Consider the following 927,610-nt stretch of genomic DNA (forward strand, 5'->3'; position numbering starts at 1 on the left):
TTTCGGTAAGGAGTGCACATACATGGTCATTTTAAACAACATATATAGTACATACAACATAATACGTATACATGAACTTATAAATGGCCACGACAGACACACCATCACCAAGGATTACACAAAAATTTAAAAAGAAAATGCTTGAAACTGATAACGTCCTTTTAGGCCATGTAGGTGAAGAAGTGAGTCACATATTGTTTTTGGCCAGCTTAGAGCGTTGTCAATAGCTGATCAGTTTTCTTGTGAGGAGTATTCAATGTCTTGATCACTGTTTAAAATGCTATAACATTGATTGTAACTTCATCGACATGTTTTAGCTGTGGCAGTTAGATTAATTTGCAGACTTATTTGATATGCGTATAAAGGCGTCATTTATATACATGATAAAAGGAAGAGGACCAAGGACTGAACCCAAACGGATTATACCGGTGGAGATAATTCTTACCTGTTTCAATATACCAGATATATTAATCTTTTGTAACATGTCTTCAAAGTATAACCTGAAATATTTTAACGAGGTATGGTTAAAGGGATATAAAGAAATATTGTACTTTGTGAAAAGCCATTGAAAACAAAACATGAAAAGTTGTGCATGTATTGTAATATACGGCGACATTCAATCAAAATATTTCTTATTGTGAAAGTAAACATTTTTAGATATTGTTATTCTCCGTTCAAAAAGTAAAATATATAGCAATCCATAGATAGGAATGGTGCCACCAGCCAAACATTCAACTTAACAGTTGTTTATATACATAATTGCTGTAAACAAGCTACATACAATTGTCAATTTCATTTCTCTGCTCGCAAAACTTCTCTAACTGTGTATGACTATATATGACTAAATCCTTCCTTAGATCTATATTCTTTATTAATTTCAGATATTATTTATGTTGCTTATATTAGAGTATTTCTTCATTAAAAATCAGTCTTTTACATGCATTTACTTGTTTTTTATCTTACCTTTACTAGTATTATAAATAAACTCTATACGTTTCATGCTTTCGTTATACTTCCCATAGCATCCTTCACATTTTTGCTTAATATATCAACAGTTGCTTACTCTTAACAAATCTAGTTCTGAATAAATACAAGTAACAAAGAATTTTACTGAACAGAACACAATATAACATGGATTATTTACTCTTCAATATTTGCGATAAATCTTTCTGTGTAACTGAAAAAATCTTTAGCGCCTTGTTTCGCCTCTCTCCAATCTTTAGATTTAACCATTTTCATCAATTTTTCCGAAAACTCATTTCTTTGCTCACTGTTGAAGAAGTCGAGTAAGTAACTGAACTCATCGAAACCGTTTGCAATTTTTTTTAAACCACGTAAGATTTGGTAATCAATTTCTTCTCTTTCTTTTCTTTTATCGAGATCATCGTCGTCTAGCAAATACTGAAACTTGCGAGACTTTTTAAGGCAAAGGACGTCGTGGAGTAGCCAGTCCCAAGTCTCTGTACTGAATACATTTAGTTTTATGTCATTTTGGAGTAATTTAACAAGCCCTGGTATACAATTTTTTTTCAACGTGGATCTTTGACAGCCGTAAAAGTTAGCAAATGTTATTTTTAATCTGATACGAACACCTTTCTTTTCAAGGCCCTTTTTCAAACTAATCAGTATTTCGGAACATTCATTGCATGGTGAGTAATTTATTGCCACCTCAATTTCACATTTTCTAATACTGGTGTTTCTTTCATTTTCTATTTCTTCTATTTTACTACCAATGTCTTCAATCATAGATACCTCTGCGTGCTTTTTCTTGTTGTCAAATATTTGGTTGGAAAACTTTTGCCAGCAGTCGACATCGCTATTTCCAGTTATTAAATTCCATTCAAGTTCCCTCTTCTTCTTCTTCTTCTTCTTCAATTGAAGCTCACACTTCACTAAACACTGTGCTGCTTTTGGCCACCTCTGTCCATTCTCCGAATATTTGTATACAACACACCATTTCGTGCTTATGTCGTCTGCACCTATTAACCTGTCACAAAAAATAAAGTTAAAGAACCAAGAAAGACCGGATTAGAAATGGTAGTTATAGAAAGATGTTGCCTTATTGTGTGATGGTTGGTTTTAAGAGTCAATACTGAAGTTTATCAAGAAAAATATCGAAATTTTCTTTTTGCTACTACAAATTCAAAACGATTTAATCATCTCGATATCATAATATCTAAAAAAAAAATCCAACCACGATAAATACAATAAAATATGTTTCGGGATAGTTCGACCTATCAGAAGCCGACTAGAGAACCTCTAAATATTGTGACAAGACTATGAAAACGAAGACAATATAACATGTAAAAAAAATTTGACCATAAAACAGAGAAAACTTAACCAAGACACAGGAAGTAATTTTCAATATGAAAGGAGGTCAAACAGCTAAGAAGTTGAAATTACAGTTTGAAAAAATAAACGAAAATACAAAATTATATATACGTACGACATTAATATTCCCGTGAAGCATCAGTTTACCAAATAAACAAAGAAAAAAACTTTGTCTTCCTTCTTAACTCAAAACTTTTACTTGGTATTGCGTAATACATAAATGATTAGTAATCCCTAGTTTCATGTCTGTTTATAATAAACAAATCGTATCGATCAAAGTAGGTTTTTAAAGCATGTGTTTACCTACATAATTTCTAAATATGGCACAGAAGTGCAGTGAAACTTTCAATATAGAATAATAGTTCAGATTATATATCAAAAGTTTATTTTATAGCGGTATCTCTTTAGTATGAGAGACATCTGTATTCTTTGACAGTATCTCTGTTTTGTGAGTGATAGCTCTTTTTCTAGGGAGAAATCTTCCTTTGTAATATCATTCAGGCTTAGACTGATAGCTAAGTTTACTATATAGACTCTTAAATGAAGGTATTTGTCCGAAAATAAGTGCTCTCTCTCTCTCTCTCTCTCTCTCTCTCTCTCGTTACGTGATGTTACTGTTTAACAATCAAACAGAGCTATCATTTAAATTGAATGAGATATGTATTCTCTTTTAACACATAAAATAGCTCTTTTTCTAATTCTATCGACGGGAATAATAACAACCGCTCCCTACGCATTGATGTCCGCGGAAGCAAATTACTTTGGGCGTTTCTGACTGGTCAATGATTTGATTCGTATTGGGATTAGTAATGTTTCTTTTTGTAACGTGACTTTTTCTGCCTTATCGTTTGAAAAAAATACTGTTTGCACTCTGCATTTCCAGGCATTTATTTTTTTCAAATAAAATGCTAGCATTTTGCCTAGAGAGCTAGCTTTAAAACACTGCCAGCTCTTTACGTCAGCTACTATCTCTTCAATAAAAGAGAGCTCTGCTACTTTTCAAACATAAAGAGACTTTTTTTACGAAAATAGTCTTCTAAACAGCCTTTATGAAGATATATAATTATATATTCATGTACTCAGTGATTAAATAGTAAAACATCTTGCAGTATGCGAACGCCTGCTGACTCAGTTTACTTTAATAATTAAATAACTTCACATGACATGTCTTGACAAAGTTATACAGATGACTAAATAAACAATATTTGGTGAATTCCAAGATGCAGTTAGACTTTCTCCATAACCGTTGCGCCAAGCAAGGGAGCTTCTGGTACCATTTTTCACGTCTTTGGTTTAACGCGGCCGGGGATCGATCCCTAGACCTCCCGCACTCGAAGCGGAATTTTCTTTTATAATACTAGTTCTGACGAAGAAATTTTCAAAGAGTCTATGGTATAAAAAACGGGGAAGTAGTAATACATCTGCGGAGAGAGATTGCAAAAGACAAAATATAACAAAAATCAGTCTTTGAGCGAAAGCTGAGCATAACAGTATCTTCTACAGAATCAAGCTCGGTCCTGAAATGGAAACCTACGTGTATATCAATTCCATGAAATAGATCACCCACTAATGCAAAGAAAACACAAATATTGTCACTTGATACAAATAGATTTGCATCTCCGGAATCGTTTGATTGCGTGAACAGAACGACTTTATTTTATTTAAGATCTGATGTTCATAAAGGCCTATGGGATCTTTTTTCTGTTTTCTTTAACTTAATGTCGATGCAAAGTATATATATTAGATAATATAACATTTACACATTTTCCGGACGCAGCTCCAATCAGCAACACAAATGTAATTCTAAACAGAACTAAATGACTCTGGAGATCCGGTAAATAACCCTTCTATGAGATATTTCATCAAATGACTTATAAAATATCCATCACTGTTAATCTTGATAATTTCTTTATTTTTTCAAAATTGTCTTTAGTTTGATAAGACTTTCAGAATGCAGATTTTGTTGTTATTTCATATGTATGCTAGTTTTTTGGGGGTTTTTTATTATGAAAGGCGGATGGACCATATTCTGAAGAGCTTTTAAAAGGGATGTGACTTTGGCCGTTTAAGCAGTGTAAAATACCGATTTGTAAATTTATTCCTGTCTTTGCATCTCCCACATCTTTTACACACACGGTTTCGGCAAGATAAAATAATTTCGTTTTTATAAATGTCTTTCTATTTTTTCATTGTGTAGGCAGACCCCGGGCGCATTATTTGCATTATTTCACCGAACTTCCGTAAGCTAGCTGGACGGCTTCCTCAAACGAAGAATTCTACGCTCAAAGTAATGGTTCGAACACACATCGGTGAGTTGCAAGTGATTTGAAGTCAGTGACCATAACTACTCGGCCATGGAGGCCTCTTTGTTTAGCTAATTCAGATAATAGAGTTATGTTCCCCTTGAAAATGAATGAAAAAAAGTATTAATGAAGTTGGAATATATCACAAAAACACAGAAAGTTTTGATAAACGAACAGCTTTACCAGCAACCTATCTGACCATTACACGTTCTACCGCACGATGGGTCTCAATTTTTTTTCAAAAAATTGATATACGACTTGTAAAGAAACAAAAATGAAGAAAATTGCTGAAAACTAAGTTCCGACAACTTATGTGAAGTTTCAGCACTGGGATATAATTGCAAAAGCATCCAAACGAAGATATTGTCTGAAAGTGTCCCTTTATGCAGTCCTTTTCTGGAATTCAATGTATACTTAGTCAACTGACAACTGTTTTATCGAGTAATACATATACATGCTTTATATGCTGTTTTATTTCCATGTAAAACAACCCTTTCTTTTTTATGATTTAGGGTTGTTTAAATTCTCAACATGTAAAGCTAAGCGTTCATTGTGAGTCTACCGAGATAGGAATTCTTAAACCTGCTTTCAAATTTTGGTTGCGGTGGCATAAATATTCATGAATTGAAATTTTCTTACCTCGAGCAGATGCTACATATCATTCTACATAACATGGAAGGTTTCAATTTCTTGGTGGCGAGGGACAAGTGACTCGAAATCAGCGACCCTTAACAACTCGGCTTTGGAGATTACTAAAGTCAACAAAAAGTAGAATTCAAAGTGTAAACATAGAGCATTTGGATCTAGCATGAGCTGAACTGACACTTTTTTGGCTTGATGTTAAATCAGATTTAAACCTTTCCTACTTTGATATCCAGCAATTTTATTTTATGACATAAAATGTTGTGGTTAGAGCTGAGGATATAGTCATATTTCGAAAGAGGTAATCGAGCGTGTTCTTTCCTCTGGCATATATTTCACCGTTTCACAATGAAAAAGCAGTTAATAACAGGGAACGCATAATATAAAACGCTAAATAACAACTCAAGAAGACAAAATAGGATATAAAGTGGCAAGCAAACGAAACTTGAAATAACTGAAACAAACACACTATTCAATCTATGAGTCATTGTTGGGAATATTACATTTTTCCATCTTCGGTAGAACAACTTGAGTGACTGACTCCAGAACTGAAAATGCAGTAACATAAATATTTGAGCAAGAAAGAGTTTGTGCAGTTCTTTATATCCTGTTTGATGCCTAACATTTATTCCAGATAACTTTTCCTTTTAGTGGCATTCTAACCATAAACACCAACTTCTTAATGCGTGCCGGAATACCGATACTAACAAAATCTTCTAAATTTGAAGGAAAAACAATCAAAAGACAGCCGAATGAAAAATATATTACAAGTGCAACAACTGGACCCCCGAAAATATACAAAAAATGTTTTCTTGCCTCGTTCGGTCCCGCTAAAAGTGAGCTAAATCCTATAAGAGCGCCTTTGTGTACTGCTTCTATCAAAATGTCCTTGACATATTTAAAATCAATTAAAACACGTATGATGGAAAGTGTTATGGGTAGGATGATTATCATTATTCGCAAAACACGTGACAATATTGGTCCGCTAAGGTCACAACTATAAAAAGGTGAACACAACGTAGATAAGACTGTGATAGGACTAGAACCTTTTAAGGTAATGTAGAGATATTTATTTTTCCTATTCCCATCTTCGTTGCTGAACTCAGTTGTTTCAGTAAATGTATCCATGGATAAGGTGACATTTCTTTCCTTTTTAAGTCTTTTCGATACTGCCTTAATTTTCATTCCAATTTTTGTCAACAAAAGTGGATAGAATGCAAAACAAATATTCCCAGTTATGATCGGAAGCATCCACCAGAGTTCGCCATAATGATACTCTTCCTTGTCACATTCAACTCTTCGCGTCTTCTTCGTGTAATCAATCAGAAATTTGCAACATCTATATTCCATTGTTTGAAATGTACATATCGAATTTTTGCATGCGTCATAGAGAAACCAAGACTGTATGAAGGACCTTCCATAATAACACCAATAGCTAGAATTGTAAATATCGTACCGTGAAGCTATTTCTGACGTCATGTTTCCAAAAGCATTCCCAATTAATAAATCTGTTTCATACAAGCCAATTGTCAGATCACTACATGCGCCTGTTTTCTTGATATCAACAGGCAACTTTTTTCTGAGGGTATGAGCCCACAGTAACCCAAATGACAAACAAAGTCTTCTGGTAGGTATAGATACTGATGTGCCCCATCCTCTCCTTTATATGTCCAGATCCAGTCATTCTTGGCAAAAACAGTTTGTGTTTCATTTACACTGAAATTTACAAAATTCAGTCTAAAATGAACAAAGTTGTAACGGTATTTTAAGATTTCGTGAGTAAACTGATTTTTCGACTCGCCAGTCACTTGAAGTGTACATGGTTCCGTCTTTAAATCATCATGTGTCTCAACTACCATAACACTTGAGTGATCGACAGCTGTTAGGTTTTTCATCAGACGATTTATTTCCGTTTCATCTGTTTGGTATTTTTCTTCGAAAGGTGAAAGGACTCTACTTGAATCATGAAAGTAAATATAAAGTAGAACGAAGCTTGCATCTTGAATACATGAGGCGTTGACATTCCGTATCTTCTTTCGTAAAACAATGATCTTCTCGCTAATCTGTAATCAAAATGAATATTTTATATTAAATTTTTGATTATCCCCTTTAATTATATTCATATACTAACTGTACGGTTTTAAAGAAACTAATGTTCAATCACAGGGTGACCTTCTATTAGATAAAAAGTTACCGGATGTTTATTTTTATACCTATCATTTGACAATTAAACAGAACATTTTTTATGAATAATAACTGTAAATGAACTGACGGCATGTTTGTTTGTTTATTTGGACAAGTTATAGAAAATTAGCTAAAATCAAGTTTTGCATGGTCTGCATTATCAAAATAAACATCCGCTTTATTTTCTTGAAACGTTTTCAGTCAAATGTGTTTTTATTCAAAATATGAAACGTTTAGTTTAGTGTGTAATTGTCATAGTTTTCTTGTATCCTAAATTCTCCGCCAATATTCCTATTCTTTGCCTTGTAAATTATGAGAAAAACCAAATTGCAGCTTAAAATGTTTTCTGAACATCATTAATGTATGTGAAGATATTTGAAAGACAAAAGTTGTTTGATTTAAATATATTTTATTACCTCTTTACATGTTGCAAGCTACGTTTATCAAAAGCAAAAGAAATAAACTAAAAGTTATGTTATTACCTGATTTTACTCTATCCCTTTCTTAATCTTGACAGGAAATTATGGCAGTGTCAGTAAATTTGTAAAAAAAAAAAATCTTCCGGTTGTAATATTACCTGCAAACGATGTTGATTGGTAGCTATAACTAAAGATATTACAAAAGGTGATTCATACTCGATTTAAAAGCTTTTTAGAAAGATTGCACTAATTTAAGATCAGTTGACTAACAATCGGGTCAGTTTTAAAACTAAAGTTATTATTTGTAACATATATAGAAGACGTTGGTCGATTTTACTTGGTCTATAATAGGTAAAGAAAAAAGAAATTTTGATGTTTCAACAGCAAAAGCTTTGATAAAAAGAATATAACATTTGTGTCTTTTCATAATGACTTTATTAAACGAGTTGAATAAAAGAATAAAATGCGAGCTCTGACGAGCATTTTATCAATTTTATTCAACGAATTAATGTCATCTATACAAATTGCGCTATTAATAATATAGTCTGATCTATTAGTAACAAAACGCCAAACTATTAAAATACATGTTTGGGAAATAAACATATATATGCCTCAAATCTACGAGGAACTCTAGGTGAACTCGCATGAATCAGGAATTAACAATTATTTAAATGGTCTACAAGAATGCATTGGTGTAGCCATGTGCTTGAATACCTTATCATCGATATATTTTATATAATCTAAATGGTCAATTAAATGGAGACGGCAAAAATTTGGACTGTTTGATCATTGATAATTCATCCCCGACGCTCATGACTCTTTCTGACAATTTCATTTTGTAATTAAAGGCCTTCGGCCCACAATACATATACATACAAGTAAAGACATGTAGCTGTGTACCCAGCATTTCAAAGAAAGACGACTTTCTTAGGTAATGCATATTTAACGATGTGAGTATTGTCCCTTTTACATTCACATCCATATTATTATATAAGTAAACAGTAATCAATGTATTCAGAACTATCTGTTTTAACAAAACATAAAAGTCGTTTACTGTATATGTGTACCAGTTGTACAGATATCGATTATGAATTGCATCAAATCTTGGACATTGGAAAAGTACATGAAATTCACATTCTACAACATTGATATGAATGTTTTCTACACAATATTGACAAATCTCTGCTTCTCGAGGGAATTTCATATGTCTGCCTGTTTCAATTGTAAACTTATGGTTTGAACATCTAAATTTCGCATAATTTATGCAATTTTATATTTTAAAGGTATATCAAGATGCAGGTATCGTTCAGTATTTAGTAATGTTTTAAATGTTTTATTGTGCTCACAGCGGTTTGAGCTATTAAGCGTTGTTTGAACATTTGAATAAACATACTGACATCGCCTATATCTTTTACAATCCAGACATATTCAAAGCCATATTTATACAGCATATTCTTTACTTTCGGAGCCCAACATACCCATCCTGCTTCATCTAGTGATTTTAGCACTTTATAATAATGTTTGGGGTATCTGTTGTCCGTCATTTTTAATAATTTGCACCAAAACCTGATACAAGTTGTAAAGTGTGTTATACATAAAAGGACGCGACCGCTTTCCCCGAGAGCAATAAAATTATTAGTAGTTTTATTTACACGAAGATGCTTCTTGCAAAAGCTGTTATGCACAGCCTCAATAATGTGAGAATAGTCATACCCCCATGGTTTCACTGCTGCATCAAAAATCTTGAACTAATCATTTGTAGGGAAATATCCAAATGGTTTATGATAGCGAATGATTCAGTATGGATTTCTGAGCTTGAGCAGCTAACTTATCCTGCGCAGAACTCCAAGCCAATCTGGACGTGAACAATAATCCCATATACTTATATACAGAAGTAGTATTAACTGTTTCCCCTCTGAAATACCATTTTTCATCATTTCTAAGTGTGCCACCGTTACGGAAGACAATAATTTCCGTCTTATCAAGATTTACCTCCATACCAGTATTTTGGCAAAACATATCTACATAGTTTAGCTGTTGCTGCAGTTTAACTGCTTTGTTTGTTGTTTGTTTGGGTTTAACGCCGTTTTCAACAGTATTCAGTATGTAACGGCGGGCAGTACCAACCATGTTCTATTCTGTACCATACAAACTTTCTCCGCAGTAACTGCAATCCCCACATGAATCAGAGTGAGACTAATGATTTCGACAATGTCGTTTATCAAGTCACGGAGAACATACGCCGCCGGATCGAACTCACGACCGCGATCCGTAGACGACGCTCTACTTGAGCTAGCGGCGGCTGCAGTTTAACTGCCGTTCAGAAGCTACATCATCAGCAAATAATAGACATATATCAGATACATTTAAATAAAGATCCTGACCCACAGTTTGCTCGTAATAGGGATGATAATAGTGTGATGATTGTTGAACTTGACTTATCCCCTTGTCTCGTTCCGGTATTACACAGAAAAAGCCTGTAGTTCCACCATTAACTGTCTTAACACAAGATTGCAGATTCCTATGCATAATCTTTGATAAATGGAGGAAATTACCATGGAGATCTTTCCTTCCTAGTGATTCGAACAGCTTACAGAGATTTATTTTATCAAAGGATTTACGGAAATCAACATATAAACAGTAAACACGGCCACCCTTTTTAGAAAGATATATCTGTACCATTGTTTGTAATGAAAGTAGATTGTTTACCGCAGAGTACCCATGTCGAAATCAAGCATGAGATTTATCAGTTTTACAGTTCAATTCTGCCCAGTCATAAAGTTGCTTATTTACAACTACGTCGGAATTCAGCCATTTTCCTACTGTATGCATTTTTAAACTCATTACGCTTATCTTTGTATGTTCTCAAATCATCATTTGAATTCGTCATACGAGTTCTTAGCTGCTTTAAGGTTATCACATTCCGCTCCCACTACGGAGGCTGGGAGCTGCGATAAGGTATACGACTAGAACGCATCTTACTTCCAGCTTCATACTAAATAGAAGTGATTGTCTGTATAGCTGTATCAATATCCTGAACTATATCATCTAAAAGTTTATCATTATGAACTTGTATCAATTCAGCAAATCGTGTCTGGAAATCTAGACTCTGTTCCTCCCTCCACCTAAATTTAGGTATTGGCATGATATTAGTATCAATAATCATTGGGTTATTCCCTACCTGAAGGAGACTTAAAGTTAATATACATGAAATGGGAAAATGATCTGAGTCATCACAATCTAGAACATTAAAACCCGACACCAATGGAAATAACTCACTAGAAGTAATCATATAATTCATAACACGGGCTCCATTATTCGCAAAGCAAGTAAAATTACCCCCCTTATCAACGTGCATTCTCTCATTTAAAATATGAACATCAAAAATGCCACACAGATTTGTTAGGGTTTTACCAAATTTATTTCCCCTTAAGTTATCTTTATTGTTACATGGAGAATCAAAATTCCTACCCTCATAGGCAACATCTCCAAAAATATAATCTAAATTATCAGATGGTATAAAATCTAGAAAATCTATTGTCCTAACATTTGTATCGCCTGACAAAAATAATAGTGTGTCTTGATATTCTAACTTTAAAGTTTCTAGATCCGATTGTATGCTTAAAATACAATTCTTCCCTAATTTATCATTATAAAAAGATGAGCCCTCAGGCGAAACATAATGAAAAGTACATAATGAAAAGTAACATTTCTTGCATTAAAAATGGAGGATAATCTAAAATATAATACCACACATTTGTTAAAGTTTTCAATAAAATTATCAAATTCTCCCTTAAATCTACTCTATGTTTCACATAGATAAATAATGTCGAATAAACACAAAAAGTCTTTAAGGTAACTATCATATGAGTATTTGTCTAAATGGAACTATTTATGTAGCGTATGAACATCTTTTTGATGTGATCAGGAACAAAATAAAGATTATATGATTTTCAGAATTATACCAACATCTCTGAAAGCGGGAAAACCTGCCCTGAAAACTGATGAATAAAAAGTAATGTCTCATAAAACAAATGGCTGGACGAAATCACATTTTTCTGGATTGTAAGTGAACAAACACGGCAGTGACTCATAGGGTTTTAACAATGAAATAGTTATCAGAAGCAGGACAATGAATTAGAGAGATACAGAACGCAACCATAAATATATATGTTCAATGGTCTATATACTTAACTGTAACACATGTGAGATATGTCACAGTAATAAACCATTCTTCAATAATTGTTACAAGAAGAACCAAAGTCACTGTGGATTAAGTTTCTTCCACCGGTCCTACAGATCATTTTTAAGTCCTTCTAGAGTCAAATTATGCCAGTAAATCTAAAGTTGTTGTCCCTGTGAAAATGTAAAATAATTAGTGCAAAGGTGAAGAGTAAATTTGTCTGTATTTCATTAAATAACTACATTTTTAATTCTCTTCACAAGTTTTATATCATATATTGTCCTGGCCAAAATTCGAAATACAAAAAATAGATAGTTCAAATCTAAGTCGAGATAGAGGTTGGGTTTTTACACTTTGAATTTCATTTCATTGCCTTTTATCATGTTTAAGTTTATTTGCACATCAAGGAAGATGAACAAAAAGTATTAAGGACACAATTTTGATAATTGCTTCACAGTTGTAAGTAAATGCATAAAACTTAAACACCAGGCCTTGTGTTCACAAAACATTTTCAGTCTCAGCTGAGTTTGATAATGAAACTGTATATGTCATTTATATCTAAATAACATGTTTAAAACTAAATTTTAAGTTAATAACTATTTTCAAATGCCTATCCACTATTGATGGTCAGTGTCAAGTGGTATTTACCCTTGACGACTCGGTAAAATTGATATTAAAATTTCAAACTCAAACTCAGCTGAGACCGAAAATGTTTTGTGAACACGGAGCCTGGAACTCGAAACATCGAAACACTTCATGTTAATCACAAGGATGACTATAAAGAATTTTTAAGCCTCTTTAATGCTGTATTTCACGTTTTCACAAAAATCAGTAACCATGATTGTCTAGCGTAACTCATAAAGTATCTTAATGTGACAGCCATGGCCATTGCAACTATAGAGCAACCGGGTCATTTCCTCGGTCAATTTTCCTTATCTTCTGTCTGGTGATTTTTCTGTCTCATTGAATCGGATCGTTATTATTCTGGCCTTATTTTTGGTCTCGGGTTTGTTTGCCTTAGCTGTATGAATTACCAGCCGTTCTTGAAGAATCTGATCTCGGTTTATAAAGTATTTTTCGAATAGATTTACTATAAAAAATATGGAACAAATTATAACATATACCTACGACGGCACAACTGTGTGGTGTATGTGAAATATGTTAGTATCGTACTTCGATCAGTCAGATTAGTGTTTTCAATATTCCCCGGCAGCATCTGAAAATATCAGTCAGTAATGTAGAGGTCACTCACAGGCGTGCAACGTGGCACACTCAGTTACACTGCTGATTGCTGACTAACATTTGCAATCAAAACCTGAAATTAAAAAATGTAAAAGATCGAAAGAAGCAATGAAACAGATCAGGCGAGGGTATGAGACTTATGCCAATATTTGCGCATATATTAATAAACTGTATTTTTGTACATTTGTAAATTTCAAAAGAAAATGCAGGACCGTAGCTGGGCCAATTTGTTTTATCTTAAACACCACATACCTCAATAAAAGCTGTTACAAATCATTGCACACATTATTTAGATTGCATCTATTTCGGACTCCTACTTACGAGGACATGTTTTGAAGAAATATCAGATATTGACGTTGAATTAAGATGTTCCACCTTTTAATGTTATTTATTAGCTAGTTTACATTTCTGTTGCATATGCATATCTGGAACTCTGGGATACAATCAAAATGTCAAAAATGTACTTGAATATAGATTTTAAATCTGCCTAATGCAGATTTTGATACTCTTAGGCCATAATTGTCATTCAAATAATAATTTCTAGTGTAGACGCGCGCTTTTATTTCACGGTAAATGTTCACCTTGCTCAAATGTAGATAAAACCATGCTGGTTTATATCAAAACATGTGTTACCACTATTACAAAATGTGGATGTTAGGTAAACATAATTTTATATCCGTTCATGATCCTTTTACGATTAAGACACGTCAGTAAAGAAATTTTAGTAATCTTCAAAAGATTTATCAAAATTATATAATACTGAATCAAGTTTAGCGGGCGGTCAAAAATGTTTACTGTATTAAAATGACAGTACATGTTATCAGATACATTTGCGTCATAATCTAGACACTGTTTAATTAATACAAAAAGGATCTACAATACTATGAACAAAATGGTCCGATGAAACTGCTTTTAAAGGTAAATAGCAAAACGAGTGCCTGTACGAGTCTGTTTGCCTTTATAGTTTGATTGGATCTCATTACTTGTTAATATGGACATAGGTTGCAGTGTCATTGCATTTTTAGAACAAAATGATAAAAAAGATTTTTGATACCTGCGTTGGAATAATATTGACAGACAGAAATCTTAAAACTGTAAGTGTAAGGAAATTCAAAAGATTGCAGGACAAAAAAAAAACAACAACGTCTTATATCAACTGGCGATGTAGTTACTTTTATTCTAAGAAGAGTAGTGGAATACGTTTCCTGTCAAATTCTTCGATAGAAATTATAGCAAAACGCATTCGGTCAAATGTGTTGAACCTAATGATGACTTCTTGTTACATGTTTACACTTCCCATTCTTTAAAAATTATACGAGTACTTTATACGAATAAAAATTCATATATTTATCATACTAGAAAAACTATACTCGTGTAATACACTAAGTCTTATAGCTTTAAATATATCCATAATGTCCGTCTCAAACAAATCATGTCATACACAAAAAATACCAGTGTTTACTTTGATCTTTCTTAATAAGTTTCAAATAAGCGCCAGTATTGTGGTACCTTCCAAGGATGAGGGTCAAAGGTGTTGCCCATAATTATATCAAAACAAGATCTTAGAATTTTTCATTCGGAACAATAGAACAGTCAGTTTGGAATGTTTCTTGATTGTCTATTTAAGGCAGGTGGCTGCTTAATTAATACCTGTAGGTGACCGCTAAGGCAGGATATACTGTATACCTCTATCAAATTTCAACATTAAATGTGTGCAAAAAGTCTCATTGAATTTTCATTTCATCTTACACCTCATCCCCTCATCCTTCAAATTTTATTTATCGTATTACTTTTTTTATATTTCTATTGTAAAAAGATGAGGTATGCTTGTGCGTATGTTAATATGCTGAGCTATGTGCCTGTCAGGCCAGTCGCTTTTACAAGAAGCTACAAGTTCTCTATCCATTCCCAGAATCTTTAACCGTGGGGAGATTCAACTGACCCACACAAACGGAAGAGGATTCCCTTTGTCACATCATCCCGCTGAGTAGCTTCGGAACTGGTTGCTCTACGCCCTGACTCCCCTATATATGTAATGAAATAGGCCTGTTAAAACCCACCAAATAGTTATTTCCAAACATTAACAAGAGTTGCATTTTTCATTTCGTGTAACATTCGGATCCCGAATTGAAAATCGTCATTTCATAAGATTCAAGATAAAGCGATGAGTTCGTTGGTGCCAAAAGCAAAATCATTTTTAACTTAATGACTTATCATTTACTTAAAGTTTATATGTATTTCTTCTTTATCAAAATGCCATCGATGGACAACGGGTGGTGCGGTTATTTTCACTTATCTTGAAGAATATTAAGCGCGAAAATGCTGCTGAAGCGTCATGTGCAGACGATAGGTAATTCCGTGTGGACATGCTGTATTGTTTCAATTGATGAAACTTCAGTTATGCTGTTATCATTGATTGATATGTATTTGAATGTTCTTTTCAATCTAGTGAAGTTTTATTTTAATTTTACGTCGCAAACAATTTATAAAAACAGATTCTGCTGTTATCTTGTGTTTAACATCCACCACTGGCAAGAGAACAAAGATTTGTTTAGTTGTCACTTGTTGCAAATAGATTTGCATCTCCGGAATCGTTTGACTGCGTGAGCAGAACGACTTTATGTTATTCAAGACCTGATGTTCATACAGGCTTATGGGATCTTTTTTCTCTCTATATAGTAGATAATATAACATTTCCACTTTTTTGGACGCAGCTCCAGTCAGCAACACAGATGTAATTCTTAGCAGAACTAAATGACTTGACGTCCGGTTAATGATCCCTCCATGCGATTTTTCGTCAAATGACTTAAAAAAATATTTATCACTGTTCCATAATTCTTGATAACTTTTTTATTTCTTTTAAAAGTTTCTTTGGTTTGTCAACGGACTTTCAGAATGCAGATTTTGTTGTTATTTCACTTGTCTGCTAGTCTTTTTATGAAATACTCATTTCTCACACACTGATCTAATACCTGTTGAATAAACATAGTTTCAGTGAAAGGATTAACTTCTCAAGCATAAATTATTCGACGATCGAAATTTCAAAAACATGCTATAACTCTATTACATATCCTAATAATATACTAGTCATTTTTAAAGTCTGACCACGTTATATCAAAGACGTAACAAATGCTAATTACGTCGCTTGGCACTCAACTGTAATAGGGTACTAGTAGAGCTAGATCTACTTAGCCCGGTATTATTCTTAAGAATAATAATATTTCAAATGGCAATACAGAAGATTCTCTCTATCAAGGGCACCCAGCGGTCTGGCCTTAATAGTGGTTTGGCCTTAATAGTGAATTTGAGATTTCGCGTGTTACTGACCGGTGTATACATAAAGGTTCATTTTTCGTTTTGCCAAAATCATTACTTTGGGATATCATGATGTATCTTTAGAACACTGAACTGAGTTTACTTTTGAAATAGATATAGATATGCTCGCGCTTTTTGAAAGACGGATGTGCCATATCCTGAAGAGCTTTGAAAAGGGATGTGACGTCGGTTGTTTAGTGGGTGTAAAAAAACAACATTTGGTAAGTTATTCCTGTCTTTGCATCTCCCACATGTATCTTTTACACACACGGTTTCGGCAAGATAAAGTTACTTCGTTTTTGTGAATGTTTGCAGAAAAATATGCAATCTAAGCATGTTTCGGTAACAAGTTAACTGCAGGCAACACTCAGTTAATTTATTCTTTTTTTTAAACTTTCTCAAAATAAAACGAAGAAAGGAAACAACACGTCAAAACTAGGGCAAAGTTAAATTACTTTTATTGATCTACCGGTTTCGGTCAGTTAGACCTTCATCATTCTTTTTTTGTTGGGTTTAACGACACACCGACAGTTATAGGTCCTTTGGCGACTTTCTAGCTTTTCATTGACCTTACGTAAGCTAGCTGGACGGCTTTCACAAACGAAGAATTCTACGCCCAAAGTGAGGTTCGAACCCACATCGGTGAGTGGCAAGTGATTTGAAGTCATTGACCACCATAACTACGCGGCCACAGGGGCCTCTTTATTAGTTAATTCAGTGAATATAGTTATGTTTCCCTTAAAAATGAATGAAAAAAAAAAACTGGTACTAAAAACTAGCAACTTCTATTTTTAATGTGTAGGAGTATATCAATAAACACAGAAATAGTTGATAATACAAACAACAGCTTTATTAACAACCTTTACATGTTCTACCGCACGATGGATCTCTAAATTCTCAAACAGATGTAATGTCATTTGTAAAGATATAAAAATAAACAATTGCTGAAAACTAAGTTCCGACAACTTATGTGAAGTTTCAGTACTGGGACATAATTACAAAAGCATCAAAATGAAGATATTGTCTGAAATTGTCACTTTCTGCAGTCCTTTTCTGGAATTCATTGTATATTTCAATCAACTGACAACTGTTTTGTCGAGTAATATACATGTTTTATATACTGTTTGTTTTCATGTGCTACAATCCTTTCTTTTTATGATTTGGTGTTGTTTGAATAGATTTTCTCAAAATGTAAAGCTAACCGTTAATTGTAGGTCCAACGAGATTGGAATTCTTAAACCTGCTTTCAATTTTAGGTTGCGGTGGCATAAATATTCATGTATTGACCTTTTCTTATCTCGAGCAGGTGCGCTGAAAACAGTTTAAAAAACTTTTAGATTTTAATGACATTTACCAGTGTCGTTCTTAAATAATGACAATCGCGCTTTTCCGTAGAAGTTTGACAGACGAAAATACATGAATTATTCTTTTAAAATCCTGCAAAGTTGTAGTAAAAACTGTAGTACCGTTTTGGAGATATCTAGGTTTGTATCAGGTGTAGTCATATACACTAAGCAAAATACATGTAGCTATGAAACGCGAACAAAAGTCTTAATTTAGAGCGTACATTAAATTAAATTGTTCTTTAGAAATACCTTCAAGGAGAATATTCAGTGAACAACTGCATACTTCATATGGGAATTCTGCAGTATCAAAGAAAACTGTTTATAGGTAGAAACGAAAATTTAAGCTCGTCCTGGTAGGCCCAAAACAGCAGTGACGTCAAATAACATTGCTGCTGTAAGACGTCTGTCAATAGGGTCAAATGTGCTAGAAAAAGTTCTCAAACTTAAATGATATGATCGCACAATGTCACAGCGCCGAACAGGAGATGAGACCTAGATATACTTTTATGAGCCACAGTGTCGTGTTGACACCAGACAGTGGTGACCGAAGACCAGTAATTACAAACAGAACTAAAAAGGTTTTGTAATCCATCTTCTTTTACTCAGGGTGTACTGATCTACAACTTGCTATACTATCAGGAAAATTAGCCACTAGAAATATTTATACTGTAGAGACAAAGTAGAAAAAGCTGTTCAACGAAAACATCCAAGGACTGGTCTTCGAGGGCTCAAGTTGATCCATTACAACGCTGTGACTCACAAAGGTGCCATCGTTCAAAAGTTTCTGAGAGATAAAAAAGTGGTACAAAACAATCATCCCGCATATTCACCAGATCTAAATCTGAAAAAGATGCATGGATGTGGTATTTTTCATTTACTTAAGAACATACCTAGGAGAGACTACTCTTTAACGTTTACCTCAGTGCGGAAGTGCATGGAAATCAAGGGTGAATGGAATAACTTTTGAAGTCTGTGTACCACATTCCATCGTCTTTATCTTTAAAATGGCCATTGTATAGCTATGTATAATAAGAGTATTTTACTCTTTTATATTTACGTGTGAATGAGTCGTCTGTATCTTAAGTTAGCAAGAAGGGATAACTGTTATCTTTGGTTTGTTTGGTTGGAATATATTTACAAGAGAGTGATTCTACAGTAGATTTTCTTTGGTTTAACCTCACATCGGCACAATTATAGGTCATATGGTGCCTTTCAAGCTTTTGACGGTGGAGCAAGACCAATGTGGCCCACCGTGTATTATTTCAGGGAAGGGTAGGTAGGTGGGTACCTGCTTTGGCAGAAACTCCGACTTTCTGTAAGCCAGCTTGGTGGCTTCCCCATATGAAAAAGAATTTCAACGTTTCAAATTATTTGTGGCGAGTGGCAATTGACTCGCAATCAGCGACCCTTAACGACTCGGCCTCGGAGATTACTAAGTTCAACAAAAAGTAGAATTCAAAGTGTAACCATGGAGCATTTGGATCTAGCATGAGTTAAACTGACTCTTTTATGGCTTGACGTTAAATCAGATTTAAACCTTTCCCATTTTGATATCCAGCAATTTCATTTTATAACGTAAAAATGTTGTGGTTAGACGAGCTGAGATATAGTCATATTTCTAAAGAGGTTATTGAGTACGTACTTTCCTCTGCACTCATTTTAACTAAGACGCAAAAAGACCACGAGTTTTCTTTTATCATTTATATTACGTGATACATAACTACCAAATGAATTTATACATACAACAGATTTATAATAGTTTCAGCTTTGGTGACTACTATTTATGTCGCAATGAAGAATGTGTTTGTCAAGTTATACTTTTGAAATAAGCAAATTAATTGCCAACATTAAGATATGTACTACATTTAACATTGATTTTAAACAATTCGAACGAAGTACATTCTACCGCAGTGTCCGTTTACAAACTCATTTCAAATGAAAACGTTTGATCGTTTGATAAAACAGGTCAATATACAAAACGAGCTATCTATACGATTAATCAACATAGACTTTGTAATTTTTTTTCCATATTTTTAGTTCTAGTCTTTAACTCTCATCATTCATTTCTTCAGAACACGTGTCCCTAAAAGTGTTATATCCTGAATTTCTCGAACGTATGACAACTCTTTCAATGTCGTCAGATGTTCTGTCATTTCTGGTCCTGTTTCTAACGTACTCAGCAACAGTTCGGAATAACTTTTGTTGCATTTTTCTGCGTGTCCTATGCCTGTAGCTTTGCAAGCACATAACTTTTATTATCTTAGGTAAGGCACATATGAACAATACTGTAAAGACATGAGATATAAGAGATAACTCTTGGAATTTGTCGAAGGTTACGAGTAACTCAACTGATATTGTCAATAAGGTTATCACTGATGTAAATTTCAAAATAGTGATCAAAACTTGGTTTCTCCTTGGTAAATGTCTATCTACGATCATGTAGAAGAGGTCGCTTTTTATGCCATATTTGTTTCGAATATCTTTGATCTCTTTTTCATCCATGTCAGAGTCATCAATGTGTTTCAGCTGGAACCTTTCACAAGCTTCTATACTAAGTTTCAGAAGTTCTCTGTAGCTGTCGCCGAAAGCATTAAAACTTTCCGTTAGGTAATACAAAGCCATGCATACAAGGACCAAATATCCGTACGAAAGTTTAGGATACGCGATGATGCCACTGTAAGTGAACATTGCAATTTTGGACAAAAACCAAAACCCATCAAAGAAAATAATACAAAACATATACCAAGAGATGCAAAATAAAACCAACATTGGTAAAAATAGGACATATTGGAGACACCTCATAACGCATCCCCTGCCTTGGAAAAAAGACGTATAGTGAATCAGAAATGATTTCAACACAATGAAAAAGCAGTTAATAACTGGGAACGCATAGTATAAAACGCTAAATAACAATTCAAGAAGACAAAATAGGATATAAAGTGGCAAGCAAACAAAACTTGAAACAACTGAAGCAAACACACTATGCATTTTAAGAGTCATTGTTGAGAATATTACATTTTTCCATCTTAGGTAAAACAACTTGAGTGACTGACTCCAGAACTGAAAATGCAGTAACATAAATATTTGAGCTAGAAGGAGTTTGTGCAGTTCTTTATATCCTGTTTGATGCCTAACATTTATTCCAGATAACTTTTCCTTCAGTTTTAGTGGCATTCTAACCACAAACACAAACTTCTTAATCCGTGCCGGTATACCGATACTAACAAAATCTTCTAAATGTGAAGGAAAAACAATCAAAAGAAAGCCGAATGAAAAATAAATTGCAAGTGCAACAACAGGACCCCCGAAAATATACAAAAATTGTTTTCTTGCCTCGTTCGGTCCCGCTAAAAGTGAGCTAAATCCTATAAGAGCGCCTTTGCGTACTGCTTCTATCAAAATATCCTTGGCATATTTAAAATCAATTAAAACACGTATCATGGAAAGTGTTATGGGTAGGATGATTATCCATATTCGCAAAACACGTGACACTATTGGCCTGCTCAGATCCCAACCATAAAAAGGTGAACACAACGTAGATAAGACAGTGATAGGCCTAGAACCTTTTAAGGAAATGTAGAGATGTTTATTTTTCCTATTCCTGTCTTCGTTGCTGGATTCGGTTGTTTCAGCAAATGTATCCATAGATAAGGAAATATTTCTTTCCTTCTTAAGTCTTTTCGATACTGCCTTAATTTTCATTCCAATTGTTGTCAACAAAAGTGGATAGAATGCAAAACAAATATTCCCAGTTATGATCGGAAGCATCCACCAGAGTTCGCCATAATGATACTCTTCCTTGTCACACTCAACTCTTCGCGTCTTCTTCGTGTAATCAATCAGAAATTTGCAACATCTATATTCAATTGTTTGAAATGTACATATAGAATTCTTGCACGCGTCATAGAGAAACAAAGGCTGTATGAAGGACCTTCCATAATAACACCAAAAGCTAGAATTGAAAATATCGTACCGTGAAGCTATTTCAGACGTCATATTTCCCAATGCATTCCCAATTAATAAATCTGTTTCATACAATCCAATTGTCAGGTTACTACAGTCGCCTGTTTTCTTAATATCAACAGGCAACTTTTTTCTGAGGGTATGAGCCCACAGTAACCCAAATGACAAATAACCAAATTCTCCTGGTAGGTATAGGTACTGATGTGCCCCATTCTCTCCTTTATATGTCCAGATCCAGTCATTCTTGGCAATGACAGCTTGTGTTTCATTTACACTGAAATTAACAAAATTCAGTCTAAAATGAACAAAGTTGTAACGGTATTTTAAGATTTCGTGAGTAAACTGATTTGTCGACTCGCCAGTCACTTGAAGTGTACATGGTTCTGTCTTTAAATCACCACGTGTCTCAAATATCATAGCACTTGAGTGATTGGCAGCTGTTAGGTTATTCATCAGACGATTTATTTCCGTTTCGTCTGTTTGGTAGTTTTTCTTCGAAAGGTGAAAGGACTCTACTTGAATCATGAAAGTAAATATAAATATATAGGACGAAGCTTGCATCTTGAATAAATGAGGCGTTGACTTTCCGTATCTTCTTTCGTAAAACAACGAACTTCTCGCTAATCTGTAGACAAAATAAATGTTTTATATTAAAATTTTGATTATCCCCTTACGTTATACTCATATACTAACAGTACGCCTTTACAGAAACTTTCAAGTCTCCTTAAAACTAATGGTAATCAAAAGGTGACCTATTAAATAAAAAGTTACCGGATGTTTATTTTTATCACCATCATTTGAAAATTAAACAGAACATTTTTATGAATAATAACTGTAAATGAACTGACGGCATGTTCGTTTGTTTGTTTGGACAAGTTATAGAAAATTAGCTAAAAATTTGCATGGCCTGCATTATTAAAATAAACGTCCGCTTTATTTTCTTGAAACGTTTTCAGTCAAATGTGTTTTTATTCAAAAATGAAACGTTTAATTAAGTGTGTATTTGTAATATTCTTCATGTATCCTAAATTCCTAAATTCTCCATTAATATTCCTATTATTTGCCTTGTAAATTATGAGAAAAAAACAAATTGCGGCATCAAATGTTTTCTTGACATCATTAATTTATATGAAGATATTTAAAAACTATTCATTGATTTAAATATATTTTCATTTCTTCTTTACATGTTGCAAGCTACGTTTATCAAATGCAAAAAATGCAAAAGCAATTAACTAAAAGTTACGTCATTACCTGATTTTGTTCTATCCCTTTCTAGCTGACTTAAACAATTAAACAAAACAATCTTGATCTTGGCAGGAATTTATTCAAATACGAAAATGTAGTGTCAGTAAACTTATGCAATTATAATTATTTCCTCCCGGTAGTAAAATTATCTACAAACGATGTTGACTGGCAGCTGTAACTAAAAATATTACTCGAAACTGTAGTGTCAGTAAACTTATGCAATTATAATTATTTCCTCCCGGTAGTAAAATTAACTACAAACGATGTTGACTGGCAGCTGTAACTAAAAATATTACTAAAGATGATTCATTCTCGATTTAAAAGCTTGTTAGAAAGATTGATAATAAATCCTTTAAGGTCGGTGACTGACAATCATGTCAGTTTTAAAACTAATAACATCTCGAATCTCTTTTCTATAGGCAGGCTTAAACATAAACGTTTTACTTGATCGTCACGGTAACTGTATTTTTTCTTTCATTTTAGTTGCAGTAATGCTGTTAAGTTGGTATAACATAACAATCAAATGCATGAACTCTCGGTCAATGTCAAAAGGAAGTTATAATTCTTATTTTCTTAACATTCTTAATTTGACTTCTTCAATAGAGAGCTGAAGTGTTTTATTAAATATATCTGGATGGTCGGACGGAGATACAAATGGTATAAATTGATTCCAATACAACACTCCTCTACCAGTCCTGCCAGCGTACCTCAGCCACCGCCAACAACAAAATGGGTATCAACTTTTATCGAACATCAATAAAAATGAAAGTTTGTACTCGTCTTTCGTTTGAGTGAAGATTTTATGACAGCTGCTGTTGATACCACATGCATAAAGAATTTTCCATCTACTTCCTGAATTAAATGATCATGATTTACCTTCAGATGTATGTAATCGTTTATCTATCATCCAGTAGTTTCGTAAGATAATATATATATTCATATCCACAAATTTTACAAATTCTTGTACTACACTCAATGAGTATATGCATCGGTTGTTACAACAATGTCAGTATATATTGAAAACAAATCACTGATAACATATGGGCCGTTTCATTTGAGAAAACCTGTATTAACAGCAAAAAAAAAAAAAAATCAAAACTGAGATAACAAAATATTCATGAAGAACATTCTTTTTTCCCCTTTCAAATCTGAAAATTTGAAGTAATTATCTTCACTATTTCAAGAGTTACAAGGATTTTAGGTAAGTCAAAGAAGGCATTTTGAGGCGAGACGTTTATGAAAGCAGTAAAGCGTATCGCTCACTAAACATACGTTTGAATGTTAAGGAACAGTTCAGATTGATTTTACTGAAAAATTACTTAACTATATTATTTGGTTTTATCACGGGCTTTTTTTACACACCTCTATACATGTATTTTTATAATGCATTGATGCTTTGAAATAAATTTCCGTTGCCGTGACAACACAAATAACATTTACTGGTAAAATATGGTATAAATTGATTTCATTTCGATAACTATATAGCAACATATTTGTTTCCAGTTTCTGTATGAATATAAGAAAAAATGATGATTTTTAAAATTTTTAAAAGACTTATTATGGAACGGCCCACATACATATCGATCGATCAAAGTGATATATATCTCAAAACCTATATCTACACAGGTGATGAAATATAATAGTGAAAATAAATGAAACAAAAAGTAATGTCTCATAAAAACAAATGACTGGATGTAACTTTTCTTGATTTTAAGTAAACAAACTTAGAGTAGCTACAGCTGCAGTAGTTCGTAGTGTTTTAACAATGGAATATTTACTGTCAAATCTGTGAACATAATGCAAACATAAATGTTACGGTAATAAATCATTCTGCAGTACTTCTTTCAAATTGCTTAAATTTCTTCCACCGGTCTTTAAGATCAATTCTGAGCCCTTCAATGGCCTTTAGTCAATAAATTATTCACCGTATAGATAAATGAAATATAAGTCGAGATAGATGTTAGGTTTTTAAACTTCTCATTTCATGTCATTGATCTTTATCAGGTTTACGTTATATTCTACACATCAGGGAAGATGAACCAAACAGTATTAAGGGGCATTACTTTGATAATTGCTTCACTGTTGTAACATGCATAACATATAAACATCTGGAGCTTGAAACATCGAAACACTTCATGTTAATCACAAGTACAACTGAAAGAGATTATATACCCTCTTAACTTAGTTACCTTGACGATTGTCTAGCTTAATTCATAAAGTAAGCCCGCCCGCTTAGCTCAGTAGGTAAGAGCGTTGGTCTACGGATCGCGGGGTCGCGAGTTCGATCCTCGGCGGGCGTATGTTCTCCGTGACTATTTGATAAACGACATTGTGTCTGAAATCATTAGTCCTCCACCTCTGATAATTCTGGGGGAAGTTGGCAGTTACTTGCGAGAACAGTTTGTACTGGTACAAAACCCAGGAACACTGGTTAGGTTAACTGCCCGCCGTTACATGACTGAAATACTGTTGAAAAACGGCGTTAAACCCAAAACAAACAAACAAATAATTCATAAAGTATACTTGACGTACGTCACAATATGTACGTTGGAAAGCCATACATTGATGTTTAGCAAATTCAAGGTCACATGTTGTTCAGAAATATACCATTGTATTGTTCATAATAATTCCATTTCAACGCATTTGAATAGTGAAACTATGTTGTGTAGGTAAAACAATGTGACAGGTTATTCATGATCATGATAACAATTATAGTTCAGGTTTTTTATGTTTGCTGTACTGAATATGCAAGGACAAATAAAGGACAAAATCATGTTAATGTATCTGATGCCTTACTAGATTTTATTTTCTCTATGATATTATGCAATGAATGGACATATTCGAGTATGAAAGCGATAACCTTTACACCCAACGCAATATAAATAGGATACCGCTGTAAGAACACGAATCAAAGACGCACCAATATGAATTTAATCGAGAAAGCGGCTATTTCTTGCCTTTTATTATCTCTACTTGTATCAGTATGTTACTGTTCGCATTTTCGTGGAGCTATGATCTTCTGGAAACAAAATTTGGATGGCATTTCTGTATGTATACATTTCAACATCTTTAAGTTTTTCATTTCGTCATTACCATTTTATACATTTAAAAAGAGAAAGTATTTCAATAACTACGTTTGTTTTGTTATTGCTCTTTAAATAAATCGTAAATATGTTGTAAACAATGAAGTATTATTTTTGTGAAATATTTTTAGATTGACATAGATAACCGTCAGTCCTGGAGGAGAACTTCCCAAATTCCGGAATGTAACGAGACGACTATGGCTCAAGGCTTTAACTATTCGGAAGGTTCTTTAACACAAAAACGTCCGTACTTTGGTTTTTCCTACAGCTCTTTTAATGCCCCATTTGAATACGAATGTACAGATTACAGCATAAAAGAGGACTGGCAGTCGGGACGGGGACATATCTCTTTTGTACCAAATAATACAAGTACAAGCTGGTATGAAATGGAGTAGGTATTATTCTCGTTTTTAGAAAACAACAATTAACCTTTTCCATCTTTATTCAGATATTATTTATGTAAGTTCTAATTCTCTTCCTCCTTATATTATGTACGAATACGTTTTGATTTCCATTTCTATCTAAACATTTTCACAGATTTTCTGGGTGTTGTTGGATTGGCACGTTATTGTATGGTTCGGGATCCTGGGAGCTGATTGTAAGGATGAACACCACGGTTCGAAAGGACACTATGAGAATGAATGCTTCTCCTAGGATTGATTTTCCTCCTATAGTCCGACTTCAGTACGGGTGCAACCACACGATTCAGTTACCAGGTAGTATAATATTTCATGTGTGAAGTTTGAAAAATAATTGACTCAACTTACATTTTACGCAACAAATATTACCCTTTTTACATATACAAAATTACCTCTGAAGCACATTGGTTTCTTTTGCTCACATTAGTTTCAGATGAGGATGGTGACATAGTTAAATGCCGTTGGGCAACCAGTTTAGAAGCCGCTGGCATTAGTAATGCATTTCCAAACGCTAAAATTGAACAGGTATGTATTTTATTGCCATCAAAGTTTAGTATGCAACAAATTTAATCTACAATAGGGAAAAGAAAAATGACCCCAATATGTGCAGCTGTGCAGCTGAAATTATGGGCCCCTTTCACGATTCTACTTTTCGTTTCGGTAGGATATGTTTTATGGTTTTTTTTTTGCCCTTCCCTCTATCTGAACTTCCCGTCTGTAATCGTAATCATACGTAAATTTGCAGTATAACGTATTGTAGTGCTACCAGAAATGTTTTGTGTAAATTGTGAACATGTGTACATATGCATATTGATTTATAATCCATTATTTAAGAAGGGTCCATGATAATGTGTAATACCTGTAATGTATAGATGTTTGCTTTGTGTTTTGTTTTTCATCTAGTCATCAATGTTTTTTATATTTTGCAATGTGCTTCAGTATATCGCACCTACATGGGCGGAAATATAGATATTGAATTGAATTTAATTATATATACTCCTAAATTATGCATTATTGTTCAAGTAAAAATTGCATTATGCTGGTATTAACAGGACACGTGTACAATAAAATATACAGCTATATACACAGCAGGTCTGTACGCTGTTGCCGTGCAGATAGAAGATTACAACTATAACATATCATCCAAGCCATTAAGTTCCATACCATTACAGTTTCTAGTATCTGTAGAACAAAAATGCCAGAAATTGCAGCACTTTCGAGCGCGAACGTCCGAAATTTGTCGGATTAACACTGCCAGATAAAGCCTGTGTCGGTGTAATGAATGGTACAGATTTCAATACTAATATAACAATTCAAAGTGGATCAGATAACAGGTAATTCATCTTAATTAATACACATGCACGAGAAAGGTTAAAAAATAAGTAGTCTGTCTATATTTTTTATCAAGTTATATGCAATATAGTAAAATGCTATCATTATAACTTGTAACCATTGCAACCAAAAAAGAATAACAGCTGACTCGGTTTGACTGAGTTTGTTCATGAAAAGTAATAAAATGTGCAACACCTGTTATGCCCTCTAGCATAGGCTTAGGCGGAACTCTGTTACGCATCTATTGAACGGACTCCATGATCCCAAAGGACCAGAAAATATTCCAACACTGAATCCAAGTACGGGGAGACTTTTTACAGCCGCCACACGGCACTTGAAGATTGCTGTTGTGATAGTTAATAAATCTGTAAAAAGATCCTTAGACAGAATGCAACCAAAAAGATAATTGCAGATCACTTGATGATCTGTCATGAAGGAAATAAATGCTACATCTCTCACGCCCCCTAGCACCGGCTTAGGGGCAACTCTATACTCTAAAACAACACAAGACCATAAAACAGTAAATTAAAGAGCAATTAAAAAAATCATTTATGCACAAATAGGTATCAATATTGATCATTGCTAAAAGTTTGAATAAATCATATGAAATAATGAATGAAGAATTCAGGTCACAAGCTTTTCTCTATACAGCATATAGAGTGCCAGCTATATTGCAAAAAGGCGTTCCATAAATGCGATAAGCCAATCGTGTATCGGTAAAAAAAATTCACGTGAAATCACCCAATCTCCATGTGCTACACTACTTGTTGCTGGTAATAAACAACGATTTCTCTAGAAAATATCAAATATCTATAAAATAATACATCTATGAATATCTGTTTTTATGACGGGAACAAGTGTAAAAAGTATTTTAGGTTAACATGTCACCCATATTTTCTGCATATTTTCTGCAGCTTAACTTTATCAATGACCGCATGATCTGCGTTACCACGTCCATCCTTGTTCTTGTTATACTATCATTACTATTAAATACAAAATGTTAAAAAAAACTTGTGTGACGTGTAAAACTATGGGCACGACGTTTACTGTGAACCTAGAATTGATTTCCCGCTTTTTAATCACAAACGATATCACAATATTGCCGCTAGCTAAATATAAAACATTAAGATCACTGCAGAGAAGCGAAATTCATAGTCTTGGAAATGTCATTGACAGAAAAAAAAAACCCACAAAATTTGCCGTCGTAAATATTTGTATGTTTACAGCAAACTTGATTAATGTCACAGTGAACATTAATATCATAGCAGTTTCCAAAATTCATTGCTAGATGTGTGGTCTGTTGAATGTAATAAAAGATTTCTGCCTGTACCATAGACATATATTCAAATTCTCAAATTTCAGTATATCTGAAGTGAATACGATTTCTCCAGTAGGATTGATAAAGTCTTCACTAGCTTTGTCTAACTTGACCGGCAACTGGCATATCAGTGTGAAATGGAACCCCAATAAGACTGACACTGTCAATAACGTGTTTTGCTTCACGGCCGTTGACGATAGTGGGTAAGTTTCTGCGATGCATTTCTTGGCATGATATTATATTGGGTTCAAAGGTACGTTTAATATACGCAGAAACCATACTAAACGCACGTAATACAATCTGATTTAAACTACATGTATTTTATTTCCTTTTTTAAAGTTATCATTGCAGCGTTCAAGAGGTCTATTATTCACATACCTCAGGTAGTGTGGTAGTACGTTGTTTAGATACATTGAAATGTTTTAGATATGACATCAGTTTACGACACATGTTTCATAACTGAACATACAAAACAAATCGGTAGGTGGTTGACATGAAAATGAAATATCTTTTCTTTTCCAAAAATACCCTCATAGACATACAATGTATTTATTTTGTCTTCTTCTTTTATGCCATAAATTAAATATACTCCAAACTCCTACTTTTGTTGTGAAATTTAAAAACGTTGTTTAAGTGTTTTAATAATAACGTAATATGAATAGATTTAACCATTGATAATTCTATACTTCTTCTGGATATTTTTCTGTAGTCTATCCAGTGATCAGAGGTGCATAACATTGCTCGCAGGAGGTAAGGTATCTTTAGATGATCTATATATAGATACAAAATAATTGTATTTCAATCAAACAAATATGTAAATTTAAATACCTTCTAATCACAAACAAACTTTTAAATGATACAAAATTTCTTAAAATATGATTTTGTTCGTTATGTACATTTTAACACAAGTATACCGTTACAAACGAATCAACGAATGCAGTATTTCTATGAATGTTTGAATAGTTAGTCTTTTAGTCAAAGCATATTCTCTTACAGTCCCGCCAGCAAACATCATCGCGAGTTCAAAACTACCAGCCAGTCATGTCGTTCCAATATCTCAAAGAGTGTGGTCAATCAAGTTCGACCAAGAGGTTTTTAATTTGTGTTTGTACTTAAAAGTGACTATAAAGATTTTTATCACAAAGTTTATGCTGGTTATTTATCTGAATTACTATTAATTTCTTATTAGGTAATTTGTGCATTTAGCTTCTCTTAACATAATTACTTGATAGACATCCGCTTCTGTTAACATATTCAATTGATGAACATATGATATCTAACTATAATTTATATCAGGTTTGATATATATATATATGTATACCGTTTCATTTGAAATGTTAATAATGTAGTCTAAACAAACGACGAAATCGGCATATATCTACTTATATCATTCCAACGGAACACTTGTGGAGACAATAGATGTTTCCAAATCACCTGGTATTACATACTCCTTTTCTACAAACACAACTGGACTGCAGTTTACTACAAGAACCGAGTTACAGCCTGGAGAAAATTACTATTTTCTATTTGGTCAAGGTAAATAAATATTCACTGTCTGTCTGTCTACAAACATATTTTGTTAAAACTTCAAACAAAAAGTAAAGTTTTTAACATTCAGTTAATGAAAAGTATTTTTTGATCAGCTTTTTTTGGGGTGCTTTAAGTATATTACAGTCGTTGGCTTTCAAGAAGTAGATGTTGTTGGCAAGCCTTAAGAAGAAAGTCCTATCTAAGTTACTGTTTAGTCCATGATATTTATTCAAGGTCTGGTGCAGGGAAAAAGTTACTGTGGTGCCGAGTCAAAGTCTATTTTGGACCCTAACTTCTGGACATTTTCTACACCAAAGGGTCTGTACTGTTCACTATACATATTACGTTATGTTGATTGCATTTGTTCAGGCTATGTTGTAGTGCGTTGCATAAATCTGACTAATAATCAACTTTATTGAAATCAAAATGTATGCATTTTAGCTTACTATAATTACTTGACCTTAATTGAAAAGGCGTTTGGGTGTAAACATTGCTGTTATATTTTGTTGTCCTTTGTATTGAATTTTACAATAGAATTCCCCTAGCCGATACCAGGGGGCGTGACGAATGTTGCACATTTAATTACCTCTTATGAAAAGACTCAGTCAAGCCGAGTCTGCTATTTTTGTCTGGTTGCGTTCTAAGCTTCCAAAGATCTTCTTATAAATATTAATTATCGCTGCTGTATACTCCCCGTACTTTGACTTTGGCACGGAGTGCACTCCTGTATACTGTAATAAAATTCCGATTAAGCTTGGGGGCGTGCGAGATATTGTGTATTGAACAGACGCAATCAACCCGACTCTACAAGTGTATTGCTTGGTTCTGTTCTCTGCTCTTAAAGGATCTTCTTTCTTCATATTTAACAAACTATGTAAGTGAAGTGCTAAACACTCACTGAGTCTCTTTGTTATTGTATTCAAAATAACTGATATATGAAAGTCATTTCTATTTTACTAAATAAAACATACATGAGTGTCTTTGTAGACAAATGTTTAGATTTTAAAAACTACTACATCGTGATCAACCTGTTAAAATACTGCATATTTCATTATTGTAGAGACTGATCACAGGTTCATTAATGTTATCTGTTATCAGTTTTTCGGCGACGCCGTCTAAATTCGTTTTCGTTACCTATGCCACGTGACTTCAGTTTGCAAATCAAACTACTTGATAACGCATTATAGATAATTTATCAAAATGGAAGATTTATGCAACACTCTGCCTGATTGGACGAGAGTGTCAATTTCTTCCACTCTGTTGATTGTGCTACGCTGAGTGAAATGTAGACAAAGCGTTTATCCCAAACGACGCTGTTCACAGTTTTAAAGCTAACTTTGGCTCAGTATATTTAGCAAGAATATTGATATATCTCAAAATGATAACTAAAGTAAGTTTAATAAATATGATAAAAACCTGTTCAAATACCAACATATATCAAATTAAAGAAAGAGCTGAATACGGTCTGCGTATCACATGAATAAGGGTGTGATAAGAGTCTTTTATGTAGAGAAGTGCTTTTTAAAAGATTTTCCTTGTTACAATTGTCGTCTGTATATGAAAAGGTTTCTTGCTTTTGTGACTTATTCGGATTGCATATTAAAATGAGTACTTGTTTGCTTTGAATATTTGTTATAAATTATTTAACTGATTTATTATATATGAATATTTTTCTTTAGTATGGTATGCAAATATTGAACTCAGTTAAAATCTGTTTTATTATATATATGCTATATAATGACTGAATCTCATTACACTGAAATGAAGGTACGCTGCATACAGTTTATCTATGTGATATGACTACGGTCAAACTTTGCTTATGAAACAGAAATATTGAAATAATTACAATTGTATGTTTTGCTTGACCTTCACCTTTTTATAGGTGTGACGTCATTGTCCAAGGATTCATGAATAGCGAATATGCATTTGTTAAAGCGGGATCAGTTGGCCTATTTTAGAAATAAATAAAAATAATAAATAAAAAAATCCTTTAATTGATTTTTTCTCATGTATTCTAATCAAACTTGATTTGTAGCATCTTTATTAGGCCCGCAGCCAACTTTGTTCAGCTGGGACATTTAACCCCTTTTAGGGGCTGCTAGAGCTAAAACTAGAAATGCCTTTATACAGCGTCTCATGAACAGCTTTGTGGATCTTTGTCATACTTGGTCTGGAGCATCATTATAAGGTCCTCTTCCAAATTTATTTATATAGGAACTTGGGCCCTATTAGGGACCGCTATAGCTAAAAGTAGATATGCCTTTCTTCGCATTAAACACTAAAATGTAATGGATTTTTATCAAACTCGATGTGTAACAATATCGTAAGGTCTCCTGCTATTTTGTTACAAATGGGGATAGGGACCAATTTAGCTAAAAATATAAACACGTTTAATGACCTCTTCTCATGAACCGCTTCATGAATCTTCATCAAACTACTGCTGTAATTATTCGTCTAAGGATAAACGAAACAAAATTGCAACCCTACGAAACCTTTGCGAAAAATTAAAAGAGAGCCATTTAAATTGTTCAAGTGCGGTGTTTAGTTTTTGCAATTTGAAAAATGTTAGATGAATGTTAAATGAAAAATTCATAAACTTCTTTCCTTATTACAATTCGCCGACCATCATTTTTAAAGATATTTCTTGTTATAAATACAATTCGAATCATGTTTCGCATCCTCGTTTTCCATTGAGTTCTCCAACCTGTTTCTGGATTTGGTACTAAGTAACCGTCTGTATTCCATTGTATAATACTCAATATTCCAAAACTGCTTTTCACAACACATTCTCGGCACCAAGTATCAGTACAGTATCAGTAGAATAAAACAATGAAAGGCGCTCATTTTGACTTATTATTTCAGTATCTATGTATCAGCAATACTTTTCCTAAAAAAAATTTAATAGAATCGCAATTAATAGTATCAACCTAGAAATTCAAAATAACCTTAAATTACACTATACTACCAATGTCAACGTGGAATTGATAGAATACAAGTGCATTATTTTCACTTGAACATTTCAGATGTTGACGTTCGTTGTTACAAAGGATACACCTTGATCCCATGTGAAAAATCCTTTCTAACCTGTGAAGGTATGTTTTATTCTGTTATTGCAGAGACTTTGTTCAGAAAATGACAAGACTAAGAAAATGAGAATAGAAGTAGGTGCTTAGATCAAGCGCATTTGACATCTTTTTGACTCCTGTATTTTTTTTTTCACAATAATCAAAAAAAACTCCACAACGAAGCAGTCACGCCCACTTAACAGCTAACTTTCATTGCAAGAAAAGATTTTAGTGACTTCTGTACAATGGCGGTTTCTGATAGATACAGTTTACGCGCCAACACAAAAACAATCGTCTCTTTAACGCCATTTCAGTGTCTAACAGTTTGTTCAAGCTGAAGATAAAATTTTCATGTTTGCATGTCTTCAAGCATGATCATGTTTACATCAGGAGTTTTAATATGATGACCTTTTCAACTAAATCACTTTAGTCTCAATATGATGACCATTTCAACTAAAACACTTTAGACCTTTTCTGCTCCCCGAAAGGGTAAGCTTATACATCGCCGATTCGGCTGTGCGTCCGTCCGTCCCGCATTCGTGTCCGAAGTATTTCTCAGTAAACTTTCACTTTTTTGCCAACTAAAATATGCAGGTTAATATCCAGAAAATTCAGTTATTTGAGAGACGTGTGTAAACGTTAGCCCAGGCGCACGTTAAGGGATTTGCTGAAACAAATGCAAAATTTTGCATGATCTTTGAACGCATACAAAGGCATTGAACTGACTTTAAAAAAAATGTCCTATAGTTTAATCATAAACATTTATTTATATTCCGAAACAGTGTATTGAAGAGGTCATATAACTTTCTAATTTCCAGATGACTGGAGCTTTAACAATCCCTGTAACAAGGTCAATACGCTCGCTGGTCACACAAAGATCCCCCATCCGGCATTAGTCGACACATTTCTGGTATGTGACTTCTCTGGCAAGACGTATATAGCTCACTGTCCACCTGGTGAGGTAATTATCTGTTTGTTTCATAACCGCTCAATAACATACTCAAATCAAATTAAACAGTTTGCTTTAATTTTCCTTTGTTGCGTTTTATTCTTACAAAGGATCACAACATGCCGTGTGGCGGCCGTAAAAAGTCTTATCAAACTTAAATGCTACAATATCTGTATAATATAACTTCATGCTAGGGAGCATGAAAGGTGCTTACAATTTTTTTTTACCTCTCATGAACAGCCTCAGTCGTCAAACTAAGTATAGTATTACTTTGCTTTGATACGTTCGATTATATTAGAAAATGTCAACTATGTATTATACAGTATAGTAATCTATTGTCCCTTCCATTGATAACTTGTTACCTCTACCGTTGTTTTTTTTTTAATTAGCAAATGTCATATCTCTTGCTACTGATATCATATCATCAGCAAATCATCACTTAGTCTAACTAATGATATCTCGCCGCTTCCCCGCCTTTATTTATCCCCCCACCAAAGGTGAAGGGGATATTAGAAATGCTCTCCGTCCGTGCGTCCGTCTGTCCGTCCGTCCGTCCGTCCGTGCGTCCGCAACGATCTTTGTCCGGACCATAACTCCAAAAGTACTTGAGGGATTTTCTTCAAACTTCATACACTGATAGAACACATGGGGAGGAAGTGCAGTGTGCAAGAACAATAACTCTACCTTGCCTATTTTTTGAGTTATTCCCCTTTATCTTATTTTCTTAAAAAATTTTGTCCGGAGCATAACTCCAAAAGTACTGGAGGGATTTTCTTCAAACTTCATACACTGATAGAACACATTGGGAGGAAGTGCAGTGTGCAAGAACAATAACTCTACCTTGCCTATTTTTTGAGTTATTCCCCTTTATCATATTTTCTTAAAACATTTTGTCCGGAGCATAACCCCAAAAGTACTGGAGGGATTTTCTTCAAACTTCATACACTGATAGAACACATTGGGAGGAAGTGCAGTGTGCAAGAACAATAACTCTACCTTGCCTATTTTTTGAGTTATTCCCCTTTATCATATTTTCTTAAAAAAGTTTGTCCGGAGCATATCTTCTTCATGCATGGAGGGATTTTGATATATCTTGGCACAAATGTTTACCACCACGAGGCGGAGTGTCATACGCAAGAACCAGGTCCCTAGATCTAAGGTCAAGGTCACACTTAGAGGTCAAAGGATACAAGAATAAAAACCTTGTCTGGAGCATTTCTTCTTCATGCATTGAGGGATTTTGATATAACTTGGCACAAATGTTCACCACCACGAGACGGAGTGTCATGCGCAAGATCCAGGTCACTAGGCCTAAGGTCAAGGTCACACTTAGAGGCCAAAGGTCAGATACAAGAATGACTTTGTCCGAAGCATTTCTTCTTCATGCATAGAGGGATTTTGATGTAACTTGGCACAATTATACACCATCATGAGACTAAGTGTCATGCGCAGTTCCCTTCTTTAGAATTACTTCCCTTTGTTGTTACTTTAAATAGCTTTTATTGTAACTTTTTCATTACTAGTCGTAGGGAAAAATCGAGACCACTTTTCTGTAGTACAACAAACATGCTAAATCCAATTTTGAGGTGTATTTTGACCAGTCTCTTCCTGATAAAGATTTTTGTGTGGACTTGCAATTTTTTTTTTTTTTTTTTTTTTTTTTTTTTTTTTAAAGATTAACTTCCCTTAGTTGTTACTATAAATAACTTATATTGTAACATTTTTATAATTGACCCTAGGGAAAAAACAAGACCACTTTTCTGTGGTACAGCATAGATGTTACTCTCCAGTTTTAGGTGTATTTTATTAATTTTATTATATATAAGGTATCTCTACCTAGTAAGGAGTTTTTTTTGTGGACTTTAAAAAACAAAAGACTTACAATGTTTAAACTAAACAACCACAAAATTAACATTCCATTTGCAAATACAGCTGCTAGATAAAGAAATTTGATTTGACGGGCATATATGTGACATTCTGGCACTCTTGTTCCCTGTTAGTTTTCCATTCCTTCCTTTTACAGTAGCCATATAGAAAAACATCATAGCTATACTCTTCATGAAAATAATAAAATTTAGCAGTAAACCACCTCACTACTGACTTATTCTTTCTTCCACATCTTAAAACCCCTGATGCGGACCACATCCTTCAATTATGATATGCCCGGTGGGGGGATTAGCCATGTCTGACATGGCTCTTGTTGAAACATGATATACTTAAGTATATTTGTGTAAAAGATGACAAATCTAGGTAAGGAAAACCACCTTAGTCAAGTGATTATTGTTCTTATGTCCGTTTTCGTAATTTATATAATTTATCTAGATTTTTCACGCTGAGTGTTCAGAGTGTGCTCCAAGCGAGGTCGTTTCTTCTGTAAGTTGTAGAACCGAAGCAAAAGATGTGGAAAACCCGTGTAATTCTCAAAGTATCATGACAGGTATTTCTTTAAAAAGATTTCAGTATACATCAATCGATCAGTCAACCAATCAATCAGTTAGTCACCGATGATTTAATATCATAATACATTGAATAGAATGTACTTAATATTGTGCTCATGATAATACTTTCATTTCAAACGTGTGCTTTTTAGATCTATAACTGGATATATTTTTCCGTTTTCTTCCATTTCTTTTGTAATTGTTAGTATTCAATTTTCAGGGAAACGGTTTTTCTCGTACCCTGGCAACACCGCTAAATTCATCTTCTGTGATGTTTGGGGTTTCCCTTGGGAACAACAATGCCAGACTGGCTATCTTTGGGACGACATTAAGAAGATTTGTGTTCAAAAGAATAAAACAAAATAATAAAAGTGTCCGCACTAGATTATTTGCTGAGTATTAATCAAAACGGAGTTATCAAATAATTAATTCCTTATTTTGTTTGTTTCCTATTTCATTTTACAAGTCGAAAATTTTCATAATTTCCTTTACAAAGAATAACATACGCAATTCGCTAAAATGGAAGGCAACACAACAGTGTGTCATGTGATTCTTCATTATATTATTATCAGTGAGTCTCGAGTTTAGATAAACAGTTGACATCTTTTCATATATTTATTTTCTTTAATAAACCATATTATAGCGATTTGAAAGATTAGATTGCAATAAGTACAGCTCCTGAAATTAACTGTCACGGATACATCAGCCTCTTCATTCTTCCGGCTATGTCACGTACTTTAACATATATGTCTGGATAAAGGCGGATCCGCGGGGGAGGGGGTGCCTGTGCCGGAGTTGGAGGGAAAGCTGACAATCAAATTAAAAAGCCATCAATTTTGTCAAAATTTACAAATTCAGAAGATGACATTGCGTCAAATATTCATGCTCAGACAATGTAAAATAAACACCAGACTGCATCATTTGAAGTATACTTGCCAAGTCAGAATATATTTACAGGAAATCGATTTTTGCCTACAGCTAAAATGCTTTAATTACGTGACATCCAATTTTAAAAGAGCAAATATGATGTACCACAGTTCCAAACAAAATTCTTTTAAGGTAATAGCTGTGAAAGAATGTGTAAAAATGTTATTGAATTTATTTTGTTTCTGTTTTTACGGTCAAATGATAATTAGCCTGATGATACAAAAATATAAAAACAATGATCCACCGTCAGTTCAGCATAGCGGATTGATAGCAAGAAATGCTTCAGACGAGTACGAGAAACGTTTGTACTGGACACGCTCTGCTTTTGAAACTGACAATATAAATAGAATAAAATGTATATGAAGATCTTTTGGAAGCATAAAGTGCAACCAAGCAAAATAATAGCAGACTCGGTTTGACTGAGTCTGTTCATGACATGTAATGAAATGTGCAACACCTCTTACGCCCCCTGACATTGGCTTAAGCGGAATTCAATTTGTGAGCTTGTTCTAAAGCAATATTTAGCATTTCACTCTTGGTTTCTTCTCGGTAAATGTCTATTCACAGTCATGTATCTGTGATCACATGCATCTGTTGGCTCTAAACTTCAAAATCTCTCTATAGCTTTCGCCAAAACCTTTAAAACTTTTCATTATGTAATGAATACAAACATAACCGTACGACATATTCTGATGTCAGTATACCTAAACATATAGCAATTCTGGACAAAAGCAAAATACATAAAAGAAAATGATACAATACATATACCAAAAGATGCAAGCAAAAATAGGATATTATATCGACGACATTTCATAACGCCTTCTCTGTCTTGGAAGAAAGTAGAATAATGAATGAGAAATGATTTCAACACAATAAAAACAGTTTATAGCATAAAATTCAATAAAGCAGAATATGATATAAAATGGCAAACAAATAAAATTTGAAATGATTGCAACAAACACACAAGGCAATGTATGAGCCACTGTTGAGAACATAACATATTTTTCCATCTATGGTAGAACATTTCGAAGAACTGACCCCAAAAGTACTAATTCCAAACTGGAGAGGAAATATTTAATCAGGCTTAGAACATTCCATAATAGTATTTCCCAGAAAACTGTTTAAAATAAACCATCCTTTGTTTCTGTTTTAGAATATTCAATTTTATGATATTGAGCCACTGTCAAAAAACGTAGTGTTTTGAGTTTTTGTTAACCAACCCCCTGGCATAAGCTCTAAATGAGATGGCGACGTGTTTGATTTTCGAGAAATAATTTCATATCACCGCTAGATACTTTGTCACATTAAAACTGATATTCTTCTGATTTTTGCGACCAATAGAAATCAAGTATTTAGAACAGCAAACATCAGAAAACATACGTATTAAACAATTTTACATGTTCCCCCAATCCCTTTCATTGCATGCACATCAGTTTTGATAATTTTTTTGTCAGTTTTTTGTTCAAATTCACTTTATTTAACTTTCAAGATTCAAGTAAAGTTTTATTTGTTACTAAATAAGATTTTTCAACTTTTACTAACGCACAGGAACCGTTCGTTTTAAATGAATTAACTGAGCAGTATAAAAAACAATATTAGATATATACTACAATGTTTTTCCTCGAAGTCGATGAGAATCTAGGAGCAAGAGTTTAAACACGCTGTTAAATTCATTGTACAGGGAAGAAAATGGACCATAATTTTAAACATGTTTTTTTCGTCCCCTGATGATTTTGTTATAACTTGTATATGTTTCAATACCACAAACTGACTTTCAAGGTGAAAACGATATGTATGCGTGCTTATTTCTTAAGGTTTGATAACACCAACAAAATTCATATTTTTGTGTATGTAAATTACAAACATAACGACATAAATGTTATAAAACATCCACAAATTGACATGCATCATCTATTTATTGTCTTGTTTGTTATGATGAACCCAGTGACATTACGCATGAAATTAACGATTTTACAATTGCTATTCAATTTGAGGTCTGATCAAGTTAAATCTATTTAAAAGTCAAAACATCAAACCTGTGGCTAATCTAATGAAAACAGATCTAGCGGGTAGAAATATATATGAAATATATCAAACTCCATTTTTAAAACTAAATTATAACATAAAAATATGTAATGCTGATACGCACTTGATTTTTGATAAAAATATCTCTGACCCCTACCACCGGACAAAACAGTATTTTTTTCTTGCAAAAACTTTGCACAGAATAATATTACTTCGATAGTCTGTGTATTATTTCAATAAGATAAAAATAAAGATACAAGAGATTCTCATTTTTACAATATGATTCCAGATATGCTTAAATATCCTTGAAAATCACCATAGCAATTTATAAAAATGATGTCAAGCAAATAGTCTTTGACCAAGTGTTCCAACATGTTGTTTTTTGTGGTTTTTTTTTGTATTTTCATTTATTATTTCCGAACAAGGAACCTCCGCGGTTGTTGTCACTGATTTCAAATCACTTGCCCACCGATATCGGTTCTTGTCTCGCTTGGGTCATATAATTCTTCATGTTAGGAAGCCATCTAGCTGGCTTAAGAAGGCGAGAAGTTCTACCAAAATAATGCTCGGAGGGACACATCGGGTCTTCTACCACCATGAAAAGCTTGGAAGTCACCACGAGACCTAAAACTGTGTCTGTGTGACCAAAAAACAACAACAAATATGTTCTGATTGAGTAGGATAGTGAATTTGATATTAAAATTAAAGCTTAGAAATTATTTTGTCGCGTAAGTATTTCAGTAATCAAATGTTGATAGCACCACAGTATAGCTATAGGATTATAATTATATAATTATCAATGCATTGAAAACTCGAAGAAAGAGTATATATAATTCTAAAATTAAATAAAAGTTATCTAAGTCGCGTATATAGGGTATCATTCAGTCACTAATTTATGGAAAGTTGGGTCGTCCTTCCTTTTTTCGTTTATATTATTGATAGTTTTATGTTCACGGGGTCGAAGTTTTCATTCTAGATATAAGTTTGACGGTAAGATTTTAGCTGCACAAAACTATCAGAAAGTGTGGCCCATTAGTAATATTCATGTTCAGTTTTCATGTGTAACAACTTTTTCTTTCTATGATTTGACGGTGTTTGATTTTTTACAATATATTGACCTTAGCGTTTCTCATGTGTGTATTACTTTCCACGAAAAGGCCGTATACTGTCTATTTTTAGTAACCGCTTTTATGAAAAACAGCATCAACTAAAGAACGAAATTCCTGTTCAAATTATGTGGAAAAAATATGAAAACACAATGAAAAATGCAAGTTTATTTCTATTATTTTACAATATTATTTCTATCTAAATTCAGAAAGAACATGTTTTAGCACAAGAACATACATTTGTAATTCTATTTTTTTTTTTTTTTTTTGAATGATTTAAATGTTCTACATAATTACTAACCATGACAGGAATCTCGAAAATGCACTTTTCTAAATCCGGTTGCATTCTCGTGGTGGAAAATAGATATGAGACACTGATAATGGTAATAATGGTAGTTTTATATTGCCCGACAAAAAAATAATAAATAAAACGTTTTGAATATATGCGATTATAAAATATTGGTACCAAATTTCTGAAATAATAATATCCTTCTGAAGCAACATAGAGTCAAAAGAACTTGTTCATAAACGCAACTCTTTGTTACCTACACTACAATCACATAAACATAAATATGTATTTCACACATAACACACATATAAACAAAATATATCAATAATATATACACTACAGATAATATACACTACAGACTAAGCTATATTATATTCCATGAGGAGAATGTAGTATAGTCCTTGTATCAAGTATAATCTGAAACCTATATTTATGCAGATACATTCATGAAAAAATACACAATCTTTGACAAGACATTTTCACAATGTATGCTTCTACCAATGAAGTAGTGCAAGAAGTCCAAATTAAAAAGTTCTCTTGAATAGAGTCAAAATAAGCCAAAATTAAACAAGCAGTCAATGCAAAACGTTGCTGCGGATGATCGCTTTATATAGTTTTGTCGTGGTATACATGTAGGCGCATTTTCGACACTGATATCACTCTATCTTTTTATTAATCAGAATCCATACTTCGTAGAGTTTCGTAATCAGAACTTTGTGAAAGTAAAATACTCTGTTCGTCGTCGTCAGAACTGCTGATATTTCTGTTTCTGACATAATCAGCAATAGTTCGCAATAACTTTTGTTGCAACTTCCTACGTGTCTGATACCTGATATTTTGTAAGCACATCATTTTTATTATTTTCGGTAACGCACATATAAACAATACTGTAAACACGTGAGTCACGAGTGATAACTCTTGGAATTTATCGAACGTTATGAGTAACTCAACTGATATTGTCAAGATAGTTATCACTGAGGTAAACTTCAGTATCGTTATCAACACTTGGTTTCTCCTAGGTAAATGCCGATCTACAATCTTGTAGAAGAGATCTCTCTTTATGCCATATTTGGTTCGAATATCTTTGATCTCTTCTAGACCCGTTTCAGAGTCGTCAATATGTTTCTGTTGGAACTTTTCACAAGCCTCTACGCTCAATTTCAAAAGTTCTCTATAGCTGTCACCAAAAGCATTAAAACTTTCCGTTAGGTAATACAAAGCCATGAACACAAGGACCAAATATCCGTATGAAAGTTTAGGATACGCGATAATGCCGCTGTATGTGAACATTACAATTTTTGACAAAAACCAAAATCCATCAAAGAAAAGAACGCAGTACATATACCAAGAGATGCTAAACAGAATTAACATTGGAAGAAGCAGGACATATTGGAGACATTTCATAACACATCCTTTGTTTTGGAAAAAGGTAGTGTAGTGAATAACAAATGATTTCAACATAACGAAAAAACAGTTTATAACTGGGAAAGCGTAGTACAATATGCCAAATAGCAATTCCAGGAGACAAAATATTATATAAAATGGCAAACAAACAAAATATGAAATAACTGTTGCGAACACACTATGCAATTTACCAGCAATTGTTGAGAATATGACAGTTTTCCATCTAAGGTAGAACATTTTGATCGACTTTCCCCAAAACTGCTTATGTAATAACATAAATATATGAACAAGAAAAAGTTTGTGTAGTTTTGTATACCCTTTATGATTCCTAACACTTATACCGGACAGTTTTTCTTTGAGTTTCAGCGGCATTCTCGTCAAGAAGATAAATTTCTTTACGCGTGTTGGGAGACCAGTCGCTACAAAATCTTCTAGATTTGGTGGAAATACGATTAATAGAAAACCAAATGATAGATAAATTGTTATAGCAACAAGTGGACCTCCAAAAAAGTATAAAAACTGTTTTCTTGACTCACTAAGTCCAGCTATTATTGAACTGAATCCAAGAAGAGCGCCTTTCTTCACTGCATCGGTCATAAAATCCTTTGCATAAATGTAATCCACCAAAACGTGGATGGTTGAAAGAGTTAAAGGTAGAATGAGGATCCATAAACGTAATGCTCGTGATATTATTGCCCCGCTTAGATCCAAACCATATAAAGGCGAACACAGCGTAGACAAAAATGTGATATGATTCGAAGCTTTTAAAGAAATAAAAGTATTCCTATTTTTCTTATTTCTGTCATTTTTGACAAAATGGGTTGTTTCATTATATACATCCATTGATAAAGATCTACGTCTTTCCATTTCCATGTTTTCAGATATTGTCTTAACGTTCATTCCAAGTTTTGTCAACAAAAGTGGATAGAGTGCAAAACAGATTTCTCCTATCAGTGTCGGCAAAATCCACCAGAGTGCGCCAAACTTATAATCTTCTAAGTCACACTGGACTATTCGTGTCTTGTCTGTGAAATCAATAAAAAATTTGCAGCAGTTATATTCAATTGTTTGGACTGTACATATCGCACTCATGCACGCTCTATAGACGAACATCGAGTGTATCCATGAACGTTTGTTGTAGCACCAATAGCTAGAATTGTACATGTCATGTTGTGAAGCTATTTGTGACGTCATGTTTCCCAATGCCTTTCCAATAAGTAAGTCCGTTTCCTTCAGACCGATTGTCAGATTACTACATTCGCCTGTCTTCTTGATATCAACAGAAAACTTTTCATTGAGGGTATGAGCCCACAGTAACCCAAATGACAAATAACCAAAGTCTCCTGGTAGGTTAAGATACTGGCGTGCCCCGTTCACTCCTTTATATGTCCATATCCAGTCATTCTTGGTAATGACCATTTTTGTTTCATTTAAACTGAAGTTTAAAAAATTCAGTTTAAAATAAACAAAGTTGTAACGATATCTTAATACATCGTGAGTAAACTGATTTTTCGACTCGTCCATCACTTGAAGTGTACACGGTTCCGTCTTTAAATCACCACGTGTCTCATATACCATAGCACTGCTGTGATTGGCGGCTGTTAGGTTCTTTATAGGAAGTTTTCTATTTGAATCTCCTTTATGATTTTCCGTCGTCGGAAGATATATTGATTCTACAAGAACTATGAAGGTAAATATAGTTATGGTGATTGGAGAATGCATTTTGTCAAACTGTTGCATCCACTGCCAATATTTTCTTTTTTGTCAAACCAGAACTTCCTTATTCAGATGTTTGTACTTTAATTCTGAAATTTGAAATATATATTCGTATTTTTGTATTCAGGTAACTTCAATTAAAGTAAACCTCTTTGACTGATAAAACATTAAACTTGAACTCGTTCTTCAAGTCAAAATACGCAATTCTACTGAATGATCCATTTTTTCGGTAACAAGGTTTACCCCTGATCTATCTTTAAACATAAATTAACACCGTTGATGTAATCTTATCATCATTATAAAGATCTCCAATTCTGGAATAGGGAATTCAAATTTCCCAAATATCTTTATTTATTTTGAATTTATCGTAAAAAATGATTTCGTGAGATATTTCCATTGTATATTACAGTCATCTTTGACACCTAAATTAAAGAAAAGGTCAATTTTGATTTTATTTTCAAGTGGAATGTTTTCAAGATATCTTAGTTAGTAAATGAGTAATGATAATTACGCAAAGATTACCCCAAAAAGTAAAAAAAAAAAAGTTACTTTTCCTGATTTTATGAAATGAGAAATAATACATTTTGGCCATAAATTAGAGAACAGTAAAGACATTTTGAAAATTCAAAAAGATCCCACTAACACTCTAATGAGATACAGTTTATATCTGTATCTTGCACTTTGCGAAAAAGTCCATGTAGGCCGGTTAAACAAAATGTCAGAACCTCAAACTAATTCCAACATGAAGTTTTATTGTTTTAGTTAAGTATACAATACAGGAAAAAGTCCTTAAAAGAAATCCAAGCCAAACTCTGAAAATAAGGCGATATTTAATGGCAGCTTCCTCTAGATTTTAATTTCACAACTTTGCAAATTTTTCTACAATGAAATCAAATAAACAAAATATTAGTATCATTTTTTATTCGTATGGATACATTGCATAATTAAGCATTCAAAATCGTAAATAATTTTCGTAACTGTATATGAATTTCGAGCAAATACTGTTATTACAGCACCCCACCCATCTGCAGTAATATTGTGAATGCATTTTGTTTCACGAATCCCCTATGAATGTTTCTTTCTTGTTTCTGACTTCGAGATAGACATGTTTGGTATTAAAACCTTTTAACTCCAATGCCGACGAGTCTGTTTAAGAAATGTGTATGTATAAATTTGGTTAGAAATTCTGTTCTGAATTTTGACACCTATTTTCTGAATTTTGACACCCCAATGCTTTATGACAAAGATGGTAAAACACTAAAGGTATGCTACCAGTAAGTGCTAGAGATCTTAAAATATATTTTTCTGATATTTAAAAAACACATTTATGCTGTAATTTACCAGTAGAAGAACAATACAGCATATGGTACACAGTAACGGCCACAATAAATATTAGATATAGACGTTACTTCAGAATTCCAGATGCAATATCTTAAAAATTAAGGACTTTTTTCTGTGTTTCATTTCCTTACATACTACTTATTCCACACCCAAAAAAAATGTTTATGTTGGAATTAGTTCAACCCTAAAAGTTAAAATGGCCAGCCAAATGTGGCGGATTGTATTGATCAGACAGTAAAAGTAAAATTCCACTGACATCAGACCTGAAATATAAAGGCACTATACATTCTATTTCCTACCCCGAGGCAGTTCATCCAAATCATTTTCTGTAACGTTGACGAAAGCAGGGTGCCTGCGATATGAAATATCGAGACAACTGTTAATGGTGCACGATAAAAGATAAATTACCATTTGATATATATGCATACTAAGTAATAGCTATATACCGAACTGTGCGTTTTAGAGGAGAAATGCGCGATTGAAACGAGTTTTCATGACCATGGTTCTTGTAGCATACCTAACGGTAGAGTATAAGATATGTCAAGATATACAAAAAGTTAAGTTTGATTCTGTTCACCGCAAAAGATAACAAGCCATTAATAACTGAAAAAGTACATTTAATAATTACTGATTGTGCCTGGCAGGAAACCGATTGAGCCTGGCAGGAAAAATGATAACATGATTTTAATCTTCTGACGGTATTAACATCAAATAGTTAAGACAATGATTAATCGCACTGCCCTGAATGTTTACAAACAAAAACACTATTTGTTAGGGAATTTTAAGTGGACAGTATTTAATACGTATTATCTATATTTAGATTTTAAACGTTTCAATGTCATTACCTGAATAAAAGTTATAATATATTCCTCGTTCACCATGCGCAAATAAACGAATGACCTAACAAAAAATATAAATATGCCTGGATTTTGACGGGGAATTTATTTAATTTTCACTCTTATCTCACTATGACCTGACCTACTTCATTTTTCTTCCGGCTGCACAATTGAATGGCTTTTGGGGGCAACTTAATAAATTATGTTTTATCAACCTATTCATCTTTTTAAAAGCATTTTAAAGATAATGAGGTCCACATTTTCCAGATATTGCAAAAAATTAAGCCACGAGTATTAAAAAATGGGAAGTGTAGAAGTATGGGAAAAACTGTTTTAAATGCTAAGTACTACATTTTTTCTTTCTGTAATGCGTTAATAAACGATCAAACAATGCAAACAGTATATGAAATCCATGAGAAGATCTTTTGAAAGCATAGAACGCTAACAAGTCATATAACAGTATAGACAGTTTGCTCGAGAATGTGTATGAAAGGTGATCAAATGCGCAACACCTCACACGCCACCCCGCTCCCCTCCCCACTCCCCTACCTCCCTTGCCACTGGCTTAATCGGACTATGTTCCAAACACTCAAGACATCGAATATTAAAATTCAAGTGGACTAAGCGGGAACAAAAAAATAAGATCATTTTTGTCTTCCGTACCTAGATAATTTGTACGCTCCCCGAAGTGGGGCAGCATAAAGTCGCAACCTTGTTCATCCATCCGTCTGTCCGAGTTTACATTTGCCTACTTAGGTGGCTATAGGAACAATAGGTAACTGTACTTTTTCTTTGATGTCATTCATTCCGTAAGCTTTTATGTGGCTAGTTTTCTTTTACGTGGCCAAAAGACCAATAGAGAGAACAAAAGAGTAGCCACATAAATACCCATATGTAGGAACGTCCGTCCGTCCATCTTTCTGTCTGTCTGTCCGTCCATCGCACTTCTTGTCCGGATGATAACTCAAAAAGTATTAAGTTTTAACTTTATACAATTATAGACTTCATTAAGAGAAAGTGCAGTGATATGAATCCATAACACTAGGTGGCCCCATTTTTAATTATCTCCCTTTTTTGAAAACCTTTTCGGGGCATAACTTGAATATTGTGAGAGGTATTGACTCCATACCAGGTTAGTGAGAGAAAGAGAGTGCAGTGACAAGGAACCACAAATTTAGGTGATCTCATTTTTAATTATCTCCCTTTTTTGAAAACCTTGTTCAGGGCAAAACTTGAATACTATGTAAGCTATTGGTCGATATGTAATAAAAACAATGTGCATCTTTGACCCACAGCACTACTGCTACATAAACCTTTCTCATCGGATTTTGACAAAACTTTGTCAGATGAAAGGCTATTAATTCGTGACTGAAGAAGTTTACGTTACGATTATATTTGTTTGATTATAGGTTAGTGGTTACCAATACTTTGTAGATATTCATAATAAAGGAATATAAAATTATGATTTTTCTGCTTATTTTTAGACAATCTGTAATAGCTGTATAAAGCTGTCATTGTAATATCGCACAGACTTTCATTGAGTATATACCAAAATAATAAGGACAGGCCCATGTCCAGAATTAACTTTGGCTGTACAAAGAGGGACTAGCTATATCTCTTTCCCATCTCCTGGTATTTAGAGCATTGATAGTACAAAGTGCATTTTTAAAACATGTTCTTTGATCGCAACATATACTAGTAGTTAGTTCGTATTGAACTGCTAAAATATAGTGACTAACAGTTGACTGGCTCAGAGAGGTGGATCCTGACCCTAAATGTCTGTGATCTGTATAATACAAAATGTCTGACAAATATGATATTTTACTATGATGATAGTGTTAAGTATAAACTATCCCGTTTACGCAGATATACATACATCACACTTTGGCAGGTTTTTCATTTTCTATAGGGTTTGAAGACGTTTTGCGATTTTGCGATCTTTAATGATGGAATAATAGATGACACTCTGTGCCTGACGCCCGAGTAGACAAAAGCATGCTAGACTGCTTCAGACTGAGGTTGGAGGCAAAGTTAACCGGTTCAAGCTCCCAAAGGGTGCCTTTGTTTCCGCCCATTCCGAGGCGAAGTCCTGCAGTTCTTTTAGTTTTTACTATGTCTATGTATCTTTATGTTCATATCTATTATGTACATATACATGCAAACACTGCCATAAGAGAGCATGCACAAAAGTTCTAAATGCATGTATGTATTATTACTTGGTTGGTTTCGCAAAACGTTTTAGCTTTAAAGATTCCGTACGTTGATGAATGTGCTCAATTAAAATTTTATGGTAAGTTATCAGACTATTTTCTCTATTGAAATATTGAATGCTTTGTTTTAACTTCTTCATTTCCAACCTTTTACAACAAACATTTCGTTTGTGCTTGATAAAAGGAGTGAACTGACTTTGAAATCCGATTAAGGAAAACAATAATTAATAATTTTCTTCCGTGTCAAGGTGCATTACAATGAAACTCGTAAATTAATATATATGGCAAACAAGTCGACGGGGAATAAAATTACAAATGTGCTATCATATCTATATTACAAAAAGCAAAAGCTCATAGTAAATATCTGGTTAGCCTCATAAAATATCAGAAGACGTTCGCAAAATTCGCAAATGTCTTCAATTTATGGTGGTTTTTTTTTTTTTTTTTTTTTTTTCACTACTGGATTTTTTTCAGCGAGAGAAATTGTGGGTGGTTCGCATTATTTAGTGATAGAATAAAGTGACACCTGCAGTCACTTCACTCATATTTTGGTGTATATAAAGTCTTCAATGACATAGAACGCTAAAAGTTGTTTCAAGAAAAGTGAACGGCTGAGTCCAGGTAAGGTCATTCTTTCAGGCTAGTTAGTGTCACGTGTCTGAAAATGTAGTATATCTAAACGATATCCAGAAAATACAATTTTTTGTTACCTATTTGCTCAAGCTGTATAAAGATTTTGTTTATAATTAACACTACCACTTTACACACTGATGGAATTGGCCACAACATAAGCACAGAAATCTGTGGCAAAATTTCCTCCGCGATACCCATTTAACAACTTACATTACTTCATGGACTCCGTCAATATTGTGTTCTTCTCGTGAATTTCATCATGATTCAATGGCTCATGAGTCAACAATTGTTGTTTTTTTCTCTCTATACATCAAAGTTTATTTTAGGGTAAACGGTAGGGACCAATATTTGACAGACAAGAAACTTTTAATTTAAAACCTTAACGTATTTGACAAGTATCAGGAAGAAAACAGTCGGAGGTAGATCGTGTTGCTTTTTCGAATCGGAAGCCTCCCTTTCTTTCAGTTCTACTCTTCCCTACCTTTGATAATCAAAGAGACAGATTTCAGTTTTTGTTGATGTTGTCTGTTTTGATATTCATTTTGATATCACAAGTCAGCGAACACTATCAGGAAGCATTAAACTTTATTACAGTGAACATTAAACGTGAAGAAGCAGCTGGCTAACAGTAAAATAAAAATGGATGATAAACAAAAGTTGCTGTTTCTCGTTTGCATAGTTTGGTCCGTATTTAATAATACCCACTTTTGAAATTTCACAGGGAAACAATAATTAAAAAAAAATATATATATATATATCACAACCAAGAGCTCCAGATAACTTTTGAACCTAAATTGCATAGTACTCCTTGATTTTTGTCGGAAGTTGTATTTTACTCAATGTTTTTTTGTATTATTTGCATTGGCACCATGCGACTTTCTCATCGTCACGTGGTATCTTGTGAATCAAGTAATGGGTACTGTGACACATCTTACGTGGTATAGCATGTCTAACAATTCTTTGAAAACATTAAGAAACTTTTGCAAATCTCTGGATGGTTAAAGCCTCAAACTCTAAATCATTTGTCTCTGACTTCTGTGGTCTGGTCATCACGGGAGGAGGAGGCAAACTAGGTGACATGTGGAAGGTCAGTGGAACTGCACAAATACCCGTTCGTGCCTGAAATAATAGCCGGAGGGGCACCTGGGATCTTCATCCTCATCAATGCTGGAAAATCGCCAAAAGGCCTTAACTGTGTTGGTATGACTTACAAATAAGACGCAGTATTTCCGCAATTCACCAAAATTAGCCTACCTTTTTCATCAATGCTGAATTGTGCGGATAAAGCACAGTGAATTTGAATGTTACTTCATCAACAATGAAATCACTACAACCGGTCAAAATATAAATATCTCTTTTGGTCCGAAGAAATATAAATGAGTCTATATTTTTCTGGTGTATTCAATTATCAATACCTATGTGTCACGATAATGTATTTTCACATAAGCTAAATACAGTCTTCCTCGCCAGCAGTGTACTTGCTTCTACCCTTACATATCTTATATTTATATCATATGATATTCATTTTCTTGACAGTCCCCAAATGTTTCATACACAGAGTTTCTCGATTTCACGCTATCTTCATCATTATTACTGTCTGTTACATGTCTAGTTATGTTTCTTACGTATTCAGCAACAGTGCGGGTAATCTTCTGGCGTAATTTCCTCCTACGATTCTTGTACTTGTAGTTATTCATGCACATCATTCTTATAATCTTTGGCAATGCGCAGATGAACAGAACTGTAAATACGTGAGACACAAGAGATAAGTCTTGAAATCTGTTAAATGTTATCAATAACTTGACTGATATTGTCAAGACAGTTATTATTGAGGTAAACTTCAACACGGTAATCAGCACCTGGTTCCTTCTAGGTAAATGTCTGTCCACAATGATGCGGAAGAGGTCACTCTTGATACCATATTTATTTCGAATGTCTTTGTCTTTGCAGCTTTCAACATCGGAGTTATCGGAATGTCTCATCTGAAAGCGTTCACACGCTTCTATGCTCAGTTTCAAAAGTTGTCTATAGTTCTCACCAAAGGCGTTGAAACTTTCCGTAACGTAGTAGATAGCCATGAAAACAAGAACGATGTATCCGTAAGAAATCCTCGGGTAAGCGATGATGCCACTGTATGTAAACATAGCTATTTTGGATAAAAACCATGATCCATCAAAGAAAAGAAGGCAGTATATATACCAAGTTATGCAAAATAGAATTAGCATTGGTAAAAACAATATGTAACACAGGAACTTCAAGATAAATCCTCTGTCTTTAAAGAATTCGGTATAGTGAATCATAAACGCCTTAATTAAAACAAAAAAGCAGTTAATAACTGGAAATACGAAGTATAAAACTGTCAGGCATAATTCAGTTACACTGAATATAAAATACAGTGGAAGAATAATAACGCTTAACAAAACCGCTGCGAACTTACTTCGCAATCTGAAAAGCATCGCTGAAAATATAAACTTTTTCCATCTGATAAAGAACAATTGAACTGCCTGTCTCCAGAAATCCCAATGTAAAAGCATAAAGATTTGTGCAAGAAACTCTTTATGTATTTTGTGATAGCCTGTTTTATGTTTGACAGATAATCCCGACAACCTCTCCTTTAACTTCAACGGCATCTTGGCCAAAAACACGTGTTCACGTGTTTCCTGGAACCCTGCGTCTAGAAACTGTTCAAGATTTCTAGGAAACACAATCAGCATACATCCAAAAACAACATATATTGTCAGGGCAGTAACCGGTCCATAAAAAATATATAAAAAATGCTGCCTTGCCTCACTTGGTCCGGCAATGATAGAACTGAAGCCGACAAGAGCGCCTTTTCTAACTGCATCGATCACGACATCCTTGGCATAAACGTAATCGACTGCAATACGGATAGCGGAAAGTGTCATAGGTAGAATGATTATCCAAATTCGTAAAGCACGTGAGATTATGGGGTTATTTAGATCACAGCCGTATAAAGGAGAACAAATCGTTGATAAGAATGTTATGGGACTGGAATATTTTGATGAGATATAAAAATGTTTGTCATGATAATGATCAGTATCAGCGCTGTAAGAATGGTTTATTTCAGCAAAATTTGCCATTGTTCGAACAGTTAAAGTTCGTTTTTCTTTCTGTATTGTTTTTGATATTACCTTTAATTTCATTCCTATTTTCGTCAACAAAAGAGGATAGAATGCAAAGCAAGTTTCTCCTATAATTATCGGAAGCATCCACCAAAGTCCTCCAAATTCGTAATGTTCCTTTCCACATTGTACTACTCGTGTCTTGTTTAAATAATCAATGTGGTATTTGCAGCAACGGTATTCAAAAGTTTGAAATGTGCACACCGAGTTCTTACATGCATAATAAAGAAACCATGAATGTAACCAGACACGATTGTTGTAGCACCAGTAACTAGAATTAAAATTATCGTCAGCAGCTGCTAGCTTTGAAGTCATTTCACCTAATGCATTTCCAATGAGGTAATCAGTTTCGTTGACACCAATTTTAAGATCCCTACATTCCCCTGTTTTCCTGATGTCAATTGGTATCTTTTCAAGACGAGTATAAGACCAGAGTAATCCAAAAGACAGGTAACCAAAATCTCCTGGTAGGTAAAGATACTGATGCGCCCCATTCTCCCCTTTATATGTCCAAATCCAGTCATTCTTATTTATCACCTTTTTTGTTTCATTTACATTAAAGTCTACAAAATTCAATTTCAAATGAATAAAGTTATAATGGTGTTTCAAAATGGCATGTGTAAACATTTTTTCCGACTCCTGTTCTACTTGCAACTCACATTCACCTGAACTGACTCGTTGTCCAGAATATTTCTTAACATCCACAGCAAATTTATTACCCGATGTTATTATATCACTGGAATTCGCAGGTGAGAACGATTTTATCAAAGATGTTTTGCTTTTCAGCCTCGCAGTCAATTTCTTGTTTAGCTGATACGATTCTGAGAGTTTACAAAAGCTTGTTATCATCAAGATCGACGTTAAAACAACGAGGAGAGTTTGGTTCATGTTGATTATATGCTCTTGCCGAGATTTCTCTAGATAGTGAACAATATTTGCTTCCGCCGATTTTTCACTCTGAAATAAAATAAATAAGAAACTGAAATAAACTGCTTAAAATCTTATATACTTATGTCGAATGATTTTAATTTAATTGGAAAAATACCAATACAGAAGAGATATATAAATAACATTAATTCACGTACCACTGTATCCAATCTCCGCTTGAAGAAGTCAAGTTAGTAGTCCACTTAAAGTAAAGAATCTAAAAGGAAGTTAATGTTTTGACAAATATTATATCAAAATTCATATGATGATACAGTTGCCCTTTTCTTCCTTGTGACTGGTGCATCATTTTATTTAAACACTGGATTTATAAAATATACACTGCATTATACAATGTGTATTTAATTTCCTTTTACAGCAAAAATGATTCACGAAACCGATATGAACCAAGAAAAAAAGAACATGGTCAATACATGTTATGTTTTAATTCAATATCAAAAACTAAGTGGCCCTTGGAGACCGTAAAAAGTCTCCCCGTACTTTGATTCGGAGTTATCATTTCCTGGTCCGTAGGGATCATGGAGTCAATTCAATACAAGTGTAATAGAATTCTGCTTTAGCCGGTGCTTTCAACTACCTCCCATGAACAGACTTAATCAAACGGACTCTGTCATTATTTAGCTTGTTACATTCTTTGCTTCCAAATGATCTTTTTATAGATAGTATTTACGTAATTTCTGTTACGAGGCTAGTGTATATTTTGCACCAACTTATCTGAAACTTTTAACGATTTGACGCCGATTTCAAGCAACAACAGAACTTCATTAGTTGAAATTGAAAGGCTGATTGATTATAAAATAAAAATAGTAGACAGTGAAACTAACGATAAAACTTCAAGGAGACACTACATCTTTCACATACATGTTCAGTTAACTGCATCAAAGGGCACAATCTGAAAAAAAAAATAGTTACTGAAAATGACTTATTCCAACCGAAAAAAAAACAATGAATACGAATAAAAGATTGGGAAAAATAGAGAAAATGCCGTTAAAACTATAGTGGGCTTAGGCAACTAGATACATTCCATCTCATGCAAACTATGCACATGGTGTCGGCCCGGTACAATTTCTCCTTCTTTGCTGTATAGTAAAACAAGCACTTTTGGACATGAATTGTGCATTTTACAACAACATCACAGCATTGACAGCTCTGTTTTTCTCAAGAGTAACGTTATCCCAGTCAATATATCATATAAAAACACTATTATCATGGATGAACTTTTTTTGCTACCACATATCAAAGTATTCAGTCAATGTTCAAAGTTCCCACACACTTCTGTCATGGTCGCTAGTCTGGTGTAGTTTTTTAATCCTTCCGCACAGAAATCACAGACAAAATAGCTGTAAAAAACATCAGAAATGACACAAAATGTACAGAGTTTCAATAAATACATTTTGGAATTTAACAAGTCCAAGCTTGGATGGCTTCAAATTGGGAACTTCAAAATTTCAAAGACCTACTTCCTAGGAAACAACGACCCGGAAGTACTTCAATACCGGGGTGACACCACATACCGCCTCCAGGCAATGTCAATGCATACAATCAATTTGACCAAAGGCTTAAATTTGTCTGTGGTCGGCGATTTCATAAGAAAACTAGAGCTGCTTTTGAGAAAAGGGCATGTCTCCCACAACTGCCTAATCATCTAAATAGCAAGTCAGTCTTTATGTACTGTTTACTCACTACAAATATACCTTTGAAGAGTGAAAAGGCCGATTTTTGTGTGATTCAAGATCCATAATTCTGAAGTGCTTCAGGCGATTTGGCTAGTTAATGAACGTGGCCGAGGAGTTATGGTCAAAAACATTTGGTCGATACGTATTTGGTGAAGATCGGATGAGAAATGTTCGACTTAGAGCGCGGACAAGGATAAAATGGCCGATTTCCGGTAATTCAAGGGCCATAATTCTGAACTTCCTGGGCCGATTTAGCTAGTTATCGAACTTGGACGAGGTCTTATGGTCAAACACATTTTATTCAAGTTTGGTGAAGATCGGATGAGAAATGTTCGACTTAGAGCACGGAGAAGAGTAAAAGGCCGATTTTCGGTAATTCAAGAGCCATAACTCCGAAGTGCCTGGGCCGATTTAACTCATTATCGAACTTGCCCTACTAGAGCGCATGCACATTCATCAAGCTATTACTCAAAGCGCATGCAAAATACCCCCTATTCTACTCATTAGTAGTATAGGGATCCTTTTGGCTCCAGGAATGCGCCTAAAATTGAGCGTTTTTCGGTAATTCAAGGACCATAATTCTGAAGTGCATGGGCCGGTTTGGCTTGTTATCGAACTTGGCCAAGGACTTATGGTCAAACACATTTTGTTCAAGTTTGGTGAAGATCGGATGAGGAATGTCCGACTTAGAGTGCGGACAAGCTTTGTGACACACACACACACGTACACACGCACACACATAGACAGGAGTAAATTAATTTGTCTCCTACACCACTGTGTGGTGGGAGACATAGATATGTAAAAATCAAATCAATAAATGTCCGACTTTTTCGGTAGACTTTTTAGAACCTGATAAACAACAATCTCTGCATGTACGTCACTGTTATAAGACAAATATCTAGAACTTGATAGGAAAAAAAAAGCAAAAAAAAAAGAAAAGAATATGAGGACTGTTAAATGCATGATTTTGTTATCCTGTATTGCAGGTAATATAGAGAGATTACTTTTCTGTTGCACTGAAACAACATTTGAAAAACCACGGTGATCATTCAACAATCTCGAGCTCGATCATTCTGTAAACATGTTTCCCTTAGCGGCGTTACATCTTTGCCCAGCCAGACATACTTTCTAGATCACAGTTGGCGGTACTTTCAATGTATTTTGTGTGGACAATGACATTTGAACAGCATTTTTGGCAGTTTTCATTTTTACTGTATTCTGTTAGAGATTTATGTAAGGAATAAAAGATTCCTATTAAAAATGTACGTTGTATTACTTTAGGAGGCAAATATTTCGGCGTTTAATTTCCATTTATACGTTTTCCTGAATAAGTAGCGCAGCAAATATTGCATTTTGATTAGTTTTGATAAAAACAAAGACAAATATAAAACAGGGAATGCCACGTACCAAAATCGCAGCCTCCCCAAAACGAAACCTAAAGCACGTAGACGTGCACACCACAAACACACACACACATACACGTGCACACACACAAAGCCAACACACGAGGACAAAACGAACAAACAAAGGAACACACACACATACACAAGAGGACAAAACGAACAAACAAAGGAACACAGTGGGGCACCGCCTTGGAACGGTCAGTGGCAAAACACCACTGGGGAGCTTAAACCGGTTTATGGTGCGCATCCAACCTCACTCTTACCCCCACCATGTTCCAAAGACACGGGACAGTGTAAATAAAAGTAATCCCCTCCAGGTGAATCTCTAACACACGTAATGGAAACAAAAAGGCATGGCATGTAAAACACAAAAATGCTCGTGTATAAAAATATAAAAAGCAAACCTTTAGAACCAAAAACGTATGTACTTGATGCCTTTTCAGAAGACAGAGCAACAGGAGAAACACCCTTAAGGGCCCGACGAAACAGGCCAGAAGACAGTTATCAAAACAGTTCAGTCCTGGTAGGATTTAAAAACTGCTTATCATAGAGTCCTCCCCCTCTTCCGTCAGACACAATCAAAGAGGGAAGCGTAGTGTCCAACTGTAAACGGGTTGAACACTAAACATGCGGTATGTCTCAAAACAGTTGGGTCGTAACCTCAACCTTGTAAGATATTTATTTAGTCGTTTTAAGCCTTTAAAAACGCAGAGCCTGCAGCATTTTCGTGTATGTCGTGTTGGGCGACCTGTGGTGTTCCACTTTTATATTTTATTAGCACAGCAGCGTTGTTTGTGCCGTGTGGCGGCTGTAAAAAGTCTCCCCGTACCTTCAGTCAGAGCTGTTATATTTCGATCTCTTCAGATTGTTCAGCACGACATTTGTTGTGTTAGTGTATTGTTTAACTTTTTAGCTAGAGCATTTTGGCCTGTGTGGTTCCAATACCCCGGCTTTAAAAGCTTTGGGTATTGTTTAATCCCCCCCCCCCCCCTTGGATATGGTGCCTGCTTTTAAATTTTTCTTTTGGCAGTTTCTGTGATATACAGGCTCCATAACCACAGATCTCCTCTCTAGATTCCAGTTTGCTTAGTTCTGCCCATTGTTTTCTCGTTTAGGGCACAGCAATTATTTTATCTGGGGACCATACGCCGCTTTCCATGTGCACCGCCGTATGAATACATCTGCGGATGTCTATAAATTACATTCTGGTACTTATAACATGTATAAATGTTGAGTTCTGCTCAACTTGGGGCTAGAGGGTGTGGACGTTAGCTTGCACGTGCACTATCGTCCATGAACAGGCTCAATCAAACCGACCCTGCAACATTTTCGTTTATGTCGTGTTGGGCGACCTGTGGTTTTCCACTTCAAGTTTTTATTTTACTGAGTAAAAATGCTTAAAACATTAACAGATAAAGTTGTGAAAATATGCCTGTAATAACTCAGAAAGAGTCTTAAATTGTCCTCCTGATATATTGTTGTATTGCTGCATCGTAACTGCATTATCGGAATGAATAAAGGGGAGTAAAGTATATAACACGGTTTTGGTTTGTCTTAAGTGGTACCTACATGTGAAAGAATTAACTTGATAAGATAAGATAAGTTTTATTTCAAGTCAGCATGACAGAAATACAGTACAACATTTATTGAGCGGCAAGCGCTTTTGAACCGACTATAACAAAGATAAACAAATAAAACATATAGTAAGAAAACTGTAAAATAACAGACAATGTTATAGCAGCACAAATATGGAAGTTACAACTTCATTTCGTGTTATAACATCTTCATTGGTGCCCTCGCACTACGGGCTCGGACACCAACCAATCCTTCATTATTCTGCAGATGTTATAACACGAAAATACATGCGTTATCCCTACACTGGAGGCGTCCATTGAAAAATTAAGATACAAATCATAACATACAATATGTTTTACCTTCAAATGTGTTTCATTGTAAAAAAAAACTCTAAAGTGACTTCCTTGACCAAATATGATGCTAAATATAGTTCTATGCCTTTTAAAGGGGGATGTTGGTAGCGGTAGGTGGTCATAGCATGTAGCTTATTGTCAGGTTATTAAGAATCATCATTTCATTTCTTTTATTACCCAGTGATTACTTGAAGCAAACATGACCATCCATTTCCAGTTTGACCATCCGGCCTGCTGTGATTATCTCTGTATTGTTTATTTGATTGTTTATTCATTTTTTCAATTAATATCCAGTTTTGAAAATATCATTCAAAATTGACCTACAGGGTTGTCATTAATAATCTAGTACATGTAATCCTGTAATTAAAACAGCTACAAGAATAAAATGTGAAATTACCTCTTTTGATGTGTATAATGAAACTACTTTGAGAGCAAGAATAGTTTATGTGATTGTTCATTGGGCTTTAACATTTTCAAGTATATAGTTCAGTACATTGTAATTATATAGTATAACTGTAATTTACCAGTCTGAGTGCAGAATGTGGCTCTCAGTTTTAATAATTACATCTAGAGACCTCATGATTAGTAAACCAAGCAAATGAAACCAACTTTTATTTTCAATACACTTATAACATTCCCATAGGTCTTTCTTATCTACATTTGCAATAGCGCCTTTTGTATATTTGAAATTCGAGTGTTGAGTGGGAGTATTTGTTGTAATCCCAGGCCAGGATTCATACCAACACTTTGGATGTACAATGTATTGAATTCATTCTATGGATTTTATACTGCAAATTTGTTCTAAAATTTAAATTCATAAGAACGCATTTAATTATAAAGGTACAAAATTCGCCGTCATAATATTGTAAAAAGGATTACCAAATAGTATTGCATTATTAACATGGACACCGAATCAAATGTCTACCAGTCGGCGTGATTCAAAATTCAAATGTTGAACCGCCCTGTCTCATCCTCAAAAGTATATGCCGACTTGTGATCTAGTACGATATTTTGATTTAACTTAAAAAATGGTATATATGGAACATTTGCAGACAGCACACATAACATTTACGAGTTGATATTGACCAGCGTATACATACAGTTATCTCATAATTAATTGATATAACTAATAATTGATTACATGATGCTATTTTGTATGATATGCATCCATAATAAATTGAACTTTAACCAACTTGGTGCTTGCATTTTGTTCCAGTAGTTATATACTATTGACGAATTAAAGTTTACTAACCGTGACTACACAACCTCAAAGAATTAATAGCAAGAATGGCATTGCAAAAAAAAAATAAAATACTACAGCAGCAAAAAATTAAGCATCGTTTCCTTAATCTCTTTTTTATCTTGAAAAAAGAAAGGACTGGTAGCCAAACCTTAAAACACATGTGATGGTAATTAATATGCAAGATAAATATATCTGGCTGACCACTAACTGAGTATCCAGTTTGCTGATGACAATTAATTATTGACATGCTGGAGTGCTAATATGTTTCCCTGGGAAATGAACATCCCCCTTTAAGATATTAGACTCTTGCACGCGTTTATAGTACATATTAGCTAGACAGGTCAGTAAGATACAAGGAAATTTATTGATGCAAGCATCAAAGACGCCGCCAAGTGTTGTGTCTGAAGTACATTTATTAAAAGTAATTATTTCACTAACTAAGGTCAGCACCTGTGAAAAGTTCTTATATGCAGGAGCGTGTGTATGAAGTTTCACAGAAATGCAGTTTGTTGGGAAATGAGGAAATGTTGAAAGATAATTATTTCAAAGTTGTGGTTCACAGAAACCATTATTTTTATTATCATGTAAAGTAATGAGTGTTTTCTATTTACTGATGAAGTTTCATGGACTTTAGTCACCTACATTATAGATTTCAGAATGCAGATTATACACAACATTTTACTGTTTCCGTTGCCAAAACAACCAAACATTTTGTCCAAGAAAAGAATGATATAACATGAATAATCTCTATATTGCCCCTATTCACAAAGCATGGATCTTTCTTATATACTTTTGGAATATCATAGAATTCATTTTTTTTTCGGACGAAAGATAAACTTGAAGTCCTCGTTGAACCGTAAGGTTACTAGGAATATGTCAGTGTCTAGATTCAAATCTAATATTACAAGAAATTTAGCAAGCATAATAACCCACTGCCAAAGTGTAGAAAATATTTCAATGAAAATGTTTTTTGTCAGGAATGAACAAATACAAAAACTATCTATTCAAGTAAAAAAAAAGAAAAAAGAAGCAAGTAACAAGATATAATACAACCAGAGCAACTGACTAGTCATATAAGATCAATGAACATATAAATTCAACAAGGAATTCTATTTTATAGTCCCTGATGCTTTGATAAGTTATGGTCCCGTGGCTTTTGATATTTCGATCTAACCACATTTAAAGAAGTATAACCGTTTTCACTGACAAATTCAGCCAAATGCTCTTCAGCCTATTTGCACACCTTAGTTGACAGTGTATATCTGTAAACAATGAGTATATGGAAGTGTGCACATTCTGAAATTACATCACTGTACCTATCAACAAAGAAAATAAGACAAAAAGTTAAAAATAAGTTAACAGCGGCACTTCCTTCGTTCATTTCAACATATCTATGCTTATCGGTTCCTTTATTTAGTTTGTAAATACGTTTTTTCAAGGATTTTTTATGCAGGCAAATTGAAATTTTTCGTATTTTTATTTTTTAATATTCTCTTCGAAGTTTTACTGCAAGGTTATTGTAAAATACATGAACGCTCCCTTGTCCAGGCGATTCACGCGTTGCAGTATGGTATATTTGCGGTGTGTTCTATTTATAGAAAATGAGATCGGTAAGTAGGTCATGCTAAGAACGTCGAATTAGAGCCGGGAAAGGTACGGGACGGCATGGAAGAAAACAAATCCAACTAAACCGGAAGTATCATTCTGCACGCAGTAATCGAGAAAAACAACAATTTTAGCTTGCATTACTTGCTGTGCCTATCATGAGTACAGGTGGTGACAACACATGTGATCCAGTCATTCTTGCAACTGCAGGTTATGACCACACAATTCGTTTTTGGCAAGCACACAGCGGCATTTGCTACAGAACTGTCCAGCATCCAGATTCGGTATCCTTAGTTCAGGTAGAGCACACACAGTATACCGTTCATCTGTATTGTCGCGGTACTTGACATTAGACGTAACGACATTAAACAAGAAACAACACAACAGTGTATTTCTTGTCTTTACCACAATATTTTATGTCATATGCATCAATAACTGTGTGAAAATGAATAAGATATCATTTAAGAAATATCCATGTGTATCCATCTATGAACAACAATAGCAGCCATGTCAACGTGAGACGTCACATCACGAATGTCGCGGTAAAAGGTCAAAAATTGTGGCAACAAACTATCAATAGTTAAAAAAAAAACTAAATATTATTCAAACATTGAAAAGCTATCCAAGTCAAACTAACAGGATCACTCAAAAGTCAATAAATGCCAATTTAAACGTTTTATAGGGGATTTGTCAACGGCGCAAAGCGCCGCGGATGAAAATCCCAGAGACGGTACTGTCCGTATATAGTTGTTCCTCTTTGTTGTCTGCATATACTGAGGCAATTTTTTCAATGTTTTCCGGGTTCCCCGGGTTTTTGTACACGCCGCAGACTGGTTGTCTGCATGAACATCCGAGCGCCCCGAATCAGTCACAGAAATTTTTAAACCGGGGCCAACATGCTTCTTTTTTCGAATGAAAAATGTACATGAAACTGAAAAACACTTTCAAAAAGCAGGAATGTAAAGGTCGTCAAATTTTCTGCAGGAGTGCAACAAACAAAAAAAAATTTCCTAAGCCAGTGCGAGAACGCGGTGAAAGAGTCACCGTCACGGCTTCCCATAAATTTTGCAAAGTAAAGATATTCGCTGTAGGGGGTATGATGACACTAAAAGTAAACTAAAGAGCGAGGTTTCACTTTCTTTTGAGTGTTAAATATTTCTTTTTGTAAAAAAAAATTTTGATTTTATAAAAAGGGAAAGAAAATCCCCAAATTTTGCTAATTATTAAATTAAAGGTAAAAATTTGTTTTAAAATTTACAAATTTGGTAACTATTGTTTAAAATATTTTTTTTTCCTCTGGATGGTTTGCAAAAGTGGCACAACAAAATTTCCTCCGAACCACATCCCAAAAATAAAATTTTGCCAAAATAGTAAATCACATTTTTTGGACCCCGCGCGGCTCGCCCCGGGGTGGGTCCCCTAAAGTTTTTGCAAGAAAAAGGGGGGCCCAAGAGATTTACTATTACTGGATATTTTTCTATCTGATAGCTATCAAATATGTTTCAATCACGCTAGTATCATGGGGTATTTTGAGCAGATGGTAGGCTTTTGGTAGCGGGGCCCCATCCCCTCCTCCCTCTTAAAATCCGGCGAGTTAAGACGTTTTGATGTTTCGCCTAATACTGATATTTCATTCATTTTTGTGTAGTCCGAGGATGTAACGTAAAATATGGTGTCCTCTAACCTATAGGTGGGACTTAATTTGCATAATTAATGGAGACAAATGCCTATCAGCTGGTAGACAAACTTGTAAACATTGCAAATATTTGCTTAATTCATGGATTGTTTTTGATTTTTGCAATAAATATGTGAAAAATACGATTTTAATAAATATTGACCGATATTTAGCAATGTAACTGCAGTAAGAAAAATTTTTTTTTTTTTTAGCATGCTAAAATAGGGCAACGAACTGACATGTAAACACCACATAGGGGGCGCCAACTCAAATACCGCGAAATTAGTGATTGTACGCGAGATTAGTGATGTCGAGTTTTAAAATTTAAAAGATCATATATAAACATATATCAAACCCGTAAATTTATATATCAACACATCTTTTAATCAAATATTAGTAAGTTTAAAAATTTTTTAAAAAAAATTCACATCAAATCCGCACCATAAAACGCACATCCGGGGTTTATTTTTGTTTACACCAGCACATTTGTGAAGGTATTTTCAACTTCGAACGCTGCGAATTTTGCCTTTGGCATACATGTCAAGTTTCCCGGATCGTCTGGGAGCCTCATGGATTTTTTGGCCATTTCCCGGACATACGGAAATTAATCAATTCTCCAGGAAATCCAGAATTCCAAGCAAATGGTTTCCTATATCAAACTAAATCCCCTATTACACACTGTGCCTGACGTAATTTATCACTCTACTGGTATATTGATGAGTTTAACAAGGTCACGCACTGATGACATTCTGCAAACAGGTGTGTACTGTGCTATTTTTATATTGTGTTAATTGGCTAGTGCTGATACTGACGTAATATGATGATAAGACAGGACCTTGTTTATTGAAGATTTAAGTGTGAAAAGATATATTTAGGGATACATCTGAATAGATTAAAGAGCCGACCTTTATTGGAGTGATGGCAATCATTACCACTGATGGCATAACTGAGAAAACAACCAGAGATAGGTTTTAATATTCTTTAAACAGCTATGATTTTGTATTTCATTTTGATGAGTAGAAAGTATTTTTCAGTATAGATTTAAAACGATAAACTAGATTTATTTCCAATCTATGTTAGCTTCTGCTCATTTGCAAAAATATCTAAAAATGTAAAAAAAAACCTGCAGATTATTCACATAAAAGAAACTCGCCAGTATAAAATTTCATCCAAATTCCAATTCCTCTGCTCAAGCGATACTGTAATAACTAAATAAAGTTACTATAAATCTATATGTTGTTTTTTTTTTGTTTACATTGCAGAATTTCTAAAATGAACCTGTCGATCTTTCATTTTGGAGACTGCTGGTAACTGTTAAAAGGAGTGCTTACAAAAGAGACACTGACCAATATATGGCAAACAGTGCAGATCATGATCAGACTGCATGGACAATCTACACTGGTTGCAAAGGCAGAATTAATCATATTCAACATGATATAGGTTAAAATATTTTAAAATGCAACTTGAGCACCTAAAAAACATTGCCCAAATCAGATCTAATCTGTTACACAGTATTATATTCAACCAAAACTTGCCTAAAAACGTTCATTGAAAAAATCTCCTGGATCCTGGAAAATTGTCCAAGGAACTTGACATGTATGCTTTGGGTACATATTTTCAAAACTATACAAGTGAAGGACTTCAGGGTTAAAAAAATACCCTAGAAAAAGCAAAAAGGGGGAAGCCCTTTCCCCCCTTTCCCTAAGAACTTGACTGATCCATCAATTAACAAGCCCTGAAGTCAAAGAATGTATTCATGTCCCAAGTGTATAAACTAAGCCCCTTTTTTTGATTTGATCTGGTGACCTATTTTTGCCCCCATGAACCCAATTTAATTTGAAAAATAAAATAAAATGACTAAATTTCAGAAAATATGTATTTAAATTTTTCCTTAATGAAACAAGCCTTTTTTGATTTGATAAAATTTTTTTAATTGACCGAACAATACCATAATCACCCCGATTAACACTCCGAACAAATTTCATTTAAGATTCTAATTGAATTAACAGTTCCTAGCTTTTTTGTTTAACCTTTTTTGATCCCACATACCATAAACAAATGTAAACCCTTAAAACAAAATTTAAATTTTACCAATTATAAGATAATATTTCCCTAAAGTCCCCTAACCGTGTTTCAAACTTTTTATATTTGATGGAAAATATTGTTTTGACTCCCAGATACCAAATTTAATCCCATTTCATCTAAAGATTACATTAAGGAAAAAGGGTCATTTCTGACCAAGGTAAATAAAATTGGGACATTTAAAATCCCCAAGAGGGGTTTAAAAAAATGTATTTTTGAATTTTAAAATAATTTTTTTCCCAAATGGAAATAAAAAATCATCCAAGATTTTTAAATTAAAGGGTAAAATTTTTTGAAAAAAACAAAATTGATTTTCTTAAGGTAAGGGCCCAAAATTTTGACCTCTAGGAGGGGAACCAGTTATTTTTTTGACCTGGACCTTTGTTTAGGCCCAGTGCCCTTATTGAAATACCCAAGATTATTGAGGGGGCTTTTGCCATTTCAAAGAATTGGCCAAAATTTAAACCTCTGGATGTTAACATCCAAATTGTTACGACAAACCAAAACAGGCGTTTTTCCCCAAAAAGCTACCTTCGCCTTGGTCGGGGGCCCAAAAAGATTGTTGTTCCAAAAGAAATGGAGACTAAAAAAAAATTTTGGATTTGGTAATTTTTTGGAAAAAAAAAAAATTGTCAATAGATTTTTTTTTTTAACTAACCCGAATGGTAACAATTGCCAAATTATTTTTAAGGTACCTTTTACATTTTAACTGAATTTCCCTATTTTTTTTGGGAAGCGAACCAGCCCAAAGGTTTCTCAAAGTCCTTCCAATCTAATAAATAGTTTTAAGACATGCCCAAGGGGGAATGGGGTTAAAATATCCCCATTGGGGGGGGGATAATGTCGGGGAAAAAACACCCTACAATTCAATTATAACATAACGTAGTGAATTAAATTTTACAATAAATATTAAAATTAAAAACTTACTAACGGTAAACTATCCAATAAGTTGAACATTTTTGATTTTCCAACTCTACTATCAGGAATTAAATGACTTAAATTTTCAGCTGAAATTTAAAAAAATTGTGAATAAACATTCCCAATTTTTCACTCAGTTTACCCTGTGCTATTGCAAGAATATTAAAATTATAAACCTGATAGCCTGTTAACACCTCATTTTCAAAAATTAAATTCTTTGCCATTTTACCCTAAACCTTGGGTGTTTAATTTTGCAATGGGTTAACTAAGGCCAGAAAGGTTTTCTCTGGCATAAATTTTAATATGATAATTTTAAATATAGACTTAATCATATGCTGGATTTGTTTAAAAAATCCAAATAATTTTTTTTGGTATTTTTGGGGGAATATTTGGGTTTTTTTTAGTACGAAAGGGGGGGGGGATTTAATTACTAAATGGGTTATTAGACATTCTGTTAAACAACTCTCCTTAAACAAAGGCCAATGCAACCTGGGATGTTTTCCAAGGCCTTTTAAAAAATCCCCTAAGTGAATCATCCCCAAATCGGGCCATTGGAAAAAAACTTTAAAAATTTTTCAAAAACCAAACCCCGAACTTAAATTTTTTTTTAAATTCTGAACTCAACCCTTTTTCCATGACCCCGGAATTCATAATTGGTCCCCTGGGTACTTGAATCCAGGAAATCTTTAAATAAACTTCTTTCCTAGAAACCCATTTGTATTAGCTTACTTTCCCAATGACACTTCAAGTTGTAACTGACCGAAAATTACGCCCGGGTAAATTATGGACTTTAAAATTAAAATAAAGTGAACGCCAGACAAACAATGAATTTGGAAGTGGATAAAAAAATTTTTTAAGCAGGAAATTTCCCAATCCCCGGGACTTATTAAAGAATAAATTTCTTATGTTAAAACATTAAAAACTAACCTTAATATTTAATGGTTTTAAATTTTATTTGTTCAAACATACCGCCGGGTAATTAGGGCCCCAAATTTTTAACCTTGAGTACAAGAAATCAATTAATTTTTCTTAAAGTAAAAGAATGCCATATTAATATTTTACCTTAGCCATACCAATACCCTAGGTTGTTATAATCAGCCCCAAAAACAAAATTGCGTCCACAGGGTTGCCTTATTTTCCAGGAAACCCCAAAATTTTCAAATTAAAAAGGCCTTCTTTTTTTTACCTGAATTAATATTTACAAAAAAATAAACCCTTCCCACAATCAAATATCCCCCCTGGCACTTATCAAGAAAACCCTTTAAAAATTTAAAAATAAACCTTAAGGCTAGATTTATTTACTTTCATTGGTCAGCTTTAAAAAAATTAACAAAGGGTAAATTTTAAGCCCCGGGATACTAATAAATAACATAATTTTGGAAAAATAAAAGAAGGCTAAGATTTAATGTTGAAATTTCATTTATTTAAAACTCTTAATTTGTTCCTTTGTTAGGGGTTTTGGCCCGCCCATTTTACAGTACTTCAAACATCTGTGGGTTACCTAAACAGGATTCCTAATTCGACTCCATTCTTGCAGTAAAATGCCAACTTCTCTGCTGAATCCCGGGTAACAGACCATTTTAACAAAGGTCTTTATCAAAGCCAAACATTTTTGCTCAACCTAGGGTCGACCCCCATGACAACTCATTTTAAATCGTCTTCATTAACTGATCTAAACGGCAGGCTATAAAATGAGTTTTGGGGGAACTCATTTGTTAAGCTTATTTATTTTGAAGGTTGAATCGAAAAATTTAAAAATGAAAGATGATATTTTTACATGGATGATAATTTCCTAATTCACTTGATCCTCCCGCACTCAACAAGCTCCTGGGTTTGGTTTGTTTCCATCATCAAACAAAAAAAACATAAGTTACAGTCCTAAGTTTTTTAAAGAAGCCAAAAGACACCGTACAGGTTTTTGGGTTCCATTGTATCATTACTGCACATCCACTATTCCATGTTTGTAATCCCAAGGATCAAAGTCTACTAAAACAACAGTAATTTTTCTTTTAGTTTAAATTTTCGGCTCAGAACTCTTAATAATTTCCAAGAAAAAATGTTTCCCTCCTAAATGAAATGAAAGTTTTTTTTTTCAAATTGGTAATTTTCATTAATTTATGTTGCCATTGTAAACCTTTGACTGTCCTTAAATAAAAACTACTTGCCAAATTTTCTAACCAGGCCAAATTTTTTGAATCCCTGGCAAGGGATTTAGGCACAAGGGTTTATCTTTTGTTGAATGTTTCTTCCTCAATTTTAATCAAACCTTTGTTCCCTAAGAAGTAATAGGATACCAATATCCCCATAGGTGATCACGTCCCTTCCAACTCCCCCTTTACTAAAGCTGTCAATTTTTTATAACTTCTTAACTGTTTCCAGGGTTATTAAATAAATACTAATATTATAAACTGACTAAACAAATGGACCATTATTTTAATGTAATTTACATTTTATTAAATTTTAGTGGTTAAAAATTTGAACAAAATTCGAATTCCTGTTCCGAATGATTTGCCCCCACAACTTAAAAATTCTTTATCATACCCCACATATGATCCTATAAATCTGGGACCATTCTAACCCCCTTTTTTTGAATTGAAAAAACACTTTCCCTTTCTGGATTACAGATTGGCCTTAAAAGTCGCATCTTTACCCCCAACTGCACAAATGGTAATTCTAAATTTTCCAAATTAACCTTTTTCATTTGAAATTTAGTAAAGTTTTACACTTTACATTCTTTTTGCAGAACATATACATTATTTTCAGTAAATTTAAATGCCACCATAAACCATTTTTTGTAACCCTTATTAAATTTAGGTTAAAGGACCTTTTTATTTGCTTGTTATAAGAATGGGGAAAAACTTAAAATAGTTTTGCCATTCAAAACATAGAAATTTTCATAAGGACCAACATATTGCCTTTATTATTGGGGGGGCTTGAGTGCCTTGCGCCGTCTCCTTCCGCACCCCTTTTTCCTGTTTCCAAAATTTTAAATAATAAAATTTATTTGCAAATTAACAAAATTTTATAAAGGAGGGTTTGGGAGCATTAATTTTTTTGACCGGTCATGCGTCCACAAATTATCATGTGGTTTGCTTCCTTCTTTTTTAAATTTTTCCCTTTTATGTTTGAAATTCTCCAAATATATATAGAAAAAAATTTCAAAGTTGGGAGATTTAACAAAACCTTTTCGGACTTCTCCTTTGTATAGCCTCATAGTAAAACAATCATAAATGCGCCGCCAGCCTCCTAATTACCTGGCCCGTTCAAATGTCACATGGCAAAATTTACCCTGGGTTTTGGGCACATTTACCAGGGTGTGTCCCCCTGACTTAAAAATTCTCCTTTTTAAATTGCGGCCAATAATAATTACAAGGCCCTTGTTCTTTGTAGCATTGCTTTTACACCTACTCCATTTTATTCATCATTAGGTTATTGGTGAATTATTAAAAAGCATTTTAGTTTTTGTCGAACCCAAAAGTATTTCCCAAACCCAACAATTTAAGGAAAAGTTGGTCAGATCATTTGGAAAAATTTTGCTAAATTCAGTTTAGTTGGGAGGGAAAATTTCCATTAACAAGGAATCATTGATTTCCCCGAAAATCAGTTAGTTTTAGAAAAGTTTGTGTTTATTTGTTATGTTATATTGAATATCTTTAATAAAAATTTTAACACTACCCCCAAACATATAAAAGCTGCTATTAATTACCAATAATTACCATTTTCAGGGTATAAATAAGGTTTTTTTACATAAACATTCTAATATTTAAAAAAAAGTTGCCCTTTTTTCATCCAACTAGAGAAAAACACAACATCAAAACAAAAATGAATTAATTTAAATTTCAGTTTACTCCAAACATCAGTATAAAGTTCGAGGGAGAGTTTTCTCCCGACATTGTTTGTTCTTCCCAAAGGAAACAATTTAATTATTTTTGCACAAAATCCTATTTTTTTTTTAATTTTGCAAAAAACCAAAAAAAATTTCCAATTCTTTATAATTTTCATCTCCCCCCAATTACATTGGAAAACCCCACTTGGTGGAAAGAGTCTTTTAGTGCCAAGGTTTGTATACTTAATTTAAATTTTTACTAGCCATGCCACAGAAAACAAAACCCCTAAATTTTTTCCAAACTCATTAAAACTTTTTCATTTTTTAGCCCGTGACAAAAATATAATAATAAAAATTCACTCTTTAGAGGGTTGGGTTTTTGTAACAAAAGCAATTACAAATATGGTAAAAAAAACAAATTTGTTTTCCGAATTTAATATAACCCGACAAAGGTGATTGAATTATAAAATGGCAATAATTTCGTCTCGAAAAGTATGTGTCCAATTTTCCCAAGATCCCATACCCGGGTTCAGATTAACCAGAAATCTACCGAAATTTTTAATGATTTTTTTTTCTTGCAAATGAAAAAAAAAAAATTGTAAATTAAACCAATCAAAAATCAATTACAAATCTATTTTGATATAAATATGAAATTTTTTAAGCCAAAAAACCCCACCAGCTAAAACGTAACAAAAAATTCCCTGTTCTAAAAACATTAAAAACATAAGCACAATGAAGTGAAATTTTATGGAAGATGAAAAATCTGAATTCGTACGCAACAAGTGCTAATTAGGGATGTTTAAAAAAAAGACATGATATAGCAGTACCGAGAAAAGCCATTAATTTTGCCAAAAATTTTCCTACAAAACAACATGCAAAACCCTCACCTTGGTTGATATTTTATCCTTATTGGTTTCACTTAAATTGTGGTCAAAGGATGAAAGTTTGCGCACAAGATTTTTTTAATTGGGAACAGAACAGCGTACGCCGAATTTTTCAGAAATTTTTAAAAGGGCCATTAAAATTTTTTTACTGGGTTTTAAAGGGGGCCCCGGCCCACAATCTATTGGTAACGGATTTAAGTTGTTGTTTTTTTTTTCCCTTTCGGGTTAGGAGGTTCCTTTCTTTTAAAAAATTGCTCGGAAAAGGCAATGGATGGTTGACAGAAATGAACAAGTTTTAACCCCTTAAAACTTGTTGTTCTGGTTTACATTTAAAAAAATAACATATAATATTTCATAAATCAAAACCCTAAAAAACAAAATTGATTAGGAATTTTAAAAGAAAGCTAGGACATTACGGGAAATGGTTTCGAACCTGCAAGTTAAAAATGGTTTTACAAACAGGAAGAATAAAATCCAAGGATTGTCATTTCCAAAAATTTAACTTTTTTCCTTTGCGTATTTTCCTCCAAACAGTAAAGTAACACATTGTTTCATAACCAAGTATTAAATTTTCAGAATTTAAGTGTCCGGTTTTAATCATAAGAGGAAATTTTTACCATTAAATTTTTTAAAGATTTTATATATTTTAAATATTAATTTTGTTTGTTCTTTATAAGAAAAGAACAATGACATAACCGTTAATGAAATTTTTTATTTTCTCAGTTTTTGCATGCATTTTAGATTAAAAAACAACATGAAAGGGAAATAGGAACAAGTTTTAAACAAAACAAAACTTTAAAAGGAATATTTAGTTTCATAATTTTTATAGTTTTGATGATAAAAAATCTCCAAAAGAGAGAGTTTCAATTAACAACTCAACTGGTAAACCAAAAGTAATTTAATAAGATTTGACCCAGCCCCAAGGGCCCAAAACACGCCCAAAGTTTAACATGTTTACAATCCATATAACTCCAACCCCAATCTCTTACAACCCTTTTTAAATCACATCTGCCTAAAGAAATTCATAAAATAAAATACATTTTTTTTAACCTATTAAATAACTTTTATAACCATTTCCACTTTTAACTTTTAAAACAATAATTAAATTCTGTTTTCTAAGCCCAAACCATCTTTTACAGCCATTTCCCGGAAAAATTTGTTTGCTTTAAAAGAAAACAATTTAAAAAAATTTTGAAAAACGGGATAAATTAAAAAACTTTTAAATTAACCTTGTGGCAGAGTCTCCCGTATTTTTTGTTTCAAAGAATAAAAATTTATGAGAACTTTTGTTTGCCTTGGGCAACCTGAAAAAAAAATTCTTGTCAAAACAGGGGTAAGGGCTTGAATAGGGGTGTAAATTATTCCCTTTACCCAAAATTTTTAAAAACCCCAAACAAATAACCAGGGGGTTTTAAAATGGCTATTTATATTGTAAGAGCCCTTATGGTTATTAAAGATTGGGCAAAACCATCAAAAAATTCGCCCTACATGGTTTAATGATAGAAATGGATAATAAAATCTCTTGACAAACATGGCTGGGTGGTATTTGGGATTTCCATTTGTCCTTCAAAATCCAAATTTCTCAAATCAGTAATGGCCCCCCCTGGGTGACTTTTTGGTTACAAGAAAAAAAGTTAATAAATTTTTTTTCAAAAATAAATTTATTTTTTGGTTGGTTTTTTTTCAAAAATTTTAAGTTAATTTAAAAGATGCTTGGTTATAATGACTAAAAAAAAAATTTAAAATCTTTAAAAACCATGCTCTTATGCATTGTTAGTAGGTTAAAAACCCGCCCCTTTCCCATTAAATTAGTTAAATTAAAAAACACAAACACACTACCATTTTAAACAAAAATAAACTGAAAAAGTGTAAAATTTTATTGAAAATTGATGTTCCTTGCCCTGATACAATTTAAATTTGTATTACACTGCAAACAGATTAAACCGCTATTTTTTTCCTGGGGACTAATTTCTATTTTTATATCATCCAAAAAAATACAATTACTATAGGAATAAATTCCAATGTTTAGTTAAAATTTGGAATAATAAAGGAAAACTCTTTGAAAATGGATTTTTAAAAATCTTATTTCAATATGAAAATTAAACAAGTACCATTGCTTTTATTGCAATTTTGTTTTTTTGATCTTTCATAAGATTATTACCATAAGAAAAACAAATTTTGGGGAAAACCCTCTCAAATAAAAGTTCAAGATACTATTAAGAAACCCACCGTCCAAAATCTGCCTTTAGACCTGACACCAAATCAGTGATTTCATCCTATTTCCACAGTGGTATTCAACCCTTAATTTTATTAAACACCCCTAAATTGATATTAAAAAATATTGGGCAGCATAATAGAACAATAACGGCAAAGGGAAAAAATTCCATTAATATCATGAACCAACTAAATTAAAACAAAAGGCAATTGTAAAAACCCCTAAAGTTCCCAAACTGTAAGTCATTTATAACTACTTTGATTATCTAAAATTCCCAAAGAAAGAAATTACAAATGTATCAATTCCCTAACAGGGATTATTTAAGGTACCTGAATGAACTTAACTTTTGCTTAAGTTTTTAATATCCCATCTGGTATTAAAACACACAACTGAAGCAGCAACCCCAAACTTTCTCAAATGAAAAATAAATTATTAAATAATTCCAGTTTGGGAAAAATATACATTTACCAATTCTTTTCTTTAATACCTTACTAGGGGTGTAATTATGGGGTTTTGCCAAGTTCCATGCGTTTATACCCAAAAAAAGGGAACAAATTTAATTTTTGGGATCAGGGCCGAATTTTAAAATATGTTATAAATTAACGAGGTTTTTATTTGAAAAATTGTTTCGTCAGGGTTTAAAAGTCAATAGTAAATTATTATGTGTTTGATATCTGTTTGGACAAGAAAAAATTTTTTAAAATTTTTTCAATCATAATTTCAGGGAAAAATTGTTTATATGCTAATCATAGTATTCAATCCTTACTAAAACGCAAAATGAACCTTTAAGACTGATTTTAAACATTTACTTTCATTGACCTGAAAAATTTTTCAAACCTGAAAATATTAAAAATGTAGAAAAATATCCAATAAGGTAGTGCATGCAACATATTTTTGTATGGCAATAAATATTATATTCTCTTTTAATGGGTATAAGTTAAAACCTTTTACCTAATTGTAATGGTCCCGTATAATGTCTTTTAAAAAATTTAAAATTTTGTCCCAGTACAAAGGGTTATGTATTAAAATTTAGAACCAAAAAAGGGTCCCAAAAGGGACACATGACAGGGAAGATGGAATACATCAAAAATTAAATACCTTGAAAATTCGTTGGTTTTAACTATTGCACTGACAAAAAGTTTACTATAACCCCCTGGATTTCAAGGGGGGTTTTGATCCCCTTAAACCCTTGATTGTTTAAAAAAAGAACTGTAATTTTAAAATCATAACAGACAGGTTTTAAAACATAAACCCTGATTATAATCCACAATAGTCAAAGACAATAAAAAGTCAAAAAAACTCCTTCATACCCTTTGGAACAATAAACCCGTTAACATTTTTCCCCACATGGCCCTTGTGGTTAATAAGAACAGTCTGACTTTCCATCAGGCTTTTTACCTTTTTCCAACAGAATTATTTACCCTTTCCTCCTTCCACAGGTTGCCTGAAGTACCTGGGGGACAAAGGGAAATGGTACCTCTGAAAAATGTACCCAATTTGGGAAAATCCAATTAAAATTAAAAAAGTAAGGTTTGTAAAAATTTACAATTAAGCATATCCACTTGTTCTGATGGACTCTCAATTTGGATAGACATCTAAAAATAGTTTTAAACCATGGGGGTGATTCCTGAAAGAAAATTTAGTTAGCTAAACCAATCCATAAAATACTTATAAACTAATCCCCTTTTGTCCTTTCCCTTTTCTTAAACAATCAAAATTGACTGGTCATAATTTTTGTTACCCCCTTCTCCCGTAGTAACGCGGTGGGATCCGGGGGTTTAATTGATCCCGGGTCATGTTTTGATTAGTAAACAGTAGTTACAAAGTTTCCTTGTTCTATCAGTTTGGGACAAGCAGCAGGGTTTGATTGGGCAAACCGGACCACGGAGTTTAATCCGCCATAGTAAATAGTTGAAAAACAGGTTCCCAAAACCCTGAAATTTTCAGTTTCAAAATTTCAGAATTAAATCTTTTAACCGGTTTACCAAACCAAAATATACTAATCTAGTTCAGAAAAACCATTCTGTTTAAAGGAAATAAAAAAGCCCTATTTGTTTTCATAAAAGGATTTTATAGGGGTAAATGCTGTATTAAAAATTTTTTCCTAAAAATGAAAGTTTATATTTTTATATTTTCCAAAAGGAAAAAACCTTTGAATTTTTTTGTTCTGAAAATTCAACTTTAAACAGTTTTTTTATTTCAAATTTTCCTCAATTTCCTGGAAAAATATTTCATTGATTCAATTTGCCCCCTGGAAATAGGGGGAATATTTGACGTTAAATCTGGGTCCTCCCCCCCCCACTTACCAGACATCTGGCCCCGTTTTAGGATCACATTTCCTTGAAAAATTTCCCCAAAACAAGGCACAAGTAACTACACCTTGGGGGCCCCTTTAAAACAAAATGTTCCCCAGACCCAGCCTTATCACAAAACTTTTTAAACCCGAAGCAAGACTAAGTATTGGGTTAAACATTGGCCAGTGGTCTAAAGTTTTTAAATCATGTTGTCAATAATAATATCTTTTTTTAAAGATTAAAAATTTCCTAAAACCATAAAAAGCAAATTTACAGTACATTGAGTGGAAATCATATATAATTGTCAAACCCAATGGGTCAAAATACCCCCCATACGATTTTCATAAAAATAAAATTTTTAAAAATTAAACAGAACCAATTGATATTTAAATAAATTCCTATCAACCTCACTTTTCAAAAATTGTCAAAATTAAGGAGATTTGATTTTTAAAAAAAATATAAAAATCTTTTTTGATAAAAAGAAGTATTAAATTTACAATTCAACCTATAAATACAAAGGCAAAAAGGGTAACAAAATTTGAGCTAGCTCAAATTACTTTCCATAAATATTTAAAAGTTTAAAATTTAAAAATCTAGAAAGTATTTTAAAGTTATGGGCTCCAAATTTTTAAAAAACATGACCCCTGGGGGAAGGCCCCAAGGGGGGCATGTTTTATAAAAATTTAAAAACTAAAACAAAAAGACAGTATTTTAAGTTAGCAGCCCAGTTGCCTTAAGAAATTTGGGGCATAAACAGGGGGTTGCAAAGGCAGGTTCAATGTAAAGAAAATCTTTAAAAAAATTTTAAAAAAACAGAAAGGGCCCAGATTAGTTTTGGAACATGAGCCATTTCTTTTACAAGTTTATCAAATCACCCCGGTTGACCCTGCCCCACTTAGATTTTACCAAAAAAAACATCCCTTTAACCCAAAAAAAACCCGAAAATGTAAAATGGTTCCAACAAAAAAGTTTCAAACTGTTCTAAAAAACAATAAAAATTTTATAAATTCTTTTTTTTGGTTTCTAAACTAATTAAGCTTTTAAAGGGGCAAAATGGTGAACTTTCCAACTTTTATAATGGTTTGATGAAGAAAAAGGTCTTTTCCCGGAATATCAAGGTATGTGTGGGACCTGGGTAAACCACTGAAACCCTTATTAACCGCAAAACTTTCCCATGAAGAATTCAATTTGCAAAATTTTTAAAACCTAAAGCTTATATCAATGATTTCAATCATGACTAACCAACTCCCTTTTAAAAGGCCTCTTATGTTCTTTTTACAGTGAAAGTAATTCGTGCCAAAAGGATAATTATTTGGATTTTTCCCAAGGCCGAATTTTCAAAATAAAAATAAAAAATTGACCGATGTTAATCCTCCCACCCCCATGAAAGTGGTTCAAAACTAGTATGACATCGATTAAATTTTTCAAATTTATGACATTAGTGGGGGCCTAAAGTTTTTGGGGGGCACATTTGGGACCCAGAATCTAAGAAAATTCTAATTTTTCTTTGGATAAATAAGTAAATGCTAGTCCCATTGGCAGTATCATCACTGTGGTGTCTCTTGCTAAAACAATTTTTGCTACTTATTTTCAACTTAAGTTTGTAAATGTGACTTTATAAAATTGTTTGGCAAGCATAATGTGTTCGTAATCACATGAAAATTTTTGTTTGACCACTTCAAAATGATGTTGGGCCACTTTAGTGTTACTGACATTGCCTTAGAAACTATAAATAGATCTGACATGTTTATATTTTGAAATCTGTGATTGAAGTATACTCACATTCAGTGTAATCTAATCTGTCTTGTATTTTAAACTATAGGAAAATACAGTAAGAAATGTAGATATTAAGGCATTTTTCCAGATTCTTTTTAACACCCCTCTTACATAGTGGGCACATACATGCCATATCTCCCGCCGGGAGCCTTTTTCTCCCGTATTTTCAGTATATATCCCGGTCTCCAGCCGGGACATGAAAAACTCCCGTAAAAAATAATAATAAAAAAATTATGTCGAAAAATCGTATCTCGGACCCAATGTAGACCTTTAAAAATGCTTAAAATGCAGTATCGAGTAGCCCGGAAATACTCTCCAAACATTATTTTGATGGTTATCTATAATCCCTAGCTTGTTTATCGAGGGAACACGCCTGAGGCATTAATTATCTTACCACCTACTGTTACCATCTCCAAACAATTAACCATTTAATCTTACCTGTAGGCAAATGTAAACATGTTCATGGGAGATTTTAGACCGATTTAATACCATCAAAGTCGCTGGTTTGTAGTTTTCAAAACAATATGTAAATCAGTCTTAAAATTACGTCATTTTACCGCCACCTGCAAAAGTGTACAGTACTTTCGTTTTCGCTGCCCTCAATATTTATCGAGCCATCAGAGGATGAGACAGATTAGTGCTAACATCGAGTTTCTGCTTCTCAATTTAAATACTTGCACAACATGCAAAAAATCAATTACAATTTAACAAAAATTGGCGAGTAAATGCCGGACTACACAGAATTTCGGACAGACATGAATTCGGATAAGTGAATTTTACAGGGTTTTTTCTAGCTAATTTGGGAACATAGCCTATACCCCCAAAATTGGGAATTTTGATGCGTAAATGTTCCAAATTTGGAAATATTTAGTACCATAGGATAAAGTAAGGATGTGTTTAAAGACATTTCTCATACACTTATTTCACATTTTAGAACATCTTTAACATACTTCCATTACAAAATTATCCATAATTTGGTCAGCTTTTGTGCAATTTTGATGATTTTTTTTTCAAAATGTAGATTGGGAATTTTTGCACTCATTTTGGAAAAAACATACTTTTGGCATTTATATGCCAAATAAGGAGGCGAAAAAACCTTTTTATGAATAATCTGTCAGTCCATATACCCAAGAATTGACTGCCATTCCTTTGAATAATTGTCATGTTGTAATAATAACAGGAAAGAATTCCATTTAAATACATGATGATTTTATCAAATTGACACGAGCATAAGAAATTTCATTTTTAACAACTCATTCTGAAAATGACGTTGACATGTTTCTCTGCAAGACCCAGGTCGTAGCTCAAAGTCAAGTCACACTAGACGTTAAAGATAGTGCATTGATGGGCGTGTCCGTCCATATCTTTGTCATCGATGGATGGATTTCAAATACTTGGCATGAATGTGTCCGCAGTAAGACGACATGTTGCACGCAAGACCCAGGTCCCTAGCTCAAAGGTCAAGTCACACTTAGACGTTAAAGGATAGTGCATTGATGGGCGTGTCCGGTCATATCTTTGTCATCCATGATGGATTTTCAAATAACTGCATGAATTGTACCAAGTAAGACGACGTGTCCGCGCAGACCCAGGCCCGTAGCTCAAAGGTCAAGGTCACACTTAACGTTAAAGGTCATTTTCATGATAGTGCATTGATGGGCGTGTCCGGTCCATATCTTTGTCATTCATGCATGATTTTAAAATAACTACGCATGAAATGTGGCACAGTAAGACGACGTGTCGCGCGCAAGACCAGCTCCGCAGGTCAAAGTCCTAAACTCTAACATCGGCCATAACTATTCATTCAAAGTGCCATCGGGGGCATGTGTCATCCTATGGAGACAGCTCTTGTTGGCATTGGGAATATAGCCAAATAACGGCTATAAAAACGGCCGAAAAAAATCCCTGTTTTATGAAATAAATTGCAGTCCATACTACCCGAAGAATTGACTGCCATTCCTTTGTGATATAATTGTCATGTTGTAATAATTAACAGGAGAAGAATTCCCAGTTTAAATACATGTAGTTTTAATCTAAATATGGACAATCGAGCAAAAGAAGGACTTTCTTTTTTTTTTAACAACTTCATTTCTGAAAAAAAAATGACTACCCTTAAAAGACTGTTTTGACATGATATCTCCGCAATCTTTTGAGTATTGTATGCTTTAACATGTCAAAAAGATCACTCTCCCCAGATGCAAAAGCATCAACACATAAAGCAGAAACAAAGTTCCTGGTTCAATCTTTCATGGTATTCTGAATTTTCTTTGATTAAGTAAAGTGCTATAAGTAATAATCATGCATTCTATACACAACTGTTGGCTCCACTCATCAATTCAATATAGAATACTTGATGATTTTTTCATAAAAACGGCTATTTAGCGCGTAAAAAATGAGCAAATAAAAGTCTCCCTTATTTTTACCCAAATCTCCCTTAAAAAATGCCATGTTGAGACAAATCTCCCTTATTGACCGTCTGAAAATATGGCATGTATGAGTGGGCAGGTGTTCATTTTACCCTTTTAGTCACAAGAAATTTATGTGCAGACATTTGTGTTTTGCAGGGAAAATGCCATATATGGACATTGACTGGGGGTAGAAGAGAAGAGCCAACACAACTACATCCAAAATCAGATATAACAGTTAGCAACAGATACGCCCTCAAATGTCTGTTTAGTCCAGATTCTACGTAAGTTGCTATGTCATTTTTACATGCCAGTCATACACTGTGTAATGCTACGGTAAAGTTAGTCTTTCCACATAAACTTTTCAGATCAAGTCCATTTTTGTTAAAACAAATATTCCTCATACAGTTTGTATGAAACTATATGTCACAATATATATCTTAACAATTACTAGACAGTGTTTATGAGCTTGTTAGCAGTTTCAGCCAATAAGAACAAAAAGTATGGCTCCAAAGACAGAGTAGTTATGGTAATTGACTTATAACCACTTGCTCCTTGCTACATGCAGTGGATTTGAAACCCATTTGGGATTGAGAATGGTTTCTTTTGAAAAATTTGCATAGAGAGTTACCTGGAGTTCCGTTTTCATTAAAACTGAAAAGTCAGTGTATGAGATAAATTAGGTCTAGTTGACAAAACAAAGTATGCAGACTAACACAGTAGGACAACTGCTTTTAAATGTCAGAAAATTAGCAATATATATGATTTGTTTGCCTGCCTAAATATTTAGATTTAGGAAGTTATCGACAGCTTTGTACTCTGTTCCTGGTACAGAGCACTTGTAAGCTAATCATCAATATGATAATCTTGTTTGCGTCCCTCTTCATTCTAAAGTTTTTTAAAGACACCTTACTGGTGAAATGCGTAGTAACCTAGTCCATATAATACAGGTTATTAGCAACAACCCTAGCAGACAATTCAGCAAAAATCTGGAAAACAGCCGATCTGACGTTACATACAGAACTGAAAGAAAATTCTCAGAGATGGGTGTGGGATTGTGCATTCAGTGGAGACTCACAATATATCATCACAGGTGGGCAATTATTCTTTATATTTTAGAGATGAAAGATACAGATAGACGAGTATTAGGAGCTGTTTAAACTTTCCTTTTAAACTTAATTTACAACATGAAGGTTGTAATAACCTCCCCAGCATGAGCTTTAGTTGGCCAATTTGATCCTGTTTACTATACCTAGCTGTTTGCCAGTGGTTGTAACAATAGTTGGATGCAACAATGTAAATTATTTGGTGCCTGGACAGGTAAAGTTCACTGAACTATGATCTGTTTGTTTTACAGCATCGTCAGATAATATGGCACGGTTGTGGAGTGTGGATACCGGGGAAGTTAAGAAGGAGTACAGTGGTCATCAGAAAGCTGTGGTCTGTCTAGCATTCAGGGACGAGTCTATACAGTGACCATAAGTAAACTGTTACAGTAGTGTTTCATAGGGTTTTGTTGCAATATTGTGTAGGACATAAGAACACATGTTCATAAAATGAGAAAAACATGGAGTTAAAACAGTGATTAGATACTGTGATATAAAGAACTGTTAATGCTTGGATTTTAGTTGTGGTCAGTATAGTGGTAGTGTAATTTTACACGCTCACAAAAAAATGCCTGTTTTATTGGCTTCTGTTCCCAGATGGAATTTTAACAAAGTACATTTATGTACATAATTTATTAAAAGTTATACGAGGCATGATGGTGCGGCAAGTAGGGTACACATACCAGAGTTTTTACAATGTGTGTATTTTAAACATATGTGCAGCTTGCTTTTTGAATAGAACTGATCGGATTATTTTCACTGAAGAGATAATACTAGTCAAGTTGGTATAATCTACATGCATGGGTTTGATTTCTTGATATGGAATCAGAGTTGTTTTAAAGATATGATAAAGTCTTGTTCAATGCCGCGTATTAATTTTCATGCAATATTGCTAAAACAAGTATGATCTGATGCATGTAAGGAATTGCATTCTTCAGATGTCTAAGCAGGAGCTTAGGTTCCAAGGTTATGGTATTAGTATCAAGAGCAATCCAATAATGCTGTTGGATATTATCCAGACCGAGCTTGGAACAGATTGATCAGGCGCAGAAGTTATGACAAGATTCAATAGAAAGTTGTGGTATCTTGGACCTATTTCAAAGGTTATGTAACTGAGTATGGAGACCAGTCTTCGAATGAAGTCTTGCTACTATTGTACAACTTCAAGTTTGTGTTTAATATTAAAGAGAATTTCTACAGTTTTTTTCCTTTCATAGAATTTTTTTCAAATTTACATTATATGATAGGAAAATTTATGCTGAAAACAATGAACAAATAAAAACAATAGGTCACCAGGCTCGTTTTTGTGAAAAATTGTTTTGAATACACCCACTGTTGCTGAAACTGCCAGCGATTTTTCAACATTTTCTGCTTTTTAGCTCACCTGAGCCAAAGGCTCATGGTGAGCTATTGTGACCGCTCAATGTCCGTCGTGCGGTGTGCGTCGTGCGTTATGTCATGTGTCCGTCAACATTTCTAAAAAAATCTTCTTGAAAACCACTGGGCAGAATTACACCAAACTTCACAGGAATGATTCTTGGGTGACCCCCTTTCAAAATTGTTCAAGAAATTGAATTCCATGCAGAACTCTGGTTGCCATGGCAACCGAAAGGAAAAACTTTAAAAATCTTCTGGTCTAAAACCACAGGGCCTAGGGCTTTGATAGCTGGTGTGTAGCATCATCTAGTGGTCCTCGACCAAAATTGTTCAAATTATCCTCCTAGGATCAAATATGGCCCTGCCCCGAGGGTCCCAAGTTTAACATAGACTTATATAGGTAAAAAAGTTTAAAAATCTTCTTGTCTGAAACCACAACACATAGACCTTTGATATTTGGTTTGTAGCATTGTCTGATGGTCCTCAACCAAAATTCTTGGGTGAAAAGAGGCCCTGCCCTGGGGGTCCCAAGTTTTATATAGACTTATATAGGAAAAAGCTTTAAAAATCTTCTTGTCTGAAACCATATGACCTAGGCTTTTGATATTTGGTATGATGCATTGTCTAGTAGTCCTCTACCAAAATTGTTCAAAGTATGCCCCTGGGGTTAAAAGAGGCCCCGCCCTGGGGTCACTTAGTTATTATGTGAGTTATATAAAAATCATCTGATCCTATTTCCAAGACTGTTTAATTATAATTACCTGATGACCCCAAGTAATATGATGTCACTTGACTGTGACCTTGACCTACTGACCTACTTTCTTGTTTTTTAAGATACAGCCTTGAAATTTTGATGACAAACACAGTTTTTGCACACAAATCGTAAAACTGAATTTCATTGACCATGAATGTGACCTACTGACTTTCTTAATAATTTATCATCAGTTTGACATTTGAAACATGTAGCTTATATTACTCAGGTGAGTGATCCAGGGTCATCATGACCCTCTTGTTTTTACTTTTGTGATCGCCCTGTGTCCGTGGTCAACAATTTGACTGTTAACAGTCGAGGTCACAATTTTGGCCCCTACTCAATAAAACTTGGTCAGAATGTTACTCTCAATAAAATCTTGGACAAGTTCCATATTGGGTCAAAAACTAGGTCACCAGGTCAGATCAAAGGAAAAGCTTGTTAAGACTCTAGAGGTCTAAATTTTGGCCCAATCTGAAACTTGGTCAGAATGTTACTCTCAATAAAATCTTGGGCAAGTTCAATATTGAGTTATTTGGGGTTAAAAACTAGGTCACCAGGTCAAATCTAAGGAAAAACTTGTTTACACTCTAGAGGCCACATTTATGACTGTATCTACATGAAACTTGGTCAGAATGTTTGTCTTGATGATCTTTAGGTCAAGTTTGAATTTGGGTCATGTGGGGTCAAAACTAGGTCAAATCAAAGGAAAAGCTTGTTAACACTCTAGAGGCCACATTTATGACTGTATTTTAATGAAGCTCAGTCAGAATGTTAATCTTGATGATCTTTAGGTCAAGTTCGAATCTAAGTCATGTGAGGTCAATAACTAGGTCACCAGGTCAAATCAAAGGAAAAGCTAGTTAACACTCTAGAGACCACATTTATGACCATATCTTAATGAAACGTGATCAGAATATTAATCTTGATGATCTTTAGGTCAGATTCTAATCTGGGTCAGGTGGGGTAAAAAACTAGATCATCGGGTCAAATCAAATACAAAGCTTGTTTATGCTCGACTATTTCGATGCTGGATAGTGAAACTGGGCACATCTGAGGAAGCTGAGGCTGTCACTGGAGTGTGTAATGACTCCAATGGTTGAGGAAAATCTTGCACAACAGCTTGAGTCTGTTCAAAAATACTAAGTAATAAGAGAGATAAAGATAAAGTGTATCAAAACACTAAATAAGTATAATTCTGAGCATAAAAGGGGGCATAATTCATGAAATTTTGGAGCAAGAGTTAAGAACCTTGTGTCATATGATGTGGAAGATTTACTTCAAGTTTGAATCAAATCCATTTAGTAATAACTGAGATACAGTGAAAATGCATCAAAAATTTAACCTGAAATTCTAAGTAAAAGGGGGCATAATTCATGAAAAATTGGTGCCAGAGTTATGCACCTTTTGTCATATGATGTTGGTGATGATGTGGAGCAACTATTTCAAGTTTGAATCAAATCCATTCAGTAATAACCGAGATAGAGTGAAAGTGCATCAAAACTTTAACCTGAAAGTGCAAGTCAAAACGGGGAATAATTCATGAAATATTGTCGCAAGAGTTATGGCCCTTGTGCCATATGATGTGAGTGATGATGATGAACATTTGTTTTAAGTTTGAATCAAATCCATTTGGAAATAACAGAGATAGAGTGAAAGTGCAACTGAAGTTCAGTGTAAAAATGGGGAATAAATCGTGACAATTTTGTGCCAGAGCTATGAACCCTGTGTCATATGATGTGGGTGATGATGTGGAACAACTATTTTAAGTCTGAATCAAATTCATTTAGTCATAACTGAGATAGAGTGAAAGTGCACCAAAACATTAACCTGAAATTTCAATTGAAAATGGGGCATAATTCAACAAGAACAAGAACTGTCCGTAAGACAGCCAGTGATCAACTATTCAAAACGTTGTCCTAGAAGCGGGAATATTAACTTAAATGTTAAAATATCTATAGAGTTTCAATCCAGTATCTGCATTAGGTTTGGAGATGGTGACTTGTATGCAAAACTTTAGCCAGAAGTTTTAAGTTCGAACAAGAGTGCCAGAATGTCACAATATACGCCCGTCACAGCAAATTTCTTTACTCTAGCTGCTGTATTGCAAATGAATTTTAATTTTGTGGTTGTTTAGTAATCACTGTAAGTCTTTTGTTTTCCTAAGTCCACAAAAAAAATTCCTTACCAGGTAGAGAGACCTTAAAATACACCTAAAATTTGAAAGTAACATCTATGTTGTACCACAGAAAAGTGGTCTTGGTTTTTCCCTATGGTCAATTATAAAAAAGTTACAATTTAAGTTATTTATAGTAACAACTAAGGAAAGTTAATCTTAAAAAAAAAAAAAAAAAAAAAAAAATCCAAAAAAAGTAAGTCCACACAAAAGTCTTCACCAGGTAGAGATTGGTCAAAATACACCTCAAAATTGGATGTAGCATGCATGTTGTACTACAGAAAAGTGGTCTTGATTTTTCCCTACGACTACTAATGACGAAGTTACAATATAAGCTATTTATAGTAACAACAAAGGGAAGAAATTCTAAAGAAAGGATCTGTGCATGACACTTTCTCTCATGATGGTGTATAATTGTGCCAAATTACATCAAAATCCCTCTATGCATGAAGAAGAAATGCTTCGGACAAAGTCATTCTTGCATCTGACCTTTGGCCTCTAAGTGTGACCTTGACCTTTGACCTAGGGACCTGGTTCTTGCGCATGACACTCCGCCTCGTGGTGGTGAACATTTGTGCAAAGTTATATCAAAATCCCTCTATGCATGAAGAAGAAATGCTCCGGACAAGGTTTTCATTCTTGTATCCTTTGACCTCTAAGTGTGACCTTGACCTTAGACCAAGGGACCTGGTTCTTGCGCATGACACTCCGCCTCGTGGTGGTGAACATTTGTGCCAAGTTATATCAAAATTCCTCCAAGCATGAAGAAGATATGCTCCGGACAAAGTTTTCTTTCTTGTATCCTTTGACCTCTAAGTGTGACCTTGACCTTAGACCTAGGGACCTGGTTCTTGCGCATGACACTCCGTCTCATGATGATGAACAATTGTGCCAACTTTCATCAAAATCCCTCCATGCATGAAGAAGATATGCTCTGGACAAAGTCATTCTTGAATTTGACCTTTGACCTCTAAGTGTGACCTTGACCTTAGACCTAGGGACCTGGTTTTTGCGCATGACACTCCGTCTCATGATGGTGAACAACTGTGCCAAGTTTCATCAAAATCCCTTCATGCATGTAGAAGATATGCTCCGGACAAAGTCTGTGGACGCCGCCCGCCGGCCATCCCGCCCGCCCGCCAGGGGCGTTCCCATAATACGTTCCTGTTTTTCAAACGGGCGTATAAAAAGGACATGATTTGGCCAAAACATACATGTCAGAGTTATAGGACTTGATGCAAACAACTAGTTTTATAACTCCAAAGACAAGTGAAGTTTCGATTTAATATCTGCATTTGTTTTGCAGATAGTAACTTGCACGCAAAACTTTAACCAGAATTTTCTGTGTCCAAAAGGATGCATAGTTTGCCCAAAATACATGTCAAAGTTATGGGACTTCACCCAGTGTGGTTGGTAATTGATCTAGAAAAAGAAACAAGAGAGCCATAATGGCCCTATATCGCTCACCTGTTATCATTGCACTTACGGACAAGAAGGTCAAAAAATCCTAATCAAGATGAATCGAAAGAATTATGAGAAAATATTGTTGAAATTTTCTTAAAGACACTTCAAATAAAATTATTTTCAAATCAGGCTAGTAGTTTCATGCTCAGAGGATTACATCAGAGGAGGATAGGAGCAAAATTTTGACTGATGAAGCCCAAAGGACAGGAACAACAAAGGAAAGAAATTTAACCAACAAGAAAAAAAATTACAAGGTACAGATATGTCAAAATACACCTAAAAATTATTGGTACCATCCATGTTGTACCACAGAAAAGTGGTCTTGGCTTCTCCCTACGGCCAATAAAAAAAAAGTTACTAAATAAGCTATTTATAGTAACATAAAAGGGAGGTAATTAAAAACTAGAATTGTGCCCACGGGACACGGTTGCCCCAACTACATGACATTAAAATGAAATTTTTTTCCTAGGTCAGGGGCCATAACTCCTACAATACTGAATGAATCCGGACGCGAAACCCCGCACAACTGCACCATGCTGACCAACATTCCTGTAAACTTTAGGCCTAGTCAAATAAACTTTCGGGATATGCGGCAACGCCAACATATAAAATGACAATTTTTTACCTAAGTCAGGGCCATAACTCCTACAATACTGAATGAATCCGGACGCGAAACCCCCGGTGCACAACTGCACATGCTGACCAACATTCCTGTAAACTTTGGTGACTCTAGGTCAAATACTTTCGGAGATATGCGCAACGCAACATTAAAATGACCAATTTTTAACTAAGTCAGGGGCCATAACTCCTACACGACTGAATGAATCCGGACACGAAACCCCAGGTGCATAACTGCACATGCTGACCAACATTCCTGTAAACTTTGGTGACTCTAGGTCAAATACTTTTGGAGCTATGCGCAATGCAACATTAAAATGACAAATTTTTAACTAAGTCAGGGGCCATAACTCCAACACGACTAAATGAATCTGGACACGAAACCCCAGGTGCACAACTGCACATGCTGACCAACATTCCTGTAAACTTAGGTGACTCTAGGTCAAATACTTTTGAGTTACGCACGACACAACATTAAAATGACCAATTTTTAACTAAGTCAGGGGCCATAACTCCTACACGACTGAATGAATCTGAACGTGAAACCCAAGGTGCACAACTGCACATGCTGACCAATATTCCTGTAAACTTTGGTGACTCTAGGTAAAATACTTTTGGAGCTATGCATGACACAACATTACAAAAGCTGTCAGTGGACAGCGTGCTCGACTATTCTCAGTTCTTGATAGTATAATATAAGCAACGAGTAAAACTTATATATATAAGCATATTCTTAGTCGAAAAGGGGCCATAATTCAGTCAAAATGCTTGATAGAGTTGCCTCCTCCTTTTTACAGACTGGTGTCATGATGGTAAACAAGTATGCAAAATATGAAAGCAATATCTCGATGGACTCTGAAAATATTTGGGGTGGTACGCAAACTTTAACATTTATTCTAAGTCAAAAAGATGCCATAATTGAGTAAAAATGCTTGATAGAGTTGCCTCCTCCTTTTTACAGACTGGGGTCATGATGGTCAACATGTATGCAAAATATGAAAGCAATATCTCAATGGACTTTGAAAATATTTGGGGTGGTACGCAAACTTTTAACATTTGTGTGACGCCGACGCCGGGGCGAGTAGGATAGCTCCCCTATTCTTCGAATAGTTGAGCTAAAAATGACCAAATTTTTTACTAAGTCAGGGGCCATAACTCCTACCGGACTGGATGAATCCGAATGCGAAACCCCAGGTGCACAACTACACATGCTGACCAACATTCCTGTAAAGTTTTGTGACTCTTCGTCATACTTTTGGAGCTAGGCACGACACAACATTCTCGGAAGGACGGACAAGGGCAAATCTATATCCCCCCCTAAAGTGGGGGCATAAAAATTATTGTAAGTGAACAAAAGAAAGATCTACCAAATAAAAACAAGAGCATTGCAATGCAACGCAAATGCAGAGCAATATACACACAAAACAAAGCTGCTATTGTGCAGACATGGTCAAAATAGCTGATTTTGGCCCTTTCAGAGGCCATAACTCTGGAACCCATTATGGGATCTGGCCAGTTCAAGAAAGGAACCAAGATTTTATGGTGACACAAGTTGTGTGCAAGTTTGATTAAATTCAAATCATAAATGAAGCTGCTATTGTGCAGACAAGGTCAAAATAGCTAATTCTGGCCCTATCAGGGGCCATAACACTGGAACCCAAAATGGAATCTGGCCAGTTCAACAAAGGAACCAAGATCTTGGAGTGATACAAGTTGTGTGCAAGTTTGGTTAAAATAGCTCTTTTGGCCCTTTCAGGGGCCATGACTCTGGAGCCTATTATGGGATCTGACTGGTTCAAGAAAGGAACTGATATCTTATAGTGACACAAGTTTTGTGCAAGTTTGATTAAATTCAAATCATAAAAGCAGGATGGATTAATGTTTCTTGCTGTACAGAGTCAGCTTATGATGGTGAACAAGTGTTGCAAGTTTTAAAGCATAGCTTTGATAGTTTTTGAGAAAAGCTGACCTAAACATAAAACTTAACCAAGAAAACTCATATTTTCTAAGTACAAAAGGGGCCATAAATCTTGCAAAAAGCAGGATAGGGTTATGTTTCATGATGTACAGGGTCAGCTTATGATTGTGAACAAGTGTTGCAAGTTTCAAAGCAATAGCTTTGAGAGTTTAGGAGAAAAGCTGACCTAAACATAAAACTTAACCAGGCCACGCTGATGCCGATGCCAATCAAGTGATGACAATAACCCTTTTTTTCCAAAAAATCTGATGAGCTCAAAAGAGAAGGTGTAAAAAACCTTTAAGCAAGCAGGGGATGCCGACGCCAACGCCAGGGTGAGTAGGATAGCTCTCCATATACTTTGTATACATTTAGCCAACTAAATTTAAAATCTCTTCATGGATGGCAGCATTATGGACAGGACACAAAAAAGACCCTATTAACCTTTGACCTCAGTATGACCTTGACCTTGGAGCTGGGGGGTCTGAGTCTTGCGTATGACACATCATATTACGGTGAACATTTTAGCCAAGTTATTTCAAAATCCCTTCATGGATGGCAGAGTTATGGACTGGACACAAGACAGACCCTGTTAACCTTTGACCTCTAAGTGTGATCTTGACCTTGGAGTTATGGACCAGGCGCAAAGTATGACAACGGACAGAAGGAAGGATGGATGGACGCAGCCTATTTCTATGTACCCCTTTTTTTCTTCGAAAAAAGGCTGGAGACAATAATTTCATGCTAGAATTTTAGACAGCATAAAGCAGAGCTATCGGCTACAAGTGTATTATACACCTACTATTCTTTGTGCAAGAGGATGCATACAAATCAAATACAAATATTTATTTATTTTTTTATTAATCTGCACAATTATAAAAGATATTGTAAAGGTAATACAAATGCAACAAAACATAATACAGTGGTGATATTTGCAAGATTATTTACAATTATTTTCAGAAACTATGATAAACATGAACAATTCATACTCATGTATGATAATTTATTTTTCAACAAGAAAACGTCAGTATCTTTGTTCTTTCATTCACATTCACTTGGTATATTCATTCATGCATATACATTTATTCAATTATACTATCTTTTCTTCCATTTTGCCATTTCCTTTATTAATTTCTTTCATCCATTTTCATTCATGCACATTTATTTGTTCATTCACTCCTTCATTCATGCATATTCATATTAATTCATATTCATTTTTTCCTTCACTCATGCATATTCATTTACTATTCCATATTCATTCCTTCATTCATGCGTATTAATTAGCCCTTATCATGCTAAATTTCTATAATGGACTTGTTTATCTTCCAATTTGGACAGTACCGCTGACTTAAAAGGGGTGCTTACCAAAATATACCGACTGAATAGCGAACTGTGCAGATCATGATTAGACTGCATGGATCCATTCATGTGTGCAGCATGGTAAGGGTTATTTTTTTTTCTTCTACAATATTTCTTTTTATATCAATATAATTTTCATTCTTCCCTGTTCTTTCTCTCATTTTACATTATTTGTGAGGTTTAGGGTGTGCAATTTTTGACACAAACACTGCTAACACTCGCTAGATCTCAAACACACAGATTTAAATAAAAGTTGTTGAAATTCTGACCCATTTATAGACCACATACATATATAAAACAATTTTTAAAAAATTCATAAACCTTTAGTGACAATCTTTAATTCTCTCCCTTATTTGCAAAGGTCAGAAATCTCCAAAAGAACACAAAAAAAGTAGTATGTATTACTAGTAATTGCTTTGTAATAAACAATAATTTAAAATAGTATTACTGAAGTAACTGAAGTGGTAATAACTATATTTGGATCTTTGCAACAAAACCGACATCAACTCATCTATGAAACAATTGCTAATTGCTCATAAGGAAAAGTTGTTTCTAGGTTTTTCTAATTTTGGCTCAAGCAGAAACTAAAAGGGCTCGAATGCTCCAATTAAACAAAATTTGGAGAGGACCTTATAATGAAGCCACAGACCAAGTTTGATCCTTCATTCAGTTAAAGAGAAGTCATTTTATGGTATATCTAATTTTGGCTCAAGCAACCAAGTGCCCCAATTTGAAAAAAAATTTGGGAGAGCACCTTATAATGATGCTACAGCATAAGAAGCTGTCTTTTAAAGGCATTTCTATTTTTGGCTCTCAATTCATATATTCAGTTCCAGTGACCCCAAAAAGCATCCAAGTGCCCCTATTGGAACAAATTTGGGACCAGACCTTACAGTGATGCTGCTGACCAAGTTTGATAACGATCCTTCACAAGGTTCTTAAGAAGAGCTTGTTTACAGCTTTTTTTTCTAATTTTGGCTCACACAGCCCCTAAAAGAGGCCAAGTTCCCTCATGTAAACAAAATATGGAGAGGACCTTATTAGAAAGTCACATACAAAGTTTATCCATCAAATGGTTCATGAGAAGAAATTATTAAAAGGTATTTCTAATTTAAGTTCTGGCAACCCTTAACTAAGGGGCCAAGTGCCCCCATTTGAACATACTTTGGAGACGACCTTATAATGATGCTACTGTCAAAGTTTGATGAATATCCATTAAGTGGTTCTTGAAGAGAATTTCTTTTAAGGTTTTTTCTATTTTAAGCTCTGGCAGCCCCTAAAATGGTAAGCCATTTGAACAAATCTGATAGAGGTCATTGCAAAAATTATACTGACCAAATTTGGTGTAATTCTGACCTGTAGAAGTTCAGATGACTTGAAATGTAATTGCAGTGTATTTCGGATTCTTAACAAGATCTAATAACACACAGTATGCCCCCTTGATGAATTCAGTAATTCAAGTTATGTGATTCTAGGCCAAAGCAGTCTTGAGTTATTGTCCGAAAACTGTTTAAATGTTCCGGGTCACTGTGACCTTGACGTTTGACCTATGGATCTACCAGTCATAAGTGACTTCCGTATCAAATGTGATCTTAAACCGAAGCATTCTCATGGATCAATGTGACCTTGATCTTTGATGTTCTGACCTCAAAATTGATAGGGGTAATTTGCTGTTCATGATCATCCTGCCTATTAATTTGTGTTATCTTAAACCCAAGCACTTTCAAGTTTTGTCCGGAAATGGTTTAACTGTTCCGGACTGCAGTGACCTTGATCTTTGACCTACTGGCCTCAAAATCAAAAGGGGTCATCTGCTGGCCATGATCAACTGCCCAATTAAGTTTCTTGATCCTGGGCCCAAACATTCTCAATTATCGTCCAAAAACAGTTTATCTGTTCTGGACCACCGTGACTTTGATCACTTGACCACTGACCTACTGATCTTTATATCAATAGGGGTCATCTGCTGGTCATGATCAAGCTCCAAATAAAGTTTTGTGACCCTAGTCCAAAGCAGTCTCAAGTTATCATTCTGAAACTGATTAACTGTTCCGAGTCAATGTGACCTTGACATTTGACCAACTGATCTCAAAATCAACAGGGTTCATCTGCTGGTCATGACCAACATCTCTATCAAATTTTGTGATCCTAGGCCCAAGCAGTCTCAAGTTATCATCCATAATCTGTTTAACTGTCCCGGGTCACTGTCACTCTGACCACTGACCTACTTATCTTAATATCATTAGTGGTCATTTAATGGTCATGATCAACCTCCCTTTTCAGTTTCGTGATCCTAGGTCCAAGCGTTCACAATTTATCGTCCGGAAACTGTTTATCTATTTTGGGTCACTGTGACCTTGACCTTTGGCTTATTAAGTTCAAAAGCAACAGGTTTTATCTGCTGTTCATGACTAACCTCCCTATTAACTGTCATGATTTTAGGCTCAAGCATTCTTTAGTTGTCATCTGGAAACGATTTAACTGTTCCAGGTCACTTTGACCTTGACCTTGGACCTACTGATTTCAAATGCTGGTCATGACCAAACTCCCTATTGACTTTCATGATCCTAGGCCCAAGCTTTCTTGAGTTATCATCCCAAAACTGATTGGTCTTCAGACCAACTGACAGACAGACCAATCGGCGGACAGTCTGACATCTGCCCCAGTATACATTTGACTAAATTATCTGTGATAAGATTGACTAAATAAGGAAATTCCTGATTATGGAAGGAACATGATGTCTTCACCATAACATTACTTGCAGAAACACCAGTTGCCTGATAACATGAAACAGTACACTCCCATTTTCAAGCTCGATACACAGAAGTGCTGAGTATAGAACTGACATTAATTTCACCTCATTCAACCAGTAACACCGATCTACGGTAATGATGCCTAGTGTGAGGTGAAAGAAGCGTTAAATAGCAATGAATTGAATGGCCGAATCCACATGGAAGAAGAATAAGGTAAGAAATTCCTTTCCAATATTGGAGCTAAATCACAGGGTTGACAGAAAAACCTATGTGCATTCGTTGGAAAAGGATAACACTACCATATTGTACAGGTCAGTTGACAGGGGAAATGGCTGTTTCCGCAAACATTTGTGGGAATTGGCACTGACGGAGTGGTCACGTTGCAGTTTTCATGTTCACTTGATGTTTTATAAAGCAATAAAGCATAACATAAATGTCTGCATAGATCCTTTCTTGCAGTTGTATCAGCAAAAAACTACAGTTATCAGTAAAAGCTATTCATACCCAAGACAATGCTTTGATACAGGGAATTAAAATGTTTGTGATGATCTTTGTATTTTAAGTATAGCCATGACCTTGAACTAGTGACGTAAGCTGCACACACTGCATGTCATCTTGATGAGGTGACCTTGAACTAGTGACCTAAACTGCACACACTGCATGTCATCTTGATGAGGTTAACAACAGATGCTAGTTTCATGAAAAAAATCTTCAAGTGTAAGGAGTGGACATAGTTTTAATTTAACGTATTTGATCTAGACCTCTAAGTGTGACCTTGACCTTTGGCCTAGTGACCTTAATTGTGAACTCTGCTTGTCACCTTGTTGAAGTAAATATTTGATGCTATTTTATGAAAATATTCTCAATGATCTAAAAGTTATGAAACAGATAAGAAATTATTTGAACTCTGACCTACAAGTGAGACCTTGACCTTTGAAAAGGTGACCTGGCTGGTGAACTCTGTTTGTCACCTTGATGAGGTTCACAACTGTTGCTAATTCAAGTTCAAGTGATGAAGAAGATAATTAGTGGACTCTTGGATACTAATTCAAAATATTTAATCTTTGAACTCTGTGTGACATTGACCTTGGGATTTACGACCCCTGTCATAACCTTTTCATGTCTTGCTGAGATAAACAACTGATGTAAATTCATGGAATCTTACAAGTGGCTTAGAAGATATGTAGTGAATACCTGAAGTTAGGCTATTAGACGTTTGTGCTACAAATGTGACCTTGGACCTAGTAACCTTTATTATGCAGCTGCACTTAACTTGATGAGGTAAATAATTGATGCTGGTTTTATGAAAATCTTCAAAGCTATTTAGACAATATAGAGCAGACATGAAGTTGAAATATTTTATCATTGAGTGTGACCTTGACCCTAGTGAACTGGGTTGTGCAGTTTGCACATCAACTTGATGAGGTAAATAACTGATGCAAGTTTTATGAACATCTAAGTGGTTAAAAAGATTTGGTGCAGATACAAATTATGGATGGATGGACAGACCAACAGATTGACATAATTATTACGTGACACTAATATCACCCCCATATACTTTGTATTTGGGGGTAAAACAAGTGAATGAAGTATTGCCATTCAATAAAAATTCCCCTACTGGAAGATGACTGATGTGTAAGTGGTAAGAAAATAAATGACCTAAAATACTGTACAAGCCCGACAGAAAAAGAGCAATGTTTACTTTTGAACTCCAAGTGTGACCTCTGAGCTAGTGACCTGTAACATTAATGTCCTCTGATGGTGACAGAGTCATGGACTGACTGGAAAAAAAGAGCCTTTTTGACCTTTGACATCTGAGTGTGATCATGACCTTTCAGCTAGGAATCTTGGTAATGCGCATGCCATGTTATTTCAATATGAGGAAAATTTGTGAAAATAATATTAAAGTCTCTTGATTGATGGCAGAGTTAAGACAGGTCAGGGTAAATAACTATTGACCTTAGAGTGTTACCTCAACCTCTGGTCTAGCTGTCTGCATGTTGCACATTACATGGGGAATATGTGCATCCCTTCATGGATGATAGAGTTATAGACTGGACAGGAAAACCATAATGGCCCTTAACTTCAAAGTTTGACATTAACCTTTGACCTAGTGGTCTGGCTCAACAGTTGTGCAAAGTAATATTGTAATCCCTCAACAGATGACAGGGTTCTAGACTGGACAAGAACCAGGCCATGTTAATACCACTGTAACCTATGACCTCATTTTTTTAAAGTTTTACATGACACATCATGCTATAATGGGGAACATTTGTACTAAGTATAGTAAAATCCCTTGATGGACAGTTGAATTACACACTGGACAGGAAAAAAGGCCTTGTTGATCGTTAATCACAAAGTATGACCTTCACTAGGTATCAAAGTTTTGCCAAGATATTGTCTTATCATGGGAAACATTTTGTGCCAAGTAATATTTAAATTCCTTGATGTATGTCTGAGGTGTAGACAGGCGGACAGACGGAAAAATGAAATACTGAAGTCCCCAACTGGTTTCCAACCAGTAGGGGAAATAAACAAGAAAAAAACATCATATTAGAAAATTTGTAAAATTTAACATATTTTATAAAGAAACACAGGGTGCTAACGTCAACAATTAATGGTAACAATGACGAGAACATCTCTAAATAAATCAATGCAGCAGTGTTTAAATTTTGACAGTTCAGTAAAACAAAACAAGGTGAAAATTTTAGAAAAAAAAGCTCAATTAAGAATGCTTCTGACCAAGTTTGATGAAAATCATCAGAAGTCATTTTAAGGATCATCTACTCTGCATGTCCAATCATCCTATTAAGTTTCAACATTCTAGGTCAAGTGGTTCTCAAGTTATTTTCCAGAAATGATTTTACATGACCAGGCCCCTGTGACCTTGACCTTTAACATACATGTCATACGTCCCGGATTGTCCGGGATTGTCCCGGAAATCACATACTCGTCCCGGTGTCCCGGACAGTGTTGAAATGTCCCGGAAAATTAAAAAAAAAAACAAAAATAACCTCCCAAAAACTAGTTTTTTGGTCTAAAATTGTTGAATATTTACTTAATAAAACACAATAAACAGTCCCCGGTGTCACATTGTTTATTCCTAATTATCCGATAATCAGTTTCATGCCCTCGAGCGGGACACATGTTGATTAAGCCACTCCGATCACACTCATATTGAACGCGCCCTGCGATCTTTGATGACCCAGATTAATTACAGTCGCTATTTTGATAACCCTGATTATGAATTGACAAAATTATGCAATCAATAACAGTTTTATAGATCATTTAATATTAAGAACAATAGCCGAAAATCTCGTTGTTGTTAGCACGTAGCGGTGAAGCTACATGTAGCCTTGATTGGAAGAAATGGCTGATAACGGTCAATTAACGATAATTATTTTAAAAGGTTGTAATCTTCAAAATGTAGATGATTGTCACACATATTCTAAATTAAACTTTGACTATTGAATGCCTTTGCCGACTGATCCATGAAAATTGACCCAACCTGAAATATTTATATCGATTTTATCTACAAGATTTATTTTATTCCTTTGAGGATTCCATTTATTAATGATTAGATAAAAGTTTAAATCAAAAATGATACCAAATAAGCTGGATTCTAAATCACGATGACCAGGTTAATTCTTCTTATGTAGCAATCCTAATTCAGTTCACCTTGGGAACGCAACCAATTCACGTGCCGAACTATAGACGTGAATTACCCTAGTTACCTCCCTTAGAAAGCTAGACGACATTTGCAGCAAATTATTCCTAAGCGAGGGAACAATGTTTATCTCCGGAAACTGCATGTAATTTTATGATATTTATGCATGAAACAGACGAATACTAATGTCACGGTGTATGTCCCGGACAAAGGGTAAAAATCCCGGAAATTTTAACTCAGAATTTAACTTCAGGCCCCTGTGATCTTGACCTTTAACACAGTGACCCCAAAATCGTTAGGGGTCATTTACTCTGCATGACCAATCATTCTATTAAGTTTCAACATTCTGGGTCAAGTGAGTCTCGAGTTACTGACCTGAAATGGTTTTCAATGTTCAGGCCCCTGTGACCTTGACCTTTAACGGAGTGACCCCAAAATCAATAGGGGTCATCTACTTTGCATGTACAACCATCCTATGAAGTTTCAACATTCTGGGTCAAGTGGTACTCAAGTTACTGACCGGAAATGGTTTTCAATGTTCAGGCCCCTGTGACCTTGACCTTTAACGTAGTGACTCCAAAATCGATAGGGGTCATCTACTTTGCATGTACAATCATCCTATTAAGTTTCAACATTCTGGGTCAAGTGGTTCTCTAGTTATTGATCAGAAAAGGTTTTCAATGTTCAGGCCCCTGTGACCTTTGACGGAGTGACCCCAAAAACAATAGGGGTCGTCTACTCCAGCAGCCCTACAACCCTATATACTTTGAAGGTTCTAGGTCAAATGGTTCTCCAGTTATTGCTCGGAAATGAAGTGTGACGTACAGACAAATGGATGGACAGATGCACGAACAAGACCAAATCTATATGCCCCTACCACTCATTTGGGGGGGGGGGGGGGGGGGGGCACAAAAATACATTGGCTTTACCTTTTTCTAAAAGTTTTTGAAATCAAAGTAGGATGCCAGAACTTCTGCTAGTCTTGTGAATCACCGATATTTTACGATCATTTCTCTTAATTTATTATAATAAGAGGTAATGTCATGGTAAATTTTAATATCAGATACTGTCAAATGCTGTTAAATTGTCTTTGCATCACCACAATATGTCAGACATTTTCTTTAAACTAGAGAATTATGCAATGTTTATGCAAGTGTACCAGTATCCGGACATAAAATTTTGGATATCCGGATTTTGACTTATAAAAAATTTCGAGGCAGGGGGTTTCCGATAGGGCGGGGATGAGAATCTAAAAACTAATTTTCTATTGCCTTAGTGAAAAATGGACTCCCATTTTCAACTATTTTCACAGGTTAACTCCTATGAATTTTTTTACCTCATCAGTGAACAAAGTAGTTTTATAATCTCACCTTAGCTGGGTAATTAAAGAGTTCCATAAATCCAAAATCATTACCTGTAGCAATCACTGACATATCACTTGAGGCACAAGTAGCGTTTATGTCTGTTACATCATATTTTGGTGGCCACAGACCCACACATGTCACGCCCGGAACCGACATCCAGGAATGCCAAGCAAACTTCTAAATTTCCTGATTCCTCAAAGTAATCCTTCTCCCTCTTGGTGTTTCAAAGAACAGCTGCTCCTTGGCTCCAGAATTCAACATTAATGCTTTGCCTGAAATAAAGTGGGCAATCGGTCAAAAGTTCCACATTGATTAATCCATATAAAAACAAGTGAATGAAGTATACTACAAAGTCCCCTACTGGAAGGCACCTAATTTTCTCTATTGTTATTTATAGTAACAACAAAATTAATGAAAGATGAAAGTTAATCCTAAACAAGAGGACCATGATGGTCCTGAATCGCTCACCTGTTCCCACATGACCCAGTTTTGAGTATGACGTCGTTTTTTCTATTATTTGACATAGTGACCTAGTTTTTGAGATCATGTGACCCAGTTTTGAACTTGACCTAGACATTATCAAGATAAAAATTCTGACCAATTTTCGTGAAGATCTATTGAAAACTATGGTCTCTAGAGAGGTCACAAGGTTTTTCTATTATTTGACCTATTGACCTAGTTTTTTAAGGCACGTGACCCAGTTTCAAACTTGATCTAGATATCATCAAGGTGAACATTCTGACCAATTTTCATGAAGATCCATTCAAGGGTATGGCCTCTAGAGAGGTCACAAGGTTTTTCTATTTTAAGACCTACTGACCTAGTTTTTGATCGCAGTTGACCCAGTTTCAAACCTGACCTATATATCATCAAGATAAACATTCAGACCAACTTTCATACAGATCCCATGAAAAATATGGCCTCTAGAGAGGTCACAACATTTTTTCATTATTTGACCTACTGACCTACTTTTTGAAGGCACGTGACCCACTTTCGAACTTGACCTAATACATCATGATGACACATTCTGACCAAATTTTATGGAGATCCATTCAAATGTATGGCCTCTATGAGTCACAGAGGTTTTTTTCTATTTTAGACCTACTGACCTGTTTGTTGACCGCCATATGACCCTGTTTTCAACTTGAACCTAAATCATCAAGATAACCATTCAGACCAATTATTCATAACAGAACCCCTGACAAAATATGGCCTCAAAGAGGTCACAAGGTTTTTTCTATAAATGACCTACTGACCTATTTTAGAATGGCACTGATTCACTTTCAAACTTGACACTAGAACATCATCAAGATGAACATTCAGACCAACTTTCATACAGATCCCATGAAAATATGGCCTCTAGAAGTTCACAAGGTTTTACTAATTATTTGACATACTACATAGTTTTTCTGGAAGGAACGTGCCCCGTTTCGAACTTGACCTAGATACAATCAAGGTGAACATTCTGACCAATTTTCCCATAAATATCTGAATATAAGGCCTCTAGAGAAGGTCACAAGGTTTTTTATTTTTAGACCTACTGACCTATTTTGACCGCATGTGACCCCAGTTTCGAATTTGATTCTAGATAACATCAGATGAACATTCTGACCAATTTTTCAGAAGATCCACATTCAAGGTAGCCTCTAGAAGGTCACAGGTTTTTCTATTAAACTCTACTGACCTAGTTTTGATTGCAGTTGACCCAGTTTCAAACTTGACCTATATATCATCAAATAAACGATCAGAACCAACTTTCATACAGATCCCATGAAAAATGCCCTCAAGAGAGGTCACACAACATTTTTTCAATTATTTGACCTACTGACCTCCTTTTCTTGAAGGCACGTACCCACTTTCGAACTTGACCTAGATATCATCAAGATGAAAATTCTGACCAAATTTTTAGGAGATCCATTCAAACAATTATTGCCTCATAGTAGATCACAAGTTTAGTTATTTTAGACCTACTGACTCTAGTATTGACCGTCACATGACCCTGTTTTGAACTTGACCTAGATATCATCAAGATGAACATTCGGGCCAATTTCATAAGATCCTGAAAAAATGGCCTCTAGAAGTCACAAGGTTTTTCTATTTTTGGCCTACTACCTATTTTTGAAGGCACTATTATTTTAAAAATTGACTGAATCATAAAGATAAACATTAGACAACTTTATAAGACCCCAAATAAAAATTGGCCTTTTAAATCACAATTTTTTTTATTTTTGCCCTCTGCCCTATTTTTGAGGCAGTGACCAGTTTCGAACTTCCCTAGATATCATCAAGTGAAATTCTGACCAATTTTCATGAAGATACAGAAATATTCCTCAAAGGTCAAAAGGGTTTTTCTATTTTTAGACCTCTGCCTATTTTTGCCCGCACGTGCCCCAGTTTCGAATTGACCTAGAATCATAAAGGGTGAACTTTTGACCTTTTTTTGAAGATCCTTTCATAAGTATGGCCTCTAGAGGGGGCCAAGGTTTTTTTTTTTTAGACTACTGACCTATTTTTGACCGCACGTGACCCTTTTTCAATGCCCAAAATTCATCAAGATAAACATTTTTCCAACTTTCTACGCCCCATAAAAAAATATGGCCTTAGAGAGGTCAAAGGTTTTTCTATTATTTGACTACTGACTTTTTTAAACCCCCTGACCCATTTCGAATTGACCTAGTTTAATCAAGGTGAACATTCTGCCCAATTTTTCATGAAATCTTGTAAATATATGGCCTCTAGAGGGGTCAAAGGTTTTTCTTTTTTTAGACCTAACCATTTTTACCGCAGTGACCCATTTCAAACTTGACTAGATATCAAAAGGGGGAAACTTCTCCCAATTTTCATAAAGACCCCATGAAAAAGTACCTCTAAGTGGTCACAGCAAAATTTACGCACCACGGACGCACGCAGGGAACGGAACGCTGCCGTCACAAAAGCTCCCCTTTGTCATTTTGGACGGACTAAAAAAAAAAAAAAAAAAAAAAAAAAAAAAACACACGAGTTTCACAGGGGGACAATTTTTAACCCGCAAAATAGGGCCTTGCACAGAAAAACCAATGTCAAGTCGAACTTGCTTGACCTTTGACCTATCCCAAAAAACAATAGAGGTCATCTCTTCTGATCAACCCCCTTGAATTTTCATGACCCTACCCCAAGCTTCCAAGTTTTTCCCTGTAAAAGGGTTTTAAATGCCTTTGCCCTTTAAACCCAAAAATCAATAGGGGTCTTGTTTGACATACCAACTCCAGATTAAGTTTCCTGATCCTAGTCCCAAGCATTCTAAAGTAATTGTCCAAAATTTTTTAAAAGTTCCGGGTCATGTCCTTGACCTGTGCCCTAGACCTCAAAATCATTAGGGTCCTGCTACTCAAAACCCCAACCTCCCTATCAATTTTTATGACCTGGGCCAAAAGCATTCTCAAGTTATCATCCAGAAACCTTTTAACTATTCCAAGTCACTTGCCCTTTGACCTTTTGATACAGCCCTCAAAGTAGAACTTGACCTGTATTTCATGAGTTACACCTGTGTTACAAAATTTAGATCCTAACCCGCGTTCTCAAGTTATCCCCGGAAACCATTTAACTTTTCCCGAGCCCCTGTCCCTTTGCCCCTTAACTACAGACCTAAAAGCAAAATGACTGTTTTCATGATGTTACACCCGTTCCCAAAATTTATGACCTGGGCCCCAAGCATTTCAATTTTATCACCCGGAAACCATTTAACTGTTCCGAGCCCCGTGCCCTTGCCCTTTGCCCTAAAACCCTCAAAGTCGACTTGATTGCATTTCATGATGTTACACTGTGTATAAAAAAATTTATGATCCTAACCCAAGCTTCTAAATTATCATCCGGAAACCGTTTAACGTTCGGGGCACTGTACCTTGACTTTGACCATGCCCCAAAAAATTCGAACTTGACCTGTTTTTGATGTTAACCTGGTCCCAAAAAATTATTTAAATTGGTAAAACCTTTCTTGATTTATCATGGGAAAAAACCATCAAAACCAAGGACCGACCGATGACCGCCAAGTCACCCCTTTAAAACCCCCCCCAAAAAAACTTCGTTTTGTGGGGGAAAAAAAACAACTTTTATAAAAAAAGCCCACACAAAAACCTTAACCAGGAGCGATAAGTCAAAATAACAAAAAATTGGATAAAACATGCTTTTTGTACCACAAAAAGTGGTCTCGATTTTTCCCTAACAGTAAAAACAAAGAGCCCCCCAAGGGGGGCAATTAAACGCCGAAGGGAATCGGGGATGGGAAAAAATTTAAAGAATTGACTGTTGGAGCCCAAAGGAAGGAACAACAAAAAAGAAAAATTCCAAAAAAAAAAAAAAATTCTAAGCCCAAAAAAAATTTTACCATTAAAATTTTATGTCAAAATACATCTAAAAATTGGGGGGCCCATCCAGTTGTCCACAAAAAGTGGTCCGGTTTTTCCCTAGGGCCAATAAAAAAAAATTTTCAAAATAAGCTTTTAAGTAACAAAAAAGGGAATAATTAAAAAACAAAAACTGTTGTAGAAACAAAAAAGGATCTGAAAAAATAAAAACAAACTATAAAAAAAAATATACACAAAGCAAGTCATTTTGACCTTTACCCTAAGTGTGGACCGCCTTTGAACTTGTCATCCGAAAAAAGGCTCTCAAGTGTCTCATTTGGGGGGTGAACATTTGTGCCAATTTCTTTAAAATTCTTTAAGCAGTTCAAGATTCAGGCAGACAGAAACACCTCATATGACCTTTGACCCCAAAGGTGCCCTTTGCCCTTTGAAATGACAAATCCAAAACATGCGCTCTCCCCGTTTCTTGGTGTGGTAAACTTTTGTGTCAGTTTCTTTGAAATCCTTCGGGGGGTTTTTAAAAAAAGGGGGTTTAAAGATTTAAAAGAGGGGAAACAAAATTCTAACACAACGGACACGAGGCCCAAAAATAATACGCCCCTTGGGGCGTAAAAAAAAAAAGTTAAATAAGCTTTTTATGTAAAACAAAGGAAGTAATTCTAAAAACAAGGGTGCCTAGATGTTGAACATTTTGCCAATTTACATCAAAATCTCTCCATGCAGAAGAAGAAATACTCCAAAGTAATTCTTGATTTGACCTTTGACCTTTAAGTGTGCTTGTGGGCCTTGGGCCTTAGGGCCTAGGGACCTGGTTTTTTTGAAGACAACCCCCTTTTAGAGTGAACACAAATCCCCCCACACATGAAGAAAAAATGCTCGGCAAATCATTCTTGTATTGAATTTTACCCCTAATGTGACCCAATAGAACATATCATCTGTCGTCATATAATAACCCCTAGAACAAAAAAGATCTTGACAGAGCTACAACAGGGGTTTTTCGTGGTCATTCATTGAAAGTCAATTGATAATAACATGAAAAAATATTATAAAAAATTTTGACTCTAAAAAAACAAATGACATGGCAAATTTTTGGGTTTATTAAGCTTTTGATAAGGCCCCCCCGTAAATTACTTTATAAAACTCAAGAACTTTTTAAAATGGGAAAAAATTAAAAACTGGTCAATTTTTTCTTTTGAACAGATTACAAAATAGGTTAAGGCGATTTTCAAAACCATGCTCCAAGGGCTCGGGTGTCCCCAGGCACAGTGTTGGGGCCCCCGTCTTTTTGTGCCACATAAAAGATCTGCCCAAATTTTGTTAATCCCCCGTTAGACTTTCGCAGGATTTTTTTCTGGATCGCAAAATTGAAAATATCCAAACCAAATCAAATACAAGAAAATGAAAGCCTTAGAGACTGGGCTAAAAATGGGAATGCGATTTAATGCCTAAAATTTACATCATGTCCATCCATCGAACAAAAAGCCATTTACCTTTTTTTATTCTTTGGCAACCCTATTTTTTGGGAAAATGTAAAAAGAAAAACCCTTTCTTGGAAAAACAATTAGTGTGATTGAAATGCTACACACATCAAAAAATATGCAAAAAGGGCAAACCAACTTTGGATTTAACGAAGGAATTTGAAGAAAATGTAACAAAAAAATTCAAAGAAACAGCTTAATTTTTACTTTTAGATCAGTAGGACATTCATCCACATAGGGTTAAAACTCTCAAAGTATAAAGCGCATAGAAAACATTTTAACGTGTCAGCGCGTTTTTTTCAAAATGACAAACGCCGTAAAAGTATTTTCGCAAATGATGAACCCCAAATTGGGTGGAAAACCCTTAAAAAATGAAAACGGGGAAAAAGACTCACTCTCCTCTTCAAATCGTCAAGACCTGGTAGCATACCCCTATCACTACACGGGGTTTAACCCCAAAGCACACACTAAAAAAACAAGAAACAGATTAAAACAAAAGTGCCAGAAAACAGAAAATTAAATATTTTTTTTCCGCGCACATTTATTGATTGGAATAACTTGCCAAAAGTGCAGTGAACTTGACACCATTAATGTTCAAAGGGACAAATTTTTTATGATTAAATGACCTAACGCAACAGTTCCCGGAATTTTTGCTCAGACTGATTCCTTTCCAGTATTCAACGAAAAATAAACAGAAGTAACCTTAGACCAGGGGCCTGTTCTTGCGCATGGGGCACTCCGCTCTAGGTGAACATTTGTGCCAAGTATATTAAAATCCCTTTTTGGGTTTTTTGTTACAGGGCTGACAAAAAAAGCCCTTTTGGGCCTTTGACTTTTCCAAATGGACCTGACCTTTCACTATGGGCCCGGGGTTTTTTTGCCCATGACTATCCCGGGGGAAAATTTGTTCAACGATTTTAAATCCTATTTTGCGCAAAGATATGGGCTGGACAAAAAAAAATTCACCTTTAAGAAAAAAATCATTTTTGACACTTTAAAAGGGGATAAACCACTGGCTTTTTTCAAAATTCATAAATACACTTTAAATTAATCCATAATCCATAATTTTTCGGGGGTTTCCGGGATTCTGGTTAAAATTTGGGTTTTACCCTTTTTCCGGGGCATACACCGGACATTAGTATTCTCTGTTTCATGTAAATATCAAAAAAATTTTATGCAGTTTCCGGGGGTAAACATTGTTCCCCCTTAAATAATTTGTTGCAAAACTCTAACTTTCAAGGGAAAAAAAAAAAAAAGGGTAATTTTCGTCTATATTCGGCCGTGAATTGGTTGCGTTCCCCCAGGTGAACTGAATTGGGGGGCTTGCTTATATAAAATTTAAACCCGGTCATCGTGATTTAGAATCCCCTTATTGGTATCTTTTAAAGCTTAAAAGTTTTCCCAATCATTAATAAAAAGGAATCCCCAAAGGAAAGAAATAAATCTTGTAGATAAAAATTTATTAAAAAAAATTTGGGTTGGGTCAATTTTTAAGGGTCGGCCGGAAAAACATTCAAAAGTCAAAAATTTTAAATTTTGAATATGTGTGACAATCAATCTACATTTTTAAAAATTACAACCTTTTAAAATAATTTTCGTTTAATTGACGTTACACCTTTTTTCCATCAAACTACATGTAGCTTCACCCCCTACGTGCTAAAACAACGAATTTTCGGCTATTTTTCCTAATATTAAATTATCATAAAATGTTTTTGATTTCATTATTTTGTCAGTTCAAATCAGGGGGATCAAATAGCTGACGTAAAAATTTAAACTGGGGGATCAAAGGTCGCAGTGCGCAATATGAGCGGTGATTGGGGCAGCTTAATAACTGTCCCGCCAAGGCAGAAAGGGGTTATCGGGGTAATTAGGAAAAACAATGTGCAACGGTGCTTTTATGTGTTTTATTCATGTAAAATTCAACAATTTATAGGCCAAAAAACCTAGTTTTTTTGGGGGTTATTTTTGTTTTTCTGTATTTTTAATTTTCCAGGACATTTCAACACTGTCCGGGACACCGGGACGAGTATGTGATTTCCGGGACAATCCCGGACAATCCGGGATGTATGACATGTATGTTAATGCTAAATGATAATTCCTTTTACTTACATATTTACAGAAACAGCCCTAGGCCCTATGGTTTTGGACAAGAAGATCAGAAACCATTTAACTGTTCCTGGCCAATGTAACCTTGACCTTTGACCTAATGACCTCAAAATCAATAGGGATCATCTGCTGGTCATGGCCAACCTCACTATCAATTTTCCTGACACTAGGCCCAAGCGTTCTTGAGTTATTGCCTGGAAACCATTTTACTGTTCCTGGTCACTGTGACCTTGACCTTTGACATACTGACCTCAAAATCAATACGGGTCATCTGCTGGTCATTACCAACCTCCCTATCAACTTTCATGATCCTAGGCCCAAGCGTTCTTGAGTTATCATCCAGAAACCGTTTTACTGTTCAGGGTCACTGTGACCTTGACCTTTAACATACTGACCTCAAAATCAATAGGGGTCATCTGCTGGTCATTACCAACCTCCCTATCAACTTTCCTGATCCTAGGCCCAAGCGTTCTTGAGTTATCATCCAGAAACCGTTTTACTGTTCAGGGTCACTGTGACCTTGACCTTTAACATACTGACCTCAAAATCAATAGGGGTCATCTGCTGGTCATTACCAACCTCCCTATCAACTTTCATGATCCTAGACCCAAGTGTTCTTGAGTTATCATCCGGAAACCGTTTTACTATTCAGGGTCACTGTGACCTTGACCTTTGACATACAGACCTCAAAAACAATAGGGGTCATCTGCTGGTGATGACCAACCTCCCTATCAACTTTCATGACCCTAGGCCAAAGCGTTCTTGAGTTATCATCCGGAAACGGATTGGTCTACATTCCGACCGACCGACCGACAGACATCTGCAAAACAATATACCCCTCCTTTTTCAAAGGGGGGCATAAAAAGTATCAAAACACTATGTAAGTATATCCTAAGCAAAAAGGGGCATAATTCATTAAATATTGGTGCCCTTATGTCAGATGATGTGGATGATGATAAGGAATAAGTATTTCAAGTTTGAATCAAATCCATCAAGTAATTACAGAGGTAAGTTGAAAAAAGTGAAAGTGTAAAAAAACTTTAACCAAGGTGGGGACGCGGAAAGACGCCGACGCCGGGTCGAGTAGGATAGCTCTCCTTATACTTCGTATAGTCGAGCTAATAACAACTACCACAAAGCTCAATTTCATTTCAACAAAGCAGATATAAGCAGGCCTCGATCTTAACCTTCTTTTGCTGGTAGCCAACAGGGCTACCAACTTGTGGAATCAAGTAGCCCGACCAGGTTTCTGGTAGTCCCGTTTTGGAAAAGAGAACAAGAGCTGTCGGATGACAGCGCGCTCGACTATTCGAAGAATTGATTGAAGAATGGGGTCAAAATATTTCCATAGATTTTCAGACTAAACAAAAAAATGGATTAAACAAAAAATGTTCCTGTATTTGTGGATTTCGATTAGTCTTGCACTAAATGGCAATGTGTGACCATGATGGCAAATATGTTAAGTTATATGTTAGGCAAAACATGGACTTATATGAAAAATTTAACTAATTTCCAAGTCCAAAAGGGGCCATAATTCAGTCAAAATAGTTGACAGAGTTATGTACTCTTGCCTACAGATGGAAATCATGTTGATAAACTAGTGTTAAAAGTTTCAAAGCCACAGTTCAAATAGTTTTGACAAAACGCTGACTTGTAAGAAAAACTGAACAAATTTGAAAGTCCAAAAAGGGCCATAATTCAGTCAAAATAGTTGTCAGAGTTATGTACTCTTGCCTAGAGATGGAAATCATAATGATAAACAAGTGTTTAAAGTTTAAAAGACATATGTCAAATAGTCTTGACAAAACATGGACATATACAAAACAGAACCAGTTTCCAAGTTCAAAAGGGCCATAATTCAGCCAAAAAAGAGGAGAGAGTTACGTACTCTTGCCTATTGATAGAGACTATTATACTGAACAAGATATAAAAGTTTCAAAGCCATATGTCAAACACTTTACACAAAATATAAACTGGTACGAAAAACTTAACCAAGATTTCTAAGTCAAAAGGGGCCATAATTCAGTCAAAATGCTTGACGGAGTTATGTACTCTTGCCTACAACTGGATATTGTGATGGTAAACAAGTGTTGAAAGTTTCAAAGCTTTATCTCAAAAGACTTTGTCAAAATGTGGACTGGTACGAAAAACTTAACCAAGATTTCTAAGTCAAAAAGGGGCCATAATTCAGTCAAAATGCTTGATGGAGTTATGTACTCTTGCCTACAACTGGACATGGTGATGGTAAACAAGTGTTGAAAGTTTCAAAGCTTTATCTCAAAAGACTTTGTCAAAATATGAACTGGTACGAAAAACTTAACCAAGATTTCTAAGTCAAAAGGGGCCATAATTCAGTCAAAATGCTTGACAGAGTTATGTACTCTTGCCTATAACTGGACATGGTGATGGTAAACAAGTGTTGAAAGTTTCAAAGCTTTATCTCAAAAGACTTTGTCAAAATATGAACTGGTACGAAAAACTTAACCAAGATTTCTAAGTCAAAAGGGGCCATAATTCAGTCAAAATGCTTGACAGAGTTATGTACTCTTGCCTATAACTGGACATGGTGATGGTAAACAAGTGTTGAAAGTTTCAAAGCTTTATCTCAAAAGACTTTGTCAAAATGTGGACTGGTACGAAAAACTTAACCAGGGTGTGACGCCGACGCCGTGGTGAGTAGGATAGCTCTACTTATTCTTCGAATAGTCGAGCTAAAAATATATTACAGTCTTCGCCTTAATTTTTTTTCAGCACTTGTCCTTCGGGCAAGTAAGTTAAGAAAACCACTTGCCCGAAAACATTTTTAACTGCCCGAAATCATTTTGTTTATAAATATGATGTATTTTAGTTTATGCTTGATTCAACATTCAGTTATTTAAATGGTAGGCAACTAACCTACCCACACTATCCATGGGCAGGCTAAGCCAACGTAAGTGGATAACCATGTTGCAATATTCAAGTAACTAGCAGACAGAAATTATGGGAGAAAACTGTAGAAAAAAGTGTAAGACCTATACCAGTATCTAGTTATATGCCAGGCGTGGGGTTCAGATTTGCACTACCCTTCTAAAACTTACTTTTTTAGCCAGAGCCTTTAAAATGTAGTGTAGCTGTTCAAATTAAACTGAAATAATGAATCAGCCTGGTTAGCTCCCCCTGCCCCCAACCCCCAAAAATCTTGTGTTTCTGGTGGCATGGCCAAAAAAAGTAGGGTCGGTAGGTCGGTATTTTTTTAAGCATTATTATCAAGTAAATGTAGCCTATTATCACAGTCACTTGGCGACGCGGACACAATAATCATTATCAACCCACCCGTGTTTAAAGCGAAAAAAAAAAACATTAACAATTATCGGTAATTATTCTGTTGATAAACAAGTAATTGGCCTTGTTATCATCATCAATTAAAACCCCCTCAAAGAACTAAAAGAAGTGTGTCGGTATCATGGCATCTGAAGCGGAGATCAAAGTGGTTTAGTTGCCCGAGATTGTCATGGCATTACGTAATGTTTTCGCGCAATGTGGCACATCACTGTCTGATCGAACGGCCTCGGTTCTTTAAATTGCTGAGAAGAAATCAGTAAAAAAGTATCTTCTTTATTTTTTTTAAAGAGAATGTGCAATATCCCGTATAAACTGACAGGTAAATGTGTCAAACAATAATAGTAGATATCCTACCTCTGTGACCTATTTGCCCTCAAAGAATTTACATTATTGTTTGAAAAGAATATCTGACATAGTGTCGAGTCAAAAAAGACAATGTACAAAGATTCATTTACTTATTAAACTTATTAAAAACCACAGCGACATCACACTGCTTTATTTTAAAACAATCATTGTTTTTATTTACGTTCACGAGGTCCCGTAACCTATTCATCCACACTTGCAGAAATCTGTTTGCCAAAAATCGTTTTACTCGATGTATTTAAATTGCTGCCGCTTTTTCATTATTTAAGACTTTTTAATTCTGATTTTTGTACTTTCTTGTCAAAAGTCTGAATTTTATGACCATAGTATGTACTATTTATTTACTTTTAGAAATAAATAAATAATTAAGATCGCGCTGTTTGAAATTTTACAAATAATTGTATGAAACTTTGATCGTTTTTATAGAATTTTGCCTACATTTCTGTCGACATCTTATTAAAATTGTTATAGAATTCAAACTGTATTACTTCTAAAGCGGTGCTGAAAATTTGAAGCGATTATATTAAAAAATGAATGCACTACAAGCGTTTTTTGTGTACGTGTCGATAAACATTTAAGTAACAGCGATACGATAGGTCGCACGTGCTCGTAGAATGGAAAGTTACTGGCATGACGTTTTGATATATTTACGATTCTCGGGTAAATTCCAGTCAATCCAGGTAATTTTCGTGTTATGAGGACTGAAAATATCGTTGTCATTTAAAAGGAAACATCAGATAAATCGGTGAAATTTCACACTTTTATTATTAACATGTTTGAAAACTTAGTAGCCCGACAGACTACCCAGCTTGGGAAATTCAGTAGTCCGTCTGTAAAACTGGTAGCCTCGGGCTACCGGGCTACTGTCAAGATCGAGGCCTGGTAAGACAAACTTGTTTGTTGTTTGCAGCTTGTTGCATGGACCTTACTAAGAAATAATTCTAGTCAGAAAATGTTTGCCTCATTATGGAGTTATGCACTCTTCTAGAGGTGCTTTGGATAAAGGTTATACTGCATATATTATAAAGTACAGCACAGATAAGAAAACTGTTCATTGAGTTTTTTTGTGTCTTTACACACCACATGCCACCTTAAGCCTCCAAGCATATCATAAATTGTGGACTGGTACAGTTTAGTCCTATCTAATGCAAATCACTGATTAAAGTCATTTATTAGAGCTCCATGCTCAAAATTTACCTGGAGAAAATTTAATGTCAGCAATTTCCTCTTTCCTGTGATGTAAGGAGATAATTTCTTCCATTGTGTCTGAATTCAACACTGTAAAACTCCCTGAAAATAAAGTATTTTAATCATATTACACACAAGACTACAGTCAAACCTGTATTAAATAAAGTCAAGGAAGGAACTGAACCTGGCTGCTTAAGACAGGTGACTGCTTAAGACAAGTTGATAATAGAACAAAAATTAAATTTGGGAAGTAAGCTGACTGGCTGCTTAAGGCAAATGGCCACTTAACACAGGCTGTTAAGGCAGGTTCAACTGTACAAAGACCAAAGGTTATACATTTAAAGTGACCTGCTAACAGACAATTTCATCTTTATTTTTTTTAAACTGAATATTGTGATACTGTAAAATCATTTAATTTCGTGGACATGAAATTTCGAGGTTTTGGTCCAGATGGCAATTTTGTAGGGATATATTTAATTTAAATTTGTGGATTTCAACTTTTAAACATACTAGATGCCCACAGGCAACATGTCAAGCCCACCAGCTGTCCAAAGGACTAGGAGTTGCACATGACACCCTGTCTCATTGAGGCAAACATTTATGCCAAATGAAAAATTATTGCAAAAGTTACAATATAAGTTATTTATAGTAACAACAAAGGGAAGCAAATCTTTAACAAGAGGGCCATGATGGCCCTATATCGCTCACCTGTTATCATTGCGATTGAGGACAAGAAGGTCCTCAGAAAAAATATCTAAGTCCAAAGGACAGGAACAACAAAGGAAAGAAATTTAACCAAAAAGAAAAACAAAATTCTTACAAGATACAGATATGTCAAAATACACCTAAAAATTGGAGGTACCATCCATGTTGTACCACAGAAAAGTGGTCGCGGTTTTTCCCTACGGCCAATAATAAAAAAGTTACTAAAAATAGGCTATTTATAGTAACCTAAAAGGGAAGTAATTCAAAAGAAAATTATTGTAAGTTAAAACAAGAGCACCGCCTTGCGGGTGCTGACGCTCATCTGATTTTTTTTTTGTGTAATAGAAATATTGTCCTACCCATGATTTTCTAAGTCTAAAAAGGGCCATCATTCTTGCAAAAAGCAGGATAGAGTTATGTTTCTTGATGTTCAGTGTCCACTTATGATGGTGAAAAACTGTTGCAAGTTTTAAAGCAATAGCTTTGATAGTTTATGAGAAAAGTTGACTTAAACATAATACTCAACCAAGAAAATGATTTTCTAAGTCCAAAAGGGGCAATAATTATTGCAAAAAGCAGGATGGAGTTATGTTGCTTGCTGTACAGGGTCAGCTTATGATGGTGAACAAGTGTTGCAAGTTTCAAAGCAATAGCTTTGATAGTTTAAGAGAAAAAGTTGACCTAAACATAAAACTTAACCAAGAAATCTGATATTTTCTAAGTCCAAAAGGGGCCATAATCTTGCAAAAATCAGGATGGAGTCATGTTTCTTGCTGTACAGGGTCAACTTATGATGGTGAACAAGTGTTGCAAGTTTTAAAGCAATAGCTTGACAGTTTAGGAGAAAAGCTGACCTAAACATAAAACTTAACCAAGAAAACTGATTTTCTAAGTCCAAAAGGGGCAATAATTCTTGCAAAAAGCAAGATGGAGTTATGTTTCTTGATGTACAGGGTCTGCTTATGATGGTGAACAAGTATTCCAAGTTTCAAAGCAATAGCTTTGATAGTTTAGGAGAAAAGTTGACCTAAACATAAAACTTAACCAAGAAATCTGATATTTTCTAAGTACAAAAGGGGCCATAAATCTTGCAAAAATCAAGATGGAGTAATGTTTCTTGCTATACAGGGTCAGCTTATGATGGTGAACAAGTATTCCAAGTTTCAAAGCAATAGCTTTGATAGTTTAGGAGAAAAGCTGACCTAAACATAAAACTTAACCAGGCAACGCCGACGCCGACGCCGACAACCGCTCAAGTGATGACAATAACTCATCTTTTTTTTTCAAAAAATCAGATGAGCTAAAAAGAAGGATCTGCCAAATAAATCTGTTGACATAAATGAAATTTCAGATCAGTATCTTCATTAGTTACGGAGATATACCCATTTTAATTTGAAATAAAGGGAGGTAATTTGACATAAAATCAGTCCATTGTTATCTACCCTGATTGGCTCGGTCCAACTAATGACAATAATGAAATTTCAAATAAGTCCTGTAAGTACTTACTGATATAAATCCATTTTGACTACCATCAGGGGAGGTAATCAGATATAAAATAACTCTGGAAACTACGATTGGATCTGATTTGTCATGGAATCCAAGATTTATTGTTGTTGAAGATATTTTGGAAGTTTGTATCAAATAAAACCATAAATGAAGTCTCTATATGGCTGCAAAAGCCAAAATAGCCAATTTTGGACCTTTAAGGGGCCATAACTCTGGAACCCATGATGGAATCTGGCCAGTTTAAGAAAGGAACCAAGATCTTGTGGTGATACAAGTTGTGTGCAAGTTTGGTTAAAATCAAATCATAAATGAAGTTGCTATTGTGCAGACAAGGTCAAAATAGCTAATTTTGGCCCTTTCAGGGGCCATAACTCTGGAACCCATTAGGGGATCTGGCCGGTTTAACAAAGGAACTGAGATCTTATCGCAACACAAGTTTTGTGCAAGTTTGATTAAATTTAAATCATAAATGAAGCTGCTATTGTGCAGACAAGGGCAAAATAGCTAATTCTGGTCCTTTCAGGGGCCATAACTCTGAAACCCATAATGGAATCTAGCCAGTTCAAGAAAGGAACCAAGATCTTATTGTGGTTGTGTGCCAGTTTGGTAAAAATCAAATCATAAATAAAGCTGCTATTGTGCAGACAAGGTCAAAATAGCTGATTTTGGCCCTCTTAGGGGCCATAACTCTGGAACCCATAATGGGATCTGGCCAGTTCAAGAAAGGAACCAAGATCTTATGGTGATACAAGTTGTGTGCAAGTTTGGTTAAAATAAAATCATAAATGAAACCACTATCGTGCAGACAAGAAATTGTTGACAGACGGACGCACGACGGACGAAGGGTGATCACAAAAGCTCACCTTGTCACTATGTGACAGGTGAGCTAAAAAGATCTAAGTCCACACAAAAATTCTTACCAGTAGAGATAGGTCAAAATACACCTCAAAATTGGATGTAACATGCATATTGTACTACAGAAAAGTGGTCTCGATTCAGTAATAAAATAGTTACAATATAAGCTATTTATAGTAACAACAAAGGGAAGTAATTCTAGGTTCTTGCACATGACACTCCATCTCATGATGGTGAACAACTGTGCTAAGTTATAGCAAAATCCCTCCATGCATGAAAAAGAAATGTTCTGGACAAAGTCATTCTTGTATCTAACCTTTGACCTCTAAGTGTGACCTTGACCTTAGACCTAGGGTCCTGGTTCTTGCGCATGACACTCCGTCACATGGTTGTGAACATTTGTGCCAAGTTACATCAAAATCCCTCCATGCATGAAGAAGAAATGCTCCAGACAAAGTCATTATTGAAATTAACCTTTGACCTCCAAGTGTGACCTTGACTTCTGCGCAGGACACTCCGTCTCAATGAGGTTAACACTCATGCCAAATATAAACGAAATTGCTCCATGCACATCAAAGTTATGGTCTGGACAAACAAATCCGGACGGACACACAGACATACACCGAACAGCCATTTGAACAACTATGTCTTCACTTCTGCAAGCAGGCTCGACAAAAATGAATGGGAATTTTACTTGTTCATTGGGATTAAATTTCATGGATCGACTCAACCACGAAAATCAGTCCCCCACGAATATCAATGATTTCACAGTAATTGACTTTAATCATGACTGTATGTTTTCCAGAAGTACAATGGATTGTTTAAACAGCAAAAATGTACTATTAGAATATTCCATCAGTTTGAAACAATTCAGTGCTATACATAGTTTCATTTGTATTAAATGAGAGTGAATGACTAAGAGCAATTATAAAACATCATAAACTAACCATCTCTAAGACTGACAGCCAGGAATTTCCCATCAGGTGAGAAATCTACACATCTAGCTCCCTGTTTGAGTATTTGAAAGTTCACCATCTTGTGGCTGTCTGAGATATCCCAAACTCGTGTTTTATCATCCATCGCTGGTTGTCACACAGAAATCTTTGATCGGGTGAACGGACAAACCCCATACTTCTCCTTCTAAATGACCCTGTGAATAATGAAAAATATGTAACTTCAGAAATCAAATTTTTCAACCAATGAATTTAAGAACAGCAGCATCAATTACTCTGAAATGCAAGAGATATAAAGTACATCAGTGCAGTTTGATCAAGATCTGCACTGTTCACCATTCAGTCAGTATCTTTTTGGTAATCACTACTTTTTACAATTAATGGTACTTTCGAAAAATTGAAACATGGACAAGTTCATTACAGAAATTTAGCAGGGTAAGGGTTAAAATACATACTTGTGTAATAAGTGTAATCGGTCCAGCTTTATCCACTTCTAAAATTTCTCCATTTCTAGTTCCCACTAATATCTTCCCATGTCCCAACACTGGCACGTACGGCTGGTGAGTCCGTGAGGAGTCGACCTCGTGACTGTGGAGACAGGTTCTCTTGGTGGTAATTCTTCAGGCATCTCTCAAACTGGTCATCCCATAGACCAATAACACCATCCTTTCCACCCGTCACAAAACCCTAACATCATAGGAGAAAAATCTATCTTGAATCATTGCAAAGCAATATAAATTCCAATAAGCAGTAATAAAGTTATCATAATATTTTCTTATACATAAATTTCTTGTGTCTAGTTATGTCAAAAAGCATTTGATTGAGCGCAAGATGAAAATATCTTTTACCGAGTGAACACCTGTTAAAAATTGTCAATAGTGGCATAGCAAATGAATGAAAATGTAAATTTTGGTGATCCCCAGTGAAATGCATTTTCATCTTGTGTTATACAAACAGTTTTTCTTCTTTTGATGGTATGAACCAGATTTTGCACATTCAGTAAAAATCAGTGAACTAGAGCTATCACTAAAGGTGATGAATGTACCCCCCACATGCACTGACATGGTACATTGCAATCTGACGCACACAAGATTGCATAATTATGTGGACTGTATGTATATAGACTGTATGTATACAGTATAGTAACAAAAAACAAAGTCCCATAACTATGCAGAATATTTATCTAAAAGAACGTAACATGCACCATGCACAACTAGGGTTGGTACTGATCACTTGTGTGAAGTTTCATTAAATTGTGTGCAAGGGTTCGGAAGATTAGGCGCGCACAAGATTGCATATGCAGACTGTATGTACATAGTACGTTAACAAGAAACAAAGTCCCATAACTCTGCAGAATATTTATCTAAAAGAATGTAACATGCACCATGCACAACTAGGGTTGGTACTGATCACTTGTGTGAAGTTTCATTAAATTGTGTGCAAGGGTTCGGAAGATTAGGTGCGCACAAGATTGCATATGTAGACTGTAGGTACATAGTAAGTTAACGAAAAACAAAGTCCCATAACTTTGCATTTTTTTTTTTCAAAAGAACCTAACATGCCCCATGCACAACTGCTGTTGTTACTTATCACTTGTGTGAAGTTTCATTAAATTGTGTCAAGGGAATGAGGAGGGATGGTGCGCATAAGATTGTGTCTATGTATATAGTATAGTAACAAAACACAAAGTCCTGTAACTCCGCAAAACATTTTTCTGAAAGAACCTAACATGCCCCATGCACAACTACTGTTGTTACTGATCACTTGTGTGAAGTTTCATTAAACTGTGACAAGGGGATGAGGAGAGATGGTGCTCACAAGATTGTGTCTATGTATGTAGTATAGTAACAAAAAACAAAGTCCCATAACTCTGCAATTTTTTTTCTGAAAGAATCTAACATGCCCCATGCACAACTACTGTTGTTACTGATCACTTGTGTGAAGTTTCATTAAACTGTGTGCAAGGGTTCAGAAGATTAGGCGCGCACAAGATTGCATATGTAGACTTTATGTACATAGTATGTTAACGAAAAACAAAGTTCCATAATTCTGCAATTTTTTCTTTTGAAAGAACCTAACATACCCCATGCACAACTACTGTTGTTACTGGTCACTTGTGTGAAGTTTCATTAAATTTTGTCAAAGGGATGAGGAGAGATGGTGCGCACAAGATTGTGTCTATGTATATAGTATAGAAACAAAAAACAAAGTCCCGTAACTCTGCAAAACATTTTTCTGAAAGAACCTAACATGCCCCATGCACAACTACTGTTGTTACTGATTACTTGTGTGAAGTTTCATTAAATTGTGCGCAAGGGGATGAGGAGAGACAGTGCGCACAAGATTGTGTCTATGTATATAGTATAGTAACAAAAAGCAAAGTCCCATAACTCTACAATTTTTTTTTCTGAAAGAACCTAACATGCCCCATGCACAACTACTGTTGTTACTGATCACTTGTGTGAAGTTTCATTAAATTGTGTCAAGGGGATGAGGAGAGATGGTGCGCACAAGATTGCGTCTACGGACAGACAGACGGACGGACGGACAACCTGAAACCAGTATACCCCCCCTTACAACTTTGTTGTTCGGGGGGTACAAAAATATGATATATTTCAAATTCTGTGTATCAAATGACTATTTTTGCAATTTTCACCCTTACTGTTAGTGATTACTTTTAAGACAATTATCACACAATTATCAGCTGAAATAGATAATACCCATATATATGCACATGTAAGACAGGTAAAATGTTAAGAATTATGACTGTCACACTAATATTAGGTACACACGTTATACCTTATCAAGTGAGTGCATAACAAACAATGGTCCCTCGTGAGCTTTGACAATTTTCTGTAAATTAGTTCCAGCCCAGACAAACATGTTACCATCACTGCCACCAGAATATGTTACGTCTTCAGTTTTTCCAAAAGCTATACACAACATATCACAGTTCTTGGCGATCTTTCCAAAAGTTCCTCGGCTGGATGTAAAACCTCCACCTATATATATACAGTGTACAGATATTAATAAATGTTAAAAACTTTAAAAAAATGGCAACACTGCAAGTATGTACAACAGAAGAATATCCTAAACAGCAGTGTTTAACAAATGTATTATCAATCAACTGAAAGCAACACATACAATTTGTTCCTTATCAAATTTTGTTTTTGTTGGGTTAAATATCACACCAACACAATTACAGATCATATGATGACTTCTAATGCAGGAAGACCCCAGGTAGCCCTTTGTGCATTAATTCATCATTTTCTAGCACCTGGATAAAACTATCAACCTTCTGTAAGCCAGCTTGATGGCTTCCTCACATGAAAGAATTCTATGTAAAAAGCCAGGTTTCTATCTCTCAGCAGTGAAGGGTAAATAATTTGTACTCAGTACTTTAACAGTTCAGCCACAGAGATTCCTGTACCTTGTCAAATGTTTTTTCTGATTAAAACATTATATAAAGATAATTGTTTAAAATAAAATATCAAGCTGAATAACAACTAATGAATGGACACACAGACACTTTAAGAGCTAATACAAGTCAAAAGATTTTTACCTGCCTGCGTCCAGAATTTGATATGTTTCACACCGACTGTGATAAGCTTGTTAGTATCAAAAGGATTCCATTTCACAACAAATATCTTATCTTTGTGACCCCCGGAATATAACATTATATGTTAAAAATCATATCTGAAAAGTAAATTAACCTGCAATCATTTTAAGCGGTGAAAAACTCTTCAGTTTACACATTTAAATGTGACGACTGGGGGTAAAATTTTAACATCTACTTTGTAAATTTGAGGAAAAGTGAAACAATGCTATGCTACTGCAACCAGTGCAGACAAAGATAAGCCTGCATGTCCGTGCAGGCTGATCTTTGTCTGCATTGTTCGCTATTCAGTCCATTAATTGGGGGCAATGCCCCCAGATTTAACAAACCGTCTTTCAATTTTCTTGTCGAGCTTATGACCAACCTGACAACACACAGAAAACAAGTTCCAAAGTATTTACCAAACATAACTTTCATATTGCATTTTGCAATTATATTTTTGATTCAGATATGATTAAATAGATCTACACATTTTATATTAACAACAGTATGTGAAGAAAACTAAACAGCATTATAAATATAAATTATAAAAGATCTTCTTAAGCGTAAGAATAATAAAGACGCTTGATTTGATCACGTGATCGATTCTGAAACCGACACTTGTTTTGATCATGTGACCTATTCTGAAATCCAATAACTAGTTTCAATACGCTCAAAAAATGTGTTCATGATTCTGCATGAAAATAGCAACTACTAAGGAATGGATGGATGCGGGCTGTCAATCAAACTAAATGTTATCTATGATATTGACCAATAAGATAACGCAGATTATTCAGTGCACTTACCTTGTTGCTAACCAGCCATTGCTTCCCACAAGCTTTCACTTAGAAACCGTTACTGACTTATTCTTTTAAGTTTTATACATATTTTTTTCGAAGGAAGTGGTGTTGAGGTGTGCGTTAGGAATATGTAATGCCTGACGAGCGGTACCCGGAAAGGCTAGAAGGGGGAAGATTTATTTTTTTCCGTAAACCAAAGGCCGATTTAGAAAAATATAAGCGTTGAATGTTAAACGGATCAATAAGCAATCTGCTCAAATGTAATTCTAATAAACTTTATATTGAAACTGATGTGTGTGTGTGTGTCACTAATGTGCATGGTATAATATAATAACCTATATAATACATCATGAATCGTCCGTCTCTCTTTACTCATTTGTCTGTGATCGGTATTTTAATACGAATTTGCTCACTTTATTTTAATTTAGGCCGATCGCAGAATTATTTCGTTCAAGGTATTAAATATATAAGTCATTTATATCTTATTTCATATAAAAATAACAGCTAACCTTCTTCAGCAATATATTCTATATTTTCGCATTTGACTGTATGTTAGCTATACTACATAAAAATGTTGAATTAAGCAACCAATCTTCTTACACAAAAAAAAATTAAACATAGAGCGCACATTGAACGAGTCATTAACAAAGTCAAAACATATACATGTAAATTAATTTTACATAGAATACCAAAACCATTATTCAAACATATAAATAAGATCTGGACAGTGCACGGCATATTAACTTTATTTCAAGGATAAAACGTAAGCTTTTATTAATCAGACATTAAATCAGGAGCATAAAGATAAATATTCGGGAGTGAATTTTAATGCTTTCTCATTATTTATTATGTTATATTATGTCTTTCATATTTGTAGACAGCAAGTATGACAACAGTATCCCCTGTTTCGACACCATTCTGTTTTATTCAAGGAAGTCTGACAATTGATAAGTTTAAACCGATTTTCCTGTCAAGTGCTTGCTTTTAAATGCAATTTGAAAAAAAAAAAATATACGCACATGGCGATGCGGTTTAAAATGTCGCTGAATTTTTTGTTTCATATATTTATTTTACCTTATGACTATTGTGAACTATTTATAACTACTATTAATACTATGATACAATAAATGCAAATGGATTCATTTTATCTGTTTGTTTTCTCTTTTTTCATTTTTATTTTTTGTTTTGCTTGCAAAATGAAGACATATATTATATGAACTGTCAAGTAAACAGATCACAGGTTTTCATTTCCTTGTTTCCACCGGTCTAACAAAAACATGGTTAATAGGTTTCGGCAAGATCTTTGTCCCTTTTGGTTTGTGCCATTGCTGTGATAGACTTGTTTAACTTTGCTGGTCTGGAATTTGTTTAATTTAATTGTGGAGGAGATTTAATCAGCCCTATGATTTGCGAGCAATGTACGACCGCACTGAAAATAAAATTAATATGCCTACCAAATGTTCAAAATTTTGTAAGTTTTCACGCAAAAATTAGTTCTGAAATATACACCAAGAATGGACATATGTTTATTTTTAAGACAACTGCGTGGTATTTTACAAATATATATTATAATACAATGGGAATATTTAACTTAATTGATATCACAGCGGTGATCGACAGGTCCATAATCAATTGCAACAGCAGCGCGATCGCAAAACATACTTGTAAAATAAGAACAGTAGAGTATTACGCAACGTTAATATAAAGCTATTGAACCAATTAATAAATTTCTTTATCTGTTGAAAATGTTATCTTGATGTAAGAATCACTTACACATTTGACCACATGAGTTGATATTTTATGGTAAAGCCAGCGTGGAAACAGTCTCTATACGACAGACGGGGACATACATTGAAACACCGCTCGTCAGCATCGTGACTCGAGCCCCTGGCTCGCTGAGCAATTCATGTGGTCCGGCCGATTCCCTTCTATTTCCCTAAGTGATTTTACCATGCTGTGTCGAGCACCGATAATCTCGTTTCGCTCGAGCATGACACTGGTCCTGTGTTTAATTTATTTCTTTGTTGTTTCTGGCTAACTCGAGCAGAGGTGTCAAAATTTTTCACACCTTCGGCGGTCAGAATGTATCGGTTAATTAAACATTTTCACACACCGTGAGAATTGCGTAGTAGTCTATTCCCAGACTATCTTATTAATAAATGTTTGTTTGTCGGTATATTTGATATTATGATGAGATTAATTATTGTTAAAGCTTAAAGAAAAGTTTTATTGATCAAATATCGATCAATTACTGATACTTAAATCATCTTTTCTGCGGATCGAAATCTTAGTAATTTTATCAGCGGTTGTTTGCATGCAAATGAAGGAAATAATATAGCCGTTTCATAAAATTGAGACGATAATTATGATATGCACTTGTTGATGAATAAAAATTTTAAAAAATATCTTAGTTGTTTCTTCGCATGTGCCATTTACAAATTACATATTGAAACGTCTATCAATAGATAACGTTTGTAATACGTTTGTTTTCGAAAATGTCACAAGTATGTTATTATTACGCATCACCGTTTACTCAGCAAACGGTCCCGATGACCGTAAAACAAACTTCAGTTTTCTTCATATGTTGGTCAATGTTTGGGTCACTCGAAACCATGGATAACTCGAGCATTTTGCTCATCCCCTTGCGACCTCGAGCGAGCGGTGTTTTACTGTACTATTTTGATCAAATAATTTATATTATAATCTAAGACGTAATTTCTTTTCACATGTTGCTTAAAAGATAACTAAGATTATAAATATACCATGCATTTGCATAAGGACTCAATATTTTTCCTGTCAGGAATATCTAGCAAAGACGGAAAGTGATTTTTCTTTGATAACGCCAGCATTTGGGGCTAACTTTTACCGTGGTTTCTTCTGATAACCTTAATGTCATGTACATAATCTTTAGTAAAACAACTAAGCCTCTTTGACAGCCATCTTTGTGCATTTTGGTTCACATTTTGGTAAGTATTTCACACAGATATCATCTGAAATACTTTCTAGCGAGTCAATCGCTAATGTACATTAATCCGCCATTTTGAAAGAAGCTTGTGGGAAGCAGCAACAGTAACTAAGGGGCGGAGTTTATTGATCGGTTTACGGATCCATCCATTGCAACGCCACTGATAAGCCGATAGATTATTGATTTTTCCATCGCCATGCCGCGACACTGTTGTGGATGTGTATTATGGAGAAACTTTATCAGTTTGCGGCGATCAGTACCGTTTATCAGCAGGCGAATCTATAAATATGCGGCAACATCCTATAGATCCCGATTCGCAATCTTTTCTGTGCAGGTGTTATTTCTAAAATATTATTATAAAAGATAATAATAATAAAAAATAAAATTAAAAAAAAACAGTGTTTTACTTGAAATAGAATAGGTAGAAATATTCATTACTTATTCGTCAGTTTGAATTTATGACTTATTTGGTTGGGGCGGGGGGATTAATTTGACAGTTTGATTTTTTTGTAATTATTATCTAATTTAATAATCTTCAGTAGATTTTATCTCTCATTGTTCGAATTCGTCAAATCAACTATGAACATATTACTTCTGTTTTACACCAACTATTAAGAACATTTTAAAGCTTAAAGGCATATTTATGTACTTGCTCGGACCGTCCTTATTCGTGATTGTATATTATGTATAATTATATATTTTGATCTCGAAATCAGCTGTAAATCGTTAATCAAAATGTCTTGTCCACAGAAGTTGCATAAAAATGAATTGAATTTCAAATAGTTACTAAAATTTAATACACAGTTGCATGGTGCATATCCATATCGGCGGACTCTTTGCGAAATATGCTTTATCGGCGGTTTCTTGCGTCGGCACCGGCGATTCTTTGCTATAAACAGGTTGGCAGTTATAAAAAGTCAGATAAACACATCAAATTAATTAAGCTATAATGTTTCCAGATAGTCATTAGCCTAGAGCCTCTCTGTGCGTAATGCAGAGAGCCTGCCTGTGCATCAAAAAAACAAGAGGACCATGATGGTCCTGAATCGCTCACCTCTTCCCACATGACCCAGTTTTGAGTATAACGTCATTTTTTCTATTATTTGACATAGTGACCTAGTTTTTGAGCTCATGTGACCCAGTTTTGAACTTGACCTAGATATTATCAAGATAAAAATTCTGACCAATTTTCAAGAAGATCCATTGAAAAATATGGTCTCTAGAGAGGTCACAAGGTTTTTCTATTATTTGACCTATTGACCTAGTTTCCGAAAGGTACGTGACCCTGTTTTGAATTTTACCTAGATATCATCAAGGTGAACATTCTCACTAATTTTCATGAAGATCTCATGAAAAATATGGCCTCTAGAGAGGTCACAAGGTTTTTCTATTTTTATACCTACTGGCCTAGTTTTTTACCACACGTGACCCAGTTTCAAAACTGACCTAGATATCATCAAGGTGAACATTCAGATCAATTTTCATGAAGATCCATTCAAAAATATGGCCTCTAGAGAGGTCAAAAGATTTTAATAATTTTAGACCTACTGACCTAGTTTTTGACCGCAGTTGACCCAGTTTCAAACTTGACCTAGATATCATCAAGATGAACATTCAGACCAACTTTCATACAGATCCCATGAAAAGTATGGCCTCTAGAGAGGTCACAAGGTTTTTTTATTATTTGACCTACTGACTTAGTTTTTAAGGCATGTGACCCAGTTTCAAACTTGACCTAGATATCATCAAGGTGAACATTCTGACCAATTTTTATGGAGATCCATTCACAAGTATGGCTTCTAGAGAGGTCACAAGGTTTTTCTATTTTCAGACCTACTGACCTAGTTTTTGACCGCACATGACCCTGTTTCGAACTTGACCTAGATATCATCAAGATGAACATTCAGACCAACTTTCATACAGATCCCATGAAAAATATGGCCTTTAGAGAGGTCACAAGGTTTTTCTATTATTTGACCTACTGACCTAGTTTTTGATGTCACGTGACCCACTTTCGAAATTGACCTAGATATCATCAAGATGAACATTCAGACCAACTTTCATACAGATCCCATGAAAAATATGGCCTCTAGAGAGGTCACAAGGTTTTTCTATTATTTGACCTACTGACCTAGTTTTTGAAGGCACGTGACCCACTTTCGAACTTAACCTAGATATCATCAAGGTGAACATTCTGACCAATTTTCATGAAGATCTCATGAAATATATGGCCTCTAGAGAGGTCACAATGTTTTTCTATTTTTAGACCTACTGACCTAGTTTTTGAAGGCACGTGACCCAGTTTCAAACTTGACCTAGATATCATCAAGATGAACATTCAGACCAACTTTCATACAGATCCCATGAAAAATGTGGCCTTTAGAGAGGTCACAAGGTTTTTCTATTATTTGACCTACTGACCTAGTTTTTGACGGCACGTGACCCAGTTTCAAACTTGACCTAGATATCATCAAGGTGAACGTTCTGACCAATTTTCAGGAAGATCTTGTGAAATATATGGCCTCTAGAGAGGTCACAAGGTTTTTCTATTTTTAGACCTACTGACCTAGTTTTAGAAGGCACGTGACCCAGTTTCAAACTTGACCTAGATATCATCAAGATGAACATTCTGACCAACTTTCATAAAGATCCCATGAAAAATGTGACCTCTAGAGTGGTCACAAGGAAAAGTTTACGGACGCACGCACATACATGTCAAGTTTGCCGGATAGTCCGGGACTTTCCCGGATTCAGACCCAATTTCCCGGACGTACGGAAAACTTAAATATCTCCCGGAAAATCATTTTTCCATAATAAACATACCTTTAGTATAATTTTGGACAGATGCCAGCCTTAGCCAGACAGTTTTTACATTCCAGTGGCCAAAATTCCAAGCATAAAATATTAAATCACTAATTACACACTGTGGCTGACATAATTTATCACTCTATCAATAAAAGTTTAACAAGGTCACGCTCTGATGACATCAGTAGACAGGTGTATGTATGGGCTATTTTTAGATTGTGTTAATTGGCGAGTTTACATAATGTCATGATATGGAAATTTTAGATGGAAAAAGATTTGTTGAGTAGATAAATTGGAGTGATGGGAATCATTACCACCGTTGGCAGAAGTGTCAACAACTTGAAATAGGTTTAAACATTTTTTAACAGTTATGATTTTGTATTTTTATTTTCATTTTTATTGAGTAAAAACACTAACTCTAATTTTTTAAAACTATATAAAGTCAAAATGGTGAAATAGATTCATTTCCAATCTATTTTAGCTACTGCTCCTGGGCTAAAATTCTAGGAATGTCAAAAAGACCTGCAGATTATTCACTGGATACTATTTTCCTCTGCTTATTAAAAGATAATAATTGAATAAATTTAAATCAATACTTTTTTGAAAAAAATGTTTAAACCCTTACCCTGCTAAATTTCTATAATGAACTTGCCCATCTTTCAATTTGGACAGTACCATTAACTGTTAAAAGAGGTGACTGACTGAATGGCATACAGTGCAGATCATGATCAGACTTCAGGTATGTGCAGGCTGATCATGATCTGCACTGGTCACAAAGGCAGAATTAATAGTTTCCAGCATGATAAGGATAAAATGCAAATTACAACCCCTGAAACCATTACCAAATCAATTAATCAAGTCAGAAAGGATATGGTTTAGATCTATTAATCTGTTATACAGTTTTATGTTCGACCTAAAATTTCCTAAAAAATGCCAGTCGATAAAACTCCTGGATTTTCATCAAATCACCTGGATTTTCAACTGATATCTCCTGGAAAATTGTCCTGGGAACTTGACATGTATGCACGGACGGACGCACGGACGGACGCACGGACATCACGCGATCACAAAAGCTCACCTTGTCACTTTGTGACAGGTGAGCTAAAAAATGGTATGCAGGGAGACCGCCGGTACCACGACAAAACCGAAAGTACATGTAAGTGGTTTTGAAAAATTCCATTTACATTTCGGCCTATTTATCTGTATTATTTGGAAGAATATTGATAAATGGATACAGATAGTGCGCTTGATATGTATGATATCAAAGCAAAAACTGGTTAAAGACTGTGGAAAAAGTCGGGCTAGTGTTCCATGTCAGTACACCATCAACAAATTTCATCGAGTTGCGAGCAAAATCGCTGATAATCAAAAAGTAAACACTATAAAACATAGAAAAGACAATCTTATGTTCTGTGCTCTACTTATTTTTTAGCAGCATACCTATGATCATGGATGGCAGCTCGATTTTTCGCCTCCCATACCAACCTGGGCACTGTTTATAGCAAACAATAGCCGGTGCCGACGCAAAGAAACCCCCGATATAGCTGATTTCGCAAAGAGTGCGTCGATATGGATATGTACTGTGAATGGGAGAAAGCATCCTGAATATACATGTCATCTAGGGAAGGTTTGAATCCATGGAGATGTCAAAAGTTATGGCATCAGAATCTTGTGGGCATGCAGTAATTTCAATAGCAACCACCACGCCATCGCAATCAGGAGATTTTTTTTTTTTTTACTTTTTCCTGAAATCCGACCTCACTATACGGCCAATAGAAACGCGCTTATTCTGGAAAAGTACAGCATTTCCCAAACTGAACATGTGCCCGATTCTTTAGTCTAAAGATCAGAACATTATGTATTTGACGTGTTTAACATATAATGTTCGGGAAATCCTTGAAAAAGGACCGAAGAAAAAATTCATTCCCAGATTGGTATTTATCTGCAGGAAAATTATCGTTTAACGTAAAAAGTGCGCTAAATACTGTTATAATTGCGCGTACATATATGTATTTCATCATTTTTCAGACCGAGTAATTTTTGCTATGGGAGGTAATCCACCATTCCGCAATGATAACTTGCCACAGGCGCCCGTTATATTTTGGCCTCATTTTCTTGGTAATTATCCCTGCAGATGTACATTTATGTTACCAGTTTAATGTATTTCATCTATCTGAGGGTGCAAATGGTTTCTGATGGCGATATTCGAAGACAGAACCACCAGAAATCTTGTTCTTTTTCCACGGGCGTTTCGTATCCTAATTAACTCGAACCTAACTGTATACGCCAGTTCGGTAGGTTCATTGATATGACGAATCACGGTTTTCATAGTCGTTAATGTATTTCTTATACCATGATATTGATAGTTTGAAATACAGGTGTATATCAAATAACCTAAAATTGAAATAGACAATGTTATTTTGATCAACAAACATAACAAACAATATGAATAATAATATCATTATATATCATGTATGTTTTTAAGAAAGAAGTTAGTGAATTTTAGCAATAGTTGGAATGGAAAAAAGGTAGATCTATAAAAATATTTTTACAGGTGTTTGTGTGTTATCTAATGACGAATCCTTATTAAAATGATGCTTATTTGTAACAAAAAACATTCCTGACTTTTTTAATTGATAAGTATTTTACACATTAGAAAATATAGCCTAGATTTTTCAAAGTCTGTTCAAGGAAATCCTGTTCCTTTAAACTTTCAGATATTGGAATATTTTGACTTTCTGTCCAAACTTTCATAAAGTGTTACAAAGATTGCCAGTTTCTGTTAGACTGTCAAGAACACATGATGTCAGAACATAGAGTGCATGCAGAAGTATTGAAGAAACTGAAGTACATTGTATAGCTTTATCTTTTTCATTTTATCAAACCTGGCAATGAAAGGTTTTTGTTTGTCGATGAACAACTGCTACTGAACAAGACTAGATTTTTTATCTTTACCCTTTGAACAAAATATAGAAGTGTATTAAACACAAAGTCAATAAATTTTATTGTTGTGCATTGTAAGTTGTGACCACTCCATTTCTTGCCACAAACAAGTGCATTACATAATGCCTGCATGTACTTTCCTGACATGAATGGGCTACATCAAGTCTTGAAACTGCAATGCATTGCCCCCATCAGTCCTCTCAGTACTTTGATTTTCAGTGAAATTCCCTTCGAATAATAAATGGTACTACCCAATTTGAATGACAGACCAGCTAGTCCATTTTAGAAATTTAGCAGGGTAAAGGTTAAAAGAACACATGCAAATCAGTACCCAGTATCATACAAGAAGGAAATGTTAGAAAATAAGGAAATAATACATGTATGATAAAAACCTAAAAGGTTATCAAATTATGTAATTCTGATTTCAAACAGAAAATTAATCTGGCCTACATAAGATATATATGTTTCTTTTTCTTTAATATGTGAGTTTTGTAATTTTAGCCATAAATGGAAAGTGTGCATGTGCTAGCAAAAAGGGGAGTAACTATAAATGGTATAAACCTAGTAGTGGCTAGTTTCTCTCCCTTTCTCCAATCCCACACCACAATGGAATGGTTGTCATCAAGGCCAACAGATACAAGCTTCTTTCCATCACCTGAAAGTCAAATAAAATAAAATCAAATCAAAAACAAATCAAAATTTATTTATTGTCGGAGATATTTTAACAAGTTAACATAAGCTATGTATAGCTTTTTACCGATCCAAGTATACATAACAAAAGGGCCATGAAGGCCCTGTATCGCTCACCTGACCTATTGACCTAAAGATCATCGAGATTAACATTCTGACCTAGTTTCATTAAGATATGGTCATAAATGTTGTCTCTAAAGTGTTAACTAGCTTTTCCATTGATTTGACCCGGTGACCTAGTTTTTGACCCCACATGACCCAGATTCGATCTTCACCTAAAGATCATCAAGATTAACATTCTGACTAAGATTCATGAAGATAAATTATAAATGTGGCCTCTAGAGTGTTAACAAGCTTTTCCTTTGATTTGACCTAGTAACCTAGTTTTTGACATCACCTGACTCAGATTAAAACTTGACCTACAGGTCATCAAGATTAACATTCTGACCTAGTTTCATTAAGATATGGTCATAAATGTGGCTTCTACAGTTTTAACAAGCTTTTCCTTTGATTTGACCTGGTGACCTAGTTTTTGATCCTACATGACCCAGATTCAAACTGGATCTTGCGACCATCAAGATAAACATTGTGGCCAAGATTAATGAAGATACAGTCATAAATGTGGCCTCTAGTGTCAACAAGCTTTTCCTTTGATTTGACCTGGTGACCTAGCTTTTGACCCCAGATGACCCAATATTGAACTCATCCAAGACTTTACTGAGAGTAACATTCTGACCAAGTTTCATTAAGATTGGGCCAACATTGTGACCTCTAAAGTGTTAACAAGCTTTTCCTTTGATTTGACCTGGTGACCTAGTTTTTGACCCCAGATGACCCAATATCAAACTCGTCCAAGATTTAATTGAGAGTAACAGTCTGACTAAGTTTCAATAAGATTGGGTCAAAATTGTGACCTCTAGAGTGTTAACAAGCTTTTCCTTTTATTTGACCTGGTGACCTAGTGTTTAACCCCAGATGACCCAATTATATCAAACTCTTCCTAGATTTTATTGAGGGTAACATTCTGACCAAGTTTAATTAAGATTGGGTCAAAATTGTGACCTCTAGAGTGTTAACAGTCAAATTGTTGACGACGAACGGACGGACGAACGGACAACGGACACAGGGTGATCACAAAAGCTCACCTTTGTGCTCAGGTGAGCTAAAAACAGATTAAACTTTAATACATTTTTCAGTGTACTATAAAGACATACAGACTTCTTTGGAGTGATAAAATTCAATCTGAAATTTGGAATTTGGTTATAGCTTCAATTTGGCTACATCTGTAGTACTTCAGTTTAATTATGTTCCTTTTATCTTATCAAGGTATTAGGCCCCTAATAGTAATGTTTAAAGAATGGCATTTGCTGGGTATATTCTTACAGTTGACCGTGTTTCGCACTTAGTTGCAAATTTTTAAAAACTTTTACCTTGCCGTTTTTTTTATGAATTTTGTGTAATTAATGGTATTTCCTCAAGCTCAAGTAGAGATAAATTTAAAAGTGGTGGCCTTTATCCAAAACGTTTGCAGAGAATTCATTATACCATTATTTTTTATGAAAAAAAACATCAAACTATTGGTAAACAATTATAAAACTTAAAATAAAAACTGTCGATATCATTTTTGCTAGGGTGCCTCGAGTAAACGGATTTAAGGAGACAGAATTGTAACTCCAACATTGAACAAGAGCTGTCTGATGACAGCGCGCTCGACTATTCGAAGAATTGATTGAAGAATGGGGTCAAAATATTTCCACAGATATTCAGACAAAAGAAATAAATAGATTAGACAAACAATGTTCCTATATTTCTTTGATTTCGATAAGTCTTGCACTAAATGTCTTTGATTTCGATAAGTCTTGCACTAAATGGCAATGTATGAACCAATTTCAAAGTCAACAAGAGCTGTCTCCATAGGATGACACATGCCCCCGATGGCACTTTAAATGAATAGTTATGGCCGATGTTCGAGTTTAGGACCTTTGACCTACAGAGCTGGGTCTTGCGCGTGACACGTCGTCTTACTGTGTCACACATTTATGCGTAGTTATTTTAAAATGCATGCATGAATGACAAAGATATGGACCGGGCACGCCCATCAATGCACTATCATGAAAAAAGACCTTTAACATCTAAGTGTGACCTTGACCTTTGAGCTACGGATCTGGGTCTTGCACATGACACGTCGTCTTACTGTGGTACACATTCATGCCAAGTTATTTGAAAATCCATCCATCGATGACAAAGATATGGACCGGACACGCCCATCAATGCACTATCCCTTAATGTCTAAGTGTGACCTTGACCTTTGAGATACGGACCTGGGTCTTGCGCACGACACGTCGTCTTACTGTGGTACACATTCATGCCAAGTTATTTGAAAATCCATCCATCGATGACAAAGATATGGACCGGACACGCCATCAATGCACTATCCCTTAATGTCTAAGTGTGACCTTGACCTTTGAGGTACGGACCTGGGTCTTGCGCGCGACACATCGTCTTACTGTGGTACACATTCATGCCAAGTTATTTGAAAATCCATCCATCGATGACAAAGATATGGACCGGACACGCCCATCAATGCAATAACCTTTAATGTCTAAGTGTGACCTTGACCTTTGAGCTACGGACCTGAGTCTTGCGCGCGACACGTCGTCTTACTGTGGTACACATTCATGCCAAGTTATTTGAAAATCCATCCATCGATGACAAAGATATGGACCGGACACGAAAAATGCGGACAGACTGACAGACCGACAGACCGACAGACAGACAGACGGTTCAAAAACTATATGCCTCCCTTCGGGGGCACAAAAAAGGGCCATAATTCAGTCAAAATAGTTATGTACTCTTGCCTACAGATGGAAATCATAATGATAAACAAGTGTTCAAAGTTTAAAAGCCATATGTCAAATAGTTTTGACAAAACGTGGACTTGTATGAAAACAGAACAAATTTCAATGTCCAAAAAGGGCCATAATTCAGCCAAAATAGAGGAAAGAGTTATGTACTCTTTCCTACAGATAGAGACTATTATACTGAACATGAGATAAAAGTTTCAAAGCCATATGTCAAACACTTTACAAAAAATATGAACTGATACAGAAAATTTAACCAGGATTTCTAAGTCAAAAGGGGCCATAATTCAGCCAAAATCCTTAATGGAGTTATGTACTCTTGCTTATAACTGGATATGGTCATGGTAAACAGGTGTTGAAAGTTTCAAAGCTTTATCTCAAAAGACTTTGTTAAAATATGAACTGGTACGAAATATTAACACAGATTTCTAAGTAAAAAAGGGCCATAATTCAGCCAAAATCCTTGATGGAGTTATGTGCTCTTGCCTAAACCTGGACATGGTGATGGAAAAAAAGTGTTGAAAGTTTCAAAGCTTTATCTCAGAAGACTTTGTCAAAATATGAACTGGTACGAAAAACTTAACCAAGATTTCTAAGTCAAAAGGGGCCATAATTCAGCCAAAATCCTTGATGGAGTTATGTGCTCTTGCCTATAACTGGCTATGGTGATGGTAAACAAGTGTTGAAAGTTTCAAAGCTTTATCTCAAAAGACTTTGTCAAAATGTGGACTGGTACGAAACACTTAACCAAGGTGTGACGCCGACGCCGTGGTGAGTAGGATAGCTCTACTTATTCTTCGAATAGTCGAGCTAAAAATTAAGGTTGAATCCTGCGGGTCTGGTTTGAATTTTGCTCACTTCATTAAACAAGAGGACCATGATGGTCCTGAATCGCTCACCTCTTCCCACATGACCCAGTTTTGAGTATGACGTCGTTTTTTCTATTATTTGACATAGTGACCTAGTTTTTGAGCTCATGTGACCCAGTTTTGAACTTGACCTAGATATTATCAAGATAAAAATTCTGACCAATTTTCATGAAGATCCATTGAAAAATATGGTCTCTAGAGAGGTCACAAGGTTTTTCTATTATTTGACCTATTGACCTAATTTTCGAAGGTACGTGACCCTCTTTTGAACTTTACCTAGATATCATCAAGGTGAACATTCTCACTAATTTTCATGAAGATCTCATGAAAAATATGGCTTCTAGAGAGGTCACAAGGTTTTTCTATTATTTGACCTACTGACCTAGTTTTTGTAGGCACATGACCCACTTTCGAACTTGACCTAGATATCATCAAGGTGAACATTCTGACCAATTTTCATGAAGATCTCATGAAATATATGGCCTCTAGTGATGTCACAGGGTTTTTCTATTTTTAGACCTACTGACCTAGTTTTTGACTGCACGTGACCCAGTTTCGAACTTGACCTAGATATCATCAAGATGAACATTCAGATTAACTTTCATACAGATCCCATGAAAAATATGGCCTTTAGAGAGGTCACAAGGTTTTTCTATTATATGACCTACTGACCTAGTTTTTGACAACACGTGACCCAGTTTTGAACCTGACCTAGATATCATCAAGGTGAACGTTCTGACCAATTTTCATGAAGATCTTGTGAAATATATGGCCTCTAGAGAGGTCACAAGGTTTTTCTATTTTTAGACCTACTGACCTAGTTTTTGAGGGCACGTGACCCAGTTTCGAACTTGACCTAGATATCATCAAGGTGAACATTCTGACCAATTTTCATGAAGATCTTGTGAAATATATGGCCTCTAGAGAGGTCACAAGGTTTTTCTATTTTTAGACCTACTGACCTAGTTTTTGAGGGCACGTGACCCAGTTTCGAACTTGACCTAGATATCATTAAGGTGAACATTCTGACCAATTTTCATGAAGATCTTGTGAAATATATGGCCTCTAGAGAGGTCACAAGGTTTTTCTATTTTTAGACCTACTGACCTAGTTTTTGATGGCACATGACCCAGTTTCGAACTTGACCTAGATATCATCAAGATGAACATTCTGACCAACTTTCATAAAGATCCCATGAAAAAAGTGACCTCTAGAGTGGTCACAAGCAAAAGTTTAAGGACGCACGCACGCACGGACGGACGGACGACGGACACCGCGCAATCACAAAAGCTCACCTTGTCACTTTGTGACAGGTGAGCTAAAAACAAGTGAATGAAGTATTGCCATGCAATACAAAGTCCCCTACTGGAAGGCACCTAATTTTCTCTACTGCAGTATAACATAATAAACTGATATCTGTAAATGATGTACAAAAAGTTATCATAAAAGTTATTTATAGAAACAACAAAGTGACATTAATCTATAAAATGTAAGTCCACAAGAAAATCTTTACCAGGTAGAGATAGATCAAAATACACCTAAATATTGATGTAACATGCATGTTGTACCACAAAAAAAGTGGTCTCGATTTTTCCCTACTGCCAGTAATTAAAAAGTTACAATGTAATCTATTTATAGTAACAACAAAGGGAGGTAATTCTAAAAAAGTGTGCCTCATGGTGGTGAACATTTGTGCCAAGTTACATCAAAATCTCTCCATGCATGAAGAAGAAATGCTCTGAACAAAGTCATTCTTGAATTTTGACCTTTAACCTCTAAGTATGACCTTGACCTTAGACCTAGCGACCTGGTTCTGGTGCAAGACAATTTGTCTCATGGTGGTGAACATTTGTGCCAAGTTACATTAAAATCCCTCCATGCATAAAGAAGAAATGCTCCAGACAAAGTCATTCTTGAATTAGACCTTTGACCTCTAAGTATGACCTTGACCTTTGAGCAAGGGCTTCGGGATTTGCGCATGACACGTTCTCTCATCATGGAGAACATCTGTGCCAAGTAATATTGAAATCCCTTATGTTATGGAGAGTTATGGACCGGACACGAAACAGACCCTGTTCATGCCATGTTAACATCTGACTACTAAGTGTGACCTTGAACTTTGAGCTAGGGGTCTGAAAGTTGTGCATAACACATCGTCTTATTATGACGTACAATTTTGCCAATTGATATTAAAATCCCTTCATGGATGAGAGAGTTATGGACCGGACAGGAAAAAAGCCCTGTTGACCTTTGACCTCCAATTGTGACCTTGACCTTTGAGTTAGGGTGCGGGTTTTGAGCATGACACGTCGTCACATCATGGGGAACATTTGTGTCAAGTAATAATAAAATCCCTTCATGGATGAAAGAGTTATGGACCGGACACGAAACAGACCCTGTTCATGCCATGTTAACATTTGACTACTAAGTGTGACCTTGACCTTTGAGCTAGGGGTCTGAAAGTTGTGCACGACACATCGTCTTATTATGAGGTACAATTGTGCCAAGTGATATTAAAATCCCTTCATGGATGGGAGAGTTATGGACCGGACAGGAAAAAAGCCCTGTTGACCTTTGACCTCCAATTGTGACCTTGACCTTTAAGCTAGGGGTCCGGGTTTTGCACATGACACGTCGTCTCATCATGGGGAACATTTGTGCCAAGTAATAATAAAATCCCTTCATGGATAAAAGAGTTATGGACCGGACACGAAATTGCGGACGGACGGAATGACAGAATGACGGAAAAGTGCATTCCTATAGTCCCCAAAACTGGTTTTCAACCAGTAGGGGACTAATAACCTTGGGGCAGAAGTAAAACCTACCTACATTTTTTTCACAATATGTAATCTAAAGAATGAAGGCAAAATTTAGAACTTTTACCATATGAAACTCAGTATTTTTAGAGATGTCTAACTCTACCCCTTCTGTTTCAGAGGTAAATTCACTTTGAACAGCAAGAAATCGCTTAAAAATCTTTTTTTTTTCCATTTTTGTACAATAATTCAATAACAAATCTTGAAAGAAGTAAAAACTTACTAGAAAACAAGAGGGCGAAGATGGCCCTAGGACACTCACCTGAGAAACATACTATAACAGTGTAAACATGTTTAACCTACTGATTTCATGAAAACAAATATTTTGGTCAATTTTCATTAAGATTGGACTAAAAATGTGGTCTCTTGAGTTAAAACAAGTATTTTCTTAGATATGACCTAGTTTTTGACCCCAGATGACCCATTTTCGAACTCGGCCTAGATTTCATCAAAGCAATCATTCTGACCAATATTCATGAAGATCAATTGAAAAATACAGCCTCTATTGCATACACAAGTTTTTTCCTTGATTTGACCTAGTGACCTAGTTTTTGACCCCAGATGACCCATTTTGCGAACTCGGCCTAGAATTCATTAAAGTTATCATTTTGACTTAATTTCAGGAAGATCTATTGAAAAATACAGCCTCTATGGCATATACAAGCTTTTCCTTTGATTTGTCCTAGTGACCTACTTTTTGATCCCAGATGACCCATATTCGAACTTGACCTAGATTTCATCAAGGCAATCATCCTGACCAAAATTCATGAAGATTAATTAAACAAGAGGGCCAAGATGGCCCTAGGTCGCTCACCTAAGAAACACTCCATAACAGTGTAAAACATGTTTGACCTAGTGATTTCATGGAAACAAATATTCTGACCAATTTTCATTAAGATTGGACCAAAAAACTGGTCTCTTGCGATAAAACAAGCATTTTCTTAGATATGACCTAGTTTTTGACCCTAGATGACCCATGTTCAAACTCGACCTAGATTTTATCAAGGCAATCATTCTGACCAAAATTCATGAAGATCAACTGAAAAATACAGCCTCTATATCACATACAGATGTTTTTTCTTTGATTTGACCAAGTGACCTAGTTTTTGACCTCAGATGACCCATATTCAAAATCGACCTAGATTTTATTAAGGCAATCAACCTGACCAAATTTCATAAAAATCAATAGAAAAAAACAGTCTCTATCGCATACATAAGATTTTTCTTTAATTTGACCTAGTGACCTAATTTTTGACCTCAGATAACCCATATTCAAAATCGACCTAGATTTCATCAAGGCAATCACTCTGACCAAATTTCATGAAGATCAATTGAAAAATACATCCTCTATTGCATAAACAATGTTTTTCTTCGATTTGACATAGTGACCTAGTTTTTGACCCCAGATGACCCATTTTCGAACTCGGCCTAGATTTTATCAAGGTTATCATTCTGGCTAAATTTCATGAAGATCAGTTGAAAAATACCGCCTCTATTGCATACACAAGGTTTTTCTTTGATTTGACCTAGTGACCTAGTTTTTGACCCCAGATGACCCATTTTCGAACTTGGTCTAAATTTCATCAAGGTAATCATTCTGAACAAAATTCATGAAGATCAATTGAAAAATACAGCCTCTATCGCATACACAAGGTTTTTACGTGATATGACCTAGTGACCTAGTTTTTGACCCAAGATGACCCATTTTCGAACTCGGCCTAGATTTCTTCAAGGTAATCATTCTGACCAAAATTCATGAAGATCAATTGAAAAATACCGCCTCTATCGCATACACAAGGTTTTTCTTTGATTTAACCTAGTGACCTAGTTTTTGACCCCCCAGATGAGCCATTTTCGAACTTGGCCTAGATTTCATCAAGGCAATCATTCTGACCAAAATTCATGAAGATCAATTGAAAAATACAGCCTCTATCGCATACACAAGGTTTTTCTTTGATTTGACCTAGTGACCTAGTTTTTGACCAGAGATGACCAATTTACGAACTCGGCCTAGATTTCATCAAGGCAATCATTCTGACCAAAATTCATGAAGATCAATTGAAAAATACAGCCTCTATTGCATACACAAGGTTTTTCTTTGATTTGACCTAGTGACCTAGTTTTTGACCCGAGATGTCCCATTTTCGAACTCGGCCTAGATTTCATCAAGGTTATCATTCTGACCAATATTCATGAAGATTAATTGAAAAATACCGCCTCTATTGCATACACAAGGTTTTTCTTTGATTTGACCTAGTGACCTAGTTTTTGACCCGAGATGACCCATTTTCGAACTCGGCCTAGATTTCATCAAAGTTATCATTCTGACCAATATTCATGAAGAATAAATGAAAAATACAGCCTCTATCGCATACACAAGGTTTTTCTTTGATTTGACCTAGTGACCTAGTTTTTCGACCCGAGATGACCCATTTTCGAACTCGGCCTAGATTTCATCAAGGTTATCATTCTGACTAATATTCATGAAGATTAATTGAAAAATACAGCCTCTATTGCATACACAAGCTAAATGTTGACAGACGACAGACGACAGACGACGTACGACAGACGCCGGACATCGAGCGATCAGAAAAACTCACCTGAGCATTGCTCAGGTGAGCTAAAAATACAGCATCTATCGCATGCACAAGGTTTTTCCTTGATTTGACCTAGCGACCTAGTTTCTGATCCCAGTTGACCCTTTTTCGAACTCGGCCTAGATTTCATCAGGGTAATCATTCTGACCAATATTCATGAAGATCAGTTGAAAAATACAGCCTCTATCGCATACACAAGGTTTTTCTTTGATTTGACCTAGTGACCTAGTTTTTGACCCAAGATGACCCCTTTTCGAACTCGGCCTAGATTTCATCAAGTTAATCATTCTGACCAATATTCATGAAGATCAATTGAAAAATACAGCCTCTATCGCATACACAAGGTTTTTCTTTGATTTGACCTAGTGACCTAGTTTTTGACCCCAGATGACCCATTTTCGAACTCGGCCTAGATTTCTTCAAGGTTATCATTCTGACCAAGTTTCATGAAGATTAATTGAAAAATACAGCCTCTATCGCATACACAAGGTTTTTCCTCGATTTGACCTAGTGACCTAGTTTCTGATCCCAGTTGACCCCTTTTCGAACTCGGCCTAGATTTTATCAAGATAATCATTCTGACCAATATTCATGAAGATCAGTTGAAAAATACAGCCTCTATCGCATACACAAGGTTTTTCTTTGATTTGACCTAGTGACCTAGTTTTTGACCCTAGATGACCCATTTTCAAATTCGGCCTAGATTTCATCAAGGTAATCATTCTGACTAATATTCATGAAGATCAATTGAAAAATACAGCCTCTATCGCATACACAAGGTTTTTCTTTGATTTGACCTAGTGACCTAGTTTTTGACCCCAGATGACCCATTTTCGAACTCTGTTGACAGACAGACGACAGACGCCGGACATCGAGCGATCAGAAAAGGAAAATAAGAAAAAAATTTGGTCCCAGTGGGGCTTGAACCTACGCCCCCCTGAAAATTGCAGTCAAAGTAGGTTTATCATAGGAATTGAATACTCTTCAAAAAGGAGGTACTCTATTATGGGCCTAATACCTTAAAGTGCTTTTTTGTTTGGTTCTTTTTTTTTGGGTTAAGAATCACACCAACAAAGTTTAGATCATAAAGGGACTTTTATAAATTTTAATGTGTAATGGCCATTAAGTTATCACTTGATATCATAGACAGATCTACTATCTCAACTAAAATTGTAAAGAATAAAATAAACATTCTTTAAAGAAAATATTATTTTCTACTCGACTGTTCATAAAATTTATATCTAACCTTAGAAGTCAACTGCACACACTCCCCTCTCATGATGACCTTTGAGTACTGACACAGATTTCAATGTCTCGGCATCCCACACATGTACTGATGGATCTGTTCTGACCTGCATAACAAAAGTTACATGGCTGTTACATGAACATAATATGTGTATACATTAGCTATAAAAAGCTTCTATTAAATGGACAAGACACTTTAAGATCATTTTAAACAAAGCTGACAATTGTAATGTTGATGATATTTCTACCATGCAAAATAAGAAATCTATATAACTTTTCAGACATCTATGGCATTCTCTCTTATAAAAAAGATAAGGTAAATCAAGGATTTCTGAACACCTTTAACAGAGTTTTACAGGAATGAATACTCCACAAAAATCTCAAACGTATCAAATGAAGTCTCGGCTTTGACTCAAACATATTCAAGCTTAATAAGTCCATCTACCTACTTTGCTAGTAGTTATAAGATATCTGACAGAACATATAATGCAGCTGTATGTTCTGAAGAAAACTTGAAAAAATTCCCAATGAGACAATCTCAATCAAAACATAATAGTAAAGGCCTTTTATGAAAATAGGGGAAAAAACTCGCAAAGAATTGATTTTTGGTGTAAGCATTCTTAAAGACGTATGTAACAACATACTAAAAGTATAGAAAAGTATCATGGTGCAAAATGCATTTTTTGGGGTAAAACGTTAAAAAACATAATTGAAACTATGAATTTCTGGAATCGACCCATAATAATTTCATTGTTTTTATTAAGAAAGCGAAATTTTGCATGTTAGTACAGAATTATAATACAAAAAAAATTAAGCTCAAGATTATTTAAAAAAAAACCAAGATGGCCGCCAAAATCCAAGATGGCCGCCATTAAATTTTCATTATACAGGAAAACCGTTTAAGTATTTCAAAAACTTCAAATAGTGTGAAAGATGACCAACATCATAGAACATACATACATTTTATTTCAAAACGCACAAACTTCAGTCTTAAACAAATTCAAGATGGCTTCCCGATTCCAAAATGGCCACCACAATATTATTTAGGAATACATACACTGAATAGGAAAATGGTTCTAAAATGGTTTGACTGAAAATAGTTTTCCTGCATCAAACATGATCCCCGCTTTCTTCTGATTTTATTCAGGACTGAGGATATTCTTCAAGAAAATGTAAGTTACAGACACTTAAAGTAGGTCCTGATGTGTTCTGCAGCCATTAGAAATCTGACAATTTTATCTAGAATAAAGAAGAACAGCTATTTAGTGTGCTGTAACATACAAGGGCATAGTGGTAAAAAATGAAATCTGGCCACATGGGAAAGGTTTTCTTTGACTAGAATTGATAGAAAATGACAAAATTATTGCAATTTTGCGTTAAATATTAATACAACACAAAAATATCACATTTTTAATGTTTTGGTTGTACAGTATTGTTTCTCAAAAACTGCACATTGGTATTCTAAATATTACAGATTTCTAGCAGTCAGAGGTACAACCAACATATTTAACAGTTACTGCTTAAATGTGTAATTTGTATACAGATCCGAGTAGAAAATTACAAAACAGGGCAAAAGTAGGCTACAGTTATGATAACTGATTGAAAACTATGTTGTGACAGCTATTTTTGCAAAAATTTGACGAGTTGTCATACGTTACCGAAATTACCATAAAACCTTAGACCCTGTTGGTATCAGACTAAACCCTTGTGTTTTTTTACATGCATCTGGGTTGTTTGTACATTTCAAATGAAACTTGCACAATGTTAGAGAAACAAGTATATCTTATAGGCATAAAGACACTAAATAGGCAAATGGCGCGAAAAATGGTAGTCGCATAATGGCGAATTCATATAGTCCTCGATTTTATTTTTGGCTCTGTAGAGCTATTTTCATTATTTTCTTTTCAATTCTTGCTGAAGTCACATGACAAATCTATGCTTGACATGTTGGTAGCATTTTCATAATGAAGTGATAACACTACAGTACTTGTCATGTATACTTAGACAATACACCACCCTCTACAATTTAAGGGTCTCATTCTTTAGCTAATTTAAAATTTTGCAGTTTAAAAAAATGTGTGTTTGACTGAAAATATTTTTTCTGCATCAAACAAGACTCATGCTTTTTTCTTTATATTTAGTATTTGACAATATTCTGCAAATCAATGTGAGTTATAAAAATTTAAAATAGGTCCTGGTGTGTGCTACAGTCATTGGAAATATATGAATTTTGTAAAGAATAAAGAAGAACAGTCATGAAGTGTGTTATAACCTTTACCAAGAACATAAATTGATAACATTTTACAAAAATATGCTTTGCAAAAGCAAAGAAACCTATATCATAACAACACTTGCACGTAGCATATATATATCAATATTATGTATGTCAGATTAGAGTTATATGGCCCAGGTGAGTGCATATGCCTTTAGTATCTTAAACATTGTAATGGGTCCAATCACTAAGGTGACAATGTCTCAGACTAACTGACAAACTATGTAGAATGTCCTTTGTTAAAACATGTAGAGCTAGTGAAACCATATACCTCATGTTTATTTTTTTCTCTAACTATCTCGCCTAATTGATTTGTGTTCCAATATTTCATAAATAAATGCAGTTATCGGGGATATAAACCAGCTATTTTTATTTAGGGACCAGACTGTCAAAAATAAATAGTTAACATTAGGTATATAGGCATTTTCTCCAACAATTTAGGGGCCCAGTCCAAAATCTATATAGCCATGGGCTACTGGGCCCCTGCTAATTTGTATCCCTGATTATGAGCTAGATAATTTCAGGGATCAGGCAAAAATCACTCAATGCTTCAAACTAACAACCTTCAACTAATGATAATCAGCTCAAACTTCTATAGACTGGGGATGCTATATTGACATGTCTTTTTGTTGCAGTTCCCGTCTGACAATGTCTTTGAATGGACAACATACAAAAATAGAAAACAAGAGGACCATGATGGTCCTGAATCGCTCACCTATCCCCACATGACCCAGTGCTGAACTGAGTATGACGTCGTTATTTCTATTATTTGACAAAATGACCTAGTTTTTCAGCACATGTGACCTAGATATCATCAAGATAAAAAATTCTGACCAATTTTCATGAAGATCCATTGAAAAATATGGCCTCTAGAGAGGTCACAAGGTTTTTCTATTATTTGACCTAATGACCTAGTTTTTGAAGGCACGTGACCCACTTTTAAACTTGACCTAGATATCATCAAGGTGAACATTCTCACCAATTTTCATGAAGATCTCGTGAAAAATATGGCCTCTAGAAAGGTCACAAGGTTTTTCTATTTTTCTACCTACTGACCTAGTTTTTGACGGCACATGACCCAGTTACGAACCTGACCTAGATATCATCAAGCTGAACAGTCTCACCAATTTTCATGAAGATCTCATGAAAAATATGGCCTCTAGAGAGGTCACAAGGTTTTTCTATTTTTAGACCTACTGACCTAGTTTTTGACCCCACGTGACCCAGTTTCGAACCTGACCTAGATATCATCAAGATGAACCTTCTGACCAATATTCTTGAAGATCTCATGAAAAATATGGCCTCTAGAGAGGTCACAAGGTTTTTCTATTTTTAGATCTACTGACCTAGTTTTTAACCCCACGTGACCCAGTTTAGAACTTGATCTAGATATCATCAAGGTAAACATTCTGACCAATTTTCATGAAGATCCATTGAAAAATATGGCCTCTAGAGAGGTCACAAGGTTTTTCTATTTTTCTACCTACTGACCTAGTTTTTGACGGCACATGACCCAGTTTCAAACTTGACCTACATATCATCAAGGTGAACATTCTGACCAATTTTCATGAAGATCCATTGAGAAATATGGCCTCTAGAGAGGTCACAAGGTTTTTCTATTTTTAGACCTACTGACCTAGTTTTTGATCCCACATGACCCAGTATCGAACTTGACCTAGATATCATCAAGGTGAACATTCTGACCAATATTCATGAAGATCTCATGAAAAATATGGCCTCTAGAGAGGTCACAAGGTTTTTCTATTTTTAGATCTACTGACCTAGTTTTTACCCCCACGTGACCCAGTTTCGAACTTGACCTAGATATCATCAAGCTGAACATTCTGACCAATTTTCATGAAGATCCATTGAGAAATATGGCCTCTAGAGAGGTCACAAGGTTTCTCTATTTTTAGTCCTAATGACCTACTTTTTGACCCCATGTGACCCAGTCTCGAACTTGACCATGATATTATCAAGGTGAACATTCTGACCAATATTCATGAAGATCTCATGAAAAATATGGCCTCTAGAGAGGTCACAAGGTTTTTCTATTTTTAGACCTACTGACCTAGTTTTTGACGGCATGTGACCCAGTTTCGAACTTGACCTAGATATCATCAAGGTGAACATTCTGACCAATATTCATGAAGATCTCATGAAAAATATGGCCTCTAGAGAGGTCACAAGGTTTTTCTATTTTTAGACCTACTGACCTAGTTTTTGACCCCACGTGACCCAGTTTCGAACTTGACCTAGATATCATAAAGGTGAACATCCTGACCAATTTTCATGAAGATCTTTTGAAATATATGGCCTCTAGAGAGGTCACAAGGTTTTTCTATTTTTAGACCTACTGACCTAGTTTTTGACGGCACGTGACCCAGTTTCGAACTTGACCTAGATATCATCAAGGTGAACATTCTGACCAATTTTCATAAAGATCCCATGAAAAATGTGACCTCTAGAGTGGTCACAAGCAAAAGTTTACGGACGGACGGACGCACGCACGCACGGACGGACGACGAACGACGGACGCCGCGCGATCACAAAAGCTCACCTTGTCACTTTGTGACAGGTGAGCTAAAAATGGAAACTCCACAGGCCGCTCAACACAACAAACATGAAAATATTGCAGGCTTGGTTTGATTGAGCCTGTTCATGGACGGTAGTGGAAATGCATGCTACCGTCCACGCCCTCTAGCCCCGGGTTGAGCAGAACTCAACATTTGCACATGCTAAAAGTACAAAAAGTAATTCAGAGACATCCACAGATGTGTTTTTACAAAGATGTTCAGCCGATGTTCTCTTACTTGAAGTTGCAACTCAGTATGATTGCCCTGACTCTTGGATGCTCAGTGTTTATATGCTATAACATATAGCATTAAACCACCATATTGGTATGAATGTTGAACCCCGTCTGTGAGCGGGAACTCTCTTACTGATTCAGAAGATTACCAAACCAAACGTCTCTCAACTTTCCAATGCTCAGCCTGTATTTGCTATTGTCTATCCCGTAAAGGTTTAATTTCTATGTGCTGGCCCTAAAGCTCGAAACCTAGAAAACTGTTACAATACTGCAACTCTTTTTTAGTCTCAAGTCTTCTTTTATGTAATTCATCTGCCATTAACCTGCCATTACAGTGTAGCTGTAATAGCTCATTTAAGGTACTTGGATAAATTATAAATTGAATCCTCAATGACATTGTGTTTACATCAATCGCTGGATAGAAAATGACTTCATTGTAATCTGTCTTATTAACTTACCTAGCAGAGTTGTATTTTAATTGTAGCTATATCTTGTTTCTGATAGGTCCAAATTCTAACATATTTTACAATAAGACCATGAGTACTTGCTCTAATAAATAGTTGGTTCACTTTTACTATTGTATATAACATCATGTGTGATGATGAAATCAAGTTATCACTGTAATTAACCACATACAACACACTAAATAGCTGTTCTTCTTTATTCTATATAAAATTCACGTATTTGCAATGGCCGCAGCACACACCAGGACCGATTTAAAATGTAAAATGTCTGTAACTTACATTTTCTTACAGAATATTGTCAGTTCTGAATAAAGATATATAAAAAGTCTGGGTCATGTTTGATGCGGGGAAATATTTTCAGTCAAACACTCAAACTACAAAATTAGCTAACAATGATCAAGACTCCAGATTGTAGAGGTGGTGTATGATTTAAGTATACATGGCAAATTCTGTAATGTTATTATTTCATTAGGAAAAGGCTACTACAGATCAAGCATAGATCTCTCATGTGATTTCAGCAAGAATTGAGAAAGAAAACCTGAGGAGTATTTGAATCCGCCATTATGCAACTATCATCTATTTCGCGCCATTTTTCTATTTAGTGAAAACAGAATTGTAAACAATTTCAATGTAATTTTTCCCAAAAACATGATTATCAGATAGGAAATGATCCTACTAAGAAAACAAATACTTGAGCTTATATACGGCATGTTTTGTTAGTAAATAAGGAAGTTATCGCTGTTTAACGACAATTTCTACTGCTGAGTGACTCAAAAATTTTGTCTGTATACTTCACTATTGCCCCATATTGAATCTTCTGGCAGTATGTGTTCCATCTTAAGCTGCATATAACAATAATCAACTTACTGTGTGTTAAAGCAAGGATATGAGACAATTTGACATAAAATCAATGATAATTCTGGTTTAAATGTCGTTTTTATGGCGGCCATATTAGATTTAGGACGCCATCTTGCTTTTTTCAAAATTTCTAATTAATCTACGTTTTGAACAATATAGTAATCTAATGTTGTGCCAAATTTGGATCTCTTAAGATGCATAGTTCAGTTGCTATGGGTCGATTCCAGAAATCCACAGTTTCATTTATTTTTTTAACATTTTTACCCCAAAATAGACATTTTACATCATGTTACTTTCCTATACTTTTAATATGTTGTTACATACATCCTGTAAAATACTTACACAAAAAATCAATTCTTTGCGAGTTTTTTCTTTTATTTGGCATTTCGGCCATAAATGGCCTTTACTATAAAACACAATTATGTGATTAAGAAAACACACTTTAAACAATAGCAATAATAATTCAGCCAACCAACTTGACCAGTAGGTGTAAGATTTCTGAGAGAACATACAATACACCAGTATGTTCTAAATATACCCACTGGCTTTGCAGTGATGAGAATTTGACAAAGTCCCCACTACACAAATCTCAATTAACAAGAAACGTGGAAATTCCACGAAAACCTGGTTTTCAATTGCATCACGCCAACTGTCTGTCATTTAAATTTTTATTTATTTATTTTTTTTTTTATTAATTTACGCTTTAAAACAAGAGCTGTCCGTAAGACAGCCAAGCTCAACTATTCCAAATATTGTCACAGAAGCAGGAAAATATTACCCAAAATGTTAAATATCAAAGAGTTTTAAGTTCGAAAGGGGACATAATTTGACCAAAATGCATATCAGAGTTATGGGACTTGATGCTATCAACTAGTTTTATAATCCCGAAGAAACATGTTAAGTGTCAATTCCATATCTGCATTAGTTTTGCATGTTAAATTTCAATTCAATATTTGCATTAGTTTTGGAGATAGTAACTTGCATGTAAAACTTTGTAAAACTTTAACCAGGATTTTCTAAGTCCAAAAGGGGGCATAATTTGCCAAAAATACATGTCAGCGTTATGGGACTTGACCCAGTGAGCTAGGTTATTGATCTAGAAAAAGAAAAGATAAGTTTCAAAGGTATATGCCTTTTAGTAATAGCTGTATGCACTTGCATGCAAAACTTGAACCAGAATTTTCTCAGTCCCAAAGGGGGCATAATTTGGCCAAAATGAAGGTCAGAGTTATGGGACTTGGTGCTGTCAACTAGTTTTATAACCCCGAAGACACATGTGAAGTTTCAATTCAATATCTGCATTAGTTTTGGAGATAGTAACTTGCAAGTAAAACTTTAACCAGGATTTTCTAAGTCCAAAAGGGGGCATAATTTGCCTAAAATACATGTCAGAGTTATAGGACTTGACCCAGTGAGCTAGGTTATTAATCTAGAAAAAGAAAAAATAAGTTTCAAAGGTATATGCCTTTTAGTAATAGCTGTATATACTTGCATGCAAAACTTTAACCAGAATTTTCTAAGTCCAAAAAGAGGCATAATTTGGCCAAAATGAAAGTCAGAGTTATGAGACTTGGTGCTGTCAACTAGTTTTATAACCCTGAAGACACATGTGAAGTTTCAATTCAATATCTGCATTAGTTTTGGAGATAGTAACTTGCATGTAAAACTTCCACCAGATTTTCAAGTCCAAAAGGGGGCACTCAAAATACACGTCAGAGTTATGGAACTTGACCCAGTGAGGTTGGTAATTGACATAGAAAAAGAATAAATAAGTTTCAAAGCTATATGCCTACACATGATAGCTGTATGTACTTGCATGCAAAAACTTAACCAAGGTGTGACGCCGATGCCGACGCCGACGCCAGGTCGAGTAGAATAGCTAGACTATTCTTTGAATAGTCGAGCTAAAAATGGTCATATTCTATTATACATATATTTTTTATTATAACTATAACCATATTTTTCTATTTTTAGTTACCTAATGGCATTTAAAATTACCTTTTTGTCACCAAAAAAAAAACAAGAGCACCACCTTGCGGGTGCTGACGCTCATCTGATTTTTTTGTATAACAGAAATATTCTCCTATGCATGATTTTCTAAGTCTAAAAAGGGCCATCATTCCTGCAAAAAGCAGGATAGAGATATGTTTCTTGATGTACAGCGTCCGCTTATGATGGTGAAAAACTGTTGCAAGTTTTAAAGCAATAGCTTTAATAGTTTATGAGAAAAGCTGACTAAAACTGATTTTGTAAGTCCAAAAGGGGCAATAATTATTGCAAAAAGCAGGATGGAGTTATGTTGCTTGCTGTACAGGGTCAGCTTATGATGGTGAACAAGTGTTGCAAGTTTCAAAGCAATAGCTTTGATAGTTTAAGAGAAAAGTTGACCTAAACATAAAACTTAACCAAGAAATCTGATATTTTCTAAGTCCAAAAGGGGCCATAAATCTTGCAAAAAGCAGGATGGAGTTATGTTTCTTGCTGTACAGGGTCAGCTTATGATGCTGAACAAGAGTTGCAAGTTTCAAAGCAATAGCTTTGATAGTTTAAGAGAAAAGTTGACCTAAACATAAAACTTAACCAAGAAATCTGATATTTTCTAAGTCCAAAAGGGGCCATAAATCTTGCAAAAAGCAGGATGGAGTTATGTTTCTTGCTGTACAGGGTCAGCTTATGATGCTGAACAAGTGTTGCAAGTTTTAAAGCAATAGCTTTGATAGTTTAGGAGAAAAGCTGACCTAAACATAAAACTTAACCAAGAAAACTGATTTTCTAAGTCCAAAAGGGCCAATAATTCTTGCAAAAAGCAGGATGGAGTTATGTTTCTTGATGTACAGGGTCAGCTTATGATGCTGAACAAGTGTTGCAAGTTTCAAAGCAATAGCTTTGATAGTTTAGGAGAAAAGTTGACCTAAACATAAAACTTAACCAAAAATTCTGATATTTTCTAAGTACAAAAGATGCGGTAAATCTTGCAAAAAGCAGGATGGAGTTATGTTTCTTGCTGTACAGGGTCAGCTTATGATGGTGAACAAGTGTTCCAAGTTTCAAAGCAATAGCTTTGATAGTTTAGGAGAAAAGCTGACCTAAACATAAAACTTAACCAGGCAACGCTGACGCCGACACCGCTCAAGTGATGACAATAACTCATCATTTTTTTTCAAAAAATCAGATGAGCTAAAAAGAAAAGAAGAAGAAAAAAAAACAAGAGGATAAGCTTGCTGTACACAAAGTTTGGTGGCAGTAAGTAAGTCCAAACTAAAATTATAAAGCAGAAAGTTTTTGATGATCACACTGAGAAAAAAATCTACTTTTAGTAATGTGACCTTGACCTTGACCAAATGGCATTAAAATGACCTTTTTATCACAAAAAAAGAAGAAAAAAAGAAGAAACAATTTTTTTGGATCTCAGTAGGATTTGAACCGACGCCCTTCCATGTCACTGACTAAAAAGTAGCTTTCTGCCCAACGCTCTAGACCACTGCAACAACATGGAATTTTCTAAGTGTGTAGATTAAATAAGTTATCCTGATCTTTGAACTTGACCCCATATTATACAATCCAACCTTAGTTTTTTTCTATAAGCTACCTATAGGCCAAGTTTAATTTCCATACATCAATGCAAACTAAAGTTTTGTGCATAAACCAATTTTTCTATTTTTAGCAAAACGACCTTGACCTTGACCCAAGTGCAATCCTAATCTTCGTCTCCTTATCATCTATCTACAGGCCAAATTTGGTGTCTATAGCTTGTTCCAAATTAAAGTTACTGTGCGGAAACTGAGTTTGACGCCCACCTGCCCGCCCGCCTGACGACATACCCCAATCTAATAACTGCTTTTCTATGGTTAAAAAAATAAAATGTGATATGCGCATACAAAAAGACACTTAAAACAATAGCAACCTAAACAATTCTGTCCTGAAGTTAACAAATAACACCCCTGTATGTTCTAAGTACAGACACTGGCTTCGCAGTGAAGAGAAATTGACAAATAATCTCCAGCAAAACACAAGAGTGTCATGATGACCCTGGATCGCTCACCTGAGTAATATGAGCTACATGTTTCAAATGTCAAACTGATGATTTTTAGAAATTTTTTGGAAAATTTTCTGACGTACAATCAAGTAACCCCTGGGGCAGGGCCAATTTTACCACGGGGGTCATGATTTGAACGAAGTTTGTAGATATCTACTAGGCAATGTTACATGTCAATATCTAAGATCTAAGCCTTCTGGTTTATTTTTAGCAAATTTATGAAGATTTCCCTATGTACAATCAAGTAACCCCTAGGGCTGGGTCAATTTGACCCTTGGGGGTCAAGATTTGAACACATTTTGTAGAGGTCCACTAGGCAATGCTACAAGTCAAATATCTAAGCTCTAAACCTTCTCGTTTATTTTTAGAAAATTTTGAAGATTTTTCTATGTACAATCAAGTAAACCCCATGGGGCGGGGTCAATTTGACTCCGGGGTCATGATTTGAACAAATTTTGCAGAAGTCTGCTAGGCAATGCTACATGTCAAATATATAAGACCTAGGCCTTCTGGTTTATTTTTTAGAAAATTCTTGAAGATTTCCCTATGTAAAATCAAGTGACCCATGGGCGGGGTCAATTTTGACCCCGGGGGTCATGATTTGAACAAATTTTGTAGAGGTCCAATAGGCAATGCTACATGTCAAATACCTAAGCTCTAGGCCTTCTGGTTTATTTTTAGAAAAATTTTGAAGATTTTCCTATGTAAAATCAAGTGACCCCTGGGGTGGGGGTCATGATTTGAACAAATTTTGTAGAGGTCCACTAGACAATGCTTCATGTGAAATATCTAAGCCCTAGGCCTTCTGGTTTATCTTTAGAAAATTTTAGAAGATTTTCTTACGTAAAATCAAGTGACCCCTGGGGCGGGGTCAATTTTGACCCCGAGGTCATGATTTGAACAAATTTTGTAGAGGTCCACTAGGCAATGCTACATGTCAAATATCTAAGCTCTAGACTTTTTGGTTTATTTTTAGAAATTTTTTGAAGATTTTCCTATGTAAAATCAAGTGACCCCTGGGGCGAGGGTCAACTTTGACCCCGGGGGTCATGATTTGAACAAATTTTGTAGAGGTCCACTAGGCAATGCTACAAGTGAAATATCTAAGCCCTAGGCTCTCTGGTTTATTTTTAGAAAATTTTAGAATATTTTCTTACGTAAAATCAAGTGACCCCAGGGATTTGAAAATTTTAGTAGAGGTCCACTAGGCAATGCTACATGTCAAATATCTAAGCTCTAGACTTTTTGGTTTATTTTTAGAAAATTTTTGAAGATTTTCCTATCTTAAATCAAGTGACCCCTGGGGCGGGGTCAATTTTGAACCCTGGGTCATGATTTGAACAATTTTAGTAGAGGTCCACTAGGCAATGCTACATGTCAAATATCTAAGCTCTAGGGCTTCTGGTTTTTGAGAAGAAGATTTTTAAAGATTTTCCTATGTAAAATCAAGTGACCCCTGGGGCGGGGTCAAATTTGACCCCGGGGTCATGATTTGAACAAACTTGCTAGAGGTCCACTAGGCAATGCTTCATACCAAATATCTAAGCTCTAGGGCTTCTGGTTTTTGAGAAGATTTTTAAAGTTTCTTTTGGTTGCCATGGCAACCAGAGTTCTGCATGGAATTCAATTCTTTGAACAATTTTGAAAGGGGGCCACCCAAGGATCATTCCTGTGAAGTTTGGTGTAATTCTGCCCAGTGGTTTTCAAGAAGAAGATTTTTTTAGAAAATGTTGACGGACATACGACGGACGACGGACATTGAGAGGTCACAATAGCCCACCATGAGCCTTTGGCTCAGGTGAGCTAATAAAATGTGTGCATAGGAAAACGCACTTTAAATGCATGATCGCAATCCGAATAATTCAGTCTACCAACCTGTCCAGTAGCTATAACATCTTTGAGAGGATGTATAGAGAGATAGAGTATATCGTCTGTATGTTCGAATAAAATCGTGATTATTTTTTCTCCCTACTGACAATATGCCTACTGCAGCAACATGGTACACAATTTTCACCGGACTGCATGTAAACAAGTGTTCGACAGTCATAACCTCGGTAACTGAAATAAACAAATCTTTCACATCATTCCAAGTTTGCAAAATATTACTGTTTAAAACTTTCGTTTTTCATTAAGTCAGTTTTAAAAGTTTGTTTCACCACTAGAAGGTACCACATTCAGGCAAATCTTTCTTTTTATTCTTATCACAAATAAAACCAATATTCAAATACATCATTCTGAGATTATTGTATAGATATTCAATCACTTTCTTAAGTTATTAAAATCTCTATCTTTAACTGGTCCATTTATAAGATACTTTGCATAATACTTGCAATGTCTAGACAGCTGAGACCAGTACTTCAGTGCTTGACTTAAAGAACTTGAAGCTTTCTATATAAACAAGCGGGCCATGATGACCCTGGATCGCTCACCTGAGTAATATGAGCTAAACAGACAAGTGTAAGAGATCAGGTAAGAAAGTCAAATATAAGAAATTTTGAAGTATTTTTTCCTATATACCACATATAACAAGTGGCCCCCAGGGCAGGGCCTCTTTTCACCCCAGGGGCATAATTTGAACAATCTTGTTAGAGAACAACTAGGCAATGCTACATACCAAATATCAAAAGCCTAGGCCTGGAAATTTCAGACAAGAAGAAGATTTTTAAAGTTTTTTTCCTATAATTTTGTCTATGTAAAACTTGGGACCCCCAGGGCAGGGCCTCTTTTCACCCCAGGGGCATAATTTGAACATTTTTAGCAGAGGACCACTAGGCAATGCTACATATCAAATATCAAAAAGCCTAGGCCTTGCAGTTTCAGGCAAGAAGATTTTTAAAGTTTTTTCCTATATAAGTCTAATACTATGTAAAACTTGGGACCCCCAGGTTGGAGCCTCTTTTCACCCCAGGAACATAATTTTAACAATCTTCATAAAGGACCATTAGATGATGTCACATGCCAAATATCAAGGCTCTACGCCTGGCGGTTTTGGACAAGCTTTTCCTTTCAGTTGCCACGGCAACCAGTTCTGTGTTGAATTCAATTCTTTGAACAATTTTGAAAGGGGGCCACCAAAGGATCATTCCTATGAAGTTTGGTGTAAATCTGCCAAGTAGTTTTCAAGAAGATTTTTTAGAAATTGTTGACGGACGCACAACCCACGACGGATGACCACAAAAGCTCACCATGAGCCTTTGGCTCAGGTGAGCTAAAAAATAAATTAGAATAAAATGTCAATAAAGTCAATTACTGTGAAAACCACAACTGACAAACTGAATTTATGTATTCTATTTTTGTTGGGTTTAAAGTCACACCAACATAAACTTTTTCAACTTTTTGTGGTGGAGGAAGAACCCAGGTGTCCCTCCAGTCATTTTTTTCATGCATGAGTCAGCACTTTGGTAGAACCACCCATCTTCCCTAAGCCAGCTGAATGGCATCCTCACATGAAAGAATTCTATATCCCAAGCAAGGGTTTCAAACCCACAGTTGTGATGAGGCAAATGATTCAAAGTCAGCAACCGTTACCACTCGTTCGTGAAAGTCTCTTGAATAAAGTAAGATGAAAAAGAAGAGAAAATCTACAAAAGCCTACCCATGTACAAACTCCAGCTTAAGACTGTCCGCCGGTGCACATTTTCTCTTCTTGCCGGCACCAAGTTCTTCTTTCATCAGTTTCTTCATCTTGACGGCATCTTCCCGGTACACAGTTCGCTGGTACGACACCTGTTTTTCTTGTTCTAGATCACCGTCTAGCGCTCCTACATCACTTAGGTCAGAGTCACTCTCTTCGCTGTTTGAGTCTACAAAGCCTGGAAAAAAGTAAAACCGCCCAAGGTTATACAACTGAATTAAGACACCAGTCTACAAACTCCAGCATTTTATTTGTTGGTTTAAAACTTGAAATTGACTAATGACATGTCTGCATTTTGAGACTGGTCTTCAAGCTAAAGTTTATAACACAAATTCCAAACAGTGCAAGTTACACCTATCTAAATCATCATCTGACCTTATCATTATGAAATCACAACTGGACTGCTTTTTTGAGAGGGTGAATCAAATATCAAATAATTTTAGGTTCTCTTGGAAAAAATAAGAATATATGAATTTGCAAAAAACTACCATATTTACCCCTCTTTAAGATGATCCCTTTTACAAGGGCAGGTTCCTTTTAAATTTCTACAATATGGGCACTATTAGACAAGGCAACACTTTAGGTCCCATTTTAAGGAGAAAAACCTTGCTATAAGGCAAATAAATATGGTAAATGAAATATAAAATTTCAATCCTGAAATAAACATGTCACGTATTAGATGATAAAGTACACTTGCCATGTTGTGGATCGGACATATCGCTCTCTGAGTGACCCTCCGGTAGAAATTTCCACTGGAACACTGCATGGTCTCCACCTCCAGTTGATATCACACGTTGTTTATCATGGGAAAATCTAACACTGATGACATGGGCCGAGTGACCAACATATTTCCAAAACTTAGCACCTGAAGATATTCATTTTGATAATAATTTTAATAATTAGCAAAATGAAAATTGAACATATAAATAGAATACCCATTATGCCTTGAAATGTTTCGCAATTTTCCTATTTAAAAACAGTTATTAAAAAGAAATAAATTATTTTATATTTAATCTGTAGTCCTCTCTATCAGTATCATTGAACCCTTATGATCCAATAGATTCCCATCAAATCATTATTATGCAAAATTTGAAAATCCACTCATTTATGTCCCTGTAAAATTTATGCCAACAAGATTTTATGATTTTATGCACTGCGAAATTGCATCAGAGACTAGATTTGGTAAGATTTTTTCCAAAAGTGGACATCCTGTGAAATCAACTGAATTTTTTAGTATTTAATTCTGTGTTATTGGCCAAAAGGGCATGAACAGGCAGATTTCCAACTTTAATATATATCAGAATGTGATTTTCACTTGTTTGCTGGGATTACATTACATGGATTGATGCAACCACAACACCACAACAAGAGGGTCATGGTGACCCTGGATTGCTCACCTGAGTAATATGAACTACATGTTTCAAAAGCCAAATTGATGCTAAAATATTAAGAAAGTAGGTCAGTAGGTCACATTTATGGTCACTAAAAATCAGTTTTGAGATCGGTGTGCAAAACTGTACATGTCATCCAAATTTCAAGGCTGTATCTTAAAAAAAACACAAGAAAGTAGTTCAGTAGGTCAAGGTCATTGTTAGGTGACCCTTATCACTTGGGGTCATCAGGTAATTATAATTAAACAGTACAGAAATATCAAACCTTTTTTCCATAGGGTCAAGAACAGGTTTAAACCTTCAAAATAAAGGTCAGATATAATTAAAGCCTTACAAATTATATATACATAATTAGGCATTAAACTGTCATCATTACAGAAGCTTTAAGATGTTCCCTCTATGTAAGCAGGAAACAAGGCAAAAATAATCTTGTAGTATGCGAAAATACAAATTCAAAACATCTTGTTATAAAAGAAGATGTCAAAATCTGTCTCTACTGATCTACATGCATACATGTATTGTTGTTATGTTCAAAATTGATTATATCAAATATAATTTTACTGCTGATTAGAACCTTGACATTCATATTCCTTTTTATAGATTAACAAGTAATTCCAGTAAGAATGCAGTATCCTTTGTTCAGTTCTATTATAATTACTTTACTTTGATTTCATAAAGCAACTGAACAAGAGACATTTTTTGTTTCTAAACATTCACATATTAAGCTAAATCTAAGCACAAATGTTAATGAAAATCTACAAAACGGGTCATCAGGTGATTATAGTTGTGTTATTGCCAATGCATCTATTCACATTTTCATTTTCTTCACATTTTATGGTCACTCATTTAGTTGATGTCATAACCATTCGGCACATTTGTTTGGTCAATAATGACACTATAATGATAAAACATCAACAGACAGGCCTGGACCCCAAAATAAATCCAGGACCCATTTACTACATATCTTAGTTTAGTTAAATAAAGCTATTCAATTCGGCAGTGCTGCATTTCAGTTGAAAAATATAGCCTCTATCGCATACACAAGCTAAATGTTGACAGACAACAGACAGACAGACGCTAGACGCCCAACATCGAGCAATCACAATAACTCACCAGAGCCACTGAGGGAACATTTGTGTAAAGTTTCATCAAAATTCATTCACTGTTTTTGGAGATGTCGTTTAAAGAAATAGATGATGATGGAGGGACGCCCCCTATGCATAATTAACCACATACGACAGACATGATTACATCAGCTAAATATTGTTTTAAAATAGTGCCTGTTGTTTCTGACAAGAACATATTTAAAGTTTTCAATATATACATATAGGTAAAGTGACCAAGTTCTCTGGCAGTCATGTTTTTAAATGAATCAGAATTTATCTGAAACAATCCTGGTGAAATGGCTGCATGTCAGTACATGCAATCAGCTGTTTAGATAGGATAGAATCTGTGACTAGGGTTCTGGGTGTTGCGTACAACACATTGTCTGATTATGAGAAACATTTGTGCCAAGTATTATTAAAATCCCTTGGTGGATGGCTGCAGCTAACAGGAGAAAAACCCTATTGACTTTTGACCTCCAAGTGTGACTTTGACCTTTGAACTAGCGATCAGGGTTTTGCACATGACACAATGTCTCATAATGGATAAAAATGCGCCAATTAATATTAAAATCCCTTGATGGATGGACGAGACAAAAATTCTGGATGAACAATTACAGATAAATGATATTATACACACACATGTTGTACAAGTTTGAACAGGACTGGTGAAGAAATGAAAAGGCCTGTAACTTCCCTTAAAAATCATTCAAATTATGTTAGTTAACTATGGCAGAAGTAGTTTGGACAAAGTTTATCAAACAAGAGGATCATAGTGACCTATCACATTCACCTGACCTATGGTATTTGACCTTGAATATATGTAATAACTGTATTTAAAATAAGAAGCATATAAGAGGGCCATAATGGCCCTATATCGCTCATCTGTTATCATTGCACTAAAGGACAAGAAGGTCAAACAAGAGGGCCAAGATGGCCCTAGGTCGCTCACCTGAGAAACACACCATAACTGTGTAAACATGTTTGACCTCGTGATTTCATGGAAAAAAATATTCTGACCAATTATTATTAAAATTGGAGCAAAAACCTTTGAGTATAAACAAATATTTTATTTGATTTGACCTATGTTTTGACCACAGATGACCCATATTCGAACTTGACCTAACTACATCGAGGTTATCAGTCTGACAAATTTTCATGAAGATCAATTGAAAAAATACAGCCTCTATCGCATACACAAGGTTTTTCTTTGAATTGACCTAGTAACCTAGCTTTTGACCCCAGACAACCCATATTTGAACCTGACCTAGATTTCATCAAGGCAACTATTCTGACTAAATTTTATGAAAATCATGTGTAAAATGCAGCCCTATTGCATACACAAGGTTTTGCCTTGTAATTTATCTTCTGAATATTGTCTGAAAACTTCTGAAACATGTCTTAACATATACTGAAACATGTCTGAACAGAAAGTTGGTGTCTGAAGACTGACTGAACATGAATTCTGTCTTCTGAAAATTGTCTAAATACTTTGATTATTTCTGAATAACATCTTAATATTTAAGAAAATAGTTAAGAATATTTCAGACACTGAAATCTTCTGAATTATTGCTGAAACAAGGCTTATTGTTCAGTAACATTTTTCAGATATAATTCAGAAAGGGATCATTTCTGAATATGTCTGAAAACAAGACTTAACAATATCATTTTTCTGAACTTCTACTGAAATTTCCTGAAAGAATAAGAAGTAAATTCAAGATATATCAGATGACCATTTTTTTTCAGAACTTCTACTGAAATGCATATCAGAAATGAGAAAACTAGAGCTATCCGTAAGACACCACTCTTGAATTTTCTCAGCGCTTGACTCTGAATTAAAGCTTTTCTAGTACAAACTTTATAAATTTACCCAAAAAGTTCTAAGTTAAAAAGGGACATAACTGTCAAAATTCAAATCAAGAGTTATGGGGATCTCCTGGAGTAGACTTTGATAGTATAACTATTTTAAGTTTCAAGTCAAAAGCTTTGATAGGAAAAGAGATATTTGACTTTATAAAAAATTTCAACCAAAAACTTTAAGTTAAAAAGTGGCATAAAGTCATTATTGTTACATTTAAATACTCCCTATATGTTCCTACTGAATTATTCTATTATGGTGCTGAACTAGAAAATTAGAAATTTAATTCTCAACAACAAATAACTTGATGTAAGTGTATTGGTTTTTTATTGTTGTGGTTTTAAAATTAAGTCATTAGTTGAAAGTGTTATTGTAGGGATAATACACGTTTTTTTGTGTATTAACGTCTGCAGAAGCCCGCGGGATTCTTTGTGACCGAGACCGAAGGTCGAGGTCACAAACACATTCCAAGGGAATCTGCAGGCGTTAATACACAAACCAAACGTATATTGTCGCTATTCTTGCATAAAAAAAAACATTACACGACGACTGAATGCATTTTTTTCATATGTGATCACTTTACGATTCCGGTACTTTTTTAGTTACCATTCGGTTGTTCTTGGAAACGGTAAACATGTTTAAAATATCCATAACCAGGGCACACATAACAACACTACTACTAAAAGCGTGATTTGAAGGTTTTTGAGCATCTTATTTTTATTTTTAGTTATTACAAACGTTACATTACGCATAATTTTGCATATATCTTAAAAATTTGATAAACAGGAACACAATTTTAAGAACAACAACTTTACATTCGAATTATTTTGAGTACGAACACACTTAGAGTACATATGGGTACGAAGCTAGTGACTAGCTTCCAAGGTTTATTATATGAATTCTGCGAAAAATCAGGTAAAAACAAACCGACTGATACTAACAAAAATCATTAATACAAGAGAGCCATGAAGGCCCTGTATCGCTCACCTGACCTATTGACCTAAAGATCATCAAGATTAACATTCTGACCAAGTTTCATTAAGATGTGGTCATAAATGTGGCCTCTAAAGTGTTAACTAGCTTTTCCTTTGATTTGACCCCGTGACCTAACTTTTAACCCAACATGACCCAGATTCGAACTTGACCTAAAGATCATCAAGTTTAACATTCTGATGATGATACAGAAGATACAGTCATAAATGTGGCCTCTAGAGTGTTAACAAGCTTTTCCTTTGGTTTGACCTAGTGACCTAGTTTTTGACCCAACATGAATCAGATTCAAACTGGACCTTGAGATTAACAAGATTAACATTCTGACCAAGTTTCATGAAGATACAGTCATAAATCTGGCCTTTACAGTGTAAACAAACTTTTTCAATGATTTGACCTGGTGACCTAGTTTTTGACCCCGGATGACCCAATAGCAAACTTGTCCAAGACTTTATTAACGGTAACATTCTGACCTAGTTTCATTAAGATTGGGCCCAAATAGTGACCTCTAGAGTGTTTACAAGCTTTTCCTTTGATTTGACCTGGTGACCTGGTTTTAGAACCCAGATGACCCAATATCGAACTTGTCCAAGATTTTATAGAGGGTAACATTCTGACCAAGTTTCATTAAGATTGGGCCAAAAATGTGACGTCTAGAGTGTTAACAAGCTTTTCATTGATTTAACCTGGTGACCTAGTTTTTAACCCCAGATGACCCAATATGGAACTAACCCAAGATTTTATTGGGGGTAACATTCTGACCAAGTTTCATTCAGACTGGGCCAAAATTGTGACCTCTAGAGTGTTAACAAGCTTTTCCTTTGATTTGAACTGGTGACCTGGTTTTTGAACCCAGATGACCCAATATCGAACTTGTCCAAGATTTTATATATGGTAACATTCTGACCAAGTTTCATTAAGATTGGGCCAAAAATGTGACGTCTAGAGTGTTAACAAACTTTTCCTTTGATTTGACCTGGTGACCTAGTTTTTGACCCCAGATGACCCAATATCAAACTCGTCCAAGATTTTATTGAGGGTAACATTCTGACCAAGTTTCATTAAGTTTGGGCCAAAATTGTGACCTCTAGAGTGTTAAGAGTCAAATTGTTGACGACGGACGACTGACGACGGACGGACGACTGACGGATGACAACGGACACAGGGCGATCACAAAAGCTCACCTTTGAGCACTTCGTGCTCAGGTGAGCTAAAACAAGAGGACCATGATGGTCCTGCAGGGTTCATACAGACAAGGCCAAGTCAAATTCAAGGACTTTTCAAGGACTTTTCAAGCACTAGTCTTATAGTTTTCAAGGACTTATTCAACCATAATACCGTGTTACTACCTGCTGTGATTCTGCATCCCAAAACCTAATATGAAGATCCATCTGTTTTTCTTGCATCTTTTTATTTCAAGTTTCATCAATCAGAGCGACAAATGGTCCCCTGATCTTTTCAGTCAGTAAGCTTTTAAAGTGGCCAAATACACAGATATAGGCAGTTTTTCTTTCACCAAGAGCAAACTTTTTCGCTATTTTACTGTCTGGAAACATGGTTTGAAATATTTTATTAATGTTTTCATTGGACTTGTTTAAGGTATATTTCTGGTTTGCATTGTCCATATAATTTCTGCTTTAAGTACATTATTTTTTTATACTTAGTTTGAAATACTAGCACTCGATGATGCAAACAGAATGGTAACTGTTTGGGGTGGGGGTACCGTAAGACTGTCACACACTTTCCCATTACGATAAGAATTGCGATTCATGCTCCGTGACGAATTGACGCCATTTTAGTCAGGGGAGACAACGCTAAACAGAAAGTACGAAACATTCGTACCCAAACTTTGCTTTCGTCCCGAACACATTCGACCTTTTTTTATTACGGCGTTTTCGTAGCTCTGCCCATTGTTCGAAACTTGCCATTTTATTCTAAAAGATTTACTTTTGGTTTTTGGGGAGATTTTAATTGTCTAGCATACGACAAAATAAGAAATTCAAGTACTTTTTAAGGTCTTTGGGCAATTTTCAAGCACTTTTCAAGACAAATTGTGTTTTCAAGGACTTTTCAAGACTGCCCTTCATTTTCAAGTACTTTTCAAGCCTGTGCGAACCCTGTCCTGAATCGCTCACCTCTTCCCACATGACCCAGTTTTGAGTATGACGTCGTTTTTTCTATTATTTGACATAGTGACCTAGTTTTTGAGCTCATGTGATCCAGTTTTGAATTTGACCTAGATATTATCAAGATAAAAATTCTGACCAATTTTCATGAAGATCCATTGAAAAATATGGTCTCTAGAGAGGTCACAAGGTTTTCTATTATTTGACCTATTGACCTAGTTTTCGAAGGTACGTGACCCTGTTTTGAACTTTATCTAGATATCATCAAGGTGAACATTCTCACTAATTTTCATGAAGATCTCATGAAAAATATGGCCTCTAGAGAGGTCACAAGGTTTTTCTATTTTTATACCTACTGGCCTAGTTTCAAAACTGACCTAGATATCATCAAGGTGAACATTCAGATCAATTTTCATGAAGATCCATTGAAAAATATGGCCTCTAGGGAGGTCAAAAGATTTTAATAATTTTAGACCTACTGACCTAGTTTTTGACCGCAGTTGACCCAGTTTCAAACTTGACCTAGATATCATCAAGATGAACATTCAGACCAACTTTCATACAGATCCCATGAAAAGTATGGCCTGTAGAGAGGTCACAAGGTTTTTTTATTATTTGACCTACTGACCTAGTTTTTTAAGGCACGTGACCCAGTTTCAAACTTGACCTAGATATCATCAAGGTGAACATTCTGAACAATTTTTATGGAGATCCATTCACAAGTATGGCCTCTAGAGAGGTCACAAGGTTTTTCTATTTCAAGACCTACTGACCTAGTTTTTGACCGCACATGACCCTGTTTCGAACTTGATCTAGATATCATCAAGATGAACAATCAGACCAACTTTCATAAAGATCCCATGAAAAATATGGCCTTTAGAGAGGTCACAAGGTTTTTCTATTATTTGACCTACTGACATAGTTTTTGATGGCACGTGACCCACTTTCGAAGTTGAGCTAGATATCATCAAGATGAACATTCAGACCAACTTTCATACAGATCCCATGAAAATTATGGCCTCTAGAGAGGTCACAAGGTTTTTCTATTATTTGACCTACTGACCTAGTTTTTGATGGCATGTGACCCACTTTCGAACTTGACCTAGATATCATCAAGATGAACATTCTAACTAATTTTCATGAAGATCTCATGAAATATTTGGCCTCTAGAGAGGTCACAAGGTTTTTCTATTTTTAGACCTACTGACCTAGTTTTTGATGGCACGTGACCCAGTTTCGAACTTGACCTAGATATCATCAAGATGAACATTCAGACCAACTTTCATTCAGATCCCATGAAAAATTTGGCCTTTAGGGAGGTCACAAGGTTTTTCTATTATTTGACCTACTGACCTAGTTTTTGATGGCACATGACCCAGTTTCGAACTTGACCTAGATATCATCAAGGTGAACGTTCTGACCAATTTTCATGAAGATCTTTTGAAATATATGGCCTCTAGAGAGGTCACAAGGTTTTTCTATTTTTAGACCTACTGACCTAGTTTTTGAGGGCACGTGACCCAGTTTCGAACTCGACCTAGATATCATCAAGGTGAACATTCTGACCAATTTTCATGAAGATCTTGTGAAAAATATGGCCTCTAGAGAGGTCACAAGGTTTTTCTATTTTTAGACCTACTGACCTAGTTTTTGACGGCACATGACCCAGTTTCGAACTTACCCTAGAATTTACCAAGGTGAACATTCTGACCAACTTTCATAAAGATCCCATGAAAACTGTGACCTCTAGAGATGTCACAAGGAAAAGTTTACGGACGGACGCACGGACGACGGACGCCGTGTGATCACAAAATCTCACCTTGTCACTTCGTGACAGGTGAGCTAAAAACATTCTAACCAAGTTACATCAAAAATGGAAAATTTGTTCTCAAATTGTAGTTTTATGAATAAATAATACTTACCTGACATTACAGTGTGGATTTCCTTTTACTGGCCCGCAAATTACTTTCCTTAATCCGGAAAGTAAACTTGACGATATGACGTCACGTTACTTCCGGAATAAGCCACATGTTTCAGTATTCCTTTTTGGCGAAACAGTTCGCTGGAATAGCTAAATGACATGTGGGGTAGGTGGGTGGGTAACCTGTAATGTCAGGTAAGTATTATTTATTCATAAAACTACAATTTGAGAACAAATTTTCCATTTTTATTTCATAAATAAACTTACCTGACATTACAGTGTGGATTATATTTAGATTCCACAGCAGTACCCTAGGTGGAGGGAGTCATTTAGTACTTCTCATACCACAATCATATATATATATTTAAAGCCTTCAAAAGGCTTAAGGATTCTAAATCAAGAAGATATCCACTCACCTTAAAACTACTTGGATATCTATCTCCTGAAGATCTTCAAACAATATAATTATGAAGATACATCTAACATAATAATCATTATTCTATGTAAAACTATGTATATAACACCAACTGTACATGTCCCAGCAGTATGTACACCATAATACAGGTACTTCCCAAAGTACAAACACAGAATTTCCATAATGGCGGCCCGCCGGAAAAGATATTTATCAGTTCTTTACTGATCAAACATGTTCATATTAACATTCCTCAAATAATGACGTGTAAAAGTGGTCTCCTTCGACCAATCTGCAGCCTCCATAACTTGTTGCAAGGACGCACCCTTAAAAAGAGCCCATGAAGGACCTATACTCCTAGTTGAATGTCCTTTCACCGACTGTATTGTTTTCCCCTTTTTTCTGTAACATAACTTTATCAGACTAACCAACCATCTTGAAATAGTCTGCGAAGTTACAGGCTGATGTGGTTTATTTATTGCCAAGAACAGCTGTACAATATCTTCTGAAGAAGAACGTCTGAAAGATTCAGTTCTTTTCAAATACAAGGCTAGAGAACGTTTAGGATCCAACTTCTTATTGTTTGGAAAATATGGTACAAATATATTTCTTGTTTGATGATTTGGTCGTTCTGTTTTTGACATACCAGTTCTTAAAAATGTAACACCATGGCGCTGAACATTTACCATGCCTTCTCCTAACTGCAATGACTGCAAATCACTACATCTTCTAAATGTTGTAATTGCAAGTAAAAAACAAGTTTTCCAAGTCAGCATTTTCAAAGGTGCATACTTCAGTGGTTCAAAAGGCGCCTCTTTCAAACAATCTAAAATAAAAATAAGATTCCATTCAGGAACAAGTTTTCTTACTGGAGGGCGTTCATTAAAAACTCCCCTCAACAGACGTATTATGTATGGATGCTGACCCACTGGTATGTTCCCTACAGGTGCTAAAACTGATGAAAGCATAGACCTATATCCATTTATAGTCCTATATTGCAGACCTTTCTCAAACAAATCAGTTAAAAACTCTGCACAATTTACCAAAGTTGTTGAATACGGATCAATTTCCCGTCTAACACACCAGCTATTGAATTGCTTAAACTTACTTTTATAATATTTTTGTGTTCCTTTTCTCCATGACTTGGAGAGAAGGTCTCTAGTTTTTTTAGAAAATCCTTGTGCAGAGTTTTCTGTTGATAGCAGCCATGCAGTCAACTGCAGTGTCTCTGGGTTTTGATGGGACACTCTTCCTTTGCACTGAGTAAGTAGTGACTGACTGTTTGGGAGTTTTATTGGATTTGCTATCAAGAGATTCAACACCTTGGGATACCAATGTTGCCTCGGCCATAGAGGTGCAATCAATATCATTGTACACTGAAAATGTATTAAGTGGTTCAATACTCTGGGAATCATTTGTATTGGCGGAAACGCATAAACAAACATGTTCTGCCAAGCAACTGATAGGGCATCCACTGCATATGCTTGAGGATGTGGAATCCACGAGCAAAACAGTGGCGTTTTTTTGTTCTCCATTGTAGCAAACAGATCTATCAATGGTTGACCCCAAAGATTGAAAATTTTCCCAACTACTCTGTTGTCGAGAGACCATTCGTTTGGCTTCAGAGCTTGGCGACTCAAAGCATCCGCCAATACATTCTTTATTCCCATTATATGAACTGCTTTCAATTTCATATTGTTTTTCAAAGCAAAATCCCAGAGATTCAGTGTTAACTGACATAACTGAACTGATTTGGTCCCGCCCTGGTGATTGATATATTGACAAACCGTCGTATTGTCGGACCTGATCAGTACATTCTGACCTGCTAAATGAGACTGGAACTGCTGTAAACTCAAAATCACAGCTTTCATTTCCAGACAGTTGATATGGAGTAACTTCTCCATTGCTGTCCATTGACCTTGACAATTCAGATTGTTCATGTGACCTCCCCAACCCCATGTTCCACTTGCATCTGTGGTCACGGTAATTGGATAAATGGGCTTGATTAAAGATCTGCCCATGAGAATGTTCTGATCCTGTAACCACCAATTCAAGTGAGGAATCAGCTGTGGTGTAACTGTTATTTTGAACGTCATAGGCAGACGTACAGGATTCCAATTTTGAAGTAAATGGAGTTGGATAGGCCTCATGAATAACCTTGCATTGGGAATTATCTCTAGACAGGACGCTATCATTCCCAGTAAGATCATGTACTGTCTTGCACTGATATCGCCCTTCAAAATTTGTGAGACAGCATTTTTTAGATTTTTTACTCTGTCTGCTGTAGGGAAAACTTGTCCTAACTGAAGGTTGAATATCCCCCCTATATATGTTACAATCTGACAAGGTATCAATTGTGATTTTGTTTTGTTTGACAATCCAACCTAGTCGATAAAGTAGACTGAGCATCACATCTCTGTTTTGAAGCAGACCCAATTTTTCTTTGTTTAGCGTAAGCCAATCGTCCAAATAACTGGCCAGTCTCAGGCCCATCTTTCTTAAATGTGCTACAACTACTGAGATTACTTTGACAAACACTCTTGGTGCACTTGTTGGGCCGAAACAAAGGGCTCGAAACTGATACACAATGCCCTGAAATTGGAAACGGAGATATTTTCGATGCCCTTTGAAAATTAGCAGATGATGATATGCATCTTTCAGATCTAAAGTGAATGCCCAATCTCCTTTCTCGACTAGGTTTAGAACTTTTGCAATAGTGTCCATTTTGAAATGTTGTTTCCGAAGATACTTGTTGAGGGGTTTCAAATTTACTACTGGACGCAGTTCTCCGTTCTTTTTTGGAACCAGAAACAACGTACTGTAAAAACCTGTTTGAGCAAATTTTGAATCTACTATCTCTATAACATTTTTCTCTAAAAGAGCACTTACTTCTTTTTTTAATAAGATTTGGTCTTTTAAAGGTACATTTGTCTGTCTTATTCCATTGAAAGGAGGTTTTTTGAGAAATTCCATTTTGTAACCTTCCTTTATCAGATCCAAAACCCATTTGTCTGAGGTTATTTTTTCCCATTCTGGTAAAAAATGTTTCAACCTTCCCCCAACAGGTATCTCCGGAAATTTTGCAATTATACTGACCTTGTCACTTTTCAGCTGGTTTTCCCAACCGGCCTCTACCAACACTGCCTCGTCGTTGTTGGAATGATCCCCTGGGTTTATTTGTATAACCCTTGGTGTCTTGTCTAGAATCTCTTGTGATTCTTGGTATGCGAAAATTATTCCAATTACTACTGGAACTCGAAGTAGCAGGCCTAGAATCATTCTGCCTAGAATCAAACGCTGGACGTTTGTTATATTCAGTCTGTGTACCACTGAACTTGCGTTTGAGATCCTTCTTCTGAACATCAGGGATCAAATCATCAACTTGCTTTTTCTTCTCTTTGCGTGACTTCAACAAGGCTTCAAGTTCAACACCAAAAACACCATCACCAGTTAAAGGTAGGTTGGAAAACTTTAGACTATCGTGTTGTTCGTAGAGTCCTGTATCTGTCATAGCTACCGCCCTACGACTTATGTGATGAAAGGCCCCTGTTCTTCCCACCTGGTCGAGAAGCCTAGCGGACATGGCATAAATATCCTTGACTTGTTGTACAGCTTGGGATTTTTCAAAGTCCTCGGACTCTATGTATTGTAACAAATTTCCTAAGCTTTGTTGTACATACATATTAATGACCATTCCCATTCTAGCGGCCTGTTGGCCTTTATAGCCTATTTTATCTACCATTTTGCACGGCTGATTAAAAAGAGTTTTTTCTTTCTTCTTAGCAAATGACGCTTTATTACCATAACGTTTGGTTAGGCAACACTCAACTAAGGAGTCTAAAGACGGTACTTTTAAGAATGACTCACAATTCTCATCAAGGGGAAACTGTTCAAATGTTTCTTCAGAAAAAGCTGTAAGAAAGTTTGGTTCTTTTTTGCGGAAACTGTTTTGTACAATTTCAATTTGTGATTCGTCCAACACCAAGCCCTCTTTGTGAGGTTTCTTACCTACCACTGCATCTTCACCAAATATTTCAGCAAGACACTTTTTCGTGTTACTTGACAATTCTTCATTATCACTGTCTGAAAATCCACCAACATGTGAATTTGCATGAATTGACAAAACATCTTCATTTCCGGTAATGGCGCCGGCACCGGTATCATTTTTTTCCTGTGCTCGAGAATTTATTTCTTCGGCTGATTTCGGAGTCAAAGCTTTTTCAACTAGAGCCTCTAGTCTATCAAAACGCTGCGACAATTCTTTGTACTTAGAATGTCTTTTCTGTTTTTTCTTCGCTTTGTGCGAAGATTTTCTACCCCGGTGTTTGTCACTCGGCGTAAAAGATGGAGAGTCTGAATTATCACTCGACACACGTTCTCCTTTGGATAAATCATCTTTTTCCGAAGAATTAGATGCCATCCTGAACAAACAACGTTCCAGGCACTTAAATAAATCCAAAAAGTAACACAAATCCAAAGACTTTAACTTCAACTTGACAAGAAAGTAATACGATGCGAACTGTTTCGCCGAAAAAGGAAAACTGAAACATGTGGCTTATTCCGGAAGTAACGTGACGTCATATCGTCAAGTTTACTTTCCGGATTAAGGAAAGTAATTTGCGGGCCAATAAAAGGAAATCCACACTGTAATGTCAGGTAAGTTTATTTATGAAATAAAATTCCTCCACGCAAGAAAAAGAAGAGCTCCGGACAAACTTCAATTTGATTTATGACCTCCAAATGTGACCATGACCTTTTAGATAGGAACATGGGGTTTGCGCATGACACACCTCATTGAGGTAAACATTCATGCCAAATATAAACAAGATTTGTCCATGCATGTCCGCATTATGGTCCAGACAAAATCGGACGGACGCATGGACAGACACAGGCACAAACACCGAAAGTGGTGACTATATCAAGCTGACCGCAAGCAGGCTCGACAAAAATGGACTGTTTCATCATTCAGTTTGGGCAGTACCAAATCTTACTCACAGAAATGTTCACCTAAAATTTACTGACAATAGTGAGATGTGCAGGCTGATCTTGGTCTGCAGTGGTCGCAAAGGCAAAACCACTTGCCACCAGTAGTCTAAAGGTTAACTTAAAGAGATTAAGACTTGCCAGGGAATACTGTAGTTATTCCTATTAAAAGCCAAATAAATTCTGTAACAAAATACTCACTCTAAATTAGAGGTATACATCTGGTTGATCGATTCATAGATGTCTTCCACACAAAGCCAGGTGATTTCATGCTTACAGCCATTGGAAAACAACCACTCTCATCCTGAAATTATCAATAAAAAGAAAAGAAAAAGCTGACAAAAGAATGGAAGAAACATGGCTTAAAATATTCGAAGCTAGTAGATATGAAGTTATCAAGAGGTACTCCCAAAAGTTTTATATTTAAATAGAGAAAATATCAGATTTCACAGAACTGGAAAATGGAGACACTGGCTATTAAATAAAGGAACAAAAGTTTAAATATTTTCTGCTGTGATACTGGCTTACTTCAAAGAAAATTCTTTTAGTTATTGAACAGATGCTATTAACTGTCACAATTTTGACCATTTCATTGATCTAAACTATTTGACCTAGGTGTGTCGGTATAAAGAATTATGTTCAAGAGGAGAGTATAACAAAACTTAACCCTTAGTCATGAGTATTTTTATAATTCTGAAAGTGTATGTGAACTTGTTCTGCATGAGCAGCTACACCAAGGCCTTATCATGTCCAATAAACTTATAAGTGCTTACTTTATAACATGTCTTAAAAGAAATTAGATTGAATACAAAAAAAACAAGAGGGCCATGATGGCCCTATATGGCTCACCTGTTATCATTGCACTTGAGGACAAGAAGGTCCTCAGAAAAAATATCTAAATCCAAAGGACAGGAACAACAAAGGGAAGAATTTAAACAAAAAGAAAAAAAAAATTCTAACAAGGTATAGATGTGTCAAAATACACCTAAAAATTGGAGGTACCATCCATGTTGTACCACAGAAAAGTGGTCTCGGTTTTTCCCTACGGCCAATAATAACAAGAGGACCATGATGGTCCTGAATCGCTCACCTGTCCCCACATGACCCAGTTTTAAACCGAGTATGATGTCGTTTTTTTCTATTATTTGATATTGTGACCTAGTTTTTGAGCTCATGTGACCCAGTGTTGAATCTGATCTAGATATCATCAAGATAAAAATTCTAACCAATTTTCATGAAGATCCACTGAAAAATATGGCCTCTAGAGAGGTCACAAGATCTTTTATTATTTGACCTACTGACTTAGTTATTGAAGGCACGTGACCCAGTTTCGAACAAGACCTAGATATCATCAAGGTGAACATTCTGACCAATTTTCATGAAGATCCATTCAAAAGTATGGCCTCTAGAGAGGTCACAAGGTTTTTCTATTTTTAGACCTACTGACCTAGTTTTTGACCGCAGTTGACCCAGTTTCAAACCTGACCTAGATATCATCAAGATGAACATTCAAACCAATTTTCATATAGTTCCCATGAAAAATATGGCCTCTAGAGAGGTCACACAGGCTTTTTAGTTATTTGACCTACTGACCTAGTTATTAAAAACACGTGACCAAGTTTCGAACAAGACCTAGATATCATCAAGGTGAACATTCTGACTTATTTTCATGAAGATCCGTTGAAAAGTATGGCCTCTAGAGAGGTCACAAGGTTTTTCTATTTTTAGACCTACTGACCTAGTTTTTGACCACAGTTGAACAAGTTTCGAACTTGACCTAGATATCATCAAGATAAAAATTCTGACCAACTTTCATACAGATCCCATTAAAAATATGGCCTCTAGAAAGGTCACAAGGTTTTTTTGTTATCTGACCTACTGACCTAGTTATTGAAGGCACGTGACCCAGTTTCGAAACTGACCTAGATATCATCAAGGTGAACATTCTAACCAATTTTCATGAAGATCCATTCACAAGTATGGCCTCTAGAGAGGTCACAAGGTTTTTCTATTTTTAGACCTACTGACCTAGTTTTTGACCGCAGTTGACCCAGTTTCGAACTTGACCTAGATATCATCAAGATGAACATTCTGACCAACTTTCATACAGATCCCATGAAAAATATGGCCTCTAGAGAGGTCACAATGTTTTTTTATTATTTGACCTACTGACCTAGTTTTTGATGGCACATGACCCAGTTTCGAACTTGACCTAGATATCATCAAGATGAACATTCTGACCAACTTTCGTGAAGATCCCATGAAAAATATGGCCTCTAGAGAGGTCACAAAGTTTTTTTATTATTTGACCTACTGACCTAGTTTTTGTCCGCAGTTGACCCAGTTTCGAACTTGACCTAGATATCATCAAGATGAACATTCTGACCAACTTTCATACAGATCCCATGAAAAATATGGCCTCTAGAGAGGTCACAAGGTTTTTTTATTATTTGACCTACTGACCTAGTTTTTGATCGCAGTTGACCCAGTTTCGAACTTGACCTAGATATCATCAAGATAAACATTCTGACCAACTTTCATACAGATCCCATGAAAAATATGGCCTCTAGAGAGGTCACAAGGTTTTTTTATTATTTGACCTACTGACCTAGTTTTTGATCGCAGTTGACCCAGTTTCGAACTTGACCTAGATATCATCAAGATAAACATTCTGACCAACTTTCATAAAGATCCCATGAAAAATGTGACCTCTAGAGTGGTCACAAGCAAAAGTTTACGCACGCACGGACGCACGCACGGACGCACGCACGCACGGACGACGGACGACGGACGCTGCGTGATCACAAAAGCTCACATTGTCACTTTGTGACATGTGAGCTAAAAAAGTTACTAAAAATAAGCTATTTATAGTAACGTAAAAGGGAAGTAATTAAAAAAAATATACATTGTAAGTGAACAAAAGAAAGATCTGCCAAATAAATCTGTTGACATAAATGAAATTTCAGATCAGTATCTTCATTAGTTAAGGAGATATACCCATTTTAATTTGAAATAAAGGTAGGTAATTTGACATAAAATCAGTCCATAGTTATCTACCCTGATTGTCTCACCCCAACTAATAACAATAATGAAATTTCAAATACGTCCTATAAGTACTTACTGATATAAATCCATTTTGATTACAATCAGGGGAGGTAATCAGATATAAAATAACTCTGGAACCTACGATTGGATCTGATTTGTCATGGAATCCAAGATTTATTGTTGTTGAAGACATTTTGGACGTTTGTATCAAATAAAACCATAAATGAAGTCTCTATATGGCTGCAAAAGCCAAAACAGCCAAATTTGGACCTTTAAGGGGCCATAACTCCGGAACTCATGATGGAATCTGGCCAGTTCAAGAAAGGAAGCAAGATCTTGTGGTGATACAAGTTGTGTGCAAGTTTGGTTAAAATAAAATCATAAATGAAGCTGCTGTTGTGCAGACAAGGTCAAAATAGCTAATTTTGGCCCTTTCAGGGGCCATAACTCTGGAACCCATTACGGGATCTGGCCGGTTCAAGAAAGGAACCGAGATCTTATGGTGACACAAGTTTTGTGCAAGTTTGATTAAATTCAAATCATAAATGAAGCTGCTATTGTGCAGACAAGGTCAAAATAGTTAATACTGGCCCTTTCAGGGGCCATAACTCTGGAACCCATGAAGAAATCTTGCCAGTTCAAGAAAGGAACCGTGATCTTATGGTGATACAAGTTGTGTGCAAGTTTGGTTAAAATAAAATCATAAATGAAGCTGCTATTGTGCAGACAAGGTCAAAATAGCTAATTCTGGCCTTTTCAGGGGCCATAACTCTGGAACCCATGATGGAATCTCGCCAGTTCAAGAAAAGAACCAAGATCTTATGGTGATACAAGTTGTGTGCCAATTTGGTAAAAATCAAATCATAAATAAAGCTGCTATTGTGCAGACAAGGTCAAAATAGCTAATTTTGGCCCTTTCAGGGGCCATAACTCTAGAACCCATAATTGGATCTGGCCAGTTCAAGAAAGGAATCGTGATCTTATGGTGATACAAGTTGTGTACAAGTTTGGTTAAAATAAAATCATAAATGAAACCACTATCGTGCAGACAAGAAATTGTTGACGCACGCACGGACGGACGCACGCACAGACGACGGACGAAGGGTGATCACAAAAGCTCAATTGTCACTATGTGACAGGTGAGCTAAAAAAAAAAGACCTAGAACAAAGACGAATCTTGAAAATCCTTAATTGCACCTCTCTCAACAGAGGAACAACAGTTGTCTAGCAAACCGCTGGCCCAGAAATGTAGATCTGTTGCTCCCAAACGATTCCATCTTGCGGATATATTGTCACCAGAATCCTTAATGGTACTGTTAGTAGTCTTGATTGGCAGTCAAAAGGATCAAAGAATTTATAACAGACTGTGAGACAGACCTTAAAATATGGAAAAGAAAAAATTGCTGAAAATGGAAGGCGAAAAGAACCTGACAATTTCCGATTCCCATCTCTCTCAACACTGGAGAAACCATCATCTAAACACTGCCGGCCAAATATTGTAGACCAGTATCTCCACGCTGCGGATATATTGTCACTGGGATCCTAAATGGCATCGATAGCTGTGTGGATCAACAGTAAAAGGATCTGTCAGGCCTCGACATCAGTAAAAAAGGGGAAAAAAAACTTGGTCACAGCCAGAAAACAGCACCAATGGAAACCTATCATATAAGTACTTTATTTACCAAAGTTAACAATAATAATTTACTGCTAAATCTAAAAGACCATAACAAAATTGAATGCATAAAAAATCTCCAAGGTGTAGCAAACTCATGACTATCTTAAATCTACTGGCACTACATCATGCACTGCTATCATTTCAGCTTCCTACTTTTTAACCTTCACCTGAACAAAGACTGCAAAGATGGCTAATTAAAAGAAAACTTAGCAAAAATGAAAGCTAGCCAAGCTTCATCAGATACAAAACCAATATTATACTGAATAAAAAAAAGCTAACCAGCTATTTGCTACTTTACCAATATTTTGAAAAAATTAACATTTGAAAGATAAATCCTAAAGTTGATACTGGTTACATGTAATTTATTTCAAAATGTACTTTTCTAAGCTTTAACTTGTATCTCAATAAAAAAAACAACTTACTTTGTAGTAAAACAGAGGCTGATTATGTGAGTGACTTGAAATCAGCTTGACAGAGTAACCAAACTTTCACTTCACTGCAGAAAAAAATTGGCTGCTGTACAACCATTCTATACTATATGAAATACAAGGTTTTTGCCACTGATTTACTTAATAATAATACTCAATCCTATTTTACCTTTGAGTGGCATTCTATTGAAAGATAAAAATGCAAACTTACTCGAGTTTGTGCATTTTCCACTGTAACTTGAAAACTCTATTAGAAATAAAAACCCATTTAAAAATACTTTGCCAGAGTGATACAAAAATTTAATCAACTTTAACCTTGCAACTGTGTTTTACAAATTAAATAAACTCAAAAGTTCTTACCACTTTACAACACACAAAAAATACAAATATGCCATGCCACTGTCTCTAACAGAATAACCTAACTCTGCCACTGCTTTACAAAATCATTAGTTCTACTGTCTGGTCATTGTGTTTTAAAATACAGTGAAACACCGCTCGCTCGAGGTCGCAAGGGGATGAGCAAAATGCTCGAGTTATCCATGGTTTCGAGCGACCCAACATTGACCAACATACGAAGAAAATTGAAGTTTGTTTTACCAATTGTCATCGAGACCATTTGCAGAGGAAACGGTGATGCGTAATAATAACACACTCGTGACATTTTCAAAAAACGTATTACAAACGTTATTTATGATAGATCGTAATTGGCACATGTGAAGAAACAGCTGACATTTTTTTTTTATTTGAAATACTGTAATCGAATTCACGATTTTCTTCTCCAAATTAAGATCTCATAATTATCGTCTCAATTTTATGAAAAGGCTATCTTATTTCCTCTATTTGCATGCAAACAACTGTTGATTTAAATATTAAAAAGATTCATAATTTCTTTCGACCCGGCAGAAAAAGTGTGGGTTTAAAAAAATTTTGTCAAAAAAATTTTTTCTTCCACTTTTTCACCAATAATTAATCTCATTATCAGTAAAATATACCGAAAAAACTAAATAAAAGAAGTTTTGGGAAATAGACCATGCAATTCTCCGGCGGCAAAAATTTTAAATTAACCGTACTTTCGACCGCCGAAGGTGTAAAAAATTTTTGACACCCTGCCGGTTTGCCAAAAAGCAAAAAAGAGTAAATTAAATACACAGGGCCCAGGGTCATGCTCGGCGATCGTTTTTCCCCGATGCTGCCCCCGCCATGGTTTTTACATAGAAAAATGAAGGAAAATCGGCCGGGAAAAATTTAATTGTCGGCACCCCGGGTTTGCTCGAGCCCACGATGTCAGCGAGCGGGTTTCATGCAACAAAAAATTTTTGTTTTTTGTTTCACTCGCACTTTTTACTAAAATTCATTTAACATTATTCACGACTTTCTTTCAGCTTATACAAGTAATTCTTTGACATCTTTCAATCCCAAAAAAGCATTACATTGCATTAACTTGTAAACTTTATTCTAGTAATATTTTCTTTTTAACTTTATTCATGATAAATGATTTTTTTATTTAAAAAGATTTCTGTTTTAACAAACTTTTTAAGTAATTTTTTCCTTTTATTGTACCTACCACCCCCAAATTTCTTCAAATTTACCCAAACAAGAGGCCCATGGGGTCCGAATCGCCCAAACTTTCCCCAGACCGTTTGAGTATGACGTCTTTTTTTTCTTTATTTGACAAGGCCTATTTTTGGGGCTCGGACCCGTTTTGAACTTGACCTAGTTTTTTAAAAGATAAAATTCTGAAAATTTTCAAAAAGATCTTGAAAATATGGTTTAGAGAGGTCACAAGGTTTTTCTTTATTTGACCTATTGACCAGTTTTTTTAAGGCACATGCCCTTTTTCAAACTTGCCCTAGATATATCAAGGTAAAACATTCTGACTTTTTTCATGAAGATCCATAAAGGGTAGGGCCTCTGAGAGGGTCCAAGGTTTTTCTATTTCAAGCCCTATGACCTAGTTTTTGATCGCAGTGGACCCAGTTTCGAACTTGACCTAGAATCATAAAAAAAATTTCAGCCCCAAACTTTATACAGATCCCATGAAAAAATGGCCTTAAGAGGTCACAAGTTTTTTCTTATTTGACCTATGACCACTTTTGCGGAAACCCCCAATTTAAACTTGCCTAGATATCATCAAGATGAACATTCTGACCAATTTTTATGGAATCCATTCACAAGTAGGCCCTGGGAAGGTCAAAAGGGTTTTTTTCATTTTTAGACCTACTGACCTTTTTTTTGACCGCACATGACCCTGTTTAAAATTTTGACCTAGATATCACAAGATGAAATAAAACCCAAATTTCAGAAGATTCATAAAAAATTTTTGGCCTTTAGAGGGGACAAAGGTTTTTTCATTATTTCACCTACTGACCTAGTTTTTGAGGCACGGACCCAGTTTCGAATTTGCCCTGATATATCAAGATAAAACATTCAGACCAATTTTCATACAGAACTCATGGAAAATATGGCCTCTAGAGAGGTCAAAAGGGTTTTTTTTTTTTTTGACCACTGCCCTTTTTTTTGGGGGCACGTGCCCCCTTTGAAATTGACTTAGATTCATAAAGGGAACATCTGCCCAACTTTCTGAAGTTTTCATGAAATAGGGCCCTTAGAAGGTCACAGGTTTTTTTCTTTTTTTTAGCCCTCTGCCCTGTTTTTGACTGCAGTGACCCAGTTTCGAATTTGACCTAGAATCATCAAGATAAACATTAGACCAATTTCAAAAAAAGACCCCTAAAAAATATGGCTTTAGAGGGGGTACAAGGTTTTTCTTTATTTGACCTCTGACCGTTTTTGATGGCAGTGACCCATTTTTAAAAACTTGCCCCTAATATCATCAAGGGAACGTTCTGCCCCAATTTTCATGAAGATCTTGTGAAAATAGGGCCTCTAAAAAGGTCACAAGGTTTTATATTTTAGACCAACCCCTTTTTTGATCACACGTCCCAGTTTCGAACTTCCCTAATATATCAGTTAAAATTTAAACCAACTTTTATACAGATCCCATGAAAAAAGGGGCCTTTAGGAGGTCAAAAGGTTTTTTTCTATTATTTGACTACGCCTATTTTTTGAGGCACATGCCCCAGTTTTGAATTTGACCTAATATCATAAAATGAACTTCTTAAATTTTTATGAAGATTTTGTAAAATATAGGGCCCTTAGAGAGGTCAAAAGGGTTTTTTCTTTTTTTAGCCTAGACCGTTTTTAAAGGACGTGCCCCCAGTTTCGAACTTGACCTAAAATTTTCATCAAGTTGAACACTACCAATTTTCATGAAGATCCCTGAAAATTTCCCCCTCTGAAGGTCACAAGGTTTTTCTATTTTTAGACCTCGACCAAGTTTTTGATGGACGGACCCTTTTCAAACTTGCCCTAGAATTCCCAAAGATGAACATTCTGCCCCTTTTCATAAAGATCCGAAAATGTGACCTTTTAAGATTCACAAGCAAAAAGTTTACGCAGGAGGACGCACGGACGCGGACACCGCCGATCACAAAAGCTCACCTTGTCACTTTGTGACAGGTGAGCTAAAAATACACATTTCCTAAAAAATTGTTGATAAAACACATTTTTAATTGATAAAACTAAACAGCATTAAATTAAGTTTATTACTGGGATTTTCTCTGAATGGCTACAGTTACAGAATTGAGAAATAATAATTATGGTACTCTAGTTCTTTGGACTGTCAATTTTGCAGTGGCTATGAAACAGTACAGTCTGCAGTCCAGTCAGGAGATAAGTAAATCACAAAGTATTCCTCAGCAGTCAAATTTTTTTCAACACAATTTCAAAAAACCCTCAAAAACACACAAAAATTAATAAAAAAAAAAAAGTCTTGGAAGACCAAAACCCAAAAACATATTTGTATTTAAAACCTTCAACTCTAAATAATTCTTACACTTAAGATAAAGTTGTTTTGAAATGGAAAACTAGAAACTCATTCCCAAAAATGCGCCTTTCCTAAACAGTGTCGGCATTTTGGGGGGAAAAAATTTTTTGGAGCAGGGTCTAGCACTGAAGAATTTTAACGAAAAAAAGTTTATTTTTTTGAATAGATTTATTATATCTGAAGCCGTAAAGTCATTTTCAAGTTTTGATAAATTATACACATTGTGAAAATGTGGAAAAAATTACAGGCCCGGTTTTTAAAGTAAATTTGGCATTTGGGCTACATTGGGGGACTGCCTTAAACTAAAAAACACCTAAATTGTTTGTTACAAGAAAGGTGACGGGTATTACAAGACAAAATTTTTTCCAAAACATTTGTTACTAAATTAAGTTATTATGCCAATCAATAGCAGAACAAAATATGTACTAAAAGAAATGTGATGAAAATTTTTCTTTATTTTTTGTTTTACAATACACAGTAATTTAGTGTATTGATAACTGACTCTAATTGAAATTTTTATTTTTCTTTAGTAACATTTAATTTTTTCAAATTTTTTTTAACAATTCCAGCTTGAAAAAAAAAATAAACTAGAAAATGCTTTGAAAAAAAAGGGATGTCTCCCCCCCAAAGCAAAGTCCCATAGGCAAGAAGAATAGGGGTAGGGGAAAAATCAAAGAGACACTGAGGTTGGTGCAAAAAATCATCTACTTGGGGTCAGTATCCCGCTAAATTTCAAAAAACTTTGGCCCCAGTGGTTTCAAATCACTGTTTTGGGTCCCGGACCTTGATCAAAAGGGCCTCAAAATAAATAAGGGGATCTATCTGCTGCCAATCACCTATTAAGTTTCAAAAATTGTGGTCAAGTGGTTTCAAATATTTCCAAAAAATGATTTTACATGAAAGGACACTGTGACCTGACCTTTAATAGACGACCCAAAAATCAATAGGGGTCCTCTCGGGATGTTTAATCATCCAAAGAAGTTTTTAACATTTGGGTCAAGGGTTCTCAAGTTATTATTGGACGGTTATCAAGTTTAGGCCCCTGTGACCTTTGGGCCCTTTTAAGGAGGGGACCCAAAAACTAGGGGTCATTTTCTCTGCATGACAATCCCTATGAAGTTTCAACATTTGGGTCGGGGGTTCTCAAGTTTTTTATTGGGGAAGGTTTTTTCCCTGTTTAGGCCCTGTGGCCCCGACCTTAACAGAGGACCCTAAAAAATTTGGGGCATTACTCTGCAGACCAATCTCTATGAAATTTCATATTTTGGGAAGTGGTTCTCAAGTTACTGATCGAAAAGGGTTTTTAAGTTCGGGCCCCCGAGCCTTTACCCTTTTCCCAAGTGAACCCAAAAACGTTAGGGGGGATCTACCGCAGACCAATCATCCATTTAAATTTAACATTGGGGCAAGTGGTTTCAAGTTAAGACCAGAAATAAATTTTTAATGTTCAGGCCCCCTGTGACCTTTACCTTAAGGAGTGACCCCAAAAAGATAGGGGGCATCTACTTTGCATGACCAATAAACCTATGAAATTTCAAAATTTTGGGCAAGTGGTTCTCTAGTTTTGATCGGAAATGGTTTTTTAAAATTCAGGCCCCCGTGACTTGACCTTTGATGGGTGACCCCAAAATCAATAGGGGTCATTATTTTGGCCAATCATCCCATGAAGTTTCAACATTCGGGTCAATGGTTCCTATTATTTCGGAAATGGTTTTCAATGTTCAGGCCCCGTGACCTTGACCCTTTACGGGGTGACCCCAAATCAATAGGGGTCATCTATTTCGGGACCCAAAACCATGAATTTCAGCATTTGGGGCAAGGGTTCTTGTTTTTGATCGGAAATGGTTTTCAATGTTCAGGGCCCCTGTGACCTTGACCTTTTTCGGAGTGACCCCCAAAAAAATAGGGGGGTTTTACTCAGAACCCCAAAACCCCGAAGTTTTAAGGCGGTTAAAAGGTTTCCGTTATTTCTCGGAAATGAAGTGTGAGTCGGGCGGAGGACAGAAGGACGGAAGGACGGGCAAAAACAATTGTCTCCGGGGGAGACAAATTCCTTGCTGATTGGCATTTGAATTACATAAAATACAAATCTAAAAAAAAGCTGGCAAAATTTTTCTCCCATCTACCATGTTACTATCCTCTGGCAACAGTAATTTTCAAGCTGGCTTGGTGGAATTCTTTCCCCAAAGCTGTACGGGTAATGGATTACAGAACCCTTTCCCAAAAAGTTGTACGGACTGGTTTCTTTCTCCGCATACTGGTTGGGACAGATGGCTTGTGGAATTTCTTTTGGGTTTGGGGCCTTAGAAGCGTTTTTACACCCATTGGCCGTAAAATTTTGGACATTTGATGTTGGTGGAATTTCCCAAAAAGCTGTTGGAAGCGGCCAAGAAAAAAACGGGGTTGGAAGCTTCCCCACCAACAGAGGGTTGGGGAGGTGGGTTGGGGGAAATTTTCCCGCCAAAAACTGGGTGGATGGACACTGGCTTGGTAGAATCCCCCTTTTGAAACTGTCTTTACAATATTTGACATAATTTAGGCTTTTCAGGTGGTTTGGTGGAAAATTTTTCCCGCAAAGCTGGAGGGGCCTGGGTTGGTTAATTCCTCCTTTTGAAGTTGTCTCGAAGTTAATTTGGAAAATGTAAAGGACATTGGGGGTTGGTGGAAATTCCTTTCCCCAAAACTGGAGGGACAGCTGGCTTTGGGAAAATTTCCCCCTTCGAAATTGTCACAACGTTCTTTGGACAGAAAAAAGGACTTTATTGGGCAAAAAGGGCAGGGGTATGGAGGTTTTCGGCTTGTGGAAATCATCCTCAGCAGCTGGAGAGAGCGGGTTGGTTGAATTCTACAAGGCGCAGTTCTGGCCAAGGGCCCAATGGTCGAATTTTCCCCTCTTAAACAAGGACAGCTATTTATGGAGAAGTACGGGACAGCTACCCTGGGAATACCACCCCAACAACAGAACCCGACAATTTCTTTTGAGCAAAAGCCATGAGGGCAGTAAAACAAGTAAGTAGAAAGAGACTTTGACTTTTTTTCAGTAAAAAGACTTTTTCCATCCCCCAGTTCTTTCAAAAATTTAAAACAAGAGTCAGTTTTTAATACCCAATTCAAAAAAGGAATTTCGATTTCCCTTTAAGGTAGAATTACTCTAAACAAATAATAAAATAATCAAAAATAAAAAACCCTTTAACTGTGAAATTTTTGGACAATTTTTTGCTTTATTTTTTCAAAAAAACATTTTTGAAGAAATCCAGCCATTAAACCCCATGCCTAATTTCGTACCATAAAAATACTTTAAATAAACCCCTTTTCTTTACGTAGTGGTTTTAAGGTTAAGCTCCCTTTTTCAATCTTTGAACAGGGCTCCCTCTTTTTTCTAAAAAGATAGGTAAAGCCCTTTGATATGGGGGAAGTAAGAAAAAAAAAAATGTGTTATTATTTATTTGCAATGCAGATATTTTTATAACATTTCAGAAAGAAAGGAATGGTGATGTCTCCTACATTACCATATCATCCCCCATTCCTGAATTTTGTCCAAAAAAACATGTGCCCAATTTTACATTTCCCCTTTCAATGTGTTGAATGGCAGTTTTCTACAAAACCCGTACCAGAATTTTAACTTTGCCTTATTCTACCCTACCCTAACAGTACAAGATTTTTCTAAAGAAATTTTCAAATGCAAGAATAGTTTTGTTTATATATTGTAACCAAAGCCTTTTCCTTTGGCTTTTATCACCAGACCAGAGTCCTGCAACGAAAATTTTAGTGTTCCCCGAGATTCGGATGTATGTTATTTAATTTTGGACAAATTTTGGATGAATCCCCCTTATAAAATACGTGATCAGAAATAAAACTTAAGTAAACCTTCACTTTGAATTTAAAGCCAAACCCCCCCCAAAAAAACATTCAATAATTCCAAAAAACACACTTGATTAGTGAGTTATGATTTAAATGAAGTTCAGTAGAACATAAAAATCATTACAAATAAAAATTTATGGGAAAAAAAAGAAGAAAAAAAAATGTCCCACAAATGCAAAAAAAAAAAGAGGGCCAAGATGGCCCTAGGTCGCTCACCTAAAAACACACCATAACAGTGTTTTAAAAAATGTTGACCTAGTGATTTTTATGGAAACAAAAATTTTAAATTCTGACCATTTTCATTAATTGGGCCAAAAAAAAATTTTCTCTTGCTAAAAAAAAAGCATTTTTAGAAGACCTGTTTTGAACTAGATGACCCATTTTAAATCACCTAGATTTTTTCAAAGGAATATTTCTGACCCCAAAATTTGGAAGGGCAATGAAAAAACACCTCATCACATAACATGTTTTTCTTTGATTTTACTGGACCTGTTTTTTAGTCAGATGACCAATTCAAATTGACCTGATTTCATTAAGGCAAACACCCGGCCCCTTTCAAAAAAATCAATTGAAAAAAAAAAAGTCTCTATCGCTACACAATATTTTCTTTAATTTGACCTGTGACCTGTTTTTGACCCAGATAACCCATATTCAAAATCGACCTAGTTTATCAAAGCAATCACTCTACCAAAAAATTTAGAAGATCAAAATTTAAAAATACATCCTCTTTTCATACACAAAGTTTTTTTGATTTGACCTAGGACCTATTTTTGAACCCAAAGACCCATTTCGAACTCGGCCCAGTTTTTTTTTCAAGGTTTTTCATTCGAAAATTCATGAAGATTAATTGAAAAATACAGCCTTAGATACACAAGGTTTTTTTTTGTTTGACTGTGACAGTTTTTTACCCCAAGACCCCTTTTTGAACTCGGGCCCAGATTTCATCAAGGTTTTCATTTTGACCAATATTCATGAAGATAATTGAAAAATACAGCCCCTATCGAAAACCAAAAGGGTTTTTTTTTGATTTGCCTATGACCTATTTTTGCCCGAGATGACCCCTTTTGAACTCCCCAATTTTATCAAGGCAAATTCGACCAAAATTCATCAAAATCAATTTAAAAAAACAGCCTCAAACGCAACACAAGGATTTTCTTTGATTTGACCTAGTGACCTATTTTTGACCCGAGATACCCTTTTTGAACTCAGCCTAGATTTCTCAAGGTTTTATTCTGACAATATTCTGAAGAATAATTGAAAAAAAAAAAAGCCCCTTTCGCTACACAAAGGTTTTTTTTTTTTTGACCCAGGACCTAGATTTTTGGGGGGCCCGAGATGACCCATTTTTGAACTTGGGCCCAGATTTCACAAGGGTTTCATTTTACCAATATTCAGAAGATTAATTTAAAAAATACTGCCTCACGCATACACAAGGTTTTTCTTTGATTTACCTAGTGACCTATTTTTGACCCCAGATGACCATTTCGAAATCGGCCCCTAGTTTTTTTAAGGTACATCTGACCAAAATTTATGAAGGGAAAATTGAAAAAAAAGCCTCATCGAACACAAGGTTTTTTTTGATTTGACTAGGCCTTTTTTTTTTGACCAGATGACCCATTTTTAACTCGGCCTAGATTTCATCAAAGGTTACTTCTGACCAATATTAGGAAAATTAATTTAAAAATCCCTCTATTTATCCAAGGTTTTCTTTTATTTGACCTAGTGACCTAGTTTTTGACCCGAGATGACCCCTTTTCGAACTCGGCCTAGATTTTATCAAGGTTATCATTCTGACCAATATTCATGAAGATTAATTGAAAAATACAGCCTCTATTGCATACACAAGGTTTTTCTTTGATTTGACCTAGTGACCTAGTTTTTGACCCGAGATGACCCATTTTCGAACTCGGCCTAGATTTCATCAAGGTTATCATTCTGACCAATATTCATGAAGATTAATTGAAAAATACAGCATCTATCGCATACACAAGCTAAATGTTGACAGACAGACGACAGACGACGGACGCCGAACATCGAGCGATCAGAAAAACTCACCTGAGCATTGCCTCAGATTTTGATGTGTGGATTTTCACTAAACCAAGTAAATGGCCTGGCTACAACTGATGCACACATTGTATGATATGGTAGTACCTATTACTTTGTTATTTTGAGGGCTGACTTAAACACTATCATACAGTACTCTTCCGCACTAACAGTGGCAGAAAAACACCTTATTCTACCTTATCATCCCTATCCACTGAAATTCAGTTCAAAAATACAACCCTTAAGATGCAGTGATATGGTAGTTTCTAGAAACCTTTAGCCAATATGCCTTTGCCTTATCCTACCATATCCCTATCAGATTATTTTTAAATGTAGAAAGTCGCAGCTTTTCAGTCTTAATTGTAGTCAATTACCTGGCCTCCGCTTGACTTTGTTTAAACCGGCCTGGCTATCTATAAGAGTTGACAAAGTAAATGATAAGGTAAAAGTATCTTAAACTGTATTTAATTGTGGGGCATAAAGCATATTGGCAGACACCTTTCCTAAAACACTACTATGATTATTGCATTTAATCTAGAATATTATCAATGCCTGCATTTAATTAACATTATATGCTTTATTCAACCTAACCAGCTCCAGCTTAATAATGTGGTGATATGATATAACAACTACAGTCAACATTGTTACAGTGACCTTCCCTAATGCAATGGCTGGCACCTTCCTCCTAACAGTCTGACACTTCAAAAATATGAATTTACTTGCTTAAAGCATTAGAGTGACTAACCTTTCTTAAAATGTTTTTTTCCTTTAATGCGGTTTATGATGAAGTAATGCAATATGAAAATAACATCCAGTATTGAACCCAATGGTTGAAAATATTGTACTTTGTGAAATAACAGTTATATATGAGCATGAAACTCAACCTGTATAATACTATAATAGCAGTTCAATAGCCAAACATTTCTGCTATAATAATTTAGTTAATTCTTATAAAATGTAGCCAGTACCTAATGACAAAGTTTATAACAACAAGGCAGTCTGAAAGACAGCTAAATCCCCCGCCACTGCTATGGATAGTGAAAGGGTAAAACCTTTGATTTTAGCTGTGACCTTGACCTTGAACTGACATGGCTGACTCATGAATTCTGCACAACGTCTTGATGAGGTGATCATTTGACCAAAGTTTCATGAAAATCCTTCAAGGGGTTTAGGAGATACAGAGCTGAAACCTTTGACCTTCAGTTGTGACCTTGACCTTGAGTTGACATGGCTGACTCATGAGTTCTTGATGAGGTGATCATTTGACCCAAGTTTGATGAAAATCCTTCAAGGGGTTAAGGAGATACAGAGTGGACACCAAATGGAAGGCTCAAACCTTCGACCCTAAGTTGTGACCTTGACCTTGAGCTGGCATGGTTGACTCATAATTTCTGCACATCATTCTGATGAGGTAATCATTTGACCCAAGTTTTATAAAATTCCTTCAAAGGGGTTTAGGAGATATAGAGCGGACACGAAATGGAAGGCTCAAACCTTTGACCTTCAGTTGTGACCTTGACCTTGAGCCGACATGGCTGACTCATAAGTTCTGCACATCGCCTTGATGAGTGATCGTTTGACCCAAGTTGATGAAATCCTTCAAGGGGTTTAGGAGATATAGAGCGACACAAAATGGAAGTTTCAAACCTTTGACCCTAAGTTGTGACCTTGACCTGAGCTGGCATGACTGACTCATGGGTTTGCACATCGTCTTGATGAGGTGATCATTTGACCAAGTTTTATAAAATTCCTTCAAGGGGTTTAAGAGATATAGAGCGGACACAAAATGGAAGGCTCAAACCTTGACCTTGAGTTGTGACCTTGACCTTGAGCCGGCATGGCTGACTCATGGGTTCTGCACATCGTCTTGATGAGGTGATCATTTGACCCAAGTTTTATAAAATTCCTTCAAGGGGTTTAGGAGATATAGAGCGGACACAAAATGGCAGGCTCAAACCTTAGACCTTGAGTTGTGACCTTGACCTTGAACTGACAAGGCTGACTCATGGGTTCTGCACATCGTCTTGATGAGGTGGTCATTTGACCCAAGTTTCATGAAAATCCTTCAAGGGGTTTAGGAGATATGGACCGGACACGATTTTGTTACGGACGGAAGGATGGACGGACGCAGACCATTCCTATAATCCCTCTGCCACGGCGGGGGATTAATAAAGGGTAACCATCAAGTTAATACTTATAAAAAACAAGAGGGCCAAGATGGCCCTAGGTCGCTCACCTAAGAAACACTCCATAACAGTGTAAAACATGTTTGACCTAGTGATTTCATGGAAACAAATATTCTGACCAATTTTCATTAAGATTGGACCAAAAAATTGGTCTCTTGCGATAAAACAAGCATTTTCTTAGATATGACCTAGTTTTTGACCCTAGATGACCCATGTTCAAACTCGACCTAGATTTTATCAAGGCAATCATTCTGACCAAAATTCATGAAGATCAACTGAAAAATACAGCCTCTATCACATACAGAAGTTTTTTCTTTGATTTGACCAAGTGACCTAGTTTTTGACCTCAGATGATCCATATTCAAATTCGACCTAGATTTCATTAAGGCAATCAACCTGACCAAATTTCATAAATATCAACTGAAAAAAACAGTCTCTATCGCATACACAAGATTTTTCTTTAATTTGACCTAGTGACCTAGTTTTTGACCTCAGATAACCCATATTCAAAACCGACTTAGTTTTCATCGAGGCAATCACTCTGACCAAATTTCATGAAGATCAATTGAAAAATACATCCTCTATTGCATACACAATGTTTTTCTTTGATTTGACCTAGTGACCTAGTTTTTGACCCCAGATGACCCATTTTCGAAATCAGCCTAGATTTTATCAAGGTAATCATTCTGGCTAAATTTCATGAAGATCAGTTGAAAAATACAGCCTCTTTTGCATACACAAGGTTTTTCTTTGATTTGACCTAGTGACCTAGTTTTTGATCCCAGATGACCCATTTTCGAACTTGATCTAAATTTCATCAAGGCAATCATTCTGACCAAAATTCATCAAGATCAGTTGAAAAATACAGCCTCTATTGAATACACAAGGTTTTTCTTTGATTTGACCTAGTGACCTAGTTTTTGACCCCAGATGACCCATTTTCGAACTTGGTCTAGATTTCATCAAGGCAATCATTCTGACCAAAATTCATGAAGATCAATTGAAAAATACAGCCTCTATCGCATACAAAAGGGTTTTTACTATGACCTAGTGACCTAGTTTTTGACCCCAGATGACCCATTTTCGAACTCGGCCTAGATTTCATCAAGGTAATCAATCTGACCAAAATTCATGAAGATCAATTGAAAAATATCGCCTCTATCGCATACACAAGGTTTTTCTTTGATTTGACCTAGTGACCTAGTTTTTGACCCGAGATGACCCATTTTCGAACTCGGCCTAGATTTCATCAAGGCAATCATTCTGACCAAAATTCATGAAGATCAATTGAAAAATACAGCCTCTATCGCATACACAAGGTTTTTCTTTGATTTGACCTAGTGACCTAGTTTTTGACCCGAGATGACCCATTTTCAAACTCGGCCTAGATTTCATCAAGGTTATCATTCTGACCAATATTCATGAAGAAGAATTGAAAAATACAGCCTCTATCGCATACAGAAGGTTTTTCTTTGATTTGACCTAGTGACCTAGTTTTTTACCCGAGATGACCCATTTTCGAACTCGGCTTAGATTTCATCAAGGTTATCATTCTGACCAATATTCATGAAGATCAATTGAAAAATACCACCTCTATCGCATACACAAGGTTTTTCTTTGATTTGACCTAGTGACCTAGTTTTTGATCCGAGATTACCCATTTTCGAACTCGGCCTAGATTTCATCAAAGTTATCATTCTGACCAATATTCATGAAGATTAAATGAAAAATACAGCCTCTATCGCATACACAAGGTTTTTCTTTGATTTGACCTAGTGACCTAGTTTTTGACCCGAGATGACCCATTTTCGAACTCGGCCTAGATTTCATCAAGGTTATCATTCTGACCAATATTCATGAAGATTAATTGAAAATACAGCCTCTATCGCATACACACAGCTAAATGTTGACAGACGACAGACGACAGACGACGGACGACGGACGCCGGACATCGAGCGATCAGAAAAACTCACCTGAGCATTGCTCAGGTGAGCTAAAAACGTAGCCAGTATATATTGACAAAGTTCGTAACAATAAAAGGTAACCATTTAGTTAATTCTTATAAAATGTAGCCAGTACATGTAAATGTAGCCAGTACTTAATGACACAAGTTCATAACATTAAAGGGTAAGCTTAACTGGTAATATTCCTACATCTCTGTCTGCCTTAATCTGTCATAAAAACATTTAACAATGAATAGCCAGTACCTTAATCATTCAAGTATTTGAAAAAGAGCAGCCAGTATATTTGGATCAGACATGAATTTATTAAATGATTCATTATAAAATTGCCTAATAATGATTAATCATCTTGAAAAATAAAGCCATTAATTCTAGCTAAAATATAATGAAAAAAAAAAAATTCTATTTTGGACAAAAATATAATTCCAGTATTCCAATTTGTAACACAATGGCTAGGAATTTTTAATCTTTACTTCTTAATGCAGTCATACATTTACCTGCACTGATGATGGGTATTTTACAATGAAAAAGGCGTCCGTTTATTTATCTCTTTGCCTTATTCTGTCATTATAATTACAAATAACCAGTAACCAGAAGATTGAATGGCAATTTTGAGCATTAAATATAGGAATTTTATGCAACTTTCCATATTAAATAAGAGAAAGTAAGATTACTTTCATGATGATCTTAAATGAAATGAATGGCGGATGATGACCTAGTGGCTAAGTGTGTGACGCTTCCCTATTAAGGACTACTGGTTAGAGCCCAGTAACACCAATATACCTCCAGATTGCAGATAATGGACTGACGAACACCGCATACTAAAACACTACTTGTTTACTTACTTTAAATAATCATGAGAAACTAGACAAATCTTCCCTCCCAATTTAGGCATACTTATTTCTCCAACACTTCAACTTGGAATTTCTACTGAGAAAGCAGCAAACATGCAAAGTGCAGTGCAAGGGAAGGAGGTGTACAGTGCAAGGGAGGAATGCATGCCACCTTCTCAACTGAATGTTCCTTGTCAAAGATCAGAGAAATAAATGACTGCAAAAAAAAATGTTTTTAAAGCATTTATGAAAGAAAAGCTCAAAAATAAAAGTAAGTAGATTAAGCAAAGCAAGCTTGGATTCAGTACTTGGTGAAAGATAATACAGACCTTTCTGGAGTTACCAAGATGGAATTCTCCATGATTATGTTCTCAAGACCTAACCAGATTATATCTGTACATTCAGTAACATAGTGCCAGTCACTACATATAGCACATTAATTTGGACTTTAGACCATCCTTCTTTGTGTTAATTTATCAACACTGCTGATCAATGTAGTAACTCTTAAAGATCTGCTCTGGAGTTATATGGTTTATAAATTCAAGGGACTTAACCCTGAAGTAACTTCTCTAAACTGACATTTTTATCACTCTTGACATAAAATTTATGCAGAAATACGTAAGACCAATATCAAAGAAAAAATACAAAATTTGTATTAAGTGCATACACAATTTTCTAAACATTCAGTTATTCAAGGGCAGTAACTCTGAAAATCCTTGCATTTTACTGAGAATCCTATCGTGTATTGCTATAGCCAAGATAAATAAACCTATCCTTTTACTGACTTCTATTCACATTCAACTTTAACAAAATCACATGTCATTCAGTACAATAATAGCTGAAAGTGACAAACCTACTTCAAAGTCCCATAAAAAACCTTCACTAAAACTTCTATGTGATAATAAGACAGGACTTTGTCAAAATTTCCAAACAGCTATACTTTTGCTTAAGATTTTGCTGGAAGTTGACACAAAGTTCCTAAAGGCTGCTTAAAATTCTACACTATTAAATGTAATAATAAAAAATTCACAGGATGCCCAGGAAGTAAGGAATGGCAATAACAAAGGCATTGTTTCTAAATTTTAGTGGTTGCCACTCAAGCTGAGAAAATAGTATCAAACTGTTTTCGAGGATCTGTATTGTAAACATAAACAAGAGGACCATGATGGTCCTGAATCGCTCACCTGTCCCCACATGACCCAGTTTTGAACTGAGTATGACGTTGTTTTTTTCTATTATTTGACACAGTGACCTAGTTTTTGATCGCAGTTAACCCAGTTTCAAATCTGACCTTGATATTATCAAGATGAACATTCAGACCAACTTTCATACAGATCCCATGAAAAATATGGCCTCTAGAGAGGTCACCAGGTTTTTTATTATTTGACCTTCTGACCTAGTTATTGATGACACGTGACCCAGTTTCGAACTAGGCCTAGATATCATCAAGTTGAACATTCTGACCAATTTTCATGAAGATCCATTCAAAAGTATGGCCTCTAGAGAGGTCACAAGGTTTTTCTATTTTTAGACCTACTGACCTAGTTTTTGATCGCAGTTAACCCAGTTTCAAATCTGACCTTGATATTATCAAGATGAACATTCAGACCAACTTTCATACAGATCCCATGAAAAATATGGCCTCTAGAGAGGTCACAAGGTTCTTTTATTATTTGATCTACTGACCTAATTATTGATGGCACATGATCCAGTTTCGAACTTGACCTAGATATCATCCAGGTCAACATTCTGACTAATTTTCATGAAGATCCATTCAAAAGTATGGCCTCTAGAGAGGTCACAAGGTTTTTCTATTTTTAGACCTACTAACCTAGTTTTTGACCACAGTTGACCCAGTTTCGAACTTGACCTAGATATCATCAAGATGAATATTCAAACCAACTTTCATACAGATCCCATGAAAAATATGGCCTCTAGAGAGGTCACAAGGTTTTTGTATTATTTGACCTACTGACCTAGTTACTGAAGGCACGTGACCCAGTTTTAAACTTGACCTAGATATCATCAAGGTGAACATTCTGACCAATTTTCATGAAGATCCATTCACAAGTATGGCTTCTAGAGAGGTCACAAGGTTTTTCTATTTTTAGACCTACTGACCTAGTTTTCGACCGCAGTTGACCCAGTTTCAAACTTGACTTAGATATCATCAAGATGAACAATCAGACCAATATTCATACAGATCCCATGAAAAATATGGCCTCTAGAGGGGTCACAAGGTTTTTTTATTATTTGACCTACTGACCTAGTTTTTGATGGCAGATGACCCAGTTTCGAACTTGACCTAGATATCATCAAGGTGAACATTCTGACCAACTTTCATGAAGATCCATTGAAAAGTATGGTCTCTGAAAAAGATGGACCACAAGATGATTTGTTGCTTTTGTTAATTGACTGACCTTAGTATCGGACGTCCTGCACGTGACCGTTCTAACTGTGACTTAATTCATCAAGATGAAAATCAGACCAATATCAAGATGACCGACCATGAAAAATATGGACCTCAGAGGTCAAAAATTTATATTGCCTCGACCAGTTTGGTGGCAAATAGACAGCCTTTCACTTGCCTAGATTCACAAGGTCTTCGGTACAACTTGAGAAGATCATTGCAAGTATGCATCTAAGGATCCCAAGGTTTCAATTAAGACTACATGACCTAGTTAGGAATTTGAACGTTGTACGGTTTCGAATTGACTAATATCAAGTCAAGAAATAACATCTGACCTAACTTTATAAAATCCTTGAAAACTGCCTCAAAAGTGCCTTTGCAGCTAGTGCAGACCAAGATCAGCCTACACATCCTTGCCGGCTGATCAAGGTCTGTACTGTTCACTATTCAGTCAGTAAATTTTCAGTTAACATCCCTTCGATAAACAAGTGAATGAAGTATTGCCATGCAATACAAAGTCCCCTACTGGAAAGCAACTAATATTCTCTACTGCAGTATAACATAATGAACTCAGGTATCTGTCAATAATGTATAAACAACATTGTACTATATATACAATATGTTATAACAAAACACTTGGATTAAAATTTGTATGTATAAAAACCTATTGTTTGGCCTATTATCAAAAAGGTATCTTATAAGTTATTTATAGTAAAAAAAACAAAAACAAAACAAAAAAAAAACAACAAGAGTGCCAGAATGTCACAATGTACGCCCATCATAGCAAATTTCTTTACACTACCACCTCTATTTTCAAATGGAATTCTAATTCTATGGTTGTTTAGTAATTATTGTAATTCTTTGTTTTTCTGAATCCACAAAAAAAACTCCTTATCAGGCAGAGATACCTTAAACAAGAGGGCCAAAATGGCCCTATATCGCTCACCTGTTATCATTGCACTTAAGGACAAGAAGGTCAAAAAATCATAATCAAGATCAATCAAAAGAATTATGAGAAAATATAGTTGAAATTTTCTTAAAGTTACTTCAAATAAAATTATTTTCAAATCAGGCCAGTAGTTTCATGCCCGAACGATTACATCAGAGGAGGTTAGGAGCAAAATTTTGACTGATGAAGCCCAAAGGACAGGAACAACAAAGGGAAGAAATTTAAAATAAATCTAAGTCCTCAGAAAAAATATCTAAGTCCAAAGGCCAGGAAAGATATGTCAAAATACACCTAAAAATTGGAGGTACCATCCATGTTGTACCACAGAAAAGTAGTCTCAGTTTTTCCCTACGGCCAATAATAAAAAACTTACTAAATAAGCTATTTATAGTAACATAAAACGGAAGTAATTAAAAAAAATTATTGTAAGTGAACAAAAGAAGGTTCTGCCAAATAAAAACAAGAGCACTGCAATCGACGCAAATGCAGAGCAATATACACACAAAACAAAGTAATATGACCTTTGACCCCTAAGTATGACCTTGACCTTGAAGTGAGCCATCCGAAACATGTGCTCTGCACATCGTTTCGATAAGGTGAACATTTGTGTCAGGTTTCTTTGAAATCCTTCAAGGGGTTACAGAGCGGAAGGGAAATTGCTAACCAACAGACATACAGACGGACACCCAAGGCGATAACATAAAATGTCCCTTCGGGCGTATAAAAAGGAATCAAGATCTTATGGTGATACAAGTTGTGTGCAAGTTTGGTTAAAATCAAATCATAAATGAAGCTGCTATTGTGCAGACAAGGTCAAAATAGCTAATTTTGGGCCTTTCAGGGGCCATAACTCTGGAACCCATAATGGAATCTGGCCAGTTCAAGAAAGGAACCAAGACCTTATGGTGACATAAGCTTTGTGCAAGTCTGATTAAATTCAAATCATAAATGAAGCTGCTATTGTGCAGACAAGGTCAAAATAGCTAATTCTGGCCTTATCAGGGGCCATAACTCTGGAACCCATAATGGAATCTGGCCAGTTGAAGAAAGGAACCAAGATCTGGTGGTGATACAAGTTGTGTGTAAATTTGGTTAAAATCAAATCATAAATGAAGCTGCAATTGTGCAGACAAGGTCAAAATAGCTAATTCTGGCCCTATCAGGGGCCATAACTCTGGAACCCATAATGGAATCTGGCCAGTTGAAGAAAGGAACCAAGATCTTGTAGTGATACAAGTTGTGTGTAAATTTGGTTAAAATCAAATCATAAATGAAGCTGCTATTGTGCAGACAAGGTCAAAAAAGCTAATTTTGGCCGTTTCAGGGGCCATAACTCTGGAACCCATTATGGGATCTGGTTGGTTCAAGAAAGGAACCGAGACCTTATGGTGACACAAGTTTTGTGCAAGTTTGATTAAATTCAAATCATAAAAGAAGCTGCTATTGTGCAGACAAGGTCAAAATAGCTAATTCTGGCCGTTTCAGGGCCATAACTCTGGAACCCATAAAGGAATCTGGCCAGTTCAAGAAAGGAACCAAGATCTTATGGTGATACAAGTTGTGTGCAAGTTTAGTTAAATTCAAATCATAAATGAAGCTGCCATTGTGCAGACAATGTCAAAATAGCTAATTTTGGCCATTTCAGAGTTATTGCCCCTTAAAGGGCCAGAATTTGCTATTTTTGTGCGTCAACAATTTCTTGTCTGCACGATAGTGGTTTCATTTATGATTTTATTTTAACCAAACTTGCACACAACTTGTGTAACCATAAGATCTTGGTTCCTTGGTTCCAGACAAAATGGAAAGTTACATCAAAATCCCTCCATGAAAAAAGAAGGAATGTTCCAGACAGTCATTCTTGTAACTGAACTTTGGCCTCTATGTGTGACCTTGATCTTTGACCTAGGGATCAGGTTCTTGCGCAAGACACCCTGTCTCATAGTGGTGAACATTTGTGCCAAATAATATTCAAATCCTTTTGACATGACAAAGTTATAAACAGGACAGGAAAAAAGTCCTGCTGACCTTTGACCTCCAATTGTGACCTTGACCTTTGAGCCAGGGTCCGGGGATTTCCGCATGACACATTGTCTCATCATGGGAAATATTTGTGCCAAGTGATATTAAAATCCCTTAATGAATGACAGAGTTATGGACCGGACACGAAACAGACCCTGTTCATGCCATGTTAACATCTGACTGCCAAGTGTGACCTTGGCCTTTGAGCTAGGGGTCTGAAAGTTGTGCATGACACATCTTATTCTTGCATATTTCTCTGGCGTTTCCGGTGATTTTACCCATGCCGGCAAAACCCATCTGGTACCCCACATGCAAGATGACTCTAGTGCTGTTAATGACAACTAGTGGTTCATGCACTGATAATATATTGTTTATGTAAAAATACGAAAAAAGCAGGTACCTTGATAGTTTCTCTCCGTTCCTTATAGTATATTTCTTGATTCAAAATACGTTAGTTTACCATAAGAACATAACGTTACGCTACAAACGATAAAACTTAAGTGGAACTTTGTTATTGTGCGTTACGCAAAACAACATGACGTCTCATCTGCTTATGGACGTTAATTTCCCGTGCTCTACTATAAGAAAGAGTGCTACAAAGAAAATACTTCTACCTGTTATTTGTAAAATACGGTGTGCAAGAAAAATAATCTGCCAGAATAAAATGCTAACATGTAGACAATATGCAAGAAAAAATATTAGTCATGTGTTTACGAATTGGATGGAAATATCTGTCCCTCGGCCACCTGCGCATATGCGGTAATTCGGCAAGCCTCATTACCGCCCATTGCACAGGTGCCCTCGGGATGGATATTTCTATCCGATTTGTAAACACATGACAGATATTATTATTATGAGGTATATTAGTGCCAAATAATATTAAAATCCCTTCATGGATGGCAGAGTTATGGACCGGACAGGAAAAAAGCCCTGTTGACCTTTGACCTGTGACCTTGACCTTTAAGCTAAGGGTCCGGGGTATGCGCATAACAGGTTGTCTCATCATGAGGAACATTTGTGGCAAGTAATATTAAAATCCCTTCATGGATGACAGTGTTATGGACTGGACACGAAATTGCGGATGGACGGAATGACAGATGGAAAAGCGCATTCCTATAGTCCCTGAAACTGGTTTTCAACCAGTAGGGGACTAATAAATGGTATTGCCCAAATTGAATGATGGACAAATCCGTTTTAGAAAACTGTTGAATACAGTAAATTTAAAGAAGATATACTTACCAGTACTAATTGAAGATACTGAAGATCCATGCAGTAGTGGTTTAGTAGAGTGAAGGCAGAAGACATACACAGCACTTCGCACCATTTCATATCACCTTGGGAACAAAGTGTCTAGATCTCTACACAAGGACCATCATCATTTCAGTTTCCATGCATGGAAATAATGAAAGTATCTGCACTCAAGCCTGAAATTAAATAAGCCGAAACAGGAAAAAAAAAAAAAGCAAAATTATTTTATGTTAAGTTTGCTTAAATATGGAAAGAATTCAATATTGCAGAAGTGAGCTACATGAGAACAATTCCGACAGACTGGCCAGTCCTGATAGAGGATGGCAAACATTCATAGAAATCTGAAAGAGAGAAAATCCTGCCCGGTCCTGGCAGGCCTTGAACCTGAAAAAAATACAAAACCTGCCCAATGTATGTTCCGTCCAAGTAAAACATGCATTAGAAGACATAGGCAGGGTATTGACCTGAAATGAATAAGAAATCCTTGCAATCCCTGATTTCCGTCTCACTCAACAAAGGAACAACTATCATCTAGCAACCCGCCGGCAAGGATTGCAGATCAGTCACCCCCACACGCTTTTATCTTGCGGACATATTGGCACCGGGTCCTCGATAGTCACGATAGCAGTCTTGATCAACAGTTAAGGGATCTGCAAGGCCTTGAAACCTGAAAGAAATATTCTGCTGCTTCTGTATCCTCTGCAGTCTTAGGCAGACCTTGGACCTGGAAAAGATGAAATCCTGCCCACCTCATAAAGGTTGTCCTAGGCAGGTCTTGACGCTGAAAGAAAATCCTGCCGACTGTATGTATGGACGGCACATACAGTCAGTTGTCATTGGCAGGCTTTGTACCTGAAAGAAATTAAAATCCTCACAATCCCTGATTCCCATCTCTCAAAACACAGGAAAAACTTTCATCTAAACACTGCCGGCACAGAATTGTAGAAAAGAAGTTACTCCAACGTAAAAATCTTGCGGACATATAGGCACCGGATTGTCCTCGATGGTCACGCTAGCATGTCTTGATCAAGAGTAAAGGGATCTGTCAGGCCTTGGCAGCTGTAACAAAATGCAACTCTGCCAATCTTTTGAAGCTGCATCTCCTCAGCAGTCTGGAAGATTGGCAGAAAATAAAATAAAAGGAAAAAAGCTCACTCCTACCGTCTTAAAAGTAAAAAAAAGTCCATACCCTATCAAACCATAACTAATGCAACATCAAGTTTAAAATTATTCAAACTGAAACTTACACCAAAATTGCTTTAAACTTCTGATTAAATTTACAAAACCTAAGTGGGTCACAATAGTGCTAGATTGCCTGACCATGCTTCACATCTAAAAGGTAATATAACTAGAGTGTAACCAAGGTTTTTTCTGTGGTCTAGTTTTTGACCTCAAATGGTTTAGTTTCCAACTGAACCTTCCACTTTACATAATACCTATTGACTTTAAACACAAGATGACGAAGTTAAACATAAATTTAATTCAATTCCAAAAATAACCCAAGTTTCTATTTTGACCTTTAGACTGTTAGAAAATATCTCTACTATTGCGTTTACATGGGATTTCTATCCGATACCATTTTTCAAGTGTTTTTTTGTTTTTTGTTTTTTTACCCAAGATATTCAAGCATGTATATTGACCATTTCTGACAGGCTTTTTGCAAGATAGGTAGAAGTTTTTACGATTGGCCTAGTATATAGCTGGTGACAAAGTAAATATACTGCACTCTGTATCTGCTTCTTTAAAAAATAATTTGATTTGGTTTCCTATTAATAGGACAGGAAAACAATATGAAATTACACTATCAAGACATTACTCAAGAGCCAATGACTCATGGGTTATTGGATCAATCTTGCCAATTATTGTCTTGCAACAATTTGTGTTCAAGGTCTATAACTCTGGTTTTATAAAAATGATCTTGCCAAAAACCTTATCACAAACATTCTAGGAAATGTAACCTTGGTGAGTTTTTGAATAATTTTGTCTACTACTGAACTTGAACAAAATACTTTATATTATCTAATTACAAATATCTTTAGTTAAAATTTTGATTGGCTTTACAAAAAGTTGCCCATAGGATTAAATGTTGAAGAAAGTTAAGATCAACTCTTGCATCCATTCATCTCATTCATCTTGCCACTTAACTTTCTATATTATATCAACTTTAGACTTTTCCAATTTACCTAAAAAAATTATTCCTCAAAAAGAAATTGCAAATGCCAATGAATTTAAGAAAAATAATTCATTTCAGTAAATTTGATTCAGAAAGGAAACTATTACCAATTAAAGCCTTGATACAGCAACTTTCTATCTTATTGATTTTTTTCTTGGCCTTGTAACCCGGTAACCTAGTCAGTATTAATGAACCCTGTTTAAATGAAATGCACCATTAACCAAGTTCATGCCTTGCTTGCTTTTAAACATCAGCCATTGAGAATAGTACAAATACAAAGAAATAGCAACCAACACTTCATTTAAGTGAACCTTGTCAAACAATGCCAGAGATACCAAGAGTATAGAAGTCGCAATATATACCCTTCAAATTAATTGATATTTTCTATAATACTCTTCTTAATAGATTTAAATTTTGCAATTTTGATTTATTCAAGGGCAATTACTCTAGAAAACTGGTCCTGACTAGCAAATTATCAGAAATGACCTAGAAATATCCGGTATGCACGAGATCAAAGAACAAGAGATGTCCCTAAGACATTAATGCTCTACTATTTGAATCAGGAATATTACCCTAATTTTTAAAATACCTACAGAGTTGAATGCAAAACTTTAACCAGGATTTACTTAGTCCAAAAAAGGTGGGGGGCATAATTTGGCAATTTGGCTAAAATGAATGTCAGAGTTATGGGATTTGATGCTATCATCTATTTTTATAACCCTATAATATAACCACTTGTAAAGTTTCATTATTAAAATAACTGAAAATAATGCTCTCATACAAGTTTTAGAAAACAACCATTATGATGCAGATTTTAAAAGCTTCAAGTTTTGCTTTCTTTCATTTACTAAAAAAGGATCCTATCAAACATGGAAAAATCAAACAAGCTTAATTGTTTTGAATTACTTTCTGTGGTAGGTTTAAATTGTAAGTGTTACTTTAATATTAACTTGATAGGTCCCATATTTCCATAATGATTAACTTATAATCTTCTAGTTTAAACAATTATACAATCAGAAGTTGCTAAATACTGAAAGACTTCGGTCAAGAGCAACAGGTAGAAGACTGGAAGTTATACAGCCTGTAAGAAGAAAAGAAAGCTAGCTTGCTGTATACAACCATACAAGGTAGCAGCTTTGGCTAGCCTGATGGATGAAATATACAGCCTGGTAGCACACAGGAGAGTTAGTTAGATGTAATGTATAGACCATAATGAAATATACTACCAATAAGACCCTATAGGATAGATGAGCTTATAGGAATATATAGGATAGGCTATAAGAAGCAAAGAATGGTAAATGCTCCCTAGAAGAAACATGGGCTGGCTGGCAGTATGCAGCATCTCTCTCGGTAGCAGCTTCAGCTAGCTTGGTGGATGAAATATACAACCTGGCAGCACATGTGAGAGCTAGATGGATATAATATGGGTCCTAATGGTAGTTACAAGGAAGAAATATATACCATATTAGCATCATGGAGGGACACCATGGGATAGCTAGCTAGAGTTATGTGGATATAACAGTTGTGGATATTATAGTTAGCTTGAAGACATATACCCTAGTAGCATCATGGGGGAACACCATGGGATAGCTAGCTAGTTTGGTGGGTATCATAGTGAAATAGGATAGGAAAAGAAGTTAGATGGGAAAGTTAGCTAAATGCAGATACAAGCACAGCGGACAAGCTGCATTGATAGAAAAGCAACAGAGTAGAATAAAGAAAATTGATCTTATCTTTCAGTCTTTAAATGCAGAGCTTTTTTCAAAATAGTAGTCAATAATTCATGTGATCAATAGATATTTCACTCAAATTCAACAAAATATATGAAAAATTACTTACAGTAACCAGTGCTTAAGCTTATGCTAAGGAGGCATGAGAGGTATAGCACATTTTATTACCTCTCAAAACTTATCTCATTCATACCAAGTATGCTAGAAGGCTTCCATAGGATGTTCTTATACATTTTTTTCCAATTTTTCTGCATATATTCATTTTAAAGACTTAAACTGTTGCAGTTTGATACAAAATTTGACCTCTTATGTATTTTCTTTATGTTGTAAAGTATTTTAAATCTGCACTAAAATGGTTATTCTCATATCATAATATTATCTTGTATCAAGACAACCTATAATGTTTAAGCTAAATTCAATCCTTTTCTGTGATTTTTCACCACATACACTAAGTCTTTTCATTAAATTTGAAGAGCAAATTCTGTAACTTATGAAATATGCATGTCTCCCAAGTTATTTGAAAATATTTCCATAAAACTACAAATTAGACCTGAAATACTGCCTATATGACCTTTACCTTGACCTTTCAAAGTGTAAACTTGACCCCAAAATGTACAACCTTGACTGGTGCAGAACGCAAACAATTTTGCTAAGCTATATAAAGATATCTAATGCACATGAAAACCTGCCTATTTGACCTTTGATCTCACTATATGACCTTGATACTGAACCAACATGACTGAAAGATGTGTCTTGCAGGTCATTTTACTTTGGTAAACCATGTGCCAACTTCTTGAAAAAATTTTCAAATAGGTAAAAAGAAAAAACAGCACACATAACAAAATGGTGCCTGTGTGGCCTTTGATCTCGCCATACCACATGTAGTGACCTTGACCTTGAATTGATAGGACTGAAAAACATTCCCCAATCATTATGACAAAAGTTTATGAGCAAAGCCAATCCTGCCATACTTTTATTTTTAGCTCTAAATTTACAAGCAAAAATTAGTGAAATGTTGGTCTCTATTTCATAGTACAAATTAAACCACACTGATAAATATTGCTGAAGTGAGCAGACTAAGATGTAACATTGAGGGAAGTGAAGACCTGAACATTTGCTTTGCTTATGTCAGTGTGGACTCGGCTATAATTTTGCTCAATGCATTTTCAGTTTCAAAAGATGTTAAGATTTTAATTTTCATAGATTTTCAAACAAACACTTTCACCGCAAAGACAGAAATGCTCTATCAAAACTGTTATATAAACCTTAGTTTCTGAAGGAATGCCTTACAAATAATGCTTGAATTCTATATAATGCTTGAATCATAAATAAAACATAAGAAAGTAAGTACAATTTTTATTATCTTTAATCAAAAAGTATCTAGAAAAGTCACATACATACAAATTCAAATCACGCAATGTTTGAAATAAATCCTTCAAAAAAAGTAGTTCTAAATAAGCTTAAAATACTTCCTTACTCCCCTTGCGTAAAATGTATACATCTAAATTTTAGCTAATACTCTGAATATCTATAGAAACAGTAAAGGTATAATAAGTAGATGACAGATTTTTTCTAACTTGTATGAAAACTATCTTGAATAAATATAGGATACATTTGTATGTGGTAAATAGGGTTGGCAGGCCAATGGTAAACAGACCATCTCTAAATCCTGAAATACAGTAGTTCAATATTAGTCTGACAGTAGCCAATATTTCTTAACCCAGTCCTATGATATTCCAAACAGCTAAGCTTCACATCAAAATTGTTTGACACTATCTGTTCTGACATTAATCCATAGCAAGCTATTATAACCAGCTGCAAGTATTTTTGAAAGATGATCAACACCATAAGAATGTTTGACTCAATTCAGGAGAAATGTGACTTTTTTAAATTGTGTTTATCAGCTGAAAAATGACCTGTAATACAGTTCACATATTGACCTAGAAAAGAATGGTGTCTTTAAATGCAGTTACATGAACCAGCAGCCATTCCACCTATTTCCCTTGTCAATTATTTTTTTCAGTGTTTTTTGAAAGATTGGTGGCATCTTGGTCAAAAGTGTATTGATTTTCTAGCTAACCATCTAATATTGATAACAAAAAATACATTATCTAACATACACATGTTTCTTTACAATTTCCCCATACCAGCTATAAAAGCAGTTGAAAGATTAGAAATGCCTCCGAAATGAATGATATTGTCACTAAATGCAATTTAAACCTGAATTGGAAGCGCTTCCCTGCTACTGATGTAATAATGTATGTAAAGAAATTTGACAAAAAGTATTTAATACTCTGATACCACTAGAGCCCTTACATGTTATATGAAGAATCCAGTCCCTTTTAAATGATATGCTTGTAACTTGTAGCCAAAAGTAAATGATTCTGACACTTTGGTTTATTCATAATGTTTAACCAGTACCTCTTTGCCAGTTTATCTTGGGTATTATTGACCAGAAACTGTTTTCTACTCTTAGTACCAGTGACCTGACTCCAGTAGCCTTTAATACAAACTGTATAAGCTTATTAACTTGCTATACACTAAGTTTGGTGACAATATGCTGTTTTAAGTAACGGTGACCTTGACTTCATTTGGCATGACCCCCAGTCTTAAGCTTTTTCTCTTCAAAAGCTTTCTATCAAGTTTCATTGCAATATCTAATCCATAATTTCAAACTTGCTACACACCATGTTTGGTGACAACTAAATTATTGACCTGAAACCCCATTTGATGCAGTTAACCTAGCCCCGCTGTTTTAACCAAATTCAATTACCACAACTAGCAGAAAACTGTATACAGTGACCCCAACTGCCTCAATACTATCCCAAGCTAGGGCTAAACATAAGTTTATTGAATAAATATCAATTTTAACTACAACCCAGATTGACCATGCTTGTCAGCCCAAACTTGGTAACCAGGATTTTCAAAACTGGACCATGTGATAATGATTCGTTGAAATCCCTTGAAATCTTAAAAGTTATTTCTGAATGAACAATCTGGAGGAAAAGTGCCATTGTCTGTGACCTAATTTTTTTAGGGACATAATTGACTCTCAACATATCTTCTCATTATGCTTAACTTTTGATAAAAGTTTCATTGGAATCCATTGAATACTTTAAAAGTTTAAATATAGCTGAGACACAAAATAAGTATTACAGTCCTTTTAATGTGTAATACTGGTGACCTTGATATTTGATGTACTAACCTCAGACTGACTGTTTTCCATAACATAACATCATGCTGAATATTTCATTTAAATTACACTAGATGTTTTGGAGATACTAACAGTGTGATTATATGAGAACATGAAAATAGTCAAAATTTGATGGTACATTATACTAAATTTGACTTGAAACTTTATGAGGAAGTGGCAAGCATAGTGCTAGGTGCATGCTGGGATGCTGAACAATGCAGGAGAACAGTGCAAGGGAAGGATGCAAAGGGTAGGAAGAACATAAAGTCCCAGGTCAAAACTGTAGTATAATGAACTTAGAAAATTGTGAAACCATAAAAAGATAATGTAACAGCAGACTATATTATGCAAAAAAACCTGCCTCCAATTTTACTAAGTTGTTGAATTTTTTTACAAAATATTATTTTTATTTAAGCTAAACAGAATAGGAGCAATATAATTAGGTTTAAATGTGCTATAAAGTGTAACCAATTCGCAAAGTCTAGTTATTTAGATTTAATACAGAAAGATTAATGCCAAAACAGGATTCTGGTTGCAGAGAGTCAATCAATCTTCAAATTATGACAATGGCTTTTTAGATTTGGAACCCCAAAATCTGTTCCCAGTTAAGACAATGTTGTTCAAAGGAAATTAACTTGTTCAGAGCCCTACCATGCAAGTAAATGATTTCAATAGTGATATTGATTGGCTCCGAGCCTGACATACTTTTCCCAATAAACTTAGCAAATACAATGTATAGTGTAAACCAACTTGACTATTGAGAGGACATTGGTTAAGACCTGACATGGTTTTCCCAATTAAAGTTTAAAGCATACTGGTTCAAATCTATTGCAAACCAAGTTGTCTAATGAGAGAATAGTGGTTAAGACCCGACATGGTTTTCCCAATTAACTTTTAGAGGATACTGGTACAAATCTATTGTAAACCAAGTTGACTATTGAGAGCATACTGGTTTAGACCTGATATGTTTTCCCAATTAACTTTTAGAGGATACTTGTTCAAATATAGTGTAAACCATCTTGAATTTTGAGAGGACATTGGGTAAGACCTGGCATGGTTTTCCCCAATTAACTTTTAAAGTATACTGGTTCACATCTATTGTAAACCAAGTTGACTGACAGAAGAGTGGTTGAGACATGACATGGTTTTCTCAATTAACTTTTAGAGGATGCTGGTTCAAATTATTGTAAACCAAGTTGAATACTGAGAGAGTACTTGTTTAGACCTGATGTGATTTTCCAAATTAAGTTTTGGAGGATACTACTTCAGATCTAGTGCAAATCAAAATAACATCTAAATCTATTAAGATATTTGTCCATAACATTCAAATGTTTTTCCAAAATTAATATTTCAGAGTACAATGGTTCAGATCCATTGCAAAACAAGACAACGACTATTGAAAGTACACTGGTTTAAAGCACTGATATGTTTTCCCCAATTAATTTATTGTGAGGATACTGGTTCATTTCTCTGGCAAATTAAAATTTTGCAATTTGCTTTCCAGATAACCCATTTCATAGTTTTCGAATGATCTGACCCAAACAAATCAAAACTTATTTACCAACAATCTTGAGCATATAATCAGCATATACATGTGCTGTGTAAAAATAATTGAGTTATGGCCCTTTTAATGGTTACCACATCCAAATGTATCAATATTAATAGTAAGCCAAACCTTTTCATGTATTAAATTTCTTGACAATCTTCAAAATATATAGCCTACATAAACTACTACTTGTACATTGAAATATTAAAACAGTAAAACCATACCTTCGTATGTGACAAATAGAATGATGTGCAAAGACCTTGAACCATAACTGAATTTTAGGATATGTACAGTTTCATCTCCCCTTTGTGTGATGGCAATTTTAATGAACTAAACAGAACTCAAATTACACTGAATATATTGACAGATGGCAATGAGAAGAAATGCAATATGCAAGAACCATAACTCGGAATTGATTATTTACAAGTTTACAGAAAACTGGTTTAAGCATAACACAACATGACCACTGTGCTTTATCAGAAAAAAATTACTTATCGCCAAATCACTCTGAAGAAAATCTAGAAAAAGCAACAAATACAAGTTGAAACAAAGCAAAACTCTATTTAAACATTCTTTTTTTGAATTATTTTACCTTCCTTCCTTGTTTTCTGTTCTTTGTTTTTGGTCCTTTACCAACAGTCTGCTGAATTTACATGCACTCTCAACAAGCGTCACATGATTAGCATTGGTTAGCTGTAGAATAAAGGTATACAGTAGTAAGTAAATTTACAATATGTTTTCAGACTATACAAAATTAGCAATGTAACAGTCATTAATTCATAAAATATTGGTGCAAGAGTTACGCACCTTTGCCATATGGTGTGGGTGATGTTGTGGAACAACTACTTCAAGTTTTAATCAAATCCATTTAGTAATTACTATAATATAGTGAAAATGCATCAAAATTAACAGGGTTCCCACAAAGCAGAGAATATAAAATTCCCTGACTTTTCACTGACTTTTCCCTGACCAAAACGCTCCGTGTTCACAAGTTTAGCTGGGCAAAGATTTATAAATACTGGCGTCAATTCTCTGTATCAGCTAAATTTTGTCACCTTTTTTGTTATAATGATACAATGGTGTAAATAAAGTTTGTTCCAGTTAAACAAACCACTATAGTATTGTAATGAGATGCAACAGGCAAAAAAGTCCATATTATTCGCTGAAAGACTACCTATGACCATGTTTTGGGTTTTACTACCAGATAAGTTCAAACGAATGTATAACATTCTGTGAATAATTGCACTTATTCATACATAATTTTTATAGAAAATAGCATTTTTTTACTAAAATGGTAGGCCCTTTGCAGACTTAATAACACAGTCATGTATGCTGCAATATATGTGGAAGTTATTTGTTTTGTTTTATATTACTGTGTAGTTCAGTTTGCATTGTAAAAATAATAATATAAGATCAGACATGAATTCAATTAGACATGCCAGTTTATTTTCTAAAGTTAAAAATTTCTGAACTTAGTAGTATGGAATAAATAATACTTTCACTAAAAATAAAACCTGAAATTAACTAAACTGCTGCAACTGCAATATGTAAACATATCATCATTTAATATGATTAACAAGAGCACTGCCTTGTGGGTACAGACAATCATCTGATTTTTTTGTCTCTACCAATGATTTTCTAAGTCCAAAAGGGGCCATAATTCTTTCAAAAAGCAATGTAGAGTTATGGTACTTACTGTGCAGAGTCAGCTTTTAATGGCGAATAAATGCTTCAAGTTTTAAAGCAATAGCTTTGTCCATTAAGGAGAAAACCTAAATGCAAAACATAACCAAGAAATCTGATATTTTAAAGTCCAAAAGGGACCATAATTCTTGCAAAAAGCAGGATGGAGTTATGTTTCTTGTTGTACATGTCAACTTTTGATGGTGAACAAGTGTTGCAAGTTTTAACACAATAGCTTTAATAGTTTAGGAGAAAAGCTGACCTAAACATAAAACTTAACCAGGCAATGCTGACGCCAACACTAATGCAGGTCAAGTGATGATAATAACTTATCTTTTTTTTTCTCAAAAGATCAGATGAGCTAAGAATTGTAATGCTGAGTTACTATTCCAACTGGAAAGAACTTTCCTCAGCATTCCTTAGTCAAATTTCCATGCAAGCATAACTGACAGAAAGTAACAGTAACTGTTACGGCTTTTATGTCAGTACATTTTACGATGTAGTAACTTTTCAACTATGCAGGACTACACATTTCATAGCATTTGTAAAACATGGCACTGTTCGAAGCAAACAGAAGGGATATAAGCTTGCTTAACAAAATTATGTTCTACAGTCTTATTTTTTCTGTTAAATTTCTACACTAGTTTTGTTAAACAGTCTTATAGATAGACTATAATAATTGGATATCAAATACAGAATAATTTTATAGTGCTAACTAAGATATTTGCAAAACTGATAGGTTTAAATTAAAATTTAAGAAACTGCCATAGCCTTTTATTACATTCTTTCTGCTTTTTACAAATTGATTCCTAAACCCTCCACCTGTAATTCCGAATTTCCCTGACCTTTCCCTGACTTCTACCCAATTTCCAAATTTCCCTGACCAATTACAAAATTCCCTGACTTTTCCCTGACCTTGAAAAAAATATGTTTTTCCCTGACTTTTCCCTGACCGTGGGAACCCTGAATTAACCTTAATTCGAAGTAAAAGGGGACAAAATACATTTAACAAGAGCTGTTGGTGGGCAGAAATGTTCCAGTATTCAACAGCCTTGTCAATTGAATGAATACAAAAGTTAACAATAGCTATCTGTAAGACATTGCGCTCAACTTTTCTCAGTACTTGACTCTGAATTAGAGCTTTGCCAGTGAAAAAAAAATTCTAAGTTAAAAAAAGACATAAATCTGTCAAAATCAAAGTAATGGGAATTGTCCCTGGTGTAGATTTTGATAGTAAATAACTATTTTAAGTTTCTAGTCAAAAACTTTAATAGAGAAATTCTAAGTTAAAAAGGGGCATAATTCTGTCAAAATTCAATCAGAGTTGTAAAAATGCAAAACAGGGTTATGGAACCTGCACAGTGCTTATCAGCTCGTAACAGAGGACAAGTGTGTAAAGTTATAATCCATTTCCTTTAGTGGGTACTAAGATACCATCTTACATCTAAAAATCTAACTAAACAAGAAGGCAAAGATGGCCTTTGGTAACTCACCTGTGTTACACACCATAACAGTATAAACATGTTTTACCTAGTGATTACACAAATATTATGACCAATTTTCAGTAAGATTGGACCAAAATACACGGCCTCTTGAGTGTAAACAAGCATTTTCTTTGATTTGACCTACTGACCTATTTTCTACCCCATGTGACTTAGATAAGATCTTGTCCAAGACTTCAACATAACAAACACTCTGACCAAAATTTATGAAGATAGAATAAAAAATGTGCCCCCTACTTGCTCTTTGATTTCACCTGATGACCTAGTTTCTGACCCCACATGACCCAGATAAAAATTTTGTAACAACAAAGGGAAATCTAACTCCTCCGAAAAAATATCAAAGTCCGAAGGACAGAAACAACAACAGGAAAAAATTTAACCAAAAAGAAAAAAAAATTCTTACAAGGTACAGATATGTCAAAATACACCTAAATATTGGAGGTACCATCCATGTTGTACCACAGAAAAGGGGTCTCGGGTTTTCCCTATGACCATAATAAAAGTTCCTAAATAAGCTATTTATAGTGACATAAAAGGGAAGTGATTAAAAAAAATTATTGTAAGTGAACAAAAGAAGGATCTTCCAAATAAAAACAAGAGCACTGCAATGCAGAGAAAAATATACACAAAACAAAGTCATGACCTTTGACCACTTGACCACTAAGTGTGACCTTGACCTTGAAGTGAGCCATCCAAAACATGCACTCAGTTGTTTCGATGAGGTGAACATTTGTGTCAATCCTTCAAGGGGTTCAAGAGTTACAGAGTGGAAGGGAAATTGCTAACCAACAGACAGACAGACAGATGGACAACGAGGCGATAACATAATACGTCCCTTCGGGCGTATAAAAAAGAATCAAGATCTTATGGTGACACAAGTTGTGTGCAAGTTTGGTTAAAATCAAATCACAAATAAAGCTGCTATTGTGCAGACAAGGTCAAAACAGCTAATTATGGCCCCATCAGTGGCAATAACTCTTCAACCCAAACGGAATGTGGCCAGTTCAAGAAAGGAACCCAGATCTTATGGTGATACAAGTTGTGTGCAAGTTTGGTTAAAATAAAATCATAAAAGAAGCTGCTATTGTGCAGACAAGGTCAAAATAGCTAATTTTGGCCCTTTCAGGGGCCATAACTCTGGAACCCATAATGGGATCTGACCAGTTTAAGAACGGAACCGAGATCTTATGGTGACACAAGTTTTGTGCAAGTTTAATTCAATTCAAATCATAAATGAAACTGCTATTGTGCAGACAAGGTCAAAATAGCTATTTTTTTGGCCAATTATACAAAAAGTTATCATAAAAGTTATTTATAGTAACAACAAAGTGAAATTAACCCTAAAACAAGAGCTGTCACTAATGGTGACAAATGCCCCCACAGCACCTTGACCTTTGACCTGGTGACCCCAAAGTCAGTAGGGGTGGTGTCCTAAATAAGTACTATCAGCATGTGAAGTTTGAAGGTCCTGGGTGAAGTGGTTCGCATGTAAAGTGCCTTCATGCAAAAAGTTAACGTTGGCCCCTGTGACCTTGACCTTTGACCTGGTGACCCCAAAGTCAGTAGGGTTGGTGTACTCATAAAGTACTATCAGCAAGTAAAGTTTGAAGGTCCTGGGTGAAGTGATTCGCGAGTAAAGTGCCTTCATGCAAAAAGTTAATGTTGGCCCCTGTGACCTTGACCTTTGACCTGGTGACACCAAAGTCAGTAGGGGTGGTGTACTCAATAAGTAATATCACCATGTGAAGTTTGAAGGTCCTGGGTGCAGCGGTTCGCGAGTAAAGTGCCTTCATGCAAAAAGTTATTGTTGGCCCCTGTGACCTTGACCTTTGACCTGGTGACCCCAAAGTCAGTAGGGGTGGTGTACTCAACAAGTACTATCAGCATGTGAAGTTTGAAGGTCCTGGGTGCAGTGGTTCGCGAGTAAAGTGCCTTCATGCAAAAAGTTAATGTTGGCACCTGTGACCTTGACCTTTGACCTGGTGACCCAAAAGTCATTAGGGGTAGTGTACTCAATAAGTGCTATTAGCACGTAAAGTTTGAAGGTCCTGGGTGCAATGGTTCGTGAGTAAAGTGCCTTCATGCAAAAAGTTAACGTTGCCCCTGTGACCTTGACCTTTGACCTGGTGACCCCAAAGTCAGTAGGGGTGGTATACTCAATAAGTACTATCAGCATGTGAAGTTTGAAGGTCCTGGGTGCAGTGGTTCGCGAGTAAAGTGCCTTCATGCAAAAAGTTAACGTTGGCACCTGTGACCTTGACCTTTGACCTGGTGACCCCAAAGTCATTAGGGGTAGTGTACTCAATAAGTGCTATCAGCACATAAAGTTTGAAGGTCCTGGGTGCAATGGTTCGTGAGTAAAGTGCCTTCATGCAAAAAGTTAACGTTGCCCCTGTGACCTTGACCTTTGACCTGGTGACCCCAAAGTCAGTAGGGGTGGTATACTCAATAAGTACTATCAGCATGTGAAGTTCAAAGGTCCTGGGTGCAGTGGTTCGCGAGTAAAGTGCCTTCATGCAAAAAGTTAATGTTGTGACTAACGAACTAACTAACTAACTAATGAACGAACGGACGGACAGTTGAAAACTAATATGCCTCCCTTCGGAGGCATAAAAAAAAAAAACACTAGAAATGTGTCCATGGGACACAGATGCCCCCACTATATGACAAAGGACACAAAGTTTTTCCTAGGTCAGGGGCCATAAACTACTACAATACTGAATGAATATGGACGCGAAACCCCAGGTGCACAACTGCACATGCTGACCAACATTACTGTAAATTTTGGTGACTCTACATCAAATACTTTTGGAACTACATGCAACAGAACATTAAAATGATCAATCTTTTACAAAGTCAGGGGCCATAACTCATACACGACTGAATGAATCCGGACGGGAAACCCCAGGTGCACAATTACACATGCTGACCAACATTCCTGTAAAGTTTTGTGACTCTACATCAAATACTTTTGGAGCTAGACACGACACAACACTAAAATGACCAATTTTTACAAAGTCAGGGCCCATAACTCATACATGACTGAATGAATCCGGACGCAAAACCCCAGGTGCACAACTACACATGCTACACAAGAAACTCTTTACCAGATAGAGATAGATCACTATACACCTAAAAATTGGATGTACCATGCATGTTGTACCACAGAAAAGTTACAATATAATCTATTTATAGTAATAACAATGCGACATAATTCCGGGGCTTTGCACACAACACGCCGTCTCATCCAAGGGAATGTTTGTGCCAATTGATATTTAAATCCTGTTTTGCATAACAAAGTTATAGACCGAACAGGAAAAAAAATCCTATTGACCTTTGATCTCAAAGCATGACCTTGACCTTTTAACTTGGGTTCTGGGTTTTGCGCATGACACGTCGTCTCATCATGGGGAACATTTATGCCAAGTAATATTGTAATCCCTTGATGGATGACAGAGTACTGGACCGGACAGGAAAAAAACCCTATTGACCTTTGGCCTCCAATTGTGACCTTGACCTATGAGCTAGGAGTCCGGGTTTTAAGCACAACATGTTGTCTCATCATGGGAAACATCTGTGCCAAGTCATATTGAAATCCCTTAATGAATGACAGAATTATGGACCCGACAGGAAACAGACCCTGTTCATGCCATGTTAACATCTGACTGCTAAGGGTGACCTTGACCTTTGAGCTAGGGGCCTGAAAGTTGTGCATGACACATTGTCTTATTATGAGGCACAATTGTGCCAATTGATATTACAATCCCTTCATGGATGGGAGAGTTACAGACTGGACAGGAAAAAAAGCCCTTTTGACATTTGATCTCCAATTGTGACTTTGACCTTTTAGCTAGGGGTGTTACGCATGACACATCGTCTCATCAAGGGGCACATTTGTGCCAATTAATATTAAAATCCCTTCATGGATGTAAGAGTTATGGACCGGACACGAAACAGACCCTGTTCATGCCATGTTTACATTTGACTGCCAAGTGTGACTTGACCTTTGAGCTAGAGGTCTGAAAGTTCTGCATGACACATCGTCTTATTATGAGGTGGAACAACTGTTTTAAGATTGAATCAAATCCATTTAATAATAATTGAGCTAGAGTGAGTGAAATTCTTAGTCAGAAGGAGGAATAATTAATGAAAAATTGGTGCAGGAGTTATGGTCCTTGTGCCATCTCATCCATTCAGTAATAAAGATAGAGTGAAAGTGCACCAAAACTTTAACCAGAAATTCTATGAAGAAAGGGCCATAATTCATGAAAAAATTGGGCCAAAGTTATGAACCTTGAGTCATATGAGTTGGGTGATGATGTGGAAGAAATTTTTTCAAGTCTGAATCAAATCTATTTAGTCATAACTGGGATTGAGTGAAAGTGCAGCAAAACTTTTAACCCAAAATTTCATTTAAAAAGGGGCATAATTCATGAACAAGAGGGCCATGAAGGCCCTGTATCGCTCACCTGACATACTGACCTAAAGATCATCAAGATAAACATTCTAACCAAGTTTCTTTAAGATATGGTCATAAATGTAGCCTATAAAGTTTTAACTAGCTTTTCCTCTGATTTGACCCAGTGACCTAGTTTTTGCCCCCACATGACCTAGATTCAAACTTGACCTAAAGATCATCAAGATTAACATTCTGATTAAGTTTCATAAAGATACAGTCATAAATGTAGCCTCTAGAGTGTTAACAAGCTTTTTCCCTTTGATTTGACCTTGCTACCTAGTTTTTAAACCCACCTGACCCAGATTTAAACTTGACCTATAGATCATCAAGATTAACATTCTGACCAAGTTTCATTTAGATATGATCATAAATGTGGCCGCTACAGTGTTAACAAGCTTTTCCTTTGATTTAACCTAGTGACCTGGTTTTTGACCCCACCTGACCCAGATTAGAACTTAACCTATGGATCATCAAGATTAACATTCTGACCAAGTTTCATTCAGATATGGTCATAAATGTGGCCTCTAAAGTGATAACTAGCTTTTCCGTTGATTTAACCTAGTGACCTAGTTTTTGACCCTATATGACCCAGATTCAAAACGGACCTTGAGATAATCAAGATTAACATTCTGACCAAGTTTCAAGAAGATACAGTCATAAATGTGACCTCTACAATGTTAACAAGCTTTTCCTTCGATTTGACCTGGTGACCTAGTTTTTAACCCCAGATGACCCAATATCAAACCAGTCCAAGATTTTATTGAGGGTAAAATTCTGACCAAGTTTCATTACGATTGGGCCAAAATTGGACCTCTAGCTCGTTAACAAGCTTTTCCTTTGATTTGACCTGGTGACCTAGATTTTGACCCTAGATGACCCAATATCAAACTCATACAAGATTTTATTAAGAATAACATTCTGACCAAGTTTCATTAAGATTGGGCCAAAATTGTGACCTCTAGAGTGTTAACAAGCTTTTCCTTTTATTTGACCTGGTGACCTAGTTTTTGACCCCAGATGACCCGCTGCCGAACTCGTCCAAGATTTTATTAAGGTTAACATTCTGACCAAGTTTCATTAAGATTGGGCCAAAATTGTGACCTCTAGAGTGTTAACAGTCAATTGTTGACGACGGACGGACGACGACGGACACAGGGCGATCACAAAAGCTCACCATTGAGCACTTCGTGCTCAGGTGAGCTAAAAATTGGTGCCAGAGTTTTGCACCTTTTGTCATATGATGTGGTTGATGATGTGAAACAACTATTTTAAATTTGAATCAAATCTGTAGTGTGATAACTCTGAGACAGTGAAAGTGCACCAAAACTTTAACCTGAAATTCTAAGTGAAAAGGGAGGATAAATCATGAAATATCGGCGTGTTACGGCCCTTATGCCAGATGATTTGGGTGTTGGTGAGGAATAACTATTTTAAATTTAAAGCATTCCATTGAGTAATTAGAGAGATAAGGTGAAAAAAAGAGAAAGTGTAAAAGAAACTTTAACCAAGGTGGGGACGTGGAAAGATGCTGAAGCTGACATCGACACCGGGGTGAGTAGGATAGCTCTCCTTATGGATGGATGGACAACGGGCGATCACAAAAGCTGACCCTGTCACTACCTGACAGGTGAGCTTAAAATATATTCAAAGTAAGCAGTAATTGTATCCACTCCATTTCTGAACTATAAGTAAATATTAAGTTGTTGAAATATGATGAAAAGCTGGATGCGAAATGAAATCTTCAGCATACATGCTGTTTATCATCAACACTTAGAACGCAAAGATGCAGTGTCGTTAAGCATAATGTTTGATGTTACGCTAGATGGTGCTGAATTACGCCTTCTTGACCTTAAGCCAGTTAAGACAATGTATGAAAGAAAGAATACACTTACACTCTGTGTAAATCCCAGTCTCTGCAAGGAGTTCACCATGTGCTGTATAAGATAATGCCTGATGGGGTAATACACCTTGAAATGTCTGACTACCAGCTGTAGTATATTTACCAACTGGACAACAGAATGGTCATCTTCTACTATAATCTTCTTAGTCCAGTGGGTCCCTGAAAATTTTAACAAGACCTGATTAAGAAATTTCATTACAATATTATACTTGATTATCCTTATACAACATTTGTCGGCTCTAAAATTTTATTTACACTCAGTCACTTGAAATGTTTTAGGTTAAATATCCTAGCTTCTGTCTGAAACAACTTTTATTGATTTTTCCTTATAAATATCTCGGAGCTTTCCACCAAGTAGGATTTAAATTTTCACAAGGCAGTCTGAAAGACAGCTAAATCCCCCGCAACTGTTATGGATGGTGAAAGGGTAAACCTTAACCCTGAGCTATGGCCTTGACCTTGAACTGACATGGCTCACTCATGAAATATGCACATCATCTTGATGAGGTGATTATTTGACCCAAGTTTCATGAAAATCCTTCAAGGGGTTGAGAAGATACAGAGCTCAAACCTTTGACCTTGACTTGTGACCTTGACCGTGAGTTGACATGGACGACTGATGAGTTCTTGATGAGGTGATTATGCGACCCAAGTCAGATGAAAATCCTTGAAGGGGTCTAGAAGATACAGAGTGGACAAAACAGGGATGGCTCAAACCTTTGACACCAAGTTGTGATCTTGACCTTGAGCTGGCATGGCTGACTCATAAGCTCTGCACATTGCCTTGATGAGGTGATCATTTGACCGAAGTTTCATATGAATCCTTCAAAGGGATTAGGAGATACAGAATGGACACAAAATGGAAGACTCAAACCTTTGACCTCAAGTTGTGACCTTGACCTTGAGCCAACATGGCTGACTCATGAGTTCTGCACATTACCCTGATGAGGTGATCATTTGACCCAAGTTTGATGAAAATCCTTCAAGGGGTTTAGGATAAACAGAGTGAACATAAAATGAAAGGCTCAAGGGTTCTGCACATTGTCTTGATGATGTGATCATTTGACCCAAGTTTTACAAAATTCCTTCAAGGGGTTTAGAAGATACAGAGTGGACACAAAATGGAAGGCTAAAACCTTTGACCTGGAGTTGGGACCTTGACCTTGAGCCAACAAGGCTAAAATCATGTTTATTTATTTATCTGGGTTTTACGGTGCACCAACACAGTATAGGTTATATGGCGCCAAACAGGGCTACAAATTTTGGTTCCACATCTCATTTACATTGAATTTTTAAAAAACATGTATGGAATCAAAATTTGCATACCTGCTGGAATCACAGAGTTACTGCAAAACCAAGTGTTAATACCTTATTAGTCACCTCTTACGATCATGCAAGGATAAGGCAGTGGTACCAATTCTTTTCATACACAGATCGTCCCAGAACCACATGGGGCAGCTGAATCATGAGTTCTGGACATCTGCACATCATCCTGATGAGGTGATCGTTTGACCCAAGTTTCATGAAAATTCTTCAAGAGATTTAGGAGATATGGAGCAGACACCAAGTGTTACGGACAGCAGGAAGGACGGACAGAAGGACAGACGGATACCATTCCAAAAACCCTTCCACCCCTTGTGGGGATTAAAAAAACTAGGTGAGAAGGTCATGGTAAAGATTCTTCAAGATAAGTACTGAAATCTGTTAAAAAATTATACCGATGGTCCAAATCTCTTTGCTGTACCTTCATAGGAGGGCCATAATGGCCCTAGGTCGCTCACCTGAGAAACACATCTTAACAGTGTAAACATGTTTCCCAGACTTCATCAAGGCAATCATTCTGACTAAATTTTATGAATATTCAGTGTAAAATGCAGCCCCTATTGCATACACAAGCTTTTTCTTTAATTTGACCAGGTGAGCTAGTTTTTGAACCTAGATGACCCGTATTCAAACTCAACCTTGATTTCATCCAAACAAATACTCTGATCAAATGTCATGAAGATCCGCTGTAAAATGCAGCCCCTACTGCATACACAAGCTTTTTCTTTGATTTATTATTATACCAGATTTGTTGAGCGCCCTTTTCATATGGAATATACGTTCAAAGGCGCTTTAAAATTAAACATGTGACACATCGCAGATATGTAGGAAAATAACAAAAACATGACATATGCAATCACAAAACTGAAACTGAACAATTTGATTAAACGCCTTTTTTATAAATGAAATATTCAATGACGTTATACATAATAATAAAAAATAATAGTTATTACAACAATATCATAAATGAACAATGATAATATTTACAGCCTTATTGTAACAAACAGCCATGACCGCACCCCACCCTTGAGGTCGTTTTACCCCTATTGCCAATACCAGTGCTTTAAACATCTGGTACGCCCAGACGGGCTGCATATAGTGGTTCAACCTCCCGGTAAATGGTGCCATCATGTACTGTATTAGATAGGAATACCACACACTTTAAGTGAAACTCAAGTCTTGCGAAAAACACACACATAGAACGTCATAACCCTTAAAATGTGACATGATGAAATAAAAGCTGGATTGTCAATTTAGTTAATTACATGATGAATTGTACAGTTAAGAGATCTTCGTCAGCGACAAATGACTTGCCGTAGTTCTGTATTACAAAAATAACTATGGCATATTTATTATGGGTAGAAACAGTCACAGTTGGTATCTATGTGTTGTAGAAAATTTTGAAAAGGTGTGTTTTGAGAGCTCTTTTGAATGAATTAAGTGATGAATCTTTTCTGAGATTGTCAGGGAGAGAGTTCCATAGTTTTGCGGCGGCAACCCTGAAACTTCTATCCCCGTAGGTAACCAGTCGACCTTTTTGTGGCACAAGGGTTGTTGCTGCACTTGCTGACCTCAGATTTCTAGTTGGCACGTACACCTCCAGTAAGTCTCTCATATACACCGGCGACTGTCCACGCAAGGCCTTGAATGTTTGAATGAGAATTTTGTATTTGATTCTATCTTGTATTTGAAGCCAATGAAGATCTTTAAGGATTGGTGTTATATGTTCAAAACGGGTTGTTTTCATAATAAGACGTGCAGCTGTGTTTTGGACATTTTGCAGTTTGCTCGTTGTTGATTTTGGCACGCCGTACAAAAGAGCATTGCAGTAATCTAATCGTGAGGTCACAAGCAAGTTTATCAGGGTTTTTGTGGCTTCAGTTGTCAAATATGGTCGAATATGACCAACGTGTCGTATTTGGCCGTAGCATGTTCGAGTCACAGAATTAACATGATGGTCCATGTGCATGTTCGAATCAAGCGTAGCACCAAGGTTTCGAACAGTTTTTGATGGTCTTATGCTCGATTTTCCAACTTTCAGTTCTAGATTTTCAACATGTTTGAAGTGTTTTTGACTCGTAAAAAGAATTACTTCAGTTTTGTCTGCATTCAATTTTAACATGTTTGAATTCATCCATGAGATGATTTCTTTTAGGCATTGTTCAACTCGTGTGATTGTGGCTGCCTTTGATGCTTGGTCAACTGGTTTAAACGATAGATAGAGTTGGGAGTCATCTGCATAAAAGTGGTGGTTTAGACCGTGGTTTCTACAGATGGACCCGAATGGCTTTGTGTACATCTTGTAGAATTTTGGGCCTAGAACAGATCCTTGAGGAACACTGAATTTCATAAGGACTGGTTCAGAGAGTTTGCCATCGATGCATACTGTTTGGTAGCGGTCTGTTAAATATGATGCCACCCATCGAAGGGGTTTATCGGCGAATCCAAAATTAAATTCGAGTCTGTGAAGAAGGGTGTTATGGTCAATGGTGTCGAATGCAGCCGACAGGTCCAACATCACTAGTACTGTGACGTCACCTTTGTCAAGGGATTCGAGAATGTCGTTCTGAACTTTTAACAATGCGGTTTCAGTTGAATGAAATTTTCTGTATGCTGACTGGTTTATTTCATGTACCGTATATATCCGGCCATACGTCGACTTCGGCCATAAGACGAGAGCCTACTTTGGATAAAAAATCTTAGATTTTCAACTTGCCCCGACCATAAGTCGAGGGATGGATAGTTCTAGCATTTTAACAACTGCTATGGCACAAAAAACTGTGAAAAGAAAAATGTTTCTAGCAAGTTATCTTTCTAATTTCGCTCGCGATTTTGTTACGTTTCCTCGATAAATTATTACTGCCGTAATAGTGTTGAAGTATACTGTTAGTTTTACAGTAAAGGCATATATAATTGAACAAACAAAAATAAAAAATAAAATTTTACTTTATTTTATTTCATTTTATGACCAATAAATGTGTTTATAACGATAGTCAAACATTTGTTAATTACCGTACAAACAAGCATTAAAATACGCGATTTATCTAGCACCATTAACAAGCGTGAAAAATTACTAAGTGAAAAAAAAAATCAATAATCAGACACATGAACAAAATTAAAGATTTGTAGTTGTACCTACGTTTCAGTGGTTTATCCATCAGTCATTAAAATCCATCAGACTCACTAACATAATCACTATCGAGTATTCTCTATCAGTAATGACACTAAATCACAGGGATCAAGACCCTCTTTGTTCTCTTTCATAAATTAATGATCCATTTAGTTAAAAAAAAAAAACCCTGATAAAATGCAATAAACTGTCAACAACTCTCAGATGAAAAATCAATGCAGTTGCAGCAAATTATGTTGTCTTCTCCCCGCCCTCCGCTGTCAATCAAACTGCCCTTAGCCAACCAAAGATCGATAAAGGGCCATTCAGTGAGACATGACATTTACCTCGGCATACTTCAAAACAACACCTGGGATATTGTTTACAACTTGTTAAGACAATGAAAGTCTTTTGAAGCTGTAAATTTCAAAGCAAAGGGGAGTTGTACATTTGAAGGTTGTAAGCGGTTAGAATTAATTGATTTAAATTGGCTCTGATTAGCGAGATTGAAAATGTGGCAGTGGATCTGTCTAAGTGTACCATTAAACTGTTAATTGTTTGCCGATTGTGACAATAGGTGGTAAGATAATTAATGCCCCGGCATGTATCAACAAAAATGGAATCAGAATGACATCAAGTTCTTAATTCAAACCAAAACTCAAAGTCCTTTGTAACGATCTGTTAAACTTTATAGATCAAATGGCCAGTAATTATCGGCAATTTGTGAGATGCCTCGTGTCAGTTTTGTTGGTCACAGCAGTTTGATCTAGGTTTTATGTATAATAAAATTTACGATTTTTTCATTTTTTTTTCAAAATACAATTAACTTTAAATAAAACTAATTTTGTTTAGTTACGGAACGTAACGGCAATCGTTGTTTTTAGCCTAGACAATTAGTGCGCAAAGAGTAGTTTCCCTTTATCAAAATGGCGAAAATCATAACAAACTTATTAGAATGCCTTACATGCGCTGTGTTCGATCCGAAAATGGATAGAGGATCATGACTACGTTTAGTTATGCAGCCAAAAGTCGACCCTTGACTTCAGAGCTAATTATTTGGTCAAAAAACCTCGACGTATGGCCGGAAATATACGGTAATTGATTGTTCGTCAGATGTTCCTCAATTCTTCTGTTTACCACTTTCTCAAGGATTTTTGAGAGGAATGGCAAATTGGAAACAGGCCTGTAATTCCTGAGTGTGTTTTGGTCAAGACTTGGCTTTTTTAACAATGGTCTTATTCGTGATGTTTTAAATGATTCTGGCACGATTGCACTTTCTAGAGAGATGTTAACAATTTTCGTCAATATTGGGAGAAGTTCGTTTATACAATATTTCAAGAGCCATGTAGGAAGAGGGTCTAATTGACATGACTTATTAGCTGACTTCTGAACAAGCTTTTTCACCACCTACCTTGTTGCTGGACTGAAACTAGTCAAACGCGCGGTATCACATAGTGATATGCATCCGTCTTCTGGAGTAAATGATTCATTCTGATCCTGGGATGCAGTATTAGTTCTGATTTTTTCTATTTTATCTATGAAGAAATCGCTGAACTCCTGTGCTAGGAAATCAAGGAAATCATTCCGACCAAAATTCATGAAGATCAATTGAAAAATACAGCTTCTATGTAATACACAAAGTTTTTCTTTGATTTGACCTAGTGACCTAGCTTTTGACCCCAGATGACCCATATTAAAAATCCTCCTGGATTTCATTAAGGCAATCATTCTGACTAAATTCTATAAATATCCAGCGCAATATGCAGCCCCTATTGCCTACACAAGGTTTTCTTTAATTTGACCGAGTGACCTAGTTTTTAAACCAAGATGACCCATATTCAAACTTTACCTAGATTTCATCCAGACAAACTTTCTGATCAAATTTCATGAAGATTCAGTATAATGCAGTCCCTACTGCATACACAAGCTTTTTCTTTGATATGACCTAGTGACATAGTTTTTGACCTAAGATGACCCATATTCAAACTTGACCTAGATTTCAACAAGACAATCATTCTGACCAAAATTCATGAAGATCAACTGAAAAATACAGCCTCTATCGCATACACAAGGTTTTTCTTTGATTTGACCTAGTGACCTAGTTTTTGACCCCAAGATGACCCATTTTCAAACTTGACCCTAGATTTCATCAAAAATATCATTCTGACAAAATTTTATGAAGATCAGTTGAAAAATACGGCTTCTATCGCATACACAAGGTTTTTCTTTGATTTGACCTAGTGACTTAGTTTTTTATAACAGATGACCCATTTTCGAACTTGGTCTACACTTCATCAAGGTTACCATTCTGACCAAAATTCATAAAGATCAACTGAAAAATACAGCCTCTATGTCATACACAGTTTTTCTTTGATTTGACCTAGGTACCTAGCTTTTGATCCCAGATGACCCATATTAAAAATCCTCCTGGATTTCATTCAGGCAATCATTCTGACTAAATTGAATAATTGAATCAATTGAAGTATCTATTCCTATATAACTCATATAACAAGTGACCCCCAGGGCAGGGCCTCTTTTCACCCCAGGGGCATAATTTGGGCAATCTTGTTAGAGATCCACTAGGAAATTCTACACACCAAATATCAAAGGCCTAGGCCTTGAACTTTCAGATAAGAAGATTATTTTTCCCTATAGACATGTCTATCTTAAATCTGGGACCCCAAGGGAAGGGCCTCTTTTCCCCCAACGCGCATAACTTGAACAATTTTGGTAGAGGAACACAAGGCAAAGCAACATACCAAATATCAAAAGCCTATGCCTTGCAGTTTCAGGCAAGTAGATTTTTGAAGTTTTTTCCTATATACCGTATAAGTACTTTTTTCTGCGGGAACTTTATTTTTGCGTTTTCTGCAGAAGACAATAAGACCGCAGATTTAAAATCCGCAGAAAATTTTCTTGACATGCCATGAAACGACGATACAAGCCACCATTATAATTCAGTTAAGTATAAGACAATGTCTGATAGTGTTATAAGCTTTTGTCCCACATGTAGCCGAATGCCGATGAAGCAAGTTGAAAATTTAGTAGTAACGGTAATATAATGAAACCGTTTTATTATTGTTTTGCTGTTTTATAATCCACAACAAAAAAACATCGGGCTGTCAATTTCAAATATCTTAAATAATGTGACAAACATAATCCATTTTATCCTTTGTGTCTATTGTCAACCGATCCGTCTGTTTACCTTTATTTGTATGGGACTTGAAAAAGGCGTGATTAAAAAAAATTATCATACCGTTACAATGCACAGATGAGAATATTTGGCATGATCGTATTCATAAAATGACTGTTTCTCCTTGCATTTAACTATTAACATTATGTGATGATGATGATGTTACATCAGTGTCCGTCAACTTCTATTTTTAAACCGGAAGCCAACATAACTGTCAAAATAACAACAAAATACGTATCTGTCTATTTGAAATTAATGAAACAACCGTAGAATACAGAACCACAGAAATAAATCCCATCAACGTGAGAAGGAAGACACCGCAGAAATAAGGTACGCAGAAATTTAATACCACCTCATTTTTGAAAAAATCGCAGAATATTAAGCCCGCAGAAATAAGTACTTATACGGTATTAAGTCTATGTAAAACTTGACACCCCCCTGGACAGGGCCTCTTTTCACCCCAAAGGCATAATTTGAAAAATTTTGGTAGAGGACCACAAGGCAATGCAACATACCAAATATCAAAAGCCTAGGCCTTGCAGTTTCAGACAAGAAGATTTTTAAAGTATGAAAAACTAAAGACCACCTGGGCAGGGCCTCTTTTCATCCCAGGATTATAATTTGGTAACTTTTAATAAAGGACCACATACCAATTACCAAAGGCCTAGGTCTAGACAAGAAGATTTTTAAAGTTTTCTCCTATATAAGTCTATGTAAAACTCGTGACCCCTGGGGCGGGGGTCTCTTTTCACCCCAGGTAAACAATTTGAACAATCTTTATAGAGGACCATTAGACTTTTCTTTTCGGTTGCCCTGGCAGCCAGAGTTCTGCATGAAATTCAATTCTTTGAACAATTTTGAAAGGGGGCCACCAAAGGATGCATTTGATTTGATGTTCATGTTTGAGTGTATGTGAAAACTATAGCCAGGTAGAGCAGGTGCCTGTATTATCGACAGTCTACAGTTATCGACAGTTCTGTTGATCTTAACTGATTTTTAAGTAAAAATAGCGTCATGGAAACCAAATAATATCAAAATGTACCAGAAAAATATTTTATGTGTTCGTTTCATCGTTTTTGAAAGCTGTGCGCCATATTTTTAACTGACCAGAGACAATTTCGTCAGGCACTGTTTGTTGTCGTTTCTAAAAATAGAAGTGCTTACGTCACGCAATAAGAGTACCGGTGTCCTAAATCTTGCTTCTGGAAATTTTCGTTGTAGTTTTGGCGGGTTATTTATGTTAAGGTAACTTGACACGGACAACCAAGATGGCGTCACGAAATTTGGGTTGGTCACATTTATTTACTGGTATAGACGATATGCTGCTACAGAGGTCTAAAGATGCATTTTAATCATTAATACACACATATACAATTGTAAAAATGCATTTAATTTATAAAACTATAAAATCAAATGTTCTGAAACTCACCATGAAAATTAGTCATTTTTTGTGCACATGTTGCAGAAAAGTTATAAATCCAAACTGAAAATAATTTATATCCTCCTATCTTTGAATATGTCCTTGAGGTGCTCCACCTATGAACAAAAGAACTTATGTATTGAGTTTTATACTATATGCTCTGGAATTTGGTTGGTAAATTATAAATTTCTATATTTGACACCCTAAAAAGTTGAAACTTGCCTGGTGTATGAGGGTCATTAAAAAAGTTCCAAGTACATGTAAGTATTTTTTGTTCTTATTTCTGAGACTTTACATCCTCACATATTTAGAGTTTTGAGTGCTGTGTTCATTTCTTAGTAATTCTACATTGTTTGTATTTTAATTCAATAAAACGTTTACACTCTTTTCAATCTGTGTCCTTGTTTAAATGTGCTGGCTACTGTTTGAATAACCCTCAATTTCAAAACTTCACTGACTTGCATGGAAATCTCATGGAAAGTGTGGGTCTTAGGCCATACTAAATTAATGTATGTTTAATGTAATTGATAAGTATATTTTCTTGATTTTTCTGTTGCCTCCCAAACAATATAGAGCCAGTTTGATGAGGATTTCTGCATTTGAACATGCAAGGGTCATAAAACACAATGTAATATACCCAAAATCATCTATGTTTGGGTTCACTTTCCGTTCATAGGACTGGGTGAGTTTTACGATAAACATATTTTTGGAATTGCATAGCCCCTTGTTCCTGAATTTATTTGCAACAAAATATTGAAATTTATATACCAAATTACAGAGCAAATAGCATAAAACTCAGAGGATAAGTTCTTTTGTTGATAGAAGGAGCACCTGGAGGACATATTCAAAGATATGAGGATATAAATTATTTTCAGTTTAGATATATAACTTTTTCGCAAAATGTGCACAAAAATTGACTAGTTTTCATGGTGAGTTTCAGAACATTTGATTTTATAATTTTATAAATTAAATGCATGTTTACAATTGTTTATGTGTGTATTAAATGATTAAAATGCATCTTTAGACCTCTGTAGCAGCATATCGTCTATATGAGTACATAATGTGACCAACCCCAATTTCGTGACGCCATCTTGGTTGTCCACGTAAAGTTACCTTAATTTGACCTAATGACGTATATTTGTAGGTTGCATAACACAAAATATTACATGCATCTATTGTGGGTGTCAAATTGGGGTGGGGGGTCGATAACTATCTCTGAATTTCAGTGATGTCTACAGTTATCAACATGGTCCCTAATAATATTTAAAAATGTTACAAAATGAATATTTGTCAAACCTCTTTTCTTATTTAAATTGAGTATACCAAAATGGTTCATGTATAGCATTAACCGGTAGATGCTTACAAACCACATTTTCCCTGAATTTAAATGTTATCTCAACATAACATGAGGTTTAAATATTCTCCCACATAAATGAGCACTGCCATCAAAATATTGAGGGATGGCTTCGCTGTCTTTGCTTGGCCAAGTTGTATACTGTGCCCTGCACAACTTAACAAGTAAAATGGCAGGCCGGGTACCGGAAGAGCCGAAACGACCTGGACAACCATCATTCTTGACACCCCGTGACCCACGGAGGAAAATCTGCTGTTCCGATACACAGACTTAATGGTGGAAATTGGTACACAGACAAATTCATCTATATGAATAAAAGCTACGTTTCCTTTTACGAGTTTTCAAGGAAATGAATATATCATAAATGGTAATTTTCCATTCCAAGATGCGCGACCTAATTCACTTATGGAACTAAAATATGTCTGTAGGACACAGGGTGTGCCCCCCCCCCCCCAATGGTACATTTGTCACAAATAAGGGGCAATAATTGAAATGTTTGCAGTCCTAATGGGGGTATAGCCTCAACAAACATTTTATGCAAAGGATTCATTATTCTAGGCCCTATACTGTTTGAGCTATGAGCATCACAAAAAAAATTCACTATTCTGGCTATTCCAAGGGCCATAACTCTGTAATAAGAGCTAAGATTCTCAAGAAGAATGCCAAGTGTGCAAGGTCACATCACGATAAAGAATCCAGCAAGGTTTCCTGAATTTACATCTAATACTTTTTGAGCTAGGCACATAATTAGGTGAAAAAGTGAATTTTTTTACTATTTCTGGGTCCATAACTTTAAACAAGAGGACCATGATGGTCCTGAATCGCTCACCTGTCCCCACATGAACTGAGTATGACGTCGTTTTTTTCTATTATTTGACATAGTAACCTAGTTTTTGAGCTCATGTGACCTAGTTCTGAACTTGACCTAGATATCATCAAGATAAAAATTCTGACCAATTTTCATGAAGATCCATTGAAAAATATGGCCTCTAGAGATGCCACAAGGTTTTTCTATTATTTGACCTAATGACCTAGCTTTTGAAGGCATGTGAGCCAGTTTTGCACTTGACCTAGATATCATCAATGTGAATACTCTCACCAATTTTCATGAAGATCTCATGAAAAATATGGCCTCCAGAGAGGTCACAATGTTTTTCTATTTTTAGACCTACTGATCTAGTTTTTTACCACACTTGACCCAGTTTCAAATTTGACTTAGATATCATCAAGATGAACATTCTGACCAATTTTCATGCAGATCCCATGAAAAATATGGCCTCTAAAGAGGTCACAAGGTTTTTCTATTATTTGACCTACTGACCTAGTTTTGGACTGCACGTGACCCAGTTTCGAATTTGACCTAGATATCATCAAGATGAACATTCTGACTAATTTTCATGCAGATCCCATGAAAAATATGACCTCTAGAGAGGTCACAAGGGTTTTATATCACTTGAGCTACTGACCTAGTTTTTGAACGCAGTTGACCCAGTTTCAAACTTGACCTAGGTATTATCAAGGCAAACATTCTGACCAATTTTCAGGAAGATCCATTGAAAAATATGGCCTCTAGGAAGGTCACAAGGATTTTCTATTTTTAGACCTACTGACCTAGTTTTGGACCGCATGTGACCCAGTTTCGAACTTGACCTAGATATCATCAAGATGAAGATTTTCACCAACTTTCATAAAGATCCCACGAAAAATGTGACCTCTAGAGTGGTCACAAGCAAAAGTTTATGCACGGACGACGGATGCTGCGCGATCACAAAAGCTCATCTTGTCACTATGTGACAGGTGAGCTAAAAAAAGGGGGTGGAGCCAGCCAAAAAAATTAGAGGTGTGCAAGTTTATAGGGAATCGATTTTAGCGATTTTCGTCGCGAAGCGACGAAAATCGGGATCGAATCCCACTACGGTAACATACGAGGGTATCCAAACAACACATACTATCCAAATAAAAAAATATGGAGTTCCGGTTTAGACCATGGGCGTGCGACGATCCCGATGAAATTCGGGATATCACGGTCTTCGTTAATGTTAATAAGCGTCCGTCAGATCAGTAGGCGAAACGCAATATCCGCACAATAAGATGTCTGCGACTCGAAAGAATATTCAAAGTAAGCTGTTAATTTTGTTGCGTCAGAAGCTAATCAGCCGGTAACGTGACTACACTGATATAAATTTGTGATACAAACATGCTTTATTCAATACTGATTTAGCATTTTTAAAACGGCGACCATTTGAACATTTTTATATTTAGAGTGAGAGTGGATACACGTTACTGGCGCCGACATTTTGAAAATTTGAGGAAACAAAAACATTCTCCAACGAGTTCTTCAGCTCGGGGAATGAGAGAATAGATTCACCTTTGTGTCGCTTTTCAGATCGTTTTAAAATTCCTTTCCGGTACTTAGTTTCTTTGAACTTCTTTGTTACTAATTAAGCCTATATTGAATTTTTAAAATTAAAAATCCGTGATTTTACTTGCAGGCATGACTGATTAATGGAATATTTTACTTTTATATAGAATATGGATGGCACTCCATTACAGCATGTGAAATGGTTGGACCTGTTGACATTTTTAGAAACGTGAGTAACTAACTTTCCATTGTATAATAATAATGTAAACAAACACCACACCCCATAAAAAGCATAGAAATTCCTTTTTTTTTTACATTTTTATTTATTCATCAATTTGAAATGGGCCTTTTAGATTATTATTTCTTAAGGCTCACTGCATGTATACACAGATATTAAGTTGAGCTTATGATTCTGCCGATAAGCTGTGCTCGGCCTAAATATAGCATTATAATTTATAGGGAATTGGATCGGCTTATAGAAAAAAATATAGATTTTAAACAGGCTGGTAACAATGCCCGATCGGGCTTCGACATAAACAACAAAAATTTTTTATGAAAAATAGTAAAAGATATTTCTTTCAACTTGGTTCATCTGTTCATGAATATGACACAAATTAAAATAAAAATAATTTGGGTTGCCTTCAGTTTTGGTAGAATTATTTCCCCTTTTCAGATTTTATGACGCATATTTTTGAAGTCCAAAAAATTATGTGTTAATGCATTACATTATGCTATTGGTGTTTGTTTCGTATATTCCACACTTATTTGACACCGTGCAAATTGTCAACAGTTGAGATAGTGTTGATAAGCGCAACTTGGCGCAGACATGCAATTCGGCTCGATCTTTCTTTCGATATATGTAATACTGTTTACATGTCGTACTGATACAACCACATTTTAAAGTAAATTCGTATTGATACATCCACATTTTAAAATAAAGTCATATCTGATCCCAAACAAGTTCGTAATTACAAAAATACAGCCCTTATCTGGAGTTCTGAAGCATGCTCGATTAGTTTGTCAGAATTATAAAGGGAATTGAATTCAAACTGTTCCATAAATGCAAGAGTTTAAGAGTTAGTCAGAACCATAATCATGCAGAAGATGTAATTACTTTCACAAATCACAGGGCTCAAGTTTTGGACTCGCTAAATGCAAGTCAATTTCATGGAATGCAAGTTAAGATAAAAATTTCACACAATTTAATTTGTAAATACAAATAATTGTCAAAATTGTTGCGGTTTTTGTAATGTTTGTAGATTCGCTTTCATTTGAGGATAACAGAAAACACAACATCTTTTTTGGTTAGCCATTTTTTGTTGAATGGATTACTGATTTAAAAGAAATGTAGAGGTCTATCTTATAATTAAATCTAGAACGCAGGCTATCTTACTAATTCGTACATGTATACAGTTGAATCGGTATTTAAATATTAGGTACGAAAATTTGCCTTGCCGTAGTGTTCAGCCAGTAGTTAAGTTACACCATCAATGATGCTTCCGAATTACTTTGAAGGTCATTTGAGTTAAACGCAAAAAATTGTACATCAAGGAAAACCGTGCAACAATATTGATGTTCTTGCATGATTTTTTAGGATATTCAACATTCTTAATTGAAAGTCTAAATTTGCAAGTAGATTTCAGATTAAGCAACAAGAAAAAAAAGCTACATGCTAAAATTTGCAGTACGTTGGTCAAACAATTAAATTTGAGCTCTGCAAATGCAAACTGAAGCCGCTCACATTACTTTTTGGTCCGAGCATTCAGTTTCCTGTTCTCCTAGGAATCCCCAGTCGAGCAGGGTCCCAAACAATATGATGAAGTATTTTGAGGGTATGAGCTAGACCAGTTGTTTTTACGGTTCAAAATTCAGCTTTAAGTTCGGGCATGTGAAATTGGTGTCAGGCTTGGAAAATTTTCTATCTGGTTGCCAGCATGGTTAGTTGAAATCTGATTTTTTGTACACTGCACACATACTCAAATACGTTTAAAGTTACACGTTTATGAATCATGACAGCCCAGATACCAATAAACAATTGTAGCATTTGTCAGCTCCTGTGTTCATACTAAACTGAGGAAGGCATAAGAGATTCTTCTAGCTGCTTTACCATTCTTTTTTTTTGCCTTTTCATGATACCGAGCAAAGTGAAGGTCATAGACCACCAAGTCAAAAAGGTACCTGGAATTCACTGGGTTAAAGAATTGTTTATACCTGTCAAGACACACGCATTGCGTGTGTGCCACACGCATTTCAGCCTTAGATCACGCTCACATGCCTACTATTCAAGGTCACACGCATGTTAAAGAAATAAAGCAATCAATTGTTTTTTTCGTAGAAAATTATTGAATCAAACATGCAAGGTGACGTTGACACAGTGTTTTATACCGTATAATACAGCTTTTACATTCACCGTTGCAACCTGTTATTTCTACCGCATGAATAAACATCACAAAAAGTAAACATGGAGGAGACTATTCAAAACCAGATCTATTGTGTGTTAAAAGTCTAAACTTTCTATGTGAGGAGGCGTTTTCCTCGGCATTTAAGGATCATCGCCCTCCAGACCCTCACGAGGGAAACCTTCCCTTCGAACTCCGACCACCACTCGTGGCCTTTGTGGAGCCTTGACAGCTATGAATGTTTGGCTGTTCTGGCTGGTCAGTCGTGTAAACAAACCTACTCATACAGTGACTTCTTTTTTCAAAACTGAAATTTTTAACCGCATTAACTTCGTTTCATTATACATTTGACAAAATTTGCTACCGTTTTATTTTCATTAAAAAAAGTTTATTTAACAAATTTATCTCGCCATGCCAATGATATAATTGGGGTCATCTTATTGGCATGAAAATTGATAAACGGCAAAAAGGATGTTAGCTCTTAGACCTTTGAAATTTCAAAACAGCTGGTTGTCCATGTTTTCTTAATTTGCTCACCTTTCACTATTTTCAGGCATCTTGGTCTATTATACAGAGTATTGTTGTTCAGCTCCAAAGTGCTTGTTGACAGACTGAAACCACTTGCTTGCGGCTCATAAGGTATTTCTATCTTTCTGTTTCTTTTAATATTATATAGTTGCAGCTGTGCACCATGGGAAGCAGTTTCAGTCATTCAAAAGGCATGATATACTGTATACAAATTAGTATTTGTGTGAACAGATTTTTGCGATTGAGTCGGTGCATAGAATCAAATACCATTAGGCGTAAAAAAAATGTCTGTTTCCTGCATCCTGACCTACCATAAATTTTTGGCCCGACCCTAAATGGACGGTCTGTCCGCCTTTGTCTTTGAGAACATTTTTTTCAACTTTTTGACAAAAAGTTGCAAAACTGCACTTTTTATGCTTTAAACATGGACAGTGATGTTATAAATGAACTTACTGATGCTCTAGAGGCATAACCCCCCTATTTGTATTCATTTTTTGACACAAAAATAATTTCCAAAAAGTCTCCCTAAAAATAATTTTAAAAATTCCAAGGAAAAAGTTTTTCTGACCTACCTACCCTAATTTTTTTTAGCATGTTACCGGCAACAAAATTTTTTTAGTCCTTAGTAAAGACTCCCATTTCATTTTCTTGATGATAAAGCATTTCTGGACAAAACCATAAAATTTAATACATGTATGCAAATTTAAACAATTATTAGCTCGATCACCTGTCACAGGGTGACAACATGAGTTGATGTCTGTCATGGTGCCAACAATTTGTAAAAATCTTCTTCAGAACCACTGGGCAGATTTACACCAAACTTCACAGAATGATCATGGGGTGGTCCTCTTTCAAAATTTCCCAAAGAATTTAATTCCATATAGAACTCACCGAAAAGAAAAACTTTCAAAATGATTTCTTGTCAGAAATTGTTAGCCGGCAGGGCATTTCATCCTTATATGACAGAGGTCTATATTCGGCCACTTCCCAATCCAAAAATATTGCATTTTTTCCCCAACATCCCAAAATGCAAGGTAACATTTCCCAAAAATCACATCAACAAATGGTTTAATTTTATTTACATTTTAGTGTTATCGCAGGAAGCGGTTTTCAGATATTGATTTTTTAGCTCACCTGTCACAAAGTGACAAGGTGAGCTTTTGTGATAGCGCGGCATCCGTCGTCCGTCCGTGCGTCGGTAAACTTTTGCTTGTGACCACTCTATAGGTCACATTTTTCATGGGATCTTTATGAAAGTTGGTTGGGGTCTCTTTTTATCAATTTACAATATTTGATTTCTGTTTTACAGGTTCACTTCTTGAGAGCAGGCAGCTACAAAATGGAAGGTCAACAAATCCAGTATACTTGAAAAGCAAGAAAGAAACACCAAAAAATATAAAAAGACAGAAGAACAAGGGAACTTTAATAAAAAAAAAACTTTTAAGGATAGGAATTCAGGATTTATTTAGAAACTAAATATATTTTGAGAAGAGCAGTGTTTGACTAAGCTCTGTTACTTTAAGAGATAATGTGATTATCACATTGGTTTTGTTATTGTCGAGCCCACTTGCGGAAGCGAAGACATAGTTGTTTAAATGTCTATTCGGTGTATGTGCGTGCGTCCGGATTTGTTTGTCCGGACCATAATTTGGACATGCATGGAGCAATCTTGTTTATATATGGTATGAATGTTAACCTCAGTGAGATGGAGTGTCATGCGCAAGCCCTAGGTTCCTATTTCAAAGGTCAAGATCACACTTACAGGTCAAAGGTCAAATTCAAAAATGACTTTGTCCGGAGCATTTCTTTTCATGCATGGAGGGATTTTGATGTAACTTGGCACAATTGTTCACCATCATGAGATGGAGTGTCCTGCGCAAGAACCAGGTCCCTAGGTCTAAGGTCAAGGTCACACTTAGAGGGCAAAGGATACAAGAATGACAACTTTGTCTGGAGCATTTCTTCTTCAAGCAAGGAGGACTTTGATGTAACTTTGCACAAATGTTCACCACCATGAGACGGAGTGTCCCTGCGGAAGAACCAGGTCTAAGGTCAAGGTCACACTTAGAGGTCAAAAGTCAGATACAAGAATGACTTTGTCTGGAGCATTTCTTTTTGATGCATAGAGGGATTTTGATGTAACTTGGCACAATTGTTCATCATCATGCGACGGAGTGTTATGCATAAGATCCTAGAATTACTTCCCTTTGTTGTTACTATAAATAGCTTACATTTGTAACTTAATTATTACTGGTCGTAGGGAAAAATCAAGACCACTTTTCTGTAGTACAACATGCATGTTACATCCAATTTTTAGGTGTATTTTGTGTGAATTTTTTTTTAAATTTTTTTTCTTTTTAATTTTACGTTCCTTTGTTGTTACTGTAAATAACTTATATTGTAACTTTTTGCAATCTCTTTTATTTGGCATAAATGTTTGCCTCAATGAGACAAGGAGTGTCATGCACAACTCCCAGTCCTTTTGACAGCTGGCGGGCTTGACATATTGCCCGTGGGCATCTAGTTCTCATATTTTTCATGAGATTTTAAAGAGGATGTTCTGTTATACCCCCATGTAGTAAGCTTGTCTGTCTTTCAGTCAGTAGGTTTTCATGGCTTCCAGATGATAACTCATGAAAAGCTTGACCGATTTAAATATGTTTCGAGTCAAGTTCGACTTTGGGGTCATAGGTCAAAGGTCAAGATAACTTGCAAACGCTTTGGCCTGGGATCATAGCTTTTGTAACACAGGTGTAACATGATAAAATACAGGTTGTTTGAATTTGAGGTCAATAGAAACAAAGGTCAAGGTCACACTGATTTTGAACAGTTGAACCGTTTCCGAATGATAACTTGAGACCTTGAGCCTAGGATGATAAAGTTTGGTAAAACAGGTGTCACATCATGAAATACAGGTCAAGTTTTACTTTGAGGTCCGTAGGTCAAGGTCACAATAAGGCAAAACAGTGAAATGTTTTTCAGATTATAACTTGAGAATGCTTGAGCCTAGGATCATGAAAACTGGTAGGGAGGTTGATTATGACCAGCAGGTGACTCCTAATGATGTTTAGGTCACAGGTCAAGGTCACACTGACCCGGTTATTTAAAATGATGCACGGAGAGGCACCTGGAGTATTCCTCCACAATTAAAACTGGAAAGTCGCCATATGACCTATCCTGTGTCGGTGTGATGTTAACTTCAACAAAATAAATAACGGTTCTTTAAAACGGTTTTTGGACAATAACTTCAGGATGCTTGGGATGAAAACACAAAATTTAGTACAAGGTTGTCTTGACCAGCAGATTACCTGTATTGATTTAGAGTTCCAAAGGTCAGGATGATCCGAACATTTAAACCTTTTCCATACAACAACTTGAGAACACATGGGTGAGGATCATGAAACTATGGAGATTGAATTTGAGGTCATTAGTAATAGCTCAAGAAAATGCTGCTTTGTTATGTTAATTGGCTTAGTTCTTTGATAAGGCCATATTGTGGGGGTATAATTCGTCACTCCTGTGACAACTCTAGCATTTAGCTCACCTGAGCACAAAGTGCTCAAGGTGAGCTTTTGAGATCGCCGTGTCCGTCCGTCGTCAACAATTTGACTGTTAACACTCTAGAGGTCACAATTTTGACTTAATCTTTATGAAACTTGGTCAGAATGTTACCCTCAATAAAATCTTGGACACATTTGATGTTGGGTCATCTTGAAACTAGGTCACCAAGTCAAATCAAAGGAAAAGCTTGTTAACACTGTAAAGTCACATTTAAGACTATATCTTCATGAAACTTGGTCAGAATATTAATATTAATGATCCATAGATCAGATTCAAATCTGGGTCAAGTGGGGTCAAAAACTAGTCACCAGGTCCCAAAACAAGGGAAAAGCTTGTTAACACTCTAAGAGGTCACAATTTTGGCCCAGTTTTAATGAAACTTGGTCAAAATGTTACCCTCAATAAAATATTGGACAAGTTTGATATTGGGTTGTCTAGGGTCAAAAACTAGGTACATGTAACAAGGTCAAATCAAAGGAAAGCTTGTTAACACTGTATGGCCACATTTATGACCATATCTTAATGAAAATTTGTCAGAATTTAATCTTGATGACTAAAGGCCAAGTTAAATCTAGGTCAGGTGGGATTAAAGACTAGGTCGCTAGGTCAAATCAAAGGAACAGCTTGTTTAACAAATCCAGAGGCCACATTTATGACTGCATCTTCATGAAACTTAATCAGAATGTTAATCTTGATGATCATCAGTCAAGTTTGAATCTGGTCATGTGGGGTCAAAAACTAGGTCACCAAGTCAAATCAAAGGAAAAGCTAGTTAACTCTTTAGAGGCTACATTTATGTTCATATCTTAATGTAACTTGGTCAGAATGTTGTTCTTGATGATCTTTATGTCAATATGCCTGGTGAGCGATACAGGGCCATCATGGCCCTCTTGTTTATTTGTTCTTGTTGTAAGAGAAATTGTACATTTTAGAATACAGATTACAACAAGTCCCCATTTTCTTTATTTTGACAATACTTATTTCAAAGCCTGACAAAGCATCCAGTAACTGTTATTAAAAGTTGTTATTCACATTCAGCTATATTTCATGTATGGATAAAACAAATTATGTGATCTGTGATCATTATAAATGTGTATACAGATAAAACTTAAACATGTGAACAGTTTATTCAATAAATAAAGTGTAATGCAAGTCTTTGTGATGTGAATATAAAAGCAAAATTAGGATTTGTTTTACAAGTAATTTCAGAATTACAATTAACACAAATAGAAAAAACCAAGCCTGCACAAGAAAGCTAATATGTCTCCCTAGAGTAGACTGAGCTCTTAACCTGCCGTGGTGCAAATAGATTGTTTATGTGTGTCTGTTTAGTCTTGTTTTGTTTGTTTGTTTGTTTTGGGTTTAACGCCGTTTTTCAACAGTATTTCAGTCATGTAACGGCGGGCAGTTAACCTAACCAGTATTCCTGGATTCTGAACCAGTACAAACCTGTTCTCCGCAAGTAACTGCCAACTTCCCCACATGATTAATCAGAGGTGGAGGACTAATGATTTCAGACACAATGTCGTTTATCAAACAGTCACGGAGAACATACGCCCCGCCCGAGTATCGAACTCGCGACCCCGAGATCCGTAGACCAACGCTCTTACCTACTGAGCTAAACGGGCGGGCTCTGTTAAGTCTTGTTAACAGTGAGTTGCAATCTAGTAACTTTTAAGTTTGTATGATTTTTAGCTCACCTGAGCTCAGTGTGAGCTGTTGTGATCACCTTAAGTCTGTCATTGTGCTTCTCAACAATTTGCCTGTTATTAAACACCCTAGTAGACAGTTTTTATACGCCCGTTTGAAAAACGGGATGTATTATGGGAACGCCCCTGGCGGGCGGATGGGCAGGCGGGCGGCGTCCACAGACCTTGTCCGGAGCATATCTTCTACATGCATGGAGGGATTTTGATGAAACTTGGCACAGTTGTTCACCATCATGAGACGGAGTGTCATGCGCAAGAACCAGGTTCCTAGGTCTAAGGTCAAGGTCACACTTAGAGGTCAAAGGTCAAATTCAAGTATGACTTTGTCCGGAGCATATCTTCTTCATGCATAGAGGGATTTTGATGAAAGCTGGCACAATTGTTTATCATCATGAGACGGAGTGTCACGCGCAAGAACCAGGTCCCTAGGTCTAAGGTCAAGGTCACACTTAGAGGTCAAAGGATACAAGAATGAAAACTTTGTCCGGAGCATATCTTCTTCATGCATAGAGGGATTTTGATGAAAGTTGGCACAATTGTTCATCATCATGAGACGGAGTGTCATGCGCAAGAACCAGGCCCCTAGGTCTAAGGTCAAGGTCACACTTAGAGGTCAAAGGATACAAGAATGAAAACTTTGTCCGGAGCATTTCTTCTTCATGCATGGAGGGATTTTGATATAACTTGGCACAAATGTTCACCACCACAAGACGGAGTGTCATGCGCAAGAACCAGGTCCCTAGTCTAAGGTCAAGGTCACACTTAGAGGCCAAAGGTCAGATACAAGAATGACTGTCCGAAGCATTTCTTCTTCATGCATAGAGGATTTTGATGTAACTTGGCACAATTATACACCATCATGAGACGAAGTGTCATGCGCAGTTCCCTTCTTTAGAATTACTACCCCTTTTTTGTTACTATAAATAGCTTATATTTTAACTTTTTCATTACTAGACGTAGGGAAAAAAACGAGACCACTTTTCTGTAGTACAACATGCATGTTACATCCAATTTTGAGGTGTATTTTGACCAATCTCTACTGGTAAGGATTTTTGTGTGGACTTACAATTTTTTTTTTTTAATTTTTTTTTTTTTTTTTTTTAAAGATTAACTTCCCTTAGTTGTTACTATAAATAACTTATATTGTAACTTTTTTATAATTGACCGTAGGGAAAAACCAAGACCACTTTTCTGTGGTACAACATAGTTGTTACTTTCTAATTTTAGGTGTATTTTAAGGTATCTCTACCTGGTAAGGAGTTTTTTTGTGGACTTAGAAAAACAAAAGAATTACAATGATTACTAAACAACCATAAAATTAAAATTACATCTGCAAATACAGGTGCTAGAGTAAAGAAATTTGCTGTGACGGGCGTATATTGTGACATTCTGGCACTCTTGTTTTAAATGTTAAAGGAATGAGTTGAAGTCTGATCGATTCCCGATTCAGGCAGTGCCTTATTTCATATTATCATGATAAAGACTTATACAAGTTTTCAACCATTTACATTAAATACTTTTTGAGCGAGGTGCATCACAAGGTGAAAATGTACATTTTTGACTATTTCAGGGGCCATAACTCTGAAAATAGGGGGCAAATCTAAATGAAAAATAGGAGGTACGCAAGTTCATATCATTAAGACTCCTGCAAGGTTTCATGAATCTATATGAAATGCTTTTTCAGCTAGACGTGTCACAAGGTGACAATGTGCATTTTTGACTATTTCAGGGGCCATAACTTTGAAAATAGGGGGCGAAGCCAGATGAAATATAGGAGATGCGCAAGTTTATATCATGATTAAGACTCATGCAAGGTTTCATGAATCTATATCAAATACTTTTTGAGCTAGGCATGTCACAAGGTGAAAATGTGCATTTCTGACTATTTCAGGGGCCATAACTCTGAAATAGGGGGCAGAGGCAGATGAAAAATAGGAAGTGCGCAACTTCATATCATGATTAAGACTCATGCAAGGTTTCATGAATCTATATCAAATACTTTTTGAGCTAGGCATGTCACAAGGTCAAAAATGTGCATTTTTTACTATTTCAGGGGCCATAACTCTGAAAATAGGGGGCAGAGCCTAATGAAAGATAGGAGGTGGGCAAGTTCATATCATGATAAAGGCTCATGCAAGGTTTCATGAATCTATATCAAATACTTTTTGAGCTAGGTGTGTCACAATGTAAAAATGTGCATTTTTGACTATTTCAGGGGCCATAACTCTGAAAATAGGGGGCAGAGCCTAATGAAAGATAGGAGGTGCGCAAGTTCATATCATGATAAAGGCTCATGCAAGGTTTCATCAATTTATATCAAATACTTTTTGAGCTAGGCATGTCACAAGGTGAAAATGTGCATTTTTGACTATTTCAGGGGCCATAACTCTGAAAATAGGGGGCAAAGCCAGATGAAAAATCAGAGGTGCGCAAGTTCATATCATGACCAAGACTCATGCAAGGTTTCATGAATCTATATGCAAGGTTTCATGAATCTATATCAAATACTTTTTGAGCTAGGCGTGTCACATTTTTTACTATTTCAGAGGCCATAACTCTGAAAATAGGGGGCAGAGCCTGACGAAAAATATGAGGTGCACAAGTTCATATCATGATAAAGACTCATGCAAGGTTTCATCGATTTATATCAAATCCTTTTCGTGCTAGGCGCGTCACAAACTTCAGACAGCCGGACGCAAGGACGGACAAGACCAAATCTATATGCCCCCTCCACTCATGGGGGTGGGGGGGCACAAAAACACCTTACACTATTATTTCTGTGTAATACTCTCGGCAATCCGATATCATTTATTTCAGTGTCATTAATTGAATCAATTAAACAATTAGTGGCCAATTAATTTGCATATGTTGATGTCGTAACCATGTGATTTGAAGGAGAGGCTAGCTAGCATGTCGTCTGCACATTTCTTTAATAAGTAAACAGTTTTACATGAATAAGTTGAACTTTATTATATTTATTTATAAAATACTGCATAAAATTTCCAGAACATTAAATGTAAATGTCATATATAGCTGTCGATAACTGTATCCGGATGTCGATAACTATGTCAACAAGGGAGATCGATTTTTTGAACGTCATAACGTGGACATATCACAGTAACCAGGAAATACCTTTCCAAAGGGCCAATCAAAAAACGTTTTACATAATAGGATAGATATTGCAATAAGTAAACAAGGAACGTAATTTGTGTACTTATATTTAGATTAAACTGTCCATAACTGTGTCACCTGCTCTACTCCAATTCCCTGTCTGTGCTTTAAAACTGTATGAATAAACTTACCAACTAAGGATGATCTGACAACCATTTGTCCTCATGTCTGACGAGTGTATACATATACATGTGTATGTGTTAGAACTATGCCCAGGTACTGAGTTCCCCTAGTACAGCAGGTGTCACACTCTGTTGCTGCCGATGTATTGTCAAAGTAAGCTGAGCCTGCAACACAAAGAAGTCAGTTCAAACAACTATCAATTCTTGACTTGAAAAAATAAGTAGTAAGACCTGATACCTTATGGTTCTGGTTGATATCTTTATGTTTGGTATGTGTGTAACATCATACTTCAGCATCCATATCCATCAATGTTTAAAGTTTGAAACTTTGATTTATATATAAGAATGGCAAATATTTCATTTGCCAATGCAATGTCTACAGCATATTTTATGAGCCATCATTAATTGCACATTTCTGCAAAGTTTCATTGCAATTTATGAGTATTTGACGATGCCAGAGCAAAATGGAAATTTAGCATTTTAATCTTTAATTCTAATTTTGATCAATATGGACCCATGAGTTATTCAGTTATGTCAGATAACCTGCCAAGTGTTCTGCATTCATTGAGCATCTAAGAGTCACAGACAATTAGAGGTGGAGTTTAAAATACTTTAATGTATTCTATGTAATACTTAGGGGAACATTCCCTCTTTGCATTCTCTTTACTGGCAGTCAAGAGATATACCTGCTAAATAATTTGCAACATTACTACATACGTAACTCATCAACCTAGAAATTCTATCGTGAAAATACACGTTTTAGCACAGTACAGAAGTATTTTATCAAAGCACTGAAAGTACTCGAGGATCGATTGTCTCTGAACAACACAGATTGTACACATTATGTGTAGATATCAGAGGAACATTTTCCAGTATACAAATGTACTCAAAGTTTGACATTTAACCATATATGTGAACTTTACTTTTGATGTAGGAACACATGTGTTTGCCTTTTGCATTCAGTAATCATATTTGAATGGTAACCAGTAAGTAGATTTTAGCAAAACTGAACTGAAAATTCAAAGCTTGCACAACAGGTAATTTTAAGTTAAACGTACTTTTTGTGAAATCAAATTCAATATCTATTTATTGTCTGTAAACAATGTTATTGTTGAATGTAACAATACAAACATATTAAAGCTATGTATAGCTTTTGACTTTCGTATATTGGGGTGGGGGTTACACTATAATTCTATTTCGTTGAGAAATAAAATTTCGTCTAAAATGAGTATGTACTTCGCGCATGCGCAATCAGTGTGCTTCCACTTCATGGCGCATACAGTCTACGCGTAGCGTTGACAATTTCTTAAATCGCCGATATTTCCACGACTTCCACCCGTACGGTGATATTTATGGTGTGGATTTTGAGTGTTCAGTTTATAAATCGTGCGTGGCACGTTATTTTTGCAAACTTTTCTATATTCAGTGATATTTTTGTGTTATTTTCACTGCACGTGGTGCGGTACACTTAGTGTCATTAGTTTTCACGATATGGCCGACTCGGCAAAAGACTCGAAATCCGAGAAAAAAGGACACGAAAATACTAAAAATAAATCTAGTTCCTCTAAGGGTAAAGCGCCTTTGAAAAAAGTACCCGATGATGGAAATAACAGTGTTCCCGATGATTTTTCAACTTGGAAAAATCTACAAGAAAATGCAATTCTTGAATGTCTTAAATCTATTCAGTCTTCTCAGACTGCCTTGGTGAAACGCATTGATGATATCGAAAAATCTTTCGATTACAGTGAGGATTATGATTTTGACCAAGATTTAGACTTTCGTGACAGTGGTAATGCACCACCTGCTAAAAGATTTCGGACGGAGTCCGACCATGATTCACAGACATCAGCTTGTGGCAATGATTTAAATAGCACATCAGTCAGCAGATTTTCTAGCCTTGTTAACAAATTCCAACTAACTGAAACAACCAGCTCGGATGTTGACTCTGTGTTGGCAGATATTGTTTTTGAATTGTTCAGAAAAGGCATGAGTGAGGAACATTTTGATAAAATGACAAAAGACGAGAGCTCAGCTCGGCCTTCAAATTGTGAAGCACTTAGTGAAGTAAGACTAAATAAGTTAATTTGGGACGTAGTTTCAAGTAGAGCCCGAACAAACGACAAAAAACTTCAAAACATTGAAAAATCTATTGTAAAAGCTGGTGTTTTCCTCACCAAGACCATGGATAGAGCTGCAAAATTTGAGAAAGTTCTGACTGAAAATGATATGACTGATGTTGATATGACTGGTTTAATAGAAGGCTGCAATGATGCACTAGCTTTGATTGGCCATGCCAATTACCAAGTCAATATGGCACGAAGGGACTTTTTAAGACCTGAACTTCGAGCAGAATATACCCACTTGTGCTCTCATTTGCTGCACTTCACATCAGAGCTCTTTGGCGATGACGTTTCAAAGACTGCCAAAGAAATTGAAGATTGCAACAAAATGGGCAATAGAATGCACCAGAGTCAGTTTGTAAGAGGCAGATACAGAGGACGTGGCCAGTTTAGAGGCCAGTTTCGTGGTGGTCGTTGACCAGCCTATGGTTATGGTAGAGGTCAACCCAGATTTGGCCAATCAGTCGAGCCAAAAAACTTGGTTCGCAGAGGAGCAAGGAAATAAACACCAATCAGGTAAGTTCAGAATTTATAGCTGGTAGACTGGAACATTTTGTCTCCAAATGGGAACAAATAACAAATGACCCTTGCATTCTAGACATAGTAAAGAATTGTCACATTGAATTTATAGATGGCGTGGAACCGTCACAAACCACTCCAGTTCAAGAGAGTCATTTTAGTACCAGTGAACATTTGATAATTGAATCTGAAATCAAAAAATTATTACAGATGCAGGTCATAAAAGAAGTGACTTATACAAAAGGTCAATTTATATCTCCAATTTTTCTCAAGAAAAGAAAAATGGAGAATACAGGCTAATTCTCAATCTAAAAGAATTAAACAAATTTATTCCGTACCATCATTTTTAAAAAGGATACTTTTGAAACAGCTGTCAATCTAATCTCAAAAGATATGCTGATGGCCAGCATCGATATTCGACATGCTTACTATAGCATAAAAATAGCTGAAGAACATCAAAAATTCTTACGATTCACATTCAGAGACAAAATGTTTCAGTTTCGAACAATGCCGAATGGTTTGGCTCATGGGCCATTGATTTTCACACTCCTCCTAAAACCTGTATATGCTTTTTTAAGAAATCAAGGCCATATAAGTACTGGCTTTATAGATGACAGTCTGTTGGGAGGAAACTCAGTGCAAGAATGCATTGACAACATCTGTGATACAAAAAATTTAATGACCAGTTTAGGATTCCTAATAAACAAAGAAAAATCAATTCTAGAACCAACAAAAACTATCAGACATTTAGGAAATATGATTGATTCAGAACAAATGATTGTGTATCTGCCTGATGACAAAAAAGATCAGATTGCAAATGAATGTTATAAATTATATCTCAGTCACAGGGCCACTATCAGACAAGTAGCGAAGGTCATAGGCCTCTTAGTGGCATCATTTTCAGCTGTAGAATATGGCAAACTTTTCTATAGAAAACTTGAAAGAGCTAAAGCTAATGCCCTTCGAGAAAATAGGGGTGATTTTGATTCTTACATGTACATATCAATTAGCATGAAACAAGACCTTCAGTGGTGGTTCAATAATATTCACAAACAAATTAGACGTTTGCACAAAGGGAATCCTGATCTCGTCATTCAGACTGACAGCTCGCACCTAGGTTGGGGTCTGGTTTATGAAGGGAATGAAATAGGTGGTAGATGGACAAATGAAGAAAAAGCATTACACATTAATGTCCTAGAACTGAAAGCAATTTTATTTGCGCTAAAAGCTCTGGCTGATAAAATTTCTGACAAACACATAAAAATTTTATCAGATTCTACTACGGCAGTGTGCTATGTCAATAACTTCGGTTGTTGTAAGTCATTTGCCTGTAATGAAGTCAGTAGAGATATCTGGTTATGGTGTCTGCAACATAATGTATGGTTATCATGTGCCCATGTGGCAGGGAAAGATAATGAAGCAGATGCTCCCTCAAGACAGTTCAGTGACAATACTGAGTGGGAAATCAGAAATGACATTTTTTGTAAAATTGTAAGATTTGGCAGACACCCACCATTGATTTGTTCGCATCTAGACTTAATCATAAGGTCCAAATGTATTGTTCATTTAAACCAGACCCTTGTGCTAAATTCATAGATGCATTCAGCATTGATTGGAGTGCTTTTACATTGATATACATTTTTCCTCCTTTCAGTGTAATCGGTCGCTGCGTTTGGAAGATCCAACAAGACCAGGCTCAAGCAATAATAATTGTACCACTAAGGACCCAACCCAGTCGTGGTTCCCTGTTGTATAAAAAATGCTGACAGACAGACCAAGAGTAATTCCCAAAAGCAAAACTCTACTGAAAATGCCACATTCAGACCAAATTCATCCTCTGTGGAGAAAAATGAATATGATAGCTTGTCGTGTATCAGGAACTCCTTCCGAAGCAGAGGTCTTTCTAGCAAGGCAACCTCTATACTCCTTGCATCATCGCGACAGTCAACTAGAAAAGGATACAAATCATACATTAACAAGTGGCTTCTTTTCTGTAGTCAACAAAAGGTTAGTGAAACATCTCACTCTGTGAATGACATAATTGAATTCTTGACGTATCTATATGATAAGAGTCTAGGATATAGTGCCCTTAATACAGCCAGGTCAACTTTATCTGCATTGGGAATCAGCATAGAGTCATTTTCTGCCGGTCAGCATCCTTTGGTAATACGCTTCCTGAAGGGAATATACAACATCAGGCCGCCTCAGGCACGTTATTCTAACATTTGGGATGTAAATTTGGTACTACAATACCTAAGAAAATTGTCTCCAGTAAGAACTTTAACTCTCAAGGACTTAACATTAAAATTGGTTACCTTGATGGCTCTTACAAATGCAGCCCGTGTACATAGTTTACATTTACTGACTATCAGCTCTCTAAGTAAGACGAGCTCTGAATTTGTCATATATTTTGAGGGATTACTTAAGCAAAGTCGTCCAGGTGAACAGTTCTCATTCATGCATTTTAAAGCGTATCCGCCAGATAGGCGACTATGTGTTTATTTTGTGATAAAAGAATATCTTATACGAACAAGAACTTTAAGGAATTCTGGAGATACTAGATTTTTTATAAGTTATGTGAAGCCACATAAAACAGTCTCTAAGGACACCATTGCAAGATGGATCAAGACTGTAATGTACCGTGCTGGAATAAATGTAAATGAATTTGGGCCACACAGTATTCGAGCAGCAGCAACTTCGAAAGCCCAATCTAAAGGAATACCTGTAGAAGACATTATTAAACAAGCCGGATGGTCTAATGCAGGAACATTCCAGAAATATTATAACAAACCTATAACGAAGAAGACATTTGAATCGGCAGTTTTGCAGACATAATGGTAAGACATAACAACATTGTTCTCTATCATACTACCATATTCGACGTGTGTCCCTTTAAGCTAATTCAGTACTGGCCAAAAATGATGATAATCTCATTATTATACGACAGGCATTTATATGAATAGAGACATTTACGCGTATGCTTTCCATTACTTCACTTGCTCGTTCGTCTCGGTCTGATATATTTTCTGATTTTCCGTGTTAAAATCTCATTTTAGACGAAATTTTATTTCTCAACGAAATAGAATTTAAAAATTAGACGAGACTTACCTGTAAGTTGAAGTATAATTTGAATTCTATGAGTTAGAAATAAAAGGAGGTCTAAAATCCCTCCACATCCCACCCTGAACTCATAGAATCAAATTTACTAAGGCAAGAAAAAACTTTATTACTCTGCTGTGCAGAATCACATTTGTTATAATGTAACTTAATTGCATGTCATGATCTTATTTCCAGATTATAGCAATAACTAACGTAGGTTATTAAACATACATTGCTAGCTATTGCTCGGAAAACCAGAAAATAGAGTTAAAAACTGATTGCGCATGCGCGAAGTACATACTCATTTTAGACCTCCTTTTATTTCTAACTCATAGAATTCAAATTATACTTCAACTTACAGGTAAGTCTCGTCTAATTTTTAAATTTTCCTACATGGTGTAAGAAGCATTCTTACATCGAAATATGGAGAGGATTTAGCAAATTGTTGTAAAACTTAAAATACAATATCATTAAAATTCAAAACAAATGTATACACATTATTATGATAAAGTGAAAATGTATGGTTATGCCTACATGTATTTTCCTCCATCTATTTTATTTCTAGAAATTGAGACTCAAGAAAAATTAATCCAAAAATTAAATTCTTCAACCAAATGCAAGCTTAAGAAATTACCTATGTAATTATTTTGAAATAGGATGAGAATATCATTTCTTCATAAATACTGTTTAGTCTGTTGTGCAGCATTTTCTTAACCTTTAGTTCTCTTGTCAAACTAGAAAACTAGAAATACTTCAGTCAAACTGGTAAACAAGGTCATCAAGACAAACATTCTGATCAATTCCCAGGAGTTTCAAACTTAAAATTAGGTCTCTAGAGTGTTAACAAGCTTTACCTTTGATTTGACTTAGTGACCTAGTTTTTGATCCTACCTAAACCAAATTGAACCTTAATCTAAAGATCTTCCAGATTTACATTCTGGCCAAGTTTCATTAAGATATGGTAGGCATAGGAAATAGAGATCAATATAATTACACCTTTACTAATCCTACCAGGTGTTCTGTATTACAAAAGTGGATCTATTGTGACATTTTGATACAAACAAAACTGTATTATCTGCACTATTATTTACCTACTGGTACTTCGTTTTATTATTGGCTTGTTAAAAGTTAATTTTTTACCATATGTAAGTTGACAGAATCATAGGAACCATGTCTTGAGGGGTAAATCAAACACAAATGAATAAATCCTTAATGATTTTGTTGTGCAAAAAAGTATGGAATTGTGTCTTAAACAGTTTTCATTTTCCACTCAATTGTGTAATTGCAAGGGAAGTAAACTAATAGATCTCTACTTATAAGTACTAGCCCAAGGCAAGAGTTGTCATTCTTTGTGGATCACAACTTTAAATTAAAAATTAAAACTTCTGTTATTGATATTAACAAAACTATCATAAACTTCACATTTGTGAAATCATTTTTGGTTATTTCAAGGACTTAGAAATTAATTTCTAGACTTTATTTAATGTAATTCTATCATTGAAAATTTTAGGGCCTATCTCTAGATATGGTCATAAATGTGGCCTCTAGAGTGTTAACAAGCTTTACCTTTGATTTGACCTGGTGACCTAGTTTCTAACTCCACTTGACCTAGATTTAAACTTGACCTTAAGATCATCAAGATTAACATACTGACCAAGTTTCATTAAGATATGGCCATGAATTTGGCCTCTAGAGTGTTAAGTAGCTTTTCCTTTGATTTGGCCCAGTGACCTAGTTTTTTACCCCACCTGACCCAGATTAGAACTTGACCGAAAAATCATCAAGATTAACATTCTGATCAAGTTTCATTAAAATATGGACATAAATGTGGCCTCTAGAGTGTTAACTAGTTTTTCCTTTGATTTGACCTGGTGACCTAGTTTTTGACCCCACATGACCCAGATTCAAATCTGACCTGAAGATCATCAAGATTAACATTCTGACCAAGATTCATGAAGATACAATCATAAATGTGGCCTCTTCAGTGTTAACAAGCTTTTCCTTAGATTTGACCTGGTGACCTAGTTTTTGACCCCAGATAACCCAATATCTAACTCGTCCAAGATTTTATTGAGAGTAACATTCTGACCAAGTTTCATTAAGATTAGACCAAAATTGTGACCTCTAGAGTGTTAACAAGCTTTTCCTTAGATTTGACCTGGTGACCTAGTTTCTGATCCCAGATGACCCAATATCAAACTCGTCCAAGATTTTATTGAGGGCAACATTCTGACCAAGTTTCATTAAGATTGGGCCAAAATTGTGACCTCTAGAGTGTTAACAGTCAAATTGTTGACGACGGACGACTGACGATGGACGACTGTCGACGATAGACGACAGACACAGGGCGATCACAAAAGCTCACCTTTGAGCACTTCATGCTCAGGTGAGCTAAAAAAGTTCAATGTTAAATTCAACATATTCCAAAATACTTTTATGTAGTATTTTAACTAAATGAAATTAAACAGTATGAAAACATTACTTGTAAAATCTAAGAGTAGAATTGGGTCTTAGTTGTTCATCCAACTCATACGGTTCTGCATCAGTAATATACTTTGACTTTCTTGTTCTGTTTGTTATGAATCCATACTTAGTTGACCTCTCATCAATATCGACAAGGTTTGAGCACTGGTGTTCCAGTCGGTAGGCATCCTTGCTCAGTGCATACTGAAAGTTGGACAGTCTCCTTGTTGAGATGATGGGAAACATTCCGTCTGTGTGTGGAACTTGGACAGTCAGACGGACAGTATTGGGGTGGTCTTCATCATCTGGTCCTATAAATAAATTTGAATTGTTTATTCAAACAATGCAAGTAGAACTTTGACAATCATATAAACAGTACTGGGTTGATACATTATTTCTGAAAGTATAAACAGATCTGGCTTGTGTATTATCAGAGGGACATATACATTACAGTGGGAAAAAATGCCAACCTGGGTAAAACTGCCATGAAATTGTAGAAGCAAGGCAACATTTCAACACGATTTTTTTATTTACCTGTATACCATAGCCTAGCAGTGAAATGTTCTGCCCCCACAGCTCCCTGTGACCTTGGAGAACACATTCCTTCTTCAGCACTACAGTGACTACAGGGCTACCAACTTCCCTTCCTGGTTCCCCAGCCTCATTTACAGCTCTAGCAAAACATCTTAACTGACTCCCTGCATGAACATGATACATTTTACAAATAGATCACTTACAGGAATGTTTCAGATACAATACAGAAAGCAAGTCTAAAAGAAACTTTGAAAACACTGAATATTCTACAATTCTTAACTTCAATATAATATTAGGATCAGATGAAAGCTTAGGCTTACCACTACATTATTATTATGATAATTTTATAATCTTTACCAATTTAAGTATAATAACCAAAGTTTTCTCTACAAAACAAATTATGTCTGTTCCTCAAGAACTGACAACATTGAGTTCTTGCTAACTATTATTACTGGACTGACAAAATCATAAAATGCTGTAAACTGTGATTCAAAGATACCATACAGACTACTGTAACCAGACAGACAGACAGATGGTAAACACCATTTCATAAAACACAACTGAAACTCCGTACCTCGAATTCCAAGGGACAAGAGTTTCATTTTAAAGACGGGCTTATTGCTTTTTTTGGGGCAAAAGTTTTCGGGACAAACTAAAAAATGTTTTTCGGGACGAAAAAATGTCTTCAAATTTAAACCCCAGAATTTTTGAGGTATGCGAGTTCAAGATATCGAGTTTCAACTTCATATATATTTCAAAGGGGGATTCATGAAGCCCAATTTAAAAAGGTCTGTAATCTGAACAAATTTCTTTTTCCCAAAAAATTTGCAAAAAAATAATTACCTCTAAAAAATTTACTGTCAAAAAGGGGAAGCTGGATTAGGGTAAAAAGCCGTATTGGTCCAAGATCTCTCAAAATTTCCGCTACGCCCTTGCATCGGTTGGGGGGGGCCCAAACCCCCCAAATCTAAACCTTCGTAAATGGTCCGCAATTTCTGAACAAAAATCTCTTAAACCCCCTTGGGATTTGGGGAATTTTTTTTGGGCTGCAAGGCCAAAAATCACTTTTTTTTTAAAATTAACAGGTCTGGGGAAATTTATGTATTACCTGCTGACTGTTTAAAATAAGTTTAAATAAAATAAAATTTTTTATTTTTATGTCATCAATTCAAAAGGGCCTTTCAAGGTAACCCACTTTTAAGACAAAACCCAACTACAATTTTAACCCTTTTCCCAGTCCATGTTTTTTTAAATTTTTTAGGTAAAACTTTTTTCAAGAAGGTTAAAGGGTTAAGTAAATTAAGAAAATAACATACATTACAAACCCTCCGAGCGCCCCTCTTTTAAAAAAAATCCTCTCTTTAAAAAAGATCTTTTTTTTCCCAAAGGGCTAAAATAAACTATAAAATTTCCCTCTCCAAAACAACTATCAGTATTTATTTTCCCAAGGGGTTTTTTGCTCTACGGGGGTTTGCATTTTAAACTATCTTTTTGATTTTTTTTTTTTTTTTTCTCAAAAAAATTTTTTTTTTTCCCTTATTTTGCGATCATGCAATTGGGGAAATTTTACATTACATGGTTTCACCCAAAATTTTTAATATCTGAAAAAATCCACAAAAAAAAAAGTTTAAATAACCTTTTTTTTTTTTCCCCATTTAATACCAAAATCTTTTTTTAACAAATGAGCCACATCATGAAAAAACCACAAAAGGTTTTTGCGACCAAAATGATCCAGCCCAAGACACGAAACCACGCTGTTTTCCCTTAAAATTCCAGGGGGGGTTCGCAAACAGTTTTCAAATTTAAAAAGGGGCTTTAAAAAGAAAACCCAAATAGATCCTAACTCCGCGCAGGCTGGTCTGGATCCAAGCACTATGTTGGTTTTCTCATGGCGCATCTCAAATGATGTTGCTTAAATGCTTCATAACATATGGTGAATGCCTTTTAAAGTATGAAGAAAACAGACTACGGGAAACCAAAGGGAAAAATTTCATTGTCAAAGCTCTGTCTAGTAAAAAAATGAACACTTACAGAGACAAAAATTAAGGGAAAGCCTTTGATGGGTTTTCATATCATTAACCCTTCTGCCCACTCTTTTAAAAGGTCCCTTAGGGAGAAAAACCATGATTTCACGGGAATAAAACCATCAAAAAATTTGGGCTTTTCCCTTTTAAAGGGGTATACTTTTTGTTTCTACTGTTGCGGGAAAGTTTGGGAAAAAAATTTGTCAAAGGAAAACATTAACTTAGGGTTATGTAATTTTTAAAATACTTTCACGGGAACCCCGCGCCAAAGCAAAAATAGGGTTTTTAACTTTACAAAATGACAAAAAAAAAAAGTCAAAAGTTTCGGGTGCGTTTTTAAAATGGCGAAAAACCCCTTGCTTTGACATGTTTAAAAATTTAATATTTGCCATGGTACGTTTGAGGTACGTTTCAGTCTAAAATATTACGTTGATAATGTTGTAACATAATTTTAAAAATTTATTCATATTTAAGCAATTTTTTTATGAATATGAAAAACCCCTTTGCTATAAAAAAGTGGTGAAGGTCAACATGTCGTCACTTTGCGAATCGTTTGTTTTTGATGTCATCAAGCTAATTTTGTTTTGAATGAAATAATGAACGGGAATCTAGAACTACATGAAAAACAATTTTGAAACCCCCTTTTGTTCTGGGGTAAATTTTTTTTTAAAATTAAGCCCTATAGAAATTGCAATTTTCGTTTCAACTGTATGCGAATTTTCTGGCAATTTTTTGTAGATTTTTTTTGGCCCCTTTTTTTAAAATTTTTTTTTATGTAATCAAAAAGCTGAAACTGTTGCTACATCACTTTCTTTTTTCATACAAAAATTATGTAAAAAATATCTCCCCCGGGTGCCCTAAATTGGTCCATTTTTTAAAAAAGAGGATATGTGCTATTTTCATGGGGGAATTATTTATACAAAAAAAGCAATTTTTCGTTATCAAATTAAATTACTAAAAATAAAAGTAACCCCCTTTAACATTCTTTTTTCCCTTTTTTTATTACTTTAAATGTACTGATGATGGAATTTCCGTGGAAAACCTGGTGGAAAATTTCATGGAAGCTAGGGGTTAAAACCCAATACAGCTGACATAACACAATGATGAACCCATCTAAACCAAACAAAATGATTTGCCCTAAGATAAAACCCCCAAAAAGGGGATCTCGAAACTATCAAACAAAAACCCAAAGAGGGGTGTGGTTGTAAATTTTTGTTGTTTTAAAAGGGTTGTTCGTATGTTGTGCTAGACAATTTTTTAGAATGAGAGAGATGTAAAAAAGACAAAGATTTATATTTGTAAAAGGGAAACTTGCTTGAAAAACTTGTACTGCCCGGGTGAAAGGAGGGGGGGATGGCAGCGAGTGGGGCTTTGAAAAAAATTTTCCAAGGAAAAACCTTTTGCCAAAAGCATTTGGGTTTGAAAAAGGCCACGGGGAAAAGCAAGTGAACGTATCAAAAACCCCCATTTCCAAAAAGGGGTGTAGGCCCCCGCGGGTTCATGGTCTAGTGGAAAAAAAACCGTCAAATCATTTTCCTCTGAAAACACAAAATGCAGTGCAGTACGAAAACCCTCGCTTATAAGGAACATTTGGGACCTCTAAAATTTGTCCTTATAACCGAGGTTCCTTATATCCATATAGGGCAACTAGTTCTTTAACCGGGGGTTTTGTATAACGAACTCAATTTTTTATGGGAACACTTTTTACTGACTTCAAAAGGGGCTTGTGTTCACACCCCCGGACCGCCCCATAAACCCTTTATGTGATAAAGTTGCGAGTCTATACCGGGCCCTTTTTCCCGGAAGATGGAAAGGTAAAACTGCCTGCATGTATGTGACTGAAAAAGGGGGTTAAACCCAGGGCCTTTTTAAACCTAAACAAAAGCCAAAATGTACATCTTTAAAGAATGACCGTAATTTTTTGTTTATTTTTTGCCCGGTTATTTCTATCTTTTTTTTTTTAGAAAACCTTTAAAATTTAAAACAAATAAATATTTTTGCCGTTCGCCCCTTACCTTGCTCTCCCTGAAATGTTTATTGAAAAAGGCATCATACTTTATAAAATAAATTTTTCAATTTTCTATTTTGCGAAAGAAAGAAAAACGGCGTCTTCCCAAAACCGGATTAAATTTAAATTAAACCTAAATTTTTTGCTTTTGTCTATTTTAAGCATCTGCTATAATTCTTTACATGGAATTAGGAAAACCCTGACTTTTTTGGGGCCATTGTTAACCCCGGGGAAATTAGCACTTTTATTGGGGATATTTCCATCAGGGGCCCGAAACTAACTAATTATGATCAATAAAAATTTTCCCAAAGTTTTTTTTATCGTCCCTTTTGAAAAATGTTAATGATGTATTATATTTTTTCTTTTTATTGTACCCTTTGGAATTAAAAAACAAAAGATCATAAAAATTTTAAAAAATCCAATTTTGTTTTATTAAAGTGCTTGAAAGCGCGGGGAACGTCCCCGGATTACTCTGATTTCATCAGTGTTCTCCTTTTTTTTTCCCTTTTTCAAAATTTTTTTATTCTATTTTTCCCCATTCCGCATAACTGGGGGGATTTTCCCCCTAAATTTTTCATACTTTTGGCCGGGAAAAACTGTTCCTTATAACCGATTTCCCTATAAAACCGAGGAAATTTTTACATGAATAAAAAGGGGGAAATTAATCGGGGAATTGAAAAAGTTCCTTAAAACCGGTTTTTCCTTAATCCATTTTTCCTTTAAAAGTGGGGGTTTTACTGTACTTAAAAAACTTTTGAAATCGAAAGGGATTTTCCACCCCCCCTCACACACCAAGGGGCCGAAAATAAATAAAAACCCCGCCCTTTTTCCCCTTCATAAAACCCCTAAAAATCATGATTTTCAAGAAATAGGGAAGATTTGTCCCAAAGTGAAAGGGCCATTTTGGGAATCCCGGGATCCCCAAAACCAGAGTAATATGAGCTACTTTGGTTTTAAAAGTTTCAAACTGATTTTTTTTAAAATTTTTTTTTGGAAAGGGTTTTTCTGATGTCCCAATCAAAAACCCCCGGGGGTTTGGGGTAAATCGACCCTGGGGGTCAAAAATTTGAACAACTTTTGTAAGGTCCATTTTAGGCAATGCTCTTCAAATATCTAAGCTCTAACCTTTTTGGGGTTTTTTTTTTAAGAAATTTTTCTATGTACAATCAAGAACCCCAGGGGGGGGGGCCCAATTTGCCCCCTTGGGGGGGGGGGGGGGGGGTAAATGATTGAACAAAATTTGTAAAAGTCTCCCCAGGAATGCCCAAAAATGTTCCAAAAAATCAAAAATCTAGGCCCCATCTGGTTTTTTTTTGGAAAATTTTTTGGAAGATTTTCCTTTTGAAAAATCGGGGAAACCCCCCGGGCGGGGTCAATTTTGACCCCAGGGTCAGGGAGGGGGAAAAAAATTTTGGTAAAAGGTCCACAAAAGCAATGTTTCACACCAAATACCCAAAAGGGCTCTAGGTTCTTTTTTTTTGAGAAAAAGGATTTTTAAATTTTTTCCTTTTGGGTTGCCTGGCCCCCAAAAATTTCTAAGGGTTTCAATTCTTTGAAAATTTTTGTAGGGGCTTCCCCCAAAGGGAAACCATTCCTTTGAAGTTTGGATGAAATTGGCCTACCCTTTTATGGGGAGAGTAAATTTAAAAGAAAATTTTTAGGGAACGGACCCGGACGGTGACGCCCCCTAATATCACCCCACCCTTTGGGCCCCGGGGTTGGCACTTTGGCTCTGGTGAGCAAAAATTTGGAATCAGGGGTGTCCCCCATATAAAAACATAAAATTCCGCAAACAAATGTATCAAACATGTGAGGACTTTGGGGTCCCCATATCTATGGCCAAAGTGAAAAGGCCCAAACCTAGAGGGCCACTGCATGTTTTGGGTTTTGCACGTGCAGAGCAGAGGTGTTCAGCAATGTGTACAAAAAACTACACTCTTTTCCGAGGTACTCACAAGATCCAGAAAGTTCCATTATACATGTAACGTCTCTTTTTTTTGGGCAGGGATACAGGGAAAATGGGGGGCATTTAAAGGCTTTCTTTGGTTGCCCGGATAAAAAAAATTTCCGAATATTCCAAGTACCCACTTTCCCGGGGTTTTCACTTCAAAAAACCCCCGTAGCAATATTTATAAAATGTTGCGGTTGAAAAACAGAGGAGACAAGGTTTTTCGTCTGTAAAACAAAAATTTTTTGCTATGGATTCATACACATTACCCAAAAAATAATGCCAGGGGAATTTAGCCGAACGAAGCGCTACCTTTAAAACCCTTTTTCGCCCCTTTGAGATTTCCCCATTTTCCGAAAAATTCTGTGCAGCACCACCCTCAAGAAAAAGCGGGAAAAATGGGGAAAGAAATTTTTTTTAAAAGGGGAGTTTTTAAGGGTTTAGTTTTGTCTTTTTCCGTGAACAAAGTTTTTTACAAATGTGTAAAATTTTTTTTTTTAATTTTGGTTAAATTCGCCCGGGTAAAAACAGTGAAAACTTAAACCCTGAAGTACAATTTAAAATCCCGGGGAGGGACTTCTTTCATCCTGTTACCATGGAAGGGATAGGAGGGCTTTTCCTGTTTTTTGTTCAAAAACAAAATTTTTTGAATCTGTTTCAAATTATGTTTTTTTTAAAAAATTTTATGTAAAAAATTCCCTTTTTTCACTCCCCGTTTTGATACTGATGTTACAAAGTTTACAAGAAAACTACTTTTCTTTAAATCTTTAAAAAATTTGTAAAAGGGTAAAATTTTCGTAGGATTTTTTTGGTAAAAAGTTAAAAAAAATTTTTAAAAACGTAAGTTGTAATTTTAACCTTTTTAAAAAAGTATTTAAAAATGTTTTGAAAGCCCCCAAAATTCTATCCACAAGCAGTATCTTTTCATGACAACAAATTTTTTATAAAAAAATAAACTTATTTTTTTTAAGGAATGTTTCCTTTACAAATGTTTTTAAAAATAAACCGTTTTAAATCACTTTTATACAGAAAGATGAACAAAAAATCCAATCTTTTTTTTTATTATTGTTTGACATTTTTTTAAAACGTTTTTTTGACTTAAAGTTTCCCCTTCCCCAAATTTTTGGTCGAAAATATTCAATTTCAAAAAAAGCAACATTTTTAAAACCAAAAATGTAAAATAAAAAGGCAGATCAAAAAAAATAAGCGAAAATCTACGTAAGGGTTCTGGAAAATGGCTTATAAAAACAGTTTACAATTTCCCCCGGCTCTAAATGGCTATTTTGGAAAAAATAATAATCCTTTGAAACGCTTTACTTTTTCCTACATCCCCTATAGTGCTGTAATTTTTAAAACCCTTTTCCCTGCGGGCGAAAAGCTTTAATTGGGGATTTTTTTTTAAAGATAAACGTTTTTGGGCCGGAAATTTCAAAAAAGTAGGGAAATACCCTAAAAAAAGGTTTCCCTTTTTTATAAAAGTAAAAAGTCCCAGAATAATAATAAATGAAAACCAAAAAATGTCAAAAAATTACTTTAAGACATTTTTTCGGCTTGGCGGGGTTTCACTTAATCCTTATTTATTGTTTACTTTGTTCGGGAAACAAAAGTTAATAATTTGGGGTTTTTAAATTTCGGGGGCCAAGTCAAATTTTTCAGCATTTCTTTTAAAACAAGAGGACCAGGATTTCCTGAATACCTAAACCTGCCCCCCACATGACGTCTTTTTTCTATTTTTGACATAGTGCCCCTATTTTTTAAAAACCCCTTTATCCAGTTTTAAACCTGACCTAATAAAAGATAAAAATTCTGACCTTTTTTCAGGAAGACCCATTGAAAAATATAGCCTCTAGAGGGGTCACAATTTTTTATTTTTTTGACCTACTGACCAAAGTTTTTTGGGTTTGGCCCAACGTAAACCCTTTTTTCGATTTAACCAAGAAAACAAAAAGGTGAACTTTCTGCCCAAGTTCATGAAGATCCTTTCCCAAAAGTATGGCCTCTAGAAGGTCACAATGTTTTTCTATTTTTAGACCTACTGACCCTATTTTTTGCCCGGGCCCGTGACCCATTTCAAACTTAAACAAGATTCATCGGGGTGAACGTAATGGGGTCTTAAACCTGAAGCCAGCCCCCAAAAACATGCTCTTTTACTCCCACCCACGATTTTTTAACCCTTTTTTAAAATGCCCTTTAAAATTTCTTCTGGGGGCCCTCAAGATTTTACAGTGGGGAAACAAAAAATTCAAACCGAAAAAAACGAACAGAGGGACGCACCCGTCATAACATAATATGCCATCTAAAGCATAAAAAAGCTCAAACAAAATTATTACTGCATCAAAAAAAATAAAATTGAAAAAAAAAAAAAATTTTAAAATTAAAAAGCACTGAATTTCCTGAAGTACATACTGTCCCCCCGGATCCCCTAACACAATTTTTAAAGTTTTTTGTCCCCCCAGATTTGCTCCCCCGGCCCGGGCACCACCTGGTGGCTTAAACAAGGGGGAAAAAACTCTCCCCCTTCTCATTTGGGCGGTCACTGTTTTTTTTCACCCCTGCTTTCCTGTCTCCTTTCCACCCCCTTAAAAAAATAAGCCATATTAAAAAAACTTCTTGGTACTAAACTGAAATTTTTTTAAAGTATAAAAAACCTATTTTTTTAATTGTTTTTTCTTAAATTTTTAAAATGACAGCCCTTCTTTAAATTTTTTTTGTTACTTTCAAAAAACCTTTTTAAAGGGTTCAAGTACTGCCCCTTTTCAAATTTACTTTCTCGCATTTTTTAAATTGTTATTTTTTTATTCTTTTGGGGGGTGAAAAGAAACCCAAAAATTTTGTCGAAAGGGGCAATTTTCCCCTTTTGCTGCTGGAAAAAAACCCACCCCTTACACTTTTTAAAGGCCTGATTTGGCCCCCTTAAATTTGAACCTTTTCCAACCTTTCCCTAACCCCACCCGGGAAAGGGTTTTTCTTCAAACAAAAAATTTCTCCCTTTTTTAGCAATTTTTGAAAAATGAAAAACCCGGGCTTGAAAAAAAACAAAGATCCATTTGTAAAAAGTCTTTAAACTCATCTGAACCCTAAAACCCTATCTCATGTAACTTTTAAACTTTTAAAAATACATTAAAGTAAAAAGGGGGCCCAAAATGGCCCAATATCGCTCCCTTTTATCATTGCACTTAAGGAAAAAGAAGGTCAAAAAATCATAAAAAAGAAAATCAAAAGAATTATAGAAAAAAATAGTTAAAATTTTTTTCCCAAATAAAATTATTTTCAAATCAGGCCAGAGTTTTTAAACCGAAGGATTACACAGAGGAAATTTTTTTTATTTAAATTTTTTTTTTTGTTGGGGTTTAAAGCGCACCGACACAATTTTTTGGTCTATGGCACTTTCCAGCTTTAAAAGGTTTGGAAAGGGAAAACCCCAGGGGCCCCCCTGCATCTTTCATCACGAGCGGGCACCCCGGGGAAACCCCGACCTTTTGTAAGGGCCCGCTGGATGGCTTCCTCACTGAAAATTCTAAAGCCCCAAAAAGAGGTTTCCCAACCCCCATCAAAAGGGGGGAAAAAAAAAAATTTTTAATGGTAAACCCAAAAAAAGAACAACAAAAAGAAGAAATTAACCAAAATTTTTTTAAAAAAACTTAAAAAAAAAGGGGTTTAAAAAAGAAAAAAAAAAATTCTAAAATCATCAAGATTAACATTTTTACTAAGTGTCCCTAAAGATACAGCATAAATGTACCCCCTGAAATGCCTATGCCTAGTTTTTTAACCCAAACTGACCCAAATTTTAAGCTGACCTATAGATTATCAAAATTAACATTCGACCAAGTTTTTATGAAGATACAGTCACAATGTGGCCCCCCACATTTTTAACAATTTTTTTCCTTTTATTTTAACCCGGGGACTTTAACCCCCCCGGGCCAAATTCCCAAAAACCCTCCAAGAATTATTGTGGGAACTTCTGACCAAATTTTTTTTTAAGATTGGGGGGGCCCAAAAAAGTGACGTCTAAGTGTTAACCAAAACTTTTCCCCTTGATTTGACCCGGTGACCCCAAATTTTTGACCCCCGATTACCCAAAATCAAACTTGTCCCAAAACTTAATTAAATAAAAAATTTGAGCAAGTTTTTATTTTAAAATTGGGCCAAAATTGTGACCTTAGGTGGGTTTAAAAAGCTTTTTTCCTTTTATTTGATCTGGTGACCTAGTTTTTTACCCCCGATGACCCTATATCGAACCCCTCCAAGATTTTTTTTAGGTACATTTTGACCAAATTTTCCCTTTAAACTTGGGGCCCAAAAATTTTGACCCTCTAGTGTTAACGCCAAATTGTTGACGACTTTAAACTTACGACGACGGACGACGACGGACACAGGGGGATCACAAAAGCTCACCTTTTTAGCACTTTGTGCTTAGGTGGGGGCTAAAAAAAACTTTTCCAAATTCCATCAAATATTTTTTCCATGCAAGAAAAAAAAAGAGCTCCGGAAAAAACTTCAATTTTTCCCTTTGACTTTCCCAAAAGTACCATGACCTTTTTGATAGGAAAAATGGGGGTTTGGGGCCCTGAAAAAAACACCCATTGAGGGAAAAATTCTGCCAAATTAATCAAGAAATTTTTTCCATGCATGTCCGATTTTGGGGTTTTCCAAAAAAAATCGGAAAGGGCGCATGGACAGACCAAAGCACTACACCGAAAGTGGCGACTATATCAAACTGGGCCTAACAGGCCGACAAAAATGGACGGGTTTTATCATTCCGTTTCAATTTCCAAAACTTTCTCACAGAAATGTTCACTGAAAAAATTTTCTGACAATAGTGAAATTCAGGCGAAACTTGGTCTGCAGTGGTCGCAAAGGCCCCAAAACCCCTTGCCACCATTTGTTTAAAAATTAAATTAAAAAGATTTAAACTTGCCAGGGGTACTGATTTTCCTAATTTAAAAACCAAATAAAATTTTGTAACCAAAAAACCACTTTTAAATTGAGGTAACCTCTGGTTGGGTCGTTCATAGATGTCTTCCACACAAAACCAGGGGATTTCTTTCTTACAGCCATTGGAAAAAAACCACTCTAACCTGAAATTTTCAAAAAAAAGAAAAGAAAAAACTGCCAAAAGAATGGAAGAAACATGGCTTTTTAAAATTCGAAGCTAGTAGATTGGAAAATTTTTCAAGAGGTACTGCCAAAAGGGTTTTTTATTTTTAGAGAAAAAATCAGATTTCACGAATTGGAAAATTGGGACACTGGCTAACAAATAAAGGAACAAAAGTTTTAAAAAATTTTTTACGGGGATACTGGGTACTTCAAAGAAAATTCTTTTATTTTTTGAAAAATGCTATTAACTGTCACAATTTTTTACCATTTCATTGATCTAAAAATATTTGTCCTATTTGTGTCGGGAAAAAAGAATTTTATTCAAGAGGGGAGAAAAACAATTTTAAAAAATTATGAAAGTGCATGTGAACTTTTTTGCATGAGCAGCTACACCAAAAACCTTAACAGTCCAATAAACTTATTTGGTGCTTACTTTTAACCTTCTTAAAAAAAATTAGATTGAAAACAAAAAAATTTAAAAAGATATTGGCCCGTACTTGGTAAAAAACAAATGGGTTTTTCTAAAACTATTCTTTCCTTTTTCCTATTTTGGTAAAAAAAATACATTTTTTGGGAAAAACCCTTTAAAAAAAAGTTTTGTCCAGTTTAAAATTGCCAAAAAAAAAACCCAACCCCATATCAGCTATTGCCCGGGAATGAAGACCTAGTACCAAAAACGAAAACTTGAAAATTTCCCTTTAAAAACCCTTCTCTCCAAAAACGGGCACAACAGTCGTCTAGGGAAACCCCTGGCCCGATATGGTTTAAAATTTTGTTGCCCCAAAAGACTCCTTTTGCGGAAATATTTTTCACCCAAAAATCCTTCAATGGTACCCTTGGGGAGTCTTGGGTTTTCGGGGAAAGGATCAAAGAAAAAAACAAAAACTAAAGACGCCCCCAAAAAATGGAAAAAAAACAAATGCTAAAAAAGGGGAAAGGGGAAAAGAAAACCCGACAATTTCCAATTTCCCTCTCTCCCCAAAAACTGGAGAAACCATCATCTAACACTGCTGGCCCCAAAATTGTAGATCCCGTATCTCCAAAACACTCCAAAGCTGCGGGTATATTGTCACCAGGATCCTAAAGGCATCGTAGCTGTGTGGTCAACATTTTCAGGGGTCTTTCAGGGGCTCACATCATAAAAACAAAAACCCGCCTTTCGGGGGCTGGACCCCTCATCTGATTTTTTTTTTTTTAAATAGAAAAAATTGTCCAACCCATGATTTTCTAAGTTTTAAAAAGGGGGGGCCAAAACCTTCTTGCCAAAAAAACAGGTAAGTTATGTTATTTGATGTACATGCCCCTTATGATGGTGAAAAACTGTTGCAAATTTTAAAAACAAAGCTTTGACGGTTTTTTTGGGGGGGAAAATAACTTAAAAAATAATACCAACCCAAAAATGATTTTCTTAAAATCCAAAAGGGGGAAAATTATTGCAAAAACAGGATGGAGTTATTTTGGGGGTGCGTACAGGGTCAGCTTATGATGGTGAACCAAATTTTTGCCCAATTTTAAAAAACAAAAAGCCCTTTGGGTAGTTTAAAGAAAAATTTTAACCCCAAACAAAAAAACTTAAAACCCCGAAATCTGAATTTTTTTAAGCCAAAAGGGGGCCCTAAATCCCTTGGGGAAAAAAAAAATGGGTTAGGGTTTTTTGTGACAAAGGGGCCCGCTTATGATGGGGAACAAGTTTTGCAATTTTAAAGCAAAAATTTGATAGTTAGGGTAAAAAACTGACCTAAAAAAAAACTTAAAACCCAAAAAAAACCCGATTTTTTTAAAATCCAAAAGGGGGAATAATTCTTTCAAAAAAAAAGATTGGGGTTATGTTTTTTGATGTACATGGTCTTCCCTTTTGATGGGAAAAAAATTAATTTTCCCAAATTTCAAAGCAATAGCTTTGATAGTTTAGGAAAAAGTTGACCCAAAAAATAAAACTTTAAACCAAAAAATCTGATATTTTCCCAAATAAAAAGGGGCCATAAATCTTGCAAAAAACAAGATGGAGTTAGCTTTTTGCTAAAACAGGGTCAGCTTTTGATTTGGGGAAAAAATAATTCCCAAATTTCAAAGCAATAGCTTTGAAGTTTTTGGGGAAAAAACTGACCTAAAAAATAAAACAACCAGGCAAAAGCCGACGCCGACCCGAAAAACCGCTCAATTTTGACAATAACCACTTTTTTTTTTAAAAAAAAATGAGGGTAAAAAGGGGAAAAAATGGAAAAATTTTTTCTCAAATTTGTTTTTTGAAAAATAATACTTACCTACCCTTTCAAATGTGGAATTTCCTTTTATTGGGCCCCCATATTTTCTTTCCCCAAAACCGGAAAGTAAACTTGACGATTTTGAAGTCCAAAGTTACTTCCGGAATAAGCCACATGTTTTCATATTCCCTTTTGGCGAAACCTTTCGCCCCAAAAAGCTAAATGACCCGTGGGGTAGGTGGGGGGGTACCCGTAAAAGTCCGGTAAGTATTATTTATTCATAAAACTACAATTTTGGGAAAATTTTCCATTTTTTTTTAAAAATAAACTTACCCCGACATTACAGTGTGGATTATATTTTGATTCCCCAGCATACCCTAGGTGGAGGGGGTCATTTATACTTTTATACCACAAACATAATATATAAATACAATTTTTAAACCTTTAAAGGCAAATGAAAACCTAAATCAAAAAGAAGATATCCACTCACCCTTAAAAATACTTGGAAAATCCATCTCCTGAAGATCTTTAAATTATTATGGGAAAATCATCTAACATAATAATCTTTTCTATGTAAACTAGTATATAACACCCCAAATGTACATGCCCAGCATTTTTTCCCCCATAAAAACAGGGACTTTCCCCAAATACAAAAACAGAATTTTCCTAATGGCGGGCCCCCGGAAAAGATATTTTCAGCTCTTTAAAGAAACAAACATGTTCAAATTAACATTCCCAAATAAAAGACGTTAAAAGTGGGGCTCCTTCGACCAATCTGCCCGCCTCCAAAACCTGTTGGGAAGGACGCACCCTTAAAAAGAGCCATGAAGGGGGCCTTTTACTCCTAATTGAATGTTTCCCTTTTACAGACTGTAAATTTTTTCCCCTTTTTTTTGTAACCATAACTTTATAGACTAACCAACCCTCCCTTTAAAAATTTTGCGGAAATTCCCGGGGTTTAAGTTGGGTTTTTTTTTGCCCCAAGAACGCTGTACAATTTTCTTCCCGAAAAAGACCCTCTGAAAAATTCAGTTCTTTTTAAAAACAAAGGGTAGAGAACGGTTTTGGGTCCCAAATTCTTATTTTGGAAAAAATTACAAATATAATTTTTTGTTTGATGGGTTTGGGCTTTTTGTTTTGACATACCATTCTTTAAAAAAGGGAACACCCTGGGGGCGAACCCTTTAAACCTTTCCCTTTTCCCAACTGCAACGACTGCAAACACTACAAACTTTTTAAATGTTGTAATTGGCGTAAAAACAAGTTTTCCAAGGGCAGCAATTTTTAAAAGGGGCATACTTTTGTGGGTTTAAAAAAGGGGCCCCCTTTCAAAAAATCTAAAATAAAAAAAGATTTCCCTTCAGGAACCTTTTCTTACTGGAGGGGGTTCATTAAAAACTCCCCTCAACAACTATTATGTATGGATCCCGAAACCCCCTGGGATGTTCCCTACAGGTGCTAAAACTGGGTGAAAAGGAAAAGACCATATCCATTTAAGGTTCCTATATTGGGACCCCTTTTTCCAAAAAAACAAATTTAAAAAATCTGCACATTTTTTCCAAAGTTGTTGAATACGGGTTTAATTTCCCCGTCCCAACAAAAACCCGCTATTGAATTCTTTTTCTTTTCTTTTTATAATCTTTTTTTGTTCCTTTTCTCCATGACTTGGAGAGAAGGGCTCTAGTTTTTTTTGAAAAACCCTTTTTCAGAGTTTTTTTTTTTTGATAGCAGCCATGCAGTCCCAAAGGGATTTTCCCCTGGGTTTTTTATTTGGGGCACTCCCTTTCCTTTTCACTTATAATAGTGACTGACTGTTCGGGAGTTTTTTAAAACGGGATTTGCTATCAAGAATTCCAACACCTTTTTTACCAAAAGTTTTTCCCCGGCCATAGAGGGGCAATCAAAATCATTGTACACAAAAAGTATTTTAAATGGTTCAAAACTTCCCGGGAATCATTTGGGATTGGGGAAAAGCTAAAAAAACATGTTCTGCCAAGCAAAGATAAAGGGGAAACCACGCATATGTTGAGGGTGTGGAATCCACAGCAAAACAGTGGCTTTTTTTTTTTCTCCATTGAGTCAAACCGATCTACAATGGTTGAAACCCCCAAAAACGGGAAAAATTTCCCCAAATACTCTGTTTTTTCGAAACCATTCGTTTGGCTTCAGAGCTTTTTTGGGACTCAAAGCTCCGCCAAAACAATTTTTTATTCCCTTATTGAACTCTTTTAATTTCAAAATTGTTTTTCAAAACAAAATCCCAGGATTCAGTGTTTTTAATGACATAATGAACTGTTTGGGCCCGCCCTGGTGATTGATAAAATTTTAAAAAACCCTCGTATTGTCGGACCTGAAACAGTACATTCTTACCTGCTTTAAAAAAGACTGGAACTGCTGTAAACTCAAAATCACAGCTTTCATTTTCCCGACCCGTTTTTATGGAGTAACTTTTTCCCCTTGCTGTCCATTGACCTTGAAAATTCAGATTTTTTCATGGACCTCCCCAACCCCCTTTTTCCACTTGCAAACTTTGGGCCCGGTAATTGGGTAAAAAGGGCTTGAATTTTAAAAATCTGCCCATGAGAATGTTCTTTATCCGAAAACCCCCAAAATTTAAGTGGGAAACAGCTGTGGTGTAAAAGTTATTTTTGAAAAGTCCCCCGGGAGATAAAGGATTTTCCCAAATTTTTAAGTAAATGGGTTGGATAGGTTTTTCAAAATAACCTTTCATTGGGGAAATTTTCTTTTAGAAAAAAACCCTATCATTTTCCCGTAAAATCATGACGGCCCTTTCACCGGGTACCCCCCCCTTCAAAATTTTTTGAGACAGCCCTTTTTTAGATTTTTTAAATCTGTCTGCTGTTTGGGAAAACTTGTCCTAACTGAAGGTTAATATCCCCCCTAAAAATGTTTTCAATCTGACAAAGGGATCCAAATTTTGTTTTTTTTGTTTTTCAAACCAACCTAGTCGATAAAGTAGACTGAGCAACACTCTCTGTTTTGAAGCGCCCCCAATTTTTTTTTTGGGTTTTGCGTAAACCAATTTTCCAAAAAACTGGGGGCCCGTCTTTAGGCCCATTTTTTTTTTAAAATTTCTACAACTACGGGGATTACTTTTTCAAACCTCTTGGTGCACTTGTTGGGCCCCAAACAAAGGGCTCGAAACTGAACACAAGCCCTGAAATTGGAAACGGGGATTTTTTTCGATTCCCCCTTTTAAAATTACAGATGAGATATCATCTTTCAGATCTAAAGGAAAGCCCAATCTCCTTTTTTCGACTAGGTTTTTAAAATTTTGCAAAAGGGGGGATTTGGGAAAATTTTTTTCCGAAGATACTTTGTTGAGGGGTTTTTAAATTTAAATACTGGACCAAATTTTTTCCGTCTTTTTTTGGAAAAAGAAAAAACGTACTGTAAAAACCGTTTGAGCCAAAATTTTTGGGTTACTATCTCTATAACATTTTTCTCTAAAAGAGCATTACTTTTTTTTTTAATAAATTTGGTCTTTTAAAAAGGGGACATTGTCTGTCTTATTCCATTGGAAAAAAGGGGGGAAATTCCTTTTTTTAAACCCCCCCTTTTTTAGATCCAAAACCCCCTTTTTCTAGGTTTTTTTTTCCCATTCCCGGTAAAATGTTTTCAAAAACCCTTCCCCCAAAAGGATCTCCGGAAATTTTGCAATTTTACTGACCTTGTCACTTTTCAGCGGTTTTCCCCCAAACCGGGCCCCTACCAAAACTGCCTCGTCGTTTTTTGGGGAAAGATCCCCTGGGTTTTTTTTTATAACCCTTTTTTTCTTGTCTAAATCTCTTGTATTCTTTTGGGATGCGAAAAAAAAAAAATTAAAAAAATTTTTAAATTAAAAACTGGGAAACCAAGTAAACAGGGCCAAAAATCATTTTGCCTAGAAACAAACCCCTGGGACGTTTTTTTATATTCCCGTCTGTGGGAACCACTGAACTTGCGTTTGGGGGATCCTTCTTCGAACTCAGGGATCAAAACACAACCCTTTCTTTTTCTTTCCCCTTGCAGAAATTCACAAGGGTTCAAATTCAAAACCAAAAAAACCCCTCACCAGTTAAAGGGGAGGGTTTGGAAAAATCTGACTATCGTGTTTTTCGTAAGTCCTGTACTGTCATAGCTACCGGGCCCCAAAGACTTTGATGGGAAAGGGCCCCCGTTTTTCCCCCCACCTGGGCCCAGAACTAGCGGACCCTGGGGTAAAAATCCTTACTTGTTGTACAAACTTTGGGATTTTTTTAAAGTCCTCGGACTCTATTATTGAAAAAAATTTCCTAACTTTTTTGGTTTCATTTCATATTAATGACCTTCCCATTCTAGCGGCCTGTTTGGGCCTTTTTAGCCTATTTTTTCTCCAAATTTTTTACGGGTGATTTAAAAAAAGTTTTTTCTTTTTTCTTAGCCCAAAAAAAGCTTTAAATTTCCATAACGTTTGGTTAGGGAACACTCAACTTTAAAGGGGTCTAAAGACGGGCTTTTAAGAATGAAATCACAATTCTCATCAAGGGGAAAATGGGTTTAAACGTTTCTTCAGAAAAAGCTGTAAAAAATTTTTTGGGTTTTTTTTTGCGAAAAATTTTTTCAAATTTTAATTTTTATTCGTCCCAAAACCAAGCCCTCTTTGGGGAGGTTTTTTCCTACCCCCCTGCATCTTTACCAATATTTTAGCAAGACACTTTTTTGTGTTCTTTACAATTTTTCATTATCACCCGTCTGAAAATCCACCCCCCATGTAAATTTTCATTTAAATTTACAAAACATCTTCATTTCCCCCTAATGGGGCCGCACCCGGGATCATTTTTTTCCCGTGCTCGAAATTTATTTCTTCGGCTGTTTTCGGAGTCAAAGCTTTTTTTAACTAGAGCCTCTAGTCTATCAAAACGCTGCGACAATTCTTTGTACTTAGAATGTCTTTTCTGTTTTTTCTTCGCTTTGTGCGAAGATTTTCTACTCGGTGTTTGTCACTCGGCGTAAAAGACGGGAGAGTCTGAAATATCACTCGACACACGTTCTCCTTCGGATAAATCATCTTTTTCCGAAGAATTAGATGCCATCCTGAACAAACAACGTTCCAGGCACTTAAATAAATCCAAAAAGTAACACAAATCCAAAGACTTTAACTTCAACTTGACAAGAAAGTAATACGATGCGAACTGTTTCGCCGAAAAAGGAAAACTGAAACATGTGGCTTATTCCGGAAGTAACGTGACGTCATATCGTCAAGTTTACTTTCCGGATTAAGGAAAGTAATATGCGGGCCAATAAAAGGAAATCCACACTGTAATGTCAGGTAAGTTTATTTATGAAATAAAACTTGGCCACAGCCAGAAAACAGCACCAATAGAAACCTAACATATAAGTACTTTATTTACCAAAGTTAACAATAATAATTTACTGCTAAATCTGAAAGACCATAACAAAATTGAATGCATAAAAAATCTCCAAGGTGTAGCAAACTCATGACTATCTTAAATCTACTGGCACTGCAACACCCACTGCTATCATTTCAGCTTCCTACTTTTTAACCTTCGCCTGAACAAAGACTGTAAAGAAGACTAATTAAAAGAAAACTTAGCAAAAATGAAAGCTAGTCAAGCTTCATCAGATACAAAACCAATATTATACTGAATAAAAAAAAGCTAACCAGCTATTTGCTACTTTGCCATTATTTTGAAAAATTAACATTTGAAAGATAAATCCTAAAGTTGATACTGGCTACATGTAATTTATTTCAAAATGTACTTTTCTAACCTTTAACTTGTATCTCAATAACAAAAAAACTTACTTTGTAGTAAAACGGAGGCTGATTATGTGAGTGACTTGAAATCAGCTTAACAGAGTAACCAAACTTTCACTTCACTGCAGAAAAAATTGGCTACTGTACAACCATTCTTAGAATACTATAAGAAATACAAGGTTTTTGCCACTGATTAACTTGAATAATACTCAATCCTATTTTACCTTTGAGTGGCATTCTATTGAAAGATAAAAATGCAAACTTACTCGAGTTTGTGCATTTTCCACTGTAACTTGAAAACTCTATTAGAAATTAAATCCACTTAAAAATACTTTGCCAAAGTGATACAAAAATTAAATCAACTTTAACCTTGCAACTGTGTTTTAAAAATTAAATAAACTCAAAAGTTCTTACCACTTTACAACACAAAAAAATACTAATATGCCATGCCACTGCCTCTTTAACAGAATAACCTAACTCTGCCACTGCTTTACAAAATCATTAAGTTCTACTGTCTGGTCATTGTGTTTTAAAATACAATTTAAACATTTTGATTTTGATATTTACTCGCACAATTTTACAATATAATTCATTTAACATTCATTCACTGCACTTTCTTTCACTGCATTATACAAGGTAATTCTTTGACAGTCATAGACAGCTATAAAACAGTACAGTCCGCAGTCCAGTCCAGGAGATAAGTAAACCTCACAGAAGTATCTCCTCAGCAGTCAGAATGATAAGCAACACAATCATACAGCTCAAACACACATAAATGATGAATAAAAATGTCTGTAGGAAGACCACAACCAAACATATTTGCACTTAACCTTCAACTCTAAATAATATCTTACTACTCAAATATCATGACTGTCTTTGAAATGGAAAACTAGAAACTCAGTTGCCAAAATGCTGCCATTCCTAAACAGATGTGCAGGCAGTATGTGGAGGAAAAATCTTTGGAGCAGAGTGTCTAGCACATGAAGAACTTTGAACAGAACAAAAAAGCTTACTGTATATATTATATCTGAAGACACAGTACAAGTAATTTTCAAATTTTGATACAATTATACACATTGTGAAAATGATGGAAATGATTACAGGCCCAAGGATTTTAAGTAAATTTGGCATTTAGGCTACAGGTTGCTGGACTACCTTAAACTAAACAAACACCTCAGTCTTTTTTGTTACAATGAAATTATGACTTGGTATCTACAAGACTTTTTTTCCAAAACACTTGACAAATGCTGATGAAAATGTTCTTCTATTGTTATGTTTCTACAACTAGACAGTAATTTAGTGTATTGACTAACTGACTCTAAATTGAAATTTTACTTTCTTTGGTAACATGTAATTATTTCAATTTCTTTTAACAATTCCAGCTTAGAAAACCAAAAATAAATTCCTTGCTGATTGGCCCTTGATATTACATAAAGTATCAAATCTAAACACAAGCTGAGCAAAATGTTTTTCTCCCATCTACCACTGTTTATCTATCCTCATGGCAACAGTAATGGCAAGCTGGCTTGGTGGAATTCTTCCTCAATAGCTGTACCAGACAGAGGGATTACTAGAATCCTTCCAAATAGTTGTACAGGACTGGTTGCTCTTCTCCCACAATACATGGTTGGGACACATGGCTTAGTGGAATTCTCAGTTGGTTGGGACCTTTAGAAGCTGTCTTGACAGCCTACTTGGCCGTTAGTATAGGACATTAGATGGCTTGGTGAAATTTCTCCAAAACAGCTGTTCGGACAGCTGGCCAGGAAGAAGCTGGCTTGGAAGACTTCCTCACCAATAGCAGGTTGGGGCAGGTGGCTTGGTGGAATTCTTCCTGCAACAGCTGGATGGGACAGCTGGCTTGGTAGAATTCCTCCTTTTGAAGTTGTCTCGACAGCTAATTTGGAAAGAAGTATAGGACATTAGGGGGCTTGGCGGAATTCCTCCCGCAATAGCTGGATGGGACAGCTGGCTTGGTAGAATTCCTCCTAGTGAAGTTGTCACAACAGCTTATTTGGACAGAAATATAGGACTTTATTGGATAACAAAGGGCAGGTGTATGGAGGTTTGCTGGCTTGTGGAATATCATCCTCAGCAGCTGAGAGAGAGCTGGCTTGGTTGAATTCTACAAGGCAGCAGTTCTGGCCACAGCCAACTGGTCTGAATTTCCACTCTTAGAAGAATTGTGGGAGAAGTACGGGACAGCTACCATGGTTGAATACCACCCAGACAACAGAACTCGACAATTGCTTTTGAGCAAATAGCCATGAGGACAGTAAAAGCAAGTAAGTAGAAAAGAGACTTTAAATTTTACTCTATGTAAAACAGACTTGATTCCATCCCACAGTTCTTTCAACAATTTAAATCAATGAGTCAGTTAGTAATACCTAATTCAAAAGAGAATGTTCAGATTTCCTTGAAGGTAGAATTACTCTAAACAGATAATAACTAATAATCATCAATAAAACTTTTGAACTGTGAAATTATGGACAATTATTGACTTCTATTTTTTCAAAATAATATTTTAGAAGAGAATCCAGCCATTAACCCGATGCCTAATTTCTGTACCAGTAAATACTGTTGAAATACTCTGTCGACAGTAGTAGTTTTAAGGTTAAGCTCCCTTTATCAATCTTTAGAACAGGTCTCCCATCTTTTATCTAAATGTATAGGTAAAGCCATTTGAGTATGGGTGTAATGTTAAGAAAAAAACAATGTGTTCATTATTTATCTTGCAATGCAGATATTTATATCATACAGCTTCAGAAAGAAGTGAATGGCTGATGATCTTCCTACATTCTACCATATCATCCCTATTCACTGAAATTTTGTCCAAAAATACATGATGCCCAATTTTACATTGCCCTTACAATGTGTTGATATGGCAGTTTTCATACAAAACCAGTAGCCAGAATTGAACCTTTGCCTTATTCTACCATATCCCTAACAGCTACAAGATTTAATCATAAAGAAATTATCAAATATGCAAGAAGTAGTTTAGTTTATATATTGTAACCAGAAGCCAGTTTTCCTTTGGCTTTTATCACCAGTACCAGAGTCCTAGCAACGAATTTCAGTGTTCTCCCTGAGATTCTGTGATGTATGATTATCTTAATTTTGGACAAGTTTTGGATGAATCCCATTGTATATAATACTGCTGATCAGAAATATAAACTTATAGTAACCTTCACTTTTGAATCAACGCCTAACACACCCTCAAAGACATTCAATAATTCCAAAAAACACACTATGATTAGTGAGTTATGATTTAAACGAATGTTCAGGTAGAACACTAAAATCATATACAAATACAAAATTGATGGCAAAAAAAGAAGAAGAAAAAAGTGTCCTACAAATGCAAAAAAAAAAAAGATATGACCAGCAACCCTCAGATTTTGATGTGTGGATTTTCACTAAACCAAGTAAATGGCCTGGCTACAACTGATGCACACATTGTATGATATGGTAGTACCTATTACTTTGTTATTTTGAGGGCTGACTTAAACACTATCATACAGTACTCTTCCACACTAACAGTGGCAGAAAAACACCTTATTCTACCTTATCATCCCTATCCACTGAAATTTAGTCCAAAAATACAACCCTTAAGATGCAGTGATATGGTAGTTTCTAGAAACCTTTAGCCAGTATGCCTTTGTCTTATCCTACCATATCCCTATCAGATTATTTTTTATTAAATGTAGAAAGTCGCAGCTTTTCAGTCTTAACTGTAGTCAGTTATATTACCTGGCCTCCGCCTGACTTTGTTTAAACCAGCCTGGCTATCTATAAGAGTTGACAAGTAAATGATAAGGTAGTAGTATCTTAAACTGTATTTAATTGTGGGGCATAAAGCATATTGGCAGACACCTTTCCTAAAACACTACTATGATTATTGCATTTAATCTAGAATATTATCAATGCCTGCATTTAATTAACATTATATGCTTTATTCAACCTAACCAGCTCTAGCTTAATAATGTGGTGATATGATATAACAACTATAGACAACATTGTTACAGTGACCTTCCCTAATGCAATGGCTGGCACCTTCCTCCTAACAGTCTGACTCTTCAAAAATATGAATTTACTTGCTTAAAGCATTACAGTGACTAAACTTTCTTAAAATGTTTTTTTCCTTTAATGTGCTTTATAATGAACTAATGCAATATCAAAATAACATCCAGTATTGAACCCAATGGTTGAAAATATTGTACTTTGTGAAGTAACAGTTATATATGAGCATGAAACTCAACCTGCATTATACTATAATAGCAGTTCAGTAGCCAAACATTTCTGCTATAATAATTTAGTTAATTCTTATAAAATGTAGCCAGTACCTAATGACAAAGTTTATAAAAATAAAGGGTAACCATTTAGTTAATTCTTATAAAATGTAGCCAGTACATGTAAATGCAGCCAGTACTTAATGACACAAGTTCATAACAATAAAGGGTAAACTTAATTGGTAATATTCCTACATCTCTTTGTCTGCCTTAATCTGTCATAAAAACATTTAACAATGAAAAGCCAGTACCTTAATCATTCAAGTATTTGAAAAAGAGCAGCCAGTATATTTGGATCAGACATGAATTTATTAAATGGTTCATTACAAAAATGCCTAATAATGATTAATCATCTTGAAAAACAGAGCCATTAATTCTAGCTAAAATATAATGAAAACAAAAATCTATTTGATAAAAATATATTCCAGTATTCCAATTTGTAACACAATGGCTAGGAATTTTTAATTTTCACTTCTTAATGCAGTCATACATTTACCTGCACTGATGGTGGGTATTTTACAATGGAAGAGGAGTCCGTTTATTTATCTCTTTGCCTTATTCTGTCATTATAATTACAAATAACCAGTAACCAGAACATTGAATGGCAGGCAGTTTTGAACATTAAATATATCAATTTTATGGAACTTTCCATTTTGTCTGTTCTACATTAAATAAGAGAAAAAGTACGATTACTTTCATGATGATCTTAAATGAAATAAATGGCGGATGATGACCTAGTGGCTAAGTGTGTGACACTTCCCTAAGGACTACTGGTTAGAGCCCAGTAACACCAATATACCTCCAGATTGCAGATAATGGACTGACGAACACCGCATACTAAAACACTGCTTGTTTACTTATTTTAAATAATTATGAGAAACTAGACAAATCTTCCCTCCCAATTTAGGCATACTTATTTCTCCAACACTTCAACTTGGAATTTCTACTGAGAAAGCAGCAAACATGCAAAGTGCAGTGCAAGGGAAGGAGATGAACAGTGCAAGGGAGGAACGCATGCCACTTCTCAACTGAATGTTCCTTGTCAAAGATCAGAGAAATAAATGACTGCAAAAAAAAAAAAATGTTTTTAAAGCATTTATGAAAGAAAAGCTCAAAAATAAAAGTAAGTAGATTAAGCAAAGCAAGCTTGGATTCAGTACTTGGTGAAAGATAATATAGACCGTTCTGGAGTTACCAAGATGGAATTCTCCATGATTATATTCTCAAGACCTAACATTCAGTAACATAGTGCCAGTCACTACATATAGCACATTAATTTGGACTTTAGACCATCCTTCTTTGTGTTAATTTATCAACACTGCTGATCAATGCAGTAACTCTTAGAGATCTGCTCTGGAGTTATATGGTTTATAAATTCAAGGGACATAACTCTGAAGTAACTTCTCTAAACTGGCATTTTTATCACTCTTGACCTAAATTTGTGCAGAAATAAGTAAGACCAATATCAAAGAAAAAATACAAAATTTGTATTAAGTGCATTTACAATTTTCTAAACATTCAGTAATTCAAGGGCAGTAACTCTGAAAATCCTTGCATTTTACTGAGAATCCTATCATGTACTGCTATAGCCAAGATAAATAAACGTATCCTTTTACTGACTCCTATTCACATTCAACTTTAACAAAATCACATGTCATTCAGTACAGTAATAGCTGAGTGACGAACTTGCTTCAAAGTCCCATAAAAAACCTTCACTAAAATTTCTATGTGATAATAAGTCAGGACTTTGTCAAAATTTCCAAACAGCTATACTTTTGCTTAAGATTTTGCTGGAAGTTGGAAGTTGACACAAAGTTCCTAAAGGCTGCTTAAAATTCTACACTATTAAATGTAATAATAACAAATTCACAGGATGCCTACAGATACACTGGCAGGAAGTAAGGAATGGCAATAACAAAGGCATTGTTTTTAAATTTTAGTTGTTGCCACTCAAGCTGAGAAAAAAGTATCAAACTTTTCGAGATGTATTGTAAACATAAAAAAATCAAGCCAAAGTCATGATATTCTAAAAAGAAACCTTACCTGTCCAGATGCACAGCTTCTGCCTTGACACACTGTCGCTTGCTTAGAAAAACATACATGCTGGCATTACACTGTACAGCAATTGCTATGTGAGAATCCCTATTCAACAGTAACCATGGTGAAGATTGTAGAATATTTCCTCAGTGTCATCACAGTTCCTACAAGATACATCAAACAAGAAGAATCAATTAACCTCAGATACAATAAAAGAATTTAATATTAGTAATATTATCTAATTTCAAAGTCCAACAACAAATACACATATTAACCTTAACCTTTAGCTTGCTGGCAGCAAGTGATAGTGCCTTTGCAGCTAGTGCAGACCAAGATCAGCCTACACATCCTTGCAGGCTCATCAAGGTCTGTACTGTTCACTATTCAGTCAGTAAATTTTCAGTTAACATCCCTTTGATAATCAAGTGAATGAAGTATATTGCCATGCAATACAAAGTCCCCTACTGGAAGGCAACTAATATTCTCTACTGCAGTATAACATAATGAACTCTGGTATCTGTCAATAATGTTTAAACAACATTGTACTATATATACACTATGTTATAACAAAACACTTGGATTAAAATTTGTATGTAACAAAACAAAACAAGAGGGCCATAATGGCCCTATATCGCTCACCTGTTATCATTGCACTTGAGGACAAGAAGGTCCTCAGAAAAAATATCTAAGTCCAAAGGACAGGAACAACAAAGGCAAGAAATTTAACCAAAAAGAAAAAAAAAATTCTTACAAGGTACAGATATGTCAAAATACACCTAAAAATTGGAGGTACCATCCATGTTGTACCACAGAAAAGTGGTCTCGGTTTTTCCCTACGGCCAATAATAAAAAAGTTACTAAAAATAAGCAATTTATAGTAACGTAAAAGGGAAGTAATTAAAAAAAAAATTATTGTTAGTGAACAAAAGAAGGATCTGCCAAATAAATCTGTTGACATAAATGAAATTTCAGATCAGTATCTTCATTAGTTACGAAGATTCACCCGTTTTAATTTGAAATAAAGGGAGGTAATTTGACATAAAATCAGTCCATAGTTATCTACCCTGATTGGCTCAGTCCAACTAATGACAATAATAAAATTTCAAATAAGTCCTATAAGTACTTACTGATATAAATCCATTTTGATTACAATCAGGGGAGGTAATCAGATATAAAATAACTCTGGAACCTACGATTGGATCTGATTTGTCATGGAATCCAAGATTTATTGTTGTTGAAGATATTTTGGAAGTTTGTATCAAATAAACCATAAATGAAGTATCTATATGCTGCAAAACCCAAAATAGCAATTTTTGACCTTAAGGGCCATAACTCTGGGACCCATGATGGATCTGGCCAGTTCAAGAAAGCAACCAAGATTTTGTGGTAATACAAGTTGTGTGCAAGTTTGGTTAAAATCAAATCATAAATGAAGCTGCTATTGTGCAGACAAGGTCAAAATAGCTAATTTTGGCCCTTTCAGGGGCCATAACTCTGGAACCCATTAAGGGATCTGGCCGGTTTAAAAAAGAAACCGAGATCTTATGGTGACACAAGTTTTGTGCAGTTTGATTAATTCAAATCATAAATTGAAGCTGCTATTGTGCAGACAGGTCAAAATAGCTAATTCTGGCCTTTTCAGGGGCCATAACTCTGGAACCCATAATGGAATTTCGCCAGTTTGAAGAAAGGAACCAAGATCTTATGGTGATACAAATTGTGTGCAAGTTTGGTTAAAATAAAATCATAAATGAAGCTGCTATTGTGCAGGCAAGGTCAAAATAGCTTATTTTGGCCCTTTCAGGGGCCATAACTCTGGAACCCATAATGGGATCTGGCTGGTTCAAGAAAGGAACCAAGATCTTATGGTCACACAAGTTTTGTGTAAGTTTGATTAAATTCAAATCATAAATGAAGCTGCTGTTGTGCAGACAAGGTCAAAATAGCTAATTTTGGCCCTTTCAGGGGCCATAACTCTGGAACCCATAATGGGATCTAGCCAGTTCAAGAAAGGAACCGAGATCTTATGGTGATACAAGTTGTGTGCAAGTTTGTTAAAATAAAATCATAAATGAAACCACTATCGTGCAGACACGAAATTGTTGACGCACGGACGGACGGACGGACGGACGCACGCACGGACTGACGACGGACGACGGACGAAGGGTGATCACAAAAGCTCACCTTGTCACTATGTGACAGGTGAGCTAAAAAAAACAAGAGTGCCAGAATGTCACAATGTACGCCTGTCATAGCAAATTTCTTTACACTAGCACCTCTATTTGCAAATGGAATTTTAATTCTATGGTTGTGTAGTAATTATTGTAATTCTTTGTTTTTTCTGAATCCACAAAAAAAACTCCTTACCAGGCAGAGATACCTTAAAATCTACCTAAAGTTGAAAGCAACATTATGTTGTACCACAAAAAAGTGATCTTGGTTTTTCCCTATGGTCAATTATCAAAAAGTTACAATATAATCTATTTATAGTAACAACAAAGCGACGTAGTTCTAAAAAAAAGTGTGCCTCATGGTGGTGAACATTTGTGCCGAGTTACATAAAAATAATCCCTCCATGCAGGAAGAAGAAATGCTCCTGACAAAGTCATTCTTGAATTTGACCTTTGACCTCTAAGTATGACCTAAGGACCTGGTTCTGGCGCATAACAATTCGTCTCACAGTGGTGAACATTTGTGCCAAGTTACATTAAAATCCCTCCATGCATAAAGGAGAAATGCCACAGACAAAGTCATTCTTGAATCTGACCTTTGACCTCTTAGTGTGACCTTGATCTTAGACCTAGGGCCGGGGCTTGGCACACAACACGCCGTCTCATCCAAGGGAATGTTTGTGCCAACTGATATTCAAATCCTGTTTTGCATAAAGTTTTAGACCAAACAGGAAAGAAATCCTATTGACCTTTGATCTCAAAGCGTGACCTTGACCTTTAAGCTAGGGTACTGGGTGTTGTGCATGACATGTCGTCTCATCATGGGGAACATTTATGCCAAGTAATATTGTAATCCCTTGATGGATGACACAGTTCTGGACCGGACAGGAAAAAACCCCTATTTGACCTTGACCTATGAGCTAGGGGTCCGGGTTTTAAGCACGACATGTTGTCTTATCATGGGAAACATCTGTGCCAAGTAATATTGAGATCCCTTAATGAATGACAGAGTTATGGACCTGACAGGAAACAGACTCTGTTCATTCCATGTTAACATTTGACTGCTAAGGGTGACCTTGACCTTTGAGCTAGGGGCCTGAAAGTTGTGCATAACACATTGTCTTATTATGAGGTACAATTGTGCCAATTGATATTACAATCCCTTCATGGATGGGAGAGTTATGGACTGGACAGGAAAAAAGCCCTGTTGACATTTGATCTCAGTGATTTTTTTTCAGTTTTGGGGGAAGGGGGTCGGTGCCCTTTGGAGGGAGAAAAATACGACGTAAAACTAAGAAAAGGGGAATTTTCATTTGTGATGAAATAAACTATAGTTTCAAGTTTAAGACATGCCAGGGAATACTTAGTTATTCCTATTAAAAGCCAAATAAGTTCTGAAACAAAATACTCACTTTAGAGGTATACATCTGGTTGATCGATTCATAGATGTCTTCCGCACAAGGCCAGGTGATTTCATGCTTACAGCCATCGGAAAACAACCACTCTCATCCTGAAATTATCAATAAAAAGAAAAGAAAACGCTGCCAAAAGAATGGAAGAAACATGGCTTAAAATATTCGAAGCTAGTAGATATGAAGTTATCAAGAGGTACTGCCAAAAGTTTTATATTTAAATAGAGAAAATATCAGATTTCACAGAATTGGAAAATGGAGACACTGGCTATCAAATAAAGGAACAAAAGTTTAAATATTTTCTACTGTGATACTGGCTTACTTCAAAGAAAATTCTTTTAGTTATTGAAAAGATGCTATTAACTGTCACAATTTTGACCATTTCATTGATCTAAACTATTTGTCCTATGTGTGTCGGAATAAAGAATTATATTCAAGAGGGGAGTATAACAATTTTATAATTATGAAAGTGCATGTGAACTTGTTCTGCATGAGCAGCTACACCAAGGCCTTATCATGTCCGATAAACTTATAGGTGCTTACTTTATAACATGTCTTAAAAGAAATTAGATTGAAAACAAGAAAATTGAAAAAAGATATTGGACAGTACTTGGTAAAAATTCAAATGGCTTACTAAAACTATTCTGTCCTATTTTGCCTATTCTGGTAAGAAAAAATACATTTTGGAAAGTCCTTGAAAAAGAAGTTCTGTCCAGTGTATATTGCAAAAAAAAAACCAACTGATATCAGCGATTGCTGGCAGATAAGAACCTAGTACAAAGACGAATCTTTAAAATCCTTAATTCCACTTCTCTCAACACAGGAACAACAGTCGTCTAGCAAACCGCTGGCCCAGATATGTAGATCTGTTGCTCCCAAACGACTCCATTTTGCGGATATATTGTCACCAGAATCCTTCAATGGTACCGTTGGTAGTCTTGATTGGCAGTCGAAAGGATCAAAGAATTTATCAAAGACTATGAGACAGACCTTAAAATATGGAAAAGAAACAAATGCTAAAAATGGAAGGCGAAAAGAACCTGACAATTTCCAATTCCCATCTCTCTCAACACTGGAGAAACCATCATCTAAACACTGCTGGCCCAATATTGTAGATCAGTATCTCCAACACGACTCCACGCTGCGGATATATTGTCACCAGGATCCTAAATGGCATCGATAGCTGTGTGGATCAACAGTTAAGGGATCTGTCAGGCCTCGACATCAGTAAAAAAGGGGAAAAAACTTGGCCACAGCCAGAAAACAGCACCAATAGAAACCTATCATATAAGTACTTTATTTACCAAAGTTAACAATAATAATTTACTGCTAAATCTAAAAGACCATAACAAAATTGAATGCATAAAAAATCTCCAAGGTGTAGCAAACTCATGACTATCTTAAATCTACTGGCACTACATCACCCACTGCTATCATTTCAGCTTCCTACTTTTTAACCTTCACCTGAACAAAGACTGCAAAGAAGACTAATTAAAAGAAAACTTAGCAAAAATGAAAGCTAGTCAAGCTTCATCAGATACAAAACCAATATTATACTGAATAAAAAAAAGCTAACCAGCTATTTGCTACCCTGCATTATTTTGAAAAATTAACATTTGAAAGATAAATCCTAAGTTGATACTGGCTACATGTAATTTATTTCAAAATGTACTTTTCTAACCTTTAACTTGTATCTCAATAACAAAAAAACTTACTTTGTAGTAAAACGGAGGCTGATTATGTGAGTGACTTGAAATCAGCTTAACAGAGTAACCAAACTTTCACTTCACTGCAGAAAAAATTGGCTACTGTACAACCATTCTTAGAATACTATAAGAAATACAAGGTTTTTGCCACTGATTAACTTGAATAATACTCAATCCTATTTTACCTTTGAGTGGCATTCTATTGAAAGATAAAAATGCAAACTTACTCGAGTTTGTGCATTTTCCACTGTAACTTGAAAACTCTATTAGAAATTAAATCCACTTAAAAATACTTTGCCAAAGTGATACAAAAATTAAATCAACTTTAACCTTGCAACTGTGTTTTAAAAATTAAATAAACTCAAAAGTTCTTACCACTTTACAACACAAAAAAATACTAATATGCCATGCCACTGCCTCTTTAACAGAATAACCTAACTCTGCCACTGCTTTACAAAATCATTAAGTTCTACTGTCTGGTCATTGTGTTTTAAAATACAATTTAAACATTTTGATTTTGATATTTACTCGCACAATTTTACAATATAATTCATTTAACATTCATTCACTGCACTTTCTTTCACTGCATTATACAAGGTAATTCTTTGACAGTCATAGACAGCTATAAAACAGTACAGTCCGCAGTCCAGTCCAGGAGATAAGTAAACCTCACAGAAGTATCTCCTCAGCAGTCAGAATGATAAGCAACACAATCATACAGCTCAAACACACATAAATGATGAATAAAAAATGTCTGTAGGAAGACCACAACCAAACATATTTGCACTTAACCTTCAACTCTAAATAATATCTTACTACTCAAATATCATGACTGTCTTTGAAATGGAAAACTAGAAACTCAGTTGCCAAAATGCTGCCATTCCTAAACAGATGTGCAGGCAGTATGTGGAGGAAAAATCTTTGGAGCAGAGTGTCTAGCACATGAAGAACTTTGAACAGAACAAAAAAGCTTACTGTATATATTATATCTGAAGACACAGTACAAGTAATTTTCAAGTTTTGATACAATTATACACATTGTGAAAATGATGGAAATGATTACAGGCCCAAGGATTTTAAGTAATTTTGGCATTTAGGCTAAGGTTGCTGAATACCTTAAATAAACAAACACCTCAGTCGTCTTGTTACAATGAAATTATGACTTGGTATCTACAAGACTTTTTTTCCAAAACACTTGACAAATGCTGATGAAAATGTTCTTCTATTGTTATGTTTCTACAACTAGACAGTAATTTAGTGTATTGACTAACTGACTCTAAATTGAAATTTTACTTTCTTTGGTAACATGTAATTATTTCAATTTCTTTTAACAATTCCAGCTTAGAAAACCAATAATAAATTCCTTGTTGATTGGCCCTTGATATTACATAAAGTATCAAATCTAAACACAAGCTGAGCAAAATGTTTTTCTCCCATCTACCACTGTTTATCTATCCTCATGGCAACAGTAATGGCAAGCTGGCTTGGTGGAATTCTTCAATAGCTGTACCAGACAGAGGGATTACTAGAATCCTTCCAAATAGTTGTACAGGACTGGTTGCTCTTCTCCCACAATACATGGTTGGGACACATGGCTTAGTGGAATTCTCAGTTGGTTGGGACCTTTAGAAGCTGTCTTGACAGCCTACTTGGCCGTTAGTATAGGACATTAGATGGCTTGGTGAAATTTCTCCAAAACAGCTGTTCGGACAGCTGGCCAGGAAGAAGCTGGCTTGGAAGACTTCCTCACCAATAGCAGGTTGGGGCAGGTGGCTTGGTGGAATTCTTCCTGCAACAGCTGGATGGGACAGCTGGCTTGGTAGAATTCCTCCTTTTGAAGTTGTCTCGACAGCTAATTTGGAAAGAAGTATAGGACATTAGGGGGCTTGGCGGAATTCCTCCCGCAATAGCTGGATGGGACAGCTGGCTTGGTAGAATTCCTCCTTCTGAAGTTGTCACAACAGCTTATTTGGACAGAAATATAGGACTTTATTGGATAACAAAGGGCAGGTGTATGGAGGTTTGCTGGCTTGTGGAATATCATCCTCAGCAGCTGAGAGAGAGCTGGCTTGGTTGAATTCTACAAGGCAGCAGTTCTGGCCATAGCCAACTGGTCTGAATTTCCACTCTTAGAAGAATTGTGGGAGAAGTACGGGACAGCTACCATGGTTGAATACCACCCAGACAACGGAACTCGACAATTGCTTTTGAGCAAATAGCCATGAGGACAGTAAAAGCAAGTAAGTAGAAAAGAGACTTTAAATTTTACTCTATGTAAAACAGACTCGATTCCATCCCACAGTTCTTTCAACAATTTAAATCAATGAGTCAGTTAGTAATACCTAATTCAAAAGAGAATGTTCAGATTTCCTTGAAGGTAGAATTACTCTAAACAATAATAACTAATAATCATAAATAAAACCTTTGAACTGTGAAATTATGGACAATTATTGACTTCTGTTTTTTCAAAATAACATTTTAGAAGAGAATCCAGCCATTAACCCGATGCCTAATTTCTGTACCAGTAAATACTGTTGAAATACTCTGTCCGCAGTAGTAGTTTTAAGGTTAAGCTCCCTTAATCAATCTTCAGAACAGGTCTCCCATCTTTTATCTAAATGTATAGGTAAAGCCATTTGAGTATGGGTGTAATGTTAAGAAAAAAACAATGTGTTCATTATTTATCTTGCAATGCAGATATTTATATCGTACAGCTACAGAAAGAAGTGAATGGCTGATGATCTTCCTACATTCTACCATATCATCCCTATTCACTGAAATTTTGTCCAAAAATACATGATGCCCAATTTTACATTGCCCTTACAATGTGCTGATATGGCAGTTTTCATACAAAACCAGTAGCCAGAATTGAACCTTTGCCTTATTCTACCATATCCCTAACAGCTACAAGATTTAATCATAAAGAAATTATCAAATATGCAAGAAGTAGTTTAGTTTATATATTGTAACCAGAAGCCAGTTTTCCTTTGGCTTTTATCACCAGTACCAGAGTCCTAGCAACGAATTTCAGTGTTCTCCCTGAGATTCTGTGATGTATGATTATCTTAATTTTGGACAAATTTTGGATGAATCCCATTGTATATAATACTGCTGATCAGAAATATAAACTTATAGTAACCTTCACTTTTGAATCAACGCCTAACACACCCTCAAAGACATTCAATAATTCCAAAAAACACACTATGATTAGTGAGTTATGATTTAAATGAATGTTCAGGTAGAACACTAAAATCATACACAAATACAAAATTGATGGCAAAAAAAAGAAGGAAAAAAAGTGTCCTACAAATGCAAAAAAAAAAAAAGATATGACCAGCAACCCTCAGATTTTGATGTGTGGATTTTCACTAAACCAAGTAAATGGCCTGGCTACAACTGATGCACACATTGTATGATATGGTAGTACCTATTACTTTGTTATTTTGAGGGCTGACTTAAACACTATCATACAGTACTCTTCCACACTAACAGTGGCAGAAAAACACCTTATTCTACCTTATCATCCCTATCCACTGAAATTCAGTCCAAAAATACAATCCTTAAGATGCGGTGATATGGTAGTTTCTAGAAACCTTTAGCCAGTATGCCTTTGTCTTATCCTACCATATCCCTATCAGATTATTTTTCATTAAATGTAGAAAGTCGCAGCTTTTCAGTCTTAACTGTAGTCAGTTATATTACCTGGCCTCCGCTTGACTTTGTTTAAACCGGCCTGGCTATCTATAAAAGCTGACAAAGTAAATGATAAGGTAGTAGTATCTTAAACTGTATTTAATTGTGGGGCATAAAGCATATTGGCAGACACCTTTCCTAAAACACTACTATGATTATTGCATTTAATCTAGAATATTATCAATGCCTGCATTTAATTAACATTATATGCTTTTTTCAACCTAACCAGCTCTAGCTTAATAATGTGGTGATATGATATAACAACTATAGACAACATTGTTACAGTGACCTTACCTAATGCAATGGCTGGCACCTTCCTCCTAACAGTCTGACTCTTCAAAAATATGAATTTACTTGCTTAAAGCATTACAGTGACTAAACTTTCTTAAAATGTTTTTTTCCTTTAATGTGCTTTATAATGAACTAATGCAATATCAAAATAACATCCAGTATTGAACCCAATGGTTGAAAATATTGTACTTTGTGAAGTAACAGTTATATATGAGCATGAAACTCAACCTGCATTATACTATAATAGCAGTTCAGTAGCCAAACATTTCTGCTATAATAATTTAGTTAATTCTTATAAAATGTAGCCAGTACCTAATGACAAAGTTTATAAAAAATAAAGGGTAACCATTCAGTTAATTCTTATAAAATGTAGCCAGTACATGTAAATGTAGCCAGTACTTAATGACACAAGTTAATAACAATAAAGGGTAAACTTAATTGGTAATATTCCTACATCTCTTTGTCTGCCTTAATCTATCATAAAAACATTTAACAACGAAAAGCCAGTACCTTAATCATTCAAGTATTTGAAAAAGAGCAGCCAGTATATTTGGATCAGACATGAATTTATTAAATGGTTCATTACAAAAATGCCTAATAATGATTAATCATCTTGAAAAACAGAGCCATTAATTCTAGCTAAAATATAATGAAAACAAAAATCTATTTGACTAAAATATGATTCCAGTATTCCAGTTTGTAACACAATGGCTAGGAATTTTTAATTTTCACTTCTTAATGCAGTCATACATTTACCTGCACTGATGGTGGGTATTTTACAATGGAAGAGGAGTCCGTTTATTTATCTCTTTGCCTTATTCTGTCATTATAATTACAAATAACCAGTAACCAGAACATTGAATGGCAGGCAGTTTTGAGCATTAAATATATCAATTTTATGGAACTTTCCATTTTGTCTGTTCTACATTAAATAAGAGAAAAAGTACGATTACTTTCATGATGATCTTAAATGAAATAAATGGCGGATGATGACCTAGTGGCTAAGTGTGTGACGCTTCCCTAAGGACTACTGGTTAGAGCCCAGTAACACCAATATACCTCCAGATTGCAGATAGTGGACTGACGAACACCGCATACTAAAACACTGCTTGTTTACTTATTTTAAATAATTATGAGAAACTAGACAAATCTTCCCTCCCAATTTAGGCATACTTATTTCTCCAACACTTCAACTTGGAATTTCTACTGAGAAAGCAGCAAACATGCAAAGTGCAGTGCAAGGGAAGGAGATGAACAGTGCAAGGGAGGAACGCATGCCACCTTCTCAACTGAATGTTCCTTGTCAAAGATCAGAGAAATAAATGACTGCAAAAAAAAAAAATGTTTTTAAAGCATTTATGAAAGAAAAGCTCAAAAATAAAAGTAAGTAGATTAAGCAAAGCAAGCTTGGATTCAGTACTTGGTGAAAGATAATATAGACCTTTCTGGAGTTACCAAGATGGAATTCTCCATGATTATATTCTCAAGACCTAATCAGATCATATCTGTACATTCAGTAACATAGTGCCAGTCACTACATATAGCACATTAATTTGGACTTTAGACCATCCTTCTTTGTGTTAATTTATCAACACTGCTGATCAATGCAGTAACTCTTAGAGATCTGCTCTGGAGTTATATGGTTTATAAATTCAAGGGACATAACTCTGAAGTAACTTCTCTAAACTGGCATTTTTATCACTCTTGACCTAAATTTGTGCAGAAATAAGTAAGACCAATATCAAAGAAAAAATACAAAATTTGCATTAAGTGCATTTACAATTTTCTAAACATTCAGTAATTCAAGGGCAGTAACGAAAATCCTTGCAGTTTACTGAGAATCCTATCGTGTTTTGCTATAGCCAAGATAAATAAACGTATCCTTTTACTGACTCCTATTCACATTCAACTTTAACAAAATCACATGTCATTCAGTACAGTAATAGCTGTGTGACGAACCTGCTTCAAAGTCCCAAAAAAAACCTTCACTAAAATTTCTATGTGATAATAAGACAGGACTTTGTCAAAATTTCCAAACAGCTATACTTTTGCTTAAGATTTTGCTGGAAGTTGGAAGTTGACACAAAGTTACTAAAGGCTGCTTAAAATTCTACACTATTAAATGTAATAATTAACAAATTCACAGGATGCCTACAGATACACTGGCAGGAAGTAAGGAATGCAATAAGAAAGGCATTGTTTTTAAATTTTAGTGGTTGCCACTCAAGCTGAGAAAAAAGTATCAAACTGTTTTCGAGATGTATTGTAAACATAAAACAAGAGCTGTTGGATGACAGCGCGCTCGACTATTCGAAAAATTGATTGAAGAATGGGGTCAAAATATTACCACAGATTTTCAGAAAAAAAGAAAAAATGGATTAAACACAAAAATGTTCCTGTACTTGTGAATTTTGATTAGTCTTGCACTAAATGGCAATGTGTAACCATGATGGCAAATATGTTATGTTATAATTATGTTAGGCAAAATATGGACTTGTATGAAAAATTTAACAAATTTCCAAGTCCAAAAAGGGCCATAATTCAGTCAAAATAGTTGACAGAGTTATGTACTCTCACCTACAGATGAAAATCATGTTGATAAACTAGTGTTAAAAGTTTCAAAGCTACAGTTCAAATAGTTTTGACAAAACGCTGACTTGTAAGAAAACCTGAACAAATTTCAAAGTTCAAAAAGGGCCATAATTCAGCCAAAATAGTTGTCAGAGTTATGTACTCTTGCCTACAGATGGAAATCATGATGATAAACAAGTGTTTAAAGTTTAAAAGCCATATGTCAAATAATTTTGACAAAACGTGGACATGTACGAAAACAGATGACAAAATAGATGACAGAGTTATGTACTCCTGTCTACTGATAGAGACTATTATAAGAACAAGTTTTAAAGTTTCAAAGCCATATGCAAACACTTTACACAAAATATGAACTGTACGAAAAACTTAACCAAGATTTCTAAGTCAAAAAGGCCATAATTCAGCCAAAATCCTTGATGGAGTTATGTATCTTGCTTAACTGAACATGGTAATGGTTAACAAGTGCTGAAAGTTTCAAAGCTTTATCTCAAAAGACTTTGTCAAAATATGGACTGGTACGAAAAACATAACCAAGATTTCTAAGTCAAAAAGGGGCCATAATTCAGTCAAAATGCTTGACAGAGTTACATACTCTTGCCTATAACTGGACATGGTGATGGTAAACAAGTGTTGAAAGTTTCAAAGCTTTATCTCAAAAGACTTTGTCAAAATATGAACTGGTACGAAAAACTAAACCAAGATTTCCAAGTCAAAAGGGGCCATAATTCAGTCAAAATGCTGACAGAGTTATGTACTCTTGCCTACAACTGGACATGGTGATGGTAAACAAGTGTTGAAAGTTTCAAAGCTTTATCTCAAAAGACTTTGTCAAAAAGTGGACTAGTACGAAAAACTTAACCAGGGTGTGACGCCGACGCCGACGCGTGGTGAGTAGGATAGCTCTACTTATTCTTCGAATAGTCGAGCTAAAAATCAAGCCAAAGTCATGATATTCTAAAAAGAAACCTTACCTGTCCAGATGCACAGCTTCTGCCTTGACACACTGTCGCTTGCTTAGAAAAACATACATGCTGGCATTACACTGTACAGCAATTGCTATGTGAGAATCCCTATTCAATGGTAACCATGGTGAAGATTGTAGAATATTTCCTTAGTGTCATCACAGTTCCTGCAAGATACATCAAAGAAAAAGAATCATTTGACCATATACAATAAAATAATTTAATATTACTTATATTATCTAATTTCAAAGTCCAACAACAAATACACATATTAACTTTAACCTTTAGCTTGCTGGCAGCAAGTGATAGTGCCTTTGCAGCTAGTGCAGACCCAGATCAGCTTACACATCCTTGCAGGCTGATCAAGGTCTGTACTGTTCACTATTCAGTCAGTAAATTTTCAGTTAACATCCCTTCAATAAACAATGAAGTGTTGCCATGCAATACAAAGTCCCCTACTGGAGGGCAACTATTTTTCTCTACTGCAGTATAACATAATGAACTCGGGTATCTGTCAATAATGTATAAACAACATTGTACTATATATACAATATGTTATAACAAAACACTTGGATTAAATTTGTAAGTATAAAAACCTATTGTTTGGCCTATTATCAAAAAGGAATCTTATAAGTGATTTATAGTAAAAACAAAAAAAAAACAAGAGGGCCGTGAAGGTCCTGTATCGCTCACCTGACCTATTGACCTAAAGATCATCAAGATTAACATTCTGACTAAGCTCCCTTAAGATATGGTCATAAATGTGGCCTCTAGAGGGCTAACAAGCTTTTCCTTTGATTTGACCCCATGACCTAGTTTTTGACCCAACATGACTCAGATTCAAACTTGACCTAAAGATCATCAAGATTAACATTCTCACTAAGTTTCATGAAGATACAGTCATAAATGTGGCCTCTACAGTGTTAACAAGCTTTTCCTTTGATTTGACCCCATGACCAAATTTTCGACCCAACATGACCCAGATTCAAACTTGACCTAAAGGTCATCAATATTAACATTCTGACCAAGTTTCATTAAGATATGGTCATAAATGTGGCCTCTACAGTGTTAACAAGCTTTTCCTTTGATTTGACCTGGTGACCTAGTTTTTTGACCCTACATTACCCAGATTCAAGCTGGACTTTGAGATCATCATGAGTAACATTCTGACCAAGTTTCATTAAGGTACAGTCATAAATGTAGCCTCTACAGTGTTAACAAGCTTTTCCTTTGATTTGACCTGATGACCTAGTTTTTGACCCAAGATAACCCAACATCAAATTCATCCAAGATTTTATTAAGGGTAACATTCTGACCAAGTTTCATTAAGATTGGGCCAAAATTGTGACCTCTAGAGTGTTAACAAGTTTTTCCTTTGATTTGACCTGGTGACCTAGTTTTTAACCCCAGATGACCCAATATCTATCTTCTCCAAGTTTTTATTTAGGGTAACATTCTGACCAAGTTTCATTAAGATTAGGCCAAAATTGTGACCTCTAGAGTATTAACAGTCAAACTGTTGACGACGGACGACGGACACAGGGTGATCACAAAAGCTCACCTTGAGCACTTTGTGCTCAGGTGAGCTAAAAACTAGAGATGCTTTCGAGAAAAGGAAAACTTCAAACAAGAGGGCCATGATGGCCCTATATCGCTCACCTGTTATCATTGCACTTGAGGACAAGAAGGTCCTCAGAAAAGATATCTCAGTCCAAAGGACAGGAACAACAAAGGGAAGAAATTTAACCAAAAAGAAAAAAAAATTCTGACAAGGTATAGATATGTCAAAATACACCTAAAATTGGAGGTATCATCCATGTTGTACCACAGAAAAGTGGTCTCAGTTTTTCCCTCCTGCCAATAATAAAAAAGTTACTAAAAATAAGCTATTTATAGTAACGTAAAAGGGAAGTAATAAAAAAAATATATTGTAAGTGAACAAAAGAAGGATCTGCCAAATAAATCTGCTGACATAAATGAAATTTCAGATCAGTATCTTCATTAGTTACAGAAATATACCCATTTTTATTTGAAATAAAGGGAGGTAATTTGACATAAAATCAGTCCATAGTTATCTACCCTGATTGTCTCAGTCCAACTCATAACAATAATGAAATTTCAAATAAGTCCTATAAGGACTTACTGATATAAATCCATTTTGATTACAATCAGGGGAGGTAATCAGATATAAAATAACTCTGGAACCTACGATTGGATCTGATTTGTCATGGAATCCAAGATTTATTGTTGTTGAAGATATTTTGGAAGTTTGTATCAAATAAAACCATAAATGAAGTCTCTATATGGCTGCAAAAGCCAAAATAGCCAATTTTGGACCTTTAAGGGGCCATAACTCTGGAACCCAAGATGGAATCTGGCCAGTTCAAGAAAGGAAGCAAGAGCTTGTGGTGATACAAGTTGTGTGCAAGTTTGGTTAAAATCAAATCATAAATGAACCTCCTATTGTGCAGACAAGGTCAAAATAGCTAATTTTGGCCCTTTCAGGGGCCATAACTCTGGAACCTATTAAGGGATCTGGCCGGTTCAAGAAAAGAACCGAGATCTTATGGTGACACAAGTTTTGTGCAAGTTTGATTAAATTCAAATCATAAATGAAGCTGCTATTGTGCAGACAATGTCAAAAAAGCTAATTTTGGCCCTTTCAGGGGCCATAACTCTGGAACCCATAATGGAATCTGGCCAGTTCAAGAAAGGAACCAAGATCTTATGGTGATACAAGTTGTGTGCCAGTTTGGTAAAAATCAAATCATAAATAAAACTGCTATTGTGCAGACAAGGTCAAAATAGCTAATTTTGGCCCTTTCAGGGGCCATAACTCTAGAAACCATAATGGGATCTGGCCAGTTCAAGAAAGGAACCGTGATCTTATGGTGATACAAGTTGTGTGCAAGTTTGGTTAAAATAAAATCATAAATGAAACCACTATTGTGCAGACAAGAAATTGTTGACGCACGGACACACAGACTGACTACGGACGACGGACGAAGGGTGATCACAAAAGCTCACCTTGTCACTATGTGACAGGTGAGCTAAAAACAAATCTAAGTTCACGAAAAAAATATTCAAAGTCCACAAAAAAAATCCTTATCAAGAACAGGTATGTAAAAATACAGCTAACAAGAGGGTCATGATGACCCTTAATTGCTCACCTGAGTAATATGAGCCACATGTTTAAAATGGCATACTGATGCTAAAATATTAGAAGGTGGGTCAGTAGGCCACATTCGTGGTCACTGAAAGTCAAATTTAAGCTCGGTGTGCAAACCTGTACATGTCATCCGTATTTCAAGGCTGTATAGATCTAAGAAAACAAGAAAGTAAGTCAGGAGGTCAAGGTCACAGTCAAGTGACCACTAATCACTTGGGGTCATCAGGTAATTATAATTAAGCAGTCTAGGAAATATGATCTGACAATATTTGAAGTATTCATTCCTATATAACTCATATAACAAGTGACCCCAGGACTGGGCCTCTTTTCCCACCAGGGGCATAATTTGAACAATTTTGGTAGAGGACCACAAGGCAATGCAACATATCAAATATGAAAAGCCTAGGCCTTGCAGTTCCAGACAAGATTTTAAAAGTTTTTTTCATATACAAGTATATATAAAATTAGGACCCCCTGGGGCAGGGCCTCTTTTCACCCCAGGGTTATAATTTGAACAATTTTGGTAGAGGACCACAAGGCAATGCTAAATACCAAATATCAAAGGCCTAGGTCTTGTGGTTTTAGACAAGAAGATTTTTAAAGTTTTTTCCTATGTAAGTCTATGTAAAACTTGTGACACCCGGGGCGGGGCCTCTTTTTACCCCAGGGGCACAATTCATAGAGGACCATTAGATGATGTCACACGCCAAATATCAAGGCTGTATGCCTTGTGATTTTGGATAAGAAGATTGTTAAAGTTTTTCCTTTCGGTTGCCATGGCCACCCGAGTTCTGCATGGAATTCAATTCTTTGAACCAGTTTGAAAGGGGCCCACATAAGGATCATTCCTGCGAAGTTTAATGCAATTTTGTCAAGTGGTTTTCAAGAAGTAGGTTTTTGTAGAAAATTTTGACAGACGACACACAACGGACATTGAGCGGTCACAAAAGCTTACCACGAGCCTTTGGCTCAGGTGAGCTAAAAACCAACAGACCGACCAACCCACTAGCTCACTGCTATATACCCCCCAAACTTCATTTTGTAGGGGTATAAATACATCAATTTGTTCGTAAAAGTGTTTTAAACACAAATGAAACAAGAGCACCGCCTTGCGGGTGCTGACGCTCATCTGATTTTTTTGTGTAATAGAAATATTGTCCTACCCATGATTTTCTCAGTCTAAAAAGGGCCATCATTCTTGCAAAAAGCAGGATAGAGTTATGTTTCTTGATGTACAGTGTCCACTTATGATGGTGAAAAACTGTTGCAAGTTTTAAAGCAATAGCTTTGATAGTTTATGAGAAAAGTTGACTTAAACATAATACTCACCAAGAAAATGATTTTCTAAGTCCAAAAGGGGCAATAATTATTGCAAAAAGCAGGATGGAGTTATGTTGCTTGCTGTACAGTGTCCCCTTATGATGGTGAAAAACTGTTGCAAGTTTTAAAGCAATAGCTTTGATAGTTTAAGAGAAAATTGACTAAACATAAATTCAACCAAGAAATGATTTTTCTAAGTCCAAAAGGGGCCAAAATTTGCAAAAAGCAGGAGAGAGTTATGTTGCTTGCTGTACAGGGTCACTTATGATGGTGAACAAGTGTTGCAAGTTTCAAAGCAATAGCTTTGATAGTTTAGGATAAAAGTACCTAAACATAAAACTTAACCAAGAAACTGATTTTCTAAGTCCAAAAGGGGCCATAAATCTTGCAAAAAGCAGGATGGAGTTATGTTTCTTGCTGTACAGGGTCAGCCTATGATGGTGAACAAGTGTTGCAAGTTTTAAAGCAATAGCTTTGATAGTTTAGGATAAAAGCTGACTAAACATAAAACTTAACCAAGAAAACTGATTTTCTAAGTCCAAAAGGGGCAATAATCTTGCAAAAAGCAAGATGGAGTTATGTTTCTTGATGTACAGGGTCTGCTTATGATGGTGAACAAGTATTCCAAGTTTCAAAGCAATAGCTTTGATAGTTTAGGAGAAAAGTTGACCTAAACATAAAACTTAACCAAGAAATCTGATATTTTCTAAGTACATAAGGGGCCATAAATCTTGCAAAAAGCAAGATGGAGTTATGTTTCTTGCTATACAGGGTCAGCTTATGATGGTGAACAAGTATTCCAAGTTTCAAAGCAATAGCTTTGATAGTTTAGGAGAAAAGCTGACCTAAACATAAAACTTAACCAGGCAACGCCGACGCAGACGCCGACGCCGACGCCGACAACCGCTCAAGTGATGACAATAACTCATCATTTTTTTTCAAAAAATCAGATGAGCTAAAAATGATTTTCATATAATTTGTAGACAACATTTGTATATGATAATGCAATATCCAACAAGAGCTGTCACTAATGGTGACAAATTCCACCACAGCGCCTTGACCTTTGACCTGGTGACCCAAAAGTCAGTAGGAGTCGTGTACTTAATAAGTACTATCAGCATGTGAAGTCTGAAGGTCCTTGGTGCAGTGCTTCGCGAGTAAAGTGCCTTCATGCAAAAAGTTAACATTGTGACGGACTAACACATGGATGGACAGTTGAAAACTAATATGCCTCCCTTCGGGGGCATAAAAAGAATATCACTTACCTTGAAGAAGTCAGCAATTTTCTCTGGAGGAATGTCATGTTTTCTAAACTTGATGGTACAGTCTCTATAAAACTTGAACCTGGCGTGTCTTGACTGCCTGAGATCTGTACTGCTCAGTCTTTCCTTCTCTTGTTTCAGCTAAAGAAAATATTTTATACATCAATATGAACAAATCATTATAAAATGTATACAAGCTGCAGTGCTATAACTGGTGAATATCACCTCTAAACACAATGAAATCATTAATATTTGTGGGGCAGTAATGGACTCAGTCATTGCATAAATCAATGAATCTAAATCCAAACAAACAAGAGCTGTCACTATTAGTGACAAATGCCCCAAAGCATTTATGCCAAGTAATTTTAAAATCCCTTCATCGATGGCAGAGGTATGGACCGGACATGAAACAGACAATGTTAACCTTTTAACCTCTAAGTGTGACCTTGACCTTAAAGAGCTTTGTGTCTGAATCTTGCGCATAACACATCATCTCATTATGGGGAACATTTATGCCAAATAATTTCAAAATCCCTTGACAAATTCAGATTTATGAACCACATACGAAACAGACCCTGTTAACCTTTGACTTCTAAGTCTGACCTTGACCTGGGAGATAGGGATCTGTTTCTTCGCTTGACACATCATCTCATTATGGTTAACATCTAAGCTAAGTTACTTCAAAATCCTTTCATAGATGGTAGAATTATGGACCAGACATGAAAAAGACCATGTTAACTTTTGACCTCTGTCACCTTGACTACAAAGCTAGGGGTCTGGGTCTTGCGCATGACATATTGTCTCATTATGGTGAACACTTATGCCAAGTTATTTCAAAATCCCTGCATGAAAGGCAGAGTTATGAATCGATCATGAAACATACCCTGTTTTAACCTTTGTCCTCAGTGTGACCTTGACCTAGGAGATAAGGGTCTGGGCTTGCGCATGACATGTCATCTCATTATGGTGAACATTAATGCCAAGTTATATTTTTGTCAAAAGTTTAAATATTTTGTACAATTAGTATTAACTAGTAGAATGTCTATTGAATCTATTGATCTACATTACCTCCCTTTATGGCTCTGATTATATGAGGTAATGACAAAACAATTATGTTAGGTACAATTAAATGAAAAATTAATGAACTTTATGTTCATAAAAATTATGGCAGCCACATTATAAAAGAGCCTCTAGAGGCACTGACCTCCAAAATTTTGCTAAAAGTGATCTTTCTTTAAAATAGAAGTTTGATCATATTATGAACATTAGAACATGAGCTTTTGTGTCTAAACTGTTTTAAAAATGCCAAATCAAGAAAAACTAGAGCTATCACTAAAGGTGATGAATGTACCCCCCGCATGCACTGACACAGTACATTGTAATTTGACGCACACAAGATTGCATAATTATGTGGACTGTATGTATATAGACTGTATGTATACAGTATAGTAACAAAAAACAAAGTCCCATAACTATGCAGAATATTTATCTAAAAGAATGTAACATGCACCATGCACAACTAGGGTTGGTACTGATCACTTGTGTGAAGTTTCATTAATTGTGTGTAAGGGTTTGGTAGATTAGGCACGCACAAGATTGCATATGCAGACTGTATGTACATAGTATGTTAACAAGAAACAAAGTCCCATAACTCTGCAATTTTTGTCGCTGAAAGAGCCTAACATGCCCCATGCACAACTACTGTTGTTACTGATCACTTGTGTGAAGTTTCATTAAATTGTGTCAAGGGGATGAGGAGAGATGGTGCGCACAAGATTGTGTCTATGTATATAGTATAGTAACAAAAAAACAAAGTCCCATAACTCTGCAAATTTTTTTTTCTAAAAGAACCTAACATGCCCCATGCACAACTACTGTTGGTACTGATCACTTGTGTGAAGTTTCATTAAATTGTGTCAAGGGGATGAGGAGAGATGGTGCGCACAAGATTGTGTCTATGTATATAGTATAGTAACAAAAAAACAAAGTCCCATAACTCTGCAAATCTTTTTCTAAAAGAACCTAACATGCCCCATGCACAACTACTGTTGGTACTGATCACTTGCGTGAAGTTTCATTAAATTCTGTCAAGGGGATAAGGAGAGATGGTGCGCACAAGATTGCGTCTACGGACAGACGGCCAGACAGACAGACAACCTGAAACCAGTATACCCCCCCTTACAACTCTGTTGTCGGGGGGTACAAAAACATGCCTATGTCAGAAATTGAACCCAGGCTGCCATGACAATAACACTTTTCCTGTGTTCTTGACCAACACACCACAGAGGAATATGTACTATATGATGCTTTATAGTAAAAGACAATATTTACTTCCAGTATCCCATTCAAAACATTTTTAAATTTGAATGGAACAAGGCAGTCTGAAAGACAGCTAAATCCCCCGCCACTGGTATGGATAGTGAAAAGGTAAACCTTTGACCTTGAGCTGTGACCTTGACCTTGAACTGACATGGCTGACCCATGAATTCTTCACATCTTCTAGATGAGGTGATCATTTGACCAAAGTTTCATGAAAATCCTAAAAGGGGTTTAGGAGATATAGAGCTCAAACCTTTGACCTTGAGTTGACATGGCTGTCTCATGAGTTCTTGATGAGGTGATCATTTGATCCAAGTTTAATGTAAATCCTTCAAGGGGTTTAGGAGATACAGAATGGACACAAAATGGAAGGCTCAAACCTTTGACTCTTGTGACCTTGACCTTGAGCCGACATGGCTGACTCAATAATTCTGCGCATTGTCTTGATGACGTGATCATTTGACCCAAGTTTGATGAAAATCCTTCAAGGGGTTTAGGAGATACAGAACGGACACAAAATGGAAGGCTCAAACCTTTGACCTTGAGTTGTGACCTTGACCCGACATGGCTGACTCATGAGTTCTGCACATCGTCTTGGTGAGGTGATCATTTAATCCAAGTTTCATGATTATCATTCAAGAGGTTTAAGAGATACAGAGCGGACAAGAAATGGCAGGCTCAAACCTTTGACCTTGAGCCGACATGGCTGACTCATGGGTTCTGCACATCGTCTTGATGAGGTGATCATTTGATTCAAGTTTCATGATTATCCTTCAAGGGGTTTAAGAGATAGAGCGGACACGAAATGGAAGGCTCAAATCTTTGACCTTGAGTTGTGACCTTGACCTTGAACCGACATGGCTGACTCATGGGTTCTGCACATTGTCTTGATGAGGTGATCATTTGACCCAAGTTTCATGAAAATCCTTCAAGGGGTTTAGGAGCTACGAAGCGGACATGTAAGTGTTACGGAAGGACTGATGGAGACCAATTCTATAACCCTCCACCACTTGTGGCGGGGGATTAAAAAATGGTAAAGTCTTATATATTTCCACAACATATTATCTGTTGGTAATTAAGTTTGAAAGCCTTTTTAAGAAATAGAGCAATACTTTTCTGATATCTAAAATTTTCATTTTGTTGTTGTACGATTTGGAGGTCAGTGTCTTTAAGCAACATCATGGAAATTACACTAACAAAGCCATCAAAGACACCTAGACACACCTGACGTATGGTGACATGATGAGTACAAATTCCTGTAATTTTGGCAAACTTTCGTGCTTCTCCAAACACTCCTTCTCATATTGTTGTGATTACGATGTGAGCAGAGCTGAGAAATTCACCCGCCATATCTCTCCCTCCTCTATACACTGTAACATCTGGCTCTGTCTACGGAAATCTGGATCTGCAAAGCATAAATAGACGAATGTGTGAGTTATTTTACTCAGTTTACTGAAAATCTGAATCTACATTGTATTTACCAGATATACTGCAGCCTTAACAATAATACAAGTAACTTACACCCATGCCCTTTAATGCCAGACTGTCACAAAATAGGCCCATCTAAATACTGAGTTATGTATCATAAAGGTAATAATGTTGATGTTTTACGCCTTTTTTAACTCCAAAAAAAGAGTTTGACTGGCTAATTTCGCAGATTTCGAGTAATTCAAGGGCCATAATCCAAGAGTGCCTAGGGTGATTTGAATGGTTTTTGAACTTGGCCAAGATATGCCCACAAACATTGTCACCAAGTTTGGTGAAAATCGGATGGAAACTGTTCGACAGAGGGCAGACAAGACTAAATTCGCAGTTTTTTTAGTAATTCAAGGGCCATAATCCAAGAGTGCCTGAGGCAATTTAGCTAGTTATCAAAACAGGCCGAGATATTATGCCCACAAACATTGTCAGCAAGTCTGGTGAAGATTGGATGAAAAACGTATGACTTGGAGAGTGGACATGCTTTTGGATGCAGAATGCCGCTCATCCGCCATGGGTGTTCACATGATACACCCCGCTCTTTCACGACTTGGGCATTTAAACACTAAGGTGTAGCCAATATAGATGAGTGGTCTTTTTATCCACAAAGTAAGGTAAAGCACAAAAAACTATGTTATACCTTACACTGTTTCTTATAAATTTAATAATTATCATTGGATATAAAAGAAATAATGTATTTAAAAGAACTAGCTGTTATTAGGAAAAGTTCAACTTGCATTTTATCAGGATTCTGCAATTTGTCTCTACTGTGGAGGAACTAGTCAGCAAAATTGCTACATGATAAAATTTGATAAAGGCATCACTTACCTACATGTTTAAACACCAAAGTTATACTTTCGCTGTCAAGGATCTTCAGTAACCGTGTGACTTTATGAACACTAGGGGTTGAGGTTAGCATGTATTGTATGATACGATAGGTCGTCCTTTCCAGCCAATCACTATCACCGATACATTCCAACACTCGTACACTCTTCTCATGGTTGAACTATTTTTAGAAACAAAGAAACAACACTTCATATAATTGAAAACATTGAGTTTCTCTATACAGGAGCAACATAGTTTGCCTTTAAGAAAATTGAAGGACCTAATGAACTCATATGCTTTGCCAGAAGGCAAATACGTGGATAAACTTTTCTGTACAACTCCAGAGGTTCTGTCAAAACCATGAACATCTTTCCTTCATTTACAGTCAAACCTATGTTGATAACCACCTGTGAAAAAGGACCACCTGTGAGCAGAAACCACCTGTAAAAGAAATCACCTGCCTCTACAAACTACTGGACTTGTTTCCAACTGAGTTTCAACCTGTGAATAAACACCACTTGCAGACTACTTTTAGAGATGTTATACACAGTGGTTAAACCATTTTAAAATGTTTAAGTGTAATACAAAATACAGATGTTTCATCGTTACTATTATTAATTTCCTGTACTTAAATATAAGTCAATAATAACCATGTTTGATATGAGAAGTTTTCCCAAACAAAAAGCTGTTGTACAGTTGAACATGTGGCCATCTGTATTAAGCAGGCAGCTGCTTTATGGATCCAGTTAGCTAACTTCCCAAAACTTTGTTCTATTTCAACTTGCCTTGAGCAGCCAGTAAGTATTACTCTCTTGACTGGCAGCTCTATATAGGTTTGACAGTATAATACAGTTCATTCTCCATACAACAAACACCACAAGGATGGCTAAAACATGTTTGCTGTAAACAGGTCAGCTCTGTAAAGGTTTTTTGATTAAGAACTTTACCTAACTGGCAAGAAAATATCTCTGTCTCTGTAGAATGTGTTTGCTCTTTGGATGAATACTTAACACAGATTTTATTGCATAATTATTGCCTGTTAGTGAGGTAAATAAATCCTCATATTGAACGTACTTAAAGGCAATTTTTAAATGCAAACATTTACAGTGGCTGGTCATTTTTTCCAGTACATTGTGCATGACATGATATTGTTACGACATCAGAATGTCATGACATCACATCTGGAGGTCAATACATGTCTTTGGCTCAACCCATGAGTCAAAACGGCGTTTTATCATTAAACATGTGACTGTGTTCAGACCAATGGAAATGGTTTAACCCTTACCTTGCTACATTGCTTAAATGAACTTGTCCCATCTTCCGATTTGGAGAGTACCATTAACTGTTAAAAGGGGTGTTTACCAAAAAGATACTGGCTGAATAGTGAACAGTGCAGATTATGATTTGCGAACAGTGCATATCTTGATCAGACTGCAAGGATATGCAAGCTGATCATAATCTACACTGGTTGCAAAGGCAGAATCAATTGTGTCTAGCGCATGGTAAGGGTAACAGTAGTAATAAATACTACTGCAACAATGTATTACCTGAAACACAGATTCTTTAAACTCATCCAGAAGAAGTCTACAGTTTCTGTAGTTCTGCCTCTCACTGAACTCAGCATGGCAGCAGTGGTGAACTCTGTAAATGACAGTAAGTTAGATCACAGAGAAAGTCATTAAATCATATAATAAATCAAACTTGTGAATTTTACACAAGTGCAGTCAAATGATTATTTGAGTAAAGAGTAGATAAAGGCAGTTCTGCATGTTTTAATTTGACAATTTTTATCTACAATATAGAATTTTATAAATCAGTAACAGTTTATTTTCAAAACTTCAGGATATACTAAGAAATGTGGCGATTAGAAGAGTTTCGATTGCTTGATTTTCTGCTTGACTGATTTGAATAAAATGAGAACTTAAACTAGATGTGTGTCCATAGGACACAGGTGCCCCCACTCCTGCCACTGTAATATGGTTTTATGACTCAGGTTAAATAATTTTTAAGATGTTTGCAACACAAACTTTTAAGAACCTTAATATGTGTATTTTTTACTTAGTTAGCCATAACTCTGGCCTAGCTGAGTAAAATCCTAAAGAGAAGACTTCACAGGCTATAAAACAATCCTCTAATGTTTTATGATTCTAGGTCAAGTACATTTTAACATACATGTTTCACAAACTTTTTTTTTTTTTTTTGAGTAAATCTGTGGAATGAAAAAACTTAAACAAGAGGGTCAAGATGAACCTGGATCGGTCACCTAAGTAGTATGAGCTACATGTTTCAAATGTCAAACTGATGATTTTTAGAAATTTTTTGGAAGATTTTCCGATGTACAATCAAGTAACCTCTGGGGCGGGGCCATTTTTACCCCGGGGTCATGATTTGAACAAAGTTTGTAGAAGTCTACTAGGCAATGTTACATATCAAATATCTAGGCCTTCTGGTTTATTTTTAGCAGATTTATGAAGATTTCCCTATGTACAATCAAGTGACCCCTGGGGCTGGGTCAATTTCACCCTGTGGGTGTCAAGATTTGAACAAATTTTGTAGAGGTCCACTAGGCAATGGTACTTGTCAAATATCTAAGATATTAAGCCTTCTGGTTTATTTTTAGAAAATTTTGAAGATTTTTCTATCTACAATTAAGTAACCTTATGGGGTGGGGTCAATTTGACCCTGGGGGTCATGATTTGAACAAATTTAGTAGAGGTCCACTAGGCAATGCAACATGTCAAATATCTGAGCTCTAGGGCTTCTGGTTTATTTTTAGAAATTTTTTGAAGATATTCCTATGTAAAATCAAGTGACCCCTGGGGCGGGGTCAATCTTGATCCCGGGGGTCATAATTTGAATAACTTTTGTAGAGGTCCACTACGCAATGCTACATGTCAAATATCTAAGCTCTAGGCCTTCTGGTTTATTTCTAGAAAAAATTTGAAGATTTTCCTATGTAAAATCAAGTGACCCCTGGGGCGGGGTCAATCTTGAACCCGGGGGGGTCATGATTTGAACAATTTTGTAGAGGTCCACTACGCAATGCTACATGTCAAATATCTAAGCCCTAGGCTTTCCGGTTTATTTTTAGAAAATTTTTGAAGATTTTGCTATGTAAAATCAAGTGACCCCTGAAGCGGGGTCAATTTTGACCCCGGTGGTCATGGTTTGAACAAATTTTGTAGAGTCCACTAGGCAATGCTACATGTCAAATATCTAAGCTCTAGGCCTTCTGATCTATTTTTTAAAAAATTTTGAAGATTTTCCTATATGTAAAATCAAGTGACCCCTTGGGCGGGGTCAATTTTGACCCCGGGGTCATGATTTGAACAACTTTAGTAGAGGTCCACTAGGCAATGCAACATGTCAAATATCTAAGCTCTAGGGCTTCTGGTTTTTGAGAAGAAGATTTTTTAAGATTTTTTTATGTAAAATCAAGTGACCCCTGGGGCGGGGTCAATTTTGACCCCGGGGTCATGATTTGAATAAATCTGATAGAGGTCTACTAGGCAATGCCTCACACCAAATATCTAAGCTCTAGGGCTTCTGGTTTTCGAGAAGAAGATTTTTAAAGTTTTTCATTTCGGTTGCCATGGCAACCAGAGTTCTGCATGGAATTCAATTCTTTGAACAATTTTGAAAGGGGGCCACCCAAGGATCATTCTGTGCAGATTGGTGTAATTCTGCCCAGTGGTTTTCAAGAAGATTTTTTAAGAAATTGTTGACGGAAGACGCACGATGCATTACGGACGACGGATATCAAGCGGTCACAATATGAGCTAAAAACAAAATAAGTCAGGGGCCATAATGAATGAATACACGAATGAATGAATCCAGACGCGAAACTCCAGGTGCACAACTGCACATGCTGACCAACATCCTGTAAACTTTGGCAACTCTAGGTCAAATACTTTTGGAGCTACGCGTGACACAACATCAAAATGACCAATTTTTTACTAAGTCAGGGGCCATAACTCCTGCACGACAGAATAAATCCGGATGCGAAACCCCAGGTGCACAACTACACATGCTGACCAACATTCCTGTAAAGTTCTGTGACTCTACGCCAAATACTTTTGGAGCTAGGTGCGACACAACACTAAAACGACCAATTTTTACAAAGTCAGGGGCCATAACTCCTACATGACTGAATGAATCCGGATGCGAAACCCCAGGTGCACAACTACACATGCTGACCAACATTCCTGTAAAGTTCTGCTACTCTACGTCAAATACTTTTGATACTAGGTGCGACACAACATTCTCGGAAGGACTGACGGAAAAACGGACAGAAGGAAGGATGGACGGACGGACAAGAGCAAATCTATATGCTCCCACCACTCATGGTGGGGCACAAAAATGTCTTTATACAGGGAGTCTATGAGAAAATCACAATTTTCGATGACATTTTCATATATATAAAATAATTCTAGACTGTCAGTAGATTTTAATGAAACTTCTCAAAGTCATAAATAAACAGGTAGTCTATTACACAGTAAAATAAAATGTAATGGTTCATGTGTCTGAGATATTTGTTTATGATAAATACTGATAAACACAGGTTGATTGTGAGACATTATTCGGAATGTTATTGTGTGTCAACATCTTTGGATAGTTAGTAAAATTGCTATTTTTATAGATTATCACATCAGTTGCCATAAATTCATGGGATGAATTTTGTTTCCATATGCCAGGACCAGGCTTTGTTCGACGACGCCCAGAAGGCGGCGTCAAGTATATGGGATACACTTTTATTTCGGACCCTGTAAAGATGGAAATGAATAGTTTCGGAGTGATAAACTGAACACAGTGAACAGTTTGTAAAAGGATCAACGATATTGCACAATACATTTTAGTGAATAAACAAAAAAATGGCAAAAAGAAACCATAAAAAATGTATGTAATGCAACTTATTATGTGATTTAAAACAATGCTATCTGTCTTTCCTCTCCTTATTTGTAGGGAAGAACATATTTTTTTCATTTACAATTTCGTCAAAATGTTGATCCAATTTCTTGATAAGGGAGGTTACTCTGTAAGTCAAGTTTTCTATTTCTATTCTTAGCATGACCTACTTACCTATCTCATTTTCTATAAATAGAACACACCGCAGATATACCATATTACAACGCGTGAATTGCCTGGACAAGGGAGCGTTATGTATTTTACAATAACCTTGCAGTAAACTTCGAAGAGAATATTAAAAAAAATAAAAATACGGAAAATTATAAATTTGCCTGCATAAAAATTCCTTGAAAAAACATATTTACAAACTAAATAAAGGAATCAATAAGCATAGATATGTTGAAATGAACGAAGGAAGTGCCGCTGTTAACTTATTTTTAACCTTTTGTCTTATTTCTTTGTTGATAGGTACAGTGATGTAATTTCAGAATGCGCACACTTTTGCAAATTCCTACTTCTATTTGTTTTTTGTTTGTTTGTTTGTTTTTGTTTTTTGCTTATGTGTCATAGGCCTATACTCATTGTTTACAGATATACACTGTCAACTAAGGTGTGCAATAGGCTAAAGAGCATTTGGCTGAATTTGTCAGTGACAAGTTAATACTTCTTTAAATGTGGTTAGATAGAAATATCAAAAGCCACGGGACCATAACTTATCAAAGCATCAGTGACTTTAAAATAGAATTCCTTGTTGAATTTATATGTTCATTGATCTTATATGACTAGTCAGTTGCTCTGGTTGTATTATATAGAGGATATTTGTTTGTTTCAGTGTAAGATCGAAATATATTTCACCGAGTGAACACTATAATTAAATATTTTCACGAGTGGCTACGCCACTCGTGAAAATGTAAATTATTGTGTTCACGAGTGAAATATATTTCAATCTTACATTGAAACAAACAAATTTTCTTTTTATTTTATGTATTTTCAATGGTTTTAAACAAATTATGTCAATTTTACCCGCGCAGCGTCACGTGCATCGCATCATGACGTCATAATTTCATGACGTCACGTGCATCGCATCATGACGTCATAATTTCATGACGTCACGATATCTATAGTGTATAACTGTCAAATAGTCCTATGACGTTTCAAGACTTCTTTTAGATTGTTTAATGATGGAACGTATATCTTCATGATCCTGTAAATATTAATGTATATCTATGTCTTTACTGAAGTATATTTTTCATGAAATTTTCCATTATTTATAATTCATATTCTTTCGCATTCAAGTGTAGTTCCGTACCAGTGAAAAATAAAAATGATATTTTCACTGTTTTGAAACAGTGGAAATATCAATTTTATTTCACCGATAGATTTCAGTATTTCATTGAAAAGCATAAAATAAATCTTGTTACTTGCTTCTTTTTTTTTTTTTTTTTTTTTTTTTTTTTACTTTAATAGATAGTTTTTGTATCTGTCCATTCCTGACAAAAAAACAAACATTTACATTGAAATATTTTCTACACTTTGGACCTAGACACTGACATATTCCTAGTAACCTTACGGTTCAACGAGGACTTCAAGTTTTTCTTTCGTCCGAAAAAAAAAATGAATTCCATGATATTCCAAAAGTATATAAGAAAGATTCATGCTTTGTGAATAGGGGCAATATAGAGAATATTCATGTTATATCATTCTTTTCTTGGACAAAATTTTTGGTTGTTTTGGCAACGGAAACAGTAAAATGCTGTGTATAATATGCATTCTGAAATCTATCATGTAGGTGACCAAGGTCCATGAAACTTCATCAGTAAATAGAAAACACTCATTACATTACATGATAATAAAAATAATGGTTTCTGTGAACCACAACTTTGAACTAATTATCTTTCAACATTTCCTCATTTTCCAACAAACAGCATTTCTGTGAAACTTCATACACACGCTCCTGTTATAAGAACTTTTCACAGGTGCTGACCTTAGTTAGTGAAATAATTACTTTAATTTTGTCTGTAAAGAGACCACCTACTCGCAATGTTAATTAATGTCGATGCAGGTAGATGATTTGTATTGCATGCTAAAACTTTTCTATCATGCTTATTCTTCATGTTTTAAACAGTTTATAACATATATTGTTTTATGTACTTGTAGCCAGTCAGACTAATAAAGTAATGATTAGGTGATTTCTCATATTGCAATAAATGTACTTCAGACACAACACTTGGCAGCGTCTTTGATGCTTGCATCAATGAATTTCCTTGTTCTATGTTTTCCAGAGGAATTATGTTACGCCATCACTTCAGGTTTATCAAACATGCAGAACTTATTTAATGCCACCATTGTAAACAATTCGATCTAAAACATAATAATCCTTCTTCAAACACATGACCAAGAAAATCATTGCTTAAAGAGGCATAAGTCCATTTCATCCATTTGGAGTGTACTGTAAAAGCAGAAATTTTCGTGAGGGTTTAAATTTCGCTATATTTGCGAGGCCTTACATCTCGAGAAAAATTCATCCTCGCGTAAATATTCACCATTAGTATAATTCAAATTCAAGTAGGATACTATTTTTACAATTTCGCAAATATTAAACCTCGCGAACACACTAAAATTTCAAATACGCGAAATACTGAAAATATGTGCTTTCACAGTGTAAGGACCCTCAGAGCATATAAAGAAGTGATGCAACTGTTTTTTGCTGAGGTTACCCAATTTTATTGAAATTGTGTCATTTTATGCAATGTTCATTTACCTGCTGAAAAATGTCAAATCCTGGAACAAGCAGTGATCCCCATTTTTTACATATGAACTGATCCAAGATGGCATCTAGGGTATGCATGGTGTATCTCCATGGTGATTTCCCATAATCCTCTAGGAACTGAGCATGCTCAGGTAGCAGATGCCGGTTTTTTCTAGTATTTCGGACTTCCGAGCGATGTGGCCCAGTCAGACGGCTTCTGATATCTTACAAGATGCAGACCTGAAAATAAAAAGATACCTGTTTACATCTTACTTGAAGAAGAAATAAAATACATAGTAAAATTCACACAAAGCATAGATTTTTAAATCCACAAGCCACCTGAAAGATAATTTCAGCCCGCGAAAATACATGACATTTCAGCCCAAATTAGCCATATCTCCAACTGGCCTTGAAATGTTAGGGGAAATGATAGAGCCAAATGGCCACTTGCATTCTGTACTCAGTTTCAAGTATTACTTGCAGAGCTAGACAAAAATACCTGTCAACCGATTACTTTTTTCACTGTTTTCAACTGTGCGAGGCCTATATGTTATTTGACAGTTCACGAGAAGCTGAATGCTGATAGTGGTATATACGCATTTCAAGCAGTTATATGAAAATATTGCCATCAAGCTTACATTTGCATCTGCCAGAATTTCTGAAACATACCATTCTTAAACTTGTTAATCACAAACTCACATCAACAAATATTTCAAACATCAAAACAGCCTTCACTTCAAGGTTTTATCTCTAATGACAGATTTTGACCCTGGCCAATTCGAATCTGTGGCTGGAAACTACCAACTGCTACCTTAAGGACAAAGACATGCATCTCCATGGACTGTCTGGCACCTGATTCTAAGAAAATGATCTAAGACAAATAAAATCTTACCAATATTTAAACAATGCTTTGTTCTTCTTGCAAATTGCACATGTCCAAACAATGTCTATAATATTGTGGATTTGGCCCCATTTTACACACATATTTCTTACTGCATCTATCTTTCTGACATTAAAAAAAGACTTACCTACTATTACATGATGGCCATAAATGTACTGTATTAGCATTGTGCACAGCCCTGCATACTTGAGGAATGGAATTAAAAGCAGCACAGCTTACTTACCCAAGACTAACAGTACTTCAAGTCCGCAAGCTCAGAAAAAGCCGCCCCTGTTTACAAGTACTTTTTCATATTACCTTACATACAATAAGTATAAAATAGCTTTAAATAAATACTTTACAATGCACTTTGTCGTTGTTTTTGTTGCAAAACTTACCTATTTTAATGAATTCGAGCAATCTCCCAGTACATCTCCGAGAAACCATATCTTCTCTTAATTAAAAACAAATATCTGCAAATGTTACCTCACTCCAGGACCTTGAATGCACCCAAGATGTATCCACTCCCTACACTTTTCTTCTGTCATCAAGTCCTGACACCGATAAAGCCACAATAGAAATTTGTAAGAACTAAAATCATACCTGCCACTCGAGAAATATCTTCGAAAGAAATATCACCACAAAATCTAGTTCTGAGCCTTGTGAAACAGCCATGTATTTACAAAATGCCAAAAAAGTTGCACTTATATTTCCTTTAAATAGTCATTCTTCCTTTAAATTTGATATAAACTGGAACAACTGATACGGAGACTGGAAACCGGCATTTATCTTATCTTATGCTGTCGTCCAATCGAAGCGTATGCTGTAGGTTATTCTGCTATTACTCAAACACTTACGTCTTACAGTTTAACTCGTCCTTTCAGTGAAAATCTGGGAAAACAATTGTTGAATTTTTAGTTGAAAACAAAAGTTCTGCCATGAAATTATTGCCTGCATCTGTTTTTAAATGGAAAATATCTACATTAATGTTACTTTTCGCCCTGTGAAAATGGCTAAATCTAGACTTGTCTTACCCAGAGAGAAAGATGTCGTTTTTACATGATATTTGCCTTGTTGATTCAGAGTATTTAGAACAAAAAAATTAGGACATATTTTAATGAAAATAGCAAGTCAAAACTGTAAACTGTTGCCTGAAAATATTTGTTTATGATATTGCTCTGTTCTTCACCATTTAAATGCGTGTTAAACCTAGATGATTTTCTGCAGTTTTATCTAAAAGTTCGGAATACTAAATGTAACTTCCTTGTCGGCCTTTTAAAAAAAATATTGTTATTTTAATTTAAATACATTGTATTTTTCACACATCAGTTTTAAGATTAAATTTATTGAACTAATTTTTGTAGTTTAAACAACAATTTCGTTTGAAACATTCCCTACGTTCAAGAAGAGTTTGTTTCTGTATGTAGAAATCTGACATTATAAACAATAATTATAATTATGGCTCTACAAGATTAAGAAAAGTGTCAGCTTTCTGTTATTTTCCATTTTTTTTATTCAAATCCAACAAAAATCGGCCCTTTGATAAAGGTTTGAAGTTACGTGGTAAAATATTTCTTCAGGGAAGTGAGCTCAAGTTAATTCATAATAATTAAGCATATCACCACATGCAGTCGCATGCTGTTTTTGCTTCAGAATCCCTTTAGATCAATCTCTGATCATCTAATTATCGCCACTTAACATGTGACTGGTAAACCCTTTGAACAATAAGTGTTATAGCTCCATGATTAACATGAGGTAATATGCTAATCGATAGTGGCGAAAACAAAATATCGATTGCTAACGACTGGTCGATATTTACAGGTATGGACGACAGCATAATACAGATAAATGTATTGATTTATATGGAGTTTCTACTCCCCGTATTAGACCTTCCTGATATAAACTACAAAAGAAATGTGTTTCCCATTGGAAATTTTAAGAAAACCCTACACTACAAACAGAATTAAGATTTACTTACCTGGTAAAATCAGAGTTACCTCCCCTTAACTTCTACCATATCAAACAACATCTGTCTATGTTATGAATCCATTCAGCTCGGATGTTTAAATAACACATCCTGGAGAGCTTGAATAACACAAAAGAAAGCATGAAATAGTACTTACAAAAATTGACAGATGTCTTAAGGATCAAGACATGCATCTCCATGGACTGTCTGGCACCTGATTCTAAGAAAATGATCTATGACAAATAAAATCTTACCAATATTTAAACAATGCTTTGTTCTTCTTGCAAATTGCACATGTCCAAACAATGTCTATAATATTGTGGATTTGGCCCCATTTTACACACATATTTCTTACTGCATCTATCTTCAGAAAAGAAAGCATGAAAAAGTACTTACAAAAATTGACAGATATCTTAAGGTAGCAGATGCCGTTTTTTTCTAGTATTTCGGACTTCCGAGCGATGTGGCCCAGTCAGGCGGCTTCTGATATCTTACAAGATGCAGACCTGAAAATAAAAAGATACCTGTTTACATCTTACTTGAAGAAGAAATAAAATACATAGTAAATTTCATACAAAGCATAGATTTTTAAATCCACAAGCCACCTGCAAGATAATTTCAGCCCGCAAAAATACAGGACATTTCAGCCCAAATTAACCATTTTTCCAAGTGGCCTGAAAATGTTAGGGGAAATGATAGAGCCAAATGGCCACATGCATTCAGTACTCAGTTTCAAGTATTACTTGCAGAGCTAGACAAAAATACCTGTCAACTGATTACTTTTTTCACTATTTTCAACTGTGTGAGGCCTATATGACATTTGACAGTTCACGAGAAGCTGAATGCTGATAGTGGTATATACGCATTTCAAGCAGTTATATGAAAATATTGCCATCAAGCTTACATTTGCATCTGCCAGAATTTCTGAAACATACCATTCTTAAACTTCTGATAAATATGAGATTCAAGTTAACCAGACTACTGCTGAGCACTACCATGACCTTTTAGTTAATTGTTCCCACATCTGCAGTTAGTGATGATATGCAGAAATTTATTGCTCACCATTTTTATAAACCAAATTAATTTTCATGAATAAATCTTTCTTGCACTTACACAATAGGATCAACAGACATATTTAAGGGCAGGCAAATGGACAAAATGAAATGAGAAGCATGTTGCTTTCTAATGCCATTTGTGTACATGTACAAATGACATGGTGGAATACAAACAAAGTCACTCCACCACTCATTTTGACCGGTGCAGACAAAATCGACCCTGTGATTTTTTTCAGATTAAATAGTAGTTAAACAAGAGGGTCATGATGACCCTGGGTCGCTCACCTGAGTAATATGAGCTACATGTTTCAAATGTCAAACTGATGACAAAATGTTAAGAAAGTCAGTAGGCCACATTCATGGTCAATGAAATTCAGTTTTACGCTTTGTGTGCAAAACTGTGTATATCATCAAAATTTCAAGGCTGTATCTTAAAAAACAAGAAAGAAGGTCAGTAGGTCAAGGTCAAAGTCAAGTGACATAATATTACTTGAGGTCATCAGGTAATTATAATAAAACAGTCTTGGAAATAGGATCAGATAATTTTTTAAGTATTTTTCCTATATAACTCACATAATAACTAAGTGACCCCAGGGCGGGGCCTCTTTTAACCCCAGGGGCATAATTATAATAATTTTGGTAGAGAAGTACTAGACAATGCATCATATCAAATATCAAAAACCTAGGTCGTATGGTTTCAGGCAAGAAGATTTTTAAAGGTTTTTTCTATATAAGTCTATATAAAACTTGGGACCCCCATGGCAGGGCCTCTTTTCACCCAAGGGGTACAATTCGAACAATTTTGGTAAAGGACCATAAGACAATGCTACAAACCAAATATCAAAGGTCTTATTTAAGTGTTGTGGTTTCAGACAAGAAGGCTTTTAAACTTTTTTTCCTATACAAGTCTATGTAAAATTTAGGACCCCCGCGGCGGGGCCATATTTGACCCTAGGGGAATAATTTAAATAATCTTCTTAGAGGACCACTAGATGATGCTACATACCAAATATGAAAGCCCTAGGCCATGTGGTTTTGTACAAGAAGATTTTCAAAGTTTTTCCTATGTAAGTCTTTATAAACCATGTGACCCCTGGGGTGGGGCCATATTTGACCCTAGGGGTATAATTTGAACAATCTTGGTAGAGGACCACTAGATGATGATACACACCAAATATCAAAGCCCTAGGCCATGTGGTTTTGTACAAGAAGATTTTCAAAGTTTTCCCTATATAAGTCTTTATAAACCATGTGACCCCCGGGGCGGGGCTATATTTTACCCTAAGGGGATAATTTGAACAATTTTGGTAGAGGACCACTAGATGATGCTACACACCAGATATCAAAGCCCTAGGCCCTGTGGTTTTGGACAAGAAGATTTTTAAAGATTTTCCTTTCGGTTGCCATGGCAACCAGAGTTCTGCATGGAATTTAATTCTTTGAACAATTTTGAAAGGGGGCCACATAAGGATCATTCCTGTGAAGTTTGGTGTAATTTTGCCCAGTGGTTTTCAAGAAGAAGATTTTTTTAGAAAATGTTGACGAACGGACGACGCACGTCGCACGACGGACGACGGACATTCAGCGGTCACAAAAGCTCACCATGAGCCTTTGGCTCAGGTGAGCTAAAAATTCAAATTATCATCTTAAAATGGTCATTTAAAATGATCATTACGTAGGTCAATAGAGTGGAAAAGGTGACTTACATCTAGACTTGCAGCTAACTCGGCAAACAAACAGTTCCTCAATGTGATGGCATGCAGCAACAGGGACTTCCAGGGATATTTAGTGGCTTGAGAAGCAAAAACTACACCAAACACATCACATGGCGCACTGTCGTGTGTCACTTCTAGAACTGAAAATATTTTTTTCATAATAAAGAGTATTAGAAATACAAATATAATATGCAATTATATCTAAAACGAAACGTTACAGTTTAGCTATAGTTTAAAAAGTTTAGTTTCTTTAATTTGGTTTTAAGTCATACTGACACAACTTTGGTAGTATGGCCTCTTTCCAGCTATCGGGTAATAGCCAGCCTTCCATAAGTTTACTTAACGGTTTCCCAACAAGGAATAATTCTACATCCACTGTGAGGTTTCAAACCTGCCGCAGTGAGGGACAAGTGATTAAATTTAAGTCAGCGGCCTTAATTGCTTGGCCTTCTGGAACGTTTCTGTATAACTATAAAAGAATACCTTTATCTGAGCTATATACCTCCAGTCAATCAATGTTCACAAAACAGGGAACTTTATACTGTGATAAGAGCCTGGGCTTCAAGCATTAAATGAAACAGTGTTTATACCCTTGTATAGGTATGAGCAATTGCTTATACCATCCAAAGTATATCACCTTTTCTCAGTATAAACGTATCAAAGCCATTTCAAATAACCAGCAGCTCAACACTTAACACTATGATTCAAAACAAAAGGATAAACTTATGAAAGTGAATCTAAGCTTAAGTTCTATAGCCTAAGCAAGGTTTCAAACCCTTAGCAATAGGGAGCATATGATTCAAAATCATTGACCTTAAGTACAGGGCTCTGGAGGCCCCCTCTAAGTGTAAAAGAATCAGTATTCTATCAAACAGGAAATATATTGGTACCTATATCCTCGTCAAGGTTATCATCATCCTTCAAGTTTCCCATCATCCTTGCTTGACCTTCCTCATCATCAGATGTACTTGATGCTTCTGTAAGTATTTTATGTCTGGTCAGAAAAAGGAATTATGCAATATTTAGGAAAGGAACAAGAGCTGTCACAGGAGACAGCGCTTGACTATTTCGAAGCTGGATAGTGAAACTGGGCACATCTGAGGAAACTAGAGCTGTCACTGGAGTGTTTAATGACTCCAATTGTGGATGAAGATATTGCACAATAGCCTGAGTCTATGTCAAAAATATCAACTTAAAGTAATAAGAGAGGTAAAGATAAAATGTATCAAAACACTATATAAGTATATCCTAAGCAAAAAGGGGCATAATTCATTAAATATTGGTGCCAGAGTTATACAGCTTGTGTCAGATAGTGTGGGTGATGATGTTGAACAACTATTTTAAGTTTGAATCAAATCCATTCAGTAATAACAGAGACAGAGTGAAAGTGCATCAAAACTTTAACCTAAAAGTCTAAGTAAAAAGGGGGAATAATTCATGAAAAATTGGTGCCAGAGTTATGCACCTTGTGTCATATGGTGTGGGTGATGATGCTGAACAACTATTTTAAGTTTGAATCAAATCCATTCAGTAATAACAGAGACAGAGTGAAAGTGCACCAAAACTTTAACCTAAAAGTCTAAGTAAAAAGGGGGAATAATTAATGAAAAATTGGTGCCAGAGTTATGCACCTTGCGTCATATGATAAGGGTAATGATGTTGAACAATTGTTTAAGTTTGAATCAGATCCATTCAGTAACAAGGCAGTCTGAAAGACAGCTAAATCCCCTGCCACTGCTATAGATAGTGAAAGGATAAACCTTTGATTTTAGCTGTGACCTTGACCTTGAACTGACATGGCTGACTCATCAATTCTGCACAACATCTTGATGAGGTGATCATTTGACCAAAGTTTCATGAAAATCCTTCAAGGGGTTTAGGAGATACAGAGCTGAAACCTTTGACCTTCAGTTGTGACCTTGACCTTGAGTTGACATGGCTGACTCATGAGTTCTTGATGAGGTGATCATTTGACCCAAGTTTGATGAAAATCCTTCAAGGGGTTAAGGAGATACAGAGTGGACACCAAATGGAAGGCTCAAACCTTCGACCCTTAGTTGTGACCTTGACCTTGAGCTGGCATGGTTGACTCATAATTTCTGCACATCGTTCTGATGAGGTAATCATTTGACCCAAGTTTTATAAAATTCCTTCAAGGGGTTTAGGAGATATAGAGCGGACACGAAAAGGAAGGCTCAAACCTTTGACCTTCAGTTGTGACCTTGATCTTGAGCTGACATGGCTGACTCATAAGTTCTGCACATCGCCTTGATGAGGTGATCGTTTGACCCAAGTTTGATGAAAATCCTTCAAGGGGTTTAGGAGATATAGAGCGGACACAAAATGGAAGGCTCAAACCTTTGACCCTAAGTTGTGACCTTGACCTTGAGCCGGCATGAATGACTCATGGGTTCTGCACATCGTCTTGATGAGGTGATCATTTGACCCAAGTTCTATAAAATTCCTTCAAGGGGTTTAAGAGATATAGAGCGGACACAAAATGGAAGGCTCAAACCTTTGACCTTGAGTTGTGACCTTGACCTTGAGCCGGCATGGCTGACTCATGGGTTCTGCACATCGTCTTGATGAGGTGATCATTTGATCCAAGTTTTATAAAATTCCTTCAAGGGGTTTAGGAGATACAGAGCTGAAACCTTTGACCCAAGTTTGATGAAAATCCTTCAAGGGGTTAAGGAGATACAGAGTGGACACCAAATGGAAGGCTCAAACCTTCGACCCTTAGTTGTGACCTTGACCTTGAGCTGGCATGGTTGACTCATAATTTCTGCACATCGTCTTGATGAGGTGATCATTTGACCCAAGTTTCAAGAAAATCGTTCAAGGGGTTTAGGAGATATGGACCGGACACGATTTTGTTACGGACGGAAGGAAGGATGGATGGACGGAAGGACGGATGCAGATCCTTCCTATAATCTCTCCCCCACAGCGGGGGATTAATAACAGAGATAGAGTGAAAGTGCATAAAACTTTAACCTGAAATTCTAAGTAAAAAGGGGAATAATTAATGAAAAATTGTGCCAGAGTTATGCATCTTGTGTCATATGATGTGGGTGATGATGCTGAACAACTATTTTAAGTTTGAATCAAATCCATTCAGTAATAACAGAGGTAGAGTGAAAGTGCACCAAAACTTTAACCTGAAATTCTAAGTAAAAAGGGGGAATAATTCATGAAAAAATGGTGCCAGAGTTATGCACCTTGTGTCATATGATGTGGGTGATGATGTTACTATTTTAAGTTTGAATCAAATCCATTCAGTAATAACAGAGATAGAGTGAAAGTGCATCAAAATTTTAACCTGAAAATCTAAGTGAAAAGGGGGGATAATTCATGAAATATTGGTGCCAGAGTTATGGCCCTTATGTCAGATGATGTAGATGATGCTGAGGAATAAGTATTTCAAGTTTGAATCAAATCCATCAAGTAATTACACAGATAAGTTGAAAAAAGAGAAAGTGCCCGAAAAACTTTAACCAAGGTGGGGACACGGAAAGACGCAGACGCTGGGGCAAGTAGGATAGCTCTCCTTATACTTCGAATAGTCGAGCTAAAAAATGACCGGCATCATCGAAGTATGTTGGTTCATATTCATTTCAAGTTCCATGAAATTCTACCAGATTGCTACTGAGAAAAGGCTGATGTAGATTTTTCATTAAATCAAGGGCAATAACTGTAAAGGTAATTGACCAATCCGATAAAAAAATTGACGGGCATCTTGCAGTGTGCTGGTGCATGTTTATGTCAAGCTTTATGAAATTCTACCTGATAGTTACTGAGAAATGGCTGCGGACAGACATTTCTGGGCATTTTTCATTAAATCAAGGGCAATAACTCTAAGGGAAATTGACCAATCCCAAAAAACAAAAAAAATTGACGGGCATCTTCGCAGTATGTTGGTTCATATTTATTTCAAGTTTCATGAAATTCTACCTGCTAGTTACTGAGAAATGGCTGCGGATGGACAGACGAGACAAAAACAATATGTCTCGGAAAGGGGGGGGGGGGGGGGAATTCCTTTGACCTTGAGCTGTTGTGACCTTGACCTTGAGCTGACAAGGCTGCCTCATGGGTTTTGCACATCGTCTTGATGAGGTGATCATTTGACCCAAGTTTCATAAAAATTCTTCAAGAAGTTTAGGAGATATGGAGCAGACATGAAAGTGTTATGGACAGACGGATGGAATGAGAGCATTCCTATAACCCCCCACCACTAGTTGCGGGGAATTAATGAAGAGCACACTGATAAAATTACTACGCATCAAATAAGAGAAATGTTTAGGAACTCAAGTTAACTTGTGGGCAAGTACAGCTATCCCCTACCACTGTTATGGATAGTGAAAGGGTTGATGACATTGGGTGAAACTATTAAACATTTGAGTTGTGACCTTGACATTAAGTTGGTAGGGGTGAATTTTGAATTCTGTATATTGTCTTGATAAGGGGAATATTACAATCAAGTCATATTAATATCCTTCAAGGGATTTAGGACATACAAAGCAGACACAAAATTAAAAGCTAAAACCTTTGACCTGAACATGTGCCTTGACCTTAAGCCAACATGGCTGACTCAAGTTCTGCACATTGTCTTGATGAGGTAATCATCTGACCTAATAAGTTTCATGAAAATCCTTCAAGGGATTTAGGAGATGTAGAGCAAAAACAAAATTGAAGGCTCAAACCTTTGACCTAGAGTTGTGACCTTGACCTTGAGGCGGCATGGCTGACTCATTTCTGCACATTGTGTTGGCGAGTTGATTATTTCACCCACATTTCTTAATTATCCTTAAATGGGTTTAGGAGATACACAGCAGACCTGAAATGAAGGCCCAAACCTATGATCTTGAACTGTGACTTTGGCCTTGAGCCAACAAGGCCTATTCATTGGTTTTGCACATTGTCTTGATGAGGCAATCATTTGACCCAAGTTTCAAGAAAATTCATCAAAGGGTTTAAGAGAAACAGAGCGGACACAAAATGTTACAGATGGAAGGACACCATTCCTATAATCCCCTGTAAATTTCCTAACAAAGTGGCTGAATGTAACCTGATTTGTTTTGCTTGTTTTCTGTTGGGTTTATCATCACAGTGACACAATTATTGGTCATAAAGTGACTGTCCACATTTTGATGTTGGATGATACCAGACACTGGGTAGAACCACAGACCTTCCAAAAGCTAGCTGGTTAGCTTCCTTGCATGTAAAAATTCTAAACCCTAAGCAAGGTTTCAGACCTATAGCAATGAGAGGTCATCTCAAGTCTGTAATTAAAAGCACGTGGTCACAGACACTCCTCGCTGTAAGGTGAATATCTGGGAATGATGTTGATAAGATGTATACCTTCTCTATCAGCTCCATTGATTGTATCATTATCACCAGACGAATCACCTATTTCTATATCATCATCTTCTTTACAACTTGTTATTGACCCTGTTCATTCTGGTCTGGTCTGGTCTGGACTTCCCCACCGTCTGAAGATGTTACACTGATGGTAAAGTAATACTATTATAACAAGTTTGTGAATGGAACCTTGCTACTGGTCAATTTCGAACTGTGCAATGAAACAACATGTTAGATGCAGAAGTTTTTAGTCTTAAAACTCCAAACCAAGATAACCAGCTTGTTACACATTTGTCAGTGAAATATCTAAATATTTCAGTGAAATATATCTGGTATTTTCACAGTGAAAAATATGTATCTGGTATTTTCACAGTGAAAAATATGCATCTGGTATTTTAACAGTGAACAAGAGCTGTCCGTAAGACAGCCAAGCTTGACTATTCGAAATATTGTCCCAGAAGCAGGAAAATAATACCCAAAAAGGTTAAATATCAAAAGAATTTTAAGTTCAAAGGGGGACATAATTTGATCAAAATGAAGGTCTGAGTTATGGGACTTGTTGCTATCAACCAGTTTCATAACCCCGAAGGCACATGTGAAGTTTCAATTCAATATCTGCATTAGTTTTGGAGATAGAAACTTGCATGTAAAACTTTAACCAGAATTTTCTAAGTCCAAAAGGTGGCATAATTTGCCCAAAATACATGTCAGAGTTATGTTACTTGACCCAGTGAGGTTGGTAATTGATCTAGGAAACAGAGATAAGTTGAAAAAAGAGAAAGTGTAAAAAAAACTTTAACCAAGACGCCGACGCCGACGACGGGGCGAGTAGGATAGCTCTCCTTATACTTCGTATAGTCGTATAGTTTCAAATCTATATGCCTTTTAGTATTAGCTGTATGTACTTGCACGCAAAATTTTAACCAGGATTTTCTAAGTCCAAAAGGGGGCATAATTTGCTCAAAATACATGTCAGAGTTATGGGACTTGTTGCTATCAACTAGTTTTATAACCCCGAAAACACATGTGAAGTTTCAATTCAATATCTGCATTAGTTTTGGAGATAGTAACTTGAATGTAAAACTTTAACCAGAATTTTCTGAGTCCAAATGGGGGCATAATTTTCTCAAAATACATGTCAGAGTTATGGAACTTGACCCAGTGAGGTAGGTAGAATTTTAAGTTCAAAGGGGGACATAATTTGATCAAAATGAAGGTCAGAGTTATGGGACTTGTTGCTATCAACTAGTTTTATAACCCGGAAAACACATGTGAAGTTTCAATTCAATATCTGCATTAGTTTTGGAGATAGTAACTTGCATGTAAAACTTCAACCAGAATTTTCTGAGTCCAAATGGATGCATAATTTTCTCAAAATACATGTCAGAGTTATGGAACTTGACCCAGTGAGGTAGGTAATTGATCTAGAAAACGACAAAATAAGTTTCAAATCTATATGCCTTTTAGTATAAGCTGTATGTACTTGCACGCAAAACTTTAACCAGAATTTTCAAAGTCCAAAAAGGGGCATAATTTGGCCAAAATGAAGGTCAGAGTTATGGGACTATTTTTTCCTATATAACTCACATAGTAACTAAGTTACCCCAAGGCGGGGTTTCTTTTAACCCCAGGGGCATAATTTGAACAATTTTGGTAGAAGACTACTAGACAATGCATCATACCAAATATCAAAAGCATAGGTTGTATGGTTTCAGACAAAAAGATTTTTAAAGTTTTTTTCCTATATAAGTCTATATAAAACTATGGACCCCAAGGGCAGGGCCTCTTTTCACCCCAGGGGTGCAATTTTAACAACTTTGGTTGAAGACAATAAGACAATGCTACAAGCCAAATATCAAAGGTCTAAGTGTTGTGGTTTCAGACAAGAAGACATTTAAAGTTTTTTTCATAATAAGTCTATGTAAAACCTGAGACCCCCGGGGTGGGGCCACATTTGACCCTAGAGGGATAATTTGAACAATCTTGATAGAGGACCACTAGATGATGCTACATACCAAATATCAAAGCCCAAGGCTGTGTGCTTTTGTACAAGAAGATTTTCAAAGTTTTCCTTATATAAGTCTATATAACCATGTGATCCCCGGGGTAGGACCATATTTGACCCTAGGGGGATAACTTGAACAATCTTGGTAGAGGACCACTAGATGATACTACATACCAAATATCAAAGCCCTAGGCCATGTGGTTTTGTACAAGAAGATTTTCAAAGTTTTCCCTATGTAAGTCTATATAAACCTTTTGACCCCTGGGGCGGGGCCATATTTGACCCTAGGGGGATATTTTGAACAATTTTGGTAGAGGACCACTAGATGATGCTATACACCAGATATCAAAGCCCTAGGCCCTGTGATTTTGGACAAGAAGATTTTTAATGTTTTTCCTTTCGGTTGCCATGACAACCAGAGTTCTGCATGGAAACTAATTCTTTGAACAATTTTAAAAGGGGGCCACCCAAGGATAATTCCTGTGAAGTTTAGTGTAATTCTGCCCAGTGGTTTTCAAGAAGACTTTTTTAGAAAATATTGACAGACACACGACAGACGACGGACAACGCACACCGCACAACGGACATTGAGCGGTCACAATAGCTCACCATGAGCCTTTGGCTCAGGTGAGCTAAAAAAAAATTAACAAAAATTCTGAACCTGTCAAATTTTTACTTTTCTAAAAGGCTATAATTTAACAAACACAATGATAGATAATTTACAATTTTATGACCTGTGGTTCCAAAGATATCTCGTGCTGAAATGTGCCACTGTCTGGTTCAGCCTCTGGCAGGCTTGTATATTGTCCAATACACAACATTCCAGTAGACAAGCTCAGGAATCCAGGAATTTCTGGGGTTGTTGACAGGCATTTTCCGCATTCTTTGAATGCCAAGTTTAATATAAATAGGTATCAAATTTTTGGTAATCCTCAGAAAAACACTTACTTTTTTACAAGTCACTTCAACTGCACAACTATGAAAGGAGACCGCAATAGAAAGTCTTCTAGATTTTCTCCTGGCAGCATCCCATGAAACAAAGGTCTACAGCTGTGTAGCATGAACTGTGGAGACACTGAACAGAAGCCCTCAAGGATGACTGCAGAAGAATTCTCTCTAGTGGCTAGACCTACTGCTGATGGAGGGGAAACCTCTGGAAATGTCCGGGTGCTACGACCAAAAGTGACTGAGACGTCAGCCCTGAAAAAAGATGATACAACATCAAGTTCAGGCATGCGACTTGTAGACTGTGAAAAGATGTCTAGGGCCTTCAATGAGGCCTTCCAGATTCACCAACAAGAGGAGTTAGACTGCGAACAGGCCAATATCATAGTGGCCGAGGAGAGAAAAGTTGGCATTTGTTGGAAGTTCTCCCTAAAATGTACAAACTGTAATTATGTTACACCACTGAAGAAGCTATATCAAGAGGCACCATCTCCGTGGCGACGACCCAACCCAGCTGCACCAAATCTTGGATTGGCAGATGGCCTGCAAGACACTCCACTTGGGAACACCAGATGTAGATAACTACTGGCAAACCTCGACATCCCTCCACCCTCGAAAAGTGGCATGCAGAAGACAGCCAACAAGGAGGGCTCTGCTATTAAAGAACTGATTGACAGTGATATGTCTGAAAAAGTAGAGATGTTAAAGGAGGTGAACAGAAGACGTGGTCATCCAGAAACTTCAATCAACAGAGCAATGGATGGATGGAGTTATGTACTCTTGCCTATAACTGAACATGGTGAAGGTTAACAAGTTGAAAGTTTCAAAGCTTTATCTCAAAAGACTTTGTCAAAATGTAGACTGGTACGAAAAACTTAACCAAGATTTCTAAGCCAAAAAGGGGCCATAATTAAACCAAAATGCTTAATGGAGTTTTGTACTCTTGCATACAACTGGACATGGTGATGGTAAACAAGTGTTAAGAGTTTCAAAGCATTATCTCAAAAGACTCAAAGTATGAACTGGTACGAAAAACTTTACCAAGATTTCTAAGTCAAAAGGGGCCATAATTCAGTCAAAATGCTTGAAGGGGTTATGTATTCTTGCCTATAACTGGACATGGTGATGGTAAACAAGTGTTGAAAATTTCAAAGCTTTATCTCAAAAGACTTTGTCAAAATGTGGACTGGTACGAAAAACTTAACCAGGGTGTGACGCAGATGCCGTGGTGAGTAGGATAGCTCGGCTTATTCTTCGAATAGTCAAGTTAAAAATGACTTTGTCGGAAGCATTTCTTCTTCATGCATGGAGGGATTTTGATGAAACTTGGCACAAATGTTCATCACTATGAGACGGATTGTCATGTGCAGACGGATTGTCATGTGCAAGAGCCGGGTCTCTAAGACTATGGTCAAGGTTATACTTAGAGGTCCAAGGTTAAATTTAAGAATGACATTGTCCAGAGCATTTCTTCTCCATGCTTGGAGAGACTTTGATGTAACTTCGCACAAAATGGCACCCTCATTTTAAGTATAACCACCCTTTGTTGTTACTATAAATAGATTATATTGCTACTTTTTTATTACTGGCTGTAGGGAAAAATCAAGACCACTTTTCTGTGGTACAACATGCGTGTTACATTGAATTTTTATATGTATTTTGACCTCTCTCTTTCTGGTAAAAAGTTCTGTGTAGACTTGTCATATATTTTTTTCCTATAGATTTTATTTATTTATATTTTTTTTATTAATTTCCCTTTGTTCTTACTATAGATTAAACTTATATATCTTTTTTATAACTGGCCAAAATAAATCCATATGAAAACAACTGTAGGTTTTTTTGTATGCAAATTTTAATCCTAGTGTTTTGTTATAACACATTGTATATATAGTACATTATTGTTTATACATCATTGACATGTATCAATTCATTATGTTATACTGCAGCACAAACAATAACGTGCCTTCCAGTAGGGGACTTTGTATTGCATGGCAATACTTCATTCTCTTGTTAAATGTATATTTATAGTCCTTTCCCCTGGTCTAAATGTAGTGTCATGGTCAAAGATAAAACATCATACTGACTCCAAGGCAGAGCCAAAAACACACACTGACCTCCAGCTGTGACGTCTTCATTGTTTTACGTCAAAATAATGCAATGTTGTACACATTTTACAATGAAAACTGAACAAAGGCTGCAGCTATTTGTATTTAATTTTTATACTTATAAGTAGGCTGGATTTGATAACAAGAGGGCCATGATGGCCCTATATCGCTCACCTGTTATCACTGCACTTGAGGACAAGAAGGTCCTCAGAAAAAATATCTAAGTCCAAAGGACAGGAACAACAAAGGGAAAAAATTTAACCAAAAAGAAAAAACAATTCTTACAAGGTATAGATATGTCAAAATACACCAAAAAATTGGAGGTACCATCCATGTTGTACCACAGAAAAGTGGTCTCGGTTTTTCCCTACGGTCAATAATAAAAAAGTTACTTTAAAAAAAGCTATTTATAGTAACGTAAAAGGGAAGTAATTAAAAAAAAAAATATTATAAGAGAACAAAAGAAGGATCTGCCAAATAAATCTGTTGACATAAATGAAATTTCAGATCAGTATCTTCATTAGTTATGGAGACATACCCATTTTAATTTGAAATAAAGGGAGGTAATTTGACATAAAATCAGTCCATAGTTATCTACCCTGATTGTCTCAGTCCAACTAATAACAATAATGAAATTTCAAATAAGTCCTATAAGTACTTACTGATATAAATCCATTTTGACTACAATCAGGGGAGGTAATCAGATATAAAATAACTCTGGAACATATGATTGGATCTGATTTGTCATGGAATCCAAGATTTCTTGTTGTTGAAGATATTTTGGAAGTTTGTATCAAACAAGTGAATGAAGTATTGCCATGCAATACAAAGTCCCCTACTGGAAGGCACCTAATTTTCTCTACTGCAGTATAACATAATGAACTGATATCTGTCAATGATGTATAAACAATATTGTACTATATATACAATATGTTATAACAAAACACTTGCATTAAAATTTATATATAAAAAACCTACAGTTGTTTTCATATTGAATTTTTTTGGCTGATTATAAAAATGTTATCATGTAAGTTATTTATAGTAACAACAAAGGGAAATTAATCTTTAAAAAAAAAAAAAAAAAAAAAAAAATCTATATAATATAAGTCCACAAGAAACTCTTTACCAGGTAGAGATAGGTCAAAATACACCTAAAAATTGGATGTAACATGCATGCTGTACCACAGAAAAGTGGTCTCGATTTTTCTCTACCGCCAGTAATAAAAAAGTTACAATAAAATCTATTTATAGTAACAACAAAGGGACATAATTCTAAAAACAAGGGTGCCTCATGGTGGTGAACATTTGGTCCAAGTTACATCAAAATCCCTCCATGCATGAAGAAGAAATGTTCCATACAAAGTCATTCTTGAATTTGACCTTTGACCTCTAAATATGACCTTGACCTTAGACCTAGGGACCTGGTTCTTGCACATGACATGTTGTCTCATCCAGGGGAATATTTGTGCCAACTGATATCTAAATCCTGCTTTGTATGACAAAGTTATAGACCGGACAGGAAATAAATCATCTTGACCTTTGATCTCAAAAGTGTGACCTTGACATTTAAGCTAGGGTATTGGGTGTTGCGCATGACACGTCGTCTCATCATGGGAAACATTTATGCCAAGTAATATTGTAATCCCTTGATGGATGACAGAGTTCTGGATCGGACAGGGAAAAAACCTTATTGACCTTTGACCTCCAATTGTGACCTTGACCTTTGAGCTAAGGGTCTGGGCTTTGCGCATGACATGTTGTCTCATCATGGGGAATATTTGTGCCAAGTAATATTAAAATCCCTTCATGGATGGCAGAGTTATGGATGGGACAGGAAAAAAACTCTGTTGACATTTGACCCCCAATTGTGACCTTGACCTTTGAGCTAGGGGTCTGGGATTTGGGCATGACACGTCGTCTCATCATGAGGAACACTTGTGCTAAGTGATATTAAAATTCCTTAATGAATGTCAGAGTTATGGACCGGACACGAAACAGACCCTGTTCATGCTATGTTAACATTTGACTGCTAAGTGTGACCTTGACCTTTGAGCTAGGGGTCTGAAAGTTGTGCATGACACATCGTCTTATTATGAGGTACATTTGTGCCAAGTAATATTAAAATCCCTTCATAGATGGGAAAGTTATGGACCGGACAGGAAAAAAGCCTTGTTGACCTTTGACCTCCAATTGTGACCTTGACCTTTAAGCTAGGGGTCCAGGTTTTGCGCATGACACGTCATCTCCTCATGGGGAACATTTGTGCCAAGTAATATTAAAATCTCTTCATGGATGGGAGAGTTATGGACCGGACAGGAAAAAAGCCCTGTTGACCTTTGACCTCCAATTGTGACCTTGACCTTTGAGCCAGCGGTCCGGGATTTGCGCATGACACATCATCTCATCATGGGGAACATTTGTGCCAAGTAATACTAAAATCCCTTCAAGGATGGGAGAGTTGTGGACCGGACAGGAAAAAAGCCCTGTTGACCTTTGACCTCCAATTGTGACCTTGACCTTTGAGCTAGGGGTCCGGGTCTTGCGCATGACACGTCGTCTCATCATGGGGAACATTTGTGCCAAGTAATATTAAAATCCCTTCATGGATGGCAGAGTTATGGACCGGACACAAAATTGCGGACGGACGGACAGACGGATGGACGGAATGACGGAAAAGTGCATTCCTATAGTCCCCGAAACTGGTTTTCAACCAGTAGGGGACTAATAAAACCATAAATGAAGTCTCTATATGGCTGCAAAAGCCAAAATAGACAATTTTGGACCTTTAAGGGGCCATAACTCTGGAACCCATGATGGAATCTGGCCAGTTGAAGAAAGGAAGCAAGATCTTGTGGTGATACAAGTTGTGTGCAAGTTTGGTTAAAATCAAATCATAAATGAAGCTGCTATTGTGCAGACAAGGTCAAAATAGCAAATTCTGGCCCTTTCAGGGGTCATCACTCTGGAACCCATGAAGGAATCTGGCCAGTTGAAGAAAGGAAGCAAGATCTTGTGGTGATACAAGTTGTGTGCAAGTTTGGTTAAAATCAAATCATAAATGAAGCCGCTATTGTGCAGACAAGGTGAAAATAGCTAATTCTGGCCCTTTCAGGGGCCATCACTCTGGAACCAATAATGGAATCTCACCAGTTCAAGAAAGGAACCAAGATCTTATGGTGATACAAGTTGTGTGCCAGTTTGGTAAAAATCAAATCATAAATAAAACTGCTATTGTGCAGACAAGATCAAAATAGCTCATTTTGGCTCTTCAGGGGCCATAACTCTGGAACCCATAATGGGATCTGGCCAGTTCAAGAAAGGAACCAAGATCTTATGGTGATACAAGTTGTGTGCAAGTTTGGTTAAATTCAAACCATAAATGAAGCTGCTATCGTGCAGACAAGAAATTGTTGACGCACAAAAATAGCAAATTCTGGCCCTTTAAGGGGCAATAACTCTAGAACCCATGATGGGATCTTGCCAGTTTTCGAAAGGAATTGAGATATCATGCCAATACAAGTCTGATCAAAATTGCTTGCAAAATGTGGTCTCTATCTTGTTCACAAGAAATTGTGGACGGACGACGGACGACAGGTGAGCTAATAAAACAATTGTTGCCTTTTAGGTTCAGTCAAGATGTGGATTTATTGACCTGGTAAAAGCAATATCAACCTCGGGCTGTGCCATCAGTCAATATCGCTTTTATCAGGTCGAAAAATCCACATCATCGACCTCACCAAAAGGCAATAATTGTTTAATATAGCAACAGCAAAAAATGGCCATGTTTTCTTTGTTTTACTATACAAAATCAATGTTATCACTATGCCTAAACATGTTCTAAAGTTCTCTATTAAGTTGGCTAGATTGTCAGATTCCTTTTCTATTCAACAAACTCTCTCCAAAAAGGTGCCAACTGATTATATCAGGTAACAGGAATCTGCTTTGGTGTAAATTTATTTCTCCGCAAATATCAAACTACATTGTATTTCCTAGAAGGAGAGATAAAAGTGACTTCAGGTGTAACTGGACGTTCTAATTTTAGTGACCTAAGTGCACCTACAACAGGCATACATACTGAAGATTTTACCAACAAATTCTAAAATTATTTCAGTAGTCACACTTTCAGATTGTAACTAAAAATAATTTTGCTCATGTTAGTGAAATACACAACTACTGGTACTGATGATAAACCCGGACAGATGATAAAGTCGAACACCTTGGAAATATTCAATTGCAATCAGTTATTTATAAAATTGAACACACCATCTAATAGTTTCCACTTAATCAACTGGTGTAACAAAACCAAAATTGGTTAATATTCTGTATAAATAAATGAATTACATAAATTTGTATAAAAAATATTTATCCAAAATTACTGGGGAAGAGGGTGTTTTTTGTGCATGCTCACTGTCAAAACATGAAGGCCTGACATTTGTTAACTTTTCATTACTTGATCAGGAATGACTGTTGCAGCTTTCTGGGGAAAGTTTCAATATAATAATACCAAGAAAATTTTGTAAATGACAAAGGGTTCGAATTTATCATCAGTCAACGTTCATAAAGTCCCCTTTTTACATACCCCTTTCAGGCCCTCACTTGGTGCGAGTTTGCTTACTAAATATAAATTTGAATTATGTAAAATTTTCAGCAAAGGTTAAGCTTTATTTTGATACCGACCATTGATCTCAATTTGCAGAAATAAAAAAGTTACAGGTAAAAAACCTCATTTTCTGTTTGGGTTTATCATCAGTACCAGTATATACTGTTGAACATAACAGATATATTAAAATGTACAATCATGAAACTCATATAAAATGATGTTCATGAAAAGTCAAAATTTACCTTTTTCAAAAGAAATGAAGCAATAAGATTGAAAGTTTTTTGATGCTGCGGGTATTTCTCCTTAAATATCTGTTTCTCTTGAGCTGTCCATACACTGATATATCTTCTCTCTTTGTATTGCTCTATACAGATGGTGACGGGTCTGTTCTTGTTGACAATCTTGAGACCATGCTGCTGCACATCAAACATCATCCGAGGGATTACAGCTATGTTCTCATTTACCTGTCTTCCTCCTGTCGAAACAGATTATGCCAAAAATCCTTTTATTAATAAGCTATATATATATGTTGATGCATAGGTCGAGCCGGCTAAGACTCTTTCCTACAGAGGTGAACGCCCCAGGTTAAAAGCCTAAGTTGAAAAAGATATAATTTTGACAAAATATAAGATAGAGTTATGTAACTTTGCCTATGACCAGGGCCCACTTGTTCAAAACTTTAACTGGCTGTTAAAATAACCTAGTCTTGATGGGACAAACAAGTATGATGTCTTGATTTTATTGTAAAGATTTTTCAAAGTTCATAATTCTTAACTCATACAATTGTTATTCTAACTCTTCTAAAATGTCGAAAAATAACCCTAAAAGTTAATCAACCTGTTTAAGATTCGAACAACTGGGCCCTGGTCTTCTCATGATGCAAAAGATGTATGTTTTGAACGCATTTCACCGGGTTGTTTTTGAAAAACTTTTTTGCATGCAAAACATTACCAGAAATTCTTCAGTAAAAAGGTGCAGATTTTTGACAATGTAGAAGCTTGAGTGAGTTAACTTGTCCTGTGAAGTCAACTCATGATGCAAAATACATATGTGAAGTTTGAATACATAATGCCTTGTAGTTTTAGAGAAATCTGCTCACATGCAAAACTGATGTGACTAAGATGCTAGCAGCTATGAAATGGTCAAGTCAAGTAATATCTATTTAAATAGTCGGAGAATAATAACAAGAAATATATGCTCTAGTGAGCTTTTTGCACTGACTTAGCCATCAAAAAACATGCAAATTGCACATCATCTCCATGTGGTGAACATTTGTGTCAAGTTTGTTTGACATGAAACAAAGCCATATGACCTTTGACCCCTAAGTGTGACCTTGACCTTGAAGCAAGCCTCCGAAACATGCACTCTGCATGTTGTGTCTATGTGGTGAACATTTGTGTCAAGTTTGGTTGATATACTTCAAGGGGTTCAAGAGTTACAGAACGGACACAAAATAACTAATGGACATATGGACAGACAGACAGACACTGGGGGCATAACACAATACATCCCTTCTGTAGGGATGGGCTGACAATCAGCGACAATCGGATAATCGTCAGCCTTGCATTCATGATCGCGATCGCCAACTATACTTTTCCCTGACCAATTAATTACTTGGCACCCTAAACAAATAATTTAGTTGTTTCGGATCTTTTTCTTTCTGGTATTTACGGTTCTTTGGGGTCAATTACACCAAGGAAACTACTCTTCTGCAAAAAATGGCTTCCTCCAATGTCTCGGAAGAACTCAAGGTTATCTATGATCACCCAGATTTTGGAAGATATATGGTTTTTACAAAATTAAGCAGAGAAAATAGTCAAACTCTCAAAGTGCTGGATTTTCTTTTGATTTCTGACAGTAAAACCCAGTCTGCAGACTTGGCACCGAGTAGTACCACCTCAGATTAATAGGTTCAATAGAGTGCTGTGTGATCTGCATTTGTAATAGATACATGTTGTCCAGCACTTCAAGGGTTAAAAGGTCTAATGTCATGAGCAGAGAAAACTGTTAAGTGATATGGGATAAATAAGACATTTCAGAATAATAAAAGCGCTGATATATTGCTTACTTTTTATTGTATGCTGTCTAAATGTTACTTCACACACATTTGTTTTTCTGGCTTACGAATAAAAATACTTCGATTTGGTGATAAACATGACACAAGCGATTATTTATATTTTTTTATTCCATTGCTCTTTGCTCACTTGGCTCACTTCAATAAATGATGATTTGAGAAAAAAAATAAATTTTTTTTTCGCTCGCTTGCCCCAAATATTTTTAGAAAAAATCCGAAGAACAAGATATCAATTTGGTGTGGCCTTAGACATGGATCTTGGTTTTCAAACAGTAATTTATAACTCTAGAAAAGGTAATGTTGATCACATATTTTTGGGTATATAAAATTGAACAAAGTTTTGTGTGCCATGAACTAGAGATTGCAGAGCACACTATTGTGGATTGGAAAAACTTTGCTAGGAAGGTTTGTGTTGAAATCTTGAAGAGGTTTTCAGAGCAGATGGGTAGAGTAGGTAAGTTTGTTGAAATCGATCAGAGCAAGACTTGGTTCGGTAAAAGAAAATACCACAAAGGACGATGTGTAGACGGTGTGTAGGTTTCTGGTGGCATTGAACGAGACAGTAAAAGATCCTTTTTTAAATGTGTTGCAGACAGAAGTGCAGACACACTGGTTTCTATTATTAAAGAATACATTCTCACTAGTACATCTATTTATTCAGACTGCTGGCGAGCATATGCCAGCCTTAATGTAGAAGGTTTTAGGTATCTCACCGTGAACCACAATATTACATTTGTTGACAAAGACATGGGTGTTCACATAAATACAATCAGGAATACTTGGTGAGCTCTTAAGGCATCATTACCGAGAAATGGCAGCACCAAATCATTGTATGACAGCTACTTTGCACACTACTGTATCTGAAAACAGTACCTAGTACAAGCTGAGGACTCATTTTTGAAATTTTTTGAACTGATAAAGCAAATATATCACCCTTTGTACAACCCTACAGACATAGAAATCAAAGCATACAATGAAAAAAAAATTAGCAAAAAAGGCAGAAAAACTTGTACCACTGAGAGAAATCACAAACTCAATGAACAACAGTCTTGATGAATTTGACATTTAATGGAAAAGGTAATTGTGTAAATATTTATGATTGTTTTGATTAACGCTTCCATAGACCAAACTATTTTTGGTGACTTTTTTATGGGGCTACTGCCCCACATCCCCGCTTGATCCCCATTAACTAACATATACCCCCTCCCCACCCCTCTAAAAATAGAGAGCAATAACCTTTGAATATATTACTAATTGGGGATGCTGCTCCCACACCCCCACTTAACCTGCAATGAAAGTAATCAAACACCAAGACAAGAGGGCCATGATGGCCCTATATCGCTCACCTGTTATCATTGCACTTGAGGACAAGTCCAAAGGACAGGAACAACAAAGGGAAAAAATTTAACCAAAAAGAAAAACAAGAGGGCCATGAAGGCCCTGCATCGCTCACCTGACCTATTGACCTAAAGATCATCAAGATTAACATTCTGACTAAGTTTCATTAAGATATGGTCATAAATGTGGCCTCGAATGTGTTAAATAGCTATTCCTTTGATTTGACTCTGTGACCTAGTTTTTGACCCCATATGACCACGATTCGAACTTGACCTAAAGACCATAAGGCCATCACTCTGGAACCCATAATGAAATCTCACCAGTTCAAGAAAGGAACCAAGATCTTATGGTGATACAAGTTGTGTGCAAGTTTGGTTAAACTGAAGCTGCTATTATGCAGACAAGGTCAGGGGCCATAACTCTGGAACCCATAATGGAATCTGGCCAGTTCAAGAAAGGAACTAAGATCTTCTGATGACACAAGTTGTGTGCCAGTTTGGTAAAAATCAAATCATAAATAAAGCTGCTATTGTGCAGACAAGGTCAAAATAGCTAATTTTGGCCCTTTCAGGGGCCATAACTCTGGAACCCATGATGGAATCTGGCCAGTTCAAAAAAGGAACCGAGTTCTTATGGTGATACAAGTTGTGTGCAAGTTTGGTTAAAATAAAATCATAAATGAAACCACTATCGTGCAGACAAGGAATCGTTGATGCACGGACGCACGCACGACGGACAAAGGGTAATCACAAAAGCTCACCTTGTCACTACGTGAAAGGTGAGCTAAAAACATTTTATCTGATTTGAAGTTTACTATCTCCATAAATAACTTACTTTTACCCTGTTAACTTACTCGTGTTTATGAAGGGATACAATAGAAATAGGATATTGAATTTCCATATGGTTCATTTCGTAAGCAATGATATAAAACATAAAATGTCAAATGAACTAAAATAACCGATTATCTGATTATGTCCGATTAATAGAATCGGTTGGCTTGTCCATTTATGCCAATCAATCGGTTGACAAATCTAACTGATTTGCCCATCACTACCCTTTGGGTGTATAAAAAGAGTGGTAAGATGAAAGCAGGTAATTATCGTCAGGTGTCTGAATTTTAAGTGTTGTGTCAAAGGTTCTTGAAAGAAAGAAAGGAGTGACCAATAATACCCAAACAATATGTCACAGAATTAAGCCAATGTCAAAGCTGAAATTACTTGACCTTTGACCTACTGACCTCAAAATCAATAGAGGTCATCTGCTGGTCATGATCAACCTCCCTATGAAGTTTCAAGAACCTTGGCCAAGAACCTTGGCCCAAGCATTCTCAAGTTATTGTCTGAAAAAAGTTCAAATGTTCTCGATCACTCTGACCTTTGGAACTCAAAATCATTACAGGTCATCTGCTGGTCATGACCAACCTCCCTATTAAGTTTCGTGATCCTAGTCCCAAGCATTCTGAAGTTATTGTCTGAAAACAGTTTAAATGTTCTGGGTCACTGTGACCTTGACCTTTGACCTACTGACCTCAAAATAATTAGTTTATACACAATTTATTTTAGGACAATTGTGAAAGAAGTTGAACAACTTATTAATCACTCTCGACACTTCATTCCTGATGGAACCCATCGCAACAAGGGTATGAGATAAGAGGCTTGTTTCCCTTGAATGCTGAGGGCCAAGCAAGGGAGTTACTGGTACCATTTTTCACATCTTTGGTATGACGCGGCCGGGGACTGAACCCACGACCTCCCGCACTCGAAGCGGACACCGTACCACTAGGCTATTGAGGCGGTTGAAAATAATAATGGGTCATCTTCTGGTCCTAACCAACCTCCCTATCAATTTTCATGATCCTAGGCCCAAGCATTCTCAAGTTATCATCCGGAAACCGTTTAACTGTTTTGTATTATTGTGACCTTGATCTTTGACCTACTAGCCTCAAAGTCGAATGGGACCTGTATTCAATCATGTTATACCTGTGTACAACCTGTGTACAAAAACTATGATCCTAGACCCAAGCGCTCTCAAGTTATCATCCTTAAACAGTTTAACTGTTCCAAGTCACTATGACCTTGACCTTTGACCTACTGATCTCAAAGTAAAACTTGACCTGTATTTAATAATGTTACACCTGTGTAATAAAATTTAGGATGCTAGGCCCAAACGTTCTCAAGTTATCATCCAAAAACCATTTAACTCTTCCGAGTAACTGTGGCCTTAACCATTGACCTACAGGCCTCAAAGTCGAACCTAACTTGTATTTTATGATGTTACACCTGTGTACCAAAAATTATTTAAATCGGTCAAGCCTTTCATGAGTTATCATCCGGAAACCGTTTTACTGTTCAGGGTCACTATGAGCTTTACCTTTGACCTACTGACCCCAAATTCAAACTTGACCTGTATTTTCTGATGTTGCACCAGGTCTGTGTACCAAAAAATATTTAAATCAGTCAAGCCTTTCAAGAGTTATCATCCGGAAACCATGAAAACCAACGGACCGAACAACCGACCGACCGCCAAGCTCACATCTATATACACCCCCACCCCAAACTTTGTTTTGTGGGGGTATAATGAAGTTAGTTTCAGTACAAATGATGTACAAAGAGAATGACAACAACATTTTTAAGAATGCTTTCAAATGAAATTGAGAAAACATTAACAACAAAACATATATACCTAAACCTGATCTTGCAGAAAGTTTGAAATTATCTGAAGTTTGTCAAATGTTTTAAAACAACACATTTACCACTACAAAAGTTGACCTACCTGGCTCAGAGACTGATCCCTGTACAGGAACTGTTTTCACTACCCACACAAATTCTGTGGAAGACTCTGAATCATGTCTCCTTTTATATGTGATTTCTCGCTTGCTTCTCTTCCATGTTTGCGTTTGTGGTGTTTATAATCCCTCTCATACTCTCTGTATTTTTGCCTGTATCCCTCGTCAATCTCTCTATCATCCTTCTTCTTATGTTGTCTCTCTTCGTCATCAGTACTTCTATCCCTCTGTCTCTCTACCTCATCTTTCTCCTTTTATGTTTCTTGTGTTTTCTTTCCTCTCTGTCCTCGTCACGGTCCTTGTGCTTATGCTTCTTCTTTTTCTTCTTTTTATGAGACCTGCTGATAGAGTCGTCACACACTTCAGCGTAGTTGTGCTCTCTTTCATGGTGCTTTCTCTTCTTGTGTTTCTTATGCTTCTTTAACTGCTGGTGGTTATTTGCAGAAGTCTTGATAACTGTTGGTGAATATCCAAATTCATTTGTCTGAGGTTTGATTTTCTTCTCATTCTCAGCCTTCAAAAACAACAATGATCATTTTAACAATTTCTAGGCTTTGCAGACGTCTCAACATGCATAAAGCTCTGATTTGGCACAAGTCAATTTTCTCAAGTTTTTAACTTTATCATTGCTATAACTTTCCATAAAAAGTAAGTTAATAAATCAATGAACCTGGCTCAGTAAATTTCTCAGTTGTAGACCAATTTTTAACTTACCAAAGTTTCAAACTGATTTTTAAAATGAAAAAAATATCTGTCCAAGGAAATGTAAAACAAGAGGACCATGATGGTCCTGAATCGCTCACCTGTCCCCACATGACCCAGTTTTGAACTGAGTATGACGTCGTTTCTTCTATTATTTGACATAGTGACCTAGTTTTTTTAGCTCATGTGACCTAGTTTTGAACTTGATATCATCAAGATAAAAAATCTGACCAATTTTCATGAAGATCCATTTAAAAATATGGCCTCTGACACGTGACCCAGTTTTGAACTTAACCTAGATATCATCAAGGTGGACATTCTCACCAATTTTCATGAAGATCTCATGAAAAATATGGCCTCTAGAGAGGTCCGAAGGTTTTTCTATTTTTATACGTACTGACCTAATTTTTTGACCACAAGTTACCCAGTTTCGAACTTGACCTAGATATCAAGGTGAACATTCAGACCAATTTTCCTGAAGATCCAGTGAAAAATATGACCTCTAGAGAGGTCACAAGGTTTTTCTATTTTTAAACCTACTGACCTAGTTTTTGACCACAGTTGACCCAGTTTCAAACCTGACCTAGATATCATCAAGATGAACATTCAGACCAACTTTCATACAGTTCCCATGAAAAATATGGCCTCCAGAGAGGTCACAAGGTTTTTTTTATTATTTGACCTACTGAACTAGTTTTTAATGGCATGTGACCCAAGCTCAAACTTGACCTAGATATCATTAAGATGAACATTCTCACCTATTTTCATGAAGATCCATTGAAAAATGTGACCTCTAGAGTGGTCACAAGCAAAAGTTTACGGACGCACGCATGCACGGACGACGGATGCTGCGTGATCACAAAAGCTCACCTTGCCACTTTGTGACAAGTGAGCTAAAATCTTGTCAAGCATCTCATACACCTTTCAGCAAGACACTGGTGATCTGATGGCACTTTTACATCTCCGATAAACATGAAGTCAAACCTTGGAAATCAGTATGCTCTTAGATGTCTGCCACTTTGCTGACTGCTTCTGACAGGACTGATGGCTTATCATTTAAATCATGAACAGATTTTGAGCTAATAAATATTTAAATTGCTTGTAACCTGGACTGGCTGTTAGGCTACAGCAATTCTGTACAAACATTTAAGAAGAGGGTCATGATGACCCTTGATCGCTCACCTGAGCTCAATATTAGCTACATGTTTTAAAATGTCAAACTGATGATAAAATATTAAGAAAGTCAGTAGATCACATTCATGGGTCAATGAAATTCAGTTTTACGATTTGTGTGCAAAACTGTGTATGTCATCAAAATTTCTAGGCTGTATCTTAAACAAGAGGGTCATGAAGACCCTGGATCGCTCACCAGAGTAATATGAGCTACATGTTTGAAATGTCAAACTGATGATTTTCAGAAATTTTTTGGAAAATTTTCCGATGTACAATCAAGTAACCCCTGGAGGGGGGGCCAATTTTACCCCGGGGGTCATGATTTGAACTAAGTTTGTAGAAGTCTAATAGGCAATGTTACATATTGAATATCTAAGATCTAGGCCTTCTGGTTTATTTTAAGCAAATTTATGAAGATTTCCCTATGTACAATCAAGTAACCTCTGGGGCTGGACCCGGGGGGGGGGGGGGGGTTCAAGATTTAAACAAATTTTGAAGAGGTCCACTAGGCAACGCTACATGTCAAATATCTAAGCTCTAGGCCTTCTGGTTTATTTTTAGAAAATTTTGAAGATTTTTCTATGTACAATCAAGTAACACCATGGGGCGGGGTCAATTTGACCCTGGGGGTCATGATCTGAACAAATTTTGTAGAGTCTACTAGGCAATGCTACATGTCAAATATCTAAGATCTAGGCCTTTTGGTTTATTTTAAGAAATTTTTTGAAGATTTTCATATGTAAAATCAAGTGACTCCAAGGGCGGGGTCAATTTTGATCCCGGGGTCATGATTTGAACAACTTTAGTAGAAATCCACTAGGCAATGCTATATTTCAAATATCTAAGCTCTTGGGCTTCTGGTTTTCAAGAAGAAGATTTTTTAAGATTTTTCTATGTAAAATCAAGTGACCCCTGGGGCGGGGTCAATTTTGACCCTGGGGGTCATGATTTGAACAAATATTGTAGAGGTCCACTAGGCAATGCTACAGGTGAAATATCTAAGCTCTAGGCCTTCTGGTTTATTTTTAGAATTTTTTTGAAGATTTTCATATGTAAAATCAAGTGACCCCTGGGGCAGGGTCAATTTTGATCCCGGGGTCATGATTTGAACAACTTTAGTAGAGGTTCAATAAGCAATGCTACATGTCAAATATCTAAGGTCTAGGGCTTCTGGTTTTCAAGAAGAAGATTTTTTAAGATTTTTCTATGTAAAATCAAGTGACCCCTGGGCAGGGTTTTTTTTCGGCCGTTTTTATAGCCGTTATTGGGCTATATTCCCAATGCCAAAAAGTATGTTTTTTTCCCAAAATGAGTGCAAAAATTCCCAATCTACATTCTGAAAAAAAAATCATCAAAATTGCACAAACATTGACCAAATTATGGACAATTTTATAATGGCAGTATGTTAAAGAGATTGTACAATGTGAAACAAGTGTATGAGAAAGTGCTTAAACACATCCTTACTATATCCTATGGGACTAAATATTTCTCAATCTGGAACATTTACGCGTCAAAATTCCCAATTTTGGGGGTATAGGCTATGTTCCCAAAACAGCAAGAAAAAACCCTGCTGGGACGGGGTCAATTTTGACCCATGGGTCATGATCTGAAAGAATTTGGTAGGGGTACACTAGGCAATGCTTCACACCAAATATCTAAGCTCTATGGCTCCTGGTTTTTGAGAAGAAGATTTTTAAAGTTTTTCCTTTTGGTCAGAGTTCTGCATGGAATTCAATTCTTTGAACATTTTTTAAAGAAGACCATCCAAGGAACATCCATGTGAAGTTTCATCAAAATTGGCCTGTTGGTTTAGGAGGAGATGTTGTTTAAAGGAAAGTGTGGACGGACGCCGGATGGTGAGAGATCACAATGCCTCACCCTGAGCACTTTGTGCTCAGGTGAGCTAACAAGAGCTGTCGGATGACAGCGAGCTGGACTATTTGAAGAATTGATTGAAGAATGGGGTCAAAATATTTCCATAGATTTTCAGACAAAAAAAAAAAATGGATTAAACAAAAAATGTTCCTGTATTTGTGGATTTCGATTAGTCTTGCACTAAATGGCAATGTGTGACCATGATGGCAAATATGTCAAGCTATATGTTAGGCAAATTATGGACTTGTATAAAAAATTTAACTAATTTCCAAGTCCAAAAAGGGTCATAATTCAGTCAAAATAGTTGAAAGAGTTATGTACACTTGCCTACAGATGGAAATCATGTTGATATACTAGTGTTAAAAGTTTCAAAGCCACAGTTCAAATAGATTTGACAAAAATTTCGAAGTCCAAAAAGGGCCATAATTCAGCCAAAATTGTTGTCAGAGTTATGTACTCTTGCCTACAGATGGCAATCATAATGATAAACAAGTGTTTAAAGTCTAAAAGCCATATGTCAAGTAGTCTTGACAAAACATGGACATATACGAAAACAGAACCAATTTCCAAATTCAAAAAGGGCCATAATTCAGCCAAAAAAGATGACAGAGTTATGTACTCTTGCCTATTGATAGAGACTATAATACTGAACAAGATATAAAAGTTTCAAAGCCATATGTCAAACACTTAACACAAAATATAAACTGGTACGAAAAAATAAATAAGATTTCTAAGTCAGAAGGGGCCACAATTCAGCCAAAATGCTTGATGGAGTTATGTACTCTTGTCTACAACTGGATATGGTGATGGTGATGGTAAACAAGTGTTTAAAGTTTCAAAGCTTTATCTCAAAAGACTTTTTCAAAATGTGGACCGGTACTAAAAACTTAACCAGGGTGTGATGCCGACGCCGACACCGTGGTGAGTAGGATAGCTCTACTTATTCTTCGAATAGTTGAGCTAAAAACTAGAAAGAAGGTCAGTAGGTCAAGGTCACAGTCAAGTGACATCATATTACTTGAGGTCATCAGGTAATTATAATTAAACAGTCTTGTAAATAGGATCAGATGATTTTTTAAGTACTTTTTCCTATATAACCCACAGTATAACTAAGTGATCCCAGGGCTGGGCCTCTTTTAACCCCAGGGGCATAATTCGAACAAATTTGGTAGTGGACTTCTAGACAATGCATCATACCAAATATTAAAAGCCTAGGTTGTATGGTTTCTTACAAAAAGATTTTTAAAGCCTTTTCCTATATAAGTCTACATAAACTTGGGACCTCCAGGGCAGGGCCTCTTTTCACCTATGGGGTACAATTTGAACAATTTTAGTTGAGGACCATAAGACAATGCTACAAACCAAATATCAAATGTCTAAGTGTTGAGGTTTCAGACAAGAAGATTTTTAAACTTTTTTCCTATATAAGTCTATGTAAAACTTGGGACCCCCGGGGTGGAGCCATATTTGACCCTGGGGGATAATTTGAATAATCTTAGTAGATGATGCTACATACCAAATATCAAAGCCCTAGGCTGTGTGGTTTTGTACAAGAAGATTTTCAAAGTTTTCCCTATATAAGTCTATATAAACCATGTGACCCCCAGGGCGGGGTCACATTTGACCCTAGGGGGATAATTTGAATAATCTTGGTAGAGGACCACCGGATGATGCTCCACACCAAATATGAAAGCCCTAGGCTATGTGGTTTCGTACAAAAAGATTTTCAAAGTTTTCCCTATATAAGGCTATATTAACCATGTGACCCCCGGGGCAGGGCCATATTGTGACCTTAGGGGGATAATTTGAATAATTTTGGTAGAGGACTACTAGATGATGCTACATACCAGATATCAAAGCCCTAGGCCCAGGTGAGCTAAAAATTGGGAAACTATTTGCATAAAACTTTACCTGTTAACACTTTCATTTTGACGATTTTTGATTTTAGCTGTGACCTTGACCTTGAACTGACATGGCTGAATCATAAATTCTGCACAACGTCTTATGAGGTGATGATTTGACCAAAGTTTCATGAAAACCCTTCAAGGGGTTTAGGAGATACAGAGCTAAAACGTTTGACCTTCAGTTGTGACCTTGACCTTGAGTTGACATGACTGACTCATGAGTTCTTGATGAGGTGATCATTTGACCCAAGTTTGATGAAAATCCTTCAAGGGGTTTAGGAGATACAGAGTGGACACAAAATGGAAGGCTCAAACCTTCGACCCTTAGTTGTTACCTTGACCTTGAGCTGCATGGTTGACTCATAATTTCTGCACATCGTTTTGATGAGGTAATCATTTGACACAAGTTTTATAAAATTCCTTCAAGGGGTTTAGGAGATATAGAGCGGACACCAAATGGAAGGCTCAAAACTTTTACCTTGAGTTGTGACCTTGACCTTGAGCCGACAAGGCTGATTCATGGGTTCTGCACATTGTCTTGATGAGGTGATCATTTGACCCAAGTTTCATGAAAATCCTTCAAGGGGTTTAGGAGATATAGAGCGGACATGAAATGGAAGGCTCAAACATTTGACCCTAAGTTGTGACCTTGACCTTGAGCCAGCATGGCTGACTTAAGGGTTCTGCACAACGTCTTGATGAGGTGATCATTTGACCCAAGTTTTGTAAAATTCCTTCAAGGGGTTAGGAAATATAGAGCGGACACAAAATGGCAGGCTCAAACCTTTTACCTTGAGTTGTGACCTTGACCTTGAGCCGACAAGGCTGACTCATGGTTTCTGCACATTGTCTTGATGAGGTGATCATTTGACCCAAGTTTCATGAAAATTCTTTAAGGGGTTTAGGAGATATGGAGCGGACACAACAGTGTTACGGACAGACGGATGGAAGGACGGGCGGACAGAAGGACGGACGGAAGGAGGGACGGAGACCATTCCTATAACCCCCCACCACTTGTGGTGGGGGATTAATAAAACCAAGACCATGGCAATGGTGAGCAATATACACATATAACCTTTCAATCCTGACCTTGACCTTGAAGCGGGCCATACGAAACATGCGCACTGCAAGTCATCTTGATGTGATGAGCATTTGTGACAAGTACCTTCAAAATCCTTCAAGGTGTTAAAAAGTTAGAGATCAGACACAAAATATCATCCCATGACCTTTGATCCCCAAGTGTGACCTTGACCATGACCTAGCGCAGTTGGAACATGGGTTCTGCACATTGCCTTGGCGAGTTAAACATTTGGTGTTAATATAATGGAATTATGTAAAGGGGTTCAAAAGATATGGACCGGACACGAAATATCACCCCATGATCTTTGATCCCCAAATGTGACCTTGACCTTGACCCAGCGCAGTTGGAACAAGGGTTCTGCACATCGCCTTGGTGAGTTTAACATTTGTTGTTAATATAATGGAAATATGTCATGGGGTTCAAAAGATATGGACAGGACATGAAATATCACCCCAAGACCTTTGATCCCCAAGTGTGACCTTGACCTTGACCTAGCACAGTTGGAATATGGGTTCTGCACATCGCCTTGGTGAGTTTAACATTTGTTGTTAATATAATGGAAATATGTCAATGGGTTCAAAAGATATGGACCGGACACGATTTTGTTACGGAAGGAAGGACGGACGCAGACCTTTCCTATAATCCCTCCGTCACGGCGGGGGATTTAAAAAAAAAAAAAAAAAAACTATATAATATAAGTCCACAAGAAACTCTTTACCAGGTAGAGATAGGTCAAAATACACTAAAAAATTGGATGCAACATGCATGCTGTACCATAGGAAAGTGGTCTCCATTTGTCTCTACCACCAGTAATAAAAAAGTTACAATAAAATCTATTTATAGTAACAACAAAGGGATGTAATCTAAAAACAAGGGTGCCTCATGATGGTGAACATTTGGTCCAAGTTACATCAAAATCCCTCCATGCATGAAGAAGAAATGTTCCATACAAAGTCATTCTTGAATCTGACCTTTGACCTCTAAATATGACCTTGACCTTAGACCTAGGGACTGGTTTTTGCGCATGACATGCTGTCTCATCCAGGAGAATATTTGTGCCAATTGATTTCTAAATCCTGCTTTGCATGACAAAGGAATAGACCGGACAGGAAAAAAATCCTCTTGACCTTTGATCTCAAAGTGTGACCTTGACCTTTAAGCTAGGGTACTGGGTGTTGCGCAAGACATGTTGTCTCATCATGGGGAACATTTGTGCCAAGTAATATTAAAATCCCTTCATGGATGGCAGAGTTACGGACGGGACAGGAAAAAAATTCTGTTGACCTTTGACCCCCAATTGTGACCTTGACCTTTAAGCTAGGAGTCCGGGATTCGCGCATGACACGTCGTCTCATCATGGGAAACACTTGTGCTAAGTGATATTAAAGTCCCTTCATGAATGTCAGAGTTATGGACCGTACACGAAACAGACCGTTCATGCTATGTTAACATTTGACTGCTAAGTGTGACCTTGACCTTTGAGCTTGGGGTCTGAAAGTTGTGCATGACACATCGTCTTATTATGAGGTACATTTGTGCCAAGTAATATTAAAATCCCTTCATGGATGGGAGAGGTATGGACCGGACAGGAAAAAAGCCTTGTTGACCTTTGACCTCCAATTGTGACCTTGACCTTTAAGCTAGGGGTCCAGGTTTTGCGCATGACATGTCGTCTCCTCATGGGAAACATTTGTGCTAAGTAATATTAAAATCCCTTCATGGATGGGAGAGTTATGGACCGGACAAGAAAAAAGCCCTGCTGACCTTTGACCTCCAATTGTGACCTTGACCTTTGAGCTAGGGGTCCGGGATTTGTGCACGACACGTCATCTCATCATGATGAACATTTACGCCAAGTAATACTAAAATCCCTTCAAGGATGGGAGAGTTGTGGACCGGACAGGAAAAAAACCCTGTTGACCTTTGACCTCCAATTGTGACCTTGACCTTTGAGCCAGGGATCCGGGTTTTGCGCACAACACATCGTCTCATCATGGGGAACATTTGTGCCAAGTAATATTAAAATCCCTTCATGGATGACAGAGTTATGGACCGGACACGAAATTGCGGACAGACGGACGGACGGAATGACGGAAAAGCGCATTCTTATAGTCCCCTACTGGTAGTCAAAAATGCACATTTTCACCTTGTGACATGCCTAGCTCAAAAAGTATTTGATATAAATTCATGAAACCTTGCATGAGTCTTAATCATGATATGAATTTGCGCACCTCCTATTTTTCATTTGGGTCCGCCCTATTTTTAGACTTATGGCCCCTGAAATAGTCAAAAATGTACATTTTCACCTAATTATGTGCCTAACTCAAAAAGTATTTGATGTAAATTCAGAAAACCTTGCTGGAGTCTTTATCGTGATGTGACCTTGCACACTTGGCATTCTTCTTAAGAATCTTAGCTCTTATTACAGAGTTATGGCCCTTGAAATAGCCAAAATAGTGGATTCTTTGTTTGTGATGCACATAGCTCAAGAAGTATATGGCCTAGAATAATGAATCCTTTTCAGAAAATGTTTGTTGAGGCTATACCCTCAAACTGAGACTACAAACATTTGAATTATTGCCCCTTATTTGTGACAAATGTACCAGTGGGGGGCACACCCTGTGTCCTACAGACACACTCTAGTTTACAAAAGCAATTTCTAGTTATTATAATATGTTATGATATAGCAATTTTTGTTTTTTTGTTTTTTTTGTGGGGGTGATTTAAATAAACAGAAATTGTAAGTTTTGAATAGTAGGGGACTAATAAAAATCAAAGGCCTGAATGGCCTGAGTCGGCTAATGATTGATGTACTGACAGTATCGTCTACCAGTTTCAGTTTGTTTTTAGTTTTTTTCTTAAAATTTCATAACACAGCTCGATATTTACCCAAAATATTATATCCGGTTACGACTACACTTTTCTCCAGTTTGAACAATATATTTTACAAATTGTGATGATACGAAGACATTTAGCAGCAATTGGCAGTATCTGACATTGAAGTTTACGGTTAAATTACCTCTTATTTAAATCTTTTCATAAAAAAGTTGTTTCGTTTCGCCAAACATAGACGATCTACTTATGATTTCAAAAACTAGAAGAAAATACAATTTAATGTTTCGCCGATTTGTTTATTTCTCGAAAAATAAGAATTAAAATCATTTTTAATATCAGTTGTAACTAAACAAACCAGTAAGAGCTTCTTCTTCCGATAATTTATCCGTTTACTGACTGCAAAATTCAACCCACGCAAAGTTGCGTGTTTACGTTCAATGTGGGAGAATTAAGGCTGATCGGCTATGTTACCTAACGCATCCAGACGATTCAGATTTTGTTTTTAAAAAAGCATTGTGTGCGTTTCTGTAATTTTATATACGTTTTTATACGCTTAGAAATTATTAGACATGCGTATTTGCATTATTTCTATACGTAATTTACGCTAATACGCATCTTATCTGGAGCCCTGCTGGAACTATTTTTTGTCTTTCGCTGGATGTTACCCAAGCTTTGTAAGCCTGCGCAATTCTTAAAATGCACATTTATTCTTAATGAGTTACATTCGAGAATTGCACAATTACAAGTCATAAGTATGACAGATTACATCGTATATTGGTCATAGCAAAGGGAATTGACACAACTTAACTTCATTCATGCAGTGAACTGTTTGAAGTTTGAGAAATCTAATGGAACTACATCCCTTCACTGTGTTATTTGGTCCATTTAGAGAATCGTTGGATAGCAAGGACTCGTCAAAAGGCTTTCAGCCTTTAGCCGACTCAAAAAAGCACTTTATTTTCACAAAATAAAAGCTAGAGTTATGTAACTTGTCCTGGGAGGTTATCTCATGATGCTGAAGACAATGTTAAGTTTGAAAGCATTTGGCCTAGTAGTTTTTTTAGAAACTTGTTTACATGCAAAAATTTAACCTGAAAATCTAAGTTAAAAGAGCCATAATTTTCACAAAACAGATTACAAAATGTAACTTATGTAACTTATCCTGGGAGGTCATTTCATGATGCCGCAAAGGTATCAAGTTTGAAAGCATTTTGCCTTGTAGCTTCTGAGAAATCTGTTAACACAAAACTTTTGTGACTTGAACACCAAAAGGATAATTACAAAAGCTCTACAAGTTGAAAAAGTGGCATACTTTTGTAAAAATGCCAAGGAAAGTTATAGAAGTATATGCAAAGTACATCCGTTCATCACAGTGAATAAGTAAATAAAGTTTCAATCCATTCCCACAATTGGTTACTGAGATACCAGATTACATGCAAAAGCTTAGCCAAATAGGGACACCAACGAATGGGCGAGTCCAATAGCTCTACCTATTCTACGAATAGTCTAGTCTAGACTTTAGATAGCAAAGAAGTTTTGTTACAGTAAAAACTTACCCTAATGCCAGGTACTGTGTTCTGGCCATTATGAGCTCTAACAGAAGGCCCTATCTGTGGGGTAGGCCCATTGTCCTTTATGTAGAACAGAATGTAGGCAGAGTTCTCATTTACACAGTGCGGTCCACTTCGGATATATCGCTGTAAAACACAATAACATTTTTTAAAGAAGCTGTTACATGTCCAGAACTAATTTTTTTTTACGAATAATCATTAAACAAAACAGATTTCATCCACCTCTTTTCTGTTCAATGAAAATCGACCGACTTATCTTAATGCAGGACATAAATGCAATCAATCTAATTATATAAATTTTCGAGCCCCATGCTTTGATGTTATATAAAATAATGTACGAAAATCTATCAAATTTGTGAAAAGAATAATGACAAAGCTACTTACACTAGAGTCGTTGAAGTGGTACCATCTAGTTCCACAGCGAACGTTTGCAACATAATGCCCTGAGCTGCATGACATTCCTTCATGTTGTATCCAGCCAAACAATGTATATGTCATTGGTGGGCCCTGAAAAATCAAGGTAAGCTGGTGAAAAACAGGTTACACATGTGCCAAATTAAGTAAACTGAAGGAAAAATATAAAAGTAGCAGTACCTGTAAACTGACAAAGAAAATCTTTAAAGTTTAAGAAACATGAAATACACTTTCAAGTTTTACGTAACATTTAAAAGTAATCATGAAGCAGTAGCAAATGCTAGACTTACATTTTTCTCTGACATGAAAGGACGAACATTTAGGGTGAGAGGGTAGCGCACCGCTTTGAGGATTTTGTTCCCAAAGAAACTTCCAGATGAGCCAAATTGAAACCTGAAAATGTTTTAAAACAAATAAATACACTTAAAACACAGAAAAATTATAAATCAAGAAAAGATCATAATTTCCATTAAACATACTGTTTACATACTTAGAAAATATTGCAACACTTCCACATTTCTCCACAAAAGTCTTTAGAGATCTTTAATATCAGGGGTTCCACTAGACCTGAAAACCAAAGAGTCCCAGGACCCTTGGGTCCAAATTTTGAAGGGTCCTTTTCCAAAATACAGGAGTCCTGTCCCAACATGTCAATATTACTGACTTAATTTATCAAAAGTGCTTCAAAATATTAGCTGCTTTTGCAACAGTTGTCATATTTTTCTTAAATGCAGATTTTTTTAGTACTAAGTATAAAACCTGCACTAAAAAATCTTGTTAGAAAGGACAGATATGACCGAAAATCACCGTCGCAAAAACAGGTGACAACTAGAGATGCTTTTGAGAAAAGTGCATGTCTCCCACAACTGCCTAATCATCTAAATACTAAGTCAGTCTTTATATATTGTTTACTTAATCCACATGTGCATGTGCTTTCTTGACACCAAAAGGACACCTATACTACTAGTAGTATAGGTGCCGGTTTGGGGGCAAAAATGCGCAAGAAATCTGAGTGTTTTTGGTAAATCAAGGGCCATAATTCCGAGGTGCCTAGGCCGATTTGCCTAGTTATCGAACTTGGCCGAGCACTAATTGGCAGACACATTTTATTGAAGTTTGGTGAAGATCGGATGAGAAATGTTAGATTTAGAGTGCAGACAAGCTTTGTGACAGACACACACAGACAGACAGACTGGAGTAAATCAAAATGTCTCCCACACCACTGTGGTGGGAGACATAAATATGGAAAATGAAAGTCAAGACTTAAATTCCTGATAAAATACCAGTTTTAATGTATTTTCTTTCATCATAGCTATTCAAAACTTACAATTTCTGTTTATTTAAAGCACCCCACCCACCCCCCAATACTAAGACTTGGTAACAAAAAAACAAAAATTGCTATATCATAACATATTATAATAACTAGAAATTGCTTTTGTAAACTAGAATGTGTCTGTAGGACATAGGGTGTGCCCCCCACTGGTACATTTGTCACAAATAAGGGGCAATAATTCAAATGTTTGTAGTCTCAGTTTGAGGGTATAGCCTCAACAAACATTTTCTGAAAAGGATTCATTATTCTAGGCCATATACTTCTTGAGCTATGTGCATCACAAACAAAGAATCCACTATTTTGGCTATTTCAAGGGCCATAACTCTGTAATAAGAGCTAAGATTCTTAAGAAGAATGCCAAGTGTGCAAGGTCACATCACGATAAAGACTCCAGCAAGGTTTTCTGAATTTACATCAAATACTTTTTGAGCTAGGCACATAATTAGGTGAAAAAGTGCATTTTTTTGCTCTTTCAGGGGCCATAACTTTAAAAATAGGGGGTGGAGCCAGCCAAACAATTAGAGGTGTGCAAGTTTATATCATGATCAAGACTTATGCAAGTTTTCAACCATTTATGTTAAATACTTTTTGAGCTAGGTGCGTCACAAAGTGAAAATGTACATTTTTGACTATTTCAAGGGCCATAACTCTAAAAATAGGGGGCGGACCCAAATGAAAAATAGGAGGTGCGCAAATTCATATCATGATTAAGACTCATGCAAGGTTTCATGAATTTATATCAAATGCTTTTTGAGCTAGGCATGTCACAAGGTGAAAATGTGCATTTCTGACTATTTCAGGGGCCATAACTCTGGAAATAGGGGGCGGAGCCAGACGAAAAATAGGAGGTGCACAAGTTCATATCATGATAAAGGCTCATGCAAGGTTTCATCAATTTATATCAAATACTTTTCGAGCTAGGCGCGTCACGAACTTCGGACGGATGGACGGACGCACAGACTGACGGACGCACGGACAAGACCAAATCTATATGCCCCCACCACTCATGGGGGGGGGCACAAAAAGCGCATGTCTCGCAGTCAATAGAGGTCAGGAGCAAAAGTCAAAGAGACACTGATGGTTGGCTGCTATAGGGATCATCTACTTGGCATGTCCAGTCATCCTGCTAAGTTTCAACACTCTTGGCCTAGTGGTTCTCAAGTCGCTGTTCAGGCTCCTGTGACCTTGACCTTTCATCAAATGACCCCAAAATAAATAGGTGTCATCTACTCTGCATGTCCAATCATCTTATTAAGTTTCAACATTCTAGGTCAAGTGGTTCTCAAGTTATTTTCCGGAAATGATTTAACATGACCAGGCCTCTGTGACCTTGACCTTTAATAGACTGACCCAAAAATCAATAAGGGTCATCTACTCTGCATGTTCAATCATCCTATGAAGTTTCAACATTCTGGGTCAAGTGGTTCTCAAGTTATTGATCGGAAATTGTTTTCCATGTTCAGGCTCCTGTGACCTTGACCTTTAACAGAGTGACCCCAAAATTGATAGGGGTCATCTACTCTGCATGTTCAATCATCCTATGAAGTTTCAACATTCTGGGTCAAGAGGTTCTCAAGTTATTGATCGGAAATGGTTATCAATGTTCAGGCCCCTGTGACCTTGACCTTTAATGGAGTGACCCCATAATCAAATAGGGGTCATTTACTCTCCAGGAACAATCATCCTATGAAGTTTCAACATTCTGGGTCTAGAGGTTCTCAAGTTATTGATTGGAAACTGTTTTCAATGTTCAGGCCCCTGTGATCTTGACCTTCGATGGAGTGACCCCAAAATCAATAGGGGTCATCTACTTTGCATGACCAGTAATCCTATGAAGTTTTAACATTCTGGGTCAAGTCGTTCTCCAGTTATTGACCGGAAATGGTTTTACATGTTCAGGCCCCTGTGACCTTGACCCCAAAAACAATAGGGGTCGTCTCCTCCATAAGCCCTACCAACCTATGAAGTTCGAAGGTTCTAGGTCAAATGGTTCTCCAGTTATTGCTCGGAAATGAAGTGTGATGTATGGACGGACGGACGGGGCAAAAACAATGTCTCCCCCAGAGGGAGTGGGGGGGGAGAAATAACTAGAAAATGCTTTTGTAAAAAAGCGCATGTCTCCCCCAATGCAAAGTCCTATAGGCAAGAAGTCAATAGGGGTCAGGAGCGAAAGTCAAAGAGACACTGATGGTTGGCTGCAATAGGGATCATCTACTTGGCATGTCCAGTCATCCCGCTAAATTTCAACACTCTTGGCCTAGCGGTTCTCAAGTCACTGTTCAGGCTCCTGTGACCTTGACCTTTAATCAAGTGACCTCAAAATAAATAGGGGTCATCTACTCTGCATGTCCAATCATCCTATTAAGTTTCAACATTGTAGGTCAAGTGGTTCTCAAGTTATTTCCAAAAAATGATATTACATGAACAGGCCACTGTGACCTTGACCTTTAATAGACTGACCCCAAAATCAATAGGGCTCATCTACTCTGCATGTTCAATCATCCTATGAAGTTTCAACATTCTGGGTCAAGAGGTTCTCAAGTTATTGATCGGAACTGGTTATCAATGTTCAGGCCTCTGTGACCTTGACCTTTAACGGAGCGACCCCAAAAACAATAGGGGTCATTTACTCTGCATGAACAATCATCCTATGAAGTTTCAACATTCTGGGTCGAGAGGTTCTCAAGTTACTGATTGGAAATGGTTTTCCATGTTTAGGCCCCTGTGGCCTTGACCTTTAACAGAGTGACCCTAAAATCGTTAGGGGTCATCTACTCTGCATGACCAATCATCCTATGAAGTTTCATCATTCTGGGTCAAGTGGTTCTCAAGTTACTGACCGGAAATGGTTTTCAATGTTCAGGCCCCTGTGACCTTGACCTTTAATGGAGTGACCCCAAAATCGATAGGGGTCATTTACTGTGCATGTACAATCATCCTATGAAGTTTCAACATTCTGGGTCAAGTGGTTCTCTAGTTATTGATCGGAAATGGTTTTCCATGTTCAGGCCCCTGTGACCTTGACCTTTGATAGAGTGACCCCAAAATCAATAGGGGTCATCTACTCTTCATGACCAATCATCCTATGAAGTTTCAACATTCTGGGTCAAGTGGTTCTCTAGTTATTGATCGGAAATGGTTTTCAATGTTCAGGCCCGTGACCTTGACCTTTGATAGAGTGACCCCAAAATCAATAGGGGTCATCTACTCTTCCAAGCCAATCATCCTATGAAGTTTCAACATTCTGGGTCAAGTGGTTCTCTAGTTATTGATCGGAAATGGTTTTCAATGTTCAGGCCCCTGTGACCTTGACCTTTGACGGAGTGACCCCAAAAACAATAGGGGTCGTCTACTCCAGCAGCCCTACAACCCTATGAAGTTTGAAGGTTCTAGGTCAAATGGTTCTCCAGTTATTGCTCGGAAATGAAGTGTGACGTACAGACGGACGGAAGGACGGACGGACGGACAGGGCAAAAACAATATGTCTCCTGGGGGAGACATAATTATCCAATTTCTTATTCAGTCATTCAGTAATCTAATTATTGTCAACTGACTATCAAATAAAATTGTTGCAAATTGGTTCCCCTCCTTTCAATAACAGATGTTGTTTATTACACAGATTATCGATTTTTCAAACCTTTTGGTCCACAAACACCGTGTAACCGACACAGCTTTGGGCCATTTTCGCAAATTAGAAATTGAAAATTTACTGCTGTCATTCGACAAGTCCCATCTTGCAATTGCCTGTTAACGGAGCTTGAACTCCACCTTACGTATCTTACTGCATACGTCACGCATATCATTATTAGTGCATGTGTGCTTTCAGTGACTGACAGTGTTTATTTAGAATACACAAGTTAATTGTGGACCCAGTTTTTTGTAGGAAATGGATGATAAAAGGAAGATAATTCAAAGGGAAATGCTCCCGGGTCCCGATTGACGCACAGACATGCAGTTCCTTAGAACGTCTTCTGAAAATCTCCCGGGACCACATCCGGGTCCTGGGTCAAATGGAACCCCTGACTTTATTACAGTTGAAGTGGTTCATTCAATTTAGACAACCTTAGTCATTGACTGCAGATATATAAAGCAGAGACAAACTTTTTTAGCTGTATGGTAAGGACATTTGGTGGCTTGTGGATGGTGAACCTTTTGAATGCTGTGACCTTCTGCTTACATCTATAAACAAGACAAACAGAATACTTTTGCTACATCATTACATGTATACAAACTTTACCTGGCAATGTACACAAGTATATGCAAAACATAAGTCTGGAAAAAACTCAGACAGTTTATTAACTTTTAAAAGTGAAATAAGAGGGCCATGATGGCCCTATATCGCTCACCTGTTATCATTGCACTTGAGGACAAGAAGGTCCTAAGAAAAAATATCTAAGTCCAAAGGACAGTAACAACAAAGGGAAGAAATTTTACCAAAGAGAAAATTTTTTTTACAAGGTACAGGTATGTCAAAAAACACCTAAAAATTGGAGGTACCATCCATGTTGTACCACAGAAAAGTGGTCTCGGTTTTTCCCTACTGCCAATAATAAAAAAAGTTACTTAATATAAGCTATTTATAGTAACGTAAAAGGAAAGTAATTAAAAACAAAAATTATTGTAAGTGAACAAAAGAAGGATCTGCCAAATAAATCTGTTGACATAAATGAAATTTCAGATCAGTATCTTCATTAGTTACGGAGATATACCCACTTTAATTTGAAATAAAGGGAGGTAATTTGACATAAAATCAGTCCATAGTTATCTACCCTGATTGGCTCAGTCCAACTAATGACAATAATGAAATATCAAATAAGTCTTATAAGTACTTACTGATATAAATCCATTTTGATTACAATCAGGGGAGGTAATTAGATATAAAATAACTCTGGACCTACACTTGGATCTGATTTGTCATGGAATCCAAGAATTATTGTTGTTGAAGTTATTTTGGAAGTTTATATCAAATAAAACCATAAATGAAGAATCTATATGGCTGCAAAAGCCAAAATAGCCAATTTTAGACCTTTAAGGGGCCATAACTCTGGAACCCATGAAGAAATCTGGCCAGTTCAAGAAAGGAACCAAGATCTTGTGGTGATACAAGTTGTGTGCAAGTTTGGTTAAAATCAGATCATAAATGAAGCTGCTATTGTGCAGACAAGGTCAAAATAGCTAATTCTGGCCCTTTCAGGGGCCATAACTCTGGAACCCATAAAGGAATCTCGCCAGTTCAAGAAAGCAACCAAGATCTTATGGTGATACAAGTTGTGTGCAAGTTTGGTTAAAATCAAATCATAAATGAAGCTGCTATTGTGCAGACAAGGTAAAAATAGCTAATTCTGGCCCTTTCAGGGGCCATAACTCTGGAACCCATATTGGAATCTTGCCAGTTCAAGAAAGGAACCAAGATCTTATGGTGATACAAGTTGTGTGCCAGTTTGGTAAAAATCAAATCATAAACTAGAAAATGCTTTTGTAAAAAAGCGCATGTCTCCCCCAATGCAAAGTCCTATAGGCAAGAAGTCAATAGGGGTCAGGAGCGAAAGTCAAAGAGACACTGATGGTTGGCTGCAATAAGGATCATCTACTTGGCATGTCCAGTCATCCCACTAAATTTCAACACTCATGGCCTAGTGGTTCTCAAGTCACTGTTCAGGCTCCTGTGACCTTGACCATTGATCAAGTGACCTCAAAATAAATAGGGGTCATCTACTCTGCATGTCCAATCATCCTATTAAGTTTCAACATTGTAGGTCAAGTGCTTCTCAAGTTATTTCCAAAAAATGATTTTATATGAACAGGCTCCTGTGACCTTGACCTTTAATAGACTGACCCCAAAATCAATAGGGGTCATCTACTCTGCATGTTCAATCATCCTATGCAGTTTCAACATTCTGGGTCAAGTGGTTCTCAAGTTATTCATCGGAACTGGTTATCAATGTTCAGGCCCCTGTGACCTTGACCTTTAACGGAGTGACCCCAAAAACAATAGGGGTCATTTACTCTGCATGAACAATCATCCTATGAAGTTTCAACATTCTGGGTCGAGAAGTTCTCAAGTTATTGATTGGAAATGGTTTTCCATGTTCAGGCCCCTGTGGCCTTGACCTTTAACAGAGTGACCCCAAAATCGTTAGGGGTCATCTACTCTGCATGACCAATCATCCTATGAAGTTTCATCATTCTGGGTCAAGTGGTTCTCAAGTTACTGACCGGAAATGGTTTTCAATGTTCGGGCCGCTGTGACCTTGACCTTTCACAGACTAAACCCAAAATCGTTAGGGGTCATCTACTCTGCATGACCAATCATCCTATTAAGTTTCAACATTCTGGGTCAAGTGGTTCTCAAGTTACTGACCGGAAATGGTTTTCAATGTTCAGGCCCCTGTGACCTTGACCTTTCACAGAGTGAACCCAAAATCGTTAGGGGTCATCTACTCTGCATGACCAATCATCCTATTAAGTTTCAACATTCTGGGTCAAGTGGTTCTCAAGTTACTGACCGGAAATGGTTTTCAATGTTCAGGCCCCTGTGACCTTGACCTTTGAGGGAGTGACCCCAAAATCAATAGGGGTCATCTACTCTTCATGACCAATCATCCTATGAAGTTTCAACATTCTGGGTCAAGTGGTTCTCTAGTTATTGATCGGAAATGGTTTTCCATGTTCAGGCCCTTTGACCTTTGAAGTTTCAACATTCTGGGTCGAGAAGTTCTGAAGTTATTGATTGGAAATGGTTTTCCATGTTCAGGCCCCTGTGGCCTTGACCTTTAACTGAGTGACCCCAAAATTGTTAGGGGTCATCTACTCTGCATGACCAATCATCCTATGAAGTTTCATCATTCTGGGTCAAGTGGTTCTCAAGTTACTGACCGGAAATGGTTTTCAATGTTCAGGCCCCTGTGACCTTGACCTTTCACAGAGTGAACCCAAAATCGTTAGGGGTCATCTACTCTGCATGACCAATCATCCTATTAAGTTTCAACATTCTGGGTCAAGTGGTTCTCAAGTTACTGACCTGAAATGGTTTTCAGTGTTCAGGCCCCTGTGACCTTGACCTTTGAGGGAGTGACCCCAAAATCAATAGGGGTCATCTACTCTTCATGACCAATCATCCTATGAAGTTTCAACATTCTGGGTCAAGTGGTTCTCTAGTTATTGATCGGAAATGGTTTTCCATGTTCAGGCCCTTTGACCTTTGAAGGAGTGACCCCAAAATCAATAGGGGTCATCTACTCTTCATGACCAATCATCCTATGAAGTTTCAACATTCTGGGTCAAGTGGTTCTCTAGTTATTGATCGGAAATGGTTTTCAATGTTCAGGCCCCTGTGACCTTGACCTTTGACAGAGTGACCCCAAAAACAATAGGGGTCGTCTACTCCAGCAGCCCTACAACCCTATGAAGTTTGAAGGTTCTAGGTCAAATGGTTCTCCAGTTATTGCTCGGAAATGAAGTGTGACGTACAGACGGACGGACGGATGGACGGAAGGACGGACGGACGGATAGATGGACGGACGGATGGACAGGGCAAAAACAATATGTCTCCTGGGGGAGACATAATAAAGCTGCTATTGTGCAGACAAGGTCAAAATAGCTAATTTTGGCCCTTTCAGGGGCCATAACTCTGGAACCCATAAGGGGATCTGGCCAGTTCAAAAAAGGAACCGTGATCTTATGGTGATACAAGTTGTGTGCAAGTTTTGTTAAAATAAAATCATAAATGAAACCACTATCGTGCAGACAAGATATTGTTGACGGACGGACGGACGACGGACGATCACAAAAGCTCACCAAGTGAGCTAATAAATATATATTTCTCTGTGTTCTGTTGCATTGTAATTACGGTATTTTCAATACAATAAATGCTAATTTTTCATTAGGAATGTCTTTCAATTCAGTCTAATATTAGCGCTAGACATGAATTAGTGCATGCCCGATCCCGATAATAGTGCGAAAAATTAGTACTCCGCTAATATTTATACACTTACAGTAGCTAAGGGAATAAATTTTTCAGCTTAGTTCAGTTTTGCTACAGTACACAAATTTATTTTGTTACTTAATGTAGTAACCTCTGACTGAAGTTTGGCATATTTTCTGTTGATTTAACATGAACTTACAGTAAAGAGACCTACTTTGTTGCTTAATGTAGTATTCTCTGACTGAAGTTTGGCATTCTTTCTGCTGAGTTTAGCATTAAGTTCCAGTTTATCAGTTTCACGTCGCCGACAAGCTTCCATCTCAGATACCAGTTCTCTGTTGGTCATCTTTAACTCTGTGATTTCTGTATCAAGGTTCTTTTTAAGTTCTTGAGCACTGAAACAAGCAGAACTAGCCCTAAATGATGAATCTATATGTAAAGCTTCCAGATTATGGACAATAAAATGACTCAAGTGTTTCAATGGTCAAAAACACAAGGCAATAACCTAGTCAATTTTCAATAATTCTATAATGTTATTTCACATGCAAAAAATAAGAATGGCAAAATTGTCAACTATTTACTCTTGAAGTTTAGATTTAACTTTATATGGGGCAATTACATTATGTCTGAGTACATCAAAGAAGAAACATTTCATTGAATATTTATTCCTGATTAGTCAACGTCAAAATTTATTAGCATATCTCTAAACTGCTGTATTCTAACACAATTAATAATTAAACAAGCAAATTCGATGAATTGGTATCCCCCGCCGAAAGGGCTTGTGAGGAATGGTAAAAAAATACTTCTGGCAAAAAGGGGTGACCAGGTGAGGGTACTAAATTTCACCTGTTGATTATAAATATAGATGGAAAATTAAAAATGAAAAAAAAAAAACTTGGTGGGGAATGGGGACACATGATCGGGGTGGTGGGCAAGACCGAGTGGAGAGTGAGGTGGGGGAATGGTACAACTTTGCATGCTAATAAATATTCATGGAAGGTTTGAAAAAAATAAAATGGAATGATTTTTTTTTTTTGGGGGGGGGGTAGAGAGGGGGAGCGTTCGTGACCAAGGCAAGGTGGTGACCAGGTGTGGGTACAAAACTTCACATTTTATACTAAATGTTAATGGAAAAGAATGAAAGAAGTTTAATGAAATTCTACCAATGGGTTGGTTTGTTATGTACAAATCCATAGATTTTTAAACAATTAAAGGGCAATAACAATAAATAAAGAAAATTGACCAATTGAAAAGGAAATGACCTGCATCATCAAGGTATGTTGGTTCATATTTATTTCAAGTTTCATGAAATTCTACCAGCTTGTTAATGAGAAATGGCTGCAGATGTAGATTTTTCATTAAATCAAGGGCAATAACTCTAAGAGAAATTGACCAATCTGATAAAAAATTTCACGGGCATCATCGCAGTATGCTGGTGCATGTTTATGTCAAGTTTTATGAAATTCTACCTGATAGTTACTGAGAAATGGCTGCGGACGGACATTTTTGGGCATTTTTCATTAAATCAAGGGCAATAACTCTGAGAGAAATTGACCAATCTGATAAAAACTTGACGGGCATTATTGCAGTATGCTGGTGCATGATTATGTCAAGTTTTATGAAATTCTACCTGACAGTTACTGAGAAATGGCTGTGGACGGACATTTTTGGGCATTTTTCATTAAATCAAGGGCAATAACTCGAAGGGAAATTGACCAATCCAAAAAAAAACTTGACGGGCATCATCACAGTATGTTGGTTCATGTTTATTTCAAGTTTCATGAAATTCTACCTGCTAGTTACTGAGAAATGGCTGCTGACGGATGGGCGTTCCCACAGATGGACCTTTATTTGGTATTTCTTTTGTTAAAAAGTACCCAATATGCGACAAAAAGTACCCAATAAACACTACGGAATGAATAGAATTTACCGTTACCTATTGTTCTCTGTACCCAACAAATGTTCATTCGTGGGCTCGGACTGACGGACAGACAACGCCATTTCAATACCCCCCTCCCGATTTCATCGGCGGGGGATAAGAAGCAAAAATCTAAAGTGGTTAAAACATAAAAAGCTCAATTTTACCTTGTAAAGTCTGTTTTAAACTGAACTAGAGACTCCACTTTCTCTCGAAGTTCTTGAACTTCTTTTTTCTGCTGCTGAATAATATCTTCATATTTTGTAGCAGTGAGATTTTATACTCTTCTGCCTCCACATTAGAGAGTTTATCAGAAAGGGCAGAGAACTTTGACTGAGATTCACGTAATTCAGCTCTAACTTGTTCAAGTTCACGCTGGGTTTTAACCTGGGCCTGAAACAGAATGTTAACATGTGTTTTGTCATTGGGTACTTGCCCATTGCTTTTGTCATCTTATGTCTATATTTACAACTATTAATTATTTATAAATGGTGCACTTTTGACCAGAACACTTACAAGTTCAAAATTGTTCTTTTGTACTTCTCTCTCAAGAAGTTCTGATTCCTTCAACTTGAGTTCCTTGTCCAAACTGTTAAATTTTACCTCCTCTGATTCCTGAATTTAAAAATCTAATTTTATTCTGGCTTTTTTTAATCTCTTATCTTAAACAACAGCTGTCACTAATGGTGACAAATGCCCCCCCACCGCCTTGACCTTTGACCTGGTCACCTTGACCTATGACCTGATGACCCCAAAGTCAGTAGGGGTCATGTACTCAGTAAGTACTATCAGCATGTGAAGTTTGAAGGTCCTGGGTGCAGTGGTTCGCGAGTAAAGTGCCTTCATGCAAAGAGTTAACGTTGTGACGAACGAACAAACCAACTAACGAACGAACGAACTACCGGACAGACAGTTGAAAACTAATATGCCTCCCTTCAGGGGCATAAAAAAAAAATGGCTTTTAATAATTCTGGAATCAACATAACAGTGCAGACCAAGATTAGCCCGCACTGGTCGCAAAAGCAAATCACATGATGCTAGCAGGTTAAATGTTAAGAAACACAAGTTGCAAAGTTTTGATCAATACCTGGTATGTTTTGATGATGGCCTGACAATCCTGTCTGATCTGTTGTGTCTCCTCCTTCGCTTCCTTCAGTTTTACTGTCATCTTCTCTAACTGAATCTTTGTCTCCTACAATACAATAATCATACACAAATATAATAAAAATTATATACTTACCCAGCTTAATTTCTAAAATTTACTGCTCCATCATTCAACCTGGGCAATATCATAAATTATTCAAGGGGTTGTTCATTGAAAATCTACTCACTGAATAGTTAACCCTTTCCCACATCGATACGTTTATCACCGTATCTATCGATTACCAAACAGAAACGTATTGACCCGTGTCTATCGGTTCCCCGATAGAAACGTATTATACCGATTAACGGCCATTTGAACAGAATCGTTTTATCCCGTGTCTCATAATCAATCGCTTTATTTTCGTTCTTTTCCTAAAGAAACTAATTCCGGATGTTTACTAACTCAAAATATGGGATTTCGTCATCATTATTTACGTACAAGATCATGTGGTTACTATTTAAATTTATCGAGTACTTTGCAAAGAAATTCCTACATGTGCACGACGCTACGTCATGGAAAATTACTGAGAAAACTGCTTGCAACTGGCCGGTTCGCGGGCTTTCCTCGTTCTAAAAATAACAACCATTTAACAATATAGTATTTTTAAATGTGTTAGGTCATGAAGGTCACGCGTGATACATGCAGACTTCCCCTAAACAACAATTTGTGTATACGATGGCTTGGAATTTATGGCCTTACATAACGGGAAGTGTTAATCAAAACAGAAGGACCGCGGCTTTCAAATATTTTATGGCACCCCAAGAGTTAATTCGTTGTAGCGGAAGTCACCCGTGATGTACCGATGTTTGATCATCAAAATATTACATAATATTATCCTAAAAATATTTTAATTTTTAGCACAAGAATACTGTAGTCGGTTACGAGTCTCGATCTCAGCGATATTTTTGCACTTTCAGAAATTTTACGATCCGTTATTTTTGTAGTGTTATTCAGTTTGATGGTTGTTTTTTTATATAAATACTTACTGATTCCGATTCGGATGATAAGTCTATTAACTATAAATCAAACTTTCAAACATCAAAATGAAATTGTATATGAATTTCAATGTGAAAGTAATCCAAAACAGAATTTTATGCCTAAAAATATATATTCCCGTACTTTAACACTTTATATCTTCGAAATTCAAAGAGAAACTACAATAAATTTTGTATCATCGGAAAGAGAATTTAAATTGCTATAAACTTTATATTGACAAAAATAATGTCCAACTTACAGAAAATATTAAAATAATGACATTTTTAACGTAAGTGTGTGTAATCACAAAATAATGCCAACACCTCTGTTCAGATAAGACAGTCACCTTTATCAGCCATATACCGAATATTGATTATTGATTATCACTTATCAGTGTTATGTAAAAGGGGTTACTTTGGCTTCTGTTCTGTGTGGTAAAGGGTTAACAGTGCAGATCATGATCAGACTGCCTGGATGTGAAGGCTGATCTTCGTCTGCACTGGCCGCAAAGGCGGAAGCGCTTACCACAGGCAGGCTAAAGGTTAAACAATACATCACTTCAGGTAAAATCTTAAAACACAGTTACAGTTATTTTAACAGCATAACATTCCAGTAAAAGTAAAAAGGGAGATAAATTTTCTCCTAAAAGGTAAGTTTACTGCAACATTTAAAAGACTTATTGTGCAACAAAATGCAGTAAAGTCTGATTCTTATGCCATCACGTCTTCTGAAGATTGTGTGAAACATCTGAATACATTCACATTAACATTTTAGCGACACCAGTCAAAGCCTATTCTACCTTATTCTGGCATTATATTACCTTGTGTGTTTCAAGTTCTACTTTCAGTTTATTCTGAGTACACTTGACCCTCACATCAGCTGAAGACACCATCTCTTTATGTCTGTCCAGTTCTCTTTGTATATCTGACATCTCTGCATTCTAAAATTAGACACCATTATTTTATATTATGGTTATACAGGTATCTCTAGTTAGGCCAGACAAAAACAGAATGGAAAGTATTAATGAACCCGATTGATAAAGATGGCAACATGAATACTGCTGCCAAGGAAATCCATTTCAGGTGAGATCACTTACCCAATATGGAATAATGTCTGGTCATTACATCAACAGAAATGCTGGGAACACGCAGAAGGCGTTACAACATCATACAACCATTAATAAGAAATACCAAGAGTTCCACGACATATACCCCTTCGAAAAGTTCTTGATACACCATGACTGATCATCTCCAAAAACAACAACCAATTCATACAAATTTATACAGCATGACACACCCATCCTTCCCACCCCACACCACTCCCCTCTCACACTTTTCAAGATGGGAACAAAAACAAGCACTTTGTTTCTAATACAAAAGAACTCATAGTGAGGCAATACATTTATCTGGCATGCTCTAATGAAACACAATTAAAATTTTCATATTTCATTCTGTCATTTTGCTAACAAATATCAAATTTATACAGAATATCTGCATACAAAGTTTTCAATATGTAAATCAGCAAACAAATTTCTTTGATGAATAATATGTTTCAATCAATATTTTGTAATGTTGTTTACCCATTAACTTTCCCTTTAATATTTCTCATTTTGCTTTATACTATATGCTATGTGTTTACATTTTTGGCATAAAACTGATGTCTTTTCAAAACATGATAAAACTCTATTTATGTAAAGATGGCTTATGGTATTAACATACATGTATGTAAATATGAATTTTTTCAAGGTATAGATGCAAAGCAGAAAACATCAAAATAATGATTCCAAGAGAATGGCAAGTGCCTGGACTTTTTTTTTTAATGACAAACAAAATCATTATTACACATATAGTATACTTTTTTAACAAAGATGTTATTCTGGTGTTGTATGTAAATCTCTTCCCATCTTACCTTTGCTTCAACCCCAGCAGCTAATTTGGACCTCTGTTCTTTTACTGCTCTCATCTGCAATAAAAATGCATCGCGTTCCTTCTCCATTTCCTGGAAAAACATTTCAAAGATTTGTAAAGAAATAAATGTAAATAATTCTTAATAACTATGTCAAATCCAGTTATGTGAAATGCTAGCATTAGGATGCATTGAAAATGCATCAAAACACAAATGTGCGATAGTTCTTTGAAAATAGTATTTTAAAGGTGCTGAGTCGTCCAAAAGTGTGGCTCCTTTATGCAGTCCTTTTCTAGAATTCAATGCAAATATCAGTAAACTTACTATCATTATGTAGAGTAATATAGGTGCCCTGTATGCTGTTCAACTGTTACGTAAAACAACACAATCTTTCTATGTCAATGTTGCTTGGTAAGTTTTTCTTCAAAAATGACCTATCTGTTAAGAGAACCTGAAACATGCACCCAAAATGAAGAGATAGTCAAATACTAAAACTGCACTTCATACAATTATCACTCTATCAAATTTAACCCCACCCTCCCTCCTCCCCCTCACACAGATTACACAGTTATGAAAGTTGTTACAACTGGGAGCACTGATAAAATATGAAATTAAATTCTTTATAAAAACTTAGTATATATTTTTATTACAACATCAGAAATATTTGAAGAGAGAAGCTGCAATTTCTACACAACAATATTTTACCTTGAGTTTGTTTTCTGCTATCTCAGCTTGTTTCTGGAACTCCAGATTTTTATGTTCTGCCTGTGCAAATTTCACAACCATTGTACCTTTTTCTCTAGTTGCTTCCTCACACTGTTTTGTAACCTGTCCAAGAGAAATAGTTTAAAATTAATGGTCAGTTATGTTTTTTCAATTCTGTTTAAAAAGAAGTATTTTGGTGTCAAAAACAAAGAGGATTTATAAGTTAAACGCACATACCTATCACCAACTCTCAATGAATTTGGTTAAAAGTTCAAACTTAATATAGTGTAGTAGATATTGACTGTGGTATAAAAAGATGCAAACAGAGGGCACAGTCCATCTCTGGAAATGATGCATGTTAGGATTAACCAGACAAAAACAAATAACACCAGAGTGTGCAGCAGATGTTATCAGAGACAACAACTCTTAAAGGTTTTATACAACCAGAAGTGTCATTCGAACAGAGTTTAACTTGGTAAGTAGCCAGACAATGATTAAACTGGCTTATTTTAATATTTACCTGCTAAATTTCTAAGACGGACTGGTCCATCATTCAAGTTGTGCAATAACACTTATTATTCAAAGGGGTGTTCACTGAAAATGTACTGACTGAATAGTGAACAGTGCAGACCATGATCAGCCTGCACGGTTTGCACTGGGTGCAAAGGCAGAATGATTTGCCACCAGAAAGCTAAAAGTTAATACCATTTCTATTAAAAATGTGTTCTTGTCTGCAATTAAAAATTTTAAAACTTCTCAAAATATGGTATTTAATCAATTTCTTCCCCCAACAAAAATTCCATTCTCTGGCTTTGATCTGTCTTGTATCTCAGGCTTCAGATATCAAATTTTAAAGATGTCATCTTTTATGAACTTGGAAAATATGAATATTTCTTCAGTTTGTTCTTTCTGAAGCTTCAGTAAATAAGAGGATAACTCATCAACCAAGACTGAAAACAGGACTTATATTGATCCCTGTGTGTTAGATAATACATGTATAATGCTGTTTCTTTCCTATATCTGAGTTTTCTATATGAAATAGAATATTTCTATAAAATGAAGCCAGAGCTTTTTTTTATTTTAGGATTGCCAGTTTGTTTGTTGTTTTTTCCGTAGAAATGAATAAACTGAAAATGAATACAAAATGAACATTTTTCTTCATTTGATTTTGACTCTTTATCATCACAAAATGCATATCTGTGTATACTGGCAATGATAATGGTTCTGTTTCTTGACCTAAAGCAGCCAAAACTTGGCAACAAGATGGTTGGTACCTAAAAATACCCTTGCCTTTTAATAGATAATACACTAAATGTTACAGGTTAAAATGCTGTTACAGTTCTTTATAAACTGTAATGCTACAAATACCCGATAAGTGATAACAAGAGGGCCATGAAGGCCCTGTATCGCTCACCTGACCTATCAACCTAAAGATCATCAAGATTAATATTCTGACCAAGTTTCATTAAGATATGGTCATAAATGTGACCTCTAAAGTGTTAACTAGCTATTCCTTTGATTTGACCTCATGACCTAGTTTCTGACCCAACATAACCCAGATCTGAACTTGACCTAAAGATCATCAAGTTAAACATTCTAAGTTTCATGAAGATACAGTCATAAATGTGGCCTCTAGGGTGTTAACAAGCTTTTCCTTTGATTTGACCTAGTGACCTAGTTTTTGACCCCACCTGACCCAGATTTAAACTTGACCTAAAGATCATCAAGTTAAACATTCTGACCAAGTTTTATTAAGATATGGTCATAAATGTGGCCTCTAAAGTGTTAACAAGCTTTTCCTTTGATTTGACTCAGTGACCAAGTTTTTGACCCGACATGACCCAGATTCAAACTTGCCCTAAAGATCATCAAGTTAAACATTCTGACTGAACAAAGATACAGTCATAAATATGGCCTCTAGAGTGTTAACAAGCTTTTCCTTTGATTTGACCTGGTGACCTAGTTTTCAACCCCACCTAACCCAGATTTGAACTTGAGCTATAGATCAGCAAGCTTAACATTTTGACCAAGATTCATTAAGATATGGTCTTAAATGTGTCCTCTACAGTGTAAACTAGCTTTTCCTTTGATCTGACTGGGTGACCTAGTTTTTAAGCCTACATGACCCAGATTCTAACTAGATCTTGAAATCATCAATATTAACATTCTGACCAAGTTTCATGAAGAAACAGTCACAAATGCGGCCTCTACACTGCTAACTGTGACCTCTAGAGTGTTAACAAGATTTTCCTTTGATTTGACCTGGTGACCTAGTTTTTGACCCCAGATGACCCAATATCAAACTTGTCCAAGATTTTATTGAGGGTAACATTCTGACCATGTTTCATTAAGATTGGGCCAAAATTGTGACCTCCAGAGTGTTAACAAGCTTTTCCTTTGATTTGACCTGGTGACCTAGTTTTTGACCCCAGATAACCCAATATCAAACTCGTCCAAGATTTTATTGAGGGTAACATTCTGACCAAGCTTCATTAAGATTAGGCCAAAATTGTGACCTCTAGAGTGTTAACAGTCAAATTGTTGACGCCGACAGACGCCGACGGATGACGGATACAGGGCAATCACAAAAGCTCACCTTGAGCCCTTCGTGCTCAGGTGAGCTAAAAACGGCAGCTGAAATCTTTCACAATAAATTTTTTTGATGAATCTATAAAGAAATTATCTAACAAAGAAAAATGTACATGTGAAGGAAAACTCACAGATAAGGAATGTATTTAAGCCCTTTTTGACATGAAAAACAATATAAGTCCAGGCTCCGATGCTCTTACAACAGAATTTTATAAAATGTTTTGGAAAGACATTAAGGTATACTTTATAAACGCTCTTAATTATTCATATGAGAAGGGAGAAATGTCAGACCTGCAAAAACAAAGTATTTTAACTTGCCTCCTACAAGTTTCTTGCATTTCTATTGGTCAATAGACGTCACGTGGAGACAGGATATATTCCATATCCTGTTAGTATATTTCAGATATGAATTTTGATTAAAACAAAATGGCTGCCACACTGCTGGCTTAATTGAATCAAGCCAGATTATTTATAAGCTCCAGTGATAGTATCGTTTCCGAGAGTAAATTTAGTGTTTTCTTGCTGATTTCATTCTACTTAAGTTGAGGCTCATGAAGTTCGACAAAAGTTAGCCGTAAAAGCGGAATAACTCTGTATGGAATACATGGACGTTGAAATCTTGTTTTGGAAGTTAAATAGTGAAATCATCGTGAAATAAAGGAACTGACATATTTGTTACTCAGCAGTTTGTTGTAGGATCATTTAATCTACGTGCAAGATAAATGATTTAACAGGAAACAGGATGAAAGCCGAAGTATCAAGGCATTTTTAAAATGACATCGTGATATCTGATAACTTTTGAAGGGACGGAACAAGAAGTTTTTTAGTGTTTCTAATCTAAACCAGTTCATAACTTGTGTAAATGAGCTTTTGTGTTTTGTGATTTAACCAAAACACAGGACATTGTGCATTATATGGCTGGTGTAAATCAACTAGTGATGACCAAACAAATGATTTGTAGGATTCCAGTCTGCACTGTAAGTAGCTTTGTTAATTTACAAAATGTGTTGATTATAGCATGTAAGTAAAGGGTAGTCGGCAAGATAAAATCATTACACTGCTTGTTGGTGACAGGATACAGGATATACACTGTCTGGAAAATCCATATCAGGCTCGAGTTTCGCGAGCAGTGTAACTAATAATATTACCCAAATCTGGAAAAGACCAAACTTCACTAGCGAACTGGCGACCAATTACTTTACTTAATGTTGACTACAAAATTGCAACAAAAACTATCTGTAATCGCCTTAAAAACCTTTTACCACATATTGTAAGTTATGAGCAAACTGGATTCATGAAAGGAAGATATATAGGAGAAAATGTGCACCTTATTTTTGAAATTATAGGATCTCTCAATCAACAAAACGTACCTGGACTTCTCTTGTTTTCAGATCATGAAAAGCATTTGATAGTTTAAGCCACGATTTTATAATGCCAAGTTTAAAGAGAATTCCTATAGTTCTTTTCCTTTCATAGAATTTTTTCAAATTCATATAATATGATAGGAAAGTTTGCGCTGAAAACAATGAACAAATAAAAACAATGGGTCACCAGGCTTGTTTTTGTGAAAAATTGTTTTGAACACACCCACTGTTAATGAAACTGCTAGCAATTTTTCAACATTTTCATAATTTTCTGCTTTTTTTATAAATACCAATCAAAATATACATAAAGACAGCACAATAAGGTTTATTCTTTTTACAGATTTTATTATATACTTATTTGATATCATAATCATATTTGTAATACTATATCCTTACAATAATTAACTAGAATGTGTCTGTAGGACACAGGGTGTGCCCCCCACTGGTACATTTGTCACAAATAAGGGGAAATAATTCAAATGTTTGCAGCAGGGCTCCGGAAATTTTGATAACTCAATCGGTCCGAAACGAAAATCCTGACATCGGCGCTACCCCACCCACCGCATTCCCAATATTACATATTTTGTAAAACGTGATAGAGTAAAGAAATAAGCATGTCATGCATTAAAACTGAGTTACCGGTCACCGCGAGTTACCATACAATGAAGACAGTTATTCAGTGTTATGTGTGATCGTTACTTTGTTTAAATTTCGATGTTTTCCTGCATGGATAAAATTGCCGGCATTGACACCGAGTACGTAACTAGTCTAAAAGCCAACGCACGTGACTTCGGTACCGTACACACGGCAGATACTTTGTGATGTTTCCTCATTCTTTGACGGAATTCTTTAAAATACAATGCGTCAAAGTGAATTACACGACACATATTCTCTGCTAAACAGCCTCAGTATTTTAAGAATACTCTGCCGCGGACCGAATGTGTACATTATGTGAACGCTGAGATCGAATTTCCCGCATGTATAGTACCAAAAGGTCACGCGGGCTGGCCACGGATATTTCATTTCACTTACGTTGTACTTCAATAAGCAACTACATTTTATAAAGTTATATGTTCTCTTCTGATGTAAACAAAATTTCATATTGAAAGGTTTTTTTAAAAGACCAATTTGATAAACAGCGCCACTCCGGTTTTCTTTATCATTCATGTTTGCCAGTCCATTTTTTTTTCTTTTTCTTTTTTGTACAGTCGGGTTTCAAAGACGATTTTCTGCACTTGTTTCAACTGGAGCCCCAACAAATGAATCATGTAATTTTTTCAAATCAAGTAATTATAAAAAATATTTTTATCGGTTTTCCGTGTGATGTCTCTTTAAATCAAAGACCTATAATGTACATGATTAAATGCAGTGACCATTTGTTTTTTACCCGTGATCAGACATAACCTTTTGAAATAAACCATCCGTCGGATTCTAAATAAAAGAAGTGGATCCCCGTCGAAATGATTTGGATCCAGTCAGAAACATTTGGAAACCAGTCAAAAATGTTTAATATATTGCAGTCGGCTGTCTGCAAACATTAAAGGATGTGCCGCGCGAGCGCTGCTTGTGTCACGTGCTAATTACGGACCGATTATCAAAGTGACAATCAGACCGATTGACACGTTTATTGATTATCTGAGGGTGCGACCAACAATTTCATGCTTGGCAGGTGGTCGTGTATTGAGATATTAGACCGAAATTTATACTTTTCTCCATTTTTACGGGACCGATTTTTTTCGTTTTTTCACTTCACGAATCGGTCTGAAAAGTCAAAATCGGTCCAAAACCGAGAAACCGGCAAATTTCCAAAGCCCTGGTTTGCAGTCTTATAGCCTCAAAAACAATTATGAAAAGGATTCATTATTCTATACCATATACATTTTGAGCTATGAGCATGACAAACAAAAAATCCACTATTTTGGCTATTTCAAGGGCCATAACTCTGTAACAAACGCTAAAATTCTCAAGAAGAATGCCAAGTGTGCAAGGTCACATTATGATAAAGACTCAAGCAAGGTTTCATGAATTTACATTAAATACTTTCTTAGTGAGGCACATAATTAGGTGAAAATGTGCATTTTTTGACTATTTCAGGGGCCATAACTCTGGAAATAGGGGGCAGACCCAGATGAAAAATAGGAGGTGCGCAAGTTCATATCATGATAAAGACTCATGCAAGGTTTCATCAATTTATATCAAATACTTTTTGAGCTAGGCGTGTCACAAGGTGAAAATGTGCATCTTTGACTATTTCAGGGGCCATAACTCTAGAAATAGGGCGCGGACCCAGATTGAAAATAGGAGATGCGCAATTTCGTATCATGATTAAGACTCATACAAGGTTTCATGAATCTATATCAAATACTTTTTGTGCTAGGCGTGTCACAAGGTGAAAATGTGCATTTTTGACTATTTCAGGGGCCATAACTCTAAAAATAGGGGGCGAAGCAAGACGAATAATAGGAGGTGCGTAAGTTCATATCATGATAAAGACTCATGCAAGGTTTCATCAATTTATATCAAATACTTTTTGAGCTAGGCGTGTCACAAGGTGAAAATGTGCATTTTTGACTATTTCAGGGGCCATAACTTTAAAAATAGGGGGTGGAGCCAGCCAAAAAATTAGAGGTGTGCAAGTTTATATCATGATTAAGACTTATGCAAGTTTTCAACCATTTATACTAAATACTTTTTGAGCTAGGTGCGTCACAAGGTGAAAATGTACATTTTTGACTATTTCAGGGGCCATAACTCTAAAAATAGGGGGCGGACCCAAATGAAAAATAGGAGGTGCGCAAGTTCATATCATGATTAAAACTCATGCAAGGTTTCATGAATCTATATCAAATACTTCTTGAAATAGGCGTGTCACAATGTAAAAATGTGCATTTTTGACTATTTCAGGGGCCATAACTCTGAAAATTGGGGGCGGCGCCAGATGAAAAATAGGAGGTGCGCAAGTTCATATCATGATTAAGACTCATGCAAGGTTTCATGAATCTATATCAAATACTTTTTGAGCTAGGCATGTCACAAGGTGAAAATGTGCATTTTTGACTTCTTCAGAGGCCATAACTCTGAAAATTGGGGGCGGAGCCAGATGAAAAAATAGGAGGTGCGCAAGTTCATATCATGATTAAGACTCATGCAAGGTTTCATGAACCTATATCAAATACTTATTGAGCTAAGCGCATAATTAGGTGAAAAAGTGCATTTTTTTTGCTATTTCAGGGGCCATAACTTTAAAAATAAGGGGTGGAGCCAGCCAAAAAATTAGAGGTGTGCAAGTTTATATCATGATTAAGACTTATGCAAGTTTTCAACCATTTATACTAAATACTTTTTGAGCTAGGTGCGTCACAAGGTGAAAATGTACATTTTTGACTATTTCAGGGGCCATAACTCTAAAAATAGGGGGCGGAGTCAGATGAAAAATAAGAGGTGCGCAAGTTCATATCATGATTAAGACTCATGCAAGGTTTCATGAATCTATATCAAATACTTTTTGAGCTAGGCGTGTCACAAGTTAAAAATGTGCATTTTTGACTATTTCAGGGGCCACAACTCTGAAAATAGGGGTTGGAGCCAGACGAAAAATAGGAGGTGCGCAAGTTCATATCATGATTAAGACTCATGCAAGGTTTCATCAATTTATAGCAAATACTTTTTGAGCTAGGCACATCACGAACTACGGACGGACGGATGGACGGACGGACAGACGGATGCACGGACAAGACCAAATCTATATGCCCCCACCACTCATGGGGGGGGCACAAAAACGTTTTGAGGTAAGTGTGACACAAACGTTCAAGCCCTAATTGTGCATTTTGATTACGTCACAGTCCATAACCCTGGTCTTGAGAACTGAAATCCCAAACAAATCCCAAGATACACAAATTCACATGCTGAATAATATTCCTCCATGGTTTCATGACTCTAGGTCAAATACTTCTTCAGATATATGTGGCACAAATTTTTAAGGTCTTTATGCATATGCAAACTTCTTAAAATTATTTAACGACAGTAAATCCACTCAATTAACCATGTCAGCAAGCACAACACAACAGTGTCCACTAACCTAAATGACTTCATCTATTTAAGGAAGACTGTTAAAAGTGAAACTGTCAAATACATCAATGAATTTCCCCAGCTTAACGGATTTCAAATATATCGATCAAATGAGGTACCTATACATTTCCAAATCTTTTTGCAAATTCTGTAACTGTCGTTCATATGTGTCAATTACATCTAACAGTTTATCATCCATGGTATGGTGAGACCTCGCAGTTCTCCGTCGGAACTCTTGAAACACTTCTGTCACTCTCTTATTCCGTTGTTCCTCCTACAGTAAACCAGGATAATGTCATTTATACAGTATGAATGTTTGTGTCAGTGTCATTTTTTGCATAGCAGACGTTGGCTGAATTGGTTTGTCTATAATAGGTAAAGAAAGGCGAAATTTTGATGTTTCAACAGGAAAAGCTTACACATGATAAAAAATTATTGCATTTGTCTTTCCATGTTAAATTTATGAAACTCATTGAATAAAATTGACAAAATGCTAGACAGAGCCTTGCTTTTTATTATTATATTAAACTCTTTTAAATAAATTGAATATGAAAAGACACTCATGTAATATCCTCTATGTATTAACCATAATGCATTAAAATACCAATATTTCACTACAGTTCTTCTTTGTCTATCAGTAGTAAAAAATTCAAACCACACAGGGGAATTTTACAGTCAAGTATATAAATAAAATGACTCCATTACCTGAAGAGACATAGAGCTCTATTACGTAGTTTATCTTTTAATCTGTCTAGCTCTTTTTCTTGTTGTTTACATTAATATTCTAGCTCTTTATTTTTGGCTACTACTGCCGTCCTTGTGTTGTTGACACGCTCATTAATGTCCCAAACATCATCTGTCTGAGATCTGGCAGGATCGGTTGACTCCAGTTCCTGTATATATAAAGCAAGATACAACATATTAAGTGTAGATTATAAATCATGGACAGTATGTCTGAATAATTATTTCTCAAAATGTTTAGACGGAAGGTTGGCATTTTTTAATATTTAGACACTTTTTAGGTCATATATCTCCTACATCGCTAAATTATGTAATTTACTGACAGGGAAGGGTGCAGTTCCTGTAATCTTGTTTAAATATTTTTAGCATTTAATGTACAGACCTAAACCCGTTTAAAAGATTTTTATAAGACTAGATATTTACATCGTAAATAGTCTTCCTCTACCTGTAAGATATAACTAGAGTTGACTGCACATCACTTATCGTCCATGATGGCCTGTCAAGATGCAAATGTATATGTAATTTTTTATACTGCAACTTTGACCTGTTGACTTAAAACAAAAGCCCATCTGCTTGCTACAGCCAATTATGCTAATAAATTTGAAGGCCATGGCCAATGCTTTCTTAAGTAACTGATCAGAAATGTTTCCAGTCTCAAGGTCAGGTGACCTTGACCCTTTAAGTATTGACCCTACAAAAAAACAGGGCTCATCACCTGACCAAAGAAAAACATCCTTTAAATTCAACAGCTGTATGTAAAGTCCAAAGTGCTCCTGCCACTGAGCGGAAACTGTTTATCAGCTCCAAAGGTCACTGTAGCTGTTACCTTTGACCTCCAACCCCCATCTCAATATATATGTCTTACATTAAATGTTTTAGAACAAGAAGAGAAAAACCAACCTTCACCCTTGCTCTTGAACTTTCTAACATGATTTTCAGGTCCTTCATTTTACTAAAGTATTTTTCTGTAAGCCCTGTCTGCCTGTCCAATTCTTCCCTGTATGGGTAACAAAAGGTATTTCAAACTTTTAGTTACACTTTACAAATAACAAGAGCTGTCCGTAAGACAGCCAAGCTCGACAATTCGAAATATTGTCCCAGAAGCAGGAAAATATCACCCAAGAAGGTTAATTATCAAAAGAGTTTTAAGTTCAAAAGGGGACATAATTTGACCAAAATGAAGGTCAGAGTTATGGGACTTCCTGCTATCAACTAGTTTTATAACCCCGAAGGCACATGTGAAGTTTCAATTCAATATCTACATTAGTTTTGGAGATAGTAACTTGCATGTAAAACTTTAACCAGAATTTTCTAAGTCCAAAAGGGAGCATAATTTGCCCAAAATACACGTCAGAGTTATTGGACTTGACCAAGTGAGGTTGGTAATTGATCTAGAAAAAGAAAAAATAAGTTTCAAATCTATATGCCTTTTAGTAATAGCTGTATGTACTTGCACACAAAACCAAGGTGTGACGCCGACGCCAGGGTGAGTAGAATAGCTAGACTATTCTTTGAATAGTCGAGCTAAAAATATGACAGTATTTCATTCAGTTCTGATGCTAACAGACAGGCTGGTATCTCATACTTACACATTTAATAAAATGATGGGTATATGAAATAATCCCCCGTGCAACTTATTAAACATGTTAAGTGTAGAAAATGAAATATAGCAACATCAGGAGAATTACAGTACACTTTCACAAAACACTTGTAAAGCAATTAATTTTGAAATTCATAAAAAATTCATAAATTGTTTCTCTACACAAGAGTTAAAAGGGTATATACATACAAGTAATTGAATCTAATTTAACAACAGTACAGTGTTGACTCCCTACGCAAAACAACCCACAAGAAACGAGTCATCAATTGATGAATTTCCAGCCGAGAGTGGTTATTTTCAATGAAACCGATTCCATGATTTAACAAGGTTTCACTATATTGTATTTAAGAAATAATAAGTTCCCAAACATTGTTTATCGTAGAATAACACAAGCTTTGAGTTCTTATGTGTAAGAATATATCACAAAGGCCGTAGGCCTGAGTGGTATATTGTTTCGCATAAGAACGAAAAAGCCCAGTTATTCAGATAACATCACTGCACGTGAGTGGTTTATTGCAGAATAACCCGAGACATATTTTGCTCTACATATATGTAGGTTATTTTGTGAGTCGTGTTAGAATTCTAGATAACTTGATGGGAAATTTCTTAATACATGTATATAAGCGTATGTACCTACACAACAAGCCTGGTAAGTACTTACAGTCGAACTTTATTCATAAATATTTCACAGCTTACTTGAGTTGGTTATTCTTGGTGATGAGGTCCTGTACACGGGTCTGTCTATGATCACAGCCTGCCATCAGTGACGGGAAGTTCTCTCTCACCATCTTATTATTGTTACTGTCTAGACAAACCATAGATCCTAAAACAGAAACTCATTTTTATTTTTATTAGTAAACAAACCACATTTACAGAAAAAAGCATGCTCCCTAATCCCTATACATTCTTCATAAACAAGAGGATCACGACAGCTGTAAATTGCTCAACTAAGTTTCAGAGCTCAAATGGGTTTAAAACATATGTGGAAAGCAGACTCACTAACAGCCATGATTTTTCTAAATGTAATCATTCCAATATTCTTTTTAAAAAGATCTTTCGTGTCATATTATTATATATTTTCAAAGCTACAGCAAAACATAACAAGAGCTTTCAGTGGACAGCGCGCTCAACTATTCTCAGTGCTTGATAGCATAATATAAGCAATGAGTAAAACTTTAACATTACAATAAGCATATTCTAAGTCAAAAAGGGGCTATAATTCAGTCAAAATGCTTGATAGAGTTGCCTCCTCCTTTTTACAGACTGGGGTCATGATGGTAAGCAAGTATGCAAAATATGAAAGCAATACCTCAATGGACTTTGAAAATATTTGGGGTGGTACGCAAACTTTAACATTTATTCTAAGTTGAAAAGGGGCCATAATTCAGTCAAAATGCTTGATAGAGTTGCCTCCTCCTTTTTTACAGACTGGGGTCATGATGGTTAACAAGTATGCAAAATATGAAAGCAATATCTCAATGGACTTTGAAAATATTTGGGGTGGTACGCAAACTTTAACATTTATTCTAAGTCGAAAAGGGGCCATAATTCAGTCAAAATGCTTGTTAGAGTTGCCTCCTCCTTTTTACAGACTGGGGTCATGATGGTAAACAAGTATGCAAAATATGAAAGCAATATCTCAATGGACTTTGAAAATATTTGGGGTGGTACACAAACTTTAACATTTGTGTGACGCCCACGCTTACGCCGACGCCGGGGCGAGTAGGATAGCTCCCCTATTCTTCGAATAGTCAAGCTAAAAAGAGCCCCTCTCCTTCTCTTGAAAAACTCCTTGAACCGTCAAATTGTAGTCCAAATAACTTTTCACCATCAGTTCGGTATACCTATTTCAAATTTCTGCCATTTTATACACATTCAAAATGGCACAAGGGAGTGTAGAATACATTACAGTCTTCAGATGTATTTCAAAATTTGGTAATTATTGCTTTTCATGCTGTACTTTTGCAGGACATCACTTGGAAAAAATCTTTATTATTTATCAGCTGTTTAAGAAATGAGCCAAGCCATGAGAAAACCAACATAGTGCATATGCGATCAGCATGGATCCAGACCAGCCTGCGCATCCACGCAGTCTGGTCAGGATCCATGCTGTTCGCTAATGGTTTCTCTGGATCCATGCTGGTCTCAAATTATTTTGTAAGAATGGTGCAATAACTGCAAGAAAAATGCATGCTCTCTAAATCACTAAGTACCTGAGGTATGATGTATATCAGCTGGATGCTGCAACTTTACAGGGGTCAGACCATGCTCCCTAAATCACTAAGTACCTGAGGTATGATGTATATCAGCTGGATGCTGCAACTTTACAGGGGTCAGACCATGCTCTCTATATCACTAAGTACCTGAGGTATGATGTATATCAGCTGGATGCTGCAACTTTACTGGAGTCAGACCATGCTCCCTAAATCACTCAGTACCTGAGATATGATGTATATCAGCTGGATGCTGCAACTTTACAGGGGTCAGACCATGCTCTCTATATCACTTAGTACCTGAGGTATGATGTATATCAGCTGGATGCTGTAACTTTACTGGAGTCAGACCATGCTCCCTAAACTTCTTATTCACTGCTGACCAATCATCTGACATCTTGCTCTGTAAGTAGTTAGATGTCAATTCAATAACAAAATCTAATTTAAAGTTTTGTAAATATTTGTATTAGATTGCTAAATATAGCAACAGAGGTAACTCTAGCATGGGTGTGCCTGAGGACTTTTGCAGGCATGGGTCAAATCACAGGAGATGTCACTCATATGAAACAAATCAAGATTAGGATTATGCCTCTAGACGACACAGTGCAGTAACAAAAGGAAATAACTGAATGAAGGCCCTGTATCGCTCACCTGACCTATTGACCTATAGATCATCAAGATTAACATTCTGACCAAGTTTAATTAAGATATGGTCATAAATGTGGTCTCTAGAGTGTTAACAAGATTTTCCTTTAGATAAATGTGGTCTCTAGAGTGCTAACAAGATTTTCCTTTGATTTGACCTGGTGACCTAGTTTTTGACCCCAGATGACCCAATATCGAACTCGTCCAAGATTTTACTGAAGGTAACATTCTGACCAAGTTTCATTAAGATTGGGCCAAAATTGTGACCTCTAGAGTGTTAACAAGTTTTTCTTTTGATTTGACCTGGTGACCTAGTTTTTGACCCCAGATAACCCAATATCGAACTCATCCAAGAGTTTATTCAGGGTAACATTCTGACCAAGTTTCATTAAGATTGGGCCAAAATTGTGACCTCTAGAGAGTTAACAAGCTTTTCCTTTGATCTGACCTGGTGACCTATTTTTTGATCCCAGATGACCCAATATCAAACTCATCCAAGATTTTATTGAGGGTAACATTCTGACCAAGTTTCATTAAGATTGGGCCGAATATGTGTTGACGACGGACGACGGACACAGGGTGATCACAAAAGCTCACCTTTGAGGACTTCATGCTCAGGTGAGCTAAACAATCATTGGGGGAGATCCCTCTGACCTCCCTCTCTTTACAAGGGATGAGGGACCAAATCCCATGCCTAAACCATCTTGGCACTATGCATCTCGCCAATGACAACTTCGTACTTAACTGGTGCCCTCCCCCCCTGCGCCCTACACCCACATACCGCATAGTGTAGACCGCAATATTTTTGAATCCGTGACACGGCACTTTAAGACAGTTGTTTTGATAGTTGATAAAACCTAGCTAAAAGAGGAAGGGTAGATCAAAGGGCCAGAAAATATAACAACACTGCATGAGAATGCATTCAATACTGACATAAAATGATAATGGTTTAAGAAATTTGGTCAACATATCAACATGCCTTTTCTCTGTAAATCAGCCTTGATATTCAGTCTTAGTGAATATTATGTCTACATTTTGTTTAATTTTGTCATTATATAAAGAAATGAAAAACAGTGGAACAATATTATTGCATCCTGTGAAGTTTGGTGTAATTCTTCCCGGTGGTTTTCAAGAAGAAGCTTTTTTAGAAATTGTTGACGGACGACGCACGACTGACGACGGACGACCGACAACGCACATCAAGCGGTCACAATAGCTCACCTTGTCACTTTGTGACAGGTGAGCTAATAAAAACAAATGTGAGACCTATCAGACATTATTTCAAATTGTTAAAAATATTAAGAAAACTTACTATACACACCACATTAACATCAGACTGACCGATTATTTAACACCCAAGTGGGAGCAAGGCTTTAAATTTTTTGTTAAAAACAGAAAAAAGAGCTATCCAAATAGATGATATTGGATATTTACATAAGAATTTTTTATGAGTACTTTAATTACTTTTTTATTCAGCTGTCAAACACATGAAAGGTTAAGGAAATAGTTTAACACTATGATAAAAGCCGAGAGTACTCCGCATGATAGGCCCTATTCGCCCGTAGCAACACCTGTCAAATCATTTGGGAAGATAACTCAGCAAATGCTGCTATTGGTGAAAATACAAAATAGAAACTTTCCAGTTGAAGACTGATACTGATCTCTCATCCATCTATTGTATTCAGATAAGGTCATGCAGCTGAGCAACCTTGAATCCATTCCTTCAAAAAGTGTTTGAGGAGTTGAACACACAAAATTTCTTCACTAATTTTGTGAAATTAAGAAAAGTCCATAGTGCCAGAAACAAGAGCTGTCACAGGAGACAGTGTGCTCGACTATTTCGATGCTGGATAGTGAAACTGGGCACATCTGAGAAAACTGGAGCTGTCACTGGAGTGTTTATTAACTCCAATGGTGGGTGAAGATATTGCACAATAGCCTGAGTCTGTGTCAAAAATATTAAGTAATAAGAGAAGTACAGATAAAGTGTATGAAAACACTATACAAGTACAGCCTAAGCAAAAAGGAGGCATAATTAATTAAATATTGGTGCAAGAGTTATGCATCTTGTATCATATGATGTGGGTGATGATGTGGAACAACTACTTCAAGTTTGAATCAAATGCATTTCATAACAACTGAGATAGAGTGAAAGTGCATCAAAACTTTAACCTTAAAAACTAAGTGAAAAGGGGAGATAAATCATGAAATATTGGTGCCAGAGTTATGGCCCTTATGTCAGATGATGTGGGTGATGATGAGGAATAACTACTTCAAGTCTGAATCAAATCCATCAAGTAATTACAGAGATAAGTATATTGTGGCTGGGTGTGAGCCATGGGGGACATGCTCTCTTGTTGGTTAGATATCTTCCCTGACCGGTTTCATTCAGCAGTTCAATTTTATCAAGAGTATGGGGAAAACGTAGAATATTTTATGCAAACAGGACACTTACTGTAAATCCGGTATTATTCGCGGTTTTTTAATTTTCGCTATTTTTCGCGAATCGGGTGCATCGCGAATTCATTAATCCGCGTAAATTTTCTTTCATAACATACAGACATATCCAAAATAGGTCAAGTTCAGCAATTAATACTAGCCGCCTGTACACGATGTTTATTGAATGAACTTTAATTCAATATAATTATTATGAATAAGTATAACAACAAGAGCTCGTCGAACACGAAATGCCCCCCTTGATGCATTCAGTAATTGCACAAGGAACAGAAATTATATGCTCACTGTAAACAAAAGTTCTACCATTCTGGTTTAATCTGACCTTGACCTTTAACCTATTAACCTAACAAAAGATTACAGAGTGATCTTGGCACCATCCACTGAGCCATTTTTGAATGTTCCAAATTTCAAGACTAGCTCAAGGTCAAAATCAATGTCAAATTTCATTTCGGTACAAAACAATGTGTATGTGGTCGAAATTTGAAAGCTGTGGCTTGAGAAATGTGAAAGCAGGTCACTAGATCAATTTCAAGGTCAAAATTCATTTCGGTAGACAGAACTATGCATGTGCTTCAAATTTGAAGGCTGTAGCTTGAGAAATGTGAAAGTAGGTCACTAGGTCAAAATCAAGGTCAAATTTTATTTCGGAACACAAAAATATGCACGCTATCCAAATCTGAAGCCTGTACCTTCAGAAATGTGAAAGTAGGTCACCAGGTCAATCTCAAGATCGAAGTTCATTTCGGTACACAAAACTATGCATGTGGTTCAAACTTGAAGGCTGTAGCTTGAGAAATGTGAAAGTAGGTCACTAGGTCAAAATCAAGGTCAAATTTTATTTTGGAACAAAAAACTATGCATGTGGTCCAAATTTGAAGCCTGTACCTTCAGAAATGTGAAAGTAGGTCACTAGGTCAATAACAAGGTCAAAGTTTTTTTCGGTACACAAACCTATGCATGTGGTCCAAATTTGAAGGCTGTAGCTACAGAAATGTGAAAGTAGGTCACTAGGTCAAGATCAAGGTCAACTCATGTCAAGATTCATCTTGCCACTCAAAACTATACATGTGGTCCAAATTTGAATGATGTAAGTTATGGACATGAAGGTTCTAAGTTTTTCCCTATATAAGTCTATATGAACCATATGACCCCTGGGGCGGGGCCATATTTGACCCTAGAGGGATAATTTGAACAAACTTGGTAGAGAACCACTAAATGATACTACATTACAAAATATCAAAGCCATAGTCTTTGTGGTTTGGACAAGAAGATTTTCAAAGTTTTTCCCTATATAAGTCTATATAAACCATGTGACCCCCAGGGCAGAGCCATATTTGACCCTAGGGGAATAATTTGAACAATCATAGTAGTGGACCACTAGATGATGTCATATACAAAACATCAAAGCCCTAGGCCCTGTGGTTTTGGACTAGAGGTTTTTCAAAGTTTTTTCCTATATAAGTCTATATAAACCATGTGACCCCCGGGATGGGGCCATATTTGACCCCAGGAAAAAAATCTGAACAATCTTGGTAGAGGACCACTAGATTTTGCTACATACCAAATATCAAAGCCCTAGGCCTTATGGTTTTGGACAAGAAGATCAGAAACCGTTTTAACTGTTCCTGGCCTATGTGACCTTGACCTTTGACCTAATGACCTCAAAATCAATAGGGGTCATCTGCTGGTCATGGCCAACCTAACTATCAATTTTCCTGACACTAGGCCCAAGCGTTCTACAGTTATTGCCTGGAAACCATTTTACTGCTCCTGGTCACTGTGACCTTGACCTTTGACATACTGACCTCAAAATCAATAGGGGTCATCTGCTGGTCATGACCAACCTCCCTATCAACTTTCGTGACCCTAGGCCTAAGCGTTCTGGAGTTAACATCCGGAAACCGTTTTACTGTTCAGGGTCACTGTGACCTTGACCTTTAACATACTGACCTCAAAATCAATAGGGGTCATCTGCTGGTCATTACCAACCTCCCTATCAACTTTCATGATCCTAGGCCCAAGTGTTCTTGAGTTATCATCCGGAAACCGTTCTACTATTCAGGGTCACTGTGACCTTGACCGTTGACATACAGATCTCAAAATCAATAGGGGTCATCTGCTGGTGATGACCAACCTCCCTATCAACTTTCATGATCCTAGGCCCAAGCGTTCTTGAGTTATCATCCGGAAACGGATTGGTCTACATTCCGACCGACCTACCGACCGACATCTGCAAAACAATATACCCCTCCTTCTTCGAAGGGGGGCATAAAAATCCTCGAAACTACATTCCATGTAAAATATACTGCTTAGAAGACAGAATTAACACTAAGGTCTAGAGTTTGGATTTTTAAATTACATGCTGCTGGCAGGGATACATATAACACGATAACTTTGGGTCTTTTTAAAGTGTTACGGAGAGCATCTCCTTAATGCACTTTGTATGTATCAAACAAGCAGAGCGCGTGTTGCCTGAGGGGATGATCAATATCATCCTTTATCTTCTTGACAAACCTGACTTTTTTACACATTTTGTTTAGATAACAATAGGGATTAGATGATAATTTATCACACCATTGTTACATTTTTTTATGAAATGACTGTAACAAACTTTGAACATTTTATCAGCTATTAAATGTAACAAGAGGGCCATGATGGCCCTATATCGCTCACCTGTTATCATTGCACTTAAGGACAAGTCTTCAAGGTCAAAAGATCATAATAGAAATCAATCAAAAGAATTATGAGAAAATATAGTTGAAATTTTCTTTAAGTAACTTTAAAAACAAGATTTGAAAACTTTTTGTAGAGGTCCACTAGGCAATGCTACATGTCAAATATCTAAGCTCTTCTGGTTTATTTTTAGAAAATTTTGAAGATTTTTCTATGTACAATCAAGTAACCCCATGGGGCAGGGTCAATTTGACCCCAGGGGTCATGATTTGAATAAACTTTGTAAAAGTCTAATAGGCAATGCTACATGTCAAATATCTAAGATCTAGGCCTTCTGGTTTATTTTTAGAATTTTTTTTTAAGATTTTCCTATGTAAAATCAAGTGACCCCTAGGGCGGAGTCAATTTTGACCCCGGGGGACAAGGTTTGAACAAATTTTGTAGAGGTCCACTAGGCAATGCTACATGTCAAATATCTAGTCTCTAGGCCTTCTAGTTTATTTTTAGAAAATTTTTGAAGATTTTCCTATGTAAAATCAAGTGACCCTGGGGCTGGGTCAATTTTGACCCAGGGGGTCATGATATGAACAAATTTTGTAGAGGTCCACTAGGTAATGCTACATGTGAAATATCTAAGCTCTAGGCCTTCTGGTTTATTTTTAGAAAACTTTTTAAGATTTTCTTATGTAAAGTCAAGTGACCCTAGGGCGGGGTCAATTTTGACCCCCGGGTCATAATTTGAACAACTTTAGTAGAGGTCCAATAGGCAATGCTACATGTCAAATATCTAAGCTCTAGGGCTTCTGGTTTTTGAGAAGAAGATTTTTTAATATTTTCCTATGTAAAATCAAGTGACCCCTGGGGCGGGGTCAATTTTGACCCCGGGGGCCATGATTTGAACAAATTTTGTAGAGGTCCACTAGGCAATGCTACATGTGAAATATCTAAGCTCTAGGCCTTCTGGTTTATTTTTAGAAATTTTTTGAAGATTTTCCTATGTAAAATCAAGTGACCCCTGGGGCGGGGTCAATTTTGACCCAGGGTCATGATTTGAACAATTTTAGTAGAGGCCCACTAGGCAATGCTACATGTCAAATATCTAAGCTCTAAGGCTTCTGGTTTTTGAGAAGAAGATTTTTTAAGATTTTCTTATGTAAAATCAAGTGACCCCTGGGGCGGGGTCAATTTTGACCCCGGGGTCATGATTTGAACAAACTTGGTAGAGGTCCACTAGGCAATGCTTCACACCAAATATCTAAGCTCTAGGGCTTCTGGTTTTTGAGAAGAAGATTTTTAAAGTTTTTCCTTTCGGTTGCCATGGCAACCAGTGTTCTGCATGGAATTCAATTCTTTGAACAATTTTGAAAGGGGGCCATCCAAGGAACATCCCTGTGAAGTTTCATCAAAATTGGCCTGTTGGTTTAGGAGGAGATGTTGTTTAAAGGAAAGTGTGGACGGACGTACAACGGACGGACGTACAACGGACGGACGGACGGACGGACGCCGGACGGTGAGCGATCACAATACCTCACCCTGAGCACTTTGTGCTCAGGTGAGCTAATAAGAGGCTGTCTAGCATACCCTGACAAAAAATTAGGGCTAATTTTAGGGCAATTTGTACAAAAAAATAGGGCTAAAATTAGGAATTTGGTACAATTTTAAGGAAATTTTAGGGCTAAATTTAGGAATTTTCAAATTAAAATATGGACTTTAAAGACCATGTAATGTGCTGTAATGTGCTTACCTTTATGTGATTGACATAAAAGTAACTCACAAATAGTGCTTTTTTTACAGAAAAGATGTCTACCAGCTTTCCACTGTTTTCAGCTATTGTTGGCTGTATCCTGGAAATAAACAGAAATGAGAATTAACTACTTTGACTAAAAGTACACATTAAAAAGAGCAGAGTGTCACTAGCTATACACTTACTACGTCTGACTGTAAAGAGCTTAATTATGGCCTCCTCTTCTCCCTATGTAGCCATCACAATCCACACCATATTTTTTTATTCTTTAATTTTTCAAACAATGAAACAATGCCAAAAAGTAAGAAATGCTGTCAACTGGAGTACAGTGTATTGCCAACAACAGTGCATATCAGAGTACACAAAATGAGAGTGAACTAAGACAAGTGTTCAACAAACTCATAACTATGATTAATTTGTACAGAAATTATAACACACTTATTACCAACAAATACATAGTTTTACAACATTCAGCATGGACATCAGGTACTTGATATACTTAGAAAATACAAATTAAACCAGCACAGGTCATTAAATTAGCAAATTCACAAAAACTGTTTCCAAGCCATACATTTGTTGACATCAGTGCATGATTGTGAGAAAAATCTCAAGAATCGTCTCCTCTTCACCCTTTTCAGCTATCACATTCCACAATAAACAATTTGTTAATTTGAAGCATTGACAGCTCAAAAAATTGCAGTGGGAAAAAATATACATCTAATAAAAATGTTGATGGGCATCAGTTACATGTTTGACTAGAAACTTGTATAGATTACAAACAATACATACATGTATAAAGAATAAATCTGAACTGTGATCACATATTACATAATTATGAAGAACAGGCCAAGTAAATAATCAGAATTTGACCTGATTTGTTATTATGTCTACACCTATATACACCTATTAACTAGGTATTACTTCTGCACTATGTGTATGCTACACTTCCAGTGAAGGAGCACTAAATATCCCTCAGATAATCTTCATTGGGAAATAGATCTTTCAAGTATCACAATTTACCTTCAGAAATCCTATCTCTGTCATCTAGTCACAACCAATAACAAGCTGAACACATGGATCCACTGGTAAACTGCTTTGAACTGTGCTAAACTGTTTTTTTCTGAATTAGAAGAACTTTTAAACAACATTTAAAACATTTTCTCTTTTTGATCATTGCAAAAAAGTTAAAAAATTAGGAATCTTTGTGAAAAAATAGGGCCTTTTTAGGAATTTCCTTTGATTTTTTAAAAAAAATAGGAATTTTAGCCAAATTGAAAAAAAATAGGAAAAAGTAGGAATTTTAGGGATGCTAGACAGCCTGTAAGAATAATGCCCGTAAATTGAATAAAGGATAAAAGGCACTTTTCAATCAATTTCAGTTGAACAAAAGCAATTTGTGTGCATAACGTTACAAACCATGTATCTAACGAGTCTTTGGTGTGCATAAATACGGTAGGTACGGAAGAATGGGTATTAATGCAATCAAGACTTCCGGAATTGGAATTTCGCTAATGTAAGACAACGAACCTTCGCGAATTTAAATTTCTGACCTTCCCGTCGCGAATTCATGAATCCGCGAAATAATTCAAGGTACGGGAATTCGCGAAATAAAGATCACGCGGATATAAAGTGATTTACAGTATCTTAGATTTAGCTTTATTTTTAATTTTGCAGTTATTTTCAGGGCAAGATGAATGCATTGTTCAGTACTGCAAGGCTGATATACAGCTTCTCCACATATTTTCCCCATACTCTTGATAAAATTTGCCCACGATCTAACATAAACTGCGCCATACCGGCTCCCCCAATAACAGATCATTACTGCACCACCGGCACCGATCTAAAAAATCTAACAAGAGGGTCATGATGACCCTGGATCGCTCACCTGAGTAATATGAGCTACATGTTTCAAATGTCAAACTGATGATTTTTAGAATTTTTTTTGGAAAATTTTCCGATGTACAATAAAGTAACCCCTGGAGCGGGGCCAATTTTACCACAGGGGTCATGATCTGAACAAAATATGTAGAGGTCCACTAGGCAATGCTACATGTCAATATATATAAGCTATAGGCCTTCTGGTTTATTTTTAGAAAATTTAGAAGATTTTTCTATGTACAATCAAGTAATCCCATGGGGCGGGGTCAATTTGACCCCAAGGGTCATGATTTGAACAAATTTTGTAGAAGTCTACTAGGCAGTGCTACATGTCAAATATCTAAGATCTAGGCCTTCTGGTTTATTTTTAGAAAAATTTTGAAGATTTTCCTAGTTAAAATCATGTGACCCCATGGGGCGGGGTCAATTTGACCCCGGGAGTCATGATTTGAATAAATTTTGTAGAAGTCTACCAGGCAATGCTACAAGTCACATATCTAAGATCTAGGCCTTCCGGTTTATTTTTAGAAAAATTTTGAAGATTTTCCTATGTAAAATTAAGTGACCCCTGGGGCGGGGTCAATTTTGACCCAAGGGTCATGACTTCAACAAATTTTGTAGAGGTCCACTAGGCAATGCTACAAGTGAAATATCTAAGCTCTAAGGCCTTCTGATTTATTTTTAGAAATTTTTTGAAGATTTTCCTATGTAAAATAAAGTGACCCCTCGGGCGGGGTCAATTTTGACCCCGAGGGTCATGATTTCAACAAATTTTGTAGAGGTCCACTAGGTAATGCTACATGTGAAATATCTAAGCTCTAAACTTCCAGTTTATTTTTAGAAATTTTTTGAAGATTTTCCTATGTAAAATCAAGTGACCCCTATTTTGACCCCGGGGTCATGATTTGAACAATTTTAGTAGAGGCCCACTAGGCAACGCTACAAGTCAAATATCTAAGCTTTAGGGCTTCTGGTTTTTGAGAAGAAGATTTTTTAAGATTTCCCCCATGTAAAATCAAGTAACCCCTGGGGCGGGGTCAATTTTGACCCCGGGGTCATGATTTGAACAAATTTCCTAGAGGTCAACTAGGCAATGCTTCATACCAAATATCTAAGCTCTAGGGCTTCTGGTTTTTGAGAAGAAGATTTTTAAAGTTTTTCCTTTCGGTTGCGTTGCCATGGCAACCAGAGTTCTGCATGGAATTCAATTCTTTGAATAATTTTGAAAGGGGGCCACCCTAGGATCATTCCTGTGAAGTTTGGTGTAATTCTGCACAGTGGTTTTCAAGAAGATTTTTTTAGAATATGTTGACGGACACATGACGCACAACGGACATTGAACGGTCACAATAGCTCACCATGAGTTTTTGGCTCAGGTGAGCTAAAATAGATTAAAACCAGCATCATACCGGCATCACTAAAAATAGATAACTGTACCAGCGGCACCGATCTGAAAATCTAACAAGAGCACCGCCTTGCGGGTGCTGACGCTCATCTGATTTTTTTTTGGTGTAATAGAAATATTGTCCTACCCATGATTTTCTAAGTCTAAAAAGGGCCATCATTCTTGCAAAAAGCAGGATAGAGTTATGTTTCTTGATGTACAGTGTCCACTTATGATGGTGAAAAACTGTTGCAAGTTTTAAAGCAATTGCTTTGATAGTTTATGAGAAAAGTTGACTTAAACATAATACTCAACCAAGAAAATGATTTTCTAAGTCCAAAAGGGGCAATAATTATTGCAAAAAGCAGGATGGAGTAATGCTGCTTGCTGTACAGGGTCAGCTTATGATGGTGAACAAGTGTTGCAAGTTTCAAAGCAATAGCTTTGATAGTTTAAGAGAAAAAGTTGACCTAAACATAAAACTTAACCAAGAAATCTGATATTTTCTAAGTCCAAAAGGGGCCATAAATCTTGCAAAAAGCAGGACAGAGTTATGTTTCTTGCTGTACAGGGTCAACTTATGATGGTGAACAAGTGTTGCAAGTTTTAAAGCAATAGCTTTGATAGTTTAGGATAAAAGCTGACCTAAACATAAAACTTAACCAAGAAAACTGATTTTCTAAGTCCAAAAGGGGCAATAAATCCTGCAAAAAGCAAGATGGAGTTATGTTTCTTGATGTACAGGGTCAGCTTATGATGGTGAACAAGTATTCCAAGTTTCAAAGCAATAGCTTTGATAGTTTAGGAGAAAAGTTGACCTAAACATAAAACTTAACCAAGAAATCTGATATTTTCTAAGTACAAAAGGGGCCATAAATCTTGCAAAAAGCAAGATGGAGTTATGTTTCTTGCTATACAGGGTCAGCTTATGATGGTGAACAAGTATTCCAAGTTTCAAAGCAATAGCTTTGATAGTTTAGGAGAAAAGCTGACCTATACATAAAACTTAACCAGGCAACGCCGACGCCGACGCCGACAACCGCTCAAGTGATGACAATAACTCATCATTTTTTTTCAAAAAATCAGATGAGCTAAAAATAGATTAAAACCGGCACTTCCTAAAAATAGATCACTACCGGCACCACAGCACTGCTAAAAATAGAAACCGGGAGTATCCCAGAAAGCCATGTAAAAGCCAAACCAGCCTCATACCGGCTCCGGCACTGGCACCAGAGAGTATATAAGCAGAATGCAGCGTCACATAATGCAAACCATACTTGCCTAGTCATTACGGTCAAGTCCTCTTAAGAAGTTCACAACTGCTGAACGAAACCGGTCAGGGAAGATATCTAACCAACAAGAGAGCATGTCCTCCATGGCTCACACCCAGCCACAATATACTAGAAGCAACCCTACTTGGGTCATGGAGACTTCCTCCGCAGCAAATCCAACTACGAATCCCACCTCTGGGAGTAACTCCAGCATCGGCAACTATCTATGCAACCACACACTTGCCTCTAGCTACGCCAGCACGACAGTTACCGCAGGCACTAACAATACAGCACCACAGAACAGAGAGTGAAAGCAAAACAACTCAAAAGATGAGGATAACCTTAAACATATCCAATATTTGTATGCAGCTTTAAAAATAAGCAACATAGATCCTAAGTATATATGTAAAGTCTCAAGTCATTAAAGACTACACACCAAACGTGCAGCATAAGTATATCTAATCAAAATCATTGAAATCATGCAGAATGACCCAGAGACAGCAAATAACACAAAAATATAAGATGTAACAGGTAATACTCCTGGATCCACGAGCTTCGTCCTCTCAACCCAGTAGGGATCAATATTTACAGATAGAATGAGAATACTAAGCCATTTCATTTAATTACAGAGATAAGCTGAAAAAAGAGAAAGTGTAAAAAAACTTTAACCAAGGTGGGGACACCGGGTTGAGTAGGATAGCTCTCCTTATACTTTGTATAGTCAAGCTAAAAATAGCATCCTTTATGGTCATCTTCACATGAAGGTCCTTCATCTGTGAAACTTTCAAACATATCCTTTCAATAGTGTTTGAGGAGTTGGATACACAAGATTTTTCTCCATGTTCTATATAGCAAAAAAAATTAAACTATCAACAGGTCATAACTGCAGCAAAAATATTCACAGAAAAAAAAACTTCCTTTACAGACAACTGAATATCAAGCTTGTTCATCTATAGAAGTTTGGAACAAATCAGGCTAACAGTGTGGGAGGAGTTGGACACATTTCAGGACGTACAGACAGCCACAATGCTGTATGTCCCCTTACCCACATAAATGTGGGGGCATAAAAACTAAGCAAATCATGAAAATGTATCAATGGAATATTACGATGCATCAATGGAATATTACGAGCTGCACTTCACACCTGCATTCTTGCATTCCAGTGGTACACTAGGGTTTCATTATATTTCCAATCAGACAATTCAATCTTACGAGGTTGTTGTTCAATATTCTCATTTTTTGAGCTGTAATTTGTTTTGTTTCGATACTGAGAGCTGATACCCTTTATTCATAAGAATGATTTGACTAGCTCTAATCTAGTTGGAACAGCTCATGTGCATGTCCACCAAAAGAATGTAATTTATGTGAATCAATAACTAGATGTATCCAGTGATTTATTCCTAACTAGACCTGCATTACCTTTCAGATTCCATAGCTGTCTGTAACTCTGCAGGAGCTGTGTCAACTTTCTAACCTGGCAGCTTTCACATCTGATGTCGGAGAAAAAAAAGATGTCTCCTAAAAGTACAATGAAAATATTAGCGCACCATTGTGAGTTTATATTGTAATTCACAGTGCAATTAAGGCAATACGCATATTATAATAAGCCCTCTGAAACCACCCCTCGGTTAAATTTTGTTTTAATATTTTTTACGCCACATATACCTTGGTTTATCATAAAGAATACACCAAACTGTTTATAATAAGTAGAACAAGGCAGTCTGAAAGACAGCTAAATCCCCCGCCACTGCTATGGATAGTGAAAGGGTAAAACCTTTGATTTTAGCTGTGACCTTGACCTTGAACTGACATGGCTGACTCATGAATTCTGCACAACGTCTTGATGAGGTGATCATTTGACCAAAGTTTCATGAAAATCCTTCAAGGGGTTTAGAAGATACAGAGCTGAAACCTTTGACCTTCAGTTGTGACCTTGACCTTGAGTTGACATGGCTGACTCATGAGTTCTTGATGAGGTGATCATTTGACCCAAGTTTGATGAAAATCCTTCAAGGGATTAAGGAGATACAGAGTGGACACCAAATGGAAGGCTCAAACCTTCGACCCTTAGTTGTGACCTTGACCTTGAGCTGGCATGGTTGACTCATAATTTCTGCACATCGTTCTGATGAGGTAATCATTTGACCTAAGTTTTATAAAATTCCTTGAAGGGGTTTAGGAGATATAGAGCGGACACGAAATGGAAGGCTCAAACCTTTGACCTTCAGTTGTGACCTTGACCTTGAGCCGACATGGCTGACTCATAAGTTCTGCACATCGCCTTGATGAGGTGATCGTTTGACCCGAGTTTGATGAAAATCCTTCAAGGGGTTTAGGAGATATAGAGCGGACACAAAATGGAAGGTTCAAACCTTTGACCCTAAGTTGTGACCTTGACCTTGAGCCGGCATGACTGACTCATGGGTTCTGCACATCGTCTTGATGAGGTGATCATTTGACCCAGGTTTTATAAAATTCCTTCAAGAGGTTTAAGAGATATAGAGCGGACACAAAATGGAAGGCTCAAACCTTTGACCTTGAGTTGTGACCTTGACCTTGAGCCGGCATGGCTGACTCATGGGTTCTGCACATCGTCTTGATGAGGTGATCATTTTACCCAAGTTTTATAAAATTCCTTCAAGGGGTTTAAGAGATATAGAGCGGACACAAAATGGCAGGCTCAAACCTTTGACCTTGAGTTGTGACCTTGACCTTGAACCGACAAGGCTGACTCATGGGTTCTGCACATCGTCTTGATGAGGTGATCATTTGAACCAAGTTTCATGAAAATCCTTCAAGGGGTTTAGGAGATATGGGCCGGACATGATTTTGTTACGGACGGAAGGACGGAAAGACGGAAGGACAGACGGAAGGACGAATGCAGACCATTCCTATAATCCCTCCGCCACGGCGGGGGATTTAAAAACTTTCAAGACAGGTTATTCTTAATTGAACAGCACATTTTTCCTATAATACATAAACTTTGTCTGTTCACATTCTATTTTGTAGAAGACATTTTGTTGTTACTTTTATGGTTATTGCATGTCTGACATATTTCTCCAGGTAGTGCGGGAGTAGAAAGTGTTACAATGTACATATAAACAAGAGGGCCATTGACCTAGGCCCTTATAGCGCTCACCTGTGTACAAGGCTTCAAGTGTGTTTGTTTTAGTACAGAGTTAGGTTTCTTCTCTGTTATACTATATTATATAAATGTCATACACACTTTTGAACCTAGGGCAATTTATTTATTTATTTGGGTTTTATGGCGAACCTAGGGCAACTAGAGCTATCACTAAAGGTGATGAATGTACCCCCCACATGCACTGACACAGTACATTGCAATTTGACGCACACAAGATTGCATAATTATGTGGACTGTATGTATATAGACTGTATGTAAACAGTATAGTAACAAAAAACAAAGTCCCATAACTATGCAGAATATTTATCTAAAAGAATGTAACATGCACCATGCACAACTAGGGTTGGTACTGATCACTTCTGTGAAGTTTCATTAAATTCTGTCAAGGGGATAAGGAGAGATGGTGCGCACAAGATTGCGTCTACGGACAGACAGACAGACAGACAACCTGAAACCAGTATACCCCCCCTTACAACTCTGTTGTCGGGGGTACAATAATTTGAACAATTATGGTAGACATTACAAAGCTGATATCACACACTCTATATCGAGGCTCTATTACTGATTCAGAGAAGAAGATTTTCAATAAAAGCCTACAGTGTGTAAATGTCAGACACAGGGGCCTGGCCAATTTGTTTTACCTTAGGGCAATAATTTGGATAACTTCAAGTATAGTATACAGTGAAACATCTCTTGCTCGAGCATCGATGACTTGAGCACCCGGGCTCGCTCGAGCACTTTATTCGGTCCTGGCCGATTTCCTTCTATATTCTAAGTGAAATTACCATGTCTGGGTTGAGTATCCATAACTCAATCGATTGAGCATCACACCTGGTCCCTACGTATTAATTTACTCTTTGTTGCTTCTAGCAAACTCGAACAGAGATGTCAAAATTTTTCACACCTTCGACGGTCAGAATGCATCGGTTAATTTAAAATTTTCGCACGCCGTGAGAATTGTAAGGTCTATTCCGCAACTATCTTAAATGTTTGTTTGTCGGCATATTTGTTCTGATAATGAGCTTATTTATTGATGAAAAGTTAAAGAAAAAAAATTTTACTGATTATATATTGATCAATTACTGTTTGTTTTAGATTAAACCAACCGTGTTATTATTTAAATATTGAAGTAAGAACAATCTGAAATGTTAAATCTTTAAATGTTTCATGTGCTAAAATGAATGTGCTTTGTTTTTAACATTTTTTGTATGTCCTTATTGTTATATGATATGCTTTCATGCATGAATTTATTAAATGAAATGAATGAATGAAAATCTAATTTCTATATGCACTTGTTGATAAATAAAAATAAACAAGAGCTGTCTGATGACAGCGCGCTCGACTATTCGAAGAATTGATTGAAGAATGGGGTCAAAATATTTCCACGGATATTCAGACAAAAGAAATAGATAGATTAGACAAACAATGTTCCTGTATTACTTTGATTTCGATAAGTCTTGCACTAAATGGCAATATATGAGCCAATTTCAAAGTCCAAAAAGGGCCATAATTCAGCCAAAATAGTTATGTACTCTTGCCTACAGATGGAAATCATAATGATAAACAAGTGTTCAAAGTTTAAAAGCCATATGTCAAATAGTTTTGACAAAACATGGACTTGTATGAAAACAGAACCAATTTCAAAGTCCAAAAAGGGCCATAATTCAGCCAAAATAGATGACAGAGTTATGTTCTCTTTCCTACAGATAGAGACTATTATACTAAACAAGTGATAAAAGTTTAAAAGCCATATGTCAAACACTTTACAAAAAAAATGAACTGTTACAAAAAACTTAACCAAGATTTCTAAGTCAAAAAGGGCCATAATTCAGCCAAAATCTTTGACGGGGTTATGAACTCTTCCCTATAACTGGACATGGTGATGGTAAACAGGTGTTGAAAGTTTCAAAGGTTTATCTCAAAAGACTTTGTCAAAATATGAACTGGTACGAAATATTAACCCAGATTTCTAAGTCAAAAAGGGCCATAATTCAGCCAAAATCCTCGATGGAGTTATGTGCTCTTGCCTATAACTGGACATGGTGATGGTAAACAAGTGTTGAAAGTTTCAAAGCTTTATCTCAAAAGACTGTGTCTAAATATGAACTGGTACGAAAAACTTAACCAAGATTTCTAAGTCGAAAGGGGCCATAATTCAGCCAAAATCCCTGATGGAGTTATGTACTCTTGCCTATAACTGGCCATGGTGATGGTAAACAAGTGTTGAAAGTTTCAAAGCTTTATCTCAAAAGACTGTGTCTAAATATGAACTGGTACGAAAAACTTAACCAAGATTTCTAAGTCGAAAGGGGCCATAATTCAGCCAAAATCCCTGATGGAGTTATGTACTCTTGCCTATAACTGGCCATGGTGATGATAAACAAGTGTTAAAGGTTTCAAAGCTTTATCTTAAAAGACTTTATCAAAATATGAACTGGTACGAAAAACTTAACAATGATTTCTAAGTCAAAAGGGGCCATAATTCAGCCAAAATCCTTGATGGAGTTATGTGCTCTTGCCTATAACTGGCCATGATGATGGTAAACAAGTGTTGAAAGTTTCAAAGCTTTATCTCAAAAGACTTTGTCAAAATGTGGACTGGTACGAAAAACTTAACCAAGGTGTGACGCCGACGCCGACGCCGTGGTGAGTAGCATAGCTCTACTTATTCTTCGAATAGTCGAGCTAAAAAGTAAAAGTCGAAGTTGTTTCTTCACATGTGCCATTTACAAATTAAATATTGAAATGTCTATCGTAGATAACGTTTGTAATACGTTTTTTTGAAAATGTCATGAGTGTGTAATTATTATGCATCATCGTTTCCTCTGCAAATAATTCTGATGACATTTGGTAAAACAAACTTGATTTTTCTTCGTACAGTCTAACCTGTCTTAAGCAGCCAGCCAGGGCAAGCAGACAATTTGGCCGCTTAAGCCAGGTGACTGCTGATCGGAGGTGCAGCCAGTATATGTATTTTTTCAGACTTCTGACCAGTTCAGCCTTAAGGCCAATTTCTTTTTCAGTTTTCTAGTATTACTTTACCAGGATACATTTGATGTGCATTTGCCTTCGCAATATGAATGATCTTAGCAATCTAAAACTCAGGCGTTATCTTTTTTTACAACAAAAATTGTTACAGACAATTTTCCAATTTTAAAACAACTTTTTTGGCAATTTTCGCCATTTTGGTAAGGGAAGCTTCTCTCCACACTTACTGTCTATGCTAAAATCTAAGATTGCCGTTACGTTCTGCAAAAGATCGAGTGGTTTATATTAATCGTTCAAACATAATAAATTTCAAATAAATTTAAACGTATTTTGATGAAAGAAATCTAAAAGAAAATCACAAATATTATGCTACTAATTAGATATCGAGTATTATCTTTAACCGAGATCAAACTGTGAACAACAAAACTGACACGAGGTGACACTAATTACTGGCCACTTGATCGTAACAAAAGGGGATCACACCTGTGGTTATCAGTTTTAATTGAGAAGCTCATGTCATTTTGTCGTTCTTGTGGTGAAGTCATGCGAAACTTAGCAATCACATGTTTCTCAAAAATTGGGTATCTTCGGCGTTTATCGCCTAAAAATAATTGGTTTCAGAAGATCATGGCCGCTGAAGGGGGTCAAATAGGGCGGTCGGGAGGCAATTTCGGTGACCGCTGGCTGCGGACGGGAGGTGGCCGCTGAATAAAGTGATGAAATAGAGGAAAATTCGTCGGGGGCATCAGAAAATGACCGCTAAACAGAGGTGACCGCTGATTAAAGGTGACCGTTAGTGCAGGTTAGACTGTATATTGGTTAATGTTTGGGTCGCTCGAAACCATGGATAACTCGAGCATTTTGCTCATCCCCTTGCGACCTCGAGCGAGCGGTGTTTCACTGTACATCAAGGGAAGTGACCACGCCCCCTGGCAGCCACGTTTTTTGACGTTATAGGACTTAAGGTACGTTAGAATGGCCCCTCGACAGAGAGAAAATGGACTATTTGTGTACTATATACACGCGAAACCCGTTATAACGCTACTCGATATACCGCGGTCCCCTTTATAACGCGATAGACTCTTGGACCCGGAATTTTCGGGAGTAAAAAAAAAAAAGAGTCGCGGATGTTATTTAATTTGATCATAACCAGCGTTAAAACTACATGTACCTTTGTACTTTATCACCTTTGCCATGACAACTGTGACAAAAATCAATAATTGTCTGCTAGCTTACTTGTTTGCGTATCGCCTTTGTTAAAGTTTGAATACATGTTGACATGTGACAATTAGGCAATCAGTACCGTGTCAAAATTAGATTGTTTCCATAACAAGCGTGTAAGCGGTCAGTCAACTATCAAACCGTTAAGTTTGCACCAATTAGCGGATGACATGAATACTTGAGTGAATAAAAATCAAACAACTGGCCCAGTTTTGTAATAAAATGCAGCCGTTTTTCGTAATCATCACACTCAGTTCATCAGAATTAACGAAGATTCGACGCACTGAAAGCCATATTGAGAATGTTCTCCCTTTTTAATATCGTATATTAACGACGGTGATTTAACAATTTTCTATCTTATTTATCGATTTTCTTCATGTATTCAAAATTAAATTTTTTAAGACTGTCCGCGTTCTTCTTTTAGTTACATAAACCCCCAGTGCAACTGCATTGCATATGTAATTCTCACGACCGTGCACTCCTCACACAGCGTTATATGTTTACTTCCGGGATACACAATTCCAACTTTCTTTTAGAATCACGACAAAATGAGAAGATGACACAGCATTATAATTCTTTTAATGTATTTTTCAGTAGCATAGGTAAATAAATGTCCCCTTTATACGATTCTTATTTCTTATTTACATAAAAAAGCATCCAAAATACGCCTAAAACATTACCGGTGGGTGGGGTATTGCATATACCGCTGATACGATCAACCCGCGTTATAAATTTAACCCCGCTAGATCCGCGGGTCTCGAACCTTGGACCCTGACGACAGCGTTATAACGGGGTCCCAGTGTATGTTAATAATTGCAAAGAGCCTAAAATTCTGTCTTCCTATAATAATCTCAACAAGAGGGCCAAGATGGCCCTAGGTCGCTCACCTGTGTAACACACCATAACAGTGTAAACATGTTTTACCTAGTGATTACATGAAAACAAATATTCTGACCAATTTTCAGTAGGACTGGACCAAAACATGTGGCATCTTGAGTGTAAACAGCATTTTCTTTGATTTGACCTAGTGACATCGATTTTTACCTCAAATGACCCAGATACGAACTTGTCCAAGACTACATGATAACTAACATTTTAATAACAAGAGCTGTCCGTAAGACAGCCAAGCTCGACTATTCGAAATTGTCACAGAAGCAGGAAATTATTACCCAAAATGTTAAATATCAAAAGAGTTTTAAGTTCGAAACGGGACATAATTTGACTAAAATGCATATCAGAGTTATGGGACTTGATGCTATCAACTAGTTTAATAACCCCGAAGAAACATGTTAAGTTTCAATTCCATATCTGCATTAGTTTTGGAGATAGTAACTTGCATGTAAAACTTTAACCAGAATTTTCTAAGTCCAAAAGGGGGCATAATTTGCTCAAAATACATGTTAAGAGTTATGGAACTTGACCCAGTGAGGTTGGTAACTGACCTAGAAAAAGAATAAATAAGTTTCAAAGCTATATGCCTTTTGGTAATAGCTGTATGTACTTGCACGCAAAACTTTAACCAGGATTTTCTAAGTCCAAAAGGGGGCATAATTTGCCCAAAATATAAGTCAGAGTTATGGGACTTGATTCTATCAACTAGTTTTATAACCCCGAAGACACATGTGAAGTTTCAATTTAATATCTGCATTAGTTTTGGAGATAGTAACTTGCATGTAAAACTTTAACCAGGATTTTCTAAGTCCAAAAGGGGGCATAATTTGCTCAAAATACATGTCAGAGTTATGGGACTTGGCCCAGTGAGGTAGGTAATTGATCTAGAAAAAGAAAAAATAAGTTTCAAATCAATATGCCTTTTAGTAATAGCTGTATGTACTTGCACGCAAAACTTTAACCAGAATTTTCTAAGTCCAAAAGGGGGCATAATTTGGCCAAAATACATGTCAGAGTTATGGGACTTGACCCAGTGAGGTAGGTAATTGATCTAGAAAAAGAAAAAATAAGTTTCAAATCTATATGCCTTTTAGTAATAGCTGTATGTACTTGCACGCAAAACTTTAACCAAAATTTTCTAAGTACAAAAGGGGGCATAATTTGGCCAAAATGAAGGTCAGAGTTATGGGACTTGGTGCTATCAACTAGTTTTATAACCCCGAAGACACATGTGAAGTTTCAATTCAATATCTGCATTAGTTTTGGAGATAGTAACTTGCATGTAAAACTTTAACCTGAATTTTCTAAGTCCAAAAGGGGGCATAATTTGCTCAAAATACATGTTAGAGTTATGGAACTTGACCCAGTGAGGTTGGTAATTGACCTAGAAAAAGAATAAATAAGTTTCAAAGCTATATGCCTTTAAATGATAGCTGTATGTACTTGCATGCAAAAACTTAACCAAGGTGTGACGCCGACGCCAGGGTGAGTAGAATAGCTAGACTATTCTTCGAATAGTCGAGCTAAAAATTTATGAAGATAGAATAAACTAGAGTTGTCACAGGAGTGACGAATTATACCCCCACAATATGGCGTTGTCACAGAATTAAGCCAATGTCAAAGCCGAACTTGCTTGACCTTTGACCTACTGACCACAAAATTGATAGAGGTCATCTGCTAGTCATGGTCAACCTCCCTATGATGTTTTGTGATCTTCCGCCCAAGCGTTCTCAAGTTATTGTCCATAAAAGGTTTAAATGACCTTTGACCTTTGGAACTCAAAATCAATAAGAGTCACCTTGCTTGACATGACCAACCTCCAGATTAAGTTTCCTGATCCTAGTCCCAAGCATTCTCAAGTTATTGTCCAAAAACTGTTTATATGTTCCGGGTCACTGTGACCTTGACCTGTCACCTACTGACATCAAAATCATTAGAGGTCATCTGCTAATCATAACCAACCACCCTATCAATTTTCATGATCCTAGGCCCAAGCATTCTCAAGTTATCATCCGGAAACCGTTTAACTGTTCAGTCACTGTGACCTTGACCTGTGTCTTACTGACCTCAAAGTAGAACTTGACCTGTATTTAATGATGTTACACCTGTTTACCAAAATTTATGATCCTAGGCCCAAGCGTTTCTCAAGTTATCATCCGGAAACCATTTAACTGTTCCGAGTCACTGTGACCTTGACCTTTGACCTACAGATCTCAAAGTCAAACTTGACCTGCATTTAATGATGTTACACCTGTGTACTAAAATTTATGATCCTAGACCCAAGCGTTCTCAAGTTATCATCCGGAAACTGTTTAACTGTTCAGGGTCACTGTGACCTTGACCTTTGACCTACTGACCCCAAATTCAAACCTGACCTGACCTAATTCAAGGGCCATAATTCTGAAGTGCCTCGGCCGATTTTGCTAGATATTGAACTTGGCAAACGTCTTATTGGCAAACACATTTTGCTCACTTTTGGTATAGATCGGATGAGAACTGTTCAAGTAAGGGCGCAGACAAGAGTAAAAGGGCCAATTTTCCATAATTCAGGGGCCATAATTCTGAAGTGCCTGGGACAATTGGCTTGTTATCGAACTTGGCCAAGGACTTAATGGTTAACACATTTTGTTTAGTTTGGTGAAGATCGGATGAGAACTCTTCAACTTTGAGCGCAGACAAGATTTGTGACAGACGGACACACACACACACAGATGGACAGCAGTAAATAAATATATCTCCCACACCACTATGTGGTGGGAGACTGAAGCTGAAACTGAAACTGAATAATTTGATTAAACACCTATATTTATACAATGATATATTCAATGGTGTTATACATAATAATGATAATAATAGTTATTATAATAATATTACTAATGACAATAATAATAATAACAGCCTTATTGTAATAAACAGTCCTGATCGCACCCCTCCACTTGAGGTCATTTTACCCCTATTGCCAATACCAGTACTTAAAGCATCTGGTACGCCCAGACGGGCTGCATATAGAGGTTCAAACCCCCTGGTTAATGGTGCCATCATATACTATTTAAGAAAGAAATACTACACACTTCCCTACCCATAGAGCCTTACCAACAAGTGCATTTAACTGTTCCCTGTGACCTTGACCTTTGACCTACAGACCTCAAAGTCGAACTTGACCTGCATTTCATGATGTTACACCTGTGCACCAAAATTTATGAACCTAGGCCCAAGCGTTCTCAAGTTATCGTCCGGAAACCGTTTAACTGTTCAGGGTCACTGTGACCTTGACCTTTGACCTACTGACCCCAAATTCGAACTTGACTTGTATTTTCTTATGATACACCTGTGTACCAAAAATTATTTAAATTGGTCAAGCCTTTCTTGAGTTATCATCCGGAAACCATGCAAAACCAACCGACCGACCGACTGCCAAGCTCACTCCTACATATCCCCCCAAACTTCGTTTTGTGGGGGTATAAATATTATCAGTCTAACTTTAACATAAAACATACGAGGAAAAGTAAGTATAATAGCTTACCGGTAGGAAGACAGCATTGATAAAATCGTTACATCCATCTACAGGTGTCAACAGTTTTGGCCGGAACCTGTCGGCGGGAAGAATGTTCTTGAACCGACTTTTCTGAATGTTGGTTGAATCTGTCGCTGCCTTACACTCATCCCGTTCTATCATTGGCGACAACTTTTCTAGGGTCTGAAATAAGAAATATCACTGTATGTTTGTATTGGTTCTAAGCCACTGTTACTACTGTTTAAGTAATGAAACAGCAGCTGAATGGTCTTGACAGTGTTCTGGACTTTTAACATGCAGTAATTTGTTTGTGCAAGGCAGCATACAGAAAGCAGACATTTTTGACATTGAAATTACCGCTTATGTCCCACTGTTATATTTCATAACACATAATAAATCTAATATTCTTGTGGGATGGTAATGAGAAAACACATTTTATGTTGTGTTGGTAACTTACATCAAACTGGTCCTCTAACAGGGTGGAAGATGTTTCAGGTTTTAGAGTGCACATTTCTTCGTACACTTCTGAGAATGTGGAGTTTGGAATGGTTGTTTCCCCTGACAACAGGGCATCTAGCACGGCATCATACACAAAACTGTACTGTTGCTACAAATAGAGGAAATTAAAAATTACTACTGATACAGTCAGTTGTCAAAGTGATAAAATATCTTTAGATTTTTTTTAAGTTTCTTAATCCTTTGTTCTAAACAAGATTATCAGCTATACGTAAACAGCATACTGGCTTGCGAGTAGTCCCCAGACACGCTCCCGCAACACTCTATTTTCGTGATTTGTCTACTTATTTTTGTGCCTAATCATACAGATGCTTGTTTTGGAGAAGTTTATCAAGTTCATTGTTTTCACAGGTAGTCATTTGGGTATAATTATTGTGGAAATCCTACCGCATGGTTACTTGTTTACATTTTCACTAGTGGGGCTTCCGTTTTTGATGTGCATGTGCAAGAGAGGCTTCTCTGGAGGGTTTTAAAATTAAGGCTACATGTCTTTACTTCAAGACAAGCAGACAATATATACACTTTCAACAAGAAAACTTATTTTCTTTGTGACAACGATACTAATTTCCCAAAATATTAAAGAGGTGTCCAGATATCTGTAACTTAAGCATAATTATTCTGTTTTCTGTTATCGCAATTTCCGTGTGGCTGGGACAAATAAATATGACGCAAACTTGTTATCTTTTTACAGTTATATAAAATATCATTTGTCTTTTTCATAATTCCAGCTCATATGGGCAGTTCCCGATATATATATTCATGAAAAACTGGTGTCCGGGCACTACTATCGAGCATGTTAAAATTTGACATTCTACAGACCCCTTTTCGGGCCTCGCTAATCCCCCGCGAACGTGACGTCATTTCACAGGAAAAAAACATAAACTGGTAATATCGGAGCTTAGGTATGTATATATGTTAATTGTTTTTATTCTTGATATTTTTTAAGCTTTTGATGACGAAATATATGCAATTTCTGTCCGGGGACTACTCGCGTGCCAGTATCTGCTGTGGAAAGATTGTATTTTCATATATTAACAAAATTTTGAAGGTAATTTCTGTTCAGTTCTACTATCATTGTGCAAGAAAAAAATCTTTTAATACTTTGAAATCATTTAATTTATTGGCACAAAATTGTGTGGTTACTATGGCATAATGACTATTGTAAATACTATATGGGTGTTTTTATTTTTATTCACTACAACAACTAACATAGCCCCAAAAATCCTTGTAAAGTTACTTGATAAACTGTAGTACATAAATTATGTTAGGTAGGCACACAAAATAGCCATGTATGTATCATGTTAGGTAAGTATGTAACATACCCATGTTTGTATCATATTTACTCTGTTACTTCTCATCAGTTGAGCACATTGCACAAGATCTATAACTCCCTCAGCTTTAGCTTGTTGTAGCAAATAGTCAACCGCAATATACGTGCCACTACGGCCTATACCAGCACTGAATGTAAAGTTTTGTATTGGTACTAATTATTAAAGTATCATAAAAATATATTGACATAATCAATCTAAAAAACCAGTAGATCTCTAATTGCAGTTTGGTGCAAATAACTTTTTTTTGCTAATAAACAGTATCTGCCAAGTAGATTTGCATACAGTTTAGCAAGATCAAAAATTGTGTTAGTACATTTAACATATAGCCAAAGTTAATGACATGAAGCTCTGTTGGACATAAAAACACGATTTAAAGCTAATCCTAAAGACCTTTCTTCCAAAGGACTCAGCCTTGCTATAACAGAGTAGATACATTTTTATCATCTCCTAAAATGTTTCTATTTTGCAGTTAGAGCGGTCTGGACAGACACCGGCAACATGCAGTACAACAACTATATAAATTAACAAGAGGGCCAAGATGGCCCTAGGTCGCTCACCTGAGAAACACACCATAACACACCATAAGTGTAAACATTTTTGACCTAATGATTTCATGGAAAAAAATATTCTGACCAATTATCATTAAAATTGGAGCAAAAAATCTTGAGTATAAATAAGTATTTTCTTTGATTTGACCTAGTAACCTAGTTTTTGACCCCAGACTACCAATATTCGAACTTGACCGAGATTTCATCAACCAACCATTCTGACCAAATTTTATGAAATCCAGTGTAAAATGCAGTCCCTATTGCATACACAAGGTTTTTTTGCTTCATACCAAATATCTAAGCTCTAGGGCATCTGGTTTTTGAGAAGAAGATTTTTAAAGTTTTTCCTTTCGGTTGCCATGGCAACCAGAGTTCTGCATGGAATTCAATTCTTTGAACAGTTTTGAAAGGGGGCCACCCAAGGATCATTCCTGTGAAGTTTGGTGTAATTCTGCCCAGTGGTTTTCAAGAAGAAGATTTTTTTAGAAATTGTTGATGCACGATGCACAACGGACACGGATTCAATATCTGCATTAGTTTTGGAGATAGTAACTTGCATGTAAAACTTTAACCAGAATTTTCTAAGTCCAAAAGGGGGCATAATTTGCTCAAAATACATGTCAGAGTTATGGAACTTGACCAAGTGAGGTTGGTAATTGACCTAGAAAAAGAAAAAATAAGTTTCAAAGCAATATGCCTTTAATTGATAGCTGTATGTACTTGCATGCAAAAACTTAACCAAGGTGTGACGCCGACGCCAACGCCAGGGTGAGTAGAATAGCTAGACTATTCTTTGAATAGTCGAGCTAAAAATTTAAGAACTATCACCTGCTGTTTTCGCATGATAAACAGTTATCAAAAATTTAAAACAATGCTGCGAAATCTCTGAAATACAGTGTCTTAAGATTTCTTTTGAATGTGTCAAGTGATTTACTTTTGCGTAGTTCTAACGGCAGTTCATTCCAAAGTTTTGGACCAATAGTACAGAAACTTCTGTCATTGAATGTTTTGCACTTGTTGTATGGAACAACATAACGACACTCAGAATTTTCAGATGATCTCAAACCTTGTCTTCTAGGATTATACTCTGTAAGCAATTCTGTTAAGTTCAGAGGTGCTCTGCCAGTGTGACTGCTATACATGAAAGAGAGTTTCTTGAACTCAATTCTTGCTTTCACCGGCAAACAATGTAAGTGGTACAATGCTTGTTTAGAACTGTCAAATTTCCTCCTGTTAAGGACAAGTTTTGCGCACGTGTTTTGAATACGTTGCATCTTGCGCACCTCAAAGTTAGCTACACCATATAGTATGACATTGCAATAATCCAGATGTGAAATAACTAGAGACAAAATTAAAATTTCAGTGGCTGCTTTTAAGTATTTTCAGGTGTTCTTAATTCATATGTAATTCAACATGGCTGTAGGACATCTGCAATTTATATTATCTTTAAAGTTCAATGTTTCATCAAGAAATGCACCGAGATATCTAACTGTACTTTCATGTTTGACATCATCACCAGCAATGTTAATGGAATTTGTAAAACATTTGTTCAATTTAGGTCTGCTGCCAAACATAATTAATTCAGTTTTGGAAGTGTACATTTTCAGTTTGTTTCTATTCACCCAGTCATTTCAACAGTATATTTTTCATTGCATCGCTAGCCTTTTTCTACATACCTCTATATTTTCATGATGCATGGGTGCGTTGTAATTTCCTTTGCCATGACAACACATAACATTTTTTATAAACTAGAATGTGTCTGTAGGACACAGGGTGTGCCCCCACTGGTACATTTGTCACAAATAAGGGGAAATAATTCAAATGTTTGCAGTCTAAATGGGGTATAGTCTCAACAAACATTTTATGAAAAGGATTAATTATTCCAGGCCATATACATTTTGAGCTACGAGCATCACAAACAAAAAATCCACTATTTTGGCTATTTCAAGGGCCAATAACTCTGTAATAAATGCAAAGATTCTCAGGAAGAATGCCAAGTGTGCAAGGACACATCATGATAAAGACTCAAGCAAAGTTTCATGAATTTACATCAAATACTTTTTGAGCTAGGCACATAATTAGGTGAAAATGTGCATTTTTATACTATTTCAGGGGCCATATGGTATGATTTGATTTCCCTTTGATAACTGTATTGCAATATAATTGATTGTAGTTTCTGTATGAACATAAGAAACAAGAGGGCCATGATGGCCCTATATCGCTCACCTGGTTAAATGGTTGCTATGAAGATTTGCATTAAAGCTTGACCCCGGGGTCATGATTTGAACAAACTTGGTAGAGATCCACTAGGCAATGCTACACACCAAATATCTAAGCTCTAGGCCTTCTAGTTTATTTCTAGACATTTTTTGGAAGATTTTCCTATGAACAATCAAGTTAGGGCTGGGCCATTTTGACGCCGGGAGTCATGATTTGAATAAATCTTGTAGAGGTCCTCTAGGCAATGCTACATGTCGAATATCTAAGCTCTAGGCCTTCTGGTTTATTTGTTGAAATTGTTTGAAGATTTTCCCATGTACAATTAAGTTACCGCTGGGGCGGGGGTCAATTTTACCCCGGGGGTCATGATTTGAACAAACTTTGTAGAAGTCTACTAGGCAATGTTACATATCAAATATCTAAGATCTAGGCCTTCTGGTTTATTTTTAGCAAATTTATGAAGATTTCCCTATGTACAATCAAGTAACCCCTGGGGCGGGGTCAATTTGACCCTGGGGGGGGGGGGGTCAAAATTTGAATAAATTTTGTAGAGGTCCACTAGGCAATGCTACATGTCAAATATCTAAGCTCTAGGCCTTCTGGGGTTTTTTTAGAAAATTTTGAAGATTTTTCTATGTACAATCAAGTAACCCCATGGAATTTGACCCCAGGTGTCATGATTTGAACAAATTTTGTAGAAGTCTAATAGGCAATGCTAAATGTCAAATATCTAAGATCTCGACCTTCTGGTTTATTTTTATGAACTTTTTGGAGATTTTCCTATGTAAAATCAAGTGACCCCTGGGGCGGGGTCAATTTTGACCCCAGGGGTCATAATTTGAACAAATTTTGTAGGGGTCCACTAGGCAATGCTACATATTAACAAGAGCTGTCGGATGACAGCGCGCTCGACTATTCGAAAAATTAACTGAAGAATGGGGTCAAAATATTACCATAGATTTTCAGAAAAAAGAAATAATGGATTAAACACAAAAATGTTCCTGTACTTGTGAATTTTGATAAGTCTTGTACTAAATGGCAATGTGTGACCATGATGTTAGGCAAAATATGGACTTGTATGAAAAATTTAACCAATTTCTAAGTCCAAAAAGGGCCATAATTCAGTCAAAAAAGTTGACAGAGCATACATGTCAAGTTCCGTGGACAATTTTCCAGGATATTTCAGTTGAAAATCCAGGATATTTGATGAAAATCCAGGAGATTTTTTCGTTGAACGTTTCTTAGGAAATTTTTGGTTGAATATAATACTATTTAACAGATTAGGTCCGATTTGGGCAATGTTTTTAGGTGCTTAAGTTGCTCTATAATGCATTTTAACCTCTATCATGTTGAATACGATTGATTCTGCATTTGCAACCAGTGTAAATTGTTCATGCAGTCTGATCATGACCTGCACTGTTTGCCATTTATCAGTCAGTATCTTTTTTGTAAGCATCCATTTTAACAGTTACCAGTACAGTCCAAAATGAAAATTTTAGAAATTCTGCAATGTAAACAAAAACAAAAAACATATAGGTATATAGTAACTTTATTTAGTTATTACACTTTACAGTATTCTTTGAGCAGAGGAATAGGAATTTGGATGAAATTTTATACTACTGGCGAGTTTCTAACCTGCAGGGTTTTTTTTTGGTTTTTTTACATTCTTAGATTTTTTGCAAATGAGCAAAAGCTAACATAGATTGGAAATAAATCTATTTCACCATTTTTAATCTACACTGAAAAATGCTTTTTACTCATCAAAATGAAATACAAAATCATAGCAGTGTTAAAAGAATATTAAAACCTATCTCTAGTTGTTTTCTCAATTATGCCATCAGTGGTAATGATTGCCATCACTCCAATAAAGGTCGGCTCTTTAATCTATTCAGATGTATCCCTAAATATATCTTTTCACACTTAAATCTTCAATAAACAAGGTCCTGTCTTATCATCATATTACGTCAGTATCACCACTCGCCAATTAACACAATCTAAAAATAGCACAGTACACACCTGTTTGCAGAATGTCCCCAAACAAAAAAATAATTTAACAAACAACTAATTCTATATCAATTCTATACTAATTCTATACTGTTTAGTATACTATTACAGTATAGAATTAGTATAGCATTGTATTGTATACTATTTGACCGTCAATAGTATACTCTCTCATAAACAATGGCGGGTATACCATTAGTATACTATTATACATTGTACCCTGCTTGTGTATATCATTAGTATACCATTATACCTTGTAAAATATTGAGTATACCATTAGTATACCATTATACTTTATCCTGCAAGACTTTAGAAGAATCAGATCTTTTTCATACATATATATCCCTGGTAGATTATGTCACCGGAACAATTGTAGGAATAAACAATTAGTTTTGGTCATCTCTGCTTTGTTTTATTACAGACAGAAATTTACAGCCTTCTGTAACTAAGGGGTTGCTAGGATATTTATTATTAATGTGGGGTCTGAGTGCATTCTCTTATAAGTTTTATCAGGATTAAGATGTTAAACTGTGGTGATTCAAATGGATTTTAAAGAAAATTCATGCAGGTTTGATTTGTTATCTTTTTTAAAATTATTATTATTAATCTTCTAATTAAATGTGATCTATCACATCATGCAACGGTTTTTGTTGTTGTTTTAGATTCATGCATCTTTTTTATTTCCTTACAGCAGTAAATTTTGGAAACATTTACAGCAATGACATTTTCATAAGATATTTTTTCAATCAAAGAAGTATAAAACACATGTTTTAATATTAACTATGTTTAAATATACAAGCTGCAGATCTCGAAATCTGACACCAGCTGGCGTCGAGGTAAATACCCCGGATACCTGTAGGCTGTAGCCTAAACCTGGGAAGAAGATTGTTCCAGCCGAAACATTTTCATGTAAAATCATCAAACTACTCTAAATCAAAACAAAATATTCATGTTTGAAAGGCTAATGAAATTATTTACAATATGTATTTTATTTGTTCTTTTATTGCCATGTTACCGGATTTATAATCTTGTTATCCAACAGCAAATTGCGAGTACACATGTACACTTGCAGAATGACTGGTAATAAAGTATAAACAATCGAGCTATAAATGTTAATGACCTCTTATCCAATCAGAAAGGGGGAATTTGAATGCCTTATAACTTGTGGCAATACGATACTTCCACGCAAAGAAGTAGTCCCCCTAAGTGTCACCTGTTTTTCTAAAAAATACGAAATTTTCAGACAAGCCTCACATATCAATGCAAAATATACTTTCTTAACTTTAATTTAGTTCAAAACTTTTGTTTTGGAAACACTATTTACCGGGTCGCATCTGTTTCTGAAAATAACAACTTTCGGAAAAACCCAAAGGTCGCGCATGTTTTCAGGTCGGCCGCCATTTTGAAATTTGTGAAAACAAGAGGATACACAATATCGTCAAAAATCAATATAACTGTTGATTCAAAAGCATGGAAACGATTAAAATGAAATGATTGTTTAATCATAACATGTGGTGAGTGTTTGAAGTTATTTATTATCATTCAGAATTAAAAACCTTAGCAAGAAGTTTACAAATCTTTTGTAGCTTAACAGAGGGTACGAAAGATCGAAAATTATTACAGCGCCGGTAGCAAAAAGAAAACGAGTTATTCTTTAGTTTAAACACAACTATTTGACTTCAATTCAAAGTATTATTACATATTATATGTAACAATATATCATTTCTTTCGTCTGTATGCGAAATAATTAGCTACACTGCCCAATATTAGTCCGAAACATTTGATGGTTTCGTCCCCTACGGATTCGTACTTAGAGGATTGCTTTTAGATTTGAATTTACAAAGGTAAACGATTGTTCAATAGAAGTTTTTGTATGTAGTTTTGATTGATATTTTTAACTTGTTCATCGTTTAATATGTTACAACTTATGTAAAATAAAATCAGGAAAGTAGATTCCTCGGAAGCACCGTGAACAATGCAAACTGAAAATTGCAGACTGGGTTGTATTATTTTCTATCATCTGATCAAATAAAATAGCTAAGTCATAGCCCAAACTGATTATTTTTAGCAAATTTTGAAATTTCCAATGTACAATCAATAACCCCTTGGGGCGTGGCCAATTGCCCGGGGTCAAGATCTGAACAAATTTTGTAAAAGGTCTACTAGGAAATTTGCTACAAATGTCAAATATCTAAGACTCTAGGCCTTCTGGTTTATTTTTAGAAAATTTTAAAGATTTTTTATGTACAATCAAGTAACCCCTCGGCTGGGCATTTGCCCTGGGGGTCAAGATTTGAATAAATTTTGTAGAAGTCTACTAGGCAATGCTACATGTCAAATATCTAAGATCTAGGCCTTCTGGTTTATTTTAAGAAAATTTTGAAGATTTTTCCTATGTACAATCAAGTGACCCCTGGGGCGGGGCAATTTGACACCGGGGGTCATGAATTGAAAAAATTTTGTAAAAGTCTACTAGGCAATGCTACATTCAAATATCTAAGTCTAGGCCTTCTGGTTTATTTTAAAGAAAATTTTGAAGATTTTCTATTACAAATCAAGTAACCCCTGGGATGGGGCCAATTTTGACACACCGGGGGTCATGATTTGAACAAATTTTGTAGAGGTCTACTAGGCAATGCTACATGTCAAAATCTAAGCTCTAGGCCTTCTGGTTTATTTTTAGAAAATTATGAAGATTTACTATGACAATCAAGTAACCCCATGGGATGGGGCAATTGACCAGGGGTCATGATGACATTATGAGAGGTACTGAGGCATGCTACTGTCAAACATCTAAGCTCAGGCCGGGGTTAGAAATTGGGGTTGGGTGGAGGGACATGGAAGTACGCGATGGGATGGGGTCAATGCCGGGGGGGGGGGGGGGGGGGGGGGGGGGGGGGGGGGGGGGGGGGGGGGGGGGGGGGGGGGGGGATGATTTGAAAAAAAATTGTAGAAGTCTATTAGGCAATGCTACATGTCAAATATCTAAGATCTAGGCTTTCTGGTTTATTTTGAGAAATTTTTTGAAGATTTCCCTAAATAAAATCAAGTGAACCCTGGGGCGGGGTCAATTTTAAACCTGGGGTCATGATTTGAACAAATTTTGCAGAGGTTCACTAGGCAATGCTACATGTCAAATATCTAAGCTCTAGGCCTTCTGGTTTATTTTTTTTATTTTTTTGAAGATTTTCCTATAGAAATCTATGTAAAATCAAGTGACCCCTGGGGCGGGGTCGATTTCGACCCCAGGATCATGATTTGAACAACTTGAGTAGAGGTCCACTAGGCAATGCTACATGTCAAGCAACCAAGCTCTAGGGCTTCTGGTTTCTGAGAAGAAGATTTTCCTATGTAAAATCAAGTGATCTCTGGGGCGGGGTCAATTTTGACCCCGGGGTCATGATTTGAACAAAATTGGTAGAAGTCCACTAGGCAATGCTTCACACCAAATATCTAAGCTCTAGGGCTTCTGGTTTTTGAGAAGAAGATTTTTAAAGTTTTTCCTTTTGGTTGCCATGGCAACCAGAGTTCTGCATGGAATTCAATTCTTTCAACAATTTTATAGAGCTTCACCCAAGGAACATTCCTGTGAAGTTTGGATGAAATTGGCCTAGTGGTTTATGAGGAGATGTTGTTTAAAGTAAAAGTTTACGGCCGGACGCCGGACGATCAGAATAGCTCATCCTGAGCCTTTGGCTCTAGTGAGCTAAAAATATTGTAAGTGAACAAACAAGAGTGCCAGAATGTCACAATATACGCCCGTCACAGCAAATTTCTTTACTCTAGCACCTGTATTTGCAAATGGAATTTTAATTTTGTGGTTGTTTAGTAATCACTGTAAGTGTTTTGTTTTTCTAAGTCCACAAAAAAACTCCTTACCAGGTAGAGATACCTTAAAATACACCAAAAATTGGAAAGTAACATCTATGTTGTACCACAGAAAAGTGGTCTTGGTTTTTCCCTACGGTCAGTTATAACAAGAGGACCATGATGGTCCTGAATCGCTCACCTATCCCCACATGACCCAGTGTTGAACTGAGTATGACGTCATTATTTCTATTATTTGACATAGTGACCTAGTTTTTGAGCACATGTGACCTAGATATCATCAAGATAAAAAATTCTGACCAATTTTCATGAAGATCCATTGAAAAATATGGCCTCTAGAGAGGTCACAAGGTTTTTCTATTATTTGACCTAATGGCCTAGTTTTTGAAGGCACGTGACCCACTTTTAAATTTGACCTAGATATCATCAAGGTGAACATTCTCACCAATTTTCATGAAGATCTCGTGAAAAATATGGCCTCTAGAGAGGTCACAAGGTTTTTCTATTTTTCGACCTACTGACCTAGTTTTTGACCGCACATGACCAAGTTACAAACCTGACCTAGATATCATCAAGCTGAACACTCTCACCAATTTTCATGAAGATCCCTTGAGAAATATGGCCTCTAGAGAGGTCACAAGGTTTTTTCTATTTTTAGACCTACTGACCTAGTTTTTAACCCCACATGACCCAGTTTCGAACTTGACCTAGATATCATCAAGGTGAACATTCTGACCAATAATCATGAAGATCTCATGAAAAATATGGCCTTTAGAGAGGTCACAAGGTTTTTCTATTTTTAGACCTCCTGACCTAGTTTTTAACCCCACGTGACCCAGTTTCGAACCTGACCTAGATATCTTCAAGGTAAACACTCTGACCAATTTTCATGAAGATCCATTGAAAAATATCGCCTCTAGAGAGGTCACAAGGTTTTCCTATTTTTAGACCTACTGACCTAGTTTTTGACCGCACGTGACCCAGTTTCGAACTTGACCTAGATATCATCAAGGTGAACATTCAGATCAATTTTCATGAAGATCCATTCAGAAATATGGCCTCCAGAGAGGTCACAAGGTTTTCTATTTTTAGATCTACTGACCTAGTTTTTGATCCCACATGACCCAGTTTCGTACTTGACCTAGATATCATCAAGGTGAACATTCTGACCAATATTCATGAAGATCTCATGAAAAATATGGCCTCTAGAGAGGTCACAAGGTTTTTCTATTTTTAGATCTACTGACCTAGTTTTTAACCCCACGTGACCCAGTTTCGAACCTGACCTAGATATCATCAAGGTGAACATTCTGACCCATTTTCATGAAGATCTATTGAGAAATATGGCCTCTAGAGAGGTCACAAGGTTTTTCTATTTTTAGACCTACTGACCTAGTTTTTGACCGCAGTTGACCCAGTTTCGAACTTGACCTAGATATCATCAAGGTTAACATTCTGACCAATATTCATGAAGATCTCATGAAAAATATGGCCTCTAGAGAGGTCACAAGGTTTTTCTATTTTTAGACCTACTGACCTAGTTTTTGAACCCACGTGACCCAGTTTCGAACTTGACCTAGATATCATCAAGGTGAACATTCTGACCAATTTTCATGAAGATCTTATGAAATATATGGCCTCTAGAGAGGTCACAAGGTTTTTCTATTTTTAGACCTACTGACCTAGTTTTTGATGGCATGTGACCCAGTTTTGAACTTGACCTAGATATCATCAAGATAAACATTTTGACCAACTTTCATAAAAATCCCATGAAAAATGTGACCTCTAGAGTGGTCACAAGCAAAAGTTTACGGACGCACGACGAACGACGGACACCGAGCGATCACAAAAGCTCACCTTGTCACTTTGTGACAGGTGAGCTAAAAAAAGTTACAATATAAGTTATTTATAGTAACAACTAAGGGAAGTTAATATGCGCATGCCACTTCATCTCATGATGGTGTATAATTGTGCCAAGTTACATCAAAATCCCTCCATGCATGAAGAAGAAATGCTTTGGACAAAGTCATTCTTGTATCTGACCTTTGACCCCTAAGTGTGACCTTTACCTTTATATGAAACATCCAAACATGTGCTCTACACGTAGGTGGTCTTTGTGTGGTGAACATTTGTGTCAAGTTTGTTTGAAATCCTTCAAGGGGTTCAAGAATTAAAGAGCTGACACAAAATTGCTAACAGGCGAATGGACACCAAGGGTAAAACATAATACATCCCTTCAGGCGTATAAAAATGTTTGTTCCACCTTCACTGCATCCCCTTCCAGGAAATGTCAAAATGTTGCTGCTTTATCAAAAGTAGCTGCACTTTTTAATGAAATACCTCTCTGGAAAAACTGTTGACAGACTGTTTAATATATTTTGCTGCATAACTCTCAACATGCTGGACACAATTGATTCTGCCTTTGTGACCAGTGTAGATCATGATCAGTCAGCACATTCATGCAGTCTGACTATGATCTGCACTTATCACTATTCAGTCAGTATCTTTTTGTTAAGCACCCCCTTTAAACAGTTGATGGTAATGTCCAAATTGAAAGATGACAAGTTCATTATAGAAATTAAGCAGGGTAAGGGTTAGAATAAATTTCAAATCTGAAATTATATACTGACCTTCTTCAGGTGAGACAGTATCCCTTAGGTTTGGTTTCAGGAATCTCAGTGACTGAAGGGTAGAATCTCTGAACCACAGTAACTACCATATTCTCATAGAAGACCCGCACATCACTGAAATATACCATAACATGTATTTAAACAACAGTCATCCATTTATTTCAAAGTGAGAAATATAGGACTGAAATAGCTTTTGTAAGCATTTATAAACCTAGCTGAAAATGGTAAGTTTTATAAACAAGAGGGCCATGATGGCCCTATATCGCTCAGGTATATCGCTCACTTGTTATCATTGCACTTGAGGACAAGAAGGTCCTCAGAAAAAATATCTAAGTCCAAAGGATAGGAACAACAAAGGGAAAGAATTTAACCAAAAAGAAAAAAAAATCTTACAATGTATAGATATGTTAAAATACACCTAAAAATTGGAGGTACCATCCATGTTGTACCACAGAAAACTGGTCTCGTGTTTTCCCTTAGGCCAATAATAAAAAGGTATTAAAATAAGCTATTTATAGTAACGTAAAAGGGAAGTAATTAAAAACAAGGAGCTGCGTTCAATAAACGGTTGATGCCCCCCGTGGCATCCTTGTCGATACAAAGCAACCTAAGTCCAAAATGAGGTCAAGGTCAAGGTCAAACTGAGGTCAGGTGATGTTTGAAGATGAAGAATGGTCACAGGTTACATCTGTATTAGTACCAATTCATTCTTGTAAGTGGTATTGATGCTAGACGAAACGGTCTCATTTGGTTAACCAAGAGATGGCCCATATAAACCAACCTAAGTCCAAAATGAGGTCAAGGTCAAACTGAGGTCAGGTGATGTTTGAAGATGAAGAATGGTCACAGGTTACATCTGCTTTAGTATCAAGTCATTCTAGTAAGGGGTATTGATGCTAGACGAAACGGTCCCATTTGGTTAACCTCGTACGGACAGACGAACGGACAGGACGATCACTATATGCCTCCCGCATCAGTAGATGCTGAGGGCATAAAAAGAAATATTGTAAGTGGACAAAAGAAGGATCTGCCAAATAAATCTGAAATTTCAGATCAGTATCTTCATCAGTTATGGAGATATAACAATTTTAATTTGAAATAAAGCGAGGTAATTTGACATAAAATCAGTCCATAGTTATCTACCCTGATTGTCTCAGTCCAACAATAATGAAATTTCAAGTAAGTTCTGTAAGTACTTACTGATATAAATCCATTTTGATTACAATCAGGGGAGGTAATCAGATATAAAATAACTCTGGAACACATGATTGGATCTGATTTGTCATGGAATCCAAGATTTATTGTTGTTGAAGATATTTTGGAAGTTTGTATCAAATAAAACCATAAATGAAGTCTCTATATGGCTGCAAAAGCCAAAATAGCCAATTTTGGACCTTTAAGGGGCCATAATTCTGGAACCCAAGATGGAATCTGGCCAGTTCAAGAAAGGAACCAAGATCTTGTGGTGATACAAGTTGTGTGCAAGTTTGGTTAAAATCAAATCATAAATGAAGCTGCTATTGTGCAGACAAGGTCAAAATAGCTAATTTTGGCCCTTTCAGGGGCCATAACTCTGGAACCCATTAAGGGATCTGGCCGGTTCAAGTCAGGAACCGAGATCTTGTGGTGACACAAGTTTTGTGCAAGTTTGGTTAAAATCGAATCATAAATGAAGCTGCTATTGTGCAGACAATGTCAAAATAGCTAATTCTGGCCCTTTCAGGGGCCATCACTCTGGAACCCATAATGGAATCTTGCCAGTTCAATAAAGGAACTGAGATCTTATGATGATACAAGTTGTGTGCAAGTTTGGTTAAAATCAAATCATAAATGAAGCTGCTATTGTGCAGACAAGGTCAAAATAGCTAATTCTGACCCTTTCAGGGGCCATAACTCTGGAACCCATAATGGAATCTCCCCAGTTCAAGAAAGGAACCAAGATCTTATGGTGATACAAGTTGTGTGCCAGTTTGGTAAAATTCAAATCATAAATAAAGCTGCTATTGTGCAGACAAGGTAAAATAGCTAATTTTGGCCCTTTCAGGGGCCATAACTCTAGAACCCATAATGGGATCTGGCCAGTTCAAGAAAGGAACCGTGATCTTATGGTGATACAAGTTGTGTGCAAGTTTGGTTAAAATAAAATCATAAATGAAACCACTATCGTGCAGAAAAGATATTGTTGACGGACGCACGCATGCACTGACTAACGACGGACGAAGGGTGATCACAAAAGCTCACCTTGTCACTATGTGACAGGTGAGCTAATAAAATAATATAAAATAAAATATTATAAAGTATAATTCCAACCAAAAAGGGGGCATTATTGATAAAATATTGGTGCCGAGTTATGCACCTTGTGTCAGATGATGTGGGTGATAAGATGGAACAGTAAGTCTTGCCAGTGCTTTTTTTGTTATTTTTCAAAACAACCTGTCACTTTGTAGGGGGAAATACAGGATGATATATGCAAAAAAGGGGAAAATCCAAATTTGAAACCTAGTCATTAAAATTTCGTGATAACTGGCATAGTGATAGTACCAATTTTCAAGAACTGATGCCAATGTACTGATGAATTTGGCACCTGATGGAAAGTAAACAAAGTTAGCGTGATGTAATTATCAGTCATGAGACATAAATCTGAAGCAAAGTTGGGGTAATTGGGGTTGAAAAATATATAAACACAGACTTCGTAAAATTATTCATTACGCATATTACTGAACTTTTCTTTATATTAAAAAGGGAAAATATGACCTTTTTGCAGGTAAAATATAACACTTTTTTTTGGAAAAAATATGCCTGATGCATCATCATCACAATAACAAGAGCTGTCCATAAGACAGCCAAGCTCGGCTATTCGAAATATTGTCCAAGAAGCAGGAAAATATTAATCAAAAAGGTTAAATATCAAAAGAGTTTTAAGTTCAAAAGGGGACATAATTTGACCAAAATGCATATCAGAGTTATGAGACTTGCTGCTATCAACTAGTTTTATAACCCCAAAGACACATACGAAGTTTCAATTCAATATCTGCATTAGTTTTGGAGATAGTAACTGGCATGTATAACTTTAATGAGAAGTCCAAAAGGGGGCATAATTTGCTCAAAATACATGTCAGAGTTATGTGACTTGACCCAGTGAGGTTGGTAATTGATCTAGAAAAAGAAAAAATGAGTTTCAAATCTATATGCCTTTTAGTAAAAGCTGTATGTACTTGCACGCAAAACTTCAACCAGAATTTTCTAAGTCCAAAAGGGGGCATAATTTGGCCAAAATGAAGGTCAGAGTTATGGGACTTGGTGCTATCAACTAGTTTTATAACCCCAAAGACACATGTGAAGTTTCAATTCAATATCTGCATTAGTTATGAAGATAGTAACTTGCATGTAAAACTTTAACCACAAATTTCTAAGTCCAAAAAGGGGGCATAATTTGCTCAAAATACATGTCAGAGTTATGGAACTTGACCCAGTGCGGTTGGTAATTGACCTAGAAAAAGAAAAAATAAGTTTCAAAGCTATATGCCTTTAAATGATAGCTGTATGTACTTGCATGCAAAAACTTAACCAAGGTGTGACGCCGACGCCAGGGTGAGTAGAATAGCTAGACTATTCTTTGAATAGTCCAGCTAAAAATTATTGCAAAATCATCTGCATCATATAAATATTCTCACTGAGGTTTTCGTTGACTGATAACAATCTTATGAATACATATTGTATAGTGGACGCAGTTGACCTTTGTATTAAAATACATATTACACAATGAGGCACAACCTATTATTGAAAAGGATGTGCATGAGAAAAAGGAAATATACATTTGTGTACTTATAAGTTAGTGTATTGGAAAGTTTCAACTGATCAAATGTAAGTATATATACTTTGATGTTGAACTGTATACAAACCAATGCCATATAAATATACACTGCTACCCTAATTACCCTTGATTTCTACAATGAAATAGTCGATATGAATAATCAGCTTAAGATCAGCCATCGCGGTCAAGTTGCGACTACTATATCTAACCTTTCATACTGTCATGACTAACTACTGAAGTTGTTACTTTAACAATGTACTGACCTTCTAAATCACAAGTGACTATATCTACTTCTTCTTCCATATTGTCATGGTCACTAGAGATGACCTGTCTTTGACCTTTATTACATGTTAGTTCATGCTCCCCAACACTAAAATTCCACCTGTTCAAAACAATACTAAAAACTAGGATTGTTGTCTGAATGATTCTTCTGGGGTTTTTTAATAGCAGCTGAGGCAGAAGAACATTAAACTCCACTGACAAGATATTCTTAGTACTCATACAGCACAGAATAATTTAATAACCTGTAGTATATTTATTAAACCTACTGAATACCACTCTTACCTTTGTAGCCTTAAATATACAGTCGATAGTAATTACACTTTTCCTTGTCTAAACCTTAGATTAGAAATTATAACTTTTGAAAAACCTTCTCAAGAAAAAATCTGACCCCAACACACTAATTTAACCTTTGTGTAAGACAGCTTTTTCTGCAGCAGTCAGAAGTTTGCCTGCATGTGGCTCAAAAATGCTGTGAACTTTCTTCATAAACTATCTCAATAATAAATCAAACTTTAAAAATGTAACTTGAAGACAAGTGTTTGTTGCCAGTAAATATACTTACTTCTCTGAACCTGACCGAGAATCGACTGCCCTGACAGTTTGTGTTTGTCTGCTGACAACCAACAGATCTTCCTCATTCATAACTTGTTCACCAAATGTCTGACATCCCTTTACACCACATGCATATCTTACCTAAAATACATATTTTCAATAATACTGAATTCAAGACCTGCTTTCTTCTAGAATTATCAACTTCAGATTGTAGAACAGTTTATCAAATGCTTGTCCACTTGACATGTCTAGTAAAACTGTATCTATTCTTATAATGAGTAACTTTCCAAGAATTGAAGAATGTATTTCTTTGGTCTTAAAGTCTTTAGTAAAAGGCTGTCAAACATCTGTTTCCCCCTTCAATCCAGTTGTTCAACAAAACGAATTCATACAAATGATACTTGCTGACCAAATGGCAATATATGACAAAATTTTGTGGATAATCAAAGTTTGTCAATGGGGATACACTTATTACACTACCAAAGTTACAGTTTTCATCATTTAAACTCTTAGGGAAAATTATAATTAGTTAAGCTTGCAGCAATTGATTGTTTCCCACGCTTTGTATGCCCTAAGGATTTACAGATTTCCCTTTATCCTCTAATTTAGTTTGTTCATATCTTGATTTTCTCTACTAAATGGAAATGACTACAGTTTTCTTTTTCATTTTACCTGTCCTGTATGTGGATCTAGGCCATATGTGACTAAATCTTTTCCTCCTATCATCATGGTATTATCAGCAAGTTTGAATGTGGAGCTCAGCAAGGTATCGACAGATAACGGTACAGCCTCTATGCTCTCCCCATCATAACGATACAGACCTCCGTTCAACGATGGAATGTACCTCGTGGGTACTCCCTCATGCATTATCTAAATACAAGAGTTTGTGCGAGTTCTCAGTCATATTCTATATAATTACTGTTTCTCAATGAATCAGAAAAAAAAAAACATTCAAAACACACAGACTTATGCTACCAACTCGGTGACATTATATTTTTTGGGGTCCTTATGACATAAGTTATGTGCATGCAATAATATAAGTATATCGAAAATATGCAGACACTGTAAGAATATAATGCAAATCATTTAATAGATGGCTGCTGGCTGTTTGTAAGTAAATGTATCTTTTTACCTAAAACTTATAACCTACATATAAAACAGAACCATTCAATCTATTATATACACGTACTTGATGACACAGCACCTATATGTGAGAGTAAGGTATTGTCTAAATCACATTATATACACAAACTAAATGAGTGTAACAAATGGCCACATACTTCCAGTTTGCTGATACTTGATGACAGAAGTGGTCTTGAGTCAGCTGCAACACTCCATAACAACTTGCCTTCCTCCTTCACGTCAAGGGCAGATAACTTGCCATCAAGTGTGCTCACAAGAATCAGTCTTCTGAAAATGATAAATCATAGACATATCTTTTAAGATAAATGCAACACAAACTTTTAAGCATTCAATGTATATTTTTCACTATTAGTAATGCACCATACCTCTGGTATGGCTGAGTGAAATCACAGACAGAACACCAGGTGCACAACTTCACACTAGTGATGGGCGGACAATCGGCGACAATCTGTTAATCGTCGGCATGGCATTCATGATCCCGATCGCCAACATCACTTTTCCCTGACCGATTATTTACTTGGCACCCTAAATGGGTAATTTAGTTGTTTCTCAACTTTTTCTTTCTAGTATTTACGGTTCTTTGGGGTAATTATGCCAAGGGAAACTACTCTACTGCAAAAAATGGCTTCCTCCAACGTCTCGGAAGAACTAGTGGTCATCTATGATCACCCAGATTTTGAAAGATATATGGCTTTTACAAAATTAAGCCAGGAAAAGCATCATATCAAACTCTGGACATTAGTATGACAGTATGAATAGCATGCCGCAAGACTTACGGAAGCAAAAGTATTTTTCAATTTTTAATTCTGCGGGACTGAAAACAGTCCAGTCGTTAAATAACAAGAGCTGTCAATAAGTTCGCGAGTAAAGTGCCTTCATGCAAAAAGTTAACATTGGCCCCTGTGACCTTGACCTATTGACCCCAAAGTCAGTAGGGGTCGTGTACTCAATAAGTACTATCAGCATGTGAAGTTTGAAGGTCCTTGGTGCAGTGGTTCGCGAGTAAAGTGCCTTCATGCAAAAAGTTAACGTTGTGATGAACGAACAAACGAACTAACGAACGAACGGGGGCATAAAAATAGATTTTAAAAGGGTAGGATAACCAAACAATTTACTGCTTAAATTAGATATTACACAATCTTAGTCAATTATACATTTGTTTAGTACAGTAATTGTCACAGATGAAGATGCCTGAAATTGTCTTTCCATTAGAGTTTGTCTTCTTTAAAATACAGTATAGACCGATGCATGTCCCTCCATCATGAGAAACAATCTGCCACAAATACATGTGTATTTCATTATGAAAAGAAGTTTTTTATATGTCAGACTTACTTATCTGCATCGCTTCCTTTTACAAGCACCCATGGTTTTTTTTCTTGCATAAACTGGTTTCCTAGCCTGGAGATACTCAGAATGTTTCTGATGGAATCTCTCAATCTGAAATAGTTCAGTTAACTTTACAAAAAAATCTATAGTAATGTTTTAAAACACCATGTTCAAAGTTTTCTAAAATATTACCACATATTAATGTGCAAATGTCTTCAACAAGCATTTCTGAACCATCCATGTTCCTAACATGTCAGATTTCTTTAAGACTAGCAGACCTGCACAAAGTTAGAAATGAAATTGACTTTTCATAGCCAGGTATTTTTGTTCACTTGAGGGCCAACTGTATTTCATTCTAGCAGCTAAAAATGGTATTGTACTCGTTAAGTTGCTAAAGTCTCATGAATAAACAAGCTGCAAGCTTTAATTACAACCGAGTCAAAGAGATAAAGAACTTCAGATTAACTGAAAGACTTCCTTATACAGCTCTACACTGGCTGATAGTTTCGACTTTTCCTGCAATCGATTGTAAAATGTTATGCCATTTTCAACAGCATCTCAGTTAGAAGAAGCAGTCAGTGAACCTTACTTGGGTACCAGAATTCATAAAAGAACAAAAAAGTCCTCTGTAAGTATCAAACAAATTACCCACTTGTATCTGAACTGGAGATGAATGACCAAAAAAGTTATGTCACTATGTGATCAAACTCTTGACCTCTACATTAGAAGCTACCTCTACATTAGAAGCCAACTCCTTGACAGAGTAAGTCAATCTCTACAATACAAGCATACCTCGCAGATTCCATGTTGTCTATGTATGTTTTCAGCTCCCTGTTGACCAATGCTAGAAGATTGTAGTCATCAGCATTCAGCACCATTTCTTGTATAGTCCCGCCAAAACTGTTGCTCACAAATGTTAATGCCCTGTTCAACAAGCAAAATCATAACTCGTTTATCACTGTATTTTGTAAAGAAAAATTTGCAAATAAGATTTTTGAATGTACATTATTTTAAAGTTGTGTCTCCTTTCTTTTGACACAATTTCCTACGAATTATTAGCAAAACTTGAATATTGAGAAATCAGTAATATTCATGTGTGACTACTGTAAAAGCACGGATTTTCGCTGGGTAATTTGAGTATGTTCGCCAGGTTTAATATTCGCGAAATTTTAAAAATAGTATCATAATATTAGAATTAGAATTATACTAATGGTGAATATTTACCCAAGGATTAATTTTCACTAAATGTAGGGCCTCACGAATGTAGCAAAAATTAAACCCTCGCAAAATTTCCCCTTCTACAGTAAATAACATGGATTTTGAGGTTGTGTCAATCCATCAAACTATATCCCAACAACCAAATAAAACTCTCTGTGCTTACCAAAAAGATATTGACTGAATGGCGAACAGTGCAGATCATCATCAGACAGCACGGATATGCAAGCTGATTATGATCTACACTGGTCCAAAGGCAGAATCAATCGTGTCCAGCATGATAAGGGTTAAATTCAGTTTTTTTCAAATGACATACATTTCATAGTTCTAAATTATATATGTTTATGTTTCTTAAGATGTTGAATTCAAAATTCTAGAGATACAAACTCCATGGCACTAGTATACAAGATGTTATGGTATCATCAGATAGTTTACCTGTTAATAAAGTTGCCTAGATTATTTAGCAGCTCACTGTTGTTCTTCAACAAAAAGTCATCCCAGCTAAAGCTGCTGTCCTACAATGATGAAGAAAAGTGTCACAGAAATCACTAATTTTCTGGTAAATGATCAACTTTGGATTGACAATATACATTTGTATTATACATAAATTAGCATTATACATATTTAAATACCCCACTACTTTGAACTTTTTTTCAGATATTAGCTGTTAAATGTGTACTTTATAGTCATTTTTTCAATACAGTGAATTTATTAATTATTTACTCAATTACGGGCATCTTTTTTAAATATTAAAATTTTTCCATCTTTACAGCATGTACCTTTTCATGATGTCAGTTGTTAATCTTAACAAGAGGGCCATCAAGGCCCTGTATCGCTCACCTGACCTGTTGACCTAGAGATCATCAAGATCAACATTCCATTAAGATATGGTCATAAATGTAGCCTCTAAAGTGTGAACTAGCTTTTCCTTTGATTTGATCCGGTGACCTAGTTTTTGACCCCACATGACCCAGATTCAAACTTGACCTAAAGATCATCAAGATTAACATTCTGATTAAGTTTCATGAAGATACAGTCATAAATGTGGCCTCTAGAGTGTTAACAAGCTTTTCCTTTGATTTGACCTAGTGACCTAGTTTCAGACCCCACCTGACCCTGATTTAAACTTGACCTATAGATAATCAAGATTAACATTCTGACCAAGTTTCATTAAGATATGGTCATAAATGTGGCCACTACAGTGTTAACAAGCTTTTCCTTTGATTTGCCCTGGTGACTTTGTTTTTGACCCCAGATGACCCAATATCAAACTCGTCCAAGATTTTATTAAGGGTAACATTCTGACCAAGTTTCATTAACACTGGGCCAAAATGGTGACCTCTAGAGTGTTAACAAGCTTTTCCTTTGATTTAACCTGGTGACCTAGTTTTTTATTCCCACCTGACCCAGATTTGAACTTGATCTATGGATCATCAAGAGTAACATTCTGACCAAGTTTCATTTAGATATGGTCATAAATGTGGCCTCTAGAGTGTTAACTAGCTTTTCCTTTGATTTGACCTAGTGACCTAGTTTTTGACCCTTCATGACCCAGATTCGAACTGGACCTTAAGATCATCAAGATTAACAATCTGACCAAGTTTCATGAAGATATAGTCATAAATGTGACCTCTACAGTGTTAACAAGCTTTTCCTTTGATTTGACCTGGTGACCTAGGTTTTGACCCCAGATGACCCAATATCAAACTCGTCCAAGATTTTATTGAGGGTAACATTCTGACCAAGTTTCATTAAGATTGGGCAAAAACTGTGACCTCTAGAGTGTTAACAAGCTTTTCCTTTGATTTAACCTGGTGACCTAGTTTTTGACCCAACCTGACCCAGATTTAAACTTGACCTATGAATCATCAAGATTAACATTCTGACAAAGTTTCATTAAGATATGGTCATAAATGTGGCCTCTAGAGTGTTAACTAGCTTTTCCTTTGATTTGACCAAGTGACCTAGTTTTGAACCTACATGACCCAGATTCAAACTGGACCTTCAGATCATCAAGATTAACAATCTGACCAAGTTTCATGAATATATAGTCTTAAATGTGACCTCTACAGTGTTAAAAAAACTTTTCCTTTGATTTGGCCTGGTGACCTAGTTTTTGACCCCAGATGACCCAATATCAATCTCATCCAAGATTTTATTGAGGGTAACACTCTGACCAAGTTTCATTAAGATTGGGCCAAAATTGTGACCTCTGGAGTGTTAACAAGGATTTCCTTTGATCTGACCTGGTGACCTAGCTTTTTACCCCAGATGACCCAATATCGAACTCGTTCAAGATTTTATTGAGGGTAACATTCTGACCAAGTTTCATTAAGATTAGGTCAAAATTGTGACCTCTAGAGTGTTAACAGTCAAATTGTTGATGACGGATGGACGGACGACGGACACAGGGCGATCACAAAAGCTCACCTTGAGCACTTTGTGCTCAGGTGAGCTAAAAACCAACTGTGTAAATGATTAAACTGTCAATAGTAAGAACCAGTGTTTTTGTGATATCGAATAAAGAGTCACAAAACTCATAACAGAAACTGAAAGAATATCAAACTATCATTTAATTATTCCAGTATCTGATAGAAATAGAACACCACCTGCCATATGGTTATAGGAGATTTTTCACTCACCTGTGTTTCAGGTCTGACATAGAGGAGGTAGAATCTATAAATATCTGCAGGTATCCCAGTGTCCTTTGCCTGGTCCCCAAACACACCTGTTTCTCGGCTTTTAGAGAATTTGCCATCTTCATAATTCAAGTACTCTAAATAAAATCAAACAGCATTATTGTTTCATTTATCACTTCTATTTCTTAAAGTGCAAAATTTTAACAAACCATTTATACAATGCTAAGTAACTAAGTAACTTACTATCCCAAGTTCACTTTCAATGTTGTGCACTATTCTAGACATATTTTGAAATCTCATTTTGTTTATACTCATTTGAGCCGCACCAAGTGAAAACCAACATAGTGTGTTTGTGCCCAGCATGGATCCAGACCAGCCTGCGCATCCGCGCAGTATGGTCAGGATCCATGCTGTTCGCTTTCAAAGCCTATTGCAATTAGAGAAACCGTTAGCGAACAGCATGGATCCTGACCAGACTGCGCAGATGTTGGTTTTCTCATGGTGCGGCACATTTATTTTAGCTAGACTGTGATGGAAGCTTAAAGCATACTTGAATGACTCTCAAGTCTGATCCTAGGAAAACCAGTAATAATGTCATATGGGAAGGCATGGCCATGACCAATGGACTCAAACCCATGACCTCAGGGTTAATCAGCTGACACCTTAACCACTAGACAACAGCTGCTCCTTCCTACCTGAGAACATATGCTCAAGTAGGGCTATCAGGAACCTGAAACCATCTACCTTTTTAAACAAAACACATTTCAAGGTATTTGTTATACTGTCTACATTAGACTTTGCTGTTGTACCAGTTGGTAATGCTTTGTTCAGTTGGGTTTTAAGTTACACCAACACTGACTTATGAATTTAAAGGAGATGTCCCGATGGGATCTCAGGACAGACCCATCAACTTGGCACAAGCAAATGCATGGACTCCTCATACGAGTCAGGACACAGAAGACCTCCACTAGAATCTTCCCTGCTTCTTCAGCATGCCAAATGTAAAGCAATGTACATGTCTTATCCCAATGTGTAACTTCTGGCTGCAGTAGAGGGGGTTCAAACTCACACTGGTTTTGTGGTAGGCAGTGTTACTATTCCTCTGACATACTTCTAGACCCAAAGTAGTGTTTTAAACCTATAAATTTGAAAGGAAAGTTAAAAGAAGACAGTGACCTTTACCACTGGAGCATGGAGGACAGATAGGTGTTGAACAATTTGTTGGACAATTTTTTCCCCATGATATAATATTCAATATAAAGAAAATATTGGTCCAGTATCTACTGGAGACTAAATCAAACTAGAAAATGCTTTTGTAAAAAAGCGCATGTCTCCCCCAATGCAAAGTCCTATAGGCAAGAAGTCAATAGGGGTCAGGAGCGAAAAGTCAAAGAGACACTGATGGTTGGCTGCAATAGGGATCATCTACTTGGCATGTCCAGTCATCCCGCTAAATTTCAACACTCTTGGCCTAGTGGTTCTCAAGTCACTGTTCAGGCTCCTTTGACCTTGACCTTTGATCAAATGACCTCAAAATAAATAGGGGTCATCTACTCTGCATGTCCAATCATCCTATTAAGTTTCAACATTGTAGGTCAAGTGGTTCTCAAGTTATTTCCAAAAAATGATTTTACATGAACAGGCCACTGTGACCTTGACCTTTAATAGACTGTCCCCAAAATCAATAGGGGTCATCTATTCTTCACGGCCAATCATCCTATGAAGTTTCAACATTCTGGGTCAAGTGGTTCTCTAGTTATTGATCGGAAATGGTTTTCAATGTTCAGGCCCCTGTGACCTTGACCTTTGACTGAGTGACCCCAATAACAATAGGGGTCGTCTACTCCAGCAGCCCTACAACCCTATGAAGTTTGAAGGTTCTAGGTCAAATGGTTCTCCAGTTATTGCTCGGAAATGAAGTGTGACGTACGGACGGACGGACGGAAGGACGGACGGACGGACGGATGGACAGGGCAAAAACAATATGTCTCCTGGGGGAGACATAATAATGCACTAGGATAAGAAAACTAAGATATATTACTAACCAGTTGCAGACATATGGCTGACTATGGTATAGTTGTCCTGAGCCCCTAGAAGTGTAGCAGGAAATATTACACTATGGAAGGGGACATTATCCTTGCCGAGGAAGTTGTACATCTCCACATTATCTGGGTTTCTCCACCAATGTTCCCAGTGCTCCGTGTAGTTGGCCGTGATAGAGAGGTATCCAATTGGAGCATCAAACCACACATAAAATACCTGCACAACAAACACACTGTACACTCATTACTTCCAATCACATTAAAATAGACAGACTTGGACTTCTAAAGTAGAAAATCTTAAAACATGATAATAAACACTGCTTTCTATACGAAAATGTTTACAAATCTGAACTTATGAACTATGTTTTACAAGTGTTTTATCAATGGGTTCATATAAATTTCAAAAAGATTTCTGACAACACAGGGACTTGCTGACATACATAATTAAACCTATAAAAACACCTTAACCGACACCAGTACATCAACTGCCCCACAGTTCTGAAAACTTATCTACACCTTAATGAGTCAGTTGATTCGTAATTCTTCATATCATATAAATAAAGACTGAAAAGCAAAGATATTTTTTTAAAACAGCTATGTGCTACACTGAAGCAAGTAATACCTTATCAGTGTACCCCTCTAGAGGTACAGGTGTTCCCCATTTCAAGTCCCTACTGATACACCTGGGTTTGAGCCCATCTCTAATCCACGAGTTAGTGATCACCTTAGCATTGTTAGTCCAGGTACCAGACTCAAACACCTTGGTAAGGTGAGACTGCAATTGTGACTCGACCTAGTAATATAAAATATATATATTCATAAACAAGATAAAAGATAATATTCCCTTTTCTCTTTTGTTTTTCAGCAGTTAAAAGCAAAATCAATTTTCAAAAAAGTTTATAGTAGTGGGTCCATTGTGACACTAAAAAAATTTTGTGCAATCTTGTATTCTCTGCAGCCTCCTTTGGCATTCTTCCACAGTCACAAGCACATGGATTTCCATACCAGCTGGGAAATGCCAAAATTGTCTCAAACTGATACTGCCAGTTCACTACCTTAACCTTTAGCCTGCTGACGGCATGTCGTTCTGCCTTTGCGACCAGTGCAGACTGATCATGGTCTGCACTGTTCGCTATTCAGTCAATTAGTTTTCTGTGAACACCCCTTCAAATAATAAATGGTACTGCCCAAACTGAATGATGGACCTGTCAATTTTAGAAATTTAGCAGGCTAAAGGTCAAATTCAACAACTAGCCTTTGACTGCAAACTATCTGCTAAAATAATTCCAAAATCTGGCTAATACATACAGAATTATACATTTTTTAAAATACATAACCAAACATTTATACAAAGTGGTAAAATTATCTATAAGACCTAAATGGTTTCTGAAGTAAATATGTTCTGACTGAACATCTTACTACATTGCCAAATTTATTCTTGCTTCTTTGAACAATTACATATATACTGGTCAGGTAACTTTGGTAAATCTAGAAACAAGTGATCACTGGAACGAACTTCTGGAGAATTTTTACACAGTTTACATTTTGATTTCACCGACTCAGTGGCGTTAATAAGTTTCCCGCAAGCATCACACCGGTCTCCCCTGGCATCTTCAAAGGAACACAATGGACAAATACCCTCCACAAATCTGTCTGCAAGGACTCTGAAAAGAAAACAAGCATACCTACATATTAATGTCCTTGGTGATGTTAATACAACACTGACAAAATGTATAATTTCATCTATAAATAGAATACTTTCAAGACACCAAACATTCCAAAGTATTCTGTTAAAATAAAACAAGAGGGCCAAGATGGCCTTAGATCATTCATCTGAAATTCACAGCTTGCTTAAAAAATTCCAAAGCAAGGTCACAGAAGAAAAATTTTAAAGCTAGGCCAGAGTTTCAGGCAAAAAACAAATAAATTTTACACCATACAGGAAAAGTGACTATGCCCTTGTGGCCAAGCTTTCAACAAACTAGAACAACTTTTTCAAACTTAGTACAAGTTCACTGAAGCATTATTTCTGATATTATTTCAAAATCAGACCAACAGTTTCTTAAAAGAAGATTTTTAAAGCTTTCACTTCACACATCAGGTTAGCAGTCTGCAAAAATAGTTCCACCATACATATAGATAATAATTTTGTTTTTGTTTTTGTTGGGTTTAACGTCACACCAACACAAGTATAGGTCATATGGCGACTTTCCTGCTTTGATGGTGGATGAAGACCCAGTTGCCCCTCCATGTATTATTTCATCATGAGCGGGCACCTGGGTAGAACCACCGACCTTCCGTAAGCCAGTTGGATGGCTTCCTCACATGAAGAATTCAAAGCCCAGAGTGAGGCTCGAACCCACATTGGTAAGGGGCAAGTGATTCTAAGTCAGCGACCTTAACCACTCGGAGGCCCCTACATATAGAGAGAAAACCTGTTCCATCCCCAGTTGGCAATATTTCAAACAAAGCAAATAGCCTGTTGCAGTTTATTACAGCTTCATGCAAGGAACTTTTGTGTAAAATTACATGTATTTTGAAATCAAGTTAACATTTTCTGACAAATGAAATCTCAAACTGTCTACAATATCCATATATGGCATTGTTTTTAACAAATCAATAGGCCTTGAAGGAATTTGGGAGATAGTCATCCAAGGGACATTGCTGTGGAATTATTTTGAAATCAGGCCAGCAGTTTAAGAGAATTTAAATCTGACAAAATACAATGCATAAATACAGAAAGTAAGGAATCCACTTTAGCAGAAATATATATATCCACAGATAGAAATACTGATTTTTTTTTTTTGGTAAATAGTTCATATAGAGACAAGTACAGTCAAAATTTGTTCGAGTGATGGAGCGAGTTGGGTTTTACGGCGAATCGACACAAAATGGTCATAATATCGCCGAGCAAAAAAATTTGTTCGAAGTTCCATTGTTTAAAACAAGTAAAGAATATATTTTAGTACATATCAAATAAAATTGCCTAAATCTTTCCATTGGAAATATTTTTTCTTTACATCCATCGAAATAAAATCTTTCATAATTAAGTGAGCACATACCTATCACAGTTTTTACAGTGTAATTGTTCTACGCTGTCCTTTGATATAAAACCTTTCTTATAAATAGTGTTATTTCTAGAGCGACGCAGTGGGGCGCCCCGCCCTGCCCTTTTTAATTGCCGCTATGATACCCTTATAATGTGCCCTCCTGCCTTTGATCTTCTGCTAAATCCCGCCCTTTATCCTGTAGACATACCTCGCTGATTTTTTGATCAGCAAATTACGTCACGGCGAGTGCACACAGGTAACGAGAATCAATAAGGTGTTATGATTAAATGATAAAGTATTGATTATGTGTACTGTCAAAAAAGCGCCAATTGATAAATTATCCGTAAGCGGCCAGCTGATTACTGAGCACGTGAAAAGAGCCCTGTAAAATTTCTTCATGCAAGCTTTAAATTAAACCATTGTTTAGTATAATAAGAATATATCTTTGCAGTCTAATCCTACCTTCATTTTTACTAGAAAATCCACAAATTTTAATGAATTTCGAAAGCAAAAATAAGTTAAAGATATCCGTTTTTTCACGATTCTAATTACCCTTACAAAAGCAAGCCTCTGTGGCGTACATGCTGCGTATTTGCTGTGTATATGCCGCGAACACAGTAGTACGCCAGAGGAGTACATTTTACATACACTGCATGCCGCATACATGCCGTGTACTATTTCGAGGAGTACACAGCATGTACGCAGGAGGTCACTAGTACACTTCAAGTACGCAGCACAGACTCTGAAAATTTAAGGAGTACACTGCATGTACACAGGAGGGACTTGTACAAGAAAATAGTACACTGCATGTACACCGCAGATACTTTGAAATTTGTGCAGTACACTTCATATACGCGGGAAAGACTTGTACAATTTCTTTTGGCATTTATACTTAGTTTTTTTTTTATAAGTTAAAGTCTGAAGTAAACTTCATATACGCGGGAGGGACTTGTTCATTTTCTTTTGGTGTTTATACTTTGAATTTTTTTTTTGAAGTACACTTCATGCAGGAAGGATTTGTACATTTTTTTTTTTTTTCTGGAAGCAAGAACTTGATTTCCGAGTAACTTTTATCTTAATAGCATAGAATAGTTCAGATTACCGGTATTCTGAACAATGAAAATTTGCCAAACTATTTGCAATGTTCATTTGGGAAGCTTACATCTTAGTGATTTCTGAGCTGCACCTTGCATGCAGTGTAAAAATATATTCTTTTTCATTTTGAATTAATCCTGGAGCTTTCTAACTTGGATAATTGAAAAGCCTTATTTGAACTTCGTTGCATTACATTTTGTAATACATGAAATAATTACCAAGATAATGCCTCAACAGCGCCCGAATGAGAAGAATTAATAGCTCTCACTGTTATTTGAATACTCTTAAGCAAAACACCATTCTATCATGTTTTATAAAGGCTTTAATGCTCATTACGTTAACTCAATAAGGCCTCACCAAACTTAAAAGTTGTTCATCAGATTTGCCGCTCGTATATTTTCAGAACGTTTTTGGCTAATTGCGCTCGCCCCATTGGAAAAAATCGATCCAAAATTTTTTGGTGCGCTACTTTTTACGGACGTAAAAGTGTATAAATGCTTATATAATTCCAGTCCTAGATTGTTCACAGATGGATTTTAAGCAAAATAAATACATACTACGCACACATCGTCTATAATAAATCATAACACTTATATTTAGTTGCATTAATTAAAGTTGTTTCCCCTTGATGCAGTTACGCCATTTTCTTCAAATGTTTACCAAATTACATGCTACAAAAATTGATTCATTTCATTGAAAAGTGGATGAAGAAAAGCATACTAATTTATTTGATAACATCAATCTACATTATTTTGGTAAGGGTAAATACTTATTGATGCATGTCACTTATCTTTTTTCTCTTTTTATCTGTCCAAATGATCAGCATTTGCATACGAAAGTTGGTGGGGTAAGGAATTTACATTATCATAGCAGTTTCGCCACAAGAGTACACAGCATGTATGCAGCAGGAGTACACAGCATGTACACCGCAGGACTCGGGCCAGGAGTACACAGCGTGTACGCCGCAGGGGTAGTACACCGCAGGCTCATTTGCATGTGAAAAGTGTATGTGCCGCGTACATGCTGCGTACTATTTCCCGCATACTAAATTCCTCCAGCGTACATCCTGTGTACTATGTAGTCCACAGCATGTACGCAGCAAGTAGTACGCGGCAGAGCTCATTTGCATGTCAAAAGTGTACTACAAACGTACTATCGGTGTATGTGCGGTGTATATCCTGCGTACTATTTAAAGCCCTTGATTTCAGTACACATCATGTACGCATCATATACGCTATATGTACACAGCAAGAGTACGCAGCAGGCCTTTTTCTTCTGTAAGGGAAAGCAAAAAGATCTGGTAACAAATCTTTGTTAATAAATACCTATCAATATGGCACTTTGGTATAAAATATGGCAAATCTGTTGAAGGATCAAACAGACAGCTTCTATTTTTACATTCTGCTACAGATATATGCCGATTGTCCTTATCCGGGAAACAATTCACACGTAACATCTCATCAGATGTTGGTCTGCGTAACTCCCTGTAAAACAGCAAGAAAACTCTGTTGATGAACATATGAATACATGAGATGTAAACTTGCTGTCATTATGACAGATGAATTTAGTTGTATAAATCATACTTTAATTACAAACCACATTTATGCAAGCAGCCCTATCTCATTAAAGTTTCACAGCTCAAACAGGTAATAGAAACATTTGTGCCATATTACTTTGAAAACAGGCCAGCAGATTATGGGTACAAGATTTTCAAAGTTTACCTTGAAGCTATACAGGGAAAACTACACCCTGAACAGCCACTGGCTGCTATTCTACAACATGTTTTTGATGAAGCAAGATGTTTTTTTTAAACGATTTTAGTACAGGGACATCAAAGAATCATTATTATACTATCAGTCATTCAGGAAATTGGATTTGACGATTTTTCTATTTCTAGCTCTGGCAGTCAAATATTTGGCCAATAGTAATTACATGAATACTCTTAGATGATTGTTATTTCTGGTTATTAAAATACTGCTTTAAACAAACCTCCATTCCAGCTGGAAGTCCTGGTTCATGGGTAATGCCAGGTTAGTAATCTCCAGTACCTTCAATGGTAAAGTTACTGTATAACTATCATGATAAGAAATATACAGCTGGAGATAAACCGTGACGGATCCTTTTAACCACTTCACAAACAAGAGCTGTCGGAGGACAGCAACGCTCGACTATTCAACAGCCTTGTCAATTGAATGAATACAAGTTGAAAAAGGGGCATAATTTTGTAAAATGCAAAGTAGAGGTATTGAACCTCTGTACTGCATGTCATATCATGACAGCGAACAAGTGTGTGAAGTTTCAATCCTTTCCAATTTGTGGATACTGAGATACCAGCTTACATACAAAAACTTAACAAAAAGGTGCTAAGTCAAAGGGGCATAATTTTGTAAAAATGCCAAGTAGAGTTATGGGACCTTCACTGCATGTTAGATCATGACAGTGAACAAGTGTGTGAAGTTTCAATCCATTCCAATTAGTGGATACTGAGATATCAGATTACATACAAAAATTTAACCAAAAACTGCTAAGTCGAAAAAGGGGCATAATTTTGAAAAAAAAGAGAGTAGAGTTATGGGACTTGCTTAGTGCATGTCAAATCATGATAGTGAAGAAGTATGTGAAGTTTCAATCCTTCCCATTAGTAACTACTGAGATACCAGCTTACATACAAAACCTTAACCAAAAATTTCTAAGTCGAAAAGGGCATAAATTTTGTAAAAAAGCAAATAGAGTTATGGAATCTGTGCAATGTAGATCAGTTCATCACAGTGCATAAGTGTGTGAAGTTTCAATCCATTCCCACAAGTGGTTACTGAGTTACCAGCTTACTACAAAACCTTAACCAAAAATTTCTAAGTCGAAAAAGGGGCATAATTTGTAAAAAAGCAAAATAGAGTTATGGAACCTGTGCAATGTAAGTCAGTTTGTCACAGTCAATAAGTGTGTGAAGTTTCAATCCATTCCCACAAGTGGTTACTGAGATACCAGCTTACATACAAAACCTTAACCAAAATCGGGACGCGGACGCGGACGCAGACGCCGACGCCGACGCCGACGCATGGGCGAGTGCAATAGCTCACTATTCTATGAATAGTCGAGCTAAAAAGTCTTGCATCCCAAATTTGAGGAAATTGATACCTATTTACATAATCAAAGATCAACCATTGCGCAAACATGTTTGGCTGAAAAAATAGAACTTTAATATCTAAAGTAATTCCTGTAACACCCGCCTGTTAGATCAGTGACAGTTACAGACAGATAAACAGGAAAAAGACCAAAATAATCACATAAAAGGTAGACCAAGGATCACTTAATTAATGCTTACTATATAAATACAGGTAGAAAATGTCATATAATACCCTTGTTGTTTTGTCATAGTGTAGCTGCGTATGCGCTTTATCACCTATATACACAACAGTGGCTTTTGTCCTTACACCAAACACTTAAACTGTGTCTATGATCAAACCATCTATAGTTGAACTGGGGCTGTCATGTTCTACTGTCAAACTTAAAGTGTCCTGAAAAGTAAATGTTGAAACAGGATGATAATATAATATGGCATATATAGTAAGATATTTTCATTTGCACATAATAATGCGAATGTGAGACAGACCATCCGCAAACACATAACCAACAACAAAAAAAATAAAAAAATAAAATAAAATAAAAACAAGAGCTGTCACTAATGGTGACAAATGCCCCCGCAGCACCTTGACCTTTGACCTGGTGACCTCAAAGTCAGTAGGGGTGGTGTACTCAATTAGTACTATCAGCATGTGAAGTTTTAAGGTCCTGGGTGAAGTGGTTCGCGAGTAAAGTGCCTTCATGCAAAAAGTTAACGTTGGCCCCTGTGACCTTGACCTCTGACCTGGTGACCCCAAAGTCAGTATGGGTGATGTACTCAATAAGTACTATCAGCACGTGAAGTTTGAAGGTCCTGGGTGAAGTGGTTCGCGAGTAAAGTGCCTTCATGCAAAAAGTTAACGTTTGCCCCTGTGACCTTGACCTTTAACCTGGTGACCCCGAAGTCAGTAGGGGTGGTGTGCTTAATAAGTGCTATCAGCATGTAAAGTTTGAAGGTCCTGGGTGCAGTTGTTCGCGAGTAAAGTGCCTTCATGCAAAAAGTTAATGTTGGCCCCTGTGACCTTGACCTTTGACCTGGTGACCCCAAAGTCAGTATGGGTGGTGTACTCAATATGTACTATCAGCAGATAAAGTTTGAAGGTCCTGGGTGCGGTGGTTCGCGAGTAAAGTGCCTTCATGCGAAAAATTAACATTGGCCCCTGTGACCTTGACCTTTGACCTAGTGACCCCAAAGTCAGTAGGGGTGGTGTGCTCAATAAGTGCTATCAGCACGTAAAGTTTGAAGGTCCTGGGTGAAGTGGTTCGCGAGTAAAGTGCCTTCATGCAAAAAGTTAACATTGGCCCCTGTGACCTTGGCCTTTAACCTGGTGACCCATAATTCATTAGGGGTGGTATACTCAATAAGTACTATCAGCAAGTGAAGTTTGAAGGTCCTGGGTGCAGTGGTTCGCGAGTAAAGTGCCTTAATGCAAAAAGTTAACGTTGTGACGAACGAACAAACGAACTAACTAACGAACAGACAGACAGTTGAAAACTAACATGCCTCCCTTCGGGGGCATAAAAAAACACTACTGTTAACCAGAATCCAAACATCTTCCCCAGAAAGAAACTCTTGATATCAGCACAAAATTACCCCTGAAAACTGAACAATGTATAAGCCAATCTGAAACTTCCCTTTCATCATGATCAGCTGAATTCACTCTAATTCTAAGCATATGTTGTAAATGCTGTTTTTTTTTCATAAACAAACTTTACAAGATCGTGATCATAATATATCGGGTTTCCAAGCAATCACCCAAAACTATTAGGTCAGACACTGCTATTAATTTTCCCATAGGCTTACATTGTAAGAAATGACAGTGTAGGACCCTCTTAAAACTTTCATTGGCACATAAGGTGTCATTTTTCCTATCAAATAGCCTTCCAGACACAAAAAAATACCATTTTCATATGGGCATGCAGGATCCATTTTTTTCTATTTCCATTCATAGACAACCACCCTCAACTGTGCATGGAATTTAGTGGTGAATTTCCAACTAGTACTTACTTCACTAAATTGCTAGTTCCAGAATTTAATATATAGCCAGGCAGCTATAAAATACCTCAAATTGCACAGAAAACATTACATTTCAAGATTTTAAAGATATTTTCATGATCAAAGGCAACACCTTTTTAACCAATCAGCTGATGTCTCACTGACTCTTACGGGTTTCCCTACACACTTTTCAGCCAATCCGAAGCCTTGTTTCTAATAGCATTATCTGACCATTATTTTGCAGAGTAGCATGCATTCCACTGACAAATTCCATCTTTGTTAGATACTTCTCCAAACCAAACTTAAATTCTAGTCTAGTACCTACTGTGAAATCAATAATATTCATGGGGGGACTAATTTTCATGGATTTTGCGGTTGAGTCAATTTATGAAATTTAGTCTTCAATGAATATTATTGATCTAATCCCATCCATTTTATGTTCAAAAGTTGAAATCCACAAATTCGTATCCCCACGAAATTGCTGTTTTGACCATAACCACGAAATTTCATGCCTCCAAATTAAATGTTTTTACAGTATTCCATTCAACAAGAGCTGTCCATAAGACAGCGTGCTTGACTTTTCTCAGTGCTTGATTCTGAATTAGAGCTTTGCCAATAAAAAAAATTCCAAGTTAAAAAGGGACATAACTCTGTCAAAATTCAAACCAGAGTTATGGGAATTCTGTCTCCTGGTGAAGACTTTGATAGTCAATAACTATTTTGAGTTTCAAGTCAAAAAGCTTTAATAGTAACAGAGATATTTGACTATTAAAAATTTTAACCAAAAATTCTATGTTAAAAAGGGGCATAATTCTGTCAAAACTCAAACAGAGTTGTGGAGATTGTTTCTCCTGGTATAGACTTTGATGGTAAATAAGTATTTTAAGTTTCAAGTCAATAGCTTTGATAGTAACAGAGATATTTGACTTTATCAAAAACTTTAACCAACAAGAGCTGTCTCCATAGGATGACACATGCCCCCGATGGCACTTTGAATGAATAGTTATGGCCGATGTTAGAGTTTAGGACCTTTGACCTACAGACCTGGGTCTTGCGCGCGACACGTTGTCTTACTGTGGTACATATTCATGCCCAATAATTTTAAAATCCATGCATGAATGACAAAGATATGGACCGGACACGCCCATCAATGCACTGTCATGAAATATGACCTTTAACGTCTAAGTGTGACCTTGACCTTTGAGCTACGGACCTGGGTCTTGCGCGCGACACGTCGTCTTACTGTGGTACACATTCATGCCAAGTTATTTGAAAATCCATCCATGGATGACAAAGATATGGACCGGACACGAATGCACTATCATGTAAAAAATGACCTTTAACGTCTAAGTGTGACCTTGACCTTTGAGCTACGGACCTGGGTCTTGCGCGCGACACGTCGTCTTACTGTGGTACACATTCATGCCAAGTTATTTGAAAATCCATCCATCGATGACAAAGATATGGACCGGACACGAATGCAGTATCATGAAAAATGACCTTTAACGTCTAAGTGTGACCTTGACCTTTGAGCTACGGACCTGGGTCTTGCGTGCGACACGTCGTCTTACTGTGGTACACATTCATGCCAAGTTATTTGAAAATCCATTCATCGATGACAAAGATATGGACCGGACACGAAAATTGCGGACAGACAGACTGACAGACCGACAGACTGACAGACGGTTCAAAAACTATATGCCTCCCTTCGGGGGCATAAAAATTCTAAGTTAACTCCTTGGGGCCGAAATGCGACAAAAGGCGCTATATTTTCTACCCCTGTAGCATCGATATCCGACTATATGTGCTTTATCAGGACTCCCCAGGATGACGATTGACGAGTATAGTCGCGGCACCGAGATCATGCTGATTGTGTCACATACTTGTTAATTTTTGATAATCCTGATAAAAGCAAAATTATTTTGCATACCGGCTATTATTTCTTAGATGTTATAATTATTAATTATGCTAATAATTAGTTTCCTTGTTAAAATAAATGTTTGTAAATTTTCGGTATTAAAAGGAAATAAAAAAGACGAACTCCACTGTGTTTCGTTCATACTGTATTTCTAAAGATTAAAATAATGTCGGCAATCCGAGAATTTTCTTAAATTGAAGAAAATATTCATTATCATGCTGATTTTGACGTATCAGTCCGTTGGATGATGATTCCGACAATGAAATTTCATTATCAGAGAAATGAATGGTCAGAAAATGTTAACTTTTAGAAAGCTGAAATATCCGTACACTTACATCGCATTAAATTCAAATGGATAAAAATAACACAGCAAAAAATGTTTCATACATAAAAATGTGTGTAAATAAACGCTTTTTGTAAATTATATAATTCTTCAAAGATAGGTGCAAATATTACAACTTAAATGTCTCAGTGCGTGTCACACAACGTTTGTGTACATGTTTAGAAATAAATTATACATCAAAATAAACCATCGATATGCACTCAAAAATGGGTGTTAATTTTGAGTAATGCTGATGTAAATACTCTGTGTTAATAATGTATTTCTATTTATTGGAATCTAATGAGTTTACATTTGAAAAAGAAATAAAATCGGAAATGTTCAAATATTTATTAAACGCAATAGGTGTGTAAAAATGATGAATGTTTCGAAGTGAAATTATAATTCTATTTGGATATAACTTACGGACGAAAGTGGATAAATATAAATATTTGTTCAAACTTGGAAGATTTTATAAGTATAGTTTAATTTACACCCATGTTAATAATATTTCCATGCATGATTTCAATTGAGTGCCTGCGAGTGTGATTATGAGAAAATCAGATTATGTTCTTCGACGTCAGGTGGTAATTCTTATCTCGCCGCAGCATGTATATTATGATATCGGCCTCAGGGAGTTAAACAGGGGCATAATTCTGTCAAAATTCAAATCAGAGTTATGGGGATTGTTTCTCCTGGTGTAGACTTTGATAGTAAATAATATTTTAAGTTTCAAGTCAATAGCTTTGATAGTAACAGAGATATCTGACTTTATCAAAAACTTTAACCTATGGCGATGCCGGTGCCGGGGCGAGTACAATAGCTCTACTTTTTCTTTGAAAAGTCAAGCTAAAAAGGTTCCACTGTATTATTATTTTGACTGAAATGTTGACAAATGCAACTCACATATATTTCATACAATGATCCATGAGATGTATTATAGGTGGTCCCTCAGCTGTTGTATGTTCGTAGTTCAATCCACTGTAACCATCCTCTCCTACTATAAACTGAAAAACAGACAGGCATTATAACTATAACCAGATGAACTCCCTGGCTATCCAGTCTTCAATAATATCAAAAGATTTGCAACAACTTGGAGGACAGCAATTCTTGACTAAATATTTAAAGGCTTGATACTAACTTAAAATAATGAAAAAATAATTATTTTCAAGCATAAAAGGAGCAATAAATTTGAATTATAAACCTTTCCACTCTTGTAATGCTTAATGAGATCATATCAAAGCTAAAAACTGTGAAAGCATAACTTTGTGAAATAGGTTATAATACTTATTTACTTAAGCTTGAATGTTAGGAAAATTTGAAACATTTGAACCACTCTTGAGTCAGCTTCTTGGAAGAACCAGTACTTGTGTCATATGAGAAGATATGGTTGTGACTCTAGTAGGGCTTGAACCCACAACTCAGTTTGAGCGGCAGACATCCAAACAACTTGACTCACTTTTAAACCTGGTGAACATAGCAAAACTGAGTTATGGTACCTGTGTAAACACAGTGAACATGTGTGTGAAGCTTCAATTTATTCCCAAAGTTGGTATTGAGATAACAGCTCACATGAACAAACAAAAACATACCCAAAAATGAGGCATTACTTGGTAAACAAGAGGACCATGATAGTCCTGAATTGCTCACCTGTGCCCGCATGACCCAATTTTCATGAAGATCCATTGAAAAATATGGCCTCTAGAGAGGTCACAAGGTTTTTCTATTATTTGACCTAATGACCTAGTTTTTGAAGGCACATGACCCAGTTTTGAACTTGACCTAGATATCATCAAGGTGAACATTCTCACCAATTTTCATGAAGATCTCATGAAGAGTATGGCTTCTAGAGGTCACAAGGTTTTTCTATTTTTATACCTACTGACCTAGTTTTTGACCACACGTGACCCAGCTTCAAACTTTATCTAGATATCATCAAGGTGAACATTCAGACCAATTTTCATACAGATCCCATGAAAAAAATGGTCTCTAGAGAGGTTACAAGGTTTTTTTATTATCTGACCTACTGACCTAGTTTTTGATGGCACGTGACCCAGTTTCGAACTTGACCTAGATATTATCAAGGTGAACATTCTGACCAATTTTCATGAAGTTCCATTGAAAAGTATGGCCTCTAGGGAGGTCACAAGGTTTTTCTATTTTTAGACCTACTGACCTAGTTTTTGACCGCAATGACCCAGTTTCAAACTTGACCTAGATATCATCAAGATGAACATTCAGACCAACTTTCATACAGATCCCATGAAAAATATGACCTCTAGAGAGGTCACAAGGTTTTTCTATTATTTGACCTACTGACCTAGTTTTTGAGGGCACGTGACCCAGTTTCAAACCTGACCTAGATATCATCAAGGTGAACATTCTGACTAATTTTCATGAAGATCCATTGAAAAGTAAGGCCTCTAGAGAGGTCACAAGGTTTTTAAATTTTTAGACCTACTGACCTAGTTTTTGACCGCAGTTGACCCAGTTTCAAACCTGACCTAGATATCATCAAAATAAACACTCAAACCAACTTTCATACAGATCCCTTGAAAAATATGGCCTCTAGAGAGGTCACAAGGTTTTTCTATTATTTGACCTACTGACCTAGTTTTTGACGGCACGTGACCCAGTTTCAAACTTGACCTAGATATCATCAAGGTGAACATTCTGACCAATTTTCATGAAGATCCATTAAAAAGTATGGCCTCTAGAGAGGTCACAAGGTTTGCCCATTTTTAGACCTACTGACCTAGTTTTGGACCGCACGTAACCCAGTTTCGAACTTGACCTAGATATCATCAAGATGAACATTCTGACCAACTTTCATAAAGATCCTATGAAAAATGTGACCTCTAGAGTGGTCACAAGCAAAAGTTTACGGACGAACGAACGGACGCACTCGTTAGCCAGGACGGACACACCTCTCCCGATACCTTTTAATTTCTTTTTACTGGCAGATTATTAAGTTAAACCATATATTCCTTTCACATTCAAGAACAGAAGTCTTAAATTTCTGAAAGTGTTGTCAATGAAATAAAATAGAACACTATTACACCTGTTTGTGAGCGCTTGCAGTGCACCAAGACATTACTTTCTATTGTATTCTGAAAATTCCTGAGTTTATTTTAATCAACTGAATAGAATGTGTACATAGTGCTCAAGTTCTTGATGGAATATGCATGCCTGATATAATGCAATATATTTTAGACTGTGGAAAAATGCCTCAAGTTATTAACAATAAACAAGAGCTGCGCCAAGCAGGGCAATATACACCCGAAGGGTTATAGCAGAGGAGGAGGGAAGCAAAAATTTAAAGAAAAAGCATATTTGAAGAATGTTTTTGGTGGGGCATATGAGGGGGTGGGAGGAGAGGGGGAGAATGGTTGGGAGGAGGGGGCAGGGGCTGCAATGTAGATTGTTGCAATCTGCATCAACACTTGCCTGTATTCCAAGTTTCAAGTCAATACCTTTAACAGTTTTCAAGATACATGTATGATGATAAGATATGATGGGTAAATTTGACCTTGCTGTGATCTTGACCTTTGGCCTATCACCCTTGTTCATACACTCTGCACATCCTCTCATCACCACCTACCTACATCCCAAGTTTGATGTCAATACCTTGAAATGGCTAGTAAGTTATGCTCCAGACACAAAATAAAATGATCCTGATCTCTTTGAGCTCAATTTGTGACCATTGACCTAGAGAACCAGTTCATGTGCTCTGCATATCTTCTCATAGCCATCTACCTACAAACCAAGATTGAAGTCAATATTTTGCCTGGGTATCTAGTTATGCTCCAGACATGAAATATGATTACCAATTTTGACCTTTTAGCTCAATTTGTGACCTTGACCTTTGACCTACAGAGCAGGTTCAAGTCATTGCCATCTACAATATGCCAAGTTTAAAGTCAAAATCTTTAATGGTTATAAAGTATGCTCCAGACTGGAATTATGTTGGACAGATGGACAAACACATGCGTCATTACATAATACGTCCCATTTTTTCAAAACCGGCATATAAAAAATTCAAACGACATTTTACCTTGAATCAGTTTCTTATATACATTTGCCCAGTTATCTCTGTGTTCCATTGTGAAGAGCCCTATTGGTTCCCCTGCTGTTGCTCCTTGTTTTACAACCTCTGACAGCTGGTCTCTCACCTGTGAAGTTGTAAGTGGTTTGCCGTCGCCACCATATACCGGCACCTCAAATATCTGTAATGGGTCATATTATGATACAGCAGTAAAAAAAAAGAAAATTTCAATAATTTCATGTTAAAGAAAATTTCTCAAGAGTATAATCAGAATACAATAAATCATTTTTAAAATACATGAAAAATCTTTGAAGAATTTATGAGTATCATAACTGTAAACTTCAGCTAACTAACCATTATACATCATAATTTCTTACTGTGTGACTAACTTCACAAGCTTTTCTACATATCTCACAGACTGCACACATGCTTTTTCCTATTAAAGTAAATACAGTCAACTCCTTGTTAAGCAGCAGCAAAAATGGCATTTTAAGGCAATTTGCTTAATACAGATTAATTTGCTCTGAAAGCATTGAAATTGGAAACAGCAAATGTTTCTGCTTAACAGAGGCAACAATTTACAAAGGTCTAACTGTACTGCCTTCAATCTAAGAATCACACAGAAATAACCCTTTAAATTCAATTAGTAATAACTTAAAGAACATTCTACATTTTAATTAATTTACCTTTATCAATGCCTATGATGCAGAAAGTTTTTAAAAAATTACTTCAGTACAGACTTGTAATATAAATACCATTACATTTCAATACAAACAAGAGTGCCAGAATGTCACAATATACGCCCGTCACAGCAAATTTCTTTACTCTAGCACCTGTATTTGCAAATGGAATTTTAATTTTGTGGTTGTTTAGTAATCACTAAGTCTGTCCATAAAAAAAACTCCTTACCAGGTAGAGATACCTTAAAATACACCAAAAATTGGAAAGTAACATCTATGTTGTACCACAGAAAAGTGGTCTTGGTTTTTCCCTACGGTCAATTATAAAAAAGTTACAATATAAGTTACTTATAGTAACAACTAAGGGAAGTTAATCTTAAAAAAAAAAAAAAAAAAAAAAAAAATCCAAAAAAAAATTGCAAGTCCACAAAAAAATCTTTACCAGATAGAGATTTAGAGACTGGTCAAAATACACCTCAAAATTGGATGTAGCATGCATGTTGTACTACAGAAACGTGGTCTCGATTTTTCCCTACGACTAGTAATGAACAAGAGTGCAAGAATGTCACAATATACGCCCGTCGCAGCAAATTAGCAAATAGCAGCTGTGTTTGCAAATGGAATCTTAACTTTGTGGTTGTTAAGTAATTATTGCAATTCTTTTGTTTTTCTATGTCCACAAAAAAACTCCTTACCAGGTAGAGATACCTTAAAATACACCTAAAATTTGAAAGTAACATCTATGTTGTACCACAGAAAAGTGATCTTGGTTTTTTCCTACAGTCAGTTATAACAAGAGCTGTCGGAGGACAGCAACGCTCGACTATTCAACAGCCTTGTCAATTGAATGAATATAAAAGTCGAAAAAGGGGCATAATTTTGTAAAAATGGGAAAAAGAGTTAATGAACCTTCACAGTGCTTATCAGCTCATGACAGTTAACAAGTGTGAAAAGTTTCAATCCATTCCCATTAGTGGATACTGAGATACCAGCTTACATACAAAAACTTAACCAAAAACTGCTAAGTCAAAAAAAGGGGCATAATTTTGAAAAAATGCAAAGTAGAGTTATGGGACCTGCACATTGCATGTCAAATTATGACAGTGAACAAGTGTGTGAAGTTTCAATCCATTCCCATTTGTGGGTACTGAGATACCAGCTTACATACAAAACCTTAACCAAGAATTTCTAAGTCGAAAAAGGGGCATAATTTTGTAAAAAGGAAAAATAGAGTTATGGAACCTGTGCAATGTAGGTCAGTTTATCACAGTGAATAGGTGTGTGAAGTTTCAATCCATTCCCACAAGTGGTTACTGAGATACCAGCTTACATACAAAACCTTAACCAAGAATTTCTAAGTCGAAAAAGGGGCATAATTTTGTGAAAAAGCAAAATAGAGTTATGGAACCTGTGCAGTGTAGGTCAGTTTATCACTGTGAATAAGTGTGTGAAGTTTCAATCCATTCCCACAAGTGGTTACTGAGATACCAGCTTACATACAAAACCTTAACCAAATCGGGACGCGGACGCGGACGCATGGGTAAGTCCAATAGCTCACTATTCTTTGAATAGTCGAGCTAAAAAAGTTACAGCATAGGTTATTTATAGTAACAACTAAGGGAAGTTAATCTTAAAAAAAAAAAAAAAAAAAAAAAAAAAAAAAAAAATCCAAAAACAAATTTGTAAGTCCACATAAAAATCCTTACCCTGTAGAGATAGGTCAAAATACACCTTAACATTGGATGTAATATGCATGTTGTACTACAGAAAAGTGGTCTCGATTTTTCCCTACGACTAGTAATGAAAAAGTTGCAATATAAGCTATTTATAGTAACAACAAAGGGAAGTAATTCTAAAGAAGGGACCTGCGCATGACACTTCGTCTCATGATGGTGTATTGTGCCAAGTTACATCAAAATCCCTCCATGCATGAAGAAGAAATGCTTCGGAGAAAGTCATTCTTGTATCTGACCTTTGGCCTCTAAGTGTGACCTTGACCTTAGACCTAGGGACCTGGTTCTTGCGCAAGACACTCCATCTCGTGGTGGTGAACATTTGTGCCAAGTTATATCAAAATCCCTCCATGCATGAAGAAGAAATGCTCCGGACAAAGTTTTCATTCTTGCATCCTTTGACCTCTAAGTGTGACCTTGACCTTAGACCTAGGGACCTGGTTCTTGCGCATGACACTCCGTCTCATGATGGTGAACAATTGTGCCAAACTACATCAAAATCCATCTATGCATGAAGAAGATATTCTCCGGACAAAGTCATTCTTGAATTTGACCTTTGATCTCTACGAGTGACCTTGACCTTAGACCTAGGGACCTGGTCCTTGCGCATGACACTCTGTCTCATGATGTGAACAACTGTGCCAAGTTTCATCAAAATCCCTCCATGCATGAAGAAGATATGCTCTGGACAAAGTCATTCTTGAATTTGACCTTTGATCTCTAAGTGTGACCTTGACCTTAGACCTAGGGACCTGGTTCTTGCGCATGACACTCCGTCTAATGATGGTGAACAACTGTGCCAAGTTTCATCAAAATCCCTCCATGCATGAAGAAGATATGCTCCGGACAAAGTCATTCTTGAATTTGACCTTTGATCTCCAAGTGTGGCCTTGACCTTAGACCTAGGGACCTGGTTCTTGCACATGACACTCCGTCTCATGATGGTGAACAACTGTGCCAAGTTTCATCAAAATCCCTCCATGCATGAAGAAGATATGCTCCGGACAGTCATTCTTGAATTTGACCTTTGACCTCAAAGTGTGACCTTGACCTTAGACCCAGGGACCTGGTTCTTGTACATGACACTCCGTCTCATGATGGTGAACAACTGTGCCAAGTTTCATCAAAATCCCTCCATGCATGAAGAAGATATGCTCCAGACAAAATCTGTGGACGCTGCCCGCCCGCCCGCCAGGGGCGTTCCCATAGTAAGTCCCGTTTTTCAGACGGGCGTATAAAAAGTTACAATATAAGCTATTTATAGTAACAACAAAGGGAAGTAATTCTAAAGAAGGGAACTGCGCATGACATTCCGTCTCATGATGGTGTATAATTGTGCCAAGTTACATCAAAATCCCTCCATGCATGAAGAAGAAATGCTTCGGACAAAGTCATTCTTGTATCTGACCTTTGACCTCTAAGTGTGACCTTGACCTTAGACCTAGGGACCTGGTTTTTGCGCATGACACTCTGTCTAGTAGTGGTGAACATTTGTGCCAAGTTATATCAAAATCCCTCTATGCATGAAGAAGAAATGCTCCGGACAAGGTTTTCATTCTTGTATCCTTTGACCTCTAAGTGTGACCTTGACCTTAGACCTAGAGACCTGGGCCCATATTCATAAAGCTCCTAAGGAGAAAACTTAGAAAAATCCTTAATTTTGTAAAATTTCCTAAGCAACATAGCACAAAAGAAATGTGTAAACTTTATAAGATTTATTGATAATCTTCATTACTATGCCAGACTCTACATGACAATATTGTTAGACATGCTAACTATCCCGACGATTGTCCACAAAATGCTTTGGAACTTTTCCCTTAGTTAGTCCCTTAAGGAAAATTTCTCTTAGGTGTTTTATGAATATGGAGCCAGGTTCTCGCACATGACACTCCGCCTCGTGGTGGTGAACATTTGTGCCAAGTTATAGCAAAATCCCTCCATGCATGAAGAAGAAAATGCTCCGGACAAAGTTTTCATTCTTGTATCCTTTGACCTCTAAGTGTGACCTTGACCTTAGACCTAGGGACCTGGTTCTTGCGCATGACACTCCCTCTCATGATGATGAACAATTGTGCTGATTTTCATCAAAATCCCTCCATGCATGAAGAAGATATGTTCATAGATACAACTAAGGGAAGTTAATCTTTAAAGAGAAAAAAAAAAAAAAAAAAAAAATTACAAGTCCACACAAAAATCCTTACCAGGTAGAGATAGCTCAAAATACTCCTTAGAATTGGATGTAACATGCATGATGTACTACAGAAAAGTGGTCTCGATTTTTCCCTACGACTTGTAATGAAAAAGTTACAATATAAGCTATTTATAGTAACAGCAAAGGGAAGTAATTCAAAACAAGGGACCAGTGCATGACACTCCATCTCATGATGGTGTACAATTGTGCCAAGTTACATCAAAATCCCTCCATGCATGAAGTAGAAATGCTCCGGACAAAGTCATTCTTGTATCTGACCTTTGGCCTCTAAGTGTGACCTTGACCTTAGACCTAGGGACCTGGTTCTTGTGCAAGACACTCCGTCTCATGCTTGTGAACATTTGTGCCAAGTTGTATCAAAATCCCTCAATGCATGAAGAAGAAATGCTCCGGACAAAGTTTTCATTCTTGTATCCTTGACCTCTAAGTGTGACCTTGACCTTATCCCTAGGGACCTGGTTCTTGCGCATGACACTCCGTCTCATGATGGTGAACAATTGTGCCAAGCTACATCAAAATCCTTTCATGCATGAAGAAGATATGCTCCGGACAAAGTTTTCATTCTTGTATCCTTTGACCTCTGTGACCTTGACCTTAGACCTAGGGACCTGGTTCTTGCGCATGACACTCCCTCTCATTATGGTGAACAACTGTGCTAAGCTACATCAAAATCCTTCCATGCATGAAGAAGATATGCTCCGGACAAAGTCATTCTTGAATTTTTCATTCTTGTATCCATTGACCTCTAAGTGTGACCTTGACCTTAGACCTAGGGACCTGGTTCTTGCGCATGACACTCCGTCTCATGATGGTGAACAACTGTGCCAAGTTTCATCAAAGTCCCTCCATGCATGTAGAAGATATGCTCCGGACAAGGTCTGTGGACGCCGCCCGCCCGCCCATCCGCCCGCCAGGGGCGTTCCCATAATACGTCCCGTTTTTCAAACAGGCGTATAAAAAGCACTCGCATGGTCACCCGAGTATACTGTGAGGTCCACACGTCCTTTCTGGACTTTAACTCGCCAATGCAAGCGGGTGAGTGTAATTTTACACCCCTGCCCTGATTGGCTATCCCTGATGTGTACTGCCACTTTATACTGTCAGATGTGTATCATTTAACTGCCTTACAAATGTAGTTTCCCAGTCTAAAAATAACTTGTCATTCAAACAACAATTTACTGGCCAACTTCTAGACAAACCAAAGCTTAGTACATCTGTACAGAAAACAAGAGCTGTCTCCATAGGATGACACATGCCCCCAATGGCACTTTGAATGAATAGTTATGGCCGATGTTAGAGTTTAGGACCTTTGACCTACGGACCTGGGTCTTGCGCGCGATACGTCATCTTACTGTGGTACACATTCATGCCCAATAATTTTAAAATCCATGCATGAATGACAAAGATATGGACAGGACACGCTCATCAATGCACTATCATGAAATATGACCTTTAACGTCTAAGTGTGACCTTGACCTTTGAGCTACGGACCTGGGTCTTGTGACACGTCGTCTTACTGTGGTACACAATCAAGCCAAGTTATTTGAAAATCCATCCATGGATGACAAAGATATGGACCGGACACGAATGCACTATCATGAAAAATGACCTTTAACGTCTAAGTGTGACCTTGACCTTTGAGCTACGGACCTGGGTCTTGCGCGCGACACGTCGTCTTACTGTGGTACACATTCATGCCAAGTTATTTGAAAATCCATCCATGGATGACAAAGATATGGACCGGACACGAATGCACTATCATTGAAAAATGCCCTTAACGTCAAAAGTGTGACCTTGACCTTTGAGCTACGGACCTGGGTCTGGCGCGCGACACGTCGTCTTACTGTGGTACACATTCATCCCAAAGGGTTATTTGAAAATCCATCCATGGATGAAAAAAGATATGGACCGGCACAAATGCACTATCATGAAAAATGACCTTTAAGTCAAAGTGTGACCTTGCCCTTTGAGCTACGACCTGGGTCTTGGGGGGGACACGTGTCTTACGTGGTACACATTCATGCGAAGTTTTTTGAAAATCCATCCATGGATGACAAAGATTATGGACCGGACACGAAATTGGGGGACAGACTGACCGACGGACAGACGGTTCAAAAACTATATGCCTCCCTTCGGGGGCATAAAAAAAGTAAAGATAAAGCTTCACTAATATACCTAATTTTGACTATAAAGAAGAGAAAGGAAACATTTTTATGATGTTGAGACATTCTGGCAGCAAAATATTTCCCCCCATGAGCTCTGTAAGAAATTCACAAGATGTCTTTCATAAAACAACCTAACACTTATGTACATGTATTTACATCATTGTTATATTGACGTGATATGTTGGGTGCTCCAGGTCTGGTTGGCGGGTAACACGTCCAATCATCGTGTTTCTCTAGTGGTTCTACATGCTGCAGGACCTGGAAATACTGCATCATACATAGAGGATTTTTTTCCCCAAGGTGCTCCATGGTGTGTCTGTCTGTAACATAGAACAGGTCACTTAGCTATGAAAAGTCCATGATCTTGGCTAGTGTCTGTTTATGACTTTGTTTAAAAGATTTTTTAACATATATGCCACCCCAAACTTTAAAACATTTAATTCTGGCCTAGTGAGTAAAATCCCAAAGAGAACACCAGGTGCCCCAATTTTAAAAGCTATATAACAATCTTCTAATGTTTTATGACTCTAGGTCAAGTACATTTTGAGGTACATGGGACACAAACTTATTTTTCTTAAGTCATGGGCCATGAAATATGCATAAATTCACATGCTAGATAATATTCATACATGGTTTCATGACTCTAGGTGAAATGTTTTTTTAATATTATAGATATGCAACACAAACTTTTTAGCATTTTATGTGGTCTGGTTGAGTGAAATTCCAAACAGAACACCAGTTGATGCACAACTTCACATGTTATACATGCATAACAATCCCCTGTTTTATGACTCTAAGTCAAATACTTTTTGAAATACATGTGACACAAACTTGTATGATCTTTATTCAAATTTTTGACAATCAAGGGCCAGTTACTCTAATTTGACTCATAGAAACCGATGCACAACTTCACATTCTGAATAATATTCCTATGATGCTTCATAACTCTAGGTCAAATACTTTTTGAGATATGTGCAGCACAAACTTCCATGCCCATTTTTTACGGGAGGGATAACGACAACGGGCCCGGCATGGTTGCAAAAGCGCATGCGTCAATTAGTTACTTTTTATAGATGTCGGAATTCCAAAATTTACATATAAATTAAGTTCTATATTGTGACGTATCCCTATCGTACAGTATGACTTGCAGGGTTGTCAACGTTTTGTAACATACAATAGAATGATTATTAGCTGATATGTCTCATTTTATTTCCTTTTTATGTGGCCTTGAAAACTATCAAGTGGACACGTTGCGGATGAAATAACAATGTAGTAGTTATTTCCCTGGAACTGGTAGTGCAATTTGAATTCGTATATTTTTTCTTATATACATAGGTTACACTTACCCCATGAAACTGCAACGTTTAATGCAATTTTGTTCAAAAAAATTTAAATTTACCTTGAAATAGAATGTTTTGAGGTATGGTCAAAATATTTAATTATGGTAAAGCAAGTGGGACGGGACATACAAATAAAACAAAAAATCGCCAGCAGAACATTTTAAAATAATGTTTCAATATAAAACATATGCAACAAAAACTCCATGTAAGTTAGTGTTTCTTTTGTAGACATCATTTCTAATTAAAATTGTAAGTTAGACATGCACTTCAGAGGAAGCAAAACAGCATGTATTTCCTGAACCTAATTGTGTGTTTATTTGATTAAATTTCTTATCTTACATACCCCTTTTGAGTTTTTTGCAGCCTTTCACAGTCACTGCCTCTTGTGATCACTAACGAGAAAAATGAATCCCGTTCTCTAAAATTTTCAAACTATGAGGGGAAATAAATGTATAAGGGACCGGTTAGCTCTGTCAAAAGAGTTCGTCCTGTAACCGAAAGGCCCCGGGTTCGAGTCCTGGTCACGCTGTACATTTCGTCCCCCAGTGACATATCCTTCAGGGGAGCAGCCTATAAGTCATATACGAGGCAAAAAAACGCGGGGTATCATAAGTTTTCGTTTTGTGGAAACATACATAGAAATGGCTGCTTCAGTATTTGACATATATTTAAAGATAAGTGTAAGGTCTCACAATTCTTTCTACGGCACCCCACCATTTGAAATATTTATGCTATATCGAATGGATACACAAAAGTAAAACTGTGCCAAATTTGATCATATTTGCATCATTTTTTCTACAACGTTATTTTTTACTGTTTTGAAATTACTTTAGCCATGCACCCACTTTTGTCATGGTCAGAACAAGTTCTGTTCATAAATCCCAGATAAATTAGGCTCAACTGATATCATGGTCCGGTAACAAATCTAAAGTAGGTCTGTACAAGTACTATAGATAACCAGGCCCCAACTGTTGTCTGGTTGTGTAACAACACTTAGAGCAGGGTTTGTGTATAAGTACTATAGATAACAAGACCTCAATGTTGGCATGGTTGTGTAACAAAAGCTAGAGCATGGTCTGTTTTAGTACTATAGATACCAACGACCAAACTTTTCTTATGGCTGTGTTTATAACAGCTAGGCATGGTCTGTATCGGTACAATAGATAAATCTGCTCCGGCTGTTGTCATGCCGGTAACAACAGTAGAGCATAGTCTATATCAGTACTATAGATAACCAAACCCCCAACTTTTTAATGGTTGTGTTACAACAGCTGGAGTATGGTATAAATCAGTACAATTAGATAAACATGCTCCGGCTCTTGTCATGGTCCGGTAGCAACAGTAGAACATGGTCTATATCAGTGCAAAAGTTAAAATGCTCGGCTGTTGTCATTGACTGGTAACAACAGATGGCGCAGGGTCTGTATTAGTACTATAAATACACAGGTCCCAATGTTGTCATGGTTGTGTAACAACAACTAGAGCATTGTCTGTTTTAGTACTATAGATGAACATGCTTCGGCAGTTGTCATGGCCCGGTTACAACAGCTACAGCATGGTCTGTATCAGTAATGTCATAAGGCCCCAACTATTCTCATGGTTGTGTTACAACAGCTAGAGCATGGTCTGTATTAGTACTATAGATACCAACGCCCAATCTTTTCTCATGGCCGGAATAAACAGCTAGAGCATTGGTCTGTATCAGTACAATAGAAAAACCCTGCAAAGGCTGTTGTCATGGTCCGGTAGAAATTAGCTAAAGATAGTCTTATCTTTCCAATAGTAAACATTCTGCGGTTTTTGTCATTGCCCGGTAACAACAGCTAGAGCATGGTCTGTTCAGTATTAAATATAATCAGGCTACAGCATGGTCTGCATCATTACTTTAGATAAACCAGACCCCAAATATTGTCTGGTTGTGTTACAACAGCTGCAGCTTGTCTGCATCAGTACTATAGATAATCAGACCCCAACTGTTGTATGATTGTGTAACAATAGTTAGGGCATGGTCTGTATCAGTACTATAGATGAACATGCTCCGGCTGTTGTCATGATCCGGAAAACAACAGCTAGAGCATGGTCTGTATTAGTTACTATAGATGAACAGGCCCAACAATTGTCAAGGTTGCGTTACAAAGCTGTGCAAAATTTAGGTATCATTTACTATGGGTTAAAACATGTCCCGGCTGTTGTCATGATCCGGAAAAAAACAACAGCTGGAGAGGGGTCTGTACCCGAAATATAGATGAACAAGCTACGGCTGTTGTCATGGCCCGGTTAAAAACAGCTACAACATGGTCAGTTTTAGTAATGTAGATACCAGGGACCCAACTTCCGCCACGGTTTGTGTTACAACGACAGGGATGGTCTGTATCAGTAAAATTTAACTGCTCGGTGTTGACATGGGTCCGGAAGCAACAGCTTGAGAAAGGGGTCTATATCAGTGCAATAAAAAAAGATGTCCCGGCTGTTGCCCATGGACTGGTAACAACAGACAGAGCATTGTTTGTATCAGTACTATAAATAACCAGGCCCCAACTGTTTTCATGGCTATGAAAACAACAGCTAGCGAAATGGTTTGTATCAGACTAAATGTAACCAGGGCCCAATGTTTTCATGGTTCTGTTACAACAGGTGGAGCATCTTCTGTACCAGTACTATAGATAACAAGGCCAAACTGTTGTCATGGTTGTGCTACAACAGGTGGAGCATGTTCTGCATGACACGTTAGATAACAAGGCCCTAACGGTTGTCATGGTTGTGTAACAGTAAGAGCATGATCGATGTGGGTTCGAGCCTAACGCGCGGCGTTGGATTCTTCATGTGAGGAAGCCATCAAGCTGGCTTACGGAAGATCGGTGGTTCTACACAGGTCCCCGCTCGTGATGAAATAATGCACGGAGGACACCTTGGGTTTCCCTCCACCATCAAAGCTGGAAAGTCGCCATAGACCTATGTTTGTGTCGGTGCGACGTTAAACCCCAAACAAAATAAGTAAAATAAATTTAAAGCATGATCTGTATCCGTACTATGGGTTTAACATGCTCTGACTGTTGTCATGGTCCGGAACCAATAGACGGAGCATGGTCTGTATCATTGCTTAAGATAACCTGGTCCCAACTGTTCTCATGGTTGTGTAAGAACAGGTAGAGCACGGTTCTGTTATTAGTACTATAGATAAACGGGGCCCCAAAAATTGTAAAGGTTTGCGTTAAACAACAGCTGGAGATGGTATGCATCAGTACTATATATAAATATTCTCCGGTGTTTTTCATGGTCCAGTAACAACAGCTACAGCATGATCTGTATCAGTATTGTAGATAACCAGTCCCAACTATTGTCGTGGTTGTGTAAAACAGCTAGAGCAGGGTTTGTATCAATAAAATAAACCTACTTCGGCTTTTGTCATGGTCCGGTAGCAAAAGCTAGAGCATGTTCTGTATCAGTACAATAGATAAAACATGCTCCGCCTGTTGTCATTGACCAGTAACAACGACAGAGCATGGTTTCCTTCTGTACTAAAAGTAACAGGCACCAATTTGTTGTCGTGGTTGTGTACAACAGTTAGAGCATGGTTTGTACCAGGACTATAGACAACCAGGCCCAAAATGTTATCATGGTTGTGTTACAACAGCTGAAAATCGTCTATATTAGTACTATACATAAACAGGCCACAACTATTCTCATGGTTGTGTAACAACAATTGGATCATTGGTTGTATCAGTATATAGATAAACTGCTCTGACTGTTGTCATGGTCCGGTACCAACAGCCGGAGCATCTATTTCAGTACAAAAGATAATTAGGCACCAACTGTTGTCAGGGTTGTGTTACAGCAGCTGGAGCATTGTCTGTTTAGAATCATACCATGCTGTAGATGTTATTACCGAACCATTTAAAATTCGGAGCATGGTTTCTTAGTATTCATATATACCATGCCCCAGCTGTTGTTACCGAAACCACACAACAACAGCCAGAACATGTTTATCTGTAATACTGATATCGAGGGGTTAAAACCAGAACGGTATAAGTCCATTTTTCATATAGTGGAGAGAAACGCCAAAAAAGAAGGTAAAACCTAACATATAAACCTTTTATTGAATGGGAATATTTAGGTATGATTTAGTTTATTATAGTCAACAATGTTGTTATAATATAGGAAGACTTTAAAGGACTTCTCACAAATTAAATTGGATTTATAGTTAAAATTGTACTTAATCAATCTGGCATACAACAAAATGCAAAATAATTCGGAGGTTCAAATTGTGTTAAGTGCACTCAGTACTCTACAAAATTTGCAATAGTGTTGATTTTATTGGAGCCATACTGTCACAAGTGATTATAACAAAACTATAAAACCCCTATGACATGATTTACAAAGACAAGGAAATATGTGCACTTAGTACAAATAGAAATGTTGAGTAAAAAGGTGTATAAAAATTACAGAATGTATACAATTACCCCACCACAATTTTTAACAGTCCATTCTAAAAGAACGTTTTCCCATCTATTTCTAGTATATTGTACCTTTTAAAAAAAACCCCAAACTCTTTTGTACTTGTTAACAACTATCCAATATCAGAGTTTTTCACTTATTTCCCAAACATGTCTGGTTCTGATAGGCAGTCTCTGGCTGCTTTTTCAGAATGAATATTCTTGAAATACTGATGGCATTCTGAAGATATTGTTCCATCAAAAAACAAAGCTAGAGAAGGTCCTTCCTTTTTATATAATGGGAAGTTTTGCATTGTAGTCGGCAGTATATCAGATTTTATAGAAGCTGCTTTTTGGGATGATTTCAGTTTTATACAATGGAAATGTAGGTCATAGAAAGTTATTCATTTCCAGGTTAACCTTCTGTAAATTTTAACCTTTTAGTTTTTCCATTTTTCTGTGGTCTCATAGAGTGGACTCTAAGATTCTAGTTCACGCATACAAAGCATTGCATGACCAATCACCGATCTAAGTTAAAGACTTGCTGGAACTCTATCAGCCAGCAAGAAATTTGAGATCCAAGAACAACTCAAAACAACTGTTGTTCCAAAAGCAAAATGTTGTGTTCGGTGGTCGTAGTTTTTCATCAGCTGCACCGAAGTTATGGAATGCTCTTCCGACTACCATTAGAGACGCTAAAAGGCTTGGATGCTTTCAACGATCATTGAAAACACACTTTTCTTAAAGGTCTATTGAAACTACTTTTCACTGAAAAACAATCTTTGCAATGGAACTTTTTTCCCTATTGTTTTTTTTCTTTAAAAAAACTAGTACAATTAAAATGCAGAGTAAACCTGATTCAGGTAAATACCATTTTTTGTTTATTATATTTTTTGTGTTGTATTGTATGTCCATATCATGCAGTTTGTACAGCGCTTTTGAACGTTTATTTTATAGATGAAAAGAGCGCTATAAAAATCTGGTAAATAATAATAAAAATAATAATAATAACATTTTGTCCCTTTTTATCTTGGATTTTGGAAATTCATACGTTGCAATGCTCTTTATTGAAAGAAAAACCCTCACTGGTAAATGTGCTACAAAACAGTCAGAACAAGGTTATTTGTATACCCATATATACCGTGCTCTTCCTGTTTATTTAAACCATGGGCAACAGTTAGGGCTGGTTATCTATAGTACTTATATTTACCTTGATCCAGCCCGTTGTTATCGAACCACAACAACAGCCAAGAACATAGCCATCTGTAATACTGATATTTAAAACCCTGCTCTTCCCGTTGTTACAAACCATGACAACAGGTAGGGCATGGTTATCTATATAACTCATATATACCCTACTCAATTTTTTTGCTACGAACCACCACTACAGTTGGGTCATGTTTAACTATAGTACTGATAAATACTACTCTCTTCCTATAGTACTCATAATCATGTTACAGTTTCCCGCTACCCAACCGTAACTACAGCATGGCTGTTGTTATCAAACCACGAAAAGAGTCGGTGTATGATTTTTTTATATTACTCTTGTATACCATGTTCCAGCTGTTGCTACTGGTGGTCATGGTAAACTATAGTACTGATATAACAATGCTCCAGTGTTGTCATCAAACTCAAACTATGATAATAGTTAGAGCATTGTTTTCAGTAGAACTCATATATATCGAACCACAAAAAACAGCCAGAACATTTCATCGGTAATACCGATATAAACCATGCTCTTCTGTTGTTTCCAAACCATGACAACAGTTGGGCATGGTTATCTATAGTATTTATATTTACCAAGCTTCCACTATTGTTCATGAACCACAACAACAGACCAGAACATGGTTATCTGTAATACTGGGTTTTAACCATGCTCTTCCTGTTGTTACCAAACCATGAAAACAGTTGGGGGCATGGTTATCTATAGTATTCATATTTACCATGCTCCCAGTGTTATTACTGAACCACAACAACAGCCAGAACATGGTATCTGTAATATGATATATTCCATGCTCTTCCTGTTGTTACCAAACCATGGCAACAGTTGGGCATGGTTATCTATAGTATTCATATTTATCAAGCTTCCACTATTGTTCTGAACCACAGCAAAAGCCAGAACATGGTTATCTGTAATACTGATACATACCATGTTTCTGTTGTTACCAAACCATGAAAACAGTTGGAGCATGGGTTATCTATAGTACTCATATTTACCATGCTCCCACTGTTGTTACTGAAAACCCCAACAACAGCCAGAAACATGGACATCTGTAATACGATATATACCATGCTCTCTGTTGTTACCAAACCATGACAACAGTTGGAGCATGGTTATCTATAGTATTCTATTTACCAGGCTCCCCCTGTTGGGACTGAACTACAAAAAACTATCAGAACATGGTTATCTGTAATATGATATTATACCATGCTCTTTCTGTTGATACCAAACCTGACAACAGTTAGGGCATGGTTATCTGTAGTACTCATATATATCGAAAGACAAAAACAGCCAGAACATATGCATCGTAAATGCTCGTCCTGTTGTTACCCAAAACCATGATAACAGTTAGGGCAGTTGTAACTGAACCACGACAACAGCCCGAAATGGTTATCTGTAATACTGATATTTCCGTGCTCTTCTGTTGATATCAAACCAGACAACTGTTGGGACCTTGTTTTCTATAGTAATCATTCTTACCGTGCTTTAATTATCGCCTATCGCTATCAAACCATCACTACTGTTAGTGCATGAATTTCTGATTATACCATGCTCTTCCTGTTAACAAACCATGACAAAAAGTTGGGTTTTTGGTTATCTAAAGTCCTTGTATTTACCATGCCCCCGTTGTTGTTTAGCCAAAAACATGTTATCTGATATACTGATTATACCGTGTCTTTCTGTTGACATCAAACCATGACAACAGTTGGGACATTGTCATTAATAGTCTCATATTTACCGTGCTTTAACTATCGTATCAAACTATCACTATAGTTGGTGCATGAATACTGATATCAACCATGCTCTTCCCGTTGATACCCAAACCATGACAACGTTGGGCATGGTTATCTATAGTACTCATATTTACAATGTTCCCGCGTTGTTTCGGAACAACAAAAACAGCCAGAAAAATGGTTATCTGTGATACTGATATCTATAGAACTCATATATACCCTGCTTCCGCTGTTGTTACTGAACCACAGCCAGAATATAGTTTATCTATAATACTGATATACACAATGCTCTTCCCGTTGATACCAAACCATGACAACAGTTTGGGCATGGTTATCTATAGTACTCATTTTACCCTGCTCCCGCTGTTTTTACTCAACCATAACAAAAATCCAGAACATGGTTATCTGTAATACTGGTATTATACCCCTTCTTGTTGATACCCAAACCTTGACAACAACTGGGGCATGGTTTATCTTGTTTTCTACAATACTCATATTTACCGTGCTCAAGTGTTATCACTGGCCACAACAACCGCCAGAACATGGTTATCTGTAATACTGATATTTTTACCGTGCTCTTTCTGTTTATACTTAACCATTACAACAGTTTTTGGCATGGTTATCGATAGTACTCTTATTATCGTGCTTCCATGTCGCTGTCAAACCATCATACAGTTGGGGCATGAATAACTTTAGTACTGATATATACCATGCTACTGCTAGAGTTAACTAGGCTTCAGCTTTTGTTATCAAATAATATCAACAGTTAGGTCATGGTTAACTATAGTACTCATGTATACAGTGCTCAAATCTGTTGCTACGAACCCTCTTACAACTGTTTGGTCATGATTAACTAATAATACTGATACAACTATGCTCTGCTGTTTTTTCGAACCATTATAAAAGTTGGGCATGGTTATCTATAGTATTTTTATAGACTGTCCTCAAGCTGGGTTTTTATGAACCATCAGTTACAGTTGGGCATGGATAACTATTAGTAATGGGTATTTACCATGCTCGCTGGGGGTTAACAGAAACACAACAATGGATGGAGCATGGTGAAACATAGTAATGATATATACCATGACCAGCTGTTGTTATCTAACCAGGACAACAGTCGGAGCATAGCTGTCTAAAATACCTATATATACCATGTTCCAGCTTACATGATGTTTTGAAGTACAAAAATATGCGGAGATGTTATCCATAGTACTCACAGATCCATGGGTTTAGCCGTAGCTATCGAACATGACAACAGTTAGGCATGGTTATCTATTTAAAACTGATAAAAACAAGGAAATATCCAACAAGGAAGCCATGTTCCAAAAAAAGCAGCCCCAAACCATACTTGTCTGCACTTAAGTTACTGTTTCTTTCTAGTTTTGAAACAGTCGTGAATGTTTACATAGAGTAAGGGCTATAATACGAGCTGCTATATGCTGTTTTATTTCAATGCACTTTTGCCGTAAAAACGACTTATTAATATACTCATGACTTGTTCGGCTTCGGGTCTGAATTAGTGTTGAAATCTAACATAATTTCTTTCCCCTTTTGTACAAAACTAAGAATTACTTTTTCCTTTATGGTGATGTAAAAATCATTGTTTTACGCCGGGCAAAAATTTGAAAAAATGGAAAGAAATCGCGTTTTTGACTAAAAATTGACGTTCAGTTCGCGCATTTTCCGGCTTTAAATCAGCATTTTTACACAATCCTGAATTAAATTTTTAATTTTTTTTTCAATAAACGGTTGTTTAAAATGTATACCGAGTCCAAAAGGGCAAATAAAACTGGGGGGTCACAGACTTAGTTTTTTCTGTACATGTGATTTTATTTCCTCACCCCCATGCGTTAAATTTGTACCATAATTCGGGCGTCTGGCAGATACGTTCGTTACATCATAAATTCAGCCATTTTGAAAATTTGCTTTTTTAAAATATTTTCTATATAATAATGACTTTTTTTTTCATCTTTTTCTTATTCAAAGTACCTTTCCGTTGTAATACACTGCTAAAATGAAGGGAAATTTATACATATGCAATTGTGTAGATAGTTCGGAGATTTCACATTTGAAAAAAAAAAGTTAAATCATAATTATTGTAAAATATCATAGATCAGTTTCATTACAGCAGTTTCATATATTTTTTAAATTTTTCCCTCCACGAGGAGTAAAGCTTTAATTGTTTCGTGTTTTTCTTGATATTATCCCTTTTCCTCCATAGCACACACGCACGCACGCCCGCACATCCCAATGACATACATTTTTTTCTATTTCGTACCTAACTTCTCCAGCCTAGTAAACATATGACAATAAGATTAGTTTCTATGGTCTCTTCCAGTTAATTATTAGCTCCAAGCAAATGTTCACATATTTTGACGGCGGGAATTTGGGTTTACTAGTCAGAATATTTTGAAAATTTTATAGCAAAGGGCACTGTTTGAGATACGAGTTCAATACAATCATGATATGAAACCGCGCCTATGAGAAAACCAACATAGTGCGGTTTTTTCAACCAGCATGGATCCAGACCAGCCTGCGCATCCGCGCAGTCTGGTCAGGATCCGTGCTTTCGCTTTCATAGCCTACTGTAATTAGAGAAACCCTTAGCGAAAAAGCAATGGATCTTGACCAGACTGCGGTATGCGCAGGCTGGTCTGGAAACCATGCTGGTCGCAAATGCACTATGTTGGTTTTCCCATGGCACGGCTCAGTAAGAGGTTATCGCTTCGAAAAACTATCCTAAAGTTACATTAACGCATAAGGTTTTGCTTTATGAAATTCTGATGAGTGAAAATGGTAAATTGTTTGAAAATTGTTTTCAAATTCTGAATGTTGACATCTCAGAGCTTATTAAATTAAAAATAAAATAAAAAATAAAGTCTTACACATATACATATACTGGTACAAATCCTAGTATCTCGTAAATACGAAACCAGGACTAGCAAGGGTTTGAGCCGTCGGTCCATGTACAAAGTTCGATTCTTGAGTCGCTCATATAGATAATTACAACATAGAATTATAATGTTTAACGCTGATGAGTTACAGCGAGTTTCCATCACAAAACCCCTATTTTCTGTGTTTCTTTCTTTACCCCATCCGCTTTGCTCAGTTTTTATGAATCGCTTTTTCGATCCCTGGGTAGGGCGTGGGCAATTTTGGTAGAAAGATATCTGTCCCAATCATTCGTCCTCCACCACCGATTTTTGTGGTGGGAAATTGAAAGTTTCTTATTGAGGACACTGGGTAGGTTAACCGCCTGTCGTAACAGAAAAACAGCGCTAAACCTAAAACAAACAGTTTTCTTTCTTTTTATTTCATGGAATATCATCATTTTTAGCAGGTATTTTCTCGCACTTGTTATGTTTAATAGGTCTCTAATATTAGGAAAAATATTATATATGGAATATCTTTCTATTATGTTTTCTATGAATACAAGGATAAAACCCTTTTTTAAAACACATCTCTGGAGAGCGTTTTTATCTAGCGTTATTATAAATTAACCTTTTCAGAGCAAACGCCTCCGTACAATGAATATAAATTCGGTTTCCCCGTGGCTGCACTTTATTTGGAATCGGGGTGTTAACTACTCTCGAAAAAAATCGAAATATTTCCAAAAAGTAAAATTTATAATAAAGTTATTTAAATTTTTGATGTTTATTCCAATATGATGACATAACGATATTAGGGCTTTTAATTTTTCTTATTATTTTTGTAAATGTTTACAAAGGGGTGTGTATCAATCATGTATAAACATAAACTTAAGAGGGAATTCAAGAAATCCTTGCAAAGTTGTAAAGGAATCTTTTGACTAAATTCTTCTTTAAAATAGGTTAAAAAAATTTTCAATGACCCTACGAGAAACCGTTTTACTTAGTATTTTTATCTGGGGTAGGGGGTAGGAGTAATGTAATTCAGCGTAATAATTTCGCCCACCGGTAACAGAGTTTTTAAAAGGCAATTTTGATCTAAAAGTAGAGTTTATCTTAAAATGAAATTTACAGAAACAAATACTCATTGCGATTAAATACAGTCACAACAAAGTTTCATCATCTATTACTTTTTAGTCAAATTATATTGCTTGGGTTTTACATAAGACAAGATTAAAGCATATTTTTTATTCAAACTCAACGTCATATTTGTCGCTCTGACGTAACTTTAACGTAAATATCGAGTCTAGGTTAAGTGATCACCACAAATTATTTACCCTTTTAAATGCAGATACTTGTTGACTGAACAGAACGATTTACGAAAACAGTCTGACGGACGGTGAAATCACGGTTCATTAAAAATGGACGTCTAAGGTTGCGGAGGAAAAACGTTACAGAAAATATCCAAAAAAAGTAAAATAGCGTTTTTTATGAGGAATATCCTGGATTTTAGATTAAACAAAATGTCGAAACGGAGCCCAATAACTTCTGAATTTAGGCACATTCCACCTTAATTATGCAAATTGTGTCCCCTTGACGCATTTAAGATACCAAACGCTTCGGATTTTTTTCCCAGTGGCACGTTATATAATATATTGAAATGTACTAAGATTTCACTTTTTATACACTTTCTCATTGTTTATATATAAACCTCTTGCCATTTGGGAAAAAAATGTTTGTTTTTTGTTTTGTATATTTTTTTAAGAACCAGGGAAAACACTAAATGGTGCAGCTGATAAGCTAAACAAACGGCCAAATATGATGTCTCAAACGTATCTGCAGACACTGAATTACAGTACAAAATTTACGCATTGGGGGTGGGGGAAATAAAATCACATGTACAGAAAAAAAAATAAGTCGGTGGACCCCCAGTTTTTATTTGTCTTTTGGACTCGGTATACATTTTAAACACCGGGTTTTTTGAAACAATTAAAATTTAATTCAGGGATTTGTAATATGCTGATTTAAAGCCGAAAAAATGCTGCGAAAACCCGAACGTCAATTTTTAGTCAAAACGGCGATTTTCTTTCCATTTTTCAAAAATTTGTCGGTGTTTAAAACAATGATTTTTACATCACCACAAAGGAAAAAAAAAATTCTGCGTCGAATAATGTATAATTTAAGAAAAAATTTGTTGGTGGTGCGTTTTCAGTACCCGTACAGTTGCCAAGGATACGCGGCAACGTCAGTTTCAAAAAAGGGCTTTGGTGGTCAAATTTGACGTTCTGTGTACAAAAACCGGTTGCCTCTATTAGTATAAAATAAACTGCATCTTGTTTGAAATATGGTCAAATTTACACACGCAAAATTTCAAGAGGCTACTCGAAAGTTCGTGAAGTGTCGCGTTCTACCTTAAGGCTATTTATCTAAAAATAGACTTTTATTTGGGATGGCTATATTTAGATGGCTATTTTTACACGATATTTGCACATGCGCATAACAATACCATGCGCGGCCTGTTGTCGTTATCCCTCTCCCATTTTTTACTAAGTCAAGGGACACTACTCTTGTCTGGCTGAGTAATATCTCTAAAAGTATCACAGATGCAAAACTTCACATGCTGAATAATATTCCTTTCATGTTTCTTAGTCCTGGTTCAAATACTTTTTGAGATACACGCAACACAAACTCAGACCCTTTTTATGGCCATAACTCTGGTCAGGCTGTCTGAGACTTCCCATAACAACTTCCCATGCTGCAAAACAATCCTGTGAGGTTTGATGACTCTTGGTCAAACACTTTTTTAGATAAGCATGACACAAATTTGGACAGATGGATGGAAGTAACTAAGTAATTGTTTTATATCTGAAACACTGTTGAACTGATTTTTTTTATATAATAGAAAAATTGTCCTACCCATGATTTTCTAAGTCCAAAAAAGGCCATAATTCTTGCAAAAAGCAGGATGGAGTTATGTTTCTTGATGTACAGAGTCAGCTTATAATGGTGAACAACTGTTGCAAGTTTCAAAGCAATAGCTTGAATAGTTCAGAAGAAAAGCTGACCTAAACATAGAACTTAACCAATAAATCTGATATTTTCTAAGTCCAAAAGGGGCAATAATTATTGCAAAAAGCAGGACAGACTTATGTTTCTTGTTGTACATGGTCAGCTTATGATGGTGAACAAGTGTTGCAAGTTTTAAAGAAATAGCTTTGATAGTTTATGAGAAAAGCTGACCTAAACATAAAACTTAACCAAGAAATCTGATTTTCTAAATCCAAAAGGGGCAACAGCTCTTGAAAAAAGCAATATGGAGTTACATTTCTTGATGTATAGGGTCAGCTTATGATGGTCTGGCTCTTCCTCATGACATGTTGTCTTATTATGGGGTACATTTATGCCAAGTAAATTCAAAATCCCTTAATGAATGGCAGAGTTATGGAAGGGACACAAAACATACCTTGTTAACCTTTGACTTTTAAGTGTGACCTTGACCTTGGAGCTAGGGGTCTGGATCTTCCTCATGACATGTTGTCTTATTATGGGGTATATTTATGCCAAGTTATTTCAAAATCCCTTAATGAATGGCAGAGTTAGGGACCGGACACGAAACATACCCTGTTAACCTTTCACTTGTGTGACCTTGACATTGGAGCTAGGGGTCTGGTCTTGGGCAAGACACGTCTCATTATGGTGAACATTTATGCCAAGTTTTTTCAAAATCTCTTTATGGATGGAAGAGGTACAGCCCGGACAAGAATTTACCGAACGCACGGACTCATGCACACATGGACGGAAAGTGCGAATTTAATATGCCCACCTTTGAGGGCATAAAAACAAACTACTGGCAGTGTATACTTGACCCTGCGACATGTAAATGGTAACAACTATATTTAACAACAGATGCCCACGGGCAACATGTCGAGCATGCCAGCTGTCAAAAGGACTAGGAGTTGCACATGACACCCTGTCGCACTGAGGCAAACATTTATGCTAAAGTTACAATATAAGGTATTTATAGTAACAACAAAGGGAAGTAAACCTTAAAAAAAATCTAAGTCCACACAAATATCCTTACCAGTAGAGATCGGTTAAAATACACCTCAAAATTGGATGTAACATGCATACTGTACTACAGAAAGTCACCTTACAAGAGCTGTCAATATTGGTGGCAAATGCCTCTAAAGCATGCCCAAGAATGCTACAGTTGTCTGCACTAAAAAAAACACACATCATTTCGTAACCTTGACCTTGACCAAATAGACCCGGGTCATAAGCGTGACATACCTTCTCAAAATGGTTAACATTTGTGTCGAATTATTTTTAAATCCCTTGATAAATGGCAGAGTTATTAACCAGACAAGAAACACCTTTGGCTTCTAAGTGTGACTTTGACCTTGAAGCTAGGGGTCTGGGTCATGCGCAAAACATGTCATTTTAATATAGGGAACATTTATACCAAGTAATTTTAAAATCCCTTCATCAGTAGCAGAGTTATGGACCAGACACAAAACAGACCCTATTAACCCTTGACATCTAAGTATGACCTTGACCTTGGAGTCTGGGTCTCGCACATGAAACATCGTCTCATTATGGTAAAAAGGTAAAAATTGATGCCAAATTATTTCAAAATCCTTTCATGGATGGCAGAGTTATGGACCGGACAAAAAACAGACCCTGTTAACCTTTGACATCTAAGTATGACCTTGACCTTGGGAGTCTGGGTTTTGCACATAACACGTCATCTCATTATGGTAAAAAGGTAAAAATTTATGCCAAGTTATTTCAAAATCCCTTCATGGATGGCAGAGTAATGGACCGGGCACAAAACAGACCCTGTTAACCTTTAACCTCTAAGTGTGGCCTTGACCTTGGAGCTAGGGGTCTGCGTCTAGCGCATGACATGTTGTATCATTATGGTGAACATTTATGCCAAGTTATTTCAAAATCCCTTAATGGATAACAGAGTTACAGCCTAGGCAAGAATTTACACGAAGACACAGATGGACAGACAGCGCGATTTTGATATGCCCACCTGGGGCAAAAAAACATCTGTGTAAAATTATTGTATAATCAAACCACCAGTTTCGGAAGAAAAGGGAAAACTTTCCCTATCATTTTAAATAAAACAGAATGATTTGAAGGAAAGTAGAAATTATTTTGAAATCGAGCCTGTGGTATTTTCTGAGTTTTCAAAATAGCCATAGAGAGAAAACTAGCTTGGCCTTATAATCTGCCATTATTTTAGTGGATTGAATCTGGTAGATCACCTAAGGAACACTGCTGTGAAATTATTTTGAATTTAGATCAGCATTTTTTAATACTTATTCTCTTACATTAACAATTCAATCTGTTGAGCAACTCCCTACATCTCATAACAATACCCTTCACAGACGTACAGCCCCTATTCTCCTGAAATTCTGGGTATATAGCTTCCAGCTTGCTTTCTTGCAGCTTCACTATAAAAAGACACATTTTTCAAAATAATCAAAACAGATACACAAAATACCATAATACCATAATGAAATTTTGTAAGAAAATTTGAAATTGAGTTACCTCCCTTCAATCATTTTCCCTATCTATGAAATATAATCTCTAGGTTTAGACCTCACACTGGAAAATGACTTAACTAAAATATGCCTTCTATTTAAAATTTTTTATTGTAAATGATTTTCACAACTCAAAGCTGCTATGATAGTGTACAAAGTAAATCAACTAAATAATGTTGATTCCAGTAATTTTATCAACAAGTACATACCACATCCTTATCCCTGTATTTTCCATATCCTTTCTCTATGACACTCCATGGCACACAACAACAGGAATTTCTTGGTTTCTCACTGCAGCATGATCTGCCATACAAAAGAAATGTTTCCCTATATAACATCTAATAAGGTACATAAATGTTAGTTAATAAATACAAAGTATATTAATACAATACATGTAACTACAATTTTTCATGCAAATTTACATCAGCCGCACCATGAGAAAACCAACATAGTGCATTTGCAACCAGCATGGATCCAGACCAGCCTGCCCATCCCCACAGTCTGGTCAGGATCCATGCTGTTTGCTAACGGTTTTTCTTATTGCAATAGGGTTTGAAAGCAAACATCATGGATCCAGACCAGCCTGCGCATCCGCAAATGCACCAAGTTGGTTTTCTCATGACGCAGCTCATTCTAGTATTATATGTTTAATAAATACAGTGAAACACCGCTCGCTCGAGGTCGCAAGGGGATGAGCAAAATGCTCGAGTTATCCATGGTTTCGAGCGACCTAAACATTGACCAACATACGAAGAAAATTGAAGTTTTATTTTACCAATTGTCATCGGGACCATTTGCAGAGGAAACGGTGATGCGTAATAATAGCAAACGCGTGACATTTTTAAAAACACGTTATCTATGATGTAATAAGTAATAACATACTTGCTTTAATCTAAAGTAAACAGTAATTGATCAATATTTGATCAATAAATCTTTTCTTTAACCTTTCGTCAATAATTAATCTCATTAACAGATCAAATATATCGACAAACAAATATATAAGATAGTCGGGGAATAGACCACGCAATTCTCACGGCGTGCGAATATTTTAAATTAACCGATACATTCTGATCGTCGAAGGTGCGAAAAGTTTTGACACCTCTGCTCGAGTTAGCCAGAAGCAACAAAGAGTAAATTAATACACAGGGACCAGGTGTCATGCTCGAGCGATCGAGATATCGATGCTCGACCCAGCCATGGTAATTTCACATAGAAAATAGAAGGAAATCGGCCGGGACCACACGAATTGCTCGAGCGAGCCCGGGTGCTCGAGTCATCGATGCTCAAGCGAGCGGTGTTTCACTGTAAGTGGTTTGATATTAGCCCTCTTACTAGTCTTGTACCCGCCCCAAGACAATTTTATTAAATAACTACATGTACTTGAAGGATTCAAAATTTAAAATCTGGACGCAACCATCAGGAAATAAAAACAGCGCCAGTTAAGTTATATTAGCCAGAACTACCCTTGTGTCTGTAACACTCTGCCTTCTTTACTGTTCAATTAGAAGAGCAAGTACAGCTTACTGGTACATAACATCTGTACTGGTTTGAAACCTGTATCCGCACAGGACCAGTTTCCAGACACATGTAGTAACCACTTTATTTTGGTGTTATTCACACAGTTGTTTCTTCTTGATCATTTGGATGTTTCTTCTTCATGTCTACAACTAACGGTGTCGGCCCGGTACAATTTCTCCTTTTTTGCTGTATAGTAAAACAAGCACTTTTGGACATGGATTGTGAATTTCACAACAAAATTGCAGCATTGACAGCTCTGTATTTCTGAAGAGTAATACTATCCCAGTCAATATATCACAGAAAAACACCACCATCAATGATGAACTTTTTTGCTACACATCAAAGTATCTAGTCCATGTTTAAATTTCCCACTGACATCTGTCATGGCCACCAGTCTGGTGTAGTTTTTTAATCCTTCCGCACAGAAATGTAATCCTGAAAAACACACATAAAACAACTGTTAAAGACATCAGAAATGACAAATCAAAGGCCTGAAGGGCCTGAGAGTCGGCTAATGATTGATGTACTGGTAGTATAGTCTACCAGTTTCAGTTTGGTTTTAGTTTTTTTTCCCAACTGAACAGAGATTTTGTTACAATAGATGAAATGGACATTCAATCTATGCCTAGTAAAACTTTGATTGACATTATACAAGTATTTAAACCCAATATATTTCTCTAAAATTGAACAGTGGTTCGCAAAAATAAAAATGTTGAAAGTACAAACTACAATTTGACAGGTGACACTAAGATACTGCACATGACTATAAACATTTTTCCAGTAAACACTTGCCTCCGGCATTACCAAAACAGGCAATTATCGGCTGGTATATATTCGCACATGATAAAATTTGAATATGAAAATTTATATATTGAAATTTTATAGCGCGGATTACCACATACAATTTGTAACGGATGGACGAAAGAACTGTTCAGATATTTTACAGATAAGGGGCCTGGCAATAACCGTGTCACACACTAGGTATTGTTCAATCATATTATAAGGGATGTGAATTTAAAGTATACTTACTTTTGCGTTTAAAGATATGTAAATGTTGCTGAGTGTCAATATATAGTGTCATGAATGTTTACACTGACAGGAAAATTGCGCATTCGAAACTAAGAGAAGTTACTCGGACTAGCTACCAATTTCGGAAAAGATAACCAATATTAATAAATGCAGTTCTTTTTTAGTTTAAAAACCATCATTTATTTTATTTCAGACCTGTTAACCCCTTCAAAACCATGTCAGTAGTCCCCAAGTCTATGTACTTTCAATTATCCGTTTTGATTCATGTAGACAGACAGGCCCAGACTGGGCTGAAAAAATGTTTGAGCCATTTTTACGTGGTCGGTAGCAGGGTGGGTGTGGGGAGGGGTGTTCCTTCCCGCTTTGAACTGCAGTCAGATTTTGAAATGGGCATTGTGGCAGGTGGTAAAAGGGCAAATGTATCAAACTGTAAAGTGGCAATATGGGGGGAGGATGTGGGAGGATACCCCCTCCTGCAAATATGGTTTGGGGTATCACCACAAGGAAATTTTGAAAATGTAGACCCTTGATACAGCCTTTGGTGCGATTTCTAACTGAAAATTTTATGTTTCAATTTCTAAATATTATCTAGATTCTTTTCAGTATTACAATATTCAAAGTATGAATCACTTCATATTTTTACTTTCAGGTCATGCCTCAGCACTAGAATATAAGTCTGATATTGATTCTATGTATGTATTATAAAAATAAATTCTAGAATCATTTCTGTTACAATAATATCTATCATGTCTGTTACTTTAATGTTTAAATTTCATAACACAGCTCGATATTTACCCAATATATTATATCCGGATATTATTACACTTTCTTTCATACTGCCAAAATCTCCAGTTTCAACAATATGTTTTACAAAAATTTTGATGATATGAAGACAGTTTTAGCAGCAATTGGCAGTATCTGACATTGAAGTTTACGGTGAAATTATTTAAATCATTTCATAAAAAAATTGTTTTTTTCGTCAAAGCACTCTAACATAGACGATCTACTTTCGATTTCAAAAACTACAAGAAAATACAATTTAATGTTTCGCCGATTTGTTTATTTCTCGAAAAATAAGAATTGATATCATTTTTAATATCAGTAGTAACTAAACAAACCAGTAAGAGCTTCTTCTTCCGATAATTTATCCGTTTACTGACTACAGAATTCAACCCACGTAAAGTCGTAGAAGAATTGTTATAAACAGGTCACGCGTGTTCGCCGAGAAGTGTCCAGAATGTAGTTAGGATTCATCCGCGAATTGTCTTTCGCTGGATGTTACGCAAGCTTTGTAAGTCTACGCAATTCATAAAATGCACAGCACAATAAATTTGTTATTTGCGCAATGATTTTAAAGATTATTTTTTGAAACGGACAGGGTAACAAATGGATAATTTGGCTAATAAGTTAATATGCAGTTTTTATTTGAATTTGTGAACATCATATTTGCTATTTTGTGACAAAAGGGCATAAAATTCGTCACCATAATCATATGCGCAAATGTATTACCAAATCCCGCAGAATCGTTATGCGTGTTTATGCTTAATGAGTTACCGCAGAAGAAAATATGTGGCTTTATTCGAGTATTGCACAATTACAAGTCATAAATATGACAGATTACATCGTATATTGGTCATAGCAAATAGGATTGACATAAATGAACTTCATTCGATCAATGAACTCTTTGAAATTAGAGACAATCCAATGGAACTACATCACTTCGCTGTGTTGTGAGGCCATTTAAGAATGAGAAATCGTGCGAAAGCAAGGACTCGTCAAACGCTTGACAGCGTTTAGCCGACTCAAAAATGTACTCAGTATCAATAAATACATTTGGAATATAACATGTCCAAGTAGGGATGGCGTTAAATTGGGAACTTCAAAATTTCAAAGAACTACTTTCTAGGATACAACGACCCGGAAGTACTTCTATACTGGGGTGACACCTAACCACTGTTTTACAAGGCTGTATAATGTTAGGTTTTATGATGATACCTCACCTGTGTTTACAAAACAACTTTCCGTCTTAACAGGGCATGAAAATAGCATAGCACATGCGCAGCAGTTTACACTTGTCAAGGTATCAAGTGGGGAAGAAATAATTAAACTAAATATTAATTGTCTGCTGATAAAATGCGCTACTTTTAACTTCATGGTAGTAGTTACATACAAGAGGGCCATGATGGCCCTATATCGCTCACCTGTTATCATTGCACTTGAGGACAAGAAGGTCCTAAGAAAAAATATCTAAGTCCAAAGGACAGTAACAACAAAGGGAAGAAATTTAATTAAAAAGAAAAAAAAAATTCTTACAAAGGTACAGATATGTCAAAATACACCTAAAAATTGGAGGTACCATCCATGTAGTACCACAGAAAAGTGGTCTCGGTTTTTCCCTATGGCCAATAACAAAAAAGTTACTAATAACAAGCTATTTATAGTAACGTAAAAGGGAAGTAATTGAAATTTTTTTTATTGTAAGTGAACAAAAGAAGGATCTGCCGAATAAATCTGTTGACATAAATGAAATTTCAGATCAGTATCTTCATTAATTACAGAGATATACCCATTTTAATTTGAAATAAAGGGAGGTAATTTGACATAAAATCAGTCCATAGTTATCTACCCTGATTGGCTCAGTCCAACTAATGACAATAATGAAATTTCAAATAAGTACTATAAGTACTTACTGATATAAATCCATTTTGATTACAATCAGGGGAGGTAATCAGATATAAAATAACTCTGAACCTACGCTTGGATCTGATTTGTCATGGAATCCAAGAATTATTGTTGTTGAAGTTATTTTGGAAGTTTGTATCAAATAAAACCATAAATGAAGTCTCTATATGTCTGCAAAAGCCAAAATAGCCAATTTTGGACCTTTAAGGGGCCATAACTCTGGAACCCATGAAGAAATCTGGCCAGTTCAAGAAAGGAACCAAGATCTTATGGTGATACAAGTTGTGTGCAAGTTTGGTTAAAATCGAATCATAAATGAAGCTGCTATTGTGCAGACAAGGTCAAAATAGCTAATTTTGGCCCTTTCAGGGGCCATAACTCTGGAACCCATAATGGAATCTGGCCAGTTCAAGAAAGGAACCAAGATCTTATGGTGATACAAGTTGTATGCCAGTTTGGTTAAAATCAAATCATAAATGAAGCTGCTATTGTGCAGACAAGGTCAAAATAGCTAATTTTGGCTTTTTCAGGGGCCATAACTCTGGAACCCATATTTGGATCTGGCCAGTTCAAGAAAGGAACCGAGATCTTATGGTGATACAAGTTGTGTGCCAGTTTGGTAAAAATCAAATCATAAATAAAGCTGCTACTGTGCAGACAAGGTAAAAATAGCTAATTTTGGCCCTTTCAGGGGCCATAACTCTGGAACCCATAAAGGAATTTCACCAATTCAAGAAAGGAACCAAGATCTTATGGTGATACAAGTTGTATGCCAGTTTGGTTAAAATCAAATCATAAATGAAGCTGCTATTGTGCAGACAAGGTCAAAATAGCTAATTTTGGCCCTTTCAGGGGCCATAACTCTGGAACCCATAATGGAATCTGGCCAGTTCAAGAAAGGAACCGAGATCTTATGGTGATACAATTTGTGTGCCAGTTTGGTAAAAATCAAATCATAAATAAAGCTGCTACTGTGCAGACAAGGTCAAAATAGCTAATTTTGGCCCTTTCAGGGGCCATAACTCTGGAACCCATAATGGAATCTGGCCAGTTCAAGAAAGGAACCGAGATCTTATGGTGACACAAGTTGTGTGCAAGTTTGGTAAAAATCAAATCATAAATAAAGTTGCTATTGTGCAGACAAGGTCAAAATAGCTAATTTTGGCCCTTTCAGGGGCCATAACTCTGGAACCCATAATGGGATCTGGCCAGTTCAAGTAAGGAACCGAGATCATATGGTGATACAATTTGTGTGCAAGTTTGGTCAAAATAAAATCATAAACGAAACCACTATCGTGCAGACAAGAAATTGTTGACGGACGCACGGACGTACGGACGACGGACGAAGGGTGATCACAAAAGCTCACCTTGTCACTATGTGACAGTTGAGCTAATAAAACCATAAATGAAGTCTCTATATGGCTGCAAAAGCCAAAATAGCCAATTTTGGACCTTTAAGGGGCCATAACTCTGGAACCCATGAAGAAATCTGGCCAGTTGAAGAAAGGAACCAAGATCTTGTGGTGATACAAGTTGTGTGCAAGTTTGGTTAAAATCGAATCAAAAATGAAGCTGCTATTGTGCAGACAAGGTCAAAATAGCTAATTTTGGCCCTTTCAGGGGCCAGGATCTGGATGGTTCAACTAAGGAATCAAGATCTTATGGTGACACAAGTTGTGTGCAAGTTTGCTTAAATTCAAATCATAAATGAAGCTGCTATTGTGCAGACAAGGTCAAAATAGCTAATTCTGGCCCTTTCAGGGGCCATAACTCTGGAACCCATAACGGAATCTCGCCAGTTCAAGAAAGGAACCAAGATCTTATGGTGATACAAGTTGTGTGCAAGTTTGGCTAAAATCAAATAATAAATGAAGCTGCTATTGTGCAGACAAGGTCAAAATAGCTAATTTTGGCCCTTTCAGGGGCCATAACTCTGGAACCCATAATGGGATATGGCTGGTTCAAGAAAGGAACCAAGATCTTATGGTGACACAAGTTTTGTGTAAGTTTGATTAAATTCAAATCATAAATGAAGCTGCTATTGTGCAGACAAGGTCAAAATAGCTAATTTTGGCCCTTTCAGGGGCCATAACTCTGGAACCCATAATGGGATCTAGCCAGTTCAAGAAAGGAACCGAGATCTTATGGTGATACAAGTTGTGTGCAAGTTTGGTTAAAATAAAATCATAAATGAAACCACTATCGTGCAGACACGAAATTGTTGACGCACGGACGTATGGACGCACGGACGGACGGACGGACGAAGGGTGATCACAAAAGCTCACCTTGTCACTATGTGACAGGTGAGCTAAAAATACAAGGCTGTCGAATATTGCTCTAATTTTATTCTATAACAGTTACTGTATGAATTATCAAGAATTCAAATTAAACGAAATTTAAGTTTTCTGTAGTTAGCCTCTCGGTGCTTTCGTAGCTGCTATTGAAAGTAGGGTTATCTTTCATGTGCATTTTTGAAGAGATTAAGGATAAATAAATGTGTAATTTAGTTTATTTAATAATTTAATTTAATTACTTATTTCGACATCAAATAGGCAAAATAATTCGATGTTCAGATTGTTTTATATTTGTGACGGGCAATCTAAAAGTAAAAACTTTGAAGGACCAAAATAATGGAAGTTACACAGTCATGTAAAGTTATTGGTTTTATATTCACACGGTAAACATTGATCGTGTACAGTATATACAAAAGTTTAAATCACCAGAAAATTTGTAATTTTGGATATTATTTGATCATTTGTACATAGATTAATGAGGAATTGAATCCCCTTTGATACATGTAAGTTTTATTTTAATTTATGGCCAATTTGTGAAATAATCGGCATTTAAACCTATAGCATATAAAGTGTCAGCAGCGATGAAAATTTCATTGGAAGTTGCTTCCACTATTTTGGTCTTTTGACTGTTTGACGTGAGTGGGGATATTGCCCATATGAAAAAATATATTAATATTTCCTAGGATCGCGTCAAATTAGTTGGACTAGGTATCAAAATAACAGCAAAACATTGTCAAAATATTTGTCTGGCTACTCAGGTTTACCTCTTGGGAAAATAACTTCCTTTTAGGTACCCCATTTGAGGCCCCGTAGAACATATATTTTACGTCACAGTGCGATGCTGATTACAACACTGGATGCAGAAGGAGCTGAAGTTTGTAGTTTGGGCTTCATTTTTGTCAAATATACTCAGCGTCACTGAAAAGTTACCACCCTAATGGCTCTTATAGTTTAAAAATCGCATTGGACTGTGTTAAAAGCATAACACAACTACATTTTTGACGCAACTGAGACGTTACTGGTGAAAAGATTTGTAAAATTCGATTTACTCCATTTGAGGCACGGGCTGCAAATGCAAAATGACTTTTTCCAGCAATGTCGACAGGTACGAAAGTTCTATCGCAAATCATTCATCACAGCTGAGAGTTAGCTGACGGACTAAAAGGAATACGTTAAAAAAAAACACAACAGAATATTGTTGCTAAGAATGCCATGTTTAAGGCACGATCAGCGCCATCAGACCATTGGCATGGTTGAAGCTGAACTTTCAGATCATCATGAGTAACACTCTGACCGAGTTTCATGAGGATACAGTCATAAATGTGACATCTACAGTGTTAACAAGCTTTTCCTTTGATTTGACCTGGTGACCTAGTTTTTGACCCCAGATGACCAAATATTGAACTCGGTCAAGATTTTATTAAGGGTAACATTCTGACCAAGTTTCATTAAGATTGGGCCAAAATTGTGTCCTCTAGAGTGTTAACAAGCTTTTCCTTTGATTTGATCTGGTGACCTAGTTTTTGACCCCAGATGACCCAATATCAAACTCATCCAAGATCATTCTGACCAAATTTCATTAAGATTGGATCAAAATTGTGACCTCTTGTGTTAACAAGCTTTTCCTTTGATTTGACCTGGTGACCTAGTTTTTGACTCATATTACTCAGGTGAGCGATCCAGGGTCATCATGACCCTCTTGTTTATATGAATAGATCAATATGAAAAAGTCTGTTATGTAATTTGAAGGTAAGACAGTACGGGAATTGCTACTTTCTTGTTTTCATCCTTAGGCTGTAATTGTTATTGTTATGACGTCAGCGAACGGCTTTGATGACAGCTGAAAATCTCAGAAAACCTCAGAAAATGTCCGATTACTCTCGTAGAGTGATCAGATTTGAACACTGTCGAGTGTAGTAAGTGTATTTTAGTGGTATTTCTTCACCACGCTCGCTAAATTCCAATCACCCTGTGTTCCATTCGTATTTTCAGAAGACCTTGGGTTTTTGACGTTTCATTCCTGGTGTTTATTTTATATATATAGGGGTATTTTTTGTAAAGATAGACTTTTATGGTCTTTTGATTAAATTTAAGACTCCTGTGGACCTACTGACCCCAAAGTTGAACTTGACCTGTATTTTCTGATGTTACACCTGGGTACCAAAAAATATTTAAATCGGTCAAGCTTTTCATGAGTTATCATCCGGAAACCATGAAAACCAAGGGACTCTTACTACCCCTTAAACTTTGTTTTGTGGGGGTATAACAAAACATTCTCTTTAAAATTTCATGGAAAATATTACTTAAATATAACTATATGTTAATTAGTAGACATTTGTAAAATAAACCAGAAAACAATTATCTAAAATAAGATTAATGAAACTTTAGTATGTTTTATGAGCATAACAAAATCAATGTGATAATAGTACTTTATCTCTTAAAGTAACAGAGCTTAGTCAATCACTGCTGTTCTCAAAATAAATTTAATTTCTAAGTATATCCTGAATTCCTATCTTTAAAAGTTTTGTTTTTTTATTCAAGTTCCCTTGTTCTTCTGTCTATTCATATTTCCTGGTGTTTCTTTCTTGCTTTTCAAGTATACTGGTTTTGTTGACCTTCCATTTTGTAGCTGCCTGCTCTCAAGAAGAAAGCCTGTAAAATACAAATCAAACATTGTAAATTGATAAAAAGAGACCCCAACAAAAAAGACATGTCTTCATACTCAAAGCTTTCAGAAAGCAAGCAAACTAAAACAAATATATATAAAATTTCTATTACAAATTGAACATTATTCTGAACAATTTGAAATATTTTCAGCTGTTTCAATACAGAGTTTCAATACAGAGTTGGCCAAAGTTTTTCCTAAATAAGTCTATGTAAACCATATGACCAAAGGGCAGGGCCATATTTGACCCAAGGGGGATAATCTGAACTTGGTAGAGGAACTTGCTTTTAACCGAAACAGAATGGCTAAGGCAATTTTGGTAGAGGGTCACCCAGAGATCATTTCCATAAAATATTTTTGAAATCCGGCTAACAATTTCGGACAAGAAATCATTTTCAAAGCTTTTCTAACCAGAGTTCTACACGGAATCAAATTCTTTGGGCAATTTTGAAAGAGGACCACCCATTGATCATTCCTGTAAAGTTTGGTGTAAATCTGCCAAGTGGTTCTGAAGAAAAAGATTTTCACAAAAGCTCACCTTGTCACTGTGACAGGTGAGCTAATAATTGTTTTAATTTGCATACATGTATAAAATTTTATGGTTTTGTCCAGAAATGCTTTTTCATTCAGATATCTTATCATGGATTTTCACATCAAGAAAATGAAATGGAGTATTTACTTTTTCCTTGATCATGTTGATATTTGATTCTGTGCACTGACGCAACCACAAAAATCTCTCCACACAAATACTTATGATTTTACAGTATACCATGCTTTTTGAATGATTGAAACTGCTTCCCACAGCTGCAACTATAAAGAAAAAGAAAGATACAAATGTAGAAATAAATACCTTATGAACTGCAAGCAAGTGGTTTCAGTCTGTCAACAAGCACATTGTAGCACTCTCAGCATTACAACAATACTCTGTATAACAGATCATATCTATTACCCCAGTGTTCATTTTAGGGAAAAAGCATTGTGACCAAGATGCTTGAAAACAGTGAAAAGTGAGCAAATGAAGAAAACATGGACAACCTACTGTTTTGAAATTTCTAAGGTCTAAGGGCTAACATCTTTTCGGCAAAAGCTGGGGGTTTTTTTTTTCAATTTTCATGCCAATAATATGAACCCAATTATAACGATGTCACGGCGAAGAAATTCGTTAAATAAAACTTTTTTCAATGAAAATAAAACGGTAGCAAATTTTGTCAAAATGTATAATGAAACAATGTAAATGCGTTAAAAAATTTCAGTATTGAAAAAAAAAATCACTGTATGGTTTGTTTACATGAATGGCCAGCCAGAACGGCCAAACATTACTTTATCCCAGTGAATTCCATGCACTTTTTTGACTTGGTGGTCTATGACCTTCAGTTAATGCTCAATATCATTAAAAGGCAAAAACAGACTGGTAAAGTAGCTAGAAGAATTTGTTCTGCCTTCCTCAGTTTAGTATGAACATTGGAGCCGACAAAATGCTACAATTGTCTATTGGTATCTGACGGCCATGATTCATAAACGTATAACTTTAAAGGTATTTGAGTATGCGTGCAGTGTACGAAATTCCGATTTCAACTAGCCCATTCTGGCAACCAGATACAAAATTTTCCAAGTCTGACACCAATTTCACATGCCTAAATTTAAGCACCATAAAATATCCAAATTTTGCACCATAAAACAACCTGTTTCATACCCTCAAAATACTTCAAGAAATTCATCATATTGTTTAGGGCATGCTCGATTGGGGATTCCTAGGAGAACAGGAACTGAATGCATCGGAACAGTCTTCCAACAAATAATGTGAGCGGCTTCGGTTTGCATTGGCAGAGCTTAAATTTAACTTTTTTCACCAATTGCAAATTTTAGCATGTAGCTTTTTTTCTTGCTGCTACGTCTGAAAATCTACTTGCAAATTTAGACATTCAATTAAAAATGTTAGAATATCCTAAAAAATCATGCTAGAACATCAATATTGCTTGCATGGTTTTCCTTGACGTACAATTTTGTGCGTTATAGCTCAAAATGACCCTCAAAGTAATTCAGAACGCATCATTAACTACAGGCTGAAACTACAGCAAATTTTAGTACCCAATATTATAAGTAAGTACTGATTCGACCATATGTACGAAGTAGTAAGGAAGTGGATTCTAGATTTAATTATCAATTATCAGATAGACCTCTACATCTCTTTATTCAGTAAACCATTGAACAAACAAAAGCACCGCCAAGGGGGCAATATACTCCCGAAGGGTTACATCAGACAACGGGAGCAAAATTTAAAGAACTTGAGTGTTGAAGCCCAATGGACAGGAACAACAAAAAAGAAGAAATTCCAAAAAAGATAAATTTCTAAGTCCACAAAAAGTTCTTACCGGGTAAAGTTATGTCAAAATATAAAAAAATTATCTAAAAATTGGATGTACCATCCATGTTATACCACAGAAAAGTGGTCTCGGTTTTTTCCTACGGCCAATAATAAAAAAAGTTTCAAAATACGCGAAATATAGTAACAAAAAAGGGAAGTAATTCAAAAACATTATTGTAAAAGAAAAACAAGAGGTCCATAATGGCCCTATATCGCTCACCTGTTATCATTGCACTTCAGGACAGGAAGGTCAAAAAATCATAAAAATCAAGATCAATCAAAAGAATCATGAGTAAATATAGTCGAAATTCTCTTAAAGGTACAGATATGTCAAAATACACCTAAACATTGGAGATACCATCCATGTTGTACCACAGAAAAGTGGTCTCAGTTTTTCCCTACGGCCAATAATAAAGAAGTTACTAAATAAGCTATTTATAGTAACATAAAATAAAGTAACCCCTGGCGCTGGGTCAATTTGACCCTGGGGGGTCAAGATTTGAACAAATTTTGTAGAGGTCCACTAGGAAATGCTACATGTCAAATATCTAAGCTCTTCTGGTTTATTTTTAGAAAATTTTGAAGATTTTTCTATGTACAATCAAGTAACCCCATGGGGCGGGGTAAATTTGACCCCGGGGGTCATGATTTGAACAAATTTTGTAGAAGTCTACTAGGCAATGCTACATGTCAAATATCTAAGAACTAGGCCTTCTGGTTTATTTTTAGAAATTTTTGTTAAGATTTTCCTATGTAAAAGCAAGTGACCCTTGGGGCTGGGTCAATTTTAACCCCAGGGGACATGATTTGAACAAATTTTGTAGAGGTCCACTAGGCAATGCTACAAGTGAAATATCTAAGCTCTAGGCCTTCTGGTTTATTTTTAGAACATTTTTGAAGATTTCCCTATGTAAAATCAAGTGAACCTGGGGAGGGGTCAATTTTGACCCCGGGGGTCATGGTTTGAACAAATTTTGTAGAGGTCCACTAGGCAATGCTACATGTGACATACCTAAGCTCTAGGCCTTCTGGTTTATTTTTAGAAAATTTTTGAATATTTTCCTATGTAAAATCAAGTGACCCCTGGGGCGGGGTCAATTTTCACCAAGGGTTCATGATTAGAACAAAATTGGTAGAGGTCCACTAGACAATGCTTCACAACAATTATCTAAGCTCTAGGGCTTCTGGTTTTTGAGGAGAAGATTTTTAAAGTTTTTCCTTTCGGTTGCCATAGCAACCAGAGTTCTGCATGGAATTCAATTCTTTGAACAATTTTAAGGGGGCCACCCAAAGATCATTCCTGTGAAGTTGGGTGAAATTCTGCCCAGTGGTTTTCAAGAAGAAGATTTTTTTACAAATTGTTGACGCATGACGCACGACGGACATGAAGCAGTCACAATAGCTCACCTTGACACTTTGTGACAGGTGAGCTAAAAAGGGATCTGCCAAATAAATACAAAGAGCACTGCAATGCAGATCAATATACACAAAGTAAACTCATATATGTCCTTTGACCCCTAAGTGTGACCTTGACCTTGAAGCGAGTCATCAAATACATGCGCTCTGCACGTCACCTCAGTCTGGTGAACATTTGTGCCAAGTTTCTTTGAAATCATTCAAGCAGTTCAAGAGCTACAAAGCGGATACGAAAAACACTCATATGACCTTTCACTCCTAAGTGTGACCTTGACCTTGAAGCTAGTCATCCGAAACAAGCGCTCTGCATGTCGTCTCAGTGTGGTAAACATTTGTGCCAGGTTTCTTTGAATTCCTTCAAGGAGTTCAAGGGTTACAGAGCAGACACGAAACACACTCATATAACCTTTGACTCCTAAGTGTGACCTTGGCCTTGAAATGACACATCCAAAACATGCGCTCTGCACATCTTCTTGGTGTAGTGAACATTTGTGTCAAGTTTCTTTGAAATCCTTCAATGGGTTCAGGAGTTACAAGCAGACATGAAATTGCTAATGGACAGATGGACACCAGGACCATAACATAATACAAAATTTTAATGTACATCCCTTCGGGCATATAAAAATCACGGGGGAGGAACTGTTACACGAGACTTGGTTGTGGAGGATATCATGTTACAGATTTAGGATGCTACTGTTACAGTATTCCTGGATAACGTTACAACATTCGGAGGATAATAATCGCTGTCGGTGTTTTGTTTGCCAAAGAAATAGTAAAGATGTATCTCTTTTTTGCAAAAGTAAAAATTGTTTTTCTAGATCAATGGTATGTGCGTCTGTTGAGACATGGTTTAACACGTGAAACACAGTATATTGATGTCTATCAAACGTTTAATGATAAAATCCGAAATTTTGATAGAAAATTATCTAAAAGAAGTTGATTAAATTATGTTTCAACCATATTTTATGCTCATTTGCATCGATAAAGACCCTCTTTAGGCATGCAGTTATAATACGAGGTAGAAAAATCAATGTGGGTCTAATTTTTCGTGGTTTTATAGAATGTTACAGTTGTGGGGTGCTTCTTCTGGATGTGTTACAGATTTAGGATGATACTTTTTTGAATCCATTTTGACAATATACAATACCAGGATAGCAAATAAAATTTAGATATCATGAATTTTTTGTAAGATGTAACAAATATATTATACCAAGTGCACTTTTTTCTGATTTCGAAATTCTAAATCTGATTCAACAGCTATATATAATAAAATGATATAATTATAAACATTTTCAATGGAAAGCTAGTGTTCTATATCCAATTTATATGATACCATAATCACCATTTCGCATTGAATCGTCGTTTGCACTTTAATAAGCTGTTCTTTCATAAATAGTACCTGTTTATGCTACATGTATTAAGCTGTGTTCTAGCTTCAGAAGAGATTGGCAATGCGTGTCTTCATCAACGATTTCAATTACTAATAAGCTTAAAAGAAAATATCTTCTCGGAACAGGTAATGGAGAACTTAAGAAATTAATTGGCTTTTCTCACGACAACTCGCACATGTGCAATAAAACTTTATTTCAAATAATAAAAGAATATTTTTTTGTTAAACATGTATACGTGTTTACTGTTAGAACAACCATCGAATCATAGTCTGCTTGCAGGCGCGTAGCTGCCTACAAGCAGATATGCATATGCGCAATGAAGATTTGGCAAGCATGCACAATCAAATCGGGCTAATCTGAAGCATTGAATCTGTTTGGTCACAGTTAGGAGCCTATATTTAACAGAGGATTTTATACGCAATTCATAGTTAAAATGTATAATGTTTTAGGATTTTCATCTAAAAATATATGCGTCTTTGTCTTTTCAGGACTGTGCGCCATTAGAAGGCATGTCTCAGGACTGTAGGCATTGCGTAAACGCGAGCACGAGCACATTAAATTCGGGTTGTTCAAAAATTAGGAGTTACCTCATAAACATAGTAACTCACTCTCTTTATAGATTTGAACGAAAGTAATTAATCTATGTAAATATAAATAAATACACACTGAAAAGCTTTTCCGAATTCGCTCCGCGATATCTCTGGAGATTTATTTAGAGGTTATGAAAAACATTTAACAACCGATGTATTTAGAGATTGTTCAAACGATCGGTCAATCTGCATGGAAAAGGGATGGGAAATTTGCTCTGCATAACTTGTATCATCAGCTGTTCATCATATGTGATTCTTGACATATCACAACCAATATCTTCTCCCGTTAGGTGGACTTTCCTGTGTTTTTAAACGTCGTTACAGCAACGCCACTCTAGTACATGTCTGACTGCCTCAAATGACAAAATAAATGTTGTTTAGCAGTATTTACATCTAACAACAGAATCCTGAAGAAGGAAACGGTATCATCCTAAATCTGTAACACATTCAGAAGCAGCACCCCACAACTGTAACATATCCTGCTAAACTGCAACATTCTATAATATCACGAAATATTAGGTCAACAGTATTTTTTCTACCTCGTATTATAAGTCCATGCCTGAAGAGGGTTTTAATCAATGCAAATTTGCATGAAATAGGTTGGAATATCTTTTAATCAATTTCTTTTAGATATTTTTCTATCAAAATTTCGAATTTTGTCATAAAAAAGCTTGATTGACATCAATATACTGTGTTTCGCAGGTTAAGCCATGTCTCAACAGACGTGCATATCACTGATCTAGAAAAACAATTTTTATTTTTGGAAAAAGAGATACATCTTTACCACATCTTTGGCAAACAAAATACCGACAGCTATTATTATCCTCCGAATGCTGTAACGTTATCCAGGAATACTGTAACAGTAGCATCCTAAATCTGTAACATGATATCCTCCACAACCGAGTCTCGTGTAACAGTTCCTCCCCCGTGAAAATGGCTAACCAACAAAAGATGTTGTGTTTTCTGTTATCTGGGAAAACAATGTCACTGCCTTGTCCTCAATGAAAGCGAATCTACAAACATTAACAAAAAACACAACAATTTTGACTATTATTTGTATCTGCAAAATAAATTGTGTACAATTTCTGTCTACTCGCATTCCATGAAAACTCGCATTTAGCGAGTGCAAAGTTTGAGCCCTGTGATTTGTGAAAGTAATTACATCTTCTGCATGATTGTGGTTCGATTCTGACTAACTCTTAAACTCTTGTTAAAAGCATTTATGGAACAGTTTGAATTCAATTCCCTCATAATTCTGACCAACTAATCGAGCATGTTCATACTGTTTCAACGAATCAATAAGTGTAACCCTCAACCTGTACATTGTGCGATACGTTCTTGGAAAAATAATTAAACAAATAAATATTTGTTTGTTTGTTTTGGGTTTAACGCCGTTTTTCAACAGTATTTCAGTCGTGTAACGGCGGGCAGTTAACCTAACCAGTGTTCCTGGATTCTGTACCAGTACAAACCTGTTCTCCGCAAGTAACTGCCAACTTCCCCACATGAATTATCAGAGGTGGAGGACTAATGATTTCAGACACAATGTCGTTTATCAAATAGTCACGGAGAACATACGCCCCGCCCAAGGATCGAACTCACGACCCCGCGATCCGTAGACCAACACTCTTACCTAAATAAATAAATAAGTTTTATAAATGGAGCACCTTCTGCTTGAACACTGTCGCTTGCTTAGAAAAACAACGCGCATTACACTGTACAGAAAATTGTATGTGAAACCCCTATTCAACGGAACCATGGTGAAGATTTAGAATATTTCCTCAGTGTCATCACAGTTCCTACAAGATACAACAACAAGAAGAATCAATTACCTCAGATACAAAAAGAATTTAATATTAGTAATATTATCTAATTTCAAAGTCCAACAACAAATACACATATTAACCTTAACCTTTAGCTTGCTGGCAGCAAGTGATAGTGCCTTTGCAGCTAGTGCAGACCAAGATCAGCCTACACATCCTTGCAGGCTCATCAAGGTCTGTACTGTTCACTATTCAGTCAGTAAATTTTCATTTAACCTCCCTTTGATAAACAAGTGAATTAAGTATATTGCCATGCAATACAAAGTCCCCTACTGGAAGGCAACTAATTTTCTCTACTGCAACATAACATAATGAACTCTGGTATCTGTCAATAATGTATAAACAACATTGTACTATATATACACAATGTTATAACAAAACACTTGGATTAAAATTTGTATGTAACAAAACAAAAAAAAACAAAAAACAAAGAGTGCCAGAATGTCACAATGTACGCCTGTCATAGCAAATTTCTTTACACTAGCACCTCTAAAATGCAAATGGAATTTTAATTCTATGGTTGTGTAGTAATTATTGTCCGAAGAATCTAAGGGCATTTACTGAAGTAAAACTTATTGCAAACGAGATGTCAATTAATTTGCAAACAAATTCAGCTTAAAAAGACTTACTGTTGCAATTACTGATAATCTATTTGATTGTGACAGACGATTAATTACAATTCTAACACCAGGGTTTTTTCTTGCTGTTTTGGGAATATAGCCTATACCCCCAAAATTGGGAATTTTGTCGCGTAAATGTTCCAGATTGGGAAATATTTAGTCCCATAGAATAAAGTAAGGATGTGTTTAAGCACTTTCTCATACAGTTGTTTCACATTGTACAACCTCTTGAACATACTGTCATTACAAAATTGTCCATAATTTGGTCAATGTTTGTGCAATTTTGATTTTTTTTTTCAGAATGTAGATTGGGAATTTTTGCACTCATTTTGGAAAAAAACATACTATTTGGCATTGGGAATATAGCCCAATAACGGCTATAAAAACGGCTGAAAAAAAACCCTGAACACGACCAGCAAATAACCTACATACATGTAGAGCAAAATCTATCTCGGGTTATTCTGCAATATACCACTCGCGTGCAATGACGTCGTCCGATCCTGGTGCGTAGCGCAGTCGTAAAAAGTAGTTACCATTTTTTTCTAACACTGTTGAATTTATTATTGAACTTATTATTTCGATTCTAACACGACATACTAGTAAGTTCCCAAGTGTGATTTATCGTAGAATAACCCAAGTTTTTCGTTCTAATGCGAAACAATATTATTATTATTATTATTATTATTATATACCACATTTATATAGCACTCTTTTCATATAAAAATACGTTCAAAAGTGCTTTACATAAAAACATTTATATAATGTTCAATAAAAAATGGGAATTGAACTATTATAGAAGAAATTAAAATTACATTACGGTAATAAGATACCAAGCATTTTAAATTGGAAGGTAGGCAGATCAAAACATGACACAAAAATACAATATCATAAAACATTAACTGACCTATCAAAGACACAGGTCAGAGCAGAATAGAACAGAAGATATCTTACATTTTGAACAGATAGAATTAAACGGTATGATGTCTGCGAAATGCATCACAGCATGCAAACCGTCCCGGATGATTGGTTCAATCCCTACCTAAACGGTCCGGAGAACATCCATGATACATCCCACAGAAAAAAACACCGCCAACATTATTCTGTCACACTGGAGTTCTTAATTAAAGTAATTAATTGGCCGGCAAAGTACCTACATTATAAATCAGGTAATCAGTGAGATGTTAGTTGCCAAAGAATTGTATGAAATAATGCGTCTTTAGCGCTTTTTTTGAAACTTTGCATGGTCTTGCACTCTCTTATGCCAGATGGGAGGGCATTCCATAACCTCGCAGCAGCTGTCTGAAAGCTCCTGTCACCAAATCGTATTGTTCGACATTTGGGCACCACTAGTTTTAATGCATTATCTGCGATCTTAGATTTCTGGATGGTGTATATATTTCTAGCATGTTCGCTACATAAGCTGGTGATTGATCTTTGAGTGCCTTATATGTATGTGTTATAATTTTGTATTCTACCCTACATTGCACAGGAAGCCAATGGAGTTCACGCAGAACAGGTGTTATATGGTCGTATCTGGATGTTCTGGTTACGATTCTAGCTGCTGTGTTTTGGACATATTGCAGTTTGTTCATTGACCGTTTTGGAATTCCATATAGAAGAGAGTTGCAATAATCCAAACGTGATGTAACAAGAGAGTTGATTAGAGATTTGGTTGCGTTTGCGGTTATATATTGTCTGATGTGACTAATTTGCCGTAACTGTGCATAGGAATTCCTACACACACTATTCACATGTTGCTCCATCCTCATGTTCGAATCCAGGAAAGCACCGAGGTTCCTGACACTGCCTGATTGTTTGATTTCAGAGCCGTCCACTTTCACAGATATGTTTGAAACAGATTGTGTCTTGTGTTCAGATGAAAATATGATAATTCTGTGTTTTCAGCATTGGGTTCCAACATGTTGGTATTCATCCAACTTACTATATCCTTTAAACAACTTTCAACGCGATGAATGGTCTCCTCAATAGACATTTTATTTATTGGTTTGAAGGATTGATATAACTGCGAATCGTCCGCATAGAAATGTTTGTTCAGTCCATGCTTTCTGCAGATAGCTCCGACTGGTTTTGTGTACATTGTGTAGTTCTTTGGCCCCAGGACAGACCCTTGGGGTACACTGTACTTCATTAGCACTGGTTGTGATAGCTCGCCATCTATGCATACGGTCTGGTAGCGGTCACTAAGGTATGACATCATCCATGCGAGTGGCTTGCCTGTAACACCAAAGTGACGTTCAGGCGATGAATCAACGTCCCGTGGTCAATAGTGTCAATGCTGCAGAGAGATCAAGCATCACAAGAATAGTCACATTGTTCTTATCCAACGATTGAAGAATGTCATTTTGAACTTTAAATAGGGCGGTTTCGGTTGAGTGGAATTTTTATAAGCAGATTGATTACTTCATGAAGTTCGTTGTTCCTCAGATGATTTTCAATTCGAACATCTACCACTTTTTCTAATGATTTTAGACAGAAACGGCAAGTTTGACACAGGTCTATAGTTTTTTAGGACATTAGAATTAGGCTTGGCTTTTTTAGAGAGGTCTTATCGTGAATGTTTGAACGCTTTGGGCACATACGCAGCATCTAGAGATGCATTCATAATTGTTGTTATCACTGGTGTTAGTTCGTCAAGACATTCTTTTAATAACCATGTTGGGATAGGATCTAGTTCGCATGATTTGTTCGCTGACTTTTTGATAATTGATTTCACTTCGTCTTCTGAGGCTTGAGTAAACTCTACATAATTGACACCTGTGTATTCAGTTTCTATGTCATCTAAATCAGATACAGATTGTGTTTGCGATGCTATATCGTTTCTGATTGTTTCGATCTTTCCAATAAAGAAGTCACTGAAATCTTGTGCGAGATGCTGTGGAGATGATTGTGATGGTAAAATCACCTGATTTGTATCGCCAAGGAGATTTTTGGTAATCTTTGATAAACTCTTATGATCACTGCCACATGAGTCAATTTTGCCTGTATAGTATTCAACACGAGCTTGTTTTAGCATCTTATTCACTTCAGCACACTGCGTTCGGTAAATTTGGTGATCGAATGTGAGCTTACTTTCACGCCATTTCCGTTCTAATTTTCGTTTCTGATGTTTTGCTTTGTGCAGTTGCTCGGTATACCAAGGACATGAAGGTCTTAACACAATAGTCTTGGTAGTCAAAGGGGCGTGTTTGTCTACTATAGAAATTAACTGATTTGAATATTCCTCCACAAATTCATCAATATCAGTATCAGATGGAGTGCATTGTGTGTTAAAGAAATCTATTCTTCGTATGTGTTCTCGAAATGAGTCAATGTCGATCGAACGTAATTTTCTGTACAACACAGTTTTTCGTACTGGGGGTGGTTTGGAAGCTTTAGCGTCAAATATCACAGCAAAATGATCACGTGACATCTTTCCATTTGAATCAGAGAGTCCAGGATCTATGACCTCGATATTTGAAACCGTGACATCATTATCTCTGGTTATCACTACATCCAACGTATGCCCAGCTACATGTGTTGGTTCTTGTACATGTTGACGCATGCCACATGCATCTAGACTGCTTGTAAACTTTTTTGTGTCACTATTTTCCGGTAAATCAAGATGGAAGTTAAGGTCCCCTACAATGATGGTGGTCTTGTCAATTGTAGCATATTTAGTTAAGAAATTGGGCCATTCTTACTCCAGGAAAATATTTGTGTTTAAACCGTTTTCTTTGGAAGGGGGTGGCCGGTATATAATGGCAAGCCGTAGGCCTATGGAGTGTCCGCCTGTAACTACATTGCAATCCATATACTCAAATTGGGAAAATTCGTTGTCTTTGCTTGATGTGACAATGTTCACTTGTATGGCTCTCTTGTGAATAATTGCTACGCCCCCGCCGCGCCTACCACTACGAGGGACATGTTTCATTTTGTAACAGTCGGGCACGAGTTCGCCGATGCACGCTTTGTCAACAGAGCTACCGAGCCATGTTTCAGTTATGGCACAAATGTCGAATTCATTTGCAATATATCACGAAGGCCGATATATTCATAGTATAAGAACTCAAAACTCGGGTTATTATACGATAAACCACGTTTGGGAACTTATTATTTCTTAATTATCTAATACTCAAAACGTAATAAAAATTAATTAGAATAAATAAAACAAGAGGGCCAAGATGGCCCTAGGTCGCTCACCTAAGAAACACTCCATAACAGTGTAAAACATGTTTGACCTAGTGATTTCATGGAAACAAATATTCTGACCAATTTTCATTAAGATTGGACCAAAAAATTGGTCTCTTGCGATAAAACAAGCATTTTCTTAGATATGACCTAGTTTTTGACCCTAGATGACCCATGTTCAAACTCGACCTAGATTTTATCAAGGCAATCATTCTGACCAAATTTCATAAATATCAACTGAAAAAAACAGTCTCTATCGCATACACAAGATTTTTCTTTAATTTGACCTAGTGACCTAGCTTTTGACCTCAGATAATCCATATTCAAAACCGACCTAGTTTTCATCAAGGCAATCACTCTGACCAAATTTCATGAAGATCAATTGAAAAATACATCCTCTATTGCATATACAATGTTTTTCTTCGATTTGACCTAGTGACCTAGTTTTTGACCCCAGATGACCCATTTTCGAAATCAGCCTAGATTTTATCAAGGTAATCATTCTGGCTAAATTTCATGAAGATCAGTTGAAAAATACAGCCTCTATTGCATACACAAGGTTTTTCTTTGATTTGACCTAGTGACCTAGTTTTTGAACCAAGATGACCCATTTTCGAACTTGGTCTAAATTTCATCAAGGCAATCATTCTGACCAAAATTCATGAAGATCAATTGAAAAATACAGCCTCTATCGCATACACAAGGTTTTTACGTGATATGACCTAGTGACCTAGTTTTTGACCCCAGATGACCCATTTTCGAACTCGGCCTAGATTTCATCAAGGCAATCATTCTGACAAAAATTCCTGAAGATCAATTGAAAAATACAGCCTCTATCGCATACACAAGGTTTTTTCTTTGATTTGACCTAGTGACCTAGTTTTTGACCCGAGATGACCCATTTTCGAACTCGGCCTAGATTTCATCAAGGTTATCATTCTGACCAATATTCATGAAGAAGAATTGAAAAATACAGCCTCTATTGCATACACAAGGTTTTTCTTTGATTTGACCTAGTGACCTAGTTTTTGACCCGAGATAACCCATTTTCGAACTCGGCTTAGATTTCATCAAGGTTATCATTCTGACCAATATTCATGAAGATTAATTGAAAAATACCACCTCTATCACATACACAAGGTTTTTCTTTGATTTGACCTAGTGACCTAGTTTTTGACCCGAGATGACCCATTTTCGAACTCGGCCTAGATTTCATCAAGGTTATCATTCTGACCAATATTCATGAAGAAGAATTGAAAAATACAGCCTCTATTGCATACACAAGGTTTTTCTTTGATTTGACCTAGTGACCTAGTTTTTGACCCGAGATGACCCATTTTCGAACTCGGCTTAGATTTCATCAAGGTTATCATTCTGACCAATATTCATGAAGATTAATTGAAAAATACCACCTCTATCGCATACACAAGGTTTTTCTTTGATTTGACCTAGTGACCTAGTTTTTGACCCGAGATGACCCATTTTCGAACTCGACCTAGATTTCATCAAAGTTATCATTCTGACCAATATTCATGAAGATTAAATGAAAAATACAGCCTCTATCGCATACACAAGGTTTTTCTTTGATTTGACCTAGTGACCTAGTTTTTGACCCGAGATGACCCATTTTCGAACTCGGCCTAGATTTCATCAAGGTTATCATTCTGACCAATATTCATGAAGATTAATTGAAAAATACAGCCTCTATCGCATACACAAGCTAAATGTTGACAGACGACGGACGACAGACGACAGACGACGGACGCCGGACATCGAGCGATCAGAAAAACTCACCTGAGTATTGCTCAGGTGAGCTAAAAATCTATGCTTCGAACTTTCCAAAGAATTTGCCGATTTAGAATCGGTCTTGTAACCGATATCAATACATTATTTAACTAAAAAAGCATGTGATGGGTATTAAAAAATCTTTCAAAGTAAACCCGATTAGTCAAGATGATGATCAGAAATAAACATTTATTTCTTGGAGATATTTACTCTTATTTCGCGAACAACATTTCCGTAAATCTCGTATACAGAAATAACTTTTAACAAACTTCTTTCAGTTATTTTTTTCTGATTGAACAGTGTTATAGATCTTCCAAAAAAATAAATAAAACAGTTGTTTATATAAGAGAAGTTTAGGTAATTTGAGTTCATATTTCCCTTAGGCTCGCAAATTTTCAATATGTTATAAAAACGTTTTGTGTGCATGTTTCATTTTTCTTTTGTATTTCAATTATTCATGTTATATATGAATGAATTTTGTCATAAAGCCAACAAAAATACCACTTGCTTAAAAAACGGGTGCATTATGGTTATGGAAAATTCGTGGCGCTCACCGAATTTCAATCTTGCATAAGACCATTTTGTGCGAAAGTACTTTATTTTCGTTTCAAAAATCAATTATTTTTATTATACCTTTGTATGTCTCAAAAAAATAATGTGGTTGAATTCAGTCATAAACCCTGCAAATAAAACATTTATTAAAGAAAAACGAAACAAAGCAAAACATAATGTCAAATTTAATGCAAGGATTCTTTTACTTTTCTTTTACATTTTGTTGTTTAAAACGATAATACATTTGTGAATTTAGAAGATTTCTATTAATTTCATTGTAACAGACAAAAAAAATCATGGAGAAAAAATGATTTTACAATACTCACTAACGTTCAACAAATTCAAAACATGTAAGAGATTCATTACGAAAAAAACAGAGCTGTCGGAGGACAGCAACGCTCGACTATTCAACAGCCTTGTCAAGTGAAGTTTCAATCCTTTCCAATTTGTGGATACTGAGATAACCAGGTCGGAGACATCCCCTGGATTGAGAGACATTCTCTCGATCTAAACATTGTCTCCCGTTCGAAAGACAAAATGTCTTTCGATCGAAAGACTGAAATTAGCTTAAGCAATGAAAATCATTGAAAGAGTGATTAAAACTCTAGTTTTAGAATGCGCAAATTTATTTCAAATATAGAAAATTATCTTTCTCTTATCAAATTTTCAAAATCAAATTTATTTTGGGAATTTTGTTTAAGCATTATAATGCTTAAGCAAACTTCTATGACAAAGTGTTTCTTGTAAAGTTTTCTTGAAATAACAAGTTGTTTCAATGATTAAATAATGCGACTGTAAAGAAATGATCGTTTTAATAATGATTTCATGTTTTTTCAACACTTAAGCTAAATACAGTCTTTCGATCGAAAGACATTTTGTCTTTCAAACGAGAGACAGTGTTTAGATCTAGAGACTGTCTCTCAATCTAGGGGAAGTCTCCGACCTGATAACAGCTTACATACAAAAACTTAACCAAAAAAGTGCTAAGTCGAAAAAGGGGCATAATTTTGTAAAAATGCAAAGTAGAGTTACGGGACCTTAACAGTGCATGTTAGATCATGACAGTGAACAAGTGTGTGAAGTTTCAATCCATTCCAATTAGAGATATCAGATTACATACAAAAATTTAACCAAAATCTGCTAAGTTGAAAAAGGGGCATAATTTTGAAGAAAAAAAAGAGTAGAGTTACGTGACTTGCTTAGTGCATGTCAGATCATGACAGTGAACAAGTATGTGAAGTTTCAATCCATTCCCATTAGTAAGTACTGAGATACCAGCTTACAACCAAAACCTTAACCAAAAATTTCTAAGTCAAAAAAGGGGCATAATTTTGTAAAAAAGCAAAACAGAGTTACAGAACCTGTGCAATGTAAGTCAGTTTATCACAGTGAATAATATGTGAAGTTTCAATCCATTCCCACATGTCGTTACTGAGATACCAGCTTACATACAAAACCTTAACCAAGCGGATTTGACGCGGTACATATTTCACCACAGTTGGGCGGTTGTTTACATAGGATTTCGTTTTGAAACTTACATATTTTTTACTGATTTACTTATAGAAACAAGCAAGATTATCAGGTATTCGTCTGTATTTATTATGTATAACAAGTAGAGTGCAGAAAAATGTGAAAATTTGGTGTTAAATGCAAACTTCATAAAACTCAATTTCCACTTGGTTTTTGGCATATTTTTGTCCGACATCATTACAGTTTGACCGTCACAATATAAAACAAACTGTATAAGTCGGATTAGTTTGACTACCCAACCAGTAACACATCAGAAAAAAAATCTTCCCGCCAAATCACTCTCGTGAAAATCTAGAAATGTGATGCATATTTAACAAAAAAAAAAAAAATCTGAATATCAAATAAATGTCTAACAAGATATTGCCCACATAGGAGACAAGATGAGAAAGGCCAACACCCTGGCCTGAGGCTTTCTCCACATAAACCTGATGCAGCGGTGGCTGCAAATCACTCGGCGACAGTAAGGTTGTCTACAGTCACATATATGCGATGATGCTCCAGAGAGGGCCCAGCACATTATTGGAAGAAGAAGCAAAACTGTAATTAAACATTTCTTTTTTTAATATATTTACCTTTCTTTCCCGCTTTGTGTCCTTCCTCACTGCATCACTTTGCATCCTTCCTCGTGCTTTGACTGCCTAATGAATGAATGAACACGAGTTCACTAACATATGTCACGTGATTCGCACTTGGTTAGCTTCAGGCTGAACACCACTAAATCCAGCTCCTCTTTATTTCATATAAAATCCACTTACTTCATAACGGTTTTTCGACATTTTCTAGCATATCAGATTTTCAGAGACTTATATTCCCATAAAGAACTACAGGCACGTGTCCAGATGGGGGACAGGGGAGCCGCCCCCCCCCCCTCCCACAGCTGGCTGGCTAGTTGCGATTTATATTACTATGGGCCCCTTAGTTAAAAAATTTATACACCAGTGCAATAGCACATTTTCAGATTACAGGTATCAACACGTCACACTCAATGCGGTCATTCCTATTATTAGTAACAAACACTCATGGATCAGAGATTTTCGGACAGTAGAATTCTATAGCACATAGAGTTAATTACTGTAAGGATTGCATTTGCACATTCTTATCTCACAGTAAATGATGTACCTGGCCAGTGTTGCAAAATTTGTTTATTTTTAAGGCACTAAAATGCATATTATCTGAGATGGTTGAATATTTGGTGCATTTTGTTCATATCTTTTAATATAATCATGAATGGAATATACATGTAATAATTGGTCATGTATACATATTTATGAGACTTTTGCCAATATACTTAGTAAAAAAAAAAAGCTTATAAAATGTCTTAACGAAATGGGCAGTTAAAATAAGAACATCTGCATGATTTATATATATACGATAGTATAACTTAAAAAAATAACGGGTTGTAATTTTATAGCCCTCTTAATTAATGTACCTAGTGAAGGTGCTGTACAAACTTTTAAACTATTATTTTCCACGATGTTATTAGATGATATTTGTAATGATAATAAATGGATTGTATTTTGTAACAATCTCTGCTTTTGTTTAAGACGGAAAATTGAATTTGAATTTAGTAACTTTTACACAATAATTATTTATATAATCTCGAATGATAGTAAAAAATGCAGAAAAATATGTAGTTTTTAATTTTTGTTACATATATAAATTTGTAACATTTGTTCTGACAGATTCTACTTGTTGTTTTTTTTTTTTCTTTATTGTTTGTTGCAGCATTATTATCACTTTAGTCCTATTTAGGCTATGTATCATGAGTCTCTGAAGTAATGTAAATTGTCATATAATTTCCCCAAATTGATCGAGAACAAATTATTTCTGATTTACTATCTCTAGTAAAATTGTCACTGAGATCAAACTCGCAACATCTGGATAGGTCACACTGAGTTGGCTAAAATACTGATTATGTTTACGTTTAAACAAACAAAAAAAAGAAAATCTTCAAAGTAAGACAGTTGTTCATGATCTCCCCACTCTGGTTCTCGAAAAAGGGAAAATTGTTTTATACTGACAGATCACATTATGTAACTTTCATATATATATAGTTTTTCTTATTTATATTTAGACACACTGATGAGCCATTCACGGCAAAACTAGTTTGTGACTTTTATATAGCGTGTGAAGTCATTTTATAATTTTACGATATTTTGTTCCCGTTCTGGGTTCTTTTTTATTCGTGTTATATATATATGTGTGTGTGTTTTTTTTTTTGTTTTTTTTTATGGATACAGATTTCAATCTAAGGCTTCAATAACAGATGATTTATTTTCCTGTCGGTGTCATCTGTTGTTTACGGGAGACAATCAAAATCCATTCCACTGAAAAATGACAGGGTGTTACAAAATCCCCTTCATACTTTTGCTGGGGGTATCATAATCCCCTCTGTGAATTTTACTTATTTCATCAAGTACAAATACAACTATATACAACTTAAAAGTCTATTGCATAAAGCACGTAAATACAATGCCTTTAGCAAACATAATATAATTTGGAGCACTGATATCTATATATCTGTAATGTTAATCACAGTGGGGATTATGATACCCCCTGCTTAAGAATGAAGGGGATTTTGTAACACCCTGTCAGTTTTCAGTGGAGGGGATTTTGATCAAGGGGATTTTGATATACACTCGTTGTTTACATTCACCAATAATAATACAGAACAATATGTGATTTGATTTTAAGATAATCTTAGTTAAAACCAATTTTTAATGTTATTTTATATTCATCAAGTTTTCCCGAATTATTATTTATTATAACTAATGCCATAGTTCTCAGTATAGTCAATCTAATTAATTTCAACACTAATGAGATATAATCTAATTTGGTGTGAAAACAGTTCACTGCATGCATGTTATAATAACATCAGGTAAAGTAAATGATTCTGTAATATTCAGTCAACAGAGTTCTAGGGCATGTCTGAATCCATTTAAGTTCTTAAACAGAAAAAATAATGTGTGTAGCAATATTCAACCATCACATAACATTCATTGATTCTGTATAAATAACACACATCTCTCTGAATGTTTGTTGTCCGAATCCTAAAACCATAAACCTGGGTTTTATCAGGTCATTCTAAAAATAGACACCGGGTAGGGGATTGGGGGGCTGATTAGAGAATGTGCTATTGGCTTGATTTGACAGCAATACACAGGCTAAAGAGCCATAAAACCGTGTCCGGTAGTGGAAATTAGCCCCAGGCATGTTACAGGTAAAAGTTTGTCTGTACATGCTTCGTTGATCCCTTGCTTTTTAAACGAGGTACTTGATTGGGTAGTGGGTAGTTTTTCATTATATTTGCTTAGAACACAAGAAATGCAGAAAAAGTTCAAAATATATTTTTGTGTTTTTATTCATTTTATTATTAATACTTATTTGTGAACTTAGTAAATAATATTCTACAAATCATATCATTTTGTATATCAGTTTTGAGCTGTTTTTGATAATTTTCTTTTTAATGAAATTACACATATTATTTATTTTATTTTTTAAATAATTAGATTTTTTTTATATTATGATTGAAAGAAAAGGGTAGAATGAATGGAATTTTATTCATTTGATTAAAATCTGGAACAACTGATACGTATTAGACCTTCCTGATTAAAATGTAGTATAATTATTGCTGCCAATCATAAAGACTGGCATTAGTCATTAGAGTCATTAAATGTAAAGCACCTGGCCATAAAATCAATCCGCTGATACCACTTTCTGAATTTTTTTTTTACAATGTCTCTTGCCTCTGTCTCTAACGTTGAAATGAGCCCCGAGAGAAAATGTTTCTCTGAGAAAATATCAGTGTCAGTATGAAGAAATTAATATTATTACAGATTATTTGATCTCAACAAACTTTGTAAGTTTAACAATCATATAGTTTGTTTTATTATGATAAATAACGTTGATTTTCAAACCACTATAGCTTCTTTATTACTGGTAGCTGGTTATACATTGGACTGGTAGATATCAGAGCCAATACACTGAGACCTGGGTATCATATAGAAAAATGAAGTCCACACACTGTGACTGTACAATCATACATACATTGAAAAGGCTTGATGAAATAATTGAAAAATAGACTTTTCCTTAATACATTCATGCATCCTTAAAGGTGTTTCAGGTAGCCGGAAAATGCATCTTTTCATGTACCATATTAATTTTTTTTTGACATAACCCACCCCAAGTTGCCCCCCCCCCCCCCCACCCCTCCCACAAAAAATCCTGGACACGGGCCTGCAGAAACGTTGGCTGCTTTACATAAACTCATGCATGACACTGCACGTAATTATAAAAAATAGAAGGGAGAAAAATGATGAAATGATGGCTTAAAGTTAGCATTTGAAGAATCAAATGTTGATCATGGATATTTTATTTTGCACTTAGATCTAACATTCTGTTTTTAGTATTTTTATTATTAAGTAAAATGGGTACATGCCCTTCTTATTGTACTTAGTGTACAAAGAAGGATATCTTCTACTAACATTAGTAACTGAGTTTGACAAGGCCTCTTTTCTCGGAAACCATGCTGCAATTCATAAAACATAGTTTCATAATAACAGAGTTTTATAAGGATGAGGGGCATCACTCGGCTAATATTCTTTATTACGACCAAAGAAGTATAAAATATTTTTTATAGCTCTTTGGTACGACCGATCTTATTTGGTCGAGCCCTGCAGCTTTAAATATGGGGATTAAGGTTGTTGAGAAGATCGTCGATACCTTGTGTTGAAATTTCAATACCAGGCATAGCATGGGTTTATGTGGCCTGTACGTTTCTTTCCGGGGATCTCTTTAACTATATCTGCGATGGCATCGTTTTCATACGGAGCACAGGAGTCAGAAATTCTATCAATAAGACCCTAGAACTAGTTTACCTTTACAAAAGATACCCCCTATATAAAATAATAGTATGGTTAAAAGTTGTCAATCACAAGCATATTATATGTCCTGATGTAAAATCGGTTATTGGCAGGAGTATGGGGTTTTGACAGCGCACAGTTACTGCCCTTTAACCAAATGCGCCATTTGCACAGATGGCTGCGGATTAATTCGTCGTAAGAGCCGTTAAACAATACATAACTTATAAGCACATGACTTTATTGTTATTTAAGGATTTTAAATGAGGTCTGCAACACTGTGCTAATTTAGTGTCAGGATATACAGTACTGTACTGGTTTGGAACCAGTAGCCGGACAGATTTTCATATTTCGGCGCCATTAATTATTTCCGGTAAAACTATACTGAGCGTCTGTATCTGTATTGATACTCGAAATTATCTCACTAATGAGCAAAATTATCGAGGGTGTGTGTGCGCTTGATGTAAGATGTTAATCGCGCGATCTATAGTCCAAGAGAGCACGTTTGAATATATCGTTTTTTGTACAAGTAACAACTGAGTCTGGTAATGAGTTCCAATCGCGGATGGTTTGAGGCACAAATGAGTTTTTGTATATGTCTGTATTACATGTCACTTGTTTGATTGATTTAGAATTTGGTCTTCGTTGTCGCCGTGGGTTATATTCCAGGAAATCATCAGTGGGGACGGCCACCAGGTCGTAGACGATCTTATGTAGGAATGCCAGGCGCTGGTCTCGTCGGCGCTCCTTTAAGGGTTTCCACTTCAGGTCACGCATCATGTTAGAAACACTACTTTTGCGCCTATAATCGTTAGAAACAAAACGCGCTGCGCGCCTTTGTACACCCTCAAGCTTGTCTATGTCTTTCTGGAGGTGGGGTTCCCAGACAACACTTGCATAATCTAACACAGATCGAACTAGGGAAATGTATGCTTGTTCTTTGAAGGCTTTATTACTATGTCGTAAGTTTCTTCTTGTAAATCCAAGTAAACTACTTGAGCGATTACAAATTTTGTTAATGTGTGTTGACCATTTCAGATTGTCACTTATTTGAACTCCCAAGTATGGATTGTCTTCTACTTGTTGTAAAAAATGATTGTTCAATGTATAGTTGTAAGTTGATGGTACTTTGCTGCGATGAATTGACATAAGGTAACACTTTGTTGCATTGAATCTCATTCCCCAGTTGTCTGCCCAATTTTGGAGTGATAATAAATCTTTCTGTAGAGTTATGTGGTCTTGATATGACGAGATTTGCCGGTAAAGTAGACAGTCATCCGCAAATAGACGCATGTGGGATGTCACACTTTTGGGAAGATCATTGATATGACATAGGAAGAGAAGAGGACCAAGTACGGTTCCTTGGGGTACCCCGGAGTCAGCTGTACATGACTATGATGCTTCCCCTTTAACAATAACTCTTTGTTCGCATTCCATCAGAAAGGATAGAATCCATTTCTGGATGTTACCACGAATGCCGTAATTGTCTAGTTTATGAAGTAATTTTCGATGAGGTACGGTATCAAACGCTTTACTGAAGTCTAATATAACCATACCTATTTGGTTCTTTTTGTCATATTTTTTCATTATGTCATCCATTGTTGTGATTAATTGACTTTCACAAAAGTGTCCACTTCGAAAACCATGTTGTAGAGAAGTTAATATTTTATGATGTTCCAGGTGTTTTAAGATGTGACGACATATGATATGTTCGAATGTCTTACAGCAGACACTTGTTAGTGACACTGGCCGGTAATTGCTGGCTTCGTGGCGACTTCCCTTTTTAAAGATGGGCGAAACATTCGCTTTTCTCCAGTCTGAGGGTAGAGTACCAGTAGATAGACTTATCTGAAAGATATGTGTTATTGCTGGAGCCAGTTCTTCGGAGCAGTGACGTAGTTGTCTGTTTGGGATGCTGTCAGGACCACTTGCTTTATTTATGTTCAGTTTACTCAAAAGTTTTTCCACACCAGATGTTGTTATTTTGAGATCGTTCATGTCAGGGTATCGAATTTCATTTAGTTTTGGTTTCTGAGCATATGGGTTTTCTTTAGTGAATACAGATTTAAATTGATTGTTAAGGATTTCTGCTTTTGTTTGACTGTCCTGATGGAGAACACCATTGCGTTTGAGACCCGCTACCCCAACATTGTCACAGCGTTTTGATTTAATGTACTTCCAGAATGATTTGTTGTTTCCATCTTGCGTACTTTTAGACAGAGATTCATTGACATAAGTCCAGTGCGTATTTCTAATTTCTTTTTGGATTACACTTTTATACGATCTGAAATTTTCCCAGTCCTCCTTGCTTTTTTAGAGTTTCAGCTTTTTTCTTTTCAATTTTTTTTCTCAAAGGTGATGTGATCCATGGATGACTGTGTTTGTTCGATGACAATTTGGATGGTACTTCAGAGTCCAGAACACTGTTAATTCCAGTTTTAAGATTGTTCCAACAGTCCTCAACGTTTTTCATGTTACAAACTTCAGATGATAATTTACACATTTTTGCTTTAATATTTTCCCAGTTAGCTTTTTTATAGTGATAGATTTTGCGTCTTTTTGGCTTGTTATATTTTGGTTTTATATCAGAGTCCACGATGACCATTTCATGATCTGAGATGCCCGGTATGGTGTCACAAGTTTTTACTAAGCTGGGGTGAGATGTGAAGTACAGATCCAGATTATTGTCTTGTCTGGTTTGGTTCATTTGTATTTGTTCTAGACCATGTTCTTCAGCTATATTAAGGAGGTAGTGATGTTGGTTACTTTGATTGCAACTAGTCTTGACTGCCAATGAATTCCAGTCTATGTGAGGTAGGTTAAAGTCGCCGGCTAGTATTAGGATTTTGTCTTTACATTTTTCTTTAACTCTGGATATTGATTCGTTTAAGTAATCAAGATGGGCTCTTAAGATTTCTATTTCTTATGGCCCACTGCATACACCAGGGGAAGATCCAGGATTTGGTGTTAGAGGGGGCGTAAAATATGTGGTAGGGTAACTATAGGGGGGTCAGGGGGCATGCTTCCCCAGTGAAAATTTTGAAAAATATGGATCCATCTGGTGCATTCTGAGCGTTCTGAGATAATTTATTTGGCATTGAAAAAGGACAGGTTTTGTGACAAAATCAACACCAATAACATGCTAATTATCATAAGTGCATGTTTTATGTCAGACTTCAGTAAGTATCTAGGAATTTCTTAGCCCGGTTTCTGAGGATTTTACTGGGAGTTGTTAACCGGGGTCATTTAACATAGAAATGGCATTATAGGAGCTCATGCAAACTTTGTTAGAGTTTCAGTATGCGAGCGAAGCGAGCGAGAAAAAATGCAGTGTTTTAATCCAGAACATAAGACAAATTCCCTATGCAAGCGTAGCGAGAAAAAATGCATATTTTATACTTTTGCATCCGAACAGAAAACAAGTTACGCATTTGAGCATAGCAAGCCAGAAAAATTGCACATTTTTACCCAGAACAAAAGGAAAATTCTGTATGCGAGGGCAGCGAGTGAGAAAAAATATTTTTCACCCAGAATAAAAGACAAATTATGTACGCGAGCATAGCGAGCAAGAAAAAATTCATACTTTGCACCTTTTTGCATACTTTGTACTTTTTACACAGAACAAAAGGCAAAAAAACTATGCTCTGGTGCAAAATGGTTTCTCAAGCTACAGCCTTCAAATTTGGACCACATGCATAGTTTTGTGTACCGAAAAAAACTTTGACCTTGACATTGACCTAGTGACCTACTTTCACATTTCTCGAGCTACAACCTTCAAATTTGGACCACATGCATAGTTTTGTGTACCGAAAAACACTTTGACCTTGACATTGACCTGGTGACCTACTTTCACATTTTTGAAGGTACAGGCTTCAAATTTGGACCACATGCATAGTTCTGTGTTCCGAAATGAAATTTGACCTTGATTTTGACCTAGTGACCTACTTTCACATTTCTCAAGTTACAGCCTTCAAATTTGGACCACATGCATAGTTTTGTGTACCGAAATGAATTTTGATCATGAGATTGACCTAGTGACCTACTTTCACATTTCTAAAGCTACAGGCTTCACATTTGAAGCACATGCATAGTTTTGTATACCAAAATGAACTTTGACCTTGAAATTGATCTTGTGACGTACTTCCACATTTCTGAAGCTACAGCTTTCAAATTTGGACCACATGCATGGGCCACATGCACAGTGATGTGTACTGAAATGAAATTTGACCTTGATCTAGTCTTGAAATTTGGAACAATCAAAAATGGCTCAATGGTGGGCGCCAAGATCACTCTGTGATCTCGTTTCCTAATGTGATTTAAAAAACCTGCTAGTAAAATGTGTAAATCATGGTGATTTAATATGATCTCCATTTATAAAACTTATTTATTTATTTAGGTAAGAGTGTTGGTCTACTGATCGCGGGGGCGCGAGTTCAATCCTCGCGCGGGGCGTATGTTCTCCGTGACTTTTTGATAAACGACATTGTGTCTGAAATCATTAGTCCTCCACCTCTGATAATTCATGTGGGGAAGTTGGCAGTTACTTGCGGAGAACAGGTTTGTACTGGTACAGAATCCAGGAACACTGGTTAGGTTAACTGCCTGCCGTTACATGACTGAAATACTGTTGAAAAACGGCATTAAACCCAAAACAAAGAAACAAATATTTATTTATTTAATTATTTTTCCAAGAACGTATCGCACAATGTACAGGTTGAGGGTTACACTTATTGATTCGTTGAAACAGTATGAACATACTCGATTAGTTGATCAGAATTATGAGGGAATTGAATTCAAACTGTTCCATAAATGCTTTTAACAAGAGTTTAAGAGTTAGTCAGATTCGAACCACAATCATGCAAAAGATGTAATTACTTTCACAAATCACAGGACTCAAACTTTGCACTCACTAAATGCGAGTTTTCATGGAATGCGAGTAGACAGAAATTCCACACAATTTATTTTGCAAATACAAATAATAGTCAAAATTGTTGTGTTTTTTGTTAGCTCACCTAACACAAAGTGACAAGGTGAGCTTTTGTGATCGCGCAGCGTCCGTCGTCCGTGCGTGCGTGCGTAAACTTTTGCTTGTGACCACTCTAGAGGTCACATTTTTCATGGGATCTTTATGAAAGTTGGTCAGAACGTTCACCTTGATAATATCTAGGTCAAGTTCGAAACTGGGTCACGTGTGGTCAAAAACTAGGTCAGTAGGTCTAAAAATAGAAAAACCTTGTGACCTCTCTAGAGGCCATATATTTCATGAGATCTTCATGAAAATTGGTCAGAATGTTCACCTTGATGATATCTAGGTCAGGTTCGAAACTGGGTCACGTGCCATCAAAAACTAGGTCAGTAGGTCAAATAATAGAAAAGCCTTGTGACCTGTCTAAAGGCCGTATTTTTCATGGGATCAGTATGAAAGTTGGTCTGAATGTTCATCTTGATGATATCTAGGTCAAGTTCGAAACTGGGTCACGTGCGATCAAAAACTAGGTCAGTAGGCCTAAAATTTGAAAAATCTTGTAACCTCTCTAGAGGCCATACATGTGAATGGATCTTCATAAAAGTTGGTCAGAATGTTCATCTTGATGATATCTAGGCCAAGTTCGAAAGTGGGTCACTTCTCATAAAAAAGTAGGTCAGTAGGTCAGATAATGAAAAAACCTTGTGACCTCTCTAGAGGTTATATTTTTTATGGGATCTGTATGAAAGTTGGTCTGAATGTTTATCTTGATGGTATATAGGTCAGGTTTGAAACTGGGTCAACTGCGATCAAAAACTAGGTCATTAGGTCTTAAAATAGAAAAACCTTGTGACGTCTCTAGAGGCCATACATGTGCCATCAAAAACTAGGTCAGTAGGTCAAATAATTAAAAAACCTTGTGACATCTCTAGAGGCCATACTTTTCATGGGATCTGTATGAAAGTTGGTCTGAATGTTCATCTTGATGATATCTAGGTCAAGTTTGAAACTGGGTCAACTGCGGTCAAAAACTAGGTCAGTAGGTCTAAAATTTGAAAAATCGTTTGACCTCTCTAGAGGCCATATTTTTCAATGGATCTTCATGAAAATTGGTCAGAATTTCTATCTTGATGATATCTAGGTCAAGTTCAAAACACACATGAGCTCAAAAACTAGGTCACTTTATCAAATAATAGAAAAAACAACGTCATACTCAAAACTGGGTCATGTGGGAACAGGTGAGCGATTCAGGACCATCATGGTCCTCTTGTTAATGTTTGTAGATTCGCTTTCATTGAGGACAAGGCAGTGACATGTTTTCCCAGATAACAGAAAACACAACATCTTTTGTTGGTTAGTCATTTTTATATGCCCGAAGGGATGTATTATGTTATGGTCCTGGTGTCCGTCTGTCCTTTAGCAATTTCATGTCTGCTTGTAACTCCTGAACACACTGAAGGATTTCAAAGAAACTTGACATAAATGTTCACTACACCAAGAAATTGTGCAGAGCGCATGTTTTGGATGTGTCATTTCAAGGTCAAGGTCACACTTAGGAGTCAAAGGTTATACAAGTGTGTTTCGTGTCTGCTCTGTAACCCTTGAACTCCTTGAAGGAATTCAAAGAAACCTGGCACAAATGTTAACCACACTGAGACGACATGCAGAGCGCTTGTTTCGGATGACTAGCTTCAAGGTCAAAGTCACACTTAGGAGTGAAAGGTCATATGAGTGTTTTTCGTATCCGCTTTGTAGCTCTTGAACTGCTTGAATAATTTCAAAGAAACTTGGCACAAATGTTCACCAGACTGAGGCGACGTGCAGAGCGCATGTTTTTGATGACTCGCTTCAAGGTCAAGGTCACACTTAGGGGTCAAAGGACACATATGACTTTACTTTGTGTATATTGCTCTGCATTGCAGTGCTGTTTGTATTTATTTGGCAGATCCCTTTTTAGCTCGACTATTAGAAGAATAAGTAGAGCTATCCTACTCACCACGGCATCGGCGTCACACCCTGGTTAAGTTTTTCGTACCAGTCCACATTTTGACAAAGTCTTTTAAGATAAAGCTTTGAAACTTTCAACACTTGTTTACCATCACCATGTCCAGTTATATGCAAGAGTACATAACTCTGTCAAGCATTTTGACTGAATTATGGCCCCTTTTGACTTAGAAATCTTGGTTAAGTTTTTCGTACCAGTTCATATTTTGACAAAGTCTTTTGAGATAAAGCTTTGAAACTTTCAACACTTGTTTACCATCACCATGTCCAGTTGTAGGCAAGAGTACATAACTCCATCAAGCGTTTTAGTTGAATGATGGCCCCTTTTTGACTTAGAAATCTTGGTTAAGTTTTTCGTACCAGTCCACATTTTGACAAAGTCTTTTGAGATAAAGCTTTGAAACTTTCAACACTTGTTTACCATCACAATGTCCAGTAACTGTTGTTGGGAAGAGTAAATAGCTCCATCAAGCATTTTGACTGAATTATGGCCCCTTTTGACTTAGAAATCTTGGTTAAGTTTTTCGTACCAGTTTATATTTTGTGTAAAGTGTTTGACATATGGCTTTGAAACTTTTATATCTTGTTCAGTATAATAGTCTCTATCAATAGGCAAGAGTACTTAACTCTCTCGTCTTTTTTGGCTGAATTATGGCCCTTTTTGAACTTGGAAATTGGTTCTGTTTTGTATATGTCCATGTTTTGTCAAGACTATTTGACATATGGCTTTTAAACTTTAAACACTTCTTTATCATTATGATTTCCATCTGTAGGCAAGAGTACATAACTCTGTCAACTATTTTGACTGAATTAAGGCCCTTTTTGGACTTGGAAATTAGTTAAATTTTTCATATAAGTCCATGTTTTGCCTAACATATAACTTAACATATTTGCCATCATGGTCACACATTGCCATTTAGTGCAAGACTAATCGAAATCCACAAATACAGGAACATTTTTTGTTTAATCCATTTTTAGCTCGACTATTCGAAGAATAAGTAGAGCTATACTACTCACCACGGCGTCGGGTGTCGGCGTCGGCGTCACACCTTGGGTTAAGTTTTTCGTACCAGTCCACATTTTGACAAAGTCTTTTGAGATATAGCTTTGAAACTTTCAACACTTGTTTACCATCATCATGGCCAGTTATAGGCAAGAGCACATAACTCCATCAAGGATTTTGGCTGAATTATGGCCCCTTTTGACTTAGAAATCATGGTTAAGTTTTTCGTACCAGTTCATATTTTGACAAAGTCTTTTGAGATAAAGCTTTGAAACTTTCAGCACTTGTTTACCATCACCATGTCCAGTTATAGGCAAGAGCACATAACTCCATCAAGGATTTTGGCTGAATTATGGCCCTTTTTGACTTAGAAATCTGGGTTAATATTTCGTACCAGTTCATATTTTGACAAAGTCTTTTGAGATAAAGCTTTGAAACTTTCAACACCTGTTTACCATCACCATGTCCAGTTATAGACAAGAGTACATAACTCCATCAAGGATTTTGGCTGAATTATGGCCCCTTTTGACTTAGAAACCTTGGTTAAGTTTTTCGTACCAGTTCATATTTTTTGTAAAGTGTTTGACATATGGCTTTGAAACTTTTATCACTTCTTTAGTATAATAGTCTCTATCTGTAGGAAAGAGAACATAACTCTGTCATCTATTTTGGCTGAATTATGGCCCTTTTTGGACTTTGAAATTGGTTCTGTTTTCATACAAGTCCATGTTTCGTCAAAACTATTTGACATACGGCTTTTAAACTTTGAACACTTGTTTATCATTATGATTTCCATCTGTAGGCAAGAGTACATAACGATTTTGACTGAATTATGGCCAGTTTTGGACTTTGAAATTGGCTCATATATTGCCATTTAGTGCAAGACTTATCGAAATCAAAGTAATACAGGAACATTGTTTGTCTAATCTATTTATTTCTTTTGTCTGAATATCCTTGGAAATATTTTGACCCCATTCTTCAATCAATTCTTCGAATAGTCGAGCGCGCTGTCATCAGACAGCTCTTGTTTTGTTTAGTCTGAAAATCTATGGAAATATTTTGACCCCATTCTTCAATCAATTCTTCGAGCGCGCTGTCATCCGACAGCTCTTGTTAGCTCACCTGTCACAAAGTGTCAAGGTGAGCTATTGTGACCGCTTGATGTCCGTCGTGCGTCATGCATCAACAATTTGTAAAAAATCTTCTTCTTGAAAACCACTGGGCAGAATTTCACCAAACTTCACAGGAATGATCTTTGGATGGCCCCCTTAAAATTGTTCAAAGAATTGAATTCCATGCAGAACTCTTGTTGCCATGGCAACCGAAAGGAAGAACTTAAAAAATCTTCTCCTTAAAAAGCAGAAGCCCTAGAGCTTAGATATTTGGTGTGAAGCATTGCCTAGTGGACCTCTACCAAGTTTGTTCAAATCATGACCCCGGGGTCAAAATTGACCCCGCCCCGGGGGTCACTTGATTTTACATAGGAAAATCTTAAAAAATCTTCTTCTCAAAAACCAGAAGCCCTAGAGCTTAGATATTTGGTGTGAAGCATTTTCTAGTGGACATCTACCAAATTTGTTCTAATTATGACCCCTGGGTGAAAATTGACCCATCCCTAGGGGTCACTTGATTTTACATAGGAAAATCTTCAAAAATTTTCTAAAAATAAACCAGAAGGCCTAGAGCTTAGGTTTGTCACATGTAGCATTGCCTAGTAGACCTCTACAAAGTTTGTTCAAATCATGACCCCCAGGGTCAAAATGACCCCTCCCCAGGGGTCACTTGATTTTACATAGAAAAATCTTCAAAAATTTTCTAAAAATAAACCAGAAGGCCTTGAGCTTAGATATTTCACTTTGTAGCATTGCCTAGTGGACCTCTACAAAATTTGTTCAAATCATGTCCCCTGGGGTTAAAATTGACCCAGCCCCAAGGGTCACTTGATTTTACATAGGAAAATCTTAACAAAAATTTCTAAAAATAAACCAGAAAGCCTAGAGCTTAGGTTTGTCACATGTAGCATTGCCTAGTAGACCTCTACAAAATTTGTTCAAATCATGACCCCCAGGGTCAAAATGACCCCTCCCCAGGGGTTACTTGATTGTACATAGAAAAATCTTCAAAATTTTCTAAAAATAAACCAGACGGCCTAGAGCTTAGATATTTTACATGTAGCATTACCTAGTGGACCTCTACAAAAGTTGTTCAAATCTTGACCCCCCCAGGGTCAAATTGACCTAGCCCCAGGGGTTACTTGATTGTACATAGGGAAATCTTCATAAATTTTCTAAAAATAAACCAGAAGACCTAGATCTTAGATATTTGATATGTAACATTTCCTAGTAGACTTCTACAAACTTTGTTCAAATCATGACCCCCGGGGTAAAATTGGCCCCGCCCCAGGGGTTACTTGATTGTACATCGGAAAATCTTCCAAAAATTTCTAATCAGTTTGACATTTGAAACATGTAGCTCATATTATTCTGGTGAGCGATCCAGGGTCATCATGACCCTCTTGTTTCAAAATTATGCCCCTTTTTCGACTTAGCAGTTTTTGCTTAAGTTTTTGTGTGTAAGCTGGTATTTCAGTATCCACTGATGGGAAAGGATTGAAATTTCACACACTTGTTCACTGTCATGAGCTGATAAGCACTGTGAAGGTTCCATAACCCTTTTTCCCATTTTTACAAAATTATACCCCTTTTTCGACTTTTGCATTCATTCAGTTGACAAGGCTGTTGAATAGTCGTGCGTTGCTGTCCTCCGACAGCTCTTGTTAGGTCACCAATGACACCGATAAATTAAAATTGGAAGTCAGTTAGTAGGTAAAATGTCAAGGTCACTGCGACCATTGTTATAAAAATGCCTGTGAAACACGGGTGGTAAACGCGCAATCCAATTCCCGCTGGGAATACGCTTAAAATGGGTTGCGCAACGTCCGGTGCTATAGTGTTGCGCGTAAAAAAAGACAAAATTGAGGTATGGGAAGTTATGATTTTGCTTAGTATGAGACAAGAATAAATTTTCTCGAAAAAGCAAAATGCTATTCGACACAAATATGAATATACATCATATGTGTAAAATACCTGGTTTGTAAGTTATGATTCGGCTCTGTTATCACAAAAACTCAGGCGACAAGAAGCGTGAAAAAAGTATGAAATCAACAAAAATGGACTCATATGCCTAATCTGAGGTCATCTGATGCTTTTTATGATAACTCAACTGTTATAAAGTAACAAATATCAAAATTATTTGCTTCAAATCCTGCTTACGGGGACATAATTGACAAAAAAATAACCGGGAATGGGGTTGCTCATATACATCATAATGTATATAATGTATACGCGCAACTCCATTCCCGGGGCGCAACCCCATTCCGAATCTTTTTGCCAATCTTTCCCCCAAAAGCAACATTTTATTCAAGTGTATGTAATATTCATGACAGTTTTTAACGTGTTTGATCATTCGAAGCGTCACATTTCCAGAAAGAAGGCACAAGAGTTAGAAAAGTGGATTTCATGCTTTTTTGACAGTTCGAGCCAGCGGAGTTTTCGTGATAACAGAGCCGATTCTTAAATTAATAAGTTGGTATTTCACACATATGATCTTTATTCATTTTTGTGTCGAATAGCATTTTGCTTTTTTCGAAAACATTCGTAAATGAGTCATTATTTACAAAAACCAAAACCCACCTACCTCGATTTTGTATATATTGATGCGCAACTCCAGCACCGGAAGTCGCGCAACCCATTTTTAGAGTATTCCCAGTGGGAATTGGATTGCGCGTTTACCACCCGTGTGAAAGCTCTCGACAGGCATATGATGTGACTATGGCATCCTTGTTCTCAAAATAAGACAGTTCAGTATAGATTGGTATAAAAATATAAATAGTATTTACTTCATTATTGATGTACATGTACAAATATACAAACAATCATATATACTCATAGATGTGTATCTAAATATTTGAAAACAAGCTTTCTCTGTCCTTGGAGTCTGTTATTTAACATACATGTATATATGTATGTTAACTAGTAGCAACCTTAGATTTTCATTTATTAACAATGGATTTCTGGTAAAGCTTATAGTACTACCCCTCAGTAAGTCACCATGTAAATAAATTTTTGGTAAAGGTGTTTGACTTTAAATTCTATCAAATTTTGCCCGAAAGTAGTGCATATAATTACCTTATGGAATTATGTTTACTGGATTTTTAGCCCACCATCATCAGATGGTGGGCTATTAAAATCACTCTGCGTCCGTGGTCCGTCCGTCCGCTCGTTAACAATTTCTCATTATCGCATCTCCTCAGAAACTACTGGGGGGATTTTGACCAAACTTTGTCAGAATGATGTATTGGTACCTTAGTTGTGTCCCCCTGAAAATCAGACTGGTTCAACAATTTATGAGTGAGTTATGGCCCTTTGTTTATTTCTATATTTTACATAGATTTATATAGGGAAAAACTTTGAAAACCTTCTTGTCCATAACCACAGAGCCTAGGGCTTTGATATTTGGTTTGAAGCATCATCTAGTAGTCCTTTACCAAGATGATTCAAATTATTTTTCTGGGGTCAAATATGGCCCCGCCCTTGGGGTCACATGGTTTATATAGACTTATATAGGGAAAAACTTTGAATAACCTCTTGTCCAAAACCACAGGGCCTAGGGCTTTGATATTTTGTATGTGACATCATCTAGTGGTCTTCAACTAAGATTGTTCAAATTATACCCCTAGGGTCAAATATGGCCCCGCCCTTGGGGTCTTATGTTTTACATCTGTACTTATACAGGAAAAACTTTGAAAATCTTCTTGTCCAAACCATAAAGCCTAAGGCTTTGATACTTGTAATGTAGCATCATCTAGTGGTTCTCTACCAACTTTGTTCAAATTATCCCCCTAGGGTCAAAAATGGCCCCGCCCCGGGGGTCACATGGTTCATATAGACTTATATAGGGAAAAGCTTTTAAAATGTTCTGTCAATTACTACAACATTCATATTTGGACCACATATATATTTTTGAGTGGCAAGATGAACCTTGACATGAGTTGACCTTGATTTTGACCTAGTGACCTACTTTCACATTTTTGTAGCTACAGCCTTCAAATTTGGACCACATGTATATTTTTGAGTGGCAAGATGAACCTTGACATGAGTTGACCTTGATTTTGACCTAGTGACCTACTTTCACATTTCTGTAGCTACAGCCTTCAAATTTGGACCACATGCATAGTTTTGTGCACTGGAAAAAACTTTGACCTTGATTTTGACCTAGTGGCCTACTTTCACATTTTTGAAGGTACAGGCATCAAATTTGGACCATATACATAGTTCTGTGTTTCAAAATGAAATTTGACATTGATTTTGACCTAGTGACCTACTTCCACATTTCTCAAGCTACATCCTTCAAATTTGGACCACATGCATAGTTTTGTGTACTGAAAAAAGAACTTTGACCTTCACATTGACCTAGTGACCTTCTTTCACATTTTTGAAGGTACATGCTTCAAATTTGGACCACATGCATAGTTTTGTATTCCGAAATAAAATTTGACCTTGATTTTGACCTAGTGACCTACTTTTACATTTCTCAAGCTACAGCCTTCAAATTTGGACCACTTGCATAGTTTTGTGTACCGAAATGAACTTTGACCTTTACATTGACCTAGTGACCTACTTTCACATTTTTAAGGTACTGGCTTCAAATTTGGACCACATGCATAATTTTGTATTCCGAAATAAAATTTGACCTTGATTTTGACCTAGTGACCTACTTTTACATTTCTTAAGCTATAGCCTTCAAATTTAGACCACATGCATAGTTTTGTGTACCGAAATGAACTTTGACCTTTACATTGACCTAGTGACCTACTTTCACATTTTTGAAGGTACAGGCTTCAAATTTGGACCACATGCATAGTTTTGTATTCCGAAATAGAATTTGACCTTGATTTTGACCTAGTGACCTACTTTTACATTTCTCAAGCTACAGCCTTCAAATTTGGACCACTGTACCGAAATGAAGTTTGACCTTAAGGAGGTAGGTTACCTTTATATTTGTATGTGCGCATGTCCAACCGGAAGCTAACGTGACGATTTACGACGACGTTTACGACAAACTAAATGTGTTTGTATATTCATTCTTCTGAAAATAAATCATAGACCTGTCTTCGATCTCACGCTTTATGGTTTAATAATGCAGAAATAATGAATAAATTGCCGCAGAAACGCTTCAAAACAATGTTGTCTTAAAATGACGTCATTGACGTCATGACGTTACGTGTCAGTTACCGCGCAAAATTAATAGCTTTTTTCTTGAAAGTACGTAATTCTGTGCATTTTCTTTATTCAAACTATTTTCAAATGACCATTATTTGCTGAAATATTTTTTATGAGTCCTTTGCTCTGAATAATAATCAATATTTTGCTTCTTTTATGTAGTTATATTGATATGTTATGCGGAATGTAAGAAAATGGATGATGGTAACCAATGTTATTTGGAATATAGTTTGGTGAGAGGTTACTTGTTGCGGCCATTTTCAAATAAAAGATCTAGCAGTTTGATTTGTAATACCTATTTTTCAGGTTCCGTTGATAATTTGTTACTTATATACTAAAACTAAGATCTAAAATTGTTCAAGTTTCAGTAGAAAATTCTGGTTTCTTGAATTGAATTGATGTTACCATGGAAACGAAGCCCGTGACCTATGTATCTAAATGTAAAATTCAAAAGCGTTGACACTAGTCTATTTAAGAAACACAGCTTCGGCTTTTTATTTTCATTTCAACAATATCCATGAGAATAATAGTAGCATGCTGAACGATTTTTCCATGAAAAATGCTAGACGAGGGGTACTGCTGTAAGTATTCTAAGCTTAGAAATTTGTTTAAATAAATGCAGATAACACGAAAATATAACTTACATTAGAAATAATATGTTTTAAAGCTACATCAACTAGAAAGATAATCTTATTCAATATTATTTTATAAGAAATTACGACAAAAAGCAAGATATAAGCCATTTAAACATCTCTGTTGCCATGGTTACTTTAAACTTTAAGAAAAATAGGGTACCATGTATAGTGCTTGGTATTTTGCTAATAATCTTACCCAAATATTCCATGTTGGTTATTAACAGAATGGCACTGAAGCCGTCGAAAGCTCCTATTTTTATACATAGTTGTTTAAAAATGAGAGAAAATGCGTTACCATGGAAACACGAGCCCCGCGACATATACATTTTAAGCTTATATTAGAAAGCTAACGTGCATACTAGTAAAATTATAGATTATGCTGACTTCTACGGATATCAATGAAACTAAAATACACTGAAAAGTGTTAAATATCCGTATTTTCCTTCTTCTTTCAATATGAAATACCTTTGGAGGGTCATGTTCTTCAAACCTGGATAAAAATTGAACTTGAAGGGACAGAGACAAACAAAACTGAGATTTTAGCAGTTAAAACTTCATATTACACGAAATACAAAAAGATGCTGCGGTTCAACTAATTTGAATTTACCCTTGTAACAAGGTAACCTACCTCCTTAAGGTTGACCTAGTGACCTACTTTCACATTTCTGTAGCTACAGGCTTCAAATTTAGACCACATGCATAGGATTGTGTACCGAAACAAACTTTGACCTTGACATTGACCTAGTGACCTACTTTCACATTTCTCAAGCTACAGCTTTCGAATTTGGACCACATGCACAGTGTTGTGTACGGAAATGAAATTTGACCTTGAGCTAGTCAGTAAGTCTTGAAATTTGGAACACTCAAAAATGGCACATTGGTGGGTGCCAAGATCACTCTGTGATCTCTTGTTAGATCACAGACTGGGATGACGAAAACAGATACGAGGCTCCGGTTGGGTTAAATCTCCCACACAATAAGTATGACGGTCAGGCACTATATGACATAGAATATTCTGCGGAAAGCAATGAATTCTTTATTAAAGTAAAAAGAAAAGATACCAACACTACAATGTAAGTGAACAGATTCTCTTTATGAAAGTATACATTATAGCTCGACTATTCAAAGAATAGGAAGAGCTATTGGGCTCGCCCATTCTGCGTTGTCTGTATCCACATCGGCATTCTGATTTGGTTAAGTTTTTGTATGTAAGCTGGTGTGTCAGTAACTGCTCATAGGAATGGATTTAAACTTCAAAGTTTTATTCACTGTGATAAACTGTCCTACACTGCATAAGCCCTTTAACTCTACTTTGCATTTTTAGCTCACCTGAACCAAAGGCTCATGGTGAGCTTTTGTAACCGCTCAATGTCCGGCGTGCATCGTCTGTCGTCCTTCCGTCAACATTTCCTAAATAAATCTTCTTCTTGAAAACCACTTGGCAGAATTACACCAAACTTCACAGGAATGATCCTTGGGTGGCCCCCTTTCAAAATTGTTAAAGAATTGAATTCCATGCAGAACTCTACTTTAAAAATCTTCTTGTCCAAAACCACAGGGCCTAGGCTTTGATATCTGGTGTGTAGCATCATGTAGTGGTCTTCTACCAGAATTGTTCAAATTATCCCCCTAGGGTCAAGTATGGCCCTGGCCCGGGGGTCACATTGTTTACATAGACTTATATAGGGAAAACTTTGAAAATCTTCTTGTACAAAACCACACGGCCTAGGGCTTTGATATTTGGTATGTAGCATCATCTAGTGGTCCTCTACCGAGATTGTTCAAATTATCCTCCTAGGGTGAAATATGGCCCCGCCCCGGGGGTCACATGGTTTATATAAACTTATATAGGGAAAACTTTTAAAATCTTCTTGTACAAAACCACATGGCCTAGGGCTTTGATATTTGGTTTGTAGCATTATCTAGTGGTCCTCTACCAAGATTATTCAAATTATCCCCCTAGGGTGAAATATGGCCCCGCCCCAGGGGTCCCAAGTTTTACATAGATTTATATAGGAAAAAAAGTTTAAAAATCTTCTTTTCTGAAACCACAACACTTAGGTCTTTGATATTTGGGTTGTAGCATTGTCTTTTGGTCCTCAACCAAAATTGTTCAAATTATACCCCTGGGGTGAAAAGAGGCCCTGCCATGGGGGTCCAAAGTCTTATATAGACTTATATAGGAAAAAGCTTTAAAAAATTTCTTGTCTGAAACCATACGACCTAGGCTTTTGATATTTGGTATGATGAATTGTCTAGTAGTCCTCTACCAAAAATGTTCAAATTATGCCCCTGGGGTTAAAAGAGGCCCCGCCTTGGGGTCACTTAGTTATTATGTGAGTTATATAAGAAAAAATACTTAAAAATCATCTGATCCTATTTCCAAGACTGTTTAATCATAATTACCTGATGACCCCAAGTAATATGATGTCACTTGACTGTGACCTTGACCTACTGACCTACTTTCTTGTTTTCTAAGATACAGCCTTGAAATTTTGATGACATTCACAGTTTTGCACACAAATCGTAAAACTGAATTTCATTGACCATGAATTTGACCTGCTGACTTTCTTAATATTTTATCATCAGTTTGACATTTGAAACATGTAACTCAATATTATTCAGATGAGCGATCCAGGGTCATCATGACCCTCTTTGTTACAAAATTATGTCCCTCTTTCAACTTGGCAAATTTTGGCTAAGTTTTTATATGTAAGCTGGTATCTCTGTACCAACTGCTGAAAATGGATTGAAACTTCACACACTTGTTCACTGTGACGAGATGACATGCAGTACAAAAGGTTTCATAACTCTAATTTGCATTTTGACAAAATTATGCCCCTTTTTCGACTTGGCAATATTTAATTAAGATTTGTATGCAAACTGGTATCTCAGTACCAACAAATGGGAATGGATTGAAACTTTAAACACTTTTCTACTGTGATGAGCTGACATGCATTGTACAGGTTACATAACTCTGTTTTGCATTATACAAAATTATGCTCTTTTTTGACTGATATTCATTCATTTACAAGGCTGTTGAAAAGTTTGGATAATTTACGTCATATTCTCAGTACTTTTTACGTAAGTGCCCATACCTGCTATTAATTAGCTAGATATATATAAGGATAACTACAAAAGTAATCTTGGTATTTCAACCTTCCTCTGAAAAGTTTATTTCAATAGCTTTTAGATTCCTGGAAATGAAAAGCATATCTAGGAATTATGATTTATTACAATAATGTTTTCAGAAAAATGCACAACTTTAGTGGAAAGTTTAGAATACTATTCTGATAGCTATCTCTCTGTCCTGTCCTGTCGCAGTTTCAAGTATTAATTCAAAATTTTTTAGCTAAAACATTTTCAGGAAATTAAAGAAAACTATATAGAAAATATTATTTATTGTTGTAATATTTTCAGAAAATTACCCTTGCACCAATATACCACCATAGGACTATGAGTTTCTGTTATGTACAATCTGTATCTGTGAAGATTTTTATATAGGCTATTGTTTCTAATGAATTACCTGACCGTTATATAATCAGCCAGTGAAACCTACTATTTTACTGTTTAACTGTATGGAATCAAATTAATGGTATACATGTAAATACATGTTTTTTTTATGATTGTGAAATATGTTCATATAATTTTCATTTCAGTTGGGACACGTCAGTTGGACCTATTATATTTTCTGAACAGTACCTGCAGATTTCCACCAAAGTTCCCTCAAAGAATTTCTATGGTCTTGGAGAACACAGACATTTCCACTTAAAACATGATATGGAATATAGAACTTGGCCAATCTTTACCAGGGATGCTGCTGTTAACTCCCCTGTAAGCCTATAAACTTGTACTTTTTAGGAATCAAAGTCCAGTTTTGTAGTTTTCATCTGGTACTTATGGAAATTAAGTAAAAGTCGACATTAAATTTTCCCATTTACCTTGTTTACTGGAGTTTTGTATTTCTGTGGCTTTCGTTTTGAGATTTAGTAGAACACAGGAAAAATTAAAATCTCAAATACTAAATGGATTTAATTATATTGCAACATGTATTAACAGTTGAAAATGGTGATATGATTACCTGGTTTTATTTCAGGATTATACAAACCTGTATGGTGCTCATCCATTTTATATGAATCTAGATGATAAAGGCAATGCTTCATGCTGTCCTCTTCCTTAATACTAATGCTATGGGTAAGATAATACAACTTCTCCACTTAAGATAATACAAATTTGCCGCTGAAATGGGTAAAATAGTACAATTTCTCCACTTGAATTGCTAAGATAGTAATACTTCTTCACTTAATGGGTAAGATAATACAACTCCACTTAAATGGGTAGATAGTACAACTTTTCCACTTAAATGGGTAAGCTAATACAATTCTGCTTATTAAATGGGTTAGATAGTACAATTTCTCCACTGAAATTGGTAGATAGTACAACTTCTCCACTTAAATGGGTTAGATAGTACTACTTCTCCACTTAAGTGGGTAAGATAATACAACTCGACTTAAATGGGTAGATAGCGCAGCTTTTCCACTTAAATGGGTAAGATAATACAACTCCACTTAAATGGGTAGATAGTACAATTTTTCCACTTAAATGGGTAAGATGGTACAACTCCACTTAAATGGGTAGATATTGCAGCTTTTCCACTTAAATGGGTAAGATAATACAACTCCACTTAAATGGGTAGATAGTACAAATTTTCCACTTAAATGGGTAAGATGGTACGACTACACTTAAATGGGTAGATAGTGCAGCTTTTCCACTAAAATGGGTAAGATGGTAGACCTTCTCCACTTAAATGGGTAAGATAATACAACCACTTAAATGGGTAGATAGTACAACTTTTCCACTTAAATGGGTAAGATGGTACAACTTCTCCACTTAAATGGGTACAGCAATATAACTTCACTAAATTTGTTTTAAAGCCCTTAACGTGAAAAAAAACATTACACTGAACGAGACAATAAATTAATAATTATTTTTATACGCTGGAAGGGACGTATTATGTTATGGTCCCGGTGTCTGTCTGCCCATCCGTCCGTCAGTCCATTAACAATTTCGTGTCCGCTCTGTAACTCTTGAACCCCTTCAAGGATTTCAAAGAAACTTGGCACAAATGTTCACCACACTGAGACGACGTGCAGAGCGTTCGTTTCAGATGACTAACTTGAAGGTCAAGGTCACACTTAGGAGTTTAAGGTCATATATGACTTTGCTGTGTCCGCTCTGTAACTCTTTTAACTGCTTGAAGGATTTCAAAGAAACTTGGCACAAATGTTCACCACACTGAGGCGACGTGCAGAGCGCAAGTTTTGGATGACTGGCTTCAAGGTCAAGGTCACACTTAGAGGTCAAAGGTTGTCCGTCCGTCCGTTAGCAATTTCGTGTCCGCTCTGTAACTCTTGAACCCCTTGAAGGATTTCAAAGAAACTTGACACAAATGTTCACCACACCGAGATGACGTGCAGAGTGCATGTTTTGGATGTCTCATTTCAAGGTCAAGGTCATACTTAGGGGTCAGAGGTCATATGAGTGTGTTTCGTATCTGCTCTGTAACTCTTGAACTGCTTGAAGGATTTCAAAGAAACTTGGCACAAATGTTCACCACACTGAGGCGACGTGCAGAGCGCAAGTTTTGGATGACTTGCATCAAGGTCAAGGTCACACTTATAGGTCAAATGTCATATATGACTTTGCTTTGTATATATTGCTATGCATTACAGTGCTCTTGTTAGCTCACCTGTCACAAAGTGACAAGGTGAGCTTTTGTGATCGCGCGGTGTCCGTCGTCCGTTCGTGCGTCCGTCCGTAAACTTTTGCTTGTGACCACTCTAGAGGTCACATTTTTCATGGGATCTTTATGAAAGTTGGTCAGAATGTTCATCTTGATGATATCTAGGTCAAGTTCGAAACTGGGTCACGTGCGGTCAAAAACTAGGTCAGTAGGTCTAAAAATAGAAAAACCTTGTGACCTCTCTAGAGGCCATATATTTCACAAGATCTTCATGAAAATTGGTCAGAATGTTCACCTTGATGATATCTAGGTCAAGTTCGAAACTGGGTCATGTGCCATCAAAAACTAGGTCAGTAGGTCTAAAAATAGAAAAACCTTGTGACCTCTCTAGAGGCCATATATTTCGCAAGATCTTCATGAAAATTGGTCAGAACGTTCACCTTGATGATATCTAGGTCAAGTTCGAAACTCGGTCACGTGCCCTCTAAAACTAGGTCAGTAGGTCAAATAATAGAAAAACCTTGTGACCTCTCTAAAGGCCATATTTTTCATGGGATCTGTATGAAAGTTGGTCTGAATGTTCATCTTGATGATATCTAGGTCAAGTTCGAAACTGGGTCACGTGCGGTCAAAAACTAGGTCAGTAGGTCTAAAAATAGAAAAACCTTGTGACCTCTCTAAAGGCCATATATTTCATGACATCTTCATGAAAATTGGTCAGAACGTTCACCTTGATGATATCTAGGTCAGTTTCGAAAGTGGGTTACGTGCCATCAAAAACTAGGTCAGTAGGTCAAATAATAGAAAAAGCTTGTGACCTCTCTAGAGGCCATATTTTTCATGGATCTGTATGAAAGTTAATGTGAATGTTCACCTTGATGATATCTAGGCAAGTTCTAAAGTGGGTCACGTGCCATCAAAAACTAGGTCAGTAGGTCAAATAATAGAAAAACCTTGTGACCTCTCTAAAGGCCATATTTTTCAATGGATCTGTATGAAAATTGGTCTGAATGTTCATCTTGATGATATCTAGGTCAAGTTCGAAACAGGGTCATGTGCCGTCAAAAACTAGGTCAGTAGGTCTAAAAATAGAAAAACCTTGTGACCTCTCTAGAGGCCATACTTATGAATGGATCTCCATAAAAATTGGTCAGAATGTTCACCTTGATGATATCTAGGTCAAGTTTGAAACTGGGTCACGTGCCTTAAAAAACTAGGTCAGAAGGTCAAATAATAAAAAAACCTTGTGACTTCTCTAGAGGCCATATTTTTCATGGGATCTGTATGAAAGTTGGTCTGAATGTTCATCTTGATGTTATCTAGGTCATGTTTGAAACTGGGTCAACTGCGGTCAAAAACTAGGTCAGTAGGTCTAAAATTATTTAAATCTTTTGACCTCTCTAGAGGCCATATTTTTCAATGGATCTTCATGAAAATTGATCTGAATGTTCACCTTGATGATATCTAGATCATTTTCGAAACTGGGTCACGTGCGGTCAAAAACTAGGTCAGTAGGTATAAAAATAGAAAAACCTTGTGACCTCTCTAGAGGCCATATTTTTCATGAGATCTTCATGAAAATTAGTGAGAATGTTCACCTTGATGATATCTAGGTAAAGTTCAAAACAGGGTCACGTACCTTCGAAAACTAGGTCCATTGGTCAAATAATAGAAAAACCTTGTGACCTCTCTAGAGACCATATTTTTCAATGGATCTTCATGAAAATTGGTCAGAATTTTTATCTTGATAATATCTAGGTCAAGTTCAAAACTGGGTCACATGAGCTCAAAAACTAGGTCACTATGTCAAATAATAGAAAAAACGGCATCATACTCAAAACTGGGTCATGTGGGAAGAGGTGAGCAATTCAGGACCATCATGGTCCTCTTGTTTTTATTTGGCAGATCCCTTTTTGTTCTCTTACAATAATTTTTTTTTTAATTACTTCCCTTTTTTGTTACTATATATAGCTTATTTTGAAACTTTTTTGTTATTGGCTGTAGGGAAAAACCAAGACCACTTTTCTGTGGTACAACATGGATGGTACATCCAATTTTTAGATGTATTTTGACACAACTTTACCTGGTAAGAATTTTTTTGTGGACTTAGAAATATTTTTTTTGGGGAATTTCTTCTTTTTGTTGTTCCTGTCAACAGTCATGTTCTTCAAATTTTGCTTCCATCTTGTGATGTAACCCTTTGGGCGTATATTGCCACACTTGGCGGCGCTCTTGTCTTCATGTAAGCATAGATGGCATACAGAAAGTATCTTTACTATTAGAAAGACTTTCATGCTTAAGAAGACAAAATGTTCACATAGTATTGCACAACTTCTTCGCTATGGAAAATTGGATAATTATGTCTCTCACATATAGTGTTGGAGATATATTGATTTAGTGTTGTTTGTCTGTCAGTCTGTCCAGCCGTCTGTCAAAAAGTTTGTGGAGCAAAGTTGTGCATATTATTGTCATGTTCTGATAAAATTATTTTCAGCGGAACCATGGCCATTGATTTGTCAAATCCCTTATTCTCTTTTACCACTAGTTTGAATTTCAAAGTCACCCCGTCAAGCCTAGTTGTGTATATTATTTAAATACTATGGTTCAATAATTTTTCCCTGCAGCTATGGCTCTTAATTTGTGGCATTGTACAATTTTTGCATGGTAAGTGGTGGGAGACATGTTTTTCATGAAAAACAACATCTAGTTCAACTGTTGTTAAGTTAGTAACTGTTTGTGGAGGACACCAAAACCAGATTTTATTGTGTTTTTTTTGTAAATATAAAAAATAAAGACTTTGTTATTTTTCTATTGCTAGAGGTGTTGTTAGAATCTTTACCTAGGGTTACTTACAGAACTATTGGAGGCATCCTAGATTTCTACATCTTCCTTGGAAAGAGTCCAGAGAATGTCATACAACAGTACACATCGGTAACAATATAGTTTTTAGCTTGACTATTTGAAGAATAGGGGAGCTATCCTACTTGCCCCGGCGTTGGCGTGAGCGTTAGTGTGAGCGTCACACAAATGTTAAAGTTTGCATACCACCCCAAATATTTTCAAAGTCCATTGAGATATTGCTTTCATATTTTGCATACTTGTTTACCATCATGACCCCAGTCTGTAAAAAGGAGGAGGCAACTCTATCAAGCATTTTGACTGAATTATGGCCCCTTTTCGACTTAGAATAATGTTAAAGTTTGCATACCACCCCAAATATTTTCAAAGTCCATTGAGATATTGCTTTCATATTTTGCATACTTGTTTACCGCCATGACCCAAGTCTGTATAAAAGAGGAGGCAACTCTATCAAGCATTTTAACTGAATTATGGCCCCTTTTCAACTTAGAATATGCTTATTGTAATGTTAAAGTTTTGCCCATAGCTTATATCATACTATCAAGCACTGAGAATAGTCGAGCGCACTGTCCACTGACAGCTCTTGTTATTGCTTACATTTTCTACCAAGTTTCCTGTCTGAAATAGTTTATGGGGGATCACCTTTTGTATATTCCTTGACCCTTACAGCTTAAAAGTCAACATATGAGCTAAATTGTGTCTTTGATACTCGGAATGCAGCAGAATCAAAACAAATCCTTAGACAGCATATATCAGCTTTCATTGTGTAAAGGGGGCATAATTTAGATGTAATTTAGTTCATACTGATATATTTTAACTCTATTGTGATGAAAGCTTCAAGCTTATTTGAACCACTCTGTGTCCTGGAAAAACTATTACTGGTGTCATATGAGAAGATGTGGTCATGACCCCTGTGTGGCTAGAACCAGCATCCCTCCTGGTTGAGCGGCTAACACCTTAACCACTAGACCAGTGCTCTGTTAGATGTAATTAAGTAAAACTGAAAGTCTTTGGAACACATTTATTTGTTAAAGCAGAAACTGTTGAATAAGTAGATGTAATCACAGGTGTTTGAAGCTCTATCAAAAAAATATATGTGCAGGTTAGATCTCTTGAAGAGATCATAGATCTCTACTATTTCATAGTATATTAGGTGGGTGGGATATGGTAATGCATATATTTACTGATAGAGCTTCAAGCACCTGTGATGTAATGAATAGCATGTCACAGTTCAGCCTAATTTTGTTGTTTCAGGTGATCGGCCATCCTGTTTTGATACCCTATTGGTCCCTGGGATTCCAGTTGTGTAAATGGGGCTATGACAGTATAGAAAACATGAAAGCTGCAGTGGACAGAACTAGAGCTGCTGGAATACCTCATGTAAGTTGCTAACCAAATACAGACTGATTATCCAAACATCTGTATGATACCCCCACATACAAAGTAAATAACAGCTGAATTGGATTTACCAATGGCCAACTGATCTGTCTGACATGTTAGCTCCATATTTTCTTAACCGTAGGGAATATTTTCATAAATTTTTCATCAGTTTTAAACCTTTTCAAGAGGACATGCACAGCATGCAACCCAGGTCACTAGGTCTAAGGTCAAGGTCACACTGAGGTCAAATGTGTCAGACAGCTTAACTTCATATCTGCTCCATCTCTAAATCCAAATCCTCTTAACCCCTGGGACAATTTTCATCAAATTACCTTCACTTGTTAATCGCATCAAGACAACATGCACAGTGCACAACCCAGGTCAAAGTCAAACTTGGACATCAAATATCATGTTGCTCAATTTTTTGTTTGCTCTACATGTATATCTTATAAACCACTGAAAAAAAAAACAACATAAAATGAGCATCAGTTGTTGACCTCACTGAGATGTGCAGAGTGCATAGCTCAGGTCATTAGGTAGAAGGTCAAGGTTAAACTTAGATGTTAAAACTCAAATGTGTGTCTGCTGCATATATCTAAACCAGTGAACACGGGTACTAAACAGTGCCTGCGGCACCTCCTGTACCCGTGGTGAAAGGAATTTCTTAATTCTAGCATCAATTGTTCACCTTATCAAGATGATATGCAGAGTGTACAACCCAGGTCTATAGACTCAAGATCAGTGTCATACTTAAAGGTCAATAACCACATAGCTCAAATCTGTGTCTATTGCCATATCTTCCTGACCACTGAAGGATTTCCATAGAAATAGCATCAATTGATAACCTTATCAAGACAACATGCAGAGTCCATAGCCCAGGCCATTAAGTTCAAGGTCAAGGCCACACTTGAAGATCAGAGGTCATGGTCACATCATTTTACCAAGATGCTCTAATAGGGATTGAATACATGTTTTTATGAAGTTGAGGCTGCATCCAATCAGAGTTTCAATCTTTTCACATGGGGAGTGATATCACTGTCTGCTTTCATGTCAAGCATGAGTGCTTCACATTTTCATTTTCTAAATACAATGCTGTCATATGTTTGTTTGCAGGATATACAATATGCAGATATAGACCACATGGATGAAAGGAAGGACTTCACATAAAATTATGATAAAATGACTTTTGCTGGTCTACCAGAATATATTAAAGAACTCCGGGATGGTGGGATGCATTTTATAATCATTTTGGTATGTTGAACACACAGCCAATGAATATATATATATAATTTTATAAAATATTCTGTATATTTGACACTACTGTTTGTTTGTTTGTTTGCAGGATATACAATATGCAGAGCCCGCCCGCTTAGCTCAGTAGGTAAGAGCGTTGGTCTACGGATCGCGTGGTCGCGAGTTCGATCCTCGGGCAGGGCGTATGTTCTCCGTGACTATTTGATAAACGACATTGTGTCTGAAATCATTAGTCCTCCACCTCTGATAATTCATGTGGGGAAGTTGGCAGTTACTTGCGGAGAACAGGTTTGTACTGGTACAGAACCCAGGAACACTGGTTAGGTTAACTGCCCGCCGTTACATGACTGAAAAACGGCGTTAAACCCAAAACAAACAAAAAACAATATGCAGATATAGACCACATGGATGAAAGGAAGGACTTCACATAAAATTATGATAAAATGACTTTTGCTGGTCTACCAGAATATATTAAAGAACTACGGGATGGTGGGATGCATTTTATAATCATTTTGGTATGTTGAACACACAGCCAATGAATATATATATAATTTTATAAAATATTCTGTATATTTGACACTACTGAAGCAAAAATAGATATTGTATTGCTAATATAAGACTGTATTTGTTACTTAGGACCCAGTTTTGGTTAGTTTGAGAAATATCTACAGAAGAAAAGGTCTTATCTGCAGCTTACAACTTTATAAGATTACATATTATATACTATTGGATACAAAAAAATTATTGTAAATTTATAAATGGGTTTTTATGTCTCTGAAAGTGTTTATATTGTTTTTAGGATCCTGCCCTGATACCAAATGAGACGGAATATTGGCCATATGACACTGGTGTAACAGAGGATGTGTTTATCAAGTGGCCCAACAATACAGGACCATTAGACTCTAGACCTGAACCAGACTCTGATATCATGCTAGGATATGTGAGTGCATTTTAACTTTTGAGTTTATAAAAATATTTTTCAGCTTGTGATGAAAGATTAAAGCTTATTTGAGTTTGCTTCCTGAGAAAAACATTACTGGTGTTGTATGAGGAGATGTGGTTGTGAGCCCAGTGAAGCTTAAATCTGTGAACTCCAGATGGAACAGCTGACACCCAGACGGATAAACTACCTCTCCCAGTTAAATTTGTAATTAATTTAATAAAATTCTATTGTTGTATTATATGTTCTGAATATGTTTATCACAGGTGTGGCCTAAAGGTAAAGTTGCCTTCCCAGATTTTCTGAACAACAGGACCCATGACTGGTGGAGTAAAACAATTACCAAGTTCCATGATACCTTTGCATTTGATGGTCTCTGGATTGTAAGTTAATTTTCATGTAAATAACTGGTATGCCTTTTGTCCTTTATAACTGAGTAAAGGCATGTGAATTATAAATGTATGCAGTTGCTTCTTAATTTTAGTTCATTCTGCTTCCAGACAATGCAAGAATATAGTAAGCTTAACTAAAAATTGATCCAGTTAACCTTTAACCTGTTAAATTTGTGAAATAGACTAATCCATCATTCAGTTTGGGCAGTACCATTTATGATTTATTATTCTAAGGGATGTTCACTAAAAATTTACTTACTGAATAGCAAACATCTGTGCAGGCTGATCTTGGGTCTGCACCATACATGTGATAAGTTCAGAATCCCAAAACTGGAGGTTTGCCATTTTTCAGCTGGAGTTTGGGTCTCAAAACTGGAGGTTTTTTATAGACATAAATAAGCGCGCGGACACATAACTTAGAGGCAAAATCAAACATTTTTGGCCACACAATAATGTATATAAGTCTACACCAGAAGAAACAATCCTCATAACTCTTGATTTGAATTTTGACAGAGTTATGCCACTTTTAACTCATTTTTTTTTTTATAAAGTTTCATATGATGTCTTATATCTCTGTTACATTCAAAGCTATTGACTATATTATGCCCCTTTTACTGGCAAAGCTTTAATTGCCCCTTTTACCGGTAAAGCTTTAATTGCCCTTTTTACCGGTAAAGCTTTAATTCAGAGTCAATCACTGAGAAAAGTCGAGCATGCTATCTTACAGAAGCTCCCTCTTGTTCTAGTCCAAATAATTTGACGTCAAAAGTGATTCTGAGATATTTTCGTGATACGCCATAATCCCTCTCGTTGGGGAAAGATATTGACTTATGCAAAAATTATCACAGTATCGTGACTCACGTACAATTAGTTGGACTACCTCTTGTTCTAACTTTAAACTTTCTTAACAGATTAAATTTGGAGAAACGCTGTCTCAGTTTAGGTCTGAAATGAAGGTGAACATGCATTAACATTATTCTACTCGAGGACTTAAAAAAACAAAAACGAAGCTCTAAATTGGTCTGAACACAAATCATAAATTATGTAAATTCCTTACCCCACCCACTTTCGTATAAAAATACAGAATGATGATTTTGACATGAAAAATAGAAAACAGAAATGCATCAACATGTATTTACCCTTACCAAAATAATGTAGATGGATGTTATCAAATAAATGAGTGTGTGGTTTCATCCAATTTTCAATGAAATATGTCCGATTTAGTAGCAAATTAATTTGGTAAACATTGGAAGAAAATGGCATAACTCCATAAGGGGAAATAACATTCCTGTTCTAAAAATAGTAATGGGTTGGTTTTTCCAACAATTATTTATGTGATTTTATTACCGAGCAAAATTTTTCTTTGATTAATCAAAATTCATTTCAGTTGGGAATTATTTCTTATGACTGGGAGTTTTTTGCTTCAAATTGGTAAAAAATGGAGCTTAATTGGCATTGAGAATGGGCAGATATTCGGCCCCGTGAGACAAGTGGAAAAGGCCCTGCTTGTCTAATCCCTTATCAAAACAAACAATTAATAATTCACCTGTGAAAAACAACTCTTTCCTCCAGCTACATGTGTGTCAAACATGTAAAATACACAACAGTCGGCTACACTTTGATTTACTGTGTAAACATGTTTGGCACTTCTCGGTAATTATCAGCCCAGTCATAATACTGATCTTTTTAAAAAAAAATTTGAAAAGCGGGAGAAATATGGTTTTGGTCGGGAGACGGGAGGCAAGGTGAAAAAATTGGGATTTTGACCCTCCCGCGCGGGAGATCACATGTATGGTCTGCACTGGTTGCAAAGACAGAATCACTTGCCACCAGCATGCTAAAGGTTAAGAATATATCAGTAAATAGTACTTTGAACATTTTATGCTGTTTCTGTTCACTTAAGTTTTAATTTAAAAAAATGTTTTAAATTATTTTATGACTACCGAAGTAACAACAACGGATTTCATGTTACACATTTAATAAACCATTTAAAAACATGTTGTTCCAATTACACAGTTTAATGTCAATAAAACGAACGGTATTAAAAGTACTCATTGATCTAAGACCTAAACGCTTGATTAGTAGATAGGAGTTGTGTGGCAGAAATGGCCGCGAGAAAAGGTACTCAAGGAGTCACCACTGTCGTACCAAGAAAACCTGCTGCTGGATGAGCGAGCAAGCGCACGCGTAAACAAATAATTTCAAATTTAATGTTAAACAAAAACATTGCCTAGTACACAAGCACGAGAAACTAGGAATTACCGAACACTGTCATGGGCAAAACCCTGTACACGTACTTAAACCAACCAGCAAAACACACGGGTTTACATGACTGTACACCGTAACCCTACACATGGGTTTTCAAACTTTACACACTGTAAACCTACACACTGGTTTACATAACTTAATGCTGTAACCCTATACACGGGTTTACATACTTTTACACCGTAAACGTTTACATTATACAGACATGTACAGGCAGCATTACTAACACGGACCAATCGACATATGTATACGATATTACATGATATCACAGACTTTCTAGCATTTGTATACATTATTACCTGAATCATACAGACTAGCGGGTGTGGACGCTATGCGGACATAATGGCATTTGCATACCTTATTACTTAAACGAACAAACTTGAAGGTGTACATTACTACTTACACGGACAAACTGGCGGTTGTGTACATACACGATAAATCGACTCCGGTGATTTATGTGAGGCAATGAGTATTACTGAGATTGTAACGATTTGAGAAGATTTGATGTAAATAACCGCTACCAACTACCAATGGAGAAACCAAAGTATAATAGACAGCCGCAATTTACATAACGAAATAACGTATAAAATTATGGAAAATGATTCCAACGTGTGCTCGCCCGTACAACCGATTGAATTTTTGCCGCCACGATAAATTTGTAAAATTTATTCCCCCAAAAATTCTAATTCAATAAACAAACGAATATGAAATCAATTATGACTTCTTATTGATTATGACTAACACGGACCAAAGTATTTATAGGTTCTTAATATTGGCATCATTAACAGCATCCAAGTAAAAGGCAAGTCCTACGTCTGACAAATGAACCCCATCGTCTCTGAAGAAGCCTGGTGTTTTATAGTCAATATCAATGGACACAATGTCATGCTGCGGATGAAGACTGACCTGCTGCCTACATCAGCGATTAATTCGCTTTCTAATTGACTCAATTTCCTGAATTCCGTATTTGTCGGTTCTCCATGACAGGCGTTGTAAAATATTTACCCAAATTAGTTTTTGAAACAGGCATAGCCTCCCTTAGATATGTGACCTCACATTGAATTATCCCTCTTAATTCAGATACAGGCAATTTGGTTATGTCATTACCACCTAAATGTATAAGAATCATTTTAGGGGGTTTACCTAGCAAGACATTTACTTCTATCGAATGGCGAAAGTCTTCCCAGGACATCCCCCTTATGCCCCACCAGCAAATCCTGATACCCGCAGGGGCCTTCAGGTCTGGGGTACTTAACTGCTGGGCTCTCACGCCAGCCCAATAAGGCAGCGAGTCACCAATAATCCAGATATCTATAGAGCAGAAATAAATTCACATAATTAGTGATAATTGGCAGGACAGAAAATAATTTGGTATTTATTTACGAATGTATGACTTATAAGCGTCATTTTTTGAATAGCTGACACTGGCATACCCAAAATTGCCAAATCTGTTGCCCTGTCTATACGAAAGCTATGTGATGTAAATTGCCCACTGTTATAGCCTGCACTGAGAATACACTTTTGTAAAACTGAAGAAAATTGATGTCTTGTTACTACCTTCCCGTCAGAATGACAGAATAAAGAACCACCCATCTTAGGACGTATTAATAGGAAACTTGTCAGTGCTTGAACTGGACAAAATTTCGGATCTGACTCCGCTGTAATCTTTAATATAGTTGGCTGGCTGTATTGATTTGTCTTAAATTTGCCCAAAGTTAGGGCAGCAAAATGTTTGTCATGTGAAATTTCTACATCTTCGAGCTTTATACAATAATTTGATCCTACGGCGTGGCATGCTACTAACTCACTTATCCGAAACAAACTGAAATAAGCCAACAGCCACATTGAAGTGAACAATTTTATTTCGTAAACGAAAACAGCCTTCCAATAATTTCGATATCAAAAAATGATCCGTTACAGAAGGCCATGAATGAATTCTATGAAAATAATCTATACCTGCAATGTAAGTTCTTACAGATTTTGGGGACAACCCTTTATGAAACGAGTACGCAATGAAGAAAATGATTTGTTGTGAGGTTGCAGGCCATTGTTCACCAAAGTTATAAGAATTTCTGAACTTAGAAAATACAGTAAGTGCTGTATTGTAAGTTTGAAAAGTATTCGCTGCTAGACTATTCTGCATAATAACTACTGCTGTACGCTGAAGATGTTCCAGAGATACTGCGGGACTGGTGCTGGGTACGAATCTGCTTGGGGCTAGTTCTCTGAACCTTGTTTCCTGAAATCGAGATAGAGCATCACAAATATTGTTCCGACTTCCCGGAATGTGCTTTGCTCTGAACATGATATTCAGCTCTAAACATTTCAGTGTGAGAACTCTAACTAAGCACATAACCAGGTCTGATTTTGACGTTAATGTATTAAGAATATACACCACCGCCTCGTTGTCACAATTGAATCTTATCTTTTTATTCCTTAAATCTTGTCCCCAAATACTTATCGCAACAAAAACTGGGGAAAGCTCCAAAGCCGTTATATTATCAGTAATTTTTTCAGCATGCCATGACTCGGGCTATTTTGCATTACACCAATGATTTTGAAAAAAGATGCCAAAACCAAGCCCATTTCCTCCTGAGCTATCAGTGAATAATTGTACATCCGAGTTCGATAACCAATATCTGTCATGGAAAATGGAGATGCCGTTATGGTTTTCAAAAAATGACAGCCACATTTGCAAATCCAGCTTTATGCCTGTATTGATTCTGATGTGATAAAATGGCTTAGATAGGCCACAAGTTGCGTTGATTAAACGCCGGCAAAACGGTCTACCGGCAACAATTGCCCGACAGCAGAAGTTAAGCGAACCAATGAGTGATTGCATTTCGCGTAAAGTCACTGTTTTTGCCTAAAATGATTTTAATTTTACAGACTACCTCCTCGATTTTTTCTATGGGGATACGCACCTGCATTTTATCTGAATCAAGAGTTAATCCTAAAAATACAATAATTTCAGACGGACCCTCGGTTTTCTCGTCTGCTAGCGGTACGTTTAAATCCTTCATGCAATTTGTAAATGCTTCCATGACATATTTACATAAAGGCATTGTTCTGTCTCCAACCAAGAAATCATCAAGATAATGAATCAGCTGCCCTGACGTCAGCTTGTTTTTAACGACAAATTCCAAGATGGTTGAAAACTGTTCGAATGTTTTGCAGCTTACAGATGCGCCAAATGGGAGTGCTTTATCTACATAATAAAAGTTATTGAATTTTATACCAAGTAATTTAAAATCTTGCACCCCTATTGGTAACAAGCGAAATGCATTTTTGAGGTCCATTTTGAAAAGTTTACAGTGTCTGCCAAATTCCTGAATCATAGTCACTGCTGCGTCAAAATTAGTGTACGTCACGGAACAAAATTTTGTATCAATATAGTCATTAACTGATTCTCCCTCTGGAAATGAAAGATGGTGGATAAGTCTGAATTCCCCATGAGTTTTCTTAGGTACCAGACCCACAGGCGAAACTATGAGATTTGAAAGAGGTTTTTCTAAATACGGGCTGGCCATTCTTCCAGCGTTTATTTCTTTATCTAATTTTTGCTGAACGATATCAGGATTCGATAAAGCAGGTCGTAAGTTTTTGCTTTCCCTGGACACTACCGGACCCTCGTAATGCATATTAAAACCATTAAGAAAACCGCTCAACAAAACTTCAGAATCTTTATGTTTGTACTCTGATAAATAACGACGCAATGCGGACAAATTTATTGGCGTATAACCCTTACAGAAGAAAAAGGCCTGCTGCGTACTCTTGCTGTGTACATACAGCGTATATGATGCGTACATGATGTGTACTGAAATCAAGGGCTTTAAATAGTACGCAGGATATACACCGCACATACACCGATAGTACGTTTGTAGTACACTTTTGACATGCAAATGAGCTCTGCCGCGTACTACTTGCTGCGTACATGCTGTGGACTACATAGTACACAGGATGTACGCTGGAGGAATTTAGTATGCGGGAAATAGTACGCAGCATGTACGCGGCACATACACTTTTCACATGCAAATGAGCCTGCGGTGTACTACCCCTGCGGCGTACATGCTGTGTACTCCTGCGGCGTACATTCTGTGTACTCCTGGCCCGAGTCCTGCGGCATACATGCTGTGTACTCCTGCTGCATACATGCTGTGTACTCTTGTGGCTAAACTGCTGTGATAATGTAAATTCCTTACCCCACCAACTTTCTTATGCAAATGCTGATCATTTGGACAGAAAAAAAACAGAAAAAAGATAAGTGACATGCATCAATAAGTATTTAACCTTACCAAAATAATGTAGATTGATGTTATCAAATAAATTAGTATGCTTTTCTTCATCCACTTTTCAATGAAATAAATCAGTTTGTGTAGCATGTAATTTGGTAAACATCTGAAGAAGATGGCATAACTGCATCAAGGGGAAACAACTTTAATGCAACTAAATATAAGTGTTATAAATTTCGAAGTATCTGCAGTGTACATGCAGTGTACTATTTTCTTGTACAAGTCCCTCCTGCGTACATGCAGTGTACTCCTTAAATTTTCAGAGTCTGTGCTGCGTACTTGAAGTGTACTAGTGACCTCCTGCGTACATGCTGTGTACTCGTCGAAATAGTACGCGGCATGTATGCGGCATGCGGTGTATGTAAAATGTACTCCTCTGGCGTACTACTGTGTTCGCGGCATATACACAGCAAATACGCAGCATGTACGCCACAGAGGCTTGCTTCTGTAAGGGCACGTGACCTGGAGAGTTCCTCCAACGAACATTTTCTTCTCGATTCAACCTAAAAAGTGGTAAGTTTCTCTTTATTCATTTATGTATCGAAATAAACAGTATGTCTACGGAATGTGCCGTTCCTTGTGCTTTCAGAATATATCTTTCTTTTTTCATGAATCCCTCCCGTTTTTTCCTGAAAGTCGAAAATGTGTATTTTCTGTTGTAAACCAAGAGGATTCTTTGAACGAACTCGCTGTACTTTTCAGCTGTTTTGATGGAAAGTGGCGTACCTGACACACCAAATGTGTAAAAATACTTTTCTCCGTTGAAGCAAAACACGTCTGCATGCTAATCCTGGGCGAAAAATATATAGATAAAAAGGAATTGCTGTAAAATCTTTTTGGATGCATACAACGAACGTTTTCCTGAAGAGTTCTTTGAACGAACATTTCTATTATGTCGTTCCCTTGCTCCAAGCTGTAGCCAGATATTACAAAATATCCACATTAAATTGACGTTAAACTTTTCTATAAGCATTCAGCTATGTTGTTGTTTGTTTTCAGGGCTAATTGTTGATTTTGCATGCAGCCTCGTTGTAGAAACCCTTCTCGCCAGCTCCTCGGTGTTGTTCTAAATTATCTTCAGGTAAGTAAGATTATTTTTTTAATACAACTTATTATTATTTGCTAAGGAATATCTAAAGAACCACTTTGTAGATTAAAGTCAAACATATCGCTGATATTCAAAACAAAAAGCCCTTTTACGGCGCAGAAACACAGTATAGGTTATATGGCGCCAAAAAGGACTATAAATTTTGGTTTCACATCTCATTTACATCGAAATAAAAACAAGAGGTCATTTTTTGAATGTTCTAAATATCAAGACTAGCTCAACGTCAAAGTTCATTTCGGTACACAAAACAGTGCATTTGGTCGATGCATATGTTGTCTGTAGCTTAAGAAATATGAAAGTAGGTCAGGAGATCAATTTAAAAGTCAAAGTTCATTATTGTACGCAAAACTTGCACGTGGCCCAAATCTTAAGGTTGTTACTTGAAAAATGTGAAAGTAGGTCACCAGGTCAAAATCAAGGTCAAATTTTATTTAGGAACACAAAACTGTGCATGTGGTCAAGATATGAAGACTGTACCCTCACAAATGTGAAAGTAGGTCACTATGTCAAGGTCAAAAGTTATTTTGGTATTGAAACCCATGCATGTTGTCCAAATTTGAAGGTTGTAGCTACAGAAATGTGAAAGTACTTGGTCAACACCAAGGTCAAGTCATGTCAGTGTTCATCAAGCCACACAAAACTATACATGTGGTCTAAATTTGAATGTTTAAGGTAATTGACAAAACGATTTTTTAAGTTGTTCCATATATAAGTCTATGTTAACCATGTGACCCCCAGGGTGGGTCCACAGTTATCGCACTGAAAGGAGATTAAGCTTAGTTTTGAAAAAAATAAATAACAATAAGGTACGTTTATGAAATAGTATTGTTAACATTCCGACCCTTTCAATAATAACGCTTATTAAGTTATATTTCTAAAAGCCACAGCTATTTCCAAGAACAGTAGTATGCCGTCATTTCCTTTCATGTGATGATGTATACATACAATGTCAGTAAATTATTTCATGACCTAAAATAATTCAAAAATAATGATTTATAGCAAAACCATGTTTTATCTATACATGATGGGCAGTTGTACGTAGGGCAGAATATTTAAATTTTTATTTCAAATTATTCCGTACGAAATATAACCGCCCGAGTGTATAAATAGTGTTAAAACAATGTTTTCCCATAATGTATTTTGCTTTGAATGTTGTATCTTTCAATGTAAAATCCAAATATGGACTGTTTAATAGCGTATGCATGGCGCCAAATGGTAGGTCGTCATGCTCCTTTGTTTATACACGCCAGAACCAGAAATGGTAATACGTCTTGCGAAATAGTTCCATTAGGATGCAAATGATGGCATTTTTTTTCTAATAATTGGTGAACGTCTAACAATATGGCTCTCCATCCAAATAAGACAACAAGTATGTTAATTTGTACAAACAAGAAATTAAATAAAGTAAGAAACATAAATCAAACTCTAAGTGATAACTGTATTCAAAATGTATCATGTCAAAAATTGTTAAGTGTTTATATTGATAAAAATTTAAATTGTGATCAACATGTAAAAAGGGTGTGTGAAAAATTGCACACTAATCTGTATCTTTTTTACAGAATATCTAAATATCTAAATGCTGACATGAAGAATATGTACATTTTGCCGATTTTTGACTATGCATCCACTATATGGGGAAACTGCTCTAAGGGAAATATAGAAAAAATCTTTAAAATTCAAACTTATATTGAAAGTACACATCCAATAATCATCCAGTACTCTTTTTGTGAACTTAATTGGTTAACTTTTCCAAACAGGATTAAATACAATATTGGTGTCTTGGTTTATAAAGCATTAAATAAACTTGCACCATCTTATATTTGTGACACTACTGGAATTTGTGACAATACATACTATAGCCTTCGTTCTTATACGATATTGGATCTACAGCACTTTCGACCTAAAACAAACGTTTTTAAACGTTCGTTTTCTTTTATGGCTGTAGAAATTTGGAAAGATATACCGTACTCAATAAGAAATGCTAGCTCAGTAAATTCATTTAAATATTTACTTAGACACTTTCTTTTAATCAATACAGTGTAGAGTTATGTTATGTGACTGTTAACATGTGTTCTTTTTTCTTCTTCACAAGTCTGCTCTATGGAATGACTGTGATATTTTCATTTGTATGAGTAAATGGTTTTGTGTTTGTTAGAGGGCCTCATTGAAAATAAGATTTGTATGTTATGTATGAAACTTAATGAGTCTTACCCTCTTTAAATAAAGAATTTATTAATTATTATTATTATTATAATTACAGCTTATAACCAACTCAATGAGTGTGTACATTAATTAAGACAGTTATGCTATGTGACATTTCGCTTCAAACAGGTTTAAAGTAAAATATGTATCAAAGTTCAAAGCCCTATATTTGTGTCGCTAAATATCACGTCGACGTGACGTCAACAGAATATCGTTGGGATTATTAAATAGAATAATATATAATAATCTGTGTTCATCCAAGGATGTTTTGTTTAAAACATTTTCCCACAACAGGAATGCGGGTTCCTGCCCACATGTCTTCCCTCGTGTTCATGAAGACTGGACTGAGTCTTAAATTGTTTCCACAATATTTGCAAACAAGAGATATCGACACATAAACATTTAACATAATACGTACGAAAAATATGTGAAACGCTCGTTATTGTCAACTTACGACGCAAGACGTTAGGTGAGAAAATGCCAATTTTAAGAGTATGAACTTTAAATCACATCTGTTAAAATGTTACGATGGACTGATAAACTGAAATAAGACACACTCAGGTAGATAAATATTTAAGCCGTTAATTAAATTCTCCATGCACATGTTTTACCAATATGTCAGTCAATGACGCGAATTTTTTCTTGATTTTTTTCCATACCTCATGTTTTTGAGATGTGAAACCAAAATTTATAGTCTTGTTTTGGCGCCATATAACCTGTACTGTGTTTGTGCGCTGTAAAACCCAAATAAATAAATAAATAAATTCACGTTCAACTTGATATGCGGCGAATGGAGATTTCCGAACATGTTACATTACCTTGTGCTTTTGGATCTCAGTCGCGGTATGTTTGACTTTAATCTACAAAGTTCTTAAAATATTCCTCAGCAAATAATAATAAGTCGTATTAAAAAAATAATCTTACTTACTTGAAGATTCTTTAGAACAACACCGAGGAGCTGGCGAGAAGGGTTTCTACAACGAGGCTGCATGCAAAATCCACAATTGGCCCTGAAAACAAACAACAACATAGCTGAATACTTATAGAAAAGTTTAACGTCAATTTAATGTGGATATTTTGTAAGATCTGGCTACAGCTTGGAGAAAGGGAACGACATAATAGAAATGTTCGTTCAAAGAACTCTCCAGGAAAACGTTCGTTGTATGCATCCAAAAAGATTTTACAGCAATTCCTTTTTAGCTCATCTGATTTTTTGAAAAAAAATGATGAGTTATTGTCATCACTTGAGCGGTTGTCGGCGTCGGCGTCGGCGTTGCCTGGTTAAGTTTTATGTTTAGGTCAGCTTTTCTCCTAAACTATCAAAGCTATTGCTTTGAAACTTGGAATACTTGTTCACCATCATAAGCTGACCCTGTATAGCAAGAAACATAACTCCATCTTGCTTTTTGCAAGATTTATGGCCCCTTTTGTACTTAGAAAATATCAGATTTCTTGGTTAAGTTTTATGTTTAGGTCAACTTTTCTCCTAAACTATCAAAGCTTTTGCTTTGAAACTTGGAATACTTGTTAACCATCATAAGCAGACCCTGTACATCAAGAAACATAACTCCATCTTGCTTTTTGCAAGAATTATTGCCCCTTTTGGACTTAGAAAATCAGTTTTCTTGGTTAAGTTTTATGTTTAGGTCAGCTTTTATCCTAAACTATCAAAGCTATTCCTTTAAAACTTGCAACACTTGTTCACCATCATAAGCTGACCCTGTACAGCAAGAAACATAACTCCATCCTGCTTTTTGCAAGATTTATGGCCCCTTTTGGACTTAGAAAATATCAGATTTCTTGGTTAAGTTTTATGTTTAGGTCAACTTTTTCTCTTAAACTATCAAAGCTTTTGCTTTAAAACTTCAACTCTTGTTCACCATCATAAGCTGACCCTGTACAGCAAGCAACATAACTCCATCCTGCTTTTTGCAATAATTATTGCCCTTTTGGACTTAGAAAATGGTTGAATATTATGTTTAAGTCAACTTTTCTCATAAACTATCAAAGCTATTGCTTTAAAACTTGCAACAGTTTTTCACCATCATAAGTGGACACTGTACATCAAGAAACATAACTCTATCCTGCTTTTTGCAAGAGTGATGGCCCTTTTTAGACTTAGAAAATCATGGGTAGGACAATATTTCTATTATACAAAAAAAATCAGATGAGCGTCAGCACCCGCAAGGCGGTGCTCTTGTTATCTATATATTTTTCGCCCAGGATTAGCATGCAGACGTGTTTTGCTTCAACGGAGGAAAGTATTTTTACACATTTGGTGTATCAGGTACGCCACTTTCCATCAAAACAGCTGAAAAGTACAGCGAGTTCATTCAAAGAATCCTCTTGGTTTACATCAGAAAATACACATTTTCGACTTTCAGGAAAAAACGGGAGGGATTCATGAAAAAAGAAAGATATATTCTGAAAGCACAAGGAACGGCACATTCCGTAGACATACTGTTTATTTCGATACATAAATGAATAAAGAGAAACATACCACTTTTTAGGTTGAATCGAGAAGAAAATGTTCGTTGGAGGAACTCTCCAGGTCACGTGATTATCCGCACTGTAAACTGCAACAGGCTATTTGCTTTGTTTGAAATATTGCCAACTGGGGATGGAGCAGGTTTTCTCTCTATATGTAGGGGCCTCCGAGTGGTTAAGGTCGCTGACTTAGAATCACTTGCCCCTTACCAATGTGGGTTCGAGCCTCACTCTGGGCTTTGAATTCTTCATGTGAGGAAGCCATCCAGCTGGCTAACGGAAGGTCGGTGGTTCTACCCAGGTGCTCGCTCGTGATGAAATAATACATGGAGGGGCAATTGGGTCTTCATCCACCATCAAAGCAGGAAAGTCGCCATATGACCTATACTTGTGTTGGTGTGATGTTAAACCCAACAAAAACAAAAACAAAATTATTATCTATATGTATGGTGGAACTATTTTTGCAGACTGCTAACCTGATGTATGAAGTGAAAGCTTTAAAAATCTTCTTTTAAGAAACTGTTGGTCTGATTTTGAAATAATATCAGAAATAATGCTTCATTGAACTTGTATTAAGTTTGAAAAATTTGTTCTAGTTTGTTGAAAGCTTGGCCACAAGGGCATAGTCACTTTTCCTGTATGGTGTAAAATTTATTTGTTTTTTGCCTGAAACTCTGGCCTAGCTTTAAAATTTTTCTTCTGTGACCTTGCTTTGGAATTTTTTAAGCAAGCTGTGAATTTCAGATGAATGATCTTATGAGATTCTTTCACTGGTTGTAGGTGCAGATGGGAATATCCGGCCTCGAGGGTAACTGTTTAGGCGGTAACGAGGCTCCTTGCCGAGTTACCGCCTAAACAGTTACCCGAGAGCCGGATATTTCCATCTGCACCTATAACCAGTGACAGAATCTTTTTCTTGCATACCGATTTCAAGAAATAATAATAAAAATAAAATCAATCGAACGGCTTTCTTTTTAGAACTATTTCGTATGGCAGTATATTTAAACAAAGCGCGGGAAACCAACGTCCGTAAACAGGAAAGACGTCATGACGTTTCAAAATAAATAACAATGTTTAGTTCCGGTTTTCTTTTATCAGTTGCAGCGTAACGCTATGAATTTTTGATAAAATAACGTGATTTGAATCGAGAAATGTACTATCAGGAACCAATAGGAACTGTCAAGGTATTGAATTTTATTCCTTTTTTAAAATAAAATATGTATTACTACATAAATCTTCTACATATATGGAGTTCGTAATACGTCATTTAAAGCACGAGAGTCATCTTACACCCCGGGGTGTAAGATGGATTTTTCCAGCACCGGTAAAGATACCGGAAATCCCCGTCTGGTATGCAAGAAAATGCCATCTTGGCCCTCTTGTTTTATTTTAACAGAATACTTTGGAATGTTTGGTGTCTTGAAAGTATTCTATTTATAGATGAAATTATACATTTTGTCAGTGTTGTATTAACATCACCAAGGACATTAATATGTAGGTATGCTTGTTTTCTTTTAGATTCCTTGCAGACAGATTTGTGGAGGGTATTTGTCCGTTATGTTCCTTTGAAGATGCCAGGGGAGACCAATGTGATGCTTGCGGGAAACTTATTAACGCCACTGAGTTGGTTAAACCAAAATGTAAACTGTGTAAAAATTCCCCAGAAGTTCGTTCCAGTGATCACTTGTTTTTAGATTTACCAAAGGTACATGACAAGTATATATGTAATTGTTCAAAGAAGCAAGAATAAATTTGGCAATGTAGTAAGATGTTCAGTCAGAACATATTCACTTCAGAAACCATTTAGGTCTTATAGATAATCTTACCACTTTGTATAAATGTTTGGTTATGTATTTTAAAAAATGTATAATTCTGTATGTATTAGCCAGATTTTGGAATTATTTTAGCAGATAGTTTGCAGTCAAAGGCTAGTTGTTGAATTTGACCTTTAGCCTGCTAAATTTCTAAAATTGACAGGTCCATCATTCAATTTGGGCAGTACCATTTATTATTTGAAGGGGTGTTCACAGAAAACTAATTGACTGAATAGCGAACAGTGCAGACCATGATCAGTCTGCACTGGTCGCAAAGGCAGAACGACATGCCGTCAGCAGGCTAAAGGTTAAGGTAGTGAACTTGCAGTATCAGTTTGAGACAATTTTGGCATTTCCCAGCTGGTATGGAAATCCATGTGCTTGTGACTGTGGAAGAATGCCATAGGAGGCTGCAGAGAATAAAAGATTGCACAAAAATCTTTTAGTGTCACAATGGACCCACTACTATAAACTTTTTTGAAAACTGATTTTGCTTTTAACTGCTGAAAAACAAAAGAGAAAAGGGAATATTATCTTTTATCTTGTTTATGAATATATATATTTTATATTACTCAAGGGGGGTATTCGATCTACTCCTTACCACCGAAACAAAATGGCGGCCAAAACTGAAAATCAGGGCTTGAGCTAGGGAGCGACTTGAGCGAAATAGTCGCTTTGTTGCTCCCCACTTCGCTCTAATCTAACATCAAAGCTAAATTCAAGTCGCCCGATTTTTTTATCCACACACCTCCAGTTATCCGGTATCGGCCTGTTGACACTTGACTGGAATATACGAAAAAAAACAAAGAAAAATATCAAACAGGGAATGCCACGCACCAAAAACGTAGCCTACTCAAAACGAAACCCCCAGCACGCAGACGCGTGCACCACAACAATCCCTAAAGGATGAAAATATAACAACATTGATTGAATGTACGGGGAGACTTTTTACGGCCGCCACACGGCACAAACAACACAGTTGTGCGCATAAAAAACAAAGAAAAGCATAATTTAAGCTCCGCCTACTTCAGATTACGGAGAAGTGCAAAGGTGACACTTGTTTTGTAACTGACTGTTGATAAACAAAGCAGTAGGGATTTATATTACATAAGCTTACACATTCTTTTTTGACCTTTAGAAAGTATCTTACCGTGACCGGCTCGAGTAATTTCCTCAAATCCACTTAATTTTACTTGTATTTTTCAAAACCCAAACTTTAGAAACATAATATTATCACTGACACTTTCTGTGAATAAAATAACGTAACTGAAATTTACGCAAATTTTTGACACCTGCCATCAGAAACTAGGTTAAACCTGTTTGACAACTGTTTCTTTTAATGTGTGCCGACACCAGCATATCAAAGAAACACCGGCAGATCAAAGAAGACGTGTATTCTGTGTGATGTCATAGTGATGTCACTGCTATTGACATGTATTAATTCATACTGTACACTTGTTATTTAAAGTGACTGACTTTGAGTGCAGCATTGGGAGCTTGATTTATTTTTGGCTGATATGGAATTAACTTTCTTAAATTGTTTTCATATTTAAAGGGTTTTCTTGGTTTGGGCAATCATTGCAAGAGTGAAAAAAAACTTGAATTTGCAGTTTAAGCACATTAGATTCACAAGGTTTAAAATGATATAAGAAAACAGAATCACTGACATTTTCAATGAATTTGTTATTTACTTTAAATTAATAAACAAAGACAGGAAATAATAAAAATAGTAACTTATACTAAGCATAATTAGTTCCTTTTTCAACTTGCATGTCATGGTGCTAAAATCTTTCCCATTTTCCCTAAAATCTCGCCACTTCTCCCTAAAATCTCTCCACTTCTCCCTAATTTTAGCTGAGGGAGAAGTGACTTCTCCCTAAAATCTTAGCCTAGCTTAAGCCCTGAAAATGTGAGTTTTTCTTACTTTTTATCTTTTTCAAATATTTCTAGACCATGACACATGGCTATCAACCTGCTCCACTGTTTTTTCTATCTATCGGTACCTTTAACTTTGGAAACAGTGCTGTAATTTGTCTGGAATGCTGGTCATGGGATTTGAATCGATAGAAAATCCTCCTGAAAACACGGGATAAGGAATAGTGCGATTAGCAAAAATGGTCTTTTTACCTAATTATTCAAATAGTTGTGAGCTATTTTTCTGATAAGAAGTAAAATTTCAATATATATTTCCATCATGGTTAGTCTGGAGCCGATTAAAAGTCGTAATTTTAAATTACACAGATTTTTGTCTGATGGTAAGGAACAGTGTACGAAAATAAGAGGATAAGGTGCAGTTCACTTCTTCAAGCGACATTTTTCTTCACTCTTTTCAGAGACAATCAAGTAAAATTATGTTACAATAATATTTTGGTGATCATTTATAACTATCTCTTGCTCAATGTAGGAAGATTTAAAAGGTATACGCCTGTCTATCAGACGCGTGATGTACTGAAAGCCAAAAGTTTAGCAAGTACTTAATATAGTATCCCTCGCCAACATTAATTTTTAAGTAGCTATAAATTTCTATTTGGTATAGCGCCCAAAGTCGTTAATAACAAGCAATTGTCTTACAAAAATGTTGAAATATTTTTGTCTTAAAAAGTTAAACCTACTTAAAATACAATGTGTTCTACTAAAGATAGTGAAAAATCAGCAACACCACTTAACTTGTTTAGGCGTTATGCATTGTTGAAATATACCGCTCTTCTTTGTAATTTTGCGTTAAGATACATACGTTATGCGACAAATTAACGATTTTATGGATACATACAGACAAGAAATTATTCGTGGCTGAAGCTTTAACTATGCATACAACTTTTCATAATTATGGTTAAATCTTACATTATAAGTTAATGTTGGCTTAGAGTTATTACGGGATATTACCTCGCAAGTTTCGCTAGTAGATTATTGAACGAACATTTAACAGTTACAATACATATTTAAAAACATTGACAAAAGGCAAATCGCAAACATATTTAGCTCATAAAATCATATATATACTCTTATGATGCCATTAACATATACATTTGGAAGAGCAATTTGAATATTTTATGTGTCCTGCTTGTATCTTAAGCTGCACTACCAAAGTAACGTATCATTACACTGAATTACATGGGTATGAGAAAAAATACATTCAAGTAAGGCTTAATATGTGGCAAATATGAATGTTATTTACCAACATTATGCATCTTATACCACGAATTTAAGTTCATTTAATTATCAAGCTTTTCTTGGAAATATTTATGTCAATCAATTATAACATGTATTAAACTTGTCAAAATATAAAATATGCAACTTTACTATAATACTTTTAAACAACACAAATATTGTGGTTATTCCTTTGTAGTAAAACCGTTGACATATAATCAGCATAATCTTATGCACAATATGACTGTACAATCTTTGTAACCATCTGATCAGAAATATGCTGATGGTAACGTATGTATCCCAAATTAAGAATAACGAATCAATTCATTTTCGGGCACCAAAATTCGTGTTCAAGATTGCCATCAAATTGAAGCCGACCATTGTAAATCAAAAGCACAAATACTTAATTATTCAAATTAATTATTTCTTACGATTGTCAAATTAATTATTCGTAATTTCAAAGGCGGCGTTGATAATCTCGTTTTCTTGTATATTTGTAAGGTGGCAGCCTTTATAACAAGTGCTTTTGTCATTGAATCCATGAATCACACAACATTAAGCTGTATATAAGAAGAAAAAGTGCTTTTTCAAATATTAAAAATTAAATGTAACCACAAGTCACCGTGTCGGAACTTTTCCAAAAAATGAAGAAAAGATCATTTTATTTGAGTACATCCACATTCATGAACCAAGCATCAACAGAAACCGACAATTCTACATATACAATTTCATTCAGAATTAACAGTTCTATTAAGTCTGTCTTTACTGTAAAGACTTTTTCAAATATATTTACAGTCTTGTAAAAAATATTTCAAGATATATAACGGTTGGAACAAAATTTTATGCCCTTTTACTGTAAGATTTTTACCTTAACGGTAACCCCAAGTCAACAGTGAGTTATTATTACTGATATACGCACACATACACTGGGTACCACGGGTATGCTGTTTCCATTCATTTTGTATTCAAAAAAATGTCAAACATCTATCTTTATGATAAAAATGCTATGACATACGACCAATTCTGTAAACAAAACTTTTTTAACAAGAAATTAATATTAAAGCATATATATTATCAGATTTTAAAAATAGAATTTGCATAACGTTTTGAACAAAAATAGTGATAAAAAACAAAACTTTTCAGGAAATTAAAACGCCCGAGCGTTTTATCTTGGAACCTTGACTTCAAAAAATAACAGAAGCCTCATGTTGTATAAAATGGTCAGTCAGTAAGATATCAAGTACGAAAGGACACATACGGTAACGTATGTATCAATAGTTTGTACTGTGTTTATGGCGTACTCAATATGTATAACAACATAAATTTAATTGAAACAAAAAATATAATTGTCATATAATCACAAATAGGTTTTACTTTAAGGAATATCAAATTAGCTTCCTACATAAACCGCACATTACCAGCGGAGCCCGTTGAACATTTTCAGAAAAAGAAAAGACGTCTTCAAGGACAAATTTGCGACTTTAAATGTGTGAAATCTGCATCTTATGACGTAGACGATACAAACTGATGACACTGTCAATTAAAACTGAGTGACACTTTCTTGTTTATGTTATTTTAAATAAGACTGGTAACGCTTGTATCGATCATGTATCATTTTGCCATTTCTTATGCCATTTAAATTAAGAAGGACCTCTGCTTCATAATAGATTTATTGAAAATGCACGCATAGTTTTGGCGTGAAAAAACAACAACACTACTCTTAGCTCAACATGAATTGCTGTGATTTTCAATGTCTTAGAATAAAGGTAACGTTTGTATCATAGAAAGTGGAATCTTTACATATGGAAGATTTAAGTGAAAAATATATCACTACTAAGCGTATCTTGTATCAAATGTTATAACATGTAGTTGAAACAAAACAAGAAATAACCTTTAAAGACATAAAAACGCTATTCTTTGTATGTCAAGCTCATATATTCATAGTAGGAATTAGATCCATAACGTATGTATCCCTTCATCGGCGTCATATCTGTTTTATTGTTTAGGAAACATACATATTATGATGCAGTTATTAGTAATTAGGGAATATGTATTCTTTGCATTTACTAAAAAAATCCGTCATTAACTATAAAAGCGATCGAGCGTTGTGAATTTTTGTATAACACTTGCGCATGGCATCAGTAACGTATGTATTATTTTAAATTGTCTCTAGTATATTTTTTGGATTATGGATCAGATAAATCCATTTGACGTTAGGTAACATGTATAAACACGTATTCATTGAAATTATAGTATGTTTTAATTTGCTTCTGGAGCCTATTTTTAAACGACCACAATAATAAACACTCGATTGTTTGTCATGACTTTTAACGAGGGAAGGGTTTACACTATGGTTCATCTGCAGTATTAATGTAGTTTAACAGCAAGGGTCACGATTCAGACTTCTTTAATTATTACATGGTAGAGAAATGTCAATTGGTTATCTCAGAAACGATGAGAGAAAACTGTAAAATGCGTTTAAAAAAATTGCACTGCACCTTATCCTCTAATTTTCGTACACTGTTTCTTACCATATCAGACAAAAATTGTGTTTTTGTGAAAGTACGAACTGTGATCTGCTCGAAACCAACAGTATTAGATAAGCATGTGGAAATATTCCTTCAAATCGGAAAAACAGCTTACAACCTGCGGTATATTAGGTAAAAAAGACCATTTTTGCAAGTCGCACTATTCCTTATCCCGTGTTTACCGGAGGATTTTCCATCGATTCGAATCTAATGACCAGCATTCCAGACAAATTACAGTACTGTTTCCAAAGTGAAAGGTGCCGGTAGGTAGAGAAAACAGTGGAGCAGGTTGATAGACATGTGTTATTGTCTAGATATCCTTGAAAAAGAAAAAATGTAAGAAAAACTCACATTTTCAGTTTTGGCCGCCATCTTTTTTCCATGGTAAGGAGTAGATCGAATACCCCCCTTGTTACTAGGTCAAGTCACAATTGCAGTCTCACCTTACCAAGGTGTTTGAGTCTGGTACCTGGATTAACAATGCTAAGGTGATCACTAACTCGTGGATTAGAGATGGGCTCAAACCCAGGTGTATCAGTAGGGACTTGAAATGGGGAACACCTGTACCTCTAGAGGGGTACACTGATAAGGTATTACTTGCTTCAGTGTAGCACATAGCTGTTTTAAAAAAATATCTTTGCTTTTCAGTCTTTATTTATATGATATGAAGAATTACGAATCAACTGACTCATTAAGGTGTAGATAAGTTTTCAGAACTGTGGGGCAGTTGATGTACTGGTGTCAGTTAAGGTGTTTTTATAGGTTTAATTATGTATGTCAGCAAGTCCCTGTGTTGTCAGAAATCTTTTTGAAATTTATATAAACCCATTGATAAAACACTTGTAAAACATAGTTCATAAGTTCAGATTTGTAAACATTTTCATATAGAAAGCAGTGTTTATTATCATGTTTAAAGATTTTCTAATTTAGAAGTCCAAGTCTGTCTATTTTAATGTGATTGGAAGTAATGAGTGTACAATCTGTTTGTTGTGCAGGTATTTTATGTGTGCCTGATAGCCCTACTTGAGCATATGTTCTCAGGTAGGAAGGAGCAGCTGTTGTCTAGTGGTTAAGGTGTCAGCTGATTAACCCTGAGGTCATGGGTTTGAGTCCATTGGTCATGGCCATGCCTTCCCATATGACATTATTACTGGTTTTCCTAGGATCAGACTTGAGAGTCATTCAAGTATGCTTTAAGCTTCCATCACAGTCTAGCTAAAATAAATGTGCCGCACCATGAGAAAACCAACATCTGCGCAGTCTGGTCAGGATCCATGCTGTTCGCTAACGGTTTCTCTAATTGCAATAGGCTTTGAAAGCGAACAGCATGGATCCTGACCATACTGCGCGGATGCGCAGGCTGGTCTGGATCCATGCTGGGCACAAACACACTATGTTGGTTTTCACTTGGTGCGGCTCAAATGAGTATAAACAAAATGAGATTTCAAAATATGTCTAGAATAGTGCACAACATTGAAAGTGAACTTGGGATAGTAAGTTACTTAGCGTTGTATAAATGGTTTGTTAAAATTTTGCACTTTAAGAAATAGAAGTGATAAATGAAACAATAATGCTGTTTGATTTTATTTAGAGTACTTGAATTATGAAGATGGCAAATTCTCTAAAAGCCGAGAAACAGGTGTGTTTGGGGACCAGGCAAAGGACACTGGGATACCTGCAGATGTTTATAGATTCTGCCTCCTCTATGTCAGACCTGAAACGCAGGTAAGTGAAAAATCTCCTATAACCATATGGTAGATGGTGTTCTATTTCTTTCAGATACTGGAATAATCAAATGACAGTTTGATATTCTTTCAGTTTCTGTTATCAGTTTTGTGACTCTTTATTCGATATCACAAAAACACTGGTTCTTACTATTGACAGTTTAATCATTTACACAGTTGGTTTTTAGCTCACCTGAGCACAAAGTGCTCAAGGTGAGCTTTTGTGATCGCCCTGTGTCTGTCGTCCGTCCATCCGTCCTCAACAATTTGACTGTTAACACTCTAGAGGTCACAATTTTGACCTAATCTTAATGAAACTTGGTCAGAATGTTACCCTCAATAAAATCTTGGACGAATTCGATATTGGGTCATCTGGGGTCAAAAACTAGGTCACCAGGTCAAATCAAAGGAAAAGCTTGTTAACACTCTAGAGGTTACAATTTTGGCCCAATCTTAATGAAACTTGGTCAGAATGTTACCCTCAATAAAATCTTGAACAAGTTCGATATTGGGTCATCTGGGGTCAAAAACTAAGTCACCAGTTCAGATCAAAGGAAAAGCTTGTTGACACTCTAGAGGTCACAATTTTGGCCCAATCTTAATGAAACTTGGTCAGAATTTTACCCTCAATAAAATCTTGGGTGAATTTGATATTGGGTCATCTGGGGTCAAAAACTAGGTCACCAGGTCAGATCAAAGAAAAAGCTTGTTAACACTCTAGAGGTCACAATTTTGGCCCAATCTTAATGAATCTTGGTCAGAATGTTACCCTCAATAAAATCTTGGATGAATTTGATATTGGGTCATCTGGGGTCAAAAACTAGGTCACCAGGCCAAATCAAAGGAAAAGTTTTTTTAACACTGTAGAGGTCACATTTAAGACTATATATTCATGAAACTTGGTCAGATTGTTAATCTTGATGATCTGAAGGTCCAGTTTAAATCTGGGTCATGTAGGTTCAAAACTAGGTCACTAGGTCAAATCAAAGGAAAAGCTAGTTAACACTCTAGAGGCCACATTTATGACCATATCTTAATGAAACTTTGTCAGAATGTTAATCTTGATGATCCATAGGTCAAGTTTAAATCTGGGTCAGGTTGGGTCAAAAACTAGGTCACCACGTTAAATCAAAGGAAAAGCTTGTTAACACTCCAGAGGTCACAATTTTTGCCCAATCTTAATGAAACTTGGTCAGAATGTTACCCTCAATAAAATCTTGGACGAGTTTGATATTGGGTCATCTGGGGTCAAAACCTAGGTCACCAGGTCAAATCAAAGGAAAAGCTTGTTAACACTGTAGAGGTCACATTTATGACTATATTTTCATGAAACTTGGTCAGATTGTTAATCTTGATGATCTTAAGGTCCAGTTTGAATCTGTGTGATGTCGGGTCAAAAACTAGGTCACTAGGTCAAATCAAAGGAAAAGCTAGTTAACACTCTAGAGGCCACATTTATGACCATATCTAAATGAAACTTAATCAGAATGTTACTCTTGATGATCCATAGATCAAGTTCAAATCTGGGTCAGGTGGGAATAAAAAACTAGGTCACCAGGTTAAATCAAAGGAAAAGCTTGTTAACACTCTAGAGGTCACCATTTTGGCCCAGTCTTAATGAAACTTGGTCAGAATGTTACCCTCAATAAAATCTTGGACAAGTTTGATATTGGGTCATCTGGGGTCAAAAACTAAGTCACCAGGGCAAATCAAAGGAAAAGCTTGATAACATTGTAGTGGCCACGTTTATGACCATATCTTAATGAATCTTGGTCAGAATGTTAATCTTGATTACCTGTAGATCAAGTTAAAATCAGGGTCAGGTGGGGTCAGAAACTAGGTCACTAGGTCAAATCAAAGGAAAAGCTTGTTAACACTCTAGAGGCCACATTTATGACTGTATCTTCATGAAACTTAATCAGAATGTTAATCTTGATGATCTTTAGGTCAAGTTTGAATCTAGGTCAGGTGGGGTCAAAAACTAGGTCACCGGGTCAAATCAAAGGAAAAGCTAGTTCACTCTTTAGAGGCTACATTTATGACCATATCTTAATGAAACTTGGTCAGAATGTTGATCTTGATGATCTCTAGGTCAACAGGTCAGGTGAGCGATACAGGGCCTTGATGGCCCTCTTGTTAAGATTAACAACTGACATCATGAAAAGGTACATGCTGTAAAGATGGAAAATTTTTAATATTTAAAAAAGATGCCCGTAATTGAGTAAATAATTAATAAATTCACTGTATTGAAAAAATGACTGTAAAGTACACATTTAACATCTAATATCCGAAAAAAAATCAAAGTAGTGGGGTATTTAAATATGTATAATGCTAATTTATTCTAGGACCAATTCCTGGACTGATGTACCATCACATAACTTAAACCTTTTGTTAAAAGAAAGCAAGAACACTTCTGACTATATAATACCATTTATTTTTCGTTTCGGGTAAGTGTGGATTTAAAGACGGTCATAGTGGCATCAAACTTCAAACGTTAAATGGCGAATGAAGTTGAAAATCCTCACAAAGGGAGCGACCAGGGCATGCCTAAAAGAATTCGAACCTTGTTGCGCTAAAACTATGGCACAAGCATTATGCCATAAACTATCCCCGTAACCCTTGTTACGATTAACCAGGTAGAACCAGGCACCCCCTTTGGTACCATACAAGAACCAGGTACTGTCATGTACCATATACGGACCAGGTACCCCTTTGGTACCATACAAGAACCAGGTACCCCTTTGGTACCATACAAAAGCCAGGTATCCCTTTGATACCATACAATAACCAGGTACACCATGTACCATATACGAACCAGGTACCCCTTTGGTACCATACCAAAACCAGGTACTTCCATATACTATAAACGAACCAGGTAACTGTTAGTACCAAGGTAACACCATTAGCGCAACATAAACCTAATAACCATAAATGTAAAAAATATAACCTATGTAAATGGTTGAGCAACTATAAGAACGCCTAGCCCTTTTCGCTCTCTGGCCAATTCTTATATGCTCGAAAAAACGAACCAGAAAAATTGAATTTTTGAACCCATGAGTGTCACCAACCCCGTTGAATGGCGGCGGCTGGTCAGGGACCCATGAGTATGCAAAAGAATTTAGTATTTGACATTATTAACAGCTCAGTATGGCATGTCCTCAGTCGCACCCGGATGTAAGAATTTTCCGCCGGCATGACAAATGAAAGATTTAAAGAGAGAAAATCATATATTTAAAAAAAAACAAAAAGTAAAAGTTACTACTTAAAATTTTAAAATTGTACATTACGAAATTGGCAATATTGTCATATATTAGGCAACAATAACATATAAAGAGTCAAGTTTTTCAAGTAAGCACATTTAAACATAAAGTTACTGTAGAATAAATCACTGAATATTTCCAGTCATATAAACCGATTAATGTACGTTTATACTGCACATCCAGCACAATGTCACAAATTAAAAACAAATCACTGATGAATATTACCAGTCATATCAACCAATTAATGCACGTTGATGCCGTACATCCAGCACAGTGTTCCAAATGTTTCAACGTTCTATCACATCTTGTTTGAAAAGCAGCGAATCCTTGCATGCAGGAGGAATGAACAATAATCGTCTTGTTATACGACATATATATCGTTTTGTGACTATCATGTCTGGTAATAACGACCCTTGACTCTGATGTGCCTTATCTTATGCCAATATGTAGGTAAATCATTCTGAAAGAACGAAAAACTCGACAGCAGAAAAGTAACAAATAAGTATAGCAAGTAGCGTGTAACAACATTGTAATGTTTTAACGGTTTAAAACTAGAATATCATAAAAACAAACAAGAATAAACTTCAGATATTTAAGTTATGTTAAAAACTAAAAAATGTGGGGTGCGGTGGGCGGGTTGTTCGTTCAACGTGCTCGTGCTGAATGGCCAATACGGAAGTATAGTAAACACGTGACCTTTTTTTTTTTTTTTTTTAATTTTATTTAAATTATCGTCTGCTACGAATTCTCGCGATACTAGCCATAGCAACGATGCAGCGTTGTGGCAACTAAACCTAAACTATAACTAAACCATACTTTCGGATTTTGGCCAGAATAAACAAGATTAATAGAAAGAATTAATCTCTATTATTCTAGGACCAATTTCTGGACTGACGTACCATCACATAACTTAAACCTTTTGTTAAAAGAAAGCAAGAACACTTCTGACTATATAATACCATATTTTTTTCGTTTTGGGTAAGTGTGGATTTAAAGACGGTCATAGTGGCATCAAACTTCAAACGTTAAATGGCGAATGAAGTTGAAAATCCTCACAAAGGGAGCGACCAGGGCATGCCTAAAAGAATTCGAACCTTGTTGCGCTAAAACTATGGCACAAGCATTATGCCATAAACTATCCCCGTAACCCTTGTTACGATTAACCAGGTAGAACCAGGCACCCCCTTTGGTACCATACAAGAACCAGGTACTGTCATGTACCATATACGGACCAGGTACCCCTTTGGTACCATACAAGAACCAGGTACCCTTTGGTACCATACAAAAGCCAGGTATCCCTTTGATACCATACAATAACCAGGTACACCATGTACCATATACGAACCAGGTACCCCTTTGGTACCATACCAAAACCAGGTACTTCCATGTACCATAAACGAACCAGGTAACTGTTAGTACCAAGGTAACACCATTAGCGCAACATAAACCTAATAACCATAAATGTAAAAAATATAACCTATGTAAATGGTTGAGCAACTATAAGAACGCCTAGCCCTTTTCGCTCTCTAGCCAATTCTTATATGCTCGAAAAAACGAACCAGAAAAATTGAATTTTTGAACCCATGAGTGTCACCAACCCCGTTGAATGGCGGCGGCTGGTCAGGGACCCATGAGTATGCAAAAGAATTTAGTATTTGACATTATTAACAGCTCAGTATGGCATGTCCTCAGTCGCACCCAGATGTAAGAATTTTCCGCCACGAAATAAAAAAGAAACGACTCAAATTTCTTTTTATTTTCCCCAAAATTCTTATAGTACAAGTTTTAAAAGGCACTCTCTTAAAGAATCCAAGTAAAATTCCAGACCAACGTCCGAAAGATGAACACCATCGACACGAAAGAAGCCCGGTGTCTGCACATCGATGTCTATTTTAAGTACTTCATCCGCCGAACTGCGCCTGAACTGATTGATCCATTTACGTTTCGTTTGTATGCTCCTAAATTTATCGTTCGGGACTCCCCATTGAAGCCGTGGTAAAATGTCTGTCCACAGTATTCGGGTCTCAGGAAAGGCTTGTCTTATGTATTCAAAAGAGTCCTTTATAAGTTTGAATAAGAACTTTACAGAATGTTTGGTCATGTCATTTCCCCCAACGTGTATGACAATTACCTTAGGGGAATTCCGAAACAGAGCCGGCAGCTGCATGGCGTGCATAAGGTCCTGCAATCCCATCCCTCTCTTGCACCACCAAACGATTGACAAATTGTCTGGTAAGTTCAAGTTGACCATGTCTCTGTCACTGGCTCTTGACCCGGCCCAGTTAGGGATAGAGTCCCCGACTACCCAGATATCAGAAAGAGCCATTCAAGAGTGACGTTATTACTGGACGTATGCCTTGTTAAAACCGAATGTATGACTTATATGAAGAAGACCGCCATCTACCTAATTTCATAATGGCGGATCCCGGAATTCCCCTACTAGCTAAGTCAGAAGCCCTGCCAATACGAAAACTGTGAGTTTGAAAATGATTAGCCCTAAACCTGGAATGAGACATGCACTTGCGTAATATAGCCGAAAACTGGTATCGAGTAGCGTGATCACCATTTTTGTGAACAAATAGTGGGCCTTCCAGACTCGGTCTTGCCTTCAAATAGTTTCGTAATGAACAGATGGGACAAACTAACTTGTTGTTTTCACACGGTATCCTGATTGTAACCGGGATATGACGTTGGTTTGTTTTAAATGAATGCATTGTAGGTCAAGTTAAAAGTGGGTCACGTGCCTTCAAAAACTAGGTCATTAGGTCAAATAATAGAAAAACCTTGTGACGTCTCTAGAGGCCATATTTTTCAATGGATCTTCATGAAAATTGGTCAGAATTTTTTTATCTTGATGATATCTAGGTCACATGTGCTCAAAAACTAGGTCACTATGTCAAATAATAGAAATAACGATGTCATACTCAGTTGAACACTGGGTCATGTGGAGATAGGTGAGCGATTCAGGACCATCATGGTCCTCTTGTTTTGTTTGACAGAGCCCTTTTTTGTTCACTTACAATAAAAAACTTGAAATACTTCCCTTTTATGTTACTATAAGTAGCTTATTTTGAAACATTTTTATTATTGGCCAGAGGGAAAAACCAAGACCACTTTTCTGTGGTACAACATGGATGGTATCTCCAATTATTAGGTTATTTTGACAGACCTGTACCTGGTAAAGATTTTTTTTGTGGACTAAGAATTCTTTTCGAATTTCTTCCTTTGTTGTTCCTGTCCCTTGGGCTTCAACAGTCAAGCTCCCATCCTCTGATGTAACCATTCAGGCTTATATTGCCCTGCTTTGGCAGAGCTTTTGTACATAGTCTTGAAGAGGTTTTGCATATTCACTTTATGCATTTTTTTAAGCACCCATGCAACTAACATACTAGTTTACAAGACAACAAAGGACTTGTTGCCCGTATAAATCTGGATTAGTGGTCAACACTTCATATTTTATTTTACATTTTTAGGCAGTTTCAGCTTATCAAGTTTCACGATAGTGATATAATTATGACATATGATAACACGTTCTCTACTGGCGTTTCACCAGAGGGGACTTTGGTTGGCCCCCTGTGCGTCCATCAGCCATACAAATTGTGATCACTTAGGGGATACTGTGATAATTTAAAAATGTTCGAAGAATGTCCGTCTGTCCGAATTTGTGTTGAATATTTGTCCCAGAGTCATGTCATTCAGCATGCAAAGTTGCGCACCTAGTGTTTAATTGGGATTTTATACAGCCAGATCAGAGTTACTGCCTTTGATTTAGTCAGAAATTTGCATTGTTATAAAGGGCATAAAAGTTTGTGCCACATGTATCTTAAAACATATTTGAACAAGAAACATAATAGGAATATGACTGGGCATGCGAAGTTGTGCACCTAGGGTTTTGTTTGGAATTTCTTTCGGTCAGGCCAGAGTTACCGATGTTGATTTGATATTAAAAAGATATGCATAAATGGCATACATGGTTGTTTCACATGTGTTTCAAAAAGTGTTTGACTTAAGAGTTATAAAACGTTACAGGATTGTTATATAGCATGTAAAACCTCTCTAGTCGTAGTCTTACTTGTGAGTTAAACAGTTAGAAATATTTTTTTGCAGGGTACCAGCATATTCGTATGTATGATCTCAATTCAAACAACCCAAAACCAGTTGTAAATTATGATGGAATTAGTAAAAATGTCACAGCTGTAGGATTTCACGAAGAGGGAAAGTGGATGTATACTGGTGGGGAAGATAACTCTGCAAGGATTTGGGATCTGAGGTATGTTATCTAACTTAAGGAAGTTAAAAATTAAATAGGGATGTGTGGTATTCACCAGTGTTTACTTGTGTTGGTTGGTTGCAATATATTACTATAAAGCAATTGAACTGTAAACATGTGTCTGAAACCAAGTTCATTTAAATCTTGCCCCTGGCTCCAAATTAGGGATTCACTTATTTTAAGTAGACTTGTCTTACAGTCATTGTTACCAAAGTGTAATATTATTCATAAAAAGAGTTGTAATATTGATACAAATAGATTTTAATGTTTTCATTTCATCTCCTTGTAATGGATTCCTGAAGTTCACAACAGACTCTGAATGTTAATTATGGCAACAAACATATACCTCTTTGCAGGCCTTAAAATCTGCCACCTTTGTCAGTTTCAGTTGAAAACTGTATCGATGTAACTGTATGTTAAGTAATCAGCCATGTTTTTTCGGTGACATCAGAGATTATTGAAGCATGTTTGATAGATGTCTAAGAAAATGCCACTAGCTGATTGTAGTGTAGAGGAGGAACATAAACTGGTTTTGATCAGTCTTTGTAGGTCAAGAAATTTACAATGCCAGAGGATATTTCAAGTGAATGCAGCTGTGAATTGCATCTGTTTACATCCAAATCAGGTATATATTATATAAATATATGGCAGCGTGTGTGACAGTGATATTGTCAACCCGAGGGCAGAATGTCACCCAAGGCGAAAGCCGAGTGGTGACATTCTGTTTCGAGGGTTGACAATATCAGTGTCACACACACTGCCATATGATATTTATTTTATTATACCAAACAAAATTTAGTACATAGAAATGTTTAAAAATGTTTAGTTCATTTAATTTAACAGTTTCATCTTTAGCGCGGTAATCGCCCGTGTACACATTGAATACAGGCGATGTGTACACAGGCGATTACTGCGCTAAAGATGAAACTGTTAAATTAAATGTACACATTGAATAACCCCATGTGGCTCTGGGATGATCTGTGTATGAAAAGAATTGGAACAACTGTCTTCCCTTGCATGATAGTAAGAGGCGACTAATAGGGTCTTAACACTTGGTTTTGCTGTAACTCTGTGATTCCAGCAGGTATACAAATTTTGATTCCATACCTCATGTTTTTATTTCGATGTAAATGAGATGTGAAATCAAAATTTGTTGTCCTGTTTGGCGCCATATAACCTATACTTTGTTGGTGTGCCGTAAAACCCAAATCAAGAAATCAAGTACACATTGAATAGTGACGTCACTACTATACATGTACAAGAGAGGTAATCATTTGGCTAAATCATTGAAGCAGCTAATTGCCCTTATATGACATTCAAAATATCAGCGCGGTCACATAACCTGACAGTCACTTTTGCTTGGTCACGTGTCAGAAAGGTTGAAAATGTTTTTGATAGTCAAAATATCTTCTCGGGTAATGGGATTTTATCATTGTAGACAAAAGAGAGGTATAATAAATAGTTATATTGCTACAGCCTTTTATGCCCCCAGAGAGAGACATGTATTTTCAGTCTGTTTCTATATTTAGTTACTTCATCTGTTACAATCCATCTTGATTCTCACAACCTCAGATTGCTTGAACAACCCCCTTTGCTTGAAGTCCACATCTGGTCCTGGAAAAATCTCTATATAATTGTACCCCCCGACAACAAAGTTGTAAGGGGGGGTATACTGGTTTCAGGTTGTCTGTCTGTCCGTCCGTCCGTCTGTCCTTGCCCGGGAAATGATGGTTGAGTGACTTCATAACGGTACTTTCTCTTTGATGTCATTCATTCCGTTCTGTTTATGTGACCTTTTTCTTTTTATGTGACTGATAGAACAATAGAGAGAACAATGGGGGTGTCACATAAATACCGTTTCGTGAGAACGTCCGTCTGTATGTCCGTAGACACAATCTTGTGCGCACCATCTCTCCTCATCCCCTTGACACAGTTTAATGAAACTTCACACAAGTGATCAGTAACAACAGTAGTTTTGCATGGGGCATGTTAGGTTCTTTTAGAAAAAAAAATTGCAGAGTTATGGGACTTTGTTTTTTGTTACTATACTGTATACATACAGTCTATATACATACAGTCCACATAATTATGCAATCTTGGTGCGTCAAATTGCAATGTACTGTGTCAGTGCATGCGGGGGGTACATTCATCACCTTTAGTGATAGCTCTAGTTCATATTGTTCTACCTTGGATCACTCTAATACTGATGGCCTGAACTCATGAATGGTACCTCAGTAGTGTAAACTTTCTACACACTGTGAACTGGCAATTAAAGGTTCTACTTTTTATACCCCCACAAAACGAAGTTTGGAGGGGGGGGGGTTATATAGAAGTGAGCTTGGCGGCCTGTCGGTCGGTCGGTCCGTTGGTTTTGCATGGTTTCAGGATGATAACTCATGAAAGGCTTGACCGATTTAAATAATTTTTGGTACACATGACTGTGTAACATCAGAAAATACAGGTCAAGTTCAAATTTGGGGTCAGTAAGTCAAAGGTCAAGGTCACAGTGACCCTGAACAGTTAAACGGTTTCCGGATGATAACTTGAGAACGCTTGGGCCTAGGATCATAAATTTTGGTACACGGTGCAACATCATGAAATGCAGGTCAAGTTCGACTTTGAGGTCTGTAGGTCAAAGGTCAAGGTCACGGTGACTTGGAACAGTTAAACGGTTTCCAGATGATAACTTGAGAATGCTTGGGCCTAGGATCAGGAAAATTGATAGGGAGGTTGGTTATGACTAGCAGATGACCCCTAATGATTTTAAGGTCAGTAGGTGACAGGTCAAGGTCACGGTGACCCGGAACATTTAAACAGTTTTCGGACAATAACTTGAGAATGCTTGGGACTAGGATCAGGAAACTTAATCTGGAGGTTGGTCATGTCAAGCAGATGACCTGTATTGATTTTGAGTTCCAAATGTCAAAGGTCATTTAAACCTTTTACGGACAATAACTTGAGAAATCTTGGGCTGAAGATCATGAAACTTCATAGGGAGGTTGATCATGACTAGCAGATGACCTCTATTGATTTTGTGGTCAGTAGGTCAAAGGTCAGGCAAGTTCGGCTTTGACATTGGCTTAGTTCTGTGACAAGGCCATATTGTGGGGGTATAATTCGTCACTCCTGTGACAACTCTAGTTATAATTTGGTATAAAAAAGAGTTATCTGCCCTTGAAAATGGCATTTTTAGGGAAAATGCTGTTTTTAAGTACAGACAACTCTTTTTTCAGTACCGGTGACCTATGACTTTTATTGCATATTTTTATGCCCCCAGCATCTACTGATGCGGGAGGCATATAGTGATTGTCTTGTCCGTCCGTTTGTTCGTCCGTATGAGGTTAACCAAATGGGACCGTTTCGTCTAGCATCAATACCCCTAACTAGAATGACTTGATATTAATGCAGATGTAACCTGTGACCATTCCACATCTTCAGACATCACTTGACCTCAGTTTGACCTTGACCTTGAACTTGACCTCGTTTTGAACTAAGGTTGCTTTGTATCGACAAGGATGCCACTGGGGGCATCAAGCGTTTATTGAACGCAGCTCCTTGTTGTTTCTTAGATGATTGTCCTTCATTATCCAAAGCTTGAAGAAATTCTATTATTGGGAAAAAATTTGCCCATCTCATATACAGGAATTCTAGCGTACGCCTTTAAAATTCTTAGGTGTTTCTCTGGTAAGTCTGACCTCTATTATAAATGATGCTACTGGAAACTCATTTGGCTGGAATTACTGATAGCTGGAACATATTTTCATGGGCCCACAAGTTCGAGTGTACAAAGTTGGACTGTACTTTCTAACAAGGGATTTAGATGAACCTATTTCCACAGATGTTAAGTGTGTTTTATATCATTGTATCATTAAAATCTTTTATAAGATCCTTTGAAATCATAGAACACAACCAAGCATAAAAACATGAGTGGTAATGAAATGTGTAAAACCACTCGTACACGCTTGCACCAGCTGATACAGAACTCTTACTTTAATAATAACATTGAATTGACTCTATGATCCCAAAGGATAAGAAACAACAAAGTCACCTAGCATTCCACTTTGAGGGTATCTGTCACTGACTATAGTAGTGATAGGTATTGTAATTACTACTTCCATCTGTCTAATATACATATAGTAAAACACTGATTACTTGAGGTTGCAGGGAGATCAACGAGTTACAGACCAACGTTGTTTCTCAAACTGGACGGGACCATCAAAATTGTTTCAAGTTACTGGCAGTTTGAGCGATGAAACGATATACACTGGGACCCCGTTATAACGCTGTCATCGGGGTCCAAGGTTCGAGACCCGCGGATCTAGCTGGGTTAAATTTATAACTCGGGTTGATCGTATCAGCGGTAAATGCAATACCCCACCCATCGGTAATGTATTAGACGTATTTTGGACGCTGTTTTATGTTAATAAGAAATAAGAATCGTATAAACGGGACATTTATTTACCTTAAATGCTACTGAAAAATACATTAAAAGAATTATAACGCTGTGTCATCTTCTCATTTTGTCGTGATTTCTAAAAGAAAGTTGAAATTGTTTATCCCTGAAGTAAACATGTATAACGCTGTGTTAGGAGTGCGCTGTCATGAGAAATGCAATTGCACTGGGGGTTTATGTAACTAAAAGAGAAAAAACGCGGACAGTCTTAAAAAAATAATTTTGAATACATGAAGAAAATCGATAATTAAGACAGAAAATTGTTAATCGCCGTCATTAATATACGATATTAAAAAGGGAGAACATTCTCAATATGGCTTTCAGTGCATCGAATCTTCGCAAGTTCCGACGAACTGAGAATGTTGATTATGAAAAACGGCTGCATTTTATTACAAAACTGGGCCTGTTGTTCAATTTTTATTCACTTGAGTGTTAATGTCATCCGCTTAATTGGTGCAAACTTAAACGGTTTGATAGTTCACTTACCGATCTTCCACGCTTGTTAATGCAAACAATTTAATTTTTGACACGGTACTGATTGCCTAATTGTCACAGGTCTACATGTATTGAAACTTTAACAAAGGCGATACGCAAACAAGTAAGCTAGCAGACGATTATTGATTTTTGTCACAGTTGTCATGGAAAGGTGTTAATGTACACAGGTACATGTAGTTTTAACGCTGGTTATGATCAAATTAAATAACATCAGCGGTTTTTTTTATTTGTTTTTGATTTTTGATTTTTTTTATCCTCTAAAATTTGGGAGCCAAGACGATACAGCGTTATAACGAATACCGCGGTATATCGAGTAGCGTTATAACGGGTTTCGAGTGTACATTATACAGGGATCTTTCTGTGATTTGATGAGCTGTAGCGAAGGGAGGTGCTTGAATTATTTGAGTTCAAGTGAATGAAGTTCGAATGCACTCCAGTTACCCAAGGTTTAGAGCAATCCGAACATACTAAAATATTTGGAAACAGACCAGGATTTTAAGTTGCATGATCAAGAATGGATGCTTGAGTTATTGATGCCTGTGCAAATGATGTTTCGCAGTAGTTAGAACATTCTATGATTGTAAATATGTATGTGTTCCTGTATGATAGTTCTGTATAGGAACAGATGATATAATATTAAGGTTACAATTTCAGGGAGAATTGTTTATAGGTGACCAGAGTGGTTCAATACATATATGGGATCTGAAAACAGACAAAAATGAACAGTTGGTAAGACTAGATTGTAACTGCATTTACTTTCATCTATCATCTGTAGCTAAAATTTATCAAACCACTGAAGTAATGATGTGAACAAAATCTAGAAATGATCCAAAGTAGAATATAGGTGGCATGTTTCAACATTTTTTCGCTATAGATAATGGATCAAAGTATTGATGAGTTCAACTTTCATGGGTTTTCATAAGACTAACAACTTCTTTTTTGTTGACTTAAGTTATGTATGTTGTCATTATCACATTTCTTTCTAAAGATAACTGTAAAAAGTATGAATGACCCAGTACATTCTTGTATTAATATTGTAGATACCAGAAACAGATGCCTCTATACAGTCAATCAGCATTGATGCCATGGGGACCATGATGGCAGCAGTCACAAACAAGGTAAATACTGGCAGAGAAGTTGTTGGTTTTAACATTCCAGTCTTTGACAGAGGAGGAAGACTATATACCCCTCCTGGCATTTTCATGTGTGGGGATATACTTGAAAAAACCACTTATACCCTGGTTGGCTGCCTCTGATAAATGATAAATGAACTGTACATCTTTTGAAATGATTCAGCTAACGGAGTTGACGGGTAGGTGATTTAGAGTTGGTAACAACATGGTTACTGAGACTCCCAAAAGTCAAAGCTCTTACGATTTAAAAGTCATGAAAAACTTCTTTCATACATAGACCCAATAAACCTGTTAACATTTTTTGGCCCCATCAAAATATGGACATTTGTTGGGTTTGAATAAATAGACATGCTCTTGTCTTTCCATCAATGTTTGCTTGTTTGCTTTAATACCTGTTTTCAACAGGAGGGATATAGTTTTAGCATTGTCTGTCCTTCCATCTGTCTGTCTATCTGAAACAGTATCTTTGGCATGGTGTGGAGTACAAAACATGGTAGAAATGTTAACTGCTGTAGGGAAATGCCATCCTGCAAGTTTTGGGCAGATTGCACAAGTTAAACAAAGTTTATGGCCCTTTGTACATTACAAAGTGTTTTATTCCATTTTCTTTCTGTTCAGAGTCATATCTCAGACACTGTTGGAAGGACTTCAATAAAACATGTTAGAAGTATTAACTGCTGTAGGGCAGTGCAGCCATGCAAGTTCTGAATGGCAAGCAGACCAAAGCTGGTAAATAGGTACCTTTCTTAGAGACCAAATTTTGTTTTGCTTAATCAGGTAGCTTTGCAAAAGGTCATTGTTACTAAATATAGAAAACTGATCAGTAATTTAGAATGTGTAGTTTTCAGAAATTCAATTGTATTTAAGTGCTAAAGTTCAGCCTTTGTTTAGGCAGATAATACTTCTTCAAGGGTGCAACCTTTATCCTGTTCAGCAGGAGATAGTTCATTTGCTTGTTAAATTCGGCAACCCATTAACCTAAAACCTTATTAATGTTTCTAGATTTCTAACTAGCTTTGAACGATTCTGACAACTTCACACTTTGATATAATGTTTTTATGCCTCCACTTACGTGCTTCAAACTTTTACAGATGAACATGCCGTATGTTGAACATGCTATATGTGCAGATGACCATAGAGGAATCAAATTTTTCTGTGACTATTTTTCCGCAGTTATGGCCTGTTAATAGTTTTACTATATAGAATATAGAGAAAAATCTTGTGTCCAACTCCTTCCACACTATTAATAATGGATTCAGAGTTATCAGATGCACAACCTCTGAATACAGTTTGATTCAAACTTTTAGTGGAACATCCTTTATGTGAAGATGGTCTGTTCTAAAACCTTTGTTATTTAGAGGATGGCGCAGTATGTCTGGGTATCTATGTCCTATGGACACAATTCTAGTTTTTCTTTGGATAAATATACTACTCAACTATTGCTTAGCACCAAAGGTTTCATACTAGATTATAAAGATGGTTTACAAGATTTCTTTATAGTTCTTTCACCAAACGGTTAAACAAGGTTTTGAGATTACCCCCAGTACAGAACTAAGCTGTTGTATCGGTCAGGCATATATGAGCATATACCCGTAATGCAACTATTCTTGAAAATATACCCCTTAAAAACTTTGTTGCTTAGCAAAAGTTGAATAGTATATAGTAAGTAAATGCTAGTCCCATTGGCAGTATCATCACAGTGGTGTCTCTTGCTAAAACAATTTTTGCTTCTTACTTATTTTCAACGTAAGTTTGTAAATGTGACTTTATAAAATTGTTTGGCAAGCATATGTTTTTGTAATCACCTGAAAATTTTTGTTTGACCACTATGAAATGATGTTGGGCCACTTTAGTGGTAGTGACATTGCCTTTGAAACTATAAATAGATAATGTTTATATTTTGAAATATGTGATTGAAATATTTACATTCAGTGTAATCTAATCTGTCTTGTATTTTAAACTTCAGGAATATACAGTAAGAAATACAGATATTAAAGCATTTTTCCAGATACTTTTTAACACACCTCTTACTTAGTGGACAGGTGTTTATTTTACCATTTTAATCACAAGAAATTTATGTGCAGACATTTGTGTTTTGCAGGGAAAATGCCATATATGGACATTGACTGGAGGCAGAAGAGAAGAGCCAACACAACTACATCCAAAATCAGATATAACAGTTAGCAACAGATACGCCCTCAAATGTCTCTTTAGTCCAGATTCTACGTAAGTTGCTATGTCATTTTTACATGCCAGTCATACACTGTGTAATGCTACGGTAAAGTTAGTCTTTCAGATCAGGTCCATTTTGTGAAAACCAATATTCCTCATACAGTTTGTATGAAACTGTATGTCACAATATATATCTTAACAATTACTAGACAGTGTTTATGAGCTTGTTAGCAGTTTCAGCCAATAAGATCAAAAAGTATGGCTCCCAAGACTGAGAAGTTACGATAATTGACTTATAACCACTTGCTCCTTGCTACAGTGGTTTTGAAACCCATTTGGGATTTAGAATGGTTTCTTTTGAAAAACTTGCATAGAGAGTTACCTGGAGTTCCGCTTTCATTAAAATTGAAAAGTCAGTGTATGAGATAAATTAAGTCTAGTTGACAAAACAAAGTGCAGATTAACACAGTAGGACAACTGCTCTTAAATGTCAGAAAATTAGCAATATGTATGATTTGATTGTTTGCCTGCCATATAGACTTAGAAAGTTATTGACAGATTTGTACTAGTAGCTCTGTTCCTGGTACAGAGCACTTGTAGGCTAATCATCAATATGATAATCTTGTTTGCATCTTTGTTCATTCTAAAGTTTTTTAAAGACACCTTATTGGTGACCGTCGTTTATATGACTTTAAAATTGTTGAAAAAGACATTTAACCTGAACACACACACACATCTTATTAATTAATGAAATGCGTAGTAACCTAGTCCATATAATACAGGTTATTAGCAACAACTCTAGCAGACAATTCAGCAAAAATCTGGAAAACAGCCGATCTGACGTTGCATACAGAACTGAAAGAAAATTCTCAGAGATGGGTGTGGGATTGTGCATTCAGTGGAGACTCACAATATATCATCACAGGTAGGCAATTATTGTATATATTTTAGAGAAGAAACAGACAGATGGACGAGTATTAAATGTGCAACTTAATTTACAACATGGAGGTTGTAATAACCTCCTCAGCATGAGCTTTAGTTGGCCAATTTGATCCTGTTTACTATACCTAGCTGTTTGCCAGTGGTTGTAACAATAGTTGGATATAAAAATGTAAATTATTTGGTGCCCTGACTATTTTTATGTAAAGTTAACTGAACTATGATCTGTTTTTCAGCATCATCAGACAATATGGCACGGTTGTGGAGTGTGGATACCGGGGAAGTTAAGAAGGAGTACAGTGGTCATCAGAAAGCTGTGGTCTGTCTAGCATTCAGGGACGAGTCTATACAGTGATCACAAGTAAACTGTAGTGTTTCATAGGGTTTTGTTGCAATATTGTGTCGAACATAAGAACACATGTTCATAAAATGAGAAAAACATGGAGTTAAAACAGTGATTAGATAATGTGATCTGAAGAACTGTAATAAGAGGCATGATGGTGCGATAAGTAGGGTACACATACCTGGCTGTGTACAAACAATGTATGTAAATATTTCAATTTTAAACACGCATGTGCATCTTGCTTTGTTAATAGAATTGAGTGGATTATTTACACTGAAGAAATGATACTAGTCAAGGTCGTGTAATCTAGATGTGTTAACTTTCATGCAATATTGTGAAATCAAGCATGATCTGATGCATAAAAGGAATTGCTTTCTTCGGATGTCCAAGCAGGAGATCAGGTTCCAAGGTTATGATATTAGTATCGAGAACAGTCCAATAATGCTATTGGATAATACCAAAATAGAGCATGGAATTGATCCAAAAGATGCAGGAGCTTTATGACAAGGAAGTTGTGGTATCTTGGACCTATTTCCAAGGTTATAATACTTAGTATGGAGACCAGTCTATGAATGCAGCCTTTCTGTTGTACAACTTCAAGATTGTGTTTAATATTAACTGGTCTCCAAACTCAGTTCTGTAACCTTTGATCCTGCTTTAAGGTACATTCGGGTGAAATGATGTTGAAAGACATTATCTGTAGCAAACTGATGTTTTTTTATATAAGTGCCAGACAAAGTGTCCCATTTCATAGTATTAGTTTTCACAACCATTAATCCCTTACAGCTCTCAGGTTTAGGATTATGCTTGTCTTTAATTTACTCAACAGGATCATCAGTTATTATGCCCCCATTCGAAGAAGGAGGGTTTTATAGTTTTGCAGATGTCGGTTGGTCTGTCGGTCGGCATGTAGACCAGTCTGTTTCTGGATGATCACAGGGACACTTGGATCTAGGATCATGAAAGTTGATAAGGGGGTTGGTCATAACCAGCAGATGACCCCTATTGATTTTGAGATCAGTAGGTCAAAGGTCAAGGTCACAGTGACCCAGAACAGCTAAATGGTTTCTGGATGATAAGTCAAGAACACTTGGGCCTAGGATTAAGAAAATTGATAGGGAGGTTAGTCATTATCAGCAGATGACCCCTATTGATTTTGAGATCAGTAGGTCAAAGGTCAAGGTCACAGTGATCAGGAACAGTTAAACGGTTTCCGGATGATAACTCAAGAACGCTTGGGCCTAGGATCATGGAAGTTGATATGGATGTTAATCATGACCAGCAAATGACCCCTATTTATTTTGAGATAAGTAGGTCAAAGGTCAAGGTCACAGTGACCTGGAATAGTTACACCGTTTCCAGACGATAACTTGAGAACGCTTGGGTCTAGGATCAAGAAACTTGATAGGGAGATTGATCATGATCAGCCGGTGACCCCTATTGATTTTGAGGTCAGTAGGTCAAAGATCAAGATCACAGTGACCCGGAACAGTTAAACAGTTTCTGGATGATAACTTAAGAACACTAAGTCTTGGGCCTAGGATCACAAAACTTAATAGGGAGGTTGCTGATGACAGCAGATGACCCCTATTGATTTTGAGATCAGTAGGTCAGAGGTCAAGGTCACATTGACCCAGAAAAATAGAACTTTTGTGTACAGTGACCGAATAATTTCTGTTCCTTGTGCAATTACTGAATGCATCAAGGGGGGGTGGGAGGGGGGGGCATTTTGTGATCTACAAGCTCTTGTTTCCTAAGTTATGAATTTTTTGAAGAGGAAGAGAATCATGATTTCTCTTTACATTCCGATTTCCTCTTTGATGATTTTCCACTATTCAAATCACTCTGCGTCCGTGGTCCATCCTTCCATCTGTTAACAATTTCTTGTTATATCATCTCCTCAGAAACTACCGGGGGGATTTTGACCAAACTTTGTCAGAATGATGTATTGGTAACCAAGTTGTGTCCCCAAAAAATCAGACTGGTTCAACAATTTTTGAGTGAGTTATGGCCCTTTGTTTATATTGATTTCTAATATAATTTTATATCCAGCGGACCTCCAAGTAGTTAATTGTTTTTTTATGGCTTTACCTGTAGAAGGGTCATAAAGTCTGCACACACTAATGAGAAAATGATTCAAGTTGTTGATTATTTTCCTATTACACCTCAGCATTGGATGGACTACCGAAGTAGATTTATGAATAATTTGTTTAGTACTCAGCTTTCTGGGTTTAATTATTAGTTATAATAAGTAATTATATGTGCATTCTCTGTTTCCATGATAAGAAAAAAATAATAATTGTATATAACTCATTAATGGCATCATCTCGCTTGTTTAGGGTCAAGGTTACTTATGTCTCCCACCACACATTGGTGTGGGAGACATATTGATTTACTCCAGCCTGTGTGTCTGTCTGTCTGTCACAAAGCTTGTCTGCACTCTAAGTTGAACATTTCTCATCCGATCTTCGCCAAACTTCAACAAAATGTGTCTGCCAATAAGTGCTCGGCCAAGTTCGATAACTAGCCAAATCGGCCTAGGCACTTCGGAATTATGGCCCTTGAATTACCAAAATTGGATCCATTCGTCCAGACCATCCAGAGAAACTAGTCATTTTTCATTGGGCAGCACTGTCACAAAGCTTGTCCGCACTCTAAGTCGGACATTTCTTATCGGATCTTCACCAAACTTGAACAAAATGTGTTTGACCATAAGACCTCGGCCAAGTTCGATAACTAGCCAAATCTGCTGAGGCACTTTTGAATTATGGCCCTTGAATTACTGATTGGATCCATTTGTCTAGATCATAGAGACATACTTTCACATTTCTGTAGCTACAGCCTTCAAATTTGGACCATATGCATAGGTTTGTGTACCGAAATGAACTTTGACCTTGACATTGACCTAGTGACCTACTTTCACATTTTTGAAGGTACACCTTTCAAATATAGACCACATGCATGGACCACATGCACAGTTCTGTGTACCAATATGAACTTTGACCTTGATTTTGACATTCTGGATTCTGACATAGTTACCAACTTTTAGGATTTTGAGCTAGTCTTGAAATTTGGAACATTCAAAACTGGTTCAATGGTGGGCATTGGTGCACTCTGTGATCTCTTGTTTCATTACCTGTATTCATTTCACCATCACTCGTATTCCAGTCTCAGATTGGCTGGACAGTCCACTTTCATTTTGATCATTTTCATCCTATACAGGATCATGATACCTGTGTTCAAACTGTTTACAGTTGTACACTGATTTTTTTCAAATTTGAATCCTGTTTTTTTTTTATTGATTACACCACATTTTTCATTATATCCACCACTATTTTCGCTGTTAATAAAAAATAGTTAAATAATGAACAGACATGTTAATTCTGTGAAATACCGATCTACTACTTTCATTTTCAGTATTGATTTCTATGTTATTTATCATTACACAAATCTGTTACCAAGGCTTTTTCCGAAGCTATTTCTTCACGATAACAACATCCCTAAGCGTGATATCAGGAACACAAAATTTGTTAATTTTTGGAAGTGTGTCTGGTATTCAGGGGTTTCCGTTAAGAGAAGTTTCACTGAATATTAATTTCATTATATGAATTATATAAACTGTCAAATCTGCTTCTATCTACAAACAAATGAAGCACAAAATTAGCATTGGTCAGGGATGCTGCCATATACTTGAAATGGATCTGTAGCACTTTGGTCACATAATACTGGAAATTGTTTGTGTAAGTATCAGGCACTGTCAACTTAATCTTTCTTGTTTGTGGGCATGTTTTGTTAGTGTATGCAGGATCATGACAGGGTGTTAACATAGTTAAATCTTATTCCCTGAAAGAGAACTAATAATTGGAAACTGAAAATGTCGGCAAATATGTTGCATTGATGGAAATTGTTGGACATCATCCTGATGTCATAGAACCATGCTTTCTAAATACCTATATTGCTTGTACCTGTCTGTCGTGTAGGTCGGTATGTCAGTCAATCGACTGGTCTGTAGAGCAAACAGTTTCAACCCAGTAACTTGGGAACCACTAGACCAAGAACGTTCATATTTTTTAGCATGAATGAGCTTATCAAGTAGATGAACCCTTTTGTTTTTGGGGTCAAAGGTCAAGGTCACAGGGACTTGAAACATGGAAACAGTTTCCATCCAATAGCTTGAACCACTTAACCCGGAACCTTCAAACTTAGTGGTATGATAGGGTTTATCAAGTAGATGACCCTGTAGTTTTTGGGGTTAATAGGTCAAGGACACAGGGGCCTGAGCCCTGAAAACAGTTTCTGCCTGATAACTTAGTTAATTTCTATTTCCATGCATTGTTCTAATGTCACATCCAATCCATTCAAAAACAAAGTTTCAACCTCATTTAAGGCAGTAGGGTAGGGTTTTGTTAGGTCATGTGTTAATAAAGGTAATCTTGGGAACACACTGCCGTCATTAATTCTCATAACTGAGCCATCTGACTTTGGCTCTGGTAACTGATGATACAAGCTGCTTCCAAACAATACACTACCAATAACAGTCTCTTTTGTCTCTAAATTGTTTCAAAGTTGTCTGGCAGAACTTGGAGTAGCTGTATTTTGTCATCATGCACTGGCAATATATTTTGCAGACCAGAAATAAGGGACATGTCTGGAAATTCAGTATTCACTGGATTATAGTGCACTACATATACAGGATTCAGGTCTCTTAGCATTTGCCATTGGTTTCACAAATCTTACATCTGTCAGATTCCTGGGTTTAATCCTGTGAGTTCTAGGAGGCATCTGCCACTGTTGGGGACAAGATGTTTTAGATATGATATCTGGCACTGCCTTCGTCTTGAGGGTTTTGAAGTGAGCTTAATTGTAGACAAGTGCTGCAACATGAGCACTGGACCCTTTCCCTCACCATAACCACACAATTGGTTTCTAAGGTCCTTCGTATTCAGAAGTGTTATCTTTAAAAGAAGAGTTAAAGTTAGATATAACACTAAAAACTACCTAGGTTTACATTTACATGATAAAGCACAGTATCATTCTGTTTGTTTTTTGCGTGTAACTCCTTGTATTTTACATCATCACTTTTGAACCTGTTTTATCAATGAAAGTGTGTAAACCGGTTATAATAATTATAATTAAGCGAATCCTTATATAAATCACCTGTCCTTAGTTTTGCTGTTGACCAGTCAATAGTTATGTCTCCCCCCTCTGGGTATTTTGCCCTGTCTGTCCATCCGTAGGTACGTACGTCACACTTCATTTCCGATCAATAATTGGAGAACCATTTGATCTAGAACCTTCAAACTTCATTGGGTTGTAGGGCTGCTGGAGTAGACGACCCCTATTGTTTTTGGGGTTACTCTGTCAAAGGTCAAGGTCACAGGGGCCTGAACATTGAAAACCATTTCCAATCAATAACTAGAGAACCACTTGACCCAGAATGTGGAAACTTCATAAGATGATTGATCATGTAGTGTAGATGACCCCTATTGATTTTGGGGTCACTTTGTTAAAGGTCAAGGTCACAGGGGCCTGAACATTGAAAACCATTTCCAGTCAGTAACTTGAGAACCACTTGACCCAGAATGTTGAAACTTAATAGGATGATTGGTCATGCAGAGTAGATGACCCTATCAATTTTGGGGTCACTCTGTTAAAGGTCAAGGTCACAGGGGCCTGAACATCGAAAACCGTTTCCGATCAATAACTTGAGAACGTCTCGACCCAGAATGTTGAAACTTCATAGGATGATTGTTCCTGCAGAGTAAATGATCTATATTGTTTTTGGGATCACTCTGTTAAAGGTCAAGGTCACAGGAGCTTGAACATTGATAACCATTTCCGATCAATAACATGAGAACCTCTTGATCCAGAATGTTGAAACTTCATAGGATGATTGAACATGCAGAGTAGATGACCCTTATTGATTTTTGGGTCAGTCTATTGAAGGTCAAGGTCACAAGGGCCTGGTCATGTAAAATCATTTCCGGAAAATAACTTGAGAACCACTTGACCTAGAATGTTGAAATTTCATAGGATGATTGGACATGCAGAGTAGATGACCCGTATTATTATACAGTTATTCTATACCAAAATTTATAATGTCGTAGGTCTGGGCAGATTTACCAATGAAGTTTATAGAATATTCTGATATAATCATATTTAGATCTAATACATTATTTAATATATCAGAACATTCTGTGAACTTTGTTAGATCCGTGTAAATAACAAATGTGGTAGTCAACATAATTCGACGTTCAGATTGTTTAATATTTGTGACATGAAAATTATCAGGACCAAATAATGGATGATAAATCACAGAACACAGTTATGTAAAGATATTGAGTTTTTTGTAGCATGGTACACGTTAATCGTGCACAGTACATACATAACCTTACATCACCAGAAAATTCATAATTTTGGATATTATTTGATAACTTTAAACAAATCAATGAGGAATCGAGTCCCCTTTCGAAACATATAAGTTTTATTTGAATTTATGGCCAATTCGTTACAAAATCGGCATTTAAACTTGAGACATGTAATGCGTCGTCAGCTGAATTGTTTCAAATGTACTCTGGCCAGAGCAAAAGTGCATTGCGTCACTCACTCCGCGTGTAGGAAAATTAACATTCTCATGGGGGGAACAAGGGTGCTATATTGATTTATTCTAATGCCACCTTTTTTTCTTTTTATAAAAAAATGAACTCGCCTTTTGCTCGCTCGTGATATGTCACGTTTTCCTTTTTCAATACATTACACCCATTTACAAATGAATTTGTCACATTCGCTGCCTTGCACACTGAACAGTACATTGGTCTAATGTCAGAATCATACGTTAACCATGACCTATTATATTTCCACTCCTTGCAAAATTTTCTACTGGAAAGTACCGGAGGTCTCGGACACAAAAAATTATCTAGTTGGCCAGAATCTTGTAAATTAAATTGATAATAAGTCATAATTAAGATTATGTTTCTTTGAAGGCAGCATCACAAAGCTACATTTTATTGTACCCCCCAACAACAAAGTTGTAAGGGGGGGTATACTGGTTTCAGGTTGTCTGTCTGTCTGTCCGTCTGGCCGTCTGTCCGTCTGTCCGTAGACGCAATCTTGTGCGCACCATCTCTCCTCATCCCCTTGACAGAATTTAATGAAACTTCACACAAGTGATCAGTACCAACAGTAGTTGTGCATGGGGCATGTTAGGTTCTTTTAGAAAAAAAATTTGCAGAGTTATGGGACTTTGTTTTTTTGTTACTATACTATATACATAGACACAATCTTGTGCACACCATTTCTCCTCATCCCCTTGACACAGTTTAATGAAACTTCACACAAGTGATCAGTACCAACAGTAGTTGTGCATGGGGCATGTTAGGTTCTTATAGAAAAAAAAATTGCAGAGTTATGGGACTTTGTTTTTTTGTTACTATACTATATACATAGACACAATCTTGTGCGCACCATCTCTCCTCATCCCCTTGACACAGTTTAATGAAACTTCACACAAGTGATCAGAACCAACAGTAGTTGTGCATGGGGTATGTTAGGTTCTTTTAGAAAAAAAAATTGCAGAGTTATGGGACTTTGTTTTTTTGTTATTATACTATATACATAGTATCAATCTTGTGCGCACCATCTCTCCTCATCCCCTTGACACAATTCAATGAAACTTCACACAAGTGATCAGTAACAACAGTGGTTGTGCATGGGGCATGTTAGGTTCTTTCAGAAAAAAAATTTGCAGAGTTATGGGACTTTGTTTTTTTCTTACTATACTGTATACATAGACACAATCTTGTGCGCACCATCTCTCCTCATCCTCTTGACACAATTTAATGAAACTTCACACAAGTGATCAGTAACAACAGTAGTTGTGCATGGGGCATGTTAGGTTCTTTTAGCAACAAAAATTGCAGAGTTATGGGACTTTGTTTCTTGTTAACATACTATGTACATACAGTCTGCATATGCAATCTTGTGCGTGCCTAATCTACCAAACCCTTGCACACAATTTAATGAAACTTCACACAAGTGATCAGTACCAACCCTAGTTGTGCATGGTGCATGTTACATTCTTTTAGATAAATATTCTGCATAGTTATGGGACTTTGTTTTTTGTTACTATACTGTATACATACAGTCTATATACATACAGTCCACATAATTATGCAATCTTGTGTGCGTCAAATTGCAATGTACTGTGTCAGTGCATGCGGGGGGTACATTCATCACCTTTAGTGATAGCTCTAGTTCAATCTGCTTTGATGTGGTGCTACAAATAAGAAACAATTTTTTATCCATAACCAAACTTACTTAATTACATTAAAAATTTTGTATTCAGTTATCAGAGTTTAACAAACAAGTAATTAACTCTTACTTTAATCATACTTCAGTGATGCGTGTTTTTTTACATACGAAAATCAAGGTAATTAAAAACCCTTTTACTCCCCTTAGGCATTAGCCGAGGTGACACGCTGTGTATAATTATTGATCGGTGATTCTGTTGTAATGATATTGTTTGATACGATATCCGGGTTTACTTCGGATGGATTTTTATGCAAATTTAAAAATTGTCAACTTTGGAATTTTTTTTTCGCCAAAAAAGGAATTGGCGAATAGCAGCAGAAACCCTGGGCCCTGACCTTGAAGGTCCCAAGTTTTATATAGACTTAATTAGGAAAAGAATTTAAAAATCTTCTTCTCTGAAACCATGTGACCTAGGCTTTTGATATTTGGTCTGATGCATTGTCTAGTAGTCCTCTACCAAAATTGTTCAAATTATGCCCCTTGGGTTAAAAGAGGCCCTGCCCTGGGGTCACTAAGTTATTATGTGAGTTGTATAGGAAAAAATACTTAAAAAATCATCTGATCCTATTTCCAAGACTGTTTAACTATAATTACCTGATGACCCCAAGTAATATGATGTCACTTGACTGTGACCTTGACCTATTGACCTACTTTCCTGTTTTTAGCTCACCTGAGCAATGCGTCTGTCGTCTGTCTGTCTGTCTGTCTGTCGTCTGTCAACATTTGGCTTGTGTATGCGATAGAGGCTGTATTTTTCAACTGAGCTTCATGATATTTGGTCAGAATGATTTTATTGATGAAATCTAGGCCGAGTTCGAAAATGGGTCATCTGGGGTCAAAATCTAGGTCACTAGGTCAAATCAAAGAAAAACCTTGTGTATGCGATAGAGGCTGTATTTTTCAATTAATCTTCATGAATTTTGGTCAGAATGATAACCTTGATGAAATCTAGGCTGAGTTTGAAAATGGGTCATCTGGGGTCAAAAACTAGGTCACTAGGTCAAATGAAAGAAAAACCTTGTGTATGCGATAGAGGCTGTATTTTTCAATTAATCTTCATGAATTTTGGTCAGAATGATAACCTTGATAAAATCTAGGTCGAGTTCGAAAATGGGTCATCTGGGGTCAAAAACTAGGTCACTAGGTCAAATCAAAGAAAAAGCTTGTATATGCGACAGAGGCTGTATTTTTCGATTGATGTTCCCGAAATTAAGTCAAAATAATAACAATGAAATCTAGGCCGAGATTGAAAATGGATCATTTTGGATCAAAAAGTAGGTCACTAGGTCAAATCTAAGAAAAACCTTGTGTATGTGATAGATGCTGTATTTTTCAATTGATCTTCATGAAATTTGGTCAGAATGATTGCATTGATAAAATATTAGTCAAGTTTGAATATGGGTCATCTGGGGTCAAAAATTAGGTCACTAGGTCAAATCAAAGAAAAAACTTGTGTTTTTCAACTGATCTTCATGAAATTTGGTCAAAATGATTGCCTTGATAAAATCTACGTTGAGTTTGATTATGGGTCATCTGGGATCAGAAAGTAGGTCACTAGGTCAAATCAAAGAAACACCTTGTGTATGTGATAGAGGCTGTATTTTTCAACTGATCTTCATGAAATTTTGTCAGAATGATAGCCTTGATGAAATTTGGGTCAAGTTTGAATATGGATAAGCTGGGTTTAAAAACTAGATCACTAGGTTAAATAATGGAAAAACCTTGTGTATGCAATAGGGGCTGCATTTTACACTGGATTTCATAATATTTGTTCAGAATGGTTGCCTTAATGAAATCTAGGTCAAGTTCGAATATGGGTAGTCTGGGGTCAAAAACTAGGTCACTAGGTCAAATCAAAGAAAAACCTTCTGTATGCGATAGAGGCTGTATTTTTCAATTGATCGTCTTGAAATTTGGTCAGAATGATAACCTTGATGAACTCTAGGTTAAGTTTGAATATGGGTCATCTGGGATCAAAAACTAGGTCACTAGGTCAGATCAAAGAAAATACTTGTTTATACTCAAGATTTTTTGCTCCAATTTTAATAATTGGTCAGAATATTTTTTCCATGAAATCATTAGGTCAAACATGTTTACACTGTTATGGTGTGTTATGGTGTGTTTCTCAGGTGAGCGACCTAGGGCCATCTTGGCCCTCTTGTTTAAGATACAGCCTTGAAGTTTTGATGACATACACAATTTTGCACACCAATTGTAAAACTGAATTTCATTGACCATGAATGTGACCTACTGACTTACTTAATATTTCATTATCAGTTTGACATTTGAAACATGTAGCTCATATTACTCAGGTGAGCGATCCAGGGTCATCATGACCCTCTTGTTTGCAAAAGCAATTTCTAGTTCAACTCTAGTTATGCTGGACTATTATCATCATCTTACCCTTTTGAAATTCATTTCGTGTTTGCATTGCAGTCAATAGTATACCCCTTACAGAAGAAAAAGGCCTGCTGCGTACTCTTGCTGTGTACATACAGCGTATATGATGCGTACATGATGTGTACTGAAATCAAGGGCTTTAAATAGTACGCAGGATATACACCGCACATACACCGATAGTACGTTTGTAGTACACTTTTGACATGCAAATGAGCTTTGCCGCGTACTACTTGCTGCGTACATGCTGTGGACTACATAGTACACAGGATGTATGCTGGAGGAATTTAGTATGCGGGAAATAGTACGCAGCATGTACGCGGCACATACACTTTTCACATGCAAATGAGCCTGCGGTGTACTACCCCTGCAGCGAACATGCTGTGTACTCCTGGCCCGAGTCCTGCAGCGTACATGCTGTGTACTCCTGCTGCATACATGCTGTGTACTCTTGTGGCGAAACTGCTGTGATAATGTAAATTCCTTACCCCACCAACTTTCGTATGCAAATGCTGATCATTTGGACAGAAAAAAACAGAAAAAAGATAAGTGATATGCATCAATAAGTATTTACCCTTACCAAAATAATGTAGATTGATGTTATCAAATAAATTAGTATGCTTTTCTTCATCCACTTTTCAATGAAATAAATCAGTTTTGGTAGCATGTAATTTGGTAAACATTTGAAGAAAATGGCATAACTGCATCAAGGGGAAACAACTTTAATGCAACTAAATATAAGTGATATGATTTATTATAGACGATGTGTGCGTAGTATGTATTTATTTTGATTAAAATCCATCTGAGAACAATCTAGGACTGGAATTATATAAGCATTTATACACTTTTATGTCCGTAAAAAGTAGCGCACCAAAAAATTTTGGATTGATTTTTTCCAATGGGGCGAGCGCAATTAGCCAAAATTGTTCTGAAAATATACGAGCGGCAAATCTGATGAACAACTTTTTAATTTGGTGAGGCCTTAATGAGTTAACATAATGAGCATTAAAGCCTTTATAAAACATGATAGAATGGTGTTTTGCTTAAGAGTATTCAAATAACAGTGAGAGCTATCTTCTCATTCGGGCGCTGTTGAGGCATTATCTTGGTAATTATTTCATGTATTACAAAATGTAATGCAACGAAGTTCAAATAAGGCTTTTCAATTATCCAGGTTAGAAAGCTTCAGGATTAATTCAAAATGAAAAAGAATATATTTTTACACTGCATGCAAGGTGCAGCTCAGAAATCACTAAGATGTAAGCTTCACAAATGAACATTGCAAATAGTTTGGCAAATTTTCATTGTTCAGAATACTGGTAATCTGAACTATTCTATGCTATTAAGATAAAAGCTACTCGGAAATCAAGTTCTTGCTTCCAAAAAAAAAAAAAAAATGTACAAATCCTTCCTGCATGAAGTGTACTTCAGACTTTTACCTAAAATAATTCAAAGTATAAACACCAAAAGAAAATGAACAAGTCCCTCCCGCGTATATGAAGTTTACTTCAGACTTTAACTTATAAAAAAAAAACTAAGTATAAATGCCAAAAAAAATTGTACAAGTCTTTCCCGCGTATATGAAGTGTACTGCACAAATTTCAAAGTATCTGCGGTGTACATGCAGTGTACTATTTTCTTGTACAAGTCCCTCCTGCGTACATGCAGTGTACTCCTTAAGTTTTCAGAGTCTGTGCTGCGTACTTGAAGTGTACTAGTGACCTCCTGCGTACATGCTGTGTACTCGTCGAAATGGTACGCGGCATGCGGTGTATGTAAAATGTACTCCTCTGGCGTACTACTGTGTTCGCGGCATATACACAGCAAATACGCAGCATGTACGCCACAGAGGCTTGCTTCTGTAAGGGACACCAATGACCACCATTGCATTCAGTAAGTATAATAGATTTATGTTAAAAATAATGAAAGAAGAAAAAGTCTGAAACAGCATGAAGTTATCAGTGTGTGGTGGGTGACTGAATTAAGAGCCTTGTTTGATTTTTTCGGAATGAGGCATGAATAAGGAGTTTGACAATATATATCTGAGCAGTGTCTCCTTTCAAAAGGTAGAGTTATGATTCTTTGACACTTCACTTTGTCTCAATGGCCTCTATGATTACCTGTGTGGAGTTTCCTTCAAATGTCGTTAATACTTTTAAAGTTATACTCCGTACAAGCCTCATTTTTAGCTCACCGGAGCCAAAGGCTCATGGTGAGCTTTTGTGACCGCTCAATGTCCGTCGTGCATCATGTGTCTGTCAACAGTTTCTAAAAAAATCTTCTTGAAAATCACTGGGCAGAATTACACCAAACTTCACAGGATTGATCCTTGGGTGGCACCCTTTCAAAATTGTTCAAAGAATTGAATTCCATGCAGAAGTCCATGGCAACCAAAAGGAAAAACTTTAAAAATCTTCTTGTCCAAAACCACAGGGCCTAGGGCTTTGATATCTGGTGTGTAGCATCATCTAGTGGTCCTCTACTAAAATTGTTCAAATTATCCCCCTAGGGTCAAATATGGCCTACCACCGGGGGTCGCATGGTTTATATAGACTTATATAGGGGAAAACTTTGAAAATCTTCTTGTACAAAACCACATGGCCTAGGGCTTTGATATTTGGTATGTAACATCATCTAGTGGTCCTCTATTAAGATTGTTCAAATCATTCCCCTAGGGTCAAATATGGCCCTGCCCCGGGGGTCCCAAGTTTAACATAGATTTATATAGGAAAAAATGTTTAAAAATCTTCTTCTCTGAAACCACAACACTTAGACCTTTAATATTTGGTTTGTAGCATTGTCTTATGGTCCTCAACCAAAATTGTTCAAATTGTACCCCTGGGGTGAAAAGAGGCCCTGCCCAGGGTGTCCCAAGTTTTACATAGACTTATATAGGAAAAAACTTTTAAAATCTTCTTGTCTGGGGTGAAAAGAGGCCCTGCCCTGGGGGTCCCAAGTTTTATATAGACTTAAATAGGAAAAAACTTTAAAAATCTTCTTGTCTGAAACCATACAACCTAGGCTTTTGATATTTCGTATGCTGCATTGTCTATTAGTCCTCTAACAAAATTGTTCAAATTATGCCCCTGGGGTTAAAAGAGGCCCCACCCTGGGGTCACTTAGTTATTATGTGAGTTATATAGGAAAAAAATACTTTAAAAAATCATTTGATCCTATTTCTAAGATTGTTTAATTATAATTACCTGATGACCCCGAGTAATATGATGTCACTTGACTGTGACCTTGACCTACTGACCTACTGTCTTGTTTATTAAGATACAGCCTTGAAATTTTGATGACATACACAGTTTTGCACACCAATCGTAAAACTGAATTTCATTGACCATGAATGTGACCTACTGACTTTCTTAATATTTCATCATCAGTTTTACATTTGAAATATGTAGCTCATATTACTGATGTGAGCGATCCAGGGTCATCATGACCCTCTTGTTTATAATAAAGGGAGATAATTCAAAAACTAGTGTGGAATTGAAAATTGATAGACTTACATCTCTCTGAACCACAACATTTTTCTCTAACTCTGTAGGCATTTCTCTACAGAAACTACATCTGCACCATAGTGGTACTGTGTTGTTTGAAGAATCTGGAGGTGATGGTGGTGGAGTCCAGTCATCCTCTACCAGATCAAAGAGAAGCTCTTCAATAATGCCAGAACCAGATTCCTCAGCTTCTCAGTGTCCATACGTTTCAACAATTCCTATTAGAAAGAAATATGATATCAAAATGCTCATTCAATAGTCCTATCCTAGTGCTGTCAAACTACAGTCAAGTCCATATTAAAAACCACCTCTGAATAAAAACTGCCATGTATGTAAAGGCCAGAAATGAACATTTACGCTATAAATTTATGACAGAAACACCTGTAGATAAACACCACCTGTCTATGTAGTAGCTTCAGTTTTATCCAGTCAACTGACTCTCTTCACAGGTTTGACTGTACCAGTACTGGCTAATTCTGGTGAAGATGGTGATTTTTAGCTCACCATGGGTCTTTTGCTCTATTGTGATTGCTCACCGCAGCTGCGCCAAATAGGGCCTCTCCCCCTCCCCGCGCGCCGCCCGTGGGCTACACCACCCTACACTACACCCCTCCGGGGGAGTCCAGTCTTCAAAGATAGCCCCTCCAGGACATACTATGCCAATGAAGAACCGAAGGAAAGTACTTTTATATAGACTAAGTACTTTATAAGGGACAATATATAGTCACACTACACCACATCCATTAGATGAGAAGAAGTGGGAGACTAGGAAAAGCCCCTTATGGGCTTTTAAATAGAGATAACACAACACTAAGTAAAATACTAAGTGTTGGTGTAACACCCCACTATTAAAAATAGGCGGTGTGGATAGGGACATATGTATAAAGGCCATAATGATGTTTTCCTCCTAACTACAAATCAAACAAAGATCAACTGAGTTTAACTATATTTATTCATACTTTGAAATCATAGTAAACTACATTTTATGATGCTGAACAAAATAAACAATCAAATTAAACTTTGAACAAACTAGCTACTTTCATTTTATCTTTCTCATATTGTTCTAACACATGACGTGGAACACTGAGAGGAACATAATAAACAAAGCAAAAATCAGAAAATGCATATATGACATAGAACTTTGTATTGTTTAATACATACATCATCTCAACCTGTACAATAATGTGCCCACTATGAATCATTCTATTGTTAAAGAGTTCATTACAGTAATACATGTTGACTAGGGCTGTCATTGATTTGGTCTTAGGCATATCGACGATACCGATATATCAGAAGACAAATATCGATGATACATCGATATATCGATTATTAAGTTAGATTAACAACCTATTTGTTCATATGCATACTATATACCTTCCTGTAAATGCTATTTTTAGTTTTATTGCCTACTTTTCATATTACTGTTTGATTGTGTTGTATTTGTATTTATGAAAATAAAAGAAACAAATAAAAATTAATAAAATCTTTCATTAGCTCGACTATTCGAAGAATAGTCTAGCTATTCTACTCACCCTGGCGTCGGCGTCGGCGTCGGCGTCGGCGTCACACCTTGGTTAAGTTTTTGCATGCAAGTACATACAGCTATCATTTAAAGGCATATAGCTTTGAAACTTATTTATTCTTTTTCTAGGTCAATTACCTACCTCTCTGGGTCAAGTCCCATAACTCTGACATGTATTTTGAGCAAATTATGCCCCCTTTTGGACTTAGAAAATTTTGGTTGAAGTTTTACATGCAAGTTACTATCTCCAAAACTAATGCAGATATTGAATTGAAACTTCACATGTGTCTTCGGGGTTATAAAACTAGTTGATAGCACCAAGTCCCATAACACTGACCTTCATTTTGGCCAAATTATGCCCCCTTTTGGACTTAGAAAATTCTGGTTAAAGTTTTGCGTGCAAGTACATACAGCTATTACTAAAAGGCATATAGATTTGAAACTTATTTTTTCTTTTTCTAGATCAATTACCTACCTCACTGGGTCAAGTCCCATAACTCTGACATGTATTTTGAGCAAATTATGCCCCCTTTTGGACTTAGAAAATTCTGGTTAAAGTTTTACATGCAAGTTACTATCTCCAAAACTAATGCAGATATTGAATTGAAACTTCACATGTGTCTTTGGGGTTATAAAACTAGTTGATAGCACCAAGTCCCATAACTCTGACCTTCATTTTGGCCAAATTATGCCCCCTTTTGGACTTAGAAAATTCTGGTTAAAGTTTTGCGTGGAAGTACATACAGCTATTACTAAAAGGCATATAGATTTGAAACTTATTTTTTCTTTTTCTAGATCAATTACCTTCCTCACTGGGTCAAGCCCCATAACTCTGACATGTATTTTGGCCAAATTATGCCCCCTTTTGGACTTAGAAAATTCTGGTTAAAGTTTTGCGTGCAAGTACATACAGCTATTACTAAAAGGCATATAGATTTGAAACTTATTTTTTCTTTTTCTAGGTCAATTACCTACCTCACTGGGTCAAGTCCCATAACTCTGACACGTATTTTGGGCAAATTATACCCCCTTTTGGACTTAGAAAATTCTGGTTAAAGTTTTACATGCAAGTAACTATCTCCAAAACTACTACAGATATTAAATTGAAACTTCACATATGTCTTCGGGTTATAAAACTAGTTGATAGCACCAAGTCCCATAACTCTGACATGTATTTTGGGCAAATTATGCCCCCTTTTGGACTTAGAAAATCCTGGTTAAAGTTTTGCGTGCAAGTACATACAGCTATTACCAAAAGGCATATAGCTTTGAAACTTATTTATTCTTTTTCAAGGTCAATTACCAACCTCACTGGGTCAAGTTCCATAACTCTTAACATGTATTTTGAGCAAATTATGCCCCCTTTTGGACTTAGAAAATTCTGGTTAAAGTTTAACATGCAAGTTACTATCCCCAAAACTAATGCAGATATTGAATTGAAACTTAACATGTTTCTTCGGGTTATAAAACTAGTTGATAACATCAAGTCCCATAACTCTGATATGTATTTTAGTCAAATTATGTCCCCTTTCGAACTTAAAACTCTTTTGATATTTAACATTTTGGGTAATAATTTCCTGCTTCTGTGACAATATTTCGAATAGTCGAGCTTGGCTGTCTTACGGACAGCTCTTGTTTTTATTTTGCCTTCACTTCTCTTTTGCATTTATCTAAATTTACAACTTTGTAAGCTTAATTGTTTTTGAGGGTCTGAGTGTTTATCTGGATAGTTTTTTCTCTCTGTAAAATATCGATTTTTGAAAATGGGAATCGATAATCGATCGACAAAAAAATATCGTTGATACATCGATATCGTTTCTATCGATGACAACCCTAATGTTGACTAACTTATAGTCAGCCATTTGTCTGTGAAATGGTATCATATCTGGAGTGTAGATACCGCTAAATGGGTACATGCTAAAGTCAACCTGAAAAAATTAAGGTACAGTTTCACAATCTGAATCATCAACTGTCTTATCTTCACTGAGACAACCACCAAAACCCATATGTGCTCTCTGACCAGGAGCGTCAATCTCACAGCCAGGACGATAGCTTTACTCTTCTTATCTGGGTCAGATTTTCCTCAAGGGTACGCTTTTTCAAAAGAGGGAACTTAATGTTCATCTTGTCTACTTGATCATTCACGTAGTTCAAGATCTTACGGACTATACCTCTCAATATTGTACGGATCTGAGAAGTTTTATTCATGCCTTCACATAGAACTCTTGGCCACCTAGATATCATAGACCATACATAGTTCAAGTTGACCTGTGCATTGTACATTTGTACTTCAGACAATTTACAACTATCAGGGAATATTAAATGATTCATAGAATCAATCCTGATTCCTAAAGACGCCTCACCTAATGGGGCACAACATATCTTGAATAACATCACTTTGACACTGCTTATCAGAGTGCCATCAGTAGTATCAAGATCTATCTCTGACATGACAGCATCAGAGATTTTAGTTTCCTCAAGAGTTTCCCAGTACTTAGAATCTTCTAATACATTAGACGATTCAAATTCTATTTTGAGGCTGTATGGAGGGGTATTACTAGACTCTGCTAGATTCTCAATGACTATGGCCATTGTATCATCTAACAGCTGAGTTTCCTCTTCCTCAGTATAAGGCCAATGTTCGTCTGTGGACAGGTAATTTCTCATGTACCTAAAACATTCCATGAAGAAGTTTGAATCTGGTTGGTCGGCAGACTCAAGGAGAGGGCAAGCGGACACTGAATGAAAAAACATACGATTTCTCATAGGTTCTTCCTCCTGTGAGAAATGCTTCCATGGTTCTGTGTTACTAGTCAGAATAACAGGTGTTCTATTTAGTATCACAGACTTCTTATGTTTCACATTGACAAGAGTAGGCATACCTTCTGTTATCTTTTTAAACATCTCTACCTGGTCAAATCTACCTAATTGCAATTCAGGAATGTATATTAGTTCTTTATTGATACACTCTTGCCACATAAAGTCGGCACTAACAATGCTCTCACCAATAACGTCTTTCAAATAGCATAGTGCATTCATCCAAAATGACTTGCCAGCATTAGATTCACCTATCAGAGCAAATGTGTTCTTTTTTGGCAAAGCACAGGTCAATACAGAGTACAACTCTCTAATAATGGATGGAGGGCTAAGGTTCTGCCACTCACACCAGTTCATAAACAGGGCAGCAGTATCTGACAGACTCATGGTCTCTATCTCAGACGGAGGGATGTGATTAATGAAAGAGTCGATGTAAGTGGTCCCAGAGCTAAGTTTCTCTGCAGCTAATTCCTGTATTACTTGTTCCCAGATAACGTTAAAGTTTGGGCTGGTTTTCAATATTCTATACTGCTTAAGGTCTTCCAAGTTTTTACCAGATACAACAGCTTTCAAGAGTTCACCTTGATCAAATCTGTTATACTTTTTGACAAGATCATAGAGAACACTCATTTTCTTAACTGTAACAGTAGTGGGTAAGACTGGGACCTCTTTTTTATCAGAGACAATATCAGTGAAAGGTTTTGTGTTCTCGTTCTTGGGACTCTCTTTACCAGCAGCTAGATTCAATATGTACTGAGTAAGGGTTAACTCTTCAGGTACAGGAGATTTGTTTGGATCACTTACGGTTGAAGTATTTCTCCAGCCTGTCATATCAGCCATGAAAGACATTTGATTGTCATCACCACTGTCAGACTCAGTTGTAACTTCATCCTCAGTGAACACCTGGACAGCATCATTTACACCCTGCTTGTTCTTATATTGGACTAATTTACCACACAGGAAGGCGTTGTTACACCCTATCAGGACTCTGGGACTAGTTTGCAAGTGATACAGAAGGCCAGGGAGGTACTTGATTATTTGAGTCTTAACTTTGATACCAGCATTCAGGAGCTTTGACCTAGTTCCTCTCCATGAGTGGTCAGCAGACAATTTGGTTGAACTATGAATGACTAGATGCATGTGGAAACCATTAACCCTACAAGCATCGTCTGTTTTCCCGTTGTGCCAAAAAGCAGCACAAGGATGTTCATTACAATAATTCTTGATAGCATTCAGAGGAGCTTTCTGATCTATTGTCAGATTCTTATAGACCTCGTTGGGGGTAGCAAAATTCAGAGTAGGTCTAGTAGCAATGCCATTGACACTATTGTAATGTTCAACCGTAGCATAAATGCCAGTTGGCTGCTGAGACTTGAACTGCTTCTTGATACTACCAGATTTATCTAGATCATATATTCTGTTATTGAAAGTGTTGGGGTTTATGTATTTCTCAATATCTGAGAGAACCACACTATACAGTTCACTCTCACTAAATACGTCATGGAGGATTTCTAGAGGTGACCGTTTTTTCCGGCTATCATCAAACATGTTACTGAATTGTTGAAACCTGAAATTAAAAATCATTTGGTAACAAGCCTGAAGTATAAGTCATCACTAAGCCTCTGTTAACTGAACCTTGTACATCCAGAGCATCTATTTTCTCTTCTAAGGACCTATACATCTTAGTAAACTGCGCTAAGTAAGTACCCTGTAAGTAACCTTTCAAATCTTCCTGCATTTGCAAGAAGTTTTCATGTAATTGTGTAACATCTCTCCTAAGATTTGTAACACCTACTGAATCAGAGTCTGGGAATGCATGACTTAAGTCCATTTGTTCTAATCTAGCATCAGTCTTTTTCTCATAATCACTAAGCTCTAAGTGTATTTTATTCATGATCACTATCATTTTTGTCAACAGACTAGGTAAGTCATTCCCTAGTTTATGTAACCCTACATTCTCTACTATCATGGCAGTCACTACATTTTGAGCTGCTTTTAGTACTTCATTTCTAAGTCTACCATTAGCATTTATACTCTGTAGTATAGCTTTTCCTAAAGGCTTATCACTGTTAGACATTAAGTCTACCCAAAAGTCAGTACCTATCTGTTTCAGACCATCTTCAACATTCAATGCAGATGTAGGGTCTTCTATTTTTAACAACAAGTTGTTCATAGTAGTTTGAATATTTGTCAACTTACTTCTAAGATCAGGTATATGTAACAAGTCTATCTGTCTACCTACTGTATCTAAAATATCTTGTAAACCTGCCTCTGCACCTTTATAGTCATACAATCTAGTATATTTATGAGTAACAACATACATCATACATGGACAGCCATAATACTTGTTAACACTTGTTAACGTTGAGTCAGTACTGACTCCCCATCTCCAAATATAGTTACCACTATCTACTACTGGTTCTAATATGTGACAGAAAAATTGTAAATTCACAATAAATCTCTTTGTACTGGCATCAAATGATGCAGAATTTGGTAATGTAACTACAGTAGTTTTAGTATTTGATGTAATAATTGGAGAATCAGTACAGACAACAACCAAATCATGATCCATCTTCATTTTCTTATGTGTACCTTTTGACAAATTATCAAAGAACTCTATTCTATACATCATACCATGATAATGTTGAGAATACATCCAATTCTCATACGTAGTCTCTTTACTAATAGGATTTTTGGCTTTAAAGTCCCACAATGCACACCTCAATGATGCAGCATTTGGAAATATCATACACACTTCATTTTGAAACAACTCTTCATTTGCATTTTGAACTTCTGAGACATTGCTTGTTAAGTTCAAATCAAACCTATGTTCTCTGATATCTGTCTTATCTTGAATGCTTAGTTGAATCTGATCAGACAGACTAGCTAAATAACTCAAAACTGAAACAGTCATTGGTATTTCTTTCACATTTTTAAATTCAGTAATAAACTGTTCGTAAGTCTTTTGTTTTTGAATGTTTCTTTGAAACTGAATTATATTAGTATATAATGACATCTTACATTAGTATGGTTTGTACTTCGCTTTCACTGCTGTGTAGCCTTTCGCTTTTATGTCTTCTGGATCTCCTGTTGCTCCTGCGTAGTATTGATTTTGTAGCGCTGAATCGGTAGCGTACCGAGGTTCCTGCAGCTGAGGACCTTGTCTTTTTCCTGTAACTTCTAGCGGTAGTGTAGGGGCCAATTCTTGATAATTTTGTGCTGCACCTGCAAGGTTTATACGGACATTATCATTATCCGTACCTTCCTCAATAACTCTATTAATGTTCTGTAAATGCTGTATTTTAGCTCTATTCAACCTTGCAACACGACTTAAACTAGCTATGGAACAGTGCCTTCTACCTGGACTTATTGAAACACCTACAGGCCAGGGAGTGTAGTAACCTTGGCCGTCACGCCTGGGATTTGCGGGGAGTTTATCAGCCCCAATAGCCCTCCATGCTTCACCTGGTCTAAGATAACCTAAGTTGGACACCTGCACATCACCTGTTAGATCAATGGAAGCACTGGCTGGCAGTTTGGGCTTATTAGCAGCATCAGCTACTAAATTATCTTTTAATTGTACAGCCTCACCAGCCTTAGGGTCTATATCATCACTCTTAAACTCTTCAACCCATGTTTGAAATGCCTTAATATCATCAGCACTAACACCTAATTGCTTAAGCATTGGCTCTCTAAACTCAGGTTTGAGCTGGCCGTCCTTATCTTCAGCATTAAAAGCGGATGTTACTTTAGTACTTGCACTTACGTTGTTTACTAGATCCTCCTCGATCCTGTAACCTTTTGCCTTCAGTTCTTTCTCTATCGCTTGAGTGGCAGTCTCAACTGTGGTGCGATCTGGAATGATAGATTCAGGAACACTTAGATCAGAGCGTCTTTGATTTTCATTAATAACATAACCTGTCATAGGTATTACAAATTTCTCAGCATGTACACCTGGGTGATAATGGACAGGGTCATGTGCCACTTGATCCATGACATCATCATAGGGGAAAGCAAGTCGTTGACCTTGATTACCCAAGTGTAAGAGACCTGTACCTAAACGCCCTGAGTAATGGAAACGCATGTGACAACTGTATGTTACATCAAATACAGCCCTACGTTCTGTAAGTCCCATTGTTTGCCATATGGGTACCATCTTTAACATATGAATAGGAGCAGGTATTATAGGTGACCTATTAACCTGAGTGGCCATGTTTGCCTGTACACCATAAACAGTGTCCAGTAACCTATTAGCAGCAGCTATAATATTTTTATTACAAGGCTGCCTAGTACAACCGTCGAAGAGACCTGTAGGTATTCTGCCTGAATTAAGTTCATAATTGAACTTCAAGGGTGAAAGAGTATTCCAAGTACTAACTTTGAATAAGCCATGATAAGGGTCAAATATCCCTCTCTTTAAGTCCCTCTTTGATTCGTGACTGGTGGCATTGTATAACTCTGGTGAAAACCTAATGGCACAGCGTGGTAAAGTCATATCATTCAACGAAGTAGGTTCTACATGTCTAAATCCACTATTACACTCGAAGAGTGATCTATTTCTATCTATGTGTACTACATTCATAGGTCTAAACTTCTCTCCTCCTGAGAATATTTCTATGGTATCTGTCATAAACGTTGACACTATTCTACCATCTGCCTGCACATCATCTTTATATGAAATACAGTTACTAATTGTATATCCATGACTAACTATCTCATACGAATTACACCACGGCATATAATGCACTAACTCCTCCTCCCTAACTGCTGCTCTTGTTGTGTTATACGGTATATAATTGAAAAATTAAACGAGACTTACCTAGTAAGGTGAAGTTTAGTTGTAATTTCATCCAACACAAACTCCCTAAGGGGTCACACAGAGATGACGCAGCCAGCAGCAGGAACTCATCAGTCTTTAGAGTAGCAGTGAAGATGTTAACGTGTAAACGACACATCTTCACCTTTGGTATGTTTTATGAAGAATCATAGATGTGGGATGGGTTGGGAGGGTGTGTGACCCCTTAGGGAGTTTGTGTTGGATGAAATTACAACTAAACTTCACCTTACTAGGTAAGTCTCGTTTAATTTTTCAATTTCATCCAACACATAACTCCCTAATGGGGCCTCACAGAGACTTTAGAGATGGTTCTTCATAATAATAAATTCCGAATCAAATAATAACTACACAATGAATTTGTAATCATTTATAATCAAACCTGATGGTATGTTAATGCACAGAACTAATGTCTCTCTGATATATAACTACATGTAGTACACCTGTAGGAAATAAGTCTATTGTCCTAGAATTGCATCTTAGACAGAAAACTCTGTCTGCTCAAATGGCTTGTTATAATACCGTCCAAACACCTTTGCATTAGACCAACCTGCCGTATTGATAATAGTCTGCAGTGGTACGCCTCTCAACTTTGCACAAGATGTTGATGCTGATCGGGTGCTATGAGGCCCGAACGAATTGTCTATTCCAGCTTTAAGCATTACCTGTTTCACCCAACGAGAAACCGTGCTTTTGGACACAGGTCCAAAGGGCTTTATTGTTGCAATCAACAGTTTTTTATCAGACCTTAGAGTTTCAGTTCTCTGTAGATATTTACCCAATGTACTGACAATACATAAGTTAGTGTCCTGCGTATATGCCTTGAATTGCATTGGAGCGAGGTGTGTGCCCGGTTTAGACTGTTTAAGCAGATGATTTGGCAGGATGGTAATCTTATCATGTGATATCTTGATATCATTTACTTCAATTAAATGTAGAGTTTGGCATCTCTGTGCCGGCAATAAAAGAAAAAGCATACATAATTTACATGTTAAATGCAGTAGAGTTGAAACATCCATTGACTTTAGATATTGTAAAACATTGCTGACATCCCATGTAGCGGTATATTTTGGCAAGGCTGGACGGTTTACAAAGACTCCCTTCATGAACCTTGTGATCTCCTCAAAGCTATTGATATCTATGTTGCTACAAATCTTGAGGAAACTACTAATTGCTGATCTGGCTAGACCAAGTGACCTGTACTGCAGCCCATCAGCATATAAACCTGATAAAAACTCTAAAATATTGCTAACATGGGGTTGCAGTGGGTTTATGTTAGATCCACAAAATTTAATCCATTTTTTGAGATATGTGTCATACTGCCTTTTGGTACTGTCCCTCCAGGATTGGAGTATGAGTTTGCGTGCCATTTTTGGGACACCCCTTCTGCGAAGGATCGTCCTGATACATGAAAAACTCCTAATTTGAGTTTTTTGAGAGGGTGTATTCTGTCTGGCTTGTGTGGAAGGAACAGAATCCTCTGTGGATTAGGGAGCCGAATAGGTTGACTCATGATGATGCGCAACAGATTGGGCCACCAACATAGCGTTGGCCATATTGGCGCCACAAGAACTGCTTCCGCCTCATCCTCCTCTATTTTTTGCAGAATTCGTGGGATGAGACTGAAAGGAGGAAAAATATAGTACAAGTGATCTGTCCAGGTTAATGCAAAAGCATCAATGGCTAGTGCGTTTGGGTCAGGCTTTCGTGAAACATATTGCGGTGTTTTGCGATTTAACCTAGAAGCAAACAAATCTATCGAAATGCCCGGAAACCTAATTTCAATTGATTGAAAAATTTCAGGTTTCAGCGCCCATTCCAGGTCATCATTAACTGTTCGCGATTGTTCATCTGCCTCAGAATTTTGTTCGCCTGGCACGTGTGCCGCAGAAATGTGAATATTTCGTGCTATGCACCAAAACCAAATGTCTCTAGCTGAAGCATTCAATTCATGCTTTTTCCCCCCTAGGCAGTTCACGTAGGAGCAAGTAGTGGTATTGTCTGTAAATACTCTGACATGTTTGTCTGAAATATCTTTACAGAAGGTCAGGATGGTAAATTGAAAAGCTTTCAGCTCTAAAATGTTTATGTGTAAGGACTGTTCCACATAGACCACTCTCCGCCAGTACGGACATTGTCATTTTTGTTATACGCCCCCCATCCAAGTTTCGAAGCATCAGAATAAAGGACAAGTTTGGGTGGACCTTGTGACACTTTCTTATAGCAGAGGGGGAGGTTGGAAATCCACCATTCTAAAGAGCTATGAAGAGAATGTGGAATAGTAAAGAAGCTGTCATAATTCCCTTTGTGTTTTCCTAACTGGATTTCTTTCACCTTTTCAAGGGGTTTGTAATACAACGGGGCATACTGTACTCCTGGTTCGGTAGCTACCAGTTTCCCTATTAACTTGGAGAATTTTCGAATAGTGATTCTTCTCTGAGAGAGCAGACTTTTGCATAACTCTATTACCTCCTGACATTTCTCAGGAGTAAGCCTAATTGTCATAGTGATTGAACATAATAGAAACCCCAGAAACACTATTTGCCGACAAGGTCTTAGCACAGATTTGATAGGGTGGACTGTAAGCCCCAATGAGTCCATAAGCAAAACGGTGTCTGTTATGCTTTGCAGACAAGTATCATATGTTGCACCTTGCAGGCAGCTGTCATCAATATAAGATGAGCTGATATGACCAGATTCTCGCAAAGAAGCAAATACAGGTTTTAATATTTTAGTGAAAACCCGAGGTGATGTCGTTAAGCCCATAACCAAAGCAGTGAATTGGTATTTCTGGTCCCCGTGAAAAAATCTAAAATATTTTCTATCTGCTTGTTCGATAGGAATTGAGTAGGATGCTTCTGAGAGGTCAACCGAAACAAAATAACATGCAGGTCTTATGGCATTAATAGCTGACTGAAGGGTTTCCATTTTGAAATGTGTATGTTGCATGTGATACTCATTGAAATGTTTTAGATTCAAGATGACCCGTACTCCATTGTCCTTTTTTGGTCGTATAAATATGTTTGAAATGAACTCTCCCGGGTCAGTGTCAAAGACTTTTTCAGTTATCTTGCATCGTAAAAATCGTTCCAGTTCTGTGTTAATTTTTTGCTGCTCTTCGAATGAGAAAATCAGTGGTCTTGGAATGTGTCTCTGTCTAGGCTCACTGTCTAGTTCTACATTATAGCCTTTAATTGTTTGTAAAATCCAGTTATCGCGTGTCAGCCTATGCCAATTTGCTTTGTAAAGTTCTGTTTTGCCAGCCACAAAGTTTTCCGGTGTATTAATTAATTTGAACCGAAGGTACCTACTGTAATCACATCCTCGTGTGTTGGTATGGACGTCTTTTGGCTTGCCCTTGCATCTTCTTCCTCCTCTGTTGATGTTGTTGTCGTTGAAGATGAGGGGGAGCAAGTTTCTGATTGACAAAACGATGTGTTGATTGACGCTGATGTTGGTAGGGCCTGCTCCCCTTTCGGAATAAAAAAGGCTTTTGGCGTGAAGTGGTGGTTTGAGTCTTTGGTCCTTCAAGTTTTTTGATGATGTCCGACACGTCGTCTCCGAAGAGAAGTGTTGCAGATGGGGCATTGTCACATGCTGCCCTGTATTTGGGGAGTACCTCCTGTCTTACCCTGTCTGCTCTGGTAGCATTTGTAATTTTAACATTTAAACAGAGAATTTTGAAAGCGTCCATGATGCATTCAGTTGCAGCAGCATTTCTATCTGATTTTTGAATCTCAAGTGTCTTCATGACAGGAACCAAAGCCAAGGCATAATTTGACAGAGACTGTTGGAGTGTAAAGTCCTTTATTCTGCTATCTCTATCCAAATCACGCCAGAAAACTTCGTTGATTTTAGGCACCTGTAGATTGTCCACATTTCTAGGGCGTTTGTATTTTTCTTTCAGTTGTTGGAGTTTCTCCTCATCCCGTTTGTCTTTGAGTCCCCGTAAAGCTTTGTTTGTTATCGAAGCTATGTGCTCCCCTATGGCGTCCCCGGTCTGTTCTTGTTCCTTAAAAAATTCGGCAAGTTCGACTAACATATCTGAAGTGCCAGGTGCTCCTGAGTCGGCCATAAATTTCTGCAACTCATCGTCCGTATCGGTCTCATCGTCGTCGGCAGACTCGCCAGACGCCGAAATTAAATGAACATCGGCGGTAGATTTTGATTGTTTCGATGTCGATTCATCTTCTGTAGATTTTTCCTCAACCGCCACCGATTCATTTCCAGTAGATTTAGTCCCTTTTGCGGCCGATTCGCCAACCGCGGCCGATTCATTTCCGGTATATTTCGCCTCTTTTGCGGCCGATTTGTCACCGGTAGATTTCGTCTTTTTCACGGCCGATTTATTGCCGGAAGATTTTCCCCGTTTTGTGGCCGGTTCGTCATCGTTTTCTTCCTCATTTTTTCTTTTCAGGCTATCTACATCCTTACGTATGCCTGCTACGGCCTCCGCCAACGTTTTTATGCTGCTACTGGCTTGCGAAAAAGTGCTTAATTGCCTTTCGAGGGCCTCAACAACTTTGTCCACTTTATTAGGCGCATGCGCACTGGAACTCTCGCTTCCGCCCTGGCCATCGGCCAACTCCATCACGTGACGTCTGAAAATTAATATCCACGTGTTTACCAACTTTCTCAATAAGATCATCTCAAACAATCGTACGTCTTAAAAGCAAATAAATAAATTTTCTCATACGTTTTTGAGCCGACGACGGTAGCGTCATGATTCGGCCATCGGTACAATAATTTTCCCTTTCCACACGAAAATCTATTTTTAGATTTATCGTGGAAACTGTCTTCGGAGTTTGATGGCAAATCTCCGCGAAACGTTGCCAAACCCGTTAACTGTATTATTTTATAATTACAGAAAGTTTCTTATGCTGCCTTGACCTCAATTAGTCTCATTACGTAACGGCCAAATTCCGTCCCGGAACATCGAAGCAGACTTGATGCTCGGTCACGTGGCTCGACAGTTTGGCAACGAACATTTGATAGCAAATGCTCCAATAAGGTTGATAATTCTACTTTAATTGATAGCAATTTGATCCATAACTGCGCGAGATAGCTCCCCGATCTACTGCAACAATGATAGCATAATGTCGCAGTATTTTGCAATTTGAGAGGAACTTCATGACGAAACCAAACAAGAATAATAATTTGCAAGACGATGCAAATGCATAAATCCTGTGAAAATCGGAAAAATAGTCTTACTTAAGTGTCCGTGGATATCCAAAAAATGAATAAATATATTCCTGTCCGATTTTGAATGTTGTGATTCCAATGAAATTCAAATTAACACAATTTTTGTTCAGAATTTTTCTATACAACTGATAGGCCCTAGCTGAAGCCTCGTTCTGATGAGTTCCTGCTGCTGGCTGCGTCATCTCTGTGAGGCCCCATTAGGGAGTTATGTGTTGGATGAAATTAGCACCAAAGTCATATTGATAACACAGTTTGTTATTCTCATTTGTAACTACAGTACATCCTGCACCTAATCCATTTGTAGTAATACTTTGTCTAAATGTCTTTACAAAGGTATGCTCTTTAAGACTACTATCTGGCTGATCTACATTTCTAGTTATATTTATCACGCCAATGCCACTAGGTCCTTGACCTTTGCCTAATTGATTTTGTTGATCAGTATTTGTTACAATGTTTTGTTCAACAGAAGGAGTAGCCATACCTGTGAAATAGTGTTCCTTTCCAAGCCAAATTCCAGTTCTTTAGTTGTGCAATTTAAACACTTAAAATCCCATAAGAGGTTTAAAATCCAATTAAAACATAACACTCCTTCCTTTCTCAAATCGTTGGTGCGGTGTGATACCCTAATACGAAATGCCCAGTATATATATGATTCCCTAACGGTTTGGCGGGAAAACCAGCCATGCCGCTACCAATCAGAAGTTGTTTTGTTGTTATGTTTCCCTTAGCAATAGCCAATGCTGGCTTTGAGGACAGGACACCCCCGGAGGGGTGCGGTGTGGGGTGTGGGGTACTCGACGGGGGGAACAGGTGCCTTCAGGGGCGCTTCGCGCCTTCAGGGGGCGCACCCATCCCCGCGCGGGGAGGGGGAGGGGCCCTATTGGGCGCAGGTGCGCCCCCGGACTGCCCCTTCCCTTCGCGCCGCCCGTGGACCGACAATCCCTGCACTACACCCCTTCGGGGGAGTCCAGTCTTCAAAGTTAGACCTCTTGGATATAATACGCCAGTGAAGAACCGAAGGGAAGTACTTTTATATAAGACTAAGTACTTTATAAGGGACAATATATAGTCACATCACACCACATCTTCTAAATTAGAAGAAGTAGTGGGAGACTAGTAAAAGACCATTATGGTCTTTTAAATGGATGCAACATGAACACCAAGCAAAATACAAGGTGTGGGTGTAACACCACACTATTAAAAATAGGCGGTGTGGTTTGGGACATGTCTAGGAAGGGCATAAGGACGTTTTCTTACTAACTACAAATCAAACAGAGATTAAGTGAGTTTAACTATGTTTATTCATTCCTTGAAGTCATAGTAAACAACAATTTATGATGCTGAACATATATACAATACATATTAAATTTTAAACAATCTAGCAACTTTCATTTTGTCCTTTTCGTATTGTTCCAACACATGACGTGGAATGCTAAGTGGTACATAATACACAAAACAGAAGTCTGAAAATGCATATACAACATAGAACTTTGTGTTATTCAAGACATACATCATTTCTACTTGAACAATTATATGTCCATGAAGTACCATTCTATTATTAAACAAATCATTACAATAGAACATATTGACTAATTTATAGTCTGCAATTTGCCTATGGAAAGGTACCATGTCAGGTGTGTAGATACCACTAAATGGGTACATGGAAAAGTCAACCTGAAAAATTAAGGATCAGATTGAGAGTCTGCATCAATAGCAATGCAATCTTCATTCAAACAACCACCAAAACCCATGTGTGCTCTTTGGCCAGGGGCATCAATTTGACAGCCAGGACAGGACAGCTTCAGTTTTTTCTTATCTGGGTCAGACTTCTCTTCCAGAGTGCGTTTTTTCAGAAGGGGGAACTTAATATCCATCTTGTCTACTAGGTCATTGACATAGTTTAATATCTTTCGGACAATACCTCTGAGAATAGTCCGTATCTGAGGTGTCTTGTTCATACCTTCACATAGTACTTTTGGCCAGCGGGATACTAAGGACCAGACGTAATTCAAGTTTACTTGAATATTGTACAGTTGTACTTCTGTCAGTTTACAGGTATCAGGGAAAGTGAGGTGATTCGAAGAATCAATCCTTATACCTAAAGAGGCTTCACCTAATGGGGCACAACATACTTTGAATAACATCAACTTCTGGATGTGACATGTCTTTTTGTAGGGTAGGAAAAAACATGCATTTTGTTGGGTAGGAAAAAGACATACGACACCACACCCAAATTCTTTAAATATATTGGGTGTGGGTGTAAAACCACACCCTTAAAATAGAGGGTGTGGTGTGACATGTCTTTTTTCAGGGTAGGAAAAAACATGTATTTTGTTGAGTAGGAAAAAGACATACGACACCACACCCAAATACTTTAAATATATTGGGTGTGGGTGTAAAACCTCACCGTCAAAATAGAGGGTGTGGTGTGACATGTCAAAAATGGTACTTAGGGGATTTTCCTACTAACTATATAGAAAATAAAGATGAAATGAGTTTAACTATGTTTATTGATTCCTTCAATGCATAGCAAACAACAATTTATAATGCTGAACATATTTACAATACATATTACTTCCAATATTTTCTAACAACATTCAATTTGTCCTTTTCATACTGTTCAATGACATGTCTTGGTACACATAAAGGTACATAATGCACAAAACAAAAATTTCTAAATGCATAAATAACATAGAATTTCGTGTTATTTAACACGTACATCATTTCTACTTGTACTATAACTGATCCATGATTAACAGCTTTCTCATTGAACGCATCATTACAATAGAACATATTTACAAGTTCGTAGTCCTGAATTTGTCTACGGAATGGTAGCATATGACGAGTATATATTCCACTGAACGGGTATTCACAGAACTCAATCTGAAAAATTAAGATTCATCTTGAGTGTTTTCTGCAATGTAAATGGGACCTTCAGAGTTTAAACATCCTCCTATTTCCATATGGGGTCTCTGGCCTGGTGCATCAATTTCACACCCAGGGCAGTTAAGTTTTTGTCTTTTCTTATCAGGATTTGCCTTATGTTCCCGTTGACGTTTCCTAAGTAGGGATGGGCTAGTGAGTGTGTATTGGTCTAAGTTATCATTAACATACAAACGGATTTTATTCAGAATGCCTCTCATAATACAACGTATTTGAGGTGTTTTGTTCATTCCCTCACAGAGGACCTTTGGCCATCTAGATATTTGGGACCATATGTAGTTCAGATTTACCTGAACATCATACAGTTCTGTTTCTGTTAGTTGACATTCTTTAGGGAATATGACATGATTGTTTGCATCAATACGAATGCCTAAACAGCCTTTATCTAAGGGAGCACAACAGATTTTCATAAGAAGAATCTTCACACAGTTCAACAAAGTACCATCTGTGGAATCCATATCTATTTCATTCATTAGAGAATCTGACAGTTTTGTTTCTTTCAGGGGTTCCCAGTATAATTTGTTTTGGAATACTGGGGATGACTCGAACTCAGCCTTAAGGCTATAAGGGGGCAGAGTGGTTGACTCAGCTAAGTTGTCAATAACTATAGCCATAGTATCGTCAAGTAACTGGGTATCTTCCTCATCAGTGTAAGGCCAGTGGTCATCTGTTGTTAAGTAGTTTCGAATATAACGAAAACACTCAACAAAGAATTTGGGATCAGGAGTTTCTGCGTTTTTCAACAGGGGACATTCAGAGACAGTATGGTAAAACATCCTATTTCTCATGGCCTCTTCTTCAGTGGAGAAGTGTTTCCAGGGTTCACTATTACTGGTGAGGATTACTGGGGTTCTAGGCAGTACAACTGACTTCTGATGTTTTACATTAACTAATGTTGGCATGCCCTCAGTAATTTTCTTGAACATTTCTACTTGGTCTATTCTCCCTAACTGGAGCTCTGGGATGTAAATGAGCTCCTTGTTAATACATTCCTGCCACATGAAATCTGCGCTTACAATACTTTCCCCAGTGACATCTTTGAGGAAGCAGAGGGCGTTCATCCAGAACAATTTACCAGCATTTGTATCTCCAATCAATGCAAATGTATTGACCTTTAGTAATGAACAGGTAAGGACAGTGTACAGTTCTCTTATGATAGCAGGTGGGTTCAGTTTTTGCCATTCACACCAATTAATAAATAAGTTGGCAGTGTCCGACAAACTCATAGTTTCTACTTCTTCTGGAGGGGTATGGTTCAAAAAAGAATCAATGAATGTTGTTCCAGATGATAGCTTCTCAGCAGAGATTTCTTGTATGACCTGTTCCCAAATTAAATTGAAGTTAGGACTGGTTCTTAGAATTCTGAATTGTTTCAGATCATCTAAGTTCTTTCCAGAGACTATTGCTTTCAAAAGTTCCCCCTTGTCAAACCTGTTGTATTTCTTGACTAAATCATTAAGGACACCCATTTTCTTTACTGTAACTGTTGTAGGGAGTACCTCAGGTTCTTTCTTGTCTGCAACAATATCAGAGAAAGGTTTTGTATGTTCGTTTCTTGGAGTTTCTTTACCAGAAGCTAAGTTCATGATATATTCAGAGATAGTGAGTTCATCACAGTCAGGTGAACTGTTTGGGTTACTTACAGTAGATGTGTTTTTCCATCCAGTAAGATCTGCCATGAATGCCATTTGATTGTCATCACAACATGCAGATGGACTGAGGACTTCATCTTCTGTTAGGACAGTGATAGTATCATTTATGCTCTGTTTGGTTTTAAATTCTATCAATTTGGCACAGAGGAAGGCATTATTACTGCCAATGAGAACCCTTGGGGCTGTTTGCAAATGAAACAGTAGGCCTGGTAAGTACTTTATCAGCTGTGTTTTGGCTTTTATGCCAGCATTTGTCAGTTTTGACCTTACACCTCTCCATGTATTGTTTGTGGACAGTTTTATTATGTCTCCCCAGGAGACATATTGTTTTTGCCCTGTCCGTCCGTCCGTCTGTCTGTCCGTCCGTCCTTCCGTCCATCCATCCGTCCGTCCGTCCGTCCGTACGTCACACTTCATTTCCGAGCAATAACTGGAGAACCATTTGACCTAGAACCTTCAAACTTCATAGGGTTGTAGGGCTGCTGGAGTAGACGACCCCTAATGTTTTTGGGGTGACTCCGTCAAAGGTCAAGGTCACAGGGGCCTGAACATTGAAAACCATTTCCGATCAATAACTAGAGAACCACTTGACCCAGAATGTTGAAACTTCATAGGATGATTGGTCATGAAGAGTAGATGACCCCTATTGATTTTGGGGTCACTCCGTCAAAGGTCAAGGTCACAGGGGCCTGAACATTGAAAACCATTTCCGATCAATAACTAGAGAACCACTTGACCCAGAATGTTGAAACTTCATAGGATGATTGGTCATGAAGAGTAGATGATCCCTATTGATTTTGGGGTCACTCCGTCAAAGGTCAAGGTCACAGGGGCCTGAACATTGAAAACCATTTCCGATCAATAACTAGAGAACCACTTGACCCAGAATGTTGAAACTTCATAGGATGATTGTACATGCAAAGTAAATGACCCCTATCGATTTTGGGGTCACTCCATTAAAGGTCAAGGTCACAGGGGCCTGAACATTGAAAACCATTTCCGGTCAGTAACTTGAGAACCACTTGACCCAGAATGTTGAAACTTAATAGGATAATTAGTCATGCAGAGTAGATGACCCCTAACGATTTTGGGGTCACTCTGTGAAAGGTCAAGGTCACAGGGGCCTGAACATTGAAAACCATTTCCGGTCAGTAACTTGAGAACCACTTGACCCAGAATGTTGAAACTTCATAGGATGATTGAACATGCAGAGTAGATGACCCCTATTGATTTTGGGGTCAGTGTATTAAAGGTCAAGGTCACAGTGGCCTGTTCATGTAAAATCATTTTTGGAAATAACTTGAGAACCACTTGACCTACAAACTTAATAGGATGATTGGACATGCAGAGTAGATGACCCCTATTTTTTTCGAGGTCACTTGATCAAAGGTCAAGGTCACAGGAGCCTGAACAGTGACTTGAGAACCACTAGGCCAAGAGTGTTGAAATTTAGCGGGATGACTGGACATGCCAAGTAGATGATCCCTATTGCAGCCAACCATCAGTGTCTCTTTGACTTTCGCTCCTGACCCCTATTTACTTCTTGCCTATAGGACTTTGCATTGGGGGAGACATGCGCTTTTTTACAAAAGCATTTTCTAGTTGGACTGTGGATTACAAGATGCATATGGAATCCATTGATTTTACAATTGTCATCAGTGTTTCCATTATGCCAGAAGGCTGCACATGGATGTTCATTGCAAAAGGTTTTCAATGCATTGAGTGGGGCCTTTTGGTCAATGGTTAGGTTTTTGTAAACCTCATTTGGAGTTGCGAAGTTTAAAGTAGGCCTGGTAGTTATCCCTGTCCGAGTACTGTAGTGCTCAACACCGGCATATATGCCTGTTGGAGAATTTGTCTTAAATTGTTTCTTAATACTTCCATTTCTATCTAAATCATAGATCCTATTATTAAACGTATTTGGATTGATGTACTTATCAATATCACATAGAACTACACTGTAAAGTTCATTGGTTGGATATACATCATGTAGTATTTCAAGTGGAGAGCGTTTCTTCCTACTATCGTCAAACATATTTGAGAACTGCTGAAACCTGAAATTTAAAAACTGTTTGGTAATCTTCCTGAATTGTAAGACATAACCAGACCTGTTGTTGCTGTACTTAATTCTTCAACTCTGTCTAACCGTTCATCTAACTTAGTAAACATACTTGTGAACTTTTTCAAGTATTCACCCTGTAAATACCCTTTGAGATCTTCTTGCATTTTGACAAAGTTCTGATGTAACTGAGTTACATCTCGTCTCAGATTTAATACCCCAGGAGAATCTTGATCAGGGAAAGCATGACTAAGATCCATCTTCTCTAACCTAGCATCTGTCTTTTTCATATAGTTAACAAGTTCTATGTTTGACTTATTAATAATATCAACAAGTTTTCGCAAAAATGAGGGAAGATCTTGACCAATTTTGTGTAACCCGGGATCTTCAGTAATCATTGCAGTAATAGCATTCTGTGCAGCAGTTAATACAGCATTTCTGAGAGGACTGTTTGTACCTATTCCTTGTGTTATTGCTTTTCCTAAGGGTCTGTTATAGTGTAATACTAAATCTACCCAAGCATCAGTATCTATATGTTTGACAGCATTTTGAACATATACTGCAGAGGTTTGATCATCAATCTTTTTTGTCAGAGCATTGATAGTAGTTATCATGTTTGTTATCTTTGTTCTTAGGTCTGGGATATCTAATGTATCAATTTGTTTTCCTACACTATCTAGTATATCCTGCAACCCAGCTTCAGCCCCCTTGTAATCATATAATCTATCATATCTGTGATTTACAACATACATAATACAAGGACATCCAAAGTATTTGTTTACACTAGTCAATGTAGAGTCTGTACTGGTTCCCCATTTCCAAACAAATTTACCACTATCTGGTATAGGTTCTAGAATATGACAGTAGAATTGAAGATTTATAATAAATCTCTTTGTATCAGCATCAAAAGCAGCACTGTTTGGTAGTGTTACAACTTGTGTCAGAGTATTTGAATGTAGAATTGGGGAGTCAGTACAAACGACTACTAAGTCATGGTCCATTTTCATTTTCTTATGGCTAGATTTAGACATATGATCAAAAAACTCAATACGGTACATCATTCCGTGGTAATGTTGAGCATACATCCAATCATTATAAGATGTAGTTCTACTTATAGGATGTTTTAGTTTAGAGTCCCATAACATTACTTGTAAAGTGGCAGCGTTTGGGTAGACCATACATACTTCGTTTTGAAATAGTTCTTCATTGCTATTCTTAACTTCAGCATCTGTATTAGTATAATTGTAACTATACATATGCTCACGAGTAGAATGTAAATCCTCATAGCTCAAATGTGAGTTATCAGATAAACTATCTAAGTAACTTAACACAGAAACATTCAATGTTATATCCTCTGGTTTTCTAAATTTTGCAATAAAGTCACCAAATGTTTGATGTTTTTGTATATTTCTTTGCAATTGTATAATGTTTATATAATGTGCCATCTTACATTAGTACGGAGAGTATTTGGGTTTCGTAGCAGTATATCCCTTGTCTTTCAAGTCTTCAGAAGTACCAGTAGCTCCTTCGTAAAACTGGTTATGGAGTGCTAAGTCCGATGCGTATCTTGGCTCTTGCAGTTGTGGACCCTGACGTATACCGGTGACTTCTAAAGGAAGTGTCTGCGCCAATTCCTGGTAGTTTGCTGCGGCACCTGAAAGATCTATTCTGACATTATCGTTGTCAGTAGCCTCTTCAGTCACTCTATTAATGTTATTTAAATGTTGTATTTTTGCTCTATTTAAGCCTTCTGTATGTCTTAAATTGTTTATAGAACAGTGCCTTCTACCTGGACTTATTGAAACACCTACAGGCCATGGAGTATAATAACCTTGAATGTCACGTCTAGGATTTGATGGTAGTTTATCTGCACCTAATGCACGCCAGGCTTCACCTGGTCTGAGGAAGTTTAAGTTTGCTATTTGAACATTACTTGCTAAGTCTTTACTAGCACTGACTGGTAGTTTTGGTTTATTTGCAGCATCTACTACTAAATTGTTTTTTAGTTTTACTGGGGCTCCTGCATCAGGGTCAATATTGTCACTTTCGAACTCTTTAACCCACTCTTTAAATTCTTCTATTTTATCATCAGTCATACCTAAGGCTTTTAACATAGGTGTTCTAAACTCAGGTTTGAGTTCACCGTCTTTATCTTTAGCATTAAATGCAGTAGATATTTTAGTTGTAGCACTTACGTTGTTAACTAGGTCCTCTTCTATTGTAAAGCCTTCTGCCTTCAACTGCTTAATAATCTCGTCAGTAGATGTTTCGACTGTACTGCGAGCTGGAATGACAGGTTCAGGTACACTTAAATCAGAGCGTTTTTGATTTTCATTAATAACATAACCAGTCATAGGTATAACAAATTTCTCAGCATGTACACCTGGGTGATAATGGACAGGGTCTTGGGCTACTTGATCCATGAGATCATCATATGGGTGTGCTAGTCGTTGACCTTGGTTACCCAAGTGTAATAGACCTGTACCTAGACGCCCTGAGTAATGGAATTTCATATGACAACTATATGTCACATCAAATACAGACCTTCTTTCAGTAAGTCCCATTGTTTGCCATATGGGTACCAGTCTTAGCATATGTATAGGGGCTGGAATAATAGGAGCCCTATTGACCTGTGTGGCCATATTAGCCTGTACACCGTAGACAGTGTCTAGTAACCTGTTTGCTGCTGCTATAGTTGTTTTATTACATGGCTGTCTAGTACAACCATCAAAGAGACCTGTAGGTATTCTGCCTGAATTAAGTTCATAATTGAACTTCAAAGGTTGAAGGGTATTCCATGTACTAACTTTAAATAATCCATGATATGGGTCGAACATGCCTCTCTTTAAGTCCCTCTTGGCTTCATTGGTAGTAGCATTGTATAACTCTGGGGCGAACCTAATGGCACAGCGTGGTAACGTCATATCATTTAATGACGTTGGTTCTACATGTCTAAATCCACTATTACAATCGAAGAGTGATTTGTTTCTGTCTATGTGTACTACATTCATAGGGCGAAATTTTGTACTGCCTGAGAATACTTCCACTGTGTCTTGCATAAAAGTAGAAACTATTCTACCATCTGCTTGCACATCATCTGTGTAGGAAATACAGTTACTAATAGTATATCCATGACTGACTATTTCATATGAATTACACCATGGTAGATAATGTACTAGTTCTTCCTCCCTAACTGCAGCTCTTGTTGTGTTATAAGGTATATAATTAGCACCAAAATCATATTGATAACACAGCTTATTATTCTCGTTACTAACAACAGTACATCCAGCTCCCAATCCATTTGTACATATGCTTTGTCTCATGGTATGCACAAACGTGTGCTCCTTGAAACTACCTTCCGGTTGATCTACATTTCTAGTTATGTTAATCACACCAATGCCACTAGGTCCTTGACCTATGCCTAACTGATTCTGCTGATCAGTATTAGTTACAATGTTTTTCTCAGTAGTAGGAGTAGTCATACCAGTGAAAATAGTGTCCTATGTCAAATTCCAATCCAGTTGTGCAATTTAAAACTAATAAAATCCTTCTATTAATTTAAAAACTCTTAAAATGTATAACACATCCTCCTTCCTCAAGTTTACTATGTTCTATGACCTATTCGCCGTGCGCGAAGTATTTATATGATTCCTTTTTGGTTTTGGAGCGAAAATAAGCCATGCCGCGTCCAATCAAATCTTGTTTACTTGTTATGTTGTCCTTGGCAACAGCCAATCGTAAATTAACAGACAGGACACCCCCGAAGGGGTGTGGTGTACCATAGTGACAGGGTGAGCTTTTGTGATCACCCTTCGTCCATCGTCCGTCCGTCCGTGCACAATTTGATGTGAACAAGATAGAGACCACATTTTGCAAGCAATTTTGATCAAACTTGTACAAAACTTGTATTGGCATGATATATCAGCTCCTTTCAAAAACCGGCCAGATCCCATCATGGGTTCTAGAGTTATTGCCCCTTAAAGGGCCAGAATTTGCTATTTTTGTGTGTCAACAATTTCTTGTCTGCACGATAGTGATTTCATTTTTGATTTTATTTTAACCAACCTTGCACACAACTTGTATCACCATAAGATCTTGGTTCCTTTCTTGAATTGGCCATATTCCATTATGGATTCCAGAGTTATGGCCCCTGAAGGGCCAAAATTAGCTATTTTGACCTTGTCTGCACAATAGCAACTTCATTTATGATTTGATTTTAATCAGACTTGCACACAACTTGTATCACCGTAAGATCTTGATTCCTTTCTTGAACTGACCAGATTGCTTCATGGGTTCCAGAGTTATGGCCCCTGAAAGGGCCAGAATTAGCTATTTTGACCTTGTCTGCACAATAGCAGCTTCATTTATGATTTGAATTTAACCAAACTTGCACACGACTTGTATCACCATAAGATCTTGGTTCCTTTCTTGAACTGGCCAGATTCCTTTATGGGTTCCAGAGTTATGGCCCCTGAAAGGGCCAAAATTAGCTATTTTGACCTTGTCTGCATAATAGCAGCTTCATTTATGATTTAAATTTAATCAAACTTGCAGAAAACTTGTGTCGCTATAAGATATTGGTTCCTTTCTTGAACCGACCAGATCCCATAATGGGTTCCAGAGTTATGGGCCCTGAAAGGGCCAAAATTAGCTTTTTTGACCTTGTCTGCACAAAAGCAGCTTCATTTATGATTTGATTTTAATCAAACTTGCACAAGACTTGTGTCACCATAAGATCTCGGGTCCTTTCTTGAACTGACCAGATCTCATAAGGGGTTCCAGAGTTATGGCCCCTGAAAGGGCCAAAATTAGCTTTTTTGACCTTGTCTGCACAATAGCAGCTTCATTTATGATTTGATTTTAACCAAACTTGCACACAACTTGTATCACCATAAGATCTCGATTCCTTTTTATACGCCGGAAGGGACATATTATGTTATCGCCTCAGTGTCCATCTGTCTGTATGTCTGTTGGTTAGCAATTTCCCTTCCACTCTGTAACTCTTGAACCCCTTGAAGGATTTCAAAGAAACCTGACACAAATGTTCACCTCATCGAAACGACATGCAGAGCGCATGTTTAGGATGACTCATCCTTCTTTTGTTGACTTTTTTTTCAATTACTTCCCTTTTATGTTACAATAAATAGCTTATTTAATAACTTTTTTATTATTTGCCGTAGGGAAAAACCGAGGCCACTTTTCTGTTGTACAACATGGATGGTACCTCCAAATTTTATGTGTATTTTGACACATCTGTACCTTGTAAGAATTTTTCTTTTCTTTTTGGTTAAATTCTTCCCTTTGTTGTTCTTGTCCTTTGGACTTAGATATTTTTTCTGAGGACTTAGATTTATTTTTAATTTCTTCCCTTTGTTGTTCCTGTCCTTTGGGCATCATCAGTTAAAATTTTGCTCCTATCCTCCTCTGATATAATCCTTGGGACATGAAACTACTGGCCTGATTTGAAAATAATTTTATTTGAAATAACTTTAAGAAAATTTCAACTATATTTTCTTATAATTCTTTTAATTGATCTTGATTATGATTTTTTGACCTTCTTGTCCTTAAGTGCAATGATAACAGGTGAGCGATATAGGGCCATTTTGGCCCTCTTGTTTAAATATAGACGGGGTCTTTTTTATTCAGACTAGTGTTGGCTTGCTTATTGATAGAATTTCAGGTTCCTGTGGAAATATCTACCCCAACATCGGTTACAAAAATACATAAATATTCTCTTTACAACTTTGTTATCCCCCGACGAAAGTCGGAGGGATATAGTTTTGGCGTTGTCCGTCCGTCCGTCCTTCCGTCCGTCTTTCCGTCCGTCCGTCCGGAGCCATATCTAGGAAATGGTTGGGAATATTTATTTAAAACTTCAAATACCTGTTCACCACTATGAGTTCTTGCGGCCCGTCAAGTTTCAGTCAGATTGCCCAAGTAACACCAGAGTTATGGCCCTTAGAAGTTTCTAGTGTTAACTATATAGGGTACTATAAAGATGGCAATTTCTGCATCATAACTTTTGATATATTTGACCTTGAACTATGAAACTTCAACAGAATTTAGAGCACTATAATGTGATTGTGCACACACAATTTCGTATGGATTTCTTTTGTAACTGGAGAGTTATTGCCCTTTAATTGTCTAAAAATCCACATATTTGTACATAACAAACTTGCCATTTGGCAGAATTTCATTAAATTTCTTTCATTCTTTTCTGTGAACATTTATTATAAACATGTGAAGTTGCGCACCCACACCTGGTCGCCCACTTGCCTTGGTCACCCGGAGTGACCCTGGGGTCAAAATTGACCCCGCCCCAGGGGTCACTTTATTTTACATAGGAAAATCTTTAAAAATCTTCTTCTCAAAAACCAGAATCCCTAGAGCTTAGATATTATTAGATATTAGCTGCACGTGGACCAAGGACGGAGACCAACAATCACTACACTACACCCCCTCCGGGGTGTCCTGTCTTCAAAGTTAAGCCTTTTAGGAGAACACTATTAATAAACCAAAGGGAAAGTACTTTTATAAAAGGCTAAGTACTTTATAGTGGGAAATATTTATATTACTTTAATACCAAAGGAGAAGTACTTTTATAAAAGACTAAGTACTTTATAGTGGAATATATTTATATTACTTTAACACTACACCCATTAACATAGGATTAGTATTAGAGTACTAGGAAAAGACCATAATGGTCTTTTAAATACATATAACACCAACACCTATCAAACTCAAGGTGTCGGTGTAACACTACACTATTAAAATAGGCGGTGTAGGATAGGGATAGGATTGGGTGTGGTGTAAATCTTATAGCTAAATATCAAACAAAGATTAAGTGAAGTTTACTATGTTTATTGATACCTTCAATGCATAGAAACAACAAATAGTAATGCTGAACATATTTACAAGTTTAGATTCTAAACATTTTAGATACTTTCATCTTGTCAAGTTCGTACTGTTCTAACACATGTCTAGGTACTTTCAATGGAACAAAGTATACAAAACAAAAATCTGCAAATGCATACACAACATAAAAAGTAGTATTGTTCAATTTGTACATCAATTCAACCTGAATTACTATATCACCATGCAAAACAATTCTTTTGTTAAATGCATCGTTGCAGTAGTACATGTTCACTAATTTGTATTCTGCAACTTGGCGGTGGAATGGCAGCATATCAGGAGTATATATGCCATGAAAAGGGTATTTCAAGAACTCCACCTGAAACGATTAAGACTCTGAGTCAGTATTTTCTTCAATCATAATGGGACCAGCATCATCCATACAACCACCTGCACCCATGTGGGATATTTGGCTAGGGTCATCAATTGCACACCCAGGACATTCCATCTTGTGTTTCTTTTTGTCAGGTTTGACAGAGACAACAGGGCTGGCTTTACGTTTCTTTAAGATGGATGGGCTTTTGATTTTATCTATTTGTTCCTGGACATATGTCCTGACCTTATTCAGTATTCCCCTGAGGATACAACGAATTTGTGGGGTCTTATTCATATCCTCGCACAACACCTTAGGCTATTTGGATATTTGTGACCACAGATAGTCTAAGTTGACGTTGATGTCGTATTATTCATTCCCAAGGAGATTACATTTGTCTGGGATTATCAATTTGTTTTCAACATCTATTCTTAACCCTAAACAACCTTTTGCAACAGGGGCACAGCATATCTTCATTAGAAGTATTTTCACGCTGTTAATCAAAGTACCATCAGTACTGTCTGTATCTATCTCATTCATCATTGAATCTGATAGCTTCGTTTCTGCAAGGGGTTCCCAATACTTTTTATCTCTAAAGACAGGGGAAGCATCAAACTCTCGTTTGAGACTATAAGGAGGGATGGCACTACTTTCAGCTAAATTGTCTATGACAATTGCCATGGTGTCGTCGAGGAGTTGTGTATCCTCCTCCTCTGTGTATGGCCAATGGTCATCTGTCATAAGGTAGTTCCTCATGTATTTGAAACACTCTTGGAAGAAACGGGGATCAGGGTTCTGAGCGTCTTTCAACAACTCACATTCAATGACTGAATGGTAAAACATTCTGTTACGCATTGGTTCTTCTTCTTGGGCAAAGTGTTTCCACGGCTCAGTGTTTGACGTTAGGATTACGGGAGTACGGTTTAGAATAACAGACTTTTGGTGTTTGACATTTTCTAATGTCGGCATTCCCTCTGACTATGGCAGGGGGATTTAATTTCTGCCATTCGCACCAATTGATGAAGAGCTTGGCCGTGTCCGATATACTCATACAGTCTATATCGTCTAGTGGTGTATGGTTCAAAAAACTATCTATAAAGGTAGTTCCTGCGCTAAGTTTCTTGCTGAGATTTCCTGAATCACCTGCTTACAGATTACATTAAAATTGGGACTTGTACGCAGGACTCTGAATTGCTTCAGATCTTCAAGGTTCTTCCCGGACACAATAGCTTTAAGAAGCTCTCCCTTATCAAAGCGGTTATACTTTTTAACCAAGTCTGAAAGTACAGCCATCTTCTTAACTGTGAGGGTAGTGGGAAGTGCAGTGGGTTCTGCCTTATTGGCTACTATCTCAGAAAATGACCTTGTGTTTTCGTTTTTCGGGCTTTCTTTCCCACTGGCCATGTTAAGGATATACTGGGATATGGTAAGTTCCCCATCTGGATTGGTTGGACTAGAACTTACTGTGGATGTATTTTTCCATCCCGTCATGTCGGCCATAAACGACATCTGGTTATCATCCCCCAACTCATAGTCATTGATGACCTCATCCTCTGTCAGCATCTGGACATTCTCATTAATGCTACTACTGGATTTAAACTCGACGAGCTTTGCACAGAGAAATGCATTATTGCTGCCGATAAGGACTCTTGGACTTATCTGCATGTGGTTTAATTAACCAGGAAGGTATTTAATAATCTGGGTTCTAGCCTTGATTCCTGAGTTAACAAGTTTTGTTCTACATGAACGCCAAGCATTATCACTGGCAAGTTTCACTGGGCTGTGGACTATGATATGCATATGAAAGCCGTTTATCTTGCAGCTATCATCTATCTTTCCGTTGTGCCAGAAGACTGCACATGGGTACTCGTTACAGAACGTTTTCAGAGCGTTTAGGGGTGCCTTTTGATCAATTGTTAAGTTTTTATAAACTTCATTTGGTGTGGCGAAGTTAAGAGTCGGCCTAGTTGCTATACCATTAGGGGTATTATAATGCTCTACACCTGCGTGAATGCCCGTAGGCTGCTGGGTTTTAAACTGTTTCTTTATGCTCCCAAATTTGTCAAGGTCGTAAATCCTATTGTTGAATGTATTGGGATTTATAAACTTTTCACATTCAGACAAGACTACGCTGTACAACTCATTGGTGTTATAAACATCATGAAGGATTTCAAGCGCCGATCGTTTCTTTCGACTGTCGTCGAACATGTTTGAAAATTGTTGGAACCTGCAATTAAAAATTATTTGGTAATCTCCCAGAATTATATGACATAACAAGGCCAGTAGTTGCTGTACTGATCTCTTCTAACCTATCTATTCTTTGATCTAGTTTCTGGAACATAGTAGTGAACTTTTTCAGATAGTCTCCCTCTAAATAACCTTTGAGGTCAGTTTGCATTTGTAGGAAGTTTGTATGTAACTGAGTTACATCTCTCCTTAAGTTAAGGACCCCAGGAGAGTCTTGATCAGGGAAAGCATGACTGAGATCCATCTTCTCTAATCTGGCATCAGTTTTCTTCATATAATTAAGAAATTCAATATTGGACTTATTGATTATATCTACTAGTTTCCTTAAGAATGAAGGGAGGTCACCACCTATCTTATGTAAACCTGCATCTTCTGTTATCATTGCTGTGATGACACTTTGTGCTGTTAACATTACAGCACTTCTTAATGGACTGTTAGTCCCTATACCTTGAGTTATGGCTTTACCTAAAGGCCTATTGTAATGGAGTACCAAGTCTACCCATGCATCTGTGTCAATATGTTTGACTGCATTTTCGACATAGCTGTCTGAGGTCTGATCATCTATCTTCTTTGTTAAAGTATTGATAGTATTGATCATATTTGCTAGTTTCGTTCTGAGATCTGGGATATCTAATGTTTCTATCTGTTTGCCTACTGTATCAAGTATATCTTGTAACCCAGCTTCAGTACCCTTGTAATCATATAGTCTATCATATTTATGGTTTACAACATACATAACACAAGGACATCCAAAGTATTTATTTACACTCAATAATGTAGAGTCTGTACTGGTTCCCCATTTCCAAACAAATTTACCACTATCTGGTATAGGTTCAACTATATGACAATAGAATTGTAGGTTTATAATAAACCGTTTAGAATCTGCATCAAAAGCTGCACTGTTAGGTAGTGTTACTACTTGTGTCAATGTATTTGAATGGAGTATTGGGGAATCAGTACATACAACTACTAAATCATGGTCCATTTTCATTTTCTTATGACTAGTCTTAGACATATGATCAAAGAATTCAATACGGTACATCATGCCGTGTTAATGCTGTGAGTACATCCAGTCTTGATATGAGGTAGTTCTACTAATAGGATGTTTCAATTTTTCATCCCATAACATAACTTGTAAACTAGCACCGTTCGGGTAAACCATACACACTTCGTTTTGAAACAGTTCCTCATTCTGGTTCTTGACTTCAGCATCAGTGTTAGTATAATTGTAACTGAACATATGGTCATGTGTAGTATGTAAATCCTCATAACTCAAATGTGAGTTGTCAGATAAACTATCTAAGTAACTTAACACAGAAACGTTCATAGGAATGTCTTCAGCCTTAGTAAATTTTACAATATAATCACCAAAAGTTTGATGTTTTTGAATATTTCTTCGCAATTGAATAATGTTAATATAATGAGCCATCTTACATCAGTAGGGTGTATATTTGGCTTTGGTAGCCGTGTAACCCTTCTCCTTTAAATCTTCTGAGGTACCTGTCGCGCCCTCGTAGTACTGATTCCTCGATGCTTGATCTGACGCGTAGCGCGGCTCTTGTAGCTGTGGTCCTTGTCGTATACCAGTAACCTCTAATGGTAACGTCGGAGCAGTCTCTTGATATCTGTTTGCTGCACCTGAAAGATCCATTCTGACATTATCGTTGTCAGTAGCTTCCTCAATTACTCTGTTAATATTGTTCAGTTCTTGTACTCTGGCTTTATTAAGTCCTTTGAGACGCATTAAGTTATTTATGGAACAGTGCCTTCTACCCGGACTAATAGAAACACCTACTGGCCAGGGAGTATAATAGCCTTGACCATCACGCCTAGGATTAGATGGTAGTTTATCTGCACCTAAAGCTCTCCAAGCTTCCCCAGGTCTGAGATATTCAAGATTTGCAACTTGTACTGAATTGTCTAATTCTACAGTAGCTCTTACAGGTAGTTTTGGTTTGTTTGCAGATCTACTACCAAATTGTCTTTAAGTTTGACTGGGGCACCAGCATCTGGGTCAATATCAGAAGACTCAAAGTTTTTCACCCATTGTTGGAATTCAATGACCTCATTATCTGTGACCCCTAATGCATCTAACATAGGTTTTTTTGAAAGCAGGTACAACTTCCCCATCTTTATCTTTAGCATTAAATGGAGTAGTAATTTTAGTAGTAGCACTTACGTTATTCACCAAGTCTTCTTCTATAGTGTAACCTTTAGCAGTCAGCTCTTTTATTATTTCGTCTGTGGATGTCGATACAGTACTACGTGCTGGAATGACAGGTTCAGGTACTATTAAATCAGTACGTTTTTGATTTTCATTAATAACATAACCTGTCATAGGAATGACGAACTTTTCAGCATGAACACCAGCATGATAATGAACTGGGTCATGACCTACTTGGTCCATAACATCATCATATGGATGCCCTAACCTTTGACCTTGGTTACCTAAGTGTAATAACCCTGTACCCAATCTACCAGAATAGTGAAATTTCATATGACAGCTGTATGTCACATCAAACATTGACCTACGTTCAGTAAGGCCCATTGTCTGTCATATAGGGTCCATCCTTAACATGTGTATAGGGGCTGGTATTATAGGAGCCCTGTTTACTTGGGTAGCCATATTAGCTTGAATGCCATAGACAGTGTCTAGTAACCTGTTTGCTGCTGCAATAATAGTTTTATTACAAGGCTGTCTAGTACAACCATCAAATAGACATGTAGGTATCCTACCTGAATTGAGTTCATAGTTGAACTTCAAAGGTTGAAGGGTATTCCATGTTCTAACTTTAAATAATCCATGATACGGGTCAAATATTCCTCTCTTAAGATCTCTTTTTGCCTCATTGCTAGTAGCATTATATAGTTCCGGTGAAAATCTAATAGCACAATGAGGTAATGTCATGTCATTCAATGATGTAGGTTCAACATGTCTAAATCCGCTGTTACATTCAAACAGTGACTTATTCTTGTCGATGTGAACCAAGTTCATAGGTCTAAACTTAGACCCCCCTGAGAATACTTCGATTGTATCAGTCATAAATGTAGAAACAATTCTACCATCTGTCTGAACATCGTCTTTGTATGAAATACAGTTACTAATAGTATATCCATGAGAAACAATTTCATATGAATTACACCACAGTAGAAAATGTACTAATTCCTCCTGCCTGACTGCAGCTCTTGTTGTATTATAAGGTATATAATTCGCACCAAAATCATATTGATAACACAACTTATTATTCTCGTCACTAACAACAGAGCAGCCGCCACCAAGTCCATTTGTACAGATGCTTTGCCTCAAAGTATGCACAAATGTGTGCTCCTTAAAGCTAGCTTCCGGTTGTTCAACATTTCTAGTTATATTTATAACTCCAATGCTAAATAAATTTGCTAAAAATAAACCAGAAGGCCTAGAGTCTTAGATATTTGATATGTAACATTTCCTAGTAGACTTCTACAAACTTTGTTCAAATCATGATCCCCGGGGTAAAATTGGCCCCGCCCCAGGGGTTACTTGATTGTACATCGGAAAATCTTCCAACCTTGGTTAAGTTTTTGCATGCAAGTACATACAGCCATCAGTGAAAGGCATATAGCTTTGAAACTTATTTCTTCTTTTTCTAGGTCAATTACCAACCTCTCTGGGTCAAGTCCCATAACTCTGACATGTATTTTGAGCAAATTATGCCCCCTTTTGGACTTAGAAAATTTTGGTTAAAGTTTTACATGCAAGTTACTATCTCCAAAACTAATGCAGATATTGATTTGAAACTTCACATGTGTCTTCGGGGTTATAAAACTAGTTGATAGCAGCAAGTCCCATAACTCTGACTTTCATTTTGGCCAAATTATGCCCCCTTTTGGACTTAGAAAATTCTGGTTAAAGTTTTGCGTGCAAGTACATACAACTATTTCTAAAAGGCATATAGATTTAAAACTTATTTTTTCTTTTTCTAGATCAATTACCAACCTCACTGGGTCAAGTCCCATAACTCTGACATGTTATTTGAGCAAATTATGCCCCCTTTTAGACTTAGAAAATTTTGGTTAAAGTTTTACATGCAAGTTACTATCTCCAAAACTAATGCAGATATTGATTTGAAACTTCACATGTGTCTTCGGGGTTATAAAACTAGTTGATAGCAGCAAGTCCCATAACTCTGACTTTCATTTTGGCCAAATTATGCCCCCTTTTGGACTTAGAAAATTCTGGTTAAAGTTTTGCGTGCAAGTACATACAACTATTTCTAAAAGGCATATAGATTGAAAACTTATTTTTTCTTTTTCTAAAACAATTTTTTATCCATAACCAAACTTACTTAATTACATTAAAAATTTTGTATTCAATTATCAGAGTTTAACAAACAAGTAATTAACTCTTACTTTAATCATACTTCAATGATGCGTGTTTTTTACATACGAAAATCAAGGTAATTAAAAACCCTTGTACTCCCCTTAGGCATTAGCCGAGGTGACACGCTGTGTATAATTATTCATCGGTGATTGTCGACACGCTTCTGTTGTAATGATATTGTTTGATACGATATCCGGGTTTACTTCGGATGGATTTTTATGCAAATTTAAATATTGTTAAGGTTTCGATGGAGGCCTTGAGAAACAAAAATCAAAGAACACCAAATCATAGAAAGAAAGAGTTGTTTGGCATGAACATTGAACAGCATGTAAAACATGTATATTACTTTACGAAACAAGTGTCAGTATACTGATATAAACATTGAATTCCGGAAAAGGGCTGCCTAAAGGGGTTCCACTTCCGGACAGTTAAATGCCTTTAAAAATTCACCATTTTCAAAGAACAGTTACACATGTTCGTTTTGATGCATTTGCAATAGCGTGCGAGTGGTGAAATTTCGCATAACAAGTTGGAACACAGTTTTCAGCAATTGTTTATCTTTATTTCTTTACAAATGACATTCATTTTCAAAGGGAGACAACTGTTCCCGATTATTTTAAGTACAAATGGCATTCATTTTCAAAGGGAAACAACTTTTTCCGATTATTTTAAGTAATCTTTGAGAAAAAGTTGTCTCCCTTTGAAAATGAATGCCATTTGTAAAGAAAAAAGATAAACAATTGCTGAAAACTATGTTCCACCTTGTTACGTGAAATTTCACCACTCGCACGCTATTGCAAATGCATCAAAACAAACATGTGTAACAGTTCTTTGAAAATGATGAGTTTTTAAAGGCGTTTAACTGTCCGGAAGTGCAGCCCCTTTAGGCAGCCCTTTTCCGGAATTCAATGTTTATATCAGTATACTGACACTTGTTTCGTAAAGTAATATACATGTTTTACATGCTGTTCAATTTTCATGTCAAACAACTCTTTCTTTCTATGATTTGGTGTTGTTTGATTTTTGTTTCTCAAGGCCTCCATCGAAACCTTAACTTTGGAATTTTTTTTTCGCCAAAAAAGGAATTGGCGAATAGCAGCAGAAACCCTGGGCCCTGCCCTGAGGGTCCCAAGTTTTATATAGACTTATATAGGAAAAGAATTTTAAAATCTTCTTCTCTGAAACCATGTGACCTAGGCTTTTGATATTTGGTCCGATGCATTGTCTAGTAGTCCTCTACCAAAATTGTTCAAATTATGCCCCTGGGGTTAAAAGAGGCCCTGCCCTGGGGTCACTTAGTTATTATGTGAGTTGTATAGGAAAAAATACTTAAAAAATCATCTGATCCTATTTCCAAGACTGTTTATAGTAATTACCTGATGACCCCAAGTAATATGATGTCACTTGACTGTGACCTTGACCTACTGACCTAATTTCCTGTTTTTAGCTCACCTGAGCACAAAGTGCTCAGGTTGAGGTATTGTGATCGCTCACCGTCCGGCGTCCGTCCACACTTTCCTCTAAACGACATCTCCTCCTAAACCAACAGGCCAATTTTGATGAAACTTCACAGGGATGTTCCTTGGATGGCCCCCTTTCAAAATTGTTCAAAGAATTGAATTCCATGCAGAACACTGGTTGCCATGGCAACGGAAAGGAAAAACTTTAAAAATCTTCTTCTCAAAAACCAGAAGCCCTAGAGCTTAGATATTTGGTGTGAAGCATTGCCTAGTGGACCTCTACCAAATTTGTTCAAATCATGACCCCGGGGTCAAAATTGACCCCGCCCCAGGGGTCACTTGATTTTACATAAGAAAATCTTCAAAAATCTTCTTCTCAAAAACCAGAAGCCTTAGAGCTTAGATATTTGACATGTAGCATTGCCTAGTGGACCTCTACTAAAATTGTTCAAATCATGACCCCGGGATCAAAATTGACCCCGCCCCAGGGGTCACTTGATTTCACATAGGAAAATCTTCAAAAAATTTCTAAAAATAAAACAGAAGGCCTAGAGCTTAGATATTTCACATGTAGCATTGCCTAGTGGACCTCTACAAAATTTGTTCAAATCATGGCCCCCGGGGTCAAAATTGACCCCGCCCCAGGGGTCACTTGATTTTACATAGGAAAATATTTAAAAAATCTTCTTCTCAAAAACCAGAAGCCCTAGAGCTTAGATATTTGACTTGTAGCATTGCCTAGTGGACCTCTACTAAAGTTGTTCAAATTATGACCCGGGGGTCAAAATTGACCCCGCCCTAGGGGTCACTTGACTTTACATAGGAAAATCTTCAAAAGTTTTCTAAAAATAAACCAGAAGGCCTAGAGCTTAGATATTTCACATGTAGCATTACCTAGTGGACCTCTACAAAATTTTTTCATATCATGACCCCCTGGGTCAAAATTGACCCCGCCCCAGGGGTCACTTGATTTTACATAGGAAAATCTTCAAAAATTTTCTAAAAATAAACTAGAAGGCCTAGAGACTAGATATTTGACATGTAGCATTGCCTAGTGGACCTCTACAAAATTTGTTCAAACCTTGTCCCCCGGGGTCAAAATTGACTCCACCCTAGGGGTCACTTGATTTTACATAGGAAAACCTTTAAAAAAAATTATAAAAATAAACTAGAAGGCCTAGATCTTAGATATTTGACATGTAGCATTGCCTAGTAGACTTTTACAAAGTTTATTCAAATCATGACCCCTGGGGTCAAATTGACCCTGCCCCATGGAGTTACTTGATTGTACATAGAAAAATCTTCAAAATTTTCTAAAAATAAACCAGAAGAGCTTAGATATTTGACATGTAGCATTGCCTAGTGGACCTCTACAAAAAGTTTTCAAATCTTGTTTTTAAAGTTACTTAAAAGAAAATTTCAACTATATTTTCTCATAATTCTTTTGATTGATTTCTGTTATGATCTTTTGACCTTGAAGACTTGTCCTTAAGTGCAATGATAACAGGTGAGCGATATAGGGCCATCATGGCCCTCTTGTTTAAGATACAGCCTTGAAGTTTTGATGACATACACAATTTTGCACACCAATTGTAAAATTGAATTTCATTGACCATGAATGTGACCTACTGACTTACTTAATATTTCATTATCAATTTGACATTTGAAACATGTACGGTAGCTCATATTATTCAGGTGAGCGATCCAGGGTCATCATGACCCTCTTGTTTGCAAAAGCAATTTCTAGTTCAACTCTAGTTATGCTGGACTATTATCATCATCTTACCCTTTGAAATTTATTTCCTGTTTGCACTGCAGTCAATAGTATACACCAATGACCACCATTGCATTCAGTAAGTATAATAGATTTATGTTAAAAATAATGAAAGAAGAAAAAGTCTGAGACAGCATGAAGTTATCAGTGTGTGCTTGAATATATTAGTGGGTGACTGAATTAAGAGCCTTGTTTGATTTTTTCGGAATGAGGCGTGAATAAGGAGTTTGACAATATATATCTGAGCAGTGTCTTCTTTCAAAAGGTAGAGTTATGATTCTTTGACACTTCACTATGTCTCAATGGCCTCTATGATTACCTGTGTGGAGTTTCCTTCAAATGTCGTTAATACTTTTAAAGTTATACTCCGTACAAGCCTCATTTTTAGCTCACCGGAGCCAAAGGCTCATGGTGAGCTTTTGTGACCGCTCAATGTCCGTCGTGCGTCATGTGTCCATCAACACTTTCTAAAAAAATCTTCTTGAAAATCACTGGGCAGAATTGCACCAAACTTCACAGGATTGATCCTTGGGTGGCACCCTTTCAAAATTGTTCAAAGAATTGAATTCCATGCAGAAGTCCATGGCAACCAAAAGGAAAAACTTTAAAAATCTTCTTGTCCAAAACCACAGGGCCTAGGGCTTTGATATCTGGTGTGTAGCATCATCTAGTGGTCCTCTACTAAAATTGTTCAAATTATCCCCCTAGGGTCAAATATGGCCTAGCCCCGGGGGTCACATGGTTTATATAGACTTATATAGGGAAAACTTTGAAAATCTTCTTGTACAAAACCACATGGCCTAGGGCTTTGATATTTGGTATGTAACATCATCTAGTGGTCCTCTATTAAGATTGTTCAAATCATTCCCCTAGGGTCAAATATGGCCCTGCCCCGGGGGTCCCAAGTTTAACATAGATTTATATAGGAAAAAAATGTTTAAAAATCTTCTTCTCTGAAACCACAACACTTAGACCTTTAATATTTGGTTTGTAGCATTGTCTTATGGTCCTCAACCAAAATTGTTCAAATTGTACCCCTGGGGTGAAAAGAGGTCCTGCCCTGGGTGTCCCAAGTTTTACATAGACTTATTTAGGAAAAAACTTTAAAAATCTTCTTGTCTGGGGTGAAAAGAGGCCCTGCCCTGGGGGTCCCAAGTTTTATATAGACTTATATAGGAAAAAACTTTAAAAATCTTCTTGTCTGAAACCATACGACCTAGGCTTTTGATATTTCGTATGCTGCATTGTCTATTAGTCCTCTAACAAAATTGTTAAAATTATGCCCCTGGGGTTAAAAGAGGCCCCACCCTGGGGTCACTTAGTTATTATGTGAGTTATATAGGAAAAAAATACTTAAAAAAATCATTTGATCCTATTTCTAAGATTGTTTAATTATAATTACCTGATGACCCCAAGTAATATGATGTCACTTGACTGTGACCTTGACCTACTGACCTACTGCCTTGAAATTTTGATGACATACACAGTTTTGCACACCAGTCGTAAAACTGAATTTCATTGACCATGAATGTGACCTACTGACTTTCTTAATATTGCATCATCAGTTTTACATTTGAAATATGTAGCTCATATTACTCAGGTGAGCGATCCAGGGTCATCATGACCCTTTTGTTTATAATAAAGGGAGATAATTCAAAAACTAGTGTGGAATTGAAAATTGATAGACTTACATCTCTCTGAACCACAACATTTTTCTCTAACTCTGTAGGCATTTCTCTACAGAAACTACATCTGCACCATAGTGGTACTGTGTTGTTTGAAGAATCTGGAGGTGATGGTGGTGGAGTCCAGTCATCCTCTACCAGATCAAAGAGAAGCCCAGGCTCCCTCTTCAATAATGCCAGAACCAGATTCCTCAGCTTCTCAGTGTCCATACGTTTCAACAATTCCTATTAGAAAGAAATATGATATCAAAATGCTCATTCTATAGTCCTATCCTAGTGCTGTCAAACTACAGTCAAGTCCATATTAAAAACCACCTCTGAATAAAAACTGCCATGTATGTAAAGGCCAGAAATGAACATTTACACTATAAATTTATGACGGAAACACCTGTAGATAAACACCACCTGTCTACGGAGTAGCTTCAGTTTTATCCAGTCAACTGACTCTCTTCACAGGTTTGATTGTACCAGTACTGGCTAATTCTGGTGAAGATGGTGATTTTTAGCTCACCATGAGTCTTTGGCTCTATTGTGATTGCTCACCGTCCATCCAAACTTTCCTTTAAACAACATAACCACCAGGCCAATTTTTAGCTCACCAGAGCACAAAGTGCTCAAGGTAAACTATTGTTATGCGTTGTCTGTCGTCCGTCAACATTTGCCTTGTGAACACTCTAGAGACCACATTTTTGACCCAATCTTTATGGATCTTAGTCAGAATGTTTGCCTTGATGATCTCTAGGTCAAATTCGAAACTGGGTCATGTGGGGTCAAAAAATAGGTCAGTAGGTCAAATCATAGGAAAAGCTTGTGAACACTCTAGAGACCAGATTTGTGACCCAATCTTTATGAAACTTAGTCAGAATGTTAGTCATGATGATCTCTAGGTCAAGTTTGAAACTGGGTCATATGGGGTCAAAAACTAGGTCAGTAGGTCAGATCAAAGGAAAAGCTTGTGAACACTCTAGAGACCACATTTTTGACCCAATCTTTATGAAACTTGGTCAGATTGTTTGTCTTGATGATCTGTAGGCCAGATTTGAAACTGGGTCATGTGGGGTCAAAAACTAGGTCAGTAGGTCAGATCAATGGAAAAGTTTGGGAACACTCTAGAGACCACATTTTTGACCCAATCTTTATGATACATGGTCAGAATGCTAGTCTTGATGATCTCTAGGTCAAGTTCGAAACTGGGTCATGTGGGGTCAAAAACTAGGTCACCTGGTCAAATCAAAGGAAAAGCTTGTGAACACTTTCGAGGCCACATTTGTGACTCAATCTTTATGAAACTGGGTCAGAATGTTTGTCTTCATCATTTCTAGGTCAAGTATGAATCTGGGTCATGTGGGGTCAAAAACTATGTCACCAGACCAGATCAAAGGAAATTCTTTTCAACTTTCTAGAGACCACAATTTAAGTATGAAACTCATGGGAATTAGAATGTTTGTTTTGATAATCTATAGGTCAAGTTCGAATCTGGGTCATATGGGGTCAAAAACTAGGTCACCAGTCAAATCAAAGGAAAAGCTTGTGAACACTCTAGAGGCCGCAGTTGTAACCAAATCTTTACGAAATTTAGTCAGAATGTTAGGTTAAGTTCAACTCTTGGTCATGCGGGGTCAAAAACTAGGTCAGTAGGCCAGATCAACTCTGGTGAGCGATATATAGTGCCATCATAGCCCTCTTGTTATGAAACTTCACAGGGATGTTTCTTGGATGGTCTTTTTTGAAAATTGTTCAAAGAATTTAATTCCATACAGAACTCTGGTTGCCATGGCAACCGAAAGGTAAAACTTTAGGGCTTTAATATTTGGTCCTGTACCAATATTGTTCAAATTATCCTCCTAGGGTCAAATATGGCCCTGCTCTGGGACTTATATAGGGAAAATCTTCTTGTCAAAAACCACAAAGCATAGAGCCCCAATATTTGGCATGTGGCATCATCTAACGTTCCTCTACAAAGATTGTTCAAATTATGCCCCTGGGATGAAAAGAGGCTCTGCCCCGGGTGTCCCAAGTTTTACATAGATTTATATAGGAAAAAAGAAAAAACTTTAAAAACCACAAGACCTAGGCCTTTGATATTTGGTTTGTTGAATTGCCTTATGGTTCTCTACCAAGATTATTCAAATTATGCCCCTGGGGTAAATGAGGCCCTGCCCCAGGGTCCCAAGTTTTAAATAGACTTATTTAGGGGAAAAAATCTTTTCTGAAACTGCAAGGCCTAGGCTTTTGATATTTGTTTTGTTGCATTGCCTAGCGGTCCTCTACCAAGAACGTTAAAATTATGCCTCTGGGGTAAAAAGAGGCCCTGCCCTAGGAGTCCCCAGTTTTACATAGACTTACATTGGAAAAAACTTTTTAAAATCTTCTTGACTGCAAGTTCAAGGCCTAGGCTTTTGATATTTGGTATATAGCATTGCCAAGTGGTTCTCTAACAAGATTGTTCAAATTATGCCCCTGGGGTCAAAAGTGGTCCTGCCCTTAGGGTCACTTAATTTTTAAATGAGTTGTGTAGGAAAAAATACTTCAAAAATTGTCTGATCATATTTCCTAGACTGTTGAATTATAATAACCTGATGACACCAAGTAATTAGGGGTCACTTGACTGTCACCTTGACCTTCTGACCTATTTCCTTGTTTTTAGTTCACCTGAGCAAAGCTCAGCTCAGGTGAGTTTTTGTGATCGCTCGATGTCTGTCATCTGTCTGTCGTCTGTCAGCTTTTAGTTTGTGTATGCAAAAGAGGCTGTATTTTTCAACTGATCTTCGTGAAATTTGGTCTGAATGATAACCTTGATAAAATCTAGGCAGAGTTCGAAAATGGGTCATCTTGGATCAAAAACTAGGTCACTAGTTCAAAGCAAATAAAAACCTTGTGTATGCGATAGAGGCTGTATTTTTGAATTGATCTTCATGAAATTTTGTCAGAATGATAACCTTGATGAAATCTAGGCCAAGTTCGAAAAATGGTTCATCTGGGGTCAAAAACTAGGTCACTAGGTAAAATAAAAGAAAAATCTTGTGTATGTGATGGAGGCTGTATTTTTGAATTGATCGTCATGAAATTCAGTCAGAATGATTGGCTTGATGAAATCTAGGTCAAGTTTGAATATGGGTAATCTGAGTTAAAAAACTAGGTCACTAGGTCAAATTATAGAAAAATGTTGTGTATGTGATAGAGACTGTATTTTTCAATTGAATTTCATGAAATTTTGTCGAGTGAATGCCTTGATGAAATCAAGGTTGATTTTGAATATGGGTCATCTGGGTTAAAATAATAGATAACTAGATCAAATTGAAGAAAAACCTTGTGTATGCGATAGAGGCTGTGTTTTTCAATTGATCTTCATGGAATTCAGTCAGAATGATTGCCTTGATGAAATCTAGGTCAAGATCAAATGTAGGTCAAATCAAAGTAAAACCTTGCGTATGCGATAGAAGCTGTATTTTTCAATTGATCTTCATGAAATTTGATCAGAATGATTGCCTTGATGAAATCTAGGTCAAGTTCGAATATGGGTCATCTGGGGTCAACAACTAGGTCACAAGGTCAAATCAAAGAGAAACCTTGTGTATGCAATAGAAGCTGTATTTTTCAATTGATCTTCATGAAATTTGGTCAGAATGATTGCCTTGATAAAACCTAGGTTAAATTTGAATATGGGCCGTCTGGGGTAAAAAAACTAGGTCACTAGGTCAAATCAAGGAAAAACCTTGTGTATGTGATAGAGGCTGTGTTTTTCAGTTGATCGTCATGAAATTTCATCAGAATGACTGCCTTGATAAAATCTAGGCAAAGTTCGAATATGGGTCATCTGGGGTCAAAAACTAGGTCATTAGGTCATATTGAAGAAAATGCCTGTTTAAACTCAAGAGACCACATTTTTAGTCCATTCTTAATGAAAATTGGCCAAAATATTTGTTTCCATGCAATCACTTGGTCAGACATGTTCAAATACACTGTTGTGCTGTGTTTCTCAGGTGAGTGACCTAGGGCCATCTTGGTTTAAGACACAGCCTTGAAATTTAAGTGACATATTTAGTTTTACACGCCGATCTTAAAACTGACTTTAAGTGACAATGAATGTGACCTACTTACTTACTTTCTTTATACATGTATTTTAGCATCAGTTTGACATTTGAAATACGTAGCTCATATTACTCAGGTGAGCGATCCAGGGTCATCATGACCCTCTTGTTAATAATTGTAATGTATTAGAAGAAGAATACTTTTATTATCACAGGCTAAAGGAAATGGGATAATTTTATTTTTCATTGAACTGATTATATTATGGACAAAAATGCTGTTAGTGCTATGAATATTGACAATTTATAATGTCAGCAATAACGGCCAGATAAATTTATGTTTTATCACATTTCAGATATATATTTTGTACCTCAGCATGCTCTGATTTTTCTTTAAACCTCTCTTCGACTTTTTCTTTGTCTAACTTGTCAACCTGGTACTTTTTGCACGACCACCCCAACCCCTGCCTTGTCCTCGTCTACCCATGCGTCCACCACTGCTTTTGGACCTACTGCCCCTAACTCCTTTTCCCCTGCTACCTGTCTCTGTTCCACAGCTTGTCTTAACTCTAGCCCTGTCTCTGCCACTTCTACTGCTACTCCTTATATTCAAAAATGAATACCGTACATGATGAATTAATGGGGAATGCACTAACATAATAACCAGTATAGTTAGTACTGGGTTTCTAATCAGTATAGTTAGTACTGGGTTTCTAACCAGTAGATTAAATTTACTCACTTTTGGTTCAAAGTGCTATTACTGGGTTTCTGACCAGTACAGTTTTATTGCTAACTTCAGGGTTTCAAAGTACAGCTACCTGGGTTACTAACCAGTTTTGGTATTTGGAAATAGGGACACACATTGGCACCCTACACCTAATATCTGATTGAGTCGCACCTCCACAACTGGACCTGAACCATCATCTACTTAGGTTCTGTTGCTGGAGCTGCCCCATCTAGGTACAGACAAGTAGTGTCGGAGTTGGCCTTCTTCAACAGGTCTTGCAAAGCGACTCCTCTAACTTTGGGGACTTCATCTGCTGAATATCCCAAAAGAGCTGGGACACTTCTTCGATGCCCTCCCTTAGGGAAGTATGGGGTATCAGTTTAAAGCAGGAGTCAATTTTCAGGTAGTCATTTGATGCAGTTTAACTTGGAAGTGTCCATGTGGTTCCTAAACTTCGAGACAATCCCAGTGAAACCGAAGAAAGTATAAGGAAACTCACTGGAGCTTCTTGGAGCCCATGAAACAATGACAATGGAAGAGGTGATCTCTGGTTACTTATGGACAAGCCTTGAGAATGAACAGACAGGTTAACCAGGCTTCATCAGGGTCTTCGTCCGAGCTTCTACCATGAAGAATAAGAACTTGGTCTTGTCGTAGAGACTGTAGAGCACGGTCAAGGTTAACATCTGCAAAAACCAGGTGTTAACTTGTTCCGTTCTGTCTCTGCCAACTTCTCCCAGAGCTATGATTTCTGGCCAGGAAAGTAACTCCTCAAACCTTTGCCACTGTTCCGTTGATGGGTTTGTTTCCCTAGGATGTTAACCGACAACAACAACAGCTCCTTGGAACTTCCACTCATGCACTTGATCTCTGGTTGGATAAGTCTCTGGATCGCAGAATACGCCAACTGCATGTTGAACATCCACTTGATAATCTTTGCGGACAGATACAGTACTGTTGATGTCAGCCAATGAATGACTAGTAATACCAAGTTTATTCATACAGCGATCCAGATGACAGTGGCTATCAAACATTGAGGGAATATGTGGAAGTTGCTCCTTCTCTTCAGATGATGGTTCGAAAAGATCTTGGAAATGAATCTGGTCCCCAGGCTTCAGAAGAGATACTAAAGAGAGTAACCTTTTCCAGTGGAGTAAGGTCCAAATCCCAGAGGTATTCATGTCAAACTCACTGGGTACTGGTTCTGATATTTCCTCCATAAACTCTCTCATGCCTTGGTGAAGTTTGGGACTAGGTTCATCCCAATCTTTGTGACTTTCTACTGACTTCGCCATTCCCAAGAGATCTTGTAGGGTCTTGTGTGAACCAACCAGCATTCTCTGTAGGATGACAGTGCTGTCCATCTTTTAGCTGCGACTTCCTTGCCTGTAATGTAGGGATGGAACAACGGTGGTACATGCTTCTTGAAGACATGTTTCTGTTCCATACTATGACAGCAGTTGGCAACCAGACGTAAATGGCTGATCTTGAGTTTCTTACCTGGTGATTCCTGTGTTTCAGAGTGATCCCTGCATCGATATTCATTATCTCGGCGAAGCTGGAACTGTTCCCTAAATCCTGGATGATAATCACGAGGTTAATACTTCCTAGGCTTTTGGTAACGTGGTCAGTGTAGTTACGTAAAGAAAAGATATAATTGTATGTATAACCAGCCATCTTATGGTCAGTATTTTTAGAACAAAAAATATTACATTGAAGGACCAGAGTCTGATCGAAGAATTTCTGGAATCCCAAACATTGCAAAAATGGATTCAAGTCTGGATAATTAACTGCATTTGCATATGTCGTAGTCAATTGTTGGACAATCGGTTAGCGTGTGTAATCACAGATGATTAATAGAAAATAACTGATCCCAGAAAATCAAATGAATGCACGTTTTGGCAGCAGAGTTATTTTGATTGGGTCTGCTATCACTTTCTGCGAATCTGCTTGACATGATATGCAATTTCTCACCATATCATCCACAAGTCTATCCATGTATGGAAAATAGCATATTTCTCTCAAGAAAGCTTTGCTCTTTGAATGACCCATATGCCGTTTATGCGCAATGTCTACAACACACTGCTGTAGAGACTCGGGGATATATAATCTAGTTCCTCGTAATACGTTAGATCCATTTTCAAGTTCTACAACACATAATGTAACACCCGTAGGTGCTAAGTCAGTAATGGCAGGCGGAAGAAATTAAAGTCAACACAGTTTTAAGTTCATGGTTGTAATGAGCAATATAGATTGCTGGAAGTTTTTACTAACTTAATAACTGATTCAGTAGTCTTTAGCAATACATCACAGATTGGTAATTTTGATGTAAACCCTTACAGAAGAAAAAGGCCTGCTGCGTACTCTTGCTGTGTACATACAGCGTATATGATGCGTACATGATGTGTACTGAAATCAAGGGCTTTAAATAGTACGCAGGATATACACCGCACATACACCGATAGTACGTTTGTAGTACACTTTTGACATGCAAATGAGCTCTGCCGCGTACTACTTGCTGCGTACATGCTGTGGACTACATAGTACACAGGATGTACGCTGGAGGAATTTAGTATGCGGGAAATAGTACGCAGCATGTACACGGCACATACACTTTTCACATGCAAATGAGCCTGCGGTGTACTACCCCTGTGGCGTACATGCTGTGTACTCCTGCGGCGTACATGCTGTGTACTCCTGCGGCGTACATTCTGTGTACTCCTGGCCCGAGTCCTGCGGCGTACATGCTGTGTACTCCTGCTGCATACATGCTGTGTACTCTTGTGGCTAAACTGCTGTGATAATGTAAATTCCTTACCCCACCAACTTTCTTATGCAAATGCTGATCATTTGGACAGAAAAAAAACAGAAAAAAAGATAAGTGACATGCATCAATAAGTATTTACCCTTACCAAAATAATGTAGATTGATGTTATCAAATAAATTAGTATGCTTTTCTTCATCCACTTTTCAATGAAATAAATCAATTTGTGTAGCATGTAATTTGGTAAACATCTGAAGAAGATGGCATAACTGCATCAAGGGGAAACAACTTTAATGCAACTAAATATAAGTGTTATAAATTTCGAAGTATCTGCAGTGTACATGCAGTGTACTATTTTCTTGTACAAGTCCCTCCTGCGTACATGCAGTGTACTCCTTAAATTTTCAGAGTCTGTGCTGCGTACTTGAAGTGTACTAGTGACCTCCTGCGTACATGCTGTGTACTCGTCGAAATAGTATGCGGCATGTATGCGGCACGCGGTGTATGTAAAATGTACTCCTCTGGCGTACTACTGTGTTCGCGGCATATACACAGCAAATACGCAGCATGTACGCCACAGAGGCTTGCTTCTGTAAGGGAACAGCTCAAAATATCTATAATCAGATGTTCATTACCACTTAAGCTACTTTTGAACCATGATAATTAACTGTACATCTCATTAAAATAGGTGTATTAAGTTATCAGGCATACAATAAGTCACGACTAAGTTTTACTAGTCGCGTAGCAGTTTACAAAGAGTAGTCTAGTTTCAATATATACTTTTTACGTAGGCGTGAAGGTTAAGGTTTTTCCAGTGACACACTTATATTTATAGAGAAAAAGTCTGGCAAGAAAAGTCTAACACCAATGAAAAAACGCGGTCTAAAAATGTTGACCAATGAAATGAGCCGTTACAGCCAGCATCTCTGGCAAATCTATCAGAATGCCGCCATCTTGAAAGACATCTCGCAGTTGAAATATCTTTAGTGATGAAATACATAAATGTAACCAGTTGAAAGTTATCTATCATTAAACAAATGGATGCTTTGGAATATAAGGAATTTATCCATGCAAATTAAGGTTGGTAGAACTGCTTATTTTATCAGATAGAGGGCGAAAGACATATGTCTTTCACGAATGAAGTGAGCGAAAGACATTTCAAAATATGGCGCTCACTCAACTTTTGAGCAGAATCGATCTGAAAACAGCCTATAGCATATGCTATAGTAAAAGTTAAATTGACAGAATGATGGTAAAAACCTTACTTAAAAACCTTGAAATAATGATTACTTCAGATTTACTGTAGAATACTGTAAAGATTGCTGGAAAACTTAGCATTACAGACAACCGGAAGTGAAGATTCCCGCGTTAAATCTCAAAATATTCTTGAGAAAATCTGAAGAAATCATGCATATATCAGTCTAACATCAAACTAAAAGTGACTAAAATGTTACATAATGATAATGTGGCTATTGAACTAAACTGTTTTTCAAATGGAACTTGATTTCAAGAAGATTGACTAAGTCTTTCGGTTCTATCAATTGTCTATCGGAATGTCTATCAGTTCTGTCATATGTCTATCGGAATGCCTATCAGTTCTTTCAATATTAGGATCTAGCTTTCTTGAGGCGTTAAAAGTTTATAATATAGAATTTCAGGTCTTATTGTATAATAAAAAACACACATAGATATAAATAACAACTGAAGGTTGTTATACTTTTCCTTACTTTAAAAAAAATGGTAAAAAAAAAAGAGTTCAGCTGCATTCTAATGTAAACTTCAGTGTTTTGTTTATAACCTTAATTGAATGTTTGCATTTTCAATGATTTTGATGTGGTTACTTCCTTCGGACTGTGACTGAGCACCTTTCAACATTTTAATGAGTTCCGAGTCCTTTGATTTACCCAGTGCTATTTTCTTAACTTGATGGAAATTTAGCAGTCTCATGTGCTGGCGCTGCGTTAACTGTTTAGGATGCTGCACAATGGACCCAGGTAGCACCAGAAAGTTAAATTTGTCAAGGATGTCCTCTCTGGATGTACAAGGAAACCCAGTCAAGTCGGCGTCAAGCAAATTTGCCGCATGTTCTGCCATTTGTGTTCTCCGTTGGCTGTCCATGTGTTTCCAGCCAGTGGGTGGCCATGAGACGCTATGTACTGTACCCTTGAAGGTGACTATGTTCTCACAGTCCCATTCTCGCCTAGCAGGGGGAAGAAGTGGCATGACACCTGTTTTCAAGATAATTATTGCTTCATCTTGTAAGTTGTTCTTTTCATCACTTAGCTTAGATTGTTCATATGCTGGAGCTGCTGCTGCAGATGGCAAAGACGGTGACTGGTGCTGATAGGTAGGAAAAGGAAAAGGCAGAGATACTGCCTTAACATGCCTTATGATGTTATCAACGTAGCAGTCTGAGAATCCAAGTGACTCACTTACTTCATTTGAGATGTCTCCGAACTCGGAACCAGTGAGCTCTTGGCCACTTTCATTATGTCTATATCACTGGCATACCTTTCCAGCTTCTGTATAACATTATTTGGGATGGATCTAGATAGTGTCACAGTATAGTTTGTATTTCTGTAGACCACAGGTAATTTAAAACAGTCTATCCCTTTGGTCAACACCCCAATCTTGATGCTGACTTCAGGCCTGCTAGGGCTGTATGCGTAATTACTCCTGTCGGGTGCTATGCTGCCTGGATTTGGACTTAAGAAACCCTCCGTTTGTAGGGGTGTACTGCTTCCTTGCACCCATCCAGCCTCCCATTTGTTCAATTCCTTACTAGGGCTCTTAACCATTGTGTGCCAGAGTCTTACTGCATTTTTTTATTGCTACGGCATCTTGGGAATTTTCAGCAGCTGGTTTTATGATTTTGCTGTAATCGTCGGGATATAAGGACAGATAAAAACCTGAAGCTTCTTAAAAGAAGGTGTTTGACACAGTGTTCACCAGCCCTTGATGTTTTTGAATTACATGTTTCTTCAAGTCTCCCATTCTGTTACTGACTTTCTCAACTTCTATGCACCATGGGCAGATGACTTTTAAGCGTTGGTGAACTGCTCCTCCTACATGGTTTTTCAGGTCCTTTCTAGAGGCAAAAATGCCTGGACAGAGCCAACATTGCATAGCCATCCTGGAAGATAATTAAAATTTAAGAAGAGCTCTTTCTTCACACAAGAGCCTCTGTATGCCTAATAACTTAATACTGTCTTGCACATAGATTTTGTTACAGGCTTTTTTTGTTTGTTTGTTTTGTTTTGTTTTTCATAACAGTTACTGTCAGAAAAGAATAAAAAAAACAACAATAAAAACAATTCCTAACTTTGTCTTTTACATTTTTTTTTTTTTGTGAGAATGAGTACTTATTAGGGACATCATTTACTTATGCACGTCTAAATTGATCATTTTCATCTGTATCCGGCAAAATGAGTGAGAGGTTAGCCCATCACAAAATGGTTTTAATTAGCACTGATTTCTCAATACTGGCTTGGAATTTGTCTTTGAAATTTAAATATACTGTTCCATTTTCGCGCTTTACATAGTCAATCGGATTCCAGATTTCAAGAACACTAATCTGCAACTAGCCTAAGTTTTGTACGCGCTCCAGTTTCCTTTTTGACCAAACGCCTCGCTAAGTGACATGGGTAGCTAATCCTGCCCTTAACGAAATCAATCAGGCGGCGCCGCCTTACTCTGTTAACACTACAAAGTTCGTTATTTTTTTTTTTACTGCTACATTCCAAGTCATTATTGTGCATACCCTCTTCCGCTAAACTTTTAAATTGCCGCGACCATGACCTTTTTTCACCAGTGGTCATGTACATATGAAATAGCTATATATTTATGTATGTATGTTGTTTTGTCACTAGAAGTAAGCATTTTTGTCTGTGATACCAGTATTATGTGATATTAGAATTTTTAACTTTTTATTGTCTTTCTTTGTCTGTTCTATGGTTTTATGTAATACTATTTAATTGTTCAGTCTTACTTTCTATTTATTTTTCCCCTTTTCCTTTTTTTTTTTTTTACTCTAACATAAAGAACAAAACGTAAACTTTTGTGTAACATGTAACAGTTTAATACATTTGTCTGTTTTTACTTTTCAGTTCATTGTACCATTCTTGTCTACAATTTAGCAGATTTAAACCACTTTGGAAGTGCATTTCCATGGTACTTCAGTAACCGGTCAATGTGGTATACCTTAGCATTGGAAGTTTTCTTTTGTTTAACTAGATATGTCAAATCATCGATACGTTTCTGAACAAGGAATGGTCCCTTCCATTTTGGTACTAATTTTGAGCAAACACCTGGTTTAGTCCTAGTATCATAGAGCCATACAGCTTGTCCTGGTTCAAGAATTCTAGCTTTTGGTTTTACGTCATAATAGCGCTTACGATAATTTGCAGATGTCTGGAGGTTTTCTCTAGCAATATCATGAGCTACTTTTATTTTTTTTTCAGATCAATGATGTAGGGACCACCAGTAAGGTTGTTGGTTGACTCAGGATGACCAATCATTGCTGCCATTGGTAACATGACCTCATGACCAAAAAACATTCTGTTTGGTGATATTCCTGTGCTCGCATGTGGTGATGCACGATATGCCATTAACAACTGTGGAAGATACTGATCCCATAGATTTTGTTGCTTTGTGCAGAACGATGATAGCATGGTCTTAATGGTACGGTTAAAGCGCTCTACGACTGAATTTGCTTGCGGTCTCATGACAGAGGTTCGGACTTTGGTTATACCTAGTAACTGGCACATTTCCTTAAATAGTTCTGACTCGAAATTTGAACCTTGATCAGTGAGGACAACAAGAGGTACACCAAATCGAGTTACAAAGTTACTTATGAAAGCCTCTGCTACGGTGGATGCTTCCATATTAGGTAAAGCTACCGCTTCAGTCCATTTTGTGAACACATCAGTTATCACTAGAATGTATCTATTGCCATTTGTTGTTGTTGGGAGTGGACCAGTTAAATCTATGGAAACTTTTTCCATAGCTGCATATACCGGATCCTGACCAAGTGGTGCGTGGGCCGGTTGTGCCTTCTTTCTAACCTGGCAAATGTCACATTGTTTGCAGTAATCTTGTACGCAGTCTTTCATTGCTGGCCAATAGAACTGTTGCTGGATTCTTGCTAACATTTTCTCCGCACCTAAGTGACCAGCTGAAGGAATATTATGGTAATTGTACAGGACATCTGAACGCAGTTTGGTAGGAACAATCAGCTGGAGTACTAAATCCCCTGTTTGGTCAAACCATTGTCTGTAGAGCATATTATTTTTCATTTGTAGCCGGTCCCATTGACGCCACAGAGTTTTTGCGACTGTTGAGTGTTTAGCAATATTGTTCCAGTCCGGACGTTCACCACCTTCAAGAGCAACATACAGAAGTCCAATATCATGATCTTCTAATTGATTCTTGCATACAGTACTTGGTTCCCAGCCATCCAGAAGTAAAGGGTGTGGCTTCATGTCAATTTCAGCTGCCTGCTGTTTACTTCTAGTGATTGCGCAAATATTACCTCGTAGTTTATCAGTAGATTCTCTACTGGGAAGGGAACAGGTTTTGATATATCATGTTCTTGCTCATCAGGGTTTTGTTGGAGTTCAAGTTCATACTTTTCCTGTCTTGAACATGCTTTACATGGAATTCTGGATAATGCGTCTGAGTTTTGGTGTAATCTACCCGGCCGGTGTACCACTGTAAGATCATAACTTGATACTTGTTCCAACCATCTAGAAATTTGTCCGGTTGGGTTTTTCAGGTTGCGGAGCCAACTTACAGCGGCATTATCAGTGCGAAGTGTTACATGGTGTCCAACTAAGTAAGGATGAAAGTGTTTCAGAGCCTTGACAACAGCCAACAGTTCTTTCCTGGTAATACAGTATTGAAGCTCGTGTTTAGACATTGTTTTACTCATGTAGGCAATCACACGTTCAGATCCTTTTTGTATCTGTGACAACACAGCCCCTACAGAATGATGAGAACTGTCCGTGTCTAATATATATGGCTCGCCAATTATTGGAAATGTAAGGACTGGGGCGCTGGTCAACTTTTGTTTCAAATTTTCAAAGGCTGTTTGGCATTCATTTGTCCAGATGAATTTCCTATTCTTTTCACAGAGTTTATATAGGGGTTTTGCAATTTCACTGTGATTTTCTATGAAACGTTTATAGTACGCAATCAACCCGCAAAAAGAGCGAACTTGTTTGGCTGACCTAGGTATTGGCCAATTAACAATGTCCTTGACTTTGTCAGAATCTGTACTTATACCTTTTTCAGATACCTGATGACCGAGAAAATTTACACATGTTTGCAGAAATACACATTTTGATGGTTTAAGCTTCAGTTTTGCATCTTTTAATCTCTTAAAGACCAATTCTAAGTGTTCAATGTTTTCGGCGACTGACTTACTAGGAACAATTATATCGTCCATATACACTACGCATTTTGACCATTGGAGACCACGCATTACATCGCCCATTAGTCGGCAAAATGTTGCCGGTCCAATAGCCATACCGAAAGGCATACGAACAAACTGAAACAAACCCATACTGGATGCAAATGCAGTTTTCTCACGATCTTCAGGACGTATACCTATTTGCCAGTAGCCCAGAATAAGTCCATACTTTCTATAGTAGGAATTTCCACTAAGGGCATCTAGGCATTCATCCATTCTTGGTAGTGGGTAAGAGTCTTTCTTAAGGGTTTCATTGACCTGGCGATAGTCCACACATATTCGAGCAGTTTTATCTTTCTTAGTCACTATTACCAGATTGCTGCACCAGGGACTTTTTGAGGGCTCAATGACGCCTTTATCCAGCATTTTCTGAATTTCAGTTCTTTCAGTTTCACGTTTTGATAGTGGTAACCTTCTCATTTGTTGTTTAATAGGTTCAGTACCAGGTATGACCTCAATTTTGTGTTCAATTCTGTCTGTTAACCCTAGATCATTAGATGACTTAGCGAATATGTCCTGATACTTAAACAGTAATGTTTTTAAGGATTTCTTTTCAGATTCAAGGAGGCCTTTGGAGCTGCGATTATACAAGTCACACAGGAAGTCCGGTAATTCTGATTCATTGTCAAAATTATTACTTAATGCTTCAGTTTTAATTTCAGAAGTTACCTGTGCACAGTGTTCCTGTTTTGTAACAGACATGTTAAAAGACTGGCATTTACCAAGCACAGTTTGAGGAAAAATATCAACTGGGTCTTCTTCACCATTTACAACATTTAGTTTAACTGAGCTATTATCACTGGTATTTACAATGCCTGGCAGAAGCTGAATTGCCTTATTTTGCTTAACAGGTTCAATTAAAGCCATTTGATCAAGATGTTCTTTGCTGGGAATTGTCACAGTTACCCATGCACTAGAGTTCCCTGGAATTGTAGTTTTCTCTTTCACAAGTACTCTACAAACCATAGAGTCTTTCCCCCCTAACCAACATGGAATTTTGTCCCCTTGTTTAGTTTGTAATGAATATTCTACATAATCAACCCCTTTAACATATTGTAACATAAAGTCTTGACCAAGAATTCCATCAGGTGCTATGTCACAAACAGTTACTGTGTGTGTATACTCAGTTTCTCCCATTTGAACTGAAATATTTGCTGTACCATAGACATTTATTTCAGAACCAGTAACATCTTTCATATGAATAGTTCCTTTCTGCAAAATTGGCCTAACTCCTGCTTCAATTTGTTCAAATATTCTATTAGCCAAAAGGGTTGTGGAAGAACCACTGTCTATAAGCATATCTACATTAACATTTGAAATTGTAACACCTGTATAAAATCCATTGTCCCATTTTTCAGTGTTTTTAAATGTTTTACCTACATAACTTGTTTTTATTTCATTTTCAGGAGTTTCAGGCCCATTGCTCGCCATCGACTGTGGGCCTACTGGGTCGACGGCCTGGTGTTTTCCTGGCTCTTCTGTGGCACAGTTGCTCGACCTTGGTTCTGAGAGTTGGGTTGTGGCACTTGGTTCTGTTGAGGAGGTCTCACTAGCCATCGTCTTTGTTGGTTTTGATTTGCCTGACGGAACCCATGTCTGTTGTAATGGCAGTTTTTAATGAGATGGTCTGGAGACTGACATTGAAAGCATTGCTTTAGAGTACGATTACCTCGTCTGCTTCTGAGCTCATCTTGTGCTTCTGAAAGCTTCTTAACACAGTCCTGGAGTTGTTGGAGAGTCTGTGTCATCATTGATGCTGATGGAATGTTTGCAGCCTCCTCAGAGTTTTGACCACTCCGGTACCATTTACATTCTCACCATTCTAGCTGTGGCATATTGTGACATGTTACCTGTTGGGAAAAAGACGCCTTCATACATTTCTATGATACCTACTGCTTGTTCAACACTGCGACATTGTTCTGTAAGACATTTAAATTTATTTCAGCTGGAACAGACTTGTACAGTTGGTTAAGCGCAATCATTTCTTGGGCATCATGGGTCATGGATGGTAAGCGCGCTGAGCTAAACGACGCAGATGATCTCCAAGCTTAGCAAAGGTTTCATTGGGACCTTTAAGTCGGGCTTCGAACCTTGTCATCCACATTGGTTGCTGTCTGGCTTTACCAAACCTTTGGCTAAGGTGGTACACTATGTCTGAGTACCTCTCCCTCTCCGCACTATGAATTGTCATAGAAAAGTTCTGAGCTTCACCCCGCAGGCTGGCTAGAAGTGCTAATGCTCGCTCACGATCTGTCCACTGGCCAAGTTCAGCACATACTTCAAAATGACGCAAGTAAACTTCCCAGTCTTCCTCACCACTGAAGCACTGAGGTTTGATTGTTAAATGACCATTCTTTGGCTGTTGGCCCTCATAGTGACCTGGTTGATTTACTGGAAGACCCAATACCTGATATTTGATCTGTTTGAGTGATTTCTGTTCTGAGGCACCGCTGGTTGTTCTCTCATAGCGGGTCTTTGTCGAGGTTGTGCTTGAGGTTCATAAAGATGTGGCACATCATCATCTGTGTCACTTTCCTCTGCATTCATCACTGAAGCTGGAGATGGAGGTTGTTCTTGTGGTTCCGGAGACTGAGCAGTACCACCTGCTTCTTCCTCATTTTGATTGTTTATATTGAAATTTACTTCACTGTCTGAATCAGCCATACTTATCAGCAAATAAATGAAAGATAATCAGTTGTGTTTGTTCTTCTTTTAGATTTTTCTAAATTTGTTTTCTATAATTGTTTTAATGCTTACTTCTAGTAACAATACTATTTTTTGATTGATTTATTTATATATTTATATATCTATCTATTTATTGATCTTATTTCTGTTTATATATTTATTGCTATTGTTATTTATAGGCCCTGTGATAAGCTCATACTGTGATACTGTTTTTCTTCTTTTATTATTTTTTTTTTAATTGTTTACTTTGTACTTCAAGTACTTTGATACTTTTGTTTACATTCTAAATGTTATGTCACTCTTTTGTAAGTAGTACGCGATAATTCTTTATTAGCCGTGTGGGTTCCTATAAGGTGATCCCACTGGTATGACACCACTTGTAACACCCGTAGGTGCTAAGTCAGTAATGGCAGGCGGAAGAAATTAAAGTCAACACAGTTTTAAGTTCATGGTTGTAATGAGCAATATAGATTGCTGGAAGTTTTTACTAACTTAATAACTGATTCGGTAGTCTTTAGCAATACATCACAGATTGGTAATTTTGATGTAAACAGCTCAAAATATCTATAATCAGATGTTCATTACCACTTAAGCTACTTTTGAACCATGATAATTAACTGTACATCTCATTAAAATAGGTGTATTAAGTTATCAGGCATACAATAAGTCACGACTAAGTTTTACTAGTCGCGTAGCAGTTTACAAAGAGTAGATCTAGTCTAGTTTCAATATATACTTTTTACGTAGGCGTGAAGGTTAAGGTTTTTCCAGTGACACACTTATATATTTATAGAGAAAAAGTCTGGCAAGAAAAGTCTAACACCAATGAGAAAAACGCGGTCTAAAAATGTTGACCAATGAAATGAGCCTGTAGTGCTCGCGTACGGTCTGGTACGGCCTACGGGGCGATAGCCTGAATCCAGAACACAGCAAGAGTGATTTCCCTTGGCGCGGGCAGCACGAAAAGACGTTGCTGGTGTTGCTAGACAATATTATTTGGCTATTGTCCCAAACAGCATAAAGTACAGACTGATTCCACCTGGTAAGTTTCCCACAGTTACAATATTGGTGGCAGCGGTGGGATGAAGTCAACTGCCGGACTGGAGTTGCCTTACCCATGTATTTCCCAGGCCAAATCTCGGGACGAGATTTCTACAGTTACAATATTGGTGGCAGCGGTTCATTTTGAGCCCATATTTCGCCGACCAATAAATCGCTACCGAACTTCTATTTTTAGGCTTGGCCAACTTGCCAGTCTAAAAACGGTTGTGACTTGTGTTGGAAAAAGGACCGGGTGAGGCGTAATTGAATTTAGTCGATTACGTTCTAGGTCTAAAACACTTATTTAAGTGTAATAGGTTGAATAATTGAAAAATTATTCGACATTTCCAGACAGTTTGTTGGGACTTATACAATCGGAAATCCCTATAGTTGGCATTGTAGTATACCTTGGTTGAAGTTTAAGGATCCTTAAAAGAAATTTTTTTGGATCATTCTGGAATTGAAATAATTAAATTTATTTCTGATTTTGTTGTTGTTATTTTGATTTTATCAAAGATGTCACAACAAAGAGTCCAGAAGGTAAGTCAGTTACATCTGGTATTAGTGCACAAGTGGTTTCAATTAATTTTGCTACCTTGAGCAATTGAGAATGATACCTGGAATTAATACAAAAATTGCCAGTGCAATTTTGTTGGTGCGTGAGGCAACGGGGAAACATAACCCCGGAAGTCTTGTCCATGCTTTTGTCGTAAGAAATTTACAGAGTCTGAGCTGGGTCAAATTGATTTTACCCAGAATAAACTATGGCCATTTCAGGACAGTGATAAGGAGCCTGAGGCTAGAAAAAGAGCCTTGTGCTTGGTCACATGTTAAGACCGGAAATACTCTAGCTAGGCCTGGGGACTTGATCACCCCTAGACCCAGAATGCATGCTGTATCTTCTGGTATGCACAAGCCATTATTGAAAACTCCAGCTGAATTCCTTGGGACACCAGCATCGGGCAGGAATAAGGTATCGTTACCAGAAACGAAACTGAATTTCAACCTTGGTGAAGGTAGCACTCCTTTTGGTGATGATGGTAATGCCAATGCAAGTAGACCATCATCAGATGGGGGAGTGGGAGCCGACTATAGTCAGCTGGCAAAGAAATTAAGTTCTTTGCAAAAGCATTTGGCATTTGATGGTAAGGGCAGCTGGGAAGCTTTTGATTTAAAGTTTTCCAGATATGCTGAGGCATGCGGATGGTCAGATGCTGAGAAATTTGAGGGCTTGTGCTGGTGTCTTACTGGCAAAGCTATGGACTATTATGTACTGATACATGATAGTGGTGAGGTGAACTCTTACCAGGGTTTACATAGTAAGCTTGAGGCGCGGTTTGGTGAGCACGAGTTGCCAGCTGCGGCTCAATTGCAATTTCAACAGGCTTGCCAGGAAGAGGGCGAGTCGTTAGATGATTTTGCAGACCGGCTTTTGACACTTGCAGCAAGAGCGTTCAGAGGCCTGCCAGATTCATTTATGACTAATCAAGTCATAAGTCGTTTCTGTCAGGGCCTGTTAGATAAGGATGCAGGCATTCATGTGTTTATGCTTGATCCTACGAGTATCCAACAGGCCAAGCAGGTAGTCCGTAAATACCAACAGGCACCACATGGCTATTTTTTGGTATGTCAAAGCACCAACCTAAGTTGTTCGAAGAGGAGGAATGGTGCGAAGAGGAGAAACATGTTTTTGCAGTGGGAGAAATGGCCGGTAGCACACAAGGGGCCCCGGAAAATAGGACTGTCATGGAGGCACTTAAGCAATTAGAGCTTAAATTGAAGAAGTCATGACAGTCAGATCCAGAAAGGGAGGTGGATCTGGTGAACTACCATAGAGGCTTTATAAAAGCAGAATCTGTTTTATGCTTTGACAGGCAAACTTCGGTTTGTGTGGCGGGGGAGAGTGGGTCAGAGCTTTTGAAGTTTTGATAAGAGGCTCTGATACAACCCGCCTGGGTTAGCCTTGCTGATGGGGATGGATGAGTTTATGCTTTAACACCAATGCATGGAATAAATAGATCAGTGCATGGGTACCATAGGTTCAGGTCGGCAAGGAGAAGGTCATTGCATATGGTAGTTGTGGTAGTTATGTTCTTATTTGGTAAACTGTATTGTACGGAATGACCACTCAAGTTTGAGGTGGTTCATGGGGTTCCAAGAGCCTCAAGGTTAACTGGTGAGACAGTGGCCGGAGGAGCTGTCTCGGTTGAATATTGTGCTGCAGCACGGTTGGTAGGTCGTGAGCATGATAAAGCTAAGGCAATGTCTTGAATGCCGGTTGGAGGCATTGCAATGAGTATCATGCTGGGACACGACTGGAGCAGTTACCTTGTGGCAGGTGTAATTACTGTTAAGAAGACAACGAAAGTTGGGGTCCTTTAACCTTGTAGACGACGCAGTGCCGTTGGTCATAGGGGACACCGAAGCTTCCATCATAGAGCGTTTGAGGGACTAGGACCAACAAGGGCATGGGTACGACTGTCTACGGGTTTCATGATGTAGACGACGCAGTGCCGTTGGTAAAGGGGTTACCTGGAGTTTACATCACAGGCATCAGGGAACCCGAGACCAACATTGGCATGGGTACGACTGGTCTACGGGTATCAGGATGGAAACCACAGATGACACCGAGGGTAAGAGTGGCAAGCCAATCCTTACAATAGTAGTCTCAGATGCGGGACGACCCTTCTGAGAAAAATAGCCTACCAGATGCTGGTATGGATTTAGACTACTGTGAGGTAGTAAGCTTCTTTGTGGCAGATATGTTTAAACATGCTGTTGTAAACATGAACATGGTGACCACAAGGAGGGTTGTGACTGAGGCTGTTTAGGGCCTCGGTAATCGGTAATACAGTCACGTCTGGACAGTCAGTTCAGTGCCTACTGTAGGACAACCAAATTCACAGTCTGAGGTCCTTTCCTCTGGAAAGGACAAACTAAGACTTGCCGTGCTTAAGGGTGCGACAGGTACCTCTGACTCTACAAGGGGTCTGGGGTCTAGCCTTCAGAATTCCATCTTGGTACCGGATCTAGGAGCTCTGAGGGATAAAATTGGACTGTGTAGTTGGTGGTTCTTAGTGGTGGAGCTGAGTGAAGTGTTGAAACAGGATGAGAAATTGCTGTTTGTTTTGGATTGGTAACGAGGTAGGACAGATCAGGCATGGTCCGATCTGTTTCGTGCCAGTCAAGCGGCTGAGTCAAATCGGTAAAACAAGGAGCGGTTTCTTCTGTTAGATTGGTTTTATGTTAGTGTGACTAAGGTCAAGATGGCATTCATCTTGGTATGCTGAAAGTCTGAAGGAGGAAGCTATTGAACTCAGTCGTGGCTTAACTTCTTTGGGACATCGGACTAAGAAACAGATTAGTCCGGTGAAGCCTCGTCCTAGAGACCCTTGACGAGGAACGTATGGCCTCACACAGTTTTACTAGGATAGGGCAGGCACCACAAGGCCCTGTCACAGAGGAGACTTGAGCTCTGCTTGGACTAGCAGTAAGGTTACCTAGGCCCCCACTGTTAGGCAAAGCTCAGGTAGAGGCAACTGTGTGAGGTAAGAGTCAGCCGCCTGTTTGATTAAAGGTTGTTTTATGGTAAGTGTTCGGCTGCTGACCATTCTTGGAGTAGGAACAGTTCTTATGATAGCATTGACTATCTATAGAAGAACTGAGTCTGTTTAAGCCATAGGGGCTGATCCCGGTGCACTATGGATGCGGAGATCCATGGTCGCTGGTGTATCATTATGTAGATAATGTAGTATACTCACAGCGCATGCGTATATTTTATACACACCCAGTTTGGGATGTTGTTTCAGCAGTTGTTAAGGCGCACTCATATAATAAACATATACTTATAGTAAGAATACTGTGTTGGTCATTCTTTACAATAAGACATGGTGTCAGAAAATTAACGATTTTAATACATCCGCATTTGTCAGGATTATTAACAATCATTGTGCATATAGTGTATCGGATTCAAATAATGGATTTAACCGGTGTACCGACGCCTACAATGGACTGGGACAGTCCGAATTTGTTGGAAACATTCAAAATCTTTAGAGGTCACGCGGAATTGATATTCCAGGGTCCGTTAAAGGGGAAAGATGAACCAGTACAAATCACATACTTGCTCCTATGGATGGGACAAAAAGGAAGAGAAATTTAAAAACTTTAGTGTTGACAGCTGATCAGAAAAAATCAGTAAAAAGCTACCGCCGACGCATTTGAAAAACACGTTCAGCCCGAAATCAAACCCAGTATTTGCGCGGTTCAAATTTAATAATGAAGTGCAAGGTGAAAATACCATGGAGCAATTCATCACACGACTTAAGATACTTGCAAATGACTGTTCTTATGGCGAAGCCTACAAGGAAGATTTGATTAGAGATCGAATCGTGTTCGGTGTAAAGTCGTCCAAAATAAGAGAGAAGCTTTTGACAGTAGGTGAGAAACTAACATTGGCGAAAGCTGTTGACATATGTCAAACTGTAGAATATGCACAAGAGCAAATGAATAACATGCAAGAATCGGCTTCTATTAACTTTGTACGGAAAACTACTCACAAAAAGAGGAATCGAGAAAACGAGATATAAAGTGCAAAGGCGGGTCGCGGAAATCAACGGAAAACAAGCCCGATGTCGCGCACAAATCGTGCCAAAACTGTGGTCAATTCCATGGGGACAAACAGTGTAAGGCGAAGGGAGTGCAATGCCGAAACTGTAAAAAATGGAATCACTACGCGAGGGTGTGCAGGAGTAAACGTGTCAATGAAGTGAGGGCTGATGATTCATCTGAGGATATTTACATTGATACAGTAATTAGTGCTGTGAACAAGATGTGCAATCAGGCATTTGTGGATATTAAAACTGGACCTCTTGGTAAACAAATTTCTTTCAAGATAGACACTGGCGCACAGGTGAATATTTACCTCATTTTGCATTGCAACAATTGGGTGTAAAAACCGCACTCTGTTCCTCTGTAACGAAGCTCACAGGTTATAATGGCAACCCTTTAGTATGTCTAGGTTCCATTACCCTGCAGTGTACCCATGAACCTTCTGCACAGACCAAGTATGTAGAATTTCATGTAGTAGACACCCAGTCACCACCCTTGTTTGGTTTTCAGACTTCCATAGATTTTGGCCTAGTTAAACTCGCACATGCTGTCACTTCCAATTATGTATCCTCCCCGCTTAACAAAACAGCAGTGCTGAATGAATATTCCCAGGTTTTTAAGGCATTGGCTCTATTCCAGGGCAATGTTCTATTTATCTGAAACATGATGCTAAACCTGTGGTTCATCCTCACGTAGGATTCCTGTTGCATTACGAGATAAATGCAAGAAGGAGCTAGATAAGATGGAGAAATTGGGGGTCATTACAAAAGTAAGTGAGCCTACTGATGGGTCAATTCAATGTGACAGTACAGAAAAAATCAGGTGACTTGCGAATAGTACTTGATCCGGGTGACTTGAACAGAAACATTCAACGTCCTTATCATCCGACAAAAACACTGGATGACATACTTCCCCAGCTAAACGGTGCTACATTTTTTACAAAATAAGACGTAGGTCAGGTTACTGGGCCATGCATTTGACAGAGAAGTCTTCCATGTTGACTACATTCAATACCATATTTGGGAGGTACAGGTATCTGAGGCTTCCAATGGGTATTTCGTCTGCCATGGATCTGTTCCAAAAGAAAATAGACGAAATATTTGAGGGTCTCCCAGGGGTAGCTGCCATAGTAGACGATATTTTAGTATATGGCAAAACAAGGGAGGAGCATGATGCGAATTTGAGAGCAGTGCTCCAAAGGTCACTAGAACAAGGTATACGCCTTAATCCAGATAAGCTGGAGGTTGGGCAGTCCCAGATTAGTTATTTCGGTCATGTGATATCTAAACAAGGTCTTAGCCCAGATCCAGACAAGGTGTCTGCAATTCGAGAAATGCCTATCCCGGAAAATAGGTCACAACTCAAAAACGGTACTTGGCATGAGTCAGTATCTTGCTAGATATGCACCTAGGCTATCTGAGGTCACTTTGCCCTTACGAGAATTATTGGCGAAAGATGTAGAATTTCTCTGGGGTGAATCACAGCAGCAAGCTTATGATCAGATGATTGATATCATAACGCAAGCTCCTGTCCTTGCTTTCTATGACCCGGCCCAAACCCTTAGAGTTGCAAACCGACGCAAGTAGGTCAGGGCTTGGGCCACACTCCTTCAAGAAGGTAGACCTATAGGTTATGCCAGTAAAAGTCTTACGCCAAGCCAAATGAACTATGCTATGATTGAGTTAGAGTGTCTTGGACTGGTATTTGGCTTGAAGAAATTCCACCAGTGGGTGTATGGGAAAAAAGTCAAAGTAGTTACAGACCACTTACCATTGATAGCTATATGTAAGAAACCCTTATTTGCTGCACCTGTTAGGTTACAGCGGCTGCTCTTAAACATTTCACAGTATGATATAGATGTCACTTATAGGCAGGGAACTCAGATTCCTTTACCAGATACTTTGTCTAGATTTCCGGTAAAGGATACAGATCCGTCCCTGACGGAAACTGTAGAAGTCCAGGTTAATATGGTCAAAAGAAGCTTACCGGTAAGTGACCGGAAATTACAAGAAATCAAGGTCAATACTGACAGGGACGAACAACTTTTGTCCCTGAAGCAAGTCATTATTGAAGGTTGGCCTGATGAAAGAAATCACTGCAAGTCAGAACTGCTAGATTTCTGGAATTACAGGGATGAGCTTACCGTCATGGATGGGGTAATAATGAAGGGTCACAAAATTGTTATTCCTAAATCCCTAAGGGCAGACTTATTGTCAAAACTACATTCTTCAAGTCATATGGGAATAGAGAAAACAATAAGTAGAGCAAGTGATATTGTTTTCTGGCCTAGAATCACCCAGGAAATTAAAGATCTCGTTCTGAAATGTCCTGTATGTTTGCAACACAGAGACTCAAACCAGAAAGAACCGCTTGTCTACACCCAAGTTCCAGAATACCCATGGCAGGTAGTTGGCACAGACCTATTTGAGTTCAATGGCAAAGACTTTTTGATAGTCGCTGACCATTATTCACATTACTTTGAGGTCAAAGAGCTGCCTAACTGTAGAAGTTCGACAGTTATAAGTAGGCTCAAAGGCATATTTGCTAGATTTGGCATACCAGAAATTGTAGTATCTGATAATGGGCCATGCTATGCATCTCATGAGTTTGCAAACTTTGCAAAGCTCTGGGATTTTACACACCAGACCACAAGTCCCTACCACAGCTCCGGTAATGGTTTGCGGAAGCGTACGTGAAAATTTGCAAGCGCATTTTCACGAAGGCCAGAGCATCAGGCACCGACCCAATGATAGAATACAAGAATATAGGTTACAAAACTTAAAATAGGTTTTTCACCCATGAAATCATGTTCCAACGTCAAATTAGGTCAGTGTTGCCAGTTGCTAGGTCACAATTACTTCCCCGGCAAATCTCACACAAGGTCATTCGTGAGAAATTGTCAGCAAACAAGGAAAGGGAGAAAGTGTATTATGATATGACAGCCAAGCATTTACCACCATTAGAAATAGGAGATTCGGCACGAATTCAGCAAGCAAATAAAAATTGGAGTCCTGCAGTAGTAGTGCAAAAACACCATGATAGGTCATACTCTGTTAAAACACCTGACGGTAACACATATCGTCGCAATAGGAGGCATTTGTTACAAACCAATGAATCAAAAGAAGTTGACATGCAAAATGTGGAAAATAACAACCTTTCGGCGCCTCAAGAAAATTCTGACTGTATTTCACAATTCTCTGATAAAAGCAATAAAAGGTCAGATAATGAAGCAAGTGAAAAAACATATATGAGTAGATCTGGCAGGGCAGTTAAACCTCCGACAAGATTAATTGAAACAATGTAATATGATAACATTAGATAGCGGAACACGCGTGCTATGTAAACAGTGAACAGAGATAATTAAGTGCTGATAGCAAAAATATGCCATTCATGGAGAAACAGACTTTATGAAAGAAATTTTACGTTATAGTAAATTTGGAGTATTTTGATTTATTTTATTTTAGCTTTCAGAAATTGTGTTCCTTGTTCTTTGCCAAAAGGGGAGATGTATCATTATGTAGATAATGTAGTATACTCACAGCGCATGCGTATATTTTATACACACCCAGTTTGGGATGTTGTTTCAGCAGTTGTTAAGGCGCACTCATATAATAAACATATACTTATAGTAAGAATACTGTGTTGGTCATTCTTTACAATAAGACAGCTGGTAGCGATGGTATTGTGGCTAAAGTGACACAATACTAGTACTGGTTAAATCCAGGAACATCTCATATTTATGAGCAAGAGACCATGGTATACTTCCATGGTCTAAGGGACCATGGTATACCGCCATGGTCTAAGACACCATGGTCTACTTCCATGGTGTAGGGACTACCTCCTTTCAATAGGACGGGGAGGAGTGTAGTGCTCGCGTACGGCCTGGTACGGCCTACGGGGCGATAGCCTGAATCCAGAACACAGCAAGAGTGATTTCCCTTGGCGCGGGCAGCACGAAAAGACGTTGCTGGTGTTGCTAGACAATATTATTTGGCTATTGTCCCAAACAGCATAAAGTACAGACTGATTCCACCTGGTAAGTTTCCCACAGTTACAATAAGCCGTTACAGCCAGCATCTCTGGCAAATCTATCAGAATGCCGCCATCTTGAAAGACATCTCGCAGTTGAAATATCTTTAGTGATGAAATACATAAATGTAACCAGTTGAAAGTTATCTATCATTAAACAAATGGATGCTTTGGAATATAAAGAATTTATCCATGCAAATTAAGGTTGGTAGAACTGCTTATTTTATCAGATAGAGGGCGAAAGACATATGTCTTTCACGAATGAAGTGAGCGAAAGACATTTCAAAATATGGCGCTCACTCAACTTTTGAGCAGAATCGATCTGAAAACAGCCTATAGCATATGCTACAGTAAAAGTTAGATTGACAGAATGATGGTAAAAACCTTACTTAAAAACCTTGAAATAATGATTACTTCAGATTTACTGTAGAATACTGTAGTAAAGATTGCTGGAAAACTTAGCATTACAGACAACCGGAAGTGAAAGATTCCGCGTTAAATCTCAAAATATTCTTGAGAAAATCTGAAGAAATCATGCATATATCAGTCTAACATCAAACTAAAAGTGACTAAAATGTTACATAATGATAATGTGGCTATTGAACTAAACTGTTTTTCAAATGGAACTTGATTTCAAGAAGATTGACTAAGTCTTTCGGTTCTGTCAATTGTCTATCGGAATGTCTATCAGTTCTGTCATATGTCTATCGGAATGCCTATCAGTTCTTTCAATATTTGGATCTAGCTTTCTTGATGCGTTAAAAGTTTATAATATAGAATTTCAGGTCTTATTGTATAATAAAAAACACACATAGATATAAATAACAACTGAAGGTTGTTATAATAATTCGTCTGCTATTTGTTTGTAACACCTGAAATAGTTATCATTGCTCAAATTTTGTTTTGTCCACGCAGTTTTCTGTAAAACATTTATGACACACTGTAAAAAAACAATCACCTGCAGTAGCTTCTACTACCTGCAACATACTTAATGCTTCTGGTAGCGCTCTGTTTGCAATAAATCTCACAATCTTCTTGAATGATGTAGGTCACGTGCCTGGCATAAGGATGTCTACTTACGTTGTCCGATATGTTTATTCCACCTGATCGGTATTTCACTGTGAACTGATAAGTCACTAATTTCATGCGTATGCATTCCAGTCATGCTGACCTGAGTATTTTTCGTGTTATTGAAAACCCTTTCTAAACTTCTGCAGTCTGAAATGACTGTAAATTCTTTGCCAAAAAGATAAAGATGATAATGCAATATTTGTATGTATATATATATTGTACGCTCAGTTCTGTCTGAGAGTGCTGTTGTTCAACGTCTGATAACGCACAACCTTAAAAAACATATATATATATATATACTTATCCGTCTGTGGATTCAGAAATGTCTGATACAGGAAATGAAGGTCCTGCAGATATAATGCCAACATGTGTTGAATGCAGAAGTATGTCTTTTTTTTCGCAGTTGTTTCTTCTGCAGAAGGCTGTGAAATTTCTATACGCACGGGTGCTTCTTGTGAACCTTGCTGCTGCATTCTTGATTCCCTGTAAATATAACATCTGGAAATATAACATCTAAACTTAAAGAAAAAGTAACTTAGAATCATAACTCAGGTTAAACTGTCTGAGCTAAAATTCCTTCATTTACAACCATCTATATAAGTGTTGTTCTTTTAGGAAACCCTCCTGCCACAGGTGCCCGTCCAGTCTTGGTGCCCATATGGGTGCCGCCCCCTCAAAAAAAAAAAAAAATTAAAAATACTGTTTTAAGCCTAAAACGAAAAAAAAAATTTTTTTGAAAAAAATTTTTTCCCCTATATATACTCTTATATGGAAAAGGTGCATGTGTTGCCGTAACGCTATGGAGGTTTACTAGGACACGCTGTGGAACAACCAAAATGTCCAGTTCAGTACCAATGCAAGCTACCCTGCTGCAATTTACACATCATGCATTTATAACATAGTAAACAATCCTATTCTACCTAGTAAACAGCCTTAAATAACTTACATTTAAATTCTAAGACGCAAACAACGGAGAAGGTTTTCTACTTTCGTTTTGAAACAAAATGGCCGATCGTCACTGTTATTTTGCAAGTGTCTAGACAATTTGGCTTGTTTGAATTTAAATGTAAGTTATTTAAGGCTGTTTACTAGGTAGAATAGGATTGTTTACTATTTTATAAATGCATGATGTGTAAATTGCAGCAGGGTAGCTTGCATTGGTACTGAACTGGACATTTTGGTTGTTCCACAGCGTGTCCTAGTAAACCTCCATAGCGTTACGGCAACACATGCACCTTTTCCATCTGAGTATATATAGGGAAAAAAAATTTTTCCAAAAAAAATTTTTTTTTCGTTTTAGGCTTAAAACAGTGTTTTTAATTTTCTTTTTTTTTTTTTTTGAGGGGGCGGCACCCATATGGGCACCAAGACTGGACGGGCACCTGTGCCTCCTGCATGTAGGGAGTTGGACTCAAAGATTTTCAGAAAAAAAATGATATCAGTATTTCTGTTCAGAGAGTGGAGGAAATGAAACCACTGGAGCTCTGGGTATCACTCCTCTGACTGGTGTTGCCAGCAGCCTTAGTCTGGTATAATGATTGGTATTTGTCTCTCACTTCTGCTTCCTGTCTCATGGTAGCCTGCATCTCTAATCTGTGTCTTACAAGCTGCAGCTCTAACTGTGATGGCAGGTGTGCAGGCCTCTTCTATCTGAACAAGAATCTCGGTCTCAACTTGAAATTCAAAATGTTTTCAGTTTGGCAATATGTATAATTAATAAAGACTACAGCTGGCAGCACTTGAGAAATTACAACTAGAAATCACACAAGAGAAAAGAAAGGGGAACTAAAGAAATGAACTAAAAAGTCTTACCAAAAAAAAATGTATAATTGTCAGTAGTCCAATGGTACCTGCTGACTGTTCATTGTTTAAAACTTGAAAAGGAGGACATGTAGGCAGACTTGTTGCTACTTTGTAACTGTCCATTATCCTCATCGCCAGATCCGTGCCTCAGTGCCATACTTGCATACCATGTTTTTCCTAGTGTTTTGAAGACAGAATCTGAGAATGGTCCCCTTACAAGGTCAAGAATTTGCTGATTTTGCTGCTAAGTTTTGCCGATGTAGTTTGAGAGCTCTGAGGTGCTGTAACTCTAGTCTTATCCTGGCACGGATGCAAGGAACGAGTTTCTGCATGTAGATAGATTTTGTATACTGTCGCAGAATGCAGTTTCAATGAACATATTTTTTTTCTAGTGTTTGTAGCCAATGGACCAGGCACTTGTAGTGTTCGAAATATAATCATTTGTCCTGCTTGTATTCGTTGATAGCCTTTGCTACTTGCGTGCATGCATCAGTAGTCGATTGTATTTTTACCAGTCTAGAACTTATTATTTTTCTCCATGCTTTAGTGTTGGAGTGATTGCTCACTGGAGGCAATTGAGGCCTCTGATTGGTAAGTTTTTGTGCAATTACTTTATGTATGATTGCAGTTTTTTTCTGCAGTGCTTGTTAGCGATGGCAGTTGCAACAGGTAGAGATCTAGATGTCGAGTGATCAATTGCAACTCCGAAGCCCTTCTTGAAAATAAGACATCAAACTGAATGTTGACGCTATTGCTTGTTCCGGCAGTTTCAGACACACGCTTATGTACCTTTGATTTTCTAACATTGCTTGTTCATTCAATGCAGTCACCTTCGCACTTAATTTGTTCATCTCTCTACTTAACAGGCCTGAAATATGAAGAGTTGCATGTAAGAAATTATGGCCATTGCGCTCGGCTGTGACCATACTACCATGCTTGTGTACAACTGTATAGGGGCAGTGATTTTTTTTGGCTATTTTTGGTGCCGAATATCGGCAGTTTCCCCTTGCAAAAAAGTCTCCATTTTTCCCAAAAAATCGTCATTTTTTCCCAAAAATAATTGATATTTTCCCCCTCTATTTGAGTTTTAATTTCAATCGGAATTCACAAAATCTGTGCTGCATAATTGACAGGCGGTATTTTACACTTAACTTATACGTTTCGTGCGCGTGCTAGGGTTATCAATAAAACCCGTTCATCCGCCGTACATTTTTTTCGAACGGTTACCGGTGCGCACATGCGATTTTATCACTATGATAATTCTGTAGACACTTTACGAGTGCAATGTGCATAGTGGTACAATCGTCTAGACGACTCCGACGTTTGTTTTCTTCCGCCGAGGAAATTATGTCTCATAATTCAAAATATTATGTTAGAAGACTGACGAAACAAAAATCTGAATCACTCCCAAAATAAATTCATTTTTGAAAGCCATTGCCAATGGAAATGCTCCGAAGGTCACTCGTAATCCAGCCACTGTTGTTCAAAACGATAATCCTGTCCTTAGTAATGTCACTGACAGCGTGACTGTCAGACCGTCACCAGATCCATGCTGTTCTCAAAGTCCGTTGCCAGAGCCTTGTAGTCGATCTGAGAGTGTTCCATGTAGCCAGACTGCATGTAGCAGTCAGTCAGCAAGTCCGTCCCTTTCTGTCTCCGAGCCTTGTCAGGATGTGTTAGTACCAGATCAGAGAAAGTTTGCACCGGTCAAGTATGAACAACAGCATAACTGGTTATTCTATTCAACAGTGAAAAATGGTTACATGTGTAAACATTGTGAATTGTTTGGTACAACTGCTGCTGCTGACAAACCATTTGTAAAAAGGGGTGTCCAGCTTGGGACACACCCTACAAGAAAACTTCTATCACACTCGAACAGTAAATATCACAAATTTTCTGTGGAACGATATACATTGGCGAAATCGAGCATTAATGTATACCGTCAATTACAAATAAAAGATGCACATAAAAAGGCTAGTAATAGATCTGCACTTAAAAAGATTTTCAAGTGTTTGGACTTTGTTATTAAGCAGAAATGGGCAGTTACAGAGAATGCTGAGAAGTTCATCAAGTTTGTTGCTAATATTGGTGTGGTAGATCTTCAAGCATTCTTGTCAAGCTCTAGTGTCACATACCTGTCATCTTCCAGCATTACAGAAATGGTCATGTGCCTCTCTGACTACCTAGAGAGGGAAGTTCTCACTGACCTAAGTGGCAAGGAATTCTCATTATTGGCAGATGAAAGCTCGGACATTAGTAATCGCAGCCAGATGAGTGTGATGATAAGATGTGGTAGTGCCGATGGAATAGAAAGTGTTAGAACATTCTTTATGGGGTTTGTTCAACTTGAAAAAGGGACGGCTGAATGCATCACAAATTCACTTGAGACGTTCCTTTTGGGAAAGAACATCAATGTTGCAAACATCCGTTTCTCAGGATTTGATGGATGCAATACCATGTCTGGTGTGCAGAAAGGTTATCTGAGTTTAACTTTTACAAAAATAATAATACAGAAAATTATTGTTAATTATTTAAAGTTTGACCACTTACCGCTTACTTACAAAAAAAATAAAATCTTACAAAACTTATATGGTTCCCGAGGTAACTGGGAGTGGTACTTGAAGCAGTTATGATTTTCTGTCTTGTAACTTCGTAATTATTGTTTCTTTAGCCTAATGAAATTACTTTTAAAGCCCTTGATTCACGTTGAATGCTCTTGCCACACTATGAATCCAACTGGCTTAATTAAAAAATGAAATTATTGAGCTTAAATAATCCAACATTTTCTGAAGGTGATGACTTATTCATATTTTTCAGGAGTACAACGAAGGGTTCAACATGTGAGTCCATTTTCAGTGTACATTAATTGCCGAAACCATCGACTGGCACTCTGTCTCGCACATCTAATCAAGCGCTTCCCCCTCCTGCAGGACGTTGATACGACACTTCTTTCTCTATGGAAGTTGTTCGAATTCTCACCACAGAAGCTGGCAGTGTTCAAGCACATCCAGGCTGTTTATGGGAAGGACCCACTTACTATAACCAGGGCTGCGGCAACTAGATGGCTGTCCCACCTTCAAGCATCAGCTAGATTTATTTCAAGGTATAAGTCTGAGTTTTCATTTCAGCCAAAAAATGTCATATTCAAAATGTGTAAAGTATGTTTGCTTTTCATTTTTAAGGCAAAATTATTCAATTCCATATTTCCGTAACCCGAAATTTGAATTATACAATTTTCTTTAATAAAATGCGTTTCAGTTGAGTTGAAGCTAATCCTGTTTTGTTTTAGATATGTCTGTATCCTTGATACACTTGATGCTATCTATGCTGAGAAGAGGGAACCTGAGATCCGAGGCATCAGGCAAAATGTGACTGATAAGAATATTGTAGCCACAGTCCTGCTCTTGTGCGACATCCTAAAGCCAGTCAACATGCTGTCACTGTATCTTCAGGAAGAGAATGTTAATTTCACCTCCTTACCAGAACGTGTTAAGGTCACCATTGATTCGCTAACTTCCCTGGTAGCAATCTATCGTCGGTATTCTGGCAATTTGGTCAACAGCGAAACAGAGTTTGCCAAGTGTGATCAACTGTTCCTCGAGATAGATGATCGAACTGCCCTTGAAAGGCGGATGAGGCAGAACAATCTGGACCTAACACCTGATGCATTTCTTGAAGAGACCGGTATGTATAAATAATTTAAAGTACTAAAATACATAATCATTACCAAAATAATGCCAAACTTGTTCATTTAAATAGAGAATATCAAATAACCTATCATATTAAAAATGATAATTTGACCAGTATGTATTTATACATTTTGTAATTTGACAAAGAATGACCGTTAAAAATTAATTTTTGATAGTATTTTTATTAGTCATAATTGATGTTGGCAGGTATACCACTGGTGTACGAACTTGTGCAAGAAATTGAAGATGCCTTCAACCATGGAGATCCAGTATTAAATGCCTTTGGGTTTTTCAATCCACAGAACCTACCAGAGAATGTGTCTGACCTACCTGAATATGGGAATGTAAGTATTTGAATTGGAAAAATTACATATTATTGTCTATAACATTTATTTATTCTGATTTTTTTCTTCCTTTATCATCAATCTATATGTCTAGCTTTTAATTTCTGGACTGCTAATAAACAGTTTTGATAGTTTATATTGAAAATATATCTGCCCTCATTTTTTTAGGCATCCATTCAGAGGTTAGTAGCTTTCTATGGATCCCCAAAGACTGATATCTTCAATGGTCACACCACCAATGTGCCAGCCCTAATGAATCCAGTCCAGTTGGAGACAGAGCTGAAAAGTGTTAAAGTACAGTTATACATGCTTAGGTATCTATTGACTGTTTGATTCTTGTTTGTTATAATTGTTCATTGTTGACAGTTATTTTTTATTAAAGTGTAATTGATACTGTTTGCAAACAATTTTTTTTTGTAATTTGTCAGTTGGTTTTCAAAAAATATCATAATGCCATTTTTATTATTTTTTAACACAATAAACTTTATGTTTAACTCTTACTTCAATATAAATATCATGATGAAAGAAATTTTATCAATCACACAGTCACTTGATTTAATTGACTGCATTTGAAATAGTTTGGTTTTTGTTCAGTTTACTGTTATTTTGAAGTTGTTGTCCTTTTCAGTGTTATAGATTTCAAGATCTTCGAAATGTTAATGTATACATAGTTTGGTTTTTGTTCAGTTTACTGTTATTTTGAAGTTGTTGTCCTTTTCAGTGTTATAGATTTCAAGATCTTCGAAATGTTAATGTATACATTACACAGCCAGGTTTAAGGTCAGTAACTCAGTATTATTTAAAACAATAAAATTAAACCTTAGGAATAATCATTTTTCTGTTGGAATAATTGTATATTTGACACCTGTCACATTCTTTAAATCATTAAAAGTAAAAAAAATCATTGATTCAAGTGTTCAAACTTCTTTAATTTTATACTCTTGAATTTATTTTAATGTTTGTGAACTTTTAATTTGTAATTTTATATTCATGTTTACTTTCTGAACTTGAAAATACAAAAGATTTAAAATATATTGTATACACACAGTATAGGGTTCACTCTGTTTGGGTTTCATTGTGTTTACCTAATGTGAAATCAATATGGACTGTTTTCTTAAATTTTACAGGCGGAATGGTAAGACTACCCTACAGTCGGTGTACGAGTCGTTCAGGAACGATGCAGTGTTGAGAGACTGCTTCCCTTGTACCATGCGGTTACTGTACTTCTGCATGATAATGCCCTCCTCAACTGCAGTTGTAGAGAGAAGTTTCTCCCTGATGGCAAACATCCACACCAAGAAGAGAAACAGACTTACCCAGGGTCATCTGGATGCCACTATGAGAATATGCCACCTCAACAGACACCTCACAGATGAGGATCTGGAGAAATTGGTTGACAAATTCAAGGGCCAGAAAGAAAGAAAACTAACACTTTGAAATTGAATTATATCAAAATGAAATTTAATAAAAATTCAAAGTTGTCATAATTATTTTTTAATTGGGTTGGCAAACTATCAAAAAAGTAACTAAGCTATAAGTAAGTTTTTTTTAATTGGTAACACATCAAGAGAAGGGGTTTAGTAAAAAAAAAGAAAATTTTAGAAAATTGTTTATAAAAACCCATTTTTTTTTTTCTTTTTCCCAAATTTTAGGATTTGTGCGCAAAATTTTTCCCCAAATTTCATGCCCCCAAAAGGTAGTTGCATTATTTTAAAAAAAAATCATTTGAAAGGGGTCATGGTTTTTAAAATGGGTAATTTTGGGTTCAACTTGTGCGTTTGCCCCAAATATGGTCGGGGGGGAAAAATTTTGGGATTAAAGGGTTTTAAGTTTTTCCCTTTGTTGGCAAAATTTCTTTCATTTTCCCTTTTGGGTTTTGGGGTTCCCCTTTTCCTACTTTATACCCTCTGAAACAAAACGGGTAGATTTTCCGGAATATGGGAAAAGCCCAAATTTCCCAATTTTTTGACCGTGGGGGCCTAAACGGAAATACTTGTGTGGGACTGGGAGGGGGAGCTCATGGAAAACAAAAAAAAACTAAGTTAAACCCCTTCCCCGTTCGGTTACCGGAACGGAACTGGACAAATTTGTTTAAAAACCTCAATAAACGCTCAAAAACCACCAAAAAGCCCAGGTGGTATTATCCCCCTTCAGTTTTCCCCAATAAATCACAAAACCCTATGGCACCCCCCTTTGGAAATTGAAAAAAGCGACCTAAACCCCATACGGGAAAGAGTTTAAACGGGATCTTACCCTTAAAGGGGTGTAACACCCTTAAAAAATTATGCAAATTTAAACAAAACTGTGGCGACCCTAAAGTCTTTCTTCTAAAACCCTTGGCCCCAAAAATCAACATGCGAAGTGGGAATTTTTACGATTTCCCTTCCCCGGAAACTAAATTCAAAAAACACTGGGCCCAAAGCCCTTTTTCTAAATATCCCCACTTTTGCTATAAAAAAATCGATGGAAAACAAAGGGAGTATTAAAACAAAGTTTTTTATTTAAAAAAACAAATTTTAAAGGGCATTTGGCAAAAAAAATGGGGAAAATAAATTTAAACTGTTTTCCATAAATTGGGCCATCACAGAGTAAAAAAGGGAAAGGATTTAAGATACCCCTTTAAAATGTTTGCCACACCCTTTTTTGCCCCCTTTTTTCCCTTAAAATTTGAGAGGGGAAAAACGTGGCAAAAATGCCATCATTTGGGAAAAACGGGGAGTTTTTGGAAAAACCTTTTTTAAACCGTTTGCCACAGATCTTTCCCAAAACCTTTTTTCCCAAATAAATTCAGGGGGGAAAAATTGGGTTTTAAAAAATGTCATTTTTTGGGGGCCCAAACAACAAAAATTTTTTAAAATTTTTTAAACACTTTTTTTTCCATCACTTTTTTTTTGATCCCCCAGCGAAAACCTAAAAAACAAGTTTTTTTCGTAACCAATCAGCTTTTTTTTTGCCCCAAAGGGGGCCATAAAATTTTTTCCAACTGCCCTTTCTGTTCGTTCGTTGTTTGTTGTTTGTTCTCAAAACCGTTAACTTTTGAAATGAAGGCATTTTTACATGCGAACCTTGCCCCCCAGGCCCTTCAAATTTCACTGCGGGAAATTACTTTTGAGTACACAAACCCCTACTGACTTTGGGGTCCCCAGGTCAAAGGTCAAGGCGTGTGGGGGGGGGGGGGGCTTTTTTGTCACCATTAGTACAGTTTTTGTTCTGGGTTTATGTCGCACCCTCACTCAATTTTTTCTCTTGACTGGAAAAAAAAAACATCATTTAGTGGATTTTGAAGGAAAGGGGGCTACCCTATCCCCCCCGGTGTCAGCATGAGCGTTAGCGGAGGGGAGCGTCACAAAAAAAAAAAAAAAAAGTTTGCTACCCCCCCAAAATATTTTCAAAAGCCCAAGGGAAATATTCCCCTTTCATATTTTGTTTAAATTTGTTTCCCATCATGCCCCAATTCTGAAAAAAGGAGGGGGCCCAACTCAATCAAGCTTTTTGGGACTGAAAAAGGGCCCCCTTTTTCGTTTAAAAAAAGTTTAAATTTTTCCCGAAATCCCCCAAATTTTTTCAAAGTCCATTGGGGAATATTGCTTTATATTTTGCGTACTGTTTCCCACCCAAAAACCCCAGCCTGAAAAAAGGAGAGGAAACCCAATCAAACTTTTTGCCTGAATTAGGGCCCACTTTTCGATTAGAATATTGTTTTTGTAATGTTAAAGTTTTCCCTTAAATTTGCAAATAATACTTTTCCAAGCTTTTTGTTAGTCGAGCCCCTCCCCTTTTCCACTGACAGCTTTTTTTGGGTTTTTTAATTTGTTTTTTTTGGTTTTTAAAGAGATGTTCAATAATTAAAATGCCTTTTCCCCAAAACATGGGGCCACTGTTCCTTACACACCCGGGGAAACCCAAAAAAGATAGAAAACCATAAGAAATAGAAACAGTATACCAAAAATTTTAAATTTTAAAAATATTTTTTAAACAAAAAAGTTTTTAATTTTTTTAACATAATAATAATGAGGGGAATTTGTAGTTACAAGTTTGTTTTGTTTTTAGAGATATGAAAAATTTAAATTACAAAATTTGAATTTGGGGAAACCAAAGAAAAAAAGGTGTGTGAGAAAGTTAGCTCCCCTTTTTTTTAAAGAAGTTGAGATAAAAGACTTTTTAATAAAAAGAAGTGTGTTCCATAAAAACCAAATTTTTAATTCTCCCCAGTCCCAATGGGGGTTATTTTTCTTTGGTCCATGGTTGAATTAAACTTTTGCCCCATCTTCGGGGTTTGTTTCCATTTTTGGAAAAAGTTTTTAAAGTACAGGGGAAAGTAATTCATGATACTGTATACTGTTGGGGTTACCTTCAGAAAAAAACCGTTTTCCCTTATCTTCGTTTTGCGGGGCTTTGCCCCTTTTATTACATTTTTGCCCAATGAGGGTTCCCATCCCCCTTTTTTTTGACAGAAAAAGAAATTTGATCCCCCCTTTGGGGTTTGTTTTCTTAAAAGTTTTTTACTTTCTTTTAATTTCCCCCAATATTGCCCCTAAAACAGGAAAAAGATCGAATAAAAATTCAATGACAAGAGAACCCCCAAAAAAAGTGTATGTGTTTTTCCAAAATTCCAGTCAAGGGCATAAATGTGTAAAAGACGGGTCCAGAAAAATTTTTCAAAAAATTTAAATTTTTCCCCCACGCTAAATTTTTTTTTGGGGGAATTAGTTTTTTAAATCCCAAAATTTTTAAAATTTAATTAGGTTTTAAAATTTCAATTAGTTTTTCATCGCAAAATTTTAATTTTTTGTTTTTTTTTGTCTGATGGCCCGCAGCTAAAACACGTGCAAAACCCAAAGTTGAAACATGGTCAGTAATTTCAAAACAACATTGCTTTTTCTTAAACCCACTACAACTCACTGAGGGCTTCCCATGAGATTTCCCTTCCTCCCTTCCCCCCTTTGCTCCGAAATTTTTGTGCAAAGTTTAAAAAATTTGTGTCTCTCTGTTTTATTACATGACCCCCCCCCGGCCCAAAACACTAGTTACCTTGCAGTTGTACATATTTGTTTTTAAAAAACGAAGGTTTTCCCCCAACCCCAAACGGCGATAACCCAAATAAAAGCCCCGTTTCCCAAAGACTTGAGTTTTTTTTTCTGTACGTTATGGAAAAAAACGAGCTTTTTTTTTTTTTTTGAAATTGATTTCTTTTGTAACTATTTGGTTAAAACCCACATGCGATATCTTTTTTTGATTTTTCCCAAATCCTCGTAAAAAAATTTTTACCCGGGAAGGAAGTGTGTTGTCACTTTTTTTTTTTTTCCTGTCCTCTTTTTTCTTATTGAAAAAACCCCAAAAATTAAATATTTTTAACGGGGGAGATTACCTAAAAAGTTTTTAAAAAGGGTTGCGGTTCGGTTTAAAATTCGTTGATTGCATTAGGGGGAAAACGGCCTTTTGGCTATCCCCCCCGTAACATTTGGAATCCCCCTTGGGGGGTTTATCGAAACCACCAAATTCTAAAATTTTTTTGTTCAAAATTTAGGAAAATTTCCCGGGGGCCTTTTTTAAAATTCCTAACCCAGGCTAGGGTTTGGTGAGGGGAGATTTAAAAAGGGTGGACCCTGTCCGCCCGCCCGCTCATCCGCCTTAATATTCGGTCCAGGTCTATATAAAAAAAAACCCCCTTGAGGTTTTTCAAAAAACTTGGGTTTTGGGAAAATGATCGACCATTCATAAGCCAAAAAGCAGAAGATGACCGGGGCCATGTGGGCTAAAGGTAAAGGGTTTCACAATTAAAAGTAAAAAGGGTTTGAGCCTTCCTTTTTGTCAATTTTCCCCGTCTGTTTTCCCCAAAACCCCCTTGAAAAAATTTTTAAAGGAAGGGCTTGGGTAAGAAACCACCTCATCAAGATGATGTGGAAAAAATTATGAGTAACCATTTTGACTAAATTTGCAAGGTCACAATTAAAGGGCCCAAAGGGTTTTGGGGCCCTTTCTTTTTTGTGTCCCGCTCTGTACCCCTTTTTAACCACTTAAAGGTTTTTTTCCTAAAATTTTGGGTCAAATAATCACCTTTTAAAGAAAATTGTGCAAAATTTTTCTTGAGTCGCCAAAACGGCCAATGTCAAGTCAAAACCCTAAACCCAAAAATTTTGAGTTTTCCCAAATTTTGTGCCCATCTGTTTTTTTCCTAAATACTTAAGGGATTTTCGTAAATTTTTTGATCAAATAAACCCCTCATAAAGACACTGTGCAGCCCTCATGAGTAGCTTTTTTGCTAAAGGTAAAGGTAAAAGGTTCCCCCCAAATGTCAAAATAAAAAGGGGCTAAAACTTTCCCTTTTAAATATATTTCAAACCCAAAAGTAAAATGTCTTTTTACTGTGGCTATCCTTCCCCCTTTGCAAAAAATATTCTATATTGTGAATCCTAAAAAATTCTATGTCTTTTATATGCGGCTGTCCGTGCCCCTGTAAAAAATTTTTGTTTTGGGAAAAACAAAAAAAGTTATTCTTTTTTAACTGTGGCAATGTGGCCTGTAATACCTTCTATTTTGTTGATACGAACAAAGTAAAAACCCGTTTAAATGCGGCAAACCGTCCCCTGTAATATATTTTCAAAATTTTGATGATATACAAAAAGGGTAAAATTGTCTTTTTAAATTTTTGGGGCTACCCTTGGGCCAGAAATTTATATTTTAAAAAGGGTGAAATAAAACAAAGTCATATGCCATTTCACGGGGCTACCCGGGTCCCCTTGTGTATTCTGTTTTGATGTTTTCCCAAAAAGTCATATCCTTTCACTGGGCTATCCGTCCCCTTTTAAAAAATTTTATATTTTGGGGTGATATACAAAAAAAGTTTTAAGTAAATTTCATATGACTACCCTTTTGGCCCTGTAAAAAACTTTTTTTGGGGTGGATTTCAGCAGAGTTATACGCATTTAAACTGTGGCTATTTTTGGCCTGTAATATCCTCGTATACCCGTATCAAAAAAAAGTTAAAAGGTCATTTTACTGTGGAAACCCTTGGGCCCTTTAATATAAACTGTATTGATGTTAAAAAACCTAAAAACAAGACAAATATCAAAAGGGAATCCACCACCAAAATCCCCCCTCCCCAAAACAAAAACCCTACAGAAAGAAATAAGTGCAAAAACCCCAAACCCACCCCATACACGCCCACAACCAAACCCAAAACACAGGGGACAAAACAAACAAAAAAAGGGAACACAGGGGGGCACCCCCTTTGGGGAACAGTCAGGGGAAAAAAAACCACGGGGGGAGAAAAAAACTGGTTTAGGGTTGTCCCCCCAACCTCCCCTTTTAAACCCCCCCCGGTTCCAAAGACACGGGACAGGTAAATAAAAGAACCCCCCTCCGGTGAATTTTAAACACGAAGGGAAAACAAAAAGGAGGCATGTAAAAGACAAAAAAGCTCGTGATAAATTTTAAATAAAGAAAACCCTTTTAAAACCAAAAACGTAAGACTCAATGCCTTTTCAAGACAGAGAAACAAGGGGAAACACCCCAAAAAGGGGGCCTGCCCAAAAAGGGGCCCAGAAGACGGGAGTATCAAAACATTCAGTTTGGTAGGTTTTAAAAAAAACTGCTTATCATAGACCCCCCCCATTTCCCCCGGGACACAATCAAAGGGGGAAAGCGAAATGTCCAAGGGAAAAAGGGTTAAAAATTTAAAATGGGGTATTCTAAAAACATTTTGGGCGAACCTTTTTTAAAAAAAACCATTTTAAAATTTTACCAAATAAAATTTGGAAAAAAACCATAAACCCAAGACTTCCCAAGTTTGAAAACCCCACCCCCAAAAAAAAAAGTATAGGTCTTTTACTGGGGCTACCCTGGGAGTAAAATATTCTATATTGAGATTACAACAAACCCCCCATAGTCATTTTACTGCGGTTTCCCCTGGCCTGAAATATACTTCTATTTTGGGTGATTTTAAGAAAAAGCCATATGCCTTTTTTCTGGGCTATTTGTGCCCTGTAATATACTTCTTTATTGATAAAAATAAAACAAAGTAAAAGTCTTTTTATGCGAAAAACCGTCCCCTGTTTTATACTTCTAAATTGATGATTTTACAAAAAAGTTATTTCATTTTACTGCGGCTACCCTTGGCCTGTAATTTACTTCTATATGAGTATAAAACAAAGTCATATGTCTTTTTTCTGGGTAACCCGTCCCTTTTGAAATAAATTTCCCAAAACGATGAATACGCAAAGTCATATGTTTTTTTAACGTGGTACCTTGGGCCCTGTAATTTACTACTGACTGTTTGATATCCCCAAAAAGTCATACGTCTTTTTTAAATTTGTGGAACCCTGGGCCTGTAATATACTTCTATTTTTAAATGATATAACAAAAAACCATAGTAAATTTTACTGCGGCAATCGGGCCTGAAAAAATATTTCTAAATTGGTGATATACAGAAAATTTTCATATGTCTTTTTTAACTGTGGCTATCCGTGCCCTGTAATATACTTATTTGGTGATGTACAGAAAAAGTCATATGTTTTTTGATTGGGCTACCCTTGGCCGAAATATACTTCTAAAATTGATAATATAAAAAAAAGTCATATGTCATATTACTAGGGAAACCCTTGGCCTGTAATATACTTCTTTATTTGGGTGTATGCAAAAAATCATATGCAATTTCACTGGGGTTTATCCGTCCCCTGTAAAAAAATTCTGTATTGTTAGTATAAAATTAAAGTCATATGTCATTCTATTTGACCTATCCTTGGCCGGAATTTTACTTTTAAATTGTTTGGGTTTATGAACAAATCATATTCATTTTACTGGGGGTACCCTTGGGCCTGAAAAAATTAAGTCTATATTTTTTTTGATACAAAACAAAGTCATATGTCTTTTTTAACGGGGCAAACCTCCCCCGAAAATATATTTAATATTGATGATATACAAAAAAATTTCATATGCCCATTTTACTGTGGCTACCCTTTGGGCCTTTAAATACCGTCTATATTTTTGATTCGAAAAAAGTCATTTGTTTTTAAACTGTGGCTACCCGGCCCTGTAATATTTTTTCTATTTTTGATTTTTTTCAACAAAGTAAAATTGTCTTTTTAAACTGTTGGCTACCCTTTGGGCCCTATAATATACCTCTATATACTAAATGTCACATGACATTTTACGTGGCAAACCTTTGGGCCTTAAATTTATACTTTGATTGAGATAAACAACAAACCAAAAGCATTTTACTGGGGTTTATCCGTGCCCTGAAATTTAATCTTCTTTTATTGGTAATATACAGAAAAGTATATGTCTTTTTTACTGTGGCTTTTCTGTGCCTTGTAATATACTTTATTTTGATGATATACAAAAAAGTCATATGTCATTTTATGGGTATCCGGGGCCCTTTGAAATAAAACTTCTTATTGAAGATATAAAAAAAAAGACATATGTCTTTTTAAACTGGGGGTACCGTGCCCAGTAGTATACTTCTGTTTTGGTGAAATACCCCAAAGTCATTTATCTTTTTTACTGTGGCTATCGTGCCCGAAATATTCTTCAAAATTTTGATGATATCCAAAAAATTCTTTTGTTTTTTAAATTTGTGGTATGCTTGGCCTGTCATATATTCTATTTTGATTATATGGGGGAACAAAGTCAAACTTTTATTTCATGTAAGTATCAGTGGTTTGTAATAACCTCTTTGTTAAAGGATTTTTCCAACAAAGTCATTTGCCCTTTTCACTGTGGTTTATCCGTCCCCTTTTAATAAACTTCTATTTTAAAAATGTTTCGAACAAAATCTTTAGGGAAATTTTCACCGTGGAATTTTGTCCCCTGTAATTACTTCTTTATTGTTTGTTTAAGAACAAAGTCAAATGGTTTTTCACTGGGGCTACTGTGCCCTGTAATATACTTTAATTGATGTATCGAAAAATTTATAGGGCCCAATTTCCCTGTTTTATCCTTGGCCTTAATATATTTAAATTTTAAATATCGAAAATGCCCATATGACTTTTTCATTTTGGGCTATCCGTGGCCTGTAATATACTTTATGAAAACGAAAACGAAAAAAGGGTATGGAATTTTACTTCCCTTTCCATGCCCTGATTTATTTTTCCCAATTGTGATATCAACCCAAAAAAAAGGTTTTTTATTTTGGTTTTCCCTTTGGGCCTGAAATAAACCTCTAAAATTGCTGTTACCCGTAAAAGGGGATATGTCATTTTACTGTGGCAACCTTGGCCTGTAATAAACTTTATATTGTTGAAAAATCAGAAAAATAATATGCCCTTTTTTACGGGGTGGGCCCCCTTGGCCTGTAAATACTTCTATTTTGATGAAAACAAAAAATTTCCTCATGGGGAAATTTAATGTGGCTTTTAAAGGGACTGTAATTAATTTCCATTTCGAATGTATCAAAAAAAACAGTCAAATGTATTTCGGGGGGCTACCGTGGGTTTTTAATATACTTGTTTTATTGATGATAAAGTCATGTGTCATTTCCCTGTGGCTATTTGGGGCCCTGTAAAAACCTTTCTAGATCTTTTGGTTTTCGAAAAAAATTCATGTGCTTTTTCCATGCGGTCATCTGTGCCTGTAATAAACTTCTAAAATTGATGAATAAAACCCAAAGCCCTATCCCTTTTCCCCTCTGGTTTCCGTGGCCTGTAAAATATTTTTTTATTGATGATACCCAACAAAGTATTACCCAATTTAAATTTTTCCCTTTTCCTTGACCGAAAAAAACTGATATATTGGACAAAACGAACAAAGTCAATTAAATATCTTTTTCCACTGTGGCCTTTCCACAAACCCTTTACAGGTTTTTCCAAGGAAAGAGGCTTTGCAAAGTTTTCGGTTTTATACACCGGAAAAACCCTTAAAGAACCAGACGGGCTATTCGCAAAGAGCTAGGCTAATCAACCGGGGCAAAGGCCTTAAAACTAAACGATTTCTTTTTGTTGTTTGGGGGGTTTATTTTACTCTTTTCCCCTTGGCAGATCGTCCGGGTCTGTACAAAAAAGGATGAATTTCGAATGTGTGGCGGTTTGCTTTTGTAAAGGGGCCTTTGACCCTGCTTTGAGAAATATATAATTAAAATTTAAAACCATTTTAAAAATAAAAAGGGTAAATAATAAAATAACCCAAAAATAAAAAATAAATAAATACGTGTTTTAAAAATGCCACGGATAAACAATGAAATGACATTTTTCTTTTTTTGATCGTCCCCAAAATTAAGAAAATAACCCGCCCAAAGGGTAGGCAAAAATGAAAGGGAATTTTACTTTGTTGATATTTAAAAATTTTAAATGAATTTTCATGCCCTGGGGTAGAACCCCTTTAAAAAGGGCAACTGACTTGTTCGAAACTGTAAATAAAGTTTATTTCAAGCCATGGAAAAACCAGAGAACTGAAAATTTTTCTTTGGGTTTGATCTGCCAATATATAAGTATAAATTTTTGGGCCCCGGATAGAACAGTGGGAAAAGACATTTTAATTTGTTCAATCTGTTCCAAATAAAAAGTATATGACGGTAAAAGGGTAGAAAACAGTAAAATAAAATTCTTACTTTTGCTCGATATTAAAACAAACAAATTTTTAAAATTTCAGGCCCCGGATAACCACAGTTTAAATGCCATATGACTTTTTCCCATATCGCAATATACAAATATTTTACAAACCCCGATACTCACAGTGAAATGACATTTTTGTTAAATTTTTTCTTTAATATAGAAGTATATTAAAGGCCCCGGGTAGCCACATTTAAAATGCCTAAGACTTTGTTTTGATATCATCCAAAAAAGGAAGTAAAATTTTCCAAGGCCCCGGATAGCCCCAGTGAAAAAATATGACTTTACTTTGTTCGATATCACAAAATAGAAAAATTTTTACAGGCCACGGTACTAAAAAAGAAATGCCATATGACTTTGTTTGATATCATTAACAAAGAATTATTAAAAGGGGCCCCGGCTTTGCCACAGTAAAATTACAAATGACTTTGTTGGGAAAAACATCAATATAGAAGAATTTTTTAAAAAGGCCAGGATAGCCCCAAAGGGAAAACCCATGATTTTTTCGTAACTCAATTTTAAAAAGGTTATTACAGGCCAAAAATAGCCACAATTTAAAAGACTATGAAATTTGGTTTTTATCCTATATAGAAATAATTTCTTTCCAAGAAAGCCAAGTTTAAAAAGACATAAATTTTTACCCCGCTGTTTTATCACAAAAATAGAATTTATTACGGCCCCGGTAAAGCCAAAAAGTAAAAAGGCCCTTATTTGGGGTATATCACCCCAATTTTAAAAAAGTATATTAAAAAGGGGACAGACCCCAGTCAAAAGGGAAAATACTTTGTTTATTTTCTCAATATAGAAATTATTAAAAGGGCCCAGGATTGCCAAAAGTAAAAAGACAAAAATGGGCTTTGTTGATATATCAATATAAAGTAAAATTACAGGCCAAGGATAGCCACCGTAAAATGGGAAATGACTTTGGGTTTTTTTTATCGATTAAAAAATATTTTTATTTGGCACGGATAGCCACAGTAAAATGACATAGACTTTCTGAAAATCTTGGGTATAGAAGATATTACAGTGCACGGAAAAGCCACAGTAAAATGACAATGACTTTTTTTTGGGGATGTGGTTTACAAAATTGTAAAATCTTGGGGGCATGGGAAAATTTCCCAAAAGTAATTTGGGTTAAAAAATTTTAAAAAAAAAATTTTTTTAAACAAAGTATTTTTTCAAAATTATGAAAGGTTTGTTAAAAAAGGCAGTCCCCTTACTTTTAAAAAATTTTCCCCACTCCATATTGTAAAAAAAAAAATTTAAAATTTTTACTTTTTTAAACAGATATGTAGGGTGTACAAAAAATGTTTTAGACTTATCTGGAAATTGGGGGAAATTGGTATGTCCCTTTTAATATACCTCCCTGTAAATTCGATTATTAATTGCCTTTACTATCTGAAAATTTTAAAATTTTAAAAAAAGAACATTCAAAAGCTTTCTTCGTATTCATTCACTTTCATCAAAAAACCCTATCAATGTCCCAAAATCTTTAAAAATAAAAAAAATTTTTTGCCATTTAAAAAAAAAATACGGGAAACGATTGTAAAAAACAGTCGAAAAAAAACTAATTTTCTTCCCAAATAAATAAAAATTTAAGATGAAAATCCCCTTTAGGGTTTTAAGCAATTTAGAAATGTCAATTTTTTTTTCACATAGAAATATATTTTGTTGTTTTTAACCCTTTTTGGTTTGCAACAGCGAAACCCCTCATTCCTTTTTCCCATTTTTTTAGCTTTTCACTTTTTTACAAAATGTCCCCAAAATTTGAGCAGTGGGGAAAAATTAATTATGAAATAAATATGCTTTTACTTTATACATTTCCTTGAAGTTTGGGGCAAGTTGAACTAATGATTTTATTTAAATCAATGGGGGGAAATTTTTCGGGAAATTTACAATTTTTGGGTTTCCGCCTTGATCTTGGAAAATTCATTTTAATTTTTCCTTGTGGGTTTTCCCCAAAACCCTCATTTATATCAGTAGATTTGTTTTTGTTAATAAAATTTCCTTTAGGTTTGAGCCAGTGGGGTTTAGTAAATTTTTTCTCGTAAAAAAGTCAAATAATTTTCAAATTTTCCTTGGGGGTTTGGGGACTTGAAACTGGGCAATTTTTTCCCATAAAAAAATGGTTTGACAATACATATTTCCTTGAAATTTTAGCCCTTAAAGGAATATTACAGTGTCCAACAGACCAAAAAAATTTTGTTATTTACAAGCCCCGGGGGAAAACCCCGGGAAAAATTTAAAATTTTTTTTTGTTCTCTCTTTCCCAAAATAAAAAAATAAAAAATCGGTTTCAGGGTACTAAAAACTTTTTTTTTTTTTCGATTTTTTTTCATTATAGAAGTATATTAGGGAAACCAATGGGGCACATAAAAAAAATTTTAATTTTGTTCGATCTGACCAATTTAAAAATATATTACCGGCAACCCGATAGTGCAAATGAGAACTGACTTCAATTTTCCCGTTATGACCAATATATAAGTAAAGGAAAGGACCCCCCAAACCACATGAAATGATGCTTTTTCTTTGTTTGATTTCAACCAAATATAAGCGTATTAAGGAAAGGAAACCACAGTGAAAAGGGCCCCTTTACTTTGGGTTTTGATGTGTTTCCCAAAATTTTAAATTATTTTAAAAACGGATAGCCCCAGTGAAAATGCCTTTACATTGTTCGTTTTTTTCCAATATATCCCTTATACAACACCACGGATAGCCCCCATGAAAAAACTTTATTTTTTTTAAAATTTTTCCAAAAAAATTTTATAAAAACCCGGGCCCCGGATACCACAGTGAAAAAAACATTTTGTTTGATTTCACCAATATAATTTCGAATGACTGGGCCCGGATAAACCCCATTTAAAGGGCACTTTAAATTTTTTTCAAAATTTTCCAATAATTAAGTATATTTCAGACCCGGATAGCCCCACAGTGAAATGACCTTTACAAATTTTTTCGAATTTTTCCAATATATCATTTTACAACAAACCCCCGGTTTCCAACAGTTAAAATAACACTTTAAATTTGTTTATTTGTCCAATAAATTATTATACAACAGGCAAAAGATTTGCCCCAGTGAAATAACACTTTACTTTGTTTCCCCCAAATTTTACCCTTTTATAAGGTTATGGGGGAAGGGGCCCTGGAAGCCACAGTGAAAGGGGCACTTTACTTTGTTTTATTTGTTTCCCCTATTTAAGTATATTACAGCCCCGATACCCCAGTGAATGACGCTTTAAATTTGGGTTTGATTTTTTTCCCAAAAAAACTTTTTAAAAAACGACCACGGTACCAACAGTAAAGTAACACTTTACTTTTTTTCATTTGTCCAAAATATTATTATTTCAAAGGGTTAAGGATAGCCAGATGAAAAGGGAAAATTTTCGTGTTTGATTTCACCAAAATTTTAAACGTATGAAAAAAATGCCAAAGGATCCCCCAGTGAAGGGGATTTTCTTTGTTCGATTTGTCCAATATTTAAGTATAATTTCAACCACGGAAGCCACAGGAAAAATAAAAATTTTGTAAAGATTTGGGCCCAAAATTTAAGTATAAAACAGACCACGGGATAGCCACATTTAAAAAAAACTTTCCCTTTTTTCGGGTTTGTCCAATATATATTTTCCAACAGACCAAAGGGTACCAAAAAGTTAAAAATAACACTTTCCTTTTTTCTATTTGTCCAATAAAATTTTTTATCAAAGGGCCCGGGTACCACAGGAAATAAAACTTTACTTTGTTCGTTTCACCAATTTTAAAAGCGTTTTACCCTTCCCTGGGGGGTACCACAGTGAAAGGGCACTTTTAAATTTGTTCGATTTGTCCCAAAATTTAAATATATTACAGACCTAGTTTTAGCCCCAAATGAAAAAACACTTTTTTCTTTGTTCGATTTTACCATATATAAGCGTTTTGACAGGCCCCCTGGATAGCCCCAAATGGGAAAAGGGGACTTTTCTTTGTTCGATTTTCCGATATTAAATTTTATTACAGACCACGGATAGCCCAGTTAAATGACGCTTTACAAAAATTTTTTCGATTTGTCCAATATATCGGTTTTACACAGACCACGGATACCAACAGTGAAAAAACACTTTACTTTGTTTAAAATTTTTTTCCCAAAATTTTTATTATTTCAAGGGTCAAGGAAAAACCCCATTTAAAAACTCTTTACTTTGGGGTTTTATTTCACCCCAAAAAAAAGCGTTTGGGCAGGCCTTTGGAAAAGCCACATTTAAGGGGGACTTTTTCTTTGTTCGAGGGTCCAAAATTTTAAATATATTACAGACCTAGTATGCCCCAGGGAAAAAAACTTTACTTTTTTTGATTTCACCAAAAAAAAAGGTTGACTGGCCCGGATGCCCCAGTTAAAGGGCACTTTTCCCTTTCCCTTTGATTTGTCCCCAAAATTTAAGCATTTAAAAGACCCCGGATAGCCACAGTGAAATGCGCTTTCCTTTTTTTTTCGATTTGGGCCCCAAAATATCAAAAAAAACAACAGAAAAGGATTCCCAAAAGTGAAATAACACTTTTTTTTGTTTTTTTTGGCAATGAAAGTTATACAAAGGGCAAGGAAAGCCGCAAAAGGGAAAGGGAAATTTAAATTTGTTTTATTTCACCAATTATAAGCTAAACAGGCCCTGGAAAAGGCCCAAAAGTTTAAAAAGGGACTTTACTTTGTTCGATTTTTCCAATATTTAAGTATATTAAGACCTGAAAAGCCACAGTGAAAAAACACTTTACTTTTTTTGATTTACCAAAAATTTAGCGTAAAGATTTGGCCAAAGGAAAACCACGTTATAGGGGGACTTTACTTTCTTCGATATTTCCCCCATTTAAAGCAATTTCAGACCCCGGATATCCCCAGGTGAAATGACTTAAAATTTTTCGAATTTTTCCAAATTTTCATTATACAAAACCCACCACGGATTTTCCAAAAAAATGAAATAAAAACTTTTCTTTGTTCTATTTGCAATAAAAAATTATAAACGGTCAAGGGGTTCCCCCAGTGAAAGGGAACTTTACTTTTTTTGATTTACCAATAATAAGCGTAAGAAAAGGCCAGGATAGCCCAAAAGTGAAAAAGGGCCCCTTTAATTTGTTCGGGTTTGTCCCAAAAATTTTTGTTAAAATTTCAACCCCGGGTAGCCACGGGAAAAAACACTTTTCTTTGTAAAAAATTTTTCCAAAAATTTAAGTATATTTAAGTATATTGCAGACCACGGATAGCCACAGTGAAAAAACCTTTTTTTTGTTTCGATTTGTCCAAAATATTCATTAACAACAGACCAAAAATACCAAACGAAAGAACACTTTTTTTGTTTTATTTTTTCCAATTATAAATTTTTAAACAGGCAAAAAGATAGCCACAGTGAAAAACCTTTACTTTTTTCGATTTCACCAAAATATAAGCGATGGCAGGCCATGGAAACCCCGTGAAATGACGCTTTACATTGTTTAATTTGTCCAAAATATCATTAAACAACAGACCCAAAACCAACAGTAAAGTAACAAAATTTTTCTTTTTCTAATTTTTCCCCTAAATTTTTTACAACGGGTCAAGGATAGCCACAGTGAAAAACACTTTTCTTTTTTCGATTTTTACCAATTAAAAAGGAAAGGCAGGCCCTGGATAGCCACAGGGGAAACACTTTTTTTTTTGAAATTTATTTGTCCAAAAAACATTTACAAGGGGCCCAAAAATAGCCACAGTGAAATAACAAATTTTTTGTTTTGATTTCACCAATATAAAAGCGTATGGCAGGGGCCCCCGGTTTGCCAAAAGTGAAATGACGCTTTACATTGTTCGATTTGTCCAATATTCATTTTCAAAGAACCCCGGTAACCCAAAAGGGAAAAAAACACTTTTCTTTTTCTATTTGTCCCTTTTTTATTATTTCAACAGGCCAAAAAAGCCACATGAAAAAACACTTTATTTTTTCGATTCACCAAATATAAACCTATGGCCCGGCCATGGGAAAACCCAGTGAAAGGGCAAATTTTCTTTGATTTTAATTTTTCCCAAAATTTTTAAATATATTACAGGGCCACGGATGCCACAGTGAAATTAGCTTTACATTGTTCGATTTGTCCAATAAAATTAATTTTACCCAAAAACCACGGATACCAACAGTGAATTAAAAAACACTTTACTTTAAAAAAATTTCAATTTTATTATTTTCAACGGACCAAAGGGGTAGCCCAAATGAAATAAAAACTTTAAATGTGTTGATTTCCCCCAAAATAAAAGGTATGGACAGGCCGGATAACCCTGGAAAGGATTTTAAAAAGGTCAAGGATAGGGCACAGGGGAAACTGAAAATACGTTCTTCTTAATAACAAAATAAGTATAAAACAAGCCCCGGATAAACCCCTTTTGGGAAAAACTTTTCTCTTTTTCCTTTTATTTTCAAAAAAAAATGTATTTACCGTCAAAGAAAAAACCCCAAAAAAAAGTTTTAAAAAAATGTGCTAGTTGTGTCCATTTAAAATAAAAGGGCCTGAATACCCTAAAAAAAATGACATAAAAAATTTCTTTTTTATCAAAAAGAGATGCATAACACAAAATTTTAAGGTAAAATTTCAGGCCCAAAATAGAATATGCATTTATTGGGGTATATCAAATCAAGTATTTTACAGGGCCCCAGAAAACAAAGTAAAACGCAATAAGGCTTTGTTTGATATTTTTCAAGCCATGGGGAAAAAACGGGAAAATGCCACTGAATTTGTTTTTAAATCATTTAGTATCAAAGTGTTTTCAGATTTTCGGACCGATGGAAAAGAGGGAAAAAATTGTTTCCCCCCCCCCATTGCCGCGTTCCGGGGGTATTAACTAAGCCCCATATTTCGTTTTTGGAAAAAAGATTTCAATTTAGTGGTTTCAAAAACCCAAAAAAATTTTAAACCCATAGCCCGAATTGTATACGTTTCAGGGAAAAGCCAAAAGGGGAAATCCCCTTACGGTTTTTAGCTGTTATTAACACCCCGGGCAAATAAAACATGTAATCAATGTGGAAATGGTTTCTTGTCATTTTTTTTTTTTTTTTTTTGGGATTTTTAAGTGTGGGTTTTTAAAAATTTGGAAAATTTATCAACAAATCTTTTTTTAACGACAGGCTTTAGAATTTTATTCGTTTTTTTTTGAAAATTTAAATTTTTTTAAAAAATAAAACAATGCTTATTGGGGGCCCGGAAGATGCTGTTGAAAGGGTATTTGTGTAAAAGAAAAAGTATTTTTTTCCCCCTTTTTTCTTTTGAAGTATAACATAAACCCTTTTTTAAAAAGGGATCTTGGATTTTGTGTATGACACATCTCTGCATGGACATGAACAATTTTGAAGTCTGACTTTGGGATCCGGGAAAAAAAAAAGAAGAAGTAATTTACAACCCGTTCAGTTAAACAAGAGCTGCCGTTTGGCTTGGCTTGACTTTTCTCAGTGCTTGTCAATAAAACAAGACTTTGGTAAGTAAAACATATCACTTTTTGGGGAAATTCTTACCAGATGTAATATTTATTTTTAAAAAAGTATTTCAAGTTATCTCCGTACCCTTTTATTTGTATTCAAGACATTGGGAAGGAAAAGCCTACAGTGACCAGCAAACCGGGCTTTATTTATCTCTCCTTTTTCTGTGCAGAAAACACAGGAGGGTTTAACCCTTGTGTTGGGGGATATTAGGACAAAGCCCTTTGCTTTAAGATCCTGGGGGCCCCAAGTAGCTTTTTCGAATGTGACAGTGTTCCTATTACTGTTTGAAGGTAAAAAATCAAGTGGTCGTTTCAAAAAGGGTGGAAAAAAAATCAGCATCTTTGATTTACCCCCTTTTCCCTTTCCCCAAAACCCCCCAAAAAACCCTATTTTTTTGTGGAAAATTTCCCCCCGGTGGAAGCTCATTGATAAAGGGGGTTAACGCCAAAGTTAAAAAGAAAACTTTTGAACCCAAAACCACTCCTCGGTTTAAAAATTGTTAAAGGGTTTTGTTTTGTAGAACCCTGCAAAAAAAAAGGGCCCCCGGGGTTTTTTCAGCCCTTTTTGATAACACTTCCCGCTTTAAGTCAGATAAACGATGATGGTTTTAGACGTAGCCCTTTTTTTTAAATCCCCCAAAGGTTTTTGGTCCCCCCCCAAAAACTTCTTTTGGGGTTGTAGTTGACTTCACTTTCCGAAGACTTTTTACTGTCCCGCTTTTATTTAAAAACTATGATAACCAGGAATCAGGAGATTTTTAACATCATAAGAAAGTTTTCTTTCATAGTTCGCCGTACATTTGGTTTTTGGGTAGTTTTTCTGAATCCCAAAAAATATTTTGTTAAATTTAAAATTAATCCCATAATTTTTTGTCGAAAATATTGTTTTAATTGGAAACAATAAGGGGGAAAAACTTTTGGGACAATTTGGAAAAAGTTGTGTCTTTTTTGTAAAACACCTTTTTGCAAGAGCGTGTTCCCCGAAGCTGTGATTGGCGCAGTAAACTTTTTTTGTGAAGGAACACATACAAAAGGGGGTCTTAACACTGACATTTTTTTGTTACAGTTTGGTCATTTGAATCATTTTCCCCATTTTAAAACCCGTTGCTAGAAACCCCTTTTCACTGATTCATCTCCACTGTTGCCAAAAATTTTTAATCTCTACTTATTTCAAGTAAAATTTTTTCCACTTATTCCCTTATTTAGTTTCTCAAATTGTAGAGTAGTTTGGTATAAAAACTGTTTGTTGTAAAGGTCTTGGAAAACTTTGTAGACCTCATTGAAAAATAAAAGAAAAAAGGAAAAGTCTAAAAATTAAAAAAAGATTGTGTAAGTTATGAAATTAAAAATTTTTTGGAAATTATAACAAATTCTTCAAAATTTTGGACACTGCAGCTTCTAGAAAAATGCCAAATTTTTTACAATTTTAAAGTACCTCTGTTAAGAACTTTAAACTTCAGGGTTTTTTACAAAGCTTCATCTTTGGGAAAAGGGCAAAACGGATTTTCACGCCAAAACAGCTTTTTTTCTTTTCTTTGGGATTTCTTTTTTAAAAACCCCGGACCCCTTTATTTTCCCTTTTTGGGAAAAGTATTCAACAAACAGCCTTTGAAAAGAATTATTTTTTGTTTTACCGGCCCCAAAAAGGGTCAGGGGGGAGCAATTCGATCATTACCCTCCGGCTTCCGTTTTCCGTCGGGGCCGTAAAATTTTATTTTAAACGACATTTTCCCCAAAAACCGCTAGGAATTTTCCCCCCCAAAAATTTTACAGGAATGTTTCCCTTTGGTGAAGCTCTACAAAAATTGTTCAAAAAAAAATTTAATTCCAGAGAACCTGGTTCCAGGGAAACAAAAAAAAAACTTTAAAAAATTTTCTTTCAAAAACCAGAACCAGAGCTTAGATTTTTTGGTGAAGCATTGCCTAGTGGACCTCTACCAATTTTGTTCAAATAAAAGCCCCCCGGGGTCAAAATTTACCCCGCCCCAGGGGTCATTTGATTTTACTAGGAAATTTTAAAAAAATCTTCTTCTCAAAAACCAAAGCCCAGAGTTTTGATATTTGACAAAAAAAATTTCCTGAGGAATTTTACTAAAGTTTTTTAAAAACATCCCCCGGGGGTCAGGGGCCTTGATTTTACAAGGAAAATCTTAAATTTTTTCAAAAATAAACCGAAGCCTAGAGTTAATTTTTTGACTGTACATTCCCTAGTGGACCTCTCCCAAAGATTTTTTCAAACAGACCCCCGGGTTAAAAAATTTGACCCTCCCCAAGGTACTTTATTTTACAAAGGAAAATTTTTCAAAAAATTTTCTAAAAAAAAACCAAAGGCTACAGTTTTAAATTTTTTCACAGAGCATGAGGGACCTCTAAAAAATTTTATTCAATCGGCCCCCCCCCCGGGTTAAAAAATTGACCCTCCCCCAGGGGGGTCCTTTTTTTTCCCCTAGGAAAATCTTTAAAAAAAACCAAAAATAAACCAAAGGCTAGATCTTAGATATTTAAAAAGTAGCTTTTCCCTGTAGATTCTACAAAAAAATTTTTAAAACCTTTCCGGGGGGGGCAAATTAAAACCCCCCCCCCAGGGGGGTTACTTATTGTACATAGAAAAAATTCAAAATTTAAAAAAAATAAACCGAAGGCCTAGAGTTTAGAATTTGACATTAGAAACCCTAGGGCCCCCCAAAACAAAAGTTTTTTTTCAATCTTGCCCCCCCCCCCCGGGGCAAATTGCTCCCCCCAGGGGGTTACTTATTGTATATAGGAAATTTTTTCAAAAAAATTTGCTAAAAATAAACCAAAGGCCTAGATCTTAGAATTGATAGTTACTTCCCAGTAGACTTCACAAACTTTGTTCCATCATGCCCCGGGGGTAAACTTGGCCCCCCCCAGGGGTTACTGTTTGACATCAGAAAATCTTAAAAAAAATTTCTAAAAACATCAGTTTTGACATTTGAAACAGTAGCTCATAAAAACCGTGGGGAAAACCAGGGTCACAGACCCCTTGTTAAATTTTTTTAGGTGAATTTTTGTATCGCCGATGTCCGGGGTCTGTCTGTCTCTGTCAACATTTACTTGTTATGTGAAAGTGTATTATTCAACGATCTTCAGGAATTTGGTTAGAATGATTACCTTGATGAAATCCCAGGCCAAATTTAAAAATGGGTCATCTGGGGGCAAAAAATAGGTCATAGGTCAAATCAAAAAAAACCTTGTGTGTGTGATTTTGGGGCGATTTTTTTCAATTTATCTTCAAAATTTTTTGGGCAGAATGATTACCTTTTATGAAATCTTTTCCAAAATTTAAAAAACGGGCGTCTGGGGTCAAAAAACTAGGTCACTGATCAAATAAAGAAAAACTTTTTGTTGCGATAGAGGTGTATTTTTCAACTGTGCTATGAAATTTTGTCAAAAGATTACCTTAAAAAAAAATTAGGCCAGGTTCAAATGGTTCTCTGGGTTCAAAAAAAATAGGGCACTAGGTAAAATCAAAAAAAAAACCTTGGTATTGTAGAGGCTTTTATTTTTCAAATTTATCTTCAGAAATTTTTTTCGGGAAAATTTTCCTTAGAATTCAGGGTTTAATTTTGAATATGGGGCTCGAGATCAAAAACTAGGTCACAGGTCAAATTAAAAAGAAACCCTTTTGTATGCGATAGAGGCGTATTTTTTTTTTTTTGACTTTATGGGAAATTTTTTTTTCAGAATTTATTGCCTTGAAAAAATCAAGGTCAGTTTTTAAAAATGGGTATCTTGGGGCAAAAAATAGGTCCCCTAGGTCATATTAAAAGATACTTTTTTTAAACAGGAACCCCAAATTTTTTGTCCAAAACTTTAAATGAAAATTGACCAAAAAAATGTGTTTCCATGAAATCACTTTGGGAAACTGTTTACATGTTTTGAAAAATTTTTCAGGTGAGGCACCTAGGGCCCCTCTTGGCCCTCTTTTTGTACCCCCCCACAACAAAGTTGTAAGGGGGGGATACTGGTTTTTTGGGGTTTCTGTTATAAGTTCTTCAATCACTTGTGAGGTAATCATTTGACCGAAGTTTTATAAAATTCCTTCAAGGGGTTTAGGAGATATAGAGGAGACATGAACAATTTATTGGAAGGCTCAAACCTTCGACCTTGAGTTGTGACCTTAAAATTCCTTAAGGGGTTTAGGAGATACAAAGCAGGACACGAAATTGAAGGCTTAAACCTTTGACCTTGAGTCGACTAGGCTGACTCGTGACTTACGAGTTCTGCACATCGTCTTGGATAGGTGATCATTTGACCCAGGTTTCATATGAATCCTTCAAAGGGATTAGGAGATACAGAGTGGACACAAAATGGAAGGCTCAAACTTTTGACCGTGAGTTGTGTCCTTGACCTTGAGTCAGCATGGCTGATTCATAAGTTCTGCACATTCCTTGATGAGGTGATCATTTCTTCCAAATTTGATGAAAATCCTTCAAGGGGTTTAGGAGATACAGAGCCGACACAAAAGTGTTACGGAAGGATGGTCTAAGACCATTCCTATAACCCCCTATGCAGTCAGTGAACACACACATAAGTGTTAATGATCATTAATTTTGTTAAACTTTCGACCAAATCCATTTTCTGATCAGAATCTGATGAAAATTACAGGTCCTGAAAATCCCCATGGTTGTGGGTGGTGCAGACAGAATGTGAGCCAGGAAGTACATCTGTAAAAGTCCAGACATTCCGTATGTAGGAATATCTTCATTCTTCAGTTGAGTATAATTATGTATATGAGAATTTTCTCCAAATCTGTTTATCTTAAACATCTTACCCTGCTATATTTGTATAATGAAGTTGTCCATCTTTTAATTTGGACAGAACCATTAACTGTTATAATGGGTGCTTACAGAAAAGATACTGATTGAATGGCGAACAGAGCAGATCTTGATCAGACTGCACAGATCCATGCTGGTTGCAAACGCTCTATGTTGGTTTTCTCATGGTGCTGCTCAAATTAGCTTTTAAACAAGCTTTATTATCCCCCGCCGATGAAATCGGGAGGGGGGTATTGAAATGGCGTCGGTCCGTTCGTCTGCAGCCATTTCTCAGTAACTATTTGGTAGAATTTCATGAAACTTGAAATAAACATGAACCAACATACTGTGATGATGCCCGTCAAGTTTTTTTTTTGATTGGTCAATTTCCCTTAAGAGTTATTATGTCTCCCCCAGGAGACATATTGTTTTTGCCCTGTCCGTCCGTCCGTCCTTCGGTCCGTCACACTTCATTTCCGAGCAATAACTGGAGAACCATTTGACCTAGAACCTTCAAACTTAATAGGGTTGTAGGGCTGCTGGAGTAGACGACCCCTATTGTTTTTGGGGTCACTCCATCAAAGGTCAAGGTCACAGGGGCCTGAACATTGAAAACCATTTCCGATCAATAACTAGAGAACCACTTGACCCAGAATGTTGAAACTTAATAGGATGATTGGTCATGAAGAGTAGTTGACCCCTATTGATTTTGGGGTCACTCCGTCAAAGGTCAAGGTCACGGGAGCCTGAACATTGAAAACCATTTCCGATCAATAACTAGAGAACCACTTGACCCAGAATGTTGAAACTTCATAGGATGATTGGTCATGAAGAGTAGATGACCCCTATTGATTTTGGGGTCACTCCATCAAAGGTCAAGGTCACAGGGGCCTGAACATTGAAAACCATTTCCAATCAATAACTAGAGAACCACCTGACCCAGAATGTTGGAACTTGATGGGATGATTGGTCATAAAGAGTAGATGACCCTTATTGATTATGGGATCACTCCGTCAAAGGTCAAGGTCACAGGGGCCTGAACATTGAAAACCGTTTCCGGTCATGTTTTTGTAAAAAAGCGCATGTCTCCCCCAGTGCAAAGTCCTATCGGCAAGAAGTCAATATGGGTCAGGAGCGAAAGTCAAAGAGACACTGATGGTTGGCTGCAATAGGGATCATCTACTTGGCATGTCCAGTCATCCCGCTAAATTTCAACACTCGTGGCCTAGTGGTTCTCAAGTCGCTGTTCAGGCTCCTGTGACCTTGACCTTTGATCAAGTGACCTCAAACCATTTCCAATCAATAACTAGAGAACCACCTGACCCAGAATGTTGAAACTTGATAGGATGATTGGTCATAAAGAGTAGATGACCCTTATTGATTATGGGATCACTCCGTCAAAGGTCAAGGTCACAGGGGCCTGAACATTGAAAACCATTTCTGATCAATAACTAGAGAACCACTTGACCCAGAATGTTGAAACTTCATAGGATGATTGTACATGCAAAGTAGATGACCCCTATCGATTTTGGGGTCACTCCATTAAAGGTCAAGGTCACGGGCCTGAACATTGAAAACCATTTCCGGTCAGTAACTTGAGAACCACTTGACCCAGAATGTTGAAACTTAATAGGATGATTGGTCATAAAGAGTAGATGACCTCTAACGATTTTGGGGTCACTCTGTGAAAGGTCAAGGTCACAGGGGCCCGAACATTGAAAACCATTTCCGGTCAGTAACTTGAGAACCACTTGACCCAGAATGATGAAACTTCGTAGATGAACCCTAACGATTTTAGGGTCACTCTGTTAAAGGTCAAGGCCACAGGGGCCTGAACATGAAAAACCATTTCCAATCAATAACTTGAGAACCTCTCGACCCAGAATGTTGAAACTTCATAGGATGATTGTTCATGCAGAGTAAATGACCCTTATTGTTTTTGGGGTCACTCCGTTAAAGGTCAAGGTCACAGGGGCCTGAACATTGATAACCAGTTCCCATCAATAACTTGAGAACCACTTGACCCAGAATGTTGAAACTTCATAGGATGATTGAACATGCAAAGTAGATGACCCCTATTGATTTTGGGGTCAGTCTATTAAAGGTCAAGGTCACAGTGGCCTGTTCATGTAAAATCATTTTTTGGAAATAACTTGAGAACCACTTGACATGTAAAACAGTGATGGTAAATCTTTTGTGAAAACTTGTAATTTTATAATATTTAATAACAGGTGTGTACAAGAGATCTATGTGAGGATGATAGCAAAGATAATACAACCATTCAGCAAATCATATCAATCCAACTGAAGGACAAAGTATCCATTGATTTAGGTAAGTTAAGCAGAAAATTACCTGTTTTACCTCACTGACAAAATGAAGCTATTCATGTGGAGTCAGCTTCATGTTTAGTCTGTGAACAACTCTAAGCAAGCTCATGTCTCATTTATTACTCTTCACAAAGGAATGAAAGCTGAAACAGTTTGCCCTCCACCTCTGATATATGGGGAAGTTGGCAGTTACTTGCGGAGAAAAGGTTTATACTGGTACAGAATCTAGGAACACTGGATAAATTAACTGCCCGCCACTATATAACTGAAATACTGTTGAAAAATGGTGTTAAACCCAAAACAAATAAATAGAATAAATAAAGTCTGCTAGTTATATCCCCGCAAAATGAAGTTTGGATATATAGGAGTGAGCTTGGCGGTCTGTCAGTCCGTTGGTTTTCATGGTTTCCGGATGATAACTCTTGAAAGGCTTGATAGATTTAAATAATTTTTGTACACAGATGTAACATTATGAAAAACAGGTTATGTTTTACTTTGAGGTCAGTAGATCAAAGGTCAATTTGAGAACAGGATCATAACAGAACAGGTCAAGTTCGACTTTGAAGCTAGTAGGTCAAAGGTCAAGGTCACAATAACACAAAACATTTAAACTGTTTCCGCATGGTAACTTGAGAACGCTTGCGCCTAGGATCATGAAAATTGTAGGGAGGTTGGTCATGACCAGCAGATGACCTGTATTGATTTTGAGTTCCAAAGGTCAAAGTGACCCGGAACATTTAAACCTTTTTTGGACAATAACTTGAGAACGCTTGGGCCGAGGATCTTGAATGTTCATAGGGAGGTTGATCATGACGAGCAGATGACCACTATTGATTTTGAGGTCAGTAAGTAAAAAGTCGGGCAAGTTCAGCTTTGACATTGGCTTAGTTCTTGTGGGGGTATAATCCATCACTACTGTGACAACTCTAGTTTCTGCTATAAAGCTAAAGGTTTTAATGTATGGAAATGCTGGTATACATGTCTGTACCTCAAAAAAATGAGCCCGTCTGCTTAGCTCAGTAGGGAAAGTGCAGATCTACAGATCGCGGGGAATGTCTGTTTGGTCCTCGGGCAAGGCCCTTGTTCTGTGACAAGTTGATAAAAAACATAGTGTCTGAAATCATTTGTCCTCCACCTCTGATTTATGTGGCAGGTTGGTAGTTACTTGCAGAGATTAGGTTTGTACTGGTACAGAATCCAGGAACACTGGTTAGGTTAAATGCCCACAGCTACATAACTGAAATAATGTTGAAAAATGGTGTTAAACCCAAAACAAATAAATCCAACAGTCTGCCACCTTCCCACTTCCAAACCTCCATTCACCCAGAAGCAAATATTTTCCTCCTTTATTCCTTTAGGTCTAGAAACTGTTCTGGGATTCAATCATAGCAATCCCCCCTTCAGATCCATATCTTCCTAACTGCTTGGACGTTTTTTGCAAAACTAACACCAGTTTTTTACCTCAAGACAAGGTGCAGAGTGCATAACCCATTTCACATGTCAAAGATCAAGGTCACAGTTTAAGGTAAAAGGTCAAGTACCTTAAAACTCATGTCTGCTCCTTATCTTTTAAACTGTTGGCTTTTCATAGAAGTAGCATCAGTTACTTGCCTCATCAAGATATCTTGCAGAGCACACAACAAAGGTTACTAGTTCCAAGGTCAAGGTCATATAACTCAAAAGATCATGTATCTTAAACTTGTGTCCAGTCAGTATTTTCAAACCACTAGAATAAACTTCATAAAGGTAGCATCAGTTGTTAACATCATGCAAAGGCTTAAGCCATAATCCAGGTTACTAGGTGAAGATCTCATTTGAAGGTCAAAGGTCATGATTTCACTTTCTCTTTATCTGTAGCTATGTCTGAGTGTTTAAAATTCCTTTAGTGATAGCTCCAGTTTGAAATCTACTAAGTCAGTATAGAAACTTTACACTTGAAATGCTGTTTCTTCAGGTAAAGAAGTGTTTTGGGTGTATTGCTTATTCCAGTGATAGCTCTAGTGATTCCTCTATATATGTATTATTCACTGTTGAGCTAAGAGCTGTTGTTTCTCTTACTGATTAATATTGTTGCATTATTTCAGTTGCATCTTTGCTAAGAAGTTAACTTGGATCTGCTTCACAGGGAGTCATTGATGACCAGCTAAGTAGTAGGATACAGTTTCCTGATCAGATGAAATCGCTTTATCTGGCTGGAATTTAAAGAGCTGAGACTACCATCAGGAAAATCTACCATGTAATAACACACTAACCCAGAACATTGCTACTGAGTGTACCACACAGTAATGCTTACTACGAAATTGCTACGGAGTCTACCACACAGTAATACTGACTAGGAAATTGCTATTGAGTCTACCACACAGTAATACAAACCAAGCGCATTGTTACTATGTCTTCTATACAGTAACACTAATTCAGAACATTGCTACTGAGTCTGCCACACAGTAATGTGGACAAGGACATTGCTATTATGGGTTTCCATGCAGGAAAAACACACAGTAACATTGACTTAGGATGTTGCTACCGAGTATTCCACACTGTAATATTGACCCCAAAGTGTAGCTTTTCTATGGAAAATTCAGACAGATAACTGAAGTTACCTGTCAATAGGTGCAATAAAATCTTTATCCGTTCATGTTAACACTCCTGATACTGAAGGCTGGACTCTGCTGAACACCAGAAAAAAAGCGGAGATAAACATGCAACTTACTGTGTGTGACACAGTGTAGTGCAAAATATTTTTAAATGTGACTGTGATATATAGACATTAAAATTATTTTAAGTAACATTCAAGTAATGGTCAAAGGTGGTAGTGAAAACTAACTGAATGTGACATCAAAGTTTAGATGACTGAGAAAGAAAGACAGTTATACCTACTGGTTAAAAATCTATAATTTTATATATTAAAATAATGTTTAAAAATGACAGTAGATACAGTAAAATGTGAATATGTGTTTTGATTGATAATGTCAAATAATAAAGTGTAACTGATTGTTCAAATGTATTTATTTCATTTTATTGAAACAGTTATCTAAAGAAACAAACAGGACCAACCGTTTTGATCATTTTGGATTGGTTAGTAGTTGCATAATTTTCCACAAGAGACCAAAAAATCTCTACACTCTCTCCCTGAGTCACATGCACACGTATGCTGGCATTCATACTGTAAAATATGCTCCGTCTACAGAATGTTTAAGCTTGAATAAGAAGAGTTATCCTACTCACCACGGCATCGGCGACACACTTTCAGTTTTTCGTACCACATTGATTCTACTTCAACTCATTTAATTCGGAGGTAAAAATAGTTAAAAAACATGAATCTTCAAACAGTTTTTGAGTGTTTTTAGCTCACCAGTCACAAAGTGACAAGGTGAGCTTTTGTGATCGCGCAGCGTCCGGCGTCCGTGCGTCCGTCCGTCCGTAAACTTTTCCTTGTGACATCTCTAGAGGTCACAATTTTCATGGGATCTTTATGAAAGTTGGTCAGAATGTTCATCTTGGTAAATTCTAGGTCAAGTTCGAAACTGGGTCACGTGGGGTCAAAAACTAGGTCAGTAGGTCTAAAAATAGAAAAACCTTGTGACCTCTCTAGAGGCCATATTTTTCATGAGATCTTCATGAATATTGGTCAGAATGTTCATCTTGATGATATCTAGGTCAAGTTCGAAACTGGGTCACGTGGGGTTAAAAACTAGGTCAGTAGATCTAAAAATAGAAAAACCTTGTGACCTCTCTAGAGGCCATATTTTTCATGAGATCTTCATGAATATTGGTCAGAATGTTCACCTTGATGATATCTAGGTCAGGTTTGAAACTGGGTCATGTGGGGTCAAAAACTAGGTCAGTAGGTCTAAAAATAGAAAAACCTTGTGACCTCTCTAGAGGCCATATTTTTCATGAGATCTTCATGAATATTGGTCAGAATGTTCACCTTGATGATATCTAGGTCAAGTTCGAAACTTGGTCACATGCGGTCAAAAACTAGGTCAGTAGGTCGAAAAATAGAAAAACCTTGTGACCTCTCTAGAGGCCATATTTTTCACGAGATCTTCATGAAAATTGGTGAGAATGTTCACCTTGATGATATCTAGGTCAAGTTTAAAAGTGGGTCACGTGCCTTCAAAAACTAGGTCATTAGTCAATAATAAGAAAAAAACCTTGTGACCCTCTTAGAGGCCATATTTTTCAATGGATCTTCATGAAAATTGGTCAGAATTTTTTATCTTGATGAAAATCTAGGACAATGTGCTCAAAAACTAGGTCATATGTCAAATAATAGAAAAAACGACGTCATACTCAGTTCAACACTGGGTCATGTGGGGATAGGTGAGCGATTCAGGACCATCATGGTCCTCTTGTTATTTGATGGAACAATGTTTTCAACAGTCAACATTTTGAAGTCACTAGTGGACCAAAACAGGCCCTAGATTTTGTATCAGAATATAAGAAATAAACACCCAGATACAGTGTAAAATACATTATATTGAATGATACACATTTCCCCAAGGCCAAAATTTTGTTTTTCGTGTTTTTCAAAAGAATAGTTCTATAAGAAATGGCATAATTAACAATTCTGTAAAAAAAATAGTAACAAAAGTAAAATATTTCATATTTGACAGATCTGATTGATGGAATTTTTAAAACTTCCTACTTTCAACTTTTAAAAGTTTTAATGTTTTTAAGAAAAAAACATCAATCCAATGATTTTATATCAAAATCAATCGAGACCGTGCATCCATTTATTGCAATGCATATCTTGAAAGTAAATTTTTAACTCCTCTGCAAACCTTGCAAATCTGATACAACATGACTGTCCCTAGCATAACGTATTTTACGCTTTATGCAATATGTTTCTTAAAATGTTTAAAGATAATTATTAATGTCTAATACTTAAAGTCCAAAACCATTTATATAAAGTCAGATATTACTGGTTACAGCTTTTCTCTCATTTGTTTAAAATAATTATACATCTATCACCTTCAGTGACACACAGAAAAGCAAGAAAAAACGTGAACAATTTATTCAGAATTACATAATTACATGTTCAGCAATTACACTTTTAAAATGATACTTAGGTAATGTTTTTCCAACTAATTTTAAAAATACATCATCATTATCTCATTCATATATAGTTTCTTAAGAAAATCTAAATATGATGGTTTACACACAATTTATTAAAAATTTTAGGTTCATATAAAGCTAATATAGAACATCAAATTTTATCTATCTGTAGGCCTCTTTCATATGTCTGATATATTCTATTCATACCTTGTTGTGTTTTTAATGCGTTTACCGGCCATGGGATTCGTTTGTTTTAACTCTTTGTCCTTTTCAGATTATCAAGATAGATTTCTTTGCTCTTCATCTCTATTATTTCTACCTAAAATTCTGCATTGTTGATATAATTGGTGACAATAAAAAAAAACACGAAATGTAGATGTACTGATTCTATTGTAAGCATACAAGTTGTATTTCCATTTCTACGCTTCAGAATAAAACAGTACCGCCTCGGTAGCCTAGTGGTTCACTGGCCGCGTCGTACCAAAGACGTAAAAAAGGGTACTGGTAGCTTCCTCGCTTGGCGCTCAGCATTAAGAGGATAGTACTAGGACTGGTCAGTATAGTGACTGGGTGGGGTATCATGCCACGTGTCTACGGCTTGGTATTCCAGTGAGGCAGCACTATAAAGTTTGCCATTGTGCTCACTGCTACAAGTAGACACCATCGTTTATATGATTGAAATTTTGTTGAAAGACGTTAAACCCGAACACACACACACACACACTCAGAATAAAACAACAGATTTTCATAAGATACCTTATTGAGACATAATTCATTTTACTGTCAAATTGCGAACACTGGAGCGCGCTGTCTTAAGGACAGCTCTAATTCTAGGCTATACTTCTTTCATATTTCTAACGCTCCCACTCAGTAAGCATTATGTGTAAACCAGATGTTGTTAAAGTACCTAATTGGCATACATCGATTTACGTAATTTGTCGTTGTGAATTAATTATTTTATCAGCATGAGGTACCTTATTTAAACATATCTTACGTGCATTTTAGGTCAACATTAAATCACCCCTATTTGATGTACGCACTTATGGAGTGTATTATATACTGACTAAATGTTACGGTTAGGTTTAATATTCAATGCATGCGTACACTCAATGCGGGAGATTTAATGCCGACTGTGCATTTTATGAAACTGAACCCCACATAAAAAAGGTTGTCTATTTACTACATTTTCTTCACATATATAAAGAAAGCATAACCATTTAAAACAGATATTTTCATTTTCTTGCAAACTCTGTATAAGGTATCATATGTTTTTAGCTCACCTGTCACGTAGTGACAGGGTGAGCTTTTGTGATAGCCCTCTGTCCGTCGTCCGTCCACAATTTCTTCTGAACACGATAGAGACCACATTTTGCAAGCAATTTGATCAAACTTGTACGAAACTTGTATTGGCATGATATCTCGGTTCCTTTCGAAAACTGGCCTGATCCCATCATGGTTTCTAGAGTTATTGCCCCTTAAGGTAGAACACGACACTGCGAATTTTTGAGTAGCGTCTTGAAATTTTGCATGTGTAAACTTGACCATATTTCAAACAAGATGCAGTTTATTTTATACTAATAGAGCCAACCAGTTTTTGTACACGAAGCGTCAAAGTTGACCACCAAAGCCCATTTTTGAAACTGACGTTGCCGCGTATCCTTGGCAACTGTTACGGTTACTGCAATGGCACCAGCCAACAAATTTTCTTAAATTATAAATTATTCGACAAGAATTATTTTTTCCTTAATGTAGAGATGGTACCTAAGGCTATGTATTCAACGACAACAACAACAAATCGTGTGCAAAACTGAAGCGCATATCGCTTATCTCACACTTGCAATAATTTAACATAGCACCGTGCAGTAAATACGGGGATTTTTGACAGCGACATCGGCTTCGTTGTTTTTGGTTGATTAGCTAAAGAAAGGTGATTGTCATTTCTTATTAACTAACACTACCATTTTATTTATACTAAAGAACGTCTGCATTATATTAACTGAAGTTTCTGTAACGGTAGATTCCGCAAGGCAAATGCGATTCCGCACGCCTCGGTCAATATGCAAATTAGATACATTTGTAAACACAAGGTGCCTGTCATAAAAAGTGAAATAACTTCTTTTGGCACAGTTGTTGGTATGGTTTTGGTGTGACCATGAGATAGAATATACATTTTTATATCGCTCTGTTTTTAGCTCACCTGTCACATAGTGACAAGGTGAGCTTTTGTGATCACGCAGCGTCCGTCGTCCGTCGTCCGTCCGTCCGTGCGTTAGTCCGTCCGTCCGTAAACTTTTGCTTGTGACCACTCTAGAGGTCACATTTTTCGTGGGATGTTTATGAAATTTGGTAAGAATGTTCACCTTGATGATATCTAGGTCAAGTTCGAAACTGGGTCACGTGCCTTCAAAAACTAGGTCAGTAGGTCTAAAAATAGAAAAACCTTGTGACCTCTCTAGAGGCCATATATTTCACAAGATCTTCATGAAAATTGGTCAGAACGTTCACCTTGATGATATCTAGGTCAAGTTCGAAACTGGGTTACGTGCCATCAAAAACTAGGTCAGTAGGTCAAATAATAGAAAAACCTTGTGACCTCTCTAAAGGCCATATTTTTCATTGGATCTGTATGAAAGTTGGTCTGAATGTTCATCTTGATAATATCTAGGTCAGGTTCGAAACTGGGTCACGTGCCATCAAAAACTAGGTCAGTAGGTCTAAAAATAGAAAAACCTTGTGACCTCTCTAGAGGCCATATATTTCATGAGATCTTCATGAAAATTGGTCAGAATGTTCACCTTGATGATATCTAGGTCAAGTTCGAAATTGGGTCACATATCTAAAAAAACTAGGTCAGTAGATCAAATAATAGAAAAACCTTGTGACCTCTCTAGAGGCCATATTTTTCATGGGATCTGTATGAAAGTTATTCTGAATGTTCATCTTGATGATATCTAGGTCAAGTTCGAAAGTGGGTCACGTGCCATCAAAAACTAGGTCAGTAGGTCAAATAATAGGAAAACCTTGTGACCTCTCTAAAGGCCATATTTTTCATGGGATCTGTATGAAAATTGGTCTGAATGTTCATCTTGATGATATCTAGGTCAGGTTCGAAACTGGGTCACGTGCGGTGAAAAACTAGGTCAGTAGGTCTAAAAATAGAAAAACCTTGTGACCTCTCTAGAGGCCATATATTTCATGAGATCTTCATGAAAATTGGTCAGAATGTTCACCTTGATGATATCTAGGTCAAGTTCGAAAGTGGGTCACATATCTAAAAAAACTAGGTCAGTAGGTCAAATAATAGAAAAACCTTGTGACCTCTCTAGAGGCCATATTTTTCATGGGATCTGTATGAAAGTTATTCTGAATTTTCATCTTGATGATATCTAGGTCAAGTTCGAAACAGGGTCATGTGCGGTCAAAAACTAGGTCAGTAGGTCTAAAAATAGAAAAACATTGTGACCTCTCTAGAGGCCATACTTGTGAATGGATCTTCATAAAAATTGGTCAGAATGTTCATCTTGATGATATCTAGGTCAAGTTCGAAAGTGGGGCACGTGCCATCAAAAACTAGGTCAGTAGGTCAAATAATGAAAAAACGTTATGACCTTTCTAGAGGCCATATTTTTCATGGAATCTGTATGAAAGTTGGTCTGAATGTTTATCTTGATGATATATAGGTCAAGTTTGAAACTGGGTCAACTGCGATCAAAAACTAGGTCAGTAGGTCTTGAAATAGAAAAACCTTGTGACCTCTCTAGAGGCCATACCCTTGAATGGATCTTCATGAAAATTGGTCAGAATGTTCACCTTGATGATATCTAGGTCAAGTTTGAAACTGGTCACATGCCTTAAAAAACTAGGTCGGTAGGTCAAATAATAAAAAAACCTTGTGACCTCTCTAGAGGCCATACTTTTTCATGGGATCTGTATGAAAATTGATCTGAATGTTCATCTTGATGATATCTAGGTCAGTTTTGAAACTGGGTCAACTGTGGTCAAAAACGAGGTCAGTAGGTCTAAAATTAGAAAAATCTTTTGACATCTCTAGAGGCCATATTTTTCAATGGATCTTCATGAAAATTGATCTGAATGTTCACCTTGATGATATCTAGGTCATTTTCGAAACTGGGTCACGTGCGGTCAAAAACTAGGTCAGTAGGTAACATGGGCCACGTGCTATCAAAAACTAGGTCAGTAGGTCAAATTATAGGAAAACCTTGTGACCTCTCTAAAGGCCATATTTTTCATGGGATCTGTATGAAAGTTGGTCTGAATGTTTATCTTGATGATATCTAGGTCATTTTCGAAACTGGGTCACGTGCGGTCAAAAACTAGGCCAGTAGGTATAAAAATAGAAAAACCTTGTGACCTCTCTAGAGGCCATTTTTTTCACGAGATCTTCATAAAAATTAGTGAGAATGTTCACCTTGATGATATCTAGGTAAAGTTCAAAACAGGGTCACGTACCTTCGAAAACTAGGTCAATAAGTCAAATAATAGAAAAACCTTGTGACCTCTCTAGAGACCATATTTTTCAATGGATCTTCATGAAAATTGGTCAGAATTTTTATCTTGAAAATATCTAGGTCAAGTTCAAAACTGGGTCACATGAGCTCAAAAACTAGGTCACTATGTCAAATAATAGAAAAAACGATGTCATACTCAAAACTGGGTCATGTGGGAAGAGGTGAGCGATTCAGGACCATCATGGTCCTCTTGTTAACTCATACATTCTGAGGCCTTGAGTATCCTTGGCAAACAAATTTTGTAAATTGTTTAGGGATTCTATGTCGTAAAATTCATATAGTCTATTTATACTTTTTCCTCATGAATGATGTTTTATTTTCTATGATCATACCATACCTGTAAATTATCGGCAGTAATAAATAAAAAGAATGTCTTTAAATGAGTTCGTTTGAAAATGAAAGATAGTGCTCAACCTAGATCTTGAAGTAAACTATAGCTTTGGGAAACACATCCGAATCTGTGCATACTTTGTTCAGATAACTAAATAGTCCTAGAAGAGTTATCTGTCACTGGCTTCACTTTTCCAAGTAGGACCAAATTTTTCAGATTAAATATTGCCTTTCAGCATAAAAAATGAAGTATGAAAGTTAAACCATTATATAATTGAGGTACTCTAGTATTAATTTTTCAACAGAAAGTAATATCAGATGCAATTTGAATTTTTAGGTACCATCTCTACTTAATGATGTAAAAATCATTGTTTTATACCGAAAAATATTAAAAATTTTGAAAAATGGAAAGAAAATCGCCGTTTTTGACTAAAAATTGACGTTCAGTTTTGCAGCATTTTTCGGCTTTAAATCAGCATATTACAAAATCCCTGAATTAAATTTTTGATTTTTTTCAATACCGGTACATGGTGTTTAAAATGTATACGGAGTCCAAATGACAAATAAAACTGGGGGGTCACCGACTTAGTTTATTTGGTCCATGTGATTTTGTTCCCCCCCACCCCCATGCGTAAATTTTGTACCGTAATTCGACGTCTGCAGATACCTTCGAGACATCATAATTCAGCCATTTTGAAAATTGCTTTAAATATATTTTCTATCTAATAATGCTTATTTGGAGGCATATAGTTTTTGAACCGTCTGTCGGTCTGTCAGTCTGTCCGCAATTTTCGTGTCCGGTCCATATCTTTGTCATCGATGGATGGATTTTCAAATAACTTGGCATGAATGTGTACCACAGTAAGACGACATGTCGCGCGCAAGACCCAGGTCCGTAGCTCAAAGGTCAAGGTCACACTTAGACATTAAAGGATAGTGCATTGATGGTCGTGTCTGGTCCATATCTTTGTCATCGATGGATGGAATTTCAAATAACTTGGCATGAATGTGTACCACAGTAAGACGACGTGTCGCGCGCAAGACCCAGGTCCGTAGCTCAAAGGTCAAGGTCACACTTAGACATTAAAGGATAGTGCATTGATGGGCGTGTCCGGTCCATATCTTTGTCATCGATGGATGGATTTTCAAATAACTTGGCATGAATGTGTACCACAGTAAGACGACGTGTCGCGCGCAAGACCCAGGTCCGTAGCTCAAAGGTCAAGGTCACACTTAGACATTAAAGGATAGTGCATTGATGGGCGTGTCCGGTCCATATCTTTGTCATTCATGCATGGATTTTAAAATAACTACGCATGAATGTGTGACACAGTAAGACGACGTGTCGCGCGCAAGACCCAGCTCCGTAAATCAAAGGTCCTAAACTCTAACATCGGCCATAACTACTCATTCAAAGTGCCATCGGGGGCATATGTCATCCTATGGAGACAGCTCTTGTTTCATCTTTTTCTTATTCAAAGTACCAGTTAACAAGTTTTCCGTTGTAATACACTGTTAAAATGAAGAATTCATACATATGCAATTGTGCAGATAGTTTGGAGATTTCACATTTGAAACAAAAAGTTAAAGCATTATTATTGTAAAATATCATAGATCAGTATTCATATATTTTTAAGTTTGCCCTTTACGAGAGTACAGCTTAATTGTTTCTTGTTTTTCTTGATATTATCCCTAACTCTGCATAAGCACACACGCATGCATGCCCGCACATCCCAATGTCATACATTTTTACTATTTCGTTTCTTACTTCTCCAGCCTAGTAACATATGACAATAAGATGTATTTCCATGGGCTTGTCCAGTAAGTTACCCGCTCCACAAAAATGTTCACATATTTTGACGGCGGAACTTGGTTTTACTAGTCAAGTATTTTGAAATTTTATAGAAAAGGGTACTATTTGAGATATGAGTTCCAGGACAATCATGATATGAGCTGCGCCATGAGAAAACCAACATAGTGCGTTTGCGAACAGCATCCGCGCAGTCTGGTCAGGATCCATGCTGTTCGCTTTCAAAGCCTATTGTAATTAGAGAAACCCTTAGCTAACAGCATTGATCTTGACCAGACTGCACTGATGCGCATGCTGGTCGCAAATGCACTATGTTGGTTTTCCCTTGGCACGGCTCATATAAGAGGTTTCGCTTTGAATACTATCCTAAAGTTACATTAATGCACAAGTGTAGCTTTATAAAATTCTGATAAGTGAACTGCTAAATTGTTTAAAAATTGTTACATTCTGAATGTTGACATCTCAGACGCTTATTGAAATAAAAATAAATAAAAATAAAATCTTACACATACACATATACTTGTAAAAATCCTTGTATCTCGTAAATACGAAACCAGGGCTAGCAAGTTTGAGCCGTCGGTCCTACGTACAAAGTAACATTCTTGAATCGCTCATATAGATAATTACAACATAGAATTATACATGTTTAACCGCTGATGAGTTACAACAAGTTTCCATCACAACCACTGTTTTCTGTGTTTCTTTCTTTTACCCTATCCGCTTAGCTCAGTTCTATGAATCGCTTTTTCGATCCCTGGGTAGGACATGACAATTTGGTAGGAGGTATCTGTCCGAAATCAACCGATTTTATGTGGTGAAGTTGAAAGTTACTTGTAGAGGAACACTGGCTAGGTTAACCGCCTATCGTAACAGAAAACAGCGCTTAACCTAAAACAAACGAACAATTTTCTTTCTTTTTTATTTTATGGAATATTTGTCATTTTAGCAGAGTATTTACTCGTACTTGTTATGCTCTAATATTAGGAAAATATTATATACGGAATATGTTTCTATTATGTGTCTACGAGTACAAGGATAACCTTTCTTAAAACACATCTCTGGAGAGCTAAAACCTCTTTGTAAAGGATGGCATTTCTGTCCAGCATTGTTAATAAATAAACCTTTTCAGAGCAACAGCCTCCGTACAATGAATAAAAATTCTGTTTCCCCATGGCTGCACTTTACTAGGAATCTGGGTGTCTAACTACTCTCGAAACAATTGAAATATTTCCAAAACATACAATTTATAATAAAGTTAAATAAATTTATGATGTTTATTCCAACATGATGACATAACGATATTCAGGCTTTGAATTTTTCTTATTATTTCTGTAAATGTTTACAATGTCGTGTGTATCAATTATGTATAATCATGAACTTAAGAAGTAATTCAAGAAATCTTTGCAAAGTTGTAAAGGACTCTTTTGACTAAATTCTTGTTAACATAGGTTAAAAATTGATCACAAGACATACTAGAACCTGTTTAATTACGTATTTTTTATCTGGGGTAGGGATAGAGTATTGTAATTCAGCGTAATAATTTCGCCCACAGTAGCAGAGTTTTAAAGGCTATTTTGATCTAAAAGTAGAGTTTCTTTAAATGAAGATTTACAGAAACAAATAATCATTGCAGTTAAATGAAGTTTTCATCATCATGTAAGTTTTTGTCAAATTATTTTGTTTGGGTTTTACATTAGACAAGATTAAAGCATATTTTTTTTATTCAAAACTCCACGTCATTTTGTCGCTGACGTAACTTTAACGTAAATATCGAGTCTAAGGTTAAGTGATCACCACAAATTATACACCATTTTAAATGCAGATACTTGTTGATTGAACAGAATGATTTCAGAAAACAGTCGACGGACGTGAAATCACGGTTCATCAAAATTGTATGTCTAAGGTTTGCGGAGAAAACAGTTACAGAAATATCAAAAATGTAAAATGCGCATTATATGAGGAATATGCTGGATTTTAAATTAAACAAAATGTCGAAACGGAACCCAATATCTTCTGAATTTAGGCGCATTTCACCTTAATTATAGCAAATTGTGTCAACTTGATGCATTTAAAGATATGAAACGCTTCGATTTCTTTTTTTTTTCTTTTTTTTTTTTTTTTTTTTTTGCACCAGTGGCACGTTATATAGTAATTATATTGAAATCACAGTACTATAAGATTTCACTTAATAATATGCTTTCATCATTGTTTATATATAAAAGTCTTGCCATGGAACAAAATATTCTTGTTTTGTATAAAGGTCTTTAAGAACCAGTAAAACACAAAGTGGTGCAGCTGATAAGCTAAACACAATGGCCGAATTATGATATCTCAAACGTATCTGTAGACGTCGAATTACGGTACAAAATTCAAGCATGGGGGTGGGGGAAATAAAATCACATGTACCGAAAAAACTAAGTTGGTGACCCCCCAGTTTCATTTGTCATTTGGACTCCGTATACATTTTAAACACCGTTTATTGAAAAAAAAATCAAAAATTTAATTCGGGGATTTTTTAATATGCTGATTTAAAGCCGAAAAATGCTGTGGAACTGAACGTCAATTTTTAGCCCACCATCATCAGATGGTGGGCTATTAAAATAACTCTGCGTCCGTGGTCCGTCCGTCCGTCATTCCGTCCGTTAACAATTTCTCGTTATCGCATCTCCTCAGAAACTACTGGGGGGATTTTGACCAAACTTTGTCAGAATGATGTATTGGTACCCTAGTTGTGTCCCCCTGAAAAGCAGACTGGTTCAACAATTTATGAGTGAGTTATGGCCCTTTGTTTATTTCTATAATTTATATAGATTTATATAGGGAAAAACTTTGAAAACCTTCTTGTCCAAAACCACAGAGCCTAGGGCTTTGATATTTGGTATGAAGCATCATCTAGTGGTCCTCTACCAAGATGATTCAAATTATTTCTCTGGGGTCAAATATGGCCCCGCCCTGGGGGTCACATGGTTTATATAGACTTATATAGGGAAAAACTTTGAATAACCTCTTGTCCAAAACCACAGGGCCTAGGGCTTTGATATTTTGTATGTGACATCATCTAGTGGTCTTCAACTAAGATTGTTCAAATTATACCCGTAGGGTCAAATATGGCCCCGCCCTGGGAGTCATATGGTTTACATAGACTTATATAGGGAAAAACTTTGAAAATCTTCTTGTCCAAACCACAAAGCCTAGGGCTTTGATACTTGTAATGTAGCATCATCTAGTGGTTCTCTACCAAGTTTGTTCAAATTATCCTCCTAGGGTTAAATATGGCCCCGCCCCGGGGGTCACATGGTTCATATAGACTTATATAGGGAAAAGCTTTTAAAATGTTCTTGTCAGTAACTACAACATTCAAACTTGGACCACATGTATATTTTTGAGTGGCAAGATGAACCTTGACATGAGTTGACCTTGATTTTGACCTAGTGACCTACTTTCACATTTCTGTAGCTACAGCCTTCAAATTTGGTCCACATGCATAATTTTGTGCACTGGAAAAAAACTTTGACCTTTATTTTGACCTAGTGACCTACTTTCACATTTTTGAAGGTACAGGCATCAAATTTGGACCATATGCATAGTTTTGTGTTTCAAAATGAAATTTGACATTGATTTTGACCTAGTGACCTACTTTCACATTTCTCAAGCTACAGCCTTCAAATTTGGACTACATGCATAGTTTTGTGTACCAAAAAAAACTTTGACCTTGACATTGACCTAGTGACCTACTTCCACATTTTTGAAGGTACAGGCTTCAAATTTGGACCACATGCATAGTTTTGTATTCTGAAATAAAATTTGACCTTGATTTTGACCTAGTGACCTACTTTTACATTTCTCAAGCTACAGGCTTCAAATTTGGACCACTTGCATAGTTTTGTGTACTGAAATGACCGTTGACCTTTACATTGACCTAGTGACCTACTTTCACATTTTTAAGGTACAGGCTTCAAATTTGGACCACATGCATAGTTTTGTATTCCAAAATAAAATTTGACCTTGATTTTGACCTAGTGACCTACTTTTACATTTCTCAAGCTACGGCCTTCAAATTTGGACCACATGTATAGTTTTGTGTACCGAAACAAACTTTGACCTTTACATTGACCTAGTGACCTACTTCCACATTTTTGAAGGTACAGGCTTCAAATTTGGACCACATGCATAGTTTTGTATTCCGAAGTAAAATTTGACTTTGATTTTGACCTAGTGACTTACTTTTACATTTCTCAAGCTACAGCCTTCAAATTTGGACCACTTGCATAGTTTTGTGTACCGAAATGAACTTTGACCTTAAGATTGACCTAGTGACCTACTTTCACATTCCTGTAGCTACAGGCTTCAAATTTAGGACCACATGCATAGTTTTGTGTACCGAAACAAACTTTGACCTTGACATTGACTAGTGACCTACTTTCACATTTTTGAAGGTACAGGCTTCAAATTTGGACCACATGCATAGATTTGTGTTGTGTACGGAAATGAAATTTGACCTTGAGCTAGTCAATAAGTCTTGAAATTTGGAACACTCAAAAATGGCACATTGGTGGGCGCCAAGATCACTCTGTGATCTCTTGTTAGTCAAAAACGGTGATTTTCTTTCCATTTTTATGCCCCCGCAGGGAGGCATACAATTTTTGAACCGTCTGTCGGTCTGTCCACAATTCTCGTGTCCGGTCCATATCTTTGTCATCCATGGATGGATTTTCAAATAACTTGGCATGAATGTGTACCACAGTAAGACGACGTGTCGCGCGCAAGACCCAGGTCCGTAGCTCAAAGGTCAAGGTCACACTTCGACGTTAAAGGTCATTTTTCATGATAGTGCATTCGTGTCCGGTCCATATCTTTGTCATCCATGGATGGATTTTCAAATAACTTGGCATGAATGTGTACCACAGTAAGACGACGTGTCGCGCGCAAGACCCAGGTCCGTAGCTCAAAGGTCAAGGTCACACTTAGACGTTAAAGGTCATATTTCATGATAGTGCATTGATGGGCGTGTCCAGTCCATATCTTTGTCATTCATGCATGGATTTTAAAATTATTGGGCATGAATGTGTACCACAGTAAGACGACGTGTCACGCGCAAGACCCAGGTCTGTAGGTCAAAGGTCCTAAACCCCCGACGAAAATCATTCTTTATTTGCCCTTGATTGAACGGTCACCTGGCCAACGCGGCCAGCGGCCAGGTAATTTCATCCCAAATGTAAAAATTTACCCCTTTAAACGGTCATTTGCAAAACTCTCAGTCAGGCGTGAAAGTTCAATAAACATAGCTGGAAATTCCAATATGTCAAAAATGCACTAAAATTAGATAACCTTTGACCTCATGTTCAGCGGAGATTGACGAAGTGTTTTTGTCGTATATCGTTAACCAATCAGAAAAGATTTTACATCTATGCAACACATGTGCCATAAATTATCTATAATTAGGTCGGCAAATGTGTAAATGTGTTTTGATGTAATATGTTTGCAAATTAACTGTAACTCGTTGTTTCTGTAATCCAAAAGGTGATGAGAAGTTTGTCGGCAATTAAAGTAAATCAAAGGCGCTTCATTAAAAGGAAACTTACACGTATTGTTGTAATAATGAATAGACGTGATTTTGAGATGATCGTAACTAAAGTGAAATTTCAACATGCTGTTTTCTATCACTTATCAAAAGTTTCTGTCAATGATAACATCGGATTTAATTGTTTGAATTCATGTTGGAATACAAAAATGACTTCTAAACGGGATCGCAAGTGCCTTACTCTTGAGGACCGTGTTAAATGTATAAAATTACTCGAGTCGGGAAAAAGTTCACGTGTTGTGGCTGCTGAGATCGGTGTTGGACGTATGCAGGATGATGGTGATGGTGGTGTTGCTATAACACAACAATATGAATTCTGCAAAAAATATCCCCAAAAATAACCCCAATATCTACACCTCCGTTAAGTGGTCACCTGCCTTAAGCAGCCACTTTTACCAATTCCCTTGACTGGCTGCTTAAGACAGGTTGGACTGTATTTAAATGAGTAAGCATTTTTGAAACAGATTGAAACTTAGAAGAACAATAATCTGACAAACAGGATACTTTTAATGGGGATTTTTGCTTGTTTTGAACTTGACATATAGGGCTAGACAAATGTTTCATTTTTTTGTGCCTGTTCAAAGTGGATTTAGAACAATAGGTGGATCCACAAAAATCACACAAGAATTTACCACTGCCCTTTCTTGCTCGCATGTTTTCTGCTCTCTCACTGTCGGATATAATGTCAGTCAGTGACCTTGCTTGCAGGACTTCACTTTGATCTATCTCTCTTTCAGAATTAGGAAATAAAAATGTATAGTCATTGTTATTATTTTCATTTGTATTCTCACATCCTTCTACCTGTTCACTTTGACCATCAATGTTACTTGAAGCTCTGACATTAGTATCGTCAAAATTACTCGTATTTTCTCTTTCACCAGTATCGGTCCGTTCAACGACACTGTCATAGTGACCACCACCGAAACTTGAATAAGCAATATAAATTTGTTTAAAGGAATTTGAACCAAGATGGCCTTGAGACGTAATTTGTGGGTTACTGGTATCACCACCCATGATCACAAAAATTTCAGTGTTATAAAGTCGTGCAAGGGCTACAATAGATTCTTGTCCTGCATAAACCCCATCTAAAGATAACCTGTGAATTTGATTTTGGACAAAAGAAATCTGATTTTGAATGGGTGAGTCTGGTATATCAAAAAAAGATAGAAAGTCATTTACATTTTTTTCCATGAAATTAACTGCTTCCTGTCGAAGCCGGACATGGTGCATTTCAGTGCCAAACATAGAAAAACTTATTGCCCTGAAAAGGCAGTTCCCATCTCCTTCTACTGTAAATCTTTGCATTCCTCTTTCCTCTAGGTAACGGTTTTGTTGGCTTTGTTCATATGTCAAAATCTGAGGTGGAAAAAATGGAAATTATAAAAATCAATAAATTTAATACATCGTGATTTTGTTATGTATATAAGTTATTGGTCATGATTTGATTATTGCAGGTTAATAAATTTTTAAATCAATATGCATATAAAAACAGTGAAAATGTATAGTTATTTAACATGACATGAAGCACTGTTACACATATTGTTTACAGCAACTTGAGTAAGACATTTTTTAATTAAAGGACACTGCTCTTGTCGCAGAAATGTAACAAAATATATTTTAATGAATAATCATATCTTTTAATAAAGAAATAATTATGTATGTTTCTTCAATTATTTTGTTTTAATTTTAATATGTGAAGTAAACTGTAATTTTTTTCAATGTTATATGTATTGTTGCATGTGAAGTATTAAAATTGATCATCAAAATGTATAATTATAGCAGTAGCTGAAAGCAAATATAATAGTATTCAGCAAATATAAGTTTTGTACACATATGGATGGATTATTATAATGCAGCTTAATATTTAATTTTTGCTCAATATACCTCAATTCAGTTAAATATTTCAGCTTGTATTAAAAAGGTAATGTTGAGGGTGATCAGATTTCAAAAGTTTCATTAGTTAATTTTCTTTCTTCAGCCTTTTGTCATTCTTCATTCCGACAGCTCTTGTTGCTACTTTGAATACTGTTGAATTTACAGGTTTTTTTGTCTGGGAGTTTTGCAGTCATTTTGTAGAATACAGTAATTGTTTGACTGCCAGTAGTCTTTTTATGAACATAAACCTATTAATGAATGAAAATAACAATTTCTCTTGTGCACCTTTAATTAGCTCAATTTAGAGTTGACAATTTTATAAAACAAGCTTACTAGACATTCTTGATTTTTGACATTTGGTTTATAAACATGCAAATTGCAATAACTTTTCTAGGTAAGATTTATTCTCATGTCTGATTTATGAAGAAAGTGCGATTTTAAAAAACAAAGTCCACCAAATTTTTGATTAAGCAAGGTTCAAACCATATACATATTACATATCAAGTTTGTTAAAAAAAATGTTATACATTTTTCCTTGTCATAAAACACTACAGCATTTATCACCCATCTGACTGGCAATTCACCGAACTTCCGAATTAAAGGTTAATGTATTTCCTGATTGGTATTTTTCAACACTTGCCAAATGCTGTCATTGAAATTTAATGATAGAATAGCTGACCATCATATGTTTGAATTTTCAACCCACTTGTCACTTTTTTTCTTCATTATTTTGAAAACCACCCATATGTAATAATGTAGTTTTCAAATGGTTTGTAATAAATTTGTAGACACCCATTCCTTTTTAGTTTTATGTGAATTACATCTTCTGCTTTAATTGCTTTGCATTTGTACGCAGTTTGATTAAAGTTGAAAGGACAAGTACTTTTTCTTTTTAATTATATCATGGCACATGTCATTTTCTGGCTTTAAGTGAAAATTAATGCTTTAATAATTTTGACTTGAAATTGATACTATAAGATTGAGTCATTATCATGACATAAACTTGCACGAGTCTTTATCATGACATAAATTTGGATGCATCGTTTTACTTCTGGCACAAAGTGCTCACAATGATCACCCTCTGTCCGTTTTTTGTGCATTCTTCTATCCACGCATGTCCGTCTCCAACCATTGTGTTCAAAACTTGAAATAGTTATTTAAGAAATAATATACAGTCAACATCGTACTTGCGACCACCTCTATTAAGCGATTTTTATATTAAACGACCGGTCAAAATCCCTCCCGAACGTTTTCAGTACATATATTCAGTTCATTAAACGACTAGCGACCACATTAAAGGAGCCCCGACAGGTAAAATATTCAACAAAAGTATCTATTAAGCAACCGGGTACCAAAATTCTACCTGGGCATTTCTTCACCTGTGTAATTAGCGAGTACGTTTTACACATGACTGAACGCAACTGACAATATCAATGTCACACACGCTGCCATATATCTATATAATGTCACAAGCCAAATATCAAAGCTGTACGCCTTCTGGTTTTGGACATTTTTAAAGTTTTAAAGTTCTGCATGGAATTCAATTCTTTTAACAGTTTTGAAATTAATGCACCCAAAGATCATTTCTGTGAAGTTTGGTGTAATTCTGCTCATTGGTTTTCAAGTAGAAGATTTTTTTAGAAATTTTTGATATATGCATAATGGACATTGAGCAGTCACAAAAGCTCACCATGAGCCTTTGGCTCAGTTGAGCTAAAAATTTTACACATAACACAAAATGCTATATGAAAAAATTAACCAATCTTTGAAAGTTAAAAGGGGTCATAATTAAGCCAAAGTTCTTGATGGAGTTATGTCCTCTTGCCAAAAACTGCACATGTTCATGGTACATAACTGTTGAAGCTTTATCACAAATGGTATTATAAGAATTTGGACAGGTATGAAAAATTAGGCACCCTTAGGTGATCAGCCTAGCTCTACTTATTCTTTGAATAGTCAAGCCAAGAAATGAAACAATAATACCACAATGGCCTAAAATGGCTTTATTCATCATGAATATTTTTTCTTGAAGGATAGGACACAGGTTTAAATGGTTCATAGAAATATAAAAAAAACAACTGATTACATTATGTGAAATAATATTGAAGACCTGGGCCCATATTCATAAAGCATCTAAGGAGAAAACTTTGGAAAATCCTTAACTTTGTAAAATTTCTCAACAATATAGCACAAAAAACAAGTGTAGACTATATAAGATTTATTGATAATCTTCATTACTATGCCAGACTGTATGTGACAATATTGTTAGACATTCCAAATATCTCGACGATTGTCCTCAAAATGCATTGGAACTTTTCCCTAATTTAGTACCTTAATAGGGAAAATCTTTCCTTAGGAGCTTTATGAATACGGGCCCTGGTTTATAGCAGTTTTGATCTAACCTGCTGACCTAGTTTTTGAACCAACATGACCCATTTTAAAACTTGACAAAGAGATCATGCAGACAAACATTCTGACCAAGTTTCATTAAGACAGGGTGGCAACTGTGGTCTCAATAGAGTGTTCACAAGCTTTACCTTAGATTTGACTGGGTTACCTAGTTTTTTATCCCACATGACCTGGATTAAAACTTGACCAAAAAATCATCAAGTCTAACAGTCTGACTAATTCTAATAATAATTTAGGCCTCCTAGAGTGATAACAAGATTTTTATTTGATATGGCCTACTGGCCTAGATGTTGACTCCACATGGCCCAGTTTTTAACTTGACAAAGAAAACATTAACCTTTTATTTAACTGGGTGACTTAGTTCTTGACCCAACAATACCCATATTCTAACTTGACCTAAAGTGAAACGAGACAAACATTCGTACCAAGTTTCATACAGATTGAGTCACAACTGTGGCTTCTAGTGTTCACAAGCTATTCCTTTGATCTGGCCTACTGACCTAGTTTTAGAGCCCACATGGCCCAGTTTTGGACTAGACCTATAGATCATCAAGACAAACATTCTGACCAAGTATCATAAATGCTAGGTCACAACTGTGGCCTCTACAGTTTTCATAATGCAAATGTTGCCAGAGGCCGGACAATGACTGGTCACAACAGCTCACCTGGAGCACTATTGTGCCCTGGTGAGCTAAAAACCAATATTTTTATGAAAGAATCTGACATGCACCAAGCACATGTAAGGTTTCTACTAATCACTTTTGTGAAGTTGCATTAAATTGTGTGCAATGGTTCTTGAGATTTGGATGGCACAAGATTGCATATGCAGACACTATTTATATATATAGTATATGAACCAAGAAAGCAAAGAAAAAAAACTGGAGATTATATATTTATCTCGAAGAATATTGAAAGCTTTAACTGTTTGTTACTTGTTTGTTCTTGGCACCATATAACCTATACTGTGTTGGTGCGCCGTAAAACCCAAGTAATAAATAAATAAATTACTTGCTTGTTAACATCTGATGGCTACTAGAACTGAAGTTCCGGAAAGTTCCTTTTATCCAGTTTAAGTTTGAAGTAGTATGTTGAAATTGAAAGAAAAAAAAATGTGATTTATTGCATCAAGATTTGTTATCACGGATTTGCCAACTGTAACATTGACCTAACCTATATTGCACAATAGCTTGAGTCTATGTGAAAAATATCAAGTAATAAGAGAGGTAAAGCTAAAGTGTATCTAAACATCATATAAGTATAATTCTAAATATAAGTCATATGATGTGGGTGATGATGTGGAACAATTACTTCAAGTTTGAACCAAATGCATTGTGTAATAACTGAGATATAGTGAAAATGCATCAAAATTAACCTGAAAATCTAAGTAAAAGGGGGCAATATTCAAGAAAAATTTGTGCCAGAGTTATGCACCTTGTGTCATATGATGATGTGGATGATGATGTTGAACAATTATTTTAAGTTTGATTCAAACCCATTCAGTGATAGAGAGATGGAATGAAAGTGCTTCAAAACTTAACCTGAAATTCTAAGTAAAAAGGGTGAATATTTCATACAAAATTTTGCCAGCATTATGCACCTTGTGTCATCTGATGTGGATGATGATGTTGAACAATTATTTTCAGTTTAAATCAAATCCATTTAGTAATAACAGAGATAGATTGAAAGTGCATCAAAACTTTCACCTGAATATCTAAGTGAAAAGGGGGATAAATCATGAAATATTGGTGCCAAAGTTATGGCCCTTAGGTCAGATGATGTGGGTGATGACGAGGAATAACTGTTTTTAAGTTTGAATCAAATCCATCAAGTAATTACAGAGATAACAAGAAAAAAGAGAAAGTGTAAAAAATCTTCAACCAAGGTGGGGATGCGGAAAGACACCGACGTCGATGCCGGGTCGAATAGGATAGCTCTTCTTATACTTCGTATAGTCGAGCTAAAAATTTGAAAGCCATATGATAAATAGGGACTAATAAGAAAAACTGAACTGATTCCTAAGACAAAAAAGGGCCAAAATCAGACAAAATACTTGACAGAGTTATGTGCTCTTGCATACAGATGGAACTCGCGACGATAAACAAGTGTTAAAAGTTTCAAAGCCGCATGTCAAATAACTTTGACAAAACATTGACTTGTTTGAAAATGGAACTAATTTCCAAGTCCAGAAAGGGCCATAATTCAGTAAGAATACTTAACAGACCTATGTACTCATGCCTACAGATGAAGATATGATGATAAGAAAGTGTTCAAAGTTTCAAAGCCACATGTCACATAGTTTTGACAAAACATGGACTTGTACGCAAACTGAACCAATTTCCAAATAAAAAGAGGACCATAATTGAGCCAAAATCATTGACAGAGTTATGTATTCTTGTCTGCAGATATAAATCATGATGATAAACAATTGTTCAAACTTTCAAAGCCACATATCCAACAGTTTTGACAATCTTGAAGTATTTGTTCCAAAAAGGGGGCATAATTCAGGAAATATTGGTGCCAGAGTGTGCCTTGTGTCATATGATGTGGGTGATGATGTGGAACAACTACTTCAAGATTGACAAAAACTGTAACAATTTCCAAGTCCAAAAAGGACCATAATTCAGCCAGAATAGTTAACAGAGTTAGGTGCTCTTGTCTACAGATAAAGACTGTTATAAACGGACTGTTTTCAAAGCCATATGTCAAACACTTTACACAAATATGAACTGGTACGAAACACTTAACCAAGAATTCTAAGTTAAAAGGGGCTATAACTCAGCCATAATTAAAGATGGAGTTATGTGCTCTTGCCTAAAACTGAACGTGGTGATGGTACACAAGTGTTGAAAGTTTCAAAGCTTTGTCTGAAATGACTTTGTCAAAATTACGGATTTCCTACAGAATAAGGAATAAATATCATATATAAGGAAGATGAGTAATCACAACACCTCACCTGTGAGTCGTTGGCTCAGGTGAGGTAAATTTAAAAGAAAAAAGATTTCATGGGGATTCTTCTTCCAAATACGTCTTCTTTACCCACAACAGTACCTGCAACACAAAATTTATATTCTTTTCAATATACATGTAAAATGCAAGTGTAATCATATTGTCAATACATTTTATGGTATCAATTAAATAAATTAAATATACTGACATTGCACACTAAGCAGAGCAATAAATTCAACATTTTGTACTTTGAGTAAACCAGTTCACAGAATACACTGCTTTGTAAATATTCATTTAATGCACATGTTAATTTGGGTACAGAAAAACTGTTAAATATAAATATGAATTCTAAGAAAATAGTTTAGAAGACTTACATAATTTTATAATAACTACCAACTTCTGCAAAGTAAATGCTCTGGTAAAATTTCAAACTGAAATCAACATACTAGAATAGAATAAAAACTTTTACAAACTGTCAATTGCTGGTTTGCCAGGGTTGCATATTAAAACTTTAGAAGACATCTGATTTAAATCATAACAGATGCCATAGTAAAGTCCAACAGCAGCTTCAGCTCAACGTTCTCCTCATTTGAAAACTTAGATTTCAGGAACAATCTAAGAAAACAAATCAGTGTTTGTCCTTTATGGTATCCATCTTCATTCCAGTTACCTTCTACGAAATAGGATTCACCCTCATGAGTCATGTTGTAATAATAAATTAAACACCAAATATAATTCATTTTACTAGCAAAAGACGTAACATTTCCAACATTTAATGAATTGCTGGCATTAGACAAAGTGGATGAGACAGTACTTTGATAATTTATTTTGTGAACAATGCTTACACATTTAAATTAATATTATACACATTACAAGTATTTCAGTTCAAGTTAACTTCTGGTTAAAAAAGAACATGTAACTTTTAATTGCAAAATGCTTTTCATCTGTAATGCTTTTGTAATAACATTACAATAAATAGATATTTATTACACTTAGTATTTTTTCAATAATATAATTATGATAGTACTTCTTTTTGGGGGGAGGATTACAGTAAACATTCAGTCCAATCAACATGGAGAACAGTAAGAATAAGATACATTTAGGTGTTTAAACTGAGGTACTTTTTGCTATTTAGTCTGAATCTCAAGTCATGGCCATGTGGAAATGTATTACCTCTTCAGCTAAAATAATTCAACATATATTCACCTTTACAGCATATTTATCTCTTACCTGCATATTCTGCAAAATGAAGCATGCATATCGAGGGGTTAAAGCCAGAACGGTATAAGTCCATTTTTCAAATAGTGGAGAAAAAACGCAAAAGAAGGTTTTAGACACATAAAACTTTTTACTGAATCAGAATATTTAGGTAAGATTTGGTTATATTATAGACAATAATGTTGTTACAATGTATGAAGAATATAAAAGGACTACTCATAAATTAAATTGGTTTTATAGTTAAAATTGTACTTAACTCAATCTGGCATACAACAAAATGGAAAATAATCCGAGGGTTCAGATGTGTTAAGTGCACATAGTTCTCTAAAATATTGCAATAATGCTGGTTTTATTTGATGCCATACTGTCACAAGTGCACTTATAACAAAACTATTAAATCTTATAGCATGATTTAAAAAGACTAAGGAAATATGTGCACTTAGTACAAATAGAAATGTTGAGTAAAATGTGTATAAAATTACAAAATATGTTTAAAATTGCATAACAATTACACTACACAAAATTTCAACAATCCATTCTAGATATTAGTAAAAGAACGTTTTCCCATCTTTTTCTTTATAGTACCTCTTAAAACAAAACAACTCTTGTACTTATAATAACTATTCAATATCAGACTCATCACTTACTTTCAACATGTCTGATTCTGATAGGTAGTCTCTGCCTGCTTTTTCAGAATGAATATTCTTGAAATACTGATGGAATTCTGAAGATGTTGTTCCATCAGAAGAAAGCTAAAGAAGTCCTTCCTTTTTTGTATAATGGGAAGTTTTGCATTGTGGATCGGCAGTAAATCAGATTTTTTAGAAGCTTCTTTCCTTGATTTCAGTTTTATACATTGGAAATGTAGGTCATCGAAACTGTATTAAACATATCCATTTGCAGGTTTACCTTCTTTAAATTTTAACCTTTCAGTTTTTTTTCCCACTTTTCTCTCCCTTTTTATCCAAGCTTTTTTTTTTTGGACTTCATACTTTGCAATGCTCTTTATGGAAAGAAATTCTCAATGGTAAGTGTGCTACAACACAAGGATTTTTTGTTTTTGCCATGCTCACAATTCTATCTGACTGATAGGGTATGAATACAGTAACAGTTACTGAAGTTGCTTTCTTTGCTCTTCTATTTCCTTCTTTATACTACTACTCCATTTACAGTCATTATCCGTTTGCATAAGTTCGCTTACTTAAAACTTGCTCAATGGTTTCTATGTTATTGTATTTTTCTTTTGCATGCCAAGTGTATATAAAAATCTCCGTGATAAAAATTCCCTTCTCTGAAAAAAGACGGTATGTTACAAAATCCCATTCATACTTTTGCAGGGGTATCATATTCCCCTCTTTAAAAATAGCAGGGGTATCATAATCCCCTTCTTGAAAATGTCGGGGCTATCAAAATCCCCTTGATCAGAATACCCTCTACTAAAGAAAATATCGACAAGGGTAACTTTTAAGTTAATATTTGAAGAATTGTGTGGTTCCTATTTTGATAAAGTTAAAAAATCAACGAACTAACTTTAAGTATTATATTAAACTATTTTATATCCAAAATTCAACAAAACAGAACTTGAGTTTTAACAACTGATAAACTGAAACGGTGGAAGTGAAATTTAAAATTAAACCAACTGAATAATATTTCTCTTATCGTTTTCATTAAAATTAGTATCAGTGTTATTAAATAAACAACAGTATTTTCTGACAAACAAATATAGATCAACTTTATGCACTGAAGTGTGTCTGAACTTTTAGCTTATAACAATACTGGGGTAAAGACAGAGGACAGCGGATAAGTCATGCCTCACTTATTTATGTTGAATTATACCAACTAAACACTATTGTCACTAAATGGAAATTCTGTAAAAATAATTATCAATTTTTATTGTCCCCCACTTTAATGTTACAGCAACAATTCTCACCTTTACAACAATCACAATGAAAAAACATATGCATTACTGTCCTAGTAAATTATTTTATGTACATTTATGCCAACTTCAAAGTTCACAAGAGTTTCTTTATTCTTCAGATATTTTCCACAATTTTCATGTTGAACTTAAATTGGGCAAAGAGAAGAAAAACAAATTGTAGCAACCTAATTTTCTCTATATACAGGTAATAAACTTGGTTGACAATGGAACATGGAATCAGTAAAACTACTTTGACTGCAGATGGTTGGTTTGGTTTTGTGCTCAATTTGTTTGATTTTATTTCTCTATCTCTGGTTTTCATTTTACTATGTTCCTGATTAAACAGTCTCAACGGTTTTGTCATCTGTTCTGTCAACTCTTTGTTTTCTGTTCACAGCACAAGCTTGACAAACAAGAGCTGTCCGTAAGACAGCCAAGCTCGACTATTCGAAATATTGTCACAGAAGCAGGAAAATATTACCCAAAAAGGTTAAATATCAAAAGAGTTTTAAGTTCAAAAGGGGGCATAATTTGACCAAAATGCATATCAGTTATGGGACTTGCTGCTATCAACTAGTTTTATAACCCCGAAGGCACATGTGAAGTTTCAATTCAATATCTGCATTAGTTTTGGAGATAGAAACTCGCATGTAAAACTTTAACCAGAATTTTCAAAGTCCAAAAGGGGGCATAATTTTCCCAAAATACATGCCAGAGTTATGGGACTTGACCCAGTGAGGTTGGTAATTGATCTAGAAAAGAAAAAATAAGTTTCAAATCTATATGCCTTTTAGTAATTGCCGTATGTACTTGCACGCAAAACTTTAACCAGTATTTTCTAAGTCCAAAAAGGGGAATAATTTGCTCAAAATACATGTCAGAGTTATGGGACTTGATCCAGTGAGGATAGTAATTGATCTAGAAAAAGAAAAAGTAAGTTTCAAATCTATATGCCTTTTAGTAATAGCTGTATGTACTTGCACGCAAAACTTTAACCAGAATTTGCTAAGTCCAAAAGGGGGCATAATTTGGCCAAAATGAAGGTCAGAGTTATGGGACTTGCTGCTATCAACTAGTTTTATAACCCCGAAGACACGTGAAGTTTCAAATCAATATCTGCATTAGTTCTGGAGATAATAACTTGCATGTAAAACATTAACCAAAATTTTCTAAGTCTAAAAGGGGCATAATTTGCTCAAAATACATGTCAGAGTTATGGGACTTGACCCAGTGAGGTTGGTAATTGATCTAGAAAAAGAAAAAATAAGTTTCAAATCTATATGCCTTTTAGAAATAGCTGTATGTACTTGCACGCAAAACTTTAACCAGAATTTTCTAAGTCCAAAAGGGGGCATAATTTGACCAAAATGAAAGTCAGAGTTATGGGACTTGGTGCTATCAACTAGTTTTATAACCCCGAAGACACATTTGAAGTTTCAAATCAATATCTGCATTAGTTTTGGAGATAGTAACTTGCATGTAAAACTTTAACCAAAATTTTCTAAGTCCAAAAGGGGGCATAATTTGCTCAAAATACATGTCAGAGTTATGGGACTTGACCCAGAGAGGTTGGTAATTGACCTAGAAAAAGAAAAAATAAGTTTCAAAGCTATATGACTTTAATTGATGGCTGTATGTACTTGCATGCAAAAACTTAACCAAGGTGTGACGCCGACGCCGACGCCGACGCCAGGGTGAGTAGAATAGCTAGACTATTCTTCGAATAGTCGAGCTAAAAACTGATTGTTTACCTCCTTTTATAATTCCCTCTCATAGTTTTAATACTTTTCTTTGCCAAACTATTTAATATATATGAATATGGCAGAATACTGTTAAATCTGGATCTTTCACCATTTTAGCAGGGAACAATATAAGTTTTCATGTGAATATAACATAAACCTTAATAAAAATATTACTTTCCATTTAAAATTAACAATTATATACCTTGTGGATACAAGTTCTGAAAGTATTTTCTTTCCTAATTAACCAAAGGTGTTAATCCCAGAACGTATTAAGTGATCATATTTCATTTGCGCCTTGAATTATTAACATAATGTGTTACTTCTAGAATGGTTTAAGTGCACTTGTATCGTTTTGGCACATTTTTTACCTTACATAATGTATCAAAATGTATACCGCCAGAAGGAACTAAGTGCACTTAAATCTTTCTGGTTTTCAAGTTAATGCACTTATAACGTTCTGGTATACAACAATACTGATGATAAGCACTTATTGCGATATGGTTCCCTTTGATATCTTAGGTTTCATACCTAATATGGTGCCAGAGATAAGGGCAAAAGAAGGAGCTTTAAAAATGGTATTAAAAAGTCTAAAAAAGTGATTTTCAGTTAAACGTGGACTTATACCGTTCTGGCTTTAACCCCTCGATATACAGTCATCCAATAAAAACTTTTAAAAGGACAAGCAATTCTTACATTTAAATTAAATAAATAAATAACTTTAACCTTACATTACTTTAACATGAAATTTATATTTAGTTTGAAGTAACTCGATGAAATAAATAATTAATACATTCATTATAACACTAGTGTTAATATAAGTGCTGCATACCATCTGCAACGACTTCTCCAATGCTGTCCTCAATTGGTCATCCTGTAATATTATACAAATGAAATTCATAATATTTTGGTACATTGATTGGCATATAAAATAAACACAACAGTTACATTTAAATACTGCGACGTCTTTCTTATGGAATGAGCACATACATTTAAAGGCAAGCGTTTCGAGCACGTGATATTTTGTGGTTTCAATGGCTATTTCATTTGTCTGGTAAGAACCACCGAACTGCCTTCAGCAATTTGGGATATATATATGACGCTTACATCCCAGTTACTTTTGAAGAAATTACAATGTAAAGTAAGCCGAGAAATTAATATCATATTATACATTGAATTAACTGAAGTAAAGCTAAATATATTATATAAAAACACTCACTTGCATGTCAGAGTAAGTATCCAATTAACAGGAAAAAAAGCAATATATTATTTCAAGAAACTTCCCTTACAGAAGAAAAAGGCCTGCTGCGTACTCTTGCTGTGTACATACAGCGTATATGATGCGTACATGATGTGTACTGAAATCAAGGGCTTTAAATAGTACGCAGGATATACACGGCACATACACCGATAGTACGTTTGTAGTACACTTTTGACATGCAAATGAGCTCTGCCGCGTACTACTTGCTGCGTACATGCTGTGGACTACATAGTACACAGGATGTACGCTGGAGGAATTTAGTATGCGGGAAATAGTACGCAGCATGTACGCGGCACATACACTTTTCACATGCAAATGAGCCTGCGGTGTACTACCCCTGCGGCATACATGCTGTGTACTCCTGCGGCGTACATTCTGTTGTCTCCTGGCCTGAGTCCTGCGGCGTACATGCTGTGTACTCCTGCTGCATACATGCTGTGTACTCTTGTGGCGAAACTGCTGTGATAATGTAAATTCCTTACCCCACCAACTTTCGTATGCAAATGCTGATCATTTGGACAGAAAAAAACAGAAAAAAGATAAGTGACATGCATCAATAAGTATTTACCCTTACCAAAATAATGTAGATTGATGTTATCAAATAAATTAGTATGCTTTTCTTCATCCACTTTTCAATGAAATAAATCAATTTTTGTAGCATGTAATTTGGTAAACATTTGAAGAAAATGGCGTAACTGCATCAAGGGGAAACAACTTTAATGCAACTAAATATAAGTGTTATAAATTTCGAAGTATCTGCGGTGTACATGCAGTGTACTCCTGGCCAGAGTCCTGCGGCGTACATGCTGTGTACTCCTGCTGCATACATGCTGTGTACTCTTGTGGCGAAACTGCTGTGATAATGTAAATTCCTTACCCCACCAACTTTCTTATGCAAATGCTGATCATTTGGACAGAAAAAAACAGAAAAAAGATAAGTGACATGCATCAATAAGTATTTACCCTTACCAAAATAATGTAGATTGATGTTATCAAATAAATTAGTATGCTTTTCTTCATCCACTTTTCAATGAAATAAATCAATTTTTGTAGCATGTAATTTGGTAAACATCTGAAGAAAATGGCGTAACTGCATCAAGGGGAAACAACTTTAATGCAACTAAATATAAGTGTTATAAATTTCGAAGTATCTGCGGTGTACATGCAGTGTACTATTTTCTTGTACAAGTCCCTCCTGCGTACATGCAGTGTACTCCTTAAATTTTCAGTCTGTGCTGCGTACTTGAAGTGTACTAGTGACCTCCTGCGTACATGCTGTGTACTCGTCGAAATAGTACGCGGCATGTACGCGGCATGCGGTGTATGTAAAATGTACTCCTCTGGCGTACTACTGTGTTCGCGTCATATACACAGCAAATACCCAGCATGTACGCCACAGAGGCTTGCTTCTGTAAGGGTTACTAGCATGCCTGGCTGAACAAAGGCCTCTTCAGTTTGAATGCAGTTTGCCGGGCCGGCAATGAAAGCAGCTATGATCTGCAAGTGAAAAATGTCCAATTTTATGTAAACTACACAGTAACTGTGTGTAATTTTATTAGCTGGCAGAGTATTATATCCTGTGATATGACTAAAAAGAGTCTCTATGTCATGTTGTAGAGATTGACAACAACGTAGGTGGTATACACCAGGGTATCCGTGGCAGAGTGGTTACAGTTGCTGACTCACATGCCCCTCATTGATTAAGTTTGAACCTCACTTGGCATGTGATGAAGCCATCCAACTGACCTACTAAAGGTCTGTGGTTCTATGTAGCCCAATGGAGTGGTAACTAGAGTGTTCCTCTGCCATAATAGGTGGAAAGTTACCATATCACCTAAAGTTGTGTCAGTGCAATGTTAAACACAACAACAACAAAATCAGAAACATGATACTAGATTTTCTGTGTTTGATTCTCCTGTGAAGTTGTAATGATCTGGGGTTACATTTTCTTTGGTTGGTGATTGTAGGTCATAAGTGTTATGTGTCATGGTTTTTAAATGTCAAGGCCAAGTTTACTTTAGGCATACAGACACTAAAAAGACAAGGCAGTCTGAAAGACAGCTAAATCCCCCGCCACTGCTATGGAACGTGAAAGGGTAAAACCTTTGATTTTAGCTGTGACCTTGACCTTGAACTGACATGGCTGACTCATGAATTCTGCACAACGTCTTGATGAGGTGATCATTTGACCAAAGTTTCATGAAAATCCTTCAAGGGGTTTAGGAGATACAGAGCTGAAACCTCTGACCTTCAGTTGTGACCTTGACCTTGAGTTGACATGGCTGACTCATGAGTTGTTGATGAGGTGATCATTTGACCCAAGTTTGATGAAAATCCTTCAAGGGGTTAAGGAGATACAGAGTGGACACCAAATGGAAGGCTCAAACTTTCAACCCTTAGTTGTGACCTTGACCTTGAGCTGGCATGGCTGACTCATAATTTCTGCACATCGTTCTGATGAGGTAATCATTTGACCCAAGTTTTATAAAATTCCTTCAAGGGTTTTAGGAGATATAGAGCGGACACAAAATGGAAGGCTCAAACCTTTGACCTTCAGTTGTGACCTTGACCTTGAGCCAACATGGCTGACTCATAAGGTCTGCACATCGCCTTGATGAGGTGATCGTTTGACCCAAGTTTGATGAAAATCCTTCAAGGGGTTTAGGAGATATAGAGCGGACACAAAATGGAAGGTTCAAACCTTTGACCCTAAGTTGTGACCTTGACCTTGAGCCGGCATGTCTGACTCATGGGTTCTGCACATCGTCTTGATGAGGTGATCATTTGACCCAAGTTTTATAAAATTCCTTCAAGGGGTTTAAGAGATATAGAGCGGACACAAAATGGAAGGCTCAAACCTTTGACCTTGAGTTGTGACCTTGACCTTGAGCTGGCATGGCTGACTCATGGGTTCTGCACATCGTCTTGATGAGGTGATCATTTGACCCAAGTTTTATAAAATTCCTTCAAGGGGTTTAGGAGATATAGAGCGGACACAAAATGGCAGGCTCAAACCTTTGACCTCGAGTTGTGACCTTGACCTTGAACCGACAAGGCTGACTCATGGGTTCTGCATATCGTCTTGATGAGGTGATCATTTGACCCAAGTTTCATGAAAATCCTTCGAGGGGTTTAGGAGATATGGACCGGACACGATTTTGTTATGGACGGAAAGACGGACGGAAGGACGGACGCAGACCATTCCTATAATCCCTCCGCCACGGCGGGGGATTAAAAAATGGCGCGAAAAAAAATGGTAGTCGCATAATGGCGGATACAAATAGTCCTCAGTTTTTTTGCTCTGTATAGAGCTATTTTCCTTATTTTCTTTGCAATTTTTTTGCTAAAATCACATGACAGATCTATGCTTGACATGTAGGTAGCATTTTTATAATGAAATAACAACATTACAAAATTTTTCATGGAAACGTAGATCATACACCACCAGTATAATTTGAGGTCTCATTTTTTAGCTGATTTTGCAGTTTGTGTGTTTGACTGAAATTATTTTTCTTGCATCAAACATGACCCCACACTTTTCTTTTGATTTTTAGTTTAGTACTGACAACATTCTTGAAGAAAATGTAGGTTACAGAAATTTAAAATGGGTCCTGATGTGTGCTGCGGTCATTGGAATTAGGTCAATTTTATATAGAATAAAGAACAACAACTATTTAGTGTGTTATAACCTATAAGATGACATTGGTAAAAATTGAAATCTGGCCAGATGATGGTGGAAATGGGCTACTTTGATTAGAATTTGATAGAAAATGACAAATTTATTGCAATTTCGTTGAAAATGAGGATAAAACCCAAAAATATCACATTTTCACTGTTTTGAGTGTATTTTTTTCAAAAACTGCATATTTATAGCCTACTGATAGCTACTTTCTGGCCATCAGAGGTATAAGTGAACATATTTAACAGTTTAAATGTGTAATTTGCATGCACATCAGGGCAGAAAATGTCAAAAGAGGGCAAAACAAGGCTGCATTTAGGGTAACTGCTTCAAAATTATGTCGCGACAGCTATTTTTGACAAAATTTGACGCTTTGTCTTATGGTACTGAAAATGCCATAAAAACTTGGAAACTGTTGATATCAAGCTAAAACCTTGTATTCTTTCATGCATTTGGGTTTCTTGTACATTTCAAATGAAACTGGCACAGTGTCAGAGAAAAAAGTTTTTCTTATAGGCATACAGACACTAAAAAGAAAAATGGCGCGAAAAAAAATGGTAGTCGCATAATGGCAGATACAAATAGTCCTCAGTTTTTTTGCTCTGTAGAGCTATTTTCCTTATTTTCTTTGCAATTTTTTTGCTAAAATCACATGACAGATCTATGCTTGACATGTAGGTAGCATTTTCATAATGAAATAACAACATTACAAAATTTTTCATGGAAACGTAGATCATACACCACCAGTATAATTTGGGGTCTCATTTTTTAGCTGATTTTGCAGTTTGTGTGTTTGAATGAAATTATTTTTCTTGCATCAAACATGACCCCCACTTTTCTTTTGATTTTTAGTTAGTACTGACAACATTCTTCAAGAAAATGTAGGTTACAGAAATTTAAAACGGGTCCTGATGTGTGCTGCGGTCATTGGAATTAGGTCAATTTTATATAGAATAAAGAACAACAACTATTTAGTGTGTTATAACCTTTAAGTTTACCTACTAGTAGTCCCTGGGGGAAAGGGAGAAGGGTCAGGGCAAAAGGATGTCTGTTAGGAGATAAGGCTACTAAAAAATAAAAAGTGGGAAAGGGGCATTAGTGAAATACCCAATAAACTGGAATAGCATGTCCCATCGTCCATCTTCAGGGCCATCGTATCTGGAACCAAGTACGGGCTTCTCTTGGAGTGGATAAGGTACCCCAAAATTTAAAGTAGTATCGATTGATTGTCCCATGGGATCGGGTGGGGGGGGGGGGAATTACAGAAAAATGAACAGAGGAGGGTGTGATGTTGGAAAGTGTGAAATAAGCGTGGGGGGATGGAGGGGGGTTAATTTGATGGACCCGACAAGGAAGAGGGGGGGGGGGGGGTATTTGGAGGTTAACAGGGTGTGAAAGGTGGCCACTATTTTGGAAGGAGGGGATTTATATACAGGTGTGTGGGATTTGGAAGTTAATGCGGTGTGCAAGAGGATCAATTTTGGGTTGGTGTGGGTATGTTGGGGGGATAGATCTACATGTATTTGTTAAAAAAAAGATTCCAAATGTGTGTGTGTGTGTGAGGGGGGGAGGGGGGGGGGGGGTATCTATATCTTTTCAGGAATTTCAGTTCCATAGTGGGAGGAGAGGGAGGGGGCTGTAAAATGGGGGATGGGGCTGTTCCCGTTGTGATGAGGGGATCTGAGGTAGGGGAGGGGGTATTTTACATTGGTGGGTGGGGAGAGGTTATGTGGCGGTTCCCATTGTGATGGGGTTCTGAGGTAGGGGAGGGGGTATTTTACATGGGTGGGGGTGGGGAGGATATTTTCTGGAATAGGCCTTTGGTTGGTGGGTGGGGAGTGTAAACAACAAGCTAGCCTGGGAATTTGAAGTCCCCTTTGCTTAACTACCCGTTTAATAACATTAAATGAGAAATAAACAGTAGAAAAGAAATAAATAAACAAAAATATACACTTTTAGGCAGATAATATGACAACCCTTTGAATATATCTGTAAATTGATCGTGTTATCCCCCTTACAGAAGCAAGCCTCTGTGGCGTACATGCTGCGTATTTGCTGTGTATATGCCGCGAACACAGTAGTACGCCAGAGGAGTACATTTTACATACACCGCATGCCGCGTACATGCCGCGTACTATTTCGACGAGTACACAGCATGTACGCAGGAGGTCACTAGTTCACTTCAAGTATGCAGCACAGACTCTGAAAATTTAAGGAGTACACTGCATGTACGCAGGAGGGACTTGTACAAGAAAATAGTACACTGCATGTACACCGCAGATACTTTGAAATTTGTGCTGTACACTTCATATACGCGGGAAAGACTTGTACAATTTCTTTTGGCATTTATACTTAGTTTTTTTTTTATAAGTTAAAGTCTGAAGTAAACTTCATATACGCGGGAGGGACTTGTTCATTTTCTTTTGGTGTTTAAACTTTGACATTTTTTAGGTAAAAGTCTGAAGTACACTTCATGCAGTAAGGATTTGTACATTTTTTTTTTTTTTTGGAAGCAAGAACTTGATTTCCGAGTAACTTTTATCTTAATAGCATAGAATAGTTCAGATTACCGGTATTCTGAACAATGAAACTTTGCCAAACTATTTGCAATGTTCATTTGTGAAGCTTACATCTAAGTGATTTCTGAGCTGCACCTTGCATGCAGTGTAAAAATATATTCTTTGTCATTTTGAATTAATCCTGGAGCTTTCTAACTTGGATAATTGAAAAGCCTTATTTGAACTTCGTTGCATTACATTTTGTAATACATGAAATAATTACCAAGATAATGCCTCAACATACTACGCACACATCGTCTATAATAAATCATAACACTTATATTTAGTTGCATTAAAGTTGTTTCCCTTTGATGCAGTTACGCCATTTTCTTCAAATGTTTACCAAATTACATGCTACAAAAATTGATTTATTTCATTGAAAAGTGGATGAAGAAAAGCATACTAATTTACTTGATAACATCAATCTACATTATTTTGGTAAGGGTAAATACTTATTGATGCATGTCACTTATCTTTTTTCTGTTTTTTTCTGTCCAAATGATCAGCATTTGCATACGAAAGTCGGTGAGGTAAGGAATTTACATTATTACAGCAGTTTCGCCACAAGAGTACACAGCATGTATGCAGCAGGAGTACACAGCATGTACGCCGCAGGACTCTGGCCAGGAGTACACAGCATGTACGCCGCAGGAGTACACCGCATGTACGCCACAGGAGTACACAGCATGTACGCCGCAGGGGTAGTACACCGCAGGCTCATTTGCATGTGGAAAGTGTATGTGCCGCGTACATGCTGCGTACTATTTCCCGCATACTAAATTCCTCCAGCGTACATCCTGTGTACTATGTAGTCCACAGCATGTACGCAGCAAGTAGTACGCGGCAGAGCTCATTTGCATGTCAAAAGTGTACTACAAACGTACTATCGGTGTATGTGCGGTGTATATCCTGCGTACTATTTAAAGCCCTTGATTTCAGTACACATCATGTACGCATCATATACGCTGTATGTACACAGCAAGAGTACGCAGCAGGCCTTTTTCTTCTGTAAGGGCCAGTACAAACGTCATTCTGACCTCCATTTTGGGCGGTAGATGCCACACGCAATTGAAGTTCTGAATGCGGAGTTTTACTGCGGTCATGTGATTATTGCATAGCTATAATTTGCCACACGCATTGCATAGCTATCAAATGTTAAGGTAGTTCTGCACGTTTGAAAAACCGGAAGTGATGGCGTAACGTCATTTATCCGGAAAACGTAGAATAAAGCCTGGATTCAGCGTACGGAAATGAAAATCAGTTTATGAATTAATGGCAACGTGTGAAATAATTTATTAAAATGGCACTGTTACTATCTTTCTAAAGTTAAAATATCATATGAAAGCATGTGACACGTTAAATAATTCAAAATAATGTCTTATATATAGCTTGAAATGGGCAGTTCAATTTAATCATGGCCAGATATCTCAAAAGTAAGCACAGGGACCTATACATTTTATTTCACCATATTATAGGCCATATGTTTATTTACCACTGTGAGAAGTTTCATTTAAATCTACATTTTAGAAAAATTTCTATTCGCGAAAATGTTATGAAAGTTGCAATTTTCCCATAGACTCCCATTATGAAAAACTGCATGAGATCCAAATTTTTTAAATCAGTCTAGCAAAAAATCAAGCACACGACCCTATCTTTTTTATTTGCTGAATTTTCTTAATATATTCCGAAGTTTTAAAAAATATCGATTCAGCATTGTTGTTGGTCCAGTTTTTATTTTCAGTTGTTTTTTTTTCTGCTGGGGTCGAAAACATAATTTTTGATACGTGGTTTCAAATTCTGTCACATAAAAATTTCCCAAATTGAATGTCCTATCAATACCTATTGGTTGTTTTAAGTCATTTGTCAAGAAATGTTTCAGGTCGGTAATTTGTTCCTGTGTGTAACAGATAATGGACGGAACTTTGTCTTTATTGTGAATCACCGACTGCACAAATTCGTGATCACTGATCATGGATAAAACCTCAAGAATTTCATCAGCAATATTTCCTTTGTTTGAACTCACTGTCTCTTGTTTGCCCTGCTCACAAGCCCTGACATTTTTTATGACTTTAAAAATCTCGTTGACAAGTCATTGAATCGTCTTTTTTCATTGCATGAAATATTTCTTTTGGTTTTTCAGCATTAATTTTCTCTCGCAAGATTTCCATTGTTCTAGGATTTGTCCGCGTGAATGTTTTACCATTTTTTGATTTACCGTGCGGTTGCGATGTTACTGGGTGAGTTCCTTGATACTCGTACAATGCTACGTTGCCAATACTATTGTCTGATTTTGTTATGAATGTAGACACACGTTTCTTGAAGTTTGAATCACGTTTTAAAGTAGCATAGTAACGACTTAAAATAACATCATTGTCGTCTGTAGGTTGCGGATTCAATGGTTCCCAAACAACTTTTCCCTTGACGTGTTTCTTGACACAGTATTGCTGTTCCTTGAACTCTATTGCTGTTCCTTGAACTCAACACTTCTTAAACTGTCCCCTTCGCGAACAAAAAGAGATTTCACTGTGTTCCCTTTTGTAGTGTCCCATATTCCAACATCATCAAAATATACTGACTTAGCCTTAATATTTAATTTGCTGATGTTTCGTTCATTGTCAACCAAAACGTAAGAATTTGACTTGTCACCGGGGGAACCTCTGTACATTTTCTTTTTTTCAAAATTAAATTAAAAGCGTCTTCCGATGTGTGCCAACGACCGGAGGGCAAAGGCTTGACATGTTCACTTATTGGAAACTCAGTTTCAAAAGAGTCAGTAATTTCACTTTCTTCAAGAGTATTTTGATCACATGAATGATTTTCCTTTTCAGAAGTGTTTTTGACAGAAACATCGGATGTTGCGTTGAAATCAGTCTCATCAAATGAACGATTTTCTTTTTCAGGACTGTTTTTGAGAGAAACATTAGATGTTGCGTTGGCATCAGTTTCATTAATCTCAGTCGTATTAAATTCTACATGTGTCACCTCAGCGTTGTCTGGGATTTTCGGGTGACTTATGTTTGTGAAATCTTTTCACTTCATTGCCGGTCATGTCTGACAAAAAGAAATTGGCTTTACGTTTTTTTCCCACGACAGGTGTACTTTCCACATCTGGAATGAATGTAACGTCCGCATTTTCCAACTCGCGCAAGACTGGTACAAAATGGCTGGCTGCCCGAACTCGGTGACACATTTGTTCATAATGTCTAATGCATTTCGATCGATTTCAACAAATTCTGACGCAATGACTGGTTTCCCATAGAATTCGAAAGGACCCATACTCTGTTTCTCACGTTTTGCTGCGAAGGCCAATGATTCTGTACCATACATGGACGACCACTGTAGAATACAGACAGAAATATGAATTTTAAATTTTGTGTCTTTATAGTTTCTATTATAGTTTTTACTCAATCTATAAGTGCGGAAATTCGACACATTCAATTAACATATCTAAAAACACCTAAAATTCGACACATTCAATTAACATATCTAAAACACCTATAATTCGGCCGCAATTTGTCAATATTTTAAGTAACATGAGCCGCGCCATGTGAAAACCAACAGAGTGGCATTGTGACCATACTAACTTTTTAAACAATACTGGTTATCATTTTCGCAATATTAGATTTTGAGAAAATTTTAAGTTTCTCTTTTTTGGTCAAATATTTGCAGTAAATATCAACATTAAGAAATGAGCCGCGCCATGAGAAAACCAACATAGTGGCATCACGTATCCGCACAGTCTTGTCAGGATCCATACTGTACAGTTTCGAAAATGATAACCGGTATTGTTTAAATAGTTAATTTAGAGACCGTACCATAGCTCTTCGCATACTTTGATTTTTCAAACTAAAGTGATTTTTACAAATGCGCCGGTTACGATAAAAAATGTAAACAAAAGACTCTGTCTGTAATCTTTGAAATGTATGGTTGACACTCGGTCTTAGTCATAATACCGATTGACAGTGAATGCTGATGACTTCATGTGTTGCAGAAAGGTATTTAGTTTGTAACTGTAATTTCCCATTAATTGAAATCCTCTCAAAACTGGTAAAATAATTACTTATATTTGGACAGAGCTCACGGTCTTTTCCGTTTGACAGCTGCTAAAAGGGCAAATATAAAAGATTCAGTGTAAGTTATATTTCACTGGTACTACCAGTTAGTAAGTTCATACTCTGAACAACACGTCAGAGAAATTTGGGCAGATTTGACCGATTATGATGTTTGCAGACTTAGATTATATTTTTTCCTTACACGAAAATTGCCAATAGGTAACAAAGCGAATACGCCGATAGTCCGGAGTTCGCCGATTATTGTTCCAGTTCACGCAATGTTATCCAGGCAATTAAACTGCATAGCTAAAGCTGCTGCTGTTATAGGTTAGTGGTAGAGTGTCTGCCTTAGGTGTAAGAGGTCCTGGGTTCGAGTCCCAGTTAGAGCTTAACTAATTGCATTCTGCTAAAGCATAGTTTTGCTGTTATAAGGCTGTTCCAGATGTTCTATTTTTTTAGCACACAGTATCATGGATCATTATTTAGCAATCCAGATCAAAGTTGAATGTTAAATCAAATGCACCCAATTAGGAAATATTCACTATATTATGTCCCTTTGATGTTTATGCTCTCCATGTTCAAGAAGAGTTACATTTCCTTGATCACAAAATTTTCTTTAACATGAAAATATTAAATGCTCATAACTCCACACTTCTGGTAAAAATATTTCTATATTTCTGTTTTTGAGAAATATATGGACATTTGTCTTCATTTCAAAGTTTTTTAACCTCAAACCTATGATCTGAAAAACTTAGGTACTATCTCTAGTTAATTCCATGTTTATGGCACAAATAAATTTGGAGGAATGCAGCTTTAAAGTAGTATGTCACAACTTACATATACATTGCAATGTTTAAAGTATGGCTAAGTACTATGAAGTGCTGGAAGCGTTGTAAATAAATGCCGAGGAATTGAACGGACTTGAGTAGTGTAAATACGGTATTACTTTCGGAAAATTAAAACGCTAACTTTCGCTTTTAAAAGTCTCTTAAATATCAAATTCACATCACAGCTTTAATCAATTAAGGGAAAATTTTGAAACTTCTATCCTTGTAATACCTGAAAGACTGTTAGGATCCGTGCAATGGGGACACCATCGGTACCTGACTGGCGAGCATAAGCCCCGTCATGCCATACCTACTTGCCGAGACACTAAAACAAATGCCGTTATTTCATTGCTAAACACATTTATCGAAAATATCGCATTTGAGAATGTCTTCCCCGTGGATCCAGCATAAATCCAGTCTAAGCAGAATATGGCGAATAGTTTTTTTGAGTGCACGACTTTAATATTAAAATTGATATAATTACCTGCATCATCCTAGATAATCCAGTTTTCACATTGTAAGTCCCTACTTCTAGCACAAAACAGTTGTTACACGTGTAATTTATGTCAGAATTTTGAAATAACTGAAAATCATCTGAATTCGCTTCCATGACTATTCGTCGAAAGACATTTGGTCGAAAAGACATTAGACAGAAAGGACAATTAGTCGAGTGTACAATAATTGGTCTCATAAGACTTTATGTCGAATGTATATTTAACAGAATTTTCGTCGAATTTGGTCGAATTTAGTCAAATTTAACTTACCCACTTTGCCGATATGTTTACAGTTTTCAGTTTTCAACCCGATTAAAGTAGACTCTGGTTCATCATCAAATATTTATTCATCATAACTTCAGTTCAGTTAGTCTATAACTATTGTTGTCGGTAGGCCGGATTATGATTTCTCGTTTGTGAATATAATTCGTCTAATATTCTTTCTAATCAAAAGGACTTTAGGGAATCAACAACAAGCAACACCTTAAGGCGTTTACTGATCGTTTAATTTGAGTAATTATCAATGATAATAATTTATTTTCGACCAAGTGTCGTGGTCTGTTAATTTTATCGACTAATTGTCGCATTCTGCATAATGTCCATTAGGCATAATGTCTTTTCGTCCATTTGTCTGTTCGACCAAACATGTTTCGACGAAATGTCGTGCACCCCTGAATTCAACCCTTCACACAAACTGTGAAACCGCTGCTTACAACAGTCACACAAAATGCAGTCTGTTTTACATTTCATGCGGCAACTTCTGCAAGGCCAAAATGCTGCCTTATTTGAGGTAGTAATTTTGCGTTTTTTCTGAGGCATTTTGAGAGAGAAGATTTTTTCAGCAACTTAATACAATGAATGCAAAAACTGCGAATGGGAAGATACTTAGGAATCACAGGCTTTTAAATCATTTACTACGAAATGTTAATTGCAGTTTTGAAAAATAATTAAAAGTAATGAGAGAGTTTGCTTTAATTACTTGAAATTCCTTCATTCATCCTACCGAGCTCTTAGAAGTTCCGAAACCGGAAAAAGGTGTTTTTTATGTAAGCAATTAAACATCACAAGGGGCGAATGTTAATCATTTTTAAAGACATTAATTAGTTATGTAGAAAAATATTTGTTTGTTCCGTTTCATTAAATTAATAATTACGGGATAAATTGCTGTCTGTTTAATCTGATCAAAACGTGTGCCGCTAATTACTTGTCTATTTAATCCCATCAAAATATATGCTGCTAATCAAAAGATACGCTAATCAGACGATAATTGATTAAGTGTCAACAGAATTAACACCACTTTAACGAGGTGTTAAACAAGTTTGATGATCAAAGCTTCCTTGTAACTGAGCTCTGACTTTAGAATTCTTAGAATGATACTGTATTCGTTTTTTAGGCCATTATAAATTAATTCCTAGATTATCCCCGCCCGCCCCCTCTTTTTTATGCCGCCTCGACCTTTTTCATTTCCCTCTTAAAAAAAAAAAAAAAAAAAAAAAATGTACGAACCGCGATACTAGTAGGGTCTCGTATATTTGTTTTAATGCTGCCGCAAAATACCATAGATAATGCGTCGTTTTTACCCCTGGGACCAGCCCCGACACACAGGTATAAACGACGAAAACAAATTCGCTATTTCATAAAGGGAAATTACTCTCCGCGCTTACTGGCTACGCTAAAATCTAAGATTGCCGTTACGTTCCCGTAAAAGATCGAGTAGTTTAAACTTTATTTTTCTTTCAAACAAAATTAATTTTATATAAATTTTAAGGTATTTTGATGAAAGAAATATTAAAAATCACAAATATTAGGATACTTTAATTACTTATAAAAAATGGAGATTATTTTAACCGAAATCAAACTGTGAACAACAAAATTGACACGAGGTGACAAGCTAATTGACGATAATTACTGGTTATTTGATCATAACAAAAAGGTTATCGCACCTTTTGTTATCGGTTTGAATTGAGAAGCTCATGTCATTTTGAACGATACCATTCCGAAATATTGAAACAGTTGCTTTCTATTTATTCAAAATATTTAATTAAAAAAGAAAAGAAAAAACAAATATAACAATATTTTCAGCCGATCCCGTCGGGTTTCTCCCGATTCTGGATGTAAAACACTATCACCCCGATAAGAAGTCCAAATCTCCCGATTTAAATAAAAATCAAACAACGAAAAAAAAAAAAGATTCAATCCTTTACATCAATTAATCCTCGCTCATAACGAATCTGTAAAAAACAGTTTTCGGATATTTTCACACGTATTTACCCCTGTTGATTGTTGTTTACTGCATGATATAACAAAGCCAGGTGTTGATTAATGTGTCACAACTGAAACAGGTATTTAATTTCTATCAATAAAAATCAAGTACAATCAAATTTAGATCAGAAAATATATTGGCCCTTCCTTTTTCTATAATTTTTTGAAATCGAAAGTAGATTACCGCGGTGCCGATTTTGATAAACATTTCTCTTAAATAATTTTAGTAAGAGAAGATGTCAAGGTAAATAGCAATATCAGGTACTGTTAAATGCTGTTAAACTGTCTTTGCATCATCATAGTTTGTCAAATACATCCTTTAAATTGGAGATATGGGCAATGTTTACAAAAGCGTAACAGTATCCGGACAGACAATTTTGGATATCCAGATTTTAAAATAATTTTACTAGTTTTATTTTCGAGGAAACTGAGTGGGTTCATCAAGGACGCAGGTCGATCCAGCTCCTAAATAGAATGTTGAATTGTTGATAAATGTAATATGAGAGTAAAAATGAAAGTCTACAAGTTTGTTTTTACTTTATTCTGTTTTTGCTATTTGTCTTGACTTGTACTCAGGGGTTCGATTTATGTATAAATAGCTGTCATTTTGAATATATAAGGCTTCATTTTGTGAGTTTAAACTGAAATAAATCTCATGTTGATGAAAAATACCCTTCAGCTGAAATTCTAGGAGTCTGTATGTACACTTTTGCTAATTTCAAGAGTCAACTCCCAAGTCCGGGTGAAATGGAACCCCTGCGTACAGTTTTTTTAAAATAAAAAATAAAATTCTCCCCCGCCCCCTTTTTAACCAAAATTTGGATGATAATCTAGGAATTAATTACAGCAAATACTTTAGATGTGTGCGTCAAAATCGCTGACGAAAATAACTTTTTATTTGCGAAAATAAGCTATATGTTTCATTTTTAAAATCTGCATTTTCTGTATTTTTGAAGAACATGTTTGTACATACTTATATACGAAAAATAATTGATTTTTACCAATAATAACTAAATGAACAGCAAATACTTTAGATGTGTGCGTCAAAATCGCTTACGAAAATAATATTAAGTGCGAAAATAAGCCAGATGTTGGTTAATTTCCTATTGTTTTCTTTACATTTTCGCCCAATTTAAAGACAATATTGACACATGTTTATAAATAAAAATCACAGATATTTGGTAGACAAATGATAAAATAAAGATCGAATATCGTTTCATTCTTTTACAATAATAACTTGTTTAAATTAATGCATATATACTGATAGTCATAATAGCAATTTCTCAAATGAATAAAGAAATATTTTCATAATAGTCGCACTTTTCTTTGAAGTTTATACACCAAAGCGTTATCTGATGTCACCACAATCGCTTAATTGATTGTTAATTGCAATGCGCACTGCAGATAAATATACACGTGCTTTATATCAGCAATCAATTAATCAAGGTGTGATCATCCAATCAAAAATGATATGTTATTTGTAGTAGCAATTAAAGGGAACTATGGTGATAAACAATATTATTTCAAAGAAACATAAATCGTTATTTTATATGATATATACTATTTTTCTATGTATTTTACTGAAATTACCCGTTTTCCTGATTATGATTTTAGATATTAATATAATGAAAAAGGTGACATAAAAAACTTTTGTGAATGACATTATAATTATTTATATTTGGTTGAAACCCATCGAAATGAGATGCACTTTAGGCCTACCGTAACGTTGGTTTATCTCCCTTTAATATAAATAAGTTCGTTGCGTTGAGTTTCACCGATGTTTTTATATGTATTTCCTTGAACGAAGCTATTCTAAATGTCAATTTATCTGTAATAACATATCTTTAATACATTTTTTAAAATAAATAATAGAAATTAGATAATATTTTATGTGTCTTGGGGTGGTTTGGGGTGTCTTGGGGTGAAAAGACCCACCGAACCGGAAGTATCATTCTGCACGCAGTAATCGAGAAAAACAATAATATTTTAGCTTGCATTTTTTGCTATGCCTATCATGAGTACAGGTGGTGACAACACATGTGATCCAGTCATTCTGGCAACTGCAGGTTATGACCACACAATTCGTTTTTGGCAAGCACACAGCGGCATTTGCTACAGAACTGTCCAGCATCCAGATTCGGTATCCTTTCATTTTCACTGATTTCAGACTTGGTTTACGATTTTAAAAGCCACAGGAACTCATTTGTAGTGATTTAAAGTTTATGGTATAGTAAGGAACTGATAAGTGTTTGTGTCTTATTAGGTCAAAGACAAGCCCATTAGGACCACATACACTTGGGGGTCAGCACCCCTCCTCCCTCTGAATCAGCCCCTGCCAACCTTCAGCCAATATTTATGTAGAGGCCATATTTATGATCATATCTTAATGAAACATAGTCAGAATGTTAATCTTGATGATCTATAGGTCTGCTTAAGATTTATAAGTCTTTCTGAATGCAATGTCCAAGTGCTTGTGCAAGTTTCAAAACAACAGATATTGGGAGTTTAACCAGGACGCTATTTTTACTATTATACCGTTCATCTGTAATGTCGCGGTACTTGACATTCGACGTAACGACATTAAACAAGAAACAACACAACAGTGTATTTCTTGTCTGTATCACAATATTTCATGTTATATGCATCAATAACTGTGTGAAAATGAATAAGATATCATTCAAGAAACATCCATGTGTGCTTCGAACAACAATAGTCAGCCATTGTTATCATGTGACGTCACATCACTAATGTCGCGGTATAGGTTAACAATTGTGTCAATCAAACTATCATAGGTTAAAAAACACTAAATATAATTCAAACATTGAAAAGCTATCTAAGTCAAACTAACAGGAACACTCAAAAGTCATTAAACGCCAATTTAAAAGTTTTATATTATCTGTTTACATTAGCACTATCGTAGATTTGTTTCACTATTGTTAACATGAAATACCTAATACATGTAGCTCTCGAACATAATCTTATGTAAATGTAAGTCTACTATCGTCTTGTATTTGGTACTTTGATGATATTATATATTTTGGTTTTATTTGTGTTTATTCATGTGCATGAAAGCGCGTGAAAGTGCCGACTCTCCTGTTTATGCCCAGTTTTCAATGATTTTTATTCTCTATGTCTGTTCGCTATAACCAAGGGGTTTTCCATTGAATTTCGTACTTTGGGACTGGAAAAAGTGTTCCTTATAACCGAATGTTCCTTATAACCGAATTACTTTTAACCGAGGATTTTTACATTGAATAAAGAAGGAATTAGATTGGGGAATTTAAAACTGTTCCTTATAACCGAGTGTTCCTTATATATGAGTTCCTTATAAGTGAGGTTTACTGTATTTCTAATAACATTTCGTAAATTTTTTAATGACACAACCTCAAGATAAAAATGATCTATTAAAAAAAAAAATCCCCACAACCCTGACAAAAAAATTCAGAATTATTACCTTAGACCTCTCGACCATTACGGCAGATAATAATGCCAGCAAGCATTTAATTTTTAACAACTGATGATATCATCTTGTGTCCTGGCTCTGTTGGTAAATTTGATTGTGCATTACCAAGCAAGCTCGAATCGATTCTTGTATTCCTAATTTCCTTGGACAAGCAGTTTGTTTTGAAACGCTCAGAGTAAGTTATCTTGTGTTTTTCTGAGCATTGATAGTATGTGGGATTTTTTTTAAACATGTTGAAATTGTAACAGAAGTTGTTTATGTTGTATGGTCGAGGAGTTTGTTTTAAATGGCAAAAATATATTGGCTAAAGGTTGGCAGGGTCAGATTGGAAGGAGGGAAGGGTGCTGACCCCAAAGTGCCTGTGTAGACACTTGGAGGTCAAGCCACCCTCCTCTCCACCTCTGCCAAAACAGCCAATACCTTTTTCCTGTCCGCTCTGTAACTCATCAATCTTTAAAGGGATTTTAATATTACATGGCAGAAATGTACCCCATAATAAGATGACATGTCATGTGCAACACCAAAGGTCAAGGTCACACTAAGTATGTCTTGTGCAAGACCAAGACCCCTAGCTCAAAGGTCAAGGCACACTTAGTCTTTGAGGTCAAAGGTCAGTAGGGATATTTTCCTGTATGGTCAATTACTCTGTCACCCATGAGGGGAGTTTAATATTATTTGGCACAAAAGTTATCCATAATGAGACAATGTGTCTTACGCAGACCCTCATTCCTAACTCAAAGGTCAAGGTCACTTGTATTTGGCAATACTTCATTCACTTATTTAATATACCTGTCATGTGCTTTTTATGTCTTTTTCCTGCATGTTTTCAAGGTACAACAAAAGCAGCACAAAACAAATCTTACATGCTTAATCAATTTCTATGGTTGCAAATAATAAACAGGTCCCAGAAAAGTCAAAATTAGCTATATAGCTAAATCTGTGTATATATAGTTAGAAATAGCTACAAAACCGATAACAGTTATACTAATATGGCAATATCAAATAGAAAACAGTCATTATTCCATTCAAATGGTTTATGAGACAAAAGACAATCACAAAGAACCGAGATCTGTGCCGTCTCAATTTCAATGCATGTTGCGAATTTGTGCAATAAATCATTACTAGATTAGTGATTCTCACAAGTGACATACGGTGGTGTTGGAGACATATTGATTTACTCCTGTCTGTGTATGTGTGTGTCTGTCTGTCACAAATCTAGTCCGCACTCTTAGTCGAACAGTTCTCATCTGATCTTCACCAAACTTTAACAAAATCTGTTTGCCAGTAAGTCCTCGGCCAAATTCAATAACTAGCCAAATCGGCACAGGCAGTTTTGAAATACAGCCATTGAATAACTGATTGGAACCACTCACTCAAAGCACCTAAACCTCTTTGAATCACTATAGGAACCACTCACCCAAACCACTTTGAATCACTAAGTGATTAGATCACATTTAAAAAAGTTTTTGTTTGCTGTCTCCCGAACCTACTTTTTATGTCTACAGCATCCACAATCTTGACCTTGTCGCTTGGATGTGTTGAGACCCGATAAAAATAGAACAGCTGGAACCAGCCATAGAATTATACAAAAATAATTGCTAAATTACAAATATGCTTATGCTTGAAAAAGTCAAAGAAATGGTATTAAGAGAAACATGTGTATTTTTAACATTCTTACGTAAATGCAACAAAATTAAGCTTGCAATCAACAACGGGCTTTATTCTAGCATGATGGACAAGTGCGGGTCGCACACTGACAAATTTAAAGGCAGTGACGTAACAGAAATTCCCGAACATTGAATACAAGGTCAAAACAAATATGGCGTCAAAACATTGCTGCGTAGAAATAATGAACACGACAATGTATTCTCACCATATAAAACAAACTTAGCATACGTCTTGACCATACAACAAACTTCTGTTACAATTTCAACAGGTCTAGGATTTCATCGTTTTTACAGACAGTCTGTAAACATATGAATGGTCCATAGATATAAAGATTTTTAGCTCACCTTTGAACACTTTAGTGATAGCCTTGTGTCCGTTGTCGTCCGTCATCAACGATTTGACTGTTAACACTCTAGAGGTCACAATTTTGGCCCAAACTTAATGAAACTTGGTCAGAATGTTACCCTCAATAAAATCTTGGACGAATTTGATATTGGGTCATATAGGATCAAAAACTAGGTCACCAGGTCAAATCAAAGGAAAAGCTAGTTTACACTGTAGAGGCCACATTAATTTATGACCATATCTTAATGAAACTTGGTCAGAATGTTAATCTTGATGATCTATAAGTCAAGTTCAAATCTGGGTCAGGTTGGGTAAAAAATTAGGTCACTATGTCAAATCAAAGGAAAAGCTTGTTAACACTCTAGAGGCCACATTTATGACTGTATCTTCACGATACTTAGTCAGAATGTTAATCTTGGTGATCTTGGTCGAGTTCGAATCTGGGTTATGTCTGGTCAAAAACTAGGTCACTGGGTCAACAGAAGGAAAAGCTATTTAGCACTTTAGAGGCCACATTTATGACCATATCTTAATGAAACTTGGTCAGAATGTTAATCTTGATGATCTTTAGGTCAATAGGTCAGGTGAGCGATATAGGGCCTTCATGGCCTTCTTGTTTAGTCTCTAGATTTATAGACTGGGTAATATGAAATCCGTTAAAATTGTAATTAAAATCAAAACCACAGGTTTAAATGAAATGTTTCACTTATTACATGGGCACTAAGTATTACATGGATAGATAAAACTTATGGGAGAATTTTAGACAGGTCAATGGATCACTTTATTATTTATGCCCCCGGCATCTACTTATGCGGGAGGCAAAGTGTTTTGTCCTGTCCCTTTTTTCGTTCTTTCTTCATAAAAAAACCCCTTTGTCACAATTAAAAACAAATTGGAAAAATCAAAAAAACTGTTGGGTAAACTAAACCACCCTCCAACAGTAAAAAACAAATTAGGATGTATTTTTGAAAAAAGGGGTTTTGAAATTATATTTTATGAATTTTTTCGCTTCGGTATTGATTTCCTAGGCTCGGGTCGGCGGGGCGTGGCGCGGCGTCACACTTTGGTTTAATTTTTTTGCATGCAAGTACAACAGCATCATTTAAAGGGCATATACTTTGAAACTTATTTATTTTTTTTCTGGGTAAATTTACCAACCCACTGGGTCAAGTTCCATAACCTAACATGAAAATTTTGAGCAAATTTCCCCCCTTTTGATTTAGAAAATTCGGGTTTAAAGTTTTACATGCAAGTTCTATCTCCAAAACTAATGCAGATATTGAATTGAAACTTCACATGGGGTCTTGGGGGTTTAAAAAAACTAGTTGATAGCCCCAATCCCATAACCTGATTTTTTTTCATTTTGGGCAAATTATCCCCCTTTTGGACTTAGATAATTCGGGTTAAATTTTTCCCGTGCAATACAACACTATTACAAAAGGCATAAGATTTAAACATTTTTTTTTTTTCTAGATAAATTTTACCTACCTCACGGGGTCAATCCCTAACTCTGACATGTATTTTGGCCAAATTATCCCCCTTTTTGGGACTTAAAAATTTCTGGTTAAAGTTTTGCGTGCAAGTACATACAGCTTTACTAGAAGGCATATGATTTTGAAACTTTTTTTCTTTTTCAGATCAATTACCTACCTCACTGGGTCAAGTCCCATAACTCTGACTGTATTTTTGGCAAATTATGCCCCCTTTGGACTTAAAAACCCTGGTAAAGTTTTACAGCAATAACTATCTCAAAACTACACAGATATTAAATTAAAATTTTTCACATTGTCTTCGGGGTATAGAACTATTGATAGCACCAAGTCCCTAACCTGACATGTATTTTGGGCAAATTATGCCCCCTTAGGACTTAGAAAACCTTTTAAAAATTTTGCGTGCAAGTACAACAGCATTCCCAAAAAGGGCATTAGCTTTTGAAACTTATTTATTTTTTTTTCTGGGTCAATTCCAGCCTCATTTGGGCCCAAGTTCCTAGCTCTTAAATTATTTTGAGAAAATTTTAATGCCCCCCTTTTGACTTAGAAAATTCGGTTAAAGTTTTACACAAGTTACTATCCCCAAAACTAATGCAATTTTAAATTTAAACTTAACATTTTCTTGGGGGTTTAAAAAACTATTTTAAAACACAAGCCCATAACTCGAAATCTATTTGTTCAAATTATGCCCCCCCTTTCGAACTTAAACCTTTGAAATTTAACATTTTGGTAAAATTTTTCCTGCTTCTGTGACAATATTTCGAATAGCGAGCTTGGCTGTCTTACGGACAGCCTTGTTATTATGACAGTCTTCAAGCTAATCTTCGCGGGGTTTTTCCACGGCCCATTTTTTTTCCCCGCCACAAAATACAAAGCCAACGACCTTAGGGGAGGGGGGCGTCCAGTGGGTTATTCTCCAACACACTGTGCATGTTGAAAAATTTGCTTTTTTAAAACAGTTTTAAAAGTCACAGTCACAAAGTGACAATGTAGCTTTTGTGATCAGCAGCTCCTCGCCTGCGTGCGTGCGTAAACTTTTGCTTGTGACCACTCAAGGGCACATTTTTCCATGGGATTTTTTAGAAATTTTTGGTAAATGTTTATCTGATGATATCTAGGTCAAGTTCGAAACGGGGTCAACTCCCTTCAAAAACTAGGTCAGTGGGTCAAAAAATAGAAAAACCTTGTGACCCCCTACAGGCCATACTTTCAATGGTCTTCTAAAAGTTATTCAGAATTTTGACCTTAAAAGATATCTGGGTAATTCGAAACGGGGTCCCTTCCTTCAAAAACTAGGTCATAGTCAAAAAAAAAAACCTTGTGACCTCTCCAGAGGCCATATTTTTCATGGATCTGAAATGAAATTTGGGTCAAAAGTTCACTTGATGATACTGGGTAAAGTTCAAAACGGGGCAACTGCGGTCAAAAACTATCATAGGTCTAAAAATAAAAAAAACTTTGTGAACTCTCAGAGGCAATACTTCAAAGGGATCTCATGAAAATTGGTCAAATTTCCCTTGATGATATCTGGGCAAGTTCGAACGGGTCACCTGCCGCAAAAACTAGCCCATGGGTCAAATAAAAAAAAAAACCCTTGTGACTTTCTAGAGGCCAAAATTTTTCATGGGATCTGGAAAATTGGTCAAAAATTTTTTTTCTTGATGAATCAGGTCAATTTCGAAACTGAATCAACTGCGAAAAAAACGGGTAAGGTCTAAAAAATAGAAAAACCTTGGACCTCCAAAGGGGCCCTACTTTCAAGGATTTTCTGAAATTTTATTCAGAAGTTCACCTTAGAATCTAGGTCAACAAAAACTGGGTCCGTCCCATCAAAAAAGGTCATAGGTCAAAAAAAAAAAAAAAACCTTGTACCTCTAAAGGCCAAATTTTCTTGGAATCTTAGAAAGTTGGTCAGAATTTTTCATCTTGATGATACCTAGTCAAGTTCGAAACTGGTCAACTGCGGTCAAAAACTAGGTCAGTAGGTCAAAAATAAAAAAACCCTTTTGACCACTCTAGAGGCCAACTTGTGAATCGATCTTCATGAAAATTGGTCAAATTTTTACCTTGATGTATCTAGTTAGTTCAAAACTGGGTCACATGCCATCAATAACTAGGTCAGTGGGCCCAAATAACAAAAAAACCTTGCCCCCTTTTCTAGAGGCCATATTTTCATGGGATCTGTATGAAAATTGGTCAAATTTTTTATCTTGAAGATATCTAGGTCAGTTCGAAACTGGTTCAAACTGCGGTCAAAAACTAGGTCAGTAGTCTAAAAATAGAAAAACCTTGTGACCTCTCTAAGGCCATACTTTTCAATGGACTTCATGAAAGTAAAGTCAGAATTCACCTTGATGATATTAGGTCAATTTCGAAACTGGGTCCCGTGCCTTCCAAAAACTAGTCATAGGTCAAATAATAAAAAAATCTTGTGACCTCTCAAGAGGCCAAATTTTCAGTGGATCTTCATGAAATTGGTTGGGAATTTTATCTTGATAAATTTTTAGGTCAATTGAACACTGGGTCACATGAGCTCAAAACTGGGTCACATGTCAAATAATAGAAAAAAACAACATAAATACTCGGTTAAAATGGGTCCATGTGGGGACAGGTGAGCGATTCAGGACCATATGGTCCTCTTGTTTTCATTATTTGATTGTAAAACTCTTATTGGGGGATGGGGGTAGGGGGCTCTGCCCTTGGAAATTTTTGAAATACAGGCATGAAATGAAGGCCTCTAGTGCATTTTTATGTTCAAAATTTTGAGATAATGGAGAGGTTAGTACCCTTTTGATGAGGGGGGGGGGGGGGGGTCAGGGAGCTTTCCCCCTTGGGACATTTTGAAATACAGGCATAACATGGTGGCCTCTGGTGCATTTTAAGGTCCAAAATTTTGAGTTTAAGGAGGGATTAGTACCCTCTTTATGAGTAGAGGGTCAGAGGGTTTTCCCCCTGAAAAATTATAAAATACAGGTATGGAATGGTGGCCTCTGGTGTGTTTCTTGGTCTAAATTTTGAGAAAATATTATTATTCCTTTGCCAAAATAGCAGGGTACTTCTCAGCAAAAATTAAAAAATACATTTGCATATGTAGGTCTTCTCTAAATTACCAAAATTAATCGGAAATTGGGGTCGCGAAAATGTGTGAGAAACGAAAAAAAGGCAATCAAGACTAGCATTATTTATAAAATGAAAATTGATAACTTATTTTCTATGGCCAGAGTTAATTTTTACCATTGATTTCTGCTTGTTTATCGCAGTTTTTTTTATTGGAATTTGCCAAATTCAATCTACGATCATGATTTAAAAAAATTATTGGAATTATGGGGGGATGTCCCGCCCAGTCTTTTCATTTCCGAAGTTTTGCTACAAAATATAACTTAGAAATGGCTACTTGGGCACTACTTTCGTGATTCCGCTGTTAAAACATGTAAAAATTAAGCTGTCAGTGTCTTTTAATTCAGTCCGTGAAACATGACTTTCATATTACTTCAATCAACGATGACATATGTAAAGGCGGAGCTTAATAATTTTGCCGATAAAATACGTCACGCGTTCCACATCCAAAGCTGTCATTGGTTTATCGCATGTTTAAATTAAAGTCAAAGATCGGGAGGCACATGGCAGCTTGTGTAATTGATGCCGAATCGCTAGACACGCTGTGTATTGTGTATCATGAACAGAAACGCCCGCGGGTAATATTGATTTTTTAGGCAAGACATGCAGAGAGTACATAAGACAGAGAAATACACATTATAAAAAATACATTTACAGCAAAAACTTTTTTCGCCAATTTTTTATTTTTTTCGCCATTGGCGACGTTGGCGAATTGCAGCGGAAACCCTGCTTCTGTATAAATGCTTGGCAAAATCATAGACACAAAAGAACAAGACTTGACTTAGTGATCAAACTTTGTGATGTACATCTGGATATATCCTCAAAAATAAATATACTTAAAGTTTGGATACAATTACGTAAAATAATATTGTTACTGTGATAACTGTTGGACATTGTTTTATATTGTTAGTAAAACTTAGTGACAGATTTTAAAATAAAATATAAATAATTCCCCATCGGTGTATTGTGTTCCATGGGGAATCAAGACTTAATGACACTCCATTTACAACCAAACCCCAGCATTGTTATACAGATGTAACCTGTGACCATTCCTCATCTTCAAACATCACCAGACCTCAGTTTGACCTTGACCTGGTTTTGGACTTAGGTTGCTTCGTATCAACAAGGATGCCACCTTGGTTAACCAAATGGGACCGTTTCGTCTAGCATCAATGCCACTTACAAGAATGAATTGATACTAATTCAGATGTAACCTGTGACCATTCCTCATCATCAAACATCACCTGACCTCAGTTTGACCTTGACCTCATTTTGGACTGAGGTTGCTTTGAATCGACAAGGATGCCACCGGGGGCATCAAGCGTTTATTGCATGCAGCTCCTTGTTTTTTGGTGGGGGTATTATACTTTTGCCAGTAGATATATGATCATTTCTTACAGAATATTTCTTCTGTAAAAATAAGACAAATCTATATAATTATGTTGTATAAAAGGATGAAATTAGACAATTATTCTTACCATACATAACCGCTTATAAGACGCATTTTTAGGAGTCATATTTCCAGGCCAAAGAGTGGAACGCGTCTTATAAGCGCATTCTACATGAAAATTAAAAGAAAATCTTAAAAAATCTTCAGATTACAGCTTACTACATCTTTATTTCTGTCACTGCAAACTGCTACTTCATTTTTCGGCCGCCATTGTATAGCGGTGATAAAATCTTTAACTGCACATACAGTATTTCGGCCCGCTATAAAAATCGATACTAATTTATTTTACGGTTCAAAAGTATAAATTTTTTTTCAAATGTATTATTTTTCCTTTTAAAACACCAGAATGTATTGGCTTTAAATTAACTTGTTTATTGTAATGGACATTAACTGAACATAGAAATATTTTCACAGCCCGCAAACCAAAAACAATTAAAAGTTAATTGGCGCCAATTACAGAGAACGGTTTTAGGGTGTTAAAACACACTTAAGAAATATTTGATGCTTCAGATCCGCAAATAAACAGCTTTGTGATTGGCACTGATTGATGTCAAACTTTGGCATCTTCCAAGAATGGCGAACAGAAATTATTTTGCACTAATCTTCTTGCCAAATGACGGGCATGTAGAGATGCCTCGAACACGATTGGGTAATATATCGAAGTGGGCATCCCTTATTTGACTGGCAAAAGCCCAATCTATGATTGATTGACACATGTAAATATTTGAAAGCCCAGCAATAAAGTCGCCGATATTATTTCGGCCGATTTGTAGACGTAATTTCGCTGTTTCCTAGTATTTTAATACGTATAAAATAGGATTTAAAACATTCTGTTTAGTTTTACGTTTTAAAAACAAGTCTGCAGACTCTTGAACAATATTTTCTAGGCGTATTTTGCCGAATCTTGGTTATCTAAATGCAGTTTATCATACATAAAAATACATTTTAAAATACTTTATTTTATTTCGTTGAGTAACATTGCCAAATATCATCAAAATTTCGGCCGATTTGTACACGAAAATTCGCCTTTTCCCCTAGGAGCTAAAATGTATTTTATTACATAAAAAAAAGGGATTTAACGTTTAAAATTAAACAAGTCTGCAAAGTTTTGAATAATCTTGGTTTTAAAAACGCCAATTTTTTTCTAGACAAATTTTCGCCGAATCTTGGTTATTCATATGCATTTTATTATACATAAAAATATATTTTTAAAAATACTTTATTTATTTTATTGTGCAACATCGGCAAATATCGTCAAAATATTGGCTGTTTTGTAGACGTAAGTTCTCCGTTTCTAATTAATTTCAATATGTTTATCACAGAAAAATAATTGTATATAAGCTGATTATATATTTTAAAATTTAATAACTGAAGTTTGCATTTTCTTAACAAAAAAAAAATCGGCGATTTTAGCTTTTTATTTTTTCCAAAACACCCAGGATGCTACTTATAAGCGAGTGCGCCTTATATATTATTTTGTTGAAATATAATTGTGGCACTTGTCATATCGCAAGTTAAAAAAAAAATTTGATCAGCATTGTCAGATAAAAACTTTTAGGGCGCAGCATTTTAAGTGGGTAGGTAGGGAGACAGCAAACAAACATATTTTCAATTTTGGCCTTAGGCAGTTGTGAGAGACATGCGCTTTTGTCAAAAGCAGCTCTAGTCTTCGATAATTTATTGCAATATTTTGTTGCTAAATTGAATATGTGACTGCAAAGGTCTTTGTTCAGTGTTATTGTCTTCCATCTTTAAACCATTGAGATTCAATAATGACCATTTTGAATTTGATTTTGACATATTTTACATTATTGTTATTGGTTAATGTAGCTAATTCTAGCTGAATATAGCTAGATTTAGCTGTATAGCTACTTTGACATTTCTGGGAACTGATAAGGGTAAAGGTAGATTTGATTATTCAGCATTAATAAACTATAGCACCACCCTTGTCCAGAGTATTTCTTAGCAGCCGCTGGCTGGAATTATGTAAAATTCATAAGAAGCTTCACTCTCAGTATAGTCACTACCTCATTCGTCTGTCTATCCATCTATGCATCTCAGTATATTCCACACTTTCAGATCAGATACATTTGCATTCCAGATATATCATGAAGAGATTTTCCCACTGCAGTGCAAATTATTCTTGCATTTGATTTAATAAAAAAAAATATATAAGCTTGTAATGACATTTCAAATTTCTTCATTGTGCCCTGTTGATTAAGTCTGCTTTTTTGCTGTTATATGCAATAATGATACTTCTGGGAACATTCAACAGTTTTACTGATATTTTCTTGTTCTGCTTTTCACTCAGTATTGCGAAACAAGCCTACAATACGATATGCCTAATATAGTCAGAGTGGTTATTTAATGATATACATGTATTGTGATACAGTTAATGCCAGGCTGCAATTTGGTTGTCTCTACAGTAACTCTTGAATGGATGAGTGAATTAGTTGTACCTACGTACACTTTATTTTTATTTTAAAAATCAGAATCTGCCATTTCAGAGTTGATTAATTGGAACTTTATTTCATACACAAAGATGGTTTTAAGGGAGTAGTATTTAGTTTTAGTCTGCGGAAATGCTTACAGTTTAGGTTGATGCGTAATTTAATTTGTTACTTTAAAAGAAAGATTGATACATTTAGTAAACAGCAAGTTTCCTTGACAGATTTCAGCAAGTAAATGCACTTGAAATCACTCCAGACAAACAACTCATAGCTGCTGCAGGTTGGTATTTTAATGTATTTACAATTTAGTGTCAGAAGATAACAAAACAAGCTTTGGAACTTGTTACAGTTACATCATCATTCTCAGTTTATTATTTTGTGAAATATAAATAAGAATTTTTGTTGCATGTTTGGTGTATGTATTCATTTATTTGAACTTATCTCATGTATCAATGTTTTTATGCTCCCAAAGGGACGTATTATGTTCTACCCCCGGTGTACGTCCGTCTGTCCGTTAGCCATTTCGTGTCCGCTCTGTAACTCTTGAACCCCTTGAAGGATTTCAAAGCAACTTTACACAAATGTTCACCACACCAAAACCACGAGCAGAGCGCATGTTTTGAATGTCTTGCTTCAAGGTCAAGGTCACACTTAGGGGTCAAAGGTCATATATGGCTTTGTTTTGTGTATATTGCTCTGCATTGCAGTGTATTTTTAGCTCACCTGTCACAAAGTGACAAGGTGAGCTTTTGTGATCGCGCGGGGGTCCCTCGTCTCGTCGTCCGTCCGTGCTTTCCCAAACTTTTGCTTGTACCACTCAGAGGTCACATTTTCATGGGATCTTAATGAAAGTTTGTCAGAATTGTTCATCTTGAGATATCTAGGTCAAGTTCAAAACTGTTCACGGCCGTCAAAAACTAGGACAGTAGTCTAAATAAAAAACCTTGTTTACCCTCTCTAGAGGCCATCAAATTTTCCCCAAGATCTTCATGAAAATTGGTCAAATGGTCACCTTTTGAAATTTCTAGGGCCAAAGTTTTTGAAACTGGGTCACGTGGGTCAAAAAACTAGGTCATTTGGTCTAAAAAAAAAAACCTGTTACCCTTCTAAGGCCTATTTTCATGAGATTTATTCATAAATTTGTCAGAATGTTTTATCTTGATGAATTCTAGGTCAATTTTTTGAAACTGGTCACGTAGGTTTCAAAAACTGGTCATTAGGTCTAAAAATAGAAAAACCTTGTGACCCTCCTAGAGGGCCATATCCAATTTCATCTTCATGAAAATTGTCAGAATGTCATCCTGATGATATCCTAGGTCAGTTCGAAACTGGTCACGTGGGGTTAAAACTGGTCAGTAGATCTAAAATAGAAAAACCTGTGACCTCTCTAAGGGGCCCTATTTTTCATGAGATCTTCATGAATATTGGTCAGAAGTCTCTTGATGATATCTAGGTCAAGTTCGAACTGGGTCTTTGGGGTCAAAACTAGGTCATAGATCTAAAAATTTGAAAAAACCATTGACCTCACTAGTTGCCAATATTTCCAATGGATTTCTTCAAGAAAATTGGCAGAATGTTCACCTTGATGTATCTAGGTTCAGGTAGAAATGAGTCATTGCGGTCAAAAACTAGGGCATAGGTCTAAAAAAAGGAAAACCTTGTGACCCTCTAGAGGCGATATTTTTCAATGGAATCTTTATGAAAAATTGGTCAAATGTTCACCTTGAAGATATCTAGGTCAAGATCGAACTGGGTCATGTGGGGTTAAAACTAGGTCATAGAAACTAAAAATAGAAAAACCTTGTGACCTTTTCTAGAGGCCATATTTTTCATGAGATCTTCATGAATATTGGCAGAAGTTCATCTTGATGATAATCAAGTCAGATTCGAAAACCCGGTCATGTGGGTCAAAAAGTCTAGACAAAAAAGAAAAAACCTGGAAACCTCTCTAGAGGCCAACTCACAGGATCTTCATGAAATTAGTGTGTTCATCCTTTTAATAATAGTCATGTTCTAACGGTCCAAGTGCTCAAAAACTAGGTCTAGGTCCCCCAAAATAAAAAACCTTTGCATCTCAAGGCCCAAAATTTTTTCACGAATCTTCAGAAAATTGTGAGAAATGTTACCCTTCATGAATACTAAATCAAGTTTTAAAAGTGGACCGGCCTTCAAAAACACTCATTAGTCAAATAATGAAAAACCCAGTACTTCTCAGAGGCCATATTTCTTCAATGGTCCCCCTTCATGAAAATTACAAATTTTTACTAAGATACTCCAATGTCCCCCAAAACAGCCCCTATTCAAATTAGAAATAACGATGTCATAAACTCCAGTAACACTGGGGCATGTTAATAGTGACGATTCGGACCATCATGGCCCCTTGTTTTGTTTGACAGCCCTTTTTAGTTCACTTAAATAAAAACTGAAAACTCCCTTTTAAGTACTAAATAGCTTTTTTGAAACATTTTATTATTGGCCAGAGGGAAAAACCAAGACCACTTTCGTGGTACAACATGGGGGTATCCCAAATATAGGTATTTAGACAGACCTGTACCTGGTAAAGAATTTTTTTATGTGGCAAGAAATTCTTTTTCGAAAAATTTTTCCTTTCCTTTGTTGTTCCTGTCCCTTGGGCTTCAAACAGTCCAAGCTCCCTCCTTGATGTAACCATTCAGCTATATTGCCCTCTTTGGCAGAGCTTTTGTACATAGTCTTGAAGGTTTTTGCATATTCACTTAATTTCATTTTTTAAAACACCCAGCAACAACATACTAGTTACAAGACAAAAAAAGGACTGTTGCCCTTTTAAATTGGATTAAATGCAACAACTTCATATTTTTATTTTACATTTTAGGCAGTTTTTTAGCTTATCAATTTTCACGATAGTGATATAATTATTTACAATGAAACACGTTTCTCTACTGGCTTCACCAGAGGGACTTTGGTTGGCCCCCGTGCGTCCATCAGCCATAAAATTGTGGATCACTTTGGATACGTGATAATTTAAAAATGTTCGAAGAATGTCCGCCTTCCGAATTTGTGTTGAATATTGTCCCAGAGTCATGTCATTCAGCATGCAAAGTTGCGCACCTAGTGTTTGATTGGGATTTTATACAGCCCCAGACAGAGTGACTGCCTTTGATTTAGTCAAAAATTTTCATGTTATAAAGGCATAAAAGTTTTGCCACAATGTATCTTAAAACATATTAAACAAGAAACAAATAGGAATAAACTGGCAGCGAAGTTGTGCACCTAGGGTTTTGTTTGGAATTTCTTTCGTCAGGCCAGATTACCGATGTTGATTTTTATATTAAAAAGATATCATAAATGGCAATACATGGGTTGTTTTTACATGTGTTTCAAAAAAGTGTTTGACTTAAGAGTTATTTAAAAATTACAGATTGTTATATAGCATGTAAAACCTCTCTAGTCGTAATTCTTACTTTGATTAAACATTAGAAATATTTTTTTTGAGGGTACCACATATTCGTATGTATGATCAATTCAAACAAAACCAAAAAACCAGTTGTAAATTATGATTGGACTATAAAAATTTCCAGCTTTTAGGATTCACAAAGAGGGAAAGTGGGTGTAAACTGTGGGGAAATAACTCTGCCAAAGGGTTTGGATCTGAGGTGTGTTATCTAACTTATTAAGTTAAAAAATTAAATAAGGATCTGGTAATTTACCAGTGTTTTACTTGGTTGGTTGGTTGCAAAATATTACATAAAGCAATTTAACTGTAAAACATGTTCTGAAGCCAAGTTTCATTTAAATCTTCCCCTGGCTCCAAATTTGGATTCATTATTTAAGTAGACTTGCTTACAGTCCCTTGTTACCAAATGTAATATTATTCATAAAAGATTGTAATATTTATACAAATAATTTTAATTTTTCAATTCACTCCTTTAATGGATTCCTGAAGTTCACAACAACTCTGAATGTTAAAATTATGGCAACAAACATATACCTCTTTGCAGGCCTTAAAATCTGCCACCTTTGTCAGTTTCAGTTGAAACTGTATCATGTAACTGTATTTAAGTAATCAGCCATGTTTTTTCGTGACATCAAGATTATTGAAGCATGTTTTGATAGATGTCCAAAAAAAATGCCACTAGCTGATTGTAGTGTAGAGAGAACATAAACTGGTTTTTGATCATCTTTGTAGTCAAAATTTTACAATCCAAGGATATTTCAAGTGAAATGCAGCTGTGAATTGCATCTGTTTAATAAAACAGGTATAATTATATAAATATTATGGCAGCGTGTGTGACGTGATATTGTCAACCCGAGGCAGAATGTCACCCAAGGGGAAACCGAGTGGTGGACATTCAAAATTTTGAGGGTTTTACAATATCAGTGTCACACACACTGCCATATGATATTTTTTTTAACCCTACAAAACAAAATTTAGTACATAGAAATTTATAAAAATGTTTAGTTCTTTAATTTAACAGTTTCATCTTTTAGCGCGGTAATCGCCCGTGTACACAATGAATACAGGCGAATGTGTCAAGGCGTTACTGCGCTAAAGAAAGAAACAGTTAATTAATGTAACATTGAATAACCCCATGTGCTTCTGGGATGATCTGGTATGAAAAGAATTTTGGAAACAATGGGCCTTCCCTTCATGAATTTTAAATAGCGAACTAATAGGGTCTTAACACTTGGTTTTTGCTGTAACTCTGTGATTCCAGCAGGTTAACAAATTTTGATTCCATACCTCATGTTTTTATTTCGATGTAAAAGAGGATGTGAAATCAAAATTTGGTTGTCCTGTTTGGCGCCATAAACCTATACTTGTTGGTGTGCCGTAAAACCCAAATCAAGAAAACAAGTACACATTGAATAGTGATGTCACTAAAATACATGACAAGAAGGTAACCATTTGGCTAAATCATTGAAGCAGTTAATTGCCCTTATATGACATTCAAAATATCAGCGGTCACATAACCTACAGTCACTTTTGCTGGTCACGTGTCAAAAGGTTGAAAATGTTTTTGATAAGCAAATTCTCTCGGGTTTTTGGGATTTTATCATTGTAGACAAAGAAAGGTAAAAATAAATAGTTATATTGCTAAAAGCCTTATGCCCCAAAGAGAGACACATGTATTTTATTTCTATATAGTTTTTCATCTGTTACATCCATCTGATTCTCACAACCTCAGATTGCTGAACAACCCCCTTGCTTGAATCCACATCTTGTCCTGCAAAATCTCATAAATTGTACCCCCCGACAACAAAGTTTAAGGGGGGTATATGGTTTCAAGTTGTCTGTCTGTCCGTCCGTCGTCTCCTTGCCCGGAAATGATGGTTTGAGTGACTTCATAACGGTACTTTCTCTTTGATTCATTCATTCCGTCTGTTTTATTGACCTTTTTCTTTTTTGTACGATAGAACAATAGAGAAACAATGGGGTGTCACATAAATACCGTTTCGTGGACGTCCGTCTGTAAAGCCGTAGACACAATCTTTGGCACCACCCCTCCTCATCCCCTTGACACAGTTATGAAACTTCAACACAATGATCATAACAACAGTAGTTATGCATGGGGCATGTTAGGTTCTTTTAGAAAAAAAATTTGCAGAGTTATGGGACTTTGTTTTTTTTTACTATACTGTATACATACAGTCTATATACATACAGTCCACATAATTATGCAATCTTGTGTGCGTCAAATTGCAATGTACTGTGTCAGTGCATGCGGGGGGTACATTCATCACCTTTAGTGATAGCTCTAGTTCATATTGTTCTACCTTGGATCACTCTAATACTGATGGCCTGAACACATGAATGGTACCTCAGTAGTGTAAACTTTCTACACAATGTGAACTGGCAATTAAAGGTTCTACTTTTTATACCCCCACAAAACGAAGTTTGGAGGGGAGGGGTATATAGGAGTGAGCTTGGCGGCCTGTCGGTCGGTCGGTCCGTTGGTTTTGCATGGTTTCAGGATGATAACTCATGAAAGGCTTGACCGATTTAAATAATTTTTGGTACACATGACTGTGTAACATCAGAAAATACAGGTCAAGTTCGAATTTGGGGTCAGTAAGTCAAAGGTTAAGGTCACAGTAACTCTGAACAGTTAAACGGTTTCCGGATGATAACTTGAGAACGCTTGGGCCTAGGATCAGGAAAATTGATAGGGAGGTTGGTTATGACTAGCAGATGACCCCTAATGATTTTAAGGTCAGTAGGTGACAGGTCAAGGTCACGGTGACCCGGAACATTTAAAAAGTTTTCGGACAATGACTTGAGAATGCTTGGGACTAGGATCAGGAAACTTAATCTGGAGGTTGGTCATGTCAAGCAGATGACCTGTATTGATATTGAGTTCCAAATGTCAAAGGTCATTTAAACCTTTTACGGACAATAACTTGAGAAATCTTGAGCTGAGGATCATGAAACTTCATAGGGAGGTTGATCATGACTAGCAGATGACCTCTATTGATTTTGTGGTCAGTAGGTCAAAGGTCAAGCAAGTTCGGCTTTGACATTGGCTTAGTTCTGTGACAAGGCCATATTGTGGGGGTATAATTCGTCACTCCTATGACAACTCTAGTTATAATTTGGTATAAAAAAAGAGTTATCTGCCCTTGAAAATGGCATTTTTAGGGAAAATGCTGTTTTTAAGTACAGACAACTCTTTTTTCAGTACCGGTGACCTATGACTTTTATTGCATATTTTTATGCCCCCAGCATCTACTGATGCGGGAGGCATATAGTGATTGTCTTGTCCGTCCGTTTGTTCGTCCGTATGAGGTTAACCAAATGGGACCGTTTCGTCTAGCATCAATACCCCTAACTAGAATGACTTGATATTAATGCAGATGTAACCTGTGACCATTCCACATCTTCAGACATCACTTGACCTCAGTTTGACCTTGACCTTAAACTTGACCTCGTTTTGGACTAAGGTTACTTTGTATCGACAAGGATGCCACTGGGGGCATCAAGCGTTTATTGAACGCAGCTTCTTGTTGTTTCTTAGATGATTGTCCTTCATTATCCAAAGCTTGAAGAAATTCTATTATTGGGAAAAAATTTGCCCATCTCCTATACAGGAATTCTAGCATACGCCTTTAAAATTCTTAGGTGTTTCTCTGGTAAGTCTGACCTCTATTATAAATGATGCTACTGGAAACTCATTTGGCTGGAATTACTGATAGCTGGAACATATTTTCATGGGCCCACAAGTTCGAGTGTACCAAGTTGAACTGTACTTTCTAACAAGGGATTTAGATGAACCTATTTCCACAGATGTTAAGTGTGTTTTATATCATTGTATCATTAAAATCTTTTATAAGATCCTTTGAAATCATAGAACACAACCAAGCATAAAAACATGAGTGGTAATGAAATGTGTAAAACCACTCGTACACGCTTGCACCAGCTGATACAGAACTCTTACTTTAATAATAACATTGAATTGACTCTATGATCCCAAAGGATAAGAAACAACAAAGTCACCTAGCATTCCACTTTGAGGGTATCTGTCACTGACTATAGTAGTGATAGGTATTGTAATTACTACTTCCATCTGTCTAATATACATATAGTAAAACACTGATTACTTGAGGTTGCAGGGAGATCAACGAGTTACAGACCAACGTCGTTTCTCAAACTGGACGGGACCATCAAAATTGTTTCAAGTTACTGGCAGTTTGAGCGATGAAAGGATATACACTGGGACCCCGTTATAACGCTGTCATCGGGGTCCAAGTTTCGAGACCCGCGGATCTAGCGGGGTTAAATTTATAACTCGGGTTGATCGTATCAGCGGTAAATGCTATACCCCACCCATCGGTAATGTATTAGACATATTTTGGACGCTGTTTTATGTTAATAAGAAATAAGAATCGTATAAACGGGACATTTATTTACCTTAAATGCTACTGAAAAATACATTAAAAGAATTATAACGCTGTGTCATCTTCTCATTTTGTCGTGATTCTAAAAGAAAGTTGAAATTGTTTATCCCTGAAGTAAACATGTATAACGCTGTGTGAGGAGTGCGCTGTTATGAGAATTACATACGCAATGCAATTGCACTGGGGGTTTATGTAACTAAAAGAGAAAAAACGCGGACAGTCTTAAAAAAATAATTTTGAATACATGAAGAAAATCGATAATTAAGACAGAAAATTGTTAATCGCCGTCGTTAATATATGATATAAAAAAGGGAGAACATTCTCAATATGGCTTTCAGTGTGTCGAATCTTCGCAAGTTCCGACAACAGAGAATGATGATTATGAAAAATGGCTGCATTTTATTAGCCCACCATCATTAGATGGTGGGCTATTAAAATCACTCTGCGTCCGTGGTCCGTCCGTCTGTCATTCCGTCCGTCCGTCCGTCAGTCTGTCCATCCGTTAACAATTTCTCGTTATCGCATCTCCTCAGAAACTACTGGGGGGATTTTGACCAAACTTTGTCAGAATGATGTATTGGTACCCTATTTCTGTCACCCTGAAAATCAGACTGGTTCAACAATTTATGAGTGAGTTATGGCCCTTTGTTTATTTCTATAATTTATATAGATTTATATAGGGAAAAACTTTGAAAACCTTCTTGTCCAAAACCACAGAGTCTAGGGCTTTGATATTTGGTATGAAGCATCATTTAGTGGTCCTCTACCAAGATGATTCAAATTATTTCTCTGGGGTCAAATATGGCCCCGCCCTGGGGGTCACATGGTTTATATAGACTTATATAGGGAAAAACTTTGAATAACCTCTTGTCCAAAACCACAGGGCCTAGGGCTTTGATATTTTGTATGTGACATCATCTAGTGGTCTTCAACTAAGATTGTTCAAATTATACCCCTAGGGTCAAATATGGCCCTGCCCTGGGGGTCATATGGTTTACATAGACTTATATAGGGAAAAACTTTGAAAATCTTCTTGTCCAAACCAAAAAGCCTAGGGCTTTGATACTTGTAATGTAGCATCATCTAGTGGTTCTCTGCCAAGTTTGTTCAAATTATCCTCCTAGGGTTAAATATGGCCCCGCCCTGGGGGTCACATGGTTCATATAGACTTATATAGGGAAAAGCTTTTAAAATGTTCTTGTCAGTAACTACAACATTCAAACTTGGACCACATGTATATTTTTGAGTGGCAAGATGAACCTTGACATGAGTTGACCTTGATTTTGACCTAGTGACCTACTTACACATTTCTGTAGCTACAGCCTTCAAATTTGGACCACATGCATAATTTTGTGCGCTGGAAAAAACTTTGACCTTTATTAGCTCACCTGTCACATAGTGACAAGGTGAGCTTTTGTGATCATGCAGCGACCGTCGTCCGTGCGTCCGTCCGTGCGTGTGTCACATTTTTTGTGGGATCTTTATGAAAGTTGGTCAGAATGTTCATCTTGATGATATCTAGGTCAGGTTCGAAACTGGGTCACGTGCCTTCAAAAACTAGGTCAGTAGGTCTAAAAATAGAAAAACCTTGTGACCTCTCTAGAGGCCATATATTTCAAAAGATCTTCATGAAAATTGGTCAGAATGTTCAACTTGATGATATCTAGGTCACGTTCGAAACTGGGTCACGTGCCATCAAAAACTAGGTCAGTAGGTCTAAAAATAGAAAAACCTTGTGACCTCTCTAGAGGCCATATTTTTCATGGGATCTGTATGAAAGTTGGTCTGAATGTTTATCTTGATGATATCTAGGTCAAGTTTGAAACAGGGTCATGTGCGGTCAAAAACTAGGTCAGTAGGTCTAAAAATAGAAAAACCTTGTGACCTCTCTAGAGGCCATAGTTGTGAATGGATCTCCATAAAAATTGGTCAGAATGTTCATCTTGATGATATCTAGGTCAAGTTCGAAAGTGGGTCACATGCCTTCAAAAAGTAGGTCAGTAGGTCAAATAATGAAAAAACGTTGTGACCTCTCTAGAGGCCATATTTTTCATGGGATCTGTATGAGTGTTGGTCTGAATGTTTATCTTGATGATATATAGGTCAAGTAAGAAACTGGGTCAACTGCGATCAAAAACTAGATCAGTAGGTCTTAAAATAGAAAAACCTTGTGACCTCTCTAGAGGCCATATATTTCAAAAGATCTTCATGAAAATTGGTCAGAATGTTCAACTTGATGATATCTAGGTCACGTTCGAAACTGGGTCACGTGCCATCAAAAACTAGGTCAGTAGGTCTAAAAATAGAAAAACCTTGTGACCTCTCTAGAGGCCATATTTTTCATGGGATCTGTATGAAAGTTGGTCTGAATGTTCATCTTGATGATATCTAGGTCAAGTTTGAAACAGGGTCATGTGCGGTCAAAAACTAGGTCAGTAGGTCTAAAAATAGAAAAACCTTGTGACCTCTCTAGAGGCCATAGTTGTGAATGGATCTCAATAAAAATTGGTCAGAATGTTCATCTTGATGATATCTAGGTCAAGTTCGAAAGTGGGTCACGTGCCTTCAAAAAGTAGGTCAGTAGGTCAAATAATGAAAAAACGTTGTGACCTCTCTAGAGGCCATATTTTTCATGGGATCTGTATGAATGTTGGTCTGAATGTTTATCTTGATGATATATAGGTCAAGTAAGAAACTGGGTCAACTGCGATCAAAAACTAGATCAGTAGGTCTTAAAATAGAAAAACCTTGTGACCTCTCTAGAGGCCATACCCTTGAATGGATCTTCATGAAAATTGGTCAGAATGTTCACCTTGATGATATCTAGGTCAAGTTTGAAACTGGGTCACGTGCCTTAAAAAACTAGGTCAGTAGGTCAAATAATAAAAAAAACCTTGTGACCTCTCTAGAGGCCATACTTTTCATGGGATCTGTATGAAAATTGGTCTGAATGTCCATCTTGTTGATATCTAGGTCAGGCTTGGAACTGGGTCAGCTGCGGTTAAAAACTAGGTCAGTAGGTCTAAAATTAGAAAAATCTTTTGACCTCTCTAGAGGCCATATTTTTCAATAGGTCTTGATGAAATTTGATCTGAATGTTCATCTTGATGATATCTAGGTCAATTTCGAAACTGGGTCACGTGCGGTCAAAAACTAGGCCAGTAGGTATAAAAATAGAAAAACCTTGTGACCTCTCTAGAGGCTATATTTTTCACGAGATCTTCATGAAAATTAATGAGAATGTTCACCTTGATGATGTCTAGATAAAGTTCAAAACAGGGTCATGTTCCTTCGAAATCTAGGTCAATAGGTTAAATAATAGAAAAACCTTGTGACCTCTCTAGAGACCATATTTTTCAATAGATCTTCATGAAAATTGGTCAGAATTTTTATCTTGATAATATCTAGGTCAAGTTCAAAACTGGATCACATGAGCTCAAAAACTAGGTCCCTATGTCAAATAATAGAAAAAACGACGTCATACTCAAAACTGGGTCGTGTGGGAACAGGTGAGCGATTCAGGACCATCATGGTCCTCTTGTTTTGACCTAGTGACCTACTTTCACATTTTTGAAGGTACAGGCATCAAATTTGGACCATATGCATAGTTTTGTGTTTCAAATGAAATTTGACATTGATTTTGACCTAGTGACCTACTTTCACATTTCTCAAGCTACAGCCTTCAGATTTGGACTACATGCATAGTTTTGTGTACCGAAAAAAACTTTGACCTTGACATTGACCTAGTGACCTACTTTCACATTTTTGAAGGTACAGGCTTCAAATTTGGACCACATGCATAGTTTTGTATTCTGAAGTAAAATTTGACCTGGATTTTGACCTAGTGACCTACTTTTACATTTCTCAAGCTACAGCCTTCAAATTTTGACCACATGCATAGTTTTGTGTACTAAAATGACCTTTGACCTTTACATTGACCTAGTGACCTACTTCCACATTTTTAAGGTACAGGCTTCAAATTTGGACCACATGCATAGTTTTGTATTCCGAAATAAAATTTGTCCTTGATTTTGACCTAGTGACCTACTTTTACATTTCTCAAGCTACAGCCTTCAAATTTGGACCACATGCATAATTTTGTGTACCGAAACAAACTTTGACCTTTACATTGACCTAGTGACCTACTTTCACATTTTTGAAGGTACAGGCTTCAAATTTGGACCACATGCATAGTTTTGTATTCTGAAGTAAAATTTGACCTGGATTTTGACCTAGTGACCTACTTTTACATTTCTCAAGCTACAGCCTTCAAATTTTGACCACTTGCATAGTTTTATGTACCGAAATGAACTTTGACCTTAAGATTGACCTAGTGACCTACTTTCACATTTCTGTAGCTACAGGCTTCAAATTTAGGGCCACATGCATAGTTTTGTATACCGAAACAAACTTTGACCTTGACATTGACCTAGTGACCTACTTTCACATTTTTGAAGGTACAGGCTTCAAATTTGGACCACATGCATAGATTTGTGTTGTGTACGGAAATGAAATTTGACCTTGAGCTAGTCAATAAGTCTTGAAATTTGGAACACTCAAAAATGGCACATTGGTGGGTGCCAAGATCACTCTGTGATCTCTTGTTACAAAACTGGGCCTGTTGTTCAATTTTTATTCACTCGAGTGTTAATGTCATCCGCTTAATTGGTGCAAACTTAAACGGTTTGATAGTTGACTTACGGATCTTCCACGCTTGTTAATGCAAACAATTTAATTTTGACATGGTACTGATTGCCTAATTGTCACAGGTCTACATGTATTGAAACTTTAACAAAGGCGATACACAAACAAGTAAGCTAGCAGACGATTATTGATTTTTGTCACAGTTGTCATGGAAAGGTGTTAATGTACACAGGTACATGTAGTTTTAACGCTGGTTATGATCAAATTAAATAACATCCGTGGATTTTTTTTTTTTTTTTTGATTTTTGATTTTTTTTATCCTCTAAAATTTGGGAGCCAAGACGATACAGCGTTATAACGGATACCGCGGTATATCGAGTAGCGTTATAACGGGTTTCGAGTGTACATTATACAGGGATCTTTCTGTGATTTGATGAGCTGTAGCGAAGGGAGGTGCTTGAATTATTTGAGTTCAAGTGAATGAAGTTCGATTGCACTCCAGTTACCCAAGGTTTAGAGCAATCCGAACATACTAAAATATTTGGAAACAGATCAGGATGTTAAGTTGCATGATCAAGAACAGATGCTTGAGTTATTGATGCCTGTGCAAATGATGTTTCGCAGTAGTTAGAACATTCTATGATTGTAAATACCGTATTTTCCCGAATTAAGGCCCCCCCTCTAATTAACGCCCCCCCACCCATTTTGGAGGGGAAAAAAAGTCAACAAGAACGGGGAAAAATCACCTACCTCATTTTTATAAGTCCACATAATAAGTAATTTACAGTACTAAAGTCCAATGTATTAAAAATTAAACACACTTTTAAACAGTCCATGTACCGTAAGTCCAAAACATTTGTACTAAGTACGGTACGTAACAGAAAATTAAACGGTAAATACATTTTTGATTTGTTTTTACACCACTCGCGCACACGCTTCCTGCCGACTTTAAACATACTTGCAGCAATGTGTTTACGATATACCCTTTTCTTCGGCAGTTTTAAGAACTTTTAATTTAAAAGCAGGCACAGCAGCGTGTCAAACCATTGACATTGTGTATTGCGCTATTAGCTACCCGCATGTACTATGGAAAATGTTATCGGAGTACACAGCTGTTTGGGTCATGACATAATGTGTAGTGTCGCGAGCGTGTCAAAAAGCCAGACATGGAATACACGAGGTACCGTATTTAAATGCATAAAAGACACACTGCATTAAATTGGATGCCAAATAATTACGTTTTAGGGGGATTAAACAACACAGAAACACTTTACAGCTAGTTTGAACGATGTTTTTAAGTTTTGTAAACATTTTCATTTTTTATTTTTTTACCTCAAATAAACGCCCCCTCTTTGGAAAATGTAACGCCCCCGGGGGCGTTAATACAGGAAAATACGGTATGTATGTGTTCCTGTATGATAGTTCTGTATAGGAACAGATGATATAATATTAAGGTTACAATTTCAGGGAGAATTGTTTATAGGTGACCAGAGTGGTTCAATACACATATGGGATCTGAAAACAGACAAAAATGAACAGTTGGTAAGACTACATTGTAACTGCATTTACTTTCATCTATCATCTGTAGCTAAAATTTATCAAACCACTGAAGTTATGATGTGAACAAAATCTAGAAATGATCCAAAGTAGAATATAGGTGGCATGTTTCAACATTTTGTTGCCATAGATAATTGATCAAAGTATTGATGAGTACAATTTTCATGGGTTTTCATAAGACTAACAACTTCTTTTTTGTTGACTTAAGTTATGTATGTTGTCATTATCGCATTTCTATCTAAAGATAACTGTAAAAAGTATGAATGACCCAGTACATACTTGTATTAATATTGTAGATACCAGAAACAGATGCCTCTATACAGTCAATCAGCATTGATGCCATGGGGACCATGATGGCAGCAGTCACAAACAAGGTAATACTGGCAGAGAAGTTATTGGTTTTAACATTCCAGTCTTTGACAGAGGAGGAAGACTATATACCCCTCCTGGCATTTTCATGTGTGGGGATATACTTGAAAAAAACCACTTATACCCTGGTTGGCTGCCTCTGATAAATGATAAATGAACTGTACATCTTTTGAAAGGATTCAGCTAACGGAGTTGACGGGTAGGTGATTTAGAGTTGGTAACAACATGGTTACTGAGACTCCCAAAAGTCAAAGCTCTTACGATTTAAAAGTCATGAAAAACTTCTTTCATACATAGACCCAATAAACCTGTTAACATTTTTTGGCCCCATCAAAATATGGACATTTGTTGGGTTTGAATAAATAGACATGCTCTTGTCTTTCCATCAATGTTTGCTTGTTTGCTTTAATACCTGTTTTCAACAGGAGGGATATAGTTTTGGCATTGTCTGTCCTTCCGTCTGTCTGTCTATCTGAAATCGTATCTATGGCATGGTGTGGAGTACAAAACATAGTAGAAATGTTAACTGCTGTAGGGAAATGCCATCCTGCAAGTTTTGGGCAGATTGCACAAGTTAAACAAGGTTTATGGCCCTTTGTACATTACAAAGTGTTTTATTCCATTTTCTTTCTGTTCAGAGTCATATCTCAGACACTGTTGGAAGGACTTCAATAAAACATGTTAGAAGTATTAACTGCTGTAGGGCAGTGCAGCCATGCAAGTTCTGAATGGCAAGCAGACCAAAGCTGGTAAATAGGTACCTTTCTTAGAGACCAAATTTTGTTTTGCTTAATCAGGTAGCTTTGCAAAAGGTCATTGTTACTAAATATAGAAAACTGATCAGTAATTTAGAGTGTGTAGTTTTCAGAAATTCAGTTGCATTTAAGTGCTAAAGTTCAGCCTTTGTTTAGGCAGATAATACTTCTTCAAGGGTGAAACCTTTATCCTGTTCAGCAGGAGATAGTTCATTTGCTTGTTAAATTCGGCAACCCATTAACCTAAAACCTTATTAATGTTTCTAGATTTCTAACTAGCTTTGAACGATTCTGACAACTTCACACTTTGATATAATGTTTTTATGCCTCCACTTACGTGCTTCAAACTTTTACAGATGAACATGCCATATGTTGAACATGCTATATGTGCAGATGACCATAGAGGAATCAAATTTTTCTGTGACTATTTTTCCGCAGTTATGGCCTGTTAATAGTTTTACTATATAGAATATAGAGAAAAATCTTGTGTCCAACTCCTCCCACACTATTAATAATGGATTCAGAGTTATCAGATGCACAACCTCTGTATACAATTTGATTCAAACTTTGAGTGGAACATCCTTTATGTGAAGAATGTCTGTTCTAAAACCTTTGCTATTTAGAGGATGGCGCAGTATGTCTTGGTATCTATGTCCTATGGACACAATTCTAGTTTTTCTTTGGATAGATATACTACTCAACTATTGCTAAGCACCAAAGGTTTCATACTAGATTATAAAGATGGTTTACAAGATTTCTTTACAGTTCTTTCACCAAACGGTTAAACAAGGTTTTGAGATTACCCCTGGTACAGAACTAAGCTGTTGTATCGGTCAGGCATATACACGTATATACCCATAATGCAACTATTCTTGAAAATATACCCCGTAAAAACTTTGGTGTTTAGCAAAAGTTGAATAGTATAGTAAGTAAATGCTAGTCCCATTGGCAGTATCATCACAGTGGTGTCTCTTGCTAAAACAGTTTTTGCTTCTTACTTATTTTCAACGTAAGTTTGTAAATGTGACTGTATAAAATTGTTTGGCAAGCATATGTTTTTGTAATCACCTGAAAATTTTTGTTTGACCACTTTGAAATAATGTTGGGCCACTTTAGTGGTAGTGACATTGCCTTAGAAACTATAAATAGATAATGTTTATATTTTGAAATATGTGATTGAAATATTTACATTCAGTGTAATCTAATCTGTCTTGTATTTTAAACTTCAGGAATATACAGTAAGAAATACAGATATTAAAGCATTTTTCCAGATACTTTTTAACACACCTCTTACTTAGTGGGCAGGTGCTTATTTTACCATTTTAATTACAAGAAATTTATGTGCAGACATTTGTGTTTTGCAGGGAAAATGCCATATATGGACATTGACTGGAGGCAGAAGAGAAGAGCCAACACAGCTACATCCAAAATCAGATATTACAGTTAGCAATAGATACGCCCTCAAATGTCTCTTTAGTCCAGATTCTACGTAAGTTGCTATGTCATTTTTACATGCCAGTCATACACTGTGTAATGCTATGGCAGAGTTAGTCTTTCCACATAAACTTTTCAGATCAAGTCCATTTTGTGAAAACCAGTATTCCTCATACAGTTTGTATGAAAATATATGTCACAATATGTATCTTAACAAATTACTAGACAGTGTTTATGAGCTTGTTAGCAGTTTCAGTCAATAAGAACAAAAGTATGGCTCCCAAGACAGAGTAGTTATGATAATTGACTTATACTTTTTTCTCCTTGCTACAGTGGAATTGAAACCCATTTGGGATTTAGAATTGTTTCTTTTGAAAAATTTGCATAGAGAGTTACCTGGAGTTCCGCTTTTATTATAATTGAAAAGTCAGTGTATGAGATAAATTAGGTCTAGTCAACAAAACAAAGTCTGCAGACTAACACAGTAGGACAACTGCTCTTAAATGTCAGAAAATTAGCAATATGTATGATTTGATTGTTTGCCTGCCATTTAGATTTAGGAAGTTATCGACAGATTTGTACTAGTAGCTCTGTTCCTGGTACAGAGCACTTGTAGGCTAATCATCAGTATGAAAATCTTGTTTGCATCTTTGTTCATTCTAAAGTTTTTTAAAGACACCTTATTGGTGACCGTCGTTTATATGACTTTAAAATTGTTGAAAAAGACGTTTAACCTGAACACACACACACATCTTATTAATTAATGAAATGCGTAGTAATCTAGTCTATATAATACAGATTATTAGCAACAACTCTAGCAGACAATTCAGCAAAAATCTGGAAAACAGCCGATCTGACGTTACATACAGAACTGAAAGAAAATTCTCAGAGATGGGTGTGGGATTGTGCATTCAGTGGAGACTCACAATATATCATCACAGGTAGGCAATTGTTATTGATATTTTAGAGAAGAAAGAGACAGATAGACGAGTATTAAATGAGCATTGATTCCTTTTAAACTTAATTTACAACATGGAGGTTGTAATAACCTCCCCAGCATGAGCTTTAGTTGGCCAATTTGATCCTGTTTACTATACCTAGCTGTTTGCCAGTGGTTGTAACAATAGTTGGATATAAAAATGTAAATTATTTGGTGCCTGGACAGGTAAAGTTCACTGAACTATGATCTGTTTGTTTTACAGCATCGTCAGATAATATGGCACGGTTGTGGAGTGTGGATACCGGGGAAGTTAAGAAGGAGTACAGTGGTCACCAGAAAGCTGTGGTCTGTCTAGCATTCAGGGACGAGTCTATACAGTGATCACAAGTAAACTGTAGTGTTTCATAGGGTTTTGTTGCAATATTGTGTAGGACATAAGAACAAATGTTCATGAAATGAAAAAAACATGGAGTTAAAACAGTGATTAGATACTGTGATATAAAGAACTGTTAATGCTTGGATTTTAATTGTCGTCTATATAGTGATAGTGTAATTTTACACGCTCACAAAGAAATGCCTGTTTTGTAGGCTAAATGAATTAATTCTGTTCCCAGATGGAATTTTAAGAAAGTACATTAAATTTACGTACGTAAGTTATTAAAAGTTACAGGAGGCATGATGGTGCAGCAAGTAGGGTACACATATACGAGTTTTTACAATGTGTGTATTCTAAACGTGTGCAGTTTGCTTTCTGAATAGAACTGATTGGATTATTTACACTGATGAAATAATACTAGTCAAGTTGGTATAATCTACATGCATGGGTTTGATTTCTTGATATGGAATCAGAGTTGTTTTAAAGATATGATAAAGTCTTATTCAATGCCGCGTATTAATTTTCATGCAATATTGCTAAAACAAGTATGATCTGATGCATGTAAGGAATTGCTTTCTTCAGATGTCTAAGCAGGAGATTAGGTTCCAAGGTTATGATATTAGTATCGAGAGCAATCCAATAATGCTGTTGGATATTATCCAGACCGAGCTTGGAATAGATTGATCAGGTGCAGAAGTTATGACAAGACTCAATAGAAAGTTTTGGTATCTTGGACCTATTTCCAAGGTTATGTAACTAAGTATGGAGACCAGTCTTCAAATGAAGTCTTGCTATTGCACAACTTCAAGTTTGTGTTTCATAATATGAATTAAGGCACCGCCTGGCATGGGGATTTATCTTTTATATAACTACTTACAAAGAAATATTCAATACCCAAAAGAAACTAACAGTGAAGTTTACATTTAATGTCATCATACCTCTTACAGCGAATATCATATTTTGCAAAATTTACTGGCTTTAGGAATTTTTTGTTTGTTTGTTTGCACTCCACGCAGAAACTTGACGGCCTTTACACTTCCTTACTGTTTTAAAAGTGTTTTTCATTTGCATGTACAGTTTTCATTACGAAAAAGAAGTAAAAGAATCATGTTGTCACGGTTTACGAATTTCTGTGACTGATTCGGGGTGCTCAGATGTTCATGCAGACAACCAGTCTGCGGTGTGTATATAAACCGGAACCGGAAAACATCGAAAAAATTGCCTCAGTATATGCAGAGAACACAGACGAATAACTATATACGGACGTTACCGTCTCGGGGATTTTCATCCTCTATTAACCAATCATTTGTTTGAGACTGCTCTTGAAACTCAGTTCTGTAACTTTTGACCCTGCTACAAGGTACATTCGGGTGAAATGATGTTGAAAGACATTATCTGTAGCAAACTGATGTATTTATAGAAATGCCAGGCAAACTGTCCCACATTATGGTGTTAGTTTTCACAACCAATTATCCCGTACAGTTCTTGGGTTTAGGATTATTCTTGTCTTTAATTTATTCAACAGGACCATCAGTTATTTTCTAAGTTTTGAATTTCTTGACGCGAGAAGAAAATAATGATTTCTCTTTACATTCCAGTTTCCTCTTTGACAATTTTCCACCATTGTTTTCGTTATCTGTATTAATTTCACCACTTGTATTCTTCCCAGTCGCGGATTGGCTGGACAGTCCACTTTCATTTTGTTCATTCTCATCCTATATAGGATCATGATACATGTGTTCAAACTGTTTTAGTTGCACACTGATTTTTAAAAAATTTGAATCCCTTTTTTTCATTGATTACTCCCATTTTTCATTATATCCACCATTGTTTTGGCTATTAATCAAAAGTAAATACAGACGTGTTCATTCTGTGAAATGTCAACCTACTACTTTTGTTTTCAGTAGCGATAAATAACACAGAAATCATTTTGGAATCTGTGACACTTTGCTGTGTGTCTTGTATTCAGGGGTTTTGTTTAGAGAAGTTTCATGGAGTAATAATTTCATTATATGAAATATGTAAACAGTCAAATCTGTTTTTATCTACAAACAAATTAAGTGCAAAAGTACCATTGGTCAGGGATGCTGCTATGTACTTGAAATGGATCTGTAGCACTTTGGTCACCTAATAGAAAGAGCTATAGAAATAAATAGATCGGCACCTTGAAAGGCATATAGAGCAAATCTCGCCAACATCACGTGGCAACTGAATGAGATCTCGTAGTAAGCGTTTGTTGATTTTATCACGATTGATCAAGTCGGCAAACGCTTTGAAATAAGATAATTTTCTATTAGATCATTTGTTTATAATGATAAAAGGTGCTTTTTTAATGTTATTAGTATTTTCTACACTGGGAAGGAATGAATTTACGATTAGAAGTCTGAGAAATCAACAGTTGCCATTTGAAAAATGGACTCGATTCGGTTTATTACACGCCACCCGTTTTTACTTCAGTAAGCGTCTGTTGATTTGATCACGATTGATCAAGTCGGCAAACGCTTTGAAATAAGATAACGCGCTAACACGAGCTGATTATCTCCAGTTGACATTCTGTGTATTTTATAGTTCTTTGCCTAATACTGGTATGTGTTTGTGTAAGTATCGAGCACTGTCCACTTGATCTTTCTTGTTTCTGAGCAAGTTGTGTTGTTGTATGCAGGATCATGACAAGAGTGTTAATGTAGTTAAGTCTTATCCACTAAAAGGGAACTATTAATTGGAAACTGAAAATATCGGCAAATATGTTGCATTAACCCTTTCGGCGCCAAACATATAGTGAACAGTTTATCTCAGCGCCAAATATTTTCCAGGAAATTCTAAGAAAATCTACCAACCAACTTCAATCTTTTATAACTGTTTTGTTTATGGAGATAATCACATGAGATTTGGAATGTGGACATTTGATTAATTGGTGTTGATAATGAAGTACAATTTTTAGCTCATCTGATTTTTTGAAAAAAAATGATGAGTTATTGTCATCACTTGAGCGGTTGTCGGCGTCGGCGTCGGCGTTGCCTGGTTAAGTTTTATGTTTAGGTCAGCTTTTCTCCTAAACTATCAAAGCTATTGCTTTGAAACTTGGAATACTTGTTCACCATCATAAGCTGACCCTGTATAGCAAGAAACATAACTCCATCTTGCTTTTTGCAAGATTTATGGCCCCTTATGTACTTAGAAAATATCAGATTTCTTGGTTAAGTTTTATGTTTAGGTCAACTTTTCTCCTAAACTATCAAAGCTATTGCTTTGAAACTTGGAATACTTGTTCACCATCATAAGCAGACCCTGTACATCAAGAAACATAACTCCATCTTGCTTTTTGCAAGATTTATTGCCCCTTTTGGACTTAGAAAATCAGTTTTCTTGGTTAAGTTTTATGTTTAAGTCAGCTTTTATCCTAAACTATCAAAGCTATTGCTTTAAAACTTGCAACACTTGTTCACCATCATAAGTTGACCCTGTATAGCAAGAAACATAACTCTGTCCTGCTTTTTGCAAGATTTATGGCCCCTTTTGGACTTAGAAAATCAGTTTTCTTGGTTAAGTTTTATGTTTAGGTCAGCTTTTATCCTAAACTATCAAAGCTATTGCTTTAAAACTTGCAACACTTGTTCACCATCATAAGTTGACCCTGTATAGCAAGAAACATAACTCTGTCCTGCTTTTTGCAAGATTTATGGCCCCTTTTGGACTTAGAAAATAACAGATTTCTTGGTTAAGTTTTATGTTTAGGTCAAGTTTTTCTCTTAAACTATCAAAGCTATTGCTTTGAAACTTGCAACACTTGTTCACCATCATAAGCTGACCCTGTACAGCAAGCAACATAACTCCATCCTGCTTTTTGCAATAATTATTGCCCCTTTTGGACTTAGAAAATCATTTTCTTGGTTGAGTATTATGTTTAAGTCAACTTTTCTCATAAACTATCAAAGCTATTGCTTTAAAACTTGCAACAGTTTTTCACCATCATAAGTGGACACTGTACATCAAGAAACATAACTCTATCCTGCTTTTTGCAAGAATGATGGCCCTTTTTAGACTGAGAAAATCATGGGTAGGACAATATTTCTATTACACAAAAAAATCAGATGAGCGTCAGCACCCGCAAGGCGGTGCTCTTGTTTACAATCTGTCAACAAATATTTGATTTATTTATTACCATATATGGAATTTTTTTTTTAAAGTGCCAAACTCGTACACTGACAATGTCAATTGTTGTTTATACTTATAAATCAGTAGCTAACAATATTCCAGACTGTTTAAACATGAAAAAGATGTTGATTTATGAATAAACAACCAAACTCTCATGTCTGGCTACTGTCTATATGATATTATGAACTTGCCGACCAGCCTCTTGTCTAAAGTTTTTAGCTTGACTATTCGAAGAATAAGTAGAGCTATCCTACTCACCACGGCGTCAGCGTCGGCGTCACACCTTGGTTAAGTTTTTGGTACCAGTCAACATTTTGACAAAGTCTTTTGAGATAAAGCTTTGAAACTTTCAGCACTTGTTTACCATCATCATGGCCAGTTATAGGCAAGAGCACATAACTCCATCAAGGATTTTGGCTGAATTATGGCCCCTTTTGACTTAGAAATCATGGTTAAGTTTTTTGTACCAGTTCATATTTTGACAAAGTCTTTTAAGATAAAGCTTTGAAACTTTCAGCACTTGTTTACCATCATCATGGCCAGTTATAGGCAAGAGCACATAACTCCATCAAGGATTTTGGCTGAATTATGGCCCCTTTTGACTTAGAAATCTTGGTTAAGTTTTTCGTACCAGTTCATATTTTGACAAAGTCTTTTAGGATAAAGCTTTGAAACATTCAACACTTGTTTACCATCACCATGGCCAGTTATAGGCAAGAGTACATAACTCCATCAGGGATTTTGGCTGAATTATGGCCCCTTTTGACTTAGAAATCTTGGTTAATATTTCGTACCAGTTCATATTTTGACAAAGTCTTTTGAGATAAAGCTTTGAAACTTCAACACCTGTTTACCATCACCATGTCCAGTTATAGGCAAGAGTACATAACTCCATCAAGGATTTTGGCTGAATTATGGCCCCTTTTGACTTAGAAATCTTGGTTAAGTTTTTCGTACCAGTTTATATTTTTTGTAAAGTGTTTGACATATGGCTTTGAAACTTTTATCACTTGTTTAGTATAATAGTCTCTATCTGTAGCAAAGAGAAAATAACTCTGTCTTCTATTTTGGCTGAATTATGGCCCTTTTTGGACTTTGAAATTGGTTCTGTTTACATACAAGTCCATGTTTTGTCAAAACTATTTGACATATGGCTTTTAAACTTTGAACACTTGTTTATCATTATGATTTCCATCTGTAGGCAAGAGTACATAACTATTTTGACTGAATTATGGCCCTTTTTGGACTTTGAAATTGCCTCATATATTGCCATTTAGTGCAAGACTTATCGAAATCATAGGTGGTATTCGACTGGAGGTTTTCGTTGACAACGTAAAGAGGGCGGAGTAAATGTGCAGAAAAGAAATTGTACTGAACGATTTTGTCCCAGTTGAACAGTGAAATGTGCTTAACCTTAACGGAAGTAGTTATTTCCGGGTGCGCATGCGCTAAAAACGTAAACAAACAGTACTGAAAATGGAAACTTGCAGAAAAAGAAAGCTTGTAAGTCTGGCTATGCTAGACAGCAGTGAGGGCTCGAATAGTGAAAGTGATGATGATATTTTGGATGATTTAGCATATAATATAGCTAAAAGGTAAATGGTGTTAAACATATCCGCTTGCAAGTACTGAGCTACATTTAGTACTCCGGATCAATGTGGATTTTTCAATGGTTATGCAAACGGCTATCAGTGGTAATTAAGGCATAATAGATAGGTTGTCTGTGAATATTTGAGTTTATTTATAGTTGTCACCGGTAACCCATCTGGGCGACTCCTCCTGAAGACTGTTATTAAGCTTTAAGTGGGAGGACATTGCAAGATACCGAAGACGCTCAAATCCCAGAAGCTTCCCTGGTTCTTTAGCGTGCCAGGAGTAAAGCATCCATACACGGACTCTTGTCCCAATGTTAGTATTTTTATTCGGCCGAGGGGGATCAAACTCCAACCCCCGAGATCCATAGATCTGCGCTCTCTGTATTGAGCTAAGCGGGCGGGACCAATATATAATAGATGGGTTAGGGTTAGTTGATATACTTTATACCTCGTCACCGATAGCCGTTAGAGGGAGTCCGGATCAGCACTGATCGAATTAGGGACAACCCGTACCATGGGACAACCCGGACCATGTGTATCACATTTTATTGATAATAAACATTTTCACACTTGTAATTAATTGACTGAATTAAATTATACAATGCAAAAAAAACAACAACATATGAATACACAAAATAATCATAGAACTTTGATAATGCCTCCCATAATATGGTCTGGGTAGTCAATAAGTTTATTTAGATAATTTTATTTATTGAAACTGACCAGTATTCACCTGTATGCCTACATTATAGAATATTGAATTAACATCTATTTTGTTTTAAAAAGTGGTTGAGGGTATTCTAAAATATAGCACTGGTTATCATAGAACATGGTCCGGGTTGTCCCAGCCCCGTGCTGATCTACAAATACTCCATTTATGTATCGATGCCCGGGACAACAAAACACTGACAGCATAATATTATTAAGAAAATTAGGTATTCTAAAATACATACTACACAGTCTAAAAGGTAAGCGCCAGTAACCAGTACTTTACTGCAATAAAAGATCACCAAAAACTGTCAGAATTTAGTACCAGAGGCACACACTGAGACAGTACAAATTACTGTCAGAATACGAGTTGAGCCAGTACATTATTACTGTACTGCCAAAAAAATGAAATGATAAGAGTAAAACGCACATACTTATAAGTACCTTCATCTTGTTTTAAGCGAAAATATTGTAAATATTGTAATTTGCAGGTGAAACGATGTTCTTACAGCAGTAATTGTTCTAAAAATTGTACTAATTATTATGTGATGCCTCAAATGTACCAGTTTTCTCGAGAGCTTTAAAGTTTTGGCATTCAGTAATGTTTTAATCATAAAATCTACCAGTAGCTTTACTGCCTGGATATAAAATCTGCCAGTACTTTACTGGTACCCCAAAAATTATCTGGGGCACTGACTACACTTTTGTCAGTAAGAAAATTTCTTCTGAACATAATCCAAAGATAAATTATGTACTATTACTTAATATTGTTTCTATTTTGCAGGAGAAAAACATCTTTGGACAGACATAGACAGCAAGGCTACCTTGGTGATGTGGTGTCATTATTCAGACTTGATGAATTCAAGACATTTTTCGCGTCTCCAGGGTGTCAGTGGAAAGTTTGATAGGTTACATAGCAGATGTGTGTAATGAAAAAGATATAACAGGTATTTTGGTACGCCGCTCCTCTGGAGGCTCTCCACAGATACCTTTAGAAGACCGTGTTTTAATGATGCTCTGGTTTATGGCAAGTTTAGATAAGTACTCCGCATTAGCAGACAGATTTGGTGTGAGCGAAAGTACAGCTTCATCTGCCATAAGAAACTTATTAAAGTTCACCCAGGAAGAACTTGTTGATAAGGTAATTACATGGCCAAGCAATGACGAACTTCAAGAAATACAGGATATGTATGAAGAACTTAAACATTTCCCAGGAGTGGTTGGAATGATAGATGGCAGCCATATTAAAATAAAGAGACCATCTGTTAGGGGAATTGATTATTATACCGGAATATTCAGTACAGTGTTGTGTTACAGGCAGTGGTAAGGGAAGACATGAGGTTTATAGATGTCTTTACTGGCTATCTGGGTAAGGTTCATGATGCTAGGGTATTTAGAGAATCCCCCTTGTATCAGACTGGTCAAGAACGTTGCGGAAATGGACATATTTTGGGTGATTCAGCCTATCCTAACATTCCATGGCTGTTAACACCATTCAGAGACAATGGTAGGCTTACTGAAGCACAGAAGCGTTATAATAAAGTCCACGCAGCCATTCGAAGCACAGTCAAACGTGCCTTTGGTTTGTTAAAGGGTCGATTTACAAGACTTCAAAGAATTGATCAGAGAAACATCGAAACAATTGTACAAACAGTTCTCACAGCATGTGTTCTTCATAATATCTGCATTATGAATAATGATGACTTTGAAAACTTGCTTGTAGAAGATCAAGTACCGATTGATCCTAATATTGTAAACATGCTTGACCAAGATCAGGAAGCTGCAGCCAGGAAAAGGTTAGATATAGCTCGCAGGTTATAAAATATAAGACCTGGAAGACAACAAATTCTATATTCATAAAACCACAATATACTGTGTAACTTGATAGCTAATTTGCAAGCATATTGAAAGTTGTTTGTTTAATTGTTGGAAAAAAATGAATATATACTTAAGTACTGTTCACAATTTACTGATGAAAAGATTATTATATATTCTGTGAAAAAGAAAAGCAGACTAGTATACAGGCATATTTGTATAAAAGCTTCATGTATATGAACCCAAAGCCATCTTATTCATTACACCCAAGTAACAGTTTGTAAAGCCTAAAGATTTAACTTTAAAGCTTTTCTGAGGAGACCATTCTAATTATGTAATATGTTGTAGTATATAAAAATTGTCATTAAATTCCAGTTATCCACCTTAAATGGACTGTATTGTTGTTGTTCAGTTACTTCCCAGGATTTAGTGTTAGGAAAATACATGCCTCTCAACTTAAAATGAAGCGTTTTAAAAGTACTCCTTATTTGACCAGTTGAGCTACACCAGTCAACATTTCCCAATTACTGAGGCTTGCTTGGTTCACAGCTTACCAATATCAGTATCTCCTACGGTAATTACTGCAGAGAACATAAACTTGCAATGAAAAACCTAGAGTCAAACCAGTACTGTGCATATTGGCACTTCTCCATAAAAGCTGCTTATATAGCCTAATAACAAATAAAAGAAAAAAGAGACTCATATCAAGACAATAGGGTTGTATAAAACATTTTATTTACTCTGAAATGGGAAACGACAACAAAATAAAATTTGAACATAACTATCAACGGAAACAAAAACAACAGAAACAAACACAAGATGGCCCTAAAGGCCCTGTATAGCTCACCTGAAAACTTTACTGCTACTTTCTTAACCAAGACAAACATTCTAACAAAAATTCATGAAGATCAGTTAGAAATACGGGCTTCTAAAGTGTGCACAAAGATTTTCTATGATGTGATCTACTAACCTAGTTTTATACTGCACAAGACCAGACTTCAAATTTGACACAGATTTCATAGAAATTAATATACCAACAAAGTTCAATGAAGACCAGGAAGAAAAGGAAGCCTTAGAAGTGTTTACAAAGTGTTTTCTAAGACTTGACTTAGTGATCTACTTTTTGACTGCACACGTCCAAGTTTCAAACATTTTATAAAGAAAAATTTTCTGACAAAATTTCATAAGGATCAGGTGGAAATGTGTCCTCTAGAATGTTAACAAAGTATTTGTATAATTTGAACCAGTGACCTAGTTTTTGACTGATCATGACCCACTTTTGCACTTTGTCTAAATTTTAAAGACAAACATTAAATTTTAGTACAATCGGGTGGAAGATATGGGTTCTTAAGTGTCAAAGTATTTCCATGATTTGACCTAGTGACCTAGTTTTAGACTGCACATGACCCAGTTTCAAACCTCGCCCAAATTTTATAGAAATGAACATTTTGACCAAGTTTCATGAAGATCAGTTGAAAAAATATGTCTTCTAGTGTTAAAGTATTTGACCTTGTGACCAACTTTTTTACCGCACTTGACCCTGACTCCAATTTAATCTAGATTTTATAAAGGCAAATATTCTGACAAAATTTCATTAAGATCTGGTGGAAAATATGGCTTCTAGAGTGTTCTAAAAGTACATTTAATAGAGATGAACATTTTGACATAATTTCATGAAGATCAGGTGGAAAATATGGCTTCTAGAGCATAAACTAAGCATTTCTATGATTTGACCTGCACATAACCCTTTTTTGAACTTGACCTAGATTTTATAGAGATGAACATTCAGACCAAGTTTTATGAAGATCAAATAGAAAATGTGTACTTTAGAGTGTTAACAAAGTTTTCCTTTTATTTGACCTAGTTTTTGGTCCCAGATAACCCATTATAGAACTCATCCAAGATTTCATTGAGTGTTACATTGTGACAAAGTTTTATTAATACTGGGCCAAAAATTGTGACCTCTAGAGTGTTAACAGTCCAATTGTTGACGACGCATGACGGTCAACGATGACTTTTCTTTGTGCTCTGACAGGTGAGCTAAAAAATAATAGAGATATCCAATTTTTTTACCAGATATGACTGTTTTATGTATTGATAATAAAGCATGACCTAAAGGGATATCATATAAAAATGACCCTATTGTCAGTAAGCAAAAACGTCTCAAAGAAGTTAACTTCCAAAAATTATTGACTGTAACATAATGATGCTTAGCATAGCTATGTGTTTTCCCTGCTGGTGATTTAACAGTTACATTTTTTTAAACTTGACAATTTTTATAAACAGACTATTTACAATAAATGTCTGTCATACTTTGACACAGAGCAACTCATCTGAAGTTAAACTGAAAAGGTTGAAATATGCCAAACCAACATGATCCAATCTTGACAATATATATGTAACTCTTGTTACAGATCAAAGAAAATTAAGATAAAATGATACATGTACTGGTACAATATGCGAAAGAGCAATACATGGCAATGCAACATGGAACCATAATTGGCAAGTGCCAAAACAACACACTATGATTGTGTCACTGTGTGTAACAACCAAAACATTAAACCCTGGCATATTGGTATACAAAAGCAACTAACATTAATCAGTAACTAGAAAATGCTTTTGTAAAAAAGCGCATGTCTCCCCCAATGCAAAGTCCTATCGGCACGAAGTCAATAGGGATCAGGAGCGAAAGTCAGAGACACTGATGGTTGGCTGCAATAGGGATCATCTACTTGGCATGTCCAGTCATCCCGCTAAATTTCAACACTAGTGGCCTAGTGGTTCTCAAGTCACTGTTCAGGCTCCTGTGACCTTGACCTTTGATCAAGTGACCTCAAAATAAATAGGGGTCATCTACTCTGCATGTCCAATCATCCTATTAAGTTTCAACGTTGTAGGTCAAGTGGTTCTCAAGTTATTTCCAAAAAAATGATTTTACATGAACAGGCCACTGTGACCTTGACCTTTATTAGTCTGACCCCAAAATCAATAGGGGTCATCTACTCTGCATGTCCAATCATCCTATGAAGTTTCAACATTGTAGGTCAAGTGGTTCTCAAGTTATTTCCAAAAAAAATGATTTTACATGAACAGGCCACTGTGACCTTGACCTTTATTAGTCTGACCCCAAAACAATAGGGGTCATCTACTCTGCATGTTCAATCATCCTATGAAGTTTCAACATTCTGGGTCAAGTGGTTCTCTAGTTATTGATCGGAACTGGTTATCAATGTTCAGGCCCCTGTGACCTTGACCTTTAACGGAGTGACCCCAAAAACAATAAGGGTCATTTACTCTGCATGAACAATCATCCTATGAAGTTTCAACATTCTGGGTCGAGAGGTTCTCAAGTTATTGATTGGAAATTGTTTTCCATGTTCAGGCCCCTGTGGCCTTGACCTTTAACAGAGTGACCCTAAAATCGTTAGGGTTCATCTACTCTGCATGACCAATTATCTTACAAAGTTTCATCATTCTGGGTCAAGTGGTTCTCAAGTTACTGACCGGAAATGGTTTTCAATGTTCGGGCCCCTGTGACCTTGACCTTTCAAAGAGTGACCCCAAAATCGTTAGGGGTCATCTACTCTTTATGACCAATCATCCTATTAAGTTTCAACATTCTGGGTCAAGTGGTTCTCAAGTTACTGACCGGAAATGGTTTTCAATGTTCAGGCCCCTGTGACCTTGACCTTTAATGGTGTGACCCCAAAATCGTTAGGATTCATCTACTTTGCATGTACTATCATCCTATGAAGTTTCAACATTCTGGGTCAAGTGGTTCTCTAGTTATTGATCAGAAATGGTTTTCAATGTTCAGGCCCCTGTGACCTTGACCTTTAAATGAGTGACCCCAAAATCGATAGGGGTCATCTACTCTTTATGACCAATCATCCTATTAAGTTTCAACATTCTGGGTCAAGTGGTTCTCAAGTTACTGACCGGAAATGGTTTTCAATGTTCAGGCCCCTGTGACCTTGACCTTTAATGGAGTGACCCCAAAATCGTTAGGATTCATCTACTTTGCATGTACTATCATCCTATGAAGTTTCAACATTCTGGGTCAAGTGGTTCTCTAGTTATTGATCAGAAATGGCTTTCAATGTTCAGGCCCCTGTGACCTTGACCTTTGACGGAGTGACCCCAAAAACTATAGGGGTCGTCTACTCTTTATGACCAATCATCCTATCAAGTTTCAACATTCTGGGTCAGGTGGTTCTCTAGTTATTGATTGGAAATGGTTTTCAATGTTCAGGCCCCTGTGACCTTGACCTTTGACGGAGTGACCACAAAATCAATAGGGGTCATCTACTCTTCATGATCAATCATCCTATGAAGTTTCAACATTCTGGGTCAAGTGGTTCTCTAGTTATTGATCGGAAATGGTTTTCAATGTTCAGGCCCCTGTGACCTTGACCTTTGACGGAGTGACCTCAAAATCAATAGGGGTCATCTACTCTTCATGACCAATCATCCTATGAAGTTTCAACATTCTGGGTCAAGTGGTTCTCTAGTTATTGATCGGAAATGGTTTTCAATGTTCAGGCCCCTGTGACCTTGACCTTTGATGGAGTGACCCTAAAAACAATAGGGGTCGTCTACTCCAGCAGCCCTACAACCCTATGAAGTTTGAAGGTTCTAGGCCAAATGGTTCTCCAGTTATTGCTCGGAAATGAAGTGTGACGTACGGACGGACGGAAGGATGGACGGACGGACAGGGCAAAAACAATATGTCTCCTGGGGGAGACATAACAATGATAATAAACAACATTGGTAAACATTGACAAATGTGAACATATCTTTAGTGCTGTCTGTAATACTGAATATTAAAACAGTTTACCTCAACTTAATTTTGCCCATCAGATTAAGCAATAAAAATATTAAACATAAACTCGTACAATAGAATCTTGTAATTCTTATACACCTAAACCTTCAGTTTTAGAAAAGGAAAAAAAACATCTGAAGTTCATACCGCTGCAAGACTGCAAAGTGCCGACAAATAACCCCGCACTTTAAAAAAACTGTTCTGTTGGGAGAAATACTCGATACTGACAGATTGGATATTCGAGTAGATGTTTTGGAAGCTGTTCAATGGAATTGATTGACAAGTTAACCTTTTCTGCCAGTTTATTTGCCAACATTGCAAACTGGATCATACTCTCATCTGAACTAAGCAGTACATCAACATTGCAGCATTTAAGACTTGGCATTCTTTGTAGCATGTGCTCCAGCATTTTTGGTGTGATGTGCTCACAGTTCTGACAATTTACTTCTGTGACACAAACTCCTGAGAAAGTTTCCACAAGTTCTGGAAAATATCTTGTTATTTTCAGATTTTGAAGTGTACCAAATTTTTAAATCTTGATTCTTTCACACAAGATAAAAATAACTCTACACTGTCACAGTCAAACTTGACATGAAGTCTTTTTCAGATTAGGCATTTTTTTAAATAGTGTAGAATTTGATTTCAGCACTGACATTTTTACAAATAATATTGATCTCTAATGATAATCAATATCTCTAAGGTATTGTGAAACACAGCATAACTGACAGCTTTCATCTGAAGCCAAAACCAACTTTACAATTTTCTGTAAAATGTCCGCTGGGAGTTTTAGTAAACGGCAGTCTAAAAACAAGAAATACATTATACAATCTCTGTAAAATATTACATAATTATTGACTTTCTGTTTCAAGCTGATGATACAAACTGTGGTTTGCACAAATTTCATTACTGACCACAGGTCAAAGATTATTTTTGTAGGTACATATCATGACACCAGCTGAAAAGTCTATAACATTTCTATTTTACAACCCTTGTTAGTATCAAAATTTCTGTAGCTAGATGTAAGAATCATTTTGTGATAAGTTTGTGATATTTATCTGTAACAACTAGAATTGTGTCTATAGAACAGGTATGTCACCACTTAATTCATTATCTATAATAGATATTTAAGTTATGTGCAACACAGTGTCAAATTGTCATTTTTTCCAATTCAAGGCTCACAACTCTGCTTTAACTGAATGACCAATGACAAAAATAGCCTAGATGTGCCACTTTACACACTAGACATTGATCTTTCAGTCAATATTGTTCTAACTATGTGTGACACAAAAATCAAAATACCTATCTTTTGCTTATTCAATTTCAATAACTCTGCTCTTTCTTGATCGAAGGTGACAAGTCATGACTTGAAATAGACAATAATCGTTTAGGTGACGAATTACCTTACCTAAAGAAAAATACATCTTAATGAAAACTTTGTGCACTGCTCAGACTTGCTACAAGTGTGCTGCAATTGTGCTCATTTCACTTGTACATATGATAATCTAACCTGAGTGCATATAACAATTTTACTCTTTCATCACTTCTATTAATTGCTTAAGTAAACTGTTTCTTGTATTAGCCCGCTCATCTCTTTTTCTCTCACGTTCTTCATACTCTTGTCGGCGTTGTTCCTCTCTCTCCTTCAGGTACTTTATCAACTGACCTGACTCACTTTTATCTGTCTGTTTCTTCTTTTTTGCTGGTCTAACTGGCTCATTGCTTGTCCCATCATCTGTATCTTTGGAAGCTTTTGCTGAGAATGACTTATTTTCATCTCTCTTTAGTTTCGAGCCTGCAGTGAAATTTGGATTGATATCATGCCTTTTACTGAGAACTTCATCTAGTTCCGAGAAGAACTTGCAACTCTTCCGTTTTCTTCCTGACAGTGAGTTATTGTTTTTTACATCTTTGTAGTTCATTAAAAGAGATCTCCACTTGCTCTCTATCTTGTTTTGGTCGAACATGAAGCCATGTTTGTTCATTTCTTCTGTGATAAGTTTCCATGTGTCTTTCATTTTTTGCTATGGATTTTCTGTCTTTCTCATATTCTTTATACAGAGATATGAGGAATGAAATTGCTTCTCTTGGCCAGAAAGTGTAGCTTCTCTCTGCATCTGTACCTGTAGAGTAAAGCAGTTTCTGATAGGAAAATAGGAAAACAAACCTAGTTCCTATATTGAGTTTACAGATTTTCATCTTGATTTTAATGTGTGACCTAGTTTTTGAACCAAGTGCAATATAAGTCATGATTGGTAAATTATCATGACAAATATACTGATCAAGCTTAAAGATTATTGGATGAATAATAAGGTCAATGATCCAGTATATTTCATTTTTTACCATTAAATACAGTTTTGACAGCAAGAGTATAAAATAAGCAAGTTTTGCAAGATGTGTGGTGACACAGTCACTGTTGCACATGTTGCAGAAGAGACTAAATCAAACCAACTTGTGAAGATTTTACTTTTTGTACTGCTTTTCAGTGCTTCTGAGGGATCTTATTTTAGAATTAATATTATTATTTTATGAGCATGTCTCATGACAATTTGATGAAACTTACTTCCTTCGACTAAAATTACAAACAAGAGGGTCATGATGGCCCTGAATTGCTCACCTGAAAAACATATTAATGTATGTGACCTAGTTTTTGACTGCACATGACCCACTTACAAACTTGACCAAGATTTCATAGAGACAAACTTTCTAATAATGTTTAATGAAAATCAAGTTGAAAATGTGGCCCTTACAGTATTAGCAAAGTTTTGCTATGATCTGACCTAGTGACCTGGTTTTTGTCCTCAGATTACTTAGTTTTAGATTTGACTTACATTTTTATAGAAACAAACATTCTGACAAAGTTTTATGAAGATCAAAGAAAAAATGTGATCTCTAAAGTTTTAACAAGGCTGTTCTATAATTTCACCTACTGACCTAGTTTTTGCGTTCAGGTAACCCAATTTTGAACTTGACCTTGAATTTATAGAGAGTAACATTTTGACGAAGTTGGATGAAGATCAAGTTGAAAATGTGGCCTCTATAGTGTTAACAAGCTTTTTCTATGATTTAACCTAGTGCCCTAGTTTTTGACCTAAGTTAACACAGTTCCGAACTTGACCTAGATTTCATAGAAACAAATATTCTGATCAAAATTTTATGAAGATGAGGTAGAAAATGTGGCCTTTAGAGTGTCAACAAGGTTTTTCTATGATTTCATCTAGTGACCTAGTTTTTGATCCCAGATGACCCAGTTTCAAACTTCGCTTAGATTTCATAAAACACACATCTTGACAAAGTTTTATGAAGAGGAGGTAGAAAATGTGGCCTCTAGAGTGTTACCAAGTTTTTCCTATTAACTGACCTAGTTTTTGACCCCAGATGACCCAATATTGAACTAGTCCGAGATTTTATTGATGGTAACTTTGTGACAAAGTTTTATTAAGATTAAGCCAAAATTGTGATCTCTAGAGTGTTAACAGTCAAATTGTTGATGACGGACGACACACAACGACGGACACATGGTGATAACAAAAGCTCACCTTGAGCAGTGCTCAGGTGAGCTAAAAAAAGAAAACAATTCTTCAGTATGAATTGAACAACATATATTTATTATGACTTCTGGGAAAAGAAAATTGTACCATTATTCTCCTCCTCTGCATCAGCTTCTGTAGTGCATCCAGAATCATTAATGGCATCTTCAATGGTATTTGTACCTGGCATGGTTTTGTCAATGGAAGTCTTCGACTGAATAGTACCTGGTGTGGTTATCGCCCCTGTTTTCAGTAAATGAAAACAACATTTATAACAAAATATTAAATTTTTGAAGAAATGCATGAAATTACAATACTAGTGCCACTGCAAAGATAGCCCAATTAATAAAACTTCTCTTCTAGGTCAAAGATATGAAGCATTTTAAATGTCATTTCAATTTACAAGAGTGATTCGTTACTGATATTAAGTAAACTGAAAAATATCAATTCATTTCTGAATTTAATACATAAAATGCTCTATATACTATTCTCCTTTTAATCAGATCAAGAGCATTCAGAAATGGCTTAGCAGTTTTGACTTTCTGTACTAAATGAAGATTTAATTTTTTTTTTAAAGGAAAGGCAAATGTAACCGAGTGTTTTGGCAAAGCGAGCACAGTATCTCGGTACCTAAACACATACCACTATTCTTCAGTTCTTCAGCAATGATTCCGTAAGATTGGTGTCTGATCATTGGATCTGAAATGGCCAAGGAAGTATTGCTAGTGAGTAAAGTTTATGTTCTAATGGCCACAAGAAATGTTTTGTAAACTTTCATAATATAAAAGATTTCATCTTGAATCACATGTACAGCGTCTCCGAGATAAATCTTAATTGATATAAATTTCTTCTGTTTTATGTCACAGAGCCCCTAACTTTATGTATAATTTCAAGGAACATAATTATTTGAAGATGACAAAATTATTTAGCTAAGGTTTGACTTGGTAGCTACAACATGGCATGTAAACACTGGTTCAAACTCTTTTTGGAGACGAGTTGAAGACAGAGCCAGTGATACTTCCAAGGTGGAGCTAAGAAGCGCAATTAAAACTTAAGCAAACATAGTGGGTGAATTGAATTTATACTTTCTGTAAGAATTTGGAACCATATTTCCATAAATGGGCAATTAATATATATATATATATAGTTAATAAAAGACAATCCTGCATAGCATTATCATGTATATCCGCCATTTTGGAGAAAGCTTAAAATTGTGAGACATAGCAACAATATCTAAGGGGGGCGTTCCTTATCAGATGAATCGGATCTATGCATTATATTCATACAAGAATGAAAGACTATATGTCAGATCTTTCAATGCCGCAACAATCTGAACATTTAATAATACTGTAATAAATTTTAAACAATATCAGACGCAAGGTTGTTGCTATTTATGTTTTAGTTTTTTCAAATTTATTATAAAATAGTAAAAAAAAATGTTTATTACCACTCGAATTTAGGCACTCAACCATCTTTGCAGTTGTTTCTATTATTTGGGGTTTTCCATCAATAAGTAGCTGTATAGTGAATAAGCTGAAATACAAAAACATATGTATCATAATTTATACTGTACTTGTACAAACATTTTTTTTTTTTAATCTAAGTACGAATTAGTAGTGAACGAAAAAGCTTGAAAACTTTATTCTGCTACGATGTTGACCCGAGTCTTCATTAGATACATGCTAATGTTAACTGATCAGATTTATTTGGTTACATTCCCGTAAAAAAACATATGTTTGAAATTTCACATTTTATCAAATTTCATATTTCTTAATTTTGCTTACTCTTCTCCGTCCGCCATTTTCCAAACATCTCATGAAAAGTCACGTGTTACTTAACGGCGACTTCGCTTCGTTAAAAGCGTTAAGCAAATTAGTACCAGTCGAACAAAAAACGTTGTTAACAAACATGAACGTTCACAACGGAAGTCCCAGTCGAATACTCCCATTCTTTAACCTTTCTGACAACACTATAAGTTCTTCTTTTGTAAAATGTACACCAATAATTTCAAAATGTATTAAATTTTTCAGCACAGGCTGTAAAAATCTGAAAACAGACCTTGCATTTTGACCATGACCTATTAAACATAAACTCATCAGAAAATAGTGCTTCTCTAAATGGCAATTACTGATATCAATATAACAAACATGTCATCTGTGTTAGCATAACTGAAAAATCTATGCCATTATTAATATTAGAAATGTCAGCATATCTGTACAACTTCAAAAACCAACAAGATTTCACAACGTTTTTCCATCGTGTGCACACTTTTGCAATATAGTAAAGGCCATTTATGGCCAAAATGCCAAATAAAGGAAAAAACTCGCAAAGAATTGATTTTTTGTGTAAGTATTATACAAGGTGTATGCAACAACATATAAAAAGTATAGAAAAGTATCATGATGCAAAATGTCTATTTTTGGGATTAAAATGTTCAAAATATTAATGAAACTGCGGATTTCTGGAATCGGCTCATAACAACAGATGTATGCATCTAACGAGGTCCAACTTTGGCACAACGTTAGATTACTATATTGTGCAAAATGTAAACTAATTAGAAATTTAGAAGAAAACAAAATGGCGTCCTAAATCCAATATGGCCGCCATAAAAACGACATTAAAACCAGAATTGCCGTCGATTTTATGTCAAATTGTCTCATATCATTGCTTTTACATATAATAAGCTGGTTATTGTTAGTTACAGTATGCAGTTTACATAAGATGGAAAACATTCTGCCAGCAGATTCAATACGGGGCAATAGTGAAGTACAAAGACAAAATTGCCGAGTCATTCGGCAGTAGAAATTGTCGTAAAGCAGCAATGACTTAATTATTTATTAACAAAATATACGAGTATGGGTACTTTTCTTTCTTAGTAAGATCATTTCCCATATAATAATTATGGTTTTAAGGCAAAATTACATTAAAAAGTGGTTTCAGTTAATTTTTAGCTCGACTATTCGAAGAATAGGGGAGCTATCCTACTCACCCCGGCGTTGGCGTGAGTGTGAGCATCACACAAATGTTAAAGTTTGCGTACCATCCCAAATATTTTCAAAGTCCATTGAGATATTGCTTCGATATTTTGCATACTTGTTGGCCATCATGACCCCAGTCTGTAAAAAGGAGGAGGCAACTCTATCGAGCATTTTGACTGAATTATGGCCCCTTTTCGACTTAGAATATGCTTATTGTAATGTTAAAGTTTGCGTACCATCCCAAATATTCTCAAAGTCCATTGAGATATTGCTTTCATATTTTGCATACTTGTTTACCATCATGACCCCATTCTGTAAAAAGGAGGAGGCAATTCTATCAAGCATTTTTACTGAATTATGGCCCCTTTTCGACTTAGAATATGCTTATTGTAATGTTAAAATTTGCGTACCACCCCAAATATTTTCAAAGTCCATTGAGATATTGCTTTCATATTTTGCATACTTGTTTACCATCATGACCCCATTCTGTAAAAAGGAGGAGACAACTCTATCAAGCATTTTGACTCAATTATGGCCCCTTTTTGACTAAGTATTTGCTTATTGTAATGTTAAAGTTTTACTCATAGCTTATATTATACTATCAAGCACTGAGAAGAGTCGAGCGTGCTGTTCACTGACAGTTCTTATCTTTTTCATTAAATAGGAAATGGCACATACAAATAGTCCTCGGCCTTTTTCTTCCTTTTTTTTTTTGCTCTGTAGAGCTATTTTCCTTATATTTTGCAATTATATTTCTGAAATGACATGAAAGATCTATGACTGACATGTACGTAGCATTTTCACAATGAAATAATAACATGACAGTATTTGTCATGGAAACTTATATCATACACTACCACTACAATCTGGGGTCTCATTTTCAGCTATTTTTGCAATTTGTGTGTTTGACTGAAAATATTTTTCTTGCATCAAACATAACCGCCGCTTTTCTTTTGATATTTATTCCGCACTTATAACATTCTTCAATAAATTGTAAGTTACAGACATTCTAAATTGGTCCTGATGTGTGCTGCAGCCATTGAAAATATGTCAATTTTATATAGTGTAAAGACGAACAGCTGTTTAGTGTGTTTTAACCTTATGAACGACTTGGGTTAATAACAGTCATAGCTGGATCTCAGCATCGCATATTATGTTATATACAGTCATATAGTAAAAGAGGACCAACTATTTGTTAGATGATATACTCGTGTATTCAATGTAAAATAAGTTCGAATTTGGGCCAGTCAGAAACAAGTTCCATAAATAGCACCAGTCAAAGCACACTTCTGCTAGGATATAAATGAGTGGATGAATTACAATGAAGTCATTCTGTATCCACACATCAAGGATTCAACTTATAATTTATCCCAAAAAAAAGCTGTTGCAGCTACACTGTCTGGGCAGATAAATTATATAAAAAGAAGAGTTGCAGTATTGTAACTAGGTTTCGAGCATTAACGCCAGCGCATAGAAATTAAACCTTTACGGGATAGACAATAGAAAATATAGGCTGATCATCGGAAATCTGACAGAGACGTTTGGTTTGGCATTCATCTGAGTCAGTAAGAGAACGAGTTTCAATGTTATCGCTGAAGTACAGCGAAAGCTAATGCTATATTTTATAGCATATAAGCACTGAGCATCCGAGAGTTAGGGCAATCATACTGAGTTGCAGCTTCATATAAGAGAACACCAGCTGAAAATCTATGCGAAAGGACACTCGTATGTTGTCGATTCATTGGCAGACAGGAACTTCAAAGAAAAAAGTTAAATACAGTATTCCCAGCCTATAGGAGTTTGAGCTGATTATCATTAGTTTAAGGTTGTTAGTTTGAAAAACATTGAGTGATTCGCCTGATCCCTGAAATCATTACAGTCGTGAATCATTTGACGAGGTAGCCAGAGAATAAAACATTTATAAGGTACTGTATATGGTCTCACAGCTCTACGTTTTAACATAGCACAGTCACCATAGCGATTGGATACATTACATTGTTCAAGATACTAAAGGCGTAAGCATTTTCCTGTGTCATATAACTCGTATCCTGATATTTACATAAATTATGCTATGTTGAAGTGTTGTTATGATATAAATGTCTATGTTATTGCGAATCGTACTTTAGTAAAATGTATTCAATTAATGTTTTTTAAGGTTATGACACACTTAATAGCTGTTCTTTTTTTTATTCTTTATAACATTCACATATTTCCAATGACTATTTTAAATGTCTGTAAGTTATATTTTCTTGCAGAATATTGTCAATACTGAAGCAGGGTTCATGCTTGATGCAGAGAAATATTTTCAGTCAAACACACAAACTGCAAAATTAGCTAAACAATGAGATCCCAAACTACGGTGGTAGTGTATGATCTAAGTCAACATGACACATTCTGTAGTGTTGCTATTTTATTATGAAAATGCTACCTACATGTCAAGCATAGATCTATCATTTGATTTCAGCAAATATTGCAAAGAAAATAAGGAAAATAGCTCTAAAGAGGCAGATTTCAATTTTTGCCAATGTTCCCTTGTATGTTACAGCAGACTAAATAGCTGTTCTTCGTTATTCTATATAAAATTGTCATATTTCCAATGGCTGCAGCACACATCAGGACCTACTTTAAATGTTTGTATCTTACATTCTCTTGACGTACATTGTCAGTGCTGAATAAAAATCAGAAAAAATGGGGGTCATGTTTGATGCAAGAAAAATATTTTTAGTCGAACCATTTTTAGCGCCATTTCTTTATTCGGGGTCTGTATAGTCTAAATGACCCTATGGCTGCCATTTTGGAATTGAGAAGCCATCTTGAATTTGTTTAAGACTGAAGTTTGTGTGTTTTGAGATAAAATGTGTGTATCTTTTATGATGCTGGTCATTTTTCACACTATTTGAACTTTGTGCAATGCTTAAACGGTTTTCCTGTGTAATGAGATTTAATGGCGGCCATCTTGGATTTTGGTGGCCATCTTGGATTTTTTTAAATAGTCATGAGCTTAATTTTTTTCTGTTATAATTTTCTTATACCATGCAAAATTTCACTTTCTTAATAAAAATATTGACATCATTATGGGCCGATTCCAGAAATTCACAGTTTCAATCATATTTTTTAACTTTTTACTCCCCAAAAAAAATGCATTTTGCACCATGATAACATTCTATACTTTTAGTATGCTGTTACATACATATTGTGTAATGCTTTCACCAAAATTCAATTCTTTGCGAGTTTTTTCCCCTTTTTTCATAAATGGCCTTTACTAATAGTGACCGCAACATCTTGAAGCGCTAGAAACATGAAAATGAAACCAAGAAGTTCATCTGGTAGACTGTCAAAGGAAAATATCACCTGAAAATTGGCATAGAAAAAATATACTGTATAAGCTTGTAATGGTTACAACTTTTTAAACATTAAAAAAAAAAAATCTTTTATTTGTTTCAAATAATCATGTTGATGTGTTATTTGACTTTAAATTATCAAAATTAAAATTTAATTAACTTGTTTACATGGCTTTAAGTCTCAAAGCTAACTTTCCAACTAGACAACAATATTCATCTGACATGACAGACTCAGTTTTATTTCTGTTTTTTGTTTTGATCCAACTCCCTCTGATATAAGTCAAGGAGCCTATCCATCCTTGACATTTTTTGCTGATGTTGAGTTTCCATTGCACCCTTAAAATCTTTGTATTGATCATTTATCATATTTATGATGTCTAAGTCCGCCTTCCTTTTTACCTTTTTCTTTCCGTTACTTTTCACATTTTTTTCTTCATGGCAGTCTGTTTTCTCGTCTTCAAAGTTTTTTTCCTGGCTGTCCAGTACAGATAATTGCTGTTCTTTGCAAGTGTCCATGACTGCTGCAGGTTTTGTACTCGCTCTAGTGCCATAAATGGTACTAAAATTTTCCAAGTGCCGGAAATATTTTGAGGCACTTCCAGATGGAGCATCCAAAATTTCCTTATACTTTTTCTTCAAGGCTGAGTACTTATTCAGCGCCTGCTGTGGAGTTACATTGCAACCAATCTTTGCAAGTTCATTTGCTATCTTTGTCCATAGCTGTGAATGATTTCGACATTTTCCAAAGTCGTCATGAATATCATGCCTTAAGTTAACTAAAGCATCTTCTTCCTTTTCAGTCCAAATATGGAACGGAATTGTAGATGGAGTTGAATTTCCCCGTATGTGTTTTTGTTGGGAATCATCACCAGTTAGGGTTTAATGTCCCCTTCCATGTAATTCTTGGGAATTATCACCAGTTGCTGTTTGCTGGCGAACCTTTTTCTCATTCTCGTTCATTAATGCATCCATGATATCTTGCTTGACAGCAGGATCTGAAACGTTTAATAAGTAAAAATGAATGTTCATTTATAAATAAACTAAATGATATCAATATCTGTTTTGTAAAAATATTGAGGATGAACGTAGACAAATCCAGTATCAGTTGAAGAGCTCAGTTCTGAGAGCTTCTAATTATACATGCACACAAATCAAAGCTGTTTTGAAATATTTATGCTGACCTCTGACTGTTACAATTTTACTTTGCTATGATGACAGGGTTGGAGAAGTGTTTCCTTAGTTAACATATTAAATGAAAACAGTGTCAGATGTGCATGCATTAGTGTAGACAGCCAAAAGCATTAGAAACTATTCTACTAAGAGGAGTTCAAGTCCTGGCTAGTCTCATTATTATCAACAGTTGCCTGCATAGTTTATACAACAACTCTGGTTAATTTTTTGGAAGTTTTATTCCGAAAAGTAGTTATTCAATACAATTATTTTTCTGTAGCTAGCAAGGTTGTCAGCAACTTGAACCCAGAAAAATGGGTCAGTTCTGATGCATTTTTACCTCATATTTCAAAGATAATTGTTTATTCATAATAAAACTGTGCAAATATCTCTTTAAATGATGTCAATCCAAACACAGAACATCTTGTTACAATAAACCCGAAATTACCTGTGGTTGGTGACTGCAACAGTTGTGCAGCTGAAGGACTGCATGTCAGCAGTCTCTCTGTCCCATCCCGGGTCTTCACATTCAAGTACACAACTTTGGAACTGAAAAGCAAGTAAGAGTTTTGACCTGAACATTTCTCTTCAAAAACAAGAGCTGTCAGTAAGACAGCGCGCTCGACTATTCTCAGTACTTGCCAATAAAACAAGTGCTTATCAGTAGAACAAATATCTCAGAAGACAAAAAGAGGCAAAATTCCATCTCAGTACATGAAAAAGCTACCTTCTTCTGTGTACAGGTTACAGTCACAATGATAAACAAATGTGCAAAGTTTCAAACCCATAATACCAACAGACTTTGAAAATTTATGAGGTAGTATGCAAACTTTAACATAAATTCTAAGTCGAAAAAGGGGCATAATTCAGTCAAAATGCTTGATAGAGTTACCTCCTCTTGTGTACAAGTTGGGGTCATGATGGTGAACAAGTCCCTTACAGAAGAAAAAGGCCTGCTGCGTACTCTTGCTGTGTACATACAGCGTATATGATGCGTACATGATGTGTACTGAAATCAAGGGCTTTAAATAGTACGCAGGATATACACCGCACATACACCGATAGTACGTTTGTAGTACACTTTTGACATGCAAATGAGCTCTGCCGCGTACTACTTGCTGCGTACATGCTGTGGACTACATAGTACACAGGATGTACGCTGGAGGAATTTAGTATGCGGGAAATAGTACGCAGCATGTACGCGGCACATACACTTTTCACATGCAAATGAGCCTGCGGTGTACTACCCCTGCGGCGTACATGCTGTGTACTCCTGCAGCGTACATGCTGTGTACTCCTGCGGCGTACATTCTGTGTACTCCTGGCCCGAGTCCTGTGGCGTACATGCTGTGTACTCCTGCTGCATACATGCTGTGTACTCTTGTGGCTAAACTGCTGTGATAATGTAAATTCCTTACCCCACCAACTTTCTTATGCAAATGCTGATCATTTGGACAGAAAAAAAACAGAAAAAAGATAAGTGACATGCATCAATAAGTATTTACCCTTACCAAAATAATGTAGATTGATGTTATCAAATAAATTAGTATGCTTTTCTTCATCCACTTTTCAATGAAATAAATCAATTTGTGTAGCATGTAATTTGGTAAACATCTGAAGAAGATGGCATAACTGCATCAAGGGGAAACAACTTTAATGCAACTAAATATAAGTGTTATAAATTTTGAAGTATCTGCAGTGTACATGCAGTGTACTATTTTCTTGTACAAGTCCCTCCTGCGTACATGCAGTGTACTCCTTAAATTTTCAGAGTCTGTGCTGCGTACTTGAAGTGTACTAGTGACCTCCTGCGTACATGCTGTGTACTCGTCGAAATAGTACGCGGCATGTATGCGGCATGCGGTGTATGTAAAATGTACTCCTCTGGCGTACTACTGTGTTCGCGGCATATACACAGCAAATACGCAGCATGTACGCCACAGAGGCTTGCTTCTGTAAGGGGTGTGCTAAGTTTCAAAGCCATAGGGTCAATGGACTTAGAAAATATTTGAAGTGGTCTGCAACTTTTAACGTAAATTCTAAGTCGAAAAAGGGGCATAATTCAGTCAAAATGCTTGATAGAGTTACCTTCTCCTGTGTACAAGTTGGGGTCATGATGGTGAACAAGTGTGCTAAGTTTCAAAGCCATAGGGTCAATGGACTTAGAAAATATTTGGGGTGGTACATAAACTTTAACATAAAGCATTACGCCGACGCCGACACTCGGGTGAGTAGGATAGCTCTCCTTATTCTTCGAATAGTCGAGCTAAAAAACAGCTGCCAAAATATTTACAAGTTAATTGGGAAAATAAAAACATCTGAACCCATGCATCATGCAGTCATCCCTACTGTATGTTAAAAGCACTGCCACAGTGTTTTGACAATGTGTACATTCAGAGCCAAGAGTTATAAAAAATTGTTCAGTTGTAATTTTTATTCAAGTATTTCAAGGAATCATCGATTCAAGCTTTTGTTATATGCATGTCTTCGACACTGAACAATATCCGAAAGCCCTGCTATCCGATAGCTAGGCCAGTAAATGCATGTGCAAATTAAATCATTAATAAGCCTCAATAACGTGACATATTAACTTCGTTGTGCAAAATATGCATCTCTCATTTCATCCGTTTTTCTCATTACATTTAATAACATGTTTTAAAAAATGCATCGCTGTATTTCCTTGTGTATATACTTACTTTGCGTTCTTATCCGCCATGACACTTTCAGGAGTGACTGGATCAAACTGCGGGTTCGTCTCGTGTAACCAGATGACGTCACTCGGGTTCGACTAGACTGACTTTTCGTCAAGTTTGGTTGAACTGTTGTGACTAGGGTCATTGCCAAAAGTCGACCAATGTCGTAGGTCTGGGCAGATTTACCAATGAAGTTTATAGAATATTCTGATATAATCATATTTAGATCTAATACATTATTTAATATATCAGAACATTCTGAGAACTTTGTTAGATCCGTGTAAATAACAAATGCGGTAGTCAACATAATTCGACGTTCAGATTGTTCAATATTTATGACATGAAAATTATCAGGACCAAATAATGGATGATAAATCACAGAACACAGTTATGTAAGATATTGAGTTTTTTTATAGCATGGTACACATTAATCGTGCACAGTACATACATAAGCTTACATCACCAGAAAATTCATAATTTTGGATATTATTTGATAACTTTACACAAATCAATGAGGAATCGAGTCCCCTTTCGAAACATATAAGTTTTATTTGAATTTATGGCCAATTCGTTACAAAATGGGCATTTAAACTTGAGACATGTAAAGCGTCGGCAGCTGAATTGTTTCAAATGTACTCTGGCCAGAGCAAAAGTGCATTGCGTCACTCACACCGCGTGTAGGAAAATTAACATTCTCATGGGGGGAACAAGGGCGCTATATTGATTTATTCTAATGCCACCTTTTTTTCTTTTTATAGAAAAATGAACTCACCTTTTGCTCGCTCGTGATATGTCACGTTTTCCTTTTTCAATACATTACACCCATTTACAAATGAATTTGTCACATTCGCTGCCTTGCACACTGAACAGTACATTGGTCTAGTGTCAGAATCATACGTTAACCATGACCTATTATATTTCCACTCCTTGCAAAATTTTCTACTGGAAAGTACCGGAGGTCTCGGACACAAAAAATTATCTAGTTGGCCAGAATCTTGTAAATTGAATTGATAATAAGTCATAATTAAGATTATGTTTCTTTGAAGGCAGCATCACAAAGCTACATTTTATTCAATCTGCTTTGATGTGGTGCTACAAATAAGAAACAATTTTTTATCCATAACCAAACTTACTTAATTACATTAAAAATTTTGTATTCAATTATCAGAGTTTAACAAACAAGTAATTAACTCTTACTTTAATCATACTTCAATGATGCGTGTTTTTTACATACGAAAATCAAGGTAATTAAAAACCCTTGTACTCCCCTTAGGCATTAGCCAAGGTGACACGCTGTGTATAATTATTCATCGGTGATTGTCGACACGCTTCTGTTGTAATGATATTGTTTGATACGATATCCGGGTTTACTTCGGATGGATTTTTATGCAAATTTAAATATTGTTAACTTTGGAATTTTTTTTTCGCCAAAAAAGGAATTGGCGAATAGCAGCAGAAACCCTGGGCCCTGCCCTGAGGGTCCCAAGTTTTATATAGACTTATATAGGAAAAGAATTTTAAAATCTTCTTCTCTGAAACCATGTGACCTAGGCTTTTGATATTTGGTCCGATGCATTGTCTAGTAGTCCTCTACCAAAATTGTTCAAATTATGCCCCTGGGGTTAAAAGAGGCCCTGCCTGGGGTCACTTAGTTATTATGTGAGTTGTATAGGAAAATTACTTAAAAAATCATTGATCCTTTCAAGACTGTTTAACTATAATTACCTGATGACCCCAAGTAATTTGATGTCACTTGACTGTGACCTTGACCTACTGACCTACTTTCCTGTTTTTTAAGATACAGCCTTGAAGTTTTGATGACATACACAATTTTGCACACCAATTGTAAAACTGAATTTCATTGACCATGAATGTGACCTACTGACTTACTTAATATTTCATTATCAATTTGACATTTGAAACATGTACGGTAGCTCATATTACTCAGGTGAGCGATCCAGGGTCATCATGACCCTCTTGTTTGCAAAAGCAATTTCTAGTTCAACTCTAGTTATGCTGGACTATTATCATCATCTTACCCTTTTGAAATTTATTCCCTGTTTGCACTGCAGTCAATAGTATACACCAATGACCACCATTGCATTCAGTAAGTATAATAGATTTATGTTAAAAATAATGAAAGAAGAAAAAGTCTGAAACAGCATGAAGTTATCAGTGTGTGCTTGAATATATTAGTGGGTGACTGAATTAAGAGCCTTGTTTGATTTTTTCGGAATGAGGCGTGAATAAGGAGTTTGACAATATATATCTGAGCAGTGTCTTCTTTCAAAAGGTAGAGTTATGATTCTTTGACACTTCACTATGTCTCAATGGCCTCTATGATTACCTGTGTGGAGTTTCCTTCAAATGTCGTTAATACTTTTAAAGTTATACTCCGTACAAGCCTCATTTTTAGCTCACCGGAGCCAAAGGCTCATGGTGAGCTTTTGTGACCACTCAATGTCCGTCGTGCGTCGTGTGTCCGTCAACACTTTCTAAAAAAATCTTCTTGAAAATCACTGGGCAGAATTGCACCAAACTTCACAGGATTGATCCTTGGGTGGCACCCTTTCAAAATTGTTCAAAGAATTGAATTCCATGCAGAAGTCCATGGCAACCAAAGGAAAAACTTTAAAAATCTTCTTGTCCAAAACCACAGGGCCTAGGGCTTTGATATCTGGTGTGTAGCATCATCTAGTGGTCCTCTACTAAAATTGTTCAAATTATCCCCCTAGGGTCAAATATGGCCTAGCCCGGGGTCACATGGTTTATATAGACTTATATAGGGAAAACTTTGAAAATCTTCTTGTACAAAACCACATGGTCTAGGGCTTTGATATTTGGTATGTAACATCATCTAGTGGTCCTCTATTAAGATTGTTCAAATCATTCCCCTAGGGTCAAATATGGCCCTGCCACGGGGGTCCCAAGTTTAACATAGATTTATATAGGAAAAAATGTTTAAAAATCTTCTTCTCTGAAACCACAACACTTAGACCTTTAATATTTGGTTTGTAGCATTGTCTTATGGTCCTCAACCAAAATTGTTCAAATTGTACCCCTGGGGTGAAAAGAGGTCCTGCCCTGGGTGTCCCAAGTTTTACATAGACTTATTTAGGAAAAAAACTTTAAAAATCTTCTTGTCTGGGGTGAAAAGAGGCCCTGCCCTGGGGGTCCCAAGTTTTATATAGACTTATATAGGAAAAAACTTTAAAAATCTTCTTGTCTGAAACCATACGACCTAGGCTTTTGATATTTCGTATGCTGCATTGTCTATTAGTCCTCTAACAAAATTGTTAAAATTATGCCCCTGGGGTTAAAAGAGGCCCCACCCTGGGGTCACTTAGTTATTATGTGAGTTATATAGGAAAAAAATACTTAAAAAAATCATTTGATCCTATTTCTAAGATTGTTTAATTATAATTACCTGATGACCCCAAGTAATATGATGTCACTTGACTGTGACCTTGACCTACTGCCTTGAAATTTTGATGACATACACAGTTTTGCACACCAGTCATAAAACTGAATTTCATTGACCATGAATGTGACCTACTGACTTTCTTAATATTTCATCATCAGTTTTACATTTGAAATATGTAGCTCATATTACTCAGGTGAGCGATCCAGGGTCATCATGACCCTCTTGTTTATAATAAAGGGAGATAATTCAAAAACTAGTGTGGAATTGAAAATTGATAGACTTACATCTCTCTGAACCACAACATTTTTCTCTAACTCTGTAGGCATTTCTCTACAGAAACTACATCTGCACCATAGTGGTACTGTGTTGTTTGAAGAATCTGGAGGTGATGGTGGTGGAGTCCAGTCATCCTCTACCAGATCAAAGAGAAGCCCAGGCTCCCTCTTCAATAATGCCAGAACCAGATTCCTCAGCTTCTCAGTGTCCATACGTTTCAACAATTCCTATTAGAAAGAAATATGATATCAAAATGCTCATTCTATAGTCCTATCCTAGTGCTGTCAAACTACAGTCAAGTCCATATTAAAAACCACCTCTGAATAAAACTGCCATGTATGTAAAGGCCAGAAATGAACATTTACACTATAAATTTATGACGGAAACACCTGTAGATAAACACCACCTGTCTACGGAGTAGCTTCAGTTTTATCCAGTCAACTGACTCTCTTCACAGGTTTGATTGTACCAGTACTGGCTAATTCTGGTGAAGATGGTGATTTTTAGCTCACCATGAGTCTTTGGCTCTATTGTGATTGCTCACCGTCCATCCAAACTTTCCTTTAAACAACATAACCACCAGGCCAATTTTAGCTCACCAGAGCACAAAGTGCTCAAGGTGAACTATTGTTATGCGTTGTCTGTCGTCCGTCAACATTTGCCTTGTGAACACTCTAGAGACCACATTTTTGACCCAATCTTTATGGATTTTAGTCAGAATGTTTGCCTTGATGATCTCTAGGTCAAGTTCGAAACTGGGTCATGTGGGGTCAAAAAATAGGTCAGTAGGTCAAATCATAGGAAAAGCTTGTGAACACTCTAGAGACCAGATTTGTGACCCAATCTTTATGAAACTTAGTCAGAATGTTAGTCATGATGATCTCTAGGTCAAGTTTGAAACTAAGTCATATGGGGTCAAAAACTAGGTCAGTAGGTCAGATCAAAGGAAAAGCTTGTGAACACTCTAGAGACCACATTTTTGACCCAATCTTTATGAAACTTGGTCAGATTGTTTGTCTTGATGATCTGTAGGCCAAGTTTGAAACTGGGTCATGTGGGGTCAAAAACTAGGTCAGTAGGTCAGATCAATGGAAAAGTTTGGGAACACTCTAGAGACCACATTTTTGACCCAATCTTTATGATACATGGTCAGAATGCTAGTCTTGATGATCTCTAGGTCAAGTTCGAAACTGGGTCATGTGGGGTCAAAAACTAGGTCACCTGGTCAAATCAAAGGAAAAGCTTGTGAACACTTTCGAGGCCACATTTGTGACTCAATTTTTTATGAAACTGGGTCAGAATGTTTGTCTTCATCATTTCTAGGTCAAGTATGAATCTGGGTCATGTGGGGTCAAAAACTATGTCACCAGACCAGATCAAAGGAAATTCTTTTCAACTTTCTAGAGACCACAATTTAAGTATGAAACTCATGGGAATTAGAATGTTTGTTTTGATAATCTATAGGTCAAGTTCGAATCTGGGTCATATGGGGTCAAAAACTAGGTCACCAGTCAAATCAAAGGAAAAGCTTGTGAACACTCTAGAGGCCACAGTTGTAACCAAATCTTTACGAAATTTAGTCAGAATGTTAGGTTAAGTTCAACTCTTGGTCATGCGGGGTCAAAAACTAGGTCAGTAGGCCAGATCAACTCTGGTGAGCGATATATAGTGCCATCATAGCCCTCTTGTTATGAAACTTCACAGGGATGTTTCTTGGATGGTCTTTTTTGAAAATTGTTCAAAGAATTTAATTCCATACAGAACTCTGGTTGCCATGGCAACCGAAAGGTAAAACTTTAGGGCTTTAATATTTGGTCCTGTACCAATATTGTTCAAATTATCCTCCTAGGGTCAAATATGGCCCTGCCCTGGGACTTATATAGGGAAAATCTTCTTGTCAAAAACCACAAAGCATAGAGCCCCAATATTTGGCATGTGGCATCATCTAACGTTCCTCTACAAAGATTGTTCAAATTATGCCCCTGGGATGAAAAGAGGCTCTGCCCCGGGTGTCCCAAGTTTTACATAGATTTATATAGGAAAAAAGAAAAAACTTTAAAAACCACAAGACCTAGGCCTTTGATATTTGGTTTGTTGAATTGCCTTATGGTTCTCTACCAAGATTATTCAAATTATGCCCCTGGGGTAAATGAGGCCCTGCCCCAGGGTCCCAATTTTTAAATAGACTTATTTAGGGGAAAAAATCTTTTCTGAAACTGCAAGGCCTAGGCTTTTGATATTTGTTTTGTTGCATTGCCTAGCGGTCCTCTACCAAGAATGTTAAAATTATGCCTCTGGGGTAAAAAGAGGCCCTGCCCTAGGAGTCCCCAGTTTTACATAGACTTACATTGGAAAAAACTTTTTAAAATCATCTTGACTGCAAGTTCAAGGCCTAGGCTTTTGATATTTAGTATATAGCATTGCCAAGTGGTTCTCTAACAAGATTGTTCAAATTATGCCCCTGGGGTCAAAAGTGGTCCTGCCCTTAGGGTCACTTAATTTTTAAATGAGTTATGTAGGAAAAAATACTTCAAAAATTATCTGATCATATTTCCTAGACTGTTGAATTATAATTACCTGATGACCCCAAGTAATTTGGGGTCACTTGACTGTCACCTTGACCTTCTGACCTATTTCCTTGTTTTTAGTTCACCTGAGCAAAGCTCAGCTCAGGTGAGTTTTTGTGATCGCTCGATGTCTGTCGTCTGTCATCTGTCTGTCGTCTGTCAGCTTTTAGTTTGTGTATGCGAAAGAGGCTGTATTTTTCAACTGATCTTGGTGAAATTTGGTCTGAATGATAACCTTGATAAAATCTAGGCAGAGTTCGAAAATGGGTCATCTGGGATCAAAAACTAGGTCACTAGTTCAAAGCAAATAAAAACCTTGCGTATGCGATAGAGGCTGTATTCTTGAATTGATCTTCATGAAATTTTGTCAGAATGATAACCTTGATGAAATCTAGGCCAAGTTCAAAAAATGGTTCATCTGGGGTCAAAAACTAGGTCACTAGGTAAAATAAAAGAAAAATCTTGTGTATGTGATGGAGGCTGTATTTTTGAATTGATCGTCATGAAATTCAGTCAGAATGATTGGCTTGATGAAATCTAGGTCAAGTTTGAATATGGGTAATCTGAGTTAAAAAACTAGGTCACTAGGTCAAATTATAGCAAAATGTTGTGTATGTGATAGAGACTGTATTTTTCAATTGAATTTCATGAAATTTTGTCGAGTGAATGCCTTGATGAAATCAAGGTTGATTTTGAATATGGGTCATCTGGGTTAAAATAATAGATAACTAGATCAAATTGAAGAAAAACCTTGTGTATGCGATAGAGGCTGTGTTTTTCAATTGATCTTCATGAAATTCAGTCAGAATGATTGCCTTGATGAAATCTAGGTCAAGATCAAATATAGGTCAAATCAAAGTAAAACCTTGCGTATGCGATAGAAGCTGTATTTTTCAATTGATCTTCATGAAATTTGATCAGAATGATTGCCTTGATGAAATCTAGGTCAAGTTCGAATATGGGTCATCTGGGGTCAACAACTAGGTCACAAGGTCAAATCAAAGAAAAACCTTGTGTATGCAATAGAAGCTGTATTTTTCAATTGATCTTCATGAAATTTGGTCAGAATGATTGCCTTGATAAAACCTAGGTTAAATTTGAATATGGGCCGTCTGGGGTAAAAAAACTAGGTCACTAGGTCAAATCAAGGAAAAACCTTGTGTATGTGATAGAGGCTGTGTTTTTCAGTTGATCGTCATGAAATTTCATCAGAATGACTGCCTTGATAAAATCTAGGCAAATTTAAGTTCGAATATGGGTCATCTGGGGTCAAAAACTAGGTCATTAGGTCATATCGAAGAAAATGCCTGTTTAAACTCAAGAGACCACATTTTTAGTCCATTCTTAATGAAAATTGGCCAAAATATTTGTTTCCATGCAATCACTTGGTCAGACATGTTCAAATACACTGTTGTGCTGTGTTTCTCAGGTGAGTGACCTAGGGCCATCTTGGTTTAAGACACAGCCTTGAAATTTAAGTGACAATGAATGTGACCTACTTACTTACTTTCTTTATACATGTATTTTAGCATCAGTTTGACATTTGAAATACGTAGCTCATATTACTCAGGTGAGCGATCCAGGGTCATCATGACCCTCTTGTTAATAATTGTAATGTATTAGAAGAAGAATACTTTTATTATCACAGGCTAAAGGAAATGGGATAATTTTATTTTTCATTGAACTGATTATATTATGGACAAAAATGCTGTTAGTGCTATGAATATTGACAATTTATAATGTCAGCAATAACGGCCAGATAAATTTATGTTTTATCACATTTCAGATATATATTTTGTACCTCAGCATGCTCTGATTTTTCTTTAAACCTCTCTTCGACTTTTTCTTTGTCTAACTTGTCAACCTGGTACTTTTTGCACGACCAACCCAACCCCTGCCTTGTCCTCGTCTACCCATGCGTCCACCACTGCTTTTGGACCTACTGCCCCTAACTCCTTTTCCCCTGCTACCTGTCTCTGTTCCACAGCTTGTCTTAACTCTAGCCCTGTCTCTGCCACTTCTACTGCTACTCCTTATATTCAAAAATGAATACCGTACATGATGAATTAATGGGGAATGCACTAACATAATAACCAGTATAGTTAGTACTGGGTTTCTAACCAGTATAGTTAGTACTGGGTTTCTAACCAGTAGATTAAATTTACTCACTTTTGGTTCAAAGTGCTATTACTGGGTTTCTGACCAGTACAGTTTTATTGCTAACTTCAGGTTTCAAAGTACAGCTACCTGGGTTACTAACCAGTTTTGGTATTTGGAATAGGGACACACATTGGCACCCTACACCTAATATCTGATTGAGTCGCACCTCCACAACTGGACCTGAACCATCATCTACTTAGGTTCTGTTGCTGGAGCTGCCCCATCTAGGTACAGACAAGTAGTGTCGGAGTTGGCCTTCTTCAACAGGTCTTGCAAAGCGACTCCTCTAACTTTGGGGACTTCATCTGCTGAATATCCCAAAGAGCTGGGACACTTCTTCGATGCCCTCCCTTAGGGAAGTATGGGGTATCAGTTTTAAAGCAGGAGTCAATTTTCAGGTAGTCATTTGATGCAGTTTAACTTGGAAGTGTCCATGTGGTTCCTAAACTTCGAGACAATCCCAGTGAAACCGAAGAAAGTATAAGGAAACTCACTGGAGCTTCTTGGAGCCCATGAAACAATGACAATGGAAGAGGTGATCTCTGGTTACTTATGGACAAGCCTTGAGAATGAACAGACAGGTTAACCAGGCTTCATCAGGGTCTTCGTCCGAGCTTCTACCATGAAGAATAAGAACTTGGTCTTGTCGTAGAGACTGTAGAGCACGGTCAAGGTTAACATCTGCAAAAAACCAGGTGTTAACTGGTTCCGTTCTGTCTCTGCCAACTTCTCCCAGAGCTATGATTTCTGGCCAGGAAAGTAACTCCTCAAACCTTTGCCACTGTTCCGTTGATGGGTTTGTTTCCCTAGGATGTTAACCGCAACAACAACAGCTCCTTGGAACTTCCACTCATGAACTTGATCTCTGGTTGGATAAGTCTCTGGATCGCAGAATACGCCAACTGCATGTTGAACATCCACTTGATAATCTTTGCGGACAGATACAGTACTGTTGATGTCAGCCAATGAATGACTAGTAATACCAAGTTTATTCATACAGCGATCCAGATGACAGTGGCTATCAAACATTGAGGGAATATGTGGAAGTTGCTCCTTCTCTTCAGATGATGGTTCGAAAAGATCTTGGAAATGAATCTGGTCCCCAGGCTTCAGAAGAGATACTAAAGAGAGTAACCTTTTCCAGTGGAGTAAGGTCCAAATCCAGAGGTATTCATGTCAAACTCACTGGGTACTGGTTCTGATATTTCCTCCATAAACTCTCTCATGCCTTGGTGAAGTTTGGGACTAGGTTCATCCCAATCTTTGTGACTTTCTACTGACTTCGCCATTCCCAAGAGATCTTGTAGGGTCTTGTGTGAACCAACCAGCATTCTCTGTAGGATGACAGTGCTGTCCATCTTTTAGCTGCGACTTCCTTGTCTGTAATGTAGGGATGGAACAACGGTGGTACATGCTTCTTGAAGACATGTTTCTGTTCCATACTATGACAGCAGTTGGCAACCAGACGTAAATGGCTGATCTTGAGTTTCTTACCTGGTGATTCCTGTGTTTCAGAGTGATCCCTGCATCGATATTCATTATCTCGGCGAAGCTGGAACTGTTCCCTAAATCCTGGATGATAATCACAAGGTTAATACTCCCTAGGCTTTTGGTAACGTGGTCAGTGTAGTTACGTAAAGAAAAGATATAATTGTATGTATAACCAGCCATCTTATGGTCAGTATTCTTAGAACAAAAAATATTACATTGAAGGACCAGAGTCTGATCGAAGAATTTCTGGAATCCCAAACATTGCAAAAATGGATTAAAGTCTGGATAATTAACTGCATTTGCATATGTCGTAGTCAATTGTTGGACAATCGGTTAGCGTGTGTAATCACAGATGATTAATAGAAAATAACTGATCCCAGAAAATCAAATGAATGCACGTTTTGGCAGCGGAGTTATTTTGATTGGGTCTGCTATCACTTTCTGCGAATCTGCTTGACATGATATGCAATTTCTCACCATATCATCCACAAGTCTATCCATGTATGGAAAATAGCATATTTCTCTCAAGAAAGCTTTGCTCTTTGAATGACCCATATGCCGTTTATGCGCAATGTCTACAACACACTGCTGTAGAGACTCGGGGATATATAATCTAGTTCCTCGTAATACGTTAGATCCATTTTCAAGTTCTACAACACATAATTCGTCTGCTATTTGTTTGTAACACCTGAAATAGTTATCATTGCTCAAATTTTGTTTTGTCCACGCAGTTTTCTGTAAAACATTTATGACACACTGTAAAAAAACAATCACCTGCAGTAGCTTCTACTACCTGCGACATATTTAATGCTTCTGGTAGCGCTCTGTTTGCAATAAATCTCACAATCTTCTTGAATGATGTAGGTCACGTGCCTGGCGTAAGGATGTCTACTTATGTTGTCCGATATGTTTATTCCACCTGATCGGTATTTCGCTGTGAACTGATGTCACTAATTTCATGCGTATGTATTCCAGTCATGCTGACCTGAGTATTTTTCGTGTTATTGAAAACCCTTTCTAAACTTCTGCAGTCTGAAATGACTGTAAATTCTTTGCCAAAAAGATAAAGATGATAATGCAATATTTGTATGTATATATATATTGTACGCTCAGTTCTGTCTGAGAGTGCTGTTGTTCAATGTCTGATAACGCACAACCTTAAAAAACATATATATATATATACTTATCCGTCTGTGGATTCAGAAATGTCTGATACAGGAAATGAAGGTCCTGCAGATATAATGCCAACATGTGTTGAATGCAGAAGTATGTCTTTTTTTTCGCAGTTGTTTCTTCTGCAGAAGGCTGTGAAATTTCTATACGCACGGGTGCTTCTTGTGAACCTTGCTGCTGCATTCTTGATTCCCTGTAAATATAACATCTGGAAATATAACATCTAAACTTAAAGAAAAAGTAACTTAGAATCATAACTCAGGTTAAACTGTCTGAGCTAAAATTCCTTCATTTACAACCATCTATATAAGTGTTGTTCTTTTAGGAAACCCTCCTGCATGTAGGGAGTTGGACTCAAAGATTTTCAGAAAAAAAATGATATCAATATTTCTGTTCAGAGAGTGGAGGAAATGAAACCACTGGAGCTCTGGGTATCACTCCTCTGACTGGTGTTGCCAGCAGCCTTAGTCTGGTATGATGATTGGTATTTGTCTCTCACTTCTGCTTCCTGTCTCATGGTAGCCTGCATCTCTAATCTGTGTCTTACAAGCTGCAGCTCTAACTGTGATGGCAGGTGTGCAGGCCTCTTCTCTCTGAACAAGAATCTCGGTCTCAACTTGAAATTCAAAATGTTTTCAGTTTGGCAATATGTATAATTAATAAAGACTACAGCTGGCAGCACTTGAGAAATTACAACTAGAAATCACACAAGAGAAAAGAAAGGGGAACTAAAGAAATGAACTAAAAAGTCTTACCAAAAAAAATGTATAATTGTCAGTAGTCCAATGGTACCTGCTGACTGTTCATTGTTTAAAACTTGAAAAGGAGGACATGTAGGCAGACTTGTTGCTACTTTGTAACTGTCCATTATCCTCATCGCCAGATCCGTGCCTCAGTGCCATACTTGCATACCATGTTTTTCCTAGTGTTTTGAAGACAGAATCTGAGAATGGTCCTCTTACAAGGTCAAGAATTTGCTGATTTTGCTGCTAAGTTTTGCCGATGTAGTTTGAGAGCTCTGAGGTGCTGTAACTCTAGTCTTATCCTGGCACGGATGCAAGGAACGAGTTTCTGCATGTAGATAGATTTTGTATACTGTCGCAGAATGCAGTTTCAATGAACATATTTTTTTCTAGTGTTTGTAGCCAATGGACCAGGCACTTGTAGTGTTCGAAATATAATCATTTGTCCTGCTTGTATTCGTTGATAGCCTTTGCTACTTGCGTGCATGCATCAGTAGTCGATTGTATTTTTACCAGTCTAGAACTTATTATTTTTCTCCATGCTTTAGTGTTGGAGTGATTGCTCACTGGAGGCAATTGAGGCCTCTGATTGGTAAGTTTTTGTGCAATTACTTTATGTATGATTGCAGTTTTTTTCTGCAGTGCTTGTTAGCGATGGCAGTTGCAACAGGTAGAGATCTAGATGTCGAGTGATCAGTTGCAACTCCGAAGCCCTTCTTCTTGAAAATAAGACATCAAACTGAATGTTGACGCTATTGCTTGTTCCGGCAGTTTCAGACACACGCTTATGTACCTTTGATTTTCTAACATTGCTTGTTCATTCAATGCACCCTTACAGAAGCAAGCCTCTGTGGCGTACATGCTGCGTATTTGCTGTGTATATGCCGCGAACACAGTAGTACGCCAGAGGAGTACATTTTACATACACCGCATGCCGCATACATGCCGCGTACTATTTCGACGAGTACACAGCATGTACGCAGGAGGTCACTAGTACACTTCAAGTACGCAGCACAGACTCTGAAAATTTAAGGAGTACACTGCATGTACGCAGGAGGGACTTGTACAAGAAAATAGTACACTGCATGTACACTGCAGATACTTCAAAATTTATAACACTTATATTTAGTTGCATTAAAGTTGTTTCCCCTTGATGCAGTTATGCCATCTTCTTCAGATGTTTACCAAATTACATGCTACACAAATTGATTTATTTCATTGAAAAGTGGATGAAGAAAAGCATACTAATTTATTTGATAACATCAATCTACATTATTTTGGTAAGGGTAAATACTTATTGATGCATGTCACTTATCTTTTTTCTGTTTTTTTTCTGTCCAAATGATCAGCATTTGCATAAGAAAGTTGGTGGGGTAAGGAATTTACATTATCACAGCAGTTTAGCCACAAGAGTACACAGCATGTATGCAGCAGGAGTACACAGCATGTACGCCACAGGACTCGGGCCAGGAGTACACAGAATGTACGCCGCAGGAGTACACAGCATGTACGCTGCAGGAGTACACAGCATGTACGCCGCAGGGGTAGTACACCGCAGGCTCATTTGCATGTGAAAAGTGTATGTGCCGCGTACATGCTGCGTACTATTTCCCGCATACTAAATTCCTCCAGCGTACATCCTGTGTACTATGTAGTCCACAGCATGTACGCAGCAAGTAGTACGCGGCAGAGCTCATTTGCATGTCAAAAGTGTACTACAAACGTACTATCGGTGTATGTGCGGTGTATATCCTGCGTACTATTTAAAGCCCTTGATTTCAGTACACATCATGTACGCATCATATACGCTGTATGTACACAGCAAGAGTACGCAGCAGGCCTTTTTCTTCTGTAAGGGCAGTCACCTTGGCACTTAATTTGTTCATCTCTCTACTTAACAGGCCTGAAATATGAAGAGTTGCGTGTAAGAAATTATGGCCATTGCGCTCGGCTGTGACCATACTACCATGCTTGTGTACAACTGTATAGGGGTCATGGTTGTGCAGTGGTGTATGTTTGTTCAACTTGTGCTGTTTGACCAACATATGGTCACCGGGGGCAATTGAGGATTGGTATGGTGTTTCTTGTTGGCATATTCTTTCATTTTGCCTTTGGTTTTGTCTCATTCTACATTATACGCCCCTGAAACATAAACTGGGTCAGATTCTGGAATATCAGGAAGTCCAATGTTCATCTTTTGACCTGTGAGGGCCTCAAACGGAAATACTTGTGTGGAGCTGTGAGGAGTAGCTCTATAGTGCAACAGAAAATACTAATTAACCTTCCAGTCTCGGTTACTGCAACGGAAGCCGGGACAAATTTTTTTAGAAACCATAAAACGCTCAACACACCATTACCTCAGGTGATTTTCATCCCCTTCGCTTTCCCCAAAACTAAATCACTACCTAGGGTCCCCCCTGGTTTGATAAATGCAGACCTAAAAACCCCATACAGGAAGAATCAACAGGATCTTCACATTGAAGGGCTGAAACCAAATTTATGAAAACTTAACAAAACCTGTGCGGAGCATGAAGTCATCTGTCATAATTTGGGCACCAAAATAAATTAAAGTCGGAACTTTTACGACCTCCCCATTCGGCAACTCTTTCAAAAACCCGGGCCCAAAGCTTTCCCCTTCTCAAAATTGCCACCGTTTGCTATAAAAAACGAGGGAAAAACGAGGGTTTTGAAACAAAGCTTTTTTAGTTAAAAAACTATGAAAAGCAGTGGAAAAAAAATTTGGGGGCAAATAGATTTCACTGTTTTCCATAAATTCCCATCCAGAGTGGAAAAAGGAGGGTATTGATACCCCTTTCACTTTGCCACACTTTTTGCCCTTTTTCCATCAATCTTGGAGGAAAAACGATGGAAAAAAAGCCATTTTTGGGAAAACGATGGAGTTTGAAACGTTTTCCCGTTTGCCACAGATCTTTCGCCACCATTTTCCTGCTTCGGGGGGAAAATGATGGTAAAAAGTCTCGTTTTTTGGCAAACAACAGAAATTTTAAATGTTTTTAACGTTTTCCATCATTTTTTTTGTAACCCCGCGAAACCAAAAAAAGCATTTGAAACCCAAATCAGCTTTTTTACCCCCAAAGGGGGGCAATTAGTTTTCAACTGCCATCTGTTCGTTTGTTAGTTCGTTGTTTGTTCGTCACAACGTTAAACTTTTTGCTGAACATTTACATGCGAACCACTGCACCCGGGGCCCTTCAAACTTCCAGCTGATATACTTTTTGGGGTTTCCCGACCCCTACTGATTTTGGGGGCCCCCATCAAAGGGTCAAGGGCTGGGGGGGGGGGGCCCCCCCCCCCATTTGTCACCATTAGTGACAGCTCTTGTTCTGCGTATGTCGTCATCTCACTAAATATTTTCTTTTGACGGGAAAACAAACACTTTACTGGACATTCGAAGAAGGGGGGACAAACCCTACTCCCCCCGGTGTCGCGTGAGCTTTAGCGGAGTGGGCGTCACAAAAAAGTTTGCATACCCCCCCAAAATTTTCAAAGCCCATGACTATTGCTTTCATATTTTGCTTACTGTTTACCATCATGACCCAGTCTGAAAAAGGGGGAAAAACTTATCAAGCTTTTGATAAAATAAGGGCCCCCTTTTCAATTTAGAATAAATGTTAAATTTGCGTACTCCCAAATATTTCAAGTCTTGGATATTGCTTTCAATTTTTGCGTACTTTTTTACCAAACATGACCCCAGTCGTAAAAGGAGGGGCAACTCTATCAAACATTTTGACTAAATTTTGGGCCATTTTTTACTTAGAATATATGCTTATTGTAATGTTAATTTTTACTTAAATTTGCTTATAAATACTTCAACACTTAGAATGCGAGCGCCGTCCATGACACTCTTGTTTTTAATTTTCTTGAGGTTTTAAGAGAGTCTAGGACAGTTTGCGTTCTCCGTAACATGGGGCCACGGCCCTTCCACGTCTGAAAATAAAAGATACCATAAGAAATATAACAGTTTCCCAAAAATTTTTTGATTAAAATTTTTTAAAACAAAAATATTTTAATTTATTACAAAAATAAAAATGAGGGTATAGTTGTTCAAGTTGATTGTTTTTTGCAGTATGTAAATCATTAAAATTTGAAGGGAAAACCCAAAGTGAAAGGTGATGTGGAAATTTGCCCCCCTTCTTTTCAAGTAGTTGAGATAAAAGAGTATTAATCAATGATAGGGTTCATCCAAACCAAAGTTTAATTCTCCCCACCCATGGTGGTTTTTTCTTTGGTCCCGGGTTTAATTCCATTCCTCCATCTTCAAGTTGTTTCCATTGGAAAAAGTTATTACGATTGAGAAGAATTTCATGCATACTGTTACTTTTTGTTTCCTTGCAAAACACCGTTTCCCTTTTTTCTTTTTTGGTTTTGCCCTTTTTAAACATTTTTGCCACTGGGGGGATCTCCCATCCACCCCCTTGCAGAAAAAGCTTTTTAATGCTTTGTGGTTGCTTTCTTGAAGTTTTAATCTTTTAATTTCCCCCAAATTTTGTCCCTGAAACAGAAAAGTCGAACAAATCAATGACAAGCCCCACCAAAAAAGTGTTGTGTTTTTCCCTAACTTCCGAAAGGGGCTCAATGTGTGAAGGTGGGCTCCAGTAATTTTTCCGCAATTAGTTTTAGCTCAATTTTTTTTTTGGAAATTTTGTTTTTCACTACAAATTTTTTAAAATTCAATTGGGTTTTTAAAATTTTAAATTTATTTTTCATGCAAAATTTTAAAACTTTTAGTTTTTTTTTGTCTGATCCGCAGCATAAAACACTGTGTGAAACAAAGTTGCATAGGTCAGAATTTCAACACAACACTGCTTTTTCTTCAAACTAAAACTCATGACTGGCTTGCACAGGAATTTCTTTCTCCCTCCCTGTGCTCACTTGTCTACTTCTAGATAGTGTCTCTCGTATATTACATGCCCCCTCCCTCCCCCTACATAGTTCCCTTGCAGTTGTTAATATATGCTTTAAAAATGAGGTTTTTTCCCCCTCCCATCGCGATGAGCCAATAAAAGTCCGTTTACCATGACTTGAGTAATTTGTCTGATACGTTACTGTGTTTCACGAGCTTTTTTTGCTTCATTGCTGCATTTGAAACATTTTGGGTACAAACCCACATCGATATTTTCTTTATGTTTCCATCCTCGTAACAAAAATTTTAGCGGGAAGGGAAAGTGTGTTGTCACTTTTTTTTTTTTTCCTGTCCTCTCTTTTTATTGAACCCCCATTTTCACTTTTCTTAACAGGGGGATTCTCTAGAATGCTTAAAACGGTGCGGTTCGGATTTTATCGTTGACTTGCATTAGCGGACACGCCTTTTGGATCCTCTACCGTATAATTTGGGGCTACCTCGCTGGGACGGTATCGTACCACCAAAAATTCAAAAATTGTTTTGTTCAAAATATGTAAATTTGGGCCTATTAATTCCTAATCATGATGCTAGGGTGGTGAGGGAGAGTTAAAGGGGGGTTCTGTCCCCCCCGCCCCGCTCACCCGTCCGAAATACTTCGTGTCCGGTCTATATAAATAAAAACCTTGAAGGATTTATAAAACTTGGTCTTGAAAATGATCGCCACTTCATCAAGACGATTGCGAACGATGATCAGCCATGTGGCCAAGGCAAGGTCACAATCAAAGTAAAAGGGTTTGACCTTTTTTTGTCAATGGGGCCCGCTCTGTATTCCAAAACCCCCTTAAGAATTTTCCAAAGTTGGGGCAAGGAAACCACCTCACAAGGATGGGGAAAAACTTATATAAGCCTGTTGACTCGTGTAAAGGTCCAATTCGGGGGCCCAAAATGTTTGAGCCTTTCATTTTTTTCCCGCTCTGTATTCCAAACCCTTGAAGGTTTTTTCCTGAAACTTTAGTCAAATAATCCACCCCAAAGACAATGTGCAAATTCTTGAGTCAGCCTTTCGGCTAAATGTAAAGGGTAAAAAAATAAATCAAATTTTGAGCTTTCCATTTTGTGCCCATTGTTTTCCCCAAAATCACTTAAAGGTTTTCGGAATCTTTGATCAAATGATACCTCATCAGGCACTGGCAGACCTCTGATCAGTAGTCTGCCAAGGCAAGGTAAAAGTAAAGTCCTTATCGTGGCTAACGTGCCCCTTAATATTTTTCGAACAAAGTAATATTCTTTTACAGTGGCTATCCTTGCCGCATATACTTCAAATTTGCGAATTTCCACAAAGTCAATTGTCATTTTACTGCGGCATCGTGCCCATAAAATACTTCGTATTGCGATATCAACAAATCTAGTCATTTTATTGGCTATCCGTGGCCTGTAATATCTTCTTTTTGTTGTACGAACAAAGTCATATGCCGTTCCGGGGCTATCCGTGCCCTGTATAACTTCATATTAATATACAACAAAGTCATATGTCTTTTTTATTTGGGCTACCCTTGGCCGTAATATACTTTTTTTGGGTGTAATAACAAGTCTTTGCCATTTCACGCGGCTATCCGTCCCCTGTAAATATTTCTGTTTTTAGATTTCAGAAAAGATATCCCTTTTCATGTGGCATCCGTGCCCTGAAATATACTTATATATTGATGATATAAAACAAAGTCATATTCATTTTTATTTTTCCATCCTTGGCCGTAATAAATTTACTATATTGGTGTATACACCCGGTTATCCTTTTACGTGGCTATTTTTGGGCCCTGTAAATATACCTCTGTAAGTGTATCAAACAAAGTTTATGTTTTACGTGAGATTCTTGGCCTGAAAATTTACTCTGTTTTGATGAATACAACTAAAACAAAAGACCCAAACAAACAGGGGAACCCAGCAAAAAAACCCCAGCCCCCAAAAACGAAACCTACAGACGAAACCTGCACACCACAAACCACACACCCCTACACATAACGGCACACACACAAACCCAAACACACGGGACAAAAAAACAAAAAAGGGAACACAGGGGGCACCCCCTTTTGAAGGTGTGGCAAAAACCCCTGGGGGCAAAACGGTTTATGGTGTGCACCAACCTCACTCTCCCCCCCCCGGTTCCAAAGACACGGGAAGTGTAAAAAAAAAGTAATCCCCCCAGGGGAATCCCCAAACACACGTTGGAAAAAAAAAGGGCAGGGCATGTAAAAACACAAAAATGCTCGTGTATAAATATATAAAAACAACCTTAAAACCCAAAAAAGAATACTAATGTTTTAAAAACCAGGAAACAAGAGAAACACCCTTAAGGGCCCACGAAAGGGGCCCAAAAAACAGATACAAAACTTTTCACCCTGGTGGGATTTAAAAACTGCTATTAGAGTCCCCCCCATCTTCCGTCAAAACCCAATAAAAGGGGGAAGCGTATTCCAACTGAAAACGGTTTGAACTTTAAAATTGCGGTATGTCCAAAACATTTGGGGTCTAACCTTTTTTAAATGAAACGTTTTTAATTTTACCAAATAATTTTGGAAAATTACAGACCCAAGATCTTACAAATTTTAAAAATCCCCAAAAAAGTCATATGTCATTTTACTGGGGTTATCCGGGGCCTGTAATTTTCTTTATTGAGAAAAAACAAAAAAACTCATATTCTTTTATGCGGTACCGGGGCCTGTAAATACTTTTTTTGAGATTACAACAAACTCATTGTCTTTTTTACTGCGGCTACCCGTGGCCTGTAATATATTCTAATTGATGATGTCAAAAAGTCATATGTATTTAACTGCGGCTATCCTTGGCCTGTAATATACTTTATTTGATGATATACAAAAAAATCATATGCTTTTACTGCGGCTACCGTGGCATGTAAAATACTTTTTTTTGATGATGTCAACAAAGTCTTTTCTTTTTACTGTGGCTTCTGGGCTGTAAATATTTTCTATATGTGATATACAAAAACTCTATTCATTTTACTGCGGTTTCCTGGTTTAATATATTTCATTTGTGTTACATAAAGCATATGCCATTTTACTGGGGCTATCCGTCCCCTGAAAATTACTTCTTTTGATGAATACAAAAAACTCATATGTCTTTTTACTGGGGTATCCGGGGCCGAATATACTTCTATATTGATATGTCAACAAAGTCATTGTCATTTTACTGTGGCTACCCTGGGCCGAAATATACTTCTATATTATGATATACAAAAAACTCAGTCATTTTACTCGGCTATCCTCCCCTGTATAATTTCCTACGAGATACAGCAAAGTCATATGTCATTTATGGGCTATCCTTTGGCTGTAATATATCTGACTGATGATAACAAAAAAGTCATATGTCATTTTCATGGCTATCCGGGGCCCGTAATAACTTCTATATTGAGATATACAAAAAACTATATGTCATTTTACTCCCGCTGCCCTGGGCCTGAAAATTCCAAATTTGGTGTATACAGCAAGCATATTCTTTTACGGGGTTTTCCCGGGCCTGTAATATACTTTATATTGAGATATACAACAAAGATATGTCATTTTAGGGGCACCGTGCCTGTAATATACTTTTATTGGTGATGTCCCAAAAAGTCATATGTCATTTTACTGCGGCTTCCGGCCCTTAATATATTTCCCATATCGATGATATCCCGAAAAGAATGTCATTTTCTGTGGCTACCGGGGCCCTGTAATATATTTTTTTGAGGATATACAACAAACTCATAGTCATTTTACTGCCTATCCGGGGGCCGAAATATACTTCTTTTGTTGATTACAGCAAAGTCAAATGTCATTTTACTGGTACCCGTGCCCGTAATAATTTCTAATTGGGGATGTACAGCAAACATATGTGATTTGATTGTGGATCCTTGGCCTGTATAGACTTTATTGTAATTACAAAAGTCTATGAAATTTTTCTATGATTTCCCTTTGGGCCGTAATTACTTCAAATTTTGGGATATGCAACAAATCATATGCCATTTCACTGGGGTTTATCCATGCCCTGTAAAAAAAATTTGTATTGAATTTAACAACAAAGTCATATGTATTTTACTGTACCTATCTTGGCCCTTAATATAGTCATCTATTGTATCGAACAAAGTCTTTGTATTTTACTGTGGTATCCTTGCCAAAATAACGTCTATTTATTGATATCGAAAAAGTCATATTCTTTTTACTGGGGGCTACCGGCCCTGTAAAACTTTTAAAATTGAGATATAAAACAAAGTCATATGTCATTTTACTGTGGTTCCTTGGCCAAAATATACGTCAATATTATTGATATCGAACAAGTTATGTCTTTTACTGGGCTATCCGTCCCCTGAATATCTTTATTAGATATACAACAAAGTCATAGTCATTTTACTGTGGCATCCTTGGCCAATAATATACCTCTATATAGCGATTCACAGACATTTTACTGGGGCTACCCTTGGCCTGAAATTACTTCGTATTGAGAAACAACAAACTATTGTCTTTTACTGCAGTACCGTTCCCTGAAAATATACTTCTTTTTGGAAATATACGCAATCATATTAATTTTACTTGGCTACCGTCCCTTTGTAATATATTTCTATTTGATGTATAAAACAAAGTCATATGTCATTTACGTGGCTATCCGGGGCCTGTAATAACTTCTTATTGATGAATTAAAATAAAGCATTGCTTTTTACTGTGGCTATCCTGCCCTAGTTATTTGTTTTGGTGATATACGCAATGTATTGTCTTTTGCGGGGACCGTGCCTGAATATTCTTTATATTATGATACCCCAAAAAAGTCATATGTCTTTTACTTGGCTATGTTTGGGCCTTCATATCTTCTATTTTGATTATATGAAAAAAGTCATACTTTTCACTGTAAGTACCGTGGTTGTAATACCTTTATGTTTGAACCAAAAAAGTCATATGTCTTTCCTGGCTATCCATCCCTGTAATATCTTTAGTTTGATGATTTTAAAACAAAATCATGGATTTTACCGGGCTATCTGTGCCCGTAATTATTCTTATTGATATATCGAACAAAGTCAATGGCTTTTCACGGGGCTATCTGTGCCTGTAATATATTCTAATTGTAGACAACAAAGTCATATGGCATTCACTTTTTCTATCCGGGGCCTGAAATATATTCTAATTTGTAATCGAACAAAGTCATATGACATTTTCACGTGTTCCTGGCCCCAAATATATTTCTATGTAAACGTTCCGAACAAAGCATAGGGTATTTTTACTAGGCTATCCATGTCCTGTAGTATATTTATATTGCTGATATCCAACAAATTATGTCATTTTTTTTGGCTACCTTTGGCCTTAAAATCCCTCTATTTGATGAATCCGTCAAAGTATATGTCTTTTTACTGTGGCTACCCTTTGGGCCCTTTAATAAACTTCCATTTTTTGATATCGGAAAAAGTCATAGTCTTTTTTACTGGGCACCCTTGGCCTGTAATAAATTCTATTTGTTGATATCGGACAAAGTCATAGTCATTTCTGGGGCTCCCCTTTGGGCAGTAATAACTTCTAATTTGAAAAATTCAAAAAAAGTCTCATGTGGATTTAAATGTGGCTATCTATGGATGTAATGTATTCCTTTTCGATGATATCAAAACGCTTGTCATTTCGCTGGGGCTATCCGTGGTGTGAATATACTTGTATATTGATGATAAAAGCTGTTCATTTCACTGTGGCTATCTGTGGCTGTATACCTTTAATTGGGGTATCAAACAAAGTCATGGTCATTTCCTGGGGGTCATCGGGGCCCTGTAAAAAAAATTCTAATTGTGAACAAAAAGCCCCTATGCCTTTTCCCCTCGGGCGTCCGGGCCTTAATTATTTCTTTATTTCCCCCTTACGGGTTCCCCCGGGAAAGGGGTTGCGTATGGGTGTATACCCCGGGACGTTACAAAACCCAATGTCTATTCGCAAAGACTAGGAAAGTAACCGGACAGGCGAATCTAAACGATTTCCTCTACCTTTTTCGGGGCTTTATTTCACTCTGCCCCTTGGTCAAATCGCCCGGGTCGTACAATAGAGGTAAAATTTCGAACCCTTGTGGTGGTTTGTAAGTAAAGGGCCTTTGAAAGCTTAGAGAAATATTAATAATAAATCCGTATAATAAAATAATGATAATAATAATAATAACAATAAAATAAATAAATAAATCGTGTAACTGCACGGATAAACACTGAAAAAATTTTTATTTTTTTTAAATCTGCCCAATATTAAGTTATAACATGCCAAGGATGGCTAGTGAAATGCTTTTGACTTGTTAATCTGTCTAATAATATGTATTACTGCCAGGGATAGCACAGTAAAATGCAACCTGTTTTTTGTTCATCTGTATATTGTTATTACAAGCCATGATATACACGAACTGCATTTTACTTTGTTGATCGCCCCAATATAATTTAATTTCAGGCCCGGTGACACAGTAAAATACTTTTTCTTTTTAATCTGTCCAATATAGAAGTATATACGGTCAAGGTAGACACGTAAAATAACTTCTTACTTTGCCGTATTTCAACACGGGGTTTTAAAGGCCACGGTAACCACAGAAAAATGCCTAGTTTTCTGATATCGTAAAATAAAAAATATTCAACCCACGATCTCACAGGAAATGACGTTACTTGTTCAAATTCATCAATAGAAGATATTAAAGGCCCGGAAGCCCATGAAATGCATATGACTTTTTTCGAATCTAAAAAGGAAAGTATATTACGGGCCCAGGATGACGTGAAATGTGATGATTTCCTTTTGTTCTTTTCAGCAAAATAAAGTATTTACAGGCCAGGGATGTAAAATGAAAGCCATTGATTTTGTTTGATATCATTAAATAGAAGTATATTACAGGCCAGGGCTGCCCAGTAAAATGACATATGCTTTGTTGTATCATCAAAATAAAAGAAAATTTTAGGAGGGAAAAGCCAAAATTAAATGCCTTTGATTTGTTAAACGCAAAAAGAAGTAATTACGGGCCACGGTAGCCACGAAAAGTTAAATGTTTTTTTCGAACCAATTAGAGGTATTTCGGCCCAAGGATACCCAAAAAAAAATGAAAATTACTTTGTTGATTCAATATAGGGGGAAAATTTTTCCCAAGAAAGCCCAGTAAAAACAAATTTGACCCTGCTGTACACAAAATAAAGTTTTTTACGGCCCCGGGATAGCCCAGAAAATACATGACTTTGCTGTATTCCCCCTATAAAGTAATTAAAGGGCACGGGAGACAGTCAAATGACAATGCTTTTTTTTATATCTCATATAGAAGTTATTACGGGCCGGGGATGCCACAGTAAAATGACATATGATTTTTGTTGTTTCATATTGAAATTTAGGCCCAAAGGGATGCCACATAAAAATGGCATAGATTTGTTTATATCTCGATATAATATATTATAGGGCACGGAACCACAGAAAAAGACATACGATTTGCTTATATCATCGAATGAAGTTTTTCAGTGCCCGATAGCCAAGTAAAATGCCCTATGTTTTGTTTATACATAAATATAAAAGAATTTTACGGAGATAACCACAGTGAAATGGCATAGGGTTTTTGTTCATTCAAAATTAGAAATAATACAGGGCAGATACACAGAAAAAATGAAAAAAGATTTTTGCTGTTTCACCAATGTAAAAGAATTTTTCGGGGACGGATAGCCACAGAAAAAATGCAAATGACTTTTGCTGTTATTCCCAAAATTTAGAAGTATTTACGGGCCAAATAGTCTAGTGAAATGACATATGACTTTTTTTTATATCATCAAATAGAAGAAATTTTCCCGGGCCGGATGCCACAAAAAATGCTAGATTTTTTTTATGGGATGTGGTTACAAACTTCGTAAAACGGGGTAGGGTAATTTTCCAAATGTTTTTGGTAAAAATTTAAAACGTTTTATAAAAAGTATTTTTAAAAATTATGAATGGTTTGTAAAAGGCAGCCCGTTTCCCTGGGAAATTTGTAACATATTTTTGCAAACCTGCAGAAGTAAAATTTGGAATTTATTTTAAAAACCGTATCTACTCCATATAGTATTAAAATTAAATTTTCTACTGTTTTTAAAACAGAATGTTGTACAAAACTGTTTTAGATTATCTGTCAATTTGTTAAAAGGGTTTCCCCTTTAAATTACATACATGTCAGTTCGATTATTAATTGCCTTTCTATCTGACAAATAATTGAAAAAACAAACACTTCAGCACTTCTTCGATATTCATACTTTCATCAAAAACATTCCTTCCCCCAATCTTAAAGAAAAAAAAATGTTTTCCCTTTTAAAAATCGAATCGATTGTAAAAAACTCGAAAAACTAATTTCTTCCTAAATAAATAAATATTTTTGTGAAATCCTTTAGGGTTGAAGAGTGAGAAAATTTATTTTTTTTTCAATAATGTGAATTTTTTGTATAACCTTGGGTTTGCACGCGAAAGTATTCCTTTTTCCATATTTTAGTTTTCACTTTTTAATAAAAATTTCCCCAAGTTTAGCCTGGAAACCCTTAAATTTTGATATAATTGCTTTTTCTTTTAAAAATTTCCTTAAGTTTGAGCAAATTTTAACTAATGATTTTAATTTTTACAAAGGGGAATTTTGTCGAATTCTACATTGGGGGTTTCCGCCATTGATTTGAATATTCTTTAATTATTCCTTGTGGTTTGCGCCCGAACCGTCATTTAACAGATAATTTGTTTTTGTTAATACATTTCCTGGGTTTGACCATGGTTTAGTAATTTTAATTTGTATAAAAATCAAATTTGTCAATTTACCCCTTTTGGGGTCGGGACTTGAAACTGTCATTTTTTACCAGATAGACATGGTTTTTACAATACATATTTCCTTGTATTTTTGGGCCTTTAAAAAGCATTGACAGTGTCCCAAACAGACAAAATTTTTAGATTCACAAGCCCGGGGTAGCCCAGTAAATTAACTTTTTTTTTTTTTCTATTGTCGAAGATATGGTAAATTTCGGCTGCAGGGTATAACCCCTTTTTTTTTTTTTTTCTCGTTTGTTCATTTAGAAGTTTTAGGAATCCAGGTGGACACGTAAAATAAAATTTTATTTCGTTTGAGACCAAAAGGAAAAAAATATTCAGGGAAAATGATAGCGCAAACTGACTTCAATTCCGTTTTGACCAAAAAAAAAAAAAGGACCAGCTAGCACAGTGAAATGATCTTTATTTTTTGATTTTACCAATATTAAGCGTAATACGGGCCCTGGGTAAATGAAAGGGGACTTTACTTTGTTGTGTTCCAATATTTAGTAAACAGACCCGGATAACCCCCTGAAAAGACTTTACATTGTTTGATTTTTAATATATCTTATAAACAGACCATGGATAGCCACAGGAATAACCTTTACTTTGTTTTTTGTCAATATATTATTATACAACCGGGGAAATACCCATAAAAAAAAAAAACCCTTTACTTTTTTTTGATTTCACCAATATTTAGCGAAAATGGTGGATAGCCACGTGATAGGGGACTTTACTTTTTCGATTTTTTTCCCAAAAATAATATATACAGACCCGGATACAAGTGAAATGACCCTTTACTTGTTTGATTTGGGGCCCAAATAAATTTTTACAACGACCCGGTACCCAAAAAAAAGAAACTTTATTTTTTCTATTTGTCCAATTATTTTTATACCGGGGAATGTAGCACGGGAAAAACATTTACTTTTTTTTTACCATATATAAGCGTTTTGGGGCCCTGGTACCACGGGGGCCTTTTCTTTTTCGATTTGTCCAATATTTAAATATTCAGACCCCCGGATAGCCCCAGTGAAATGACGCTTACTTTTTTCGATTTGTCCCAAAATTATCATTATACAAAAACCCCAGATACCAAAAATGAGATAACTTTTCTTTGTTCTATTTTTTTCCCAAAATTTTTATTATACAAGGGCAAGGTAGCCAGGTAAAGGGGAAAATTTACTGTTTTTGATTTTCCCCCTATTTTAAACGTAAGACAGCCCCTGGATGCCCCAAGGAAAAGGGACTTTATTTTTTTCTTTGTCCAAAAATTTAAATATATTTCGACCCCCGATAGCCACATGAAATAAAATTTACTTTTTCGATTTTCCAATATTTAAGTATATTACGACCAAGATACCACAGGAAAAACACTTTACTTTTTCATTTGTCCAATTATCATTATACAACAGACAAGGTACCACAGTAAAGTAACATTTTTTTGTTTTTGTCCAATAAACATTAACAAAAGGACCAAGATCCTCAGTAAAGTAAAACTTTACTTGTTTTGTTTGCCCTATATTATTTTACAAAAAGGCCCAAAGGTAACTAAAAAACACTTTCTTTTTCATTTGTCCAATATTTAAGTAATTTCAGACCACGGATAGCCAGGGAAATAACACTTTATTGTACGATTTTTCCCAAAAATTTAATTATTTAAGTATATTGCGACCCCGGGAAACCCCGGGAAAAACCTTACTTTTTCTTTTTTCCATATATCATTATACAAAACCCAAAAATCCATCATAAAGTAACACTTTACTTTGTTTGTTTCCCCAAAAAAAAAATTTATCAACCCCCCAAATCCAATAAATAACACTTTTTTTAACTTTTTTTTTCCCCAAAATTTAATATATTACGACCCCGGAAGCCCAGTGAAATAACATTTTCTTTTTTCGATTTGCCAAAATATAACGTATGGCAGGCCCGGAAAGCCCGTGAAATAACACTTTACTTTTTTGTTTTACCAAAAATTTTTAATGTTGCAGGCCCTGGATAGCCCCTGGAAATGACCTTTACATTTTTCGTTTTTTCCCCAATATTTTATCAACAGCCACGGATCCAACAGTGAATTAAAAAAACCACTTTCTTTGTTCTATTTTTCCAATAAATTATACAAGGGCCCCAAAGGGTACCCAAATGAAAAAAACACTTACTTTGTTTATTTTTCCCTATATTAAACACGGGGCCAAGGATGCCAGAGTGAAATAACATTTACTGTGTTTGATTTCCCAAATATAATGTATGACAGGCCATGGGAACCCATGAAAGGGCACTTTTTTAAAAAGGGCAAGGATAGACACAGTGAACTGTATATCACGTTTTTCTTTAATAATCATTAAAATATAAACAACAAGGGATAGCCACATTTGGGAAAAAAATACCCCTTTGCCCCATATCGTCCTTATGTTATTACCCTCAAAGAATAGACCAGTAAAATTTTTTGTGTGCTCTTGGCCATAAACTACAGGCCTGAATACCCCTAAAAAATGCATTACTTATTTTATATCTTAATGAGATCATTCACAATATTTTAAGGTAACAGGTATATAGAAATAATTTTTTGGGTATCATAATATCGAATTTTTTACGGGCCCGATGCAATAAAACGCAAAAGGCTTTGTTTGTATTTTACAGCCAGGTGAAACGGTTTTTAAAATGCCACAGAAATTTTTTTTATATCTCGTACAAAATTACAGATTGTAGGACAGATGGGGAAAAAACATTTCTTTTCCCCCCCATACTGTGTAGGGGGGGTTAACTAAACCCCTGTTGAAGATAAGATTTCAATTTTGTGGACCAACGCCCCCTTTTACCGATGCCTTGTTTGGTACAGGGAGAAAAAAGGAAGTCCCATTTGCGGGGGTAGCGTGATTTAACCCCTGACAAAATATTCAGGTAATTAAAATCGGGGGATGGGTTTTGTCGTTTTCGGCGTTTTTTAAATGGTTTTAAACTTGGGAAAGATCATCAATCGTTTTTTTAAAAACCTTTAGAATTTGATTCGTTTTTTTGAAATAATTCTGTTTTAACATAAAAAAAAAGCTTATCTGGAGCCCCGGAAAATGCTGTTGAAGGGGTATTTTTGGTAAAGAAAAATGTATTTTTTTCGCCCTTTTCTTCTGAGTATAACATAAACCTTTGAAGAAGGGACTTGGTTTTGTGTTACACATCTCGCTGGACATAACTTTTTAAGTCGATGGGGCCGTAATTTAAAAAAGAAGTAATGACACAGTTCGTTTTTAAAAAGGCTTCATAGGGCGTGCCTTGACTTTTTTTCAGTGCTTGTCAATAAAACAAAACTTGGTAAGTAAAAATATCCAGTTTGGGTTGCTTTACCAAAGTAGATGTGACCCCTTAGAAGAAAAAGGCCTGCTGCGTCTCTTTCTGTGTACTACAGGTTATGATGCGTACATGTGTGTATGAAATCGGGGTTTAAAATTAGCGGATATACACCGCACTACAGATAGCTTTGTATACACTTTTGACTGCAAATGAGCTCTGCCCCGGGACTCTTTCGGTACATGCTGTGGACTACATAAAAAGGATGTACGTGGAGGAATTGTATGTGGGGAAAAAGTACGCAGCATGTACGCGGCACATAACTTTTCACATGCAAATGGCCTGGGGTATACCCCCGCGGGGTACATGCTGGACTCCCGCGGCGTACTGCTGTGACTCCCGCGGCTTTCTTTTTTGTGCTCCTGGTCCGAGTCCCCGTGGGGTACATGCGTGTACTTGCTGCATAATGCTGATAGTGGCTAAATGCTGTGTAAAGTAATTTCCCTTCCCCACCCAATTTTTTATGCAAATGCGTCATTTGGACGAAAAAAACAGAAAAAAAAATAAGTGAAGCATAATAAGTTTTAAAACCCACCAAAATAAGTGTTGATGTTTTCAAATAATTTATGCTTTTCTTCTCCCCTTTTTCAAAGAAATAAATCAATTTGTGACTGAATTTGGGAAACACTGAAGAAATGGCCCCAAATGCAAAGGGGAAAAAACTTTATGCAACAAAAAATAAGTTTATAAATTTTGAGTTCGCAGGTACGCGTGTCATTTTCTTGTCAAGTCCCCCCTGCGTCATGAGTGTACTCCCTTTAAAATTTTTAGAGTTTCCCTACTTGAAGTGTACTATGACCTCCTGGACATGCTGTGTACTCGTCGAAATAGTATGCGGCATGTATGCGGCATGCGGTGTATGTAAAATGTACTCCTCTGGCGTACTACTGTGTTCGCGGCATATACACAGCAAATACGCAGCATGTACGCCACAGAGGCTTGCTTCTGTAAGGGGATTGTAAAGAAGTATTTCAAGTTTCATCTCAGTACCTTTTATAGTATTCAAGACATTGGTAAGGAAAAGCCTGACAGTGACCAGCACCAGACTTGATGATCTCTCCTTTTTCTGTGCAGAATACACAGGCAGGTTCAACCATTGTGTTGGGCCATATTCAGGACATATGCCCTAGCTTGAAGATCCGTGGTGGCCACAAGTAGCATAATTCTGAATGTGACAGTGTCTCCTATGACTGTTCTGAAGGTAAAAAAACAAGTAGGTCAGTTTCAAATGGCTGAAAAAACATCAGCATCTTTGATTTACCCACTTCTTGCCAAATCCCCCAAAGCATCATATTCCTTTTTGTGGAATCTCCCCTTTGGTGGAAACTCATTGATAAGGAGGTATATCAGCCATAGTGAAACAGAAGAACTTTTGAACAACACCACTCCATCGGTAAACATTGATAAGGTTATGTTTGTAGAATCATGCAGAAAGTCTCCAGGTTCTTTCAGCTTCTGATAAGCACTTCCTGCTTTAACGTCAGATAACACTGATGATGGTTCTAGACTGTAGCTTTCTTTTATCATCTCCCATGTTTCTGGTCTCTCCAATATCTCTCTTAGAGTTGTAGTCTGATTTCACTTTTCACGAAGTACTTTTTACTGTCAGCTGTATTTACACTATGATAACCAGGAGTCAGGCAGATTTCAACATCATCAATGAAAGTTTTCTTACATAGTTCGCAGTACATTTGGTATTGGAGATAGTCTTTGCTGAATCCACAAATATTTTGTTAAATTGAAGTTAATCCGATATTTTCTGTCGATATATATGTGTAATTGTATCAACTGAAGGATATTACTTATGGCAGCATTGGACAAGTTGTGTCTTGTTGATAAAGCACCTTGTGCAAGAGCGTGTTCAGAAGCTGTGATTGGACTGCAGTATACTTCTTCTTGTGAAGGAATCACATACAAAGGTGGGTCATTATCACTGCACATTTTGTGTTCACAGTTTGAGTCATTTGATTCATTTTCCCCTGATATACTCCTGTTGCTAGAACTCCCATTTTCACTGCATTCATCTCCACTGTCGCCACACCTTTCAATCTCTACTTGATCTTCAAGTAATTCTTGTCCACTTATTCCATTATCAGTGCTCAGTTGTAGAGTAGTTTGTGTATCAGAACTGTTTGTTGTATGGTCATTGGAATCTTCGTAGACCTCATTGAAAGATAAAAGAAAACGTATGTCTATAATATAACATGATTGTGTAAGTTATGAATTAAGGTAGTAGATGTGTAATAGAGTACCTCCTTTTTGAAGAGTATTCAATTCCTACCATAAACCCACATTTACTGCAATTCTCAGGGGGGCGTAGGTTCAAGCCCTACTGGGACCAAATTTTTTTCCCCTTATTTTCGATTTTTTCTAGTAAGTTTTTACTTCTTTCAAGACTTATGATAGATTTATTGTACAAAAATGAAAAAAAAAAAAACATTTGCTAAGCGATTTCTTGCTGTTCAAAGTGAATTTACTACTTAAACAGAAGGGGTAGAGTTACACATCTGTAAAAATATTGAGTTACATGTGGTAAAAGTTCTCTATTTTGCTTCCATTCTTTAGATTACATATTGTGGAAGAAATTTAGGTAGGTTTTACATCTGTCCCAAGGTAATTTTTGAATGAAGTAAGCAAAATTCAAAACAGAAACAAGGATTTGACCTTATTTTTTCAACGTTGAAATAAGAATTCTGTATCATTAAATCCGTTTACTTGAGGAACACTATATAAAATGATATCCACATTTTAATTTTGTGTTTAATAATTGTTTAACAATAGTTTGATGATTCTTTTATTAAAATTAATGGTAAAATGAGTTCTCTGCAAACATTTTATATAGCGGCCATCACTTTGAAATTTTTCTCTACTTGAGCTAGAGGAGATACCACAAGTTATACAAAATTTAGAAAAAACGGCATGGTAAAAGTTGTTTAAAAAGTTGTTTGCAATACAGTGCAAAACACGGTCATCTTTAAGAATATACCATGCAAATGCCATTTTGTAAACATTGCTATTACACCTCTACTACCTTAAATTGTTTGGAAATGTATATCAGAATCTTCAAATGTATGGACACTGCATGCTTCTAGAAACATGCCACATTTTTCACAATTTCTACACAGTACTCTCTGTTATAGAACTTAGAGCCTTCGGGTTTTGGACAAAGCTGCATCTTAGAAAGGTCAAAGCGGATTTTCACGCCAAAGCAGCTTTTTCTCTCTGCTGGCATTACCTTTTTCAAAGCTGTGACCTTCATTTCTATATTGGCACAGTATTCACACAAACAGCCTTTGAATGAATTACTTTTTAGTTCACCAGAGCCAAAGGCTCAGGGTGAGCAATTCTGATCAGTTACCGTCCGGCTTCCGTTGTCCGTCGTCCGTAAACTTTTACTTTAAACGACATTTCCTCATAAACCGCTAGGCCAATTTCATCCAAACTTCACAGGAATGTTCCTTGGGTGAAGCTCTACAAAAATTGTTCAAAGAATTTAATTCCATGCAGAACTCTGGTTGCCATGGCAACAGAAAGGAAAAACTTTAAAAATCTTCTTCTCAAAAACCAGAAGCCTAGAGCTTAGATATTTGGTGAGAAGCATTGCCTAGTGGACCTCTACCAAGTTTGTTCAAATCATGACCCCGGGGTCAAAATTGACCCCGCCCCAGGGGTCACTTGATTTTACATAGGAAAATCTTAAAAAATCTTCTTCTCAAAAACCAGAAGCCCTAGAGCTTAGATATTTGACATGTAGCATTTCCTAGAGGACCTCTACTAAAGTTGTTCAAATCATGACCCCGGGGTCAGGGGTCACTTGATTTTACATAGGAAAATCTTCAAAATTTTTCTAAAAATAAACCAGAAGGCCTAGAGCTTAGATATTTGACATGTAGCATTGCCTAGTGGACCTCTACAAAATTTGTTCAAATCATGACCCCCGGGGTCAAAATTGACCCTGCCCCAGAGGTCACTTGATTTTACATAGGAAAATCTTCAAAAAATTTCTAAAAATAAACCAAAGGCCTACAGCTTAGATATTTCACGTGTAGCATTGCCTAGTGGACCTCTACAAAATTTATTCAATCGTGACCCCTGGGGTCAAAATTGACCCTGCCCCATGGGGTCACTTGATTTTACATAGGAAAATCTTCAAAAAATCTCTAAAAATAAACCAGAAGGCCTAGATCTTAGATATTTGACATGTAGCATTGCCTAGTAGACTTCTACAAAAAAATTTCAAACCATGACCCATGGGGTCAAATTGACCCCACCCCATGGGGTTACTTGATTGTACATAGAAAAATCTTCAAAATTTACTAAAAATAAACCAGAAGGCCTAGAACTTAGATATTTGACATGTAGCATTGCCTAGTGGACCTCTACAAAAGTTGTTCAAATCTTGACCCCCAGGGTCAAATTGACTCAGCCCCAGGGGTTACTTGATTGTATATAGGGAAATCTTCATAAATTTGCTAAAAATAAACCTAGATCTTAGATATTTGATATGTTACATTGCCTAGTAGACTTCTACAAACTTTGTTCCATTCATGACCCCCGGGGTAAACTTGGCCCCGCCCCAGGGGTTACTTGATTGTACATCAAAAAATCTTCCAAAAAATTTCTAAAAATCATCAGTTTGACATTTGAAACATGTAGCTCATATTACTCTGGTGAGCGATCCAGGGTCATCATGACCCTCTTGTTATTGTTAGGTGAGTTCTTGTGATCGCTCGATGTCCGGCGTCTGTCTGTCGTCTGTCAACATTTAGCTTGTGTATGTGATAGAGGCTGTATTATTCAACTGATCTTCATGGAATTTGGTTAGAATGATTACCTTGATGAAATCTAGGCCAAGTTCGAAAATGGGTCATCTGGGGTCAAAAACTAGGTCACTAGGTCAAATCAAAGAAAAACCTTGTGTGTGTGATAGAGGCTGTATTTTTCAATTGATCTTCATGAATTTTGGTCAGAATGATTACCTTGATGAAATCTTGGCCAAAATTGAAAATCGGTCGTCTGGGGTCAAAAACTAGGTCACTAGATCAAATCAAAGAAAAACTTTGTGTATGCGATAGAGGCTGTATTTTTCAACTGATGCTCATGAAATTTTGTCAGAATGATTACCTTAATAAAATCTAGGCCAAGTTCGAAAATGGTTCATCTGGGTTCAAAAACTAGGTCACTAGGTAAAATCAAAGAAAAACCTTGTGTATGTGATAGAGGCTGTATTTTTCAATTGATCTTCATGAAATTTGGTCGGAATGATTGCCTTGATGAATTCTAGGTCAAGTTTGAATATGGGTCATCTGAGATCAAAAACTAGGTCACTAGGTCAAATCAAAGAGAAACCTTGTGTATGTGATAGAGGCTGTATTTTTCAATTGGTCTTCATGAAATTTGGTCAGAATGATTGCCTTGATGAAATCTAGGTCAAGATTGAATATGGTTCATCTGGGATCAAAAAGTAGGTCACCAGGTCAAATCAAAGAAAAACCTTTAGTATGCGATAGAGGCTGTATTTTTCTTTTGATCTTCATGAAATTTTGTCAGAATGATTGCCTTGATAAAATCAAGGTCAGTTTCAAATATGGGTCATCTTGGGTCAAAAACTAGGTCACTAGGTCATATCTAAGAAGATACTTTTTTAAACTCAGGAGACCACATTTTTAGTCCAATCTTAATGAAAATTGACCAAAATATGTGTTTCCATGAAATCACTAGGTTAAACATGTTTACACTGTTATTGTATATTTCTCAGGTGAGCGACCTAGGGCCATCTTGGCCCTCTTGTTGTACCCCCCGACAACAAAGTTGTAAGGGGGGGTATACTGGTTTCAGGTTGTCTGTCTGTCAGTCTGTCCATCCGTCTGTCCGTAGACACAATCTTGTGCACTCCATCTCTCCTCATCCCCTTGACACAATTTAATGAAACTTCACACAAGTGATCAGTAACAACAGTAGTTGTGCATGGGGCATGTTAGATTCTTTCAGAAAAAAAAATTGCAGAGTTACGGGACTTTGTTTTTTGTTACTATACTATATACATAGACACAATCTTGTGCGCTCCATCTCTCCTCATCCCCTTGACACAATTTAATGAAACTTCACACAAGTGATCAGTAACAACAGTAGTTGTGCATGGGGCATGTTAGGTTCTTTCAGAAAAAAATTTTGCAGAGTTACGGGACATTGTTTTTTGTTACTATACTATATACATAGACACAATCTTGTGCGCACTATCTCTTCTTAACCCATTGACACAATTTAATGAAACTTCACACAAGTGATCAGTAACAACAGTAGTTGTGCATGGGGCATGTTAGGTTCTTTCAACAACAAAAATTGCAGAGTTATGGGACTTTGTTTCTTGTTAACATACTATGTACATACAGTCTGCATATGCAATCTTGTGCGCGCCTAATCTTCCGAACCCTTGCACATAATTTAATGAAACTTCACACAAGTGATCAGTACCAACCCTAGTTGTGCATGGTGCATGTTACGTATGGTGTACCATTTGGGTCGAAAGTTTCCAGGTACCACAGGTAGTAATAAAATTATACCTGCAGGTATAAATTTATAACTGCGGGTATAAATTGGAAATGTACCCGCAGGTACAATTTTGTACCTGCAGGTATAAAAATTGTACCTGCGGGTATAATTTTACACCCGCAGGTATAAAACTATACCCGAAGGTACAAAATTATACCCGCGGGTATAAACATTATACCTACGGGTATAAAAATTGTACCTGCGGGTATACTTTTATTTTATACCCGCAGGTATACTATTATACCCGCGGGTATAATTTTACATCCACAGGTATAAAATTGTACCCGCAGGTACAAAATTATACCCGCGGGTATAAAAATTATACCTACGGGTATAAAAATTGTACCTGCGGGTATAATTTTATTTTATACCCGCAGGTATACTTTTGTACCCGCGGGTATAAAAATTATAAAAATTATATCCGCGGGTATAAAAATTGTACTCGCGGGTATAAAAATTATACCTGCGGTATTGTACCCGCGGGTATAACAATTATACCTACGGGTATAAAATTATACCCGCAGGTATAAAAATTGTACCCACGGGTATAAAAATTATACCTGCAGTATTGTACCCGCGGGTATAATTTTAATACCCGCGGGTATAAAATTGTACCCACGGGTACAAAATTATACCCACAGGTGTAATTTTTATACCCGTGGGTACAATTTTATACCTGCGGGTATAAAATTGTAACCGCGGGTATAAAAGTATACCTGCGGGTATAAAAATTATACCTACGGGTATAAAATTATACCTACGGGTATACAATTATACCCGTAGGTATAATTTTTATACCCGCGGGTATAATTTTGTACCTGCGGGTATAATTTTATACCCGCGGGTGTAAAATTATACCCGCAGGTATAAAAATTATACCTATGGGTATAAAATTTTACCCGCAGGTGCATTTCCAATTTATACCGGCAGGTATAAATTTATACCTGCAGGTATAATTTTATTACTACCTGTGGTACCTGGAAACTTTCGACCCAACTGGTACGCCATAGTTACGTTCTTTTAGATAAATATTCTGCATAGTTATGGGACTTTGTTTTTTGTTACTATACTGTATACATACAGTCTGTATACATATAGTCCACATAATTATGCAATCTTGTGTGTGTCAAATTGCAATGTACTGTGTCAGTGCATGAGGTGGGTACATTCATCACCTTTAGTGATAGCTCTAGTTTTTACTGACTTTGGTCGTAAGGCAACAGATTTGCTGAAACTGATCACAGAGTCTGGATTTTGTATCCTAAAGCTCATGTAAGTACGCTGCAAGGTGTTTTCCATTATTCTCTTGGGTTCTAAGACTTTAGCACTGACATGTTTCTTGTCTGGAAGACAGACAGAAATGCCTGATGACTTGAAGTGGTTTTCAACTTGATGTACTGTCTTATCATCCAGAGCACTTTTTTAGTTTCTTTTGCTCATCCCAAATACCTTTTATCTGTGATGCTTTCACCATAAAGCCCCAGCTTTTGGTCTCTGCACCTACTTGAAGTTATCATCTTAGTGATAGCTCTTCATCTTTTTAGTTGGTAATTTGATCTTTTCCATTTTGTTTCTTGCAAATCTGTACTAAGTCTTAGACTTTCAAATAATTTAAGAGGCCTCCTTTTAGATGATGTCATACATACCATCCCTTCATCTTCAAGAACTATTCTTGGAATTGCTGTTGACGTCAGACTTGACAAGACTTTGGCAAATTTAGCTGGGGAGCCAAAAAATTCAAAAACATTTCATTATAATGATTAAATTGTTCTCATGCAGGGAAAATTAAACCAAGCGAATATACACGAAATCATTTGATGTTGCGCTTGTCAGATATTTTGGTGTCCACTTGCAATGAAGTTATCAATTTTTTGGTGTCTGATTGTAACATCCGTATATGAATAGGCATACATTAGAAAAATAATTTCATTAAAATGACTAAATGCTAGTATTTTAAGATTACTCAATTTGACCAGTCAACCGGTGACAAAAATTAAATGCATACACAAGCAGAGTTCACATTTTAATTATTTGATGTTGCGTGTGTTATACTTCTAAAATTTTGGAGTCCACAAACGTATCAATTATTTCGTGTCTGAATGTAACAGCCATACATGAAAGTGCAGACATTGTTGGAAATATTTCACTACAATCACTGAAATCTTCATATTTCGGGATTAATCAATGTAACCACTCAACCGATGACAAAAAGTAGATACAAACACAAGAGTTCAAAGGAAAAGCTTGTTAACACTCTTGTTCATTTGATATACATGAAACTTGGTCAGAATGTTTGTCTGCATGAAATATCGAATGATTTTTTATCTGGGTCATGTGGGTTCAAAAAACTAGGTCACAGGTAAAATCAAAGAATAAGCTTGTTAACACCCTAGGGGCCACATTTTTATTCTGTCTTCATAAAACTTGGTCAAAATGTTTGTTATCATGAAGTCTTGGATAATATAAAACAAGGAAAAGCTTGTATACACTCTACAGGCCAGTTTTTTGCTCCAGTCTTCCTGAAACTTTGTCAGAATGTTTGTTTTCATGAAATTTTGGACAAGTTCGAATCTGGGTCATGTGGGGTAAAAAACTAGGTCACTAGGTCAGATAAAAGAAAATGCTTGTTTACACTTGAGAGGCCACGATTTTTGGTCCAATCTTAATGAAAATTTGTCAGAATATTTGGTAAAACATGTTTACAGTTATGGTGTGTTACTCAGGTGAGCGACGTGTTCTGAAGTGAAATTTGACCTTGATTTTGACCTAGTGACCTACTTTCACATTTCTCAAGCTGCAGCCTTCAAATTTGGACCACTTGCATAGTTTTGTGTACCGAAATAAACTTTGACCTTAAGATTGACCTAGTGACCTACTTTCAGATTTCTCAAACTACAGCCTTCAATTTTGATGCACATACATAGTTTTGTGTACAAAGAACTTTGTCCTTGAAATTGATCTAGTGACCTACTTTCACATTTCTCATGCTACAGCTTTCGAATTTGGACCACATGTTAATGCATGCACAGTGTTGTGTACGGAAATGAAAATTTGACCTTGAGCTGGTCAATAAGTCTTGAAATTTGGAACCCTCAGAAATGGCACATTGGTGGGCACCAAGATCACTCTGTGATCTCTTGTTATTTCATTTTGTAAAGGGGGACAACATTATGATATGACATTGTATTGGACAGGTAGATAGTTGGTAAAGAAGTATATTTCTGTGTTTGGTGATATGCTCCTAAACCTAAATAAAGACATCATTTTATAATAGGAAAGTATTGTTTGACCTGTAATACTTTCATTTTTAGCTCGACTATTCGAAGAATAGGGGAGCTATCGTACTCGCCCCGGCGTCAGCGTGAGCATCACACAAATGTTAAAGTTTGCTTACCACCCCAAATACTTTCAAAGTCCATTGAGATATTGCTTTCATATTTTGCATACTTGTTTACCATCATGACCCAAGTCTGTAAAAAGGAGGAGGCAACTCTATCAAGCATTTTGACTGAATTATGGCCCCTTTTCGACTTAGAATATGCTTATTGTAATGTTAAAGTTTTACTCATTGCTTATATTATACTATCAAGCACTCAGAATAGTCGAGCGGGCTGTCCACTGACAGCTCTTGTTTAATAGCTCTTGTTTAATACTTTCATTTTCTTTGAACTACATCCAAGCTTTATTGATGTCTTTCTTTAGAGTCCAAGTATTGAATCAGAGTGAATTTTCAACTGCATTAATTAGTTTTAATTAATTAGTTAGTACTTTAGTTGAAATATTTCCTGTTGTTCAAGTAAGGTTTGGCATACTTTTGTTAGATGATTGTGTAAAAGAAAAATAATAAATAAGAACTGAATGAAATAAAGCAGATATTTATCATGTAGCTTCGTGTCTTCCTGTCTTCTATTCTTTAGCTCACCTCAGGACGAAGTTCTCATGGTGAGCCATTGTGATAATGTTGTGTCCGTCTTTGTCAACAATTTGTTTAAGAAAGATCTACTATAAAACCACTTGGGTTTTGATGAAACTTGGCCAGATATTCCTTGGATGGTCCTCTACCAAAGTGGCTCTAACAGTTCCGCTTGGTTGCACATAGGGGTAGCCAGAGCTAAAAATGGAAAATGTTCAAACAACTCCTCTTAAACCATTGGTCTGATTTTAAAATAATTTTACCCAAATTGTCCTTGTGTGACTTCCTACAAAGATTATTCATATTAATCTGATTCGGCAAAGTACATAGCTGCCAGAGAGCGTGCTCTTTTTTCCCCTATATGTATATGGTGGAAACTGTAAAAAGTTTCTTGTATGACACTGATAGCCCTATTTTAAAATAATTTCATACAAATGGTTCCATGCCCATCGTGTGAAACATGTATATATAAGGTAATTTTAACCCTTACCCTGCTAAATTTCTATAATGAACTTTCCATCTTTCAATTTCGACATAACCATGATCTGTTAAAAGGGGTGTTTACCAAAAAGATACTGACTGAATGGCGAACAGTGCAGATCATGATCAGACTGCATGGAACTGCAGGCTGATCATGATCTACACTGGTCGCAAAGGCAGAATTAATCGTGTCCAGCATGGTAAGGGTTAAAAAAACTTTGAATGTCTCATGAGTGATTAGTGTGAAGAGTAGTTGTGCATATTATCATGTCTTAACTAAATGATTTTCAATGGAGTCATGGCCCTTGAGTTTTCACATTCTTTGATCTCTGCTACTTCTTCTATACCACTGGTTGGAATTCCACTAAACTGCACAGAAGTTACCACTGCTAAGTACATCATTGGAATGTTATGGTTTAGTGGTTTTCCCTGGAGTTATAGCTCTTAATTTGTGGCATTTTGCAATTTCTGCATGGCAAGTTGTGGTAAACATAATATTATATTTTTCATGAAAAACAGTCTATAGCTTTGTTATAATTTAATGTTACTGCTTTTCTCTAGAAGAAAATGGTGATGGTTACAACAATGCTCTTAGTTTTACCTCCCATAAAATTCTACCATTTTCATTACTTATAAGGTGGTCAGATAATTCTATGTAGGGTCATTAGATTTTAATGTTGATCTAGGCTATAAACTAGTGGTTGATGTAACGATTCAATCCCCCTACTCCCAACCCCACCCCCATCACCATTTTTCATCATACTGTCCCCGCATATTTCTGTGGAGTATCACTTACAAACCCAATAGTTAAGAACATGTTGTCTCTTGGGTATTAAATACCCTGGGTGATAGCTAGTTTCCTGCAGAAATATTTGGAGATTATTTTAATTTATGAATATAATCAAATATTTAAGATTACCTGCAAATTAAGACCATTTTTAGCATTCCTCAATGTGGCTATAATCTACAGGTTTAACTGTAAATATAAATGTATGCGACAGCTTCTACTTACGCCTGAATGGATGAGTTACCCTTTTATATCAAATATATGCTTCCTTTAAATATTTTGCCCTTGAAAAAAGTTTATTATACCAGTAAAATATCATGTTACCTAAACTTAAATCAAGTAATGTAATTGATAAACAGTGCAGTGTTTGATTTAAAGAAAAGAATAGTACTACTGGTAGCTGAATTTCTTCTTATTTCTGACAAAATGGCCTTTAAATTAGAGGATATTCCAATAATAAATCTTGGACAATTTTTGCTTGGGTATATGAAGCAGCATGATGGCAGTAAAGTGGCAATAGTAAGATTTATTACAGATACTAGATAACTTTGTAAATGCATGCCTTAAGTCAATTTTTTTTGTAAATTGGTAGTCTTTATTCTAGAAATTAACATACTCTAAAACTTGAGAAAGTAGGGATCAAGCTCGCTGAAATACTTTGTTTCAACTGTTCTGTTGTGTTGATAAAATAGTTCTGTTGTTGTGTTGATGAAACAGTTCTGCTGTTGTGTGGATGAAATAGTTCTGTTGTGTTATTTCAACAGTCCTATTGTTGTGTTGAGTTCTGCTGTTGTGTAGATTCAGCAGTTACACCGTTGTGCCAGTTATTAGTTAGAATGTATGGTACATTTATAGCTTCCTGCAGTTCTTTAATTTGCAAGATAATAAGGTGCAATATTTTTTTTGTGTGTCTTAATTACAATGACATTATTTGATGATGAAAAGAAAGTTCCATTCCTGCAGTTGATAACAAAATAACTGTGATAGCTATTAATACACATATTGATTTACTATTTACTATAATTTGCCTTGTATTATTCAAAACAGGGCTTTATTTAATATGTTGAGTGTAAATTCTTTTGCAAATTATTTGTGCGTGTAATCTGTCCTATATCTTAAATCTAGAGTACAAGTCAATGTCCTATAAAAAGTAGGATATTCTGTATTTCGTTTCAGTTGAGACAAATATTTAATACCTCCCACTTCTCGTAAACATCATTTATAATGCAAAGAAGCTTTATTTCAAATCTTGTTATATTTTGTTCATGAATGTAAAGTTGTCAATTGTAAGCCCATTTGTGTGTGGGTTGGGGGGTGGGGGGCACTTGTCCTTGTCTGTCCATCTGTTCATCATCCAAATTTGTGGCATGCATATCTCAAAAAGTATTTGACCCAGAGTTACCAAACCTCACAGGATTGTAAACAGCATGGGAAGTTGTGCACCTGGTGTTTAAATGGGGATCTCACACAGCAAGACCAGAGTTAAGGCCCTTGAATTAGTTAAAAATATGCATAAAAATGGCCTAAGTTTGTGTCTTAAGTCTTTCAAAAACTATTTGAACCAGGATTATAAAAAATTACATGAATATTATTCAGCATGTGAAGTTGTGCACCTTAAGTTTTGTTACAGATATCATTCAGCCAGACCAGAGTTATGGCCCTTGACTTAGTCAAAAACCAAAAGATTGTGTCCCATGTATCTCAAAATGCACTTGACCTAGAGTCATAAACATATATTGATTGTTATTGTCGAGCCCACTTGCAGTGAGCTCGATATAGTCACCACTTTCGGTGTATGTGCGTCCGTCCGTCCATGCTTGCGTGAGTCCGTCTGATTTTGTCTGGACCATAACTTTGACATGCATGGACCAATCTTGTTTATATTTGGCATGAATGTTAACCTCAATGAGAAGGCATGTCATGCACAAACCCCATGTTCCTATCTCATCTCAAAGGTCAAGGTCACTGTTAGAGGTCAAAGGTCAAATTGAAGTTTGTCTGGAGCATTTCTTCTTCATGCATGGTGGGATTTTAATGTAACTTGACATGAATGTTCACCACTATGAGATGGAGTGTCGTGCGCAAGAACCAGGTCCCTAGGTCCAAGGTCAGGGTCACACTTGACAGATGGCGAGCTCGACATTCTGCCCGTGGGCATACTTGTATATATACCTGGTGTTCTTTTTGGATTTCACTGAGCTAAAAAAAACACGAAGTGCTTATAAGTTTGTGTTGAAGATCAATATCTTGAAAAATATTTTATTATAGTCATGAAACCATGTACAGCAACAGGAGTAGGAGGCACCTGTAGTTCAAGTTTGTGCTATGATGATTATTTGATATTTAAGCCCAACTGTGACACAATATAAGTTTGTTTAAAGTTTCAAAGTGTACTTCTGTATAGTTCTCTTTTATATGTCACTGTAATTGGGTTTCTTGTTGGTTTTACGTTGTGCTCCTGAGATTTTATTTAGGATTTACCCATCCCCATTGCCTCCCTGTCCTACACCCCTCCCCATTGCCTCCCTGTCCTACCCCCTCCCCAACACCCCTCCCCATTGCCTCCCTGTCCTACACCCCTCCCCATTGCCTCCCTGTCCTACACCCCTCCCCATAGCCTCCCTGTCCTACACCCCTCCCCAACTCCCATCCCCATTGTCTCCCTGTCCTACACCCCTCCCCAACACCCCTCCCCATTGCCTCCCTGTCCTACACCCCTCCCCAACACCCATCCCCATTGCCTCCCTGTCCTACACCCCTCCCCATTGCCTCCCTGTCCTACACCCCTCCCCATAGTCTCCCTGTCCTACACCCCTCCCCAACTCCCATCCCCATTGCCTCCCTGTCCTACACCCCTCCCCAACTCCTATTCCCATTGCCTCCCTGTCCTACACCCCTCCCCAACTCCCATCCCCATTGCCTCCCTGTCCTACACCCCTCCCCAACTCCTATCCCCATTGCCTCTCTGTCTTATACCCCTCCCCAACTCGCCTCACCTCCCACTCTGCAAAAAAAAAATGAAAGAAATAGGAGTGCATATCTTTGTGTAACATGTATTGGGCAGTCTTTGTTGTAAGATTATATACAGTTTTTCTCTAGCCTCTTTACAATCTAGATTTTGGTTAACCAATGATTCAAGAAATATTAAATGAATGTAATAAATCAACTAGAATTATGGTATATCAATTTGTCTGTGGCCTACAGTATTTAACTTCAAAAAACACTTATACATGTACTATAAATTTGCATGGGTTTCTGAACCCTAAATGATTTGAGACAAATAATTTCTACAATAGTTAGAAGGATATAAATTACTATGAATTAAATGGCATATAATAAAATAATAAAAGGTCTATGGCATAGGTCTCTATCCTATATTATCTATATATCTATATTATCTATATAGATTACTTCGCATTTTTGTTTCGCTGATCTTTTATCCTATATTCCCCATAATTTATTCAATAAGTGTCTAGAACCTATGTCTGTAGACCTTGGTCTCTGTACCCGCCCGCTTAGCTCAGTAGGTAGAGCGTTGGTCTACGGATCGCGGGGTCGTGAGTTCGATCCTCGGGCGGGGCGTATGTTCTCCGTGACTATTTGATAAACGACATTGTGTCTGAAATCATTAGTCCTCCACCTCTGATTCATGTGGGGAAGTTTGCAGTTACTTGCGGAGAACAGGTTTGTACTGGTACAGAATCCGGGAACACTGGTTAGGTTAACTGTCCGCCGTTACGTGACTGAAATACTGTTGAAAAACGGCGTTAAACCCAAAACAAACAAACAAACAAACTGTCCTGTAGACTGTATGTTAATCTATGACACAGTTTTCTATACACTGTAGAGTCAGGAAAGAATAGTTATTTGTCCAAAATCCCAGATATTAATTCAGCCTATGTTCTATATGATCTATACTCCAAGAGCTTCAAACAATTTCTGACAACAGCTTTTTTGCCTATTTAAACCAACTTACAGTGGCGCCATCTACTGTGCTTGCATTTGACTGGCTAATATTCTGGTTTCCGGTCACAGGGTCAGCGCCATGTATATCGTATAAGCCATGTAGACCGTATTAATTTACAGGAACCTATCAATAAAAATGTATGAAACTAAACAGTAACCAATAAATATTATTATGATGGGTAAGAAATGCTATTTTTATGCCCCCAGCATCTACTGATGCGGGAGGCATATAGTGATTATCCTGTCTGTCCGTCCGTCCGTACGAGGTTAACCAAATGGGACCGTTTCATCTAGCATCAATACCCCTAACTAGAATGACTTCATACTAATGCAGATGTAACCTGTGACCATTCCTCATCTTCAGACATCACCTGACCTCCGTTTGACCTTGACCTCATTTTGGACTTAGGTCGCTTTATATCCTTTCCGCAGCCTTAACGTACTAAAACGTATTAGCGTCTGATGGCCCTTTCACGCTTCCGTAGAAACAACATTTATTACACGAAACTTATTTTGAAAATATTTCTGAAATGTCTAGGTCTGCTGCTCTCAAATACGGTTATATCTTACATCTGAGGCATTTGCGATTTGATGAAGTTCCAAAATTATCAATGTACACTTGGTCCGTTACGGACCCCTGTGGGATTTCTGTTTATCCAGAGCTCAAATATTTTTATGCCCCCGAAGGGAGGCATATTAGTTTTCAACTGTCCGTCCGTTAGTTCGTTCGTTCGTTCGTTCGTTAGTCACAACGTTAACTTTTTGCATGAAGGCACTGTACTCGCGAACCACTGCACCCATGACCTTCAAACTTCACATGCTGATAGTACTTATTAAGTACACCATTCCTACTGACTTTGGGGTCACCAGGTCAAAGGTCAAGGTCACAGGGGCCGACGTTAACTTTTTGCATGAAGGCACTTTACTCGCGAATCACTGCACCCAGGACCTTCAAACTTCACATGCTAATAGCACTTACTGAGTACACCATCTCTACTGACTTTGGGGTTACCAGGTCAAAGGTCAAGGTCACAGGGGCCAACGTTAACTTTTTGCATGAAGACACTTTACTCGCGAACCACTGCACCCAGAACCTTCAAACTTCACATACTTATAGTACTTATTGATTACACCATCTCTACTGATGTTGGGGTCATCAGGTCAAAGATCAAGGTCACAGGGGCCAACGTTAACTTTTTGCATGAAGGCACTTTACTCACGAACCACTTCACCCAGGACCTTCAAACTTCATAAGCTGATAGTACTTATTGAGTACACCACCCCAACTGACTTTGGGGTCACCAGGTCAAAGGTTAAGGTCACAGGAGCCAACGTTAACTTTTTGCATGAAGGCACTTTACTTGCGAACCACTGCACCCAGGACCTTCAAACTTCACATGCTGATAGTACTTATTGAGTACACCACCCCAACTGACTTTGGGGTCACCAGGTCAAAGGTCAAGGTCACAGGGGCCAATGTTAACTTTTTGCATGAAGGCACTTTACTCGTGAACCACTGCACCCAGGACCTTCAAACTTTACATGCTGATAGTACTTTATGAGTACACCAACCCTACTGACTTTGGGGTCACTAGGTCAAAGGTCAAGGTCACAGGGGCCAACGTTACCTTTTTGCATGAAGGCACTTTACTCGCGAACCACTTCACCCAGGACCTTCAAACTTCACATGCTGATAGTACTTTATGAGTACACCAACCTTACTGACTTTGGGGACACCAGGTCAAAGGTCAAGGTGCTGTGGGGGCATTTGTCACCATTAGTGACAGCTCTTGTTTCATAGATTAAAAGCTGACATGCTGTACTAAAGCCCAGGTAATTTCAATTCGTAATAAAGTGCTGAAAATTGGCTCCCAAATAGCAAAAAAAAAAAAAAAAAAGAAGCGCATACATTTAGACGTTGTGACCCCTGCGCGTAACCCCTGACTATCTACGAATCAAAATGCGGCTTTCGTTTTCAAGTTTAGCATTTCTACTTTCATTTTATTTACTTCCGGAAATAGCTGAAGGTCGAGTGACGTCATTTTCTGTGTTGTCAAAAACATACATATGCCTGGCGAGATTGCATAAATATGTGCTGACCGTCCTAAGGATATGGGCCATCTCTTGGTTAACCAAATGGGACCGTTTCGTCTAGCATCAATACCCCTTACAAGAATGAATTGATACTATTACAGATGTAAACTGTGACCATTCCTCATCTTCAAATATCACCTGACCTCAGTTTGACCTTGTTTTGACCTCGTTTTGGACTTAGGTGCAAAATCTATCGACAAGGATGCCACTGGGGGCATCAAGCGTTTATTGAACGCAGCTCCTTGTTTAGTTTACATTGACCATATATGTGTGATAAATATCTAAAATACATACTTAGTATATACATTAGTATATTGGTTTTCATTGTCTTGTTCTTCTTTCCAAATTTTTTAGCAGGTAAGTACAGCCATCTTGTGCTAGCGACCACCCGTGAATAGTGACCACCTGTCGACAACGACCGGTCTCTGGTCCCCCCCTGTAGAAAAATGCTCATAAAAAGGCCGTGAATAGCGACCATCTGGCGACCGTGACCAGCCACCGGCCTAATTCATTCCCAAGGGTCACATTTGCCCCCCAATAACGACCAAGCTGGACCGTTTCGGCATGAAAATATTTGAAATCCGCTGAATTTTCACAACTTTCTCATTATAGAAAACAATAATTACTGCTTGATTGAAAATTTGCAAGTTTGCACCGGCCGAATTAATACATAAAACATAAAGAAAGCAAGAAGCTGTAAAAATAATTTTTATCAGCATGATAATGGCTAACTGAGAAGTGACCCCCCCCCCCCCCCCCCCCCCGAATAACGACCACCTGTGAACAAAGACCACTTTTGCTTGTTCCGAAGAGTGGTCTTTGTTCACAGGTTTGACTGTATATCTAAGGGAAGTAACTTTTGTAAGTTTCTTAAGTCTTACATTGACAATAAGTAATATATGACCTATTTGAGCCTTTTGCTGTTTTTTTTATACCCCCACCAAACATGTTTGGAGGGGGGTATATAGGAGTCAGTTTTGTCGTGTCCCGTCCCGTCGCATCCCGAAATCTATTATTTCAGTTATTACTAAATGGATTTGATTCAAACTTAAAATAGATGTTCCACCTTATCACCCACATCATATGACACAAGGTGCATAACTCTGACACCAAGTTTTCATGAATTATGTCCCCTTTTACTTAGAGTTTAAGGTTAATTTTGTTGTATTTTCATTATATCTCAGTTATTACTAAATGGATTTCATTCAAACTTAAAATAGTGTTCCACCTCATCACCCACATCATGTGACATAAGGTGCGTAACTCTGACATCAATTTTTCTTGAATTATGTCCCCTTTTTACTTTAAATTTAAGGTTGATTTTGATGTATTTTCACTATATCTCAGTTATTACAAAATGGATTTGATTCAGACTTAAAATAAATGTTCCACCTCATCACCCACATCATGTGACACAAGGTGCATAACTCTGACACCAATTTTTCATGAATTATGCCCCTTTTTACTTAGAATTTAAGGTTAATTTTGATGTATATTCACTGTATCTCAGTTACTACTAAATGGATTAGAATTAAACTTAAAATAGGTGTTCCACCTCATCACCCACATCATGTGACACAAGGTGCACAACTCTGACACCAATTTTTCTTGAATTATGTCCCCTTTTACTTAGAATTTAAGGTTGATTTTGATGTATTTTCACTATATCTCATTCTGATTGGCTTAGAGCCAAAGGGAAGTAACTTCTTTTTAACTTTTATACTGAGTTTCTTCCCCTTGAATTCCAGGAATTAGTCTATTTTTAGAAATCCTATTTTTAGATTTTCAATATTTTTGGTATTTTTCTAACTTTTTAGCTCACCTGTCACGAAGTGACAAGGTGAGCTTTTGTGATCGCGCAGTGTCCGTCGTCCTGCGTCCGTGCGTCCGTCCGTGCGTAAACTTTTCCTTGTGGCATCTCTAGAGGTCACATTTTTCATGGGATCTTTATGAAAATGGGTCAGAATGTTCATCTTGGTAAATTCTAGGTCAAATTCGAAACTGGGTCACGTGCCATCAAAAACTAGTTCAGTAGGTCTAAAAATAGAAAAACCTTGTGACCTCTCTAGAGGCCATAATTTTCAATGGATCTTCATGAAAATTGGTCAGAATGTTCACCTTGATGATATCTAGGTCAAGTTCGAAACTGGGTCACGTGCCTTCAAAAACTAGGTCAGTAGGTCTAAAAATAGAAAAACCTTGTGACCTCTCTAAAGGCCATATATTTCATAAGATCTTCATGAAGTTGGTCAGAACGTTCACCTTGAAGATATATAGGTCAAGTTCGAAACTGGGTCACGTGCCATCAAAAACTAGGTCAGTAGGTCAAATAATAGAAAAACCTTGTGACCTCTCTAAAGGCCATATTTTTCATGGGATCTGTATGAAAGTTGGTCTGAATGTTCATCTTGATGATATCTAGGTCAAGTTCGAAACTGGGTCACGTGCGGTCAAAAACTAGGTCAGTAGGTCTAAAAATAGAAAAACCTTGTGACCTCTCTAGAGGCCATATATTTCATGAAATCTTCATGAAAATTGGTCAGAGTGTTCACCTTGATGATATCTAGGTCTTGTTCGAAACTGGGTCACATGCTGTCAAAAACTAGGTCAGTAGGTCAAATAATAGGAAAACCTTGTGACCTCTCTAGAGGCCATATTTTCCATGGGATCTGTATGAAAGTTGGTCTGAATGTTCATCTTGATGATATCTAGGTTCAAGTTTGAAACTCGGTCACGTGCCATCAAAAACTAGGTCAGTAGGTCAAATAATAGAATAACCTTGTGACCTCTCTAAAGGCCATATTTTTCAATGGATCTTCATGAAAGTTGGTCTGAATGTTCATCTTGATGATATCTAGGTCATGTTCGAAACAGGGTCATGTGCGGTCAAAAACTAGGTCAGTAGGTCTAAAAATAGAAAAACCTTGTGACCTCTCTAGAGGCCATACTTGTGAATGGATCTCCATAAAAATTGGTCAGAATGTTCATCTTGATGATATCTAGGTCATGTTCGAAAGTGGGTCTCGTGCCATCAAAAAGTAGGTCAGTAGGTCAAATAATGAAAAAACGTTGTGACCTCTCTAGAGGCCATATTTTTCATGGGATCTGTATGAAAGTTGGTCTGAATGTTTACCTTGATGATATTTAGGTCAGGTTTGAAACTGGGTCAACTGCGATCAAAAACTAGGTCACTAGGTCTTGAAATAGATAAACCTTGTGACCTCTCTAGAGGCCATACCCTTGAATGGATCTTCATGAAAATTGGTCAGAATGTTCACCTTGATGATATCTAGGTCAAGTTTGAAACTGGGTCACGTGCCTTAAAAAACTAGGTCAATAGGTCAAATAATAGAAAAACCTTGTGACCTCTCTAGAGACCATATTTTTCAATGGATCTTCATGAAAATTGGTCAGAATTTTTATCTTGATAATATCTAGGTCAAGTTCAAAACTGGGTCACATGAGCTCAAAAACTAGGCCACTATGTCAAATAATAGAAAAAACGACGTCATACTCAAAACTGGATCATGTGGGAAGAGGTGAGCGATTTAGGACCATCATGGTCCTCTTGTTTATTATCAGTCCTGTGTAATAAGTAAATACATTTTTCTGTGGTAACATGGGTCAGTAAGACACTTTTTGTATTCACTTTTTTAGTGTATCTCTAATATTAGAGATTTTTTATATTTACCTCATCCCTCATCCAGGGCACATAATTATACTAGTATTACTTATATGTGGAAACCCAGGATGAAGTACTCCAAAGACGAGTAAACTACTTTTTAAGTGTTAAGCTTTTTAGACATTTTTATATTATTCTAAGTATTTTTAAGATTACTTATGATTGCCATTCTTCTGTGACAAGACCGTATGGTGGGGGTATGAGTCACTTCTGTGACAGTTCTAGTTTTTTTTGTTGTTGGGCCAAAATCGTCACAGTCCAGTGCATTTTCTTGGACGATTTATCTAAATGAAATCACTTTAGAATGATTACAACAAAAGGAAGTTATACCTTCATAATGTCTGACATTAAGTTTTATTCATTCATGCTGTTGTTATTACTAGTTCAATTTAATATAATTCTGTTTAGGTTGATGGTGCAACTGAGGAAAGTTTTACATATGCCGATATAATAGACAGGACAGAAAAAACAGCAGCTGGACTTCAGAAATTTGGAGTTAAGAAAGATGATGTCATAGCTGTTGTGTCACCAAATTGTCCGGACTACTTGATTTCTTTCTATGCCTCTGCTCTGATATCTGCTACTTTTCAACCTGTGAACCCTCTGTTCACTACAGGTATACAAAACTTATCTTGTTAAATACTGATATTTTTAGCTCACCTGTCACGAAGTGACAAGTTGAGCTATTGTGACCGCTTGATGTCCGTCATACGTCGTCCGTCAACAATAATTATTTATAAAAAATCTTCTTGAAAACCAGTGGGTGAAAATTACACCAAACTTCACAGGAATGATCCTTTGGTGGTCCCCTTTCAAAATTGTTCAAAGAATTGAATTCCATGCAGAACTCTGTTGCCATGGCAACCGAAAGGAAAAACTTTAAAAATCTTCTTGTCCAAAACCACAGGGCCTAGGGCTTTGATATCTGGTGTGTAGCATCATCTAGTGGTCCTCTACCAAAATTGTTCAAATTATCTGCCTAGGGTCAAAATATGGCCCCGCCCCGGGGGTCACATGGTTTATATAGACTTATATATATAGGAAAACTTTGAAAATCTTTCAGGATCCATGCTGTTCGTTTTCAAAGCCTATTGCAATTAGAGAAACCATAAGTGAACAGCATGGATCCTGAACAGACTGCGTGGAGGCGCAGGCTGGTCTGGATCCATGCTGGTTGCAAATGCACTATGTTGGTTTTCTCATGGCGCAGCTCAAATAAGTTAAAGATTAAAGTGAATTTTACATTGTTTCTCAGTAGGAGATGCCTTGGCAATCTGCATGGCAAGGAAAAAAATGCTGAGAAATGTAGGCAGTAACCTAAGTATTTACAGTATAAGATTTATTTTGTTTGTTTTTCAGACAAATACAGTTTCAATGTTTTTATTTTCTAGATGATTTGAAGAAAGTGTTTGAACAGTGTAACACGAAGTATGTGATCACTATACCAGAACTACTTCCAAAAGTGTCAGCTGCCATTGAAAATCTCAGTACCGCTGATGCTCTAAAGGTAATAATAAGGACTTAAAGTAAATTACTGTATATACTAAATTACTTTAATTTGACTTTTCTGACGCGGATCCTTCAAGATCACTAAATTATAAATTGGCCTTCTGCAAAGTTTTTCAAGTGGTTCTGCTTGACTGCGCTATACTGACAGTATAAAAAGCAAGTATTTTTATGAACTGCTTGATTCATGTTCACCAAAGTTGCATGGAAGTGTCTTTTCATGGACCTTTCTCAAGTTTATTATTATCCCCCGACGAAAGTCGGAGAGATATAGTTTTGGCATTGTCCGTCCGTCCGGAGTCATATGTAGGAAGTGGTTGGGAATATTTAAATAAAACTTCATATAAATCTTCACCACTATGGGGTTATGCGGCCCGTCAAGTTTCAGCCAGATTGCTCAAGTGACACCAGAGTTATGGCCCTTAGAAGTTTCTAGTGTTAACTATATAGGGCACTATAAATATGGCAATTTCTGCTTCATAACTTGTGATATATTTGACCTAGAACTATGGAACTTTAACTGAATTTAGATCACCATAATGTGGTTGAGCACACACAATTTCGTCTGGATCTCTTTACTAACCAGAGTTATTGCCTTTTAATTGTTTAAAAATCCACAAATTTGTACATAACAAACTTACCATTGGATTTCATAAAATTCTTTCATTCTTTACCATGAACATTTATTATAAACATGTGAAGTTGTGTACCCACACCTGGTCACCTTCTTGCCTTGGTCACACACCCTCCCCCTCCCAACCACCCCACTCCCAAAAAAAAAAAAAATTCATTCCTTATTTTAAATTTTTTTCAAACCTTCCATGAAGATTTCTCAACAACGCAAAGTTGTACTGTTCCCCCACCTCGCTACTCCACCCAGTCATACCCACCAACCCGATCATGCATTCCGCCCCCCCCCCCCCCCCCCCCCCCCCCCCCCACACACACACACACACACACACACACCAATGTTTTTTATGCCCCCGAAGAGAGGCATATTAGTTTTCAACTGTCCGGCCGTTCGTTAGTTCATTCGTTCGTCACAACGTTAACTTTTTGCATGAAGGCACTTTACTCAGGAAACCACTGCAACCAGGACCTTCAAACTTCACATGCTAATAGTACTTATTGAGTACACGACCCCTACTGACTTTGGGGTCACCAGGTTAAAGGTCACCAGGTCAGAGGTCAAGTTTTGTATCCTCATCCAGTCAACCCCCCCCCCCCCCCCCCCCCCCCAACCCCACACAAAAAAAAAAAATGACAAGGTGAGCTATTGTGACTGCTTGATGTCCGTCGTGCATCAGCAATTTCTAAAAAAATCTTCTTCTTGAAAACCACTGGGCAGAATTACACCAAACTTCACAGGAATGATTCTTGGGTGGCCCCCTTTCAAAATTGTTCAAAGAATTGAATTCCATGCAGAACTCTGGTTGCCATGGCAACCGAAAGGAAAAACTTTAAAAATATTCTTGTCAAAAACCACAGGGCCTAGGGCTTTGATATCTGGTGTGTAGCATCATCTAGTGGTCCTCTACCAAATTTGTTCAAATTGTCTCCCTAGGGTCAAATATGGCCCTGCCCCGGGGGTCACATGGTTTATATAGACTTATATAGTGAAAACTTTGAAAATCTTCTTGTACAAAACCACATGGCCTAGGGCTTTGATATTTGGTATGTAGCATCATCTAGTGGTCCTTTACCAAGATTGTTCAAATTATCCCTCTAGTGTCAAATATGGCCCCGCTCTGGCGGTCCCAAGTTTTACATAGACTTATATAGGAAAAAAAGTTCTAAAATCTTCTTGTCTGAAACCACAACACTTACACCTTTGATATTTGGTTTGTAGCATTGTCTTATGGTCCTCAACCAAAATTGTGCAAATTGTACCCCTTGGGTGAAAAGAGGCCCTGCCCTGGGGGTCCCAAGTTTTATATAGACTTATATAGGAAAAAGCTTTAAAAATCTTCTTGTCTGAAACCATACGACCTAGGCTTTTGATATTTGGTATGATGCATTGTCTAGTAGTCCTCTACCAAAAGTGTTTCAAATTATGTCCCTGGGATTAAAAGAGGCCCTGCCCTGGGGTCACTTAGTTATTATGTGAGTTAATAGGAAAAATACTTAAAAAATCATCTGATCCTATTTCCTAGACTGTTTAATTATAATTACCTGTTGACCCCATGTAATATGATGTCACTTGACTATGACCTTGACCTACTGACCTACTTTCTTGTTTTTTAAGATACAGCCTTGAAATTTTGATGTCAGACACAGTTTTTTGCACACAAATCATAAAACTGAATTTCATTGACCATGAATGTGGCCTACTGACTTTCTTAAATTTTTTATCATCAGTTTGACATTTGAAACATGTAGCTCATATTACTCAGGTGAGCGATCCAGGGTCATCATGACACTCTTTTTTAAAAAATGCTCAAACTATCAACATCCACACCCACCCTGCAGCAGCCATGTTCCAGATATCTTACTTGCTCTCTTAAGGACATCTGTTCTTTAAAGTTCAAATGTTCATGTTAAATAGAAACACTATATAATTCTAAATGCCAAGCTTATTACAGTAAACATAATTCCATTCAAAATAATTTCATTAGTCAGGATCAACATAACATACATTTATTATGTACACTTAAAACACTCCCTTTTTTTGTTAAATTGATTTTGACTAAACTAAGTGAAATTATTTGCTTCTTTATAGTAACAGCCTTAACTTTTTGCCGGATATATTTTTTTTGCCATTACTCACCTCAAATCCTTTCGGCAGGGATACCAATTCATCTAATTTGCTTGTTCATGTTAATTTTCAGGGGACATGGCCACTTTTCCCAATATAAACAATTGATGATCCGAGAGTAATGTCATGTGAGATGTTGTGATCACCATGTGCTCAAAGTACATTGTGCATTGTTTTTAGTTTTGAGTTTAGCATTGTTTTTCAACAGTATTGCAGTAAAGGAAATGACTTTGGACATAATATCTTTTATCAAATCATTAAGGAGAACATACGCCTCGCCCAGGGATCAAAATCATGATACTGTGATCTGTAGATCTGTGCTCTATTTAGCTATGTAGGTGGGCTCTATCGTGCATAGTTAAAATTTTAACTGTTATCACTAATCTAGAGGTCATAATTTTGACCCAATGTTAATTAAACTTTCATTGTCAGAATGTTTTGTCTCAATAAAATCATGTTGATGTTTAAACTGGGTCATCTGAAGCTAAAAACCAGGTCACTGTGTCAAATCATTGAAAAACTTTAACACTCTTCGGGCTGTATTTTCTCTTTTATTAATTTGAAGCATGGCCAGAATGTTGTGTCTTTATAAAATCTAGGTCAACTTTGAAATTGGTTTATCTGAGGTCAAAACTAGGTAACAAGATGAAATCATAGAATAACCTTGTTCAATTGTAGAGGCCTAATTATGTCTCCCCCAGGAGACATATTGTTTTTGCCCTGTCCGTCCGTCCGTCCGTACATCACATTTCATTTCCGAGCAATAACTGGAGAACCATTTGACCTAGAACCTTCAAACTTCATAGGGTTGTAGGGCTGCTGGAGTAGACGACCCCTATTGTTTTTGGGGTCACTCCGTCAAAGGTCAAGGTCGCAGGGGCCTGAACATTGAAAACCATTTCCGATCAATAACTAGAAAACCACTTGACCCAGAATGTTGAAACTTCATAGGATGATTGATCATGAAGAGTAAATGACCCCATTTGATTTTGGGGTCACTCCATCAAAGGTCAAGGTCACAGGGGCCTGAACATTGAAAACCATTTCCGATCAATAACTAGAGAACCACTTGACCCAGAATGTTGAAACTTCATAGGATGATTGGTCATAAAGAGTAGATGACCCCTATTGATTTTGGGGTCACTCCATCAAAGGTCAAGGTCACAGGGGCCTGAACATGGAAAATCATTTCCGATTAATAACTAGAGAACCACTTGACCCAGAATGTTGAAACTTCATAAGATGATTGTACATGCAAAGTAGATTACCCCTATTGATTTTGGGGTCACTCCGTTAAAGGTCAAGGTCACAGGGGCCTGAACATTGAAAACCATTTCCGGTCAGTAACTTGAGAACCACTTGACCCAGAATGTTGAAACTTCATAGGATGATTGGTCATGCAGAGTAGATGACCCCTAACGATTTTAGGGTCACTGTGTTAAAGGTCAAGGCCACAGGGGCCTGAACATGGAAAACCATTTCCAGTCAATAACTTGAGAACCTCTCGACCCAGAATGTTGAAACTTCATAGGATGATTGTTCATGCAGAGTAAATGACCCCTATTGTTTTTGGGGTCACTCCGTTAAAGGTCAAGGTCACAGGGGCCTGAACATTGATAACCAGTTCCGATCAATAACTTGAGAACCACTTGACCCAGAATGTTGAAACTTCTTAGGATGATTGAACATGCAGAGTAGATGACCCCTATTGATTTTGGGGTCAGTCTATTAAAGGTCAAGGTCAAAGTGGCCTGTTCATGTAAAATCATTTTTTGGTTATAACTTGAGAACCACTTGACCTACAATGTTGAAACTTAATAGGATGATTGGACATGCAGAGTAGATGACCCCTATTTATTTTGAGGTCACTTGATCAAAGGTCAAGGTCACAGGAGCCTGAACAGTGACTTGAGAACCACTAGGCCAAGAGTGTTGAAATTTAGCGGGATGACTGGACATGCCAAGTAGATGATCCCTATTGCAGCCAACCATCAGTGTCTCTTTGACTTTCCCTCCTGACCCCTATTGACTTCTTGCCTATAGGACTTTGCATTGGGGGAGACATGCACTTTTTTACAAAAGCATTTTCTAGTTTTTTACTTGATTTGCATGGAAACCTGTCAGAATGTATGTCTTTATGAGGCTGGGTCCTCCAGGTCTGAAACCTAGGTCACTAGGTTATTAAGTCAGAGAAAAGACCTAGTTAATGCTCTAGAGGCCACATTTTCAAAGGAAAACTTTACTAATGATCTAGCTAATTTACATCAGACACGGTTTTAATGAAATCTAGGTAAAATTAGATACTATATTATCTGTAATAAAAACTGGGTTGTGTGGGCAATACAGGGCCTTCAAGGCCCTCTTGTTTAGGAAACAACCCCTCTTTTTGCATGTAGCAAAATGGCATTGGTGTTATAATTTGAATTTCTATGTGTTTAAGTGAAACAACCCTGGGAAATATTAGTTTCTTGTATAATCAGGATTGTGTAAGTATACATTTTTGTATAATTTTTATAATAAGATGAAATGAATGACTGCACTATGGACAAAGTTCAAATTACTTCTGGCATAGTGGAAATTTCAAAAAATTATGTGACAAACCGCTGGCCTGAGGTCTAAAATGCCTCAAACATTTCATTTTTAACCCTCTATCTAGATCGTTCAAATAACTGATCAAAATGCATTGCCCTACTTCTCCCTTTACAATGTATATATTTAGTGGTACTCTTTAGGAAAAACGTCAGAAACTGCTTGCCTTAAATTTCAAATCTATTCACAGATATGACCCTGTTTGGAATTCGTGGCCGTCATGGAATGAGGCTAGTTTTACTATATTATTTTATATTTAGTTATTTTCTATAAAGATTTCACCTGTTTTTTCTGTCAAACTTTGGTGTGAGATTTAGGATCATCATGATTCTTTTGTGATATTTTACAGGTGATTGTTTTTGGTGATGTAGAGGCTGCAGGGGGTCATGTGACATTCCAGTCCTTGATAGAATCTTCTGATGGACAGTATACAACCCCTTCTGGTGATCCAAAAAAAGATGTTGTGGCCTTTATGTCATCTTCAGGGACAACAGGGTTCCCAAAGGCTGTAATGGTTTCACACTATGCTACAGTAGCAAACACATTGATAATGAAGTAAGTTTTTGTTGGCATTCCCCTAGATTATACCTATTGAAATGTAAATGGATATTTTTTATTAAAATCATTGTTTGTTCTCTTGAGACAGGTATAATGCCATTTTTCAACAGAATATAAGTTATGTTAGTGCACAGTTAAGCTAGCAACTTGTTCACTCAGAAATAAACTTACACTGCGTTACAGAAATCAGAGATTTTTGATGATATGACATCAGATATATTATCCTCTACAAGAGGATGTGCAGAACTTATGAGTCAGCCATGTTGGGTCAAGGTCAAGGTCACAACTCAGGGTCAAAGGTTTGAGTCTTCCATTTTGTGTCCGCTCTGTATTTCCTAATCCCCTTGAAGGATTCATTTGAAACCTGGGTCAAGTGATCACCTCATCAAGACGATGTGCAGAATTCATGAGTCAGCCATGCAGGCTTAAGGTCAAGGTCACACCTTAGGGTCTAAGGTTTGAGCCTTCAATTTTGTGTCCACTCTGTATCTCCTAAAACCCTTCAAGGATTTCATCAAACTTGGCTCTCATGATCACTTCATCAAGAACTCATGAGTCAGCCATGTCAGCTCAAGGTCAAGGTCACAACTCAAGGTCAAAGGTTTGAGCTCTGTATCTTCTAAACCCCTTGAAGGATTTTCATGAAACTTTGGTCAAATAATCACCTCATCAAGACGATGTGCATATTTCACGAGTCAGCCATGTCAGTTCAAGGTCAAGGCCACAGTTCAGGGTTAAAGGTTTACCATTCCACCATCCATAACAGTGGCAGGGGATTTTGCTGTCTTTCAGACTGCCTTGTTTCATATTATTATGCCCCCGGCATCTACTGATGCTGGAGGCATATAGTGATTGTCCTGTCCGTCCATCCGTTTGTTCGTCCGTCCGTCCATACGAGGTTAACCAAATGGGACCGTTTCGTCTAGCATCAATACCCCTAACTAGAATGACTTGATACTAATGCAGATGTAACCTGTGACCATTCCTCATCTTCAGACATCACCTGACTTCAGTTTGACCTTGACCCCGTTTTGGACTTTGGTTGCTTTGTATCAACAAGGATGCCACTGGGGGCATCAAGCATTTATTGAACGCAGCTCCTTGTTTTAGTACTGTAACTCTAATTCAGGAGACGATCACCTGATTCAGTACTCCTTCCACTGTTCACCATGTAGGCACTCTGTGTGTTAGCATTGTATCGTTATATTTTATTGATTCCAGATGATCACCTGATCATGTTTCTTGTACTGTTCTACCTGTTTGAAAACTGTGTGATAGTACTGTATTGTTATATTTACAGTACTGAACCAGTGATTCCAAAAGATGATCACCTGGTTATGTTTCTTCCACTGTTCCACATGTATGGACTTTATGTGTGTGGATTGTACAGCCATTTTTTAGGGGCAACTCTTGTTATCATGAGGAAGTTTACACCTGATGATTATCTCAGATTGATAGAAAAATACAAGGTAAACTCATGAGAATAAGTACAGGTAAAAAAACTGTTACTAGATTAAATTCCTTCTAATTTCCTTTGTCATTGACATTGTACTTTAATGACTAATGCAGCAGATAATGCTTCTACATATCCTTATATTCTATGTTCTTTTGAGAGTTTCTTACTTGTTTAAGGTCTTTGACAGTATACACTTTAATATTTTTCAGCCAACCACCATACAGACTGTACCACCTATAATGGTAATGTTTGCTAAGTATCCAAAAGTGTCAGAGTATGATTTATCCTCGGTGAAGGGTGCAGTTTGCGGTGCTGCCCCACTTAGCAAGGAAATAGAAGATGTTGTAAAAACCAAGCTGAAACTACCCTGTATTAACCAAGGTAACTCTTGGTCTTAAAACAAGTAGTATAGTCTATAGTGGAGAAAGCTTGTAGCATTTCGAGTCTCCCTCATGTCCTTTTCCTGGAAAAATTTGGTTTAACATCACACCGACACAGTTATAGGTCATACAACGACTTTCCAGCTTTTCATGGTGGAGAAAGACCCCAAGTGAACCTCCGTCCATTATTTCACCATGGTGGGGCACCCGGGGAGACCCACAGACCTTTTGTATCCAGGATGGTGGCTTACTTATATTAAGAATTCAATGCGCCGTGTGGGGCTTGAACCCACATCGGTGAGGGGCAAGTGATTCAAAGTCAGCAACCTTAACCACTTGGAAAGAATTAGTTCCGTATCCATGGTTATAAAACTGACTTTGGAGACCAGTCTCAAGACTAGAGAATCTGACTGGCTGCTCCTGAGCTTAATAACGAAGTTGATCGATGACAAATCCGCTTTCATAGACTGTACTTCTAACTTAGTTTTATAATCTTTGACCCAGTACGGATTTTCAGCATGACATGTCAGGAGATGAAGTCCCATCACAATCGGTTGTCTCTAGACCACTGCTGACCTATTTTTAAGGAATTTGTGCTAAACATGTAACAATAGAAATATATGGTGCACCTGTCATGAATGCCTCCATCTGAATATTGTAATAGTATTAAAATTCCTTTTTTTAGCTCACCTTCTTCTTCATGCTCAAGGTGAGGTATTGTGACTTGTCATTGTCCGGCGTCCGGCAACATTTGCCTTGTGAACACTCTAGAGGTCACAGTTGTGACCCAATATTTATGAAACTTGGTCAGAATGTTTGTCTTGATGAACTCTAGGCCAGGGTTGAAACTGGGTCATGTGGTGTCAAAAACTAGGTCAGTAGGCAAGAACAAAGGAAAAGCTTGTGAACACTCTGGAGGCCATAGTTTTGACTCAATCTTTATGAAACTTGGTCAGAACGTTTGTCTTGATGATTTGTAGATCAAGATCAAATCTGGGTTATGTGGGATCAAAAACTAGGTCACACGGTCAAATCAAAGGAAAAGCTTGTGAACACTCTAGAGGCCACAATTTTAATTTGAAACTCATGAGAATTGGTCAGAATATCTTTCTTGATGATCTCTAAAGTCAAATTCGAATCTGGGTCATGTGGGTTCAAAAACTAGGTCACCTGGTCAAATCAAAGGAAAAGCTTGTGAACACTCTAGAGGCCACATTTGTGACCCAATCTTTATGAAACTTGGTCAGAATGTTTGTCTTGATGACCTCTAGGTCAAGTTTGAACTGGGTAATGTTGAGACTAGGTTGGTAGGCCAGATCAAAGGAAAAGCTTGTGAACACTCTAGAGGCCACAGTTTTGACTCATTCTTTATGAAAGGTCACCTGGTCAAATCAAAGGAAAAGCTTGTGAACACTCTAGAGGCCACATTTGTGATCCAATCTTTATGACAGTTGGTCAGAATGTTTGTCTTGATCATCTGTAGGTCAAGTTCGAATCTGTGTCATGTGGGGTCAAAAACTAGGTTGTCCGGTCCAATCAAAGGAAACGCTTGTGAACACTCTAGGGGCCACAGTTTTGACTTAATCATTTTTGAAAGTTGGTCAGAATGTTTGTTTTGATCATCTCTCAGTCAGATTTGAAACTGGGTCATGTGGGATCAAAAACTAGGTCACCGGGTCAAATAAAAGAAAAATCTTTTTAACACTCTAGAGACCACAGTTGTTACTCAATCTTTATGAAAGTTGACCAGAATGTTTGTCTTGATCATCTCTTGTTCAAGGTTGAAACTGGGTCATGTGGGGTTAAAAACTAGGTCAGTAGGTCAGATTAAAGGAAAATCTTGAAAATTGGTCAAAATATTTGTCTCCATGAAATCACTAGGTCAAATATGTTTACCCTGTTATGGTGTGTTACTCAGGTGAGCGACCTAGGGCCACTTGGCCCATTTGTTTAAGACTTCTGAGATGCAGCATAAAGAACTACTTTGTTTGGACGTTATGTTTTTGTATTGGAACTTTTGTTGTAATGCAGCCACATAATCTACCTGCCGGTATTATTATTATTATATACCTCATTTATATAGCACTCTTTTCATATAAAAATACGTTCAAAAGTGCTTTACATAAAAAACATTTATATAATGTTCAATAAAAAATGGGAATTGAACTATTATAAAAGAAATTAAAATTACATTACGGTAATAAGATACCAAGCATTTTAAATTGGAAGGTAGGCAGATCAAAACATGAAACAAAAATACAATATCATAAAACATTAACTGACTTATCAAAGACACAGGTCAGAGCAGAATAGAACAGAAGATATCTTTACATTTTGAACAGACAGATTAAACGGTATGATGTCTGCGAAATGCTCACAGCAATGCAAACCGTCCCGGATGATTGGGTCAATCCCTACCTAAACGTCCGAGACATCCATGATCATCCCACAGAAAAAAACAACCGCAACATTATTCTGTCACACTGGAGTTCTTAATTAAAGTAATTAATTGGCCGGCAAAGTACCTACATTATAAGTCCGGTAATCAGTGAGATGTTAGTTGCCAAAGAATTGTATGAAATAATGCGTCTTTAGCGCTTTTCTGAAACTTTGCACGGTCTTGCACTCTCTTATGCCAGATGGGAGGGCATTCCATAAACCTCGCAGCAGCTGTCTGAAAGCTCCTGTCACAAATCGTATTTGTTCGACATTTGGGCACCACTAGTTTTAATGCATTATTCTGCGATCTCAGATTTCTGATGGTGTATATATTTCTAGCATGTTCGCTACATAGGCTGGTGATTGATCTTTGAGTGCCTTATATGTAGTGTTATAATTTTGTATTCTACCCTACATTGCACAGGAAGCCAATGAAAGTTCACGCAGAACAGCGTTATATGGTCGTATCGGATGTTCTGGTTACGATTCTAGCTGCCGTGTTTTGGACATATTGCAGTTTGTTCATTGACCGTTTTGGAATTCCATATAGAAGAGAGTTGCAATAATCCAAACGTGATGTAACAAGAGAGTTGATTAGAGATTTGGTTGCGTTTGCGGTTTATATATTGTCTGATGTGACAAATTTGCCGCAACTGTGCATAGGAATTCCTACACACACTATTCACATGTTGCTCCATCCTCATGTTCGAATCCAGGAAAGCACCGAGGTTCCTGACACTGCCTGATTGTTTGATTTCAGAGCCGTCCACTTTCACAGATATGTTTGAAACAGATTGTGTCTTGTGTTCAGATGAAATATGATTAATTCTGTTTTTTCAGCATTGAGTTTCAACATGTTAGTATTCATCCATCTTACTATATCCTTTAAACAACTTTCAACGCGATGAATGGTCTCTTCAATAGACATTTTATTTATGGTTTGAAGGATTGATATAACTGCGAATCGTCCGCATAGAAATGATTGTTCAGTCCGGCTTTCTGCAATAGCTCCGACTGGTTTTGTGTACATTGTGTAGTTCTTTGGCCCCAGGACAGACCCTTGGGGGTACACTGTACTTCATAGCACTGGTTGTGATAGCTCGCCATCTATGCATACGGTCTTGGTAGCGGTCACTAAGGTATGACCTCATCCAGCGAGTGGCCTTGCCTGTAACACCAAAGTGACGTTCAAGGCGATGAATCAACGTCCCGTGGTCAATAGTGTCAAATGCTGCAGAGAGATCAAGCAACACAAGAATAGTCACATTGTTCTTATCCAACGATTGAAGAATGTCATTTTGAACTTTTATAGGGCGGTTTCGGTTGAGTGAATTTTTTATAAGCAGATTGATTACTTCATGAGTTCGTTGTTCCTCAGATGATTTTCAATTCGAACATCTACCACTTTTTCTAAGATTTTAGACAGAAACGGCAAGTTTGACACAGGTCTATAGTTTTTTAGGACATAAGAATCTAGGCTTGGCTTTTTTAGAAGAGGTCTTATTCGTGAATGTTTGAACGCTTTGGGCACATACGCAGCATCTAGAGATGCATTCATAATTGTTGTTATCACTGTGTTAGTTCGTCAAGACATTCTTTAATAACCATGTTGGGATAGGATCTAGTTCGCATGATTTGTTCGGCTGACTTTTTGATAATTGATTTCACTTCGTCTTCTGAGGCTTGAGTAAACTCTACATAACCACATATACCTGTGTATTCAGTTTCTATGTCATCTAAATCAGATACAGATTGTGTTTGCGATGCTATATCGTTTCTGATTGTTTCGATCTTTCCAATAAAGAAGTCACTGAAATCTTGTGCGAGATGTGGGAGATGATTGTGATGGTAAAATCACCTGATTTGTATCGCCAAGAAGATTTTTGGTAATCTTTGATAAACTCTTATGATCACTGCCACTGAGTCAATTTTGCCTGTATAGTATTCAACACGAGCTTGTTTTAACATTTTATTCACTTCAGCACACTGTGTTCGGTAAATTTGATGATCGATTGTGAGCTTACTTTCACGCCATTTCCGTTCTAATTTTCGTTTCTGATGTTTTGCTTTGTGGAGTTGCTCGGTATACCAAGGACATGAAGGTCTTAACACAATAGTCTTGGTAGTCAAAGGGGCGTGTTTGTCTACTATAGAAATTAACTGATATGAATATTCCTCCACAAATTCATCGATATCAGTATCAGATGGAGTGCATTGTGTGTTAAAGAAATCTATTCTTCGTATGTCTTCTCGAAATGAGTCAATGTCGATCGAACGTAATTTCCTGTACGACACAGTTTTTCGTACTGGGGGTGGTTTGGAAGCTTTAGCGTCAAATATCACAGCAAAATGATCACGTGACATCTTTCCATTTGAATCAGAGAGTCCAGGATCTATGACCTCGATATTTGAAACCGTGACATCATTATCTCTGGTATACATGTATATTACATTCATGAGTGTCCAAATAACTTTTATTCCTTGACTTTTGGTGTTTTTCTTGTCTTTCAGGATATGGAATGACAGAAATTGGTGTAACACATGTAAATGGGAAGGACACATTTAAATACAAATCAGTGGGAAAACTCCTTCCTTTGGTGGAGATTAAGGTGATATGCCTTATTGCAAGAAAAAGCTCTAACTTATTTTGGAGATTAGAACTTATAACCTCTGTTTTAGATGTCATATGGTCTTCTATATTGCACTAGACTTAGTTAAATGGTTAAAATCGACAACCAATATCAATGTTATGAGTTCAACAATGAAAATGTCTGACCAATATAGAGGTCATAAGTTCTGTTATAAAGTTAAGAAAGAGCTAGGCAACAAACATGTAGTGATATCATAAGATGAACATTCTGTATAGTCTGTTTTTTCACACTAAAAATTAGTTTGTTGGAATTTCAGTTCACAGCTATAAATATGCCAGTTTATGGTAAATAAAAAATGCTTCTTTTACATGTTGTTACAGTAAGTCATAGCTTTTGGCTGAACATTTTTAAGACAAATGAAAATCATTTTCAGAAATTCAATAGTTCAAAGATCAATTAGGAGCTGATAGATGTTAAATGCATGAAGCTAATTTAAATATATGTATATGTTCAGATAGTAGATGTAGACACAGGCAAGGCTTGTGGTGTAAACCAGGAAGGTGAAATTTGGATCAGAGGACCTCAGGTGTGCCTTGGCTATCTCAATGCACCAGAAGAAACTAAAAACTTCTTCACAGAAGATGGTTGGGCCAAAACTGGTATTCAGTTTTTATTTATATCTTTATAGACCATTTGTCAGTGTCATTCTTTAAATGGAATAAAACATGTTCTAGACCACTGTCAAATGTTTTGCATAATAACCAGCAAAAGTATTCTAGGAAAAAATGGATATTTTTTCTGGAATTATATTTCTGATAAGGTAAGCAAGAGTTCTTTGTGACAAATAAAAAGGTCATGCCACATATAAGACATCATCCACTTCTGATTCATGTGAGAGCATGACATATGTTTCTGGAAACCCAGTTTATACTGGTACAAAACCCAAGAACAATTAGTAGCTTAATCAGTGGCTTAACTGACTACAATATGTAAATGAAATACAATAGGTACTATACAGAAAAACTTAAACAATGATTTGAACCATAGAAACATATGGAATGTTGGTCACGACATGCTAGTTGTTAGTTGCTAGTTGCCAGTTGTCACTTGCTAGTTGCTACTTGCCAGTCCAATAAGAAAAATGTGCTTCTAAAATTTTATTTTGGATAAATAACTGCAAATAAAAACTTGTTTTGATAGAAAATGACAATATCTGAATGTTTGTGACAAAAAACACAACATCTGTTTGTTCGTCTGTACCTAATTTAGGATAAAAGCTGTATTTCCATATTTGTCAGTGTTTTTCTTTAACTTCAAATAATTGTAGAATGTTCCAAACACAAGATATTTTAATGAAAGAACTTTTATAAATTAAATCTAAACATTTTCTAAACAGATATGTAATTTGTATATTTTTACCAACGACGGTTTCATCAGAGGACTGTCTCAAAATATATCATTTTTCATGAAAATATGCATACTACTTCATCTATAAAATAGAGGGTCCGGCCTTGTCAGAGGAGTCATACCTTCATAACCTGATGTTTGATTTTAATAAATGATACCTTGTTGCAAAGAGCAAGCCAGTACCTAGAGAAAACAGGCCAAGTCGGGTTCGAACCCATTCCGCTAGGGGGCAAGGTCAAAGTCTGATAATATTTTCAAAATGTGAACTTTTCAGAGCTGTCAAGGCAGTCAAACTCAAGAACTATCTTCACTGAGTCCAACGACACCTTTGGAGCAATTCTCACAGCTCCCCAGGTCGGACCAGCTAAGTTTTTGCCAGCACCCTACTGCATATAACAAGTTTGGGCATTTTCTGATACCTGTCCTGAGCTCACAAAAATGGTATATTTTGAGCTGGTCCCCCGACGAAACCGTCGGAGGTAAAAGTATACAAGTTACATATCTGTTTAGACAATGTTCAGTGGTTTTCCCTGGAGTTTTAGCCCTTAATTTGTGACATTTTACAATTTCTGCATGGTAAGTGGTGGAAGACATAGGTTTTTTGTGAAAAACAATCTCTAGTTATATCACAGCCTCTGCGCAGGAATATTGTCAAACAATCACCCCTGCCTTCAAGCAAATCACGTGACGATGGTATAACCATGTGATCCTAAAATGGCAACATGCTTGGCAACGCCTGGTAAATCAAATGCTTGCCATAATTTGCAGGCAAATTGACGTTATTTATGTCACAACCTTTAAGAACACAATGAAGGTATTTAATGTACTGGTATCTATATTTTGCAGTATGCCATTCGTCAAATTCTCTTACTGTATTCAAAATACCGTCAAGTATTTTCACTGTTTACATTTTTAGCAGGTGCACGTCACAACACCAGAAAAAAAAAGTAATTTTAGTGTTACTGCATTTTTTTTTAGTTTTTTGCCCATTTTACAAGCAAAATTTATAATATTTAACTACTGAGATAAAAACTATGTACAGCAAAATTAAGATAATGAAAAATATAACTCAGCCCAATTTATACGTGGTGGCAGTGTCGACTGTACTGATAAGGGGAAGTAACACTGTGTTGGATTTTGGTTATATCAGTGTTTATATGAGTTATTTTATCATGAACTTCAGGTGATATTGGCTGTGAGGATGAAGATGGTTATTTGTTCATTGTCGACAGACTAAAGGAACTGATCAAATATAAAGGTTTTCAAGTAGCACCAGCATCACTAGAAGATGTTTTGCTGCGTCATGACGCTGTTGCTGATACTGGTGTTGTCGGTTTACCTGACGAAGATGCTGGAGAGCTGCCAAGGGCTTATGTTGTGAAGAAAGCAGGAAAAGAAGTTACTGAAGAGGAACTTGTTGAATTTGTCAATGGTATATTTATTTTATAGCCCTCCTCACAAGAGGTTCGAGTCCAGATCCGACCTAGTTGAAATCTTGAGCTTAGTTGATTAAGCTAACTGAATAGACTCATAAAACTGATCAAATAAGCATAACATAAAATATAGAATCTGATATCTGATGTTAAAATGAGTGATTACAGAATTGGTAAGGAGGTTAGCTTAACAGGTCTGGTTGATGGTTTGAACCTTTCAGAGGCCGCCACTGCCTTTTCTCAACTATTTTTCACAGGATATTGTATTGTGAATGATTAAAATAAGTTTCAATATATCTCAGTCAAACTTACTTATACCAGTACAGTCTCAACTTATTCATCTGGTACAGTTGACTACTGTTAGGTTGTGAACAGCATTCTATAGAATATATCTGGACAAGTACCCATTAAAAAAACATACTGGACAAGCTAAATGGCTTTCATTGCTTAGTTATTATTAAGAGATTTGAACAATGTCATTGCATCATTCATTATAGAATAATATTTTATTATATTATATTGCATCCAATATGGAAGTATATTGGACAGTCACTTGGTACACATTTGAATAGCTGGTTAAAAGAGAAAAATAAGTACAAAATAAACACCTGACTTTTCTTTTCCTCTGTAGGTCTAGTTGCCCCACACATGAAACTCAGAGGAGGTGTAGAGTTTGTCACAGAAATACCAAGAACACTCTCTGGAAAAATATTACGTAAAACATTGAGAGAGAAAGCAAAAGCATATAGAGGACAGAAGCCAGCTTCATAAATCCAGAAATCGGTATATAAAAAGGAAAATATATTTGGAATTACAAAAAAATGTATAGTATGGAAAAATAATACTTGATACCTTTATATGTATGACTAGTATTTTAGGAATTATGTTTTATACAAATGAGATTACAGTAAATGAGTTGAATGGTAGTCGTCTTAATTTTTATACAGGTTTATTATGCCCCACACATGTCCGTACCGTATGCACATTTGTCCGTCCGTCTTCCAGCTCCTCCAATTGTATATGCCTGATTTGCTTGAACTTTCACAGATGAACAAGTTAGATGAGCAGATGACCATAAAGGAGGGATTTTTTTTCTGTGATTATCTTTACCACATTTATGGCCCTTTGATAGTTTTGCTATATAGAATACAGAGAAAAACCTTGTATGTCCAACTCCTGCCACACTATTAGCATGATTTGCTCCAATCTTTCACAGATGAACAAGCTTGATGTGCAGATGACCATAAAGGAAGGAATTTTTTCTGTGACTATTTTTACAACATTTATGGCCCTTTGATAGTTTTTGCTATATAGAGGATGGCACAGTATGTGAGGGTATCCGTGTCCGATGGACACAATTCTAGTTGCATCCTGTACCTCTTTCACTATATTGGAACCCTTACTATCTTATATAAGTATAAATGACAATACTATCCCAGCTTACATGCCAGTTATCATGCTCTTCTAATGGGGCAAGCATATAGTCGCCACCTTGTCCTTCTGTCCGTCCGTCACACTTCTTGTCCAGAGGATATCATAAAAAGAATTGGATGTACCAAGTTGTAACTTTTCACAATGATAGAGATTACTAAGAGGAAGTGCAGTGACAATGAACCATGACTGTAGGTGGTCCCGTTTTTAGCTCATCTGCGTTGGAGTTGGCGTTGCCTGGTAAGTTTTATGTTTAGGTCAACTTTTCTCCTAAACTATCAAAGCTATTGCATTAAAATTTGTAACACTTGTTCACCATCAATAGCTGACTCTGTACAACAAGAAACATAACTCCATCCTGGTTTTTGCAAGAATTATGGCCCCTTCTGGACATAGAATATCAGATTTCTTGGTTAAGTTTTGTGTTTAGGTCAGCTTTTCTCCTAAACTATCAAAGTTAAAACTTGCAACATTTGTTCACCATCAAAAGTTGACTCTGTGCAGCAAGAAACATAACTCCATCCTGCTTTTTGCAAGAATTATGGCCCCTTTTGGACTTGGAAAATATCAGATTTCTTGGTTAAGTTTTGCTTTTAGGTCAACTTTTCTCCTTAACAGTCAAAGCTATTGCTATGAAACTTGGAGCAGTTACTCGCCATTAAAGCTGACTCTGCGCAGCAAGTACCATAACTCTACATTGCTTTTAGCAAGAATTATGGCCCCTTTTGGACTTCGAAAACCATTGGTAGGACAATATTTCTATTATACAGAGATAAAAAAAATCAGGTGAGCGTCTGTACCAACAAGACGATGCTCTGGTTGAGTTATCTGCCTTTTTTTTCAAAACCATGTCCAGGATATAAGTGGAGGTTGTATATAGATATATTCAATCGAGTTTTAAAGAGGCCGATTATATCCCGTTGCGGGCCCCTTCTATGTCGATCTTTAGTAGAGTGAGTCATTTCCCATTCCAGACTCTTTGAGCAGCATAACGAAGCCGGCTCCTTATTTGGGCTTATCAGCATTACATGGAGTCTCGTTCCGATAAGCGGGGAATATTACTTTGTTTCAAGGGCTGCTTATTGCCTCGTTCTAAAATATGCACCCCAGCATCTTTCTTTGTGCACTGGATCTCGAACCGAACGGACGTTATCTTTGCTACAAATTGCTCTAATACAAAGTTTGAAAAAAATAAAGGATATTTATTATTGCATAATTAAAAAAGAGGATTATAACTAGATAGATAAATGCCAAAACAATGAGGCAAAACATTGTCAAAGAGCAGTATTGGTAATATATAAAGTTAGACAAATGCGTAGACGAGAAGTTCCAGTACCGAGAGAAGAAGAACAAAGAAATCGAAAATCAGAGAAATAGCGTGCCTTTGGATGATACAAATCCGGCCAGTTGGACTATAACGAAGCTAAAGAATGAATTAAAGGATCAGGGTATTGTTTTGCCTGGTAATACACGCATAAAACTTTATTGCAGTTGTGTAAACAGTTGAATAAAAACAGCGTTATGGATAGGTATGACGGTAGTAATGCGCCGGTATTCCTCCGTGGTCCACTCGAATGTAGTCCCTGACACTATATAGTTCAAAATTTTTTGGGGGTAAAAAAGGCATTTTCATGCTAGGTATTGCTTTAATTTTCAATTTAATCAGTAATAATATCCTTCTAGAGAATTTTAGAAGAGGTCAGATATATGGAAGATGGTTATATGTAGTTTTGTGATATTGCTTAGTGACAGCTGAGGATGCTGGGAAAGTTTGCGGAAGAATACATTGTTTACAATAGTGATGTCATTCGAAGTTAGCTGGTGCTCTTGCATTATGGTCGACATATTGTTTTTTTCTGTGCTTTCAATAGGATTTGGATTTTTTTATACAAGGAACATGGTCTGGCAACAAGTGAAAGAAAGGAAAAGTAAAATAAAACACTGTAGACTTTGACAATTTAATATGACTCAAAGAAGAAATGTTTTTAATACCGTCATACCTAATTATGGAAACGAGGCAACAATACACACTTACTGTTGACGTGAGCTGCAACGTAGAAAGTACATCCTCAAAAACGACCGAAATCGAGAGAATTAACACCGAGTTGAGAGTTTTACAAGGTACGTTGACAGAATTTTCTAATAAAATAAAAATTCCACGAGCAGCCATGTACAAACACATTTCCCAGACTGGGAGCAAGAACGAGAAATTTCGACCAGCGTTTCAGGAATTTCACCGGTTGTTCTAGCTGTGGGAATCTGCAGACCAGAAACTGTTGACGAATTGGACAACGTGAACTTTATACCAAATAAATTAAGAAACGAGATTCTGGCTCAGACATATAAATCTGGCTTTGCTCCTCATACCAGGCATGGAGACGAACACAGAAACACAGATTCTACACAAAAACGGTGACCAAATTGTTGTGTGTGCCAGTGATGTTAGACTACAGAAGAGTCTAACATCCATGACTTCAGGACTGCATTTTCCAGGTATAAGAATGTCCTCTGCGAAATAGAGCCCCACCGTCATAAGGAATCGGACGCGTAGTGCGACTTGATAGACGGGATGTATATATAGACAGTATGGCGGTAACCATTTCTACAATTACCACGATGCATTTCCACGAAAGGCTGAACAATACGAACTTCAAAACATGCCTGTAGACTGGTAGTCTTGCGATACAAAACTGTACATGATGACATTTTCTGGTTTACGGACTCAAGCATGTGATACATGCCAGAATACTGACCACTCTGCAACATTCTTTCCATTAAATGCATATAGCCATACTCATAAGAATACAAGAGATAGCACCATGGGAGCTGCAAATCGAGATAAGTTTCCGAAACCGTCTTACTGTCTGACAGCTACAACACCTTACAACAAATCTATGATTGACAGGCAGGGACAGCAGAGAAAATTTCAAGGAAATTTCAAAGGAAATCTGCAATAACTTTAACTTAAGTGGCTGTAGTTCACTGCACTCGAATTCAAACATTGTGCACATTTGTGACGTGTGCAAAGCGGATCATCCTGCATATGTCTGTGACAGGAACAAATTGAGTATCAAACAGCCTTCTAACAATATAAAAAAGCAATTACTCATAGCAGTGGAACATATGTCAGAGTCGATGATGCTATATCAACTGTCAAACAATGCGGACAAGGTGTTTAATGTGTAAAACAGACATAGTAGACGCGTTTAAGTTAGTGCCAATCAGGTCAGATCTGTGGCAATATCATGGTATTCACTGGAACAATCAGTACTATTTCTTTAAAAGACTGTTTTGGATCAAGGAGTAACTAGTCCCAAAATTTTCACATGGTTATCCGAGACAATTCATTATATAGTGACAACAAACTATAATATTCCTCATTTGCTTTATTTGTTGGATGATTCTTTATCAGTTATTCCCAGGACCGAAGATGGAAACAGAAACATGGCTCTACTTACACATATTTTTGGAACTTTGTCCATACCAATTAATCCAGATAAGACCCTAGGACCTGATACATCTATGGTATTTCTCGGTATCACTATTGACCCTGTTAAAATGCAAGCTTCTCTGCCAGTAGAAAAGGTTACTTGAATCAAAGAGATGTTGAATGAAATACACACTAAGAACTCCATTACAAAGCGCAAACTGCTGAGTGTTCTAGGTCATCTGAACTTCGCATAAGAATAATAAAACCAGGAAGAAGTTTCGTGTCGTACTTGTTAAGGCTTAAATTGCATCATCAGTGAAAGAGCTACACCATCATGTAAAATTAAGCAAAGATTGCCTAACCGACATTAATATGTGGATACAGTTTCTAGATAACTGGAATGGAATATCGTTCTTTTATGATGATTACATAACTGAATCAACTGATATAGATTTATATACAGATGCTAGCGGAAGCTTTGGTTATGGGGGCTATTACCAGGGCAAGTGGTTTTCGGAACCCTGGCCAGATGGTCTTCCAAGACTTGGTGATGACGACATGTCTATTGCTTTCATGGAACTTGTTCCAGTTGTTATGTGTCGTCTTGTGGCAGAAGCATTGGGCAAAAAAACAAATAATGTTTCACTGTGACAATAAAGCAACAGTAGATATAATTCTGAAAGGTCGCAGTAAAACACCATTTATTTTTAAACTCATGCGCAGACTAACCTGGAAACTTTGTCTAGGCTGAACAGGACTGTCACCTTCTTGTGGGAGCAGCCCATGCACCGAGCACAGTAAGCCTTTACAGATCTGCCTACAAGCTATATAAATTCTTTTTGGAACAGAACTCTTTTTGGTCAAGTAGTAACTGTGCCCCACCTACAGTCGATGAACAAATTCTAATATCTTTTGTAGCTTTCTGCGCAGAAAGAGGTTTGAGATATGACACTATCAAACAATAATTATCTGGTATAAAATATCATTATTTAAAGTATAACGTTAAAACTCTTCTGTCAAACTTAGGTAAACTGCAACAACTACAAATCGTACTACGAGGAGTGAAAAAATCTCGATGTAACATTTCGAAAGATCGACTGCCCATAACACATGATATATTGGCATCTATGATTCTTTCTTTAAAAAGAGGTTACCTTGGCCAGTATGACAGTCTTATGTTAGCTGCAGCTTTTTGGTTTTCTTCGCTGTGGTGAATTCACTGTAAAAGGTAGCTCATCTACAACAACCGCTTTAAAGATTGGTGACATTACGTTTTCGAAGGACCATGGATGTCTTAAATATAAAGAATTCGAAAGCTGATGTTTTCAGAACAGGTGTTAAAATAACTTTAACTGCTAATAAGTCTTCAACATGTCCAGTTACCTGTATGAAGGAGTGCTTGTCTGTAAGAATGCAGTGTGGTGCTAAAGAAAATGACCCATTATTCATCAACAGTAAAAGTGCAGTCCTATCAAGAGATTTCCTTCTGGAAAGTATCAGGAAATTCAATAATTAAACTGGGCAAAAATTGTGAGCTGTATGCAGGTCACAGCTTTCGTATTGGTGCAGCAACAGCTGCGGCAAAAGTTGGAGTTCCTGATCATCTAATTAAAACTCTTGGAAGATGGTCATCAGATTGCTACGTAAGATATATCAGAACTGACCAAACATTGTTGAATCAAGCGCAAAATGCTATGTGTGAAATGTGAATTTACTGGCTATACTGCTATTTTTAGTTTTACTACGAAACAAAAAAGGAAAGTTGAATATATATGGCAGAAGTTACGAGTGTTTTTAGTGCTTCTGTAAGTGGATAGGGAAGAAGCTCGAGAGTTCGTAGTGCTTCTTCAATATCAATGTTAGGTCAATATATAACATGTGAGGTTCATTTCTTTGACATCCTTCACTCATACCTGAACAAAGTCAAAACACACCAAATAACTTTAAATATATCCTTAAAGATGATGTTAGATATAGATGAACTGTTGTCCATGAATGGACATGGACTGTTTGAAGTGATAATAATACTGTCATTACTAGTAATCTTTTTCTTAAGTACATAGGGTACACTACTTGTGTGTAAAACATTTATAAGGTTACATAAATTTTTATTTTTAACATAATTGAACAATTTATATTGCAAGTAGAATTTGCTCTGATTTTACATTGATGTGATATATATTTTGTACATGAATGTATGCACTTTTAATACTTTGAAATGTGTCGTAACCAAAAGTCTGCAGAACCCTGGAGTTAAATATTTAGGGGGCTCTCATTCAGTCCATTGCCAGTCTAAACAAGCACTACCCTTACAGAAGCAAGCCTCTGTGGCGTACATGCTGCGTATTTGCTGTGTATATGACGCGAACACAGTAGTACGCCAGAGGAGTACATTTTACATACACCGCATGCCGCGTACATGCCGCGTACTATTTCGACGAGTACACAGCATGTACGCAGGAGGTCACTAGTACACTTCAAGTACGCCGCACAAACTGAAAATTTAAGGAGTACACTGCATGTACGCAGGAGGGACTTGTACAAGAAAATAGTACACTGCATGTACACCGCAGATACTTCGAAATTTATAACACTTATATTTAGTTGCATTAAAGTTGTTTCCCCTTGATGCAGTTACGCCATTTACTTCAGATGTTTACCAAATTACATGCTACAAAAATTTATTTATTTCATTGAAAAGTGGATGAAGAAAAGCATACTAATTTATTTGATAACATCAATCTACATTATTTTGGTAAGGGTAAATACTTATTGATGCATGTCACTTATCTTTTTTCTGTTTTTTTCAGTCCAAATGATCAGCATTTGCATAAGAAAGTTGGTGGGGTAAGGAATTTACATTATTTCAGCAGTTTCGCCACAAGAGTACACAGCATGTATGCAGCAGGAGTACACAGCATGTACGCCGTAGGACTCAGGCCAGGAGACAACAGAATGTACGCCGCAGGAGTACACAGCATGTATGCCGCAGGGGTAGTACACCACAGGCTCATTTGCATGTGAAAAGTGTATGTGCCGCGTACATGCTGCATACTAAATTCCTCCAGCGTACATCCTGTGTACTATGTAGTCCACAGCATGTACGCAGCAAGTAGTACGCGGCAGAGCTCATTTGCATGTCAAAAGTGTACTACAAACGTACTATCGGTGTATGTGCGGTGTATATCCTGCGTACTATTTAAAGCCCTTGATTTCAGTACACATCATGTACGCATCATATACGCTGTATGTACACAGCAAGAGTACGCAGCAGGCCTTTTTCTTCTGTAAGGGTAGTCCTCATGTTCATGTCTAGACAAACACTAGACTTCACTCGTTTTGGCCACTATATAACGTCCGTTATATATGCGCCCCCTATAAGAATCGCTAAATAGAACCAAACAACACATATCATCTATAGTAATGGTTATGTCACGTGTACCGAGCGTAACTAACTATTAAAATGTTTATATATAGAATTTTCCTTAAGCTATCTGCTTTTGATTGGTATAAAACTTGTATAAGGAATTTTACTTAAGCTGCCTTGCTTCTAATTGGTTTGACAAATGATTTGTAAATGATTGTTTGAAACATAAATTAACTAAAAATCAAGCAGATAATCAATTTACTATGCGGTCCTTATTGTACACAAGCTGGTTTCCAACAACCTAAATTTATGACCTTTAACCAGCTGTTTCAAACCGTACGTTTCAACACTCTGTCATGAACCACTCGACCTAGAATGAGTATATGGATTGGAAACCCCACAAGTATGAGCATACGCTGCAAGGATGAGGGACTGACCTTTCCACAACCCACCTAGGTCCAAACCTTAACACTATTTCAAACCAAACGTCTCGAACAACTAACAATTTCCGCTTAAACCTATGTTTCAAACCTTGTCTCAAACTATGTTTTAAACCTTGTCTCAGACCTACCAAGGTTCAGCATTATAACCTTAAACCATCAGCTTATACTGCGACCCGGACCACTAAAACAATATAGCTATCAAGAGGACCCAGCAAGGATGAGCCGAAGCTGCAAATATGAGGGTGCCTCACCTAAATTATTTATTACCAAAGTCCCAGTTATAATTATGGCTTATTTATTATAAATTATTTCTCCAGTTTCTCTTCGATGTGCACTCTTTGAGCTCCCAAGACGATCTGTCCAAACTGGATGCGCAGTGTGTATTTATATGGCCGTATGACGTCACTCGCCTACGGAAATACCTCTGACTTTTACATAGACTGCTGTATAGTAATACAATTTACCGAAATGCACTTAAAGCGCGAAAGGACCAATTTCGCGACATTACCCACGCCTCCGATTTTCAAACGTCCCGCTTGACTTCATTTAACATTCATTCATCTAATGTAATTTCAAAGCATATAACATAAAACAGATCTGTCTCAACATTTTAAATACTCTATGATAAATTACTTAAGCTTGTTTAAGGAGATCCATACAGTGTCTCCATCACCGCCATCTTTCATTTCTTCTGTTCTTGTAATCAAACTTGGACATGAGTTTGATTCTTTAACCTTCTTTTCCTTTATTATGGTTGAACATTCTGACTTCTTCATACTTTCTAATGAGGGATCAAAAACATCTTTCTCAGATATGCCAGAATGTTTCAGCTTTTTATGTCTTGACAGATAATTCATTTTCTTGAACGACCTTTGACAAATCTTACACAGATGTCTTTTCTGAGCACATAACAAGTCTTGGTCCTGAAATACTGCGGATTTACGTAGATGCTCCTTAACCGGTGGACATATCATATCCAGACCATGTGCGTTCATCTCCAGTAACTCTGATGTACCTACTTTTGACTTACAACGAACAGTCTTACACTTAACGTCTGATAAATTTTCTTCTTGAATTTGAGTATGACCTTTCCGAACATATGTAAAGCTAGACATACAACATGTCCTGTCATCTAGTCTTAGACTACATTTCTTACCTTGTATTATTAATGTATCAGATACTGCATCAATTTGACAGTGTTGAGTTTTAAGAAAGTCTAAGCCAAGAATGGCATCTATATTAATGTTTGCAACTACAACGTTCCAAACACTTTTTATGCCTTGTATTTCAATAATAACTTTTGTTTTCCCCTTTATATTAAGAGTAGTGTTTGAAGCAGTATAGATCTTACTTCTGTATGGTCTTAAAGAGTTATGCTTGGAATAGTTTAGAAGTTTGTTCCATAAAGATAATGATATGATAGATAGAGAAGCACCCGTGTCAATCAGGCATTCAGATTGTAACCCATTAAACTTAACATCGGCAATAAGTCCTGAACCTATGGAATTATTTGACTGCCTCTTGTTTTCAGGTTTATGATGTAATTTAGGGCAATTTCTTTGGATATGATTCTCAGAACCACAGTTGAAACATTCACGCTTTTCTTTCAATTTTGGGTGAAACCTTGGTCTTTGAAAATTTTGAAAATTGCCTTTGTTTGAATTCTTATGACCCAATTTGTTTTGATAATTTTCAAGAGATTTTACCGAGTTAGTCAGTTGTTCAACCGTTTTCTGCAGTGTTTTCAAACCTTCAGCAAAATAAGTTTCAGACATCTTATCACGGTCACCTGCTGAACGGATAAAACCCTCGCAATCAAGATGTTTAATTTCGGCTTTGTTATAAGCTTCAAGCTCAACGGCGTGTCGCACTGCGTCATTTAAATTAATTGGTCTAGCCTGTTTAACACGAATTCTCATATCTGAATTTATTAGGGCATCCATGAATCGTTCTTTTGCCAAAGTTTCTCTTACATCGTTTGGGGCTGTTGGATATGACATGTTTGTGAGACGCCGTATGTCTTGACCAAGCTCTGACAAAGTTTCAGTTGCTTTTTGTCGTCTTTCACGAAGTTGAACCCTATACAACTCTGTCTGGTTTGGTGGGGCAAATCTTTCTTCTAATGATTTTGAAAGTTCGTTATAATCATTTTTGTTGCCTGATAAATTACCAAAAACTCCTTGTGCCTGCCCTCTTAAACATATCGCTCGATATAAACCTTTTTCGTCATACGACCAGTTGTTAAGTGTGGAACATGCTTCAAAGTGAGCCTTGTAATCTAACCAATTCCCTGTTCCATCAAAAGTTGCAGGTGTCAGCTTGGCACCACTCTGTTTCAAACTAGCTTTAGCTGGAACTGACATCTTTGGAGTAGAAGTGTCTTGTGTTGGTGTTGAGGTGACTGGTTGTTTCGGCTTCTTTCTATTAGTCACAAAACGATCTGGGTTTTTGATTTGATCTGTTGCGTCAAACTGAACTTTTCTACTTTGTTTAGGTGTACCCAAAGGTGACGTATCTGTACCAAACATACTGTCTGTGCTTCCTTTATGGTCTTGAAACAACTGTCTTGGCCGTGTTTTGACATCTGTTGTTTCAAGCATACACAGCTCACGTTCAAGAAATGATATTTCTGTCTGGAGCTTACTGATTTCGTTCCGTCTTTGTACTTCCCTCAAACGTTCGTTCATATTCTCCAGCCGTCGCTCCACATCATCTGGACTATCCATTTTTTATGTGTGGGTAAGTGATATTGTTCGATATCTGTTGAATCCCACCGCTGCCACCAAAAACTTCTGTCACGTGTACCGAGCGTAACTAACTATTAAACTGTTTATATATAGAATTTTCCTTAAGCTATCTGCTTTTGATTGGTATAAAACTTGTGTAAGGAATTTTACTTAAGCTGCCTTGCTTCTAATTGGTTTGACAAATGATTTGTAAATGATTGTTTGAAACATAAATTAACTAAAAATCAAGCAGATAATCAATTTACTATGCGGTCCTTATTGTACACAAGCTGGTTTCCAACAACCTAAATTTATGACCTTTAACCAGCTGTTTCAAACCGTACGTTTCAACACTCTGTCATGAACCACTCGACCTAGAATGAGTATATGGATTGGAAACCCCACAAGTATGAGCATACGCTGCAAGGATGAGGGACTGACCTTTCCACAACCCACCTAGGTCCAAACCTTAACACTATTTCAAACCAAACGTCTCGAACAACTAACAATTTCCGCTTAAACCTATGTTTCAAACCTTGTCTCAAACTATGTTTTAAACCTTGTCTCAGACCTACCAAGGTTCAGCATTATAACCTTAAACCATCAGCTTATACTGCGACCCGGACCACTAAAACAATATAGCTATCAAGAGGACCCAGCAAGGATGAGCCGAAGCTGCAAATATGAGGGTGCCTCACCTAAATTATTTATTACCAAAGTCCCAGTTATAATTATGGCTTATTTATTATAAATTATTTCTCCAGTTTCTCTTCGATGTGCACTCTTTGAGCTCCCAAGACGATCTGTCCAAACTGGATGCGCAGTGTGTATTTATATGGCCGTATGACGTCACTCGCCTACGGAAATACCTCTGACTTTTACATAGACTGCTGTATAGTAATACAATTTACCGAAATGCACTTAAAGCGCGAAAGGACCAATTTCGCGACAGTTAACACAATGCCAGTCTGTCAGCTTCCATTGGTCCAACTGGTTCTTTTTGGCTGGTTCTTCATTTCGAACTCCTTCGACCCGTCTGTCCGTCTCTCCAAGGCATTATCAGTTCTCATTCTGGGAGCTGTCTCGAGTGCAACCCTTACAGAAGAAAAAGGCCTGCTGCGTACTCTTGCTGTGTACATACAGCGTATATGATGCGTACATGATGTGTACTGAAATTAAGGGCTTTAAATAGTACGCAGGATATACACCGCACATACACCGATAGTACGTTTGTAGTACACTTTTGACATGCAAATGAGCTCTGCCGCGTACTACTTGCTGCGTACATGCTGTGGACTACATAGTACACAGGATGTACGCTGGAGGAATTTAGTATGCGGGAAATAGTACGCAGCATGTACGCGGCACATACACTTTTCACATGCAAATGAGCCTGCGGTGTACTACCCCTGCGGCGTACATGCTGTGTACTCCTGCGGCGTACATTCTGTGTACTCTGGCCCGAGTCCTGCGGCGTACATGCTGTGTACTCCTGCTGCATACATGCTGTGTACTCTTGTGGCTAAACTGCTGTGATAATGTAAATTCCTTACCCCACCAACTTTCTTATGCAAATGCTGATCATTTGGACAGAAAAAAAACAGAAAAAAGATAAGTGACATGCATCAATAAGTATTTACCTTACCAAATAATGTAGATTGATGTATCAAATAAATTAGTATGCTTTTCTTCATCCACTTTTCAATGAAATAAATCAATTTGTGTAGCATGTAATTTGGTAAACATCTGAAGAAGATGGCATAACTGCATCAAGGGGAAACAACTTTAATGCAACTAAATATAAGTGTTATAAATTTCGAAGTATCTGCAGTGTACATGCAGTGTACTATTTTCTTGTACAAGTCCCTCCTGCGTACATGCAGTGTACTCCTTAAATTTTCAGAGTCTGTGCTGCGTACTTGAAGTGTACTAGTGACCTCCTGCGTACATGCTGTGTACTCGTCGAAATAGTATGCGGCATGTATGCGGCATGCGGTGTATGTAAAATGTACTCCTCTGGGGTACTACTGTGTTCGCGGCATATACACAGCAAATACGCAGCATGTACGCCACAGAGGCTTGCTTCTGTAAGGGAAGCCTCATCGCCTTCTGTCGCAGTCGTTTCAGCCGGGCTTGCCTGCTTTCTGTGATGGACTGGACAAGATTGCCACTTTTGCAAAAGATTATAATTAAACGTATAATGATTTTATTATTATGTACCGGTATCTAGATGTATTCATTGTAATTATTCATTTAAAAGAATAACTCGAAATAATAATCATATTCAATCTTACTGTTTTGTTGTTGGTTTCTCTAAACTTGAATACAATGTAAGGTATTGACTTCATATTTTACATAGTGATAGAGGTCAGTGAGAGGGAATTCAGTGACAAGGAACCGTAACTTGAGGTGGTCCCATTTCTTAATTATCTCCCTTCTTCAAAAGCCTTGTCCTGGGCATCACTGTAATATTATGTAAGATATTGACTTGATACTTTACATACATAAAGGTCAGTGAGAGAAAGTGCAATGACAAGGAACCATAACTCTAGGTGATCTCATTTTTTAATTATCTCCTTTTTTGAAAACCTTTTCTGGGGCATAACTTTAATACAATGTAAGGTACTTGATACTTTACATATTCATAGAGTTACTTGCGGAGAACAGGTTTGTACTGGTACAGAGTCCAGGAACACTGGTTAGGTTAACTGCCCGCCGTTACATGACTGAAATACTGTTAAACCCAAAAAAACAAACAAACAAACAGATCAGTGAGAGAGAATGCAGTGTTAAAGAACTGCAACACTTACTGCCCATAGTTCTCCTTAACACAACCCCCGTGACTGGGAAGCCCCTTATGCTAAAGTAATTTCGGGAACTATCTGTCGGTGTTACCAGTCGCCTTGTTTAAAAAGTTAAAACCTAAAGAATGTACAAGGTAAATATTTGATAAAGCTACTGGGGGAAAGAGAATAGTCTCTGTTACCTATGGTTTGTTACAGTTATCTAGAGATATGAGAAAGTCAGAGAAAACAATTCAAGGACTGTGTCCGAAACATGACTGTTATTTCCTGTTTTGCAGTTTAGGCATAAAAAAAAAAAATGTTTGTTTCCGGTATCCCGACCTACCCTAAATTTTTGGCCCGATCCTAAATGTTTTTATGGCCTCGGATAATAATTTTTTCAACTTTTTGACAAAATGTTGCCAAACTGCACTTTTTATGCTTTAAAAATGGCCAGTGAGGTTAGAAATCAACTTCCTGATGCTCTAAAGGCATAACCCCCTTATTTGTATTCATTTTTTGACACAAAAATAATTTCCGAAAAGTCTCCCTTAATAAAAAAAAATTCCAAAAAAAAATAATTTTCCGACCTACCTACCCTAATTTTTTTGAGCATGTTACCGGAAACAAAGAATTTTTTTTTTAGGCCTTAACATATATATATTACTTTTCCATTACACTGAAATAAGATGGATATGATTAAAGATTGAGAAAAGGTGATCACACTCTATAAACAGATTGTTTCCCTTGAGGAATGAGCCCCAGATAACCTAGTATTTAACGTGGCCTAGATTTCATAGAGGCAAATATTTTGACCATGTTTTATATAAATCAGGTAAGTCATTTTCCAAGTTTTTCAATGATTAAACCTAGTGAAATAGTTTCTGACTTTAGGTACCTCACTTTTGAACTTGAACTTGATTTCATACAGACAAAACATTCTGATAAAGATTTTGATGATCAAGTTAAAAAAGTTAACTCTACTGTTAACAAAGATATTTCTATGGTTTGACCTAATGACCTAGTTTTTACCTATGTGACCCAGTAACAAATTTATCCTACATTTAAAAACAGGATATAAAGGATTATATTTTTACTTTGAATCTACCGATTTTTAGCTCACCTGTCACATAGTGACAGGGTGAGCTTTTGTGATCGTCCAACGTCAGTCCGTCCGTGCGTCCGTCAACAATTTCTTGTCTGCACGATAGTGGTTTCATTTATGATCTTATTTTAACCGAACTTGCACACAACTTGTATCACCATAAGATCTCGGTTCCTTTCTTGAACTGGCCAGATCCCATTATGGGTTCCAGAGTTATGGCCTCTGAAAGGGCCAAAATTAGCTATTTTGACCTTGTCTGCACAATAGCAGCTTTATTTATGATTTACCAAACTGGCACACAACTTGTATCACCATAAGATCTTGGTTCCTTTCTTGAACCGGCGAGATTTCTTTATGGGTTCCAGAGTTATGGCCCCTGAAAGGGCCGGAATTAGCTATTTTGACCTTGTCTGCACAATAGCAGCTTCATTTATGATTTGATTTTAACCAAACTTGCACACAACTTGTATCACCATAAGATCTTGGTTCCTTTCTTCAACTGGTGAAATTCCTTCATGGGTTCCAGAGTTATGGCCCCTCAAAGGGCCAGAATTAGCTATTTTGACCTTGTCTGCATAATAGCAGCTTCATTTATGATTTGAATTTAATCAAACTTGCACAAAACTTGTGTCACCATAAGATCTCGGTTACTTTTTTAAACCGGCCAGATCCCTTAATGGGTTCCAGAGTTATGGCCCCTGAAAGGGCCAAAATTAGCTATTTTGACCTTGTCTGCACAATAGCAGCTTCATTTATGATTTATGATTTGATTTTAACCAAACTTGCACACAACTTGTATTACCACAAGATCTTGGTTCCTTTCTTGAACTGGCCAGATTCCATCATGGGTTCCGGACTTATGGCCCCTTAAAGGTCCAAAATTGGCTATTTTGGCCTTTGCAGCCATATAGATACTTCATTTATGGTTTTATTTGATACAAACTTCCAAAATATCTTCAACAACAATAAATCTTGGATTCCATGACAAATCAGATCCAATCGTAGGTTCCAGAGTTATTTTATATCTGATTACCTCCCCTGATTGTAATCAAAATGGATTTATATCAGTAAGTCCTTATAGGACTTATTTGAAATTTCATTATTGTCATTAGTTGGACTGAGCCAATCAGGGTAGATAACTATGGATTGATTTTATGTCAAATTACCTCCCTTTATTTCAAATTAAAATGGGTATATCTCCGTAACTAATGAAGATACTGATCTGAAATTTCATTTATGTCAACAGATTTATTTGGCAGATCCTTCTTTTGTTCACTATCAATAATTTTTTTTTAATTACTTCCCTTTTACGTTACTATAAATAGCTTATTTTTAGTAACTTTTTTATTATTGGCCATAGGGAAAAACCGAGACCACTTTTCTGTGGTACAACATGGATGGTACCTCCAATTTTTAGGTGTATTTTGACATATCTATACCTTGTAAGAATTTTTTTTTCTTTTTGGTTAAATTTTTTCACTTTGTTGTTCCTGTCCTTTGGACTTAGATATTTTTTCTGAGGACCTCCTTGTCCTCAAGTGCAATGATAACAGGTGAGCGATATAGGGCCATCATGGCCCTCTTGTTATCATTCTTATGGCATTTTGTTTCCAATAAATTGCTCTATAATGTGCTGAAAACCGCATTTGAAAATAACCACCGGTTACGGAACTATACACAGAGTATCATTATTTTTTTTAACGCCCCTCGTATATTTGACAAAAATGAACATTCTGGAAATTTCTGATGAAGATCAAATAGAAAATGTGGTCTTTAGAGTGATAACAAGATGTTTCTATGATTTGATATAGTGACCAAGTTTTTTATGTAAGGTAAACCAGTTTTGAACTTAATAGAGATTTAATTAAGATGCACATTCTGACAACGTTTTATGAAGATCAAGTAAAAACTAGAAATGTGTCCATGGGACACAGATGCCCCCACTACATGACAAAGGACACAGATCAACTTTAGGAAAACAATATGTTGCTATTTAAACAAGAGGACCATGATGGTTCTGAATCACTCACCTGTCCCCACATGACCAAGTTTTGAACTGAGTATGACGTCGTTTTTTCTATTATTTGACATAGTGACCTAGTTTTTGAGCTCATGTGACCCAGTTTTGAACCTGACCTAGATATCATCAAGATAAAAATTCTGACCAATTTTCATGAAGATCCATTGAAAAATATGGCCTCTAGAGAGGTCACATGGTTTTTATACTACTGACCTAGTTATTGATGGCACATGACCCAGTTTCGAACTTGACCTAGATATCATCAAGGTGAACATTCTGACCAATTTTCATGAAGATCAATTCAAAAGTATGGCCTCTAGAGTGGTCACAAGGTTTTTCTATTTTTAGACCTACTGACCTAGTTTTTGACTGCAGTTGACCCAGTTTCAAACTTGACCTAGATATCATCAAGATGAACATTCAGACCAACTTTCATACAGATCCCATGAAAAAATGGCCTCTGGAGAGGTCACAATGTTTTTTATTATTTGACCTACTGACCTAGTTATTGATGGCACGTGACCCAGTTTCGAACTTGACCTAGATATCATCAAGGGAACATTCTGACCAATTTTCATGAAGATCCATTTGAAAGTATGGCCTCTAGAGAGGTCACAAGGTTTTCTATTTTTTTAACCTGCTGACCTAGTTTTTGAACAAAGTTGACCCAACTTCGAACTTGACCTAGATATCATCAAGATGAACATTCAGACCAAGTTTCATACAGATCTCATGAAAAATATGGCCTCTTGAGAGGTCACAAGGTTTTTTATATTATTTGACCTACTCTCCTAGTTATTGAAAGCACGTGACCCAGTTTCAAATTTGACCTAGATATCATCAAGATGGACATTCTGACCAATTTTCATGAAGATCCATTCAAAAGTATGGCCTCTAGAGAGGTCACAAGGTTTTTCTATTTTTAGACCTACTGACCTAGTTTTTGACCCATTTTCAAACTTGACCTAGATATCATCAAGATGAATATTCTGACCAACTTTCATACAGATCCCATGAAAAATATGGCCTCTAGAGAGGTCACAAGGTTTTTTATTATTTGACCTACTGACCTAGTTATTGACGGCATGTGACCCACTTTCGAACTTGACCTAGATATCATCAAGGTGAACATTCTGACCAATTTTTATGAAGATCCATTCACAAGTATGGCCTCTAGAGAGGTCACAAGGTTTTTCTATTTTTAGACCTACGGACTTTGCTTTTGACCGCACGTTACCCAGTTTCAAACTTGACCTAGATATCATCAAGGAGAACATTCAGACCAACTTTCATACAGATCCCATAAAAAATACGGCCTCTAGAGAGGTCACAAGGTTTTTCTATTATTTAACCTACTGACCTAGTTTTTGGCGGCACGTGATCCAGTTTCGAACTTGACCTAGATATCATCAAGGTGAACATTCTGACCAATTTTCATGAAGATCTTGAGAAAAAGATGGCCTCTAGAGAGGTCACAAGGTTTTTCTATTTTTAGACCTACTGACCTAGATTTTGACCACATGTGACCCAGTTTCGAACTTGACCTAGATATCATCAAGGTGAACATTCTGACCAATTTTCATGATGACCCCATGAAAAATGTGACCTCTTGAGTGGTCACAAGCAAAAGTTTACGGACGCACGCACGCACTCATGGACGGACGACGGACGCTTCGCGATCACAAAAGCTCACCTTGTCACTTTGTGACAGGTGAGAAAAAAAAATGCAAAAATAACCGTATATAATGTGCATATAAACATATATGCTTTCTTGCAATTTTTAGATACCTGTCCATGGTGACTCTAGGTCAAACACTTTTGGAGCTACGCGCAACACAATATTAAAATGACCAATTTTTAGCTCACCTGTCACAAAGTGACAAGGTGAGCTTTTGTGATCGCGCAGTGTCCGTCGTCCGTCCGTGCGTGCGTGCGTCCGTCCGTAAACTTTTTGCTTGTGACCACTCTAGAGGTCACATTTTTCATGGGATCTTTATGAAAATTGGTCAGAATGTTCATCTTGATGATATCTAGGTCAAGTTCGAAACTGGGTCACGTGCGGTCAAAAACTAGGTCAGTAGGTCTAAAAATAGAAAAGCCTTGTGACCACTCTAGAGGTCACATTTTTCATGGGATCTTCATGAAAGTTGGTCAGAATGTTCATCTTGATGATATCTAGGTCTAAGTTCGAAACTAGGTCACGTGCGGTCAAAAACTAGGTCAGTAGGTCTAAAAATAGAAAAACATTGTGACCACTCTAGAGGTCACATTTTTCATGGGATCTTTATGAAATTTGGTCAGAATGTTCATCTTGATGATATCTAGGTCAAGTTCGAAACTGGGTCACGTGCCTTCAAAAACTAGGTCAGTAGGTCTAAAAATAGAAAAACCTTGTGACCTCTCTAGAGGCCATATATTTCAAAAGATCTTCATGAAAATTGGTCAGAACGTTCACCTTGATGATATCTAGGTCAAGTTCGAAACTGGGTCACGTGCCATCAAAAACTAGGTCAGTAGGTCAAATAATAGAAAAACCTTGTGACCTCTCTAAAGGCCATATTTTTCCTGGGATCTGTATGAAAATGGTCTGAATGTTCATCTTGATGATATCTAGGTCAAGTTCGAAACTGGGTCACGTGCCTTCAAAAACTAGGTCAGTAGGTCTAAAAATAGAAAAACCTTGTGACCTCTCTAGAGGCCATATATTTCATGAGATCTTCATGAAAATTGGTCAGAACGTTCACCTTGATGATATCTAGGTCAAGTTCGAAAGTGGGTCACGTGCCATCAAAAACTAGGTCAGTAGGTCAAATAATAGAAAAACCTTGTGACCACTCTAGAGGCCATATTTTTCATGGGATCTGTATGAAAGTTAATCTGAATGTTCATCTTGATGATATCTAGATCAAGTTCGAAAGTGGGTCACGTGCCATCAAAAACTAGGTCAGTAGGTCAGATAATAGAAAAACCTTGTGACCTCTGTAAAGGCCATATTTTTCATTGGATCTGTATGAAAATTGGTCTGAATGTTAATCTTAATAATATCTAGGTCAAGTTCGAAACAGGGTCATGTGCGGTCAAAAACTAGGTCAGTAGGTCTAAAAATAGAAAAACCTTGTGACCTCTCTAGAGGCCATACTTATGAATGGATCTCCATAAAAATTGGTCAGAATATTCACCTTGATGTTATCTAGTTCAAGTTTGAAACTGGGTCACGTGCCATAAAAAACTAGGTCAGTAGGTCAAATAATAAGAAACCTTGTGACCTGTCTAGAGGTCATACTTTTCATGGGATCTGTATGAAAATTGGTCTGAATGTTCATCTTGATGATATCTAGCAAGTCAAGTTTGAAACTGAATCAACTGGTTAAAAACTAGGTCAGTAGGTCTAAAATTATTAAAATCTTTTGACCTCTCTAGAGGCCATATTTTTCAATGGATCTTCATGAAAATTGATCTGAATGTTCACCTTGATGATATCTAGGTCAGTTTCGAAACTGGGTCATGTGTGGTCAAAAACTAGGCATAAAAAAATAGAAAAACCTTGTGACCTGTCTAGAGGCCATATTTTTCATGAGATCTTCATGAAAATTAGTGAGAATGTTTGCCTTGATGATATCTAGGTAAAGTTCAAAACAGGGTCACGTACCTTCGAAAACTAGGTCAATAGGTGAAATAATAGAAAAACCTAGAGACCATATTTTTCAGTGGATCTTCATGAAAATTGGTCAGAATTTTTATCTTGATAATATCTAGGTCAAGTTCAAAACTGGGTCACATGAGCTCAAAAACTAGGTCACTATGTCAAATAATAGAAAAAACGATGTCATACTCAAAACTGGGTCATGTGGGAAGAGGTGAGCGATTCAGGACCATCATGGTCCTCTTGTTAACTAAGTCAGGGGCCATAACTCCTACAGGACTGAATGAATCCGGACGGGAAACCCCAGGTGCACAACTGCACATGCTGACCAACATTCCTGTAAACTTTGGTGACTCTAGGTCAAATACTTTTGGAGCTAGGCACGACACAACACTAAAATGACCAATTTTTACAAAGTCAGGGGCCATAACTCCTACATAACTCAATGAATCCGGACGCGAAACCCAAGGTGCACAACTACACATGCTGACCAACATTCCTGTAAAGTTATGTGACTACGTCAAATACTTTTGGAGCTAGGCGCAACACAACATTCTCGGAAGGACGGACCGCGGGACAAGGGCAAATCTATATGCCATCCCCTGGTCCATCTTTCAATGTGGTAAGTACCACTTGTTTATCAAAGGGATGTTCACTGAAAATTAACTGACTGAATAGCAAACAGTGCAGGCTGATCTTGGTCTGCACTGGTTGAAAAAGCAGAATCACTTGCTGCCAGCAGGCTAAAGGTTAAAATGACTGAAAAGTTTGGGTCATAAGGGTATCATTTTCTTACTGCAAAATCAAAATTACACTGCTGCGACCTGTTATTACCACTCGTACTGAAGCTTAAGTTTAGCTTCACCAAATTCTCTTACTTTTTCTACTACAATGTCAAAAAATACATCCGCAATGAATTTCAAAAAAAAAATCTAGCCCCATCTTTTTATTGGCCACCCAATAACCTTTCCTCCATAACGAGATTAGACCACATTACTTCCACACTGGTACCTTGTGTTGTTGGCCTGATGTTTAAACCTCAGTTGCCTTGTTGGAAACGGCGAATCGAGAATACTTATTAACACGGTGTTGAATTCTTTATATGAGGAATCATTTTACGAAAAAAAGAGGATAAATATCCAACAGGGTTTGCAACGTTTCAAAAACGCAGCCTTCCCAAATCGCATCTCACACGTGCACATGACCAACACACACACAAATACAAATAAATCACACGAGGACAAAACAAACAAAGGAACCCAGTGAGGCACTGCCTTGGAACAGCCAATACCAAAAACCTCATTGCGGGAGATTAAACCGGTTTATGGTGTGCATCTAACCTCACTCATGTTGCAAAATCACTGAACAGTGTAAATAAAAGTTAATCCCTAACACACGTAATGGCAACAGAAGGCATTGCATGTAAAACACAAAACACATGTAAATTAATAAAAACAACTTGTAAATTAATAAAAAAAGGAACCCATAATAACCAAAAACGCATGTACTAAATGCCTTGCAGAAGACAAAGCATCAAGAGAAACACCCTTAAGAGCCCGACGAAACAGATCAGAAGACAGAAATCAAAACAAACCCCGGTGGGGTTCAAAAACTGCCTATCAGGAAAGGTCGGTGATTCTACCCAGGGGACTGCCCGCGATGAAATAATGTACGGAGGGGCACCTGGGGTCTTCCTCCACTATCAAAGCTGGAAAGTCGCCATATGACTTAATATTAATTGTGTCAGTGCGACGTTAACCCTTACAGAAGCAAGCCTCTGTGGCGTACATGCTGCGTATTTGCTGTGTATATGCCGCGAACACAGTAGTACCCCAGAGGAGTACATTTTACATACACCGCATGCCGCATACATGCCGCATACTATTTCGACGAGTACACAGCATGTACGCAGGAGGTCACTAGTACACTTCAAGTACGCAGCACAGACTCTGAAAATTTAAGGAGTACACTGCATGTACGCAGGAGGGACTTGTACAAGAAAATAGTACACTGCATGTACACTGCAGATACTTCGAAATTTATAACACTTATATTTAGTTGCATTAAAGTTGTTTCCCCTTGATGCAGTTATGCCATCTTCTTCAGATGTTTACCAAATTACATGCTACACAAATTGATTTATTTCATTGAAAAGTGGATGAAGAAAAGCATACTAATTTATTTGATAACATCAATCTACATTATTTTGGTAAGGGTAAATACTTATTGATGCATGTCACTTATCTTTTTTCTGTTTTTTTTCTGTCCAAATGATCAGCATTTGCATAAGAAAGTTGGTGGGGTAAGGAATTTACATTATCACAGCAGTTTAGCCACAAGAGTACACAGCATGTATGCAGCAGGAGTACACAGCATGTACGCCGCAGGACTCGGGCCAGGAGTACACAGAATGTACGCCGCAGGAGTACACAGCATGTACGCCGCAGGGGTAGTACACCGCAGGCTCATTTGCATGTGAAAAGTGTATGTGCCGCGTACATGCTGCGTACTATTTCCCGCATACTAAATTCCTCCAGCGTACATCCTGTGTACTATGTAGTCCACAGCATGTACGCAGCAAGTAGTACGCGGCAGAGCTCATTTGCATGTCAAAAGTGTACTACAAACGTACTATCGGTGTATGTGCGGTGTATATCCTGCGTACTATTTAAAGCCCTTAATTTCAGTACACATCATGTACGCATCATATACGCTGTATGTACACAGCAAGAGTACGCAGCAGGCCTTTTTCTTCTGTAAGGGAAACCAAACAAAAAGATTTCAACGTTCGTATTTTACAATGTTTTTGACGTTACATGTCTTCCGAATCCAGGCTTTTCTTTATTCTGTCATGATAATAAAGACCAGCCTCGCTAAAAATGCATATACATGATATCAATATACAAAATGCAAAGTACTTCTCGTAGCTTCTTAGCCTAACAAAACAAATCCAATATCTAATAATTCAAGCAATTCGATTGGTCAGAAGAGACAAATGGTGCCATTATCCAAATTTTACTGCAATATATGATTGGGTATTGATGCAATACTAAAATATGCGTACAACTAAACAATTATACGCGAGAGGTTCATATTATGCAGATGGGAAGATCCGGTTTGACGGTAACTGTTTTAGCGCTAACAACGTGTAAGAGAAATCTGCTTCGCTTTACACACTCAAAAACACTTGTGTAGTTGTTAACATGCTTGTTTCTGTAATTCATTGAATGTTTTTAAGACTGTCATACTATAAATAAATTCTGCTCTACGTTTCAACTTTGTATAAATAACCATCCAAATTTATAGAGCAGGCATCTGTCCCGCAAAGGTTTTTGCCTTCTCTCTTAACGTTTTTCGTAGAATTTTTCCAGATGCAGTTCTTGGGATTTCACTGACAAATTCTACACCTCCTCTCAGCTTCATGTGTGGGGCAACTTTACCTGAAGCAGAAATAGCTGGTGTACAAATTTAACAAACATGTCCTCACTTCGTTTTCCTTATTCAACTTTCTTAGTAATTTTTGTTTGAAAACAAGTGAAAAACTGTCGTGATTGCTGGCAATAGCCTTACATGCTGTCAACTCTCTTACTTGTAGGTTACGTATTCATTAAAATCAGTATAAATCTTAAATGTTTTATCTTAGCTGAAACTAGCACAAACGCAGTCTGTGTTTAATATGATATATTCTCGATTAAGTTTCAAGAGTTCTGGCGGATACACATAGAACAGTAATACGGCAGACATTGATTAAGCTTTTGCTTGAATATGCCAGGGATGAATAATACATAAAATGAGAGAAACGTAGTGATTGTTTACCATTAACAAAATCAATGAGTTCCTTTTCTATAACTTCCTTCCCTGGCTTTTTCACAACATAAGCCCTTGGTAACTCCCCTGCTTCCTCGTCAGGTAAGCCAACAACACCAGCATCAGCAACAGCGTCATGATGCAGTAAAACATCTTCCAGTGATGCTGGTGCCACTTGAAAACCTTTATATTTGATCAGTTCCTTTAGTCTGTCAACAACAAACAAATAACCATCTTCATCCTCACGGCCAATATCACCTGAAGTGAAGACTTGCAGTCAGTAAAATACATTTAAGTTTTAAAGAAATATACTTCTAGCATAGAAGAGGTACCTTTTCTTTTCGGTTAGTCAATGAAACACTTAACCTTGTGTTTTCCAACTTAAACATTGTTTTTCTTCCTCTAATTTTGTGAATAAACTCAACAAATAACAGTCAAAAAGTCATAAAACTTAATTATGTTTTTGTGCTGAGCAAGAGGTTTTGAAAACACTGTGTAGGTTAAACAAAAAGATAGTTCAGGTCAGTTTGGCAAATACAAGGTTGGGAAAAAAAACTAAAAAGTAAAGAAATTAAAAATCAGTATAAAAGAGCACATTTGAATTATGTCTGGCATTTAGTTATCATTTATGAATAAATCAAGGAAAAGTCCTGTTACAGAAAATCTATATAAAAAGTAAAGCGGGAGTTTTTATGTGCCTGTCTGAAAAAAGTCAGTTTGTGTTTTTATAGTCTCTGAACGTTCGGTAATATGGAGTCGATTCAATTTGTAAAATTCCACTGTTTGTTTTTGTTTCTATGCTCCCGAAGGATCTTCTTATATTTTTCATTTCACTGGTATGATTAATTATGCAATTAAAAAGAACCAATAAATTGAAGCAATCGTCTCTTCTCAAAATGCGTGATTGATTCAAACAGGAGACTGCATACCAGTTTTGGCCCAGCCATCTTCTGTGAAGAAATTTTTAGTTTCTTCTGGTGCATTGAGATAGCCAAGACAAACTGGTGGTCCTTTTATCCAGATTTCACCTTCCTCGTCCACACCACAAGTTTTGCCTGTATCAACGTGGACAATCTGTTTGAAAATAATCACAAGTATCACTTTTTTTTAATCTATTAGTTTTGTACTCGCATTATCATTATCTCATTATTTCAGTAAAGAAACTTTATGGCACTAATCAGCGTACATAGTACTACAGTAATTATTATAAGTTCATGGACTCTTGATTTGAAAATGTTTAATATCTATTTCCAGTGGGTACTCTGTTTTGTAGGAATTTATGAACTTTAGGCACTAAATATCTGCGTACAAAATAATACGGCAATAATAATAAGTTCACGGACTCTTGATTTTAAAACGTTTAATTTCTGTTTGCAATGGGTTACTCTGTTTTGTAGGAATTTATTAATTTTAAAACAAAGAGCAATAACTCTGCAGTTACTGAAGAGATCCTGATGAAAGATACGCATGCATCACTACCCTATAATGATCTACATCTATGTTAAATGTCATGAAGCTCCATCAATGGATTACTTTGTTATGTTGTAAAATAATCAAAGGGCAATAACTCTGGTTAAAGAAGTAATCCTGACGAAACGGCGTGCACCACCGCCCTATAATCCCTGCTTTTACCAAATCATTTTACTGGGTCAATGGGGATAATTATTAATACTTCATGTGAGCAAAGATCATGCGCTAATCAGTCATTATGTGAGGGCTGGTGATTCTAATTGAAATACTTTTTGAATTAAAAGCATTCTCAAATATTTTTACCAAATCAAGGGGGAAAAACTTTGCTTTTACTAGGTAAAGGGGGATAATACAAAATGTATTCAAAGGCCTTGTGAGATTTAATAATTATGTGACATTTGGAGATTCTAGCTAAATACTTTTTTAAAGTATACGCATTTGTTTTAAAAAAAAAACTGCTTTCACTGGGTCAAGGGCGATAATATGTGAACAAGTTCATATGCTAATTAATAATTGTGTGAGGTTTAGTGAATCTAGCTTTAATACATTTTGAATTATAAGCACTTTCAATTTCGGACGGACGGACAACGTCGCACAATTTCCCTCAGCGTTCGGTGGGGGATAACGGACGGATAGACAACCCTAAAAGAGAAAGCTAAATAAAACTTCCTTCCCATGTATCACTTATTTACATACTTTAAGGAATGTTTTCTGAATATTCAGAAATGTTCGCATTGGTTTGCAGGTAATAATATCGGAAAAGTGGCTTAGACAGTGTCATTAACCCTAGCATCCAAATATTTCCTTATAATTTGCTAGACAACTTGCCTTCATCTCAAACAAAGAGAGAAGTTTTCCAACAGATTTATATCTAAAGTCATCCTTCCCACTGAAATGTGTCACACCAATCTCTGTCATACCATATCCTGAAATTGAATCCAGTCGAAAGGCAATGATGTTCTAATTATCTTCCTATCTATTATTAAATCTGCGATACAATTTTCAAAATCTGCTTAAAGCATTAGAAAAGTATAAACATTGTGATATTTCATCTATGGCAACATAAAAACAAAATGGCACCTTTACATTGTTTTATTTTAAATATTCATTTGTTTTCTTAATTCTGAAAAATAAAATACTATAATGAATTACATCTCAAACCCGGGAAACTATCGCAAAATAATCCATTAGAAAGGGTATTTGAAAGATAAATATTTAAGCCATTGATAAATGTTGTTAACACTAAAATGGCTTTCTCCATGATTAGCTATTCTCTGAAATTTCAAACTACTATATCTTATTTAAATAACGGTCATTTAAAAAAAGTGTTCAGCGTTATAAACAACTTAATCCAAGGCATTCCTTTCCCTTTTAAAAATAAATGTCAACAACTGCAGCGACCCATATGGAAGTGAAGAGGAAAGATTAATATCAGAGACCTTGTTGATATCGAACACTCATGTTTGGACTTACACCTATTTTGTATCCTTTGATCAGGTCCCAAGCTCGAGAAACGCAACAAGTTGTAATATTTTCGTGCTCATGGATTCTATTGTTTTAATATTTAGAATTTAACTGGGGCTAGATAGGCAAAGGAAGTACAGTGCGTTATTGTCTCTCGCGTATAGACTCAAACAGATCGTTTCTGCCATTATTTCACTGGATTGCGTTCCATAATTCAAAGGATCTTCCTGTATTTTTGATCTTGCCAAATATTCACAGAGACCTAGTTAAAACTACAAAAATAAAAGAATGCAGAGCAAAAGATGTCAGCTTCTGCATTTCACATTCATGACAGGGATAAGGATGCAAAAGCATGCCTTTAACTACAGTGGCTGAAAACGCAAATATTTAATTTGCATTTTTATGATAACACTTATTTCCTACTATGTACCAAACTTGAAAAATTATACTCAACTAGAGATGCTTTTGAGAAAAGTGCATGTCTCCCACAACTGCCTGATCATCTAAATAAGTCAGTCTTTATATACTGTTTACTTAAGGTATAGGTCCATGTTTCGGAGAAAAAAGTTCAAACGTCATCAAATCATAGAAAGAAAGCATTGTTTTACATGAAAATTTAACAGCATATAAAACATTTATATTATTCTACAAAACCATTGTCAATTTATTCATGTATATGTTGAATTCCGGAAAGGGACTGCATGAAGGGGCCACACTTCTGGACAGTTCAGCGCCTTTAAAAACTCACCATTTTGAAAAAGCTGTTACATGTCTTCGTTTTGATGCATTTGCAACATCGTGCGAGTGTTTAAACTTTACATAACTAGGTGAAACATCGTTTTTGACAATTGTTTACATTTATTTCTTTACAAATGACATTCTTATTCAAAGGGGGACAACTCATTAAGAATATTTTAAGTATCCAACTCTGTGGGACAGAACAGTAAAGCATGTATTGGATAGATAAATTGTGTGTCAAGGTGCTGTTCATTTACTAAAAAAACTGTTATTTTGTGATATACTGCTAAACCTTAATCCACATGTGCATGCGCTTTCTTAACACCAAAAGGACCCCTATACTACTAGTAGTATAGGCGCCGGTTTAGGGGTAAAACTGCGCAAGAAATCTTAGTGTTTTTGGTAAATCAAGGGCCATAATTACGAAGTGCCTAGGCCGATTTGGCTAGTTATCGAACTTGGCCAAGCACTTATTGGCAGACACATTTTGTTGAAGTTTGGTGAAAATCAGATGAGAAATGTTCGATTTAGAGTGCGGACAAGCTTTGTGACAGACAGACAGACACACAGACTGGAGTAAATCAATATGTCTCCCACACCACTGTGTGGTGGGAGACATAATTAGAATTACTAAGTCGAATCTATTAACGATGTACAAAAAATCTTGCAACATTCTTACTGTTACTTAGAATCAGTTTTTTTTATATTTGACACATATTACAGTTATACCTTGCCGGACACATGTCAAATTCAGTCTGGTTTTAACATTGTCTTCAATTTCTTTGCTAAGTGGGGCAGCTCCGCAACTTATTGACGTCACTGAGGATAAATCGTATTCCGAAACTTTCGGATTCTTTGACAACATTACCATTATTGGTGGCACAACTTGAAGAGCATTCGGCTGAAGAAATAAAAGCACAAACTAGTATTTTATAACTTCACAATAAAATTTCGTGACAAAGATGTCAACATTTTATGCATTTTGATTTAGTAAATACTTTATGATTTCTAAGTGTACGTACAGATATGGGTTGTTGCATGTGAAGTGTTTTCATATTATCTTATTATTCAAATCTGGAACTATTTATCATTTTATGGGACAGACTTTCTTTTTTGTACATCTTAATTGTCATGTATAATCTTTGTGACACATGGTAATTCTTTTAAAACATAGTTATTGTTATATTACGTTTATTTAAGACTTCCTTAATTTGAGACGTGTTTGTCGAGAAAATTTAAGTAAGTCTGATATGTGTATTTTTGTATAAATGTTTAATTATAAATTGACTGTATGATTGTGTGTTTGTATGAATGTATATCAGTTGAAGGCCATACTGGAAATAAGTTGTATAATATCTGTATTTGTACACTTAGTATGTAACCTTCAGAAAATAAAGTTATTATTATTATTATTATTATTATTATAACTGCAAATTAAGATATTTTTGAACATTACTCTTGTGATCTTTAGAAATAAGTACTGATCATTCTGTACAATTGCTTTACCTTGTATTTCTCTATAAGCCTTAGGTAATCATCAGGGGTGTATTTCTTCATAATAACAAGTCTGGCCCCTATGAAATGTGTGTACATTGCTAACACATAAAGTCCATACATGTGGAATAGTGGCATGAACAAGATTAAGGAATCAGCTGGATGAGTTAGTGGTGCTGTACTGTAAAATAAGATTCGCTTACATTATTAATAACAAAGAAAGATCTCTTTTTAATCTTTAACCAAAACAAAATAATAATTACATTTTAATTCCATATGCGGACCCGATCAACGGATAGAAAAGTTATTAAAGTTGCTATTATCGTGCATCTCGCTCTGAGCAAATTCGGCGGACTTGCATATAATTAACCAAGTTTTCAATATCCTCAGACTCGGTACTACCATAGTGTAATTATACAAAACCGTTCATCAAGGAATTGTACGTCTTTGTAGCTCATTATCATTTTCTAGTAATAAACTATATTTGAGTGAAAGATACAATTAACGCTTTTCTTCTTTATACTTCATCATTGTTTGAAAACTTACTCCAGTATCAGGGTGTTTGATACAACAGCATAGTGAGAAATCAGTACAGCCTTCGGGAACCCAGTTGTCCCTGAAGATGACATAAGGGCCACCACATCTTTCTTTGGATCACCAGCCGGGATTGTATACTGTCCATCAGAACTATCTACCAGGGACTGGAATGTCACATGATCTCCTGCAGCATTAGCATCACAAAAAACAATAACCTGTAAGATATGTCATCTTATTCTGTATCAGAAACAAAACGTAACCTTAATGAAAGGTAATTATGTAATGAAATGTTAATGATCGGCTCTCCATTTACACGCAATAGTTTATTTCAAACCTAAAGACAAAATAATACGTGTTTGCAGCATTTTTGTATTACGTTATGCATAAGGGGCCTCCGTGGCCGAGTGGTTAAGGTTGCCGACTTAAAATCACTTGCCCCTCACCTATGTGGGTTCGAGCCTTACTCGAGGCGTTGAATTCTTCATGTGTGGAAGCCATCCAGTTGGCTTACTGAAGGTCGTAGGTTCACGTTCCCACCCGTGATGAAATAATGCACGGAGAGGCACCACCATCAAAGCTGGAATGTCGCCATATGACCTGAATTGTGTCGGTGCGACATTGAACCCAACAAAACAAAACAAACAAACGTAATACATATACATATATAACAGTACCTTGCTTGAAGCTGTGTCCCCAAGGCTACTTATAGCTGCTGTCACTTTTGGAATCATTTCTGGCATGGTCATTACATATTTTGTGCCACCTTGTTCAAACATTTTCTTGATATCCTCTAAAATATTTCTTATTTGTTTACATGTTATCGTTCATTAAAATGAGAAATTACGCATTTTTTTGTTTTTCTAAAAGAACTACTTATCAAACGTGATCTTCTTTCTCAGTAAATGATGTAAACAGGTATCTGCTCAAATACTGCGCTTCAAACGAAGTCGAGTTTTGCGAGTTATAAACTACACGTACACAAATGATGATTTTGTAATTTTGTCACCCGTGCTCTGAATATCAGTTAAATAAAAACAAGTTTTCTTGGACATTTTTAACAGATCCATACATGCATATTTTTAATAAAACAAAATGCAAACATGTGACTAACAGAGGGAAGCATCATGAGCAAATAACCAACACCCTGGCGATAGCATATAGAAGTTCCGCTTCATTCGGTGCTAGGAGGCGTTTCATTTTTTTTTTCAATTTTTCATTCCTTTTTCTTAACAGACAACGTCTGTCATTGTTTATTTGTTGTTTTTTTTTGTTTTTTTGGTTTTGTTTTATGCTTCAAAAGGATCTTTCATATACTGTCTTAAACAGGCTGACATAATATGTATCAATGTTAGAAGACTCATATTGACATGTATATCAACAAACCTGTAGTGAATAACGGGTTGACTGGTTGAAAAGTAGCACCTATCAGGGCTGAGGCATAGAAGGCAATCAAATAGTCCGGACAGTTAGATGACACAACACCTATGACATCATCTTTGCACACACCAAATCTTTGCAGACCAGCTGCTGCACGCTCTGTCCTCTCTATCAATTCTGAATACGTATAACTTTTGTCAGTGGTTCCATCAACCTGCATAAAATGAAAGTTATTAGATTCTATGATTTTACATTGCTGCGAAATAATTTGCAAATGTTTTACCATATCATGTATAACATTTCTATTCATACCCAATGTAGCAACTACATATATGCAGATGGAATGCAGCAGCAGTAACCTATACAGTAACACTTCCGTTTCAGTGCTTCGTCAGATTGTTAGACATCAAACGACAACGAGCAAAAACACGGGATTATCTAGAACTTACAGTTGCCAGGTGAACGAGATTTTACGAATTCTGAAGATCCATCGCAGCATGATGGAATGTGCATCAATTCAAAGCCTAATACAATTCATAGGGCAATACGGTAAGACGGCTAAGGATCTAGACTAGAATTTTCAGAGATTCTTTGTATCACGAGGAATACACAAAGATAGAATATGATGAGATATTAAGACGTACCAGACAGTAAGAAAATGGTAATTTGCTCGTCTCGTGTGGAGTAGGTCAGTATCCGCTGTAGAGAGAAATCTATCATTGAGCAATAAAAGGTCGCCAAAGCAAGGATTGTAGTCATGTTTTGAGAGATCATTGGTGACAATATCAGGGAAGCAGGAACAGAAGTGGACACAGAAAGAGAGCGAAGGCTAGCGATGCAGTGATGGGGGCATAATCAAGATTACGTCACTGTAACATCGTAGAGACAGTATGACCCTTGTGTGCACATCACGTTCGGAGTGAGGAACAGCAAGCACTACAAACCGGTAGATGGAAGAAGACAGCAAAGACAAAGTTTACTGTTTAAGTCTATTAATGACGTCATACCAAGACTAACCAATCTACAAACCTGGATTTGCTAGAAGAATCAAAATGAATACTTTGCAATCTGCCAACTTAGAGCATGTTGGAAAGCGTTGGCAGACGTGTAGTGGTTGCGGAAAAAATACCGCACGCAAGATGAAAATCCATTTAATGGCATACGCAAACTAGATGCCCACGGGCAAAATGTCGAGCCCGCCAGCTGTCAAAAGGACTGGGAGTTGCACATGACACTCCTTGTCTCATTGAGGCAAACATTTATGCCAAATAAAATAGAGATTGCAAAAAGTTAAAATATAAGTTATTTAAAGTAACAACAAAGGGACGTAAATCTTAAAAAAATCTATGTCCACACAAAAATCCTCACCAGTAGAGATAGGTCAAAATACACCTGAAAATTGGATGTAACATGCATGTTGTACTACAGAAAAGTGGTCTTGATTTTTCCCTACGACCAGTATTAAAAAAGTTACGAATATAAGCTACTTATAGTAACAACAAAGGGAAGTAATTTTAGGATCTATCTTGCGCATGACACTCCGTCTCATGATGATGAACAATTGTGCCAAGTTACATCAAAATCCCTCTATGCATCAAAAAGAAATGCTCCAGACAAAGTCATTTTTGTATCTGACTTTTGACCTCTTGGTGTGACCTTGACCTTATACCTAGGGACCAGGTTCTTGCGCATGACACTCCGTCTCATGGTGGTGAACATTTGTGCCAAGTTACATCAAAAGTCATTTTTGAATTAGACCTTTGACCTGTAAGTGTGACCTTGACCTTTGAGATAGGAACCTGGGGTTTGCGCATGACACTCCGTCTCACTGAGGTTAACATTCAAGCCAAATATAAACAAGATTGCTCCATGCATGTCAAAGTTATGGTCCGAACAAACAAATCCGGACGGACGCACGCACGGACGCACGCACATACACCTAACAGCCATTTGGACAACTATGTCTTCGCTTCCGCAAGCGGGCTCGACAAAAATAAGCAGGATATTTTGATACGCTCAACTACGTTTAATAGATGTTCCTGTGAAGTTACAGACGGTTTTTAAGATGACGTCCAGACAAATCATTCCATCGTAAAAATTGTAACATATGCACAAGGTTTTGTATAGATCATCCCTATGGTGTTTTATTCAAATCCCACCAAACATGAGAAGCATGCAGAGCAAATAAATTTTATTTAAAAAGATGTCAGGGCTATAATAAGCGGATAATAGATGCGCATCTCTTCTTGATAAGAATGGCACAAAAGGTCCGAAGAGACGGCTTTAGGTCCTTCCTGAAAATGTTCGGGGATTTAGTACTTTACCTGACAGCTCTAGTTTAGAAGCCGTAACATTTAATCATAATTATGTCTCTTTAAACAAAATAGCTGCGTAATTTGGGTTTTATGAGACGTATATCTAGTATTACCCGTGATCAAATGTTTATATCTCCACGATTAGCGGTTTTTTATAAGGTGTTATTTGATATTAAATGTTTCAACACTGGATGTGAAAATATTTCACTCTGAAGTATGTTGAGACCTTGGCCAATAAACTACGTACAGGGCCATCTTTTGAAAATAACAACACTGCTATATGGATTATGATAGCTGCATGTCCAAGCATTCTACAAATATCGAGTGTGAATCTATTTTAGTCTTAAGAACTGACTGTAACCTTGACCTACTGACCACAAAAGAATGAAAAAGGTACTAATCCGCTGTATGACAAGCGCTCTCTAGTTACTGACCTGGAACAAAATGATCTACCGATCTAAAGTCCTACTGCCATGAGCAAAATCACTGTAAGACTGCTGAATGTGATATGAGGCTCTTTTGGAGTTTAATAAAACGAAAAAAAAAGGTAAACGATCAAACTCAGTAACAGAAATCATTGAGGGAGGTCAAATTATTCGTGACCCTGTCAGAATTGCACAAACATTTATGCCGATGTATTCACCCCAAAGAACAAATCAGCTTTTGAAAATGAATTTTTGCATAATCTGGATAACAATGTAAGTACGTTTGAAGCATGTGACTTTTCAGAGGATGAAATCTTAACAAGGCAGATAACACTTGATGAGCTGAAAACTTGTATTCGAGATATGAAGCGCAAAAAAAGCACCCGGGCTAGACTCAATAACATCTGAACATATAATTCATGGAGGCGATACCTTATCTATCCACTTGCTTAAACTTTTTAATATGATGGTTCAATGTTCTTATATTCCGGAAGCATGCAAAATTGGAGTAATCATACCAATTCATAAGGATGGAAAACAAAAAACGGAGCCTAAAAGCTACCGACCGATAACCCTTCTGCCAGTTATCTATAAACTTTTCGAACGAGTTTTACGTCAACGCATCACCGATTAGACTTTATGGAAAGAGCTAGCTTAACATTTCCAAATACTCAGCAAAATGCATATCAAAAACATTTAGGGCCCGTGACAGTGTCATTTAATTTACAAGAAGCTGTTTTATCATACACGGAGAGTAATTCCAATGTCTATGCCGCTTTCCTAGATACAGCAGGTGCTTTTGACAATGTGAGACACAGTGCTTTAATAGTGAAAATGCAAGAACTAGGTATCAAAGGAAAATTTCTAAGTCTTATGATAAACTGCTATAAAAATTTATTCGGTTGTGTCACAGTAAATGCTGTAACATCGGATTTATTTCCAGTCATGCAAGGCATTCGACAGGGAGGCATATTGTCTACCTGGAGTTATCTACTCTTTATTGACGAACTTTTGCAATATCTTGAATCTTCCAATCATGGTATAATCACCGGGAATATTGCCTGTGGCAACCCAACACTGGCCGATGATTTGACACTTTTAAGCCCGTCGCTTATGTCATTGGAACACCAGCTTAACATCGTCAACACGTATGCAAATAAACGGGGCTACGAATTTAACTATGACAAATGCTGTGTACTCAAATTCGGCGGAAAATCGCATGATAACACGTTCCAAGCGAAGTTCGGCAATTCTGAAATAAAATCTTGCGACTTAGTCACACATGTCGGTATAAAACTCAACAAGTCATTATCTGCTGCAGATACAATCGATCTACGTGTACATAAAGGCCAATCATCGCTCTTCTCTGTGCTAGCGCTTGAAAACAATTTAGGTGATATAAATCCTCTAACTCTAGCATCATTGGTCAAGAAAGTATCGTTTTCAACCGTCCTATATGGATCGGAATTATGGCATAATATGTCGAAAGCTGACACAATCAAAATCCAAAGATTTGAAAGACTAGCTGCAAAGAAAATTCAACATCTCCCACAAAGCACTAGAACAGACATGGCTGTAAGCGCATTAGGATGGTTTTCTATTGAAGCAGATATTGATCAAAGAAAACTGAGCTTCCTACAAAAACTGTGCACAATGCCAACAAATACTCTTTCTAGAAAACTTTTCAACTACAGACTCAATTAGTTTGCTATGAAAGGCTACAAAAACCAACACGGCTTCATTCCTGAAATATGCAAAATATTATATAAATATGAACTATTTCATTTTATTGTCAACTATATGAAGGATGCAAATTTTCCAAACAAATATACATGGAAATGTACCATTAAAAAGGCGATAACAAACAAACAAAATAACATGTGGCTGGACAGAACAAATAGTGATACAGAATTCGAAAGATTTATTGCAATACATGAATCGGTCACACCATTACATCTATGGCTTTTCTCAAATACAAACAGTGAAATTATCCATGCTATAAGTGCTGTGAAAATACTGTTCTATCGGCACTTCGTAAGAAACTATTCCTGCAACAAGTGTCGAATAGAAACTGAGGATATAAACAGACATATATTAGCTGAGTGTGATGCCTATATAATTGAAAGGACAAGATTTACTCAATCCATTCATGCAGAAATAATTTCTGATATTTGCAGTTTCTTTCTCAGAGTAAATTCAGAAGCATTCATTAGAGGTCTCTTTGATTACAATCTACTTGCTGTATTTGGCGTTAACCCAGAACTTCAAAAGAGCTTCACCACTTTATGCTGTAAATACATACACGACGTATCAATGGAATATAAAAATAATCTTAGATCCATCTAATGATATCCTCCTTGGGAGGTTTCTTCTTAGATGACTAAAATTACATGAATCTGTATTGTGTATAACCTGATTGTACATTCCCTGATATGATACTTATATTTCGTTTTTCGACAAGTTATGTAATAGGGAATGCAGGGAAATGCTGCGTAAATGCATTCTACTGAGCTGAACAAATTTATTTGTCAACAACTTTTCGTTATACTTTGTATATGTAATAGCTACCATTCTTGTAAATGTACTTACATAATGTCATATTGTCATTACTCATATATTTTGTAATATCTTCTGTGTATATATGTAAATAGTTGTTATGTTATGTCAGTCACTGAAAAGTGAAATAAAAGAATATATATATATAGGACTTAAAATCTAACTAACTGACACAAATGTACTGCATTGGGCCTTCAATTTTTTCTTTGTTTCTTTCGATAAATGGGTTAATATTATCCGGAGAGTTCAAATGCATCATGTATTATATATTCCTGAATTAATTAATAGCTGACGATATTGCGAACTAACGAGTTTATCAGGTAAGGCATATGTTGAAAATAGTTATTATTCATTTAGTTTAGACTTAGATATTATATCCAACAGAGGTCACTACGTAGCTATATAAGCTGTAATGTGTCTCGATAGCCTGGTGGTAGAGCGGCCGCTTCGAGTGCGGGTGGTCGTGGGTTCGATCCTCGGCCGCGTCCGATGATACCAAAGACGTGAAAAAAGGTACCAGTAGCTCCCTTGCTTGGCGCTAAGCATTAAAAGGTAAACTGGCCTCTTCTCTCATACCCTCGTGGCGATGGATTCCATGAGGTATGAGGTGTGAGGTGATTAATATAAGTTGTAAAACTTGCTTCACAATCGACCTAAAACAAAGTATTATAAACTGGTGTGTCTTTTAGTGAATCAGCCTACTTCATTATCAAATAGAGTGACAGAAGCTCCATTTGCTATACCTGGTATGGTAAAAATCGAGCAAAAGTTCTGAGAACAATCACATGTGTCACTGGGTCATAAACTCAGTACCACTTATGGAAGAATCGGGGGTTTAACAGTAAATAATGTAAATGAGTAAATAATGTAAATCCAGCGCTGAAAAGAAATCATTACTGAAACTTTGGGCCACATGCACACCTATATCATAAATCCGGCTCAATTATGTGTGAACTAATACAAGTAATAGTCGAAAGAGAAATTTTTGGCATCCTCACTGTTATAAAAGCGTTACTCATTTGGCTTATCGGGATGACTTATTTTATGATCTGATTTTTATAGTTGTCATCCCTCTAAGACGGAGACAGCGACAGTCCAAAGTTATCACGCTGTCCCGAAACGTCCTATTATTTGGACTACCACACTGTACTCGTAAAGGCCAGATTTTTTGGGATATCTTTTTATGAAGCCAAGAACAAAATTTATCACAATGTGATGAACTCTTAAGGGAAAATATTATCAAAACGTTGAGAGCACTGAAATTACTTCCCCTCGGCGTTGCTGTAGCGGAGGGACATAGTTACATACTACACATTTTGCATTTTTCTAGTCTTGCCAACTTTCATTATGGCAGACAACTGTCAAAATAATTCGACGTTCAGATTGTTTTATATTTGCGACGGGGCAAACTAGGATCACGTCAAATTTGTTGGACTAGGTAGACAACCCATGTATACTTAAATAAGTATATCGCACGAGTTATTTATATTGAGCATGCACTATGCCAGTATTTGAATTAAATTAACATACACAAAAACACGTCATACAAGTAGTTTCTTATCGTATTGCACTAGCAATTCTAGCTTATGACCCATGTATCATTGCCTACTGTCCCGTAACAAGAAAAAAGTACCTAACGTTACTAGTAATTTTGAGGATGTTTAAAAGGCATAAACAAACAAGTTTATGCCTCAGGCGCTCGCCAGATCTGCGCCTCGGGACCTAGGCCTACCATGTATAGTTATTTAGAACATTATTCGAGTTATGTACAACTCTCCGTTAAACTCGAGAATTCGCAAAAGTAATTAAGTCTTACCAATGCCGTAGACTTCCCGTCATGTTTCTTCAAATATCCCAGTATAAACTGGCCAAGATTTATGCATGGGACATCTTCCAGTTTAAGCGCCATATTGTTCAAATCACTAGTATAATATATATATATATAGCAACGCGTGAATGTGAATTGTTTATCTGATAACGAAGTGTATGCGAAATCGAAAGTAGAGACAAAACAAAAACGAAAGTAAAAATGTTAAAAATAGAACGGTAGTCATCATCATAAATAGGGAAAATTGGATTTGTTGACAAATGAAAAAGGTCAAACAAGTGAAAGTGAAAGTGATCTGACGTTTTTGTTTATACAATACTTAACAAAATCATTATACTGGTGCAACCACTGATTATACCATATATCTAATTAGATGCAATCAAATTATTGTCTTTCATCAGCTAGGTCAACGGATTTAGAGCGAATGGACGGAAAGTGTGTATCATGAGGTTTATGGTGAAGAAAAAGTCACGCGTGGAGTGTCTCCAAAGACATCGGTTCATCCTTCATTTTCCTGTAGTGCTCACCTATACAACTAGGCAGATATTAATTCTAATAAATAAATAAATGAAGTCATGATTGAAACTTTAAAATTTGAACACAGTCGGAATGATGACACGCGCTTTCCCGCATTCTTAGTGATAAACAGAAACTATGACGAAGAATGCCGAAACGCCATACAAGAATACGTAATCTCACGGAAAATACCGAATGCCATTACGAATCCACCACCTAAATAAACTTCATTGCCTAGGTCGCTGACTTCAAATCAATTGCCCATCATCGATGTGGGTTTGAGCCTCACACTGGGCGTTGGATTCTTCATGTGAGGAAGCCATCCAGCTGGCTTACGGAAGGTAAGGTTCTACCGAGGTGCCCGCTCGTGATGGAATAATGCACGGAGGGGCACCTGGGGTCTTCCCCCACCATCAAAGCTGGAAAGTCGCCATATGACCTACCATTGTGTCGGTGCGACGTTAAACCAAACAAAAATAAACACTTTTTAGGTTACTCGGGTGGGCGATATAGGGCAACTTTGGTCCTATTGTTTTTTCTTAATGGGAGAACTGGTATTTTTGGACGATTTGTCAAAATCTTATAGGTCCTTTTTATGGTATCTTTTAGCCTTCGCGCAGGAATATTGTAACGACCTACAGTACCAATAAGGGGAAGTAACACTGTGTTGGAGTTTGGATATCTTTATGTTCTTCATCAACTTTGATGAGTCTGGTCAGCATGATGATTATCAAAGAAATAAGATGTTAATTTTAAAATGAGTTTTATTATACATTTGTTTTACAATTTTACAGATCTGAGATAGAAAAATAGATGTAACCAAAGTCTTCTTTCGTTGTGTTGCTGCACACCACCTGTAATCAGAATATAAAACAAAAAAAAAAACTTGAAAAAAATGCACACATGCGAGTTTGAGCTAACAAGAGCTGTTGAAAAATTCCTTGAATAATATTAATCGTCTTCCCTGCCACCTTCATAATTCGAAAAGTTCCTCTTTGTTCAAACCCAAATATAAATAAAGCATCAATGTTATTGTATTCAATTTAAGGGTGGTATTAGGAACAACTTGAATCTTGAATATCTCTTTTAACATGTTTTTCATACTGATATCCCTAAAATGTCAAATTGTGGAGTATGAAATCTTTTACTAAAAATCATTTTTGCAGTTAATATCAACAATAATTAAGAAGAGAAAAGACGCTCAATTGATACTCAGTTAATACTGATCAACATAACCTGTGTAGGAAGCAACACAGTCTGGTTGCGCAAGGCATGTGACTGCTTACTGATATTATTTTGATTTCTGAAAGGATAAGGAAGTTTTGTGTAATGAAGAGTATATTTTCGAAGAAAGAAAACATCTCATGCATGCTATAAATTACCTACCATTATTATGTTTGCATTAGAAAAAATACTTACCTTATCAAACTCGTTGTGAAGACCGCTGTCAGCATAGACCAACAGGATTCCAAACATGTCTTCATCGCGAATGTCGTGATCGGTCTTGAGTTTAGCAGGAACATCAGTATTACGTAGACGTGTTTCTGGTAAAGGCAGTGGGGTGTCAGATAGTTTGGCCGGTGTTTCAAACACCTTAGGTATTTCATCTAGCGGTCCTGCTTCTCCAACAAACATGTCCGCGTCGGCTTTTGGTTGAGGGTCTATCTTCTGCGACCTTACATCTCCTGGATGATCAACTCGTTCCGTAGCAGGGGTGTTGGTGTTGGGAACAAGTTGTTCAAGGCATCTTGCAGCCACACCGGGAACAAAAACTTCCGCGTCTGCTCTCAAACTGGAAACAATGTCCGGGGTTGTTGTTGTTGTTGATACAGTAGCTTTCGGGATTAAATCTTCTTTTAGGGTATCCGAGACCCTCACACGAGCAGATGTATCAGCAAATTGTTGCTTAGGGTCATCGTCTGAGAAAAATGACTTCGAGTGTTGCGACACTCCTGAAGTATTCTGCCAGGCTTGCGTATCTGGGACTTGCCTTTCATAGCGAGTGTCTGCGTATAAGACGCCACGTGAAATCGGTAAGTCAGCTGGCCTAATTACAGGCCATATTAATGGATAAACATATGGCATTGCATATGATGCACGTCTAGCTGGGTCAGCATGGCCATTGACAGCATCGTGCATATAATTCCTATATTTATTTTCTCTATATCTGTTCCATCTGTCTATCTGTTTTGCAGATCTTTTCCTCTTTCTTGGTTTCTTCTTCTTTTCATTCTCCTTCTCGCCTTTACCTGTCCTAGGACTGCTGCATTTATTTTCTTGGATATCTGTTCATTATGAAAACGAGTCATTTCATTTAAGAAGCATACTTTTGCTTTACCTTAAGGTACTATCCCCAAGACGTGAACTATTAATTTAAGAAAAAAGTTTTGTGAATATATTGATACAAACACGTAAATTAATTCCATTTTACACACAACCTATGTAATAAATAGCTCTTTAGTTTCATGTGTTCATCAATGAAAAATGACAAAATTAAATACTTTGCATTTTACATTTACATTTTGTATTTGCATTGAGAAAAAAAAGAAAATTACTCTCTTAATTTCGACATATTTTACATAGATCTAGAGGAACATGTTGCATTTAATTTCTTACCTGTAACTCGAGGGGCACTGTCTTGTTGGTTTTCGTTTTGATTCTGCTGAGCTTCTTCCATATTTCAACGAATATACCCGAACATTTAGAGCCTGTTTCGAAGAGATGTCTGCGAGACTGGTTGCTTAGACGCAGTTTACTGTGTCGTGACGTCTACAGTTACGTGACGTATTTGACGGGCGTCAATCATCAGCGAAACCCACTGCGGGCAGTGGTCTCCCTTTACAGTAAAATGTATTTGGGGGAGATAACCGCTGAGGGTACCACGAAGGTTAGTCAGCTTTTGCCAGTCTACTTACATGCTTTCTTTTGCAAATTTTATTAACACATCAAAATACATTGGACATTTTTAACTGGACAATAAATAATACCATCATATTTATACCTCATCTTCTAACACCCCATTTTCTTTTCATATTTTGACAGCTTATTAATTGTAGTTTGCGATGACATATGTGTTTCAATAGCTTAAAATTTTAGAAAGTATAGCACACGGATCTAAACTGTGGTGAATTTACACTAGAACCATATGGGAAATGTTTTACTGGTATATATCCTATACAATAACGCCCATTCTCCATTAAATTAACAGAAGCTAGAGCTGCCGCCTAACGGTCGCTAAATTATACCCCCGCTTCCGCCGTCCTGGACCAATAATGGCAACCATTTTAAAAAAAATTAAAAAGTACCAGTGCTATATACAATTGTATCTATATACAATTGTATATTAGGATGCGTGAGCGGGTAGCATAAGTTAAGGTACAGACCCTTTATTTTTATTTTGTGGTCTTGACCCTGGAGCAAGGGACCAGCTGGGGCCAGTCTTATCAAACATCTAATCGTATCGTACGACCAAGCTTTTGTCTGAACACTTTTGTTTGATACCAGTAACAAAACATGTTACCAATTTCATATGTTCAAGATCACGGGCAGGTAGCATGTTTTCTGTATATTGTGTCCATATTCCAAGAAAACAGATATCACAGACCTACGATCGATTTTAGTCGTACTGTTTGATAAGACGGGCCCCTGTGTCTTATGCGCTACACATCGACTCATGGTGGTGAATATTTGTAACAAGTTATTTCAGAATCCCTTCATGCATAAAGACGTTATGGCCCGGACACGAAAAATGAACCGACGGACCCTATTTTTGAAATTTGACCTCTAAGCGTGACCTTGACGTTGGAGCTAGGGAACTGTGTCTTGTGCGCGAGACATCGTCTCATAATGGTGAACATTTGTGCCAAGTTATTTTAGAATCCCTCAATGTATAAAGAAGTTCTGACACGGACACGAAAAATGGACCATTTTTACCTTTGACCTCTTAAGTATGACATTGACTTTAAAGAGAAAAGAAAAAGAATAGGTCGGGCATTAACTACATATTGCCTATGTGTATGTGAAGGTTGAGAGAAGTAGGTGTAATAGTATTCAAGTAATTGCAGGGACACACATACAAACAGACTGGACAGACAGACTACATGGTGACTCCACCTCCTTCCAACTTCGTTTGCTGGTTATAATTATGAAGAAATACTACAGAAGAAATACTACAGGAGCAAGGGAAACTGAGCCGATATTAATAAACAAGTCAGTTGCTAACAGGCATACAGTCTTTTTACGAAAGTCGCAAACATTTGTACAGTACTGCAAGCAAACATGCATACAGTCGGGACGTCACGCCGAATCCGTTTTCATTGAAGGTTATAAACAAATTGGAGGTTTTAGCAATGATTTTATTTAATTTTACCAAACTAGCATTGTTTCTTTATCCACGAAACTGTGAAATTTATATGTAGATCATTCTTCAAGCAAGAAAACATGTATTTTTGACGCCAACAATGTGCTATTTCTGGACAAAATCAGTGATCAATCCAGTGTTTTGCTATAATTTTACCTGTAATCAGACTGACACATTATATAAAGAAACAAATCCTGCTCAACTTTCATTTAAATATAAATATACACACCAACAAAGCACAATAATCACTTTAAAATAGTTTTTTTTCTTCAACTTTTAGCGGTCAGATTATATTTATGGTCGGTCGCAACAGGAAGAGGGGGAATACAGTCGTTTATATGGTGTGAATCAAATAATTGTCTTTCATCAGCTAGACCGGTTTTAGGAGGTCAACGGATTTAGAGCGAATGGACGATCTGTCTGTCTGTCCACGAACTAATATTGTTTTGTTTTTGAAGTGCAACTTTATTTTTTAAAACGTCAAAATATACAGAAAATAAAATTCACCGAATAAAAGAAAAACAGCAAAAACGGTACTGGCATATAAAATTGTAAAAATAAAATAACACAGAAAGTGTGTATCATGAGGTTCATGGTGAAGAAAAAGTCACGTGTGGAAGGATCAGTTCATCCTTCATTTCCCTGTAGTACAACTAGGCAGATTTTAATTCTAATAAATAAATAAATGAAGTCATGATTAAAATTTGAACACAGTCGGAATGATGACACACGCTTTCCCGCATTCTTAGTGATAAACGGAAAACCAGATGCTCCTATGACGAAGAATGCCGAAACGCCATACATGAATTCGTAATCTAACGGAAATTACTGACTGCCATTACGAATCCATCACCTTAATTAAAAGAATGACAACTTCTTTGCCTAGGTCGCTGACTTTAAATCAATTGTCCATCATCGATGTGGGTTCGAGCCTCACTCGGGGCGTTGGATTCTTCATGTGAGGAAGCCATCCAGCTGGCTGGTTCTACCCAGGTGCCCGCTCGTGATGGAATAATGCACGGTGATGGAATAATGCACCTGGGGTCTTCCTCCACCATCAAAGCTGGAAAGTCGCCATATGGCCGATAATTGTGTCGGTGCGACTTTAAACCAAACAAAAACACTTTTTAGGTTACTCGGGTGGGCGATATAAGGCAACTTTGGTCCTATTGTTTTTTTTTCTTAATGGGAGAACTGGTATTTTTGGACGATTTGTCAAAATCTTATAGGTCCTTTTTATGGTATCTTTTAGCCTTCGCGCAGGAATATTGTAACGACCTACAGTACCAATAAGGGGAAGTAACACTGTGTTGGAGTTTGGATATCTTTATGTTCTTCATCAACTTTGATGAGTCTGGTCAGCATGATGATTATCAAAGAAATAAGATGTTAATTTTAAAATGAGTTTTATTATACATTTGTTTTACAATTTTAAAGATCTGAGATAGAAAAATAGACGTAACCAAAGTCTTCTTTCATTGTGTTGCTGCACACCATCTGTAATCAGAATATAAAACAAAAAAAACTTGAAAAAAAAATGCACACATGCGAGTTTGAGCTAACAAGAGCTGTTGAAAACTTCCTTGAATAATATTAATCGTCTTCCCTGCCACCTTCATAATTCGAAAAGTTCCTCTTTGTTCAAACCCAAATATAAATAAAGCATCAATGTTATTGTATTCAATTTAAGGGTGGTATTAGAACAAACTGAATCTTGAATACTCTTTAAATGTTTTTCTTTACTGAATCCCTAAAATGTCAAATTGTGGGAGTATGAAATCTTTTACTAAAAATCATTTTTGCAGTTAATATCAACAATAATTAAGAAGAGAAAAGACGCTCAATTGATACTCAATTAATACTGATCAACATAACCTGTGTAGGAAGCAACACAGTCTGGTTGCGCAAGGCATGTGACTGCTTACTGATATTATTTTGATTTCTGAAAGGATAAGGAAGTTTTGTGTAATGAAGAGTATATTTTCGAAGAAAGAAAACATCTCATGCATGCTATAAACTACCTACCATTATTATGTTTGCATTAGAAAAAATACTTACCTTATCAAACTCGTTGTGAAGACCGCTGTCAGCATAGACCGACAGGATTCCAAACATGTCTTCATCGCGAATGTCGTGATCGGTCTTGAGTTTAGCAGGAACATCAGTATTACGTAGACGTGTTTCTGGTAAAGGCAGTGGGGTGTCAGATAGTTTGGCCGGTGTTTCAAACACCTTAGGTATTTCATCTAGCGGTCCTGCTTCTCCAACAAACATGTCCGCGTCGGCTTTTGGTTGAGGGTCTATCTTCTGCGACCTTATATCTCCTGGATGATCAACTCGTTCCGTAGCAGGGGTGTTGATGTTGGAAACAAGTTGTTCAAGGCATTTTGCAGCCACACCGGGAACAAAAACTTCCGCGTCTGCTCTCAAACTGGAAACAATGTCCGGGGTTGTTGTTGTTGTTGATACAGTAGCTTTCGGGATTAAATCTTCTTTTGGGTTATCCGAGACCCTCACACGAGCAGATGTATCAGCAAATTGTTGCTTAGGATCGTCGTCTGAGAAAAATGACTTCGAGTGTTGCGACACTCCTGAAGTATTCTGCCAGGCTTGCGTATCTGGGACTTGCCTTTCATAGCGAGTGTCTGCGTATAAGACGCCACGTGAAATCGGTAAGTCAGCTGGCCTAATTACAGGCCATATTAATGGATAAACATATGGCATTGCATATGATGCACGTCTAGCTGGGTCAGCATGGCCATTGACAGCATCGTGCATATAATTCCTATATTTATTTTCTCTATATCTGTTCCATCTGTCTATCTGTTTTGCAGATCTTTTCCTCTTTCTTGGTTTCTTCTTCTTTTCATTCTCCTTCTCGCCTTTACCTGTCCTAGGACTGCTGCATTTATTTTCTTGGATATCTGTTCATTAAGAAAACGAGTCATTTCATTTAAGAAGCATACTTTTGCTTTACCTTAAGGTACTATCCCCAAGACGTGAACTATTAATTTAAGAAAAAAGTTTTGTGAATATATTGATACAAACACGTAAATTTATTCCATTTTACACACAACCTATGCAATAAATAGCTCTTTAGTTGCACGTGTAAATCAATGAAAAATGACAAAATTAAATACTTTGCATTTTACATTTACATTTTGTATTTGTACTGAGAAAAAAAAATTACTCTCTTAATTTCGACATATTTTACATAGATCTAGAGGTGCGTCCCATCGAAAAGAAGGAACATGTTGCATTTAATTGCTTACCTGTAACCCGAGGGGCACTGTCTTGTTGGTTTTCGTTTTGATTCTGCTGAGCTTCTTCCATATTTCAACGAATATACTCGAACATTTAGAGGCTGTTTCGAAGAGACGTCTGCGAGACTGTTGCTTAGACGCAGTTACTGTGTCGTGACGTCTACAATTACGTGACGTATTTGACGCCGGCGCCAATCATCAGCGAAACCCACTGCGGACAGTGGTCTCCTTTACAGTAAAGTGTATTTGGGGGAGATAACCGCTGAGGGTACCACGAATGTTAGTCAGCTTTTGCCAGTCTACTTACATGCTTTCTTTTGCAAAATTTATTTACACATCAAAATACATTGAACATTTTAAACTGGACAATAGATAATACCATCATATTTATTCCTCATCTTCTAACACCCCATTTTCTTTTCATATTTTGACAGCTTATTAATTGTAGTTTGCGATGACATGTGGGTTTCAATGGCTTAAAATTTTAGAAAGTATAGCACATGGATCTAAACTGAGGCGAATTTACACTAGAACCATATGGGAAAAGTTTTACTGGTATATATCCTATACAATAACGCCCATTCTCCATTAAATGTGTAATAAACGCCTATAAACCGTATTTCTATCTTAACAGAAGCTAGAACTGCCGCCTAACGGTCGCTAAATTATACTCCCGCTTCCGCCGTCCTGGACCAATAATGGCAACCATTTTTAAAAAATAAAAAGTACCAGTGCTATATACAATTGTATATTAGGATGCGTGAGCGGGTAGCATACGGAACGGATCCCGTTTATTTTTATTTTGTGGTCCTGACCCTGGAGGAAGGGACCAGCTGGGGCCAGTCTTATCAAACATCTTATCGTATCGTACGACCAAGCTTTTGTCTGAACACTTGTTTGATACCAGTAACAAAACAAGTTACCAATTTCATGTGTTCAAGATTTTATGTGTAGGCCACGGGCAGGTAGCATGTTTTCTGTATATTGTGTCCATATTCTAAGAAAACAGATATCACAGACCTACGATCGATTTTAGTCGTACTGTTTGATAAGACGGGCCCCTGTGTCTTATGCGCTACACATCGACTCATGGTGGTGAATATTTTTAACAAGTTATTTCAGAATCCCTTCATGCATATAAAGACGTTATGGCCCGGACACGAAAAATGAACCGACGGACCCTATTTTTGAAATTTGACCTCTAAGCGTGACCTTGACGTTGGAGCTAGGGAACTGTGTCTTGTGCGCGAGACATTGTCTGATGATGGTGAACATTTGTGCCAAGTTATTTTAGAATCCCTTAATGTATAAAGAAGTTCTGACACGGACACGAAAATTGGACCCCTTTTTACCTTTGACCTCCTAAGTATGATATTGACTTTAAAGAGAAAAGAAAAAGAAGAGGTCGGGCATTAACTACATATTGCCTATGTGTATGTGAAGGTTGAGAGAAGTAGGTGTAATAGTATTCAATAATTGCAGGGACACACATACAAACAGACTGGACAGACAGACTACATGGTGACTCCACCTCCTTCAAACTTCGTTTGCGGGTTATAATTATGAAGAAATACTACAGGAGCAAGGGAAACTGAGCCGATATTTAATAAACAAGTCAGTTGCTAACAGGCATACAGTCTTTTGACGAAAGTCGCAAACATTTGTACAGTACTGCAAGCAAACATGCATACAGTCAGGACGTCACGCCGAATCCGCTTTCATTGAAGGTTATAAACAAACTGGAGGTTTTAGAAATGATTTTATTTAATTTTACCAAACTAGCATTGTTTCTTTATCCACGAATTTTTATATGTAGATCATTCTTCAAGCAAGAAAACATGTACTTTTGACGCCAACAATGTGCATTTTCTGGACAAAATCAGTGATCAATCCAGTGTTTTGCTATAATTTTACCTGTAGTCAGACTAACACATTATATAAAGAAACAAATCCTGTTCAACTTTCATTTAAATATAAATATACACACCAACAAAACAAATTAGGCCTAATCACTTTAAAATAGGTTTTCTTTTCTTCAACTTTTAGCGGTCAGATTATAGTTTTGGTCGGTCGCAACCGGAAGAGGGGGAGTACAGTCGTTTATATGGTGTGAATCAAATAATTGTCTTTTATCAGCTAGACAGGTTTTAGGAGGTCTACGGATTTAGAGCGAATGGACGATCTGTCTGTCTGTCCACGAACTAATATTGTTTTGTTTTTGAAGTGCAATGTTATTTTTTAAAACGTCAAAATATACAGAAAAAAATCACCGAATAAAAGAAAAACAGCAAAAACGGTTATAAAATTGTAAAAATTAAATAACACAGAAAGTGATGATCATGAGGTTCACGGTGAAGAAAAAGTCACGTGTGGAAGGATCGGTTCATCCTTCATTTCCCTGTAGTACAACTAGGCAGATTTTAATTCTAATAAATAAATAAATGAAGTCATGATTAAAATTTGAACACAGTCGGAATGATGACACACGCTTTCCCGCATTCTTAGTGATAAACGGAAAACCAGATGCTCCAATGACGAAGAATGCCTAAACGCCATACAAGAATTCGTATTCTCACGGAAATTGCCGACTGCCATTACGAATCTATCATCTTAATTAAAAGAATGACAACTTCATTGCCTAGGTCGCTGACTTCAAATCAATTGCCCATCATCGATGTGGGTTCGAGCCTCACTCGGGGCGTTGGATTCTTCTTGTGAGGAAGCCATCCAGCTGGCTTACAGAAGGACGGTGGTTCTACCCAGGTGCCCGCTCGTGATGGAATAATGCACGGTGATGGAATAATGCACCTGGGGTCTTCCTCCACCATCAAAGCTGGAAAGTAGCCATATGACCTATAATTGTGTCGGTGCGACGTTAAACCAAACAAAAATAAACACTTTTTAGGTTACTCAGTAGGGCGATATAAGGCAACTTTGGTCCTATTGTTTTTTCTTAATGGGAGAACTGGTATTATTGGACGATTTGTCAAAATCTAATAGGTCCTTTTTATGGTATCTTTTAACCTTCGCGCAGGAATATTGTAACGACCTACAGTACCAATAAGGGGAAGTAACACTGTGTTGGAGTTTGGATATCTTTATGTTCTTCATCAACGTTGATGAGTCTGGTCAGCATGATGATTATCAAAGAAATAAGATGTTAATTTTAAAATGAGTTTTATTATACATTTGTTTTACAATTTTACAGATTTAAAATAGAAAAATAGACGTAACCAAAGTCTTCTTTCGTTGTGTTGCTGCACACCATCTGTAATCAGAATATAAAACAAAACAAAAACTTGAAAAAAAATGCACATATGCGAGTTTGAGCTAACAAGAGCTGTTGAAAACTTCCTTGAATAATATTAATCGTCTTCCCTGCCACCTTCATAATTCGAAAAGTTCCTCTTTGTTCAAACCCAAATATAAATAATGCATCAATGTTATTGTATCCAATTTATTGAAAATCTCTTTTAACATGTTTTTCATACTGATATCCCTAAAATGTCAAACTGCGGAGTATGAAGTGAGTGAGCGAGTTGGGTTTTACGGCGAATCGACACAAAATGGTCATATATCGCCGAGGCGGAGTATGAAATCTTTTACTAAAAATCATTTTTGCAGTTAATATCAACAATAATTAAAAAGAGAAAAGACGCCCAATTAACACTCAATTAATACTGATCAACATAAGCTGTGTAGGAAGCAACACAGTCTGGTTGCGCAAGGCATGTGACTGCTTACTGATATTATTTTGATTTCTGAAAGGATAAGAAAGTTTTGTGTAGGAAGAGTATATTTTCGAAGAAAGAAAACATCTCATGCATGCTATAAATTACCTACCATTATTATGTTTGCATTAGAAAAAATACTTACCTTATCAAACTCGTTGTGAAGACCGCTGTCAGCATAGACCGACAGGATTCCAAATATGTCTTCATCGTGAATGTCGTGATCGGTCTTGAGTTTAGCAGGAACATCAGTATTACGTAGACGTGTTTCTGGTAAAGGCAGTGGGGTGTCAGATAGTTCGGCCGGTGTTTCAAACACCTTAGGTATTTCATCTAGCGGTCCTGCTTCTCCAACAAACATGTCCGCGTCGGCTTTTGGTTGAGGGTCTATCTTCTGCGACCTTACATCTCCTGGATGATCAACTGGTTCCGTAGCAGGGGTGTTGGTGTTGGGAACAAGTTGTTCAAGGCATCTTGCAGCCACACCGGGAACAAAAACTTCCGCGTCTGCTCTCAAACTGGAAACAATGTCCGGGGTTGTTGTTGTTGTTGATACAGTAGCTTTCGGGATTAAATCTTCTTTCGGGGTATCCGAGACCCTCACACGAGCAGATATATCAGCAAATTGTTGCTTAGGGTCATCAACTGAGAAAAATGACTTCGAGTGTTGCGACACTCCTGAAGTATTCTGCCAGGCTTGCGTATCTGGGACTTGCCTTTCATAGCGAATATCTGCGTATAAGGCTCCACGCTGAAAAATCGGTAAATCAGCTGGCCTAATTACAGGCCATATTAATGGATAAATATATGGCATTGCATATGATGCACATCTAGCTGGGTCAGCATGGCCATTGACAGCATCGTGCATATAATTCCTATATTTATTTTCTCTATATCTGTTCCATCTGTCTATCTGTTTTGCAGATCTTTTCCTCTTTCTTGGTTTCTTCTTCTTTTCATTCTCCTTCTCGTCTTTACCTGTCCTAGGACTGTTGCACTTATTTTCTTGGATATCTGTTCATTAAGAAAATGAGTCATTTCATTTAAGAAGCATACTTTTGCTTTACCTTAAGGTACTATCCCCAAGACGTGAACTATTAATTTAAGAAAAAGTTTTCTAAATATATTGATAAAAAACACATAAATTTATTCCATTTTACACACAACCTTTGCAATAAATAGCTCTTTAGATGCATGTGTTATTCAATGAAAAGGGACAAAATTAAATACTTTGCATTTTACATTAACATTTTGTATTTGCATTCGAGAAAAAAAGGAAATTAGATCTACTATCTTAGTTTCGACATATTTTACATAGATCTAGAGGCGCGTCCGATCGAAAAAAGGAACATGTTGCATTTAATTGCTTACCTGTTACCCGAGGGGCACTGTCTTGTTGGTTTTCGTTTTGATTCTGCTGAGCTTCTTCCATATTTCAACGAATATACTCGAACATTTAGAGGCTGTTTCAAAGAGACGTCAGCGAGACTGGTTGCTTAGACGCAGTTACTGTGTCGTGACGTCTACAATAACGTGACGTAGTTGACGGGCGTCAATCATCGGCGAAACCCACTGCGGACGGTGGTCTCCCTTGACAGTAAAGTGTATATAGGGGAGATAACCGCTGAGGGTACCACGAGTGTTAGTCAGCTTTTGCCAGTCTACTTACACGCTTTCTTGTGCAAATTTTATTTATTCCTCAAAGTCATTCTGTATCCGGCTTTTAAGTATTATTTTTAATGACTTATTCTTTTGTCAAGAAATAGACCCAATCTTTAAATCCCAGCTGTGACAATGGCTAGAAAGCTAGACAGATTACCGATAAATAAATTGCTTGCTGTGGTTTCATTCTCCTAATTCGGCAATTTTCGCGAAATGTGTAAACATCCGGCAACTGAACGGTTTAATTCTAACAAATGAGTTCATATAGAATCTACTGACTATGTACATTTAAAGATAAAAAATTTCCCGGAACAAAATGCAGAATGATCGACTGATCGCAAAATATAATAACGCGAACATGTAGCACTTATAAATGAAATTCTAGTCTTCTGATCTCCACAACACTTTTGGGCAGTTTGACCGACCGACAGAAAAAAAAAACGTGCGTATTTTTGTATTTCCCTGCATTGCGTGAAAAGCCTCTAACACTTATTATTAATTTAACAAAGTAGCAGACTTTACCCCTGCAAGCAAAATTTTTGACATGGCAATAACATAAAAAAAAACGTCCACACAATATTTCTGTATCAAAGTTCATTTTTGAAAGACCCTGGTCGAAGTGTATAAAGATACCACTTATTTCTCTCAAGGCATGAATGAAACACGATCAGGAAAGTGAATGAGCACCATTTATGTACAATAATGCTGAATATTGTGGAAAGCGTCAAATGGGTGTGTTTTCAGAAAAAAAGCTTCTAAACGGACTTTTCATGTGAAGAAGCCATCCAGCTGGTTAAGGAAGAACAGTGGTTCTACCTTCGTGTCCACCATTCCTCACGTAATAAAACAATGCTAAGAGTGTTATCTTGGCGGTTTTTCCACCATAAAAACTGCAAAGTCGCCGTATGACCTGTAACTGCGTCGTTGTGACGTGAACGCTCCCCACCCCGAGGTTTCCTGGTAGAACTGATGAATGCTCCCCCTGCAGGACTCTGTGAAACGACAATATGCATCGTGTAATATCGTAACTTACAGAAATATAGGATGGGTATCATGACCCGAAGAATTATTAATATTTCACTCAGCATTCTCCTTGCTATCTGTTATATAGGTAAAATTTCTTTAAAGCTCATTTATCATCAAGAACTATATACAGACCCTAATAACTGGTTATACAAACTGGCGTTACCAATTAAATGTTGGGTGAATACGAATACACAACAAATACCAACTAAATGTGACTTATCGTTATGAAAGTAAATACGGACGGACAGGCAAAGCGACAATTATAATTATGCTCACCTCTCGGGAAGAATAAAAACATGAGCTGTCACAGGAGACAGCGCACACGACCGTCGGACCATTTCGATGCTATATAGTGATATCGGGCCCATCTGAAAGAGCTGGAACTGTCACTGGAGTGTTTTCATGAAGATGTTACGTGATGATGTGAAACAACCGTTTCAAGTTTGAATCAAATCCATTTAGTAACAACAGAGATATGGTGAAAAAGCATTAAAAATAAACTGAAATCCTAAGTAAACAAGAGGCCCAAGTGGGCTGAAGTTGCTCACCTGAGGCCAACTGACTAATAGATCTTGCTTGTGACAAAATAATAAATTAAAAAAGATTTTTTTTTAAAAAATCAAAAATTTGAAATTAAAAGACTTAAACGTATTTCTATTTTTAGCTCTGGCGGCCCCCTAAAAGAGGGCAAGCGCCCCCATTTAAACAAACTTGGGACAGGACTATATATTTATGCCAAATACCAAGCTTGATGAAGATCAGTCAAGCAGTTCATAAGAAGCTGTTTAAAAGGTATTTCTGTTTTTAGCTCTAGTGGCCCCCAAAAAGGGCCAAGTGCCCCCATTTGAATACACTTGTGAGAGGATCATATAATGATGCCACAGACCAAGTTTTATGAAGATCCATCAAGCAGTGTATGGTAAGAAATTGTTTAAAGGTACTTCTATTTTTAGCTCTGGTGGCCCCATTTGAACAAACATGGGAGAGGACCATATAATGATGCTTCAGACTAAGTTTAATGAAGATCAATCAAGCGGTTCATAAGAGGTCGTTTAAATGTATGTCTATTTTTAGCTCCAGCGGCCCCTAAAAGGGGCCACAGTGCTCCCATTTGAACAAATTTGTGAGAGGACCTTATAATGATGCTACAGATCAAGTTAGATGAAGATCCATTAAGCGGTTCATGAGAAGAAGTCATTTAAAGGTTTTTCTAATTTCAGCTCTAGTGGCCCCTGAAAGGAGCCAAGTGCCCCTATTTGAACAAACTTGGAAGAGGACCATATAACAATGCTTTACAGACCAAGTCTGATGAAGATCTTTAAAGCAGTTCATGAGAAGTTGTTTAAGCGAATTTCTATTTTTAGCTCTGGTGGCCCCTAAAAGGGGCCAAATGAACAAATTTGATAGAAGACCATATAATGATGCTAAAGACTAAGTTTGATGAAGATCAATCCAGCATTTCATGTGTATTTCTATTTTTAGCTCTAGCGGCCCCTAAAAGGGTCCAAGTGCCATCGTTTGAATAAATTTGATAGAAGCCCATATAATGATGCTAAAGACTAAGTTTGATGAAGATCAATCCAACAGTTCACGTTAAGAAGTTGTTTAAATGTATTTCTATTTTTAGCTCTAGTGGCCCCTGAAAGGGTCCAAGTGCCCCCATTTGAATAAATTTGAAAGAGGACCTTATAATGATGCAACAGACCAAATTTGATAAAGATCCATCAAGCGGTTCATGAGAAGAAGTCGTTTAAAGGTTTTTCTATATTTAGCTCTAGCGGCCCCTGAAAGGGCCAAGTGCCCCCATTTGAACAAACTTGAAAGAGGACCTCATAATGATGCTACAGACCAAGTTCGATGAAGATCCATCAAGCGGTCCATGAAGAGTTTTTTAAAGGTTTTTTAGCTCACCTACTCAGGTGAGTTTTTGTTATCGCTCGATGTCCGGCATCCGTAATCTGTCTGTCTGTCGTTTGTCTGTCTGTCTGCCTGTTGTCTGTCAACATGTAGCTTGTGTATGCGATAGAGGCTGTATTTTTTAACTGACTTTCCTGAAATTTTGTCAGAATGGTAACCTTGATTAAATCTAGGCCAAATTCGGAAACGGGTCATCTAGGTTAAAAAACTAGGTCACTATGTCAAATCAAAGAAAAAACTTGTGTATGGGGTAGAGGCTGTATTTTTCAATTGATTTTCATGAATTTTGGTCAGAATGATTACCTTGATAAAATCTAGGCCAAGTTCGACAATGGGTCATCTGGGGTCAAAAACTAGGTCACTAGGTCAAATCAAAGAAAAACCTTTTGTATGCAATAGGGGGCTGCATTTCACTCTGGATCTTCATGAAATTTGATCAGAATGTTTGTCTGGATGAAATCTAGGTCAAATTTGAATATGGGTCATCTTTGGTCAAAAACTAGGTCTCTCGGTCAAATTAAAGAAAAACCTTGTGTATGCAATATGGGTTACATTTTACACTGGATACTCATAAAATTTAATTAGTTAGAATATGGGTAATCTGTGGTCAAAAACTAGGTCACTAGGTCAAATCAAAGAAAAACCTTGTGTATGCGATAGAGACTGTATTTTTCAATGATTTTCATGAAATTTGGTCAGAATGATAGCCTTGATGAAGTTAAGGTCAGGTTTGAATATGGGTCATCTTTGGTCAAAAACTACGTCACTAGGACAATTCAAAGAAAACATGTTTTGTATGTGATAGAGGCTGTAATTTTCAATTGCGGTTCATGAAATTTGGTCAAAATGATTGCCTTGATCAAATCTAGGTCTAGTTCGAATGTAGGTCATCTTGGCTCAAAAACTAGGTCACTAGGTCAAATTGAAGACAATACTTTTTTACACTTATGAGACCACTTTTTGGTCCAATCTTAATGAAAATTGGTCAGAATATTTGTTTCCATGAAATCACTAGGTCAAACATGTTTACTCTGTTAAGGTGTGTTTCGCGACCTAGGGCCATCTTGGCCCTCTTGCTTTATTTTAGCTTTAGCGGACCCTAAAAGGGGCCAAGTGCCCCCATTTGAACAAACTTGAAAGAGGACCTTATAATGATGCTACAGACCAAATTTGATGACGATCCATCAAGTGGTTCATGAGGAGAAGTCATTTAAAGGTTCTTCTATTTTTAGTTCTAGAGGTCCCTAAATGGGGCCAAGTGCCCCCATTTGAACAAATTTTGGAGAGGACCTTATAATGATGCTAGGGCCAAGTTTGATGAAGATCCATTGAATGTTCATAAGAAGAAGTTGTTTAAAGTTTCTCTATTTTTAGCTCTAGCAGCCCCTAAAAGGGGTTAAGTGCCCCCATTTGAACAAAATTGAAAGCGGACCTTAAAATGATGCTACAGACCGAGTCTGATGAAGATCCATCAAGCAGTTCATAAGAAGTCATTTAAAGGGACCAAATGCCCCCATATGAACAAAATTGACAAGAGGACCTCACCAGTATGCTACAGATCAAATTTGGTGTTAATCTGACAAGTAGTTTCAGAGGAGAAGATGTTTAAGTAAAAATGTGGATGACAGACACAGGACCATCCACCCTATACTTATAGCTCACCCTGAACCTTCAGCTAAAAAGGGGGCATAATTCACGAAAATTGTTGAAAGAGTTACAGCCCTTGTGTCATATGATGTGTGTAACAATATGGAACAACTTTTTAAAGTTTGAATCAAATTTACTTGGTAATATTTGTGATAGAGTGAAAGTGCATAAAAACTTTAACCTGAAATTTTAAGTACAAATGGGGTAATTCATAAAATGTTAGTGCGAGAGTTATGGCCCTTCAATGTGTCAAATGATGTGTTAGACGATGTGGAACAATTATTTTAAGTCTGAATCAAATCCATTTAACGATAACTGAGATAGAGTGAAAGTGCACCAAAACTTTAACCTGAAATTCTAAGTAAAAAGGGGCATAATTCATAAAATATTGGTGCGAGAGTTGTGGCCCTTTTCAAGTTTTGTCATATGATGTGGGTGACGATGCTGAACAGCTATTTTAGGTTTGAATCAAATCCTTCCTGTAATAACCGAGATATAGTGAAAATGCATCAAACTTAACCTGAAATTTTAAGTAAGCTACATGTTTCAAATGTCAAACTGATGATTTTTAGAAATTTTTTTGAAGATTTTCCGATGTACAATCAAGTAACCTCTGGGGCAGGGCCAATTTTACCCCGGGGGTCATGATTTAAACAAAGTTTGTAGAAGTCTACTAGGCAATGTTACATATCAAATATCTAAGATCTAGGCCTTCTGGTTTATTTTTAGCAAATTTATGGAGACGGGGGGGGGGGGGGGGGGGGGTCAAGATTTGAATAAATTTTGTAGAGGTCCATTAGGCAATGCTACATGTCAAATATCTAAGCTCTAGGCCTTCTGGTTTATTTTTAGAAAATTTTGAAGATTTTTCTATGTACAACCCAGTAACCCCATGGGGCGGGGTCATGATTTGAACAAATTTTTAGATGTCTACTAGGCAATGCTATATGTCAAATATCTAAGATCTAGGCCTTCTGGTATATTTTTAGAAATTTTTTGAAGATTTTCCTATGTAAAATCAAGTGAGCCCTGGGGCAGTGTCAATTTTGACCCTGGGGGTCATGATTTGAACAAATTTTGTACAGGTCCACTACGCAATGCTACATGTCAAATATCTAAGCTCTAGGCCTTCTGGTTTAGTTTTAGAACAAATTTGAAGATTTTCCTATGTAAAATCAAGTGACCCTTAGAGCGGGGTCAATTTTGACCCCGGGGGTCATGATTTGAACAAATTTTGTAAAGGTCCACTAGGCAATGCTACATGTCAAATATCTAAGCTCTAGGCCTTCTGGTTTATTTTTTAAGAACTTTTGAAGATTTTCCTATAGAAATCTATGTAAAATCAAGTGACCCCTGGGGCAGGCCTGGGGTAATGATTTGAAAAACTTTAGTAGAGGTCCACTAGGCAATGCTACATGTCAAAAATCTAAGCTCTAGGGCTTCTGGTTTTTGAGAAGAAGATTTTTTTAAGATTTTCCTATGTAAAATCATATGACCCCTCGGGTGGGGTCAATTTTGACCCTGGGGGTCATGATTTGAACAAACTTGGTAGCGGTCCACTAGGCAATGCTTCACACCAAATATCTAAGCTCTAGGCTTCTGATTTCAGAGAAGAAGATTTTTAAACTTTTTCCTTTCGGTTGCCATGGCAACCAGAGTTCTGCATGGAATTCAATTCTTGGAATAATTTTTGTAGAGCTTCACCCAAGGAACATTCCTGTGAAGTTTGGATGAAATTGGTCTAGCGGTTTATGAGGAGATGTCATTTAAAGTAAAAGTTTACGGCCGGACGCCGGACAGTGAGTGATCACAACAGCTCACCATGGCTTTGGCTTTGGCTCATGTGAGCTAAAAATTGGTGCAAGAGTTATGGACTTGTGTCATATGATCAGGGTTATGATATGGAACAACTTTTTAAGTCTTGATCAAATCAAGTGCACCAGAACTTTAACCTGAAATTCTAAGTAAAAAGTGGGTGAGTAATTCATGAAATATTGGTGTGAGAGTTATGGCCCTTATGCCATATGATGTGGGTGATAGTGAGGAATAACTATTTTAAGTTTGACACAAATCCATCAAGTAATCACAGAGATAAAGAGAAAGTGCGGACACAGGGTCGAGCAGGACAGCTCTGCATACTTCATATTAATAGTCGAGCTAAAAACCATAATCAGCTTTTTAATGTTAATTATGATGGTGAAATCTAAAACAAGGAGTGTTCGACACATAAGATTCATTTAATGCTCTTAGTCAATAATGTACAATATCAAAAATAACAAATGCTTATAGCTCTGAAAAAAAAATGTCCAAATTAAATAAAAATCTTATACAGCATCTGTATTTTCTATTTTACTGTGAAAAAAGGCGTTTTAGCCAAAACCGTATGGAATTTCATGTCCATGATGTTAAATGATATCACTGTATACAATTAAAGAGAATTCATATACTAAGCCATTTACTATAGGTAACAAGAAGCTGCATTCGATAAACGCTTGATGCCCCCGGTGGCATCCTTGTCGATACACAGTAACCAAAGTCCAAAACGAGGTCAAGGTTAAGGTCAAACTGAGGTCAGGTGATGTTTGAAGATGAGGAATGGTCACAGGATACATCTGCACTAGTATCAAGCCATTCTAGTAAGGGGTATTGATGCTAGAGCAAACGGTCCCATTTGGTTAACCAAGAGATGGCCCATACAAAGCAACCAAAGTCCAAAACGAGGTCAAGGTCAAGGTCAAACTGAGGTCAGGTGATGTTTGAAGATGAGGAATGGTCACAGGTTACATCTGCAGTAGTATCAAGTCATTCTAGTAAGGGGTGTTGATGCTAGACAAACGGTCCCATTTGGTTAACCAAAGAGATGACACATACAAAGCAACCCAAGTCCAAAACAAGGTCAAGGTCAAACTGAGGTCAGGTGATGTTTGAAGATGAGGAATGGTCACAGGTTACATCTGCATTAGTATCAAGTCATTCTAGTAAAGGGTATTGATGCTAGACGAAACAGTCCCATTTAGTTAACCTCGTACAGACGGACGAACGGACGAACGTTCCCACAGATGGACAAAAAGTACCCAATAAACACTACGGAATGAACAGAATTTACTGTTACCTTTTGTTCCCTGTACCCAACAAATGTTCATTCGTGGGCTTGAACAGACGGACAAACGGAAGGACGGGCATGCCAGTCACTATATGCCTCCCGCATCAGTAGATGCCAGTGGCATAAAAAAAAGCAGAGTGAAATAGCCATGAAAGAATTCTGAGATCTGTTACTTTTATCACATATTGACATAATGGTAAATTAAAGTGAACAAAAATTTCGACCAAATGGAAGTACTCCGAGCATGGGTGTGAAGCCTGAAAGAAAATTCATGATCACATGTAGTTAAATCTGAAACGAATGGAGATACATAACTCAGACAATAGCAATGCTGTCCTAAATTAAACGCTGTAGATTTTGGTAATAATTCGATAGGTACTATGATCTGTATATATATATCATTTTTACTGAAAACGAAGCAGCAGAGAGGCAGTTTTGAGATATGTCAGTAGAGTTATTTAGTTACTATTCAGTTAGTTCTGACCTTAAAAACAGACCTTTTCCACTGGTCAATTCTGTCTTCAATCACAAAATAATTACTTGACTCGTTCATGTTTTCTTTCATACACATATATTCGTCAGCTGGTTTGACATCACAGCCTACAAGTTCAACTCTTACGGAGTGATCGTAATTTTGAATTTCCTCAAAAAACGTCTTTATTGCTCTACTGGATATTGAAACACGTTTCAGTTTCACATATTCAATCAACTTCACTTTCGGGAAAAGTTTCAAATCTTTACTGCCAAAGTCAACACGATTCAAAAGTAAGTGCCGTAATGTATCCAATAATGGTAGTGTTTCAACCAAGCTCTCAATATCGCTATCAGAATGCAGACCAAAGCCACCAAATGTGTATAATTTAGGAGAGCCTTGAAGGCAACTGAACAAGGACCTTAAAACTCCTGGTTTTACAAATTCTCCAAAGTGGCACTCTTCCAGTGAAGACACCGAGACATTTACTGTGGAAAATGGGGCCAAATTAATCTGCAAGATTCTGAGCTGACTGTGTAATGAAAGATCTAAAATATGACCATTACAATCATCACCATGGTCCTTGCACTTTATATCTCCTATCCCGATCTGCTTGAGCCGTGTTTTCTGATTCAAGTCTTGCAATAGATTTTCAAGTTGGTTATGAGTGAAAACTAAATCCCAAACAGACAAAGATTCCAAATGTGACATTGTTTGAATAGCACTTAAACTGTCATTTGATATGTTAAAATAGTGTTCAACAAATCGGTTTTTCTGCCAGTGACCTGAATGCAAAATTAGATGCTTTAAACTGCATGCAGAAGCTGACAAAATACGATCAAGACTTTGTGTTTCTAAAGTAACCCAAAGATCCAGTTTCTGAAGACACTGCAGTGTTCCAAGTTCATATCGATTTACAATATCACAAAACAGTTGTGGCGACTCCACATCATTTATGTGAATAGACTTTAAACATTTCTGATTCCCTTTTAAAAGTGCTTCAACTTCAGACCCATAACTTTCCATCCTGCGATGTCCATCAAGGAAGAAATCTTCCAGAGAAAGATTAATAGTTTTGTTCATATTTGGATTATTTCTGGAGAATTCTTGCATACAGGCTACTGTCATATCCTGCAAATTCCTTATGACTCTTAAATCATCCCAATAATTTGCTGAACATGTACGTGATCTGTAAAGTTGTGTAAGTTCATCTTCTGTTGCCTGTTTAATCACTTTTTGGAAGAATACATTTAATGTTTCTGGACATAGGCCAGCCATAAAAATGAATACATTTGACATTTCAAGTATATTTTCTACAGTATTGCAGACTGTCATCACATTTTGCAGTGATTCTGAAAACTCGGCTTGCAATGACTGAATGAATAAGGCAGCAAAAAATTCTTGATATGTTTTGTGTGGAAAAAACACCATTGACAACTTCTTTGTAAGCTTCCGTTTCGATGTACTGTGTGCCAATAAACCAGTTTTCATAGCAATATCAAATAAGTCACCTTTTAAATGTTCTTTGGCTACTGAAGAATCAAACAAAAGCGAACACTCCCTTGTTTGTTTAAATAACGTCTCAAATGCTAGTTTTCCTAATGCTAATAAAAGACTCTGATAGTCCTTGAGAAGACTACGGCTTGGCCAGAGTGCTGTCGGTTCACTTTGGTTTTCCATTTTATCATTTCTGGGGAAAAAACTTTCACCCCATTTGTTCTCAGCATGAGAAATATGAAGTTCAATTATATTGATGAAAATGTCGCATTTCGATTTTCCAAGTTTCTGGTTATCGCACCAAAGACATATGAGGTGCATAAGAATAACAGGTGTATACTTTAGTTCTTGAATGTTGTTGTGATTAAGTTCTCTGTTGAAGTCTTCCAATGATTTGGTTGTTTTTAACACACACTCTCCTTTCAATTTTGATAAAACGTTTTTTATCAATTGTTCAGCACCAATGTCATCCAGACCAGTCATTTCAATGTGCTGGCCTATCTGACTTAACTTAATACTTGCTGTTTCAAACTTCCATGGTCTTGTTGTCGTTAGAATTGTACATAGCTTTCTTGGTTTTCTATGTGGAATGTTCACAGCTCTAATCCGACAGTCTGTCTGACCAATTTCAGGATGGGACCATTCGTCAAGGCCATCTAACACTATTAAACAATTTTCACGATGAAGGATATTTTGTAAAAAGTCCAATGTGTACAGCGATGACCTAGATAACTGGCTTATTATCTGTATGTAAATCATATTGTCAACATCACACTCCGTCTTATATGAGTCTCTAAGTGGAAGTATGAAAACAAAATCAAATGATTTCATGATATCCATATCTTCCTTTGATAAAATTCGTTTTTTGTCCTCGTTTGGTTCATTTGCAAGACACCAAGTAACTGCCAGCCATTTTCCAAATGCTGTTTTTCCAACACCTGCATCAGATGTCAAATATATTTCCTTACATCGATTTGTATATTTGAAAAATATATCTCGATAGCAGTTTACTATCTTTTTTGATTTCAAACGCTCACTTTCAAATGCTGAAGTCTGGTTATCAATACAGTGTAATGTCGGTTGTACATAAAACTCTGTTATCAGTATATCATTTTCCTCAATCAAAGGAGACAGTGAAATGGTCCCATGCTGATTCAGATTGAAATCTAGTAGATCTTCTTTTAAATCTAAAAAACAGAATGATAATCTTAAGCATTATAATCATTCATACGCTAACAGAAACTAGAAATGCTTTTGATAAAAGCACATGTCTCTCACAGCTGCCCCTATCAAAAATGTCTAGTTTATCTGGATGGTCTAGAGGAATGGATCTAATTACATGGTCTGGACGAGTGGATCCAATCAGTAATTCAAGAGCCATAATCCAAAAGTGCCTGGGCAGAATTGGCAAGCTATCGAACTTGGCCGAGGTCTTGTGGTCAAACACATTTTTTTTTCAAGTTCAGTGAAGATCAGATGAGAAATGTTAGACTTAGAGTGCGGACAAGCTTGTGACAGACACACTGACAAACAGGCTGGAGTAAATCAATGTCTCCCACACCACTGTGTGATGGGAGACATAATAAGTAGCATGTCCAATTTACACGATCTATAACAAGAGAAGTCAAGAATTGCCAACTTTATCTCATACATTCATAATAAAAGTACAAAACCAAACTTAGAATAGTTAATCAGATATTCCAGACTAACATTATGCATAAGCAGCATATATAGGAATCTTTCAACACAATCAAATCAGAAAGTAATCACACAATTAAAACCACATTCGACTCCTATTAATTAGCTTTGACCAACAAACAAATGTGCACACAAGCAATCCAAAAGCATCCTTTAACTCTTACAAGCGACCATAATTTCAACCTACCTTTAAATATATTAGAAATATACTGAAGTGAAGAAAGATATGTATTAACCTTCAGCCTGCTGGTGGCAAGTGGCTCTGCCTTTGCGACCAGTGCAGACCAGGATCAGCCTGCGCATCCGCGCAGTCTGATCATAGTCTGTACTGTTCACTATTCAGTCAGTATATTTTCAGTGAACGCCCCTTTGAATAATAAATGGTATTGTCCAAACTGAATGATGGACCAGTCCATTTTAGAAATTTAGCAGGGTAAAGGTTAAACAAGTGAATGAAGTAATGCCATGCAATACAAAGTCCACTACTGGAAGGCACCTAATTTTTTCTACTTCAGTATAACATAATGAACTGATATCTGTTAATGATGTATAAACAATATTGTACTATATAATTATGCAATATGTTATAACAAAACACTTGGATTAAAATTTGTATATAACAAGAGCCTCCGTAAGACAGCGCGCTCCACTATTCGGGGATTTGACAGTAAAATGAATATATGTCAAAGGAAGATACACCAAGTGGCATAATTCCATCAAATACACAAATTAGAGTTATTAGGATTGTTACAACAAATGCAGATGATGATGGTAAAGATATATTTTGAGTTTCAAGTCATTACCTTATATAGTACCAAAGTTATGTCCAGAAAATGAAGTTTGTTAAAAAATTTAAGTGTATAAGGGGCATAATTTGGTCAAAAATACAAATCAGAGTTATGGGGATTGTTACCACACATGCAGATGATGGAGATAAAGATACATTTTAAGTTTCAAGTCGTTATCTTATATTGCACTAAAGTAATATGCAGAAAGCAAAGATTGCAAAAAAAACAAATAAGTTCAAAAGGGGCATAATTCTGTCAAAAATACAATTAGAGTTATGCGGTATGTAACCACACATGCAGATGATAATTATAAAGCACTATTTTAAATTTCAAGTCATTATCTTTTAAAGTACCAGAGATATGTCTATTAATAAAGCTTTCGAAAAAAATTTAACATGAAAATAATTCCAAGTATAACTCCTTGGTTACCTTGACCTTGGGTATAATGGGCCCAGCCCCTGCATATACTATGTTTGTATGCTGGACAATGTTTATAAGAACTTACAGTAAGGTATAAGCAAAAGTAACAAAGTTATGACAGAAAAACAAAGGTTGCCGAAAAACTTTAACCTCAAAAATAGCCAAAAAACTTTAACCTCAAAAATAACCTAAGTATAAGCCCTTAGTGACCTTGACCTTGGATAAAATGGGCCCAGTCCCTGTACATACTTTGTTCGCATACTGGACAATGTCTATGTGAAGTTACAGTAAGATATAAGCAATAGTAACAAAGATACGACAGAAAAACAAAGGTTGACGAAAACTTTAACCTTAAAAATAACCTAAGTACAACACCTTGGTGACCTTGACCTTGGGTATAATGAGCTCAACCCCTAAATATATTTTGTTTGCATACTAGACAATGTTTATGTGTAGTTACAGTAAGATATAAGCAATATTAACAAAGATATGACAGAAAAAGAAAAGGTTGCCGAAAAACTTTAACCTTAAAAATAACCTAAGTATAACAGCTTGGTGACCTTCACCTTGGGTATAATGGGCTCAGCCCCTACACATACATTGTTTGTATACTGGACAATGTTTATGTGAAGTTACAGTAAGATATAAGCAATAGTAACAAAGATATGACAGAAAAACAAAGGTTGCTGAAACTTTTACCAAGAAGGGTCATGCCGACGCAGACACTGGGGCGAGTAGTATAGCCCCCCTATTCTCCAAATAGTGGAGCTAAAAACCTATAGTTGTTTTCATATAGCTTTTTTTTGCCAGTTATCAAAAAGATATCATATAAGTTATATATAGTAAAAAAAAAACATTCTATATACATAGGTCAAAATACACCTAAAACTTGGATTAACATGCATGTTGTACCACAGAAAACAGGTCTCGATTTTTCCCTACAGCCTGTAATTACAATATAAGCTAATTATAGTAACAACAAAGGGACATAATTCCTAAAACAAGGGTGCCTAATGGTGGTGAACATTTGTGCTAAGTAGCATCAAAATCCCTCCATGCATGAAGAAGAACTGCTTTGGAAAAAGTCATTCTTGAATTTGGCATTTGACCTCTAAGTGTGACCTTGACCTTAGACCTAGGGACCTGAATCTTGCACACAACAATCTGTCTTATGTTAGTGAATATTTATGCCAAGTTACATCAAAATCCCTCCCTGTGCGAAGAAGAAATGTTCCAGACAAAGTCATTCTTGTATCTGACCTTTGGCTTCTATGTGTGACGTTGACCTTTGATCTAGGGACCAGGTTCTTGTGCATGACACTCCATCTCACAGTGGTGAACATTTGTGTCAAGTAATATTCAAATCCTGTTTTGCATGACAAAGTTTTACACCAGACAGGAAAAAGTCCCATTGACCTTTGATCTCAAGGTGTGACCTTGACCTTTAAGCTAGAGTTCTGGCCTTGATGGATGACAGAGTTCTGAACTGGACAGAAAAAAACCCCAACTATTGACCTTTGACCTCCAATTATGACCTTCATCTTTGAGCTAGTGGTCCGGGTTTTTTGCATGACATGTCGTCTCATCATGGGGAACATTTGTGGCATGTAATATTAAAATACCTTCATGGATGGCAGAGTTATGGGCCAGACAGGAAACAAGAGCTGTCAAATGACAGCCCGCTCGACTATTCGAAGAATTGATTGAAGAATGGGCTCAAAATATTACCACAGATATTCAGACAAAAGAAAAAAAAAGATTAGACAAACAATGTTCTTTGTGGATTTCAGTAAGTCTTGCACTAAATGGCAATGTGTGAACCAATTTCAAAGTCCAAAAAGGGTCATAATTCAGCCAAAATAGTTGTCAGAGTTTTGTACTCTTGCCTACAGATTGAAATCATGATAATAAACAAGTGTTCAAAGTTTAAAAGCAATATGTCAAATAGTTTTGACAAAAAGTGGATTTGTATGAAAACAGAACAAATTTCCAAGCCCAAATGGGTCATAATTCAGCCAAAATAGATGACAGAGTTATGTACTATTTCCTACAGATAAAGACTATTACTGTAAGTGTACTTATATTAGCGCAGCTAAATTTTGGTGCAAACGTCCTGAATTGAGTAGTTTCCACATATTAGCGCGTACTTGTATTAGCGCAGTATCACCAGCGCTAAAATAGCCAGTTGGTGGCTGAATGGTATTCGTAATCAGACCTGGGGTCAATTACTTTAAAATGTAATTAATTAAATTACAATTACATTGGGAAATGTCCAATTAAATTACAATTACCATTACATACAATTTAGCAATGTAATTAATTAAATTACAATTACATTGGCAATTGTAATTAATTACATTCAATTACAATACCAAATGTGGTACTTCTTACATGAACACTGCAGCAAAGTTCTTACTTTGTACTACACAAACATGATAATCCACATGTAAACTGATTTCAGTTACTTCAAAATTGAATTTAAGCTCAAAGTAAAATCTGTGTTTGCGGGAGAACATTACTCTGTCTTTAATATTATTGCAAAAGGAGCTACAAGTCAGCCCTAATTAATAGTTAATACATCGTCAAGCAGAATTTGGTTAGAGAAGATGCATGTAAAGTCGGGTATTTCTCTGAGGTCTGAATTTCTCTGAAGTTTATAGGATCATGGTTCTGCAATATGTTTCAAATTTAACTAGTCTAGTTCAGTATTTAATCATTTACATTTTAAACATACATTTTAAGTTTTTATCCTTGACACTACAAGTTATCCAAAGGACCACATTGAAAATAAGTTGTAAAACATTCATGAGTCATCCTAGAATAACTATGTCACTAAAACTGTAGAATACTCATAATGTCTACAATAATAATTAAATTTTTTATCTTGTTAGAACTGTGAAATGCTATGTTGTTTATATCATTTAATACAAAAAATTTTATCACAGATAAAAATGACTAAACTAAATGCTAAGCATTTCAATTTTTGCTCCAATAAAAATCTAAATAATAATTATGCAAATAACAATTCCAAATCCTAATTTGATAATTTTCTCCAAAAACATAGTGACAAACATCATCAAAGATTACCAGTTGGTTCTAATGAAACAAATATCAGAACAAAGGAGCTATGTCCAAGGGGTTAACACCTACCATAATATTCTATTGTTATTTTTCACAGCTATGAAATGCTTATTAGCAGGTTAAAGTGAAGTGTCACTGGTAATAAACACAAAATAATAATCCAGTTTGTTGAACAAATTATATATACTATTTGTTCAACAAACTGGATTAGCATTGTGCCATGTAATTGGAAAGTAATTGAAATGTAATTGTCAATTACACCCTAAAAATGTTCTGTAATTAATTAAATTACAATTACATGTAATTGATAAATGACACAATTACAAATTACATTCAATTACTTGGGAAATGTAATTTAATTGCAATTAATTACAATTACATTTTTAATTACCCCAAGTCTGTTCGTAATGAAATCGACCAGGCACGCACATAAAAATGCACAGGTCTACAGTATGACATAAAATCTACATTCGTTTAGATTAGTGTTAATCTGTAAACTGTAAATTTGTACATGTACACAGTGCAGAATGGTGATAATGGTTTGTTTCCAAATTTGCACTTGGTTTTCAAAGCAGTATAATGTTATGGTGACACTTGTTATTAGTGCGACCGGACAAACTGGCGATCTACTCCGAAGGTGTTATGTATCATGTTCATGGACAGTGTTCTGTTGCATTGTAATTATGGTATTTTCAATACTATAAATATCACTTTTTTAAGCCTTTCATTTGTCTAATATTAGCGCTAGACATGAATTAGTGCATGCCCGATCCCGCTAATAATGCAAAAATTAGTACTCCGCTAATATTAATACACTTACAGTATACTGAAGAAGTGATAAAAGTTTCAAAGCCATATGTCAAACATTTTACACAAAATATTAACTGGTACGAAAAATTAAACCCAGATTTCTTAGTCAAAAGGGGCCATAATTCACCCCAAATCCTTCATAGGAGTTATGTACTCTTGCCTATAACTGGACATGGTGATGGTAAACAAGTGTTGAAAGTTTCAAAGCTTTATCTCAAAAGACTTTGTCAAAATATGAACTGGTACGAAAAACTTAACCATGATTTCTAAGTCAAAAAGGGCCATAATTCAGCCAAAATCCTTGATGGAGTTATGTGCTCTTATAACTGGTCATGGTGATGGTAAACAAGTGTTGAAAGTTTCAAAGCTTTATCTCAAAAGACTTTGTCAAAATAAGGACTGGTACGAAAAACTTAACCAAGGTGTGACGCCTACGCCGACGCCGTGGTGAGTAGGATAGCTCTACTTATTCTTTGAATAGTCGAGCTAAAAAAGCCCTGTTGACCACTGACATTCATTTGTAACCTTGACCTTAGAGCTAGGGGTCCAGCTTTTCAGCATGACACGTTGTCTTATCATGGGGAACATTTGTGCCAAGTGATATTAAAATCCCTTAATGAATGACAGAGTTATGGACCGTACATGATATTGAGGACAGACGGAAGGATGGACGGAGAAGCGCATTCCTATAGTCCCCAAAACTGGTTTTCAACCAGTAGGGAATTAATAAAGCAGGCATCCACTGAAATAATGGTGTTTTTTATAATTACCAATTTTAAGAGCTTGATATTTCTGCTGTTCTGGTGCCATACTTGAATACTCTTTTCGCATATCTAATGCTTTCTGCTCTAGCTCCACTTTCACAGCTGCAAATGCATTTTTTATACTTTGGTACATCACATTCTTTTCTTTCATGAACTTTTCCTCTATCTGATCTATCACTTTGAGCTGAGCATCTTCCATGCTTTGTAAGGAAAGTCTAGTATGCTCATCTATAGCATCTCTCAGGACATTTGTTACATCATGTAAAGCAATTGGTAAGGTATCGTTCTTCAACTGAAAATCAAAATATAACTGTTTTTGTTGCATTTAACTTTGCAACTACACAATTATAGGTAATATGTTGACTTTCCAGCTTTGAAGGTGGTGGAAGACCCCAGGTACACCACCTGCATTATTTCATCAAAAGCGGGTACCTGGGTAGCACCACCAACCTTCTGTAAGCCATATCAGTGAAGGGCAAATGATTTGAAGTCAGCAAACCATAACCACTTGGCCACTGATGCCCCCCCCACCTCCTCAAAATAACTGCCCACATTTATATTTTATTAGCTACAGGTACTGTATGGTGTCCTGCACATACCTCAATACTTTAAAATCTTAACAGAAACCATGTACTTTGTCTGCAAGGCTTTATGTATTTAACAAATTCAATAAAAAATTTGATACTTTTTCTAACTTAGTCACTGCCTGTTTCGCTGTCACATTATCTGCCAGACACTGTGAGGATGACAAGCATGTGATAAATGTTTGGAGAATTCTGTGCACTTCAGTGTCATCAAAAAGGAGGTTTGCACAATGTCTCACTTTGTTTCCACATTCTCTAGCCTGCAAAAATTAAATTAGAAAACTATTAGGAAAATTGTATCTGTGGTTAACTAACTTCAATTTCAGTGTGTTAAAACACAATCAGATGCTAGAGTTGTGACACATAGCTTTATAGCTTTGACAAAGTATCGTTTGAGAATTTCAACTAAAGACACAAACTTATCAATTAAAAAATATATATTGTTGACTCAGTGCAAAAGCAGTTACCCACTTTGTGCTGAGGTGACATACTACATGTATATTCATTACCAGCCATCCCACTCCTTACTCTATAAAGTAATACATTGCAAAAATAGATACCTCAATGCAAGCTGCTTCATCAACTTCATTCTCAAATCTGGAATGATTCATCAGGACACTTAACAGACCATTCAAGTCCGTCTCGTTTGATGACATCACTTTAGAATATGCAGATGGCGGCATACAACATTTTGCAATCTCCCAGGAATCAGTGCACCATCTGTGCGGACACGTGTTGCTCCAAGATGGGAATTTATGTCTATGAAACTGTCTAATTTTGTCTCTGAACTTGTGGCAAACATTTTTGGGGCAAGGTTTATACTTTTTGTCTGCTGCACAATGAAATTTGCAAGCCCCTGACTTGACCGAGCACATAAACTTTGTCTGACATGGTAAAATGTTCTCTATTGAACAACTAGAACAAAAGTCAGAGTTTTCTATCTGCTCTTGTTCAAATATTTCATTTAAAACATCTTCATGGAATTTGCCAATAACATTCTTCACTTGATCTTCAATACCGTCTCTTGTTATGTTAACAGCTAACATAGATTTCAGCCAATTCTGGAAATGTGTGTCAGTCAGCTTTGAGAAACAATCTTCCATGTTTGCCTCTGCTCAATCCTGACAACGTAAAAACTGAAAAAATAAATGTAAATACACTAAATGTTAGGCAAACTTGATAAAGAATATGGGAGTAAATTAAATTTTAAAATTGGATAAATACTTCATAATTATCAGTCACAAACTACATGTAATAATTTTTCTCTCCCTGAATTTCTCAGGTATAACAATGTTACATAGTAAATGTAACTTTTATTTTGAATATGTGGTGGAAAAATGAATACATGGAAGAAATGCAGGATATTTCTATAGATCTTTGCCTTTGCAATTCAAAATTGCTATTGTAAATTGAAACTAAAATCAAGCCTGGTCAGGCACGTAGCAAGGACCTTATTCATAGTATGCAGGGTGGTGTAGAGGGGTACGACCTAGGGGTATCCCCCATGAATTTTTTTTTTTAATGACAACGGCAAATGGTGCATTTTGGGGTATATTTGAAGTAAATACAGTGAAATTAAACTTTCTTTTTTTAATAAATTTCATACAAAATGTATTATTTCAGTAGACCAACACACATGTGAAAAGATATGCAGCAGGTCTGCAAGTAGTCAAAAGAGACATTTTTATTATAGATATTTTTCAGTACATGCAAAGGATCCAGCCGATATACACTCTAAATACAGAGCAAATCTCCCATCCCTTTTCTATTTAAATTGACCAATCATTTTAACAAAGTAAATGGTCTCATCTCTTAATACATCGGTTTAAAAAAAAACAACGAAGTCTTTTGTCATAAACTCAAAATAAATCAACAAAGACATACCAAAGGGCGATATCAAAAATGTTCCAAGTGTTTCTTTAGAATGTTTGCTTTTATGTTCACTTTCATGATAAGCCTGCAATAACCCTTGTTGTTTTTTAACAGTAGTTCGGAAATTTCTATGCATCTATGCATTATTCAACGGTGTGATCAGATTTCTAGGGCCGTTCTTAAGAAAACAATGCTAAAGACCGAACGAGATTTGCAGAGATGTTGTGATGTCCTGTTGCATATATTAGTGTTATTTCATTTCAGTCTGTTGATTTGTTCAAATTTAAGATGACAGTGAGTTACTAATTGGTTTTAATATAGGTTACTCCTGATTTTTCAACAACTCAAATTTAATGTGCTGGTGCTCTCGTGAACATAAAGCCAAATGAAGGACATTACAGCCCAGAGGCATGCCTTCGTATGGTGCACATCCCTGAAAAACCCTTGACAACGGCATACATACAAAGACAAAGATGCATATATTTAGATGAAAATCCTGAAACATTTAGACATTCTAACTATGAGTTGCATACAACATCCTCCATTAAATGATATAGGCCCCTTAATATGATATGGATACAATGCTTTGGATTATCCAATTTAATTGTGCATGCTTGCCAGATTTTCATTACGCAGCTGCTGTATTTGCGTACAGGTAGCTACGGGCCTGCTGGTATGCTGCTGTTTATTTTGTGTATCTATGCTTATAGTCACTACCAGTTACCAATGTGGACAACCAAAGAAGATTGTTAGTAGTTTTAGTGGACAGTGCAAGACACATAAGTCATTTCAATATCAGAAGCTTCTCTGCTATTAACATTTCAGGTGTAAAGCATCTTATCTAGAAGTTATTAATTTTAGTTACAGAAACAGTGGCATTGACTCAAAATCCTAGTTCCACAGTCTGGCTTCTTTAATACTACTGAACCATTACATCTGTTATCAACTACAGTTAAAACCACACTTATGTGTCTTGCAATATCCAATAAATTTGTTTAAGTAGTAAATTATATCATGTCTAGATGATAATATTTACATCCTCGTTTCCTTGGCAAAAAGGAAATGAATAGAAATTTTACATGCATATGAATAAATGCTGACAGAATACCACATAAAACGATTAACATACAAACAAGTTTTAAATTTTACAAGCGAAATTCCAAAAGATCAACTATGGAAAGCTACAAAACTGCACTTAAAAATCAACTGAGATTAAACTTTCTTCAAAGGCATTCATACAAAAAGCTGTTTGCTTATGTTAAAACAGACACCTGTAACTTAAAATTCTATGATACTACTACAGCCACTTAGCAAAATTAATCTTCTTACACCAAACTTGATGTTTTGCCAGTACTTTAAAACTTGGTACTAAAAGTATTTTTACTGCTTAATGTTAACCAGACTGGTGGGACAGACTTTAGTACACTGCATTGTCAAGTTCAACAAGAGAAAATAAAGCAATTTGATTACTTATTAATTTTCAATAGTCACAAAATACACATTATATATGGTGATGTATAATACATGTACCTTTCTAAATATGCATAATTTTTTATCTTTCAGCATGAAACACCAGATGCAATATTTACACAAATGGCATAGTCACAAGCAAAATGTAAGATATGGTGTTTAAGAGTAAAAGATATTTTGATTTAACATATAAAACAAAGTTTCATTTCATTTCATGTATTTTATTAACTTTACCCAATTTTAGAGTTTCTTCCCAGTGAAAAATATAATCGATATTTTCCACTACAAAAATACCTGATATATTTCACTCTAATTTTCAATAAATTCACTGAAGAACATGTAATAAGCAATGAAATTGGTTATAGAGCTTGTGACTATACATACAGTCAATAAAAATGTGTTACCTACTGTATTTTTTCTACTATTTCCAGCTTACACAAAACTTATACAGCATTTTTATACACTATTCCATGCTTGAGTGACCGTGTCTCATAATCATTCGAAAAAATGATGTTGTAATTTTATGACCTTTTTTTATTGTAAATGAGGTATAACCCTCTGCCAATGCCCATATATAGGTAAAGATGAGATCAAAATTTATCGCTTGTTTCCCTCAAATAGGAAATACTGTATAAAATGTCAAAAAAGTTTTGGATACAGAGGCTCACTCATTAGCCGTGAGCCTTGTTTGGTAAGACGTCTATTGCCATTAGTGACCTATGTATTCGTGGTAATAAGGGCTAATGTTTTGTTATATATGAGGTGACTACTGTAAAATCATTATTAGTTGTTGGGCATTACTTTTTGTGGACTTGTGGTGGAGTGGACCCAAACAAGAGCTGTCACAGCTGACAAATGTCCCCGAAGCCAGCCCAAGAATGATACAGTTGTCAGCGCAAAATATGCCACAATAGCTTAGGTATGAATAATGCTTTGACCTTTAACTTGACCTGGGAGACCCAGGTCATAAACATGACACACCTCAATAAGGTTAACTTTTGTATCAAACTATTTTAAATTTCCTTGATAAGTGGCATTGCTATGGACCAAACGAGAAACAGACCCTGTTAACCGTTGACTTTTAAGTGTGGCCTTGACCTTGGTGTTAGGGGTCTGAATCTTGCGCAAGACACATCATCTCATTATAGGGAACATTTATGCCAATTAATTTCAAAATCCCTCCATGGATGGCAGAGTTATGGACCGAACACGAAACAGACCCTGTTAACCTTTGACCTCTAAGTGTGACCTTGGAGCTAGGAGTCTGGGTCTTGTGCACAACACATCATCTCATTATGGTGAACATTTATGCCAAGTTATTTCAAAATCCCTTCATGGATGGCAGACACGGACAAACACACAGTGCAATTTTAATATGCCCACCTTTGGGGGCATAAAAATTACATTCAAATGAAAAAGTGTAACGCCGATTCATATATTTTATGGAACAGTCAAGCTAATAAAGTACTTACATAATAAAATATCCTCATTTTACAGACTCACAGTTTAATAGGTTCTCAAGCACATTCATTTATGATTCTTTAAAGTAACTAAATGCACACTTGTTCAAATAATTGCCTTTCGAACTTTCATTCTTATTTCTAGCTCAAGTACTTCCCCCTCCTTTGAAGTATTCCTTGTTGCTTGATGAAGGATAAAAATGCTTTATTTCACATGCAGTTTCCTCACACAATGTGTCACAAGGCATGTTTTCCATTAACATATACCTCACATGACAACATGACATTTGTACATATGAAATACTGTTCTTTCGGATAATTGTGACTACATTAAAGCTTACGCTTTCCAAATCAAGGATTTTTCCAAAGCAATATATAATGAGGCTGATCTATTTATTTTGTTGGGTTTAACCTTGCTCCATCACAATTATAGGTCATATGATGACTTTCCAACTTTGATGGTGGAGGAAGACCCCAGTTGCCCCTTCGTGCAGTAATATGATAATGAGTGGGCACCTGGGTAGAACCAGCAACCTTCCATAAGCCAGCTGGATAGCTTCCTCACATGAAGAATTCAACCCCCAGAGTGAGGCTCGAACCCACATCGATGAGGAAAAATATGCAGTTGAAGTAACATTGTAAGTGTATACATTGTACTGTGAAAACACTATTTTTTGGGCATGAAGTTTCATGTTTCTGGCAAAAACAGCTCTTCTGTAGGGATATGGATTCATAGATTTCAACTTCTTGACATAAAATGAATGGTCATTTATGTGGTCACTTGCATGGATTTAATTTTGTGGACAGATCAAACATCAAGATACGCAAAAAAATAATCAAAGAAATTTAATGAATTCAAAGTATCTGATTTTTTTTATCAATTCTCTGTATGCTGCTCATCACAATACTTATGTTGCTTAGCACCAAACCTTGATGTCAATACATTAAATATTTAAAAATGCTGAGAATTTTATCACTTATACCTGTATTTGTACCAGTACATATCAAAAACGTTAGTGATATTCCAGTATTTTTTCAAGAAATAGATCGATTAATTTCATGTTAAATTACTCATTCAATTAAAGAAGGCAGACAGATGCTGTTTTATTGAATAAAATCTTGGCAATACAACTAACAAGAGGGTCATGATGATCCCTGATTGCTCACCTGAGTAATATGAGCTACATGTTTCAAATGTCAAACGGATGCTAAAATATTAAGTAGATCAGTAGGTCATATTCATGGTCACTGGAAGTCATTTTAAAGATCAGAGTGCAAAGCTGTACATGTCATCCAAAATATTCAAGGCTGTATCTTAAACTGGAGGGTCATGATGACCTTGGATCGCTCACCTGAGTAAAATGAGCTACATGTTTCAAATGTCAAACTGATGATAAAATATTAAGAAAGTCAGTAGGTCACATTCATGATCAATGAAATTCAGTTTTACGATTTGTGTGCAAAACTGTGTATGTCATCAAAATTTCAAGGCTGTATCTTAAAAAACAAGAAAGTAGGTCAGTAGGTCAAGGTCACAGTCAAGTGACATCATATTACTTGGGGTATCAGGTAATTATAATCAAACAGTCCTGTAAATAGGATCAGATGATTTTTTTAAGTATTTTTCCTATATAACTCACATATTAACTGACCCCAGGACGGGGCCTCTTTTAACCCCAGGGGCATAATTTGAACAATTTTGGTAGAGGACCACTAGACAATGCATCATACCAAATATCAAAAGCCTAGGTCGTGTGGTTTCAGACAAGAAGATTTTTAAAGCTTTTTCCTATACAAGTCTATATAAAACTTGGGACCCCAAGGGCAGGGCCTCTTTTCACCCAAGGGGTACAATTTGAACAATTTTGGTTGAGGACCATAAGACAATGCTACAAACCAAATATCAAAGGTCTAAGTGTTGTGGTTTCAGACAAGAAGATTTTTAAACTTTTTTTCCTATATAAGTCTATGTAAAACTTGGGACCCCCGGGGCGGGGCCATATTTGATCCTAGGGGAATAATTTGAACAATCTTGGTAGAGGACCACTAGATGATGCTACATACCAAATATCAAAGCCCTAGGCCATGTGGTTTTGTACAAGAAGATTTTCAAAGTTTTCCCTATATAAGTCTATATAAACCATGTGACCCCCTGGGGGGCCATATTTGACCCTAGGGGGATAATTTGAACAATCTTGGTAGAGGACCACTAGATGTTGCTACATACCAAATATCAAAGCCCTAGGCCATGTGGTTTTGTACAAGAAGATTTTCAACGTTTTCCCTATATAAGTCTATAGATATAAACCATGTGACCCCCGGGGCGGGGCCATATTCGACCCTAGGGGGATAATTTGAACAATTTTGGTAGAGGACCACTAGATGATGCTACACACCAGATATCAAAGCCCTAGGCCCTGTGGTTTTGGACAAGAAGATTTTTAAAGTTTTTTCCTTTTGGTTGCATTCCTGTGAAGTTTGGTGTAATTCTGCCCAGTGGTTTTCAAGAAGAAGATTTTTTTAGAAATTGACAACGGATGACGGACATCAAGCGGTCACAATAGCTCACCTTGTCACTTCGTGACAGGTGAGCTAAAAAAAAACAAGAAAGTAGGTCAGTAGGTCAAGGTATAAGGTCACAGTCAAGTGACCCCTAATCACTTGGGGTCATCAAGTAATTATAATTAAACAGTCTAGGAAATATGATCAGATAACTTTTGAAGTATTTTTCCTATATAAATCACATAATAAGTGACCCCAAAGGTGAGGCCTCTTTTAACCCCAGGGGCATAATTTGAACAATCTTGTCAGAGATCCCCTAGGCAATGCTACATACCAAATATCAAAGGCCTAGGGCTTGAACTTTCAGACAAGGTTTTCTCCTATATAAGTCTATGTAAAACTCTGAACCCCTAGGGCAGGGCCTCTTTTCACCTCCGGTGCATAATTTGAACTATTTTGGTAGAGGAACACTAGGCAATGCAACATACCAAATATCAAAAGCCTATGCCTTGCAGTTTCAGGCAAGAAGATTTTTAGTTTTTTCCAATATAAATCTATGTAAAACTTTGGACCCCCTCTTTTCACCCCAGGGGCATAATTTGAATAATTTTGGTAGAGGAACACTACGCAATGCTACAATGCTAAGGCCTAAGTCTTGTGGTGTCAGACAAGAAGATTTTTGAAGTTTTTTCCAATATAAGTCTATGTAAAACTTGGGATCCCCAGGACGGAGCCTCTTTTCACCCCAGGGGCACAATTTGTATAACCTTCAAAGAGGACCATTAGATGATGTCACATGCCAAATATCAAGGCTCTATGCCTTGCGGTTTTCAATAAGAAGATTTTTAAAGTTTTTCGTATTGGTTGCCATGGCAACCAGAGTTCTGCATGGATTTCAATTCTTTGAGCAATTTAAAGGGGGCCACCCAATGATCATACTTGTAAAGTTTGGTGTAATTCTGCCCTGTGGTTTTCAAGAAGATTTTTTTTAGAAATTGTTGACACATGACGCACTATGGACATTGAGGGGTCACAAAAGCTCACCTTGAGCCTTTGGCTCAGGTGAGCTAAAAACATAAGGACAAAGTGTCCAATCAATAATCTTACCATAAAGGTTATAACACACTAAATAGTTGTTGTTCTTTATTCCATATAAAACTGACCTATTTCCAATGACCGCAGCACACATCAGGACCCATTTTAAATTTCTGTAACTTACATTTTCTTGAAGAATATTGTCAGTGTTAACTAAAAATCAAAAGAAAAGTGGGAGTCATGTTTGATGCAAGAAAAATAATTTCAGTCAAACACACAAACTGCAAAATCAGCTAAAAAATGAGACCCCAAATTATACTGGTGATGTATGATCTAAGTTTCCATGAAAAAATTTGTCATGTTGTTATTTCATTATGAAAATGCTACCTACATGTCAAGCATAGATCTGTCATGTGATTTTAGCCAAAAAATTGCAAAGAAAATAAGGAAAATAGCTCTACAGAGCAAAAAAACTGAGGACTATTTGTGTCCGCCATTATGCAACTACCATTTTATTTTGCGCCATTTTTCTATTTAGTGTCTGTATGCCTAAAGCTCTAATTATCTTACCTTATGTATACACAGTAAAAATGAGTTTCATTTATAAAGGAAAGTGACATATGGCACTTTAGAGCAACTTTCAGGTGTTACTCTATAAACCTGGCATTGTGTAGAAAGAAAATTGCGTACTTATTTCAGTCAAAGTAAGAAATAATGGATTTAATTTAACTAAAACATGTCAGTAAAATATAAGAAGCATTGAATCTACACAAATTATTTTGGATTCTTCATCCACTTTTCCACTTGTGTATCCTTTTATAACATCTAGATTGATATGACTAACTAAAGTTATAAACCAGAAACAATTTATCTGATGATCCCAGCTGGAAAAAAATCTTGTCTTAGTTACTATAACCTTGACCTTGTGACATCTAAGTTGCTTTTTTCCAAAGTAAAAACATCAACAACAATAAAAAAAGTCATGTCCAGACTTGGATTAGAACCATACGCCATCCCCTACCTCAAAAAATTTTTACATTCAAAAAGGTGCAGTAGACCCACTTTTTTAATCACTGTGCCACTGTGGAATTTTAAATGTTTAAAGATGACCTTGAACTTGATACCACTGACCCAATTTGCCAGACTAACCTTACTTTTTCTATAAGCTACTTACAGGCCAAGTTTCATTTCAATACATCAATCCAAACTAGTTATTGAGTGGAAACTTTTTCTGTTTCAGTGACAAAGACCTTGACCTTGACTGCAATGTATACAATCCAAATTATGAACTTTCTATATAAGCTATCTATTAACCAAGTTTGAATATCTCTCCCCATACTTCAGTTATTGTATGGAAATTAATACAATCTTATAAATATTTGAAAAACCTGAATAAAAAATGTTGAGGTTGCAAATGCAAAGATTTTTGTAAAAAGAATCAGTCATCACCAATATTATAAATGTTTTTACTATAAAATTCATACAAAATTACATCACTTTCAAAATGATGCTGATCACAGGGATCCATCACATGCTATGATAGAGGGGAAAAAATTTTATGATAGAGGGGAATTTTAAAAAAAATTTTTTTAGATTAAATTCAAAACTTATATGTAAAAAAAGATTATTTTGTTTTTTACATACGAGTTCTTGAATTTCATCTAAACAAAATTATCTTTTTTTTTAATTCCCCTCTACCATAAAAATTTATCCCCTCTATCATAGCATGTGACGGATCCCTGAGTGCTGATACACATGATCTTCAAGTTTGTTCTTTTGCTATAATCCAGCAAACTGGAAAGTAGCAACTATATACAAGGAATTCAAATATTACTTCTGAGAACTTTTTACTTTCATTTTCACTCTTTAAACTGAAACTTGATGTATTATATCTTTCTCTTGACAGACATATCATACAAACAGATGAAGTGCTTGATCCCCTTCCTCCCACCCACCCACATCCAAACCACATTATTACTTGTATGTATCTACAATACAAAATAATTTACATGATGAATTACAAGGTAACTATATTAAATAGTGCTATGCTCCAGTATTCTTTGAAATTCAGCTTCATTCCTGTTGTTTAATGTTTAAGAGTTTTCAGTTTAGTAATATAATATAGTATATTTTCTTCTTAAACTCTCTCAGATAAATATGAACTATAAAAACACTTACCACATTAACAACAATTCCTCTGTGTTCTACCACTGTAGTTAGTAAAAAGCAGAATATATGCTTAACATAAGTGTGTATTATTGGATCTGACTTCCCACTGTAGCTAAAACTGTTACACACAATTTACTGAAGCAGATAAACTATATATCAGATACTTGTGCCTGCATGAACATTTTAAAGATATACAGTGCCTTGTTAAAAAATGGCATACAGCTAGTCCCTTTCTTTCTATATAGGGGCTAGCAAATCACAACATTAAAATTCTTTAACAAAAAATCATATATCTTTACAAATATTTTTTCTCCAGAATGTTAAATTAAGAGTTATTTCAATTTAAGCATATAAATCAATTTAATTTAAAGCATAATCACTGTTCAATCTTTAATGTACTGATGTGACCCTTGTTCAAACTATAATTTCAGTAAAATCACTAAAACATGTGTGTCAATCTTTGGTTTCAACATTAAGGCCGAACAAAATTAATGTTTTGTTTCTCAGGTCCCATTGCATACAATTTTGACCCGCCGCATCTAAATTTTTTATCATTTAAAATTGACGAAATTTGAGAAAAGAGAAAATTCAACTAAAAAATGAGGACGAAAGAATAAAAATAAATGAGAACGAATAAATCAAGAACGGTAACTCTGTTCATCTTGATTAATAGGCGTTTAGTGTTCTGTTTGTTTCTATAAGCGTACATAATACATTGATGATTCTTGCCAAAACGAAACTACAAAATTCAAGTTGATATTTTTTTTATTGCATTGAGAACAATTATATAGAAGATGCGTTGTTTTTTTTACATGGGTCAGTTTCTGTGTTCAGTTTTACACCCATTTTCAGCATTATTTCAGTTATATCAGGCTGTCACTTCACCTAACCATCAATCATGGTCTTTCCCAGGAGTGGCAGACAGAAGTTATCTACCCTGATTGTCTGAGTCCATCTGATGGCACAAATGATATTTCAAATCAGTATCTTCATTGGTTACTGAGAAACGCCCATCTTAATTTGAAACAAAGGGAAGTAATTTGACATAAAATCAGTCCATAGCTATCTACCCTGATTGCCTCAGTCCATTTAAAGACAATAATGAAATTTCAAATGAGTTCTATAAATATTTACTGAGATAAATCCATTTTTATTAAAATCAGGGGAGGTAATCATGCATTGACATATGCATGTAGCAAGCCTATACAACAATATATTAGCGAACTATTCATATCGATAAATGTTCAATCAAGAGTTATCTAATATGACTATTTCTTACCATGGAATACATAAATAACATTTCAAACCAATCTCATTAGAAGCTGCTGAGGTGTATTCATTTAGATAAAAAATAAAAGAAGATAATTTGTCATAAATTCAGTCAATATGTATCTTCACTGATTGTCCAAGTCCATCTGTTGACATAAATGAAATTTCAGATCAGTATCTTCATTAGTTACGGAGATATACCCATTTTAATTTGAAAAAGGGAGGTAATTTGAAATAAATCAGTCCATAGTTATCTACCCTGATTGTCTCAGTCCAACAAATGACAATAATGAAATTTCATATAAGTCCTATAATTACTAACTGATATAAATCCATTTTGATTACAATCAGGGGAGGTAATCAGATGTCAAATAACGCTGGAACCTACGACTGGATCTGACAGATTCGTCATGGAATCCCAAGATTTATTGTTGTTGATGATGTTTTGGAAGTTTGTATCAAGTCAAACCATAAATGAAGTCTCTTTATGGCTGCAAATACCAAAGTAGCAAATTTTGGACCTTTAAGGGGCCATAACTCTGGAACCTATCATGGAATCTGGCCGGTTCAATAAAGGAACCAAGATCTTGTGGCGATACAAGTTGTGTGCAAGTTTGATTAAAGTAAAATCATAAATGAAGCTGCTATTGTGCAGACAAGGTCAAAATAGCTAATTTTGGCCCTTTCAGGGGCCTTTACAAGAGGCCTAACAATAGCAACTCCAACACAGAAAAATTTAGAAAGTGATAACACTCTTCTACATTACAAAACAAGGAGCATAGTGAAGTTAAAATAGAAGTCAGAGTTATGGAACTTGGCTCTGTGAAGTCATTTGTATCTATAAGAAGAATCTCTGGAATAATAGAATCCAACCAACAAATAAATAGGGATGTTACAGGTAGTGAAATATGCAACACCTTCAATGACCCTAGCACTGACTTAAGCAAAACTCTCTTATACAGAAATACTGAATGGACTTAAGCAAAACTCTCTTTTTGTTTTGTTTGTTTGTTTTGGGTTTAACGCCGTTTTTCAACAGTATTTCAGTCATGTAACGGCGGGCAGTTAACCTAACCAGTGTTCCTGGATTCTGTACCAGTACAGACCTGTTCTCCGCAAGTAACTGCCAACTTCCCCACATGAATCAGAGGTGGAGGACTAATGATTTCAGACACAATGTCGTTTATCAAATAGTCACGGAGAACATACGCCCAGCCCGAGGATCGCACTCATGACCCCGCGATCCGTAGACCGACGCTCTACCTACTGAGCTAAGCGGGCGGGTCTCAAAACTCTCTTATACAGAAATACTGAATGGACTTAAGCAAAACTCTCTTATACAGAAATACTGAATGGACTTAAGCAAAACTCTCTTATACAGAAATACTGAATGGACTTAAGCAAAACTCTCTTATACAGAAATACTGAATGGACTCCCATTATCTCAAAGGATCAGAAAAGACTTGTGTAGAGTTTGCAAGCATTCTATCTGGTAATGCTCACATGCAATATCTTACTAAAACTACAAAGTTAAAAATGGGGAATAATTTTTACATAACATAAGCCAGAGTTATGTAACATGCCCTTTCATGTAAAGATTTGTAGTCTTTGAAACTGTGTAAAACTTTTGTAACTTGGATGCCAATGTGGATACCAGAACTAGCATAATGATAATAGTAAATCTACTATTTGAAAGAAATGTAACTGTCGAGCCAGTAATTCTATTAAGTAGAGTAATAAAGATCAACTGTCCACATATACACTAATTATATCAATATAACAGTTTATCTACAGTGCTACATGATCAAAACTTGGTTTTGTACTGAACAAGCTTATATTTCTTTAATTAAGTCAATATTTCAGTGTTTCATCTTCCTTTCAATGCAAGTTCATTGTACCAACAACAACAACAACATTTTATTGCAATCACCATTCGCATGGTTTTGGCAATGAACAGAACAAAATGTAATTTAAACATAGCATGCACATATATATGATATATCAATCTGTAAACAAAACAACACATTACAATATATTATCAGTATGCACTGTGCATTTCTTAAAAGCATATTTTAAATATTTACAAAGGTGTATAACTGTTCTTAAATTTTCACTTTTCATTAAGTTAGTAAATTTTTCAATAGTTGGCCAAAGTTGACAAAATCTTGGTAGATATCTACATCTAATTTCTCTGTAATATTGACATGTCATTAGAAAATGGTATTCTGATTCTACTAAATTGTGTGTACACTTTTCACATATTCTATTATTTCTTCCAGTTCCAGTATATCTGCCAGTTTCTATGGCTAAGCAATGTGAAGAAAATCGATAACAAGTCAATAACCTTCTTAGATAGTCATCATTAATAAAGGATTAATATTGTTCAATATTCAAAATTTGTCTTAAACTTAATGTAATATTCAAGTTTCGGAGAGCTAAATACAGACCCATGCCATTCTTGGATAAATTGATCTCTTACTCTCCTCTGAAATAATGGAAAATAGTTTACATTGATATCTATGTTATCCCAAAGGTTACTATATCCTATGCTATCAAGAATTCTTTTCACGCTTTAACCCATGGTATACAGTTAGCACTTTCAATAAATCTTTTTTCTGAGTCAAATATACTGTACATTATAGAATTAGGATTTGACATAACTTTAAGCCAGTATTTCAACACATGCTCTTTCTACAAAGTAGTCAAGGAATAGCGTCCTAACTCCCCTAGTACTGCCATTGTCGAAGTACCAACAGAAACTGAAAAAAGGAAATAATTAAAGCAAGGTTTACCCACCGAGTCATTTAAAATTTCCTGATTTCAATGATAAAAAAGCTTTAAAATATTATCTTTTCATCAAATGAATTCATACTAGTTTTAAGAAAACCCTTGAAAAATATTAATACTCTTTAAAACAAAAAGTCAACAATAAAATACATAAAACCTAGTAGCTGTATTTATAGATGTGAATCACTAGAATAAATTCATGGCATAAATTAGAATTTAGAAAATAAAAGTTGGGTATTTATTCCAATGTATATAATGTAAAAGAGGGTTATAATAACAACAGTTATATCAACAAGACCTACATCACTTCTTCCTGAATTCTAGCAAACCTTTCTTTACAAAAGAAATAAATCATCTACATATTAGGCTTATATGTTGATAAAGATACACATTGACTTTACACTCCCAAATGCTACTTTGATGCAGGGAAGGTAAAATGTAACATAACCATGAATGTCAGCTGAACCTGGACCCAGTGGCCAGAGTTGTGCATTCTACAGGTCTTTTTGACAAGGTTAACAACTTGACCTAAACCTATGTCATGCCTGATTGCTGCTGATATCTGACTTCCAATTGTTATCTTGATCTTGGACCTAGTGACCTGGGCCACCAGCTGTGCATGCTGTCTTCATGATGTTAACAATGAATGCTACTTTTATGAAAATCCTTTAGCAGTTTAGCATACATGGAACAGACTCAAAACTATTTCACATTTGGCCTTACAATGTGACCTTGACCATAACAATTTGAAATATAACTATAAGAAATATGACCTCGACCTTGGACCTAGTGACATGGATTGTATACTGTGCACATCATCTTGATGAAGTTAACGTCTAATGCTGGTTTTATGAAAATCTAGTGGTTTAGAAGATGTGGATCGGACACAAAGAGAAAAATCGAGGATATTTGTTTGTTTCAGTGTAAGATCGAAGAAAATTCCACTGAGTTACATCCATATGCAATATTTCCATGAGTGACGCAGCCAAAAATGAAAATGTAAATTATTGTGTTCATAAGTGTAATATATTTCGATCTTACACTAAAACAAATATATTTTCTTTTTATCTGTTTTCAATGGTTTTAAGCAAATGATATCCATTTTACCCACACATCAAAATGGCATGACATCACAATATCTATGTAGGAAAACTGTGAAATAGTTCTAGGACATTTCTTGATTTCTTTTAGATTCTATTACAATGGAATGTATGTCTTTATGATCCTGTATGTATTTATAATCATCTATACCTTTTCTGAAGTATATTTTACAAGGAATTTCTGGTTACTTGTAATTCATATTCTTTTGTTTTCAAGTGTTGTTCCATACAAATGAAAAATTAAAAGATTTATATTTGGAACTGTTAATGTCAATTTTATTTCACTGATAAATTTCAATATTTCACACTGAAAAGCATAAAACAATATTTGATCTTTGGCTTTGGACCTAGTGACAGGGGTCATTCTTCATTCTATTTGTAGGTGAACATTAATGTGTAGTTATATGAAATCCATTTTACAGTTTCAGAAATATACCCTGGGAAAGGAATTACAAACAGATCAACACATAATACAGCTCAAATACACTATCTATGCAAAAATGTGTCCATATACAGGACGCTGGTGCCCGCACCCCCCCCCCCCCCCCCACACCCCCACACTTCCTGTTACTTTATGGTCATATTTTACTTGTTGACAATGCAAGATTAAGTAATCATTCACATAACCTTTTGAGTTTGTGGGGGATGAGTCATCAATGAGAATGATCTCAACATTGTATGACAAATGTCCCATGAGAATGTTTGATAGAGTAATAAATAAAGTCAACAACATGGCCAGTAATCAAACAAAAGGACCAAATGGTCCTAGGTTGCTCACCTGAGAACAAGGTATTTCTTTGATTTGACCGGTTGGCCTATTTTTTGACCCAAGATGACCCATATTTGAAACTGATCTAAGATTTCATCAAAACAGTCGACAGGATCAAATTTCATGAATATCCAGTCTAAAGTGCAGCCAATAAGGCTTACACAAGGTTTTTCTTTGATTTGACCCCATGACCTAGTTTTTGATCCAAGATGACCCATATTTGAACCTGACATAGATTTCACCCAGACAAACAGCCTGATAAAATTTAATGAATATCCAGCCTAAAATGGAGCCCTTAATGCATACACAAAGTATTTCTTTGATCTGATCGGGTGACCTAGTTTTTGATCCAAGATGACCCATATTTGGACCTGCCCTAGATTGCATCAAAAGAAACATTTTGATCAAATTTAATTAATATCCTGCTTAAAATGCATCCCCTTTTGCATAGGCAAGGTATTTCTTTAATTTGACCAGGTGACTTAGTTTTTGACCCAATATGACCCATATTTAAACTCGACCTAGCTTTCATCAAGACAAGCATTCTGATCAAATTTCATGAAGCTCCACTGAAAAAGTTCAGCCCCTACTGCATACACAAGATTTTTCTTTGATTTGACCAGGTGACCTGGTTTTTGATCCAACGTGACCCATATTTGAACTTGACCTAAATTTCATCAAAGCAAACACTTTCATCAAATTTCATGAACATCCTACCCAAAATATAGCCCCTATTGCATTCTCAAAGTTTTTCTTCGATTTTACTGGGTGACCTGTTTTTGACCTCAGATGACCCCTACTTGAACTCGACCTAGATTTCATCAAGACAAACATTCTGATCAAATATCATGAATATCCAGTGTAAAATGCAGCCCCTATTGCATACGCAAGGCTTTTCTTTGATTTGACCGTGTGACCTTATATTTTGATCCCAGATGACCCATATTTGAACTTGACCTAAATTTTATCCAGACAAACATTGTGAT

The 927,610-nt window shown here is 36.4% G+C and overlaps 23 protein-coding genes, 4 long non-coding RNA genes and 2 pseudogenes across 33 annotated transcripts; 11 read left to right on the plus strand and 18 right to left on the minus strand.

The window, feature by feature from the left end:
• Nucleotides 1-581: 581 nt before the first annotated feature.
• On the minus strand, nt 582-2,599 carry LOC123562707 (uncharacterized). Its single transcript, XM_045355312.2, has 2 exons — nt 2,447-2,599; nt 582-1,987 (listed from the first exon to the last, which is right to left on the minus strand). The coding sequence occupies exons 1-2, from the start codon at nt 2,449-2,451 to the stop codon at nt 1,141-1,143; spliced, it is 852 nt and encodes a 283-aa protein (XP_045211247.2). The 5' UTR covers nt 2,452-2,599; the 3' UTR covers nt 582-1,140.
• A 14,845-nt stretch (nt 2,600-17,444) lies between these two features.
• Nucleotides 17,445-24,141, minus strand: LOC128555110 (uncharacterized). Of its 2 annotated transcripts, none has more exons than XM_053536563.1 (2): nt 24,050-24,141; nt 17,445-22,553 (listed from the first exon to the last, which is right to left on the minus strand). In XM_053536563.1, the coding sequence occupies exon 2, from the start codon at nt 22,487-22,489 to the stop codon at nt 20,012-20,014; it is 2,478 nt and encodes an 825-aa protein (XP_053392538.1). In that variant the 5' UTR covers nt 22,490-22,553; nt 24,050-24,141; the 3' UTR covers nt 17,445-20,011. The 2 variants fall into 2 exon arrangements, with proteins under 2 accessions (XP_053392538.1, XP_053392537.1); XM_053536562.1 differs by lacking the exon at nt 24,050-24,141 and adding an exon at nt 23,180-23,505.
• A 1,808-nt stretch (nt 24,142-25,949) lies between these two features.
• On the plus strand, nt 25,950-38,408 carry LOC123563851 (uncharacterized). Of its 2 annotated transcripts, none has more exons than XM_053536564.1 (14): nt 25,950-26,220; nt 26,388-26,647; nt 26,794-26,972; nt 27,103-27,200; nt 27,728-28,009; nt 29,370-29,528; nt 30,035-30,075; nt 30,322-30,416; nt 30,675-30,861; nt 31,090-31,173; nt 33,879-33,947; nt 34,739-34,881; nt 37,192-37,306; nt 37,528-38,408. In XM_053536564.1, the coding sequence occupies exons 5-14, from the start codon at nt 27,954-27,956 to the stop codon at nt 37,671-37,673; spliced, it is 1,095 nt and encodes a 364-aa protein (XP_053392539.1). In that variant the 5' UTR covers nt 25,950-26,220; nt 26,388-26,647; nt 26,794-26,972; nt 27,103-27,200; nt 27,728-27,953; the 3' UTR covers nt 37,674-38,408. The 2 variants fall into 2 exon arrangements, with proteins under 2 accessions (XP_053392539.1, XP_053392540.1); XM_053536565.1 differs by having other exon boundaries at nt 27,109-27,200.
• A 2,796-nt stretch (nt 38,409-41,204) lies between these two features.
• LOC128555111 (uncharacterized) lies at nt 41,205-47,412 on the minus strand. The gene is made up of 2 exons (XM_053536566.1): nt 46,961-47,412; nt 41,205-44,863 (listed from the first exon to the last, which is right to left on the minus strand). The coding sequence occupies exon 2, from the start codon at nt 44,796-44,798 to the stop codon at nt 42,327-42,329; it is 2,472 nt and encodes an 823-aa protein (XP_053392541.1). The 5' UTR covers nt 44,799-44,863; nt 46,961-47,412; the 3' UTR covers nt 41,205-42,326.
• A 2,953-nt stretch (nt 47,413-50,365) lies between these two features.
• On the minus strand, nt 50,366-54,180 carry LOC123562158 (uncharacterized). The gene is made up of 2 exons (XM_045354807.2): nt 54,023-54,180; nt 50,366-53,894 (listed from the first exon to the last, which is right to left on the minus strand). Exon 2 carries the CDS (start codon nt 53,823-53,825, stop codon nt 51,300-51,302), a length of 2,526 nt encoding a protein of 841 aa, XP_045210742.2. The 5' UTR covers nt 53,826-53,894; nt 54,023-54,180; the 3' UTR covers nt 50,366-51,299.
• A 7,628-nt stretch (nt 54,181-61,808) lies between these two features.
• LOC128555113 (target of rapamycin complex subunit lst8-like) lies at nt 61,809-555,854 on the plus strand. The gene is made up of 8 exons (XM_053536571.1): nt 61,809-62,036; nt 546,138-546,300; nt 546,850-546,925; nt 551,903-551,977; nt 552,289-552,366; nt 554,483-554,607; nt 555,336-555,478; nt 555,729-555,854. The coding sequence occupies exons 2-8, from the start codon at nt 546,155-546,157 to the stop codon at nt 555,845-555,847; spliced, it is 762 nt and encodes a 253-aa protein (XP_053392546.1). The 5' UTR covers nt 61,809-62,036; nt 546,138-546,154; the 3' UTR covers nt 555,848-555,854.
• Nucleotides 61,896-82,214, plus strand: LOC123563853 (target of rapamycin complex subunit lst8-like). Its single transcript, XM_053525778.1, has 4 exons — nt 61,896-62,036; nt 79,972-80,096; nt 80,763-80,905; nt 81,170-82,214. The coding sequence occupies exons 1-4, from the start codon at nt 61,896-61,898 to the stop codon at nt 81,286-81,288; spliced, it is 528 nt and encodes a 175-aa protein (XP_053381753.1). The 3' UTR covers nt 81,289-82,214.
• Nucleotides 98,275-139,518, minus strand: LOC123563854 (uncharacterized). The gene is made up of 8 exons (XR_008369796.1): nt 139,410-139,518; nt 128,892-128,985; nt 118,785-118,918; nt 118,022-118,224; nt 115,678-115,909; nt 115,217-115,419; nt 111,213-111,305; nt 98,275-98,676 (listed from the first exon to the last, which is right to left on the minus strand). It is a non-coding gene; the product is annotated as an uncharacterized LOC123563854 (long non-coding RNA).
• LOC123544129 (transformation/transcription domain-associated protein-like) lies at nt 194,593-246,141 on the minus strand. The gene is made up of 6 exons (XM_053536574.1): nt 245,982-246,141; nt 245,467-245,758; nt 237,256-237,411; nt 212,988-213,154; nt 204,044-204,144; nt 194,593-194,985 (listed from the first exon to the last, which is right to left on the minus strand). Exons 3-6 carry the CDS (start codon nt 237,278-237,280, stop codon nt 194,937-194,939), a joined length of 342 nt encoding a protein of 113 aa, XP_053392549.1. The 5' UTR covers nt 237,281-237,411; nt 245,467-245,758; nt 245,982-246,141; the 3' UTR covers nt 194,593-194,936.
• LOC128555112 (uncharacterized) lies at nt 238,441-241,603 on the plus strand. Its single transcript, XM_053536570.1, has 2 exons — nt 238,441-239,882; nt 241,540-241,603. Exon 1 carries the CDS (start codon nt 238,738-238,740, stop codon nt 239,782-239,784), a length of 1,047 nt encoding a protein of 348 aa, XP_053392545.1. The 5' UTR covers nt 238,441-238,737; the 3' UTR covers nt 239,785-239,882; nt 241,540-241,603.
• On the minus strand, nt 293,462-305,567 carry LOC128555115 (uncharacterized). The gene is made up of 5 exons (XM_053536573.1): nt 305,441-305,567; nt 302,211-302,438; nt 296,092-296,185; nt 294,548-294,725; nt 293,462-293,645 (listed from the first exon to the last, which is right to left on the minus strand). Exons 2-5 carry the CDS (start codon nt 302,282-302,284, stop codon nt 293,554-293,556), a joined length of 438 nt encoding a protein of 145 aa, XP_053392548.1. The 5' UTR covers nt 302,285-302,438; nt 305,441-305,567; the 3' UTR covers nt 293,462-293,553.
• LOC123562751 (ubiquitin carboxyl-terminal hydrolase 42-like) lies at nt 307,811-346,085 on the minus strand. The gene is made up of 10 exons (XM_053536572.1): nt 346,014-346,085; nt 340,870-340,972; nt 340,550-340,672; nt 340,151-340,291; nt 329,012-329,538; nt 323,070-323,302; nt 316,126-316,377; nt 313,173-313,317; nt 308,705-308,791; nt 307,811-307,954 (listed from the first exon to the last, which is right to left on the minus strand). The coding sequence occupies exons 2-5, from the start codon at nt 340,882-340,884 to the stop codon at nt 329,260-329,262; spliced, it is 558 nt and encodes a 185-aa protein (XP_053392547.1). The 5' UTR covers nt 340,885-340,972; nt 346,014-346,085; the 3' UTR covers nt 307,811-307,954; nt 308,705-308,791; nt 313,173-313,317; nt 316,126-316,377; nt 323,070-323,302; nt 329,012-329,259.
• LOC123563990 (coiled-coil domain-containing protein 186-like) lies at nt 352,229-365,221 on the minus strand. The gene is made up of 7 exons (XM_053525789.1): nt 365,210-365,221; nt 364,683-364,778; nt 356,484-356,606; nt 355,782-355,871; nt 354,694-354,813; nt 352,842-352,946; nt 352,229-352,369 (listed from the first exon to the last, which is right to left on the minus strand). The coding sequence occupies exons 1-7, from the start codon at nt 365,219-365,221 to the stop codon at nt 352,229-352,231; spliced, it is 687 nt and encodes a 228-aa protein (XP_053381764.1).
• On the minus strand, nt 382,572-400,886 carry LOC128549258 (receptor-type tyrosine-protein phosphatase U-like). Its single transcript, XM_053525797.1, has 5 exons — nt 400,810-400,886; nt 394,708-394,843; nt 393,327-393,476; nt 392,879-393,052; nt 382,572-382,628 (listed from the first exon to the last, which is right to left on the minus strand). The coding sequence occupies exons 1-5, from the start codon at nt 400,884-400,886 to the stop codon at nt 382,572-382,574; spliced, it is 594 nt and encodes a 197-aa protein (XP_053381772.1).
• Nucleotides 405,944-434,657, minus strand: LOC123552890 (methionine--tRNA ligase-like). 3 transcript variants are annotated; one of them, XM_053536567.1, is made up of 17 exons: nt 434,512-434,657; nt 431,364-431,464; nt 426,461-426,619; nt 425,091-425,149; nt 424,427-424,585; nt 420,499-420,620; nt 419,579-419,749; nt 418,960-419,173; nt 416,918-417,051; nt 414,711-414,790; nt 413,853-413,984; nt 413,067-413,171; nt 411,872-412,001; nt 411,264-411,461; nt 410,602-410,732; nt 410,021-410,139; nt 405,944-406,057 (listed from the first exon to the last, which is right to left on the minus strand). In XM_053536567.1, exons 8-17 carry the CDS (start codon nt 419,069-419,071, stop codon nt 406,026-406,028), a joined length of 1,173 nt encoding a protein of 390 aa, XP_053392542.1. In that variant the 5' UTR covers nt 419,072-419,173; nt 419,579-419,749; nt 420,499-420,620; nt 424,427-424,585; nt 425,091-425,149; nt 426,461-426,619; nt 431,364-431,464; nt 434,512-434,657; the 3' UTR covers nt 405,944-406,025. The 3 variants fall into 3 exon arrangements, with proteins under 3 accessions (XP_053392542.1, XP_053392543.1, XP_053392544.1); XM_053536568.1 differs by lacking the exons at nt 431,364-431,464; nt 434,512-434,657 and having other exon boundaries at nt 426,461-426,714; XM_053536569.1 differs by lacking the exons at nt 424,427-424,585; nt 425,091-425,149; nt 426,461-426,619; nt 431,364-431,464; nt 434,512-434,657 and adding an exon at nt 422,019-422,160.
• On the minus strand, nt 458,131-469,437 carry LOC128555116 (uncharacterized). 2 transcript variants are annotated; one of them, XR_008369798.1, is made up of 5 exons: nt 469,307-469,437; nt 468,392-468,614; nt 459,903-460,392; nt 458,649-458,742; nt 458,134-458,349 (listed from the first exon to the last, which is right to left on the minus strand). It is a non-coding gene; the product is annotated as an uncharacterized LOC128555116 (long non-coding RNA). The 2 variants fall into 2 exon arrangements; XR_008369797.1 differs by lacking the exon at nt 469,307-469,437 and having other exon boundaries at nt 458,131-458,349; nt 459,964-460,392; nt 468,392-468,753.
• Nucleotides 555,855-633,808: 77,954 nt separating the features above from the next.
• Nucleotides 633,809-634,843, plus strand: LOC128549272 (uncharacterized protein K02A2.6-like). The gene has a single exon (XM_053525832.1). The coding sequence runs from the start codon at nt 633,809-633,811 to the stop codon at nt 634,841-634,843; it is 1,035 nt and encodes a 344-aa protein (XP_053381807.1).
• A 5,397-nt stretch (nt 634,844-640,240) lies between these two features.
• Nucleotides 640,241-644,497, plus strand: LOC123566599 (uncharacterized). The gene is made up of 7 exons (XM_053536576.1): nt 640,241-641,525; nt 641,868-642,153; nt 642,340-642,734; nt 642,947-643,083; nt 643,252-643,397; nt 643,805-643,863; nt 644,211-644,497. The coding sequence occupies exons 1-6, from the start codon at nt 640,814-640,816 to the stop codon at nt 643,860-643,862; spliced, it is 1,734 nt and encodes a 577-aa protein (XP_053392551.1). The 5' UTR covers nt 640,241-640,813; the 3' UTR covers nt 643,863; nt 644,211-644,497.
• Nucleotides 644,498-666,349: 21,852 nt separating this feature from the next.
• On the plus strand, nt 666,350-672,190 carry LOC123551893 (uncharacterized). Its single transcript, XR_008369799.1, has 3 exons — nt 666,350-666,800; nt 669,101-669,200; nt 671,281-672,190. It is a non-coding gene; the product is annotated as an uncharacterized LOC123551893 (long non-coding RNA).
• A 43,477-nt stretch (nt 672,191-715,667) lies between these two features.
• LOC123544023 (target of rapamycin complex subunit lst8-like) lies at nt 715,668-749,991 on the plus strand. Its single transcript, XM_053525841.1, has 8 exons — nt 715,668-715,885; nt 727,960-728,011; nt 731,299-731,366; nt 741,673-741,792; nt 742,104-742,181; nt 744,296-744,420; nt 745,164-745,306; nt 745,568-749,991. The coding sequence occupies exons 1-8, from the start codon at nt 715,751-715,753 to the stop codon at nt 745,684-745,686; spliced, it is 840 nt and encodes a 279-aa protein (XP_053381816.1). The 5' UTR covers nt 715,668-715,750; the 3' UTR covers nt 745,687-749,991.
• A 1,321-nt stretch (nt 749,992-751,312) lies between these two features.
• Nucleotides 751,313-754,347, plus strand: LOC123562198 (uncharacterized; annotated as a pseudogene).
• Nucleotides 754,348-757,899: 3,552 nt separating this feature from the next.
• Nucleotides 757,900-764,661, minus strand: LOC123563938 (uncharacterized; annotated as a pseudogene).
• A 37,604-nt stretch (nt 764,662-802,265) lies between these two features.
• On the plus strand, nt 802,266-811,743 carry LOC128555117 (uncharacterized). The gene is made up of 2 exons (XR_008369800.1): nt 802,266-807,797; nt 808,868-811,743. It is a non-coding gene; the product is annotated as an uncharacterized LOC128555117 (long non-coding RNA).
• A 1,603-nt stretch (nt 811,744-813,346) lies between these two features.
• LOC123563937 (uncharacterized) lies at nt 813,347-840,819 on the plus strand. Its single transcript, XM_045357111.2, has 10 exons — nt 813,347-813,556; nt 823,188-823,395; nt 824,171-824,286; nt 829,979-830,184; nt 831,488-831,656; nt 831,853-832,024; nt 836,974-837,071; nt 837,568-837,712; nt 839,644-839,892; nt 840,525-840,819. The coding sequence occupies exons 1-10, from the start codon at nt 813,464-813,466 to the stop codon at nt 840,662-840,664; spliced, it is 1,596 nt and encodes a 531-aa protein (XP_045213046.1). The 5' UTR covers nt 813,347-813,463; the 3' UTR covers nt 840,665-840,819.
• A 22,850-nt stretch (nt 840,820-863,669) lies between these two features.
• Nucleotides 863,670-879,014, minus strand: LOC123563939 (uncharacterized). The gene is made up of 10 exons (XM_045357116.2): nt 878,841-879,014; nt 871,735-871,942; nt 871,026-871,141; nt 870,361-870,566; nt 869,827-869,995; nt 869,050-869,221; nt 866,947-867,044; nt 865,578-865,722; nt 864,658-864,906; nt 863,670-864,281 (listed from the first exon to the last, which is right to left on the minus strand). The coding sequence occupies exons 1-10, from the start codon at nt 878,931-878,933 to the stop codon at nt 864,142-864,144; spliced, it is 1,596 nt and encodes a 531-aa protein (XP_045213051.1). The 5' UTR covers nt 878,934-879,014; the 3' UTR covers nt 863,670-864,141.
• A 1,100-nt stretch (nt 879,015-880,114) lies between these two features.
• Nucleotides 880,115-882,115, minus strand: LOC123562753 (uncharacterized). Its single transcript, XM_045355361.2, has 3 exons — nt 881,985-882,115; nt 880,788-881,653; nt 880,115-880,222 (listed from the first exon to the last, which is right to left on the minus strand). The coding sequence occupies exons 1-3, from the start codon at nt 882,043-882,045 to the stop codon at nt 880,157-880,159; spliced, it is 993 nt and encodes a 330-aa protein (XP_045211296.2). The 5' UTR covers nt 882,046-882,115; the 3' UTR covers nt 880,115-880,156.
• Nucleotides 882,116-885,117: 3,002 nt separating this feature from the next.
• LOC123562757 (uncharacterized) lies at nt 885,118-887,149 on the minus strand. The gene is made up of 3 exons (XM_053523486.1): nt 887,001-887,149; nt 885,787-886,652; nt 885,118-885,225 (listed from the first exon to the last, which is right to left on the minus strand). Exons 1-3 carry the CDS (start codon nt 887,059-887,061, stop codon nt 885,160-885,162), a joined length of 993 nt encoding a protein of 330 aa, XP_053379461.1. The 5' UTR covers nt 887,062-887,149; the 3' UTR covers nt 885,118-885,159.
• A 3,002-nt stretch (nt 887,150-890,151) lies between these two features.
• Nucleotides 890,152-892,239, minus strand: LOC123562756 (uncharacterized). The gene is made up of 3 exons (XM_053523490.1): nt 892,094-892,239; nt 890,868-891,736; nt 890,152-890,259 (listed from the first exon to the last, which is right to left on the minus strand). Exons 1-3 carry the CDS (start codon nt 892,152-892,154, stop codon nt 890,194-890,196), a joined length of 996 nt encoding a protein of 331 aa, XP_053379465.1. The 5' UTR covers nt 892,155-892,239; the 3' UTR covers nt 890,152-890,193.
• Nucleotides 892,240-899,192: 6,953 nt separating this feature from the next.
• On the minus strand, nt 899,193-920,864 carry LOC123563941 (uncharacterized). Of its 2 annotated transcripts, none has more exons than XM_045357118.2 (5): nt 920,709-920,864; nt 910,752-911,327; nt 910,293-910,451; nt 909,614-909,899; nt 899,193-903,233 (listed from the first exon to the last, which is right to left on the minus strand). In XM_045357118.2, the coding sequence occupies exons 2-5, from the start codon at nt 911,292-911,294 to the stop codon at nt 900,547-900,549; spliced, it is 3,675 nt and encodes a 1,224-aa protein (XP_045213053.2). In that variant the 5' UTR covers nt 911,295-911,327; nt 920,709-920,864; the 3' UTR covers nt 899,193-900,546. The 2 variants fall into 2 exon arrangements, with proteins under 2 accessions (XP_045213053.2, XP_045213054.2); XM_045357119.2 differs by lacking the exon at nt 920,709-920,864 and adding an exon at nt 915,006-919,959.
• Between the last annotated feature and the right edge of the window lie 6,746 nt (nt 920,865-927,610).

This window comes from Mercenaria mercenaria, chromosome 2 (genome assembly GCF_021730395.1).
Source record: "Mercenaria mercenaria strain notata chromosome 2, MADL_Memer_1, whole genome shotgun sequence".
Lineage (NCBI taxonomy): Eukaryota > Metazoa > Mollusca > Bivalvia > Venerida > Veneridae > Mercenaria > Mercenaria mercenaria.

Bases quoted from the DNA above. Each gene is read 5' to 3' on its own strand.
- LOC128555110 (XM_053536563.1), bottom strand. From the start codon at position 22,489: ATGCAAGCTTCGTCCTATATATTTATATTTACTTTCATGATTCAAGTA.
- LOC123563851 (XM_053536564.1), top strand. From the start codon at position 27,954: ATGAATGGTACAGATTTCAATACTAATATAACAATTCAAAGTGGATCA. The intron at 29,529-30,034 runs GTAAGTTTCTGC...ATTTTTCTGTAG, and splicing joins ACGGCCGTTGACGATAGTGG to TCTATCCAGTGATCAGAGGT. The intron at 30,417-30,674 runs GTTTTTAATTTG...TTAATAATGTAG, and splicing joins CAATCAAGTTCGACCAAGAG to TCTAAACAAACGACGAAATC.
- LOC128555111 (XM_053536566.1), bottom strand. From the start codon at position 44,798: ATGCAACAGTTTGACAAAATGCATTCTCCAATCACCATAACTATATTT.
- LOC123562158 (XM_045354807.2), bottom strand. From the start codon at position 53,825: ATGAACCAAACTCTCCTCGTTGTTTTAACGTCGATCTTGATGATAACA.
- LOC123563853 (XM_053525778.1), top strand. From the start codon at position 61,896: ATGAGTACAGGTGGTGACAACACATGTGATCCAGTCATTCTTGCAACT. The intron at 62,037-79,971 runs GTAGAGCACACA...TGTGTTTTGCAG, and splicing joins ATTCGGTATCCTTAGTTCAG to GGAAAATGCCATATATGGAC. The intron at 80,906-81,169 runs GTGGGCAATTAT...TTTGTTTTACAG, and splicing joins CTCACAATATATCATCACAG to CATCGTCAGATAATATGGCA.
- LOC123544129 (XM_053536574.1), bottom strand. From the start codon at position 237,280: ATGGTTGTCAGATCATCCTTAGTTG. The intron at 204,145-212,987 runs GTAAGTGTATTC...TTTATTCTACAG, and splicing joins GACTGGGATTTACACAGAGT to CTAACCAATGCTAATCATGT. The intron at 194,986-204,043 runs GTAAAATAATTC...ATTTAATTTCAG, and splicing joins ACAGAAAACAAGGAAGGAAG to GCTTGAGTGCAGATACTTTC.
- LOC128555112 (XM_053536570.1), top strand. From the start codon at position 238,738: ATGGCCGACTCGGCAAAAGACTCGAAATCCGAGAAAAAAGGACACGAA.
- LOC128555115 (XM_053536573.1), bottom strand. From the start codon at position 302,284: ATGCCATCTTGGATCAGTTCATATGTAAAAAATGGGGATCACTGCTTG. The intron at 294,726-296,091 runs GTAATACATTGT...TTCTAAAAATAG, and splicing joins TTAAAGAATCTGTGTTTCAG to TTCAACCATGAGAAGAGTGT. The intron at 293,646-294,547 runs GTAAGTGATGCC...TATGCTTTGCAG, and splicing joins TTTGGTGTTTAAACATGTAG to ATCCAGATTTCCGTAGACAG.
- LOC123562751 (XM_053536572.1), bottom strand. The intron at 340,292-340,549 runs GTAAGTAGCTTT...TGTGTTTTACAG, and splicing joins ACCACTTCAACGACTCTAGT to CGATATATCCGAAGTGGACC. The intron at 329,539-340,150 runs GTAAGTTTTTAC...TTGTTTTTGAAG, and splicing joins ACACAGTACCTGGCATTAGG to GCTGAGAATGAGAAGAAAAT.
- LOC123563990 (XM_053525789.1), bottom strand. The intron at 352,947-354,693 runs GTAATATAATGC...ATTGTATTGTAG, and splicing joins TAGAACTTGAAACACACAAG to GAGACAAAGATTCAGTTAGA. The intron at 352,370-352,841 runs GTATTGATCAAA...TTTTAAATTCAG, and splicing joins CCATCATCAAAACATACCAG to GAATCAGAGGAGGTAAAATT.
- LOC128549258 (XM_053525797.1), bottom strand. From the start codon at position 400,886: ATGGCGGCCGACCTGAAAACATGCGCGACCTTTGGGTTTTTCCGAAAG. The intron at 393,053-393,326 runs GTAAGTTACCAA...TTCTTATTTCAG, and splicing joins TGTTAGAGGACCAGTTTGAT to ACCCTAGAAAAGTTGTCGCC. The intron at 382,629-392,878 runs GTAAGCTATTAT...TTGTACTTTTAG, and splicing joins TCAATGCTGTCTTCCTACCG to GAGACATCTTTTTTTTCTCC.
- LOC123552890 (XM_053536567.1), bottom strand. From the start codon at position 419,071: ATGTACAACTTCCTCGGCAAGGATAATGTCCCCTTCCATAGTGTAATA. The intron at 417,052-418,959 runs GTTAGTAATATA...GATTTTATTTAG, and splicing joins CAGCCATATGTCTGCAACTG to AGTACTTGAATTATGAAGAT. The intron at 412,002-413,066 runs GTAAGTCTGACA...TATCATTTTCAG, and splicing joins AAAGGAAGCGATGCAGATAA to AAGACTGATTCTTGTGAGCA.
- LOC128555113 (XM_053536571.1), top strand. From the start codon at position 546,155: ATGTATGATCTCAATTCAAACAACCCAAAACCAGTTGTAAATTATGAT. The intron at 546,301-546,849 runs GTATGTTATCTA...CAGTCTTTGTAG, and splicing joins GCAAGGATTTGGGATCTGAG to GTCAAGAAATTTACAATGCC. The intron at 554,608-555,335 runs GTAAGTTGCTAT...CATATAATACAG, and splicing joins CTCTTTAGTCCAGATTCTAC to GTTATTAGCAACAACTCTAG.
- LOC128549272 (XM_053525832.1), top strand. From the start codon at position 633,809: ATGAACTATGCTATGATTGAGTTAGAGTGTCTTGGACTGGTATTTGGC.
- LOC123566599 (XM_053536576.1), top strand. From the start codon at position 640,814: ATGTGTAAACATTGTGAATTGTTTGGTACAACTGCTGCTGCTGACAAA. The intron at 641,526-641,867 runs GTTATCTGAGTT...CATATTTTTCAG, and splicing joins CATGTCTGGTGTGCAGAAAG to GAGTACAACGAAGGGTTCAA. The intron at 642,735-642,946 runs GTATGTATAAAT...TGATGTTGGCAG, and splicing joins TGCATTTCTTGAAGAGACCG to GTATACCACTGGTGTACGAA.
- LOC123544023 (XM_053525841.1), top strand. From the start codon at position 715,751: ATGCCTATCATGAGTACAGGTGGTGACAACACATGTGATCCAGTCATT. The intron at 715,886-727,959 runs GTATCCTTTCAT...GACAGATTTCAG, and splicing joins CTGTCCAGCATCCAGATTCG to CAAGTAAATGCACTTGAAAT. The intron at 731,367-741,672 runs GTGTGTTATCTA...CCTGTATGATAG, and splicing joins CCAAAGGGTTTGGATCTGAG to TTCTGTATAGGAACAGATGA.
- LOC123563937 (XM_045357111.2), top strand. From the start codon at position 813,464: ATGGCCTTTAAATTAGAGGATATTCCAATAATAAATCTTGGACAATTT. The intron at 824,287-829,978 runs GTAATAATAAGG...GATATTTTACAG, and splicing joins GTACCGCTGATGCTCTAAAG to GTGATTGTTTTTGGTGATGT. The intron at 837,713-839,643 runs GTATTCAGTTTT...CATGAACTTCAG, and splicing joins AGATGGTTGGGCCAAAACTG to GTGATATTGGCTGTGAGGAT.
- LOC123563939 (XM_045357116.2), bottom strand. From the start codon at position 878,933: ATGGCGCTTAAACTGGAAGATGTCCCATGCATAAATCTTGGCCAGTTT. The intron at 871,943-878,840 runs GTAAGACTTAAT...CATTTTATGCAG, and splicing joins ACGGGAAGTCTACGGCATTG to GTTGATGGAACCACTGACAA. The intron at 871,142-871,734 runs GTTTGTTGATAT...GAAATATTTTAG, and splicing joins CAACCCGTTATTCACTACAG to AGGATATCAAGAAAATGTTT.
- LOC123562753 (XM_045355361.2), bottom strand. From the start codon at position 882,045: ATGGAAGAAGCTCAGCAGAATCAAAACGAAAACCAACAAGACAGTGCC. The intron at 881,654-881,984 runs GTAAGAAATTAA...CATAATGAACAG, and splicing joins CAGTGCCCCTCGAGTTACAG to ATATCCAAGAAAATAAATGC. The intron at 880,223-880,787 runs GTAAGTATTTTT...TTCTGATTACAG, and splicing joins TTCACAACGAGTTTGATAAG to GTGGTGTGCAGCAACACAAC.
- LOC123562757 (XM_053523486.1), bottom strand. From the start codon at position 887,061: ATGGAAGAAGCTCAGCAGAATCAAAACGAAAACCAACAAGACAGTGCC. The intron at 886,653-887,000 runs GTAAGCAATTAA...CTTAATGAACAG, and splicing joins CAGTGCCCCTCGGGTTACAG to ATATCCAAGAAAATAAATGC. The intron at 885,226-885,786 runs GTAAGTATTTTT...TTCTGATTACAG, and splicing joins TTCACAACGAGTTTGATAAG to ATGGTGTGCAGCAACACAAT.
- LOC123562756 (XM_053523490.1), bottom strand. From the start codon at position 892,154: ATGGAAGAAGCTCAGCAGAATCAAAACGAAAACCAACAAGACAGTGCC. The intron at 891,737-892,093 runs GTAAGCAATTAA...CTTAATGAACAG, and splicing joins CAGTGCCCCTCGGGTAACAG to ATATCCAAGAAAATAAGTGC. The intron at 890,260-890,867 runs GTAAGTATTTTT...TTCTGATTACAG, and splicing joins TTCACAACGAGTTTGATAAG to ATGGTGTGCAGCAACACAAC.
- LOC123563941 (XM_045357118.2), bottom strand. From the start codon at position 911,294: ATGGAAGATTGTTTCTCAAAGCTGACTGACACACATTTCCAGAATTGG. The intron at 910,452-910,751 runs GTATCTATTTTT...TAATTTTTGCAG, and splicing joins ATGAAGCAGCTTGCATTGAG to GCTAGAGAATGTGGAAACAA. The intron at 903,234-909,613 runs GTAATTATAAAA...TCTGTTTTTTAG, and splicing joins ATATCAAGCTCTTAAAATTG to ATTTAAAAGAAGATCTACTA.